The sequence below is a fragment of the Aedes albopictus genome, chromosome 2, assembly GCF_035046485.1.
Source record: "Aedes albopictus strain Foshan chromosome 2, AalbF5, whole genome shotgun sequence".
In the NCBI taxonomy this organism is placed as follows: Eukaryota; Metazoa; Arthropoda; class Insecta; order Diptera; family Culicidae; genus Aedes; species Aedes albopictus.
Window position 1 is genome coordinate 108,030,298 of NC_085137.1, and position 1,153,433 is coordinate 109,183,730.

Genomic DNA, 1,153,433 nt, shown 5'->3' on the forward strand with positions numbered 1-1,153,433 from the left:
TTTTGCTTCCACTGAAGTTACTTTTTTGCTGTATGACCCAGATTCCTCCAGCTGTTGTCCCGCGGGTTCTTGATCGAAAGTCCAAGTCCATTTACGTTTTCGATCTGCTCCACCGATGCACCATGGAATCAGTGTGATCAAACTAGTATTTAAACTATGCAAACTAACAGTTTGGGTATCTCGGCGGTTCACAATGATATGGGAGTGTGATGATTTAGTGGTCAATTTGGTGACGAAGAATACAGGGAGAAAAGAGATGCAGGAAAAGCAATATGTAAACAAATGGTCGGAAAACGTTGCAACTCCTCTTCAGCAACGGCTTTTCGACCGGATCTGGAATTTGTAGAACTATGAAAATCATGTCTGGAATCACCACATTTGCTTGAAAGATTGCATTATCTTTTAAACAATAGCATTCCTAGCAGCATTCGTTGAATGACAACAAAAATGATAATGTTCCCCCAATCCCGATCCGTTAACATTGATGTTAAAATGTATTAGTCATGACCGACTTGAGTCTGTTTTGGTCGAAATCAATTTTGATTGATATAAACGTCATGTACTTCAAGCCCTGTCACAGCACTGATAAACTTCTTTAGAGCGTGTAGGCTTTATATAAGCATACAGGGCTTATTTTATTTCTTACTTTTCATAGTGCCTATAAGCATTACGAATGCTTATAAAGAGCTTTTTAGCACTGAAAAGCTGTTCAATGACCGTTATTATGCTCAGAACAGTGCTTAGTGTTAGTGGTTACCTGGGTGCTGAAGTACAACAGCGATCACCAACGCAGCTGAGAGCACCGTTAGGTATGTGGCACGGAACGGAAGAAACGGTTGGCTCGACGATGAGTGCAGAGAGATTTTGAAGGAAAAGAACGCCGCCAGGGTTGGTAATACTGCAACACGGGACTCAGTAGAACGTGGAAAGATATAAAAGAACGTAGAACCAGCAGACCCGCCTCTTCCGGGAGAAAAATCGCCGTCCCACAATAAAACACGGGTGTTCTAAGAGAAGTTCAACGCATGCCGCCAAGGTTTCGTGCCGAAACGTGCCGGGATAAGGAGCATTTTGACGGGCAGCCGTGAGGTTATCAACAGGTGGAAGCAGCACTACGGCGAACACCTGAATGGTGTGAGGATCGGAAACATGGAGGACCAAGGCAGTGGAAGAAATAACTATAACAGTACAGCAAGGAGCAACAATAATGAGTCAATTCTCACGTTGAGGGAAGACAAGGATGCTATCCAATTAGTGCAAGAACAATGAGTCAGCTGGTAAAGCTGATATCGGAGCTGCTGATCTCATTAAGATGATCCTGGAAAAGTTGGTCACCTGCCTGCACCGGCTAATAGTCCGGATCTTAGAGACTTAACAGCTACCTGAGGAGTGGAAAGATGGGGTTATTAGCTCCATCTACAAGTATAGTGAAAGTTGGAGTGTGAGAATTTCCGAGCCATCAGAGTTTGTGGGAAGTTCTCAAGATGATTTCGCCAACGGCCGCTAGACGACAGACCAGATTTACTGTGCAGCAAATCCTCCAAAAATGGTGTGAATACCAGATCCCAACGTTCCACCTGTTCATTGACATCAAAGCGGCATATCAACCACACAGAGCGGAAGACCACTTTCAAGTGAGAACCAGTCGGAAGATACTCACGGTGAGCGAGCTGAAGACGCCACTGAAAAAGCTCGGCGACAGCAACTACGTCGGCTGGGAGATCGGCAACGCGGAAGCACGGGCGTTGATGGGCTTGTCGGAGGAAGACGGTCAGTTATGCCACGTCAAGGGGAAGCTGTTGGGCGAATGGAAGGGTCGTGTGGAGATTCAGTCGTAAGAAAAGGCTTTGTGTACCGGGAACAAACCTACAGCGTCGGTGGTGGCACCAATTTACAAATTAAAAATCACGTGCCGTTACTGCCATATGGAAGGACACATCCCGCGATTCACAGCAGAAGGTCAAGATGGTGAAGAACAACTCATCGGAGGTATGTTTTGCTGTCAGGAATCGAACGGTGGAATGGTCTGTGGTCTCTGGGCGCTGGAGCCACATCGCACATGAATCGCTGCCGATGGAAATGGACACGTCATGCAACGAAAGCATCAGCCCAGCGGACGGAAACAAGGTTCTAGCTAACAGAATCGGTACAGATGTGTACCGAAGCTTCAATGGTCAAGGTCAATCGGTCAACGTGAAGCTGTGTACCATGTTCCAGCGCTAACATTGACGTTTTGGAGATCATGCGTGACCAGCTAGATACAAGTATTTCCCCTCAATGATGTGATGGCAAAGAGTCTCCGATACATGATATAAAGGAAAAATCAACCGCTGTTCGTTTTTGAAGACATCTGAAGGAAGAAGCAAAACGGTAGGTGATTTCGTGCACACCGATTTGTTGGGATCGGTCGTTTATCTGTTGCGGTGCAAGTCTGAAGCGTTCGAGAAAATCAGCAGTAGGGTCTTGTACCATTTGGGCAGGTGTACCTATTTTGGGCACTTGCTGCTATAACTAAGTCAATTTAGAACCGATTGATTTGAAATTTTGCCCAGAGTTAGGAACTTACAGTATCTATCTATGCACAAAAATTCAAATCAATCGGTTTGAAATTGACTTAGTTATAGCGGCAAGTGCCCAAAATAGGTACACCTGCCCAAATGGTGCAATACCCTACGTCAGCCTAATCGAAACACAGTTAGAAAGAAAGCCCTCTAGGTGATACGATCGATTGGCGGTGATGAGTACTCCAGTGGAAAGCTGAAGAAGTTACTGGCGGCCAACGGAATCCTGTTGCTTTAAACAACCCCATACAGTCCACCACAACAAAATGGGATGGCAGAGAAAAAAACTGCTCCTACACTCAACCAAATAAACATTAGATTATCATAAGGTTTAATTTATGAATTATACCCAAATTTTAAATTTTGATCTAAATATCATTTTTCGTCATCTAAAATCGATTTAAACATGTTTTGGAAGATGATTCTTCTTAATTCTCGATTTCGTGAATATCAGTTTTTGATTTTTCTAATTTTTATTTTTGAACATCCCCACACTTTTATATTTTTCCTGGAAGCCAATTTGGAGAACGGATTTTTTGATATGAAAACATTTTGAGATTTTATGATTATTGTTGAAATATTATTACTTTAAATTTTTTTCACAGAAAATTTTATTTTCCGTGTAATTTTAAGGAAAATAATTTTAGAGTGTATTCGATTCCTTAAACTATTAAACAAGGATAGAATGATTTGGGAAAAATTTAAAACATGGTAATTGTGGCGATTCAATACAAAATAAACAATGACTTCTAAAAGGTGACTAAAACATCAATGTTTCAATGATTTTTAAAAAATGTAAATACGCTTTAAAATACACCAAAAACCATTTTGAGATATACAGAACAGTCCTAAATACCAGCCAAAAATTAAAAAAAAAATGATTTTCCACGAAACAAAAATTACAAAAATGCTCAAACTTTACCCCGTCTAAAGGCGGGATTGGGTATTAGAGGGTTAAACAACTCATAACGATTAGAATGAATTTCATAAGGTCGCTTCATGACGTAGAATCGACTCACAGCTTAGCTTTTATACACATTCGGCAACCTAGTGTTCGCTCCAGTGGTTCGTCAAACCCACGTCCAAGCTCTACTGGCTATAGCGGCGAAGCAAGGCATTCCGATGCGACAATTCGACGTCAAGACTGTTTTTTTTGTACGGAAACCTCTATGAAGAAATATACCTTCGTCAACCTCCAGGATTCGTTTTGCAAGGCGGAGAACGAAAGGCGTACAAGTTGCGAAAAAGCTTATATATGGCCTGAAGGAAGCGGCCAAGTCGTGAAACTGCACACTGCACTCCTAATTGAAATGACTGGGATTCCAGCAGTGTGACTCAAATCCGTGCTTCTATAGGAAGAAGCAGAATCATCGCTGGTATAGCGTGCAGGTATACGTTGACGACTTGATTGTGGCGTGTGAGAACGCATTGCGGAAAAAGTTCACAATTGAATCCCTTGGTGATGTCCAATGGTACTTGAGCATCAATGTGAAAAGCATTGGCGAGATTGTGCAGTCTTGTGGCTTGGAAGATGCCCCAAGGATTCCAAGGTTCCGTTGGATATTACAAGCAAGAACCGTGTGCATCTCTTCTTGAAGGGGGACGGGTCCAAATACCTTGAGTTTAGCTCAGCAGTGGATGGTTGGGATCAATCCTGCCCCCAACATCGGATGAAAAGTTGGCTCCAATTACTCGGTGGAATCCATGCACAATTGCCTCTTCAATTCGGTGGTTTCTTCGGGTTGTAGATTTCACTGTTCACTACAAACTCGCGGTGTTTGGTTTTAAATAATATACTTTATTTTACAAAGTCGGCATCATGCAAAAACTCGGTTTATTGAACTTATTCACTATTTAATTTTTGGCCTAACATTACGAACTAACACAACTTAACATAACAAATTAAAATTGACCGTGGGTCTACTGCCCATGCTGCCCGGTTGTCTGGTTGAATTGCACTGAAGTTCGGTCCGGCTCGTTCAGCCAGTCTGCCCTCCGGAGATGAGATGCGATGTTATCGCTGGCAAGAGAACTCTCACCGCTCTTATCAGGCTTATGTTGCCTCCTTATCACTCCCGTTGCACAGGAGCCTCCGATGATGGTGATGATGATGACGATGACCACCGATGGCGCTTGACCTGCAGTTTCGTATGGCTGAGAGCTGGTAGCTGGTTTGCGGTTCTCCGAGCCGGTAGGTAGCCGATCGTATCACCACCGTTGACCATTGGAAGTGTGATAAATGCTGGGTTTACTTGAGCTGCGCTTCGATTGCTTGCGAGGGTAACAGGGTTGTAGTTCGTGGGGTTGTGGTGCTCTCAAACACTTCTAAACAACGTGGAGCTGTTGGGTCAATTCCTGTTCGTCTCGGTCAACTCCCCAAAGGACATTTCAGCAGCGGTTTCGATCCTAAGCCGGAAGACGAGCAACCCGTCTCAAAATGGTTGGCTGGAGCTCAAGCGTGATGCGCGATACCTGAAAGGGAACGTGCGGTTTATGGTTGCGCCTCAGTGACAACAGTCGACGAAGTGATTTAGTTTGCTTCTCAGACAGGGCAGAGCATAGACAAGATCGGAAATCCAATTCAAAGGCGTTACGATCAGCTGGGCATGCAGAAAACAGTCGTGCGTTTTAGTGTCCACTGTGGAGGCGGAATTTGTTACATTGGCCAAGTCTAACAGAAGATATTGTGGGTGAAACAACTCCTAGGTGATCTTGAAGAGTAGCAGGAAGATCAGGTAGTGTACGAGGACTTTCTCAACAATTTCTCATGTGTTTTGATTTACAGAAATGCATCAGGGGAATTTCTATGGATCGCCAATCCGGAGACGGCGGGTTCGACTGTGGTGCCTAGCTACACCTCCTGTTTACGCCTATGTGCGGCATGAAGGAGGTCGTGGAATCGAACGATAAGTGTTATGCTTTGTTAGCATAAACATTCATGGTTCGAGAACGATAACCTACCGAAATGCATACGCAGCGAAACAGCGTGTAGCCTCGGTAGCGCGATAGAGTTAAGAACGAAATAAAGATTCAGAATCGTTTAAGTCACCAACGAAGTCGGACTCATTACTGACGATCACTGCCCGCAAAGAAAAGCAAAGCATGGCGATCCTCGCCAGTTGTGCAGTTGTGCAGTAATTGTAATTTAATCAAACAGATCTGAGTTCCACCCAGCTCAATACAAGAGTGATTAGTGTGCAGTGGAATTTTCGACAAACTGTGATTGTGCGATTACAAAACTCAACGAGTGCCACAGGAACCAGTAGCAATTTACCGAAATAGGATGGTTCAGCGCTGATGAGGTAATTGCGCCAACCATCAGCACCACCAACACAGAACCACATAACGTGGCTCAAGCCGTGGCGCTTTGCGTCATAGCCGGAGTGGCCGTGGGCTACATCATCGTAAGAACCGTGCTAAAGGCACATAAGAGAAGAACGGAACGAGTGGCAGAACGGGCCGTAAGACTAGCCGCTGTGTGAACTATGAACAATGACAAAATTATGCAATCGTCAATAATTTGTTGCCACGTTGTGCATTTCTATAGTGCTAAATAACTCAAAAGTGCAGCAAGCGTAAAGGTTGAAAAACGAGGAACAATTAAACCAGACAGTAAAAAGTGTGATGAGCAAAAGTGTGAAAATAATATCAATAAAGACTAAACCATCGTGAACATTATCGAAACCATAGTGACTAGTATGGTTTAATGGAGCTATTCGAGTGAAAAAAAAAAAAACGAAGCCGCGGAGCAGACCGCTCGGCGAGACCAACGAAGTCTCGGAGCAGACCGCTCGGCGAGACCAACGAAGTCTCGGAGCAGACCGCTCGGCGAGACCAACGAAGCCCCGAGCGGCCCGCTCGGCGAGGCCAACCGGCCGGGCCAACCAGCACGAATAGCGAGCATACATCATACAGGGCCACCAAATTCAATCAAATGGTGAGTGAAAGATTTAGGCAATAGTGAAAATGGAATGGATGAATTTTTCAGAATCGAGGATGCAATTTTTAAATTGCATTTGAGTCTGAAAAAATACAATAAATTTAAAACAGAAACCAAAAATGAGAAAGTTAAGAATTTGGTAATTTTAAAAAACAATCTAAGAGAAATCGTAAAAAACAGCTCCGTAGACTACGTATCTAGACAGCATTTGTTTGCTAGGTACAAAAAGTTGAGAGCAGTTATTCATGATTGTTTAGATTTATTAGATTCACCACTTGACGAATCGTTTCTGGGAAAGTTGTTCAGTCCAGAGAAAGCCCAAAATAGTGAAGATTATACAAACAGTGAAGATTATACAGAGGATTCAACAAGCTCAGAATCAGGGTTAGAAGAGCAGCTTAGAAGGATGGCCCCGAAACTTGACCTCAGTTTAGCTATGAAGGTGGTTCAGCCTTTCGATGGAACTGTCACAAAGCTGACCAGTTACATCGAAGGAGTAGAACTATTCCAAGACTACTCTGAGGGGGTTCCGGAAGATAAATTATTAAAATTTTTGAAGACAACTTTAATAGGATCTGCGCACGGTGCGATTGATGGATCTGCAACCGTCGCAGATGCCCTACAAGCATTAAAACAAAAATTTGCAATTAGGGTTACACCGAGAGCGGTTCAAAACGAAATGAACGCTCTAAAACAGAGCCAAAAGTCGATATCCGACTTTGGCTCCGAAATGGAAAAATTATCCGCAAAGTTAGCCGCCGCACATGTGTCTATGGGCACATTTGCGAATGAGGCGGCAGCAGTTAATATTGTTGAACCAATTGCGGTTCAATCATTCATTGATGGATTGAAGGATCCATCAACCAAATTTTTTCTCAAAGCGCGAAACCCACCAACTTTGAACAAGGCAATCTCTGATGCCTTAGAGTGCCAGGCAACGCCTAACATTGACACCAATGACAACATGATGGCACTGTGGTGTTCATCAAGTGGGTCCGGACGACATGGTAATTTTCGTGCCAGAGGTGGTAGAGGATATGGCGGATATCGCGGATATCAGAATAACCGTGGTAGAGGTAATGGACGTGGCAGAGGCCACTACCAGAATCACTACCAAGAGAGAAATTTTGATTCCAGTAATCAGTCCCAATTCTACAACCAAGGCAGAGGAAGTAGAGGCAATAGACCTCCACGATACAACAATAACAACAACAATCGAACGCATGCAGCTAATGTAGCTGAGCATGCCCCTGAACAATCTCGTCCACGTCAACCCGCAAACCAACAAACGAACCAACCAACAGAAGAAGCGAATCTCATAGATCTTTTTCGCTAATTTCTGCGTGAAGAAAGCTCTACGAGCAAAATTTAAATTATTTGGTAGGAATTTAGAATTGATAGTAGACAGCGGAGCGTCCTGTTGTCTACTGAGCAAAAAGTATATTCCAGAAAAATTTAAAATCAACACGTCATTGACTATTGAAGTCAGAGGAGTTAATGGGATCACACACACATTGGGATTTGTGGATACAATTGTAGGCCATGAGTTAGCAGAGTATCCTGTAAGATTTCACATAATGGAACAGTTACCATCGAACGTTATAGGTTTGATTGGTACAAACTTCTTGAAGCAATATGGAGCACAAATTGACTTTGCAAAAATGAAGATGGAATTCACTATTCCGAATGGAGAATTACATCTCACAATACCTCCACGGCATGAATACATTACTTACATAGAAACGGAATTTGCCGAAACATGTGTGGTACTGAACCAGAAAGTTCAACCAAATGTGTTTGTGGCTAATTCTATAGCAAACCCCGTGAATGGTAAGATACCGATTCGACTGGTAAATATCTCAAATAAACCAGCAATAATAAAAAATTTGAAACCAACGGTAGCGTCAGCTGAAAATTACAATGTTATCGATTTGGAAAATGATGGTCAAAAATATGAAAAACTTCGAGCAAGTAAATTATTGGAGGAATTAAAATTAAATCACTTGTCTGGGAGTGATGAAAAGGCTATTAAACAAATATGCTTGAAATATTCCGATATATTTTGTTTAAAAGGCGATAAGCTTGGTACGACCAATGTTTATTGCCCATCATTAACGGTCAAGCCAAACATACAACCATCATTTAGTAAACCTTACAGACTTCCTGTTTCTCAAAAAGAAGAAGTCTGCAAGCAAGTGGAAAATATGATTAAAGATGGTATTATTGAAGAAAGTAAATCTGAATGGAACAGTCCTTTATTACTTGTTCCCAAAAAATCAGAAAATGATACAAAGAAATGGAGACTAGTTATTGACTATCGGAAAGTCAATACTAATCTTCAAGACGATAAGTTTCCATTGCCCAATATAGAGGATGTAATAGATTCACTCGCAGGTTCACAATATTTTACTCATTTAGATCTGTCACAAGGGTACTACCAATGTGAACTAAAACCGGAGGACAGACCAATTACAGCGTTTGCGACTCCATCCGGTCAGTACCAAATGACTAGATTACCGATGGGATTAAAGACAAGCCCATCATCGTTTTCTCGATTAATGACAGTTGCAATGTCAGGATTAAATTTAACTAAATGCTTAATTTACCTTGATGATATTATTGTGTTCGGGAAAACATTTGACGAACACAATAAAAATTTAATTTCTGTTTTTCAACGACTACGAGAAGTCAATTTGAAACTTAACCCTGCTAAATGTAATTTCTTGAAGCAGGAGTTGATTTATTTAGGACATTTTATTTCAAAGGAAGGTGTACTACCTGATCCTCAGAAAATTGAAACAATTAAAAATTGGAAGAGTCCTTCATCATCTGATGAAGTTAAGAGATTCGTGGCTTTTGCGAATTATTACAGGAAACATATCCAAAATTTTGCAAGTTTATGTTCACCTTTGAATTATTTAACGCGTAAAGGAATTGAATTCAACTGGACTTCGGAATGCGAAAACGCATTTCAACAATTGAAAGAGCGGTTTATCAACCCGCCTGTGTTAGATTATCCAGATTTTAGCAAGAATAATACATTTAAACTACACACTGACGCATCTGGTTATGGTATAGGAGCGGTTTTAAGCAACAAAAATGATAAACCAATAGCGTATGCGAGCAAAGCTTTAAACAGTGCTGAGAAAAACTATTCAACAATCGAAAAGGAACTTTTGGCCATAGTCTGGGCAATTCAGCATTTTCGTGTATATTTATATGGACGAAAATTTGAATTGTATACCGACCATAGACCTTTAGTTTACCTTTTTACATTAACGGATCCATCGAGTAGGTTGACGAAATTTCGTCTGGCCCTCGAGGAATACAATTTTGACGTCTTCTACAAAAGAGGTTGTGAAAATGCTGTGGCGGACGCGCTATCACGCATTTCAACAACTGAATTGAGAGACATGCATGATAAACTCAGCGTTGAGGCATTCGTAACAACCCGAATGCAATCGAAGAAGGAAAATAAAAATTCTTCCAAAGAAGTAGTTACTGGCCATGACACTTCGAGTGGAAAAATAGTTGAACTAAAAGTACAAAATTCAAATTTTTCTGATATCGTTACATGGATTCCTGAAAAAGAAGAAATTATCATAAAACCAACAGATTCCTTGGCTTCGTTACGACGAACAATGGCAGAACTTGGTTTAATGTGTAAAAAACATAATGTCGGAGAATTATACATTCGAATAAACGATGATTGTGCGCACAAATTCTATGAAAAAGTTGTACAACATGATTTAATAAAAAGGGTACCCTCGATTTTAAGAATTTCAAATAAAATTAAAATTATAAATGACGACATTACGAAAAAACTAATCCTTAACGATTATCACCTATTGCCGACTGCAGGTCATGCAGGTATTAAAAGAACAATCAACACCATTAGGCAGAAATATTATTGGAAAGGCATTAACCAAGATGTAGCTAAATTTATAAAATCTTGTGAAAAATGCCAAAAGTTTAAATCAACCAATGTTGCGAAACCACCTATGATTGTAACCACGACAGCTGAAAGTGCATTTGAAAAAATTTATTTGGATTTAGTAGGTCCACTTATACCCTCTGATGGATATGAGTATATATTGACAACGCAGTGCGAACTGACAAAGTTCATCACTGCAACCCCGATCAAGAATAAGACAACGGAAGCTGTAGCTGAAGCTTTTATAAAAAATATCATATTAAAGTATGGAGTACCAGATAGAATTGCTTCTGACAGAGGAGCAGAATTCATGTCTGAATTGTTTACCAAAATAGCTCAACTTTTGAATATTGAAAAACTTAACAGCACAGCATATTATCACCAATCAATTGGAGCTTTAGAAAATACTCATAAAAGTCTTGGGAATTTTCTAAGGGTCCAATGTGACAATAAACTTTTTTCATGGGCAAACTGGGTGCCGTATTATGAATTTGCATATAATAATACGGTACACTCAACAACAAAGTACACACCTTTTTACCTAGTTTATGGAAGACCGTCTAAAATGCCTTCTAACTTGGTGGAGAGCCAACCTGAGCCTTTGTATAATCCCGAAGACTACTGTAAAAGAATCAAGGCAACGTTACAGATCAGCCATAGAGAAGTTAGAGATAGGCTTATAGAGGAAAAGACAAAAAGGATAGGAGAAATAAATATAAAATCAAAAGATTTTGCTTACAAGAAAGGAGACTCTATTCTTATTAAAAATGAGACAGGGAAAAAACTAGACTTAAAGTATAATGGTCCATACCACGTACTGGAGGACATGGGAACGAATGTGAAAGTTTCCATTAACAATAAGGAAGATATAGTACATAAAAGTAGGATTAAACATTTTATAGAATAGAATTCAACAAAAATATTATAGGGCGTGTGGTAGATGCGTGACCTTGAGAAGGTCAAGTCCAAGTTATGAGATATCAAGGATTTTGTGTTTGTCATCATAACAAAGTAGGATTATACCTTCAGAGTGAAGGAAAGCGTAGGTTACGAAATAGGTTTAAATTTTTAACTGTAGACAAAAATTTAAACAAAATATGATAGGGCGTGTGGTGCCTAGCTACACCTCCTGTTTACGCCTATGTGCGGCATGAAGGAGGTCGTGGAATCGAACGATAAGTGTTATGCTTTGTTAGCATAAACATTCATGGTTCGAGAACGATAACCTACCGAAATGCATACGCAGCGAAACAGCGTGTAGCCTCGGTAGCGCGATAGAGTTAAGAACGAAATAAAGATTCAGAATCGTTTAAGTCACCAACGAAGTCGGACTCATTACTGACGATCACTGCCCGCAAAGAAAAGCAAAGCACGACTCCCGTTCCGGTCGGGAAAATTTCCTCGACTCCCTGGGCATAGTGTATCATTGTACTTGCCTCACAATATGCACATTCATGCAATGGCAGGCGAAGAAAGCCCTTCAATTGATAACTGTGGAAGTGCTAAAAGAGCACTAAGTTGAAGCAAGGCAAGCCAAATCCCAGTGAGGACGTAGAGCCATAAAGAAGAAGAATAAGAAGAAGAAGGATTTCCTCTACAATTTCCCCAAAGTCTTCTTCGTAAATTTGCAAAAAAAAAAATCTAAAACTTTTTCTGAAATTCCTTTTAGCTTCTCCAAAAATTCATTCAGAAAATGTTTTAAGACCTTCTTCCAAAATTATTCATGGATTACTCAAGAAACTCTTCCAACGATTCTTTTAGATAATTTTCCTCCAGGAATTACTGCATGAATTTTTTTTCATAGTATCTTCCAAAGATCCTTCACTCAGTGGTATGTTCATAACTTCTTCGTGTGATTCTTTGAGAAAATCTTTCTTCACAAATCTTCTGGAGGGTCAACTGAGGATTTTAATCTAAGATTTAAACGATTTAATTTCTCCAATGATTCCTTGAGAAAGTCTTTAATGGATATCATAAGAAATTCATCAAAGGATTCGTCCAGAAAATCTTCAAGGGATTCGTTTAGGAAATTCTCCAAGAATTCCTTCAGAATTTTCTTCAGGAATCCAAAAATCTTTCATGCAGGAATTTCTCTAGAAATATTCCTCCGGATATTTCTCTGTGTATTATTCTAGAAATTCCTTCAAGGATATCATCAAAAGTAAATTTGTAGGAGAAATTTTCAGGATACTTTACTTTTTTCCCAATTTGTATAAATAAATTTGTTGAACTGGAACATTTAATCGGATAGTTGGTCACTTGAAGGATTACCTGGAATTTCGCAGTTGTGGCGTCAGCCAACTAGGTTGGATCTGATTCCGCGGTATGGAAAGGGATCCTCGGAAAGTTTCGGGGCAAACGGAGGCTCCATCCCAGGTAACAAACAATTTGATGCTGTACAAACGTTTTTCCAACGATTTCAAAGCAACATTCATTTGAACAATAGCTAAGCAGCTTGAGCTGGTTTGAAGTTCAATGAAAGGCTGATTTGTAGCTTAAAATGCGCTTAATCAGTAATTAATCCAATTTATTTAATGGTGAAAAAATTAAAAAAAAAAAAAACACTTTCGTTACCTTATTTTTACCATTTGCAGTCTTCTATTTCTCGAAGAGATGTTAAGGCATGTAGGGTATTGGTTCCCTTCTTAAGCATGTGGCTCCCATTTTCATCCTAGGAAAAACAAAGGATTGAAGCGTTGTTTGTTTTGTTTCATATTTTTGTATTTTTTGTTAGAAGTGAGCACGCATGAAAACAAAAAGAACGGAATCAATCGGTGCCGTAATCGCGTGTTTTCGAATAAGATGAATATGGGAACGTGAGATTAATGATGGCACACGTACCCTATAAATTAATCTATGAGAAAACTGTAAATTGGAAACGTTAGCACCTACATCACACACAATTGAGTACAAAGCCTCGAAAACGAGAGCATTAACTGTTGTAGTAGAGACGAACCAGCCAAGGGCTGAAAGTCTCTTTAACCCGGGAGCGGTCGCGTCGTGTAATGAGTACACGCACCATGAAAAATGCTCGCTTGTGGTACACAGTGTGAGCGCGGCGTCGCTGCAGGTAGTCAAAGACGCGACTGCTCGAGGGTTAATAAAGACAAATCAATGAATCAATTAACTGTTGTAAGCACACAAGTTTGACTAAGCCTGTTTTGAGGCTGAATAAGCTTTGTGGACTCTACGAAAGCATTGCTTGGGTCAGCTGTCAAAAATTATTTGATTAATGGTTGAACAACAGAGGAATAATAATGTATGTTGGTGTATGTTTTAAAGCTGATTACACTGATGAATAATATTCTATTCAACTTGATATTCAGCCATCTATGTACTGTGTACTGCTGATTAAAAAGGTTGAACAAGCCATACTTTTGACCAATATTCAGTTATCATTGTGTTTAGTCACTGACACCCAGTGGTGGAAATTGATCGCGAACGTGTGCTTACGCGCTACAAAAAAATGCCATCGCATCGAAAACCTTTGCTGTGCGATGGTATTCGGACGTCTGTGGCTCACGATCGTACGACACGAACGCCAACGAGTGCATCGCATCTTTTGCAAGCGCGACGCTTTTTTATTTTAGAGGTTCGTGGCCGATATTTCTATAATGAAATCAAATTTTGATAAACTTTTTCGTCGATATAATTTATTGGAACGGTACCCGACCAGTATAATAAAAAAAACACCCAACTAATTACTTTTAAGTGTACAAAAAATGGCAACAAACCAAGTGTTCTACATTGTGATCCTTCTGGCGAACGAACTGCGATTCTGCTCGTTCGACATTTGTTTTGTGTTGGTTCGTCGATCCGGGAAATCGTGAACCGTTCTTTCTTTTTGGGTTCGCGAACGCGTGAGCAAAGATTGTGTTTGATGCGAACCAAAAAAACACGTCAAGCGCATGATGCTTTCCACCACTGCTGACACCTTTAACCAGCCAGTATTCAGCTAATACACTCACTGTTTGGTATTTATTGTTACTTGGGATGGCGCCTAGTCCTTCTGCAGTGTAAGCAGATAAGAATCTATAAAAATGACGTCACTGGGTAATGTTCAAAACTGATGCTTACATAGTTATATTACCTGCTTTGTCTGCTTATATGCCGTGAGCGGCGCTTTCAAAGGAAATGGCTAATAAGCAGAAGATATTTCGAAAAATTACAAACGAAGGTAAAGAGAATTTACATAACCAAATTAATTTAAAACAGGTCAAATAATGATGATTAACCTGGGCTTGTTAGGGGAATATCTGTAAATAAAAAGAAAATCGGGTTAAGTACGGTTCCTTTGAATTCCACTAAGAATTTGCATCCTTTGACAGATACGTATTTCGACCTCAACTGTAAGGTCGTCTTCAGTGTCTTGTACTTGACTCGACTTAGGTCAAATAATGTAAAACCGTCAAAATAATACGACTAATAAGCTCTTTTGCGATTCACAATTTAGATCGAGGAAGAGAGACGCGAGTATTCCGTACAGGTGAAGCAACTGCATTTTTTCCAGTAATTTCTCGTACGGTTTTCAACCCAACCAGCATTGATGCAATGGCGGCGCCTACTTAGTTTGGTTTGGTAATGGTAATGATAATGAGAGAGAGAGATCGAGCAGCTTATTGTAAGTTTTGAATTGTGTTGCGATAGCGCGGGCTTACCGGTAATTGTTTCCTTACACTTTTCGCATCCATCACTATTAGAGTATTTTGTTTTAAGGTATATGTATAATATAGAGATAGCTACAATGAAAGTACAAAGATGAAACGCTTTTGTGTTCGAGTTTGATTCGTTACTTGACCTTTTTTTTTTCTTGGTTTGTCTGCTTGTTTGATTGATTTTGACTTTGGATTTTGATGACTGTTATTGTTGTAATTCGTATAAAATATGTGATGAAATATGTTTGCTTTCAAAAGTTTGTGGAATATTGGAATTTGTGACTTGTTTGTCAGCGCTTATTATTTGTTTCTTTGTTATCAAACTATTTGTAAAGAACTACAAGGTATCGCTATTTGAATGGAAAGAATTATTGTGGGTGAACGTTGTTTGATGTGTACTTTGTATTACAATGCGTTATGAATGTAGTAAAAAATTATGCATCTCCATTCTTCGGAATAACATCTGGCATTCCCTTTTTGGTAGTTTTGATCATGTTCTTCTTTTTTTCTCATTATTGTACAACTTCGTTCACCTTACAACTAGACGCGCTTCTAAAAGTGTTCATCTGTGGTTTTGCAGCTACAATTGTTTTCATATTATTGATTCTTGATTTCGCTATTATTATCGACATTTTATCATTATTCTCTCTTCATTATCAACTGTTTTTTTATTTGTTTGGTTTTCACTACAAAAAGGCACGGTTTGATTTTATTCTTCATCGACGATAATAACAACACACTGATGCGCTTTTGATTTTGCACAATTTTGCGTACGGGGTCAGATGGTTGAATTGTTTTGATGTATTTCGTAAATTTAACGGAATATTTGCAGCTTAATTCGTAGCAGATTAGGCGGTTTTATGGAAGTCACTGTCCTGAAGAATCTTTAAAATAACGAAAGAAGCAAAGCTAAAACTAAACTATAGGAAGGTGATATAAACTACGACTGTAGAACATAAGATTGCAAATTGCGTGAGTAACGGAACTTTAAGAGCAAATTACATAATATTTATTGATCAACATGATTTCACTAAAAAAAAAGGAGGAGTATCGATAAACACAGCAAACAAATATGATTAAATGTGGGAAATTCGTTTGGCAAATTTTCCGATGTAACGTAAACTTATCAGCAACTTAAACGATACGAATCTACTACACAGGTGGATACACTTTGTCCGAAATAAAATAGGATAAAAACTAACACAGTTGCAAACTGGCATATTTTTCCTAAAACTAAAAAAATGTTTTGGGTGTGTTTTACTCAAAACAAAAACAACAACAAAGAACGGAGAGTTTGAATTACTTACATGGAGTTACAGTTTTATGATTAAATGAATTGAAACAATGATACTCTTCAAATTACAACATAAATCAACACTAACTAAAACATAACTTATGCAATTGTTGGCATTAAATAAGTGAATTGGATTCTACTAAATAACCGTTATTGTCTTTTATCCGTTTGCTAGGTTATGTAATGCTTGATACGTCAATCCCCTGCCAATAATGGCCGGACGCCATTTTGCGATTAGATTCGATGACAGCCGAAGCCGAAAGCCGTCCCCTTAGAGCAAAGTGCCAAAGGAAAGTATTCCAACTTCCGACCGATAATCCTTCTAAAGTTCCCTCCTGAGGCGGCACAAAGTGAACCCAAATTCTTGCCAAAAGTAAGCCAACAAATCAAGCCGTTGCTCTCCACACCCGGAAGGGGTTTCATTTCGTTTTTTTTTTCCTTCCTTATCGCATTCAATCCCTTACCGAGGATGAGGAAACTTATTCGTAAAGGAGAGGTGCCATTGCGACACATCCAAGCCAGCGGAGCGATTTTACCGGCAACAAATCCTTCTTATCGACAGCTGTCACCTTCCCGGATCTGCTTTTCATCTTTTGCGCCAAACTTTTCCCAGCCCTGCCACACACGCACACACAAACATAGGTATAGAATGGCAACACTTACAAATTAAAAATAAACGAACAACTTTCCGGAGGAACTTAGTCTTAGGTAGTTCCTGAAGCCGAAATTCCACAGCTTCTATTTTTTGTCTCCAACAAAAATTATGTTTTACCAAGAAGTTTACCCTCACACCTTCGGAGGCATCATTCGTCCTCGTTAAACTTCTTTGGCGAGTGTCCTACCCCTCTCCAGAGTTCCGGACCCTGTCACTGACAGTCGGTCTACGGCAACGGTCGCGCTCGCGTGTACCTACAAACTCTGATTGATCCCACGCTCAAAGTAGGCCTGCTACGTTTGTGACCACCATCTTTTTACGGTGATGATGCTTCTCCTAACTAAACAGCGCCGTGCCACGCCGTGAGAAAATAAATAAATAAAACTGCACAAGTACGCAAACTTTGTCCCCTTTCCTTTGACGCAGGGGTGTGAAAAGCGAAAAAATAACTTTTTATGATATTCATCCCCAGTTGGCGGGGCCGGTTTCTGCGACAGCCCAAGATGAATAAAAAGGGGGACCCGAAAAAGTTTTCCAAAATGAATCAATTTCCTTTGCTCCCATTAGGCTTTGCATATTTCATTAGGCCGGAGTGTTTGTGTCCCTCCCCTCGGCACCCCGAATGATGAATGGAATTGCGTTATCAGCTTATTTTCAATCCGATGACGATGATGATGACGTTGTTGCAGGCGACAATCGAACTTGATTATAATTATGGGTAAACATGTTGCTTCATTGTGCGGATGATAAAATTACTGAACTGAGATTTTTGCGAAAATAAAAAAAAATCGTCCCTCGTTTAAAAATTAATTTCATTTGAGCATTCTGGGTAATTGAACTTCCACGGATTCGCGCATAATTTTCAACCGAAAAAAAAAAATCCATCCAGCCTCAACCGAAGCTGATTCCTTGTTTTGTCTTTTTATGTAAATTATTTCGGGCAATTATTTGACCTGCCTCCCGAAGGGCGTTCCAGCGAGCTTCGTCGAGCTCAGTGCCAATTTATTACAATTTTGCATTTAATTAAATTACGCGCATGGAAGAATTTATCGAAATCGATCGCGATCCGAACAGTTGTCGTTGTAAAATTATGTTAATGGCTTTATTTTTATCGACCACAGGTCGCCTGTTGTTTTAAATTTTATTTTGATGCATCTTTTCGAAGAGATTACAACACTCCATTGAATGAAAGGGGCTTACCAGAAATGTTTCCATGGTCTGAGTGGATTTTTTCTATTCATCCAAATGCTCCTTCTGTATACAAAAATATGTAAAAAACTTGTGTTAAGCACGTACAAGATCCCAGAAAAATAATGGACTGTTTCTACAAATTGAAACTAGATCGATTTCAGTCTACTGAGCGCTGAAGAAGGTTTACTCTCTGGACCGAAACGTCGGCAAAGATTTAGAAGTTATCGATGCAAGTTTGTTGACTGTTAAAGCCAAATCACACTCTTAACGAACTTTGCTACTTTGGTACCGTGAAGAAGTTGAAGATACCTCCGGATAATCATTCGAACATCAAGCAAAATCAAGAAGAAATTTGTATAACTGTGCTAGAGGATCCTATACCAAGTAGATATTCCCGGCAAGCCGTCGATTCTGAAAAGAAGCTGTAAATTCCATGTGAACGGGAATCCATCCAGACATTTGTCGACGAGGATTTCACCAGAAATCCCGTAAAAATTGTTGTCTGGAACTTCTTTTGAAATTTCAATTTTTCTTGATACTCCTAACGGCGTTTGGTCAAGATCCGAGAAATTCTTTTCGGAATTCTCCCTTGAAAATCTTCTAGGATTTATACATTCTGATCTACATATTTCTCCTGAAGTTTTTTTCACGGAGATCAAGCAGACATTTTTTCCAGAATTTCATCCACAGGTTTTCCTGGTATTACTTTTTTTCCCGAAGTTCTCCCTGAGATTTACCCAAAAAATCCCAGGGCGTTTCTCTCAGGGTAGTTCTCAGATGCTGTCGCGGAATTTCTCCTACAGAATCTCTCGGTATTCCTCTTCCTTTCTGTATTTCCGTAATTCTATCTTGCGTTTCTCTTGGGATTTTCCCAGGAGATCTTCCAGTTTTTTTTTTTACAGAGTGTCTTCGGGCTTTCTAATAGAGATCCTTCAAATACATCTTCAGTAGTTTTTTCACGAATACTCTGCAAGAGTTTCTCCCGGAATTTCTACAACATTATCAACTGGAACATTTCTTAAAGGCTTTTGTGAGATTTCTCTAGAAGTTTCACATGAAATTCGAGGCTTCTATTAGAAGTTTTATTTTCTCCGGTTTTGCACTTGTGATGTCTCTCATAGATTTCCAAGCAAGTTTCCCAAGACTTTTCCGGAGTTCTTTTAAGGATTTCTGAAGAAGCTATTGCTGATATTTCTGAGAAGAAGTTCTTTTCAGAGATTTTTCCAGACTTTTCTTCATAGATGTTTTCAGGGTATTTAGCAGTGATTCTCCCGAGATTAGTTTTGGAGATTTTCCTGGGATTACTCCCAGAGCTCTTCTCGGAATTCTTTCTGGAAGTTGTCCCGAGTTTCTGGGTCTACCTTTTAAGGTTTCTCATTTTTTTTTTGTAGTTGCTTCGGGCGTTATCGCAGGGGGTTTTCAGTTGGTTTTCTTGGAATACCTTCTGGAATAACCTACGAAATTTCATCTAAGAAATTCCTGGAGGAATATCATAAGGAATCCAGTAAAATATCACAAGAAACTCCCCAAGGCCTATGGGAGAAATGTCAAGAGGAATTTTGGAAGAAATCCTGAGATAAACTGGAACATCTCGGAAATAAATTGTGGCAGTAATCCCTGAGGAGGAACTCTGAAAACCTCTGATACAAATCCCGTGAGGATATTCAATAGAAATCCCGGAAAACGCTCTGGGATAAAACCCTGGCAGAACTTCTGCAGAAATTTCGCAAGATGCTATTGGGGAAGCCATCTCGAAACCCAAGTAACAATGATGCTGAACAGTGAGAGTATTGACTAATGGTGTCAATAGCTGTACACAATGACTGCTGAATATTAGTCTGAAATGAAGCTTATCCCATCTTCGTTTTCAGTGAATCATAAAATGCTGAATATCAGGCTGAATAATACCTAATACATTTCAGTTAGCAGCTTTTGTTCAGCTTATCTTATCAACGCTTATTTATAGCTGCTTAAGTCTCCTTTCAACCAATATTAAACAACCCATAATGAAAAGCAGCGGGATCTTTTGTTCAGTTCTTAATTTCTTTTGCTAGGGGTTTTTGACTGGAAATGGTTTGCTATGGAAATTCTGGCTTTCTCAGTCTAGGGAATCCAAACGATTATATTTGCATTGCCCGACGTTTCGGCCTGGTTTATTTGGCCTTTTTCAAGAATAAAGCTGTCTATCGTTTTTTGTTTTTATCATTAATGCCACAGTTTGTTTGGAGCTTCTGGTATCCTATGCATATAGTTTTTAGGCAAATTAATAAATATTTTTGGAGGGACATCGACACTTTTTACATTCATCAATTGGTCGGCGTTAAGTCAGACCGGACCTTCTGCTTTTCAGCGATTTCGGGAAAATGCCCAGCAAGAACTTGGGATGTCAAATGTAGTGCATTTTTGCCCGAAATACTATAGTTCCTTTATGTAGCGAAACATCTGCTTCAAAATAATTACGAAAACTTCAGAGTTTTCGAATTCCTTCGCATATCTTTACCTATCCAAAAAACCGCGTAGTCCACTCTGACCGAACGCCGACCAATTCATCAATCAATTGATGAATGTGAAAAAGTTAATCTCCGGATGAAATCCAGCAAAATACTGCAGAATGTCTCAGAGGATGTCTGTTAGAAAACCCAGGAACAACTCTCAGAAACCGCGGAAGGAACACCGAAAAAATCTCAGAACAAACTTTGGAGGTGAATTCGTAAAAAATACTTTTGAATGGAATCTCGGAAAAGTCTCCTGGAGAAATCCAGAAAAAAAATGACAGTTATTCAAAGAAAAACAAACTTTAATAAATTTAAGGAAAAACTCGTTAGATGGACTCTGTGAGAAATTACGAAAGAATTTATAGAAGAAATTGTGGAAGAAATCCATGGAGGAATCCCGAAAGGAATTCAGGGATAAATTTTAGATGGAATTCTGAAATAAATCGTTAGAGGAATTTCTAAACCAGTTCTGGAAAAATTTCCAAGCAAGTTCTTGAATAAATCTTTCAATTCTTTGAATTTTTTACATTTCTTCAGGATTATTTTGAGAATGTCAGAAGTTGTCTATTCAGAATTTCAAGAAACTACCATAAAGTTTGTTTCAGAAATCAGAATATTGCCTTAATATCACCAAAAATCCACCAAAGTTGACCCTGAAATCAGATTAGAATTTACTTCAAAATCCTCGTAGAATTCTTTTTAGAATCTTTGAAAACTTCAAATCAAAGCTCCACCAAAGTGTCTGTGTAATACTTTTAGAATCTTTTTTAACATTTGTAATACTAAATTTCTCCAGAAATCTCTATGGTCATAAAAATCAGACCGAAGTCCATATCAAATTTCTTCATAAACTTCGATTACAATCCCGAATTAATAAAATCGAATAAACTTAATAAATCACTTAATAAAATCGAATTATCCCCAAAATTCAATTAGAGTTCGCAACTAGATAAATTCATCAGTATACCATTGGCATGCAGTTGGCCAGGTAGGTCTTCACCAAAGGCGCTGGTCTCACAGGGCTGCCACAAACACCTGAGGCCATGGGCTTACACAGGATGGTGATATTGCGTATTTTCGCATTTTCAGAATCTAACTGTTTATTGTGTACTTTTGAATATTCACTTTGGTTTAGTTCTGAATTTTTGTTTTGACCTCAACTAGTTTTTTCAAGTGAATGAAAAAAAAAGATCTTTATCTACGTAAAATATATAAAAACCGTATTTTGTTTAATCTCTTTAGATTCTCACTAGGAAGTGTCTGAAGGATACTGTCCTGAAATTTCTTAAATTTTGCGATTATTATCCCAAGTGCTCCAAAGTTCTTCTTCTTCTCTCTGGTTTCACGTCCCCACTGAGACTTGGCCTGCCTCGCTTCAACTTAGTGTTCTTTGAGCATATCCACGGCATTGCACGCCATTGCATGAATTTGTATATTGTGTGGCAAGTACAATGATGCACTATGCCCAGGGAGTCGAGAAAATTTCCCCGACCGGATCGAAAATCGAACCCGCCATCTCCGGATTGACGATCCATAGCCTTAACCACTAGGCTAACTGGAGACTCCGTGATCCAAGGCTTTTCAGTTTATTTGCTATGCTTTTTCAGTTTATTTGAACTTCATGTCCAATGTTCCTGAGTTGTTTCATAAGGTTTACAATAATTGCATCAGGGATTATTTCTGAAACATTATCGAAATCATATAATAAATAACAAAAAAGAAAAAGGAAATCTTAACGCATGAAATTATAACTTCTTGCAAACTCCAATATACTCATTGAAAAATTCTGGGAAATATTATTGAACTTGTTACAGAAAATTTTAAAATATCGTTAAAAAACTCTAAGAAGATTCTTAGTTAATTCAAAAATTTCTGGACGTATTTCCGAAAAAAAAACACTTGGAGAAGTTATGTTGAAAACAGAAAGATAGAATAATGTAATTATACAGTACAGATTTGTTAATGGTTGTTAATTTTAAATTAAATTTAATTTAAAGTCAATGACTAAAAAAAAAAACAAAAATGGAATTTCGAAGCACTGCTTATCTAAGTAAAATTCTTAAAACGAATAATGATCCTTGTACAATAAAAAAAACAAGTACATCTTAAACTTTTGGAAAACTTCAAAAAACTTGAAAATAAATTGACAACAAGGATTGATAATTATTTGGAAAATATTTCCGAAGGGTGTGGAGAGAGGTTTGGATAGAAATTACTAAAACTCACGAATAAACAATAAAAACCAAAAAAAAATGTAAGAAAAACATGGCAAAACATAAAATAAAGAAAATGAAAATAATTTTTTTCGTTAAATGGATAATCATTGTGGGATGGCCAATTTACGTGATTGCCAAGAGTCGCTAGGGCTCTGTGCACCATCACAAAAGCTGTCAGATTCTCTACATAAGTTATCCTCGCTAACAGAGAAGCGACCACGTTAAATTCTCTGGATAGGACAAATGTGTGAAATCTTGAGTTATCTTAAGGTATCCAATTTTATTATTTGAAAATTAGACTTCTACTGCACTTTTCTTAAAAACAGTTCAAAAAATGATAATTTTTGAATGTAGGGTCTTGTACCATTTGGGCAGGTGTACCTATTTTGGGCACTTGCCGCTATAACTAAGTCAGTTTCAAACCGATTGATTTGAGTTTTTGTACAGAGTTAGATACTGTACGTGCCTAACTCTATACAATTTCAAGACAAACGGTTTTAAATTGACTTAGTTATAGCGGCAAGTGCCCAAAATAGGTACACCTGCCCAAATGGTACAAGACCCTACATCGAAAATGTTATTCTTATTCAATGATTTAATTCAATGAAAATCTTAGAAACATTTCAAGCAAAACATTGTGGTAAAATCCACGGGGAATTTCTGACAGAATCATACAGTAAACTTCAATTGAAACCGTTGAATAAAACTTTTGGGATTCCATTCAGATAATGACTCAGAAAGAATTGATTTTGAAAACTCAATGTAAAATTCCTGGTAAAAGTTTTAGAGCAATCATACTTGCATATTCTGGAAAATTACCGAGAGTTTTAAAGTATTACTTTTTTACAAAGAAATTCATAAGGCAACTTATTTTGATTTTTATGAGAAAAACTCTCATGAAAATCATTGTAGAACTCGGGCTGAATTCCCAGAAATTATGTATAAGTAATAGCTGGGGTACTTCATAAAGAAATCATTTGACAAATTTCTTATCAAGGAAATAATTCTGAGTTCACATAATTACTGGAAGATTTTTTTGAGGTTTTTATGATGATCGCTGCCAATATTTTTTCTTGGAATATCCGGTGGGTAGACGGGAACTATTCTTAGGCTACTTGAAAGTAATTCTATAATCATGGAGTAATAACTGGGCCCAGATTTCCCAAATGCCATTGGAATATACTGGTGGAGCCTCTGATCGGGATCTTGTTAAAAACCCTTGAGAAAGTTTCAATTGAATTTATAACTGAAGCCGTAATACAGCATTGTTCCGATTTTCTCACGCCCCTTTGCAAAAATGCTTTTAAATATTCTACAAAATCTATAAGCATTTCGAATATTTTAAACGTAGCAAAACACGCCTCCAGCAGTCATCTTGAAGAAGAGGGGAAACACTTGTTCTTCAATATAACAGTAAATTAATGAAAAATAAAGAACTAACGTGCGGAGGGCGTGATAAAATCGGAACATTACTGTATTTTATTTCTTTTGAAATTCAATACCAAGTTATTGATTCTTGAAGAAATTGTAGAACATTTTTCATATTCATCTTTGTGCTCCTTAAAAAATCATGGGTATGGATAAAACAACACATTGACTGTTATAGGGCATAAGTCTTATACCTAAAAGATGGCGCAGTTCTTAGTAAAAACATAATTTTATAGATTTTTGAATTTCACCCATGTCTGTGAACTTTTTCATCTCGACTTGAAATGTTTGTTTTCAGTTAACTTTTATGAACTTTGATTTTGAGCAATCGCATTTATCTCTGTACCCGCAAAACCTTCTTTTGTGACAGATAACAGTTTGGTTAATGAAAAATATTGCTTATATACCCATCCATCAGCGAACTGGTATGTAATGCGTCAACTTATTGAAATAATTCGCATCAAACGACACCCACAAAATGTGTGAAAAATTATAACAATCTGCAAAACAATTTGCACTAAATGAAAAACCTCCACCATAAGTGTTCTCACTGTCATAAATTCGTTTATGCGGTTACTCTCCAACTGTCACCCCTATCATCATCATCTCCCATCCAGAAATCCCACCTCGAGCGGCGGCACCCGGCCATCAGCATCATCACCGGCCCCACCGGTCATAGATATTAACATTCAATTTGATTTTAATTAAAATTGCTCGCAATAAACTCCGGGGGAGAGTGCTATGTGTCCCAATCCGAAGCGCCTCAACCACATTGCATCTCTCCGGTGCAGACACACACGCATTCGAATTTGAACAATAATGTTTCTGTCACTGCACTGCACTGACTGCACTGAACTCGACCGCAATTTTTCCGATTGGGCCCTGCGGGTCATCCATGACTATGATGGAGACACGAAGCGTTGAAATCAACAGCAACAGCTTGCTTGATTTGCTGGTTAACATGAATTACAGGGGGAAACTAATAATAGCCCCTAGCCATGTTTTTCGAATCTGTTGCGTTGCTTCCCATTAGATTTACAATTTTGTACCCCAGCACAACTAATGGGTGCTTATTCATTTTGGCATTAAAAATTCTGTATCATATTTAGGGAATTTGTTTCCTGTCCGCATCGACCACTAAAATCTGTGTAATATAGAAAAATTTGGCAACACTGCTGATCGAAAGACGTTAATTACTCATCTGAGTAAGCCATTATGCCGCCGCACGTTTTCGCCGATCAAAGTGACCGTTCATTCAGCCATTGCTGAACTCATGGATTACTAGGACGCTGGCAAAAAGTTTCCTTGTCGGTCGAACCAGCAACAACAGAATAACAAGCATTTACTTCTATTAGCGAATGCAAAATGATGATTTTCATCCCGCTCCATTCGCGATATTTGCATAATTTCCTCTGAGTTTCCTCATTCCTCGGTATCCTGCTTATGTTGTACGCTTCGTGTGGCATTTTCAGCGCGCGCGCTGGGGGTGTGCGTCGATGTCAGACCTCTCTTAGCTCATAGAATTAAAAAATAACAGAAAACAACGATTTGGCGCAAACTTCAAATTTATGAAAACGTCTTTCCGCATTCCGTAGCATCGTCTACTCTGCTACACTACTACCATCCTTGGGAAAGAAAATTTGCTACAGTTTTCAGCCGCCTGTTGCTTCCAGTTTCTTGTGCTCTGCGTGTTTGTCTGTGTGAGTATGTCCTTATGTCATAAAACGTCTTCTTCCATCTGCCTGCCTAAATACCGCTAGAAACTTAAAGACCTAGAACAATATGCGCTATCCTAAAAACCTAAAACATCGCCTCCTTCCTCCTTCTTTTGATCCGATTTGATAAATCCGTTCTCATCTCGGGCCAACAGCGGCTACCAGAGCCCCCGACGATGACGATGATGATAATATGATAGAGCAACTATGATCACTGCCCTTTGTTCTTCACCGCCCCTCGCTTCTGTTATTGTTTAGGATTTTCTGGTCGCCAAACTAACCATTTGGCTGTCTTTTTTTTTACTTCTTGTCTACTAAGCTGGCGGTGCGGGTGTTCTTCCCCCATCCTACCGTTTGTTCTTGGAACACGCGTTGGTTCTCGAATCACACTCGGGTTTTGGTCACAGTTGCTGTTGCTTACTTCTTAGTTAATCCATTTAATTTACTTCGCCGATATTCTCCCGACATGCACTACTACATACTTTACACGCTACACGGACGCCTTCTACCGTTGTGGCTGGCGTTGGATTTCCGGTCACTGGAATTGGTCATTGCACTGCTACGAAGAGTTCAGTACGAGATGTATCCGTCGTGGTCGTAGTCCAGCGGCAGTAGCAGGGCGCCGTTGGCCATCGCCATTCATTCGAAGTCGCCGTCGTGCCAGTCGACGCGAGCCCACTCGGGCAGTTCGGTTTCGTACTCCCAGCCGGGGCCCTGGAAACGTGGAAAGAAAAAAAAAAGGGGGAAATGTGAGAATTTGAATTGACGAATGGAGATCGCATGGTTGCTCATAACTTTAAAAAAACTTCAGAATTAAAAAAATCGTTTGCAGAATTAAGGAATCGTTTAATTACACATAAACCAAATAAAAATATTGCTCTTGTTCTAGGAGTTCTATCCAGGATTCTTCCAGTAGTTTATTCCGAAAATTTCCGGAGGGATTCTTTCTGGAACTTCTTTAGGAGTTCCGAGATTCTTCAAAAAAAAATCCTTAGGGGGCATCCATAAAGTACGTCACGCTTAAAGGGGGGAGGGGGGGGTTCTGAAAAGTGTGACAAGTAATATATTAAATATAGGAAAAACCCGTACGAAGGGGGGAGGGGGGGAGTGTTTGAAAATTTCCATTTTTAGCGTGACGTACTAAATCAGTGATTCCCAAAGTGGGCGAAATCGCCCCCTTGGGGGCGATAATTACATCGAAGGGGGCGAAAATTTAAAAATTAGAAATTTGGGGGCGAAAAATCCATCAAGGGGGCGATTTTCCACAAACCATTTTATTTAGATCTTGGACACGAATGCCAGCTAATTTGATAAAGTGTCTTAAATAAAATATAATAATTTTATTTAGAGTGGTTTTGGTTTTTTTTTGACAGTTTTGGTCTCTTTGTCAAGAGAGTGTTTCGTTATTAGAATTGTCTGAAACTTGGTCAAATAATTCAGCTCGATTGGGAAAATTTTGATGTCAATTTGGGATTCAATAAGCTTAATATTACCCCATGACGAATAGAACACAGTTACCAATAAATAGAAGAAGTTTCCCTTCAAGGGGTTTCATTTATTTTCAAAAATATTCATTTTGAAAACCAAGTCTCAAATCAAGTGCAACTATTTTTTGAGAAATATTGATTATTTGATTATGTGATTTTTCTAAGTCATCAACCATTAAGTGACAGCTCTTTTCTGAAATACAATTCGTTTTTATTTTAACACAGCAATATATTCTTTTGTTGTGAATAATTTGAAAAGGTCACAGTTGAAAATTGCGAACTATAAAAACCTCTGATTTGTAATAATAAATCTTCTTAATGTACTTAATACTCGAATATATATTTGGAATTTTAGCATTTATGTAAAAAGTAAACATCTCATACTTTTTGTTATTTGGTATTTTAAAAAACGAAGTAATTAAAGAAATTATACTTGTTGATGATCGCATGTTTACGAAACTTATCTGTCCTTGATTTGTCTCAGGTGTGAATTCAAAAACCGTTCTTAAAGCTTTCATATACATATGTCAAGATATAGGAAAGCTCTGAAAGTATTTTGAATTTACCAGAGTTTTTCAAGACTCCTTTATTCAAAGATTTTCTGAGAGAATATTAAACAAAATTTGGGTATTCAGATTTCTATTCCTTTCCTTTTTCTTTGATTTTACAAATATCTTGTTATTCGAAGATGATATCCAAGTTGACATTACGTCTGCATATTTAGTAAAATTGCAGAAATTTGTCAAACTACTTGAAAGGTTTTTGTTTAGTTTATTTAACCCTTCAGCGCGCGCGCTGTTGTAAAAAGTACAACACTGCCAAAAAACCTCACGTTTCGTATACAGCGTGAGCGCGGTGCAGTTTTGGCTGCTTGATGGCGCGCGTCCTGGAAGGTTGAATTTATTACGGAATCTTCTAATTTCCCGATAAGTTTCAATTTTGTCAAACTTTTGGAATTTCTGTGAGAAAACCAAGACGTCTTACAAAGCTGAATCCTTAAACCCTACTATGAATCTTACTTCATCAATATTTGAAAATAATTGTATTTAAAAGTCACATTACCCTAAAATTCTCCAAAAATATGATTCTGAATGTTATTTATTCACGAATTTAAAGTGGAAGCTGAACGAAAATGTAATAAAATTTATTGACGCGTCTAAACATTTTCAAAAAAAAAAAACAAAAAATACAGTGTAAATAAGAAGATTTTGTTCCAGTTACTTACAAAATAGACATAATTTATAGATTTAAAAGCAATTTCAAAATTTCGAATCTTATTTTAAAAAAATCAAACTTAGGGGGGCGAAAATATTTTTCAACAGCTTCAAGGGGGCGATTGCTCCGACAAGTTTGGGAACCATTGTACTAAATGGATGCCCCCTTAAGTATTTTTTTTTCTCAGAAAATTATTCCAATATTACTCCAGCAGTTCCTTCTGAAATTTCTCAGGGAGCTCCTGACGAGATTCTTCCAGGGATGTATTCAGGATTCCTTCAGAAGTTCCTCTGAGTTATTTTCCGAGACTTATTTTTTTAGATTTCTGAAAATTTTCCAACCGGAATTCCTAGAAGTTCTTCCTAGGAGTCCTCCAGGAACTTTACAGGATACCGTCAGAAATTTCATATAACATATTACAGGAGAGTAGTACAAATGTCCCAAATTGAGCATAACGCGCCTCTAGAGCCGGCCTTCTGATTCTTGAAATCTATAAAAGCGAGGGGGTTCGAGATTCCCAAAATAATACGTAGACCAAGTAGTTTACGAACAGCCGAAGAACTTCCACCAGGTTTCCTCTGGATTCCACACCATTTTCCCTCTGAGATTTCTCTAGAAGATTTTTCGAGGATTCTTTATGAAATTGATCTAAGATTCCAGTTTTTTTAAATGTCTTTATAAGTTTTCTTTTGGGATTCCCAGAACTATTGGAGGAAACCGAGAGAAAAATCATGGAATTCCTTTCAAAACTGCTGGAGGAATTCCTAAAGAAATTGTTGGAGTAATTCTTCAAAGAAGTCCCGAAAGTACCTGAGAGAACTCATGGAAGATGTTCATAATTCTATAATTAGAACGAATTCCAGAAGATATGCCTGCAGAAATTTTAGAAAGAAATCTCGACGAATTCCCATCGTAATTTCTGGATCCGTCCCACTTCACTTCTGGAGGAATCTCAGAAGAAAAAAACTTTTGGGAAAATCATCGATTTGATTCCAGAAAGAATCTCAGAATAAACATCCATAGAAAAAAAAACAAAAGAAATTTATGGTGGAATTTTGGAAGGAACTCCTAGAGAAATTCCAGTAGAATTCCTGCAAAAAACCTAGAAGGACCTCCTTCCAAAATGTGTAATGCAAATAGCAGGTGAATGATATTTTTAGGTTTATTTTTTCATGGTGGCTGCTGTTCTTTCAATATCTCAATTCCATTTGAATTTTCATGAAGATTTATCAAAGTTAGTCTCCAGGAAATCTTTAAGTTTTTCCACAGAATTGGCATGGAAATCCCTGCTGAACTTCTTTTGACAAAACAACACTTTTATCCTACCATAGTTCCTGGGTCAAAGGAGCACATTCGGTGTAGTACTAGATTTTTTTTTTTTATCTCTTTATTCGGGGATTTTCTGCCGTAGGCAGGTTCATCCCGGCGTAGTACTAGATTTCTAGTTCTTCTTCTTATATATGGCTCTACGTCCCCACTAGGACTTGGCCTGCCTCGCTTCAATTTAGTGTTCTTTGAGCACTTCCTTTCTTTGCCTGCCATTGCATGAATTGGTATATTGTGAGGCAAGTACAATGATACACTATGCCCAGGGAGTCGAGAAAATTTTCCCGACCGGAACGGGAATCGAACCCGCCGTCTCCGGATTGGCGATCCATAGCCTTAACCACTAGACTAACTGTAGACCCACTAGACTAGACTAAATTTGTAGTAATGAGCTGGAATTTTGTATGGTGAGAAGGTGAAACATCCGTATCTACAATGAAATGGTGCAAAAACCGTGGGTATTATTATTCCATGCATAATTTGAAACTTTGTACTTACCGGTTAGGCTGCTTGAAACTTTGGGTAACTGTATAGTTTAGGTTGCAAAAAATGTAGAAAACAACAACACTGTTTCCCAAAGTTTTGCTCAAATAGCATCAAATTAGACAAGGAATCATAATACCCACGCTTTTTGTTTCATTTCATAGAAGAAATGGAGAACTTAACTTTTCCCTATACAAAAATGCAGCTCATTACTACAAATCTAGTAATCACTGATTGCCTTACTAAGCACATCTAAACAGGTTTGAATCAAAGTGTTTGCGAATGGAGACATCAAAACGAAAAGAACCAACAGAAAAGACGGAGTGAAGATGATGCGTTACAGTTCGCTTGGTTGTATGGACTTATCCACCGATGAACCGAATTCATCGCGGTCCGAGAATTTTGACACTAGAGCGGGGTCGTTCCAATCAGAATTGAATGATTCTGATTGGAAACGACCCCGCTCTAGTGTCAAAATTCTCGGACCGCGATGAATTCGGTTCATCGGTGGATAAGTCCATACCTTGTAGACGTTATATGATAGATTGTCACTGTGATGTGAAAGTTGGAAGAAATGGAAACGGCTTTTTCAAGCAGTTTTTGGTTCTATCAATGGCTATGAACATACGAATGTACCTGAGAGGTATATGTAGAGAAGAGAGAAAGTAGATAGAAAGATACAAATGACACAATCAAGTCCATGCAACGAGAGAGCTCATCAGCGATTTCGAGAAGAAGTTGTAGATGCTAAAGAAAAAGTACCTGGACACCGACAGTTGAAACACGATTCTGGCGCACATGGTCTGCTCGAGACTCGACAGAACTACCCTTCGCTTCTAGGAAGCGGTGCACAATTCCAAGGAAATTTCCCAATGGAATTTAATTACCCTTCTGAAGAATCACTAGACTAGTAGCATTGAGCGATCCCAACAAACATTAATGCTGTACATTGAATGAATAAACTGTTGTTCAGCTATTATTGTTACTTGGGATGCTGCTTCAGTTCAGAATCATTTCATCCCGAGTTTCGGTGCGGAAAATGAAAATACCGGAGTGATACGATGTTGTCAGGAAGAACGGCCTGCGCATTAACTGCCTGTCATCGGGCCACTTGAATATTTGTCTCCCTACCGTCACAAATAAGACCTTCCTTAAGACAAGTCGTGCTATCGACTGGCATTGTTCGAATTTGCAATGACGGCGAAAGCCAGATCATTGCTGTATTCATACTCGCAATCCCGGGTAGAGGTGAATGGCAAACCAAAAACAAAAGAATAACAAATTTTATTGTCATAACTAATTTTGCCATTCGTGAGTTCTCCATGAAAAGCTTAAAACAACATGCCAATAGCATAATATGATATCATATCAAAATATGCCATTCGTTTGTCATTTATAAAGTTTGGAAGAATAACTACTGAATGACTTATTTTGCTATCATAACAAATTTTGTAATTGGTGCGATATTGTTGACCTCTTACGAGTTTGATGAACTCACAGTTTGGCACTTATCAAGAACAACATAATGACAAAATTTGGATTTTGGTTATTCTAATGCAGGGGTTTTCAGACCTTTTGCTTTGCGGTGCACTTTTTAGAAATAAATCGTCGCGCGGTGCACTCTTTCAAAATTTATATTTTTTTTTGTTTGTACAAAAATCTAGTGTATTTTTCGATGCCACTTTCTGGTACATGCACTAGACATGTCGTTGAAAAGACTTTCTTTCACCGATCATGACTATGACTTGTATTTCTTTATTTTACTTGTAGTTCTTTATTACTTCATTTCTTTATTTTCTTGTATTTCTTTATTACTTTTTTGCTGGTGTTTTTTTTTCGAATTTTCAGTCCAGGTCTTTGATATTCTTAGCGAAATCCTCAGCAGATCCCTGGTGAAATTTTTTCCAAAAAATAACATTTTTGGAGGACTCCTCGTGAGAAACTCGGTAAAGTTCTGCTTAGGTACATAACAGATCCTAAGACTACTATTCATAATTCCTGGAGATATTTATAAGAACTAGTAAGATTATCCTCAGTATTCATGCCAAACTTATAGGAATATTTGATAAAAAATCCTTTAAAAATAATGAGCATGTTCTCTGAGATTAACTTTTAAATTGATGCAGAGATCCCATCTCGCGTTTTTGAAGATAGGTTCCTTACTTGAACCTTAAAAACTATGGTTGATTTCCGACGCGACCATTGAAGATTTTCCTCGTGGTTTTTTAGATATCCAAAGATCTCTATAACTGTGATTTTTCTATGGTCTTATCAGAAACTTTCCTACAGTTCCGCCGTAAGATCGCTTTGCTCTGAATTAATGTGAAATTTTCTTAAGTCTATAAAAAAATTAGTATCTTTCATTGAAGGTCTAGTAAACAAGCAACAATTTCTTGTTAAAAAAAACTTTTGTGAGATACTTAATACTACGATAGAACCCAAATCATTTTTTTTTTGTTTTTATGATGGTTAAATCAGGCCTCCTCTATTCTGTGAAACTAAAAGATATATTTTGAGTGATTTAATTACAAAACACTCACTAATCATTATTGTGAAGGTAATATATTTGGAAGACACGCGGTGCACTTAGCAAAGCTTTGCGGTGCACCAAGTGCACCGCGGTGCACGATCTGAAAACCGCTGTTCTAATGGTAACTTTTGATATTTGTTTGCAATTACTTTCCATCCAAAAACATATAAGTCTTCATTTTGTTATTGGATTAAACAACTTCATATACCCTTCTTTTGGTTGACAATCGAAAAACTAATTTCTATATTGTTCTATTTTCAATAACTCAATAATGGCATATTTTGCAATTCTCAACCTTATTATTTTGTTCTTAGTTTGCCATTGTAATGTCAAAATTTGACATTCTTTAGTTATTTTATCAAACAATGACAGTTATTATTTTTGCCCTTTTGTCACTTTTTTCAAACAAACCAATTTTACCATTTAGTAATTTACCAATTTTACCATTTAGTAATTCTTTTTGAATGGTAAAACTTGCAATTGTACTGTAATTCTTTTCTGCCCGGGTATAGTTTCGTTCCAGTTTCAATCGGTGAATGAACTTCAAGACATTCCCGAACTTATTGACGGTGGCGGTCCTGTCGTCTTTGAGATTAGGGTGGACTGTAGAATCAACTGTTTTCGGATAAGCTTTTCCCAACTAACTGTTATAATGTTTAAACTAGGTGTCCAGGAACAGAACTTAAAAAGCATAGGACATTTCAGCGTAAAGTTTCTTGCAACAGATCCTCTGAAAAAAACTGAATCCAATGGTCGAAACGTCGGAATTAAACAAGTAATACTTGTCTTGATTAACCTTTACGTACCCGACGCCCGACAACTCATTTTCAAAATGTTGGCATTTCGTCAGTTGTCATCCGATTTTTTTGAAGTCGCCCTCAATCGATCATAAATTGGTGCAAGTTTATTACACTCAAGTGGCCACGTGAACAATTCCGGATTTTGCAGGGGTCAGGGCGGGGGAAGGGTCTGTTTTTCCAAATGGCTAATCGTGATTATTGCGTGTGGTATCGTTTTTGAGAGGCCCCGCGGAACCTGCTCTAGGTGTTCCGGAGCGGCCATATCGGTTGATACATACTCTAGTCAACTTTTTCTGCCCCATTCTCTCGAAATCATGAAGATTGATACGTCGCGCGGCATGTTTAGGTTGCAAACCAGAAATGTCCCCGATGCCACCCCCGTGGAACCTGTGCTATATGTTCCGGGGTGACCATATTAGTTGATACAGACTTCAGGGTATCGTTTGTGACTCAGTTATTCGAAATCATGAAGTTTGATACATCGCACGATATGCTTTGGATGAAAACCAGAAATGTTCACAATAAGGCCCCTGCGGAACCTGTCACGGTGATCCGGATGGGTCAACTTATTCAAATCTGATTATCGCAATCGTGTTTTATTGTTCGCAATGAAAATTCCGCTGAAAATCGATGGTTCAAACACAATAACACACGAAATGATCATTTTTAGCCATTTCGGAACCTTCTCTGACCCCAGTACAATCCGAAACATCTCCGAATTGGTTCCGGATATTGCACGGTCACTTGGGTGTTATAAACTTGCACCAATTGATCGATTGAAGGTGATTTCAAAAAAACTGGATGAAAATGAACGAAATACCAGCATGTTGAAAATGAGATGTTGGGGTTCGGGTACGTGAAGGTTAATAGTTAGACTGAAAAGCCATCCGACAACAGTCCTGTCGTCATCGAATCCAAGATATTCATCCAATTCCTGGAAGTGAATTGAGACGATCCCCTCCACCAAATCTTCATATCGTCCCCTTAATGCTAGAACTAGGTAACTGGTTTTGCGAAATCGCGAGCAATTTGTTTACAATTGAACGTTCACCACAATAAACAAAAGTTTGTCGATTGAAACTACATACAAAAACACATAATGATGCTTCATTTAAGACCAACAAAGTTTTTGTTTTATAGCAGGATAAGTTTTACCAGCCATTTTTACCCGTACTTTCCAAAACGAGTTACCTAGTTCTAGCATTAAGGGGGCGATATGTTCTAGTTGAAGTACCGCAATAATCTGAGTTCACTCGAATCTATCAGCATCATACATGGTTTCGCTATGGACTAGGCTGCCGTGTGCAGCATCCCATATTAATAGGGATTCCCATAGAACATGGGACAACTATACTGCTGCACACGGCGTAGGTATCCACTGAATGCAATGGCTTTTTTGACTCTTCAGACAACGCATATCGTGGAACATGCTAATATACCTAAAGTACGACTCCAGACGGCGTCATCCGTGATGTCGAAACCAAAAGTTGCGCCACTGGAGGACCAAAAAAAGGGAATAGAGGTAATCTACACCCCGTCTCAGTCACCTATACGAGAAAGTCTGTTAGCTATTCCGTCATTTTTCTGGAGCGACTCCAACATCGTCAAGTATTTGATTGCGTCCACACCGTCACCATGACAGACTTTCGCTGCGAACAGGATGTACGAAATTCAACCCTGACCAAGAGTCGTGTCTGGAACCATGTAGCGGGTGTCGGTGCCGACGTTCTTTCACGGGGTATATCAGCTACTCAGCTCGAATACCAGTCTATCTGGTTCAACGGTGAGGCAAGGATGTATACTATCGTTTTGTTCGCTATTGTTCCTCATCGTATTCGGCGAGATCCTTGTAAGTGCAAATGATGTGAACCAAATCGTGGATGCTGTGGCAACCCATTACCATGGAACACTTAAATGACTTCGAATTGGCTGATGATGTTGCTCTCCTAGCTCAACGGCGCTCTGATATGCAGAGCAAGCTTGATGATCTTGCCAATCACTACTCTGCGGTAGGTCTTACCATCAACGTCAACAAGACCAAATCGTTAGTTGTCGACACGGTCAACCCTACCAGCTTTACGCGTAAGCCTTACCGCGGTAGCTGGGCAAGTATTAGATAATGTTTAAGGCTTCCAATATCTTGGTAGCCAAATTGCGGTCGATGGTAGCACCAAGATTGACATAGGTGCACGGATCAAGAAAGAGAGGGTTGCTTTTCAGAGTTTAAGAAATATATGGAAAAAAAACAACCAGATTAGTCGGCGCACCAAAATCCAAATTTTCAACCCGAACGTGAAATTGGTGCTGCTATACACCAGTGAAACCTGGTGTGTATCAGTGGAGAACACTTAACGGCTGAAGGTCTTCATCAATAAATGTCTGCGGTATATAATTCGTGCATCAAAATCCGATAGCTAAAGAAATTCAGGAACGAAAGTGGAGGTGGGTGGCCATACTCGACACAGGAAACGAAATCTGCAAGCTAGCGTTAGATTGGAACCCAGCCTCGCAGCAGAGGCAGACCCAGAAGCTCATGGCAGCGTAGCCTCAACAAGGAAATATAGGAAGTCGACAGAAATTCGACCTGGCCACAGGTCAAGACGATGGATGGCAATCGCCCAGGATGGAGATCTTTTAACTCGACCCTCTGTACCACCTCAGGATTGAAAACAAAGAAATTACCTAACAGTTTTATTTCGAACTATTTCATTAAGCTTAGAGATGAAATAGTATAACATACAAAACACAATATTCAAGATTTTCTAGCAATGATCCTAAAGTTTTGCGCAACAGTGTAGTTTGTTAAGTATATCGTGCCTCCGTCGGCACTGTATTTTCCAGGCCAGGTAGGTAAATACTTCTTCGACACTACATTTCAATTAATGCTCAGCTCCTCTACAACTTGTTGGTACCAGCTGAACCGAGTAATGAAAACACATCAATTTAAGAGGACACGATATGAATCGTTCAACTCCCCTGGCGACCCACTCTCACACATCCTCGCCCACAACAACCCCAGTCAGTGAGGGTTGCTATGCTTCCTTATGCAATCATCATCGAAGAGAGGAAGAAGAAGGGGAGAACAATCCTCTTCCTCGGTCCTCGGCCCATATAGCCGAGGCGGTAAACGCACGGGTATTCAGCATGACCATGCTGAGGGTGACGGGTTCGATTCCCGGTCGGTCCAGGATCTTTTCGTAAAAGAAATTTCCTTGACTTCCTTGGGCATAGAGTATCTTCGTGCCTGCCACACGATATACACATGCAAAATGGTCATTGGCAGAGGAAGCTCTCAGTTAATAACTGTGGAAGTGCTCATAGAACACTAAGCTGAGAAGCAGGCTTTGTCCCAGGAGGACGTTACGCCAAGAAGAGAGAGAAGAGAGAGGAATCCTCTTCCTCCGACTGTCACTCATCTCGAGCGCAGAGATAACGAGCGGACGATGACGGACTTGATCTGAGTTATACGCCGCTGTCCACCGGCTGTCGCATCATCCCATGCGGGGACACGAATGTCACCTCCAGTGCGGTGGAACAGTTCCAGAAAGGTTTTTTTTCTCGCTCATTTCGAGAAGAAAATTAAATCGTTTTCACATTTCCGCATCAGTGTAGTGGCACACAGGCACATCATAGGGGGAAACGGATGAAAATGCGTCACCTTAATAAGGCAGATTTCGATTTTTAAATTTGTGTGAAAAAAACGAGTTAGTTATTTCATTTATTTTTAACTAATTGATTTGAAGTCATCTGAAATTGACACTTTGAATAGCATTTTACCGCAAATTTCGAGCTGATATAGAAAAAAAATCCTAAGTTTCCGAAGTACCTAGTCGTTGGACGTCACACACGCGTCACGTCCTGACGGGAAGGTTTACATATCTTCACCACTGTCGTTGTTCCGAAACGGTTGTGATTGCAATAATATGGTAATTGCTGGAACATTCCCCTACCGCCACATGTGACACCATCGCTTCGGAGTTGTGGCCTGGGGTTTCCATGTCCAGGCAATTTAAAATTTTAATTATAACGTCACGTTAATCCATGCTCATTTGCAAAAATCTGTATTCACTGTGAATGCGGTCTTTTTTTTCGCTCTCGGTTCTGTTTTCTCAGCAGATGGACAGGATGATATGAATGTTAGTACACTGTTTTTTGCTGATGCGTTTGCATAAGTGAATTTTAATGGCCTTTTTCTACATCAGTGGTGTAGAGGAATTGGTCATACCAACAGGAGAGGTATACAAATCAAGGTGATCTTAAGGATCTGGCCAGGTGTCGAACAAAGGGGTCGATTAATAAAAAGTTTGTCAAGTCCCAGGCAACTACCTATATTTTCCTTGGTTTAAGATTTGAAACAGGTAACTTCGATGGAGTTGTTCATTATCAAGTTCTTCTTCTTTAATGTATCTACGTTTCCACTGGAACATGGCCTGTCTCACTTCAACTATGTTTTTCGAGCACTTCAACAGTGATTAATTGTAGGATTGTTTTGCCTGCTATTGCAGGATTATTCCTGGGATCCCTTGAAACAATCTTCTGAGGATTCTTCACGGGAATTTCTCCGAGATTCTTCCAAAGATTCCTCAGAGATTTCTCCCGGGAATCTTCCCAGGTATCTCCTAGGGCAGGGGTTTTCAGACCTTTTGCCTCGCGGTGCACTTTTTTGAAATAAATCGTCGCGCGGTGCACTCTTTCTAAATTTCTAAAAGATTTTATTTGTTTGTTACAAAAATCTAGTGTATTTTTCGATGCCACTTCCTGGTACATACACTAGACATGTCGTTGAGAAGATTTTCTTTCACCGATCATGACTATGACTTGATTGTATTTCTTCATTATTTATCGAACTTACTTTTCTGCTGGTGTTTTTTTTTTTCAGTCCAGTAGGCGAATTCCGGCACTTTTTTCTTCGAAGAAAAGAAAATTTTCTTTCTGGTGACCAATGGAAGAAAATTTCTTTTCTTCGATAAAATTGTGCGCCGAAATTCAGCCACAGGTCTTTGAAAATTCTTCGTGTAATCCTCAGCAGATCCCTGGTGAAATTCTTTCCAAAAAAATAACATTTTTTGGAGGATTCCTGGTAAAGTTCTGCTTCTGTACATAACAGATTTGTTACATAGCTCCTAAGATTATTATTCATAATTCGTGGAGATATTTATAAGAACTGGTAAGATTTTTGGAAGACCTCCCTCAGTATTTATGCCAAACTTATAAGAATATTTGATAAAATTTCGTTTGAAAATAATGAGCATGTTCTCTGTGATTATCTTGGTAAATTCCTTGTGAATTGATACAGAGATCTCATCTCGCGTTTTTAAAGATAAGTTCTTTACTTCAACCTGTAGGATTCAAATAAACGATACCTGTTCATTGGGTGGTAAAATGGACAAACCCCTTTTGAGAGAAACATGAGAAATAGATAGAGAGAGAGAATAACAAGAGCAGATAGGCAGAGCCTAGTATTGTAAAAAGGAATAGGTGGAATACAGTTCATTAGTAGTTTGACCGAAGACAGAACTAGATGTGTTTAATACTAGTGTCTAAATCCGAAGAACCGTTGCTTAATTATTACACAACCTTGATTGATTTCCTCGGGGTTTTTTGGAATATTCAAAGATCTCTGAAACTGTGATTTTTTTCTATGGTCTTATCAGAAACTTTTCTACAGTTCCACCGTAAGATCGCTTTGTTTTGAATTTATTTGAAGTTTTCTAAATTCTGTAAAAAAATATTTAGTATCTTTCATTGAAAATCCAGTGAACAAGAAACAATTTCTAGTTAAAAAAAAACTTTTGTGAGATACTTACTACAACGATAGAATCCAAATCATTTTATTTTGGTTTTATGATGGGTAAATCAAGCCTCCTATATTTTGCGTAACTAAAAGATATATTTTGAGGTGTTTGATTACAAAACACACACTAATCAAAATTGTGAAGGCAACATATTTGGAAGACACGCGGTGCACTTAGCAAAGCTTCACGGTGCACCAAGTGCACCGCGGTGCACGATCTGAAAACCGCTGTCCTAGGGAATCCGCACGAGACTCCTTGATTGATTTCTCACAGAATGTCTCCTGGGTTTCCGCCAAAGACTCCTGCAGGGATTCCCTCAGTGTTTTCTCCCGGAACTACTTTATTAATGCCTGAAATTCATAGGCACAATAAGGACTGTTCAATTTATAAAACGGACAACTTTACAAGGCTATAAAAAGAAGACGCGTAGTTCAAATTTAACCACCCATGCATCGTTCTTCAGTACATCATTTTTCATTATAGTAATGATTTTTGAATCGAATAAAAATAGTTTTAATTCATAGAAAATCGGTCTGGTGTTAAATGAGGTGGATTTTACGATTCCTGAAAATTGAAAATATATATAAAATTACTGTTCACATATGGTTCTTCTTCTTCTTCTTCTTTATGGCTCTACGTCCGCACTGGGACTTGGCCTGCTTCGCTTCAACTTAGTGTTCTTTGAGCACTTCCACAGTTATTAATTGAAGGGCTTTCTTTGCCTGCCATTGCATGAACTTGAATATTGTGAGGCAAGTACAATGATTCACTATGCCCAGGGAGTCGAGAATTTTTTTCCGACCGGAACGGGAATCGAACCCGCCGTCTCCGGATTGGCGATCCATATCCTTAACCACTAGGCTAACTGGAGACCCCAGATATGGTATATAGTTTTTAATATCAGATAAGTATGTGCCATGCTGCAGCAACATGAGTAATAAACATTCTGGTGAAATTTAAACTCAATTGGAAAATTGGTTGTTGAAATATTAAAGTCTCAAGTGAGATTCGATTTTTTGATTAAAATTCAATTGTATAGTTAAAAGGACATGAAAATATTCAATAAATTTTTTTTTTATGCATCCAGTCGAAAGTAGGAATGATGTGGCTTCAAATGCAGAAAACTGCTTCCTAATAGCATTGCTGGTTTGGTTACTGTGCGCCATTACAGGCACAGTAATCAAAACAGTTTCGTTCTTTGAAGGTTCTTCCAAATAACAATGCAGCCTAATGCAAATTTTACATAACATTGATGTTGGAAATAAAAAAATTTCATCCGATTGTTATTTAATAAGGTGTACAATAACATAGGATCAACTTTGTTGAAAATAAATAATAACAAGATTCGCTAGAGTCGAAAATTTGCATCAATGGAGCAAAAAGAATGCAATTTTTTACAATGACCATCTTTATGGAATATTTTTTTATGAAGAATGCAATTAAAGTATTTTTTTCTTCAGCATCATTCAGAAAACAATATTCTACTACTCTGGACAAATTTTTAGCCGAATCCGTTATGCTATTGCATCACAGGACTGCAATAAATATTTTTTAATAATTTCTTTGTAAACAAGGCAACTCACTTTATCAAGCTGAAGGCTGGCTTGGTGCATTATTACTAACCAACTATTGAGCTTTACCTTTAGTCGAATAGTATAAAATTCCAATACAATAAAAACTTCATGAAAATATGCATGTTTAGTATGTGGAAAAATATGTTGAATTTTGAGAAATGGGTTTTTATTGAAGTTTTACGAAAACCGCTACAGTTACACAATAAAGAACATTTGCTGAATGTTATATTTTTCCTGCAATTGAGAATAGCTATAGAAAGTTATGCAAAAAACTGGTAATGATTTTATTGAAAAATAAAAAAGATATCGCACAAGCAAGTTGTCCGTTTTATAAATTGAACAGTCCTTATGTGTTGAAAAATGGACAAATTGAGTGGAAAAATTGCGAAAAAATCCACGTAGTTCTGGTGGGATTTGAACCCACCCCGAGCAGAGTCTAACAACAAAATGATAGCAAATCAAAAACTCGATTTGTATTCGGCAGCAAATTGATATCACATTTTGATATCAGTTTGTCTTGACTAAATTTATTTTCAAAATTAGTTTTCGTTTTGCTGTCACTTCAAACTATTATAAAAAATATTTTTTTGAGCTATTTTAAAATTTCTAGGCAACCTTGTATAATAACTCTGGGAGTATGTCATTAGTGTAATTATCTTGTGGCATTCAGTATTTCATATGAATTGAAAAACCCCTGTATTTAACGATTTTTCATGTTTTCGTACTGACAGCAAAAAAAGTTATCAATTTGCTATCACTGATAGCAGGAATTGCTTTCAACTTGCTGTTACGGGAACATTTTTCTGCTCTCATTTTTGATGTTTTAACCGTTAAAACGACCAAAATGACAACAACCTGAGTTATCATAATTTGCAATATCACAACATCAAAATTTGTTTTCAAATTGCTGTCAGACTTTGCTCGGGACGTCTTCCCAAGTTCGCTAGACAGGGCGCGTTAACCAACTCCGCCAAAGCCCACCTCACCCCACTTTCTTTCCTCGCAATTCACCATCTCCTTCGGTCCTTAGATGTCCACTTCCAACACTCTCTGAGCGTGCCTACGAACAACAGTAAGAGCAAGTTATTTTTTTTTTTTTTGGTGTCGAGACATTTGCCGAGACCGTCAGTGTGTGTCGGGCGTTCGACTCGCCTACGAACAACAGTGAGAACAAGTTATTTTTTTTTAGCAAAATAACTTGTTCTCACTGTTGTTCGTAGGCACGCTCAGAGAGTGTTGGAGACGTGGGTTCAAATCCCACCAGAACTACGTGGATTTTTTCGCATTTTTTCCACTCAATTTGTCCATTTTTCAACACATATTGTGCCTATGAACTTCAGGCATTACGTATGTCTAACATACCATTTCGGTTGATTATCCAAAAAACAACAACATTCATGTTGACAACTTTATTGATTTCTGTCGGGAGTCTTTCTGGGATTTCTCTGGCATTTTTAATAGGAAACCTTCAACGATGTCCATCTGGATTTATTTCAGGACCTTAAGGAATTTCTTCAGAAAGAATTTCCGGATTTCCATCAGAGATTCAATCATTGATTCTTCCCGCTACTCTTTTCTGTTTTTTCACGGATTAGTCTCGAGATTCGACCAGGGAATTCTCCCCAAGAATAATTTAGGGATTCTTTTGAGGGTTCCTCCAAGCATTCCTTTAGATTTTTTTTTCTGGGATCCCTTCCCAGGGAATTTCTTTAGAAAATTCTCCCATGGATCCTTCCAGTATTCTTTAAGATATTCCTCCAGAAGTTCATCAATGCATTCCTTCGGGAACTTTTATTTTTCCAGAGATTCCTTTTAAGATATCTTTCGAGGTACATTTCTAGATTCTTTCCGAGATCCCTTTAATGAAACTTCCCGGGTTTTCTTCGTGATTTTTTCCTGGGATTTCTCCAGGATTCTATCAAGCGTTCAATGATTCTTTCGTAAGGAATTTCTGCCGGGATTCCCACTGGTAATTCTTCTGGAATTCGTTCAGAGAAATTTCCCGGCTTTCTTTTAGGAAATCTACCGTTCATGGATTCCTTCCAGTGTTTCTTTCGGGATTATTTCAGAAAAACCTCCAAAGATTCCTTCACTGGTTTCTATCGGGATATCTTCATTGACTTTTATCGTGGTTTATATTAGAAATTTTTCCTAAGATTCAGAGATTCTGTGAAAGATTCTTCCCGAAATATCTCCCAGGAATCCTTCTGAAATTTCTCCTGGGCTTTCTTCAGGGTTCTTCTCGTGGTTCCTTTAGGTATTACTCCTGGGATTCCTTAATTTTTCCAGGATCCTTCTAGGAGTTTCTTCCGGGATTTTTTTTTCGGGATTCGTCCAGAATATTCATATTTCTTCAAGGATTCTATCCCTGGCTTCCTCCTCCATGGATTCCTTCCGGAATTCTTCCCTGGATTACATTATTGATTTCTTCTGGGATTGTCCCTTTTAGATTCTATTGAGTCCTTCCTCCCCGGGAATTTCTCCCGAGATTCTTGCAGGAGTTCTTTCAAGAATTCTCCTCGCGATTCTCTTAGAAACTTTTCCCTGGATTTCTTCATTGATTTCTCCCGGAATTCTTGTTGGTATTAAGTCCTTTTGGTATTCCTTCTGGTATTCTTTCATGTATTTATCCCGCGTATGTTTTTGGGATGCTTTTGTAGGTTTCTTTTGGATTATTTCCGGCATTCGAAATTCTGTCAGGGAATTGCTCTGAGGTTCTATCAATGATTTCTCCAGCAATTCCTCCATGGATCCCTCTCGAATTCCTGCAAAGATTTTAGCTAGGATACCTTTGGGGATTCTTCAATGATATTTCAGGGACCTCTCTTGAGATTCTATCTGGGGTTACTCCAGGATTGATGCCGAGATTCTATCCTGGATTTCTGCAGGAATTCCTTCTGGACTCTTCGAGGGGCGCCTCCAGTGATTTCTTTCCGGGGATTTTTCTAAGTTTCCTCCCAGGTTTGTTCCGGGATTCCTTCTATGATTTTTCCTGAAATTCTGTGAGATATTTCTCCCGTGATTCCTCCCGAAATTTCTCCATAGACTGAATACTAGATTTCTCCGGATAAGTTTAACTAATAGCAAACTTTCAAAATTGTGTTCGCAAGAAATACAGATGATACAAGATGACGTGGATCACAGCGTACGAGGTCTTTTGAATAGGTCGAGAGTGATTTGGTGAGTGCAAGACATTCTCGTGAAGATGTTGAACAAAATAAATGAAATTAATGAAATAATCTCAATGATCATTTTCGATCCTTACAATTTAGAAGACCCCAAACCTTTGAAAGGGAGTGTATGTACACTATAGACACCCTGAAATAGTCGCGCACTCAGTGTTGAGCGATGGCAACCCGTGCACCTTGCAAAAAGAGTGTTGAACAGAGCATTGGTCGGGAATAGACCAGGAGAAGGAGGAGCAGGTCGTCAACAGTACGACAAATGTATCTTGTCCAAGTGCCTGTCCTGGTTCAAGCACACGGATGGTTGGTCGGCCGGTCGGTCGGTCCCGGGTGAAGTGACGGCGATGATGACGACAACGAGGACGCAGACAGTCCGGACGAGATGAATTTATATTCCTCATGACTGCTATAACTAGGTGCTCGCTGCCATCATCATATCGTTGCCAGAATGCACTCGGGGTGCAGTGATAATTTGTAGTACAAATTTGTGAATAGAGCTCCGCCGGCTTACTTACGAGACTCGAGCACTCGTTTTTCGATGGGGGAACATGTGTTGAAGGCTTGTTTTTTCAACTTACCCACTTTGTCGTCCCTGGGGAATGAACGAGTATACCGCCGAAGGCTGTATATATTCTATCAAAACACCAGTGTGCAGTGTGTGAACAGCACGCAAATAACAATGTGACACTACGAATGCCATGTGCGAATGGTCTATTCTCCGGGTAAATTATAATGAGGTTGGCATTTCGCTTTCGGGTCGGTTTCTGTTGGCCAGATAAGGCTAAACGAGGACGTTCTAATTAATTATACATTCTTCGCAGGGATTCAAAAAAGTTCTATTTAACTGTGAGGCGCTTAATGGGCACAAAGAACGGTTTATAAGTAGTTATTTATGAAACAGTGTGCTAAATGTAGCTGTTTACGTAACAGATTGAAGAATAAACTTCTGCAACAAGTTACACACAAATCGAAATGCTTGTTTTTACTTTTCGAAACTAAAATATTACTTTTCCGATCAACTCACCTTGTACTTCCAGGCGTGCAAGTACATGACCAAATCCTGCGGCTTCGGGTCCCGGTAGCGCACCTTGCACTCGTAGCAGTGCTTGTCCGTGGTCATCTTGTCCGGGTTGAACGCCAAATCGGGTGATTCGTGGCCAGTTTGCGTAGCCACAGTGACCTGAATAAAGCGGAAAAAAGAAAAAAAGAAAACGGAAATAAAATATTAAAAATCCGATTGCCACCAGGACCCCGAAAACGAACAACGCCAAACAGATGCTAATCCTGTGGCGGAAAATTTCCCCGCGTGTGAAGGTAAACAAACAAATCATAATTTTCCACGAGCGCAACTGGGGGTGGGGGCGGGGAAGCTTAAGCTCGGAAAAAGTTTGATGGAAATAAATAAAGAATAGCCTTAATCGCGCAGTCGGTTTCCGTGACAGTGGGACTACATATCTGTGTGCCTGCACAGCACATAAAAAGTCAGCCCCGGCAGAAAAAAAAACGGGGAAATTTTTGAACATGTGGCAAGTGCGATCCATATCTAAAAGCTTCACATGCGACACGGGAACCAGAACGATTTAGACACATCACTGACTGGGTTTGAAAGTTATGGCATTCACCGTAAACTGTCGGCGTTATTGTGAGAATCGCGTGAGCGCTGCGATGCAATATGTTTATATATTTTGCACTCCCATGCAATGCGTGAGTTTTAATGCAGAGCTGTGTTACCAATTCCCGTAAGGACAGTCATTTTGTAATTAGCAATTGGGGTTCCGCTTAGTTTTCGCTTAAAATTCAGGTTCTTTCTTATCAATTGACTATTGTTCTTGGTGTATTTTTTGGGGTTTTAAGGCTTTTCTGATTGCAAGATCGTAAACAACCTTATGTAGGTTGTTTTTGATCTCTCAACCGAACTAAACAGCCAGAATATTAAAAAATTAGGGAAAAAAATTGAAGAAAAAAAAAAACTTTTGTGTCTTGATAGTCATTTGGGTGACAATTCATTCAAATAACATAGAATCGGATCTCATTTGAAGAGAGTTTTGGTTGGCTGAAATTGTTTCAAATATCATTAGAAGCAAAAATTACTAAAAATATTTGATTAGAAACAAAAAAGATGGAAAATAAGAACGCCTTCAAAAGCCCCTGGAACATTTCTGGAAACCCTTGGGAACCCCTTAACCCCCTGGAACACCCCTGGAACGCATCTGAAAACGCCTGAATCACTTCTGCACCCCCTGGAATGCCCTGAAATACTCATAGGACCCCCTTAACTTTCTGAATCTCTCTGGGAACCCCTGGGACGCCCTTGAAATCCCTTGAAAACCCCTGGAACGTTCTCAAAGCCCTCTGGAACACCCCTGGAACGCCCCTGGGACTCCTTGAAAGGCACAATTGGGTAAAGAGAAAAAAAATATCTGTGCAGTCATGCTAACAGTTGTGCCAGTGTTCAACAATTGTATAATGAATGCATAAAGTGTTCAACAATTGGCCAAACTCCCTACGCGTTGATAAACATAGCATTACGTTTTGATACCTGAAGTGTAAAAATCTACTTACGCAACATAGTAGGTAAATCTAATTTCTAAATATTTCACTTTTGTTTTTTTTTTAATTTTTGGGACCTTGCATGTTTCACGTATTAGTTTTTTTTTTCCAAAGTGCAAGACAGTTAAGTCAACTTTCTGATCTCTCCAGGTATTTCCTGGTTCGTGAAACTCAGTTTGTTTGAAAATGCTTCGGCAGAGCAACTCAAGGAAAACAACTATGTGAAAAACCCTCAATAAATTTATTACTGGCATATCTTTTTTTAGACCAAAGTTTCACTTAAAGTACTTCGAGATATTATCAAAGAGACTTTAAATTGTTGGATATTTAAATGAAGATCTCAAAAGAAATCAGTTAACAGTGGACACTAATGTCAGTAGATCAACTAATAATTTACTTAACTTCCTCAGAACATTTTCAGAAATTCTTCTAGGAAAAAAGTAAAAATTTCTAAAACAATAATTTTAAAAGTATTTCAAGAATTTCATAATAAACCTTTAATTATATCGTTGAATCATACACACATTTCTTCATAAATTTTTAACAAATTAATTCAAATCGCATAAAACACATCATAGTATAAAAATATTTACGAAATAGAGGCGGAATTACCACCTTTTGACGGATTTTCTAAATACATTAGTCGATCGGAAACTGCACTAGAGATTCTTCCAAACTCGACATCATAAATTTATCCAAAAACTGCCAGAAATATCCAACAATTTAAGGACAAGGTATTTGGAGTACATTACTCAAAATTTCTAGAGCACCGTTTTTTAGAAGCGTTGAACGGATTTGGATGGAAATACATCACGCTAATTGTCCAGTGGTTGTCAATAGCGTGATGCATTTTAATCCAAATCCGTTCAACGCTTCTAAAAAACGGTGCTCTAGAAATTTTGAGTAATGTACTCCAAATACCTTGTCCTTAACAAGAATATTTTCAAGGACATTCATTTTACCAGCATTTTTTGTTTCTTCTTAGCGTAACGCTCCAACTAGGACAAAGTCTGCTACTCAGCACTGTGGTAAAACGTAAAAGTAATTCCATAGTGGTTAACTGAGAGCAATATCTGACAATGATTAAGTTGCATGTGTAGATCGTGTGGCAAGTATGAAGATGCTCCATGCCTAATGAAGTCAAGGACATTTTCACTACGAAAGGAACTACAGAATTAAAAAAATTCTCATCAACCAAAATTCTCTGTTTGACTCCAGATTCCACAAAGTGTTACGGGAGCGACCTAAAAACTTGAAATATTTTTGGGCAAAGTACTTTTAATTGGCAAATTGAGAGATAAATTTGTGAAAAAAAAAATTACCGCCTGTTTTGGTGGGATTTGTACCCACGACTCCGTATCGCTAGTCCGGCGCTTTAACCAACTAAGCCACAGAACAAGTTACAATTCTGCGGAATAGGAAGTCATACTGGATTCGAAGCACCACAATAACCAGGTCAGCCAGTTATAAAAAAATCATCAAAAATTCCTACGGCTTTAGTTTGACAGCATTCTAATAATTTCCAGATATTTTCATGGAAAATCATGAATTAAAAATGTAGTGTAGAATTAGCCTAAGTTGTGAATACAAGGAAAAAAAAATAAAAAAGTTTCAAGAATTTAAGTCAGGAGGTGTGTGAAAAATCTCAACAAAAACGTATGTTCCATTATACATAAGTGACCCGATTTTGTCAGCCCCTTCTCGGAACGAATTTTTCGCTCTCTTCAAAAACACAAACAATTTTTCAAACTTTTTATCCATATATGTTCTGCATCTTAGCTGTAGTTTGATGATAAACCACAATACATTGGTTATAATTTAACCGTAAGGTAATGAGAGCAAAAAGTTTGTCGCAAAATGGGGCTGTCAAAATCGGGTTCTTATTGTATTATCATCCATTATGATTAAAGGTGTTAAACTGTTATGCGCTTCTATTTGATAATTAACTACTCAGAAAAAAAAAATTGTTCGATTTCTAGTTTTCATTTCACGCAATATTCAAAACATATTTAGCAAAACTGAAGCATATTTGGCGAATTAAACCAACGAAATTCATCAAAAACCTTATATTCATTTTGTCATAACCTTTAAAATGCCATAATGTCATTGCACTGCACAATGGCCCCAAGGCCATATACATCTAGAAGAAAATTTTAACGCTAAAACTACTAGTTTCCTCACATTTTTTGAGTCTTTATTTTTTCAATAATGTAAAGTAAGGGTGGTCTAAATTGTTCTCAATATCATAATGTCAACTTTATAGTTTTTGTTTCGAAATAGGGTAGTGAAATCTAGACTAACATTTGAAAATGACGTAACAACCATTGCGAGTTCCTGCTTTTCCAGGTCTTCTTGAGCGTAGTACCCATTATGCATGAAACGCTCTGACCAGTAACAGGTAGGACAGACTGCCGTCAATCTGATAACGGGAAAAGTTTGTGAATTGGAATACATCTAGAAGAAACGGAAAAAGCTGTAGCATGCAATGGTTATTCTACCCTTTTCACACGTTAATCTAGATCGGTGATTCCCAAAGTGGGCGAAATCACCCCCAGGGGGCGAAAATCAAGTCAAAGGGGGCGAAAATTTGAAATACCAAATGGGGGGCGAAAATACTAAATAGGGGGCGATTTTTTAAATAATTGAGAAATATCAAAAATATTGAAATACAAGTTCAGAATGTCTGAATTATTAAAACTCCCTGACATTTCAAGATTTTTTATGTATAGGATTTGAAAAATATATGGTCTCGAACAACTAAATTTTACAGAATTTTTTATGTTTATGTGAACTTTTTGGCAAAATTCTAAGAAAAAAAAAGGCTGCAACACGAGTTTCCGAAAGAATTCCTAATGATTCAGGAGATCCAATAAATGAGAAACTCCTAGGCAAAAAATCGTGATTGATTTTTGTCCAAGTTATGGAAGGAAAAGTTTTTTTACTTAATAAGAAAGTTTTGTTCTTAATTTATAAGGACTGTATCGGAAATTAACTATAAACATTCACCACTGCCTAAAAAATAATCTATTCAAAATAAACAATATTTACTTTTCGGAGATACATACTATATAAATCTTTGAAATAAAAAATGGCAGTTCTGATTTTCGAAAAATAATCATTACACTTGGCCTTTTATCTCAAAGATTGCACATATGTTTTTAAAATTTTGGACACTCCCTAAAAATTTAAACTTCCGAAAACTGTGGAAAAGTATTCAATTTTTCCTTTTATTTTACCCAAATATATTTATTCCCAGAATGCTCATAACATAGGACAATTATTTTTATCAAGAAAAATTTCCTCCGCAGTTTAGCGCAATTTCTAAAAATGAAAAAATGTCCATTTTTCGATTTTTTTTATGCGACTTCAAAGAACAATTACACAAATAAAAATACATAAAGTTGAAAATTCGCATTTTTTTCAATTGGGCATGTATTTAAATTTATCGGAGAGGTAGTTTTACCAGAGAACGGAATTTTTTAACCTCTGAAAATACTTAAAACAGAGCGTGAAAGTACGACCAAAAAGTAGGTGTTTTTTTTTTTGGGAAAGACCATTTTTTACATGTTGGAGATTTTTCTATCCAAAATAAGAATTTTAAAAGTCGCTCTTGAGTGATATGTTATGTGTACATAACTGCCAGTAATAATCATAATTTTCCAGATTTTTCTTCTTACAAATTGTTTTCGCTACAATTTACAAATTAAAAAATTTAAAAAAAGTGCATTTTGTACAGATTGTTATTTTGTGTGGTGTACTCATAGAACCATATTTTCAATAATACTAAACATTTTCCAAATTTCTTCATGCTGTTCCAAACTTAACTATATTGTGAAGATTTCGTAGAAGAACCTGAATAAAAATACCAACCGTGCTTCGAGATAAAGCATTTTAAACGTTTATAGTTAATTTCCGATACAACCCTTATGAGTTTTTTTTTTCACTGAAACTTCAATCAAAAACATGACGTTTAAGATGCATCTAGAACACTTTTCGGATGAAAGTCGTTACATATTGTTTGAAAATATATCAAAAAAGCTTCTTGGAGAAATTCCAAACATTGCTTTTTGGCTGTCCATTAATTACGTAAGGGTTGATAGGGGGAGGGGAAGGTTTGAGAAACCTTACGCGCCATACAAAAATATTTGGCTTTCCATACAAAAAATCTTACAAGGGGGGGGGGGGGGAGGGGTTGTCGAAAAATCGCAAAAATTCCCATACGTAATTAATGGACAGCCCCTTTTCACTAGGAGCTTTTTTGAAAATTTTTCACAAATACAGCGTTGAATTCTCTCAAAAGCGAGTAATAGCTGCACGTCTGCATATCTACTTAATTGACAATAAAAATTTCTGCAATTCATAGGAAGCTTATCAATTCACATCCCAGGCTTTTCATAATTTTCAATCACTGAGCAAAGCTGACTACATTTGAAATAAGGGGCCCAGATGCAAAGGGATATAAGTGGTCATTTTGTCGATTTTTAACTAAGCTTATTAGAAAACTCTTCAAATTTCAAGCCTATTGGAATTTTTTTACGATCATTTTTACGATGCTTAGAAAAATTACAATAATTCGAGAAAAAATGGGTCGGTTTTGAAGCATTTACTCGAAAGTGGGTTTTTATTACATACACCCCTTTGCTCTATATTCCTCAGTTGTAATTTTTGAATCAACAATATTTTTGTAACTGTTTATCAATTTCCCATCAGTCTTATTTGAGTACTTATTGTGACCAAACATCGCGGGTGTTGAAGAACCTCCTTTAAGAATATTGGTAATTCATCTGGTTGAGTATAACGAGTGTTCGTAAATGTTTACAGTCCATTCTGTTTTGCTCGATTTTGTTCAAAACTATGTATAGCACAAACATGATTTCAAGATGTACTGTTTTTACATGCAATGCAGTTTTTTTTTTCAAATGCAGACAATCAACGCATTTGCATTACAACTCAATGGAAGTGAGAGCGATACTAATTTAGGTACATTAAATATCAGTTTTACCATAATAGTGTCATATAGTGGGCTATTAAAGGCTTCCGGTAAGCAAATTTTTAGCCTGTTATCATGGAAAAATATAAATATTTTTCTCGAGCTCCAAGGGGGCGATACCACCTAAAAGTTTGGGAAACACTGATCTAGATATGTTGTGATAGTTGAAAAGCGCTTCATTATTCAAAACTTTGCCGAAGAAACCATATATCTATCTCTTGACGAATTTCACGTCAACTCATCCAGTGGTTGGCAGCAACCTCTAAAAACCCTGTAAAACGTTGTGGGTAAGAACACTTTGTATTAAAAAACAAAAGTGTGGAAACTTGTAGAAAATTCTCTGGGCTTTCATGTGAAAATTTTGAAAAATTTGAAAACCGATTTCTTCACGTTCAAAAAGATTCAAAAATTTAAAGTCAATTTGCAAAAAAATGCTAATTTTTAACTTAACAATTTTTTTTCTGAAGACAATATAATTGTTCAAAGTTTGCCATATATCGCAAGATAAGCACCTTTAAGGTGAAACATTAAGAACTTCTATTGCAATTTTGCTTACAAACTTTAGAGGGACAACACTGACGAACGTAGCCTCGAACCAAGCCGTACTTGTTTATCCTGGCTTCACTGACATGCAAAAAGAGGTAGGTTTTGCAAATCAAGCGCATGTGTTAACGAATTTTCAAGATGTGTGCTCTTGAAAATGTGAGTAGGGGTTCAAGTCGGTCATTGTGGCAGCCATATTTGTATTCTATGATCTTTCTGTAGCGGGGATTTTTTTTTTATTACCGTACGGGTTTGGGCCGAAGGGTCTCAGATTTTCATAAAACTTTTTCCACAGGCAGAGCTCATGGATATATGAACAAAAAAATTGAGAAAAAATCAGGGTCGCCTATTTTCCCGGAAAAATCAGGTGGAAATTTCTTGTTTTCCTTTGACTCAAGAACGAAGCATCGCAGAAACAAAAAATATAAGCAAATTTTCTAAGGAATCCAAAAAAAAAGAACTGAAAATAGTTTTCCACAAAATTTTCCAACAGTTGAGAAAATTCGTAAAGAAAAGCCGGAAAAACTATGCCCGAACTCATGAAAATTTTTCGAGAAAATGTTTTTGAGAAGGTTATTTTATAAGCTATAATCGCTGGAATTTTTGGAATGAACTTTTTTTCGTTTTTGAGTTATGGCCAATGTTGTTGAAAAATGTCCAAATGTGCCATAAAAGCCTTTTCTTCGAAAAATCATAACTCAAGAACGAAGCATCGTAGAAACAAAGCTGCATTGCTCTTTATACTCGCTTTGAAATTTCTGTCGTCTCCTGTTAAAATCTCTCTTTATTTCTTTTTGAAAACAAAAAAAATCTCTTTGGGTATTTTTTTTAGAATTATTGCAAATCTTTTTCGACCACGTTGATTTGTCGTGGATTATATTTACATTATAAAATTTAACTTGTACAGAATACCCACATAACACATCTATTTTTATTTTTGGAAGATTACTTCTATTCTACTCATCATCTTCTAACGTCTGTTTATCCAATTATAACAGTATAATCCCCTTTAATTCTAATTTAATCGCTATAAATTCATCAGTTTTCCAAACTTTCTACACCCAATTAAATTGCCGTCCGACGCTTATCACTCGTCGCGCTCATCTTCTCCCCCTGCCCTCTCCGTCGTAGCGTCCGCTTGACGATGAGCTCATTAAAGGCTCACTGTCCGAGTGGAAGTGGGTTACTCCCATTTGCATAAATTTATCAAAAGTTAATTACTTCATCTGCAAACATTTTCCGCCGTCGTTCCGGTTTTGCGATTTATCAACCCCCCGGCGCCGGCGGCCCACCAAATTTGAATTATAGGTTGGTAGCTGTTGCTGCTATGTACGCTGACTGGTAGGGGTCCCGACTGGCCCGATCGACTATCGCGCGGTTTCCAGCACCTAATAAGTGGTTTCAAAATCGTACAAATTAGTTCATCCGCTCGGTTAGTTTCAAAGTTCGTTTGTGCCACGTCCTCGTCTCGCTGTCTGGTGGTGCATGTTTGGTTCGGAAATTCGCCACAAACACCAGGCTGCTCCACCCACTGACTGACACAGCAGCAGTAGAGTGTGTCCCTGTTGTGCTTCAATGTGGACGGTAGGATGGGGGAAGCATCTGGTTCCTCGTTTCGTGCAATGTCAAAGGTTGTTCAACTAGAAAGTGCCACTCATCGTGCTCCGATGCGCGACTAATAAGGTATACCGAGTTCCAACAGTACTAAGGCTAAAACATGGAAGTTTTAACATATTATATAATCTGCGTTACGGTGAAATATTAATAAAACTATATAGAGAAGCAAATATAATGATTGATTATTGTCACAGTAGCTAGTTGCTCCTAACCCCAGCATTCCTTACGTCATATTGTGCTTCATCTGGTTTACTAGTTGTTGCAAGCGGATCGCAAATACGACCGCACTAAAACAAAACCTGCCTCCGGTTTTTTGGCCAACAGAGTGCACATGAGTGTTTCTGAGCCGGAACGCTTGAACGACGACGACAACAACGACGTCGAAAACGCGCCAAATTGCCATCGAAATTATGAGCCATGGAGGACCCTCGTGAATGATTTGCCAATATTGCACTGCCTGCCATCATGACAGGGATCATTTCCGACCCGCCTTGTTGTTGTTGCTGTTGTGGCGTTGAGTTGGCTCTTGCGAGTGCTTAGAAATTTTGTTTGCCTATTCGAAGTGGATTGAATGACAAGGACTAACAAAATAACTTTGTAGTGGGGGTTTGGCTGCAGCGTGCGGTACTAAATCCATTAGGAGAACACATTAGAGAGCCATTTTTCAGCGCATTTTGTTATAATGTTGGCAATTTGGAAATGTTTCAACTTGTTGCCACGTTAAAATGTTTTTTTCCTTTGTTCCTAACTTTTGTAAGCTGCTAAATACGGCTGAAAAACAATTTAAAGTTTTTGTTGCCTTGCAAAACAAGTTTTAAATCAATCTGGTCAAAAGCTGACGCGATGTGAATATCATCATTGAACAGCTCGATGCCAGTACAAGCAACAATCAGTTTACAGAAAACGGCTGGAACTGTACAATAAATTGGTGAAATTAATCAATTTTACTAAAAATACTTGAGCATACAGCCACTTATAGGTTCTAATAATGGGGCATGCACAGTTTACCACCCCCCCCCCTCTTACTAAATTAGACGATTTTTAAAATTTTCAAACCAAATATCATACAGCTTTGAGTGCGAACCGTATAATATTGTTAACCCTTCGGGACGCGCGCCGTTGTAAAAAATACAACACTATCAAAAAACCTCGCTTGTCTGGTGAGAATCCTTCCAGGTTTCCAGTGAGAATCCTTCTAGGATTCTGATGAGAAAACTCCCAGAATTTCCAGGATTCTGATGAGAATGCCTCCAAGATTCTGGTGAGAATCCTTCCAGGATTCTGGTGAGAATCCTTCCAGGATTCTGGTGAGAATCCTTCCAGGATTCTGGTGAGAATCCTTCCAGGATTCTGGTGAGAATCCTTCCAGGATTCTGGTGAGAATCCTTCCAGGATTCTGGTGAGAATCCTTCCAGGATTCTGGTGAGAATCCTTCCAGGATTCTGGTGAGAATCCTTCCAGGATTCTGGTGAGAATCCTTCCAGGATTCTGGTGAGAATCCTTCCAGGATTCTGGTGAGAATCCTTCCAGGATTCTGGTGAGAATCCTTCCAGGATTCTGGTGAGAATCCTTCCAGGATTCTGGTGAGAATCCTTCCAGGATTCTGGTGAGAATCCTTCCAGGATTCTGGTGAGAATCCTTCCAGGATTCTGGTGAGAATCCTTCCAGGATTCTGGTGAGAATCCTTCCAGGATTCTGGTGAGAATCCTTCCAGGATTCTGGTGAGAATCCTTCCAGGATTCTGGTGAGAATCCTTCCAGGATTCTGGTGAGAATCCTTCCAGGATTCTGGTGAGAATCCTTCCAGGATTCTGGTGAGAATCCTTCCAGGATTCTGGTGAGAATCCTTCCAGGATTCTGGTGAGAATCCTTCCAGGATTCTGGTGAGAATCCTTCCAGGATTCTGGAGAGACTCCTTCCAGGATTCTGGAGAGAATCCTTCCAGGATTCTGGAGAGAATCCTTCCAGGATTCTGGAGAGAATCCTTCCAGGATTCTGGAGAGAATCCTTCCAGGATTCTGGAGAGAATCCTTCCAGGATTCTGGAGAGAATCCTTCCAGGATTCTGGAGAGAATCCTTCCAGGATTCTGGAGAGAATCCTTCCAGGATTCTGGAGAGAATCCTTCCAGGATTCTGGAGAGAATCCTTCCAGGATTCTGGAGAGAATCCTTCCAGGATTCTGGAGAGAATCCTTCCAGGATTCTGGAGAGAATCCTTCCAGGATTCTGGAGAGAATCCTTCCAGGATTCTGGAGAGAATCCTTCCAGGATTCTGGAGAGAATCCTTCCAGGATTCTGGAGAGAATCCTTCCAGGATTCTGGAGAGAATCCTTCCAGGATTCTGGAGAGAATCCTTCCAGGATTCTGGTGAGAATCCTTCCAGGATTCTGGTGAGAATCCTTCCAGGATTCTGGAGACAATCCTTCCAGGATTCTGGTGAGAATCCTTCCAGGATTCTGGAGAGAATCCTTCCAGGATTCTGGAGAGAATCCTTCCAGGATTCTGGAGAGAATCCTTCCAGGATTCTGGAGAGAATCCTTCCAGGATTCTGGAGAGAATCCTTCCAGGATTCTGGAGAGAATCCTTCCAGGATTCTGGAGAGAATCCTTCCAGGATTCTGGAGAGAATCCTTCCAGGATTCTGGTGAGAATCCTTCCAGGATTCTGGTGAGAATCCTTCCAGGATTCTGGTGAGAATCCTTCCAGGATTCTGGTGAGAATCCTTCCAGGATTCTGGAGAGAATCCTTCCAGGATTCTGGTGAGAATCCTTCCAGGATTCTGGAGAGAATCCTTCCAGGATTCTGGAGAGAATCCTTCCAGGATTCTGGAGAGAATCCTTCCAGGATTCTGGAGAGAATCCTTCCAGGATTCTGGAGAGAATCCTTCCAGGATTCTGGAGAGAATCCTTCCAGGATTCTGGAGAGAATCCTTCCAGGATTCTGGAGAGAATCCTTCCAGGATTCTGGAGAGAATCCTTCCAGGATTCTGGAGAGAATCCTTCCAGGATTCTGGAAAGAATCCTTCCAGGATTCTGGAGAGAATCCTTCCAGGATTCTGGAGAGAATCCTTCCAGGATTCTGGAGAGAATCCTTCCAGGATTCTGGAGAGAATCCTTCCAGGATTCTGGAGAGAATCCTTCCAGGATTCTGGAGAGAATCCTTCCAGGATTCTGGAGAGAATCCTTCCAGGATTCTGGAGAGAATCCTTCCAGGATTCTGGAGAGAATCCTTCCAGGATTCTGGTGAGAATCCTACCAGGATTCTGGTGAGAATCCTTCCAGGATTCTGGTGAAAATCCTTCCAGGATTCTGGTGAGAATCCTTCCAGGATTCTGGTGAGAATCCTTCCAGGATTCTGGTGAGAATCCTTCCAGGATTCTGGTGAGAATCCTTCCAGGATTCTGGTGAGAATCCTTCCAGGATTCTGGTGAGAATCCTTCCAGGATTCTGGTGAGAATCCTTCCAGGATTCTGGTGAGAATCCTTCCAGGATTCTGGTGAGAATCCTTCCAGGATTCTGGTGAGAATCCTTCCAGGATTCTGGTGAGAATCCTTCCAGGATTCTGGTGAGAATCCTTCCAGGATTCTGGTGAGAATCCTTCCAGGATTCTGGTGAGAATCCTTCCAGGATTCTGGTGAGAATCCTTCCAGGATTCTGGTGAGAATCCTTCCAGGATTCTGGTGAGAATCCTTCCAGGATTCTGGTGAGAATCCTTCCAGGATTCTGGTGAGAATCCTTCCAGGATTCTGGTGAGAATCCTTCCAGGATTCTGGTGAGAATCCTTCCAGGATTCTGGTGAGAATCCTTCCAGGATTCTGGTGAGAATCCTTCCAGGATTCTGGTGAGAATCCTTCCAGGATTCTGGTGAGAATCCTTCCAGGATTCTGGTGAGAATCCTTCCAGGATTCTGGTGAGAATCCTCCCAGGATTCTGGTGAGAATCCTTCCAGGATTCTGGTGAGAATCCTTCCAGGATTCTGGTGAGAATCCTTCCAGGATTCTGGTGAGAATCCTTCCAGGATTCTGGTGAGAATCCTTCCAGGATTCTGGTGAGAATCCTTCCAGGATTCTGGTGAGAATCCTTCCAGGATTCTGGTGAGAATCCTTCCAGGATTCTGGTGAGAATCCTTCCAAGATTCTGGTGAGAATCCTTCCAGGATTCTGGTGAGAATCCTTCCAGGATTCTGGTGAGAATCCTTCCAGGATTCTGGTGAGAATCCTTCCAGGATTCTGGTGAGAATCCTTCCAGGATTCTGGTGAGAATCCTTCCAGGATTCTGGTGAGAATCCTTCCAGGATTCTGGTGAGAATCCTTCCAGGATTCTGGTGAGAATCCTTCCAGGATTCTGGTGAGAATCCTTCCAGGATTCTGGTGAGAATCCTTCCAGGATTCTGGTGAGAATCCTACCAGGATTCTGGTGAGAATCCTTCCAGGATTCTGGCGAAGACTACTTTATCAAGAAGACATGCAACACTCTTATTTTCCCGTACTAACAGCAAGCGTCACCGACGGCACCGCCGCCTGGTGAGCTAAGGTGGTACTTTTGTGTAAAAGTGTAAGAGTGTATTAGTGCGAGTATGAATATTTACACACACTATCATGAATAGTTCCATCTTCATCCGAGTTGGCGCTGCTAGCAGTGACTCCCGATTTTCAGCCTTGATAATGTGGTTTTCGATTCTGGTGAGAATCCTCCCAGGATTCTGGTGAGAATCCTCCCAGGATTCTGGTGAACACTCTTAATGGATTCTGTTGAGAATCCTCTTGTTATATAAAATGGCTTGTTCTGAAACCTCTGGTTTAAGATGATTGTTCTGACGCAGATTTGATGTCCCAACTGAGACTGATGCCAGAAATAAAAAAAAAAAAATTAGTTATCATTTTGAGAGAACAACACGACCATCGCAATAAACACTGTGAAACATGACCATGAACCATGCGTCTCCACCATCATACTGGAAAAAATACATCTCGTTTGCGTCCATTCAATGTTGGAGTGGGATTTGCTTATCGGTATTTCATTTAATAATTCGAGCCGTCAACAATCACCAAGAAATAAATCCCGTGCAAGTGTATAATGAGTACAAATTGCTCAAGTTTTTGAACGACCCTCTCCATCCACATCTCTAAATGTTGAAGCAGCACGATGCACGAAGAGTCCTCTGCTATGCAATGAACCCCATCGTCCTAAGTGTCAAATATCGCAAACACGTATGTATGCACGTGTGGGTGTGTGTATGCACGCGCAAACAGAAACCCCGAAGAGATGCAGTTTGTACAATTCACTAGCATGAAACAGTACACCGCCGAGAGATCGCTCTCGAGCCTTCAGTAGTGCATCCTTTGGTTGGCTTCTTCAAATTCGAGTGCTGTTCTGCTGCTGCTTGTCCGCACAATCCAATGTGCCATCGTCCGTCCGTCCTTCGTCGTACCATATATCGGATATATGGGTAGTAGGAATCTGTGCCACCACTATGGTATCGTTTCAGCCAGCCGTGCCGTACAGTAGTAGACCAAATGTTGGCCGGTCTGACGCCTGTGGGCAGGCAAACACACTGCATATATGCATCATCGTTGTACCCCACGGAGGTAAACAACAGATCGTCCATTTCTCGTGGTGAACCGTTTCGTGCGGTCGTAGAATGCAAGAAATTTGGTCTCATCAAGTACCATTACCGGGCTAATATTTGTCCAAACTTTTCCTACATTTGTTCCACACGAAAACGGTGATCGACCTTTCATGGCAAATCTTTTCTTATACACTTCTTTTTTTTTCTTGAATGCAATTTTCAAAAGAATCGGCTAAATGTAAATATCCGATGTTGAAGAGAACTTTCTCAACTTGTTGAGTTGATTTCCTGCGGATGTATTCGCAAAAACCTTTTGTCACCTCCCATCGGCATGGGCTTCCCCACAATATGCACATGGTTCTTACCCAGCCACACAGGTAGCGAGCTTCGTGACTCGAAAGTCTTCTTCGCCATGTCTCAGGTGAAAAACTGTTGCTAGAGAGATAGTTGATGTTATTTTAGAAATTTAATTACAATTTATAATAGGTTCTGCATAAACAGACAGTTTTGCTCATTCCGATTGCATGAAGCAACCCCTCAGGCGACCGACCGGTGGTGTGGCATCAGCTCATTCAATTCCAAGTTCGGGCTCCAGGTTGTTCCGACCGGAAATAGAGACGTAGGGAGGTGTTGGTCGAGGACGATGATGACTGGCGATATTGGGCCAAAACTTGCAGCTGCCAGTCTGCCACACTACATTCTAGGTAGGTACTGGCAGAGCACTACTCGCAGCAAACAATGAATATAAATTTCATTAACACCTGTACCATGAATAACTGAAAATTTTGTTGTTTTCATGATAAGCATGCAACGTTCTGTTTCTCTCTTGTAGTTTATTTAGACGGGTTGAGCGAATCGACGGGAGAGCCGTTGTTATGAATTTCGGACATGCTGTTTTATGAACCAAACCAACTAGTCTCTAATGTGATTGTGGTGGCTTTATGATGGCAATCTCATCAATTATGATTTAAAATGAATCAGAATAAACAGGGTCGTTTGTGGGTCATTTCGCATCATGATATAGTATCCTTTTACCAATGGGGAGTTTGTTTTACTTGAGTGAAGAGCTAGCCTAGTTTAAAATTCACGTTAAATATAAACGATAGATATAAAATAGTTTATTGAACAACCTACCGATCCAATCGTTCTGGAAACTGGTTTGTTTTGCACTTCTAAATCGTTTTACATATTGCTCGTAAGCAGTAAAGCTTTGCAGTCATGAAAACAAGAAGATATTTAAAACCTGCTCCAGCTGTAGCAGACCTTCATTTTTTTTTTCACCGGAATCCTGGAAGGATTCTCACCGGAATCCTTGAAGGATTCTCACCGGAATCCTGGAAGGATTCTCACCGGAATCCTGGAAGGATTCTCACCGGAATCCTGGAAGGATTCTCACCGGAATCCTGGAAGGATTCTCACCGGAATTTTGGAAGGATTCTCACCGGAATTTTGGAAGGATTCTCACCGGAATCCTGGAAGGATTCTCACCGGAATCCTGGAAGGATCCTCACCGGAATCCTGAAAGGATCCTCATCGGATTCCTGGAAGGATTCTCACCGGAATCCTGGAAGGATTCTCACCGGAATCCTGGAAGGATTCTCACCGGAATCCTGGAAGGATTCTCACCGGAATCCTGGAAGGATTCTCACCGGAATCCTGGAAGGATTCTCACCGGAATCCTGGAAGGATTCTCACCGGAATCCTGGAAGGATTCTCACCGGAATCCTGGAAGGATTCTCACCGGAATCCTGGAAGGATTCTCACCGGAATCCTGGAAGGATTCTCACCGGAATCCTGGAAGGATTCTCACTGGAATCCTGAAAGGATTCTCACCGGAATCCTGGAAGGATTCTCACCGGAATCCTGGAAGGATTCTCACCGGAATCCTGGAAGGATTCTCACCGGAATCCTGGAAGGATTCTCACCGGAATCCTGGAAGGATTCTCACCGGAATCCTGGAAGGATTCTCACCGGAATCCTGGAAGGATTCTCACCGGAATCCTGGAAGGATTCTCACCGGAATCCTGGAAGGATTCTCACCGGAATCCTGGAAGGATTCTCACCGGAATCCTGGAAGGATTCTCACCGGAATCCTGGAAGGATTCTCACCAGAATCCTGGAAGGATTCTCACCAGAATCCTGGAAGGATTCTCACCAGAATCCTGGAAGGATTCTCACCAGAATCCTGGAAGGATTCTCACCAGAATCCTGGAAGGATTCTCACCAGAATCCTGGAAGGATTCTCACCAGAATCCTGGAAGGATTCTCACCAGAATCCTGGAAGGATTCTCACCAGAAGCCTGGAAGGATTCTCACCAGAAGCCTGGAAGGATTCTCACCAGAAGCCTGGAAGGATTCTCACCAGAATCCTGGAAGGATTCTCACCAGAATCCTGGAAGGATTCTCACCAGAATCCTGGAAGGATTCTCACCAGAATCCTGGAAGGATTCTCACCAGAATCCTGGAAGGATTCTCACCAGAATCCTGGAAGGATTCTCACCAGAATCCTGGAAGGATTCTCACCAGAATCCTGGAAGGATTCTCACCAGAATCCTGGAAGGATTCTCACCAGAATCCTGGAAGGATTCTCACCAGAATCCTGGAAGGATTCTCACCAGAATCCTGGAAGGATTCTCACCAGAATCCTGGAAGGATTCTCACCAGAATCCTGGAAGGATTCTCACCAGAATCCTGGAAGGATTCTCACCAGAATCCTGGAAGGATTCTCACCAGAATCCTGGAAGGATTCTCACCAGAATCCTGGAAGGATTCTCACCAGAATCCTGGAAGGATTCTCACCAGAATCCTGGAAGGATTCTCACCAGAATCCTGGAAGGATTCTCACCAGAATCCTGGAAGGATTCTCACCAGAAGCCTGGAAGGATTCTCACCAGAAGCCTGGAAGGATTCTCACCAGAATCCTGGAAGGATTCTCACCAGAATCCTGGAAGGATTCTCACCAGAAGCCTGGAAGGATTCTCACCAGAAGCCTGGAAGGATTCTCACCAGAAGCCTGGAAGGATTCTCACCAGAATCCTGGAAGGATTCTCACCAGAATCCTGGAAGGATTCTCACCAGAATCCTGGAAGGATTCTCACCAGAATCCTGGAAGGATTCTCACCAGAATCCTGGAAGGATTCTCACCAGAATCCTGGAAGGATTCTCACCAGAATCCTGGAAGGATTCTCACCAGAATCCTGGAAGGATTCTCACCAGAATCCTGGAAGGATTCTCACCAGAATCCTGGAAGGATTCTCACCAGAATCCTGGAAGGATTCTCACCAGAATCCTGGAAGGATTCTCACCAGAATCCTGGAAGGATTCTCACCAGAATCCTGGAAGGATTCTCACCAGAATCCTGGAAGGATTCTCACCAGAATCCTGGAAGGATTCTCACCAGAATCCTGGAAGGATTCTCACCAGAATCCTGGAAGGATTCTCACCAGAATCCTGGAAGGATTCTCACCAGAATCCTGGAAGGATTCTCACCAGAATCCTGGAAGGATTCTCACCAGAATCCTGGAAGGATTCTCACCAGAATCCTGGAAGGATTCTCACCAGAATCCTGGAAGGATTCTCACCAGAATCCTGGAAGGATTCTCACCAGAATCCTGGAAGGATTCTCACCAGAATCCTGGAAGGATTCTCACCAGAATCCTGGAAGGATTCTCACCAGAATCCTGGAAGGATTCTCACCAGAATCCTGGAAGGATTCTCACCAGAATCCTGGAAGGATTCTCACCAGAATCCTGGAAGGATTCTCACCAGAATCCTGGAAGGATTCTCACCAGAATCCTGGAAGGATTCTCACCAGAATCCTGGAAGGATTCTCACCAGAATCCTGGAAGGATTCTCACCAGAATCCTGGAAGGATTCTCACCAGAATCCTGGAAGGATCCTCACCAGAATCCTGGAAGGATTCTCACCAGAATCCTGGAAGGATTCTCACCAGAATCCTGGAAGGATTCTCACCAGAATCCTGGAAGGATTCTCACCAGAATCCTGGAAGGATTCTCACCAGAATCCTGGAAGGATTCTCACCAGAATCCTGGAAGGATTCTCACCAGAATCCTGGAAGGATTCTCACCAGAATCCTGGAAGGATTCTCACCAGAATCCTGGAAGGATTCTCACCAGAATCCTGGAAGGATTCTCACCAGAATCCTGGAAGGATTCTCACCAGAATCCTGGAAGGATTCTCACCAGAATCCTGGAAGGATTCTCACCAGAATCCTGGAAGGATTCTCACCAGAATCCTGGAAGGATTCTCACCAGAAGCCTGGAAGGATTCTCACCAGAAGCCTGGAAGGATTCTCACCAGAATCCTGGAAGGATTCTCACCAGAATCCTGGAAGGATTCTCACCAGAATCCTGGAAGGATTCTCACCAGAATCCTGGAAGGATTCTCACCAGAATCCTGGAAGGATTCTCACCAGAATCCTGGAAGGATTCTCACCAGAATCCTGGAAGGATTCTCACCAGAATCCTGGAAGGATTCTCACCAGAATCCTGGAAGGATTCTCACCAGAATCCTGGAAGGATTCTCACCAGAATCCTGGAAGGATTCTCACCAGAATCCTGGAAAGATTCTCACCAGAATCCTGAAAGGATTCTCACCAGAATCCTGGAAGGATTCTCACCTGAATCCTGGAAGGATTCTCACCAGAATCCTGGAAGGATTCTCACCAGAATCCTGGAATGATTCTCACCAGAATCCTGGAAGGATTCTCACCAGAATCCTGGAAGGATTCTCACCAGAATCCTGGAAGGATTCTCACCAGAATCCTGGAAGGATTCTCACCAGAATCCTGGAAGGATTCTCACCAGAATCCTGGAAGGATTCTCACCAGAATCCTGGAAGGATTCTCACCAGAATCCTGGAAGGATTCTCACCAGAATCCTGGAAGGATTCTCACCAGAATCCTGGAAGGATTCTCACCAGAATCCTGGAAGGATTCTCACCAGAATCCTGGAAGGATTCTCACCAGAATCCTGGAAGGATTCTCACCAGAATCCTGGAAGGATTCTCACCAGAATCCTGGAAGGATTCTCACCAGAATCCTGGAAGGATTCTCACCAGAATCCTGGAAGGATTCTCACCAGAATCCTGGAAGGATTCTCACCAGAATCCTGGAAGGATTCTCACCAGAATCCTGGAAGGATTCTCACCAGAATCCTGGAAGGATTCTCACCAGAATCCTGGAAGGATTCTCACCAGAATCCTGGAAGGATTCTCACCAGAATCCTGGAAGGATTCTCACCAGAATCCTGGAAGGATTCTCACCAGAATCCTGGAAGGATTCTCACCAGAATCCTGGAAGGATTCTCACCAGAATCCTGGAAGGATTCTCACCAGAATCCTGGAAGGATTCTCACCAGAATCCTGGAAGGATTCTCACCAGAATCCTGGAAGGATTCTCACCAGAATCCTGGAAGGATTCTCACCAGAATCCTGGAAGGATTCTCACCAGAATCCTGGAAGGATTCTCACCAGAATCCTGGAAGGATTCTCACCAGAATCCTGGAAGGATTCTCACCAGAATCCTGGAAGGATTCTCACCAGAATCCTGGAAGGATTCTCACCAGAATCCTGGAAGGATTCTCACCAGAATCCTGGAAGGATTCTCACCAGAATCCTGGAAGGATTCTCACCAGAATCCTGGAAGGATTCTCACCAGAATCCTGGAAGGATTCTCACCAGAATCCTGGAAGGATTCTCACCAGAATCCTGGAAGGATTCTCACCAGAATCCTGGAAGGATTCTCACCAGAATCCTGGAAGGATTCTCACCAGAATCCTGGAAGGATTCTCACCAGAATCCTGGAAGGATTCTCACCAGAATCCTGGAAGGATTCTCACCAGAATCCTGGAAGGGTTCTCACCAGAATCCTGGAAGGATTCTCACCAGAATCCTGGAAGGATTCTCACCAGAATCCTGGAAGGATTCTCACCAGAATCCTGGAAGGATTCTCACCAGAATCCTGGAAGGATTCTCACCAGAATCCTGGAAGGATTCTCACCAGAATCCTGGAAGGATTCTCACCAGAATCCTGGAAGGATTCTCACCAGAATCCTGGAAGGATTCTCACCAGAATCCTGGAAGGATTCTCACCAGAATCCTGGAAGGATTCTCACCAGAATCCTGGAAGGATTCTCACCAGAATCCTGGAAGGATTCTCACCAGAATCCTGGAAGGATTCTCACCAGAATCCTGGAAGGATTCTCACCAGAATCCTGGAAGGATTCTCACCAGAATCCTGGAATGATTCTCACCAGAATCCTGGAAGGATTCTCACCAGAATCCTGGAAGGATTCTCACCAGAATCCTGGAAGGATTCTCACCAGAATCCTGGAAGGATTCTCACCGGAATCCTGGAAGGATTCTCACCAGAATCCTGGAAGAATTCTCACCGGAATCCTGGAAGGATTCTCACCAGAATCCTGGAAGGATTCTTACCAGAATCCTGGAAGGATTCTCACCAGAATCCTGGAAGGATTCTCACCAGAATCCTGGAAGGATTCTCACCAGAATCCTGGAAGGATTCTCACCAGAATCCTGGAAGGATTCTCACCAGAATCCTGGAAGGATTCTCACCAGAATCCTGGAAGGATTCTCACCAGAATCCTGGAAGGATTCTCACCAGAATCCTGGAAGGATTCTCACCAGAATCCTGGAAGGATTCTCACCAGAATCCTGGAAGGATTCTCACCAGAATCCTGGAAGGATTCTCACCAGAATCCTGGAAGGATTCTCACTAGAATCCTGGAAGGATTCTCACCAGAATCCTCTCACCAGAAGCCTGGAAGGATTCTCACCAGAAGCCTGGAAGGATTCTCACCAGAAGCCTGGAAGGATTCTCACCAGAAGCCTGGAAGGATTCTCACCAGAAGCCTGGAAGGATTCTCACCAGAAGCCTGGAAGGATTCTCACCAGAAGCCTGGAAGGATTCTCACCAGAAGCCTGGAAGGATTCTCACCAGAAGCCTGGAAGGATTCTCACCAGAAGCCTGGAAGGATTCTCACCAGAAGCCTGGAAGGATTCTCACCAGAAGCCTGGAAGGATTCTCACCAGAAGCCTGGAAGGATTCTCACCAGAAGCCTGGAAGGATTCTCACCAGAAGCCTGGAAGGATTCTCACCAGAAGCCTGGAAGGATTCTCACCAGAAGCCTGGAAGGATTCTCACCAGAAGCCTGGAAGGATTCTCACCAGAGGCCTGTAAGGATTCTCACCAGAGGCCTGGAAGGATTCTCACCAGAAGCCTGGAAGGATTCTCACCAGAAGCCTGGAAGGATTCTCACCAGAAGCCTGGAAGGATTCTCACCAGAAGCCTGGAAGGATTCTCACCAGAAGCCTGGAAGGATTCTCACCAGAAACCGGAAGGATTCTCACCAGAAGCCTGGAAGGATTCTCACCAGAAGCTTGGAAGGATTCTCACCAGAAGCCTGGAAGGATTCTCACCAGAAGCCTGGAAGGATTCTTACCAGAAGCCTGGAAGGATTCTCATCAGAAGCCTGGAAGGATTCTCACCAGAAGCCTGGAAGGATTCTCACCAGAAGCCTGGAAGGATTCTCACCAGAAGCCTGGAAGGATTCTCACCAGAAGCCTGGAAGGATTCTCACCAGAAGCCTGGAAGGATTCTCACCAGAAGCCTGGAAGGATTCTCACCAGAAGCCTGGAAGGATTCTCACCAGAAGCCTGGAAGGATTCTCACCAGAAGCCTGGAAGGATTCTCACCAGAAGCCTGGAAGGATTCTCACCAGAAGCCTGGAAGGATTCTCACCAGAAGCCTGGAAGGATTCTCACCAGAAGCCTGGAAGGATTCTCACCAGAAGCCTGGAAGGATTCTCACCAGAAGCCTGGAAGGATTTTCACCAGAAGCCTGGAAGGATTCTCACCAGAAGCCTGGAAGGATTCTCACCAGAAGCCTGGAAGGATTCTCACCAGAAGCCTGGAAGGATTCTCACCAGAAGCCTGGAAGGATTCTCACCAGAGGCCTGGAAGGATTCTCACCAGAGGCCTGGAAGGATTCTCACCAGAAGCCTGGAAGGATTCTCACCAGAAGCCTGGAAGGATTCTCACCAGAAGCCTGGAAGGATTCTCACCAGAAACCGGAAGGATTCTCACCAGAAGCCTGGAAGGATTCTCACCAGAAGCCTGGAAGGATTCTCACCAGAAGCTTGGAAGGATTCTCACCAGAAGCTTGGAAGGATTCTCACCAGAAGCCTGGAAGGATTCTCACCAGAAGCCTGGAAGGATTCTTACCAGAAGCCTGGAAGGATTCTCATCAGAAGCCTGGAAGGATTCTCACCAGAAGCCTGGAAGGATTCTCACCAGAAGCCTGGAAGGATTCTCACCAGAAGCCTGGAAGGATTCTCACCAGAAGCCTGGAAGGATTCTCACCAGAAGCCTGGAAGGATTCTCACCAGAAGCCTGGAAGGATTCTCACCAGAAGCCTGGAAGGATTCTCACCAGAAGCCTGGAAGGATTCTCACCAGAAGCCTGGAAGGATTCTCACCAGAAGCCTGGAAGGATTCTCACCAGAAGCCTGGAAGGATTCTCACCAGAAGCCTGGAAGGATTCTCACCAGAAGCCTGGAAGGATTCTCACCAGAAGCCTGGAAGGATTCTCACCAGAAGCCTGGAAGGATTCTCACCAGAAGCCTGGAAGGATTCTCACCAGAAGCCTGGAAGGATTCTCACCAGAAGCCTGGAAGGATTCTCACCAGAAGCCTGGAAGGATTCTCACCAGAAGCCTGGAAGGATTCTCACCAGAAGCCTGGAAGGATTCTCACCAGAAGCCTGTAAGGGTTCTCACCAGAAGCCTGGAAGGAGGAGGAGCCTGGAAGTCCGCCGACAATTTCAGCCCTGCCACCTTTGCATCCAACAACCGCAGCACACGACTTGCGGCCGTTCAAGTTTCGGGCCTCGAACATCACCGATCAGCGATTCCTGCGATTTCCCGTACCTGGTGACTCGGTCAGCTAGTAGCATCAGTTATCTTCCAGGTAACATGATTAGTATATGTCTGGCCGAAGCCAGTGATACTGCGCCCGTTTAAGTTCGTTTACAATTACAGCCCTCCCACCTTCTGTCTACATTCAAATGTTTCGAGGTCCTGGATAACGAGTGCGATAAATCCGTGCTAACAAATCAGCTAACATCAGCAGCATTCCGTCACATTGTTACCAGTTGTTACTGAGGCTTTATTGGAACTGATGTCCTGGTCAGCGTCTGGTCAACGTTTCTACGACAATTTCATTGTGACTGCGCCGTGACCTCCTGTATGCAAAGTACTATTTCCGATGTGATGCTAAGCTGCCGCTATTGATCTAGGAATGCTTACTAACCAAATCCATGATGAATTAAAGCGATTATTGTACGTGATATACTAATATTAGCCAATAAGTTGTAAATTTTCTGTTAATAGGAGGCAATCAGTGAAGTACTAGATTGAAAGTAGTGAGCTGGATTTTTGTATGGTGAGATGATGAATTCTCCATTTCTGCAATGAAATGGTGCAAACAGCGTAGGTTATATGATTTATTGGCTAATTTGATGCTATTTGAGCAAAAGTTTGAATAACTGTGTTGTTGTATTATTTTTTCCTGCAACTTCAGCAACACAGTTATCCAAACTTTTGCTCAAACAGCATCAAATTAGTCAATAAATCATATAACCTACGCTGTTTGCACCATTTCATTGCAGAAATGGAGAATTCATCATCTCACCATACAAAAATCCAGCTCACTACTTTCAATCTAGTACTTCACTGATTGCCTCCTATTAATTTAATTACATTTCTTTAAAGAGAATAACTTCTCACTGGAAGTGTAAATACTTTGTACTTTTTTGAAATATATGAAAAGAAGAGTAGGTTTTATGCCTATGGGAGAACCCTGGGAGGTTCTTACCAGAACCCTCGGAAGAATTCTCACCAGAATCGTGGGAAGATTCTCAACAGAATCTTATCAGGATCCTGTGAGGATTCTCATCACAATCCTGTGAAGATTCTCGCCACCATCCCATGAGGATTCTTACTAGAATTCAATGGGGAATCTTACCATAATTCTCACTAAAAGCATGTAAGGACTCTCACTTGAATTCTGTGAGGATTATCAACAGAATCTCGCCAATCCTGTGAGAATTCACAACGCAATTATTTGTGAATTCCCAATGGAGCTGTAAAGATTTTTACTGGAATCGTGTAAGGATAGTCATCTGAATCGTGAGACGATTCCCATTGAAATTCTATGGGGTTGACGTAAAAACTTTTAGGCAAAGTACGTTCAATTGGCAAATTGAGAGATAAATTTGTGAAAAAATTACCACTTGTTTTGATGGGATTCGAACCCACGACTCCGTATCGCTAGTCCGGCGCTTTAACCAACTAAGCTACAGTACAAGTTACAATTCTGCAGAATAGAAAGTCAAACAGGATTCGAAGCACCACCCTAACCGGGTGCGTCTTTTACAATTTTATCTCTCTTTCGGCTCTTAGATACCAATCTCCCGCACTCTTGCGGCCTACGAACAACAAGTGTGCGCATATTGTTTTTAGAATGTTGATATTGAAGTTCGACTGACACATACTTCGTCACCATTTTTATGATCGGTGCAAACTCAGTATGCGTTGAGCACTCAGCGAGAGTGCGGGAGATTGGCATCTAAGAGCCGAAAGAGAAAGTTGAAAGTTTACAATCCTCCAAAAGTTTATTCTGAGATTGCTTCAGATATTTCTTTACTAATTCTGAAAGTAATCTAGAAAATTCTTACGGAAACCCTTCAAAAACTTTTCCCATTATTCCTCCAAGAACTTTTTCTGATATTTCTCTAGGAACTCCTCCTAGGTTTCTTTCAGGAGCTACTGTCAGAAATGCTTCAAGAACTCCTTCCAGGATTGCTCTACGAATTCCTTTCGCGATTTCTGTGGGAGCGGGATTCTTACGGGGGTTCCTTCCAGGATTTCTCCGGCAACTTCTTCCAAGATTATTTCAGCAATTGCTTCCGGGATTTGCTCATGAACTTCTTCTTCGATTCCTTCCGGGATTTCATTGGATATTCTTTCTGGGGCTTCTAAAGGAACTCCTTCAGGAATCCTCCTAAAACTTCTTCCGGGGTTCTTTCAGAAACTCCTTTGGGATTTTTCCAGGAACTCAATAAAAATTCTTTAAGAATTTCTTTTGGCTTCTTCCAGGTGATAGTTCTGGATTTCCAACAGATCGACCAGGAGTTCCTTAAAAAACTCATTCTGGAATTCTCCAAGATGTTCCTGTCCTGGAAATCCCCCTGTAGTTCATTACGAAATTCCTCCACAAGTTTTTATGGAATTCTTTGTGGAATTATTCAAGAAGTTTGGGTTTCCTCAAAATTAAATAGTTTCTTTCGGCATTCATTTTTTTTAAGAATGCCTTTTGAAAACACCACAGTAGAGAAAGGAGCTCCTAAAGGGATGCAACCAGCAAGTAATAAATCAGCACACTCACGCGAACCCCACATTTTAAACTCAATCAACCACCCAATTTTTACAAAATTTTCAGAAGAAACTTATAATCCCGGAGAATGCAACTCAATGTGTTTCTTTAAATTCTTTCACAAAATGAACTAATCAGGCAAAAAAAATCCATTTTTTCTAGGAATGTGTGTGTGTGTGTGTGTGTGATCCAACTAACCCCCACTGTCCGGCAGTGATATTATGGAAAAAAGATTTCTGCAATACCATTTTGATGCTACTGCAAAAGGCTTTAGTCCGGGAGTTAGAAGGTGATAGCTCTATTGCAGATTCAGAGACCCATTTCAGAATGGCTGGAGAGACACGTCCATTCAGAAGTCACTTTCACTTACAATAAGCCCCGCATGTGTGCATTACCGTTATCAAATGGATAATGATACTGCAAACACACTTCCTGATTCAAAGATAGTCTTCGAAACTGGCACGTATTTAGTTCAATTTGTTGTACAATCAATGATCAGAACAATCTCACCGAAAACCATCCAAGGTAGCGCTGCCATCACCATGGTAACGTATCCACGCCGCAGTCAGGCTTACACCTCCTCTCGCACAGTCAGGTCACTCCTCGTCTCACCACCACCTTCGCGCACGCAATCCGTCATCATTAGAACACACGTCACTTTATCTCTCTCAAAATTATGGGCATGAGGCTACAATATTTGATTCTAGAACTCTCTGAACACTGATGGCGTGGTGTATTAGCCTAAGCCGTAGAAAAACCCGAAAAAAAACAGAACAAACATTCCAAACATGAAAAGCTGTCGGTTGGCAAAACGTGGAATAGGCTAACATTACGACACTCCCGATAGGAATTCCGGCACCGCGTGCGTTATCCGACCTGCTAGCAGCGGCATGCAATCACACACAAGACAATAAAACGCCTCCGGATGGCGTAGCGCTACCAATCATATCACGATTTGTCGGTCAAAAGCTTCAGCAACATGGAATTAATTTTGATAATATTTCTTCATAATTCTTCACAATTCTTCACAAAACCACGAATCACTGTACAATTCACCACACAACATAAAAACTCTTTCACACGCGGATACGGATGGCGTAGCACCGGCCAAACCGTCGGCATAATCGCGAAGAAAAAAACGAACAAGCGGACGCGAAAGGATTTGTGACGAGCAGCTCCAAAATCCATTTTTTCTAGGAATGCGTCAAAACTTTTTGCCTTGGAAAATCTCTCGTCAATTCACCTAATGACTTAAGAATATATTATAAAACAATAAGGAAAGGCCGCCTAGTTGCGTCAATTTCGTGCCACGCTTCGTTGTTTTAAGTACGATGCCAGTCACTGACAGAGGTTGATCGTTCCAGTTTATTAGGTTTTTTGATTGGCACACAAGGATAGATAAGTGTTAGTGAGCTCGTTCCGTATTATATGGAACATAATTTCTGATGTATACAATCATTCATTGGGTCTCCAGTTAGCCTAGTGGTAAAGGCTATGGATCGCCAATCCGGAGACGGCGGGTTCGATTCCCGTTCCAGTCGGGAAAACTTTCTCGACTCCCTGGGCATAGAGTATCATTGTCCTTGCCTCATAATATACAAATTCATGCAATGGCAGGGAAAGAAAGCCCTTCAATTAATAACTGTGAAAATGCTCAAAGAACATTAAGTTGAAAAGAAGCAGACCAAGTTCCAGTGGGAACGTATAGCCACAAAGAAGAAGAAGAAGAAGACAATCATTCACGTCAGGTGTTGGCTAAAATTCCCAAATCACTTCATATTTCGCATCTCTTTTCCTCAAGTTTCAAATTCTCAAAGTTGCATTGTTAGTTGTAAAGTACATAGGTAATTATTCTGGGATTTCATAGACACTGATCAAACGCTTGACCGATATGATGGAGGTGCATGGTCGATTACGCAGTCACGATTTTATGTGATATGGAATAAGAAGCGATGATTTATCGTCGATTGATTCAATGCAGTCAATTCAATCAATTCAAATAAACCCGTACAAATGATGGCTATAGCAGCTCGCTAACGCTTACAATGCAATGGCAGCGTTGCAGCTGCTCAAAAACGTTACATAGCATTGACACCACCGCGATGGAGGTCAAGGGAATAAGCAAACCTGTATCTACCGAACAAGTTGGGTACAGATGAATCTCTTGCCGTTCACCACCACCACCAATCAGCATCTCCAATATTTAATTACCTTTTGCGACTGCAGCCGAGTGTTAAGTGCGGTGGAACTGCTGCTGTTGCTGCTGCCGGTGTTGGCACTGCCAACGACGTTCAACGTATTCGGCGTCAGGATCGAGGCACACATGTTCTCGTTGGGGCTCTCGCTGCCCAGCGACACCGGCCGGGGGCTTTCCGAGCAGGGCGACGCTTCGCGGGACACACTCTCCGAGTCGTCGTCACTTAAAATTGGTCCTGTGCCAAGAAAGAGCGTGTGAGAATTGTGGCTTATTATAATGGGTTTTCGGAGCTTCCTAGGCAGAATCGAGAGAATCGTACGTACCCTTGCCATCCTCCAAGTCGTTCTTCATCGGTTTGAACATGGACAGTTCCGAGTCGCCGTCGATTCCGAGCCAATTTTCCGCATTGTGGATGTTGATAAGATCCTTCACCAGCTGTTCGTCGCTTTTGCCGCCGATGTCACCGCCTCGTCCCTTGGCCGGACCGAACACCTCGTGGTTGTACAGGGGGTCGTTTACCACGGGATAACCTAGATTCGATAATATTTATTAGGACGGTGGTTTCCAATTAGGGATGGTATCATATTTCTGTAGAATAAAACTGAACTGAAACTAACGTCTGCTTAAAATAAATTAAGAAAATGTTGAGGTTTTCGTTCAGTTCATCTTGATATTGAAACTCAATCAAAATTACATTTTTTACAAACTGTTGAAAACTTTTCAGGATAGTTTGAAAACCAGTGCAATAGAACAATAAAAAAAGCACACAGTAGGCTACGCTACGGTCGTACTCACCCAGATACTGCAGGTGCACCCGGATCTGGTGCATCCGACCGGTTAGGGGCTTGCACAGGACCACACTGCTGGTGCCATTGTAGCCCAGCTTCTGGAAGGTGGTGGTGCACTCCTTACCCTTCGGTGAAACCTTGCAGACGCCAATTTTGTAGCTGACCACCTCGATCGGTTCCTTGCACTCGATGATGCCACTGCGGATGATAGGAAAAAGGATGAAAATAATAGTAAGCTCATTCAGGTTTGGATCGAGGGTGTTGAGAAAGTGAATCACAGTTGGTTCGTTGCTATTAGTCAAACGAGTTTCGTTGGTAATCCTAGGATTATTATTAACCAAAAGCAATGGAATCCTCACTGGACTATAACAAAAATTCTTACAGGATTCTGATGAGAATCCTTACATGATTCTAGTAAGTATCATCACAGGATTCTGGTGAGAATCCTCACAGGATTCTGGCGGCAATCCTCACTGGATTTATATGACTGTCCTTACATAGAATATTCCCAGAATTTTGGCGAGAATACTTGCAGAATTCTAGTGATAATCTTCACAGGATTTTGGTGAGATTCCTCAAAGAGTTCTGGTGTGAATCATAACTTGATTATGGTGAGAATCCTCACAGAATTATGATGAGAATCAGTGAGTATCCTTAAAGAACACTTCTAATCCTCACAAGATTCTGGTGAGAATCCTTACTGGATGCTCGTGAGAATCTTTACTGGATTCTCGTGAGAATCTTTACTGGATTCTCGTGAGAATCCTCTCAGGATTCTGGTGAGAATCCTCTCAGGATTCTGGTGAGAATCCTCTCAGGATTCTGGTGAGAATCCTCTCAGGATTCTGGTGAGAACCCTCTCAGGATTCTGGTGAGAGTCCTCTCAGGATTCTGATGAGAATCCTCTCAGGATTCTGGTGAGAATCCTCTCAGGATTCTGGTGAGAATCCTCTCAGGATTCTGGTGAGAATCCTCTCAGGATTCTGGTGAGAATCCTCTCAGGATTCTGGTGAGAATCCTCTCAGGATTCTGGTGAGAATCCTCTCAGGATTCTGGTGAGAATCCTCTCAGGATTCTGGTGAGAATCCTCTCAGGATTCTGGTGAGAATCCTCTCAGGATTCTGGTGAGAATCCTCTCAGGATTCAGGTGAGAATCCTCTCAGGATTCTGGTGAGAATCCTCTCAGGATTCTGGTGAGAATCCTCTCAGGATTCTGGTGAGAATCCTCTCAGGATTCTGGTGAGAATCCTCTCAGGATTCTGGTGAGAATCCTCTCAGGATTCTGGTGAGAATCCTCTCAGGATTCTGGTGAGAATCCTCTCAGGATTCTGGTGAGAATCCTCTCAGGATTCTGGTGAGAATCCTCTCAGGATTCTGGTGAGAATCCTCTCAGGATTCTGGTGAGAATCCTCTCAGGATTCTGGTGAGAATCCTCTCAGGATTGTGGTGAGAATCCTCTCAGGATTCTGGTGAGAATCCTCTCAGGATTCTGGTGAGAATCCTCTCAGGATTCTGGTGAGAATCCTCTCAGGATTCTGGTGAGAATCCTCTCAGGATTCTGGTGAGAATCCTCTCAGGATTCTGGTGAGAATCCTCTCAGGATTCTGGTGAGAATCCTCTCAGGATTCTGGTGAGAATCCTCTCAGGATTCTGGTGAGAATCCTCTCAGGATTCTGGTGAGAATCCTCTCAGGATTCTGGTGAGAATCCTCTCAGGATTCTGGTGAGAATCCTCTCAGGATTCTGGTGAGAATCCTCTCAGGATTCTGGTGATAATCCTCTCAGGATTCTGGTGATAATCCTCTCAGGATTCTGGTGATAATCCTCTCAGGATTCTGGTGAGAATCCTCTCAGGATTCTGATGAGAATCCTCACAGGATTCTGGTGAGAATCCTCACAGGATTCTGGTGAGAATCCTCACAGGATTCTGGTGAGAATCCTCACAGGATTCTGGTGAGAATCCTCACAGGATTCTGATGAGAATCCTCACAGGATTCTGGTGAGAATCCTCACAGGATTCTGGTGAGAATCCTCACAGGATTCTGATGAGAATCCTCACAGGATTCTGGTGAGAATCCTCACAGGATTCTGGTGAGAATCCTCACAGGATTCTGATGAGAATCCTCACAGGATTCTGGTGAGAATCCTCACAGGATTCTGGTGAGAATCCTCACTGGATTCTGGTGAGAATCCTCACACGATGGTAAAGATCCTCACAGGAATCTGTTGATTACACAGATTAAAAAAATCATGTAAAATTCAGCGAGAAATCATGCACATAAGGGGAATGCTAGAGTTAGCGTATATTTACATGAGAAATCATGTAAAATTACGTTACGATCGTGTAAATTTCCGCTAATAGTCACGTAACCGGTTATAGTCCATGATGATTGGCGGAAATTTACACGATGTTAATGTAATTTTACACTATATCTCATATAAAAATGCACTAACTCTATCTAGCATTCCCTTTATGTGCATGATTTCTCGCTGAATTTTAATTACATATTTTTTTCTGAGTATTAATAATTTTAGTTGGATTCTAAGGTTCACATAAAAAAATGTATATAAATCTCATGTTGATGGATCCTTAAAGTTTGGTGAATCAAAAGTCGTCCTGGGTACTGTTGATAATTTCAACAGGGCTTCGGTGAGACTTCCACATAACTCAATTCATCTCTTCGCAATCAGTACCGCATCTCGTCATGTAATTAGTAGCCCCATTTATCTTATTCCGCTGTCTCGCTACTTCTGGGCTGACCAAACTTGTACCTTGATCTATGTGGTGGTAAACTGTCAGGCAATCCGGCGGTGTGCTAATACAAAGAGATTAAGACGTAATGCTTGCGGTGAGCCTAATTAGATTCATCAGAAGGAACCTTCGACCGCTCGCTAGTGCTCTGACTCGATTCTAGGTCAGGTCAATAACCCACATTGCCTTCCAACTGCTCACCCCTGTATCACATCATCAGCAGCCGCAGCAGCAGCAGCAGCAGCAGCAGGGACATCCGTGATTTCATTCCGGAATCAATTTCCACCCCGTAGAGCACTTTGGCTCCATTATCCTGCGATGACGCCACCCACTGGCGGCTGTCGAGGAACGTTGGAGGGTGGTCCTGTATAGCAATTTCTCACATATGGAAAGACAGCATGTGTAAGAATCTGTGTGTATTGCATGGCTTCAACGGGAATCTTCTTTCTTACTGAAGGATGCAGAGAAAAAAAATCAATTTCATTACCCTAGATACATCCATCAGATCCTTCGTCGAAGGCTGTGGGTGCTGCATTTGGCGCTCAACCCCTTCCCAATCCCCAAGAACGAAGGTCGACAACGAACGGCGTTATTTGCAACGAGATGGGTTCAATTAAAAGCAACATGTATTGGATTTTTATCGGGATTATTAAATTACCCACACGGCTGCGCGCCAATTTTGCAGCCTTTTACTGCGCTTCAGCCATACCACTGTGGCAGTTAGGGTAATGGATCCAACTTTTGGATATGAATCCTTACGCAAGACAATCCTTACATAGCGGAATGGATTCTCACCAGAATCTGGGAGAAATTCTAATCACCATCCGAGATGAACTCTCACCAAAGTTCAGGAAGGATTCTCACCAGAATCTTGTTAGAATTTTTGACAAAATCCAGAGAGGATTCTCATCAGAAAGCGGAAATATTCTCACCAGAAGCTAAAACAGGTTCACTACAGGTTTATGTAAAGATTCGTCAAAATTCTAAGAGCATTTGCTTAGAAATATAGAATTATATCTACCAGAAGCTTAACAAGATTCTCAAAGAAGGATTCTCAAAAAGAATGCGGAAAATCTTCTCAAAATGAGCCTTTCAGTATATTCACAAAAAATCCAATCCAATAAGTTGCTCATAAAATTTCTGTAAGGATTATCATCGAAATCCTGTAATGGTTTTTGCCACCTTAAAAATCAGACTGACATCAAGATGACCTAACATAGAGTAACAGTTCAACAAAGGATCCGTAACCCTATTCGCATATGGTGGGTGCTTCCCAAACCCATGTGAATCCTCTTCTGCTGGCAGCCAGCCGGCAGCAGCCTCATCACGCTTCGTTGGGAAGACACGAGATAAAGCCAACCAGGGAAATTCAGCCAAGGAGAAGCTCCTATGTGTGCATGCAGTACACTCGCCAGGGAGCCAGCTTGGGGGTTGAGTCCGGAAGTGTGTGCGTGCGGCCCCGTCGGCCGGGAAGGAAGCACCACCAATTTTGGATCCAGTTCAAAAGGCTTCCCTCCTAGTTGGGTATGGTTTCAGCCTGATACTCTCTGCTGGCTGGGGCAATAATAATAAAATGGAAAGCCATGTTACATTACATGTTGCTGCTGATGCTGCTGCTGCTGTTGCAGCTGCTTGCCACTTGTTTGTGGTCGTAAAGACGAAATCCCTCCTAAAAAAGAGAAAAGGGGCTTCGGAATGAGCTTCTTTTCTTGGATTAGAGCTTGATGGGTTGGAAGGGTGACGAATGATGGTGGTTGATTTGTTTGCTTTTTAGGACGAAGAGAGGGACTTTGAAGTGTGTGGAATATGATATTCTGTCAAGGGGATAACGGGCAGAAGTAGAATATGTCGGCAACGGAAATCATGATAAGTGTACTAATTAGCTAACTAGGCAACCTTAAGTAATGCAAGTGATGATTTACACCAGATTCTTATGGAAGTTCCTGTAAAAGGTTTCAACAAAAAGCTGTAATGGTTCCTGTGAGATTCACTAAAGAAATAACCACAACCCTGAAAAGTTTCTCATCAATAACACTGTCAACATTTTGATAAAAAAAAAAAAAAAACAAAAAACAAGAGAATTTCATCCAGAAACCTACAAGGATCTTATGAGAATCCTAGGAATTTGTCATCAGAAATATGCAAGAATGCTTGAAAATTGTCACAAATATATGGTAAAATCTACAATTATCCATACTCTCATTGATTCTTTTTTCTATTAAGAATACTCCCCAGGATAGTCGAAGGCTTTTCACCAGAATTCAAGAAGAATTTGCACCAAAATGCTGGACGACTCTCACCTCATTCTAGTGAAGATTCTCGAAGGAATCCTGTGAGGATTCTCACCAGAATCCTGTAAGGATTATCAAAAGAATCCTATAAGGATTCTCAGGAGAATCTTGTAAGGATTCTCAGAAGCATCCTGTGAGGATTCTCGTCAGAATCCTGCGAGGATTTTTGTTTCCACTCTATGGTGATTCTCATAAGAATCCTGTCAGAATCCTGCGACGATTCTCGGCTGAATCCTGGGAGGATTCTCGTCAAAATCTTGTAAGGATTCTCGTCAGAATCCTGTGAGGATTCTCGTTAGATTACAATGAGGATTTTCGTAAGAGTCCTCTGAGCATTCTCGTCAGAATTCTGTTATGATTGTCAAAAAAAAACTGTGAGGATTCTCGTCAAAATCCTGTGAGGATTCCCGTCAACATTCTGTGAATATTCGCGTCAGAATCTTGTGAGGATTCTCGTCAGAACCCCGTGAGGATTCTCCTCAAAATCCTGTGAGGATTCTAGTCAGGTGCGGCTCCGTGGTCGTGTGGCTAGGGTCACCAAGCTCTTAGTCGCATCGTGCTGAGGAGCGCGGGTTCGATTCCCGCCGCAGCTGTCAGGAAAAGTTTTCGGCTGTGCCACTGGGCGTTGCATGCTAGTCCGTTGTCTAGTGTCGTGCTTCCTTCAAAGAGCGAAAAAGCTCACTGGAAGTATTGAACGTGTCCGTGTCTTTTTTAAACCCTGTGAGGCTTCTCGTCATAATTCTATGATGATTCTCATCAGGATCCTGTGAGGATTCTCTTCATGGTCATGTGTGGATTCTCGTTAGAATCCTCTGAAAGAATTCTGAAATTATTCCCAAAAAAATCCTGTGAGAATTCTCGTCAAAATCCTGTGAGGATTCTCGTCAAAATCCTGTGAGGATTCTTGTCAGAATCCTGTGAGGATTCTCGTCAGAATCCTGTGAGGATTCTCATCCTGTCAGGATTCTTGCCAGAACTCTGTGGTAATCCTTTTCAGAATACTGTGAAGATTCTCATCAGAATCCTGTGAGGATTCTCACCAGAATTCTGTGAGGATTCTCACTAGAATTCTGTGAGGATTCTCACCAGAATCCTGTCAGGATTCTTACCAGAATCCTGTGAGGATTCTCACCAGAATCCTGTGAGGATTTTCACCAGAATCCTGTGAAGATTCTCACCAGAATCCTGTGAGAATTCACACCGAAATTCTGTGAGGATTCTCACCAGAATTCTGTGAAGATTCGCACCAGAAATCTGTGAGGATTCTCACCAGAATCCTGTGAGGATTCTCATCAGAATCATGTGAGGATTCTCACCAGAATTCTGTGATGAGTCTCACTAGAATCCTATGAGGATTCTTACTAGAATCCTGTGAGGATTCTCACCAGAATCCTGTGAGGAGTCTTACTAGAGTCCTGTGAGGATTTTTACCAGAATCCTGTGAGGATTCTCACCAGAATCCTGTGAGGATTCTCACCAGAATCCTGTGAAGTTTCTCACCAGAATCCTGTGAGGATTCTCACCAGAATCCTGTGAGGATTCTCACCAGAATCCTGTGAGGATTCTCACCAGAATCCTGTGAGAATTCCCATCAGAATCCTGTGAGGATTCTCACCAGAATTCTGTGAGGATTCTCACCAGAGTTCTGTGAGGATTCTCACCAGAATCCTGTGAGGATTCTCATCAGAATCATGTGAGGATTCTCACCAGAATTCTGTGATGAGTCTCACCAGAATCCTGTGAGGATTCTCACGAGAATCCTGTGAGGATTCTTACCAGAATCCTGTGAGGATTTTCACCAGAATCCTGTGAGGATTCTCACCAGAATCCTGTGAGGATTCTCACCAGAATCCTGTGAGGATTCTCACCAGAATCCTGAGAGGATTCTCACCAGAATCCTGTGAGGATTCTCACCAGAATCCCGAGAGGATTCGTACCAGAATCCTGGAAGGGTTCTTACCAGAATCCTGGGTGAAATTCACAAGAATCCTGTAAGGATTCTGACTGGAATTATGTGCGGATCGTCTTTAGAATCCTGAAAGGATTCTCACCAAAATTTTGCTAAGATTGTCACAAAAATCTTGAGAGGATATTCACCAGAATCCTGAGAAGATTCTTACCAGAATCTTGAGAGAATTTTCACCACAATCACCATAATCTTAAGCTTCTTCTTGATTCTTTCAGAAATTTTATCAAAATGCATGGCTTATTTTTGACATTTTATACTAAATAAACCAGTGGTCACCAAACTGCGGCCCGCGGGCCGCATGCGGCCCTCGACCAGATTTTGTGCGGCCCGCGAACTAATTTTGAAATGTTTAAGAAAGCGACCCACGTAAGTTTTCCAAATCGTAAGAGGCTAATTTTTTGAATATTGTTTCAAAATTATTCGAAACTGTTGTTAAGAACGATGTGTTTCGCCTAAATAATGAATTTAGGCTAAATTTTGTTTTTATCGGCGAAAAAACTTTCTTATATACACTTTATATTCACCACTTCTGCCAGGAAACTATTTCAATTTTTTTGACAGGATTGTTGCCTATAATTTCTTTTAAAAAAGTGCTGTCCAAACTTTCGGAATTTCGCAAAAAAAAACTTCAGGGATTCGCCAAGATACTCTTTATTTTTCTCCTAGCAACACTTTTGGTAATTCCTCTTAAAATATCTATTCTAAATCGGCTACAAATACTTGTCCACATTGCTCAGAAAATCATGTCCGCAGGTTTTTCTTTATTGTCTTCTAAAGAAATCATTCTGGAATTTCTCAAAATCCACGAGAAGTCCCAAAAAACCTCACAGTTCCTAGATTTTTTTTTTCAATACTTCTCACGAAATCCTTAAGCTGCAGTAAGAAACACCATTCGGAAATTTATCAAAGCTGGATCCAGAGGTTTTACAAGAAATTTGTCCGTGTTCGTGTCTAGGACTTTCACAATTCTGCACATATAATTTGCGCTTTAAGTACGCTGAAAGTTTATCCACAATATTCATAAAAAGGTCCATATTGTTCTAGCTACTTTGTGTAGCTTGTCTGAAATATTTTTCCAACATTATGAATGCCAAAAAACTGCAAAAACTTTTTTGTGTTTTTAATACCATACGATTTTCAATTTTTTTCCAAGTTAAATAAAATATTTTGATAACTCCAGGTTGTTTAGTTTTTTGCTCTTGTTCAATGTTAAAAAAAAAATATTTTTTTTATTTGTGAGTTTTAACTAATGCTTATTCTTTACACTTTCCGAAAAATCAAACAAATGTATTTTATGTTAAATCTTGAAAATCATTGAAAATTAACTCTTAAATGACTTGCGGCCCGCAGTTTCTTTCCAAAATTCAATTTTGGCCCGCAAAGACAGTTAGGCTGAGGATCACTGAAATAAACGAATGTTACAAACTCATATACTCACTCCGGAAACTCGCCCTCCACCCGGCAGATGTACTCCTTCTGCACCTGTCGGTTCCGAATCTGGTGCTCCATCTGGCGGGCCTTCTTCGGACTGCGCCCGAACAGCAGCAGCCCCGATGTCAACCGATCCAACCGGTGGATGGTCCGCAGATTCTTCAGGTTGTACTCCTTGGCCAGGATGAACACGACCGTATTGTGACGGTAGCGACCGCACGGATGGACCTGTTGTTGTGATCGTGACGAAACGGTGATGATGGTTGTTTTTTCGTTGTTGAAGGAAATTGGAGGAAAAAAAGACAAAGCGTTAAATCGGAATGGTCGGCTGGTCACGGAGAGGCTAGAATTTGCATAACTGATTACGGATCGGTATAATTAGTTGAATAATTTAATACTAATTATTTTTAAGAAGAGATATATTTGAGAAGAGAACGGGGACGGGAAAAATCAAAACAAACAATGGGAAAATGGTCCAGAAGTGAGTGCATCTGGACCAAGCGGTTGGGTGGTGAGGAGAATGGAAGGGGGATCACAGTGAATTAATTATGAAAAGGTAAAGCGACATTAAAGGCTCGGTCTCGGTGGTGAGATAAAGTGAGGTAAGTTAGTTTTTTGTTGGCAATCAGCAGAAAGGAAGCGTTTAGTAGTACACAAGACAAATCTCCACACAGAGGTAAGATTAGGGAACTTCTAAGGAAAACAAAATAAAAACGAGAGATGGGTTGGGTAGCGCTGCGATGGCACAATAATGGTTAGCGGTGAAGGTAAACAGACGGCATCCGTTGGGTTCCGTGATAGTAAGGTTTGTTTACGTGGATGTTCTTTTATTTGGCTTTTGAGGAGGGATACCACCGTGGGTAAATTGGGGTTCCGTTTGGCGTTATCAGCTCACGCAGATGAGAGTGCTTTTTTCGTACGTAGTTAATTGGTCTCCGGTACGAGGTAAATGAAATGATTATGCTTCTTGGAAGCTGCTTTCACGGCATCTGTTCCACAATGTTATGGGCGGTTGAAAGAAGATAATCACTTTTAATTAGTATGACAGTGTCTGTAACATGGGTGGGCGGGTACTTATTACCAATGTGGTGTCTTCGAGTGGGTCCTTTTCTAAAGTTTTTTTTGAAGATACCAATTCATTCGATGTAATTTGGGTAATAAAAGTCGTAACGGTTTAAAAAAAAAGTTTGTTATCATAGCACATCATTACGATCTAACTTGATAGCTTTTGTCTAGACAATGTGTATCTAGTTAAGTCAACAAAAACGACAACCTAAAGTGCTCTGTTTAAAGAAATGTAGAAGAAATATTCAGGAAATCCCTCTGTCAATTCTCAATTTTTCATATCCTTTTAAAAACACATTTCTCAACGATGATCCTTTAACATCTTAATGCACAAATCCGAAACAGGAATATACCGCCTTCTTCAGATAAACTTTTCCTATTGAAAATTTGTTTTCTAGTTTCCAGCTTTCATCGAATTCGGATCAATTCGCATCATCAAGCATAAGAAGCTGCAGCAGCAGCAACCAGTCTAGCGTATTGAATAGTAAACTAACGAACGCAGCCAGTCAGCCTCTTCATCACAGACGATGCTTCTGTTGTGCTGCATCGAAAACCACAATCTTCTTGCGTGCAGCGCAGCCAGCAGCCACTCAGAGCTCCATAGGTATAGAAGAAAGAGACCTGTCGTTTCCATTCGATCGGCGGGCGCATTTTGCAGCCCGCATCGAAGTGTAGTCGTGATTGAAATAACACAGCCTCATTCCCCCCCCCCCCACCCCTGAACAACGCAACCCGCGCAGCACGCTCACGAACGGGAAAAGGAAAACTTCGGGGTTTTCCTCCGCCGCCGGCTCTTTGTGCAAGCGATACGCCACCGCCGTCCGTCGATGCTTCTTAGGATCCTTGTAGGCGCGCGAAACGTAGATAAAGTTTTCCAGTTCAATTTATTCTTCGCTTTAGAAAACGACGATGCCGACGAAGACGACGCGATGATAGTGGTATAATATAAGTGCTAGATTATTCCAGCTGTAGAGCGTGGTTGTTGATGATAATCTGATTCTTCACGCTTCTTCTCATCTTACTTTTTGCAGTACACTTCAAATGGAGGAGAGTCTACTTTCAGATTATTCTTCTTCGAGCACTCTTACACGGATTCTCCACAGAATCTGGAGAGCAATCTCCAGAGAATCCGAAGAAGATTTTCCACAGAATTCTGAGATGATTCTCCACAGAATCCTGAGAGGATTCTCCACAGAATCCGGAGAGCATTCTCCACAGAATCCGGAAAGGAATCTCCACAGAATCCTGAGAGGATTCTCCACAGAATCAGGAGAGGATTCTCTACAGAATCCGGAGAGGATCCTACACAGAATCCGGAGAGAATTCTCTACATATTCGGCCAGGGTCCTCGACAGAATCTGAAGTGGATTCTTTGCAGAATCTGGCGAGGATTCTTTACGAAATCTGAAGAGGATTCATGCCAGAATCCGGAGAGGATTATCTAAAGAATCCGGAGAGGATTCTCCACAGTCTCTCCACATAATCTTGAGAAGGTTCTGCACAGAATCTGAAGAGGATTCTGCACAAAATCCGGAGAGGATTCTTCAAAGAATCCCGAGAGGATTCTTCACAGATTTCTAAGAGGATTCTTCACAGAATTTGGAGAGGATTATCCACAGAATCTGGAGAGGAATCTCCACATAATCTGGGAAGCATTCTACACAGAATCCGGAGACGATTCTCCACAGAATCTGGAGAGGATTCTTTTCAGAATGCGGAGTGGCTTCTCCACAGAATTCAGAGAGGATTATCCGCAGAATCCAGAGCGGATTCTCCACAGAATCCGGAGAGGAATCTCCCCAGAATCTGGAGAGGATTCTCCACAGAACCCGGAGAGGATTCTGCACAGAATCCGGAGAGGATTCTCCACAGAATCCGGAGAGGACTCTTCACAGAATCCAGAGAGGATTCTCCACAGAATCCAAAGAGGATTCTCCACAGAATCCGGAGAGGACTCTCCACAGAATTCGAAGAGGATTCTCCATAGAATCCGGTGATGATTCTGCACAGAACCCCGAGAGGATTCTTCACAGAATTCTTAGAGGATTCTCCACAGAATTCAGAGAGGATTCTCCACAGAATCCGGAGAGGAATCTCCACAGAATCTGGAGAGGGTTCTGCACAGAATCCGGGAAGAATTTTTCACAGGATCCGGAGGGGATTCTTACAGAATCAGTCAGTTCGTGATTTTGTTTATAACTTGTGTAATTTTTAATGCTTATTTTATGTTTGTGGTGCAGTAATTAGGAATGACTCGTTCTTTTGTTGTAGTTTCAAACACATTCCTGCAAGTGAAACAAACACGATACAAATGGATGGTAACTTCCAAGCGTGTAACAAAACTGTTTCTCAACATGCCAAGTTCGTTGAAAGCACCGAATGTCGCAATGCCGTTTCCATTACAATTCTCCGGGAATTGTAAACCCCAAAATATTCAATTACCAATCGGTTCGTTTCTCTAACGGTGGTGGCACAAAACAAATGGATTTTCCACCGACGATGATTGCATTGTTGCAGTCAGTAGTGAATGGTGTGTCGGTGCAGACATGTGTGTCTGCGGTTTTGGGCGGCGTAATTTAGAATTTGAAACACGCGAACGCCAGGGTTTCTAATGCACGGAGTCTCCACGGATGGACGGGCGTTGGGTTTTGTATCTTTTCTGTGCAGTTGTAACGACCAGACTGATTTATGGACGGCACAAATAAGGATTTGTTTTGATGATTTATTAACGAGGGACAATCAGGTCTGGTGTCCTTTCAGAGCGGATATTGAACTTTTAGCGTTGGCGCTGTATTGATGTTCAAATTCAGTGTATGTCTAAATGATTTTTGGGTGATATTCAAATCAATTTGTATAAGTTCATTCCAAAATTATTGTTATAAATAATTTCAGATAAGCACAATCAATGTTTGGCATAATTGTTCAAAAAAAAAATTCTGAAAAAAATACCATAGAGTATCGTAGAGTAGCATGGTGTACCATGAGGCACGGAGTACCATTTAGTACTATAAGGAACCGCAGAGTATAACAGAGTACTACGGAGTGCGATGGAGTGCCACGGCGTACCACTGGAGTACCACTGGAGTACCACTGGAGTATCAGTGGAGTACCAGCGAAGTACCAGTGGAGTACTACTGGAGTATCACTGGAGTACCACTGGAGTACCACTGGAGTACCACTGGAGTACCACTGGAGTACAATGGAGTACCAAATTTCCACAGAGGATTCTCCACAGAATTAAGACAAGATTATTTACAAAATCCGGAGAGAAGTCTCAACAGAAAAATCATCATCATCCGTAAAATCATCATGGATCTCCAAAAATAAAACAAAAATATTTGGCTCCACAATCATCACCGAGTTCAGAGTTTCGCCTCACCATTTCCGATCAAAAAATCTGTGTCCTTCCCCTGACAGGAAAACTTTCCAACTCTTTGGGATCCATTGGATCCCAATCAATCATTCAGTTAAATCTGATCGCATAAAATCCCCATTCTTTTTCCTCCTGAATAGGAAGCAGCTTCATTGCTCTTGCCTCCCTCCCTCTGGGGGAGGCTCTCTGTCTCTGGACCCTTGAGGTGACAACAATGATTTACCATTTGTTTATTTATCTTCCGGTTCCAGTTTGGGGCGGAATGATGGTTCAGGACTGGGTGCATGCACCCAGAGGCCGTTGCAACAGACGGACACAAAAGCAAAGCCTCCGTCCGACTCCGATTGCATTGTTGTCATCGGGTTTCGGCCAGACGTTGTTGGTTGCATCTCTTTGCATTCAGTCGTAGATTACACATTAGAAGGATTGACAGATTGTTGTTTCAAAATAGGTACGATAATAATTCTACACAAAATGAGGAGAGGATTTTCCAAATTATTCAGAGACAATTCTCCAGAAAATCCAAAAAATGCTTCTTTACAGGATCCAGAGGATTTTTCACAGAACCCGAAAAGGATTCTCCCCAAGATCCGGAGAGGATACTCCACGGATTCAGAGAAGATTCTCCACAGATTCCGGAGAGGATTCGCCACAGAATCCGGAGAGGGTTCGCCACAGCATCCGAAGAGGATTCTTTACAGAATCCTGGAAGGATTCTCCCCAGAATTCCGAGAGAATTCTCCACGGAATCCGGAAAGGATTCTCCAAAAAATCCCGAGAGAATTCTCCACAGAATCGCGATAGGATATCAATAGGATACTACCCAGAAACCTAAGAGGATTCTCCATAGAATCCTGAGAAAATTCTCCACATAACCCAGAGAAGATTCTCTACAGAATTCAGAGAGGATTCTCCACAGAATCCGGAGAGCATTATCCACAGGATCCAGAGAGGATGTTCCACACAATCCGAAAAGGATTCTCCACAGAATCCGTAGAGGATCCTCCACATGATACAGAGAGGATTCTCCACAGAAACCAGAGAGGAGTTTTCACAGAATCCGGAGAGGATTATCATTAGATACTCCACTTGATCCGTTGAAACTTTCCCGAAGAATCCGGAAAAGATTTTCTACATAATTCGGAGAGGATTCTCAACGCCATTCGGAGAAGATTCTTCACAGAATCCAGTCAGGATTCTGCACAGAATCCGAAGAGAACTCTTCACAGCATTCGCAGAGGATTCTCCATATAATACGAAGAGAAGATTCGTCACAGAATCCAGTGCGGATTCTCTGCAGATTTCGGAGAAGATTCTTCATGAAACCCGGAGAGGATTCTCCACAGGAACCAGAGAGGATTCTCCACAGAATCCGGAGAAGATTCTTCACAGAATCCGGCAAGGATTCTCCACAGAATCCGAAGAGGATTCTCCACAGAGTCCGGAGATAATTCTCCACAGAATCCTGGGAGGATTCTCCACAGAATCCAGAGAGGATTCTCCACAGAATCCAGAGAGGATTCTCCACAGAATCCAGAGAGGATTCTCCACAGAATCCAGAGAGGATTCTCCACAGAATCCAGAGAGGATTCTCCACAGAATCCAGAGAGGATTCTCCACAGAATCCTGAGAGGATTCTCCACAGAATCCAGAGAGGATTCTTCACAGAATCCGGAGAGGATTCTCATCTTCACAGAATCTGCAGAGGATTCTCCACAAAATCTGGAGAGGATTCTCCACCGAATCCTGGGACGGTTCTCCACAGAATCCAAAGAAAATTTTCCACAAAATTCGAAGTTAATTTCCCAAATCATTTACAGACGGAGCAGATTATTCTTCGTAAGGGTTGCCAATCCTACAGACATGTTATCTTCGATTAGATGTATACATACAATCCAAGTCGAAACATCCTGTTTCTGTTTTCACTCTCGGCTTACCGATAAGAGTTCAACAATTCATTCACAATGGGGTTTGTATGGGTGGCAATGTCCTTGCATTTTTGGCTTCGTTTGTTGCTGTTCCGAAATCGGAAGATAGATGGGTGACTGACCCCCTCCGGTCCCGGGTCCCGAGGTCGATTATAGCAACGCGAAAACACGGAATAAGAAACCGACGCGACGCTTAAATCGAACAAACGACGACGACCATCCGGAAGCCATTGGGTTTTCGAAATCGGGGGCATCAGGCGGATGCGATGGTGCTGCGTCGCGTCCACTCGCTCGAAGCTCAGTTCTCAGAAACAACATTGAAGCCGTTGTTGACGGCGCTGGTGCTAAGGGTGAGGACATGTTCCAGAAAACCCATTTTAAAATCCGTCACATTCGCTTGAATTTATACGATTCGGCTGCTGGCTGTGGGTGTGAGGCGGGTAAGCAGAGCCGGATCGCTGGTTGTCGTTTGGTGTAGTTCTGGTCGGTCCTTGAATTCGACTCTGTCTCGGTAAGAACTTCTGCGACAAGGCGAACGACGAGATTTTATTATTGCTGTTGCACGATGCTGTTTCCGATTTACATAATAGAGCAGCGCATTGTTCCGGGATTGGTTATTTCATTGCTTTTGGCAGTGTTCCCGCTGCTATGTAGGGAAGGCGATGTTGGCGTGTTCCGTGGTATTTGACTACCATCCGGTATCATCGATTGGGAAAATACTGTGTGTACTTACAAACACTCCGGAAGGAGGATTTGCTTGTTTGGAATCGATTGGCGAAGTCTGAAGATGTTGAAAGGGCTTTGCTGGTGTGAAAAATGGAGATTTTGTTCACCGAATCTTTTGTTATGTAGATAGGATTCACGTTCAAGGATCAGGTATAGGAATATTCAAGGACATTCTTTGCACTTTACTATTTCTCTATTTTTTTGCCGTCTAGTGGTCTTGTGCTTCACTTCTGTTCAAATTATTTCCATTTCATTCCAAAACAATTTCTATTTCGTACTCATTCCATTCCTATTCCATTCCTATTCCATTCCTATTCCATTCCTATTCCATTCCTATTCCATTCCTATTCCATTCCTATTCCATTCCTATTCCATTCCTATTCCATTCCTATTCCATTCCTATTCCATTCCTATTCCATTCCTATTCCATTCCTATTCCATTCCTATTCCATTCCTATTCCATTCCTATTCCATTCCTATTCCATTCCTCCTTCAAGAATGGGAACACTCACTTGCAGTTTTCTCAGCTCAGAGGCGTGCCACCAAGAAATGGTGTATGGACGACTTTTGCCTTGTGGTTTTGTCTAAAAGTTTGCCGAATAGAGTCGGGGTGGCACACGCATACCAAAGTCGTGAGGGAGCTGCGAAAGCAAGTCTCCACGAGGTGAATGTAAATTACACTCACCTCGTGGAGAGTTGCTTTCACAGCTCTGTTACGACTTTGGGATTCGTGTGCGACCTCTACTCTATTCGGAAAGGTTTAGACAAAACCACAAGCCAAAAGTCGTCCATACATCGTTTCTTGATTGCAAGCTTCTGAGCTGAGAAAATAGCAAGTGAGTGTAACTCTTTGAAAGTGAGTGTTCCCATCCCTGCCTGGGACCACAGAAAATCTGCAGTTTTATCCGCTTCCTGGAAGCCAATAACGCCAGACGACACCTTCACGTGCCGCTGCGCCATTCATTGCCTGAGCCCAATCGGCACACTACTGAACCTCCCAACAGAACGACCTGAAGGTACTTCCCCGAAATTCCCAAAAGTCACGAAACGAAACCAAGCTTAAGAGACACAATGCGGAAAGGATGATAATTCTATCACGAGTCTAGGAGGTGCTTGAGGTGCTAGATACCCACCAGCAGCAATGGGAATTGTATAATTTCACGCCAGCACCTATAGGTCATAGTCATCGCGTCGTCACACACACCCGATTCATGGATGTTGCGACGACGAGCGAGGATGGAAATGAGATTGACATGGGCAGAGATTCTCAACTGTTTTGGAAACAGACTGGTAAGTATTTTGTTCTCTAAAACATACGGAAACACTGCCCAAGTTGATCTGAAGAGAAATTCTCCACAGATTCCGAGAAAGCTTCTCAAAAGCATTCAGATAAGGATCTCCACAGAATCCATACAGGATCCTTCCACAGAAATCGGAATGGATGCTCCACAGAATCATTAGAGTATTCTCCACAGAATCCTAAAAAGGTTCTCAACCAAATCCGGAAACGAATCTCCACGGAGTCCGCTCCACATAATCAGGAAAGGATTCTCCACATAATCTTGAGGGGATTTCTACAAAATCCGGAGAGAAATCTCTACAAAACCAAAGAGGATTCTTCGTAGAATCCGGAGAGAATTCTCCACAGAATTTGGAGAGGGATTTCCACAGAAAACAAGGATTTACTCAATCCGGAGAAGACTCTACACATAACCTGGAAAGGATTAATAAAATATGCTGGGATTCTCCACAGAATACGGAGGATATTTTCCATAAAATCCGAAAAGGATGCTCCATAGATTCTGGAGAGGATTTTCCTCAAAATTTGGAGAGAATTCTCCTCATAATCCTTAAGGATTCTCCACATAATCTGGAGATGAATCTCCGCAGATTCCGAAAAGGAATCTCCGCAGAATTCGAAGAGGATTTCCCACAGAATCTAGAAAAGATTTTCCACGGAATCCAGAGGGGATTTTACACAGAATCAAGAGAGGATTCTACATATAATCCGAAGAGGATTATCCACAGAATCCGGAAAGAGCTCTCCAGAGAATCCGGAGACGATTCTTCATTGGATCCGGAGACGATTCTCCACAAATCCGGAAAGGATTTCCTACAAAATCCAGAAGGTGTTCTACACAGTATTTGGAGAGTATTATCCACAGATTCTAAAAACGATTCTCCACAGAATCCCTAGTGAATTCTCAAATTTATCCAAATAATGTGCTCCACAGAATATGAGAGGATTCTCCTCAGAATCACGAGATGAATCTCCACAGAATCCTGAAAGGATTCTCTACAGAATACAGAGAGGATTCTCCACAGAATTCTGAGAGGATTCTCCACAGTATCCGGAGGATATTCTCCACAGAATCTAAAGAGGATTCTCAATAGAATCCGCCGAGGAGTCTCCACAGAATCCTGGAAGGGTTTTCCACAGAATCCGGAAAGGATTCTCCACAGAATCTGGAGGAAATTCTCCACATAATCTTGAGAGATCTCCTCTGAATCCAGAAGGGATTCTCCACCTAATCCAGAGAGGATTCTCCACAGAATCCAGAGAAGATTCTCCACAGAATCAAGAGGGGACTTAGCACAGAATCCAGAGAGGAATCGCCACAGAATCCTAAGAGGATTCTCCACGGAATCCGGAGAAGATTCTCCACAGAGTCCGAAAAGTATTCTTCACAGAATCATGAAAGTAGTTTTCACAGAATGCGGAGAGGATTCCTCGCAGATTCTGGCGAGGATTCTCTACACAATCTTGAGAGAATTCTTCGCAGAATCACAGAGAGAATTCACCACAAAATCTAAAGAGGATTCACCTCAGAATCCTGAGATAATTCTCCACAGAATGCAGAGAGGATTCTCCACAGAATCCGGAAAGGATTCTCCACAGAATCCGGAAAGGTTTCTTCACAGAATCCGGAGAGGGGTTTTACAGAATCCAGAAGGAATTCCTCACAGAATCCAGAGACCATTCCTCATAAAATTTGAGGAGGATTCTTCACAGAATCTGAGAGGATTTTCGACTCAATCCAGAGTGGATACTCCACAGAACCCTGAGAGGATTGACCACAGAATCCTAAGATGGTTCTCTACAGAATCCGGAGAAGATTCTCCACAGAATCCTGAGAGGAATCTTATTAGAATTCTGAGAAGATTCTCACCAGAATCCAGATAGGATGTTCCACAGTGTCCAGAGAGGATTCTACGTAGAATTCAGAGAGAATTCTTCACAGAATCCGGAGAGGATTCTCTACAGAATCCGGAGAGGTTTCTCCACAGAATCCGGAGATGATTCTTCTCAGAATCCTGAGAGGATTCTTCACAGAATCCTGAGAGGATTCTCCATAAAACCCTGAGAGGAATCTCAACAGAACCCTGAGAGGATTCTCCACAGAATCCTGAGAGGATTCGCCACAGAATCCTGAGAGGATTCTCCACAGAACCCTGAGAGAATGAAGCACAGAATCCAGAGAGGATTTATCACAAAATCCCAAGATATTTCTCTACAGAAACCGGAGAAGATTCTCCACAGATTTCACAGAAGATTCTCGACAGAATCCTGAGAAAAATCTTACCAGAATCCAGATAGGATGTTCCACAGTGTCCAGAGAGGATTCTACGTAGAATCCAGAAAGAATTCTCCACAGAATCTGGAGAGGATTCTCTACAGAATCCGGAGAGGATTCTCTCTGAATCCGGAGAGGTTTCTCCACATAATCCGGAGATGATTCTTCACAGAATCCTGAGAGGAATCTCCATAAAACCCTAAGAGGATTCTCAACAGAACCCTGAGAGGATTCTCCACAGAATCCTGAGAGGATTCTCCACAGAATCCTGAGAGGATTCTCCGCAGAATCCTGGGAAGATTCTCCACAGAATCCTGAGAGAATTCTCCACAGAATCCTGAGAGGATTCTCCACAGAATCCTGAGAGGATTCTCCACAGAATCCTGAGAGGATTCTCCACAGAATCCTGAGAGGATTCTCCACAGAATCCTGAGAGGATTCTCCACAGAATCCTGAGAGGATTCTCCACAGAATCCTGAGAGGATTCTCCACAGAATCCTGAGAGGATTCTCCACAGAATCCTGAGAGGATTCTCCACAGAATCCTGAGAGGATTCTCCACAGAATCCTGAGAGGATTCTCCACAGAATCCTGAGAGGATTCTCCACAGAATCCTGAGAGGATTCTCCACAGAATCCTGAGAGGATTCTCCACAGAATCCTGAGAGGATTCTCCACAGAATCCTGAGAGGATTCTCCACAGAATCCTGAGAGGATTCTCCACAGAATCCTGAGAGGATTCTCCACAGAATCCTGAGAGGATTCTCCACAGAATCCTGAGAGGATTCTCCACAGAATCCTGAGAGGATTCTCCACAGAATCCTGAGAGGATTCTCCACAGAATCCTGAGAGGATTCTCCACAGAATCCTGAGAGGATTCTCCATAGAATCCTGAGAGGATTCTCCACAGAATCCTGAGAGGATTCTCCACAGAATCCTGAGAGGATTCTCCACAGAATCCTGAGAGGATTCTCCACAGAATCCTGAGAGGATTCTCCACAGAATCCTGAGAGGATTCTCCACAGAATCCTGAGAGGATTCTCCACAGAATCCTGAGAGGATTCTCCACAGAATCCTGAGAGGATTCTCCACAGAATCCTGAGAGGATTCTCCACAGAATCCTGAGAGGATTCTCCACAGAATCCTGAGAGGATTCTCCACAGAATCCTGAGAGGATTCTCCACAGAATCCTGAGAGGATTCTCCACAGAATCCTGAGAGGATTCTCCACAGAATCCTGAGAGGGTTCTCCACAGAATCCTGAGAGGATTCTCCACAGAACCCTGAGAGGATTCTCCACAGAATCCTGAGAGGGTTATCCACAGAATCCTGAGAGGATTCTCCACAGAACCCTGAGAGGATTCTCCACAGAACCCTGAGAGGATTCTCCACAGAATCCTGTGAGGATTCTCACCAATCCAGATAGGATGCTCCACAGAGCTCAGAGAGAATTTCACGCAGAATCCCGAGAGTATTCTCCGCAGAATTCGGAGAGGTTTCTCCACAGAATCCGGAGAGGATTCTTCACAGAAGCTTGAGAGGATTGTCAACAATATCCTGAGAGGATGCTTCACAGAATCCTGAGAGGGTTCACGACAGAACCCAGAGAGGATTCTCGACAGGATCCAGAGAGGATTCTCGACAGAATCCAGAGAGGATTCTCTACAGAATCCCGAAAGGATTCTTAGGATCACTGGATGCAGAGAGAACTCGCAACAGATTCCAGAGAGGTTTCTCGTCAGAATCTAGGGGGGATTCTCCATAGAAAAAGATTCGGGAACCCCTGAATCAAAAGCAGATATCAGCGGCTCATAGTTTCCGGCGGCTTCCAAATCGAAGGCTGAAATTAATTTGAATTTCGATATCGTGTCACCGTTTAGATTTCCTCCAACAACGCAATGGCTGCAGCAGACGCCTTCAGCGGGTGAAATGTTTCCGATGGCGGTAATTACCTACCGCCAGAAACGCGCACTGGAAGAGATAAAGTTAATTGTGCCTATGCTGCCGACGACGCGACGTTTGGCGTGTCCGGTGAGCATCGTCATCGTTTGGTTCTGAACCACTTTGGTGCACTTCAGAGGCCGTCATTTTCCCGGAATGGGACGACGGATCAGGACCGCCACTGACTGCCTGCCTGAACAACGATCCTAATCAACTGTCAGGCAATAAATTGACCTGAACCCCGTATGAAAATCGCACTGTCAAAGTCGTTGCGTTGGGTCCCTCCAGCACAGACAAGCCCTGCCGAATGATAACGAGAACAGGGAACAGGGTGAAGCTATTTCCAAAGTACCCCTTCTAAATAAGAATGAATGAGGCTTGGTGCGGGGGGTGGGAGAATTACGATGGGGAAGGAACGACTGGCAGATAATCTTTTCCGTCCGTTATCGCACGCAATGGGAACGACATGGGAGCAGGATCCGGGTCATCCCTTGTGTTTGCATTCAGTCGGCTCTTGTTCCATCCTCGTCGTCATCGCCGTGATAAAATCGGTTTTGTGTTTGCTGTGCCTTGTAAGGATGGTTTGTGAGGGTCCCTAAGTCAACTCTGATCCTTGCTTTCACAAAAAGGGGTTCAATAAATGGAAATGAACCCTTGCGATGATGCGATGGGGCAGGCAGTTTGTGCTCTATACACTGTAAAACGATGTCGAGATGGAAAGAGGCACAAAGAGTTTCAAAGTCAAATTCTAGTCAAAGATCATTGTGTTCCAGCCGGCGACGATGTTTTTCCGAATAAGATGGTCAGCAAAATCGATGACTTGTTGAAGGTCTAGTTGCCAGTTTGGTCGTTGTGGACCGGTCACTTTATCCAATGAGCTCAGAAGCAGCCATGTATGGGTTAATATTTATTTTGGGAAACTTTATGAAAGCACACAGAGATACCAAACACTGACTTTGGCAGACTAGTTTCACGGAGAACGCATTTTCTGTTGGGAGCGGTCTGGGTTGGCAAGGGGGCAAGCCATATCTATAAATAGTGCTTTTCGGTTTGACTTAAAATGAGAATTTATGCTGTTTGGTTTCAGCTTTATAAATCGAACTTTGCTCTATGAAGCACAGAAGCATGCACACCAATTATGTAAGGATACGTATCCAAAGAGATGGAGTCACATTGAGAGTGAGTATGGATTTTCATCGGTATTGAAGCGGACCTGGTGTGATGGTTAAGGCACGTGACTTTCACGCCGAGGACCTGGGATCGAATCTCACTCCCGACAAACTCACAAAATGTGAGTTCTTCCTTCGGAAGGGAAGTGAAGCGTGGGTCGCGAAATAGCCTAAGGCTGAAAATCTCGTTATTACAGAAAATCATCGACAATGTGTGAGAAGAATCATTCGTCGGAAAGAGGATATCCTCAAGAGTGCACAAGAAAACGTTGCAAAGATAGTGTTAGGATCCTCACCAAAATCCCATGAGGTATAACATCATAATCAAATGAATATTCTCACCAGAATCCTGTGAGAAATCTCACCAGAATCCTTAAAAAATTCTCATCTGCATTCAGGAAGGATGCTCACCACAAGGATTCTGGGAGGATCCTGTTCAGAATCCCTGAAGGATTCTCACCAGAATCCTGTGAGGATTAACACCAGAGTCCTGGGAGGATTCTCACCAGAATCCTGAAAGGATTCTCACCAACATCCTGAAAGAATTCTTACCATAAACCTGGAACGATTCTCATCACAATTCTGGAAGGATTTTCACCAAAACCCTAATATGTTTCTCATTAGAATCCTGGAAAGGATGTCGCCAGAATTCTGGTAGAATTCTCACCAGAATCCTAGAAGGTTTCTCACCAGAATCCTGGAAGGTTTCTCACCAGAATCCTGGAAGGTTTCTCACCAGAGTCCTGGAAGGATTCTCACCAGAATCCTGGAAGGATTCTCAGCAGAATCCTGGAAGGATTCTCACCAGAATCCTCGAAGGATTCTCACCAGAATCCTGGAAGAACTCTCACCAGAATCCTGGAAGGATTAGCACCAGAATCCTGGAAGAACTCTCACCAGAATCCTGGAAGGATTCTCACCAGAGTCCTGGAAGAACTCTCACCAGAATCCTGGAAGAACTCTCACTAGAATCCGGGAAGGATTCTCACCAGAATCCGGGAAGGAATCACACCAGAATCCGGGAAGGATACTCACCAGAATCCGGGAAAGATTCTCACCAGAATCCGGGAAGGATTCTCACCAGAATCCGGGAAGGATTCTCTTCAGAATCCGGGAAGGATTCTCACCAGAATCCGGGAAGGATTCTCTTCAGAATCCGGGAAGGATTCTCACCAGAATCCGGGAAGGATTCTCACCAGAATCCGGGAAGGATTCTCACCAGAATCCGGGAAGGATTCTCACCAGAATCCGGGAAGGATTCTCACCAGAATCCGGGAAGGATTCTCACCAGAATCCGGGAAGGATTCTCACCAGAATCCGGGAAGGATTCTCACCAGAATCCGAGAAGGATTCTCACCAGAATCCGGGAAGGATTCTCACCAGAATCCGGGAAGGATTCTCACCAGAATCCGGGAAGGATTCTCACCAGAATCCGGGAAGGATTCTCACCAGAATCCGGGAAGGATTCTCACCAGAATCCGGGAAGGATTCTCACCAGAATCCGGGAAGGATTCTCACCAGAATCCGGGAAGGATTCTCACCAGAATCCTGGAAGGATTCTCACCAGAATCCTGGAAGGATTCTCACCAGAATCCTGGAAGGATTCTCATAAGAATCCTGGAAGGATTCTCACCAGAATCCTGGAAGGATTCTCACCAGAATCCTGGAAGGATTCTCACCAGAATCCTGGAAGGATTCTCACCAGAATCCTGGAAGGATTCTCACCAGAATCCTGGAAGGATTCTCACCAGAATCCTGGAAGGATTCTCACCAGAATCCTGGAAGGATTCTCACCAGAATCCTGGAAGGATTCTCACCAGAATCCTGGAAGGATTCTCACCAGAATCCTGGAAGGATTCTCACCAGAATCCTGGAAGGATTCTCACCAGAATCCTGGAAGGATTCTCACCAGAATCCTGGAAGGATTCTCATCAGAATCTGTGAGGATTCTCACCAGAATCCTGGAAGGATTCTCACAAGAATCGTGGAAGGATTCTCATCAGAATCCTGTAAGGATTCTCATCAGAATCATGTGAGGATTCTCATCAGATTCCTGTGAGGATTCTCACCAGAATCCTGTGAGGATTCTCACCAGAATCCTGTGAGGATTCTCACCAGAATCCTGTGAGGATTCTCACCAGAATCCTGAAAGGATTCTCACCAGAATCCTGTGAGGATTCTCACCAGAATCCTGAAAGGATTCTCACCAGAATCCTGTGAGGATTCTCACAAGAATCCTGTGAGGATTCTCACCAGAATCCTGTGAGGATTCTCACCAGAATCCTGTGAGGATTCTCACCAGAATCCTGTGAGGATTCTCACCAGAATCCTGTGAGGATTCTCACCAGAATCCTGTGAGGATTCTCACCAGAATCCTGTGAGGATTCTCACCAGAATCCTGTGAGGATTCTCACCAGAATCCTGTGAGGATTCTCACCAGAATCCTGTGAGGATTCTTACCAGAATCCTGTGAGGATTCTCACCAGAATCCTGTGAAAATTCTCACCAGAATCCTGTGAGGATTCTCACCAGAATCCTGTGAGGATTCTCACCAGAATCCTGTGAGGATTCTCACCAGAATCCTGTGAGGATTCTCACCAGAGTCCTGTGAGGATTCTCACCTGAATACTGTGAGGATTCTGACAAGAATCCTGTGAGGATTCTCACCAGAATCCTGTGAGGATTCTCACCAGAATTCTGGGAGGATTCTCACCACAATATTGGGAGGATTCTCATCGGAATTTTGAGAGGATTCTCACCAGAATCCTGGGAGGATTCCCACCAGGATACTGGATTTCCACCAGAATCCTAGAAGGAATCTTGCCTGAATGCTGTGAAAATTCCTGACAGCATCCAGTGAGGAGATTCTTACCAAAATCCTTGAAGGATTCTCACAACAATACCATGAGGATTTACACCAGAATCATATGATGATTCTCACCAGAATCCTGCGAAAAATCTCAATAGATTCCTTTGATGATTCTCACCTCAATCTCCGGCGGATTTTTACCAGAAGTTTGCAAGTGTTCTCATCAAATTATGCAAGGATATTCACCTACATTCTGCAAGGATTCTCACCAGAATCCTGCTAGGATTCTCTCCAGAAACATGGTAGGGTTCTCACATGAATCCTTCGAGGATTCTCACCGTAATCCTGACAGGATTCTCACCAAAATCGTGGAAGTATTCTCACCAGAATCCTGAGAGGATTCACATCATAAATTTGTGAGGATTCTCACCATAACCTTGGGACGATACCAACCAGTTTTTTTTTAGAATTCTGTAAGGATGCTCGTCAAAATTTTGGGAGGACTCTTATCAGAATCCTGTGAGGATTCTCACTAAAATGCAGGAAGAATTTTCACCAGAACCCAAGAAGGATTCTCACATGGGCCAATGAAGGATTTCACAATAATCCAAGCGGGATTCTCACGATTCTGGTGAGGATCCTCACAGGATTCTGTTGAGAATCCTCACAGGATTCTGGTGGGAATCTTCACAGGATTCTGGTGGGAATCTTCATAGGATTCCGTTGAGAATCCTCACTTGATCATAGTGAGAATCTTCGAAGGGTTTTGGTGATAATCCTCGCAGAATTCTGGTGGGAATCCTTACAAGATTTTGGTGAGAATCATAATAGGATTCTGGTGGAAATCTTCCCAGGGTTCTGGTGAGAATCCTCACAGGATTTTGATGAAAATTCTTACAGAATTTTGGTGAGAATGCTTCCAGGTTTCTAGTGAGAAATCTCCAAGGATTGTGGCGAGAATTCTCACAGAACTCTTGTGAGAATCCTCACAGAATTCTGGTGAGAATCGTTACTGAATTCTGCTGAGAATTTTAACTGGATTCTGTTGAGAATTCTTACAAGATTCTTATGAGAATCTTCACAGGATTCTTATATAGGTCACAAGATTGTAGCTAGAACTCTCTCAGGATTATGGTGAGAATCCTCGCATGATTGAAATAGATTGTCTGTGAAATCCTGCAAAATTTTACTCAATAATGCCATAACAAAATAAACGTTGCAAGGCAGAAGATTACAGTATTGCTAAGCTATGAGTACTTTTTCTGCAGCCTACTCATGTGAGCAGTCTTAGCAAACGACCAGACCTTAATCCTTCAACGTGTTCAAACACGATGTAATCGAGGTGATTATCCCTCGGTCAAAAATGGATGACCAAAATGGGTTGGCCCTGGTTAGTTTCTCTATTCTTCTTCACCTCTTGGCACCGCTCGTGCCTAGTAGTTTTTAGACTCGCCCCATCAGTTTTGCGAAAATATGCCACCTCGGCCTTTGTGTGCTGATGGACAGAAGGTGTTGAACCCAAACCATAGTGTGATGGTAGGTAATCCACTTTTAGAACGAGGGTTTATCCGAGCAAACTGCGTTGTAATTTTTACACAATTATTTTGTCTGGGCACTGACAGCTGTGGAGTCGTTCAATATTTCATTTTATGTACACAGCTTGTATGTTGGATGCTCGTAGAATAATATGTCAGTCTCTTGTTATCAGCCCAACGAAAAAAAGGGTTTGCAAGAATAAAGAGATGAGATAAATGACTAGAAGTGAAGTATCGACGATAATATTATGGCTTTTGCTTGATTGATTTCTTGTTTATTTTTTGTTACCTAATAATATTTCATATCTCTGACTCCCAACATTAATCTTAAAATATCTAAAAAACATAATTTGTAATTTGTAGATCAAACAAATAGGGTATGTGTGCCATCAGTAATCTAACGCTCCCATATTCATCCTATTCGAAAACAAGCAATTATGGCACCGATTGATTCCGTTCTTTTTGTTTTCATGGGTGCTCACTTCTAACAAAAAATACAAAAATAAGAAACAAAACAAACAGCGCTTCAATCCTTTGTTTTTCGTAGGTTGAAAATGGGAGCCACATGCTCAATAAGGGAACCAATACCCTAGATCGCTGGTACTTGGAAGATTTGACAGAAGCGAAACCTAATAGAATGATAAACGAGATTGTTCAGTCTTGAGCTGAAAAGCTCGATAATAAAAATATTGATTAGTTTTGTTAATTATCATTTGTTCAACTTTTGTCAATTATTTTCTTAAACTTTCCCAGAAAAACGATTGAACGGAGTTTTTTTTAATATAACTTATAGTTTCTATGGGCGTATTAAATACACTACCCAACTAAACACACTTCATATAAAGCTTTCCTTCTATACACTGCATTCCACCCCCGGCAACAAGAAACGTAGTCTCACTAACAAAATTGTTCGCACTGTTTTACCTACTTTTCGACCCAGACCCAGCAGCGCAAATTCTGCAATATTTCAAAAGTATAAAGTTTCAAACGTTCAATTTTCTGCCGGTACATGCCAGCTGGAAACCGAGTGCCCAGAACGAAAATCACTGCGTAAACTTTCGCTTCGATCAAACCGCAGTTAGCAGATGGTTGGCGGCGGCGGTGGCAATGAAGCGCCATTCCGAGGAGAGTTATACGAATACGCCCGTAGAATCAGGAAAAAATGGTGGAATTTGAAAGAAAACAATTTTTTGGACGTTCTTATAGGCTGAATTGATCATGAGAAAGTTTTTTTTTCGAAAAAAAACTCTTTAAAATTAAATGAAAAAAAAAAATCAGTCCAGGACTTTTTTTTACTTTTAATTAAAAATAAATCATTGACCTATTTAAAAAAAAGGATGACGCCTTTTTTCAGTTTACTAAATTATTGTTTTATTATTGATCTTTATTATCGAGATTTTCAGCCCCGTAATTTTTCTGATTCCAATTTGTGTTGTTGCACTTCTTTTTTTAAGTTGTTGCAACCATTCAACCCGATGGCGGCGCCGACACTCGGAAATAAAAGCCTCACAATTTTTCGCGAAAAATATTTCGAACGTTTTTGGGGCCGGATCCCTGTACGGTACGGAACAAGCGTGGGTGGTTCCAAACTTTTACGGCCTTCGCCTGCTCGTTCGCGCGCATACTGGAACCACAAATCATGCTCTATATGATGCTTTCAAAAAAGTATTTTTTTGTCGAAAAACTTTCGCAGCACAACCGTCGGGCTCGTCGGATTCGGCCGCCTCTATGCCGAGGGTAGACTCTAAACGAGATATTGGATGACTAGACCGACCGACTAGCGAGTATTGTGGACTTCCGTGCCCCTTGTGGTGAATTGGCTGCTGGAAACAGGTCAAAATCGTTTCGGGCGGCAAAGGGATATTATTTTAAAATTCAGGATATTAATATCGCATCTGTTATTCCAGATAACAACCAGATGCGCGATTTGTGTGCATGTATATTGTATATGTTTTTGGAGGACTGCGATATCACTCGGAACGGAAGCTCGAAACAGGATAGAGAGGACTTTTTATTGGAATGTCAACCGTGGAAAGTGTCTCCTGGCGATTCAGCGGGTTGCGGTTGCTGTCCCAAATTTCATGGGGATTTGGGAGGAGAAGTTTTCTACCACTCATCAATCATTTCATTTAGTAAAATATTTCTCTTTTTGGCGATGCCATTTTCGAGGTCAAAACGATTGTGTCAAATTATACGTTGATAAGCTGTCACAGCAGAGGTGGAGTGAAGTGAGGGAGGTTGACTTTTTAAATTTAAAGATTTAAAATATTATAGTGCTTGAGTATCACGATTATGTAGGAATCTGCTTAAAATCCTCAATGCATTCTGATAAGCATCCTATAAAAATCGGGCGTAAAACCTCTGAGAATCTAAGTAAAAATCGGATGAAAATTCTCAGTGGATTCCAACGAAAAACTTTGATGGATTCTCTGTGAGGTTTCTCATAAGATAGGGATAAGAATCCTCACGGCATTCTGTTGGGAATCTTACGAAGATTTTGGTGAAAGCTCTTCGAGGATCTGGTAAGTATTCTCCTAAAACTCTGGTGAGAATCTTCCTAGAATACTGGTAAGAATCCCGAATAAAAAATACAGTAGAAAAACCGAACGTTGTATTGTAACAGTACTATTTAGAACCATATTTTTACAATAGACACCACTGTTAAAATAAAAATACAAAAACAAAAAGATGTAATGTAGACACCCATACCGTGAATTGTAAATAAGATTTTTACAATATATTATACAGGTTGTTAAGTATCGTAACAATATAAAAAAATATTTTTCCCCATATATATTTTTTTTGCAAAACCATACATTTTATTGTTAATGAATTGTTCAAAATACTGATACGTGGGTTTAAATATACTATACATTGTATGGTACATGAATGGTTTCAAACAATAAAATGTACCGTAAATAAATTGTTTTTAATTGTAATTTCACTACTGGTTATACATTTAATCAAATGGTTTTGGAATGGTTCTCTTTTGTTATGTTGTATTGTTTTACATTACATAAACCATATATTGTTATATTATCTTGTCATTTTCGTTCTCTTAATGGCATCTTAGGCTTACTAGATTCATTAGAATGCGCTTTGGGAATTCTCCAGAGTGTTTTGGATAACCCTTCATATATAGGATCGCCCACGTCTAAGTCTGAGTAGTCTCTGATTGCATTAACAGTTGAAGCTTAGGCTCCCATGCCCACCAGCCAGATAACCGGGTTTTGCAAACTAAGCATTATTTGTGGCAACACTTTGAGCGGCATGATGGAACTATGCCGAGCGCGCTAATTGTTATTAGACCACTAATGTAGTTGCATGAAGTGGGTGACGAGGTACATAAGTATTATCGTCGCACCACCAAATCGAAGTCGTCGCCTGAAGCACATGCGAAGTTGCAGCTGCGAAGTAAATTTGAATCTATTTTTTCTGTTGCACATCATTAAGCTAATTAGGAGCTACAATATGCACTAATCCAAATTGAGTTGCGACAATTCAAAGTAGGTTAAAAATCAATTTTCGCACGTTCGGTCACTTCGGATTTTGACCAAAAGCATAATATCATTACAGCGTGCTTAACCGTTATTGCAATATTGAGGCACCAGTTTGATTAAAGTTTGAAATACATAACAACTCATGAGAAAACTGTCAAGTTCGATTCAAATATAAGTTAGGTTAAAAAGCGAACCCGCAGACGAACCTATATTAGAAGTCAATTCAGTGTTCAGTCCAGTCCATATGTTAAAGATGGCTCTACGTCAAAGATAAAGTTTGTCAACAGCATTTGATTCGATTGTGGTCGAAGACAAGTTCACATGAGAGAAGAGGAGAAAACTCCCCTAAATGCAAATACAGAAAGAATAGTGTTGAACTCATCCACTGATTTACGGTAATCTGACCTGCATCTTTCCGGGTTGGCCAACATTCGTATTTCTCTCATCGCACTCTACACACCTAGCCCGCCATATCTCTTGGACCCCTGCTTGGACCTGCAGTTCTTAGGACATCTGGTTTACCACTGATTTAAACATGTTATTGACTTTAAATTGATGTTTATACTTATTCACTTTTTTCTCTTTCCTTTCCTTTGCATCAAAAAAGTCCTAAACATCAACAAAACAAAGCACGGAAAAAATCTCAAACTGAATAAAAAATTAAAAATTCACGGAAAAATAATGTTTCGGAAAAGTGAATGGCTCAAACGTAAGAAAAACAGTATAATATATTGTTACATAAAAATCCAATGTAAATGTATAGTATAGCGAACCATTTCATTACAATACACTTCATTGTAGCTGGAACACTGTATGGTGCAGGAATGGTTTTCACCAAACACCCTATGGTTAGTTTTTATCCGGGATCCTTCCCATGGATCATCGAAAGATTTTTGTGAAAAATCTACTTTTAACCAAAAGCCTTATAAGACTGCGAAAACATCCCGTACTAGATTCTGATGAGAAATCTCTCAGGAATCTTCTGAGAAGCCTCTCAGAATTGTGGAAAGAATCCTTTCAGGATTCTAAAGAGAATCCTCTCTAGATTCTGAAAAAAAAACCCTCCAAGGACCCAGAATCTTGTAAAGATGCTCTTCTCAATCCTGGGAATATTCACTCCAGAACCTTGCGAGGATTCTCACCAGGATTTCGCGAGAATTTACACCAGTGTTCTGAGAGGATTGTCACCAGAATCCTGTAAGAACTCTCACCAGAATCCTTTGTGAATTCTCACACGAACCGAGTGAGAAATCTCACCAGAATGATGCGAGGGTTCTCACCCGAAACCAGAGAGGATTCTTGCCAACATCCTTAAAGGGAATCCCACCAAAATCCTGCGAGGGTTCTTATCGGAATCCTGTGTTTATTCTTCCTAGAATCCTGTGACGATTATTACCAGAATTCTATGAAGATTCTCACCAAAACCATGTGAGGATTCCAATAAGAATCCTTTGGGAATTCTCACCAGAATCCTGTGACGATTCTCACCAGAATCCTGGAAGGATTCTCACCAGAATCCTGGAAGGATTCTCACCAGAATCCTGGAAGGATTCTCACCAGAATCCTGGAAGGATTCTCACCAGAATCCTGGAAGGATTCTCACCAGAATCCTGGAAGGATTCTCACCAGAATCCTGGAAGGATTCTCACCAGAATCCTGGAAGGATTCTCACCAGAATCCTGGAAGGATTCTCACCAGAATCCTGGAAGGATTCTCACCAGAATCCTGGAAGGATTCTCACCAGAATCCTGGAAGGATTCTCACCAGAATCCTGGAAGGATTCTCACCAGAATCCTGGAAGGATTCTCACCAGAATCCTGGAAGGATTCTCACCAGAATCCTGGAAGGATTCTCACCAGAATCCTGGAAGGATTCTCACCAGAATCCTGGAAGGATTCTCACCAGAATCCTGGAAGGATTCTCACCAGAATCCTGGAAGGATTCTCACCAGAATCCTGGAAGGATTCTCACCAGAATCCTGGAAGGATTCTCACCAGAATCCTGGAAGGATTCTCACCAGAATCCTGGAAGGATTCTCACCAGAATCCTGGAAGGATTCTCACCAGAATCCTGGAAGGATTCTCACCAGAATCCTGGAAGGATTCTCACCAGAATCCTGGAAGGATTCTCACCAGAATCCTGGAAGGATTCTCACCAGAATCCTGGAAGGATTCTCACCAGAATCCTGGAAGGATTCTCACCAGAATCCTGGAAGGATTCTCACCAGAATCCTGGAAGGATTCTCACCAGAATCCTGGAAGGATTCTCACCAGAATCCTGGAAGGATTCTCACCAGAATCCTGGAAGGATTCTCACCAGAATCCTGGAAGGATTCTCACCAGAATCCTGGAAGGATTCTCACCAGAATCCTGGAAGGATTCTCACCAGAATCCTGGAAGGATTCTCACCAGAATCCTGGAAGGATTCTCACCAGAATCCTGGAAGGATTCTCACCAGAATCCTGGAAGGATTCTCACCAGAATCCTGGAAGGATTCTCACCAGAATCCTGGAAGGATTCTCACCAGAATCCTGGAAGGATTCTCACCAGAATCCTGGAAGGATTCTCACCAGAATCCTGGAAGGATTCTCACCAGAATCCTGGAAGGATTCTCACCAGAATCCTGGAAGGATTCTCACCAGAATCCTGGAAGGATTCTCACCAGAATCCTGGAAGGATTCTCACCAGAATCCTGGAAGGATTCTCACCAGAATCCTGGAAGGATTCTCACCAGAATCCTGGAAGGATTCTCACCAGAATCCTGGAAGGATTCTCACCAGAATCCTGGAAGGATTCTCACCAGAATCCTGGAAGGATTCTCACCAGAATCCTGGAAGGATTCTCACCAGAATCCTGGAAGGATTCTCACCAGAATCCTGGAAGGATTCTCACCAGAATCCTGGAAGGATTCTCACCAGAATCCTGGAAGGATTCTCACCAGAATCCTGGAAGGATTCTCACCAGAATCCTGGAAGGATTCTCACCAGAATCCTGGAAGGATTCTCACCAGAATCCTGGAAGGATTCTCACCAGAATCCTGGAAGGATTCTCACCAGAATCCTGGAAGGATTCTCACCAGAATCCTGGAAGGATTCTCACCAGAATCCTGGAAGGATTCTCACCAGAATCCTGGAAGGATTCTCACCAGAATCCTGGAAGGATTCTCACCAGAATCCTGGAAGGATTCTCACCAGAATCCTGGAAGGATTCTCACCAGAATCCTGGAAGGATTCTCACCAGAATCCTGGAAGGATTCTCACCAGAATCCTGGAAGGATTCTCACCAGAATCCTGGAAGGATTCTCACCAGAATCCTGGAAGGATTCTCACCAGAATCCTGGAAGGATTCTCACCAGAATCCTGGAAGGATTCTCACCAGAATCCTGGAAGGATTCTCACCAGAATCCTGGAAGGATTCTCACCAGAATCCTGGAAGGATTCTCACCAGAATCCTGGAAGGATTCTCACCAGAATCCTGGAAGGATTCTCACCAGAATCCTGGAAGGATTCTCACCAGAATCCTGGAAGGATTCTCACCAGAATCCTGGAAGGATTCTCACCAGAATCCTGGAAGGATTCTCACCAGAATCCTGGAAGGATTCTCACCAGAATCCTGGAAGGATTCTCACCAGAATCCTGGAAGGATTCTCACCAGAATCCTGGAAGGATTCTCACCAGAATCCTGGAAGGATTCTCACCAGAATCCTGGAAGGATTCTCACCAGAATCCTGGAAGGATTCTCACCAGAATCCTGGAAGGATTCTCACCAGAATCCTGGAAGGATTCTCACCAGAATCCTGGAAGGATTCTCACCAGAATCCTGGAAGGATTCTCACCAGAATCCTGGAAGGATTCTCACCAGAATCCTGGAAGGATTCTCACCAGAATCCTGGAAGGATTCTCACCAGAATCCTGGAAGGATTCTCACCAGAATCCTGGAAGGATTCTCACCAGAATCCTGGAAGGATTCTCACCAGAATCCTGGAAGGATTCTCACCAGAATCCTGGAAGGATTCTCACCAGAATCCTGGAAGGATTCTCACCAGAATCCTGGAAGGATTCTCACCAGAATCCTGGAAGGATTCTCACCAGAATCCTGGAAGGATTCTCACCAGAATCCTGGAAGGATTCTCACCAGAATCCTGGAAGGATTCTCACCAGAATCCTGGAAGGATTCTCACCAGAATCCTGGAAGAATTCTCACCAGAATCCTGGAAGGATTCTCACCAGAATCCTGGAAGGATTCTCACCAGAATCCTGGAAGGATTCTCACCAGAATCCTGGAAGGATTCTCACCAGAATCCTGGAAGGATTCTCACCAGAATCCTGGAAGGATTCTCACCAGAATCCTGGAAGGATTCTCACCAGAATCCTGGAAGGATTCTCACCAGAATCCTGGAAGGATTCTCACCAGAATCCTGGAAGGATTCTCACCAGAATCCTGGAAGGATTCTCACCAGAATCCTGGAAGGATTCTCACCAGAATCCTGGAAGGATTCTCACCAGAATCCTGGAAGGATTCTCACCAGAATCCTGGAAGGATTCTCACCAGAATCCTGGAAGGATTCTCACCAGAATCCTGGAAGGATTCTCACCAGAATCCTGGAAGGATTCTCACCAGAATCCTGGAAGGATTCTCATCAGAATCCTGGAAGGATTCTCATCAGAATCCTGGAAGGATTCTCACCAGAATCCTGGAAGGATTCTCACCAGAATCCTGGAAGGATTCTCACCAGAATCCTGGAAGGATTCTCACCAGAATCCTGGAAGGATTCTCACCAGAATCCTGGAAGGATTCTCACCAGAATCCTGGAAGGATTCTCACCAGAATCCTGGAAGGATTCTCACCAGAATCCTGGAAGGATTCTCACCAGAATCCTGGAAGGATTCTCACCAGAATCCTGGAAGGATTCTCACCAGAATCCTGGAAGGATTCTCACCAGAATCCTGGAAGGATTCTCACCAGAATCCTGGAAGGATTCTCACCAGAATCCTGGAAGGATTCTCACCAGAATCCTGGAAGGATTCTCACCAGAATCCTGGAAGGATTCTCACCAGAATCCTGGAAGGATTCTCACCAGAATCCTGGAAGGATTCTCACCAGAATCCTGGAAGGATTCTCACCAGAATCCTGGAAGGATTCTCACCAGAATCCTGGAAGGATTCTCACTAGAATCCTGGAAGGATTCTCACCAGAATCCTGGAAGGATTCTCACCAGAATCCTGGAAGGATTCTCACCAGAATCCTGGAAGGATTCTCACCAGAATCCTGGAAGGATTCTCACCAGAATCCTGGAAGGATTCTCACCAGAATCCTGGAAGGATTCTCACCAGAATCCTGGAAGGATTCTCACCAGAATCCTGGAAGGATTCTCACCAGAATCCTGGAAGGATTCTCACCAGAATCCTGGAAGGATTCTCACCAGAATCCTGGAAGGATTCTCACCAGAATCCTGGAAGGATTCTCACCAGAATCCTGGAAGGATTCTCACCAGAATCCTGGAAGGATTCTCACCAGAATCCTGGAAGGATTCTCACCAGAATCCTGGAAGGATTCTCACCAGAATCCTGGAAGGATTCTCACCAGAATCCTGGAAGGATTCTCACCAGAATCCTGGAAGGATTCTCACCAGAATCCTGGAAGGATTCTCACCAGAATCCTGGAAGGATTCTCACCAGAATCCTGGAAGGATTCTCACCAGAATCCTGGAAGGATTCTCACCAGAATCCTGTGAGGATTCTCACCAGAATCCTGGAAGGATTCTCACCAGAATCCTGGAAGGATTCTCACCAGAATCCTGGAAGGATTCTCACCAGAATCCTGGAAGGATTCTCACCAGAATCCTGGAAGGATTCTCACCAGAATCCTGGAAGGATTCTCACCAGAATCCTGGAAGGATTCTCACCAGAATCCTGGAAGGATTCTCACCAGAATCCTGGAAGGATTCTCACCAGAATCCTGGAAGGATTCTCACCAGAATCCTGGAAGGATTCTCACCAGAATCCTGGAAGGATTCTCACCAGAATCCTGGAAGGATTCTCACCAGAATCCTGGAAGGATTCTCACCAGAATCCTGGAAGGATTCTCACCAGAATCCTGGAAGGATTCTCACCATCCTGGAAGGATTCTCACCAGAATCCTGGAAGGATTCTCACCAGAATCCTGGAAGGATTCTCACCAGAATCCTGGAAGGATTCTCACCAGAATCCTGGAAGGATTCTCACCTGAATCCTGGAAGGATTCTCACCAGAATCCTGGAAGGATTCTCACCAGAATCCTGGAAGGATTCTCACCAGAATCCTGGAAGGATTCTCACCAAAATCCTGTAAGGATTCTCACCAGAATCCTGTAAGGATTCTCACCAGAATCCTGTAAGGATTCTCACCAGAATCCTGTAAGGATTCTCACCAGAATCCTGTACGGATTCTCACCAGAATCCTGTAAGGATTCTCACCAGAATCCTGTAAGGATTCTCACCAGAATCTTGTAAGGATTCTCACCAGAATCCTGTAAGGATTCTCACCAGAATCCTGTAAGGATTCTCACCAGAATCCTGTAAGAATTCTCACCAGAATCCTGTAAGGATTCTCACCAGAATCCTGTAAGGATTCTCACCAGAATCCTGTAAGGATTCTCACCAGAATCCTGTAAGGATTCTCACCAGAATCCTGTAAGGATTCTCACCAGAATCCTGTAAGGATTCTCACCAGAATCCTGTAAGGATTCTCACCAGAATCCTGTAAGGATTCTCACCAGAATCCTGTAAGGATTCCCACCAGAATCCTGTAAGGATTCTCACCAGAATCCTGTAAGGATTCTCACCAGAATCCTATAAGGATTCCCACCAGAATCCTGTAAGGATTCCCACCAGAATCCTGTAAGGATTCTCACCAGAATCCTGTAAGGATTCTCACCAGAATCCTATAAGGATTCCCACCAGAATCCTGTAAGGATTCTCACCAGATTCCTGTAAGGATTCTCACCAGAATCCTGTAAGGATTCTCACCAGAATCCTGTAAGGATTCTCACCAGAATCCTGTAAGGATTCTCACCAGAATCCTGTAAGGATTCTCACCAGAATCCTGTAAGGATTCTCACCAGAATCCTGTAAGGATTCTCACCAGAATCCTGTAAGGATTCTCACCAGAATCCTGTAAGGATTCTCACCAGAATCCTGTAAGGATTCTCACCAGAATCCTGTAAGGATTCTCACCAGAATCCTGTAAGGATTCTCACCAGAATCCTGTAAGGATTCTCACCAGAATCCTGTAAGGATTCTCACCAGAATCCTGTAAGGATTCTCACCAGAATCCTGTAAGGATTCTCACCAGAATCCTGTAAGGATTCTCACCAGAATCCTGTAAGGATTCTCACCAGAATCCTGTAAGGATTCTCACCAGAATCCTGTAAGGATTCTCACCAGAATCCTGTAAGGATTCTCACCAGAACCCTGTAAGGATTCTCACCAGAACCCTGTAAGGATTCTCACCAGAACCCTGTAAGGATTCTCACCAGAATCCTGTAAGGATTCTCACCAGAATCCTGTAAGGATTCTCACCAGAATCCTGTAAGGATTCTCACCAGAATCCTGTAAGGATTCTCACCAGAATCCTGTAAGGATTCTCACCAGAATCCTGTAAGGATTCTCACCAGAATCCTGTAAGGATTCTCACCAGAATCCTGTAAGGATTCTCACCAGAATCCTGTAAGGATTCTCACCAGAATCCTGGCCGGATTCTCACCAGAATCCTGGCCGGATTCTCACCAGAATCCTGGCCGGATTCTCACCAGAATCCTGGCCGGATTCTCACCAGAATCCTGGCCGGATTCTCACCAGAATCCTGTAAGGATTCTCACCAGAATCCTGTAAGGATTCTCACCAGAATCCTGTAAGGATTCTCACCAGAATCCTGTAAGGATTCTCACCAGAATCCTGTGAGGATTCTCACCAGAATCCTGTGAGGATTCTCACCAGAATCCTGTGAGGATTCTCACCAGAATCCTGTGAGGATTCTCACCAGAATCCTGTGAGGATTCTCACCAGAATCCTGTGAGGATTCTCACCAGAATCCTGTGAGGATTCTCACCAGAATCCTGTGAGGATTCTCACCAGAATCCTGTGAGGATTCTCACCAGAATCCTGTGAGGATTCTCACCAGAATCCTGTGAGGATTCTCACCAGAATCCTGTGAGGATTCTCACCAGAATCCTGTGAGGATTCTCACCAGAATCCTGTAAGGATTCTCACTAGAATCCTGTATGGACTCACACCAGAATCTTGAGAGGTTTCTCAGCATTATTACCAGAATAATATGAGATTTTCTATTAAAATCCTGTAAGGATTCTCACCAGAATGCTGTTAGAAATCCTGCGAGAATTCTCAAAAAAAAATCCAGTTAGGATTCTCAACTCATACGAGGATTCTCACTGGAATCCGGTGAGAATAACCACCGGAATTTTGTGAAGAAATCTAACAGAATGCGAGGAGTCTTACCGGAATCCTGTGAGTACGTAATCATGAGAGAATGTTCAAAGGATTCCTGTGAGGGTTTTCACCAGAGTCCTGTGAAGATTCTTACTGGAGCCTTGTAAGGATTCCCCACCAAAATCCTAAGATAATTCTCATCAGAATCCCGTGCGAATTCTTACTACAATTTTGTGAAAACTCTCACCAGAATCCTGTGGGGATTTCAACCGCAATTCTGTCAGGAGTCTCACCGAAATCTAGAAAAAAAATCCAAAAAAATATTCATCCCGGTTCATCCCGGAAAACTATTTATTTTTTTACTACCTTTTGTGGAAAAACAATAATAGACACATTTTGCTTACCCTTCTAAGTACTACCGAAACAATCAGTATTTTCTTAATGTAAGTGTCATTTTATACCTCTAGTAGTTAACAATGGATTATTCATATTGGTAAGCAATGAAATCCCGACCAATCAATTTAACGATTCATGCAAATTTTGAAAATACCTACGTGCTCAAACCTGAACGTGAAGATGATCAACACAGGTAATGATGAGGGAGTTAGTCGTACAGAAGGGGGGGGGGGTGGTTTACCACCAAAGAGATTTCACATTCCTGTGGCGAATGACAATAATGAATACAATGGGTGTTGCACAATCACATCCAAAAAACGTAGAAGCTTTTCATTCCATGATGGTAAGGGGGACCCATTCCATGGGTTTTCATTTGAGAATTTCCCGAATCAATGAGGGTACTAAGCCACATGCACCAACGTTCCTTGTGGACATGCTCGATCTTCGTTGAATATGGTTCACAAGGGAGGCGGAAAAGACGTATAGGGGCAGTTGGAATTCCAAGACGACAGAAGGGGGAGGGGGTGCGTGATTACTCTACTCACCGGCAACGAGCAAGGTTTGTCCAGCACAACGAGATCGTTGTCAACATAGATTATATTGATGGGGTGATCAAGAACGGGCGTCTCGTGCCTGTTTTTTTTTTCATTCGCGCGTGTTTGTGTGTTGGTTTGTTAAGACATTAATATTGGAGTGTACCCGTTACACAAGCATGTTTTCACAGTATTGTTGTGAAGATTCAGGATTCCGTTCCAAAGTTTGTGACGCGTGGTTGGTGCGGTGATTTTCGGTCCCCACCGACGGTGCCAGCGCGTTTGGTTTTTGTTCGATTTTTTTTTATTGGTTTTAGAACACACCACAATACCAGCACCAGTTATCACCAATATCATCACCATCATCATCATCATTAGAGGTCATCCAGTCAGGCAATTTAACATTCAACATTGCACAACCGTTCGTGTGGATAGCCAAGAGATTAGGTATTGCCGAGAGCCATCGATCAAAAAGAACAAAAAATCAAATGAAAATGAAAGAAAAGAAGAAAAACTTAGATGAGAAGATGTCGCTTGTGGAGCACGAATTAGGGGGAAGCTCATTTCAACTGTTTCCAAAAGAGTCAAACAGAGTCAGCCGAATCAACTGACAGCCAATAATTGTATGTAGAAATTGTGCTTTTTTCATTCTCGCATGGAGTAGATGCCGGCGTGTACGTGGATGGATGCTGGATAAATGCTAATTTTCTTTGAAAATGTCTGTAAAACCATGAGGTATGGCTATAATATCAATTTCGAATAGCTATGAAACGATTTCAAGCAATTAAATTCAGAATGGTATGAAAAATGATCTTATAAATCAGTGATTAATCTTTGGTCTGTTTCAATTTGCATGCAATTTCTGAATCAACACTTTTCCGACTGATATTTTCTTACGAATAGAACGCCCCTTCAAAAACGACATTTTTGTTATTTTGATAATGAAAAAAGTTGCTAACATATTTCCCAATTTGGTAGCATACATTCAAATTAGCCTTATCTGAAATGGACGACGCAACGGGAACAACACAATAATTTCTGCTACAATGTAAAATACGACCGAATGGTACCACACTTTCTCATGTCCTGATCCGCCAATTTATACCGATAAAAGCCAGAACCGATTAAAAAATCACACATAAACCACACACCGTGTAACGCGATTCAATCCGGACAGCTTAATGACTTCGGTCCGGTCCGGCCCGGTCCCGATGAGTCCTGGCCCTGACTTCAACTCCGACTCCAGTCCCAGGCTGAATTACTACTGGCTGAGGCTGCCTCTCTCTGTGCAGACGGCCGGATTTTACAAACATCCTGTGTTTTGCGTGCGTTCAACCAAAACCGGGTTAAATTTGGGGATAATTGCAGGTATTGAAAACGGATTTTGGGCCGGATCCCAATGGAGGCTCCGGTCTGGTATGGATGTGGCAGGATGGTGGCGGTCGGTCATGATGATGCGCGCTGAGAGGATGGTGAGAAAAACCTCACGTTTACGTTTGTTATTATTGCGGGTTATGAGGATGTGTCCCGAAGCTCAATTGTCCGGGGTTGAACGTGTGCTAAGAGATGTATGTGGGAAGGTAGGGTATGTCCTGTGTATGTGTGTACAATATTAAATGGCGGAAACCACACGGTATACTCTACCGAGGATTCTGCTGTCATTTCGTAAATGGTTACACGATTTGTGGGAAGCATTATGCTTTTTTGGGAAAATTGTTATGAATATAGAATCAAACGATCACACATATGAACACGCATGCATGCATATGCACACACAGGTTAGTGTGCATTCTGGTCCCAACGTATTGATTAGAGTGGGTCAACGTTGTATGGAGAATCTTTAAATTTGATCGTATCAACCCGGAACAAAGCTTTTTCAATCTATATTAGCGTCCAAAGCAACTGTGCAAAATTTGGGAGCGATTGGTTGCTCCCCGTATTCCGCATTGCAATTCAAATTTGTATGGAAGTTACTATGGGAAAACGTACTTTTTTGCATTTTACTCATAAGTCCCAAATTTTGCACAGTTGCTTTGGACGCTTCAATGAATCGAAAAAGCTTTGTTCCGAAAAATCGACTTTGTTGACCCAGTCTAATTGATACCATGGTGTTAAACGATTATGTTTTTGTTGTATCGTGAAACACATTTTGGGTGCAATTGATGCAATGGATTCCATTTTCCATTTCGAGATGGGATTACTTCTACGAAAGGTTTCTGAAACATGTTTTAGTTGAAACAATTTAGAAGGTGTTCCTAGATGCCCAAGTGCTTGGAAACACGTCCTGTACTTAATCTAGCGATGGATATGGATGGTTCTACAAACCGCTCTCACACAAACTTTAAATTGATTTTTGAATTATTTTCCGGGCTCAGTTTTTCATGCCATGTTTTATATTATTATTATTTTTTTCATGCGTCCCAATGGACTAGATGTACATATGTTTACTAGCCATTAGTTATCTTGTGGGTATAAGTTCAACGAGCGATTGATTTCATTTTTTCCACTTCACTTTTACTTTTGAACTGCATAGTTAAACATGTTCAAAATTAAAGAAAAAAAATATTTCTCCAGTTTTGCAAAAAAAAAATAAAAAAAAGCCCTCGGGTATTATTATCGGCAAGTTTTTTTTTTCTCTTCGTCATGTAGTTTTTTTGTTGGCCAAACTTCGTAGTAAAATTCAGTTCAAGAACAATACTGCCGAAAATACGTAAGTTCTCCTATATATGTACATGTTTTCGAAAACATAAAACTATGGGGACAAGCAATTTGCTTTTGAACTCCCCTACTTATGCATATATAAAGACAGATATGTGTATTTCGTCTGAGTCTAATAGACTTCATCAGTGTTGAGTGCTGGTCTTTTCTTTTTGTTATCATTTCCAACAAAAATTCAAAAAAAAGAAAAAGAAAATAAAAATAGAATGGGGTCGTATGTTTGATCGCCCTCAACAGTGCTTAAGAAGTGAATAGTCTTTACCCGAACAAAGCAAAAATATGATCAAGGACCGGTACAGTCGCAATGAATATACTTGGGTTTTCCCGTTATTGCAGTGCAAATGACATAAACACTAATTAAGTCGATAATAATAGTCACGCCTAATACTTCCTTACCAGCAAAATGATCGTTTTTGCATGTGTTGAGCAAATGTATCATTTCCGCAACCTCTCCCTCTTCTCAGCAAGTGAGAACGAATGATCTCCACCCAGTCGCTGAACGAGCCAACCGACCGAACGCAACTGATTCGTTTTTTCTTTGCTCCATTTGCATGCTCGCTCGTAGTAGATGACACCGTTGATAACTCGTCGAGATTCTCGAAGTTATCCAGACAGGAAACCCCGATCGAATGTAGGAGGTAACCCTTTATAACAATCCCGGGAGGAAAATTTCTAATCAATCTGAAGAAATGTCAGGAGAAATTATCCATATAAATTTGAAAATTTCAGAAAAATCTAAAGGGAAAGCCATCCCGGAAGAAATATTCAAATCCCATGAAAAGTTTAAGTAAAAGTTGGTCGATGATTTCTGGAAGGTAACATATGGCGAATTCCAAGAGGGATTCACGAATATTGGATAGTCTAGTGGTAATCTGGAAGCATCTCTGTGGAAGAAATACGTGGTCTGAAGTATTAGAGATACAAGTTAGTTACACATCAGTGAACAGTTTTGTCGAAGATTCCATTTCCGTCTTTATTTATAAATAGTGAAAATAACATTTTTTGCCCCGTTGTGTAGTGTGATTTCTTTTCAATATTCACAATAAGGCGAAATGGGCTACATCTCTACTTTTTTTTGTTTTCTATTTGTATTAAATAACGGTGCAACATTTATAAAAAACTTAATTTTTGCCTAGTGGAAAAAGTTTTTGAGTTTTGAAGAAACATTTTTATGGCTTTATTGGTCATTGTCTATTCAAAGAGCAAGGGAGTAGACGACGTTAGGCATAGGATTTACGCATCTGATGTATTGTTAATTTATGGTTTTCACGCCTAATTTTCACTTTCTAAAATAAAAAATTTCAATATCAAATTTTTCATTTCTACTCCCTTGCTCTTTGAGAAGACAATACCGATAGAGCCATTCAAGTTTCAAATACAAAATCTCATACGGTCGGAAAAATAATGAAAATTTCCCACCAGGAAAAATAGGAGATACCTTGTTCCTTTTACAAAATGTGCATGAAAGCTAATTTTGAAAACATTGCTTTGTTCTAGAACACAAAAATATTGAAAGTAAACAAAAAAAGAAAAAAAAAACATTCACCTTAATAGATAAGGGAAAATATTCTTTTGCATATAAGGTCGATGCAAATATTATTTTTCTTTTATGTCCGAGACCTCTTCTCGGGGACAAAAATAAATAAGGAACAAATAAAAACAAGTAAAAAAACTATTGAAAATTTTAAAATTATACCCACTATTGAAAACATATTTTTTAACTATTGAAACATTGTTGCTTGAAAACATGTTTTCTATTGAAAAATGGGCCGCCATGTTTTTTTAGCCCCTCCAATATTTTGGGATTTTAGAAGGGGGTGACATAAAACAAATCCTAAATAGCTATGACAAATCCTTGAAAAATTGCCTAATGATCCATTGATAACTAGAAACGTATAAGAAATTCATATAGCAGTAACTTGGATTCATAAAACATTTAGCAATAAAAAAATCCAGAATTCCATAAAATCGTATTAACGATCCCTGAAAATATTCATAAAAAATAGAAACGATCAATAAAAAATAAGAAAAAGATCCTTAGAAAAAACAAGCCATAGAAAATATGAAAACGATCAATAAAAAAAATAAAAAAAATGGTCCCTAGATAATTAGATAACATGTTATATAGGAAAAGGTCCATACAATTTTGAAAACGATTGTGAAATTATCCATACAATTGGGGAAATGAATCATAAAATTTGGATCCAATAAAAACAATGGATGACTTTTTTGTAAAATCTTTACTGTAGATGTATGGATCGTTTCTAAATGTTATGGATCGTTCTTCGATTTCTATAGATCATTTTTTATATTTTATGGGACGTTTTTCTTTTTTCTATGGTTCATTTTCTATTTTTTATTGATCGTTTTCATTTATTTATAAATCATTCTAGGAAGCTTTTCTGCTATTTCATGCAGCAGTTTATGAAATTATTGAATTTTTCATAGCTAAACTTTACGAAAACAAGGGACCATTTGACAATCTTTCATGGTTTTCCGGTATGCTTCTGTGGGATATGAAAAAGTTACCAATGAATAATTTGACAATTTTTCATGGATCGTTTTGTAAGTTTAACGGCGAATACATTGGGCTTACCATAGACAAAGTTTTCCTCGCTGAGACCGGCCCACTATTTACACCTTCTTCAAAAATGTTTAAGGTGCTGATTTTCTGAAAGCCCTCACTGAAAAGTAAGAAACATGCATTTGGTTACTCAAATTGATGGACCCCCCGATAGTGAGATCCACAACAATTTTTGCAGACCCCTCGATTTTGGTCAAATGGTGGCACATTTAAACCGTTCTAATTCGAAAGTTTCTCCAAAAACCACCTCAAAACGAATTGTTGTTGAAAAGAGGAAAGATAGAGTTACTATTTACAATAATAAAAAGTTGGGTCGGCCATATTGATTTTGGCCGCCATCTTGGATTTTTGTACCAAAACATTTTTTCACCATGAGGGCAACCACCGATTTTCAAAATGTTTGCATCAATTGAAAGCTGAGGCATTTATACAAAACATATCAAAAAATTAGAGATGTCTTTTTTTCCTATCAAATTCCCGATTTTTTTTATGATTTTTGAGCCTAATTTGAGATTTTTTTCTCCTGTTTTGAAAATTTTTGAGACAGTCCCTCTAATACCCAAATTTTTGATTTTGAACTTAATATAATTTTTCGTCATCTAAAATCTATTTAAGCATGTTTTAAAAGATGATTCTTTTTAATTCTAGATTTTATAAATTTCGATTTTTGATTTTTCTAATTTTTATTTTTGAACATCCCCCCACTTTTATATTTCTCCTGGAAGCCTTTTCGGGATGCGGATTTTTTGAGACAAAAACATTTTAAGATTTTATGAATATTGTTAAAATATTAATATTTCAATTTTTTTCATGGAAATTTTTATTATCCGCATAATTTTAAGGAAAACAGTTTTAGAGTGTATTCGACTCCCTTAAACTATTATACTATGATAGAATGATTTGGGAAAAATTTAAAATATGTGATTTGTAACGATTCAATACAAAATAAACAATGACTTCTGAACAATGACTAAAACATCAATTTTTCAATGATTTTTAGAAAATGTAAATACGCTTTAAAAGACACCAAAAACCATTTTTAGATATGCAGAACAGGCCTAAATGTCAGCCAAAAATATAAAAAAATTGATTGTCCATGAAACAAAAATTACAAAAATGCTCAAACTATACCCCGTCTAAAGGCGGGATTGGGTATTAGAGGGTTAAGAGAATTACTATTTTTAAATCTTTGTTTAAACATAGTTTCCGGATAAACTTAAGCATTAGATAAAAACTGATTTGAAGAATATCACGCTTAGTCTTGCATTCAAACTGGCGAATTTCATAAATAAAGATACAAAATATTTAAAAAGGAAAGATAATACTTTTAAGTTAGGCTGGCACAAATTTCGATTTTCTCTTAAGTCAACCCCTCTCCCCTTCCCCCCTCCACAACTTGGGAAAATGTTGGTCAGAATTCGAATTTTTGAGGGGGGACAAAAATTAATTATTAAAAAAAATTAAAGTGATATTGAAGTTGTCGAGAAAATTTCTTAACAAATCCGATGAGTTTGATTTTTTGTACGAATTTAAAAAACATTTGAAAAGGAAGCTATTGTAGCGTTACTTACAGAAATTACACCAGTCTTTGCCAAAACATTGTAAATTTTATTGCAAAACTTCTGGAACAACAACATAACGTACAGTGGTCGTTTTTAATTCTTTTTGTGGGATTTGCTTGGCAAACCAATAGCGGAATTTAGGGTAGAATTTACTATTTTTGCAGCAAGTCAAGTAGTCTGAAATCTTAAAAATATTCGGGAATATTTATGAATCTTTACGATAATTTAGGAGTACTATCTGAGAACGAAGAAATTCTAAATTCTATTTGTCCTAGATAAATTCCAGTAGAGTACAATATCTTCAAAGATTGCATTATTAAGTTCTCCGAATGTGTTTAATATGGCATTCTTCAAAAATTCTAAAGAAATGTTTCTATGAATTATTATTCCTCCCCCACCCGCACATTCAAAAATCCCAAAATATTGAAGGGGCGAAAAATCCTGGCGGCCAATGACTTTGTTTTCAATTGAAAAAATGTTTTCAAGCTACAATTTTTCAATAGTTGACCAATATTTTTTTTCAAAATTGTTTACACTGAAGTTTTTTTTACGCGGTACCGCGTACAAAAAACCGCATTATTTCAAAAAACTTCGTAAAAAAAAAACGAGTTTTTTTTTTCAAAAACACGCGCAAAATAGTCGGGATCACATCTAACGAAACTTGACTTTTTTACGACGTTTTTTGAAATAACGCGTTTTTTTTACGACGGTTTTTGAAATAACGCGGTTTTTTACCACGTTTTTTAAATAACGCGGTTTTTTACACGTTTTTTTTACGCGGGACCATTACCGTCGTAAAAAAAACTTCATTCACAAACTTATTTTTTTTTTTCAATTTTCCAAGGATTTTTTTTTTGTTCCCTATTTATTTCTATCCCCCCTCGTACCCGATGATAGGTCTCGGGCATAAAAGAAAAATAATAATTTCATCGGCCTTACACGAAAAATAAAATGTTCTATGAAAATTAGCAAAAATTAAGATATTTTAACAATTACCATAAAATCGCAAAAAAATCATCCTAAAAAATCGGTATCTCAAATAGGTTTCCAAAAATATAAAAGTGTAGTGGTGTACAAAATAATATAATAAAAATCAAAAAACAAAATTTACAAAATATCAAATTAAAACAATTTGTCTTCCAAAACATGAATAAATCCATTTTAGATGACGAACAATGATATTTAGATCAAAATAAAAAATTTGAGTATTATAGGGTTAGGGTATTGTAGCAGCTTTTTACATAAGATGAAACTGTATAACGGGTGGCCACTAAATATCGGGAATGCTTTGAATGTGCTCTTAAAAATATATGATCTTTAAAAATGGCAATCTGAATTTAACTATCATAAAGGTTTAACAATGTACGTCCATGGAAAATATAAAATTTAAGAAAGTTGAACGTAGTAATTTGTACAGTATTTTTTTTGCAGTGATGTTGGAGCAACTGCTTTGTACGACTTTTCAGAGATTACTTTCACGCATTTTCTGCGTCTGTGAAATCGTTGGTCAAAATAAATGGTTTCTCAGCTACCTTTAGCATCTACACACTCAAACAGTAATAAGAAAAAATGGGGATACTGACTTGTTTTTTTTTTTGCTTTGGTTGTAGCCTTTTCCCGTAAATGACATTTATAGAAATTTCCAAAAAATGTTATTTTTCTGTATCACCAAAAGGTGTCGATGTAATTTGTGCACTGCGGTTCATTGTTGAACTTTTTTTGTGCTATTTTTTTATAACGAACCATTTACATGTTATTCAAAGTGTAAATGTGATTTGATGTAAATATTTGTAATTTAACAAGGCATTCTATTGATTTATCCAGCCCATGTCACAAAAGAAGATTTTATTATGTGAAATGATATCATGCTTATTGGTTTTGCTAGTTTTCCTCTATTTCCTTCAGGATCTGTTTCTTGGGATGCCGAAATGTGGAATTCATTCAAAACCGGGCGGGTTCTAGTTTTATAATGGTTTACTATTAACTTTTTTTACGGTTGTTTTGAGCAATCAGTAGAGCCGCCAAGGCGTTTTGGTAGTGCTTCCTATTTCAATGTCGTTTTCTGCAGAACAGAATAAGTTGACACAAAATAAAAAATACGCTGACTTTGTGGATAGATAGACGATGGTTTTGTCTAAAAAATGTTTACTCTATGGACGCTTCTATTGTTTTTAATCAGCTGCTAAAAGCATTCCCGTTATTTAGTGGCCACCCGTTACATTGCCTCATTTTTTTTTGGTTTTTGATTTTTTTTTATAAATCAACACACAAATCCCGTCGACGCGACTTTTTTTCAATTCAAAAAAAATTTTGCTCATGTTTGAGCTTCTATCTGAAAGTGCTTTTAAAGTTGTTCGTTTTGCAATATTCTTCACCTAACCTTTGAAAAGAGCGTATGAAAAAATCTTGATTATATTCTTTAAAAAACGGTTTGTTGGATAGAATTTTTTTTTTAAAGATGTAACAGGATATTTGAGATATTTGGTACTCTTAGAGAAAACTACACTAATAGCAATACTCATCGCGAATATAAGTTAGATGTATTATTAAGTATTCCAAAAACCTTGCCCCTCGATTTTAGTGGAAAGCGGGTCTATTGATTTTTACCATTTTATCTCGATTTTTTTGTTTTTCATCGTTTTTAGAAAACGGGCAACGGAACAAATTTTTTGGATTTTTTTATATCTATAATAGATTCTACATACCAGCTCTAATGAAAAAAAAAATACTGATAGCTATGGATTTTTTTTTAGATTTCAGTCACGGGAAAAGCGTTTATATTTTGATATCATTGCCAACGTTAGAAAAAAATGCTGGTTAAATTTTTCGGAATATGCATATAGCTACAGCAAATAAAAAAATAAAAAAAAAACAAAAAAAGAGACAAAAGAATAGGAATTTGTCAAATGATATTCGAGACGGTTTGAAAATTCGCATATTTGAGCAATAATTGATCCTTTTTTATAAAAAAAAAACTGTAAAACAGTGAAAAAAACGTCTCGTTTAACATCTAATGTTATTTTCATGAAATCCCATACATTTTCTTATTTTTTTCATTTTAAAATTTGCACAGTTTTTTCATTGTACCTGTTCGTAGAATCTATATCTGATATCCCAAAAATGTTTTGCTTTTGCTTGTTTTGAAAACCGTTGAAAAATAAAAATTGCAGTCCTTATTATAAGTTAGGTGAACAATATTTCAAAACATATAACATAAAACACATTCTCAGATAAAAGCATATGCATGTGCAAAATTTCATTTGAATTACAAAAGGTCTCGTCTAAGCGATTCGTGCGTTGAGCTGGAAAAGCTCTAAACGAGTACTCCTTAAACGCGATGCTACATACTTTTACAAACGCCGATTGTAATTCATAAAATGTGATCAAATTTTCCGAATTACTGTTCATTCGATTTTGCAGCTACATAAACAAATAATTCACACCACACCAAAAAGAAAATGTAAACCTCCTCTTACAGACACATTACCCAAGTAACAATTTGATAACCAATTTGCTTTCAAAAGGCTTTAGAAATTGTTTTTGAACCAAAATAATTAAGATTTGGCTTTATGACGATAATCATAACCTCCTCGAAACCACTTGACTTAAAAATATTACTACACCCCTCATTCTGCTATTATTAATACATTCATATTATTAATGTGTCTTTAACTATTGCTATTGTTGTTTTCTTGATGAATTCACTGTATTATCATATAAGTAGTGATGTTTCGACGAAGATGATTCCAAACCAAAGAACAAACAGGCAAACAAACACTTTCAATTACAGTAGGTATGCCCTCTGTCATCGCACGCCCAGCGCTACAATCACGTAATGTATTCCTGCTAGAGATACGGTTAATGATTATAATCTTTTCGGACACTGTCGGTTTCTTGGCATAGAGAGACACATTTGTAAAACGAAGAAAACAATTCCAAAATGGGATGCAGTTGATTAGTGGTTTTAAGCGCTTTGGTTCGACCCTAGTACAATCGAACGGGACACACACAGAGAGAGAAAGATAGATATCGAAAACAAAGGTTGTGGATTTATGTAATGAGAGTTGGGGAAACACGGGAGTTAGCAGAGTAGGAAAAAACGTTAGGAAGTAGAGTAAATTAGGAAAAAGAAAGAAACGCTAATGGCGGTCATTTAAGCCACTTACTGGTATAGATGCCGGTTTGTTCACAACCACAATATCGTCGTCCATGTGCACTATTGTGATTGGTTGACTAGTAACTGGAACTTCATGTCTGGAAAATACAACACTCATATGTAGATGAAATTCTGGTATTGATTTGGTTGTTTGGGTTTTTTTTGTTGTTGTTGCAATTCTCGGGAAAGGATTTTGGGAATGAAATGAGGTTTCTGTTTCGGTTTTTATCGACATTTGGTTGCAGATTCCTTTGCCTCGTAATTGGTTTTAATCTCACAATGGATAGCGAAGTGGGGGTTTGGATGTGTGTATGTGTGTGTTGACGAGAGGGTTGGGCTTGGTTTTCTAGTTACTGGTATTCATTCTTTCGATTTGAGGCCAGACTACACTGAAACAAAACGGAACGTGAACAACAGGATGGAAGTGGATGGGTTGGTCGAGCTTTGCGTATGGTGAGGTTTTTTTCTCTCCTTTCACCCCGGGTTGGTTTGGTGGATTGGTAATGAATGAACATGCTTCGGTGGTTTCGTGTGTGGATTTCGCTTATTGGATTTTTTCAACGCTGTGCTAAGATACGCAGCGGTGCTAGTCTCGGAACTGTTAGAAACAAACACGAAAACAAAACACGGACCGGAGCCGATGGTGAGGGGTGATGGATGACGGGAAAAGGTTGCACGGAACACAAAAAAGGATCGTTTTGGGGAATGTTTGGTCTTGTCCCAATTTTGATTGCGTGAGTTTTAGTGTGCTGACTGGCATGTATAACATTCATTGTTAAACGTCTGGTTCAACGGTTGGTTGGTTGGTTGGTTCGTTTGGTAAATGGCAATTTTGAAACTTTCTCTCTCTTGAACTTGCCACTGCTGGGCTGGGATGGATGCTGGCTGACTACAAACGCAGTTTAGCACATTCACACGTGAGCGGATTCACTCGAAAAAGGACATTGCATTGCAGCAACGTCTGCCATCTAGTATATGTATGATGTGTAGCAGCTCAAGTGGCTCGATTAGATCCAGTCGGTACAGCAGACATGGAGAGCAATATTTCGACTAAAAGTTAATTGGGTGCCATGCGATTTCGGTTAAGGGGTAGAATCAAATTGTAGAAAATTATATGATCGTGACATATGCTTCATGAACGTGAGCTCACAAGTTATTTGCTTCCATGATGATAGTATTTCACATATATTGGTAGAACATTGATGGTTTGCATAAAACTCCGCATTTCAAATGGCTATACGGCAAAAATGAATGTTATACAAGAATCCCTTTAAACTGAGGTAATATTCCTTTAGAGCCCATGTAGCCACAGCTTTAAAAGCATGGGTATGCAGCGTGACGGGTTCGATTCTCGGTCGATCCAGGAACTTTTCGTCAAAGAAATTTCCTTGAATTCCATGAACATCGAGTATCTTCGTGCCAGTCACATGATAAACATCATTGGCAGATGAGGCTCTAAGTTAATAACTGTGAAAGTGCTTATAGAAAACTAAGCTGAGAGCAGGCTTTACCTCAGAGAGAAGGTTATGCCAGGAAGAAGAATATTCCATCAACACGAGAAATTTAGGAGTATGCTAATGCTGAAATCAAATCAATCATAAGGTAGTTTTTGTTTGAAGTTTCCGAAAAGCTTGCAAATTATATAATTTCTGTAGAGAATCCTCTCATGATTCTGTGACAAATTCATTTAAGATTCTGTCGAGAATCCTTTCAGGACTCTGTGGAGAACCCTTCCAGGATTCTGTGGAGAATCTTCTTAGGATTCTGTAGCGAATCCTCTCAGGATTCTGTTAAGAATCCTCTCTGGATTCTGTGAAGAATCCTCGAAGGATTCTGTGGAGAATCCTCTCAGGGTTCCATAGAGAATCCTTTCAGCATTTTGAGGAGAATCCTCTCAGGATTCTCTGAAGAACCCTTCTAGGATTCTGTGCAGAATGCTCTCAGGATTCTGTGGAGAATCTTCTCAGGATTCTGTGGAGGTTTCTCTTAGGATTATGTGGAGAATTCTCTCAGGATGTTGTGGAGAAGATTCATCTAATAACCCCTTCAGGATTCTAAGGATCCTCTCAAAACTTTGAAAATAATCCTCTCAGGATTCTTCTCAGAATCCTGGAAGCATTATTTTCAGAATACTGAAAGGATTCCTCTCAGAATCTTAAAAGGATTCTTATCAGAATCTTGAAAGGATTCTTCTCAGAATCCTGAGGGGATTCTTCTCAGAATCCTGAGTGGAATCTTCTCAGAATCCTGAAAAGATTCTTCTCAGAATCCTGAAAGGATTCTTCTCAGAATCCTGGAAGGATTCTTCTCAGAATCCTGGAAGGATTCTTCTCAGAATCCTGGAAGGATTCTTCTCAGAATCCTGGAAGGATTCTTCTCAGAATCCTGGAAGGATTCTTCTCAGAATCCTGGAAGGATTCTTCTCAGAATCCTGGAAGGATTCTTCTCAGAATCCTGGAAGGATTCTTCTCAGAATCCTGGAAGGAATCTTCTCAGAATTCTAAAAGGATTCTTCTCAGAATCCAGAAAGGATTCTTCTCAGAATCCTGACAGGATTCTTCTCAGAATCCTGACAGGATTTTTCTCAGAATCCTGACAGGATTTTTCTCAGAATACTGGCAGGATTCTTCTCAGAATCCTGAAATGATTTTTCTCAGAATCCGGGAAAGGATTTTTCTCAGAATCCGGGAAAGGATTCTTCTCTGAATCCGGGAAAGGATTCTTCTCAGGATCCGGAAAGGATTCTTCTCAGAATCCTGAGAGGAATCTTCTCAGAATCCGGGAAAGGATTCTTCTCAGAATCCGGGAAAGGATTCTTCTCAGAATCCGGGAAAGGATTCTTCTCAGAATCCGGGAAAGGATTCTTCTCAGAATCCGGGAAAGGATTCTTCTCAGAATCCGGGAAAGGATTCTTCTCAGAATCCGGGAAAGGATTCTTCTCAGAATCCGGAAAGGATTCTTCTTGGAATCCGGAAAGGATTCTTCTCAGAATCCGGAAAGGATTCTTCTCAGAATCCGGAAAGGATTCTTCTCAGAATTCGGAAAGGATTCTTCTCAGAATCCGGAAAGGATTCTTCTTAGAATCCAGAGAGATTCTTCTCAGAATCCGGAAAGAATTTTTCTCAGAATCCGAAAAGGGTTCTTCTCACAATCCGGAAAGGATTCTTCTCACAATCTGGAGAGGATTCTTCTTAGAACCCAGAAAGGATTCTTCTCAGAATCCGAAAAGGGTTCTTTTCAAAATTCGGAAAGGATTCGACTCAGAATCCGGAATGGATTCTTCTCAGAATCCAGAAAGGATTCTTCTCAGAATCAGGAAAGGGTTCTTCTCAGAATCCGGAAAGGATTTTTCTCAGAATCCGGAAAGGATTTTTCTCAGAATCCGGAAAGGATTCTTCTCAGAATCCGGAAAGGATTCTTCTCAGAATCCGGAAAGGATTCTTCTCAGAATTCGGAAAGGATTCTTCTCACAATCTGGAGAAGATTCTTCTCAGAATCCGGAAAGATTTTTTCTCAGAATCCGGAAAGGATTTTTCGCAGAATATGGAAAGGATTCTCCTCACAATCCGGAAAGGATACTTCTCAGAATCCGGAAAGCATTCTTCTCAGAATCCGAAAAGGGTTCTTCTCACAATCCAGAAAGGATTCTTCTCACAATCTGGAGAGGATTCTTCTCAGAATCCGGAAAGGATTCTTCTCAGACCCCGGAAAGGATTTTTCTCAGAATCCGGAAAGGATTCTTCTCAGAAAACGGAAAGCATTCTTCTCAGAATCCTGATAGGATTCCTCTCAGATCCGAAAAGTATTCTTCTCAGAATCCGGAAAGGATTTCTTTAGGAATCCGGAAAGGATTCTTCTTAGAATCCGGAAAGAATTCTTCTCAGAATACAGGCAGGATTCTTCTCAGAATCTGGAAAGAATTCTTCTCAGAGTCCGGAAAGAATTCTTCTCAGATCCTGAAGGATTCTTCTCAGAATCCTGAGAGGAATTTTCTCAGAATTCTGAGAGGATTCTTCTCAGAATCCTGAAGAGCTACTTCTCAGAATCCTGAGAGGATTCTACACAGAATCCTGAGAAGTTTCTCCACAGCATCCTGAGGAGATTCTCCACCAAATTTTGAGAAGATTTTACACGGAATCCTAAAAACATTCTCCCACAGAATTCTGAGAGGATTCTCCCCAGAATCCTGAGAGGATTCTCGACAGAATCCTGAAAGGATTCTCGGCAGAATCCTGAGAGGATTCTCGACAGAATCCCGAGAGGATTCTCAACAGAATTCTGAGAGGATTCTCAACAGAATCCTGAGAGGATTCTCGACAGAATCCTGAGAGAATTCTCCCCAGAATCCTGAGAGGATTCTCTCCAAAATCCTGAAAGGGTTCTCCCAAGAATCCTGAGAGGATTCTCCCCAGTATCCTGAAAGGATTCTTCCCAGAATCCTGAAAGGATTCTCCGCAAAATGCTGAGAGAATTCTCCACAGTATCCTTAATGGATTTTTCCCAGAATTCTGACTGGATTCTTCTCAGAATCTTGAAAGGATTTTTCGAAGAATCCTGAGGGATTCTTCTCAGAATCCGGAAAGGATCCTTCTTAGAATCTGAGAAGGATTCTTCTCTGAATCCGGAAAGAATTCTTCTCAGAATCCTATAGAGATTCTCCTCAGAATCCTGAAGGGACTCTTCTCAGAATCCCGAGGAGATACTTATCAGGATCCTGAGAGGATTCTCAACAGAAGCCTGAGAGGATACTCTACAGAATACAAAAGGTTCTCCACAAAATCCTGAGAAGATTTTCTTATGAATCCTGAGGAGATTTCCCACGGAATTCGGACAGGATTCTCCACATACTCCTGAGAGGATTTTCCAAAGAAGTCTAAGAGGCTTCTACACAGAATCCTGAAAGGATTTTTTACAAAATTTTTAGAGGATTCTCCTCAGAACTCTGAGAGGATTCTTTACAGAATTCTGAGAGGCTTCTCCTCAAAATCTTGAGAGGATTATCTTCAGAATTCTGAGAGGATTCTCTACAGAGTACTGGAAGCATTTCCAACCAGATGTTCTACAGAATCCTTAGAGGATTCACAAAAGAATTCGGTGGGGGTCCGCTTCAAAATCCATGAGAGTATTCTCCACAGCATCTTGGGAGTGTTTTGCATAGAATCTTGGGAAAGTTCTTCCCAGAATCCTGAGAGGGTTCTCCACAGAATTCCGAGAGGATTCTCCGCAAAATCCTGAGAGGATTCTCCGCAGAATCCTGAGATGATTTTCCGCAAAATCCTGAAAGGATTCTCTACAGAATCCTGAAAGTATTTTTTCCCAGAATTCTGAGTAGATTCTTTCCAGAATCCTGAGAGGATTATTTCCAAAACCCGGAAGCGGATTCTTCCCAGAATCCTGAGGAGATTCTTCCCAGAACCCTGAGGGTATTCTACCCAGAATCATGAGGGGATTCTTCCAAGAATCCTGAGAGGAATCTTCTTAGAATCCCGAGAGAATTCTTCACAGAATCCTAAGAGGAATCTTCTCAGAGTCTCGAGAGACATCTTCACAGAATCCTAAAAGAATTCTTCTCAGATCCTGAGAGGATTCTTCTCAGAATCCTGAGAGGATTCTGCTTAGAATCCTGAGAGGTATCTTCCCATAATCCTCTGGATCCTGAGCGGATTCTTCCCAGAATTCTGAGAGGGTTCTTCACAAAATCCTGAGAGGATTCTATCCAGAACCTTGAGAGCATTCTTCCCAGAATCTTGAGAGGATTTGCCCCTGAAGCCCGAGAGAATTCTTTCTCAGGATTCTAAGAAGAATCCTCGGAAGATACCATTGCTAGACAAAATCGGAGTTGTATGCAAAGCATTCGTTGCACCAGTTTTAACTAAACACATCATCGAGTTTTGTAAGTCACCATGTTTTTATCACACCAAGCACACTAAAACTCAAACACTGTAGGACAAGAATCGAAGGGATGAAACACAAACACATAAACAAAAAAAAAATCATAAACAGAGATGGAACGAGAACGCTGTATGGGGGGGAAGCACCTCGGGATGCAGAAAGTGATGGTGTTAGTCAGCGAGGTGTTGTGTTTTGATTACGATTCTGAAGGCTATGCTTTCCGTGTCGTGAGATGAACGTGTTGTGGTGGCTTCTGCTCCACGACCATTATTGACGGAGAGATGTTTCGGAATCATGGAATATGTTCAAGTTACGCAGAATTCCGAAACATCCCTAGTTTGAAGTAGACTGTTCGAACGTGCATTGTTCAAATCGAACTGAATAACGCGCTCAGGGGTTCGTATATGCAAGAGATGACGGAGCACTAATAACTTTATAACCAACAGCGCAGAGCTATTTACAGTTTTTGGTTGGCGCAGTTGGGCGTGCAGCGCGTTGTGTATCCGTGTTCTAAATGATTTTGTTTAAACTCTTTTATCGCAGTCTTTTCTGTACAGGTTATTACTGAACTTGCTTTAGCACAAGGCACACTACTTTTGTTTGGCTTTCGTTTCTATACAGTTTTGGTTTAACTCGACTGATGAGAAGGGGACCTAGCATTTTGTACAACTTTTTGGTTGGCTTTGGAGATTTCCAACAGTCACGATTGCTTTACACATAGAAGATGAAGAAGGAAACAACAAATGGCAAATTCGCATGTCTTTCTACAAACTACTGATAGAAGAAAAATCTCGACAAATCAAGAAAACCAGGTTCTCAACTGAAACTGAGAAAAGTAAAACCGAACAGGGGGCGTGTGGTGGGCGGGTGCGGAGGATGCAGGGATGGGGAGATGGTGGCATTACCTGTGCACGATGTTCGCCAGGAGATCGTTATGCTTTAACCTATAGTCTGTTGGCACTTTTTCGTAGTTGACCGTCAGGGTGCCGGCTTTGATGCACCGCTCGTACTCCTCGGCCGGATGGGCACGGAACTCGCGGGCGAACACATCCAGGATCTTTTCGCCCACCCAGCGGCCCTTGGTGAACGTGGTGAAGGTGAAATAGTACGGGTACACCTTCCGAAGGCCTAGATGGGGATGGAAGAAGGGGCAGGAGTAATGGGGTTGATTAATCACCATGATAAGAGATCAAGTTCTAGTTGAGTTGAGGAAATGGCTGGCTTTTCCATTTTGTCTTAACACATCAGTTGGACTAATGAGAGCTACGATAAAACCATGCAAAACAGAATGTCTGTTTTTAGTTTAAACTTTACATTGTCCAGCTTGTAAAATTATACTACAATTAAAGAAATTATCATAGTTGGTAGCTAACATGATAAATCACATGAAGTTACAATAAACTTGACAACAATTTGCATCACTAGTTGTTAACACAACAATGTGAAGTAATCCATATTGTGTATCGATAAAACCCCGGTTGGAGCCCTCCTTAAACCACCTTTCTGAAACCAAGCATTAACGCGGCAGACTTACCATTTTCGATGTAGTAGGACGTCTCGTGGTACCGCTCGTCCGTGAAGCCCGGTCGTTTAGCTTTCAGTGCTTTGGTTTCCAGCTTTGCCTGCAATCGAGACGAGGAGAACAAAGAAATTCATCAATATTTCGTGCGTCACAGGCATAAAGACGAAATGGAATGGATTACTTTCCGCCTTTCTATCCATAGAATTCCTAGCTGAATGAGACAAATGTTTCGGCAAATAATCGAACAACTTTTGCAAGACACTACAACTGGAAGATAAATCCCGGTCACAGAGCGAAGGACACAATGAACTCTGGCAAATGTTTACACGGAAGATATAATCCACGATAAAGAAAGATTCGCTTTGTCAATAGCAACATGGATGGGGTATTGTGTTACGGATCGTTTAGCTTTTCGACATATTGAAGCTTCTAATTGCTCCGGCAGCTTTGTCACAATGTCAATCGTACTAAATCATCTCGAGTTTTGTTTGGAGAAAATGATTATGGTGACGCCATTACGCTTTCAAGAGCATTCATTTAGTAATGATAATTTTTAATGATCTACTTTTAGGTATCAAGTTTGAAATATCTCAATTATAATTTACCCTACGCATGGGTTGTACGACCAACTGGTTTTGAAATATAATCTTATAATTTCACCACCAACCAACCCAGATTTCCTCACCAATCTAACCGAATTGCCCCAAAATTGCTCTAACTTGACACCTCAATGTGAGAAAACTTTCGAGACAATATCCGAAGCTACCGGAACTCCACCACCAGAATCCATAGTTTTTTTCCACCCTCTTTCTATCCTCAGGCTAAAAAACACGAAGCAACTTCCAGTTTTTTTTTTGCACCCCAAAAAAACTTTGTTTTGACACCCGAAAATTGTGGAAACATGTTGCAGCTGGGTGCCCTCCTGCAACTACTGAAGCGCCCTGTACCGTCCAGAGGCTGCATTAAACACTACACGGAATGTGATATCTTTCATTTCATTACAGTCCGACGATCTTTTTAATAAACTATATTGAAGTATCACAAACCATCACTTATCTTATATTACAACGATTCACTTTTTCTTACATCACCTTGACATTTTCTGTATTTCTTCATCGAACTACTAAGTTTAATAATCTATAGACACTTCTAGCTTCTTCTTGACCAACTACTAAGTCCTACCTACAGCCTTAGGACAGTATCTAGAGGTGTCCCACATGGGAGCTCAAGACTTATCCGATGTGCTGCCTGCGTTAACGTTGTCGCCGAACTCCCCGACTACTGGCCCCGACTGAAGCCAAAGCCTCCGTATTTATAGCCTAAATTTCCTAGCAATACCCGAACCAGCTTGGGCGTGTCTAAAATTCCTACGATCATTCTCGTCTTGCCGAAGATGTCATGATAATTCCTAACAATGCCCGAACCAACTTGGGCGTATCCAAAACCCTACCAAATAAAAATACAAATAGGTCCAAAACCTAGACCTCTACCTATCCTACTTGTCCTCATCGTGATTAAAATCCTTCTCTACTTGAAAACATCACGACTCTTCTATCTTGGGCGTATCCCAAGTCCTACCAAGAATATTAATGCCAACGAAAAACTTAAATCTCCTAACCACGCCTGACTTGGGCGTGTTCGCACAAAACCTATTGAGAATCTTTACACCAAGGCCTACATCTTCTAGCCCCGCCTCACTTGAGCGTATACAAGGCTTGGGTGTGTGAAAGAATTGAACCCCACCATCGACGTCATTATCATTCTCCCCATCATCATCATCGTCACCATCATCATCCTCATCGTCTTTGGAATTTGGCACCTTACTTGGGCACAGTGAACCCACAGCCGAGCCCCGGTCGCGGATGTTGGTTGAAATTATACCCCCACATTCTTTTCTTTCAGTTTACTCGAAGTCAAAACAAATCGAGTGCAAAACAAGTCCGGCACCGTATGCCGCCAATACGGTGTCTCAATTTCAGAACATTCCAGCTAAGGTTCACCTGAGTTCAGAACCTTACCCGGCCAATTCGGCGCCTTGATTTCGAAACAAAAATAAACAATCTTTGTTCCAGCGCGATCAATATGATGTCGCGGTTCCATATCATTCTTTCGGGTTTATTACCCATCGTTGTCCCAAGCGTAATTGAAATTGCATCACACCGACCGGACCTAACGCGTTGCAACACGATCGCACCCGGCCACCACCGGACGATGATGGGTTATAAAAACTAGGTCAATAACGAATGGTGCGATTTTCGTTGCTTCCAATATGCCGCGCGTGAGGTAGGTAGACCCTACTATGAAAATTGAATCTAAAATCCCCCCCGGGCAGCTGTTGGGAATGTGGGGTGAAAATGCATTTTTGTTTCAGTTGAATTGACTTTGAATATCGGAAGGCGTGGGAATATTTAGGTCTTTGCATGCCCTCCCACTTAGCGGAGTTTGAACGTGTATAAAATCACGTTCAAATGTAAGTATGTGGGTAAAATGTATCCCCCGGAAAAAAAACTCAGCATTTAAATGATGATGCTAACGATGATTGTTAATATATAAACTGAAACTGCTATACTATTCTCAATTTTTCCTGTAAAGTGTCTCAAAATGTTTTCCAATACAGTTAGCTGATCTAAATCTCCCAAATAAACATTAAATTTTGTATTAACCCTCTGACATTCTTCCTCAAGAGATTGACTTCATTGGTACTCGCTGCTGCTCCTCTTGATTCGTCGTAGGTGTTGTTCGTCTGCCTTTGATATGTGCCTCTTCTTGTTCAATGCCCAGATCAATTGGTTAGTATCAGGTCTCAGATGAGTGGTATCGTTGCTCTCCTGTTATACTGGTTTGTCGTGAAGATGATGTAGTTGATTCTGTTGATGTCGTCTCCTATGGTGACGTGACCATGAAGCTTTGGTATCCGGATATTACCTCGGTTGAATCGTATTTCCCTGCTTGGAATTCCCGCGCTGTCGTTTGCAGACAGAAGAATTAGTTTTACTGTTGCTTTCTGTTGTTTCTCGAAATAGTGTCATAAGTTGCCTTCCGAACTGGATTGTTTATCATTGTCATTTACGGTGTTATGGTTGATTACTTATCGCCCGCCTTCTGAATTTTGTTGGTATTGGATCAATCTCAATAGTGATGCGAATATTGTTGTCTTTGACCTGGTGCAAATTGTGGAACTGTTGCACATTCTTTAAAGAGTTTGTAATTAGTTGGCTTAAATTCCAAACCTTTTGATGATGTCGAAATGTTGCATTCCGGGTTATGGTTACTGTTAATTGTTGTTGTAAGAAGCACGGAGTAAGTGCTTTCTCAATGGTGAATGTAATGCGGTTGGTGAACATTACATTATGTCGGTTAATTTGGGAAACTTTGAAGACGTCCTTCTCTCATCATATGTCTGTATGAATTGTTGTTGTTGTTGTTGTTTTTGTTGTTGTTGTTTTGTTGTTGTTGTCGTTGTTGTTGTAGTTTTTCCCGATGCTCTGCATTGTGTTGGTTCATATTAGCAGATTCGCAGATGTACAATAATATTTGTCTCGATGTGCCACCCGAGTTGACCTTGAATCGTCTCCGGTGAAAAATTATGTTCGCTGAATCCTCTCCTCCGCCATACCAGCACCTTTGACCTTCAACTTTCCATCCGATCTGTTATTTCTCGTCTTCGTACCAATTGACTGTGGTACGTTTTCATAGAGGTACCGTTGAACTGCTCCTCTGGTTGCTCTCGCCGGATGTTGCCTTCTCGTCTTGTCCTCCCACGTCATCTCTCGAGGAAGTTGTATTTAAATTCTATCGAAACCATCGATTTATAAAATATTGATCTACCATGGCAAACTGAACTTTTAGTCTTCATGTTATTATTATTTGTTCTTCTTGTATGTGCAAAATATAACCTTTACAATAGTATTTAAAAAAACTGCACCATTACATTAATCATGCTCTGTTACCGTTACTTTTCTTAATAGTCTGTTATTTTTTTTTTTACTCAAAAACCGTAAAATATTAAAATGTGAGTTGTAGCAATGGAAAGCTTCTGTAGGGTCACTATAAACATCTATATTACCAATTCCAAAAAAAACTCACTACAGAATTCTCTCCAGTGCGTGTTCTTTGCTCCGTTTCCTTTCGCAGGCTCGGCTTGATCGCCTTATTGCTACGACTTCTCCCCCTTACCGAATAAGGTTTTTGGATGGATACCTGTAACGAGACTTAGATCTTGTGTTTAATTCATGATTTGAAAAAATATAAATATATTTATGTTTATTTCTAGTTTTTGTTTCTTGACGCAACCTAATGATTCCGAATCTATAAATATTACTTCATTTTTCATTTATATATTATTTTTTTATCCAAATTAGTTATTCACTCATCATTCACACTCAACATTCACAAGCATTCTGGGGGGCCCTCCCTTGTCCTCATCATTCAATTTTCATCCGATCTCGTATATACTTTCAAAAGTGTTATGTAACATGGTCATTTCTATATAGGAGCGTCCTCCGTAGTTTCATTTGGGTCTAAATTGTTTTTAAATTGTTTTTTTTTTGTTTCTGTTTGTTGTCATTGATTCTTTTTATTATTAAAATTCTCAATCACCAATTTATGTCTTTTTTCTTTTAATTAAATCTGCTTCTTTATTCAAGAATCTCTCTAGTTCTAGTTATTATTTTTCTTCTTATACATTCCCCGCTATTGTTACCCGATATACTCTGTATAACCCAGTGGTATTTCCCCTTTCATATCTTATACGATTGCTTAGTATTTCCCATCATATTTTTCCCAATATATCAAATGCCCAATTCTTAATCCCCCAATTTTTATATACCCTTTTCAATTAACCATTTTGCTTAGTTATGTTTACTCATCCCAAATTACCCCTTTTCAGCTCTTCGGTACATTCAAATCGTTCTTGCATTCAAACTCATGCCGAATTGATGGACGCATTTTTGTTATAATCCAGCTGTACAAAATTTCCCGAAAACTTATTTTCATTATCCTGATTCATTCATCATCATCATTTCTTTATGTCTCTTCATATTCTCATAAAATTTATTTATTTACTAGCTGTACCCGGCAAACTTTGTCTTGCCTACTGCGTTTTTTGACGTTTCAAGCTTCTATCCAAGACCAAGTCCCCGGTCACAAAATGTATGGAAGATCATTTTTCAAAAACTCTCAATTTTTTCATGTTTTTTGCCTCATAAACCTTCCTTGGGTGAAAACTAACAGAACAAATCAAAGATGATCAAAATTGGACCTTTCGTTCGCAAGTTATGCGCGGTCCCACGTATGCCACTGCATTTTTATATATACAGATTTATTGCTATTATCATATTTTTTTTTTTATATTTTTTTTTCAATTCCTTTTAAGTTGTTACGATATAATTTCAATTAAGTTAATTCGTATGCTCTCCAATCGTTAACCGCTTTGTTTTGAACCTTACTACAATTATATATGTTAATTGTTTATTTAATATAATAATTCAAATAATATTCCTAGCTATCCTACGCAAGCCTCTATCCTAATATATTATTCCTATGGTATTTTTTTTTAACAACATATTTAGTAACTAATATTTACAAAAGTCATTCGTAATTAGGAAATAATTGGTTTTTTCAATATTTACATCAATTTATACATTTACGACTACGCATAGGTAATCAATCATTATACTTTTTTAACCTATTATTGTGGACTTTTTCAAATTTGTTCCCATTTTTTATAATTGTGGTTTGTTCACTGGGTCGGTCAACGACTACGTATGGGCCTCTCCATTTACTTTGAAGTTTTTGACCTGTTCCTGTTGGGATTGCTTGTACTAAAACCAATTCGCCCCACATAGGTTGCCATTCTTCGGTTTTCTTGTCATAAATAATTTTACGTTTCTCTTTGGAAATTGTGGCATGTGCTTCACACATGTCATCGAACCATGCCTGAGTTCAACAGAACTCGCACGTTGTTCCATGCTGGGTCGAATTCTAGACCCTATCAGTTAGCAACCCGTCGAGTCGATGGCCGTTGCATTGCATAAGCAACAACCCGTCGATTCGATGGCCGTTTCAATGCATAAGCACTTTCAGTTGGAAAGTGTCATTTTATAGAATATTACTTAATGACTGTTTTCAGGCAATGCTCGTTCTCAAGCTGCCTGCGGTGTGGCAGAGCCAAATGTGTGGTCTCTTTCTATGCCTATTCTCTCTCTCTCTCTCGAGATCGGTGCATCGATCTCTGATTGGTTGTAATTTACATAGGACTTCAGACTCCTCATTAGTTACTAAGGCTAGCTTAAGTCGAAATTATGAATAAAGCTTCAGTCTGGTGAGAACCACCAAAATATCATTATCTTTTCATTTTACAAAATAATCAAATTTCTTTTGGCGTTTTCATGCAAATTTTTAAGAATTTGTTTCATTTCGCAAAAATAGTCATTATATGTTAGATCTGAATTTGTTGGAGTATATATGGAGGTAGGAATCCTTGCCTTTCTTCCATATAAAAGTTCGAATGGACTGTAGTTGGATGAGCTGTTATTTGTAGTATTGTATTCAAAAGTAAAGTAATCAAGATGTTGGTCCCATTGTTGCGGGTTTCCTCCGACAAATTGTCGCAGATATGTTTTAATTCTCTGTTTGATCGTTCTACTAAATTTGCTTGTGGGTGATAAGCACTTGTATTGATTTTTTTGATTTTCAAAATTTTGCATGCGTGTTTAAAAAATTTGCTCATGAAATTTGCTCCTTGGTCTGTCACAAGTTCCAACGGAGTACCGAATTTACAAATGAATTTTTCGACAAAAGTTTTGGATACAGTCTCCGCTTCTTGATTGTCCATTGGAGCTACTACCAAAAATCTCGTAAGGTCGTCCTGCATGACCAGCGCGTATTTGTTGCCCCATTCGGATTCTGGGAGAACAACAATGTCCATATATAATTTTTCAAATGGCTCGGATGACGTTGTAGTTACTTTTAACGGAATTCTGTTGGATTTACAAATTTTATTTTTCTGGCATGAATCACATTGTTTTACGTAATTCTCGATGTCTCTTCTCATGTTTTTCCAATTAAAAATAAGACCAATGCGTTTCCGCATTCGCCTTGCTCCAACATGTCCGCCTAAAGGAGCATCATGGAACTCTCGAAGAATTGTTTCGATATTTTCATTACGTACTTCAGTGCGTTCCGAATCTGCGTTATAAAGGCTTAACGTAATTTGATTTTTCAAAGCTAAAAATTGAATCATCTCAAGTACTTCAAATTGTTTAATCTTTCTGAACGAAATCAAATGAATATTTCTGGACGTTGTTATCAGCGTTTTATTTTGATTCAAGCAATTGCTAAGTTTGTAAAAGAATGTTTTGGTATTAATCATTGAATTACTTTTGCCTTCCACAATAATTCCGAATAAATTACTATCTGGAATAGAAACAACTCCATCTTCGCAAAAATCTTTCAATCCATGGGTTAAATCAATAATTTTTGAAATTTCATTAAATGCTGATCTGCTATTTAAAATTACAATGTTACAATCAGCATCTGCATTTTTCAAATTCCTAGAAATTTTCAATCGATTTACATCATTTGGATTATTCTTGGACATCTCTAAAAATTCATCATATGCGCTTGCCGCAAATGTGTCATTAGTGTGCGTGTTATTGCATAAATCGAAAACGTCGGCCATAATGGATTCCTCAACTTTAGCCTCGTCCGATATCGCACTCGTACTTGCTGTAGGTGATTTTGACACCTTGTTTATGCCTCGTAGGTCGGAACCCGTGCAATTATTATTTACGCTATCATTCATATAGGTCATCTTTTGCGTTTTTGTTTTGGTTCCCTCGCTTTCATGGTCCCGGTCAGCGATCGCGCCCCCGTTATTGTCGCCAGAAACGGTGTAGTTTTTCATCAGCTGTTTGTTCGCTTGATCGCGGTCGCGGTGTTTTTGGTTGGATACGTTTTCTTGTTCTGCTCTTTTCGTTTGCTGTCGGGTGACCACAGCAATTAATTTCGACCTTGCGGTTTTAATTTCATCGGCTGGATGACTCTGCTCTTCTGATTCATTGTCTGGATTTAGCCTAGAGAGAAAATCCGCTACAACGTTATCCTTTCCTTGTTTGTATCGAATATCGCATTCCAATCCTTGCAATTTCAAACGCAAACGTGTGAGGACTGATGAAGTTTCTTTTAGATGCCATATTGAGATCAATGGTCTATGATCTGTGTAAACAATAAACCTCTGATTGTAGATATAATGACGGAAATAATTCACTGCCCATACTATGGCCAGTAATTCTTTCTCAATTGTATGATATTTTCGTTCTGCTCCAATAAGTCCCCTACTAGCGTAAGCTATGGGTCTGTCAATTGATTTTTCATTCGATAAAACTGCTCCAATAGCGTATTCACTGGCATCTGTCGTTAAAACAAATGTGTCCTTGTAATTTGGTCTCACTAGCAAAGAGTCAGACGTTAAAAATTTTTTCAATTCTTCAAATACTTTCTGGCACTCGGAGGTCCAGTTAAATTTTACATTTTTCTTCAATAGATCATTCAGAGGTTTTCGTTTTTCTGCAATTCCTGGTATAAACTTACCATAAAAGTTTACTGTTCCTAGGAATGATCGCACTCCTTTTACAGTTTTTGGTATTGCCATTTCTCGTATAGCCTTAATATTACCATCAAGCAGACGAATACCATTTTTATCAACTGTATGTCCTAAAAATTTCAATTCGGTTTTCAAAATTTGGCATTTTGTTGGTTCAATTTTTAAATTATGTTTACGAAGAGCTTTCAAAACTTTAATCAGATTCTCGTTATGCTCTTGAATTGTTCTTCCAAAAACAATGATATCATCCAAATAAACGATTGCCTTAACATCTTCAATTTCAAATAAAACTGTGTTCATCAGTCTTTGAAAAGTTGAGGGACTGTTTCTAAGCCCCATAGGCATTCTCGTGAATTCAAAATGACCTTTGGGTGTAGAAAATGCAGTTTTTGCAGCATCTCTTGGGTCTATAGGAACTTGATAAAATCCGGATTTCAGATCAATTGTTGAAAAGTATTTGCTATCGCCTAGGCTATCCAATATTTCATTTATTTGTGGAATCGGATACACAAATGGTTTAGTTATCAAATTCAATGCCCTAAAATCTACTACAATTCTATGCTTTTTGTTTCCTTCTTCGTCTAGATCTTTCTTTGGTATGCATAAAACAGGCGCATTCCAAGGACTTTTACTGGGCCTAATAATCCCTTGCCGACGCATTTCTTCAACTTCCTCATTAATTTGTTTCTCTGTTGATTCAGGGAACCTATACTGCCTTTTATTTATTGGCACATTAGTCGTTGTTTCAATTTCATGTACTGCTGCATCTGTTACTGTCAGGTGATCCCCTTTCAAATAAAATACATCACAATATCTTGCCATTATATTTTCCATTGCGTCGTAATTAGCGCTTTTCAAATGCTTCAAATCAATTGTATCTATCAATTTTTCGATACGATTTTTACCTTGTATTTGTTCATAATTCAAATTATCTATCAAACTTAGATCTTGGTTTGAATCTAAATCCTCCGGCGTATATTGATTCCCGGCCTCTACATTCTTATTGTAACATCCATTATTATAATATTCTTCATCAAAATGTTGATTTATGCATTCCTCGTCTTCATAATACTTCTCATAAAGGCACATATTGCATGAATAATCTTTTTTCGGTACGATTGGCTGTGTAACTATTTCATCATGTATGACTTCATCAATATCAAAATTTACTTGACAGCTTTTGTCATTGTTATCATATAGTATACAATTACTATTATCTTGTAAATCAGTCTGACAAGATTTATCTGATACCATTACGTACTTTGTTGTTGTAATATTGTTAATATTATATTCTACACTATCTGGCTTGCGTAGGGCTATGTAATCAAAGTTCTGGCTAATATATAATGTATGCTGTTTCAAAAATTCTGCTCCTATGATACCATGTACATTTAAGTGGTGAACTAAATAAAATTTTATCTTATACTTAGACTTCCCAATTATTAAACTAACTTCAGTAGATCCGAGCGTTCTTGTTTGACTTTCATTGAATCCCGAAATCAAAAACTTTTCAGATTCAGAATAATCTATGTCTGTTGCTCCGATTCTAGGGGCTGCATCCCATCTTAATATGTTTAGTTGTGAGCCTGTGTCTATCATGTAATTGATTTTTGTGTATGGTCTTTCTACAGTGGGGATATTTAACATAAAATGATTGTTGCCCGTCCAATGTATAAATACTTTTTCTTGTGCTGGAATGCATTTATCAAATTGAACCAATTGTTTTTGTGGTATGTTATAACTCTTATTTATGTTCATGGGCATCATTTTCTTATTACTTGCAGCATATAAGCGCCTTTCTATATTATTTTCTGATTGACGGAGTGATCGGACGCAATTAACGAACCTCCGGTTATTTAGTTTTTTCGCTCATCATAGCAAATGTTATTGTTTTGAATTTCCATGTTGCGTTCATCAAAATTTCTGTTGGTCCAATAAGGCATCTGGTAATCACCACGATAAATTTCTTGTTGTCCTAGATATCTATAATTGTTAAAATCTTTTTCATAACCTATTTCGCTCTGGTTGAATCTACTTTTATCGTAATGGAAGTTGTGATCAATACATTGTGGATTACTGAATTTCTGTTTTTCATTTTGTTGCCTGTAAAATTCTGCAGTGTGGGAATCCCTCAATCTCTGCTCGATGCGTTCTTGTTGTTCCACATCGGTGCATTCTTCTTGTAGGTAATCTACCAAATCTTCCAATGAGTCTTCTTTTTTCGTTTTTGCAAAAAATTTCAAATTTATATCTTCCAATCCCGCTAGAAAATGTATTCTTAAATGTCTTTGAGCGTATGACTCAATTGTAGGATCTTTAATATAATCTTTTTCGAATTCATCAATATTCCTCTTAAGTTGAAGAACGCGATCTTTGTAGTTTTTAAAACTTTCACACTTGCCTTGTTCAAGGGTCTCTATTTTATTAAACAGTTCTTCCAATTGTAAACTAATTCCGAATTCTTTTTGGAGATTATCTTTCACTTTATCCCAAGTATTTGCAAGAATGTTTTTAAATTTTAACGCTGCTGGGCCTTTAAGTTTAGACAGTGCAATTTGAATGAGTATGGTTTCTGCATTTTTCCTTTCACTAGCATCAGTTATCCGTTTTATGGGTTTCAAAAAACAATTTATTTGATATATGAAAGCATCTAATTCACACGCACTACCATGAAATTCTGGAATACACTGTATAGCAAAATTTATTGGAAATTCAAATCTAGCGTTGTTCGCTCCACTATTGTTGCCTATTTCATCCATTGTATTCGTGGTCATTTTTATGTTGATATTTTAACTGATTCTGTTTTTTTTTTCAAATTAACACGACCGGCGACAATTAGCCGGTCTGCTGCATAGTTACAAAATTATTATTTTCTTTTCAACTTTTAATTGATTCCATTCCATTGTAATGCTAGTTTACAGCTGAAAATCATGTTTAGTGTAAAATTATGCTCTAAGTTTGAAAGCATAAGGAAAGAAAAATACAGTAGAGCCGAAAATATTTTCGATATCCCGTACAAAGCTGGCGATTTTGAATCAACATTGCTACAACTGATAAAGATTTTTTTTTTGAAAGAAAAATACAAATCTTGTTTTATTTATTGAATATTTTGCTTCAATTTAAGGAGATTGTTCCCAACACTCATCAATATCTAATCTGACGAGAAAAAAAAATAATCAGATATTCAAAACATATTACATTCAGCTTCCTATTATTGCAAAAAAGATATTTAAATTTGGTGAATTGTAACTTGAGATTTTCGAATTTTAGTAAATTCTTAAAAAAAACTTGGTTGCGATTGTCTCGTATAATAAAAAAAACTGTACTTAGTTTTCTTATTTTAAACACGGTCTCAAAATCAGCACGTAATTATGCATCATAATTTTAACAGAAGTCCGCGACTTTCCTTTGATTTTGTTAACTAGTGTTATTTGTTCGTATTTTTCATTCACTTGTTCTTCTTGAAATCATTATTGTTGTTATATTTTTCCATTATTTATTGAAAATCACTATGATTTCCCTTTTTTTTAATTAATTTTTTGAATAACTTCTTTATTTTTCCCACAACAGTATTTCAATTAAAATGTTTTTGTTTATATCGTAAAAATTTTCCTTCATTTCAATCCACCTCACAAAAATTTTAAACCATCTCAAAACACTTAATCATTTAAAAGGTTAATACTCACGATACCATCAAATAATGCAGGCTGAATTATGTCCATTGGTCCAGACACTCGGTTCCATACACAGGTTGTTGCGTTGCCATTTCCTATTCGGTGCTACGTTGTATTCCACTATCACTTGCGCTGCCACGAACTTCATCTTTTCCATCCAGTCTGTAACATTGTTTTCTTCTCAATTGTTCAAAACTGTTCAATGTTAATGGTTTGCACTGATTCTGACACTGATTTTTTTCTTCCAGTCAGAAAATTGGCGTCCCGCTGTTCTAATTAGCGAACAGTTTTTCGCTGTCACCATATTGAAGCGCCCTGTACCGTCCAGAGGCTGCATTAAACACTACACGGAATGTGATATCTTTCATTTCATTACAGTCCGACGATCTTTTTAATAAACTATATTGAAGTATCACAAACCATCACTTATCTTATATTACAACGATTCACTTTTTCTTACATCACCTTGACATTTTCTGTATTTCTTCATCGAACTACTAAGTTTAATAATCTATAGACACTTCTAGCTTCTTCTTGACCAACTACTAAGTCCTACCTACAGCCTTAGGACAGTATCTAGAGGTGTCCCACATGGGAGCTCAAGACTTATCCGATGTGCTGCCTGCGTTAACGTTGTCGCCGAACTCCCCGACTACTGGCCCCGACTGAAGCCAAAGCCTCCGTATTTATAGCCTAAATTTCCTAGCAATACCCGAACCAGCTTGGGCGTGTCTAAAATTCCTACGATCATTCTCGTCTTGCCGAAGATGTCATGATAATTCCTAACAATGCCCGAACCAACTTGGGCGTATCCAAAACCCTACCAAATAAAAATACAAATAGGTCCAAAACCTAGACCTCTACCTATCCTACTTGTCCTCATCGTGATTAAAATCCTTCTCTACTTGAAAACATCACGACTCTTCTATCTTGGGCGTATCCCAAGTCCTACCAAGAATATTAATGCCAACGAAAAACTTAAATCTCCTAACCACGCCTGACTTGGGCGTGTTCGCACAAAACCTATTGAGAATCTTTACACCAAGGCCTACATCTTCTAGCCCCGCCTCACTTGAGCGTATACAAGGCTTGGGTGTGTGAAAGAATTGAACCCCACCATCGACGTCATTATCATTCTCCCCATCATCATCATCGTCACCATCATCATCCTCATCGTCTTTGGAATTTGGCACCTTACTTGGGCACAGTGAACCCACAGCCGAGCCCCGGTCGCGGATGTTGGTTGAAATTATACCCCCACATTCTTTTCTTTCAGTTTACTCGAAGTCAAAACAAATCGAGTGCAAAACAAGTCCGGCACCGTATGCCGCCAATACGGTGTCTCAATTTCAGAACATTCCAGCTAAGGTTCACCTGAGTTCAGAACCTTACCCGGCCAATTCGGCGCCTTGATTTCGAAACAAAAATAAACAATCTTTGTTCCAGCGCGATCAATATGATGTCGCGGTTCCATATCATTCTTTCGGGTTTATTACCCATCGTTGTCCCAAGCGTAATTGAAATTGCATCACACCGACCGGACCTAACGCGTTGCAACACGATCGCACCCGGCCACCACCGGACGATGATGGGTTATAAAAACTAGGTCAATAACGAATGGTGCGATTTTCGTTGCTTCCAATATGCCGCGCGTGAGGTAGGTAGACCCTACTATGAAAATTGAATCTAAAATCCCCCCCGGGCAGCTGTTGGGAATGTGGGGTGAAAATGCATTTTTGTTTCAGTTGAATTGACTTTGAATATCGGAAGGCGTGGGAATATTTAGGTCTTTGCACTACTACGTTATACGATAGTGGTACGACTTTGCAGCAACTTACATTTCACACTCGAGTTTTAGTTTTGGCATCAGCAGCTAGTCCGAAAATAAAAGGCACAAACTGCAACAATAACAACTTTGCAACTCTGCAGGTTTACGGCGGCGTGCTTGGAGAAAGTGTGACACATACACATCCACACATACACCAACAAGAACTTACTTATTGTTTCGAATGAGAAAACTTTTTGACGTCACTCTTTGGGTTCACCAGGCGGAAGGCACCCCCTTTTGCTTGTGGATTCGTTCGAAGTTTGTGGTGTTATGCGTTGGGGCGGCGGCAGTTCCAAAATATTCAAAAGGGACTGACTGTAATGGTTGCGTACTGTTGTTGAATCGATTTTCGGCTAGTATTCTGTTTGAGATCAAGCACGATTATCACATTGGATATTCATAGTCAATTTGGCGGATAATATTTGAGTAAATATGTTAACCAATATCGAATATTCTTATATTAAGCTTATTACAAGTGACCAAGTACAAAATAAAAATTACACTATCGTTAGAACTTCGCTTCATGAGATTTGTGCATCGGAGGTTCTGGTGCTAGGGTTTTATCTAATACCCGTCTATTTAAGCACCGACCAGTAATGATCAAAGTTATTCCTGCACCTCGCCCAACGCCTAATGACCAATGAGGTTTCAATTACTAATTTATAAATTAGCTTCCAGATCATGTAAAAATATTTCAAATGAACTAAGATTTCCTTTAAATAGAACGATTGAATAAATGTCCCTAGAATTCTGTTTCCGTCTAGTCCACGTCTATTTTGGGCACAACCTGAATTCAGTTCTCGGCACACTTTCTACGTTACTCTATTGAACTAGGATAGTCAAACATTATTATTTGACCGTAGGTGTTTATACAAAAAGTCGGGTAAATACTTCGCAATCCATATCAAATCATTCAACATTTTGTAGGCCTTTCGTTGGAAATTTTCGTTTTTTCAGTAATTTAATTTGAAGTTGTCTCGGCTATTGCTTTGGGATTTTTTTCAATTTGTTAGTAAGATTATTTAGAAATTACTTCGGTAATTTCTTTAGAAAATTCCTTAGTATGCTTGTTGAAGCGGTATTTTAGTGAAACTAGCAACACTGGTCAAATACTAAGAGCCGAAAAGTCAGTAGTTTATCGAACAGTTGGAAGTAGAATACCTTTGTGAAGTGCGGATGTATACACTTAAATGTAAGTTCGAAAATATTGTAATTAGGTTAAAATTAGTGAATAAATAAATCTATTTCACAGCATTGAAGCTGCTATAAGATGAAAGCTGCTGTCAATAGCTGTTTTTCCGTGCAAAGGTGGTGCTCCCAACAACGCTTTTGGTAATTAAAGTGACAATTCAATCAGCAAACCCTTCAGAAGTTGTTATGAGAGGTATTAACCAATCATTTGGGGAATTTCTCAAGTATTTTTTTTTTGAATTATTTCAGTAATTGTTGATGATTTTCTTTGCAAATGTTGTGGTCATTTTATTTACTGGATGAATATACAAAAAATCCATCCGGCAATCATCCTTCAGATTTTTGTCGGGCATTATTTCATTAAATCCTTTAGGGAGTTCAAAATTTCATTATGTCACATGACATTTTTTTGTGAATTCCTTCTGCAATTGCTATGATTTCTTAGCACAATTTATTCGTGAAAACTTTGGTACTTGTTTTACAACTTTCTAAAAAAAGTTGCATCGACCATTCTTTGTAAATTAAAGAATCCTTAAAGAAGAAACCTCTCAAGACTAATAAAAAAATTTCTTCTCAGGACTCACAGGTCTTTCAGAAGAATTCTTTCAGGACTCTGAGAAGAATCCCCTCAAGACTCTGAGAAAAATCCTCTCAGGACTCATAGAAGAATCCTCTCAGGACTCATAGAAGAATTCTCTCAGGATTCATAGAAGAATCCTCTCAGGATTCTAAGGAGAATCCTCTCAGGATACTAAGGAAAATCCTCTCAGGATTCTGAGAAGAATCCTCTCAGGATTCTGAGAAGAATCCTCTCAGGATTTTGAGAAGAATCCTCTCAGGATTCTGAGAAGAATCCTCTCAGGATTCTGAGAAGAATCCTCTCAGGATTCTGAGAAGAATCCTCTCAGGATTCTGTGAAGAATCCTCTTGGGATTCTGAGAAGAATCCTTTCGGGGGTTTGAAAAGAATCCTCTCAGGATTCTGAGAAGAATCCTCTCAGGATTCTGAGAAGAATCCTCTTAGGATTCTGAGAAGAATCCTCTCAGGATTCTGCGAAAAATCTTCTCAGGATTCTGAGAAGAATCCTCTCAGGATTCTGAGAAGAATCCTCTCAGGATTCTGAGAAGAATCCTCTCAGGATTCTGAGAAGAATCCTCTCAGGATTCTGAGAAGAATCCTCTCAGGATTCTGAGAAGAATCCTCTCAGGATTCTGAGAAGAATCCTCTCAGGATTCTGAGAAGAACCCTCTCAGGATTCTGAGAAGAATCCTCTCAGGATTCTGAGAAGAATCCTCTCAGGATTCTGAGAAGAATCCTCTCAGGATTCTGAGAAGAATCCTCTCAGGATTCTGAGAAGAATCCTCTCAGGATTCTGAGAAGAATCCACTCAGGATTCTGAGAAGAATCCTCTCAGGATTCTGAGAAGAATCCTCTCAGGATTCTAAGAAGAATCCTTTCCGGATTCTGAGAAGAATCCTTTCCGGATTCTGAGAAGAACCCTCTCAGGATTCTGAGAAAAATCCTCTTAGGATTCTGAGAAGAATCCTCTCAGGATTCTGAGAAGAATCCTCTCAGGATTCTGAGAAGAATCCTCTCAGGGTTCTGAGAAGAATCCTCTCAGGGTTCTGAGAAGAATCCTCTCAGGATTCTGAGAAGAATCCTCTCAGGATTCTGAGAAGAATCCTCTCAGGATTCTGAGAAGAATCCTCTCAGGATTCTGAGAAGAATCCTCTCAGGATTCTGAGAAGAATCCTCTCAGGATTCTGAGAAGAATCCTCTCAGGATTCTGAGAAGAATCCTCTCAGGATTCTGAGAAGAATCCTCTCAGGATTCTGAGAGGAATCCTTTGAGGATTCTGAGAGGAATCCTTTGAGGATTCTGAGAAGAATCCTTTGAGGATTCTGAGAGGAATCTTCTCAGGATTCTGAGAGGAATCCTCTCAGGATTCTGAGAGGAATCCTCTCTGGATTCTGAGAGGAATCCTCTCAGGATTCTGAGAGGAATCCTCTCAGGATTCTGAGAGGAATCCTTTGAGGATTCTGAGAGGAATCCTTTGAGGATTCTGAGAGGAATCCTTTGAGGATTCTGAGAAGAATCCTTTGAGGATTCTGAGAAGAATCCTTTGAGGATTCTGAGAAGAATCCTTTGAGGATTCTGAGAAGAATCCTTTGAGGATTCTGAGAAGAATCCTTCGAGGATTCTGAGAAGAATCCTTTGAGGATTCTGAGAAGAATCCTTTGAGGATTCTGAGAAGAATCCTTTGAGGATTCTGAGAAGAATCCTTTGAGGATTCTGAGAAGAATCCTTTGAGGATTCTGAGAAGAATCCTTTGAGGATTCTGAGAAGAATCCTTTCCGGATTCTGAGAAGAATCCTTTCCGGATTCTGAGAAGAATCCTTTCCGGATTCTGAGAAGAATCCTTTCCGGATTCTGAGAAGAATCCTTTCCGGATTCTGAGAAGAATCCTTTCCGGATTCTGAGAAGAATCCTTTCCGGATTCTGAGAAGAATCCTTTCCGGATTCTGAGAAGAATCCTTTCCGGATTCTGAGAAGAATCCTTTCCGGATTCTGAGAAGAATCCTTTCCGGATTCTGAGAAGAATCCTTTCCGGATTCTGAGAAGAATCCTTTCCGGATTCTGAGAAGAATCCTTTCCGGATTCTGAGAAAAATCCTTTCCGGATTCTGAGAAGAACCCTCTCAGGATTCTGAGAAGAATCCTCTCAGAATTCTGAGAAGAATCCTCTCAGGATTTTGAGAAGAATCCTCTCAGGATTCTGAGAAGAATCCTCTCAGGATTCTGAGAAGAATCCTCTCAGGATTCTGAGAAGAATCCTCTCAGGATTCTGAAAAGAATCCTCTCAGGATTCTGAGTAGAATCCTTTCAGGATTTTGAGAAGAATCGTCTCAGGATTCTGAGAAGAATCCTCTCGGGATTCTGAGAAGAATCCTTTCAGAATTCTGAGAGGAATCTTCTCAGGATTCTGAGAGGAATCCTCTCAGGATTCTGAGAGGAATCCTCTCTGGATTCTGAGAGGAATCCTCTCAGGATTCTGAGAGGAATCCTCTCAGGATTCTGAGAGGAATCCTCTCAGGATTCTGAGATGAATCCTCTCAGGATTCTGATAGGAATCCTCTCAGGATTCTGATAGGAATCCTCTCAGGATTCTGATAGGAATCCTCTCAGGATTCTGAGAAGAATCCTCTCAGGGTTCTGAGAAGAATCCTCTGAGGATTCTGAGAACCATCCTCTCAGGTTTCTGCAAAGAATCCTCTCAGGATTCTAATAAGAATCCTTTCAGGATTCTGATAGAATTCTTTCAGGATTCTGAGAGAATCCTCTTAGGATTCTGAGAAAAATCCTCTCAGGATTCTGAGAAGAATTCTCTCAGGATTCTGAGAACAAACCTCTCAGGATTCTGAGAAGAATCTTCTTAGGATTCGGAGAACAAACCTCTCTGGATTCTGAGAAGAATCCTCTCAGGGTTCTAAGAAGAATCCTCTCAGCATTCTGAAAAGAATCCTTTCAGGATTCAGGATTCTGACAAGAATCCTCTTAGGATTCAGGATTCTGAGAAGAATACTTTCAGGATTCAGGATGCTGAGAAGAATACTCTCAGGATTCAGAATCCTGTCAGGATTCTGAGCGGAATCCTTTCAGGATTCTGAGCAGGATCCTTTCAACATTTTGAGCAGAATCACTCGAGGATTCTGAAAGGAATTCTTTCAGGATTCTGAAAAGAATTCCTTCAGGATTCTGAAAAGAATTCTTTCTGAATTTTGAAAAGAATCCTTTCAGGATTCTGAAAAGCATCCTTTCAGGATTCTGAAAAGAAACCTTCCAGGATTCTGAAAAGAAACTTTCCATGATTCTGAAAATAATCCTTAAAGGATCCTTTTAGGATTCTGAAAAGAATCCTCTCAGGATTCTGAAAAGAATCCTCTCAGGATTCTGAAAAGAATTCTTTCAGGATTCTGAAAAGAATCCTTTCAGGATTCTGAAAAGAATATTCTCAAGGTTCTGACAAGAATCCTCTCAGGATTCTGACAAAAACCTTACGTAATTAATGGGTAGCCCCTTATGAGGACTTAGTGGTATTGGTAGTGGTCGCTGAAGTCGGGGTCTTTTTCTAGTTATTATGCACCTAGACGGTGATTGATCGAGCAGTTCACGCAGAAGGTGGATTGTATGATGGCTGAGCCGACAGGGCGAAGCCCTGTGGTTACAGCAAATGACTTCTATGCCTGGGTTAGTCATTTCTTAAGGTTTGCAAAGTTCTTCACAAAGATCAAACAGCAGAAACGTGGAGCAGACCTTCAATTTAAAACAGTCCAATGTCCGATTTAACTACGGTACACAAGCAGCATGCGATCTCAACAAACATATTTTGGATAGAAAACAATAATTGTCGCCATGCGTTGGATACGGAAAGGATGCATCCAGCCAACTGGGCAGATGTGCCCAAGGAAGAAACTTTCCGCTTTGGCTCATGGATATGAAGACTGAGACAATACAAGTGTTGCTTATTTCCTCGCAACTTGTGGAATAAACTCTGCGACAACTGTCGTCGTCGAAAGGACGCGGCAGGCAACAAACATCTGGAACGAGCAGTTCCGGTGTGGTGCCGTTTGTTACCAACTGCAACTTTGAATCGTGGGGGTACGGGACGCAGCTGCGAATCGGAAAGCAAAAGTTTGGTTTGTCGTTCTACGGCTCGGAACTTGGATCGAGGAGCGGATATAGAGTTCCGAAGGAAAAATGCAGTCCCTTGGATGTAGGGTCGTTCGAATCGGGGGAAGGAGACAATAATTGAGCAAGTTGCTGGCTTTGAAATTAAGATTGCTGGATTTGGGCTGTTAATTGAATTGGGAGGAATTTCTTATGGTTCGTAATTAAATTTACTTGTCGAGAAGTTTGGAAATGGAATTTCCTAGTTGCCAGCAGGGGAGCGTTTGGGGCAGGTATTAAGTAATTCGAGTTTGACATGTTTGTTCGCAGTGCAGAGTTCCATGGCGTTGGAAAATTAGTGTACTTTGTGAAATTTGCTGGAATAAAACAGATGATTATCAAAATCTGAGATTAGGACAACGCATTAATGCGTCCGACTCGCATCCCAACTCATCTTCTCCATTATTACCTTTTATTTCCTTCCCAAGTGAATCCCTGGGTTCAAATTTGTTCACCCATCTACCCAAGCGGAAAATCATCATGAGGCTACCTGTTCATGAACCGCCAAAAAAGGAGAAACGTGAAAAGTCGATAAGATACCCTCACAACACCATTCGCGATTCAAATCCCATTTCCATCAGAGGCGCACAAATCGAAAATCGTACCAAACCACTTTCCTGGAAGTCCCCAAATTGCAGCATATTTTCTGCTTCATTTTACGGTTTCCCAATCCACTCGGAAAGCCATTTCCAGGAAAATCTCCAATTCCGCTTCGAGGGCTCCCAGTAGAACGCGTCGTCGTCGTGGTGCGATCTCCTGGAAATCATTCAAATTATCATCGCCATATTATAATGCTTTTCCTCGCCGCGCCAACCATTATCATCTTCGACCGTCTAGCTTTACAGGGCCGCGCCGGTCGGACAGGGCCAAAAAGGTTGAAGGTGCCATAATCGTTTCGTGTAGAATAGCTAGCTGATGGCTGCGACATCGCTTAATCGAGATTTTATGAGCCGTACAAGACGACGACCTACCGACACGCGCGCGTGGTCGTCCGTCGGTCGGTAGAACGTCAAAGAAGCATCGTCGTCGTCATCGTCGCCGCCGTGGTCCCGAGCTATTAATATCCAATCGATTGTGTGTAGGATGTGCGTGACTTTTACACCGGCGGCGGCGACGACGACAATCGATTCTCCTGGCGAATTCTTGTGCTGTGAAAGGTGGACGCACGACGCGACACCTTACTGCACAGAAGTCAGGCACGTCTGTGGAACGGGCGAAACGTGGAGACACCAGTGCGACAGAGAACAGTGCCAGTCAGTGGTCCTTCTGTCCTGGCAGATTGTGTCGGGGTGATTGGTATAATTGATATTATGGAAATTGTAAGCGGCTGGTCATGCTTGGTGTGGATAATTGCGATGGTTAATTTGTTTGGCTTTCGTGCTTCATTTGCTAAAATATTACTGGGTTGTTTGGTGGTCTTTTGTTTACTGTTTGCTTGTTTTCTTTGAGTTATGCTATAACCTGTGCAATAACATAAAATTTAATGGATGACGTCCAGCGGTGCTGAAGCAACCGCATTAATTAAATTTCAGGCAAGATTTCAGGCTCACTCCAGAATCCTTCGGCAATTCTTCACAGAATCCTTCCTGGATTCTACACAAAATCATTCGGCTATTCTTCTTCGTGAATTCTCCACCGAATCCTTCGAGAATTCTACACAGAATCATTCGTGGATTCTTCACATGATCCTTAGCAGATTCTTCGAAGAATTCGATGGATTCAAGGATTCTCCACAGAATCCTTCGAGGATTCTCCACAAAATCCTTCGGGGATTATCCACAGAATCCTTCAAGGATTCTCCACAGAATCCTTCAAGGATTCTCCACAGAATCCTTCAAGGATTCTCCACAGAATCCTTCGAAGATTCTCCACAGAATCCTTCGAGGATTCTCCACAGAATCCTTCGAGGATTCTCCACAGAATCCTGCGAGGATTCTCCACAGAATCCTGCGAGGATTCTCCACAGAATCCTGCGAGGATTCTCCACAGAATCCTGCGAGGATTCTCCACAGAATCCTGCGAGGATTCTCCACAGAATCCTGCGAGGATTCTCCACAGAATCCTGCGAGGATTCTCCACAGAATCCTGCGAGGATTCTCCACAGAATCCTGCGAGGATTCTCCACAGAATCCTGCGAGGATTCTCCACAGAATCCTGCGAGGATTCTCCACAGAATCCTGCGAGGATTCTCCACAGAATCCTGCGAGGATTCTCCACAGAATCCTGCGAGGATTCTCCACAGAATCCTGCGAGGATTCTCCACAGAATCCTGCGAGGATTCTCCACAGAATCCTGCGAGGATTCTCCACAGAATCCTGCGAGGATTCTCCACAGAATCCTGCGAGGATTCTCCACAGAATCCTAGGAGGATTCTCCACAGAATCCTGCGAGGATTCTCCACAGAATCCTGCGAGGATTCTCCACAGAATCCTGCGAGGATTCTCCACAGAATCCTGCGAGGATTCCCCACAGAATCCTGCGAGGATTCTCCACAGAATCCTGCGAGGATTCTCCACAGAATCCTGCGAGGATTCTCCACAGAATCCTGCGAGGATTCTCCACAGAATCCTGCGAGGATTCTCCACAGAATCCTGCGAGGATTCTCCACAGAATCCTGCGAGGATTCTCCACAGAATCCTGCGAGGATTCTCCACAGAATCCTGCGAGGATTCTCCACAGAATCCTGCGAGGATTCTCCACAGAATCCTGCGAGGATTCTCCACAGAATCCTGCGAGGATTCTCCACAGAATCCTGCGAGGATTCTCCACAGAATCCTGCGAGGATTCTCCACAGAATCCTGCGAGGATTCTCCACAGAATCCTGCGAGGATTCTCCACAGAATCCTGCGAGGATTCTCCACAGAATCCTGCGAGGATTCTCCACAGACTCCTGCGAGGATTCTCCACAGAATCCTTCGAGGATTCTCCACAGAATCTTTCATGGATTCTCCACGGAATCTTTCGGTGATTCTCCACAGAATTCTTCGAGGATTCTCCACAGAATATTTCGGGGATTCTCCACGGAATCTTTTGGTGATTCTCCACAGAATCCTTCGAGGATTCTCCACAGAATCTTTCTAGGATTCTTCACAGAATTTTTCGAGGATTCTCCACAGAATCCTTCAAGAATTCTCCACAGAATCCTTCGAGAATTCTCTACAGAATCTTCCAAGGATTCTCCACAGAATCCTTTGGGGATCCTCCACAAAATCTTTCAGGGATTCTCCACGGAATCCTTCAGGGATTTTATTATCAAATGGTTCTCTTTATCGTCAAGTTTTGGCCTTGAATCCTGCTCCTCGGCAGATATGTGCTTCGACCACTTAGATCTGACCCAGTCAATTAAGCTTAGAAGTGCTATTCAAATATCATCCCCCGACAAACCGGTCAAACCAACCAAACGCAAACGGTGCAAAATATCGGAAATCCTCAACCGGCGGCCGTTCCAGGCAGTCGAAAATGACCACAATTCAGCCATTTATGCGAACAAAAAGCGAATTCGCTCCAACCCGGCCCCAGTAGAGCAGAAGCGCACCCGTTTTCACCCACTTTGGCAAAACGCTAAATCATGTATTCAAATTAGAAAAGCCCACACACTTTTTCACACACCGCACATCGTCATCGCCACCAGCGTCCAATCCGGGGCTGCGCAGACCGGAAATGGACACCATCAGAGCGACATCGTCGTCCATCCGGCAACGGACCGGAGTGTGAAGTCATTCAGGATTTGCCACTTGTACCTAGTACTAGTGCCACTACCATCGTCGCCGCACCATTATCATCACCATCATCGCCGTCACGATGATCGCTCATTCAGTTTGTCACGGTCAGGAACAGGAGCCCGGAAGTGGCGATTTTGGGCTGCGTTTTTTTTTTGTCCCCAAGCGACATACAATCGCGCTCCCATGGGCATTCCGTTTGATGGTGGTGGTGGTGGTGGTGGTGGTGGTGGTGGTGGTGGTGGTGGTGGTGGTGGTGGTGGTGGTGGTGGTGGTGGTGGTGGTGGTGGTGGTGGTGGTGGTGGTGGTGGTGGTCATTGGTATAGTCAGGATATTCTCCAGGGGGCTGCCAGAATTTTATTGGAAACTTCGGAAACAATCATAAGAAAGTCGATCAAGAGTAGGAGGTGTACAATACCAAATTCAGGTATGCAAAATCCATTAACTATAATCTGAATAAGATATTGAAAAGCCCTGCACAAGAAGTAAAGTATCCAGAATAATAACTTGCTTGTATTCTATGAACATTCGGAGATTTATCTGAAATATCATTCTGGAATTCGTCCAGGGATTAATCCATAGTTTCTTTTAAAATTTTCTACAAAGTTTTCTTAAGATTACCCAGAATTTAATTTAAGAACTCCTTTATAAAACTTTCCTTGGATTCTTTCCAAAATTGCTTCATGGATTCCTTTACAAAATCCGCAAGAATCACTTTCAGAAATTCTTCAACGGATTTATTTTGAAAGTTATTTTAGAGCTGGATTGCATGGATTATTTCGAAAGATCCTCTAGAATTTCGTCCCCTTAAATTTCTTCAAGAATTCCTCTAGAAAAGACTTCATGGGTATCCTCAGAATTTTTTTTCAATATTTTTCTCAAATTTTAAAACTAGACGAACTCCAGAAGAAATCCCACAATTAAATTAATACATGATTTTTCGACAAAATCTCTGGAGGAATAACTTGAAAAACATATGAATAAGACTTTATAAAAATTCAAAGGCAAATTTCTAATAAAATTACTATTAAAGATGCTTTTGAAATGCTTTTGAAGAATCTCTAGAGTTATTTTCAAAGGAAACTCGGAAAAAAACGGAAGCAATTCATGAAAGATTTTCTTTCAATTCCGCTGTAGGAATTTCCGGATGAATCTTTGGAGGAATTTCTGAAAGAATCCCCAGAGAAATTTCTGAAGGAAGTCGTGAAAGCTTGTCTGAACAAATTCATGGAGAAATTTAAAAAATAAACAGAAAGAACATCTGAAGGAACTGCTGAAGGAATTTCGAAAAAAACTTCTGGAAGAATTTAGGAAGAGATACCAGGGGTACTATCTGAAGTGGAAGAAAAATCTATAGAGGAGTTTCTAATGGAATCCTCTGGGGGATTTTTGAAAGTATCCCTGTAATAAACTATGAAGGAAACTTTGTAGGAATTTTTATGTAGGAATTTCTTAAGGAATTTTTGCAGAAATTTCTGAAGGCTTTCCGTCGGGAACGTCTGTTATAGTTACTGGAGTAATTTCCTAAAGAATCTCTGGAAGATCTTCATGAACTCTTACCAGTACATTTTTTTTTAGAAAATCCTGAAAAAAATCCCAAAGAAATCGCTGGATGAATTTCCGAAAAATAATTTGTAAGGGTTTCTGATCCTTGTTTATTTTTTAAGGAACCTTTGCAGGAAATTCTGAGAGAATCCATGGAGATATTTATGAAAGAATCCCTGGAAAATTTGATAAAGGAATACCTGGAGTATTTTCCAAAGGAAGTCCGTGGATAAACAATTACAAAAGACATTTATGGAAGCTTTTCATAAGGAATCTCCTGAGAAAAAAAATATGGGATTTTATGGGGAAATTTTAAAGGAATCCCTGAAATAATTGATGAAGGAAGCTTTGAGTGGATAACGAATCCATAGAGGAGTTTCTGATGTAGAACATGGAAACATTCCTAAAGGAATCATTGGAGAAACTTTAGTTTTTTTAAGTAACTCAAGTAAAATTTCTAAAGCAAACTCTGGAGAAATTTTTGAACGAATTCAAGAAAAAAATTATGAAACAATCCATAGATAATTTATTTAATTTTTTTTAAGAAATCTGTGAATAAATTTATACTGCAATTTAAAAAATGAGACCACGCCGTCTTCAAACAGAGGTTGCACAGACTGAAGGACCATTAACATTGAAACAAACCCTTGGAATAATTTCTTGGAAAAATTTGAAGAAATATCTGGAAAGAACCCCTCAAGATTTTTTCAAATAATCTCTAAATCATTTTCTTGAGAAGTTTATGGAAAAGTTTCTAAGAATACTCCAGGAAAACAATATTAAATCTACCAAGGGTTCTTTTAGGAACTCCTCAAGCAGCACCTTCATAAACTCCTCTAGCAGCACCTTCATAAATTCTTCCAAGTTTCTTAAAGAAAATGCTCCATCTCCTTTACTTTCAAGAATTTTCTCTAAAAATTCTCCAAGAGATCTTACTGGTTGAAAACTTTTCTACGAATTCCACCAATTGTTTCCAGAAGCATTTCTCCAAGTATTTTTCATGGAGATTTTAAAAAAATTCTTTCGAAAATTACCCTGGGATTTTTTTTTTTGATATTTCTCTAAAAATTCTATCAAGAGCACTTTCTGAAATTTCTGGTGATTTCTTCAGCATTTTCTTCATATTTGCTCCATCCAAAAGTTTCTTTTTTTTTTGTCTGTATTAACGAGATTTTTAACCCTTGGCTAGTTCATCTCGGGACCCACGTTTTACTTCCCTTCCAAAAGAACCCACATTTTGTGAGTATGTGTCGGGAGTGGGATTCGATCCCAGGTCCTCGACGTGATAGTCAAGTGTTCTAACCACCACACCAGGTCCGCTCCAAAAGTTTCTGTTATGATTCCATTTGGATTTCCTTCAGGTATTCCTTCCAAAATATCTTCAAAGACTTCTTCAAAATATTCTCCAATGGATTGAAAAGTTCATCGATGGAGTTTTTCAGATTTTTTTTTTTTACACTACTATAAATATTTCTTCGGAAATTTTTCCAAGAATCTTTAGATACTTTTTCCAAACTTTCTTCAATGGAAGATTCCTTTGAAGATTCCTTAATGAAATTCGTCAAATTTTCTGAAGGGATTTATAAAATAAGTTACATTTTACAGAAATCCTTAAGTTTTTAGCTGTTTAGATTAGATTCCTCCAAAAATTCCTCTAGTGATCACATCAGAATATCTCCCAGGGAATATGTAAGACATTCTGCCTGAAATGCCTTCGGAGATTTCTTTGAGTTATCTCTCTGGAATTCTTCCAGGAACTCCTTAAGAAACTTTAAAGTTTTCCATAGTAGTAAGGCTAAAAACTCTTTTATAAAACTTTCCTTGGTTTCCTTCCAAATTTGCATTATGGTTGAAAAACTCCTCTAAGAATTACTTTCAGAAGATCTTTCACGGATTATTGAGAATTACTTCAGAAGATCCTCTGGAATTTCCTCCCTCAAAAAAAAAAATCCAAGAATTTCTCTAGCGATGCTTGCATGCATTTCCTCAGAAATTTTTCCTCAGATTCTTTCTGAAATCTATACCAGATTTTTTTCGGGAAACCCATGGATTCCTTAAGAAGTATTTTCAGCGATTTCTCCCAAATCAAAATCTAAAATCAAAAGTTTAGAATTCCTCCAGTTCCTTAGAAATTCTTCCAGGGATTCTTTAAAGAATTAAAGGTTTATTTTAAATTTTCAAGAATTTCTTCTGAAAGTACTTCAAAAACTCTTGTAGGTTGAAAACTTTCCTACGAACTCCACCAAGGGTTTCTCGAGAATTTTTTTAAGTATTTCTCATGGAAATTCTCAATAAATTATCGCTGAAATTGCTCAGTGATTTCTTTAGATATTTCTCTAGGGATTGTTTCTTCATAGATTGTACTGGAGATTTCTTCAGCAATTTTTTCAAAGATTATTTCAAACATTTCTGCTCGAATTGCTTTTGAAATTTTCTTCCAAAATATCTTGAGAATTTTAAGGATTGCATCCTACTAGGCTTAACGGATTCCTTCAAGACTTTGCAAAATTGCTCTAAGGATCATTCTCGGAAATTCTTCCAGTGATTATTAAATAACTTTCTCCCGGATATTCAAGAATTTATTTGAAAGCTCTCTAAAACTCTTGTGGACTGAATTTTTTTCTAAATATTCCACCAAGAGTTTTCCAAGGAGTCTCTCCAAGTATTTCTCATAAGAATTCATAAGAAATTAACTCTGGAATTTCTTCAAAAATTTTCCGGGGATTATACTGGAAATTTCTTCAGCAATTGTTTCAAAGATTCTTTCATAAATTTCTGTTCAAATTCCTCTTGAAATTTCTTCAGGGATCCCTGGCAAAATATCTTCAGAGACTTATTTAGAATTTTGAGGATTACTTCAGGAATTTCAATGAGAGATTTCTTCAGAAGCTATTCGATGGAAATTTTCAAAAATTCCTCTTAAAGTTTCTTCCAAAATACTACAGTGATTTCTCGGAAATTCCTCAAAGGGTTTCTCCAAGAATTCCTAGAAAAATTCTTGCAGGGATTCCTGCAGTAATTAGTAATTTCTACATGGATTTTTTTTTTTCGAAATTTCTCCTGTGGCTCCATCAGAAATATCTTTGAAAATTCCTTCAGAAATATCTGCAGAATTTTTTTCAATTTTTCAGGATTTTTTTTTCAGAGGTTCTTCCAGAAATTCCACGAAACTAATTGGAAGAATCATTGAAAGAATTCCTGAAGTAATTCCTTAACACATTCTCCGTGATATACTTGGAGATTCCTGAAAAAAATCTTTCGGCAATTTCAAATTCCTGACGCAATTTCTGAAGCTATCTCTGGAGGAATTTCTGGATAAATGCCAGGGAGAATGCCTTAAGAAAGAAGTAATTCCAAGAAAAAAATGATAGATAAATTTCTGGAGATATTTCAAAAAAAAAATCCATAGAAGAATTTTTAAGTGATTTCTTTAATGTATATTTTCAGAAATTGCAGAAAAATACACTGATTGTGCTATTGAAGAAGTCCCACAATTTATTTCTAAAAGTCCCTGGAAAACTTTCCGAGAGAAAAAAATGAAAAAAAAAACTCTTGGAGATACCTCTAGCGGAATTCTTAGAGGAATTTCTTGTACAATGTCTAAGGGGATTAGCATACAATAATCTCTGACGTCCTGGAGACAATTCTAATGGGAATCCTGCATAAATAAAACAAGTCCTGGAATTCTTAAGAAAACCAATGAAGAAATTTCTAAAACCTCTGGAGAAATTTCAGCAATGATTTCTGATAGAGTTCCTTGAAAAAATCTAAATTTCTAAAGGAAAATTCAAGAATATGTTCTGATCTGAAACATTCTTCGAATCTTTGCGAAAAAATCTCCTCAAATTGCATTTTTTGAAGAAATCCTTGGAGAAATTTCCCAGAACATCACAATCCCGACCACGTCCCTCTGCGCACGCCAGTGCAATGGCATTGGCGCAGCAGAAATTTTCGAATATCCGTTCCGATCCATTGTCGTCGAACACTTTTATTCAAATGTAAATGTTCAGCATCTTGTCGCTCTGGTTCCGGGATTGGCTGCAGAGCTGTTGGTTGTCGTACGTACGTACGTACCTACTCCGATGATAGTATGTTAAAAATTCATAAATTCCGAACATGAACGACACTGAATCGACAAACACTTCCCCTTTGTCCACTTGTACCTCTCTCAGTCAGATCCTGGTGTCGAGTCCCATTTGCCATTCTGCCATTCCAGCCAACCAGCAAACCAACTAGCACACACACAGGACATAAATAAAGGACGTAAGTAGGTTATGCCAAGTTCCGTCCCCCGAAGGGTCCTCGAGCACACTAATGAGGCATAAATAAAAAATGCTGCTGCTGCTTTCCCGAGGTTTTTCTATTTCACTGCACTACCACCACACGCCGGGCAACCATCATCTTTGCGCGCGAGAGTGACATCCTCGTTAGTAATGCATTAAAGAAGAACACTCTCACCGTTGAGCCAAAGCGTGGCGCGGACTGGCAGGCGGTGAATCTTTTGTGATGTTCGTTGCTCCGATTCACCGATTCAACGCGCTTGTCTCTTATTAACACACCGAACCAACGCCGCGTCGACGACGGTACACAACAAGCACGCGACGATTCAACAAAAAGTGCGATAGAATTCCGTTTCGCGCAAATCTTGACTCAACTCAATCAAATCCTCGCACCACTTGTGAATGCAAATAATGCACTCCTGCGAGGGAGAGTCCTTGCTTGGGATAGGAGCAGTAGGGTGATGGCGAAAAAACGACGTCGTCGGTGCGATGTGTTATGCATAGCGTGTTTTCCGCGGAAAAGCTTTCTTTCGTGAGCAACCTCCTGCTTGGTAACAGACATTAAGGCCCCGGCGCTGCATCGCCGGGTTGAGGACTGGCGGCGTCACGAGGATCTACAGCTCAACCTGCAGCGTGTAAAGTGACAGTTTTGTTAAACATGAATGCAATATTTTCATTCACTTGTGTACTCAACCAATAGCATTCGTACGCGGGTGGAAATGCATCAACATGCTATCACTGAACTGACTGTGATGTTTGTATGTTTTATACCAGGAACCAGAAGCGAGGATTGCCAGATACCGTGATTTATCATGTTTTTTCCTAAGGTTGCACGTCATCATAAGCTTTAAGGAAAGTTTATTAGTAATCAAAGTGATGATTGTACAAAGGTTTCTGATTGTTCCTAAGAGGTAAAGCCCAATCAAATGTAAAAATTAAAAAAAAAAAACAGCTTGAAGCATGTTAAGGCTTCCCAGCTATGCGTAAATAGTAATTAGCACGCTATCTCATAGTTCAAACAACACTTGATTGTCAATTGTCCATGCAAACCAAAAAAGCAAGACAAAATGGCTAAGGTGCAGTCCATAAACTACGTATACTCATTGATGGATTTCTCAAATCACCACAAATACAACATTTATATGGGGTGTAGACTTTGCTCTGAAACCCCCTGCCACCTAAGAGTCTACGTAGTTTAGAGATGGGCCCTAATGAGCCAAGTTGGTGACACAGCGAGTCCTAAAAGCAATACACCCACTTTATTGAAAGAAAAAGTTAACAACTTTCTATAAAATTACTGTCCCATTTTCCCACGCGATCCTGCATGCTCATAAGACTAATAAACTTATTGCCTTCACCTGGTGGAAGTCAGTTTTTTTAACCCTCTAATACCCAAATTTTTGATTTTGATCTAAATATCATTTTTCGTCATCTAAAATCGAATTAAACATGTTTTGGAATATGATTCTTTTTAATTCTCGATTTTGTGAATTTCAGTTTTTGATTTTTATAATTTTTATTTTTAAACATCCCCACACTTTTATATTTTTCCTGAAAGCCGATTTGGGGTACGGATTTTTTGAGATGAAAACATTTTGAGATTTTATGATTATTGTTGAAATATTATTATTTTAAATTTTTTTCACAGAAAATTTTATTTTCCGTGTAATTTTATGGAAAATAATTTTAGAGTGTATTCGATTCCCTAAAACTATTAAAAAAGGATAGTTTGATTTAGGAAAAATTTAAAATATGTTAATTGTAGCGATTCAATACAAAAAGTCATTGTTTAACTTCTAAAAGGTGACTTAAACATCATATTTTCAATGATTTAAAAAAAATGTAAATACGCTTTAAAATACACCAAAAACCATTTTGAGACATACAGAACAGTCCTAAATATTTGCCAAAAATATAAAAAAAATATTTTCCACGACACAAAAATTACAAAAATGCTCAAACTATACCCCGTCTAAAGGCGGGATTGGGTATTCACGGGTTAATCTTCAAAGACCTCGCCTCTTCAGACTTCAGACGACGATGCTCAATTTGCGTCGATTCCGTCCTGGTTTGTTGAGATGCGTGTCGCGAGTGCCATTTTCTTCCTTCATATTATCCACTCACACCTTCTCTAGAGTGGTGCTGCGTTGTCCCCTTTCTGTCTATCCCGATTGCTTCTGGCTGACAGGGACCTCGTAACAGCCCCAATCAACGCGCAATGGTACCTGCTCCCGAGCTTCTGCTGCTGCTACGAGACTAGATTAGTGTCGTTAATTTTCCTCTCGTTTGCCCGGTAGCCAAGGAAATTTCTGTTTTTTTTTTTCTACAGTAGCGATCGTACACATCCAACAACCTACAACCAACCATATTTCAGTTACCTACAGCGAAATCAAAGAAAATAAAAAAAAATCAAGAATAATGTAGGATTTTAATCTAATTCCCGTCAGCACCGACCTAATGCCTAAATGTGATACCAAATTACTAATTCATAGATAACCTTTCATATCATAAAAAGAGTTGTTGTTAAACAATTAGTAATTCCTTAATACAAATAAAACTAACTGATTGTCCCTCAAATAGTATTTCCGTCTACTTCATGTCTATTTCGTCACAATAGGGGATTTTTTTTTATTATCGTACGGGTTTGGGCCGAAGGGTCTCAGATTTTTATATTTTTTTTCCACAGGCAGAGTTCAAAAAAAAATCAGGGTAGCCTATTTTCCCGGAAAACTCAGGTAGATTTTTTTGTTTTTTTTTTACTTTGAAAAATCATAACTCAAGAACGAAGCATCGTAGAAACAAAGTTGTTTTGGAAATGAAAGCAAACTTTCTCAGAAAACAAAAAAAAAATAACTGGACAAAGTTTTCCACAAAATATTCCACAGTTGAGAAAATTCGTAAAGAAAAGCCGGGAAAACTATGCACGAGTTCGTAGAAAATTTAAAAAAAAATTGAAAGATTATTTCATAAGCTTTAATCGCTGAAATTTTTGGAATGCGCTTTTTTTCGTTTTTGAGTTACGGCCAATTTTGTGAAAAATGTCCAAATGTGCCATATAAGCTTTTTCTTTGAAAAATCATGACTCAAAGTTTTTTTTTGAAAATAAAAGCAATTTATTTCAGGAATCCGAAACAAATATAAAGTGGAAAAAGTTTTCTACAAAATTTTCCACCGTTGAGAAAATTCATAAAGATAAGCCGGAAAAAGTATGCCCGAACTCGCGGAAAATTTTCGAAAAAAAAATTCGAGAAGGTAATTTCATAAGCTTTAATCGCTGAAATTTTTGGAATACACTTTTTTTCTCGTTCCTGAGTTATGACCAATTTTGTGAAACATGACCATATAATATAGGCTTACATGGTAATTTTTCACAAAATTGGTCATAGCTCAGGAAAGAAAAAAAAGTGCATTCAAAAAATTTGAGCGATCAAAGCTTATAACATCACCTTCTCAAAAATATTTTTTTGAAAATTTTCCACGAATGCGGCCATAGCTTTTCCGGCTTTTCTTTATGAATTCTCTTAACGGTGGGAAATTATTTGGAAAAAAATGTCCACTTCATATTTTTTTGGATTTCTGAAAAAACTGCTTTCATTTTCACTAAAAACTTTGTCTCTACGATGCTTCGTTCTTGAGTTATGATTAAAAAAAAGGCCTTTATGGCACATTTGGACATTTTTCAACAAAATTGGCCATAGCTCACGAAAAAAAAACGAAAAACGAAAAAAGTGCATTCCAAATATTTCAGCGATTAAAACTTAAAAAAAAAACCTTCTCAAAAATATTTTTTTTAAATTTTTCACGAGTTCGGGCATAGTTTTCCCAGCTGTTCTTTACGAATTTTCACAACTGTCGAAAATTTTGTGGAAAACTTTGTCCAGTTCATATTTTTCTGGAAATTTGCTTTCATGTCCTAAAAAAACTTTTTTTCTATGATGCTTTTATGATTTTTCAAAGTAAGTAGTATCAGGGGAAACCAAAAAAATCCACCTGAGTTTTCCAGGAAAATAGACGACCCTGAATTTTTCTCAATTTTTTATGTTTGGCTTATGGATAAATCCCTGCCTGTGGAAAAGTTTCATGGAAATCTGAGACCCTTCGGCCCAATTTGTACGGTAATAAAAAAAAAATTAAATTTCAGTTATACCTTCTACATACATGGCACTGGTATACGTAGAATTGTTAAAAGTTGTTTCAATCCATCGCAATCTAAATTATTTTTCTTTTCCAAGTACTATTAAGCAAAATTAAAAGCCTTTTTCTTAATAGTACTTTGAAAGCATGATTTAGATTGCGATGGAATGGACCATCTATTGTAAAACAAAATTTACAGTCGAAACATCATTTTAGACCATTCTGCAGTGTCATGTAGAAGGTTTGACAGGAATTGAACTAATATTGCGACCGAAATAGATATAGAGTAGACGGAAATAGAATTGAGACAGATATAACTTCAAAATAACAGTCGACAAATTTAAGAAAATTCTTTTGCCCACAAGATAATAATATGCCATCACAGCAATGAAAAAAAAAATCAAATAAAAATCTTTTATTGATAATCTTGAAATGTTTTCGTCTTAAAAATCGGTATTCCAAATAGGCGTCTACGAAAAATATGAAAGTGTAGGAATTTTCAAAAATTAAAATTAGAAAAATCAAACACCGACATTCACAAAATCGCCAATTTAAAATAATGACCTCCCAAAACATGTTTAAATCGGTTTTAGATGACGAAAAATGATATTTAAATCAAAACCCAGTAAGTTGATTAAGTCCGCGGTGGCGGCGTAATCGACGTGAAGTTTTTTTTTTTTAATTTATTTTTTTTTCGTGAATTGCTACTGTCAAAACGTCGACAATTTAATTTTATAATTTGGTAATAATAATAAAAAAATACACTTGTGTGTTGCTATAGATTTTTGAGAGTGCTCATGAGGACGTTCACCAAGAAATTTTTAAAGGATTCCTCTAGGTAGAAGTGAACAAATTCGTATTTCTAGATAAAGGAAAATATCAATCAAAGGACCAGCAAGTTTGTGGAACTAGGTCCTAGAAGTGGCTTGCAAATTACTTCTCAAATTCCTCAAATAATTTCTTAAAGAATATTGTACAAAATAAAACTCCAGGGTGTAATGTTTTACTTTTTTTTCTGAGGTTTTTGCAGGAACTGTTTATATGAGTTCAGCAAGAATTCCAAGATACTTTCACAAATTCCTCAAGAATTTCCTTCAAGATTTTTTAAAATCATTTTCTGGAATTTATCAAGAAATTTCTCAGGAAACTTTTCAAAATATTCCTTCAGCCGTTTGTTCAAATATTCCTCTAGACTTTTCTTTAACATATCAATTCGTCCAATTCTAAACAGATTGAAGAGACTTTTCTTTAACATATCAATTCGTCCAGAAATTTCTAAACAGATTGAAGAGTAGTTCCTCTAGCAATTACTTTAGATATTTCATCAAAGATAGCTACAGTTATTACTTAATCAATTGCTAAAGAGATTTTTGCAGGAAATTCTTCAGAGGTTCCACCGAGTAGGGTCTGGGACCATTTGGGCAGAAGCACCTATTTTGGGCACTTGCTGCTATAACTCAGTCAATTTAAATCCGATTGACTTGAATTTTTGAACATAGCTAGATACTGCGCCTTCCTGATCGTGTTTCGAAAATCAAGTCAATCGGTTCAAAAATGACTGAGTTATAGCAGCAAGTGCCCAAAATAGGTGCTCCTGCCCAAATGGTCCCAGACCCTATTCATCACAACATTTTTCTACCGATTTCATCAGAAATCTAGTTTTCTTTTTATAGGAAGTCTTTCTGAAATGTTTATTGGAGTTGCTCGAGAGATTGCTTCAGGAATATCTCTGTAAATCCTTCAGATATTTTTCCAAGAATTCCGCTAGGATTCTCCTAGGCATTTTTTCAGAAATTTTTCTAGATTCTCGGATATTCCTCGTGGGGTAACCCAAGCAACACACATGGTTACAAAACAGTCACCACAGCGCATGTAAGGGTTGCGCAGTAAGTCAGAGTTACATCTGTGCAACCCTTACATGCGCTGCCGTGACTGTTTTGTTACCATGTATGTTACTTGGGAACATCATAAACATCTCTTAGGATTTATTGAAACGTTTATGCAGGGGAGGATCCTTCAGCAATTCTTTAAAAAATTCATATTTTTAGTGTTTCTCCAGGAAGAATCAAGAAATTCTTTTTGAAAATATTGCAAAGCATTCTCCAGTTTTCCAGGCATTCCTTCAGAGATTTCATGAAAAAAAAATCAAGAAATTTATTTCGATAGTTCCTTTGAAAATTCATCCAGAATTGTTTTAAACTTCTTCTGCTAAATTTTCCTCACAAAACTCCTCTAGGCTCTAAGGATTACTTCAGTAATTGCTTTAGAGATTTTTGTCCACTAACAGCTTACAGTTTTTTTTTTTGTAAGATATCCTTTCAAGAATTCCTCCAGAAGAATATCCAGGAGTTCTTCCAGGGTTTGCTTCAGAACTTTCTTCGTAAATCCCTCCAGAAGTTCATTGAGAGACTGCTTCAAGAATTCCTGCAGTATCTTTGGTTGCAATTTGTGCATGAATTGCTGTGGAATTTTTTTAAATGATTCATCAGGAAATTAAATTCTCTCCAGGGAATTATTTTTAAATTCCTTCAGGGAATCCTTGAAGAATTTCCCCAGTATTCTGTAAAATAAAATTTAATAGAATTTCTGGAGGAATCTCCGATGGAATCTCAGGATATATTACTTAAGGAATCGCAAGAGTAATTCTGGAAAAAACATCTTAGAGATTTCTTCAGTTACCCATTGAAGAAATTTTCTTGAGATTCCTGGAGAAACCCGTGGAAGAATTTCCGAAAAAAGCGCTGCAATTTAAGAGAATTAAAAAAAACAATCCTAGGAAAAAAATCTGAAGAAATTCCTAGCTGAAAGTAGTGAAGAAATCCTTAAACTACTGAAGGAGCCTCAGGAGATATTTCTGAGGAGATTCCTGAAGCAGCTTTGGACGGGATCCGTGGAATCCTGTCCAATTTCTACAGAGATCCCTGGAGAAATTCTATAAAAATCCTTGGGGAAATATCTCAGAGAATTGTCATGAAGGAATTCTAGATGGAGCGTTTTTTTTAAAGAAATCCCTGCAAGACTGTCTGGGAAAACACCTCAACTTTTGTAAAGATAAAAAAAAATGCTGTTGGGAATCGACTGTAATCTTGACTCTATAGATTAACGGCTACGCAGTCTTAGGGTTCAAAAAAAGAGTTTTATTATTCGTTTTTTGAACCCTAAGACTGCGTAGCCGTTAATCTATAGAATAAAAAAAAATACTTGAGAAATTTCCAAAGGATTTTTTTGTAGAAGTTTCTACGAGTTATTCCCGAAGAAATTTCATAATTTCTTAACGAATCCTAGTTAAAACACCTGGAGGTTTAAATCCTGGAGAAATTTCTGGGAAAATACCAGGAGAAATACCAGGAGAAACTTCTGAAAGGATATCTGTATGAATTTCTGAAGGAATCTCTAAAAATGTAAATAGTGAATAAAACATGAATGAACTTCTGGAGGAACTCCTGGAGATATTTCAGCGGGAATTTCCGAAAGAATTCTAGGAAAAATTGCTGAAGAAACCTCTGGAGGAGTTTGTAAAAAAAATATCTGTAGATTTTTTTTAAAGAAATCACTGGAGGAATTTCTGGAAAAAATACTGGAGGAACCCCTAGAGATATTTCTCCAGGCCATCCCTGGAGAAATTTTTGATGGAACTCCTGGGAAGTTTACTAGCAAAAAAAATCCCTATGCATATTTTGAACACACTAGAAAAAGTAACCTCTGACCTAGCTTTCGATAGATTCCATGGAAAGAAACAATTTTCGAAAAAAAATCTGAAAGAAAATTATTGAAGATAGGTATCTTTAGAGGAAGCCTAGAAAAATCGCTGACATAATTTATGAAGGAAGAATTACTGAAAGAGTCCTTGGATCACTTTATAGAGGAATTCCTGGAGTTATTTCTGAAGGGAGAACGGCTATTAATTACTTTACGCTGTGAGAAGGAAAGGGAGTTCAGCAAAGTGTAACAACCCCACACAAATTTCAGAGATAGCATTCAAAAAGTATGCCATTTACGTGACGTAATTTGATAGACTTTGTAATGAATCAATGAATCCATTCAGGAAGGAATCCATAGAAAGGTTTGCTGTAGAAATTCTCAAGAAAATTTAAGGAGGAACCTAACGCTTCGTACTGGGAAAATTTTGAAAATAAGAAGACACAGAATGTTGAAAAATTGGAAAATTGAGAGATGAAATTGTGAAAAAAAAATCACGTTCTGGTGGGACTCGAACCCACGACTCCGTATTTGCTAGACCGGCGCTTTAATTAACTAAGCCACAGAACAGCTAGGGATTCTGCGGAATAGAAAGCCAAACTGACTACGAGCCCACCCCATGAACACTTCTATTTTCACAATTATAAAAACACTATAAACCGATTCGCTCTCGCTTGTATAATTTTAGAAAGCACAACTGCGAGCGTGTTAAGAGGTTGACATCTCAGCCGAAAGAGACAGGGAATTATGAAAATAGGAGTGTTCATGGTGTGGGCTCGGAGTCAGTTTGACTTTCTATTTCACAGAATTGTTACCTATTCTGTGGCTAAGTTAGTAAAAGCGCCGGTCTAGCGAATAAGGAGTCGTGGGTTCAAATCCCACCAGAACGCGATTTTTTTTTCAAATTTAATCAATAAATTGGTACATGTCTGTAAAGGGCAACATAAACATGTGTTCTTAAGGGGCATCCCTCAAAAATATTCCTGAATATTTCAAAGATTTTTCGAAGAAATACCTGGAGTCTCGGGTCCAAGAGAGAATCCTGTTTTTACATTTTTATCAGAAAATTCAAAATATTTGTAGTGACACATGAAAAAAAGGGTGGGAGTTATCCTCCATTAAAGTATGCATTATTAATTATTTAAGTGATTTCTAATGATTTTTGTGTGCATAATCTCATAACAACTCAAAATATAAATAAATGTACATAAGTGTCTAGTATCAGGCCCGTGCACAGAAATGGCGCCAAGGGATGGCTTTTGCCTAATTTCGGCAAAAGGCGGAGGAGAGCCTAGTGTATGGAACATCGGTAATGGGATGGGTTTCAAACCCAAACACCCCCCCCCCCCCCCTTGTGCACGGGCTTTTCTAGTATGGATAAATAATACTAATTAAAATATAAAAACTTAAAAAAAACTATATTTACATGTTTGCACCTAGCGCAATTTGGTCCCTTCAATGTATTTAAAAAAAATACAACTATCCCGAATATTGTATTTTTTTTTTGAAAATTTTGAAAAATCTAGATGCTTCAGATTTTTTTTTTTAAATGTTCATCCTTTCGACGAAAGAAAAACTAAGTATCCACTAAGCATCGATAAATTCGGATTTGCACTACAGCAATGTTCCGATTTTATCACGCCCTCTGCGCATCATTTTCATTAATTTGCTGTTACAAGAACAACTATTTCCCCTCTTCTCCAAGATGAATGTTAAAGGCGTGTTTTGCACCCTTAAAAATATTAAAAATGCGTACAGGTTTTGAAGAATTTATCAAAGTATCTTTGAAAAGGGACGTGATTAAATCGGAACAATACTGTACATCGGTTTTGTATGGAACGGCTGTTACATACGCTTCAAAGTGATCCTATAACATTTCATGGAACTGCAAGGAAGTTCTCGGTGAGTTCCAGAAGGCTTCTTCCGGCCCTGGTGGTCTCAGGGAAGTTTGAGAGGGGTTTCAAGGCGTTTTAAAACGGGCTCTCATGGAGGTTTTTTTTTCTGAAAAAACTGTCTTTTAGCCTCAAAATTTGCCAAGTAGTCCTGGATGGTCAAACGCTTCTAACTATTTTTTCTCGATTTTTCGTTTTTCGTCGATTTTTAAAACGAGCAAAAGGAAATCATTTTTGAGCTTATAGGGCCTCAATTTAATGAGCATGAGCATGAGCATGAGCATGATGAGCATGATTGACCGCCCGCGGTTGCTCCTCTGTTATTGCAAGGACAACTGCATTTACACAATGAACCAAAAGATGATGCTTGGGACTAGCATTCTCCTCATTGTGTAAATGCTGGAATCCCAATACTTTTCAATAAGCAATACCAGCGCCGGCCGCGTCCGAATGCAGGTCAATTGAGGATAGGGAAGGAAGTGATGGCGTGAATCTCGCTTAGGCCAATAACCGAGGAATTCTCTGCGTTACTACGAGAAATCACTAGGAGCTTGGACATGGGAAGGGAAGATGTATTAGAGTGTTTGTTTTGGTAAACAAATTGCTACAATTACCGGACGGATTCTTGTTTTGTTTTGCGATAACGATGCACACGCAAAAAAATCCCCGTTGAAATCGTTCTCACATTCGCGTCATTTTCAGGGAATATTAACAGTGTTAAAGGGAACTTCCATAAATTGCGAAACGCTTTAAGGGGGGGAAGAGGTGGCTTTGACAACCCATACAAAATTTCAGAGGTCTCATACAAAAAGTGTGACATAGGGGGGGGGGGTGTTAGCGGGATTTTTTGCGTGACGTAATTTATGGATGGTCCCTAAGGGGTTGAGCACTTTTTCACGCGAAAACAAGCTAAAAAGAAAATCCTATCGCGCGTCTCCACTTCACTGGGAAGCAGAAGTCTTTAGTCCATTCCACACAAAAATGAACTGAACGCGACATTTAGTCTAGCTTAAACTGTCTTAGAAATGATTTTTAGTGAAGGTATTTTTGAGACAGGACGCAGTTCGATAGGTGACATCATTATCGAAAAAAAAAAATCTGAATATGAAAAAATCTCAAACAAAAAAGAAAGTAACTAAAAAAAATCGTAAAACGACGTCAATGAAAACTGATTTTTCTTTCGTACCCCGACATTACGAATCTAGGCGGACAACGCGGAGAACGTTGTCTACTTATCATTGAATGTGTTAAAAATGTAAAATATTAGAGAAAAACAATGGAAACGAAAGTCTACTATTCGACACAGGCCAAAAGTAATTCTACATCTAATTTATTTTTGAAAGAGGGGAAACGTTGGAACTTTCTCACCAAATCACCAGCTCAAAATGACCGCATTTTCTTCACTCCGGTAGTTTATACGGACGCTTCATTTGCACCGACATCAGTGCTACTAATGCAGGAGCCCGGAACCACAAACACTTTTTTGCACACGCGAACAGGCACTGGATTTTTTAGACAGGAACACCATTTTATAAAATCGAAATGAAATTAAATTTAACGCAAACGAAATCTTCAGAAAGGCTGTTCAACAATCTGAAACGAGAGCCGATATGAAAACGTCAAGTGCAGCCGCTTATAGGGCCTCAATTTAATATTGATAAAAACTCTTTTGAAAAATTGTGATAATGGGTCGTCTTTAACCCTCTAATACCTAACCTCGCCTTTAGACGGGGTAATTTTTGTTTCGTGGAAAATCAAAATTGTTATATTTTTGGCTGATATTTGGGTCTGTTCTGTGTATCTCAAAATGGTTTTTGGTGTCGTTTAAAACGTATTTACATTTGTTCAAAATCATTGAAAAATCGATGTTTTTGTCACCTTTCAGAAGTTATTGTTTATTTTGTATTGAATCGCTACAATTAACATAGTTTTAATTTCTCCCAAATCATTCTATCACAGTAAAGTAGTTTAAGGGAATCGAATATACTCTAGAATTATTTTCCTTACACGGAAAATAAAATTTTCCAAGAAAAAAAATAAAATAATAACATTTCAACAATAGTCATAAAATCTCAAAATATTTTCGCCTCAAAAAATCTGTATCCCAAATAGGCTTCCAAGAAAAATATAAAAGTGTGGGGATTGTCAAAAAAACAATTAGAAAAATCAAAAACCGGAATTCACAAAATCGAGAATTAAAAAGAATCATCTTACAAAAACATGTTTAAATCGATTTTAGATGGCGAAAAATGATATTTAGATCAAAATGAAAAATTTGGGTATTAGAGGGTTAATTGTGTCGTGGCTGTATATGATGAATATCCTGATTAGTTTATTATTGTCTCAAACGAGAAAAATGCTTGTCAAATAACCAGTGAAGAGAATTGTCAGACAAAAGAGGCACAAAACAAGCAACAAAGAAGACGCGGCGATTACTCTTTATCCCAACTGGTAACAGATAATGACATGATCTCGAAATTTTTTGTTGCAGACAAAACGGAAGCTGAATTTGTTGCGTACTTTTCAACTCGTGAATAATCAATTATTGCTAACCCAAAGTCGAAACTGTTTGATGATTGAGCTTCACCAGAGTTGTAGTGTTTACCGACTCGAAGTTACCGTTCGAAAATCGCAATACAAGGCTTAAAAATCTCTAAACTCGTGGTGTACGATGTTAATCCCATTATTTTCAAGTTGGGACAAACTTATGTCGCATGGGTTTGTTTGTCGCAACAAATACAGGTTGCGACATTGTCATTATTGTTGCGCGATGGTTGAATTTTGATTCAATGCAAATAACAATTAAGCGATACTGTATGGAAAACGGAAGGTTTGGGATTTTGGCCTCGAAAGAAACTTCTTGAGCATCCCGGTCTAGTAAGACGTCGATCGCCGTCGGCTCCGCCGTCGACGTCTTCGTCATCGCCCTCAACCCACTGCACTGCACCATATGGAAGCACGTGCGGATATTTCCGCTTTAAAAATTTATTAATCGAATTCAGTCAGCTGATGTAAGTCGCGCGAACTAACAGCGAGCGAACGAACGAACGAACGAACGAACACACCTGTTCCAGTTTGGCCCGTGCGCCTTCACCCGGTAGCCGGCAGATGGCGCGTGCTAACGAAATTTGCCCGACTCACCCATCCGACCCCCACGAATTGAATATTCCCTCCTACCCCGTTCGGAAGGATGATGGCTTTAATAATTTAAGTTTATGAATTTTGTTTCCCACGCGAACCGAGGAGGGCCAGACTCGACCGACACCACCGTTCCACCGTTTCCAGTTTGAATATCATGAATTATGAATCCCCCAAGTTATTCCGATGAAATTCAGTTTAGTGCTGCTGGTTGTGCCCTGTGCTGATGCGATGGGCGATGGCGCGATGGCTTACCTTTTTGAGATCCTTAACGGGTTCGCTTTCGTCGGCTTTCCGCTTCTCGGTGGAGGCCAACTTGGTTTTGTCCTTCTCGGACATGATGATCTGCCGGAAAGGGGAGAAAAAAAAATAAGACGATTAGTGTGACGACGTGAATGCGCTCTCTACTGTATATAGTGAAGAATGATGGTTTGCCAGTTCATAACTGGCAACGGTATGCCATTACTTGGAAAAAATGTATACCAGCTTGTCAGAATTGACCTCGACGGTTGGTCGAGACATGCTCCCGGAGGGAGCTGTCAGTTAGTACTGAAGGTCGATTCGAGGGAAATGGAGTAGAATATTTTTGAGCTGCGATGTCGGGCGTCTCAAGAGGATCTGCTGGCTTTAAACGGTATTTGAAATATGTTACTTGGAAACGAAGCAACCACCGCGGTTGGAAGACTTTAGACTGGATAGTAAAGATATTATTTCATGTAATAATCTGGAGGGTACAAAACAAAAAGTGATTTTTTGATTAAAATGTCGAGAACAACATTTAATCTACGCGCAAATCCGTGCAAAATGTTTGTTCACTAAAATAATGTCAGATGAATCAACTAATGGTCATTACATGGGATAGACAAAATGAACAGGCCAGGCATAATTTACACTTTTCAAAAATATGGTCAAACAGGCAGAATTTCTTGAAAATTGCATAAAAATAATATTTTTTGATATATTATATCAAATTTATACTGTAAGTTAATCAAATAGTTGTGTATCAGTGATCCAAATTTGGAAAAGATCGGGCTACCTATGCTACGCGAATTTAGAAAAAATATCTAGAAAAGAGGTATAATTATCCAATAGCTAACTTTAAGCTCAAAATTTCTTTGCAATATTTTCTATATATAGGATTAATATCTCTTTCTGGAATTTTTCTAACTTCGTGTAGAATAGCTCGATCTTTTCCAAAATTGGACCACTGATACACAATTAATGCGAAAATTTGAGAATAAATATGTGATGCACTTTTTGAAAAGACACAACTAGTTGACATTTTTTGAAAAGTCAAAAAAATTAGATATGTCGATCATTTTGTCTATCCTCTGTAGGTGAAATGTTCAGCCAATAATCGTTAAATTACATTGGTGAGCTTGTTTCATTTTACTGATTTATTCCAAATAAAACAAAACATCAAAAACCCTTTGAAGAATAATAATTGAGCACATTTTTTTAAAGTGAAAGTAAATAAGAAAATAATTAATATATTCTGGGAAAGGAAAACATTTCGAAGAGCTTCTCAACAATCAATATCTGTTTTAATGCCATCACGAATAGAACAGATGGTTTTCCTTTCCAGATCAGACTCGTCCAATTTTAGATCAAAAACGTTTCTCAAGAACTCCAATTGAAAGATGATGGAGATTCACCCTGCCAGGGGGAGCGAGTGGTAAAAGAAAGAGGCACATTTTTACGACCGTCATTATTATCACGATTGGTTTGGCTTTTAAAAATAACATATTCCTATGGGTGCGCACTGTGTGGAAGCAGTCTTTTTGTGTGGTGCACTAATGCAACAATAAAGATAAACTGCAGATTTTAACGATCGTTGTTCGGTTTTAGTGGCCGCTCCGTCGTCCGTCGGTCAGCTCGTGTGTTGCAATGTGCCAATTTGGCGAGCGTCATTTATGCGTTTGTTCGGGTTTGCTTTTAAACCTTAATAGAGACGAGCTGCAAGTGCAAACGCAAACATATGAATTGCAGCTATTGCCAATAATATCTACTGTTGGCTGCTGGGTCGTAAAACTATTCGAACATTGTTTCGCTCTAATGACTGTGACTTTGTCGACTTTATTCAGTTAACATTTAAAGTATTTTTTATAATCTTTACTTGCATCTCATTCATAAACTTAAATAGGTGTTCTTTATATAGTTACATACAATTACCCTTATTGTCGGTTTCGAGGCAGTGCCGTCAGCGATGCCAGAAGTTTAGGCGTATTGTGAAGCCATGAAGTGAGTATTTGATTCCCACTACATTCGGGGGAGACTTTTCGCCATGTTGGTGATATAAAAGAAACTTGTTTCTAGTTTTTTATTTTAGTTTTGAATATTTCGCGACTTGAATATACTAAAAATGACTCTACAGGTTCAAAAATATTATGTCAGTTGTCATTTTATATCATCGACCTAAATTCAAAAAAGAATCGAACAATTTTCAAAGGCGAAACTAGATAACTTCCTTATTTTTTTATTTTTGATTTTTCATTAACTAAATAGAAATTTTCAAAATCGTTTTACCTGCAAATGTAAAGGAAGAATTAAGGTATCTCCTGAATTTGTTTCCTGTGAATATTATTTTTACAGAAACCATGTTTAACCCTAGAAGGATATTGGGGTCATACTGACTCAGACTGGCTTGCTGATCATGCACTACGCCATCGTGGTGCACCTAGCGTAACATCATTGGTCCTGTCCATAAATTACGTAGACTCTTAGGGGTGGGGGGTGGGTATGGTAATTGTGGGTGTAGATGTATGGGTTCTGAGCAAAGTCTATGCTCTATACAAATTTTGAAAATCTTGTATGGACAAAAGTCTACGAGGGAGAGGAGGGCATGAGATGGCCTTAAAAAGTTACGTAGTTTATGGGCAGTACCTTTGGATGGTTAACCAAATTTTGAACACGAAACTCACGCATCCATATTTTTCTTATTTTCCGTCGAAAAATGACTAATCAAATGCTTTTAATAATGAATTTTTATTTTTCATCGATTTAAGAAAAACAAGCAGAAGAAAACCATTTTCAACACAGTAAAACCGCTCAGCACTAAAATGTGTAAGCCCTACTCATAAGTGCATAATTTCCAGACCACACAAAAATGTGTTACAGTTACACATTTTCAAAAACAGCTCGTACACTCGTCTAGATGCGAAATGTTGATATTTTTTTTGTTTTCCAAGGTCACTAGTGAACCTAGCTAGATTGCTGTACAAAAATTTTTGCGAATTTAACGATTTTGCGGACACAGGAGCTGATTTTGTGAATGTGCAAGGGTTACACATTTTTGGTGTAGTCTGGAAATTATGCACTTTTGTGCTGGGCGGCGTTAGCGTGAATATTTTTATCAAAAATGGTACATGAACATATTTTTTCCGTTATCAAACTGTGTTTAAGTAACAGCAAACTAAAAAAATCAAAATAATTAGGAAAATTATTTTTTTTGTCAAAAATGATCATTTTATTTGTCTTATATGGCAGCACCCGGGTAGAGGTAAAATACTGACAATCAAAACAAAATATTGGTTTGATTGATATAAGAGATAAAAGATCTGAAAAATGTTCCTGGAACATCTGAACAATATCAAAATTTGATATTTCAAGATCATACGAATAGCTCGCTGCTATTGATTAGATCTTACAAAATCTAAATATGATTTGATGATGATGTTCCAGGAGTAAATTTTTCATTTTATTTTCAGATCTTTTATCTCTTATGTCAATCAAGCCCATATCGCTTTTTGATCTCCGTATCAAAATATGCTATTATTAAGCTCTTATCCTCTACTCGGACATCCATTTATTACGTAACGCTTAAATCAATTTTTTAGACCCCACCTTCTCCCTCCGTAAAGCTAATTTGTATGAACATTTTATTTTTTTTTGTATGGACCGTAACGCTCAGCCATACTTCCTCCCTCCCCCTAGAAAGTTACGTAATTTGTGGACAGTGTCTATGTGAATTTTTGAATCGTCCTTAAAACATTTTACAAAGTCCATTTTTCAATTCATTTAACTTTTTTGAATTCTTAACATTTATTGCTAGACTGATTTTTTTTTGTCAATCATTCCCACCTGTTTTTATTCGCGAACTCCTTCGAATGTTCTTGGAAAATATTTAAAATCACCAACTTGAATACTTCAATAAACTACTTCAACTCAATGCTTTAATTGAACCAATTCAATTCAATACTTCAATTGAACATTAGCAAGCCATTGTAACTCCAGGAAATATTTTTGAAACAGAAATCAAGTATATGGACTGAAAATTTTTTTTAAATTAATACCTACAGGAATTTTACCAGAAATTTCTGCAAAATTGTTGCTCTAATTTCTGGATTGATTTCTCTGAGAATTCTATCAAAAATACCTTCTATGTTCATCAAGAAACTTCTCTGAGGATTTTTTCAGGAATTTTTCCTATAATTCTTCCAGAAATTCATCATTAACTTTTTCGTAAATAAGTCCAAAAAATCTTCCAGAAATTTCTCCGCGTGTTCTTCCACGAAATTTTTCATGGATTTTCAAAGATTCCTCCAGAGTTTTTCGCAGAATCCCTTCAAGAATTTCTTCAGAATTTCCTGTGCTCATTTGTCCAGAGCTTTATCTTAAGATATCTCTGAAAATTTCTTTGAAAATTTCACCAGGAGTTTTTCCGAAGAATTCTCCAGGAGTTTTTGAATAGATTTAGCCAAGAATGTTAATAAATTTCTCGGAAGAATTACTTTTGGAATTTCTAGTTCAAATCTTTTTTCGAAATTTCCAAATTTTAGGGATTGTTTGTATCGATTTTTCGAACCCTCTAAGCAGAATACCCTCTTCGAATGAGTGTAGCAAAATAGGGCGAAATTAAAAGGTACATAATTGATTACACTCATTCGAAAAAAAAAATGTTCAGGTTGTTTTACAGGAAAAGGAGCGATATGTTAAGACTAGTTAAGCTACCCTTAAAACACCATTATGAGTTTAAATGACACCAACCACCTGTGTACTTGTGAAGCCTCCTAAAGCCCCTCTGAAAAGCCCAGAAACATAGACGCCTTATAACGTCTTGAAACATATCTAAAATCCGCCTGCTCCTCCCCCTTAAACCACAATGAAACTCATTAGGGAACTTTTATAATCCGATTGAAACCTTCCAAAAACCCCTGGAAGGCTTTGAATCTCCGTGAGATACGCCTGCGAACCTGTGCAGCTCCCTGAAACCTTCTCAAACTTCCAGCAACGCCGCTTGCACTCCGGTAAAGCTCACCTGAGCCTATGATGTCCTATAAAACCCTTCCTAAACCACATGAAACGCTACTGAAACCATCTGAACTCATGAAACCATTAGAGCCTGTAAAAGTCCCTTTAAAATCCCTGAATCCGTCTCTGCACCTAAAAACATCCCCCACTTCCCTGAAACTCTTTTGAAACCCTCTGAAACCCCGCATGATTCATCTCATCTTCAACCCTTAAAATCTCCTAGCTACTCGCCCTTCTTAAATTTCTTTGCACTTCTTTGAAAACCATTTCGCAAGCAAAAAAATATTTATATTTATATTATATTAATCACCGCATGACTTTATCATAATTAATTTTTAGGCAGTCCAAACTTATTACCTAAATATTTATTCCTGTTTAGGGTGGGCCAAAACTACATCAAATTGCCCCAAATATGGCACTAAGGTTGCCCAAAAGGTTGGTTCAAAATGAAATTCAAGGGGATTCAAAAATAAAATATCTAAGTACCTGTTACTATTACCACTAAATTTCGCCATTTTCAGAATATAGTGCTAATACTCGGCCAATATAAAGCACGTCAGTTCTATGACAGCATTATATTTGCACACAAGACTAATAATAGTGTTTAATGGATACTTGGGTGAGGGTGGTTCAGAGTAAACATTGAGGTGGTTCAAGACAATCATTGGGATGGCCCAAAACAAACACAACTGTGATACAAATGAACATCAGGGGACAATAGGATGGTTCAAAAAATAAAAATGAATTGAATTGGGCGCATATATCAAGATTAAAAGGGTGAAATATTAACATGAGGTTGGCCTATAATGGGCAAAACGTTATTCAAAACCAGCATTAGGATGCTTTCAGACACGAATGCCACATAAGTGGTAAAACGTATTTAATAAATATGATTAATAATAATAATAATAATAATAATAATCGAAATCAGCATTGAGGTAACCTAGCACGTTCATTTCAGACCACCCAGTAACTAGGGTGGTCTAAAATGAACATGCGAGTGATTCAAAATAAACATTAGCTTGACACGCATGCACTGCTAGTGATCGGAAATAAATCCGATCCTGTTTTTATGATTCACAAATCATAAAACATAAAGATCTGCTCAGACACGAATGCCACATAAGTGGTAAAGTGTCTTTAATAAATATTAATAATAATAATAATAAAGATCTGCTATTTTATGAAATCATGATCAGGAATCATAATTTCATAATCCGAGCAACTAATATCATGATTCGTTGCAGCCATTTTTATGAGCCCAAATTCATGACACTCTAGTACCTGTCAAAATATGGCCATTCAGTGTGCGGAATCATTGGTGGATGTTGAAAAAAAAAATGCAAAAAAAACATAAATAGTTCAAATACAATAATGTTTTTTAGTTCGAAGTAGAAACATTCTTCCAAAGAAAATGGTAAGTAAAACAAATGTGCCGAATAATTTTTCACAATTTTTGTACACTCATTTCTAAATAACATCCGATTGCCATCGTTCTCATTCTAGCTCAAACGACTGCGGCTGTCATTCCTCGCCCCGGATCCGTCCAATTCCATTCCGGCTACTTTGTTCGTGTTCCAGCGCTGTCAAACGATACCAAACCCGCCCCGACTACATCTTTCGATGTAGACACCGTCCCATCAGCGTTAAATTCTTTAGCGATGTTGAAATAATTCTATATTCTGAATCTGCATGTCAAACTGAGCCGAAATCCAAATTTTCATGAATTTTGGTGCCCGGGAACCTATTCTAAAATCAAATTGAAGTTTGTATGGGAGCGATTTGTCGAATCATCCCTCGTCGCATTTTTCCAGCTGTCCAGTTTTCCAGCTATCAAAGGGTGATTTAAAAAAAATCTCTATGAAACAGATTTTAGGTACCAAAACAAAATTCTAAAATCATAGTGGTTCAGAAAATAGTTCTCTTTCATATAAAGTCAAAATGTCAGTACATTTTTCAAAATTTAAAAACCCAATTGTATTCCTGTTTCGGCTGCGTTTCACGACACGTAAGTCGTCGTCAAAATTGTGGTTTGCTGAGGTTGTTACATGCCCACTGGGACTTGGCTTTCTCAGCTAAGTATTCAATAAGCACTTTCTCTGGCACTTCTACAGTTATATAAAAGCTTTAATTGCCAATGAGCAATTTTGAATTCGTATACTCTATGCTGAAATCAGTCAAGGAAATGCTCATTTAAAAAAAACGGTCGGGAGTCGAACCCATATCGAAATATTATTTGAATATAGTGTATTGACAAAATTTGACTTCGAGAAGTATTCAATAATCGAAAAAAGACAATAATAATGAAAAAATTGACCAAGCCTAATGCATAAACAAATAATTTATAGTTGTTAAAAGTCAAAACCATTTTGACGGAAAAATGGCTACCCGAACAGAAGGGCATACCTTACAAATACCACGCGAAGAGCAACATGTGCTCTAATATTTAAAATTGTTATTGCTGCGTTATTCTACGAAATGTTATGAGAACATCACAATAACAGTTGGAGGTATTTGAGCAAAGTTTGGTATTGATGTAGTATTTGTTGGTTTAGCAGTGAAAATAACCAAAGAATAAGATTTGCTATTACATCATGAAGTCATAGAACAAAAGAAACATTTAATAACAAGAAATGTTATTAGTTTGTTATTCAATAACTTTGAAATAACAAATACAGATATTGAAATTTAAGGTATGCATTCATTATTGGAATAATAAGACCTGTTATTTTCTAGGTGTTATTCATACGAAATTTTGGTATTCGTTTTTGTTATTTTGCCTCTTATTACCACCTAATCAAGGTATGATAGTATTTAAGATAAATACCTTGATATGTTACTCACTTGTTATTTTCTTCTGCTCGGGAATACACTCAATTTTGTGAGAACCCACCCGGATGGCTTCTGGTTCTAAAATATATGCAGAATCATAAACGATGCATACCCGAAATCATGATTCGAAATCGCAATGGTTCTAAAATCCACGAGAATCATAAGCGATGCGCACCTAAACCATGATTCGAAATCTCAATAAGATGATATAGCTTCATGATTCCAGAAAATCCAGAAAATCTCAATAATATAATTTAGCTTTAGGGGCCATCCATTAAGTACGTCACGGTCCTAGGGGGAGGGGGGTTTGTGAATGTGTGGCAAGCAATGTATTAGGTATAGGAAAAAACCCGTACAAAGGGGGGAGGGGTGGGGTCGAAAATTTTCAATTTTAGCGTGACGTACTTAATGGATGCTCCTTTACGATTCAAGAAAAAAATGTAACGCATTGGTAGCGTTACGAGACAATGGCTCATAATATCATGATCATAAATCATGGTATATTTTATAAAACGAAAATGCAATAGGCTCATGAAATCATGAGTCGTTTTCATGATTTTTGGGATCAGAATCAGAATCAGAAAACAAAAATAAATAAAAATAAACAACATATTAGTATGGTCAAAAATTGACTTTCAAGTGATAAAAAAATGGAAGAAAGATGATGCAAAATGTGCATGAATGAGGTTAGAAATAGACTTCAAACATTAGAAAAGGTTCATAAAGAACTTCCGAAATGAACATTGGGATGCTCCAAAATTAACATTAATGCAGTACAAAATTTATGTAAGGATGTTGTAAAATTGACATTTGTCTGAACCAAAATGCATGCTAGATGCAACATTATGAAGAACAGCTATGCACGTATACGGAATCCCGGATAAACTGATACGCTTGATGAAGGCGATGATGGATCGAGTAATGTGCGTAGTTCGAGTATCAGGGACACTCTCGAGTCCCTTCGAATCTTGCAAGGTTTACGGCACGATGATGGTCTTTCGGGCTTGCTGTTCAACATTGCGTTAGAAGGTGTAATAAGGAGAGCGGGGATTAACACAAGTGGTACGATTTTCACGAAGTCCGTTCAGCTGCTTGGTTTCGCTGATGATATTGATATTATTGCTCGTAAATTTAAGACGATGGCGGAAACGTACATCCGACTAAAGAGTGAAGCCAGACGAATCGGATTAGTCATTAATGTGTCGAAGACAAAGTACATGTTGACAAAGGGCTCCAGGGAGGAGTCACCGCGCCCGCCACCACGAATTTATATCGACGGTGATGAAATCGCGGCGGTTGAAGTATTCGTGTACTTGGGCTCACTGGTGACCGCCGACAACGACACCAGCAGAGAAATTCAGAGGCGCATTGTGGCAGGAAATCGTGCTTACTTTGGACTCCGCAGAACTCTACGATCGAATAAAGTTCGCCGTAACACGAAGTTAACTATGATACAGAATATAAACTTTGCTTTATCCAAGTGTTGTAGATCTTGCAGAGCACTTTTGTTAAAGTCAACTTGAACAAACCTTTGAGATAACTTTAACAATAGTTTAACAAATAAACTTTAAGTCGATTCAATCACTACATTTCAATCACTGCAGCACCGTCTGTTAAGAACCGCTACCCCAATCGATCCAGCCACAATCCCCACTAAATGATGCAAATTTTCGGCTTTCATAATACCTATTACACGATCCGTCTAACACCCTCCCGCCGACCGCCGTCAAATCAAATTAGAGGTACAACAACGCACTGAATGGGTCAATTTTCTCCGTTTCTCTCCAACAAAAGAAAAAAAAATCAATTTCGCATGCACGTTTCGTCGCCTGATTAAGCTCGACATTAATCATAAAAAAAAAGTTCGTGCCCAATTTTCCTTCCATCTTCGACGACGCGATGACGACGAGACGACGAGGACGGTGCCTTACCGTCATGTACCTAGCAGCACCAGGACCACCAGGCATGTGACTTTTGTTTGTGTGTATGGGTGTATGTAGGAATTTCTGTTGATTTGTGCTGGCTTAAGGAAATGAAAAATCCTTCCCCTCCACCTCCACGGTTTCGTTTCGCCCGCGAGGGGCGTAATTTTCCCAGTTCCCGGTTTATGTAATTTAAAATTTGCCTAATGTACCTAGGGGTGGCATAAATTTGAGTCAAATTTGGTTGACTTTTTACAGTGCTTTCGTGGGGTGGGGAAAAACTGCATGCGCAGGAATGGGCAAACGACACGCGAGTACTGCGGTGATTTAACACGAACGTGAGGATTTTTCCTAACATGGGTATGAGAGATGTTCCCGAAGTGTTGGGGGTGATTATATTGCTGGGAGCTTTCGTTCTATGTATGGGGCGTTGATTTTTGCCTGGGGAGTCACGATTAGCATGTTTATATCTCCCTTATGAATGCGAATCAGGCATTTTGCGTGATGAGCTTAGGCTATAATTGACGAAGATTGGACGTGAATGCACGTTGGCAAAGTTGAATTGCTATGTAGTCTTCGCAGAAATACTTTGACACAAAAAATGTTTCTCAAATGTTTCCTATTCATCACTCAGAATTCCCGAACAAACAATCCCCTTTTCATCAGTCGAGAATATGGGCTAAAGTTTTCCTCAGCAGTACCTCATTCAACGACTAACTGCCACCATAACACATAAAACCTGTTGATTGAATTCATATCCAAATAAATAAAGCATCAGCCAACTTTATTAAGAAACGTTCACGGCTAATCCATTCATTTCCCGCATCTGTTTAAAATATGAACCTCGAAAAAACAAACAACGCTACATTTGCGGCGTTCATCACCTCCAGGCAGGCGCACACATCCCAACAGCAAGAATTACTCGCTCCACTCGCGCTCATTAGTAACTTATGGCACCACACCACATCCAGCTATCATTTCAGAACTCGGAGAAAAAGAAATCCGATTTCCCACACCCGCCCCGGCGGAGGAAATGGAAATGTTTATGAGCTCTCTCCATTCTGCAGCATAAACAGAGCATTCGAAGACGTGCGCCGGGGGTCCCGCTTTCCCAGCGGGAGCAAATTTTAAGATTCTGTGTTGTTATCTTCCTTGTGGCTGTTTACGTTGGGAGAGGAAAAAAACGGTTGGGATCGGTTCACTTATGGGTAGTTCGAGCCTTACTTCTATGTCTCTTCTGTCTCTTCTGTCTCTTCTGTCTCTTCTGTCTCTTCTGTCTCTTCTGTCTCTTCTTTGTCTTCTGTCTCTTCTGTCTCTTCTGTCTCTTCTGTCTCTTCTGTCTCTTCTGTCTCTTCTGTCTCTTCTGTCTCTTCTGTCTCTTTTGTCTCTTCTGTCTCTTCTGTCTCTTCTGTCTCTTCTGTCTCTTCTGTCTCTTCTGTCTCTTCTGTCTCTTCTGTCTCTTCTGTCTCTTCTGTCTCTTCTGTCTCTTCTGTCTCTTCTGTCTCTTCTGTCTCTTCTGTCTCTTCTGTCTCTTCTGTCTCTTCTGTCTCTTCTGTCTCTTCTGTCTCTTCTGTCTCTTCTGTCTCTTCTGTCTCTTCTGTCTCTTCTGTCTCTTCTGTCTCTTCTGTCTCTTCGGTCTCTTCTGTCTCTTCTGTCTCTTCTGTCTCTTCTGTCTCTTCTGTCTCTTCTGTCTCTTCTGTCTTTTCTGTCTCTTCTGTCTCTTCTGTCTCTTCTGTCTCTTCTGTCTCTTCTGTCTCTTCTGTCTCTTCTGTCTCTTCTGTCTCTTCTGTCTCTTCTGTCTCTTCTGTCTCTTCTGTCTCTTCTGTCTCTTCTGTCTCTTCTGTCTCTTCTGTCTCTTCTGTCTCTTCTGTCTCTTCTGTCTCTTCTGTCTCTTCTGTCTCTTCTGTCTCTTCTGTCTCTTCTGTCTCTTCTGTCTCTTCTGTCTCTTCTGTCTCTTCTGTCTCTTCTGTCTCTTCTGTCTCTTCTGTCTCTTCTGTCTCTTCTGTCTCTTCTGTCTCTTCTGTCTCTTCTGTCTCTTCTGTCTCTTCTGTCTCTTCTGTCTCTTCTGTCTCTTCTGTCTCTTCTGTCTCTTCTGTCTCTTCTGTCTCTCCTGTCTCTTCTGTTTCTACTGTCTCTTTTGTCTTCTCTGTCTGTGCAGGTAGACCATCGCTAGTCATCAATCTAGTTTTAATGTGCGTACCTATATCAAAACAGGACATAGAAAGATTTTGTGCATGTGATTTGAATGAGGAAGCTTAGTTCGCAAGAACAGATTAAGCTCCTACGGATTTGAGATGACACCAAGGAGTCTCCAGGAAGTTTACAGAAAGCTAAAAAGAAGCAGGTTTCAATTTTTATCGAAAAATCTTTTAAAATATGGAAATTTTTTGAAATGTTTTTGAAATACTTCTAAGCGTCTATTAGAAAATTCCTGTACTAGTTCCTTCATATTTTTTCTTTGATTTTTTTCAAAAATTTCTCTGGCGTTTCCTTTTCTTCTAGAGTTCCTCCTGGTGGTTCCTCCAAAAATTTCTTCGGAATTTGCTTGCAACTTTATTGGCGAATTATAAAAATTGCTTCAGGAATTTGTTCCGGCATTCATTTGGAAATTTCTTTAGAACTACCTTAAACATTTCTTTCAGAAGTTCCTTGACGACTTTTTTATCCAGAGTTCCCGTAGGAACTCCCCCATGATAATTATTTAGCCATCAATAAGCCAGTAATAGAGAACTCTTCTAGAATATCCTACTGAATTTGAGAATTTCTTAAGAAGTTCCTCAAAAAGTTCCTACGGGAGTTCCTTCAAGAATTCATTTGGAAAATATTTCAAGGCTTGCTTTGGCAGTTTCTCCAGCAATTTCTGTAAGAATTCCTTGAAATTGGATCGACAAATCGTCCAGATTTATCTCTTTGATATAATCACCAGAAGTGCTTGTTAAAATTCTTCAGAAATTGAGACCTGAATTTTTTCTAGAATTTTTAGGCGATTTCTCCCGGAGTTCATTTGGAAATTTATTTAAAGAAAATTCCAGAGGCCACTTCAGCATTTTCTACAATAGTTGCCCCGTGAACTCCTTCAAGAACTCCTTCGTAAATTTCTGAAAAAGATCCTTCGGATATTCCTTTAGAAGTACTCCTAAAAATTTATACAGAATCTTCGTTTAACACTCCTCTAGGAGCTTTCGGAATCCTTCATGAGTTAATCTAGAAGTTCTTCCATAAGTGACTAAGAAAATGCCTCGGAGAGCGATGGAATTCCTACTAAAATACCTCCTGGGATTTTTATGGGAAATCCTACAGGACAGCCTTTTCAAAAGGTTAAAAAAAAAATACAATTTCTTGTGGTGTTAGTCTCCACAAGTTCTTGGATATACCTCAAGGAGTGCATTTGGAAGTATTTCAGACATTACCTTCGGAATTGTAGACAATAATTTCTTCATCAATTCCTGCAAAAGATCCTTCGGATCTTAGAAAATAGTTCCTTCAGAAAATCTTTTAGAAGTGCCTTCAAAAACTTCTCCAGAAGGTATTTCCGAAAATACTTCAGGTATTCTTCGACTGTATCCACAAAAGTTACAATGAGATTTCTCCTATGAGCACTTTCGGGGATTTCTCGAAATACCTCCGGAAATTCCTTCAGCATTTTTTTTTATAACTACGGGAATTGTTCAAGAAATTCCTTTAAAAATTTCTTCTTCAGTTCTTTGGAAAAATTGATTAAGAATTCCTTTGAAAGGAACTGCGGAAGTAGTTATGAAAGAACTTTTGAATAAACTGCCGAACGAACTCCTGGAGAACTTTCCGTAGGGTCTCCTGAAGGACTAAAAAACTCCTTCTATTTTTTTTTTGAAATTTGCACTAGCGTGCTTAGTCATACAAGAGGTATTTGTGGCGGCAGTGACTGGATTTGGCGATGTCTTACAAAAAAACATTTTTCTGGGAGTTCTTACAGATAATTTCAGAAATATCTCTAGCTTCTTCGGGAAGCTTTTAAAAAGTTTCAATGTAGTTTCTTCGAACTTTTTTACTAGAAATTTCTTCGGCTATTTCTGAAGAAAGGTCGTTACGAACTGCTTCTGGGAGATCCTGAAAATTCAGAACTTCAATCAGCAATTTATTCCAGAGCTGTCTTTTTATTGCGTAAGGGTTGTTTTTTTTTCTGTAATATAATAACTTATAATAAAGGCTCAAACGGCATTAATCCATGGCAGAGCCAAATCTTGAAAATGGGCCAAAAATCCTAATCTTGAATAAAAATGTCAAAAAGATGTTGTTTCTCCATCTTTTAACATATATGGCTGAATTTTGTATTTTTAATATGCGATTTTTGTTTTTATTAATGTGTATTTTTACATTAAGCTAATTCTACACTAATGCATTTATAATATTTTTCATTTTTTCATGTTAATTATTGTCTTTAACTGTTTCACGCAATGTTTTTTTTTAAGAATGTATTATAATATTTTTTTATTTGCTTATGCACTTTTCAAATATAAGTAAAACTACAATCACTGCTAAATACTCTATTTTTTAAATCAAGACAATTTTTTTAAATTAATGTTTTAAAGCCGTGTTAGTTTGTCTGCATTATAAATTTAATCATTTAATGAACTTCAAAGCAGTTTTTGAGAAAAAGTACAGGTGAAAATTGAAGCTATAATTTCTAGCAAACATTGTGCTAGTTTTTATAATAAAATTACCAAAGGTTTGACCGACAGTAATTGTTATGCAAATGCAAAAGAAATTTCGAACAAACTTAACATTTTTTCAGAAATCTTTTGATCCACTTCTTAGGAGTTCTGGAAAACGTTATAAGTAATTTTGGTATTTTTTTTTCATAGTCCTTGCTATAAAATGTCTGCGAAGGTTGTGAACTTGAAATCATGTATATAGTTATCGGTGGTTCTTACAATAATATTTCCATTCCTAAAACACAATTTCCAAACGCGATGTGACAGATCAGATCAATGGCACATAGAAAACACTTAACGAAAAAGCTGGAGTTTTAGCAAACCTCTGTCACAGAGTTTCCACCAAAAATGCCCAGCATATTTGTTATCAGGAAAGAAAACAGCCATTTCTTAAAAATTCCCTTAAAAGTCACCGTAAATTATAATGTGAGTTTCTCATTTAACTGGGTTCAGTGAGAGTTTTTGAAATATAAAACTTAACAGTTAGGGTGACTTTGGGTATTATGGACAAGTTTGTTCTCTTCGCCATGGGAGGTTTTACTGGCCAAATTGCTAACAACTTTGTCGTATAATTTATCTTGGTTGGGAAAGAAATATTTGTTTATTGATAAGTCTACCAACCTATTCAAAACAATTTGAGTTAGAAATGTGACTTGAAATAGAAGAAACAAGAGAGAATATGTAGAAAGTTGATAGACGATAGTATATTGGAGAAGAATGGTATAAAACAGCAGATAGAGATAGAATGTAGAAGTAAGAAATAGAAGAAAGGAGATAGCACAAATACAATACTTTTCTTGCGCCAGAAAGATTCGATCAACGATCACGATCAATTCTGACTATACATGTCAATGGTTGCTCCTCCGTGATTGATCTGAACTCAACTGGTACCATTCTCAAAGTGCAATTTTAGCAGCTCATGCATATTTGATCAATAACGGCGCCGGCCAAGTCCTTATAGTCAGCTGGGAAGGGAAAGGAATGTTAGAGTGTACTGGTTGTTGCTACTAGAGACCGAGAGCACTCTGCGTCCCCACAACCCGCACGGACTGGGGTATTTGTTAGACGGAAAGGATGGGAGATCTGGGAGTCACCGTTGGGTCGGTGATGCGATCCATGGATAGGGTTATTTATAGTGTTCGTGATAGATTGTGTGGTGAATAAGGTGAATAAGGTCAAGCGGCACAGCACGCTTTGGTTGCATAACTTATAGGCGTTATATATACACTGTGCTGTGAGTGGAAGTTGGAAGGGAGGGAAACGACTTTTTTTCAATTCGTTTCTGATTCTAGCGATGGCTATGAACATATGAATATACATGAGTTGTATATGTAGAGGAAGAGAGAGCGAGAGAAAGTGGATAGAAAGATACAAAGTAGGATGAAAAGAACGGGCCAGGGATTGAACCCATGACCTTCTGCATACGAATCAGAAGCGGTAGCCACTAGACCACCAAGCCCGTCACTTTTCTTGCGCCAGAAAGATTCCACCGCAAAGTCAAACACTAAACAGGTGCTACACTCTGCGACGACTGCTTTTGTTGTTACTGGTTTGTTGGCTGCTTTGTGACCGACTTCAGGGAAAGAGCATCCATCCGCACCGATTAGCGTACGTCGTCGTTAGCCGTTGCGTCACGATCTAATTTTGGAAAATTCTATCGGAGGCGGTGGTAGTCCTGATCCTGGACCAACAACATATTACCACTCCCAACCTTCACCGCAGTCGCTCGGTGCGGCGAACATTGGCCCCGGAAGGCGCGGGTGGATTGCTTGGTTGGCTTTGTTCTGTAACGTATCTGCCGGGGTTTTTTTTTTCTGTTTGCTCTGTTTCGAGAGGAACAGGTGACGACGATAGAGATTAAAATCGCGACGCACCGCGGAAGCCGCTTTTGTTGACTTTGGTATTTTGTGGTGGGTGGTGAGTGGGCGGCGACGACGGCCGACGACCTGGTACTGGCAGTGAAAAGTAAAACAAATTACCCCCTAAGTTAGGCGTTGAATGGTGAAAAACTGGGCCATACGGGAGTACAGATGGGTTTTTTTTGTTCTGAGCGCTCTCGGTGGGGAATCGTTCTGCGGGAATTTATTTGCTGCTAAATGTGCGCTGGCAGTCAGTGCTTAGACATTACGAGCGAAGGGATGTTACGTTGAAACTGAAACGACTTTTTGACAGTAAACAAATGCGGATAATAGATTTAGCTCTCGCAGAGGGAGCTAAATTTAAGTCCATCGCCTGTGATTTCATTGCCTGGGCAAGGAAAATATATATTCATATCCAATTTCATTACAAAATTGAACACATCACATGGTTTCCAATTTCCGCCGGCATTCCCAGAACAATAAATCGCACAAATGCGTTTTGCAGCGTGATAAAGTGCCACTTCTCGAGAACTCCACCCAGGCACGTATAAGTCATAAATTATTTACGCCATCCATCCATCGCCGGTATCGGTTCTTCCTTCCTTCAAGTATGTATCGTGCACTTTCAACTCAACCCGCTCGCTCGTCATCCCAACCAGACATTGTCATATATTTTACGGATAATGCCAAGATCTCACGATCGGACCACGAAACTGAAACGAGGGCCGTCACCCCCAATAAAAACCACACCCACCCCGTTCCGGTTCCGGTTGCCGGTCCGACCTGACCCACGTCAGTAACACCCGACCGACAACCACAACCGGAAAGACACGTGCCATGGTCAGAGATAGACGATGAAGGCGATGAGGACGGATGGAAACTCAACGATTCTGCATTTTAAGTTAACGTTCGGATTGCAACCTGTAGGATAGGGTGCGACTCTATAGATCTCATCGCAGTTATATCAGTAAAAGTGTTACTTTGAAAGGAAGGTACAGGGGATACACAAAATGATCGGGATAGGCAAAATTTTCACTTTCCAAAAAAAGTTCAACTAGCTGTAACTTTTCGAAAAGTGCATCAAATATTCTCAAATTTTTACTGTAAGTTCTTCAACTAGTTGTGTGACAGTGGACAAAATTTGGGAAAGATCGGACAATTCTTCACGAAGTTATAAAGACTTTTGAAAAAGATAAAATTATCCGATAGCCAACTTTGAGCTGTTATATCTCCGGATTCAATGAACCGATTGTAATGAAATTTTGACCATTCATGACTTATATAATGAACTCTGGAAAACATTTGACTTAACTTGAAATTTTTAACAAGCGAAAAAGTTATAGCGATTTTATTTTTTTCACGATTTTTTAGTAAATTGGTCTATTTTTAATATGCATCCCATTACTTTTCCAATTTATTGGCGGCTATGTTGTTACTTTCCTTCAAAACGCATTTATGTATAAGTCAATTAGAGGGAAACTAAATGAACTATAATTTGCATCTTGAATTTTGAAACAATGTTGATGTTTTGGATAATTTGGTGTTTTATTGAAAAAAATAATCTAATCGTTATAATTTTCTTCCGTGTTAAGAATATTAAGTTAAGTCAATGGTTTTTCATAGCTCATTATATAAGTCATAAATGGTCAAAATTTCATTGCATTCGGTTCATTGAATCCGGAGATATAACAGCTCAAAGTTGGCTATCGGATAATTTTACCTTTTTCAAAAATCTTTATAACTTCGTGAAGAATTTTCCGATCTTTTCCAAATTTTGTCCACTGATACACAACTAGTTGAGGAACTTACAGTAAAAATTTGAAAATATTTGATGCACTTTTCGAAAAGTTACAGCTAATTGAACATTTTTTGAAAAGTGAAAATTTTGCCTGTCCCGATCATTTTGTCTATCCCCTGTATGTTCAACTTTATCATATAAAACAGTAGAAAAAAATAACAAGGGAGTCGGAAGCTAGAAGATAGAAGATAGAAGATAGAAGATAGAAGATAGAAGATAGAAGATAGAAGATAGAAGATAGAAGATAGAAGATAGAAGATAGAAGATAGAAGATAGAAGATAGAAGATAGAAGATAGAAGATAGAAGATAGAAGATAGAAGATAGAAGATAGAAGATAGAAGATAGAAGATAGAAGATAGAAGATAGAAGATAGAAGATAGAAGATAGAAGATAGAAGATAGAAGATAGAAGATAGAAGATAGAAGATAGAAGATAGAAGATAGAAGATAGAAGATAGAAGATAGAAGATAGAAGATAGAAGATAGAAGATAGAAGATAGAAGATAGAAGATAGAAGATAGAAGATAGAAGATAGAAGATAGAAGATAGAAGATAGAAGATAGAAGATAGAAGATAGAAGATAGAAGATAGAAGATAGAAGATAGAAGATAGAAGATAGAAGATAGAAGATTCTGAGTATTTTGATCCACCCTAAGCCCCACGTCTTTAATCGGTCGTCTCCACCCTTTTTGGAACTGACCCGTTCTAAAATATGTTTTGCCAGGCCAGTCATCCCATGCTGGCACCTAATCGAAATCCAACACAGTCGAATCGAAAACCCGTTTTTCTTATTTTCCATTTACCCGCTCTGTTTTCCCACGCAAGAGATTTATTCGCTGTTTACCCATCTCTTGGTAACTGCCGATATTCATCTTGACGCGAGTAAATAAAACGCACATTCATTGCCGCAGCCAGCCCCGGGTTCCCATGTGTGGCGCGGTGGTAGCAGCCGAAATAATGCTTCAAGATTAACTCTCTCGTCGGGGATTCTTACCCGGGCGGATGAACGGATGGAGCGCAAAAATTACTTCAATTGAAAAGACTTTTCACGCGGCGCGCACAGCTGCTTCACCACGTGGCGTGGTAATGGCAGCGAAGCGACCACGCGGAGTCAATGTCATGAACACTGCCACCGCCGGTGCGAACGACACGCCCGGACTTTTTGATCCCGGGCGAAGAACACTGCTCGCTGTTAGCTGATGAACCGAGCAATTTCCACAGCCAAAACAATAAAACACCATGCGATCCCATCAAATTGGAAGGGGTTACACACACAGATGGCGCGGTGGCATGAAGAAGCGAAAAAGTTCGGTGCGTCACTTCGCGGCAACAGAACGGTGTTTGTTTCCCTACATAGCGGACAGCAGTGATACTCGAAATAGATTTGAGCAGATTCGTGAGAAAATTTAATACTGTTTGTGATGGTTCGTCGAGACGTGACAATCGATCACACTGCGAAAAGTGGGTTATGTCTTTCTTGGAGAATGCATGGTATTTACACTCACTGTTCTATATTTGGGTTTTCTGATAACCTTGAACCGGGTATAACCTCCTTGGTGAAATTTTTGAAGATATCTTAATAACGGGGTATGCATCAAGCATACGGTTGTTCTTCTTCTAGTTTATGACGTAACATCTCAACTGAGACAAAGCCGGCTTCTCAGCTCAGTATTCTATAAGCACTTCCACAATTATTATCCGAGAACTTACTCATGCAGCACATATGTTATAGTAGCAAAAGCTATGCAATTATAACCCTATGGTAGAATAGCTTGAAATTCACTCGTGTACAATCAAAAACCTGCGGTGCCAGGACTCCAAATTCCATGAAATTTTTAAGGTGAAATAAACACATATTGAGATATTTCCAAATTTAAGCTATTTAAAATATTTTTTTTTTTTTTTGGTAAGTTACTTGTTGGCTTGTCTCAATGATTGCGGATACACGCTTTAACCCGTTGGAAATGGAAGGGTCATATATTACCCCAGCGAACGAACCGAGCATATAAAACGTGTTCGATATCAGCGGGGTTGCGACAGCAGAGGTATAACAATCCGGCCCTTAAAGGTCAAACGATCTTTGCGTGGTCGTGATTCATGCTGTAAGATCTTTGTTTTTATTCACTACAACTGTGATGCAGATGATTCTTTGACCACTATTAGTAATACGAAAAGAGTATTGAAGTATAAAACGAGAGAGAAGGCGTGAAGTTTATCCTTTATCTCAACAATAATTGGCTCGATAGCTTAGCTGGTAAAGCAGTAGTCTAGCGAATAAGGGTCGTGAGTTCAAATCTCACCTGAGGGTGGATTTTTTTTCTCAATTTAGCCAATAATTTACCCATCTGTACACATAAGAGTTGTGTGCTTAGCTGGTAGCCTGGGCACTGTTGTCCTTCTGGCTTCAGTAAGACTGAGGAGGTACGACCCGAGCGTCTGTTCACCAAGGAAGGTGCGGCTCAAACAGCGTTTGTTCTAGCATCCAGCGGCTGAGTGAGAAACGCTGCACCACGACCAGCTAGATCCAAGGTGGTAGCCCCATCAGCGTGGTCGTCCCAGTGTTGGTTGGGACGTTAAACAGAACTGGCACGATGGCCCTCCGGCGAGACAGTAGTGTTGGCGTAGGCCCAATAAGCCACCCGTAAAAATCCCCATTGCGAATAACATAGGAGAAAATACGACTCGATACAATCGGCAAAGACCCACGCGATGAAATAAGGACTGCGATTGGAAACTTGGAACATGGAATTGCAAGTCACTAGGTTTCGCAGGATGTGACAGGATAATCTGCGACGAATTACATCCCCGCAACTTCGACATCGTAGCGTTGCAGGAACTTTGTTGGACTGGACAGAAAGTGTGGAAAAGCGGGCATCGAACGGCTACCTTCTACCAAAGCTGTGGCACCACCAATGAACTGGGAACAGGATTTATAGTATTGGGCAAGATGCGACAACGTGTGATCAGGTGGCAGCCGATCAACGCAAGGATGTGCATGTTAAGAGTTAAGGGCCGTTTCTTCAACTACAGCATCATCAACGTCCACTGCCCACACGAAGGGAGATCTTATGAAGCGTTTTACGCGCAGTTAGAGCAAACATACGATGATTGCTCGCCGCGTGACGTGAAAATCGTTGTCGGCGACATGAACGCGCAGGTAGAAAGGGAGGAAATGTACAGACCGGTAATCGGGCAGACCAAACCGCTTACGTTCTAAACGACGGTAAATTCTTCTCGGATTTAACCAATGTCCGCACATACCGTAGTGCAAATATAGATTCAAATGACTACTTAGTCGCTATATGCATGCGCTCAAAATTTTCGACAGTTATCACCACGCGTCGAACTCGAACGCCGCGGCTCAACATCGATCAGCTGCGTAACGTAGAAGTGGCTCAAGACTACGCGCTGCAGTTAGCAGTGGCCCTACCAACGAAAGAGCAGCTTGGCGCAGCTACACTTGAAGATGGCTGGAGGGACATCCGATCCGCCATAGGTAGTACCTCGACTACAGCACTAGGCTTCGCGACTCCGAATCACAGAAACGACTGGTACGACGGCGAATGTGAACAGTTGGAAAACGAGAAGAATGCAGCATGGGCGAGAATGCTGCAACACCGTACGAGAGCGAATGAGGCACGTTACAAACAGGCGCGGAACAGGCAGAACTCAGTCTTCCGGATGAAAAAGCGCCAGCAGGAAGAACGAGATCGCGAAGCGATGGAAGAGCTGTACCGCGCTAAGGACACGCGAAAGTTCTACGAGAAGCTGAACCTCTCGCGCAGAGGCTTTGTGCCACAAGCCGTCATGTGCCGAGATAATCACGGGAATATTGTCACGAGCGAACGTGAGGTGGTCGAGAGGTGGCGGCAGCATTACGATGAGCACCTCAATGGCGACGTTGCAAGTACCGAAGGTGTTGTGGTAATAGATCTAGGAGTATGTGCACAGGACGAAAGACTTCCGGCCCCTGACCTCCAAGAGATTTAGGAGGAGGTCGACCGATTGAAAAACAACAAAGCCGCTGTAGAAGATGGAGAAGCACTGGTGAGAGCACTACACTGGGTCATTACCAAGTTTTGGGAGGAGGAAGTATTAACGGAGGAGTGGATGAAAGGTACTTAATAGCAGTTACTTAAGCTAAAGTTTGCTTGAGAGTGGTTTGTTCCACTCTTATACAGCAAATATGTTTCTTGAGTATCGTGTGTCCCATCCACAAAAAAGGGCGATAAGTTGGATTGCAGGAACTATCGCGCGATCACACTACTGTGCGGTGCCTACAAGACACTCTCTCAAATTTTATGCCGCCGTCTATAACCGATTGCAAGAGTGTTCGTGGAGCAATATCAGGCTGGATTCATGGGTGAACGCGCTACAACGGACCAGATGTTCGCCATCCGCCAGGTGTTGCAGAAATGCCGCGAATACAACGTGACCACACATCACTTGGCCGGGGTTCTACTAAACCGAACTAAGCGCCAAAAAGATAATTCCGAGATAATGAAGTTTAAAGTTCAACCACTCACAAATAAACAACAGCGGAGATTATTTGAAACTTTTCCGCACACATGTAACTTACAAGCCTTCATTAACCATCAGAAATGAAGAATACATGTAAATTATTTGAAATCATTGATATAATTACATTTTATTTCTTGGTACTTTGCACTCAGTTCACTCTGGCTGATCAAAAACATTAGAAAGTGGTTTATAGTTCAGTTTGGCTGAATGTGTTTTTTTGTTTCAGATAAAACCAGTTGGATTGTGCAAATAATCTTGATTTTTCATCGTCTATCAAGTTGAAATTTATATCACTCACAATCCTTCACATGAATCAAAGAGGACGCGTATAGTATAGTAGCACGAAGGTCTCAAAATAGTTTGAAATATGAACGGCGGAAGCCCTCCCAGCTCAGCCCTTCCCATCCATGCTTTTTTTTCATAAGCGGTGCATGTGGAGGCACAGAGCAAGAGTGATTATGTCAAATGATGTCCTTGCATGTCCAGAGGTCCTGAGATGTGAATGTGGAGCAATTTGTGTACTTTAAATTTATGCTGGTCGAAGAAAACCATGAAAATGTTCTGCCAAAGTGCACTAAGTACAAAAAAAAGTTTTCAAAAATATGAAAAAGATTCGAACTTGGATCATCTGAGTGATAACCAAGCGCGTTACCTCTAGGTCATATTACCTTGCTGAAGGTCTGTCGTTAAGTCTGAATCAAGTTCTAAACATTCTTCTCAAGGATGGTTTTCGTGAAAACGCCATTTTTCGATCAGCCAAAGTGAACCAAGTATTTGATTTTTTTTTTCTAGCTTTATTACTCTAATAAGCCTTGTTGTTCAATGACGGTTCCTGTGTTAAATTACCAGTATGAGGTGTATCTACATAGCGCAGGTATTTAAAACCAGTTGATTTTTGTATTGTTGAGAATAAATAGATTCTGAAATGCAGTGGAGTTGGTTCGGTCTGGCTGAATGTGATTTGGAAAAATGGCGATCAGCGCCATCGAAACATAACTGTATCATCCAACATCCGTGTTTCTAATAACATGTTCAATTCTCTCACAGATTGTTACTATGAGTCGGTTGGAAGTTAGAAATTTGACGGCGATGAGCAGAACTTGAAATGTTTTTCATCTGGATCAAAACTAAAATATTTCGCTGATTCTATCGAATGGTTTACAGTTCACTCTGGTTGGATGCAAAATAATATTTCGTATGTTCTGCCAAACAGAAATTTTGAATTTACTCAGCGATGAGCTGTCAGAATTACTGGATTTTTACATGGAAGGAAGATCATCATTTTCTTCACCCAAAGGTTGAGAAAACTCAATTTTTCAAAAAATGGTCTTTGGTTCGGTTTAGCAGAACCCCGACCACTTGTTCATCGATTTCAAATCGGCGTATGATACCATTGATAGAGAACAACTATGGCAGATTATGAACGAATACGGATTCCAGGATAAACTGATACGATTGATCAAGGCGACGATGGATCGAGTGATGTGCATAGTTCGAGTTTCAGGGACACTCTCGAGTCCCTTCGAATCTAGCAGAGGGTTACGGCAAGGTGATGGTCTTTCGTGCTTGCTGTTCAACTTTGCGTTAGAAAGTGTAATAAGGAGAGCGGGGATAAACACGAGTGGGACGATTTTCACGAAGTCCGTTCAGCTGCTTGGTTTCGCTGATGATATTCATATTATAGCTCGCAAATTTGAGACGATGGCAGAAACGTACATCCGACTAAAGAGTGAAGCCAGGCGAATCAGATTAGTCATTAATGTGTCGAAGACAAAGTACGTGATGGCAAAGGGCTCCAGGGAGGAATCACCGCACCCGCCACCAAGAATTTGTATCGATGGTGATGAAATCGAGGCAGTTGAAGAATTCGTGTACTTGGGCTCACTGATGACCGCCGACAACGACACCAGCAGAGAAATTCAGAGGCGCATTGTGGCAGGAAATAGTGCTTACTTTGGACTCCGCAGAACTCTACGATCGCATAAAGTTCGCCGTAACACGAAGTTAACTATCTACAAAACGCTGATTAGACCGGTCGTCCTCTATGGGCACGAAACATGGACCCTACGTGCAGAGGACCAAGGCGCCCTTGGAGTTTTCGAACGGAAGGTGTTGCGTACCATCTACGGCGGAGTGCAGATGGAAGCCGAGACTTGGAGAAGGCGAATGAACCACGAGCTGCATCAGCTGCTAAGAGAACCAACCATCGTTCATACCGCGAAAATCGGGAGGCTACGGTGGGCGGGTCATGTCATCAGGATGTGGAGCGAAGACGTGCTGAACTGAAGACGTGGAGCGCAGCGAGCTAGGTGGGTCGACCAAGTGGAGGACGATCTGCGGACCCTACGCAGAGTGCGGAACTGGAGACAAACAGCCATGGACCGAGTGGAATGGAGACGGCTACTATGTACAGTAGAGGCCACCCCGGCCTTAGCCTGATCGGTAAGTAAATAAGTAATCATATCCAAGGATTTCACCAAGAGTTCATTTTGGCATTTCTTCAAGGAATTTCACTGGAATTCCTGTAGAAGTTCCTTCCGTGTTTTATTCAGTGATTTATAAAAACATCCCTCTATACATTTTTCTGGGATTTTCCCAAAGAATGCCTGCTGGGCGTACTGCAGGAGAGAGATTTTCCCAAGGATTCATCCAGGAAATCGTCTTGGAATTTATCCAAGAATTTTTCAAGCAATTATTTCTAGAAGTTCATGCTGAGACCCCTTCAATTATTATTGGTGGTAATCATCCAGCAATCCTCGCTGTATTTTTTCTATGCATTCCTCCAAGAAATCACCCAGAGATTTTTTTTTCAGGGAAACACAATTCTTCTTCCAGGAATTCCTCTTCATATTCTTACTGAACATTATCTTCAGAATCCTTTGAGACTTTAAGTTGAGATTGCTCCAGGAATAGTGCTGGGATTTCTCCTCTTCTCTGATTTGTGTTTAGAGACTTTCAGCCCTTGGCTGTTTCGTCTGTGGACTTTCTCCAGGAATGTGTGGTAGGAATCCTTCAAGAAGTCATACTGGGATTCCTCAAGCAATGCCTGCTGGAAACTCTCCACGGTGTTGAGCTCCTGAAGGAATCTCAGTAGGAATTTCTGGAGTTATTCGGATCAATTTCTGAAGGAATCCCAGCAGAAATTTTAGGTTGATTCCCATCAGCAAGGAAGCCTCTAGGAATTCCTCTAGAGATCCCTGCTGGGATTCTTACGAAAAGTTCTCCTAGGATTCCTTCTTGAATTTCTCAAGGGATCTTGTACCGACTTTTCGAATCCTCTAAACAGAATGAGTGTAATCAGTTCCATACCTTTCAATTCCGCCCTATGTTGCTTATCCTTTGACAGATACGCGTATTTCGACTACCACTTGTAATCTTCCTCAGATAACTGTCACTGAGAAAGATTACAAGACTGTAGAGGCCAACAGCCGATACCGTTCGTAGGTAAAAAGGATAAACCCCTTTATGGGGAGATCGATGAGCGAACATTGAGAGAGCGAGAGCTAGGAGCATAGGGAGATTAGCATTGTATCTTGAAGTAGGAGAAATACATTTCATTCGTTTTGTGACTGTGAACTGAACCTGACGCGTTCTTAATTCTTTATAGAAAATCCCGAGCGTACCACAGTTATAACAGCTGACAACGAGGATAAAATTTTTCTTGCTTTAATTCGCGTGAAACAATCGTGAAAAGTATATTTTGCGTGCAATACCATCGTGAGTGCATTTTAGTGAAAAAGGTCACCGATTTTATCGAACGTAAATCGTTCTTTTATGTGCTTTGGGATACCTACCCGTGCACGTCAGCGCATTTTTTTTTTGGATTAGTGGAGCCTTTGATAAAACGTATAACGCAGCATTTGGATCATTTAAAGGGCAAAAGGTGTGATTTTGTGGGATTTCATAATCCAATAGTGTATCCGTAAAGCACTAAAGAAGCGGTGAAACACGTTACTACCGGCGTCATTTTGGATGAGCCTTTTGTTTCGAGCCATTTTGCTTTGTGCTAAAGGTCTATTCATCGACATCTTTTGTTCTGCATTTCTACAGTGTCCGGAGAGAGCCGAGTGCAATTTTTTGGCCGAAGTGAGAAGGGAGAAGTGAATAATCCGGCTGTGAGATCATCACCATACCACACGCTGTACGACCTTACCGTAGTTTTTTCCGAGTCAAGAGAAGTGAGTGAAATCGCCGTAAAGGTAGTGAGACGTGAGGATTGAACATACGCGAGCATCGTTTGCATGCGGATGCAGTAAGGAAGTGTGACCAGACACATCAACAAGGATTGAGGAGGATCTACAAGAAAGATTGACTGCTATTTTTTTTTTTTGTTGTTGATATTTGCTGCCGAGATTGTTTTCGCTTTTACGGCTGACCAGCCAAACAGGATGTCCCTGACAACGACTTGCGATCCATTTATTCCCGGTACCATCCCTTTCGCGCAGTATGTAGAACAGTTAGAATGGTTATTTGTGCACAATAATTACACAGAGGATAGGTACAAGGCATCATTTTTAGCGGTATGCGGAACTGAAGTTTACTCTCAGTTGAAGCTTTTGTTTCCAGGGCGTAATTTTAAGGACTTAGCTTACAAAGATATGGTGGAAGCATTGAAGAAGCGGTATGATAGGAAGGATTCGGAAGTAATCCACAGTTATAAGTTCTGGACTCGCAAGCAAGGACAATACGAGAAGTCTATTGATTTTGTTTTGGAGGTGAAGCATTTGGCAGAGGATTGTGATTTCGGTGAATTTAAAGATCATGCAATTAGAGATGTTTTAGTGATAGGTGTTTACGATAGGCAACTGCAAAAACGCTTATTCGATGAGGATGACCTTACTGCGGCTAAGGCAGAAAAGATAATAGTGAATCAGGAGTGGGTCGCGGAAGGCACAAATTATATCAAAAAAGATGATGATAGAAGAGCTGGCGTAGTTGCTCGTTTAGGCCGACGTCCTGACAAACCGACCCCACCTAAATCCAATTTTAGGAACAGAAGCCGAAGCAATAGCAGAGATAGGTCTTTCGCATCCAGAACTATATATCGTGGCAGATTTGATGATAGAAGGAGCAGTGATTATAGTAGAGATTATGGCAAACAATCTTATTTATGTTCATATTGCAAAAAAAAAGGGCCATATTAGAAAATATTGTTATAAGCTAAAGCGAAACAGTTCTCCTAAAGCCAAGGCTAGTGTTAACTTTGCCGACTCACCAAAACCTTCAACATCAGGTTCTTCAGGGTTGTTTAAACGATTGAAAAAGGATATGGAATCGGATGCTATTTCGGATTCTGATGATGACGACATGCGCTGCATGATGATTTCTTCGGTGAATAGGATCAATAATCCTTGTTATGTTGAGGTCGTGATTGAAAAAAGAGGATTGTCAATGGAGATAGATTGTGGTTCTGCAGAATCAGTAATTTCTGAAAAGCTTTTTACTAGGAATTTCAGCCACCTTTCTATCAAACCTTGTAACAAGCGCTTAGTGGTCATTGACGGTAATAGGCTGAAGGTCACGGGCAAGGTTGAGGTTTCAGTGAAGATAGGAAACGTTACACGGAAGCTTTATTTAGTTGTTTTACAATGTCAGAGTGACTTTACACCCCTCATGGGACGGACCTGGCTGGACGTGTTTTATTCGGGATGGAGAGAAACCTTTGCCTGCCCTACGCTGTCTGCAGTTGGAGTCAATACGCTAAAGGAGGAAAGAACCGTTTTTGACTTGAAAAGTTTCCTTGGGCAGCAAAGTGGTTTTGGCTCACAAGCGCCAGCTAAAGATTTTGCCCGTTTCTCGCCGAAAAACATCGCGGATTTTAGTTTTTCAAGGAGAGAATCGAGAAGAGAATAGTGAGCATAACATTTCACCACTACGAAGCAATTTTATTGGAATCCCAAGTAGCAGTATCAGATCCGGTAAAAGGAAACATGGCGATATGGAAGATGACTTTGAAATTTCGTCGGATTCGAGTTCCGATTTTTATGGGTTCGCCGCCGAATCTTTCATCTTCGCAGGGGAAGAAGATTCCAATCAAGCTACTTCGGAGGGCCGAGGTGATCGAGATACTGACAATATTCGTCGTTCGAGGAGAAAACAAAAGAAGAGAAGAATGGAAGATTATATTTATTATTGAATACAAAAAAGTGAATCAGGATAATATTATAGTATGAATTGATATACTGTCGAATTTCGTGTAAATTATATTGGAATGTTGTGTTATCGAAAATAGTGTTTGAAGTTTTGAAATGATGAAATGTTAAGCGATCAGAAGTTATGAAGTTAAGTTCTTTAGGGTTAAGGAGTTGTAGAGGCCAACAGCCGATACCGTTCGTAGGTAAAAAGGATAAACCCCTTTATGGGGAGATCGATGAGCGAACATTGAGAGAGCGAGAGCTAGGAGCATAGGGAGATTAGCATTGTATCTTGAAGTAGGAGAAATACATTTCATTCGTTTTGTGACTGTGAACTGAACCTGACGCGTTCTTAATTCTTTATAGAAAATCCCGAGCGTACCACAGTTATAACAAAGACGTAGTCGAAATACGCGTATCTGTCAAAGGATAAGCAACATAGGGCGGAATTAAAAGGTACGGAACTGATTTTCTCAAGGGAGTCCTCTTGAAGATCTTCTAGGATTTCCAGCTATGATTCCTTAGACATTTGTTCAAGGATTTCTCAAGGAATTCTTCTCATAATACACTCAGTAATTTTTGATGGGATTCCTTCAAGAATATGTACCTGATTTTTTTTTTGGGAATTCTTGCTAGGATACCGAAAAAAACCCCAGGGTTTCCACCAGAAATTTTTAGAGAAATCTCAGTAGCAGTTCCGGAAAAATCTCATCTGTTGTTCCTAAAACAATCTTAAAAGCATTTCCGGGAGGAATACAACATTTCTGAAGTAATCCATTAATAAATAACAGCAAGAATTGCTGGAGGAATCCTAGTGTTGATGCCAGAGGAATAGTAAAATAAACCCTTGCAATTTTTTTGAAGGAATCCCAAAAGGAATCATTGGAAAAATATCTAAGGGAACAACAGGAAGAATTGCTGGAGAAATTCATGGAGAAATCTATTGAGATGTCTCACGAAAAAATTCTGGAAGATATCTAACATCCTTAGATCCTTGGATCTAAAGATATCGCTGGAGAAACCACTATAGCAAATATTATGGATTTTTTTGGAAAAAATCCTTGAATTCTTGAAAAACTTCTTGGAGAAATTTCTAGAGGAATCCTTCAGCCTTTGGAGCTTTAAAGCAAATTATTGGGAGTATTTGCAAGGTGTGGAAAACGTTTCTCTAGGCTAGTTAAACCTCGGGACCCACGGAAGTAACTCATATTCGAGAATTTTTCGGGAGCGGGATTCGATTCCAGGTTCTCGGCGTGAAAGGCATGCACTTAAATCATCACGCCACATTTGCTCCTACATTTGGTGAAATCTTTGCCAGTGCAGTGAGATCCAAGAAACTAGTTAAAAATATTTGAAACCCATACAAAAACAGTAATGAACGAGCAGACCAAACACAAATGTTTAGGTAACAATATATACGGGAGACGATAGACACTACGATCCTTGAGAAAGGCCAAAACCCATCGGTCGAAACGTCAGAAAAGTAGAAAGCTCTCGTTCTCGACTGAACGACTGAGAAAGCCACCCGAAACACAAAATCTTGACAGATATTTCCAGGAACAATATTTTATAAAATTCCACGATTAATTCCAAATAGTCACAAAAACCTTCATTAGAAACCACACCAGATTTTTTTTAAAGATATTGATTAGGCTTTTTTCTGATAATCAAAGGAATTTATATTAAAAGGACATACGTTTTCATTTATTTTTTGGCAATAACATTCAAATTTCTAAAGTTATTTAACCAAGAATTTCCATACAGCAATTTTAACTTGTATTCACATAAAAGTTCCACATAAAGTTTATATGAAAGAAATTATTATTTTTTTTTTATTTGAGATTGATGCATTCATAACATCAAGATTCACTTTCTATGTCATAGGCATTCCATTTACAGTAGACGTTCGGTCGGTGCAAACGGTTTAACTGCAATGCTTTTTAACTGCAAGTCCGATAAGTGCAACAAATTTGCAGTTATCGCACCGAAAAACGTCAAAATGGTGCACCATGTTAGCCCTAATGAACAATCGAGTGAATTTTTCGTTCATTTTACGTTAATTGATGGCTTGTTGACACTGTCAGGCGTTGCAGTTATCGGATTTTCGTTCGCTAAGTGAAACATAAACATGTTGCAATTATCGAACGACTACTGTACAAGACATCTCAAAATTTTCATTAATTGTAAGGTCACATGGCTTATGAATTTTCCTATAATAATAGACAAATTGACCCTGGCGCCATCGTCTGAAATTAGCCAAATACCACTAACCTCACCAAGTTTTTACCAAGCACCGCTTCCTCGTTTCTAACACTTGAGTTGAGTTGCGTCGTCGCAACCAACCCAAAAAAAACCTAACCATTCAGGCAAATTAATGATTTCCGAATCTGGGGGAGCCCGAGACGCATTTTTCATTCCAGCCATCTGGCCACGCATTTCCCAGGGCGTTGAGCATACACGATCCGGCAGTAGCGTCGACTGCCGAGTTGAAAGTGCGGGGGTCGACGACTGACACGGTTTCGATGGGTGGTAGTGGTGGGTCGAGTTCGAGACACCAATGAATCGCATTTTGGCTGAACTCAATTGGACAAGAACAGATTCGTTGCGTGCATTAGCTTATGTGGTTTCCACAATTATTACAGAGCAGGGGAAAGGCTACCCCGGAATACCTCTTTACTTCATATTCTGCAGTCTGAGCATTCTTATGACTATAGTTGATAGTTTTCTTTGACAAAGATAACTTTTTGACTTCCTCAATCATGAAAACAGTTTCCATGTATCAAATGTAAGTTAAAAAAGCGAAGAAATTTCATAGAATATACAATTAAGATTTTAGGAGCTTCTATAAAACTAAATAGACTTGGATTTGTTCCGAGACTTGGAAACCGAGAAGTGTAGTATCAAATGGATTCTCTAGATAGATTTATTACAGTTTTCAGTTCACAGTTAAGGAATAAACCTTATTGCACTGATAGGTAGATTCGATGGAATTTTTTCTCAAGTGGCATCGTCAGAGTCCATTAACCAAAACCGAGCGCCACATAACTCATAGAGGAACCGCAGGCAGCAGCCAGCGTGCACGGACAGCCAAATCTCAGGAGTGTGGATATTTATTTCGGATTCGCACTAATTCGGATTTGTTTAGAAGTTTCTACGTCTGGGGGCGATCCAATCCGAACCGGGTTCCGGCTGTATGCATGTTGGCGGTCATGTCGAACCATTCGTTAAAATATTGCTTTTCTCGCACCACCGCCGCCACCACAGCCGACAACGCCGGACCTACTCACGGGAGAGCACCCCATTTTTCCAGTCGATCGTAAGAAATATTCTTTACGACTCGGACTGAGATGGTATTTCGCTTTCATCGAGATCATCATCTGCCGCCGGAATGATTGCACCGATTAGGAAAAAAATGGGCGATGAAATTCGACTAAATGGTTTGTGGGAGGTTCGGGTGGGCTGCGTGTGAGATAAACGTTTGTTTTGATTTCATGTGTGTGGAGGTGGAATTATTATTGCGATCGTTATGACTGGCGCCTGGTAGTGATTGATGAGCCCGGGAATGGGAAAATCTGAACAAAGTCTTAACTCAAACAATCGCATGACTATCAAGTTTATTACCGAGATTGATCGGAACGAAGTTTATAAATTGTTGCTTCCCTTCATAGAAACAGTAACGGTACGGTCGTTCAAGGTTGATTGATGCTTTCATCTCCATAAGGAGAACAGGAAAAACACCTAAACTCCACTCAGAGCTGACAGGTGATGTCAGATGTGAAGATGAGGAGTTTTCACCTTTCCATTGGAATAAATTGTAGGTAGCACGCATCAACACATATCTGTTGCAGGAAAAATGAGACTAGGAAGGCCTCCCTCACCTGTCTTCACACTGACATTGAAACGTTACCTTGTATCCTCTCTCATTCCTAGCATCCGCTTAGGGCTTGCCATAATCCAAATGTCAGATGTTCGTTTACTGAAATTCACTGTTTGTGTCATGAAGAGAAGCAAATTCAATTTGCATTCCATTTTTGTTTTTCGGCATACATTTTTGCCTTTCTCGTTCACCAAAGTGAACTGAAAGGCTATATGTTCACTCAAAAAACAATTTTTCTATAGAAGGTTCGGAGGGTCAAGTAACATATTCCAATCAACTCAGTTCGACGAATTGAGATGATGTCTGTATGTGTGTATGCATGTGTGTATGTATGTATGTATGTATGTATGTATGTCTGTGCGCAAAAAGAACTAACTCAATTTTAAGGCACTTCCCATTGGCCATTGGGATTATAACTCGAATCGAACCGGAATTTTATCGCATTGTTTACTATTCAAAATGGTCCGGATCGGTCAAGGCGTTCCGGAGTTATGGCTATTTCAGTGATCCGGACCAGCACCGGTAGAACTGATCGTATGTAAAACTGAACCAAGCCTCATCATGCGGACACATCGAACTACGGCGATTTTAAGCATGACTGACGAATTTTGTGCGAAAATCAACACTGGAGACCAGAACTTCCACGTTGTCAGCCCAAAACTTAAGATGCAGCCTTAAATTCAAGATGGCAGCTCCAAATTCAAGATCAGCCATGCAAATGATATTTGGTATTGGGAAGATGTCTGGAGTCCAAAAATGGAGACCAGAATATCCTAGATGGCGGCTTAAAATTCAAAATGACGTCTGTTTATGCAATATGGGTATATTTGGTATGGATCTTCTGGTACGATCTTAGAGGGGTTTTCGGGAGTATGAGGGGGTTTTCGAAAATATTGTGGAGAGTTTCAGATGATTTTCGACAAGTGTTGGAGGCATTCCAGGTACCTTTGCGGGCGTTTCCGAAGGGTCTCACGTGCGTTACATGGGGTCCAAGTGTGTCTTAACCCTTTGAAGATGGCAATTTCGCCTTTGCGGATGCAATCTCGGTGGTCTACAACACGTTTTTAAAGGTCGGTTAATGACCCATCCGTCTCCAAAGGGTTAAGGTTTCAGAGGCATTTCAGGAAGTTTGTGGCGTTAGGCAGGGTTTCGGAGGGTCTCAGGTGCGTTACATAGGGTCCGAAGGGGTTTTAAGGAGGTTTTGAAGGCATTTCAGGAAGTTTTAGAACATTTTCGGTGGAATTCAGAGGAGAGTTATGGAAGCGTTACGGAGGAGTTTTCGGGGGATTTGGAGTTTCTCAGGTGCCTTACTTGTGGTCCAAGGGGGTTTCAGGGGGACCTTGGAGGCGTTTCAGGAGGTCTCAGAGGATTTTCAGAGACCCTTTCTCAATATCTTTTGAAACGCCCCTGAAATACCTCTTTGATTTAAAGGTGTTCTAGAAACTCCCTGATCAGTAATGCCTCAAAACGCCTCTAAAACCTCCGTTATCCCATTGAAACGCCCTTGAAATCATCATAATCAACTTGAAATACCTCTGAAACTTCTTTGGACACCTTCGATAGACTCCACAAACCCCCTGAAACGCACCTGAAAACTTTTTGAAATACCCCTGAAATGCTACCAAGCGCCCTTAAAACCTCTAGGAACGTCATTGAAATGTTCATACAACACCCCGAAACTGTCTGAAATTACTCTAAAATGACTCTGAAATATCTTAAAACACCACTCAAAACCCTTGGAACGTCCTTTAGAGGCTCGAGAGCCCCTCTGAATTGTCCTTAGAGCCCCTCGAAACGGCTCTGAAACAACCTCAATACTATTAAAATGCCTCTGAATTCCCCGTAATCCCACTAAAACGACAACAAATTTCGACAGAATGCCCTTAAAAGCCTCCTCAAATCCCTTAAAACAACACTCTGAAACGCCTCTGAAGCCCCTTGGAACCCCCTTTATCATGCTCTCTGGGAACTTTCTGGAATTCTTCTTAGCCCCACTTCAAATGGCCATGAGCAAGACTTACTCTGGCGAACTAGATTCCCGTCTTTAACGCCCAAACTTAATTTACGCATAAATTTCCCTCTTCTGATACTTTTTTTTCAAATTAATGCACCCCCAGCCAATGGGATAAGAAAAGGATCCAGAGGGTTCCTTCGTTTTCGTTTTTTTTAATTTATTTAATAGTGAACGCAATTTTCAAAATCGGTTGACATACTCATTTAGAGAAAGGATCATGATATCTTTAAAAAAATTTGCCTGATGGAAAAAGTTTATCAGTTTTCCAGAAACATTTTTGCCTTTCTCGTACACTAAGTGTACTGGAAAGGCTATACATATGTTCACTTCAAAAATGACTTTTTGATAGAAGGTCCGGAGGGTCAAGTCATATATACCAATCAACTCAGCTCGACGAATTGAGGTGATGTCTGTGTGTATGTATGTGTGTATGTGTGTGTGTGTATGTGTGTATGTGTGGACAAAAAAACTCACATCACTTTTTGGCAGTAAACCTTAACCGATTTTAATGTCCGACGGTTCATTCGACGCGTAATCTGGTCCTATTGTTTCCTATTGAAAATGGTTTGGATCGGTCCAGCCGTTCCGGAGTTATTGCCCTTTAGGTGTTCCGGACCGGTACCCCTGGAAGGGGCCAGACATGAAAATGCAACAATCCCATGCATGCGACCCATCAAACCACGGCATTTTCGATTATCTGATGAACGGTAAGCAGGAAAATAGGCTAAGACCATATCTGAACCAGTAGTGTTCCGGAACCGGTTCCGGAAGTCCCGCCGGAAGTGGCCAAATATAAAAGTGAACACAACCCATTCATGCGACACATCAAACAACGGCATTTTCGGTAACCTGATGAACGATTAGCAGGAAAATAATATCAGACAATATCTGAACCGGTAGTGTTCCGGAACCGGTTCCGGATGTCCTGCCGGAATTGGCCAAATATAATAGTGAACCAAACTCATGCATACGACATATCAAACAGCGGCATTTTCGTTAACCTGATGAACGGTTAGTAGGAAAACAGTTTTAGACCATATCTGAACCGGTAGTGTTCCGGAACCGTTTCCGGATGTCCCGACGGAAGTGGCCAAATATAAAAGTGAACCAAACCCATACATACAACATATCAGAGTGCGGCTTTTTTGATAGCATAATGAAAGGTTAGCAAGAAACTAGTCTCTGAACATGGCTGAACTGGTAGTGTTCCGGAACCGGTTCCGGATGTCCAACCGGAAGTTGCCAAATATAAGAATGAACCATGCATGCGATACACCAAACAGCAGCATTATCGATAACCTGATGAACGATTAGCAAGAAAATTGTCTCAGACCAAATTTGGGGCAACAGGGCCCCTAGAAGGGGTGAAATTGGGCCAATTTCGATTAGGCTATATTATTGTCAAAATTCAAGTTGAAGCATTTATACTTTAAACAATCCTAAACAAAATAAAACTGAACGTGTCTACTGAATTCAACATTGATTTAGAGCTAAAATATTGTTGTAACGACCTACAAAGGGATGGACTATGCAGTTTTGGCCCAATGACACCCCCACTGACGATAAAATTTAAAATGAAGAAATGGTCGAAGTATTCATATATGCAAGATAATAAAATCGTGGCCAAAGCATTCTCATCAAATCACACCATTTCAAATTCATGTGGTGCACAGTGGTCCAGCTTTAAAATACCTGGCAAAAATTGCCAAATCATAGTAGTCTGCTAGTTTTAGCCAAAATGAATAAGGTTTCAGTATTTTTATGATCTCAATTTCATTTTTATGGCATTTCAATTATTTTTCGATTTCTTCGAACGAAGTCCGAACAAAATAACTGTTTTTCATACCATTTGACTATATACATATCACCATGGTGCCAATGTTTTGGTAGCTCTTCGCACTCGTTTAAACTCGTTTATGTTCATTATCAAAACTGCAATATTTTCCATCAGCAGCTACTCAGTATCGTAACAAGATACAACATCAATATTTTCAAATTCTTTAAAAGCTATTCAATGATCATGACATTATAGACGAGTGCTCGATATACTGAAACCCATGAGATACGTGTTCAAAAATTGAGTTTCTGTCTGGACCTCTGTGTGGTGCAAATATAAACTAGGATAGATCAACTTATCATGGGAAAATTATAATTTGTCGCATCAACACTGAATAAAGTTTTGCCAATCTCTTTTTGCGTCTCAAATTACTGTGCACAATTTGGGTGCGGCTGGTTGAGCCCTAGCTCTTCTCATTGCGATTTAATATTGAATGGAAAACATCCCTTCTCTGCTTTTTTTCATAAGGTCAAATTTTACATGAATTGTATTAAGCATATAAGTATTCTCAGGATCGGCAAACGTCGACGGAAAGATCATGAGTACATATTCGACGAGAAAGGCACTACCACCACTAGGTGGATTAATCTGGTTTTTTTTTTTGAAAATTCGTCTAGAAATAGTTTCTGTTGAACTGAAGAACATTTTCGACCAGAACAAAAATGAAGAAAAAAAACATTGATCCATTCTCTGCATGTGTATGGAAACCGGTTTTGAAACTATTGCTCCGTTATTGATAAAAATGAAAAAAATAAAAAAAAAATACAAAAAAAATCAAAAAATGATGTATTTTGTGTAAAACTATATGCAATTTAGATAGTTACAATTCAACTCTTATATAGAAATCTAATTCTTTAATATCTACTGCATTATCACAGCTCATGATAAAGGAGACATATTTAATAAAGAGTTTGAGAATTTCAATTTTTTTTTCCTATTTGTTATTATTCCTTCATATCACACTAATATTCTTTCCATTTCTCGATGACCGCAATGACCGTGGCCGGTGCCATTATTGACTTTTTAAGGCATGAGTCTTTCAAAGATGCAAAGAGGATGGTAAGCTATCAAGAAGCTCTATTTGTTGGTTCTTTATGTATTGTTAATTGTTCAAGTCAGTCACGGAGTAGCCACTACGAGTTGTATGGTCGGTCATCTATGCTGATTAGACTGGGTCAACGGCATTGTATGTAAAAAATCAAATTCGATCACATCAATCCAGAACAAAGTACCTGAAAAGTTGTGCAAAATTTGAGTTCCATTGTTTGCGTCCCCGTGTTTCGTACCACACAGAAAAAAAATCTGAAAATTATACCCACCGTAAAAAACTTAGCATGTAAACTTCTATTCAATTTCGATGATTTCACATGAAACAATTTCTTGTATGGTATATTGAATGCGAGCTTCATACTGATAAACTTTTTTTCTGAAACTATGTAACCGATCATGTTCAAATATAGCCTTAGATGTACCGAAACACTTTGTCACAGAACACAAAGCGATATAACACTGACAAAAGATTTGTACTTATAGATTGTCTGTTGATGCCTCACATTTAACTTTCAAGGAAATAATATCAATGATAAATTTTTTTAGCTTGAATAACAAAGTGGACAGCTTTTTCTTAAGCCTTGAATCACTTTGCAGTCAACAAAGTTTTTCGGCATATCCTAGGCTATATTTTAACGTCATTTGCTACATAATTTTCGACATTTTTTTTCAACTTTTTTGAAAAATTCAAAGAAGTACGCTATCCTATAGAGCATTTCCACCAAAAACTTCGTTTTTTTCTATAAATTTTATTTTTTATTTTTTTATTGGTCTCAGCATAAGGCCGATGCAAATATTTAATTTGTTTTATGTCACCCCCCCCCCCCCTTCAAAAATCCCAAAATATTGAAGGAGCGAAAAAAAAACATGGCGTCCCATGACTTCATTTTCAATAGAAAAAATGTTTACAAGCAACTATTTTTCAATAGTTGAAAAATATTTTTTCAATAGTTGGTAAAATTTTAAATTTTTGAATAGTTTTTTTTTATTTGTTCTATATTTATTTTTGTCCCCCCCCCTCGTACCCGATGGGAGGTCTCGGACATAAAAGAAAAATAATATTTGCATCGGCCTAATTGGCATAAGTATTTTTCATGACCAAAAAGGACAATTTGCCTCACTAACTCGTCATTTTGGCTCTAGCCTTACTTTTGACAAGGGCTTAAGCAGAACATCATTGAAAATTTTCTGAAAATTATATATTTTAGAAACGGTTTGTTTGATTAATGTGTTTGTCTGCGGAAATATTTTAGGCGACTTGTCCGACAATGTGGAGAACGTATACACTGTAAAAAAGGTTGTATTTATGGTTGGATCAACAAGTGAATCCGGCAAAGTGAAAATTAAATGGTGATGACGAACGATTCGACTAACTGCTACCTTGGTACGGTTGCCTTCGGCATACGCAAAATCAGACAAATTGTGAAGTCGTGAGTGTAATTATCCGATGTCTAATGCTATAGGTAGTGGTTACTGCTTCCATCTGATGAGCCATTGACAAAGGTAAGCTGAAATATTTGTAATTATCGGCTATTTTTCGTATGATATGACGGGAATTGGCGCATATGATGAAGTGTATTTCTACCCAGCATCAGATTTTATACAGAGCATCAAAGCAAAACCGTACCACTTTACTTTGTTCTGCATTTCAGTTGGAACAGTAGTTATAAGAATAACGATTCAAATCGTGAAATTCGGTCGCAGGAAAATGGTATATCACAATCGTCTACGAAACAAAGATTTCTTTCCGTGGAGTGAACGCCACTCAATCTCGCACATCCTTCCATCCATCTTATTTGTTTGTTTTTCCAATCTCTCCTGGGAGCATGCTCCGGCCTGTCAACCGTGTCCTAATATGTTACCGCTGTCAATCAAATTCCGTTTTACATGACACCGTTCCCTCGTTGGCGCGTGTCGTACACCAAACGACGAAGGACCTTCCAGGATCCAAAGCCTTGAGCCATCCGCATGCCACATGACCATTTCGCTTGCTCGACCTACAGAGGCACCAGTTCGGGGGAGCAAATGTGCAATTTGTTTTTTGGACAACCGGAAAATAGATTTTAGATTTCCCCCCAGCAAAAAAAAGAAATAAACGAAACGTACCCTTTCCAGTAACTTTGACTTTCAATCACCGGTTCACCGATTGGTGCACTGGCTGGCTGGGTGGGTTACAGGGTTCATCAATTATGTTAGAACCGGGGATCCGAAGTGATTGATGAATCGGAACAAAAAAAAATCCAACGAAAATTTGACGGCCGTTGGCCTAAAACATACCGTCGCCACCCGTGTCCTGAACGAGCTGGCAACACTGACTGCCTGCAATCAGCTCCGCGTCCCGCATTTGGAATAAATTTGTACTTTCCTGATCGATCCGCGCGCACTTGATTGATTGAGTGCCGCCGTGAGCCGGCTTCTGCCAAATCTCCATTTATCGCTTTAATACACTTGAGTGCGGGCGGGCGAGCAGATTCATTCGTCTCTAACTTTAATTCCGGGCCATATTTCTTGTTCCTCGCGCACAATCTGTTGCTTGGTTCGGCAGGAGAGCAGAGCATATTTTCTATGTTTTCGCTTTCGCCGTGAGCTGGACTGTCTAAACGGAAACCGAACCAAAAATAATACGGAGAAAGCCAAATTTTATTCCCATCGTTGTTGTTTTCGGTTAAGTTAAACCAACTCTCAAGCCCCCACCCGACAGTCAACCGGGAGGGACAAACACCCGGAGGCAGTAATGTAGCTATAATGAAATAAAATTCCATTCTGGAACGGATTCCCGGGACGAGAGCCTACTCCGCCGACGCTGGTGCTCTCTGCGCTGTGTTTTCCAACGCGGAACGTGGAGGAGTAATAGGAGCCACTTAGTGGAACGAAAAAGGAAGGCAGCGAGCCATAAATCAAAGAAAATATTTAATATCCTTTAGTCTGGGTGGTTCTAATTCGGGAAAGGCGGAGAGAGCAGAAAGGATAAGATGGCACATTTTTGGTCAAGAGCGAAGATTTGGTGCGCTATTTGGTTGTTTAGCAAACAAGGTCTAAACAGAATGTAATGAGATAATTCGATATAAATTCATTCCAGTGGACATCGTTCGAAACTTCCCCGCTGGTGCGTTGAGTAGATCAAAACTTAAATTTTGCTTCTTATACCTAAGAAGCCCATATATTTTAAATAAACTATTATTATTGTTATTATTTATTTACGACGCTTTACCCTAATGGGCATGCGTGTAGGGTTTTTTTTTTTTAAATAAAGATATTTTTATTTGAAGCAGCGTTCGTCAAACTATGAGTTACTACAGCTCGACAAGGGTTCTTCTTGCCGGTCCAACTGAGACGGAATCAGCTTGTCAGCCTTGAATTCTATGTGCAGTTTCATGATTAAAACTGAGAACTGCTCGACTAGTACAACAAAACAAAATTACAATTTGAGAAGCAATTAACTTGCTAACATTTGTTTCTCAAAACCATAAACTATGAAAGTTCCATAAACAAATCAAAAAGTGCATAAATAAATCAACATTTCCCATAATTAATTGTTTTATACAATTCAGTACCATAATTTCTATTTTATACTCATTTTGGTATCATAATGTCCATTTTTTCCGAATTGGTTCAATATGCAACTGAAATGAGTTGCATAATGAAAAATAGTTGCATAATGTTCATAAAGCAACTTATTTGAGTTGCATTATGAAAATTATGCAACCCCAATGAGTTGTATAATGAAAAAATCATTGCATAATAATTATTTATCCAACGAGTTGCGAAATGATGATTTTTACAGCACGAGTCGTACATTTACCCAACGAGGCTTGCCGAGTTGGATAAATATGACGAGTGCTGTAAAAATCGAGTTTTGCAACGAGTTGCATACAACATTTTTTGCAATGCCAAAAAATCACTAGAATATGATCATTTCCATCAGTACCATCGTGCTTTGCGGTGATTCAATGGGGATGACCACGTGCTCCATCATACGAGACACGAAATTTGGATCAAGCATACCGTGCTATAACCGTCCTAATTTTGCCAGTTATTACCGTGGAAACTTTGGTTGTTGATCAAACAATCGCATTATGATTCATAATGCAACAGAAATGAGTTGCATTATGAACCATAAAGCAATTGTTTGGTATAGTACAGAAGAGTAGGCCATTTCATTACCAAAACGGCTAATATGAACATAGAATTTATAGTGTTGAGTTGCAAAAAAAATGTATGGAACTCGTTGCAAAACTCGAATTTTTCAGCACTCTTCGTATTTATCCAACTCGGCAAGCGTCGCTGGATAAATGTACGACTCGTGCTGAATAAAAATCAAGTCTTTGCAATTCGTTACATAAATAACTATTTCAGGCAGTAAAAAATATCAGAATTTCCACAAATAACTCAACTAGGTAATCTACTTCGTCATATGCGCTATTTCCCGTCATGTTAGACCAAAAACAGCCAATAATTAAATATATTCCAACTTTCCTTTGCCAATGGCTTATCAAATGAAAGCAAAAAGGTGTAGACTATCAATAACTAGTATTCATAGCATTGTAAATAGAAAAAATACGTAAAATTGCACGTTTTAATATCGCTCCACTTACAAGTTGCAATTTTCTCTCGTTTTGTGTACGACGAAGGCAACCAAGCAGCAGCTAACCGAATTGTTCTTCATCACTGTTCAATTTTCCCTTCGCCAGATTCACTTGTTGAGCCAACCTTCAATTATTCACACCCCACAAAACCTGGGTTTCACTGCTGCAGAATGCAGCAAAAGCTTTTCAATTACACTAGTTTACAAAATAAAACGAAAGTCGTGAACTTCTGTCAACGACCAACATTTTTTATGCATAATTTAGCGCTGATTTCGAAACCATGCTTCAAAAAATTTAAAGTAGGCTCAGTGTACCAGTTATGGCTATAGTACCTCAAATTCGCCATAGTTGATTTTCAACCTTTAAAGATACAAATCAACAAGAAAAAAATTGTGAGCAGCAGATGACGATCACAAAAGATTATTGCAATCATTCAAACTTCACAATTTGCTCAAATTATGGTAGAAATAAATCATTTTCCTTAACTTTTCGGCCTCCTTGCACCCTATTTCGCCATAGTGTACCAGTTATGGCAAACCCCATAAGGAATGCATGTAAATAGTGCGAAGTGGAACCCAAATTAACAAATGTGTCCATAACTGGTACAGGGTTCCTATCATTGGCACACGCCGTAATAAATACTAAAAGTAGTTTTGGCTCCGTTTTTATATTTTTCCTGTTGAGTATGAAAACTAATCAAGCATTTGACTTATTGTTTACATTCGTCGGTCTTCTTCTTATTTCTGTAGAAATAGTTTTCCTTAGGTAGTGCGATAACTGGTACAGGCACCCTAGAATAGTTTTTCAATTTGAGCTCAATATTGAGTTTTACAACTTTTTAAAATATGGAATTAACTTAAATTAAAATATCTTGCGTTTTGTTCAACCAATTTAAAATCTTTTTCAATAAATTAAAAGCTGAATATAATACCATTCGATCATCTGAATGCAGGTTTTGCGTCAGATTGATGAAATTCAAAATATTGGCGAGTTTTGGGGACAAGCTCTTTAAATTTTAGCAAAATTTCCAAAAATATATGGAGAAATGTATTTTTTTCAAAAAGAAAAAAAAACAATTAAAAAATTCTTTCTCAACGTTTATTTGACATATCATATGTAGGCGAGATGCAATAAAAAAATCAGCTCAATCGGAGCATTGAATACGGGGAATTTGAAGTGTGAAGTGAGCGACTTTTCTTAAAAATAGAACAAAAATCGATTTCAAATCATCAACCTTGTATGGAAAGTCGAAAAAATTTCCACTCTACTGTATTTTTTTTCCTTCGCGTTTCTGAACTCAGGGCATGATTCTACTCCAAAAACGATCATCAGCTTACCGAGTTCAAAAATGCTGTAAACTAGTGTTATTTAAATAAATCACGTTTGTCCAGTGGATAAAATGTCAACAACAAGTTGTCTTCGCCTAAGGACAATGCAAGCAAATGTGTGCGTGGTTTTTCTGCATAACATCTTATTTCACAACCACAGAGACAAATGTCTTCGTTACACTGTGATAACGTAATATGATCTAGAGGGCAAAAATTATTATTACTTTAAAGATACATCCATCTCAATTTAGAAGCTTTCCCGAGTAGGTGGAAAAATCTGATGAATAGCATAATCAGTTAGTATTGATTGAACTACGCAAGAGCAAAAACTGATATTGGTTTGATTGATACAAGAGGTAAAAGATCAGAAATCATAGCAAAATCTAATATGGTGAACTACTCAATAATAGCTCGTTAAGATATTACAAGATCAAAACAATAGCAGACAAGGTATGCCACTTTTTTGTATAAAAAAAATGTCAGCATCCAGCATCGAACCTACGACCTTAGGATTCACAGGCAGCGATACTTACCACTCAACTGTGGCTCGCTGTTGTAAACAACATGAATAAGGGGCCATTCATGAACCATGTAGACTTTATGGGGGAGGGGGGGTCTGGCAAAAGTCCACGCTCCATACAAATTTAAAAAATTTTGTATGAACAAAAGTCCACGAGGGGGAGGAGGGGTCTGAGATCGCTAAATTTTGGTCTACGTGGTTTATGAACAGCCCCTAAGAGCATCCGGTTCTTCGTTTCCACAGCTCAGAAAGGGGCACATGGCATTTCACTAACATTGAGCCATCTCTATGGGTGTATATGTTCCATTCCGGGCAGAAGAGCTAAACTTGTTCTTATGTAGAAATTTTTAGCTATTTCGACAAGAACAAAAACTGATATCATATCACTTTGAGCTATTCGTGCGATATTCATTAGATATTTGAATAACACATCAAAATCACATCGAGCTATGAAAGCAAAAATTGTTCGATTTGAGATATGATTTAGATATTCTAGTCAACCCGGGTAGTTGAATGTACGACTCGTGCTGAAAAAAAAAAACAACTTTTTGCAGCTCGTTACATAAATAACTATTAATTGTATCTTTTTTGAATTTTTTTTTTTAATTTTCAAATTTTTGACAAAGTAATGTTGCATAATAAAGCCCTTCCCGAGCAAAGTCCAACAAAAAAAATTACAGCAAATCGAAAACATGATTTTTATTAAGCAACAAATTGATATCACATTTTGGTATCAGTTAATTTTTACTTAATTTGATATCAAATGTTGTTTTCGGTTTGTTGTCATTTTAAGTTAATGTATATATTTAATGTTAGAATAGCTTTAAACCTTTTCTAGGGATATATCATTAGCGCAATTATGTTATTGCATTTATGCTTTGATATCAACCGAAAAACTCTACATTTATCAATTTTTCATTTTCCTTGTGCTGATAACAAAAACAGTTATCAATTTTCAATCATCGATAGCAGGAATTGTTTTCAATTTGCTGCCACAGGAACATTTTTCTGTCCTCATTTTTGATGTTTTAACCGTAAAACGACCAAAACGACAACAACCTGTATGATAAAAATTTGCAATATCACAACATCAACATTAGTTTTCATTTTGCTGTCAGACTTTGCTCAGGTTGCTGTTCCCGAAGACAGTAACAACTAACCGACTTACATTTGCAAACATGCTGTATAAGAAGTTTAGAAGAACATTTATCCGCAAGCGTTAGCTACATCAGCTGTTGTGCAGCTACTTTTGTTGGCATGGTATTTGTTGGTATGATAAGTGATTTTAAATATCAAGGTTTAAAAAATGCTCAAATTCAAGTTTTATTTTATTTTTTTAATCCGATAATCACTTAATTCTCTATTTTTTGAGACACATTTGTTTGGTTTACGAGTTTTTTTTTCCAGAAAAACTGTGATTATTTTAACTAATTGTGAGGTAAAAACATAATCCATACCATGGGACATTTCTACAACTTTGCTAAAGATTGGGTCCTGTACCATTTGGGCAGGTGTACCTATTTTGGACATTTGCCGCAATAACTTAGTCAAATTCCAACCAATTAATTTGAATTTTTGTATAGGGTTAGATACTGTGTAACAAATTTAAATTGGAACCCTCTAAATACATATCTCTCCACTTTGGGATACATAATACGGACAACTGTTAGCAGAACCCTACAAATGCTTATTCTATTTTTCGCATCGAGTTTGGGAACTTAGATAAAAAATGGAACAAAACACAAACACAAATTATGCCCAGTTATCCAAATGGGTTACAATGTTTAATTCCTGGATGACGAGGTTTCATTATTGTTTTTGGTCCATCAGTCACTCCTGTAATCGTATTTTTACTGACCATTGGCCTTTTTGTTCGCAGCATTGGTTGCTTACATATCTTAAGTTTGGTCTAAGGTTCAATTCCTAAGGAGGCATCTCGATTCGGGCAACAACACAAGACCCTCTGCCGTTTGATGTCCATGTTAGGGAACAGCTTGCGTGTTTTATACTGGATCGTTGCCCGAAATCTCCAGAGCGCTACAAATGCAAATTAATGACAGGGATAGATTCACAAACCACATTATAATATACAAAACAAACTGATAAAATGTTCACAACAAATGTAAAACACTCCATGCAACAATCAAAAAATTGTCCGTGTGTTGTATTCTCCAATTCACGTAAAATACTTTAAACTATTCTACAAATGCAACAACTACTTTACAAACGTAACAACTGTCCATATCTGATTTTGTGCCAAAAATTGAGCTGTATAATGCATAAAGTGTAAAGTATAAAGTTGACTTAGTTATCACAAGTGTCCAAAAAATGTACACCTGCCTAAATGGTACAAGATCATACCTATGAAGAAAAAAATCTAATCGCTATCTCACTTCTATGTGGATTATTCACATGGGTAGCTTTCAAAAGATCTCTAGCCAACCGATTTCTTCGAAGACACTTTCTCTCCAATATAGTTTTTGGGGCCAAACAATATTTTGAATATGGATCTGAGGTGTGCAATGGCTCTAGTTATTTTCATCATTCAAATCACTGAAAAAAGAACATGATTGTACAATGCCAGGACTAGTTCTTCATATAAACTTCGATCATATTTAAACTGTGAAGTCCTTTTTCAATATTTTTCAAAATTTCCTTCACTATGAACTCTAGACCCCGAAAGTCCCAATCTTTTGTTCTGGACATCCCATAGCGCGAGCATTTTAAATTTTGTCAAGCATTATAATCTATATGCTCCTGAATCATGGACTTGAACATTGAAGAGGCATAAAATTGAGTTTTGGAAATTTTTTGATGTAATATGATTAGTCACTATTATAACATCTTCTCACAAAATTGTAGTTCCCCAAAAGTTGAAAAAAAAAAAACTTTGACCGTTAGTTAATTTTAACACGAACAAGTGCAAACGTACACTCCATACAACTGTTGGCTCAATTTTAAATTAATTTTATGACAAAACCTTTTACGGAGTTCTCACTCAGTATTTCATGAACCGACTACCGAGAAGCAGATTTTAACCCCTCCAATTAATATTCGTAAACCGCGGTGGAATACGGTTTCTTCATTGCGGCGAATGAACGCAAATAAATGAAAGCCCTATTTCCCGCGTCTCGCGTGCCTGAATCCGGACACGATTTCCGGTTGGCCGAAACTGCATTATTTTGTGTTTACCATGTGTCTCCGTTTGGGGGAAAAAATCGCACGAATTTCCCTTCCAGGGGTGGGAACGTTCACGAACATTACATACAAGTATTTTCTTAGGGTTGGTAGCTAGGAACTCATGTGTTTGAATTATTTTACATTCACTCATTTTATACATGGAAACTTTATAAAATTATGAAACCAGTTTTCTTTCATTTTGGTATAAGGATTTTTTAAACAAAAAAATCAACGGTTTAAAATAATTGTTTTTTTTTTATTAATTTACAAAGTTATTTAACGGTGCTTGGGAGCGTTCATAAATGACGTAGCATTTTTTGACCTATTTTTAACTCCCCCTTCATAGCATATTTTCCCATACATAATACATGGCTCGTCACACAATCCCAGACTCCCCCCTACCCCCTAAAAAGCTACGTCATTAATGGACGCTCCCTTATATGACTGAAATAGCATGAACATTCTCAATTCGGAAGCACAGTGTTGATTTGGCTTATAAATTGCAAGATGAGAGATGTGGTTCTGTTGATAAAAGTGTTCAATTCGAATCGTATGGAGTCGTGAGTTCAAATCGCACAAAAAGCAAGAGATTTTTTTTTTCAAAAATTATTATTCGATTGACTGTTAGGCGCCTTAGAATTTCACATTTCAACGTTCGTTTTGTTTGATATCCGTATTCGGGTACATTTCCAACCCCTGGCATTCCCGGTACTGGCGGTGATAGATACCACCATCATGCAACCCCACCCGAACCGGGGCCAGCAGCGGGGGTAATTATAAACCAACACCCGTAAAATTTTAATTCTCATTTTAATTTTTGTTCTCGCACACAATGAGTGCTTTTACTTTTGCTACTGTGCGCTACCACGCCGAGCCGCCACGGGAACACGGGATCCGCCGACCTGGCACGGCACGCAGGGATTCACATGCGCTTCGATGAGGGAAAGGAAGCCCAGCAAAGTTATTTCGTTTCATATTTTATGTTCCGTGTATTTTTTTTTTTGGTTTGTGAATTCCACGTCCTTTCAGGTGAGTGCATATTGGCTGAACTGGTGTGCAGTTTGTGGAAATTGGAGTGCACAGTTGGAAACTGCGAAAATCGTACACTGATCCGACTCTTTGGGGATTATTGGGTTTCAGGTTTTCAGCAAAAGTCTGTGGGACAATCATTTTGAGAAAAATAACGTAGTTGCAACTGTTTATTTTTTTTAATCTTTATCAACGAGTTTTTATCCCGGGGCTTGTTCATCTCAGGGCCCATGCTTTACTTCTTTTTCGGAACTGGGATTCGCCTAGAATTAGACAAAGTAGATCAGGACATCAAGAGCCATCCAATGATAAATTAGTTGATTCTAAGTACATTAATCCACAAGGTAGCGTTAGTGAGCTTTTGATATTTCTAAACTTCTATATTTTGAGAATCAGACTACAAGGAAGATTTTTTTTTCTGAAAAGAATTATCCATTATACGCCTTGAGTGAGTTTTATTTTTTTTTTAAATATCTGTGTCTTGAGATTTATAATCCCAAGTAACATTTTGATGACCAACTAGTTTTAATGAGGTTTTAAGTACCACTATAAAACATAAACCTTTGTGAAAGAGGTTTTATGCCTTTTTGAGGACTATTCCATAAAGGAAATCACTCAGAGGAACTTGTTCCTCTTTCCACATTTTTAATAAAATAAAAACAATCAAACAAACCATCTATTTTGGTTTTATGATGGTTCTAACAACCTCTTCTAGTCTATTTGACTTAACCATGTTATTTGAGAATATAACGTTTATCAAGAAGCATACCATATTTTTATCGAATCGTCGAGAGCCATGTATGAACCGGGTAACATACCTGAAAGTAAAAAGAAACAGTATTTATTCAGTAAGTTTTATTATACTTCGATTGGCATTGACATTTTTATGACGTCTATTGATTGCACAAGAAATCATATCAAACCACCCCATTACAACAAAGCTGACCCGCTCTTCGATTGCAATCGAACGCTACACAACAATGCCATTCAAAGAATCACACAGGTACTTCATTCCAATCCGATGCACTTGACTGCACACCACCAGTCAGCCAGCAGTGATTGCCAGGCAAACCCAAGTGCAACCTCTCTGTCAACACGTTTACAGCGCTGCCTGCCCAACCGGACTGCCCTCCGTTGCATTTATACATATTGCATCTTTTTTTCCCAAACCCATCGAACTGTGGTGGAAAACCTGTTGCCCATGGCTTCACTACTGGAGACTTGGCGACAACGATAACGACGACGGCGACGACCACGGAAACGTTGTTCGTCTTCAGCAGTAATCAAACATTTTTATTGGACACCGGCCAGAACTTTGCCACAGCTCTAAATACGGAAGACGACCCCTCCGGGGCGGCAGCGGCAGCACATGAAGAACAAATAAGGCCAATTGAGAGTCGAGCCCGGTGGATGACGATCTACGGGGAAGAGACGACGACGATGCGATGGGATGGCAAAGAATCAACAACCGCGCTCTCCTCGTATCCGCTCTCCAAGTGGTGAGGAGCTAAAGATGCTGCTTTGAGCAAGAATAAAATTTTCAACGATTGCTGCCAGCTCCACACTTGGTTCAACAGGCTTTTACGCTTTGGCAGCAACTTGTTCCGTTTTTTTTGCTGCTTAGCCCAGCTCAGTATCTTCGAGTGTGACTCTTGCGTGTTATCTTGCTTGGGATGCTAGTACCGAATTTCATGGATTGGGGAAGGTGGGGTAATATGTGGCATATCGAGAATTTGTTTCAAAACTTTTAATGAAAAATAAATAAATAGTATACTAGCTGGTTGGTGAGCTCGTTCCATATATGGAACGAGCTCACCAACCAGCTATAACTTTTAATAAATGAACGATTAGAATAATATTCGTTTCTCACAACCAACGTTATTCAAATATTCAATTTTGAATATTTATTGAACTTCAGGTTTTTGTAACAATTTTATTCAAACCAACTAAGCTCAGGCGTCGAAGAGCATGACGGAGCCAACATCATTTGTTGTGTTTTGCTACATTTATTATTGATGTCTAATTTTAAAGAGCAGTTCAATCGAGAGTCTTTTGACGCCATTCTCTCATCAAGAATCTTACGAACGCCACCATCATCATCAGGCTAAGAAGCATCATCTCAACACTGGCGTTGGATGACTGCTTCTGTTTTACGACTTCCTTTGTCGCCCTCACACACAGCCACACAAGAACACTAACCAGCCGCTTATCCTCTTGACCAAGAGCCCATTCGGCTCCTAATGAGTGCCACTACGTACTGCTGCAGGATGACCGTCATCAGCTTTTGAAATTCGAAAAACAAGGGCCCTTTTCCGGATGGACGATTCCTGTCGTTGAGACCGTTTGCAAGATCATTCTCCGTCTTGGTTCGAAAAGGTCATCAAAACCGGCCGGCGACTTGTACGGAAGATAGGTTCTTTTGGACCGGCCTAAAAGACAGGAATCCAATCGACCGCATCATTCGCCGAAGTCGGAGGCTAAAACGAAAAATCATCCTCTCGTTAGAACCATAATTGAAACACGTCATTCCGACTTCCTTTTGCGGACTTTCACTTGCAATTATCCAAATCAAGTGCCAGGGCTGCGCGGCGGTTCGCTTCATTCCGCTGCTGGTCGCATCAAATCATGGCAAGTTTGGTGGAGTTTTCAGGTTTTTTCTTCGATGACTGTTCTTGACAGGATGCTGGTCTACACAAGGCGCCAATAGTATACCACGACATCCTGTATTAATGAATATTAATGAAACTTGGTGGGCTTGTAGTTCTTCGGAAATAATTAGACCCGTATTTTTTATTTCGTCATTAGGGTGACCAATTTTCATATAAGGTGGTCCAAAAAATAAAGGTTTTTCAAAACTAAAAATTAAAAAAAAATCGTTATTTTTGAACCATTTGACCGATTTTAAACTTCTTTTTTTGTTTGTTTGACAGCTATTGAATTGTAGTTTCCAGGAAAAAATCCCATACAAGACACTTTTCAAAATTTGATTATATTTTGATTCCTTATAACATTATGGATACCAAAACCACCAGGAAACACTTTAAAAAGCAATACTATGCATAGTTTTATGAGAATTTGCAATTTCAAGCAATTTTAGAGTAGCTAGTACTAAAATATATGACTCTCTATATTCAAAAAATCAAAAACAACATACATTTCTGATTTTTTGATATGTTACGCCAAATTTCCTGAATTTTATGATAAAAATATAAAACCAGGGTACCTCTTTGGTCCCGTGACGTGAAAAAACTAATATATTTGCATATTTCATAGAACTCTTTACATTTTAGCCCCTTTAACGTATTTTTCCTGAAAACTACAGTTCAATAGCTTTCAAAAAAAAAGAAGTTTAAAATCGGTCAAATGGTTCAAAAGTTACGATTTTATGAAAATTTTTAGTTTTGAAAAACTTTGATTTTTTGGATCACCCTATATGAAAATTGGTGACGCTAACGAAATAAAAGATACGGGTCTAATTTTTTTTTTATCTGTATTAACGAGATTTTTAACCCTGGGCTAGTTCATCTCGGGACCCACGCTTTACTTCCCTTCCGAAGGAAGAACCCACATTTTGTGAGTTTGTCGGGAGTGGGATTCGATCCCAGGTCCTCGGCGTGATAGTCAAGTGTTCTAACCATCACACCAGGTCCGCTCCACGGGGTCTAATTATTTCCGAAGAACTACAAGCCCACCAAGTTTCACGACAATCGGAGATGCACTATATCGTTTTTCTATGGAATGGCTGTATGTATTTAAACGTACAGTAACTCTAAAATGTGCTAAAAAATGAAAAAAATAAACAAAAGAATTTTGATCAGAATTGAAAAACATATGAAATTTGTAAAAGTTTTCTTTGGAGTTTTTTAGGATTCTCAATGAAAATCACACAAATTAAAAGCAAAAAAAATAGTTTAAAGATATAAAATTTGTCGAATTTCAACGAAACAGTTGGTTATAATGCATATCTTTATCTAACCGTTGCAAATACATTTTTCCCCTTAACAGAAACCCCACGGGGAATCGATTTTAATGATCACTTCAAACTTAACCTTGCCTTATTTTGACGAGAATTTTTCCTCCCTAATGAGGAGCACATTTCTTCCACAAAAGGGAACGGCCCTTCTATGTACCACCAGTACCACGAAAGGATGACGCTGACGGTTACTGAAGGTGTACGTTTGCAAGAAGAGAAAATAAATAATCTTGATAGTCGTGTTTGAATGCTGACTTTCCAGTGCGACAACAAATGCCATATGCATGCGTTATAGTGTGCATCAGCCAGCAGGAACATCACTTAGGCTTTTCACGATACCGTCCAAATGATTACTCTAAGTACGATGCGATGATGATCGCATTACAAATTGATTGCACTATCTAACCGACCGAAGCTCGCATGCAAATTAGATTCCAGAACACGGCTGAATAGTTGGAGAAGATGGGATGGGCATGGGACGTGATACGACTACGCGTACATATCAATTAATTAGCGCTTAAATATCAATCTGTCGCCGGTGATGGCTAGCCCGGAGGCGTGCTTTACATTTAATGCCGAATGCATCTGCGTGGTATGGCTGGGTTGTATGAATCAAAGCAATTTTGTAAGTGAATGGAATCTTGAAATTAATGGCACAAAGATTCAAATGCGAGCGATGAATTATCGCTTCAGGGCTTCTGTTAAAGGAGGAAATGATTTCTTCAGTTTTTTTCTGACTCAAACTTGCCCGACGAATTCCCAGAAGGATTCTGTAAAGAAACCCCAGAGATTTTTTTTGCACAATACCAGAAAAGTTCTATACAGAAGCCCCGGAGAATTCTCCACAGAATCCCTCGGGGATTCTCCACAGAATCCCTCGGGGATTCTCCACAGAATCCCTCGGGGATTCTCCACAGAATCCCTCGGTGATTCTCCACAGAATCCCTCGGGGATTCTCCACAGAATCCCTCGGGGATTCTCCACAGAATCCCTCGGGGATTCTCCACAGAATCCCTCGGGAATTCTCCACAGAATCCCTCGGGGATTCTCCACAGAATCCCTCGGGGATTCTCCACAGAATCCCTCGGGGATTCTCCACAGAATCCCTCGGGGATTCTCCACAGAATCCCTCGAAGATTCTCCACAGAATCCCTCGAAGATTCTCCACAGAATCCCTCGAAGATTCTCCACAGAATCCCTCGGGGATTCTCCACAGAATCCCTCGAAGATTCTCCACAGAATCCCTCGAAGATTCTCCACAGAATCCCTCGGGGATTCTCCACAGAATCCCTCGGGGATTCTCCACAGAATCCCTCGGGGATTCTCCACAGAATCCCTCGGGGATTCTCCACAGAATCCCTCGGTGATTCTCCACAGAATCCCTCGGGGATTCTCCACAGAATCCCTCGGGGATTCTCCACAGAATCCCTCGGGGATTCTCCACAGAATCCCTCGGGAATTCTCCACAGAATCCCTCGGGGATTCTCCACAGAATCCCTCGGGGATTCTCCACAGAATCCCTCGGGGATTCTCCACAGAATCCCTCGGGGATTCTCCACAGAGTCCCTCGAAGATTCTCCACAGAATCCCTCGAAGATTCTCCACAGAATCCCTCGGGGATTCTCCACAGAATCCCTCGGGGATTCTCCACAGAATCCCTCGGGGATTCTCCACAGAATCCCTCGGGGATTCTCCACAGAATCCCTCGGGGATTCTCCACAGAATCCCTCGGGGATTCTCCACAGAATCCCTCGGGGATTCTCCACAGAATCCCTCGGGGATTCTCCACAGAATCCCTCGGGGATTCTCCACAGAATCCCTCGGGGATTCTCCACAGAATCCCTCGGGGATTCTCCACAGAATCCCTCGGGGATTCTCCACAGAATCCCTCGGGGATTCTCCACAGAATCCCTCGGGGATTCTCCACAGAATCCCTCGGGGATTCTCCACAGAATCCCTCGGGGATTCTCCACAGAATCCCTCGGGGATTCTCCACAGAATCCCTCGGGGATTCTCCACAGAATCCCTCGGGGATTCTCCACAGAATCCCTCGGGGATTCTCCACAGAATCCCTCGGGGATTCTCCACAGAATCCCTCGGGGATTCTCCACAGAATCCCTCGGGGATTCTCCACAGAATCCCTCGGGGATTCTCCACAGAATCCCTCGGGGATTCTCCACAGAATCCCTCGGGGATTCTCCACAGAATCCCTCGGGGATTCTCCACAGAATCCCTCGGGGATTCTCCACAGAATCCCTCGGGGATTCTCCACAGAATCCCTCGGGGATTCTCCACAGAATCCCTCGGGGATTCTCCACAGAATCCCTCGGGGATTCTCCACAGAATCCCTCGGGGATTCTCCACAGAATCCCTCGGGGATTCTCCACAGAATCCCTCGGGGATTCTCCACAGAATCCCTCGGGGATTCTCCACAGAATCCCTCGGGGATTCTCCACAGAATCCCTCGGGGATTCTCCACAGAATCCCTCGGGGATTCTCCACAGAATCCTTCGGGGATTCTCCACAGAATCCCTCGGGGATTCTCCACAGAATCCCTCGGGGATTCTCCACAGAATCCCTCGGGGATTCTCCACAGAATCCCTCGGGGATTCTCCACAGAATCCCTCGGGGATTCTCCACAGAATCCCTCGGGGATTCTCCACAGAATCTCTCGGGGATTCTCCACAGAATCCCTCGGGGATTCTCCACAGAATCCCTCGGGGATTCTCCACAAAATCCCTCGGGGATTCTCCACAGAATCCCTCGGGGATTCTCCACAGAGTCCCTCGGGGATTCTCCACAGAATCCCTCGGGGATTCTCCACAGAATCCCTCGGGGATTCTCCACAGAATCCCTCGGGGATTCTCCACAGAATCCCTCGGGGATTCTCCACAGAATCCCTCGGGGATTCTCCACAGAATCCCTCGGGGATTCTCCACAGAATCCCTCGGGGATTCTCCACAGAATCCCTCGGGGATTCTCTACAGAATCCCTCGGGGATTCTCCACAGAGTCCCTCGGGGATTCTCCACAGAGTCCCTTGGGGATTCTCGTGGAGAATCCCCGAGGGATTCTGTGGAGAATCCCCGAGGGATTCTGTGGAGAATCCCCGAGGGATTCTGTGGAGAATCCCCGAGGGATTCTGTGGAGAATCCCCGAGGGATTCTGTGGAGAATCCCCGAGGGATTCTGTGGAGAATCCCCGAGGGATCCTTTGTAGAGTTCTCGTGGGATTCTGTGGAGAGTCCTTGAGCGATTCTGTGGAGAACTCCCGAGGGATTCTGTGGAGAATTCCCGAGGGATTCTGTTGAGAATCCTCGAGGGATCCTTTGGAGAATCCTCGAGGGATTCTGTGGAGAATCCCCAAGGGATTCTGTGGAGAATCCCCGAGGGATTCTTTGTAAATCCCCGAGGGATTCTTTCGGGAATTAACCCGTGATTTTCTTCAGAATCCTCTGAAATCATCCACAGAATCCTCTGAAATTCTCCACAGAATCATCTGAGGATTCTCCACAGAATCCTCTTGGGAATTTCCACAAAATCCTCTGGGGATTCTCCACAGATTCCATTGGGGATTCTCTACAGAATCATCTGGGGATTCTCTACAAAATCCTCTGGGATTTCTCCACAGAACTCTCTGGAGTTTCTCCATAGATTCCTCTAGGGATCCTCTACACAATCCTTTTGGGATTCTCCACAGAATCTTATGGGTGTTCTCCACAGAATTCCTCGAGGATTCTCCACAAAATCTCCTGGAGAACCTTCACAGAATCCTCTGCGGATTCTCCACAGAATCCTCTTGGGGTTCTTCACTGAATCCTCTGTGGACTTCCCACAGAATATTGTAGGAATTCTCCACAAATTCCTCAAGGAATGCTCCACAGAATCCTTTGGGGATTCTCCACAGAACCTTTTGGGGATTGGCCACAGAATCCCCTGAACGTTTTTCATAAAATTTTGATGTTTCTCAAACAAGGCAACAAGGACTTTCCGTTTCAAACCTCCTTTTAAACGAGATCCTAAACAAATGAAAATATCGGTTTATTGTGGCTATGAATACTAGTAATTAACAAAGGTGTCGTGGATTATAGTGTTCACTTCTAACTTTATATACGATTGATTGCTGTTGCGACGCAAAAGATCAAACCGACTCTGGGGTCAATTGTGTCGAGTGACCGCACAATACCCTCGTTGTTTCCATTCGACTTGACAAGGTGTCGCCAACAGAGTGCGGTCCCTATCTTCTTCACCCGAGTCGTTCGTTGCCAATCATAGCTCCACTGCCGGCCGGCCGGTCTTCGTCGTTGTCATCATTATCACCGTCATCGGATCGGAACCACCTATTCTTATGCCATTCATTAAAGATACGGCGCAGCGGCACTACGATGTGCGCTCCGGCTGTGCTGCCGTCAAACTTTAATGGGCAGATATAAAACCGTTTGATGAGTGGAGCCTTGTTGTACCAACCTTCCGAGAAGTACCTTTTAGGACTAAGTTTTTACCACCCGCCGCCGCCGCCGCACCGTCGTGAATTTATCCGGATGGCCTTGACACGCGTGGTAATCAAGTGTATCTTTTAAATGCTCGTCGTAACAAGTGAGGTAAAGTGCCTTGTTTCAAACCGATGATGATGAGATGGTCAAAGCGGGAACTAATCTTGCTAACCGCGTGCCATCATTGGGTGCTGGTGTTCCCCTAAATCGGGGTCCTGTAATAGGGAAGTAAACGACATGGCGACCGTGCCTATGATTCTTCCCAGATAAGTCACAATCCTGAAGCTAAACATGCTAAGGGAGAGCACGTTCGGCTCTGTAAAACGAAAATATAATGGAATTTCGCCGCAAAAGCATGACCTAGTTGGGACCTTGTCTTGTTTGTTGCCATTGTCGTCACTCCTCCCCGTAGAACAATAAATTTCCACCATTAGGATTCCGGGGCTGTTAATTTTATGACCACTTTTTTCCAGCTTACCGACGACGACGAAGACGCCGACGTCGATTGTGTGCCTAGCTTTGATGTATATGTAGAACGCATTATCGTAGATTATATTGCACCGCACCGAAGGAACGAAACGGAGCGAAAAACATAGCCGCCGCACCCTTTTATGACCACCACCATGTCGTTAGAAGAGCCCGTTCCATCTTCGGACGGGGTCTCAGCTTCAACGCAATACGCAAATTTGTGGCCCCGTACCGTCGTGTTGTTTTGGGAGACATCGTGCTTTTTAGAGCAATTGGAATTGCTTTTCGAGAGGGGGCATTTATGAATTAGTCTGACTCGCTCGAAATGGGGGCTCTCAAGAGGGGCAACAAAAGTTATGACGTGCAGAATTTATGTGCCGAAACGAGCATTATATGGCTACTTGGGGACACACTAAATTGGCTCTGAATCATTCCTAAGGGCTAAGGGAGGAATGGATTATTGATCAATTTGAACTTTATGGTGGTGAATAAAAATAGGAACTTCGATTAAAGTCGTTTGCAAAGTTAGTTTCCAGAGAGGATTTTTTGAAAACACGAACGAAAGTTCTAAATTATCACGTTTAGTGTCAGAAAGGGAAGGAAATTTGAACTATCTTATCACTTATGAAGAGGTTCTTGTTTCTGTGACCATTTTTTCGAAAACAGCAAAGGCATGCACAAGAAACAATTAAAACTCCAATTAATCTGAGAGAGTTTCTGAGAACCGTCATAAAACCAATACTATTTTTATTTTGGATTAATAATGGATTTAAAAATTCTATTCAATTTGAACATGTTACTTTGCAGCACTAGAATTGTCAAGTTCCCAAGTTCTAAAGTTACTATAGTGTGATTTCAGCTTTTCAAACCATATAATTAAATTCAAAGTTTCATTATCAAATGTTGAGTATCTCGCCTGTTTTCACTGTTGACGACAACTCTGCGGTAATGGTATCAATCAAGATGTACAAAAGTTTTAACACAAGCATCCAAGAAGATCACGTCAGATCTAGCCCCGAGCTAGACATAATAGTCTTCTCGAGAGCATATTAATTTAATTGTACGCCCGTGGCGAACCAGATCATTGCCATTCCATTCCAGTCGAAATCTTTAAAAGCGAACCTTGGGATAATTACGAAATTGGCAATTATTTCTTGAAACAAAAACTAAACGAACCATCAAGTGCGTGCGTCTAGTAGAGTCTAGACAAGGCACCGAACTTTATAGCAGCGTCCAGCTCCGGTCCTCAGACCTGGACTAGACTGCAGCAGCAATCAATGTTGGAAAATCTCGAAAACATTTACGTATTTATTTAATTTCATCACGATCCACCGACGACCGTCTTGTCGTCAAATCGTGTCATACTTGACATCGGTTGTTCTTGGGAACCAGCGGCGGCCTTTTCATCGTCGTCGGGTCGGGATCATAATGATGATGGCCGGTCGGCTGCCACGAATATCTCGGGGAATCGAACAGTGCGCGTACGTAAGGTTCGATTTATTCTAGCAGGCTAGCAAGCAATCAGTACTGCAATGCTTGCCGCTCAACTTGTTCTACTTGGAGACACACACACGCGTCAGACGTCATCAGCTCATCGATTTTAACGGAGCACTGTGAATCAGGCAGTAGAAAATCGAAACAAATATCAGAGATTGAACGTGGGTTGGTTTATCTTAGGGTAAAGAGCTCAACTTTATATCGGATGGAAGAATTCACATTTGATTTCATGAGTTTGTCGGGTCTGGGATCCGATCCCAGGTCGTTGGCTTGATGAAAGACATATACTCTACTACTCTAGCCATCACACCAAGTGCGCTCTACCTACCAAATGTTTATTTAATAATATTTCTTTGAGTTTGCGTATTTCTTTCTGTTTGAGAATAATCTAAATATATCGACGATTTGTATTAAAACATGACAGCGAATCACATTGGAGCATTCAGTGGACGTTACTTGGTGAGCTTGTTTCATGCTATTATTTCACGCAGTCTTCAAAATTTCCTTTGCATTGCATTGCAATGATCTGAAAAACAAGGAGCAGGAGAATGCACGCTCCTTATTTTTCAAATCAGCATTGCCATGATTTGTGCCTATCATTTCCAGAAAATACTGCATCATTGATGCAAATCATTTACACCTCTTTACACTGGCTGAGTGCGCTACAGGGCACTGCATGAAATTATCTCCTTCTCTTTCACTCTTACAGAAATTTTGTAAACAACAAGGCCAAGAAACGTCAAAATCCCATACAAAATCAAAACAGTGCGGTGCCCTTGTAGAGCTTGCATGTAGACATGGTAGGCCTAGCAACCAACTCGGCCCTTGTTGTTAGCGACTGAAAATTTTCATTAACACCGAATGTGTGCCAGTTGCGGTACGTTGCGATTAGCTGTAAGATTTGAGGTAATTTATTCAATAATAAATATTATAAAGAGGAAGATGTTTCAAAATTTATTTCATTTTCAGTTCTGCAACTATCCAGCTGTTAGAGAAGAGCGGCATTATGAACAATAAGGCAATCTAGCGCTCATCACCCTTCTCTCTCAAGCAGACACAGAAGATAGCAATTTTTTGTTTAATATTTTCATACGGAAACGTTTCCGTATGAAAACAAACCTATCCTCCTCGGGAGCGAAACAGAGAAAGGAGATCAAACGTCAGATAGCCTTATATTGTGTTGAAGATATAGTGTCCACATATCACTTCGGCCAGCTGTATGCCCTTTTTTGGCTGATCTTGAATTTCACTTAAATTCCCCACCAAACGTTACAACCCATGCCATTGTTTTATTATTAACCAGAATAAAAATTCATTTTTAATCGTATAATGTTTTTTTTTGTCTTGACACCGTATATGATAAAAAAAACTTATTACTGATTCTGACATGCACAGGAAAATTTGCTTAACACTGTCTGAACTCGCAGGGTTTATGGTCGAGATTCATCAATGAATAATTTTATGAACACTTTCCTCCAACTAACTCCCAAATTGGTTCCCTAAAATCTCCCTGCTAAAGTAGCTGGAAATGATGCATGTGCAACATAATTTCTTCTTCATTCATCACGCTGCCGTTCCAAGCATATCTGTACCATGTTCAAAAATGTGCAACTGAGAAAACTGCGATTAAAGTTAATAACGTATTTTTCTAATTGACCAATAACTACAGTACCACAACGGCACATGCAGCTGTATTTCTACTAAAATGGATTATATCTGAAGTGGAATCAGTGAAGTTGTCTTTTTTAACGCAAAAAAAAACATTTCAATTTTGAATAAATAGTTCCCAGCGGGACAGTTATGCTGTGAAACACAACGCAATTTTGAAATTTCCACGCATACTTTTCGCAGTCTTTGACTGTATTTCTTTTAGCGGGACAGATATGCTTGGAAATGCAACAATGGGACAATATGGCTTGGTATTTATTTTTAAAATTTCAGAACAAACAAATGACTTTTACAAGTTTACATGAAAATACACATATAATTATGCCGATAGGAGGAAAAAGTGAAAAATGATGAAAATGAACATGGGACAGATATGCTTAGAACGGCAGCACGGTTCTGAGAACTCGCATTGTCACATATTTGACGCTTCCTTAGATACGGCCATTATCTCAGAGGTATTCGAAGCCAATTTCGGATGTTCACTAGGAGACCTTGAGGAGACCCTGGTTATAAGAATGAAGTTTTTCCATCATGTTGTATTTTTTTTCGGCTGGATTAAGTGTGTAAGGTTACAGTTTGTTCACATTTGTTGTATTGCTTCCCAGATCCCGCCAGAGATGACTCCGATTCATCTACGGACGGTAGTGGTGTGGACTGAGGTGGACAATTGCACATCAAAAACACTGCATTTAATGGACCCGCTTCAAAAAGCTCAGTAAAATAGCCTGAACATAAACCCGAATACCGTGAGGTCGCCATTCACCGCTCATGCCCCATTCACCGCTCATTTTGGGTCAATCATACAAAAATGATCAAATGTTAGCAAAGTATCGTAACAAAAGTGAATGTAACATGCTGCCACAATCAAAAACTTTCATTTCACCAAGTTTTTATATGGATGTACCTGAAATCACGTTATGGAAAAAAATATTTCTCACACTGCGCTGCAGGACAACAAGACAACTGTTCAGGGCAAACAGCGGAAAAAATATCCAACAGGTAAAACCCGTTAAAGATTCCATTTTGACAAAACAGGATGAACTGAACGTCATGAATCATCAATACATTGGTAAATAAAAGTTATTTTGTTTTTATAAATGAACAGTTTCTGTGATTCCATGAAAAAATAATCCAGTGAGCGGTGAATGGATCCATTATGAGCGGTGAATGGATGCATGAGCGGTAATAGGAGCCAAGAGATCACACATTTGATTTTTCATTTTTTCCGTTGTAAACATATTTTACAATCGTTTTATATTGTTTCTATAATAACAACATAATTGTTGAGTTGATAACGTAAATTAAAGTGCAATATTCGCAAACGTCGATTTTTAATGTCATATACTTTACGAAAATGCCGTTAAATGAGCGGTGAATGGCGACCTCAGTGTATCAGTACCGTTGGCACGGTGCCCCATTTACCGTTATTATAAAATAAAATATACCATCAAAACCTGAAACGCCATCCTCTTTATTTATCTATCCTACACCTCTGGACAAATTTTTAAAATCATCGTTGGGCGAATTTTTGAGTTACGCCCTTTTAAAGGGCCTAACCTCTAAAAAATCGAGATTTCTATAGAATAACACCACATTTCATAACAGAATCATGAATTAAAGGCATCAATAACAGAAATTATCATGAACAATATTGAAATTTGGTAGTATGCATCCATATGAATATCGGTGGAGTGCATTTTGTATCAAAATTTGTCATTGCGTATTGACGCAATAACGCAATACGGTAGAAGTTCTTAGGGCCAATAGAAAGCAAATATTTCATTGGTGTAACAAGTTCAATTAAAAGTATATTGTATTGTGATTCCATATGTCAATCCAGCTTTTTACGCTGGCTATAAAACAACAAGGGGTGAATCGATTTTGACATTTCTTGCCGACAGCTTTTATAGTAAGAGCGGAGTAGGCTAAAAATATCGATTGTTGATTCAACTGTCAAAAATTTTCACTATTCCTGTGGTCGACCATTTTGCAATATGTTTTTCCTGCATTTCCTACTAGTAATATTTTTTTATATAATTTTAGGCATTTCATTGAAAGAATCAACATTTTAAATGGCAGCCGAAATAGCTGCGGAGAATTTATTATATTCAAAGCTGCTGCGGGGATACGAAAAACGAGTTCGATACGATTCCTGCGTAGAAGTTCCGTCTTGTCCAGCGCGTCGGCATTTCAAGTCGAAAGTTTCAGTGTCGGAAGTGGAATATTCCGTCGTCTTCGGAATAGCCCTCGAACAGCTACACGCGTTTCGTTTCGGGTAGGCTTTCCTTCTTCAACCTCCCCCATCTTATAGTAGCAGAGCTTCGGACGGAGACGTTGTTGGGTACGAAGTGAAAAATCTCTTGTGTAGGTCTTGTGGCTACGTTTCCGCTCTCCCGAATCCCGCGAATCCCCTATCAACATGCAAGTCTGAGACCCAGTCGGTCCTCTACCCGTTCCTGACCAGTTGTCTGATAACTGCTCTTTTTAATCCGCTCGTTCAGTCAAAGCATGAAAATGAACATTTTAATCACCCATGATAAAGATTTGGGGATGAGTCATACACAAGTTATACATTAGGATCGACAGCTCACTCTTTATCAATTCCTTTTCGAGGGCCATGAGATTATTCCAATTATGTGGGAAGTCATACTAGTGTATCTACATAAAAATAATACAAAAATAGGTATTCCAAATCAATCATACCTACATTTTCTTGTTTCTTATTTCGGCTTTGGTAATGAAGTAATCTGCAGTACACATGGCAGACCCACCGTGGCGGCTCCTGGTTATATTTTAAATACAAAATGTCTACACTCTCCCCGAACATGTCCAGAGCGTGGCGCAACTTAGTAAAAACTTTGCCAAAATCCTAGTCCAAGCAAATACCGACTATCAGTCAACAGCACCAGTGCCAGGATTCCACATCCACGCTATCCAGTCCCGGTTAGGTAAAATAGGCTTTTGAATCGGTCTGTTGCCGTCATCGGCCGCAGTACAGATTTTCTTTTCCTTGGATTAATTCTTTTGGAATTTGTTCGCTCCTTGTAAGTCGTGGCATCATAAAAAAAGGACCTAAAATGCAAAATTTAAAGAATAAAGTATGAAATTATAATGCTATTGAATTTCCATTCCCTTCTTCTTTTTTCTGGCCAACTAGCACCGTTCGGCGCCAGTTGTGTTTTTACGTCGGCTGGGTCTAGGAGCTAAGCCTTAAATTCCGACGCCCCAGGGAGACAGCCACCACACCTGAGGACCCTACATATCGAACCCATCAACACATGGGCCGGGACCTACGGCTTTACTTCCTATCCGAGGGAAGACGTGATCACGGATTTTATGTCTCAGAAAATCCCATCGGCGTCGACGGGAATTGAACCCCGACCGACTGGGGTGAGAGGCAACCACGCTTACCACTACACCACCGACGCCGACAATTTCCATTCCCGAAAACTTGAATGTTTGACGTTTTTTCATCAACAATGAAAATTTTCAACGGCAAAGAGCTTGCTTGGATCAAACCATAATACAATTATAGCGTCGGCAAGAATTGTCAGAGAGGGGTGATTCAAAATTTATGGAAATCCAGCGTAAAAAGCTGGATAGATGCTCATATTACTGTCAGCCATAGCGATAGTATTTACATGCATATCAGCACCAACATTCCAAAAGGACGTAACTGATCTTTAAAACAATATCTTTTCCCATAGATGTAGATCGAATCTCATCTTTCCCAGGACACCGACAACCACTATCGGAAAGAATTGCATTTCCTCCGTCCAGTAGTGGTTGTACATTACAACGGAGAGATAGAGGTTTGGTTTCGGCAAGCAGTTTCGCCATTTTGAAATGTTAGCACCGATATATGAAGAGCGTACACTCTCTATACAGAAAATCTGCTTTAAAAACAATTGCCAAATATGGGCAACCACAAATTAAACAAAAAGAAATATGTCTGTGTGCCAAACGGCTTAAGTTAAAAGTATAGAAAACCAAAACATTGAAAGGCCAAAAGACATAAAAGTCGAATCAGGCTTCAAATTATCACACATAAAAGCCGCATGAAAATTCTTTCTTTTTTTTAAATATGTACAGGGTGCGGCAGGAAAAAAATGCGAAAAGTTCAAAGCGCTATTACACGCTGAATATGGGATATATATGACTATTTTTAAATGACAGTGTATCAGTCAACGTCTATATACTAGCACTGCAAAATAATAATTAACATATTTGATTTTTACCATGTGATAATATAAGCCTAAAAATTTGGTATCAATAAACTGCGCGCCCAATGGTCATAAGACAAAATGGCTATAATAGTAAAAAAAAAAATAGCTTCAATTCGCTGAAAAACCAGGCCATACTAGTCCAGAGCCATGTAGTTTCACATACCAGATGTAATAAACACATATATATGATGATATTGAAGAGAAAATTAAAAGTTTTGTTTTATCAGATATGAAATTTAGCGACCTGTGTAAATACTTTTCAGTGGTTTGAAAATTTTGATTGTCTTCTGCTTCAGGTGCCGTCTTGTAAAGGTTTGTGACCAAAAAGGGATTTTTTTAAATAACTTTTCAGAAAATTGGCCTGTTAGTGATCATGGAACGTTGCAACATAGACTGGTTAACGTCAAATGGACGAAAATGACGTTTGAAGTTGAAACACACTTTCGCATTTTTTCCTGCCGCATACTGTAGGTAAGTCCTTTTGTCCCTACTAATTTTATTTTTTTCGACCTAGGGTAGGTAATCAAAATTTGAACCAAATTGCGGCTTTCTGAAGCAGTGCAAATTTAAAGTGATTTTTTCTCCCACATGGAAATAATTTATTACGGCAAAATCGTATGTACATGAAAGCCACGGGTATAAGCTTTCTGTTAAATGGTAAAAAGTTTGTATTTGTACCGAATTTCATTTAAATATTCGATTTTTCATCGACAGTGATTTTAATCTTAATTTGAACCATCGTAATCATAATTTGAACCAATTTTAATCTTAATTTGAACTACTGGCGGCAGCAGCTCGAGCAACTCACAAAACAGCCAATTCCATGCTAAACAATAAAAAAACACATGAATCTGCTAATTCTCATACCTATTTTTCATTAGGCAGTGGAATCTCAACTCAGAATGTTCGAAATTCTTTAGGAATTTGGAAACTAAATTTGGATTTTTTCATCCCCCAAGAGTAAACAAAGCAACCACTAGCGCAATCTACAGGCCAACACTAGAAGCTCACCCCCGTTTACTAGTTCAAATTTAGATTACAAATGGTTCAACTTAAGATGACATTCTCCAAGTAAGAATCACTTAAATTTGATAATTTTATGACAAATAATGCGGAATATTATTCGGTTGGTCGATTCTACGATGAATAAGCTTTCATTTGACGTGTTCACATATTGCGTGTGATACAATGCATGAGCTGTACGAGTGTGTGTGTGTGTGTGTGTGTGTGTGTGTGTGTGTGTGTGTGTGTGTGTGTGTGTGTGTGTGTGTGTGTGTGTGTGTGTGTGTGTGTGTGTGTGTGTGTGTGTGTGTGTGTGTGTGTGTGTGTGTGTGTGTGTACAATCCATCTCCCACTGACCGGCAGTGCTTTTATGGAAGAAATTTGTTTACACATTTGAGTTTTTTTTTCATATTTTGACTATCAAACATATGTAAACAACTTTAATCCGGGAGATGGAAGGTGATAGCTCTATTGCAAATCCAACAACCCATTTCGAGAATGCCTGTTCCTACACGTGCATTCTGAGGTCATTTTCATGTACAATAAGCCCCGCATGATATCATCCACATATCAAATGGATATCTGAGATGAGATCACTTCCTGAATCAAAAAACCATTTCTGATTCTGGCGCGTATTTAGTTGGTTTTAAAGGCGGTGTATATGAAACGATCTTACCAGTTCTCATTGATTCTTCTTTGCCAGTTGGGTTGATTCATTACTTCTGTGGAGAGAAAGTATAATTTTTAAACATCTGTGGGGTATTTTAGTATAATTATACTCTTATTCTTATCTGCTTTTTTCTCAATTAGGTGAATTTGTGTTGATTATTGCACTCTGATTCCCCACACCATTATCTTCTCTCGTTCTCAATTCTTCACACCAATTCATATGTTTCTCCTCCCGATTTATATGAATTTATTTTTGTTTTTAATTATTTATACATTCAATTCCAGATTATTCCAAGTTTATTCATTTACAAGTTCATTTACTTACATATTTACATTATTTATTTATTACTCTACCTCTGATTCGGATTCCTCCTCACTGCCCTCAATTCTATATATTTCTTCTGCCTTTCCTTTTAATTTTTCTTTATCCTTTGCTAATTCTATCCACTCTTCTTCTGATATTCCTTGAATCATTTGTTTATCCTCTATGACTGAGTCGTTCCACGTTTTAGCCGGTCTTCCCCTTTTATTTTTCTCGTATTTTATTTGTTGTGCAATTTTCAGTGGGTGACCAGGAGGTCTTCTTTGAATATGACCCCAGTAGTTAATTCTCATTACCCTAATCTTCTTTACCGCAGTCTTCCCCTCTAGCAATCTTGACAGTTTTACTCTTCCTCTTGGCCTATCTCTACAGTACCTGATCATTTCTTTTAAAATTTGCATTTCGTATTTACTAATCGACTTTCTGTTTCTTTTTACAAGAGCTGCCGCTTTCAAACCGTATGTTATGGCCGGAGATATTACCGTTTTATATATTAATCTCGCCAATTTCCAAGGCGGTTTGTATCGCCTTAAAAATTCAACAATAATTTTACTGCTCCCTACAGCTAACTTACATCGCTTTCTTGTCGTTTGTGGTCTGTCTAACGATTCTGTCAGAAAGGTCCCTAAGTAATTCATATTTTTCACAACTTTATACTCTTCTCCATAAATTTTGATTTTTTCAGGGATATTCCTATCACTTTGAGGTTCTCTGATTAGTATTTCACTTTTACTAGCATTAATTTCTAGGCCTACTTTCTTTAACTCCATCTTTAGTGTCTTCATAATTATTTCAATCTCATTTGTTGTTCTGGCAATAATCAGCAAATCATCTGCAAAAGCTAGAATCACTGGCAGCTTTCCGTTATTAAGTTCCAATAGGTTAATATTAGGGTGTTTCTTCTTAACCTCATTCAAAACTTTCTGGATGATCAGCGTAAAAATGTAGGGTGATAATGGGCACCCCTGTTTAAGTCCTTTGCCTTTGCTCCGTTCCTCCTTCCTGACTCCTTCCCACTGTATGCTCGTTCGCTCTGCTGTCAACGCTTGTAGTACTCTATTTGTTATATGTGAAGGGACGTTCAGTTCAGTCAGTATGTTTTCCACCTAAATGTGTTTTAAAATTGTATGCAATGTTAATTATCTACATTGTGTATACCTGTCCATTCTAGGGTCATTCAAAACTTCGTCTACTGATTAGAAGAGAAGCTAAATAGAAAATTGTTCTACTGTATATTCAACTCCTTCCTTCCCCGTTATCCATGACTACCAAACCAATTGTGCTAATCCTGAACTTTTACTTAATTAATTACTCAATCTTTTTTTTATTTACTTCGTTTGATTTACTTTCTATAATTGAATATGTCTACATTACTATCACCGTCTGTGCTATTATATTATCACAGTCTATCAGCATTAGCGATGAATTAGTTGTATATATCAAATATTTAAGTCTGTTTCTTTTTCTTTTTTTTATTACATTGAGTATCTCAATGTCACAGGAAGGATGGAGCTGCAATACATACATACATACATACATACATTATATGACCAACCCTCGAAGAATTGTGAGCAAGATTGTGATAGTGTTGTTCCATTTAACTATTCATGAGCATCACAATGCATGAGCTGTACGAGTGCACCGAAAATGTGCTTTCTCTTGGGGGAAATGGGTGAAATCACAGTGATTTTTCAATTGCCTGTTTTCCATGACAAAAACGCTTTTTTAAATGCTTTTATAGCCCATGTTATCAGGTTATATTACGGAAAGCTGTTTAACATCTTTTTCGGTACAATATTTGCCTGAATAGTACGTCGTTTTAATGAATTTTGAATTAAGATTACAATTTGACTAGTTCAAAGCTTGATTTCTTACCCTACTATACATTACAAGAAAAATTATCGCGCAAAGTTATGCCAAAATGCAAATGGATATGCGCAGTTACATTTAATTGTTTCGGTGTCTTCTGTGCGGTCAATCATTAGCTATTTTCCGCATTTATTGTAGAAGACACGGACACGATATGATGTACTGGCGACGATCTATTAGCGATTTTGAATTTTTTGTGCGATAATCTACGGCGAAACGCGCAATATTGTCTTCGGTTTTTTTTGCATTTTGTCTTCTCAGCCTCAGCATTTCAAGAGCGCGTAACTGCTTTCCAAAACAACACGTTTTTTTAAAGCTGTGGCGTGGCAATTCTAGACAAAAAGAGTGCTCCTCTTTCGATGGCATACATAGGGGTGACATGCAATATACATCCATAGAAGAAGGAACCGTATATCAACCAGTTACACCCTTCTGAAATGCTGAAGCTGAAAAGATAAATCGTACAAATCTGGAGCAACATTAGAAAAAGGCATAGAAGCATCGATAAACAATGACTTCACACGTCGCTCCTGAGCTCTTATCAACTTATTCACACAAACTAAGACAGTTTTCAGAAAGAGCAAACATCGATCTTTCGGATAACGGTGTTCATTTGCGTGGGCGGGCTGCTGTTAGGCCCTCGAAACAATTTAAAAAAAAGGCATAAAACCTGTTGGGCCCTTTTCAAATGTTGCTCCACGAATGAAATAAAATGAAAGGCAATAGGCCGAAGAAAAGTTGAATCAGTAAAAGAAGAAAGAATTTTCACCCAGAATATTATGTTTGATTATTTGTTGTTTGTTCCGACTTTTTGTCTTTCGGCCTTTCGATATTTTGAATTTCTATTCTTATAACTTAAGATATGTGGCACACAGACATATTTCGTTTTGTCTAATTTGTGGTTGCTCATATTAAATATTTTTCACAAATTTTGTCTTTTATTTTTATGGCAGATTTGCTGTATAGAGAGTGTACGCTCTTACTATATCGGTGCTAACATTTCGAAATGGCGGAACTGCTTGTCGAAACCAAACCTTTATCTCTCCGATGCAATGTACAATTACTACTGGACGGAGGATATGCAATTCCTTCCTATAGTGGTTGTTGGTGTCCTGGGAAAGATGAGATTCGATCGGCTATGGGAGAAGATATTGTGTTGAAGATCAGTTACGTCCTTTTGGAATGTTGGTGCTGAGCATGTAAATACTATCGTCTTGACGGAGAGTAATATGAACATCTAATGACATCTGGAATCACAATACAATATACTTTTAATTGAATTTGTTACACCAATGAAATGTTTGCTTTCTATAGGCCCTAAGAACTTCTACCGTATATTGACGTAATAACAAATTTTGATACAAAATGCACTTTACCGATATTCATATGGATGCATACTATCATATTTCAATATTGTTCATGATAATTTCTGTTATTGATGCCTTTAATTCATGATTCTGTTATGAAATGTGGTGTTATTCTATAGAAAACTCGATTTTTTAGAGGTTAGGCACTTTAAAAGGGCGTAACTCAAAAATTCGCCCAACAATGATTTTAAAAATTTGTCCAGAGGTGTAGGATAGATAAATAAAGAGGATGGCGTTTCAGGTTTTGATGGTATATTTTATTTTATAATAACGGTAAATGGAGCACCGTGGTTGGAATGAAATGATTTGAATCAATGATGCACTATTTTCGATCGAAGGAGCATAGGAGCAATAAAATGAGAATATTTGAATTGATCGTCTATTATAAGATTTTTTCAAAGCATGCTTTTTAAAACTCACGTACGCTACGCAATGATGATCTTTGAAGACTGATTTCACGACAAAATTTTGAATCATCTTTCAGTAAGATTTTTATCACAATTTCAACCGGAGTACGCAGTTCAATCCGTCCCAATTTTTCTAATTTTCCTTATTCATATTCTTTATTGGACACATCTTTCCTATTTCACAATAATAAGCTACACATTCTATTGCTTTTCGGTCTACCAATCGGTAGTATAAGTACCACCGTCAAGCAAAAATTTTCCTAAAGATCGATATTTGTAGTGATACGAACGGAATGATCAGGCGAGTGATTGCATTATCACTTCCTCCACCTTTTTCACGTGGATTTTCATTTTGTCATTGTAGGCTCCATCCTTGCTTGAAAATATTAAAGATACTTATAGACTGAAGTTTCCTGCCAGTTATAAACAGTAGAAAATGAAGCAAATATGGATGCATTTCCTCATTTCTCGGATACTTTTTCAAAACGACGTATAATACACGCAAATCCTATGTTGGTACGTCGTTTTGAATAAGTATCCGAGAATTTTTGGTTTTTGATTTTTTTTTATAAAATAATGGCGTTATATTTTCAAAGTCGATTTACATGCACAGTAAAAAGAAAAATCAAGATATTTTCTGGATTTTCCCTGCTGGAAAATGTTTCTTTTTAAGTTTAAAAGAAACTATTTTTAAACGAATTTACGAAAATAAATGCTTTTGGAAAATTAGCTAAACATTTTCCACAAGAGAAAAAAATCAGGAAATACATCCCAATGATGCTGAATAGTGAGAGTACTAGCTGAACAGTGGCTGGTTAATGGTGTCAGTGGCTGAACACAATGACAGCTGAAAAATTGGTCTGGGGTATGGCTTGTTCAGCCACTATAATCAGCAATACATAGATGACTGAATATCAAGTTGAATAGTATATTATTCATCTGTGTAGCCAGCTTTAAAGCATACACCAACATGCAGAACTAATGATCTGTTGTTCAACCTTAAATCAAATCACTTTTGACAGCTGACCCAAGCATGTTTTTGTGAAGTTCACATCGCTTCTTCAGCCTTAATACAGGCTTAGTTCAACTTACGTTCTTCATTGTTCAGACCCAACAAGTAATGCTCTTGTTTTAGAGGATACGTATACAAACGTTGTGGTGTAGATGCTTAGGTGAGTGACAATAAATCAGGAGGTCCGAGTTCGATTCCCAGTTTTCCCACAGAATAATGTATACATTACGAAACATTTCATCTAAAAAAACTGAAGGAGCAAATGGTAAAAATAGGCTCACAAAAGTGTTTTCATTTTTATGTTTACACAATTGATAAATTTATTTGATTACGATTAAGTGTATGTTAAGCTTTAAAACAGCCTTTCAAAGAACCTCAAATCAGATGAAAGTTGAATAAAATCACCTAATTTAGATGTTTAGAAGCTGAATAAAGGATTGTACCTCTTGTGCTCAGCTTTTGTTCAAATATTGGAAAAAGAGTTGGAGAAACATTTGTATAGCATCAATTGATTTAAAAAAAATTGTTATTTTATAAACAAAATAAAAATAGGGAAATGCATCAATTTTGCCTTAAGAATTGTTAGAATGTTGCTGAAACATGATCATCCACCAGTTTGTGTCTATAATAGAGAAAATGTCGATCCAATACTAAAATGTTGTTGAATTTAATATTTAGACTTTTGTGTCATTTCTACGGCACTTTTCTCGAAAAGTTATTAAGAAATTCCTGTGGTTTTATCTGCTTAATTTCTTTTGCTGATTTCAACATGATGAGTTTGTTCCTGTGGAAATGTCTCCATCATTTCTTTTGGAAATTTATCCGGCAATTCCTTTGACAAGTTTCTGGGTCAGTTCTTTGTGAATTATCTGCCGTTATTTCATGATTTTTTTTCTGTTATTCCTTAGAGAGTTTAAAATTGTTTTATAATTTTTTTCGGCAAACTTTCTGAAAAATTATCAGTGAAGTCCTTTAGAATATTCTTCAGAAATTTCTTTGAAAATTTATTCGAAAGATATTTGGGCAACTCTTCTAGAATGTCTTTGGGAACTACTGTAGAAATTTTATTGGAAATTACTTCAGCAATTCCTTTGCAAATTAGCATTTTTTTCGACAAGTTTTTAATGCCTTCAGGCATTTCCTCAGGGATTTTCGTTAGTAAGTCTTCATAAAATTCCTTCGGAAATTGTTCCGACAATTTCCTTGGAAACTTTTTTTGGAATAATACCTACTGCATTTTTATTGAAAAATTAGGCCGTTACAAATATTTATTTTTGTCCCACTATGGTTTGGCTGGTCGAGGGGGAGGATAAAAATAGGCATTTTATTTGAAAAATATGAAATACTCATCGGATTTGTTGAAGAATTTTTAGCAAGATCCGATTATTTGATAAATATTTTTTTTTATCTGCCCCCTCAAAATGCAAAATCCAGTCAAACCTTTTTGAAGGGGGGGGGGACAAAAAGTCAAAATTAAATTTGAATCAGCCTAAAAGGTGAAATACAACACACTTTTTTCAAATATTATTATATAATGAATCCTTATAAAACTATGGACACCAAAAACACCAAAAAAATACAATGCAGCAAGATTTTTTTTCTTAGATTTTCGTAAAAGCAATTCTTGAGGATTTCAAAAAGTTATTTTTGAGCATATTTGGAATGCTATTTCAACGGAATTTGCTGAAAAATTTACAGAAATGTTTCACGCAGTTCCATGAAGGGCTGCTTGTGGAATACTTTAAAGAGGTTGTTATTTTTTAACAATACCCGAGTGAAAGATTTACACAATTGATGACGCTTCAATTGTTGGAATTCTAAATTAAATTTTACTGAGATAAACTTGGCGATCCTCAATTTTTGAGACCGATCAGTGATCCTTCGACCGTAGTAAATATTCTAACCAAAATCCAATTTTTTATGAAGCATTTTTAATCAAAACTGCATAGTCTAGTGTTGCTCACTAGCATCACGATGGCAACCGGTTTCCGCAAAATTTCTCAGAAGAATTGTAAAGGTTTTCAGAATTTTTGTTTCGAAATTTCCTTGGAAGTCTCTGAAGAAATTTCTTTGGAAATTTCCCAGACTATTTTTTGAATACTTCTCTATAGTTTTTTTTTTTTTTTAAATTCCTTTGGAATCTGCTACAATAATTATTTATGCAATTGCTTCACATTTCTTTAGAAGATTCTCCGGCTGTTGCTTTGGGAACTCATTAAGATTTTTTAATGGATTTTTCTTCAGCTAGATATTTAATCAGACTATTCCTTTGAACTTTTTTTTTCGAAAATTTCTTCAAAGTTTTTCTGCAATTCATCTGGTTGTTCTTCTAGAATTTCATAAAAAACTACTCCAAGAATTCCACTGGTAATTTCTTCAGCAGTACCTTTGAGAATTGATCAAGCAATTCCTTGTCTACTTTTTTATGTCCTTCTCTAGAGTTTTTCTTCAAATATGCTTTATAAAATGCTTTCAGAAATTTCTTTGGAAACTTTTATGAAACAACACTATGGCACCCTTCTTTGAAACCATTAAGAAGTTCCTGTAGTAATGTCTTCTCCATTTCATTTGATTGATTTGAAAACGATAAGGTAGTTCCTGTGAAAATGTCTCCGTCATTTCTCTTGGAAATTTATTCGGCAAGTTTCTGGACAAGTTCTTTGTAAATAAATGGCCAATATGTCAAGAATTTCTTTCTGTAATTCCTTGGAGAGTTCTTTTAGCCATAGCTAGAATCTTTCAAAAGAAAAATGGCGTTCAGATTTTTTTTGATTTTCCTGTGAAGTTTCTTTAAAAATTCCTTAGCATTTTTTCGGAAATTGCTTTGTGTACTGCTGTATTCTGCTAATTACATATTACACATTCTTTTGAAAATTTCTCTGGCAATTCCAATTGGCTGTTATTCTGAAAAAAAAAAAATATCTGACAAGCCCATTGGAAAACTCTTCGGAAATTTATTTTGAAACATCTCTGGAATTTCTTAAGGCAACTTTAGAAATTCTTTAGTTAAATTCTTTGAAAATATTTTTGAAATCAAGCCCACGGCACTTTTCTTGGCAAATCATTAAATAATTTAAGTTAAAATGTCTTAGTCATTTCTTTTTGAAAATTTCTTTGGCAATTCTTTCGATAAGTTTCTGAGCAAGTTATAGTAATAAATCCGTCAATATTTTGGGTATTTCTTTCAATACTCCTTGAAGGGCCCCTATATCAACAGCTGTAAAGACGTGGATAATCCTGATTTTTTATAATGGAAATTTTCCTGACTATCTCGGGTATGGAATATCTTCGTGCCTGCCAGAAATGCGACATGGTCATTGGAAGAGGAAGCTCTGAGTTAGTATCTGTGGAGATACTCGAAGAACACCAAGCTGAGATGCGATCTTTGTTCCAGTTGAGACGTTGCGCCAGGAGAAGAAAGAAATACTGAGAGAGCTCGTTCAGAAATATTTTTTTGGGAATTATTCCCGAATTTCCTTTAAGAATTTATCTGACAATTTCCTCATATTTTCCATAGGCAATTTCTTAGAGATTTTCTTCAGTAATGCCTTTGGCGTTGTCCATGAAGTACGTAGACTCTAGCTTTGCGCAGTGGCGATATCGTAACCAATGAGGTACAACCGAGGTGCCATTATTGCTAGTTGAAGTACGTAGACTCGCCCACACATACCCTCGCCCGCGCACCCTTTCGAAAACTTCTTCAAAAATAAAATTTTAGAAATTTCTCTTATGAATACTTTTTCGGAAATTCATTAGAGATTTCCTTTGGCAATGTTAATGTTATTTTGATTCGTTTAGAGATTCATTCGAGATACCTTTGGTTATTTCTTTGTGTTTTTTTGGGGAATAGCTTCGGGAAATTCTTCGACACATTTTTGGCTATTGCCTTTGTTTTTGGGCATTTTATCAGTATTTTTAATGAAATTCTCTCCGTCATTTCATTGCTAATTTTATTAGCAATACTTTGAAAATCTAGAAGAATTTCCAATTAATAACAAACGAAATTCCAAAGAAATCACCAGATAAATAACAAAAAATACCTGAGAAATTTACGAAGACATTGGCGAAGAAATTTGAATGAATTTCAGAAAAAAAAAATGCCGAGAAAAGTAACAAAGCAATAGCCAAAGCAATTACCAATGAGCTCGTCATCAAAATTCACAAAGAAGTACTTTGAGGAAATCCCATAGGAAATCTCGTAGAAATTGTCGAAATCGATTTCTAAAGCTGAAGGCATTTCCAATAAATATGTCGTAGTTTAGGTATTTTCAAGAAAAAAAAATACCAAAATAAATTCCCAAAATAATTGCCGAACAAATTTTTGAAGCATGAATTAAAGTAGTTTCCTCAGAAATTGCAAAAAAAAAAAATCCCAAAAGGAATCTCATAGATATTGCTGCTTAATTCTTGAAAGAACTACCAAAGTAATTTTACCAAAGGAAATATCACAGGAAATTCCTTGATCATTACGAGAACGATTCTCGTTAATTTTACTGCGGGAATTATTGAATGAATTTCAAAAAAAAAAAATCCGAAATGGTTGCCTAATTATTTCCGTAGGAACTGTCGAAGAGATTTCTCAAAGAAGGTTAAAAAAAATCAGAAACATTTCAAAGGCAAACCTAATTTAATAAGAGATTTTTAAACGCAATTCCAAAGCTATTGTCTAAGAAATTCTAAAAGTATTTACTGAAGAAATTCCTAAAGCTACTGCCGAAGAAATTACCAACAAACCTCCATGGGCAAACAAATTTTAGGAAAAAAATCCAAAGGATTGCAAAATCAATTCTCGAAACAATTGCTGAAATAATTTCGAAAGAATTTTAAGAAAAAATGCCCTGAAAATTTTCCAGGTTTATTTAGATTCAACAATTCAACAAATGGAACGGTACCTGGAAGAAAATTTTAAAGACATTTATGGTGGTATAATACGAGGATTTTTTGACTGAGCTTCAGGAAAATAAATGGAGCAGCTTCCAAAACAGTTTTTGGCGGCATTCTTATGGCAGTCATATCAGGATTTCAAAAAAAAAAATAAAAATAATAATCAGACGTCTATTCCAACTATCTGTTCATCGATATGGTTTTACAGTGTTTCTTGCAATTCTTTTCCTGAAAATTGAGTTTTTGGTGAAATATTGCGAGAAATTTTTGACAAAAATTCTAAATTTATTTAGGATTGTTTATGCTATAATGTTCTTGATAAAACTGATTTCGTGATGCGTTGTCCTTTAGAAATTCGTGTCGAAACAATGGTCACGGATCATTCAATGATGGACCATATCTCTTGCTGCATTTCACGAAAAAAAAATCAAAATTTTTGCTACTCTTAGAAAAAAAAAACCTTACATGTCTGATTTCAAAAATTTGTTATATGATTCTTTCAAAAGTTTATTCCAACGGTTCAGGGATATATTCAGAATTTTCTATTAGGAATTCTGCCAGAGTGTTCTAAATTTTATTAGCTTGGGTAGAAGCCAGTCGGGTGTTTCGGCCATAGTGCGTTGCGATCTAAATCAGCCTAAATAGATTAATTTTTTATTACTAGATCCTAACATAATGCTGTGAAAACCATACATCAAAAATTGTGAGAAATGCAAGAAAATTATTATTTTTTTTTTTAAATCAGCTCCCACATGTCTATTTTGACCAAGGTGCTTTTACTTTGGTCACTCCCATAAGAAATACACGTGATTGGCCAAAATAGAAACCAAAGTTAAGAATATGGCCAAAACTGACGCTGAGCTTCTATTTTGGCAGTGCCACTTTCAATACAAATATCAAGTAGGGTCTTGTACCATTTGGGCAGGTGTACCTATTTTGGGCACTTGCCGCTATAACTAAGTCAATTTCGAACCGATTGATTTGAAATTTTGCCCAGAGTTAGGCACGTACAGTATCTAACTATGTACAAAAATTCAAATCAGTCGGTTTGAAATTGACTTAGTTATAGCGACAAGTGCCCAAAATAGGTACACCTGCCCAAATAGTACAATACCCTATAAGCTTGATTTCTGCATTTTTCCAACAAATATAGATTGAAACCTTTCAGAAGGAGTGACGCGGTACACGCACTTGATCGGTCGCGCAAGTGGTGAGCTCGTGGAATAAACCACGATTTTTTAGTGAAGAAGTGAATTTATGTGTATAATTTGTGATTACCCGACTAGTCACAGTTGCTATTATCGTTAAAGAGTGCTTTCAGAAATGTTTGGCTCTCAAAATGTGAACAGGGATCTTTTTTCCGAAAACTTTTTCGGCTTTCATTGGTGGGCTAAACGGCGTGTGGTGTTTTTTTCTCGCGTGGTTGCTGTAGTGTTTGCATGTGTGCTATCGGTGCTTGTTGCTATGGTGATTCTGTCTCGGCTCTAGAAAAAGAAGTGTGTGTACGTTTTGGCTCGCTCGTCGCGATGAACGCGTTTGATAGTCGCACGGTGTGTTGAAACAGGGTTATTATCGCACTTTCATGAACCTAAAATATTTTTTCGTTATAAGTTAGCCTTAGCTGTATATATTAAGATTCTGGAGGTTAAAAAATCTTTCATCGGGGAAAATGAAAATAAATTCGATTTTAGTAGTTTACCTCTTTTCTCATATAACATGGTATTACGCAAATCTGATGAACCTTAACTCCGCTAGAAATAGTCCCCTTTCTAATAATAAATTTGAAACCATTGAGAGAGATACAAATGCAAAAGTCTTTACAACGAGTTTAAATTTGTTTGGCGTTCGTTTCATGTGTCCAGCCCACAACAGTCTGCCGAAAGTCATAATTCATAAAAGTCTAAGTACATTCCTTCCATTTGTCTGGCATATAGATAATGGAGGTAAACAAATACTTCCTATTAGTGCGACTCATACATTTGAGGAGGCACCGTACACCTGTGACTCATACCATTTGCAGCACATACATGAAATGGTGGGTATTGGTTGCACATACTTTTCATGTCAAACCGCATCTACATGGATATTTGCCAAAAAGTACGAGTTAGGGATGTAGTACCGGTAGTACCGGTACCGAAAATACCGGTATTACCGACCAATTTTTGGTACCGAAATACCGGTACTGACTTAACCTTGGTACCGGTACTTTCGGTACCGTGAAATCTATGCCGAAGTGCTGAAATCCGGTCATTAGTATAGCCAATATGCAATGGAAATGAACGAAAACATTTCAGGCCAAACATGTCTAAAGGTCCAATCTGCAGAAGAGAGGTTCTCTTTGGTTTCCCTCTCTTTCGTTAATATCTCAGATGTTTATTTGAATCATGATTGTCTCCTTGCATAGAACGATGGTCAAAACAATCGTCTTTTGATTTGTACAGCAAAAGTTGTTGAAAAGTGTATCATTACATTGTAATAATTGAAAAAAAAGTGCACAAAGAGAGCCTCTCAAATGCAGATAGGACCTATTGAAATGTTTGGCCTGATTTATTTGAAACCAAGTAATTTGATAAACAAACATTTCATACATGCAACATTTTTGCAAATGTTAAATGGATTTATTAGCTTAGAATAAAACTGGTTATAACTATAGATCAGGATTTTTTGTTATTTCTTCAGTTTTTAGAATCCGTTGAAAGCATCATCAAGGAAAAAATATTTAAATCTTCTTCTGTTTTCACCTTGTAGCTATCTGAATTTGGTACATGTAAGGATGTTCCTGTTTCACTTTAGACTGACCAAGATACTACCTGTGAAACTGAGCAGAAGCTAAACAAAAGCTCCAAAAACAGTTTCATACAACTCATTTCTTTCTATCATTTTTTTATCTGTATTAACGCGATTTTTAGACCTAGGCTAGTTCATCTCGGGACCCACGCTTTACTTCCCTTCCGAAGGAAGAACCCACATTTTGCGAGTTTGTCGGGAGTGGGATTCGATTCCAGGTCCTCGGCGTGATAGTCAAGTGTTCTAACCATCACACCAGGTCCGCTCCACATTTTCTTCCTATCATTTTTAACTGATATTTTTTTTTATTTAATTTAATATTTTCTGGTTAGCTTTGATGGCATCCCTGGAAACCGAAATTTACAAATGCCTGGTAAATTGTAGATTTTCTGTGCAATTTAGTGGAAAATTTCTCAGTACCGGTATTTTACCGGTACTACCGGTACTATCAACCCCAGTACCGAAATACCGGTACTCACCAAAAGTGGTCGGTACTGCGACCCCTAGTACGAGTCGACTATACTGAGCGATTGTGACTTATTTGTAAAAGTTCTGCCTCTGATCTGTTGGAGACTTTTGTCCATACAAAATCTTAAAATTTTCAAAGACTTTTCTCCTTGTTACTTATAAAATGATACTTTTGGGGTTAAGTGAGCTGTTGAGTCTCAAATAACAAAAAGGTAACACAAAATACACTAGATTGGTGTTGTCATATTATGTCAATGCATTCAAAAATGATTATTCAACATTTGGTTTAAAATAAGGTACACCGGGGCAAGTTGAAACGGGTGGGGTAAGAATAATCTAGTCATGATAAGCAATTTAAAAGTCATAACATTTTTTTAATCAAACAATCATTTGGCCAAGGATAATTATACAAATTGTATTGAAATCTTTTTCAAAACATCACAAGTTTTTATTAAGAATCCACCTTACCGAATGCAACGCATGCTTGTCAATGTGAATGACAATAGTGAAAGCCAAAATATATTGGAAACATATCAATTCGCAAGTAATCTGATAAATTCCAATGATAGTAGTCTCGTGCAGTGATTTTTTTCTAAGTTTGTCTGGGTGATCTGTAGTTTTATTTTATAAGACAATTTGGTCTTGATAAAAACTTCATGCATTTTAATGGTTTCAATGTTATGACTGCATAATTTTTTTTCTCAAATAAAATTCCATCTTTTTTGCAAAGTGAGTTCGACAACAGATGGGGAGAAATGTTACTTGTCCCCACTTGCTTTCACTATTGTCATTCATATTGACAAGCTGATAAGGTGTATTCTTAATTAAAACTTGTGATGTTTTGAAAACATTTTAATACAATTTGTAGAATTATCCTTGACCAAATGATTGTTTGATTAAAAAAATGTTATGATATTCAAATTGCTTATCATGACTAGTTTTATCTTACCCCACCCGTTTCAACTTGCCCCGGTGTACCTTATTTTAAACCAAATGTTGAATAACCATTTTTGAATGCATTGACATAATATGACAACACCAATCTTATGTATTTTGTATTAACTTTTTGTTATTTGAGATTCAACAGCTAACTTACACCCAAAGGTATCATTTTATAAGTAACAAGGAGATAAGTCTTTGAAAATTTTAAGATTTTGTATGGACAAAAGTCTCCAACAGATCAGAGGCAGAACTTTTACAAATAAGTCACCCTCGCTTAGTATAGTCGACTCGTACTTTTTGGCAAATATCCATGTGGATGCGGTGTGACATGCAAAGTATGTGCAACCAATACCTACCATTTCATGTATGTGCTGCAAATGGTATGAGTCAATGTGTACCTCCATTATCTATATGCCAAACAAATGGAAGGAATGTACTTAGACTTTTATGAATTATGACTTTCGACAGACTGTTGTGGGCTGGACACATGAAACGAACGCCAAACAAATTTAAACTCGTTGTAAAGACTTTTGCATTCGTTTCTCTCTCAATGGTTTCAAATTTATTATTAGAAAGGGGACTATTTCTAGCGGAGTTAAGGTTCATCAGATTTGCGTATTACCATGTTATATGAGAAAAGAGGTAAACTACTAAAATCGAATTTATTTTCATTTTCCCCGATGAAAGATTTTTTAACCTCCAGAATCTTAATATATACAGCTAAGGCTAACTTATAACGAAAAAATATTTTAGGTTCATGAAAGTGCGATAATAATCCTGTTTCAACACACCGTGAGTCGTGTCGCTGCTGCGTGGAAATTTCGAATGTATGCGTGTCTAATCTGTAAAATGCGGGCTGTCGCTCGCTGGCGGGACGCTAATTTTTTGTCGCACAGCAATCATGTGTCGTGCAGCAAAATCGTAACTGAAACGGGAAGCAAATAAGTGATGCGTGTTGCATGGCTCCAATGCACAGTGGTTGGAAATGGTGTTAAATTAAAATATGTATGCGTCGGAAATGTGGCAACTAGACAAAGCAAGAGAAGTAAAATTAAGTGAATCGGAGGCAGTTGGAATAGAAGTTTCTGAAACGACGGCATCACTACTTCGTACTAACTATGGTGAGATTGTTCTGATTATTACTGTTATTATTTGTAACTTCTGCTGTTATTGACTAAATACGTGCCAGTTTTAAAGAAATCTTTAAAACAGGAAGTGTGTTTGTATTATCATTATCCATTTGATAACGGTAATGCACACATGCGGGGCTTATTGTAAGTGAAAGTGACTTCTGAATGGACGTGTCTCTCCAGCCATTCTGAAATGGGTCTCTGGATCTGCAATAGAGCTATCACCTTCTAACTCCCGGACTAAAGTAGTTTGCAACGACATTTACAAGGTGTTGCAGAATGCTTTCTTCCATAATATCACTGCCGGACAGTGGGTGTTAGATGGATCACACACACACACAAATATAGATTGAAACCTTTCATTTCACACATTGGTAGTAATTATAGGATTTTTGGTTATTTTTATAAAAATGATCTCTCTTAGACTAGCCAAAACCGGTGCTCGTTTCCTATTATTTTCAAGAATTGTAAAAAAAAATTGGAATCTAATCTACGGATAAGAAATTTTACATTTCAGGGAACTGTTTTTGTTTATATTTCTGTGTATTTTTAGGGAACTGCCCACACAATTTTCTTTACAGACAAATGTTTTTCAGAATTCCGGTAAAATTTTGAGGAACGACATTCGTCCAGGAATTCCTTAACAATACCTTATTACACACCTTTATGGAGAAAAAAATTAAAAAATATTGGAAATGGCTTAAGAAGTTTGCTGTAGCATCTCAGCAATGATTGCAATACTTTCGAAACATTTCTCTGGAATCCTCTTTCTTCAGATTATTTTTTTGATGGTTTGTTCAGAGTTAATTCCATTTTTTTGTCAGAAAATGTTATTCTACGATCAGAACCTTCAGAAAATACAGTGTTTTATTTTCGAAAATCTAGAATGTCTTTTTACAAGTCATTCAGAAATTTCTTCATAAACTTCTCAAGATCCTAAAAAAATCAATAGGGTTTCAGCATTATTTCGAATATAAAGGTTTTAGAAACTCTGGTAGAAATTTCAGCAAAGCATCGGTAACCAATTCTCTTCGAAGATCTGTTAAAATCAACTCCAAAATTGTAAAATGCATTGCCAACAGTTTCTCCAAGAAAAAAAATACCCCAATTGAATACACCAAAATGTCTCATTGGTTTAGTTCAAAGTACGTCTTGGTGATCTTATTTTATCAATAAATCATTAGAGTTACAATGCAATATTCTTATCATTTAAAATGCCCTGATTAACACAAACTCTTTTAATTCTATGTTTTTTTTTCAGGTTTCATAAAATTTTCTAATAACTCGAGGTTTTAAAGATTTTTCTAGGTAGTAGACACATTTTCCGAAGAAATTAAAAAAAATATATCCGATAAGAATTCAGATTTTTTTAAGAATCCCCGAAGGAACAGCCAATTTTTTTTAAATAATTGTCGACCAGATTCTCAAAGAAATTTACAAAAAATATCCCGATTTCTTTGAAAGGATAACCATAGAAATCGGATAACTCCTGGAAACACAAGCGCCACGCTGTGAGCAAATTTCGAACTACATTGTTTTCTACGTAATTGGAAAAGTATCGAAATGCTATCGCCAATTTATGGTAAAATTTTGGAAAATTTTCAGAAAAAATATACGAAACCTTTATTCGTACCTTCTTCTGTATGAAATTGTATCTCAGTTAATATTGAACAGAATTTCAGTAAGACTTGAGAAAAAAACATAGAAAACGTGTACTGGAATTCTGGAAATGTTTGGAAGATTTCTTAAATCAATTCGTCTAGTGGAAAATTTTTACCAGGACTGCAAGGATAGTTTGCTATGGCAATATTTATGAAGAATTATGGGCAACATGTGAGTATTGAATTCTTAAAAGAATTCGTGAATGTTTTCCTGCAATTGTATTTGAAACAACATGGAGATGAACAACGGAGCTTCATATTGAAGTATTTAGTGGAGTTTTTCAGGAACTCTGAAAATAGGCGGTTTTAAATAGGAGTTCCAGTACAAAGTTACTTTTCTTTAAAACTTTTAAAATATGATTGGCATCCAGTAGCACTTTCAGGATTCCTCTTCGGAGAAATAAATAAGAAACTTCCTCGAGGCTTTTACGAAGCAATTATTGTGAAGTTTTTCGAAATTTTTCTCATAGAAATTTTATAACTTAACAACAAAATGTGAAGAAAATTCGAATGAAAACTCTAGCATTCGCAGTAAAAAAACTTTTGAAAACTGTGGGAATTTTTGAAAATTTTTGAAAACAAATTTGTGATAGCTGGATAATGAAATGCTGAATAAAAAATGTATTTTTATTTTCTCAAGAAGTTTGTGGTCATTGTTAACCCACTAATACCCAACCCCGCGTTTAGACGGGGTACCGTGATTTCGGGTGAAATTGATCAGTGGGATGAAATTGATCGACGTGAGGGCAATTTTTATTTGTCAAAAATAAAGCTTTGAACTTAAAACAATTTGTGGAAAATGACCATCATCTGGCTCAAGGGTTATTGAATGATGAGTTTACATGTTTTACAGCTAATTAGTCACATATTTCTGTGTTAAATTTGATATTTTCCGAAACTGTGTGTTTGGCGATTTTCAAAGACACTTTCAAACTTTTCTTACCGTAGCTGTATCGCACATGGAATTAATATTCGAATGAATGTTTATAGCTTCCAAGTGTTCGTTATACCCGATTTCTTCATGAAAAGTTCTATAAATATTTATATTTGTGCATAAAATTGTACTTTTGCTACAGTAATGACTCGTTTACTATAAAAATTGCATACTTTCAGGCGTTTTCTTTAGATTTATTAAACTTTAAACTTAAATAATTCAGAATTTACTAAACTTGTATAAGTTTTACAATGCTTTTCGCATTCTGGGGTAATTAATTCAGATGGAGAATTTATGTTCAGCAATTATAAAGACATTTCACTGACTGATCAATTTCACCCCGAAACTCAAATTTCTGATTTTATATTTTAAATGATATATATTGCAATAAAATGGTTTGCAGTAAAAGTTTCAACCTCGTTGACTGATGAAACCCATGGTAGTACTTGTTTTAAAGCATTGAGTTTGACCATATCGATAACTATTAAAAAACAAGAAGACAAAAACTGTGAAAAGTGATCAATTTCACCCGAAATCACGGTATAGTTTGAGCATTTTTTGTATTTTTTTTCTTTTCTGGGCAATCAAAACTTATATATTTTTGACTGATATTTAGGACTGTTCTGTATATCTCAACACGGCTTTTAAGGCGTATTAACATTTTTTTAATCATTGAAAAATTGATGTTTTGGTCACATTCCATATGTTATTGTTTCTTTTGTATTGAATCGCAACAATTAACATATCTTTGTTCTCAACATCATTATATTGAGATAAAAGAGTTTAGGGGAATTGAACAGACTCTAAAATTATTATCCTTAAAATTACACGGAAAATAAAATTATCCATAAAAAAATATAAAAATTTCATCAATAATCATGAAATCTAAAAAAAAAATAGCAAATTCAAAAACCTTCCAAAACATGTTAAAATCGATTTTAATTGACGAAAAATGATATTTAGATCTAAATAAAAAAATTTGGGTATTGGAGGGTTAATATTTTTACACATAATTTCGTTACAAAGTTCCACTTTCTGTTCCACAGTACCGCTGCTGGTCATTACGCTGGAAGATACTGGCAGGGCATCACAGAGCAAAAAAAAAACGTCTATCCGTGATCCGGCGCGCGCGTGTACCGACGCCGTCGTCATCAGCATCCTTCTGACAGCTTTTTTCTCTCTTGTCTTGTGACAAGACGTTGCTATCGTCCAAGGACATTGCCGTTTTATATCGACGACGACGACGGAATGTGCTGCTTGCTGCAGTCAAAAGAACCCGAATCAAAATATGTAGAAGGAAGGTAAATGGAAGTGGGTCCGGGTACTCCCCTGCGTGCGGTAAAATTACTTTCGAACGAGCATTGGCTCATTATTCGATTATCGTTAAAAGTTGCACTCGCAGGTACATACATACCTCCATATTATTGTAAGAAACGACTAAAAGTCGTCGTTATCGCGCAAAAGTCTCGTCTCACGGGTTTGTAGTGACACTTAATTTTACAAATTTATGATTATGGTTGGGAGATGACTTCTCCTCCCATGAGGTTTCTGTCTTGCTAGGATGATTGCTTCGGGTGTGGTTTTGTGATGCAAGACGGTGGAGTTTGTTTACATCAGATTGAAATAAGGGATAGTAATTTGATAGTTAGTTTTACGTGGAAAAAGAAACTCTCTGGTTATGGGGTGATTAAATTAACGAAAGTTCGAGCACTTCAACAACCTGCCAACTAACTGATTCGACCGATTCGACTGAAGCTGAAATTGAACTAACGCTCCGTATCCTACCTATTAGCTGTAAGGCTCACTTCACGTAGTTCAGTTGGACTAAAATTGTATTGTAATTGTATTGTAATTGTATTGTAATTGTATTGTAATTGTATTGTAATTGTATTGTAATTGTATTGTAATTGTATTGTAATTGTATTGTAATTGTATTGTAATTGTATTTTAATTGTATTGTAATTGTATTGTAATTGTATTGTAATTGTATTGTAATTGTATTGTAATTGTTTTGTAATTGTATTGTAATTGTATTGTAATTGTATTGTAATTGAATTGTTATTGTATTGTTATTGTATTGTTATTGTATTGTAATTGTATTGTAATTGTATTGTAATTGTATTGTAATTGTATTATAATTGTATTGTAATTGTATTGTAATTGTATTGTAATTGCACAGTAATTGTATTGTATTTCCTCTTCAGAATATAAAGTATTTCTTAGCGGGTTGCGGTACCAATAAAAAGGTCGCAGAGACGCTTCAAAATAGACAACAACATTGGCAAGCATTTTATGTCTCAACTTCAATTCAAACTTTTCCAATTTCGTTTTATCACTCCAGGCCTGAGAGCTGTATCCAACAGCTGTTCCTCGTAGTAATGAAACATACGCAGCGTGTTAATGAAGATGTCAACGTTCAACCACATTATTTCAGCCTTTACCGAGTTACTTAGCAAACTGAATCCGACTCTAATCAAGTTGAAACTTAGTGAAATTCCATCCATTCGAAGAGGGGGTTCCGGTCTTACCTGAAACAGAGAAAGAAAAGGAAGACATCATTAGCCAAGAGTAGTCCCTCTCTATTGTAACTCTAAACGCCTTCTTCCACACCTTCACCGTGTACGTGACGGACCTCCTAATGAATCCATCGCCATCAGCATGACAGACTCCAACCTCCAGTTCAAGTCGCCGTCATCATCCCTTTTGCCTGGGAGCATTCTAATAAATTGCTCACGCGCTCAACAGGTGCTGCTGATTCATGAGATTTTTGCTCATCCACCCGCACCCGCACAAATCCTCCATCATCTAGCTCCATCTATCCGACACAAACTAAACCACTTCTTGAGAAAGGATTCGACTAGTGCAGTGGTGGCTGGTGGTGGCTCCCTAAGACCCGCCTAATGCTCGCTCGTCAGCAACTAATCCCGGAAGCGAATTAACCTGTCACCAGATCTACTGGTAACGTTCATGAGAGAGAGAAAGCATACGACCCATCGACTCCAATTACCCGTACTCGTCACGGCTCCATTGTAGGATAATGATGATGATGATGATGATTATGATGATGACGACGATGATTTTGATAATGGCGATAAGGATGAGATTGCGGAAGGGATCGGGATCGATGGCAGTTATGATGAAATTGCTGCTCGTGTCGAATGTTTCGCCAACCGCCACACAGACAGTGCATACCGACCGAGAATGCAACCGATATGAGCAACGGAATTTGCGCGCTGAAACTATCTCTATCCTATGAATAGTTTGACGCGGTGATTAGTCACTAATAGGTATCAGAAGCGAGTAGAATGTTTAGGAAATGTTCGACTATGTGAGCATTTGAAATTGTGGTTGTATCAGGTATGTTCATTTGAGAGAGATGTTCCGTAAAAATTTCAGCTTAGCTTAGCTTAATCCTTAGGGACATCCTATTCGTTTATTTTTTTGGAAACAATCAAGAGAATATGAGAATAATTTTCCAGTATAATTGTGAGAATCCTGTAATTGTATATTAGACTAGCTAAATTTGTTTCAAAAATGTGATCGCGCTGTAGTATTTCGTACAACACGTTGAAAAAATCTTGCTTTAAGTACTCAGCATTAGCGTGGTTCTGGCGGTGATGGTCAACCACGCGAGTTACGGAACGTTAATAAAAGAATAAAAGAATATGTATCAGAGGTTATTTAGAACATTATGAATTCGTGTATTTCATTTGAGAAATTGTTAGCATTACTTGGGGTTTCAGCAATTTATTTATGAATTATTTTGGGTAAAATTAAATTAAAAAATAAATTATAAAAATTTCCTTAATGACTCTTTCGACAACTTCTTCATAAATTCCCACAAATTTTTTTGGACAAATTTTCGATAATTTTTCCCAATTTTTTTTTTGGTAATATCATAAGCAGTGTCTTTGGCAATTACGATAGAAATAATAAAATCCATCTATTCAGAAATTTCTATGGTAATTATTGATTATATAAAGAATTCTTCCACAATCCTTTCGCAGTATTCTATGGGAATTCAGCAGTTTTTTTTTTTAATTTCTTCTGTCACTCCTTTGGATATTTCTCACATAACTGTTTAGAAAATTCAGAAATTTACCATTCAAATTGCTGAAGGAATTTTTAAACAAATCTATTTCAGAAGAAATTCACAAAGGAATTGTGATTTCCAAAAAAAAAAAACAAACAGCCGAAGGAATCTGGAATTGCCAAATCAATTCCCAAAATAATTCTTATAGGAACTGTCACAGAAAAAAGACCGAAGAGAAGCCCGAAAAACTGCCTGAGAAATTTCAAATGGAATTGCCGACAGAGTTTTCTCAAAAATTATTGAACAAATTTCTAAAGAAAAATCGGAAAAATATTCCAATGAATTATTAAAAGAAATTGCAATAGAAGTTTCCGCAAGCATTCACTAAGAAATTCCTGAAGGATCTCTCTAAGAATATGCTCATGGAATTTCAGAAGGGATACCCAAAAGAATTGCTCGATAAATTCAAAAATAATTGCCGAACGGTTATTTTTTCAAATACTATACCAGAGAAACCCCTAAAAGAATTGCTGAATGACTACTCGAAGAAACACAACGCTGAAGGCATTTCCAAAAGATTGTTCAAAGGAATTGACGAGTAAATTTCCAAAACTGTTTCCGAAGGAATCGCCAAAAAAATCCTTTAAGAATTGGCGAAGATACTTTACTAAGTTATTTTCCAGTAAAAGAATGTCCATAAATATTTTTTTTTTACTTATTCGTTTATTTGGAAGGCTCGGGCGCCACATGGGCATAACTGAGCCGAAATGTTTTGTTTTTACAATGATTTTACATTTTACAATTTATTACTGCCTTGAATCAATAAATATTGACCTAAAGAAAATTTCGAAGCAAATTCTAAAAGAATTGCCAAGGACATTTAAAAAAAAAAACAACCACAAAATTTTCTGAAAGCACAACTAAAGAATTCACGAAGAAACCGTCTGAAAAAAAGAATGTTTGAAGGTATTATCGAAAGATTTTTCAAAAAAAAAATGCCGACAGAATTCCGGAAGGTATTGATGTTGTTAAAGATTTTACAGAAAACACAGCCAGAAAATTTTCAAAAAAAAAATAATAACAAATTGGCGAAGATATTCCCAATAGCATTGCCAAAGGCATTACCAATGGAATACTCGAACCGATTGCCGACAGGATTGCTGGATAAATTATAAAAATAAAATTGCCAAAACAAATTGCAAAGACAATTACCAAAAGAGCTGCTGAAGCAATTTAAAAAGCAATTGGAGAAATTTCCAATAAAAAACGAAGGGGATCCAGAGGAAATGCAACAAGTTCCCAAAGTTACTACCAGTTGAATTTTTCAAAGGCGTTCCAATTGCAAAGAAATCGCCGACGGAATTCCCAAATAAAACGATTAACAAATTGCAAAAAAACAATTCCGAAGAAGTTTCTGAGAAAATACCTAAAAAAACTATAGAAAACAGGAATTTCCGAAGAAATGCTTAAAACACTTTGGAAATGATGTTTTCACTAGAATTTCCCCTGGAATTCCTCCGTGGATTCCCCTGGAATTCCTACAGGAATTTCCCAGGAATTCCTCCGGGAATTTCCCTGGAATTCCTCCAGGAATTTCCTTGGAATTCCCGGGACTTTCCCTGGAATTCCTCCGGTAATTTTCCTGGAATCCCTCCGGGAATTTCCCTGGAATTCCTCCGGGTATTTCCCTGGAATTCCTCCCTCAGAGAATTCCCCTGGAATTCCTCAGAGAATTCCCCTGAAATTCCTCAGAAAATTGCCTTGGAAATCCTCAGAGAATTCCCCTGGAATTCCTCAGAGAATTCCCCTGGAATTCCTCAGAGAATTCCCCTGGAATTCCTCAGAGAATTCCCCTGGAATTTCTCAGGGAATTCCCCTGGAATTTCTCAGGGAATTCCCCTGGAATTCCTCAGAAAATTAATTCTCTGAAATTCCTTCGAGAACTCCTCTGGAATTCTTCCGAGAATTCCTCTGGAATTCTTCCGAGAATTCCTTTGGAATTCTTCCGAGAATTCCTCTGGAATTCTTCCGAGAATTCCTCTGGAAATCTTTCGAGAATTTCTCTGGAATTCTTTCGAGAATTTCTCTGGAATTCTTTCGAGAATTTCTCTGGAATTCTTTCGAGAATTCCTCTGGAATTCTTCCGAAAATTCATCTGGAATTCCTCCGAGAATTCCTCCGAAAATTCCTCCGGCAATTCCTTTGGAGCCCATTCGAACCAAAAGTATGGTGTTTTTGAGTATTGGCCTTTTTGCTGCTCAAGCTATATGTAGTTCATTCATCCTATAGTAAGTATATAAGTCTAATTTGGTCAATTAAAAACAACTATATGTTCTTTGTTAAGAAAACATATAGTTGTTTTTAATTGACCAAATTAGACTGAAATGCCAATAAACCCCTCAAAGATATCATCCAACGTACAGTCGATCACCCAAAAAAAGTAAGTATATAATTATTATTGAACCGTTTTCAGTTCACTTCAATTTCAAACTATTGAAGCCGACGGCTACATCTCAAACGCAATCCCAAATCGACAATCGAACGTAAACGAACCGGTCATAACCAATCTGCTGTTATCTGACCAAACCAACCATCAGTGCTCCTGTGTTCCAATTCTATCAAAATTCGTTCCCCATACAATGCAAAAGTCCACACAATTATGGAAATCACACAAAATAGAGGGCAACTTAAGGACCTTCCCCCGGTTGGAAAATCAGCCACTCATAACCACAATTAACACCCAATGAGCAGCAACACCAATCGACTGACTGGATGGTCGTTCCTTTCGTTTGACCAACAACAACCGGATACGACGACGAAACCGGTCGGAAAAGGGACGTCCAGTCTTCAGACTACCGACCTGAGAACGTTCTTATCTATCACTTCGGTGCCCATTTCAGGCCATTCATTGTGCTGCGTTGCTGTCGATGTCCTCCCTCACATCTAGACTAGGCTAGGGTTCTTCTAAGCACTCTGCGGTGGTCTGCAGTCTTTTAGGTCCTGTTCTGGACGGAACAAGGTTCGTTTAACTACAATGAAGGGTGGCGGCTGGACCACCCCGCCCAACCCCCGCCCAACCTTGAAGCGAAGTCATTTCCCGACGGAGCGAATGTTTGTGCTGCGTGGCGTTTTGACTTTTGATATCAACCTCCCTGGGTTTCGACCGGATACAGGCCGGTTTGTGTAGGACCGACTGCAATCGAACGTTAACAACGCGGTTCTGCGTTTAAACAACACCAGCGGGAGTTGGTCGTCGCAGTCGTTGTTGTAGGGACTTCTAGTCGTCGTCGTCGTCGTCGTCGTTGTCGTAGTCGTTGGCCGTATCGCGTAGATTTTTCGATTGAATGGATAGAAAGGCTGGTACTCACAGGCGCTCTTTTGGAATCGGAATCGAGCAATTCAGGTCAGACATGGATGGGTCGCTTGGGACGCCCCACGAACGGGTGGAGGTTCTGGAAGGGGGGACATGGTCTTTGACTGATATTGCTTGGTACGGTACGGTGCTGGTTGGTAGTGTAGTTCTTGTTGGAGACAGGGTTGGTGTGTACATACCTCTGGATGTTTGGGAAAAATAGGGTTTTAAATTAGGCACAGCTGTAGGGCACTATAGAGATTTATCATATCCTGTCACTGGGTATTAACCCGTAAACACCCGGGACGATCTACTTTTGGAAGAAATGCAATATCTTCCTTGTTTTAAAACATTTTACCCCGGATTTTTTTTTATAGTCAAGGGGAATAGTTGTGCTAAGAAATGCATGGTACCTCCCCCCTTTGCACCCTCCCCTCTTTTGCGGAGAGCCGAAAGTAAGTGGCTTTTTTTGTATTTTTTATAAATTCTGCATGTTTTTGCTCAAATTGCATCGCTTTACTAATCATCAATAGTTTTCACTGATCCTAGACATGCAATGTATTACTACCCATCATAGTCTGTTGAAGTTTTGATCCCAGAGCTATTCTTAGGCCTCCAAAATACTCCGAAGTTTGTGACACACATGTAACTTTTTCAACCAAATTTTATGCACGATGAATAATCACAGAACATAGTCTACGGTACTCAAAAAGCCTAAAAGAACCCCTAGAAAATTCACGGTACATGACTTGGGTGATCTAGGTCATCCAAACTACTCTGGAATTCATTTTCTTAAGATCTGAAACATCTACCATTGTTTGTGTTCACTCTGTTCAAGAAATTTTGTCACGTTGATGTCCATTGGACCTCACTATGCTATGAGCAACTTGATATTGTGGTAGTTGGACATTCCGTGAAATACAAATGGCCTCCAATACACTTTGAAGTTTGGGTTACGATATCTACATACTGTATCATGCTTTAGATGTGAAAAATATTCGTGGAATGTAGTCTATACTGATGATGGAATCTCAATGCACATCTATAATGCTTTTGGTACACTCATGGGATATTCCAGGTTTTCCAAACTATTCTGGAGTTAGGAACTTCAAGGCCTACAGGCTCTACCCTTGTTTTTCTTCACTCCAACGGCATAATTCTTTCACGATTGTGTCTGTTGCACCTTATTATATTACCAGTATCTCTATTTGTTGTTATTTGGGTGTCTGCTGGCATACGAATGGACCCAATGTATTTTGAAGTATGGGTCGCAATATCTGTAAAACTTAGAATATTTTTATTGTAGCGAATGCTGGCGGAATATAACCTACGCTACTCTTAGAACCACAGAGTACAATCTGATAATTTAGCAACATTCACTTGGTGATCTAGGTCATCCAAACTGTTCTGGAGTTAAGACCTTCAAGCTCTACAAGCTCTACTCTTGTATCTTTTTACTTTATCGATGTATTTAACTCTGCCACGATTACCTCTGTTGTATCTCATAATATGTTGAGTATTTCTTTGTGTTCCTTGTGCATTCACTGACATACAAATGATCTTTATGGTATTTGTAAGTGTCGGAAATTACCCAAGAATTCCTCTAGGCTTTCCTCTGAAATTCCTCCAGAAGTCCCTCAGAAGTTCATCGTGATTCTCCGAGAACATCTACGAGTTCCGAGGGAATGCCTCAGGACTTCCCGTGAAATTCTTCAGGAGTTAAATAAAACAAAATCGCGTTAAGTACTGTTCCTTTGAATTCCACTAAGAATTTGCATCCTTTGACAGATACGTATTTCGACCTCAACTGTAAGGTCGTCTTCAGTGTCTTGTACTTGACTCGACTGAGTCGAGTCAAGTACAAGACACTGAAAACGACCTTACAGTTGAGGTCGAAATACGTATCTGTCAAAGGATGCAAATTCTTAGTGGAATTCAAAGGAACAGTACTTAACGCGATTTTCTTTTATTTACAGATATTCCCCTAACAAACCCAGGTTAATCATCATCTTCAGGAGTTTCCCAGCAGTTTCTCGAAAATTTCATCAGGAGCTATGCTGGAATTCCTTCAGGAATTACTTCAAGAACTTTTCAAAAAATCCTTCAGGAGTTCCTCGGGGTTTCCTCCAGAAATTCCCCGAGGAATCCACGGGAGTCTCCCAAAGATGTCGCCAGGCATTCCCTTAAAACTACTCAAGGAAATTTTCTCAAGAGTTCCTCCAGAAATTTCTCCTGGGATTCCTCCAGGAATTTTCCTAGGAATTTCCCCAGGAATTGCTCCAGCGATTTCTCTAGAAATTCTCCTAGGGATTCCTTAAGGGATTCCTTCAGGAATACCTCCAGAGATTGCTTCGTGAATTCCTCCATGGACTCATCAAGGAATTCATTCAGGTATTCCTCCAGAAATTCCTATCCGCTTCTTTAGTAATACATCCAAGTTTTCAACCAACAACTAATCCAGGGATTTCTTCAGTATTCAAGGGATTCTTCCAGAAATTCTTCCAGGGATTCCTCCAGAGTTTCCTCCAGAAACTTTTCCAGGGAATACTTCAGGAATTTCTCCAGGGAATTTTTCCGGGTTTTCCGGTTAATTTCTCCAGAAATTCCTCCAGGAATACCTCCAGGAATTTCTTTTGGAAAAACTGCTGATTTATCTATGAATTCATCAAGGGATTCCTTTAGAAATTCCTCCATGGTGTCCTCCAGAAATATTCCCAGGAGTTCCACAAAATTATCCTAGTATACCTCCAGCAATTCCCACAGGGGTTTTTCCCGGAAATCCTCACAGGGATTCCTCCTCAAAGTCTTTTAAGAATTCTATCAGTCATTCCTCCAGGGATTCCTCCAGGAATTCTTCCTGGATATACTCCAGGATATATTTCCGAAATTCCTCCAGCAAATACTCCAGGAGTTCCTTCAAGAATTACTCCAGGAATTACTACAGGAAATCATCTAGGAATTGTTCCGGGAAACACTTCAGGAATTGCTTCAAAAATATTCTATGAATTCCTCCAAGAATAACTGCAGGAATTCCTACAGGAATTGCTGTGGGAATTACTACAGGAATTTCTCCAGAAATCCCTTCAATTCCAGTTCTTGCAGGAAAATCCTAACGTGAATTCGGAATTACTCAATGAATTCTTACAGGAAATACTTCATGAAATACCCCAGGAATTCCTCCAGAAAATAAAAATTGAAAAACATAACTTCAAAATTTTTTCTCAGTTCAAGGAAATTGTTAGGAATTTCTCTAAGAATTTTCATGGGAAATTTTTTGAAAATTCCTTCACAAATACTGCATGAATTCTTGCAGAAAGTACTCCAGGACTCCAGACATTTCTTCAAGAAATTCCTGGAAGTATTCTTGTAGGAATTCTTGGAGGAATTCCTGAAAAAAATCTTCAAGGAATTCCTGGAGAAATTCCTAGAGAGATTCTTGGAGGAATTCTTGAAAGATTTCTTAGAGGTATTGCTGAAGGAATTCATGGAAAGGAATTCTAGAAGGGATTGTTGGAGGAATTCTTAGTGGATGTCTTGGAGAAATTCCCGGACGAATTTTTGAAGGATTTCCCGAAGGAATTCTTGGAGGAATTCCTGGAGGAATTCCTGTAGGCATTTCAGGAGGAATTTCTTAAGGTATTTATTGAAAATTCCTGGAGGAATTTCTAGAGTTATTTGTAAAGGAATCCCTGGCAAAACTTTGGGACAGATTCTTGGAGGAATTTTGACATAAATATTGGAGAAAGGTCTTGGAGAAATTTTTATTAGAGTTCCTGTTGAACTTCTTAAAAGAATTCCTGGAAAAATTCCTGGACGGATTCTTGAAGAAATATCTGGAGAAATTCCTGGAGGAATTTTTGGAGAATGTTTTGGAGGAATTCTTGAAGTATTTCCTTGAGAAATATTGGAGGAATTCTTGGAAGAAGTCTCGGAGAAGTTCTTGGAGAAATCCTTGCAGTTATTCTCGGTGGAATCCCTGGAGTTGCCCGGGAGTATTTTCTTGAGGAATTTCTGGAGGTTTCCTGAAGAATCTAGGAATTTCTGGAACATTTTTTAAAATAATTTTTGAAGAAATTTCTTGAAAAATCCCTGGAGGAATTTCTGGTGAAATTCCTGAAGGGATTATTGGCAGAAATCTTAGAGGGTTCTCTGGTCAAATTCTTAGGGAAGGTCCAGTAGGAGTTTTTGAAATTCTTGGAAGGATTCTTGGAAGAATTCTAGGGGACTTCCGTGGAATCCTCGGGGAATTTTCGGAGGAATCCCTGAGGAACTTTTGGAGGAATTCCAGAATACCTCCTGATGAAATTTTCGAGAAACTGCTGGGAACCTCCTGAAGAATTTCACGGGAAGTCCTGAGACATTCCCTAAAACTCGTAGAAGTATTCTTGGAGAACATCACGATGAACTTCTGAGGAATTTCCGACGAATGTCTAGGGGAGTTCTTGGGTAATTTCCGACACTTCCAAATACCATAAAGATCATTTGTATGTCAGTGGATGCACAAGAAACACAAAGAAATACTCAACATATTATGAGATACAACAGAGGTAATCGTGGAAGAATTACATCGATAAAATAAAGAGATACAAGAGTAGAGCTTGTAGAGCTTGAAGGTCTTAACTCCAGAACAGTTTGGATGACCTAGATCACCAAGTGAATGTTGCTAAATTTTCAGATTGTGCTCTGTGGTTCTAAGAGTCGCGTAGATTATTTTCCGCGAACATTCGCTACAATAAAAATATTCTAAGTTTTACAGATATTGCGACCCATACTTCAAAATACATTGTGTCCCTTCTTTTGCCAGCAGACACCCAAATAACAACAAATAGAGATACTCGTAATATAATAAGGTGCAACAGACACAATCGTGAAAGAATTATGCCGTTGGAGTGAAGAAAAACAAGGGTAGAGCCTGTAGGCCTTGAAGTTCCTAACTCCAGAATAGTTTGGAAAACCTGGAATATCCCATGAGTGTACCAAAAGCATTATAGATGTGCATTGAGGTTCCATCATCAGTATAGACTACATTCCACGAATATTTTTCACATCTAAAGCATGATACAGTATGTAGATATCGTAACCCAAACTTCAAAGTGTATTGGAGGCCATTTGTATTTCACGGAATGTCCAACTACCACAATATCAAGTTGCTCATAGCATAGTGAGGTCTAATGGACATCAACGTGACAAAATTTCTTGAACAGAGTGAACACAAACGATGGTAGATGTTTCAGATCTTAAGAAAATGAATTCCAGAGTAGTTTGGATGACCTAGATCACCCAAGTCATGTACCGTGAATTTTCTAGGGGTTCTCTGAGGCTTTTTGAGTACCGTAGACTATGTTCTGTGATTATTCATCGTGCATAAAATTTGGTTGAGAAAGTTACATTTGTGTCACAAACTTTGGAGTATTTTGGAGGCCTAAGAATAGCTCTGGGATCAAAACTTCAACAGACTATGATGGGTAGTAATACATTGCATGTCTAGGATCAGTGAAAACTATTGATGATTAGCAAAACGATGAAATTTGAGCAAAAACATGCAGAATTTATAAAAAATACAAAAAAGCCACGTATTTTCGGCTCCCCGCAAAAGGGGGGAGGGTGCAAAGGGGGGAGGTACCATGCATTTCTTAGCACAACTATTCCCCTTGACTATAAAAAAAATTCCGGGGTAAAATGTTTTAAAACAAAGAAGATATTGCATTTCTACCAAAAGTAGATCGTCCCGGGTGTTTACGGGTTAACCTGACTAGGACTTTTACAGAAATGGGTTAGTTTCCAATAGTAAATCCTTTATCACTACAAAGTAATAACGCAAAAATTGCAGATTTGCTAAATAAGGTGAACCAAGGTTCATGAAACTCTTTCTCCTTAACCAAACATTGACATAATTTAACACACACTCAGTAGTATTATGTATTTGTATTATGCATGCTGCTTTTTCGAATTATATGGAACGAGCTCACCAAAAATCATGCATCCTTGTGTGTATCGCAGAACAAAATCATGAGCATCCGAGCAGAGAATTCCACATTCCTGGCATTGCACAAATGAATCCAACAACATCTTTTTCCCCCACACACATTGTATATATTTTGTAATGGGCGAGCGAATGCATAATCAGTTTCATTTTTTCTCTACATCAAACAGTTTGCAAACGTCGCAAGTGCCATTGATGCAACAAATATATAAGCTTTATATTTCTTTCTTCAACAAGTGCAGAAAACACTTCAAACAGAATCCTAAAATCGTTCTTGATTTTCCTGAAGGCTGAAAACCAATCTTTTCTCGGAAATTTATCTCAAAAAGCTTTCTAAGTCGTTTCCATTGCATTCAATTATACAAATCGGTTTCAAATGCAAAGCACTATCTAAACTCGAAAGCATTCTCAGAACGATGGCATTTCACCAGGTATCAGACCAGCTCTCACGGCTAATGGGATTACATCTCTAGCGGCTCCGTCCCTCCACACGCACCCGAGGGGACGACGACCTTCCATTCCAACCGAGCAAGGCTGCCTTTGCTAGCTTTATTATCCTTCTCTCCCAAGCAACCATACAAAGAAAAGCCAATTTCGCTTACGAAAAGTTTGTTTGCCACCGCCGCCACTCCGACGTGGTCCACGAATCGCAACGAATCTTCGTACCAACTACTATTTACCTTTTTCCCATTGTAAGTCCGTTACGAGCCGCCGTGAAAAACCGGACTCGCTAGAAACGGGAAAGCTGGAGGGGCTCGAACGAGCCTTAATGCCCTCCCCCTCCAGGGGCCGAAATGGAATTTTCATTTCATCACGTGCTTCGATGATATCGTGCCTGTTTGTAGTGCCACGATGGTCGATGGCGACAGACGGAAAAGTGGATTCACAACAACCAACCAACGCCGTGCGTTGCGATACTGGCAATGCAATGAACGAATGTGCGGGAAACAATGCACTGTGCGTCAATCAATACACCACGTTGCATCGGGATCCGGTTATGTGCGGTGCCTGGGGCACTCAATGTGGAAGGATACGACTTTTTTTTTGGTTGCTTCTATGCGAACGCTTGCATCAGGGATCAATGCCACTTGTCGCCGTTTCACAGTTTGAATGAGAAATTCGTCATTGGTCAACGGTATCCATCCAGTCATCGGTGACTAGTGGGATCTGTTGTATAGCAGCAGGAGTTGTTTTCCAGCTTAAATCCTTGGAGATTAAATGGCAGAAAAAGAGCTGTAACATTCGGAGCTACGGATGCTCGAACCGTTTCGGGGAACTGAAACTGTAATTAAACGTGAATCTTTATTCTCTTGTGGTGACATGGAAGGAGCTCACCAAATAGAAGTATGCTCGCTCATGCAAAGCAATTATTATTTGCAAGTGAATTTTTCCCAGGGGGAGTACGGCGGGGATCTCTGGAGACATTCCAGGAGGAATCCGTGGAGAAATTCTAGGGGAAATCCCTGGCGAAATTCCAGGGCAAATTCCTGCAGGAATTCCAGGGGAAATCCGTGGAGGAATTCACGGGAGTGTCTGGAGGAATTCCCGGGGCTATCCCTGAAAATATTTCTGGGCAAACAAAGGAGAAATCCCTGGGGGAATCTGTTAAAAAAAACTCTAAAGGAATTCCTGGAGGAATTCCAAGGGAAAGTTAGGAGGAAAACCAGGGGAAATCCCTGGAGAAATTCCAGGGGGAATTCCAGGGGGAATCTCTGGAGGAATTCCAGGGGAAATCCCTGGAGAAATTCCATGAAAAATTTCTGGAGAAATTTCAGGGGAAATCCCTGGAGAAATTTCAGGGGAAATCCCTGGAGAAATTCCAGGGGAAATCCCTGGAGGAATCCCAGGGGGAATCCCTCGAGGAATCCCAGGGGGAATCCCTCGACGAATTCCAGGGGGAATCCCTGGAGAAATTCCAGGGGGAATCCCTGGAGGAATTCCAGGAGGAAACCTTAGAGGACCTCCACGGAAAATCCCTGCAAGAAATTCATTCGGGGATTTTTTTTTGGAATTTCACCAGGGATTTCTTCAGAAATTCTTCCATGGATTCCTGTAGGAATTCCCATGGGGATTCTTTCAGGAATTCCTCAGAGAATTTATACAGAATTTTCTCCGAGGATTTCATTAGAAATTTCTTTTGGAATTCCTCCTGCACTTTTTTTTTTAATTTCTCCTGAGATTTATTTTGGAATTTCACCAAGACTCCTTCAGGAATTCATCCAGAAGTAATGCAATGTTAATATCCGAATACAATGTTTTTGCACTCCAGTTTTGATGCTTTCAAGCAATTGAACCCCCTGCAATAAAGTGTTCAAATTTACCCAACTTGCAGTTTCTACATTGTCCTTGAAGAATCTTTTTCTACCAAATATGTTGTACTTCCTTTCGTCAGTCAACCTGATCCGATTGCACTCGTCAACTCCCTCAGCCACCCGCCACATTTAATGTCACCGGGTAGTCGTCTTCATCCTCTCGGGCGAGACGATTGTGAAACGGAAGGTGTTCCAAATCTCCGAGCCTTCCGATTTCTCCAATAGTTGCTCGATTCCGGCAGCGGCGGCGACGTCTGCGGCGGATATCGGTCGTTCAAGCATCGTCAAGGTTGACGACGACGCGTTCCAAAAAGAAGAACGACGACGACGCAGCCAGCACCCTTCTCGGGAATCGACAAAAGGAAATCGAACAACCCATTCCCCCCGGTCGAGATTCAACTTGAACTCAAACAGATTTGGTAGTAGGTACCTAGTCACGAAAAACGGAGGAAAATCCAAAAACCGAAAACCGTCATTTCGCCTCTTCGTCGGTGAAGATTCGCTTTCGGATTTATGTTTCTTCACTTTCATCTTTTTTTTTGATGCTGTTGCTTCTACGAAGGCTCAAACTTTCCTTGATTTGACAGGCAACCGATCAGGATTAACAACTGATTTCGTTTTTGATTGAGTTACGGACGGGGCTGCTGGATGGTTCCGTCTGCTATACAGTAGTCTGTTGGGCGAAATTTCGCGGAATTGGCTGGCTGCCGGAAATTTTCTCCATTCACGGCTCTTTGGGGAATTACTTTCGTCGTCAATGCTGGAAGATTCGAGAGAGATGGTACGGGATGTAATTCGATAATAAAACCAATGATGGGATTTTTTTTAAGAATAATGCATGGCAGGAAGTTCACTTTCTCTGACTTTTGGGAATGAATTGAATTTTTGGGGATATAGAATGGCTTATGTATGAATTCGGTTTCATTTTGCACTGTCTCTTCAAATAATTTTCATTTTCTTCGTCTGCTTCCTCAATCATACAATTTTAAAGGGGTTGGTGGTCTATACCTGATTCTTCTGGCCCTCTCTTGCCATTAAACGCAAATGGCACTAACATTCGTATTATTTCACACAGACGCAGTGACATATGCTATGCATAACATGTTGTATGCTTTTCTAAATAATGTGGAACGACCTCACCAACAACCATGAATACTCCTCTCTCGCATTGCCTGCGGCTGGAATCGCACGAACGACTTCCTTAATATTTTTCTCTCTTCCCCTACACTGTAAATAGTTGTCAGTGGCCGAGTGAATGCATCGCCAGTTTCTTTCTTTCTCCACATTAAACAGCTTTCAAACTTTTTGATTTACTTATTTTTCTAATAAGTAAGGTTACATTAGTCGCACGATTGGCCACCAAGATGAGTACAACAAGCAAGATTTTTTCAACATGTTGTACAAAATACATCAGCGCGATTACTCGAGGATAACAGACGCTCAATATGAGGAAGAACCAGGAGTTCCTTAAGTAAAATCCTTCTCTGCCGCAAAGCTCCATAAATCACTCTACCTCAGTTGCTGACTGGTATGCACGAGAAGAGGAGGATCGGTTTGCCTAATTTATCTTCTTCCACGGCAAGCTGACTAGCTTAGAATAATGACCCAAGAAATTGGTATTGGAGTGAAACCCGTAGAAACATAAAAACATATGCTAATCTCCTGGCGAGGCGAAATTGTTGTTCCAATTTCTCACGAAAAGTACCCCCAAAAGCAATGCACAACCAGCTCAATTCCAACCAGCTCAACAAGTCAATCTTCTGAAATCCGATCCGAAGAAAATCCAAACCAAATGAAAAACTTCCTCCCATTGGCTCTTGACCTACCCCACTGCACTTGTTGGGGTCGATCGTTGGAGCGCGGCGCCAACAACGCACCAGAGAAGAGGATTAATTACCGCAATTAAACGTCAATAAAACACATCTGCCATATAATTACACTGATAATTTCTACTTATTTCTGCTGCTACTGGTTGCCGCTTCCTGTTATCTTTTCTTTTTCGTTTGCGCGATCCTCCATGGTGGTGGTGGTGGTGGTGAATGGCGATGATTGTAGCTCTAGCTAGAGCCTCATTGAACCAGACCGCCCCAAGCCTCTTTTTTTTCAGACGATTCTTTTTGTTGCGCGGGCCGGCCGCCACAGAGCACACAATTCCTAGTGCCAATTTGTTGCTCCGTCTGACCATTGCCAAGAATTACGAATTGCCCCGCTCAATACAGTAATGAGCTTTTGCTGCTGGAGGCTGCTGCCAACTCTGCTGGCGCTCCCGAGCGAAGTGAGAATGTTCTCTACTGGGTGTCCAACTGCGAAGGCTGATGAACTGCCGGAACAAACAGTTGGTTATCGGTCCCGCCGGAATGTTCCGTTTGTTCATTTCTTTTGGTCCGGATTTAAATGCCAAACTATAACAGTTGCTCTATGATGAGAACGAGAGCAGTGCGGAATATGTATAGCTCGAATATCTATGGGGCGCTGACCGCACTCTGTCGAGTCATTTCAACATGGCACAACAGCAGCATGAAACTTACGCGAGAGGTTTCTACACTGAGTAGAGCTGAACGTTTAACATGTTTTGCATTTTAGTAAAAAAATTATTCTAATAAATCCACCTATTGGTAATCCATGCTTATCTCATATCGCCAATGAAACAATGTTGTTACTATGACAAACAATCTATAATCAATAATGTAGCCGAAGCGGTAAGCATGCAGAAATTAACAAGACGATGATGATGGGTTCGGTTCCCGGTCGGCGAAGGACCTTTTCGTAATGTCGAAATACTTGCTTTCCTCTCTTCTCTACATAAAGCATCTCATGTAGGGTTTTTATCTAATTCCCGCCATATTAAACACCGACCAAAAATTATCGAGTTAATTCTTGCACCTCGCCCAATATCTTATGGGATCCCTGGACGAATTCCTGGAAGAATTCCCTAAGGAACCCCCGTAGGAATTCCTGAAGGAATCTCCGGAGAAATTCCTGAAGGAATCTCTTGAGGAATTCCTGAAGGAATCTCCGGAAGAATTCCTGAAGAAATTCCCAGAGGAATTCCTGAAGGAATCTCCGGAGAAATTCATGAAGGAATCTCCGGAGGAATTTCCGAATCAATTCCTGAAGGAATCTTCGAAGGAATTCCTAAGGAATCTCTGAAGGAATTCCTGAAGGAATCTCCGAAGGAATTCCTGAAGAAATCCCTGGAGGAATTCCTGAAGGAATCTCCGAAGGAATTCCTGAAGGAATCTCCGAAGGAATTCCTGAAGGAATCTCCGAAGGAATTCCTGAAGGAATCTCCGAAGGAATTCCTGAAGAAATCCCTGGAGGAATTCCTGAAGGAATCTTTGAAGGAATTCCTGAAGGAATCCTTGGATGAATTCCTGAAAGAATCCTTGGAGGAATTCCTGAAGGAATCTTTGGAGGAATTCTTGAAGTAATCCATAAGGAAATTCCTGATGGAATCCCTGGGGAAATTCCTGAAGGAATCCCCGGAGAACTACCTGAAGGAATCCCCGGAGGACTACCTGAAGGAATCCCCGGAGGACTACCTGAAGGAATCCCCGGAGGACTTCCTGAAGGAATCCCCGGAGGACTTCCTGAAGGAATCCCCGGAGGACTTCCTGAAGGAATCCCCGGAGGACTTCCTGAAGGAATCCCCGGAGGACTTGCTGAAGGAATCCCCGGAGGACTTCCCGAAGGAATCCCCGGAGGACTTCCCGAAGGAATCCCCGGAGGACTTCCCGAAGGAATCCCCGGAGGACTTCCCGAAGGAATCCCCGGAGGACTTCCCGAAGGAATCCCCGGAGGACTTCCCGAAGGAATCCCCGGAGGACTTCCCGAAGGAATCCCCGGAGGACTTCCCGAAGGAATCCCCGGAGGACTTCCCGAAGGAATCCCCGGAGGACTTCCTGAAGCAATCCCCGGAGGACTTCCTGAAGGAATCCCCGGAGGACTTCCTGAAGGAATCCCCAGAGGTCTTCCTGAAGGAATCCCCGGAGGTCTTCCTGAAGGAATCCCCGGAGGTCTTCCTGAAGGAATCCCCGGAGGTCTTCCTGAAGGAATCCCCGGAGGTCTTCCTGAAGGAATCCCCGGAGGTCTTCCTGAAGGAATCCACGGAGGTCTTCCTGAAGGAATCCCCGGAGGTCTTCCTGAAGGAATTCCCGGAGGTCTTCCTGAAGGAATCCCCGGAGGTCTTCCTGAAGGAATCCCCGGAGGTCTTCCTGAAGGAATCCCCGGAGGTCTTCCTGAAGGAATCCCCGGAGGTCTTCCTGAAGGAATCCCCGGAGGTCTTCCTGAAGGAATCCCCGGAGGTCTTCCTGAAGGAATCCCCGGAGGTCTTCCTGAAGGAATCCCCGGAGGTCTTCCTGAAGGAATCCCCGGAGGTCTTCCTGAAGGAATCCCCGGAGGTCTTCCTGAAGGAATCCCCGGAGGTCTTCCTGAAGGAATCCCCGGAGGTCTTCCTGAAGGAATCCCCGGAGGTCTTCCTGAAGGAATCCCCGGAGGTCTTCCTGAAGGAATCCCCGGAGGTCTTCCTGAAGGAATCCCCGGAGGTCTTCCTGAAGGAATCCCCGGAGGTCTTCCTGAAGGAATCCCCGGAGGTCTTCCTGAAGGAATCCCCGGAGGTCTTCCTGAAGGAATCCCCGGAGGTCTTCCTGAAGGAATCCCCGGAGGTCTTCCTGAAGGAATCCCCGGAGGTCTTCCTGAAGGAATCCCCGGAGGTCTTCCTGAAGGAATCCCCGGAGGTCTTCCTGAAGGAATCCCCGGAGGTCTTCCTGAAGGAATCCCCGGAGGTCTTCCTGAAGGAATCCCCGGAGGTCTTCCTGAAGGAATCCCCGGAGGTCTTCCTGAAGGAATCCCCGGAGGTCTTCCTGAAGGAATCCCCGGAGGTCTTCCTGAAGGAATCCCCGGAGGTCTTCCTGAAGGAATCTGCGGAGGTCTTCCTGAAGGAATCCCCGGAGGTCTTCCTGAAGGAATCCCCGGAGGTCTTCCTGAAGGAATCCCCGGAGGTCTTCCTGAAGGAATCCCCGGAGGTCTTCCTGAAGGAATCCCCGGAGGTCTTCCTGAAGGAATCCCCGGAGGTCTTCCTGAAGGAATCCCCGGAGGTCTTCCTGAAGGAATCCCCGGAGGTCTTCCTGAAGGAATCCCCGGAGGTCTTCCTGAAGGAATCCCCGGAGGTCTTCCTGAAGGAATCCCCGGAGATCTTCCTGAAGGAATCCCCGGAGATCTTCCTGAAGGAATCCCCGGAGATCTTCCTGAAGGAATCCCCGGAGATCTTCCTGAAGGAATCCCCGGAGATCTTCCTGAAGGAATCCCTGGAGGACTTCCTGAAGGTATCCCCGGAGGACTTTCTGAATTAATCCCTAGAGGAATTCCTGAACAAATCCCCGGCGGAACTTCTGAAGGAGTCCCCGGAGGAATTCCTGAAGGAATCTCCGGAATAGCGGGAAGCCCGTGGGACTGAAGTTCCTGTTAGATTTAAACTAGAACATCCTTTCCCAGAGACATAAAACCTACTTTTTCAGTTTTTTTTTCCAAAAAAAGTAATAAGTATATGATGATTAACCTGGGCTTGTTAGGGGAATATCTGTAAATAAAAAGAAAATCGAATTCCACTAAGAATTTGCATCCTTTGACAGATACGTATTTCGACCTCAACTGTAAGGTCGTCTTCAGTGCCTTGCACTTGACTCGACTCAAGTACAAGACACTGAAGACGACCTTACAGTTGAGGTCGAAATACGTATCTGTCAAAGGATGCAAATTCTTAGTGGAATTCAAAGGAACAGTACTTAACGCGATTTTCTTTTTATTTGCTAAATATACTTTCAGTAAGATGTGAAGAACTAGCTTCTATATTAAAATTCAGGAATAAAAATAATAAAAAAAGGTTTTTCTTCCGTTTTGTTTAATTCATAAATTCATTGATCAAATCCGAAAATCTATGTAATACTGTTTTGTTGAATCTTGAAAATTGCTAATAGAATTTTTTTAGGCGTTCTGAAGTCGCTTTTTTAAATTCAATGTTGGCCCACAACGATAGTTAATCTGAGGAACGCTGTGCTAACCTATCTCGTGAAAACGCAGTGCAGTGGAGTTACTGGTCACCCTTCTTCCTAGTTCCCTACAGTGACCTGCATTCTTAGGTAGAAGCTGTTGAATAAGAGTTAGGCGGAGATGTTCTGGATTACTAGTATTCCATACTAAAGCTGTTCCATATACTATATCAGTGGTGCTCAGGCTGGAGGATACCGCGGGCCAAATTTGGAATTCGGGATCGACCTGCGGGCCGCATAGAACATCGATGCACAAAAACAACAAAAAGAACAATTGTAAAGCATATTTATTAAAAATCTGAACTGTTCAGAACTTGTGTAAGGGTCAAACTTTACAATATATTGCCCTTCGTGGAGTTCAATTTAGATTCATAAGTTTGGTTGAGAAAAACTTTTGAGCTTCAAATTGAAATTCAAACAAACAATTTAGAAGTTGCCCCTAGAATTGCCTTGAAGCCACTTCAATAATTTGTCAAGCAGCTTTTACAAGAATTTCTTTTGAATCGCTCCAAATAGGTTTGCCGGATTTTCTCCTGAAAATTCTTGTGGAGTTGCTCCAGAAGGTTTTCGAGAAATTTCATGAAGTTTCTTTAAGTTTTTCTAGAATTCTCTTGGAACACCTCCAAGAACTCCTCTTAGATTTGCCTTTGGAACTGCCCTGAAGTCACTTCAGGAATTCCTCATTAATCGTTGCCAAGAATTTCTCCTAGTATAGGATTTTTCCGAAAATTTTCCAAGAGTTTCTTGAAGATTTGAGTAAATTCTTTCCAAAAATTTTTCTAAAGTAAATGAAATACTTCATCATTAAATTTCTTCAAAAATTAGATTTTAACCCTCGAGCGATCGCGCTGTTGTATTTTGTACAACACGTTGAAAAAATCTCGCTTTTTGTACTCAGCATTAGCGTGGTGCTGCCTCAGGTAGTCAACCGCGCGAGTTACGAAAGGTTAACAATTGCTTCCGGAAGTTTCTTCAACATTATCTCCTTAAGTTGCTTCAAATTTATTGTTCAAATTTTCCTCAGGCGTTCTACGCATCTTTTGTGTCTTGATGCAGTTGGTCCTGGAATCTTGTTTGTAGTTACTCCTGAAAATTCTCTTTTTGTTGCTCAAGGAATTTATTCTGTTAGAGTGGCACCAGAACATTTTTCTAGGAGATGCTTATAATTTCCATGCAGTATCGCCACAACTTTCTCATTGAGTTTCTTCAGGTATATTTTCTCCAGGATGATTTGAGTTTCTCCATATATTTCCCTTAGAGTTGCTTAAAATTTGTCTCCAATAATGTTTCCTGGAGTTTCTACAAAAATGTATCCAAAAGTTTCTCCAAAAGGGCACAGGAGACGCTTTATGAATCTCGCCTGAGATTTTTTTCTTTAAGTTTGTTCAGGAGTTTTGCTTGGACAATTCAAATTGGATTCGTATGTTTTGTTTCGAAAAATGTTCGAGTCTTATAATAGAAGTTTAAACAAACAGTGAAAATAAAACAATATTGGCAACCAAGTTGAGATTTGTTGAAAAATTTTTCAAAAACTTCGTGCTTTGTGTTTTTATGTTCTTCGGAAAGGCAAAATGTGAAATATTTGCTCATCGTTGCATTGACTGCGCTTAAAAACTGCAACTAATTTTTAAATGATTCAAGATTACATTTTTAACAAACTTTCATTTGATTCATACCACTTATAAATAACTATAAGCTGCCTTCATGACTTAGCTTAAATGCCGAAATCAGGCCAAACATGTCTAAAGGTCCTATCTGCAGAAGAGAGGCTCTCTTTGGTTTCGCTCTCTTTTGTTAATATCTCAGCTGTTTATTTGTATTATGATTGTCTCCTTGCATTGAACGATGATCAAAATAATCGTCTTTTGATTTGTACTGCAAAAATAGTTGAAAAGTGTACCATTACATTGCAATAATTGAAAGAGAAAGTGAATAAAGAGAGCCTCTCAAATGCAGATAGGACCTATTGAAATGTTTGGCCTGAAATATTTCGGAGTTGCGATTTCGAATCTTACCAGAACGGATTGTTCTTTTTGTTTATTTATCATTTATCATTTATCAATTTATCATTTTTTTTTTTGATTTCCTAATAAATTTAACGAGTTATTTCAAATAATCGTTCAAAAATTTCGATTCGTCTTAAAGTACCCCGCGGGCCGCATCTTAAGGCTTGGAGGGCCGCATGCGGCCCGCGGGTCGCAGGATGAGCACCACTGTACTATATGATTAACGCGAAACCATGATTCATTTTGCAGTGGCCGTACCTTACTCTCCTTGATTGGAGTCAAGAGTTTTGAACTTGCCTTCAATTGACATCGAATGCAGCGGATTGGATTTGTATCGTTTCAAGTAAAGTCAAGGCAACTCACGTTCCCCACTGTAAATATTCGTTAAAATCAATATTATATTTTTGAAAACAAAAACGCTTTTTTTTTATAATCACTAGGAAAGTGGATTAAACGCGTCACGTGCACAAAGTTTTCGCATGCATAAAAAACCATTTTCAACCCACATTATACCGGCTAGATATTGCTCCCAAGAGCATATCAGGATTTATGCATTATGCTCAGACAAGAAACGCGAATAAAACAAATGGCAAATACCATTTGCTCTCCAAATTAAAAAAAAATGAAAATTCGGGGGCAACAAGTATCACTTTTCGCCACGGATAGGACCACGATGAGTGCTTGCTTTTGTCATATCATCAGCGTTTGCTATCACCATCGCATCGCCGCCGCGCGCGCCGCCGTCATCATCAACGTCGTAATTCTGCAACACAATATCCATTTCCAAACGTGTGGAGAAGCGGAGCGGGAGCCCCCCAAAATGGCGTCGTCAACGATCGTTACCGGAAAGAGGCTCAGTTATTTTTTTATTTGCATTGTATTTCTGCTCCCGTCGTCGCCTCACGATTGTTCCCCTCAGCCTCATCCAAACAAACGTGTGGATGCTCTACGCTGATATGAAACGAGATGAGATCCACACGGTCGGGCTAAAGCGTCATTGGGGGGTAGCATCTTGCGCGCGATGACATTTTTATACGGCTATCACATTATCATGGCCTAGGCCATGCATCATTCTCCGCCGATTTTAATATTCGTTTTTCACTCCGGAGCCGGAACTGCATTCAGGTTCCACTTCTCGTGGGGTGGGGGCCACTCCACGAATGCATGAGACTCGCTGCTGCCTTTTATCCAGCAAGCATGTATATTTAATCTCGTAATAAATGGTTGACGTTGACAAGAACCACCGAGCGGCAGAGACGACGACGATGATATTCACTTGAACGTATGGTTTACTAGCGCTGGGAAGATTCACTTCGCTTCCGAATGTTTGCACATCATAATCACTATTTCTGGAACTGATGAAGTCATTCCGGTTGGTTCAGCTTTTTACATTGCTGGTGCCTTATCTACTGGGCTGACTAGAAAATCGTAGAAAGCCAATTTTCCATGCTGGTGAGGCGTCTACTTCTATGTTCTTTTTACATACACTGCATATCTTCTTTTTCTTGTAATATGTCCCGCTGCGGCAGAGTGTTTCCTGGTTCAGGAATTCCATCAAGGAGAAATTTCTCCGAAGATTCTTTCAGAAATTCCACCGAGGATACCTACAGGGGCTCCTGCTGGAATTCCTTCAGGAATTCCTAAGAAGATTCCTTGAGGAATTCCTCCGGGGATTCCTTCAAAAGTACCTTCAGAAATTCCATCGGGAATTCCTTCAGGAGTTGCGTCAGAGATTCCACTGTGGATTACTTCAGGAATTCCTCCGAAGATTTCTTCAGGAATTCTTCTGGGGATTCGTTCAAGAATTCCTCCGGAGATTCTTTCATGCATTTTCCGAGAGTTCCTTCAGTAATTCCTCCGGGGATTTCTTCAGGATTTTTTTCCGTGAATTCCTTCAGAGATTCCTATTCATTGGAGATTCAAAACTCATTTTCATAAGGAAATTTCAAAATATTCATGAGGACCGCAAACAACCAAACTGAGGGCCACAGTTTGGTGATCACTGGTGATTATATGACAAGGTGAATTGGAAGTTCATGCAAGGAACTTGATTTACAGGACTGAATCAAGAAAGTAATCATAAGGCTGGCTCTGACCAGGGATGGGAAATGTACTGAAAAAAAAACGGTTACCGGCTGTATTTTTTCACACGAACATCACAGGCCCAGCCAAACTCAAACTGTTCGAAAAATAAATGTCACAACATTTTTGTTTCAGCAGCCTTTTTCCTCGAAACGGTTTCCAAGCGCGAGAGCGCCGGTACTCGAGCACAACGACGACAGAAATTTCTGTCTCTCCCATTTTCGCATTTTTCTGCGTTTCAAACCGCTTCTAGACGAACTTCTGTATATGCATCACAAAACTAGGAGTGTGCTCTGGCTATTTTCAGATTCAAATTATTCACTAAAACAAGTGAGTTATTAGCAGTTGAGCATATTTGACATTTTTTGCAATCACGCGCCTCGGCATGACTGCTCATAAATATTTTTGTGGGGAAGCGAAAACTATCAAGCGCCAGCTTGACTGCCGACGGCGCGGCTGCTGATGATGTTGGTGCTGCCGTTGTTTTGTTTTTATTTTACTGTCGGTATCGATGAACGGAAAAGAGAAAAAAATATTTTTGCCATCCCTGGCTCTGACACGAGTTTTGCATTGAAAGTTCCTCTTGAAACTGTACAGGGGATAGACAAAATAATCGGGACAGGCAAAATTTTCATTTCTCAAAAAGTGTTCAACTACCTGTAACTTTTCGAAAAATGCATCAAATATTCTCACTGTATTTACTGTAAGTTCATCAACTAGTTGGGTATCAGTGGTCCAAATTTAGAAAAGATCGGACCATTCTTCACGAAGTTATAAAGATTCTTGAAAAAGGTAAAATTATCCGATAGCCAACTTTGAGCTGCTATATCTCCGGATTCAATGAACCGAATGTAATGAAATTTCGACCATTTCTGACTTATATAATGAGCTATGAAAAACCATTGACTCAATTTGATATTCTTAACACAGAAGAAAATTATAATGATTAGATAATTTTTCTAATAAAACACCAAATTATCCAAAATATCAACATCGTTTCAAAATTCAAGATGCAAATTATAGTTCATTTAATTTCCCTCTAATTGACTTATATATAAATGTGTTTTGAAGGAAAGTAACAACAAAGCCACCAAAAAAATTAAAAAGTAATAGGGTATCGGGATGCTTCGTTGGCATAGTCTCCTCGTTCGGCCTATCTCAACGTAAACCGAAAACTCAAACAAACACGCATAATTGGATACCGGAAAAGCTTTGCGTCAAACAACTGTAACATTTCGTTTCAATTTTAGCACTTTGGAATATTAAAATTGAATGAAAATGTCACTTTGTTTAGCTTTTGTAGACGCCATGATTCTTCGGCTTAGTGGGTAGTTTATACACATGATCATAAATGGCATGATTCTGGAACATTTCGATATGACTTTTCAATAACTGAACATTTGATGCAATGGTCAAAGACGCTATTTTGAACTTGTGAATTTGTTTTCAACGAATAATACTATTTTACAAATTAAATGTGGGCCGAATATTGAGGACATTATTTTCACTATGTACCCAAATCTTGGCCCATCCGTAAGGTGACGTCAAAAACACCGATAAAAAGACGTCAACAACATTTCTTGCGTAAAAACCAGAAAGAACGAACAGGAAGAAAGATTTTGTGTGCGGTGACTGTAAAAATATAACACAATAATAGGGTTCGTTGTTTTCGTTACTAAATTAAGAAAGAACTTTAGTATAAGTGCTTTATTTATAGTTTTTTTTTAAATATGGCTTCAAAAATGTAATTTAAAACTAAGATTGGTGATCAAACAGAGATAATACTTCAGCAGAAATATTGAAAAAATGAGATAATTAGTGGTTCTAGTGCATGGAAAGCAATAGGCCAACGTTGTATCCACTTATAGGCCAATTTTTGAACCATAGACCAACGTTGTATACCATCGCATCGAATCTTTGCAACTTAATTAAGTAAATTCTTGAATATTTACGTTAGTTTACTTCCAATTGATGAAACATGCATTGCCTAGAGTGCGTAATAGGGTCAACATATTATTTCTAGTGCTATTAATTCATGAGTTATGGTCAAAATAGTCAAGGTGGCTTGCAAATTAGGCCAAGGAATGGTACATATACCCTAGAATGCATATTAAAAATAGACCAATTTACTAAAAAATCTTGAAAAAATTAAAATCGCTAAAATTTTGTCACTTGTTAAAAACTTCAAGTTAAGTCAAATGTTTTCCAGAGTTCATTATGTAAGTCATGAATGGTCAAAATTTCATTTCAATCGGTTCATTGAATCCGGAGATATAACAGCTTAAAGTTGGCTATCGGATAATTTTACCTTTTTCAAGAATTTTTATAACTTTGTGGAGAATGACCCGATCTTTTCCAAATTTGAACCACTGATACACAACTAGTTAGTGAACTAACAGTAAAAATTTGAGAATATTTGATGCACTTTTCGAAAAGTTACAGCTAGTTGAACATTTTTTGAAATGTGAAAATTTTGCTTGTCCCGATCATTTTGTCTATCCCCTGTAGCTCCTGAATGAATCATAAAGTTTCCTTGAGTGCCCATGTTTAAAAAAGCTTCAATTTCAAATAGTGCCGCCAACATGTTTGCGCATCGGTCGAAATTTCTTTTTTTTTAAACCATCCCATTCATTTAATCAAATTCAAATCAAAGACCGTGTTATAAATAACAGTGAAAATTTTAAACAATTCTGCTAGGATTTTCGCAATTTTCATAATACATAATTGGATTTCATAAAAATAAAGTACTGACCAAAGTTGCAAAATTATTTAAAAATCAAATTGTTGAATGCATTTCCTTCTATTTTGCCTAAAAGGTTAACCATAAAGTAGTAATTACGAAAAGTGGAAGCCTAGATTGGAGCAAAATTAAAAAAAAAAACTGCTATAAATAAAATTGCGCGCACACGAATAAAATTTCAGTTTTGCATGAAAAACGCCCAAAATATGGTTTGATTAACCTTAGAAGAAATAATGTTGACAAAAATTTAGCAAAAAAAGTCAAAGTCGACGAAAAGAAAAAAAAAATCGAGATTTGAAAGAATGAACATCATTTTAAAAAAATGAAAAACTCAGAATTTGCTTTCCAACGTTTTGTGCTTTAAACGATTTGGCAAGCGACGTTTCGTATTCCCGCGTTTTGTCCATAATCTCTTTCACAAGATTTAAAAAGGGCAATTTCAAATAAAAAAAAATTGAAATTCATGAATATTTGTACAAAGTTTTCTCAATTAGATGAATTCGTTACTAGGAGTCAATTAAGATTTTCTTTTATTGTCTGTAGGATGAACAAACTGAGAACTTCCGCTGCCAATGACCATGTTGCATGTGGCGTGTAGCAGGCACGAAGATATATATAGCCAAATAAGTCAAGGATATTTCCTTTACGAAAATTTAATGGACCTACCGGGAGTTGAACCCGTAACCCTCAGCATGATTTTTTCCTTCTTTTAAAAACAGGTCATTCCTTCTAGTAACACTGCCATAATAGTTTTTGGCGCTGAATGTGCTGATATTTAAATAAAAAAAATCCTTCTTTTAAACATCGGCTATTCTTTCTAGTTTCAATAGGGGCACTCACTAAAACATTAAATTGCTGCGTAAACCATGATTTTTTGCTTATTTGAAATATTTCATGATTTAGCGAATGAAATAATCAAAGATTACCTTGGTGATCACGACGTTTAATCAGTTTAATCAGTTTACGCTGTTAAGTGAATCCCCCTATTGTTAAAATACTTTTTGGCAATAATTGTTGTAGAAAGGTAAAACAACAGATCCGTTTCTAGTTTCATAACTGCTGACTTGCAATTCATCCTGATGACCATTCGGCCTCATGACCTTTCGGCCTGATGACCATTCGGCCTAATGCAAACAAACAGAGAACAACAGCACAACACAGCTGCAGACAATAACGAAGAAATCAAGTGTGCCTGCCTGTGGCATCAGTTCAGCACGAACTTAGTTGAATACAATATTGAATGCAAGTCAAATGGCTTCAAAAAATGTATGTAATCTTGAACACAACAAATGTTGCAATTTGAACCAGTACATAGCACGTGGTGTAATGATGATGTAGATTGCGATGGGGTTCATCGTTTATGATCTTGGATGAACTTTTGTGAACGATTCACGCAAGAATTGCAATACGCGAATTTTGTACTTTTACTAAAACAGTGTATGAGGATATAATTCAATTTAAAACTGAATAGTTTGACTTAAATATGATAGGGTGTTGAGCTATCGTTACCAGTTTCACTGGGGGGAGATTGTTGTGGCGGTTTTCTTGTGAAACTGGCAACACTGTAGGAACGTAGAAGACAGTAGAAAGGCAGCCAGTAGAGTGAGGTGTTTATCGGTTGGAAATGTAAGCCTTCGTTAGTGTAAGTTAAAATTATTGTAATTAGTGTTTATTCTTATATAATAATATATAAATATTTTAGCATTGAAGCTGCACAAATGAAATACTGCTATTAATAGGTGTTTGTCAGTACGGAGGCGACGCTCCCAACATTCAGTAAAACACTTTGAGTAAGTGAAAATATTTTGTGAACACAAGCCCAGCTTATACTCTAACAACAAAAAACCCAAGTAACACAGAAAACATCTTTGAAAATGAAATTTGAAAAAGATGTTGTACTACAGTAGCATAATCGTATCTGTACACATCTTATGTTGAAATCATGTTTTAACTATGTTTGGCAATAACAAGGTATTGAAAAATCTCATCAACCTCACCACAAGTTACAGTAACGTAAATTTAACTTCGGTTACACTACATTTTTGTGATCATTATCTTCTTTCAATTATAGATGATATTTCAAACCTCAGTAGCGCGTAGTTATAACCTTTGGGCTGTAATATGTTATGAAAACGTTATTTTTACGTATTCAGTACGTGATTGTATACGTTTATCAGATCGCTGGCTCTCCTTACTCACATGAACATTATTCATGAAACATCTCTTGCGTGCAAAACTACCAGGAAATCCAACTATGATAGCATTCAGCGCTCATTTTTTATACTTTGCAATTGTCCGGACTTGATATTTCTTTATCGTTTGCAGGTATTCACACAGGTACATTAATATGTATGCTCCAAAAAGCTTGGCGACTGTGGAATTCATTTTAAGCCTGAATGGCTCGGGAGAAAGTAGCCACCTTTGATCTTCACTTGATTGTCAGGCCTCCTGTTATTTAATAATCACTTTGGGTACTTACGTGGCGGCCAAATATCACTTCAAAACACTACTTTTAATCCCACAAATAACAATAAATCAATTTATTAGGATTTGCTCCAGGAACTGCACTCAAACATTGTTATTGTTATACTCATGTTCAAAACAGGTATCCAGAAACAAAAATCACATCGTTGTGTGCTATTTGGAAATGGATGTTGTACAATCGTTGTTATGATGTTTTTTCAATGTTTTTCAAACGATTCAAGCAGCATTCGACAAACATGTTATTGCGATGTAGAACAATTGTAATTTAAACGTATTTTCAATATTTTGATTTTTTCCCCTATCAGGCCAGATAAATTACAGTGCCTGCTAAAAAGTATTAAACTAATACTGTTATATATTGTTTATTCATATGTAATTTTTACCTCAATAATTATTTATCTGGGCAGTTAAAACATTCTTTAAAATAATATAATTGCCTTATCGATAACGTACACAAATTTTACAGTCAAAATAGCATCATTAATACAATATAATAAAAAATAACATTCTTAAACTTCCTGGCGGTACTGTGTCAGGAACCCACCATGTTGCATGTCTGAAAATGGATCCGAAAATCTCACAAAAACCAGAGAGATAACATGAAACTCCCTTCTCGTTTTCAATCCGATAGGAAGCGAAGTAATCCATGATGAGTGAATGCATTTATTTCACCATAAATTTTAAATGGCACTTGAAATTAGGTAACAGTCATCAAATATCAAGATGATCAATTACAAATGAAATGTTAGATTCGAAAATTATGTTGAGCCATGATCAAATATTACATAATAAGTGTTACATTTATTTGCATCGTGTGCGATTGACAAATAAAAAATTTCCTGCTAGAAAACTAAGTTGTTACGATGTTGTTGAGAACATATCCGATACTTAATTTTATGTTATAACAATGTATTGAAAAACATCTTTAGTTACATCCAAGATGTTTTATAAGCCGCCATTTTTTGCGCTTTTTCGGTGATATAAGTGTACGAAAACAAGTTTTCCGCATTCTGAACAAAACTTTTATATTTGTATGAAACATGTATTATATACATCATTATAACAAGTTGTGTTGCTTGGGAACTCGATACCTGGTGAAATTTTGTGAGTATTTATTGATAATTTCATGTAAATTCAGGTTAAATGTTTTGTATGTTACCGAAAACATGTAGATTTCGCAAAAAACTGGTAAATTTGGAATGTTTTAAAACTTAGACCGATCATCTGTACACAGATAAAAATAATGAGGTTTACACGTCATGTAAACTTCATTTTAGTCATGTAAACTTTATATTGGTGGTGCATACTGTATGTATGACACATAATGTAAGTTTACATGTTATTTCATGATATTCACATGATATTTCATGTAGACTTCTGTGATATCCCATGCTCCAACTATGTGTATCGTTTGTCAAAGAACTTCACACTTTTTTCGATCTGTGTATATCCCCAACAAACACATAAGCGATCATTGTAAATCTCAACAGCAGTCCAACGCACATTACCGTCACTCCGATGCAGAAATTATGACACTCATTGCTATATGGCCATTAATACTCGGCGCTGCAAACACATATGGAGGTCGCCGTATGAATAAAAATTTGAGCTGTAGCTGTAATTGCTTTTCTCGTTATATTGCTGCTGATGCTTTCGCTTTCGCGCTTCTGCTACTTCTCCGATTCGATGCCATATTTACCCCTAACAAAAGCTGCTGTGAAATCGTATCGAACGTTGTAAACTACTATTACAGACGTGATAGCCACCTCTTAGCTGGTGTATATTGACTTTTTGCTCCTCTCGCTGCTGTTATCAACGATTATTTCTTTATGGCGAATCAATTTCTTTGCTCGTTTAATTGTTCATTTATGGGAGGGAGGGTTGGTGTTGATTTCGTTTTCTTCTGCAAGTACCTACACCGTTCAAGAAGAAGTCGATCATATATCAATACCACACCTGCTGTTTCTCAGTTACTCTGTACTACACTGCCAAAGAGTAATCGTCCGGGTGGGTACTAGGTACTAGCAATGCTAAAGGTGCGAAGCCAGGGCCTGCCGCTTCTTAACGTTTGATTTATAGAGACCGATAGTGATGATAAATGGCGGGAACTATTTGTTCAGCCGGTTGATGGTAATCGTTTGATTGTTTGGATGTAATTCTTTTTGCCCCTTTATTTTCAATTACTAGGTAGGTAGTACCGCTGTCCCGGTTCGCTGGCTGGAGGATGAGTTATGGCTGGCTAATGAGGTTTTATTTATCTTTGAATGATCGTAAAAATCGATTTGCAAAACGTTTTGTATTGTTGGAGCAAGCGGGAACTCCGGGTTGTACTATGTGTTGTGGTGATATAGCATGTATGTGAAACTGGCAACACGGGTACATCTGCCTCTGAAACTATAGTGATTAGTTTATTGCTGGTTGAGGAGGGAAGCAGTTCATAGTGCACGAAGAGATACCAAATTGTATGTATTGTATCATTAGAAGTTAGCACAAATGTATATATGTAATTAAGTTAATAAAATGAATTTCAGCATTGAAGCTGCAACCACGGAAGCTGCTCTCGATAGTTGGTGTGTCGTGCCGAAAATGAATATCCTCCCCAACAAACTTCAATGAATTTGAAGCTCAATATACTCGAAAAGCACCATGGAGACAACAATACTTGCTCTCCAACAGTTGGAGGAGCGTAGCAAGCAATGGCGAAAGCATTACGAGGATGAAGAGAAAAGGATAGAAGCTGAATATGAACGTGAGTTGGCTGAAATTGAGCGTGCATATAAAGAAGCTGCACGCAAAATTCGAATGGACTTTTATGCTAGAAGAGAAGCTGTAAAAAGGCAACATTATGGTGAAGATGTTCGTGAAAAACAACCCGTTAAATCTTCTCAAAAAATTGCCTGCAATACTGCCCATCACTGCAGAGAAGGTCCGTCTCATCGACAGTTATTAGCGCCCCGAACAGATTCAATCGATGTATCTGTTGAACAAAGAGGGTCCCAAACAATACCATCGAAGGCGACACGACTCGTCGCATCATCATATATACCGCCAATTTCTAGTGTGTTAATTATATCCACTAGGAATGGCAATTACAGAAGCAGCGATAATCAAAAACTGCGCACCGACAAGTATATGGCTTTGGAAACCGTATCAAACCATGGACAATACGGGATGAGTAACGCAAGTGGATTTTTCAAAACAAAAATGTTAACAACGACAAACGTGCTTGTGGTCTTCGATCCCGGTGGCACCCGTTTGAATGGACCGTACATTGAGACAATGCACAATGTGAATATAAGTGGTATCCGTCGATGTAGGCTATTCCATGGGAAAACGGCAAACAGAATTGTTCGACCTCGTTACCAGTTTCACGGGCGGGGGTATGTTGTGGTGATATAGCATGTATGTGAAACTGGCAACACGGGTACATCTGCCTCTGAAACTATAGTGATTAGTTTATTGCTGGTTGAGGAGGGAAGCAGTTCATAGTGCACGAAGAGATACCAAATTGTATGTATTGTATCATTAGAAGTTAGCACAAATGTATATATGTAATTAAGTTAATAAAATGAATTTCAGCATTGAAGCTGCAACCACGGAAGCTGCTCTCGATAGTTGGTGTGTCGTGCCGAAAATGAATATCCTCCCCAACACTATGAACTGATGTACGTTTTACTGCTAGAGTACACATTACTCATAAATTAAAGGCTTAAGCAAGGACACAATATAACGTGAAATGGTTAGTTTAAAGAAAACCACAAAACTGCCTTCCCTGATGGAAGTGAAATGGTGCAACTGTTTTGTATCATGGTAAAATTTTAGCTGGTTTCCAAATATCAGCGTTGCCCACATTTGTACGTCCCTATTGAAATGATTTCACTATCGTGCCTAATGACCGGAAAACCCCTCCATACAAAATGGTTCATGGGTTTCATAGAAACTCCTTCCTAAATTCCTCCTGGGATTTCTTAACCCTTTGGAGCCGGAGGGGTCATATATGACCCCAACATACAAACGACTGTATAAATCCACCCATTCGATAAAACAGAACACTGTCTTCGGCAAAGTTGCTGCAAATTGAGACCTCTATTAGCGAAAATGGGCATATTTGTATTTGGGGCTTCACTGACTACCTAGAACATCCTGAACACCATGAAATTTGGAAAAACGAAAAAATTGACATACCATTAAATCTAAAAACTGAACTTGGATGTGGGTTACGTTTATATGTATTCATTTAAACTTTGCCAAGAATATCAAAAGGTGTTATTTGTATTCTGGGATGTTCTAGGTATTCCAAACTGTCCTATAGTGAAGTTCTTCAAATCTACAAGAATTATATTATGTATTTTCACCACAAATAATAGCATTGAATACCCTACTGGGATCCGTGAAGCTCTTGGCATCTACAATGTCTTTTATGGACAGTATAGGGATATTACAGGTCAGCCAAACTACCTTGGAGTTCAGAACTTCAGGTCTACACTCGGAATGGAGCAATCTGAAGTCTGATAGCTTATTACAAACCTTTGGGTCATTCAGGACCGTCCAAACTGTTCTATAATGAAGTCCTTCAAATCAACAAGAAAAACTTTATGTGTTTTCGCCATAAATAATAGTATTGCATAATCTGCTGAGATCCGCGAAGCTCTTGAAATCTCAAATGTCATTTAGAAACACTACAGGGATATTCCAGGTCAGCCAAACAAACTTGGAGCCTTGCTTGGAGCTCAGAACTTCAGGTCTACACTCGTAACAACAACCGTATCTGCTATACTGAGTAACGTTGCATATTTATCCGTGGTTACTGGACCAATCGGATGTCTACTTGTTTATTATAAACATTTGGGACATTCAGGTTCGTCCAAACTGTTCTATAATGAAGTCCTTCAAATCTACAAGAAAAACTTTATGTGTTTTCACCATCAATAATAACATAGCATAATCTGCTGAGATCCGTGATGCTCTTGAAATCTCAAATGTCATTTAGAGATACTATAGAAATGTTCCAGGCTAGCCAAACTATCTTTGAGTTCAGAACTTCAGGTCTACACTCGTAACATCAGCTATATCTGACATACTGAGTAACGTTGCATAATCAATCGCAGTGACTAGATCACTCTAAAAATCTCGTTAATACACATAAAAAAAAAAACATAGCATAATCTGCTGAGATCCGTGAAGCTCTTGCAATCTCAAATGTCATTCAGAGACACAACAGGGAATATTCCAGGTCAGCCATCTTCGAGTTTAGATCTTCAGGTCTACACTCGTAACATCACCTATATCTGACATACTGAGTAACGTTTCATAATCAATCGAGGTGACTGGACCAACCTGAAGTCTACTACGGGTCGGACTCGATTATCTGGAGTCGGGTTCTGGCGCTTCTCAATACAGTATCTCGCTAATGGAATGTTACAAGAAGCTGAAATTTTGACTGATCACTAATCAAAATTATCTTGACAAAATGTCAGAATTTCAGCTTTTGAGATCGTTCCGTTCCCCAGATATATGTGTGAGGAGCATCTGAACCCGACTCCGGATAGTCGAGTCCGACCTGTATATATTATTATGAACCTTTGGGACAATGAGAGTCGTCCAAACTATCCTGAAGTTCAGCTCTTGATAGAAACAGTAGTTATTTTCATAATATACTTTGTACTGTAATCTGTTTAGCCCTGTCATATAATATGTAAGTCATTTCAAGATTGTTTTGAGATATTCCAGATCAACAACACTAGTTCGGAGACCATAGCTTTAGGTCTACACTTGTGATATTAGCTTTTGCCACTACGTTGAATAGTGTTACATAATCCACTGTATTTACACGCAAAAAAATCCGTTCTGATATACGTGAACTCTCAGTCACGGCAACGGGAACAAACGGGAGCTATGCATAGCAACGATAACAACAACAAGAAATGTACACCGTGAACTAGATAGATTTCGCGTATTTTTTAGCTTCATAACTCTATATAGCCAAAATAGGAACTACAATTGCTGTAGATGCTAGATATTAAACATCCTAATAGTTTGGATGGCCCCGGTTGATCGAATGATGTCCATTGAACATTCAGAAGATTTATTGGACATGATAGATTACAAATAGTAGCTTTGTATAATGAAGGAAGCTACCGTTACACCCGTAGACTTTAGAGTGTAATCTCAAGAGCGGTTTGGATGACCTAGGATATCCCAACAGATCCGATACTGCCTATTGAATTTGCTGAAGACTTACTGGACATGATAGATTACAAATAATAGCTTTGTATAATGAAAGAAGTTATCTTTAGGAGCTAAACTCAAGAACAGTTTGGATGGCCTAGGATATCCAGAAAAAAAATAGTCTGCATGGTATTCTACCCTTTTGCTGTTGAGCACCAAAACAACAGCAAAATGTAGAAAAAGCTCCATAATAACGCTTGAAAAAATTCCGGCTTCAAAGGGTTAACGGATTCTATAGAAAAACCCTTCAATGATTGCTACATAAGTTCATGTTTGTATTCCGTTATGTGTATTTTCAAACATTTTTGAAGGAATTTCTCCAGAATTAATAATTATTATAGTCAAGTTTTTTTTTCTAGGAGTTTTTCTTCGAAATATCTCTAGGAATTTCTTTTCTTTTCTTTGGAATTCTTCATGAAATTTATCAATAAATTCTTCTAGGAATTTCTCCAGGAATTCCTCCAAACGGTTCTTAAAAGATGCAACTTTAGGAGCAATTTTTTTTTTCTTTCAGATTGTCTCGCCACAGAAATTACCCCAAAATCTATTCCTTGGCATTTTCCAGTGGTTTTTTTTTAATACTTGCAAATGGTTCTTCAGTTCTTCCAGGCAGTATTTCCATAGACTTAATGGTATTTCAAAGATTACTTTAAAAATTCATTATATTTTTCTTGATTTTTTTTCAGAGGTTTTAGCGTGCTTGTGGGTGCGAACAGAACTCTTCCAGTTTTAATTTCGTTTCTGAAGGATTTCCATCAGAAAATTATCCGGTAATAGTTTGGCTAATTCTGAGTACAAATCCTGTCAGAAATTGTCTCAGATGTTTCTCCAGGAGTTCTTCCAAGGATTCCTTCAGAAAACCCTCCAGGGATCTCTCAGAAGTTTATTGATGGTTTCAACAAGATTTTTACCAGTATCTTTGCCTGTGATTTGTGCAGACATTTTTTAAAAGATTCCTTCAGAAACTTCTCTACGGGTTTTTTCTAGGAATCCATCCAGACATTTCTAACGTATTTTTTTTTCTTGAAATTGCTTGCATAGTTACTCCGGAAGTGTCTCATTTTTTTTCCTTCTGAGGTATTTTTTAATGTTTTGTGTAGGTTCTTCAGGTATTTAACAATGTTTTATGCTAGGCATTCATTGCTTCATAAATTTCTGGAATTTCTCCAGAAAATTTTCAAGAATCTCTTCTTAGAAATTCCTTCTCGAAGAACTCTTCAGTTATTTTTGTGTAATCCTTGGAGGAATGTTTGAACAAATTCTGCAGGGATCTATATTTCTGATGAAACCGCAAGAGCAATTTAAAAAAAATCCTTGCAGGATTTTCTGCACGAATCACTGCAGAAATTTCTCAAAGAACACTGGGAAGAATTTTCGAACAAGTTCCTGTAGAATTTGTAAGGAAATTTTTAGAAGAATTTGTGAAAATACTCCATGAAAAAACTTCTGACGAAATGCCTTATTTGAAATTCGTCAAGGAATCCCTAACATACTCAAGAAGTCTCTGAAGATAAAGATATCTCCTGAAGGAATTTCAAAAGGAACCCCCGCAAAAATTTCGATACTCAGCAGTATCGATGTAAATTATTAGAATGTACTTTCCAATAATTCTTACTACGAATATCTGAATCAAACCCGGGAAGAATTTCTCAAGATTTTTCCGGAGAAACTTCTCGGGAAACACTTAGTGTAATTCCAAGAAAAATGTTTCGATGCAAAGGAAAAATCCTAAAGAAATCCTTCTATAAAGTTCTTGAAGGATTTTTAGAACTATTCCTGGAGAAATCTGTGGACGAGTTTTAGAAAAACATCCTGCAGGATTACGTGGAGAAACGCATAGAAAATCGTCTGCAAAAATCCCTAGAAAAAGATCATAAGATATTAACCCTAAAAGGGATACCTGGGGTCCATTGGACCCCAGGCGCCTTTCAGAGCTTGTCTTTGATGGAACACACTCAGCGAGGTGACGAAACTGAGGCCATGAAGGTATCCCTTTTAGGGTTAATTAAGAAATATTTGTAGAAATTCTTAAGAAATACGTTTGAATAATTTTTCGCAAGAATTCGTGGTGAAATAATTGGGAGGAAATTTCGAACTAATTTCTGGGAAATACACGGAGGAATGTTAATGAAAAATCCTGAAGGAGGCTCAGTATGAACTGAGGGAAACTCTGGATGAATTTCCTTCCGAAATACTTAAAGTAATAATTTAAGAATTCTGGAGGAATTTCTGCAGGATTTTCTAGATAAATCACTGTAGAAGTGCCAGGACATATTCATACGGAATTTTTCAAAGGAATCCCTAGAGCAAATCATGAACAAATCTTTGGTGGACTACCCGAAAATTTACTGAAGAAACCACTAGAAGAATTTTTGAAGGAATTCCTTAAGAAAATTTTTGAAGGAATTCCTTAAGAAAATACTCCTGGAGAAATTTCCTGTGGGTTTTGTTAAACAAATCCCTAGAAAAATTACTTAAGTTATTTCTGGCAGATTCAAATATCGAATTTCAGGAATATTTTTCTGAAAGAATTCTGGAAGAAATCCACAGAAGATATCCTTGGATTTATTTATAGAAGAATCTCATTTGGAATTTATGATGGAATCTCCAGTAATATTCTAGAAAGATCCTTGGGGAAATTTCTGGAGAAATATTTGATTCAAGAATCATTGAAAGCATTTCTGGAGGAATCTATGGATGATTTCCTGAAAAAAATCTCGTACGGATTCCTGAAAAAATCCATGCAGTATTTTTGCATTTTTGCAGTAACCTATGAAACTTCGTTGAGAAAAAAAATTTGGGAAATTTCTGGCGAATCCTCTAATGAAAATTCCGGGTAAAATTCTAAAGGAATTTCTGAAGGAATCTATGGGAAAGTGTTTTAGGAACTTTCAAATAAAATCTGTGAAACTTTCCCATAAGAAATTCCTGGAGGATTTTCTAAACGAACCCATGAAGCATTACCGGAGCTCTGATATCCAGGGAAGTTTTTTTTTCAATTTCACGGCATAATTTCTTAAGGGGCCGTTCATAAACCACGTAGACTTTTTGGGGGGAGGGGAGGGGGTCTGGCCGAAGTCTACGCTCCATACAAATTATTAAATGTTTGTATGGACAAAAGTCTACGAGGGGGAGGGGTGGGGGTTCTGAGATGGCCAAATTTTGGTCTACGTGGTTTATGAACAGCCCCTAATCAATCCCTGCAAGATTTTCAATATCAGATATAAATATCAGAAAGAGCCGGAAATCTCGTTAACGAAGATAATAACAATAACAGAAAGGAAGTTTGTCTTTGGGATTTATTCAATGGAAAATGCCATAAAAAGAACTTTTTTTCTAAATGTATTGCAGTTATTATTAAATTCGTGAGTTAGTAAACACAATAAAAAATACATAGGAGATTTTAACCTCATATCAGAGCGTTGAACTCGTGCTCAAAGTTTTTGGGGTCAAACCCTTCTCGTTACCCAAGTTCTATATAGAAGGTCCACCCGCAAAAAACTCATATGTCTTTCCTCCTATCGCCTTCCAAAGATCGGACCTCGAAGGCGCAAATAAAATCTCGAAAAAATCATTTATTCGAACTTCTTATGTCAATTAGGGCGAAAACAAATCTTAATTTCATTGAAAAGCCATTTTCTTACATGTATGGAAGCACAAAAACCGAATATTTACGAGGGCAATAAAAAAATGTTTACCTGAAGAGCTGGTTACTCATTGAGTAACTTGGAGTAACCTCGATGACACCACTGCTGTATTGTTCTCCACAAAGAAGGAAATTGTACCACGATTTCAAAATACGCCACAAATTCTTTGCGTCACAGTATCATGATAGACGAGTTAAAGGCAATTGAAAGGTGGAAACGGTACCTTAACGAACAATTCCTTAGCATAAAAGGCAAAGCTACAACACATTAGATGAATGATATTCAAAGACGGAAAAAAGCGAAAGTAGCCATAGAATTCTAAAGGGGTTGCTTACACCGCAGTAAATTTGAATATTTCTCAGTCCTAACAACCGAGACCAAATTAGCATATTTTGCGAGCCACCGAAACTCGAAAGCTGTTGGTGCCTTGGACGTCTCGTCGTCGTCGTCGTCGTAGACACTGTCATATGTAGATACACGCGACAGTGGAATCAATGACCCTAATTTGGGAAATAGATGTGGTAGGAGGATGGAGCAGAGCAGATAGATCTGAAAACGGACCGTCTGGACTGTTAGGGTTCAATTCAGATTCTATCTGATTGGCTTTGCTTTAGAGATAGCTCGACTTGACTTTTCAGTGTATCCAGTACTTTTGTACCTAACATAGAACAAAAGAATGTGAAAAACGAGGCTTTTCCTTGGTGACTAACTGTGATAGTGCTCATGGAAACCTAGCTGAGATGCAGGCTCTGTTCAAGTAGACATGTAATACCCAGATGCATAACTGTACAAAACGTCCACAATCTAATAATCATTTTGGATCATAAATTGGCAGTCGAACGAGGATGGTGAAACCGACGCTGCTGCACCAAACCTGTTTGTGATTCTTCTGAATGAAAAAGAAAAATCGAATCCTATCGGACGGACTTGCAGCCGCTCACCCAAAACACATAAGATAGGATTATGTCATCTCAAGTTCCAGCAAAAGAGTTCATTGACTCAACAGCCATGACTAACACGATACACTGAAGAAGCAATGACCCTTACGAAGTGTGCAAACATTCCTTCATCGATTTATTTTTAGCAATGATGCTGCACTCGGATCATTTTTCAAACGAGATGATGCTTGGAAGACGAACCGTGTGCATGGCTTTCGTGTGATGAAAACTGAGAATCAAAATTTGGAAAGACATCTTGGCAACGGTTCCGCGATGTTCGTTTGTAATTAAAGATCAGGCGTTCAATTGAGTAATTAAATCTCTCTTGTATATTTACAAAATATATCTCACTTTCCAATTTTGCTACGAGTGGATCCGATGTACGTAATAATCTCCAACGGTTTCTGTTCACCATCTCCTCCTGGTCCTCCTCCTCTAGGACACCTAGGGAACCGTGGTCCTATCGGTTCCACCTTGGGCGGCTCCTTTCCGCCAACCGTAAGCTTTCCCACAATTTTCTTCGTCATATCCTGCATCACTTCGTACTTCCGCTGGTATTCGTTCATAATCTCGGCCCGCGTCAGGCAATCAATCGCCTTGGTCAGCTCCGTTTCCGGCATGTTCTGAATCTTCTTATCGATCCTTATCCCAGCGATCGCCGCCAACACGTCATTATCCGTTACCGGAAGGATGTCCATCTCGTCCACGGTTCCAGCTGCGCCACTCCAGCTAACATCCGATGACAGCCCCAGGCGTTCCTTGACCTGCTGTTGATCGTGTTCCACTCGGCGATCGAAGGCCTCCAATAGGGACATCCCTTCCACAACCGATGTATCGCCTCTTTGCACGATCACCTCCCCTCCATAGCTCACCCTCCCCTGAATGACATCGTCCAAAAATCCCGGAAAGTACGAATCCTCCAAAAACTCGCCCTCCTGGGGGACGTACCGATCTTCGTCGAATCCCATCGCTCCCAGTACGTCCTCTTCGGCTCCACCGGAAGCATCCCAATCGAGCTCAGCTTCACCCAAAATGCGATTTAAATCGATCGGCTCCTGATGCAGTGAATCCTCCTCGTACGCCTCCAAGGCTGCCGCTTCCTCATCATCCAGAAAATCGGCTTCGTTTGCAGAACCACCGGTTGCTGCATGTAGGCGATCCGCCTCGCGGGACAAGTGCATCATTTCCCGGTACACTTCCGGTGGCGATAGGAGGGGCTGTTCGTCCAAGGCTTTTTCCGATTGGTGGGCCATTCTGTCTGGGGTTCTTCGTAACCTTTCGGGACGTGTGACGTTCTAGGTGAGGTTTGTGGCGTATGTGGGTTGCTCGATCTCACCGCCAGCTGTGATGGACTGAAACATGGACTGAAATGCCTGAGAAAGTAGGCTTCGCTTGCTGAACCGGTTGCTGAGGGTTGCTGTATGTTGGTGTTCTAGGATACTCCGGGTCGAGACGTGTAACGTTCTGAGTGGAGTTGGGATTGGAGTCTTTCTGTCTGTGTGTTTGACTCATGGTCTGACTCCGAAACGATTAGTGTGAAAATGCCCAGTCAACCAGTGATTGTATAAGATGTTGAATAAGATGTTAAAGTGGAGGCGTTATGCGTACATTCTACGTGCGCCTAAATGGAAGCATGCACGGATATGGCCTCCACTTTATCAACTTATGCAACATCCCATACGATTACTGGTTGTCTGGGTGTGCATACATGAGTTTTTTTTTAGATCCACGAATGTTTTTATTTTTGTGAATCGTTTGTCATTCCATAAGAAGGTTCTACTTAAGGTTTCGCAGCAAATTCTCGGGAAATTCCTCCAGAAGTTTTACCGGAAAATTCACAGAGATGGAACCCAAACTCCCTCTACGAGTTTCTTCTGAAATTCCTCTAAGAATAAATGCAGTTCTTCCATAAGTTGCTCCAGGAATTTTCGGACCAGATTTTCTTTAGGTATTTCTTCCGAGATTATCCCAGTAGTTTCTTATAGGTTGTCCTCAGCAACTCTAAGAATCGTTCAGGAGTACTTCCAGTGATTCTTCCAGGATTCAACAACAGGATTCTATGTGATTTATCCAGAAGTTTCTTCTGTAATTCTTCAAGGAGTTCCTCCTGAATTTCTCAGGAAGTTCCTTCTCCAGGAATCATTTATAGCATTCATACAGGAAAACTTTCCACCAGGAATATCTTCCGGGATTTCTATATTGATTCCTTCCGGGATTCCCCCAGAAACTTCTCATAGTACTCCCACAGGTGTTACTTCTCTGGTTCCTCCAATAGTTCCTAATGAAATTACTCTAGATTTTTCCTCTAAGATTGCACAACACAGGAATAGAATCGAGGATCATTTCAAAAAATTTTATGGAGATTTTTTCCGACATTTTTGTCATAGAAGTCCTTCCCGGGGTTGCTGAAGAAATTCCTTCCGTGATTTCTTTAGGACTTCCTTCCGTGATTCTTTCAGCAATCGTTCAGGAACTCAATTCAAGATTCCTCCAGGAGTTCCTTCTGAGATTTCTCCAAGAATACTTTCTTGGATTTATCCAGGAAATCCTCCCGATATTTCTTCAAGATTTTCTAGCAGAATTTCATTAGAAACTTCTTCCGGTAATCCGCCAGCAACTCCTCCCGATATTTCTTCATTAACTGGTTCCCGTAGAATTTCCTTATGGAATTTGTTCAGATTGTTATGGAATCCCTCAGGAAGTTCTTTGTGGAATTCTCTCAGATGTTCCTTATGAAAATTCTCCAGGAGTTTTTTTTTAATTTCTTATGTAAGCATTCTAAGACTTCCATCTGGAATTCTCGCATGAGTTCTTAGTTTAATTTCTAAAGCACTTCCTTGAGGTATTCCTCCAACAATTTCTCAAAAAATATCTACAGCAGTTTTGTAGATTTTCAATTAATTCCTACAGAAATTTCTCTTTTTAGAGAAATTTTTCGATATATTGCTGTAAAACTCCACGACAGAGCTGTAGAAGAAATCCCACACTGAAATTTCTGAAGAATAATTAAATTTTGAAGAAGTTTCTGAAGATATTTTTGAATGAATCCCTGACGGACCATCAGAAGAAATCCGAGTGGGAGCTTCTGAAAGAATCTCTAAGGAAACTTTTCAAGACATCTTCAGTAAAATTTCTGTAAAAATCTCAAGAAGAACTTTTGAATGAATCTCAGGAAAAGTATCTAAAAAGAAGAGGTCGGGAAATTTTTGAAAAAAAATCCAGCAGGGAGCTTTGAAAACCTTCCTGGAGAAATACCTGAAGAAATTCCCCGAAAAGCCATTGACGGAATTCCTGGTAAAGTTTAGAAGGTTATCTTTAAGAAGATTTCTGTAGAAATCCTTAATAAAATTTCTTAACAAGTGTGTGGAAGACTTTCTAAACAAATCCATGGAGAAATTTTCAATGGAATTTTTCACTTTCAATGTTATAAAGTAATCGCTGCAAAAAAAAATCTAAAAGTATTCCTGAAGCACTTTGTAAACAGATTTCTGAAAAAAAATCCTGTAGAAAAACTTTAAAAAAAACGCCTTGATAAGCTTCTGTAAATATCCTTGGCAAGAAAAAACTCAAAAGAAATTCCTGTCGACATTCTTAGGGAACATTTTTTAATACATTCCTTAATAAGAATTCATATATAAATTCATATAGTTATCCTTTAAGGAAATACCGGAGGTATTTACGGTGAAATACATGGAGAAATATCTGGTGGATATCCTGAAGAAACCTGAAGGAAAAAATTCCTGAACAAATCTCTGGTGGAATTCCTGAACGAATATCTGAATCAATTTCTGGAAGATTTTTCGAGGAAACTGCTGGAAGAATTTACGAAAGAATCTTTCAAAGAATTCCTGTAGTAATCCTTGTAAATACACGAGTCCCTTGAAAAATTTCTGAAGTAATCTCTGGCGGAGCTTCAGGAGGAGCTCATGGGAATCTACATAAAGAAATTCCTGGATAAATTTCTGGGAAAATTCTCAAGTGAATTTCTGAAGAAACCTGCTGAAAAAAAAACGCAATAGCAGAATTATTGATGGAATCCTTGGACAAATTTACGAAGGTATCGCATAAAGAGTTCCTGTCGAAATCTCCTGCGATTTTTTATGGGATTCCTAGAAAATTTTCTGCAGTAAACTTTGGAATAATTTCTAAAGGAGTCTGTGCAAAATTTTCTAGAGAAATGCGTGGAGAAATTTCTGGAGGAATTCTGAACCATTGATTTTCTGAAGGAATCGCTGAAAGCACTTCTGAAGAAATCCGAGGATAATTTCCGGAAAGAATTCTCGTACGGATTTTTTTTTGGTAATGATGGAGGAATTTCTGAGGAAACCCATGGAAGGTTTTAAGAGGAGTTCTTGGGAAAATTTTCGGAAAATCCTTTAGAGGTAGATTCTCAATGAAACTCTAGAGAAGGAATCCGTAAAAGACTTTCTGAAAGGAATTTGTATGAAGATTTTCTAAAGGAACCATTGAGCAAATCCGAAAGGAATTCAAGGAGAAATTCCCCAGGGCATTTCTGGCAGAATTAATATTAAATTTTCTGGAACATTTCGCTTTCGAAATTTCTGAAGGATTTTAACAGCAATCCATGTAGTAATGTCCGAAGAAATCCATGACCTGTTTTTAAAATGCATTCTTTGATAATTTACTGGAGGAATCTCTCTAAGAATTTCTGAAGGGATTACTAAAGGATTTCTAAAGAAATTCATGGATAAATTTCTGAAGAAATCCTTGCAATATTTTCTAAAATAAACTTTTAAGAAATTCGGGACAAATTGTTAATGAAATATCTGAATTAAGCCCTGTAAGAATCTCTCGAAATCCCTGGAGAAAATTTAGGTATGAAACTGTTATAGATATTTTTTAAAAGCTCGTAGAGTTATTTCCGGGAAATTTTGTGAAGTAAATTATGGGCTTACTCAAGAGCTGATTACTCAGTGAATAACTTGGAATAAACTCGATGACATCACTGCACCTGAGTAATTCCCGGAAAGAATTTCGGAAGGAGTTCCATAAAGAATGCCAGAAGAAAGTTCTTTAGGAATCTCAAAATGAACTTCCGAAGGAATCAAGGAGGAAATCCCGGTTGTGATTACTAGATGAATGTCCGATGATGGAATCCTGATGGAATCTCAGAAGAAAATCCTGCAAGAAACCCTGAAGAAAGTCCTGGAAAAATCCATAAATAACATCCTACGGGAACCTTAGAAGGAATTCCTGCGGAGATCTCTGAAGGAATCCACAGAAGGAGCAATTTAGAAGGAACTTCAGGAGAAATTAATCCAGGTTCGATCAACCCGGAATTTTGACAAAAGCTTTTTCGAGGATTGCTTTAGCAATTCCTTTAGAAACCCTTTTCGAAATTCCTACAGGTATTCCTTCCGGGATTCCTTTTCCAGGAGTTCCATGTGAGGTTGCATCAGGAATTCTTTCTGTGATTTCTTCATGAATTTGTTTTACCTTTTGAGATTTATATAGGAAATCCCTCCAGGAATTGTCCAAGAACTGTTTCCAGTATAACTCCAAGAAATTTTTCCTGAAATACCTTCCAGCAATCTTTCTGGAATTACTTCTGGGTTTGAAAAACTCCTTCCGGGATTCCTGTAAGAATTTTTCCGTAAACTCCTTCCGCAATTCTTTTAGGGTTTTTTCAAGAACTGCTTCCAAGATTTCTCATGGAACTGTTTCGGGATTTTGTTGGAAACTCCTTCAGGAAGTTCTTCTGGGATTCCTCCATGAAGTTTTTTTCCGGGATTGCTGCAGCCACTACAAAATCTTTTCAGGATTCTCCTAGGAAATCCTTCCGGGATACCTCCGAGAACTGCTTTTACGATTCTTCCAGAAACTGGGGATTCTTTCAGAAACCGGGACTTCTTCAGGAACTCCATCAGGATTCCTGTGGAGATTATTTTCTGGGTTTATCAAGAAGTTCCATCTGGACCTCCTGCAGATCCTTCTGGAATACCTCCTTAAGTTCATTCTGGTATTCTACCAAATGTTCCTCATGAAAATCTTCCAGGAGTTTTTTTTTTTAAATTCCTTCTGGAATCCATTCTATCTGAAATTGTCTCATGAGTTCCGCACAAAACTACTAAAGCACTTCTTCAAGGTATTCCTCCAACAACTTCTCAAAGAATATCTACAGCAGTTTTGTAAGGAGTTGCTGCAGGAGTTCTTTCTGAGTTTTATTTTTCAATAAATTCTTTCCAGAAAAAAATGTAAATATGCTAATTCAATCTTGGAGAAGTCTTGTATGGAATTCCTGGAATAACCCCAGAAAAAACTCCTGGGGGAAACTCGAAATGAATATCCGAGTAATTCCCGAAAAACATTTCGAGAGAACTTCCTTAAAGAATCTCGGACGGAAGTTCTGGAGGAATCACAGAATAAACTTCTGGAGGATCTTCTGAAGAAATTCCGGTTGTAATTCCTAGGTAAATGTCCGATGAAAATCCAGGTGGAGTCTCAGAAGGAAATCCTGGAGGAAACGACGGTTTTGAAAGAATGGTGGGTCGTTCCGAGGTTTCTCAAAGAAATTCCTTCTCGGATTCCTCCAGAAGTTCCTTGTAGAATTCATCTAGATATCCTGTTTCAAGTACGTAGAAGTACGGGTTTTCCACCGGGATTCCGCCAAATACTCTTTTGGGGTTTGGTCCAGGAATTCCTTTCGGGATTCCATTAGGACTCCTCCAGGAATTCCATGTAACATTCCAGGAGTTCTTTCTGGGAATTCTTACAAAACTCGATTTGACCATTGAGATTCATCTAGGAAATCCAGGAATCCCCCAAGAACTGCTTCTGGTATTCCTCCAAGAAATTCCTAAAGGAACTCCTTCCGGGATTCTCTTAGGCATTACTTTCAGGATTCCATCAAGAACTCCTTTTGGGATTCCTCTAGGAATTCTTCAGGGAGCCTCTTCCAGGAATCCTTCAAGTACCTCTTTCGAAATACTTTCAGGAACTACTTTCCAGATTCCTTCGGAAACTCCTTCCGGCATTCCTCTGAGAACTCTTTTCGAAATTTTTTCAGGATTTTTTTTATGTTTTTCTGGATTCCTCTGGGAATTGTATCAGGATTTCATTCGGAACTCCTTCCGGAATTCCTGTGGGCACTTCTTCCGAGGTTCCTCCTGAAATTCTTTCCGGGATTGCTCCAGAGATCTTTTCAAGATTTTCCGGGGAACTCCTTCGGTTTTTTTTTAATTTGTTCCTGAAATCCTTATCAAAAATCCTCTAGAGATTCTTTACTGAATTTCTCCAGAAGTTCCTTCTGCAATTGCTACAGATCCATCTTGAATACTTCCGTAAGTTCATTTTGGAGTTATCCCAGATGTTCTCAAGGTGGACATCCTTCAAGAGGTTATTAGAAAAATTTTCCAGGACTTTTTAAGGGATTTTTTCCGAGAGTTCTGTTTGGGATTCTTTATGACATTGCTCTAGGAGGTCCTTATAAAGTCCTGTAGGAACTTGAGAAATTACTCCAACATTTTCGTAAGGAACTTCTCCAGCAGCTTTGCAAAGAAATCCCGTATCCTACCATAACTGTTCGATGCCGTTTTATTCAGTTATACCATTATATAGTTTCTGATATGTATCATCAAGAATAAACGTCTAGTTGTTTACAGTTATCTAAAATCAGCTCAACATTACCTAATATTGTCACACGCGATAAACTGTTACGGACATCATACCACTAGCATACGCATTACGCATACAACAAGGATCGCCACCTAAACTTCGGTCCAATAGGCCAGACCGCGTATCGCCACGTGTAATGACGACGACTCGCCTCCTCCCCATAAGTGCACTCCGGAGACCCCCATTAACAGCCGTTTTGTGGTTGTTGTTCAACAGCAGCGCGGCCTGCCAACCAACCAACGAGCTGGCCGGCCAGTCAGCGCGCCACGGACGGATTCTGCTGGATATGACAGAGTCGGAAAAGTTATTTATTAGTTTATAAACAAAGTTTCATTACCGTCGGGTCGTCCTACCCGGACTCGTTCGTCGTCCTGATCCTAATGGTCATCAGTGGACAACAAAGACCTCGCCTCTCCTCACACATTTAGGTGACTGTGGCAGTTTGTCACTTTGTCACTGGACGGCGGCGATGGTGGAAAACCCCGGGAAGTCTCGCCTGTGTCCGAAACGTGGTCAATTTCGGCGAGCAATTTAATGTTAGTCGTCTGACCAAGGGGGTAGAACGATTAGACGACGAGGCTTGGTTGAAGTCGAGTTTTTGAGGCGGATGATAGTAACGACGTCAGTCCACAGCCAGTCAGTGTCGTCAACATTTGTTTGCTGTACACAACTTTTTGGAAGCCAGCTCTCGGATGGCGACAATGTCCGAGGAGGATGCACTTTTTTCCGAGTGGTTGCAATCTCGGCAGGACATCACAGCTTGCATCCGAAAGAGCGATTTAATTTGTTTATTTTGCACAAAGTTTGCTTCACTTTATGGGCAACACTACGGAATCTGGTCAACGGGCGTCGCCTGTTGAGTTCAAACGGTAAGGCAAGAACAACGAATCAGCAGCCATCCGAGTCTGCCAGTTGAAGAGATCCGGAAATCTGGTGAGTGGACACTTTTTTGGCTCGCCGGCGTTGTTTGCCCTGCTGTCCCGTATATATTTTCTTCCGAATGTTTTCCGCTCGGTGGCGGTGGTGGTGTCTGGGTGACTCTAATGCGGCGGAAAGTAAACTCTGCTGTAACTGTTGCAGTGGCAGCACAAGCAGCAGCAGTTCTGGGTTGTTGTTTGCGCTGTCCGTTTGCTGCCGGACGACGACAATTTGCATAATGTTTGCAACGAGGCGAGCGACGAAGCGACTACACGGATAGACAGCATTTTCCGGATAACTCCGGCGCTTGGAAAAGGGCTTAACTTGTTTGACTTTGTAGTTTTGGGCGGGTGGACAACGGCTTCGACGAACGATTGACTTTTGTTAGACATTCAATGATTCGCTTCGTTTGTTACTTCATAGAAACTAGTTTACTTCATTCAAGTAGTGTTTGTTTGTTGATTGCTACTATGCATTCGGCTGCCGGGCTTAAGAATAATTGGGAAAAACGAAAACTTTGCAAACAGGGCATGAAGTAGGTATATCGAAAGGCTTTTATGAGACTTGGATTCTACGAGAATATCCACAGAGATTCTTCACTATGTATATACGAGAAACTCCACGGAGATTCAACAGGAATCTCTAATGAGAGTCTACAAGAATCTTCTTTAATTCTAAACTATTCTTGAGTTTAGATCCTAAAGTCTGCGGGTGTACCGGTAACTTCTTTTTATTATAGAAAGCTACGATTTGTAATCTATCATATCTAGTGGGTCTTCCGGAAGGTTAATAGACAATATCAGGTCAGTCAGGATATCCTAGGTCATCCAAACTATTCTTGTGTTTAGATCCTAAAGTCTACGGGTGTAACGGTAACATTTTTCATTATACAAAGCTATGATTTGAAATCTATCATGTCCAGTGAGTCTTCTGAAAGGTTAATAAACAACATCAGAACTTTCGAGATATCCTTGGTCATCTAAACTGTTCTTGAGCTTAGATCCTAAAGTCTGCGGTTGTAACGGAAACATCTTTCATTATGCGAAACTACACTTTGTAATCTATCATGGCCAGTAAGCCACCCTAAAGGTTAATAGACAATATCAGATCTGTCAGGATATCCTGCGTCATCCAAACTGTTCTTGAGTTTAGATCCTAAAGTCTGTGGGTGTAGCGGTAACTGCTTTCATTATAGAAAGCTACGATTTTCAATCTATCATATCTAGTGACTTTTCCGGAAGGTTAATCGACAATATCAGGTCAGTCAGGATATCCTAGGTAATCCAAATTGTTCTTTAGTTTAGATCCTAAAGTCTATGGGTATAACGGTAATTTTGTTTCATTATACAAAGCTATGATTTGTTATCTATCATGTCCAGTGAGTCTTCTGGAAGGTTAATAAACAATATCAGATCTATCGAGATATCCTAGGTCATCCAAACTGTTCTTGAGTTTAGATCTCAAAGTCTGCGGGTGTAACGGAAACTTCTTTCATTATGCGAAGCTACGATTTGTAATCTTCAGTAAGTCTCCAGTAAGTCTCCCTAAAAGTTAATAGGTCCAGTAAGTCTCCCTAAAGGTTAATAGACAATATCAGATCTGTCGGGATATCCTACGTCATCCAAACTGTTCTTGAGATTAGATCCTAAAGTCTGTGGGTGTACCGGCAACTTCTTTCATTATAGAAAGCTACGATTTGTAATCTATCATAATCAGTGAGTCTTCCGGAAGATTAATAAACAATATCAGGTCAGTCAGGATATCCTAAGTCATCCAAACCATTCTTGAGTTGAGATCCTAAAGTCTACGGGTGTAACGGTAACTTTTTTTTCATTATACAAAGCTACGATTTGTAATCTATCATGTTCAGTAAGTCTTCTGAAAGGTTAGTAGACAATATCAGGTCAGTTGAGATATCCTAGGTCATCCAAACTGTTCTTGAGTTTATATCCTAAAGTCTACGGGTGTATCGGTAACTTTTTTCACTATACAAAGCTACGATTTGCATTCTATCATATCCAGTAAGCCTTCTGAAAGTTATAGTAGTTGTTTTTATCAACTATGCTTCATAACAGCAAGGAAGCCCAAAATATCCCAGAAATATATAACAACGCTTATTGTTTCTCTATTGCTTTTATAAGTACAGTGGATTATGTAACACTACTTAACGTAGTGGCAAATGCTATTATCACATGTGTACACCTGAAGCCTGAAGACCTGAACAGCTATGGCAGATTATGCACGAATATGGATTCCCGGATAAACTGACACGGTTGATCAAGGCGACGATGGATCGAGTGATGTGCGTAGTTCGAGTATCAGGGACACTCTCGAGTCCCTTCGAATCTCGCAGAGAATTACGGCAAGGTGATGGTCTTTCGTGCTTACTGTTCAACATTGCGTTAGAAAGTGTAATAAGGAGAGCGGGGATAAACACGACGTCCGTTCAGCTGCTTGGTTTCGCTGATGACATTGATATTATTGCTCGTAAATTTGAGACGATGGCGGAAACGTACATCCGACTAAAGAGCGAAGCCAGGCGAATCGGATTAGTCATTAATGTGTCGAAGACAAAGTACATGACGGCAAAGGGCTCCAGGGAGAAATCACCGCACCCGCCACCCCGATTTCATATCGACGATGATGAAATCGAGGCGGTTGAAGAATTCGTGTACTTGGGCTCACTGGTAACAGCCGACAACGACACCAGCAGAGAAATTCAGAGGCGCATTGTGGCAGGAAATCGTGCTTACTTAGGACTCCGCAGAACTCTACGATCGAATAAAGTTCGCCGTAACACGAAGTTAACTATCTACATAGCGCTGATTAGACCGGTAGTCCTCTATGGGCACGAAACATGGACCCTACGTGCAGAGGACCAACGCGCCCTTGGAGTTTTCGAACGGAAGGTGTTGCGTACCATCTACGGCGGAGTGCAGATGGAAGACGGGACTTGGAGAAGGCGAATGAACCACGAGCTACATCAGCTGCTGAGAGAACCATCCATCGTCCGTGAAAATCGGGAGGCTACGGTGGATGGGTCACGTCATCAGGATGTCGGATAGCAACCCGACTAAAATGGTTCTCAAGAGTCATCCGACCGGTACAAGAAAACGTGGTGCGCAGCGAGCTAGGTGGGTCGACCAAGTGGAGGACGATCTCCGGACCATACGCAGAGTGCGGAACTGGAGACAAACAGCCATGGACCGAATGGAATGAAGATGGCTACTATGTACAGCAGAGGCCACCCCGGCCTTAGCCTGATCGGTAAGGTAAGTAAGGCCTGAAGCTATGGTCTCCGGAGTATGTTATTGATCTGGAATATCTCAAAACTATTTTTAAATGACTAATGATATGCTAGGAGATTACAGATTACAGTTTAAAGTTCATTGTGAGAATAACTACTGTTACTATCAAGAGCTAAACTTCAGGATAGTTTGGACGATCTGTGGTCTAGTCACCGCGATTGACTATGCAACGTTACTCAGTATGTCAGATATAGCTGATGTTACGAGTGTAGACTTGAAGTTCTGAACTCAAAGATAGTTTGGCTGGCCTGGAACATTTCCGTAGTGTCTCTAAATGACATTTAAGATTTCAAGAGCTTCACGGATCGCAGCAGATTATGCTATGTTATTATTTATAGTGAAAACGCATAAAGTTTTTCTTGTAGATTTGAAGGACTTCATTAAAGAACAAATTGGACGATCCTGAATGTCCCAAAGGTTTATAATAAGCTAGTAGACTTCAGATTGCTTCAGCAACTGCGGTTGATTATGCAACGTTACTCAGTATAACAGATATGGCTATTGTTACGAGTGTAGACTTGAAGTGCTGAACTCTAAGGTAGATTGGCTAACCTGGGATATCCCTGTAGTGTCTGTAAATGACATTTGAGATTTCAAGAACTTCGCGGATCCCAAGCAGATTATGCAATACTATTATTTATGACGAAACACATAAAATTATTCTTGTAGACTTGAAGGACTTCATTATAGAACGGTTTGGACGACCCTGAATGTCTCAAAGGCTTATAATAAGCTAGTAGACTTCAGATAGCTCCAGTAATCGCGGTTGATTATGCAATGTTACTCAGTATAACAGATATTGCTACTGCTACGAGTGAAGACCTGGAGTGCTGAACTCCAAGGTAGTTTGGCTGACCTGGAATATCCCTATAGTGTCTATAAATGACATTGTAGGTATCAAGAGCTTCACGGATACTAGTAGGTTATGCAATGCTATTATTTGTGGCGAAAATACATGAAATTACTCTTGTAGATTTGAAGGACTTGTCTATAGGTCAGTTTGAAACACCTAAAACATCCCAGAATATAAAACACCTTTTGATATTCTTGACGAAGGCTAAATGAATACATATAAACGTAACCCACATCCAAGTTCAGCTTTTAGTTCAACTGGTATGCCAATTGTTTCATTTTTCCAAATTCCATGGTGTTCAGGATGTTCTAGGTCATCAATGAAATCCCAAATACATACCAATATTCCCTAATAGACAGTATTCTGTTCGAATGGGTGAGTTTTTACAGCCGTTTCTATGTTGGGCTCATATATGACCCCTCCGGCTCCAAAGCGTTAATGTTGAACGAGAATCTCCGCAGATCATCACACATAATATCTACTGGTATTTTACAGGAATCTCCACGGCGATTCTCGGGACTATCAAACTACTGCTATTAACATTTACTAATTGTACACATCCTTATTCGTTACATGCAAATCAGTTCAGATCAGCAGATGAAGCTCTCTCAAATATCACATCGAAATGTCATCCCCGTGCGACCAGTAATTAACACACATTCGTGAACTGGAAATCTGAGGCAAAAATAGTATGTGCATGTGGTTGTCTGTACATGGGAGCGTCACGAGTTAGACCAGTTGGCGTTTGGCTCGTTGTCAAAACTACGACATACCACCTCGTCCAGCTGTATCTACAGACAGAATGTCAACTGCACCGAAAGTTAATCCGCGTTAGAATGCACTGCACACTACTAGTACTAGTACTAGTGTAGGAGGTGGCGGTGGTGGTATCAATGGCGCTAACCTTCCGGCCCGGTGTGCTCCGTTCCATTCCGTTCCGGTACCTTCGCGTGGGAACCGGTTAATTAAAGCATATTTACATGGTGTTTCAATATTTAATTGACCACAAGTTTTACCCGCTGTGTAACCGCACCGATCACTTCGCCTCTATATCTGAGTACCAACTACAACTTCAACATTTGATGACGCATGACGCACCAGTACCGGTGCCACTCTCTTCAGTCCATGTGTCCATCGTTGTCGGTTGCCGTACAGCCCCTCTAGACGATGACGGTAAGCGAAAGTGAAGGAAATGGAAGAAACCGGCGTAATCGCAAAGCCCGAAGCAACTCAGCAGCTGGACTCGTGAGCGGGACGGCGCCGTTTCAGTGTCAAGGCCGTTTCTGTTTACCTGATTTTTCAAGAGCCACTTCTACTAGCCACCACATACAGTAACTGCGGAGTCAGCTAAGAAATGGTCAGTACTTTTTGTTTACTTTTCAATTATATTTCCGCTGTTGTTGATCAACTTGTTCCATGCATGAAATAAACAAAGTTTCAATTTGTCATTCATGGAGAAATACTCTCATGACTTTAGAACAAACCATCACTGTTAATACAAGTTTCTAATATATTAAAAATCCATGACAAATCTGATGAAAATGTGGTAGTAATTGACCCAGGAATTTGTATAGATTCGCCAAAACTATCATCAAATTTCAAATTAATTTTATCAGAAATCTCAGGAAATTTGGCGTAACTTATCAAAAAATCAGAGATGTGTGTTTTTTAGTTTTTGAGATATGATTTTTTGGAAAATAAAAGGCCAAATTTTCCCACACAAAACATTTTTTTTAATTTGATTATATTTTGAATAATTATTCATGTATGGATACCAAAAAGACCAGGAATCACTCATAAAAACTATACAAGGCATAGTTTTGCGAGAATTTGCAATTTTAGAGAAGCTAGTATCAAATTATTCAAATTCAAAAAAAAAATCATATCTCAAAAACTAAAAAACATACATTTCTGAATTTTTAATATGTTAAAAATATAAAATCAGGGTACCCCTTTGGTCCCGAGACCTTGAAAACGTGAAAAAAAAATATATTTGCATATTTTTTGCACGAAAACACAATTTGGTCCATTCACCGCATTTTTCCTGAAAACAAGAATTCAATAGCTTTCAAAGAAAACAAGGAGTTTAAAATCGGTTTACTGGTTCAAAAGTTATGATTTTTTGAAAAATTTTAGTTTTTAAAGACCTTAATTTTTAGAACCACCCTATCTGAAAATTGGTCACCCTAATGACGAACCTACCAAGTTTCACGACAATCGGAGATGCACTATATAGCTTTTCTATGGAATGGGTGTATATATTATATATAGAATAGATATAAAGAGACGGATATAACGAAGCGGCAGTCTGTGGTTGGCTGTGCACGTAGCTTGTATGCCGGGGAAACGACAAGCTAAAACTGCTTAATACAGTGATAGACATTCCTTTAGCCGAGGCCAAAAAATTTTCAAAAAAATGTCAGGAAACTCAAACAAAAGATTTTATGATAAAGCTTTTTTATGTCAGTGATAGTATATCTAGTACTGTTTTATAAAAATGTGATACATCACACTTACATATACACTGAAACAAAAACGAGGATAAAAACACTTCAAATGTAATTTTTTGCCTAGACATTCGTTTAGCCGAGGTAAATGAAAAATTGGTTTTCAATAGATTTTTTGCAATTTCGTGAGTATATTTCGAGGATATACCCCAAGGCATTTATTTATGACGTGTTAGCAAGATAGTTGACCTTAAAAGTTTATTTATTTGTGGTATTCAGAGAAATATTATAAAAAAATGTCCCGGTAGGGAGAAGCGATGATAAACAATTTTTTTTAAGAAAAATGATTTCTGTAAACACTCAAATGTAAGCTAGATTAGCAGTTTTGAAAATATGACACAGAATTATTGTTAGAAATGTTCAAATTATTGCATAAAATGTCATGAAAAAATAAGTATATTGGTTTTTGGTTGGTTAAACCGTAAAAAGGGATTGATAGAAGCTAAAATAAATAGTTCTGCGTTGAAATAAAGACGTGCCCTAATGCCTGTGGAGTATACCTGATTAATACTAGCATTATCAAATGAGTTAGAAAAGTGCTAAGTGAAAGAACTGCAAGAAATGTCAGAATTTTTGTACCCTGTTTATTTAAAAGCAGATGCTCATACAAAAATGCAAGACATGGTCAAACAATTGGCTTATTTCATTCAATCTGAAGAAATATATTATAAATGAGTCCAAGTTTTGAACCACATTCATTTTTAACATGATTTATATGAAAATAACGTCTACATTATCAAACAAGTAGTTCATGCTAGAAATGTGAATACTTTCGGTGCCATTTCTCGAAATGTTAACCGTCCAATGTATGTTATTTTAGCCAGAATACAGTCTAGAAGATATCGGGAGCTATTTGAAGACGTAATAGTAGTAAACGCTGTGAGTTATGCAAGTCAAACCATCATATTTCATCAAAACAATACTTAAATACGTGATTTTTTGATAGTTTGCGTTATTTTTTCCGTTAAAAACATTGTTTTTCGTAAATTTTCAACCTGCACTCGTCATGAAACTTTCATTAGATTCTTTTGTAATACTTCCGATAAAAATAACTACATCAAATCTCAATTTGGAAATATTACAATATTATGACATATTTATATGAGATGCATGTAAAATTAATATGGCAACACTTCCGAAAACGATCAAATTCATGATTTACAAGCCGATCTACAATGCAGGTCGCCATACAAAATGATTTTGTTGGATATTTTTCGAAATTTGTTAGTTTTCTATTATGGAATTCTAAAAATTGTACAATTCGGCTAAACGAATGTCTAGGCAATAAAGTGACATTTGAAGGGTTTCTACCCTCGTTTTTTTCAGTGTATATGTAAGTGTGATGTATCACATTTTTATAAAACAGTACTAGATATACTATCACTGACATAAACAAGTTTTATCATAAAATCTTTTGTATGAGTTTCCTTACACTTTTGAAATTTTTTTTTGCTCGGCTAAACGAATGTCTATCACTGATAGTTAAAGAAGGACCAAAAGACTCTGAACACCAGAAGCATTGGCCCAGGACCGAGATCAGTGGAGGCGATTGTTGCATTTGGCGTAAAATCACCGCTACCTGCGAGTAGTAGCCCATCAATTAAGCTGTTCTATATCATCCGATCCCTCGAAGATTATTTTTGTCCGTACAAAAATTTAAAAATTTGTATTGAATGTGGACTTTGTCGAGAATCACCCATCCCTACCCACTAAAATTCTTCGTGATTTATGAACAGCTCCTTAGGGAAAACCCGGATACATATTCTTCTTTTTTTTTTCATTTGGAATTTGTCTGAGAATTAAAAAAAAATCTGCGATATTTTTACATACGTTACGATAGAATATTCTCAAATTTAAAGGTGTTATAACTTTTGTACTGCTTATTATCTGGTTATTCAAATTGACCCCCCCTTTAATTAAAACCACAACAATTTTTGCAGACCCCTCGATTTTGGTCAAATGGTGGCTCATTTGAACCGTTTAAACTCGAAAGTTTCGCCCAAAACCACCTCAAAACGAATTGTTGTTGAATAGAGGAAGAATAGAGCTACTATTTACAATTATAAAAAAATGGGTCAGCCATATTAATTTTGGCCGCCATCTTGGATTTTTATACCGAAGCTTTTTTTGTTAACCGTCTCTATCAATAATTTGCACAAAATTGGTCATAACTCAGTAACGGAGAAAAACTACATCTTGAAATTTTTACAGAACATACACTCCCGTTCAAAAGTTTGGGGTCACCCCCTCAAAAACATGTCATTTTTTTAGGCCCATATCTCCGCCAATTTGCGTCCGATTTCAGAACCCTAGGTTTCATTCAAAAGATAATAAGTCAAAGAAACTTTGAACATGATTTAAAAGAAACTTTTTCAAAAAATTTTGTATGTAAACTTATCCCAAAGTTGCCAAATTTTCTAAAAAATGAATATAAACTTACGGCAGTGTCGCTGGAAGTTGGGTTGACCAAATTTTAAGATGAGAGCGGTAATATGACCCATTTTTTATTAGTTTTCAACTGCTTTTTACAGAACTTAGCGAAAAAATCAAGAAAAAAAGTTATTAAGTAAATTAATCCTTGATGTCATCGACCAAAAGTTTGGGGTCACCCCTCAATATGATGTATCGGCCAAAAGTTTGGGGTCACTTTCGTAAAACATGGAAAAGTGATTTGGTGATATCTTCGTCATCTATAGTTCAATTTTAATTATTTTTGGTTCATTTCAAAGATAATTAACTAAATTTACGTTTGATGTCTTCAACTTAACGTATTTAACGATTTTTGTTTATGAAAATGTTATGTAAAGTTAGCACATTTTACAACGCTTCAAAAATGAGGCATCTTTACGTGAAGTTTTAGGATGTAAATTTCAACAAATATGTGTGGTTCAATGTCTATGCAGTAAGTATCATTCATTTTGTTTCAAATAAGCCAAGAAGAATTAAAATTGAATGAAAGATGTCAAAGATATGAACAAATCACTTTTCCATGTTTTACGATAGTGACCCCAAACTTTTAGTCGATGATATCAAGGATTAATTTACTTAATAACTTTTTTTCTAGATTTTTTAGCTAAGTTCTGTAAAAAGCAGTTGAAAGCTAATAGAAAATGGGTCATATTACCGCTCTCATCTTAAAATTTGGTCGACACAACTTCCAGCGACATTGCCGTAAGTTTATATTCATGGCAATTTGGCAACTTTGGGTTAAGCTTACATACAAAATTTTTTGAAAAAATTTCTTTTAAATCATGTTCAAAGTTTCTTTGACTTATTATCTTTTGAATGAAACCTAGGGTTTTGAAATCGGACACAAATTGGCGGAGATATGGGCCTAAAAAAATGACATGTTTTTGAGGGGGTGACCCCAAACTTTTGAACGGGAGTGTACCTTATAAAATTTCCTTTCAAAAATATTTTTTTTTGGAAATTATTCCAGACTTCGAAAATCGTTTTTCCGACTTTTCCAACCAACTTTCCTCAACAGTGGAAAATTTTGTGGAAAACAATTTTCATTTTGTATTTTTTTTTAATTGCTGGATAATTTGCTTACGATTTAAAAAATAGCCTTTGCAGTACACTTAAATCCCCACATGAGAGAATTATGGAGTCCTAGGGGGTGCAGCAATATAGTGTCTTGGGAAGGATTTTAGATGGACTCCGTAGTGTTTAAGGGAGTTTCAAGGAGGATTCGGGGATTTCCACGGGGTGTCAGAAACGTTTCAAGGGATGTTAGATGTAATTAGGGGCTTGTTTAGAGTTTCAGAGGATTTTAGGGAACGTTTGAAGCGTTTCTGAGTGTTGCATTAGGGCTCTTGACACGTTTCAGGGGTTCACGATGCTTTCAAAGGCATTTAAGGGAGTTCTAATGGTTTACAGAGGGTTTCAAAGAACTTTTAAAGGCTTTTTCGGGTCTCATAAAAAAGGTTTCAATGTATGTAATAACTTTCGTTTTATAAAAGGTTTTCGACATGCCGAAGCTTTTCATAAGAACCTCAAAAATTTAAAAAAAAATTGAATGACTTTCATTTGAAGATTACTACAATTTTGCTTAAGATATTTTTGCTATTCAATGGCCTCTTCATTAGCCATTCATTTCATTTTCGAATGAGTGTAATCAGTTTTGTACCTTTTAATAATCACTATATGGTGTTTGCTATCCTCTCTAACTAGTTATCCCCAATTCGTATTTCTATTATAAAAAATCACACCCGAATAATCGGCGTAAACAGATCAGACGTAAAAAGAAGAATAAGTGTAACTAAAATCCATTCAGTAAACCAGAAAGGAAAAAAAACCGCCAACTCTTCCGAATGCAAACGAAACACTTTACACACTTGTTCACGGTTCGCTGAATCCCATCTTTTGGATGCGCCATCATATACCCACTACGTAGGTACCGCAAATGTTGGCCCAGCAGCAGAACCTAGAGCCGCATTCATTCCACGGGTAATCCCAAATATTTCCAACATTTTATTCGGCTATCAACTCAACCGCCGCCGGCGGCGAAGTCGAGAAACCAACTCGCCGGAAAAACCTTGTAACGTTAAGGGTGTGGTTTACACGTTTTCCCTCCACACCGCCGGCGCCAGCGCCGAGCACCCCGAAACCTCCGGCTACAAGTATGGCACTTGTTATGCGAAGTCCCCAAAATCCTTTCCAGCTATTTTGTGGGATTTTTTTACCGAGTCGGTACACACCCTGCCAAACAACTGCTTGCCAACAAAAGGACTCGAAGGCCAGGCGGGTACTCGCTAACTCGTCGACGACGACGTCGTCCCATAGTACTCCGAACCTAGTCATCATCATCATCATCAGCTGCAGCAGTATCAACAGCAACAACAACAACATCATGATGTCGTGTGCTTAGAGTTCCACCAGTGCGAGTTACATAAGTGACTTCATATTTTCGTGCTTCGCGGTTCGCTTGGTGCATGCAAATTTAGACGGGCTGCATTCCCTGTGGTGTTCGCCGCCGCCACATCAGTCCCGTGTTGCAGTTTGCAGTATTACTTACATTTATCCGGACGCTTGGCTGACCGTGCTGATTCTGTTACTGGCAGGATATCCGAAAAAATCGTTTGTATTGTTGGGTAAGCTTCAAATCAGCGTTGATAGTTCTTTATAAGTTTAACCAGTAAAAACTGTTCTCGAGTTTCAAGTTATGCATTCCAAATCCATGTGAATCTGAATGTTTTAATGAATGCTGTGTTACCTTTTTTTTAAGTTCGACGTACATATGTAACATGATGAAAAATCATAAGCGAATATAAGAAATTGGTGAGCTCGTTCCATATTATTTTTCATTAAATTCTACATTTTGCATAATCACTATGTTCAAAAACTTGCACCACCACCGTCACTTTTCCAGCGAAAAATAAACGAGTGGAAAAGCTTACGACGAGTATCCCTAATCCCTCGTTGGACGCGCCGATGTGTGCGATGTCCTCCCGCATCACATAGGTAATGTATACGTGGTACGCCATTTAGCCGGTCCCGAGCATAATCGAGGAAGGAAGTAAACTTCAAAGTGGTTCCACCAAACCACCACCGTGTGGCAACCCTGCGAGTGGGCAGCCACAGTGGCTCTTCCATTACCGCGCCGCCGAATACTTTCGGGGTTAAGGTTTGAAATGCATGCTCGACATACCGCACCGCGCGCCGCATGTAACGCTGTACCATGCTCCGAGGGTATTGGCTTTCGGGAGCTTTCCGCGAGCTTAGAACAGCGCGGTAGTTGTTTGAAGTTTGTAATGGGGAGGATTGTGTTAGAAGTTGTTTTTTGCGGAATTTCTGAGTAGGGATCAAATATGGATGTTTGTGCTTGGGTTGCATTCTTACCAAATTTTGAAACATATTATCCTTCAGTTCTAACTTTAATAGTTCGTACTTTTTTTAACATTTCAGGTAAAAATACACTCAGAGAAATAAATTGTAAACACAATTAAATTCTAGTTCAAATCAACCGATTTTTCAGTTTGTTATAACGACAAACTGATTTCTAGTTTAAACTGAACTATTCCATTGTTCAATAATACAAATATTTTTATTTGTCGAAATCTTTGACAGTTTGTTAGACCAAATTGAGATTTGGTAGTTTCAACATAAAATAATGGATTGTTTTAAACGACTGCACTTTTGTCGCTAACAAAGCCGGAATGTGATTGTGTTGGTGACGGCAGCTCCCGCGGCAGCTCGGAAATCTATTTTTAGACACTTGGCAAGCGAATGGAAAGTAGAACGGATAAAAAAGACAAAAAGGCGAAATCGGTCAACGTTTTGTGGATGCTGTCTTGAGTACCTGCGCGTTATCAATCACGGCTAAAACTGCACCTGGAAGTTGCGGTGATAGATTAGCTACACGCAGAAAAATAAATTGTAAAAACAATTAAATTCTAGTTCAAATCAACCGATTTTTCAGTTTACTATAGCGACAAACTGGTTTCTAGTTTAAACTGAACTTTTTCATTGTTTGATAATACAAATATTTTTGTTTGTCGAAATATTTGACAGTTGGTAAGAACAAACAGAGATTTGGTTGTTTCAACATAAAATAACGGATTGTTTTAAACGATTGCACTTTTACCACTAACAAAACCGAAATGTGATTGTATTGGTGACGGCAGCTCCTGCGGCAAGCTCGGAAATCTATTTTTAGACACTCGGAAAGCGGATGGAAGCGAGAACGAAAAAAAAGACAAAAAGGCGAAACCGAGCAACCTTTTGTGGATGCTGTTTTGAGTACCTGTGCGTTATCAATCACGGCCAAAACTGCACTTGGAAGTTGGAGTGATGGATTTGAAACACTTTCTTCATTGTGGCGATGTTGGGGTAAGAATTTTAAAGATACGTGAGTGCTTCCGGGCCATGTTTGTGGTCCCCATTTTATAGAAACAAATGAAGTTTGTAACGTTATATGGAATGATGGTAATTGGTTGTTTTTATTGATAAACTCTACGTTAGAACAAAGAAATATTGGAATAAGTACATGCTCAGTTTGAAAATCAACCATGCGTTTTATTGTTTTAAACGAGCCTCTTTTTTCTGCGTGTAAAACAGCTTGTCAAGAAGTCAAAGACAATAACGAAGCCTGTCTGTAAGCATATCGTAACATATCAGGATATCCTAACGGGTTTCTAACTGTAATGTTAATCGAACTAATGTGGCTTTCAGCCATCGTATCAGTAGTGTTTTCCAAATGATGATTTCTCAATAATGTTTCCATCTAATAATCACCAACAACATACAGCATTTTAGGCGGGAGGGGGGTCTCCGAATATGCTACGCGCCATGTATTAGGTATGGGAAAATAGGCTAAGATGGGGGGGGGGGGGGATTTTGTCAAAAATCGTCAAAATAATGCGACGTCATTTATGGACGATCCCTTACATATTTTTGTAAAAATTTCACCTAAATCATGTACAAAGTTTCTTTGGATTATTATATTTTGAAAAAAAAAACCTGAAATCGGACGTTAATTGGCGGAGAAATGGGCCTAAAAATGACATGTTTTTGATGGGGTGACCCCAAACTTTTGATCGGGAGTGTACATTCATCTAACTTCGGTTGCCTTGTTCAAATAAATCTAAGGTACAAGTACAATGTACACTAAAGCCAAGAACGCTTCCAAACAAAAACAACATGTATGGACTACCTAATCTAAACTGTCATGTTTGCTAGTTTAGTCATACAAGTAGAACCGTGCACCGACTAGTCGCGGCCATATGATACGATGACATCGTCCTAACTAAACTGGCCAAACGGCGACGATGACGAGTGGCCACCAGCCAAATAGTATGCATTCATCCTTCCTTAAATCAACAGACAGACAACCATTTGCAGTGAGTGATTGTTTTTGCACATCACAAAGATGATGTTGTGTCGCTAGAGTTCTCTAATCTTCTTGGTGATGCTGCTGTTGTACATTCAGCAGTTTTTGTTCTTCAGTCAAGTTAGAAAAATGCGCATTATAGCTGTTGGAGGGGAATAGCTGTATTAGCTGATGTTTTCCAGTTTTGTTTTTGACTTGTTTCCTTCAAAACCACGAGGGCTACAGGGGATAGACAAAATGATCGGGACAGGCAAAATTTTCCCTTCTCAAAAAAATTTCAAATAGCTGTAACTTTTCGAAAAGTGCATCAAATATTCTCAATTTTCTACTGTAAGTTGATCAATTTGTGTATCAGTGGACAAAATTTGGAAAAGATCGAACTATTCTGCACAAAGTAATAAAGATTCTAAAAAAAAGGTAAAATTATCCGATAGCCAACTTTGAGCTGTTATATCTCCGTATTCAATGAACCAAATGCAATGAAATGGTGGCCGTTTATGACTTATATAATGAGCTTTGAAAAACTTTTGACATAACTTAAAATTCTTAACACGGAAGAAACTTGTAACGATTAGATTATTTTTCTAATCACCAAACTTTCTTAAATTTCAACATCGTTTCAAAATTCAAGATGCTAATTATAGTTCATTTAAGTTCCCTCTGATTGTCTTAAATACAGATATGTTTTGAAAGAAAGTAACAACATAGGCAGAAATTCATTGAAAAAGTAATGGGATGCATATTAAAAATAGACCAATTTACTAAACAATCATAAAATAATGAAATCGCTTTAACTTTTTCTCTTGTTAATAATTTTAAGTTGAGTCAAACGTTTTTCAGAGCTCATTATATAAGTCATAAATGGACAAAATTTCATTGCATTCGGTTCATTGAATCTGGAGATATAACAGCTCAAACTTAGCTACCGAATAATTCTACCTTTTTCTGAAATGCTTATAACTTCGTGAAGAATAGCCCGATCTTTTCCAAATTTTGTCCACTGATACACAACTAGTTGATCAACTTACAGTGTAAATATGTATGAGAATATTTGATGCACTTTTCGAAAAGTTACAGCTAATTGAACATTTTTTGAAAAGTGCAAATGTTGCCTGCCCCGATCATTTTGTCTATCCCCTGTAGTGCCGTTCTAAGCATATCTGTACCATGTTGTTTTTCAACGCATACTGTCCCACCCCGGGTAGACGAGAATATCTAAATCATATCTCAAATCGAACACTTTTTGCTGTCATAGCTCGATGTGATTTTGATGAGTTATTCAAAAATCTAATGAATATCGCACGAATAGCTCAAAGTGATATGATATCAGTTTTTGTTCTTGTCGAAGTAGCTGAAAATTCCTACATAAGAACAAGTTTAGCTCTTCTGCACGAAATAGAACACATACACCCATAGAGATGGCACAATGTTAGTGAAATACCATGAGCCCCTTTCTGAACTGTGGAAACGAAGAACCGCATGCTCTTATTTCAATGTTATTTACAACAGTGAGCCACAGTTGAGTGGTAAGCATTACCGCCTGTGAATCCTAAGGTCGTAGGTTCGATGCTGCATGCTGACATTTTTTTTATTTTTTTTTTCTAGAAAAAAATGACAAATCTTATCTGCTATTGTTTTGATCTTGTAATATCTGAACGAGCTATTATTGAGTAGTTCATCATATTAGATTTTGCTATTATTTCTGTACTTTTACCTCTTATATCAATCAAACCAATATCAGTTTTTGCTCTTCAGTAATTCAATCAATCATAACTGAATATGCTATTCATCAGATTTTTCCACCTACTCGGGACTGCTGTAACTTAAGTTCTATCTTAAAATCGATGTCTGAAAGATACTTAATGTTATCATGGAATATTCATTTGTGATGCAAAATGGAAAAACTATCAAATTAACTTCAAATGGCTCTGTTACTAAGAAAAACAAGGCAAGAATGCAAAACAACATGGGACAGATATGCTTAGAAGGGCAGTGTAAATATAGCAGATATGGCTGCTGTTACGAATTTAGACCTGAAGTTTTGAACTCCAAGGTAGTTTGGCTGACCACAAATATACCTATAGTGTCTCTAAATGACATTTGAGATTTCAAGAGCTTCTAGGATCCCAGCTGATTATACAATATGTACTATTATTTATGGCGAAAACACATGAAATTATTCTTGTAGATTTGAAGGACTCCATTAGAGGACAGTTTGGATGACCTGAATGTCCCAAACGTTTATAATAATATCAAGTTGACTTCAGATTGGTCCAGTAAGCACGGTTGATTATGCAACGTTACTCAGTATAACAGATATGGCTACTATTACGAGCGAAGACCTGAAGTTCTGAACTCCAAGGTAATTTGGCTGACCTAGAATACCTTTATAGTGTCTATAAATGACATAGAAGATTTCAAGAGCTTCACAGATCCCAGTAGATTATGCAATGCTACACTTGTCACAGAAAAGTCACGCGGCACAGGTTTTTGTTGCGCAGAAGTCACTGTGACTTACTTCTAGCAAGTACGTGTTAATTTGCAAGTAGTCACAGTGACTCTTGCACAACAATAACCTGCGCCACCGTGACTCTTCTGTAACAAGTTTGTTACTTGGGATGGTAAAAACACATATATCATTATTCTTGTAGATTTGAAGGACTTTTCTCCAGGATAGTTTGGAAAACCAAGAACATCCCAGAATAAAAAACACCTTTTGGTATGCTTGCCGCAGGTTAAATGAATCCAGCTTTTTACGCTAGCCATAAAACAACGAGGGGTGATTCGATTTTGACATTTCTTGCCGACAGATTTTATAGTTAAATCTAAATAGGCCGAAAATATAGGTTGTCCAACTGTCAAAAATTTTCATCACTTGTATTTGGAAACTGCCAATACTTTCTATCATTTTGTTTTCAAGTTTGAATAATTTTGGTTTTGTAATTAATTGCATTTTTTATTATTTTAGGCATCTTGAAACGGCTATGACTTCTTGTAGGAAGATTTGGACGCAAAATAAAAGGGTTGTTCTAGCTCGACTTTTTTTCATGTATTCGAGGACAATATCGGACAATATCAAAACGAGAAGCGCCAGTTAAATTATGCTCTACGTGCTCTACCAAATTTATATGTGTGAAAGTCCAGTTGATAGAAGCAGTCTGAAACGTCCTCCTACGTAAAAAATTTTCCAGGTTTTTAAATGTGATTACTTTTATTAGTACAACGGGCTGTGCATAATTCTGACCGTTCTTTAGGAAGATAGGTAGTTTTTGGTTTCATGTGCTGTACCTAACGTTGTGAAAATCATGATAAATAATATCGTTAAAAAGGGAACTAAGTCTTTGCCTCTGCTTGGTTTTGTTCCGTTCTCGGTCTGTTGTAGTATAAAAAGCCCCTTTCATTAGAAAGCTATGATAGAAGACCGTCAAATTCTGTCCATACCCCACGTAGACTCTAAGGGGCATGTTACCCAGATGAGGTCTGGAAAATTTCGAAAACCTGGTATGACCAAACGTCTACAAGTGGGAGGGAGGGGGGTTTCTGAGAAGGCTGAAAATGAGTCAATGAACAGCGCCTCATTACTCGAGCAATTGTGGGAGAACTATTAGGTCAGAAATCATCAAGTCAACGAACCGGGTGCTCCACGGTGTTGTGATAAAACTCCAAAAAAACATGCATCTGGATAGGATCTCTAACAACTGCATTCCTAAATGGTAGCCCAGCCACCAGCTATTGCCATCAGTTCTTTTTCAACCTAAAAATATAAATATTAAGTATGAAATCATTTAAAAAAAATTAATTCCTATTTCTACAAACAAGTGAAAATTGTTGACGTTTCACGATGTAAATACAGATTTTTGAACAAAGCTTGCTTTGATTTTACCATAATAGTATTTATGGTGTCGGCAAGAAATGTCATCATAATTTATGGCAAGCTAGCGTAAAAAGCTGGATACATATAAAGGCACCCCATATCCAAATTCAGCTTTTAGAACAACGAGTTAGTCAATTAGTTCGTTTCTTCAAACTGTATGGTGTTCAGGATGTTCTAGGTTGTCGGTGAAGTCTTATTGGCCACATGATTGATTTAGTAGTCGCAAAATTCCTCTTGCCATCTTCTCGAGAACCCTCATGTGGCAATCAGCACAACCACAATTACTGCTACAAACATACACGTTGATGCATCTCTCATCCCATCATGGTCGTCTGTCCATGTAGAGGACCTACCGGTCCCTTTCGCTTCCCGCCGCCGCGTTCGAAAACAACCACACGGGAAAAACAGAGCGAAAATCATTTAGAATGATAAATGTAAACGACATGAAAGCCGCGTTTGTTTAATTGGTTCGTAAATTTTGATTTACCAAATGGGAAAAGTCATCCCGGATGATTAATGCCAGGGCTGGCTAGCTGACTGGCTGACTGGCTGGAGCATTTTCGTTCGTTGCCATTGCTAAATGCTGGTGCTGCAGATCGGTGCAAGTGTAGACGACCGATGAAGGTGCTGCAGCGTGTGCTATTTTATTATTATTTTTGTTGTCCGCGCGCGGATGGTTGTGTTGACATTTGGTGTGATTAAAACTGGTGGTTTACAAATTGCATTTTTTTTTTCTTCTTTCTGTTTGCTCTGTGGGTGCTAGTGGACATGATGGTAGCCCACGAGGCGTTGACAGAATGAATGGTTTTGAATTGCTCCATAAGGGTTTGAATCAATTTTGCACAAAACAATTTAATTTACGGTGAAAACCTTTTTTTATAATTTGGTTCAATATTTCAGATCAATTAAATCCGTAATAATGTCAAAAATAGTATGAAAAGTACATTATATATCAAAAAATAATATGGAACGACCTCACCAATTTGTGAACTGATAACGATTCATTCTCTCGTCCAATAACATCACTCTGACGATGGACTGGAATTTTTAGAAAAGCTAAAACAAACCAAGACAGAAAGTAATCACCACCATTAAGTGTTCACTGGGCGGTTGGTTGGTAATGAGGGCTAGAAAATTAAAAATATTACTTGAATTTTACCAGAGAACGGGATGAAACTTACAAAACTTCCAGCCCAGTCTAGTAATGGTCGGCCGAAGTCGACTCTTTGTCAAAGAAACCCAAAATGAGCAGCCCCAGTCTTTCATTTCAACGGAAAAGGCACAGCTTTTCCAAGACAAATAGAAAAAAAAATCCCAATTTTTTACTCTTCAACGTCCGGTCCGGCCAAAGACCGTATCAACAACCGTATCCTCCCCCGTCCGTCACAGTCAGTCAGTCTGTCTGTCCAGCTCCCAGGGGCAGACTTCTCGGAAGGGCTAAATTATGCTGGAAAACATTCCAGGATTTATTTGAATACATTCGTCTTGGTCGTCCGTTTCGCCTTTCTTCGTCGGCGAAAAAATGAACAACCTTCGTTGTCGTCGTCGGTCGGATGTCGAGGTGTTCTTTTCGCTTCAACCGAGCAACCCCTTCACCACGTGCGCCACTAGGCAAGAAGGAGGACTGTTTGAATTTTCTTTTCAATTTTGATGAACCACATCAAAACAACCACCACTAATGGCACCACGTTTCCGGAATAAAATTTTACTGGAAATGTGATAGCAACAGCAGCAGTAGCACAACCCTCGTCCATCAAACCAGTGGCGCGGCAGTGTGGTAATGTGACATATTTATGGAAGTGCGATATTGCCCTTGACTCTGTGGCGCACCCGTCACAACTTATCACATTTACAGCAATGAAACCTTCATCTCATTCGGTTCAACAAGATGCCACTTGTTCCGGTGGATCTGGTCACAAATTAACGCATACTTTAGTGGAGCTCTATTTGACGGGGAGCAGCCTCACAGTCAAAATAAACATACCATATTTTCTTCCTCACCATCGAGCGATAATGTGTTTTTTCACAGCTCCATCAGTAGGTTTTAACCAACTGGAAAGGTGCTAAAAAATCGAAGTACCATGTGGTGGGGTGGATAGCGCTCAGCAGCTGTGAGTAGGCGCGTGAGAAAGGATTGCAAATTATCACATCATTTATCGGAGTGAAATGTTTTCAGCAGTTCTGAATGATCATTACGGATTGCCGATGTGAGAGCTGAAATGTTAGATTTCATGTGCTTGCAATCACGAAATTTGTTCGGAACTGCAATTAATTTGGAGTACTAATTGATGTCTGACTGATGAATAAGATGATGATTTCATTGCTGTGCTATGGCATGTCGTAATTTTATAAATATTTGACATTCGATGGCTTCGACATTTTGTGAGTTTCGAGAGTTGCAGTTGAATGCCATTTGTCTTCTTCTTTATCTTACTGATGGCATTTAAAAAAAGACACGGACACCGTCTTCAGCCAGAGGCTGTACAGACTGAACAAAACTTAACAATAGATAACGGGCATGACACACATTACGAGCACAAGGGGATACGAGGAAGAAACATTTCTTGCGAAAAGTTTCATCACTCGGAGCGACAATCGAACTCTCACCCCATGGCATGGTACGGTTACACGCTTGGTGACGCTAACCGCACGGCCACGAGTCTCCACTTGATGTTTTTCCTAGAAGAAGAGCTGAAGTAATCCTTCAATGCATAATACATTCTGAAGTGAATCGAAGCTATTGCCGTTGTAACTTATGTATAACTTAACATTAAGGCAATTTTTTTTTGTTTTTTTTTTTATGCTTATTTAAATAACGGTTTCAAAACAGTATCAAGGTATTTCCTGCATTTTTTTCCTAACGGAAAATGTTTTTCAATCTTACAAAATCCATTTTAAACGAAATTTGAAAATGGTTTCTGGGAGTGGAGTGGACCTGGAGTGATAGTTAAAACACGTGGCTATCACGCCGAGGACCTGGGATCGAATCCCACTCCCGACAAACTCGCAAAATGTAAGTTGTAATATGAGTTTTTCTAAGGAAGTAAAGCGTGGGTCCCGAGATGAACTAGCCTAGGGTCAAAAATCTCGTTAATACGGATAAAAAATGGTTTCTGGAGAATTTATAAACATTTTCCATCAGGAAGAAATTCAGGAGCTACCTTGATCCTTCCTTTAACTATGTTTGTAAACCGATATGAAAAATATTGCTTCATTATTAATTAAATGCGGCCAATGCAAAATATGAGCTTTTTAAGATATTTTCTTTTCTTTCTGCCAAAAACTATAAGTTTGAGATCCGATAACCGTTCAACTGCATGACCGATTTCAAATGTTTTTTTTTATACATCCAAAACTTAAAACTAGATCACTAGTCTTCGTAAACATTCTTCTGGAAACTTCTTTGCCAGCTCATTCTAGCATTGATTAGGTATTTCTTTGGGCATTTCCTTTGTAAATTGATTCAGCAAATTTGCTGTGAGGATACCCTGTCAAAATGTTTCGAAGTATTTTTGGCAGCATTTCATCGGCAAATCCTTAAATTGGCTCAAAAATTACTATAAGGTTATTTTTTGGGGTTTTCTTGGGCAATAATTTTTCGAAAATAACGGGGTAAATTGATTTTTTTAGTAATTGCTTCGGAAATCCGTGCAGCATTTCAGTTCGCATTTTTTTTTATGAAAAATTCCTTGGGAAATTGCGCAAGCATTTTTTTTTCGTAATCCTTTCTGCAATATTTTAAGTTTTTTTTTTTGCCATTTTTTTAGAAACTGTATCAGCTATTGTGTCGAAAATTAAGTTCTTTGATCCCTTTCGTAAAAAAATTAAGATTTTTTTAGAAACTTTGTTAAAATTTTCTTTGAAACTTTTTGTTGCATTTTTTTCAGAAATTTTCAGGAAATTTCTTTGGCAGCTATCCTCGTAGCAAATACATCGGCAATGGATTTGTTAACTGCTTTAGAAATTTCTTCAATGAATTTTTTTTTAGGAAATTCCGTCTTCAAGTTATCTTCAATCAAAGAATCAGTTCTCATCAGTTTTGGATCGCGTCCTTGAACGCTCACTATTTTTCGTGAAAACTTTCATATAGGTAATTTTTACCTCAGTTTTTAAGTTAAAAAAGTAACTTCTTTTTTTTTTTTTGAGAAACGCTGTTCTCGTTTTAAAAATAAAAATCCTTTCTTGTTATTCCGTTAGGTTCTCTAGTAATGGTTTGTTTTGGATTAGCGCTTTCAGTTGAGCCGTTGGACTGTGATCATAGTCACGGCAAGCCTCTTTAAAAATAACACGTTTTTCATTAATTGTTATAAGTTTGGTAATTAGTGCTATTTTCAAAGTACTCAAGCAGAATTTACACATTCAACCCTCCTTGTAAATAAGGGTCAATACGTCAGTGGGCTATTCTCAACGTGATGCATTGTAGGGGTTTTATTGTACTATGTGTGACGAAAAACTAAAATTTAAAAATAAAACTTTTAAACATAGATCAAACTAAACTTTAACAAAAAATCAAATTTATTTCATTTTCACACATTTCAACATATATCCCTTTCGGGACGGAGCACAAACTAGTAAAATCTTCATACAAATGACACAACTTTGGCTCTCCAGAACCCTTAGATTTCAAGAAAACCACAGTTATTTTTCCTCATTTGAAAGAATTACTCTTTGTTTTTCGATTTCTAGATTTGATCATCTGGATAAAACGGAAATAAAATATACATGCGACGGATACAACCTTTCCATGTTTTACAATGTAAACAAAAGTTTGTTTATACATATACATGTACAAGTAATGTCTGAATTATTGAAACAGTTTACATCGCATAAAACAAAGAAAAAATACGCAAAACTGTTATCGCTCAACAGCACAATTATGCTGGTTCGTCACTAAAGAGATATAACCCCTTAATCTAAATGTATTTGACTGACATTTTTGAGGAATTCTTGATAGAATTCCTCTAGTGGTTTCACAAGGAATTCCTCCAGATATTTCTATGTATATTGTTTCGGCAAAAATTTCTGCAGGAGTTCTTTTGCAGATCCCTTCAGAGATTGTAGCTAGAGTACCTCCATGGATGTCCTCAATTTTTGTTACAGCAATTCGTTAGAAATGTTTTGATGGAATTCCTACAGAGATCTTTTTATGTGTTCCTGCACATATTCTCCTGGTATATCATCAGGAATTACTCCAGAGATTTCCTCAGGCGTTTCTTCAAAAAATCCTTCTCGAATTATTCCTTGGAATTTCTCCAGAAATCCATTTAAAAACATCTCAAGAATTCCTCCAAGGTCTGCTTCATTAAATTAATTTGTGATTTATTCAAACCTTTCTTCAGATTTTTTAAGACGGCACTACTCAGGGGTGTTTTCAAAAAAAAATTGAGAGTACCTGGAGAGGGTTCTTCAGTTCTTCTAGGTACTCCTTAAGAGGTTCCTTCAACAAATTTGTTTACTTCAGAAATTTCCTCAGTGACTCCTTGAAGAACTCATCCAGGACATTGGTTTTCAAAGCTTTCAGCAGAACTTTCTCTTATATATTGAGAAATTTAACAAGAAATTCATCGAAGCATTTCTACTGAGGTATCTCCAGGAGTTCTTCAGGGAGAGCTTAAGAAATTCCACCATTTTTTTAAATTGATTGATTGATTTGTCTTTATTGAAGAGAGTTCCAGCCCTTGGCTGGTTCATCTCTATTTTTTTTAACTGCTTAAGGGTGTTCGAAAGAAAACTTTTCGTTTTCATCAAGATTTCTTTTCTCTGAAATGCTTATAATACTGAAAGAGTCTATGGAGATATTTCTGGAGCAATCCTTTAAGAAAATACAAAAGGAATTCATGGAAGAATCACTAAAAGAATCCCCGAACGATTTTTTTTCTTAACCTTCCGTAACTCGCGCGTTTGGCTACCTGCGTCAGCATCACGGTAATGTTGAGTACAAAAAGCGAGATTTTTTCAACGTGTTGTACAAAATACAACAGCGCGATCGCTCGAGGGTTAAATCTCCAGTCTAATTCCTGTAAAATCGCTGAAAGTATTTTTTGAAATTATGCCACGGAAATTATTCAAGAAATCTCAGGAAGAATTTCTGAAAGCAATCCAGAAAGCCTGCCAAGGGAAGCTTCTTGGGAAATGTTTGGTGGACCTCCAACAAAATGTATTGAGAAACTTTGGAAGACTTCTTGGCGCATTGCTTCAATAGAGTACCTGGAGGATTTTCTTGAAAAACAAAACCTTGAAGATTCCGAAAAATCTTTTGATAATCTTCCAATGGAATAACTGTAAAAATCCCTGAGGAATACTTTTGGATAAATTTCTGAATAGTGGAAAAATGCATAGCATTTTTGGAGAAAATGCTGGCAGAACTTCTGGGAAAATATACGGAGACATACTACTGGATCTACTGAAGGAAATTTGTATTAATTTTCGAAAAAAAAAACTCTGAGGGACTCCCTGAAAAAACTTCTGATTCCTTCACAAGGATTTTTTTAAAAGACACTCTAGGAGAAGTTTCAGAAAGAATCTAGGTGGAAATTCTGAAAAAAAAAATAATCTAAAGAGAATATCTGAAGATTTTCTGAATAAATCTATTAGAAAATCCTTGAATGATTTGTTGAATGAATGCCTGGAGTAATTCTGAACAAATCCTATAGATCAATTTTGGAAAAAATCTGTAGAATATTTTCTGAGGGAATCTCCGAAGAAATCCCTGGAAGAATTTTTGGAGGAAACTTTGATGAAATGATTTTATGAATCCCTGAAAATAAAAACCAAGATCTTAAAGAATTGCTTGAGGATTATTTTAAGAAAACCCATTTTTTTTTTTTGAAATAAGCTTTGGAAGATGTTTTATAGAAATCCTTCGTGAATTTGAGGAACTTCTGAAGAAATATCTAGAAGAATTTCTGAAGACATCACAGGAAAACATTTTGAAAGAAGCCCTGCGAATTCAAGTTGAGGGGCCCATAATCAAAGGGGTGTAAGTGATTATTTTGTCGATTTTGAGCAGAGCATAACAAAAAATTCTTTAGGTTTCAAGTATTCAGGGACTTTTTTTTGAGATTATTTTTACAATCATTAGAAAAAAATACAATAAATCTTAGAAAATTGGTTCGATTTTGAAACTCCATATATTTTGAATGAGATGAAAAATTGGTGAAAAACTTCAAACCACGTTTACTCGAAAGTGGGTTTTTGTCACTTTCACCCCTTTGCTTCTAACCGCCTCAGTTATTACTGATGGAGGTTTGAGGGTACAAAAAAATCGTAATTATCAAATGAGCAGTTTTCTTATATCCAGGCTGAGCTATATCTTAATTCATACAGGATATTTTTCAACTCAGCGATGCTTAACCCTCGAGCAGTCGCGCCTTCGTCCACCCTCAGCGACACCACACTTACGCTGTGTACCACAAGCGTGTATTTTCCATGGTGCGTGTACTCAGTACATGACGCGACCGCTTCCGGGTTAATGTCGTCTTAAAAAGAAGTCTTGACAAACGGAAAATATTGACAGCTGGTTTCAAATTAAGCATTAAAACGTTTATTTCCATAGCGGTCAACTAACGTCTTCAAAAATAATCATAGTACATAATATAGTATATGTCAATTCTAGAAAATCTTAAATTTACATATGTTTCTACAGTGTAGAATCTACACAGTTGAAAATTGTTGTCGAATCCACTGTAGAAAAATTACCTCCAGCTTATTCACTTCTAAACTCCATCGGGTTGTGAAATAACATGTTAGCTGCAGTACGGAGCTTGTTAGCAATATTGCATTCAACAAATTCTTTATTGTAAAATAGAATAAAACAAAATGGAAGTTTTAAAGATAGGTTTTATTATTTACGTTTGAGTGTGAAGAATTAGCATTAAGTTAAAATTCACAAATATAAAAAAAAACCAAAAAAATAAAAAATTACGTTTGCTGTTCTACGTTTTTTTTTTTGCAGGTATTCTTGAAGAATAATTGCAATGTGCATCTTTCGACTTATCCGTGGCATTCTGTTTTTTATCCGTGACATTATGAAATGTATGAAAAAAAAAATTGAATTACTCATGACGTAAATTTGTTGCAAACGTCAACATATGTATGACGGAAATTTACAGGTCTTCGGATTTAGTACGCTACATATGCCCCTTGCATACGTCGATCTAAATGTGGTAAATTTAAATTAGTTTTATTAAATGTATAGAACATAGCCAATAATATCATTTATGTGTAAATGGCGATCGTTGTCGTCGTTGGCGGACATTTTTCTATTGAACTCTTATAGACAGACAATAGAAGACTATCTGTTGCTGTTCAGAATGATCACCTAGTCCAACCGACACTTTCAGAATTAATGTTTCATAAACTCTTTTTCCTCGAGAAAATACAATTCAACAATGGTTCCACGACTTTCCCCTCTACAGAGGCCGCGGTACCTGTTGACGTTGACCCCAGAGAAGACAAAAAAAAGCCATGCGAATGGTTCTGATACGCATAACAAGCCCATAAATTTCTCTCGGTTCAGCAAGTGTCACACAAATTCATCTCCCTGATTTTCGTACGTCCCTCCTTTGTGGTTTTGTTCCCTTGGTTTTTTCGTTTTGTTTTTTTTATTCGTTGCGGACCGTTGAACATATTGATTCCCATCCAACAGGCACGTACCTACGGTGCCGGTGGTGGTTCAACTCCACAGTCTGTCCAGGAAGGGAATTGTTCCTCTTGGTTGTTCAATATCTACCCGTGTTACACATGGAGAAACAGTCAAGTTGGGTTCAAATGATTTCACGATCTTCGATGGAATCTAAGTCGAATAAATGTCATCCGAGTAAACGGAAATTGGATACATTCACCCATTTTTTTAGGTAAAATTTTCAAAAAACGGTTATCATACACAGTTGAGGCAATGATCTCCTGATTTTTTTTTCTAATTATTGGTTTCTGGAAAAGTGGTGAACATTTTCCATAAGGAAATTTCAGAAGATACCCTGATCTGTTGTTTTCAAAAAAAAAAAAAAAAGGAAATGCATACAGTTTTGCCTTAAGGCAAAACTGGAAGCATTTCCTCACTTTTTGGTTTTTGATTTTTTATTAAATAACAAAGCAATGTTTTCAAAATCGGTTTTCGTGCACATGTAGAGTATGGATCAAGGTATCTTCTGATTTTTTTTTGTAGTGGAAAATGTTTTTCGTTTTTGCAGAAATCGTTTTTGAACAAAATTTCACAAAAAAATAAAAAAAAATCTGAAAAAATGGAAAACATTTTCCACCTTAAAAAAAAAATCAGGAGATACCTTGATCCATACTCTACATGTGCACGAAAACCGATTTTGAAAACATTGCTTTGTTATTTAATAAAAAATCAAAAACCGAAAAAATGAGAAAATGCTTCCAGTTTCGCCTTAATGTACGATGATTATTGAGAAACCGGTAGGAGAATCATCCACGACGGAGAAGACGATTCGTTTGGGTGTAGCACATAAAAAAGAGCTGCAGAACAGTTGTGGTTTCGGTGGTTGGGTTGTCGCTGGTTTCCCTCCCGCACCTGACCGCAATGACCTTCGGAAACTCCCGGTTAAACACTGTATGCAACTGCAGCCAGCAGCAGCAGAAACTCGTCATATGTAACCGCACCTTTTTTCCCGCGCACATTACCGTTGCTGGATGGGTTCGGGCCAGACTTACTGGATGCGGCGGTTGATTGACATGGGTGTGCATCAAGTGGATAGCGAGAACAAGGCAAGTGAGGTGAATACGGTCACTCCGGCGATGATGTCCATTAAAATGGCAATGAAGGAGCAGCCTAAAGTTGGGAAAAAAGGTATCCATGGACAACGACGGTGAAGTCGGAATCGTCGTCTGTCGTTGCCGGTATGAGTCCTTATTTGGACACAAATTGGCAGAATGCATTGCATAATTCTTCAGTTGCCGAAAAAGGTTGTTGCAATATCGTGGGAAAGGTCGATGACATTGCAAAGGGAGGACTGTGGTCAGTTGAGAGAAAAAAAGTTTATGTCTATAAGTATTCACGAGCGATACGCAGTGCGTTTCACTCACTTTCCATGTAAATGATTGTTTTGGTACTCTATTCTAGATAGCTGACATACCTTTTTTGGGGTTGTGTTTCGAAGTAATCTAGCCGAAACGTTTACATTAACATTACATTTCAAGAGTATCTGTTCGCGAAAAAAGGCTTCCTGTGTCGATTCCTATTTCGATTACTACGACGTTTTCTACAAATTGTGCAGTACTGATTAAATGATGACTGTTTTAACTATAGTTTTAGGCAAGGAACAGTTAAAAATTGCAATTGACAGAAGAGGTCAAAAATTAAAAAAAAAAACAAACAAAAGATAGAATCTATTGAAACGATTGACCAAAAATAACATTATTGTTTTCCGGTAAACCTGAATAGGCTGAAGTATGTAAGGGTACGTAGGCATACGTGAAACCAAGTGGGAAAATATGGCTCAAGTTTCCCTTAAAAAAACCCAAACATATTTGCTATACACCTTGAAACATGGTTCCCTAAGTGGGTGCTGATTTCAAACATCGCAAATCTGTTCCAGTTGGTTTCCCTTCGTTCCGACAAGTGAAATTCAAACTTTTGCTACCTCATGCTACAGACGTAAATCGCTCTTTAAGAGACTACAAGTACATATACAACAATGCTAACAGAAAATTAGGAGAAACAATTCTCATATTCCCCTCATTCCACAGCCCTGAAGAGCTTTCAAAAAACGAAAGCAAAGCAAAGTCCGTTTATTCGCAGCAACTTGGTCGGTACCTCCCGGCCGATCCCGCCGCCGTATCACACGGCCGCCACCGACAAATGAAATTGTAAACTTTTCCAATCATGACTTGAACAGTTTTGCGTAGCTGGAAAAATTTCGAACAACAAAAACAACGCTACCGGACCAAATCGGGCCGTCACCTTTCCGTCGTCGTCGGCGTCGTCGGGTTGTTTCCCCGTCGTCGGTGGGAAATCGATAAAATACCTGGTTCAAAACTCGCACAATTCAGGAAATGGGTCGCATTCCCAACCGGAAACACTGATAAACTCTCACCTGAAACGGAACAAAAAGAAAAAGAGGGAAATCAGTTCAGTTCATTTATTTTTCCACGCTAATCAGTGGAAATTTCCTCACAGAGCAACGAAAATAAACAAAGAACAAAGGTAAACAGCTTGGATGGCAATTAAAAGTTAACCAGCGATGCTTGATTTTAAATCAACATTGATAAAACGGAGAGAGAGGCCTACCGGGAGGCCATCATCGATTGTTGTGATTGATTTCGGCTCGGCCACAAGCGGAATAATTGAGAGTCCCCTTTCCCCCCATCATCATCAGTTCCCAATTTTAATGTATTAATTTTCCGACAAAAGCAAATACCCTGGTGATGGGTGATGAACGTGGCATACAAGGCAGGTCAACGGGACACTCCCCTTGCCGTCACACAAGGTGGGACAGAGGTTTACAATCCGTTGATTGTCGAGACACGTTTCAATACTTATGATTACAACATTAGGGGCAGAAGAAAAAAAAACTAGAAAAAAGGAAAAGATAACAAAACAAGAAGAAGACACACGGTGGAAGATAAATGACTGAGGATAGAATGAATAAAAAAGCATAATAGTAAATAAAAGATTTTATACTAAAAAAATAAGAAAATACAAGAATCAAAATGAAACAAAAAAAAAGAAAAACAATAGAAGATGCAAGGGATGGACAAAATGGTTGAAACAGGCAAAATGTAATCCTTGAATGTTCTTTGAATCGATGGTTTGCAGTGTTGGCCAATTTACCCGTAGAAAGACTAATTTTATTGATAAAGAAAACATTTCATTAGATGAAAGGGATGTTACATAAATAAATTATTTGTTTCCGCCATGATGTTTGGGTCTCCGGTTAGTCTTGTGGTTAAGGACAATCCAGAGACGGCGGTTTTGATTCCCGTTCGGCTTGGGAAAATTTTCTCGACTCTCTGGGCATAGTGTATCATTGTACTTGCCTCACAAGGTACAAATTTATGCAATGGCAGGCAAAGAAAGCCCTTCAAGTAATAACTGTGGAAGTGCTTAGAGAACATTAAGTTGAAGAGAGACATGCCAAGTTCCAATGCGAACGTAGAGCCAGAAAGAAGAAGAAGATGTTTTGGTAAAAACGGTTCTGGCTGGATGACAGTTTGAAATTCTTGGCATCCGGCTTACAGTATTAAAAACATTTTGACTATTTGTTTATCATCACCGACGTTTTGGTCGGCGAGTGGACCTTCTTCAAGGCCTATAAATTGTATTAATTAATTAACGCAATAGGGTAAGTGTTCCAATTATACCAATTATTCGCCATAGTTGATTTTCACCCTTTAACGATGTTAATCAACTAGAAAAAAAACTGTGAACAACAGATAACGTTGACAAAATATGGTTGCATTCATTTAAAATCCACATTTTGCTCAAATTATGGTAGAAATAAATCATTTTTCTTAAAATTTCAGCTTCCTTGCACCCTTTTTTGCCATAGTGTACCAAATATAGATAATCCCATGAGGAGTGCATGCAAATAGTGCGAAAAGGAACCGAAGATAAAAAAAATGTAACCATAACTGGTACAGGGTTCCTATCATTGGCACAAACTGTAATAAATACTATAAGTATAGTTTTGGCTCCGTTTCTTCATTTTTTCCGTAAAGTATGGAAACTAAGCTATCTTTTATCTTATTGATGACATTCGTTAGTCTTCTCGTTATTTTTGTACAAATAGTTTTCCTTAGGTAGTGCCATAATTGGTACAGGCACCCTATACGAAAAAATATCAAATTATCAAAAACTCTTCTGGAAACTGTGATTCAAAATTCCATATTTTTTATAGTTAGTCAAATATTTAAATGTTTATAAATGTAGCTAAATTTGGCCAGCTAACCCAGATCCTATTGGAAACACACACCATATGAAGTATCATGAATTACCCGACAATCTTTTAAAGTTGATATATTTTCAAATAAAATTTATCGAATAAAATTAAATTTTGAGCATTTCTAATATGTTGAACATAAAACAAAAACTTGTCTTAATATAGCATTTTCCCCAAGCAAAAATAAAACATACCGATTAGAGAATCCGTAAGATTAATTAATGAATTCCGAGGTTTTGAGTGCGATTCAGAGAGTGTCTAAGAGGTTTGAAAGGGTTTCCTGTAACTCATATGGGGTTCCAGGGTCATTTCAGAACGGTTTTAAAAGGGTTTCAGAGTAATTTCAGGACGTTGCAGAAGAATTTTAGTGTCATTTTTGGAGGTTTCAAGGAGTTCCAGAAGGGTACTGAGAGGCATTTTAGAGCGTTTCAGGGTATATCAGGGGCATTGCAAGGGCCTTCCAGCAAATCTCAGAGGGTTTCAAGGGGTTTTTTTTTTGAGAGTCAGCTCAAAAGTTTCTAGGCAAAGAAGTTTTTCCAGAATGGTCCGCACTATAGGTTATCCATAATTATGCGGGCTCGACCATGTCCAAAGGGAGGGCTTTAAGGATTAAACCCCTCCCTTTGCCCCAATTGCATATAAGAGGTGCCGAGAGTGTACGAAACCACTCCCTTTCTGCCTGTTCTCTGAGACAGGTGATATGCTAATATCAAGCCAAAGATTTAGTAGATTCCACCAGCACTTTCGCTTAACCTTTTGGAGCCAAATAGTGTTGCCACTGCTACCGCAACCGCAATGAAATCGAACACGTTTTTTTATGCTCATATATGACTCTCCGGCTCCAAAGGTTTAAAGAAGACGTGCTAAGAAAAAAAAACTTAAATTTGGATTCCTCCAACAGCTTTTGCTAGAAATATCTACTTAATTTTCCTTATTTTCGAACTTCATCACAAATTTCATGGTAGTCTCCAATCACTTAATTTGCGCTAATAACCTTAACTAAAGTATTCATAGATTTTTTTAAATTATAAATCTCTAGAAAAAAAAAACAACATGATCTGTATCGACAAATTTAGTAAAGTCGCTAGGACGGATTCTGTTTTTTTAGAGTGTATTTTAGTTTCTACACAAAGCCCAATTACCAAAAACATTGCCGAAAACACCAAGTCAATGAAACATGCTGTTTTCTGTGTATATTTTTTATTTTTTTTTAATTCCTAAAAGTAACGCTAGAACAACGGCTAGAATCAAAATGACAAGTGTTTGAGTAGACTCATCAGGTAAGCTCCTTCCGATATCTATGACAAACTTCCAGAAAATATAATTCGAATAAACTGAAAAAGTTTTCGGTGAAAACCATTGAACTTTCAATGGAATTTTTATTAAAATTTTCAATATATATATATATATATATATATATATATATATATATATATATATATATATATATATATATATATATATATATATATATATAAAACTTACTTTATGGTACTCGTTCAGAAATGGCTGGGCAAGATTCCACTCCAGAGAATTATTGTTGTTGGAATCTTTGTGAAAATTCACTGGAAACACTGATGGAGCCTCTAGTGATTCTTTGAATACTCGTTGAGTTAACTTGAGCAATATCTGGAGAAATATATCTGGTCAAATTATTAAAAAAAAAAAGATTCATAATAAATGTGTGAAGCAAATTCCTGAATAATTGTGGACATTCCAAAACCAATATTTAGAAAAGTTGGAAGACCTGATGGAACTTTTGAAGTAATTTATGGAAAAGTCACTGCATGAACCTTAATTATAAATTGAGAGAAAACTTTAAGGAACTCCTATAATAATCGTGGGTATTTTTTTTTGGCCCAAATCAGAACCTTTTACAATGTGAATTAAGATGAATCCAGTTTTTAAACGATTCGAATAAATTCTTCCAAAGTATTTGTAACATTTACTTGATTCCCGTATGAATTTTGAGTTCGATTGATTCGTTTGAAGAGCAATTTCTTAAGGTGAATATCTGGAAGAACATCGAGACAAATATTTAAAGAAATTTGCAAAGGCACATTGAATAAACTGAAAAAAAATGCCGAAATATCTATAGTACATGAGTAGCAATTCAACAGGGCCTCCAGGTTGTCCATGTGTTGAGCAACGGATTGTTGAGGAATTTGTACAAAAAGTCATTTAAAAAATCATTTGAAAGTTTCACCGGGCATTTTAAGAATTTCAGGTATTTTCCAGAAATTTTACTGACGATTCCTTTAGAAACCATCCCATGAATCTACGCCTTTTACAAAGCATATGTTATGTTCATGGAGCTTGCTAGGATTTTCTAACGGTTGTTTTTTTTTTAGTGTATTGGCTTTGAGTATGTGTATTTCACATGAATAAAAAAAAATCCAGACACTGCTCCATTCGGTATACCGCATACTATTACGCTTCAAGGAATTTCCAAGGGTGTTCCAGGTCGTTTCGGGGATTCCAGGGCCACTTCAGGGACATTTGGGGGCATTCAAAACTTCTCAGGAGGTTTCAGGGGTGGTTCAGAGGAGTTTGGAGGCTTAATGGGGGGTTCCGTGGGCATTTTTGGAGTTTCCAATGGGGCTCACAGAATTAAGAGTATATTCAGCGAGTTCTCATGGCCATTTCAGGGATCTCAGAGGTTTCATGGAGCGTTTCAGGGATCTCAGAGGTTACATAGGTCATTTCAGCGGATTTTCATGGAGTTGTAAGGATTTCATGGGGTTCTTGTGAGCGTTTCATCCGATTCTTGGCAGTTTCGAGGTCGTTTCGAAGGATTTAAGAGACTTTGCCGGTGTCTCGCGGGTTTTCAGAGGATTTAAGGTTTCATGGGGGTTTTAGGGAAACTATGAGGTCGTTTTCGGGAAGGTTTCTGGGGGCGTTACATATAGTTTCAGTGAATTTCAGAGGTGTATCAAGAGGTTAACCTCCCTGAAACAAATCTAAGAGCCCTATGAAACTGACCTTGAAGTCCCAAAAAACTGTAACCTCCCTGTGAACATTTTAAATGCTAGCGAAACCACATGAAGCCCCCTCAAATCTAACTTGAGCACCTCCCCCCTAAACGCCCATAAAACCACTGCACTGGTACACCCCATCCCCCATTTTGGCCCCCCGAGAATCTTGGAAGCCCAATCTTAAACTTTGTGTAGTTTTGTTTTAATTTGAACACATTTTCAATGCTTTGAATGAGTGTAATCAGTTTCGTACCTTTTAATTCCGCCCTAATTGCTTATCCTTTGACAAATATGCGTATTTCGACTACCACTTGTAATCTTCCTCAGTGTCAGTTATCCAGTGTCAGGATAATTGACACTGAGGAAGATTACAAGTGGTAGTCGAAATACGCGTATCTGTCAAAGGATAAGCAATTAGGGCGGAATTAAAAGGTACGAAACTGATTACACTCATTCGAAGAGAGTATTCTGCTTAGAGGGTTCGAAAAGTCAGTACAAGAGCATTTTCAATGTTTACACCTCCAAATCCATGGCATAAAAAAGGATTCCTGAGTATTTATCCTCCTAGGATGTGTGTCGGATTAAGCATTTCTGATGGTGATCGATAAAAGAAAGAAGATAGTAGAAATATAGAAGATGGAAGATGGAAGATAGAAGACTGAAGATACAGAAGCCGCAATAGACAGAAGGGACAGAAGAGACAGAAGAGACAGAAGAGACAGAAGAGACAGAAGAGACAGAAGAGACAGAAGAGACAGAAGAGACAGAAGAAACAGAAGAGACAGAAGAGACAGAAGAGACAGAAGAGACAGAAGAGACAGAAGAGACAGAAGAGACAGAAGAGACAGAAGAGACAGAAGAGACAGAAGAGACAGAAGAGACAGAAGAGACAGAAGAGACAGAAGAGACAGAAGAGACAGAAGAGACAGAAGAGACAGAAGAGACAGAAGAGACAGAAGAGACAGAAGAGACAGAAGAGACAGAAGAGACAGAAGAGACAGAAGAGACAGAAGAGACAGAAGAGACAGAAGAGACAGAAGAGACAGAAGAGACAGAAGAGACAGAAGAGACAGAAGAGACAGAAGAGACAGAAGAGACAGAAGAGACAGAAGAGACAGAAGAGACAGAAGAGACAGAAGAGACAGAAGAGACAGAAGAGACAGAAGAGACAGAAGAGACAGAAGAGACAGAAGAGACAGAAGAGACAGAAGAGACAGAAGAGAAAGAAGATACAGAAGAGACAGAAGAGACAGAAGAGACAGAAGAGACAGAAGAGACAGAAGAGACAGAAGAGACAGAAGAGACAGAAGAGACAGAAGAGACAGAAGAGACAGAAGAGACAGAAGAGACAGAAGAGACAGAAGAGACAGAAGAGACAGAAGAGACAGAAGAGACAGAAGAGACAGAAGAGACAGAAGAGACAGAAGAGACAGAAGAGACAGAAGAGACAGAAGAGACAGAAGAGAAAGAAGAGACAGAAGAGACAGAAGAGACAGAAGAGACAGAAGAGACAGAAGAGACAGAAGAGACAGAAGAGACAGAAGAGACAGAAGAGTCTGAAGAGACAGAAGAGACAGGAGAGACAGAAGAGACAGAAGATACAGAAGAGACAGAAGCAACAGAAAAGACAGAAGAGACAGAAGAGAAAGAAGAGGCAGAAGAGACAGGAAAAATAGAAAAATAGAAAGAACATTGTGGAACATCGTTTGGAAATCCCTGCAACAGAACGTTGATTCCACTGAGGAACACAGACAACACAACAGCCGAGCCCCTTTTCGTCATCGCGCTGCTGTCAGGTGGGTGGAGTACGAGCCAATTATGGATCCACCGCACGGAATGTGGGCCCGTAGAGAGGGTCATTGTCACGATCGATAAAAGCTTTTTTTTATATTTTTGGAGTGTTCAGTGACGTTCCAATGACGAACAACTGATTGAATCCAATCAGTAGCAGAGTGAAGTTTGGCAGCAGATGGAAGTAATTTGTTCAAACATTGCTGACTTTTAGTGGGATGGTTCGGATCGGATGGAGCTTCTATGCGGTGGTCCCGCTTCCTGGTTGGGGTCAATCTCGTCCATCCCGCATCGGGTACCATTCGGGGAGTTGATTGCTCTATTGTTGGTCATCAATAGGTGGCGGCGGAAAGATCACTTTTCAAAGCGAAATTGACGAGAGCAGTCCAGTGGAGTGCCCTCCGGGGTAATAACAACATAATTTGCGAAACGGTTGGGAGTGGTTCGAGATGATGAGTATGGGGTCTGTGGAAGCCGATGCCATGGTGGTGTTTTATCAGTATCTAGTATGGGCAGTGAAAACTGATTTTTGGAACAGTAAAATCAGGAACTCCGTCGGAAAGCGCTCTATTCCTTGGACATAGAGTATGATGGTGACTGCAACACGAAACGCAATTACAGAAGAATGGTCTAAGTAAGTAATTGTGTTTTTGTGTTCATAAATCACTATCTAATGAAGTCGCAAAAAAGTTAAACAGAACGCTTAACACCACCTTCTTTGAGTCCACAGCGCGATTCACACCCGCATTCCTAGAACAATCCACCCATTGCCAAACCACACACCGCATTCAAACGGTTTCCACCCGAGTGAAACTCAACAGAACACACCCATCCGAAGCCGCACAGTTCGCATGAGTTCACATAATGCGTTCAATAAGTTCATAGGGTAAACCGGTATAATGCGCCCCCACGGGGCAAAACGCCCCCCCTTCAATTTCCAGGGAATTTGAAATAGTGAATGGATAAAATCATTGTATAAGGCTTCATATTCATGAGACTAGTCTACTATGTCAATTTTGTGGTTGTTGTACCCTTTAAAACAGATATACAACAAAAAGTTGAAAACGCACACATTTGTTGTAATTATCGATGTGTTTGAATTAAGCGCTAGCACGCGCCAATGAAGCAAAACCAATAAAATTAGCTGTTGTCTACTAAATTATGAAGTGAAATAACTTGCCTCTGCAATTAAAATAAGAAAATTGTAATTAAATTTTGTTATTCTAAAGTTTTTTCATAGTCACACTCAAACGGGCAATATGCCCCACCGTCAGCAGGATAATATGGCTCACAGCCAATGCACTGCATCAGCTGATCTCAGTTCCGATATTTGACGTTTGTCCGGCTCGGATTCACTCGGTAGGGGCATATAACCCCGTTGTTATGGAGCGTAATGCCCCGCTACAGAGGGGCATACTAGCCCGTTGTTGCGGATCATATTATACCGTAGCTGGGGCGTTTAGCCCCGACGCTTTTGCGAGTTTTTGATTTTGTTGATTTTAGAAAACACGTTATTACGGAATAAATACTGTTATTTCGTGCAAAAGGTTGTTATCGGATAAAAGCTAACACTTCGCTCAATCAATAAATGCATTGATTGAGTAAAATACGGGGACGAGTGCAGAGATATTTCCATTTTTCCTTAGGGGGGGGGCATATTATACCTGTTTACCCTAAATCACGCATTATTTTCCAAGTGTTGGACCCTCCGTGTTCGAACACATAGTTACGACATAACACTAGAAGAATAATCCACACACCAATCAGCGCTACGCAGCCAGGGGTACTAATGACCGACTACTGCAGCAAAGAAGCTGTGTTGCGAAAGACTTCCCCAGTTCTCAGCGAACATGGCTCTAGAAACAATTACCAAATGATGATGTTGGGAGTTGGGCCGCGTCTTGGCGGGCTTGGCCGTGTTGCTCTCGATTCGACTTTGAAGGGTTTTTCTCTCATAGCGTCTAATGACTCACAAGGTTACACGTGCCGGCGCCGCCGACGACGACTAAATCGAAAATTTCCCGGTGTTCTAGTTCAATGCCTTTACACAGTCAGCGGCGCGGCACCTAGGGCTGGTCCGATTTCGAGAGCGCAGCTGAAGAGCTAAAATTATCTTATGTTGAAGCGCTCGGTTTCCCAACATAACCGGGTTCGCCACACTGACTGATCATCTCGTGCTCATGTCGGACGATGCCGTTGTCACGTGCGTCACGTGGTGAATAGAAATATTTGTTTACGCTCTGCCATTTCAACCGTTGCGCTGGTCTAACCAACGAAGCTGTTGCCGCGGTTTTCCGGAGCGAAGTTTGAGACATATGAAGAGGTTTTTGGTACGGGACGAAGCCATGAGCTTATGTTGCTGTAGCACCAGTTGTTTCATGTGGGTCATGAGTTATTTTTGTATTATCACCTATTCTTTTTGTTTTTGGTGGAATACCTCGTTTTAGTGGACATTTCAATTTTCGAAGTTCAGAAATTCATTCTGGGATTTCTTTGAAAATGTCTCCAGGGATTTACCCTGGAACTCCTTTACGAATTGCTTCAAATTTTCCTTTGCAAATTGCTTCTGAAATTCCTCAAGTTGTTCATAGATATATGTATGTTGCCCTTTACTGACATTTACTGGTATGTCATAAACATACAGAACAATTTATAATAAGAAGGCACAGAATGTTGCTAAATAACAAATTGAGAATTGAGTTAGTGAAAAAAAAAAAACATCGCGTTCTGATAAGATTTGAACCCACAACTGCGTATTCGCTAGACCGGCGCTTTAACCAACTAAGCCACAGAACAGGTAATGATTCTGCGGAATAGAAAGCCAAACTGAACCCGATCCCACACCATGAACTCTCCTTTTTCACAAGCCATCTCTCTTTCGGCTTAGATGCCAATCCACAACACACCCACGTTTGTGCCCAATAGCTACAAGTTAGAGTGAATTGTGGCTTACTTGGTTAAAGTGCCGCTGTAGCGAATACGGAAGCGTGGGTCCCACTAGAACGTGGTTTTTTTCTTCACAAATGCATTTCTCAACTTGTCAATTAGCAACATTCTGTGTTTCTGTATCCTCAAGGTTTTCCTTCAGACAATTAGAGATTCGTGACAAGCACTTAATAGAGCGTGATTACTGGTTGTGCTGTATTTGCCAAAAGATCTTTCTATACGAATAGTGTAGGTTTGTACCGTTATCCGCTCGGTCGCCTTTTTTGTAATTCTACGGTGTTAAATGAAAGTAAGTAAACCCGGAATTTTCAGCTTTGTTGCGACGGTCTCCGAAGAAGCCTTCCTAAATTCAATCATCATGTAACAGTTTATTTCAGAAAATTTTCTATGTGTTCTTCCAGAAGTATCACAAAGAATTCTTTTACGAAATCTGGCATGAATTGCTTCACCAAATCCTCCATGATTGTTTACACAGAAATTTTTAAGAAATTCTAGTTGGGTAGCGAACCACTTGGGCAGCGGCCGGTATTTTGGGCACTCTTCGTTATAACTCAGTCAATTCCAAACCAATTGACTTGACATTTTGTACATGGCTAGATACTATACGTATCTCATCGCGTTCCAAAAATTGTATCAATTGGTTCAGAATTGGCTGAGTTATATCAGAAAAGTGCCCAAAATAGGACCCCTGCCACTTCCCTAATTATTCTAATTTTTTTTAGAAATTTGTTCGAGTATTCGACCAAAAATTCCCTCACGGATTCATTCAAAGATCTTCCATGGATTCATTCGAAAATTTTCTTCAGGGCTTTATTTAGAAATTTCTCCTACTCTACAAATTTCACACAGAATTCTTTCAAAACATGTTGCATGATTTATTTCTGAAATTTCACCATTTTATGAAAAAAAAAATTCATGAATTTGAGCAGAAATTCCTCTAGGGATTCTTTCAAAAAAATCGTCAGAGATTCCTTCAGAAGGATTTCACCAGAAATTTCCCAGCACCTTCAATTTTTCGGAAATTGCACTTGAAATTCCTGCAGAAGTTTCACAATTTCTGTCGTAAAATCTTCTTGGGATTTCGTTAGAAATTCTTCCAGGGACTCTTTGAAAAAATGTAAGATTCGGCTATTTTTGCTGGGATTGCTATAGAAACTGCCCTAAGGGTTCCTTCACAAATTTTTCGAGTGATTCTTTCAGAAAATCTCCCATGGATTTCATGAACTATGGACCTCATAATTTCTTCAGAAATATCTTCAGATTTTCCTCCAGAGATTTCTTTAAAAATTTCACTAAGGAACCAGCTAACACGAAGTCTTATATTATGCTGAATAGGATGCTAAAGTAGAGATCATATGCGTACATGCTTCCATTTAACCGCGTGTAAAATGTACGCAAATCGCCTCCACTTTAGCATCCTATTCAACATCATATACGATCTTGTGTTAACTGGGGTGTACTTTGAAAAAAAAAACTTTCACAGATTTGTAGATAACTCTTTCTTGGACATTTGCTGAAATCCGTCCAAGGATTCATTAAGAAAATATTTCTCGAGTTTCTGAAAATATCTCTCGAGGATTCTTCAAGATATTCTTTCAGGGACTTCTTTGGAAACTCTTTAGAGATTAACTTTTAAAAAATCATCCAGGAAATCAGGAAATCCTGAAGCAATTTTATCAGAAATTCTTGCACAAAATATTCTAGGTATTCGTTTATACTTTAGAATGTTGTCCAGAAATTTCAGAGATTGTTTGAGAAATTCCGCTCAGAAATTTCTCTGGATTTTTATTTAGAAATTTCTCTAGGCATTTTTTGGAGAATTTATTGGAGATCCCATTAGAAAATTAACCAAAAATTTCTTCTGAATTTTTTCTAAAAAAATCTTTCTAGATTTTTTTTTGAAATTTGTCCGAGTATTCGGCCAAAAACTCCTTCACGGATTCTTTCAAAAAATCTTTCATGTATACATTTAGAAATTTATTTCAGCGATTAGTTTAGAAATTCCTACAATGTTACAAAGTCCACAAAGATTCCTTTCAAAATATCTTGCATGATTTACTTCTGAAATTCATCCATTTCTATTTTCATTTTTATGTCGATGAATTTGGGCAAGAATTCCTCCTGGGATAGTTTCAAAAATTCGCTCAGAGATTCCTTCAGCAATATCGTTGGACATTTATTCAGAAATTTCTCCCGAGATTCCTTTAATAAAACATTCAGCTATTCTTCCAGGAATTTCTTTGGAAAATCCTTCAGAGATTTACCCTATTTTCGTAGGGGCTTTTCTAGATTTTTTCCTATAAACACTTTGATCATTCTCTCCAACGATCTTTCAAGGATTTATTCCAGAACATTCCCCGAGGTTTGCTTTAGAAATTGCTCCAGGATTTTTTTTTTTTCGAAAACTGAATTTCTGTCAGAAAATCTTCCTAGAACTTCTTCAGAACATCCTCCAGGGACTCTTTCAAAAAATATGTGAGATCCATTCGGGGATTTTCTGCAGGGGTTCCTATGGAAACTCTTCTAGGGGTTCATTCACAAACTTTTCGAGGGATTCTTTCAGAAAATCCTTTACGAATTTCTCCAGGATTACTTCCATAAATTTTTCGATAATTCTTTCATGGACCCTTGCTGAAACTTATCTTAGGATTAATTCAAAATCTTTCACGTGTTCCTGAAAAAAAAAACAAAGGTATGTTTTTTTTTGGAAATATGATCTTCTGTCAGAAAATCTTTAGAAATTCCTCCAGGAACTCCTTTTGAAAAAAAAAAATGTGTGATCCATTCGGGAATTTTCTGCAGGGATTCCTAAGGAATTCCTTCACATGTTTCTCGAGAAAATATCGCATGAATTTTATCATAAATTCGACTACTAATTTCTTCAGAAATAACTCCAGCTTTTCCACCAAAGATTTCTTTAACTACATTTCTCTAAAGATTACTTTGAAAAAACTTCCACAGATTTTTAGATAATTCTTTCACGGACCCTTCCTGTAATCCATCCTAAGATTAATTTAGGAAAATCTTTCACAATTTCCTGAAAAAAATCTCCCAGGGATTCTTAAAAGAAATTCTTTCAGGGACTGCTTTGGAAAATCTTCGTAGATTTACTTTAAATCATCCAGGAAATCCTAAAGAAATTAAGTCTTTCACAAAATCTTCTAGGGATTCCTTTAGTCTTTAAAATGTCCTCCAGAAATTTCTTCAAGAACTTCTAAAGAAAGTCTTGCACGGATAGCTTCTAAAAATGTTGCATAGATTCCTTTGATTTGGATTGGTCCAGAAATTCATCTACGAATTGCTTCAGATTTTTTTTCATAGAGATTTTTTCAGAAATTTTTCAAAGCGTTCATCTAGAAAACCTTCCATAAACTTTCTCATACATACTGCAGGATTTTTTTTTTTAGAAAATGATTCTTAATGTATTCAAGAAGCAGAAATTTAGAACTCTTTCAAAATTTTCTCAGAAAATATCTAAAGAATTTTCTTCATAGATTGCTCTAAAAATTCTAAAAGGGATTATTAAGGAAATTCCCTAGATTTCTTCACAATCTTTCAAGGTATTTCTTTTCCAGAAACTGCGCCAAGGATTACTTGAGATAGTCTTAGAAAATCCTTCAAAGATTCCATCAGACATTTTTCTACAAATTCTTTCAGAGATTCTTACAAGGATTTTTACGGAAAAGCTGGAAGACATTCTTGCAGAAATTCACACAGAGGTTTCATCAGAAATTCCACCGGGTGTTCCTCTAAGTATTTTCTCAGAAATTCCTCCAGGATTTCCTCCAAGCGTTCATCTGGGATTTTGTCCATGAAATGCTCCAGGAATTTATTAAAAAATGATTGAGATTTTTGTTAGGGGATATCTCCAGGATTTTTTTTTCAAAAATATCTCAAGAGATTTTGTTGGGTATTCCACCAGGTGTTTCCAGCTGTTTTTTCATGTATTCCTATTTTTTTTTCACTATTCCTTTTTTTTCAGAAATTTTTCTCGGAATTCATCTAGAATTTTTTGCTGATTTTTTTTTATTTCTTCTGAAATTTCTTAAGCGGTTCTTTGAGAAATATCTTTAGAGACTTTTTCAATTATTTGGAAAATTCTTGCAGCGATTTCTGCAGAAATTTTCAGAGTTTTTATCGGCAACTCCGCCGGGCATTCCTCTATGTATTTTCTTAAAAAAATCTCCAGGATTTCCTACAAGGTACACTTGGATTGTCACTATGGATTTCTCCAGGAATTTATTAAAACTTTCAGGATTTTTTTCCAAAAATATCTCGAGAGGTTTTGTTGGAAATTCCACGAGGAGTATCCAGGTGTTTCTTCATGTATTCCTCCTGGAATTTCAGAAATTTCATCTATGGATTCTTAAAATATTCTTGTTTTTTTTTCAGAAATTATCTTTAACTACTTCTTCAACAATCCTAGAATAACTACAGAAATCTAGCAAGGTATTTTTCAAAAGTTGTTCTATCAGGAATTGCTTAAGCGATTCCTTCAGAGATTCCTCCAGAAATTATTCCATGGAAATCTACCAGTGAAGGGGCGCTGAAATCAGGGAACCTTGACTAACTAACTCTGATTTTACCATGACAGCACTGGAAATAATTTATCACATCTCATCAGTAATCTGCCGAAGCATTACAATGACCTTTTCGTGGATTTTGCTACAAATTTGGAAATACAATCAGCTGAAAACACGCCCAGAAGTATAATGCATCTACTGAAGATATCAAGAATATGTTACAATTCTCGGTAAGGAAGTCATAAGAAATCTTGGAAGCAGTTTGTTAGAAAGCTTTGAGGAAAAATCTGACGAATGGGCAGATTGCATGCATCCGTCAAAAATGTTGTCATTGCTAAGGATCTGTGAAAAAATATCGCTCATCTTCATCATCGACCAGTCTTGTTGGAGATCACAGTAATTTAAACCTTTTCGTCGATATGCGGCCTCCTTTGTCTCCGACATTCGCCACACAAGCAATCAAACAACTGTACGAAACAAAAATGTCAAACGAAAGCACTTCACCACGATAGCATCTTCGGGAGAAGGTTCGGCTTTTGTTATTCCTGTCTTTTTCCATAATGAGAGCTATGTTGGTCAAATGTGTGTCGTATTCAATGTAACATGCAAGAATAAAGTAATACTAACATTCATAATCGGAATCGGCTGTAAATCTATGCGAAAAGCTAGAAATAGACAAATGTCATCGTGTCAGATGACATTGATTTGACGGTTTCTTATGTTTATTGAACTTCGTTTTACCGCTCGTGTTGTAGGTAACGGTAGCGCACGAATGTAACAAAGCAAGCTGACACCCCACTGCGGCAACGAAATGGAGGTAATGAAAAGTGACAAATGTTTACAAGACTGTCATCGACAAAGCGAGAGGTATTTTAAAAAAAATGAAGTCAGAAAGAGAAGTATGCCTTAAGGAGAAACCTCAGAGAAGACAGACATGGCTGCCACAATGGCCGACATGGTCCCCTACTCACGTTTTCAAGAGCACCAATCTTGAACATTTGTAAACAAATGCTCTCGATTTGTGAAAGCTGCCTCTTTTTGCAAGTGAGCAAAGTCAGGTTAAACTAGTGCGGCTTGGTCCAATGCTTCGTTCGTCTGATTTGTGCCTCTAAATTTTGTATGCAAAATTGCAATGGGATTTCTTGACGTTTCACCTTAAGGCGAAACTGGAAGCAATTCCTTTTTGATTTTTTATTAAATAACGAAGCAATATTTTCAAAATCGGTTTTCGTACACATTTAGAGTAAGAATCAAGGAATTTCCTGATTGTTTTTCATATTGAAAATTTTACCATTTATAAAGGAACATACAATCGAAGGTCCACTAAATCGATGTATACTAGCGTAGGTCATCGGAACCGTTTTCTCAGATCAAAGCTTTTTTGGTTCCGTTTCGAGTCCCGAGTACCTGTGCAAAATTTGAGCACGATCGGTTGCGTCTGCACTTTGCGCATTGCAATTGAAATTTGTATGGGATTTTGTATGGGAAAACATACTTTTTTGCATTTTGGTTATAAGTTGAAAAAGTTTGTCTGAAACTTTTTAACCGATACTGTAAAATGATAACCTAGGATGTTCTGAAAAACTTTGTTGAAGACCGCAAAGCGATCCGATGCTTGTGAAAAAAGTTATAACCAACGAATCGCATGCATGTGTTTATGTTTTAACATGTAAAGGAATAACAATAGCAACAAAATCATGCTGTTTCGGCAAGCAATGCTAACGCTATAACTTTTTTCATAAGCATCAGATCACTTCGCGGTCTTCGACAAAGTTTTTCAGGACACCATAGGCTATGTTTTCACTTTATTGGATACATGGTTTTAGAACAATTCGAGCTTGTTATGAGAGAAATGCAAAAAAGTGTGTTTTCCCATGTAAAATCCCATGCAAACTTTGAACGTGATGCGCAAAACGTAGACATAATCGATCGTGCCCAAATTTTGCACACTTATTTGGGTCCAGAAATGCTATCAAAAAAGCTTTGATCTGATGGGATATCATTGAATTTTTCATTTTTCCATATAAACGATGACCCACTCTAATGTATACTTGCATTCATGTTAGTGAGATGAATTTTGAAGTTATATGCTAACGATGAAACATTACATTGAAAGATGATAGCGATTCTAATATAAACATCGACAATCGACATCCCTTACAGGAGTATTTTGCAATTCCCATATATATCCGGCAATTAACTGCCCACCAAGCTGAGTCAGATTACGCAATTCACTCGGAATTCAATTCTGCCTTGCCTGTTTCCCTACCCATCAATGACTGGATGGATACATTTCCCAGCGTGTAAGGCCCATATTTTCACCGTTGTAGGATACATTGGAGCGAGGGGTCTCTTCCAAATCGATTCGCTCAATTTTCCCACCGGAAGTCATATGAATCGTACACTGCTTCACCACACCCCCAGGGCACCCAGATTTGCAAAAATCCGCAAAAAAATATACATCGCTTTGTTGTAATTCTGTAGCCACAGTCAGCATTGGAATGTCCGAAGGTTCGACCATTCAGACGAACGAACGAAAAAAAAATGCAATCAACAGCCTCGACATGGAACGGCAAACCACATAAATATCAATGAATAATTCCCCAGCGAGCGGCCAAATTCAATATTCAACGTCATCCTTTGCTGGTCCTCTCCGGCCTCGCAGTTGCATGCAAATTCCTAACTCCCGGACCGAAGGGACCACACACACGCACACACATGTGTGTGTGTGGTCCATTGGAAACAGATCTCTTTGAAGCATTGCGACGTGGTGGGTTCATTTCACCGAGCGAAACGAGCGATTCAAATCCGCTTAGAGCGAGAGTTTGGTGATTTTGCAAATTGCATAAAAATGACACAGGCTGTTGCTGCTGTTTGCTCACGTTCACAATTATTTGCGCAAACTTCATAAGAAATTCATTAGAATCAATCTTTGCGCTGACTGAAGGTGACTTCTACGCTAATAGTTTTCGCAAATTCTAAGTCTTTTTAAGTCTACAGTACAATCGTGATGTAGGGGAAACCGGGTGAAATATTACCCGACAAGGAAACCTGGATTTCTAATTCCATGGCGAAATGTTTAGTAGTTATTGTGTTACGGTGTTTAAACTATTTTCTTTAAAGTAAAGAAGTAGCGAAGGTACCTTTCGAATTTTCAAGAGTACATATCTGAGGAATCAAATGACAGTTTGCGCTGAAAAAATGATCTGATCAATCGTGAATAGGTCGCTCGAAAGCGTGAGCAGGTACCACAATCGGCCATTTTGGGCTTCTAACAAGTCTGTCCTTAAGTGTCAGTGTTTTTTGTTGACACTTCTTGTTCTTCTTCTTCTCTTTATGGCTCCTTGTTCTCACTGGAACTTAGCCTGCCTCAATTCAACTTAGTGTTCTTTAAGCACTTCCACAGTTAATAATTGAAGAGCTTTCTTTGCCTGCCATTGCAAGAACTAGTATATTGTGAGGCAAGCACAATGATACACTATGCCCAGGGAGTCGAAAAAAAAATCCCGTCCGGAACGGCAAACGAACCAGCCGTCTCCGGATGGGCGATCCATTAGCCTTAACCGCTTGGCTAACAGGAGACCCCATTTCTCCTATTTTCCCAGAATTCAAAGTTGGTATGGTACAAAATTGACCATCAAGTAAGGTCACTATCCGCAGACGGCGACAGACGTTGATGACTGCGACGACACTAGACATTTGCTGCATAAATTGATAAATTATACAAACAAATAAACAAACAGGAGGCGTAATAACTAGCTTGGTGAGCTCTGCTTAGGAACTCACTCTTCTACATGCACAGCACAGTGCACCCTGCACTCGGCGATGTTGAGGAGAGAAAGGTGCGAGGCAATTGTTTTGTCAGGGGTTGGGGCAGCATAACTAGCTGGAAGCGGTGCCGAAGTGGTGTTTGAAAATGCATTTATAATGGGAATTTGAGGACCCGAGCAAAAAGTGTTTATATCATGCTTTTCAAAGATAGACTTCGAATTGGAGATGTAGCTTGATAAACGGATGGAGTAAGATAAGTGCAATTGATGAAAATCCATAAAAAGTTCAATTTTTTGTATTGATTTAATTTTTTTTATTTGATATTGGCTTTTTATCGAATTCCCATACTAAGAACCGACCAATATTGATCGAGTTTTTTTTCTTACACCTCGCCCAAATGCTTCATAACCAGTTTAGTTTCAATGACTAATTCATAAATTAGCTTTCATTGTAAGATTGCATGAATGTCCCTTGAATTCTATTTCCATCTTATTCACGCCTATATCGGGCACAACATGAATTTAATTCCCGTCACACATTCTACATAACACTGTGGTATATAGGATGAATCTTTTTTTTAACTTATTCGTTTATTTGGAAGGCTCCGGCGCCACATGGGCATAACAGAGCCAAAATAAGATGAATCTGGCGAATTTATAATTGAACGGTATTAAAGAACGATTCGGCTGGCTACTGCATTGGTACGGTTGTCTTCGGCATATGCAAAACGAGAAAAAAATGTCAAATTAAGTGCTGTAGGGGCTGATCATCGATAATCAACGTCTTTCTGCTTTCATCTAATGAGTCTTTGGCAATAGTAAGTTGGAATATCTATAATTCAGTGGCGTCGCGTAACCTCACTTTTTACCTGTGCACCAAGTATAAATTCTTGAATTTTTTAAACAAATTTGCTTGTAGTAATAAGAAAATGACGAGAATAGCTGCTTTCACTCATTTCTATTTCAATTTTGATCATAAATCCCCTGCAATTGCATGTTTTAGGGTCGGTGCACAGGTAAAAAGTGAGGTTACGCGACGCCACTGCTATAATTATTGGCAATTTTCCACCTGATATGACGAGAATTAGCGCACATGACGACGAAGTAAATTTCTACCCTATTTAACCAGTATTGTTAACATCCTATTCATCAGCATATGCGATCGTGTGTTGACTGCCGTTACTTGGGCAAATAGAGTAGAAGAGGTTCTTAGAATCATTATAAAACCAAAATAACAAGGCATGAGGTTTTATGACGGTTCTCCAAACCTCTACAAAACTAACTTGTCTTCAAAAAGTTTCTTGGGTGGAATGCTCCCAAATCCCCTGAAACGCCCCTGGAACCTCTTGAGACCTCTTAAAGCGCCCGTCCACTGGAACTACTGTGATATCCCCTGATACCCATTAGAATCCCCCTAAGATCCCCTGAAACGCCCCCGAGACCACCTGAAGCGCCCTGAGAGGACCTGAAACCTCCTTAAACACCCCTGACATCTGAAGTTCAGTAAAATTTTAATTCAATTCCATCAAGACTAAGGGAGTGATCAACGAGCTTGAAGTTCATATCAGAAAAAATGTTCAAATATATTGGAAAAATACGATCCAAATCGTATTCAAATTAAGGTAAGGGAATTTTCACGAGTTTTCGACATCATCTACCACCTCTAATCTAATCTAATCTAATCTAATCTAACACATACGCAGCCAGTACAAGAAAGCATCCTGGAAAATCATCGGGTTAGATTACGCCCGATTATTTTTCTTGTCAATATTGATGCTTGCAGCATATCAAAGATATGATACAGGCGTCAAAGCGGCCAGGCCTACTGCGTAGCGTTTACCACAGAGATGATTCTTTGAAATGATTCGATTTCCATAAAATTTCCTTTAACATCGATTCACTTCTCGAATCTAAAGGGGAGGAAGGATGCGTGGACATACCGTACCAAACGCTCCGAGATTTGTGAAAAATATAGTTGAATAATATATATTATAATATAATAAGAAGCATGAAACGTTCTCACCAAGTATTTCGATGTACATTCATGTCACGGTCTATTTTTGTTGCTCCAACGACGTCCAACGGCTTCATGTTCTTCTTGTTGATTTTTTGGTAACAAATAACTGCTCCATATGCAATTACACTTATTCCTGCCTATCTGGTGGCAGTTTCGCATCAACTAAAGTTTTCGACATCACCTACCGCCTCCTCCTAAAAGTGTTTTTTTTTTGCATGAGAACTCAAATATTCTTTTAATATGGCTCGTAAGATTTCTCAGAGCCCATAAACTTTTACGTAATTGAGTCTTCCCGTTGTGTAGTGGTAACGCGCCTGTCAAGTGAGTAGGAGTTGTGAGTTCGAGTCTCACAGAGACGACAGGAAACTTTTTCGCAAATATTGTTTAAATTAGCCTATTTTGCAGTCACGTCTGTATTTGAAAAATATAGTTTTTGAATAAAGTTGTAGGTTCAGGATAATGGCTTCCAGTGTGTTGTGATCAACAACGGATTCTTATGCTTTAATCCGACGTTTCGGACACATTGTAGGCTTCAGCCTAGAAGCTCCGGATGCATATAATGTGCCTTTAGATCACAATAGTCTGGAAGCCATTGCACCACGAACCAATATATCACAGTCAAAACCTCTCTACTCTTGAGAGATTTTCTTTCGGAAAAGTCATTCCTGAGATGCATATTTCGTTCATGATAGACAATTTCCTTCAGAACTGGGTCACTGAGTGGTGCAAACATTACTACAAAGATTACAGTGTAATACACATGGCCGCGATTCATTAGTAATGTATTGGACTTTACGGAAATTTTAACCATGATATAAAACTTGAAGTTGGTGTTTTCGGCAGAGTTGTTCATACGGATGTGAGTCCTCTATTCAAATAATCTATAGTTGGAAATTTTCTCACTAGATGGTGCTGTCGATCTGATTTGACAATATCTCAACCCAACAAAGGGCAACGATTTAGGTGTTTTTTTTTCAAATTTGTAGTGTAATTATTGGTAAGAAATTTTTGGAACAGATGACACCGGCGTGGAGAAAATCGAGTGTCACATGCGCAGAAAAAATCCGAGAAATAATAGGTAAAGAGATACCAAGATGGCGTCGCCTGAGACCCGCGCGTCGAAAAGTTTTTCAGTTCGAAATACTCGCACTAGATGCCACTGATGTAATCTTTATCACGGAAATCTTGGTCAACATACAATGCCTCCAAAATCTAGCAATTACTCTCGACAGTTCTCCATGAATTAACCCTAGGATTCCTCACAGGATTCATCTCTTATGCATTCTACGGATTCGTCCTTCCATATCTCCTGGAATTGCTTCTGGTATTCCACTCAGAATTTCTCCTGAGATTTCTTCAAGTACTCTTCAAGAGAATCCTCCAGTGGTTACCGCAGAGAATCTTCCCGAGATTGTTTCTTTGATTTTTTCAGTAATTCTTCTAGGAATTTCGTACGATTTTTTCAGGGTTTTCTCAGGGACTCCACAAGTTATTCTTTTATTGATTCTTCCCGCGGTTTCTTCAGCGATTCCACCTGATATTCCTTCAATGATTACTCCCGGGAATTCTCCTAAAATTCTTCCCGTAATTCCTTCATTTCTTCCGTCCGGGATCTCTTCATCGATTCCACTAGAGGCTCCTTTAGGGTTTTTTTTTCTGGGATTCCTTCCAGAATTTTCTCACGTATTCTTTCCGAGACTACTCCAGGAATTCCACCAACATTTGACATACTTCTTCCGGGATTTCTCTCGGGATTTTCCCGGGCTTCCTTCACAGATCCTCCAGTAGTTCATTTAAGGAATTCAATAGGGAGTCCTTTCAAGATTCCTCCATGGATTTCGTCTGGATTCCTCCCAAAATCATTTTAAAGAGCACTTCAGGGATTCCTCCGGATACTTTTAAGGATTTCTCCCAGGATTCCTTTAGCGATGTCTCCCGGGATTCCTTCATTGATTCTTTCCGGGATTCCTTTGGGATTTTCTCCCGCGATTTACTAACCTTACCGATCAGGCTAAGGCCGGGGTGGCCTCTGCTGTACATAGTAGCCTCCTCCATTCCACTCGGTCCATGGCTGTTTGTCTCCAGTTCCGCACTCTGCGTAGGGTCCGCAGATCATCCTCCACTTGGTCGACCCACCTAGCTCGCTGCGCTCCACGTCTTCTTGTACCGGTCGGATGACTCTCGAGAACCTTTTTAGTCGGGTTGCTATCCGACATCCTGATGACGTGACCCGCCCACCGTAGCCTCCCGATTTTCGCAGTATGGACGATGGTTGGTTCTCTTAGCAGCTGATGCAGCTCGTGGTTCATTCGCCTTCTCCAAGTCCCGTCTTCCATCTGCACACCGCCGTAGATGGTACGCAACACCTTCCGTTCGAAAACTCCAAGGGCGCGTTGGTCCTCTGCACGTAGGGTCCATGTTTCGTGCCCATAGAGGACGACCGGTCTAATCAGCGTTTTGTAGATAGTTAACTTCGTGTTACTGCGAACTTTATTCGATCGTAGAGTTCTGCGGAGTCCAAAGTAAGCACGATTTCCTGCCACAATGCGCCTCTGAATTTCTCTGCTGGTGTCGTTGTCGTCGGTCACCAGTGAGCCCAAGTACACGAATTCTTCAGCCGCCTCGATTTCATCACCGTCGATATAAATTCGTGGTGGTGGGCGCGGAGATTCCTCCCTGGAGCCCTTTGCCATCATGTTCTTTGTCTTCGACACACTAATGACTAATCAGATTCGCCTGGCTTCACTCTTTAGTCGGATGTACGTTTCCACCATCATCTCAAATTTACGAGAAATAATATCAATATCATCAGTGAAACCAAGCATCTGAACGGACTTCGTGAAAATTGTTCCACTCGTGTTTATCCCCGCTCTCCTAATTACACCCTCTAACGCAATGTTGAACAGCAAGCACAAAAGACCTTGTCGTAACCCTCTGAAAGATTCGAAGGGACTCGAGAGTGTCCCTGATACTCGAACTACACACATCACTCGATCAGTCGTCATCTTGATTAATCTTATCAGTTTATCAGGGAATCCATATTCGTGCATAATCTGCCATAGCTGTTCATGATCGATTGTATCATACGCCGATTTGAAATCGATGAACAAGTGATGTGTGGGCACGTTGTATTCGCGGCATTTCTGCAATACCTGGTGGATGGCGAACATCTGGTCCGTTGTAGCGCGTTCACCCATAAATCCAGCCTGATATTGCCCCACGAACTCTGTTGCAATCGGTGATAGACCGCGGCATAACATTTGAGAGAGTATCTTGTAGGCAGCACTCAGTAGTTTGATCGCGCGGTAGTTCCCGCAATCCAAATTGTCACCCTTTTTGTAGATGGGACACACGATACCTTCCATCCATTCCTCCGGTAATACTTCCTCCTCCCAAATCTTGGTAATGACTCAGTGGAGTGCTCTCACCAGTGCTTCTCCACCGTATTACAAAAACAACAGCTGATAATCCAAAAATAACTCATGATCTACATGAAACAATTGCGATTTAGCAACATAAGCCAATGACGCCACGCCCGTTGGGAAACGAAACGAAAATTCATGAACCGCAAACTACGTTCCGAAAAACACGTCAACGCAACGACTTCGTTGGATCATCAGTCGGTTCGGTTATAGACCAACGATTGGATGAAATGGCAGAGCGTAAACAAATATCTCTATTTACCACGTGACGCACGTGACAACATCGTCCGACATGAGCACGAGATGATCAGTTAGTGTGGTGAACCCGGTTATGTTGAGAAACCGGACGTAACACGGGATCGAGCGCTTCAACATAAGATAATTTTAGCTCTTCAGCTGCGCTCTCGAAATCGAACCAGCCCTAGGCGGTGACGCTGACTGTGTGTAAAGGCATTGAACTAGAACGGGGAAATTTTCGATTTAGTCATTGGGTCGTCGGCGGCACGTGTAACCTTGCGAATCGTTAAGTGGAGAGAAAAACCCTTCAAAGTTGAATCGAGCGCAACGTGGCCAAGCCCGCCAAGACGCGGCCCAACTCTGAACAACATAATTTGGTAATTGTTTCAAATCCACGTTCACTGAGAACTGGGAAAGTCTTTCGCAATTCAGCTTCTTTGCTGCAGTAGTCGGTTAGTATCGCTGCGCTGTGCACTGTGATCCATTCTTCTAGTGTTACGTAATTATGTGTTCGAAGACGAAATGTCGAACACTTGGAAAATTGTACGTGATTTATGAACTTGTCGAACGCAAAATATTCGATATTGCTTTGTAAGAAATGTATATAAGATTACAGCTGAATCTACTGAAATATCATACTCAAATCTCATGAATGCTTTCGTACAACTTTCGCCGAATCGCATTCTCTACTCGGCACCGCAGCCCACTGTTTGCCATAAGCCAACGGAATGCAGAAGCGCCAGACCGCGGCGCTAAACAAAAGTTGACCATAAATGCAGCCGGATGTGGATGCTGTCACTGATTCTATTCCACACCAGCAATGCAACGGCAGGCAACTGTAGCTTTCGGGATGCTTGGTCTCAATGTTGCCCCTGGAAACTACATGTGCTGGAGCAACGTGTTCGATGGTGGTCGAGCCAGTTTAAATCAATGTTGCAGGAACCTGCATGAATGCTGAATACAATTTCTGTTTGTTTTTCTCCCGCATTGCTTTCTCGTTCCGCCATCTAAAATCAAGAGGGATAGAGAGAGAGGATCAGAACCGAAATGCTATCCGACCAGCACCACGAAACGAGATCCTATCGGGAGACCTTGCAGCATCCAAGGACACTAATCTACTAACCTCAGCGGTTTCAGCACCGACCTCCGCGCCGCGCCGTCAACATATCCACCTCTCAAAGCGTGGAGATTTTCCCCGGTATCCCGAAAGCTTAGCAGGGTATGGTTCTTAATGTGTGCATTTGCTACAATAACAGTTGGCAAAGGGACACCGACCGTGGTCGGATTAGATGAGTAATCCCTTATGCTCTCGATGCGTTATCATGGGGGATTCCGGGCAAACGATGACAACTACGCACCGGACGGCGACAGCGTCGACAACGACCAACTGAATCGCAAATTAATTTTAAACGAAAACATCAATATTCCGATTCCGAATGCGCTAGGCTTTGGCTGGCTACCGGTCGGTCCGTTGTCGGTAGGTAGGTACGGGAGAGCCTACAAATCTCCTTTTTGATCAGGACACGGAGATTGAATTCTGTGCGGTATAAGCGGACTTCAAAGCGAACTTGGAAGGTGGGTAGATAGGCAGATGGACCCCCTCTAGGGTACAAACGCCCCATACGCGCGACGCGGATCGGAAATATAGAACCTAAAATTTGTAATCCGGTCCACGTGCGTGCGCTGCGTGGCCTTTTTCCCCACATGTAGGTGGATATCGTTCGTTCGCCAATCCCCCAGTCAGTGGCTGGCGGAGGATTTGCCATTACATAACAATCAAAATCGAAAAATGTGCTCTCTCCGCCACCCGTCGATTGGACGTTCCCAGGGCATACCAGCAGCAGCAGCAGGTCGTAAAAGACAAATGGCATCGCATCGTCAGCTGAGTGGCGGCGGCGCGGCGATGGCAACATCTGTGCGACGACAAAATACGCGTCGTAGGCATCGGCGTCATCGTTGGAGAGATTCGAATTTTACAACCCCGGGAATGTATTTTCGAACGCGACAAATTTGATGCCACCGCTGACTGAGGGTAAAGGCGAGAAGGTCGAGGGGCGCTCAGCTCACTCACTAAATGGCATTCTTCGGAGGGACGGTGAATTTCGGCACGTTTTTCGATCGGTGATTTTCTAGCCAAGTTTCAAATTGTTCCATGCTCGCGCTCATCATGGATGATGACGGTCCGCTGGGACAAGAATCAAAGCGGTAATCTATTTTTTTTTTGTTTTAGAAAGTTTCTAGCTACGGGACGTGCAATAAAGACAACTTCAAAGATTAATAGCAGACATTTTGATTATACGGCAGTAAAATGTCGGAGAGTTCAGATAATTCCTATGACGGGTCATAAATGTATAGTGAATAACACAACTCAAAACTTGGTCTCAAATTTTAACTTTGAAATGGCATTGAACTCTCCCACACTAGGCCATTCTGTCCTGTTTAATGGCATAAAGCTTTTTTTCGAAACAAGGTATTCGAAAAATGTATCAAACGATTCAATCTCATGCACGTCGCCCACCGTTCTCGTTTGTGAACATCACCTGATATTGGTATGATTGGCATGACTCCTTTCTTCATCTCATCAAAGAATAAAAATAAAAAGAATGCCATCTCTTCCCTTTTTCTATGTAAACGTCAAGCGAGAAGACAAGTGACGCTCTCTATCATGGTGCAAGCTCTCTGTAACAGTGTTCATGATTTATCATAACAGAAGGTGGTGTGCGTATGTTTTGGTATCCACATATAATCAATAACGCACACTATCGCATGAAGGTTGAACTTTCATCCGCAGATAGCGCTGCTGTAGTGTCCCCCAGAGCATCAGCGGAGTGGGCATTCTTGATATTCTTATTCTTTGATGTCATGCTGCAGAGAGCAGAGACACCTGGAGCGGACCTGGTGTGATGGTTAGAACACTTGACTATCAAGCCAAGGACCTGGTATCGAATCCCACTCCCGATAAACTCACAAAATGTGAGTTCTTCCATCGGAAGGGAAGGACAGCGTGGGTCCCGCGATAAACTAGCCTAGGGCTGAAAATCTTGTTAATACAGATAAAAAGAAAAACAAACTCATCTATGAAAGATCACACAATCTGTTGGAGAATAGGCCAGATGCCTCCATATCTAGGCTGAATGAGAATTCCTTAGATTTTGCAAGGATTTTGTTCAACCGACTGGCTTCACACAGACTGGAAAGGTTTTTCCAGCCGGATCGTTCAGCAGACCGAAGAACTTTCTGGTAGGCCTTGCGAGCCGATCTGAAAGCCTCCGATCCAGCAGAACGTCGTCTGTTCCAACTCATTCTACATTGTTTCCTGAGCTTCGTCCGATCAGAGTTCCACCAAGGGGTTCCTCTTGTGGTCTTCACAGACCGTAGAGGGCAAGCTTCTTCAAAAGCTTCCATGATGAAGGCCGTTGTAGTATCAACGGCATCATCTAAATCACTTAGATTGCCAATGGATGGTGAGTATACATGAAATTTGGCTGCAACCAAATCGGTAAATAGATCCCAGTTGGTTGACCGGGGGTTCCTGAAACGCAATGTTTGCGAAGTAGCATTCACATGTTCAAACAAGATGTAGCGATGGTCAGATAAAGAATATTCACCTGACACATGCCAATTGGTCAGCTCGTGACTAATTCTGCTAAAGCAAAGCGTTATGTTTAACACTTCCATGAAGGTTAGGCGGTTGCCTATGTTAAGTAATCCAAGATCTGTACTACTTAAGTATTCCATCAAACTGGAGTCTCTCAAATTGATGTCTGAGCTGCCCCAGATTATATGGTGAGTATTAGCATCACTACCAATTATTAGCGGAAGGCCTTTTGAAGTACAGTTTGCGATGACTTGTTTGAAAGCATCCGTAGAGGATGGTTCATCATGCAGTAAATAAACCGAACAATAGACGTATTTCCTGTTGAGGTTTCCAACAGATACATCGATTGTGATAGCAGATACATCGATTGTGATAGCACATACATCTCTAGCAGTTAGTTCAGAGATGAGTGTAGCAACGATTGCGTTGTTGACAAGCAGACATGCTCGAGGCATGACACGTGAGTTTGCCATTTCATTTTTACTGAAAGTAGCAAACACCGGATTCACAAGGTTTCGTAGATAGAAATTCCCCTTACGAAAGTAAGGTTCTTGGACTAACGCCACTTGGGCTGCACAGTGGGATCATTCTGAAAAAAGACGATCAAAACCTCTAAGAGCCGTTGGATGACATTTTAGCATATAGGTGTCTTAGGAAGATGTGTTCAGAAATATCGTCTCTATTTTTATGCATATTCACTGTATGGTAAAACTGTAGGGTGAACCCGAGCAAAAAAATATTTTTTCAAAATAATTTTTTAGAGGGTAGATGTCTTCAGCAAAGTTGTAGAACAAGTAATTTCAAGTATCTTTGCTGAAGACACCATATAGTTTGGACTTCATTTTTAGGTAGAAAATATGAAAGTTTAAAAAACAACCTCAAAATCAGTTTTTTGAACTTTTCCATGATTATATTGTAAAATTTCAACGTGATATGCTCTACAAGTTTGTAGGTACTACTGGAATACACTATCTTGCCGAAGACACCAACTCTGTAAAATTGAAAATTGCTCCAGTAAACCATTTTTTTTTTGAATTTTTTTCACTATTTTCACTATTGCATACTTTTTGAATAGGCACTTTTTGGCAGCCGTGCTGCCAAAATTGCAATGCTTTATCATGTCCAGAATAGACCAAAAGTGACTTAACAATCGGGTCTGATAAGGCACTTTGATTTCTGATGCTATTTTAATAGTCATTTTTCAAAGAAAATATTCACAAATTTCATACAAATCAATTAATACAAACTGCAAACTCACGAAAACTTTTCGACATTAATATTTGTTAATCCAAATAGTATTCTTGTTGAAATAGTCTACATTTCTAACACTGTGGTTGACTTCACATTGAATAAGTTTTTAACACCAATTAAAAACTGTGTTTTATCTAATTTTTATTGTAATTTCCAATGCATTTGTTTATGTTAATACTTAACTATATTAACTATAACAATGATAACATTTTTTATTTGCTATGTTTGCTTTTGCCTCTTTCAAAATTTGTAGTTCAAAATAAATGACACTAACAGTTGAAATAGTCTACATTTATTAAACTTGTTTTTTTTTATTCAGAAGTACTACTTGGATGTGCAAAAAATAATATCGAAAGGTTGTATGAGATTTGTGAATATTTTCTTTGAAAATTACTATTAAAATAGCTTCAGATATCAAAGTGTCTTATCAGACCCGATTGTTAAGTCAATTTTGGTCTATTCTGGACATAATGAACCATAGAAATTTTGACAGCACGGTTGCCAAAAAGTGCCTACTTAAAAAATATTCAGTAGTGAGTTTTACCTCATCTAAAAATTTAAAAAACGATATTTTTTGTCGGGTTTTCAATGTAAAGTCAACCACAGTGTTAAAAGTGTAGACTATTTCAACAAGAATACTATTTTGATTAACAAATATTAATGTCGAAAGGTTTTCATGAGTTTTCAGTTTGTATTAAATGATTTGTATGAAATTTGTGAATATTTTCTTTGAAAAATGACTATCGAAATAGCATCAGAAATCAAAGTGCCTTATCAGACCCGATTGTTAAGTCACTTTTGGTCTATTCTGGACATGATAAAGCATTGAAATTTTGATAGCACGGCTGCCAAAAAGTGCCTATTCAAAAAATATTCAATAGTGAAAATAGTAAAAAAATTTCAAAAAAAATGGTTTACTGGAGCAATTTTCAATTTTACAGAGTTGGTGTCTTCGGCAAGATAGTGTATTCCAGTAGTACCTACAAACTTGTAGAACATATCACCTTGAAATTTTACGATATAATCATGGAAAAGTTCAAAAAACTGATTTTGAGGTTGTTTTTTAAACCTTCATATTTTCTCCCTAAAAATGAAGTCCAAGCTATATGGTGTCTTCAGCAAACTTACTTGAAATTGCTTGTTCTACAACTTTGCTGAAGACATCTACCCTCTAAAAAATTATTTTGAAAAAATATTTTTTTTGCTCGGGTTCACCCTACAGTTTTACCATACAGTGAATATGCATAAAAATAGAGAAGATTTTTCTGAACATATCTTCCAAAGACACCTATATGCTAAAATGTCATCCAACGGCTCTTAGAGGTTTTGATCGTCTTTTTTCAGAATGATCCCACTGTGGGCTGTACCATTTTGCATAAGTCTACAAAGATTGATCGTTGCTGTTCTTTTGTGCTGAAGATTGATCTGAGCTATCCTAACCGTAGCCACTACCCAAACTAGGCTTGACAATCACAGCACAAAAAGAACAGCAACAATAAAGCCAGATCGGTATCGATTTGAGTGCGCCAAAGGCAATGATGCACAGAATATACTGTGTAAAACGCATAATGCGAAACCATATAGGTGAAAATAACATCTTCATAATCCCGCCCTTATTCAGCCTCAAGTATGAGATTGAAGAAGGGCAGCTGATTGTCTCGGAGAAACACAAGGTCCACCGCACTATTGCTCCGGTTAGCGCAGTAAGGGCAAAATACTGTGGAGGGTACTCTGGTACTCCACAGGCTCCGTTTGCGATTAGGTTTTTATTAGACCCCCTAACCATTCATTCCTAGACACGGTAAGCGTAAAGCCACATAACACCTTGAATTGGGTTGTTTAGTGAATAAAATATTGCTATTTTGTATAGGCTAATCGAAAGAGCTCATTTTTCTGAGTAGAAGGTGATTTTATTGGATTCCAATACGTTCGTTTTGATGGTTAAATTAACAAAACAATTTCAAATTTCGTAGGTAGAATGACAGTTAAATTGATAAAATGACAGTTCGACCCGAACAAAAAATTGTCCCTATACAAACTATAAATGCATTTTAAAAATAGTTCCCGGAATTCAAAAATTATGCAATTTTGGATTTCGACTAATATTTGGGCGGAGAATCCGATTATGAAATAATCCAGATACCCCTAAAGAACCCAATTAGGGGTCACCTGATTAGTGGACTCCTACCACTGGAACAGGAGGTCCGTAGTGCTATTCTTAGCCAGTTGAACCAACCGCTACCGACACTACACAGCTATCTAGGCTCATCGGGAAAAGAAGTTAATATTGGCGATCAACTTCATATGGGACCGAAAAGCCGAGAAATATTTCTGAAAAAAATAATATTGCACTCCTGAAAGAACCCGATTAGAAATTTCCAGAGATATCCTGGGAAGAAATCCTGGAGATTTTTTTAGGAAAATACATACTCTCTTATGTATATACCTAGAGAAATTCTGAAGGATTCTGGAGAACTTCTTGCTGGAGTCACTGATAAAAAAAAAACATGAGTCTCTGGAGGAATCCTCGAAGCAAAATTCTAGAGCTATTCTTTCGGAAATTGTTCTCAAAAATTGTCAATGAAGAAATCTCTGAAAGAATTCTTGGAAGAATGTTTATGGATTTCTGAGGAAATGCATAGAAGTTTTTCTGAAGCAATCCATGGAAAACTTTTCAGACCTTGGAGAAACTTTCAAACAATTTCTTGAAGAAATATTTTAAGGATTCCCAGGAGATTTTTTTTATTCCCTGGAAAAATCTTTAAAAGAACTGTTAGAGAAATTTCAGAATGTATAGGGTAACTTTTCAATTGTTGCACGGCTAAAAAATCGCCAATAAGAATAACATGCAGTGTGCAACAAAAGGCGAGTTTTTAGCCGTGCAACAATTGGAAAATTACCCTACTCTGAAAATTTTATGAAGCATTCACTGGAGTAATTTCTAAACTAATCCATGAAAAATTTTCTGATAAAAATCACAGGAAGAATATCTAAATGAAACAATTTAAAAAGAAATTAATGGAAAGTTTCCGGAGGAATCTTTGGATAATATTTTGGAGGAATTTCCACAGAAATTTATGGTAGACACTCTGAAGGAATTTCTAAAGAAATTCTGAATTTGGCTTACCCTGAAGAATTCGCTGGGGGAGTTTTGGAATGAAACCGTGGCAGATATTCCGAAAAAACTCCCGGAAGGATGGCTGAAAACAAAATCCGTGGAGGATTTTAGAGGATCTCTAGAAGAATTTCTGATGGAGCCTCGAGAGGAATTTCTGAAAGAAAGTCTGGGAAAATTTCTTAGCAAATCCTAGAGAAAAAAAAACAACCAAATTAACCTCAGAAATCTTTTTAGAAAGATTCTAAAGATTGCGAAGAAATTCTGGAAGATTTTCTAAGAAAAAACTTCGGAAGGAATCCTTAGACTTGTTGCTAAACAAATCTCTAGAATCCCTGTAGGTTTTTTAAGTTGTTGGTGGAATTTAAAAAAAAACTCCATGGAAAGTTTTCTAAAGGTTTGTTTCAAGATATTTCTGGAGAAATCTCTATAACAACATCTGAACGAATTCTTGGAAGATTTTTTGAAGAATTTCATTGAGAAATTTCTTCAGGATTTATTCATGCACGATTTTTTAACGATTTTTTTACAAATTCATGGAAGACTTTCTAGTAGAATTCCTGAAGGCAATTCTGAGAAAAAAAATCCGATGCAATCCCTGCAGAGAGTTTCCAAATAAATCCTCGTAAGATTTTTGAAAGAATCCAGGAACGAATGCCTTTGGGAATTCTTGGAAAACTCTTGAATACAATTTTTAGAAGAATTTCTAAAAGAATCTAAAACAGTTAGAAAATCACTTAGGAAATTTGTGAAAATATACATACAAAGACAACTTATTCAAGGAGTGCCTGGATAAATTCCTAAAAAAAGCCATGAGAGATTTTATAGAGAAAAAAAACTACAAAGAAAGCAATCCGTGTAATATTTTCAGAAAGAATGATTTTTGAAATTCGTAGGTGTCTTTGAATGAGTGTATTCAGTTTTGCATAGTTTTTAATTCCGCCCTAGGGTTCAGAGCGTTAATGATTAATCATAAATTTAATCATGATTAATGATTAATGATTAAGATTAATCAAAATCATTAATCATAATCACAAAAAAAACTCATTTAATCATTAATCATCAATCTTAATCACACTGTTTTGGAAATCTAATCATTAATCAGTAATCATAATCATAAGAAAAAATATTAATCAATCATTAATCATTCATCACGAAAAATGATTCATCATATAAAATATATAATCCAATTTAAATTGGTTCAAATGCTGTTCTAAATAATATAATTTATAATGTTTTTTTCAAAAATCTCTCGGACAGAGTTACCTTTTACTTTTGAAACTTTAAAAACATGTAAAACAATAAATATATTTTAATCATTTCCAGTTTTTTGTAATTGATTAATCATGATTAATCATGATTTTTAATCAATGAGCCATTTTTAATCATTAATCATAATCAATAATCACAGCTTAAACCAATTTTAATCATTAATCATAATCATTAATCATCCCAAAAATCGAATTAATCATTAATCATAATCAATAATCACCAAAATTTTACTTTTAATCATCAATGATTAATCATGATTAAAATTTTTGTTAATCATGAACGCTCTGTATTGGTTCCCTTTTTAAGCATGTGGCTCCCATTTTCATCCTAAGAAAAACAAAGGATTGAAGCGGTGTTTGTTTTGTTTCTCATTTTTATATTTTTTTGTTAGAAGTGAGCATCCACGAAAACAAAAAGAACGGAATCAATCGGTGCCGTAATCGCTTATATTCGAATAGGATGAATATGAGAGCGTGAGATTACTGATGGAACACATACCCTATATTGCTTATATTTTGGCAGATTTGGAGTATTCCAACTACCACTTGTAATCTTCCTCAGTGTCTGTTATCCACTATATAACTGAATAAGTGGCTAACTGACACTGAGAAAGATTTCAAGTGGTAGTCGAAATACGCAAGATAAGCAATATAGGGCGAAATAATAAGGGAATTTCTGGAGAAACCTTTAGAGAAATTACCAAAGGAGTCTCTGAACGGATTTCCGAATATTTTTTTTTTTTTGAATATGTTCTAAAAACCTCCCAAAAGAGTTCTTGAGATTCTAAGGAATTTTGAAAAGGATTCCCTTGGAAAATTTTCTGAATAAATTTTTACCGGAACTTTGGAAATTCTGACATCGTCAAAACGTTGTACTGTAATGGTAGAATATTTTCCTAATGATTTTTTGTATGAAATCTTAGTGATAAAATCAGAAATAAATTTTAATTTAAATTTCCTAAATTTCTAAAGCAATTTCAAAGACTCTATATTTGAGCAAATATCATAAATAAATGCTTTGAAAATGATTCAATTGAATTCCAGGACATCTTCCGTCATGAAGTTCTCTGCATGTCCTGCCAGAAATTTCCTAGGAAATTCACTTTCGTCTTTAACCGATCTTTTTCCGAAATTACCTTCAAAATATGGAGGACTCGACAAAATACTCTTTCAAGAGTTTTCAAAGCAAAATATTCGAGATGTCCAGTGATTTGTTGAAGTAATATTCCCAAAAAATCTTCACCAAAAGCATTATAGTGAATTAGTTTTTTAAAGGGATTCGGTGACAGCTTACTGTAGAAGTTTCACTTTAAACGTTAACTCCACCATAAAATCATCTAAGGTGGAGCGGACCTGGTGTGGTGGTTAAAGCACGTGACTATCATGCCGAGGACCTGGGATCGAATCCCACTCCCGATATACTCACAAAATGTGGGTTCTTCCTTCGGAAGGGATGTAAAGTGTGGATCCCGAGATGAAATAGCCTAGGGTTAAAAATCTCGTTAATACAGACAAATAAAAACAACTAAAATTCTCTATCTTTAGAAACATTTCCTGAAATTCTATTTGAAGCGCTTTCATATTTTCTATGAATGATTACAGTAGAGATTTATCTATGAATTTCGTCAGTCGTAGCTTCAGAATTTTTTTAATTACTTCAAAATACCTATAAATATTTCTCATAATTGATCAAAAATTTTCAGAAATAATCTAAGCATATTTCGAAATATCTGAATTCAACCTTGAATCAGATGTTTTTTCTGCAAATCTTTTAAAATCGACAAATATCTAGTTTCTAATAAGGTATCAAATTTTTACTTATATTTCTGCAAGTTTGTCGAAAATTGCTCCAGCCGTTCGTCTCTATGGCATTGTTAGAAAATACGCTAGGGGTACAACCAGAAATTTCTACTAGATTTTTCCTAACAAACCCACAGGCAATTTTCTGAGAGCGCTTTCCAAACATTTCACCTACAAGTCATTTAGAGTTGTCTTCTTAAATGTCCCAATTTCTGGCCAAATAAGCTTTCAATAATTCAGAAATTCTTCAAAATTTGTAGGAAATTTTCCCAAGAATTGCAAGCATTTTTTTTTTAATTTCCATTAGTAGGTATATTTAAGTGCCATTATTGATCTAAAAAAATATATAAACATTAAAGCTTATACGAAATGTGACTGACTGACTCTAAAAATTCTAAAAACTCCAGGATTTTTAAGATGAAATAAAAATCCCCTAAGATCCAGGTTTTTCAAATAGCAGACATCCTGAATAAGGATTTTTTCTACAAAATTTGTTTATTTAAGAATTATGCTAGAATACGTTTCTCGAAAATTCTAATGAAGGTTTTTGAAAATTTCAAAGCTCAAAGATTTTCGGAAAAGTACTTATGATTCATGTGAAAGGAATCCACCACATTAGCGCATTTCGTCAGATTTTTTGCCAAAACATCGTCGTTCTATACTTAGATAAGCTTTTATAAGTTCTATCAGAGCATTCCTTAGCAACCCTTAGCTTACTCTGCTACAACAAACCATCAGGTAGATCATTTCCTTCCGGTATGACTTTGCAGCCATAGGTAATCCTTGCGCTGATGGTGGATACTCAATCATCATTATCATCATCATCATCATCTATCAGAGCATTCCTTAGCAAATCTCCCAAAATCTTCATTTAGTTATTATTACAAAGTAATTGACTGTTATCGCTAGAGATATTTTTAGAATACTCGAACAAAGTTCAACATCAAAATGAAAGCAAACCTAAAACATGATTTGATTTCAGCCGCTGATTGATATTGCATTTTAATATGTATTTGTTTTTCTTGAATATATTTGATATAATACATATTGTTTCCGTTTTTCTCTCATTTTTGATCATATAAAACGGTTTGGAATTTTTAAACTTTTATCAAATCATGTTGCTTCACAGTACCGAAAACAAATCTTACGCTCCCACATTTGTCCTGTTGGAAAACAAGCTATTACCAATTAATTGGAACGAGCTCACCAATCATTCTCGTATTACTTATTTTGCTATATTTTCATCTTATTTTATGAAAAAAGAAAACGTATGAAAACAAACCTTTTTTTCTTCTTCAAGAAATCACAATTCAAAAACGATTTGTTGAATTGAAATGATTGATTCGATGATGCTTGAAGATATTTGAAGGATTTTAAGGAAAAAAATACTGAGATTAATATCCATCGAGGATCTATGTTAGATCTCATTCATCCAATCATTAAAAGCAGACAGCATTTTAGAAAATTCTCACACTCTGGAATTATGTTAAAAAAAAATATCCAATTCTGTCCCCCTTTAAGATCCATCGCTCCAAAACTCACACTTTGCACCACCTTTTTCTTCCAGAACCCCATATATAAAGTTCATTAGTTGCCATATCGGTTTGCCGGCGGCGGCGGCTGGCTACCAAGTGGCTTCCACACAGCCCATAACAAACGACCCACAAAAGAAAACCCCAAGCACTAATAGTCATAAATATTTCCGAACGCATAAATTTTTAGAATGATATTTCACTTCCTTTCCGAACGCTGGCTGTTGGGTACCTATAGCTTGAGCACAAACTTGCGGGGGGATAGGACCACTACTGGTCGTTGTCGAGAGTGAGCACATATGGTGTTTCGTTCGTTTGGGAAACGATTGCGTTGAGTGAGGACTTTGTGGGGGGTGGGTGAGACACTGAATGTGGGATTCTTTCGAAAACAATTTAGTTTTTGTTGTCTTGTGAATTTACGAGTGACGAAAGAGTGAAATTTCACGTGGATGTAAATGGAGAAGATGGTATGATGGAAGTGAATCGTTTGATACTCCTTTCGATTGGAAATCCATCGAACTCAAACATCGCTTTCTTCCACAGATTCAGTTGGGTAACATCTAGCCCTGCTAGGTGGATTGATCAATATTTTTCATTTCAGTCTCATTCTTCATTCGGACGGCACAGGCAACCAAAGCAAAAACCTTTCTCCTACAAAAGGAATCCGTCTTTGCCGGAAACCGTGCGGATTTTCTCTCCTTTCTATCGGAGTCAATTTTGCTTCGAATACCACACATTCTAATTTATGGAGCGTTTTTTACCACAAATGAGCAAAATATGTTATTACTTTCACTTGGTCAGCTTCGAATGAGCCGTAGGGATCGATATAAGAATTGGTTCGAGTGGAAACCGAGTATAAACTTCCAAAGCAAATATTGTCCTTTTGCTGGTAACGAAATTCCCGGAATTTCGTCCACCCCAAGCAGATCAAATAAATTGGTCAACACTGGCTTTTGATACCGCACGTACAATAATGAATCACAGCGCATCATCAAACATTCAAATGGCTCAAAACTCAATCATGCAATAATAACATCACCACCATTGATCCACAATCAAATCGAGTAATGGTGATGATGGCTCCGGTGACTCCGGCAACGACGCGACAGCTCATCAGTTCCAATCAATAATGGAACGAATTTCTGCAATTTGTGCAGTGTGTATTCAATTTGGCGCGATGGCAGCGGGCCTAAGTACCACAAGAGCCACCACCGACCACCACACGAGAGACGAATGTGTCAGCAAGCATTGATTGTCAACAGCGAGCCATTCAACATTCCATTACACGTTGGCCACAATTACATCGAGTTACTGATGCTGTATTATTGATTGCCCGGCATCGTGTTTGTGTCGATGGGAAGTTGATACCAAAATGGAAAGGTATAAGTTGTTCTGTAGTTGGTGTCCTTTTGTATGGACGTGGCCAGCGTTGAAATTACTTGTTACTAGATCAGTTATATAAAAACTAAAAACATGTTCAGTCATTTTCAATGCACAAATCACCAGCACTTTAGATTTTATGGTTTTTGTGAGGACGTGGCCAGTGTCATTTTGACGTAGGACTACGTATCTGTTGTCGCCAGATCAACTACACTCACGCAGACAACTAATGTGATAACTACTTGGTACCAACAGTCATATTCAGAGTGAAACTGTTGGTATTGTTCTATTTTTAAGCGAGAATAGCGCCCGGAATGTCAGATTGCAGATCAATATGGGAAAGAGGTCTGCTTGCCCACGGCAGACCGTACGTACATACCACTGCATCTGCGCAAGTTCAAGCTGGAATGTCGGAGTGTTTGTGTGGCAGAGGGTTCACGTTGGTATGCGGATGCCAGGCGCAAGGTGATAGATTGCGTGTTGATTACTCTACACACCAAACGCTTTCAGCAATATTTTGCTGAATTTTGCCGAGCTGAAGGCTTCAGCAAAAAAAATTGCTGAATTTTCAGTAAAGTTTGCTGAATTTCAGCAAAACGTTACTGGTGATCAGCAGAGTTTACTGAACAAATCAGCAAATTTTGCTGAATTTCAGCAAATTTTTTGCTGAAACCTTCAACTCGGCAAAATTCAGCAAAATCTTGCTGAAACCCTCAATCGATTTTTTGGTGTGTAAAGATGATGTGAAACAGTTGGATCGTTGCAAAATTATGGCAGATTGACACTGTGTTTTAGAATTAGAAGGAGGGGAAACGGCTTTTTCAGCCAGATTTTGGTTTTAACGATGACAAGAGATAACAAGTAGTACAAAACATAGATTGTTGAAAATAATCTAACAAATTTTCGTCTCTTACAATACATGAACTTAAAAATGCTGTTGTCCAATAACGATTGAAGAAAAATGTTTGTAAGGCTTACATGACTCTATCAGAACATATTTCATTCGGTACAAGTACTTTCTTTCTACTCGGGTTACACCTGCACTGATATAGTTTCAATAATTAACAACAATTTGTTCGATTGAATACTGATGTAGCAAGCACATGACCAACCACCGCACCGCCGAACGAAGGGCAACGACGAAGATCACCAAGGAAAGGACAGACAGACGGACGGCCTCGGCCACGAACATTAACAGTGGTCAGTTTCGGTGGATTTTCGATTCATCGAATAAACGTGAGGGACTAGCAGAGTGTGACGAATGTTTTATCGTGTTGGTAGATACGTGCATCAGGCAGTTACATCATCAGCGCCGCCACTGCACTGTAGAAAATGCATTTATAAACACGTTTCGACGATTGACACTTGACTTCTGGTTTCAAGTGTACGTTTATGGGTACCCACCAACAACTAGTGATGGTGATCGCACCGACGGCACGCAGCACGCTCTCTGACGATGGCGACGACTACGACTAGAACGTCAGAAGGCCTTCAGAAGTTACTCGTCAGAAGTGTGCAAGTGCAACGCGATGCATTTCAAGTGTTTGGCAAATAGCGGAACCTGTTTTTCGCGAGCCGGTGGCTACCGCGATACGGTGAGGTGGATGGAAGAATGGTTGATTATCGCCTTTTGAAGGCAAATAGAAAGAATAGACTCAAGAGCACGATTTGTTGTGAAATGGATTCTATGAAGGTATCAATAGCTCAACTTTCAATGCAGCCAGTCCATAAAAACTGGATATAGTGATGGTCTTGTAGTTCATCGAAAATAATTAGATCCGTATTTTTATTTCATCATATGGAAGGGTCAGATTAACCCTCTAATACCCAACCCCGCCTTTAGACGGGGTATAGTTTGAGCATTTTTGTAATTTTGGTTTCGTGGAAAATCTTTTTTTTTAATTTTTGGCTGATATTTAGGACTGTTTGGTATATCTCAAAATGGTTTTAGTGTATTTTAAAGGGTATTTACATTTTTAGAAAATCATTGAAAAATTGATGTTTTAGTCACCTTTTAGAAGTCATTGTTTATTTTGTACTGAATAGCTACAATTACCATATTTTAAAATTTCCCCAAATCATTCTATCCTAGTTTAATAGTTTAAGGGAATCGAATACACTGTAAAATTATTTTCCTTGAAATTACACGGAAAATTAAATTTTCCATGAAAAAAAATAAAAATAAAAATATTTCAACAATAATCATAAAATCTGAAAATGTTTTCATCTCAAAAAATCCATGCCCCAAATAGGCTTCCAGGAAAAATATAAAAGTGGAATATCCAAAAATAAAAATTAGAAAAATAAAAAACTGAAATTCACGAAATCGAGAATTAAAAAGAATCATCTTCCAAAACATGTTTAAATAAAAAATTAAACATTAAAAATTTAGGTATTAGAGGGTTAAGGGAAGTGAGGTCCAATCAATCAAAGTTTGTCAAAATTATGGTCAATTTTATTTTTTTATTGTTAAAAAAATGAATTGTAGTATTCAGGAAAAATAAGTTGTGCTTTGGTGCAACCTATAAAAAAACATATTATTGGGCAGGAAGTTTTCTTTTGGACACTTTGAGCTATAACTCAGTTAATTTTGTTACAATTGACTAATTTGTAGACGGTAAGCAACTTTTTTTTATTTTTTTTATTATGTGTATTTTAACAGAAGCTAATCCTTCACTTGTATGCAACGTACAATAAATAGTTAAGTGTACGTTAATTGGTATGAATATAGCGGAAAGTGTCCAAAATAGGTCTACTTGACCAAATTGCCCTGGATCTTTTTTTTTCTTTTTTGCTCTCAAACTTTTAATTTTAGGCCCGATAACTTTTCAACCGCTTTACAAATTTCATGCCTTTGTAAAACAATTTCTATAAGTTCACAAGAAAGTTTACTTCAATAAAGAATGAAAGCTTGTTGAAAATTTACAAAGTTGTTAGGAAATTTTCAATTCGAATTTTTAAAGTTTTACGTTCCCATACTGGTAAAAATGCTTTATGAAATTTCGATTTTTCATCTACTCTGTAGGGTAAAGGGTGGTACGGTCAAATTTTGGTCATACATTTTTTTTATAACTTTAGACTGCGTACACCAAAATAGCTGATTTTTGGACTAGTAATGGTACATTGAAAGCAGTTTATAGCATAAAATTTTCATCAAAATCAGTTTAGTATTTGCGAAGATATTGTTGAATCCTGAGATCTGCAATTTTAAAGTTTTGTACAAAGAGGATTTAAAAATAAGAACACATTTTTACTGTTTTATTTATATAACCTGAAAAAGTTAACCGATTTCAATGGATTTTTTTCTGTTCGTAAAAATGTTGTGTAAAAATTTCATTCAATTTTATCTAGCCGTTACAAAGTTATATTTTTTAAGTGGCACCTGGTCAGTTTTTTTCATATTTAAACTGCTACAACTTTGAGAGTATTCATACAAAATGGCTCAAAATTTAACTAAGAACATATTTTTATAATAGTATTATACTGTAAAATTTTCATAAGAATCGGAACAGTATTGATATTTCTATAATCAAAATTGTGCTTTACTGTCCTTAAATTGCAAAACTTTACTATGGGGCGCTTTGTACAAAATTTTAAAAAGGCAGGTCGTTGGTTTTCTCTATATATCAACCAATACTTGATGGATTTTGATGAAAATTTTATGGTATAAGCTACATATAATGTACCATTACTGGTCCAAAAATAAGCTTTTTTTGGTGTCCGAAATCTAAAGTTATAAAAAAAATGGTGTGACCAAATTTTAACCGTACCACCCTTTATAAGAATAATTACCCCATCCAGAAAAACTCCAGAATTTTTCCACGGCTTTTCAAAAAAAAAATGTCCGAAGGATTTATTTAGCAATTTTCTTCAGAGATTTCTTCATAAATTACACTAGTGATGCTCCAATAACATCACAAATGATTTTATTTTTTTAAATTTTTTTTAACTTTTAAAGTTTTTTCTTAGGGATTTCTTTGAAAGAATTTCTAGAGCATCTTTCAAAAAATTCTCGAAAGATTTATTTTGAAAACCATCGATGCATTTATTCAGAAATTCTTCCAAGCATCAATTTAGAATATCATCCAGGCATTTATTCAAAGTTTCCTTCAGACAGGATTTCAACAAGTTTCAAAGATTTTTTTTTAATTGTCAGTGGATTCCCCTATGAATTTCTTAAAGGATTCTAAGAGAAAACCTTCCATGCATTGGATATTTCACAAAAACTTTCAAGGATTTATATATATTTTTTTTATAAATATGCTCTAGATTTTTACCCAGTAGGTTTTTACAGAAATTCCCCTAGATATACCGTCGGAAATTTCTCGAGGGTTTTTAAAGAAAATCTTTTATGGATTACTCCACAAGTTCCTCAAAAGTTTCCGTCAAAAATCCTCTTAAAATCCCTTCAGAAGTTTCCCCGCCAATTTCATTAGAAAACTCGTTATGGAAAATTTCAGAATTCTTCGGAAATGTCTTCCAGTTTTTCCTCAAGAAAATCCTCCAGGGATGCAATAAGCATTTCTTACAACGGTTCTATGGATTCCTTAATAAATTCATCCAGGAACTCCTACTTTACATTTTCAGGAAGGCTGTCATAGAAATTTTCATCTTTTTTCCCAAAAAATCTTCCAGGGATTCTATAAGAATCCTCCAGGACGGGCGTCTTTCCGATGTTGCTCTAAAAATTGATTTAGAAATTCGTAAAAGACTTCTTTGAAACTCTACAATGAGTTGCTTCAGAAATTTCTCCAGACATTACCCCAAAAATCTTCAAGGGATTCCTTTAAAAAATCCGATACAGATTTCTTCTGAAATTCCCCCACAACGGTTTTCTCCAAGTTTTCTATGGATTGCTGTAAAAATTAGTCGTGGGAATCCTTCAGAATTTTCTACAAGGTATATTTTTGAACGGAACGTTTTTTTTTAAAACTTCCTCCAGAGTTAAAAATTTATCTAGAGATTACTCCAAAAATTTATCCAACGTTTCTAATTGAAAACCTTCCATAGATTTCCATAGTTTCTCCATGAATTCCTTTAGAAAATTCTCCAGAGATTCTTTTGGATAATCTTCTACGGTTTTTTAACAAACTGTTACAGCCAGCGAATATTTCAGCAAATCTTCCAGAGGTTTTTTAAGATGTTTTTCCAGAGATTTTTTCAGAAGTTCTTCTGGGAAATTCTTCCAGGAATTAAATCACAAAATTTTTCATGGATTTTTTTTAAATTTTCTCCAATATTTCATTCTGGATTTCCTTGAGAATTTTTTTCTTGGATTCTTCAAGAAACTACTCCAGGGATTCCTCTTAAGATAATAATTGTCTAAATAAACTTGTTAACAAAATCGTTTATATTTTTCCGAAATTGTTTCATGGATACCTTAACAAAATCCTCCAAAGTTTTTTTTTCTGAAAGAATTGCATGGATTTCTCAAAAAATACTGCAGCAGTTCGTTCAATGATTCTTACAAAAATAACTTTCAAAACATTTCCGTAAATCCCCCTAGGGAGTCGTTTGGATATTCCGCTAAGAATTTTCCAGAAAATTATCCGAAGTATCCTTTATAAATAAGTCTTCAATGGATGTTACATCTGAAAATGGAACAAGAATTCCTTCAGAAATTCTTGCATTTTTTTTCTTTCAAAAATTTCTCCAGGAATTCCTTAAGAAATGGTCATAAAAACTATTTCCAGTAGATTACAGAATTCCTCAACAGATCGTTTCATGATTTTTTTCAGTTAATCCAGCAAGAATTTCTCCCGAGATGCCGGCACAAATTAACACAGAGTTTAGTTCAGGAATTCCAGAGTTTAGTTCGGCATTCTTCCATGTATTTTCTCGAAAACTATACAAGGATACCTTCAGAAATTTCTCCAGAAAATCGTCCAGGAATTTCGTTAGGCGATTTCTCTAAACACTCTTCTAAATATTTCTCTATTTCTTTTAAGAGACTCTTAGAAGAATTCCACCAGGAGTTTCCAAACGCAGTTTATCTAAAAAAATTTTGAAAATGTCTTGAAATGGAAAATCGCCATATTGAAAATTTAAAAGTGTGAGAAGAATGATGGAAATATAATTTTCTATTTTATATTTTAGAATATTCAAATGTTTCTTATGTTGAGACTAATACTTCTAATACATGCCGATTGCACGCCATTTCAATAAAAATACATATTTGAGAGAAATAAGTTTTACTGTGCAGTTTTTATGTCTTTATTACATGCAGGAACAAAGTCCAGATAAGGAAAAATCATGCAAATAATGTACATAGGGAGCAAAACTGGAGTTATCTTCATGAATTCATACCAGTATAGTGGCGCTGAAATTTGGGAAGCTTGAGCTCTGATTTTACCATGACATCACTGTTTCAGATTATTATAATATCCAGTTTTGTGCCATACAACCTTAAACTGTAAATTTTCTTTAATTTTTAGGTTGTGGGGCAACATGGGGCATCATCGTGATTTAAACTGAACATAAATTTTCCTTGCTAACGTTGCATTACGTTATTATATTAAATATTCTGTATACATTTAGAAAATAAGAAAACTACAGCTAATGAACACTTTCAAACTTTCAAAACAAAAGCTATTAACGTTTTGCGTAAGCCCCAGATCAACAACATGCCCATCACTATAAAACCAACAACTCTTTAAATCATCCTAATGAATTGTTCTTCATATCTCAACGCGCCATTCACTTATCGCACACCACCCAACCGGCGCGGCATGCATACCGCATATAACATCAGGCCGGTCCATTATTCAACAAAGTGCTGTTAATTTATGATCTAAGGAGAAAACAAAACCCGCAAATCTGCTAATGATATTGCTGCATTCATTCCGAATAACTGTGCGCTCGCATCGTCGTCGTCATCGTCGATCCAACGCAAAGCAGCTGCAATGGAACAACTTCGCAACGACAACGTGACGGTTTGATGGTTCGATGTGCAAACTCGTGTCTTCCAATATCTGCGCCTTCAGCTCTTCTCTCGGACTCAACTGTTGAAACTTGGTTAAACGATTCGAGTCAGTGGGTCCCTTTGCGTAATGTAAGTAATATCCCGTGGTTCGTCTCTGAACCCTTGTTTGGTAAATCAGGCATTTGGAAGCTTCTCGCTTTGGATGGTTGATGAACCATCCAGAAGTGCAGCTTTCAAAAGGTCCAGAGAAAGAAAGTAATGTCAAGGCCGACGGCGCTAGACAGCCGGCAGTGACATTTCCACACGTATTGTGAAAGATCGGACGATATGTAGGTCACGTGCAAGTGGATATGCCAGCACTGCAAGTGGAAGTGATCGGTCAGGCGTATCATTAGTAAGCTAATGCGGTGTGCGATGAACAACACTGCACCGGTACGCAGCAAGATGATTTGAATTTCATATTGAATAGGGTGAATTAATGACCTAGCGTTGGTAGAGTGGCATTTTTGCTGGGCGCGCTCGCTGAGAAGGTCGTAAAGTGTGCATGACATTGTGACTAGTAGTTACTGAGTAGGTGGCGATTAGCTAGCTGCTGTCACATGTCTTGAGGTGTTATAGTTGATTGTCTTGTTTGAAATTCATTGCATTGAAATGTTACTAGCAGTCAGTCGATATTCCTTCGCAGACTTTGTAGAAGGAACGTTTATACTGTATACTCTGAGGTATTTCATCAGATGCTATTTATCGGATACTTCTTGCAGAACCATATTCCAGATTCTTGCAGTATTGTGTTTCAGATGCTTGCAGAATCCTGTTTCCGATCCTTGTGAAATCATGTTACAGATTCTTGCAGAATCCTGTTCTAGATTCTATCAGAATCCTGTTCCAGATCCTAGCAGAATCCTGTTCCAGGTTCTTGCAGAATCCTGTTTCAGATTCTTGCAGAATCAGTTGTAAATCTCAAACAGAATCCTGTTCCAGATTCTTGCTGAATCATGTTCCAGATTCTTGCAGAAGCTTTTTCCAGATTTTTGCACATACCTGTTCCAGATTCTTGCAGAATCCTGTTCTGGATTCTTGCAGGATCCTGTTCCAGATTCTTGAGAATCCTGTTCCAGAATCTTGCAGAATCCTGTTCAAGACTCTGGTAGAATGCTGTTCCAGATTCTTACAGAATCCTGTTCCAGATTCTGGCAGAATCCTATTCCAGATTCTGGTGTAACAGTTTTCGCCAATAACCTGCGAATTCGAGCAAAACAAAACGAGAAACGCTTTATAATCTGGTTCACTACGAGCGTTACGTGTCGTAACTCCTCTAGAGTAGAACCTATCCAGCGTAGACAACAACCCGTATAACAGTTTTCGTTTAATAATAAATAAACTGATCATCACAATTGAGCCTCATCAGTTGGTCAGAAGGCTCATCAGTTCATCAGTTAGTAAAATGACATAATTGATTGTCAGTGAAGTTTCTTCGCTGAAAGATGAATATGACCAAGCCTCTTTAGTTTCGGTGACCGCAGGAGACAGTCGAACAAAAGTTAAGTGTCGAAAAATTAGATTGCACTAGCAAAGTTATTTATCAAAGAATAGAAGCCCTGATTCTGAGTTGCAGTGGACTGTTTTATAATCAGGTAATTTATTAGTAGTATTCGTTTGAGTGACTGTTTCTTACAAGTGATGTGTTGTTTGAAGGTAAATCCTTCGAACGAAGGTCGTCGTCTAGGACCGACCAAGCGGTACTCCACGTGCGTCCAGCGCTGCCCGTGTCGGCGGCCATTGCCGCGCTTTCCATAAGCTACCCACCAGCGGAATACGGCCCAGCGAGATTCATCAACCGAAACCGTGGGTTCCATTCGACCTCCACGCCTAGTGGCGATCCGACGTCGGCAGCCAAGTCTAAGGACTAAGCCGAGATCGCTGCATGCTACCGATGACTCCGACATTGACCAGAGTCACCCGAACGACGAACCTCGCGTAGTCAAAGCGACGAACCGTTACCATCCGTACGCGGCTACGTAATCTCGATATCGGAAGCTACCTGTTCCGTCATCTGAGCGTCGAGACCGGTGGTCGAACCTCCGGCGAGTCAGACCTACGACTGTTGACCACACCCTCCATCTTGGTGGTCAAACCTCCGGCGAGTCAGAGCTGCGTCGCCCTATGACTGTTGGCCACGCCCTCCATCTCGGTGATCGAGCCTCCGGCGAGGCACAGCTACACCGCACTACGACAGTCGGCCACATTCTTCATCTCGGTGATCGATTCTTCGGCGGGCCCGAGCTGCACCGCACTACGACTGCCGGCCACGCCCTTCATCTCGGTGATCGATTCTTCGGCGGGCCCGAGCTACGCCACACTACGACCGGTGGTTCCGTTTTCCATTCCGGTGGTCGAACCTCCTGCGGGCCAGAACTGCGCTGCATCACGACGATTGTTGGCCACACCTTCCATCCAGGTGGTCGAACCTCCGGCGGGCCAGAGCCACGCCGCCACTGACGGCCACACCGTACATCCGAAACGAGCTGACCAGGTTAGAGTAGAATAAGGCAACTTTTAATGTAAATAGTTACGTTTGCGCAAACCTAGGGACCCTTAACCCAACTCAATACAAGTTCCATAACAATACACTCAGTTTAAACTCCTTTAGTATTGTGTTTATGTGAGCGAGATCCAAAAGTCTTGAGGTTTGGTAAGATTCGTTTATGATTTGCATTTTTTGAAGCGCGTAGGTGGACTTCCACAGTTTTGACAACCCGCCTTGAGACAAATTAGTCGGGCAGACGCGATTTTGCGGTTCCGCATCACTCATTTGGAGTGATGGCGCTATAAGCGGAACTTGTTGAAGTTTTCATAAGGTTTGGGAAAACTTAGTCACAACGGATAGTTCCTACGCTAACAGCTCCGTGTCTGATTCCGTTTTGAGTTTAGTTGAGCGAAGAGTGAGCTATAAAAGTTGTCCGAGACTGTGACAGGAACCCTTAGTATTGGCACTTGTAGGTTCGTATCGTATCGTTGCGGCTTTACTAAGGGGACTGCCGTTACAAATTGGCGCCCAACGCTTCAAAGTGGCAAAAAGTTTCGTTTCGGTTATTTTGGATTTAGTTGAATTTTGTACACGTAAGGTGAATTGAATTTTGTAGAATAAGTTTTTTTTGATCTTGATTTTTTTTAGAATAATTTTTAGTTTAAGTTCAAATTGAATTCGCACTTTTTCTAGATTATTTTCTTTTCCTTTTAAAACATACATTCATCATTATACACTGAATTCTCAATTGCATATAAGATCCAATTTGATTGAATTTAAAAATGGCACTGAACATATACGACTATCGCGCCGATGAGTTAGATGAAGATGAAGTTAACTACGAACTCCAGATTCGCGGTTACCCGTACGACAACGCGCTTGACAGAAAACGTCGCGATTTACGCACTTTGTTAAATGAAGATCGGAAAAATCCAAGGCTCTACACGGTTACTATTCCTTTGGAACAAGAGTTGTTGCTGTTTACATCAAAAATCACTAACGTACATCAAGAACTTCAACAACGCGTAACATCACGTTCTAGATCGAGGCTAATAAGTCTTCGAAACCGCATTTTAAGAGCACCATCGGCAAATGCTAATCTAAAACAAAAGCTAATTACAGACATTGACTCTCTACTAAATAACTATTTCGACATGGCAAATAATCAAGCTACCCTACCTTCGCATCAGCGATTGGCCCAAAATACGTCGACGGAAAGGGAAACAGTTCAAAGAGAATTGAATCCTCAAGCAACTTCCTATTTTCCACCAACTTCGGTGACAGCAAGTGTTCCTAGAACAAGCTTGACTCCGAACGCGTCATTTTCAGTTCCGATTGTAACTTCTTCGCCAAGTTTTCAAGGCCTAAGGCCGCTAGGCGACATCTATCTGCAAGATCAGGCTGCAGCTTTGCCGAATCCGACAAATGCAACACCGCAAAATAATGTTCCGACAAACGCTCCTCCACCACATAGGCAGGGACAATTCGTTAACCCCTTGACTGAAGAGCTCAAAAATTTCATTAAGGACTCGATCAAAGAAGCGGTAAGAGTTTATGTAGACGAATGGGCACAATTCTCCACCCCATTGGTACATAATAATGTGGATAATCCCGCTACGCACAGTATCGGAATTAACACTTCCAGGCAGAATACAGCTACGCCACTACAAGACAGCCAACCTGATCTCGCGAATTTAAATAATCCACCCAATCAGAGCGCATATCCTAACCCGAACCCAGGATATTACAATCACCTAAGAACAAAGATTGAGAAATGGCAAATCTATTTTAGCGGTGAACCAGGACCAAAATCACTATCGGTTTCTGAGTTCATTCGCCAAGTGACCATTCTTGCGAGGGCTAATAGGGTCAGTGACGATGAATTGCTTCAGCAAGCTTATGTGTTTTTCACAGGGGAGGCCAGAAAATGGTACTTTACCTATTGGGAAAAATTTATTACGTGGAAGCACTTAGTGCATTATTTGAACATGGCGTTTGAAAACCCAAACAAGGATAAAGCTGTCGAAGACGAAATGCGCGAACGCAAGCAACGGCCGAATGAGAGGTTCAGCGCTTATCTCGCAGATATGGAGAGACTGTCTCAGAGTCTTTCGTATCAAATGAATCCACAACAGAAGCTCAAAATTATCTTTGACAACACTAAGATTTCGTACAGAAGGCGTTTGGCACTTTTTCCCATTACTTCTATTAATTCCTTAGCGGAATATTGTTATCAGTTTGATGCACTGGAACCAAACTTGATTACCGCAGGACACACAAAGCAGTATGCTCAGGCAGTTCACCAAATCGATCTCGACGACTTCGATGACCTTAGCTTAGAGGAATCGAACATCGAAGAGGTTAACGCGATCAGTAAGCGTCAGCAAAATCGAACAAATACCTTCAGAAGAGAGCCCAAGCTTGAAAACTCTGGAAACTCCTCATCAAGTAACCAAACGAATTCAAACGCAGACGATATTGGTCACGTCTGTTGGAATTGCCGAAAAACTGGCCATTTAGCCAGGTACTGCCAGCAACCCAAAGGCATCTACTGCTATGCCTGCGGTGAGCCAAATGTGGATAAGAAATCATGTCCTAATCAACACGAACAACCGCTGCAAAACCAAAAAAACGAGGACTAGAAGGCGTTGAAAGGGATTCAACACCTTCCACAAGTTCGAACGAAAATATCCCTAATTTCAACTATTTCAGTCAGGTGTTCACGCTCAATATAAACCTAGTCACATGTCCTCATATAAAAGTTGAAATCCTTGGCACCGAAATAAAAGGTTTGTTAGATTCCGGGGCAAGTATTTCAGTTATTAGTTCCATTGATTTGATAAGACGCTGGAATTTAAAATTGCAGGAAATTTCACTAAAAGTACAAACTGCGAATGGCGAAAAACTTCGTTGTCTAGGGTTTGTTTACTTACCAGTCACCTTCAACAGCATGACCAAAGTTATTCCAACCGTCGTCATTCCAGAGATTTCTAAGGACCTCATATGCGGCTACGACTTTTGGCAAGCATTCGATATCCGTCCTACGAGCAACGGAACCGATATAACCCTGATGTGCTCAAACCGCCCCATTGAGAATGTTGGCCAGGACGAAGTCCATTCGATTTCCTTGGATCCTTTAGTTTTTTGCATATCGGTTGATAGCAGTGCACCGGAGGTCAGGCCAGATCAAGATGTAGATGACAGCCTAGACATTCCTACTCTCGAAAATCCTTCCGATGGATTAATAACCGCAGCACAAATTGACACCGAGCATGAACTAAAACCAGAAGAGAAAAACATTTTGTTAGATGTCATCAATACATTCCCAAGGTCTTATGAGGGTAAAATCGGAAGGACTAGTCTGTTGCAACATACAATTGAACTGCTACCAGATGCAAAGCCGAAAAAGATACCGTCTTATAAATACTCTCCAACGGTAGAAAAGGAGGTCGACAAAGAAATCGATAGACTTCTAGAATTAGATGCTATTGAAGAATGTGCGAGCGAATTCATTAACCCTTTACTGCCCGTTAAAAAACCTAATGGAAACTGGAGGTTGTGCTTAGATGCAAGGAGATTAAATCAAATGACGAGAAGGGATGAATATCCCTTCCCTAACATGATCAATATTCTTGAACGGTTAGAGCAGTCCCGATATTTTTCAATTATCGACCTTAAGGATGCGTACCATCAGGTCATTCTGGATCCAAAATGCCGGGACTATACTGCATTCCGAACCAGAAAAGGACTTTTTAGATATAAAACCATGCCATTTGGACTGCTAAATAGCGGAGCTACACTCTGTAGGTTGATGAATAAAGTTTTAAGGTTTGATCTTCAACCTCAAATATTTGTATATCTAGATGATATAATTGTGACCTCGAACACACTCGAAGAGCATTTCAGATTGTTGTCAATTGTAGCTCAGAGACTTCGAGAAGCTAATCTCACGATTAGCATAGACAAGTCTAAGTTTTGCCAAAAGTCTGTCCGGTACCTAGGCTACATTTTAAGTGAAAAGGGCATCTCAGTTGATAGTGCAAAAATAGACCCTATTCTGAATTACCCGGTTCCAAAATCGGTAAAAGATGTACGCCGAATCCTTGGTCTTGCAGGATTCTATCAAAGATTCATAGAAAATTACAGTAGAATCGTGTCCCCCATTTCCGATCTACTAAAAAAGAATAAGGGTAAATTTTCATGGACAGGGGCAGCTGATAAAGCATTACTTGAGTTAAAAGCAGCTTTAACATCGCCGCCCATTTTATGCAATCCCGATTTTGCATTACCATTCGCCATTGAGACCGACAGCTCTGATTTGGCTGTGGGAGCTGTTCTTACACAACAGATAAACGACGAAAGACGATGTATAGCATATTTTTCAAAAAAGCTGTCGTCAACGCAAAGGAAGTATAGCGCCACCGAACGCGAATGCCTCGCTATGCTAATGGCAATTGATAACTTTAGGCATTTTGTCGAAGGTACCAAATTTACCATCGTAACCGACGCCATGAGCCTCACATTCCTAAAATCAATGTCAATAGAAAGCCGCAGCCCACGTCTCGCGCGATGGGCAATGAAAATACAAGGTTTTGACATAGACTTCCAATACAAAAAGGGAAAAGATAATATAAGTGCCGATGCCCTTTCCAGATCGATAAGTGTAATTGAGACCAGATTACCAGATGTTCCCTATGAAGATCTGAAGGATTTGATCCTAAAATATCCGGACAAATATAAAGATTTCAAAATATCAGAAAACAAAATTTATAAATTTGTTACAAACGCTGCGAAACCGGACGACCCTACGTTCCGATGGAAATACATTCCAACGAGTTCGGAAAGAACCGAAATAATAGAGAAAATACATAACCCTGCTCATTTAGGGTATGAAAAAACGCACTATGCTATTGCAGAACGATATTTCTGGCCAAGAATGAGTGGTGACATACTCAGATTTTGCAAGGCTTGTATGACATGTAAGAAATCAAAAACGGATAACGTAAACCCTAATCCTCCGGGCGGAAAACCGAAGATGTGCAGCCGCCCATGGGAAATGGTATCAATTGATTTTCTCGGTCCTTACACACGAACCAAATCTGGAAACTCTTGGGCATTAGTAGTAACCGACATATTCTCAAAATTCACTTTAATACAAGTAATGCGCCAAGCGAAAACCAGCACAGTAATCACGTTTTTAGAAAACAACGTGTTTCTTCTTTTTGGGGTACCTGCAGTCCTCATCTCAGACAACGGACCGCAATTTAAATCAAAAGATTTCGAAAAATTTTTAACGAAATACAATGTACAACACTGGAGTTTAGCGGTTCATCACCCTGCCCCTAACCCAACCGAAAGAGCAAACCGAGTTATCACGGCAGCAATCCGCGCTTCTTTGGAAAATAAGAGCCAAAAAGATTGGGACAAAGGCATCCAACACATTGCTTGTGCCATACGTAACAGCGTCCACAGCTCTACGGGTTACACGCCTTATTTTGTAAACTTTGGCAAAAATATGATTAGTTCAGGTGATGAATATGTCAGGTTACGAGCCACAAATGATTATCTAGATTATTTTGAACCGCCAAAATTATCTGATGAAATGAAGCACTTATATGAAGCGGTCAGAATAAATTTGCGAAAAGCATATGACAGGTACACCACGAACTACAACCTGCGTTCAAAACGAGAAATTTCATTTGAAGAGGGCGAAAAAGTCCTGAAGCGAAATTTTTTCCTCTCTGACAAGTCTAAAGACTTCACAGCTAAACTTGCTCCACGGTACAGTGAAGCTTATGTAAACAAAAAATTGGGTACAAATTGCTACGAGCTGAAAGACCCGCTAACAAACAAAATATTAGGGGTTTTCCACACATCCAAACTGAAGAAAGTAGAAGGCAAACCTGACAAAAAGTAAACAAATGCCTTCTCGCTTCCACTCTCAGAGGGTGATTTTTTTTAAAGCTATGTACGCACGCAAATAGCAGTCGACTAGGAAAATACAAAACACCTCCTCAGTCAGTCTACTGCTGAGTCGTAGGGAATATGGAACACAAACACAACGACATACCTGGGCTAGTTTCTTGGGTACCGTTAGCCAGCCGCGTGAGCACGTAACGCTACCACACTCCTCCAGTTTTTTTTTCGATAGAAACTCTATTGGAGCGTAGTTCACACTAATACCGATGAGCTCTTCGATCTTGAGCAGCAGTAGTGACATACTTCCAAGTATATAGATGAATGCACACACACAACGGACGTCGCTCACGCTTGGGAGACAGAAAAATGGCTTCCATTTTCAAATTTAAAAATTTCACTATTGCACTAAATCCCCAACTAAATCTCTGATTAAATGAGCCACTTCACTTGCCGAATCGTTAGGGTTTGTTTCAAAGCACTTTGATTTTTCCCGTTCTGATTTTCACACCCGCGATTTTACGTGATACGACCGATACACCAACCAATCCATCCGATCATAGTCCGCGCCGAGCAAGAACTACCGCCTGTGGTCCGTGGGTGCAGTTCGTTGCCCCGACTGATTCTATCGGCACTGTCGCGTCGCGTCGTCGGTTTCGAGCAGTGCACGCAAAGTGCCCCTGCAGCATAAATTTGCACTGCGTTACAGTCGAGTCTCATTATTCGGATACAGTAGATATCACAAAGAATCAATGGCAAGATCTATTGAACCAGTTTTGAAGTAGATTATTAATTTTCAAATAGGAAAAAAATATGCAGAATCTAGTATGTTATATTTGAGTTAAATTTCAAAGATCTAGAATAGCGAATACGTTAAACGATTTGGAAAGTTTCCGAAATACAAGTCATGACAATGAAATGTTTCGTGAACCCTATAGTTTGGACACCGTCAAGTCGTATTGATATAGATGTAGTTGTAAGCGAAATTTTAGGTAGGTAGTTTCAAAAAACGAACTTGCGAAAAAGAACAGTTTCCTCGCAAATCCCGTCGCGTTCGATCCGTTTCGTGTTTTCGTCCGGATAATGTCGCCGCGCAGGAATTATTCTCAATTTCGGAAGTTCTGGTTTTCCGTACAATTCAAATTCCGTCGTCGGTTCCCAATAATCGTTGGGGTAAGTGTTACCGTACCGTATCGTATCGATCAAATTTCCCTATCGAATATGAGGAAAACATAGTCCGATATTTCGGAGTACCATTATTTAGTATCGTCCCGCCATACTGAAAATAAGTAATCTTTTTCCAAATGTAATTGGAAGTTAAAGTTGTGTTCCGCCATATTGGATAAGTTGTGAATAAAAGAAGACGACGAATTTGAGAGGCAGCAGTAATCGAATACATAGTTGGATATGTATAATGAGCATCAGTGTTTTTTTTTTCGCATACATAATTTGCTATAGATGTTAGTTTATGGATATCATATGAAATGTCAGTGTAGTAGTGTGAACGGAAGAAATAGTATACAAAACATATGAGTTAAGTGCGATTTTTTTTTTTTTTTGCCGAAGCAAATTTTAAGAATGCCTATATACGATACGAGGGATCTAGTTGTTGAAAATTTTAATAAAATTCATGGAATTTGAATTTTATTAAAATTTTCTAAGTTAACATAGAGGGTATAATGTAACAGTTTTCGCCAATAACCTGCGAATTCGAGCAAAACAAAACGAGAAACGCTTTATAATCTGGTTCACTACGAGCGTTACGTGTCGTAACTCCTCTAGAGTAGAACCTATCCAGCGTAGACAACAACCCGTATAACAGTTTTCGTTTAATAATAAATAAACTGATCATCACAATTGAGCCTCATCAGTTGGTCAGAAGGCTCATCAGTTCATCAGTTAGTAAAATGACATAATTGATTGTCAGTGAAGTTTCTTCGCTGAAAGATGAATATGACCAAGCCTCTTTAGTTTCGGTGACCGCAGGAGACAGTCGAACAAAAGTTAAGTGTCGAAAAATTAGATTGCACTAGCAAAGTTATTTATCAAAGAATAGAAGCCCTGATTCTGAGTTGCAGTGGACTGTTTTATAATCAGGTAATTTATTAGTAGTATTCGTTTGAGTGACTGTTTCTTACAAGTGATGTGTTGTTTGAAGGTAAATCCTTCGAACGAAGGTCGTCGTCTAGGACCGACCAAGCGGTACTCCACGTGCGTCCAGCGCTGCCCGTGTCGGCGGCCATTGCCGCGCTTTCCATAAGCTACCCACCAGCGGAATACGGCCCAGCGAGATTCATCAACCGAAACCGTGGGTTCCATTCGACCTCCACGCCTAGTGGCGATCCGACGTCGGCAGCCAAGTCTAAGGACTAAGCCGAGATCGCTGCATGCTACCGATGACTCCGACATTGACCAGAGTCACCCGAACGACGAACCTCGCGTAGTCAAAGCGACGAACCGTTACCATCCGTACGCGGCTACGTAATCTCGATATCGGAAGCTACCTGTTCCGTCATCTGAGCGTCGAGACCGGTGGTCGAACCTCCGGCGAGTCAGACCTACGACTGTTGACCACACCCTCCATCTTGGTGGTCAAACCTCCGGCGAGTCAGAGCTGCGTCGCCCTATGACTGTTGGCCACGCCCTCCATCTCGGTGATCGAGCCTCCGGCGAGGCACAGCTACACCGCACTACGACAGTCGGCCACATTCTTCATCTCGGTGATCGATTCTTCGGCGGGCCCGAGCTGCACCGCACTACGACTGCCGGCCACGCCCTTCATCTCGGTGATCGATTCTTCGGCGGGCCCGAGCTACGCCACACTACGACCGGTGGTTCCGTTTTCCATTCCGGTGGTCGAACCTCCTGCGGGCCAGAACTGCGCTGCATCACGACGATTGTTGGCCACACCTTCCATCCAGGTGGTCGAACCTCCGGCGGGCCAGAGCCACGCCGCCACTGACGGCCACACCGTACATCCGAAACGAGCTGACCAGGTTAGAGTAGAATAAGGCAACTTTTAATGTAAATAGTTACGTTTGCGCAAACCTAGGGACCCTTAACCCAACTCAATACAAGTTCCATAACAATACACTCAGTTTAAACTCCTTTAGTATTGTGTTTATGTGAGCGAGATCCAAAAGTCTTGAGGTTTGGTAAGATTCGTTTATGATTTGCATTTTTTGAAGCGCGTAGGTGGACTTCCACAGTTTTGACAACCCGCCTTGAGACAAATTAGTCGGGCAGACGCGATTTTGCGGTTCCGCATCACTCATTTGGAGTGATGGCGCTATAAGCGGAACTTGTTGAAGTTTTCATAAGGTTTGGGAAAACTTAGTCACAACGGATAGTTCCTACGCTAACAGCTCCGTGTCTGATTCCGTTTTGAGTTTAGTTGAGCGAAGAGTGAGCTATAAAAGTTGTCCGAGACTGTGACAGGAACCCTTAGTATTGGCACTTGTAGGTTCGTATCGTATCGTTGCGGCTTTACTAAGGGGACTGCCGTTACACTGGCAGAATCCTATTCCAGATTAAGGAAGAGTCCTGTTCCACATTCTGGCAGATTCCTGTTCTAGATTGTGGCAGAATCCTGTTCCAGATGCTGGCAGAATCCTGTTCCAGATTCCGGCAGAATCCTGTTCCAGATGCTGGCAGAATTTGTCAGAATCCTGTTCCTGATTGAGGCAGAAGCCTGTTCCACATTCTGGCAGGTTCCTGTTCTAGATTGTTGCAGAATCCTGTTCCAGTTTCTGGCAGAATCCTGTTCCAGATGCTGGCAGAATCCAGTTCCAGGATCTGAAAAAAACCTGTTCCAGATTCTGACAGAATCCTGTTCCAGATTCTGACAGAATCCTGTTCCAGATTCTGACAGAATCCTGTTAAGGATGATTAAGGAAGAATCCTGTTCCACATTCTGGCAGATTCCTGTTCTAGATTGTGGCAGAATCCTGTTCCAGATTCCGGCAGAATCTCCAGATGCTGGCAGAATCTTGTTCCAGATGCTGGCAGAATCCTGTTCCCTATACTAGCAGATTCCTGTTTCAGATGCTGGCAGGATCCTGTTTCATATTCTGGCAGAATCCTGTTCCAGATTCTGATTGAATTCTGTTCTAGATTCTGTCAGAATCCTGTTCCTGATTGAGTCAGAAGCCTGTTCCACATTCCGGCAGGTTCCTGTTCTAGATTGTAGCAGAATCCTGTTCCAGATTCTGGCAGAATCCTGTTCCAGGTGCTGGCAGAATCCTGTTCCAGATTCTGGAAAAAACCTGTTCTAGATTCTGTCAGAATCCTGTTCCAGATTCTGACAAAATCCTGTTCTAGATTCTGACAGAATTCTGTTCCAGATTGAGGCAGAAGCCTGTTCCACATTCTGGCAGGTTCCTGTTCTAGATTGTGGCAGAATCCTGTTTCAGATGCTGGCAGAAACCTGTTTCAGAATCCGGCAGAATCCTGTTCCAGATGCTGGCAGAAACTTGTTCCAGATGCTGGCAGAATCCTGTTCCATATACTAGCAGATTCCTGTTTCAGATTCTGGCAGAATCCTGTTCAAGATTTTGACTGAATCCTGTTCTAGATTCTGACAGAATCCTGTTCCAAATTGAGAAAGAAGCCTGTTTCACATTCTGGCAGGTTCCTGTTCTAGAATGTGGCAGAATCCTGTTCCAGATTCTGGCAGAATCCTGTTCCACATACTAGCAGATTCCTATTCCAGATTCTGGCAGAATCACGTTCTAGATTGTGAGAGAATCGTGTTCCAGATTCTAGGAGAATTTCGTTCCAGATTCTGGCAGAACCCTGTTCCAGATGCTGGCAGAATTCTGTTCCATATGCTGGCAGAATCCTGTTCCAGATTCTGGCAGAATCCTGTTCTAGATTCTGACAGAATCCTGTTCCAGATTGAGGCATAATCCTGTTCCACATTCTGGCAGATTCCTGTTCTTGATTGTGGCAGAATCCTGTTCCAGATGCTGGCAGAATCCTGTTCCAGATACTGGCAGAATTCTGTTCCAGATTCTAGCAGAATCCTGTTCCAGATTCTACCAGAATCCTGTTCCAGATTCTAGCAGAATCCTGTTTCAGACTTTGGCAGAATCCTGTTCCAAATTCTTGCAGAATCCAGTTCAAGATTCTTGCAGAATCCTGTTCCAGATTCTGGCAGAATCCTGTTCCAGATTATGGCCGAATCCTGTTCGTGATTCTTGCAGAATACTGTCGTGATTCTTGCAGAATCCTGTTCCAGATTCTGGCAGAATCCTGTTCCAGATTCTGGCAGAATCCTGTTCCAGATTCTGGCAGAATCCTGTTCCAGATTCTGGCAGAATCCTGTTCCAGATTCTGGCAGAATCCTGTTCCAGATTCTGGCAGAATCCTGTTCCCTATTCTGACAGAATCCTGTTCCCTATTCTGACAGAATCCTGTTCCAGATTCTGGCAGAATCCTGTTCCAGATTCTGGCAGAATCCTGTTCCAGATTCTGACAGAATCCTGTTCCAGATTCTGGCAGAATCCTGTTCCAGATTATGGCCGAATCCAGTTCGTGATTCTTGCAGAATACTGTTCGTGATTCTTGCAGAATCCTGTTCCACATTCTGGCAAAATCCTGTTCCAGATTCTGGCAGAATCCTGTTCCAGATTCTGGCAGAATCCTGTCCCAGATTCTGGCAGAATCCTGATCCAGATTCTGACAAAATCCTGTTCCAGATTCTGGCAGAATCCTGTTCCAGATTCTGGCAGAATCCTGTTCCAGATTCTGGGCGAATCATGTACCAGATTCTGACCGAATCCTGTACCACATTCTGGCGGAATACTGTTCCAGATTCTGGCAGAATCATGTACCAGATTCTGGCAGAATCCTGTTCCAAATTCTGGCAGAATCCTATTCCAGATTTTGGCAGAATCCTGTTCCAAATTTTGGCAGAATCCTGTTTTATATGCTGGCATATTTCTGTTCCAGATTCTGCCAGAACCCTGTTGGAGATCTAACCGAATCCTGTCCCAAATTCTAGCATAATCCTATTTCAGATTCAGTGTACGATTTGAGTTAAATATTTATTTAGTTTCAGTTCATGAATTTTGGAGGCCTCCAAATTCTGATAAATTTGAATTTCCAGAATGAATGATAGCTATTTTCTAAAGTATCCATCACATACGTTTTAGCCCATCGTATAACCCCGTCGCATATCATGTTAAAACTCACGTATTTCAAATCCCATTCCAACCGTATCCAATTAATAATGTTTTTGCCTTCATGCGTCCATCACTCATTTCCGTTTTTTCCTTTCTTCCTTGAACACGTATTTCACTCAACTTCCACTAACAAATCGACTCAATTAGAGTACTGTTCCCTTGCCGCCACTCACCCCTCCTTGAGAGAAAAATATAAAATGATCCTATTCCGGCCGCGCTCATCGCAACCCAAAACAAATCGGTCTCAATTCCACCGCCCTCGCCGTTCGTTCATAGTTGGCCCACTTCCAACACGTCCCACACGAACCTACCATCAAATCTTGGCGGGTGGAACCACTCGAACAACAGAGCGAGATCTCTTTCGGTTTGTTTGGAGCATTCCCAAACTGAAAGGAGTGTTTTCCACCACAGCCACAGCCTCGTTCCCATTTTGGGCAGTTGGTAGGTTTCAAAAATTGAAAATCAAGAAGCAACTTCATTGTGTCGCCTGTTCCTCCACCACTACTGTTGGTGTGTGAGATGAGATCCTTCGGTCTCATGCCGGAAAACGGAAACGGTGAGCATTCGTTTTGGGATTTTTTCGTGTTTCCTGTCATACACAACAAAAAAAGTAAACGATTTGTTTTATCAAACTTGCTTCAAGTTCTTTTCTTTTGTAATTTGATAAAATGGATGCGAGAAATGGAGCGTGGCTTCCACTCCAAGGCCCTGTGTTCGACTCCTGCTAGAGCTTACATTTTTTCTTTTCAGTTTATTTATATATTCACTTTTTTTTTAACTGTGCACCAAAGGGACTGACTCGACGATCCAGCACCAAAAGGACCCAGCCAGAAGGATTCGTTTTCAGTAATTGCGTCATGCACCGGGCAATGGAATCCGGAAGAAAGTTCCATCCATTCCATCGGATCCATTCGGCGAAAGCGGAGCAACAACTTTCCGGTTGATGATGGCTTCAAGCAACCATCGCCGTCGTCGTCGCCATCGCCGCCGCCGGAACGATGAACAACGATGGGAAAAGTCTCGTTGAAAAATGATCGAAATAAAAACAAAAGCACCCCGCCCTTTCCTCCGTCCTACTCCCATTACTACCCTACCCACCCACCCATACTTCAACTCCGGAAAAAGTAGTTTCAACTATCCATCGCAAAACCGGAATATCGGAATCTTTTTCCTCGATTTCCACTTCGACGACTGGATTCCGACTGACTATCGAGACTCGAGAGTCTCGAGGTCCTTCCCTTCGCCCATCGCTTGCTCTCATGGGCGGTGTGTGTAAGTTCTGGCACAGAATCGGGGAGGAGAGAGTCTCTAAAGTTCTTTATGATTGCTGTTTGAATGACCCGATTCGTCGGAATCGTCGAAGTTTCTCTTTGTGTCCGGATCCGGGGTGATTTGCCACCACCACTAGCACCCAGTACCAGTCGGAGTCGGATGGTCGTCGTCGTAGTGTATAAGTTATAGTCATACAGTACAGGATCCAGTTCAGTTGGCTAATCAACGGAGGGTGAAAAATTACTGCCGATTGTCGGTGCCATTACCGAATCAGTGACAAACGGTTCGGGGAGTTCGAAGGAAATATGGAGGGAAATGATATCCTGTCACGAGGGGTGGTGATTGGTGCAGGCGGGAGATTTTATCAGAAGGACTTGGAAACGATTTGCAGCAATCAGCTGTGATTAATCGAAGTTAATATGGAGTTTATATGGCACGAAGCGACTGTTGATAGATAATATATTAATCAGTAATGAAGTTTTCACGCTTCCCTAAGTTTGTCATGCCCTAAATAGGCGCATCAATTTGAATATTATTTGAGCCAAGAATGATATACTGCAAAAATTTTCCATCGTGAGTAAAAAATAAGAAATATTTAGTTTGATTTTTCATTTAGGGTAGAAATTTACTTTGTCACATACGCCTCTTCATATCAGATGGAAAGTAGCCAATAATTAAAGATAAACCATTTCATCTTTGCCAATGACTCATGTGATGGAAGCAAAAATATGTCTATTATCTAAATCTAGACTAGTCCCTACAGCAGTCCTGCAAAATATCAGTCTCAGTGCCTGTTTTTCAGCCGAAAATGAATGACTGCGGCGGTCGTTTTCAGTTCCTCGATGTGAGAACTGACAGAGTCCGAGAGCTCCATTCGTGAGCGACCCAACAAGATCAATTCCCAATCATCCACACACTACTCATGCTGAAAGGCCATTCGTCTCAAGCGGTAGCTTGTGAGAGTGAGTGCCCTATACGCTAACACGGGTGAAAACACTCAACTACAGAAAATTGAATGGAAATTTAGCTCTGTCAGCTCTCGCTTTCAGCACGCTGCGTGCGAGTGTGAGTCCCTATTTCATTTCGCTCCCGTGTTGCTGATCGGAAAGCAACATTGACAGGAAAACCAAAACGGAGAAAATGAAAAAAGCAAAATATCGCTATCATAAAGGCCTGTCGCAAAATTGCAGCACTGCCCTACAGTACTGGAAATTCAATAATTACGCAATATTTCACTTCTTTTAAAACTTCATATTTTTCTCGTTTTGCATATGACGAAGGCAACATCACCAAAGCAATAGCTAGACGTTCTTTATCACCGTTTAATAAACGCTTTCCGCTCAATTCGCGTTTGTGTCCACTAACCAGTAACCACTAACTACTAACTTGTAGTGCTTGCTGTTCAAGATTCTTCCAGAATCCTGTTCCAGATTCTGACAGAATCTTGTTCCAGATTCTTGTATAATCTTGTTCTAGATTCCGACAGAATCCTGTTCCAAATTCTGGCAGTATCCTATTCCAGATTCTATCAAAATCCTATTCCACATTCTGGCAGAATGCTGTTCTAGATTCTGGCAGAATCCTGTTCCAGATGATGGCAAAATCCTGTTCCAGATTCTTGCATAGTCTTGTTCCAGATTCTAACAGAATCCTGTTCCAGATTCTGGTAAAATCCTGTTCCAGATTCTGGCAGAATCATGTTCTAGATTCTAGCCGAATCCTGTCCCAGATTCTGGCAGAATCCTGTTCCAGATTATGGCAAAATCTTGTTCCAGATTCCGGCAGAATCCTTTTCTAGATTCTGGCAGAATCCTGTTCCAGATTCTTGCAGAATCATGTTCTAGATTCTTGCCGAATCCTGTCCCAGATTCTGACAGAATCCTATTCCAGATTATGGCAAAATCCTGTTCCAGATTCCAGCAGAATCCTTTTCTAGATTCTGGCAGATTCCTGTCCCAGATTCTGGCAGAATCCTGTTCCAAATACAAGCAGAATCCTGTTCCAGATTCTTGCAGAATCATGTTCGAGATTCTTGCCGAATCCTGTCCCAGATTCTGGCAGTATCCTGTTCCAGATTCTGAAAAAATCGTATTCCACATTCTGGTAGAATGCTGTTCCAGATTCTGGCAGAATCCTGTTCCAGATTATGGCAAAATCCTGTTCCAGATTCTTGCATAATCTTGTTCCATATTCTAGCAGAATCCTTTTCCAGATTCTTGCAGAATCATGTTCTAGATTCTTGCCGAATCCTGTCCCAGATTCTGGCAGAATCCTGTTCCAGATTATGGTAAAATCCTGTTCCAGATTCCGGCAGAATCCTTTTCTAGATTCCAACAGAATCCTGTTCCAGATTCTGACAGAATCCTGTTCCAGATTCTTGCATAATCATGTTCTAGATTCTGACAGAATCCTGTTCCAAATTCTGGCAAAATCCTGTTCCAAATACTAGCAGAACCCTGTTCCAGATTCTTGCAGAATCATGTTCTAGATTCTTGCCGAATCCTGTCCCAGATTCTGGCAGTATCCTGTTCCAGATTCTGACAAAATCCTATTCCACATTCTGGCAGAATGCTGTTCCAGATTCTTGCAGAATCCTGTTCCAGATTATGGCAAAATCCTGTTCCAGATTCTTGCATAATCTTGTTCCATATTCTAGCAGAATCCTGTTCCAGATTCTGGCAAAATCCTGTTCCAGATTCTTGCAGAATCATGTTCTAAATTCTTGCCGAATTCTGTCTCAGATTCTGGCAGAATCCTGTTCCAGATTATGGTAAAATCCTGTTCCAGATTCCGGCAGAATCCTTTTCTAGATTCTGGCAGAATCCTGTTCCAGATTCTGACAGAATCCTGTTCCAGAATCTTGCATAGCCTTGTTCTAGATTCTGACAGAATCCTGTTCCAAATACTAGCAGAATCCTGTTCCAGATTCTTGCAGAATCCTGTTCTAGATTCTTGCCGAATCCTGTCCCAGATTCTGGCAGTATCCTGTTCCAGATTTTGACAAAATCCTGTTCCAGATTCCGGCAGAATCCTTTTCTAGATTCTGGCAGAATCCTGTTCCAGATTCTGACAGAATCCTGTTTCAGATTCTTGCATAATCTTGTTCTAGATTCTGTCAGAATCCTGTTTCAAATTCTGGCAGAATCCTGTTCCAGATTCTGGCAGAATCCTGTTCCAAATACTAGCAGAATCCTGTTCTAGATTCTTGCAGAATCATGTTCTAGATTCTTGCAGAATCATGTTCTAGATTCTTGCCGAATCCTGTCCCAGATTCTGACAGAATCCTATTCCAGATTATGGCAAAATCCTGTTCCAGATTCCAGCAGAATCCTTTTCTAGATTCTGGCAGATTCCTGTCCCAGATTCTGGCAGAATCCTGTTCCAAATACAAGCAGAATCCTGTTCCAGATTCTTGCAGAATCATGTTCGAGATTCTTGCCGAATCCTGTCCCAGATTCTGGCAGTATCCTGTTCCAGATTCTGAAAAAATCGTATTCCACATTCTGGTAGAATGCTGTTCCAGATTCTGGCAGAATCCTGTTCCAGATTATGGCAAAATCCTGTTCCAGATTCTTGCATAATCTTGTTCCATATTCTAGCAGAATCCTTTTCCAGATTCTTGCAGAATCATGTTCTAGATTCTTGCCGAATCCTGTCCCAGATTCTGGCAGAATCCTGTTCCAGATTATGGTAAAATCCTGTTCCAGATTCCGGCAGAATCCTTTTCTAGATTCCAACAGAATCCTGTTCCAGATTCTGACAGAATCCTGTTCCAGATTCTTGCATAATCATGTTCTAGATTCTGACAGAATCCTGTTCCAAATTCTGGCAAAATCCTGTTCCAAATACTAGCAGAACCCTGTTCCAGATTCTTGCAGAATCATGTTCTAGATTCTTGCCGAATCCTGTCCCAGATTCTGGCAGTATCCTGTTCCAGATTCTGACAAAATCCTATTCCACATTCTGGCAGAATGCTGTTCCAGATTCTTGCAGAATCCTGTTCCAGATTATGGCAAAATCCTGTTCCAGATTCTTGCATAATCTTGTTCCATATTCTAGCAGAATCCTGTTCCAGATTCTGGCAAAATCCTGTTCCAGATTCTTGCAGAATCATGTTCTAAATTCTTGCCGAATTCTGTCTCAGATTCTGGCAGAATCCTGTTCCAGATTATGGTAAAATCCTGTTCCAGATTCCGGCAGAATCCTTTTCTAGATTCTGGCAGAATCCTGTTCCAGATTCTGACAGAATCCTGTTCCAGAATCTTGCATAGCCTTGTTCTAGATTCTGACAGAATCCTGTTCCAAATACTAGCAGAATCCTGTTCCAGATTCTTGCAGAATCCTGTTCTAGATTCTTGCCGAATCCTGTCCCAGATTCTGGCAGTATCCTGTTCCAGATTTTGACAAAATCCTGTTCCAGATTCCGGCAGAATCCTTTTCTAGATTCTGGCAGAATCCTGTTCCAGATTCTGACAGAATCCTGTTTCAGATTCTTGCATAATCTTGTTCTAGATTCTGTCAGAATCCTGTTTCAAATTCTGGCAGAATCCTGTTCCAGATTCTGGCAGAATCCTGTTCCAAATACTAGCAGAATCCTGTTCTAGATTCTTGCAGAATCATGTTCTAGATTCTTGCCGAATCCTCTCCCAGATTCTGGCAGAATCTTGTTCCAGATTTCGGCAGAATCCTTTTCTAGATTCTGGCAGAATCCTGTTCCAGATTATGGCAGAATCCTGTTCGTGATTCTGGCAGAATCCTGTTCCACATTCTGGCAGAATCCTGTTCCAGATTATGGCGAAATCCTTTTCCAGATTCTGGCAAAATCCTGTTCCAGATTCTGGCAGAATCCTTTTCTAGATTCCGGCAGAATCCTGTTCCAAATTCTGGCAGAATTCCGTAGTTAGAGAACACGAACGCGAGTATATTGTGGATTTGCATCTCAGCCGAAAAGAGCGATGGGTTTGTGAAAAAGGAGTGTTCACGGTGTGGCATCGGAGAGTCAGTTTGGATTTCTATTCCGCAGAATCATTACCTGTTCTGTGGTTAAGTTGGCAAAAGCTCCGGTCTAGCAAATACGGAGTCGTGGGTTCGAATTTCACCAGAACGTATTATATTTCATGCATCTCGTCTCACAATTTGTCAATTAGCAACATTTCGTGCCTTCTAATTGCAATTGTTTCCCGTATGTTTCATACATATCAACAAATCTGGTAAAATTCCAGTAAAGGGCAATATGTATCACAGTACCTGACAATAGGTTTCATATCTTACGATTTTTGTTCGATATATGATGAGCCAACGCATACCTGAGAAAGAGAAGGAAACAATATAAAATTAGTTTCATGTTTGATACTTATTGAATCATAAAGTTGAGGATGTAGGATATATTATTATTATTATTATTTTTCTTTATTATCGAGATTTTCAGCCCTCGGCTGGTTCATCTCGTGTGTAGGATATATAAATATAAGCTATTACCGTGTCGAATTAATTCTTCCAAAGAAAAGATTGTTACAGTATGATTCTATTAAATTTAACCGACAATCATTCACCAGAGAGACATTTAACAGAAAACAGTAAACCCGCATATTTGAATGCAAAATAACCGAATGCTATAGTTTCTGAATAAATCAATGTTTTGCAAATAAAAGTAATAAATATATTTAAAAAAAATATATTTAAAAAAATAGGTGTCTGCATATTTGTCTGAATGCCGTTTGTCCGAATGCCGGTTGGCTGAACGCCACTTAGCCTAATATCATCTGGCCAAATGCCGTTTGGCCGAATTATTATCAAAAGAATTCAGAGGAATTGCTTACATACTAGCTGCCACTATATTTTATCAGAGACTTCTCCTTCTTTACATAAATGATTCCTAAATTAAGGGCAGTTCTATGATCACTGGAGTTCATTATTCATTTGTCGGTCAGATGACCTTTTCTGTCATCGTTTGACTTCTGAATCCAGTTTATCGTAAACAAGGTTTCCCCGTGTGGAAAAAAAATCAAATTGCTATTTAATCTTGTCCGACGTTCCTGTTCAAAATGCGATCTTCCTCAGGGACTCCATTATTACAGATTCTTCGTCTAGTGTGTTCTGTTGAACAAAGATTGACCAGCGAATTGAGTTTTCCCTCACGGTAATTAACGGTTGGGATTCGACACCTGTACAAAAAAAAGTGCTCTGGAATTTGATACATTGCGCTTGATCGATCAGCACTGCAGTATTTAAATTTTGTCAAGCCCAGCGTTTAGAACTCTGTCTCATTCTCGCGAACACCAAATTCTCTCTCACGCCAATTTTCAGCCAAAATTTGGCATGTGAAATATCCCGATTTAAAAGGAGAGCGAAAATAAAGTTTCAATCTCTTCCACAGCTGCGATAATTCGATGTCCCAGGTTTTAATCCCGTGCGGACACAGTTTTTGTTATTCTGCTTTGAAAATATTTTCATGAGAAGTTGGTCATCTATGTTCATGCTCTGCTAATGCTCTACTCATGCTCTTTTCATGCTTTGCTCATTAGACTGGGTAAACAAAGTCAATTTTTCGGAACAAAGCTTTTTCGATTCCTTTTAGCGTCCAAAAAAACTGTGAATTGAAATTTTTCGTCTAAAACGATCAACTAATCACGTTGAAGTATAGCCTAGGATATGCCGAAAAATTTTGCCAAAGACCGCAAAGTGATCCGACACTTGTGAAAACAGTTATAACGTACAGATTGCCTGGTGGTGCTTGACATTTAACATGTAAAGGAACAACATTTATTATTAATCTCAATGTTTGGCCTAAGTTACCAGGCGAATAACTTTTTCCACAAGCGTCGGATCACTTTGCGGTCTTCGGCAAAGTTTTTCGACATATCCTAGGCTATACTTTAACGTTATTAGTTACGTGGTATTAGACAAAAGAATTCAACTTATGAGTAAAATCCAAAAAAATACGTTTTCTCATACTAACTTCCATACAAATTTCAATCGCAATGAGGAATACGGAGACACAACTAATCGCTCCCAAATTTTGCACAGCCAATATATATTGAAAAAGCTTTGTTCTGGGTTGATACGATCAAATTTAAAGTTTCTCCATGCAACGTTGATCCACTCTAGTGCTCATGCTCTGCCCAGGCTCCGCTCGTGCTCTGCTCATGCTCTGCTCATGCTCTGCTCATGCTCTGCTCATGCTGTGCTCATGCTCTGCTCATGCTCTGCTCATGCTCTGCTCATGCTCTGCTCATGCTCTGCTCATGCTCTGCTCATGCTCTACTCATGATCATACAATTGGGTTGATACGATCAAATTTAAAGTTTCTCCATGCAACGTTGATCCACTCTAGTGCTCATGCTCCGCCCAGGCTCCGCTCGTGCTCTGCTCATGCTCTGCTCATGCTCTGCTCATGCTCTGCTCATGCTCTGCTCATGCTCTGCTCATGCTCTGCTCATGCTCTGCTCATGCTCTGCTCATGCTCTGCTCATGCTCTGCTCATACTCTGCTCATGCTCTGCTCATGCTCTGCTCATGCTCTGCTCATGCTCTACTCATGATCATACAATTTTTAAGAAGTGTGAGACCATTTAGCCTTAAGATACGGACTTCAAATTTTGACGAACTAATAATGATTTCAATATCTGCATGAGGTTCTCCAAGAACTTCCTTGAGATCATTAAATGTACTAGCGTTATCAGTCTAAAATGACTTGAAGTCCTTCCGATACCTCCTGAACCGCCTATGAAACATCTCTGACAACAGCTAAAACACGTAATACGCCCCTCAAAACTTCTTGAAACTCGCCTGAAACTCCCTGAACGCCCTGACAACTCCCTGGACCTAACCTGAAAGGCTCACTTGAAAGCCTGTGCAGCCCCAAAAAACGTCAAAGAACGATTCTGAAACATCCCCTGAAATGCCTTGGAAAGCTTCTGAAACCCCCCGAAATATCACTAAATCTCACTTCAAAACCTATGAAGCTCCTAACTAAGGAACTCCTCTATCTTGAACCCGCTGAAACACCTTCAAACACTTTTGAAACCCTTAGAATTTCCCTGACATGCCTTGATATGCTTTGAAAAGCCTCTGACACTCCCTGGTACCACTAATACTGATTTCAAGTAAAAGTCTGTGAACCCACCTGAAACCCCTTTTAAGGTTCACCTGAAAACCTGTGAAATCCACTCAACGACTCTGAAACCCCCTGAGGCCTCTAGAAATTATTTTTATGCACCACGTTGGGAAAAGCTCGCTGACATAGTGTACGGTATGGATCAAAAATGACCCCAATGCTCAAAGAGGGTTAAAACAACCAGCTTCTTAGAGAACATTACTGAGAACCTTTTTCAATCCTCGTTGAAAAGAGGGTTCTTTGAATTCGATCAAACGATCAACGATCAAATCTGACTATACACGTCAATGGTTGCTCCTCCGAGATTGATCTGAGCTGGTACCAATTGCACTGAGATCCAAATGAATAAGGGTTGGGACACTCCACTTATTCTCAAAGTGCAATTTAAGCAGCTCATACATTTTGGATCAATAACGGCGCCGGCCACGTCTTTATAGTCAGTTGGGAAGGGAAAGGAATGTTAGAGTGTGCTGGTTGTTGCTACTAAAGACTGAGATCACCTCTGCATCCCCACAACTAGCACGGACTGGGGTATTTGATAGACGGAAAGGATGGGAGATCTGGGAGTCACCGTTGGGTCGGTGATGCGATCCATGGATAGGGGGTTATTTATCCCTTTCGTGACGGACCATAAAAGAATGATTATCTCAAATTTTCTCTTATAAACTTAACGTCCTCTAGAATAAAACTTTCTTTACTTCGGCTACTTTATCCACCTACACAGTACGAACAAAATCTGTAAATTTATGACGAACTGAATGTAACAAATTGCCCTCCATCGTGTTCGATAGAAATTTATGTGTGATCTTAAAATTACACTGCTGATTGCTGAGAGAAAAGTGTTAATTAAGCATCGACTTTTCAGAGAAACTTAAAAAAATCTTTATACGAGAATCGAACTCAGATCTTCCGAGTGAGAGTTCACGCCTAACCCCTCTAGGCTGTCTCACCAAGCTGAAGAGAGAGCAATCAAAGATAAACATGTTCCACCATAAAGGAACAAACTGTTGTACCGCTTCGGCCACAGAGAGCGAGAGAGCAGTCTCCGCAGCGAGGCAGACGACTGAGCGTAGCTGTCCTCGTTTACGTTACTGCATGTAAATTTCAAGCGGATATGTCTCAAAAAATGTAAACAGTACGCATGATTGGCTGATTACTGAGCGGACAGTATCATCTCTCGGTAAATGGCTGTAATTTTGTAGCTTCTGCTATAATTTTCAGTCGATGCTTAACTTACGTGCTGTTTAATTTTCATGATTTCTTTCTGTGTATGCACTTTTTGGGGTCAAATTAGAACCAGCACAATTGTGCTGGTCCGTCCTCAAGCCGGTTGATGTTCTCTAAGTAATTGCTAAACATTGCCTACTTTTAGGCGTTTTATGGTACAGAAGAAATATTTTAATTATTAAATCACTGCAAAGTGTTAGTTTGTAGAAATTTAGACGTAAAATTTCAAATCTAGGAACACGAGATCAGCTTGACAGGGTATTCAAATCATAGAAGTGAATAAGGAGAAGAAAATAAGAACAGCAAATCCCTGTTCTAATCTAATTCATGATTTCGATAATATGGAGCAATATTATTCACCCAAGTTTTCAAAGTTCTTTAAAAACTCGTACAAGCTGATATTGTGTTCCTTGAAATGAAATTATACGTCTAAGTTTTTACAAACTATCACTTTGTAGTCATTTGATAATTTAAATCAATCTTCTATACCATAAAACGCCTAAGAATAGGCAATTTCCGATGGAACTTGGACCGCCTTGGGGACGGAACAGCACAATTGTGCTGGTCCCACTTTGACCACCCAGAAATTTTGTGGTTTTCAACAAAGCACCACTTTTTCTTCGCCGTTTTGCAGAACTACTCTTTTTCTATCGATTTTTATCTCTGCATACCTGGATTAAACAAATATTTATAAAAATACGACAGATAAAACTTTTTCAACTTCTAGGGTGATTGTTTACTTTTTGTTTAACTTATTGTGGCGTTTTTCATAAACAATTCCAACTAAAGCTGAGGCTCAGAAATACAAATTAGAGTAATAACTCGATCATAAAAAATAGTTGCATCACATATTTTGAGGAAAAAACAATCGAAAAAAATGTGTAAAACCAATGCCGAAAAACAGCACGTTTGTGCTGGTTCGTCCCGAAAGGGTTATAGTGTTCGTAAGGTGATAGATTGTGTGGTGAATAAGGTGAATAAAGTCAAGCGGCACAGCACGCTTTGATTGCATAACTTGTACGCGTTATATACACTGTGCTGTGAGTGGAAGTTGGAAGGGAGGGAAACGACTTTGATTTCAATTCGTTTCTGGTTCTAGCGATGGCTATGAACATATGAATATACATGAGTTGTATATGTAGAGAAGAGAGAAAGAGAGAAAATGGATAGAAAGATACAAAGTAGCATGAAAGGGACGGGTCAGGGATTGAACCCATGACCTTCTGCATACGAATCAAAAGCGGTAGCCACTAGACCACCAAACCCGAAAAGAGGGTTATTTGAATTGCTTTTGAACTCTGCTTGTAGTGGTTTAAGAGAAAATCGAAATTTATGTCAGTCTCTTTTTGATGTTGTTTGAGTGGATAAAAGTATGCAGTTCCAGCGAATTCTGAAACTTTTTGCGGAATTTCAAGCCCATTTCGGGAAAAACAATCTGCTACTTTTATTACGAAACTTCATATTATTATCTGCTGAACTTGTTTACTTTTTTTGCAGATTTTCTCTAACATCCTTGGTAGAATGCATGAATACTTTCTGAGAGCCTCTGTAGAACCATTTTTGAAATAACTTCTGCAACAATTCTCGGGAAAAGCTGTTGTGAATTTTCAAAAAATAAAGTTTCAGACAGTGTTCCTGATTCTGGGATTTCAATGATAGGGTTTTCATCTAATTCCCGACATACAAAGCACCAACTAATTCATAAATCAGATTTCATATCTTGTAAAAAATATTGTCAAACAACTAGTATTTCTTTAAACCTTTGGAGACAGATTTTTCACCTTTCTGGATGCAACATCGCTGGTCTACAACACGTTTATGATGGTCGATTTTCTCGGCTGGCCACGTATAACCCATCCGTCCCCAAAGGGTTCAAATATAAAAATTAAATAGGGTGAATCGCCCATTAGTGTACGGTCTAGTTTTTAAGGTGTGCAATAATTGGCGATTTACCGTAATTGTCTCTCAAATTCTATTTCCGTCTACTTCATGTCTAGTGCGGTCGCGATATTTATTCAATCTCCGTCACACCTTCTTCGTGACACTATGGTACGAAGGATGGTCAAAAATTACGATTTGACCGTAGTTGTGTATTCGAAAACTTGGTCAAATTCTTTACAATCCAAATCAGATCATGTTTTAATAGTCCTACTGAACAAATGCTTTTAAATTAAGATAAATATATCTCTATAATAAAGACCAAAAAATGAGTTCCTATTGTTTCCCACCATAACACACCATTACAGTGCAACGAAGTTCTGCACTACGATGTTTTATATGAATAAAATGCACGCACACATTTGCTTGCATCCTCACTTGGACGAAGAAAACATGTTTGTTTACATTTCCGTCGGTAAAAATAATAATTTATTTGATTAATTGAGCAGCTTCTGCTGCATTCTGCAGTCGTGAAATCCATCTTTGGAGTGCCACAGAGCTTTTGTGGGGTGTGACTTGATAAGTAAATCTGCCGAAGTGAAAATTGAACGATGATAAAGAACATTTCAGCTATCTGCTGCTTTGGTGCGGTTGCCTTCGTCATACGCAAACGAGAAAAATGGTTATCGAAAATTTACATCTTTTTGCTTCCATCTGATGAGGCTTTGGCAAAGGCAAGTTGGAAAATCTGTAATGATTGATTATTTTCCGTCTGATGTGACGGGAATTAGCGCATTTGACGAAGTAAATATTTAACCTAGTTTCATTTCAGGGATTTTTCAACATTTCAACACTCGTCCTTCAATTGAAATTTTGCAATTAGACAAACTGTAACCGCAACTGGCCATTACATGTGCTTGAATGCTTCTGCAGACCAAAAATATGTAAACACACACTCCACAAAATTAAGAATGTGTTTATCTACAAAAACGTTAGATCCACAAAGAAAAACTCTTCAAAATCAAAATGCTCTCAATTGCATTGACTAAATCCAGTTATAGCTTCATTACCTACACTGAGAAACCAGAACAAATGGCGCGAAGGTTGATGGCATAATTTCCTTCCACACTCACTTAATGCTCGATCGATTCTTGCCGACCCTGAACGGACAATAACCGAAAGAGTAAAAAAAGCAACGTAAGTAGGTACATAAAATCGCACCAATATTTCGGGGATATCTCGGAACCCATATAAGTACCTTCCCCACTGTTGTCGCTGTCTACAGCCAGCGCAAGTTTGCGTGATAACGTTGTTCTGTCCAGAGTGGAAAGAACTACTGCGTCGGTCGCGACAAAAGGACTAAAAGAAACTTACCCAGTACATATGTGTACAATTTATGACTCGTCGTAAACCAAAAAGAGCTGGGATATATTTAAGGACAAACGTCTTGACATCCCGCTTCAACAGTGCATCACAACTTCAAAAGCACAAATCTCAAGAAGCAAGCTTCACACAACGATTTATTATTCTGTTCTTGCTCACTTGTAATAAGCTTAAATAAGAAGATCAGGTGCGCTGATTTTGTTTACGAAGAGATTTGTGCCCTCGAAATCGTGAGTAGGTGCCAAAGTCGGCCATTGTGGCGGCCATTTTGGGATTCTAACAAGTCTGCCCTTAAGACGACGACGACGACAAAAGAACACACAAAGGTATCGAATCTTATGGAGGTCATAACCGGGCGCGGCTCGACGCGTCCCATATGCAGCAATTCAGGCGACCATCTGGAGAGAGCTGTAATATCGAGGCAAAATCGTGGCATGGTTGTTGTCGTCAAGGTCCATTTGTTGGTTGCCTCACAATATACAAATGCATGCAATGGCAGGCAAAAAAAGCCCTTCAATTAATAACCGTGGAAGTACTCAAAGAATACTAAGTTGAAGCGAGGCAGACCAAGTCCCAGTGGGGACGTAGAGCCATAAAGAAAAAGAAGAAATAATTATCAACTGAGAGCTTTCTTTGTCAAAGGCAGTTAGCTACTTTAAGCTTAAAGAGGCATGTAAGTTTCCATTACGAAAAAAGAACCTGGAACGCAGAGAATCGAACCGAGATGCCCTCATGTTCTTACCAACTAAGCTATTTAGTTGACACAAAGGACACAAGTCTCAACCAAATAAAAGGAATTTGGTGGAAGAAGATACCTCTCTGCCAGTTGAGTATTATATCACTTCAGCAGCATCCAGATTCTGCTGAACTTTCTGGAGTTATTTGTTGTAACAACTGATGATGGGGAAAAGTTCTTCAAAGAACATTCTCCTTTCCCAGTATCCCATAAATAACCGCAACCATCGCATCGGGAGCACCACTTCGACCAAGTTCAGCCAATCACATTAATCTAACCACGTTCCGCAAGACAAGATCCTTGAGTACAAGTTTTCCTCCACAAGTAGGAGAAATTTTTCTACCGCAATTCATCCCCGTAAGTACCCATTTCGACTCAGATTTGTCTTGCTTTTTCCCTCCGGGAACCACCAGGTAAACCACATCACAGACATACACGCACTCCCAAAGGTCATCGTTCAATTTAGGCAAATCAAAAGGATGTCCAAGTAGGGGATTCTTTGGCGTAAATCTTTTCTACCTTTCCTCTTCACAGTTTTACACACCGGAATAGGTGGAAAGTTGAAGGTACCCCTAGAAAAAAACTCTCAGTGGATAACTTTGGAAGCAATCATAGAATAATAAACTGAGAAAAATATTTTTAAGTCCTGCTTGGGAATCTTCTTCTTCTTTATGGCTCTACGTCCGCACTGGGACTTGGCCTGCCTCGCTTCAATTTAGTGTTCTTTAAGCATTTCCACAGTTATTGATTGAAGGGCTTTCCATGCCTGTCATTTCATGAATTTGTATATTGTGAGGCAAGTACAATATTACACTATGCCCAGGGAGTCGAGAAAATTTTCCCGACCGGAAGGGGAATCGAACCCACCGTCTCCAGACTGGCGATCCATAGTCTTCACCACTTGGCTAACTGGAGACCCCAAGCAGCATATGCAAGTCCAAAATTTCGGGAAGGTCTAAAGAACTGTCATAAAATCAATATGAAAGAATTAAGGTTTTGTGATGGTTCTCACAGCCTCCCAAAGTCTAATTGGTTTCAAACTATTCAAGGGAGTCATTATAAGGTAAACAAGACTTCCTAAGGTCGCAAAAACCCCTTCCCAGCTACCCAAATCTCGTGTGAGAAGAGTTGGGGGAAACCCCTCCAACCAACTTCGGTCGTTCCGCTCAAATTCCAAACCTTCTTCGGCACAAGCAAACTTCTTAAGATTTCCGCTCTAAATCAAAACTGTGCGATCCTTCTCGTCAACTCGGGAGACTCGGGCATCCCTTTCACCCGCGACCGCCCGCAACCAAAAGCAAAAGGATGAATGAACTTGAAAAGGAAAGTTATGTTCGCGCCCCGCGCTGGCAAGGCAGCGAGAAGGCGTGCAGCACTCGTGTTGTTCTCTGTAGAAGAAGGTTGATGCTCCAAGTGCACACGTGTTATAGCGTTTTTTCTCAGTTTCTGCGCGTGCTACACAGAAGAAAGTGAAAATTATAACAAGCATAAAAATGCAGACCCCAAGAGAGAGAGGTGGTCGGTCGACTAACGCCACTCGCATTCGTCAGCAGCAACAACCGGACCATCAAGGAGGCAACAATTTTACGCTTGGCTGATCCTTTGTCGATCGAGAGGTGTGGTGCCAGTGTGGAAAACCTTTGCTGCTTTTTGATGTGAAAGCTAGTTGTTCGACTGCAGTAGTAGTGCATCAGACTGCTGTTTTTTAAACGCACATTTTTGTTAGGCGCGCGCGGTGGAAACACCCATCCATGCGGATGCTTTTGTTAACATGAAAATTTCCACACGAAATGGTGTCATAATTGTGTGGGCGATATAGCGGAATGCATGTCGTGTAGTACATTCAAAATTCAAGGTTTTTCGCCGCTATCATGGTTTACTAATTAGAAGAAAAGAAAAACATAAAACCAAACAATAAAAATTAAATGACAAAGATTCACAGGAAATCCTCCTCAGGATTCTGTGGGAATCCTCGACAGGATTCTGTGGGAATCCTCCACAGGATTCTGTAGGAATCCTTCACAGGATTCTGTGGGAATCCTCCGCAGGATGCTGTGGGAATCCTCAACAGGATTCTGTGGGAGTCCTTCACAGGATTCTGTGGAAATCTTCCACAGAATTCTGTGGGAATCCTCCATAGGATTCTGTGGGAATCCTCCATAGGATTCTGTGGGAATCCTCCACAGGATTCTATGGAAATCCTTCACAGGATACTGTGAGAATCCTCCACAGGATTCTGTGGGAATCCTCCACAGGATTCTGTGGGAATCCTCCACAGGATTCTGTGGGAATCCTCCATAGGATTCTGTGGGAATCCTCCACAGGATTCTGTGGGAATCCTCCACAGGATTCTGTGGGAATCCTCCACAGGATTCTGTGGGAATCCTCCACAGGATTCTGTGGGAATCCTCCACAGGATTCTGTGGGAATCCTCCACAGGATTCTGTGGGAATCCTCCACAGGATTCTGTGGGAATCCTCCACAGGATTCTGTGGGAATCCTCCACAGGATTCTGTGGGAATCTTCCACAGGATTCTCTGGGAATCCTCCACAGGATTCTCTGGGAATCCTCCACAGGATTCTCTGGGAATCCTCCACAGGATTCTCTGGGAATCCTCCACAGGATTCTCTGGGAATCCTCCACAGGATTCTCTGGGAATCCTCCACAGGATTCTCCGGGAATCCTCCACAGGATTCTGTGGGAATCCTCCACAGGATTCTGTGGGAATCCTCCACAAGATTCTGTGGGAATCCTCCAAAGGATTCTCTGGGAATCCTCCTCAGGACTCTTTGGATATCCTCCACAAGATTCTGTGGGAATCCGGCAAAGTATGCTGTGAGAATCCTCTACAGAATTCTGAGGGAATCCTCCACAGGATTATGTGGGAATCCTTCACAGGATTCTGTGGGAATCTTTCACAGGATTATGTAGGAATCCTCCACAGGATTCTGTGGGAATCTTCCACAGGATTCTGTGGGAATCCTCCACAAGATTCTGTGGGAATCCTCCAAAGGATTCTCTGGGAATCCTCCTCAGGTCTCTTTGGATATCCTCCACAAGATTCTGTGGGAATCCGGCAAAGTATGCTGTGAGAATCCTCTACGGAATTCTGAGGGAATCCTCCACAGGATATTTGTATAGAATTAAAGATTTATTGTTTTGAATTTGTTGCCCTATGGTTTTAGATAAGTATTGTTTATCAAATGCCATTAACTTCGTGATAAATAAATATTCTGTAAAACAAGCTCTGCCCTTCAAACAAGCTACAAACCCATCAAAGAATGTATTTTCCCTGCATTACCTCATCGACCGGCCGTAAGTGATGATGATATACTGTTCTCCAAAGCGCGGAAAAACATTGCTTTTAATCCATCATCGACCCAGAATTGCAAACTGGCTGGCTGGCTGGTTGGCTAGCTGGCAGACTGACTGACGGACAGAAGCCGCGAACTACACCATCATCATTTTATTGCTAATGTGCATGTTGTTGGGGCTGGTCGTCGTCGTTGTGCGCGAGGTCTCTCCACCACCGAGGCAGCAACCGGCTTAGGCCCCAGCCAGCGGCCGGCAGCGATATATGAAGTGGTTTTCCTTTTTCGGGTTTGGGTTCGGGTGAAACAGAGGGAGGGGGCTCGACCCCTCCCCGACAGTTGCAATTATTTATAAATTATGGCACATTTTATTTATGCGTTTTGTTTCGTGATGAATGTTGCAGTGTTGAGTGGAGGATTAATGCATCCTGTATGTATGTGTGCGCTGATGCCCCATAGAACTGAAAGGGGGTTGCATTCGAATTCAAAACCACGACCGGGTGGTGGAGGTTCATGACGTTTCCACTCGATCAAAATGCAACGAAACACGGGAAATGGCGTTCCGGGTGGCAGAAACTAATGTGCCCCTGTGTTTGTGAGTGTGGTGGTGAACGCCGGCAGTTTTGCACTCGCAGGATGATGGATTTCAGGCATTTCAACCGGGGTGAATGACGAATGGGAGCGCCGGGGAGGGGGCATGTGGGCAATAATAATTGTAACTGTATGATGTGATGCAATGTAATTTAAATAAGAGTATATTAGATTGTGCGGTGGCATGCAAACGGATCTTCAATGAGCCATTTGTATATATGACCTGGAAAAGCGCGGTGGCGAGTTTTGATTGAGGATCTGAAAATACGGTTTATGGCCGCCAGCTGCATGACTTATGATGATTATAAATGTAAATTCGTTTGAAATTTGCTGTTTGCTGTGCAGGACTAATAACGAATGTGTTTCATTTTAATTTGAGAAGATTATGAAGGTTATTTGATGTTTGGTAGGGTGCACAACATTACACTGTTAATTACAAATTTTACTTAAACGCATCATGTATAAAACCTTCAGTATTGCTCTAAAGATTTTCCCTTGTGTGGATTATCTTCCATCCTTTACCATAGAAATTGAAGAATGCAGTACAGCGTAACTTATTTCTCTTTTTTTTTTTAATAAAATGCAATTGGTTTCGCTTTTTCTGTCATAAAAAACATGGTTAATTTTCTGAAGGAGCTGCTACTTATTAGTTTAATATACATAGTCAGCACTCACAGGCACGCGAAAGCTTAGCCCGTTCGACGGTTATTGGCTGTGCAGTTAATAAGTTCTTTGTTCACAACTACGTAATGATTTCTGAAGAAAAAAGAAAATCATTTTGCTTCCTCCTAAAAAAAAGAATGGCCACCTCTCAAAAAGAACATAAGTCCACCGTAATTGGAAGAATTTCTGAAAGATATTTATAAGAATCTTTATAGGGATTTCGAGAATAAGAAATACATGGGAAATTTTTGAAGAAATCTTCGAGATACTGAAGTAGTCTATGATGGTATTTCTGAAGAAATCCCTAGAAAAAATTAAGAAGTAATCCTCAAAGCACTCCAAGTTAATAATTGGACAAATGGGATACGATTATTTAAAGAAATTAAAGAAGATTACACGAAGAAACTGCTTCGGAAACTCCTGTTTGAATTCCTAAAAAGAACCTCCACAGATAGTATTCGAACGGTTCCTGAAGAAGTACCTTAAAATTTAATTTCTGGACGATTTCTTGAACGAATTCCAGGGAGACGTATTTGTAATGAAGATATAAATGGAGCATTATCTGGAGAAATAAATGAAAACATCTGTGTACACATTCCCAGAATATCTATTGAAAAGTTTTGAAAAGAATTACCATTAATATTGTCAGATTTCTTAATAAATTCTTGATAGAAAAAAAAACGAGGGCAAATTGCAAAAATGTGTCGAGAAATTTGAAAAGCAATCCGTGGAGAATTTCTAAGAGAATAATTTTTTGAATTTTGCAATTTTGAAAACATCCGAAAAGCCTATTTCTGAATAATTTCTAAAGAAATTACTGTGCAATTTTCAATTTTTTTTTAAGTAATCCGATGAGGAATTTCGAAAAAAAAACAATCATAGTTTTCTAAAAGAATCTTTAAAAAAAAATCGTGAGCAGTTTCTACAAGAATTTCTGAAGGAATCACTACAGAAGCTTCTGAACAAATCCATGCAAGAATTTCCTTAAGAACTCTACGCAATTTCTGAGGTCAATTCCCAAGAGGTTTTTTTTCAACCATTTTTTTTGACGATTTTTTCTAAATGAAGCCTTGGACGATTTTTAAAAATAATTCATAAAAAGAATTGCTGTGGGATTTTCTGGAGAAACACTTGGAGAAGTTGCCTAAGGAATCCGAAGAAACTTTTGAAGGATTTCCCAAAAAAAAACGAGCGATTTCTGAAGAATTTTGAAATGATTCCCTGAAGAAATTTCAAGAGGAAATTGTGGAAAAATAAAAACCCTTGATAGGATTCTATAATATTCCTGGGACGAATTTCTAAAGAAATTCACAGATTGATTTCCTAAAACTAATCGGATGTTTCTCGAGAAAACCCCAATGGAATCTCTGAACGACTCCCCGGAAAAATACTGCAGCAACTCCTGGAAAAAAATCCCGATATAATCATTGGAAGAGTTTTTAAAGAAATCCTGCGAGAATTTCTGGAGGAATCCTTGGAGAAATTTCTGGAGAAATAGGAGAATAAATTTTCGAAAAGCTTAAAAAAAACTGTGGAGGAATTCCGGAAGTAAACTAAAAGGTGGTACGGTCAAAATTTGGTCAAATAAATTGTTTCATAACTTTGGACTGCGTACACCAAAATAGCTGATTTTTGGACCAGTAATGGTGCATTATATGTAGCTAATGCCATAAAATTTTCATCAAAATCGGTTTTGTTTTTGCGGAGATATTGTTGAATCCTGAGATCTGCAATTTTAAAATTTTGTACAAAGAGGCTTCAAAAATAAGAACACATTTTTACTGTTTTATTTATAGAGCCAGAAATACTGAACCGAATTCAATGATTTTTTTATGTACATAAAGAATGCATGTCCAAATGTTGTGTAAAAATTTCATTCAATTTGATTTTGCCGTTTCAAAGTTATATTTATTTAAGAGGCACCCTGTCAGTTTTTTTCATATTCAAACTGCCACAACTTTGGAAGTATTCATACATAATGGCTCAAAATTTTACTTAGATCATATTTCTATAATAGTATTATACTGTTAAATTTTCATATGAATCGGAGCAGTATTAGTAGTTTTATAACCAAAGGTGTGCTCTACTGATCTTAAATTGTCAAAGATTTACTATGAAGCGCCTTTGTACAAAATTCTAAAAAGGCAGGTCATTGGTTTTATCTATATATCAACCAATACTTAATGGATTTTGATGAAATTTTTATGGCATAAGCTACACATAATGTACCATTACTGGTTCAAAAATCAGCTGATTTAGTGTACGCAGTCTGACGTTAAGAAAAAAAATGTGTGACCAAATTTTGACCGTACCACCCTTTATGCAAGATTTTCTAAAAAAATGTTTTGTAAAAATCTTGGAAGAAAATCAGGGGAAATTTCTGAAGGCATTCCTTTGAAAATTTCTGAAAAATATCAAGAGGAATTTTGAAGGAATTCCTGGTAAAATTTTCATAGGTTTTTTTTTTGCAAGATTTTCTGAAAAACGTCAGGAAGCGTTTCTGAAAAAAGTCCTTCAGAATTTGAAAGAAAAAATGCTTGGAACTTTTTCTGAGAAAAAAATATCTGAACAAATTCGTGTATTAAATTTTGGATGAGTTTCTTTAACATTCCTGGAGAAATGTTAAACTCCTGGAGGAATGCAACGTTTTTGAAAGAATTATTTGTGGTATTTCTGTGAAAATCTGGAAATTCAGAAGGAATCCAGGAGGAACTGTTAAAGCCATTGCTAAACAAAATTCTGGAAGGAATTCTTGGGTGACTTTGGCAAAAAAAATCCAAGAAGGAATTCATGGCTGCCAATTGCCATGTTTGTGAAAAAAACGAGAAAAATTTCTGGAAACCTCCGAAGAATTTCTCAGGATATCTCTAAAGATTTTTTTTTAAACATTCAAGAAGAAATTTCTGGACGAAAATCCAGCGATTTGTCCAGGAATAACTCTAGGGATTCTATTGACAAATTATACATCAATTTATCCAGACATTTATTCGGGCATTCATCCTGAAAATCCTGAAGAAATTCATTCAGAGATTCTAGCATTATTGCTTTATGTTAACCCTCCTGACATTTCATCAGGAGCTCATACAGTGGTTCATTTATGTTATTACCCCAGGAAATTATCCGTCAATTCCTTCAGAATTACCCCAAGGGTTTTTTCCTATTTGCAGACGCATATCTATTAGCCTGGTACACGGTTTATATGGGAAAATACAAAAAATGGAAAAATTCTAACTTCTGTATACTTTTTGAGTTCCATTTTGGTCCCATATCAACTGTACAAAATTTCAGATCGAAAAGAAAAACTATATTTTAGCGCCCGCCATTCTTAGTTTTTCATACGATTTACTATGGGGAAATTTTACTTCTGCAAAGAAAAATCACTAGGAGTCCCCCCTAGATCCCTAAAAATACGTCGATGAATGATTTCTGTAGAAAACTTCACGAGGAATCAGACCTCCAAAGACCGCAAACCGATGCGACGTTCGTGGAAAAAGTTATTAAGCCTTCCCCGATCGATAAAATGACGAGATTTTATTATTTATTGTTATTCCTTACATGTTAAACAGCATTGGCATGCCATTCGGTTTACAGTCCATGACTTTTTCCACATGCCATAGATCGCTTTGCGGTCTTCGGAGGGTTGGTTCCTCGTAAAATTTCCAACATAAATTATTCATCGATTTATTTTTAGGGGTTAAGGGGCAACTTGTGTCGATTTTTCTTTGAAAAAGGTATTTTCCCCATAGTAAATCGTATGAAAACTTAAAATGGCTAGCGCTAAAATATAGTTTCTCCGATCGAGCTGGAATTTTGCACAGTTGCTATGGGACCAAAATGGAACTAAAAAAGTGTACAGGTGTGAAATGTCTCTTGGTGTCCCACGCTAATATCTATGCGTTTCTGCAAGTATTCCTACAGGATTTTTTTTCCTGAAATTTGTCCACAGATTATTTCAGGAATACTTTCAAAAATCTTCCATAAATTCCATTAAAAATTAATCTCTTATTTTTTTTCTAGGAATTCCACCACGGATTTCCTGGGAAGTTTCTCCGGGTTTTTCTACAGGAAGTTCTAAAGAAATTCTTCCTAGTATTCCTTCAAAAATTTCCCTGAGATTTCCTCGGATATCATTCTAGAGATTTAGTCAAAAATACTTTCTGAGATTTCTTCACAAATTCCTTCAGAGAATGTTAGAAATCCCTATCGGGATTCCTTCTGATGATACTTTAGGAAAATATTTTAACCTGCAGAGATTTCTTTATTTTTTTTTTATTTCTTCTGGAACTTCAATCAGGGATTCCATCAAAAGTTCTTCCAAAAAGTATTTCAAAAAATCTGCAAAAAAATCCTACAACAATTGCATCGGAAATTCATCCCAGGGTGTCTCGAAGAGTTCTTTAAGAAATTGCTTCAGTGATTGTGTTAGAAATCGCTCTTGCAGTTCCTTCAGAAATATAAGGATTGTTTCAAGAAATCGCTCAAAAGACTCCTAGAGATGCCTAGGGATTTTCGTGGAAATCAAAAAAAAAAAAGAATTTTTGTGAATATTTCTGAAGCAGAAATGTTTAAAGAAATGCATGAAGAAATACAAGCATGAACTTATGTGGCAATCCTTGAAGAAATTTTTTATAGAATCACAGGGAAAATTCCTGGAGGAATTCCTGAAAGAATCTGTAGAGGAATCCATGAAAATTTTTTAAAAAAATATGCACTGCATACGGAAGGAATACTTAAAGTAACTTTTAAAGTAATTCTTGCTAAATCATCATTCTAAAAGAACCTGTGAGAATCTTTTTTTTGCATCCATTGCAGGATATGTTTGATAAATCATAGAATAATCCCCAAAGAAATTCCTGGTTGTGTCCCTGGAGGTAGTTTTGGAGATTTCTTTTAGAAATTTTAAGAAGTATTCTTCCGAAACTTATAAAAGAATTTAGGAAGAATGTCCTTTCCGTGATAGCAACAGAAAAAAAAAATGTGACATTATGATACATTGAGAGGTTTTTCCTGAAAAACTCCTCATTAGTCACGATAGTGAAGTCATTTCTTTAAGGGCGTACCAGTATAGAATCGGTATACTGCCTGATCTTGCCTCTGGGTTTTTTCTAGGGATCTTTCAAAAATATATATTTCTTATGGGGTTTCTGCAATAATGAGTTCCTCAAAAATGGATTCCTCAATGAGATGCTTCAGCTACTTCTCCAGTAGTGTCTTTTAGGGTTTCTCCTGGAAATTTTCTAAGGTCTAGGTTCTAGGTGAATTTTATGCGGAATTCCTTTTGGAATCGCTCCAGAAATTTCTTCTGCAACACTGGAGATCCTTCTATGGTTTTCTTAGGAATTCGTTATGAAATCCCTCCGATTTTTTTTTTGACCTTCCTTTATTTTTTTAGGCTTTCCTTTGCGATTTTTTTCTAGTTTTCCTCGTGGGGTTCCACTATTTTCAGAAAAGAGATTAACCTGTCTATGGCTGAAAATCTTTATAATAAAGTGATAATAATATTTTTTAGAAATCCTTTTCGGAATTGCTCCAGTCATTATTCTAGGATTCCTACTGAAGTCACTGGATTGACAATTTCGGTTCGTTATGATTGCTGCAGGCCATATTTTTTAAACAGAATAGCACTCACGAATCTATAATAAAACCCATAATCCAACTAAAGACATTTCCATACTAATAAACCCCCCATCACGCAAATCCGCAAATTGGCGAAAATAAACTTCCAAGTAATGCACCCATGCATCATGGCATCATCGTTCCAAATTCGCCCATATCAGTTGCCCCTGATCAACGCCGCTGCATTCCAGATCCTACATATATGGAGATCGCGAACATTTCTCCGCCAACAAATGCACTACTGAGTGACGTCGACCGCCGTCGCCGTCAGTACATAATGCACTGCAAGATGCCGGATTTGCTCTTGCGTAGATGTGTGTTGCGTGAAACCGACTCGGAAAATCTCAGCGATCCGCGCTGCATTTGATGGAAATTAATTTCTCCAATACGGCACGGGGATAGGTGGCGTATCGCATGGATGGCGGTCCCGAGTTCGATGAAATGGCGAAGCATTATCGTAATTGTTTCAAAGAAGATTGATCGTGGAATTTTCTAATTTAACCTACTCAAACATGGAATCGTGAAAGTTTGACATCTCTATCTCGGGATCCAGAGTAGTTAGAAAAGTGTCGTCTTCGGCAAAGTTGTTCAGTAGGTCAAGAATAATCTGGTGAATCACCAATTATCATCACCAGATTGTTCTAGACTTCTTGGAATACTTTGCCGAACACGACACTTTTCTATCTGCTGTGGATCCTGAGATAGAGAAGTTTGAAGCTTTACTTGACGACTAGCGCCACCTAGCGGCGAAATCACAAACTAATTATTGAATCACTAGATAGGTTTTGACTTACCAAAAAACTTTACCTAACACGACACTCTTCTATCTGATCTGCATCGCGAAATTATGAAAGATCAAATCAGTTGCTCCATGGAAATAATGTTTTCTCTGGGAGAAAGGTGGCTCGATCCTTTTGCTTTCAGCCTTGTGTTCTTCGATCATTTCTTTTGATCTTTACTGGATATCATCGAAACTTCAAAAAAAAGTTATGAGAAGTTTCAAATTTATTACAATCTCCAGCTCAGGCAGTTTTTCTTTTGCATCTCCAAACTCATCGTTGTGATTCGTCACCAGTCGAGGGCTTATACCTTATACATGAGGAGTTGGTAAAAGTTGTCTGTTGCTGCTGCTGCTGCTGCTGCTTCTGCTAGCATAATGATGTTTACATTCGATTACATTACTAACGTTTATTTATAGATGCAAGCAAGCGTGCTCGACATCAATGCCCACCACATCGCCACCACCCTACCTCGCCACAAATGCCACTTGCACACGTTGTTGGCTCCGACAGCGACGGCTGTCAGCCGCGTCGCGGATTCATCTTGCTTGTCGGAGAAAATCACCAATATGGGAAAACTAATGCACGCACGCTCGCTGCTGCTGCTGGCGCAGCTTCTTCTCCAAAACCCTATAAACGGAGTTACGTAGAAGTTGGTATTTTCGTATAATTACGAGAGCCTAGCGAGATAGCGTGAACTATGTTGATTCCGTCTTTCTATCTGCACTGATTTCGATAATTGTGGGGCCGATTGGAATTTCAAATACTGAGCATTGAAGATTTGCTTGATTTTTCAGACCATAATTGACCTGATATTTTTAACAAATAGAAACCACAACATCAAATGATCACTTGCCGTATAACTAAGTCAATTTCAATCCGGTTGATATGATTTTTTGTATAGAGATAGATACTAACTCTATACAAAAAATCAAACCAATCGGTTTGAAATTAACTTAATTATAGCGGCAGTGCCCAAAACAGGTACACTTGCCCAAATGGTTCAAGAGCCTATGTATTCAACCATGTGAGAAACAGTTATCTGGAACGTATGAACACGTAAGGGTTAGAGACTTCAACGATGACGAAGTAAGATAAGCGACGAACAGAAACTAGTAGGGGAAAAACAAATTTCCATCGGGCTACAATCTAGATTTTGTCACAATCAATTGCTGCATACCTAAAATGCTTTAAATCGATGTTCTTCAAAATAACTTTTTACTGCCGACCAGAGATGCTAGGTGAAATTTTCAAATGTCTTCTCAAGGTACGCTAAAATGTCTTCACATGGGGTGTTTAGTATAAAATTAATGTTCAAAGTCAAAATTTATATTATTTTCTCACAGAGCTTTCTTAGATCCTTGGAGATCCTCCAGGAAGTCCTCGGCAATTCTTACAGAAGTTCCTTGAGATTTTTTTCCGGAAGTTTATTGGGAGTTCCTCCAGAATCCCATCGGGAATCCTTTCATGAATTCCTTGAAAAGTTTGTCGGGAAATCCTCCTGTAGATCCTCGGTAAGTCCTCCAAGAGTTCCTCGGGATTTCTTCTATAAGTTTGGCAAGAATTTCTTCTGAAGTTTCCCGAGAATTCTTTCAGGAGCTCCTCGGCATTTTTTTCCACAAGCTCCTCGAAAATTCCTCCAGGAATTCCTTGGGAATTTTTCCACGAGTTCCGCGGAAGTTCCTACAGGAGTTTCTCGGGAATTCCTCCAGGACTTCATCGGGAATTCCTCTGTGAGATCGTCAGGAATTCCTGCAGGAGTTCTTCGGAAAATCTTCCAGGAGTTTCGGGAATTCCAACAGGAGAACCTCGGGAGTTCCTCCAGGAAATTCTCGTAAAATCCTCCAGGAGTTGCTCGAGAATTACTCCAGGTGAGAACTACTTCAGTTGATCATCGAAAAATCCTACAGGAATTGCTCGGAAATTCCCTCAGGAGATCCATGCGGATCCTTCAGGAAATCGACGAGAATTTCTTAAAAGATCCTGAACAATTCTTCCAGGAGTACTTTTAAAATTCATCCAAGGATCCTCAGGAATTCTTTCAAGAGATCTTCCGGAATTTCTACAGGTGATCCTCGGTAAATTTCTTCCACAGGAGTTCTCCGGGAATTCTTGCAGGAGTTTCGCGAATTCCTGCAGGAGAACCTCGGGATTTCCTCCAGGAAAATCTCGTGAATTCCTCCAGGAGTTGCTTGAGAATCATTCCAGGAGTTCCTCGAAAATTCTTTCCGGGGCTCCGCGGTAACTCTTCCGGGTGTTCCACGAGAATTCCTCCATGAGATCCTCGAGAACTCCTTCAGTTGATCATCGAAAACCCCTACTGGAATTTCTCGGAAATTCCCTCATGGGGATCCTTCAGGAAATCGACGAGAATTTCTTAAAAGACTCAACAATTCCTCCAGGAGTTTTTTTTAGAATTCTAAGGATCCTCGGGAATTCCTCCAGAAGTTCATCGAGAATTACTTCAGGAATTCCTTAAAATGTTTCTCGGAAAAACCTCCAGGAATTCCTTGGGAATTCCTCTTGGGATTCCTCTGGAATTTCCGAAGAGTTACATCGTTACATGTTTCTTAAGAATCTCTTCATTAATTCGACGAGCAGTTTTTCATAGTTTCTCGAGGTTCTTTTCGGGCAGTTCCTCATAAATTCCTATTGGTCCCCAAAAAAAAAACCTACTCCAGGAGTTTCCTGGGAATTCTCGACGATTTCCTGGAGGTATTCATAGGTATATCCAATAAAATCTGATAAACTCCTTAAGCATTTCCCGAGAATCTTCTGGAAGAATACCCAAGAAAATGCTAGAGGGATTCTCGACGAACTTCTGGAGGAATTTCCAAGGAGTACCAAGAGAAATTCCCAACAAAAACTCCTTTGAGAGTTATCAAGAAACTCCAGGAGGATTTTTCGAAACTCCTAGAGGTATTCTCCTAATGGCATACCTGAGAATCTCTTGGAGAATTTTTAAGGAACTCGAGGAGAAATTCCCGAGGAACTCTGGAAGGGTTCTCGAGTAACTCTAAAAAACTCCTGGAAAAAAATCCGAAGAACTTCAGAAGGAATTCCCGAGGAACTCCTAGAAGAATTCCGAGTAATACATGGCACAATTGTCCAATAAATTTTCTAGCAACTCTTATGGGAATTCTAGAGGATCTCACAGAGGAATTCTCAAGGAATTCCTGAGGAACTCCTGAAAAAAATGTTGGTAAACTCCTGAAGGAATTTCCGAGGAACTTTCGGAAAAAAATCCGAGGAATTCATGTAGAATTTCCCGAGGAACACATGAAGAATTTTCGAGGTTCTGAAGTAATTTCCGAGGAACTCCCGGAGAAATCACGTTGGAACTCCAGAATGAATTCCCGAGTAACTCCTAGCGGAATTCTTGAGGAATTTCTGGTGGAATTTCTGAGGAACTTCTGGGAGAATTTCCGAGGAACTCTTAGAGGAACGGAATTCCCGAGGAACTCCTTGAAGAAATGCTCGAGGAACTTCTGGAGGAATTCCCGAGGAACTCTTGGAGAAATTCCCTTGGAACTCCAGAATGAACTCCCGAGAAACTCCTGGAGGAAATCTTAGATGAATTCCCGAGACGCTCCTGGTGGAATTCCTGAGAAACTTCTGGGAGAATTTCCGAGGAACTCTTGCAGGATTAACTGTGGACTTCTCAAAGGAATTCCCGAGGAACTTGTAGAGGAATTTCCAATGAGCTCCAGAGAAATTCCCGAGGAACTCCTTGAAAAAAATCTCGAGGTAACATCGGAGTACATACATATTCTCCAAGAACTACTGGAGGAATTCCGAGGTTCTGGCGAGGAACTCCTGGAGAAATTTCCATAGGAATTTCCGAGGAGCTCCTAAAACTCCTAAAGGAATTCTCGAGGAAATTCTGAAAGAATTCCCGAGAAACTCCCGGAGATTCCCTTGGCTCTCATGGATGAATTCCCGAGGAACTACTGTAGGAATTTCCGAGAAAGGATTTCTCGAGGAAATTATGGAAGAATTTCCGAACAATATCTGGAGGAATTCTCGAGGAGCTACTCGTGGAATTCCCGAGGAACTCCTAAAGGAATTCTCAAGGAACACATAATTCTCGAAGAACTTCAGGATGAATTCCCGAGGAACTACGGTAGGAATTTCCGAGGCTATTCTGAAAAAAAAAATCTGCAAATTTCTGTCTGGAGGAATTCCCGAGGAACTGAAAGAATTCCTGAGGTACTCCAGGTGGATTATCCGAGGAACACCTGGAAGAATTCCTGAGAATCTTTTGAAGGAATTCCTGATGAAATCCTGAAGAAACTTCCGTGGAACAGAGATTCTCGAGGAACTACTGGAGAATTCTTAACAGGCTGGTATAAATCTTCGGACAAGTCTGCGGAAAATTCTGGCTGAAGCTCTGTTTAAAATTCAAACGAAGTTCTGCGGAGAATTTCCGAAAAAAAACCTTGGTTAAATTCTAGAAGCAACCTCTGTTTATGAAGATTTTTGAAAAATTAGAGACAACCAAGTTGAATTCCCAGAGGAATTTTGTTGATGGAAATTTTATTACAATTGCAGATGAAAAATTAATTCAATAGTTCAGCGATTCATACTTCGTAAGATGTCCATGAAATGGTGAACGTCTTATTTGATTCGAATTTTAACTAAAAGCTGCTTAAAATTTCCCGCCAATATGAAGACCGAAAAATTAAGAATTTGTAAGTTTAAGGTTTTAAAAGTTTAAAGTTTTCTTGAAAATTTTATCTACAAAAAATGAAACACATTTCATCTGAAATTGATCCAAGATTGAATTATGTATTGGTTTAGATTAACAATATAAATAAATTCTAATTTCCAGCTGTCAAAAGTCTTCCATAAATGTCTTCACAGAACTTCAAATGTCTTCAAATTGAAGACATGTCTTCACATCTGGCATCCCTGCTGCCGACTAACAGCTGCATAACTTCAATCAGACGATTGCTAGAAACTAAACCATTATAAGAAGTTCAGCTGTGAATTTCTCTGTTCAAACTGCTGAAATGTCTATCACCAAAGGTGATCACACCATCTCGAAAGCCACCGTCCATCTCGCACGCGTCTATTTCGGTATTGCTAATCTCGAAGGCGCTGGTGCTGCCAGCCAGCAGCGTAACATGCTTTCGCCAAATCAAAACAGCACTCCAGAAGCAGATGTTACGTCTCCCATCACTAACTACTAGGTAGAGGTACTCCGCGGAGGCGTGCAAAAATGCTTTCGCAGTGCAAAACTTTTATCCGGCAGACACGCGCGGATTCAGCAGTTTTCCGCCGCCGAATCGCCGAGTGAAGCACGATACCGACGCCTGCCACCATCGCCACCGTTCGTTCGAGTAAACAAACATGCGAACCTTTCAATCATGTTTGCGATTTATTAGTGCGGCGCGGGCGCTTTTCGGCGGCCGTAGTTAGACAGACAGCCGAGTTGAGGTGGGTGGATGGGTGGTGGCTGGAAAGCAGATGTGAATGATGGTTATTGCAGAAAACAAACGCACCTCGTCAGGCGTGTAAACTTTCTCCAGCGGTTGGTGCACCTCGTCCCAACCCGTGGCGGTCCTTGTGTGCTCGAACGGCAAATCAAAATATGCTAGGAACCGTTCCGGGGAAATCCACATAACAAACCGACGCGACGCGACGGAACGACGACGTGCAAATGTGTAGCGCGAGCGTTCTGCGGTATATCAAAGCTAATATTTGGCTAATTATCAACCGGAACGATAAACAGGATAAATCAACTGGGGGTAGGGCAAAACGGTAGTGTCGTGGATTTGGCGGTTGGCGGTTCGGAACTAATCAACGTATCATGGTACAAAAACAGTTGAAACTATGTTTTGCAATTCGAACAGCTACAAAATCTTAAATTCTGATTAATAGAACTAAGCTTTCAGGGGGAATAGAATTGAGAACCCTTCTCCGGATTCCGGGGAGAATCCTTCTTCGGATTCCGGGAGAATCCTTCTCCAGATTCTTGAAGAATCGTTCTCCAGATTCTAGGAGAATCGTTCACCAGATTCTGAGAGAATTCTTCTCCAGATTCTGGTAGAATCCTTCTCCGGATTCCACGGCGAATCCTTTTTTGTATTCCACTGGATAAACAATTGTAAGAATCGAATCCATAACCACTCGCTTACGGAGCGGCAGTGTGACCAACTACGAAACGAAATACCCCTGAAAAATCATCATTACCAACCTATAACGTTTTTCAGCCTAACTTTAGAACAAACAACATTTTCACAGTTTGCTTAATTCACCTCGTTCTAATCGTTTCTCGCCTCTATGAAGCACCTTTTTTCGACCCACGACCGCGATGTTGATCTAGCCTAGGGACAATACTGAAAGGCGCCTGCCAGCTTGGCGGGCGTCAATAGCAATCACCACGGTGTGTGGTGGTTCGTTTTTCCACCCAACCAGTATTTACTGACGACGACGACGCGGTTTAGGTGTTCCTCTCGGTGGTGGCAAATGTCTACAATTGTACTGCTGCTTGGTACCGCGGCGGCACTAGTGTTTCATCATCATCGCCACCAAGTTACACACTACAGACTACAGACCAGCTATTAAGCTAGGTTACCATCGCCCGGTGCCACCCCATCCAAAGGGTCTTATTCCACATGCACACACCACACATCCCATAAAACCATGTCACGACATCGCGTGTGATAAAATGTAGGTTTAACCTTTATCTGATATCGGTACGGTGCGGAGAGCCCGTCGGTCGTGTTCGCTCACTCGTTTAGTGTGGCGCAAAGTGTGGAAAACTGTGGAAAAGGATGGCGTCATCATCATTATCGGTTAGCATGGAGCTAAGCGAGCTGGAGACAAGCAGTTCAGAACCCGCCGCCTTCATTATTGGTCGGCAGGCGGTCCTAACTACAAACATAAACTGCCTCTCCGGAAGTGGCTTTTCCAAGGATGTTTTTCGCGGATTACGAGGGTACATCAGATCTAGCATCAGATACTAATGGATTGATCCAATGAACATCGCAAGCAGTCGATGTTACGATAGACGGGGATATTTTCGAGGTGGTAGAAGAATTCTTCTACCTCGGTTCCTTGCTAACGGCTGACAATAACGTGAGCCGTGGAATACGAAGGCGCATCATCAGTGGAAGTCGTGCCTACTACGGACTCCAGAAGAAACTGATGTTCCCTACGACCGATGGATCCCTACGGACACGAGACATGGACGATGCTCGAGGAGGACCTCCATGCACTCGGAGTATTCGAGCGACGCGTGCTAAGGACGATCTTCGGCGGTGTACAGGAGAACGGTGTGTGGCGGGGAAGGATGAACCACGAGCTCGCTGCACTTTACGGCGAACCCAGCATCCAGAAGGTGGCCAAAGCCGGAAGGATACGATAGGCAGGGCATGTTACAAGAATGCCGGACAACAACCCTGCAAAGTTGGTGTTTGCTAACCATCCGGTTGGTACAAGAAGGCGTGGAGCACGATGGGCGGACCATATGGAGCGTGATCTGGCGAGCGTTGGGCGTGACCGACGTTGGAGAGCTGCCGCTGCAAATCGAGTATTAAGGCGAAACAAATCATTTTTTTGTGCAATTTTGTTTAAAAATGGTTTCTGCAAAAACGAAAAACTTTTTCCACCAGGGAATAATTCAGGAGATACCTTGATCCATACTCTACATGTGTACGAAAACCGATTTTGAAAATATTGCTTCGTTAATTTATTAAAAATCAAAAACCAAAAAGTGAGGAAATGGATCCAGTTTCGCCTTAAGGTGGCAAATTGTTGATTCAGTGTTATCATGAATTTGATGTTGAACTTAATTAATGAATGAATGTTTCAGAAAATAGGTAAATAATAACAATTACGATCAAACCCAAAATTTGCAATCATGATGATCTTTTTTTTAAATAACTCATTTTGTACTTAATTTGATCAAATTAACTCGATAATAACTGATTCAGGTATTCTACATTTCAAATATGTTGTCCTTGATAAGTGCTTATAATGATAAAACTAGTTATTATTGAGTTATTTTCCGGTACAAATTTAGTTATTTTTTTGTTCTTTTAGCTCTTATTCACAATAAACCAATAACAATGGTAAAACTAAATCTCCTTTTGTTTTGTTGTCTAAACAACATGAAACCCTCTGAAAGCCCCGAAAATTCACCAGAAACCCCCTGAAATTTCTTAAAAAGCCCTAAACCCCTCGAACTAAAACCCTCTGAAACATACCTTTTATAAACCATTTTGAAACCTCCGACAATTACTTGCAAACCTCCGGAAAAGGCTTAAAACTCTCCTGAAAAAGCCCGTTAAACTCCCGGCAATTACTTCAATCCCCCTCCCTCGAAACGCCTTAAAATGCCTCTGAAACTTGAAGCCCCTAAACTTCCGGAAACCCTCTTCAAAACCTCTTGAAACGCCTTGATACGTTTTGAAGTTCTGTTGTTTAAAAAAAAACCTGTTCGATATATTTTTGAGAATTTCCTCATTTTTTTTAGCAAATATTTAAAGATGCTTTTATTTTTCTTGTATTACACAAGTTTACAAAATAATATGAAATTCGTGAACTTCTGTCAACGATCAAAATTTTTGAAGCATAATTTAGCGCTGATTTCGAAACCGTGCTCCAAAAAATTTTAACTAGAACAGTTTTTGAGTTTTAGCTCAATATCGAGTTTTACAACTTTTCAAAATATGGAATTTACTAAAATTCAAATATATTTCGTTTTGTTCAACCAATTTCAATTTTTTTTTCCATAAATTAAAAGCTGAATATAATACCATTCGATCATCTGAATGCAGGTTTTGCGTCAGATTGATGAAATTCAAGTTATTTTTAAAATTCTTTCTCGATGTTTTTTGACATATCATATGTAGGCGAGTTACTGTAAAAAAAATCAACTTAATCGGAGCATTGATTGCGGAGAATGAGATGTGTGAAATGCACAGCAAAGTCGCGCTTAAAAATAGAACAAAAATCGATTTTAAATCACCAACCTTGTATGGAAAGTCGAAAAAAATCCGCTCTACTATATTTTTTTCCTTCGCATTTAAGAGCTCAGGGCATGATTCTACACCAAAAATGATCATCAGCTTACCGAGTTCAAAAATGCTGTAAACTAGTGTTATTCAAGGACTAACTCAATCAAAATAGCTGGTATTCCACAAAACTGTTATTTTCAACCAAAGTAGCAATTCTAGAACTATTTAAGAAATAATTTGCTACGAATTCTAACAATAATATTTTAAAATTTTCAATCAAACACTTTTTGGATAAGTTCAGCAAAATATTCCTCGACTCACAAGACGGGTTTTGTGTCAACTCGAACAAATGTTGGCGACACTCTATCAGCTTATAATGAAACTTTCTTGGTTTGAAGACTTGTGCCTAGATACGCCACTTTGCGAACCTAATTTCTTCATTATATTCTAGACTGTCTTTTGGAAAGGGCTAAACTTTTTTTACCGATTGGTTTTTCAAATGGGTTCAATAAAAAAATATGGTTGATTATCACAAAATAAGTCAAGTATCAAGAAAAAAAAATCTAAATTGAGCCCTACTCTGAAAAAATCATTTTAAAAAACTCGATTTTAAAACTCCGCTTTTTGATTTCGATGAAATTTTGTCTCAAGATAAGTAATTATGTTTCCTACCAACCGTCCATGCACCACAAGATGGAGATTTACAACGAAAAAAAGGTTTTTCTAACAAACACTTTTTATGTTCAAATGATTTATTTTTTGCTTTATTTAAAAAAATGTCCAGTGAATGCAATTACCAGACGACAATTTGTAAGGAGATTTTGTCTTATTTATTCAATCATTCGGTAGAGTTATTATATTTAAATACTTCATTACTAATGTATTCATACATTTTAAGAAAATTCTTTTGAAAAATGGCGAGTTTCGCCCCAAATCATATTCGCAATTGGCAGTATCCTCTCAGATTACAATGAAACTTTGTGAATGTGTGAACCTTGACTAAATAAGCTACTTTGCATATTTAGTATCTTCATTACTCTGACTTTCAAGAATGTACATATTTTGAAAAGGTCACAACTTTTTTAATCAATTTTATTTCAAATAGCATAGCATAGCATTGCATAGCCGACCGTACACATACTGGGGTGGCTGTCGATAGAGACGTTTAATACGCCAGAAAAGTTGCCTGGGACTTGACAAACCTTTCATTTAACAAACTCTCGACACCTGGCCAGGTCCTTACGATCAGCGGGGATGGGGAGGAAATGTTGATTAGATATCTACTCAGAATATTCCAAGAACTTGGCCCACTTGATGGATATCTGGAGTTGGAAATTGGATGGGGTTTAATGGGGTGCTTTCCTTGGCGAAAAAGCGTATGAGAAATTGTATTTCAAATATACTCAAAAATAAAAACAACTCTAACAAAAAGTGTTTTTTTGGTAATCATCACAAAATAAGTTTCACAATTAAGTAAAGAAAAAAATCAAAATTTAGCACTTCACTAAAAAAAATCATTTTTTTTTCAATTCGTAGTCGATTTGAAAATCACCACTTTTGATTTCGATGGAATGTTGTCTCAAGATAGGTAAATATGTATGTTCCCTACCAATCGTTCATACAACACAAGACAGGCACTTCAAAATAAAAAAAGTCTAACAAAAAAGGTGTTTAAAATCGACTTTGAATTTGTTTAACCCTCTTCGTGTATTATGACCCCTAAACGTGCACTAGGTCAGCGAGGTGCGCGCAAGCTAATGCACGAAGAAGGTTAAATATATTTTTTTAGTGTTGAACTCAATTTAGTTTTTTACATGACTTATTATGTGATAATCCCTTATACAACACTTTTTTGTGGAAGCAGTCATTTTAATCGAACACATTTGACAGAAATCGGTAAAACAGTTCTAAGAAGGTGCTGCCAACTCCTGATACTGGGACTAAATTGGGATCAAATTCTTCAAGAGTGATATTCAATACATATTGCAATCAAACATTATATTTCCAAAAAGAATATATGTGTAATAAAGTTCCCTTTCAAATGATAGAAAAAAAGGTTAAATCTCGTAACAAATTGAGATTCATGGGATTCTACGATAATTATGACCTTCACTGGTATTTGATAACAAAAAACACTGAGGAACAAACATTTTTACATGAAAAAGTTTTTGTTAGAAAAACTTGTTTCCATAAAGGTACCCTTCTGACTGATTTTCATTTGTTCGAGTAAACCCAAAGGTCTTGCGCTTGATTGAGTGCTCTTAGAAGGTACTCCAGTATCGTCATACTAACTATTACACAAGAAACCAACGAGATAGCTGCTTCGGCCAAACAGGCATCTTCGATGTGTAAGTGATTGTGTGATGTGATGTGATTGATAGCCACCACCAGTGCAGGTCTTGCCATGTCGTACGGTTCTTCTTAATACATTACGTACTAATATTTCCGTTTGGTGGTTTGTCCCCAAAGGGTGCGTCAAACATATTGCAGACTAATAGCTGATCTAACCATAACGCAATCAAATAATTTAGCATCTGCAGTGTGTGAGTGATGGCGATATTCTATGTGCTTTTAGGCGAAAATGGCGTTTGCTACGTCGAAAAGTCACGGTGGGGAAAGGGAAGGACGTGATGGTTGCAATTGCTTGGTGATGATAGAACATGTCCGATCAAAACTTTGGGGCGACACTTCCGTAAGTTTATATTCATTTTTTAGAAAACTCGGCAACTTTGAGTTAAGTTTACATACTAATATTTTTTGAAAAACTTTCACCAAAATCATGTTTAAAGTTACTTTGACTTATTATCTTTCGAATGAGACCTAGGATTTTGCAATCGGACGCAAATTGGCGGAGATATGGGCCTAAAAATGACATGTTTTTGAGGGGGTTGGCCCCAAACTTTTGATCGGGAGTGTACATACCACTGTTATACAGCATCTGCATAAGTTCTTGCCAAAGTTCTTGCTAATGTCAAAGTGATTGTGGGATACGGTTGTGTTACGTTAATCCGTGGAAACCAAGCGTATGGTTGACGCAAAATATCTTTTACCCGGCACTCTAACTTACTGCAGTATTTCATGAATGTATGTATAATACTTAGCTAAACCAGATTCCAAATTACAAAGGCAATGAGTCCAGATTAGTATACCTGCAAAGAAAAAAAATTATTAAAATTAGTACATTTCGTTTAGGATGCACGATGGAATGAATATAGCGCAATCATATATATAAAATCCCAGAGTTGTCTGTCTGTCCGTAACGCTTTGAAATGTTTCGTTGAAATGTTTCACCATAGTTGTATCAAATTTCTAAAAGGTACGAGAACATTCTGGGTGTATTTTGACTTTCTGGAATGCTCTAAAATATGAAACTTCTTAAATTTTCGAGAATCCCCTTGAAGTTTCTGGACGCTTCAGAAAAAAGAAGAACCTGCGGCAGCATTATGGAATATCTTTTTTTGGCGTAACGTCCAAAATGGGACAAACTTTGCTTCTCAGCTTAGTGTCTATGAACTCAGTTATTAACTGAGAACTTCGGCTTCTAATAACCACTTCTAAGTTGTTAAACGTTTTAGAAAAGAACTTTCTAGAATGTTCTAGAGAGCAAGAAACTTTATTATATTGGGAAAAGTTTATGGACGTTAGGGAACGAGCAAGGAACCAAAAAAGAACCTTCTAGAATGTTCTGGAACATAAAAATCCATAAAATTTCCAGAAACCTCCTGAAAGATACTGAACGTTACAAAAGCAAAACAATCATCTGAGACATTCTGGGTATCACACTTCCTCAAACATCGAAAACTTTCTGTGCGTTACTGAAGTTTCAATCAGAGAAAGGAGAAGAACCTTTTGGAATGTGGAATGTTCTGTACACTTTTCATTCTTAATTTCAAGAACTTTCTGGAAGTTAATGAAAGTCCAAGAAAGAAATAAAGGGCCTTCTAAAATGTTCTGGAATACCAAAATTCATTAAATTTCGAGACCTTTCAAGAGATTACTGAATGTTTCAGAAGGAAGAATAATAATCTACGAAAATGTTTTAGATAATCAAAATTCTTAGAACTTTCGAGAAGTTACTGGACAAAAACAAGACAAAGACCTTCTGCAAACTATTTTTAATTTACGAAAAGTGTCTGAGAGTTTGTGAACGTTCCAGAAAGAATGAAAAATACCCTTTAAGAAGGTTCTGGAACAACCAAATTCATAAAATGTTTGAGAAATTTCTGGAAGCTACTGAGCATTCCAAATGAAAACAGAAAAAAATCTCTAGAATATTCTAGAACATTAAACTTCCCAGGTACTTTCCAGAAGTTACTGAATGTTTCAGAAAGAACAAGAAAACCAACCTTCTGGAATTTTCTGGAACAAATTTTTAATGCCGATTATGTTCGGAGAGTTTGTCAACGCTCATGAAAAAAAAATGTCAAATGGACTTTTGAAAAGTTCTGGAAAGTCAGAATTCATTAAATTTTGAGAACTTTCTGGAGATTACTAAACGTTCAAGAGAGAAGCATTCTGGAGAGAGATTCTGGAATGTTCTCGAAAACAGTTTCACTTGATGAAGTGTAACTGGAATTTTAAAAACAATCTTTTTCTAGCTAACATAGCTAGCCACGTCGGGTCAGCTAGTATCTACATACTACTGGCGTTTCACTCGTCGTTTTAATGATCCACCAACTAATTACTGGGAGTCCGATAGAATGTGAGGGGGTCATTGGCGGCATTTCAGGAAAATTTAGAGGAATTTCAGCTGGTTTGAGAAGTGTAACAGGGGCGTTTTCTGGGGTTTCGGAGGCTCTCAGGTGCGTTACTTACAGGATGTCCGAAGAGGTTTTCGTAAGCTGTTTAGAAAGTTTTAGAGGATTTTCAGTGGAATTCCGAGGTGTCTAGAGGGTATCAAGAATGTCGCAAAAGGTTTTGAGGGGGCTTTAGGGATCCTACAGTTTTTAACAATACATTTAGAATCACTGCGGAAACGGTTCTCTGGTAATTACGTTGACTTTGGGTTCTAAGGGGAGGCTTAGGAGAAGATGAATTTGTGGAAGTGAAATTGGGTGTGGTTACCTGTTTTGGTTGTTTCTGGACGGTGAAGGATGGGGTCAGAACCCACAGCGAAAAGTGAAATTATAATGCCTGAAAACAAAACTAGCAATGAAAAATTAGATGCGACAATATATGAGTTTGTAAGTCTCAAAATTGAAGAAAATTACTTGGATTAAGAAGAAGTCATGATTCTGAAAAATGCGCATTTCAAAATCAAACGACAAGGGATGATGTGTTTGACGTTTTGAACATTAAAACAAGTCGCAAAACATGCAATCGACTTGCTATGCCAAGAGAGAATGTCGCTAGTGAATAACCGAGATTCCCTGGATATTTTGGGGTTAATCTTCTTTTATTTATTTTGTCATTTGGGCTACTTTGTAAAATCTATAAAGGTTCACCATATTTTCCATCCCATTCCTAGTTTTTCAAGTTAAATAGAGTAACCCATACTTGCCATGAAAGCACTTTTGCCGACGCGTTCCAGATAGAAAGGTACTTCCTCATAATCGTAATTACCCTCGTCTCCACCCTCCCCCCACAAGAAAATTAAACACTCCGATCGGTACTTCTCCCCCAAAGTTCAGTGCGTTAATCCAACCACGTGCTGGCACGTTCTTCAACTTAATTTCCCGCGCGGTAATTAGCTTACCAAAGAATGAATATTTCATGACTTCGATGGCACCGCACCGCATAACTAGATAATTATAGGCCGACCGAAGGAGTTACAAAACGTAAACAAACCCACAGGGCAGAGCAGGGCCTCATTCCGAGAAACAGCTAATCAAATATTCACACTCAACAACATTGCGCCTTCTTCCCCATATTGAGGGAAAACTTCCGAAACCGAAACTCCGATGGGTGAGGATGATCGAGAGCGACACCGTTAATCATTATACCACCGACGACGCGACGACGACGCAAAGGCGACCACCAAATCGATTCCAGCCAAAAAAGTGACCCTCGTTTGAATGTGTGACAAAATAGATGAAAGTCGGAGTTTAGGAATGTGAGGTCCTTTCAGCTCAGTTGGTAGGAGTGCTGCTGTGGAGTGACACCAAACTGGGTGTAGTAAAAAAAAAATCGATCAAAAATTTAAAAAAAAACAGAAAATTTCAGAAATATAATGAGTCTAATTGTTTTCCTTTCTTTTCTTATTTTAATATGAGCTCCTTTCCACTCAGATGATAGGATTGCAGCTGTAGTATAAAACCAAGTTGGATTCAAAAATTTAAAATAAAAAACATAAATTTAAAGAATTATACATTTTTTTCCTTTTTTTCTTATTTTTTATACTCCTCTCAGCTCAGTTAACAGTAATACAGATGTTGCTGGGTTCAATCTTGAAAAAAAAATCGAACAAAAATTTAAAAAAATAACAATAATTTATAAATTATTAAAATTATATTTTTTTTGTGCATTAATCTCTTTTTTAAATATTTCTTCCTTTTTTTACATGAATCTCCTAAATGTTTTTTTTTGAACATAAATGTTAAGCCAAAGTCGTATCGTTGGCAAGGAAAGCTAAATAACTTAAAAAAGCGAAATAATAAAAAATAATCCTAAAACAGTTTAAATGCAGACTTTGTCCCACTAGGTACATCATTCCCGAAAAAAGAAAAAACTTAAACACAGTGTATAGTTGATCGTTTCGATCGACATAATCATCGCCATCGCCGTCATCTCTCAGTCATAATTCTCGACCATCGCCTGAAGAGAAACGAACGAACGAACGAGTATTGAGCCAATTTTCCATTCAAGCTTGAGACACTGCGTGGAGATTTATTGGTCCATCATCGTCCCTGTGACGATTCGGTTGGACACCATCGTCGCGTCTCGACCGCCCTGTGGACTGTGGCAGTTATCTTCGAGCTGCGATTTGGAAGTAGAAGGGTTATGAATAGTAGGGGCGGCGAGCGAGGTGTGATTAATGAAGACAGACGCGATTTTCTCCGATTTTTTTTTGTGTATTTTTTGCGAACCCCATGGTTTTAATCTACATCGCATCGTTCGATCATGGCTAGGCACCGAGATTCTGACACTTCCCTGCAAACTGTACTGTTTAACAAGCGGTGATGACTGAATGAAAAATTATGTAATCTGGTTTATGTGCCATAATTGGGCGGGGAAAATCGACGCTCAAGGGTGTTTTGAGAATTGGACTCTCTTGAGATAACAATGGATTCGATGATTAAAGAAACGGCATTGATATCCATTGGATACGGACAATGGACTTCTCGATTGTCTTTCCGACAATGGAAGGAAACATAATGACATTTGTTATTCGTGTTCATTCATAAAATTAAAAAAAAACTTTGAAGAGATAAAACGTCGAAACTTTTTATTATCATGCATTGATAAGAAGAAAATAATGAATTAAAGGTGATCGATCCCTCAACATTTGTCTCTCACGTTTACTAAGCAATGGAAGGTATCTTTCATATAATCCTTTCTAATCGACAATTGTCACCAATAAGTAACGCAAATCAAATCGTGCTCACATGATCAACATCAAAGCAACCTCCCATCACGCGCCACTCGTCATCAATTCCAATCACCACATTTTACTCATTTCCTCGGAATAAATATCAATTTCCCACTCGCCGCCATTCACTCGGAAAACCTCTCACTCTCTATGTCTGTTTACGAGCGGAGCGACCAAGTCATGCACATTATGTCCGGAGGAACCCAGAGGCGATGACAACAACGACGACGACGTGGCTCGATAGAGATAAAATTAGCTCGGACATCAACATCAGATCACAAGGGGGAGACTGTGCTAGCGTCTGTGTGCGAGAGAGCGACCGGCGACGGCGATGACCATCAGTAACAGATGACATAGTGTTCTCCAACCCTCCCCATCTCGTTACTCTAGAATATCTTCCTCTAGCCTTAGGTTCTTTAGGTCATTCAAAGATTTGTCCCACACATTCGAAGATGTGTGTTCTTCTCACGTTTTGCTCTGATCTCCTCGACAGCCGGCGGCGTACATGTTATTGATTGGGACATATTTTAGGTTGCTAAAAATAATGGCTATTATGAATGGTGGAACACAATGTCGACTTTCCTCGCCTGCCTGGAAAACTCGGATGTAAGAGAGAGAAGGGGAATTACTATGATAGAACGAGTCAGCCCTAATAAGAGTGGAAAACAAAATTTAGACGTGAGGAATTGCTACTAATCTAATAGAATCATTCGAACTTGTGAGCTTATTTCATGTTGTTATGAGCTCAATAAAATTTAAATCTTTTATTGTGTATACACTGTATGGTTTATCACAGGATATCGAGAAAAAAAAAGATCTTTAAGCATGACTATATCACTGTTTTTCTTTTTCAAAACCTCTCAGGCCTAAAAGAAAAAAAAACATAATTATGCCGACCTTATTTAGATACGGCTTATTTCTCAAAAGTTGTAAAAACCTGGAGTTCGTTTACTATTCTAAATTCAAATCACATAAAAAAGTAAACCTTTGAGCTTGAGCCAAAAATATTGAGATTTAGAGGTGACGAGCTTAGTTTTCGAATAATCTAAAGGTGCATTCACTTTAAGTGTCATAACCTTCTAAATTTTCAGCTGGCATTGATTTTTTTATGAATCTTTCTCAAATAGATATTTAAATAAGCTTGTAGGACATTTTTTTCGAAAATCTTGCAAAATATAATTTTTATAAGATTTCTTTTATTTTTTTTCTTTTTAGAGAAAAACAAGTTTAGAGCTTGATAACTTTTCACCTGTTTGACCAGTTTCAAATTCTATTGCGTGCTTTTGCAAATACTTTTGTTGTCTTAATATGTTCTAAACAAACTATTCATCAAAATATTCATTTTTATTATAATTTTCATCTAAACCTGTCAAAACATAACAAAAACATGATTTGTTCATGTAAATTTAAAGTGAAAGACAATTTTAAGCCACTTTTTACCTAATACCAGATATTAGGCATCATATTCAGGAATATCGAACAGAAAAAAAAGACAAAAATCTTCAAAAACTCATATTTTGCGTGATTTTGGAAAAGTTAAACATTTTCTCAGTTTATCCATAAAGCAATTTGAAAGAGTTTCATAAAAATTAATTGAAAATTGAGAAAATTATGAAAATTAGGCAAGGTTACTGATAGACGAAAATTCTCGCGAAAGCCAAACAATTAATTTCAGTGTGTATCGTCCCAAATGTTCATCATAGAAACAACAACTCGTTCATTTACTCACAAAGGCATGAATGAACTCATCCATCGTGAGTGTGTTGCCCGCCAACTAACTGAACTGAAAATTGCGAGAGCGCTCTCGAACAATTTTCCATTCAGCTGCGAAAGATAATCTGCTCGAAAATATCGTGCTGATTCTCAGCTTTCATTCCGATTCCCACTCACGGCGATAATATCATCGATTGTGGAATCGGCAGGAGCATGGGGAAGATTTCATTAGAAGCCCGTTTGTGTGCATTAGGGTTCGGAATTAGTCGGAAATAAAGTTATAAATTTGTTTGGTAGATCGAGGACTGACATGTAAGGGTTCGTTCAAAAATTACATAGCGGGGAGGAAAGAAACCTAGCGCGTAACGCACTTCACGCAAAATTTTAAAAATTTGAAAATACAATAGTCATCAACTAGCACTCAAGTGCATGAAGATTTTAAATCTCGGAATTGATTAATTGATATCCCGGGAGCGGTTGCGTCGTGTGACACGCATCATGAAAAATGCACGCATATGGTACACCGCGTGAGCGCGGCGTAGCTGCAGGTAGGTAGTCAAAGCCGCGATTGCTCGAGAGACATTTATTGGACGAATGGTGTGTGACGTTTCGGCCTACTCTTTTCTGTATCCGGTAAAGTTATTAAATAATTCAAGGATTTACAGAAGATGGATCGCTTGATTCGTAAATTCCGCTGAGTGGCACAAAAAAGCAAACAATTTTGTCCAATTACATTATCTCTATCTAAATGGTCAGGATCATGATATGTGGTGTATTAAATTTTAGTATGTTTATACAATTTTTGATTCCTCCCTTCTCTTTCAGAGAAGCATGTTCTTTAACTATAGTTAAAGACGGCCCCAAAATGTGCGGATCAAACAAAATTGGGCCAAAATTGGGCCCCTAATGTCACTACTGTCACTCCATGTTATAGGTATAGGCGTGTCAATGGCGTGAGAAAACATCACCCTCTTGTGCTCTTACCAGTGCATTTTGTATTACACAAGTTTAACTTGTAATACGAGAACGACCAATCCACGCTCGATGAAATGACCTTGCCAAAGGCACACACCTTCCGGTTCATCAGTTAGGTTTAAAATACCGTTAGAGTTGCTTACCAAGCTCATTTTATTGCTGTGTGCATTCAAAATGCAAATATCAAATGCGGGAGCACCAAATGCGGTAAGATTTTCTAACAAGTAACCCGATGTCAGTGGGAGCTTTCGGATCCTAGGTTGGCGGTGACATTGGCTATGGTTGCTACGTTGCCTTTGGTAACATGTGTTACCGCGTTTGAAGCGCATTTGGGCACGATTTGCATCTTGAACGCACACAGCAATACTGTAGCGCAAAATATGTGTCTCAAATATGTAAATGCATCAAGGTATAAAAATGTGCATCTTTGGTGAGCATTATTTAAAGACACGGTATCGATACCGCGCTGCTTTTCCTTTGAATCGGTACTCGTGGTGATAAATTATTTACACTCGCAGTGAAAATTATCACCCGCGATAATAACTGCTCCAGTTTTCGCTTCCTTCGAATCGTTCACTTTCGAGCAGCGGTGCGAGAGCTGTGATCGATGAATGAACACCACTTCGAGAGCGTGAGTATCTTTGTTTACAAGCGCCACTGCAACCAGCGAGAGTTTTCCTCAGCTAGACAGTGACAGCTGAGTTCATTGCATTAGCGATCAAAATATGCACGGTGAGCTTGGGAATGCTTATCGGCTAAAAAATCATGGCGAGTGCTCCACGATACGATTATTGGTAACCTTGAAATTAGGTGAAAACACCTTTTTATTACTCGGAAATTCAACGTTGATTCGATTGTTTTGAGAGATTTGAATCCAGAAAAGACTACGAATTGCAGGTTTCTACAGCTGTTGCAAATAAGCCACACCCTATTGTTGCCGTTGAATCAAACCGTTTACTCTACTATTGCTTTTCTGGGTGTTTGAAGGTTTTCAGCAGGCTACCTTACCGGGGCCGCGCTGCCTACATTGCACAATGGTCCGAGGACCAACATTAAGTGGAAAAAATTAATAACTCAAAAACCATCCAAGATAGAGTCTTCATGTCTTCTAGACATTTGCTTGTGAGTCCAAGCCGCGTTATATGCAAAAGTGTCCTAAACGCCAAATCTTAAAATACTTCATATTTCAGCACCTAACTTTTTTATTTCAAAAGATATCGAAATAAAATGTTCTGCAAAGTTGAAGAAGGTAAAAACCCCGACAACTTTCTCGAAGAGCAGTTTTTTCTATCTCTTCAATCTGAGGAGATATAACTTATTGAAGAAATAAAAAGTCCGAAATCGGTTTTTTTGTCATATGTCAAAAACTATCATTTTTTCAAGCCTACTATGTTCAGAGCAATTGTACATATTGCCAAAATACACATTTCGTCAGAAGACATCAAAGCTGTACGATGTTTCTATCAAAAGATATAAGTATTTTTGTACTTTTTTAAGCCAATTTTTCTAGCGTAACATTTGAAAAAGGCGCAAGTGAATCTTTAATTTTCTCCCACCACCGGATCTAGTATGACAAAAACTGCATTTTAACAAATTTTGGAGAGGGTGTTTTTTTGTTTTGCGTTTTAAATGTGATTTGACTATGACCGTATTTTAGGCATCAAATTCACGAAAAATGACATCCATAATGTCCGAGTTCAACATCTACTCGTGTTTCAAGATCACTTATCTTAAACATTCGAGTAGCGATGAACCCAATGTTGTCTTTTTTGTTTTGTTTTGTTCCTTTGTGTAAGTGAGCAAAAATATAAAACAAATTCCCTATAGTTTTTCAATTCCTAATTCATCAGATATATGCATCTGGTGATCGTATGCAAATTTTAAATTGAATTGTGGACCGTCCAGTTTTATATGTTTGACATATATTATGAAAGGCCTTTGATCCTAGGATAGGATGCGACACGTAGTCAGTCAATTTGAGACCAATTTGCTGTCAAACGGAGACCAGTCGCTGATTGGTCGAATTTGATATCCGTTTGCTGCGATCATATCGCTTTGTTGTTGGCTTGGCCGTGTTGCTAGTTTGAAGGTTTAGCATTTGATACCAATATTTAAAATCATTGTATTTTTTTTTATTCAAGCTTTATCGCCTCAAATATGTCAGAATTCAAAAGCAAATCAACCTAATGTGACTCCCATGGCTTGACACCGGTTAAAACCATTGCAATGGTTTTAACCGGTGTCAAGCCATGGGAGTCACATTAGGTTGATTTGCTTTTGAATGCTGACATATTTGAGGCGATAAAGCTTGAATAAAAAAATACAATGATTTTAAATATTGGTATCAAATGCTAAACCTACAAACTAGCAACACGGCCAAGCCAACAACAAAGCGATATGATCGCAGCAAACGGATATCAATTTCGACCAATCAGCGACTGGTCTCCGTTTGACAGCAAATTGGTCTCAAATTGACTGACTACGTGTCGCATCCTATCCTAGGATCAAAGGCCTTTCATAATATATGTCAAACATATAAAACTGGACGGTCCACAATTCAATTTAAAATTTGCATACGATCACCAGATGCATATATCTGATGAATTAAGAAATCGAAAAACTATAGGGAATTTGTTTTATATTTTTGCTCACTTACACAAAGGAACAAAACAAAACAAAAAAGACAACATTGGGTTCATCGCTACTCGAATGTTTAAGATAAGTGATCTTGAAACACGAGTAGATGTTGAACTCGGACATTATGGATGTCATTTTTCGTGAATTTGATGCCTAAAATACGGTCATAGTCAAATCACATTTAAAACGCAAAACAAAAAAACACCCTCTCCAAAATTTGTTAAAATGCAGTTTTTGTCATACTAGATCCGGTGGTGGGAGAAAATTAAAGATTCACTTGCGCCTTTTTCAAATGTTACGCTAGAAAAATTGGCTTAAAAAAGTACAAAAATACTTATATCTTTTGATAGAAACATCGTACAGCTTTGATATCTTCTGACGAAATGTGTATTTTGGCAATATGTACAATTGCTCTGAACATAGTAGGCTTGAAAAAATGATAGTTTTTGACATATGACAAAAAAACCGATTTCGGACTTTTTATTTCTTCAATAAGTTATATCTCCTCAGATTGAAGAGATAGAAAAAACTGCTCTTCGAGAAAGTTGTCGGGGTTTTTACCTTCTTCAACTTTGCAGAACATTTTATTTCGATATCTTTTGAAATAAAAAAGTTAGGTGCTGAAATATGAAGTATTTTAGGATTTGGCGTTTAGGACACTTTTGCATATAACGCGGCTTGGACTCACGAGCAAATGTCTAGAAGACATGAAGACTCTATCTTGGATGGTTTTTGAGTTATTAATTTTTTCCACTTAATGTTGGTCCTCGGACCATTGTGCATTGCGTTGAAGGGGCTGCCTTCTTAGGTATAGCTGACGCAATACAGCATTTCATACTCAGCCGCTGGATGCCAGAACAGACGCTGTTTGAGCCGCACCTCCTTGGTGAACAGACGCTCGGGACGTACCTCCTCAATCTAGCTGAAGTGAGAAGGACAACAGCGCCCAGACTGCACTACCAGCTAAGCACACAACTCTTAGCTGGCGGTCTTTGTCATCGTTTGATCCGTGGAAGCAGGAATTTGTGAGGAACAGAGCTATGTTGGACGCTCTCTTTATCGACTCACCGTTTTGCAGCTTTGGCAGATAATGTCAGAACATGGTTTTCCGGCGAAACTAATTAGTCTGATACGCGCAACGCTGGATGGATCAAAATCAAGTATTCGGATCGCGAACGAAGCAGGGGGATGCCCTTTCAAATCTATTGTTCAACATTGCACTCGAAGGAGCAATTAGGAGGTCAGGCGTGCAGAGGAATGGCTGGACCATATTGATCTAATCGGCATCGACCGCAGGGCAGTGGTGGAAACTTATGCTCCTCTGAAGAGAGAGACAGCGAGGTTAGGCTTGACGATTAACTCTACCAAGACGAAGTACATGATAGCGGGTAAAGACAGAAGCAGGCCTAGTGGTGTTAGTGCTGAGGTAGTGATTGATTGGGATGTGTTTAAAGTTGTTGAAGAAATTATTTATCTTGGAACACTTGTGACATGTGACAATGACGTTTCCCGTGAAGTGAAAAGGCGTATTGCAGTTGCGAATAGGGCCTTTCACGGATTGCGTAGCCAGCTTAGGTTACGTAACTTGCAAACGCAAACAAAAATCGCTCTGTAGAAGACGCTGATTCTTCCGGTTGCCCTCTACGGTCACGAAGCGTGGACGTTAAAGGAGGTTGACCGAAAAGCTTCTAGAGTTTTTGAGCGCAAAGTGCTGCGGACAATTCTCGGTGGGAAACCAAAAAAATGGAGTGTGGCGCAGACGCAAGAATCACGAGTTGTACCAAGTATACGAACATGCGAATATTGTGAAACGTATAAAATACGGCAGACTTCAGTGCAAATGTCAGAAGAAAGAATAGGGAAAACCATATTCAGCAGAGAACCCGGTAGAGGTAGGCGACTTCGTGGGCGGCCGCGAACTCGCTGGCTGCACGCGGTTGAAGAAGATCTACGATCCCTACACGTTCGGGGAAACTGGAGGAACATCGCCCAAGACCGACGAAGATGGTGGTTGGAGTAAAGCTACTTTGTAGCCAACAAGGTAGCAAGGTACGTATTATTATTTTTTTATTTAATCATTTTACATAAAAAAAAAACAAAGGACAATTCACTGTTCACAGTTCACTGGTAGGCGGCGCTAGAGAGCAAACAAATTTTAAATTTCGCAAGTCTCAGCATCCTGATTTTGTAGAAAGATGGTGTCTTCGGCAATATTGTTTGGTAGATCAAGGGCTTTCAGAATAATTACCGTTTGGTTCAAGTTTCTGCAGCTAGGCGGCGCTAGTTGCATTTTTATGCAAATTTCCCTGATATATATGAAAAACAAAATTTGTTAGCTCACTAGCACCGCCTAGCGGTGGAATTTTGAAACATAAGTTTAATTATCGGTTAGTCCTTGACCAGCCATACAACTTTGCCGAAGACACCAACTCTCTAAGTAATCAGGATCATGAGATATATGAGATTGAAATTTCGTTAGTGTCACATCTGTTGGTCTGTGATTTATGTGATATCTTAGACAAGCAGATGAAACACTGACAAAATTTCCATCCCATATAGGGGGACAAAGGGTATTATTGGCAGGTTTGTTCTCTTCGTCATGGCGGGTTTTTGTGGGCCAAATTGCCTGAAATCTGGGCACATAACTCAGCTCGGTTGGGAAGGATTTGAGGCCAACTCTGAGTTCATTCATACATACATATATTTGTTCAACATCATTAAGACAAGACATAATCAACAATAGTACGCCACAATACTCAGTTTGTGGCTGCCGCTCTCCATCCTCGGTCGCGCCCAATGCTCGCCAAGTCACGCTCCACCTGTTCCGCCCATCGTGCTCTCTGCGCTCCACACCTTCTTGTGCCAACCGGATCCGTTGCAAACACCAGCTTTGCAGGGTTGTTGTCCGGCATTCTTGCAACATGCCCTGCCCACCGTATCCTTCCGGCTTTGGCCACCTTCTGGATGCTGGGTTCGCCGTAAAGTGCAGCGAGCTCGTGGTTCATCCTTTTCCGCCACACACCGTTCTCCTGCACACCGCCGAAGATCGTTCTTAGCACGCGTCGCTCGAAAACTCCGAGTGCTTGTAGGTCTTCCTCGAGCATGCTCCATGTCTCGTGCCCGTAGAGGATCACCGGTCTTATTAGCGTTTTGTACATGGTGCATTTGGTGCGTGGGAGAATCTTTTTCGACCGCAGTTTCTTCTGGAGCCCGTAGTAGGCCCGACTTCCGCTGATGATGCGCCTCCGAATTTCACGGCTCACGTTGTTGTCAACCGTCAGTAAGGATCCGAGGTAGACGAATTCCTCCACCACCTCGAAAGTATCCCCGTCTATCGTAACATTACTACCCAGACGGATCCGGTCGTTTTCGGTTCCGCCTACCAGCATGTACTTTGTTTTTGAGACATTCACCACCAGTCCGACCTTTGCTGCTTCGCGTTTCAGGCGGGTGTACAGTTCTGCCACCGTTCCAAATGTTCTAGCGATAATGTCCATGTCGTCCGCAAAGCACACAAATTGACCGGATTTTGTGAAAATCGTTCCCCGGCTGTTGAGCCCGGCTCGTCGCATCACACCTTCCAGCGCGATGTTGAAGAGTAGACATGAGAGTCCGTCAATTTGTCGCAGTCCCCGGCGAGATACGAATGAACTGGATAGTTCACCCGAAACCCTTACGCAGTTTTGCACACCGTCCATCGTTGCTTTAATCAGTCTAGTCAGCTTCCCAGGAAAGCCGTTTTCGTTCATGATTCTCCATAGCTCTGCGCGGTCGATACTGTCGTATGCCGCTTTGAAGTCTATGAACAGGTGATGCGTTGGGACCTGGTATTCACGGCATTTCTGGAGGATTTGCCGTACGGTAAAGATCTGGTCCGTTGTCGACCCGCCGTCGATGAAGCCGGCTTGATAACTTCCCACGAACTCATTTGTTTTAGGTGACAGACGACGGAAGATGATCTGGGATAGCACTTTGTAGGCAGCATTCAAAATAGTGATCGCCCTGAAGTTCTCACATTCCAAATGGTCGCCTTTCTTGTGAATGGGGCAGATTACCCCTTCCTTCCACTCCTCCGGTAGCTGTTCGGTTTCCCAGATCCTGACTATTAGCCGATGCAGACAGGTGGCCAACTTTTCTGGGCCCATCTTGATGAGTTCAGCTGCGATACCATCCTTACCAGCTGCTTTGTTGGTTTTGAGCTGGTGAATGGCATCCTTAACTTCTCTCAGCGTGGGAGTTGGTTCATTTCCGTCCTCCGCTGCACTGGCGTCGTCGTTCCTTCCGTTGCCGTGGGCTCCCGTGCCTACGTTCTCCACGCCGTTCAGGTGCTGATCGAAGTGCTGCTTCCACCTTTCGATCACCTCATGTCCGTCCGTCAAGAGGCCTCCGTCTTTATCCCTGCATATTTCGGCTCGCGGCACGAAGCCGTTGCGGGATGCGTTGAGCTTCTGATAGAACTTCCGTGTTTCTTGGGAACGGCACAGCAGTTCCATTTCTTCACACTCCGCTTCTTCCAGGCGGCGCTTTTTCTCCCGAAAGAGGCGGGTCTGCTGTTTTCGCTTCTGTTTGTAACGTTCCACGTTCTGTCGAGTCCCTTGCCGCAGCATTACACAGTTCGAACAATCCGCGTAGATTTACATTGAATATCATGCACATAATTGGAGCGTGACATATAATGTAACATTACATGACCTTTTATTTTTCATTTCTAGCTTTCTGCTTGCTCATGTAAATTTAGTTGTCATGTAAATAAAAAAGCTCAAAATTGGTGCAGTATATATGTAGAATACTTCGTTGAGTTTTCTCTTGTTGTTAAAAATAAAACAGTGTTTATAGTTATTATTTTTATTTATACATATTCTTGATACTTCACAGTACATTACTTATAAAATAATTAGTTGAAGCAATATAGAAAACTAAATATCATAAAGAGCACATATTTTGAGCCGTTTTTTTTTACTTCACTGAACACTTCTGCAGCACAACTTCAAGTAATTATGTAATTCACTCTTATCGCCGTTAAAACTGCTTATATCCTGACTTTTTCTTAGAAATTTCCGATAAACGATGGTTCACAATTGGACTTCACGAGTTCGGCAGCCAACCAATTTCCCAAAAACTAAACCGCTTCCGCTGCCGTCGCTGCTGCTGCTGCTGATGCGCATAAATGTTTTAGATTCCACTTCGTTTACCTGGAACGGCATTGATTTTCAGCTATACTTATTGTTTCGACATAATAAATACACAATAACTAACCAAACAAGATTTATCAGTTTGAAAATGCAGCGAAAAATCTTTCTTGCTTTGGATTTGCGATTGTTTACATATGCGCCATCTTGGTTTTGCAGGTTGGTCAACTTTACACGAAGTTAATGTAAAGTTGTGGTTTCGTTAATGTAGTTTTCTTTATTTGACGGAACTATACATAGAGTTGGCTGCTTAGGTAAACATAAATTCTAAATTTAATATAAAACGAGGTAAACGCACATCGTTATGCTATGTTTTGTACAATTCAACTTCATTTGATGGAAAAATCAGTTGAAACAGTGTTTACACGAGCAAACATTACATGACAATTTTGTTTGCGTTACCGTTAAAATTCATATATTTTTTCTGTGTACCGTCCTCGCTGCGTTCTTCTCCACCAAAACCGTTCTGCACTCTTCGTCGAACCATTCGTTCCGTCGATTCCGTTCCACGTACCCGATGGTGCTCTCGGCTGCGTCGTTGATGGCTGCTTTCACTGTACTCCAGCAGTCCTCTAGAGGGGCCTCATCGAGCTCGCCCTCGTCTGGCAACGCGGCTTCGAGATTCTGCGCGTATGCTGAGGCGACATCCGGTTGCTTCAGTCGCTCTAGGTTGTACCGTGGCGGTCGCCGGTACCGTACATTGTTGATGACGGAGAGTTTTGGGCGCAGTTTGACCATCACCAGATAGTGGTCGGAGTCGATGTTGGCGCCACGATAGGTCCTGACGTCGATAATGTCGGAGAAGTGCCGTCCGTCAATCAGAACGTGGTCGATTTGAGATTCCGTCTGCTGTGGTGATCTCCAGGTGTAACGATAAGGGAGGCTGTGTTGGAAAAAGGTGCTACGTATGGCCATATTTTTGGAGGCGGCGAAATCAATGAGTCGTAGGCCGTTTTCGTTCGTTTGCTGGTGGGCGCTGAATACAATCAGACCCTTTTTTAGGATTCACCCAGGCTTTCTAGTCGAAACTGTTCTAGTTGAGCTCATGACTTTTTCTAGGATCTGATCTAAATATGACAAATAATTTTCAGGTACTTTTCTACAGAAAATTATCTAATAAAAATCCAAGGTTTTTACCCAAACGTGTCTTAAAGTTCCACTATAGCAGATCTTTGAGCCGATTATTGCATTTGGCTATTGCGCCACTAACTCTTATAGTAATTTTTGCAGAAAATCATGCTGGTGTAGCCCAAATGATGATCTAATTTAAAGAAATTTTAGATTTTCACTCAGAGCTCCTCTAGCTCCTGCAAAAAAATCACCATGTTCTGAGGAGTTTACAGAAATGTCTACAAAGACTTGTTCAAGCGACTCATCAAGGAAGCTTCATTAACTCATTGTCGAATTTCTTACAGAACATCGGCAGATTAACATCGGTAAGCCGCTGTAGCAAAAAAAAATCAATGCATTTTTTTTTCATTTATACACAACTTTTCTTTTTGTACAGATCTGGAAGATTTTTCAAGAATATGGGTAAAGTTGTTTCTGCAGCAATTTTTTTTAAGAATTTATTCCAGCACTTTTCCAGAAATTGCTTGAGAAATTAGTTTTTATTTTCATTCTAAAAATTGAACTAGGAAATTTTCTGAAGGACATATAGATAGTTTGAGTTTCATTTGATACTTCTTAGAATGAAATTGTTCAGAAATTTTACATGAATGTCTCCTACGCAATTCTCGGCCTAGACTGGGTCAACAGAGTCGAGCTTTTTCGATTCCCTTTAGCGTCCAAAACAACTGTGCAAAATTTGGAACTAACAGGTTGCATCCCCGTATTCTGCTTTGTGATTGAAATGTGTATGGAATTTACTATGGGAAAACGTGCTTCTTGCATTTTTCTCATAAATAGAATTTTTTGTCTAATACCACGTAACTAATGACGTTAAAGTATAGCTTAGGATATACCAAAAAACTTTGCCGAAGACCGCAAAGTCCGACGCTTGTGAGAAAAGTTATAACGTACAGATTTCCCGGTGGTACGTTTAACATGTAAAGGAATAATATCAACAATAAAATTTCAATTTTTAGCCTAATTTACCAAGCGAATAACTTTTTTCACAAGCGCCGGATCACTTTGCGGTCTTCGGCTAAGTTTTTCGGTATATCCTAGGCTATACTTTAAGGACAAACTTGTTAGAATCCCAAAATGGCCGCCACAATGGCCGATTTTGGCAACTACTCACGATTTCGAAAGCACAAATCTCTTCGTAAACAAAACCAGTGCACCTAAGCCTCTTATTTTAAGCTTATTACAAGTGAGCAAGAACAGAATAATAAAATGCACTATTGTTTGAAGCTTGCTTCTTGAGATTTGTGCGTTTGAAGTTTTGATGCTCTGCTAAATCGGGATTTCAATACGTTTCTCCTTAACGTCATTAGTTACGTGGTATTAGACAAACGAATTCAACTTATGAGTAAAATGCAAAAAAGTACGGCTTTCCATACTAACTTCCTTATAAATTTCAATCGCAATGCAGAATACGGGGACGCAACCAGTCGCTTCCAAATTTAAAGTTTCCCCATACAACGTTGACCCACTCTATTAAATACCTTGTCAAAATTCTAAAACATTGTGGAACAGATATATCAAGATACACTTGAAAATAGCAAAAAAATAGGTAAAAGGGTCTTGTACCGACTTTTCAATTAAAAGGTACAAAATTGATTACACTCAAAAAAAGGCAAAAGGGACTTGAAATTGTACAGAACTGTCCTAAGCTTATTAAGGGGTTATCTCTTCTGAAGCTCATGTAGATCTCAATGTCCAGATGAAACCATCATCAGAACAGAACTGAAACATTGAAATCTTCTAGAACATACAAAAGCCACCTTTTAGCTTAGTATTTAACTACTTCCGAACGCCTTCGGTGAAACAAAGTGCTCTACTTATAAATTCAGAGCGTTCCATGTCTTGTTGATGTTGATAACATCAACATACCATGCATCTTGCCATGCATCATAAAGTACCTCATTATCAGCCACAATGAATCTGACCTTGCTTTAATTAAACTGCATCACCTCCATGACATGCAGTGCACCACTTGCATCATGTCAGCAACAATCTTCGATTATTACCGTCTCCATCAACATGAGTCCGTATTCTCGTTCCTTCCCAGCAGGTAGGTTGGCAGGTAGGTACACTAGACTTTATTACACCGACTGGGAGATTAAAATTAACAGGTCAGTTAAAATTAATGAACTTTTTACGCTCGGTCATTTGTCTATGATGCGCATATCATCGGTGAACGATGAACTGGTGCTGCAGCAACTCTCGGAAGTAGCACGCTTCTCCATCGCACGTTGTACTACACTTGATGCTGCTTGGCTGATGCCATGGTGACCAGTTCGTTACGTATTCACCTTTCGCCATAGCACCCGCCACCCACCACCACCACCCAACCACAATCAGATCATGTTTTACTCCAGCGCTGGAGCTGACCGCAGTTTGGGTGACGTTCGTAAACTTACACGAGCGCCTCTAACCTGTATCGTCGTAGCTATTTCCATTGATGAACCAACGAACGACCAAAGCAAAAATGTGCTGATCCATCATCGTCGCACAGCTTCCCCAGAGGAGAGAAAGAGGGGGGTCGCGTTGTCACCGGCTGCTGAGACTCATATCAAGGTCCGGTCACGTTTTTCCTAGTTCCCCACCGCCACCACCCAAACCACCAACCGATCATCTAGCGTCCACCCATCTTTGTGGGATGACACTACTGACTGACATCGCGCCGGTCGGTCGGTCGGTCGCGAGCTGCAATGATGACGAAGGGGCCCCAACCGTCGTCGTCATCATCGTGGTCGTAAAAAGTCAACATCGAAGAAATCGATTTTGGTTCCGGCCTGGCTGGCTCGCTGACTGACTGACTGGACTGATGATGAGTAGAGGACCACCAAAGTCCAAGTTTAAGACACGTGGCCGACGGGGTTGTTCCTCACGGTTGAATTCCGAGTTAGGAGAGATATCTGTGTCATAATTTTAAATCTCTAACTGAAATTTTTCATAATTAAATAAAAAGTTTTTTTTTTATTAAAAATTTTTTGTTTGCATAATATTTGAAATTTTTCATCCCAAATATCCTCCTGGATTCAAAAATTCTAGCTGAGGTTCTACCTGGATTTTTCAAATTGTGTTTAATTTGGTAAAATGCTGAAACTCCCACATTTATATTTTTTGATTTTTTTAATTACCTTTTGACAACTGGATAACATTGACTAAGCGTCGTATATCTCGCGTTCTGGACCGTTTCAAAGGATACAGGCATCAGCAGAGTTGCTAAGACGAACGAAAGCTTTTGAATGTATTCTCATTTTTTTAACGAAATCCCTTAAGGCGAAACTGGATGCATTTCCACATTTTTTTTTGGTTTTGATTTTTTATTAAATAACGAAGCAATATTTTCAAAATCAGTTTTCGTACACATGTAGAGTATGGATCAAGGTATCTTCTCATTTTTTTTGAGGAGGAAAATGTTTTCCATTTTTGCAGAAACCATTTTTTTTGTGAAATTTTATTCAAAAATGGTTTTTGCAAAAACGAAAAACATTTTCCATCACAAAAAAAAAGATACCTTGATCCATACTCTACATGTGCACGAAAACCGATTTTGAAAATATTGCTTCGTTAATTAATAAAAAATCAAAAACCAAAAGTGAGGAAATGCTTCCAGTTTCGCCTTAAGAAATTCCTATGAAAATTTTCCTGGCAATTGGTTTTAAATTTTTCAAGGCATTTTTTCGGTAATTCTATCTGAAATTGATGCAGTACATACTATAGAACATGGTTTCCAAAACTGTGGGTCGCGGCTCGCTAGGGAGGTTACCAGCCTACCGTGAGGGACAGTAGAATATTTTACTGTAACAGACAACAAATGAGGGAATTTCTATGGTGAATCGCGAAAAGTACGTCTGCTGGCAAAAGGGGATCGCGAACCTGATTGTTTGGGAACCTATGCTATAGAAAAGCCATCTGAAGTTCATTTGATAACTCGTTTGGTTTCGGCTATTAGTATGAGAAATCATCAGGGCAATCATTATCATTTGGGAACTTCTTCGGATATTTCTTCGAATATTTCCTTCACAATTCTCCATTGTTTTTTTTTTGTAATTAAATCAGCAATAACTTTGAGGACACCTTCAATTGTTTCTATTTCTGATTTCTTCCAGTAATTTATTCTATTTTTTTTGGTACTTGCGATCATTTGCTTTGAAAATCAACATGTTTCATAATTTCTTCCTCACAGGACTCTGTAAAGAATCCTCCCAGGATTCTGAGAACAATCCTCTCAGGATTCTGAGAAGAATTCTCTCAGGTTTCTGGGAAGAATCCTCTCAGGTTTCTGGGAAGAATCCTCTCCGGATTCTGTGAAGAATCCTCTCCGGATTCTGTGGAGAATCCTCTCCGGAGTATGTGGAGAATCCTCTCCGGAGTATGTGGAGAATCCTTTCCGGATTCTGTGGAGAATCCTCTCCGGATTCTGTGGAGAATCCTCTCCGGATTCTGTGGAGAATCCTCTCCGGATTTTGTGGAGAATCTTCTCCGGATTCTGTGGATAATCCTCTCCGGATTCTGTGGAGAATCCTCTCCGGATTCTGTGGAGAATCCTCTCCGGATTCTGTGGAGAATCCTCTCCGGATTTTGTGGAGAATCTTCTCCGGATTCTGTGGAGAATCCTCTCAGGATTCTGTGGAGAATCTTCTCAGGATTCTGTGGAGAATCCTCTCAGGATTCTGTGGAGAATCCTCTCAGGATTCTGTGGAGAATCCTCTCAGGATTCTGTGGAGAATCCTCTCAGGATTCTGTGAAGAATCCTCTCAGGATTCTATGAAGAATCCTCTCAGGATTCTGTGAAGAATCCTCTCAGGATTCTGTGAAGAATCCTCTCAGGATTCTGTGAAGAATCCTCTCAGGATTCTGTGAAGAATCCTCTCAGGATTCTGTGAAGAATCCTCTCAGGATTCTGTGAAGAATCCTCTCAGGATTCTGTGAAGAATCCTCTCAGGATTCTGTGAAGAATCCTCTCAGGACTCTGTGAAGAATCCTCTCAGGATTCTGTGGAGAATCCTCTCAGGATTCTGTGAAGAATCCTCTCAGGATTCTGTGAAGAATCCTCTCAGGATTCTGTGAAGAATCCTCTCAGGATTCTGTGAAGAATCCTCTCAGGATTCTGTGAAGAATCCTCTCAGGATTCTGTAAAGAATCCTCTCAGGATTCTGTAAAGAATCCTCTCAGGATTCTGTGAAGAATCCTCTCAGGATTCTGTGGAGAATTCTCTCAGGATTCTGAGGAAAATCCCCTCAGGATTCTGTGGAGAATCCTCTCAGGATTCTGTGGAGAATCCTCTCCGGATTCTGTGGAGAATCCTCTCCGGATTCTGTGGAGAATCCTCTCAGGATTCTGTGGAGAATCCTCTCAGGATTCTGTGGAGAATCCTCTCAGGATTCTGTGGAGAAACCTCTCAGGATTCTGAGATGAATCCTCTCCGGATTCTGTGGAGAATCGTCTCCGGATTCTATGGAGAATCCTCTCCGGATTCTTTGGGGAATCCTCCCCGGATTATGTGGAGAATCCTCTCCGGATTCTGTGGAGAATCCTCTCCGGATTCTGTGGAGAATTCTCTCCGGATTCTGTGAAGAATCCTCTCCGGATTCTGTGGAGAATCCTCTCCGGAATCTGTGGAGAATCCTCTCCGGATTCTGTGGAGAATCCTCTCCGGATTCTGTGGAGAATCCTCTCCGGATTCTGTGGAGAATCCTCTCCGGATTCTGTGGAGAATCCTCTCCGGATTCTGTGGAGAATCCTCTCCGGATTCTGTGGAGAATCCTCTCCGGATTCTGTGGAGAATCCTCTCCGGATTCTGTGGAGAATCCTCTCCGGATTCTGTGGAGAATCCTCTCCGGATTCTGTGGAGAATCCTCCCCGGATTCTGTGGAGAATCCTCCCCGGATTCTGTGGAGAATCCTCTCCGGATTCTGTGGAGAATCCTCTCCGGATTCTGTGGAGAATCCTCTCCGGATTCTGTGGAGAATCCTCTCCGGATTCTTTGGAGAATCCTCTCCGGATTCTGTGGAGAATCCTCTCCGGATTCTGTGGAGAATCCTCTCCGGATTCTGTGGAGAATCCTCTCCGAATTCTGTGGAGAATCCTCTCCGGATTCTGTGGAGAATCCTCTCCGGATTATGTGGAGAATCCTCTCCGGATTCTGTGGAGAATCCTCTCCGGATTCTGTGGAGAATCCTCTCCGGATTCTGTGGAGAATCCTCTCCGGATTCTGTGGAGAATCCTCTCAAGATTCTGTGGAGAATCCTCTCCGGATTCTGTGGAGAATCCTCTCCGGATTCTGTGGAGAATCCTCTCAAGATTCTGTGGAGAATCCTCTCAGGATTCTGTGGAGAGTCCTCTCAGGATTCTGTGGAGAATCCTCTCAGTATTCTGTGGAGAGTCCTCTCAGGATTCTGTGGGAAATCCTCTCAGGATTCTGTGGAGAATCCACTCGGGATTCTGTGGAGAATCCACTCGGGATTCTGTGGAGAATCCTCTCGGGATTCTGTGCAGAAACCTCTCGGAATTCTGTGCAGAATCCTCTCGGGATTCTGTGCAGAATCCTCTCGGGATTCTGTGCAGAATCCTCTCGGGATTCTGTGCAGAATCCTCTCGGGATTCTGTGCAGAATCCTCTCGGGATTCTGTGCAGAATCCTCTCGGGATTCTGTGCAGAATCCTCTCGGAATTCTGTGCAGAATCCTCTCGGGATTCTGTGCAGAATCCTCTCAGGATTCTGTGGAGAAACCTCTCAGGATTCTGCGAAGAATCCTCTCAGGATTCTGACAAGAATCCTTTTAGGATTCTGACAAGAATCCTCTCAGGATTCTGTGGAGAATCCTTTCAGGATTCTGAGAAGAATCCTCTCAGGATTCTGTGAAGAATCCTCTCAGGATTCTGAGAAGAATCCTCTCAAGATCCCGAGAAAAGTCCTTCCAGGATTCTGTGGAGAATCCTCTCAGTATTCTGTGGAGAATCCCCTCAGGATTCTGTGGAGAATCCTCTCAGGATTCTGTGGAGAATCCTCTCCGGATTCTGTGGAGAATCCTCTCCGGATTCTGTGGAGATTCCTCTCAAGATTCTGTGGAAAATCCTCTCAGGATTCTGTGAAAAATCCTCTCAGGATTCGGTGGAGAATCCTCTCAGGATTCTGTGGAGAGTCCTCTCAGGATTCTGTGGAGAATCCTCTCAGTATTCTGTGGAGAGTCCTCTCAGGATTCTGTGGAAAATCCTCTCAGGATTCTGTGGAGAATCCACTCGGGATTCTGTGCAGAATCCTCTCGGGATTCTATGCAGAATCCTCTCGGGATTCTGTGCAGAATCCTCTCGGGATTCTGTGCAGAATCCTCTCAGGATTCTGTTCAGAATCCTCTCGGGATTCTGTGCAGAATCCTCTCGGGATTCTGTGCAGAATCCTCTCGGGATTTTGTGCAGAATCCTCTCGGGATTCTGTGGAGAATCCTCTCAGGATTCTGTGGAGAAACCTCTCAGGATTCTGCGAAGAATCCTCTCAGGATTCTGACAAGAATCCTCTCAGGATTCTGACAAAAATCCTCTCAGGATTCTGTGGAGAACCTTTCAGGATTCTGAGAAGAATCCTCTCAGGATTCTGTGAAGAATCCTCTCAGGATTCTGTGAAGAATCCTCTCAGGATTCTGAGAAGAATCCTCTCAGGATCCCGAGAAAAGTCCTTCCAGGATTCTGTGGAGAATCCTCTCAGTATTCTGTGGAGAATCCTCTCAGGATTCTGTGGAGAATCCTCTCAGGATTCTGAGGAGAATCCTTTCAGGATTCTGAGGAGAATCCTCTCAGGATTCTGTGGAAAATCCTCTCAGGATTCTGTGGAAAATCCTCTCAGGATTCTGTGGAAAATCCTCTCAGGATTCTGTGGAGAATCCTCTCCGGATTCTGTGGAGAATCCTCTCCGGATTCTGTGGAGAATCCTCTCCGGATTTTGTGGAGAATCCTCTCCGGATTCTGTGGAGAATCCTCTCCGGATTCTGTGGAGAATCCTCTCCGGATTCTGTGGAGAATCCTCTCCGGATTCTGTGGAGAATCCTCTCCGGATTCTGTGGAGAATCCTCTCCGGATTCTGTGGAGAATCCTCTCCGGATTCTGTGGAGAATCCTCTCCGGATTCTGTGGAGAATCCTCTCCGGATTCTGTGGAGAATCCTCTCCGGATTCTGTGGAGAATCCTCTCCGGATTCTGTGGAGAATCCTCTCCGGATTCTGTGGAGAATCCTCTCCGGATTCTGTGGAGAATCCTCTCCGGATTCTGTGGAGAATCCTCTCCGGATTCTGTGGAGAATCCTCTCCGGATTCTGTGGAGAATCCTCTCCGGATTCTGTGGAGAATCTTCTCCGGATTCTGTGGAGAATCCTCTCAGGATTCTGTGGAGAATCCTCTCAGGATTCTGTGGAGAATCCTCTCAGGATTCTGTGGAGAATCCTCTCAGGATTCTGTGGAGAATCCTCTCAGGATTCTGTGGAGAATCCTCTCAGGATTCTGTGGAGAATCCTCTCAGGATTTTGTGGAGAATCCTCTCAGGATTCTGTGGAGAATCCTCTCCGGATTCTGTGCAGAATCCTCTCCGGATTCTGTGGAGAATCCTCTCAGGATTCTGTGGAGAATCCTCTCAGGATTCTGTGAAGAATACTCCCAGGATTCTGTGGAGAATCCTCTCAGAGTGCCACCTGAGCACACCACTGGCATTGCATAACTTGTGCAAACTCACAAAGTTCTAAGCATCTAAGCCTCGGATCCGATTGATCATGATATGCGACGGCCTGAATTAATGCGAAAAAAAACTACAGTAGAACTCAACGAAGCTTGATGGCCATAAATTTGGTAAGACCACTTGCCTGCCACGGACTTCTGTGGGAACGGACAACAGTGAAAAAAAAACATGCAGCAGAGACTCCGCTCATGATCAACGAGCCATTTACTGTGGCTCATTCTTTGGTAGCGGTGATGTTTGTTTTTTTTTATAAGTACATATATGGGGAAATCTGGTTCAGATTCAATGCGCTCCAATGGTGATGACGGTTACGACCATCGGCGTCGACGACGGTTGACCAATCTTCTGCACACGACCGAAAGATGATCTGTTGATGGAACATGGTTGTGGTCCACAATTGCAACCAGCAGAATGTAGAACAACCGCAGTGCATGCTGGAGGACGACGCACCACAATACATAGTGTGAGAACAGTTTGCACAAATCATCATCCCTCTTCTGGATGGACGAGGAATAATTTTGTGCGGATGAGCGATGATCTGGGGTTGGGATGTTAGGGTGGAAGAAGTAAACTGGAATGATTGTTGAACAAGTTGAACGCGATGCGAAACAAGCAATGAGAGAAGCTGGTGGGAACAATTGTAAAACTTCATTCGACAAGGGCAATCAAGCGAATGGTAATAATTATCCAGAAATCAGGACTTGTTGAAGTAATGACCAATCAAGGCGTAATTTGGAATTAAAGTTGTTTGATTATCGTGGATAATGTGGATAATCGAAAAACTTTCTTGATTAGCATACAATGACCGAGAGGGGCCCAATAAACTGGATTTATTCCGTTGAGACATCCAGGATGTCGTCAATAACTCTGAAACATCATATTCCTCACGCTTTCAAATTTAAGACTTAACACTTGAATGTCCCATCCATAACCAAGGCATTGTTGTAACCTTTCCAGAGCTTAAATATCAGAAGGTCACGTATGGTATTAAAATGCCATCACTGCCTTTTCTGAATAAAGTAATCTCCCTCAATAACACCCAAAAAGAGCAATCATTACCATCAATCAGTCACCAAAAATCCGCGAAATGCCTAAGCATTAAATCATCGCAACGCCGCAACATTACCGCAAGACCCACAACAGCCCACCACCGTCGTCGCGGTTTCATGTGTACCAACATCGAGCCCCCAATTATGCTATTACGCCATCTTTCGGACCGGAATTCAGCAATGCGCAGAGCTCGCGCACTTACTCTTGGCATTACTAACATTGGCAGTCAAAAGCGAGAAAAAGATTAATCAGCACACCGACTACGTCGCGGTCGTCGCCGTAGTCTACAACTGACCGCTGCGGCGACCAAGTTTTTCAGCAAAAAAAAAAAGCATCACAACAAACCTCGTCGTGGGACCCCCGCGTAGACCGGTTATGCGCGCTTTGCCGGGGCCCGGCATTCGGCAATTATGGTTATTACCGCACGGACTCCATGAGCAAGCGAGCGAGCGGGCGCGCGCGCACTCCAAAACAGCATGTTTTGTGGGTATGAAAACATACAACACGGTCGCCTCCGCCGTGTGAATCGAAATCGAATCTTAATGATAATGACCACCAAGCCGGACGGACGGACGGACCCGCAAAAATTTCAACCTCGACGACGACGACGACGGCATTGCGACCCAATTCCGATGCTCGGTGGTATGCAGCAACGGATGGTGGCGTGCATATCCTACTGCCTCCTCACCACCACCACCACCACCAGATCTACATATGTAGCTACATGTGCATCTTGTTTTGGGGTCTTCGGTTGTGGGCACCAACAACAACGGAGGTGGCGCGTCGATGACGAAAACGACAACAACGAGGCACACGAAAGAAATGTTGTAATAATTTCACTCTCATTTTCGAAACTGGAATCCAGCGCAGTGCAAGACGTCTGCCCCATCGAAAGCTGATTGTGTAAGGTCGGCGTTGTTGTTGTTTCGGTAAGGGCTAAAGGTTGGAAGCCACACCACACCACACGTCGTAACAGGAGCAACGTTGTTGACGGATGAAACAACATAGTGAGGTGGCTTGAATCAAGTGGTCATCATGAAGGGAGGGAGAGTCCTTCCACTTAGCCCTGAAGCGCGACAAAGAGTGGAACGGGGTGGCAACAACAGAAGAAAATCGAAGACACCAAAATAAGAGATAATGAGAGGGTAACTGCTGAATTGCAAGAAAGCGTGGATCGGAGCAACATGTGGAGGTTTTATGCAACTGTCATTCATGCGTTCCACCAGACTGTGCCAAGGACCGTTAAAAAATTGGTTGAGAGACAAAACAAGTAGAAGTGGCCCTTCGAAGATTTGTTTGTTGGAAACAGTGTTACAGTGGAAAGTGTTACCAGAAAACAGGACAAGCAATGAAACCAACATCATAGGGCTAAAAATGCATCAACGAAGGGAAAAAGAATCATTTGTCACGGGGCAAATGGTTTTTTGGTGTTATTATGAGGTGGAATCGTTTGCAGTGCTTTCAGAGACAATGCAGCAAAAAAAAAAATGAAAGATTTTTTCAGCATTTTGCTGGACATATTTAGATATATATTTTTTGAGAACTTCCTGCAGTATTGTTGTCAACATTTGCTGCGAAAATTTGTAGTAGTGCAGTTTATTAATATGCTTCATATTGATTTTTCAAAGAAATTACTATCAAATTTCAGTTAACCTCTGTATAAACTTTTGGAATTTTAGATACCGTTTTTTTCATAGGCTTCTGACAATAATCTTCATTTTATTATACATAACAAACAACCAGAATCCTAAAATACTACATAATCCCTGGTGAAAACATTTACAAACATATTGTTTAGTCACAAAAAATGGGGGGAAAATGGACATTTTGGAGCACTTAGAGCCGAATTCTGGGATTTTCCAATCTTCATCATGAAAAAAATATTGGAAAACTTTATGGTGAAGATATGACGAAGCCACCTATAATTTTCAAGGGCACAAATCTGAAAAACCAAATGACGGATTGCATTGTAAAGTTGATCGATTGATCACCACCACCAGCTGACCAATCGATCAACTTTTCAGCGCTTTGCGACATTTTGGTTCTTCAGATTTGTGCTTTTGAAAATTCAAGGTGTGGCTGGGTTCTATAATCATCTTAAGATAAATTATTGAATATAGCCAAGTAAAAATGGAGAAAATCTTGATGAAACTCCTACAGAGTATTCCAAATGAAACACTTTTACGGAATTTTTCGTAGAAGTTTGGGTAACGAATAAATATTTGTAGAGGAAATATTCACACAAAAAAAATAGAAAAAAAAAGTCCGTCAAGTGAAAATTTCCGTAGTGACTTTGAGTTAGAAGAAACGAAGTAAGTTTCATGAAAGAATATTGAAGTGAAATCCTAACGAAATTCCCAAAGGAAATGCTGAGTAATTGTCCAAGAATTTTCACCAAAATCTTATATTTCTTCTAGAATTTTTACCAAAATCTTAAATTTCCGAAAACTTCGCAAAAAGCTTCTTAGCTTAGCTTAGACTGACTGCACATATCTATGGTTGCTACTCCGTGATTGACCCGAACCAATGACAGTTGCGCAATGAATCAACTAACTGAATAATTGACTGGGAGTGGTCAACATTCTCACTGTGCACGCTTCAGAGATTCTCTTTTACAGTACAATAACGGCGCCGGCCACGTCCTTGCAGTCAGGTTGGGAGAGGGAAGGAATATTAGTACCAACCTTTGTTAAGTGAAGGACCGCGTTTACCGCTGCGACTCCACCAAAGGCTGCAGGAAGGAGTGTTTGTTATTAGGGAAGGTATCGTTGGGTCGGGATTCACTTTGATAAGTAATATGACCTTTTGATGTTTGTTCGCCATGCTGGCCGCCGTGACATTGTTCGCTTTTCGCGGAAAGCAGTCGCGTTGAGTGATCGCTCAATATTTACCACAACCGACGTGTCCGAACAAGCACACAATCTCGCCAATGTTCGCTTCACGCGGGAGGCAAACAAAAGATCACTAACGTCAAGTGATCGCTTAATATTTACCACAACCGACGTGTCCGAACAAGCTCACGATGTCGCCAAAACTTCGCAAAAAGCTTCTATTTATAATAAGAGCAAAAGATTTACCTGTAAATTAAAAAATTTGGGCGAAATCAAAAACTCAAAAAATATTTTGAAAATAATATCAAAATGCCATGCCGCAGCGTGGTTTCACTGCACACTAGGCAAGCAAAGTTTTTTAGGCTTATTTTAAATGTTTCGTTCAAATTTTCATTATGTTCTTTTTAAAAGGCATCATCGAATGTCTTAAAAAATTTTTCATTCGTGGATTTTATTAGAATTTGTAAGTCCTCTATAAATATTTACAAAGTTTTCATGGAAAACCGCCTTAAAACTATTGTAAATTCAAAAATATTTTTGAATTTCTTAATGATTTTTTTTTCCAAGGCAATCATCCATTTGTTTGTTTTGTATTTCTCGCAAAAGGCGAAATTAGATACATTTCTGTTTTTTTTTTATTTTTGCAGCAATATTTTCGAAATCGGGTTTCATACACATTTAAAGGAAAATCAAGATAACTCTCGATTTTTTTGTTGTTCCAAAAACCATTTTTTTTTTAATTTTGTTTAAACATGTTTTTTTAACAAAACGTTTGATTGCTCTGACATTCATGTACACAACAGAAACACGTGTTTTAATAACAAATTGATATTTGAATTACCAAAAGAAATCCACGTACTCCAGTGGGAATCGAACCTACGACTCCCAATGTGCTAGACCGGCACTTCTTCACAGATAATTGTTTGATTTGTATTTGTATTTGTATTTGTATTTGTATTTGTATTTGTATTTGTATTTGTATTTGTATTTGTATTTGTATTTGTATTTGTATTTGTATTTGTATTTGTATTTGTATTTGTATTTGTATTTGTATTTGTATTTGTATTTGTATTTGTATTTGTATTTGTATTTGTATTTGTATTTGTATTTGTATTTGTATTTGTATTTGTATTTGTATTTGTATTTGTATTTGTATTTGTATTTGTATTTGTATTTGTATTTGTATTTGTATTTGTATTTGTATTTGTATTTGTATTTGTATTTGTATTTGTATTTGTATTTGTATTTGTATTTGTATTTGTATTTGTATTTGTATTTGTATTTGTATTTGTATTTGTATTTGTATTTGTATTTGTATTTGTATTTGTATTTGTATTTGTATTTGTATTTGTATTTGTATTTGTATTTGTATTTGTATTTGTATTTGTATTTGTATTTGTATTTGTATTTGTATTTGTATTTGTATTTGTATTTGTATTTGTATTTGTATTTGTATTTGTATTTGTATTTGTATTTGTATTTGTATTTGTATTTGTATTTGTATTTATTCAGTTTAACGTTAGCCTATAGTTACAAACTTTTCATTAGGTCAAGGAAGCAGACATCACAAGTTATTACATATTGATAGAAATTATTTAAGTATATAACAACAATAGAAATACACTAGAACTCCAATGGCGCTGTAGTCACTTTTCCCATTTAATTAAATTCATAACTTTAATTGTAATAATTGATTGTTTTTAAGTGTCCAGCTTGAAGAGCATCTTTTGTTTTGGTAAATGAAATTTATTTGACACTTCTAGTACCGCTAATGACGCTGTATGGGCGTAGCAAACTAGATGTTAGTCACACGAACAGTCGCGACATTGGACTTCTGTGGCTAGTTATTCTAATATTACAACTTTTGCGAGTTTAGTTTACATTATCTCTAATGTGGTTTTTAAATGAAGTTATTGTTGGCTGTAGCTTTGCAGCTAGTGGCAAACTATTCCAGGTCAGCGTTCCGGATACAAGAACGCTTTTCCGTGCTGATGTCGTGTGCCTAGGTACGACGAAACATCGCAAACGGTCGTACTGTCCTTTCTGCAGATGTTGAAGGATGTAGTTCGGGATGAAGTTCCACACAAGTAAGGTGTGGAATAAAAAAAATAAGACGATCTTTGAATTATTTAAAGACTTTGGAAATCTGAGAAAAAATACTTGGAATAACTATAACATTATTGAAAGAATGAAACTAAAAAGAACATAAGAAGACTTGAAAGAGCCATTCATGAATTTAAAGAAAATAATGATAGAATGCAAAAGAAGTAATAGTAATTTGTTCAAAATAGACTTAAAACACTTCCCAGTAGGAATGCACATAGGATTAAAAAAAGAACTCAATAGTTTGTGACAAATTGAAAATTTATCAACTTTTTTTTCAGTTCAGTGTTTTGAAAAATATAAAACAAAACAAATGAATATAAAAAAATTGCAAAAAAAAACAAAAAAAAGGTCGAAAAAAACTTTAGAATAAAAATACAGTAAATAAAAAATCCTGATAACGTTCCCCTCTCGCTCTTCTAGCCAAACAGTCAGGCTTTTACGACACTCATCTGAGGCTCGCAATTTTACAAGGTTGTAAAGTAATTGTTCCCTTCGTTGCGGTAGTTCCTATTGTTGCGGTAGTGGCATTTGAGCACTTTTTCGTCTAAAATGCTACCAAAAGGCATTTTTAATAGATGTTTTATGCTTAAATTATGAGATTGCTTAAGATTTGTCCAAAAACCGACTTAAAAAATATTTTCCATAATATTTTTGCTGTTGTGTTCCTATCTTCCAAAATCCTATATGAATTCAATAGCATACCGCAACAATAGGAACCAAAATTAAATGCTACCTTCATAGTAGGAATACTGTGCCTAATGTTGGTGGAAGCGATTGATTATCGAAAACAGTTAAAAACGATAGTTTTCATAATTTTCCAAGAAATTTCAGATAGAAAACTACCGACTGACGTTTTAAAATCCCTCATTAGGTGGTAAGATCATTTTTTAAAGTAATTTACTCTACTACCGCAACGATGGGCACACTTACCGTATGCGTGTAATAGATTCCACCAGGAAGATTAGATATAAGGATGTTACAATATTATTTAGGTAGAAGTCCTAATATCCGCAGGAATTCATTCAAAGGTTTTTTTTAATCTGACATTTTTTTAGAAGCCATCGGAAACTCTCACATCGCACTCCTCAAATACTTTTCAAGCTTTTGATAAAAAAAATCTCTCAGAAATTTTTCAAATTCGGTATCGTAAATGTAATATGAGGAGAGACGTATTACAATGATTTAATATTCTCTTGGTGTTTCCTTTCAGGTTTTATTGATGTGTTCCTCTAAGAAAAAAAAAATATCGTTCAAAATTCATCAACGAATTCAGAAAAAAAAAAACACTAACAGTTCAGATTCAGATTGCAGATTTTCAAGCTTAGTTCCGTAACAGTCCGGATGATCTAAGATATCTCTAAGCCGTGTAACTATCCCTTATGATCTTCGAAAAATTTCAGTAAACATGGATAAATAAGGAGCATTGCTAAGTAATGCGGAAAAAGGTTACAGTAACAAATTAAGACCTGAAGTTTTGAATGTCCAAGACTGTTTGATTGATATTCCGAAAGGATCTTGAAGTGATTCGTAAAATACCAGATTATTATTTTTGACAATGAAATATTACAGTTTATAGCGAAAACTCCTACTATACCAGCTGTAGGTGTCAAGGACTTTAACTCCATAACCGTTTAGTGAGACCCAGAATGCTGTCAAACAACAGTCCGCTGCTCTTCACAGAGGTTCAGTAAACATGATTGATTTTGCAACGATACTTGGTGTAGCGAAAATGGTTACCAGGTTAGACATGGATTTTTTTCAGCTCCAGAGTAGTTTAGCTGGCCTAAAAAAATGTTCTGAAAATGTCTCGGAGTAACCTATGATTGTCTAAGAGGCTCACGATCACGGTTGCAAAATGTCATGGAAATGTCATGACATTTTTCAATTCTACCATTTCTAAAGCGAATTTCCATCCGTGAACACAAACCTTCAATAATGTTGATTAGTTATAGTGAAATAACGATATCGTCGATGAACATTTTTTGCTGGGTGAAGTGAAGTAGGCAAAATTAAAATACATTTTTTGACATTTTACAACACTGCAAACGAGCCCCGGTAGGTGGTCGAATGTTATTGTTTATTAGGAAAACAACTGCTTTTATACAGTTATAGATGGGAGTTCCATGAGATTAAGGAGAATTTAGAACATCGCAGAACATAGATTTTTTTCATATTCAAGAAGTTGTAGGTTGTCATTAAACGTAATAAAAAGAAGCAACTAAGTCTTAAACCCCAAAGGGTTGAGTAGCCTCCAAGACCCCTGAAATGCATCCTCGAAGAGCTTTGGATGGTTACCTCAAAGAGTATTCGAAGGCTTCCTCCAGGATCCTGAGAGCTCCAGGTGGCTTGCTCCGGGAGTATCCTTCTAGAAGCTATGTAAGCCTTCTTCTAGGAGCCTTGGAATGTATCCACCAGAAGCATTGAAGATGAATCAGCCTCGGGCTAAAAATGTCCCTAATAAAGCTAATGATAATAATAATAACCAGAAGCATTTAAAGGCTTTATCCAAAACCTTTATAAGTTTTCATTCAGCTATGGTAAACCTTCTCAGGCATCCTTTGGAAGCTTTTGGAGAGAATTCACAGAGGATCCTTGAATAGCTGAATCCACGAGCCTCGAAAGGCAGTTTCAGAAGCCTTGCAAGATTTCCTTCAGTAAGCCTTTGAAGCCTAACTCCAGGAGTATCATTCAGTAGCTTTGGAAAACCACCTCCACGAGCTCTTGAATACTTCCTCCAGTAGTCTTTGAAGCCTTACTCCAGGAGTCTTGGAAGGTTTTCTCCAGTAGTATTCAAAAGTCTAAATGGTGGCTATATTTCGCCTTTCTCGGCTTGTAGGACTATTATACGACCAATATAAAGCACAACAGCTCCTTTATAGCCATATAGCAGCTCGCAAAACAAAATAAGTATTTCGAGGTTACGTAGGCACGGTTGACGTCGAGGAAATTTTTAGACCTCCTTCAAATAATGCATGACCGCCGTCTTCACTAACATGAAAACAACAGCTGGTTGCTAACCACAACGGTAATAGATAGCTGACCTGACGCCAGAATCGATACGTGTGTAGGACCATCCACCAAACAACAACGTATCCGTCTGTGTAAGATTTAGTGTAGGTACGGTGCATGTTCCCCGATGACGAAACCTTCACCGATGGCCGACCATACACTTTCGCAATCTTGACTCCCACCGTGTTGCCCTTCTGCAAACGTTGTTGCCGTAGGAAGGGGTCATCACCGACGATGGTACAAGAGGAAAGTGTATCTTCATACGCGCCAGTTCGGGCACCTTTCCTCGCATATCTCTAACCTTTCGACAGCCAGTAGCGACGAGGAACGCGGGAGAAGATAAGCAGAATTGCTTCTGCTTCTAGTTCTAGCACTGCCTACCTATATCTACGCTACCTACCTACTGCGATATTTATGAATGGGAAACACATAGTTTCAGAGTTCGTCCGCCGCCGTCTCGGGTCTCGGTCAGCTGGGCTCTTCGGTAGATCCGCGTTGAGGTCCTCCTTCTTGCTCGTGTGGGGTGTCGGTCGGGTGTGCAATACCGGCGGGAAGCTAAATATCATCGTTATGACTAACAACAACAGTAACCGAGAAGGTACCTCTACCTATAGCGTGTGTGAGCTGACGCCGTCATAGGCCAGACGGTGGCTTTTTTTTTGCGATGGGGTTGTGATTTGGGCAAGGGAAGGAGTAGGCATCCTTGGCACAGGATTAATAAGTTTCTGCCCTCACAAGGTTATTGATTTTTTGCAACCGGGCCTGCCTGTGCGCTGAGGCAGACGAAGACTGAGTTAAAACTGTTTGTGTTTTCATGCGAACAAAAAAGCTGCATTGTATCCACCTAAGGTTGCTATCGGATTCGTGTATCCTTCGCATCTAGATTTATATAACAAAAGCTTGAATTATTTTTTTTAATGGTCTACAATGATATCCTTCTTGCAGTTTCGATGGTTTTGACCAGGGATGCCATATATACAGATTTATCTGTATTACATAGATTTTTGAGCACCCGTACAGCTTTCGCTTTATATGAAATACAGACTTTTGAGCTAGAGGAGCTATTTTATTTTTGTATGGAATACAGATTTTTCACCCAAATTTTGTATGGGATACAGATTTTTGAAAAAAGCGATACAGATTTCTCAAAAAAATACCTGACATCCCTGGTTTTGACGAACATTTCACCAACAAAATCATAGGATTTTCAAATTATTTTAATAATTTGGTCATTCTTACCAAATTTCTAGACAAGTTGAGTACTTTTGTTTTTTTTTTTTTTTTGAAGATTTCTTATGCAATTCAGTATCATAATTTACATTTTATATAACTCATTTTGGTATCATAATGGTGATTTTTTTTCGAACTGGCTCATTATGCAACTAAAATGAGTTGCTTAATGAAAAATAGTTGCATAATGTTCATAATGCAACTCATTTGAGTTGCATTATGAACATTATGCAACTTAAATGGGTTGCATTATGAAAATTTATTTATTCATTTCGTCAATCATGACGAAGACTACTTTTATACATGAGGCTGTATCTATATCCTATTGTTTCCTAAAGAGTTGAAATATTTCCTTAAATTTGTTCTTTATATGGTCAAATCAATTGATACACTGTGCTGGTTGTAAAGAGACATCATTCGATTTAAAGGACTAAATTTGGCATAATTTCTTCGATGATTGTTTAAAGCAAACGGATTTCTATTTCTCAATTGTCTAGTTGGGGCATAAAAAATTATACACGATTGTAGGTATGCCGAGTCAATGCGTTGTGATACAATATCATTTACAAATGAGACCATAGCAAATTCGCGGCGTTCTATCAAGGTCTGGATATCTATGAGCAAGCATCGAGCATTATATGAAGGCAACGGAATTGTGGTCCAGCCTAGCTTGCGTAAAGCATATAAGAGAAACTGCCTTTGTATTGATTCAATTCGTTCTTCTTGTGTTATCATATAGGGAGACCATACTATACCACAGTATTCTAGTTTTCAGTATTTTAATCATTGCATAAAATATTGTATGGAACTCGTTGCAAAACTCGATTTTTTTCAGCACTCTTCGCATTTATCCAACTCAACAAGCCTCATTCAATAAATATACAACTCGTGCTGAAAAAAAAACACTTTTTGCAACTCGTTACATAAATAACTATTAAATTACTGGCAAACATTAAGAAACCTCTAGTTTTTTTTTCTAAATTTTTTCAAAAAAAAAAAAATGGACGCGATCTACAAGTTTAAAGGGATTTTTTTTTCTAAAGCAAACAACCTTCCCCCACCTCTTTCTGTAATTCCAAGCGCTTCCTTTATAGTGACCTAATGGCAGATTTAACCAATAATTATTTATTTATTTTCAATTATTTTTTTGGCTTTCAAAAATAACGAAAAGCAACCAAGCGATTACAAGTTTTCAAGGAAGGCTATTTCTCAAGTCCCTCTCATCCTCCTTAGCGGTCTGATGGCAGACTAGACTAGCCAACGTTTTTTTTTCTCTAAATTACAAAAAAAAAAAAAACAATCACATGGCTGTAACGGATATACATTTTCATAAGAATACTCTTCTTCCTCTAGTACCAATACCAATTGGACCACTTATCACGTATTTATTTGTGATTATTTATATTTTATGTTGTGTTTCTAAAATAGCTTATTGGATTTTTTTATTTTTCATTATGTATATTTTAACTTAGGCTAACTCTACACTTAGCTAATAGGAGCATGGCTTACATGTTCGGAAGATGACAACTTCTCAAGTCTCCTTCTACAATTAACAGGTTTTCAAGGAAGACTATTTCTTAAGTCCCACTTACACTCCTTAGCGGTGAAATGGCAGCTTAAACAAGCCTTCATTTTTTTTTTCATTATTAATATTTTTAAATATACGTTCAAAAAAAACATTCGAGTAGCGAAAAGGGTTTCAGATTTTCAATATAAAATTCCCCTACCTTTAATGCAAAGCCATCTCCCCTTTCCGGTTTATAAACGGTTAAATGGAAAATTTGACCAATTATCATGTATTTATTTCTAATCTTTTTTATATTTTTTTTTTAAGATAACACATTTTTGGATAGGTCACATGTCTGCAAGATGTAATATGTTAAAATAATTGTAACAAAAAAAAAACATTCGAGTGGCGATAAGGGTTTGAGATTTTCAGTAGAAAATCCCCCTACCTCTAATGCAAAGCCATCTCCCCTTTCTCGCTTATCGACGGTTAAATGGAAAATTTGAACAATTATCATGTATTTATTTTCAATCTTTTTAATTTTTTTTTCTTTCTAAAATGACACATTTTTGGATAGCTCATATATCTGTAAGATGACAAGTTCTCAAGCACCCTTCTTCCTCTCGTATGCATTCTAATGGTAGGGTCGTTAACAGGTTTCCTGGGAAGGCTATTTCTAAAATCCCCCTCGACCTCCTTAGCGGTCTGATGGCAGATTAGACCAGCCATCGTTTATTTTCATTTTTTATTATTTACTTAATAGGAATTTCTCGGCTCTGATAATCTAAGCTGGTGGCAAAAGGCAGTTTTGTTCCTACATCCAACGTTTCGGTTATTCTTAATTACCATCTTCAGGAATTCTAAAATATTTTATATTATTTAAATTATTTTTTTCCAAAATGGCAAAAAGCAATCGAATGGGGATACGTCTTTTGAATTTTCAATTGAAGACCCCTGTCTTCTTCTAGTGTAAAGCTCCCTTCCTGTCTCTCTTCTCAACGTCTAGTGGAAAATCAAACCAGTATCATGTATCTTTTTATTTATATATTGTTTTAAAACCACAAGAGGGGGAAGGCTTACATATTTGCAAGATGACAAGTTTTCAAGCCTCCTCTTCCTCCTGTTAGATTGTCGATTGACATTTGACAAAACAACAGTTAGCAAAAATACAAATAGAGTAAAGAACTGAAAGCGGAATGGAAGAAACCTCAAGAAGAATTGATTATGTTAAAAAAAAGAAACAAAATCACCCAAATTCGATCTCCTACCCTTCTGACAGTTTGTCACTCATCCAATTGTTAACGGTCAAATATCACGTCAATTTAAACAGATCATGACTGTTCTAAATATTGAAAGTTTTCCAAAACAATTCTCAGGCATCGCAAAAGTAACGCCTCAGACTTAAGTTAAATGCCTGTGGTCTACTCGGTCCACCACCCTCAAACAAATTAGTCTTGGGAATTAGTTTTTGCCATTTGCACTATTGTTTCGCTCCCACAAGGATCGAGTAATTCCTCTTGGTCCAACGGAGCAACGAAGAACTCCTACCAACATGTGTGAGAATCAGGCAACCGGTCCACTACAAAGCATAAATTCAATGTCCGATTTAGTAGCTCCTGGTGTGTGCGGTTGGTCGGTCAGCCGATTCAAGGAAGGCTTTTTATGCTCGCCTCCTTGCTGCAGGTACGGAGTCTCTGACCTCTTACATTCCCAATAATGTAACGACACACACACACACACTCGTACACACAATGGGTCATATCGTTCTGCAATGCATCCGGCTTGGGCGGACTCCCGGTGCATTTGACGGAAATATGTCGATAAATGGCCTGTTGATAAATCATAAAGCTGCCCACCGGGTGGGTGGGAGGCTTTATTCCGGAGCTTAAAAGTGGCATTACAGAGTATGTTAGTAGAATCCATAATGAATGCATACACGAGAGTGTTGTGTGGTGCAAGAAATGCCCCAGCAAGCGTCGGACAAGTATGTGAAATGAAACGTACGCTACTACACCGTAACATGAGAGAGAGTGTGTTTGAATCGTAGCAGAAGTATCGATGCATGTAATTCTAGGGAATGACTGGTCATTCTCCGGGCGGGCTACGACATGCAGGTTTGAAGACCCACTTGAAACATTGTGTAGCGTAGCTCTGGAGCTCAGGTTGTTGATGCTGTTGTTGCTGGTGACTAAACATGTGCAACTTCTGATTGTGACTCAACTGGTTTTATTGGATGTGGTGGAAGCTCACAAAGCACATGTACGGGACGGGAACAACAGGAAAAGTTGATTAATTGCTTGTGGATGGTGAAATATGCACACCACTCACTTGGAATCAATTTGTTTCTTTGTGTGTTCTCTCTCTGAGGTACATGGTTCAGCGAATCTAGGTTTTGGATGTGGGGTGGATTAGAAATACAACCATGGAGTAAAGCCAAATTGAAGACCGTCCATTCTGAATCTGAATCAAGTCACAACTAAACAGTATTTTAATTTATCAGAATACGAAAGCAAAGTAAATAACTGAAAATTTCCAGAGTTTGGAATTTGCTTGCCAGCAGTCACATAGGCATAAGTAAGTAGCATGTTCCTTTGGTGGACTTCAAGTTGTTGAAAATCCTAGGTACAGAATTTCAGTTGCAAATGAAAGCACAAATCATCTGCCGGGAACATACTTCAACAACTTTTTGACGAATAGAGCAATCGGCTCATTTAAATATTTAAAATAGTTTGATTATTTTGTTAAAGTAAACTAAAATAAATTCTTGAGCAATACTTTTTTGAGAGAGAGTAGTTTCCCTTTGTTACATTTCAAACTTCTCGTGAAGGGATCCATAATAAATCATCATTGAGCCTTAGTACACCACTGAAGAAACGCTGATCAACCATTTTCCCACAATAGAACCAATGAGTTTCATCAATGCAGCACACGATTTGCTCTTATTTCATCTTTAGTCGAAGTTCACTTTTTTTCATTCCAAGCAATACCACAATCCTGCCATCGATTCCGATTACCGATTCCATTTAAGTAACTCCAATCAAACTTGCAGTTTGCAGTTTAGCAATGAAGTTCTCGTCCGTCCCACCCCCTGTTCTTCAACCGTCGCGCCATCCCAAGTCTTACGTGAGCCAATGCTTTACCCAACTGTATATCTCTCTATTCCACTTATGGTCTTATAATTCTGAACCGTTGCGTTGTTGCTCGCGCGCCAAGATTGCAAACTCGAATCTCATCAAGAGAACTTTTTCTTCTGGCGCACTTCTGGCGCAGCAAAAAAGTCGTCAAAGTCGTTCTGTTGGACTGTTGTTGGCTGTTGTACGACGGACGGACGGTCAACCTCAACTACACAACACGTTCGCACATTTTTGCCCATTGATGGTCGTCGGTGGAAATCTTTTCAAGATTCTAAACTGGTTCGCGCGCAATCGTACGTGACTTCTTCTAAGCGCGCGTCGTCGCGCTCTCGCAAGAAACTTTGCAATTATGTTTTAGGGCGGTCGTAGCGACACGACCGGGGACCATTTCGTCGAGTCGACGAAAGGACGAAAACCGAGAGAGGAACGGAGGGAGACGACTTGCATCCATTTGTGCAGTGCTCGCAAGTTTGGCCCGTTGAGTGGTAACGAGTTGCACCGGGCACCAGGGACGTGGAAAGCGATTCAAGATAGAGCTCTATCGTCCGGTCGTTTTTTTCGCTATCTAGTCCGATCTGCCCGTTAGATGCGAACGCACCAACTAGATTGTGTACTAGAATCAAACTTTTTGTGCAAGTTCCTCTTGTAGTTCTCCGTCGTGGGTTATTGAGTTATTGATTGGCATTGGTACCACGAGAGTTGCGAAGTTTTTTTTTGTTATCTAAAAAAGGAAAGTTTGTTGAAGTTGTGACTTCCAACAGGGCATAGAGGAAATCAGGTCAAAGTTGTATGTAGATCTAGCTGGCACTCGAGAAAAGTTTGTTGAGGAATAGTTTTTCGTCGTCTAAGAGAAAGATTCAAAAGTACACGTCATAAGAAAAAATAGCAATTCTATTCTGACGACTAGAATCAAGTCCCAGAAGTTTTCAGAGGCACGTCACCCTTACTTCAAGAATCGCGATCACAAGGCCTCTGAAAGCAAGTCTCCAAGACTTCCAGAGCTAATGTACTCAGCCATCTTGAATCAAGTCTCCCAGACTTCTTCAAGCTTCAGACTCCCAGACTTCTGGAAATAAGACTCCTTTAACTCTTGGATTAAAGGCTTGCTTCTGAGAGCACGCCTCATGGAATTCTGGGAGCAAGACTCCCAGACTTCTGGAAGAAAGTCTCCCAGGATTCTGGAAGTAAATATTCTACATTTCTGGGAGTTAGTAACCCAGTCTTCTGAGAGCAATCTTTGCAGACTTCTGGATGCAATTCTTTTACATTTCAGAGAATTAGTTTTCTAGTGCTCAAGCAAATCTTTCGGGCCACTAAAAATAAGTCTACCAGCCTTCAAGAAGCAACTCACTCAGACTTCTTGGAACAAGCATTCCCGGACTTCTAGAAGTATGACTCCGAGACTTCTGGAAGCAAGTTTCTCAGTTTTCTTGAATTAAGCCTTCCAGATTGCATGGAGCAAGCCTCCAAGACTTCTTGGTCCTTTAGACTCCCAGACTTCTGGAAGCAAGTCTTCCAGACTTCTGGAAGTAAGTCTTCCAGACTTCTTGGAGCAAGCCTCCAAGACTTCTGTGAGCACGCCTCACGGAATTCTGGGAGCAAGACTCCCAGACTTCTGGGAGCAAGTTTCCTAGGCTTCTGAAAGTCAATCTTCCAGCCTATCAGACTTCTGAGCGTAAGTCTACCAGTCTTCTAGGAGTAAGTCCACCAGTCTTCTAGGAGAAAGTTTCTAAGTCTTTTAGGAGTATGCCTCCTGGACTTTTGGTAGAAAGACTCCCAGAATTCTAGAAGCGTGATTTGCAGACTTCTGAGAGCAAGTTTCTCAACTTACTTGAATCAAGTCTCCCAGATTTTTTCCGTGAGGCGTGAATACTGGAAGCAGCCCTCCAAGACTTCTAGAAGGAAGTCGTCCAGCCTTCTGGAAGTAAATCTTCCATATTTCTGAGAGTTAGTCACCCAGCCTTGTAGGAGAAAACTTTTCAGACTTCAAAGAGCAATTCTTTTAGATTTCTGAGAGTAAGTTTCCCAGATTTCACAGAACTAGTCTTAAGAGTCCATTAGACGGACAGATATATTTACATACATATTTCTGTGAGCAGGTTTCCCAGACATCCGGAAGTGAGTCTCCCATACTTCTGGAAGCAAGTCTTTGGAAATTTAGAGTAAGTCTTCCAGCCTTCTAGGAGCAAGTCTCTCAGACTTCACGTCTAGCAGACTTTTGCGAGCAAGTCTCCCAGACTTCTGGGAGCACGTTTCCCTAACTTCTTGGAGAAAGTCTACCAACCAGATTTCTAGAAGCATGTTTCCTGGGTTTCTGAGAGTATATCAGCCAAATTTCTACGACCAAGTCTTTAAATTTTCCAGAAGACAGCCTTCCAGACATTTGGACATCTGGGAGCAAGACTTTTGGTAGTGAATCTCACAGTCTTCCTGAGTTCTGGAAAATGGGTTCACAGTGAAAGAAAGCCTGTCAGGCTTCTGGAAGAAAATCTTTTAATTTTATGAAAGTGGGTCTTCCTGTCCTCTGGAAGAGGATCTTCCAGGCCTCAGGAAGAGGGTCTTCCAGGTCTCTGGAAGAAGGTCTTCCAAGCCTCTGGAAGAAGGTCTTCCAGGCCTTAGGAAGAGCATCATCCAGGCCTCTGGAAGGACATATTTCAGACCTCTGAAAGGGCATCTTTCAGGCCTCTAGAAGAGCGTCTTTCAGGCCTCTGGAAAACGTTATTCAGGGGTCTGGAAGAGCGGTTTCCAGGCCTCTAGAGAAGCGTCTTCCAGATCTTTTGAAGAGCGTCTTCCAGGCCTCTGGAAGAGCATCTCGCAGGCCTCTGGAAGAGCATCTTCCAGGCCTCTGGTAGAGCATCTTCTAGGCCTCTGGAAGAGCATCATCCAGTTTTCTGGAAGAACATCTTCCAGGCCTTTTGAAGAGCATCTTCCAGGCCTCTTGAAGAACATCTTCCAGGCCTCTGGAAATGCATCTTCCTGACCTCTGGAAATGCATCTTCCAGGCCTCTGGAATATCGTTTTCAAGGGCTCTGGAAGAGCGTCTTCTGGGTTTTATGGAAAACTGTCTTCCAGGTCTCTGGAAAAGTGTTTTCCAGATCTCTGGGAAAGCGTCTACCGAGCCTTTGCAAAAGCGTCTTCTAAGCCTCTGGAAGAGCGTCTTACATATATCTGGAAAAGTGTCTTCCAGATCTCTGGAAAGAGTCTTCCAGGTCTCTGGAAGAGCGTCTTTCAGACCTCTGGAAGAGCGCCTTCCAGTCTTTTGGAAGAGCGTCTTCCAGGCCTCTGGAAGAGCGTCTTCCAGGCCTCTGGAATTGCACCTTCCAAGCCTCTGGAAGATCGTTTTCTAGTTCTCTGGAAGAACGTTTCCTGGCTTCTGGAAGAGCTTCTTCCCGATCTCTGTAAGAGCTTCTTCTTCTTCTTTTTATGTATGGCTCTACGTTCCATCTGGAACTTGGCCTGCCTCTCTTCAACTTAGTGTTCTTTGAGCATTTCCACAGTTATTAATTGAAGGGCTTTCGTTGCCTGTCATTGCATGGAGTTGTATATTGTGAGGCAAGGACAATGATACACTATGCCCAGGGAGTCGAGAAAATTTTCCCGACCGGAACGGGAATCGAACCCGCCGTCTCCGGATTGGCGATCCATAGCTTTAACCATTAGGCTAACTGGAGACCCCAGAACTTCCTCCAGGTCTCAGAAAGAGCGTCTTCTGGGTTTTCTGGATAACTGTCTTCCAGGTCTCTGGAAAAGTGTTTTCCAGATCTCTAGAAATGCGTCTTCCAAGCCTCTGGAAAAGCGTCTTCTAGGCCTCTGGAAGAGCGTCTTCCAGGCCTCCGGAAGAGTGTCTTCCAGGCCTCTGGAAGAGCGTCTTACATATATCTGGAAAAGTGTCTTCCAGATCTCTGGAGAGAATCTTCCATGCCATTGGAAGATTTTCCAGATCTCTGGAAAAACGTCTTACATACCTGCGGAAGAGCGTCTTCCAGGCCTCTGGAAGATCATCTTCCAGGCCTCTGGAAGAGCATCTTCCAGGCCTCTTGAAGAGCTTCTTTCCGGCATTTGGAAGAACGTGTTTCAGGCCTCTGGAAGAGCGTCTTCCAGGCCTTTGAAAGAGCAACTTTCAGGTCAATGGAAAGACGTTTTTCAGATTACTGGAAGAGCGCCTTTCAGGCCTCTGGAAGAGCGTCTTTCAGGCCTCTGAAGAGCGTTTTTTAGGCTTCTGGAAAAGCGTCTTTCAGATCACTGGAAGAGCGTCTTTCAGGTCTCTGGAAGAACGTCTTTCAGGCCTCTCGAAGAGCGTCTTTCAGAACACTAAAAGAGCGTCTTTCAGGCATCTGGACGAACGTCTTTCAGGACACTGAAAGAGCGTCTTTCAGGCTTCTGGAAAAGCGTCTTTCAGGCCTCTCGAAGAGCGTCTTTCAGAACACTAAAAGAGCGTCTTTCAGGCGTCTGGACGAACGTCTTTCAGGACACTGAAAGAGCGTCTTTCAGGCGTCTGGACGAACGTCTTTCAGGCATCTGGAAGCGCGTGTTTCAGGTCTCCGAAAGAGTGTATTTCAGGCCTATGAAAGAGTGTCTTCCAGACCTCTGGATAAGCATCTTTCAGGCCTATGAAAGAGCGTCTTTTAGGCTCTGGGATAGCGTCATTTAGGCCTTTATAAGAGCGTCGTTCAGATCTCTGGAAGAACGTCTTTCAGACCTCTAAAAGAGCATCTCTCAGTCTTCTAGAAAAGCGTCTTTAAGGCATCTGGAAGAGCATCTTTCAGGCCTCTAAAAGAGCGTCTTTCAGGCCTCTGGAACAGTATCTTACAGACCTCTGGAAGAGCGTATTTCAGGCCTTTGGAAGAGCGTCACTCAGGCTTCTGAAAGAGCGTCTTTCAGGGGTCTGAAAGAGAACTCTGGAAGAGTGTCTTTCAGGCATCTGGAAGAGCGTCTTTCAGGCCTCTGGAAGAGCATATTCCAGGCCTCTGGAAACCTAGAAGATGCGTCTTGGAGGTCTCTGGAAAAGCGTCTACCAGGTCTCTGGAAGGGGGCCTCTCAGGCCTCTTGAAAAGGAACTTCTAGGCCTCTGGAAGAGGTTCTTCCAGGGCTCTGGAAAAAGATCTTCCAAGCTTCTGGAAGATCTTCCTGGCTTTTGGAAAGTTTTCCAGGCCTCTCGAACAAGGGTTTCCAGGCTTCTGGAAGAAGGTTTTCCAGGCTTCTGGAAGAGGGTCTTCTAGGCTTCTGAAAGAAGGTTTTCCAGGCTTCTGGTAGAAGGTCTTCCAGGCTTCTGGTCGAAGCTCTTCCAGGCTTCTGGAAGAAGGTCTTCAACGATTTTGAAAGAAGGTCTTCCACGCTTCTGGAAGAAAGTCTTTCAGGCTTCTGGAAAAACAAGACCTTCTGCAAAAAAAAAGATGTTTTTATTAATTGTTTGTGCAGCAAACCAAACTTTTGCTTAAAGTGTCAAGTTATCCACGGACGACTGCTTCAAAATCAGTTCCAATCACATTGAAGCAACTGTTCTGCTTTCTATCCTGCATCCACCATTGCAAACAAACATACATTCACGGACAACCGCGGCGGCATCTCTCCCGTTGCGTTGTTGGTTGTTGGCGTTGGCGTGTTGTAAGCAAATATGTATCCAGTGTATTACAAAAATCGATCGGCCTGTTTGTGTACCCACGTCGTTGTTGTTGGCTGGCTGGCTGGCTGACTGGCTGTTGTTCGCTCTCCTCGTATACTTCACCAACTGCCAAAGTTAGCCAGAGGAAAGCACACGTCGTCGTCCTTGTTAAGCTCTCGTCTCGTCGTGTGGACGGACGGACGGACTGTTGATGGTTTTTGTGCGGCGTATGTGTTAGAAGGGATACTGTGAACCCGAAAACAGTCCAACTTTCTGCGATTCATGCTCATGTGGAGTTTTAGCGAAAACCTCATTCTGAAAATTTCCAGCAAATTAGTCCCATGCTTAAAATTCTGCCGGTTATGCAATGATCAGCAAAGCCTTTGTAAACGAGCCACTCCAACGAGACTCTTTAAGCAAATTAAAGGCATCCAGAAGTAACGTTGTTAGAATAAATACATATGCCTCCGAGAATGCCAATAAACGGGGCAAACACATTTCAAACGCATGTGGCATGCAAATATTGCACATTGTTGAGAACGAACGGCGGCGAAGGCCCAGAATGGAGAGTTGAAAAAATTTCATTAAAATTGCTAGCGTGAACCCCGACGACGACGGCGGTGGCCGGGACCCCCTTCAGGAGTGACCACCACCACGGGACAAGTGCCTGGTCTCTGGATCCCCTTCGGGCGGGCACTATGGGTCTGGAAGGAAGTTTTTCTGGTCAAAATTCATTGGAATATGTATTTGAAGAAAATTATGGATAGAAATCCTTTTTCATACCAGAAATCAAAATTCTGAATTTGGTCGCCAGATTTCAGCTTCTGGTCCCAACTGTCAGGTCCTCAAGAAAGCCCAAGCTTTATTCTAGTGTCGATTGAATCCCATTCGAAATGTACACAACACATTCACACCCGTCCGACCTGATACTGCACGTCGTCGTTTACGTCGTAGACGAAACCTCAGCTGCTTTTGGGCATACCCACAACCAGTCAGAGACTTTCTTCCACAACCGTCTTCGCCGGTAGTCCCCCAACTCGGGATTCGGTTTCTATTCGCATTATGCATTCTATGACCCAGCTTTTGCTTTTTTTCTCGGGCCTTCGATTACGATTCAACGAACGACGAAGACCTACCGCCACCCGGGTTGAATGTGGTGTGTGATTCGTCGTCGTCGTCGCCGTCGGCCGCAATAAAATTGAATCCAAAGCCAGATCGGACGTAATCGAGAAATAGTTTCATTACAAATTAGCCCATTTGAAGTCAGTGCTGTGCTGTGCTGGTCGAGTGCGCTCGTTTGTTATCTATCGGTTGGAGTCGATGATATGGTGGACGAAGGCCGAGGCGAGGTGGAATCAAGTTGTGGGACCAGATGGTGGAGCAGCTGAGGGGACTGTTTTTATGGGATTTTCTTCGAGAATGTTGAATTCGGTGCTGGAAGAATGTGGGAATGATGATATGAGGAACTGTATGGATAATTCCGTTTCAGTTATGTGAATTTGGGAGTAATTTTATGAAGGTTTTATGCTATTGATTACTGCCGTTCAGATTTATGGGTCATGGGGAGAACATGAACAACTGGATTTCGGCACAACACGTCAAAATGACAAAACATCGAAAACGAGTTATCTAAGCAAAAAGGAGTTCTTCAATCTTTTAAAGTAAACCCATTCACTTTTCGACGTTTTGTCACCCAATCCACAATTAATGTTACAAAAAACTTCGTTTTGTTGTCTAAAAAGACAGCTATTATTAGCCTCAATAGTCGTTCAATTGGTGAGCTCATTCCGTATTACATATAGTTATCCTACACTTCGATTCCCTTTTCGTGTATGTCAGTTTTGTCCAATACTGTTTCAAAACAAAATAAAAGACATTAGAATTCGATTATAATTGCTTTTAACGCCCGATATTAACGTGAATTCCAAGTGACATCTTGATGACCAAGTAGTCTTGTAAAGGTTTTGAAAACTATCATAAAACTTATCACCGTTACTTCTTTTTATCTATTTGACTTAACAATGTTACTTGAAATCCCTTCTCATCACAAGCAAAAATATAAAGTCCAGTTAGGTTTGGAGAGGTTTTGTGAACCGTGATAAGAACTAAAGGTATTAATTTTGGTTTTATGGTGGTTCTGAGGTAGTTCTGTTTGACTTAGAATTGCTAGTTGAAACTGCGCGATGCCTAGAAATTGAAAACTATAAAGATCCCAAGCAACATTTTTAGGTAAAAAACAAAATCGAAAATGTGTTTAGAACCATCATAAAACCAAAATGTCGAAATGATTACATTTTGGTTCAATGATGGTTCTTATGATTGCACCTCAAAAAGTTCTTATAACAATTAGGTTGTTGAAGTTTTTCTTGGGATTTGTCTACATTCCAACTGATGTCTGTTGGGTTTGAATAGACAAATCATTGACTCCCGACCCAAATCAGTAGAAAAAAATCGAACTAGATAGCGAACGGTGCATGCCGTTCCTAATCCATCATTTTTCATCATCAGCATCGTCATCATCATCATCACCAGATGGGAAATGTGATTGACCGAGTCAACTCTTCTTTTGGCTGCCTCACTCACCAACACTGACTGGAAGGCATCATTATCACTTTTTTGTGCAACTCCTTTTCACACAGACGAACGTCTGTTATGTGGGCCCACAAAATGAGGAAAATTTTTAAAGAGGGTTGAATCTAATCTCCTAAGTAAACCACTTTGCCGCATCCCCCAGGGTGAGAAAAGATGGGAGAAGGGACGAACAAATGGAAGGATGTTTTTAAAGTCGGTCGGTTTTGCCAGTTTTGGGGTGGTTGAAGTGTGTAGCTCCTTTTATGATTTACTCATTTTCAGAAAGAAAAATCGGAGCAAAATGTGAATGAACTCCACAAGCTACAATCTTAACAGAATCAAACATTGATGAAAATGGAATGTGACAGCTCAATCTACATCACGATGAGAACGATAATTCAATCCATCTCGAGAGTCACGATGCGTTAAATAAAGAAACGAAGCAATGTCAAAATTAGAGCAACGTTGCAAATTTAGAGTTAGATTTCTATGAAACCATCGGTGGAATATCCTCGGAGATGTTCATGAAGGAACCCACTGGAGCAACATCTTGAACAATCCTTTCAGAAATCAAAGTAAGTTTCTGGACAAATCAAAGCAGTATTTTCCGAATAAGCACCTCGACGAATACCTGAGCAAAGTCCTTAGGAAACCCAAGGTGACATTCCTAATAGAATCCTTTGAGACATTTTTGGGAGGTCTTTTGGAGGTGTCTCTTAATGGGAAATTTCCTGAACGTTTTCCTGTAGGAATCCCTTGAAGAAAATCTGGATAAACAAATGAATAAACTCTAGTATTTTTATTGCAATGTATCTAAAGAAATTTGAAAATGAAGTCCTGTGGAAATTCCTAGGAAATATTTCTGAACATACATAACAGCATACTCAGAATAATTCATGGAGGACTGTTTGCATAAATTTATGCAACGATCCCTGAAGGCATTCTTGCTGAAACCACTGAAAGAAATCATGCAGGAGTATCTGAAGTATTGGCCGAAAAATTCCAGGAGGCATTCCTTTGAAATTTTTCAGTGGAATCCTTGCATGATTTACCGTAAGATTTTTTGAAAAAAATTCTAGAAAATTTTTAAGGAAACCACATACCTTCCGAATAAAAAAAAATAGAAATATCTCTGAAGAAATCCCTGTAAACATCTATAGGAATTTATGGCGGAACGGATGAATTTGTGAAGCAATCCATGCAGGACTTGGAAAAAAAAACCTTGAGAAATTTCTGAAGGCATCCCTAGTGGAATTTCTGAAGGAACGTATGGATGGATTTCCGATCCTTCTATTCCTTGGAAGATTTTCAGAAAAATCCATTCGAGATTTTCATAAAAAATTTTTATGATTTAAATTTAAAAAAATCCATGCGAATCCAAGCCATGAAAGATTAACTAAAAAATTTCCTCAAGAAATTTGAGAGGAGTATGTATCTAAAAGATTTTGTAAAAGAATCCCTAGAGGCATTTCTTAGTAAATTTTTTGATAAATTTCTTAACTTTAAACAAACTTTGGTCTGGCTTACAATCTGCAAAAAATGGCCTAAGAATTTATTATCGAGGATGCAACGTTTCGATCCCGTTTTGGATCTTCATCAGGGTTAAATAATTATAATTATTCGCAGCTGTCCCTTATCCCTAATGAAAATCTAAATTGGGATCGTAGGGATTGTAGGAATTCTCTCTCTCTCTTCTTGGCGTAACGTCCTCATTGGGACAAAGCCTGCTTCTCAGCTTAGTGTTCTATGAGCACTTCCACAGTTATTAACTGAGAGCTTCCTCTGCCAATGACCATTTTGCATGCGTATATCGTGTGGCAGGCACGAAGATACTCTATGCCCAAGGAAGTCAAGGAAATTTCCTTTACGAAAAGATCCTGGACCGACCGGGAATCGAACCCGTCACCCTCAGCATGGTCATGCTGAATACCCGTGCGTTTACCGCCTCGGCTATATGGGATTGTAGGAATTACTGAGGGCTTTTTTAAGGAAATCTAGGAAAAAAATAAATATGGAAAAAATTGTGAAGGAATTTCCAATGGATACTCAGAACTAATTTCTAAAGGAAAAATAAATAAGCAATTTTTGAAACAAATCATGGAAGATTTACTAAAAAAAAAATTCGAGAAATATTCTGAAAAAATCTTTAGAACAAATTCAGAAAAACATCCCTAGAGCATTGTACGAAAGAAACCCTGGAGAAAATTCTGAAGCAATTTATTAAAGATTCTCTAACGCAAAAATGTCCGGAGAAATCTTTACACTAACTTCTAAAGCAATCCAAGGAAATTAGCATTAGCATTAGCATTAAGCGAGTCGCACAAATTCGTAGGTGGTACAGTTCTAGACCGCTGTTATGAGGGTTGCCTCCTTCCCGTCCGAACCAAAGCACAAAGATTTGGGACTAATCTCTGACTCTTAGACAAGACTGACGCAATCCTCCAATGGTCGAGCACTGTCGTGGCCACGTCCTTGCGACTGCTGAGGAATGGGAAAGGATGGTTAGTTTTGGACACCTATGAAAAATGTAGACAACTCTACGATCTCTCAGGCCTAGGTGTCACGGGAATTTGGGTGTTGTTAGTGGAAGGGTAAACTCCAAAGGATACGCTTGATTAACGTTCAAGCACACCATTGTTAGACTGCTTCGAATCAGTTGTCTGCCCGATTCATCCTTGTTTCCTCGTCGTCTTGATGGCATTTGGTTGAATTACTAGATTCTTCGATTGATAATCTGAAATATAAAAAAATATTAACATCGTACGTCAAATAAGCTACATATTAGTGATACGCTCGCCACAGTTGCATATTTTTACAATATTATTTATATCATACGATAAATTTACCTCAAACCTGCTGAAATAAAATGTTGATTAGCAGTACATTGAAACAAAATTAACTACAAAACACAAAAAAGCATCAAACTTTGATCTTGGAATATTTATAAACACGGTAAATATCAAGATCAAAATTTGATTTGGTAGATCTTACACCGCAACGCACCATTATAAGGTGATCTACCCACGTTACGGGTGTACGTCATCTGTGTCGTGCAGGTGCTCATCGAATGATTGCTTCCATATTTCAGTCACATCTCGTCCGTCCATCTAAGGTATGCACACAGCAAAATCTAGCCACCGCATTTTGGATAGAAATTTCTCTATTTTCAACGAATCGTGGCAATCTCTGGCGCAAATGAAAGCTTATTGTGTAAGGAATCGAAAAATATTTACTTCGGAATATATTTTGACATTGTGTTTAAAATAGAGTCAAGGGAACAAGAAGTCCTCGAAAAGTTTTTGCACAAACGTGCTGAAAATCTGACAATGTACATTAAAGCGACCGTCCCCGCAGACCTAAGTTAGCTTTCAAGTATTCGGTTCTATACATCATTACAACCTGGAAAGGTTGCAGATCAACTTAAGAGCAAGAAAAAATCGAAGTTTGGCAAGAAATACATAGTTTGGTCAACAATATGAATTTGTGGTTTAAAAAACCGAACTTTTAGAAATACATGTACAGCAAATCATCTTTTTCACTACGGGAAATGTCGGGAAAAAGGGCTGGCACCCCTTATTCAAAAGCTTAGATATTGTGTATTGATTTGAATTGATTTTTGTCCCCTGTTTTTGGCGGAGAATGCTTGCGTTTGTATGCAGAAAACTATGTAGAAATTGTACTGCATTTTTCCAAAAAACGTAAAATCTCATACACTTCAAAACTCAACCCAATTGAAAAAATATTGAGTAACCGTGAATTGGAACCTTCAAAAAATGTCAAGAACGACAGCTTTCATCGAAAAATAAGATTGATTTTGACACAAATGTGGTAAAAATTTCTTGGCATGCGGTCGAAGGTACTGTGCAAAACTTTACGGAAGGACTCAAGCTCAAAACTCGAGATGACGGATATAACAAGTCAAATCAGCAATGTCTTAATGTTGATTTAAAGTAAATTAATGCTTTTTTACGATGAATTGCTTTTGGTTTGGGAACAAGTTGGAATGAATTATTACTGCTTGATTTTCTTTGGACAGATTTTGCTGTGCGCATACCTTAGATGTTCCCGCCCTTATCCTTGCGAATTTTGGCTCGCGGCACGAAGTCGTTGTGAAATGCGTTCAGCTTCTCATAGAACTATCGTGTTTCTTGAGAACGGCATAGCAGCATTTCCACGCACTTCGCTTCTTGCAGGTGGCATTTTTGTCCCGTAAGAGGCAGTTCTGCTGTTTCTGCCTCTGTTTTGTATTATTTCACGTTACGCAGGGTACGGGTACCATATTGCAAAACGGTGAGTCGATAAGGAGAGCGTTCAACATAGGTCTGGTCCTCACATGTTCCTACCTCATGTGTCGACGAGTAAAGCGATTGACAAAGACCGCCAGCCAAGAGTTATGTGCTTAGCTGGTAGTGCAGCCTGGGCACTGTTGTCCTCCTGACTTCAGCTAGATTGAGGAGGTACGACCCGAGCGTCTGTTCACCAAGAAGGTGCGGCGCAAACAGCGTCTGTTCTGGCATACAGTGGCTGAGCAAAGAATACTGCATCACGCCTAGCTAGTTCCAAGGTGGTAACCCCATCAGCGTGGTTGGGACGCTAAACAGAACTGGCACCCTCCGGCGAGACAGGAGTGTTGGCGTAGGCCCAATAAGCCACCCGTAAAAATCCCCATTGCGAATAATATAGGAGCAAATACAACTCGATACAATCGGCAAAAACTCACATGACGAAAAAAGGACTACGATTGGAAACTTGGAACATGGAATTGCAAGTCACTTGGTTTCGCAGGATGCGACAGGGTGTCGCAGGACGACGAAATACATCCCCGCAACTTCGACATCGAGGCGTTGCAGGAACTTTGTTGGACTGGACTGGACACAAAGTGTGGAAAAGCGGGCATCGAGCGGCTACCTTCTACCAAAGCTGTGGCACCATCAATAAACTGGGAATAGGATATATAGTGCTGGGCAAGATGCGACAACGTGTGATCGAGTGGCTGCCGCAGCCCTGTCGTCGTAAAATTCGAGCTTCTTAGTCGTTTGATGGTGGGGTGGGCGCTGCTACACAAAACAGTTGATATAAGGGCGCCAGCGAGTGCAAATTCGATAGAAATGCTGCTAAACACAATAATTACTGTTTTAATTGTATAGTATGCTGACAGGAAATATATAAAGCGATACAATATCTTAACAATATAGCAATTATTAAAGTATTTTTTTTTGATAATAATATTGGGTATAGGGCGGAAGTGGTATATGTACCTCGGTTCTTTGCTAATGGCTGACAACAGTCGAACAATACGAAGGCGCCATCAGTGGAAGTCGTTCCTACGAGTGTCCTTGGAAGAAACTGCGTTCAACAAATATGCACCAAATGTACCATATACGGTGCTAATAATATTGGTGGAGCTATACGGACATGAGACTTGGACCATGCTCGAGGACGAGGAGGTCCTGCAACCACTTGGGATCTTTGCGCAACAAGTGCTAAGGACGATCTTTAGCGGCATGCAGAAACCGGTGTGTGGCGGCGAAAGATGAACCACGAGCTCGTTGCACTCTAAGAATGCCGAAAAAGCGCGGCAAAATTAGTGTGCGCTACTGATTCGCTTGGTTCAAAAATCCTTGGGATGCCGAGAGTACGATGGGCGGCTTGGGTGCTGACGGTGGATAGCTGCAACTGGGACATATGGTATTATGGCGGCAAATTATATAGATTTGAGTATGAACGCCCTCGCAAATTAGAAATACAACTTGGGGAACTTACGTATCTTCGGCAGTTTTATTCTCTTCGTCTTAGGGTTTTTTGAAACCTGTTGAACTCAATGATGGCCTCGAATCCTTCCAAACAAAGCTGAGTTACATGCCCAAATTTCAGGCAATTTGGCCGACAAATACGCCCCATGACGAAGAGAACAAACTTGCTGATAATACCCTTCGTCAGAAATTATAAATACTCTTTGTTTATTGAATAAAATCAACTGTTCTGGTGATTTCCGCCAACTTCTTTCAGAATACAACAAATTGTGCTTCTGTTTTTGTATGTCCTTCCAATTGACATGATAATTTGAAGAACAGTCGATTTCTCCAACAATGAACTTCATTCGCCCAATATGCGCTGGTGCAAAGGTGTTTTTGTAATGATTTCAACATAATTTATCACAAAATACCAGTAATTGTCTTACTTTTTATTATATTCGCTTTCATAATAAGTTGTCTAGGAAATGCGTTCATCCTGGAAAAAATCGATAAAGACGTTTGCACAACATTTTTTTCTTACATAAAATTTCTTATTTTTTAAGGTCTAATACGGAACATCAGAACTACCATACAGTTTCTTATCTTTTCTGAACGCATTCAGTTTGAACTATTTTATTGTTTCAGCTCATTCGACCCTTCCGATGACAAAGCTTGTCATATCATAAAAAAAATGCAGTAAGCAGTAATTAAGACATTCGTTTGCTTAACGTTCGTTGCTACCCGTGTTGTTGAGAAATTTCAAATAAAATTGTTTTCATTGAGAGGATTTGTAATGATGGTTCTTGATCAAATATTCCAGTGAAAATTTATTTTACCAATCTATAAATATCTTTTCTTATCGATACAGTAACTTTCATTGTGTTTGGAAATTGAATATTTTATTTATGCGTTTTTTTTTCTTTTCCATTATGCTACATTTTTTGACCATTTTGTGCAACGTCACATTTTAATAATATAATTTACAGAGCTCTATTTTTTACTTCTACAACAACATCAACAAAGTTGGTATTATTTGCTTCGTTAGAATGTTTATTATAATAAGAGCTAGAAGAAACTTTTTTGCTTATTAAGCTCAAATTGAAGTGACAGTCAATCGTTTGTGTATTAATAATTTTTGAAACAGTCTATAAGGATACAGCTTTTGTGAAAATCGCCTTAGTGATTTTGAAAATTTTAGTGCTCAGAATTTTAGTGCTTTTTTCAGAAAAGGCCGCAAAAGAGGATTTTTTTTCGTATTTTCAGTAAAATGCAGAGGGGCGCTTACTATATGGAACTTGGGTAATATGACGGGTTAACCCCCAAAACCACTCCCTCGGGTAAAAGTTCGCTGCCCTGGTTTAGGTATGTGAGAAAAAAATGATTTTTTATTGTTTTGCTCTCAAATAATTGTATGAACTTCTGTGAAATTGGATTTTTTTCTTGCGCTCTTTCTAATATTGGAGAATTGCCTAAGTGATTTTAGATGATTTACGTCCTTTCAAATATCAGCAAAATTAACTTTGTCAATAAGGTACACCGGGGCAAGTTGAAACGGGTGGGGCAAGATGAAACAGCGGGTTAACATGATGTTTTCTAATGATAATAAACAGTTTGATCTTCTAAAGCAATCCAAGGAAATCGTCCTGAAATCCTCTCTAGAAGAATTTCCGATGAAATCAGAGGAGGATTTCTGAAGGAAACCTAGAGAAAATTGTTCGAATTTTCTCATAAAGTGTTTTGAAAGAATCAATGAAGGAATTTATGCAGGAATCCCTGATGATTTTTTTAAGGAATTCAATGAAGATTTTCTAGTGAAATACTTGGAGAAATCTTCAAGACGAATATCTGCAAAACTCTGGAAAACTTTCTAAAAAACTCTCTGGAGAAATTTCTAAAAAAAAACTCTGCAGGGCATTCCGAAGAAATTCATTCAAGAATGTTTGAAGAAAATAAAGGTTTCTGAACGAACGAACGAATTTTCTAGAAAAATCTAGAATTTCTGAAGCCAACATGGGAGGAATTTCCAAAGCAATCCCTGAAGAAAATTTTCAAACTAATCCTTGTAAAATATTTTTGAACCAAGCCCTGAAGGAATTTCTGTGAGAAATGCTGGAGGAATTGTTGGAGAAGTTAAAAAAAAAACCACGCAGTACTTTTGAAGAATTTTTTGGAAGATTTCTGAAACCTCATCGAAACAAATTTTTAAAATCTTTCTGTTCTAATTTCTGTGAAAAAAATTCCAACGTTAGCATTGGGTACTTTTGTGAAGGAAACGCTGGAAGATTTCATAAAACAATATACACAAGAATTTTTAAAGAAACTTCTAAAACAAACTTCACAAGAATTTCTTTAAGAATCCATGGGTGTGATTTTAGGAAGGAGTCACTGGATGAATTCCAGAATGACTCCATGGGAGGTTTTCCAAATGGTTCTAGAGGGATTCCTGAACGAATCTCTGGACGATTTTCTAAAAGAATCCATAGAGAAATAACTGAGGGAATCAATGTTAGTTTTTTAAGAAATTTTTGGACAAACTTCTAGGTAATTTCTAAAACGACTTTCGAAGGAAACTTTGTACAAATTTCTTTATAGAAAAATTATGGAATTTTTGAAACAATTTATAAAAAAATTCTAAAATAATGTTTCGAGACAGAAATTTTTTCTTCAAGAAATACTGAAAAAAATGCAAATACATTTTACAAAAACAAAACCTGGAGGAAATTCTAAAGGAGCCTATGTAAGATTTTCGAACGCAAAAGTTCTGGAGAAAACTTAACATTAACTTCTGAAGAAATCCTAGGTAAACTTCCTGAAAACCTCTCAAGAGGAATTTCTAATGCATTCGCTGGAGGATTTCTGAAAGAACTAATCTCAGAAAGTGTTTTGAAAGAATCTATGGAAAAATTTCTGTAGGAATACCTGGTGAAAATTCTTAAGGAAGCCATGTAAGATTTTGTGATGGAATACCTAGAGAAATTTCTACAGATATCTTTAGAAAAATATCTGACGAAATCGCTGAAGAACTCTTTGAAAGCCTCTCTGCAGGAGTTTCTAAGGAAACCTCTGCAGGACGTTCCAAAGAAATTCATGGAAGAATGTTTGAAGAAACCAACAAAAGGATTTATAAACGAATTTTTATTTTTTTTTTTTTACAACATTTTACGAGAATTTTTGAAAAAACCCTGACAGAATGTCTGCAGCCATTTGGGAGGACTTTCCAAAGCCATTCCCGAAGAAAATTTCAGAATGCATCCTTGGATTTTTTTTTAATTTTTAATAAATCTGTAAAGGAAATTATGTGAGAAATTTCTTGAAGAAATTTTCAAAAAAAAAAAAAACGTGCGGAATTTCTGGAGAAAATTTTGGAAGAGTTTCTGAAAATTCCTCGGAACAATTTCTTAAAATTTTTGTACGATATTCTTATTGAATCCCTGGAGAAATGGCCGAATAAATATATGATGGAATCACTGGGCAAATTTCTGAAAGAATGGATAAATGTCAAAAAAAAAATCAAAGAGGAATCCATTTAAGTGTTTCTAGAAGAATCCTTGCGAAATTTCTGGAGGAATGTCAAGGGGAATTCCCAAAACAATCCCCGAGGAAAATGTCCAAACGAATCCTTGGAAGATTATTTGAAAGAATACCTGAAGGAGTTCCTGGATAAAAATAAAAAGCACAGAGAGCGACAAATTCATAGAGCTTATTATCATACTTGAAGTCAACACTTTTTTTTATCTAAAAAGCGGATTATTCAGTGAGTAACTTGGAGTAACCCCGATGACACCACTGCTTTCAAGTCTCCTGTAAAACGATTTTCAAGGTATCTGAAAAAAGTCTTCCAAGGCTCCTGGAGGAAGCTTTCCAAGGCTTCTGGAGGAAGCCTTCCTAGGCTTCTGAAGGAAGCCTTCCAAGGCTTGTGGAGAAAGCCTTCCAAGGCTCCAGGAGGAAGCTTTCTAAGGCTCCGGGAGGAAGCCATCCAAGGCTCCTGGAAGAAGCCTTCCAAGCCTCCTAAAGAAGGCCTTCCACGGCTACTACAGGAAACCTTCCAAGGCTACTGGAAGAAGCCTTCCAAAACTACTGAAGGAAGCCTTCCAGAGCTCCTGAAGGAAGCCCTCCAAGGCTCCGGGAGGAAGCCATCCAAGGCTCCTGGAAAAAACCTTCCAAGCCTCCTAAAGAAGGCCTTCCAAGGCTCCTGGAGGAAGCCCTCCAAGCCTCCTAAAGAAGGCCTTCCAAGGCTCCTGGAGAAAGCCGTTCAAGGCTCCTGGAGGAAACCTTCCAAGACTCCTGGAGGAAGCATTCCAAGCTTTCTGGAGAAATCCTTCAGAGGCTCCTGGAGGAAGCCTTGTAAGGCTCCTAGAGGAAGCCTTCTAAGCCTCCTGGAGGAAGCCTTCTAAGGCTCCGGGAGGAAGCCATCCAAGGCTCCTGGAAGAAGCCTTCTAAGCCTCCTAAAGAAGTCCTTCCAAGGCACCTGGAAGAAGCCTTCCAAGCCTCCTAAAGAAGGCAATCCAAGGCTCCTAGAGCAAGTCGTCCAAGGCTCCTGGAGGAAGCCTTCCAAGCCTCTTACAAGAAGCCTTTCAAATCTTTTGGAGACAGCCTTTCAAGGTTTCTACAGCAAGAAAGCCTCCCACGGCTAATGGAGCACGCCTTTCAAAGCTACTGAAGTCAGCCTTCTAAAAGTCCTGCAGAAAAATTTCCATAGCTTTTGAAAAAAACCTTCAAGCACTCCTGGAACAAACATTCCAAGCCGTATGATAAGCATTCAAAGGCTTCTAGAACAAGCTTTTAAGACTCCCCCGGAGAAAGCCTTCCAAGATTCTAGGAAACAGGCTTACAAGTAAAAAGAAAATCGCGTTAAGTACTGTTCCTTTGAATTCCACTAAGAATTTGCATCCTTTGACAGATACGTATTTCGACCTCAACTGTAAGGTCGTCTTCAGTGTCTTGTACTTGACTCAAGTACAAGTACTGACACTGAAGACAAGTCAAGTACAAGTCAACTACAAGACACTGAAGACGACCTTACAGTTGAGGTCGAAATACGTATCTGTCAAAGGATGCAAATTCTTAGTAGAATTCAAAGGAATAGTACTTAACGCGATTTTCTTTTTATTTACAGATATTCCCCTAACAAGCCCAGGTTAATCATCATCATCAAGGCTTACAAGGTTTTTGAAGCAAGTCTCCCAGGCTTCTAGGAGCAAATCTTACAGACTTCTGAGTGCAAGTCTCCCAGACTTCTGGAAACAAGTCTCTCAAACTTTTTGAAGCAAGTCACTGACTTCTGGAAGCAAGTCTACAAGATTTCTGTGAGCAGGTCTCCCTCATTTCTGAGAGAAAGTTTCCCAGAAATGTAAGAGCCAATTGCGAGTATGTCTCGCAAACTTCTGGGAGAATGTCTCCCAGGATTCTGGGAGCTGGTCTGGCTGTTTCTTGGAGCAAGTTTCCAAGACTTCTAGGGGAAAGTCTCCCAGACTCCTGAAAATAAATCTCCCATACTTTTTGTAGCAAATTCCACAAACTTCTGGAACCCTGTCTGATTTCTGGGAGCAAGCCTCCAACTTTTCGGAAAAAAAAATCTCTGAGTTTTCTGGGAACAAGTATCCCAGATTTCTTAGAGCTTGACTTCCAGATTTTGAGAGCAAGACTTCTAAGGTAGAAGATTTGTCAGACTTTTGGACGAACTGCTTCTTAGCTTCTAAGAAGAATACTCAGAACCGCCGTCGAACAGAGGTTGTACAGACTGTATGAATACTTACTTTAGGCAACGGATAGCGCAGCAGCGGGATTCCAGGTTTCTTAAATTAGGGCTTCTGGAATTAGATCTCCCAGGTTTCTAGAGGCATTCCATCCAGCCAAGCTTCAATAAGAGGGTCTTCCAGGCTTCTCCAAGAAGATCTTCCAGGCATCTGCAAGCCAGTATCCTATGCTTTTGGAAGAAAGAACAAGGACTTCGAACAGGTTTCTGGACTAAGGTCTTCCATGTTTCAGGCAGAAAGTTTTCCAGATACTAACACATTTTTCAAGGCTTTTGGAGGAAGGTCTTCCAGCATTTTGGTAGGATACTTTCCCGAGTCTTCTAAGACTTCGGGAAAAGGTTCTTTCAAGCTTCTGAAAGAGAGTGTTTCAAGCTTCTGGCATTGGCTTTTTCAGGCTGTTGGCAGAGGGTCTTTCAAGCTTCCGGAATAGAGTTTCCAGGCTTTTGGAAGACTTCCAAGGTTCCTGGAGAAGCCTAGAAGACGCCTACGAAGGCGTCCTGAAGGGTGACTTCCAAGGTTTAAGGAAGTTTCAGGAGGAAATGTCCAGCTCTTATGGAAGCTTTCTCAGCCAGCACCCCCGGAAGAAGTATTTTCAAACATCCGTATAAAAAGCATTACAAGCTTCTGGAGATGGCGTACAAGCTTCTTAAGAACGGTGATTTAAGAGCCACGAAGAATCGTTATCAAAATTTCTTGGAAAAGTGCCTTCAAACAACTAGAGGAGTTTCTACTTTTAGACAATAATGATTTACCTTACTCTTCATAACAGGATTCATAAAGAACTCCCTGATAGGTCATCAAGTTGAAATACGATACCACAGAGCACCGATCTATTTTTGATGTTTCAGAAGTTCTGCGAAAACTGTTGTGCTGCGTAGCCCAAATCTCATTAATCCTCCTGTCAAATAATGGTCCTACCGTTTCCCTCATAATGTACGACAATCTCCATCAGTTGTAACGGATCATATGTCCCAATAAAGACCCCATGAAATAGAGACGTCGCTCACCGGACCACACCCATCAGCAGCGGCCTCCCTCAGCAGTGCGATCCAAGATCGTCGCCCTCGTTGTGATTATCCGGCGGCATTACACATCGGCAAAAACCCGCGATCGTCTGCCGCAAGACAAATGAACGATTATTTTTAGCGCAAGCCTCGGACTCGATGTGCGGCGTGATCTTCGTAACAGTACTCAACATTTTGGCCCCTGGCCGGGCACCAGTTGGTACCTCTCCCCACTCGAGCGAGGGAATGCCCTTCTATCCAATATCGCTGCCTCGCCGCGCCATCTAGAACAACCCGACAACGGGTAAAAAGTGCGCATAACCTCACATACGTGCCACCGGTCGGTCTCGAAGACCGACCAGTGTGATTAATAGCTTAATTTATTTTGAAAATAATAAAACTGAGTCGTGATCGTGTGCGGATGGATGGTTGGATCGGCAGTAACACAATCTAGGAAGTGTCGTCTCTATCCCTTTCTCTTAGAAACAAGCGCGCACGAGACGAGAAGGCGGAATTCTTTCGGGAGCCGCGCAGACACAAAGCAACCGAAACGGCGCGGCGCAGCGTGCTGCAAAGCGCATCGTAAATCGACCTCGTCGTCCTGTCGTTTTGAAATCCTCCTCGACTACGATGACTTTCACTCGATTTGAGTCGGAGGAATTGTTCTAAGGTCGTAAAGCACTGTCGTCCCATCGATCTCGAGAGTTTTACTTTTACGTTGCAAACTCCGTCGAAAAAAATGTGCGTTCGATTGCGGTGAGGTGGACGACTCTTTCAAAAGGTCATTAAGAAAGAAAGCGTTGGCCGATATCTGTGGACGGACATGCTAGGAGGCGCGCATCTACATCTCCATCCGCTCCACGACCGACGGCAGCGACGATAGTCCAAGTCCATTAACTTAAGAATAGCCCCGGGTGATGCGACCAGCACGTGACGTGCCGCACACGTTTGACATTCGCTTTCGGTTGGCGCGCTGCTGCAGCAGCAGCAACAGCAGTAATCAAGATGTTTGGAAAGAGTATGCGAGTTTTTGACGGAAATAACCTTTTGAATAGCCCGGAGGTGCCTGCCTGCCTGTGCTACTCAAAGGGAAAGTCGTTTGGATCATCGGTGGTGACGACGACGTTCTCCGCACGCATCGTTTAGTCGGAAGACAATAAAAACTTACTTTACGATGGTGGACGCGCAAATGACAGCTCACTCACAGCCAGCATATAGTTTGGGATGGGGCACAGCTATTTTCGGTGCTGGGGTGCTGGGCTGAACCAGGATGGGATAACAACAACGTGCGGGTGATGGTTGCGAATCGACCGACCACGTGACTGCGCTTACCTAGAAAAGACAAAGAAGAAGAGTAAGGTTAGTTTCGACGATGGCAAATAGAGTTGTGGGTGTTATGAAATTATGGGAAGAAGAAAAATTAAGATGCCTGAAATGAGAAAAAAACATTGTTATACTGAAAAGGATAAATATATTAGATGAACTAAATATAAACGTCTCTATCACCTAATCTAAAGAAGAACTTTACCGAAGACGATACTTTTCTACCTGTTTTGGACACTGAGATACAATAGTTTCAAATATCACTTGACAACTAGCGCCATGTAGCGGCAAAATCACCAACAAATTGCTGAATCACCAGATTGTTTCGACCTCAATGAAGAACTTTGTCGAAGACGACGCTGTTCTATTTGCATTTCGAGATGAAGCAGTTCAAAACTTGATTTATAATGCCACCTAGCGTCGAAATGTACAATTAAAAGGTGCATTTCAAGACTGCTATTGAATATCGGAAAAACTTTGCCGGTACTTTTCTATCTGATATGGATATCGAAATTGAGCAGTTCAAAACTTGCTTGACAACTATGTAGTACCACCTAGCGCCAAAAATACCAACTAATTGCATAATCTCTAGATTGCCTTTGACCCGTTTAACAACTTTGCCGAAGACGACATTGTATTATCTGCTTTAGATCCTGAGATATATAAGTTTAAAACTTTTTTGACAACTACCTCCACCTAGCGGCAAATTTATCAACTTATTAACAATATATCAGTTTTTTTTGTCATTTTAAACAGTTTTGCCAAAGAACCATTATTCAAAATAAACTAGATGTTGAGATACTGCATGTGATAGCTTATGAGTGCTTCTACTAACTGACGAGTGTAAATACTTTTGCATTGTACCTCTACCGGTAAAATATCCAACTATTTGGATGCTCGATAGTTTGGTGACTCTATTCTAGATTAGAGAACTTTGCCGAAGAAAAAATGACGCTATCTTGGATTACGACTGAGATATTTGCCTGACCCTCCCGCCCTAATTTATTAGACGAAATCCCATAAACTTTGAGATTCCAACAACACAGATTTCTAGTGCACCCACAAGCCAACCGTGTAGTAGGAGTTAAGACTGTAATTCACATTCGGAAACCTCCATCATCTTGAAGGTATCCACGTCATATTGAAACCACTTCCCTGATGCCCCCCAACGTACTCTGATTGCGTCTATCAGCATTTTATTTATATTAGACGCATTCGATACCACTCCCAAGCAACACACTTGGACATTAATAAGTTCCTGCAATTTGTATGCAACTATATTGAAGGTTATGCCATTTGAACCAATCGTCTTATTAATGACTAAATTGTGACCAAAAAAGCGCAAGAGGTGGAGCCAATATAAAACATCCATTCGAGATATAAACGGTTTTAATACGCAATCGAATTATAACCAAGATACAACTTATAGTCGACTTAAAAAATGGTGACCGATTCGACAACTATCAACTAGTCACCACATTCGTCACTGCCAGTTATTATGCATCAACAGTTTCGTTCATGTGAATAATAAATTGTGTGCATAAATATACCAGAAATAAGGCTGACCGAGAACGTCAATTTGTGTGCCGTTCCAGATTTATCGGTAAGTTACGCATTCTAGCTCCGTATTCTCAACGCGCCTCAGTCTACCTATCATTTTGCGAGTGAAAATTAAGGCATTTGTGGTAAAAGTTAACTCGCCATATTGCTTTGGCGGAGTGCATTTCAGCAGCTTATTTAATGCACCCATAAAATGCTGAAAATTAATTTTAAAATTTAGAAAGTTACTATTTGCTGAATCATGTCTATGGGAATCCGTATTGAAAAAGTACAATAATGCTGCACGTGGTACACGGAACCGCCAAACTACCAAAAATTGGATTCTTTTGACGCAATCCTATAGTTCGGCCCAAAAAGTCAACATTTGAGTGAATCTTTTAAACTCACGCAAGGTAAATTTCCTTTACCTCCAACTAAAAATATACTCAAGAGTAGGTAAATTCAACCCAAGACACCCTTCATTCAACCCAAATTTGGGTAAATCTACATTTACCCAAAATTGGCTTATTGGCCTCAAGGACCCCCATTGGATAGATGCATCTTTGTTTATTTACGAGAACATATGTGGGGGAGAGAGGAAAAACAACCTATTTTTTTGTAACTAATCAATTTGATATACTCATTTTAGGGTAAAATGGACCCAAAATAAGGTAGTTTAAATTTTCCGTGTAGGACATAAATAACCAAAAAAGCAGACACTTGGACGTATACTTACCATTTACGTCGGCAAGAGGCTGTCCATTTATTACGTACCGAAAGTTTCAAGTTTTTTTTGTAAAAAATGTAAACCCATTGTAATTTTTTTCGTGGGAAACTCCTAATATTTTTGTACGTTACGTTGGAATTCTCAAAACCCCATATATTCAAATCTTCCCAGTGGTAAGTACCAGTCCTTCAGTACTGCGAAAATGAGGCAGATTTTTTTTATTGGGTCAATATTATACTTCCAATCAGATTTTTTTTCTATTTCACCACTTCAATTTTATAAAATTTGCAATATGTCGATAAATTTATGAAGAAAAGGTTGCATTCTATTTGTACATGATTTCGTTATTTTTGAAACATTTTGGATTTTTATAGTGCATTTTATATTTTTCGTGATCATAAAAACATGTTGCCGCACATTTTGGAGCTTCTATCTCTCCTGTCAAAATTTTTCGTTATGTTCTAAATAAGTTCCAGGTGCAACATGTTTATAACAATCGGAATCAATGTTTTGGTTGATTTGGTTTGTAAACGGTTGTAACTAAGATTCGTTGAAACAATAATATTATACTTCAGTTACAAATTGGTTTCGCAAGTTTCGACTAATGATGACGTTTGTTTTCACTTTGTTAGTTGTTATAAAACTGTTACACCTCAGTTTGGCATTAAAAACAGGATTTTAATAGGTTTTAATTTTGTTTGTTTCATGAAAACTCAGTTGCAACATGTTTGCAACGATGATCATTTCCATTTTAGTTGCAGGTGCTACTTGGGCTGGTTCCCCGTCCGGGTTGTTTCTACGTCAAACACGGACTTCGCAATTGCGAAGATCAACATGGTGTAATACTGAACTTGCAATTTCCATCCGAGGTGGCCGATTGACTAGTTATTGTCCATGCAGGATTCGCTAGGTACATAGCGCACAGACGACGGTCGAGCCCCGCAGTCTATGCTGAAGATTTCAACGCCTGGGCGGTCGAATGGGCTTGGAATCTATGGTCAGGCTGAACGTTCAAGTTGAAGTTCATCATCCATGTAACCTTTTGAAGATCTAAACTCTAGCTCAGGCTGAAGGGTTGACGATGGGTACACTCATAGTCACCATCTTGCGAATCGGTAGAGCATTGAGTATGGATCTAGGCGGGAGCAGCCGCGGGTCATTGATCGCGATTGTGGATGGCTAACCTCGCACGTGCGATTGCTCGTGGATGCTAACGCCAATGACCTGTCCTATGACGACTTACTGCCACAAGTTCAAAGCGATCCCTAGCACGCTGCATCTACTGTACTGTTGGCGTCCAGCTACCACGAAACTCCGCGCACCCTGCCCAAGGGCTAGGAGAAGGATGCTGAGAGTTCGCACTTATGAGTGTAGATCGGAGCGAAGCAAGACATATCTGGCTTTGAATAAGGAGATTAAGGCACGTAAGCAGTCTTGATTCGAAAATCTTTGTCAGACTGCCAATACGAATCCCTGAGCGGTGCTTATTGGGTAGCCAGTCATTTCCAAGACGAGAAGCACGGTGAAACTTTTGGATCGTTTCCCTAAGATGCAGCAGAGGATTGTGGAAACACTTTTTCCGCATCATGAGATGCGTCCATGGGCTCCTCTAGCCTTCGGCCAAATCGTCCAAAGCTAGGTTGCACCGGACCGGTGACAAATGTGGAACTCATCAAAATAGCGAAGTCACTTAGGATGAGCAAGACACCATGCACAGATGATATCCCGACGGCATTTGAGGCTTACCATGACATGTTCAGAATGACTGTGAAGAGGTGCCTAAACCGAGACAAATTTCCCGAGAGGTAGAAAACGCATTGCTGGGTTCTGCTGCCCACGGAAGGCCACCTGTCGACTCTTCGGCGTACAAACGTTCTGCTGCATACCTCCGTAAAGCTGCTGAAGCGAGCTAATCTATCAAGGTTGACGGCCTATACCGAGAGGATAGATGGTTTTGGACTACGCGGAAGGAACGGACGGTCAACGGTGGACGCTGTCAGGTCAGTGACCAAATGACCAATACAGCATTCCATAAGAAGTGACGGGGAATACGCTATTACACGGATGTCACGCTAGGTGGGCCAGTACGGCGGACATTGTCAAGAATTGAACATGTCGAATAGTTCGGTGACATATTCGAACAAGCGTAGGGTGCTTGCGACCGTCACCGTCGTTGCCTTAACACTACGGTATGGACGCCGCTAAGTGGTCGAGTGCACTAGAGGTTAACCGACGCGTGGGGCGGTTTGAGAGAACCCACATGTTGATGTGCCTGGGGGTAGCTAGCGCATAAAGCATCGATTGGAATGTATGTGTATGAATGTATGTGTATGCACGATGTTCAGAAGAACGCTGATCGTAGATCGTAGCGGACGACGATATGTGCTTCAAACCACGAATACTATGTAGGGTATTGTACCATTTGGGCAGATGTACCTATTTTGGGCACTTTCCGCTATAACTAAGTCAATATCAAACCGATTAATTTGAATTTTTGTTCAGGGTTAGATACTGTACGTGCCTAACTCTATACAAAATTTCAAATCAATCGGTTTGAAATTGACTTAGTTATAGCGGCAAGTGCCCAAAATAGGTACACCTGCCCAAATGGTACAATACCCTAGTACCAGAACGACGTCAATGGTGAGATGGCAAAGAGCTTGGGACTTCTCCAGCAAGGGTAGATGAACGTATCGGCTCGTATAGTGGACTAGCAGACTCCACGTGTAACCTGAAGCCTTTCCGAATTCCTTTTTATAAACGACATTAGCGCCACTCCCATGGGATACCTTTTGAATAGTGCATTTGTAAGGTTCTGTGTGTAGTGGTTTGGGAATATCGGTTGCTAGAGAGATGAACGGATTCCCAAAAGTTTCCGCAATTGATAGTTTCCGCATCCATAGTAGAAAATAACCTTCGATTTTTGGCCCTGTCGCCAGCCATGAAATTGCTTCTGGTAATTCCAACAACTGCGTTGCTTAAATTTCTGGCCAGGCCTACATTTTGCTGCTCCTTGGCGTCACACTGATGGTTTTCCTGTGTTTAGATTTGGGCATATTTTGGCTACCGATCGCGTTGATTGGAGCAGGCTTATCACTCTCGCAATCGCTGTAGCCTGTTTTAGTTTCTGGTTCAGAAATACTCCAAGTTGCTGTTTAGGCTGTGAGACCGCGGCATGCACATAGAACTTCAGTCGGATCACCCCAACTTGAAGAAATTTTTGATCTGTAGTATTGGCGCATGTTATCCCACACTACTTCAAATTTTCGAAGTTTTGAAAGGGGCCCAACTTCAATTTTTCCCAAGTTTGTAGCTTATCAACAAAGATGTAGGAGCCGACCTACTGGTAAGGTAAAACACTAGTTGAATGCTGAACATTCCAACAGCATACGGACGTTCCTAGCTTTTTAGCATTACATAGAAAGTTTTCCACTGAAACCGACCTTTGATCCACGAAGAACCTTCTACTTTTCGACGCGGTTCTGGTACACCTGGTTGAAGTTTGGCTCTACCTGAAAAGGCCGCCTGTGTAGGAATCTGTTGTCGTAGCCTGAGTAGGAGAAGTCATCTACGACATCGTTTCTAATGGTAGCTGAGGTGCGGTCCCGTCAATACCTGTCATGAGGTCTACCAGGCCCATATGAATAAACCCAATCATCTCGTACGAAGTGCTTGGGACTGCAATATGTTTTTCGTTAAATGTGCTGGATGTGTTACCAGTTTTATTTATCTGTTGTATGTATTTTCGATTTTAGCTTGTACATATTTTCTTAATTTTAATTCGCATTTATAGGGCTCTTCTATCGTTCAGAAGGAACCCAGGCCTAGCAACCGGAGTAGTTGCATACTTTTAGGTTTTCTGGCGAAAAATGACAGCAAGACAGGCAAACCGGTTCCTAGCATGGACATCAAAATGCAGCCGTCTTGCATTAAAACTCGATTCGGAGTGGCCTAATTAAGATTAGTTTTCCTAGACAAAAACGAGCTATGAAAGCAAGAACAGATGCTGCTAACTAATATGCGAACTGCCATACAAATACAAAACACAATACCAGGATGACTGATAGACCTATAACAATCATCCTCTGATCGTAAATAGTTATTTCTTTGAGGATAACCGGGCACTTCATGTTTCGTGTTGTAATTGTGAATTTGTAATGTTATATTATAATGTGCATTTGTAATGTTCTATTGATTATTCGTAATGAAAAATAAAATAGAGCATTTATAGGATTCCATTATTTTCGTTCGTAATGTGCCTCCTAGCGTGTGGCATTGATTGGCGCCCAACGTGGGGCTAATTTTTTTTTTTATTACAGATGATTTTAATTTGTGACGTTGTTCAATTGTGCCTTTGTAATGATATCTATGGTTGCTACACCGTGATTGACCCGAACCAATGACAGGTGCACAATGAATCAACCGAATAATTGACTGGGAGTGGTCAACATTCTCACTGTGCACGCTTCAGAGATTCTCTTTTACAGTACAACAACGACGCCGGCCACGTCCTTGCAGTCAGGTTGGGAGAGGGAAGGAATATTAGTATCAACCTTTGTTAAGTGCATAGAAGATTAGATAGGTAGAATTAAAGAGAAACCCATTTCTAGAAATGTATCTGCCGATTCTACAAGAGAGTATTTTGAGTTTTTCTTTATTTTTAGTTTTTTGGCTAGGTGGTACTAACACTAAATATTGACATAGATTAGGGAAGATTTATAACAGTATTGGCACGAGTATTGGCTAAAACGTCGCGACCAATCAAAACTCAGCCCACGACCCAGCAGTGGGTCGCGACCCATAGTTTGAGAAACACTGAAGTAAGGACTTAATCCTTCAAGGGGTGTGAAGACAGCTTAGCGCTTTAGTTTGTAGATCGCTTACCAAAACAGAGTCCATATGCAGTAATGATACCTCCATTCTTGAAGTCATCCCTAAAGGGTGAACCGCGAATAAAAGAAGGACAGAATGATAGCCTCGCGTTCCTCACACACCACCTTCTCTTGAATATCTGGTTACAGATTTCCGTATTCTCTAAAAAAAGGTATGGTCATAGACGAGCCTTCACGTTCATACTAAGGTATGGGAGCCCAGCTTAGGGCACGGCACTACATACCGACAGCTACCGTGGTATGTTCAAAAGTAGCATTACCAGGTTGAGTTCCACGAAAGACAGATGAACAGATTGATTCCGAGTATAGACATTTCGGTTAACATTTCAAAAAATCAGTTTTCGGGGATGTAGACATCTACGGATATAGAACGCAGTTTTATCGGCTCGGAAGTACAGAGGAGTTGGCGCATGAAATGAAGAGGTGGCTAGATCAACTATAACCACAAGATGGTGTCAGGGTTCGGAGTCGACCATGCAGGTTATATCGCTGCTCTGCGGTCAAACTCAACCCTTCTATCGAACAGATGACTCCCTGGTATGTCGCTGTCACGACGTCAGCAAACTATGTGGGGTTTTTTCGTCACCGTTGAATTTTATGTTTCGAGATTTGTTGATTTTTTTCGGTGAAATTCACCGAAAAAAATCAACAAATCTCGAAACACGTCAGCAAACTATGTTAGATCCTAGCCCACGACATGGAAATGGGCCCCCAGAAAAGTCTGGACAGGTGGAGGCTCATTGTAAGAAAGTCCTTCTATCGGGCCTTACTTGCGGGAGGTCCAATTACGCGATATAGCGAGAAGCATGTCGACCTTGCCCTACCTTCCGAAAACATAGAGAATGGTAAAGTCACACAGGAAATTGACAATATGCCAGCGCGACACCTTGCTCTTTTTCTAATAAAGCGAGTCACGAAGCCCATAGCTACAAGACTAAGCAGCTAACCTCGTTAATGCGAACTGCACTAGCCAAGCACCTTCTAATGATCTTGGAACGACGATGGCAAGAGGCGGCAATGGTAACGGTTTAGCACTTGGTCGGGAAGTAGTTCCTTCTCTTTCATTGGCGTCGGAAGAGTTCTCAGTTCTCCACTACCTAAGCTTCCGCTCAGGTATCTGTTGATGAGTCATTACATCCCCAACCTCGGTTTAGGGAAGTGACGGTAAGCATTTCTTTGAAGACCAAACTTCGACTTTCCGTCAGTGAGGTTTGAGCACGGTTGTCAACCGGGACGAATTCAGGAACTCAGCGACCATTGCGTTTCAATTATCCAGCGATGACGATACTACCAGAAGGTTGTTGATAACAGAGACTGCTCCATCTGTTTAGCAGGGTACTCTCAATTTCATCCCACTCAAAATGAAGCATTGAAGCTTGGGCACGTACGATATTAACAGATCGAATGGTATCAATCGCTTTGATTTCGATTAAGATGAATATGGGACCATAGGGTTACCGATGGAACATGATCCTACGTGGCAACGCAACGTGACGCAACTGGTCAGTGCACGAAATTCAATATCCAATATTACAAAACCATAATGCAGTTATACGCGCGCTGCAGCTTCAGCCATTAGGTAACATCTCCACTTCGATATATGCAAATTCTCGCACCTTGTCGAATGCGTATCGCATCATGCCACGCCACAAATCTCATTCTCTTCGAGCTACCACCCGTTCCGAACATCAAGATGATACGGTTTCAACAACAACAACAACCCTCTCGTTACCGGCGTTGATGATGATGCTGCACGCGAACCGTGACTTTTACCATCTAGAAAAACAGCAGATAGGCCAGTGGTGGAGAGTGGTGTCTATTACAAACTCGCATCCAAGCATTGCTCCACCACTAGACACTGCCTGGGAGCAGCCGGCCGTGTCACAAAACTCATACATTCAATCGACCCACAGAGCGCAGCCAGCGACCGACGACCGTGCGCGGGTCTTGCGACAACTTCGCAACCGATGCGCGACATTCGCCACCCATCCCCTTCCGACCAATCAGCGTAATCCAAGAGAGGGGAGGTAAGGAAGGATTCCCGGTCGCGGTGCTGATGATAATCTCTTGTCGCACTTTTCTAGATTTCACTGTGCTGTACGCCAGGAGCTCACTCAGCTGAAATGATTTGATGTGACGCTTGGTGTCGTTCCCGTTTTCCCCTTACGGCCTTTGACTGGTCTAGGCGGGCTGGTTGGTTGTGAGCTGTGTGATAATTACGACCGCATTGCTTTTTCCTGCGCGTTCCACAGCAACAGCGTCGTTTGAAAACTTCTAACTAAAGACATCCTACTTTTGAAAATTATGTGGACGCATCTTCTCAACCATAATCCGTATTACGAAAACATGTGGCGAGTCTTGAAACGCATCGGCCTCTTTGAAGCACAGTCCGAGGCATTTTTGAATCTTGCTCGATCCCATCGGGTTGTCGCTGGATTTAGGCGAGGATGTATAACCATAACCACAAATACTTAACATAATTATTCCTAACGTCTTGCATCACAGAAAATAAGTTTGAAATGGCTTTGATTGAATTTTCCCAAACTTAGGAAATGCAGTAGTCATGCATACCATTATGAAAAGCAGAATATCATGTCACACCCCACCCTCCCTGGTCTAGCCTAGACCAGACTTCAACCGTACCGCGAGTCACTCGTTTCACCGCGCGCTCTGGCTGATGACGACGGACACAATAGAGGAGATCTCGCATTTGGCATCGCGCCGTCGTCGTCCTATTTTTATCCCAAAACGACGACGACGACTACGACGTTTCTGCAAAATCCCATCCCTCTGCGCCCCATGCCATGTCCATGCATGTCAGGCAAAAAGTCGAACAAAAATTCAAATGAAAAGCGAGAAAATGTAAAGTTTATTCTGGTTTGGATTTCATGCCGGCCGCGGCGCAGCGGCCGGCATAAGCACGCGGATTAGCCGGTGAGCCGGGTGAGCCTATCTATTCCGCCTCGCCTCGTTTCATGATGACGACGCCGTCGCCGTCGCCGTCATCTATCACCGCACTGTCTTTCGCTTGGTGCGGCGGTCGCAGACCTGCCAGCCAAGAGGATTGACTCGAATTTTGGTACGCGATGCGCAGCTGTAGATGACAAAAATAATCAGTCTCTGCGATCGGAATACCAATTGCCCGGTACGGGACCGAACGACTGCTCGAATGCACTACTGACTGTACTCTAGGGTACCTGGTGGTGCGTGCCATCATCAACAACATTGGTGCCATCACGATTGCGGTTGGTCGGTTGCACTTGTTGGTGAATTGGATGGAAGGAAGCAGCACTGGTATCTGATTGACCACCGTCGTCGTCGTCGTCGTTGTAGTCATCATCGTTTGGCAGGATTCTGGAGATGAGTGACGTGACATGACGGTAGAAGAGCAGTTGTTCACTTTTGTGTACCGATCGCTATCGCGGTTGTTGGATTAGTACTGAAGTTGACACGCGGGAGGATATGCTATGGACAGCGAATTTTGGAGGGATGATATCATACAAAAGAAACATACTGTTTTGGTATTATGTAAATTAATACTTCCATAATAAATGTAGCTGAAATTAATAATGTTAAATTGAAATATTGAAAATGTTCTCAACTTCTGATATCCGTGGTTTGTTTTAGAGTTGTAGCAAAAACGGGGAGATGGAGGGGTGTGAGTGTAGCAAGGGTGCGTTCTAGAGGTTGGTGGGGAGAAGGAGCAAGAAAAACTGTGACCTTAATATGGTCATTAGACCTGTTCCCTTTTTTGACCTACCCGTGTCACATCAAATTATCAATCCACATACAAAAACAAGTCTTCAGTTCAAAAATGAGCCAAATTGATAAACGTTTAGAGGTGTATCAAATCGATTTTGTGTTTGATTTGATTTGTGGGTAGATGGAAACGAGTAAGCTCCACAGTTGTATGAAAAATGTTGGATCCAGAAGCAGTTCCATCATCGTATTGAGTTGTTTTAGCTAAATTGATCGTCCTCTATCAGATGCTCAATATTTCGCCCAGCTGATCTCGTCGACACGACTTCTTAACAACAAGTAGGTAAACTAAATATCTAGACTAGATAGCTCTGGAATGGGCTTAATTGGCAGGTCCGCAACATTATTATTTGGGAGATCGGGTGCTTCGTACTGCTACAAAGAAAGAAAAAAAGTTTCTCATGTATTTGAGCTTGAACTTGGGACCTTCTGATCCGCAGGCTCGAGCCTTATCATCTGCACCATTTCTGATACTTGAATTAAAAGATATTAGAATACGGTGGCATGACGTCTTAATCATGGATAACTTTGTTTTAATTCGTGCTGGCAACTCTGAGTGATTTTTAGTATCAAAGTGACATACTTTTGATAATTAGTCAATGAAAACGAATTCCTACACAAAAACGATGTATGGACGAAATGTTCGCTACACATAGGAGTAATAGCTTATCAAGTTAGTTACGTCAAATAATGTAAAATTGCATTACTTTTATGTGTAAAATCGTTAAGATATTGTGTTTTTTCATGATTTTTCAACTAAAATTGTTGAATAACTTCGAAATATGCAGTTTAAACACCTCAGTGTCTTCGGCAAAGCTATAGAGTATTGTTCTAACTATATTTTAGCGGTATTTTCGGCACCTTTTTGGAGCAATTTTGTGGGTTTCAAAGTAAATTCTGTGAAAGTGGTTTAAAAAACACAAAATCGATTTGATAAACCTTTAAGTCTTTATCAATTGTTTTTGCATGTGGATTGATAATATGATGTATCACGGAGAATCAAAGAAAAAAAGTTTCAAAGTGAACAGGTCTAATGGTCATTTGACCGTCAATTCAAGTAAACATTGAAAGGTTAGCCAATTTGGACACTATCAAACTTGTTGAGGCTTAAATGACAGCACCTACTGATACCCCGGCAAAGATTTGAACATCGTCTTTATCTTATCGCACCATATCGAATTTAACTTTACATTACTAATAAAATCATGCGTATCGCAGTGGCTGAAGTAGCATTCTGAATAGAGCCGTTACATTTCTTGTCTGTCATCGGTACTCTTTCAATTTCAATAAAAGTTCCGTAACACATGTATAATACATAGATGCTAGAATTTCATATTAAATCCATTCAGACGCAGTTCCTTAAGAAATTTCTGATAAGTACATATGCTACATAAGTACAGTATACGGCAGGAAAAAATGCGAAAGTGTTTTTAAACTTCAAGCTTTAGTTTCGTCTATTTGACGCTAACCAATTCATGTTTCAACACTCCATGATCTCTAACAGGCTAATTTTCTGAAAAGTTTTTTTTTAATTCCCATTTTGGTCAATAACCTTTACAAGACGGCGCCTGAAGCTGAAGCCAATCAGAATTTTCGAACCACTAAAAAGTGCGCGGCCTGTGTAAATTTCATATGTGATGAAACAAAAAATTTAATTTTCTCTACAATATCATAATAGTTATTTATGTAACGAGTTGCAAAAAGTTGAGTTTTTCGGCACGAGTCGTACATTTATCCAACGAGGCTTGCCGAGTTGGATAAATACGAAGAGTGCTGAAAAACTCGAGTTTTGCAACAAGTTCCATACAAAATTTTATGCAATTACTGTTTCATAATGCAACCCTTTTGAGTTGTATAATGTTCATAATGCAACTCATTTGAGTAAAGCTATGTTCACTTAGAATCCGGAATCATGTCACATTTTCTAGTGGCGCTCTCAATGAACATAATCATCATTCTTTTGCAGCACTCTGATCATACACTAATCCTCTTTAAATGGTGAAAATTTCATCAATTTTCTTGCAACGAGTGAAAAGTTTTTTCAGATTGAAGACAAGAGGAGGAAAAAAATCTTGCACAAGCACGTTGAAAATTTAGCGTGGTCAGGTACGACAATCGCGAAAAATGTTAATATCGTCAAAACCATTATGTGTTATGTGCACAGATGTTGTTAACCATGGCATAAGGAAGTGTCCTCGGAAGAAAAAAGCTTGGGTTCATTGATAAATCTGCTTTGAATTTGAAGATTTGGCAAGAAGTTCGAACTCTGGGCATGGTTTTTTTCGCAACAAGATGATGAGAACCAATTCATACAAGGATGACAGCCTCAAGAATCGCGTGCTGCTTTTCAAAAACGCACACAAGGGATATGTAGAGGTTTTACCTATTTGGATGAGGTGCCATGACAGCCGGAGACGTTCAGTGCTATCGTCACAGATGGGTAGTGTTTATCAACGAAAAAAACACTCAAATTTCGCGTTTTCCCAATTCACTGAATTGCCCCTCATTTCGCAATAAAAAAAAAAGTTTGGCAATTTTTCTTCGGAATCCTAGTCAGACTAGTCAAGGCACTCAGGACACTGCATAGATGACCTGATTGTTGAACAAACGTGTGGAAGGGGTTGTTGCTAAAATTTACCACCGTTGTGCAGATTTTTAGAGAGGTCAACACTGAAAAAGTGAGAAAATGTGTGAAAAATAAAAATAAATAATTTCAATGATATTTTTCCATGAAAGTACAATAAATAACCTTTGTTTTGATTGATTGATTGATTTGTCTTTATTAGAGAGACTTTCAGCCTTTGGCTGGTTCGTCTCTTTACCTTTGTTTTGAGGGCTTCACCTTTTATGTTTGTTATTCCATCCCTAAGATATACGTGATTTTGTCATTCCGGATTCTAAATGAACATAGCTTTATACAACTATTTTTCATTATAAAACGCATTTCAGTTGCATAATAAACCAGTTCGAAAAAGTTGATACTGAAATGAGTCATATAAAATAGAAATTATTATACTGAATTGCATAAAATATATGTGCTTATTTCATCTAGTATGTGAAACAACATGGCTCTGGATTAGTATGGCCCGGTTTTTTTTTTTTACTTAATTAAAGCTACTTTTTTACTATTTTAGCCATTTTTTCTTATGACCATTGGGTGCGCAGTTGATTGATACCCACTTTTGAGGCTTGCATTATCACATGTTAAAAATCAAATATGTTCATTTTTATTTTGTAGTGCTACAATACAGACATTGACTGATACACTGTCTTGAAAAAAAAATAGTCATATATCTCATATTTAACGTGTGATAGCGGCTTGAACTTTTCGCATTTTTCCTGCCACACGCTGTACATTTGGGGCCGTTCATAAACCACGTAGACTTTTTTAAGGGGGGGGGGGGTTCTGGCCAAAGTCTACGCTCCATACAAATTTTAAAATTTTTGTATGGACAAAAGTCTACGAGGGGGGTCTGAGTTGACCAAATTTTTGTCTACGTGGTTCATGAACAGCCCCTTTGTAACTTATCAGAAATTTCTTAATGAACTGCGTCAGAATGAGTTTAATGTGAAATTCTAGCTGCACGGCAAATTTGTATCATTTTCTCTGGATTTCTGTATCTCTTCAGTTTTTTTTTTGCCTGTGGTTCTTCCAGATTTGCTGTCTGAAGCTCTTCTGATGCTTCTGCTAGAATTTAATTCTGACGTTTTTCTAATATTTTTTTCAAGACGTGAGAGAAAAACACTTTTTTCTGTTTAACTGTTTAAGTTTCTGTTATTTTGAAGAAAAAACATAGAAAAACTATGTTGTGTTATATGTATGTTACACCTGTAAATTTGTCTCCCGTCATTTGAGCATAAAAAGTCCTCTTGCGTATTTATAACAGACTTATGGAATGTACCCTCTCAATTTAACAGTTTAATTGACTTCTTTCAGGCCATTGTGAAGATTACTAACTAAAATACATACACACTTAGTTGAGCTCGGCTGATTTTCATTCTTTTGCCGAGATCCGCACAGCCGTGTGCTCGGCAACAAAAATTTAACTGAAATATCGGCAAAATAAGCATTTTATTCATAGCAGCACCCATGGGTGCCGCTGGCATTGAACTTCAAACGTCAAATGTTGAGCCGAGATTCAGCAAATGAACTTTAACCGAGATTTGCACAGCCGATCTCGGCATTCTGTTTTAAGTGTGTACAAACCGTTCCCTAAGAGGAGCATCACAATGGAGATCCAGACACGAATGCCACATAAGTGGTAAAGTGTCTTTAATAAATATTAATAATAATAATAACAATGGCGACGGTTCAAATTGAAAACTGAATCTGAGGCCCCATTTAGTATTACAATGCTTAGACAAAAACCAAATATTAATACAGCAGCTAAGACTGTGAACAAAGACAATCAGCGAAAGAATACGTTTCCAGGATAGACTGAAGAACATAAACAACAAATTCGTCTTAATTAATTCTATATAAAACTGATTTTTTACAAGAAGATTATATATAGTTATTTTTAGTATTTTATTGCATTGAGTTATTTTTATTGTCTTTATTTAGAAGGTTTTAAGCGTAAAAACTGTTTCGTCATAATTTAAACATCAGAAAATACGCAGAAATATCGTATCTCATGACAATAAAATAATCGCATGCTGTCACGAAAATAATTATATAGCAGAACATTCCACTGAAAATATAAATTCCTAGAAATCTCATAAATTACTGAGGAAGTGATTAGAGGATTCTCTGGAGACACACTTAAGGCGAAACTGCATTCTCATTTTTTGGTTTAAGATTTTTGTGTTAAATAATGAAGCAATATTTTCAAAATCAGTTTTCGTTCACATTAGATCTGGTAACTCATGATTTTTTTCCTGGTGAAAAATGATTATTTTTTTCTCAGAAACCATTTTAAAAAAAATCTGCGAAAACGAAAAACATTCTCCACCACGGAAAAAAAAATAGAACTATACTGTACATGTGTACGAAAACCCATTACTTCGTTACAGTAGCGTCGCGTAACCTCACTTTTTACTTGTGCACCAAGTATAAATTCTTGAATTTTTTGAACAAATTTGCTTGTAGTAGGGGGATTAGGGGCATAATGGACACCCGGGGTGAAATGGACACCCCTGTTTTTGCCGAAACCATTGACTTTTATGTAAAACTTTTAATGCATAACTGTAAAGGAACAAATCATTGTTATATTTTCTAAAAGTACCATTGGTATTCCTTCAAAATAACCAAAATATCAATGAAATTGAAGTATGTTTTTCATATGGTGGATTTCTTATAATTTCGAAGCAGCAGCAAATAAGGTATTACGAGTGTTTGAGTGTGTCCACCATACAAACAAGTGAATTGTTAGCTTATCTACATGTATACGCAGATTTAGCAATGGATGAAGTATTATATTTTTGATCCGAACTTACTGAAAATAGCAATTTCAATGTTGGAGTCGATTCGGGGCGAAATGAACACTGGCAATTATGAATGGATGTACGCGCGTTGCATACTGTTAGGCGTTTTAGTGAGTTTGAAAAAAATCAATCCGATTATTTTAATCTAAAATTTATTTAATTAACTTTGAAGTTATGTTAACTCGTCTAAGATGGAGAATTATATCTGTGGTATTGATCTCCGTGGGCAAATTAATTAACTGGTCGATATTCTCGAAGATACAGCATAAAATATGCAGGGGTGTCCATTATGCCCCGATGGGTGTCCAATTCGCCCCGTACCTTTCCTGCCAGGCCCAAAAAACACACTGTTTTCAATTCATTATTTCTTCACAATAATGACATTCTAGCATCTGTAAATGATTGAAATACGTAGGAAACAAGTTAAAGTTGTAAGCCAACTGATAACATGTTAAGTTTTTGTCTGTTACATAGGCCTAACATACTCATTTGCTTAGGGTGTCCATTATGCCCCTAATCCCCCTAATTAGAAAATGACGAGAATAACTGCTTTCACTCATTTGAAATTCGATTTCGATCATAAATCCCGTGCAAGTTTTAAGGTCGGTGCACAGGTAAAAAGTGAGGTTGCACGACACCACTGCTTCGTTACATTATAAAAAATCAAAAACCAAAAAAAAAATGAGGAAATGCTTCCAGTTTCGCCTTAAGCCTAGTAGGATGTTAGTGTCGCTAAACGAACACTGTGCTATCGTGGTGTTCTTAGCCTAACATCTTGGGAGGGTTAAAGGTATCTCAGAAAAAAAGATAAGAAAAAGTTTATCGAAGCGACACGGAAGAACCTATCAACAGAAATCCTAATATCAATAAATACGGTCGATAAGTTAATAGTTGATCTACTGCGAGGTCGTATGGCAACGGTTTCACGCATTCGATGTATTCGTTCAACACATGGCCTTCATGTCTCATTTCATCTTCTATAATCATCACACTTGTTCACAACCTAGCGAATACTATAAATTTTAATTTTTTTACGACAATTTAAAATTTATATTTTTATTTTTTATTTTTTCAGAGATTTTTTTGAGATTTTTTGTAGAGATATAAAAAAACAATCTAATCTAATCAATGAGAATTAACTCAGAAATATAAAGTTGTATTTCCCCAAGAAATCTTAGGCCAAATACGATAGACTCCTGAAATTTTCGATAAGGTATTTTCTCACATTGAGATATCGAAAATGCTTAAAAAACAAAAAAATGAAAAAAATACTAAATTACCCATGAACGAAAATGAAAGGCAATCAAATTCTATACATTTTTGCCATACATTCTAAAAACACGGCAAACACCATGAGCTCAATTTACAGGGCAGGTAGGGAATCGCTTGCTGTCCGAACTCACAAACACTGCTAAATAAAAAAAGAGAGATAACATCTACTGTTTGTAGTTCAGTATACTAGTTATTGAACCGTTGTTGAGTTTTTTATGAATTTTCTTAAATAATTTCCGATTTTTGTTTTATAATTATTATCATATTTATTATGGAAAAACAGATTTACTTGTGGCTTGATAATAAAGGATTTGAAGCCACAACGCAGTAAACAAGACATGGTTGCTCGGAGACACCTATTTTAGACAGGAGAATTCGGAGACAACATTTTAGACAGCAGAAAACAGTAGGAAGATTTACCAAAAGCTCATGTAAAAATATCTATCGACATTACTTTAAGGATAGCTGTGGCTCAACAAATGTAAGTAATAAGGCAACATCAAAAATAAATTCCTGCATTTTTTTACGAAGCATTAGAACAGGTATCTGATTGAATAATCAGAATTTTTCGGCTAGCTTGATGATTTTAATTGAATTTATACGGAAATATATGGAAAATCGGTATAATGGATCTCCGAATATAGTGATGCCTAGTTGGTTTTTTGTTCATAGAAAATTATTCGACCCGTATTATTTTATTCCGTTATTAAGGTGACCAATTTTAAGATAAGGTGGTCCAAAAATTCAAAGTTTTGAAAATCTAAAAATTTACTTAAAAAATATAACTTTTGAACCAAAATTTGGTCAAAATTTCAAATTTATTTTGTATTCGTTTGTTTTTGTATTTTTATTAGAAAAATGGCATAACATACAAAAAAAGCAGATGTTTGTAGAGATTTAGTTTTTGAGATTTACTTTTTTGATCCCGAGGCCATTAAACGTGTTAAAACTATTATTTTTGTTTCTAAACATTTGCCCTTTACAACGAATTTTTCTAAAAAAATGTAAAATTCAATATCTTTTAAACCAAAACAAAAGAAATGAAAATCGATCAACCAAAAGTTTTCATTTTTTGGACATGAAAAGTTTCGATTTTTCGGATTACTCTATGTTAAAATTAGTCACCCCAAGGGCGTAAAAACATAAAAAAAATCAGGTCTCGTTATTTACAACGAACTAAAATCCCACTAAATGCCACGACATTTCTATTGATTGATGATTGGTTTACATCGATTATCTAGGGATTTTTTTTTAATTCCTGGAAACATTCTGTGAATTTTCATAAAATGCTGCAGATCCCAATAAATACTGAAAACGGATTCTCTAGGGGCCTTTCGAAATTCTTCCAGAAGATTTTACAAAAGTCGTTTTTAGTAATTCCTGCAGGCCAAGGGCTGAAAGTCTCTTTAATAAAGACAAATCAATCAATCAATAATTCCTACAGGAGCTTCTTCCAAGAATTTGGCTAACGTATTTTAAACTTCATTGTCTCAAAATTGTCAGAAGCATTCAGTAGCCTTAGAAAATAGTACATGTCTATGTCTGCCTCCAGGAATCTCTCTGTGAGCCTTGGTAGAAATTCTTCAAATTACAAGATTTACCTACAATTCCTTGTAAAAAAAAAGGTTTGCCAAAAGCTGTCTTAAGAATGCCGCAAACAATTTCAGGGATTCACCAAGATTCCAGGATTGTGTAGCGAACCAGAAGTAATGGTTGTATGCCTCTCACGCCGGGGACTTGGGATCGAATCCCACTCCCGACAAACTCACAAAATGTGTTTTTTCTTCGGAAGGGAGGTAAAGCATGGATCCCTAGATAAACTAACCTGAGGCTAAAAATCTTATTAATTTGTAAAAATATATCTTCCAGGGTTTCCCTCAGCATGGCAGTATTTTATCCAAATTTGTCAAGCTAAACTAGCTAAGGATAAATTTTGTCGAAAACGTGATTAGGAAATCTATCAGGCAGTTACCAGAAAATTTTCTTCGTGAAATCTATGATAATTTTCATTAAGTTTTGTCACATCTTCATATTTGCTCCTCAAAATTCACTAAAAGTGCTATGTAGCTATAGATTAAAAATTTCTAAAAGTTATGTTTAGGATTTTGTGAGCTATTGAAACTAACTTAAAAAACTTGTAATTAGAAGGCACGAAATGTTGCTAATTGACAAATTTATGCGTTCTGCTAGGATTAGAACCCACGACTCCGTATTCGCTAGACCGGCGCTTTAACCAACTAAGCCACAGAACAGGTAATAGTTCTGCGGAATAGAAAGCCAAACTAACTCCGAAGCCGCACCGTGAACACTCCTATTTCACAAACTCATCTCTCTTTCGGCTTAGATGCCAATCCACAACACACTCCTGTTTGTGCCCACTAACTACAAGTGCGAGCGAATTATTTATATGAAGCCGAGACTTACTCTCGCACTTCGCATACCTAGCCACCAGGCAGTTTGTTTTGCTGGTGTCTAATTAGTATGCGTCTAAGCCTAAAACTTAACAATCAAATAGAAGATATTTAATGAGTACTACTGAGCTCGCTTAAGAACTGCTAAGAGTTTCGATGGAAATTCTTTAATCTACAACAACAACTGAACTGAACTTTTTTCTCAAAAATCACATCTTCAAAAAATCATTCAAAATTTATAAGGATTTCAAAAGCCTCAACATGTTCTAATAAAAAGGAGAGCTTCCGTAATTAACACTTCTCAAAAGTATGCCAGTATGAGTCCAGGAGCTTTGCAATGAATGTCTTTAAATCTCACCACAACATTTCGAAGGAGATTATTATTGGTTTTGCATCTGAGGAAGATAGTTTGCTCAGTAAATCATTACACCTAATCAAGGAAAAAAAAAGAATCACGAATTATAAAACATATATATATTATTATTATTATTATTATTATTATTATTATTATTATTATTATTATTATTATTATTATTATTATTATTATTTATTAAAGAGGTTTCAACTTGGGTCATTTACCTCTGATCATAAAAAAATGATTCATATTATATCACATGATAAAATTTAAAATTGGTTCCTTTATTGACGTATTTCGTTGAATTCTTATGGGATCAACCGACTAAAAGACCATAACCAAAAAAGTTAAGAGAAATTATTGTTTAAAAAAGTTTTTTGTACAGATCTTAATCCTAAACATAAAAATGGTTCAATCTCACAATACAAACATAATGTATCACCTAAAAAAGTTGTATGTTCACTTTTTAGTCAATAAGGGCTAAATTTCTATACGAAAAAGCACCTATTGTGAGTCACTATATATTTTTAGAACCTTATTGTTGGTACCTAAAATTAACTTCAAAGAAACTTTTTTATATCACCTTTTGACAGCTGAGCAATTGCTTGGCAGTTCTGCCTAGTACAAAATCCGACGGGGGCTGATTCAGCTAATCACTCCCATACAAACTTTAAATTGATTTTTAAATGTGTTCCCGGGCACCAAAATTCATGAAAATTTGGATTACGGCCCAGTTAAGCATGCAGATTCAGAATATGAAGTTATCTCAACACCGCTGAAGAAGCCAATTAGTACTACCGCCGCTAAAGGAGCGTTTATCCTAAAAGTTATCGGAATAGCCTGTCACGTTAACGTGCTCTTAAAATATTCTTGTTTCTAATTGTGTACGTAACTAACGATAGAAAAAGAATAATTAACAACTAAAAGTGTGTATGTATTACAGATCTGATAAATAAATAAATAAAGTCGAACTTCATTCAAAAGGAATTTTAAATCTTGAGAAACATTCCACAGATCGAATTCAAAAGTCAATCCAATAGAAAGCTCTGAAACAATCAAACCGGCGAAACCACTCTCAAATAAAACTGTCGTCATCCGGCATAACAGGGATTTAAATTAAACGGAACATCTCATTTCCCATCTGGGCGAAGCACCGACAAATCCCACTCAGGTGGCATAACCGCAATCAAAATCGCTCTCACCTGTGGTGTGCAGAAAGAGCGAACAACGTGGTACAAACGAAAAAAAAAGCAAGAAAACATCAAACGCTTTGTCATCGACTTACCTTTCTCATCGGCATTATGAGCGTACTGGTGGACACCACGTTGGTGGGCGTCTTCTGCGGCTGCGGCGGTAGTCCCGGCTGCTGCTGCGGTACCGGCTGCTGTTGCCGCATCGGTACCATGGCCCCAATGGCCCCATTCAACCCGAGCGCGGTCAACTGCTGGGTCTGGGTCTGGGGCGTGCCGGGGATTGCCGACTGGGTGTGCTGTGGCTGCTGGGCGGCCGCCATCGGCTGCTGGCCCAGGTTCAGATGGGCCGCCGGATGGTGGGCCATGAAGCTGCGTAGATTAAGAGGGGTGAACATGGCGGCAGCGGCCGCTGGATGTAGGGGTTGATGCTGCATGGCAGCAGCGGCTGCCACTGCTGCGGCTGGATTGTGCAGCGCGGCCGCAGGATGGTGCTGATGCAGCTGGTGCTGATGGTGGTAGGAAGCAGCCTGCTGACTGGCCTGTTGTTGGCCGGCAGTCTGAACCTGTGGCGGCGGCTGAACCGCTGCGGCCGCAATCTGAGGCTGATGGAAGCCGGCCGTAGCCGGATTGAACGGAACCGCCAGCATTTTTTGGAGGCCCATCCCCGGGACACCCCACGGTATATACCAGGAACCAGGATGGTGCTGCATCTTCGCTTCGTTAACTTCTTAAAAATTTCTTCACTTGGTAATCACACTTTTAATATTCCAACAACTTCTTCCTTTGCTTTAAGCTATGCGCTTTTTCTCTCACAGGATATCACTATCAATCATTTACATTAGAATGGAATCACAAGACAAATCACACTTCAACTTCCAACGGAAACCCCAACAACAGGTAGCACAGACGTGCGACACCCTCCGGTAGCACAACTCTTGGCAGCTTCTCGCAGTGCCCGCGGAATTCCCCAGCCTTGACGGGTCGACTGACGGGGAAGCGTAAACAAAACCGACGATGATGGAACCGACTACGAACACCGTGAAAAAAAGAAATCGAACTCACGCGCCTCGCGCTGAAAGAAAGTAAAAATCCGGATACACGATCGCTGATCGTCACGCCGCCTCCGAGACTGAAAGGCAACTAACAGCCAAATAAATTCAATCTCCAAGCATCGACAGCGCGCACAACGCAGCAGCTTAACGCGGCTCCACCTGAAACACGCTGCTGCGACTGGGGGCTTCTTCTCTCGCGATTTCACGGCGCGCGCGCACTCACTCTCAGCTCAGTCAGACTCAGCAGCAGCAGATCCACTCACGGTGCGCACGGGGGCACCGGACGCTCTCTTTGGTCTACTTGGCGGCGGCACACTTCACCGCAGCAGCAGAGGTCCCAAGTTGGCGCGGCGATGGCCCTATTCTCCGCGGACGGCTGTGCTGATAAGGCGGGACCGGCTTAGCGCAGAAGCTCATCCAAGCTCAGCGGGGTCTGTCCGCCCCGAACTCGCACCGGGCCGTCGTCGTCGTCGACTTATGGAGCTGTTGCATAACCTTTCGGAATGACTCGTCGTTAATTATTCGTTATTTATCTTCACTTAACAGCCTCAGTGTAGAAGTCCGTCCGTGCGCTTGTTCTCTGGGGTCAACCAGGGCGGTGATGATGATGATGACTATGGTGACGATGGCAGCCGGAGAGTAAATTAAATTAACAACACATGTACTGACACATACTCGTAGTTGTTCACCGCGGCAGCGGCGGATGGGACGGAATAGTGGTGACCGATAGTGTGGAGTAGCTCTGTTCGCGGGATATCATCAGATCAGAACTGGCTGCTGCTGTTGTACGGCCAAATGTTGCCACACGATGCACAGCGACAAAAAGGTCGTCATCGGTTCAAGTTCGAAAATTGGGAAGATACAGAAGAGACGGGAAAAAATATGGTGATATAATTAGTGTTGTGATTAATTAGTAAAACAGAAGTGGTTCTTGAGTTCTTTCGCTTTGTCTCTCTCTCTCGCCCTCGCTGTGTCGTGGGGGGAAATTGCTGCGCGGACTGGTGGTGATGGTAGTTTGCTCTTTGCTAAGTTGTTCTTTTGCTATGTCGTCTGTTGTTGTTGGATGCTGGGGCGGGTTGGCTGGTTGGGACGGTGATGGTGCTGATGTACGACACGGCTCATAGGAGGAAGATGATGGTGATTGAAATGGAGGCTTTGGGGGAAAATAATTGGTGGTGATGGCAGAGAGATTTAGTGTCACTTTTCAGTTGATTAAGCTGTACATATTGGCCTCGAAATATTTTGGTTTTATAGGACTGACGGCTACTAACAGTGGCAATTTATTTGATGGTAGAATAGGACCCACTAAAATCAGTTGTTTCATTGTCATTTGTTTTGACTTTTGAGAAGTATTTTTACAGCATAATGCCTTTATCTTGCCAATGTCGAGTACTCGAGGTTTAAAGATTACATGCTATAAATAGATTGAGGCTTTGAAAATGCTTTTTCGCACCAGTATTGAGAACGACATGTTACATTAGGGGCATGTGATAGAATAGAGTCTCAAAACAATGAAGTAAAAGCAAAAAGTATTGAAATTTATACATTTATACACCACTGAAAGCTGAAACCTAAAATTAAGACATTTTCGTAAACTTTTCTACATGCATTAAGTCCATTGTTATGCTGTAGAATATTACAATATTCTCGGGCCCGTGGCGCAGTGGTCATACGTTCGCTTCATAAGTGAATGGTCATGGGTTCGATCCCAGCCCAGCACTTGCAACTTTTCGTTAGTTGCTCTTCCCCGGAGAGCGGCTAATACTGACGCTCTAACGACCCGGATAGTTGGAAATCAGCGAATGGCAACTCAATCAGGCCCAGATGCCCGGAAGCAGGGCCGATAAAATATTTTTGATTATCTAATCATTTTGTGGATATTATGAAGTACTTACAGGTATACCTCGGTTTAGTGGACATTTCAATTTTCGACATGTCTCTAAATTAAAGCATTTTTTTTATTTTATTTATATTTAAATTGTTTGGTGTACCAAAACATATAAAACCTGCATGAAAATTGAGTTTTCGATAAAAGGTTCGGAGCTATTGGCATTGTATCAATAATTCTCGCTCAATAATGAATAGACCACTATCTCGCTAGCTTGTCACCATAAAAATCTTCTGCCTCCAAAATTCGTATGTTTGATTCAAAAGTCAATATTTTAAGTAATGGGCAATAACACAATGTAGACAACGTCACAAAGTTAAGAAAGTCATTGAGGGATTCCTTTGAAAATGTCTCCGAGGGTTTATCCTGCAATTCCTTTACGAATTGCTTCAAAAATCTTCCTTTACGAATTGCTTCTGAAATTCCTCAAGGGGTTCCTTCTGAAATTTCTCAAGGGGTTCGGAAATTTAAAGATTCGTGATAAGCACTTGGTTACTGGTTGTGCTGCATTTGACCAACGATTTTTCTATACGAGTAGTGTAGGTTTATGCAACAATCTGCTAGGTCACTTTTTGTTGCAATTCTGCGGTGTTTTCTAAAAGTAAGTGAACCCAGAATTCTCAACTTTATAACGATAGTCTCCGATGAAAACTTCCCAAATATAATCATCATATTACAGATTATTTCAGAAAATCTTTCGTGTGTTGCTCCAGACGCGTTACAAAGAATTTTAAATAAATTATAAATTGCTCCAATTTCTCCATGATTTCTCACAAATCATCTCAGAGATAGTTTGAGAAATTCGCCCAGGGATTACTTTAAAAATTCCTCTGAATGTTTGTTCAGAAATTTCTCTAGGCATTCGTTTGGAAAATATGTTGGAGATTCCTTTGGAAAATCTACCAAAAATATCTTCACAAATTCTTCAAACTTCCTAAAAAAACTTTCGGAAATTTGTCTGATTATTCAGCCAAAAAAATCTTCGAAAACTTTCTTCAAGGACATGTTTGGAAATTCCTCCTATTCTACAAGTTTCACAAAGAATTCTATGAAAGCATTTAACTGGTATGATTTACTTCTGGTATTCCTCCATTTTATAAAAAAAAAATTCCTGGATTTGAGTTGAAATTCCTCCATGGATTCTTTCTAAAATTTGTTCAGAGATTGCTTAAAAAATGTTTATCGACATTTATTCAGACATTTCTCAAGAACTTCCTTTCATAAAACTTTCAGTGATGCCTTCAGAAACTGTTCCAGAATTTTACAGAAAATGTTCCACAAAATTGTACTGGGGTTATTTTGCAAATTTTTCCAAAGAATTCACTAAAAATTTCCCCAGCAACTTTCAATTTCTCCAGCAATTCCACTAGCGATTGCTCCAGAAATTTCGCAAATAGTTGTGCAAGAAAGTTATGTATGAGTTTCTGAAGAAATTCCTCCAGGAATTGCTTAGATAATCCTCCTGAGATTTACCCTATTTTTTCGAGACTTTTCTAGTTTTTTTACCGAAATATCCTCATCATCATTCTCTTAAACCATCTTCCAAGGATTTATTCCAAAACTTTCTCCGGGGTTTAGTTTAGAAATTGCTCCAGAAATTTTTTATTTGAAAATTGTAATTCCTGTCAGATAATCTTTGTTTTAATGTGGGATCATTTCAGGAATTTTCTGCAGGGATTCCAATAGAAACTGTTTCTTTACATTTCTTTTCGAGGGATTCTTTCAGAAAATATCTTATGGCTTTTATTACAAATTTGACTAATAATTTCTTCAGAAATATTCCCAGAGATTTCTTTACAATTTTCCCCAAGGACTACTTTGAAACAACTTCCACGGATTTTTTGAATATTCTTTCATGTCCCTTGCTGAAATTCATCCTAGGATTCATTTGAAAATATTTTCACGAGTTCCTTAAAAAAATCTCCCAGGCATTCTTAAAAGAAAATCTTTCGGGGACTCCTTTGGAAATTCCGCGTAGTTTAAAAAAATAATCCAGGAAATACTAAAGAAATTCAGTCTGAAATTCTTTCACAAAATCTTCTAAGGTTTCCTTTAGACTTCAGAATTTCGTCCGGAAATTTCTCAAAGAACTCCTTACTCTCTCACGGATAGCTTCCAAAAATGTGGCATGGATGCCTGTAGAAAAGACATCATGGATTCCTTTCAAAAACATATTGCATAGATTGTTCCACAAATTCATCTACGAATTTCTACAATTTTTTAGAGATTCCTCCAGAAATTTGTCAAAGAATTAATCTAGAAAACCTTCCATGAAATTACCCCATGGTATTTTTTTTTTTTTTTTGAATATGATACGAATATTATAAGAATCAGAAATTCAGAACTTCCGCAAAATTTTCTCAGAATCTTTTCAAAGTAATTTCTTCAAGGATTTTTTTTAGAAATTCTCAAGATTTCTTCACATTCCTTTGAATATTCCTTCAAGACATTCCTCTTCCAGAAATTACTCCAAGGGTTTCTTCAGAAAGTCTTAGAAAATCCTTCAAGGATTCTTTAAGATGTATTTCTACAGATTCTTTCAGAGATTCTTATCTAACGGAAAAGCTGGAAGATTTTCTTGCAGAGATTCCTGCAGAAATTCAAACAGAGATTTCATCAGAAATTCCACCGGGTAAGCCTTTATGTATTTTCTCAGAAATTTCTCCTGGATTTCTTCCCAGCTTACCTCTAGGAATTTCTCTATGGATTCCTCCAGAAGATGATTAAAACAATTGTTTAGGATTTTTATTAGGGGATTTCCCCAGGATTTTTTTTTTTCAAAAATATATCAAGAGGTTTTGTTAGGTATTCCACCATTGATTTCCTTCAGGTATTAATTCAGAATTTCTACAGAAAATTCATTTATGAATTCTTAACATATTCCGGATTTCAGAAATGCTTTCAAGAATTCATTCAAAAATTATAATCAGATTTTCTAAAATATCTTCAGCGATACCTTCAAAAATATCGTTGGAGACTTTATAAATATTTCTAGAATAACTTAAAAAAATTCAACAAAGATTTCAAGTTGTTCCATGGATCCATTCAGAAATTGTTCCAAATGTTTTTTTTTTCAGGAATTGCCCAAGCGGTTTTTTCAGATATTCCTTCAGGAATTCATCCATGGAAATGTACCAGTGCAGAAGCGCTGCAATCAGGGAATCTTGACTAACTAGCTCTGATTTTACCTTTCAGAGCAATGTCGAAACGTTTAAAAAAAAAAAACAACGAGCCAATTACATGTTTTAGTGTTGAGCTTCATTTATCTTAAATGATTGTTTGCCATGTAATTGCTCAAAATAATAATAATAAAAAAGAAAACCGTTTCTTTATTCCAAAGAATAGTCGAACGACAAAAAAGATTTCTAGAGGGTTCATTTGAAAAATTTCGGAAGAAATCTCTGGGGGAAGGTTTTTCAAAAGAGTTCATAGAATATGAAATAGAAGAATTATTGGTGAAGTTTTTTTTTCAATCAATTGATAAATAATCTCTGAAAAAAAAGTCTAAAACTATTGCGATTTTTTTATGTTTATTGATAGAATCCCTGGAGGTTTTCAAAGCCGGATTATAAAAAAAATGGTTCTCTTTAAAAAAAAATCATAGGAAAATGGATTTGCTAAAGGAATTTCCGAAGGAATCCGTGGATTTTTTTTTAATTTACGTAGAAAAACATGGAAGATTTTCTCAGCAATTCTTTTGAAGATTTGCTGATGGAATCCTTGTCGAAATTTCTGCGTGATTACTAAAGGAATTCCTGAATCAACTCCCAGTTTCTGAATTTATCTCTTAGTAAAATTTTCAAATGAATTCCTGAAAGATTTTTTTTTTCTTGAATAATCCCAAGAGGAATTTCGACAGAAATTCCTGAAAAAAAATCTGAAGGATCCCTGGATATATCTATAGGAATCCATGAGGGCATTCAGACCGGCTTGGCTACTACTTCTGATTCGTAAGCAGAAGGTTCTTGGTCCAATTGCTAACCCATCTCATTACTCCTATACTATTCTTTCTACTTCCTCCCTCTTCTCTACATTATCATTACCATCTCTAGAACAAGAATCAGGCTGAAAAATACGTTGCGCTTCCTGTTAACTTCACAGAACGATACAGTCTGTCATATTGCTTCTACAATACTCAGTGGTATACACGATCTGCAGTGGTCAAGCGATTGCATCATCACTTTCTTCCCCATCTACATATTGACTTGCAATCTGACGTAGTAAGCGTCACTCTCACCTAAAAATTGCATAACCCAAATACTCAATGAATTCGGAGCAATTCTATATTCAACTATTCTAGCAAGAAACCTAGTGCCCCTATTGTTCGGTATCCGTATCAATGCTATATCAAGAGCCCTCCATACCGTGGTGGAAAGACTTCCATCATATCTCATAACAGCTCTTCAAATCTCGTTACCCGCTCCGAATGGCGGCGCTACTTCAGACGTGGGTCAAAACACTTCGAGTGAGAGTAGAGCGCTATTCAGTAGGTAGACCCTATTCCGCCGAGCGTCTGAAGCGCCTCTCCAAATTTTGAATCGTCACCGCCTTGTTTTTTTTTTCACCATTCAATTTTTTCCACTTAGTTTATTAGTCGATGAGTAGCCGTATTTTGTTCCAGCACGCAACTCACACACATCATGTAGTTTAATTCACGAAGAAAAGTAAACATCACCACTTAAGTACAATGATCGGACACCTCATTTAACACCACGACGACGGATTGCCCGAGGATCGTCGTTTACTTTTTGTTGCATCAAGTAAAAAAAAGTCGACTAAACGTTGAACATTAAGTGCATTTTTTTTTGCTGATGCAGCGTGGATTCTTCTGCGGCGCCGAGTTCGCGTTTTGCCATTTTTTTCTATTTTGTTGATTTACGATGTTGATAGAGAGCAAAACAAAACAGACTACAACGCGCGCGATGATCGGGTCTAGTTAACACGGGTGCGCGCGCGCGTCGAATACCTTGGTAAGTACCAACTTTTCTGCCGGGTCATTGGTGGAAATTGGTTGGACACACTTATTCATGCTCGTGGATCACAATCGATATAAGTACGGAGGGGTGATATCGGTTGTAACATTTCAAAAGGGAATAAAAAGATATTAAAAAAAACAAAACTGAAACCAGTCTATCTTCTATGGTTGTATAGAATTGCATCAAATACAACACATTTGACTGGGTAGAAAGGTTCGGCTTACAAAAAGGAATCGTGCCTTTTTGAAATGTGCGGTATGATTTGGAGATATGCAAGGAGAATTGATTAGCTGGTTCGTTGGTTCGTAATGTTGGGGTAATAAAGTCCCTCCAATTGGCGATGTATGTCATACTTCAGCGTGTAAATTGATATATGTAGTTTTTTTTACTATGTTTTGAGTCGCTCAATCGATTGTTGAAGTGAGGTCAAGGTCAGCAAATGATCGATTGATTACGTTTTTAAGAGTGGAGTTTTTAAAATGATTCGCATGCGGTTGTACTGGTTCAGCACGATTTGCATACCTTACCAACCATGACAATCAAATCTGCAGATATTGATCGTACAAGGGGTCAAGTACAGAGCTTCATGAGCAATGTTACTTTACTCGGGTTCAATTGCACTCGCTTATTTGCGCCGGCGTCAACGTTTTTATTTGACAAAATTGTCTCTCTTATTGGCGATACACGCACATCCCATGGTGGTTTTTATAAAATAATTTCTGAAGAAATTGCTGTTACTTCTGAAAGTTGCTTTCTTGAAAATTCGTGTTGGAATGTCAGGGGATTTTTTATCAGAATTATAGGAAAAGTCCATGTGAAAAAATTGTTTCATAATGGGGTCTTTAGAAATATTTTAAAAGACTATCTGTAGTAATTTCAGAAGGAATTCCTGGAGGAATTTTTAAATGACTTTCTGAAGGATTTTTTTGATTGTGCTCCTGGAACAAATTCTGACAAAACCTTGAGTCGAATTTCTGTTGAAATCTCTGAAGGACTTTTTTGGATTTTTGAAGGAATCCCTGTAGTTAACAAGAAAAAAAAACATAGTAAATATTCCTAGAAGAAGCTTCAAGAAGCTTCTAAATGAATTTCTGGAGGAAATTTTGAAAGAATTTCTGAGAAAATGCTTGAAGGAATTTTTTGAAAAAGTTCCTGAAGGAATCTCTGCATAAATTTCTAAAGGAATCCCTGGAGGCATCCCTGCTGGAACTACCGAATCCTTGGAAAAATTCTCTACGAAATTTCTAAAGATGTTTCTTCATGAATTTCAAATGGAATCCCTGCAGTAATTCCCGAAGGAATCCTTGGAAGAGTTCGTGAAGGAATACCAGTACGAAAACTTGATGGAATCTCTCAAAGATTTTTTGAGAAGTCATTGGAGGAGTTTGAAAAAGAAACCTTGAAAGAAAGAAAAAAATCGGCCATTGAGGAGTTTCTTATAGAATTCATGGAATATTTTTCAAAGCTAATAATTTGGAGAAATTGCTGGAAGAATTCCGAAATGAATATTTGAATGAACCCCTGGATTTTTTTTTCAAAGAGTTCGTGAAACAATTTCTAAAAGAATCCGTGTAAGATACACCAGGGCAAGTTGAAACGGGTGGGGCATGATGAAACAGCGGGTGAACATGATGGTTTCTATTGATGATAAACAATTTGGTCGCCATAACACATAGTTTTTGATTCAAACAATCTTTTAGTGAAGGATAAATTTCCAAATTTTATTGAAATCTATTTCAAAACTTCGCGTTTCATCTTGCCCCACCCGTTTCAACTTGCCCCGGTGTACCTTAATAATTTTGGAAGGTATTCATAGGAGATTTATATCTGGAGGAATCTCTACAGGAATATCTGGAACAATCATTGAAAGACTTTCTTGTGTAAAAAACTTAGAAGATATTTCTGTTGGAATACTGATTTTCTGACTATCTTGAAGAATCACTGGAATGATTTCTAAAGGAATCCATGAAACATTTTCACATGAACTACCGGAAAGATAACTGAAAAAATCCATAGGGGAGTTTCTGAGGAAATTGGAAGAGGTTATGACGAATCCTTAAATACACTTTTGGATGAATGTATAGAGGGATTTGTGAAGGAAATTTGAGAAAAAATTTCGAAATGTGGAATTTCTGGATCAATCCATGCAAGATTTTCATAGAATTTCAAGGGATATCTCTAGAGGACTTGGTTGAAGAATTTTCAAAAAAATTTCTAAAGAAATTCCTAAGAGATTTTTTGAAAGAATCCCTTGAGAATTTTCTTTGAGAGTTATTACGAATTTTTCAAGAAAATTTCAAAAGAATTTCTAAAGGAATCTATGGAAAATTTTATTAAAAAATCCCTGGAAGATTAGACAAATTTTAAATGAGGAATTGAGGAATCTCCAAAAGCAGCCCCGGGAATTTCTGAAAGAGCCTCTGGAAATTTCGGAAGCATTTCTAAATAAATATATAGAGGAATTCTGTAGAAATTCTGGCTTGTTTTTGCAGCAAGCTATGCAAGATTTTCTATTGGAATTCTTTGTTAAATCTCCGGACGAATCCCAAATGGAAATTCTTATGGCATTCCATTTCTAAAACAACTCCTTTAAAAAAATTCTGAATGAAATTTTGGAACAGGATTTGAAAAAAAAGCCGTAAAATGATGCCTGGGTAATTTTATGGAGGAATTTTTAGAGAAATTTAAAAAAAAAATCACAAGAGGAAACTTTGAAACTCCCCGGAAGATTTTTCGAAAGCAATATCTGAAAAGTTTATTCAAATAATCTATTAGAAAATCAAATAATCTATTAGAAAATGTTTGGATAAATAAATGATGGCATATCTGAAGGATTCTCTGGATGAATTTCTGAACGTATCTGTAGTAAGCGGGTGAACTGTATCCATGCTTATTTTTCTAAAAGTTTCATTCATATGTTTTGCTCAATTTTCTTAGTTATCCTTGAAGAAATTTTCCGAATGAATCTTTGGTAGATTTCAAAAAAACATAAACGAATTCTTGTAGCGATTTCCGGCGGAATCTTTGGGGAAACTTTCTAAGTAATCCACGGCGGAGTTTGTGAGGTAATTTTTGGATTTTTTTTTTCTGGAAATACTCCGAAAAAAAATCAGATGGAACTGACGACTATACTCTGAGAGAATCCTTTAAGAAATTTCTGAATAAATATCTGGAGGATTTCCTGACCTTGGACGAAATTCTGAAAGAATCCATGTTAAATGTTTACAGAAATCCATGACGCAATTTTGGATGGAATTAATGAAGATTTTTGAAGAAATTTTTGGGGAATCAATAGGGGCATTTCATAAGCAATCAAGCAAATAACATCAAAAACATTTTCAAATACAAGCTTACACATGAGCAAAATTTCATTTGAATTGAAAAAAAAATCGTGTAGATTTGTGCGTTAAGCTGGAAATGTTATTTTGAGTTTTATCACGATTCAATGTATTGAAGAATCATGGTAGGCACATGAAAGAAATTTAAGAAGGAATTGCGAATCTTTTTAGCAGGCTTTTAAAAGCTTTAGGGACAAGTAATGCGGATTCCCGGATAAACTGATACGATTGATGAAAGCGACGATGGAACGAGTGATGTGCGTACTTCGAGTATTAGGGATACTCTCGAGTCTCTTCGGATCTCGACGAGAGGTAGGGCAAAGGTCTTTCGTGCTTGCTGTTTAAAGGGTGTAATAAAGAGAGCAGGATAAACACGAGTGGAACGATTTTCACGAAATCTGTACAGCTGCTTGGTTTCGCTGATGGTACAGATATTCCCGACCAGAAGCACCTAACAAGATAATAACAAAAGTATAACAACTGTTGTTAGAAATAACAGAATTTGATATGATTTTGTTCTAAGGATTTTTATAGGTTAATAATCATAACAAAATTGTATCAAAATTTAATATTATTTTAAAAACAAAATTATAACAAAACTTGTTTGATTTTTTCAAACACATGTATAACAACATTTGTTATATTTTGCATTATAATATTATTGCTTCTAACATAATTTCGTAACACGTTTATTGCAATCTTTGTTATATTTTTGTAGCAAAACTATTTCAGGATTTGCATGATTTTTTTATGTTGTCCCGAAAATGGTTGATAATTCTTGTTATTTTGATCACCCGAGCCAAGAGATTTATAACAAAACTTGTAACAAATTGGTTCTGAAATATATAACAGAACTTGTTATAATTTTGTTATGATATCAAATGTCAAGTCTAACAAAATTTTATATAATCTTGTTATGATTATATCTCAACTTGTTATTTTTTTGTTTAAATTGGAACGAGTTTTGTTAGATTTTTTGTTATTTTAACTACTAACGGTATATGTTTTATAACAACCGTTATAACAAAAATAATTGTAACAAAATAACGCAGCCTGTAATAAATTTGTTTTTCCCATCTAGTCGGATTACGGCTAGCAAGGCCGCAAGAATGAAGCCAGGCGAATCAGATTAGTCATTAACGTGTCGAAGACAATGTACATGATGGCAAAGAGCTGCAGGGAGGAATCACCGCGCCCTCCACCCCGAATTTCTATCGACGGTTTTGAAATCGAGGCGGTTGAAGAATTCGAGTATTTGGGCTCACTGGTGACCGCCGCCAACGACACCAGCAGAGAAATTTAGAGACGCATTGTGGCAGAAAATCGTGCTTACTTTGGACTCCGCAGAAATCTACGATCGAATAAAGTTCGCCGTAACACGAAGTTAACTATCTAAAAAACGCTAATTGGACCGGTCGTCCTCTATGAGCACGAAACATGGACCCTACGTGCAGAGAACCAACGCGCCCTTGGAGTTTTCGAACGGAAGGTGTTGCGTACCATCTACGGCGAAGTGCAGATGGAAGACGGGACTTGGAGAAGGCGAATGAACCACGAGCTGCATCAGCTGCTGAGAGAACCAACCATCGTCCATACCGCGAAAATCGGTAGGCTACGGTGGGCAGGTCACGTCATCAGGATGTCAGATAGCAACCCAACTAAAATGGTTCTCGAGAGTCATCCGACAGGTACAAGAAGACGTGGAGCAGCAGCGATCAAGTGGAGGATCTGCGGACCCTTTGCAAACTGCAAAACTGGAGACACACAGCCATGGACCGAGTAGAATGGAGACAACTCCTGTGTACAGCAGAGGTCACTCAGGCCTTAGTCTGACCGGTAATGTAAGTAACCTTAAATACTACTTTATACGATGTAATACGTGCATCCATATGCGACTCCTGGTTGTCTGGGCAGTGATGGCATTCCAATTCAGCAAATGCAAATCAGTTCCAGGCGGACGAAATAAAGAACCACTGCGAAAATCGACGTACGACAACTTCAGAAAAACTTGTGTTCGACAACGATTCAGTCACTCTGACTTTGTGACTACATGATTTGCTGTTTACCATGGCCTATACCATTTGTCATAGTCACACTTTGTAAATAGCAACCAACACTGGAGCATTGATTGTTGCTGCAGTATACTGCAGTGGAAATCCCTTTTCCACCGGTTACCACTCAAAAACCATCTTTTAACGGATTTTCTCCTCACGATGTCGATCAACACGCAATCGCTTTCAATCGCTATGCATCTTCTAGGTCGCCAGAATTTCCATTGAACGCTTTTGGCACTACTAGCAGCTGAAGGTAGAGCAGTTCTGAGCTCGACACCGTCATTACCATCAATTTATGTAGGTACCTGTTCTTAGTCTGTACGATTAGAGTAGTGTGACGACACGAAAGTGGTGGTGGCGGTGCTGCCGCTGCTGCTGCAGTAACGCCAAAGTAAGTGTATTCGCTTGCAGTTATAATCGTCAGCCCAGCCAAGCCGGCTCGCCGTTGTTGATGAACGAGAAAACGTTTTACGGCTCAAGGTTCACCAGTTTTGCTTGCCGTCCGTCCGTAGTCCGTGAGAGCGCAGCCAAATCTAAAGACTGCGAGCAAGCATATGTTCTGAGGTGCATGGTGAAAAAAATTGATTTAGAATTCGTATCGTTTTGTTGGTTCTCGCGGTTCTCGCCGTGCTGTTGTTCCATGCCACTTTTGACCCAGATTGCGGGTGACAGTGAAGGCTTTCAGACGCGCCGCGCCGTCTAAGGAACACAGCTCTCACGAGTCAGGTGAAACCGTAGATCAGAACAGGAAGAAAGGGGTTTTACGACTATTAAGTTTACTTAGTATAGTTTAACCCTGTTAGATCTTTTTTTTTGCAGTGTAGTGCAAGTTAGTGCAGCATATTTTGATGTAAAGTTAAGTATATGGTTAAAAAAGTAATATGCTTGATTTACAAAAGAGGTTAGTTTTTCTATGGTCGCTTAATACCAACTGCTTTCGGGTATCTAAACCGAATAAAACCTTCGCTGGTGATGGATTGTTACTTAGGGTAAGATGAATCCAAACGTGTGACACCCGGGAGACAGATATATTGCTCGCAATGATGAAAGCGAATGGAAGCGAAAACCGTCTCGGAAATATGGTCCCATATTTGTGAGAAATCGCAGCGCTATCCCGGATTTAGCGACATAACGATTCTACAATTGTTCATTCCATCCAACGAGGACAAGGGATGATAATGCATTAATCCGGGACTCGTAGCCGCTAGTATGGTTTCAGCTAGTATGTAGGTATGGCTGCGGGCGTGGGGAAAAGTGCTTTACTAAGCACTTTGATTGATTGCTCAGCAAGGTCCGATTGATCACTCGTCGTACATATAGCCTTCCGGATGTGAACTTTTTATTCCTGGCCAAGTGGTCGTGAGGGGCACAATTGGATTATATGGCCACGCTTGGTTTAGTTTGTAGAAAAACGTTGGTTGATGGAGTCGCTTTTTTATTTCGAAGAAATGCCAGGAGCAAATGGTGGGATAAAACCATTGAAATTCGGCTAAAAAATGGATTTTGGTTTATGACCAATTTTGCACTGGAATAACAGAGAGCAGTCTTGCAAAAACACAAAAACAGAATCAATAAATAGAATAACAACTTTAGATTCTAGTAATATTTAAATGCTTTTCTTCTTCTTCTTCATCATCTTCTTTGTGACTCTACGTCCCCACTGGGAATTAGCCTGCCTCGCTTCAACTTAGTGTTCTTCGAGCCCTTCCAGTTATTAATTGAAGGGCTTTCTTTGCATGCCATTGCATGAATTTGTAAATTGTAAGGCAAGAACAATGATACACTATGCCCAGGGAATCGAGAAAATTTTCTCGACCGGAACGGGAATCGAACCCGCAGCCTCCGGATTGGCGATCCATAGCCTTAACCACTGGGCTAACCGGATCAATTAAATGAAAGGTAAAATTACCTTGAATTGAATTAAATAAAATGTGGGAGCGGACCTGGTGTGATGGTTAGAACACTTGACTATCACGCCGAGGATCTGGGATCGAATCCCACTCCCGACACACTCCCAAAATGTGAGTTCTTCCTTCGGAAGGGAAGTAAAGCGTGGGTCCCGAGATGAACTAGCCTAGGGCTAAAAATCTCGTTAATACAGATGAAAAAAAAAACTCTTCATAAGCGCTTTCCCATAAACTACGTAGACTCTTGGGGTGGGAGAGAGCTCTGGCCAAAGTCTACGCTCTTTACAAATTCTGAAAATTATGTACGAACAAATGTCTACGGGGGGACGGGGTTACTGAGATGATCAAAAATGAGTGTTTATGGACAGCGCGATTATTCAAGGCAAATATAACTTTTTGTCCAACATTTCTCTATCTTGACCTACAGTGCAATGAATTGCATATGTTAGAATGATTGGAGAAAAATAAGTCAATTGACTTGATAATTTCATACCATTTGGCATAAAGTCCATTTGGCATAACGACCATTTGGCATAACAAGGATTATGGATATTATTACCAAGAAGGCTGTTATACCAAATAGCCTCTACATATGCCAAATGGCATTATGCCAAACGGCGTTATGCCGAATGGCATTATGCCAAATAGGGTAGAACCATTCTTTTAAATACTTTCTCCGCAATTGCATTTGCGATTCTTTAAAAAAACATTTTTAAAAATTCTTCGGCATTTTTTTCGGATTTCCTTTGGATTTTTTTTAGAAATTTCTTCAGCAATGAAATTGGAAATTGCTTTAGCGTTTTATTTGTGATTTCCTTCAGTAATTTCTCTGGAAGTTTTTTTGGCAATTCCTTCAAGAATTAATTATGTTTTATCTTGCCTTCCTTCCAAATGCGTTTGGTGATTATTTCGACAATTCTGCTGAAAATTTCTCTAGTAATTTATTATTGAGTTCTTTCAAAAAGTACCTAGTAATTTATCTGGTAGTATTCCATTTTTAAAACTTTTTTTGGAATTTTTCAGCAATTTCTTAAGAAATTTATTTGGAAATTGCTCAGTTAATTGATCCGATATTTCTCTCAATATTTCATCCGGCAATTTCTTTCGAACTACCTAAGCAAAGTCCATGGTGATTCCTTCATGAATTGACGATGGTTTTCCTCGGTAAGTGCGTCATCCAATTCATTCATTTGTGAATTGATCCGGCAGCTCATTTGGGTTCACTTTCGGCAATTTCTATAGTAATTTCCTAGGAATTTGTTTTTGGAATTTCCTTAGGTACTTTTTCTATTCCTTCAAGATTTTTTTTGAAAAATTCTTCTTCAACTAGTTTGATTTCCTTCGGCAATTTTTCTAGAATTCGATGCAGCAATTCCGTTGGAGTTTCTTTTCCTATTTATTTTAGAATTTCTACAGTAATGCATCAGGAGCCTCGTAACCGTGCGGCTGGGGTCACCAAGCGTCTAATCGCACCATGCTGTGGGGCGAGGGTTCGATTCTCGCTTCGGGCAATGAAACTTTTCGTGAGGATAGTTTCTCTCCGTATCCACTGGTGCATGCTCCGTGTGTCCGTTGTCTAGTTTTAAGTTTTCGTTCAGCCTGTACAGTCTCTGGCTGAAGACGACGTCCATGTCTTTTATGACTTCCTTCAGCAATGCCTTTAGAAACTTTTGTGAACATTTGTTTGGCAATCTTTTGAGAACTTTTACGGCAATTCCTGTGCGAATTGATTGGGAAAGATCTTAGTCAATTCTTAGTGCAAAATTTGAGGCATTTATTTTTTTTTAGAAATTTCTCTGCAAATAGTTTTTGAAATTCTTTGTTGCACCTTGGGATTTTCTCAGACAATTGTATTAGTAGGAAAAGCATCTGTAATTCCTTTCAAAAAACAATTCGAAAAAAATGCCTAATGAAATTCCAAAGGAAATGCATGATCAATTATCATATAAACCGACGAAGGAATTCCCAACAGAAATTGAACGAAAGATTTTCCAAGAATTTGCTTGAAGATTTCCCAAATTAACTGTCGAAGAAATTTCAAAGGGAATTACCAAAAGAACTGTCGAAAAAAAAATATGAAGCAAGTTCACAAACAAATGACCGAATCAGTTCTCACAGAAGAAATTTTCTAAGAAATTGCCCAAGAACGTCGCTAAATAAGGTAACATAGTTTCCAAAAAAAGCTGAAAGAAATTCTGAAAATTTATGTGAGAAGCGCATAACCACCATTACGAATGACTGCTTCTTTCGTGCCTTTTAAGTGTATGGCTTATTATTTATTATTATTATCAGAAATAGATGAAGGTAACTCTTCTCTATCTGCTACCGGGCCAATGATGAATAAATTGAAATACACATATGAGGAAAGGAGAAAGTGGGCGTTTGGAATTGTAGTTCTGCCCTTTTCATATGTTGGTCTAGAATTTCCTACGTGAATGGTTCAATTCTCCTGAGTTACTGGTTCAAAACGCAAGATTTAAGAAGCTTACCCCAACGTAGTGAGCGGATTTCGAACTAAATTGTTTTCAATATGTCACAGCTGGGGATTTTTTTTATTACCGTACGGGTTTGGGCCGAAGGGTCTCAGATTTTAATAAAACTTTTTCCATAGACAGGGCTCATGGATATATGAACAAAAAAAATTGAGGAAAATTCAGGGTCGCCTATTTTCCCGGAAAACTCAGGTGGAATTTTTTTGTTTTTTTTCCTGACACTACTTACTTTAAAAATTCATAACTCAAGAACGGGGCATCTTAGAAACAAAGTTTTTTTTAGAAAATGAAAGTAAATTTTCTCAGGAATTCAACTGAAAAAAGTTTCCCACAAAATTTTCCACAGTTGAGAAAATTCGTAAAGAAAAGCCGGAAAAACTATGCCCGAACTCGTGGAAAATTTTCAAAAAAATATTTCTGAGAAGGTTGTTTTATTAGCTTTAATCGCTGAAATTTTTGGAATGCACTTTTTTCATTTTTGAGTCATGGCCAATTTTGTTGAAAAATGTCCAAATGTGCCCTAAAAGCCTTTTCTTTGAAAAATCATAACTCATGAACGAAGCAACGTAGAAACAAAGTTTTTAAATGAAAATGAAAGCAAATTTTCTCAGGAATCAATAAAAAATATGATATGGAAAAAATTTCCACAAAATGTTCCACCGTTGAGAAAATTCATAAAGAAAAGCCGGAAAAACTATGTCCGTACTCGTGGAAATTTTTTGGAAAAATATTTTTGAGAAGGTAATTTCATAAGCTTTGATCGCTGAAATTTTTGGAATGCCCTTAATTTTCGTTCCTGAGTTATGGCAAGTTTTGTGAAAAATGACCATATAATATAGGCTCACATGGTCATTTTCACATAATTGACCATAACTCAGTAAGAAGAAAAAAGTACATTCCAAAAATTTCAGTGATCAAGCTTTGAAAATTACAATCCCAAAAATATTTTTTTGAAAATTTTCCCCGAGTTCGAACATAGTTTTTCCGGATTTTCTTTTTGAATTTTCTCAACGGTGAAAAATTTTGTGGAAAACTGTTTCTACTTCATATTTTTATTGGATTCCTGAGAAAATTTGCTTTCATTTTCATTAAAAAACTTTGCTTCTACGATGCTTCGTTCTTGAGTTATGATTTTTAAAATAAAAGGCTTTTATAGCACATTTGGACATTTTTCAACAAAATTGACCATAACTCAAAAACGAAAAAAATGCATTCCAAAATTTTCAGCGATTTAAGCTTATTTACCTTCTCAAAAATATTTTCGGTTTTTCTTTACGAATTTTCTCAACTGTGGAAAATTTTGTGGGAAACTTTTTCCAGTTCATGTTCAGTTCTGAGAAAATTTGCTTTCATTTTAAAAAAAAAAACTTTGTTTCTACGATGCTTCGTTCTTGAGTTATGATTTTTCAGGGGAAAACAAAAAAAAATCCACCTGAGTTTTCCGGGAAAATAGGCGACCCTGAATTTTCCTCATTTTTTTTTTTGTTCATATATCCATGAGCCCTGCCTGTGAAAAAAGTTTCATGAAAATCTGAGACCCTTCGGCCCAATTTGTACGATAATAAAAAAAAGCCCAGCTTCTCAAGCTTCTGTATTTTCACTTCACCTACGTCAGCATATCCAATGAATTCGGAAATCATGTTATTAACGTTCTCCATATTTCTGATGTGCATTTAGTTCCCAAAACAATACGCTCTTGATCCGTAGAACCGAAAAATCCGAAAGCAAAATCATCAATTCAGTATTTTCACCTACTCCCTAAGGTTCATCGATGATCCCGAATCGGCACACCACTCGTCGAATGTGACGTCTCATATTATTGGTCGTTCATCACCACACCGCTGAATCCAGCCGAGATTTCCCAAATCCTTCCAAATTTTTCAGTTCTCTCGTTCATCCTTATCTTTCACCACCTTTTCCTACCCCTCAGCGAATGGCTCACATTGTTCACACTGTACGAGGGGGCTTAGGCAGTCGAGATTCGAATCCCCCGACTTGATGACTCCGAATTCAATGTCCTCTTTTCTCAGTTCCGTTCCGATCCGACGACGTTCGAAGCATGGAAAATCGAAACATGAGCCCTTCCTGTGCTGTGCCATTCCCAAATCGGAATTCCTTCGCATATACCTAAGCGCACATAAGAATGGAAAACTGAGGCGGCAAAGACGAGGACGTCGTCAACGAAGCCACCGGAGACGACGACGAATAGCTCCTCAATTTTTCACGACGAAAAGAAAGGCTAATTTCGCATCATCTCTTCACTGTGTGTTGCTACCGGTGGTGGAAGGTAGTGGTATCCAAATGGGGAAATCCGATAAATTTGGAGCGATGCATCCCTTCGGAATACATTTTTCCGTAGTCGCCGCTTTTCCCGCTCCCGAAAGGGGTTTGAAAATTGAAAAGCATATCTCGGATTTCAGCTCGAAATGGGATTCCGTTTTTCGGTGAATTTTTCTGAGCTTTTGAAGAACCTTCTCCTCGGGAAGCGTTGTAGTCGGGTGGCGAAACGAAGAAGATTCATCTGTGAGCGTGGAGTCCGTGAACGTGGCGTGAATATTTAAGTTCGGCGGCGTGTGAATTCCCGCATGTATCAACAACTCGGCAGAACCCCAAACCACACCCCGTTTGGCGTTTTTCAATTAACTTAATGTGCGAGGTAATTTCGATGTTTTATTTATGGACGCGGGATGGTTGCTGCTGCTGCTGCTGCCGTACGCTTTACGACGAGTAAATCATAAAATTTTAAACGCTTCGTTTGTAGTGTGTTTTGCTTTTAATCGTGCAGCACCAGTATTCGTGAATGGATTGGATTGGCTTTCTTCTTTTTAGCGAACGTGATTAATTTGACCATCAGATGGTAACGTACAATGAAGGGCGTTTTCAAGCTACATTTTTTTTACACAGATATAGGTTGTGCTTGACATAATCCTTTAGATGTTTTTCATCACTCAATTAAATCTTTCATTGATTTACTCATTAACAATTTCATTTGTCGGTTTGCTCTACAACTTTATTACTCATGCACTCACTTTTTTGATAACTTAATCACTTACTCAATAACTCGCTGCACGCTGATCACCTAAATAGCATATCTCTCAGCTGTAAAAACAAAAACTCGGGGTCCGTGGCGTACTGGATTCACTTTCACTTCATATGTCATGAGTTCAATTCCAGCTCCGACACTTGCAATTTTTCATTAGTTGCTCCTCCCCCACCCCCCCAAGAGCGGCTGACACCTGACACTCTTCTGAGCATATGCGCTAACGGACCAGGAACTTGAGTATCGGCTAACGGCAACTCATAATGGACCCCCAATCGGGCTGGAAAAGGAACAAATAGCCACACATCAACAGCCTCGTGCTCATTATTCTACCATGGACAGGGTATAAAAGTGACAGCAGCACAAAGGCAACCAGTTCGATATACAGGGGATAGACAAAATGATCGGGACAGGCAAAATTTTCCCTCCTCAAAAAATATTCAAATAGCTGTAACTTTTCTAAAAATGCATCAAATATTCTCAAATTTTTACTGTAAGTGGATCAACTAGTTGTGTATTAGTGAACAAAATTTGGAAAAGATCGGGCTATTCTGCACGAAGTTATAAAGATTCTAGAAAAAAGTATATTTATCCGATGGCCAACTTTGAGCTATTATATCTCCGGATTCAATGAACCGAATGCAATGAAATTTTGACCATTTATGACTTATATAATGAGCTTTGAAAAACTTTTGACTTAACTTGAAATTCTTAACACGGAAGAAAATTGTAACGATTAGATTATTTTTCTAATAAAACACCAAATTTTCTAAAATTTTAACATCGTTTCAAAATTTGAGATGCTAATTATAGTTTATTTATATTCCCTATAATTGTCTTGAATATAAATATGTTTTGAAAGAAAGTAACAACACAGCCGACAATTCATTGAAAAAGTAATGGGATGCATATTAAAAACAGACCAATTTATTAAAATATCATAAAATAAATGAAATTGCTATAACTTTTTCTCTTGTTAATAATTTCAAGTTGAGTCAAACGTTTTTCAGAGCACATTATATAAGTCGTAAATGGTCAAAATTTCATTACATTTGGTTCATTGAATCCGGAGATATAACAGCTCAAAGTTGACTATCGGATAAATATACCCTTTTACTAGTATCTTTATTACTTCGTGAAAAATAGCCCGGTCTTTTCCAAATTTTGTCTACTGATACACAACAAGTTGATCCACTTACAGTAAAAATTTGAGAACATTTGATGCACTTTTCGAAAAGTTACGATCTGTAAGAAGGATGTGAAGAAAAGGGCACCAGGTTGTTTACGATTTGGACTTCGTTCGTTTCATCAGGAAATTTTATTGAAATTGAAATGTACTTTTTCTTGCGCGTGTGGGGGAAAATCATTCAATTTATCACTTTTGGGTGGGCTTCTAGGGAAAATCCAGATAGTGAGGAAAATAATGATGAGAGACATTGCGCTGAGATTCTGGGGGAACTCATTCCGTACGAAGGTTTATTTTCTGGGATTTCGCAGAAAATCCTCTTGAAATTCTTCCAGGCATTCCACCGGAACATCCACCAGGAGTCCACCAGGGATTCTCATGAAATGTCTCTGAGATTTTTAAAATTCACAAATAAAAAAAAAAAAAAAAAAAAAAAAAAAAAAAAAAAAAAATCTCTGAGATTTCTACAAAAAACCCTCCATGCAAGAACTAATGTTTTTTTCTGGATTTAAGAGCATGGGATCTTCTAGGAGTTCCTTCAGGGGTTTCTCCAGAGGTGTTATCTATGATTCTAGTAGGATTTTTTTTTGAACCATCCTCGAATAATTTCAACCGGGATTTCTCTAGTATTTTTTTTTCGGGGTTCACTCAAATATTTATTTGAAGATTCCCGCAGGAATTCCTTCCGGGATCATTCCAAGAGTTGCTTCTAGGATTTACTACAGGAATGCATTCTAAGATTTCTCCAGGAGTTTTTTTTTTCGAAAATAGAACTATTTGGGATCCCTCTAGATTTTCTCTGGGCGTTTCTTATATGAATCCTTAAAGAACTCCTTTTGGGATTTCTCCAGGAATTGTTTATCAGATTTATATGGGATCGAGTCTGGGATATCCTTCCTCCAGCAACTTTTTTAGGGATTCCTCCAGAAGCTCCTTCTAAATCTCCACGAGGAGTAACTTTATGGGTTCCTCTTATAGTTTATTCCGGTTTTTCTCCAGGATTTTCTTTTAGGATTACACCAGGAGTGGTATCAGGGAGATTTCTCCAATAATTCTTCCAGAAATTCCTCCGGAGATTCCTTCACGTATTCCTCCGGAGATTTCTCCAGAAATTCCTCCTGAGATTTCTCCAATAATTCCTCCGGAGAATCCTGCAGTATTTTTTTTTTCGGAAATTCCTCAGGGAAAACCTTCCGGAGATTCCTCCAGAAGGGCTTCCAAAAATTAAATTCCTCCAGGAATTCCTACGGATATTCTTCCAGGAAATCCTGCGGAGGTTTCTTCGGAGATTCCTACAGAAATTCCTCCTGGAATTCCTTCTGAAATTCCTCCGCAGATTCCTCCGAGGATTCCTCCAAAAATTCCTCCGAGGATTTCTCCAGAAATTCCTCCGAGGATTCCTCGGAGGAATCTCCGGGGGATTTCCTGAAGGAATCTACGAAGGAACTCTTGGAGGAATCTCCGAAGAAATTACTGCAGAATCTTTGGGGGAATTCCTGGAGGAATTTCCTGAGGAATTCTCGAAGGAACCGCCGGAGGAATTCCTGAAGGTATCTCCGAAGCAATTCCCGGAGGAATCTCCAGAGAAATTCCTGGAGGAATCTCCGGAAGAATTTCTGAAGGAATCTTTGAAGGAATGCTTGGAGGAATCTCCGAAGAAACAACGGCAGGAGTCTTTGTAGGAATCTCCGGAGGAATTCTCGGAGGAATCTTCGGAAAAAATCGGAGGAATCTCCGGAAGAATTCCCGGAAGAATCTCCGGAAACATTCCCGGAGGAATCTCCGGAAACATTCCCGGAGGAATCTCCAGAAGAATTCCCGGAGGAATCTCCGGAAGAATTCCCGGAGGAATCTCTGGAAGAATTTCTGGAGGAATTCTTGAAGGAATCTTCGGAGAATTCTTGGATGAATCTTTGGAAGATTTCTTGGAGGAATTTTCAGAGGAATTCTTGGAGAAATCTCCAGAAGAATTCCAGAAGGAATCTCCGGAGGAATTCCTTGAGGAATCTCCGGGCGAATTCCTGGAGATATCTCCGAAGGAATCCCTGAAGGAGTCTCCGGAGGAATTATTGGAGGAATCTCCGGAGGAATTTTTGAAGGAATCTCTGGAAAAATTATTGGAGAAACTCAGAAGGAATTTCTAGAGATTTGCTCCAGAAAATCCTCTGGTGATTGCTCCAGAAACTCCAGGAACTCCTGAAAGATTTTTTTTGAGAAATGTTCGAGAACTAGGAAACCTTGGATTTATTTCGATTGATGAGAAAGAAGAAACAAAAAAGAAAGAGAAATGTCACTTTTACTCGCGGAATAATACATCGACATATTATTCCGTACGGAAAATTAACAACATGACTGACAGCATCGCATAACAGTGCCATCTGTTGGCAATTCTTTCTGGCTGCGAATTACTTATCAACTGCGAACGCTTAAGTAATTTTGATTGCAAAAGTTTTACGTGACCATTACTTGTCCTGTCTTTTTACACAGTACTTACCAGGTGGAAACTAGCCATAAGCCGTTGTACAAAGTGCAAATGCAGCTGCCAATTGGAATCGCTCTCGCAGTGCCCTAGTTGCCCTACTGGACAAAAGAGCTGTAAATTAGGTTAAGTGAACAAAACAAAAACTCTGAGTGTCACAAACTTACTTCTTCACCAACTCATTTTTAATCTGACACACTCATTCTTGAATTGATTTACAGATAAAAAGTAGCCAAAAAATTGTCGTGGTCGTGATTGCCCTCACTAAGACTGTTCCCACCGGTAGGCTCTGAATTACTTACGACACAGCTCGTCGGTAACGAGGTTCAGTTCCGATATATACCCATAGTTGCACCAGTTATTCGTATCAAAGAAAGTGAAATAGAGCCTTGCCATTAAACCGCCCTGGTGGTCTCTACTCTGCTTCTTTCCATTTGAACCACCCATCGATTCTCTGCCTTTTTTGCGGATTGTAATGATACTGCGTGTGTAACATTTGTGGCATATATTATTCAATAAAACCATCTCAGTTGATGTTTGGAAAAAGCTGGAGGGGCAATTCTTAGACTGAAAACTATCAGTAAAAACTGTAATTGCAAAAAAAAAATCCAAGAAGATTTTTAAAAGTTGACGCCATTAACATTAAGCAAGTCGCATTAATTCGTAGGGGGTGCGGTCCCAGATCACTGTTTAGAGAATTGCCTCCTTCCCGTCCGTTACCAAAGCACAGAGATTTGGGACTAATCACTGACTCTTAGACAAGATTGACGCAATCCTCCAATGGTCGAGAGCTGTCCTGGCCACGTCCTTGCGACAGTCGGGGAAAGGGAAAGGAAGACTAGTTGGAGTTGATTTTTGGAGATGTCTCCATTACAAAAAAAAAAAAGTTTGCCGAAAAAGCGCCAGCTAATTGAACGATTGATAGGTTTAAGCAAGGGAAAAAAGAGGACAAAAATCGAGTTTCAATAAATAGATACTAATGTTTTTTAATAGTGAATTGTTTTTTATTTACTAAAAAAAACCGCAGAGAAAAATAACCGCATTTGCCGATCTGTATCGAGTCCTCTCCGAGGCGTCGTTTCAGTCGATTGATGAGAATCCTGGCAGGATTCTAAGAAGAATCCCGAGAGAGTTTCGATGAAAATTCCGTGTGGAATCTGATGTGATTTCGAGAAGAGTGCACTTAGGAATTCGAAAGGATTTTGACAAGCATCCCTAGATAATACTGAGAGGTTTTCAACGAAAAACTTGGATAGATTTGCAATCAGAATCCTTCAGGAATATTTATAAGAATTCTGAAGAAACTACGGTGAGAACCCTGAAACAATTAATAATGCGTGTGTTTTGATGAGAATCCTGTTAGGACATTAATGAACATTCTGAGAGTACAGTAATGTCCCGATTTTATTACCCCACATCCAAACACATTTTCAATATGTTTATTTCTGCAATACGTACTTTCGACATCTATCTTGAAGTAGAAGGGATTGATTAACCCTCAAACGTAACAAGACATTTAGGAATAATGAAGGAGGTGGTGATAAAATTGAAACATTACTGTATTCCAAAAAGTGTCCGACGAGAATCCTGTAAAGGATTCTCAGAGATGTATGACGTTAATTGTAGCAGAACTCCGTTGATGAGAGGATTCCGATGAGATCCCTGAAAGAACTCCGATGAAAATCAAGAGAGGATTTTGGTAGACATCCTGAGAGGATTCCAGATAAAATGCTGTGAGGATTATAATGAAAGTCCTGATCAGACTAACACCTGATAAACGCTTCGAGAGATTACGATCACAATCCTGCTATGATTCGATGAGAATCCTGCTGATTATGTTGAGGCTATTCCAATGAGAATCCGATGAGAATCTTCAAAGGTTTGCTATTGGATCCGCTAGAACTCTGAGAGGCTTCAGAAGAGATGAGAATCCTGCGAGGATCCTAATGAGAGTCCAATGAGAATCCGAAGAGGATCCTGAGACGACTTTAATGAGCTACTTAGAGGATTTTGATGATCATCCTGTGAGGATTCTAATGAGTTCCTCATAGGATTCTGAAGAGCACCCAAAGAAGATTCTGAAGAGAACACTGGGACACTGATAAGCCTCCTGAGAGGATTCCGACGAGCTTTCGATGAGTATCCTGAAAGGATTCTGAAGAGTATCTTGGAAAGATTCTGAGTTTTGAGAGCATTCTGATCAGCCTCCTGAGAAGATTCTGATGAGAATCTTGAGAAAATTGTGATAAGATTCTTTAAAGTATTTTTGATGAGAATTCAGTGAGCTTTCTGATGAGGCGAAATGAGGAGAAAGAACGATTTTGAATACGACAACTCCGACGATATTCTGGTACAAATCCTGGGAGAAGACCAATCAAAAATCGGGTAGGGCTCTGCAGGAAATTCATAGAGCAATGATAATTCCGAGAGGATACTAATGAAAATCGTGGAAAAAAAACGATTCCAATGAAATGTCAATAGAGGCAAATGCCCCTTTAAACTTAATATGGTGACCATCACCACTGACATGGATGTGATTGTAATGACTCTCTCCCTCATATCCTACGTTAACCTCTCTCCCTTTGCCTGCCCTGCATCACAGCTCGTGAGGGATTGGTGCTCTTGCAATCAGTCTGAAGCCCACTTAGACACAGCAAAAAAGCAAAGGATTAAATCCACAAAATGTGTGTAATGCTGGCATGTATTTAATATTGTACAATCCTACTTGGTCTGCTTTCTGATTTAAAACTTATAATATAAGAGAATAAGAAAAAAATCATTATTCTCAAGTGTGATTGAAGATTTTTTGAAATAGTAAAGCTGTCTCAGAAGAAAAACAGCATCCTGAGTGTTCCACAAAGACAATCCCATTCCACGAGAACAAAAATTATGGTTCTGGCACAAAAACTCAAAAACCCAAAATCACAACTTTATCTTTGTCCAACAGAGCCCTGTTGAAACTTGTTGCAAAACTGCATCGCATCATTTTGAATAGACCAATTTCATCCTCCAGTACCTCATCTTCACTGGGATTGCTCTGCACTGCTGAAGCAGCTTCCATCCATCAGTGCGCAGTACTTGGAGATAGCGCTCAACTACTGTTTCTTCGTCGGTCGGTACCAACCAACCAGTCCACACAATTCACATTCTCGCGTTTCAGCAACGGTCGCTGAAACTTTACCCGGGCGGAAACTTTGCTAATTGCAATAACGAACAAACTCCCCCAACTCAACTGGTCCACCGGCGCCGCCCGGTGGAGAGGCAATATCGTGGACTACTGCAGTCGTCGCCGCTCAACTATGCTGCTGGTACCCGGTAGCCACGCGTAAAAACTTCAGCCAGCCTCACAGTCCAATCCCGGACCACGGAAGCTTCCAGTTAGTTGCCACGAAAGAGCGCCAAAGTTCAGCGGAACAGAGCGAACTAGAAGAAGCTCATCATCCTGTGTGAAAATGCGGAATGCGTGTGCGTTCAACAAGGTCAGCAGCAGCAGCAGCAGTGGAGGGTGGTTGTCGTGACAGACTACATCCCCCATATCGTGGCGTCGTCGGCAGGCTCTTGAAATATATACGGATCAGTAGTCAGAAGCTGAAACTGAAACTCAGAGAAGCGAACTCAACTTCTCGTGCATCAGGATCACGTCACGCGGGACTTGTCCTCATAAATCAAACAAATTGGAAACGAAAGGAAATTGATGGATTATTTTAATTATTATCCGTTGATGTCCGGTAGACACGCATTTGCTTCTGGTTCGGGGGTTGGGTAAAGTTTGTCTTGCTCTAAAGACTAGGGACAGGGGTTGCTAAACGGGGTTACTTTATCAGTTCATTTTGGGACGACAATCTCTGAAACTCTAGACGAATCCCAGCCGAAATTCCTACAGGAATCCCTGGAAGTATTCCTAGAAAAATCCCTGTAGGAATCCTTCTTAGAATATCTAAAGGAATCCCTGAACGAATTTTCGGGGAAATCTCTTAAGAAATTCCTGGAGTAACCCCTGGAGGAATTATTAATTCCCTGGAGCAACATTTCAACGAATTCCTTGTAGATTCCTTGGAGGAATCCTTCAAGGAATCTTTGAAAAAATCGCTGGAAGAATTCCTGTAAAAATGCTTAGATGAATCTCTGAAAGAATCCTCACAGGAATATTAAAACAAATCTCCGAAATCTTTAATGAATTTCCAGGAAGACTCTCTGGAGAGATCCCTGCATGAATTCGTGGAAGAATCTCTGTAGGAATCGCTGGAGGAATTCTTGAATAAAATTCACAGGCAAGGGCACCAAAAAAAAACTCCCTTTGAGAACCACTGACCTTAAGCAAACATTGCCAAGCCATCGGGGATTGCGTGAGTCCGATTTTCCCTCGGGGTCCGTCGTTCACAGACAGACGTTGCACGGGTGCAAACTTCCCGCTCTCTCGAATGTTAAACTTTTGCTTACATAGGTATATGTAACTGGTATGTATTTCTACGCATCGGGACTTGTGACCACAACTGCTGCAAAAACCTTGGGAAAATCTAAAATTAACCTGGAAGGGACACGCCGCCGATGACTTGCCACGAAGACGCGACGGGTGCCATCAATCGCAGTTGTTAACGCTAATGACGTTCGCGTCAGGGATGATGGAGCTCTTCGGTATTTACGCAGATCTTGAAATCCTCGCGGATAATGAGCCCAGCCAGAGATAAATTGCGCCTCGGGCCCGTGGCGAGAACAATCCTAGAGAGTGATGTGACAAATGTTCTCGCGCAAGTCCCAGTCCGATGGTGATACGCAAATTGGGCATCGCACATGAATGAAGCTTGTCATTATTCTGTGGCGTTGGGGAACAAAAAAGATACGCTAAAAGGTTGTTAAATCCAGTGAAGTGCAAGAAGGGAATGGATCGGCCTTGTTCGATTTCGGTTTATCGCTCCGGCGAATGACGATTCGCAAAGGGCTCATTAGGTGGATTGAGGTGATCAACCGTCACGACCAGTCACGAGTCAATTTAAAAGCCTCGTTTAATGGGACGAATCTGGCACTGATGGAACAGGCAATTTTGGAGCGGATCATACTGGCTAATTTGTTATGATTTGGGGGTTGTTTGCTTAGTCGAAGGTTGCGATACCACAAATAAGACTTATTAAACTGTTGGTGTTTTGTTTCAAGATACATTACTACGAACCTAATTGTGCTTCCTCTACTCGTATTTCAATTGCGTCTTCAGTCAGAGCATAAACGCCAACAAGATCGTACAATGCGATTGGCGACTGTTTGAGCCCGTATGAAGTTGATTATCAATATTAACTTCTTCTCTCGATCAGCCTAGATAGCTGTGTAGTGTCGGTAGCGATTGCCTCAATTGGCTAAGAATAACACTACGGACCACCTGTTCCGGTGGTTAGAATCCACCAACAGATGACCCCTAATTCATGGTGTGATGCGGCTACATGCTTACCGTGCCTAGGAATGAATGGCTAGTGGGGTCTACCCGCAAACGGAGCCTGTGGAGTACCATGGCGCCCTCCACAGTATGCACAGTATGTAGCCCATACTGCGCTAACCGGAGCAATGGCAATGGTGCAGTGGACCTTGTGTTTCTCCGAGACAATCAGCTGCCCTTCTTCAGTCTCACTTGAGGCTAAATAAGGGCGGGATTATGAAGATGTTGTTAATTAGTTTATATTTTCACCAATATGGTTTCGCATTATGCGATTTACACAGTGTATTCTGTGTATCCTCGCATTTGGCGTTTTCCAATCGATACCGACCTGGTTTTATTGCTGCTGTTCTTTGTTGTGCTGTTATTGCGAAGAGTTCAATTTTACCAAGTTTAGGTAGTGGCTACGGTTAGGATAGCTCAGATCAATCTTCAGCATAAAAGAACAGCAACAATCAATCTTTGCAGACTTATGCAAAATGGCACAGCCCAAGTGGCCTTGGTCCAAGAACCTTACTTTCGTGAGAGGAATTTCTATCTAGGAAACCTTGTGAACCCAGTGTTTGCTACTTTCAGTAAACATGAAATGGCAAACTCACGTGTCATACCTCGAGCCTGTGTGCTTGTCAACAACAGTTGCTACACTCATCTCTGAACTAACCACCAGAGATGTATGTGCTATCACAATTGTTGGAAACCTCAACAAGAAATACGTCTATTGTTCGGTTTATTTACCGCATGATGAACCATCGCCTACGGATGCTTTTAAACAAGTCATCGCATACTGCACTTCAAAAGGCCTTCCGCTAATTGTTGTCAGTGATGCTAATGCTCACCATATCATCTGAGGCAGCTCAGACATTAACTTGAGAGGCTCCAGTTTGATGGAGTGCTTAAGTAGTACAGATCTTGCATAACTTAACATAGGCAACCGCCTATGTTATCTGCTAGAGAGGAAGTGTTAGATATAACGCTTTGCTCTAGCAGAATTAGTCATGAGCTGACCAATTGACATGTGTCAGATGAAGAATCTTTATCTGACCATCGCTACATCTTTTTTGAACATTTAAATGTTACTTCGCAAACATTGCGTTTCAGGAATCCTCGGTCAACAAACTGGGATCTTTTTACTGATTTGGTTGCGGCCAAATTTCATGGATACTCACCATCCATTGACACTTCAAGTGATTTAGATGATGCCGTTGATACTACAACGACCTTAATCATGGAAGGTTTTGAAGAAGCATGCCCTTTACGGTCTGTGAAGATCACAAGAGGAACCCCTCGGTGGAACTCTGATCTGGCGAAACTCAGGCTTTCAGGTCGGCTCGCAAGGCCTACAGGAAAGCACTCCGGTCTGCTGAACGATCCGGCTGGAAAAATCTTTGTACAAATGTTTCCAGTTTGAGTGAAGTCAGTCGGTTAAACAAAATCCTTGCGAAATCTAAGAATTTCCGGGTGAACGAACTTCTTTTGCCAAATGGCGATCTGACTTCCTTTGATGAGGAAGTTCTGGAATGCTTATTCAGCACACACTTCCCTGGATGTGTGGATATTACATCTTCGGATGAACCTGATGTCTTTTCTTGTAGTTATGATTCCCTGGCTTCAGCTCGGAGTATTGTAACTATAGAATCGATTGAGTGGGCTCTTAATAGCTTTGCTCCTTTCAAACCTCCTGGGGCAGATGGGATTTATCCTATTTTGCTTCAGAAGGTATTTGATTATTTCAAACATGTTTTGAAACAACTACTTGTTTGCAGTTTTGCTACAGAGTATATTCCCAAATCTTGGCGGGATATTACAGTGAAGTTCATTCCGAAAGTGCGTCGTATGAAGAAGCAAAGAGTTTCAGACCTATAAGTTTGACCTCTTTTCTTCTGAAATGCTTAGAACGCATTATGGATCATCACATCCGTGATGTTCATCTGGCCAACGTGCCTCTTCATGTGAACCAACATGCCTATGCCTACCAATCTGGTAAGTCTACTGTAACTCTTTTACACAAGGTTGTTTACGATATCGAGAAAGCATTCGCTCAAAAGCAATCTTGTTTGGGTGTTTTCTTAGATATCGAGGGTGCCTTTGACAATGTGCCTTTCGATGCCATATTGGAATCCGCACGGGGTCATGGTCCATCTCCAATGATTTCCAACTGGATTCATCAAATGCTCAAAACCCGATATCTCTTCTCGACATTGCGTCTAGCAGGGATTAGGAAATTGAGTGATTGTGGATGCCCCTAAGGGGGAGTCTGGTCACCGCTTTTGTGGAATCTCGTAGCATATACGCTATTGAGGCAACTCGATAATAGCGGTTTTCCTACTTATGGTTTTGCCGACGACTACCTAGTACTGTTAGTTGGTATGTGTATCACCACCATTTTCGACCTGGTGCAGAGCGCCCTTCAGGTAGGTGAGGGTTGGTGTCGCCAATATGGCCTTTCGATTAATACGAGTAAAACATCTATTCCCAAGTAACATTCTTGATTCTATTTGGTTTTATTTGTTTTTATAATAGTTTTATCGGAACATTGTATATTCTAGTTGATCTTATCGGAGTTTCAGCTGAGCACAACTATTCTTCGTCAATATGTGATTTCAAAAACACCTCCAAGAATACTTGAGGTTCAGTTCATAAAACCATAAACACAACACGAACTGTTGAACTTATTTTCAGTTTTATAAGGCTCTTGTAGTTTACTTCAATCATCCGTTCTTGATCAAGTGCAACTGTTCTCGCATAAGAACAGTTTGGTACATGAAAAATACAATAAAAAACTCAGATTTTGATTCTCATCGTTCCATTATTGCTGCCAATCAAGAACACTTACCCGGAAACCCAACCGCGACGCGGTGCGGTGCAGTGCCAAGTTCCTCCGGTTGCAGCATCCGAAATGAGGTGGGTTTGGTCATCCAGGTCGTCGATTCCCGTGCAATTCGGGCTCCAATCATCGATCTTTAAAATCAATAACTACTTACCTGTTGGAAATGCTGACCGGAGGCACTGTACCGCATCAAGGCCGGTTATCGAAAAAGGTCTGCCTGGTTGGCAACGGTACCGGGCTGATGATAAAGTTAATCGGACGAAATTCACAAAATCCACCGCGGTGCCGATAATTTATTGTTTGTTTACAATTTGGCGTACATGATTTATGACGTTCTCGGCGGAGTTTGCATAAACCTACTTCAAGAACGTTATAAACCTGAGTACTCTTGAGTAATACTTCTTACCCTTGCATAAGATGAAATAAATTTAAGACGTTCTTGATGAAAGCCAACCAGGCTGCTTTGAGAACGTTATAAATCCTAGTATTCTTGAGTTATGCTTTTAGCTCTGGCATGAGTTGAAAGAAGTTTAAGACGATCTTATGGTGATGTTGATTAAAACCATCGATAATGGACCGACCACCGGCCTAGATTTCAATGGAAGCCATGTTGAGAAAACTCATGAACAATGTTCTCACGACCAGGAATAATATGTTTAAATATTTTATTAGTGCATTATAATGGAGGCGCGTTGCAATTTTTGGAAGTATCTTGCAACATATATACGATGAATTTTGCTTGGCATTTGGCATCCTTGCTACACCACGGAAATAATTCCAATTTGTGTAATAAATTAATCCTAATTACAATAATGTGTCATTTTCATTGTGTTTTCTTTTTTAATTTATTTCATCAAACTTTTCTGTCGATATAAAAACTGCATCAGCAACAACACTGACAAATTTATAATCGTTTTATCGTGCACTTGAAGAATTTTACAAGGAGAGATCAATTCGCCTTGAGGACAACTTGGGAAGTACAACAAGTTTTAAGAGAAATTTAAAAACAACTCTCCAAGAGCATCTTAGGATGGGCCTCTTTGGTCTTATGGCGGGTTTATGGTTGCGTTGATGTTGTTTTGCAGAGCAATTTGGTTTATGCATGGTTTTAAAGCACGGGTGTTGAAGAATACTTCAAAAGCATTATAAAATTAATTTTGTTACTTGGGTTGTTCTTTTTACGGAAAGGCGAAACCGTAATGGCGTTCGGCCTTTGCGTCTCTTTGATTCTGAAATCGATGTGACTGAACAGGTAAAGTACGTTGGAGTCATTCTTGATTCCAAGCTTTCATGGACACCTCATATTGAATTCAGAATCAAGAAAGTTTGTATGGCCTTCGGGCAATGCCGGCGTACACACTGAGATCAGCTCGGTATTTTCCCCATCTTTTTACTGAGTTCTCAACAGCAGATTTAACTCGGTACGCTCGGTTATTTATTTTGCGGATATTCTGTAAATGAGTTACCAAGCTCAGATAATAAACTGTCAAAAGTTACTGATGCACTGTAAATATCGTTACTGGTGAACGGTAAATACGATTACCGAGTGTACCGAGATGAATCTGCTGTTGAAAACTCAGTAAAAATATGAAAAAAATACTGAACTCAGTGAAAAAAATACTGAGCTGGAACATCTGAATCTTAGTGTGTACCTTTGGTACAACTTGGGGTCTAAATTAGAAGTATATTAAATGGATTTACACAAGTGTAGTTCGGCCAATTTAGGCCTATGGAATTATTATGTGGTGGCAAAGTAGCGAAATGAGAACGATCCAATCAAAGTTAGGCCATCTCCAAAGGATGTGCCTAATGGCGACGTCTGGAGCGTTCTCTTCAACTCCCACGGCAGCACACGAAGTTCTCTTTGACGTTGCTCCACTACACATTCATCTCAAACAAGAAGCACTTTCTTGCACTTACCGTCTACGGGTACCCGGTCTACTAGAGGAAACTCCTGTGAACCGCACATCAACACACACCACGTTGTTTCCACTTTTGGTGAATTGGGACAAAATTGTCCTTGCTCCAAGCGATCTTACAATTGCTTGTAATAGCCCATATAGGGCATTTCCCACGAAATTCCCTTCCCGGGAAAAGTGGACATCTGGATATCTGGAAAGAAATATTTTAGAAGGCATCGTATGCTACACTGATCGCTCCCTTCTCGTAGGTCGAGCAGGTGCTGGTGTTTATTTTCGTAAGCTAAGGCTGCATCAGTCTTATTCACTTGGTAGACACTGCACCTTTTTTCAGGCCGAAATTATTGCTCGTATGTGCGGAGTGCAATCAGCACTTCAGCAGCACGTAATGGGCAAAGTACTATACTTCTGTTCAGATAGCCAGGCTGCTATAAAAGCACTTGCTTCGACCAACTCCAGGTCGAAGATAGTTATCGCTTGTCGAACTCAAATCGAGGAGCTGATTTTAACAAACACTGTTCACCTTGTATGAGTACCTCGGTCATTCTTCCATCGCTGGAAATGAATTGGCTGATGAGTTGACTCGCACTGGAGCATCACATGACTTCATTGGCCCTGAGCCAGCTATTCCGATATCGAAGTGTTGGGTAAAGCTTCAGATTTACACCTGGGCTGCCACTTAATGCAGACAATATGTACTGGAATAGTTTGGAGTCATGTCGTCAAACCAAATTGTATTATACTGAGCCATCTCCAAGGGTGACGAAGTATCTTACAAAGGGCCTGTCCATAAACTACGTAGACTTTTAGGGGGGGACGGGGGGATCTGGCCAAAGTCTACGCTCCATACAAATTTCAAAAATTTTGATGAACAAAAGTCTACAAAGGGGAGGGGGTCTGAGATGGCCGAAAAAAGTCTACGTAGGTAGTTTATGGATAGCGCCAAATCTGTCAAAGCAGAATTGCAGCATTCTGGTCAAAGCATTGACTGGCCACTGCCGACTCAGCTATCACATGGCGAATATTCAGCAAACTGATTCATTTGCATGTGATAGCTGTGAATCCGATTATGGAACTTCGTATCGTTTGATATGTAACTGTCCAGTTTTCGCACAACTGCGTTTCCGAGTATTCGGTAAACACTTAATAAGTGAAACTGACTTCAGAAACCTGAATCTTCAGGATATTCTGTTGTTCTTAACTCGCTGTGGTAAAGAGCGTACGCTCCCCATCCGTATCCTTATTTCCTTCCTTTTCCCTCAGGTAGATGATGAAATAGGCTATTATTATGACGATGGCAAAAATGTCGCAAATAGAGGATAACGTGCCTCTGGAGCCGGCCTTCTGATACCTGATACCGCTCGACAACTGGACTGAGCTCCCAAAGCCGGAGGCTAATATTATATTATGTTTTGTTTATCGATTTGCAAAATGTGAGGTTATGTTTCGTTTATTTTTGACAGACAACTGCTATTTAATTGGACTTTGGCCCAGTTATCGAGCGCCCAGTTAAACATCAGTCAGTTATCAAGCGTATGCTATATATTATTTAAATAACACCACGTAATATTGTTTAGAAACTGTTTTAGTTCTTTAGAAACTGTTTTTGTTTTAGTTTTCATCCTGTTTTGAAAACTCCAAAACATGGGTGGTCTTAATTTATTTTGACGGAGTATAGAAAGCAGAAAATACTGTAAAAAGGGTTGATTGTTGGACTCCTCCAAAAATTCCTGGCAACATGACAAAAGAAATTTCTGACTGGTTTGAGCGACAGAATTTCATGAAATTTCATGAAACAAGAATTTCCAATCATCATCATTTCCAATAATCGAAGTCAAGATTTCTTAGGAACAGGTTCCAAAAAATCTTACAGAAGTGCTCGCAGGAGTTTATTCCTGAATTTTTTAAATGTACCCAGACATTTCTCTAACAAATTCGACAAACATTTTCTAATTTGTCTCGATTCTCTTATCTTCTTCTTCTTCTGGGGACGTAGAGCCACCCCTGGGACTTGGCCTGCCTCGCTTAAACTTAGTGTTCTTTGAGCGCTTCCACAGTTATTAATTGATGGGCTTTCTATGCCTGCCATTGCATGACTTGGTGAGACAAGCATAATGACACACTATATGCCCAGGGAGTCGAGAAAAAGGCTCTGGACCAACCATGCATTGAAATAGGCTCTACATCTTTTGAATATTCATTATTTTTAACATCCCATCATATAACCGAAGCTACTTCAAGTCGGGAAGCTTTCTAAGTTGATGATAGGACGTGTTGTAGGTATTTATCTGTGGATTGGAACTTTGACCTCTGAGTATATATTTACGGTACTAAAATATGAATGCATACACTGTGACTGAAAGTTCTCTTACCTTTGCAATCATTTCATGAGTATGAGTAGATCAACATTAAAAATAAGTTGAGCTAGCGGTACTCGAATAGTGAAAAGACTAAGGATTTTTCAATCGTTGCTTGAAAGCTACTTGTCCAACGTATACGCTAGTTTCAGGATTAGGCCAACTAGCTGATATCAATCACGGAACAACATCCCAAGCTAATGAAATGACTATCAAGCAGAATTCAAACTACACGCACACAAAAACTGGCATACTTGACAGCCGATGCTTCCAGCCTGTCGGCTGAAACACTCCCAGAAACACACTCCACGCAGTACGTTGCTGGAGTTCCTCATCATCATCCCATCCCATCGCAATCCAGCAGCAGTTCGACCCATCAAGTGCAGCGTACACTCGACCTCGACGTGTGAGCAGACCCCGTCTGACTTCTTCGAACAAAAAACTGCCAACTCGAGTCACTCTGGAGTCCGGAGCATTCCGGGGTGGAGTCTATTAGCCTTCCGAACAGCCATTTATCGGCAACCCACTAGGTACTGGACCAACCTCCCCGTCAAAACATAATTATGAGAAGAGGGCAGAGGGAGTGCTGAATCGCCGGCCACCGCGCGTCGTCGTACGCCGTGCCGACTGGCACAAGCATAATAATGGATGTGTATGTAGTTGACCTCTGGATGGACGGACGAGGCGAGGTGGGCAACGACGACGACCAGCCAAAATTGAAATGATCTTGCTGCTCCTTGATTGGGAGCAGGACAGCCGGCCGAGGAGGAAGCGGCGGCAAAGGAGGTTCATTTTTCATGCCAAAAAAGCTAGGAGATATGAACGGTCGTTCGGCGTCCAGAACACGAGTGGTGGTGCCGAGTTCAGAGATAATGTTAGCACGGTCGATTGATTGATTATTTATTGTTAAGCTTTGGCGGAGGTCTCGGATAGAAGGAGGGTGAGACTTTGGCTAATTTTCTTGGAATGTCCGAGCTCCAGAGAGAGTGACTAATCGTTGTCTATGTGAGCATGATGAACAATTCTTATAACGCTAGGAAGTTATGATGAATGTCATGTTTACGTCAAAAAGTTTTCTGGCAGATGGGATGGAATACGTACGTGAAGTCCTGGACGCGGTCAAACTGGTTCTACATGAATGGTAAAGACTGTTCGTTGCAAGCTTATCTCAGGTCAATGGCCTGTCTATCTCTTTGAGATAGTTCTGAAGTTGCAATGCACGAATCCCATCAGGTCTCATCCCTCATCCAGGTCACGTAGATTCAAATCAAATGTACCCGTAACAGCGATTCTATTTGAATAAATTTCCCCCCAGTACTGCCAGAAGAACCCAAATTGCCTCGATGTACAGCAGCTCACCCATAAAAAGCGGCAACTACAAGCACCGAATGAAATTAAAACGACACAAAATGAACCGGACAACGAAATTAAACCCCGAACGGTGGAATGCAAAACAATCCGAAGGGCTCCGGAAAGCGACATAACCGACACAACGACCTTTTTCAACCCTCTCCTCCCTCGGGCGGCGAGATTTAATGCTTTCGATTCCAACAAACAACAAATCCACCACTACTGGAAGCAATCGACAATCGGTGGCGTTGTTGGCGGCGTGGCAGCAGCGCTTCGCCCGCCCGGAAGTCATTTTGGAGGACTCACGAAAGCCCATCCAAAATAACAAATGCACGCGAACGACTGAACGAGAGAAGAAAAGCCATAATCCTGACCTGATGAAAAAATATTGCCCCGATCATAAAACACTGAAACACGGGACGACGCGACGTCGAGTCGGTCGGTCGTCGGAACAACGGTAGTCGTCGATGTCGTCTTGGAGTGGTGATTCGCGGAGGACTACTGGGCCTGGAAGGGGAGAGGTGACAAGTAGGCAATTAGTTTCTAGGGTCGGCATCATGGAAACGACCCAATTTGGCGCGGAGTTCGTTGCTGTGGCTGCCAGGGCTGCTTTCTCGGGCGAAAAGACAACAACGAATCGGACGATGACTTCCGATGGCCTCTGAGAAGAAAATAATCCTTTTGTGGTGGTGGAATGGTACTAGAAAGCATTGGATATTGAGCTCTTTTTCCACTTAGCTCCTCGTTCCGCGACACAATTCCGGAAAGCCAGGAATGCAAAGCAGTTTTTCACCGGAATTGAATAGTGTTTTCCGGATGAAATGGCTGTCGCGTAGAGTATGTCCTTCCTGGATAACGACAGGCTTTGGTATAATTTTAACGTACGTACAGGAACTTGATTAAGCAATTCTGGAACGGAGCCGAAAGCAATTATTTGAAGCTGGTGTAGGAATGAAAACAATGTAAAAAATCAACCCTTTTCGAATTGCACAATATCAAAAAAAAATGAGGAATACAGTCTCCAGTTTTGACCCGTTAACGTCCAAGGTGTCTCACAATTTAAATCTTTGAATAAATGTGTTATCAAAGACCAAGTTCCAATAAAATAAGCATAATTTGACGAAAAAAATGGAAGTCTATGGTGTAGTTCCAAAAAAATTCTTCATTGTAGGTCCTCAATTTCTGATAATTTCCTCGAGTTTTATTTTAGCACAACTTCTACGCTATCGTTATATTCTGATCCGTATAGATACAATACAGCTCTAAACAAGTGAGAGCGATGATAACCACTCAAAAAGAATAGAAAAAGGACTTATAAATTGGGGCAGAAATATAACGCCTAAAAGTATGCAATACATGGTCCTTGTAATTTCATGTACAGGGGATAGACAAAATGATCGGGACAGGCAAAATTTTCACTTTTCAAAAAATGTTCAATGTAATGTAACTTTTCGAAAAGTGCACCAAATATTTTCAAATTTTTACTGTAAGTTCCTCAACTAGTTGTGCATCAGTGGAAAAAAATTGGAGAAGATCGGACAACTCTTCACGAAGTTATAAAGATTTTTGAAAAAGGTAAAATTATCCGATAGCCAACTTTGAGCTGTTATATCTCCGGATTCAATGAACCGAATGCAATGAAATTTTGACCATTTATGACTTATATAATGAGCTATGAAAAACCATTGACTTAACTTAATATTCTTTACACGGAAGAAAATTATACCGATTAGATTATTTTTCTAATAAAACACCAAATTATCCAAAACATCAACATCGTTTCAAAATTCAAGATGCATATTATAGTTCATTTAGTTTCCCTCTAATTGACTTATATATAAATGCGTTTTGAAGGAAAGTAACAACATAACCGCCAATAAATTGAAAAAGTAATGGGATGCATATTAAAAATAGACCAATTTACTAAAAAATCGTGAAAAAAATAAAATCGCTATAACTTTTTCGCTTGTTAAAAATTTCAAGTTCAGTCAAATGTTTTCCAGAGTTCATTATATAAGTCAAGAATGGTCAAAATTTCATTGCAATCGGTTCATTGAATCCGGAGATATAACAGCTCAAAGTTGGCTATCGGATAATTTTATCTTTTTCAAAAATCTTTATCACTTCGTGAAGAATTGTCCGATCTTTTCCAAATTTTGTCCACTGATACACAACTAGTTGAAGAACTTACAGTAAAAATTTGAGAATATATGATGCACTTTTCGAAAAGTTACAGCTAGTTGAACATTTATTGGAATGTGAAAATTTTACCTGTCCCGATCATTTTGTCTATCCCCTGTAGTTTCGACTGCAGTGTTCAACACTTCTCAATTTTTTTTCAAACAAATCAAATAAAGAGTGCTCACTATGTGTAGCATAACCAAACGTTAAAAATACTGTAGAAGTTAGATTTACACAGATAATGATTTCTAAAAAAGTAGGGTCTGGGACCATTTGGGCAGGACTACCTATTTTGGGCACTTGCTGCTACAACTCAGTCAATTTCAAACTGATTGACTTGAATTTTTGTTCATGGCTAGATACTGTGCCTAGCTGATCGTGTTTCGAAAATCAAGTCAATCGGTTAAAAATTAACTGAGTTACAGCAGCAAGTGCCCAAAATAGGTGCTCCTGCCCAAATGGTCCCAGACCCTAATTGAGTTATTCCTTAAAGTACCCCACAATTTCTCTTTACGTACTTACCATACGTAAACTTTTCAGAAATGTCGCATGTTTAAAAAGAAAATCGTGATAAGTACTGTTCCTTTTAATTTGTATCCTTTGACAGATACGTATTTCGACCTTCAGTGTCTCGTACTTACAGGTATTTCACTAACACGGCCAGGTTCATCATCATTCCATGTTTCGATATAAAACCAGATATACTCTACACGGCTTCTCCACTTATGTTTGTACTAGTCCATTCGTGAACAATATGTGGGTTTTATGGTGTTCTTCTGGGCACTATCAAAGTTACATCGAAAAGATGCGTTTTTTGGTTACATAAAAAATGATAAACCACCCAAAAATTCAATTTTATTCGATCTACCAATTGCAATTATGAATTACGTACAAAAGTCTGAAAAACATAACGCTGGGAGGAAGAACATTCCCGGTAGAAATCCCTGATGGAATTCCGGGAGGATTTACTGAAGGAATTCTGAGAGGCATATCTGGTAGAATTCTGAGGGAATCTCAGCTGAAAGCTTGATAGGAATCCCTGAAATAACCACAGAAGAAATCCTGGGAGGAATTGCTGTATAAATCCCGAGCGAGAATCCAGGCTCGTAGAAAGAATTCCATAAGAATTCTTTGAATATGTTTCGACAGAACACTTTGAAAGTATACTAAAATGAATATGTGAAGTAATTTCAGCAGAAATCCATGAATGGTTAAAATTTCTGAAAGAATCCTTTCAGGATTTTCTAAAGAAATTCTGGAAAAAATCTCTGAAGTTTTTCCTGAAGGAATCCCGTAAAGAATACCAGATGGAATCCTTGGAGAGATCATGATTATGATTCCTGATGACTGGATCTGCCGATCAGAAGCTGAGCAGGTATTCCTGTAAGAACCATAAAATAGGTCTCTATGATCTAGGATTGCCCGAAAAAAAATCTCGGAAGAAATCTATATTTTTTCATATATTTTTTTCGGGAGGAATCCCCTAAAGAATCACAGCAGGAATCCGGGAAGGAATCTCTGAAGGAATTCCAGCACAAATCTCTGAAAAAATGTAGAAAAGCATAACTAAAAGAATCCTTTCAGGATTTTCCAAAGCAACCACTGAAAATCAATCCGCATCAGTTCGTACAGCAATCTCGGAAGCAATATCTGAAGGAATCCCGGGAATAAACCTGGGAAGATTCTCGAAAGGAATGCCTGCAGAAATGCTAGAAAGAATTCCTGAAGGTATCTCGAAAAAAACCTCAGCTCATCTAATCTTATCTCAATGCTTCACCTCACTTTCTAGGCTTTACCTTACTGTCCTCTTCGCCCTCTATTACAACTCCCTATCCTCCGCTCTATCATAACCTTCAACCCTACCATCTGCCCTACCCCCTACCCTTTACTCTACTATAACCACTGCCCTATCCTTTACCGTACCCTCTAGTCTACATTGTGCTTAATCGTACCGTCTACCCTACTCTCTACCCTAACCTTTTCCCACCCTCAACCCTATTCTCTATCCTACCCTCTTTCCTACCGTCTACCCTATCCTATATCCTAACCTTTTACACCACTCCGTCTACTCTATCCTTCACCCAAACCCTCTACCAGACCGTCTGCTCCACCGTTTACCCTACCCACTACCCTACCATCTACCATGACCCTCTGCCCTTTTTCTCATAAAGCCCGATCGATAGATACCCGTATTGCATGGTATCATAGCTCAAATTACCATACTGTGGCCACAATCTTGGATATGGTCCGCCATCTTGGATTAAGAAATAGGGTCAAATATCGATACTTGACTTCTACTCATGAAGCCCGATCGATAGATACTCATATGGCATGGTATCATAGCTCAATCTACCATTCCGTGGCCGCCATCTTGGATATGGTCCGCCATCTTGGATTTCAGAATGGCGTCGGACATTCATTTTTGAGTTCTACTTATGAAGCCCGATCGATAGATACCTATATTGCATGGTATTATTGCTCAAACTACCATTCCGTGGCCGCCATCTTGGATTTCAGAATGGCGTCGGGTATTCATTTTTAAGTTCTACTTATGAAGCCCGATCGATAGACACCCATGTTGCATAGTATCCGAAGCAGCATTGTCGTTAAAAAGCATATATTCAGGAGTTTTGACCGCCATCTTGGAACCTAAACCGCCATCTTGGAACCTAAACCGCCATCTTGGAACCAAAACCGCCATCTTGAATTCCAATACCCTTACTACCACATCCACATCCTAAGGAATGTGTATGCCAAATTTGATTGAAATATCTTTACGCATTCCAGAGTTATGCCAGAGCATTCCTACATATATGTACGTACGTACGTATGTATGTATACATATCAACATACAAATAGACAAACGTACAAACATATAAACATACAAGCATATAAACTTACAATCATACATACATAGACTTTTGTATGTATTGATTAACAACTCTGCCGAAGAAATGAACTATAAATTATTAACCATTGTCAAGATTGTAGGGAAATATGTTTTTTATTCACATTGGATATGAAGCTCATAGATCGTGACAATATGTAATCTTTGCAGCATCGTTTACGCCACCTAGTGAACCAGTCACAAACTATATTGTCCACTATGAGCAAGGTATGGGTGTGGAGACCATCTTCTCTGAAGAAAGTATTCTAAAATTTTGCATAATTCTGGAGATATTCACATCAAAGGGACTGTCCTATTTGTAGGACGCAAGGCGTTCGGGGCATCTGTCCTATAAATAGGACGCTGAACGGATATGGGTTAAGAAAAGTTTCGAGAGGGGTCCTAACGGCACAAATAACCCAAATGAAGGATAACGTGCCTCTAGAGCCAGCCTTCTGATGAGAGGGGTCCTAGGAGGAATATCGGAAGGTACCATGGGAGGAATCCCTCACAAAATTCCAGGAAAAATCCTTTAAGGAATCCTGGAATAAATCCTGAAGGAACCTCTGAAAAAATCTAGAAGGAATGCCAGAAGAAATCCATGCGGAAATCCTGGGTGCAATCCAGGATATAATCCTGGAGTAATTCCAGATTCTAATTCAGAATCTCAAGAATAGTCCCTGATATATCCTAGAGGAATCCCTAAAGATATACCAGCAGAAATCTTGGAAAAAATCCGAGAGGAATCCATGGAAGAATTCCAGGAGAAATCATTGAAAGAATTTCGGAAGGTTCGATTGCCTGACATAATCACAAGAGAAATCCCTGGGGAAACTCCAGCGAGAAACGCCTAAAGGAATCTGGGAATTTTTGAAAGAACTCCTGAAAGAAATTCGGCAAAAGTCAATAGAATAATCCCCAAAAAAACTCAATGGATGGTTCCTATGTAGAATTCCTAAAGAAATTCACGAAGGAAGCCCGGGCGTAAATCCACGAAGAAATATGAAGGAATCCTAGTTGAAATCTCAGAAGAATTCCCTTTGAACATCTTAGAGGAATCCCGGAATGTATTTTCGGAGAAACCACTATAAGGATCATGGAAAATCCCTGAAGAAATCCCAAAAAAAATATTTGAAAGAACCTCGAGAAGAACCCTGACACAATCCTGGAAGAATTCTCTAAAGCAAAAGTGAGAAAAATCTTTCAAAGAATCCCTCAATGAGAAAATAACTGGAAAATTAGAGAACACAGAAAGTTGATTAATGCCGTTAAAGAGATGAAATTGTGAAAATAGGAGTGTTCATGGTGTAGGCTCGGAGTCAGTTTGACTTTCTAGTCCGCAGAACCCTTACTTGTTTTGTGGCTCAGTTGATTAAAGCGTCGGTCTAGCGAATACGGAGCTGTGAGTTCAAATCCCACCAGAACGAGATTTTTTTTCACAATTTTATCTCTCAATTTACCAATAATCAACATTCTGTGTCTTCTAATTTATAAGTTTTCCCCTGTACGTCAAGTCATACCATCAAATTGGTACAAGCCTGTTATGGGCAATATAGACATGCTTACCCTGAATGAGTCTCCAAAATAAACCATGGGAAAAATCAATGACAAAATCCCGGAAGAAGCTAATCCCGAATCCTGAAATAATCCAACAGGAAACACTGGAAGAAATCACTCAGGAATAGATTCCCTGATGAAATGCCGGGAAAAATTCCTGAAGGAATTCCAGAAGAATTGCCTGTTGGAATCCCGAGAGGCATTCCTCATGAGGGAATCCTTGAACCTTCGACAGAATCCTGGAGGAATCCCAGGAGACTTCCCTAAAGAAAATCCGGAAAGGTTCAAAGAAGGAATCTCGGAAAGAATCTCGAAAGGAGCATTTCGTTGAGAAATATATCTCTGAATCCCTGTAAGAAATTTAGGATGAGTTCCCAAAAGAATCTCTAAATGAATCTCAAAAGGAATATCTGAAAAAATGCCGGAACAAATCTTGAGAGAAATCCCCCTAGGAATGTCGAAATCTCTAAAGGAACCAGGGAACAAAATTTATGGACCCCTTGTGAGTTAAAGCCACAGCAATTTTTGCGAACCCCTCGATTTTGGACGATTGTTGGCTCATTTGAACTGTTATAACTCGAAAGTTTCTTCTAAATCCTCCACAAAATGAAACATTGTTGATAACAGGAAAGATAGAGCTACTTTTGACATTTCAAAAAACAAAATGAGTCGGTTATATTGATTTTAATCGCTGTCTTGAATTTGTTTAGCAAAACTTTTTTTTCACCATGTACATTCATTCATTTATTTAGTATTACATCAAAATCAAGATAAAACTGAATCAACAATATTTCTCCATAATACACGGTTCGTGGCTGCCGCTCTCCATCCTCGGTCGCGCCCGATGCTCGCCAAGTCACGCTCCACCTGGTCCGCCCATCGTTCTCTCTGCGCTCCACGCCTTCTTGTGCCAACCGGATCAGTTACAAACACCAGCTTTGCAGGGTTGTTGTCCGGCATTCTTGCAACATGCCCTGCCCACCGTATCCTTCCGGCTTTGGCCACCTTCTGGATGCTGGGTTCGCCGCAGCGAGCTCGTGGTTCATTCTTCTCCGCCACACACCGTTCTCCTGCACACCGCCGAAGATCGTCCTTAGCACGCGTCGCTCGAAAACTCCGAGTGCTTGCAGGTCCTCCTCGAGCATGGTCCATGTCTCGTGCCCGTAGAGGATTACCGGTCTTATTAGCGTTTTGTACATGGTGCATTTGGTGCGTGGGTGAATCTTTTTCGACCGCAGTTTCGTCTGGAGCCCGTAGTAGGCCCGACTTCCGCTGATGATGCGCCTCCGAATTTCACGGTTCACGTTGTTGTCAGCCGTCAGTAAGGATCCGAGGTAGACGAATTCCTCCACCACCTCGAAAGTATCCCCGTCTATCGTAACATTACTACCCAGACGGATCCGGTCGTTTTCGGTTCCGCCTACCAGCATGTACTTTGTTTTTTAGGCATTCATTACCAGTCCGACCTTTGCTGCTTCGCGTTTCAGGCGGGTGTACAGCTCTGCCATCGTTCCAAATGTTCTGGCAATAATGTCCATGTCGTCCGCAAAGCACACAAATTGTCCGGATTTTGTGAAAATCGCTGCCCGGATGTTGAGCCCGGCTCGTCGCATCACACCTTCCAGAGCGATGTTGAAGAGTAGGCATGAGATTCGAATGAACTAGATAGTTCACCCGAAACCCTTACGCAGTTTTGCACACCGTCCATCGTTGCTTTAATCAGTCTAGTCAGCTTTCCAGGAAAGCCGTTTTCGTCCATGATTCTCCATAGCTATGCGCGATCGATACTGTCGTATGCCGCTTTGAAGTCGATGAACAGGTGATGCGTTGGGACCTGGTATTCACGGCATTTCTGGAGGATTTGCCGTACGGTAAAGATCTGGTCCGTTGTCGACCGGCCGTCGATGAAGCCGGCTTGATAACTTCTCACGAACTCATTTGTTTTAGGTGACAGACGACGGAAGATGATCTGGGATAGCACTTTGTAGGCAGCATTCAAAATAGTGATCGCCCTGAAGTTCTCACATTCCAAATGGTCGCCTTTCTTGTGAATGGGGCAGATTACCCCTTCCTTCCACTCCACCGGTAGCTGTTCGGTTTCCCAGATCCTGACTATCAGCCGATGCAGACAGGTGGCCAACTTTTCTGGGCCCATCTTGATGAGTTCAGCTGCGATACCATCCTTACCAGCTGCTTTGTTGGTTTTGAGCTGGTGAATGGCATCCTTAACTTCCCTCAGCGTGGGAGTTGGTTCATTTCCGTCCTCCGCTGCACTGGCGTCGTCGTTTCTTCCGTTGCCGTGGGCTCCCGTGCCTACGTTCTCCACGCCGTTCAGGTGCTGATCGAAGTGCTGCTTCCACCTTTCGGTCACCTCACGTCCGTCCGTCAAGAGGCCTCCGTCTTTATCCCTGCATATTTCGGCTCGCGGCACGAAGCCGTTGCGGGATGCGTTGAGCTTCTGATAGAACTTCCGTGTTTCTTGGGAACGGCACAGCAGTTCCATTTCTTCACAATCCGCTTCTTCCAGGCGGCGCTTTTTCTCCCGAAAGAGGCGGGTCTGCTGTTTCCGCTTCTGTTTGTAACGTTCCACGTTCTGTCGAGTCCCTTGCTGCAGCATTACCGCCCTCGCTGCGTTCTTCTCCTCCAAAACCGTTCTGCACTCTTCGTCGAACCATTCGTTCCGTCGATTCCGTTCCACGTACCCGATGGTGCTCTCGGCTGCGTCGTTAATGGCTGCTTTCACTGTACTCCAGCAATCCTCTAGAGGGGCCTCATCGAGCTCGCCCTCGTCTGGCAACGCGTCTTCGAGATTCTGCGCGTATGCTGAGGCGACATCCGGTTGCTTCAGTCGCTGTAGGTTGTACCGTGGCGGTCGCCGGTACCGTACATTGTTGATGACGGAGAGTTTGGGGCGCAGTTTGACCATCACCAGATAGTGGTCGGAGTCGATGTTGGCGCCACGATAGGTCCTGACGTCGATAATGTCGGAGAAGTGCCGTCCGTCAATCAGAACGTGGTCGATTTGAGATTCCGTCTGCTGTGGTGATCTCCAGGTGCAACGATAAGGGAGGCTGTGTTGGAAAAAGGTGCTACGTATGGCCATATTTTTGGAGGCGGCGAAATCAATGAGTCGTAGGCCGTTTTCGTTCGTCTGCTGGTGGGCGCTGAACTTACCAATCGTCGCACAGTGGGAAAAAACCGACCCAAAAAGGCACCTAATTATTGCGGCTGATTGCGATCTTTGAAGCCCATCTTTTCCGAATGGAAAAATGCCAAGAAATCGATTGGTGATAGTTTCATTCGCCGGAATTGAGTGTAAGTGTCCATTTTGCCCCATTTTCCCCTAAAAAACACTGTTTTTCTGAATTAAATAATGGTTTCAACTGATTGCGGCTAACCAACCATTTTTTTATTGATGTAGAATTGACAGGTGCATTCTATGGAGCATACCTCGATCTGTGTCTTTGACTGGAAGTGCCCATTTTGCCTCATTTTCCCCTAAGATACTATTTTTTCTGAATGAAAAAAATAGTTTCAACTGATTGCGGCCAACCAACCAATTTTTACCTGATGTAGAATTAATCGGCACATACTTTGCGGTGCACCTCGATATATGTCATTGACTGGAAGTGCCCATTTTGCCTCATTTTCCCCTAAAAATACTGTTTTTTTTCTGAATTAAAAATTAGTATCAACTGATTGCTGCATACCTACCATATTTTTCTTGATGTAGAATTGGCAGGAACATTTCATGAGACACACCTTGATTTGTGTCATTAACTGGAAGTGCCCATTTTGACCCATTTTCCCCTATAAATACAGTTTTCCTGGATTAAAACTAGTTTTAACTGATTGCGGCTAACCAACCAATTTTTACCTGATGTAGAAACAACCGGCGCATGCTTTGGGTACACCTTGATCTGCGTCGTTGACTGGAAGTACCCATTTTGTCTTATTTTCTCCTAAAAATACTATTTTTCTGAATTAGGGGCTGTCCATAAACCACGTGGTCATGAGGGGGGGTTCGGCCTATGAGCATTTTGTATGGACGAATAAAAAAATTTGTATGGACAAATGACCACGCGGGGGGGGGGGGGGGGGGTTGAGAAGTCCCAAAATATGACCACGTGGTTTATGGACAGCCCCATTATACAATTGTATCAACTGACAAATCAATCAATTTTTACTTGATGTAGAATTAACCGGCACATACTTTAAGGTGCACCTCGTTCTGTGTCTTTGGGTGGTAGTGCCCATTTTGCTCCATTTTCCCCTAAACTACGGATTTTCTGGATTTAAAAATAGTTTCAATTGATTGCAGATAATCAATATTTTTTTCCTGATGTAGAATCGACCTATGCATACTATGGGATACACCTCGCGCTATGCGTTAGTCTGAAATTGCCCGTTTAACCAATTTTCCTCTAATTAGTTCCAACTAATTGCGGTTAACCAAGCATTTTTTTTCCTAATGTGAAATTAATCGATGCATTATGACTAGAAGTGCTCATTCCCCCCTTTACCCCCTAAAACACTGTTTTTCTCGTTTGAGAAACAATTTCAACTTATTTAAGCTAACAAGCTAAGCAATTTAAACTAACAGCTTAAGCTAACAAAACAAGTTTTTCCTCATGTAGAATTGATCAGAGCATATTGTCAGACAAACTTTGTATCATTGGTTGGAGGTGGTCATCATGTTGTCCTATTTTCCCCTAAAACACTGTTTTAGTTAGTTGGAACAAACTTTTTAACCCAGAAAACAGTATTTTAGGGGAAAATGGGGTGAAACGGGCAATTTCAGACTAACGCATAGCGCGAGGTGTATCCCATAATATGCATAGGTCGATTCTATTTCAGGAAGAAATATTGGTTAGTTGCAATCAATTGAAACTATTTTTAAATCCAGAAAACCCGTAGTTTAGGGGAAAATGGAGCAAAATAGGCACCACCACCCAAAGACACAGAACGAGGTGTGCCCCAAAATATGCGCCGGTTAATTCTACATCAAGCAAAAATCGATTGGTTAGCCGCAATCAGTTGAAACATGTATTTAATTCCGAAAAATAGAATTTTTAGGGGAAAATGGGGCAAAATGTGTACTTCCAGTCAACGACACAGATCGAGGTGCGTCCCAAAGTATGCGCCGGTTAATTCTAAATCAGATTGAAAATGGTTGGTTAGCCGCAATCAGTTAAAACTATTTTTTAATCCAGAAAAACAGTATTTTTAGGGGAAAATGAGGCAAAATGAGCACTTACAGTCAAGGACACGGGAAGAGGTGTGCCTTCAGAAATGCACCTGTCAATTCTACATAAAAAAATCGTAGGTAAGCCGCAATCAGTTGATACTAATTTTTAATTCAGAAAAAACAGTATTTTTAGGGGAAAATGAGGCAAAATGGGCACTTCCAGTCAATGACATATATCGAGGTGCACCGCAAAGTATGTGCCGATTAATTCTACATCAGGTAAAAATTGGTTGGTTGGCCGCAATCAGTTGAAACTATTTTTTTCATTCAGAAAAATAGTATCTTAGGGGAAAATGAGGCAAAATGGGCACTTTCATTCAATGACACAAATCAAGGTGTGTCCCATAGAATGCACCTGTACATTCTACATCAAGAAAAAAATGGTTGGTTAGCCGCAATCAGTTGAAACTATTTTTTAATCCAGAAAAACAGTATTTTTAGGGGAAAATGAGGCAAAACGGGCACTTCCAGTCAAAGACACAGATCGAGGTATGCTCCATAGAATGCACCTGTCAATTCTACATCAATAAAAAAAATGGTTGGTTAGCCGCAATCAGTTGAAACCATTATTTAATTCAGAAAACAGTGTTTTTTAGGGGAAAATGGGGCAAAATGGACACTTACACTCAATTCTGGCGAATGAAACTATCACCAATCGATTTCTTGGCATTTTTCCATTCGGAAAAGATGGGCTTCAAAGATCGCAATCAGCCGCAATAATTAGGTGCCTTTTTGGGTCGGTTTTTTTTCCCACTGTGCGTCGGTCTGAATTCCTCCTCCTGGCCTACCTGAGCGTTCAAATCTCCTATGATGATCTTGACGTCGTGGCTTGGGCAGCGATCGTACTCGCGTTCGAGCTGCGCGTAAAATGCGTCCTTGTCATCATCAGTACTTCCGGAGTGTGGGCTGTGCACGTTTATTATGCTGAAGTTGAAGAATCGGCCCTTGATCCTCAACCTGCACATTCTTTCGTCGATCGGCCACCAACCGATCACGCGCCTCTGCATATCACCCATCACGATGAAAGCTGTTCCCAGCTCGCGTGTGTTGCCGCAGCTCTGGTAGATGGTATGATTACCTCTAAACGATCGCACCTTGGATCCTGTCCAACACACCTCCTGCAGCGCTACGATGCCGAGCCCGCGGTCCTTCAGTAGATCGGCGAGTATGCGGGTGCTCCCAATGAAGTTGAGAGATCGGCGCCCGGTAGCCCTAGTGGTTAACAATTTCCGAACCCAGGTAATAGTTGTTAATCCATCAATCAATCCTGTTATCGCTAACAGGAGTTTTTGTCCAGCAATTCCAATCCTGAGGAGGGCACCCTGAATCTCGTTTTAATATGAGACATCTACACTTTGATGTACCTATTAGGAAAGGGTCTACACATGTCTTCTAGCTAATCATTACCCAAAATGTCCTGAATGTAAGTTATCAAAATAAGAATGATGATATCTCATGATTCTCTGTTACGCCAGAGCACTACAAATGTGAATTAAACTTGGGACAACATTCAAAAGTTGAAATGGGACAGATGACACAAAAATAAAACTGTTTCATATTATATTTCAATTACTTTTTACCGAACTTAGCAAAACAATCTTGAAAAAAACAAATTGCAATTGAACTATCGATGTTATCGACCGAATAATCCAATTTTTCCTTTTGAAGAAGACTCTTAACAGGGTCGAAAAGACGGGACAAATCTTCTATCATCAATTAAATAAATTTAAAACCATCTGGTTTTATTATTTATGGTTTTCAGAACCTCTCCAAGCCAAATTGGACTTTAAACTGTTTTAAAGTATGAACACAATGCTATGCGTGAATTAAAGCAAACATTTTTATATCCCACTAACAAATACGAACATTTATCAGCTCTTGTTCATCTGGACATCGCTGGTCATCGATTGGTTTAGCGAATCAAGCAGCTGTGGCGATAAACATCGATGTTTGCCTTGGATGCAAGGGACGGCGAGCTCAGTATGCTCCAGTGGTAATGAGGTGGTTGTGAACAACCCTCTCCCTGGCCCTTCCAAGCCCCCATTTAGGCGGCAGTATCCTAAAACTATGCCGTTGTTAAAAGTGTCGGAATAAAACGTCAGCTATTTTCCATGCAGATAGGAACCCTTTCCCCCCATTTTTTGGTAACAATAATGATGATAGTTGTAGTAGCAGCATGGTGGTTTGTGCTACCGGGCCGGCTGCTCGTAGTTGTAAAAGTTGTAGCACTCCGCCACCACCGGGTGAAGGTGGAGAGCGGGAAGGAAATTCGACTGGAATCTGACCGCACATAATGGCAATGTCATAGCCACAACGTTTTTGCTGAGCTACCATCCGATCCCCGGGGAGACGTGCTCCATATCTACTGGCGCCGTCCACAAATTACGTAACGCTCTAGGGGGAGGGGGGGAGTACGGCCGAGCGTTACGACCCATACAAAAATTTTAGGGGTTTCATACAAAAAAGCGTTACGGAGGGTGGAGGGGGGTGGTCGAAAAATGTCGATTTTAGCGTTACGTAATAAATGGATGTTGCCCTATGGTTGTAGTTCATATCAATTGGGCGGGGAGGTGTGAAGCGGCAGCAACCGGAAGGTCGAACATTGTTCAGCTTTGGACAGTTTTGCTATTCAGAATAAAAGTTGGCTATACAGAGACTTTTTGTGTAATCGGGATGATTTTCAATGCGGCGCGTGGAGGGTGATTTGTAGGTAATGAAGAGGGAGGATCATTAGATTTTGTTTTGCAAGAGTTTGTTTGTAACACTTTGTTTGTGGCGGTGGATAAACTAACCGATTACTGGGCACAAAGAATGGAACAACTTTTGAAATACTGCTCATTTGTTGGGACAAGTCCTTGTTGTTTAAACAATTGCACCTAAATTTAACTAGGAAAATGATTATGCTCAATTTTTTTCTGCTTTTTTTTGTGGGTTTTCAACAAGCACTGGAACTATGACAAACTAGCTAATGTCATCCTAAGGATTTCATACAACTCAACCTCTCACTTCCCAATATGCTCCACGAGAATGTTTGTCATAAAAATCGCACCACCAATCATCATTGTTTTGCTTCCACCTTTATCCACCCAAAACAAAAGAAAGCTTTGAAGCCCCTTCCAGGCAGTCAGCCAGTCAGTCAGTGTTGCTATGGAATTATTGAATAAATATAACCGTTTCCCGTCGCGCAGTTCTGTGCTTTTTTCGAGACACGGATGTAGCCGTAACCATCGTCGTCGTCGACGGCGACGACTACCGGATTGCTGTATTCCAAGGAAACAGGCTATAATCCTAGGAAGGGGTTTTCAAAGTATGGGTCACGGATCATTAGCACCATCCTCAACCGTAGTTCTAGACGCAAATCTTATTTCAGCGTACTAACAAATACACATTAGCAAAACAACTGTGGAAATGCAGAAAATTCATAGTTGCCTAGAAACAACACGCTGCAACATTCCTTCCCATCCTTCATGACAATAACGACAAGCAAGGTTATCAACACTCACAAACTGAAGATGTCAGTTAGTTTCAAACAGCTATCCAATTGATTCCTTATGTGAGTGTAGTTGTTCTGTCGATACCGGAGTAGCATCTACGGGTGGTCAATCAAGCTCGTTTATATGGCATCAAGTGTCGATATATAAAATTCTCGTTTCAAGCTTCCGGTTTTTTCCACGAAGGGAATTGCTTATTAACCAGCATCTGCGCCTAGCAGCTGCCTGACGCGCATCGCACCGCCTTAACGTTTGAGAACCCCTGTTCAAGCCGGTAGCTAACGCCAACTTCCGCGTCAAAATCAAAATCGAAGCCTAAAGGCAGAAACGACGACGGAAGCATCAGCAGCAGCACAGTACAACATGAACCGGCTACGGGAGACCTACATTACCACGCAGCACGGCGGTTCGCGTGGGCCGATGGTGATGAGACTGAGACTATAAGGCGAGGCGGGGAAGGATAAAGCAATCATATATTGCAGTGAAATTATGGATGTTTTATTGAAATGGATTTTTCGGCGGAAGAAGGTCTTTCGAAGGAGTCGATGATATTCAGTACCCACAGAGTGGAATGGGGATTGGGTTAATGGAGGGAAAAATAGGCGAATAACAATCAAATGGCTTTTTCGTCGGGGAAACCGGTGGAAAATGTATTGTCGCGCATAAGATCTTGATCGATGGATGGCGGTGGCAGGTGTTGGAACATTTCCTCCTAAGGTGAGTAAAGTTAATGATACTGAATGGAGTTTTAAAAAGTGTGGCGTGAATGTTGAAGTTCAGTTTAAGTTATGTTGATGTTTTATTTGACTGCACTTAATGTTTATCTATCTATTAATTGATATTTTTAGAATCTTATTCTTGATACAAATTTGATTTGTAAAACTCTTTTTTAGGCTGGGTTAATATTTCGATGCTTTTAAAATTTCAGAAATTGAAACTCCAGTTAAAGCTAGAACTTGAAGAAACAATATTGCATAAATAAAAAAAAACGGAAAATGATTAAATATTTAAGAACTTCGAGAAGGTTCAAAACTATTAGAAATGTCAAAAATATTATGAATTTCAAATAACTCAACGTACATATGTACAGATGGGTAAATTATTGGTTAAATTGGGAAAAAATCCACAGCTCAGGTGAGATTTGAACTCCCGACCCTGTTTACGACCAAGTTCAAATCTCACCTGAGCTGTGGATTTTTTCCCAATTTAACCAATAATTTACCCATCTGTACATATGTACGTTGAGTTATTTGAAATTCATAATTGACCACACGGATTGGTATTACCGAGAATTTGCACTTTGAGTGAGTCAAAAATATTGTAAATATCAAAATTTATCTATTTTTTCCAACGGGCAGTTAGATGCCCTTCGGTTGGTCGGGGAGGAAAATAATTTTAAAATAATGCGAAAAATTGAAAAAAAGTTAAAATTCTTCGAATAAACTTTTTTTTGAAAAACCACAAATTTAAATAAATTTGAAGATATTGTTGAAATGTATGTAATAAAATTTGGCCGGCATTGCTAGTTCAAAAAGGCATTTAAGCAAAACTTTCAGAGAACAGATTTCTATGCAGGGATTTTCCATACCAAGAAGAAAAACAATTAATTCTGTTGGATATTTACGAAATTTCTTGAAGAATTTCCAAACGAATTTCCCGACATTTGTTTGACCAAATTTGAGCAGGACTCATTTGCCGAACTTCTGAAAAATTAATCTAAGCGTACCAGTAATCGCCATAGTGGTTCCCTTTTTGACTATACAGATAGTTAATTTGGACAATTTCAAAACCTTGCAGTAGTTTGTGTGGATTAATTTTGGGATACATTTGAAATCTTGCTAATTAAACATTCATAGAAGTTCAAAGTTTCATAACTTTGAGTTTCAGTTCGTCGCAATCGTTTATACGAAAAATCAGTTCGGTTCGTGCGTTCTAGTGTTGAGGAAGCTGTAGGTGACGCGACGCCACCAATTCCAGTACAGTTTCGGTTCGTCGCAGTCGTACCTACGAAAAATCAGTTTGGTTCGTGCGTTCCAGTGCTGAAAAAGCGTTTATTAGGAGCACATCATCATTGAACACTGGGAAGGATGTTTATCGGTGAGTTCGTTCCATATTTTAATAATAATTGATATTTTAAAACCAAAAGATATTTTTCTTGTATTTACTCAACAAATATTGAAAGGTTCGTCACGTCAAGTGTCGGCATAAGTTCCCCAGTCACTTTTTGTTAATATTTTTTTTCTAGCATTGACAAAATAATTTGAATGGTTTGTCATCTTCGGTGTCGACATGTGTAAGTTTTGAACGAAATGAAAATAAGTGTATTAATCCAAATAGAGGTTGCATGAATCACAATACTCACCAAAGTGTTTCCAAATCATGTGACTTTTCGGATTCCCCGCTAACAAAAACTCCTTCCCGTGACAGTCGTGGAGAAGATAAGGTGATCTCGGTCTCTAGTAGCAACGTACGTCACAATAACATTCCTTCCCCTCCCCGATTACCGTAAGAACGTAGCCGGCGCCGTTATTGACCTAATACAGTTTGGAATTCTCGAAAATGTACATTGAGAGCGGTATAGCTAATCCCAAGCTCCGTTTGTTGGTTCCTCGTGCAATTTCGATTGTTCTGGTCAATCACGGAGTAGCAACTACGAAGTGTACGATCATCTATGCTCATGCTCAGTTCAAAGAAATGTTCTTGAGCAAATAATTGGAAGACTACGAAAAAGTATGCATAGGGGAGCTCCTGCCGAAGTCCTTTACAAAGCCACTTACAACACCATTCTAGTATCCAGATCGCTCGAATTTTTTTCCTAGATTTTTTTTTTTGAGAAATTGCTTACATTCTTCCGAAATCTATGGCAGAATTATTGAAAATATTTATAAAACTCTTCCTAAACCTTCATGGAGAAGTTTCGGGTAAAATACTTGCATCGCAACATTAATATGTTTGATTGTCAGCCTGCCAACAGTTGCCTCAACCCCAAGTATCGGAAAAATCAGAAAAGCTTCTACTTTTCGACTTTCCTTAGTTTTTTTCGTAGACATTGTGAGTAATAACATAATGTTTTGGTACTTAAATTGAGTGTTTGAATTTCATAGAACAAAAGCTGAAGAAAAATGTAACTTTTTTTGGAATATTTGCATGATATCATTCATTTGAATATGATACAAACATCCTCCGAACAAGACATGATGTTCACAACTGTAGTAAGGAAAAGAAAAAGTCTTTCATTTAATGGTTGCCGCAGTAAGGGGCTGTTCATAAACCACGTAGACCAAAATTTGGCAATCTCAGACCCCCCCCCCCCTCCGATTATTTTGAAGAAATTACGCAGCCGGTCGCGTTCGGTTATTTTTACACAAATCTCAGCTGCTGAGAGTTCGATAATATTTTCACCAATTGTGTAAAAAAAATAACAAAATTATCGGTTGAAATTTCGGTAAAATATTACCAAAAATGTTTTTTTTTTTCTTAGAAGGTACTAAATGAATTTCTATCAAGAGTGGAGCCTCGTAGTCTTGCGGTTAGGGTCACCAAGCTTATAATCGCACCACGCTGTGGGGTGAGATTTCGATTCCCGCTCCGGGCGATGAAACTTTTCTTGAGAACAGTTTCTTCTCCGTATCCACTGGTGCATGTCCCGTGTGTCCGTTGTCTAGTTTCTAAGTATCGTTCAGTCTGTACAGCCTCTGGCTGAAGACGGTGTCCGTGTCTTTCTAACAATAATTTTTGAAAGGTTTGACTAGGGTTTGGATAAAATTTCAATAAAATACAATGAAAAAATGTGAGCACAAAAAATGATTTAAAGAGATTTTTTTGCTAAAACCATGAAGAAAATTCCAGGGTTAGGGTGACAATGGGTATTATCGGCAGGTTTGTTCTCTTCGTCATGGGGGGTTTTTGTCAGCCAAATTGCCTGAAACTTGGTCATATAATTCATCTTAGTTGGGCAGGATTTGAGACCAACTCTGAGTTCAATAGGTTTCAAAAAACCCCCAAAGACGAAGTGAACAAAACGGCCGAGAATAGGTTATTTCCCCTAAGTAATTCAGCGAAAATGGGAATAATTCAAAACGTAATTGACGACGGAATTTCTTGCAAAACATGCAGCTGAATTCCCAGAAAAAAGTGGAATATCTGAGACACATCTTCACAAAAACACACAATTTCAAAACTGCTGTAGAAATACGAATTTAACCCTCTAATACCCAAATCTTTTATTTTGATCTAAATATCATTTTTCGTCATCTAAAATTGTGGAGCCTCGTAGCCGTGCGGTTAGGGTCACCAAGCTTCTAATCGCACCATGCTGTGGGGTGAGGGTTCGATTCCCGCTCCGGGCGATGAAACTTTTCGTGAGAATAGTTTCTTCTCCGTATCCACTGGTGCATGCTCCGTGTGTCCTTTGTCTAGTGTTAAGTTTCATATTCAGTCTGTGCAGCCTTTGGCTGAAGACGGTGTCTGCGTCTTTTTTTTTTTTTAAATCGTTAAAAACATGTTTTGGAAGATGATTCTTTTTAATTCTCGATTTTGTGAATTTCGGTTTTTGATTTTTCTAATTTTTATTTTTGAACATCCCCACACTTTTATATTTTTATATCCTATTTGGGAGACGGATTTTATGAGACGAAAAAATTTTGAGATTTTATTGTTGAAATATTTTTATTTTAAATTTTTTTCATAGGTCATTTTATTTTCCGTGTAAACAGTTTTAGAGTGTATTCGACTCTCTTAAACTATTTTACTATGATAGTATGATTTGGAAAAAAATCTAAAATATGTTAATTGTAGCGATTCAATACAAAATATAAAATTACTTCTGAAAGGTGACTAAAACATCAATTTTTCAATGATTTTTAAAAATGTTAATACGATTTAAAAGACACCAAAAACCATTTTGAGATATACAGAATAGTTCCAAATATCAGCCAAAAATATAAAAAAATAATTGTCCACGAAACAAAAATTACAAAAATGCTCAAACTAAAGGCGGGATTGGGTATTAGAGGGCTAAATTAAATTAAAATGTTTTGGCAAAAATGCTCAAGCGATATTCAAATAGGGTAGAAGCTTCAGTTTTGGCCAGCCCGGAGTTTTGGCTATAGTGCGGTATTCGGCCTGTTACGATCTAAATCGGTATAAATTTATGTTTTACTAGATGATTCTAATTACAGCTGTAAAAACCATACATTTTAATTAAATACTGGAAGAAAAAAATAATTTTCCTTAAAAAATCAGCTCCCATATATCTAATTTGGCCAGGGTGCTTCTAATTTGGCCACTCCCATAAGAAATACACGTGATTGGCCAAAATAGAATCCAAAGCTGAGAATATGGCCAAAACTGCGGCAATGCTTCTGTTTTGGCCAGTGTCACTTTTAATACAAAAATCAAGTATTAGTTAGATTTCTGCATTTTTCTAATAAAGTATAGATCGAAACCTTTCATTTGACACATTGGTAGTTTAAATTGGATTATTGATTATGTTTATAAAAATGATTTCCCTTAGACTGGCCAAAACCGGTGTTTGCACCCTATCGTTAACAAAAAGTGCCTTATGTTTAGTATAATTCCAAATTCATCACATATTTTACAAAAAATAATATATATAAAAAATTATCAAGAACATATGTTTATAAAACTTTTGTTTTCAAAATTGTTCCATCTGCTGGTTAGTTATCAAAAGAAAAACACATAGGTCCAGGAAAGCGCCAGTTTCACCAGAACATTTTCGACAAATTCCAAAAAAGTTGTTTTCACACATTTTTCCAGACTTTTTTTTTTCAAATGTCATTTACAGTTCATGTAGCTTCAGAAGTTGCTGCGTAACTTAATTCAAGAAAGAAAATGTTGAAAATGTTCACATCAGCTGTAAAACATTTTTTTCGAAATATAAATAATTCAATGTTTGGAGAAACTGTATAAATTCTAGAAAAAAAGGAATGGCAGTCCTGATTTTTAAAAATAATCATGAACCTTGGACTTTCATCTCAAAGATTATAGGATCTGGGACCATTTGGGCAGGTGTGCCTATTCTGGGCACTTGCCGCTATAACTAAGTCAATTTCAAACCGATTGATTTGAATTTTTGTACAGAGTTAGATACTGTACGTGCCTAACTCTATACAAAATTTGAAATCAATCGGTTCGAAATTGAATTAGTTATAGCGGCAAGTGCCCAAAATAGGTACACCTGCCCAAATGGTACAATACCCTACTTGCTGTTATAACTCAGTCAATTTCAAACCGATTGACTTCAATTTTTGAACATGGCGAGATACTGTGGGTATCTGATCGTGACCCAAAAATCAGGTCAATCGGTTCAAAATTGACTGAGTTATAGCAGCAAGTGACCAAAATTGGTCCTCCTGCCTAAATGGTCCCAGACCTTGTATATATACATATTTTTTTGAAAAGTACTGCTAATAATATTTAATATTTTAAGATTATTCACCGTACAAGCTCTATTGGAAACATGTTATTGAAACGGTGAAAAATCTAAAAAAATAGCTTTTTGCATAGACCGTTTTTTTTTCCTTTTTATTTCAATAATACTAAACGTTTTCCAAACTTGTTCAAGCGATTCTGAAGAATCTGAACTTGACCAAAACTGTGGAGATTTGATATCGAAATGGAAAGACCAACTACACTTGGAGATAAAGGCATCCTGAACATTTTCAACTGTTTTCCGAAACACTCCTTATCTAGCCAATAGCAGAACTGTAGTCAAAATTGTATGGTTTTTGCGCGGACATTCAGTAGGACCACGCTGAAGACGATTATAATCTTCGCCTATTGACAATTTCCTCCAACTCTGACACATGATAAACGAGCCCAAAAACGATTAATTCGTAAAGGAGATTCACTGGTATTGACTGTAGAAAAGCTTATAGAACACTAAATTAAGACGCAAACTCTGCCCTAATAGAGACATTACGTCTTTGAAGGTAAGAAACCATTTCAACTGTTTTCTTCCTATTTTCGTCTATGTAAGCACCGCCCACTAATGATCGATTTCATTCTTCCACTTCGACTACCGGACTGATGGACAATTTGGTATCAATTGCTAATTTATGAAATAACTTCCAGAAAATGTACAAAAAAACATTGTTAAATAACTACAATTTTCTTTGAATAATAAGATTGAATAAGTGTCTCTCGAATAAATACTGTTTCCGTCAAGCCCACGTCCATTTCGGGCACAGCCTGGATTCAATTCCCGGCATACCTTCTACTTGACTGTATGGTACATAGGATGGTCAAAAATTGAGATTTGACCGAAGTTGATACGTAGGTTCGATTGATCTTTTAAGTTGAGATGAATGTAGCTTTAGTATATCTACCAAAATATGTCAATTAATATTTAGGCCCACCAGATCCCCACCGCCATCGCAATGCAACGAAGAAATCTTTCTCTGTGGTTGTGAAATACATTGTTTCGTATGCAGAAAATCCACGCACACATGTGATTGCATAATCCCTAGGGCCTAGGCGAAGACAACTGTAATCAAACATTTTACTGACGGGAAAAAGCGATTGATTTGATTATTTGAACATATTTTGCGGCATTCTACAGCTGTGAAAATAAATTTTTAAGTGCCACAGAGCTTTTGTGGGATGTGAATAGAAGGTTGGTTCAACAAGTGAATCTGGTGAAGTGAAAATTGAACGGCGATGAAGAACAATTCCTCAAGCTGCTGCCATCGCCATACGCGAAACGAGAAAAACTGTCAAGTCGTTAGTGGAGTGATATTGGAACGTGAAATTTTGCGTAATTATTCGATTTCCAATGCTATAAGGGTTGGTTATTGACAGTCTACATCTTTTTGCTTCCATCTGATGAGCCATTGGCAAAGGAAAGTTGGAATATCTATAACTATAGGCTATTTTCCGTTTGATATGACGGGAATTGACGCATATGACGAAGTAGATTTCTACCCTATTTTGAATTCCAATTGCCAACTGTTTTCATCCCATTCTCGCCTATGTAAGCGCCGACCATTAATGATCGATTTAATTCTTCCACTTCGCCTACCGCCTGTTCAATTTGATATCAATTACTAATTTATAAATTAACTTTCATATAATATAGAAAAACATTGTTTAAGAACTACAATTTTCTTAAAATAATAAGATTGAATAAGTGCCCCTCGAATACTGTTTCCGTCAAGCCCACGTCTATTTCGGCCACAATCTGGATTGAATTCCCGGCATACCTTCTACTTGACAGTATGGTTCATAGAATGGTCAAAAATTGTGGTATGACCGAAGTTGATTCGTAAGTACGATTGAGCAGAAACTTTTAAATTGAGATGTATGTAGCTTTAATATATCTACCAAAATAGGGTAGCGAACCACTTGGGCAGTGGCGGGTATTTTGGGCACTCTTCACTATAACTCAGTCAATTCCAAACCAATTGACTTGAAATTCTGTACACGGCTAGATACCATATCTATCACACCGTGTTCTAAAAATTGTGTCAATTGGTTCAAAATCGACTAAGTTATAGCAGAAAAGTGCCCAAAATAGGAGCCCTTCCAAGATGGTTCCACTTCCCTATGCCAATCAATATTTTAGCCCATCAGATCCCCACCGCCATCGCAGTGCAACGAAGAAATCTTTCTCTGTGGTTGTGAAATACAATGTTTCATATGCAAAAAATTCACGCACACATGTGATTGCATAATCCCTAGGCGAAGACAACTGTAAGCAAACATTTTACAGGGAAAAAGCGATTGATTTGATTATTTGAACATATTTTGCGGCATTCTTCAGCTGTGAAAATAAACTTTGAAGTGCCACAGAGCTTTTGTGGGATGTGAATTGAAAATTGGTTCAGGAAGTGAATCTGGGGAAGTGAAAATTGAACGGCGATGTATAACAGTTCCTCAATCTGCTGCCATCGCCATATGCGAAACGAGAAAAAAATGTCAAGTCGTTAGTGGAGTGATATTGAAACGTGAAATTTTGCGTAATTATTCGATTTCCAGTGCTTTTTGACAGTCTACATCTTTTTGCTTCCATCTGATGAGCCATTGGCAAAGGAAAGTTTGAATATCTATAATTATCGGCTGTTTTCTGTTTGATATGACGGGAATTGACGCATATGACGCTATTTCTACCCTATTTCGAATTCCAATTGCCAACGTGGGAATTCTAGTTTTATCGTTGTTATAAGTACCTCCTTCAGTTTACTTGACCTTAAAATGGTATTGGGATCTCTGGCTAGAAGTGTGGTGGAAAAAGTATCAATCTGAGGCGACTTATTTCTGGTTCAGCCAGAAACTTGGCCAGCAAGGTCCAGTGTTTAAACAGGAACTCTCATCGTCTCGCGAATAAAGTCTATCATTTAGTTAAATAAAAAGTTGTTCATCCAACCTCTGTGAACAGACGAATCCGTTTATTCGTGATCCGATGTTGCCTCTAGGCAACCCGTATTACAATGAAAACTGGGATCCTGCGGGGCAAAATAATTGAATTTCAATCCCAACCGATGATCCACTCTTGTTGTTGTGTTGTTGTGCTGTGTGCTTTAGGATCTACAAAGACTGAAACACACCGTTTTATGTACTGTGGCTTCATCCCTAGGATTTAGTTGTTCATTTGGTTCGAGACCGGTTGTTGTCCTTATCGATTGGGTTACAAGAACAAGATTATCACGCTCGATAAATCCTGCACTGCCTCTTGCGGGTGTTGCTGCTACAGCTGTGCTGTTGCAGCTTCCTCTCTGTTGTGTATGAGAGTTTGTGCTGTTTGTCGAAGAGATTTATATAGCAAGGTGCAAAACTTTCCACCTAGAATATCGGCACGATGGCGATGGCGACGACGACCGGGGCGACGACACACGATGGATTTATCCCACTTGAGCACGTTTAGCACACACAGTCCAGCAGGGACAGAATTAAGCTTAGGGTAAACGTTGATGACAGAAGTTTTGCGGAACGTTGGAAGGTGGAAGAAGAGGGGGGGGGGGCTTAGATGTAGATTATTATTAAAAGTTTGTTGCGATTACACTGCACTGAATTCCCAAGCTTCAGGTGTTTCAACAGAAGTTTTATAAAAATAGTGGAAACTTGTTTGCTGTTGTGGGGCTACGTTGAAAACCTTGAGCATGAGCATAGATAACCGCACAATTCGTAGGAAAGACTAAGCCAGAAGGGAAAGAATGTTAGTGCAACAACAACGTCGCCATAGTTGTCGCGGGAGGGAGTGTTTGCTGTAATGATATAAAAAATAAGTAAAAATAGCAAATCTAATCCCATCCTAGTTTAAAAAAAAAGAATTCGGATTATCTGGTTCCTATTAAAGTACGACCATCAGATGAACCTGAACTGGTATCTGTTACGCAATTCCAACCCCACTATCGTAGGATGGAATCGCCTTTGCAAGCAACCGGCATTGTAATCTGCACAGCTGTCACAACCGGTACTGATGATGCCCGATACTTACAACAACAGACACCACCCAAACACAATTTTCTCCGCACTGTGGGGAGCCTACAGTTCTAATCATAAACCACACATACCTAACCGAACCAACCAACCAACCGAGAGCTTGGTGAGAACAAACTTCTAAGGGGTGGCTGGCTTTCCACCACATCGTCCACACAAGCAAAACCGAAAGGAAAAACAGAGATAACGCGCCTGGGCCCAAGCAGTAGACCACATCATTCGCATGAAAATTCCGCCCATCGTACAGATCCAGTTGGTTCAGAGAGAGGACGCCTGACCGAAAGAGTTTGGCTTGGCCGTCATCGGCACCTCCTCGCATCGCCGGGTAGATTATGTTGTGGCGATTCAGAGTGCGCGAGCGATGTCAATGTCCCATTTGGTTTACATCATCGTTTTGCCCTCCCGTGTCGTCCGTCGCGTCGTCGCGTCGGTTGGCCGTCCCGACGGCCATCAGACGGCGCAGAAGGACAGACGTACGTGGGGAGAAGCTGCCAACTATAACTACTGCTGGCAGTCGAAATCTCATTACGTCCAGAGTTGCTTGCTCTGCTGTATGGTTGCTAAAAGTCAACGACGACGACAGCGAGGACGACGACGCGCCGTGTCGTTCGTATAGTTAGAAGAGAAGTTCTATATTTGGTTTTCCAGAGCGACAGATAGATGGGTGCCGATATGTGGTTTGGCGTAGTAGTCCCTAGAGCACTTTCCCAAGCAGTGAACATTGATTGTGCTTATATGAAAAAGTGGTCAAAATACATTTAGGTAGGCTACCGTATTAGTATTAATATTCGATATTACCGGACCCGAATGACTTCCATTCAGTTAAAGGGTCCTTAAAATAAATTAATAATAAATTCGATATTACTCAGATAGGCACGCTGAACATACACTACGGCATCGTGCTGCGAAAAACCTGACATCTTAGCTTAGGATGCTCAATGTTGACGGGTTCGATTTCCGAACGGTTCAGGACCGTTTCGTAATGGCAACTTCCTTGGGAATAACGTATTTTAATACCTGCTATAAGATATACAAATTGGTTATTGGCATAGATAACACATGAAACACTGCTGAGAAGCAGCCTTTGTCCCAGTAAGGAAATTACACAGAGAAGATGTGCTAAACGAGCATTGATAACTGCAAAACCATAGTGAGGATTTCTGGGTTCAGTTCGATTATTTTGACCAAGAGTTATTCAACTCCGACCATTGTCCCGAAGTGAATGTGAGATTGGAATCCAAAGCCACTACTGGACATAGACAACACGGACGCGTACGGCATGGTGGGAAGTTTGGTCTGGGTGGGATGCTGCGCGACATTGCTGCTGTGATTGATGGGCCCAGAATTATCATCATTTCCTCATCAGTCCCACGCTCGTTCGGCGCGCTCTGGACCCAGAACGGCACAAAAGGCACAAAAATCGGACGTCGAAAATCCGAATCGAATGGTTTCTTGCGGTTTCGCGAAATCAAATCAGGGTGGGAAGTTCCGCAGGGCTGGTAGAGGTGGTCATGTGACTAAAAATAAAACAACTTGATGCATTCCATGCAAAGCAAGTAAGCATTGGCTGCATTCTCTGAAATGGCTTGGACTGTAAAATGGCTCAACAACCTTTAAGCTGGTAGTGCGCTTGTACACTGTTTGTCCTCCTGACTTTAGCTCTGACATTCATACACAGTGTACATTGAAAAAATTGAGATTTGAATTATGAAAAAAAAAACACGTGCTCCATAGGGAATCGAGCTAGACAGGCGCTTCTTTCCTCCAAGGCACAGAACTGAACTCGATTCCACTAATGCACTCGGTTTTTTTTCCCTTTTTACAATCCAAATCTCTTTCGGATGGAATTAGAGGAACATCTACCCGTCTCTGTTGTGTGCACTGTGCATGAATGTTCATCTAATTCCATCCGAAGGAGAGTGTGGATAACTGAGAAGGATTTTCCCAGAATCCTGAGAAGGATTCTTCCAGAATCCTGAGAAGGATTCTTCCAGAATCCTGAGAAGGATTCTTCCAGAATCCTGAGAAGGATTCTTCCAGAATCCTGAGAAGGGTTCTTCCAGAATCCTGAGAAGGATTCTTCCAAAATCCTGAGAAGGATTCTTCCAAAATCCTGAGAAGGATTCTTCCAGAATCCTCAGAAGGATTCTTCCAGAATCCTGAGAAGGATTCTTCCAGAATCCTGAGAAGGATTCTTCCAGAATCCTGCGAAGGATTCTCTCAGAATCCTGCGAAGGATTCTCTCAGAATCCTGCGAAGGATTCTCTCAGAATCCTGCGAAGGATTCTCTCAGAATCCTGCGAAGGATTCTCTCAGAATCCTGCGAAGGATTCTCTCAGAATCCTGCGAAGGATTCTCTCAGAATCCTGCGAAGGATTCTCTCAGAATCCTGAGAAGGATTCTCTCAAAATCCTGAGAAGGATTCTCTCAGAATCCTGAGAAGGATTCTCTCAGAATCCTGAGAAGGATTCTCTCAGAATCCTGAGAAGGATTCTCTCAGAATCCTGAGAAGGATTCTCTCAGAATCCTGAGAAGGATTCTCTCAGAATCCTGAGAAGGATTCTCTCAGAATCCTGAGAAGGATTCTCTCAGAATCCTGAGAAGGATTCTCTCAGAATCCTGAGAAGGATTCTCTCAGAATCCTGAGAAGGATTCTCTCAGAATCCTGAGAAGGATTCTCTCAGAATCCTGAGAAGGATTCTCTCAGAATCCTGAAAAGGATTCTCTCAGAATCCTGAAAAGGATTCTCTCAGAATCCTGAGAAGGATTCTCTCAGAATCCTGAGAAGGATTCTCTCAGAATCCTGAGAAGGATTCTCTCAGAATCCTGAGAAGGATTCTCTCAGAATCCTGAGAAGGATTCTCTCAGAATCCTGAGAAGGATTCTCTCAGAATCCTGAGAAGGATTCTCTCAGAATCCTGAGAAGGATTCTCTCAGAATCCTGAGAAGGATTCTCTCAGAATCCTGAGAAGGATTCTCTCAGAATCCTGAGAAGGATTCTCTCAGAATCCTGAGAAGGATTCTCTCAGAATCCTGAGAAGGATTCTCTCAGAATCCTGAGAAGGATTCTCTCAGAATCCTGAGAAGGATTCTCTCAGAATCCTGAGAAGGATTCTCTCAGAATCCTGAGAAGGATTCTCTCAGAATCCTGAGAAGGGTTCTGTCAGAATCCTGAGAAGGATTCTCTTAGAATCCTCAGAAGGATTCTCTTAGAATCCTCAGAAGGATTCTCTTAGAATCCCCAGAAGGATTCTCTTAGAATCCTCAGAAGGATTCTCTTAGAATCCCCAGAAGGATTCTCTTAGAATCCTCAGAAGGATTCTCTTAGAATCCTCAGAAGGATTCTCTTAGAATCCTCAGAAGGATTCTCTTAGAATCCTCAGAAGGATTCTCTTAGAATCCTCAGAAGGATTCTCTTAGAATCCTCAGAAGGATTCTCTTAGAATCCTCAGAAGGATTCTCTTAGAATCCTCAGAAGGATTCTCTTAGAATCCTGAGGAGAAATTTTCCAGAATCCTTAGGAGAATTCTCTTAGAATCCTGAGGAAGATTCTCTTAGAATCCTGAGAAGGAATCTCTTGGAATCCTGAGAAGGATTCTTCCAGAATTCTGAGAAGGAATCTTTAAGAATCCTGAGAAGCATTCTGTTGGAATTCTGAGAAGGATTCTTTCGGAATCCTGAGAAGGATTCACTTAGAATCCTGAAAAGGATTCTGCCAGAATCCTGAGAAGAATTTTGCCAGAATCCTGAAAAGGATTCTGCCAGAATCCTGAGAAGAATTCTGCTAGAATCCTGAGAAGAAATCTGCCAGAATTCTGAGGAGAATTCTGCCAGAATCCTGAGAAGAATTCTGTCAGAATCCTGAGAAGAATTCTGTCAGAATCCTGAGAAGAATTCTGCCAGAATCCTGAGAAGAATTCTGCCAGAATCCTGAGAAGAATTCTGCCAGAATCCTGAGAAGAATTCTGCTTGAATCCTGGGAAGGATTCCGCCAGAATCCTGAGAAGAATTCTTCCAGAATCCTGAGAAGAATTCTTCCAGAATCCTGAGAAGAATTCTTCCAGAACCCTGAGAAGGATTCTTTCAGAACCCTGAGAAGGATTTTCCCAGAATCCTAAGAAGAATTCTCCCAGTATCCTGAGAAGGATTCTCCCAGAATCCTGAGAAAGATTTTCCCAGAATCCTGAGAAGGATTCTTCCAGAATCCTGAGAAGAATTCTTCCAGAATCCTGAAAAGAATTCTTCCAGATTCCTGAGAAGAAATCTTCCAGAACCCTGAGAAGGATTCTTCCAGAATCCCGAGAAGGATTCTTCCAGAATCCCGAGTAGGATTCTTCCAGAATCCTGAGAAGAATTCTTCCAGAATCCTGAGAAGAATTCTTCCAGAATCCTGAGAAGAATTCTTCCAGAATCCTGAGAAGAATTCGTCCAGAATCCTGAGAAGAATTCCTCCAGAATCCTGAGAAGGATTCCTCCAGAATCCTGAGAAGGATTCCTCCAGAATCCTGAGAAGGATTCCTCCAGAATCCTGAGAAGGATTCCTCCAGAATCCTGAGAAGGATTCTTCCAGAATCCTGAGAAGGACCCAACAAACATTTTTGCTGTCCAAAGTGGAACAAACCGCTCTTAAGCAAACTTTAGCTTAAGAAACTATTGTTCAGCTAGTTCTGTTACTTGGGGATTCCTCCAGAATCCTGAGAAGGATTCCTCCAGAATCCTGAGAAGGATTCCTCCAGAATCCTGAGAAGGATTCTTCCAGAATGCTGAGAAGGATTCTTCCAGAATCCTGAGAAGGATTTTTCCAGAATCCTGGGAAGGATCCTCTCAGTATCCTGAGAAGAATTCTCGCAGAATCCTGACAAGGATTCTCTCAGTATCCTGAGTAGAGTTCTCGCAGAATCCTGAGAAGAATTCTCTCATAATCCTGAGAATGATTCTCTCAGAATCCTGAGAAGGATTCTCTCAGAATCCGGAGCATTCTCTCAGAATCCTGAGAAGGATTTTCTCTGAATCCTGAAAAGGATTCTCTCTGAATCCTGAGAAGGATTCTCTCTGAATAATGAGAAGGATTCTTCAAGAATCCTGAGAAGGTATCTTCCAGAGTCCTGAGAAGGATTCTTCCAGAATCCTGAGAAGGATTCTCCCAGAATCCTGAGAGGGAATCTCCCAGAATCCTGAGAAGGATGCTCTCAGGATCCTGAGTAGGATTCTACCAGAATCTTGAGAAGGATTCTCCCAGAAAGCTGAGAAGTATTCTCCCAGAATACTGAGATGGATTGTTCCAGAATCCGGAAAAGGACACTCACAAAATTCAGAGAAGGATTCTCCCGGAATGCTGAACTGGACTATACCAGAATCCTAAAAAAAATTCCCAGAATCCTTGAGAAGATTTTTTCCTAAACAAAGGATTTTCCCTAAATATCTCCCAGAATCCTGGGCAGAATTCTCTGAAGGATTGTCTCACAGTTCAGAGAAGGATTCTATCAAAATCATGAGTAGAATTCTCCCAGAATCCTGGGAAGGATTCTATCAGAATCTTGGGAAGGATTCTCGCAGAATTCTGAGAAAGCTTTCTTTAGAATCCTGAGAAGGATTCCCTCAAAGTTCTAAGAAGGAATCCCTCAGAATCCTGCGAAGGATTCTCGCAGAATCCTGGGAAGGATTCTCGCAGAACCCTGGGAAGAATTCTCGCAGAATCCTGGGAAGGATTCTCGCAGAATCCTGGGAAGGATTCTCGCAGAATCCTGAGAAGGATTCTCTAAGAATCCTGAGAAGAATTCTCTCAGAATCCTGAGTAGGATTGTTTCAGAATCCTGAGTAGGATTCTTTCAGAATCCTGAGTAGGATTGTTTCAGAATCCTAAGTAGGATTTTTTCAGAATCCTGAGTAGGATTCTTTCAGAATCCTGAGTAGGATTCTTTCAGAATTCTGAGTAGGATTCTTTCAGAATTCTGAGTAGGATTCTTTCAGAATCCTGAGTAGGATTGTTTCAGAATCCTGAGTAGGATTGTTTCAGAATCCTGAGTAGAATTGTTTCAGAATCCTAAGTAGGAATGTTTCAGAATCCTGAGAAGGATTGTTTCAGAATCCTGAGAATTGTTTCAGAATCCTGAGAAGGATTCTTTCAGAATCCTGAGAAGGATTCTTTCAGAATCCTGAGAAGGATTCTTTCACTAGCAGTCAGTGCAAAAAAATAATAACTCGCTACTATCCCTGTATTCAGTAGCAGCCGTCTCATCCTTGTAACGACAGAGATCGTCAAAAACGTATTTTCCCAAAATGTAGCAAAATACCCTACTTTGGTTCGCCCGAAAAAAAGGATATTTGATTAAAACGAGCCGAGCAGCAGTAGCAGCAATCATCAGGACCGAAACGAGCCCATTTGCATTCACAGCTGGCGATTGGCACCGCTACTGCTGGTGGGACTCGCCCGACCTGATCTCCATCCTGAACCACGGTGTGGTCGGAATACACATTGTTGGATTTTCGGGGTCGCCGCGTCGTTACTGTTGGTTGGTCGGTGTCATCAACTCATCAACGTTCGTTCGCGAGCGAACCCAGGAAATCAGAAACACATCCTACAGCCACCACCCATGCTGGAGCTGGGTTCTGCTGATGGGAACTGGAACTGGCGAGAGACACGGGAAGAGCCAGCCACATTTGTGAGTCGTTCTCACGCGGTGGTGGCGGGTGATAAGTCGCGATACGGTGATAGATAGCGCGTGCGAGACCATGTGGCAGCAGTAGCAGCAGCGCGGTGTCGAGTCGACGCACCGAGCCAAGCGTGATCCTAGCACGATGACGACGACGACTACGAAGCCTCCGCTCGCGGTTGATGAATTCAATACATTATTCATGACGGGATGTATGAACAAATAAAATTGCAATTGTTTCATGTACGTGATTCCGTTCGCACTCTGGGCGTTCCGTTGGTTCCGATGCGGTGCGGCAACGGTGGTGGAGCGTCGAGTGGTGGCTGGTTTTAGGGTGATTAAGCGATTGCATTAATCTTGGTTAATCTGATGGCGGTGGTTTTGGAGGGAAATGGAGCACGAGGGGAAGAGCGTGCTTGTTTCGGTAATGTTTACAGCGCAGGATTTATATCAGATGCTAAATTTATTTCAAGGTTGATAAGATGAAGTTCATGCGAAGTAGACTCTGAGTTTCGCGAGAAACGCAGCTGATTTACTTACACGTTTTATGAAGAGTTGCTGTGGAGTTGATGTAGGTAGGGCAGGTGATCATTTGAGCAGCGGATCCTGTTTTTTCACCATAGCCCAAATTTATACCTATTTACTTAATTGTTTGTAAATGATTAGAAACGTACAGTATACAGCCGTCTACAAAAAAGCAAGTGGTGTAAAATGATGTTTATAGTATCCTGAGAAGGACTCCCAGAATCCGGAGAAGGATTCTCCCAGAATCCGGAGACGGATTTTCCCAGAATCCGGAGACGGATTTTCCCAGAATCCAGAGACGGATTTTCCCAGAATCCGGAGACGGATTTTCCCAGAATCCGGAGACGGATTTTCCCAGAATCCGGAGACGGATTTTCCCAGAATCCGGAGACGGATTTTCCCAGAATCCGGAGACGGATTTTCCCAGAATCCGGAGAAGGATTCTCCCAGAATCAGAAGACGGATTCTCCCAGAATCCAGAGACGTATGCTCCCAGAATCCGGAGACGGATCCTCCCAGAATCCGCAGACGGATTTTCCCAGAATCCGGAGACGGATTTTCCCAGAATCCGGAGACGGATTTTCCCGGAATCCGGAGACGGATTCTCCCAGAATCCGGAGATTATGTTCCCAGAATCCGGAGACGGATCCTCCCAGAATCCGCAGACGGATTCTCCCAGAATCCGCAGACGGATTCTCCCAGAATCTGGAGAAAGATTCTCCCAGAATCCGATGACGGATGCTCCCAGAATCCGGAGACGGATGCTCTAAGAATCCGGAGAAGGATTCTCCCAGAATCTGGAGACGGATTCTCCCAGAATCCGGAGACGGATTCTCCCAGAATCCGGAGACGGATTCTCCCAGAATCCGGAGACGGATTCTCCCAGAAGCCGGAGACGGATTCTCCCAGAATCCGGAGACGGATTCTCCCAGAATCCGGAGACGGATTCTCCCAGAATCCGGAGACGGATTCTCCCAGAATCCGGAGAAGGATTCTCCCAGAATCCGGAGAAGGATTCTCCCAGAATCCGGAGACGGATTCTCCCAGAATCCGGAGACGGATTCTCCCAGAATCCGGAGACGGATTCTCCCAGAATCCGGAGACGGATTCTCCCAGAATCCGGAGACGGATTCTCCCAGAATCCGGAGACGGATTCTCCCAGAATCCGCAGACGGATTCTCCCAGAATCCGGAGACGGATTCTCCCAGAATCCGGAGACGGATTCTCCCAGAATCCGGAGACGGATTCTCCCAGAATCCGGAGACGGATTCTCCCAGAATCCGGAGACGGATTCTCCCAGAATCCGGAGACGGATTCTCCCAGAATCCGGAGACGGATTCTCCCAGAATCCGGAGACGGATTCTCCCAGAATCCGGAGACGGATTCTCCCAGAATCCGGAGACGGATTCTCCCAGAATCCGGAGACGGATTCTCCCAGAATCCGGAGACGGATTCTCCCAGAATCCGGAGACGGATTCTCCCAGAATCCGGAGACGGATTCTCCCAGAATCCGGAGACGGATTCTCCCAGAATCCGGAGACGGATTCTCCCAGAATCCGGAGAAGGATTCTCCCAGAATCCGGAGAAGGATTCTCCCAGAATCCGGAGACGGATTCTCCCAGAATCCGGAGACGGATTCTCCCAGAATCCGGAGACGGATTCTCCCAGAATCCGGAGACGGATTCTCCCAGAATCCGGAGACGGATTCTCCCAGAATCCGGAGACGGATTCTCCCAGAATCCGGAGACGGATTCTCCCAGAATCCGGAGACGGATTCTCCCAGAATCCGGAGACGGATTCTCCCAGAATCCGGAGACGGATTCTCCCAGAATCCGGAGACGGATTCTCCCAGAATCCGGAGACGGATTCTCCCAGAATCCGGAGACGGATTCTCCCAGAATCCGGAGACGGATTCTCCCAGAATCCGGAGACGGATTCTCCCAGAATCCGGAGACGGATTCTCCCAGAATCCGGAGACGGATTCTCCCAGAATCCGGAGACGGATTCTTCCAGAATCCGGAGACGGATTCTTCCAGAATCCGGAGACGGATTCTTCCAGAATCCGGAGACGGATTCTTCCAGAATCCGGAGACGGATTCTTCCAGAATCCGGAGACGGATTCTTCCAGAATCCGGAGACGGATTCTTCCAGAATCCGGAGACGGATTCTCCCAGAATCCGGAGACGGATTCTCCCAGAATCCGGAGACGGATTCTCCCAGAATCCGGAGAAGGATTCTCCTAGAATCCGGAGAAGGATTTCCCCAGAATCCGGAGAAGGATTCTACCAAAGTCCGGAGAAGGATTCTACCAGAATCCGGAGAAGAATTCTAGCAAAATCCGGAGAAGGATTGTACCAGAATCCGGAGAAGGATTCTAGCAGAATCCGGAGAAGGATTCTACCAGAATCCGGAGAAGGATTCTACCAGAATCCGGAGAAGGATTCTACCAGAATCCAGAGAAGGATTCTACCAGAATCCCGAGAAGAATTCTACCAGAATCCGGAGAAGGATTCTACCAGAACCCGAAGAAGGATTCTACCAGAACCCGAAGAAGGATTCCACCAGAATCCGGAGAAGGATTCCACCAGAATCCGGAGAAGGATTCTACCAGAATCCGGCGAAGGATTCTACCAGAATCCGGCGAAGGATTCTACCAGAATCCGGCGAAGGATTCTACCAGAATCCGGCGAAGGATTCTACCAGAATCCGGAGAAGGATTCTACCAGAATCCGGAGAAGGATTCTACCAGAATCCGGAGAAGGATTCTACCAGAATCCGGAGAAGAATTCTAGCAGAATCCGGAGAAGAATTCTAGCAGAATCCGGAGAAGAATTCTAGCAGAATCCGGAGAAGAATTCTAGCAGAATCCGGAGAAGAATTCTAGCAGAATCCGGAGAAGGATTCTACCAGAATCCGGAGAAGGATTCTACCAGAATCCGGAGAAGGATTCTCCCAGAATCCGCAGACGGATTCTCCCAGACTCCGCAGACGGATGCTCCCAGAATTCGAAGACGGATTCTCCCAGAATCCGGAGACGGATTCTCCCAGAATCCGGAGACGGATTCTCCCAGAGTCCGGAGACGAATTCTCCTAGAATCCGGAGACGGATTCTCCCAGAATCCGGAGACGGGTTCTCCCAGAATTCGGAGACGGATTCTCCCAGAATCTGGAGACGGATTTCCCAGAATCTGGAGACGGATTTCCCAGAATCCGGAGACGGATTTCCCAGAATCCGGAGACGGATACTCCCACAATCCGGAGACGGATTCTCCCACAATCCGGAGACGGATTCTCCCACAATCCGGAGACGGATTCTCCCACAATCCGGAGACGGATTCTCCCACAATCCGGAGACGGATTCTCCCACAATCCGGAGACGGATTCTCCCACAATCCGGAGACGGATTCTCCCAGAATCCGGAGACGGATTCTCCCAGAATCCGGAGACGGATTCTCCCAGAATCCGGAGACGGATTCTCCCAGAATCTGGAGACGGATTCTCCCAGAATCCGGAGACGGATTTTCCCAGAATCCGGAGACGGATTCTCCCAGAATCCGGAGAAGGATTCTCCCAGAACCCGGAGAAGGATTCTCACAGAATCCGGAATAGAATTCTCCCAGAATCCGGAGAAGGATTCTACCAGAATCCGGAGAAGGATTCTACCAGAATCCGGAGAAAGATTCTACCAGAATCCGGAGAAGGATTCTACCAGAATCCGGAGAAGGATTCTACCAGAATCCGGAGAAGGATTCTACCAGAATCCGGCCAAGGATTCTACCAGAATCCGGCCAAGGATTCTACCAGAATCCGGCCAAGGATTCTACCAGAATCCGGCCAAGGATTCTACCAGAATCCGGCCAAGGATTCTACCAGAATCCGGAGAAGGGTTCTACCAGAATCCAGAGAAGCATTCTACCAGAATCCAGAGTAGGATTCTACCAGAATCCGGAGAAGGATTCTGCCAGAATCCGGAGAAGGATTCTACCAGATCCGGAGAAGGATTCTACCACAATCCGGAGAAGGATTCTACCAGAATCAGGAGAAGGATTCTACCAGAATCCGGAGAAGGATTCTACCAGAATCCGGAGAAGGATTCTACAAGAATCCGGAGAAGGATTCTACCAGAATCCGGAGAAGGATTTTACCATAATCGGGAGAAGGATTCTACCAGAATCCGGAGAAGGATTCTACCAGAATCCGGAGAAGGATTCTACCAGAATCCGGAGAAGGATTCTACCAGAATCCGGAGAAGGATTCTACCAGCATCCGGCCAAGGATTCTACCAGAATCCGGAGAAGGATTCTACCAGAATCCGGAGAAGGATTCTACCAGAATCCGGAGAAAGATTCAACCAGAATCCGGAGAAGGATTCTACCAGAATCCGGAGAAGGATTCTACCAGAATCCGGAGAAAGATTCTACCAGAATCCGGAGTAGGATTCAACCAGAATCCGGAGAAGGATTCTACCAGAATCCGGAGAAGGATTCTACCAGAATCCGGAGAAGGATTCTACCAGAATCCGGAGAAGGATTCTACCAGAATCCGGAGAAGGATTCTACCAGAATCCGGAGAAGGATTCTACCAGAATCCGGAGAAGGATTCTACCAGAATCCGGAGAAGGATTCTACCAGAATCCGGAGAAGGATTCTACCAGAATCCGGAGAAGGATTCTACCAGAATCCGGAGAAGGATTCTACCAGAATCCGGAGAAGGATTCTACCAGAATCCGGAGAAGGATTCTACCAGAATCCGGAGAAGGATTCTACCAGAATCCGGAGAAGGATTCTACCAGAATCCGGAGAAGGATTCTACCAGAATCCGGAGAAGGATTCTACCAGAATCCGGAGAAGGATTCTACCAGAATCCGGAGAAGGATTCTACCAGAATCCGGAGAAGGATTCTACCAGAATCCGGAGAAGGATTCTACCAGAATCCTGAGAACGATTATCCCAGACTCCGGAGATGGATCCTCCCGCGCTATTTACCCCGTTTCATTGCAGAATCCGAGAGAACATAATCTTACCAAACAAAAATCCAACTTACTGATACGGCAGCTCTTTATATTTCGTATAAGACCTTCGTCTACACGTTATTCAACGCATTCAGAGATTTCGATGGTCCCGTCAGATTTTGTCTTTAACTTTTCCGCATTCAGCCAGATGTTTCACCGATCATTATGTATTTTACCTTTGAATTTCAGAGGCATTTGCGTACGGAACGCTTGTATTTGAGAGGTTTAACTTTTGATTAGTTTATTATTCTGCTCGGATGCCTATGTCAGATTGCGTGGCTTTTTTTTTCTTTTTTTTTCTTTTCAGACCCATTCACGATGATGATGTGGATGACTTTGACGTTGGTGGACCCAGTTGAGCGTTTCGCATTCCGCACCAACGACATCAAAGAACCACTAAAAAGCTTCCGATCCAATGTATTTTTAACGACCCCATAGACCATAAGGGAGATTCCATCTCATTGTCGCCGGAAAGTCACATTAAACCAACGAAGTAGCAGGCAGCTTCGTCTAACTAAATCGCTTCGTTTCTGCGGTTTGCCCAGTGACCGACGACGGGCACCAGGTTGTATCATTTATTCAGTGTTGAGTGGCATCGTCGCCCCGCTGCTGTGGGAGGGGTTGCTCCATGCTTGCTCGCCTCGGAACATAAATCATTACTAGGATTCGCCCGAAAACGCACAGACACCAATTTTGTCCCTTTGTGTTTCGCATAGCCTTCTCCGGGAATGGAAAGTTGTTTGAGTAAAATGAGGAGTATTGCTGGAAAAGTCTGCCGAAACAAAAGTTTGCTAATGAAAGTCCGCTAATTTTGGGCAGATCGGAGCTGCTTGTCAGTTGCCGGTCGGGTGAACTGTTTTACTCAAGGACATCCGCTGGGCACGTGGATGGTTGAGAATACAATTTAAGACAAGTATTTAACTTCATTTGAAAACCGCAAAAGTAGGGCACAAGCGAATAGACACATATGGTGAACCCACTTTAAGAAATTATATCTACACTACACGTTTTGTTATACGTGTTATTGAAACTTGAGTTCAAAATAAAATTTGTATGGAGAGTTCACGGTCTTCTTGGGAGAGTTGAAAAAATCTTTTTTGTATCCATTTAAAAATATATATTTAAAAACCGATTCCCAAAACCTCAAAATATACAATTTTTTTAGCAGACTAGGTACTTTGGTGAGTAAAAACCCCCTCAACTGCAATTCCATTTTAATGCAAACTTTGTTCATTTCCTGCTTATCTTATTCCCACACCAATTCCATGCTTATCTTATTCCCACACAAATGGACCCCATTTGCAATGGCCCTGTGACGACGACAAAGGCGACGACGACGAACGACTACGAAGCCAACTTTAAAGATTTAGCATTACAGCACCCTCGTCACGAATGAATGTGTGGAAACAGCAGCAATGTTTCCACTTTTCAAGTATTCCAACCAGCTATTCAACTATTTTCTCATATCGTTCCATCCCGCGCGCGCGCCTCGCCTCAGTCGTCACCCACCCTGCACTGCTGATCCCAAGGTCTTCTTGAGGCAAAGTTGACCTAGTCCGGTGTTGGCATCCTCCTCCGACGACTAGAAACTAGACGAGATCTAAACGTAATGGAAATTGCAACCGACTGACTGCCCCCAACCCACCGACTTTCCCAGTTGTCCTTATCCCCCTAGTCAGTGGTGAAGAGAAAGACGCACACAAACACCCAAACAAGAGTCTGTGCCGTGCAGTGTGCAGCGCACTACTGTCGTGGAAGGCCGACGATGACGTCGTCGTCCTCCGGAGGGAACGAACTAACTCCTCTATTTCAACACTTTGTCCTCGGTGCAACGGCTCAGTGAGGAGCTTTACGCCCAGCTTTACACGTGTGTGACTCCACCGGATCTCCCACGCCGCGCCTCATGCATCTCATCGTTGGATCCCTGGAGATGGTCCTGTGGTCCGCCCCGGTTCAGTTAGATGGAGAACGAACGTGTTGAATAATGTCGTTAATGTGGAAACCGCACACCCACACTTGGTACTAGTGGGGTGGTGCTGAAGGGCCCAGTGGACCAGCGTGGCTGCGGGGTTGGTCTCCTATCAGATGCTGGCGGAGATAAAAAAAAAACTAACTGCTGGTCCCCCGGTTAGTCGGTACTGCCAATTCTACGACGGCGACGACGACGACGAAGATGACGACGGTATAAGGGAAAAAGAATAACGAACTTCTGCCAGTGACGTTCGATGCAAGATGAAAGCATTGTCGTCAGCACTTCGGATGAATGGGAGAGGAAAAAAGCTGCTCGGGCCTAATGCTGGTGGAATAAGGATGGAAAAACCAGTTTCTACGAGGACCCGCAGCACTATTTGCATTTACTTTCAACTAAATTATTTTAGCAATGGTTTAGCAAAGCTTGAGGATTGCGCAAGCTAGGATAAGTAAAAGTAACAGTGTTTGAAATTAGTTTTAGGATATTTCACAGGCCACCGAAAACTGCGCTTGCACTTTTAACCCTCCTGAGATATTAGGATTTTCGCACCCCGATGGCATAGTCAAGATCCGAAAGAAATTCTCTGGCTGCTTAATCCTTTGGAGCCGAAGGGGTCCTATATGACCCCAACTTAGAATCGGCTGAATAAATTCACACAATCAATTAAACAGAGTTCTGTCTTGGACAAAGTTGTTGCAAATTGAGTCTTCTATTGAGAAAAAATGGGGATATTTGTATTTGAGACTTTATTGACAACCTAGAACATCCTGAACACCATGAAGTTTGGAGAAACAAAATAATTGCCATACCAATTGTTCCAAAAGCTGGATTTGGATATGGGATACGTTCATATGTATTCATTTAACCTTCGTCAATAATATAAAAAGTTGTTTTAGGTGTTCTAAACTGTGGGATGTTCTAGGTGTTCCAAACTGTCCTGTAGTAAAGTCTTCAAATCAACAAGAATAATTTTATGTGTGTTCTTCATAAATAATAGCATTGCATAATTTGCTTGTGTCCGTGAAGGTCTTAAAATCTCAAATGTCATTTAGAGATACTATAGAGATTTTCCAGATCAGCCAAACTATGTTGGAGTTCAGAACTTCAGGTCTACACTCGTAACAGCAGCCATATCTAATATACTGAGTAATGTTGCATAATCATTCGCAGTTACTGGACCAACCTGACGTCTACTGGATATTATTATGAACCTTTGGGACATCAATGGTAGTCCAAACTGCCCTGAAGTTAAGCTTTTGATAGTAATAGTAGTTGGTCTCACAACGAACTGTAACATTACACATCCAACTGTAATATGTAATCCCCCTAGACATGCTAGGGGCAAATCGTAATGAAAGAAGTTACCGTTACACCCGTAAACTTTAGGATCTAAATTCAAGAACCGTTTGGATGACCTAGGATATCTCGACTAATCTGAGACTGCCTATTAAACTTTCAGAAGACTTACTGGACATGATAGATTAACCCAGAAACAGTTTGGATGACCTAGGATATCCCGACTGATCTGATACTGTCTATTGAACTTTCAGAAAATAAAAAAAAATCGTAGCTTTGTATAATGTAAGAAGTTACCGTTACACCCTAGTTTGGATAACCTAGGATATCCAGAAAAAAATTTCTGCATCATTTTCTACTGTTGAGCACCAAAACAGAAATACGTGGATAAAACTCTATAGGTACGTTTGGAAAAAATCCGGCTTCAAAGGGTTAAGGGGCTCAAGAGTATTCACGAGTAACTTTTTACCCAAACAACCGTATACTACGTGCGTAAACGAGCTTTTGCCAACGAAGGTTAAAGATCCGTGGAGCATCTTAAGCAGCTTTCAAACTGACTGATGCCACGCCAAATCAACGATCTACCAAGTTTGGAGTTCGTCATATCGAATGAAACTTTCCAAGGGAAGAAAACTTATGGGTTTGGTAACACAATATTTATATATTTTTGTTTTCAAACATGAGTTCAATTTGACTAACTCAAGAACGATTCAACCGATCAGCATATTTTCGTACAAAAGGCTGAAATAACGAAAAACCATTTAAGTAAAATGACCATTGACAAAGGAAGTTCCCAGTTAACAGCTATGGAAGTGTGTGCGTGATCCTTCTAATCCCCACTGTCCGGCAGTGGTATTATGGAAATAAGCTTTTTGCAACGCTTTCCCAGGTAACAGCTATGGAAGTGCTCATAAAATACTAAGAAGCTATGGATTTGTTCTTCTAATTAAGATATTACGTGGCACAAATTTCCCGAATGGAGGAGAACGTGCCTTTAGAGCCATTACGCCAATAAGCCGAACAAGATTTGTTATATTGGTATACAGAAATGTTTCCTTGACCTAACCCAATAAATACTCATTTCAGCCTTCTGTGATTTCAACTTTTTGTTACGATTCCATAATTTCAGCCTTCAATGCTCAATCTTATGCGCATTCAGCCTTTTGTAATTCAGTCTTGTAAGCACCCCTTCTGACCCGCATAGATATAAGAGGGATGATAACATAAGGCTGAATTACAAAAAGCTGAATGCACAAAAGGCTTCCAGGACTACTTTCACAGTTATTAACTGAGAGCCTCTGTATGCCCAACAAAGCCAAGAAAATTTTCATCACAAAAAGTTCCTGAACTGACCGTGAATGGAACCGGTCAGCCTTAGCATGGTCTTCCTGACTTTCTGCGCACTTACCGCTTTGGCTATATGGGTCAAACATTTACACAAAATATGACTGGTATTATTTCAATTGGTAATTTCTCCTTCTTTGAACAAGGGCTTCTTTTCCAAGTAATACTGCTGATGTAGTGGCTGTTGGCATTATACCAACAACATCATCACAGATTTTCTCTTCTTTTGAAAGTAAGCTATTCTTTTGAGAAATATTGCCATAACCATGTGACTGATCAAAAAGCATACCATGGACTTGATATGATCATGAGAACTGTTGTTTTTTAATTGGCGACGTCGAATTATCATTTCAACCTTTTGTGATTTCAGCCTTTTGATATTTTCAGCCTTTCAGCTTTTTGTACGTAACCCTTCCCGTAGGCTGAATCTTAAAAGGCTGAATGTACAAAAGGCTAAAATTAAGAATCTGTAACAAAAGGCTGAAAATTGAATAGGCTGAAAATACGAAAACGCAGAATTAAGTTGAAGCACTTACCCCTTTTCTTGGCGTACGCCCCTAGTGAGGTTAAGCCTGCTTCTCAGCTTGTATATCATGTAACAGGCACGACGATATTCAGTGCCCAAACAAATCAAGGAAATTTCCTGAATGAAAAGTTTCTTGTCCAAATTCGAATCGAAAGCATCACGCTCAGATGGTCTTACTGATTACCCGTGTGCTTACTGTATCGACTATATCGGCCTTAGTTATTTTTTTCCTTCATTAAACACGAGCTGTTCTTTCGAGTCATGTTGTTTTGGAGATTGGTGTCATTACAGCTGCTAACAATATTAGCAGAGACTTGATCAGAGATGTTTTCTTCTTTGAAATATATGTTATTCTTTTGAGAAATACTGTCATAGTCGTGTTAGCGTTCCATAAATGCATATTATGAGATTGTAATTGCGGGCAAACAGTCGTAATTTTTTTTTTGTTTTTATTTTTGTGTATTTTAACTAGTTGCTAATTCTACACTCAGTCGTAAATCTTTCCGATTCAGAACGGAAGCATATTCCCCCAAAATGACTTAGTCCATCCATGATCTAGGGAAAGGTAGATGCATCTAACGTAGCAAAACCCATGAGAGTGCCATGGCTGGGGCACGCAAGTTTTTAAAAACACCGTTAAGTCAGTGTATTATGGCAATAATGAGAGTGTTACATCTGTTTCTCTGAGTTGTTAGTATTTAGGTGGTCTTAAGCATTTTTCTTTTCGGCTGGCGCCGTTCACTCTTATTTGATCCAATTCAGAATAACTTTATTATTCAGTAGGACCATAATTTTTTTAATCAATTTATGATCTCAAAGAAAACCGCTGGAAATCTCTGGAGGAACCCCGGAAGCAACTGTGGGAGATATCTCAGCAGACAACCTTGATGAAATACCACCAGAAGCAATCCATATAATAATCCTGGAGTAATCCCTGAAAGAATTACAGAACAAGTACTTGAGATAATCCCGGAAGGAATCTCTAGAGAAATCCAAGAAATAATGCCAAGTAGTATCAACGAAGAAAACCCTGGAATTTATGAAGAAATCGTTAACAGAATCTCAGAAGGGTTCCCTGGTAGAATCGCGCAGGAAATCTAGGGAAACATCACTAAAGTAAATTTAGAAAGAATCAATGTAGGAAAAAAATCTCTAAAGAAATTACGGAAGGAATCAATAATGAAGTCCTGGTGGGAATCCCTGAAAAAATCTGTAGAGGAATCCTTAAAGGAAACCCGGGAAAAATTAATGAAGGAATCCCGGGAGATATAACTGAAAAAAAAACCCTGAAGGTATCCCGGAGGGAATCCCGGCAGAAATTCCTAAATGAATCTTGAATAAAATCCTGAAAGAATCTCAAAATATTCTAGAGGAATCTCTAAAAAATTCCTGAAAAAATCTCGGAAAGAATTCCGGGAGAAAACCCAGAAAGAATCTTTGAGAAATTTTGGGAGAAATCTAAATGAATATTGGAAAGAATCCTTGAAGGAATCTCAGGAGAAATCTCATATAAAAACCTAGGAAGAACCAATGGCGGAATCCCGGAAAGAATTCCGAAAGGAATCTCGAAGAAATCGCGGAAGGAATTCCGGCAGAAATGTCGGAATAAGTCCCTGAAAGAATCCCGGTTAAATCAATGTAGAAATTCAGCCAGGAATCTCGCATGGAATCTCTGATGGAAACCCAGGAAACATTTGAAAAGAAATTTAGGAAGAAATCAATGAAAGAATCTCGGGTGAAATCATTCGAAGAATACTGAGGGAATTCTTAAAATAATCTCAGAATAGTCCGTTCGGGAATACCGGGACGAACTTTTAGAATAATCCCGGGAGGAGCTCCTGGAATAATTCCGGGATGCCAGGAGGAATTCAAAGTGGAATAGTGAAAGAATTTCCACGAGAAATCCCGGGGTGAATCCTTACAGAAATCTTGGGAGGTATTACAAGATGGAAGCTGATGGAATTCCTAGTAAAAACACATGGAGCTTTATTGTTTGCGCAACCAAGTTTGTCACTTCTGAATTCAATTGTTTAACTTGTACGAAGTATATATAGATCTTTTGAACTACTTCTGCGACGACAATAGTTGAAATATTGTGTAATTCTTTGGATCAGGGGGTTCCAAAACTTCTTCAGCTTTCGACCCACTTTTGACGGCTAAAGAATTTGAAGACCCACCAGCATATATTTTCATAAAATATTTACGTCATTCTAAAAAAATGGGGCTTTATTTTTTTGTTAAATGGATTGATTTCTTTATTTTATATGAGAGAGCATCTTTTTCTGAACCACTATGATGTTTTTTTATATTTTTAAAACTCAATGTAGATACATATCTAAAATCAATTTCAAAGAGATTTTTTGAAATCACCTTTTAACAACTGAGCAACTGCTTGACAGCTCTACCTAGCACAAAATGCGGAGAGAGGTGATTCAACAAATCGCTCCCATAAAAACTTCAAATTGATTTTTAAAATAGATTCCCGGGCACCAGAATTCATAAAAATGTGGATTTAGGCTAAGTTTGGCATGCAGATTCAGAATATAGAATCATCTCAACACCGCCAAAGAAGCCAATTGAGACTGTCTTTTCGAATAAAAACATTTAATAGCTTTCATAGTTTCTGACGAAGTTTCGTTACGTTATTTTAGGTTTTCTTTTATTTTTTTTTTAATTTAATCTTTATTTAAAGAGTTTGAAATATGTTTGCAATTTAATATAACCAATTCGGTTTCCTGCGACACCTCAGATTGAAAGCACTCTATCCCACATTTTAGAAATAAAGAAAACAGAATAGAACAGCATTGAAGGATAGCACAGCGCAAAATTGTTTTGTCCCAAGAGCAATTTGATGAAGATCTGACAGATTTTGGGCCGCTGACTTCGAATCCAGGCTCAAATTTACTCCAGCACGTCACAATTTTGAGCTATACCTCAATTCATAGGGCAAAATATGCGATTTTGGGCTTATTGTTATTGCAAATTAAGCATGGAAATATTTTTTCAAGCAATCAAAGGATCACTTGGTCAATTAACATCTAAATTAACAACTCATACAAAAAATTTTGTTTAACCCAATCAAATTAGATAGATTTAAGCATTTTATGTTTGTAAGTAAACTAGCATGACACTTTTTGAGGGTGACTTGTATGGGGAATACATATCAATTCCCAAAGAAACCTGAGAGAGAGGAACCCTTGCATGAATCTTTACCGAAATTCCTCAAGAAACCGCTGCAGTAATTCCTGGAAGAATCTGGCCCGCCAGTAATCCCTGAAAAATCTCCCAAAGAATCACTAGAAAATTTTCAGGAGTAATCTCCTCTAGGTTTTCCGGTTGAACTTATGAAGGAATTCCAGAAGGAATCTTCCAGCAAGATCTCCTAGAGGAATAGGACCAATCGGTGAAGTACTAGATTTGTAGTAATGAGCTGAATTTTAGTATGGTGAGAAGGTCAATTCTCCGTTTCTGCAATGAAATGGTGCAAAATGCGTGGGTATTAGGATTCCTTGCCTAATTTGATGCTGTTTGAGCAAAACTTTGGGCAACAGTGTTGTTGTTTTCTCCATTTTTGCAACATAAACAACATAGTTATCCAAAGTTTTGCTCAAACAGCATCAAATTAGGCAAGGAACCATAATACCCACGCATTTTGCACCATTTCATTGCAGAAACGGAGAATTGACCTTCTCACCATACTAAAATTCAGCTCATTACTACAAATCTAGTACTACACCGAACGTGCCCCATTATAGAAGGGGCAACTGGAGGAATCGTAGTCGGAATTAATAAAGGGATCACAAAAAGAATCCACTAATAAATCTAAGGAGGAATTCCTGAAAGAGTCCTTGAAAATTTCAGGAGAATTTCTTGGAGGAATCACAGAAAGAATTACTTGAAGAATCCTAGCAGATATTTCTGGAAGAATCCAAGCGTGAAATTCTTGGAAGAATCCCAGCAGGAATTCCTGAAGTTCCATAAGGAATGTCTTGAGAAATTCTAGCAAAAACTGCGAGAATCTCTACAATAAATCGGTGGAAGAATTTCCTCAAGAATTCTAGAAGAAATCCCTCAAAAAATCATAGCAGTTTCACCAGGAAGATGAAGCCGAACTACTGGAGCAATCTCACTTTTAAATTACTGGGTAAAAAAGGGATACCAAAAGAAGTTCCTGGAGTATTTTCAGCTGGCATTCCTAGAGGAATCCTAGGAAGTATAACAGAAAGAGTCGCAATAGGAATTTCGGGAAAAATTATCTGTGATTAATTCTTGGAAAAAAATCTGAATTTATCCATAGAGAAATTCCTGGGAAATTCCCAGTAGGCACTTCTGGTCGAGTTGTGTTAAATACTACTCCGTTTAAATCCAACTGTGTGTTTACAACCTATGATTGATGATTTCGACCTCGGCTGTAGGGTCGTTTTCAGTATTTTGTACTTAAAACGGAGCAATGTGTATCAAAATATCTGGTCTGCCTAAAAATTCCTTAACAAATCCGATGATTATTTTTTTCCCTCCCGACCAGTCAAAGAGTGGAATGATAAAAAGTGAAATAAATATTTGCAATGGCCTAGTACGAAACAAATATATTTTAAATGTATTAGGGTGACAATGGGTATTATCGGCAGGTTTGTTCTCGTCGTCATGGGGGGTTTTTGTCAGCCAAATTGCCTGAAACTTGGCAATATAATTCAGCATAGTTGGGAAGGATTTGTGACCAATTCTGAGTTCAATAGGTTTCAAAAAAACCCCAAAGACGAAGAGAACAAAACGGCCGAGAATAGGTAATTTCCCCTATATGAAGTACATAGAAAATGTTAGGAAAATAAAGATAAGAAACGTTAGAAATCCCTACTTAGTGAATAACATGTAATCATAGAATAATTTTCTTCAAGAAAAAATGCATTTGAAACTAATTTTTTGAAAAAAAAAAATGCCTTTGATGTAACGTAAGTTCGACATGCAAAAATAAAATTAAAGTTATGTTAAATCGAGGTATGAATGTTATAGTTACGGAATTTTTAATACAACTCTATTCAGTTTTTGTATATCCTTATTAATTTCTAGTAGTGTGCAAAACACTCTTCTATTAAACAATCCAAAATGCCGCTTATTGTGCAAATTACTGTCGAAATTTAGGTTCCTATCGGCAAACCGACTTCGAATCAACTCATGCTTCTTATGATCCTTTTTCCTTCAAATCCAAACACAGCCCCAAACAAACTTTACGACAGAAAAAAGCAACCGAAGAACCGGAACTCCCAACTGACGGGCACCTATCATTAAAATCCGATCAATCCATCAACCAACTCAGAGAACTGTTTCTAACTGCTGACTCTGGCAGTCGCTGCGCTGGCTGGCAGGCTGACGTTGTGCTTGATCGGATTTTCACGATTGAACGAACTTTTTTCGCCGATTTTCTCCTCAAGTATGGAAACAATTAGTGAAATTATTTTCCATCCACAGATAGGGCGGGAACTTTCTGAAGCAGCAGTGTGTCAGCAGTTCTTTCCCCGTCGGTCTTTACTCATCAAATATTGAACCTAGAGCTTCGAGCTTTTTCATACGTATATTCGGAGGTGGGGGGAGCAATCTATTGGCGCACTGCACAAGGATCACACCACCAACACCACCGGGAGGTAAAGTAAGCAATTTCCTATCCCCCGGTAACAGTAATGTGTTGTTGAGAGCTGCAGCCATGGCACCTTCCCAACCATCGATGTCGTCTTCGAAGCTTCAGCGAAAGCATATAGTTGTTCGGAAAAGGCCAACGGATTACACCGACTTACGCCGGGCTATAGTTTTTCTTCCTCTTGCGCTCCGCTTTCGGCGTTTGGCATTTTTTGTCGATGAGTAGTTTGAGAAATGTTGCTCAATCGAGCGCGGGATGTAATCCGATAGTGGAGAAGATTATTAATTTTCCATCGTTATTGGGAAACAGGAGGGAATGCTGCAGGTTGCAGCGCGAGTGTAGGTAAAGTGCTTTTAGCAATTTCTATAGAGAAGAATCATATTGAATAGAAGAGGTGAACCGTCTGCAGAAACGTAAACTATATGATCGTAAGTAGAATAGGAACAAACGATAATAACCCTTTAAGAGATGTAATATAAAAATTTACTGAGCTACGGTCAATAATAATAGTTATTTATGTCACGAGTTGCAGAAAGTTGTTTTTTTTTTTCAGCACGAGTTGTACATTTATCCAACGAGGCATGCTGAATTGGATAAATACGAAGAGCGCTGAAACAATCGAGTTTTGCAACGAGTTCCATACAAAATTTAATGCGATGTTTTTTTTTTATAATGCAATTCATTTGAGTTGCATGATGTTCATAATGCTACTCAAATGAGTTGCATTATCAACATTATACAACTATTTTCCATTATGCAACTCATTTCAGTTACATTATGAACCGGTACGTAAAATTTGGTCATTAGGATATTAAAATTAATAAAATAAAATAGAAATTAAGACACTGAATTGCATAAAATATATATAGTCATTGTTCTTTTTATGTTACAAAGATAGGCAATGGTAACCTCATCTTCTTCTTCGCCTAACGTCGCGACTGGGACAAAGCCTGCTTCTTGTCTTAGTTCTTAAGGATTTTGGTCGCCGTTGTGTTCTATATTTAGGGATTTTTTTTTTCTTTTTTTTTCACCGAAAAAAAATCAACAATCCCTAAATATATCTTAGCTTAGTGTTCTATAAGCACTTCGACAGTTATTAACTGAGAGTTTCCTCTGCTAATGACTATTTTACATTTGCAGCAGGCACGAAGATACTTTCTGTCCAAGGAAGTCAAGGTAATTTCGTTTACTAAAAACTCCTGAAACGACTGGGAATCGAACACGTCACCCTCAGCATGGTCATGCTAAAGACCCACATTTTTACAAAAATTTACGTAAAATTCGGTGCTGTCTTTCATTGAATGTTTCACAGTTATTTTCGTCGTTTGCGGTTTCTGCTAAAAACTAAGCCGTTTTCTCTGCCGTTAATGGAAATTGTCGTTGAACGAAAAAGTTATTCTGTCACGAGCCTCCCAGGAACTGCCAGGTGGAACCGACCTGTCTAAAATGAGCGGACTTTCATTAACAAACTTTGGCTTTGTCGGGCGTTTTCCTGCAATCCTCTCCATTTTGCAAACAGTTGCCCGATCCTCATTCGTTCGGTTATCGAAGGTGACATAGAGCTGCACAAAGGGAGTTTAAATTGACACCACCGCCTGTGCGAATTCAAGAGTATCCCCTAGTAATGATTTATGTTCGAAGCAAGCGAGGGATGCCTCCCAAAGCAACCACGACGCCTCCCTAAACACTGAATAAATGATGCAACCTCGTTGGTCATTTTGAACAAACCGCAACAGCTCACAGCACAAATCTGGTAGACAAAGCTCCTGCTTTCGGTGTATTTTTATGTGACTTTCCGACGACAATGAGATGGAATCTCCCTTATGGGCAACGGAGGTCGTTAAAATTCATAGATTGGAAGCATTTTGGTGGTGGTCTCTTTGTTGTCGTCGACTGATGTGAAATACGAAACACTCAGGCTCAACTCATCCCATCAACGTCAACGTCACATCATTATCGTGCATTTATCTTGAAGAGAAAAGCTACGAAGAAGTCACGCAATCATTTGGACACATAAACGTCGGTGACAAGCGCGTGCCATCCGAGCCGAACAATAAGCTAATCAAACATTGAAGCTTTCATACGGATTCCAAATGCGAAAGTTTTCAAAACTTGGAACACAGAATGGCTTTTCAGTCAGTCCTATTTTGAACAGTTTTCCGCTACACCTCAGTCAATATCATACCAATTGATTTAATTTCTTGTTTCATAATTTTCACAATCAGAACACCTTCAGACTGCTGAATGTGAAGGCTTTGATTCTCATATTTCTCATTTTGAATTTAAACTGCTTGTGATTAACATGAAATCTTTAGAGGATTTTTTACTGATTTCTTTCTAATACCTTGGTGGAATATCCAGAACGTTTTTATTAAAATTTCTATTTTTTTTAATTTAAAAAAGTTTGCCAGAGCCGACAATCTGGCATGGAACAATTCCGGATGAGCCTTTAAGAGGACAGGCAGTGGCGCGCCCGAGATTTGTCTGTGGTGTTCTCTGGTGCGCGCGGCTAACTATTTTTGCATTTTTGGCAATTATAGGTCAAATTTTTAAAGATTTGGAATCAATCCGTCTCTTCGAAATTGATTGAAGATCATTTTCTGTGAAGAAACCATTTTGATTAGACTTTTAGTTTTGACTGGAATGTCTTTTTAGTGACGAAAAACTTCCAACATCTTATGACATTTCCACCTATTTTGTGTGCCAGAGACCGATTTCGGCCAAATTTCAAAAATCGGAAACAATCCGTCGATAGAGAATTTCATAAAGAATAATCTAATTGAATAAAAATTCACGCAAAAACGGCTACGCTCAAAAATGTGTTCGGCCTGCACATTTTTAGTAAACATCCATGCCGCACATGACTGTGTTGGAAACACACTTTTTTTTTAAATTGCTCGTACGCTCACATGAGCATGTATTTTGCAATAATTTCGACATGGCAACCTCACTGGGTTTATAAACCACCTTCAAATACCGAAAAATATTATTATTTTGCAAAAATGTGAGCGTACGAGCAATTTTAAAAAATGTGTGTTTCCAACACAGTCCCTGTGCGGCATGGGCGCTACTCAAAAATGAGAGCTTTTATTTTAGAGAGTTACGACAAAAAATCTCTGAAATTCTCGAAGCTCTTTAGAATCCGCATCAATAATTAGCAAAAATCTCATAAATCTTAACATTTCTTGAGGTACGATCGCCTCGAAACGACCGATGAACCCATCGGAGCAGACCAATGAATTCATGGAGTAATCCATGTAGCAGAATAAATCATCGGTCAATTCGGAAGGATTCTACAAATTCTTCTATTTTGAAATATATAAATAGTATGTATTTAGCAAAAACTATGATAAAAGAAAAATAAATTCTTTCGGAACCATCTTGTTTTCGTCATACGAAAGTTGTTTTGGCAGTTTGATTTATAATTATATTTCGATAACTGGGTTGACAAGGTATTCTATTGAGTACATGACAATGGGATTCATAAACAAATTAGCTCGTATTCAAATAGGTTGCTCACTATCACCGCCTAGTATTTATTTTAATTTATATTTTCTTTGTATTTTTACTATTTTCAATTTTGTTTCAAACTGTTTGGTAAAAGCAGTCGACCAAACCACAGCCACACCCTAGTCGTAGAAATGAACTCGATCCTTCCGAACGCAGCGTAGGACATGCATGTGTTGATGCGCTGTTGCGGGTGCGGGCGTTGCACCCAAGATTATTCGATTTTTTTTATATGAAAGTATAAACTTTTGTACATGCCAAAAGATTCCTTATAAAATTTCCGATCTGATGGTGCAATTTAGAATACTGAAAAAATAAGTTCATAGCATACTTTTTGCTTTTCCAATCCGAGCGCAAACGTTCCCCGCTGTAACAGCAGCATGCAGGTGCGAGGTGAGAATCGAAAAACCAGCCAGTCAACAACAAAAGCGAAATGTGTTCATCTCATCGAACGGTACATTCATTTTCTGTTTCGACGGACCGGGCGGGCGGTTATGGTACTTGCTAACACAACACGTGATAGTTAGTTGAAATGGGAAATTCTTTCAACACTTTTTTTTTAATATGTCGGCAATAATTACACACGTTCTTTTATTGAAAGAACATTTTATGTATGAGAAAAAATAATCAGTGAACGATTTTCTAGAAATGACATACCTTTTTGAATATTTTTTCATTAATCTGAAGATATTGAATTTCTTATCATCTTTGGGCTTGCAAAGATATACCAGCACCGCACAAAGATTATTTTCTTTACAAAATCCATTATTATTTAAAATAGCAAGATCATAAATATAGGAAGTGATCTATGGGTGTAACTGAAAATTCTGACATATCCAAAAATGATCCAAAGTAAGAATCCCGAATCTTCAGAGATTAGAAAAATGATCTCCGTATTCATAAGCGAAGAAAGTTTTCTCTGAGTAAAGCTGAAAATTCTCATGTTGATCAGTAAGAATCCCGAATATTGAAAGATTGGTAAAATGTCGAGGATTCCCCAGAGGAAACACCTGGAGGATTCTCTGGAGGGCGCTCCTGAAGGATTCCCCAGAAGGGACTCTCAAAAGATTGCCCAGAGAGAACTAGAGGGAAAACCTGTAGGATACCCCAGAGGGAACTCCTGAAGGATTCTCTAAAGAAAATGTTCCCTATGGAACAGGAGGCTCATTAGGGAATCCTCCAGGAGTGCCCTCTGTGAATTTCTCAAACAGTTTGCACTGGAGATTCCTCGAGGAGTTTCGCCTGGGAATTCCTCCACGAGTTCCTTCTCAGATTTCCTTCAGGAGTTCCTACAGACTTTCCTCTGTGGATTCTTTCAGAAGATCCCTCTGGAGATTACTCCAGGATTTCGTCTGGCAATTCCTCCGGGAATTCCTCTAGAAATTTCTTCAGGAACTCATCTGAAAATTCCTCCAGGAATTCCTCTGAAAATTCCTGCAGGAATTCCTCTCGAAATTCCTTCAGGAATTCCTCTGGAAATTCCTCCAAGAATTCCTCTGGGATTTCCTCCAGGAATTCATCTGGGATTTCCTCCAGTTTTCTTTATTTTGCAAGTGTTTTGCAAGCTTGCCAAAATACATTGTATGATGGTGATAGAAAATAAACAAAACAACCATGACGAATAACTGAAAGACCCTGGATGTCCTCTGAAGATGTGAATTCCAAAAATACATCGTTTCAGGTTAATCATCACCAAAACTAGTGAAAATTTATCCGGATTTTAAATTACCCTGGGTTTGAACTTTATTGCTTGTTTTACGAGAGGATAAGCAAATAGAGTTCAGATAGAATACAAAAAAAACTAGGATTATCTTTATGATGAATTCTTCCACAGAATAAAACAATCGTGAAGCAATCTCTCATTCCTTCAACTTTGGTATCAAGTTGTAATACTCCACATCTACGTCCGTGCCGGGTTGTAGCCGTCAATAAAATATTTCATTCAAACAAAAACAGTCCTAAAAAGCAACGATCTCTGTTTGAGCAACTCAGTTACACCCGCTACCAGCCCCCGTTCCAAATGCTACCAGCTGGTCAAAACAGGAGAAAACTCATGCTCAAACATGGGGTGGTAGCGAAATGGCACTGCAAGCAACCGTCCCGCAGAATCGCCGAAACCCACTGCCAGTCAGCTGGTTGCACGCGGATTGCAGCTTTCTGCTCGGACAAGCACTTTCCACCTCCCCGTCCGGTATCCCCGTACGTACCCACCCCAGGTTCCTTTTTGGGGTGGGCACTGGGCAGGCACAAGCACTTCCCGGAAGAGAGAGTAAATCGTATGAAAAACTTTTTCGCCGAAACAATGAAGACACTGCAGATATTATAAATTCGACATGAAATGGCAAACTGTTCCGTCCTGAACCGTTTGCTGTGCTGCTGAATGTCGTCCTCATCGTCGTCGTTGTGTAAGCGCAACGCCACCGATGCAACAATAGGAACAACTGAAGTGTAGGCGGCGGGGGGAGGGGGGGATGCAAGATGCTTCCGTCCTGGTCCGATTTCCCGGAACTCCGAGGGCGGTTAAGCGTCCCTCCTCGGTCGGTCTGTCCGTCCTTCAGTCAGTCAGTCGGTCGGTTGGTGGCTTTTGCTTTCCATTTGCTGTTGCTGCTGCTGCGCTCTAGGCTATTTGACTGGCATTTTTTTGATGGTTGAGTGGGATCTCTATATATCCTAGTCATGACTTCAGAGACAGAACTTCGGAGGCATTTGGAGCCGGCGTTCATAGTTTTAAAAGCTCCATCGAAAACCACTCAAAGTAGTCCAGTGCAGGGCTAGCTGTGGGGCCTAACAGGATGGGTTGATTGAAAAGTAGATACTTTGGAACTTCTATTCCATTGGAGTAATTTAAGTAATTTATGTTAAGGTTACATAACCAGAATAGGGTTTCATTGTATCCAAACAATGAAAGTGAAGTTTATAGAAGGTTCATGCAAAGCAGACAGAGAGGATAGGGAACTCCCTTGAGCATAGGTAAATGGATCAAACTAGTGAATAACTTGAAGTACTATGAACAAAGTCAATAATCACAAGGCATTAAAACTCCCTGACGTCCCTAAGAAAACTTCTTTAATACCCCTGCCTGGAGATTTCCTCGAGCTCTACTTTAGCTTCCAGAAACTTCGTGAAATTTATCGAAACGCCTTGTAAACCATTCAGAAAAAAAAAACCCGGGAACCCTGTGGATCTCTCTCATCCTGTTTCAATACACTAAATCGACTTGAAAGCCCTTTCCAATTACTCATCAAAGCCCCTGAGCCCTCAGAACCCTGTTGAATCCACTGAAATGTCTGGAATGCTTTGAAAGCCCCCAAAGTTATTGAGATGCTCGCAGACTTTCCTTCAATTCTACTGCAGCCCTGGTATCCACTGAAACCCGTTGGAACGCTTTAAAACTTCTAAGAAAGCCACCCTGGGGCACCCGTAGACTTTATTTTATCTGTATTAACGAGATTTTCAGCCCTAGGCTATTTCATCTCGGGACCCACGCCTAACTTCCCTTCCGAAGGAAGAACTCACATTTTGTGAGTTTGTCGGGAGTGGGATTCGATCCCAGGTCCTCGGCGTGATAGTCAAGTGTTCTAACCATCCCACCAGGTCCGCTCCAGACTTTCTTTGAATTCTACTGAAGCTCCCTGAAACCTCGCGAAAAGCCTTGAAACGTCTTGAACTCCCTGAGAAAATCCACATAAGATCCCCTTAGACTTCCCATAAACTCTATTGAAGCCCCCAGCAACGCTCTGAAACATCTTGAACGATTTTAACCTTCTTCGTGCATTAGCTTGCGCGCACCTCGTTGACCTAGTGCACGTTTAGGGGTCATAGTGACCCTAATGCACGAAGAGGGTTAAACCCCTCATAAATCCCCCTTCAGTGGGACTCGCTTCCCCTAAACTCTACTGAAGCCCCCAATGCCCCCGAAATCCGCTGAATCGACTAAAAAGCCCTTAGTGATTTCCTGAAGCTTTCATGAAGCGTCTGATCCCTCTGAACACCTCTGAAATGCCTTGAAAGCCCACAACCCATGAGACCGCGTAGACTTCCCCTAAAATTTACTGAAGCCCTCAGATATCCGCTGAAACACATTGGAACGGTTTGAAACCTCTCAGGAAGCCTTCCTGATACAGGCGTCAACTAAAGTTTCCTGAAACTTCTCGAAAAGGCTTGCACTACTCCCACAGCAAATCCCCACAAGATCCCCGTGAATTTCCCATAAATGCTATCAAACCCCTCATAAGCCTCCCCCTCCTATGTGGAGTTCACTTTCCTCAAACTCTACTGAAGCCCGCAAACTCCGCTGAATCGACTTGAAAGCCCTTCCCAAGCAACACACATGTTATAATAGAGTTACGACAGCGCAAGTTTTGGTTGTATAGAAGTTTATTTGACGTAATTCTAACATTGTGTTGAAATAACGTAAAATAAACTTCTATACAACCAAAACTTGCGCTGCCGTAACTTTTATATAACATGTGTGTTGCTTGGGTTTGCAATTACTTGAAGCTCTCATTGAAGCCTCTAATCTTCCTGATCCCCATTGAAATCCACTCAAACGCTTTGGAATGCCTTGAAATTCCACAGCCCCTGAGACAACCGTAGACTTCCTTTAACCCTTTTAGGGTGTTGGGGTCAATATGACCCAGACAAGCACGCTGAACGGGCATTACGCCATCGTGGTGCAAAAAACCTAATATCTTAAGAGAGTTAAATTTTACTGAAGCACTCAGATATCCACTGGAACTCCTTGTAACGCTTTGAAACCCCTCAGTAAGCCCTCTGGGACACCCGTAGACTTTCTGCAGATTGCGGTGTGCTTGCTGCGCGGCAGAGACATCTCCAAGAATGTCAGCCTTTCTACAACGAAAAAGTTACGGAAATGAACAAGAGGGTCCAAATTGATCGTATCATTTTCATTCCGGTGCACTCTGTACACTCCACGTACAACTGTATGAAACCATCTCGGGAATCGGTATCTTCCCTCTCCGGCCTCTCAACCGGCACCGAAGAAGACATTTGTGGATGAATTGCGGAACTGTTGAAACCGACACCGTAGGTCCGATGTCTGTATCCGTTACCGAAGTGCATACATTTCGGAAAGTAACTGTCCGAATGATCCAACCGGTAGTGCCCCCACCTCCATCTCTCCTTTTCCCCCTCTTCAGCATAGAAAATAGAAACATCGGAATCAAATGAACCAAACCTTCGTCAGCCCCCACGCCGCCACCAACAAGGCATAACAGACCGCTCAGGATAAAGGGCTGCAGCAGCCGTTCGCTACTTGCTTCCAAAAACGATAAATTTTAAAGACATATGTGAATTTGGATATAATTTACGACTGGGACCTAGGTCTAGTGGTACTGGAAGGTCGCCCGTCGTACTTCTGTTTAAATTTCGACCAGTCCATTTGTATCGAATGTTGCCTTCTTCCCCGAGTTCGGTCCGGCAAAGAAGGGTTCGCGAAATTTATCGCTCGGGCGACATTGTGGTGCGACCCGGAAGAAGTCCCCAAACCTCCTCACTCGCGCGTCGTCTGTTCTAAGCAAATCCTGTTGAATTTGGGGAACCAGCTTGTTCCGGTCGGAATTGTAGTGCAATAATAGCAAGTGCAATGCGGAACTCAAACCGACGACTTGCACCGACCGGCGATTGAAGAAAAAAAAAACAACACCACCATCGTCTAAATTCTACTTTCAGCAGGACAATAACGACATTTTATTTATTTATGCCACGACGGCGAAGCCCCTTTTTCTCGAAGGAGTCACTTTTTTCCTCTGACTGCGCTCCGGCTCCACTGAAGATCCGAGTGGAGGTAAGAATCCAAATGGAGAATCATGCTGTAACAACATTGCATTGTTTGTACGACGGTGCTGGTCGAGCTTTGTGTACTGCAAATATTAAGCCGATAAAAAGGGCAAAATTTCGTAAAATATTGCTGCTTCGTGGTAAGGGCGACCGGGGTTGCCATTGGTTTGGTTGAATGGGCGATCGTTTCACGAAGTTGAGTCGGTTCGATACTTTTTTGGCTTGTTGGTAAGCGGATAAAAGCATGGGATAGCTTCAATTAGCTCGGCTTTGGGGGGAGAATGTGTGTTTGTTCAAAACTTTTCTGATTGTTTTTTTTTAACGATACCCGAGAAGGAATCTAATGAATAGCATATTCAGTTATTATTGAATTACTGAAGAATAAAAAATTATGTTGGTTTGATTGATTGATTGATTGATTGATTTGTCTTTGTTAAAGAGACTTTCAGCCCTTGGTTGGTTTGATTGATGTAAGAGGTAGAGATCAGAAATCATAGCAGAATCTAGTATGGTGAATTGGTCAGTAATAGCTCGTTAAGATATTACAAGATCAAAACAATATCAGACAAGATTTGTCGACCTTTTTCTTGAAAAAAAAAATGCCGACTTCCAGCATTGAACCTACAATCTTAAGATTCATAGGCGACGATGCTTGCAAGTGAACTGTGGCTCACGTTTGTGAATATCATGGGAATATTAGTTAACAGCATGAGGTTCTTCGTTTCTATATCTCAGAAAGGGGCACATTGCAGCTCTCTAACATTGGGCCATCTGCATGGGTACATGTGTTCCATTTCGTGCAGAAGAGTTAATTTTTTCCTTATGTGGCAGCATCCATTTATTTTGTAACGCTGAAATCGACATGACAAACTAATTGAGAATTCTATACCAGAACACCTGAACAAACTAGATGAAGAAAACAAATGTTTGGAGTGACAGTTTCTAAGGAATTATCCTAAAACAATGAGGGAAATTACTGACAACTCTCTGAAAAAATAAAAAATACCTGACGTAAATACTTTTAACTCGCGATATTGTGGATTTTGGGTTTTGATTGTTATAATTTAAAAATTTGAACATCCCTACATATTTATATTAAAGCAATACCCACGGTTAAGATGAGTTTTTATGATATTTGTTAAACTATTTTTTTTTTCATGAAAAAAAAATCATTTACCGTGTAAATTTGAGGCAAATAATTTTAGAATGTATTCAACTCCACTAAATCTGTTTACTATGATGGAATGATTGGGGAAAATTTTAAAATATGTTTATTGTTAGAAAGAAATAATTAACAAATAAATACAAAAATATAACCAAAACATCAATTTTTCAATGATTTACAAAAAATGTGAATACGCTTCAAAATAAACCAGAAACCATTTTGAAATATGCAGAAAAGTCCTAAATATCAGCCAAAAAACAAAAGTTTTGATTGCCCAGGAAAGAAAAAGTACAAAAATGCTTAAACTATACTATAGATTTGGGTATTAGAGAGTTAAGTAATTTCTCAAAAATGCAAATGGTGAAAACATATTTATTTTTTTTTATTTTTTTTATATCTGTATTAACGAGATTTTTAGTCTTTGGCTAGTTCATCTTGGGACCCACGCTTTACTTCCCTTCCGAAGGAAGAACTCATATTTTGTGAGTTTGTCGGAAGTGAAATTCGATCCCAGGTCCTCGGCGTGAAAGTCATGCGCTTTAACTATCACACCAGGTTCGCTGCCAGGTGAAAAAAATATTTGAAAATTTGGTTCGATAAATTTATGCCGGATTTTCCGAAAACAATGTTAAGGAATCCCAGGAAGAGTATCGTTTTTTTTTGCGTATTTTTGCGGAACTCTGGAATCAATTTTTGGAAAAACATCCTTTGTAGTTGGAACAGAAGGTTAACCGTCTAATACCCAAGGTTTTGCTTTTGATCTAAATATAATTTTTCGTCTTTTTAAATCTATTTATACGTATGGCGATTTTTGTTTATTTTCGTGCGGGTTTAGGCCGAAGGGTCTCAGATTTTCATGAAACTTGTTCCACAGGCAGGGCTTATGGATACATGAATAAAAAAAAATGAGAAAAGTCAGGGCAACCAATTTTTCCGGAATACTCAGGTGTTTTTTTTTTATTTTCCGCTGTTACTACTTACTTTGAAAAATCATAACTCAAAAACGAAGCATCGTAGAAACAAAGTTTTTTTTTAATGATAATTAATGCAATATCCAATATGAACTGGAAAAAGTTTTCCATAAAATTTCCCGCAGTTGAGAAAATTTGTAAAGAAAAACCGAAAAAACTTTGCCCTAACTCGAAAATTTTCAAAAAATATTTATGAGAAGGTTATGTTACGTACGAATGGTTATACGAACCCCTGAACGTCTGTTCCTTTACTCTGTGTGTTTATGTCAGTCTTCGATAGTTTTCTCGTTTTCTGTTTTGTAAGCGGTGCTTGCTGATTCTAGTATTCAATAGGACTAGGTAGAAGCTAGCAGCAGTACGGATGCAATGGATCTACAATCATTGTTCCGCCGCGAAAACCACCGAAGCTGTAAGTGCTGTGTACGTTAATGTTTAAGAAATGACTAATTGATAATAAAAATAGCTTTATAGCATGCGGCTCTGCAATCCAATATGATTATTACTGCCCTGCTGAAAGATTCGGTGTACCTACTTCGTTGCTGCTTCTAACAGGTTATTTCATAAGTTTTAATCGCTGTAATGTTTGAAATGCACATTTTTTGTTTCTGAGTTATGGCCAATTTTGTGAAAAATGTCCAAATGTGTCCTATAAGCATTTTCTTTGAAAAATCATAACTCATGGACGAAGCATCGTAGAAACAAAGTTTTATATATGAACTGAAAAACTTTTCCACAAAATTTTCCACCATTGGAGAAATTCGTGAAGAAACCTGGAAAAACTATGCTACAAGCATAGTTAAATTAGGAGAAATTAAAAAAAATATTTTTGAGAAGTTAATTTCATAAGCTTTAATCGCTGAATTTTTTGGAATGTATTTTTTTCAATAAATTTCAATAAAAAAATCAATTTTTCTTCCAGCAATTCTTATTTTTTTTGCTAAATTTTTTGGAACTCTGTTTTCCATTTTGTTTTAAATTCTAATACAACTTATCTATGGATTCCACAGTAATTTGTTACGGAATATACTACATTTCTTCCAGATATTCAGCCACAAAGTCATGTCACTTCAATTAACTTTATCCATGATATTTTCAGCCGTTGGCCGTTGGTTTATCTACTCTTCCTCTAACAATTCTTCAGTTCTCCTTATAACATAAAACTTATCCAACATTTCGTACACATCGACAACGAACTGTACAATTCAAATGAATAAAATATCTGACATTTAAGAAGCAGTACACTTATGAGCAGATCAAAATAAAATGTAAAAAAAGAAAAACATTAGAATTTTAGTTACAATGAAAGAATAGGATTCTTTGGACTGACAACATTATAATGGCATAGGTAATGCAAAAACCTATTGTAATGCATTGTTGATATGATTATCATTAGTTTTCAAACTAAAACGAAAGACATGAACTTGTTTCAACGAGCAAAATCGAATTTATTCTTGCACCTCGCCTAAAACCTCATGGCCAATTTGGTATCAATCACCTATCTATAAATTAGATTCCATTTCGTGTAAAAAACATTGTAAAAGAACTAAAATTTCCTTAAAATAATAAGATTCAAAAATTGTTCCTCTCATTCTGTTTCCGTCTAGTTCTAGTCTACTTTGGGCACAACCTGGATTCAATTCCCGGCACACTTTAACTCGTAAGTGAAGTGAAATGAAATTATTCGATTTCCAGTGGTGAAGAGACTTATTAGAGTCTACACTCTGCATCTGTTTGCTTCCATTGAATGAGGCATTGGAAAAGTTAAGTCGAAATATCAGTAATGAGTGGCTATTTTCCGTCTAATGTGGCGGAATTGGCGTGTCTAAGTTTTATAAAAATCGGGAGAGTGTTGCCAGTTCTACAGTCAAAATAGAGAACACTGATTTTAAAAGGTTAAACAGTGCCCAAAATTAGAAAAAAAGTTCGAGTTGTTTAAAAAAAAAGTACTGAGCCGATTATGATGAAATTTTCACCACTTAAGTGCACTTATGCCTTACTTGGAGAACTTACATTCAAATTTTCAGACGTTTTGAAAAACTTACAACAAAGTTACAGCCTTCTCATTTTATTGTATCGACCATATCTGCGCAATACTAAACCAGTTTAGATGATTTTTTATGGTATTAACTACACATAGCATGCTATTCCTATCAGTTATTTTAGTGCACGCAATCAAAAGTTATACATTATTTTGTGTGTCTCGCTTCTTCCAGGCAAGACTGCACGCCAGATCAGCTAGACTCGAAAAAGAAACCAATGAGAAAGCTGCTTTGGGACTGAATGGTATCTTCAGTGTGTGAGTGTTGATGATCTTCTATTCTTGAACGTGAAAGGCGCCTGCTACGTCAGATTTCAACTCCATAAGGAGAAGAGGAAGAACGTGATGATTGCAATCGCTTGCCTGTAACATGATTCAGCCAAGTAGACTCGAGGAGGATATGAACACCATCCTTGAGCAAAAATAAAACCATCTTGGTTTTATGACGGTTCCTAAAACCTCTTGAAGGCAAAGTGGCCATCATTTTTTTGCTTGGGCGTTGAGCCCTCTGCGTCTACACAAGTTCATGCGGATGTCGGGACGCAGACGTGTTGTTAAATGGCTGTTTTTAGAAAAGGGTTCACACAGTGGTGCGCGGATGCTAGGCGTAAGGTGATGGATTATGTGCTTATTACTCTGAAGATGATGTGGCACAGTTTGTATGGTTGCATAACTTGTAGGCATAACCGTGCGTTGGAAGTCATACTCGTTTCTGGTTCTAGCGATACTAAGCACCCAGAGTAACCACATGCAGAGTGCTAGGGTCAATGAACTTACTATGGCTGCGGGTTGAAAATCAAGCTTCTGCGCTTAGAGCGTTCAAGTTGCATACCCAAGTTCAACAGTCGTTTACAAAACTAATTATACCAACAAGTATCCACCTAGTCAAACTTAATAACATCCACAGTAGTCAATAATGTACTCCACGACAGGTTCATAACCCACCTTCCATCGATCGTCGTGACTAGTCGTGCGAGCAATCAGACTACCTAACTGGAAAGGTGTGAGTTCCACCCGACTGTGCGGCGCAACACCAACGACGACGACGATGATGCTCATTTAGAGTAGTTAGAGGTACTTGTCTGGATGTCGAGCGAAGCTGCTGTGTGTAATTAAGACGCACGACGACGACGCCGACTGACTGCTTTGCACGTCTGTTTTGGCACGCTTCATTAAGTACTTTTCCACTTTGGCCCCTGGACGGATGCTCTACTAGTCGTCCTGCGGAGATGGGTGAAGATGGAAACTGAAAATTTACTCTGGTTCTAGGGAGAAAATGTCGAGAGAGGGGAGGGGATCAAATTGGTGTAGTCATTTGCTCCAGGTTGAACTTGGTCGGAGTCAAAATTGCTATAGCAAAGAACTCAAACAGAAGTACTACATAGTACTTTAAATAAAATAAGGAAAAAAAAGTTTCGCCTTTAAAATCAAACGAGGTTTGAATTAACATTAACAAATCAAACATACTAGAACATGCTTGATAACACTAAATGACAATTTTCAAATGAAAGAACTGATATTGGTAAAAAAAGAAAAGGTAATCAATGACGGGATTCGAACATAAGTTCTTTTTAGTAACGATTGCGCCCGATCACTCTACGCCATCCTACCAAGTTGTGATTAAACGATCAACTTGCTCAGAAATGTCTTAATAGTTCACTCCAAACATTAATCAATTAATTTTCTTCCATTTGTAAACCTTTTTCGACTTACAGCAAGTGAAAGCGTAGCACTTCATTACGGTGGATAGTGTTACTTCCGGTCCGCCACACTCGAAATTATACCGCTCCGACGCCACTGATGGTGATAAAAAGCCCTCGCGAGCTTCCCGGCCTGCTCCCGGTTGTCTTAATTATAGCGGAATTGTTTAACAATCTCATTGGGTGGTGTCAAGATAAGAATTCATTTCTGGCAAGAATCGGGAAGAACGTACGCGCGCGGGCCGAGCACGGGTTCCGAACTTTTCGCATAAATTTTCCCCGCAGCAGCGGCATTTTTGCGGCGGTGGTAATTATAAATACTTTGCCGCTGAACGGCGGTTGCGGATCCTAGAATCTGAGGGCCGCGACGTGCGGTTAGTTGGAACTGGTTCGAAGGAGTGAGACTTTTTTTTTTGAAGCTATAGATCTAAAATGCCCCACAAGTCACATAAAGCTTACACTTTCTGCAGTCGTCTGAGAAGCACATAAATAAATGAATCCGGTGTGCACTACCATCATCATCACCATCGCCATCGCCATCATGCCAAACGGCACAAATGGGACAAATAAGCTAACTTTTTCCCGAGCTTTTGTCGTGGTGCACCACCTTTTCGCTTTTGGTGCTTTAGAAGATTAGACTTGTTTGAGTTGATGCAATGAAAGGTACTGTTCTCTGGGTGAAACAGTTCTACATGAACTAACAAACTGTTGACGTAGGACTACGGTTTGTGATAAACTTTGTTATTTACAGGATTAATCTTTCACTTTTTCTCGTCTAACAATTGGTAACCCTTTAACCAGAGTGATCTTGTGCCAGCCCAGCCATTACCTTTATAACTGACCGAGGATTTTATCGTTTCTAGTGGACGAGCGAAAGCATCATCAATTGATTGTAGAAACATTTGGAAGTATGCTTGTGAGTTAATTAATGAAAACATTGATGAGACGCCTAGTTCCCCATCTCACCGAAGCTGAATTAATCCAATTTCATCCAATCTACACACCGCGACCACAATGCGCCATTTCGCCAGCAGCACCAAGCAATCCCGGCACGAAGAAGTAGTAGCTAAGTATAGTAGCAGTAGCAGTAGTAGTAGTAGGTGGTAATTTTTACGCCAATGAAGTATGGTGCTAAAAAAAGCTCCCAACCACTTTGGCGCGGCTCCGTGTCGGTCGGTCGACCTTAAGGCTAAACCGGCGTCCAATCGCTCTTCTCGCACCTCCCACTTTCGGGAACTTGTGACGGGACGGACGGTCGGGGGGGACGTCCGTATAATTTATATCATTTTATTATTACAATAAAGTTTAGCTGCTTCCACAGTCCACAGTGAGCAGAGGAGCGTCGTCGTCGTCGGTAACAGGACCCCGTTGGTTGACTTTGGTCCTGTTGGTTAAGTTTTTTTCTTCCTACCACCTACCTACCTAGTGAATGCACCACTGGGTAATCGGAGAGGCGTTGACCGCAGTATGACGACGAAGCCTTCTTCGAACTGGATGATGGGGAGAGGGGGAGATTATGACGCATCGAACTTCCCGGGACCGTGCCATAGCATCGGTGCGTTGGATATTGGCGTCGCGAATACTACTAAAAGTTTTTCTTACAGTTAGCCACGACAGCTCGAACGCGTCAAACTTTAATGAGCCCTAGGGGATTATGGGGCGACGGAGATGAACCTAATGGGGGTTGTCATTAACGATGTTGATGGCGAATTTCGGGGGATATTTATAGCCGTGTAAACGAAAAGTTTTTGATGCTAAGGAGAGGGATTGGGACTGTTTCAGAATAAGGGGCACGATGGCTAATGGTGTTAGGAGTCAAAGCCCGGAAAATGGTTTCATAGAATTCGGAGCGTGATTTATCTGATCAATTTAGGAGAGGTAAAAATCTTAACATTCGCGGATTCATGGCAAAACCGATGTTTCTATACACGTTTGTCATAACGATTTGAAATCAGAGTCACGTCAAGAACGAGTCACTGAAGACGATCTTACAGTTAAGGTGATGAAGATGCAGATTGAAGTACCAATTCAAATTTGCTATGAAGAATCGAATTAGCAATAAGCTGGCACATGGCTCAGCAAGGAACGATACAGGGCGATAAGAGCAGAAAACGAACGAGTCATGCGGTGCAAGAAAAGGCAGCACGAAGAGAGTATGATTTCTAAAGTGCAGGCGAACATGAATCGGAACGGTTTGCGGACATTTTATGCAACTATCAATGACGTGCGGCACAAGACTACGCTAGTGTTCGCCATGCGCTACGACCGGAAAGAAAATTTGCTGATGGACAGGACAATCAAAGGAGGCAGCAGTGTGAAGGTAGCCCTTCGGAGATGTGATAAATAGTAACAGTGCTGTGCAATTTCAAGATGGTTAATGCCTAACGACACTCACTGTGACCCTCACTTTCAAACGAAAATCGCCAACCATCCGAGCAAATCTGAACCTTACCAAAGCATTTCAAATCAACCCTCGTTCCAGGCATTAGTATCAAGAACATCCAACAACAGCGATAGTTCTTCTTCTTGAAACACTCAACAAAGTCATGACAGCATTGAATTTTGTTATATGTTTCATTTTCACATGGCGTGCCCTGTTTGTGTTTGTAGTGCTGTGCTGAACAAACTGACCCTCATTCGATCAAATTTGTCAAAATAGGGATGTTATCTAATTCCCGTGAAACGAAGCACCAACCAGATCGAGTTTATTCTTTCACTTCCCGGGTAGACGAGAAAATCTAAATCATATCGCAAATCGAACATGTTTTGCTGTCATAGCTCGATGTGATTTTGATGAGTTATTCAAAAAGCTAATGAATATCGCAAGAATAGCTCAAAGTGATATGATAGAAGTTTTTGTTCTTGTCGAAATAGCTGAAAATTTCTACATACGAACAAGGTTAGTTCTTCTGCACGAAATGGAACACATACAACCATAGAGATGACTCAATGTTAGTGAAATGACATATGCCCCTTTCTATGCTGTGGAAACGAAGAACCGCATGCTCTTATTCCCATATTATTTATAACAGCGAGCTACAGCTGAGTGGTAAGCATCGCCGCCTGTGAATGTTTTTTTTTTTTAGAAAAAAGTGACAAATCTAGTCTGCTATTGCTTTGATCTTGTAATATCTTAACGAGCTATTATTGAGTAGTACACCATATTAGATTTTGCTATTATTTCTGATCTTTTACCTCTTATGTCAATAAAACCAATATCAGTTTTTGCTCTTCAGTAATTCAATCAATAATAACTGAATATGCTTTTCATCAGATTTTTCCACCTACTCGGGTATAACTAACGCCTCATGACCAATTTGGTTGCAATTACTAATTTTTAATAAGCTTCAATATGGAAGAACTACAGATTTTTCAAATAATAAAATTGATTAATTATCCCTCGAGTTCAGTTTTCGTTTAGTCCACATTAATTTCGGTACAACTTAAATTCAATTTCAGTGGTAGATAGGATGGCCAAACTCAAACATTATTATTTGATCGTAGATGTTTTGTCGAGAAGTCGATCGAATTCTTCGCAATCAGTACAAAGCTTTTAAATTGAGATGGATGTAGCTCAAGATCAAACCATTTCAAATAATATTTTGGCCCACTAGATCATAATACATACATCAACACAGTGCAATAAAGAAATCTTTCTCTATGGTTGTGAAACACGATGTTTCATATGCAGAAAATCCACGTGCACGTGTGCTAGCATTCTCCCTAGACGAAGACAACAAGTTGTTTACATTTTACCGATGGGTACAAAAATGATTTATTTGAAAAATTGAGTAGCAGTGCAGCAGTGAGTTAACTCAGAAATTTCACAGATCTTTTGTGGGGTATGTATAGAAGGTTGGTTCAACAAGAGAATTTGAAATTGAAGTAGAAATTGAAATGTTGAAGAAAATTTCGGCTAGCTACTGCTTTGGTACAGCTGCCTTCGTCATACGTAAAACGAGAAAATATCAACTACTTAGTGGAGTGAAATCGAACCGTGATATTACGCGTAATAATTATTCGATTTACAGCGCTATAGGGGCTGGCTATTGGAAGTCTACATCTTTTTGCTTCCATCTGATGAGCCTTTGGCAAAGGTAAGTTGGAATACTTGTAATGATTGACGATTTCCCGTCTGATATAACGGGAATTATCTCATATGACGAAGTAGTTTTGTACCCTACACCATAAAAAGCGGCATGATATCATGACTCATCGTATTATAACCTTTATATTTAGAACTAAAAAGGATAGATAGCGACATGAAATCATGCCTAATATACTCTGAATCATGGCGTATACTTTTTATATTATAGAGGTTATTCACAGGGGGATGACGAAGGGCCAGAATCAGCATCTCATAATTCGGTTCAACATGGCGTTCAATGTTTTTGTTTTGACTGCTTTATTCATGGCAAAAATGCGCTTGCAACATCGACACTGCTTCGCTACTAAACTACATATAATATAGTGCAACGTGATAAACAAGGAGAAACATTAATCAGAAACAACAATTTTGTTCGAATTGTCATTTATGATTTCAGTTATATATGCGAAAAGTAGGAAATTAAGCCATGATATCATGCCACATGTACTCTAGAATCGTGACACGGGAGTGAATCTTCAGTACAAAAAGTACTTCTCCTTTGATAGCTGCACACGAGCAAACTTGGTAGTTGAAGACAAGCTTTATCCTATAGCGAGCATAAGGAGGCTGCGTAGCACGCTTTGGTGATTTCTTATTTCCCCATGGAAATTAATTTCAATATAGTTCTAAAAGTAACAATTTCATGACTTCCATCTTTAAACTTCAAACTTGTTCGAAGATGCACATCATTTCTGTGACCATGAGCTAAATTTATGGAACCAGAAGTTTTTTTGAACTAGTATTGATTATTATGATCTTGTTTCATCTTAAAAAATGGAAAGTTGAGTCATAATATCATACCACATGTACTCTAAAATCATGACAAAAATTTGTGAAAGCATGAGCCTAATTTATAAAAATTGTGCATATCATTCACTATTTCTTATTGATGCCTGTTTTTTGTTTGCCTCCTCTAGATTCACGAGCCTTTCCTGATTCTTAACTTTAGTCACTCAGTTAATGTTGAATGGTTGGAAAAAAAATCAGATCCACAAAGTAGTGATTGAAATTAAGCGCCCCATTTGATTAAAAAAAATCTTTCTGAGAATTATTATTTTGCATACGAATCAAGCGCACTCCTACAGTTGCAGGAGTTACTATTCTGAGTTCTTCCTTCGCACAACAATTTTGAAAATGTACACTACAACATAACAAACATATTGTAATTATTACAACCGGAAGTGGTCAGAATTATTATTGATCATTGGCGCTAGGACTATTCCCAAGTAACCACAGTGCTGAGGCCTTATTGCATGCAGATATACGGTGTATTTAGAGCAATCATTACTTTGCTTGAATACTTAAGGTTGATTTAAAGTGGAAATGGCAATTATGCGACTGATTCAAGATTATACCAGTATAATCGTTATTTGATTCTATATTTGCCCATTTCGACTTTAAACCAACCTTAAGTTTGCAGGTAAAGTAATGACTGCTCTAAATACTTGGGTGGTTACTTGGGTTGGCTTCCAAATAAATAAAAATCATGAATTCTGAGCCATCGAACAATGTGATTCCGTGATATTCAGAAAGGGTCCTCTTTGGGTCCCTAACGAAACTGTTTCCGGAACATCTTGAAGTGGCTAGAACCACTCTATGAGTAATGGCTTCTAGATAAAAAAAAACATGAATTTTGAGCCATCAAACGATGTGATTCTGTGAAATTTGGAAAGTGTCCTCTTTGGGTCCCTATCGGAACCGGTTCCGGAACATCCGGAACTGGCTTAAACCATATTTGATCATTGGTTCTATGACTATTGGTTTCTAGATAAAAAATCTTTAATACTGAACCGTCGAACGATGCGATTTCGTGAAATTCAGAAAGTGTACTTTTTGGGTCCCTACCGGAACCCGTTCCGGAATATCTTGAAGTGGCTAGAACCAATTTTGATCATTGACCCTATGACTATTGGCTTCTAGACAAAAAAAAATCATGAATTTTGAGCCGTCAAACGATGTAATTCCTTGAAATTCAGAAAGTGTTTCCTTTGGGTGCCTATCGGAACCAGTTCCGAAACATCCAGCGGAAGTGGCCTAAATCATTTTTGACCATTATTAACGCTACGACAAATGACTTCTAAATAAAAATCATGAATTTTAAGCCGTCAAACGATGTGATTCCATTATATTCAGAAAGTGCACCCTCTGGGTCCCAACCGGAAACGGTTCCGGCCTGCTACGTGACCGGAACTGTCTCAGAACTAGGCATGTACATGTGTAATGGAAATACAGGGGGTGGCCAAAATGTTTGAAAAAGGCAATTTTTTTTCTCTCACAAAAAAGATCAACATGCTGTAACTTTTCATAAAGTGCATCAAAATTTCTCAAATTTTGACTGCTCGTCAGCCTATTATATGTGCATCATTGGTACAAATTTCGGCTGGATTGGTTAATCTTTCGCGAAGCTAGAACCGTTCTCGTAAAACACTATTTTTTAGACAACCAATTTTCGAACTATCATAACTCGGAAATCAGTGAGCCGAATTAAATGAAATTTTGAACGTTTATCAACAATATATTAATACTTATTACGACGTTATAATTTCTCACGGCAAATAAAGTTATAGTAGTTTGACATTTTCACCCATATAGAGGAAAATAACTCAAATTTACAATATCACACAAAAATTACTAAATGTGTTCTTTCTTCAATCCAAATTGGCTCCAATATATCTTATCAAAGATATCTTGATAACAGAAGTAAAAAATCTTTGGATACAAAACTGAACATTAATCACAATGATGTAAAAAATTACGATTTTTCCAAAACGATCCAAAAAGTGGCAATTCATCACATTTTTTTAACGTTTAAAAAGTACCTATGTTTTAAAGCATTTTCTATTCTGCTATTCTGCTATTATCAACGCATCCCCTGGCTTTCGCCCATCTGCGTTGTCTTTTCACTAGGCAATACGTCTACCAATTGATGTTTATGGGCTTGCCGGACCAAGTCATGTAGCTAAGCCAAACACCCCACCTACAACTGTTGGGTAGGCACCATTGTCCCGCCCACTAGTCTTTTACAGCTAGTTGTAGGTGCATGTGTGCGTGTAAGTATTGGTGTATGTGTGTTAGTGTTGGTGTATTGTAAGCGCCAACTCGTTCTAATCCACTCTGATTGCTAACACCCTATTGAACCATTACCCTTAAATCTGGCAATCTATGAAATAGAATGAGTTAATCGCCTGTACATAACAGTCAGCTAAATCAAACAAGGAGTAGTAGTATTGAAGCGAAGATACAACGAAGCAACGCCCCGGACCTCGAGAGCACAAACCCCAAGAACCAAAAGACAGGCTGCGCGAACAGTCGATCGACTGGCCACCACCAGTGAATAACCAATCGAGCAAACCCTCCAGCACAAACCGCCACCAGCTCTCCCGACCTGCGCCCAACAAATCCGATGCACAGCCCAGCCATAGCTTCACCTTAAAACCAAAATGTAGATTGCAGAGCACAATACTTCCCAAGTAATCACGCAGCTCGGGCCGCAAATCACGCACAACACGTCAAAAATAAGACGAACACTACCCCGCCCGTACAACCGAAACCGATCTAGGGTAGAGAGGGTACCCAGGTATCAAAACAACTAATTAGACACCAGCAAAACAAACTGCCTGGTGGCTAGGTATGCGGAGTGCGAGAGTAAGTCTCGGCTTCATATAAATAATTCGCTCGCACTTGTCGTTAGTGGGCACAAACAGGAGTGTGTTGTGGATTGGCATCTAAGCCGAAAAGAGAGATGAGTTTGTGAAATAGGAGTGTTCATGGTGCGGCTTCGGAGTCAGTTTGGCTTTCTATTCCGCAGAACCGTTACCTGTTCTGTGGCTTAGTTGGTTAAAGCGCCGGTCTAGCGAATACGGAGTCGTGGGTTCGAATCCCACCAGAACGCGATTTTTTTCACAAATTTCATCTCTCAATTTGTCAATTAGCAACATTTCGTGCCTTCTAATTACAAGTTTTTCCAGTATGTTTCAGACATACCAGCAAACCTGGTAATATGCCAGTAGAATGGGCAATGTATCATTGTACCTGGGTACCCCAGGTTTTTTTCGGTCTTAATCTGGAACAACGGGGAACTTTTGTGGTCCCGTTGCATATGTCCAAAATTCAACTCATTTGTGATTTTCTGTAAAAAAAAAATATCAAAATCGGATGGAATTTGACACAAATGGCACAAATGTCCCAAATGGAGGATAACGTGCCTCTGGAGCCGGCCTTCTGAAAGGTTAACGAGTAGGAAGCTCGCACTTATTTGTTTTATTGATACATGATGCTATACGGTTTATGACGCTTAGTGATAAAGCGTCATGATTCCATGACTTTAGTCATGATGCTTGATAAATAAAAGCCATGATAAATGGATTGTAACGCCTTTTGCAACCATGACTATTTTTATGAAAAGTATGCGAAATATTAATAAAAGTCGTCATAAGCGTCATGATTTCATTACTTGTCGTTATGATATCATGAAGTTGATTTTTTTAAGATTTAATTTCCGTCATGAATTCAGTAACTGATTTTTTGTCGAATTATAAATGAATTATCTACCTCGTTTGGAACCTTAAATGAGTTGAAGCAAGGTGCTGTACTATTAACGAACTATGCCATATCAATCTTATAATCTTAGCTAACTTCAACAGCACAACACTTCCCGTCACGACGACGACAGAGATTACTTTTACTTTTTTTACTTTCAAAAATGCGCTTCCACGCCATAAAATATGTCATCTACAACGTCCTCCGTTCACCAATCACCCTGAAGCAGCGGTGATTTAGGGTCTACTTCGAAAGTTGCGTGGTACGAAGCTATAACTAATGTTACAAATGGACATGGACTATTGAATTGGTCATAATTTTGAGCGACTGTCTTAGTAACAAAATTGAGGACGCAGTACCATTGTATATCAGTTTTGTTCGAACATTCATTTTAAATAAGCCTTCTACATAACTGAAAGTGATGATTCCCGTGTGGATCAAATTATGGAAACGACGGTGAAGACCATATTACGAAAGACAGCTCAAGGCATCATTTTTAATGAAAAGGAAAGGTGTGAGAACAAAGTTTGGAGTGATGATCCGTGCCTATGCCCATGCCTCGAGTTTGAGTACGGGAAGCGGTATGGCGAATGCTGGGTGATCTTAGGTTAGGAGTTATTATTTAAAATGATTGAATGATTTATTTTTAATTCCATCCTATTTTGCTTATCCTTTGATAGATACGCGTATTTCAACTACCACTTGAGTGGAGCGAACCTGGTGTGATAGTTAGAACACTTGACTATCACGCCGAGGACCTGGGATCGAATCCCACTCCCGACAAACTCGCAAAATGTGAGTACTTCCTTCGGAAGGGAAGTAAAGCGTGGGTCCCGAGATGAACTAGCCTAGGGCTAAAAATCTCGTTAATACAGATAAAAAAAAATACAACTTGTAATATTACACTGATTACACTCATTCGTATGTTTTTTTTTCTGTATGAGTCGTACATTTACCCACCGAGGTTTGCCGAATATTGAAATGAGTTGTATATGATATGATACAGAATTACATAAAATTATTTTTGATATTATTCGGAGTTTTCGTTGGCGATTAAGACTTGTGCTTGTACCGTAGATTTTCATTATCTCTTTCCATCTCTTTGCACCCAAAACGGTAATCAAAATCCTTGAGCAAATCCCGCGATAAATGAAGCAGCAAATCAACCACCCAACGAAAGAACAACCAACAACGAACGACAATACCGCCATTTGGGCCAATAGCCCACAGCCAGCAACCCGCTAAAAATCAACCGGCTATTACGATTCTACTCCTGACATTGGGTAGAGGATCTCAGCATCGCGCTTTTGAGGATAGTGCATCACTTTTCCTTTAACGACGGTGTTCAATTTTTTTTTTTTTGTTGGTTTCTTAAAAAAAAACTCCAGAGAAGATGAGGCATTTCGCTTGCCATTTGCCTTTGTCTTCATACCAAGACGAGGGGGAATTCGCGCCACTTTTGTTGTGAAGCAACGTCGGCGGTGCCGGCCACGACGGCTATCCCAAGGCAAGGCATGGTGGTCTTCTTTTCTTGGAGATGGAGCGGCGGGTTTGCAAGACAAGAGAATCTGGAACTATGCGATAATAAAAAAGGAGAAATAACGAAAGAGAACCCGATTGGAGTATTGTTAAAATTTTCTTCGCCGAAAGACGCAAAAAAGGGTAACAATTGGTGACTTTAATATTTATTTCAATAATTAACTTGTTAACAATCATACATTGACTCGATAAATGTGAAAGAATCGATTGGATTATGAGACATCAGATAAGGGAAGGGAAGCTCACAATTTATGTTGCGAAATTTGTTCGCTGAAAATTATTTTTGGAGTGATAAGAACTCACTTTTTAGGTCTATATGAATGAGTTATATAAATATTAGAATAAGATATTTAGTTATCTTGAAGAAGGTCTACAAACACAATCGATAAGTCAAAAAGGGCAAAGTATTAAAATTATACAAGTATAATTGTATAAAAGAATAATCAGAACATTTCAAATTTCAAAATTATTAGAACTTTACTAATAACTTCTGATCAAAGTTATTCTTATTCGGGTTGCCCCTCCTTTCCAAGAAGCCTGTGCACCAAACTACCCTCTTCGGTCTCCACGCTCACGGCCGTCACCACGGCGGCGGTGTGGTAGACCGAAATCGTTTATGATAAATGATAGCCCGTGCGACCGGGGGGAATTCTCTCTGTGTACGTACAGTAGTTGGCTGCCGGAGACTGAAATGGATGCAATTTGGAAAAGTGCTCTCACCGAGATTCACTTATTACGAAACTCTTAACGCACCACGCCGCGCCGTGCCACCCCGAAAGTGACCCAGATTGGTCACAACACAGAAACACTGCAGAAAACTGGACGGACATACCCAAGAAACCTCTGACTGACTGACATGGACCACAAAGTTTCGCCTTGGATGTTGTGACTGGCAGTCAGTCAGTCAGTCAATGGGTGGGTGGTGTTGGTGGTAAAGATGAATGGAAGCATAGAAGCATAGAAAAGAAAGTCAAGGCTGCGCTGCGGAGTGGATTTGAACCTCGGCATTGTGGTTTTGGTCACGTATGTTGGTGTTATGTTTGCATACCACCGCCATCAAAACATCTCGCAGGGGTGCCATCGGAACTTAGTTTATTGGATTGTTCCAGTAATGTTTGCCGTAGCTGATATTTGCCAGTAGGTCACTCGCAGGAATAAATTTGCTGGAATATTCATACAAGCCTCGAAGAACATTCCAGGGAACGTCCAAACATTACGTCACATCAAATACTGATCAACTTGTTTGGGATTGGGTTCCTCAGTTATTAAGTTTAAACAATTATTTAATACTATTCCGACGTTTCGGCCTCTTTGTTGTGGCTCTCTTCAGGGATTGTATTGTCCACTATTTATTAATTATTTCTCCTGATTTGACCATGGGAGTTTTCATGCCGGCTGTTTGCTAATATAACAAGTTTGGGGAGTCTTCTCTTGCCACACTTTCACACAACATTGCAACGATCGTTTCAAAATGGATGTTTTTTTCGGCAAATGTGATGTAATGCTCACAACAATAAAATATGAGTTTTCAAATCTGGCATCCCTGCTAGCATAGCCTCCCCCGCTTCACCGCCTTCGCAACGAAAGTCGACCAAGACGATGCCACCAACCACCCCGCCTAGTTAACAACAACATACTCTGCGATCGTGAAATTAATCGTCTAATTATGGGTAATTTCGCCTTCGATACCGCTGCTGCTGCTGGCGCCCTTGCTTGTGTCTTCAACATGTGTAACAAGCAATACGGAGAAGGCAGTGTTGGAAAAATTTGAAACACTTTTTTTCGAATCAAAACTGACCGACCGGCAACCCCTTGCATGTTCGTTCGCTACCCAATCCGTAACATGAGAGAGGTATTGCCCGCCGCTGAATCATCTCGACGGAACGCGAAGCACAATCGAAAACTATGCCCACGGAACCGAAATCTAAACCTCTGGCGGAGGCTCTTACTCAATCTGCGCGTGGTATTGTCTCATCACTGTGCACAGTGGAATATTTGTTGATCAACGAAAAAAGACCATTCCAAACTTTTAAAAATATATTTGAGCAAGATTGTTAAAGTTGAAGTCATTAATATTGGTATAGGGTTGAAATTTATTTCGTCATATGCACTAATTCCCGTCATATCAGACGGCAAAAAGCCAATAATTACAGATATTCGGACTAACCTTTTCCAATTGCTCATCAGATGGAAGAAATAGAATGAATACTATCAAAAACCAGCTCCTACAGCATTGGAAACGGAGTAATTACGCGAAATTTCACGTTTCAATTTCACTCCACTTACTAGTTGACAGTTTTCTCGTTTTTCGTACGACGAAGGTTTTTCATCATCGTTCAATTTTCACTTCGCCACTTACACTCACACTTGTTGAACCAACCTTCACTTCACTCCACGCATTCATTTCATTTTAATGAATAATCACTCTGCTCAATCGCACTTTGAAACATGATTTGATTTTGATTGCGGAGAATTTGACCGACTTTTCAATTAGACACCTACGGTCAAATTATAATTTTCGAATATCTTATGTACCATAGTGTCACGTTGAAGGTGTGCCGAGAATTAAATTCAGGTTGTGCCTGAAATAGACATGGACACTAGACGGAAACAGAATTCTAGAGACAATTGTTCAATCTTATGAATTTAAGGAAATTTTACAGGTTTTTTTTACAAAATTTTTACATGATGTGGAAGTAAATTTATATATACAGGGGATACTCAAAATAACTGGGACAGGTAAAATTTTCACTTTTCAAAAAATGTTCAACTCGCTGTAACTTTTTGAAAAAGGCATCAAATATTCTCGAATTTTTACTGTAAATTCATCAACTAGTTGTGTATCAGAGGTACAAATTTGGAAAAGATCGGGCCATTCTACACGAAGTTATGAAGATTCTAGAAAAAGGTATAATTATCCGATAGCCAACTTGGAGCTGTTATAACTCCGAATTCAATGAACCAAATGCAATGAAATTTTGATCATTTATGACTAATATAATGAACTTTGAAAAACAGTTGACTTAATTAGAAAAAATGAAATCGCCATAACTTGTTTTCTTATTGAAAATTTCAAACTACAGTATGCGGCAGGAAAAAATGCAAAAGTGTTTTTCAACTTCAAACCTCATTTTCGTCCATTTGACATTAAACAATCTATGTTTCAACGTTCCATGATCTAGGCTAGTTTTCTGAAAAGTTAATTAAAAAATTTCCCATTTTGGTCACTAACCTTTACAGGGCGGCGCCTGAAGATGAAGACAACCAGAATTTTCAAACCGCAGAAAATCGCACAGGTCGCTAAATTTCGCATCTGATAAAACAAAATTTTTGATTTTCTTCACAATATCATCAAATATATGTACTTATTTTAACTGCTATGTGAAACTACATGGCTCTGGATCAGTGTGGTATGGTTGTTCATCGAATTTGTGCTAATTTTGTTACTGTTATAGTCATTTTGTTTAATGACCATTGGGCGCGCAGTTTATTGATATCCGCTAAGTAGGCCTACATTATCACATGTTAAACATCAAATGTGTTCATTTTTATTTTTCAGTGCTAGAATATAGACATTGACTGATACACTGTCATGAAAAAATAGTCATATATATCCCATATTTAGCGTGTAATAGTGCCTTGAACTTTTCGCATTTTTTCCTGCTGCACCCTGTAAGTCAAAAGTTTTTAATAGCTCATTATATAAGTCATAAATGATCAAAATTTCATTGCATTCGGTTCATTGAATCCAGAGATATAACAGTTCAAAGTTGGCTATCGGATAATTATAACTTTTTCTAAAACCTTTATAACTTCGTGTAGAATAACCCTATCTTTTCCAAATTTGAAATACTGATACACAACTACATAGTTGATGAACTTACAGTAAAAATTTGAGAATATTTGATGTCTATTTCAAAAAGTTACAGCTAGTTGAACATTTTTTGAAAAATGAAAATTTCATCTGTCCCAGTTATTTTGAGTATCCCCTGTAACTGTTAGATATGTTCAACTTTTATAAGAGATTTGAAAATTCATGTAAAAAATCGAAACCATTTTTAGTCATTTTCTCGTATAAAACTTTCCCGTTGTACTACATATCTGGAGGAGAGCCCCCGAGCCAGCTTAGAGAAAAGTTGGAATTTCAAACGCTCACCGATGATGGAAGTGACGACGAGCCAAGGAAAGGAAAAGTCCGATTTTGGATTTCTTGTAGTTCAGCGAAGTTGAACGAAAGAAAAAAGAGACTGTCCAGCAGCAGCAGCAGCATGGTCATTGTGTTACGTAAGGCCATCCATCGCCAACAGATAGCGTAGGGCATTTGAATTTCGATTGTCGTTTTCTTTCTCTGTCGCGGATGAAATCCCTCTCGATGATGTGTGGGATACATGACATGGGTGGTGCGCAAAATGCGTGTTCGGTGTTGGCTCGTGTTCGATGCAACCGGTTTTTTTTTTTTGGAAGTCGGACGGTTTAAATGGAAACGTTTGATTGATGGTGTTTGGGGGTTTGTTATGGTAAGTTGCGTTTCAGCAACTTACTTTTATACGGTTGTTTGCTGTTGCAACTTTTAAAGGTGGATGAACTTTGATTTGCTATTTGTGGCCAAACGTCATCAATAGCAAATGGGACAATCTGAAAATCAATTTTCCTAGTAAAGGGTTACATTGATTACAACTAGAAATGTTCAATTGAGCTTTTGTTGGCAATATGTACTGGGGGTTACTTTGGAAACTCTTCCAAAGATTTCATCAAAAATTTCCACAGCAACTTCCAATTTCTCCAGAAATGTCACTAGGGATTCCTCCAGAAGTGTAACAAAGAGTTATGTAAAAAAGATGTGTATGAGTTTCCAGGTATTTCTTTAGAAAATCGGGACTTTTAATTTTCCGAAAAATCCATGAGAAATTCCTATAAGCATTATCTTAAACGATCTTCCAATGATTTATTCCAAAACCTTCTCCAGGATTTGCTTTGGGAATTGCTACAGGGACATTTTTTTTTGTAAATCTGAATTTCTGTCAGAAATTTTTTCAATGAATTCTCCCGAAATTTTTCCAGGGATTATGTTTAAAGAAAATTGTGAGTTCCTAAAGGAACTATCCTAGGGGTTCCTTAACAAATTTTTCGAGGGATTCTTTCAGAAAATCTCCCACGGCTTTTATTATAAATTCGATTAATAATTTCTTCAGAAATATCTCCAGATTTTCCTCCCGAGATTTCTTTACAAATTTCTCCAAGGATGACTTAAGAAAAAAACATCCACAGATTTTTAGATAATTATTTCATGGACCTTTGCTGAAATCCATCCTAAAATTGATTTAAAAAACCCTAAGATTGATTTAAAGAATCTTCCTCGATTTCCTGAAAAAATGTCCCAGGGGTTCTTAAAGAAATTCTTTCTCTCCTCGTAGATTTACTTGAAAAAGCTTCAGTAAATCAAAAAAAAATTCATAAAATATTCCAGGGATTCCTGTAGACTATAGAATGTCCTCCAGATCTTTTTCTGAGAACTCCTTAAAAAAGTCTTGCACGGATGGCTTCCAAAAACGTTGCATGGATTCCTTTAGAAAACACTTCAGATTCTTTCAGAGATGCTTATAAGGATTATTGTAGAAAGGCTTGAAGACATTCACACAGAGATTTTATCAGAAATTCCGTCGGATATTTCTCTATGTATTTACTCGGAAATTTCTTCAAGATTTCCCCCAAGTGTACATCTAGGTATTTCTCTATGAATTCATCCGGAAACTCATTAAACATATTGATTGAGATTTCTGTAGGATTTTTCTTAACTCCTTCTGAAGTGCATAATTTCTGCAAATTTATCACACATCTTATCAGTAATCTGCCGAAGCACTACAATGACCTTTTTATGGATTTCGCTTCATATTTTGGAATTCAATCAGCTATGTACAGTGTACACTAGAGTGGGTCATTGTTTATATGGAAAAATGAAAAATTAAATGGTGTCCCATCAGATCAAAGCTATTTTGATCCCATTTCAGGACCCAAATAAGTGCGCAAAATTTGGGCACGATCGGTTATGTCTACGTTTTGCGCATCGCATTTGAAGTTAGTACCTATGGGGTTTTACATGGGAAAACACATTTTTTTGCATTTTTCTCATAACAAGTTCGATTTTTTCTAAAACCATGTGACCGATAAAGTGAAAAAAAAGCCTAGGGTGTCCTGAAAAACTTTGTCGAAGACCGCAAAGTGATTTGGTGCTTATGAAAAAAGTTATAGCGTTGGCATTGCTTGGCGAAACAGCATGATTTTGTTGCTATTGTTATTCCTTTACATGATAAAACATAAACACGTTCACATGCATGCGGTTCGTTGGTTATAACTATTTTTACAAGCATCGGCTTGCTTTGCGGTCTTCAACAAAGTTTTTCAGAACATCTTAGGCTATCATTTTATAGTATCGGCTAAAAAGTTTCAGACAAACTTTTTCAACTTATGACAAAAATGCATACTTTTTTGCATTTCCATACAAAATCCAATACAAATTTCAATTGCAATGCGCAAAGTGTAGACGCAACTGATCGTGCTCAAATTTTGCACAGATACTCAGGACCCGAAACGGAACCAAAAAAGCTTTGATCTGAGAAAACGGTTCCGATGACCCACACTAGTGTACACGCTAAAATACAAGGGTAGGCTAAAATGTTTGGGATAGGCCACTTTTTTCTCTCACAAAAAAGTTCAACATGCTGTAACTTTTCATAGATTGCATCAAAAATTCTCAAATTTTGACTGTTTATCAACCTATTATATGTGCATCATTGGTACAAATTTGAGCTCGATTGGTTAATCTTTTCGCGTTCGGGTAAAACACTATTTTTAGACAACTATTTTTTGAGCTGTCATACCTCTGAGACCAGTCAACCGAATTAAATGAAATTTTGAACGTTTATCAACAATATTTTAATGCTTGAAAATTCTTCAAAACATACAAATCATAACTATCAAATATTTATTTCTAAACAAAATGTACCGCGACCTACTAAACAAAACAGATTGAATCTAAAATGTTCTCACAAACTCATCAACGGCATCGTAGGTACTCTGCTACCATTATTATTATCGTCGCAAGCCGGCGTCATTTCCTCGTCTCATCAACTTTAAACGGTGATTGTTGTCAACGACGCCTGTAGCGCATACATAGCATATACTCTCAACCCACCCCAAGCCCATCTTACCGTTTTGTACTAGATCTATCTACCATCACACACCAACCAACCAACCGCCATTCAGCATCACCTGTGGAAAAAAGCTCACATTTTCGTGTCTCCGTTACCTGTTTCAGCACCATCCATCCAGCCAGCCAGCCATCCATCTAACACTGTTATGTCAGCAAGCAAACTTCCTGATTTCCTGCTGTTTCTTTTGGCTGCTGCTGTTGCATCAGCCAACAGCAGCAGTGCCATTTCCATCTTCTCGGCGCGCGGTGCGACGGACGTTGATTTGTTGTCAAAAACAGCAACAACAGAGAGAACAAACTACCATCACCGGCATCATATGTACATACATGAGGCAAAGCAAACAGCACGTCGCGATGAGCAGCCCGCGGTCGACGATTCTTCGATTCGGGCGCCCCCTCGAACCAATTCATGAACATATCGGTCGGTAGATAAAGAGCATCGAACCTTCTTCGTCGACTGCGTCGATATGAGTGGGCAGCGCAGAGAGGCTTTTCCGTTCGCTTGGTGGCTTGAGGTGCGTGGTCTTCCTTTTGCGGTGCTTGAGAGGTACAACATGTATCGAGTGGGTGGTGGTATATAGTATTCGATTTCGTCTATTGAATTGGGATTCAGTGGGCCCCGATTAGAAATAGATTTCACAAAAATATTCTGAAGAGGCTAGTAACATGGAACGACGATGCTCAAGAAAACGGAAGCACAACTCCAACATCAATCAATCTTTGAAACTGGCAGCTTTGCTCAAACTAGTATAAAAAAAATAACTCGTTTCCGGTGCGACTCGAACCATGATTCCCAAATTACTCTTCGTGCGCGTTTACCAACAATACCAACGAAGCACACTTTACTAGGCAGAAGGCAAATATGTTTCAAAAGCACGTGATTGTTTCTACATATTAAGGAACTTATACCTCGTTCTGTTGCTCAGGTGCTTGTACCGTTTTTTTTTTTTCAAAACAGATTTTTTTAAAAATGAAGTCAGGAAAAAAATCCAAAGAAGAGGCGAGGTTGTAATCAAGTAATTCCGCAATAGATATACAGCGGAGGTTTACGTTTTTTTTTTTTGAAATATTGTATGGTGAATGTCACCTCTAGACGAATTTCTCGCAGTGGACTATTCGGGAAAATATATTTGGTGGCGGCTGTGAACAATGATGCTCGCTTTAATATTTACCAAATTTTTTTTTTTTTTCGAGAAAAGCTTTTGCCAACATTTTATTTTCGGAAATTTATTCTGAATATTTTAGCAATGCCAGAAGAAACTGCTTCTTTGTGCTAAAAATATCGTGTTGAATTTCTCTTACCTTTTCCTTACAAGAAAATAAACCCAGAATTATCCGGATTTTTTTTATCTGTAACTAACGAGATTTTTAGCCCTAGGCTAGTTTATCTCGGGACCCACGCTTTACTTCCCTTCCGAAAGAAGAACTCACATTTTGTGAGCTTGGCGGGAGTGGGATTCGATCTCAGGTCCTCGGCGTGATAGTCACGTGTTCTAACCATCCAACCAGGTCCGCTCCACATCCTGACTTCTGTCGGAAACTTGTTCTAAATAGAGTATAAAGGCAATTGCATTTTCAGAATTCGATCGCAATACTAAAAAAAACCGGATTAATCCACCTAGTGGTGATAGTGCCTTTCTCGTCGAATAAATACTCATCTTTCCGTCGACGTTAGCCAAAATGTTCCTGAATCCTTTATATAGAAAAGCAACAATTTTAACAAAGCCATCATCGATTTGGAAAACTTATTGGTGGTACATATTCCGATGTTATGTTCAACAGCAAAACAGAGCTAAAAAATGTTGCAAAATGCATTGGGATCATTGTGACCCCATTCTATGCACTACGGCAGCGGAGTGAGCGCCAGCTAATGCATGAGGAAGGTTAACTTTATTTACAATCACAGATCACTTTGTGATTTTCAACAGTTTTTTTTAGCACACTTTAGACTATATTTTATGTATTATCATTGGTAACACGATCCATATGAAATTTGACCTGCTTACGAGAAAAATGCAGAAAATGCAAATTTTCCATTCAAATTTCAATCGCAATGAAAAGAGCGAGGGCTCAACCAACCGCACCCAAATTGTGAGCTGTAATTTTAGAAGCAAAAGGAGGTTAAAGATTGAAAAAACTTTATTCGGTATTGATGCGATCAAATTATAATTTTTCTATACAACGTTGATCCATCCTTCTATATATTTACACCACAGGAATCTAAAATGGTGTGATTTGATGAGATCGCTTTGGTCACGATTTTGTTGTCTTGCATATATGAAGACTTTCACCATTTCTTCACATATAATCTTACGCAACAATTATCGCTTTGACGTTTATATTGTTCACTTTTATAATTCCGCTATTTGCTTGCATGGGTTTTGTTCAATTTTTCGTTTGACCTCTTTCAGCGGGCCCATATAGCCGAGGCGGTGCTGAGGGTGACGGGTTCGACTCCCGGTCGGTCCAGGATCTTTTCGTAAAGGAAATTTCCTTGACTTCCTTGGGCATAGAGTATCTTCGTGCCTGCCACACGATATACGCATGCAAAATGGTCATTGGCAGAGGAAGCTCTCAGTTAATAACTGTGGAAGTGCTCATAGAACACTAAGCTGAGAAGCAGGCTTTGTCCCAATGAGGACGTTACGCCAAGAAGAGAGAGAGAGAGCGGGTCCGATTCCGGTTATCTCAAATATGGTCTATGTTCTTGTCAACTGTTCATCGGGTTACCTAAAAAGCCAAATATTTATGTGATCTGAGGCTATTTTCTTGCTAACCGTTTGGCATTTTTTTGAAAAAACCTCGATTTTATGTGTCGCATGCATGATTTTGGTTCACTTCTAATGGAACACCCGCAACCGATTACGAAATACTATTACTAGTTCTAGATGTGACCTGAGACTATTTTTCTGTTGACCGTTCATTAGATTATCAAAAAACACCGCTCTGGTTTGGTTTCCCTCTGCACGCTAAGACCGCTCAGCACCTAGAATGTGTAAGACCTACTCATAAGTGCATGATTTCTAGACTACACCAAAAATAGGTAGCAGTAACACATTCACAAAAACAGCTCGTACACTCTTCTAGATGCGAAATGTGGATATTTTTTTATTTACCAAGGCCACTAGTAAGCCTAGCTACATTGCCGAACATTTTTTTTTTGCGAATTTCACGATTTTGTGAACGCAGGAGCTGATTTTGTGAATTTGCAAGGGTTACACATTTTTGGTGTAGTCCGGAAATTATGCACTTTAGTGCTGATCAGTTTTAGGGTGTATATTTTACCACTTGCGGTTTGTTACTCGTCTCATCGCCAGTTCTGGAACACTACTAGTTCTCCCAAATATGGTCTGTGATTATTTGCTGGCTAACCATTTATCATGTTACTAAATAAGTCATTGATATGTCGCATGTATTGGTTCTCTTTTACATTTGACCATTTCTGGCGGGACACCCGGTATCGGTTCCGTAATACACTGATATGGCTTGCGTCTATTTTTTTTGCAACTGTTCGTCATGTTACCTAAAAAGCCACGATACCTCAGTGCATGGGCTTGGTTTGAGCTTATTTGCTTGCTAAGTTTATTAGGCTATCAAAAAAGCCGCGCTTTGCTGTTTCGCATGCAGGGTTTTGTTCAATTTTATATTTAGCCGCTTTTGGAGGAAAACTCGGAACTAGTTTCGGCACTACTGGCAGTCCCTAATGTGGTCTTAGCCTACTTCCTTGATTAGCGGTCATCAATTTGTCGGAAATGTCGTGATTTGATGTGCCACATGCATAAGTTTTGTCAACTTTTATATACGGCCACTTCCGGTGGGACATCCGGAACCGGTTCCGAAACACTACCGGTCCGAATAAGGTCTGAGTCTTTTTTAATGCCAACCTTTCTTTATCATAAAAGCCACGTTTTGATATGTCGCATGCATGGATTTGGTTTACTTTTATATTTGACCACTTCCAGCGGGACATCCTAAACCGGTTTCGGAACACTATCGTTTCAGATATGGTCTGAGACTATTTTCTTGCCAGCTTTCATTAGGTTATCAAAAAAGCCCCGCTTTGATATGTTGCATGCATGAATATATTTTTTTTTATATTTGGTTACTTCCAACACCTAAATGGCCATAACTCCGGAACGGCTGGACCGATCCGAACCATTTTCAATACGAAACAATGGGACCAGATTCCGCGTCGAATGTTCCGTCGGTCATTTAAATCGGTTGAGGTTTACTGCCAAAAAGTGATGTGAGTTTTTTGTACACACACATACAGACACACACACACACGCACACACACATACACACATACACACACACACAGACATCACCTCAATTCGTCGAGCTGAGTCGATTGGTATATGTGATTTGACCCTCCGGGCCTTCTATCAAAAAGTCATTTTTGGTAGAAGGCCCGGTAGCCTATCCAATACACTTAGTGTACGAGAATGGCAAAAAGTGAAAGTTTATACAATGCTTCTCCATAAGTAAGTAAGTAGGTTAGTATATTTGTAGAACTTGGTATTTTTCGGCTTTCAGTCACAGAAAAGCGTTGATTATTTTAGATCATTGCCAACGTTTCGATCCTGTGGTTGGGATCTTCATCAGGGCTCGATGTGAATCAACTTGTTTTCAATTCGTGTTGATCACACGGCGGAATGTCGTTTTCTTCTCTGCACCGCACTTGTTTCATTGGACCCTAGCACCTCGATTGAAATGGTGGGTGGGTACACAGTTTGAGTCACAACACTTGGCACTTTGGGAACACTTCTGTTCGTGCTGGCCGGGATGGAATTACCAGTAATTCCATCCCGGCCAGCACGAACAGAAGTGTTCCCAAAGTGCCAAGTGTGTTACTGGTAATTCCATCCCGGCCAGCACGAACAGAAGTGTTCCCAAAGTGCCAAGTGTTGTGACTCAAACTGTGTACCCACCCACCATTTCAATCGAGGTGCTAGGGTCCAATGAAACAAGTGCGGTGCAGAGAAGAAAACGACATTCCGCCGTGTGATCAACACGAATTGAAAACAAGTTGATTCACATCGAGCCCTGATGAAGATCCCAACCACAGGATCGAAACGTTGGCAATGATCTAAAATAATCAACGCTTTTCTGTGACTGAAAGCCGAAAAATACCAAGTTTTACGTAAACCCAGTCATACCCCGTAGAGTATATTTGTAGAGTTCTGGCGTAATAGAACATCATAAGATCGGATCAGTCTCATATTGATGGCCTACATTTAGCTCACTTCGAGCAAAAATCAACTATCATGTAAGGGAATCGTTCCCTGACAGGGACATCAAAATGTAAACGTGTTGTATTGAAACTCGAATCAGGATGCCCCCTTAGGGCTAGAAATTCCTGGACAAGCCTCAAGCTATGAAAGCAACTAACGTTGTCAATAAAAAATTAGGCAACCTGCCAGAGAATATACGATTACAAGGTTTACTGATGAACCAACAACGTTCATGCACCCTAATCCTGTTATCGGAAAATGTTATCCAATAGGGTAATAGGGCAAAATTTATATTAGGGTGTGTGTGCCATAAGTTATCTCACGCTCCCATATTCATCCTATTCGAAAAGCAAGTGATTACGGCACCGATTATTTCGTTCTTTTTGTTTTCATCGGTGCAAAATACAAATATAAGAAACAAAACAAACAGCGCTTCAATCCTTTGTTTGTCGTAAGATGAAAATTGAAGCCACATGCTTAATAAGGGAATCAATACCCTTTGTGTTTAATATGTCCAAATGTGATGTGCTATTTAATTATTAATTTGTAGTGTTCCCCTACAATATGGGGCTGTCCATAAACCACGTGGTCATTTTTTTGGGACTTTTCAACCCCCCCCCCCCCCCCCCCGCGTGGTCATTTGTCCATACAAATTTTTTTATTAGTCCATACAAAATGGGCATTGGCCGAACCCCCCCCCCCTCCCCCTCATGACCACGTGGTTTATGGACAGCCCCTATGTTATATTTCAACATTCATTTGCAGCGTTAATTCCACAAATTCTGTGAGTTTAGAACTCGACAACTTTTAGAAGCTTAAGAGCCAGTTCGCGAGAACCGCAACCCCCTTTCCAAAGGAAGTGGAATCGATGTGCTCCGATTGAGCTGAAATTTTCAGGGTATGGTTTTCCATATAAATGATGATATCTGGCCGATTTTCAGATTTTTCCGTTAGGGGGAAGTGGGGTAAAATAACCCTCAAAGATTCCATGTCTAAAAATAGGTAAAATCACTAAAATCACAATAACTTCCGCAAAAGTAAACGGATTCAGCTGAAATTTTTCATGGATACTCTACTCATATGGCACTTCCATTTAAGCCAAGCATTGGATATTCTTTGATATTTAATTTGAAGAAATAAATTATTTTCATAATTTTTTTGACGATTTTCAGGGCGCCTGTTTTCGTACCAACAGAACTAGGATGAAAAACTGAGTACTACGTTTTGAAGGGTTACTCAAGAGCTTTCATTTGATATGTGACCCAGATGCGCCAACTTAAAAACTTTCGAAAAAAAATTTTTTTTCTCGGGGTATGCATTTTACCCCATATTTTTAGCTGTCTAAAAAGAAGTATTGTTATCGCAAATTATGACAACGTTATTTAACTTTCAAGGGGTTTTCTTCAATAATAATTCAACAGAAAAATGATGACTAAGAAATGCAATTATTGGATTTTTTCATTTGGGGAAAGTAGGGTAAAACGGACTAGCTCAACCTTCTTTCGAAATAACGTTGCTACGATGTTCACTGATCGGAGTTGAATTTTCAGAGTTCTTTATTCTACTCAAGAATAGATGCTTTATCGCATATTATTTTTTTTTTCTTGAGAGGAAAACGGGGTAAAACAATTCTCAGAAAAAAATGTTGAAAATAATCAAAATTTCAAATGTAGGTGTTGGTAAATGCTTTGGTAAAACTTGGCGAAATTTCATGAAATTAGAAAAAGAAAATCGTAATTTTTATTGCTTATTCAAATGAGCAAGTCTGACAACATTTTGACGTCGAGAAATGTCACAGATTAGCACGTGGTGTGTGATTCACCGGATTCTTTCTAGATTTTTCTTTTGACATGCATCTCCGGTTCATTTTCTCTCTTTTTTTCTCGTGAAAGTTGCAGCAGTGCACAATGGTCCACGAAAAAGATTTACGAGGAAAGATGCATTCAGCGCCTTTAAATTGTTTTTTGGACAAATATGGTCTTCTACAAAGTTATTCCCAAAAATAAGACTCTCTTTTCAATGTATATAAAAATTAGGGTGGTCCATATTTTCAAAAAAATTGGGAACCAAACTTTTTTATTTGCAAGAATAACTGTATACATTCTTCGGGAAAGTTGTAGATCTATCAATTTTGAGCAAGTTTCCTGAAGACAGCTTTAAAATTGACCGATCTAGAGATGTTTTTCTGAATAAGCTTAGGGTGGTCCAAGTAAATTCGGTTTTCTGGGGTTAACTGTTTCAGTTTCGATTTTTCATCAAAGTCACCCAAGAAACACTTGTAGAGAATAGTTTTTTGAAAAGGTGGTATGACGGGTTGGGGCAATCATAAAAATTATCTTTTGCCCGCATTCAAAAGAAGAAACGTTGTTATAAAACATATCTATTTTGTAACTCAAGTGAAAAATACTTGGAAAGTGCCTATTTTTCTAGATAATCATCAATAACTTTTGAACGGAATGACGTAGCAAGATTCTCAGCGCACGAAAATGCACTTTTTTGGAAGCTGTAAAAGTGGTTCTTACGCGACTTAGACGAGAAATTTTATACAAAAAAGATGAGAGGAGCTTGGTGGTCTAGTGGCTACCGCTTCTGATTCATATGCAGAAGGTCCTGGGTTCAATCCCTGGCTCGTCCCTTTCCTCCCACTTTGTATTTTTCTATCTACTTTCTCTCTCACTCTCTCTCTCCTACATATACATCTCATGTATATTCGTATGTTCGTAGCGATCGCTAGAACCAGAAACGAATTTAAAAAAAAAACCGTTTCCATTCCTTCCAACTTTCATCATAGCACAGTGTCAATCATATAATCATATACACCTACAATCATATAACGCCTACAAGTTATGCAACCAAGTGGACTGTGCCGCTTCACAGTAATCTTCACACAATCTATCGTTTTACGCCTGGCACCCTTGCACCAATGCATGATCCATGTGCCAAAAATAAACATTTCCCACCTACTTACCAACATCCGCATGACCTTGTGCAGGTGCAGAGGATTCAACGGCCTGATGTGGGCAAGCGATTGCAATCATTACTTCCCTCCCCTTCCCCATTGACCTGCAATCTGACGCATTGACCACTAACGCTCACACAAAGAAGATGCCTGTTAGTCCCAAGCAGCTATCTCATTGATTCCTTTTGTGAGTGTAGCTGATCTAGTGATACTGGAGTAGCAACTGCGGGCGGTCAATCAAGCTCAAGCTCAAATTTTAAACAGATAAAGCAATAAAACGATTTGTTCTAGCGTCACCCTTTATCTTTATCTTTTTTGTTTCAAATTTCACATCAAAGTTGTCTAAGAACCATTTTTAGAATTCAAAAATAACGCACATTTTCGTGCGCTGGGAATATTGCTTCGTCATTCCGTTCAAAAGTTATTGATGATTATCTAGAAAAAATAGGCACTTTTCTAGTATTTTTCACTTGAGTTACAAAAAAAAAACACCCGTCTAATTTTTAGATATGTTTTATAACAACGTTTCTTCTTTTGAATGCGGGCAAAAGATATTTTTTATGATTGCCCGAACCCGTCATAACACGTTTTCAAAAAACTATTCTCTACAAGTTTTTCTTGGGCGACTTTGATGAAAAATCGAAACTGACAAAGTTAACGCCAGTAAACCGGTTTTTCTTGAACCACCCTAAGCTTATTCAGAAAAACATCTCTAGATCGGTCAATTTCAAAGCTACATAAAAAGTGTCTTCAGGAAAATTGCTCAAAATTGATAGATCTGATTCTAGCAAACAAAAAAGTTTGGTTCCCAATTACTTTGAAAACATGGACCACCCTAATTTTTATATACATTGAAAAGAGAGTCTTATTTTTGGGAATAACTTTGTAGAAGACCATATTTGTCCAAAAACCATTTAAAGGCGCTGAATGCATCTTTCATCGTAAATCTTTTTCGTGGACCATTGTACACTGCTGCAACTTTCACGAGAAAAAAGAGAGAAAATGAACCGGAGATGCATGTCAAAAGAAAAATCTAGAAAGAATCCGGTGAATCACACACCACGTGCTAATCTGTGACATTTCTCGACGTCAAAATGTTGTCAGACTTGCTCATTTGAATAAGCAATAAAAATTAGGATTTTCTTTTTCTAATTTCATGAAATTTCGCCAAGTTTTACCAAAGCATTTACCAAAACCTACATTCGAAATTTTGGTTATTTTCAACATTTTTTTCTGAGAATTGTTTTACCCCGTTTTCCTCTCAAAAAAAAAAATAATATGCGATAAAGCATCTATTCTTGAGTAGAATAAAGAACTCTGAAAATTCAACTCCGATCAGTGAACATCGTAGCAACGTTATTTCGAAAGAAGGTTGAGCTAGTCCGTTTTACCCTACTTTCCCCAAATGAAAAAATCCAATAATTGCATTTCCTAGTCATCATTTTTCTGTTGAATTATTATTGAAGAAAACCCCTTGAAAGTTAAATAACGTTGTCATAATTTGCGATAACAATACTTCTTTTTAGACAGCTAAAAATATGGGGTAAAATGCATACCCCGAGAAAAAAATTTTTTTTCGAAAGTTTTTAAGTTGGCGCATCTGGGTCACATATCAAATGAAAGCTCTTGAGTAACCCTTCAAAACGTAGTACTCAGTTTTTCATCCTAGTTCTGTTGGTACGAAAACAGGCGCCCTGAAAATCGTCAAAAAAATTATGAAAATAATTTATTTCTTCAAATTAAATATCAAAGAATATCCAATGCTTGGCTTAAATGGAAGTGCCATATGAGTAGAGTATCCATGAAAAATTTCAGCTGAATCCGTTTACTTTTGCGGAAGTTATTGTGATTTTAGTGATTTTACCTATTTTTAGACATGAAATCTTTGAGGGTTATTTTACCCCACTTCCCCCTAACGGAAAAATCTGAAAATCGGCCAGATATCATCATTTATATGGAAAACCATACCCTGAAAATTTCAGCTCAATCGGGGCACATCGATACAAGAAGGGGTTGCGGCTATCGCGAACTGGCTCTTAATTTGTACATTTTTGAAGATTTCCTTATGACCACAGATAATTTAGATAATTCTCGGACTTCACCACGATTGGGGCCGTTCATAAACCACGTGGACTTCTTGGGGGGAGGAGGGGTCTTACCAAAGTCTACGCTTCATACAAATTTCAAAATTTGTGTATGGACAAAAGTGTACGAGGGGGAAGGGGGGGGGGGGTCTGAGATGAACAAAATTTGGTCTACGTGGTTTATAAACAGCCCCTTTCATATTCCTCCAGATAATTCATTCAATTAACATGAATAATAACACCCAACCCCCCACCCCCCCCCCGTGCACGGGCTTGCCTGTAGAAACCTTCATAACAACATCTGGCTCAATATTTGTAGAAATTCTTTCAGCAATTGCTCGAATTCTGGGAAGAATTTTCTGAAAATTTCTCGGAAATTGCTTCCTTCGGAAGAACTTCTGGTGAAATCCTCGAGAAACGACAAGGCAAAGCCAAAGATACCGCCCGGATGAGCTTCAGAGAACCCTTAATCCCAGTCCTTTCCAAGCCAATCCTTAAAACATTGTGACTAATAACTATGGTATATAAGATTGCATTTGTACATATCATGCAAAATGGGGTCTCCAGTTAGCCTAGTGGTTAAGGTTAAGGATCGCCAATCCGGAGACGGCAGGTTCGATTCCCGTTCCGGTCGGGAAAATTTTCTCGACTCCGTGGGCATAGCGTATTATTGTACTTGCCTCACAAAATACAAATTCATGCAATGGCAGGCAAAGAAAGCCCTTCAATTAACAACTGGGAAGTCCTCAAGGAACACTAAGTTGAAGTGAGACAGACCAAGTCCCAGTGGGGACGTCGAGCCATAAAGAAGAAGAAGAAGAAGAAGAAGAAGAAGAAGAAGAAGAAGAAGAAGAAGAAGAAGAAGAAGAAATCATGCAAAAGTTGAACTTTGGCTCCGCAAAGCGTTAAACACGATTGAGCTCCAAATAAATGAACTAGATAAAAAAATGATCTTTTTAGAGAAATTCATGGATGAATTTTTGGTCACATGATCACAGGAACTCTTGGAGTAACTCTTATCAGAATTCTTGGTTTTTGAAGAAATATTTGAAAATAAAAAACCACAAAGAATACGAGGAAGAACTCTCGAAGAAATTTTTGGAACATTTTCGGGAGTAATTTATGGAATCCTCAAAGATATTTTTAGAGGAATCTGACGACGATTTTCTGGAAAAAATTTCCGAGAAATTTGTAGAAAAATCGCTGGAAAAACAGAGACGGAATCCTTAGATAAATCAATGGAGGAATTTTATGAAAAACTTGTAGAAATTTCTAGTGCAATTCTTGTAGGAATCAACAGATTAAGTACTGGAGAAATTCTAGAGAAATTTTTGGAGGAAGATTTATGCCAGAAATTAAGCTAGCGTTGTTTGTATTAGAGATGAAAAAGTAATTATTATTTCCAGAAAATATTCTAAAAATATGTTCAATGATTCTTTTTTCTTACACCTCTACCTGATTTTAGAAGGCATTTTAGCGGCTATTCCGAAAACTTCACCAGAAATATTGTTTTGAAAATTATAAAACATCAAAAATTATATAAAATAAAACAATTATTCTATTATTTGAGAACTCCAGCCAAAATAGGTCCAAAATTCCAGTCAGAAAATATTCTAGGAAATCTGATAAAAATTAATCAGGAATGCTAAATGATACGTTAAGACACATTAATCTTCTAATTCTGTCAGAAAGAACTATAGGATTGGACAGCTAATTTATTGCCCCTTTATTGCCCTAACGACTTTTTTTTGAGTGATAGATTTGTGAAAAAAAATACCACTTATTTTTGTGAGACTTGATCCCACGACTCTGTAATGCTAATCCAGGGCGTTAACCAACTAAGCCACATAACAAATTGCGACTCTGCAGAGTTGAAAGTTTGAATTCATTTTATTCTCCCGAAATCCGCATGCTTCGAAAAATACAACCGCTCCAATTGTCATTCAATATTTCGCTTAAAATATTCAAAGAGAAAATTCTCCCATATTTCCTTCACAAACTTGTATACAAATTAAGGGGTCCAGAGGTAAAGGGGTGTAAGTGACGATTTTGTCGATTTTAAGCTAAGCTTATCAAAACATTCTTCAGATTTCAAATTAAAAAATGCTTGCTCAAAATTACTAAAAAATCAAGGATTTCCTTAAATGTAAAACTAAATCATACCCCGAAATTATGAGTTACGAGTTAACACTGTTATTGAAGCGATCTCACCAACTTATGAGCAGTGCATCCATCCATCTCTGCTTCGTACGTTATACGCAAGGTTTGTGCAAACTTCACCACTGATCATGCATAAACATTTTGATATAAATCTGATATCTTCAGTTAGTGGAGCTATTCTTCACCAGAAGTAAATCGAAACCAACAGCAACAACAACAATAATAAACTTCCTCGGTTTGGGGCGCATTGTTCAGTTTTCGTGTGCGATAATATTTTTCTACGGTTCACTTTCGTTCAGATATCTGGAACTGGATTCATTACCTGATCAACATCTACACACAGGCAGTCGGAAAGAAGCAACTGAAACCGGTAGGGGATGAGGGCAGGGTGTTTATTAGACTGAGTTTGGGAATTGTATCGTGCAGCTACCAACTACTACTGTTTAGATTCCACTTCAACTGACGTCGTCGACATCGTCAACGACACCGACGATGACGGAATCGAGCGGTAGTTGCGCTTTTGTTTTTCTATTTGCTTTCGATTATTCAGCAATACCACTTGACGTCGCGCTTCGTCTTTGCCAATTCAACGAGGGAAACCCCGATTATGAAGACAAAAGTGGTGGTGGTGGAGAAGCGCGGTGTTTGGATCCATGGTATAAAATTAACGTCGTCGGTCCCCGCGCAAATTTTTGTATAAAATAACAAAACCGTTGGAAGTATCAACTTGAACCGTTGTTGGTGTCGCGATCGACAGCATGTGGGCCAAATTCCTCGCTTGACTGTGTGTGGCGGTGCACGCCCGTTCACAGTTCACGGGAAATATTTTAACCCGAGCGAGTGTATTTATTTTCCCATCAATTAGACAACGAACGCGTGTGCGAGTGCGAGCTAAAGACCGAACGAGAGCGCGCAACAACCCATATGACCTGGCGGGGACCTCAGGCCTGGCCCGGGTCGGGCCACAGGGGATTAGATTGTGTTTTCTCGATTAATTACATTCAATATTATTTCGACGGAAGCCCGTCGGGTGGTTTGGTTAATTAAAAAAGTTTAATGTGTGCTGCTTTAGCTCGGGTTGCAAAAATAAACGACAGGGGGTTGCTCTTAGGTTTTAGGCACAGGTAGACGTTGACGTGCGCGGCGGGTTTGTGTGTCGAATGCGTTGAGATTAACAGGATGTCAAAACCTTGATAGTGTGGACCACAAACATAATGACTTACGGTGGAACGGATTTGGTTTTGAATACAGATGAGGTAGATTTGGGTAAACTAGAATGGACTAAATTGAAGTTTGAGGACCGGAATTTTGCTTCAAATGCACTACTTCCTCTAATCCTTCAGCACGCGCGCTGTTGTAAAAAGTACAACACTATGAAAAAAACCTCGCTCGTCGTATGCAGCGCAAGCGCGGTGCAGTTTCGCTTGCTTGATGGCGCGCGTCCTGAAAGGTTAAAGTGTCGAAAACTACTAAATTAGCTCAATCATCAAAATCATTAAACAATTTGAGCTATCAAGCGAGTAAATTGTTTATCGGCAGTCTCTGACCTAGAAATAGAAACTGTGCAAATTTCATTCCAAGTAACATTTTTTAGTCAAATAGACAAGAATAGGTTATTAGAACCACCATAAAACCTGAATAAGGCCGGGGCCCGTGACGCAAGTGGTCACACGTTTGCTTCATAAGCAGATGATCATGAGTTCGATTCCAGTCCCGGAACATTCGTCAGTTGCTCTTTCCCCCTGAGAGTAGCTGAAACTGACTCTCTTCTGAGCCCATGGCTCAAACAAACCCGGATACTTGGACATCGGCGAACGGCAACTGGTAATGGACCCCCAATCGGACTGGAAAAAGGAACAACCATAAGCCACACATCAACATCCTCATGCTCATCATTCTACCATGATCGGGTAGAAAATAAATGCAGTGCGAAAAGCAACCAGTTCGATATAGTAGAATTATAGAATACATTTAGGCGCTGTACAAAAGTGAAAGTGCAGCTGCCAATTGGAATCGCTCACGTAGTACCCTAGTGGACAATAGAGCTGTAAATTAGGTTACGTGGCTAAAAAATAAGTAAAAAAAAAACAAAAAAAAAAGGTATGAGATTTTATTACGGGTTTCAAAACCTCTGCAAGACTAATTGGACATCAAAATGTTACTTGGGATCTTAGTCATGGATAATATGGTTATTTTTTTTTATTCTTCAATCACTTTACCTAATTTACAGCTCTATTGTCCACTAGGGCACTGCGTGAGCGATTCCAATTGGAAGCTGTACTTACATTTTGTACAGCGCCTAAATGTATTCTATTCTAATTGTACTATATCGAACTATACTATATCCAGTCCGATTGGGGCTCCATTATGGTTTGCTATTTGCCGATGTCCAAGTATCCGGGTACATTTGAGCCATGGGCTCAGAAAAGGGTCAGCGTCAGTTGCTCTCAGGGGGAAAGAGCAACTGACGAAAGTGCCGGGACTGGGATCGAACCCATGACCATCTGCTTATGAAGCAAACGTGTGACCATTTGCGCCACGGGTCCCGGCATCCATAATATGATTATTTATTTATTTATTTATTTATTTATTTATTCCGTTAATTGTTGCAGAGTAAGGCAAATTCCTTTTAAATTACTACAACTAGTTTAGATCAGTATGAATTTCAATTATTATACACATATATATGACTTTATTTTGAAAGTTAACACTGACTACAGTCAGGTCTTTTTTTACGCGGTTTTCATTTACGCGGCCGCGTAAATGAAAACTCCATACAAAAAAAAATTCATCGTCTTATTTTTGCATGATTCGTCGAGAAATGGTGAGACTTTTTTTACGCGGTTTTTTGAATTTTGAACTGAGTTTTATTTTTACGCGGTACGTATCCCCCGCGTAAAAAAAACCTGACTGTATTGCGATACACAAACATGAGAGTGTTTTGAGTTATCAAATAATATCGAATAATATAAAATAATCCTTGAAAATCTTCACAACATGTGCATTTCTTTGCATTAGTCGACCAAATCTCATAAAAATGGTTCAAAAAAATACATTCCTGTATGTTTGCAAGCTGAATTATTGTTGTATTGTAGATTAATAGCATTCATTCTTGCTTAAAGATAGTTTCTGGAGATTAGGGAAAGTTTTATCTATTATAATAACCATGAAAAGTAAACTCGCCGCATATCACCCTAAAATTGATAAAGCTCATGTCAAAATAAATTTCACAAGTCAAAAACATCACAACAGCATAAACCAAGAAGCAAAAATTGTGAAAATTTGGCGAAATTTTGAAGTTTCAGAAATAATTGCTAAGTGGATCTTTTTTTCTGTCATACCCAATTTTTAAGCAATTTTCCCAATCTCATCAGAAATCATTTTATTCCTCAAAAACCAAATATTTTTCAACACAGATCACTAAAACAACGTAAAATGGATGAAGTGCATTCATTGAAAGATATATTTTATAATTTTTGCATGTATTTTTCACTGGAAACAGCAATCACTATATGGTGGATCTTTTTTGTGCCGGTCACTGTATAGCGAGAGAAGTAAACAATTTGAAATAAATGGAGGATTTTAAATGGCTCCGTAGCTTCAAGATTAGATGCGCCCACTCTTCGTATTATATGTCCATCTTACTATTTATACTTCTTCTGTATGTACATTACGCGTAAAGCAAAATATAGAATTTCAAGCCGAGCCGAGCTTAAGCTATCTTCTTAAGATTTAAGCTCTATTTAATTACTAATTAATATTTAATTACTAATATAATTACTTAGTTGCCAAGAGCTCCGAATTTGAAAAGTGTAAGCATTAGTTAAAATACGCATAAATAAAAACTAAAAAACGGTCCAGGTTTGAATATATTTATTTCAAAAAGAAGCTTTGCAGAAATCCAGAACGGTGATCTAGTTGCTACAACTTCTGATTCGTGTGCAGAAGGTCTTTGGTTCCATCCCTGGCCCGTCCCTTTCCTCCTACTGTGCACCTTTCTATCTACTTTGTCTCATTCTCTTTTCTACATATACAACTTATATTTTTATATTTTCACAGACATCACTAAAACAGAAGCGGGTTGAAAAAGCCGTTTCTCTTCCTATCAACTTTCACAGCACAGTGTCAATTTATCACATAACGCCTTTAAGTTATGACACCATGCGAACTGTGCCGCTTCTCCTTCAGAGTAATCTACACACAATCTATCATCTGAATAGATCCCCTAACTATGGAACACATCAACATTCCTTTCCCTTCCGTGCTGACTGTAAAAAGCAGAAGGAAACTTTAGAGAAACCCATTTATTTGTGGAGCTCATGAGAATTTCTGGACAAATTCTTAATGGGACAACCAGAAAGAGTACCTGCAAGAATCTATCAGGAAATTTCCGAAGGATTTTTTTTTTTGTGAAATTTTAGAAGAATTAATGAAAGTATTTCTGAAAATATCAGTTCACATTTCGAAAAACTTTTACATGAAATTCTTTCAAGAAATCAAGAAATAGGTTTATTTTACTCATTTTTAGGCTATTGACTAAAACAATGCTTAGATATTTAAAAATAAACTGATGCTGCTTAAAATACTTTATATACAGCAAAAGACATGGCGCAGTCGATTAGTAATCCATACGAAAACTAGCACAGAATACAGGCATGATGTTCGTCAGAAATGCTTCATCAGAATGACATCGCTTTTTGTACTTTTCAATAGAATAAAATGCCACAAAAAAGGCATTTGTCATCAAATGTAGTTGAATTTTAATTAACTCTTCCAAACATTTGACAAAACTCTTAAGAAGCCCACGAAAAAATCCGAATGGTGCAAGAAATTTCACATTTTTTCCGTATTCCTCACAGAACTCTTTGAGCCCTTCAGAAGACATTACAGCAAGAATTAAAAAAATCCCTGCAACAACTTTGGAAAAAAATCCTGAAGGAGCTCAGGAAAAAAATTACAGGAGTTATTTTGAAACAGTTTTAGGAAGAAATTCACTAAGATGTAAAAACTATTTGAGAAATTCTAGATTTCCAGAGAAAAGATGGCGCAGTATGATAACGTCCGAGGCCACAATGTCCCAGGGCTTTATGGTGCATTTTTTCGTAGCATAACGTCCGAAAATGCAGATACGCCACGAAGTCCAAGGAAAGAGGGCACATAGAATATTATGACGCATCTAAACTTTTGGACGTTATTTCGCGAAAAAAACGCGACTTAACGATCGGGACAATTTGGCCTCGGACGTTGTAATCCGGCCCGCTTCTGAAGATTTTCCCAAAACAATCTCAGAATTTCATTCAACTTTTTTTTCTGTATTTTCTACAACATTGCTTCCTAGAACTACTCCAGAGTTTGTCCTGCTTTGAGTGTAGAATTAGCTTCTAAGTTAAAATACACATAAATAAAAACTAAAAAAAAAAGTTTGTTCTCGTGTAGATTCCTCTTGATGTTTTTTTTTCTGAATCTTTCTCAGGGTTTCTCGATTTTTTTCCAATTTTTCCCAGCGTTCCACTCCGATATTTTTTATTCCAAAATTCATCTCACAATTTCGTTTACCGTAAGGGAAATTCCGAAATGTTAACTTGGAAGAGCTTTTAGAGATTGTTGGAAAAATGTTAAGCCCGGGCAAAATCTAGAGCACACAAATTTTTGAAAATAAATCCAGGATGAACTGCAGTAGCAATTCTTTGAAAAATGCAAGAAGAAATACCAGAACATAAAAATTCAAGGAAAAATCTGGAAATCTGGATGAAACATGAGAGGGAGTTTTAATGGAGATATATTGGGAAAAACTCCCAAGATATTTTCTGCAGATTTGCACAGGATTTATTCAGAGGATTGATACGAAATATCTCCCACAGCTCCTTCTGTGGTTTTTTCCTGAGAATGCTTCCAAGATTTCTTTTAAAATTTCTACTTAATCGCTTCCGAAACTCTTTCCGAGTTTCTTTCTAGAAAGACATGAATCGAACAAGCAATTCCAGAATCACCTCGGAGTTCCTCTAAAAAATCTTTCTAGTACAACTCTCAGGTTCATCTCCTCAGTTCATTCCGGAATTTTTGTTGAATTTCATAATTTCTTAAGTGTTACTTCTAAGAATTCCTCCAGAGCTCCATGCAGAATATATCTTTTAATACGTTTTTGAATATTTTCTGGAGTTGTTTCTGGAATTTCTTCCGAATTATTTGTGTAATTCCTCTAGGGTCCTTCAACATTTTCCCCCAGTATTCAAAGGATTTTTTTTAATTACTCCTGGCGTTCTCTCATGTTTTTGTTCCCTCATGTATCCCAAGATTTCATTTTCAATTCCTTTTGTGAGTGAAATCCCAAAGAAATTTCTGTTCTCCAACTACAAAAATGCATGCATGCATGCAAAATATTTTATAATAAAACTCATGATTACCTTTATATTTATGGCAGATCACTGTTTTGACATCATTCAATCGCGGGCAAATAGAATACCGTTTGGTGTTGATGCATTTTACGAAGTTGCTAAATATTGACGAAAGTAAAAAAAGAGAGCAACTGGAATCTCTCCAAGATTGTGGATTTCTTCCGGGCTTCCTGCCTGAAGCCACTCCTTCGAAAAAAAAAAACATTTTAAAGAATTCTGGATGTAATCCCCGAAAGAATTCCAATATAAATGCCTTGAGACACAGAAAATCGAGCGAGGAATTGAGAGTCACTACTTGTCCTGAAGTTCCCACGGAATAGATTTGGTTATTAGTATAGTTGTATTTTAATCATTATTAACCTCAGCAGCATTGGAAATGCACTGTTGTTTAGTGATGGCAAGTTGCACTCTATTAAAGACTGGACTCGAAAATAATGAGACACTCAAAATAATGTATAACTTTTGATTGCGTTCACAAAAATAGCTGATTTTTTAACCAGGAATAGCATGTTATGCTATATGCTTTAAAAGTTTCATCAAAATCGGTTCAGTATTGGCGCAAATATTGTCGATACAATAAAATGTGATTTTGGAAATTTTGAGCTTCCATTTTAAAAATGGTTTAGGCTATAACTTGGTTGTTAGCTCATCACAAACGTCTGAAAATTTGACTGTAAGTTCTTCAAGTAAGTCATAATAAGTGGTGAAAATTTCATTATAATCGGTTCAGTACTTTTTTTAACAATTCAAACAAAAAAACGGGGTTTAAAAATTTTGGGCGTTTTTTAACATTTTAAAATCAGTGTGCATTATTTTCACTGTAGTATTGGCAACACTGTCCTGATTTTTTTTGAAAGTTTGACAGTGTAAAATCGTTGTGTTAATCTGTTCTCAGTAAAAATTTCAGCCATTTTGATTGAACATTTTAAAAGTTAGAGCAGTTTGAATGTCACTATACCAAAACCCACATCTGCTTATTGTGACATAGTGCTACATATATGGCTATAACTTTTTAAAGGTCAAATAAAATTGAATGAGATTTTGAAACAATACATCTACATACATACTTTTTGTACAGGGTTTGTTTGGCCCAAGATTCTCAAATGGTAAGTCTCTTGTTTCGACGATATCTGCGCCAACACTTAACCGATTATGATGAATTTTTTATGGTATTAGATACACATAATGTACTATTCCTGGTCAAAAAATCTGCTATTTTTGTGCACGCAATCAAAAGTCATACATTATTCTTTGTGTCTCATTTTATTCGAGTCTAGTGTTTAATAACGTGATATCATACTTTCAACTCATCAGATTTACTTCAAAATGCACATACTTATCAACGTCATCCCTTATCACTAGATTCAATGCAGACAGCCTATTTTAAATACACGTTTGACACGTGCTTCCGAATGCTGCCATCGCCTCTCGGTCCCGTCTACTATATGAAGGAGTAGAGCTTCCAACGTGCATGATGAAAGCGAAACAGAGCGGTAAAATAAGCGTCGGCGGTACGAAAGCATAACTTAAACGAAAGTGGAAACGCACGATAAACGTATGTTTAGTTTAGTTCACATACATCTCCGGCGAAGAACTTGGACGGTTGCTGAGCGTTGTGGCTCGTGCCTTCGTCATCCTCTGTATGATATGCTGCTAGTGGGGAGCTCCGCCTATAGTTTACTACTTTTACAACTATAGCAAAAATTAAACTAGATCGTGGTATGGTGGCGAAGGAGAAGAAGATGCCTCAAAAGTTGAGATGCCGCCGCCCGCCGCCTCTATACATGTGCAATAAGTAGAACAAGTAGCGCAATGTAGCCGGCTGCCGCTGCTGCTGCTGCTGCCTAGTGCCGGCTGATGTTGTTAAAGATGAAAAGAACGAATATCATCATATCGGCCGGGAGTCGGTAGCAAGTGTCTGAACAATTTGCTAAGGCGATTAAAATTATGCTGCTCAGTGCCGAGCATCAGCAGCTCGGCGGCGCAGGAAATGCGGAGGAGTACCTAGGTAAGTGCTGCCCGGTTCTCGGTTGAGTGAGCGGGCGGGATGGTGGCTGAGGCAGGAGAGGAGCCGTTTTATTATTTGCCGATGGTGAATCATTTAGTGCTCTCGTAAAATGCGGGAATTTGATGTAAAATCGGATTATGTGCCGTGAGCACGAATGAAGTTTACGGCAATCGGGAGCAATTATTTGTTTTATTGCGCTCGGACAGACGGTCGGCCAATCCCGTGTATCGAGGACTATTATTTAGTTGTGGTGTTTAGCAGTAAGAGCGGGGATCGCGAGTGATAAACCAATCATACGAGCCAACAATCATTAAAGGTTTATACGCGCCAATTTTTATATCACTTTTATATCATGGCGAACCACTTCAACTGACCTTTTTTTACAAGAGAGCGATATGCAATTAAAACGTCAACGCACGCAATTTGTCGGTTCATTGAGTGGCGCTGTGAACAATAATTGAGCGTGATCGTAGTAACAGTAACATTATGGCCAATGAAGCATCCACTTGTGATATGTGAGAGCGCCATTATCAATTCAAAGTTGTTCGAAACAGTTTGAGTATTCGAGCAATTAATTATGATACTGCTACATTTTATTGCTCTGCACCCAAGTGCAACTTTATGCAAATCAATGTGCATCAATTGATGATGAGTGAGTTTCGGTAGAATGAGCTTGTTGTTAATCACCGGCACTTGTTCATTGTTATTTTAGAACGTATTATGGTATCAGTAAATTTAGTTACACTTCAGTTTGAATTGTTTGAGAGTTAATAAAATTCAAAGACAGACAAATGGAGAGCATAACGATATTGTTCCATTGGCGTTTTACGGCTTTAGCAGAGCACTTCAAATTGCCTTCGAATGCTCTCAGATTGCGGGTTTATATTGAAAACATGTATAACCATAATCAACCAATAAATTCAGCATTTTTACGTGTGTACCAAAAACTTTTAAAAATGTTTGAGTGTGCTAACATCAAGATTAACACTTTTAACGAATGTAACTGTTGATTCAAAATAAATAAAAAACGCAGTCTCCAGTTAACCTAGTGGTTAAGGCTATGGATCGCCAATCCGGAGACGGCGGGTTCGATTCCCGTCCCGATCGGGAACATTTTCTCGACTCCCTGGGCATAGTGTATCATTGTACTTGCCACACAATGTACAAATTCATGCAATGACAGGCAAGGGCTTTCTTTGCCTGAATTAATTAATAACTGTGGAAGTGCACTGAGAACACTAAGTTGAAGAGAGGCGTTACAATGCGAACGTCGAGCCATAAAGAAGAAGAAGAAGAAAAACGCAAAAACGTTACTAGAGCACACAATAGTCGACCATTTTTTTTAAACTAAAGCCTCAGGGTGGAAATGTGCAACACCTTGGAAGGTGTAGCCTACCTAACCTCTCGTGTCAATAAAATGCCCTTCGCCGTTTCCAGTTACTGATCCAATTGTTAACCCTTCAGCGCGCGCGCTGTTGTAAAAAGTACAACACTACCAAAAAACCTCGCATTTCGTATACAGCGCGAGCGCGGTGCAGTTTTGGTTGCTTGATGGCGCGCGTCCTGGAAGGTTAATAATGAATCTTCAACTTACACTGTCAACGTGGTTGCCACCGTCATGGTTCGAAGCATCCAAAGGCTAACAATTAAATTATCGAGCACAACGAGCACAACAATAATTAAATTGAGCGACCCAAAAGCGTAAGGCCACAATTAACCATTTTGACCGCGCATGTGAGACATAATAATAAATTTACGTAACCCTACGAATTGAAGTGAAAAAAGAGTTGAAGAAATAGATACCCGGAAAAATTAAGGGCAATTGTTTACAGTTTCGTATAAAAATCTGGTGAGCTACGTGAATAACACTAGTTTACAGCATTTTTGAACTTGGTAAGCTGATGATCATTTTTGGTGTAGAATCATGCCCTGAGTTCGAAAACGTGAAGAAAAAAAAAATACAGTAGAGCCGAATTTTTTTCGACTCTCCATACAAGGTTGATGATTTGAAATCGATTTTTGTTCAATTTTTAAGCAACGTCGCTCACTTCACACATCTCATTCTCCGTAATCAATGTCCGATTGAGCTGAATTTTTTACTGTAACTCGCCTACATATGATATGTCAAATAAACGTTGAGAAAGAATTTTTAGATGTTTTTTTTTTCTTATTGAAAAAAATACATTTTCTCATATATTTTTGGAAATTTGGCTAAAATTTAATGAGATTGTCCCTAAAACTCGCCAGTGTCTTGAATTTCATCAATCTGACGCAAAACCTGCATTCAGATGATCGAATGGTATCGTATTCAGCTTTTAATTTATGAAAAAGGATTTGAAATTTGTTGAACAAAACGCAAGATGTTTGAATTTTAGTAAATTCCATATTTTTAAAAGTTGTAAAACTTGAGCTAAAACTAAAAAACTGCTCTACTTAAAATTTTTTGAAGCACGGTTTTGAAATCAGGGCAAAATTGTACTTCAAAAATTTTGGTCGTTGACAAAAGTTCACGACTTTCGTTTTATTTTGTAAACTTGTGTAATTGATTGCTAGGCTACTTAACGCTTATAAAATGCAACGACAATGATTCTTAAAAGAAACTGAGTAGGTCAACTTTTTGGGAGACTTGAGGTTCGATAATGCATATCTAACTCATTCGTTTTCCCAACATTATAATTTATTGGAAATTTGAAAATCTCTTTCGTCCGTATCATAATCATCCCAGCAGTGGATGTGCTCATCCCCAGCAAAAATAATCACTCGAAAGCCGCCATATGATGTTTTTCTTCGCACTAAAACTGTCGTTAAAAGGAAGATTTGAGCTATTCCGCTCGGAAAGATGAGCTGCGATTTTCTCTCAAGTTTGGGAAAACAAAACCAATAACCATCAACCCACACGCACACACAGTCTCGGTTGGACACTTCACATTGTCAAGTGTGGATCGTTCGATATTGACGACGAAAGCGATGGACCTTGCGGTCCTCTTGCTCGCCTTCCTTCATGGCTGGCATATATGGAAATTACGCAAATCCAGAGAGGGGACCGTTTGAGGAGAGGGTTTAGAATAATACATTCTCAATGCTTTTACATATTCACTAAGAGACCATTTCGTTTTCCCCTTTTATGTTCAGCGAAAGGATATAGCAGATGATAACCATAATCATGGCAAAATGGTTTCTTCTATTTTGGAAGAATGATGGAAAGTTTAAGGAGAATGTTCTTCCATCATCGTCATTTAAATGGGGGTTTTATCTGTCACCGGACAGGAACCACAATAACCCGACGAATCGAATGACCTTGGTTGTAAGTTTGTTTAGTGTCTGGTTGGGTTTTACGATCTGCTTTTTTTATTGTAAATACAAGACCGATGACCTTCTCCCGTTTTATAGCGGTCAGCTGGTGTATTTTTCTGTTATACCTACGGAACTTCAAGGCTTCAAGGCAACGTTTCGGTCCTTATTTGACCTTTTTCAAGTATTCGAAGGAGTAGTTGTTTTTTCGTTATTGTGTAATGTGTATGTTTGAACTGATAACCGTCATTTGTGTTTAGCTTTCTCAAAATATTTTTACTTAAGGGAAACTAGTTTTAAAAATATAATACCCAAATCCGTTCCACTGTATGTCGCACTGGCGCAAATTTCAAAATGACTGAAAAGCCAGTAACATAACTAAATACATCCATCATACAGTCGATCACCTAAGAAACTAAGAAACAGAAAAAGTAAAATAAGTATTTGAAAGATTTTTTAGCACATTTTATGTAAACATGTATTACTTCTAGAACAATTTAACTTGTAAGAATGCCACTTAAAACGAAAACCAGCCACAAACAGTGAAAACTGACAGAAGTCTTTCATTCAGGTATTCTGCCAGATATCAAGGATATTACTACATGTTATAAATGGATTTATCATTGAAAAAAAGTGCCACCAATCCCCTCAGATACATTATACTTAAACTGATCATAAAATGCTCAAAAAAAAATCACTGGAAAACCGAAAACATGGAAACTGGTTGTTTCAAATACGTTTGTATTTTCTTTTGGAATTCTCTAAAAAAATTCGCGTAAAATTTCAGTAAAAATTTAGAAAATTTCATCAAAAAATGTGTAATTTCTACGAGGCACCAAATTCTAATTTCATTTCCTGAAATCTTTCAAAATTTTATATGTGAAGAAATCTTTAAGAGCATTCATGAAATCCTTTGTGCATTCTGTTTGCTAAAATCCCCCACTGTTATTCGTTTCAGGAGCACTTGTAATCACTTGAGGGCTTTTTCTTAGCTGTCCTAAAAATCAGCATTCTTTCCAAAAAAAAAATCTTACTAGGGTATCGGGATGCTTTGTTGGCATAGCCCCCTCGTTCGGCCTATCTCAATGTAAACCAAAAACTCAAACAAACACGCATAACTAAATATCGGAAAAGCTTTGCGCCAAACAACTGTAACATTTCGTTTCAATTTTAGCACTTTGGAACATTAAAATTGAATGAAAATGTCACTTTGTTTAACTTTTGTAGACGCCATGATTCTTCGGCTTAGTGGGTAGTCTATACACATGATCATAAATGACATGATTCTGGAACATTTCGAATTGGCTTTTCAATAACTGAACATTTGATGCGACGGTCAAAGACGCTATTTTGAACTTGTGTATTTGTTTTCAACGAATAATAACTATTTTACAAATTGAATGTGGGCCGAATATTGAGGACACACTTTTCACTATGTACCCAAATCTTGGCCCATCAGTAAAATGACGTCAAAAACAACAATAAAAAGACGTCAACAACATTTCTTGCGTAAGAACCAGAAAGAACGAACAGGAAGAAAGATTTTGTGTACGGTGACTGTAAAAATATAACACAATAATAGGATTGCGTTGTTTTCGTTACTAGATTAAGAAAGAAATTTAGTTAAAGTGTAAAGTATTTATAGTTTTTTGAGAATTTGGCTCCGAAAATGTAATTTAAAAGTAAGATTGGTGAACAAACAGAGATAATACTTCAGCAGAAATATTGAAAAAATGAGATAATAAGTGGTTCTAGTGCATGGAAAGCAATAGGCCAACGTTGTATCCACTAATAGGCCAATTTTTGTACCATAGACCAACGTTGCATACCATCGCATCGAATCTTTTCAGCTTAATTAAGTAAATTCTTGAATATTTACGTAAGTTTACTTCCAATGGGGCACGTTCAGTGTAGTACTAGATTTGTAGTAATGAGCTGAATTTTTGTATGGTGAGAAGGTCAATTCTCCGTATCTGCAATGAAATGGTGCAAAAGGCGTGGGTATTATTATTCCTTGCCTAATTTGATGCTGTTTGAGCAAAACTTTGGATTACTATGTTGTTTATGTTGCAAGAAATGGAGAAAACAACAATACTGTTGCCCAAAGTTTTGCTCAAACATCATCAAATTAGGCAAGGAATCATAATACCCACGCTTTTTGCACCATTTCATTGCAGAAACGGAGAACCGACATTCTCACCATACAAAAATTCAGCTCATTACTTCAAATCTAGTACTTCACCGATCTGTCCTATTGGTGAAACATGCATTGCCTAGAGTGTCTAATAGGCTCAACATATTATTTCTAGTGCTATTAATTCATGAGTTATGGTCAAAATTGTCAAGTCGGCTTGCAAATTAGGCCAAGGAATGGTACACATACCCTATTTCCCTTGAAGTTTTCTGACAAATTTATTGAAAACGTCCCAAGAAATGCCTCCAAAAAATATGTTATTATGATTTAAAAAAACAACTGAAGAGAAAATTCCACGAATGAGAAAAATGAACGGAATTATCATATTCGAATGGTCAAAGTAGTTTGAATAAATTATAGTCAGTATATGAAGAAATCACAAAAAAGGAATCTCAAACATGTTTATGAAATGTACTTTTTTAAGGCAAAAGTTTAACAAAACTTTAAGGATACATTTTCTCATTTTTTTAATTTTTGATTCTTTTTTTATTAAATAACAGAGCAATATCTTCAAAATCTTTTTTTTTTTATTTATTTATGCGTATTTTAACATCACGCTAATTCTACACTTATTTTCGAAATCTGTTTCTACGCACATGTAGAGTAGGGATCAAGGTATCTCATGATTTTTTCCTGGTTGAAAATCGTTTTCATTGGTACAGATTGCAGCTGCAAATATTTAAGAAATCCTGGCGAGAAACACATTTCTCACTGTTTTTTGTGTCGAAGTTTTGATTGAAAATTCTTCTGTAGAATTCGTCTTGTATCCGGCAAAAAATTATAATAACAATGTTGTAAAAGTGTTCGTTGTTTTAATTTAATGTATGTCCAAAAAAATTTCAGAAATCCCAACTTTAACAACACTTGCAAAAGAACTTCTAGCAAAAATATTATCAAAACTGGTTTCAAATCTTGGAATTCTAACTTCTGCTCTGATTTATTTTTTCAAAGATTTTTTCCAGTTTTCCTTTGTCATATTGACCCCAACATCCTACTAGGCACTAGGGTTAAATCCTCAAAATTCAGCTTAATTTTACAGTTACAAGCTTTACCCTAGCCAAACTGTTAACTACAATTCACTAACCTCTTATACTTTAAATGTACGTTGACAGAGCTGATAGCGAAATTTGATGAATAAAGTATGAAGTGGTTTTGGTGGCCATATTTTTGAAAAGAGTGACCAAATAGGGATGACGGCAGGGCTTGTATTTTGGGTACTTTTCTACTATAACTCAGTCAATTTTTAACCAATTAACATTGGTTCGGAATTGACTGACTTACAGTGAAGAGTGCCCAATATACCGGCCACTGTCCAAGTGACTCGCTACCCTAGTGACTCGAAGATTGCAAAAATAAGCGACAAAAAGCGATTTTGGACACACGAAATAATTTGATTTGCGGTTCAAATTCGTGCTCATCAATGCAAACAATTTGTTGGTAACGGCTTTTGCAAAACTTGTTTTTGCAAGCATTTTTCAATGTATACTCTTTTGTAATTCAGTAGGAAATACTAGGACGCTCCTTGATGCCACTTAAAAAATGCAGAAGAATATGGGCAAAAAATCCTTGCGCTTTTTAACAAAACCTGGGTACCCTGCGACAATTTTGAATTTTGAGGGATAACTGACGCAATCCGTAACTGAATTTTTAGAAAAGGCTTCCAAAAATTGGAAAGTTGTAAAGCAATCAATAATAGCAATAAAAATTCAACCATCGCGCAACAATAATGACAATGTCGCAACCTGCATTTGATGCGACATAAGTTTGTCCCAACTTGAATGTAACAGGATAAACATCGTACACTACGAGTTTAGAGATTCTTAAGCCTTGCATTGCGATTCTCGATCGGTAACTTCGAATCACAAACACTGCAACACTGCTGAAGATCTATCATCAAACAGTTTCGATTTTGGGTTAGTAATAATTGAGATCATGTCATTATCTGTTACCAGTAGGGATAAAGATTAATCGTCGCGCCTTCTTTGTTGCTTGTTTTGTGCCTCTTTTGTCTGACGATTCTCTCCACTGAAAGCAATATATCTATTATACAATGAAAAGAGAGAGACAACTCTGGAAAAAATATAGGGCTCATTTAAACAAAAAAAAAAGTCCTAGTAATTTTTAATAAGGCTCACAGAGGAATTTTAGATCGACTGAAAAAGTCATGAAGAAATATTTTAAAGATAATTGAGTACATGTTTTCATAAGCAAAAAAACTCAAAAAGTTTGCTTTTCATGACATGAATCACATCCAACTGGGGGAATAATCTCTGGAAGAATAAGCAGCTTCATATCTGAAAGGTTTAGCGAAATTGGAAGGCAAATTTTAGCATAACCTTTTTCAGCGTGCTTACGGGCACCTAAAAAATTTAATAAATTTTGAAAATTCTGTTTTTTTTTTCATTTTTCAAGCAATGAGTCCACAGATTTTAGAATTTCAAACATATTCTTACGACAATAAACATATTTCACTCAACGCACAATGAAGCTTAGGCATTGCTTTTACTTATAATTAAATTGAATTGTAGTTTTACACATGTTTCAGAATAAATTTTGCGACTTGTTTCGGCTATTGTAAAAATTGATTTTTTTAAATCGATTTTTAAATTTGATTGGAAATTTCAGGACCAAAAGACTTATTTGAAACTAAAACAAATGATTCTCCAATAGATACGTGTATTGAATTGAAATTCAGGAATATTTTTTTTTTAAATTTATATCTAAAGTATTTTTTTACGCAGAAGAAAAGTTGTTATAGAAGGTTATAAAATAGTGCATTTTGTGCAAAACGTGTGCAAAGGAATGTTCTGCCACTTACAAATCAAAAGTCAAACGTAACTTTTGATAGCCGGTATTTGATATTAATATATAATATATATAATATATATATTGATATAATATAATATATGTATCAGAACAGGATATGTGCGAAAATAAAGTTGATTCTTGCATTCATTACTAAATGACTGGGCTGCAAAGTTGTGCTTATAATTTCTGGAACAGTCTATATCGGAAATGAACTGTAGGGGAGACTGGGGAGACTTGATCCCCTTTTCTCAATTTACCTGAAACTTTAAGAAAAACACAAAACTAGATCCGATTTCCGTACAAAATGGCAGGTTAACATCTATTGTAAGTTAATACACAACAGAAGGCCTTTAAATTATTGTTAAAGTTTTCAAAACTGTGTTTTTATGAAGGCATGTCTTATGATGTATTTTTCAAAAATGGGTGACACTTGATCCCCTTTGAGCACATGGTTTATTTAAAGGGAAAATAATTCCAGATTCTTCCTATTAATTTTCTTTTCGAATTTTCTTGTATTTTCGATGAATATGGAGTGTAAATTGTAAGTTTTCCTTAAATTTTTAAGGATATGCCGTATTTTCAAAATGGGGAGACTTGATCCCCCTTTTCTTGGTTTGTACTAAAGTTATAATTATCTGACACATTTTATCGTTGAATAGACTAGAATTCCAAGTAAATAGAGGCTTCCGAATAGAATTTTATTTATCACATGTATAATGTGTGTGTAATCCTCGAGGGATCAAGTCTCCCCATGTCACTGTTGTGTATACTAAGCTGAATTAATTAAAACATGTTAACAACAGCCTTATTTGGATAAATAAGTTTGAAGGTATTTTATTCAAACTATGTGCTGTGAAATTATGACACGATTTGAAAGATTTCTAAAAGACTGAAAACAAACCATCAGCCGTTAAAAAATAATGCAATGTACAATCGAAATCACTTATAGCGAAGACGGCTAATAACAAGACAGACATCTACCCTCTTGCTCCATATACTTTGGGAGCTACAAGCACACTAGCGCCGCGAACGACTTCAGGGAACAACATCGTGAATGAGTTTGTGTGCCATGCTACAATTTCCGTGTACGTATTAGCATGTACACGCACACAGTCAAGTTTTAATGTTCCTGTGAATCGTTGAGGGCATTTCAACCATGTCGCCTGCGACAGAGTGGGAGCTGTCTGTCTTGTTATTAGCTGCTTCGCTTATAGCTAAAACATAGTCGTTTGTCCAGGAGTAGTTTTGTAAAAATTATGCTAGAAGAAAAATGTTTTTGATTCCGAGCAAATATGGGGGGAACAAGTCTCCCCAGGGATCAAGTCTCCTCAGTCTCCCCTAAATATTCAAAATTCACTTTCTCGCAGCATGGTTGGTCTTTTTATTCCGGTTTTTCTACGAAATCTTCACAATTTCGTAACCAAACAATCTGTACAGCTATAGCTGAAGATAAAGTTAATAAATAAATAAATATAGGGTATTGGTTCCCTTACTAAGCATGTGGCTCCCATTTTCATCCTACTTAACTTAGAACAAAGTTCTGTTTATTGTTTTTTTTTATTTTTTTTGTTAACAGTGAGCACGCATGAAACCAAAAAGACCGGAATCAATCGGTGCCGTAATCGCTTGTTTTCGAGTAGGATGAATTTGGGAGCGTGAGATTACTTATGGCACTAATACCCTAGTTAAGTTTAGAATAGCCTGAAGAAATTTGGAAAATGTTTATTTTTTTTGTTATTGTGTATTTTAACTTATGCTAATTCTAAACTAAAAAAATGTTTAGTATTATTCAAAATATAGTCCAATGACTACAACACATCAAATAGCAATCTGTACAAAATGCTTTTTTAATTTAGAGCAAAAAAAAAGTTCAGTGAAAAAAACGGAAAAATAATAATTCTTATTTTTGATTGAGTTCTCTGGTAAAACTACCTCTTCAATAAATTAAAATACACGCCCAATTGTAAAAATACGAATTTTCAACTTTAAGTATTTTTTATTTGCGTAAATTGGTTTTTGGAGACGTTCCTCATGTCCAAATTACGCTAAAATGCGAAGGATTTTTTTTAGATAAGAAATTCCTACATCATGAGCATTCCGGGAAAAAATATATATTCGCGAAAAAATAGCAAAAAAAATTAATAGTTTCCCACAGTTTTTGCAAGTTCACATTTTAGGAGGTGTCCTTACATATGTGTAACCTTTGAGACAAAAATTCAACTAAAATTATTATTTTTATAAAACCAGAACTTGAACCAGAACTGCCATTTTTCCAAAAATAAAGTATGTTTATTTCTAATAGACTATTTTAGAGGCCGTTGTGAACCTTTGCAGTTAATTTCCTATACATTCCTTACAAGATGTTCAAGAACAGTTCCAAGATATGCTATTGAGTTTATTTCTGAAAAAATGAATCGCAGAAATTTCAAAAGGAACTTCCTTTTTTGTTAAAAAATTCTGGATAAAATTACTGATGGATCCCGGTATAAATTTTTAGATGGATGTGAAACAGCAGCGTTATTAAAATACCAATAATAATCATAATAATGGCAAGAATAACATTTGGCGCCATGTCTAAAACACATTTTGTTTTTTTTTAAAGAAATTTTATGGTTCAATTGTATAAAGTAAGGATTTTCCGAGGTTCCTTAAATAGTTTCTATCAAAATTGATGCAGATTCTTCAAGAATATATGGTAAATTCAGTGAAAATTGTAACGGAAATCTATGGCAAACACAAGTAAAATTATTCTGGGATCCTGCGAATATTTTATGTATGGGGAACGTCCAGAAATTACGTCACGCTTTGAGGGGGTAGGGGGGGTTCAGCAGTGTGACAACCCATACAAAAATTTCAGAGGTCTCATACAAAAAGTGTAATATAGGGGGAGGGGGGTAGGAAATGGACGATTTTTGCGTGAAGTAATTTATGGACGCTCCCATGGAATTTCAACTGAATTATCCTGGATATTAAAGTAAAAAGTCAGTCCTTTTTTTACTATTCTTTCCTAGATGTCGTCCAGCATTTTACTTAAAAAAAAAACAGAGAATTAAAAAAAACAATAGGAACTCTAACAGCATGTACTATGGAAACTCCTTCAGAAGCTGTCAGATTTTTATTTAGAAACTGTATGTTCACAAAGACCTCTTTAGTGTTGTTGTTGGTTATTCTTAAGGAAACCACGAAGGAAACACCAATTCAAAACACTTTTCTCCTCGGAATAGTGAAGATCGATGTGCACAATTTATCTCACCAAAACTTTTTTATTCGTTGACTAGTTCATCATTGGGGTTAGCAAGTTGAAGATAGTTACTTTTAACAGAAAAAAAGTAACTTTAGTTAGCATGCCTTCATGATTGTATAATGACCTGCTCCAAAATACTGACCAAGTCACTAAACAGTATCTTACTGTTTACTGAGACTCGCGGAAAACTGAAGTGTACGCCGTGTACATATATACTATTCGTATCATCTTTATTGAAATGACTTAGCGCCCCAGACGAGTTCGTAAAAATCATTCATCCGTACTTCGGAAAATTTCATAAACATTGAAATAACCACCCAACAGCACGGATTGCCATTCTGTGCCCTTCCGTTTCGAAGGACAAACATATCTACCAGAACGGAAAATCCCGTCGTTCCGAAAGTCGGAAAAATCACCAAGCCCATTGTCATTGTCCTCCACCGTATTCTCTCTCGCCGAATTTCGGTTTTTGCTTCTTTTTTTCGGAACAGGTTTGCGAAAAAGAAAAAAAATACTCTCATTCACTCGCCTTCGCCTTCGTTGCCATGTTTTGGCTTTCTGCTCTCAACCAGTCAGCCCTTCCTCTACCTATATGTTTACCCAATGTCACATCGTATCTTGTTCGCATCAATTTGCGCGTTTTGCCTTCTTTCCGAATGGATTCGTTTTCGTTGTCTTTCGTCGTATTCGAGAAAAAAAAATACGCCACCGTGCTGCTGACTACTACAGTGTAGTCTGTCAGTGGCAGCGTGCCGAAAATAGCTCACCACAATCACTCTCTCGTCGGGTTTTCTTTGAATTTCGAGGAACAATAAGACCACGCCACCTAGTAAGTCAGCCAGCGCCGATACCAACAGGCGAACGGAAAGAGCCATTCAATTATCTGCTTCGAAGATGCCCCTGAGGGGAGAGAGAGAGACATGGGAAAACTACTTATACTCGATAATACACACTTTTTGATTAGGCTTATTTCCGTTGATTTGGAACCGATATCGGATGGATCGTTTGTCGCACTGGAAAACACTTCATTTGCACTGGAAGCGGCGCACGCTTAGAAAATTAGTTGTCCACAGGATTTGAACAGAGGCTTTTGATTGACGGTTGCGGCGCGCTTGCATTCACCACTATAACAGCAACCCAAACGTTTCACGGCTTTCCTTCGTCACAAAAGCGAAATCTCATACGCTGTTTGTTGCTTTTACCGTAAATTAGCTTCTCACATTTCACAAACAAACACACACTTAGTTGAACATGCAATCAAACTCGCCGGTATTTGTACAATCACCGGAGTTAAGGATACTAAATGCTAATTGATCCGCATCGCACTGTCCCCCACTAGTTTCATTCGCGTATATGTGAGAGTGCTTCACGCTCCACAGTACAAAAGGATTCGTCGTCGTTTGGTATCGTCCTTTTCCGGTTCACAAGCCACTCGCGAATCAAAATCGCACCCGACCGACGACCATCAGGGGTGTAAAATGGTTTTACGTCTACTCAGAATGCCAATTCCGTCCGTCGGGGGATCCAATTTTTGGCATTCAAGTCAATCATCTGAATCAGGGTGAACAATAGTCTCGGAGACACAACAGTCAGTGGGAGACAACAATACAATATAAACCGAACGGCAGAGGCCGGAAACGAGCCACGAGTGATAGTCGAAGGGTACCACACTTATCCTTTCCGGGGTACACAAAGGTTTTCTCTTTTCCAACATCAGACATGAGCAACGGGCCGCGATTGACTGAGGGATTTTCCCGAAGCGTGCTCGTATAATAAACACACTTTGACCTGTGTGATGGTGCTAAAAGCTGGATCGAACTCGGTTTCGTCCATCGTCAACCGACGTCGTCGTCGTCGTCTGGAGTTCGCGAAAATGAGACACTTTTCCGCTCCCCGGAAAGTGCCGAAACTCGCGAGCGAGAATCTCTGATAATAAACAGACCTCCAGCGACCGACAACCACCCAGCCAGCCAGTCAGTCGAACCACCCACCAACCCACCGCCGTTCCGAAGTCGCAGGACGACTGGTGAGGATAGAAGGTGGATGAGGGAGATTAGGGTTTTGTTTGTTTGTTATGTTCGCTCAATTCGCGTGACACGATGCGGTGCGGGAACTGGAGAGGCATGCTGCCGCCATGCGTCCAACAGCACGGTCGGTGTGAAGTTGTTGTTGCTGCTGCTACTGTCGCAACGCAAGTGTTCTGCTAAAGAGGCGTGAGAAATCGTTTGATTCGAGTTGATGTGGCACGCGAGCAATCGTGAGAGAGAGTTGCTCAAATCTCACTCTCACTTTCGTTATTGGGGGGATTGGGGGATAACAACAGAGAGAAACTGTCGGTGAGTTTGAGATCGATGTGGGTCTATGAAGGGCAACACAGCGCAGTGGGATCCCACGGACGTGCGGCGCTCAGTGGATAAACTACCAGTGGAAATATTTGAGTGCCAGCTAAAAGTTGATTGGTTCTCTAAATTTTGTAAGGTAAAATTGTAATAAAATAACTTTTTTTTTAAATAAATTAGTTAACAATAAAGTTCCAACGAAAGAAACATTATTCCACGAAGAAAGTTGACGTAGCTTGACCTTGAGCTTGAGCTTGGTTGACCGCCCGTAGATGCTACTCCAGTATCGCCAGATCAGCTACACTCACACAAGGAACCAATGAGAATATCCGCCGGGGACTAGCAGGCATCTTCATTGTGTGAGCATTGATGATCTTCAATTTTTTAGGCGACAATGGTGCCTGCCACGCCAGGATGCAGGCAATGTGGGGAAGAGAAAGGAAGTGATGATTGCAACCACATCAGACCGAATATACCTCCGCGTCTGCACAAATTCATGCGGATGTCGGAGGGCTCACACATTGGTGCGTGGATGCCAGACGTAAGATGATAAAATTGAGTGTTTTATTATTGCGGCACAGTTTGCATGATTGCATAACTGAAAGTTGGAAGGAAGGGAAACGGATTTATTATCGACCCGTTTCTGGTTCTAGCGATGGCTATGAACGAACACATGAAAGTACATGAGTTGTATATGTAGAGAGGAGCGAGAAAGCACGTAGAAAGATACAAAGTAGGAGGAAAGGGACGGGTCAGGGATTGAACTCAGGACCTTCTGCGTACGAACCAGAAGCGGTAGCCACTAGACCACCAAGCCCGTCTTATTCCACGAAGAAAGTTGGTGTAGTTGAAAAGATCTTCAATGTAAGTCCTGAACATCTGATAATTTTCTCAAGGTTTATTTTAGGACAACTACTTTTATACTAGCGGTTTGCAGACCTTTTGCCCCGCGGTGCACTTTCGCACCGGGATATGCCAAGATATTTGTTGATATTTATGGGATGGAAACATCTGTTAAAAAATACCTCTTTTTTATTCTTTCTATCTCATATTTGTTTGTATAAGATCTCGTAATTTTAGCTATGCGTCGGCACAATTTGCCAAAACCACCCCCTCCACACCAGATAAAACGTAACGTCATTATATACGAATTCCAAAAGGGAGAAATCCCTGAGAAAATCATTGGAGAAATCCCTGACAGAATCTCTGGAAAAATCCTGGTGAACCCCCGAGAAAAAAGCGGAAACAATTTTCGAAGAAATCTTTTAGAAATTTCTGGATCAATTCTCTACAGGAGTCTCTGAAAGAAATCCGAAACGAGTTCCTGAAAGTATCCCGAAGAAATCCCTGAAGAATCTCGGGAAGAATCCCAGAATGACTCCCGGAAGAAAACGCTATAAGAATTCTGGGGAAGTCTTTTGACGAATCCCAGGATGAATCAATAAAGGAATCTCAGAAGGCACCCTGGGAGATTTCCCGTCGGGAATCAACCCGAGGAGGAATCATGCTAGAATCTTGGAAGTAGTTCCTGAAAGAATCACAGGAGAAACTCCCAACGGAATACTAGGAGGAATAGCTGAATGACTACCGGGAAAAATCCCAGGAAATCCAGGAGAAACCCCTAAAGGAATCTGTGAAGGAAAACCTGCAGGGATCCTGGGATGAATCGAAAAATGAACTTTGCAAGGAATCCCTGATATAGTCTTAGAGGCTTCCTGGGAGAAACCATTGAAGAATCCCTGAAGGAATTCCTCAAAGAACCTAACCCTGAAAGAATCCTGAACGGAATACTTAATCTTTAATTTCCAAGTGCGCGTGCCACTTTATGTTAAAAAATCCGTGCTTGTGCTGTGTACGACGAACGAGGTTTTCTAGAAAGTGTTGTGCTTTTTACAACGGAGGATGAATCGAGTAAAAAAATAATATATTATTATACCACTTCCCTGAACCGAAATATTGGGAATAGGAGTTTGTATTGGGATGAAAACTACCATCAAATGAAATCGTTTCTAATTGTATATTATTTGAATACAAGATTCACAACTGTATGAACAACTCTGCCGAAGACACAAACTTAAAATTTAAAACCGTTGTCAAGATATCAACAAAACAAATTTACAATTCAAATTTGAAATCGGACGTTTGTACAACCTAGTGAGTTAGTTCTGTAGTAAATTCGTTCCGCCATGTGCAGGTATGGAACTTATGAACAACTTCCTTGTAGATCTTATTCATGTCATGGTATTCTTAATTAGATAACACTAGTTTACAAAAGAAAACGAAAGTCGTGTACAACGATCGACAATTTTTATGCATAAGTACGTGCTGATTTCGAGACCGTGCTTAAAAAAAATCAAAATAGAACAATGTTTGAGGTTTTGCTGAAAATGTATAAAAAATAATTCAAAAAAAAAAAACAAGGAACTTACTTAAAATCGAATATCTAGCGTTGTAGTTAACAAAATTTTAATCTATTTGTATAAATAGAAGGCTTAAGGAGAAACTTCAGAGAATACAAACATGGCTGTCCCAATGGCGGACTTGGTTCCCTACTCACGTTTTCAAGAGCACCAATATTGAAAATTTGTAAACAAACGCTCTCGATTTGGAAAAGCTGCCTCTTTTTGCAAGTGAGCAAAGCCAGGATAAACAAGTGCGGCTTGGTTCGTTATTTAATAAAAAATCAAAAACCAAAAAGTGAGGAAATGGATCCAGTTTCGCCTTAATATAATATGTTTCGATCACCTGAAAACAATTTTTGCGTAAGGTTGATGGAAGTTGAGATAATGGTGAGTATATGGGGTGGTCTTCTTGAATTTGAACAAAATTTTCAAAAAATGATGAAGTTTTGTATTTTTTTCTAATCAGAAAAAAAATTAAAAAATCTTTCTCACCGAAATATGTTAAAGAGTTATAGTAAAAAAAATTCAGCTCAATCGAAGATATAGTTACGGAGAATAAAATTATAAAAGGAGCAACATTGTTTAAAAATAGAACACAAATCGATTTCAAACCGACAGCCTTGTATAGAAACCTGAAAAAAATCGCTCTACTTTATTTTTTTCTTCACGTTTTCGAACTCAGTGGCCCATATAGCCGAGGCGGTAAATGCGCGGGTATTCAGCATGACCATGCTGAGGGTGACGGGTTCGATTCCCGGTCGGTCCAGGATCTTTTCGTGAAGGAAATTTCCTTGACTTCCTTGGGCATAGAGTATCTTCGTGCCTGCCACACGATATACGCATGCAAAATGGTCATTGGCAGAGGAAGCTCTCAGTTAATAACTGTGGAAGTGCTCATAGAACACTAAGCTGAGAAGCAGGCTTTGTCCCAATGAGGACGTTACGCCAAGAAAGAGAAGAGAGAGAGAGAGAGCATCATTCTACACTAAAACTGATCATCAGCATACCGAGTTCAAAAATGCTGTACACTAGTGTAACTATTCTACATTCCCTACTGAACATTCACCCTTTAGAAACTTGCTTCCGAAATTCCCAGATTCTACTCTGAATGTCCATATTCGTACTAGTACCACCAAGAATCATCCTCATGTTCTTCATGAAACCTCCAATATTCACCAGTAATCTTTATCTTTTCTCTGATTCTACTGAATCTTGAAGAAATTACTCGCATCTTACTTGGCCTTTAGGCTCCTATCAGAGTTGTAGCTCCTTTGATGTTTTAAGTAACCATCAGTTACCTATCAATATTATCACCATGAGTTTATAAACCTCCTCATGTTTATAAGACGTATGTGGCCGGGGTTCTGCTAAACCGAACTAAGCGCCAAAAACTTTATTCCGAGATAATTAAGCTTAAAGTTCAACCACTCACAAATAAACAACAGCTAAGATTATTTGAAACTTTCCCACACACATGTAACTACAAGCCTTTATTAATCATCAGAGTCGAAGAATACATGTAAATTATTTGAAATCATTGATATAATTACATTCAATTTTTCAGTACTTCGCACTCAGTTCACTCTGGCTGAACAAAAACATTGGAATATGGTTTATAGTTCAGTGTGGCTGACTGTGTTTCTTTGTTTCATAGAAAACCATTCGGATTGTGAAAAAAACTCGATTTTTCATCGTCTATGAAGTTGAAATGGATATCACTCACAATTCTTTACAAGAATCAGAGAGGACGCGTATATTATGGTAGCATAATGGTAGCATATGGTGAAATATGAACGGGTGAAGCCCTCCCAGCTCAGCCCTTCCCACCTATGTTTTTTTTATAGGCGGTGCATGCAGGCACAGAGCAAGAGTGATTATGTAAAATGATGTCCTTGCATGTCCTGAGGTCCTGAGATGTGAAAATGGAGCAATTTGTGTACTTCAAATTTATACTGGTCGAAGAAAACCATGAAAATGATCTGCCAAAGTGAACTAAGACAAAAAAAAAATCGAAAATATTAAAGAGATTCGAACTTGGGTCCTTTAAGTGATAACCCAGCACGTTACCTCTAGGTCATTTTACTTAGCTGAAGGTCAGTCGCTAAGTCTAAATCAAGTTCTAAACATTCTTCTCTAGCATGGTTTTCGTGAAAACGCCATTTTTCGATCAGCCAAAGCGAACCAAGTGTTTGATTTTTTTTCAAGCTTTATTATTCTTATTAGCCTTGTTGTTCAATGACGGCTTCTGTGTTAAATTATCAGTATGAGGTGTGTCGACATAACGCAGGTATTTAAAACCAGTTGATTTTTGTATTGTTGAGAATAAATTGGTTTTATAATGCAGTGGATTTGGTTCGGTCTGGCTGAATGTGATTTGGAAAAATTGCGATCAGCGCCATCGAAACATAATTGGATCCTCCAACACCCGTATTTCTAATAACGTGTTCAATTCTCTCACAGATTGTTACTATGGGTCGGTTAGAAGTTAGAAATCTTACGGTGGTGAGAAGAATTTAAAATGTTCATCTTCTGTACATAAACTGAAATATTTCGCTGATTCTATGGAATGGTTTACAGTTCACTCTGGTTGGATGCAATTTTGCTTTTTGTATGTTCTGCCAAACAGAAATTTTGAATTTACTCCCCGAAGAGCAGTCAGAATTACTGGATTTTTACATGGAAGAAGGATCGCCAATTTCTTCATGCAATGGTTCGGAAAACTCAATTTTTCAAAAAATGGTTTTTGGTTCGGTTTAGCAGAACCCCGACCACTTGTTGTTCGTAGGCCGCGAGAGTGCGGGAGATTGGCATCTAAGAGCCGAAAGAGAGATAAAGTTGTGAAAGACGGACCCGGTTTAGGGTGGTGCTTCGAATCCAATTTGACTTTTTATACTGCAGAGTTGTAACTTGTTCTGTAGCTTAGTTGATTAAAGCGCCGGACTAGCGATAACGGAGTCGTGGGTTCGAATCCCACTAAAACAAGTGGTAATTTTTTCACAAATTTATCTTTCAATTTGCCAATTTAACGTACTCTGCCTAAAAGTACTTCAAGTTTTTACGTCTTGAAGTAATTCCCAAAAGAATAACAGCAGAAGTTCCAAACAAAATACAGGGAGGAATAGCTGAATGACTACCGGGAGAAAGCTCAGAAAGAATCTTAAAAGGAGTCTTAGTAGGAATCCTGGAAGTAATCCCTAACGGAAATCCAGGAGAAATCTCTAAAGGAATGCTGGGAGGAATCTAGAACACCTGCCTGGGATGAATTGATCAAAGAATTTTGCGATAAATCCCTGATATAATCTAAGAGGCTTCCTGGGATAAATCGTTGAAAGAATCCCTGTTAACCCTCTAATACCCAATCCCGCCTTTAGACGGGGTATAGTTTGAGCATTTTTGTAATTTTTGTTTTGTGGAAAATCAATTTTTTTATATTTTTGGCTGATATTTAGGACTGTTCTGTATATCTCAAAATGGTTTTTGGTGTATTTTAAAGCGTATTTACATTTTTTTTAAATCATTGAAAAATTGATGTTTTATTCACCTTTTAGAAGTCATTGTTTATTTTGTATTGAATCGCTACAATTAACATATTTTAAATTTATCCCAAATCATTCTATCCTTGTTCAATAGTTTAAGGGAATTGAATACACTCTAAAATTATTTTCCTTAAAATTACACGGAAAATAAAATTTTCAGTGAAAAAAATTTAAAATAATAATATTACAACAATAATCATAAAATCTCAAAATGTTTTCATCTCAAAAAATCCGTTCTCCAAATTGGCTTACAGGAAAAATATAAAAGTGTGGGGATGTTCAAAAATAAAAATAAGAAAAATCAAAAACTGAAATTCACGAAATCGAGAATTAAAAAGAATCAACTTCCAAAACACGTTTAAATCGATTTTAGATGACGAAAACTGATATTTAGATCAAAATAAAAAATTTGGGTATAGAGGGTTGAAATCCTGGATTCTAAGGTAAAACGCTGAAATAATCCCTGAAGGAATCCCTAGAGAAATTCTGGAGAAATCACTGATGAAATCCCTCAAGGAATCTCTGGATGAAACCCTGGAAGATTCCTGAATGGAATACTCCATCTTTTACCTTCAAGTGCGCGCGCCACTTCAAGCGTGTTCATAAAAATAGCAGTGAAAGCCAATTTTCATACAAAATGGTTAGCTTTGACATGCTGTAACTTTGTTATCCTATGGCCGATTTAGTTGAAATTTTAACAGTAAACTAGACGTGTGCGCCGAAGCAGATTTCACCGGCAGCGGCGAACATAGTAATTTGAGGCAGCGGCGGCAGCGCCACGCCGTACGGCCTATTCGGCGGCGGCGTAATCGGTGTGAGCTTGTTTTTTTTTATATTAGTGAAATGCTACATCTATCCTCACTATGCTATAGGTTTTAGAGAGAATAGATGAGGCACGATAAAGGCTGGGTATGCTGCGCAATTCAGATCCCTTTGTGATCCACTAGCCTCGGCCCAGCAAATCCTATCCCTACCTCCTCGTGGTACCGGCCGGAAACTATGAGCAAGGCAGGAAGTACTTGATTTAACATTGTGTAGTCCGAAAATCTCGGAAAAAATAAAAAATTGACATGTATCTGATGAAGCATCATTATCGGATCATATGCAAATCTTATTCGAGTATGAGGCTGGTCAACAACTCACACAAACTATGAGATCCCTGAAAAACAAACTGGGAGCTTTACAATTCAGAACTGAGAGCTGGAGTAAACACATTACAAACATCCTCAAAATCATGCACAGAACTTGAAGAAAGTTCAAAACAAATATCAAATTTGATTTTGAATGCATTTAATAAAAGTTGCACTGCTAAAGAACGCTCAACAAACAAAGATGTTCCATGGTGGAATAACCGATTAGCCAAACTTCGAAAGAAAACCCGGAAAATGTTTAACTGGGCTAAACAACCTAACAGTGGGGCCCATATAAGGAATCCCTTACTAATTATAATAAAGAAATAAGAAGATCAAAAAGGATTAACTGGAGGCATACACGTGAAAGCATTGAAAATACTCCAGAAACCGCCTGGTTGCATAAAATCCTTGAAAAGGATCATTCTAACGGGCTGGGAACACTGAAAAAAGAAAATGGGACTTTTACAAATTCTGCAAATGAAACGTTAAAGTTGATGATGAAAACACATTTTCCCTGTTCAGCAATCAATTCAACTGAAGACCAAAGTTCAGCTGTAACAGAAACTGGCGTTATTGAAACCAGGACGTATGATCAAGAAATATTGAGCGGAACGACTGGATCAAATAGAGACAGGATCGATAGTTGCACTTTGTCCAAACAAATATTTACTGAAAAGAAAGTTGAATGGGCGATTGACTCCTTTGCACCCTTCAAATCACCTGGTAGGGATGGAATTCTTCCTGTCAGTGCCGGATTTAGGCCTCGGGGGGCCCGGGGCAAACCCTAAAAAGTGGGCCCCCAGAATCAAAATTTCGAAAAAAAAACACTTAGTGTACGAGAAAGGCAAAAATGAACCATACAATTACGTTTTTTTTCTTAATCTTATGTATTATTTTAGACCTAATATTGAAAGCTTCTGATTTCTGAACTTTTCCAAAATTCCGACAAATAGAAAATTATTCGAACATTTAATTTGATATTTGACTCAAATGTCAAAATGCTAGCGTAAATGATATCTCGTTCAGATAGTACATATATTTTAAACTTTTATCCGAATTGAAAACATTTATACAAGTTTAAGAACTTAGCATTCACTTAACAATTTACTAAAACATGCAGCAACTTTATTTGAGATTGCACGGGATCGACGAGTATTTCAAAATTCAGATTATATAAAGATTAGTCTCTTGGGAGCAACTGTAGCAATAAATCTTAATATCTTCAGTAAAACCAAACATAAAGATATAGAAAGTTTCAGTTTGCAGGACACTCGGTTTTCAAAACAAGCCTTAACTCGCAAACATCTCCAGAATTCATCATCTTCTCTTTTTCATGATAGCAGCGAACTGATGCAAATAAGTATAAGGCATTTGTTTTCAATATATAATCATAATCAACAAACGTATGTATAATTGTATAACCATTGTGAAATAATAGATAAATTTGTGAAACTATTGAAATTTATATTGATGTACAATTACTCAAAAGCTTAATCTTTCTTGCACTCTGCTTAGAGACACTTTTTGTAGCAACTTGAAGTCACGGAAAAGTTTTTCCACTCGATAAGAACTTTCAAGGGTTTCTAGAGAAAATCGCATATTTTCAAATACTGCACCAAAAATTATGAAACTTTTAATTTCGAATTATTCTTAAGAGAAAATCCAGATAAATGGCCAAAAATAGTTTAGATACCTTTAGGAACCCCATTATAAGTTCTTTTTTTAGTGTGACGTCCTCACTGGGACACTGCTTCTTACCTTAGTGTTTCATGAGCACTTCCACAGTAACTGTGGAACTGTTATTAACAAAGAGTTTCCTTTGTCAATGACCATTTCGTATGTGCATACCGTGTGGCAGAGACGAAGACACTCTTCAGAATTGAACGCGTCACCCTTAGTATGGTCAGGCTGAATATCCACACCGTAACAGCTGTGGCTATAGGGGCTTTGTATAAAATATGGACGCTCATTCACGTGAATTTCATATGGTTTCGTTGAAAAATATAAATTGTATTTCGGATTCTTGGGGGGCCCCCTTCATCGGGGGGCCCGGGGCACTTGCCCCCTTTGCCCCCCCTTAAATCCGGGCCTGCTTCCTGTACTACTGCAGAAGGGAAAGGCGATTTTAACACCTATTTTAACTAAACTTTTCCAAGCCAGCTTATCTTTAAGTTACATTCCAGTAGGGTGGCGACAAGTACGGGTGATTTTTATCCCCAAGGCCAATAAAAAGGATGAAACACTTCCAAAATCCTTTTGGCCAATAAGCTTATCGTCTGTACTACTAAAAACTATGGAAAAAAAATAATTGATGAGCACATAAAATCATCATATCTTATTGAAAATCCTCTCAGCAAACACCAGTTTGCCTACCAAGAGGGTAAATCATCAGTAACAGCATTACATAAGCTTGTTACAAAACTTGAAAATCTCTCAATGCCAAAGAAATTACTCTTTCTGCTTTTCTTGACATTGAGAGAGCTTTTGATAATTCATCTCATAATTCAATAGCAACGGCCATGATGAAACGAGGTTTCAATAAATGTGTTGTTGATTGGATTAATGAAATGTTAGCCAAAAGGGAGATATCAGCAAACCTTGGAAGCTCCTCTATATCTGTTAGAGCAGTGAAAGGGTGCCCACAAGGAGGCATTTTATCACCTCTTCTGTGGTCTTAGAATCACAGGGATTTGAAATAATTGGTTTCGCAGACGATATAGTTATAATAGTGCGTGGGAAATATGACCAAATTATCGCAAACAGAATGCAAACTGCTCTAAATTGTATCTCATCGTGGTGTGATAGGGAAGGATTAAATGTAAATCCTTCAAAATCTACTATTGTACCATTTACAAAGAGGAGAAAATTTTCTATAAATAATTTATACCTGAAAGGCATATCTATAGATCTTTCAAATACAGTCAAGTACCTCGGAGTAGTCCTTGACAGCAAACTGAATTGGAATTCACACCTAGAGCAGATCTTTGGATAAGCAAAAAAACATTTGGTAAGCAGTGGGATTGAAACTGAAAATGATTTATTGGATCTTTTCAGCAATCGGCCCATATAGCCGAGGCGGTAAACGCACGGGTATTCAGCATGACCATGCTGAGGGTGACGGGTTCGATTCCCGGTCGGTCCAGGATCTTTTCGTAAAGGAAATTTCCTTGACTTCCTGGGGCATAGAGTATCTTCGTGCCTGCCACACGATATACACATGCAAAATGGTCATTGGCAGAGGAAGCTCTCAGTTAAAAACTGTGGAAGTGCTCATAGAACACTAAGCTGAGAAGCAGGCTTTGTCCCAGGAGGACGTTATGCCAAGAAGAGGAGGAGGAGCAATCGTGAGACCCAGGATTACCTATGCCTCACTGGTCTGGTGGCAGAAAACCACAAAATCCGTCGTTCAGAGAAAACTAGGAAGATTACAAAGACTAGCGACTCTCTCAATAACTGGAGCATTGAGGAGCACCCCTTCATTGGCATTGGATGCATGTGTAATATGCTTCCATTACATCAATTTATACAATTTGGAGCTGAAAAGAGCGCACTAAGAATCAAAAGATCTACGAACCTCTTGGAAGGTGACCTAAATGGGCATCTTAGTATTCTAAAAACTTTTGGTCATAGTTATGAACAACGAAGACTGGATGGAGAAAAAGTACAATTTTGACCGTATGTTTAAAGTTCATGACCCTGATTGAAGTTCGTGGCGAGTCGGTGGTCCAGAATTTCGACCAGGATCGATTATTTTTTATGCAGACGGTTCAAAAGTAACACAACAAAGTGAGAGCAGGAGTAACTGGCCCAGGGATAAACCTGTCGATACCCATGGGAAAGTATCCAACTGTATTACAGGCAGAAATTCAAGCAATTTTAGAATACTCTAATATATGTTTGCAAATAAACTATAGGCATTCAAATATATGCATATTGTCTGACAGCCAAGCAGCACTAAATGCTTTAAAGTCAGTGGTATGTACATCAAAACATGTTTGGGAGTGCATTAAATCACTTTAAGATCTGTCCTGTCGTAATCATGTCAACTTATATTGGGTTCCTGGCCATTGTGGAATGGATGGAAATAAAAGAGCCGATGAATTAACAAGGCTTGGATCATCTCTTCAGTTCATAGGGCCTGAACCTTTTTGTGGGCTATCTGCCTGTGCTTTGCGAATGGAGTAAGAGAACACAGATCGAAAAAAGAATGTAAAATTGTGTGACATATGATGCACATGATTGGAGCGTGGGATATCACAGAAGTTTACATGACATATCATGTAAATGTCATAAAATATCATGTAAACTTACATTATATTTCATGTAATTCAGCATGACTCTGAGTGTTTACATGACAAATAACGCAAATTTACATGATATATCATGTAAACTTTCATAACAGTAAGTTTACATGACTAAAATGAAGTTTACATGACGTGTAAATCTCATTACTTTTATCTGTGAACATTCAAAAGTGACGAACAATTGGGAAAACACTTGTATAGCAAGGCAAGCAAGGCGATTTATCATTCCAAATGTTTCTAAGACTTGCAAAATACTGGATCTTTCCAAAAAAGATCTTAGCGTATATACTGGGCTTATAACAGGGCTTATAGGTGTCCGAGCCGATATCACTTGAAGCTTAGAGTAAAGTGGGGCAAAAGCTCCAGTGGGGCAAGAGTTTCTTTTGAAGTTTTTGAGCTCAATTCAAATTATTTCTTTCGGGTGTCAAGGTTGTTCGAAGCCTTTCAGAAAAAGAGTCTTTCACTCCAAAAATTATGGAAATTGATCAATATTTCGAAAAGTTATGACAAAATGTTGGATTTTGATCAAAAAATTGTAACATGCCATGGTCCTTCCAACGCATGAAATGGAATTGTAATGAAATCGAATTCGATATTTTATTTTGGGGCGTAATCAGGTATACTTTGAAGATGCTTTAGCATGTACAATTTTTTGCCAAAAAGATTTGGAAATCATATTTTACACATAGTGGGGCAAAAGTTCGAATTGTGGGGCAAAAGTTCGAGTCACGTGGCAACTTTAGGTAAAAACCTACAATTGTGCAAAATGTATAAAAGAATGATGGAATTAGTAAGAAAGTTCGATCAAAGTTGAAAAAAAATGTTGTTTTATCTGGATTTAACGGAAAACTACTAGTTTTTGGTGTATTAAATTTAACCCTGATTTGGGTAAAATCCAGATCGAACTTTAAAGTGTATTCCAGTTCCAACATCAAATATTAAGTAGTTTCAGATATTCATATTACCAAAAAGTCAAAATAGTATGCTACGGTTAGCGAAATTCTACAAACACTAGATTCGAACTTTTGCCCAGTGGTGCGGCAAGGGAAGATTCAAATATTACGTCCATCAATTTTTGGGATTTCTAGACCCCCCCCCCTCCCCCCTTTGTCACGCATTTTCCCTATACCTAATACACGTAGTGTCACACTTTTGTAGGCCCCCCCCCCCTCCCCCAAATGTTGGATGTAATTTTTGAACGTTCCCCAAGAGTTCGAATAAGACACACACATACAAAAAGTGTTGTAACTCAAAATTGATAAGACATTTGGCGTTACTTTGTTCAGCAAAATTTTACCTCATGGATGGTAGAATCACCACACGGTATTCATTTATTTTTATCTGCTCCGATTTTTTGAAAAAAGTTGAATTTTCAGCTAGGGTCGTACTTTTACCCCACCTTACTCTATAGGAAAACTTCAAGATGATATGTGTCGCTTTTGCGGCACAGATAAAGAAGACTCGGAACATCTACTGTGCCACTGTCCGGCACTCTTTACAACAAGATGTAAGTTCTTCGTCAAAGGGCTGTTAGAACCCTCTGACATTTGGAGAACAACACCCAGTACGGTAGTGCACTTCATTCGAAATGTCGAACCGTGCTGGGTTAATGCTATTAATCAAACGATGGCGATCACTCACAATAGTGGTACGTCATCTTAATATACATAGCTTAATAAAACTTTTTAGGGGCATATGTCACAATAGATCAAAAAACTGGTCGCAGTGATGGAAATACCCGACACGGAATAAAAAAAAAGAGCAACCTTAGGGAAGATCGGGTAACCAACCCCGGTAGGAACTTTGGTCATAGGCTGACAGGGAAGGGAGGGGGGGGGTGTTGCTTCGGCAAACCTGAGCGTCTGTTCTCCAGGAGGAGCGGCTCACAACAGCGTCTGATCTCCATGTTAGGGGCAGCTGATCTACGTCCGAGTGCCAGGGAAGGGCTCTAAGCTCAACTGTGCACTATGGTCCTCCGGAAAGTAGGGGGTTGGTGTCAGGCCCTACGAGTCAGCCGTAAAAAAACATTGTAACGGAAAATCAGCAACAGAATAATACGAACCGAGATCAACGGCAACGACCCCAGCGAACAAAAAGGACTTGTGATTGGAAACTCGGTACGAGGAACTGCCGATCTCTCAACTTCATTAGGAGCACCCGCATACTCGCCGATCTACTGGAGAACCGCGGGTTCGGAATCGTAGCGCTGCAGGAGGTGTGTTGGACAGGATCGATTGTGCGAACGTTTAGAGGTAATCATACCATCTACCAGAGTTGCGGCAACACACGTGAGCTGGGAACAGTTTTTATACCCGAGCAGAGGAAAATATCAAAATAATAACAATGGAATCACAAAACCTGTTTTTATATCTCGGTTTGTTATTATTAACTTATTAAGTCATCACCGTTCCATGACATGTTCTGTTTGGCAATCTTATTTTGTTATGATCGTGCTCTTGGTATATTTTCTTTAAATTACATTTCAATAACATGTTTTGTTGTAGCACAAGTTCAGTTATCATTGTGTCATTGAGACTGTACAAATATTTGATCATTAATATTACAACATAACTAGCTTTGCAATCAAAACTACACCATTCGAGATGTTCGTTGTTCACATCATTCCGTGAGGAACTGTAAGACAAAATATTATTTTGTCATCAGTTCCTCTTCTTACTGACATTACGTTTTAACTGTGACAGAGCCAACTTATCAGCCTTTTGTTTTATAAGCACTTTGAAAAGTATACCTGTTTTTTGTCCCAGTTTCATTTAGGTATGAATACGAAAATAGAGAGTGTAATGGAGTGTTAGCCATTTTACGAAACATTTTGGATCAACTGGTGTACTTCAAGGACGAACAACACATTTTCGACAAAAATGTAAAAAAAGTCATCAAGAACTCCATTGATTATTTTTAGATATTTTATTTTTATTGATTTCACTGCATCGAGCCCACTTAGATTCACTTGGATAAATGTGTCAATCAATGAGGTAATAATGTAAATTAATCTTATAAACAATGAACCACCTAATAAAGGGTTTCAAAACGACGGTAGTTTTTCATCGTAAGTTGTTTGGAAAATAAACGAAAACTATTGTTTCTCTCTGTTTTCGATAATAAATCGCTTGCAACAACAATAGCGTCCCAATTATGAATGAAACATTAAACAATAGATCCTATTATTGCGTATCCCATTGAATGCATATGGGACTTTGGAGGAGTTCCTATCCGCAACAGAAAAAAAGCAAATTTTGTTTTCAGATTGTTATCAATAACGTTTTCATATCAAAATTTGTTATTGAAATATTTTAAAAATTCGATGTTATTAAGTTGTTATTGAAACCAACAAAACATATTATTAAACAGTTCTTCCAGAAACATTTTTTTGTTATAATTTTTTTTATTTTGCCGCTTATGACAGACAAGTTTATAACAGGATATGTTATGTAAATAACATGAAAATAACTCTTTCCGCTACTCAGTTATTTTTCCAAAATAACACATTATATTATGCTGCTGCTATTCTCTTCTGCTCGGGTAGTGATGGGCGACATGCAGAGGCGCGTGATCGGTTGGTGGCCGATCGACGAAAGAATGTGCAGGTTGAGGATCAAGGGCCGATTCTCCAACTTCAGCATAATAAACGTGCACAGCCCACACTCCGGAAGTACTGATGATGACAAGGACGCATTTTACGCGCAGCTCGAAAGCGAGTACGATCGCTGCCCAAGCCACGACGTCAAGATCATCATAGGAGATTTGAACGCTCAAGTAGGCCAGGAGGAAGAATTCAGACCGACGATTGGTATGTTCAGCGCCCACCAGCAGACGAACGAAAACGGCCTACGACTCATTGATTTCGCCGCCTCCAAAAATATGGCCATAGGGTATTGTACCATTTGGGCAGGTGTACCTATTTTGGGCACTTGTCGCTATAACAAAGTCCATTTCAAACCGATTGATTTGAAACTTTGTCCAGAGTTAGATACTATACGTTCCTAACTCTGGACAAATCAATCGGTTTGAAATGGGCTTAGTTATAGCGGCAAGTGCCCAAAATAGGTACACCTGCCCAAATGGTACAAGACCCTACGTAGCACCTTTTTCCAACACAGCCTCCCTTATCGTTACACCTGGAGATCACCACAGCAGACGGAATCTCAAATCGACCACGTTCTGATTGACGGACGGCACTTCTTCGACATTATCGACGTCAGGACCTATCGTGGCGCCAACATCGACTCCGACCACTATCTGGTGATGGTCAAACTGCGCCCAAAACTCTCCGTCATCAACAATGTACGGTACCGGCGACCGCCACGGTACAACCTAGAGCGACTGAAGCAACCGGATGTCGCCTCAGCATACGCGCAGAATCTCGAGGCCGCGTTGCCAGACGAGGGCGAGCTCGATGAGGCCCCTCTAGAGGAATGCTGGAGTACAGTGAAAGCAGCCATCAACGACACAGCCGAGAGCACCATCGGGTACGTGGAACGGAATCGACGGAACGAATGGTTCGACGAAGAGTGCAGAACGGTTTTGGAGGAGAAGAACGCAGCGAGGGCGGTAATGCTGCAGCATGGGACCCGACAGAACGTGGAACGTTACAAACAGAAGCTGAAGCAGCAGACCCGCCTCTTTCGGGAGAAAAAGCGCCGCCTGGAAGAAGCGGAGTGTGAAGAAATGGAACTGCTGTGCCGTTTCCAAGAAACACGGAAGTTCTATCAGAAGCTCAACGCATCCCGCAACGGCTTCGTGTCGCGAGCCAAAATATGCAGGGATAAAGACGGAGGCCTCTTGACGGACGGACATAAGGTGATCGAAAGGTGGAAGCAGCACTTCGATCAGCACCTGAATGGTATGGAGAACTTAGGCACGGGAGACCACGGCAACGGAGGAAACGACAACGCCAGTGCAGCGGAGGACGGAAATGAACCAACTCCCACGCTGAGGGAAGTTAAGGATACCATTCACTAGCTCAAAACCAACAAAGCAGCTGATAAAGATGGTATCGCGGCTGAACTCATCAAGATGGGCCCAGAAAAGTTGACCATCTGTCTGCATCGGCTGATAGTCAGGATCTGGGAATCCGAACCGCTACCGGATGAGTGGAAGGAAGGGAAAATCTGCCCCAGAAAGACGACCATTTGGAATGTGAGAAATTCAGGGCGATCATTATTTTGAATGCTGCCTAAAAAGTACTATCCCAGATCATCTTCCGTCGTCTGTCACCTAAAACGAATGAGTTCGTGGGAAGTTATCAAGCCGGCTTCATCGACGGCCGGTCGACAACGGACCAGATCTTTACCGTACGGCAAATCCTTTAGAAATGCCGTGAATTCCAGGTCCCAATGCATCACCTGTTCATCGACTTCAAAGCGGCATACGACAGTATCGACCTCGCAGAGCTATGGAGAATCATGGACGAAAACGGCTTTTCTGGGAAGCTGACTAGACTGATTAAAGCAACGATGGACGGTGTGCAAAACTGCGTAAGGGTTTCGGGTGAACTATCCAGTTCATTCGAATCTCGCCGGGGACTGCGACAAGGTTATGGACTCTCATGCCTACTATTCAACATCGCTCTGGAAGGTGTGATGCGACGAGCCGGGCTTAACAGCCGGGGACCGATTTTCACAAAATCCGGTCAATTTGTGTGCTTTGCGGACGACATGGGCATTATTGCCAGAACATTTGGAACGATGGCAGAACTGTACACCCGCCTGAAACTCGAAGCAGTAAAGGTCGGACTGGTGGTGAAAGCTTCAAAAACAGGGTACCTACATGCTGGTAGGCGGAACCGAACACGACCGGATCCGTCTGGGTAGTAATGTTACGATAGACGGGGATACTTTCGAGGTGGTGGAGGAATTCGTCTACCTCGGATCCTTACTGACGGCTGACAACAACGTGAGCCGTGAAATTCGGAGGCGCATCATCAGCGGAAGTCGGGCCTACTACGGGCTCCAGAAGAAACTGCGGTCGAAAAATATTCACCCACGCATTATTTAAATGCACCATGTACAAAACGCTATTAAGACCGGTGGTCATCTACGGACACGAGAGGACCTGCAAGCACTCGGAGTTTTCGAGCGACGCGTGCTAAAGACGATCTTCGGCGGTGTGCAGAAGAACGGTGTGTGGCGGAGCAGGATGAACCACGAGCTCGCTGCACTTTACGGCGAACCCAGCATCCAGAAGGTAGCCAGAGCCGGAAGGATACGGTGGGCAGTGCATGTTGCAAGAATGCCGGACAACAACCCTGCAAAGCTGGCGTTTGCAACTGATCCGGTTGACACAAGAAGGCGTGGAGCGCAGAGAGCACGATGGGCGGACCAGGTGGAGCGTGACCTGGCGAGTGTTGGGCGTGACCGACGTTGGAGAGCTGCAGCTGCAAATCGAGTATTATGGCGGCAAATTTTTGACTCAGTATTATCATGAACTTTATGTTAACTAAATAAATGAAATGAATGCCCTACGGTGAGCCTGTTGTAAAAGTGCAAGATGGCAGTCCTGCAAAAGCCATTACAAGTCTACGAGGAACACTGATGATTGGACAGCCTGACCAGGCGTAGAATGATCTGGAAAGTGTAGGGCGTTTCTGAGTTTGGGAAAAAGCAGTGGTGATTCGAGTTTGTGCTACACTATTGATTGAATCTTATCTTTTTAAAGTTGTTAACTTAAATAAATAAAATGAAACCCAAACCCAAAATTGGCATTTCAATGGCCTATGAATTCCAATCCATTTCATGATTAACATTAAATCAAATAAACCGTCCATCCCAAATCCCATCTCAGTTAGCACCCATTACCGCACCGTTACAAAGTAATTCAATTTACATTCCGTCAATTTCAAACATTCAATCAGCAGGTTATCACTTCAAATCTATTCAAAGACGGAGGGATATTCGCCAGTTCACACGCACCTTCACCAACACCTCTCGGATTCCTTTTGATGTGCGCTGGCTGCTCCGGTCCAGAGAGAAATAGCCTTTTGTTCGGAATGTGCCGGAATTATTTGCAGCATTCATGGCCAAAAATAATTCTCGTTTGGGGAGACCGTCGATGGCGGCAGCGACGTTGGCGGAGGGCCGCCGACGAACAGCGGTGATCCAATCGGAACACATTTCGACCATTAGTCCTGCTGTGTCAATCCTCGGCTGGCCGTGGTGTCCTTTCCTGTTCACATGAACTAATGTCCAACTGCGCGCGAGCGAGTATGTCATAGTTTTTCCATTTATTCGTCTGGTTCTGCAACAGTCGCCGACCGGCCGCCACCACCAGTAGTAGTCGCAAAATGATGATGGTCGGTCGGTCGTCGCCACGGTCGACATCTGTCAGTTGCTGCCGCCACCACCACCACCGTTCAGGATTTGCCTGATGGGTTTTCCTTTTCCTACGTTATAATGTATGTATTGTATGGCCGCTGCCGCTGCTGTCTAGCGAACTAGAAATGTCATGTAGATTTCCACCGAGTGAACCATGAAAAGCACCTGCTGCGAGTCGTCTCGGCTGGCGCTTCGGTTTGTATGGTGAGTTCGATATTGGGCGTTACGAGATGAAGGAATGAATTTGCAGTACTGAGAGATTGTAGCCTTGGTTGTAGCACAAAGTTGTAGGGACACTTCGAAAATTTATTTTCAGCAGAAACCTTGTAAAGACTCCCCGAGTAATTGATGCATATTAATCCTAGTATCTGAAATCTGCTTTTCTTGTTTTGCGGGTGCAATCATAAGTCAAGTTTTATGGATTGATACTCCCGTAAAAAGTTGTTGAAACTCGTGCCTGGCAGATGAATGCGAACGACAATCGTATCTGGTAATAACCCGGGAGCGGTCGCGTGAGCGTGAGCGCGGCGTCGCTGCAGGTAGTCAAAGACGCGACTGCTCGAGGGTTAACGTAGGTTTTCAACAACAAAAATTCTTCTAATCAACCACGATTGATTAATACTCATACCTAAATTTTGTATTGTAGTATTAGCTTTGCGACCGTTCAAAACACCATTTCAGTTTTGTTTGACAATTTATAAATCAATTTTTAATCAATCATCACAAAGAACACAATGCCTCTGTTTATATGAGGCCAATAGCAACGACATTTATTCGGAATGCACGCCGTGCGATTCCATTCGTTTGCGTACTGTTTGCCGTGAACGATACGTATGGAATCGTAAACGAGTGTTACATATAAAAGCTTTTCTTCTTTGGTTGGATCGATTCAAATGCTTAGTCCCACACATCGCAACACGCTTCTTAGTTATTCATCGACAACCGACCACAGGCGCGTCTTCCTATACCGCCGTTGTTCCTCGAATGGAGGCAATTTCGATCTGGAACCTCCCAAACTTACCCGAGCACAAGACAAGATGCAACGATACATGGAATCCAACTTTAGTTCTCCTCGGGGATTCCTCATTTTCACATACAAGTAACAAAATAAGACCTTCACATACGGTTAGAGTGGGATCATAAGAAAAGGCAAAAGTCAAAGGCAGTGTGTTGGTTTTTCCTGAAGAAGAAGGTTATCTTCGTACCGTCACCCTGGTCGTCGTCTTCGATTGGCGCCTTGGGGTATAGGAAGTGTATTCACAAGCAGCTTAGCCTCTGCACTCACAGCGCTTTTCTTCATCTGGAGCAATTTTCTTCGGTGATGCGGCGGAATGCTATTTTCTTTTCCTTGTTCCCGTGCGGGTGGAAGGGGAGTGAAATGGAGGAATGACATCATCTCACCTCAGAATGCTTCGGCTCACAGAGTGCAATATGCTACGATTTAATCTAATTGAGCTTGGGAGGGGATGAGACAGGGTTAAGACGGAATCGAAACAAGGATACATCAGAAGCGAGTACTTGCTTGGAAGAAAAGGGATGCGCTTAGTTGGGTGTTAAAGTTATACTACAAAATAAAACTGATAGCGTTTGTGAAGAAATTCTTAAAGATTTCTAGACGAAATCTTCAGATGAATTCCATGTAAAACTTAATAAGAAGCTGTTCATAAACCATGTAGGCCAAATTTTGGTCATCTCAGACCCCCCTCTACTTTTGACAATACACAAATTTCAAATTTTTAATGGAGCGTAGAATTTGTCCAGATTCTTCAAAAGTATCACCCTGTCCTTCCTGAAAAATCTCTAGGAGTGCCACTTGCGATTCCTTGCTTATTCCAAAGGTACTAGATGGGATTTCTCCAGAAGTTTGATCTGGAATTCATTCAGGAGTTTCAACTTGAACACCTCCAGGAGTTTCACCTATTATTGATGTAGGAAGTCCAGCAGGAGTTTCTTCAGGAGTTCTATCTGGAATTCCTCCAGAGGTTCAACTTGTGATGTATCCCAGAGCTTCACCTAGGATATCTCCAGAATTATTTCTTAAATTTGCCCTGGAGTGCTACGTAAGCTTTTTTTTTTTTCAAAAAGTTGCACATGGGGTTTTCCCAGAAGGTCCACCTGTCATTTATTCAGGAGTTCCATTAAGGATTCCTCCAAGGTGATGGGTGCCATCGTTTCAGGAAGTCCTCTAAGAGCTCATCCGGAAATACTTCTTCAGTATTTCTTTCGGAGTATCCTACCATGAGCGTTCTAACAGGACTTTGACCTGGAGTATTTCTATAAGTAGCAATTCAGAATACTTTTCTTTAGGTGTTCAAACAGAAATACTTCCAGGAGTTTCTGTGGGAGTTCTCCCTAAAATGTTTACTTAAGATTTTTTTCTGGAAGTGTTTCGTTCCACTGAAAATGTTCCCCTCCGTAGTAATTCCAACTGTGCTCTGTACATCAGTTTATTTGGGAATGTTCCTGGAGAATCCTTTTGAACTGTTCCTTTAGAAGAAGTTCGTTCGAGAGTATGCCTGCAGGATTATTCTTCCATAAGTACTTACGACAGAGTTTCTCTTAAGGGGTTATACAATATACATGTATGTTGATGTGCGTGAAAATAAGGAAAAGTTTTATTTTTTGTAAAAGTATGTAATCTTTATTTTTCAAATTCTCGTTTTACATAATACATAGTACAATGTGAAATGTGTAAAATCAGCTTGAGAACATGAAGAAATAGTTCAAATTACCAAAGTAATAACATTTTCTGTTAAACGTGTTTTCTTTAAAGAGGTTTGCCGGGATTATGATTATAGTCCAACGGCTCAACTGAAAGCACAACCCCAAAACAAAATCGTTACTAGGGGCCCTTGTGGTGTCGTTAAACATCAGTATATTAAAAAATGGTATTTTTCGAACTGGGACGATCTTTTCCAAAAAAAACACTATTTTCATCAAAAATATGTGTGAAAAAAATCATAACACTGAAATGATTTTTTTTTTAAAGTGTTGATCGTTCAAGGACACGACACATGAATAGCAAATACTCGGAAACAAAATTTGTTAGAGAGCTGTTTCCACAATCACACGTTTCCAAGATAACCGCGTTTAAAGTTTTAAGTTTACACTACGTGTCCGTAAGGGAGCGAGGCACAAAACGTTACATGTACATCGTGTCCAATAAGTTATCATACAAAATACAAATTTAGAAAATTGAATTTTATTCCACATCTGTAATTCATATTTTCAAAATGAATGCATGCATTGAAGGGCCACATAATACTGACTAAATAAAGTTTACGGTTTAGAATTACATTATTTCCTATTTGTTTTTATAAGCCTAGTAGTACACATCCGTTTTGTTAAATCCATGTGCTCCGGCACGCAAGAAAAATGTTCGAAAAGTTTTTCATTCTACGGTAGCTAAATAGAGTCCATAAGGTTAAATTTTAAGTTTTTATCCCAAGTACTGTACCAAAGAGATATACTAAGGCTAAAGCAATACAATTTTAGTGATGATATGGTAAGAAATTCGCAAGTAACCTCAACTTGGGCCGATTTCCTTGAAAATGACCGTTATTTTAAAGAAAAACATCATAAAACGAAAATTTTGGACAAAATTTACCACGATAGGAATACAAATATGTTTTAGAAGTGAGAATGGTGTGAATCAACAAGATAAGATGCATCTATGCTTCATTAGCACAACAAATCTCATTAATATAGAGGAAAAGCACATTTTTGTTTAATTTACGTTATATTTTGTACAATATAAAACGGCTTCGTATTTCACCAATACAGAATCGCATATTTTTTCTCTTCTGGTCATAGCTGCTACTAGCAAGAGGGAGGACAGGAACCTAATTTGTTTCAACTTAAGACCATCGCTCGTTAAAATACGACTAAATACCAATGAAATGACGTGCGTGCCAGCTGAAATGGACTTACGACACATAAGCGATCAGCAGAGATGGATAAAGGACAGTTGATTCCAAAACATATGCTGTATTTGGTCAGTGTTAGTTAGCCTTTCAATAAATAAATTTACTTTGAAAATCCTAAATACAGATGTGAAATTAATTCAATTTGATTTTGTATGAGAACTTATTGGACACGGTGAATGTTTCATCTGATCAGATCTCTATTAAAATCCGACACAGCATTCTTAAGAACCCATACTTTAACTCGCGTCGTGCATTGGGGTCATTATGACCCCTAAACGTGCACTAAGTCAGCGAGGTAAGTGCAAGCTAATGCACGAAGAAGGTTAAGATAAAAGAAAAAAAAATCGATTTTGTTCTCGATCTCAACATATAGGGGAACTTACGTATTTTCGGCAGTTTTATTCTCAACGTCAGGGGGGGGGGGGTGGTTTAAACCTGTTGGTTTCAGAGTTGGCCTCAAGTCTTTCCAACCAAGCTGAGTTGTATGCCCGAATTTCAGGCAATTCGGCCCACAAAAAAACCCATGACGAAGAGAACAAACCTGCCGACAATACCCTTGCTCACCCTATACCCCACTAACATTTATTGTGAATGTAAACGTCAACAAAGCGTCCTCAATATAACCACTGAATAACATCTTGAGAAGCCGCTTTTTCAGCCTTTTCGCAGCTGTTAAATAATAGTTATACGGCATCCCCAAATTAAACGATTAAATATAATTAGGTTATGGATACCGTGACGCAATACATGTGGAACTGGAATTGAATAGTTAAAATACTTGCCGCTACTTGGAATCGAACTACCGATCTCCGTATCCACTGGTCCTGATGATGTCCTCGCTGCCACACTGCTATATATAAATAGCATAGAAAATAGCCCATTTTGTTTTACTCCAGACAAGGCTTCATAATTGTGCCACAAGAAACCTTACCCAACTTCATCTTGCTGAAAAGCTTGTGAAACGTCAAACGCAACAATGTTTACATTAAACAAGCTGTGTGGTTGCGCCAACAGATTCTTCTCCACAGCTTCTAGCTGAAGGAGTGTTCTTTAAAAGGCTACGAAGCGCTGTTGTTTTGTGTTTTGGCAACATTACAAAACGTACTGTATAAAGGCAGCTGTTGTAGTGGCTGGGCCTCTTACTCGATTTGCACATCTTCCGGCAAATCTTCCGGCATTGAATTAAAGTGCAATAAAAGCAACCCAAATAATTTCACAGCACAGAGGTGGATAGCTGTAAAGAATTTGTGTAGTAGCTATATATCCCTATAGCTATAAATATCTAAAAGTTTGTTTTGACAATAATGTTTACACCCGACAAGCCGTGTTGGTGAACCAACAGTTTCTTTATTACAGCTCCTAGCTATAATGAAATCGCAGAACGGCCTTTAAAGCGCTGCTGGTTTAGGAATTTGTCAGTATAACATATTGTACTGTATAGTAGCAGCTGTTTTGTTAGTGGGGACTCCTATTCGATTTGTTCAAGTTTTCACATCTTCCGGGAAATCTCCCGGAGTTGGAATAGCGTGGAGTGAAGGCAGCCCCAGTGACAAGCAATGGATTTCAGAAAACCGAGTTTGGTAGCTGTATGGTGCTTGTTTTGCAGTCGTGTATTAGCTTATGATTTATATTTGACTAGCTTCCCTTTTATTCAGTGGAGCGGACCTGGTGTGGTGGTTAGAACACAAGACTATCACGCCGAGGACCTGGGATCGAATCCCATTTCCGACATACTCACAAAATGTGGGTTCTTCCTTCGGAAGGGAAGTAAAGCGTGGGTCCCGAGATGAACTAGCCTAGGGTTAAAAATCTCGTTAATACAGACACAACAACAACAACCTTTTATTCAGCGTTGACTGCTTTTATTCGATGGTTACACAACAGAAAGCAAATAACTAAAGCTTATAGCGCTGAAAATGTTAGTTGGGTAACCCCTTAAGCTCCTGCGAATATCTCCGAGAGTTCCTCCGGAAAGATCAGTGTTTCTTCAAAGGATTAGGAATCCTTCATGATATTATTAGATTAGGAATCCATCATCATATTATCTTTTAAAACTACCTCTGAGCAAGCTTTCGAGTATGTTATTCAAGATAAATTTCAAAGAATTTGCCTAAGTATAAAATATTTCAATTAGACGTCCCAAGTAATTTTCAAAATAATAGCCGAAAAAGATTTAATAATGAATTGACGAAATTCTCAAATAAATTGCCGGAGAAATTCCTGAAGAAATGGCCGATGAACTTCTAAACAAAATACCTGGAAAAATCCAAAAAATATTTAAAAAAAACGAAGGCATTCCAGAAAAAAATCCATAAAGAAATTCCCTAAGAAATTGTGAAATGAAACACCAAAGTATTTGCTGAAGGAATTTCTTGTGTTTTAAGTATACACAAAGAAATCTTAGAATGGAAAAGACGAATTTCGCCCCAAATCGTATTCGGAGTTGGCAGCACCCTCTCAGATTACAATGAAACTTTCTGGGTATGTACACCAAGACTAGATAAGCCACTTTGCATACTTAGTTTCTTCAAAATTTATCTGGACTGACTTTTGAAAAGGGCTAAACTTTTTTTATGGTTTTTTTAAAAATGTTTTTAATCAAAAAATGACTACTCCTACAAAAAAGTGTTGTAAGGGTGATTATCACAAAATAAGTCAAATTTTAAGAAAAAAATACTGAAAAAAATCCAAAATGAGCCCTACACTGAAAAAAATCATTTCTAAAAATTCAAAGTTGATTTAAAAAAAAACACCATTTTTGATTTTGATGAAATTTTGTCTCAAGACAGGTAATTATGTTCCCTACCAACCGTCCATACATCACAAGATAGGCACTTTTAAGGAAAAAAAGTTTTTCTAACAAAAACTTTTTCATGTCCAAATTATTATTTTTTCAGTGTCTTTTTCTAAAAACAAACTAAACCAGTGAAGGTTATCTAGTAATCTCAAAATGCAATGAAACTTATTGTGTCATATGCGACAATGCAATGCACCCATATTCACGCACCAGCACTCTAGAAGTACGAAACAATATACAATTAGAACACGCATTTCATACCCGGCAAGCCTCGTTGGATAAATGTACTACTTGTGCGAAAAAAAATCATTTTTGCAACTCGTTGCATAAATAACTATCATTAACTTTCCACTGCATTCATTATTATATTGTTAACCTTAACTTTTATCTTACAGATATGGTACCATCTATTCCATCATTGGAGTCAATTCCGTCAACAGATCAACTACAGGGTCCCCATAATATTGAGAAGTTTAATACCATTGCTGAAACATTGAGTTTATCGCCAATCTCATCTAGAAACATGAGAAGTATGGAATATCGCATAAACAAATCATTGCAGATTACGAAAGCAGTTCGAAAAAATATCTTCGGAATAGATTCAACGGATGTTGGCAAAGTGGAGGCGTATGACGAGATAATTATGCAGTTAAAGGATAAGGATAACGCACCAATGTATATGGCGAGGCAGGTGAAGGATCTTGTTTATGAACAGGGTATTCTTTGTACCACCGAAAAAAGAAGGGGGCATGGTATTGATGACGATACAAAACAAATAGTAAGAGAATTTTTTGATGATAATGATATCAGCAGGCCAATGCCAGGAACAAATGATTTTGTTTCTGAGGTTCGAAATGGAAAAAAACAACAAGTTCAAAAACGACTTTTGATGATGTCGCTCAAAGAGGCTTATATGATTTTTGTAGATATGTACAAAACTGTGAATATTGGTTTCACAGTATTTACACAGTTGCGACCAAAGCATTGTATTTTACTTGATTCTACTGGTATACATAATGTATGCATATGTACTATTCATGAAAATGTAAATTTAATGTTCAACAGTATAAGAATTGTGTCACAACAAGAACAGATAATTGCTTTTTCCGTGCTTGTGAAAAGTGTGCTTGTAATGAACACATTGAAGAGGAACTTACATTGATATTAGAATCAAATGACAAAGAAGAGATTATATTTCAGCAGTGGTTGAATACTGATCGCTGTAATTTAGAAACGATTATTAAACCTGTTGATGAATTTGTTCCGTATCTTGTTGATAAAATTGACAAACTTATAACACACGACTTTATTCATAAACAACAATCATCATTTCTCAGAAATAAAAAAGATACATTAAAGGATGATGAAATTCTTGCGATTTGTGATTTCTCTGAAAACTATTCATTCATAATTCAAAACGCTGCTCAAGGATATCATTGGAACAACTCGCAAGCAACAATACACCCATTTGAAATTTACTATATGAAAGATAATAAACTTGTAAATGTTAGCTTCATTATCATATCGGAAGTAATGGCTCACGATACAGTTGCGGTCCAGTTGTTCATCTCAAAAATGATAGATTTTATGAAACAATTAACGAACTTTTCTAAAATTTATTTTATGTCTGATGGGGCAGCATCACAATACAAAAATAAGAAGAACTTTGCTAGTCTATGTAGATTCCAGTCAAAGCATGCATTAAGAGCAGAATGGCATTTTTTTGCAACGTCCCACGGTAAAGGTCCATGTGATGCTATTGGTGGCACTCTCAAGCGAATGGCAAAGAGAGCAAGTCTTGCTCGAGATTATGGAAATACCATAACAACTCCACGAGAGTTATATAACTGGGCAGTTGTACAGACAGATAAAAATATAACTAAATTAAATTTCTGTTACGTATCCACTGAACAGTACATTAAAATGTCAGAAGATCTCGAAGAAATATATAATAACGCCAAAACAATACCAGGCACTCAGAAATTCCATAGTTTTTTGCCTATTCCTGGCGACAAAGTAAAGGCAAATAGGTATTCTAATTCAGAAGATGAACCAAAAATATTTAGTATGATCGGAAAAAAATAGAAAAGAACATGTTTGAAATTGGCTCTAAGACACATATATATATATTTGAAAAATTCATAATTATAAATAATTGTATATTTAAAAGTGCACTTCAATACATATTGCGATCAAACATTACATTTCCTAAGAAAATACATTTGTAATATTTTCAGTTTTTTATGTATAGGAAAACCCTTCCAAATGATTGAATAAATAACACAAAATCTCCTAGAAAATTGAGTTTCATTGGATTCTGGGATTGTTATGGCCTTCACTGGTTTTATTGTTGATAACAAAATACACTGAAAAAAAAAATCATTCGAACAAGAAAAAGTTTTTGTTAGAAAAACTTTTTTTTCTTTAAAAGTGCCTATCTTGTGATGTATGGACGGTTGGTAGGGTACATAATTACCTGTCTTGAGACAAAATTTCATCAAAATCAAAAATGGTGTTTTTTTTTTAAATCAACTTTGAATTTTTAGAAATGATTTTTTTCAGTGTAGGGCTCATTTTGGATTTTTTTCAGTATTTTTTTCTTAAAATTTGACTTATTTTGTGATAATCACCCATACAACACTTTTTTGTAGGAGTAGTCATTTTTTGATTAAAAACATTTTTAAAAAATCCATAAAAAAAGTTTAGCCCTTTTCAAAAGTCAGTCGAGAAAAAAAATTAGAAAAATGAGTATGCAAAGTGGCTTATCTGGGCAAGGTCTACACACCAAGAAAGTTTCGTTGTAATCTGAGAGGGTGCTGCCAACATTTGTTCGAGTTGGCGCGAAATCCGTCAAAAGACGAAGGAATTGCCAAAAGAAATAATTGAAAAACAAGGTACTACACAACGGCACAACATAACTTACACTAGACAACGGATACGTTTATGGACAAACATCTTATAATCCCGCTTCAACAGTGCATCAGAACTTCAAACAACAGTGCATTTTATTTTTCTGTTCTTGCTCACTTGTTATAAGCTTAAAATAAGACGATCAAGTGCGCTGGTTTTGTTTACATAGAGTTTTGTGCCCTTGAAATCGTGAGTGGGTGGATGATGAATTTTTCGTTTGACGAAAAGTTTGCACTGGCTGGTGCAGAAATCGAACCCAACCTCCGTGATTTACAAAACGCCTAAATGGTTGGCGTCGCTTATTGCACGGCCAGAAAGCCCACAAAGAAGGAATAGCTGAAAAATTTTCGATGCATTTGCTAAAGGAACTCACAAATAAATTGACGAAATAAAAAAAATATCAATAGAATATGCGAAATAATTATTAAACTAAGCCTCTAAATCATAATGATTTAGCAAAGGAATTTTAAAGACATTGAAAGCGGAATGTCCAAAGGCATTGCAATATGAGTTCTCTAAAAAAATGTCGATACAGTTGACTCTCTACATCTCGATATTTTATTCTTAATCACTTAATCTAATTTACAGCTCTTTTGTCCACTAGGGCACTACGTGAGCGATTCCAATTGGACGCTGCACTTACCATTGTACAGCGCCTAAATGTATACTATTCTAATTCAACTTTTTCGAACTGGCGCCTTGTGCTGCTTTCACTTTTCTACCCTGTCCACAGTAGAATGATGAGCACGATGATGCTGATGTGTGGCTGTTGTTCCTTTTCCAGTCCAATTGGGGGTCGTCCATTATGAGTTGCGGTTCGCCGATATCCAAGTTTCCGGGTCCGTTAGAGCATATGCTCCGAAGAGGGTCAGGTGTCAGCTGCTCTCGGGGGGAAGAGCAACTGACGAAAAATTGCAAGTGCCGGGGCTGGGTTCGAACCCATGACCATCCGCTTATGAAGCGAACGTGTGGACCACTACGCCACGGGCCCCGACTACATCTCGATATTGAAGGGACCATCGAGATAGGGAGAGATCGAATTCAAGAACCAATTTGTAATGCACACTAGATTGCAAAATCGTCCGTAACTAGGAAAAACTGTCAACAAACAGATGTCAGTTCGCCTTCCCAGAATGTTTTGCACCTGAGAAACAAGATCTAGCAGCCTGTAAAAACGGGCATATCGACATATGGAGAGAAAATCTCGAACAAAAACGAACGAGATCGTATCGAGATAGAGAGATATCGAGAAAAGGAGATATCGACATGTAGAAAGGTAAAATGTATGCAGATTGAAGGGACCGTCAAAACCATCGAGATAGGGAGAGATATCGAGATGTAGAACATCGACATGTGGAGAGTCGACTGTAGATTTTTTTAAGAATTCTGGAAGTAATTCCAAATAAAAGTGCTGAAGAAATCCCCACAGAAACGGCTAAAAATAGTTACAAAGGTTTTGTTGTACGAACCCCAAAAAGAAATTGCCATAGAAATCGTGAAAGGAATCGGCTAAAACAATAGTCGAAGAAATCGAAGATTTTTTCCAAGAAATCACCACAGAAATGGCTGAAAGAATTCTCAGAAGAATAGCCACAAAAATCACCAAAGAAATTCCATTAACAAAAAATGGTTGCAAAATTATCAAAAAATAAAAATGTCCAGGGAAATTTCCGAAACAAACCTTGGAGGAACTGCCGAAATGTCGAATGTATTGAAAAATAAATTGTTGGAGGAGTTTACAACAGAATTGTCGAAGGGATCCTCGAAGAAATTTCCGAAGAAATTATCAACAAAATTTTCAATTATATCACGGAAGTCATTTTCAAAAGAATTTTATCAATAATTGGTGAATTCAAAAAATATCGAAAAAATTCTCAAATTCCAAATAAATTTACTAATGCTTCGCCAAACTGACGATCGATTCAAAAATAAATTTACTAATGCTTCGCCAAACTGACGATCGATTCAAAAATGCCAAATAAATCCTCAGACAAAAAATCTTAGATGTTTTAGGAACCTTCCGTAGGAATCTTCAAGGTAATTGTTTTTTTTTATTGTTTTATTAAAAAAAGATAATCATTTTTAAATTTTTTACAATATTTTTTTCGAACGATAAAATTTCTCAAATTTTCAGTGTTTTGATTTGATACCGAAAATCAATATCAAAGAGATTTTTTACATCACCTTCTGACAGTTGGTCAATTGTTGACAGCACCCATACAAACTTCAAATTGCTTGTCAAATAGCTTTGACAGTTTGGCTTGCGGATTGAGAATATGGGATTATATCATTGAATTGTTTAGAGAATTATTAAAAAAAATCCCAATGTTTGCCTCGGGCTGTGAATCTCTTGAATAAATACATCTATCTATCTATTCCAAAATCTCTTCCAAAATTACCAAAGAAATTGCTGAAGGAGTTCTCAAAAGTGTTACCACAAGAATTCCCAAAGATATTCCAGACAGAATTCCCAGAGGAATTGGGACAAAATTATCGAAGATATGCTCCAGAAATAACAATTGAGGATTCTCAATGACGTTGTCGGACAAATTCAAATTGTAACTAAATGTGATTAAATTTTCGAAGAACGGAAAGAATAAAAAATGCAAAAAACAGGCAGAAATAAATACCGGACTTTTAAAACTATGTCTAGAAAAAATCCTATAAGGGCTAAAAAAGCCACGGATATACGGGACACGGGAAAGAAACATTTCTTTGAAAAAGTTCCATCTCCCGGAGCGAAAATCGAGACCTTACCTCATAGCCTTCTTTTTATGGCTCTACGCTCCCACTGGAGCTTGGCCTGCCTCTCTTTAACTGAGTGTTCTTTGAGCACTTCCACAGTTATTATTTGAAGGGCTTTCTTTGCCAGCCAATGCATGAATATGTATATTGTGAGACAAGAATAATGATACACTATGCCCAGAAAGTCGAGAAAGTTTTCTCAAAAAAAAAACAAAGAAATTACCAAAGAAGTTACCGATTGAACTTCCAAAGCAACTACCGGAAAAAGTCTTAAATAAATTTTCAAAAAAATAATCTTAAAAAAAAATTCGAAGAAATGGGAGTTTGCTGAAGGAAATCTTTGACAAAACCAAAAAAAAAGGTTAGCTTAACGAACTTTTCCGGAAATAACTGAAGGATATAAACGTAAGAATTGGCAAAAGATTTTCATAGAAATTTTACATAAGAATAAACGAAATAACTCACAGAAACACAGTCGTAGGAATCTCATTAAAATACAAAAGGAATTGCCAAAGTGGCAAGATGAGTTGCCGATGGATTTCTCAAAACTAGAAAAAGTCGAAAAAGTTTCCAAAAATATTTCAGAAGAAACTACCTAGAAAAAAAATGCATTCAGTATACCCAAAAAAATCTGAAATTTCCGAACAAATTGCCAAACGGAACTGCCAAAGAAATTGCAGAGCGAATTTTCGAAAAAAAATGCAGGCATATTTGCTGAAAAACGCACAAAGTAATTTAAAAAAGAAAGATTTACGAAAGGAATTTCCGACAAAATTCCCAAGCAAATTGTCATCGGAATTCTCAAACAAAGCTTCGAATAGATTAGGGTAAGTGTACCAATTATGGCTATAGTTCCAGTTATTCGCCATAGTTGATTTCACCCTTTAACGATGTAAATCAACAAGAAAAAAAATGTGAGCAACAGATGACGTTCACAAAAAATGGTTGCACTCATTTAAACTCCACATTTTGCTCAAATTATGGTAGAAATAAATCATTTTCCTTAAAATTTTGGCTTCCTTGCACCTATTATCGCCATAGTGTACCAGTTATGGCTAATCCCATAAGGAATGCATGCAAATAGTGCGAAAAGGAACCGAAGTTAAAAAATGTAGCCATAGCTGGTACAGGGTTCCTTTCATTGGTACACGCTGTAATAAATACTGAAAGAAGTTTTGGCTCTGTTTCTATATTTTTCCTGTAAAGTATGGAAACTAAGCTACCTTTTAACATATTGTTGACATTCGTTGGTCTTCTCGTTATTTGTGTACAAATAGTTTTCCTCAGGTAATGTCATGATTGGTACAGGCACCCTAGTAAAGGAATTTCCAGAGACATTTACAGAGAAATTGTCAAAGGTATTGCGAAGAGATTGTCGTTTCCAGTATTTGCGAAGAAATTTTGTAGGAATCCCAAAAAGAAACTGTCGTATGAATTATCAAAAATATTGTTTCAATAGTTGGTATAACTTCAAATTTTTCAATAGTTTTTTATGTTTGTTTTTTATTTATTCCCCCCCCCTCCTCCTCGTACCCGATTAAAGAAAAAGAATATTTGCATAAGCCTAAAGTAAATTTAAAATCGAATTGCCGAACGATTTCTCAAAGCGAATAGGGTAGCGAACCACTTGGGCAGCGGCCGGTATTTTGGGCACTCTTCGGTATAACTCAGTAAATTCCAAACCAATTGACTTGAAATTTTGAATGAAAAACAAACAGACATGGTTTTAAGTATTTTGTACAATCATGACCAATTTTCATTCGCATAATAGATGGTTCTTTTGCGCTACAGTTCAAAGTTCTGTGATGATAATTATGAAATTTCGTTAGCAGTTACGATACTTATAGAGACACTTTCTTGCAAAATTTCATCTACTTTGATCAATTGGTTTGAGAGCTACTGGCGTTGATAGGGGTGAATGTTAGTGAAAATTTTTCGTGTTTTTCACGTGTGATATTTGCCTATTCATAACTTTTGAATTTCTCTGCCAATTTTCATGAAATTTCCACATAAGGTAGTTGATTATACGCATATTATGCCTGCAAAATTTGATCATTGAAGGGTGCTGACTTATTGCTGACTGAAATGCTAAAATCACGTTCAGTCTCAATACATGTTTAGATTATAAAATTGATAATAGCGCATCGATTTTTCTTGAAATTTTGCGCATGCAACAAATGTAGATTGACAGATTTGTGTTCAATATTTCAGTTATTTCCTTTGCCAAATTCAAAAGTTACAGCGCTGACAATCAAAACTAGGGACTGTACAAAATTCAATGGCGCACATTCTACTCTTTCATTGCTACAACAAAAATTACTGCACCGATTCACATGAAATTTTGAGGTTAAATTAACACATCTGAAGATGTTATTAGGCCAAATTTGAGCAATTTTAATGTAGCTATTGCAGAGTTACAGCTGTACTTGTGTGTCCCGATTATTGCGGATACAGGCTTTATTCCAAAAGACATTACTGAAGGAACCGCAGTTAAATAATTCACTGAGAAATCCCAGAAAAGATTAGAAGAAAGAATTCCTGTAAGAATTCCCAGAAGCATCTCTGGTAACATTCTCAAAATTTTGTCTGATTCTCGTCAGTAACTTTTTAGCTCATTAAAATTTTGTTGACCACCAAAAAAGTCTGGCAGTGTCTATTTCATAATTTATTATTATTAATATACCGGTTCCGGATCGAGAGCACAAGTGCTACCCTCTAAACACCTCTGATCGGATTGCACTTTGCTCAGCATCCCGTAAATAAAGGCGTCAAACATGGCTTGCTGTTGGAAAGGATAAAATTTCCTTGCTTCACTTGGAACATCACACACCTACAACATCACCCAAACAAGGATCATTGCACCGCCGACCACACACCGACAACACCACGATGGCTGAGGGAAAGTGCAATATCACAAAAGTTGGAGAACGAGGGAAAATCGACGACGATACCGGGCGGAGGCGAGCAGTAAATGAATTTATGCCAACAGGGGAAGTAGTGTAATTCCATATGTGTGTTGTTGCCATTTTGCTCCAAGCCGGCAATATTATGTTTCGTTTATGCTTATTGTACAAAACTTCGTGTGTTCGTTTCCGGGCCAGCACCAGCAGGAGGACATGAAACACACTTTCACCGAACTCTTAACTGCTGTAGTTTGAATACAAATTCCGTCCGGAATCGTGCGCTTACGACGACGGACCCAAATCGTAGCGTTAGCATTAATAAAACTCAGGACTGCTCAGCAGAATAGGGTTCCCATTTGAACTTGTTCACCAGGGGAAGTACACTGATTTTAGTTCTTCTTGTTCTTTAGTTGCTTAACAAATACGATGTCTTTTTCGGATATTCGGAGACATTAAAGATATGTCTTGATTTCCATCTTCTTCCAGATGGTATCTCTACAGGAGCAAGGATCGCCAGAAACGGAGTGGGAAATTGTTTCCTACAGGTATGAATCCTCGCATGAACCAAATCTACGAGCCAGAGGCGAAGAAAAAAGAAATCTTAACAGTTCTTGGCACATGTATTTTATTTGTTCGCAAAGTTTCCCGCACTTACCTTTGCTGCTGCGTCGCCGCGTGTATCTGGCCCCACAGATAGTGGGGTACATTTACGAGTTGTAACCTCTCCTCGGTGTTGATCGTCTCCTCCGCCTTCGTGGAGGTCGCCTGTTTGCTGTTCCAATATGTATGTGCATATGCTCGCAGAGTTCACACAAGCCAAGTTCTAACTGCTTGGAAGCACGGCTGCCAAGTATCAGCGCAGGATGTGGCGGCACTTACCTAGAAGATAGAGAAACGGAAAAACGAACGTGTGAGAATTCGGGATAAGGTGAGGAAAGTGCACACGAGAGACGCCTGGAGAAAATTTAATGAAAATATGCTTAGTCGTTGTCTAGTCAGACTTTATTAATAACTGCAGGCTGCGGCATCATATTAAGTTATGCTGGAGCGGAAGTTAGGTAGGCTGGCGCTGGAGACTCATCGTCGTAGCCCTGGTGGAGGAAATGGCGGGGTCTATGACTGCATAGCATTTGTAGAAGTCCGCAACGCTCGTCTGGTGGAATTCTTTTGACGCAAATTAAATATGTGTATAGAAAAGCAGCTTATCAGCGTGACTAAATATGTGCTTTCAAGATGGATTAGTTGTTCTGCATGACATGTTCGTAAATTTAATAACTGGATGAAAAGGGAACGTTGGGTAAATCTAGAGACGCTGGCATTGGACCGAATTTTGAATATTCTTTAGTTAAATAGAAGATAATCAGCTGGGGTCGTAAATAAACATCATCTCAGAATCGCCCAACCACCCTCTCTTCGCTTTTAGATTTTTGTCTATACGACACTTGAAAATTGCAAAATGGCATAGCCCAAGTGGTTATAGTAAAGAGAACACCTGTCTAGATAACCTTAAGTAAGCGCGGTTTTTGTTATGTATTTTTCGTAAAAATGGAATGGCAAACACGCGTGTCATACCTCGAGAATGTGTGGTTCACAGCGGAACCGTCACTAAACTGGCCAATAAACTAACTACCAGAGACGTACAATATCGGACAATAAAAATGCACTAAAGCCGTTTTCCCATACAAACTAGTCAACTTTAGATTGCCATATCTCAGTTATTTCACAACCGATTGTTTCCATATTTCTGTGACGAACCTAAAAACATTTCGGGCCAAACATTTCAATAGGTCCTATCTGCATTTGAGAGGCTCTCTTTGTTCTCTTTCTCTTTCAATTATTGCAAAGACGATTGTTTTGGCCATCGTTCTATGCAAGGAGACAATCATACTTCAAATAAACAGCTGAGATATTAACGAAAGAGAGGGAAACTAAAGATGTTTCTTGGGTGATGACGAATTGATTTGCTGAAGAGACCATCATGATTTGACTTCGCCATTTTTTGTTATATTTTCTCTTGTTTTGGTGCATTTTTATTGTCAAAATTCAACCTATCTGTAACTTTTGTATCAATAGTTATCACCGAACTTTTACAATATCTTCTAAAAATTAAAATGTTTTGTTTGTCACAGAAAAATTAAAACAATAGGTTGAGATATGCCAATCTAAAGTTGACTAATATGTATGAGAAAACGGCTTTGGCTTTAATGTCCGAAACTGTATGTGAATGAACCCATGATATTTCCATTGATAGATAGATTTTCAACCCCTTCCTTGTCATGAAACTGTTAATTCCTTTCATGATTCCTCCAGGAATTCCTTCAAGAATTCCTCCCGATATTGCACCAGGAGTTGCTCTCGAAATTCTTTCGATAATTTGTTTCGCGATTCCTCCAGGTTTTCGTTCCGATATTCCCCCAGGAATTCTTCCTGGGATTTCTTCAGATTTGCCATCCCATGAAGGAACTCTTGGAAGAGTCTTAGAAAGAACTTCTGAAGAAAACTCAGAAAGAGCTCCTCAACGAATGTAAAAAGAAATCGGCACAAACATTTCAAAAGGGCGTAACTGCTTTTTGAAATAGTGCCTTCTCTCAAAGCTGTGGATCGTATGTTCAATCTTTTGGACAATCTATAAGCACTAAAAGAAAGCTAAAATCCCCCTCTTTCTGATAGTGGGGATGGATTTCATGGGAAATAAGAAATACGATCCACAGCTTCAAAAGAAGGTACTGTTTTGAAATGCAGTTACGCCCTTTTGAAATGTAGGTGCCGAAATAAGAATAATTAATTCCTTAAATCTCTGAAGGAATCCCGTAAGAAGTTCCTGGAGGAATTTCATATAGAGCTCTTACGGAAATAACAGAATAAATCCCTTAAGGAATCTAACTACTGAAGGAATCACAGAAAAAACATCTGAAAGAAACGTCAACAAACCCAAAGAAGGAGTTCACTAAGCAGACCTCGAAGAAACTTCGGGGGGAATCTTGGAGTGAACTTCTAGAACCTCTTTAAGAATCTCAAAAGAAACATCCGGAAGTATCCCAGAGGGAACCTCTGTAATATTTCTGAATAAACCTATGTAAGAATCTCTGAATGACCTCCCTGAGGAATTCCAGAAGGAACTCTTGAAGCAAACGCAGGAAGAATACCTGGAGGAATTTCACAAGAAACTTCGAGAGAAATTCCGGATAGATTTCCGAGCCTGGGATTCTTCCAGGAGATCCTTCTACGTCTTCTCAGGCGTTTGATCAGAAATCTTCCAGAAGTTCTCCGTGTGATTCTTCCGGGCAGGGATGGAAACACTCACTTGTACTCAGGTACACTGATTTTCTATTCTCTCAGCACAGAAGCCTGCAATCAATAAACATATGGAGGAGATTTACTTTGTAGTTTTATCTAAAAGTTTTTCGAACAACGTAAGGGAGGCACACGTATACTAAAATCGTGCATTCATCGTGTGGAGAGTCGCCTTCATTGGTCTCTTACGGCATCAGTATGCGTTTGCGACTCTTACTCTATTCGGCGAACTTTCAGATAAAATTGCAAGGTTAAAATCCATACTCTGTTTTTTTTATTTGTATGCTTTTGAGGTGAGATAATAGCAAGTGAGTGTATCTGAGTACAAGTGAATGTTTTCCCATATAGCCGAGGCGGTAAACGCACGGGTATTCAGCATGACCATGCTGAGGGTGACGGGTTCGATTCCCGGTCGGTCCAGGATCTTTTCGTAAAGGAAATTTCCTTGACTTCCTTGGGCATAGAGTATCTTAGTGCCTGCCACACGATATACGCATGCAAAATGGTCATTGGCAGAGGAAGCTCTCAGTTAATAACTGTGGAAGTGCTCATAGAACACTAAGCTGAGAAGCAGGCTTTGTCCCAATGAGGACGTTACGCCAAGAAAAAGAAAAAAAAGTGAATGTTTTCATCCCAGCTCCAGAAGCCAAAGAAATCTTCTTAGGGTCGATTACTTCACCTCGGCTTAACCGGTAAGCCAGGCTTACCCATACAGTTAAACCTAGCTAAACGGTTAAACCAGGGTGAAGAAATCGCCCCTTAGATTCCCAAACGGATTCCTTCCGGGATTGCCTGAAGAGATCCTTCTGAAATTCCTCCAGGAACTTCTAACGGGATTTATTCAGAGATTCCTTCTTCGGTTTCTCTGAATTCCTTTCGGGAATCCTCGGGAGTTCCTTCGGACATTTCTCTCGAAGTTTCTTCAGGGATTCCATTATGAGTTCATCCTGCGATTCCTTACGGAGTTCTTTCTAGAAATCCTCAAAGAGTTGCTTCCAAGATTTCTCTATTTGGGGATTCCACCTTCTGAAATTTTTCCAGGAGCCCTTTCTTGGATTACTCCAGGTGACGGATTCCTCCCTGAGCTCCATCTTGAACTCCTCCTGAATATTTTTTTTTCCTGTAATTGACTAGGACTTGCATCTGGGATTCCTAAATGAAATCCTTTTGAAATTCCTGTAAAAGTTCCTACTGGGATTCCTTAAGGAGTTTTTCTTCCCTCTTGGGAGATTCCTTGAAGAATGTTCTCTTAGGTTTTTCCATAAGTTCTTTCTGGGACTCGTTCAAGAATTCAGGATTAACTCCTCGAAGGATCTCATTAAGACCTCTCTGAAGAATCCAGTAAGAAATTGCCGGAAAAAGTTCCCGGAGGAAAAATGTCTGGAGGGTTTCCAGGCTGGTTTTCGTGAGGGACGATCAACAACGGATCAAATGTTTATCCTGCGGATGATCCTAGACACATTTCAGAAGTATAACCTGCAGACTAACAATCAGTTCAATGGTTTTAAAGCAGCGTACGATTCAGTGAACAGAAATGAGCTTTGGCAGATAATGCCAGAACATGGTTTTCCGGTGAAACTAATTGGGCTGATACGCAGAAAGCTGGATGGATCAAAATCATGTATTCAGATCGCAGACGAAGAGTCTACCTCGTTTGTGACTTTGGATAAATTGAAGCAGGGAATGGCATTAACATCACACAGTCGCGCATGCTCCTCATCTCAGCTTTGCAGAAGATATTGATCTCATCGGCATCGTTCGTAGGGCAGTGGAGAAAGCTTATACTCCTCTAAAGAGAGAGACAGCGAGGATAGGTGATCAACTGTACGAAGATTACGTACATGGTAAATGCAGGCCTAGTGGTGTTAGTGCTGAGGTAGTGATTGGTGGGGATATGTATGAAGCTGTTGCAGAGTTTGTTTATCTTGGAATACTTGTGACATGTGACAATGACGTTTCCGATGAAGTGAAAAGGCGTATTGTAGCCGCGCATAGGGCCTTTTATGGATTGTGTAACCAGCCAGCTTAGGTTACACAACGCAAACGAAATTCGTTCTATTTAAGACACTGATTCTTCCGGTTGCCGTCTACGGTCACGAGGCGTCCCACGTAACAATTTCTATGTTTTCTGCTCTTAGACATTATTTATTGAGGTTTGGTCATTGAATTGGTAAGCCATTTTAGGTTTAATGAAGCAGTTCATGTAGTAAGTACGTATTAAAACTTCATCTTAAAACTTCTTTTGAAGCCGCTCGCTTGCACGTCTCAAATTATCGGTCTTAAAACCTGATGAATTGCATAAAGTCACAATAAAGCAATCTTAAACCCCTTCGGAATTACCAGTGGAAGCATTAAAACTAACTTAAGAAGGTTACTGCAGTACGATCTTCTCTTGTACAATTAATTTTATACGCTACACAAACGAAGAGATAATCAATTAAGCACAATTTGGGGTCTTTATGATTGAAACATACGTGATTGGAAAACCTCGGGCGGGCATAATTTTCCTGGCTAGGTGATCAAACTAGCTTCCTTCACTAGAGTTCGATTGCAATCGTGGTTTCCGAAGCAACTGATGGGTGGGTATTGCATCGTTTGTTCTGGGTCTGGCACTACAATTGTGCATAAATAATGACTCTATCTCGCCCAGCCGCAGTCGGTGTAAGATAAAATAATACAATATACTCACTAGGGTGGCTCAAGCTTGTATGGCAAAACCACATGTCAAAAAGTTCGATGGGCCCCCTTCTCATTTCGTTCTATATGACGCCACGATGCTCTGGTCAAATTTTCAGCTAAATCCGTTAACATTAGAGCGGTGCTAAACTCGTTTGAAGTTTGTATGGGAGTTTATATGGGAAAACATCGTTTTTTGCAATTTTCTTTTGAGGGGTTCTAATTTTCCTTAAAACACGTAATCGATCCTATAGGTGTATAGCCTGGGATATGCCGAAAAACTTTGCCGAAGACCGCAACGTAATCAGACACTTTCGAAAAAAGGTATAGCCTAGACAGTACGTGCCCATTCAATGAGATTTTATTGCTATTGTTATTCCTTTGCATGTTAAATGTTAAGCACCACCAGATGGTCTGCGTGTAATATCTTTTCTTACAAGCTTCGGATGACTTTGCGGTCTTCGACAAAGTTTTTCAACACATGTGAGACTATAGTTCTATATAATCGGTTATGTGTTTTAAGTAAAAATAGTGCCCCTTATGAGAAATATGCTAAAAACGATGTTTTCTCATATAAATTCCCATACAAACTTCAAATGAGTTTAGCACCGCCCTAATGTTAACGGATTTAGCTGAAAATTTGACCAGAGCATCGTGGCGTCATATAGAACGAAATGAGAAGGGGGCCCATCGAACTTTTTGACATGTGGTATTTTGCGCCACGCTAATACTCACTCACCAAGCACTCGAATAACCTCTCTCTCTCTTCTTGGCGTAACGTCCTCATTGGGACAAAGCTTAGTGTTCTATGAGCACTTCCACAGTTATTAACTGAGAGTTTCCTCTGCCAATGACCATTTTGCAAACGTATATCGTGTGGCAGGCACGAAGATACTCTATGCCCAAGGAAGTCAAGGAAATTTCCTTTACGAAAAGATCTTGAACCGACCGGGAATCGAACCCGTCACCCTCAGCATGGTCATGCTGAATACCCGTGCGTTTACCGCCTCGGCTATATGGGCCCTAAAAAATACGAAACACCACCAAAATACTCACAAATATGTCAGTCAAGCGAAGTGTTCTTAAGAGCATTTAGTCCGAGCCCACACTTCCCTAAAACTTAACAGTGTTTGTGTAGCGCACATAATTATGCGTAAAGAATAAGTAGGTGTTTGCTAGTCATTTGCATCGTATTCATAAAGAACAACAGCTCTAGAACATGTTCCTTTCATACTAACTGATCTTAACCCATCTTAAACAAAACCAGGAGGATTTAACTTGACGGCATTTATATTTTTCATTACGATGATCAATTCCGGCTTGCCAAGTGTGTTGATATTTGGACTGTGAATTGAATTCATGGTTTTGCACGAGGCATTACAATGATTATTATTTATATGCCAAAAACCTCAAAATGACGTGGCACACTGCCTTTTTTGGAAACAGTTCGTTGCATTTCACGGTCATTTTTTTTGGCGTAGATTTTTTTGCCACAGCAACAGGGTTTTCCCCGTGAAAATTTGCAAATAATCATTATGGACATGGATGATGGATATAATTATGGTTCTTGCTTTATTAAGAATTTGCAATTTACTGCCAATTTATGTGATGATTTTATTTTCAAATCCAGTTTGATTCTTTGGTTTTAATCGTTCTTTTAGGATGTTGTACGAACTCCAAAACGGCATGTTGTTCTTCTTGCAACCTACACAACAAATGTTATCTATGCTATATAGCAGGGGTTCTAAAACTTTTGAAGCTTACGACCCACTTATGTTTTTCATAGAATTTAGCGACCCACCTGCACGTATTTTCATGAAAACACTTTTTTTTTAATTTGGACTGACTTTTTTAATAAATAAATGCGCAGCAATATTGTTTTCGTCAATAGTGCTGTTTTCGTTTAAATGTTTAAGTAAGGTCAAGTTCAGCTTCAGCAAACTCTTAGTCTAAAGCATTTGAGATAAGCTTCCAGTGTCTTATACATGTAACCAGTTCGGAATACTACATAACATGGTTTTATACAAAGTCTTTGAAATTTTATGCTACTGCAGAACTTTAAAACCTACTTTAACCCTAAAAGGGATACCTGGGGTCCATTGGACCCCAGGCGCCTTTCAGAGCTCGTCTTTGATGGAACACACTCAGCGAGGTAACGAAACTGAGGCCATGAAGGTATCCCTTTTAGGGTTAAAATGCAAGATCTGGTTGAAAATTCCCTGCCCTTCAGTTCAGAGAGGGTTTGGGCAGCGTCCTGCCAACTCGGTCGAGGCAGGATTCTTGGGAGAACAAGTAAGAGGTTGTTGAAAGTGTTAGGCGCACAAATTCACGAGATGAATGAAACTTCTTGACAGCAGCTCTTTGTTTAGGCAGCTTCAAGACTGCAATCAATTCAAATTTTATTTATAGATATAACAAAAGAAATATAAATCTTACATTTTAGTCTCATTAAGAAACTCTCAAGATGTGACTCTCCTAACCTCAATTGATGCAATTCATCATAGGAAATACTCTGAGAAAAGAATAAAGAATCGATATGTGCTTATAAGTTTGGATTTTCACTTACTGTTAATATTACTCTACTAAGCACACATTGTAATAATTAACTGGCTCACTGAAGTACACATATCAGGAAACCGACCGATTATACAAATCAATAGTTTTAGCTAATCACTACATCATGATTTCTTCTCATCCACTATCTCACCAGTTGTCAGTTATCTTCTTCATGAAAGTGCGTAAATACGTCAAATGTTACATTGTACGCAGTGGAGAACTCGGGACTCACTTAGCACTGAAGAAAATCATTCCACTATTTTCAACATACCCCCATCCGTGTAGTACCGATTTCTCCGTTGTGTACAGAACTACTTATGAATTTTTGTTGCCATTACATACCAGCAACTTTCACTAATTGACTAATACAAATGTTCCTATTCTTGCACTTCCTTCAATACTTCGAGATCCTACGGCAGGCTTTACCGAAACGTCTTCAAATTTCGAATGCCCAGAGTATCCGTTAATGAGGTCACTGAATGCTACTATATCAATTGATAATTTTCCTATCCATATCAACAACCGCAATATGTTTGCACATAGAACAGCTGTATTGACGAAATCATGAACGGTATACACACTACTGTATTGCATCTTCAATCTGTGATGTAACTCGGAGTAGCCGACCATGGCTCTTGTGATCGGCACTGTAGTAACTGGATCTCGCTCCCTCTCATTTTGTTGGGTCTCGTCGCACTTCCACTGTGATGAGAGATCATATTCGAACCCGAAAGCTTTATACTTGGTCATCATACATATACCGCAGATGCGAATACATACGCACTGTGGACTCTTCAGCAGGTAGTTAGCATACCCTAGCATTTCTTGCATAACCATCGTCGATCTTCGTTGAGCTGTAACATCTAATCCTCCTGGGTCAAACCCCATACAGCCAGTTCTTCTCAGTTGACATCTACCGTAATAGGAAGCATAGTCCATCACTTCAACTCCAGCAAATATGTTGATCATTAGTGCCTGAATAAAACTGTTTCCCATCGTGATCACTGAACTCATTTTAATAGCGGCGTATTTGCGAGATTTGTAGACTGTCAATGCAGGACGTATATGTGTATTATTTTTGTTGCACTTGCGAGTGTGCAACTTTTTGTGTTCTGGCAGATGGTAGTGGTATTGGTAAATGAGATCTGCCTGAGCGTCACCATATCTCGATTCGGCTCTCTCTTGGGTGATACATAGAGGGCTGGCTATGTTTACCATTTCGGATTGACCCATACTACGGGAACTACTTGACTTTGATAAAGTGTGAATTTTGTCTACGCTACAGGATTCACACTGAATAATACGCTGGAAGCTGGACTTGACACCGACTGTAAAGTGCATTACCGTTTGCACAGTTGACTCTTCCTTACTGCGGAAGTTTTCAATCTCACCGATTTCATCAAGCATCTCAGGACCAGATATTATATACTGATCGTCGTCGTCGTTTTCGGTAGCGGTGTAAGGAAAAACATTCGGCTGAACACTATTGATACTTGGCCACTGCGGATCAGAACCTACTCTATCGATCTGCACAGACGGGCTATGGAGGGACTTAGCAAGGGTTCCGTCACTGAACGAATTATACTTGACTGGCATTGTTTCGTCGACATTTTCCCGGCTGCACTTCCTCAATCTTGCGTCCCTCTTAGCTTTATAGTGAAGTTCAATTCTTCTAACAGCTTCCTTTGTTGCTTGTTCGATCTGTTCTACGCTTCGTTGATACTCCTCCCGTGATCTCCTACTTTGCTCGTCAAGTTCGGCTATTCTTAAAAGATGCTGTTGCTCTAGCAGCTTGATACGGTCTTTTATCCGTTCCTTACGAATACTGCTTGCTTTACTGAAGTCCATATCTGCATCGACTCAGGAACAATAAAATTCTTGAAGTTTGTTAGGCGCACAAATTCTCGAGATGAATGAAACTTCTTGACAGCAGCTCTTTGTTTAGGCAGCTTCAAGACTGCAATCAATTCAAATTTTATTTATAGATATAACAAAAGAAATATAAATCTTACATTTTAGTCTCATTAAGAAACTCTCAAGATGTGACTCTCCTAACCTCAATTGATGCAATTCATCATAGGAAATACTCTGAGAAAAGAATAAAGAATCGATATGTGCTTATAAGTTTGGATTTTCACTTACTGTTAATATTACTCTACTAAGCACACATTGTAATAATTAACTGGCTCACTGAAGTACACATATCAGGAAACCGACCGATTATACAAATCAATAGTTTTAGCTAATCACTACATCATGATTTCTTCTCATCCACTATCTCACCAGTTGTCAGTTATCTTCTTCATGAAAGTGCGTAAATACGTCAAATGTTACATTGTACGCAGTGGAGAACTCGGGACTCACTTAGCACTGAAGAAAATCATTCCACTATTTTCAACAGAAAGATTATGTAATGTTATTTATTTTGTGTAATTAAAATCTAATCTTTCCTAAGCATGTTACGTAATATTTGAACAGCTTCATCAACGCTGATATTCTAAAGGGCTAGAATGATGCATTGAGCTTGTAGTGATCCCTTGAAGATGGGATGTAAATCATTATCTCGCGATCGCGTGTTTTCGTACTTTATGGAAAGGGTACATTACATAAACGAACCATTTTAAAAACACATCCGATATGTTACAATATTTAATGATTTGCTATCCATGTCCGTGGAACCATTCTGAATAGCCATTGAGTGAATACACTGGATTGTTATATATTTTCATCTTGCGAATCGACCAGCCATATAGAAACTGAATCCAGTGTATCACCACAGCATTTCAAACTACTGTACTGAATAACAACTACTAATCATATCCTTTCCTTTTCTTCTTTTTCTTTCCCTTCCTTTACATGAGCAAAATTGCTACTCCGAGTATGTCTATCACCACGCCCGAAAGCAAAACACTATGCATCATAAACAGCAGAATCGAATGAAGAGGAATCGTGAGTAAAAATCATAAAAACACCTAAGGTAAGAACATAACTATTCTGTTTCCAACGTATGATTAACCATCAAATAGATTCACTGGTCACGTGTAAGACGGATTTTTGACACCGGAACGTCGCGACTTCACTAAATTCGACAGAATTGGTTCACTACTTGACTAGGCTGACATCGTAACAGGTTCTATACGTTGACGTTTTCAATGTAGTTGGCATTATTAAAATAAGACAAGTTTGCTTACAGTTGAAGCTTTTATGTTAACATTCAAATTAATTGCTATTGGAAGATTATGAAGAAAATCATTATTTTAAAATGAGTTAATTTCTCATTTTTATAGAATCCGTTAGGGATGAGTACACCATAGTTGATGAATGATCTGTATTAGTTTTAATTGCTAATACAATAACCAACTAACCGACCTTGCCTTACAACCTTACTTAGACGATATTATGACAATAAAAGCAAAAGAGCAGGAGTTATGTTGCTTTAAACAATGGTGTGATCAGAATTAAAACTTAATCTTGTTCTTTTGTCAGGATCTAGAAACATGGAAAACTGTAGTAATTTGAATGTAATATAAACTATGTTATGATATGGTGGACATAAGGATAATTCAGACTTCATAGGGATACAAGAGATGAACACAGAGAAGCAAAAGACGACTAGCGACGACATAAGATACATTAACTGTATATTAACATAAGGCGTTCGACTGATAAGTTTTCTGTCCACAACATCGAATGGAAGCTCACAAAGAGAGTTATTTGAAGATGATTCCAGTGCTGTAGATGACCAACATCGGTTCATCATAACAAAATTGGTATTTAACTTGAAATAACTTTCAGAATGCACTATGTAACTTGGGATATTTTTTGATTATTGTTTGGAGATGATGTCAGAAAAACTAGTTGCCCATACCGGCTAAAACGCTAGTTCTGATAATTGTCACTGAGTAGTCTTCAAAAGTATCAAAACATTACATTTTTAGAGCTTCCACAAAATACGGGTGGGATGGGAACAGTAAGCGACACTGTATTTATTGATAACTACTACGACCCAATACTAAATACTGCACACTTTGCTCAAGTTGACGACATCGTCTAGTCCATCGTGAGTATTGGTCATAGTAGGGGGAAAGTAGGGAAAGGGTCCAGGCTTTGCTTTCAGCTGTCCTGCAGCTCCACCTGGCCACTCTTAAAAAAAAAATGCAAGATCTGGTTGAAAATTATAGAAATATTACAGCACGTGGAGTTTTAAGTACTTTAGTACTGCTGAATGGTCAGATGAATCCTCTTGACATTTTTAGTCACATCCTTCTGCACAATTATAATATTTTATTTTTATTGAAATCACTTTTTATTTATTCTGATTTCCATAAAATTCAGATTATCGACATTCAGCAGAATTTCCCCGAAGTTTAGCTCAACTAAATTTCGGTAAAAGTAAGGTTTCTTGTTGAAATTCGAATTTTAATAATTTTTTGTATTTCTATTTTTTTTTTTGTTTTTTTTTCCACAATAAGGCAACCAATATCCTATATTCGGCCGTTTTGTTCTCTTTGTCATGTTTTTTTTTAATATTGGCCTCAACAAATTCAACAAGCTGAATCGGTCGTGTAGAGTTTCAGGATATTCGGCCGACAAAAACCCCTTATGACGATGAAAACAAAGATGCTCTTAATACCCTTAGGCACCGTACTCCAGATTAAGACTTATAACACAAAACTCTCAATAGAATTAAGGAGAAAACGAATATTTAGAAATTCATCTGTCGATTCTCCAAAAGAGTATTTGCTAATTAGGAAAATGGCAAGCAATATCATTGACCATGAGTGAATTGAGGCATTTATTACAATATCGCCCAAGCCTTCGCGACTCACCAAAAATCAACCCGCGACTCACCAGTGGGTCGCGACCCATAGTTTGAGAAACGCTGCTATATAGTATTAGCGTGGTCAAAAAAATCGTTTTTGCTCCACACCGCTTATTCGAATCGTAACCAGATTCTAAGCCTTCTCCCAAAAATTGAGCTGATTTGGCTAAAAATTGAGAGTGCACAAGCCCTTCAAAGTTTGTATATGAATTACTATGGGAAAAGGACGTTTTTCATTCAATTGACCGTAGCATTTCCCCAAATGCCAGAAGGCATAGAATCTGGTTACGAATCGAATAAGCCGTGTGGAGCAAAAACGATTTTCTGAACCACTTTAATATAGTATTTGAAGGAGGTATACGACTGGGAAGAAACGTTGAACTGTTGTGGCTTTCTCAGTCTAAGAGCATTGAAACGGCTAGTTTAGCATAGCCCGTCGTTTCGGTCCCGTGTATTGAACCTTTTTCAAGGGATAAGCAGTCAACCGTCTCTCGTTATGCGGTTTTTGAATGCTGTTTGAGAGTTGGAGCTTCTTGTAATGCCATTTAACATAAAACACATAAATTTTTCCTAGTACTTTTTGGGGCAACTTGCACTTGCGCATAACGAGAGACGGTTGACTGCTTCCCTTGAAAAAGGTCCAATACACGGGACCGAAACGTCGGGCTATGCCAAACTAGCCGTTTCAATGCTCTTAGACTGACAAAGCCACAACAGTTCAACAATTGAAATCTATTTCAAAACTTTGCCCCGTTCACAGTAAAACCGCTCAGCACTAAAATGTGTAAGCCCTACTCATAAGTGCATAATTTCCAGACTACACAAAAATGTGTTACAGTTACACATTCTCAAAAACAGCTCGTACACTCGTCTAGATGCGAAATGTCGATATTTTTTTGTTTTGCAAGGTCACTAGTAAACCTAGCTAGATTGCTGTACAAAATTTTTTGCGAATTTAACGATTTTACGGACACAGGAGCTGATTTTGTGAATGTACAAGGGTTACACATTTTTGGTGTAGTCTGGAAATTATGCACTTTAGTGCTGAGCGGCGTTAGCGTGTTTCAACTTGTTTCGCTGTACCTTTTTCACACGATATATTTATTCTTTCACTTTCAATTACCTTTCAGCTGTTATCCAAATCTTTCGTTATGAAAACCTCCTCTGAGCATACCGGTACATTAATTTTCGCCTAACTGGATGACTCGCCTGCTTTCGGCTCCCTTCTCTAGACGTAAAAATGCGAATAATTCACAAAATGTAGTCTCTTTATTCATTTGTCCGCCGTCGTCGTCACGGTACGTCAGTAAACACCCAATTTACACCGTCTGTTCCCCTCTTGGAAGTTGTTTAGCATTGGGCGACACACACACACACGTATAGGTTCATATGTTTTCGCATAATTAATTCGCGTCTCATCGTGATTAATAAAACGGGTGCGAAGACACTAAGTAGCAGCGGGAAGAGAAACACACACCTGGCGTCTCCATCGAATGTTCGTCTTCTCACCTTTGCATCGGGTTCGCTTCTGAAGTTTTGAGCAAGAACTTTGAGCTCCGGGTAATCATGATAGAATTAGATCATGGATTAAGTTTTTGAGGGAAGCTAAAAAGTTTTTGCAAATTGCAACTTTTAGATGTTTTTGACAAAAATGTTTAGAGAAAATTCTCCGTAAAACAATGCCAAAACTAACATTATACCTGTTTTGCTTAGGTATGGTGTACACAGTCAAGCGTTTCAATCTGTGTTTCGAAAGTCGGGCTATTCTATCAATACTTGTAATATCTTCGTATTTTTTTTCTATTACTACAGAAAACGAAAGTTGCTGCTGATAATGGATGTCATTCTTTCTGCACTTTGACTTTTGATTGCATTCTTCCAAAACGCTGACATGAGATTAATTCTAATGCTATTGCAATATTGGCACAAAAAATACGTCAGTTTGCCGTGGCGTACCTTCATCCCCCATAAGAAATTGTGCCTTCAATCGGCGCCACGCGTAAACACGCATTACGTGACCCCAGACTAAGTACATTCACCAACCAACCGACAGAGGTATACCGGTGTGGCGTCGATGTGGTGGTGTTGCGTTGATTGATCGCTTAGTCCTCGGAAGTGGGAAAAAAGTGAATCAATGTTGACTTTACGTGTCCATATCACCAGCACCGTAGCGACACGGTGGCAGCGACGGGGACCGCAAAATTTTCCCTCACCTCCCGTCTCGACCGGGTGGCGGCGATACTATGATGAATGATGAACTGAACGTGCGCCACCAGCATTGGATACCGGGAGCCGACGACCGATGCGGTGTGGTGATTCGTGTCCGCCCACTTTGACGTGGGAACAAGCCTGAGCAAAAAATTTCTCCTGTCACGCGTCAACAGATGATTATTCATATTTTTTTTCTGAATCCCCGCAGTGCGAAGTGGAAACAAACTACCATGAATCGACTTTTTGAACTGATTAGCAGCAGCAAGTGAGCATGATTTACAGTGTGCGAATGGTCTTCGATTCTATTTTAGATCATAGAGCAACGTTGGCAACAACAGCCTTACTAACATACATTAAATTTTAGAGAAGTGTTATTACAATTTAGACGAAGGTTAATTGCCATTCTGTCATTTTGTGGTGTCAGTTACATACATGTTGCTCATCCCAAAAACAACACCACGGCATGTTGCTTATGACATATACGCTTACAAACAATCATCATGTGACCTCGAATACACTATCTATCAGTACTATCTAGGTCTCAAAAATAAAGAATCTGAATATCTTCCATATTTGACAAACAAAAACTAATTTTATTTAAGCAAACATACATATATTTATTTACACAATATGTATCACAATAAAGACACCACATGTCAGCAACAGAACACCGCAATGCTTGATTTGTGACTGCCGCTCTCCAACATCGATCACGCCCAATGCTCGCCAGATCACGCTCCACCTGGTCCGCCCTTCGTGCTCTCTGCGCTCCACGCCTTCTTGTGACAACCGGATCAGTTGCCAACACCAACTTTGCAAGGTTGTTGCCCGGCATTCTTGCAACATGTCATTCCCACCGTATCCTTCCGGCTTTGGCCACCTTCTGGTCATTGGCGTAGCTAGGGGGGTTCCAGGGGTGCCTGGCACCCCCTAGAACAAATTTGGCACTCCCTAGAATTTTTCCTTGACAGTCACCTAAAATTTAAAACTTACCACAATAATTCTAATATTTTTTAATGCTACATTTGAACAAAACTTAATCACACCCGGAAATACTTATATACCTCAATCAACAGACTTCTCCATGGATTCCTCCAGTACTACCTCTATCTATTCATACAGTGATTTCTCTAGGCTTCCTTTATGGATTCCTTCCGATATTTCTTCAATAAACTTCCCTTAGAATTCTCCAGGCAGTCCAGATGGGGTTGTATATACTAGAAACTGTTTCGGAGAGAATGCAAAGGGCTCTAAACTATACACATTCATGGTGTATTAAGGAGGGCCTTAGCATCAACTCGTCAAAAGTCGTAATTGTCCTTTTCACTAGGAGAAGGAAGATCAATCTTAAAGCTTTTCGGCTTGGAGGGATACAAATCCATCCTAGTGATCGAGTCAAATACTTAGGTTTGATACTGGATGCTAAACTGAACTGGAATGCTCAAATTGAGTCCGTGATCGGTAAGGCAACAAGTGCGTTCTGGTTATGCTCCAAAACTATTGGCAGGAAGTGGGGCTTGAAACCAAAAATGATAATGTGGATTTATACTGCCATAATCCGCCCAAAAGTGACGTATGCTTCGTTTGTCTGGTGGCCAAAAACAAAAGAGGCTACCACGCAATCAAAGCTTGCGAAAATTCAACGTCTTGCGTCCATTGCTGTTACAGGAGCGATGCGAAGCACACCATCAAAAGCTTTAGATGCGATTCTCAATCTGCTACCCTTGCACGAATACGTGCAATTAGAAGCAGAAAAGGAATTGCTGAGGCTTGAACGAGTTTAAAAGTTTATGCCAGGTGATCTTGTAGGTCACCTGAGCATTTCACAATATTTCCAAAATAGGCCAGTAATGAAAATGATTAACGACTGGATGAAACCTGTGGAGAACCATGATGTTCCTTACAAGTTGCACGACACAACTCGTGCAGATTGGGAAGTCGGAGGTCCCACTGTTCGTCAAGGATCAATCAAATTCTATACAGATGGCTCAAAAGTTGGAATAAAAACGGGAGCAGGAATCTACGGCCCTGGAATACAAATTTCAGTGGCGATGGGACACTATCCTACGGTGTTTCAAGCAGAGATTCTTGCTATTTTGAAATGCACAAACATCTGCCTTGAGAGAAAATACAGATATGCAAATATTTGCATTTTCTCAGATAGTCAAGCTGCACTAAAAGCATTGTGCGCTTACAAATGTACTTCAAAGCTTGTCTGGGAATGCATTCTTTCACTGCGCAGGCTGTGCCAAGGGAATTCAGTAAACTTATACTGGGTTCCAGGTCACTGTGGCATTGAAGGGAATGAAATGGCAGACGAGCTTGCTAAAAATGGTTCCAATTTACAGTTTGCTGGCCCAGAACCATTCTGTGGTATATCAAACTGTACAATTAAAATGGATCTGAAACGCTGGGCTGAGCAGAGGGTGATATCCAATTGGATGGATGTCAAAAATTGCAATCAGTCAAAACGATTTATAACACCAAATGCTTATAAAACCAAAAAGCTCTTAGAGCTCAACAAGAGAGCTCTATGTACATACACTGGCCTAGTAACTGGACACTGCCCGAGCAGGTATCACTTGAAAAATATAGGCCATATTCAGAGTGATATCTGTCGTTTCTGTAATATGGAACGTGAAACCTCGGAACATCTGCTTTGCAGTTGTGGTGCTTTATACACGGGCAGACAAAGATTTCTAAATAGTGGTTGCTTGCAACCCAGTGAGATCTGGTCTGCAAAACCTGGGAAGGTCTTGGAGTTTATCAATTCCATTGCACCTGACTGGGAGACGACGCGCCGTGGCAGTAGCTGATTACTTGACACATGGTAATTAGCTGGCTAGATGCGAATATCAAAACGGGACATGCCACAAAAGTTCAGCCTATTGGACGCAGTGGCTTAATTTCCCCAACAGGGGAGGAAAAAAAAAATACTAGAAATTTCTGCAAAGATTAATCCAGCAATTTACCCTAGGATTTCTTTGGAAATTCTTATTTTGATATTTCTCGGAATTCTTTTAGGGATTCCTCTAAAAATGTCTACTTGGATTCCTTCAGGAATTCCTGGTGGAATTATTCAAGACAATCTTCCTGGGATTCTTTCTGAAGTTCCTCCGGTGATTCTTCCAGGAATTGCTTCAGAGATTTTATTCAGAGATTCTTCCAGAAATTTCTCATGGAATTCCTCCAGGAGCTTATATTGGTCTTCCTCGGGGAATTGTGGCTAGGATTCCTCAAGCAACTCCTGCTGTGATTCTTCCAGCAATTTCTTTAAGAACTCCTCCAAAAATTCTCACTGTGGTACCTTCAGGTATTCTACTAGGGAAGCTGTTCCGGAAATTCTTCCTGAAAATCTCCCTGGGATTTTTTCTGAAAATCCCTTCGATGATTCTTCCAGAGATTTTTTGAATGATTTATTGCGGGGATACAACCTGTTTAGACTCCTGCGCGAAAATTAGTTGCGTGGATTTTTCTTGCGTACCAGACTTCGTCCTGGTTAATATTTTACGCTGTGTTGTTATTTAGGTACACATGTGATGATAGTTTTGCATTGTAAACACACATTTATAACGCACCTACGCTGAAAATGACCCTAATAATTTATTTGCGTCGGAATCTATAAATCTTCACAACGGGCAATATCCAGGACTTCCTCCAGAGGTTCTTCCAGAAATTCCACAGGGGATTTCTCCAAAAACTTCTATTGACCGTCCTCCATGAATTCTAGCTGGGATTCTTCAAGCAATTCCCATTAGGACTCCTTCAGAAATACTTCTAGGGATTTCCCCTGGCATACTTACTTGCTGCAATGCTTTTGGGAAATATTTCTGAGATTCCCATAGATTCCAGAAATCCCTCCTGCCATTCCATCAGGGATTCCTCCAGTATACTTCTACCAATTCTTTCCAGGAGAACTGTAGGTATTCCTTCAGGAATTTGTTAGGGGAACTTCTCTTAGGATACCCGGGCATTCCTGATTCTAGGATATCTGTAGAAATTATTTCTATGATATCTCCTGGAGTTCTAGGAATTCCTCCAGATATTTCAGCTGGGATTACTCAAACAATTCCTGCGGTTATTCCAGTCCTCCAGAAATGCAAACTGTGGTGCTTCAGAAATTATGCTACGGATTTTTCTAGAGCTTTCTGCTGGCTTTTTCTGGGATCTTTCCAGGCAAACTTCCTGGAATTCTTGCAGGCATTCCTTTGATTGCTCTACCACGGATTTCTCCATGGACAATAGAAATACACTAGAACGCCAATGGCGCTGTACTCAGTTTTCCTATTTAATTATTTTAATAACTTTGGTTGAAATAATTGATTATGTTTAAGTGCCCATCTTGCAGAGGACCTTTTGTTTTGGTAAACAAAATTTATTTGACACTTATAGTACCGCTACTGACGCTGTAAGGGCGAGGCAAACTAGATGTTAGTCACACGAACAGTCGCGACATTGGATTTCTGTGGCTGGTTATTCTAATCCATGGACTCATCCAGGAATTCCTTCAGATATTTTATCCAAAGATTCCTCCAGAAATTACTCATGGAATTCCTGCAGAAACTATTTTTGCCCTTCCTCCAAGAATACCTCAAACACCTTCTCCTGCGGTTCTTCCAGCAATTTCTCCAACAATTCATACTATGATATGCCCAGAAATTCTTCTAGTGATTCCTATACAAATTGATCCTAGCATTGTCTTCCGGGAAATCTTCCTGAGATTCCTTCAGAAATTGCTCCTGCGATTCCTTCAGGGCCTTCGCAATAGACTCTTCCAGAATAGCTCTATCGGTTCTCGCAGGAACTTCTCTAGGTATTCCAAGGTTTTTATCTTTGGATTCCCCCAGGCATTCCTGATGGGGATTCTCTAGAAATTCCTGTATAGTGCCCTCCAGCAATTCCTCCTAGGATTTCTGCTGAGATTTCTACAATGATACATCCCAGAATCCTTCTAATAATATCTCCTGATATTTTTTCTGTGATTTCTTCAGAAGCTCTCCGGTGATTCCATCAGGAATTTTTATCCAAGATATTTTATCCAAGGATTCTTTCATAAATTTCTCATGGAATTCCTCTAGGAACTCCTCTTGGTCTTCCTGCAAGAATTTCAGCTGTATTTCTCAAGCTTTTCCTGCTGTTATTCTTCCAGCAATTCCTCCTAGGACTCATCCAGAAATTCTTGCTGTAATACCTCCCGAAATTCGTTTAGGGGTTCTTCTAAGAATTTCTGCAGGGATTTATTGAAAAACTTGCTGGGATTATTCAAGGCAATCTTCCTATGAGCCTTGCCTTTGGTGTATCCTCCTCGAAGTCCTAAAGGATTTCATTCCTGGGATATCCCCAAATATTTATCATTGTTTCAGCAATGCTTCCTATGTCTCCTCCTGAAATTTTTACTACGATACCTGCAGGAATTCCTCTAGGGATTTCTTGCCATTCTTGCTGGAATTCTTCTAGGCAGTTTTCCTAGGATACTTCCAGAAATGTCGTTGATTCTTCCAGGGATTTTTCTAAAGACTCATCCAGTATTTCCTCTAGAGTTTTTATTCATGGATTACTCTAGAAATAAATCATGGTATTACTCACGGAACTTCTCTTGGCCTTCTTCAAGGAATTCCAGCTGAAGGAATTCCAATATAAATCTCTACAAGAATCCCTAAACGGGAATAGTAGGGATTTCAAGAGAAATGCTAGCGGGTATTACTAGAGAAATCCCTAGTGAAATCCTATAGGAATGTACGAGAAAAACTTGTACATAATTAGAAAGCACAGAATGTTGCCAGAAAGAGAAAGAGAAGAAAGACAGAGAAAGCACAGAATTGACAAATCGTGAGATAAAAAAATCTCATTCTGGAGGGATTTTAACTCACGACTCCGTATTCGCTAGACCGCAGTATGGCCATTTCTTTGAGGGCATGGTTGTTTTTTTTTAATTTCTGCGGTCGTTCCATTGGAATTTAATCAGCAATTTCTTTGAATTGTTTTTCTAGAATTTCAATGGCTATTCCTCTGAAATTATTTCAGCAATTACTTTTTCAATCATTTTGCAAATTTCTCAGGCTATTTTATCGTTATTACTTTTGATATTTTTATGATTGAATTGTAGTTATATTTATTGCTTCCGGAAATGGCTGAATTGGAAATTCAGAAATTCTAAACTGGGCATGCTCGAAGGAAATCCTATGAAATTCACGAAAAACTTCCTGACAAATTCCCAAAGAAATTGCTGGATAATTTTCCATTACATTTGCCCTAGAACTTTCAAAGTATTTGCCAAAAGAATTCATATAAGAATTACTAGTGGAATTCCTGAATAAAATTTTAAGGCTTTTTAAAAAAATTGGTCAAATCCAATCTCAAAATAAATTGCTGAAATATATTCTATAACAATTTCCACAAACATTCACAAAACAATTTACAAAGAAATTCTTAAAGAATTTCCCGAAATCATAAAAGGATTTTCTGAATAAAATTTGGAAATAATTCCAAAACTAATTGCCGTAGTATCACTATGACAGAATTTTTAAAGAACCGTCAGTTTTTTTTTTTCAAATAAATTCTCGAAGGAAATCTTTGAGAAATTTGCCGAATCAATTTCCAAAGGACTTACCGAAGAAGTTCCCAAAATAATAAAGTTTTCAAAGTTTCCAAAGGTATTGCTGATGAAACTCCCAAATAAATTTTCAATGCAAGTATCATCGGGATTGCCGAAGGTTATTCCAATCGGAATTGCTGCAGGAATTCTTTACATAATTACTGAAGAAACCTAGAAGAAATTGTCTAAAGAATTTTCATTAAAATTATAGAAGCGATTAAAAAACGAATTTCCGAAGAAATTGGCGAAGGAATACCGGATAGTATAGATAATTATTATTATTATTAGTTTATTAAAGACACTTTACCACTAGAGTGGCATTCGTGTCGAAGTATAGATAATGAAAGTCCAAAAAATCGACGAAAATCCAAAAAAAAAAGTAGAATGATTTGTCGAAGACATTTCTAAAAAAAATGTGAGGAATTCCTCCCAGAGTCATTGTTGAATGAATTACAAAATAAAAGAATTCCCAAAAGAATTTCCTGAAGAGTAATTGGAGAATTTTAAAAAGCAAATACCAATAGAATTGTTGACATTAACAAAACAATGCTTGAAAGAATATTAAAAAAAAAAATGGCGAAGCAACTCCTGAAATTTTGACTGATTACTAAAATGTTGGTTATACGCAAGTCAAATTTTGAGCTTTATACACAATTCCTTTCAACAGATATATTATCAATTCATTCGAAATCGTATTTTGGTGCAAGCACCAGAATCCCGAAGAGAAAAATCGAAGTTCGCTCGCACCATATTCCAAGTTTCAGTCCTGAATATGCAATTTTAAGTATTTATAACTCTTTCAATTGTTCTTGAAAACTATTTTAACAAAGAGGATGTCACAATGAATACAAGTTACACGCAAATTTGTGGATATTTTATGGTTTCAGAGATTTACACTTGCTCTGAAAATGTATTTTTACGGACCTGATTATTTTCAATCCACTAAACAAAGGGGTTGTCTCGATGATTGTTAAGTTCAAACTGAAAATACAAATTCCATGTATTATATGCAATCAAGTTATCAAGTTTTCAAACCCCTCACATGGCGGGGAAAGTGTTAAATTTGTACAACGGTTCGGATTAAAAAAAGTGTTCTTTAAAATATAGCGCGCTCAAATTTGCGGGCTATTTTTTTCCGCTACGCAGTAAATCATTATTTCATGAAAGAAATTGAGGATGGTTCGGTATTTCCGATTACGATGTTTGTTTGTTTATTAGTGATACTTTACACCATTCCCGTGGTGCATTCGTATCAGCGGTCCGATTACGATGAGGAGCGGCAGCGGTGATATGATACATCCTGGCCTCACTCCAGCAACGACCCGGATGGGATCGGACAAAACACCGTTGTGCAGTACTCTGGGGCCGTTCATAAACCACGAAAACTTGGGGGGGGACGTGGGTTCTGGCCGAAGTCTCCGCTCCATACAAATTTCAAAATTTTTGTGTGGGCAAAAGTCTACGAGGGGGGAGGGGGGTCTCAGAAGGCCAAAATTTGGTCTACGTGGTTTATGAACAGCCCCTCTGCACGAAAATGCCCTGTATTGTGCTTCAATGAGGCCGATGATTTTCTCAGAGAGACCATTGCGCACATGTTTCCGTGATTGAGACGGTCGAAAATTTTTTTTGTAATCAATGAACACCAGGTAGAGAGATTCTTGGAATCCATTGATTGGCTCCAACATGATACTGAGCGTGACAGTATGGTCCACACAAAATCGTCCGGCACGGAATCCGGGTTGCTATCGCCGGAGAGTTGCGTCAATCTCCTCCTGTATCCGGTTAAGGATCACTTTGCAGAGGACTTTGAGAACGATACACAGCAGCGCAATACCCCGCCAATCAGGGATGGGAACACTCACTTGCAAAGAATTACACTCACTTGATGTTTTCTCAGCTCAGAGGCGTGCCACCAAGAAATGGTGTATGGACGACTTTTGCCTTGTGAATTTGTCTAAACGTTTGCCGAATAGAGTAGGTGTCGCACACGCATATCAAAGTCGTGACAGAGCTGTGAAAGCGACTCTCCACGAGGTGAGTGTAATTTACACTCACCTCGTGGAGAGTTGCCTTCGCAGCTCCTTCATGACTTCGGTATGCGTGTGCGACCCCCACTCTATTCGGCAAACTTTTAGACAAAACCACAAGGCACAAGTCGTCCATACAATTTCTTGATTGCACGCTTCTGAGCTGAGAAAACATCAAGTGAGTGTATCGCTCTGCAAGTGAGTGTTCCCATCCTTGCCGCCAATTATTGGATACAGTCAGGTCACCTTTTTGGGTACCTTTACTCAGACACATCGCATCAAGTCGACCGGAAATGTTGCGGTTTCCCATGTGTTGCAGAATAATTGATGCAGCAGTTGTGCGGATACTACGTGGTCAGTTTTGAGCATCTCGGCTGATATCCCTTTCGTGACGGACCATAAAAGAATGATTAACTCAAATTTTCTCTTATAAACTTAACGTCCTCTAGAATAAAACTTTCTTTACTTCGGCTACTTTATCCACCTATGCACTTTTTGGGTTCAAATTGGGACCAGCGGAATTGTGCTGGTCCGTCCTCAAGCCGGTTGATGTTCTCTAAGTAATTGCTAACAATTGCCTACTTTTAGGCGTTTTTTGGTACAGAAGATTTGTTGTAATTATGAAATCACTGCAAAGTGTTAGTTTGTAGAAACGTACATATAATTTTAAATCTAGAAACACGAGATCAGCTTGACAGGGTACTCAAATCATAGAAGTGAACAAAAAGAAGATAATAAGAACAGCAAATCCCTGTTCCAATCTCATTCATGATTTCGATAATATGGAGTAATATTTTTCACCCAAATATTCAAAGTTCCATTAAAAACTCGTACAAGCTGAAATCGTGTTCCTAGAGTTGAAATTATACGTCTAAGTTTTTACAAACTAACACTTTGTAGTGATTTAATAATTAAAATCAATCTTCTATACCATAAAACGCCTAAGAATAGGCAATTACCGATGGAACTTGGACCGCCTTGGGGACGGAACAGCACAATTGTGCTGGTCCCACTTTGACCACCCAGAAATCTTGCGGCTTTCAACAAAGCACCACTTTTTCTTCGCCGTTTTGCAGAACTACTCTTTTTCTATCGATTTTTATCTCTGCATACCTGTAGGCGAATTCCGGCGCACATTTTCTTCTAAGAGAAGAAAATTTCCTTGCTGGTGGGCAATGGAAGAAAATTTCTTCTCTTCGAAGAAACTGTGCGCCGGAATTCACCCCCTGGATTAAACAAATATTTATAAAAATACGACAGATAAACTTTTTTCAACTTCTAGGGTGATTGTTTACTTTTTGTTTAACTTATCGTGGCATTTTTTATAAACAATTCCAATCAAAGCTGAGGCTCAGAAATACAAGTTAGAGTAATAACTCGATCATAAAAAATATTTACATCACATATTTTGAGTAAAAAACAATTGAAAAAAATGTGTAAAACCAATGCCGAAAAACAGCACGATTGTGCTGGTTCGTCACGAAAGGGATATGCGATCGACCCCTGCAACCCTGTTCGATTTCATGCTACGGATGGCTGTTTCTATCTCCTGCAATATCGGAGCTTCAGTGGTGACGCGGGTAATGCGGTGAACCCTTGGCGGATCATGCTGATGTGTTGGTGGCGTGGCCGACACTTGAACAAGGTTTCCAAAGTGCTCGAACCAGCGTTTCAGCTGGTCAGTCGGGTCGGTCAATAGCTGTCCAGACGTGTCTTTCACGGGCATCGTAGCATCCATCTTGATTCCACTAAGGCGACGTGAGATATCGTAGGGAAGACGGATGTGGCCGGTGTTTGCGGCTTTCTCGCCTTCGTCGGCTAGGGAGTCCGCCCACGCTCTATTGTCCCGTCTACATGAGCGTTTCACTTTCTTCTCGAGAGCCCAATAACGCTGACGGGCTACGGCTTTGGCTCCTCGTATTTTCGCTCGCTCTATCGCGGCTTTGGCGTTCCTTCGCTCCTCTATCTTCTTCCAGGTATCATCTGTGATCCACTTTCTTTGGGTGCATAGCTCATCCAAATTATTCTCGCTGGTGACGATGAAGGTGTTCTTGACGGCGCTTCATCGATCTTCTACGGTTCCACCTGCTGGAATGTCCGCAGCACGGTTCTCTAGCTCCCCGATGTAGGATCTTTTCACCGCAGCGTCCTCCAGTCGGTGTGTGTTGATCCGACGCCCGATTTTCTCCTCCTGACGATGGACCCCGCAATACGCAGCCGGATCTCGCCGATTAAGAGATGCTGGTTGGACGCACATCAAGAAGGCTCCATTTCCATTTCCAGCTGATACTGATGAGGTCGATTTGATTATACATGACGCCTTCAATGGAAACCTATGTCACTTTGTGCACTGTTCGGTTGTTCGAGCGATCCCCCAATCACCATGTCATTGTTGCGTTGCGTTGCGTGGTAACGGAGTAATTCGTAGATTGCATACCTAGTTGAATACTGAAAGTTGGCATGGTTAAACTTTAACACTCCTATTCTAATTGCTTATGGAATGCTATTTGGGAAGGAACAGCTATCCAATTAGAGGTTGAAGCAAAAAAGTCATGAGAACTTCCATTGCCGGCCACGCCCATCTTCACCGTTACGAGGAAAGGAAAGGATGTGATGATATTACACCTACTTTATGAAAGGCCAACGACTCACCGGCGCCCCCATAGGTGGCACGGAGTTGGATATTTGGAATGGGTTGATTTGGGAATCACTATAAGCGAGTGATGCGACAAGATGCAGATTGTGTAAGTGTAATTGGGTAGATCATGGAGATGTGTTGGTGTGAGTGTAAGTGTTTAGTATATTTAAACACCAACGTTGGGAGTGACATGGCTAAGAAATTTTGTCACTCAATGGGCGTTTTTGATTCCGGGATGGGGCACAGGCATTTTCACTGTGTCCTGGCTAACAAGCCTAGGCTTAAGCGCCATTGCTCGCTCTCTGAAGCGAAAAGAAAGACGTTTATGTGGATGGGAAGGGATAGCAGCGAAGGGATGATATCTATTTATCGAGATGCCAGCGACTCACCGGCGCCCTCGTAAATAGAAAGAAGTAGGAAGTTTGATACGGAAATGGTCATGAATTAAGTATGAGTTATGCCACTGGATTATTGTGAATTAGGCTGATACAAATTTTATTTTGACTTTTTGTCTCCCCCCCCCCCTTCAAAAATTTTTGGCTGGATTTAGCATTTTGAGGGGGCAGATAAAAAAATATTTATCAAAATTTGGGGTCTTGCTCAAAACTTTTTAACAAATCCGATGAGTTTTAAATATTTTTCAAATTAAATGCTTTATTATTTTTATCCCCCCCCCCCTCGACCAGTCAAAGAGTGGTGGGACAAAAAGTGAAATAAATATTTGTAACGGCCTTAATGAAATAATGAAATGAATTAATGAAACCATCCCGTAGAAAGCTTGACAAGTAATGTAAATTTCATTATTCACCCTGTTGGATCATACTGTTAGAAGGAGATTCTCTTTATCCCGCGGATTTCGCGTAAATGTCTCTACTTACGGGTCCGCCACACCCCCTTTTGGCCCTTCATGCAGTGGTGGGTTGAAGTCAGTGTGGTAATGAAATTGATCTTTGCTGTTAGGTGGAACTGCATGCAGAGCAAGACTCAAGCTAGGATGGTGGCTACCTACATACATACATACATTAATGAAATGCTCTTTAGGGAGCATCCTTTAAGTACGTCACGTTAAAATTGGGAATTTTTGACCTCCACCCCTTCCCCCTTCGAACGGTTTTTTTTTTCCTATACCTAATAAATTGCTTGGCACACTTTCAAAAACCCACCCCCCCCCCCCCCCCCCCCCCAAGAATCGCGACGTACTAAATGGATGTCCCCTTAACCGATTTCTTCCAAAGGATGCTCCAGTTAAATTTAGTCAAAAGTTAAATTTATCATGATGAAATATAATATTCCAATGTGGTATAATCAGTACAATAATAATAAAAATATAATTTAATGAAATGTAATGTAGCGAAATAATGTAAGGTATAACTTTTATGTGATTTGAATGAGTATGAGTAATTTAACGACCTAGGTTATAGAGTAAAATATTATTATGTATGTGTTTATGAAGGTAACCATCATTCTAGCTTTGGTCTTGTTCTGCATGAAATTCCAATAAGACAAATATCATTACATTTGAATTAATATCCCTCTGAATGAAGGGCCAAGAAGAGGTATGGCGGACCTGTATCGACACTTACGCGATGAGCAATGAGTAATGAAATTCTCCTTGTTAGACAAGGTTGCTACCGTATGGTTTGTTATAAGAGGGGAGCGTTACATTTATCACAACTGTTGAGATAGAAGCACCCATTTATTATTATGTTACGCATTCTACTCATCGGATTCCATCTGTAAATTCAATAATTCCTCCGTGCAACCTCCTAATAGATATATGTTATGTGAAATCATTATCGTGAAAACCAAACACAACTAATCTGGAAAATTTACAAATATTGAATGAACAAAATACTGAAATTAAAGGGCACAAAAGAGAGAAAAACGTTTATGTACTAGCTTACAGTGCTGCCAGAGTGTGAATATGATACAAAATATACACATGTGTAAAGAATGAAAATGAATGGTACTGTACTACATGATGAATATTGGAAAGCTCTCACCCATTTCGGTCCGAATTCTCCTCGCAAGACAAGCATTGTCTTCTCCAAAGTAGGTATGCTCCATCAGCTATTTTCTTCTCAAGTGCAAAAACACGCAAGAAAGTAGAATGAGTTACACAATACGGCAGTAGTTTCAGTTGTTATGGTTTCTTCTTTTCTTCAAAAATCAGGTACTTTTTCGGTTGATCGCAAAAAACGAACCACAGACCAATGAATTCCGGTACATCCGAAACAAAAACAAAAATCCCATCTCCCTCCCCAGGATGATTTGTAACGGCACATAGTGAAACGCAAGATTTAGGTCTTTATACACTTATCACTTCCAGTAATCTTAAAACTTCGCAAATACTATTCGTCAACCTCCTTATTGAACACTGCTCATTGAACACTGGTATGCACTACCGGATCTTCCGAAACAGCCTCCAATTCAACAAACCGGATACGCGTAAACTCAACGAAACGGATATTCGACCCAAGATCTTTCAAAACTCTTTTTTTTTCATTCCAATACCTGATATCCGGGTAGCGTAGGACCAATCGGATCATCAGCCGAATCACAAAAAAATATTACGAAAAAATTGCTGTCAAGAGTAAAAACACTCCCCCCAATCACCATGTCACTGTTGCCACAAAACTCTGCAAACAGTTCTCTGTTTTCGCTCATTTCTCCGAGACCATGGCGTCCCATGACGTGCTCATAGTCCGTGTTGTCGGACCCAACCTTCGCGTTGGAGTCGCCCATGGGATATTACCTTGTGGAACCATATCCACAACAACATTCAATTGGTTATGAAAGTTCTATTCGTATTGTATTTCGGCAGCATGGGTTGGCGCGTAACATTGGATCAAGGTAAGGTTTCGAACCCGTGTTCTGAATCTGGCTACAATTATTCTCTCATTAATAGGTTCCCACTTCATGAGCGCAGCGTGGGCGTGAGCGCTGAGCAGTAAACCAACTCAACGGTGGCGAGGAGCGTGTTCACCTCGTAGACCAGAGTATAGCAGAATTTGACCCGACGCCAATCTGTGTTCTCCAAAGTTCGCCCAACGGACTTCGCTCAGTCCTAGGATCTCAAGCTTCATAAGGCATGCCTCATTGGCTAGTTGTGCCAGTTTACCCTGCTGGGCTTGGGTATTCTCCAAGCTCCAATTCTTGTCCGTTTTTGTTTCGCGCTAAAAGTCGTTTCCATTGAATTAGTTCGTAATCTTTCATTTCCGGTTTCTGTAACGGTTTTTAGGTTTCGCGAACAGTAGGTTGTGGGCCTAAGGTCCCATATTCACCGTTGTAGGGCTGCCACCTTCAGAAGATCGGCTCCAGAGGCGGTATTTGTCATCGATTGACCCTTGCAAGCATGAGTTAGGAACTTGTGAAGGAGACTCCTTGCCGACTCACCATTTTGCAGCCCAACGATTTAGTTGAGATATCGGCAACACAACGTACCGAGTTTCTCATCTCGGTACGTCGTGGTTTGTGGTTGAGATCGTTGCTACTGGTCCTGGTTTGTATTAGTTCCTTCTTGGCTTTCAGTTGCAATGTTTTTTTACGGTCGGCTGGCAGGTCCGGGAACTAAGCCCTTAACTTTCCGGAGGACCATGGTGCACAGTTCAACTTAGAGTCCTTCTCTGACACTCAGACGTTGATCAGCTGATAAACGTCTAGTCGCCTCTAATATGATGAGTATACGGTGTTGTAAACCGTCCCTAACCTGGGGTACAGACGCTCAGGCATGCATTTCCCTGTTAGCCTACGACCAAAGTACCCACCGGGGTTTGTTACCCGATCTTTCCTGAGGTTGCTCGCCGCTCAGCCGAGGCAACAAGCAGGTAGGGATAGGAGTTGGTGGAAAAAGGCTAATGACCGAAATGGGGTCTGTATTACGTGTTGCCCAAATTTCACCGAGCCGAAACGAGAATTTCAATGAGAATCAAACAATCAATCTCAATAGATAGGCCCTCGCTGTCAACCAAATATATTCAGTCGTCACGAAAAGGGCATCTCGATCTGAACTCTAACCAGAGTTGAACACCTGATAGCTTCATAAATCATCTAGCTCTCAGCTAGTCCATACATTACGCGATCGTCTTCCGTCTATGTCGAATGTCCCAGACAACGACATCAACGAGCGTCTGTTGCCGATGATGATCACGTAACGAGAAGGCAATATTATTTAGAGTTTCATTTATTAGCGACATTTTGGCATAGAAATCAACGGTTTCACGATCGTCCCCGCTGGTTGTCACCGCACGACCACCGTGGGTTCAACCGCCCGAAAACAGCATCTAAATTACAAGCCAATTCAGCTCGATTCCAGCTTTCTCCCGGCGCGGCGCGCGTAGGAATAATCAACTAATTGAGTACAACCCACTCGCAGAGTTGCCACGACGACGACGACGACGCTGAAATGGTTCAGTTTATCGCTCAATTCGCGAATCGAACTGCATCCATCCATCGCCATCCACATCGGGATTCCTCCACTGACTGACTGATGGTGCAGCAGATGGGGTGCTTCGAGATGTTTTATATTTAAACCTCGGCGGCAGTGAATGTCTTGTAGCTGTATGCTCGTCAGTAGAAGAAGAATACCGCTGCCATCAAATTATTGCAACCAGTAATTCGCTGTTTGTTGTTGGCAGTTTTAGAAACATGCCACGGTCTGGTAGCTGGCTTCGTCGTCAAAGGCGAGACGAATAGAACAACTACTGGGTAGTAGAGCTGCGCTTGTTGATGGGATGGACTCTACCCTACATCTACATATCTGCATCCACGGTCTGACTCTGAAGAAAGGGTGAAAATAATTCTTCACGCGGTAATTTCAGTGGCGCATTCCGACTGATTGCTTTGGCAGAGACACAACGCGCCACATGGTCGGTAGTACGGAGCGAGACGAGATTCACGTCGTAAATTTGTCAAATTAGCCCGGATAATTTACTCCCGAACAGAGGTTGCTGGCACATGTGATGGCATTTGCATCGAGTACATGCCGTTGGATTTTAACTTAACCGCACAATGAGCGATAATATATTATCATTACCCATTGATTGAAATTCGCCACATTGCGACGACGATTGTGTCTCATCAAGTTGCACAACAAACGTCTAGGCTCTGGGTCTGAAGCGTATCAATCAGTGTCAGTAAAATTTGAACTAATTTTTGGATCCAATTTCCACGGATGAACACACCAGCGACATGATTGGTTGCCAAAATTACGTCCCAGAGTCTCACCGGAGCAGAGATTTCGTCAACTTTTGTGACAGCTTCGGGAGGACGACGTCTGGATCGGATTGCATTGACAAGCACATGTCGGAGGAGCAGGCAGTCAGTGGTGTCTTAACCCCAACAAGAAGACTGTGTTGTGTATTCTCATTTTCGCGAAAAACTTGTCGCCATCAGTTGCAAATCACGCGAGAGTCACACATTTGCCATTACGCTGTAGGGATTCATTAGGATTCTTTGGTGTTTCGACTATTGAATAGCTTTGACAACGTGAGTAAATCTTCGTCGGATTTAATGACTTGAGTAAAATGTGTCACTCCTCGTTTCGCAATGCGAGGGTGATGATACTAATTTTCCACCCACAGAGAGTAAACAGAGTTACTTTGGACGGTCGGATGTTACATTGTCTGAGCAGCAGCAGTGGGAACAGCGCGAAAATGATAAATTTGTGCAATAATAGTGCGCTGTCGGGTTTAGACAATTAATCAACGCGAAATGCCTTTCAGCCGAGTTGGAAATTTTGGCACACGAGGACTTGTGTGAATTTTGAATAACATGCTACCTTTGTCGAGATATGCGGTTCTAAGAATTCGGTCTTGGTGGAAAACAAATAATGACATTTATGAAATTCATAATATATCACATATGTACTAATATCATTCTTCACTCAATCAGTAAGTCTCTATCTTTTTGTCTTAATTCGTCTAACGATTTTTTTCACGCACTCAACAACATTTCCACCGACCTAGCAACCAAACCGAACATTCGAATCGAAAATCGATTTCCATTTAGCATTTCTCAACTAATGTACCATGTGTTTCCAATGCACGAAATCTGCACTGAGTGCCAATATGTAGTGCCAACCAGAGTAGGTACCATTGCATTAGCCTGCGAGTCGTAAAATCATTTTACATTCGTGTGAAATGTCAATAAACCGCATGTCGCTTGCAGATGCATTGCTTGACATGCTTCGTTAGGGTCAGAACTCGCGCTTATCGATGCATTCTCAAATCCAGTAGTGTAGTTACTACATGCTCTATTAAATTGCCGTACAATATTGGTTAAAACGGTTGCAGTTTTCAACCACGTTTGACGTGTGAATTATTTTTCATATACCTAGACCGCATTTTTTTTTGGAAGAAAATATTTTATCGCTAATTGATTTCAAAATTAATAAGTAAATAGGATCATAGATTCAATTCTGACAAATTGCCATACGTATATCTCTGATCCCGTGAAAATAAACTGGTTTTCTAAATGAAACATATAGTTGATCTTTTATATTTAGAAAACTAATTTGTAATAATGCATACTGACCAACACTGTACGTACCCTAACCTCCTCTGGAACCCTCATCAAAGGCTTGCTGATTTTGATTATCATCTGGCAGGGCTTCTATTTTTGGCTATAGCTCAGTCAATTTTGAACCAATTGACACAATTTACAATTTACAATGAGATACGTATAGTATCTAGCCGTGAACAAAATTTCAAGTCAATTGATTTGGAATTGACTGAGTTAACGAAAAAGAGCCCAAAATACCCAATGCAATCAAAATACCAAAATATCAGCCATTGCCCAAGTGGCTTGGTACCCTACCTGGTACCTGGTCGCAACAGAACGCGCTAGATAGTATCACGCGACTGCGGATTCCAATCAATTGGTCAAGGGTGGCATCTTTCTGCATCGATACATCGACGACAACAACGACAACTGGAAAGGAAACTAGAATAGAACGATTCAAACGAATATCTACATCTACAGCTATATACACGATTGCGATATATTAGCATGACTTTATATCACAAAGAAGCTGGGTCCATAGGGGAAGACGGGGTAAAATGCGCCCTCTGTGTTCGGTAAATTCAGGTTATTGATGATCTTGCGCCAAATACGACGCACAGGCAAAAACATGTCCCACCACAAAATGTTCTCACCGGTTTCAGCATACATTTCTGAAACAATACATTGGTTGAAGTCGCCACTACAGTTTTTCTGTAGCGGGTGCGTAGTTTGGGGCGATGTTTCGATTAATCGATTTGTTTATGTGCTGTTTCCTTTGTTGTTGGATGTAAGAACATTGTGCTTTCAAAGATTGAACATTTGCACGATCGTCGTAAAATCCTTGCAATGCTCAATATCACAAACAAGTAATTGCCAGAAGCTTCATTTCCGTACACAGTAAGTGGCAGAAGTTCCTCTTGAAGCCAGGAGTTCGTACGGAAGATTATTACGAAAGTATAATGAAGCAGGGAATCGCGCTACTTGGGCGGTGGCTTCTATATTCGTCTGTTTTCCATTATAACTCAGTCAATCTTGAACCAATCGACACAATTCTTGGAATGCGGTGAGATAGGTATAGTATCTACCCGTGTACAAAATTTCAAGTCAATCGGTTCAAAATTGACCGAGTTACAGTGGAAAACAGACGAAAATAACAGACGAAGAAAACCACCGCCCAAGTAGCGCGATACCCCACTACAAATCAGTGAAGAGAATTGTCAGACAAAAGAGGCACAAAACAAGCAACAAAGAAGGCGCAGCGATTACTCTTTATCCCAACTGGTAACAGATAATGACATGATCTCGATTTTTTTTTGTTGCAGACAAAACGGAAGCTGATTTTGTTGCGTACTTTTCAGCTCGTGAATAATCAATTATTACCGACCCAAAATCGAAACTTTTTGATGACACATCTTCAGCAACGTTGCAGTGTTTACCAACTCGAAGATGCCGCTTGAAAATCACAATACAAGGCTTAAAAATCTCTAAACTTGTGCTGCATGATCTTTATCCTACTCTGTTCAAGTTGAGACAAAACTACGTCGCATTGAGTAGAATGTCGCAACAAATTCAGGTTGCGACATTGTTGTTTTTGCTGCGCGATGGTTGAATTTTGAATCACTGCTACAAATGCATATTAAAAGGGAGCATCTTGAAGTGGAACATTACAAAAGCGTAATAGAATTGGACATTACATTTGGACATGTACAATACAGAACACATATTTTTCCCTGTTACCCTAGTGGATAACAATTTCCGAACCCAGGTTGTTGGTCCATCGGTTCATCCTGTAATCGTATTTTTTTCTGGCAAGTTGCCTTTTGTTCGCAGCATTAGTTACTTTCGTAGCTTAAGTTTTGTCTAAGCATTTCTAATCCTATGGGGCCTGTTGATTTGGGTCTCAATATGTGACGTTTACATTTTGATGTCCCTGTAGTCAATCATTGCCCCCATCAAAATGAGAGTGATGAGATCTCATGGTGCTCTATTACTCCAGAGCCCTACAACTGTGAATTTCACTTAGGGAAATATTAAAAGATTCAAAAAGAACACTTAAAACAAAAATAAATCTTGTAACAAGATGTACCAAAACTGCCAATAATTCTCCAGGCACTTCTTTGAGATTTTTACTAAAATATCAACCAGGTACTGGTCCAATAGTTTCTACTGGAATTCGCCCATAAACTCGTCCACGGATTATTTTAGGAGTTTCTTCTGATTCATATGTATACTCCTAGGAAATCTCATGGGATTATTCAATGTTATAGCTCGGGACTCCTTTGAACTACTTCTAGCTTTAGGTTTTCCCAAGGTACAATAATGGTTTATTTATACATTTTCACGCTCTTAATTGATAGCTCGTAGGGATGAGGAGAGCAATGCAAACCCAAGTAACACAACTTGTTTTATAATAGTTGAAAATTCACTTATAATGCTTATTCAGGAGTATTATTCTTGTTATATTGACTTTAATCCGAACACTTATATCATCAAAACAGCGCAAAAAATGGCGGCTTATAAAACATCTCACAAGTTGTGTAATATGTATTCGAATACACTTGTAGTACTAAAAGTGACGTCTGCAGAACGTTCAAATAAACGCTTGAAAAATTATTAGTTGTAATTTAGTCATTTGTCTACAATGCAAACTTGTAAAATACGTTCATAATACAATAATATTTAGTAGTTGAAAATGAGCAGCATTCAAGTGATATAACTTAGAAAATACACTTATATTACATACCATATGCAGATGTTGAGGCTTAGCTTTTTCTAAGTTATATTACTTACAATTATAACCAATCAAGAAGATCATCAATGTTAAATGTAGAACACATCAGAAAAATAAACGATTATGAATTCATTTAATTTCTTCAACCTCAAAACAAATTCTAAGTGATGGATTCATTGGCTCTTCAGATAACAAATTCTGAAATGGGCATTACGCAATGGTAACACAGATATTTTTTCGTGCGATTCAAGATTTATCGTGAAATCATTGATTTTAGTCGCCCGTAAATTATGCGCCACTGAATAGAGCTGAAAACGTAACATGTCCCAACCAAATAATACTGATTTTTCAAGATTAATTGTGAATCCATACGTAGAAGCAATATGGCAGATTTTTCAAAAGACCTACAGTGCCGTCCAAAATACTATAAACTATCACAATCACAATTTTGTTAAAACCAACAATCTGAATTACAATGGTTATCACAGACAATGCCTCAAATGAAATGCCATTATCAAAATTTTAAAATGAGAATTGATAACAGTTTAATTCGCAAACATAATAAGGCTTATTTTGTTTCACATTTTTTTAAAGTTATGAACATGTAAACTTGTTTTTGACCAATACTGTTGCTGCAAAACTTTTTCATTTTTACAAATTTTCATTATCATTATTAAGTTGAAACAACGTTGAAATTGCGTTATGATAGCAATCCAAAAATGGATTGTGGAGGTATGTGTCATCAACTTTTGTATTACGTTTTGATAGCGTTAATTCAACACGCGCATATCAAAATACTAGTTTTGTTTTGGGACAGTCATTACAACATTGAAATAACCAAATTATAACCTATTCTTTAGTGAGGTTAGGGTGCTGCAAAATGTCAAAATATTATTGTGATTCATCGTGATATTTAATTTGTTGTTGAACACCGTCGTCAATTTTTAGTTTTCCCGTGATTTTTAGCATAATCGTCGACGATAAACTTGATCAGCGCATGCGCCAACGCGTGCAGAATAATTCGCGAGTGATGAAATTATTTTCCAATTGGCTAGCAGCACGAGAATACACGATTGAGTACATCGGACCTCTGTCACGAAACCCCAGTGCACTGCCCACTCGCGGATGATTCTATACAGCAATCGGTAACCAGCAGCTATTATCGGTGCTGATAAAATGCTGAAGGGAGAAAAAGAGCATTACTGACAGAGCACTTCTGTCAAAAAGTTTTGTTGTAGTGCGTAAAACTCTACTTGACGCAGGTGGATCGGCGATTGGATTCTGCTGCCGTTCAGGCCTTTCAGTTGGAGCAGGGCGCTGATGCGCTCGAGCGCAACTGAAGTTTTTCTAATTGAAAGTTGATTTTTTTTCTATCGCGATTTGTTTGTGTTCTAGTAATGTTATTAACAAGTAAATTCGCTATATTTTATACATAATGAAGTGGATGAGCAAAACAAATTGTAATGGCGTTGTTTGTAATTGACAAACATAATTGGAACCTAATTTTAACACAAGATGTTATCTAATACATATATAGGACATTTATAATACATCTTTTAAATTGTTGATTTTAAAAGATGTTTTCTGTGTTACTTGGGAATGGTGTCTTCAGCAGTGTCGATGGGTATAACCTACGCCATCTTTTGAAAGCCTTCGATCTGATAGGTAGTAGTAGGTTTATGACTCAAAGATTATATACAAAATTGAGGATTTAAACATTTGGCAGTCTCATATGCGTCAAACGTCGAAAATCGTAGTAGGTAAGACAAAGCTTGACGGGGACAGCTAGTTTGATATCACTGTTAGCCATCGGTTTTAGTTCATAAGGCAAGTACAAGGGAAGTTTGATAGCTGTTCAATATTCTGATACTTTGGAACTACAATGACAAATTGAACAAAAACAATAACATGAAATGCGAAACATTTTATTTTGTGAACAACAAGGAACTTTTGGCATTCTGTCAGGAATCCTTCTGGGATTGCACTTCAAAGGCTGCAAGACCGAAAAATAACAAAGTACCTCTAGGAAACATCCAGGAATTCCTATAGGAACTCCTACAGTTTATTCTGTGATTCCAGGAAGTGTTTTTATTCCTACAGTAGTTCCTATCGGAATTCATTTAATTTGATTTTAGTTTCTTTCAATCGTCTTTAGAAATCATCTAGAATTTCCTACTGCAAGTGTTCTGTTTAGGAATCTTCGATGACTCTATTCTAGGAGTTCCTCATGAGCGCCTTCAAAGAGCTCCTTGAGCAATTCCTGGACCGAATTCCTGAATTAATCCGGAACAGAATTCTCGAACTAAACTATTAGTAGGAATCCCTTAAAGAAATTCTGAGGCCATTTCCGTAGAAACTCTCAAACGAAAGTTTCGTAATCCTTCAGAAGTTCCTTCTGGAAATTCTTCAGGGTTTTTTTTAGAAACTCTCCGAGAGTTCCTTCTGGGAGTGAAAAGTGATAGCTCGGGTTCGTCGGACTGTGCGTCGTCGTGTGTGTGGGCTTTTTTTCTAGTTTCTTGTTCCCTCGCAAACGGCGTTCAGGATGGCGGTGCTACAAAGAAGTAGCCACCTAGCCATCAGTGAAAAGTGATAACTCGGGTTCGTCGGACCACGCGTCGTTGTGTGTGTGGTTTTTTTTTTCATCTGGTGAGTTTGTTCCTTGTTGCTTCTTTGTTATTTTCTTTCTGTATGTGGACTCAATTTTCATTATTTTATTTATTACCATTATTCATCATGTATGTATGTATCTTTTAAACATTTTGATCAAATTTGTATAGTTCGTCACCATGAGTGTCGACTTGGTTTTTTTGTCAATGTCGAAAGTTACATCTTGAAAATTATCTCTTTCACTCTGTCTATCATGTATCTGTTTGTGTATGTTTCTCATACTCATCTTTCGTGTATTTACACTACAAGCATTGCAAAGTTCAAGTGTCGGCGCAAATTCTCGCTATTCACATTTTTTCAAAATAAAATTTTCCTATATTATTGTACAGTCCGCCACTGAAAGGTGCTGGCCACATTATTCTTTTTTTCAATGTGTTTCAGTATTGTTTTCCCTAATAAGTACGTTTCGTCACAATTGGTGTCGGCACAAAATTTTGTCTCAATATTTCGTGTCCATAGTATCAAAAGCAAGTAACATTATATATTGGTTCACCAGTCCTCTTAATTGCGAGGTGACGCAAGATATCTTTGGTTCCATAAGGCTTTCTCTAAATTCCTATTAAGAATCTCCAAGGTCTCACCATTCCTTAAAAATGTGAGGTGGCACAATTCTGTGAATATATGTTTTGTGTAAGGTACCCCGGGGCAAGTGAGAATCCGGGGCAAGTGAGACCTACAGCTATATTTTTTTTTATTTTTTATTTTTAAGGCAAACATTCTTTATAGAAAACATAGGTATCACACCAACGGATACTTTGAATTCAATAATTGTTATTGTTCTCACCATAAAGAGACCATATATGTTATTGTTGTTCATATGTAATTTTCAATTCACTAAGTGAGATTAACGTACTCCACTACATTCGTCGTTTAAAAATAGAATAACAAATATAGTTAAACTGTTTCAGTTTCAGGATAATATTTGGAGTGCTTGCAAATTATTTTAAGCGAAAAAACTGTAATTAATTTGCATTTATTACCTTTTGTTAACAGCTCTCACTTACCCCAGTGCATTTCAGCATCTGGGGCAAGTGAGACTTATGAGAGTAAACAAACACAATTTCATAGTTTGATCTCGCTTTCTTCAGCATAAGTCGAAATTCACACAAAAGTGAAGTAAAAATCGGCGCCTTATGTAATCAATCGTTGAATTATACTTAATTACTTCTATTTTGATGATGAAGCTATTGTTTAAAATGTTGAAGTCTTTGATAGAACTTTTTTTTTTCGAAATTATCTATTTTTTCATATTTTAGTTCAAGCAAATTCTATTAATTTTCGTTTTTTGCTGCATAATGAGTTTTTCTGAATATTAAGGAACCGGCCATAAAGTATCAAAAAATTGGAAAACCACTTATGGGAGCATCCATTAAGTACGTCACGCTAAAATTGGGAATTTCAGACCCCCCTCTCCCCTTCGTACGGGTTTTTCCTATACCTAATTCATTACTTGTCACACTTTCACAAACCCCCCCTCCCCCTAGGACCGTGACGTACTTAATGGATGGCCCCTATTCGGAGTTTACGATTTAAAAATCTTTATTTAATGATCGTAATATTATGTAAGGGAAATCATAACATCTGTTAATGTTGAAAAACCTTTTGGCGAGACTCATCAACTACGTAATATGAAAAGTAAGTTTGGAAATCTTTCGGCATTTAACGTTAGGGCGCTTTTTGTATAAATAAAATCAATTTGTTTTGCACGAGCTGCCAGAGTTAAATCATTTTTTTTTCTCAGTGGTTCGTTATTATATGTGTTACGTAATTTATGCACGATACCACAAAACTTTTCCAACATAAATCGCTAAACATAGTTATTCGCATAACATATTTATAATTTATGTTACCTTACATATATGCAGCAACTATATTAAGCCATTATTACAAAAAATCCGAATAGGTCCCACTTGCCCCGTGATACGGTGTAAATGGAGATCTGTTCCACTTTTCATAATATGCATAATATACAGAATTTAAAAATTTTGAAACAGTTTTAATGCCCATTACTAAGAAGAAATATACCAACAATGTCTCTTAAAACCATTGGAATTCCCGGAAGAGTCCTTTTCAGAAGTTCATTTTAGGAATCCTGCAAGAGAACCTTTCAGCAGTTTCTCCAAAAAATTATCCAGGAGTTCATCAAGAATGAATTCTAGGACGGCTTCCACTCTAATTTTTTTGTAGGAATCCGTAAAGGCACATCTGAATTAATTCCTGGAGAAATCCTAAAAAGAAAAAAATGGATATCATCCAAAAGTTCCTCCAAAAAATCTACCAAGCATTTCTTCTGAGAATCCATCGGGGGTTCCTCCTGGGAATCTTTCAGGAGTGCCGTCTTGAATCCTCCAGCAGTTTCTTCTAGAAAGCTGTTCCGGAAATTTTACAAAAGTTTTTACTAGGAATCCTTCAGGAAATCATTCTGACAATCTTTCAAGAATTTCTTTTGGGAATCACCCACAAGCTTTTTCTGGAAATCCTACATGAGTTCTTCTGGATTATTTTCCAGAATAAATTATCAGAAAATTACTTTTGTAGGAATCCCTGCGGCAACTCCTGGAGAAATCTCTAACACATAGTGGAACCATTTTTTTTATTTTATTAGCATATTGTGTTAGGGCTTTGTTGGGGCATTGGCGATCCTTCCGGGGATTCCTCCAGTATGTTCATCTACTTATTCCTCCAGGAACTTGCTTCTGAAGGTTCTCACAGGATTTTTATCCGGGATTTCATTTATCCATTTTTATGATGATGATGATGATTTTGTTCTACCATATATTGTAGCAAGACATCTGCCTATAGCACTGGAATAATCTGAAAAGCGAATTGATCAAGATTGTGCTGTTTTAAGTGATCGGTCATTCTCCTGTATGAAGGGCCCAAACGGATTGTGCGGACCTGCAAGCAGAGACACTTGCGCGAAACCCGCGTCAAGGGAAAAGAATCTTCTTCCAAAAGTAAAGAGTAAATGAACAACTGCATAATCAAGCCCTCGATTGACAGAATATACTCCCAATAGAAGGGATTGAAGAGCCCTATAATATAACACATACATAAAAGGTACACCAAACATAGATCTTGAAAGGTACATAGGGGAACTTACGTATTTTCGGCCGTTTTGTTCTCTTCTTCAAGGGTTTTTTTTTTAAACCTATTGATTTCAGAATCTTTCGTAACCAAGCTGAATTATACTACCAAGTTTCAGATAATTTGGTCGTCAAAAGCCCCCCATGACAAAGAGAACAAACCTGCCGATAATACCCTTTGTCACCACCTTTCTCAACACTTTAGACAGGAGAATATGTTGCAAGATCTAAATTTGGTGTAGCATTAGAGGTTTCTGTAGGAAATTAAAAGTTAAGTCTGTTGGGAATTGTTTCCTTCAGGGACCATGCGCTTAGTTTGAGATCCAAGGATTTGATTTAACAATTTATCCTGAAAAAGTTCCAGATGGAACCTCTGAAGGAATTCTATCGATCCTGAAGGTTTCCCACAAGGAACTCTTGGTGGATTTCTTGAAAGAACTTCTGCAGGACTCCCACAAGCAACTCCATGAGGATTTTCAGGAGGAACTTCTGGGGGATTAACAGAAATAACTTCCGGAAGACTTCTGTAAGGATCACCAGGAGGGCTCCCAGTAGAAACCTCTGGATTATTTGCAGACGGAACTTCTGGGGGATTTTCAAAAGCAACTCATGGAGGACTTCCAGAACTAACACCTTGAGGATGCTAGTAGGAACCCCTGGAGGAAACACAATAAAAAAAAAACTCTGGAAGAATTCCTAAGCTTAACTTAGCTTAGACTGACTGTACATGTCGATGGTTGCTTCTTCGTGACTAATCTGATGAATTGCACTGCGATCCAACTAAATAAGGGCTGGGACACTCCACTTATTCTCAAAGGACAATTTAGGCAGTTCAATACCGGCGCCGGCAAAGTCCTTACAGTCAATTGGAAAGGAAAAAGAATGTTAGAGTGCGATGGTTGTTGCTACTAGAGACCGAGAGCTGTTTTATTCCAAGAGCTTCTACTTGATTCCCTTCAGAAAAGTCTAGAAATTTTCCAGGATTTCCTCCAAAAGTATCTCACGGTAGTTTTTCAGAGGTTCCTTCTAAGAATAATCCAGAAGTTTCTTCTGGAAATCGCGTCAGAGTTGCTTCTGGAAATTTCCCAAAAAGTGAATTCTGGGAATCCTCTAGGAGATATCCCAGGACCAAATTTCTGAATTAATCTGAGATGGAATTTTCGAAGATATCCCAGGCTAAACTTTTTTTGTGGGAATCCCTAAAGGAACTTATGAAGCAATTCCTGGAGAAATTCTCAAAGGGAAGCTTGGGTGTTCTCCGAGAATTCCTTCCTCTAATTTCTGGTTTGAATGCCTAGAACATTTTTTTGGAGAAATTACCAGAAGAAATTCGAGGATTATTTCTTGAAATTTCTTCAGAATGCTTATTATAAGATATTCTTGAAAGCGTTTCTGCAGTTTTCACCCAGCCATTCCTTCAAAAAAAAATCAATTTTTTCAGAAATTGTTGAACAGATTCTAGAAGAGTTGGTCGGGGTTCTGCTAAACCGAATCAAAGACCATTTTTTGAAAAATTGAGTTTTCTTTACCATTGGATGAAGAAATTGATCATCCTCCTTCCATGTAAACATGCAGTAATTCTGATTCCTCTTTGTGGAGTAAATTCAAAATTTCTGGCAGAACATCTCTCTTTCTCTCTCTTCTTGGCGTAACGTCCTCATTGGGACAAAGCCTGCTTCTCAGCTTAGTGTTCTATGAGCATTTCCACAGTTATTAACTGAGAGCTTCCTCTGCCAATGACCATTTTGCATGCGTATATCGTGTGGCAGGCACGAAGATACTCTATGCCCAAGGAAGTCAAGGAAATTTCCTTTACGAAAAGATCCTGGACCGACCGGGAATCGAACCCGTCACCCTCAGCATGGTCATGCTGAATACCCGTGCGTTTACCGCCTCGGCTATATGGGCCCTATACACAATACTATAGACAATTAATTGGCAGAACATACAAAACATAAAATTGCATCCAACCAGAGTGAACTGTAAACCATTCCATAGAATCAGCGAAATGTTTTAGTTTTGGTCCAGATGAAGAACATTTCAAGTTCTGCTCATCGCCGTCAAATTTCTAACTTCTAACCGACTCATAGTAACAATCTATGAGAGAATTTAACACGTTATTAGAAATGCGGATGTTGGAGGATACAATTATGTTTCGATGGCGCTGATCGCCATTTATCTAAATCTCATTCAGCCAGACCGAACCAAATCCACTGCATTTTAGAATGCGTTATGTCGACATACCTCATACTGATGATTCAACACAGAAGCCGTCATTGAACAACAAGGCTAATAAGAATAATAAAGCTTGAAAAATATCAAACACTTGGTTCACTTTGGCTGATCGAAAAATAGCGTTTTCACGAAAACCATGCTACAGAAGAATGTTTAGAACTTGATTCAGACTTAACGACTGACATTCAGCTAGGTAAAATGACCTAGAGGTAAATTGCTTGGTTATCACTTAAATAATCCAAGTTCGAATCTCCTTAATATTTTCGATTTTTTTTTGTCTTAGTTCACTTTGGCAGATCATTTTCATGGTTTTCTTCGACCAGCATAAATTCGAAGTACACAAATTGTTCCACTTTCACATCTCAGGGCCTCAGGACATGCAAGGACATCATTTTACATAATCACTCTTGCTCTGTGCCTGCACATGCACCGCCTATGAAAAGAAAACCAGAGGTGGGAAGGGCTAAGCTGGGAGGGCTTCCGCCGTTCATATTTCAAACTTTTTTGAGACCTCCGTGGTACCATATTATACGGGTCCTCTCTGATTCATGTAAAGGATTGTGAGTGATATCGATTTCAACTTCATAGACGATGAAAAATCGAGATTTTTTTTTTTTCACAATCCGAATGGTTTTCTATGAAACAAAGAATCACAGTCAGCCACACTGAGCTATAAACCATATTCCAATGTTTTTGTTCAGCCAGAGTGAACTGAGTGCGAAGTACTGAAAAATAAAATGTAATTATATCAATAATTTCAAATAATTTTCATTTATTCTTCGTCTCTGATGGTTAATAAAGGCTTGTAAGTAAAAAATGTGTGGAAAAGTTTCAAATAATCTTAGGTGTTGTTCATTTGTGAGTGGGTGAACTTTAAGCTTAATTATCTTGGGCTAAAGTTTTTGGCGCTTAGTTCGGTTTAGCAGAACCCCGGCCAGTTCATCAAACGAAGGCTTCAGAAGTCACCTCAAAGTTTAATTCAGTATTTTTTTTTCAGTAATTCCTCAAAATATTCTTGCGGAAAATTCTCCAGAATTTTCATCCCGAAATTTCATCAGCGATTCCTTCATATTTTTTTTTGTGGGAATGATTTCTCAGATTTTTGTTGGAGCTTTTCGAGAGGTCCCTTCCTGGATTTCCTTCGGATGTTCTCTCAGACAATACTTAAGAAATTCCTCTAAAAATTCTCGAGAGAAACTTCTAGAAGTTTTTCCAGGGTTTTTTTTTTTCAGAAGTTCCTCAAATATTGCTCCAGCGATTGCATCATAAACTTTTCTTAAGATTTACCGAGATCTTTCTTCAAGAATTTCTCAGAAAAATTTCCGGGGACACTAGGAATCCCTTTCGAGTTTCTTTCAGGGATTCTTTCAGAAATCACTCCTGGAATTATTTCTTGGCCCTTCTTCAGAAATATCTCATGAAATTCTTCATGCAACTACTACAGAGCATTCTCCAGAATTCTGTAATTCCTTCTAGATTCGTTCCACATTTATGCTGGGATTTCTCCGAAAATTCCTCTTGCGATTATTTAAGAAAATGCTTTAGGGGATTTTGTCCACTTATACCCTCGGACATATTGGGATAAATTCTTTGAGATACTCCTCCAGAAGTTTTTCCAGAGTTTGCTTCAGAATATTCTCCAGGAATCCGTTTAGGAATGTATTTATGGATTTATTCAAGAACTCCTCCAATACCTTTGTCTGTAGTTTTTGCTCCTGAAGAAATTATTTCAGACAATACTCAGAAAGAGAGTACTTCAAAAATCTCTCCAGAGTTGTTTTTCAGAAACTCCACCAGGTTTTTTATCCTTCAATTCCTCCAATAGTTTCTCATAACGTTTTTTTAGGAATTAATTAGAGATATCTCAAGGGGTCGTAAAAGTTTTTTTTTTAAAGAAAACATGAAACACTTGAACTTCTGTAAAGTATAATGATAAAATCTCATGAGAAATTTCCAAAGAAATTTCTGTACAAGTTTCTAAGGAAGATATGTAGAGAAATTCCTAAAAGCATCTTTGGGAGAAATCCTGGAAGAATTTCCGAGAAAATACATGGAGGAATATCCAGATGAACTCCTGAAGGAATCTCTAGATGAAGTTTTGAAGAAATTCCTGAACTAATCCGGGGAATACTTTATAAAGGAAACGTCTATAAATTACGTCACGCTTTGAGGTGGGAGTAATAAGATCAGCCATAGGGACTTTCATAAGCTCATAAGTGCAGTGGCGCATTTGATACAGAACGCTTCCTACTAATGGCATCAAAGCAATGCTTTGATTCTACTAGAACCAATATCACTTTGCTGCAGTCACCCGTACCGCCGGGGAGGTGTGATAAGAGTCCCATGCATGCATGTGAGATATGCGTGAATGGATAATTACATAATTACGCGTCAGTAAACACAGACTCTGCGGTCGCGATAGCTGCTCTTCAGCTCACCTCCAACGCCGCTCTCCGCCGCCGTGACTGTGATTCACTGCCGCGCCACCCCCATCCATTCTCGCTCCCGCCCTTTTTTTGTATGCAACAATACAAAATTAATTGCCGAATAAAAGCGCAACTATTGTTGTAATTGGATGAATGTGGTGCAGTCAGCGCAACGCGCAGCCCCGAGATCGAGTGCAAGTGCACGCTAGAAGCTGGAGTGTTGTCTGCTGCATGCATGCACCATATTCTGCATTGGATCACAGAGTCGTTGCGTTGGCTGACTGGCTGGTGGTCGTCTACCTGTGCGACCTTCCATGGACCCGTCATGGACGGGTGTTAACCACCACTTTGGCCGTTAGGTCTGTCGAATCAAGCCGCGTTGAGTTCGACACGTGTGACTGTTGGTATGTTTGCTTGCATGTCTGACCGACCACCACCACGGTTAATGAGATGTATTTAATCTTTTGAATATGTGCACCTTTTGCAGTTCAGTGAGTTTCAATTTGCCATTGTTGTTGCACACTGAGAGTATACAGCAACCTCCAGAACCGCAAAGTTCATAATAATGTGCTAAATGATTGAATGAGCCGAGTTTGGTGCGGTTTATTGAGTTTAATTACATGGCATGACAGGTGTGTTCTGTTGGTGGGTCCATTGAAAGGTGAGAACCTTTCGGTGTGTGGAGTTAATGGATTGTGTTAACCAAAGGAAACGAAGTGATTACGATTGCGTTGCAGCACAATTAGGCAAACAACTTCCATTTGGCCTGTGTCTGAACAGAAAATTAATTGCTTCGGTTGACAATAATTGATCTGTCTAAGTTGGGTCTAACGCCGCTGTGACGACTGTAATCGACGTTCTTGACAACCATGTCCAAAATAATCTTGAACCTTATGACAACTAGAACTATGTACACAAGGCAGTGATGGGTGTTGTAAAAAAGTCTTTAAGCATGAAAAAATATTGCTTCGGTTCAAACAGCAAAAAACCTCCGTATAGGCCAACCGTTTACTGTTGGAAGAATTTCCGCTGTTGGAGATCCAAAGAATAGAAATTCAGAATAATGGATATGATTGACACTCCTGTTCATCGGCCAGGCACGTGATTCAACAACTTTTTACAGATGGGGTTATCTCAGAAGTTTGTATTTTGGTTGCCCCGCATTTCGAACATTTAAATTTTCTGGTACCTTCTGTCACTGGTCTATTATCCAAAGCATTGGCGTAGCTAGGATTTTTTTTACTGGGGGGTGCCCAGGGGGGCCTGACTTGAGATGACTTTTAAGCGGCATGGTCACCCGATATGTATATATGCAAAACGGAATTGCAGTTTTGAGGAATTAAAATAACTGGTTTAGATTTGTTCCTAGTTCGATTAACTATATGCGTATGAACAATTCCGCCAGGATTTTTTCCAAAGCTTGCTGCAGTGATTCCATCATGAATTCTTAGAGGGATTCCTTCAAGAACGCATCTAGGGAATCCACCAGACATTTCTTTCAGGATTTGTCCTGGGATACCTGTAGAGGTTTTTCCAATAATTAATCCAGTGCTGTTTTCGCGGTTTCCTTCGGGATTTTTTCCAGAGATCCTTTAAGGTATTTCTGCAGGTATTCTTTCAGAGATTTCTTCATGAATTTCTTCATATATTCCTTCCAGAACTCCACTAGAGATTGTTCCAATAATTCCATCTGTAATTGTTCGAAGAATGTCTTCCAGAAGTTGATTGATTGATTTGTCTTTATTATAGAGACTTTTAGCCCTTGGCAGGTGCGTCTCTTGCTTCTGGAAATTCAGAAAATTTTACTACAAGAATTCCACCAGGGATTCACCCGGGAATTCCTTCTGTGATTCTTTCAGGAATAACTTCCGGGATTATTTTAAAAAGGCCTTCAAGCACTCTTTTTGGGGTTCCTTTAGGAATCCTTCCTGAAATTCTACCAGAAACTCCTCCAGGCACTGTTTAGAGATTCCCTTACGAATTCCTCTTGGCATTGCTTCCTAGATTCCTTCAGGGATTTTTCCAGGATGTATTGCTACAGGAATTCCTCCAAGAATTTTCTTTTTAGGATTCCTTTAGCGATTTCTTCAATACTTCTTACTGGGATTTCTTCAGAAACTCCTTCTGGATTTCCCTCAGAAATTGATCCTTGGAATTCTTCCAGGGATTCCTCCAGGAATTCCTCAAAGGATTCCTCCAGAAATTCCTTCAGGAACTGTTCCAGGATTCCTCTGTGAATTTTTTCAGGGATTCATCTAAAAATTCCTACATATTCATCTAGGAATTCCTCCAAAGATTCCTCCTTGTATTCCTCCAGGGATTCTTCCTCGAAGCTCTCTAGTGATTTTTCAAGAAAATCCTCCAGGGATTTCTCCAAGGATTCCCCCTGGGATTCCTCATGGAATTTATGCAGAGATTCCTCCAGGAGTTCCTCTGGAGATTTCTTAACACCTATGTGCCTGTGCCTCATTTTGCACCCTATTTCAAAACTTTAAAAATCTGATTCTCAGCCGTTTCTCAACGAAAATTTGTGAAATTTTGACAGTTGATCACAAAATCCTTCTAGTTTATGAAACCGGCATCATGGTTCCGATTTTTTCCGTTGTTCCGGATTTATGGCCGTGGGTACTGGGGTAACCTCCTTATCAGATAGAGGTGCAACCTATAATTCGCCTTCGAAAACTAGCTTGCGGCATTCCAAACTTCATGATTTTGCAAAACAAGAGTATTGGAGCATATTTCTAGAGATGCTGCATACACTGGCCACTTCTCCAGATGTTCCGGAAACCTGGTGCCCTCAGGGAAGTGGCCACTTTCTGACCGGTTCTGAAACCCAGCTTGCGACATATCAAACTTCATGATTTTGCAAAACAAGACTATTTGTACATGTTTTGAGAGATTTCGGATACACTGGCCACATCTCCGGATGTTCCGGAAACCTGGTGCCCCAGGGAAGTGGCCACTTTCTGACCGGTTCTGAAACCTAGCTAGCGACATATCAAACTTCATGATTTTGCAAAACAAGACTATTGGTACATGCTTTGAGAGATTTCGGATACACTGGTCACATCTCCGGATGTTCCGGAAACCTGGTGTCCTCAGGGAAGTGGCCACTTTTTGACCGGTTCTGAAACCTAGCTTGCGACATATCAAACTTCATGATTTTGCAAAACAAGACAATTGGTACATGTTTTGAGAGATTTCGGATACACTGGTCACTTCTCCGGATGTTCCGGAAACCTGGTGCCTCCAGGGAAGTGGCCACTTTCTGACCGGTTCTGAAACCTCGCTTGCGACATATCAAACTTCATGATTTTGCAAAGCAAGACAATTAGTATATGTTTTGAGAGATTTCGGATACACTGGCCACATCTCCGGATGTTCCGGATACCTGGTGCCCCCAGGGAAGTGGCCACTTTCTGACCGGTTCTGAAACCTAGCTTGCGACATATCAAACTTCATGATTTTGCGAAACAAGAGAGACCATGTTTCTAGAGATTTCTGATGCACCGGCCATTTCTCCGGTTGTTCCGGAAAGCTGGTACCCCATGGAGTTTTTAGATAGTTTTCTCTTTTATTATAATGCCTTTCGCATACTGGACGATTACAATAGAGGCAACTGATCATTGTTTTCACGTCACGGTGTCGTGAACAGTACCAACATCTTCTGATTTTTCGATATGTATTTCAGTTCCCGAATATCTGGCTGTTCGTTCATACAATCCGGACATGCGTACAATTTAACATTTCGATAATATGATGAACAAACAGCCGACTTACATAATGGACACTCCTTTAGATCGATAAATCACACCTTGTGTTTTGCCTTTCTCGTACACCAAGGTGTACCGAAAGGCTATATGTTCACTCCAAAAACGAAAATTTTATAGAGCCCTCGGAGGGGTCAAGTCTTATATACCAATCGACTCAGCTCGACGAGTTGAGGTGATGTCTGTGTGTGTGTATGTGTGTGTGTGTGTATGTATGTGTGTGCGTATGTGCGTGTGTGTGTGTGTGTATGTGTACAAAAAGGTCACCTCATTTTTAGATAGTAAATATCAACCGATTTCAACGACCGATGGTTCATTCGATGCGGTATATAGTCCCATTGTTTCCTATTGAAAATGGTTCAGATCGGTCCAGCCGTTCCGAAGTTATGGCCATTTAGGTGTTCCGAATCGGCACCCCAGCAAGGGGCCAGATATAAAATGTTACAAACCCATGCATGCAACATATCAAACCACGGCATTTTAAATAACCTGATGAACGGTAAGCAGGAAAATAGTCTCAGACCATATCTGAACCAGTAGTGTTCCGGAACCGATTCCGGTTGCTCCGCCGGAAGTGGCCAAATATGAAAGTGAACCAAACCCATGCATGCGGCACATCAAACAGTGGCTTTTTCGATAACCTGATGAACCGTAGGTAGGAAAACATTCTCAGACCATATTTGAACCGGTAGTGTTCCGGAACCAGTTCCGGGTGTTCCACCGGAAGTGGCCAAATATGATAGTGAACCAAAACTATGCATGCGACACATCAAACAGTGGCTTTTTCGATAACCTGATGGACAGTAAGCAGGAAAACATTCTCAGATCATATATGAACCGGTAGTGTTCCGGAACCGGTTCCCGGTGTCCCGCCGGAAGTGGCCAAATATGAAAGTGAACCAAACCCATGCATGCGACACATCAAACAGCGGCTTTTTCGATAACCTGATGAACAGTAGGCAGGAAAACATTCTCAGACCATATTTGAACCCGTAGTGTTATAGAACCCGTTCCAGATGTCCTGCCGGAAGTAGCTAAGTATGAAAATTAAACAAACCCTCACATGCGACGCATCAAATCGCGGATCTTTAGGCAACCTGATAAACCTTTAGCAAGAAAATAGTTTCAGACCTTATTTGGATCAACCGATAGTGTTCCGTAACCGGTTCCGGGTGTTCCGCCGGATGTAGTCAAATGTGGAAGAGAACCAAACCCATGCCTGTAGCACATTAAATAGCGGCTATTTAAATTACTTGATGAACGATTAGCAAGAAAATAAGCTCAGACCACATCTAAGATCTTTTTAAAGACTACCGATAGTGTTCCGGAACTAGGCTGACCATCCGTCCCGTATTTAACGGGACAGCACATTTTTCAAACACTCGCTACTAGCACATTATGCATGTTTATGGCTGAAATTTTCGGTCTTTCCAGCTCAAATGGCATTATTTACAACATTCAGTTTTGTTTTTGGAAATTGATTCAATTTTTCTTGAGTATTCAACAAGCGTCCCGTATTTAAACGGGACAAATCTGGTCAGCCTATCTGGAACCGATCTAGGGTGTCCCGCCGGAAGTGGTCAAATGCCAAAAGGAACCAAACCCATGCATGCGATACATAAGATAGCGGCTTTTCAGATAACTTGACGAACGGTTAACAAGAAAATAGGCTCACACCACATTAGGGGCTGTCCATAGACCACGTGGTAATTTTTTTGGGACTTTTCAAACCCCCCCCCCCCGCGTGGTCATTAGTCCATACAAAATTTTTTATTTGTCCATACAAAATGGTCATTGGCTGAACCCCCCCCCCCCCTCTAATGACCACGTGGTTTATGGACAGCCCCTTAGTCAATATCGGTAGTGTTCCAGAACCGTTTCAGTTGTTACGCCGGAAGTGGTCAAATACAAAAATGAACCAAACCCATCCATTAGACGCATCAATTCATGGCTTTTTAGGAAACCTGATGAGCAAGAAACTAGTCTGAAGCCATATAAGGGATAATCGGTATTGTCCCGGAATCGGTTGCGGGTGTCCCGCCGGAGGTGGCCAAATGAAAAAGTTATCCTAACCCATACATGCTATACATCAAATCGTGACTTTTTAGATAACCAGAAAAACGGTGTTGCAAACAGCAGCTTTGGGCACCGATCTTCTAGCAAGGCCAAATGAGAACGCGTAGTGGATTCACATAGCCTATGCTGTAACGCTATAATTTATTAAACATATAGTACATACCACAATTTACAATTAATAATTACTCACAACTTCGGTGTTTTATACACAGGAACGAAGACTTTAGTTCCTTTGCACCCGTGCCGTTGCTTTATTTATGACTTTTTAGTGCACGGGGACAAAACAAAAACATCCAAAGAATGACATTTTCAAACAAAAGGTACACCGACAATTTACAGAGGCTCACACATCATATCTCACGTTACAATCGGTTAGCAAGAAAATTGGCTCAGACCGCATTCAGTAGTGTTCAGGATTAGGTTATCCTGCCAAATGTGGCCGAATACAAAAGTGAACCAAACCTATGCATGCGGCACATCAAACCGCTGTTTTTTTTTCAATTACCTGAGGAACGATTAGCAAGAAAATAGGCTCAGATCACATTGGAGGCTACCGATAGTGATGCAGAACCAGAATTGGGTGGAACAGGAACTACAAAAGTGAGCAAAGCCAATGCAAGCGATAAATATGTGTAAGAGAACAAAATCTTGACTGAACTAAGGCCACATATATACAGACGTCTCACTCTACTCACTACCCATCGTGCTTGTTTCAACGGTTGAATCAAATATAGATCAAGCCTTACTTTACCAAGCACCGTATGTAACATAGAGTAATGCGGGGCAAAAGTTCACACCTAGCAGTATATATCAAATAACTATTAAACAAAAATAAAATAATATCGTTGTTTCTCGTTAAAAGAATCCCTATCATGTTACCTTCGAAACGTATTACTAGATTTTTTCACGTTCCTTTTGTAGTTCTAGTAATAAAAATTTTAATACAAGTACTCAAATGCGAACTTTTGCCCCATAGAGTAAAGTGGGGCATAAGTTCGAGTGGGGCAAGAGTTTCTTTTGAAGTTTTTGAGCTCAATTCAAATTATTTCTTTCGGGTGTCTAGGTTGTTCGAACCCTTTCTGAAAAAGAGTCTTTCACTCCAAAATTTATGGAAATTAATCAATATTTCCAAAAGTTATGACAAAATGTTGGTTTTTGATCAAAAAAATGTAACATGCGATGGCCCTTCCAACGCATGGAATGAAATTTTAATGAAATCGAATTCGATATTTTGTTTTGGGGCGTAACTAGATATATATTGAAGATGCTCTAGCATGTATAACTTTTGCAAAAAAGATTTGGAAATCGTATTTTACACATACTGGGGCAAAAGTTCGAATTGTGGGGCAAAAGTTCGAGTCATGTGGCAACTTTAGGTATAAACCTGAAATTCTGCAAAATGTACATATTATCTCTAAGAGTGATGGAATTAGTAAGAAAATTCGATTAAAGTTGAAAAAAAATGTTGTGTTATTTGAATTTGGCGGAAAACTACTAATTTTTGGTGTAGTAAATTTAACCCTGATTTGGGTAAAATACAAATCGATTTTTAAAGTGTATTCCAGTTCTAACATCAAATATTAAGTGGTTTCAGGTATTCCTATTACGAAAGTGTCAAAATAGTGTGCAACGGTTAGCGGAATTCCACAAACACTAGATTCGAACTTTTGCCCCAGTGGTGGGGCAAGAGTTCGAATAAAACACAAACATACAAAAAGTGTTGTAACTCAAAATTGAAAATACATTTGGCGTAACTTTGTTCAGCAAAATTTTAGCTCATGGATGGTAGAATCACCACACGGTATTTATTTATTTTTATCTGCTTCGATTTTTTGAAATAGGTTGAATTATCAACTAAGGTCGAACTTTTGCCCCACCTTACTCTAGTGGGGGCAAAAGTTCGCACTGTGCGGGGCAAAAGTTCGCACATTGTGAATGATAGTTTATTAGTGTGAAGTTCATTTATTTCATGTTAATTCATGTTCACCATTTCACTCGATGCACGAAATGTGTTTCTTTCAATTCATGGCATTACATGCCAATTGGAACACGGTCTGGTAATCAGCTTTAGTATACAGTGTATTTTATGAACACTTCCAAAACTTATAACAGAGAGCATTCTTTTCCAGCGTAACTGAAGTTGTTACAATACATTGTGAAGTAATTACAGCTGTAAGTGTTACACAAAATACTTGAATCTAACCTTCGTCAGTACAGTGATGAATTATAAGTATGAATTTACAAACAAAGTTTTGAAAGACCCCAAAAAAAGTAGAACAACATAATATTCCCAAAAACCTTCAAAAGTTTACACGAATATGGCGAAAAAATGTTCCAAAATATTTTTTCAGCCATTCTTCATTTTTAAAAGGCGAACACACTGATTGCCTTATAATCGATTTTCTTCCAAAAATAAGTTCAAATCCTCTTTCAGAACGATTTAAACATGCATATTTAAAGATACACATATTATACATAATATTAGTTTCTAAACAAAATCGCCATTGCTTCAAATATTTTGTAACTATATTGATGCTCTAGATTCAGAAATATAGTGTGAACTTTTGCCCCACTGTCGAGGTTGTAACAATGTTCCTTCCTACAAGAAGCACTAGAAGCTTTTTGTTTAGGGGCTGTCCATAAACCACGTGGTCATTTTTTTGTGACTTTTCAAACCCCCCCCCCCCCCCCACCCCACCGTGTGGTCATTTTTCCATACAAAATTTTTTATTTGTCCATACAAAATGGTCATTGGCCGAACCCCCCCCCCCCCCCCCTCCATGACCACGTGGTTTATGGACAGCCCCTTATTCGAGTGCACCTCTCGAACTACTAAGGAATTACGATTCTACGACATCAAGAGATTTTGTAAATCTTTTTCTTTCGATCATTACAAATTCTTATTACAAAAAATCCAAAAATTGCATCAAAATAGCTAGAAACACATTTGTTTCCATAACTCTGCCACTACATAACGAAATCGTTCCAGTTTTTATTGACGAGTATCTGGGCAAACTTTTGCCCCGCATTACTCTATGTAAACAAAAAAAGAGATTTTCACATGAGGCGCTGAATTTCGTTAAAGACTACTTGTATCACTTACCTTTAGGGATGATATGTGAAAAAATACCCGGATTTTTCACGTTTTTGAAATGCTCAATGTATTAGTTGCTACGGGAACAGCAAAATTCCCCTTCGATTGTCTCCGTTCGTGGATTTTGTTAGATACGGTATGTGGTAAAGTTACGCGTGAAATCGTTTTTGTTCGTTTGACGTTTACTCACTACCGCCATCAAGCCAGCAGCGAGTTGTGAAATGCAACCTGATTAGCATTTGGCGATTATTTTTTCGTGACGATGTTGATGATGAATATGTCCGAAATGATATGTATGTTTGTCCGTACTAAAGCAATCTCAACAAATTACACCATTTCAGATTCCTGAGGTGTAAAAATATACAGTAGGATGGATCAACGTTATATGGGAGAATGAAAATATCGCATCAACCCCGGACAAAGTTTTTTCAATCCTCTTTTGCGTCTAAACTATTGGGATTTTTTTTAATGGTTTTATTGCTTGCATTTTTTGTCAAATTTTACATGAATCTTGTAACCTATGATAATAAAATATAGCCTAAAGTTCGAAGAAAAAACTTTGTCGAAGACCGTAAAGTCATCTGTGATTAAGAAAGAAGCTACATCCTAGCTTGTAATTATCGTCTTGATGTTGATCGGCCTTCAGTGATAGTGAAGCTGCTCATGCAGTCAACTGAAAATTCTGATATTTTCCAGCTCTGTCTATACGTTTAACATAACGTCGGAATATGTTCCATTAATAAGTTTCCCATTTTTTTTAAACTATTGCTTTTCTCAATAAAATATTCTCAGGATTCAGGAACAGTTCGGATACGTCGATGGAAAGATCATGCTTCGGAATGATGGCCCATGCACAGAAATTTTCTATACAAAGCAATAGTGGAAGATTCCAAAAACAGGAACCGAATTCTAGACCACCCGACAGGTAGTAGATTGTCCGCATCACGACGGTTTAGCAAAGCCATCTTGACAAGGAAACGTTGACCGATTGAACCCCTGAAAAAGCCCCAGACGGACCGAAACGTCGGAAAAAAAAAATCATAAACTAGTGTTTTCGATTTCTCCAAAAGACTGTAAAGCCAAAATTGTGAAGCAAAACTATCCCAGTCGTATCCCGGCCAAGGAAAGATCATGAGTACATGTTCGACGAGAAAGGCACTATCACCACTAGGTGGATTAATCTGGGTTTTTTTCTACATTATTATATAGAATGCTGTCCTGTAGTCTCTTCCTAACGTGATTTACGGCAAACTCCTTCGAAAGCCAAGCTTGAAAGCGCAAAAAGGAATGTGATGTAGGAATTATGAGTGCAGATATCGAGGATGTTAAAAAATATTGCCGTGAATATCTGTCTGTCCGCCGTTTACATGTATTGCTTCCAGGAATAAGATCTAATGAATCTTCACCTGCTTTTAGTGAATTGTACATCCTTACCACTTTTGGTTTTTCCTGCAAATAATTTAAAATTTATTGCTGTTAAGGGTTTTGGTGCCACAATAAACAAAAAGCAAGTCACAAAATATGTTTGAAAATATAGAATCAGATCTTTTGTGGCTCACAGAAAAAAAATACATATATAAGCTATTAGACGAAATTGTAACAAAGTCAACTCTCTACAACTCGATAGTTGAGAAATCAGTATGTTTAAAATGCCAAACAAATTTTATTTACTGGCTGATTTTTCTAGGTGATTGCGGGTTGCCAAGATGTGCATATACTCTCTGGAACAGTCGATAAGATACAACGAGAATAAGGTACTAAGAAGTAATCACGTACATACGTGACAACTGTATTTTCACCTAAAGGGGTGTCCATAAATCACGTGGTCATTTTTTGGGAGATTCCGAATACCCCCCCCCCCTCCGCGTGGTTTTTCGTTCATACAAAAAAAAATTAAATTTATATGGACCGTGGTCTTTACCCGAACCCCGCCCCCCCCCCCCCACCACGACCACGTGGTTTATGGATGGCCCCTACGGGATTTGACAGGGTCTCCAATTAGTCTAGTGGTAAAGGTCAATACGGAGACAGCGAGTTCGATTCCCGTACAGGTCGGGTAAATTTTCTCAACTCCCTGGGCCAAGTGTATCCTTGTGCTTGCCTCACAATACACAAATTTATGCAATGGCAGGCAAAGAAAGTTGAAGAGAGAGACCAAGTTCCAGTGGGAACGTAGAGGCATGAAGAAGAAGAAGAAGTTTTTGACATGGTCCAACATCTGACATGGTCCAATACTCTTGTTTCGCAAAATCATGAAGTTTGATATGTTGCAAGCTTGGTTTCAGAACCGGTCAGAAAGTGGCCACTTCCTTGGGGATACCAGGCTTCCGGAACATCCGGAGATGTGGCCAGTGTATCCGAAATCTCTCAAAACATGTACCAATAGTCTTGCTTTGCAAAATCATGAAGTTTGATATGTCGCAAGCAAGGGTTCAGAACTGGTCAGAAAGTGGCCACTTCCCTGGGGGCACCAGGATTCCGGAACATCCGGAGACGTGGCCAGTGTATGTAAAATCTCTAAAAACATGGTCCAATACTCTTGTTTTGCAAAATCATGAAGTTTGATATGTCGCAAGCTAGGGTTCAGAACTGGTCAGAAAGTGGCCACTTCCCTGGGGACACCAGGTTTCCGGAACATCCGGAGATGTGGCCAGTGTATCCGAAATCTCTCAAAACATGTACCAATAGTCTTGTTTTGAAAAATCATGAAGTTTGATATGTCGCAAGCTAGGGTTCAGAACTGGTCAGAAAGTGGCCACTTCCCTTGGGGCACCAGGATTCCGGAACATCCGGAGACGTGGCCAGTGTATGCAGCATCTCTAGAAATATGCTCCAATACTCTTGTTTTGCAAAATCATGAAGTTTGGAATGCCGCAAGCTAGTTTTCGAAGGCGAATTATAGGTTGCACCTCTATCTGATAAGGAGGTTACCCCAGTACCCACGGCCATAAATCCGGAACAACGAAAAAAATCGGAACCATGATACCGGTTCCATAAACTAGAAGGATTTTGTGATCAACTGTCAAAATTTCACAAATTTTCGTTGAGAAACGGTTGAGAATCAGATTTTTAAAGTTTTGAAATAGGGTGCAAAATGAGGCACAGGCACATAGGTGTTAAGGAATTTCTCTAGAGATTCCTCCAGGAGTTTTTACAGGCATGTTTCCAGGAATTTTACAGGCATGTCTCCAGACATTTCTCCAGGGGTTCCTCCAGGCATTCCTTCAGGAGTTCCTCTAGGGATCGCTCTAGGAATTCCTCCAGGAATTCTTTCAGGAATAACTCCAGGCATTCTTCCAGGAGTTCCTCCTGAGATTTGTATAGGGATTCCTTCAAATACTCATCCAGGCATTCCTCCAGTATTTATTTCAGGGACTCCTCCAGGAATTCCTTTAAAAAATCCTCTAGCAATTATCCCAGGAATTCCTGTAAAAATAACCCCAGGCATTCTGGCAGAAATTCCTCAAGGAATTGATCCAGGAACTGCTCCAGAAAATTCCTTCAGAAATTACCCCCCGAGTTTATACAGACATTATTCCAACAATTCTTCCAGGGATTCCTGAATGAATTCTTCCTAAGATTCCTCTAGGAATTCTTGCAAGGATTTCTTAATGAATCCCCCTAAAATCCTCTAGGGATTTTTTTCAGAAATTCCCCCGGGAATTGTTCCTGGAATTTATCTAGGAATTATCCCACGTATTCCTCCAGTGATTCCTCCAGGAATTCCACCAAGAATACCTTCAGGAATTACCCCAAGAATTCTCCAGGAAATGATCCAGGAATTTCTCCTGGATTTCTTTTGGAAATTCCTACGGCAATTCCTCTAGGAATTTCTCCAGGAAATACACCAGGGATTCCTTCAGAAATTCTTTCAAGAGTTTCTTCAGTAATTCCTCCAGGAATTTTCGAGGTATTCTACCGGAAATTCTTCCAGGAATTTATACTCCAAAGATTCTTCCGGAGATTCCTCCAGGAATTATTCCACGGATTCTGCCACAAATTTTATCAGCAATTGCACCAGGAATTTATCAGAAATTGCTTCAGAGATTTCACTAAAGATTTGTCCAGAGATTCCTCTAGGAATTCTTCCGATGATTCCTTCAGTAATTCATCCAGATATTCCTACAAGAATTCCTTCTGTAATTCCTCTAGGAATTCCTCTATCAATTTCTCCAGGAATTTCTTCAGAAATTTCTCCAGGGATTCCTCCGCGAATTCCTTAAGGGAATCCTCCAAAAAATCATCCTGGGATTCCTTCGGGATTTCTCCTGAATAAGTCCTTCAGGATTTTTTCACGGAATTCCTCCGGGTATTCCTGCAGGAATTCCTTCAGAACTTCTTAGGAATTCCTCCATGGATTCATCCAGGGAATCTCTAGAAATTGATCCAGTGAATACTCCAGGGATTCGTCTAGGAATTTCTCCAGAGATGCCCCCTGGAAAGTCTACAATTATTCCTTCAGAAATTCCATTAGGGATCTCTCCAAGAATTCCTTTAGCGCTTTATCCAGAAATACACCGAAGATTTTTCCAGGGATTTGTCCAAAAGTTCTCCAGGATTTCCTCAAGAGATTCTTCTAGCAGGTGCTTCAAGGATTTTTCCAAGAATTTCTACAGAAACTTCTTCAGGAGTTCGTGCAAAAATTCCTCAAGAAATTAGTCTAGGAATTCCTTCCGGAATTCTCCAAGCGATTTCTTCAGAAATTTCTTCAAGAATTCCTCCCATATTTTCCTTTAGGGATTTCTCCAGGAAATTATCCAGGGATTCCTCCAGGTATACTTTCATAAATTTCTCCAGGGATTCCAGTAGGGTTTACTCCAGGCATGCCTTCAGGAATTCCTCTAGGAATTCCTTCAGGGATTGCTCCAGGAGTTCTTTCAGAAATTGCTCCAGGAATTCCAGTAGTGATTCCTACAGAAATTATTCACTGGAGCTTTTCAAAAATTTATTCAGCGGCTCGATCAGAAATTATGGCGACCCATTCATCTTTTCCAGAGGTTATTCCAGTTATTATTTTACAGTCACTTTAACTACAAGTATTTACATGCTAGAAGCGCTTTCAAACATTTCTCCAGGAAAATTTTCAGGAATTTACCCAAAGAAGACTCTTTCGGAGTTCTCCCAGGGTTTCTTCTCGAAATTTCTCTGGAAAATGCACCACGAATTCCTCTAGGAATTGCTTTTTAAATTCCTCCAAACATTTCTTTGAATACATTCCAGCTATTCGTCCAGGAATTCTAGCATTTGAGAGTTCTCCGAAAAAACTCCGAAAATAATTCTTCAAGAATTTCTCCAAGTATTTCCTTGAAAAATTCTTGCAAGTATACCTCGAGGGTTTCCTCCAATTATAGTTTCAAGACTTTTACGAGAATACCTTAAAAAATTCTTCCAAGGATCCTTCCTGGAATACGTCAGTTCACATTTGTATAAGATTATGTTCTGAGATGACTATATGCAGTATAGCAGTATATAAAACGGTTTTAAAGAAATTCCGGCAAGTATGTACTCGGAAAAATACAACTGAAGATTTATTTTAGAGAAACAGGGATCTAGGCTATTTCAAGATTGTTAATAAGAATATGCTAACCAGATGATTAATTACTGAAAAAAAACTTTAGTTAGTCATGCGAGACGAAGAAATTAAAAAAAAATCTTTGGACGGGTTTCCATACTGAAGAAAATTTTAAAGAAAATCATGATGAAATTCTTGGTTGATCCTAAAAATAGTTCGTAATTTCCAAACGAGTTTAGCTATGCTTTGTTGTGATAATTTTGTATGTTTTACGTATATGTACCATTTTAGATAATGATCTCGGAAAGTGCGGCAAGGTGAGAATAGTCTCCAGTAACTATCAATTTAAAGACATGTTATTCCAAATAATTATCTATTCACAGCGTAACAAAAATTAACTTTTGGTCTGTCTCAAGAGCAAACTTATGTGTCTCCGAAGGATTTTGGGCCGCTGAATCCGAATCTGGGCTCAGATTTGCTCTAACACGTCACAATTTTGAGCTATACCTCAATTTAAAGGGCAAAATATGCGATTTTGGGCTTTTTTGACTGCAAGCCATTAAGCAAGGAAATATTTTTTTAAGCAATCAAAAGGTTAATTGGTCAATTAACATCTAAATTAACGACTCATGCAAAATATTTCATTTTATCAAATCGAATTTGATAGTTTTAAGCGATTATTGAAAGGTACGATGTTTCCCATACAAGTCACCGTCCAAAAGTTGCATGCAAGTTTTCATACTAACATAAAATGCTTAAATCTATCAAATTTGATTAGGTAAAACGAAATATTTTGCATGAGTCGTTAATTTAGATATTAATTGACCAATTAACCTGTTGATTGCTTAAAAAAAATATTTCCAAGCTTAATGGCTTGCAGTCAAAAAAGCCCAAAATCGCATATTTTGCCCTATAAATTGAGGTATAGCTCAAAATTGTGACGTGTTAGAGCAAATCTGAGCCCGGATTCGGATTCAGCGGCCCAAAATCCTTCGGAGACACATAAGTTTGCTCTTGAGACAAAAAAATGTTGCGCTGTGTTATAGATCATTAGGCGAATAGTTTTCAGTTTTTTTGTTATTGAACTTCCCATGTTTTTGACTCTTATTGCCTTAACTGGCTATAACTTTAAAATGGTCGAACTTCTCGCAGTTTTTTTCACCCTTATTCGAAAGATTATTGAATTTTCTATAAAACGACTTCTTTGAATCGATTGCACACTGGGCCACGAGCGGGATCTAGCAAGTAAAAACCTCTAGCGTTTTGGGAGTACATTTTTTTGAGTTGGTGTCTTCTGAGACTTGTATTAATTTTACCTGTACTTTTATGTGGTGAAGAAAATTAGTTGGTAATTTTGCCGCATAGGTGGCGCTGCGATACTAACTTTTTTGTCTTACGGCCTAGAGGTTTCCCGTCTTCTGCAAAGTTGTAGAGCGTGCAAAAATAAGTAAGGTTGCCGAAGACATCAAAGTTGTATGACTTCAAATAACAAAGTTATATTAAAAATAGTAAAATTTACGTGAAAATCACGTTTTTATGACTATTTTGAATGTTTATCGCAAATTTATCAATTTTAACTCATCACACGTGTTAATCAAAGTATCCTGTGTCTGATGATACCAGCTTTACAATTTTTCGGGATCTTTAAAATGGTTTTTTGGGCAAAATAGTAAAAATTACTATGATTTTTACTAGCAGTTTTTTCAAAAAGCTGCAAATTTCGGCTAAATTTGATGCTTGCTTCAAAATATACCACTCAAGATCTATTAAATCTGAAAGTTTGCCGGAGGTATAATTTGGTGTTTTTGAGATATCTTGTTTTAAAATAATGATGTTTTTAAATCTGAATTATTTTGAAATAGAAGCAATTCTTTATTCCGGAGTTTTTTTTTGTTGTATTAACGAGATTTTTAACTCTAGGCTAGTTCATCTCGGGATATTCCGGAGTTGTCCTGCCAGTAGATACTCATGGACCACTTTTCAGTAAAGTGTTTTATGTTTACCCAACGCCCTGATCACTCAAAATTAACGTTTTGTGTTCTATTGTTTTGTGTTTCAATTTGTTGAATCAACAGTACTCATATATTTATTGGTATATTGAAAGAAAGAAATTATAATGGTTTTTGGCCCTGTGTAAGCGACTCACGCATGTGCGAAGTTTCGTAATACCAATCCGTGTGGTCAATAATGATTTTCAGTTACCTCAACGTACATACGTAAAAATGAGTAAATTATTGGTTATATGTATTATAAAAAATATCTTCAGCTCAAGATGAGATTTGAATTCACGACTCTTATACAAGTGCTTTACTTACTAAGTCACAGTGCCAATTAATGACATGACAATTGATGATGAGCTAAGTTTTTTTTCATAATTTCATCAATATCCATCTAAACATATGTACGTTAAGTTAACTGAAAATCATTATTGATTCCACGGATTGGTTTACCGGAACTTAGCACTAACGTAAGTCGCTCACACAGGATCAAAGAGCATTATATTTTTTTTTTCTTTCAATAGACTAATACATATATGGGCATTGTCGATTCAATACATTGATGCGCAAGACAATTGAACACAAAACGTCAATTTCAAGTAATTAAGGCGATGGGTAAACATAAAACTTTTTATTTAAAAGTGATACGTGAGGATCTACACACTTAATTTGGAATACCGTGTTCGGTAAATTTTTGACGAAGATAGAACAGCTGTATACAGCTATATTGCATTGTTTACCTTTTGCACCAGGTTCTGACAGTTGGTGTACTGAGCTTCAGTAAAATCGATTACCGAAGCTACCGAAATAGTTCTGCTGTTCTATTTTCGTCAAAAAAGTGCTGAACAGGCAATTCAGGATTGAGTGTGTAATGACAGGACAACTCCGGAATAAAGAATTGCATCTCTTTCAAAACAATTTAGGTATAAAAACATCAATATTTTAAAACAAGATATCTCAAAATTACCAAATTATACCTCCGGCAAACCTTCAGATTTAATAGATCTTGAGTGGTATATTTTGAAGCAAGCATCAAATTTAGCCGAAATTTGCAGCTTTTTGAAAAAACTCGTAGTAAAAATAATAGTAATTTTTACTGTTTTGCCCAAAAAACCATTTTAAAGGTCCCTAAAAATTGTAAAATTGGTATCATCAGTCACAGGCTACTTTGATTAACACGTGTGAAGTGTTGAAATTGATAAATTTGCGATAAACATTCAAAATAGTCATGAAAACGTGATTTTCACGTAAATTTTACTATTTTTAATATAACTTTGTTATTTGAAGTCATACAACTTTGGTGTCTTCGGCAACTTTACTTATTTTTGCACGCTCTACAGCTTTGCAGAAGACGGGAAGCCTCTAGGACGTAAGACAAAAAAGTCAGTATCGCAGCGCCACCTAGGCGGCAAAATTACCAACTAATTTTCTTCACCACATAAAAGTACAGGTAAAATTAATACAAGTCTCAGAAGACACCAACTCAAAAAAATGTACTCCCAAAACGCTAGAGGTTTTTACTTGCTAGATCCCGCTCGTGGCCCAGTGTGGATTGGTTTAGTTAAATAATTAAATTTTCTAGAGCAAATAGCTCATAGTAGTGTGTTTCAGTTTGTTTTTGTCAATTAACTTTGAAACTTCCGTAATGCATTAAAGTTCTTTCTTCGGCAAAGCTGTGGCCCCTGTTCCACTATACAATTCGTTCTTTGACACCGAACTTCTAGCTCTTATCGTTTTCTTGCAATTTTGATTTAAATGTGCGGCACAGTGGGCAAAAAAGTGCTTTACCTTGACAGTTGCAAATTAATGATCTGAAATGCGATGTTTAAAACGAAATTACAAGAAAACGATAAGAGATAGAAGTTTAATGTCAAAGAACGAATTGTAGAGTAAAACAGGAGCCACAACTTTGCATAAGAAAGAATTTTAATTTATTACGCATTTTTCAAAGATAATTGACAAAAACAAATTAAAACACACTACTTTTGAGCTATTCGCTCTAGAAAACTTAGTTATTTAACTAAACCAATCGATTCAAAGATGCCATTTGATAGAAAACTCAATAATCTTTCGAATGAGGGTCAAAAAACTGTGATAAGTTTAACCATTTTCAAGTTATAGCCAGTTGAGGCAATAAGAGTAAAAACAATGGGAAGTTCAATAACTACGTAACGGTTGAGATTTGACCATATGCGTAGAACAATTTTTTCACTATTTATAGTTCTATATCACCCTTTAAAAAGTTTGCACTCAGGACTCTAACACCCTGTATAAAGTCATGAAAATTTTTTAGGGGGCTGGCGGATTCTCTGCAGGGATTGATTTTGCGGCAGTTCCTATATCCTTCTAAAAGTAAATAAGACATCAAGCTTTTGGCAAAGATCTATTCTATTCTAGTGCTTGCACAGCCAGTGTTGAAAAGCATCCTGGAAATACCGGAATTTCTTCCGATATTTTATTGTCAACAATAATATTTGTAGCATATCAGCGAGATGACAAAAATATTAAAACGGCCAGGCCCACTGTGCAGACTAATGAGTTTGAATTTCAATTCAAAAACTTACGACAATCAGGTTATCCACTTATGAATAGCATGATTGACGCATGTTTTTGAATTTGATAATTGAAGAAACGGGGACAACCGTACCAACCATTTCATTTTTAGGGGAATGAGTTTTGTACGTTGAACCGGTGGGAGTGGCGTTGTTATGAAAGTTATTGCACACTCCATATCAGCGCAATTTCCAGGGATGGGACAGTGATATCAACATCGAGTGCCCTGGCCCTAATGCCTAAGGCTTAAGCGCCTATACTCGCTCCATCAAACTTTTTGCAAAGATCCCATCTGAAATTCCTTCGGGGAATCCTCTTGGAATTCCTTCGGGATGCCTCAGAGAGAATTTTCAGACATTCTTTCATGAGTTTCATTAGAGATTTCTTTACGGGTTCCTCCAGGTATTCCTACAGAAGTTCCTCCAGGAATTATCCAGGAGTTCCTTCGAGGATTCCTGCAGTATAGAAGTTCTTTCAGGGATTCCTCTAGTAGTTCCATTAGGGATCTCCCCAGTGGGTCCAGGGAGATTGAGGGATGCCTCCAGGTGTTTCATCAGGAATTTCCTCAGACGCTACCTTTACCTCTCCCGTTTTTTTTTAACAGGAGTACCCCCAGGTATTCTTCCAGAAGTTCCTTTAGGAATTCCTACGGGAGGTCCTTTAGAGATTAGTCCAGGAGTTGCTCCAGAAATTCCTTCATAAATTCCTTCAGGAGTATGGGGATTAGTGCAAGAGATTCTTCTGACTTTCTTCAGGATTTTCAGGGACTCGTGTAAATGCTTCTTCGAAAATTCCTCCTGATATTCTTTCAAAGATTCCTCCAGAAGTTATTTTCAAAGATTCCTTCTAAAATTGCTTCAAAGATTTTTCTAAAATTCCAACCCAGGATTTCTTCACAATTTCCTTTAGAGAGCTCTCCAGAATTTCCTTCAGAGGTTCTTACAAAAAGATCCTGCAGGATCACGTTTTCCTTCTGGAATTCCTCCTGGAATTCCTTCAGGGACTCCTGCAGTTCTTCCAGGGATTTCTCTTGGAATTCCGTCGGGGATTCCTTCTGCGATTGCTTCGTCCTTATTTCCTTCTTTAATACTTTTGGAATTCCCCCTGGATTTCCTTCGGGAAATCCTCCCATAATTTATTCGGAGATCCGTCCTGGAATGTTTTCGGGGATACTTCCTAGAACTCCTCCATAATTCTAATCAGGGATTTCATCAGACATTTCTGCACGGATCTCTCTAAGAAAGATTCTTGAATCACCAGGGATTTCTGCAGAAGTTCCTCCAGAGTTTCATACAGCAGTTCCGGCAGTGATTAGTCCAGCAGATGCTTCAGGGTTTCCTCCACGAGTTCTTTCAGAGATTCCATGAGCTGCTCCTGCAGTTCCTACATGGTTTCTTCTGAAATTCCTCCGGGAATTTCTCCTGGAACTCTTTCGGAGATTTCTTCTGGGAATCTTTTGAGGGTTCCAGAGTCTAGATAGTACATTAAAATGTGCATTATGATCAAATTCGATAGCTTCTGAAGCGTCGAAGAAAACGAAACAGAAACTGATCAACGACGATTAGAAAAAAAAATACAATAAATCAGAGAAAATGGATCGATTTTGAGACTCCATACATTTTAAGTGGTATGAAAAATTGGCCCCTAATTTTTGGCGTAGCTAGAACCAATGATCCAAAGCGCTGTAGTTTTTGTTTCGCCCAAGTGCTGAAACTGTTTGAAGATCCGATTTTTTTAAATCATGATTTACAAAATGGGACAGCTGTGTTGTTACTGCACCCGTCAGTTTCTAGAGAAACCATCCACCCGGCATTTGAAAATCCTTAATGCCTTGTGACCCAAACACCATCCCCAAACTCGTACAAATCGCTTTCTCATAATTCATTTGTCAAGTGAATCACAACCGAAAGCGACACAGCGTCAACCTGCGAGTGGCCATAGTTGCGCTTACGGTCAAAGCCAACCCGAAAGGTAAGCTCCGCAAAGTTCCGGACCAAACGCAAATGATTATGATAAATTAGAACTAACTCCGCGTCGCCGCCAGTGCTCCGGCGGCTTAGTCCGTCGGTTGTCAGGAGCTAGCGTAAAGTTTTTTTTTTCGTTGACAAATTATCGTTGCAGAGATGACAACCCCGTTGTGGCCGTGGTTGGTCTTACGGAAACCGCTGTTCGTGCTGCTCTGGCCCTCTAGTTCCCCACCACCACCAACGGTTTGGTTTGTTGTGTGTTTTTCACCGCCACTGAGCGGCAGCAGACAGGATATTAATTCTAGCAAATAAACCTGACAGCCGCAAGATGCAACGAGCAAAACGCGATGGCCGAGGAAGCTTGGGATTCGCTGCGGAAATTATTTTCCATATTATGTTGACATTTGCGGGACAATTAAGCGCTAGTTTTGGCGGTGGTTGGAATGGTGCGGCGGTGGTTTTTCCCTGGAAGAAATATGGACGCTTTGAAGTTATTAGTTTTGCACCGTTCGCTCTGGCAGGCAGGTTGAATAATTTATCGATTGGGGCATAAATTCAGTTCATAAGGTAAACCACCACTTGACACAATTTATCACCGCAAATTTGTTGACACTAGTGTTGTTGGAGAGCCATGGGCGATCGGGTGAGGATTAATTGAAATTCTAACCGCAGATATGACCATACATTTATGCAAATTAATTTACCATAACGAATTCGTGTTTATTGTACCAGCCAAACGAAATCGAACAGGTGTCACTCGGTTTTAAATGCCATCGATATTCAATTTTTGCCACTATATCCCTGATCATAGTTTAATTGAATGCAGTATTCTTCCATCACAGAATCATTTTTTTGCAACCAAACAGAGTTGCCGCAAACTTTGCGTAAATTCCTTACATGGTCCTAAATTTATATTACACTAATAGGTCACTTTTCAATTTGGTGTTAGATCTCTATCCTGGGCGATTACTTGATCTGTTGTCGGCTAAAATGTTCATCACCTTTTTTAATTCTTTATTGAAACTGTGCCGCTAGAATTCTCTGCATCTGCCTCTGCTGCGCTTGTGCTTGAAATCGCAAAGCAAGAACTTAACGTATCTTTTGATGAAGACATCTACTTCTTCTTCATCTTTTTTTTGGCGTATAGTTCCAAATGGGACAAATACTACTTCTCAGATGGTCAGCTTAGTGTTGTATGAGCACTTCCACAGTTATTTACTGAGAGCTTGTATATATGGTGTGGCAGGCTCGAAGATACTCTATGCCCAAGGAAATCAAGGAAATTTCCTTTATGAAATGTTCCTGAACCGACTGGGAACGAGTCGAAGTCGTCGCCATCGTCGAGCTACGTCCTCCGTCATCGATAATCGTATCGTCGAAAAACCTGCGCAGGTACGTGGCGTGTAGAGCTTTTGTACATGACCATGTTTGCTCTTTTCCATTCCGTATGAACACCTTTCGTTCAACACGAATGAATTTCCTAAAATTAATAGTAGAAAGTTTGAAATTCCGTTTTTTTTGTGTTCGAATGAACCACTGCGACCAGTATTTAGATCTTTTGTGGCAATATCCGTATCCTTAGTATTTAGTGCATGTCGTACTACTCCATTGTCATTGAGAGGCAATGGAGCATCGATTTCTGTACAGATCTTGTTTTGTTACCTCAGAGGTTCGAAAAATCGAATGTGATGAAAAAGTACCGTTTTCACAGGGAAACAAATCCCAACGAAAGTGCGCCCTTAATCACACATAATCGACTCTATTTCTGAGAAAAACAAAACGGTAGAACTGATATTTGTCCATGTATCTGAACTCTGGCTTCATCCGTATCTTGCTTCTAGTTTAGTCCCAAGACAACATTGAAAACCCCGGGACTTTAGCCAAGTTGCAAAACGCTGTGAAATTAGAGAATGCGTTCGGTAATAAACAGTGAATCAAAATTCAGCCATCGCGCAACAATAATGACAATGTCGCAACCCGTATTTGTTGCGACAATTCACCTAATGCGACATAAGTTTGTCCCAACTTGAAAATAATATGATAAACATCGTACACCACTAGTTTAGAGATTTTTCAGCCTTGCATTGCGATTTTCGAACGGTAACTTCGAGTCGGTAAACACTACAACTCTGCTGAAGATCTACCATCAAACAGTTTCGACTTTGGGTTTGCAATAATTGATTATTCACGAGTTGAAAAGTACGCAACAAATTCAGCTTCCGTTTTGTCTGCAACAAAAATTTTCAAGATCATGTCATTATCTGTTACAGTCTGTTACCAGTAGGGATAAAGAGTAATCGTCGCGCCTTCTTTGTTGCTTGTTTTATGCTTCTTTTGTCTGACAATTCTCTGGTTTCTCTAAGTATCTTTAGGCTTGTGAAGAGCTGGAGTTAATATTGCGTTCGACAAAAAAATTATCGTTTTACCAAGAACCGGGCAAACCAACCCTGATTGGAGTAGTCTCTGGCCAAGTCGGGCAAATTTTAACATTGGTGTTGTAGACTGCATTGTCTATACGGGCCCTATGATGAAGACATGCAACCGTTGAGTATTTTGCGCTAATACAAACCAGGTTTCACTGGCGTTCAGCAGTATAGTTTTCACGTTTGAGAATAAATTTTCGATTATATGATACGTCAGATAATCTGATTGTTTTCCATATATTAATTAAATCATCAAAAGTATTCGTTGCCCAACTAAGGTACATACTTGTTAACAGGTTTTTGAATGTATGAATTGTACTACACGAAATGGCTTTCCCAGTCTTGAAAAAAATAAAAGTACAGGTCGGACTCGAGTATGCGGAGTCGACTTCTGAAACTTCCCACACATACAGTAATAGACATTCGTTTATCCGGGGACCAAACAAGTGGCAACATCGTGGCGCTGCATTCGGTAAATTTCCCATAGGGGAACAAAGCCCAAAATGCCAAGATGAGGTAAAATGGCTCAACTCATACAATCATTCCTGAATGGGACTTGATCATTGCTATAGGTAAATGGTGTCAAGATATGTTTGCATCAAACATTCTTCTAGAAGCTAGGCCACCAAACCCACGAAAAATCCTTTGATTTCCCAATGAAAATTGACAACTTCCGGTTTTTCGTGCTTGCAATTAAGGTTTTCTGGTGATTTTATTACCAGCCAAGTGTTTCCAACGAGATTAAGGCACACATGGAGACGCATGGTTGTTGATGTCTGCGCTTTCCATGTTAGGGGTCATTCAAACATTACGATCATCGTTTTGCGGGGAGAGGGGTAACACTCCATTTATTGAGTATACGAAAAATGCGGGACAGAGGGCGGAAAAGGAGTCGGAAATGCCCTAAAACTGATGGACGTAATTTTTGAATGTTTTCATGAAGTGGCATCTTACCCCATGGCAGATAGTCGTTTTGCACCACTTCCGTTTTACGAATCAGTTTTTAAAATCGCTGAAAATCGATGAAAATGCAATATTTTTGTGAATATTTTTTCTGAGGTATCGAGCAAATATTGTCTAGTTGCTGTTACCACTTTGGAAGCCCAACAAATGAGGCTAATTATCATTGAAAACGATGAAAGTTTGAAAAATGGCATTTTACCCCACTTGACCCTACTAATTAAATTCACCACTTGAAATGTTTCAATTCACCACTGACTGTGGCAATATGGTGTTTGGCGGCGTTAGTGTTTTCATCGTGTGTAGGTTTGCAACCTTACTCAAGTGAAGATTCAAATCCTTACACAACTTTCTGAATGAAATTTGTTCTAGCCTGGATGTCTGTTCTCTGTGACAATAATCACTGCACTGTTGAGTTGGTGCATCATTGCATAGGTGCATCGTTGCATTGGTGCATCATTGCATTAATGCATTGTTGCGTCGATGCATTGATGCATTGTTGAATTGGTGCATCATTGCATTGGTGTATCGTTGCATTGATGCATCTTTGAATTGGTACATCGTTGCATTGATGCATCGCTGCACTGATGCATTGTTGCGTCGTTCCATCGTTCCATTGGTCGTACATGAATGCATCGTATGAATTGTAAAGCATTGTTTTGCTAAATCAGTTCAGCAGTTTCTAGAATTTTCTTTCCATTTTATTAATCAGAACCCTACAACAGTAATTTACAGTCAAAAGATGGATCCTTGGAAGAATACCTTCTGGCGTTTCTCAATGAGATACTCAATGCTGTGAAATATTTCACATATGCATTGATGTAATAGCTTCCGTGGAATCTTTTAAATGGTTTCCTTCTAGAAGATTCTGTGAATAAAAATCATAGATATGAAATCCCAGAGTGATAGCTGCATCAATACTAAAGTTTCTTTCGTTCCATAAATTAGAACCCTACAACAGTCATATATAACCAAGGGTGGATACAGAATAGTATACCTTCTGGGGCTTTCCAAAGAGATGCACCTTGCTGAGTGTAATATTACACATATACATTGATACATTAGCCTTCAAAGCGGTTTCTAGAAATTCTCCTTCCAGGAGATTCTAGGATTTCCTTGATTAAATAAAAAAACTACTTTTTTTAGGAACGTGGAGTTTTAATAAAGTGTTAGGAAACCCATACAAAAGATTTTATGATAAAACTTTTTCATCGCAGTGATAGTATATCTACTAGTACTGTTTTATGAAAAGGTGATGACACATTCTACAGGCCCCGTATCATCATTACTCACTTTTCAAAGTTTAAATTTGGCATATTTCACATTTTTATAACTTTCTACATTACTCTTGTCGTCCAAAAATGTATTCAACATGGTATTAATGTAACAACAAATATTTATTGAACGACGGTTAAGATTAACAATAAAATCATGATTTTAAGGCATTTAGGCACACTATTCACCAAAGCTGCCGTATTTAAACACCAACGCACTGGTTTTTCAAAAGTCTTTCATGATTAACAGATGAATGTATGTAGATTCTTCAGCATATAAAAAATTTTAATTGTAATACTTTACAACTCTGAGGTATGGTTGGTCAAAGTATAGGTTTTTTAAGCGTTGTAACGTCACAGAAAAGCAACCTTCATGAAATTTATTCAAATTCGGAACAAGTTTCAAATATGAAATTTTGTATGGTCTTTGTACTCCAGAATATCTTTCAAATGAGACAAAAACAAAGTAAATCGGTTTACTGACGCCTGAGCTTCAACTGGTTGAAGTTTGCGTTGTAACGTCACGAAAACAAATCCTGTGCAAAAGACCAAATTTCTCTGGCTTGGACGGCTCCTACAGTGGACAAAGGTAGTTCTATATTCAAAACTTTTCCTTTCTCGTTGTTTATAAGCCCTTTTTTAAGGTATTATTCATAAATTGCGTACCATATAGGGCCATTTATAAACTACGTAGACTCTTGAAAGACGGGGAAGGAGATGTTTGGCCAAAATCTACGCTGTATACAAATTCCAAAAATTGTGTGAATTGTAATTGTACTGCGATCCTGTAAAAAATTTAAATCGTAATCAAATGCCACTCAAACCGATAATTTCTATGATATCAGAGCCAAACAGACGAAACACTGACAACATCACTATCTCATATATCTTCTTCTTCTTCTTTATGGCTCTACGTCCCCACTGGGACTTGGCCTGCCTCACTTCAACTTAGTGTTCTTTGAGCACTTCCACAGTTATTAATTGAAGGATTTTCTTTGCCTGCCATTGCATGAATTTGTACATTGAGGCAAGTACAGTGATACACTATGCGTATGCCCAGGGAGTCGAGAATATTTTCCCGACTGGAACGGGAATCGAACCCACCGTCTCCGGATTGGCGATTCATAGCCTAAGCCATCTCAGAAAGTGGCGCTAAAGAACTTACAAATTTTAAATTTCATATATCTCAGGATCCCGATTACTTAGAAAGATGGTTTCTTCGGCAAAATTGTTTGGTAAGCCAAGGACTTGCAGTGACTTTACCATTAGATGCGAGATTTCGCTGCTACAAGACGCTAGTTTCCATTTTGCAAAAACTGGCAAACGATTAGAATTTCTCAAAAAGTATTTTACAAGCTGGAACTTTTTTTACTTTGGACATACGGTAAGGAGGTTTTTTTGACCCCTTTAGGAAACGGATGAACAATTCAGCGATAAAAGAAGGTTTTCACTATAAAACATGGATAATTTCAGTAGGCATTACGTAGAGCTACATATGTTCTGTCAAAAGGAGCCAAACAGAGCTCAAAATTGTTGTAGTAAATACAAGAAATATCAAAACTCCTGGAGGATCTTGGGCTTCTATTTTATTGAAATAACTGATTTATATCAAAGTTCAGATTATCGAAATTCAGCATAATTAAACCGACGTTAAGCTTTACCGATGTTTGGAGATAATTCGATGGAGATTGCCAAACGTTCGTTGGTTTCTTTTCGAAATTTGGTATTGTTTTGCTGATTCTGAAGTATACTTTTTCAGAAACTCTAATTGCTGCACTTGTCGCGTAAATATAACTGAAATTGTAAACTACAAGCCAAGTTACTTCACGTTTGATGAACACTTTTTTTCCAGAATACAAGGAAAATCTAAAATTTAATCAGAATCCTAAACCTTTTTATTTGAAATTTCTTCTCGATTTCAGTATACCTTCTCCAGACTAATACTCGTAATACAAAAGTTTGGATAGAATTGAAGAGGAACCTAATTTCTAGAAATAACTGTGTTGATTCTCCAGCAGAGTGTATATAAATTAGGATGTGGCTAACAATATCATTTCATATAAACTAATCTAGGCATTTATTACAATATCGCGCAAGCCTTCGTGACCCACAAGAAATCAGCCCGCGACTCACCAGTGGGTCGCGACAAATAGTTTGAGAAACGCTGCTCTAGAAGTTCCATTGACGATCTCTTGAACAGTGCTGTCAGGAATCTCCCCAATAGGTCCAGCAAGATTCAGAGATGCTACCAGGTGTTTCATCAGGAATTTCTTTAGAAGCTACTAACAGGAGTACCCCATGGTATTCCTCCAGAAGTTCCTTCAGGAATTCCTACAGGAGGTCCATTAGAGATAAGTCTAGCAGCATGGTACCCTGGAGGAACAGGGTTCCTTTCAGAAGTTTCTTCATTAATCCCTACAGGAGTTCAGGGTTTAGTGCAGGAGTCCTTCAGACATTCTTTCAAGATTTTCAGGGGTTCGTGTGTAAATATTTCTTCGGAAAATCCTCCTGGATTTTTCCAGAGATTCCTCCAGAGGTTACCGTCGTTGGGGGTGACAATGGGTTAGAGGGGCGAGATTGGGTCAAAAAATTAGCTGAAATATTCCATCAAATATTGCGAATATCGAATCAAAAATTGAATGGTGACATCCTCGTAGTTGTCAGCAGTTCCTGTAAAAAAATAAGGTTCCTAGAGCAATCATATAATTTTCGATATATCATCGAAAAAAGCTTGACAAAAGTCCTTTTCAAAATGCTATTTTTATGGCTCGACGAACACCACACTTTTAGGTGGATTGATACTATTAAGAATCCCAAACTCATAGCCATCATTATTATTGGTAAGTATTATTAACCTGGACCAGAACTTTATCAACTTGCTTTGTTGTCAATGCGAAACAAATTCGGTTTCCTTGACCCATTCTCAACCCCTCGAAGAGGTGAGAATAGTCCAATTTTCATACACTTGTAGTTTTAAGAAAGATTGACGAACTCCAAATATTTTTTCATGCAAAGAAGCAAAAGTTAATGAACAGTGAATGTGGAAGTATGCATTTTTGATCCATTATCACCCCAAACAACGATACTATAAAAGACTCCATCTAGAACTTCTTCAACGATAACTCTCTAAAATTTCAATCAGCGATTTCTTCAGAAGTTTCTTTAGAGAGTTCTCCATGGAGTTCTCCTAAATTTCCTTCAGAGGTTCTTACAAACGATCTAACGATCTAGGAGAATTTAGGGATTCCTCAGAAGGGTTTCCGGGGATTCCTACAGAAGTTCATTCAGGGATCAGCCCAGGAGTTCCTTCTAAGATTCCTCAAAACTTCCATTAAAGATTCTTCCAGGGATCGCTCCTGGAGTTCGGTCGGAGACTTCTCCAGAAGTTTCTTCAGGAAGTTCTGCAGGATTCTTCAGGGATTCTTCTAGGAATTCCTGCAAGAATTCTTTTAGGACTATAATCAAGCATATCTCCAGGATTTCCTCATATACTTTCAACAAGAACTCCTCTAGGATTTGTTTCAGGGAATCCATCAAGTTTTACATCTGGAATTCCTTTGGAGGCTCCTGTCACGCAGAAAAATGAAGCTTGTTTAAAACAATAAAACGCATGGTTGTTTTTCAAACTGAGCATTTACTTATTCCAAAGTTATATTTCTTTGTTTTTACTTAGAGTTTATCGATCAAAACAACCAATTCCCATCATTCCATATAACGTTAAAATCTTCATTTGTTTCAACAAAATGGGGACCATAAACATGGCCCAGAAGCACTTAGGGGGCATCCATAAAGTACATCACGCTCTTAGGGGGGAGGGGGGGGGGTTACGAAAAGTGTGACAAGCAATGTATTAAATATACGAAAAACCCGTACGAAGGGGGGAGGAGGGGGTCGAAAATTCCCAAATTTGGCGTGACGTACTAAATGGATGCCTCCTTACACATCTTTAAAATTCTTACCCCAACATCGCCACAACGAAGAAAGTGTAGAAAATCCATCACTCCAACTTCCAAGTGCAGTTTTGGCCGTGATGGATAACGCGCAGGTACTCAAGACAGCATCCACAAAAAGTTGATCGGTTTCGATTTTTTGCCTTTTTTATTCGTTTCCGCTTCCATCCGCTTGCCGAGTGTCTAAAAATAGATTTCTGAGCTGCCGCAGGAGCTGTCGTCACCAACACAATCACTTTCCGGCTTTGTTAGTGGCAAAAGTGCAGTCGTTTAAAACAATCGGTTATTTTATGTTGAAACTACCAAATCTCTGTTTGTTCTAACAAACTGTCAAAAATTCCGGCAAATGAAAATATTTGTATTATCAAACAATGGAACAGTTCAGTTCAAACTAGCTGATTGTCGCTATAGCAAACTGAAAAATCGGTTGATTTGAACTAGAATTTAATTGTGCTTACAATTTATTTTTCTGCGTGTAGTTCTTCCAGAGATTTATACTTAAATTATGTCGGGGATCCTTCTGGAATTCTTTCGAGGATTCTTCCTAGAATTCCGTTGGAGATTCCTCCTGGAATACCTTTGGGGTTTCCTTCTTTATAACTTTCGAGATTCCCCTGGACTTCCTTCTGGAACTCCTCCCAGAATTCCTTCGCTGATTTGTCCTTTGCTAGTTTATTGATTTGGGGTTTATTCTATGCCTCCATTTTATTATATGCCTCCAGAAAGGCTTTTGCTATGAAATTTATGTTCTACGATTATATCTTGCAAATTATTCAAATTTTCTTTTTGCTTAATTAAGACAAAATGTTCCCTGAAATACACAACTTTTGTGAACACGTCGAGTCTAGATTTCTAATATTGCATAATGTTTTACTGGAGAAAGCTCAAAAAAAAAAATACATTTTCTAGTAGTTTTGATCGTAGTTCTCAAATGATGCATATTTCAACGTGTTTATATTTGATACAAATCTTCATTGCATCTGCACGAGTTAATTTGCTGAACATTTCAATTGGCGATTAAAAGTAGAGATTATGTCGCCTAATCATCAATTCTATCAGTTTAACCATCAACTTAATCATCATTTTTTTTTTTTGAAAAATTTATCAGTAAATCATTGGTTTGCCCCGACCTGACCTGAACACATTTTAATTTGACCCCGTCTGAACATCGTTCAAACTAAAAAATTGTTAAAACGTCATTCTGGAACAGGGTGAAACGGAATATATGCTAAATTGAAAATATGTCCTCAACATGTTCACTAAAGTTGTGTATTTCAGGGTCAGAAACAACTCCTCTGAAGCAAGCGTTAAGAAATTCCGAAAAATTAACAAGATATAATCGTATAACATAAATTTTACGATTATTTTTTAGTTGAACATTTGTTGTTGAGTTTCGAAGTACACTAACAAAACCCGGAAATTGTTTTGCAAGTTTTTATAGGTACTTTCAGAAATTAGGGTCGAAATTGAGTATACTATTCATGTGTTACAAAATGAGATTTTACGAAAATTAACCTTACTTTAGATCGCAAATATCTAGTCTCATGTTTATTTTATTTTGAAGTTTTTTTTTTCTCAAAAGCAAGCATCAATAAAATCTGTTTGGCCCTGTACCTATTTACCTATGAAAACTAATTTGCTTTACTTCCCCCGTTAACTCCATTGCACATTTACGTACAAACCATATCGAATCCAATTCAGTCAGCACTCTTGGTCATGCAATAAAAACGCAAAATCAAAACTTCCCATCATGCACAGACTAACAGACGTAACAACATGGTGGCCCAGATGCAAAGGGATGTGGGTGACCATTTTGTTGATTTTGAGCAGAGTATTAAAAAAAAAACTTTAGATTTCAAGCTTTAAGGAACTTTTTTAAGATTATTTTTACGATAATTAGAAAAATTACAATAGATAGGAGAAAAGTGGGTCGATTTTGAAACGCCATACCTTTTGTATGTGATGAAGAAATGGTGGAAAACTTTATACCTCATTTACTCAAATGTGGGTTTTGGTCACTTACACCCCTTTGATTCTAACCCCCTCATGTATTTTAATAATTAGAATTTGTATAGTAACGCTGAGATTGATTGCATCCTGTTTGGCACGCTAACTTGGCTAAATGTTAGCTTAATATGTTAGTACTTTCAAGTTTCTAGAACGCGCGACATTTTTACAACGAACAGAAAAACCTCGTAAATCGTGCAAAGCGGGAGTTTGATATATCGTGCATCTTGAAGGATCAAATACACTGCCGCTGAAGTTTTCTCCAGCTGCCTAAGTCTGTTAGTCTATGACGCTGACCGTGCATCGACACGGCATCAAAAGGTGGCGACCTTGAAACCAGTATACATATGTGCATATGTGCATTTCAATAGCAAAATGAATTCCCCTTTTGGATAGGTAACCCCCCTCACAAGAGCACCAGCAATAATACACCTGACTCGCACGCACTTCAGAACACATTTCGCACCGCACGCACGGTTTTTTTAAATGATTCGTGCCAAACGATTCTCAGCTCTGGGCACTCTGCTCGCGTATCTACGGTTGTCGATATGTAGTTGCATTGCCTGGTGGAGTTGTCACACCTGTGCCGACATGATGGACCCACTGAGGTAAAGCCATATGGCGACCAGGGACAAGACTGTTCACAGCAAGTATGCTGCTGCCGCATGTGGTGGAACCAGACGGTTGATTCTGCCTCAAGCCGTTCCTTGCTATGCAGTTTAAGATGACCAGATTTGGCCAAGAATGTGCAGTGCACAGCCTTACTGCCGTGAATCGCATATCAGTCCCATCTTTGCTGGATTTCCTATGCAAATGGGACAAATATGCGATTCACGGCAGCTTAAGGGGCACACAAACGGCTTAGACATTTTCAGTTCATGGGAAACAACCTTCTGTACTCGGATGCGGATTCTGATTAGATGCACGAGCAAGCCACCTGTTCGTGTTGTGAATCGCAGTGTGGCTATTGCATGCTATAGTTGAAAATACTTTGTAATGCCAAGTTAAGGACAGACTTGTTAGAATTCCAAAATGGCCGCCATAATGGCCGACTTTGGCACCTATTCACGATTTCGAGGGCACAAATCTCTTCGTAAACAAGCACCAGCGCACTTGATCTTCTTATTTTAAGTTAATTACAAGTGAGCAAGAACAGAATAATAAAATGTACTGTTGTGTGAAGCTTGCTTCTTGAGATTTGTGCGTTTAAAGTTCTGATGCACTGTTGAGGCGGGATTTTAAGACGTTTGTCCTTAAGGTAAAATGGCCTTCTTTTTTTACTTCTTTGTTTTGCTCTCGATTACTTTTGTTTCTTTTGACATGTGACGTTTACCATCAATTATTATGCACACGTTGATAATTATATCGGATGTTATGAACATCTAATAAACAATAGGTACTTGAAATTAGTAGAAACAACATCAAAATTAGTATAGGGTGCCTGTACCAGTTATCGCACTACCTAAGAAAAACTATTTCTACAAAAATAAGAAGAAGACCGACGAATGTAAACAATAAGTCAAATGATTGATTTGTTTCAATACTTTACAGGAAAAATATAGAAACGGAGCCAAAACTACTTTTAGTATTTATTACGGCGTGTGCCAATGATAGGAACCCTGTACCAGTTATGGATACATTTGTTAATTTGAGTTCCACTTCGCACTATTTGCATGCATTCCTTATGGGAGTTGCCATAACTGGTACACTATGGCGAAATAGGGTGCAAGGAGGCCGAAAAGTTAAGGAAAATGATTTATTTCTACCATAATTTGAGCAAATTGTGAAGTTTGAATGATTGCAATCATCTTTTGTGATCGTGATCTGTTGTTCACGATTTTTTTCTTGTTGATTTGTATCTTTAAAGGTTGAAAATCAACTATGGCGAATTTGAGGTACTATAGCCATAACTGGTACACTGAGCCTAGTTCGAATCGTCGGTCACGCACACTGTTCGCCAAACCACGCACCACCTGGTCCGTGCTCTTTGTGCTCCACGCCTACTAGGGTATTGGTTCCCTTATTAAGCATGTGGCTCCCATTTTCATCCTACTAAAAACAAAGCAATGAAGCGCTGTTTGTTTTGTTTCTTATTTTTGTATTTTTTGTTAGAAGTGAGCACGCATGAAACACAAAAGAACGGAATCAATCGGTGCCGTAATCGCTTGTTCTCGGATAGGTTGGAAATGGGAGCGTGAGATTACTGATGGCACTCGTACCCTAGTCCCAACAGGATCAGGGCTGTTGTTCGATATTCTGGGAACATGCCCTGCCCACCGTATCCTTCCGGCATTCATCACCTCCTGTATGGTGGGTACGCCGTAAAGTGCAGATAGCTTGGGGTTAATTCTTCTCCGCCACGCACGCATCGCTCGAAACTCCGAGTGCTTGTATTCGCCGTGCAGTTGAAACCCGGAATTTTCGACTAGCGAAGTGGGATTTTTCTCCAAATCCGTGCGTCAGACCTAACTTCGGAAGTGATGCGCTGTATAGCGGACCAGGTTTACTATACATCGCGCCACTTCCGAAGTTAGGTCCGACGCATGAATTTGGAGAAAAATCCAACTTCGCTAGTCGAAAACTCCGATTTTCAACTAAATTGAGAATACATCCTTTTCGAGCATGGTCCATGTCTCGTGTCTATAGACACCACCGGTATTATTAGCGTTTTGATGGCAGTTTTTTCTCGAGCTCGTAATAAGCATGGATGATGCACCTTAGAATTTCACGATTCCTATTGTAGTAAGGCGTCTCTAAGGATCCGAGGTAGACGAATTCCTCCAACACCAAAGATTTCCCCGTCCATGGACACATTACTACCTAGAGACGGACCCGGTTGTATTCGGTTCGACCTGCCAGCATGTACTTCGTTTTTGATACATTCACCAACAGTCCGACCTTTGCTGCTTCACGTTTTCGGCGGGTGTACAGATCTGTTACTGTTCCAAATGTTCTGGCGATAATATCCATGTCATCCGCAAAGCACACAACATCAGTGAATCAAAATTCAACCATCGCGCAACAATAATGACAATGTCGCAACCTGTATTTGTTGCGACAAACAAACCCATGCGACATAAGTTTGTCCCAACTTGAAAATAATGGGATTAACATCGTACACCACCAGTTTAGAGATTTCTAAGCCTTGCATTGCGATTTTCGAACGGTAACTTCGAGTCGGTAAACACTGCAACTCTGGTGAAGCTCTATCATCAAACAGTTTCGACTTTGGGTTAGCAGTAATTGATTATTCACGAGTTGAAAAGTACGCAACAAATTCAGCTTCCGTTTTGTCTGCAACAAAAAATTTCGAGATCATGTCATTATCTGTTACCAGTAGGGATAAAGAGTAATCGTCGCGTCTTATTTGTTGCTTGTTTTATGCCTCTTTTGTCTGACAATTCTCTTCACTGCACAACATACATACATTTATTTGTTCAACATCACATTTACCTAGGACAATACATAATCAACAATAGTACGCCACAATACTCGGTTTGTGACTGCCGCTCTCCATTCTCGATCGCGCCCAATACTCGCCAAGTCACGCTCCACCTGGTCCGCCCATCGTGCTATCTGCGCTCCACACCTTCTTGTGCCAACCGCATCAGTAGCAAACACCAGCTTTGCAGGGTTGTTGTCCGGCATTCTTGCAACATGTCCTGCCCACCGTATCCTTCCGGCTTTGGCCACCTTCTGGATGCTGGGCTCGCCGTAAAGTGCAGCGAGCTCGTGGTTCATCCTTCTCCGCCACACACCGTTCTCCTGCACACCGCCGAAGATCGTCCTTAGCACGCGTCGCTCGAAAACTCCGAGTGCTTGCAGGTCCTCCTCGAGCATGGTCCATGTCTCGTGTCCATAGAGGACCACCGGTCTTATTAGCGTTTTGTACATGGTGCATTTGGTGCGTGGGTGAATTTTTTTCGACCGCAGTTTCTTCTGGAGCCCGTAGTACTTAGGCCCGACTTCCGCTGATGATGCGCCTCCTAATTTCACGACTCACTTGTTGTCAGCCGTCAGTAAGGATCCGAGGTAGACGAATTCCCCGAGCAAAGTCTAACAACAAAATTATAGCAAATCGAAAACACGATTTGTAATCAACAGCAAATTGATATCACATTTTGATATCAGATTCTCTTGATTCAACTTGATTTCAAATTTTGATTTCGTTTTGCTGTCACTTCAACTTATTATAAATATTAAAGTTTTTAAGTAATTCCAAAACTTCTAGGCGACCTTGTATAATACAGCTAATGCTATACCATCAGTGCAATTAACGTATTACATTTAAGTTTTCATATCATTCGAAAAACTATACATATAACGATTTTTCCATTTTTTCGCACTGATAGCAAAAACAGTTATCAATTTGATATCACTGATGGCAGGAATTGTTTTCAACTTGCTTTTACGGGAACATTTTTCTGCTCTCATTTTTGATGTTTTAACCGTTAAAACGACCAAAATGACAACAACCTGAGTTATCATAATTTGCAATATCACAACATCAAAATTAGTTTTCAATTTGCTGTCAAGCTTTGCTCGGGTCCTCCACCACCTCAAAAGTATCCCCGTCTATCGTAACATTACCACCCAGACGGATCCGGTCGTGTTCGGTTCCGCCTACTAGCATGTACATTGTTTTGAGGCATTCACCACCAGTCCGACCTTTGCTGGTTCGCGTTTAAGGCGGGTGTACAGCTCTGCCCCCGTTCCAAATGTTCTGGTGATAATGTTCATGTCGTCCGCAAAGCACACAAATTGACCGGATTTTGTGAAAATCGTTCCCCGGCTGTTGAGCCCGGCTCGTCGCATCACACCTTCCAGAGCGATGTTGAAGAGTAGGCATGAAAGTCCGTCACATTGTCGCAGTCCCCGGCGAGATTCGAATGAACTGGATAGTTCACCCGAAACCGTTACGCAGTTTTACACACCGTCCATCGTTGCTTTAATCAATCTAATCAGCTTCCCAGGAAAGCGGTTTCGTCCATGATTCTCCATAGCTCTGCGCGGTCGATACTGTCGTATGCCGCTTTGAAGTCGGTGAACAGGTGATGCATTGGGACCTGGTATTCACGGCATTTCTGGAGAACTGGTGCATTGTCGACCGGTTGTCGATGAAGCCGGCTTGATAACGGAGACGGCGCATTCGCTTCCCGTTCCGGTCGGGAACTTTTCTCGGCTTTCCTTGGCATACTGTATCCATTGTACCTTTTTTTGTTTTTTTTTTTTTTAACTTTCCGCTGACCCCCATTCTAAAAAGCTCGCTCGCACAGAGACCAATCTGGTGATGGACACTTACTAAATTAGAAACAAGAAACGCGGGACTTAGTATTACAAAGGATATAAGGATATAAAACTAACAACTAACGTTCTTTTAAATGAGTGAGACTTTATGTGACTGACAACTATTTAACAACTGGTATTTACAATAAAAATTAAAAAAAAAATAATAATAAAAATGAAATGCAGGAAAAAACAGCAGAGCCAGAAAAACCTACATACAAATGAAAATGAAGAAGGTTGACATGATTAAAGGAGATATTCATTTACATTCCGTGTTATGTACTGCTTTAGTTTGCTTTTAAAGAATAAACTATTTTGTATTATTTTTAGATCGTTGAGAAGTGTATTAAGGGCAAACGTCTTAAAATCCCGCTTCAACAGTGCATCAGAACTTCAGACGCACAAATCTCAAGAAGTAAGCTTCAAACAACAATGAATTTTATTATTCTGTTCTTGCTCACTTGTAATAAGCTTAAAATAAGAAGATCAGGTACACTGGTAAGGGCCCATATAGCCGAGGCGGTAAACGCACGGGTATTCAGCATGACCATGCTGAGGGTGACGGGTTCGATTCCCGGTCGGTCCAGGATCTTTTCGTAAAGGAAATTTCCTTGACTTCCTTGGGCATAGAGTATCTTCGTGCCTGCCACACGATATACGCATGCAAAAATGGTCATTGGCAGAGGAAGCTCTCAGTTAATAACTGTGGAAGTGCTCATATAAGCTGAGAAGCAGGCTTTGTCCCAATGAGGACGTTACGCCAAGAAGAGAGAGAGAGAGAGTGCACTGGTTTTGTTTACGAAGAGATTTGTGCGCTCGAAATCGTGAGTAGATGCCAAAGTCGGCCATTGTGGCGGCCATTGTGGGATTCTAACAAGTCAGTCCTTAAACTTGGATGGACCGTAATTTTGAATGCGTACAAGACCCATGTTTGTCGACGCTTTGCTTCGCAACAACTCATTTGCATGCCTAGTGTTCTGTACAGCACTTCTTGCTGAAAAGAAAAAAAAAACAATATTATGGTGAAAACTGCGGTTGTATAAAAAGTTATGGACGTAGGTACATGATTGTTTGGGAATCGCGCAAACCCATGATGGGTATAATTTTATGGCGGGAACTAGAGTAGAGCAAAACGGTCAAATACAAGTGAGGTAGACTGAAAATTACTTTTACACATCTGTTTTGCAATGTTTGATTTTTTTAAAGTTTTGACTTGGCAGCATGTCCCCACACAACTATCAAATATTGGATTATAGAATGAATACATGCATAATAAAATCGTAGCAACGCGTCATCAGGCACGAAGGGACGAACTCTTTTCATTAAACCACACAATGATGAGATTTTACTTGAAACTTTCTTAACATGTGCATCCCACAAAAGACAAGAATCTAAATGCAACCCTAAGTATTTAAAAATTGACACCTGCAATTGTGCAAAATCATATATGTTGTTTTCAACAGGTTCAAAGAGAGACGATTTCCATTGAAATACTCCAAGAGTTTTTCGAGGTCTGATTCTATGTCTTTAAGGACAGACTTGTTAGAATCCCAAGATGGCCGCCACAATGGCCGACTTTGGCACCTACTCACGATTTCGAGGGCACAAATCTCTTCGTAAACAAAACCACCACATTTGATCTTCTTATTTTAAGCTTATTACGAGTGAGCAAGAACAGAATAATAAAATGCACTGTTGTTTGAAGCTTACTTCTTGAGATTTGTGCGTTTTAAGTTCTCATGCACTCTTGAAGCGGGATTTCAAGACGTTTGTCCTTAATTATCGACTGCGTATTGGAATGAGGGTAGAACAAGGCCGTGTCATCTGCAAAGAGCCTAGGTGTTCCACGAAGCTTCAGATTTCCCAAGTCATTGATAAATACCAAAAATACCAAAGGGCCAATGTTGCTCCCTTGAGGAACTCCACTATCAATAGAGCATAAACTAGTAGGAACGCCGCCATTAAGGACAACAAATTGTTTGCGATTTGAAAGGTAAATTTTAATCAAATCGTTGGCTACTCCTCTTACCTCTAACCTTCACGAAAGCCATATTAAAAGTTATACAAACCATTGTTTTCAGCGAAAAAAAATTTGAAAGCCGTTTAGTGAGAACTTTTTCAAAAATTTTATTAAGTACTGAAAGGGTTGAGATTGGGCGATAGTTGGACGGGTCATGCGGATCTACAGATTTGGAAATAGGGGTCACTTTAGCTATTTTTAAAATATTTAAAATATTGTGGTTGGCCACAGGAAAATTGAATTTTTAACAGTATGCACGTGCCTTAGAGCATAAAAATCATTCTTAGGAAGTTTATCGGCCAAATCGTTCCCAACACTAAAATAAAATATTGAATACCTCAACTACATCACTATCCGAGTGCAAAACCGTGCCATAAACTTGCAGGTTGATCTTTTAGGCAATTTTTGAGCGTCCAAAAACTTTATTTAAAACTTCCCACACATTGGAGTGACTGGAACTCTTAAGAATATTTTCATAATACTCTCGTTTACAGCGTATTTTTGCAGTTTTTACTTTTTTTGAAATATGGGACAACATTTCTCTAATATGCACATGAGCGTTCTTAGATTTTGCAAGGTAGTTATTTTTAATTTGGATCAACCGCCAGAGACTGTAAGTCATCTACGGACAATGATCGCCTTTCAAATGAACTGTTTCTGATATCGATCGAGTACACTCAGTAATGAGTCTGTTGTATGTCTCGACAAGAGTATTCAAGGAAGTTTCAACATAGCGTTAGCGTTAGCGTTAGCGTAGTTACGGTATACTTCGTAGATTGGATACTAACAACATTCATGTACCTTTTGCTAATCTTGCTCGGATTGCTTTTCGGAACAAGGCCGGGGAGTTAACTTTGCTCCAATCTTATGCAAGAATACCAAAAGCACAAATGTCATTATTCCCGGCCACGCCCATCTTTACCGTAACTTGGGATAGGGAAAGGAAATGTTGATGTAGCACTTATATAAGAGGCCTCCGACTCAGTGACACTCCCATAAGTACTACGGAGTGGGTGGTTGGGTGGTGTATTATGTAGGTCAAGGATTCGCCTGAAAAGCTGGCGATGGACCCACGGCATTGGTTGTTTATATGGTTAAAATTTAATCTTTTGAAAGCCGGCAATCAAAAGAGATTTTTTTTTATTTATTGCTTAAATAATTATGTTTCTGCTCAGTGAGAGGCCCAAGCAGAACCGATCCCTCCAGGGTCATCGGAACGTTACAATAAATGTTTGAAACGCGTGAAAAAAAGACAAAAAAAAAGTTGGCAGTTCAAGAAAAAAAAAACCTCAATTTACAAAAAAAAAACATTTCAATTAAAAAAAAAATCGCGTAAGACGAGTTGAACGAAAATGAAATCAAAAGATAAGTTTTCTATTTATTGTATAAATAAGTATGTTTCGGCTCAGTGCGAGGCACAATCAGAACTGATCCCTCCAGGGTCATCGGAACTTTGCAATGCATGTTTTAAACGCGAGAAAAAAAAATTGGCGGCTCGAGAAATAACAAAATAAAAGAAAAGAAAAAAACATAAACAAAAACCACGTTAAACAACAACAAAAAACATCTCAATTCAATCAAAAAAAAAAAATAATAAATAAATAAAACAAGAGCGCGTAAAACGAGTAAGAAAAATGGCGATCCGAAGAAAAAAAATTAAAAAAAAAATTCTACAAAAAACACGTTTACATCCGCGACATTACGACTCGGCTCGAAGAAAAACGACGCGGACAACGTGATCTACCCGCCACCGAATGATATGGTGATCTTGACCCTTCAAAATATAAGAAAGATGTTTCGTCGTCTCGACCACAGGGTTGCCCACTTGTACATCTGAAATAGAAAATAGTATTAAATGGTGATAGGATCACAACAGTTACATAATTTTCGGAAACAAATCTCTCTAGACGTAGACAAAAATTACCTGACTCCTCCTGAAACAAATGGTTTATTAACAATGAAAAACATACAAAAAAAGTACACCAAATTGTGATCTTGGAATTTTCTTGCATTTAAATTAACAAAGCTAAAAAATTACAAGATCAAAATTTGTTATGGTAGATCTTACGCCGTAACGCACCATTATAAGGTGATCTACCCACGTTACGGGGCAGTATTCAAGGAAGTTTCAACATAATCAATAACTTGAAATTCGCTCAAAAACGCAGCGAATAGTGTGTGCAATTTAGTATGATCAACAATGTTCATTTTCAGTTCTTGTTGTTTATTTTCATTACCCAGAAAGATCGACAAAATGATAGGTAGATGATCACTAATTTCATGGAAAATTGCATGGTTTTGAAGTTTTGCAGCATGATCGATTGGACATATGAAATGATGTAGGATACTTGTCTCACAACATACAAATTCATGCAATGCCAGACAAAGAAAGCCCTTCAATTAATGACTGTGGAAAGTGTTGAAAGAGCAGGCCAAGTTCCAATGGGAACGCAAAGCCACAAAAGAAGAAGACGTATAGAATCTAACATTGTGCATATATTTGGGTTTTTTGCATTTCAGTATGATTTTGTCAATCAAAAACAACTATGTTTTCTTAACACGACGTTTCCGTCCTTATTGGACCTTTTTCAAGAATTCTGTAGTGTATTATTTGATTTCTATGAAAATTTGTTTGCGATTGCATAGAATGTTACCGAAAATGATGTTGTCTTAACGTTAAGGCGTTTGTTTGGGCGTCTAATCCTCATTTAGTGTTGGCTGTAATAAAAATATTTAGTGGATTCTCTCTTGAACTCAGGATGTCTACTCATAAAACAAAGTAAAAGTCCCTGAGTTTTCCAGGTTTTTCCAGGTGGAAATTAAGGAAATCAAAAATATAAAAATAATCTTTAATTTTAGTTAAATTGGTATACTTTTTAAAAACCATACAGATACTAACGCGGAGTCTGCTAGGATTTTTTTTTTTGAGGTTTACCCAAATTTCACGCTGGATTCCTTCCGAAGATCGTCCCGAAACATATGCAAAGTTCCATCAGGAATTCCTCTAAATGGTTTTCCGGGATAACTTTCCAACAGTTTCTCTCAGGATTTTTGCAAGGTTCTTACAAGATAGCTTTCCGATGTTTTTCTTTGATATTCTCACGAAATTTCGCTCGCAGTTTCTCCTAGAATTTCTCTTGGATATTTTTGAAGTTCCTGCTTGAATTTCCTGCCAGGATTAATCACAGAATTTAATTTCCGAGATCTACCAGTTTTTCTCAGTTTTTAAATAGATCTCTGAGGGGTTTCTCGCAAGATGGCACCTAGAATTTTGTGAGTTATCACAGGACAGGACAAATTACGAGGTAAAATCCCTGCAAGAATTCCTGGATCAACTGTTAAAGAAATCCCTAAAATGAGCATCCAGAATTTTGGAACGTTTTTTGGCAGAAATTTCGAGAAAATCTCTGGAAATAATTCCGATAAAATCTGTAAAAAAAATAATCACATGTGGATCATTGCAAGAAATGCGGTAAACAACTATGAGGAAAAGCCTTGAAAAGCTCTGTAAGAAATCACGGGAAGAACTGCATGAGAAATATCATCGAGAAACTCTGCAGAGATCTCAAAAAGCAACAAAAAAAACTTAGCAAAAAGTCCAGGATAAATAAAAAAACTCTGAGACACATCCCAGGGCTAACTTCTGGAGAAGTCTCATAAGAATCACTGGAAGGAATTTATCTTGAGAGAAACTTTAATAGAAATTCTGTTAAAACACCTGCAATATATCTTGAGAGAAATCCTTGTAAAGATCTCGGAATTATTCAAGTAAATAATTTTGGAAAAATTCCACGAGGGACTCTAGGAGCAATACCGAAAAATCCTTTGAAGAAGTAATCGACAGCAGACTTCTATCCGAAATCAAATTGACAAGGGCGATTTCTTCACCCTGGCTTAAGCGTTAAACCAGGTTTAACTATATGGGTAAGCCTGGCTTACCGGTTAAGCCGAGGTGAAGAAATCGCCCCTTAGCTACAGATGCACTAACGACCACCTTTACCCTCCAGAGGATCTGATATACAATACTATTCGAATTTCACCCTTCCACAACATAAACATTTTCCTCGTTTTCAATGTTAGCATCCCAACTATTGAAAATAAACCAGACGACAATAAACTACGCTGAATAAACATTTTCCAATGCGATATGCCAAGAAAGAAAAACACTTTTCCTGTGGTTTTCTTCAGTGTGTTATGCCTTGTTTAAGTCCAGCCTAGCGGAGCGACTCCGTAACTAGCATAAACCAATTCAAACCGCATTGGCATACACATGTTTGCGGTGACGATTCCATTTCATGTGTCGTCTTCCTTCACTCGAGCAGTTTTCTTTCAAAATGAGATAAATATAATTAAGATTTTAATTAGAAAACCAAATAGACACAGGCACGCACAATGTCATCTGAACTAAAAGCACCAGTCCAGTGAGGGAACACATGCGTCTTAAATTTAACGGGGGAGAGTGTGAGAGAGGGGGTAGAAGAAAATAGACAAGGAGCAATTTCTCGTTGTGGTTTTCCTGGTTCATGTGCTGCTTTATGACTGAAGCAAATTAAACAACTTGAAATCACGGATAATTTCTTGATACGATCGTAAAGTTACGCATTAAAAAAAACAAAACTCTACATCTACAACACAATAATCGCACGTACCTCATTTTCCGGCGGAACAAACTCCTCGATCCAAACGACCGGCTGCTCCTGTCCATCCTCCGCCAGGACCGGTTTCGGCTCCGGCGAGTGGCACACTCGAAACACGACAATATTTTCCTCATCAACGCTACGATAATCACCGTGTTGCGTGTTTACGTTGCGAAACGTGGCCACCGCGGCAGCGGCGACGGCCTTCACGGATTCCTCTCCCGCCTTGGTGTCACCAATCACCTCCGGAACAGCGGACACGGCCACGGTGCTCGGGCCAGCAGCCACACTCGATGATTCACCTTCCATTGTTAAACACACGGGAATTACACTCCTGATTGATTGTTGAGCACTTCTAACGACCTTGAACTGCACCACACCGGAGCACTTTCAGAGAGCACTGTTTCGCACTGAACACTTTTCACTGAAATCGCCGATTTATGAACACCAATCGATTCGATCACCGCAAGAATCAAATTCTACACCGAAGCCACTCGTATTTCACCGGAAATAGCCCGCGCGACAATGCTCCAGCAATCCACAAAACGTAAACAAACCGGCAAACTGATTCGCAAAACACCTGGGAAACCGCACGACGGAGAAACACATGGATAGCCATGGACGCAGAAAGACGAAATCAAAACATAAACAACTCTACTTTATCGATAGCATAGCGACGACGACGACCGCGGACCGGCGTCGCGGTGGTTGCCGTCGGAGCGCTCGCTGATTTTGACGTTTGTCCAGGTTTATCAATAGAAATACACTAGAACTCCAATGGCGCTGTAGTCACTTTTCCAATTTAATTATTTTAATAACTTTAGTGGTACTAATTGATTATTTTGAGGTATCCATCTTGTAGAGGATCTTTTGTTTTGATAAACAAAATTTATTTGACACTTCTAGTACCGCTACTGACGCTGTAAGGACGTGGCATACTAGATGTTAGTCACACGAACAGCCGCGACATTGGACTTCTGTGGCTAGTTATTCTAATGGTTTATCTCTCGCGTTCTCTCGCATCAACGCTTTTCTCTCACCAGGGTTGCCAATTAGAATGGAAGGAAAATTTATTAACCTATAGGTATATATATATATATATATATATATATAGGTATATATAGGTATATATTTGAAATGACCAGTAAAACATAAAACTGCACGCATTCTTGCAAGTCTTAACCCTAAAAGGGATACCTTCATGGTCTCAGTTTCGTCACCTCGCTGAGTGTGTTTCATCAAAGACGATCTCTGAAAGGCGCCTGGGGTCCAATGGACCCCAGGTATCCCTTTTAGGGTTAAGAACTTCATGAAAAAATAAGAAATTTTCGTTGAACTTTTCGAAAGAATTTGCGGTTTTTTTTCAGTATTGCTTTCAAAAATTCATGAAAGATGTTTTCCCCAGCTAAATTTTCAAAAATTCTAGGAAGAAATATTGGACGATTTCCAATAAAATAAAATCCAACAGAAATGCTGGCAGGAATCCTTAAAGCTTTTTATAAATATAACATTATTGATAAAAAAATAAAAGCAATCTTCAGAGGAAAAATATTTGGAGGAACTTTCAGAGAATTTCTCGGAAGAATCCTTGAAAATATTTTCGAATAAACTTTTGAAGGATTCTTGAAAAATGTAGAAATTTATAGGAAAAGACCTGAACAGGTTTTTGGAGAAGGTTTTGAAAGAATTTTCGGAGAGATCTTCGGAGAATTTTCTTTAACGTAATCCACGGTCAAATTGATCACTTTAAAACAACTTTTGCAGGTAACATTTGCAGCGTTTCAAAAATAGGCAACATAAGTTCTGCAAAACCAGTACCGAGTAGTTCTTTAGAAAGTAGAATTTTGATCAACAATTTTATAGACCAACTAAAATCACAAAATTGAAAATGCCACTTTGGGACGAAATTGATCAGCATACAATTAACATCGGTAAGATTAGAAAATTACCTTCTCCACTAAATATTGATCTTCTGATCACAAATAACGCATCGAAACTCTTAAAACTAATGAATTCGGCTGGTAAATGACAAATTTAAATATTAAATTTAAATATTAAACGCCTGAAAGTATGCAATTTCCTTTAAAATAAACAAGTCCAATCACAAAAAATCATTTTTAACTAAAATTGATGCTTTTGAAACTGATTCATGTCAAGAATAACTACATCACATCACAATCAAGGTTACATAAAAATGGGAAAACAGAAAGTTTACTAGAACTCCTAGCAATCGATTGTTTAGTATCAATGGATTCGTCTATGTAAGAATCAACTTGAAAAACCCTTAAAAAGCAATACAAGACCACAGACAAACAGACGTAACTCTTAGAGGAAATTCATCAAAAACTTTTGCCCGGTGTCATTTTCATGAGCACACTGCCACCTGTTGGTAGAACCGCGCGCGACTCTGTCGGCCATGATGAATTTCGATTTGACGTTTGCTGGCACGCACACTACTACATAAATTGCTGTAAATTTCGTTTGCATAATTCAGCAACGTGTACACTGGCAAACGTCAAAGCGATCGAACACTAGCGCATCTGGTGGAACGATCGCGCAAATCAAATGAAATTTGAATTGATCGTTAAATGCATGTGCCAAGCCGTTTTGAAGAGTGTTACGTCTGTTTGTCTGTGACAAGACTGACATTTTCTAAAAACTGAATTTCCACAATCATCTATGGACATCCATTAACTAGTTGAGATAAAAAATTTGTGATCATAATGAGGTACAGTAGACGTTCGATAACTGCAACATGTTTACGTTTCACTTAGCGAACAAAATTCGATAACTGCAACGTCAGACAGGCGTCAACAACCCATCAATTGACGTTAAATGATCGTAAAATTCATTCGACTGTTCATTTGGGCTAACATGGCGCACCGTTTTGACGGATAGCGGTGCGATAACTGCAAATTTGTTGCACTTATCGGACTTGCAGTTAAAAAGCATTGCAGTTAAACCACTTGCACCGACCGAACATCTACTGTACTGGAATTGCTTATAGGGTTTGTGTACCATCAGTAATCTCATGCTCCCATATTGATCCTATTCGAAAACAAGCGATTACGGCTCCGATTGATTCCGTTCTTTTTGTTTTCATGGGTGCTCACTTCTAAAAAAATAAGAAACAAAACAAACAGCGCTTCAATCCTTTGTTTTTTGTAGGATGAAAATGGGAGCCAATGCTTTATAAGGGAACCAATACCCTAATATTATTAATAATATTATGGAAAAACAATTTAGAATTTGAAACCCGAAGCTTCCCCACACGTGACAAATATTTTTTTTTCTCCAAATTATACGTTAAAATTCTGATTTTAAACTACACGGACAATATTCGTGTCAGTTCTGGAGAAATCCTTGAAGTTATTCTTAAAAATACCCTTCAATTTCTTTTCCAAAATACCTATTCATCGATAAATCGGTGAAGAATGGATCTTCAAAGGAATCTTTGGAGACATTTCCGACTGGAGACTGAGTACACGCACCACCATGAAAAATGCATGCTTGAGGGACACAGCGTGATCGCGGCGTCGCTGCCGGTAGTCAAAGACGCGACTGCTCGAGGGTTAAAGGAATCGGAATCCAAACAAGAATTCCCAAATGAGATCACTGGAGGTTAATCCAAAAAAATCGCTGGATCAGTAAGCGAAGGACAACCTAGAGAAGTTTCAGAAGCAGTTGCTTCCCTGGAAGACTTTCGGAGGGAATCTCTGGAGGGATCCATAAGGAATTTACGAAAAAAAAGACTGCAGAAATTTACGAGGGATTCCCAAAAAAATCCCTAGAGCACAGACAAACAGACGTCTCACTCTACTCACTTCCCATCGTTTTTTAACGGATTATTCAAATATTCCGTAGTTCGCAAATCGCTCGCTCATGGCGCTCGCATCGTTTTTGCTCCTGTTTGACGTTTGCTCACTACCGCCATCTACTCAGTGGATTTGCGTACCACAGCATAATTAGCATTGGGCGATTATGTTTGCGTGACGATAATTTTTATCGCATTTTCTTCCAAGTGACACGTCTGTTTGTCTGTGCCTAGAGTCTCAGAAAAATTAGTCCCCCAGGAGGCAGCTTGCCTCCTCTTTCATCTAGCTCTTTCTCGTGTATGCTCAGGAGAGTGAGTAAGAAAAAAGAAAAAGCTGGCTCCGACAATGCTGATCACGAAATAAAATGAACTACAATCCCACCAAGTATTAACGACATTCAGAGAATTTCTTCGGTCATATATCTAAAAATTCTTTCAGCTTTTTCGGAAATTCCACACAATTTTTATTTGTTCGACTGACAATTTCCCTTTGAATGTCGCTGGTATCTCCTGCAGGAATTTTTCCGGGCATTCTAGTAGAATTTTCTTCGGGAATACCTCAAACATATTCTTTCGGACATTATTCAAGGATTACCCCCGGCTATTCCTCCGACAGTACCGAAAGAATTCTCTTGGATTTCTTTTTGGGATTCCTCTTTGGAACCTTTGCATTCCGCTTGGGATCCCGCTTGAGATCCGTCCTGGAATTTTTATTGGCAATCATCTTGGAATACTTCCTGTTGTGTTCCCCTGAAATTTCTCTTGAATTTTTTTTCTGGAATTGTTTTTGGAAAAAGTCTTCTGGAATCCTCCATGGAACTTAACCTGGAAGTTCTCTGGAAAATTTTCCTGCAGCTTGGAAATTTCTGCTACAATTTCATTTGGAATTGGTCTTGGATTTTCTTCAGGCTTTTTTGATGGAATTTCTCCTGCAGTTCCATTTGGAAGTATCACTCGCATTCGTCCTGAAAACCTTTTTGGGATTCGTTCTCAGAATCCGCTTTGAATTGCTTTTGAAATTCCTCTGAATTACCTCCTGCAATTTAATTTAGATTATTTGATACCACAATTTCAACAAATTTGTTATTAGCAATTCCACCGGGATGCCTCTCAAAATCATTTTAGACATTCTTTCAGATATTTGTTTGGAAATTCCTCTCGAAATTCTTTCAAAATATTATTATAATTATCTTTTAAAAGATCCTTCGGCAACCCTCCAATTATCCGGCAATCTATCGGAAATTTATCCAGGAATTTCATTGACAATATCTTCAGGAACTTGTATGTGCAATCCAGTGTTCATTCCGAAAATTTCTCAAGCATATTCCTCCAGGATTTCCTCTAAAAAATTCCTCTCAGAATCTTTTCTAGGAGCTACTCCTAAAAATACCCCAAGAAATGCGAGTTTCTCCATGAAGTATTCCTGGAGTATCTTCGGAAATTGCACAATAAGTTTTTCATTCGGGAAAGCTGCCAGGAAATGCACTAGAAATTCCTCCAAGATTTGCTTTTACAATTCCTAGAGAAATTCCTTTAGCAGAAATTTCACCGGAAATTTCTCGGAGTTTCATTCTGCAATTCTTCTTAAAACTCTTTCAAAAAATCCTTCTAGAAAAACTTTACATTTTGTCATTAATTTCACTGACAATTTTCAATCCATTCTAAGCACTTGTACAGCCATTATTGTAAAGCATCCTGGAAATACCAAAATTTCTTCTGGTATTTTCTTGTCAGCATTAATTTTACTGACAATTTGTTCAGAAACTTCTCTAATTTCGTCAGTCGAGATTTCCACAAGGAATTCTTTAGGAAATTTCTTTCACAAGCCCAAATAAAAACGGAAATTTTCTCGCAATATTCCAGATATTAATTCATCAAATTTTACAAAATTTCACCCGTTTCAACTTGCCCCGGTGAACCTTATACCAAACGTCCATTATGTCAAATGACATTATGCCAAATATCCCGCTCCCTATTTGTTTCATAGGATTCCTCTCGAATTTTTCCATGATTGATTTGTATTGTATTTAACAGACTTAACGTAAGCCTAAACTATTTCATTCAGTATCATAATTTCCATTTTATATGACTCATTTTGATGTCATAATGGACAACTTTTCCGAATTGGTACATAATGCAACATAAATTTGTTGCATAATGAAAAATAAATGCATAATGTTCATAATGCAACTCATTTTGTACACGGTAAAAATTCTGCACGCTAGATGTAAGGGAAAAATTCCTTAACTATTCAATGTCGTATACGATTATAATCAACATGATCAGAAGTGCTTTTCCTTTGAGATCGCAATGCTGTCAGTGTTGATTTGAGGACCAAAACAAACCCACCAGAGAAATCAACAGAAAATCCCTTCGATTTGCACTACTGTAAAAAGCAATACGATCCAAAGTGAAAAGTTGTTGATTTGGTAATGACTGTTTTTGGGCATGAAAGTAAATATAGATGACAGGCGGTAGAAAGTGCTTCGCTTCGATTCGCACCTCCCTAACAGATGTGAAGCAGTGTAGTGGTAAAATAGTTGATCGTGACTCTAAAGGTCCTGGTATCAAATCTGGGAGCGGCTGTACACATTTTTTTTAATTTTAGTTTTGAAATCAAAACATTGTCAACAACGAATTGATGTGAAGTTACATTGAAATTGAAGAGGCATTGGATGTTCTTTGTCAAATGATATGTAATTGATAACAAACGGATTGAACAGTAGTGCGAATTCAAGTGCCAATCAGTTTATATCACACTGCTGATTTTTTACCGTATATGGAACTCGTTGCAAAACTCGATTTTTTCAGCCTTCTTCCTATTTATCCAACTCGGCAAGCCTCGATGTATGACTCGTGCTGAAAAAATCAACTTTTTGCAACTCGTTACATAAATAACTATTTCAGGTCAAGGAAACTTGGCTATTCCTGTCGATATTCATCAAGAAATGTCTTCGGTGATTCCCTCCGGAACTCATCTAGGAATTACTTCGGCTATACCTTTTGGAATTCCTCCGAAAATTCAGTTAGACATACTCCGGAAATGTTTTCGTCAATTCATTTAGCAATTCCATGAAACTCATCCACTCGATTCTTTCATTTAAATTTTCTTTTTAATAGTAATGAGTTTTTGAAAACTCACCTTGCGAGCCCTACGCAGAGTGCGGAACTGGAGGCAAACAGCCATGGACCGAGTGGAATGGAGGCGGCTACTATGTACAGTAGAGGCCACCCCGGCCTTAGTCTGATCGGTAAGGTAAAGAGTTTTTGAAAATATGTAGTAGATTTGTGCCTCATTCAGAAATACTTCGAAGGAATTGTTCATCGAATTTCCTTCGGTAATTCCTTTATACATTGAGAAATTAATTTGTAAATTGCATCAGGAATTCCTTCGGATTTTTTTTTTCAGAAACTTCTCCAGAGTTAAACGCCGTGAGAATTCCTTTAAGAAGTATTACAATTTATTTTTATTATTTTTGATGTTTTTCTTGTAAATTTCAAAAAAAAATTAATATAATTATTCTTCCCAGCAATTGTTCCTGTAATTTTTCGACTTATCCAAAACAGTTCTCGACCATTCCCCTAATCATTTTAGATTCCTCAGGAATTTTCTGTGGTAGGTATTCTACAATTATTTCGGAAATTCTACCTGATATTCTATCTAAAGTTCATACTTCTACTAACTTCCCATCGTTTCCCTTTTTAACGGATAATTCAAATATTATGTGTAGTTCGCAAATTGCTCACTCACGGCGCTCTCATCGTTTTCGCTCCTGTTTGAGATTTGCTCACTATTGCCATCTACTCAGTGGATTTGCGAAACACAGCGTAATTAACATTGCTTTCATGGCAATGATTTTAATCGCATTTTGTTCAGAGTAATACGCCTGTTTGTCTGTGATATTAGACATCGCCGAGGTCGAGATGCGAGACAACTAATCTGCTGCCGCCACCATTATAATAAGAAAAGACTAGTGTGTCTAAATCTGTACGACCGCCCATACATACACTGCAAATTTTGTTTACTGGTACTTATTCAGCAAACTTTGCTGATTTTTTTGTGCTGATTTCATTCAGCAATGCGAATTTACTGAATATCAGCAATTATTATCCATTTTGCTGAACCATCCAGCAATTTTGACAGTTGATCAGCAACGTTGTGCTGAAATTCAGCAAAATTTTTGCTGAAATTCAGCAATTTGTTTTGCTGATTATTTTTTGTGCTGAAAGCATTTCAAAAGATTTGGTGTGTAGTTTACGGTCCCTTCCTCGTCATGTGTAATGAACTTTACTTTCAGCACAGACAAACAGACGTCTCACTCTACTCACTTCCCATCGTTTCACTTTTTAACGGATTATTCAAATATTCCGTAGTTCGCAAATCGCTCGCTCATGGCGCTCGCATCGTTTTTGCTCCTGTTTGACGTTTGCTCACTACCGCCATCTACTCAGTGGATTTGCGTACCACAGCATAATTAGCATTGGGCGATTATGTTTGCGTGACGATAATTTTTATCGCATTTTCTTCCAAGTGACACGTCTGTTTGTCTGTGCTTTCAGCGTAACTCCTAAAATATATTCACTTTGTGCAACAATGTTATTGCTGTTGTAATAGGAGTATAGAAATGACAACGCCAGTGACAATGATCGTTGGTATATTTAACTTGAGCTAGAATGACGACGTATCGTTCCATTTATTTTTGCCATTTTCCACTGTAGCTATTTGCTAGAGGAGTTTTGATATTCCCGGTAAGTAGAGTACCGTGAAGTTAGGTGAAACTGGTTTCTGTGCCACGAGATTCATACAAGGAAAATTTAGCAATGACAGATTATTCATTGTCAAAAATTTCAGCGTCAAGCTAATTGACGAAAAACTATAAGCTATATTAGATTAGGACTATGAGACAAATGTTATACCAAATTAGACATTTTATAATAGTTATTCAATTGAATAACATTTTTTGTTTATTTAATTTTTTAAACAACTTAAAACAACATTTTGGTTTAATGAATGTCTTTATTTCGTTATAATAATGGTTGAACTGCAAAGGTTATCAACTTTACAATAAGCCACAATTGAATTTTTGAAGTCTATGTCTAGAAAACAAAAATCATCCTAAAACTAATCATCATTTTCTGGCGGCGACGGTGGTGGTGGGTGGAGATCGCGTGTTTCTGGTAACAACAATGTATCGTTGCTGGCGGGAAATTTACGATACGTTGTTGGTATTGTTAGTAGGTTACTGGTGATTCCGACCGACGATTGAATTTCGGCTTCCATGTGCAGGAAAACTTGAACTCGCTTCTTCCGATATCAATGAAAACGGAAAGGAGGAAGTCGCAATCATACCTATGTAGACTTCACAGAACATTATCAACGCGCACTGCAGGATGGGAAACAATCAATTGTTCCATTGTGGCAATTTTAACTTCGGGCCATAAGTTAGTCAATTCAGAACTGTATAGGCACAGACAAACAAACGTATCTCTTAGAACAAAATGCTATAAAAACCATCGTCACAAAAACAAAATCGCCCAGTGCTAATTACACTGTGGTTCGCAAACCCACTGAGTAGATGGCGGTAGTGAGCAAACGCCAAACAGGAGCAAAAACGGTGCGAGCGCCATGAGCGAGCGATTTGCAACTACGGAATATTTGAATAATCCGTTAAGAAGAGAAACGATGGGAAGTGAGTAGAGTGAGACGTCTGTTTGTCTGTGGTATAGGTATGTTAAGGCGTCCCTGGGAGCAGACGGAAGTCGGTCGGTTAGTCAAACGTTTGTCTGTCTCGTCACTGTTTTTTCGTCTGTACGTTGTTTTGCGGGGGCTGGAACATTTCCTTTGAAGTCTGCTCCAGTAACATAGTGACGCCAATAAATGTGAAATGGTGGCATGTTGGGGTTTGTTTGTTGAGGCTGCCAATTTGTGCCGACACGTACATGAAATTGATGGAGTTTAGAATCACATGGCATGTAAATTGGAATTCCTCTACTTTGTTTAAAAAATTTCATGAACACAAGCTAAAATATCGAACATCCTAATTGTTTGTAACTGGCTAAAATGTGGTGCTAACAAACTTTCCGTCATCAATAACACTAGTTTACAGCATTTTTGAACTCGGTAAGCTGATGATCATTTTTGGTATAGAATCATGCCCTGAGTTCGAAAACGCGAAGGAAAAAAAATACAGTAGAGCGGAAATTTTTTCGGCTTTCCACACAAGGTTGATGATTTGAAATCGAACACAAACAGAAGCGGAAATAGCAGCCTGTTTCGGAGAATAAACACCGCCTGGAAGAAGCGGAGTGTAAAAAAAAGGAATTCGTGCTGTGAGCCTAAATCTGCAGGGATAAAGACGGGAGCCTCCTGACGGACGGACAAGAGGTGATTGAAAGGTGGAAGCAGTACTTTGATGAGCACCTGAATGGCATGGAGAATATAAGCACCAAGGCAAGGGAGACCAATGCAACGTAGGCAACAGACCAGATCTTCAACGTAGGCAAATCCTTCACTTCGAATTCAAAGGCATACGACATTATCAACCGCATAGGCGCCGTCCACAAATTACGTAACGCTCTAGGGGGAGGGAGAGTACGTCCAAGCGTTACGGCCCATACGAAAAATTTAAGATTTTCATACAAAAAAGCGTTACGAAGGGGGAAGGGGAGTCAAAACATGTCATTTTTAGCGTTACGTAATAAATGGATGCTGCCATAGAGCTATGGATAATCATGAACAAAAACGGCTTTATGTTGGTTTTTATTTTTTATTGAATTAAAGGGTGATACGGTCAAAATTTGGCACACAATTTGTTTCATAACTTGAGACTGCGTACACCAAAACAGCTGATTTTGGACCAGTAATGGAACATTATATGTAGCTTATACCATAAAATTTTCATCAAAATCGGTTTAGTATTTGCGGAGATATTGTGAATCCTGAAAACTGCAATTTTAAAGTTTTGTACAAAGTGGATTAAAAAATAAGAACACATTTTTACACTTTTAATTATAGAGCCAGAAATACTGAACCAATTTCAATGAAAATCTTTCTGTATGTAAAGTATACATATCAAAATGTTGTGTAAAAATTTCATTCAATTTGATCCAGCCGTCACAAAGTTATATTTGCTAAGGTGGTCAAATTTTGTCAAATTTTATCAAAGTCAATTCAAATTTTGATCACACTTTTTTTTTCATAACTTTAGACTGCGTACACCAAAACAGCTGATTTTTGGATCAGTAATGATACATTATATGTAGCTTGTACCATAAAATTTTCATCAAAATCGGTCTAGTATTTGTGGAGATATTGTTGAACCCTGAGATCTGCAATTTTTAAAATTTTGTGCAAAGAGGATTCACAAATAAAAACACATTTTTACTGTTTTATTTATAGAGCCAGAGATACTTAACCGATTTCAATGAATATTTTTCTGTATGTGAAGTATGCATATCAGTATGTTGTGTAAAAATTTCATTCAATTTGGTCCAGCCGTTACAAGTTATATTTGCTTAAGTGGCACCCGGTCAGTTTTTTTCAAATTCAAACTGCTACAACTTTGAATGTATTCATACAAAATGGCTCAAAATTTTACTAAGAACATATTTTCATAATAGGATAATTTTCCAATTGTTGCACGGTTGAAAATTCGCCAATTGTTGCAAACATCATAAGAATAACATGGAGTGTTCAACCACAGACAAACAGACGTGTCACTTGGAAGAAAATGCGATAAAAATTATCGTCACGCCAACATAATCGCCCAATGCTAATTATGCTGTGGTACGCAAATCCACTGAGTAGATGGCGGTAGTGAGCAAACGTCAAACAGGAGCAAAAACGATGCGAGCGCCATGAGCGAGCGATTTGCGAACTACGGAATATTTGAATAATCCGTTAAAAAGTGAAACGATGGGAAGTGAGTAGAGTGAGATGTCTGTTTGTCTGTGGTTCAACAATAGGCGAGTTTTTACCCGTGCAACAATTGGAAAATTACCCTAGTATTATACTGTCAAATGTTGATAAAAATCAGAGCAGTATTGGTAGTTCTATAATCAAAATTGTGCTTTACTGACCTTAAATTTCCGAAAATTGACTATGGAGCGCCTTTGTACAAAATTCGTCGATGGTTTTATCTACACTACCCGCCATAAATATGGAATCGCATCGCCTAGTATTGCAACACCCCAGTTGAATATTGCAGCACCCCCAGAAAGTTTGGCATCACCTGAGGACTTTATCACTTTCTGAACTGTATCTCAAAAACCGTATCCCCTGCATAGTTTAGACCTTCAGCAAAGTTGATCAGAAGACCTATGGCTATCAAATGGTGGTGAGTTTAGTGTGTAATTTCGCCGCAAGGTGGCGACAGTGTGCGATTAAAACGAAGTACTTTGACATTGGTTATCTCGTGATTCTGACCACCTAGAATGTTCCTGTCTTCGGCAAAGTTGATCAGACGGTCTATGGCTATCAAATGGTGGTGAGTTTAGTGCGTAATTCCGCCGCTAGGTGGCGCCAATGTGCGATTAAAACGAAGTACTTTGGCATGGGTTATCTCATGATTCTGACCATCTAGAAAGTTCGTGTCTTCAGCAAAGTTAATCAGACGGTCTATGACTATCAAATGGTGGTGAGTTTAGTGCGTAATTCCGCCGCTAGGTGGCGCCAGTGAGCGATTAAAACGAAGTACTTTGACATGGTTTATCTCATGATTTTGACCACCTAGAAAGTTCTTGCCTTCAGAAAAGTTGGTCAGCCGGTCTATGGCTATCAAATGGTAGTAAGTAAACTGCGTAATTCCGCCGCTATGAGGCACCAGTGTGCATTTATAATGAAGTACTTTGACAAGGTTTATCTCATGATTCTGACCACCTAGAATGTTCTTGTCTTCGGCAAAGTTGATCAGACGGTCTATGACTATCAAATGGTGGTAAATATATTGCGTAACTCCGCCGCTTTGAGACGCCCGTGTTCATTTACAACGAAGTATTTTGACATGGTTTATCTCATGATTCTGACCACCTAGAATGTTCGTGTCCTCGGCAAAGCTGATCAGACGGTCTATGGCTATCAAATGATGGTAAGTTTAGTGCGTAATTCCGTCGCTATGTGGCGTCAGTGTGCATTTAAAACGAAGTACTTTGACATGGTTTATCTCATGATTCTGATTACCTAGGCCATACGCCGCAGTTTGTCACGCCGCCGGTTTTTATTTTTCGCGCCGGTGATCAGTGCACAAACAAAATTAATGTTGCATTCCTTCAAGGACTCCTCTTGAAATTCTTTCGGGGATTTCTCCTGATACGCTGTCGTGGATTTCTCTTAAAATTACTTCGGGGTTTCCTCCTGGAATTTCTTCGATGAATTTAGATGATTTAGAATTCCTACGGTGATTCCTCCTTGATTTCCTCCAGGGATTCCTCATAGAATTCCTCCAGGAGTCCTCCTGGATTTTTTTCGGGGATTTCTCCTGGAGTTTCTTCTGAGATTTCTTCTGAATTTCCTATGGGGTTTCCTCTTCCCCCTGGGATTCCTGCAGGGATTTCTGCTGTAATTTCTTCGGAGATTTCTCTTGAAATTTCTTCAGGATATCCTCCTGGAATTCCGTCGAAGTATTCATTCTGGACTTCCTTCAGGGATTTCTTCAGAGATTTCTCCTTGAATTCTTTCGGAGATTTCTTTTGGAATTCCTTCGGGGTCTCCTCCTAGAGTTCATTTGGGGATTTCTCCTGGAATTATTATTTTTTGATCCTCGAGTTCTTTCGGAAATTCCTGCTGAACTTCCTTCAAGGATTCCTCTTGAAATTTCTTCGGAGATTCCTCCTGATATTCCGTCGGGGGTTCCCCCTGGAATTTCTACGGGAACTCCTCCAGCAATTACTTCGGAGGTTCTTCCTGGATTTCCTTTGGAGTTTCCTCTTGGAATTTCTGTTGTGATTCCTCTTCGAATTTCTTCAGAGATTGCTCCAGAAATTACTCATTGAATTCCTCCGTGGATTCCACCTAGAATTCCTTGGGGAATTTCTTCTGGAATTCATTCGGGGATTCCGCTTGGAATTCCTTCGGTGATTCCTCTAGAATCCCCTCAAGAATTTCTCCTGAAACTCTTTCAGAGGATATTTTTCGTTGATCCGTTATTGAAATTCTTTGGAGATTCTTACCCGAATTCCCTTGGAAGTTCCCACTGGAGTCCTGCTGGAATTCCTTTGGGATTCACGCCGGACTATTTTCGGAATTTGCTCTTGAAATTCCTGAGGGGATTCCTCTTGGAATGCCTTTGGGGATTCCCCCTAAAATTCCTTCGAAGATTCCTTTTCAATTTTATCCACGGGCTCCTCATGAAATTTCTTCGAGGATTCCTCTATTTTTTTTTTTCGATGGTTCCTCCTAGAAGTCTTTCGAGGATTCCTTCACGAATTACTTTGAAAAATTCTTTCAGGAATTTCTTTGGGGATTCCTACTGGACTTCCTTCATGGATTCCTCCTAAAATTCTTTCGGGGATTCCTCTTGATATTCCACCGGGAATTCCTTCGGGGTATCCTCTTAGAGTTCCTTCGGGGATTTGCCTTGGAATTCTTTCGTGGATTCCTGCAGGACTTCCTTCAAAGTTTCCTCCTGATATTACTTCGGGTATTCCTCCTGATATTCCGTCGGGGATTCCTCCTAAAATTAACACGGGAACTCCTCCTGGAATAACTTTGAACTTAAATTCTTCATGGAATTCCTTCAGGGTTTCCTTCTTGAATATATTCGGTGATTTCTCCAAGAATTCCTTCGGAAATTCTTTCTAGAATTCGTAGATTCTTCCTAGAGTTCCTTCGAGGATTCCTTCTTGAATTTCTTCGGGGATTCCTTCTGACTTCCTATGGAAATTCTTCTTGGGGGTTTCCTCTTAAAAAACCTTTGAGAATTCTGCTCGAAATTCCTTCTAAGATTTCTTCCGAAGTTTTTTCGGTGGCTCCTTCTGAGATTTCTGCATAAATTTCTCCTGTTATTTCTTGGGAGATTCCTTCGAAGATTCTTTCTGGAATTCCTGCGGGGATTCCTCTTAGAATTCCTTCGGGGATTCCTCCTAGAACTCTCTCGGGGATTTCTCCTGGAATTCCTCCAGAAAAACCTCTAAGGTAATTTTCGTTGATTCCTCTTAGAATTCCTTTGGAGACTCTTTTTCTAATTTTCTTTCAAACACCCACTTAATTTCTTTTGAGGTTTTCTGCTGGAAAATCTTTCGGAATTTCTCCTGGATATTTTCGGTGATTCCTCCTAGAAATCCTTGCTTAAAGGATTCTTTCTCGAATTCCCTTAGAAATTCCCGCTGGAATTCCTTCGAGGACTTCTGCTGTAAATCCCTTAGGTTTTCTTCTTGAATTAATTTATGGAATCCTCCTGGATTTCCTTCCGAAATTCCTCGAAAATTTCAATCATGGATTACTTTAGAAGTTTCTGCAGGGATCTCTCTAAGACAGACTCTTGAACCACCAGGGATTGCTGCAGTAGTTCCTTTGGGAGATGGCTTAGCAGTCTTGGAGGAAATTGAAAACTAGTTGTTTAAATCTTTCCCGACGTTTCGATCCGTTTGGGATCTTTTTCAAGGGTTCGATTTGCTACTGTTTTTTCGTCAAGATTGGTTTTGTATAACGTGAAAATGTCATATGAAAAAATGGTCTGTTTTTCGACTTGGTCCGACTAAGTTTGACGGTTTGTGCGTCGGATAATCCGCAATATTCTGCGCTGGTCGAATTCGGGCACACTGTTTTGCTGTCTTCCACCATTGCTTTTAAAGATTTAAACAACTAGTTTTCAATTTCCTCCAAGACTGCTAAGCCATCTCCCAAAGTTCTATATCAAAACAGTCGAAACCCGATAATGCAGTAGTTCCTTCAGGATTTCATACAGCAGTTCCTGCAGAGATAAGCCCAGAATTTTCTTCATGGATTTCTCCAGTTTCTTTCAAGGTTCCTCCTGGAATTCCTTCTGAGATTCCTCCCTGAGGAAACGAGATTCCTTCCATCTAAATAAATGAAACAAAAACTGTTGCAAAATCTCTATTGTATTGCCTTCAATTGCAATGCAGTATTGCAACATGAAGTACACTAAGGATGCGGGTAATGTCACAATAGGTCTAATCACTGATCGCCGCAATGGATCTGAACAGGACTTACAAAAGGTATTCATTCAATCAATAGTTTATGTCATCAATGGTCATGAAATAGCTCAGACTACAAATTCTAAAGCGTAATGATAACTTGTTTGCTTTGTAAATGTAACATTATGGTCAAATTTTGGTCACGCCGATTCAAGCCGCTGAAAGCTGCCACCAGCGTGACGCCGCTGCCGCCGGCCAAAAATGGCCCTCACGCTGCCGCCGAGCAAAATATAGTCGGCGCAATGTAGGTCTAGGTGGTCAGAATCATGAGATAAACCATTTCGAAGTACTTTGTTGTAAATGCACACTGGCGCCACATAGTGGCGGAATTACGCACTAAACTTACTATCATTTGATAGCCATAGACCTTCTCAACATTGCTGAAGACACGAACTTTCTAGGTGGTTAGAATCTTGAGATAAACCATGTCAAAGTACTTCATTGTAAATGCACACTAGCGCCACATAGCGGCGCAATTGCGCACTAAAATTACCACCATTTGATAGCCATAGAACTTCTGATCAACATTGCTGAAGACACGAACATTCTAGGTGGTCAGAATCATGAGATAAACCATGTTAAAGTACTTCATTGTAAATGCACACTGGCGCCACATAGCGGCGGAATTACGCACTAAACTTACTACCATTTGATAGCCATAGACCTTCTGATCAACATTGCTGAAGACACGAACATTCTAGGTGGTGAGAATCATGAGATAAACCATGTCAAAGTACTTCATTGTAAATGCACACTAGCGCCACATAGCGGCGCAATTACGCACTAAAATTTCCACCATTTGATAGCCATAGAACTTCTGATCAACATTGCTGAAGACACGAACATTCTAGGTGGTCAGAATCATGAGATAAACCATGTTAAAGTACTTCATTGTAAATGCACACTGGCGCCACATAGCGGCGGAATTACGCACTAAACTTACTACCATTTGATAGCCATAGACCTTCTGATCAACATTGCTGAAGACACGAATATTCTAGGTGGTGAGAATCATGAGATAAACCATGTCAAGGTAATTCATTGTAAATGCACACTAGCGCCACATTGTGGCGGAATAACGCACTAAACTTACCACCATTTGATAGCCATAACCCTTCTGATCAACATTGCTGAACACACGAATATTCTAAGTGGTCAGAATCTTGAGATAAACCATGTTAAAGTACTTCATTGTAAATGCACACTGGCGCCACATAGCGGCGGAATTACGCACTAAACTTACTACCATTTGATAGCCATAGACCTTCTGATCAACATTGCTGAAGACACGAACATTCTAGGTGGTCAGAATCATGAGATAAACCATGTCAAAGTACTTCATTGTAAATGCACACTAGCGCCACATAGCGGCGGAATTACGTACCAAACATTTCACCATTTGAAGGTCATAAACCTGCTGAACAACTTTGCCGAAGGTCTAAACTTTGCAGAGGATACGGTTTTTGAGATATAGTTTAGTAAAAAATAATGTTTTCAGGTGATGCCAAACTTTTTGGGGTGCTGCAATATTCAATTGGGGTGTTGCAATACTAGAAGATGCGATTCCATATTTATGGCGGGTAGTGTATATATCAACCAATACTCGATTTTGATGAAAATTTTATGGTATAAGCTACATATATTGTAGCAACTGGGGTCTCCAGTTAGCCTAGTAGCTAAGGCTATGGATTGCCAATCCGGAGACGGCGGGTTCGATTCCCGTTCTGGTCGAGAAAATTTTCTCCCTGGGCATAGTGTATCATTGTGCTTGCCTCACAATATACAAAATCATGCAATGGCAGGCAAAGGAAGCCCTTCAATTTATAACTGTGGAAATGCTCAAAGAACACTAAGTTGAAGCAAGGCAGGCCAAGTCCCAGCGGGGACGTAGCGCCACAAAGAAGAAGAAGAAGATTGTAGCATTACTGGTCCAAAATTCAGCTGTTTTGGTGTACGCAGTCTAAAGCTATGAAAAAAATGGTGTGACCAAATTTTGACCGTATCACCCTTTATACCCGTTTTTTTGTTCCAGACATTTTTTCGGAAAATTAAATCGATAGTTTTTACACGATTTTGTGATTTTTCGATATAACAGTACGGTTGTTTCAAGAATTTCTTCATATTATTTTCAAGAAGAGTTCCACTTAAAATCAGCGAAGCGCTACACTGCACTGAAGAAATTTCAAAAGATGCTCGATGAGATATTGATTCTTACAACCCATCATTACCAAGCCGCTAGCAAGATTCAAGTAATCAAATTGAGTGTTTCAATCCATCTGAGCTTTTGAATATTTAAACTTCCCTTGCACCTGAGCTTGTATCACGAATGCCCTCTGTGGAAACTAGTTCAACACCAACCATGCAACTCATAGCCGCCACAGCCCTACTACTAAACATCACTAAGCCTCGATATCTCCCAGATCAACTGAGCTACACCACACAAGCTATCCAGAAATACGTCCACCATCACGGAAGCTACTGTCTATTCCTAGATTCCGGAAGTGTCTACAACTATGACAATTTCCTGAACGAAATCCTACGGCATCCACGAATGACCTCCGTCGCGCGAGTGGTATTCAACGGACACTTCCAAGGTCCCGATGCAGGTGGACGCTTCCCGTCACTTCTGATCGTTGAAGGAAGTCCCAATGCCCTGGAATCGTATTCCTGGATCTACAAGTTGTTCTACCATAAAATAGATCACAACACACGTACCATCCTGTTTGCTCCGACAACGTTTGCCCGTAATGTCAAATTTCAGCAGAAGATGCTAGTGGACAGCAGGATTCACAACGTAGCAGTGGTGTCGACCGATGAACGAAAGGTGTTCTACATGAGGTGGGAGATGAGCAAGCTGGTAGAGTTGCCGTATCCTCCGGCAGTTGGGGAGCTTTTTCGATATCAGATGAAGGACAGTGCCCGGTACGAGTTTGTCTATTCGCTAAAGCGGCGATCGTTGGATATCTACAGAAGTATAGTGGCACCGGTTGGGGCTGCTATACGATGGGCAGATGAGACAGCCCGGTATCTCAATGGAACCTCTAGCTACCAGTACCACAAGTGCCATGAGTATTCGAAGGTGTGGAGTGCCTGCTATCGGAAGTTTTTGACAACCAACAAGATTTCATATTCGTTGGACGGGATTGTGTTGGCTGACAATGAGCTGAATTTTACGTGGAGAATGCTGCAGTTGTCGATTCCGTACAGTGCTGCGCTTTTAGTGCCTGTACCGGAACTTCTTGGTAGAAGCGATTTACTCGCGGCAGTTATGCGAATGAATTCAGTGTTAGTGATTGTCGCAGTCATTCTGTGTACGGAGTTGATATTCCTTTTCTCACCATTCTTCACCATGGGAGATTCACTGTTGTACGCAACTTCTGCAACGCTGCCTTTTGATTTCCGTGCCGGCAAGTACCTCGAAAAGTGCTTGCTCGTCTTAGTGATGGTAGTCGTGTTAGTCATCACTCACGAATACAGAGCGCACTTGAAGGCATTGATCATCGATCGACCCTTCGCCAAGCATCTCAACTCTCTGGACGATTTCCAAGCGTCCAGCTTAAACATCACCACTGATCTACTGCAGTTGCCCGAGTTGAGGGAAGATCCTCGATTCAGTCAGCGCATCCGTCACGATGATGAGACACACCATCGATTCAGCGGAAAGCAGGCCTACATTCTGGATTCAGAGTTGGCAGAGATACTACTTCCCATGAAAATCAACTATGATATCCGGTACGGCCGTCGACGCTATCGGCACCTTGGGAACTCAATCAACGTCAACGTCCAGTATCGGGTGCTGCTACCAATGCACCAGTTCCTGCCGAAGTTTATCTATACGGAGCGGGTGTTCTTCGAAAGTGGAATCTGGCAGCACTGGACTCGGGAGCATCGGTGGACGATGGATGGGCCGCTTTGGAGAAAGTTGGGTGGAGACGTGGGGAATGATGATCGAGTTGGGCGGTGGACTGTTAGAGATTTGCAACTTGCTTGGATGACGTTGATAGTTGGATATGCGGTCGGATTGGTTCTCCTGTTGATGGAGTTATGGTGTCACTGGTTCTAAAGATACAATCGAGACGAATATTTTCAAATATTGTTTTTTTTTTTATCTAGTTCATTTATTTGGGGCTCAATCGCGTATAACGCTTTACGGAGCCGAGGATCTTTCTTTGTATTTAATAGTATACATTATACAGAGTAATAACTTTTTAATGATATCTGTTAGTAATGGGTGGAAGCCAGGGTACTCGTGGCAGCTCGAGGTTAAAAGGTCACATTTTGAGGGATGGACAGGGTAAGGATTGGGCCAAAGGTTTCACTGCTGCTCATCCGGGGGTGAATTGCATCTTGCTAGCGAATTCGGTGCCTTGTGGTGTTGGTACCAATTTGTTGTGGGACTTGGTCTTCCGGATGGCCAGGAGTAGCTTGGTAACACAAAGAGGACAAAACAGAGAAAAAAAACTGGAGAAGAAAACACAAGCGAATTAAACTTTTATACCAGCAGAGCGAAGAAAGTCGAAAATACATCCCATATATGTGACATCGCGGGTCCCCAACACATCTCTCACAAGAACAAAGGGTTGTCTACCTCGGGCCTCAAGGGTATCCAATAGTAGCGCTCTGGAGGCGTCATTATCCGGGCATTGCCAAACTACGTGGTCGATGTCATCATAACCGGAACCGCACTTAGTACAAATATTGCTCAACGCGAGGTTAATCCTGTGTAAATGCGCGTCTAGCGAGTAATGGTTGGACATAAGTCTTGACATCACGCGAATGAAATTGCGACTTACATCCAGACCATACCACCACACTCGCAAAGAAACGTTAGGAATAATGGAATGTAACCACCGTCCCAGCTGGCCATCTCGCCAATCATTTTGCCAACTTTGAAGAGAACTCTGGCGAACAAAATGGAAAAATTCATCATGTGAAATTCTTCTATCATAGATCTCACCTTCCTGTGCGCCCACCTTTGCGAGAGAGTCCGCCTTCTCATTGCCATAAATTGAGCAATGTGAGGGGACCCATACAAAGGTAATCTTGTATGATCTTTCGACCAGTGCACCCATCTGTTCCCTTATTTTTGTAAGAAAGTAAGATGAATGTTTTACAGGTTTCATCGACCGGAGTGCCTCAATCGAACTAAGGCTATCCGAGAAGATGAAGAAATGGTCTACGGGCATGTTTGAAATCATCCCCAAAGCGAAATTGATTGCTGCCAGCTCAGCAACATAAACCGAACAAGGTTCCTGAAGTTTGCGGAAGGCGGTGAAATTTTCATTGAAGACACCGAAACCAGTGGATCCATTTATGCGAGACCCATCAGTGAAGAATCTCTTACAGGAATTGACATTTTGGTACTTTTCGTTAAAAATGCGAGGAATAGATATACATCGAAGTTGATCTGGTATTCCATGAATAGCTTGTTTCATGGACAGATCGTATTTAACAGAGGTACTGTCATTAGTGAAGTGTACACGGGGAGGATTATAACTTGGTAGGCTTATGTCAGATGACATGTAGAACAGATAGATTCTCATGAATTTTGATTGAGTGTTCAGACTGAGCATTTCTTCGAAGTTTTCAATGACAAGTGTGTTGCTCACTCCACACTTGATAAGTAACCTTAGCGAGAGCTCCCAGAATCGGTTCTGGAGAGGTTTCACCCCTGCCAGGACCTCAAGGCTCGCATTATGCGTTGAGTGCATACAGCCGAGAGCAATACGCAAACAACGGTATTGAATTCGTTCCAACTTTATTAGGTGGCAGTTTGCTGCTGAGTGGAAGCAGAAAGAGCCATACTCAATAACAGAGAGAATAGTCGTTTTGTAAAGTTTTATGAGGTCTTCCGGGTGAGCACCCCACCATGTTCCGGTAATTGTGCGTAGAAAATTGATCCTTTGTTGACATTTTTGCACCAAATACTTGATTTGGGTACCCCAAGTGCCTTTTGAATCAAACCAGACCCCAAGGTATTTCGAAGTCAAAGACTGGTCGATTTCTATTCCCAAAAGATTGAGTTTCAGTTGGGCTGGGTTCCGCTTTCTAGAAAACACAACCAATTGAGTTTTTTGCGGAGCAAACTCGATTCCTAAATCTCTTGCCCAGATTGACAGATTATTTAGAGAATTTTGCAATGGTCTTTGCAACATTTCTGCATGTGGGCCTTTTAGAGAAACCACAGCATCATCTGCAAGTTGTCTTAGCGTGCATTGTCCTTCCAAGCAACTATCAATGTCTTTCACGTAAAAATGATAAAGCAAGGGACTTAAACATGAGCCTTGGGGTAGGCCCATGTAACTAATTCTGGAAGTTGTCAGTTGTCCGAGATTGAAACTCATATGTTTTTCTGACAACAAATTATACAAGAAATTTTTTTAAATTCCTGGAAGTCCACTATTGTGCAGTTTTTCTGACAATATTCCTATGGAAACTGAATCAAAGGCGCCCTTAATATCCAAGAAAACTGAAGCCAGTTGCTCCTTTTCCGCAAAGGCCAGTTGAATATCTGTTGAAAGCAACGCTAGACAATCGTTTGTTCCTTTGCCCTTGCGAAACCCGAACTGTGTATTTGAAAGCAAGTTATTCGATTCGACCCAATGATTGAGTCGTGATAGGATCATTTTTTCCAACAATTTCCTTAAACATGATAACATAGCAATTGGGCGGTATGAATTATGATCAGACGCTGGTTTACCAGGCTTTTGAATAGCTATTACTTTGACCTGTCTCCATTCATGCGGAACGATGTTGTTCTCCATGAATGAGTTGAACAGGTCCAGCAATCGTCTTTTCGCGATATCTGGGAGATTCTTTAGAAGATTGAACTTGATCATATCGCGTCCCGGAGCGGAATTGTTTGATGAAAGAAGAGCCATAGAAAGTTCCAGCATACTGAAGGGTCTGTCCAGAGAACCGTCTCTTGGGGATGTTTCCCAAGAAATCGGTTGTGCTGGGACTGAGTCTGGGCAGACCTTTTTCGCGAAGCTGAATATCCAACGGTTGGAGTATTCGTCACTCTCATTAGAAGAAGAGCGGTTTCGCATGTTGCGAGCCACTCTCCAAAGCGTTGTCATTGAAGTTTCTTTTGAGAGACCCTCAATGAAGTGTCGCCAATAACTACGCTTCTTCGCTTTCAGCAGGTTTCTCAGCTGTCTTTCGAGCTTTGCGTACTCTTGATAAAGATCTGAGGTACCGTGCCTACGAAAAGTTTTGAAAGCATCAGATTTTTTAAGATACAACTGGGTGCAATCATCATCCCAGCCTAGTGTGGCTGGTCTTCTTTTGAAGGTTGCACTTGGAACACGTCGTTTTTGTGATTCTAATGCACTCTTATATATCAGTTCAGACAGGAATCGATACTCATCCAAAGGTGGGAGGGGATTGAATGATTCGATGCCAAAAGATACCGTTTCTGCATACTTTTGCCAATCGATATTCCTTGTGAGGTCAAAAGGAACCTGAATTGGATGGTCTGACATTTCACTATTATGCTTTATGGTGGTTATAATGGGTAAGTGATCACTACCATGAGGATCCTCGATTACCTTCCACAAGCAATCGAATGATAGTGAGCTTGACCCCAGTGATAGGTCGAGACGACTTTCTTTGCCGTCAGATGCAATACGTGTCACTTCACCTGTATTTAAAATGTTCAAATTGAAATCGTCGCACAAATCATAGAAAACGGCCGCTCTTTTATCGTCATATGGTTCGCCCCACCCTGTACCATGCGCGTTCATATCACCCAGAATTAAAACTAGATGTGATAGTGCAGAAACCGCATTCCAAAGATGACGGCGGTTAATTGAAATTCTTGGAGGAATGTAAACGGAAGCTACGCAAAGTTCTTTACCCTTTACGTTTATTTGGCAAGCGTTTATTTGGTAGCTTTTTTCTTGCTACCTTGTCGATTATTTCTCTTTGAAGTGTATTTGACAGGCGGAGACGGGGGTGACAGGTTCTTGCTACAACATGGATCTGAAGCTGAAGGAGCCTGATTCTTCGGAGTTTTTAAGTTTACCCCGTCTCCTTTAACATTAGGCAAACTTTTGAGGGAAGACTTTAAAAAGACCTTTCGGCGCAATCCCGGGGAAGATGATGACTTCCTTTTTCCAGGTGCGTGTACCTCCGAAAGAGATCTACCCTCATCAGTTTCGCCATCGTCCTGATCATCGGAAGACAACTCCTGATAGGGATTTTCAACTGGGACAGCTGATTCAGACACGGAATCTGGTGTTTTAAAAGATTTCACCATCTCCGCATATGTCTGTTTGGAGCGCTTTATGATAGAGCGACTCTCATTTCGAATGCGTCTTTTGTAAGCCGGGCAAACTTGCAAGTCGTGTGGATCTCCGCCACAGTAGCTACATTTTTCCGCTTCCTGTGTGCAAGAGTCCTCCAAATGAGCTTGGTTGCATTTGCCACAACGGGGCTTGTTGTCGCAAAAGCTATCACTGTGACCAAACTGCTTGCATTTGGTACAATTAAAAACCTTCGGCCTAAAAAGATGCACTGGGTAAAAACCACCATCAATTACAACAAATTCCGGGAGGACGGAACCTGGAAAAGTCACTCGAAAAAACGCTGAAGGCGAGTACACCTTTTTATTTCCTTCCATGGAAACCTTAGATAAGCGTTTACAGTCTAGGATAGCCACATCAGGAATTGACCTATTTTTGAATCGACCAAAGCCGGTCTTGATGTCCTCACATGTCAGCATTTCGTCGAGGATCTTCCCCTCCACCTCCACTTCTCGTGCTGGCACATAGACCGCGTATTCAACAGTAAACGCTTCGTGTTGAGGAATTTCATTTGCTGCTTTATAGCTAGGTGCGGTAACACGCAGCTTGGATGCTTTCACTTGGTGAATAACGGTCCCAGGCTAGGGGCGGGACAGCTCTAATATTGATTAGCGGTATTAGGCAGTATTAACAATATTAATCCCAGTGTAAATCCATTTTTGAACGAAGCAAGCCATGAACTGGGTTGGTTTAAACTGTCAATAAGAAATGCGTGCTTCCATCGCAGTTGTATAAATGAATATAATTATAAAAGTAAATACAAATCAGCTGCATATCTATGCCTTCTACGCCTCATATGTTGGTGTATATAGGTACACAGATCATTTCAACTGATATAAAGCCGTGAGTCTTCCTGTGGATACATTTTGGACAACCAATAATCAACTAGCCAACTCCAACAATCTGAAACCAGCAGTGGCATCCAAGCTCGAGAGGGCATTGGAGTACAATTTCTCATGAGTAGAAATGTTCCCCAATATGTAATTGTCAATTCCTTTCCATTTATCAGCTCACACGATCTTCTTAGGGGAACTTTTTGCGTAAGCTTGATTGGCAACAATGACTAATGAACCATCTTCATGATCAATAATGGCAGTTTAAACCGTGGTCAGCTATTTAATTCAGTTTTATTACATGTTAAAATAATTACATTTGATAACAAAAGTTTTCCACGGGCACTAGGTTCTAGGCATAACCTAGGACCTGCACTAAAGGCGCCTTTCATTGCATCCGATAGAGCCACCTTTTACATTTCTTCACGGTCAGCGATACGGTTTTCGGAAGTCGTCTCCTCTATTGTGTATTTGAAGTTCAGTTTTTTTTGCAGCTAAAATATTCAACATGAATAAGAATCTAAATTCAACAAATTGAAAAAAAAAAGTCACACACAAACCGGTATTACCACTTCTCGTTTTCGTGACAGTTGGTTGTTGCATGCTTTGGTGAACGGAAAGATTAGGAAACTAATATTTATTAGACAGTATTAGCGTCGGTATTAGGAGCTGTCCCGCCCCTAGGTCCCAGGATACTTACGCGTCAGCTCTCGAGAAATCGAAAGCATATTCAATGGTTTGCATTTGCGCCGGAAATAGACAACCCAAGGTCCAGGCGAAGATGGCTGATAAAACCGCGTACGAGCAATGATATCATTGGGAGGCGTTTCGCCTCCAATCGAATCGTCCATGTGGAAACAAATTTATGGAAAATAACTCAAAAGTGCAAAAGAGGAAGAGAAAAACCTTAAAGTAATTACAGTGCACTTTTTTCCTCAGGACGACAACTGTTTGGTTTGTAAACCAAACAATGTTAATAATATATAGAAAAAAAAATAAAGCAAAAAAAAACTTGTACTAATAATATACGAATTCAATTCTTATGTTTATTTTAGCGCACCCTGTAGGATGCAAAAAAAACGGTATTGAAATAAAAAGAAAAAATAGCTAATAAAAAAACAAAAAAAAATGTTCTGTTATTTACAGTTTGTACACCCTTACCCGTATACAGTAGTTTGGGAACCACTGTTATGGATGTCAAAAAAAAGCACGTGGTCGAATGTGGACTGGGTATACAATAGACAAAAGCGATCAAAACAAATTGGGCGGACAAAAGAGTGTATCGAAAGAGTGATACTTATCTGACCGAAGCAGGTAGATATTTATCACAGGCAGGTCGATGGTAAAGCTGTCCGTCGCGTCTGCCTTCGCACCCGTCGCCGCCGTCCTCTTCGATGACGGAGAGGCTGATGATGGCGATAAAGATGACTTTCTTGGATGCGATGCTTCTTCTTTGATGTACGATGATGCAAGCACCTCGCTTCCCGGGTTGCGCTGGATACCACCTTGCGACACTACACTTCGCACAAGCAGGAAAACGTACGATATAAAAAACCTTCCGCACTTGCGGGGGAAGAAACTCCACTTATACGAGGTCTATCGCGTGGTGAGATACGGAGCACACGTCCGACTCGTCCAAATGCACAACTGGGAATGCAAATATTGTTATCACTACGGTGTACAACATTCAGAAGGTGATACATTCCGCAAATCTGACAGATTTTTCATGATGTAATTCAAATAGTTCAAAGACGTGAACAAAAAGATCTAGTACTGCAGCGTTTCTCAAACTATGGGTCGCGACACTTGGTGGGTCGCGAAGGCCTGGACGATATTGTAATAAATGTCTTCATCAATTTATGTTAAATGATATTGTTAGTATAATTTCCAATTATTGTTATTGTTTAGAGTTGTTTGTCTAATTTACAATAATCTCTTGCAATATCGGCATTTATTTCTAGACGTTAGGTATCTTCTTAATTCAATTTATTTTTTTATATTAAGGTCTTGACTTGAATTATTATACATATTCCAACTGTTGTCTGCATTCTGTAATCGACTCTGAAACTATAAATTTTCAATCAGAAGGTTTAAGATACTTCTAGAATTTTAGATTTTCCTTGTGCTCTAAAAAAAAAAAAATGATTTCAAGTTGTTGCTTGCAATTTGAATTTTCAGTAAGGAAATGTAGGAGTTTGAATTAAAGATTTTAAGAACTACGTTCAATAGATACGACAAATCCTGTCTTTGATGTTTCCCTTGATCAAAACATGCTTGCAGACAGACAGATTCCTGCGTGACTTCACGAATCCCATCAAGATCGCAGTTCAGTTATGGATACTTTTTTCCAGGGGTGCCGTCAAATTTAAGTTTGTTTTACAACGTTGTCATGGGAAAGATAAAGAGGTTTTGAGCTTTTTTGAGAAAGATTTCAAAATGGCGGGAATCACTCAATACATGAATACATAAACAGTTTATTTTTATCGAATTTCGGTGGGATTTTGTAGAAATCTAAATAGCAGAAAAGTGATTTCAATAGAATATAATTAAAACAAGAACGTAACAACATGTGTAATAGAACACATTAAATCGGTGGTGCTTTGTAGTGTTGAATGGAGCCAGACTGGTTAAATTTGTATTAGAAACTTGCAAATAAGTTCTTAAAACAAAAAGTTCACTGAAGCTGATCACTTGGGCTAAATGACCTTATTCTAACTTTTCCAAAATACGGAAAGATCAGTGTAAATTTAAGAAAAAAAACTTGAAAATTTGAAAGATTAAGTGCTACATAATGTATGTTTATCGAAATCTACGAAAGCGAGAAATGTATTTATTCAAAAAGTCAGTTCAAATTTTCTAAAAAGGCACATTTTAAGAAAAACCTTGCTGGTGGGTCGGCAAATTCTACATAAATCAAAAGTGGGTCGCAGCCTGAAAAAGTTTGAGAACCCCTGTAGTACTGTATACTAATTTGAGCAACGTTAAAGGACGATAAGAACGACGTCGCATGTTTTTGTCCAACATTGATGTTTACGTATGTAACTAGCCTGCCTTTTGAAATTGTATGTGGATGTTATGACTAAATAGAAATTCTATTGTCACTACTTGTTTTTATCTACTTTGTTCTATCAATTCAGTTTGACCTTATTGGCACTTTGTCTATCAAGTTTTAATCATTTTTCATCTTTTTTCAAAGAAGCAAGATAGGTATTGTTATTTCAATTTCACTTTTTCATGTTGTATTTTTTTCTTTTTAAATCTCAGATTTTACATTTTCTTGTTTGTTTTTTGGAGTACCAACTTTGTTTAGTATATTTCATTCATTTACATAATCTTTCCATGTTTCTTTTTTGTTTGTCCGTTTATATTCCTGTGTATCTTATGATTTATGAATATTACATTAATAAAATAAATTTAAGTTCATGGTCTTCCCTTTTTCCACATCCATTCTGAGCGAGTTATGGCGTTCCACAAGGCGAATGACACGTGTAATCACATATTTTTCTCCACATGTGGTGAATCTGAATCACATCAGGAGATATCAAGAAATTAAACCGGTTCAATGCGGATCGGATTGCGGGTGCGTTGAGTTTTAAATCGAAAGTAAACAAACATCAGAACGGACGTGAATCAAAATTTATCTGTCACGGTTTTTTTTTCGTTCTCACAGAGAAGTTTCATTTCGGTTCATTTCGTTTTTGTGTTGGTATTTTCGGCTGGCAGTAGGATTCATTGGTTAATTAATATCAATTCGAATGTGCTAAGGAGTGTCAAGTTATTACCCTTTGTGGAGAAGCTGCTGCAACGCGAAAGAAACAATGGAAGGTCAAAGGTCCAAGTGGATTCGGAATTTCGTCCCGCCATGGTATTGCCGATGGAATGCTGGACATCAGGATTGATGTGTGGCCGTTGCAACACCTTTTGGACATTCATCATTACGACCGGTGAAATTTTTCTGATTTTTGTTTGTTTTGAATCACATAATTGTGAAACATATTGATAATGGACCAAAATATGTGACAACACGTGGTGGACACGCCTCGCTGGTTGTACCCAGATGCAGTGTGTTGCTCGACCGTGGTGATGCCCATACAACAGCCGGTAGGTTGTTTTTTTTTTAATTCACTGCGTTTTAATCTTTTTTTCAACTTTTCTGTGGTGATTGCTGTATTACTTTTCTGTTTCTTATGATGTGGCATATTTCATTCTGTACCATAATTGGGGAGTGGGTCATTATACTTTTTCTCGTTTCAGAGAGCTAGTAATGGCGCTTAAGCCTATGCTTTCGAGCTTGGCCATGAGGCTCAAATTCCTATGTCCCATCCCTGGAAGAAGAACACCGACGGAGTGACATTAACCTTCTTAGCAAAGTCACTCCCAACGAATTTGATTAACATCCATACTACATAATATGCTGAGCGGTTGGTACGAGATGTCCCCGTTCTATAGCTTTATTGTGGCATAAATGTCCACATCAAGACGCTGCACAGTAGGCCTGGCCGCTTCAATTCTTGTACTACATCTCCGATGTGCTGCAAGCATTGATAATGACAAGAAAAATGATAGAAGTAGTCGATTCTATCATTTCTCAGGATTCTTTCAATGAATGGCTGTGTATGTGTAGACTAGACTAGACTAGACTAGAAAGTAAACAAACATCAGAACGCCGAAAAAGACGCCTGTCTAGCTAGGTGTTCCGGTAGATGGTGGAAAAGCACCCACGCTTGCAATACATTTCATTTCTGAAGTAAACGACAAACGCAGGCATATCCTATATGCGAATTTCATGATGGATGGACTGGACACTACTGGTGAACCAGGGTGATGACGTGTGACCTTGGTGAAAAAATATAGAGTTTCTATGGTGCGTATCATCCAACTACTCCAGCTAGTATGGGTGGTCGCTGCCGGTCGCGTGCAAGTGGTTAGAGCAGTGGTGCTCAAGCTAGAGCATGTAGCGGGCCACATCGCGACTGTTTATCAGGGATGAACATTTCTCGCGTTTAGTGTCATACGGGCGTATCTACAATGATCGATTTCTCTTCAACGATTTTCTCCTTGGGTAATAACTTGGCCGGCAAATCATTTTCGGTTGTTTTTGTTGTTTTAGATGCGAGTCCTAGTCGTCCATCACCGAAACACACCGAGAGATCATCCAAATATTGGTTGTATTTTCCGGAATAATCCGAAGAGAAAATCGATGAAGAGAAATCGATCATTGTAGATACGCCCGTATGATACTAAACGCGAGATTTGTGAACATTTCAGCTGACCGGACGACGCAGATGTAAAACAAACCTACTCGTGTTCAACAGGGACCTACGAAAACTCGTCCTTGAAGAAATCGCTGGATGAACCATGGGAGAAGATTAGGAGGTACTCCTGGGGTGATTATAGGACTCCTCTAGAAGTTATTTCTGGAATTCCTTATAAAGTTAGGGTAAACAGGTATAATATGCCCCCCCCCTAAGCAGAAATGGCAATATATCTAAAATTGGCGCCTTATTCCATCTATTGTCCACTGCAAATCGTTGTTTCTAAAGTCAGTGGAGTGTTGCATGAGAACTTTACTTCTGGAGGGGCGGCTATGGAAGCTATGAAACGTTTTCCGAAAACGTTCCAAAATTTACCTTATCAAAACAAACGGGGCAATACGCCCCATCATAAGAAAAACGTCCAGTCCCGTGATAAAACTGTACCAGGGAATAATTCTACCACATGCTTATCCTAGAAGGGCCTTTTAACAAGTTTTTTTTTTTTGTTTTTATTAATGTGTATTTTAACTTATAGCTACCTTTTAACAAGTGTTTAACTGCATAAAATTTGCAAAATAACATAAGCGAACAAAACTAGCTTCGTTTACAAAGAAGCCAGCTTGCAAGAGGTAAAATATTACCACCGACGAACCGACGTGACAGTGGTGATTCAAAACTGTCCCCCCCCAAATTTAACGGTCGACCAGCGAAGCGAGCGAACGCTTCTGTCAAATCAGCGTAGACACGAACCTCTTTCTATATGAATACACGTGGGTTTGGAATCATGCTATCAAAACAACGCGAGCCGTTATAGAGGAGGCGGTAGTGTTCGGCTATTTTTCATCATGGCGTCGGGGACAACAAATTTGAATTTATTTGTTCCAGCTGTCACGTCGGTTCGTCGGTGATATTACGCCAAAAGCCTCGATTTCAGACTTTTTGATATTTTCATTGCTTTTCTATACCAATCAACTAACGGACCAGCTTGATGGCAATTAATTATCAATATTTAAGATTTCCAATCGATCCCGCATGCAAAAAGCGCTTGAATCGCTAGAAAATGAAGGGGGCGTTTTGCCCCGGTGGGGCGTATTATACCCTTTTACCCTACAGCTGAGGTTCCTACAAAAATGTATGCTGTGATTCCTGCAGATATTTCTTCACAATTTCCTGGTGGATTTCTACACAGATTTCTTCTTCATTCTTAGATTTTCAATCTTAAAATTTACCCAGTAATTCAGGCTAGAAATTCCATTGAGATTCATTCAAGAATTCATGCTGGGATTGCTCCAGTAATGCTGCTGGAATTCATTAAGGTATCTCTGGTGGAATCCACCAGGAAGTCTTCCTGGGACTCCTCAGCTGATTCTTGCTGGGAATCCTCCAGAAATACTTGGAGGAATCCTAAGAGCAACTAAAGAAATCGCAGATGAAATTGTTGGAGAAATCCCAGCAAGAATTCCTTTAGAAATTTGATGAAATCCTAGCAAGAGTTTCTGCAGGTATTCCAAAAGAAATTCTCAAGGTAATCTTTGGAGAAAGTTCTAGAGCAATCTTTGCGAGAATTTCTAGAGAAATCTCTTCAAGCATTTGTGTAGGAATTCCAGGATAATTTTTTAAAACATTTCTAAGTGGATTCCTCATGGCATTTCTTCGTGGATTTCTCCGAGAGTTTCTTCGGGAAAAATTCCAAAAGTTCCTCCTGGGATTTTTCAATATTTCTCCACAAATTTATGTTAGAATTTCCCCTAGAATGCCTGCTAGGTTGCCTCCAGGAACTCCTCCAAATATTTTCCCAGGAATACCTCCAATAATTGTTATTGGAACATGTATATCCAAAAATTTCTCTGAAATTACCTTTAGAAAATTTTGCAAGGTTTCTCAAATAATACTTGTTAATATTCATCCATCTCTATGGATTTTTTTTCAGAAATTCATGCAGATATTTTTTTAGGGATTCCTTCATATTTTTTTCGTCAATTTCTCCTTGTATTCTTACTGGAGTGGATATCTTCATCAGATTATTTTTGAGATTTGCCATTCAAATTGCTTCCGGAATTCTGCTGAGATGTCTCCCCAAAGTTTCGTGGTGGGAATCCTGCAAGAAGTCTTTCTGGGATTCCTCAAGCAATTCCTGCTGGAAATAAGTAAGGAATTCCCTAAGGATTCCTAAGAGCAATCCCAAGCAACCAAAAGTTCGGATTTCACTTAAAGCGCGGACTCAGAAGTTTAAATTTGGTTCAATTCTGGCTTCGTCGAACTTGATTCTCCAAAAAGTTACTCATGTATTGTTTATGAACTTGGAAGTACATGTACAAGCTTTTGACTTCTCTTCAAAACGACATTAAAGTCGAAAAAAGGTTCAGAAAGAACTTATGTTGAACTTTAAAACAGAGTTCAATCAAATATTAACCGAACTCATGTTGAACTTTTGCGTGCCTTTAAAATTCAAATATAGTTTATTTGGACATATTCCAACAACTTGAAATCATCCGTTCCGAACTTGTTTTGAACTTACTACTCAAAGTTCGGATAAATATAAACCGTACCAAAAGTGAACTTCACTTGAACTTCGGCGACAACGGGGCCGGGGAGAAGTTTTCATTCAATTAAATCACTCGGAAATCGAGCGCAGCAGCCACAGCTTGTGTTAATTTCACAAGTAGGTACACTTTGTTTCACTATAATATTTCAACGTACTTACTTGGAATCAACGCAAAGCATCCGTATTGTGTAACTCAAAGGCTGCCCCCGCAGCGGACAACTTTTCCTCCTCGAATCCCGCTGGAATTTTCTTTTTGGCTGTGCATTTTTTTTCAGCTTTGCTGGATGTTTCCAACCCCGTCTCACTTGTCGCTGCAGCGTTCCGGTAATCGACGCAATCGCAGTCACTGGAAACCAAGTTGAAAACTTCTTTTCTAAAGTCGATACACTGGCCCTAATTTATTGCTTTGCACTGCGAACCACAGCAAACTTAAAATGTCAAACTGTGTAAGTTCACAAGAAGTTCCACGTGAACTTTTTTCGAACTTTCGACTTCAAAAAGTATTCCAAGTTCACAGAAAGTTCACAAGCGAACCTGATTGAGTTCTACTATATGATATCAGCACATTGAATAAAATCCCACAGTGCCTAACAACACATACATGGAGTAGTGGTTAGGCACCGGCTTTCAATGAGGAGAACCTGACTTCAAATCTCAGTAAGTAAAAAACATCAAAAATTATTTCAAGGTATCCAGCTTTTTACGCTGGATTTCCATAAATTTTGAATCACCCCTCTCTGACAATTCTTGCCGACGCTATAATTGTATTATGGTTTGATCCAAGCAAGCTCTTTGCCGTTGAAAATTTTCATTGTTGATGAAAAAACGTCAAACATTCAAGTTTTCGGGAATGGAAATTCAATAGCATTATAATTTCATACTTTATTCTTTAAATTTTGCATTTTAGGTCCTTTTTTATGATGCCACGACTTATAAGGAGCGAACAAATTCCAAAAGAATTAATCCAAGGAAAAGAAAATCTGTACTGCGGCCGATGACGGCAACAGACCGATTCAAAAGCCTATTTTACCTAACCGGGACTGGATAGCGTGGATGTGGAATCCTGGCACTGGTGCTGTTGACTGATAGTCGGTATTTGCTTGGACTAGGATTTTGGCAAAGTTTTTACTAAGTTGCGCCACGCTCTGGACATGTTCGGGGAGAGTGTAGACATTTTGTATTTAAAATATAACCAGGAGCCGCCACGGTGGGTCTGCCATGTGTACTGCAGATTACTTCATTACCAAAGCCGAAATAAGAAACAAGAAAATGTAGGTATGATTGATTTGGAATACCTATTTTTGTATTATTTTTATGTAGATACACTAGTATGACTTCCCACATAATTGGAATAATCTCATGGCCCTCGAAAAGGAATTGATAAAGAGTGAGCTGTCGATCCTAATGTATAACTTGTGTACGACTCATCCCCAAATCTTTATCATGGGTGATTAAAATGTTCATTTTCATGCTTTGACTGAACGAGCGGATTAAAAAGAGCAGTTATCAGACAACTGGTCAGGAACGGGTAGAGGACCGACTGGGTCTCAGACTTGCATGTTGATAGGGGATTCGCGGGATTCGGGAGAGCGGAAACGTAGCCACAAGACCTACACAAGAGATTTTTCACTTCGTACCCAACAACGTCTCCGTCCGAAGCTCTGCTACTATAAGATGGGGGAGGTTGAAGAAGGAAAGCCTACCCGAAACGAAACGCGTGTAGCTGTTCGAGGGCTATTCCGAAGACGACGGAATATTCCACTTCCGACACTGAAACTTTCGACTTGAAATGCCGACGCGCTGGACAAGACGGAACTTCTACGCAGGAATCGTATCGAACTCGTTTTTCGTATCCCCGCAGCAGCTTTGAATATAATAAATTCTCCGCAACTATTTCGGCTGCCATTTAAAATGTTGATTCTTTCAATGAAATGCCTAAAATTATATAAAAAAATATTACTAGTAGGAAATGCAGGAAAAACATATTGCAAAATGGTCGACCACAGGAATAGTGAAAATTTTTGACAGTTGAATCAACAATCGATATTTTTAGCCTACTCCGCTCTTACTATAAAAGCTGTCGGCAAGAAATGTCAAAATCGATTCACCCCTTGTTGTTTTATAGCCAGCGTAAAAAGCTGGATTAGTCAATTTGGATTCCAGATGAACTAATGTCTCTTAATAATAAGTTACTTTTGAGGACTAAACACTTTTTTTCATTTTTTCGAAGCTTATTTTTAAGCTGAATAGCGTTCCTTTCAGCGACACAAGTGTACTTTTTGTGAACTCAAGTTCGGTTAATTACTTAAAAAATGAGCTGAATAGAATGCTATTCATCTTCCTTCGAATAGCAGATTAAGCCCAAAAATGCTATTTTATCCGAACTTTTGGTTGCTTGGGTACCATCTGAAAATCCTTGAGAAATTCCAGCAAGAATGCTTCTGGAAATCTTGGTATTCCTGAAGGAATCATAGAATGAAATTCTGAAGGTGTTCCGGCAGGAATTTCTAGAGAAATTATGCTAGCGGGGATTTTCAGCTTCCAGTCTCTATGTAACCATAAACGGATATTGGTTCAACACCTGACGTTTCGGTCACATATATTGTGCCTTTTTCAAAGGATCTGACAATTGGACAGGTTTTAACATAGGTTTTAAGCAAAATTCTACATAATCTTACAGATACAGTCCCTCCGTTTACTCGTGAGGTTATGCATGTTTTAAACATAGTCGCACGTCTTCACTTCACTATAACGAGAAAACAGAATTATTCGGGTACCAGTTTCCGAAAGAGGTATCTAAACACCCACGTGGTTGAGTTCGTTGGTTGGCGCACTTTTTCAAATCTATCAGTATCGATCTGTTTTACCTCCTACGATCTACCGTCTACCCCCGTTGGTTTGACCGCATCTAATCTGAACACCTTCTAATTTGACCCCCACTGATTTGCACATCTTACAAACTAAAAATGGTTGAAACGTCATTCTGCTCATGGAATGGGGTGAAACGGAACGCAGAATCAAAACAAAACAGCAAATAAGGTTACCAGCAGTGTGTTTTTTGATGCTCACAGGGTTACTAAATGTTCAAATTAAAAATGAACCCCGTTATTTTGCATGAGTTGTCGTTCAATCCAACGGGAGTAGACGGTACCTTTTACCGGCGGCGTCACTTTCGCGCCAGATTTCGATTCTGTCTGTTTCTCGTTATAGTGATGATCGCTATTGTGCGCCTATTCCTCTGTTCTTCTATGTGTTGTGTGCTGTGTCGTTTTGACTATGTGTAATACCCCTGCGTACGTGCCGGTGTCAGTTCGTTTGTTAACAGTGTTTGGTGTGTTTAAGATGTGGCATGACTCTAATCTGGCTAAATTCTGTTTTTTGTTGCTTGAGTCTAATACTTCTACCTTATCTAATAGAAAATTGTGGTTGTTGGTGATACAGTGATCTAGTAGCGCTGTTTTCTCTCTCAGTCTTGCCATCTCATGATCCGTCTCGTCCTTCCCCGCTGCTCGTTCCTCCAGTTTGTTGATCGTCGATCGGTGACCAGACACACGATCTTTCACTGGACTGTATCTGTAAGATTATGTAGAATTATGCTTAAAACCTATGTTAAAACCTGTCCAATTTGCAGATCCTTTGAAAAAGGCACAATATATGTGACCGAAACGTCAGGTGTTGAACCAATATCCGTTTATGATTACATAGAGACTGGAAGCCGAAAATCCCCGCTAGCATAATACCAATCACAGTCGATCCCCTTACATTTCTAGAGAAATCATTGCAGAAAATCATAAAAAATATCAGCCGAGCGAATTTTGTGGAAATGGTTGGAGCAGAAATGTCTATCAAAAACCCATCAGGCATTCCTGGAAGAATTCCAAGACGGTTTATCAAAAAGTTTTTTAGAGAAATTTCTTGCGGAACTACACTAGGAATGCCTGCTGGGGTTCCTCCGGAAATTCATCCCAGGTTTCCAGCAGGATTTCTTCCTGGGATTTCTAATGGGAGTCCTCTTGAAGTTCTTTCACAAACTCCTGCTTTGATTTCTTCAGAGATCAATGATGTCTCTAAAGATTCCTTTTGGAATACATTCAATAAATACTGCAGGAGTTTCTTCAGGAACTTCTTCTAGGATTTCATCGGGAATTCTTGCTGGGATTAGTCAATCATTAGCAGGAATATCTCCAATATTGCTCTTGAGAGTGCTCATACAAGAAATGTCTAGAGAAATCCCAGCAGTATCTGCTAAAATAATTTAAAAACTATTCCCAATATAAATACAAAATTTCTGAAGAAATTTATGAATAAATTACAGCAGGAATAGTTGGAGGAATCCCAGCAAGAGTTTTCAGTGGTCAGAATATATACCCTTTCGATTTCCCCCCAAGCAACGTCAAAATCCGAACCGCTTGCTTATACCCACCGCCGCCATTACCGCTCGTGGATATGAATCGAATCCCCGGATATTTATCTGCCTTAATTGTAGGGTAGGGTCAGGTTCATAAGAACTAATCTGGGTCACTAAAATAACGTTTTAACTGACGAACATCTCAATGAGACGAGTCTCACGAGATGTCTCATTGAGGTACGCACACAAAAATTTTGATGAGCATGCTCTGATATCAAATCTCACAAATTTTCTTGAGACGCATTTCAAACCAGCACACTGTCTCATTCATGTATACATGAGCTTTCAGACACTCTGCTTCAAATACTAAGTGAATTCATCAAGAAATATTGTGTTCTAAGGAGATGCGGATACCGAAAACAATAGGGAAAATTTTAAATTAGGAAGGGATAGAAAAAAAAAGCTAGAGACAGGTACTAGCATCATCTCCATTTTCCAGCTTGCTAAGAATTCATGGAAATACCATACACCAAAACCTTCATTTAGGTAACGAGTCGGGACTGCAGAATTTTTACCTAAATGGATTTGAAGATTGAAAAAAGTTTTAGGACAGACTTGTTAGAATCCCAAGATGGCCGCCACAATGGCCGACTTTGGCACCTACTCACGATTTCGAGGGCACAAATCTCTTCGTAAACAAAACCAGCGCATTTGATCTTCTTATTTTAAGCTTATTACAAGTGAGCAAGAACAGAATAATAAAATGCACTGTTGTTTGAAGCTTGCTTCTTGAGATTTGTGCGATTTAAGTTCTCATGCACTCTTGAAGCGGGATTTCAAGACGTTTGTCCTTAAGAGGGGAGAGTGGCCTGGAGATTTAAAGGGGGCCATGCGGGGTTTCAGAGGGATTTCATGGGAGTTTCACGTGAGGAGAGGGGGGTCTGTCAGAGATGTTGCACCAGAGGAGAGCGCGCTTCAGGGGTATTTTCGGGGAGTTTCGAAGGGTCTCAGTTGCGTTACATGGGGTCCGAGGGGGTTTTAGGGAGATTTCGAAGGCATTTCAAGTAGCTTCAGATGATTTTTGGCGAGTTTCAGAGGCGTTACGTAGGCGTTTTCTGGGGTTTCTGAGGGTCTCAGGTACGTTACATGGGGTCCGAGGGGGTTTAAGGGGGATTTCGAAGGCATTTCAGAAAGCTTCAAAGGATTTTTGGTGGGTTTCAGAGCCGTTACGAAGGCGTTTTCGGTCGTTTCTGAAGGCTGAGGTGCGTTACATGGGATTCATTAGGGTTTTAAGGGGACTTCGAAGGCTTTTCAGAAAGCTTCTGATGATTTTTGACGAGTTTCAGAGGCGTTACTCAGGCGTTACGTAGGCGTTTCCTGGGGTTTCTGAGGGCCTCAGGTGCGTTACATGGGGTCCGAGGGGGTTTAAGGTGGATTTTGAAAGCATCTCAGAAAGCTTCAGAGGATTTTTGGTGAGTTTCAGAGGCGTTACTCCGGCATTACGATGGCGTTTTCGGTCGTTTCTGAGGGTCTCAGGTGCGTTACATGGAGTCCGAGGGGGTTTTAGGAGGACTTCGAAGGCATTTCAGACAGCTTCAGATGATTTTTGGTGAGTTTCAAAGGCGTTACGCAGGTATTACGTAGGCGTTCCACCTTATTGCTCCCCTTGAGCATGCCCTAAACTCCTTTTAACTTCACTTACAACTTAATTCCCTTAAACCAACCTTATCCCTAATCTAAAACACTCCAACTGCTTTGAACACAATCAGATTCCATTGTGGTAACGTTACCTAATTGGAGGGACCTAAATAGATTTTATCTAAATGGATTCAACCTAAATGGAGGTTTGAGTGTATTGAAGATTTCAGTAAGAAACTGGCAAATTCTATAGTTCGTGAAGGATATAGGAAAAATTCTGAGTATTTTGGAAAGCAGGTGAGGATTCTAAGGAGGATGCTGCAGAGTTTGAGGAAACTATGAAAGAATGATTGGGTTTCAAGAAAGAGGCAGCAAATTCTGGCAGTTGAGACGAATTAGCGATGAAACTGGCAACACTGAAACGGTTGCTTGTGCAACTGAGTATGAAAATATGGAGATTGTAGACTGGAATGTAAACTTTATTGAATTGTATTTAGATTTAGTTTTGATTATTTAAAAATAAATTTCAGCTTTAAAGCTGTATGTAAGGTAAACTGCTGCCAAAAAGTATCCCTTCAGCCAAAGAAACCGCCTTCCAACATTGGCAGTAAGTTTATGATTTCGAAAAGAAATGGAAATTAAAAAAAAATGGAAAATAGCAAGTAACCGTGATTTATGAGGACAAGGTACCTGATATGTTGAAAAACTGCTGGCAAATCATGGTGGTATCAGGAGGTATAAACGTGGCTTTTGACTGTGGGAACAAGATGGCATTCCAAGAATTCTTTTAGAGATACAAACAAGAATTTCTCAAGAGATTCTTCCAAGAATCCTCCAAATATTCTACCTGAAATGTATTAGGTTGATCTAGGAATTTTAAGAGTTTTTTGTGAGATTCCTCCAGGACTTCCTCCATATTCTTGCAGAGTTTCCTCCGAGAATGAGCTCAAAAGATTGCTTCAGAAATCTTTCCATAAATTCTCTAGGGCTTGCATTAGCTGTTTTCCAATACATACCTTCGGGGATTCCTTCAGAGATTTCAGGAATTCCATTTTTGGCCCTATTGTAAAGATTATCAAAGGAATTCTTTCAGAAATTCCTCGAGGTATTCCTCTAGAGATTCCTCCAGGATTTCCTTCAAAGATTAAACCAGGAAACCTTCAAAAATTCGTCTAGGAACTAGTCCAGAGATTTTTCCAAAACGATTCCATCACAAATCCTCTAGGGATTTTTCCATTAATTCATCCAGAGCTTTTTTTCTACGAACTGCTTCAGATTTTTTTCAAGAGTTTTTCCAGATATAATTTAAGATTTTTTTTAAGAAACCCCATGAAAATTCTTCCAAAGAATCCAGACTTCCATAAAAAAACCTACAGAGGTGTCTACAGGATTCCTAAAATATCATGGATTTTCCAGAAACTACTCTTCTACAAGAGATTGAATCAGAAACTTATCCAGATTTTTTTTTTTCAAGGAACCAATCCCATGATTCTCTCACAAATTTCTCTAGGTTTTGCTCTAGTGTTTTCTCAAAGAATAACTTCATGAATTCTTTCAGAGGTTTACATTTGTTCTCGCTTTTGGGGGAATTAAGCTACAGCATTAAAAATGCTGAACTTTCGTGACTATTTTTCATAAAATAAGATGCTTCTTCGGGAATTGCTATAGAGATTCTTCCAGGATTTTTTTTCGAGTTTCCTGCAGGAATTCTTCTAGGAACTTCTCGAGACATTCCTTCACAGTTTCTTCAGGAGTTTATCTAATGTTTCAACCAGGAATTCCTTCAACAATTCCTCCCGAGTTGCATTTGAAATTTTTCCAAAAATATTTCTAGAAACTTAGTCAGAAATTCTTCTAAGATTTCCACCACCTGAAATTCTAAAGAAATCTTCTAGACCAACAGTAACAAATTCGTCGGAAAATTTCCCAGAAACTGCTACCGAGAAATTCCAACGAAGGAAACTGTAGTAGAATTCTTGGAACCTCTGAATGCAATCCTTGAACACCACGGAACGCAGCGTTAGAGAAATTCCTAGAGGAATGTTTTTCTTTTGGATTTTTTAGCTAATATCCGTCAAACCATTTTACGGTTTTCAACAGGTTTTTGGGAAAAGAAGACAATTTGTGTGACATTTTTTTTATATTCTGCAAATATTCATTTGGATAGGTAAAAGATTTCAACTTATTAGCTAGAATTGTTGCTGTTAGACTCTAGCATTTGTAGGAAGGGTTGTAAATCACTGCTACTAATTAGTTTAGCCAGAGCAGATGTTTGACTGTTTGCCATTTCTGCTGGATGATACTGCGCGGGCCGCCGCGCCGCGCCGCGCCGCAGCCGGGCATCATGCGAACGAGCGAGTTCATCTGGAATGAATGTTTTAATTGCCCAGAAACTACTTTTTTGCCACACGCAGCCGGTTTCTGCTTATTTTTCGACCAATTTAAAATAGCTGAGTGGAGGCGACTTTCACCACCTCCGTCACTCACCGTTAATGTCCCCTGAAGGCACGGCCCATTGAACATCCATTTCAAGGCAAAAGGCAACCCGTACTCCGGTGGTGGTGTTGTCAGATCAAAACCTTAATTTTCGCAAAAAATAAGCAATGTTGAAACAGCAAACATAATCCGCCGGACCAGCCGAACACCCGAAGAAAGACCGGAACGGAACCGGCGTAACTGTTTGTCTTGTGACCCATTTAGAAACTCATTTTCACCCATCTCAAAACTGCTCCCTGCTGCGTTGTGACGTAACGGAACATGATCCATCGTCGTGGGGTATAACCTGATGATACCTACTGGTACTGGATCTGTGTGGTGCGATGTAAGTCGCATCTCAGGAGAAGTGAAAATTGAAAATCCCTTGAAAATGTCATCCCAAAGATTTATCACCTTTCCTTCCGTCCTACGTTCCGGCTACGCAGGTTCGCGCTATGGGTTAAAAATTGAACTTTGGCGATGGAATCTTAAACATTTTGTAAAATACCCTTTATAGTCAAAAAGTATTTTCCGATTTTTTTTTCTAGGCTTTTTCTCAGAATTCCAAGATTTCCTCGGATAAAAACACCCGAAGATTATTCTACATATGGTGTAACTAAGGGCAGGTTTTTTCTCTTCTTCACGGGGGTTTTTGTGGGCCAAATTGCCTAAAATTTGCGCATATAACTCAGCTTGGTTGGGAATGATTTGAGACCAACTGTGAATTCATCAGGTTTAAAAAAATCATCCATGACGAAGAGAATAAAACTGACAAAAATACGTATGCTCCCCTATTTCAAGAAATTTCGGAAAAACATGCTCATTCATTAAAAAGAGAATCAAAAAACGAAAATAAAAAAAAAATAACTAAGAAAATATTAAAAAAAGAAAGAAAACACATAGGAGTTTGTTGAAGAGTTTCGTAAATTTCTGTAAGAATATTGATATTGATTGATTTAAGATTGATTGAGAATAAGATATTTCGAAATAGAACTTTTTTGTTTAAGTATGTATTATGAATATATCCATATCGTTGAATTTGTAGAATTCCCCTCCCCATTTTTGTTGCAAATTTTTAATTTTGTACCCATAGTGACATTGGGAAAACTTAAATTTTAAAGCTCCACCGCTTGGCAAATTATGCGCCGTGTTCGTCGGGTTTCGGGTGGCAAAGTTTCTCTCTATTATGTTCGATCGCCAGCACCGTCTTCACCCTGACAAGCACGAGTTGGTTAAGCGCCAAGGATTTTCGCTTTTTGCTCCACCAGTCAGTAGTGCCATGTAACTTACCTAGACCTACACTGACTGGGAGTTTCAGCTGGATTCACTTCGCAGTTTTCAGGATAGTTGCCCTTTCGAGAGGGAGTCATCCGTGGCAAAAGGGTAATGGATGTAATAAATTTGGGAACGTAACAGGTGCGTCCCGAGATATGAATGTAAATTTAAACTATTAATGGGTTACTAATTGAAAATTATGTCGGATCAGATTTTTGGGAGGGGTGGAAACAATCCTAATCTAGTAACCCCGAGTAATGCAACACAAATTTGAGATAATTTTTATGTTCACTAACCCACGCTAATGGCACATTAGCTTTCCAATTTTATGGCACTCGAAAAATTATCCCAGATCTCTTCGGATATTTTTCGTTCAACAAACGGCAATATTTTCCAATCTACATTCACCCATTTTCCACACAAATACTTGTGGTTTTGAATATTAATGGTTCCATAATGGACCATCATGTTCCAATCGTAACTTTCCATCTTGAAGCGCACAGATTATGGGAATGTTGTACATTTTACATCTTGCTTTTCCATCCACCAACGGGGGCGCCGCCACCCAGAGAAACGTTCAATGTCGACCAACTAGCGAAATGAATTTGGAAAAACACCCATCCAGCGCGGGACCGCAGCAACCGACCAGAAACGATAATCATTAATAAACACTCTTATGCCGCTTGATGCCGCGCATTTACCAGGCATTAGCGGTTTTCCGATCGGTTGGGTGTGTGCGGTCGAATTTACGAGGCTTATCAAAATTTGCTCAATTGGGAATTAAATTGGTTTCTGGGTCGTAAAAATCATCGGATTTTAATGCTTAGATCTTTGCAAGGATTATCTTTAATAATCTATGACAGCATCTTACCCCGTTTAAATATTACTTCCATCAATCAAATCTATAGGTACTGCTGGTTTTACGTTATAATTTCAATTAAATAATATTTATTATTAACATATTACTTACATTTTATTCGCTGCAACAGCTATGGGTTTTTTCGCGCTATATTTTCCCATGCAAGCCAGAAATACATTTTTCGTGGTTTTAACCTAAACCACGTCTTGTTTCTACTAATTATCAGTATATATGAAGACAGCAACAGTTTTTTAAGATAATATTCAATAATTTAGATAAGACGCCTGTTCAAATGACCCGATATCGGTAAATATATGCAACTCAGTTGTACTACATCATGGAGACAACTCCACAATCAATCTGCAGTTTCCCTCTTGCAGCGCAGCATCCAGACCATATTTGGACAGAATATAGTATGGTAGGTACACACGTTACACCTTAATTAATCCATCTAGCGGTGATGACGCCTTTCTCGTGCCTTCGAAAACCCGTTTCAACAAAACTCAAGTGACATGTTGATGGATATCGCACTTTCATACGTTTAACAAAAATCCATTTTATGGCACCAGAAATCATATCATTTATCTGGCTTATGATGTTTGTGTCATAAATCTCTTGAAAAACTGCAGTGATTTTGAATTTTTGAACCACCATTTTAGATTAAAGATCGCCATCTTGGAAATTCTGGTCGCCATTTTTACAGGCTTCTTCCCCATACCAGATATATGTACCCATATTGAATGATTTAAGAGCCTAAAACTCAATTAAACATCCACCATCTTGGACCGCCATCTTGGATATTCCAGTTGCTATTTTTGGACTCTGGTCATCTTCCCCATACCAAATATACCCGGATCGATCAGGCTAAGGCCGGGGTGGCTGTACATAGTAGCCGTCTCCATTCCACTCGGTCCATGGCTGTTTGTCTCCAGTTCCGCACTCTGCGTAGGGTCCGCAGATCATCCTCCACTTGGTCGACCCACCTAGCTCGCTGCGCACCACGTCTTCTTGTACTGGTCGGATGACTCTCGAGAACCATTTTTGTCGAGTTGCTATCCGACATCCTGATGACGTGACCGTAGCACAATGGCCCAATTTTGAGAAAAACTTGCAGAAACTCAATTTTTGAACATCTCTTAAATGAGTTTCAGTATATCGATCAATCATCTACAATATCAGAAGCGTTAACTGTCTTTTAAATAGATTGGATATCATGATTTTGTAACTTTTTACAGCGCTAAATAGCTGCTGATGGAAAAATTGCTGATTCTTCGATAAAGAACACAAGCAAGTTCAACTACTACAAAAGTCTTCAACGGCTTCCAGAAGTTTATTCGTATGTTCTCGTGTATATTAGACACCTGCAATGAAAAAAGAGATCAAAATGACACTTTGGCTTCAAAATAAACATCACATATTATTAATATGAGAAATTCTTATATTTCAACTTCCAAGTGTCTTTCAAATTGCTCCCAGCTACTCCCCGCGCAGATATTCGCTTTAGTATGCAGAATTGATTAAAGAAAATTGCAGCTGCCAAGAGCTGCCAAAACATTAGCGCCATAATGATACGTGTATAGCCAAACTGTATGAAAAACAGCAGTTTTGTTCGAAATTCATTCGAAGAAATCGACAAATAATGAAAATGCTATTAATATGAAATTGAGAGCTCAATAATGTTTCATTTATTTAGGCTAAAACTAGCAGACTACTTTGATTTAGAAATTTTTGCCACGTATTTTCAAATCTGGACCACTGTGCGTAGCCTCCCGATTTTCGCGGTGTGGACGATGGTTGGTTCTCTCAGCAGCTGATGCAGCTCGTGGTTCAATCGCCTTCTCCAAGTCCCGTCTTCCATCTGCACTCCACCGTAGATGGCACGCCCAAGGTCCAAAGTAAGCACGATTTCCTGTCACAATACGCCTCTGAATTTCTCTGCTGGTGTCGTTGTCGGCGGTCACCAGCGAGCCCAAGTACATTCTTCAACCACCTTGATTTCATCACCGTCGATATAAATTCGGTGTGGCGGGCGCGGTGATTCCTCCCTGGAGCCCTTTGCCATATTGTACTTTGTCTTCAACACATTAATGACTAATCGCCTGGCTTCACTCTTTAGTCGGATGTACGTTTCCGCCATCGTCTCAAATTTACGAGCAATAATATCAATATCATCGGCGAAGCCAAGCAGCTGAACGGACTTCGTGAAAATCGTTCCACTCGTGTTTATCCCCGCTCTCCTAATTACACCCTCTATAGCAATGTTTAACAGCAAGCACGAAAGACCATCATCTTGCCGTAACCCTCTGCGAGATTCAAAGGGACACGAGAGTGCCCCTGATACTCGGACTACGCGCATCACTTGACCCATCGTCGCCTTGATCAATCGTACCAGTTTATCCGGGAATCCGTATTCGTGCATAATCTGCCATAGCTGATCTGGATCGATTGTATCATACGCCGATTTGAAATCGATGAATAAGTAATGTGTGGGCACGTTGTATTCGCGGCATTTCTGCAATACCTGGCGGATGGCGAACATCTGGTCCGTTGTAGCGCGTTCACCCATAAATCCAGCCTGATATTGCCACACGAACTCTCTTGCTATCGATGATAGACGGCGGCATAAAATTTGAGGGAATATCTTGTAGGCAGCGTTCAGTAGTGTGATCGCGCGGTAGTTCCCGCAATCCAACTTGTCGCCCTTTTTGTAGATGGGACACACGATCCTTCCATCCATTCTTCCGGTAATACTTCTTCTTCCAAATCTTGGTAATGACCCAGTGTAGTGCTCTCACCAGTGCTTCTCCCCCGTATTTTAGAAGCTCGCTTGGTAGTTGATCTGCTCCAGCGGCTTTGTTGTTTTTCAACCGGCCAACCTCCTCTTCAATCTCTTGGAGGTCAGGGGCCGGAAGTCTTTCGTCCTGTGCACATTCTCCTAGATCTGTTACCACACCACCTTCGGTACTTGCAACGTCGCCATTGAGGTGCTCATCGTAATGCTGCCGCCACCTCTCGACCACCTCACGCTCACTCGTGAGAATATTCCCGTGATTATCTCGGCACATGTCGGCTTGTGGCACAAAGCCTCTGCGCGAGCGGTTCAGCTTCTCGTAGAACTTTCGTGTGTCCTTAGCGCGGTACAGCTCTTCCATAGCTTCGCGATCTCGTTCTTCCTGCTGACGCTTCTTCACCCGGAAGACTGAGTTCTGCCTGTTCCGCGCCTGTCTGAGACGTGCCTCATTCGCTCTCGTACGGTGTTGCAGCATTCTCGCCCATGCTGCATTCTTCTCGTTTTTCAATTGTTCACATATTCGCCGTCGTTTCCAGTTGTTTCTGTGATTCGGAGTCGCGAAGCCTAGTGCTGTAGCCGAGGTACTACCTATGGCGGATCGGATGTCCCTCCAGCCATCTTCAAGTGTAGCTGCGCCAAGCTGCTCTTCCGTCGGTAGGGCCATTGCTAACTGCTGCGCGTAGTCTTGAGCCACACAGCTGCTCGATGTTGAGCCGCGGCGTTCGACTTCGACGCGTGGTGATAACTGTCCAAAGTTTTGAGCGCATGCATACAGCGACTAAGTAGTTATCCGAATCTATATTCGCACTGCGGTATGTGCGGACATTGGTTATATCCGAGAAGAATTAACCGTCGATTAGAATTTCTGTTTGATGGTCGGGTGATCTCCAGGTGGTGAATGGGCGGAGATCTATCCAATTTATATTGTTTATTTTTTCTTTAACTTATTGGATATTTGAAAAATATAAGGGTTGTATGAGGGGGATCTGTAATGCTATTCTATTTTCATTTCAGAGAGCGAGTAATGGCGCTTAAGGCGAAACTGGAAGCATTTTCTCGTTTTTTGGGTTTTTGATTTTTTATTAAATATCGAGGCAATATTTTCAAAATCGGTTTTCGTGCACATGTAGAGCATGGATCAAGGTATCTTCTGAATTTTTTGTGGTGGAAAAAGTTTTCCATTTTTGCAGAAACCATTTTTTTGTGAAATTATGTTCAAAAATGGTTTCTGCAAAAACGAAAAACATTTTCCACCACGAAAAAAAATCAGGAGATACCTTGATCCATACTCTACATGTGCACGAAAACCGATTTTGGAAATATTGCTTCGTTATTTTATAAAAAATCAAAAACCAAAAAGTGAGGAAATGGATCCAGTTTCGCCTTAAGCCTAGGCTTTCGAGCCCGGACACAGATCAAATACCTGTGTTCCATCCCAGGAGTAGGCATACCAATGGAGTGCGTATTAACCTTCTTAGCTTCACCACTCCCAACGATCGTGTACCCAATCCTCATTCCCCTGATAACGAAACGGTTGGTACGGTTGTCCCCGTTTCATCAATCCTCCAATTCGAAAACTTGTGTCAACCATGTTATTCATACGTGGATAATCTGATTGCCACAATTTTTTGGTTGATCTTTTAAACCATTAGTCTGCACAGTGGGCCTGGCCGTTTTAATATTTGTATCACATCATACCTGATATGCTGCAAATATTAATGATGACAAGAAAATACCAGAAGTAATTTTGGTATTTCCAGGGTGCTTTTCAATACTGGCTGTGCACGCACTAGATTAGATTAGATTAGATTAGATGGTCGGGTGATCTCCAGGTGGCTTTGTGGACATCTTTGCGGGGGAAGAAGGCGCTTCGGACTACCATACCACGGGAGGCTGCAAAGTTTACGCATCGCTGGCCGTTATCATTCGATTCGGCGTGCAGGCTGCGGAAAGCAACCAATCGCTCCCAAGTTTTGCACAGTTATTTTGGATGCTAAAAGGAACCGAAAAAGCTTTGTTCCAAAAAATCGACTTTGTTGACCCAGTCTACTGTATATATTACATCCTTTATAATAAGCGTGTCGAGCGATCTAAATAAATCGACTGACTTTCAGTTTATTATCTTGAGGATTATTATTGTTACATTTTTATCACCAAAAGAAGTTTTACAGCCACAGATACAAGAGAAACTCAATCGAGAATTGAACAGAGGCTAGCACCAACCCAACTCCTAAAACTATCCAGCCGTGAATCAAATCATCCATACCCAACCCTTTCTCGAAAAATCGCTTTGACCGCCCCTCTTCCCAACTTAGCTTTTCAGCCTTCATCAACCCGTTGACCATCCGATGGTGTTCCTCAACCCAATGGTTCCATATTCCACTTTCGAAGAATACGCGTTCGCATCGCTTAATCTGATCCAAGTGCGATAGTCGATCCTTGACGTACCGAAATTGAACATTAACGTAGAACGGAGTGCTGTTCAGACGTCGATAGCGAGTTCTTCCACGCTGGAAATCATAGTTGATCCGCAGGCCCATGAGTAGATCGGCAAACTCCATGTCCAGGATGTAGGCATGCTGACCGTCAAGCTCGAACTTGTCAATGTCATTGTGTAGGATGCGGGACTTGAAACGGGGGTCTTCCATAAGGTCTGGGTACAGAAGCAGATTGGCCTTGAAGATCATATCCGAAGATAGTAAATCTTCCATTGAATCGATGAAGGATTGTTTTGGTCGATCACACGTCAATGAGAAAAGGTTGGCTCCAAATGCACTCATGAGAAGCGAAATGATGAGCGCGACGACGATGAAGATTGCAAATTTCCAAGGCTTGGAGCGTGACAGGTTGGATGGTGGTTTCCCACGAAAGACGTACAGAGTAAGATCCAACATTGATCCTTTCGTTTTGCAATAGATAACAAATTCCAGTAGCACGAGCAATATGATTGCTAAAATATAGGTCTGAAGTTGAAACACTCTCTCAAAAATCTGTTGACGATCGATCAGTGTCGGTTGAGGTATTAGCACAGACAAACTGTGTGGAATAGATAGATCCAGATATTTCCGGTAGTCGTGTTGCGAGCTTTCATCCAATAGAATACCATCCAATGAAACTTCAATTTTTTGTTCGTCGAGAATTTTCATATAGCATCTACGCCATTGCGTGGCGTGAAGAGTGCATCTGTGACGTTTGAACAAGAAATACCCGTTCAGATGTTGAACCGTTTCCTGAATCCACCGTACTGCAGGACCTGCCGGATCCGTCCAATTACCGTAGATTCCCAGCTTGATGTTTTTCATGGTGACCATAAAATCATCTTCATCCATATCTCTAAACTGGTACTTGTACAGGTCTTCGACGGTCGGAGGATACTTCAGATCCGTATACTGGAAATGGTACATGTTATAGTAGAGCACCCGTTTCTCCGTCATCGACATCATCACCACGTTGAACAGTCCCTGAGTTCCTACCATATTGGCCGTCCGTCCGTATGCTCCTTCTCTACTCGAATCAACGAACATCATGGTTCGAGTTTTTACATCAAGACCTTTCAAAAACCTATTAATGAATGTATAGGAAGCAGTGTACTCGCCAGTGTCATCCACCAGTAGTAGCGACGGGCCCTGATCTCCCCAAAAGGGTTCGAAGAAAAATCGGTTGAGAACGATTCGGGGAAACGTTTGCAGGTCCGGATGGCGAAGTATTTCTCCGAGGGCATTTTCGTACGGCAGCCTGGGATCTGCTCCAAGAAAGAGACAGTACCCGCCGAGGTTGGCCATCAGCTGGTGGACATATTTACCGGCAAAGTTCAGTCGGTCCTGGTTCACATTCACGGCAGACGAGTTGAGCAACAATAACAGCGGTGCGAGCGATGCCATGTTTGTTTGACGAATGCGTATGTGCAAGGCGTGGATGCATGTTATGGATGGGTGAGGTCATAAATTATTGAAGGTAATGATTACAATGAAAAGTAAAATGCAATCAATGGTTGATTGGATTAAATTCTGATTGCTTTGGTAGGAGACGTGCAATTGATGCAGAAAGTGTGATACTAATGAAGTATCAACATCATAAGGAACGTATGAGTTTAGTGCTCTTGTCTTTGGTCTACTCGAGCAGTGTCTAAGAGGTTTTGGTACAGGTTTTAGCTGTTTTGTTTAAAAGAAAAACCAAGACTATCTATTTTAGAGTTTATTATTGGCATAGTAAAAGTAGTCTTTGATTTGTTAATTCATCACAATATATGAATCATATTACATATTTCTTGTTGAAATTTCAATTAAAGTATGTACCATATTGATTTGAGAAAGTTCGATCTAGTTGCTGATGTAATATTCATACGGTCCACCGAGCTATTTCCTCAATAATACATCGTCAAAAGATAACCTGATTACGGTTCGGTAAAGCCCGACGAAGAATATGCCTCCCCAAAGAGGTTCAGTTTATGACCTGCAGCAAAAATAAAAATAGCTCATCAAAATTGCAGACTTTTGCACCTGCCACCCACAATGTACAATACACCTACCGTTTACCAGTTCAAGCCTCCACCATCGTTCGACCACCCCGCGCCAAAATCCATCCGTATCCGGCATATAAAAACAACACAAATGGAAACTTTTCACATGCAAAGTTTTTTCCCCGCTGATTGAAAGACAGTTTTATTTTCGACCTACATGGTGATGGTGGTAGCAAATCAAGGTGGAAATCCGATTTGCCGGGGGGCAGGATGTATTTTTCGAAGGCAAATGAAGTCATGGACGACCACGACGACGACTCGAGGAACGAGTTGCCATCGAAAGTTGCGCGCGAGAAAGGTGAAACATAAACAAACGAAAACGGACCCGCCGCTTGGTTCCTATGCACCCACATACGGACAGAGTGGGAAAATAGAAAGTTTAAATTTTCACACTTGCTTCGTGGTGTTTTGTTTGGGCATTTCCAGCTCAAGATGCTAAAACCAAAGCCACTTTTTACTAACTTGATTTCATATAAATTCGCTTTCTTTATTTATATTAGTTGCTTGATATCAAACTTGATCATTTCATTGAAAATTGTTGGAAAAAAAATCCTAATTAATTCACCTAGCGGTGGTGGCGCCTTTCTCGTGCCTTCGAAAACACATTTCAACACAACTCAAGTGACATGTTGATGAATATCGCTCTCATATGTTTAAAAGAAATCAATTTCATGGCATCAGAGATCATATCGTTTATCTGGCTTTTGATTTTTAAGCCTTAAACTCTGAAAAATAGCCGCCTTCTTGAATTTTGAGCCGCCATTTTGGATTTAAGTCCAGCAGCTTGGAAATTCTGGTCGCCATTTTTGGACTCCAGACTTTTTCCACATACCAGATACACCTATATTGAATGGTTTAAGAGCCCAAAACTCCATTAAACAACCGCCATTTTGAATTTTGAGACGCCATCTTGGATATTCTGGTCCATATTGTACAGTTTTAGAGCCTAAACATCCCTTAAACAGCCGCCATCTTGAAGTTTATGCCGCCATCTTGAATTTTGAGACATCATCTTGGATATGTTGGTCGCCATCTTGGATATTTTAATCGTCATTTTTGGACTTAGGACTCCCAATACCAGATATATTTATATTCCATGATTTTAGAGCCTAAGACTCCATTAAATTGAAGCCATTTTGAGCTACCCTTAGATTTAGACCGCCATCTTAGATATTCTGCTTGTCATTTTAGGACTCCAGACATCTTTCCAACACCAAATATATACACCAATTGCATGGTTTGAGGACCTAAAACTCCATTAAACAGCCGTCATCTTGAATGTTGAACCGCCATCTTGGATATTCTGGTCGGCATTTTTGGAGTGCAGACTTCTTCCTCATACCAAATATACCCATATAGCATGATTTCAGTTCCTAAAACTCCATTAAAAAGTAGCCATCTTGAATTTGGAGTCGCTATCTTGGATTTAAGACCGCCATCTTGGATATCCTGGCCTGGTTGCTATTTTTGGACTCCGAACCACTTCCTCATACCAAATATACCCATATTGCATGGTTTCAGAGCCTAAACTCTTTTGAACAGCCGCCATCTTGAATTTGGAGCCACCATTTTGAATATTTGGCTACCATCCTAAATTTTGGACCGATATCGTGGAATTTCTGGTCTTAAGTGTTAATTTGCGTATAAAATTCGTCAACCATGCTAAAGGTTACAAAAATCACCGCAGTTGGATGTGTCGCATGATGGGGCTTGGTTCAGTTTTAAATAGTAAAGACTGCCCCAGAAAGTATGGACGCACCTAGTCTTCAGTTGTCTGGGCCTGATCGATGGTTCTTGTTTCGGGCACCGTTTTGTCTATTTCTGCTTACGATAGGATCGAAAATTAAAACGTTCTTTGCCACGATGAACATTGGAATTCGAAATGGTAACTTTTTTGGTCATACCCCGCTCTGTGTTAGTTACAAAGTTTTTTGTTGTGCTCAAACACCTTCATTATTTGTTTATCCAAACGAGGGATAGCAGGATCTGCATTTTTTACCCAATTTTTGCCTATGCTTTAACGTATTATTCCCATCGTGATTGCTAATTGCTGGTTGCAAAATTTTCTAACTTACTCCCACCATATTTTGTTCTTTTCCTAAGTGACCGTTCAAACTCTGTACATCGTTTGTGCACATTTTTTCAATGATGTTCCTTTGAAAGTTCATGTATTTAGAAATACACTGTTGGAACCGCAAAAGCCGTCATACAAATGCTGAGGAAATAGGTTGACCAACAGGATATAGCTTTCAAAAAGAACTAGTCATCAATAGTTATGAAATGCCAGTATTTTCTTACTGCGTCCATACTTTCTGGACCGGTCTTTAATGCGGGGCAAAAGTTCGCACGGAGCAAAAGTTCGCAATGGGTCTTTTTCCTAACACGAGTCAAGAACCCAAACAAATTTGTATGGGTTCGACACATAATCAGGCCAGTTACTCGTCAACAAAAATTGGAACGATTTCGTTATGGTTTGGAAGAGTTATGCAAAAAAAAATGTGTTTCTAGGTGTTTTGATAGAATTTTTATACTTTTTGGAATAAGAATTTGTAGTAACATGAAGAAGAAGAATCTCAAATGCACTTGATGTCGGAAAATCGTTATACCATAGTAGTTCGAGAGGTGCACTCGAATAAACAATAAGTCACTAGTGCTTCTAGCAGAAAGGGACATTTTTAAAACCTTGACGGTGGGGCAAAAGTTCGCAGTAGCTGAGGGGCAAAAGTTTGCACTAGATTTCTGACTGTAGTACCGTCGATGGGGGTGACAATGGGTCTGGGGGGTGAAATTGGGTCAAAACGGAGAAACATAAAAATTGAAATAGCTCATCTACTATCGCTAATTTATATTGAAAACTTTATATTATTTCAAAGAGGAGATGTGTTTACACGTCATGATGCAGAATAAGATGTTTGGCAATAATCGTTTTTTGTTAAATTTGTGGCTAAACTTATACGATGAAACTACTAGCGAATCACTCTGGAAAAAAATCTCCTTCATAATGTTTCACACAAGTACCTAACCATAATTTTTTTTTATAAATGGTTAGCTGTAGGTATTACCTGGTTGATACAACGAAAAAAACGGGCTGTCATTGCTTTTTTTATTCAAAAAATCAATATTTTCAACCTTATGTCTAAATATTAAGAATGGGGGTGAGATTGGGTCAAGCAAGTCATCGAGTGCACATAACTTCAACTCAAAATTCAACTTGTTATCCAGTCCCCATTTGACGTTAGAGTGGTGTCATGTTTACCGTATCTTCATAAAAGTACGCTTTGATTTCGAAAATATGTCGAAGAAGTGTCAAGCGAGTGTGTTTATACATTTAGAGCGTAAAATCATTTTCATATAACAATAAACCCATGCGTTTGGACAGTTCCTCTAATCATCAGCTAATCTTTAGTGTACTTCAATATCGTAAGCTCACAAAACAGACTTAATAGCAATCTTCTTCTCCACTCATTTTTAAATTTTTAGGGAAATATCGTTAAACTACCAGACGGTAGTGGAATCCACGAAATGCCGGGGCTATAAAACCGGTAACATAGCACAATGTCGGAAAGCGAACGAACGTCGAACTTTATGAATTAAGAGTGACATATACTGCCCCTATTCGCATAATAGTCCTATTCACATGGGACTGTTGTGCGAATGGGGGCAGTATAAGGGCCATTCATAAAACACATAAAAATACTAAAGAAAAAATAATAAGTCTACCGTTGTGCTAGGACTCATACAAAATTGATTAAAAAATCCGTTCGAATGTTATTGCGGGAGAGGATCTAATAATGTGAAATGTTGTGTAACATAATATTTAAACGATCCTCTATCTTGAGAAGGAGTGATTTGCTTTAGCAATATAGAGGCCAATAATCATGTACATAAGAGTTTATAACGGAGGGTTTGGTTAAACATTTCTTATGCAGTATACTAAAAATATCTGTTTTTAATCAATCTTTCAATGCGCCCCTCCCTCCTTGTAATCCCCCTCCTCTCATGGAGGTTGAAACTTTAAATGAGGATTATTATTATTATCTTTATTAACGAGATTTTCAGCCCAGGGCTGGTTCATCTCGGTTAAATGAGGATGATTATGGTGGCTAAAAATATCGATACAGCATACAAACGTTATTTTATCAAATTTCAACCATTTTTCCGGTTGTATTAGCCATTTTGGGTGGATTAATCATCTTTTAAAATTACATATGTTATTTTTCGTCATGGTTACATGGTATTTTAAGAAGGTTTACTAGATATGATCAATAAAATTAACTTATATTCTTAGACAGGCGATTTCGAATACTTTGACCCATTCTCACCCCCTCTAAGGGGTGAGATTGGGTCAATTTTCAATCATTTGTAGTTTAGTAAGCAATTCATATAATGTGATACTTTCTTGCTAAACTATCTTTACCACATAGGAGAGTATACTTAGGTTGTCCCAAAAATTGCACATGGTCGAAAAGCTTGGGGGCTCACCCTGCAAATGATAGCTAAGGGTGTTAGAAACAAACTTTTGTATGACGGTAACTTTCAGAAATGACGTTTAGAGGTCGCCCCGGCGAGATTTTTGAAAAATGGCAATTTTTCGTAATAAATTTCATACAAATATTTTTAACCGTACAAAAAATGGCAATACCCACTATTTTTATATTTTTTACACCTTGATATAGATCCAAACTACCTGGGAAAAATAACTAACGACATGTTTTGAAGTTAACTATTTGATACTGAATTTTTGAATTTACTAAAATTTGTCATTTTTTGATATACTGTGCATTTTACCCATCATAAAAAGTATCTGAATCTAATTCTAATTTAAAACAATTTCCATAAAAAGATAGGAAATTTTATGAGGAAAAACTTTGCCGAAGACAGCATGGCGTTTTTTCTATCCGTTTTAGAGTTATTCACAATTTACTATTTGGTGAAATTTGAATTTTTGGGTATTTTTCTAAAAATGTCATATAAGAACTTCTAAAAACACATAAAAAGTAAAAAATCACGTATGCTCAACAAGTTTTTATTTTAATTATGTTTAGGAATTATGGTGGCATCATTTATTGAATTTTTGTTTCCGTTGACAATTCCATTTTCTTTGATATAGAAAGACACCCACTAGCGAGAAACTTTACCATTTTGAGATGCCTTAGTAGGCCATGGCATTTTAACGGTTATATACTGTCAATGGTTTATACGAGCATAATACACAATCAAACGCACGGCACATTTTCTATATCATTTAGAAGGTGATACATTCCGCAAAACATGCCGTTTTGGTTTTCAATGATGTTGTTCAAATCGTTCAAAGATATGAATAAAACGTTCTAGTAGTCCCTATCATTTTAATCAACATATAGGACGATAAAAATGACGTCACTTGTTTACGTCCTAAACTGTTGTTTACCAATAATAGCCTACCTTGTCTTATTGTATGCCGTGTATGTGTTATGGTAATCAAATTGTTCTAACCTTGGATAACATTACGTTAACTCGCTGGTTCATCTTATCCCACGCGTTTCAATTTGCCTCGGTGTATCTTATTTTCGGTGTTGATAAGATATTTCAAGTCAGTAAATGTAAAAAGACATGCTCTGCTTTTTAGAATGTCTTGAATTGGAACTTAGTATTTAAAAATTGGTACAAATTGGTATAAAATGTTCGTAATCGCGATTTGAATTTGGTATGGATCAACGTATTCGCCTTTATTCACTTTGCCACTGTTTCCTGGGCTGTTTCACTAATCCAGGACTCATACGTCTTCGTGTAGAAAAATAATTGAGAATAACGACAGGAAAGTAAGATAAACGCGAAAATATGGCTCAACATTTTGTGGAGAATATCTTTATAAAATCAATAGGCAGTACGAAACATGTCAAGAGAACTAGCTTTTTAATAAATTCTGCTAGTTTCTTTCTATATGAAGGGATTGAATAACAAAAAAAAAATCAAATAATGATGTCACCATAATTCCATAACACAATCGAGACAAAAACTTGTTGAGCATACGTGATTTTTTACTTTGTATGTGTTTTTGGGAAGTTCTTATGTGACATTTTTAGAAAAATATCTAAAAATTCAAATTTCACCAAATAGTAAATTGTGAATAACTCTTAAACGGATAGAAAAAACGCCATGCTGCCTTCGGCGAAGTTTTTCCTCATCAAATTTCCTATCTTTATATGGAAATTGTTTTAAATTAGCTTTAGATTCAGATACTTTTTATGATGGGTAAAATGCACAGTATATCAAAAAATGACAAATTTTAGTAAATTAAAAAAATCAGTATCAAAAATTTACCTTCAAAACATGTCGTTAATTATTTTTCCCAGGTAGTTTGGATCTATATCAAGGTGTAAAAAATATAAAAATAGTGGGTATTGCCAATTTGTGTACGGTAAAAAATATTTGTATGAAATTTATTACAAAAAATGGCCATTTTTCAAAAATCTCGTCGGGGCGACCTCTAAACGTCATTTCTGAAAGTTGCCGTCATACAAAAGTTTGTTTCTAACACCCTTAGCTATCATTTGCAGGGTGAGCCCCCAAGCTTTTTGACCATGTGCAATTTTGGGACAACCTAGTATACATACCAAATAAAAAGTTATTCTGACTTCAATTGCATTTGTTATTTAACAAACAATCTTTGAGAATCCTTTTTTGACCCATTCTCACCCCCAACGACGGTACATCGATATAATTACATATTCTTTCAAGCAATGCTGGTTTCGTATAGAAACTACTTTATATGTATAATATGTGTAGCGTGCACACTGAAATCGTTCCGGCAGAGGGTTTGAACATAATTTTGTAAGAAGTTCGATTGTAAGGCAAACATTATGTTCACCCATTTAAATCAAGAAATGAAAAATGGTTAAAAAACATTTTAAACATTTTCTTCGACATCCTCGTCGTGTCTTTTTGTATGTTTCAGAAGGTCATGTTATGTTCATCTACTTTACCGAAGACTTTCATAGCTTAATTTGTAAATTCACAGTTATAATTCATCACCATACTGACGGGGATAAGGTTCGATTACGGTCCCGTTCAATAGTTTTGCAGCATATTTTATTTTTTTATGTATTTTGTGCAATACGCATCGCTATGATTACGCCACAATGTATTTTGACAGCATCAGTAATGTTGGAAAGGACAGCTCCTAGTTAATAGTTGTGGATGTCTTCATAAAATACATTGTATACAAAAGCTGAACACCAGGTCGTATTCCAGTTGGGCCGTTATGTTAAGAACAAAAACAAACAGATTTCATGGCTAGAGTGAAAGGACGAACATTAATTACCATGAAATAAATGAACATCACACCAATAAACTACGCTGTTCAAGGTGCGAACTTTTGCCCCGCATAATGCGAACTTTTGCCCCCACTCTGGGGCAAAAGTTCGCATTGGAGTACTTGCATTAAAAGTTGTATTACTAAAACTACGAAAAGAACGCGAAAACATCTAGTACTACGTTTTGTCATGTTGCCTGATAGGGACCCGTTTAACGAAGAAAAACGATATTATTTTCATTTTGTTTAATAGTTATTTTGTGAAGTCTGTTAGGTGCGAACTTTTGCCCCCCATTACTCTATATGGCCAGTTCGACCGGTGCTGGTCCGGATCACTGAAATGGCAATAACTCCGGAACGCCTCGACCGATCTAAAATATTTTTAACCTTCACATACCCGACCCCCGACAACTCATTTTAAAAATGCAGGCATTTCGTCAATTTTCATCCGATTTTTTTGAAGTCGCCCTTAATCGATTATAAATTGGTGCAAGTTTATTTCACTCAAGTGGTCATGTAATATCCGGAACCATTCTGGAGATATTCTGGATTGTACTGGGGTCAGGGGGTGGGGAAGTTGTCTGTTTTGTCAAATAACCAAACATGATTATTTCGTGTGTTATTGTGTTTGAGAGGCCCTCGTGGAACCTGTTTCAGGTGTTCCGGAGCGGCCATATCAGTTGCTTCATACTTCAGTCAATTTTTTCAGCCCCATTCTCTTGAAATAATAAGTTTGATAAGTCGCAGGGCATGTTTTAGTTGCAAACCAGAAATGTCGCCGATGTCACTCCCGTGGAACCTATGCTAGATTTTCCAGGGTGGCCATATTAGTTGATACATACTTCAGGGTATCGTTTCTGACTCAGTCATTCGAAATCATGAAGTTTGATATGTCGCACGACATGTTTTGGATGAAAACCAGAAGTGACCCCAATGAGGCCCCCGGGAGCCTGTCACGGTGATCCGGATGGGTCAACTTATTCAAATCTGCTTATCGCAGTTGTGTTTTATTGTTCTCAATGAAAATTCCGCTGAAAATCGATGGTTCAAACACAATAACACACGAAATAATCATTTTTAGCCATTTCGGCACCCTCCCTGACCCCAGTACAATCCGGAATATCTCCGGAATGGTTCCTGGTATTGCATGGCCCCTTGGGCGTAATTGCACCAATTTATGATCGATTGAGGGCGACTTCAAAAAAGTTGGATGAAAATTTACGGAATGCCAGCATTTTGAAAATGAGATGTTGGGGGTCGGGTACGTGAAGGTTAATAGCAAACAATGCGAAAGAATTCTGGTTTGATTCGAGCTATAATCCGAAAAATCGTACCCACAAAACTCGGTTTCGTTCATTTAATTCATATTTTATTCTAAAAATTTTCATTGGGCCGCAAATGTTTTGACAATTCTTATAGGGGGTCACCACCTCAAAAAAGTTGGGAACCCCTGCTTTAAATAAATCCAACACAATTGTCACTGATTACAAAAACCTTTTAGATCCATCTTCATTTGAAGTAACCAATACATTTGAAATTAGACCAACCAGTAAAATATTTTAGACCACGTAATTTGTAAAACTAGTAATTTTCTTGAAATAACAAATTCTACCATCTTCAACGATATTAGTGATCACATACCTATCTTATCAAAGTTTACCATTAAATCCAAAATACAAAAAGTAAAATTATCGAAGAATATACTCAATCATCCACATTTTCATCAGGAGTTCTCCAGATTTTCAGAAAATTTAACCCTGGAAGCAGATCCGACCAACACACTTATTAGCATTGTGATTATTGTGAATAAATACAATGAACTACGTAGATAGCATGCTGGAACTGTTGAAATACAAGCAAAAGTTAAAGATAATGCTTCTCCATGGATTTCATTTGTGTTTGGGAGCTAATGCAAATAAAAAACAAACTTTTTCGGAAGCTTGGACGTTGCCGTTGCTTAGTGATGAGCACACGAAGGACTTACTCAAGCATGTAAATAAAAAAAAAAAATGCGTTCTGCAAAAAAAAACTCTGCGAAATCTAAATTTTATGCAGCACTGTTCAGCGATGGTGATTCCAAAAAAAATGTGGAACAACATAAACAATTTACTTGGAAAGGGCGGTAAACAGACGCATAATCTCTCGATAAAAGTCGAAGGATTGTTAATACAGGGTGCGGCAGGAAAAAATTCGAAAAGTTCAAGGCACTATTACACGCTAAATATGGGATATATATGACTATTTTTTATGACAGTGTATCAGTTAATGTATATATTCTAACACTGCAAAATAAAAATAAACATATTTAATGTTTAACATGTGATAATGTAAGCCTAATAAGCGGATATCAATAAACTGCACGCCCAATGGTCATTAAACAAAATGACTATAACAGTAAAAAAAATAGCTTCAATTCGATGAACAACCAGACCACACTGATTCAGAGCCATGTAGTTTCACATACTAAATGAAATAAGTACATATATTTGATGATATTGTAGAGAAAATTAAAAATTTTGTTTTATCAGATACGAAATTTAGCGACCTGTGTGCTTTTCTGCGGTTTGAAAATTCTGATAGTCTTCAGCTTCAGGTGCCGCCCTGTAAAGGTTAGTGACCAAAATGGGAAAATTTTTAACTAGCTTTTCAGAAAACTAGCCTATTAGAGATCATGGAACGTTGAAACATAGATTGGTTAACGTTAAATGGACGAAAATGAGGTTTGAAGTTGAAAAACACTTTCGCATTTTTTCCTGCCGCATACTGTAGAAGATCCTCCTATGGTGGCAACAAAATTCAATAACTATTTTACCAAGGTTGGTAGTGATTTAGCAAGAAACTTAAGTAGTGAAAGAAGCTTTAACAAATATAGAACCATATCTCGGGTTCAACACTCTATATTCTTGGAACCAATCTCTGCAAACGAAATAAAACATTTGATTGCCGGATTATCAGCACATAAATGTGTAGGCCCTGATAACGTTTCGATTTCAGATGTAAAAAAATATCGTAATATTTTTGCTCAAACTTTATCTAGAATTTATAATACAGTGCCAACGAACGGAGAGTATCCCAGTTGCCTGAAAGTATCCAGAGTAATTCCTGTATTTAAGGGTGGAGATCCACAAGAAATTAGTAATTACAGACCAATCTCGACACTTTCGGTGTTCAGTAAACTGCTAGAAAAGCTTTTAACCACGCGCATTACAAATTTTATAAATCATAACAATATCTTTTACTGCAACCAGTTTGGTTTCCGGGAAGGCTCCAATACCGAAATTGCTTGCATGGAATCTGTTGATGATATCCTGGGTGCCTTTGATTCAAAAAATATTGTAGGTGGTTTATTTATAGATCTCCGGAAAGCTTTTGACACACTCAATCATAACATTCTGACATCTAAACTAGAGCTTCTAGGAATTCGTGGAATTGCGGAAGATCGTATACACAGTTTCTTGAGTAGTAGGTTTCAATTTGTTGAAATTTGTAGTCAGCGCAGTACATTATGTCCTATTTTCGTTGGTGTACCTCAGGGAAGTAGTTTAGGACCGTTGTTATTTTTGTCATATATAAATGATATGGGAAATCTTCCTTTAAAAGGCAAATTGAGACTATTTGCCGATAATGCAGCGTCCTTTTATGTCGGAAAAAACGTTTCAAATATTAGTGGCCCAATGCAGTTGGATTTGAATATTCTCAATGATTATTTCACTCAAAATGTTTTCTCAATGAAAAATATTTGTTTTTTTCTCAAAGGAAAATAATTTACATTCACAAAATAACCAAAGTTACAGAAACGCACTCTAATCAAATAATTTCAAGACCTGATCACCAGCGTAATACTAGACCGCCACTTTCAAATACATAGAATTAATACCGAATATGGAAGAAAAAGAATAACGTTTGCAGGAATAGTACTATACATCAATCTGCCGGATGGTATAAAAAACATGCCTAATTTGAGTTTGTTCACCAAAAGACTAAAAGCACACATATGCATTGCATATGCTTTTCATAATCAGCGTTTGCCACATATTGAAGGAACCATTAGCCTACCCTTCAAAGAACGAAATATTTATTGGGTTAACTAGTAGGATAAAACATCTTTGTATGATTTTGTAGAAAAGACAAGTAGGTTTTGTGCCTCAAGGAGAAGTAACGTCAAGTTAATTACACTCCTTCGTGCTTTTTCCTGCTTCAACTAATAAAGAAATATTAAATTAAAAAAAGACCGTAACAAAATTATGACAACTGTTGTTAAAAATAAAAATGGTTGATATAATTCTGTTATAAAGATATTTCCATGTGAATGTCCATAACAAAATTATATTAGCATTTGTTATAATTTCAATAACAAAACTTGTTTCATTTGTTCAAGCAAATGTATAACAACATTTGTTATATTATAATATAATAAACAATATAATAGCCTCCAACATAATTTCGTAACACGATTATTGCAATCTTGGTTATATTTTTTGCTACAAAATCATTTCAGAATTTATAAGTTTTTTTGTGTTGTCGCGAAAAGATTGATAATTTTTGTTATCTTGGTACTCGAGTCAAGAGATTCATAACAAAACTTTTAACAATCTTGTTCTGAAAAACTTGTTATAATTTTGGTATGTTTTCGCAAGTTGAGTCTAAAAAAATCTTAAATAACCTTGTTATGATTATATCTCAATTTGTTATATTTCTGTTTTTATTGGAACGAGTTTTGTTATAATTTTTGTTATTTTAACTACTTACGGTACATGTTTTATAACAACCGTTGTTACAAAAATCATTGTAACAAAATAACACAACTTGTAATAATTTTGTTTTTCCCATCTATTCGGGTCTTCCTTGAGAAGGATTCCTTACTTCCGATCGATTTCTCCTGGAATTCATAGAGGTTTTCCCGGTATTTCTAGGGATTCCTTTTAAAGCCACGATTCCTTCCTGTGTTCCTTTTGGGACTTCTCCAGTACATAGAAACATCTTCAAAAGTTTCTCTTACTTATATATGATAGCTTTCTTCTAGAGTTTCTCCTCGGATTTCTTCAGAAGTGGGAGTTATTTCCTAAAGGTTCTCGTGGAACTTCGTTTGAAGTTTCACCCCAGATTTCTCTTGTAGCTTCTCCAGTGATTTTTCCTAGAAGATTTGTAATCGAAGATACCCGTGGATATCCCTAGTTGGCGATCGTTAGCAACCTCTTTATTATTCCCAAACAAGTCCTCATCAAGTGCAGACGTTTTTCAAGCTATTTTCCCATAGTTATAGTAAACCACCGTTACTTGTTCGTTTAGTCTCGCGTTTCATTTCGTGGCCCGGATACAAAATCTCTTCAGGTTATGGGCACCTCGTTGAAAGAGAATTCCGGAATACCTCAACTGAAGGGGGACAATTTCGCGAACTGGCAGTTCCGGGTGAAGTTACACATGGAAGCTGCAGAAGTATCGGAAGCGCTTGAAGAAGATGTACCAGCCGTCGCAGAGGACCGGAGAAAGTTTCTCAAGATGAACCGGAAGGCGAAGTCCTTACTAGTCAGCTTCATCTCGGACGAGTGTCTGGAGATAGTTCGGGAGAAACAAACGGCCAAAGCGATGTGGAAGGCACTGGAGGACACCTTCGCCAAGAAGTCTGTGGCAAGCCAGACAGTTTCACGGAAGCAACTGGCAAGGCTTCGAATGCGAGAAGGATCATCGATGCGAAGTCACTTCCTTGCGTTTGATGAATTGGTTCGACAGTAGAGATGGTCGGGTTTCAGATTTTACAGACCCGAACCCGACCCGTACCCGAATAATTTTCAATTTTAAAACCCGGACCCGACCCGAACCCGAGATTTTTTTGTTCCGCTAAACCCGGACCCGACCCGAACCCGAAAAAATTTCGTCGAGCAAACCCGAACCCGAGAAAATATTTCCCATTAAACCCGACCAAAACCCGAGCTGAAAATAATTACTAAATGTATCGGTTATAACAAATAAAACATTTTTTGAAAATAGATTTATCTACACTGGTACCAAACCCGACTTGGACCCGACGTTATTCAAACCTGACCCGACCCGTACCCGAAAATATTGAAATTGTTCAAACCCGGACCTGACCCGAACCCGAGTTTTTAAAAATTTCCAAACCCGAACCCGACCCGTACCCGTCGGGTTCGGGTTCGGGTCGGGTTTCGGGTCTGAAAACCCGAAACCCGACCATCTCTATTCGACAGTTGAAAACGGCGGGCGCTCAGCTACAGGAGAATGACCTGGTGGCGCAATTATTCCTTACGTTGCCGGACAGTTTCGACCCTCTCGTTACCGCGTTGGAGAACATGAACGAAGAAGATCTCACTCTGGAGAAGGTAAAGCAAAGGTTGCTGGCCGAAGAGATGAAGCGATCTGATCGTCGTGAAGATCCCGTTGAAGAGAAGGGAGCGGCATTCGTCGGAGGAAGGAACAGGAAGATCAAAAAGTTCACAGGAAAGTGCCATAATTGCGGAAAAGTTGGGCACATGCAAAAGGATTGTCGGAATCGGAAACATCAAGGTGGAGGCAACTCGGCGCATGAAGCGAAGGCAGTTTCGTTCATGGTGAAGAGGCCAGGACCCGTGAAGAAATCCAACGAGATCGTGTTCTGTGTGGATTCTGGTTGCAGTGATCATTTAGTCAACAACAAGGATCATCTTCAAGACCTGAGGAAGCTGGAGAAACCGTTCGTCGTGGATGTAGCTAAGGATGGCGTTTCGTTAATCGGAGAATATGAAGGTGAGATACGAGGATTTACGAAGAAAGGAGTGCGATTTGAGATGAAGAATGTCGTGTATCTACCGGATCTGCGTGAGAACTTGCTGTCAGTCAAGAGGCTTTCCGAAAGTGGTATCGAGCTGCTGTTCAAAGGAAAAAATGGTGCAAACAAAGCTGTAATGAAGAGTAACGGTCAAGTGATTGTAGAGGCATTCCTGAACAGAAACTTGTACGAGCTAGAATTGATCGCTGATGACAAACACCAAGCCAACCTGTGTGCAACCGAGGTGAGTTCCGTGTGGCATCGTCGTTTGGGTCACCCAAGTCAACACGCCATGGAGAATCTGTTGAAGTTTGAAATGGTCACTGGAATTGAAGCAAAGCTAGGTTTTTGTGAAACTTGTGTCAAAGGTAAGCAGTGCAGAGATCCGTTCAATGGCTGCCGAGAGCGTACGAACCGTCCTTTAGAGCGAATACACTCGGATGTGTGTGGACCCATAGATCCTCCGGCGTGGGATGGATCCCGCTATTTTGTGTCTTTTATAGACGACTTCAGTCATTTTGCCGTCATATACACCATCAAGCGAAAATCCCAAGTATTCGAATGCTTTCAAGAATATGAGGCGATGGCATCCGCTCACTGGAATCTGAAGATTAGCAAGCTAACGGTTGACCAAGGTACGGAATACTGTTCAAATGAGCAACGGAGATTTTACAAGCGAAAGGGGATCCAAATCGAGCCGACGATTGCTTACTCACCACAGCAAAATGGCGTGTCGGAAAGATTTAACCGGACGTTAGTGGAGAAGATAAGATGCATGCTGATCGACTCAAGAATGCCCAAAAATATGTGGAGCGAGGCAGCGTTCACCGCAACGTACTTGCTGAATCGAAGTCCTACCACGGCTATTCAAGAGAAGGTAACTCCCGCTGAACGTTGGACCAGAACCAAACCGGATTTAGGAAAGCTACGCATTTTCGGATGTAAAGCGTTTGCCTGGATTCCAAACCAACAAAGAAGAAAGCTGGACGCAAAAAATCGTGAAGGCGTTATGATTGGATATGGCCCTAATGGTTATCGCCTGTGGGATAAAGCTGCTAGAAGGATCTTTACCGCAAGAGATGTACGTTTCGATGAATCAAATATGCCGTTTGCAGATGAAGCAAATCCCGCAGAGAACAGCCCTCTGATTGTTCCAATTCGTTACGAGCAAGAGGGGGAGAACCAATGTGAGAACGATGCTGTGAACGACGTGGAACCTGATCATGCGAGAGACCCTGAGGAGAATTACCAGAGCTTTGAGCAAGTTTCCGACAACGAGCAAAATGAAATTGCGGATCAAGAACATTCGACACCTGAGGCGCTCCCTTCGCAATCAAGACGTGAAGACTGCATAGAGTCAACCACGAGGCACAGCGAACGGGAGCGCAGGCTCCCAGGTAAGTTCCTGGACTTTTTCACCGGATTTAGAGCATCGTCTGCTGTTCAAATTTCCAATTCCACAGATCCACCCGCTTCCTATGCTGAAATCGCAAATCGTGACGACAGAGATGTTTGGTATGCTGCCATGAACGATGAATTGGAATCGCTGAAGGCCAACCAGGTGTGGAAGATGATTCAATGCCCGGACGGAGTTAAACCATTGAAATCGAAATGGGTTTTCTGCACCAAACATGATGAAAATGGCAGCGTTACCAGGTACAAGGCCAGACTCGTAGTAAAGGGCTATCTTCAAAAACCCGGACTTGATTATCAAGAGACCTATGCTCCAGTGGCGAAGCTCACGACTGTGCGGACTGTTCTGGCTGTTGGTGTTCAGAGAGGATATTGTTTCCACCAAATGGATGTTAAAACCGCCTTCCTGCATGGCGAGCTGCGCGAGCTGATATACATGGCAGTCCCTGATGGCGTGAAGGCGAAACAAGGAGAAATGTGCCTGCTACAAAAATCGCTATATGGTCTCAAGCAGTCTCCAAGGTGTTGGAACGAGAAATTCAACAGCACACTCTTGAAGTTGGGATTCAAACGATCGAGACATGACTACTGCCTTTATGTGCGTGCCGGGAGAAGCGAAGAAGACACCATATTCCTCATACTTTATGTCGATGATCTGCTGATAGCCGGAGCGAAGCTAAGCGAAATTCAAAAATTGAAAAAACAATTATCACGAGCGTTCAAAATGACTGACTGCGGAGAGGTAAAACACTTCCTTGGAGTGAAGATCCAGTACGACCAAAGGGAAGGAAAAATGTTACTATCGCAAACGAGCAGTGTTGAGAAGATGTTGACAAAATTTGGCATGGCTGAATGTAATCCATCAAGAAGCCCCATGGAAAAAGCCCTTCAATTGACCAAATCCCAGGACGATCCAATTTAGGAACCATACCGTGAGTTACTGGGAAGCCTTATGTACTCGATGATGTGGACCAGACCAGACATTTGTTTCCCGGTAGGGTTTCTCGGTAGATTTCAACAACAACCTGGACCACGACATTGGATGGCGCTAAAACGAATTGTGCGATATTTGAAAGGTACCAAGCATATGACACTGCAGTTCAAACGGCATGAGCATGCAAAGCCCCTCACTGGATTTGCAGATGCGGACTGGGCTGGTGACCAAGAAGACCGAAAGTCAGTCAGCGGATTTGTTTTTCAAGTTTTTGGAAATACAATATCCTGGTCAAGCAAGAAACAATCAAGTGTTGCGATGTCGTCCAGTGAAGCAGAATATGTTGCGCTGAGCTGTGCTGCTGCTGAAGCAATATGGCTGGCAGGAGTTCTGAACGATTTAGGCGTGGAGCATGTGGAACCAGTGACGATATTCGAAGACAACCACGGATGCATTGGAATGGCAAAGAATCTGGAATCGAAACGAGCAAAACATATAGATATTCGATATCATTTTGTCCGTGACCATGTTGCTGAAGGAAAACTAGACGTACAACCAATTGGAACGAAGGATCAACTAGCTGACATTTGTACCAAGGCGTTGGACGCAGATCGTTTCACTGCACTTCTGAGAAACCTAGGGTTACACGATCGAGAGGGGGTGTAATCGAAGATACCCGTGGATATCCCTAGTTGGCGATCGTTAGCAACCTGTTTATTATTCCCAAACAAGTCCTCATCAAGTGCAGACGTTTTTCAAGCTATTTTCCCATAGTTATAGTAAACCACCGTTACTTGTTCGTTTAGTCTCGCGTTTCATTTCGTGGCCCGGATACAAAATCTCTTCAAGATTTCATCCGGTAATGGTCCTGACATGCCTTTCAGAGTTTTTTTTTTTGAATTTACCAGATCAAGTATCGTTCCATCCCTTCTCAATAAGTATAACTCCTTTCCGCGACAACTGTGGGGATATATATTAGAGTGAGTCAACGTTGTATGGAGAAACTTTAAATTTGATCGTATCAACCCGGAACAAAGCTTTTTCAATTTATATTAGCGTCCAAAACAACTGTGCAAAATTTGTGAGTGATTGGTTGCGTCCCCGTATTCCGCATTGCAATTGAAATTTGTATGGAATTTAGTATGGGAAAACGTGCTTTTTTTGCATTTTTCTCATAAATTGAAATTTTTCGTCTAAAACAATCTAACTAATGACGTTGAAGTATAATCTAGGATATGCCGAAAAACTTTGCCGAAGACCGCAAAGTGATCCGACGCTTGTGTAAAAAGTTATTAGCCTGGTAACTAAGGCCAAAAATTGAGATTTTATTATTGATGTTATTCCTTTACATGTTAAATGTTAAGCACCACCAGGCAATCTGTACGTTATAACTTTTTTCACAAGTGTCGGATCACTTTGCGGTCTTCGGCAAAGTTTTTCGGCATATCCTAGGCTACACTTCAGCGTCATTGGCTAGATTGTTTTAGACGAAAAATTTCAATTTATGATAAAAATGCAAAAAAGCACGTTTTCCCATACTAATTTCCATACAAATTTCAATAGCAATGCGGAAGACGGGGACGCAACCAATCGCTCCCAAATTTTGCACAGTTGTTTTGGAAGCTAAAAGAAATCGAAAAAGCTTTGTTCCAAAAAATCGACTTTGTTGACCCAGTCTAATATATATGTATCAGAGTACATACGATCTCTAGTAGCAACGAATGTTGCACTAACATTTCTTCCTTTTCCCGATATCCGCGTGGTTACTATTCTTGTATTCTTATTTTGAGGCTTGGGACTCTCACACTTTTAATGGTAAACCAACTCATTCAGATTCCATTTTTTTTTTGGATTTCTGTATAATTTTGATTGTACAGGGTGCGGCAGGAAAAAATGCGAAAAGTTCAAGGCACTATTACGCGCTAAATATGGAATATATTAGACTATTTTTTCATGACAGTGTATCAGTCAATGTCTATATTCTAGCACTGAAAAATAAAAATGAACACATTTGATGTTTAACATGTGATAATGTAGGCCTAATTAGCGGATATCAATAAACTGCGCGCCCAATGGTCATTAAACAACATGACTATAACAGTAACAAAATTAGCTCAAATTCGATGAACAACCAGACCACACTGATCCAGAGCCATGTAGTTTCACATAGCAGATGAAATAAGTACATATATTTGATGATATTGTAGAGGAAATCAAAAATTTTGTTTTATCAGATGCGAAATTTAGCGACCTGTGCGATTTTCTGCGGTTTGAAAATTCTGGTTGTCTTCATCTTCAGGCGCCGCCCTGTAAAGGTTAGTGACCAAAATGGGAAATTTTTTAATTAACTTTTCAGAAAACTAGCCTGTTATAGATCATGGAACGTTGAAACATAGATTGGTTAATGTCAAATGGACGAAAATGAGGTTTGAAGTTGAAAAACACTTTCGCATTTTTTCCTGCCGCATACTGTAGGTATTTATTCAAATTACGGAACAGCAAAAACCTAGCAACTAACTACCTATTATCTATGTTTATATGATCTGATATTTTTGGAGTGAAACAAAAAACCTATAGTTCACGCCTAATGTTTCAAACTATTGCAAAAAGTAGCGACCATGCGATTCCATTTTTGAGCTGGAAATGCTGTATGTACAACTAAAGCCGAAGGTGAACAAGGTTGGTCCAAACGGGTGGAAAAAAATCAACAACTTCTTAAACTGAAGAAAAATGTGCTGTTTACGACCATCTTTCTTCCATTCGCGTTTTTCCCAAGAAATCCGATCCACAAGATGGACTGGACAACAACAACGGTGCGCTGTGGTGGTTGAACTTTTCTCTCTCCTTTATGACCGAATTTCCTCGACTTTCAACCAGGCAGCAGCCCTGAAAATGTGCCAAAAGAATACCTACAACTTTTCCCCGACAAGGATGAACAATCACCGCCCCACTGCCACGCCACGCCACCGCGGTGCACCGATCCCACCGCACTGGAGGAAAATTGATAGCCGCCTGTACATTGGAACATAAACTGTAGTTTAATAGCTCATAACAAAGGAATACAGCACTCGTTTCTCACTTGGCGGCGCGGCGCGGTGTTGACTATGGTTCGTTGGTTCGGTTATTTCCATCCCGATAAGTACGTGTGTCGCCGTCGTGGTTGACTACTCCACAAGGTCCGTGGGGGGGGGGGGGGGGGGGCGTCGGGTCGAGGGTCCTATAGGTAAACTGTGAATATCGAATAGCTGACCTGCTTGTTGTTGGTTGGTCCTCTTGGCACGACCATCAGGACCAGGATGCGGAACTGGATGAAAACGATTTCCTCCATTAGTTTTACTGCTGATTTTGTTGATGTGTTGGCGGTTTTCTTCCATGACACCCTCCCTCTCTCTTCATGTTTCTCTATTATCGCAGCTTTTGGCTCTGGGGGCATGGCAGGAGATTTAGTTTGCATTGTTGCATTTGGTGGTGATTTTCTGGTTGAGTAGGTATCACAAGGGTTCATTGGTTAATGCATGGTACAATATAGCGTACACTACATTATTTGATTTAGAGATTTCAACTTTGAGTTTGCTGTTATTGCGCTATCTTACAGTCAGAATTTAATAGTTGAATTTTAGTCAAAACTTTCGTAACCCAATTTGTAGCACCATATAGAATCTATTATAGATGGACAAACAAAAATGTTACCGTAAAACGGGGTATCATTGATCAGCGGGGTAACATTGATCGGCATGACTTCAACTTACATGTATAGTGTTCTTTGAGCACTTCGACAGTTATTAATTGAAGGGCTTTCTTTGCCTGCCATTGCATGAATTTGTATATTGTGAGGCAAGGGCAATATGCACTATGCCCAGGGAGTAGAGAAAATTTTCTCGACCGTTCTTCCCAACGGGAATCGAATCCGCCGACTCCGGATTGGCGATCCATAGCCTTAACCACTAGGCTAACTGGAGACCCCGGTCAGTTTTTGCTATCGAATGGTATATCTTTATCTGCTGTTATTTAGCTATTAAATGACATGGAATTCATGAAAATTGAATTTCATAAACATTGAAATAGATCGATTTTTCCATAATTGTGTTTCGTAACACAATGAGATACATTGTAAAACATTCATGCAGGGTATGAATACTAGATACGATATGAGGTTCGAAAGCACTGTATTACTTCAATATAATATCCTAGAGTTGGATGCAATAAACGAAACTTTTATAGAAATGCTATTTTTCAATAAAATATACGATTTTTTGAGAGTAGGCTATCAATCCTTTAACAATTGCATACCTTTAGGCGTTATTCGCGGTTTGGAGGATTTTAATCCTAAAATAACTCAAAAAGTACATAACTTGTAAGAATTTAGACAAAATATTTGAAATCAGCTACCCCGAATTTAGTAAGTAAGGGTATTTTCAACACAAACGAACAACGACAAGATCATTGACATGATCAATGTTACCCCAAATTACAAAATCAAAAATTAAATTGAAAAGCCTATTTAAACATGTTTTAAAGTTTTACAATACTTTTTCGAGTAGCTTAACACATAGTCAGAGGGCCAGTACTTGTTTTAAAAATATAAAACATAACGTTCGGTTTTCTCTCTAAAATAAAAACTCCCATTTTTGGTTAACACCCATGCCGCACAGGGACTGTGTTGGAAAAACACATTTTTTAAATTGCTCGTACGCTTACATTTTTGCAAAATATCAATATTTTTCGGTATTTGAAGGTGGTTTATAACCCCAGTGAGGTTGCCATGTTTTTATTACAAAATACATGTTCATGTGAGCGTACGAGCAATTTTAAAAAATGTGTGTTTCCAACACAGCCATTATGCGGCATGGATGCTTACTAAAAATGTGCAGGCCGAACACATTTTTGAGTGTAGCCGTTTTTGCGTGTAATAAGAGAATTATTCAAGAAAGATCGAAAATTCTGATCAATGTTACCCCGGATTACGGTACTCCGTTATGATTGTGCGATATTTGCCAGAAAACCATTCGCCAGAATGCCATTGGCCAGAAAGACATTTGCCAGAAAATACTATTTCCCAGAAAACCGTTTGCCAGAAAGAACCATTTCCCAGAAAACCAATTTCCAGAATGTACCATTCCCCAGAAAGTACCATTCCCCAGAAAGTACCATTCCCCAGAACTTTTCGATAGTTCTCAAACCAGAGATGTTCCCAATCTAATGATAATTAAAAAAATTCTCATTGAAAAGTAAATCGTGTTTTTAATTTGTTTGGGATCGATAAGTCCACAATGTAAAAATGTAAAATTTAATTTTTGTTCAGATTTATATGCGAAAGTTAAATAAATTATCGGAACTGATGTAAGAGCAAACAAGAAATGATTTAAGAGTAACTTTTAAAGAAAAGCCTATAGTTTGAAGAAGGGCAAACCACTCTGAAACAAATTAAAAAAAAAGATGTGAACTCAAACCTTTCAAACTTCAAAATACATTGAATCTTATATGTTATTCAGATATTTTATTACGCACAACAGCTTACTTTTTCAATTAGAACATTTCCACAAATTTGTCTTGTGGACAAGTTGATCATGATGTGGATCCAATTGATCAAATATTATTTTGACGGAATTTGATCAATACTCATCAAAGATTTTCCTTTCTTCAACACATAGGATGTTCTTCCCAGCTTTTACTGATATGGAATTTTTGGTTTTACTTATATTTTTCGAAGATTCCCTGATTCCAATTGAAAGTAATTTTTTAAGCTTATTTTTATGACAACAACAATAACATGATCTCTTTATAATAATTTCTGTGCCAAACAGCAAACTTACTCGGAATTGTTGATCTCACACTTAAGTCAATCGAAAACCATAAACAAAAACCTTTTGGAAGCAACGAGTAAAATACACAGATATAATAACTCAAGTGACGATTTTACCTATACAATTAGCCTGACTGCCACCAGCGGCGTCATGGTCGCAATTTCTTCCGCAGTCAAGTTCGCAGATTGTGAACAATCCTCGGTACTCACTTTACGTAATTTATGTTTAGTCCCTTACTGTCAGAGCTGTCAGATCAGTGTAACACGCTAAATAAAATTTACACAAAAGGCAATTTACACGGAAAAAAATACACGGTTATGAATATTTATTGGGTACCGGACTGGTCACCGAAAATTTGATCGTTTTCTTTGGTAAATCGAGGTCTTGAAATTAGTCTATGCTGCCACTGTCCGAAAGCCATTACCATTAGGCCGATTATCACTTGATCAAATGCTATAAAAAGCTTGTTCTTGAGGAAATTAATTCTAATAATTCCAGCAGAGTTTTTTCCTTCTTTTAATCATCTGCTGTTCTTTCTAAATAAACTTCTTAGTTTATTTGCGCCAGCCATAACTAAGCTTAACATATTTGGGCTTTGGTATTATGCCTAATGGCGCTCCGGCTACTGTTGTAGAATCTTAATATCAATTGTGTTAGGGCATTCGACTGAAGGCCGTTGTGTCGAATGTCATTTGGTCAAAAAGTTGGAGCTACTGTATTTTAACCATGAATCTTTCCTTCTTTTAAATATAGGAACAATAAACGGGTTTAAGATCTGTAATTTTTTTTCAATAATTAAACTATTAGTTCCGCAATACCAATATTGCTTTATAGTTCTAACTTTCAACAATTTATGCCAAAAACTAGTCTTACAATGGTACTAGAAAGAACTGCCTGTGTTTAGAAGAAGGAAAAATTCACTATTTGAACCACGGTGCTGAAGCCTTATTGCATGCAGATATACGGTGTATTTAGAACAATCATTACTTTACATGAACAATTAGGGTGGATTTAAAGTGGAAATGGCAATTATGCGACTGAATTAAGATGATACCAGTATAATCTTAATTTGATTTTATAATTGACCATTTTTAGTTTAAATCAACCTTAAAGTTGCATGTAAAGTAATGATTGCTCTAAATACATCGTATATCTGCATACAAAAAGGCTTCAGCACCATAATTACTTGGGGAGAGAATAGTTTAGTTGTAGAAAAATAGTTTTTGGCATCGAAACCGTTGATGTTCAACTAGTGAATTTTGCCTTCTTTTAAACATTAGACTGTTCTTCTTAGTTTTTAAGACTAGATTTTGACATTAATTGTTGATTGCGGTAAAACAATAAGGAAATATTAATATTGTAGAAGTATCAGCTAATTATTGGAAAACCGAACAAATTTAAGAAACCGTTCCGATTTCTGTTCCATAATCACAGAATTGCGATTTGTGATCACCATTCTATCCATTGACCAATCGGCCTAATGTACTTCGGTCAGCAGTATTTCCACCATACCAGATGTTTGTGGACCTATGTACTTATAGCCTAGTAACATCAAAGTCTCGCGCTTAGTACAGGCTGTAATGATCGATTTCTCTTCATCGATTTTCTCTTTGCTCAATAACTACCGGTGAATCATATCCAGTTGTTTTAGTTATTATAGCCCTAGTCGTCCTTTATCGAAACAAACTAAGAGATCATCCTAGCAGTGAACATATCGAATTATTGTAAAAGATTGAAACTGACGACATTTTTTATGTTAATTGACTGAAATTAATTCTTAGGAAACGAAGAAAATTTCTATTTGCCCGAAAGTACCATTTGCCAGAATGTACCAATCCCCAGAATTTAATAATAAATATTAAATTCTGGGGATTGGTACATTCTGGCAAATGGTACTTTCGGGCAAATAGTGTTCTGGCAAATGGTACATTCTGGCAAATGGTTTTCTGGCGTTTGTCATTCTGGCGAATTGTTTTCTGGCGAACGGTTTTCTGGCAAATATCGCACAATCCTCCGTTATTGATCAGACCAAACGAATTTGCACATTGTGAGACAGTCATCTCTCGTTACATTTCTTATAGAGCTATTCCTTGTTAAATAACTCAGACAGAAATTTTAGATATGTATTCATCCTTTCTTCTATTATTTTTTTAGTGCTTATGTCAGATGCTCCAATTATCGAAAATTTGGCACAATTTCCACAATACATTTTTTTGCTTTGTCCAGTGTCCTAGTTTTAGGTTGTTTTATAGTACTGCAGCAACTTTCACTTAAAGGGAATGCTCTAAGAATTCTATCGAAAAAATCTATATGTTCCAAATAATTTTGGCGAAATTCTCATAGAAAATTGCAAGATCCAACAAATGATAAACACGGCTGAAGGCATTCAACCGTTTAACAGCACATGATAAGGAACATAAATCGTACTAAATGTGACCGACTTTGAAATGGGATTTCTCTAGTCACATCGCAGCTAATCAGGCGGAGGAAAAAAAATAGTAATAAAAATATATACGTACGATACACACAAATCGTCTAGAAATAAATAAACTGTGGAGTACACAGTAAAAGAGTTCCGTTATTGGTTTGTTTGTTTCCTGTTTTGAAAGACTGTGAATTCATCGATAAGTATCAAGTTATACGCAGAAGTGAAAGAAAATATGCATGAAGTTACATCCGCTGTATGCTGATGTATTGTGTAATTATAAATGTTGTTAATATTTTTCGATTGCTTTTCATTTTCATTCATGTACAAAGATTTCAGACATATTTCCATTATTTGTCATTGGACAACATGCGTAATTCATAATTTTATTTCTTTTTAATTATTTTGTTTTATATAATTAGAAACTAGATAACAGGTTTGTGAAATTTAAAACATATTTGTAGACAAATCCAAATTTCCATGCTTTGTAATCGCACCTAATAATTCTCCCAAATAGACAACGATGCATGTATGCAGGAAATCCCTGTCTAACCCGCCCGTAATCTTAAATGCAACAAATACCACATGCACATGTCTAAGATTACCTTATTTCCGCGTTGCTGATTCGCTAGACTTGAACATCGGGAAAGAGCATCACCAGCAAAGCAACGCAGACCTCCCTCTAATCAAGAACAATTCCGGTAAACCGATTCCGGATCCGAAAGATTCATTACGAAAGCCAATGCATAAATTAGCACAACTCCCAAAGCATCCATGGAGGGATGGATGACGACTATTCGCTATCGTCTTTCCCGTTGCGTCGTGATGTTCGAAAACATCTTGCTGGGTGTGTCTCTTTGTGAATTTTCCCGGGTTCAAGCAAATTGGGAAACACACGTTGTACGACCTAGGAGGGTGTTCACATGCTCGTCAAAGTAAGTCGAAGATTTTCCGTTCGGTACTGTTCGGTGGGATGCGTTTGGATAACTTAAACGTTACTTCAAAATGTCACTTTGATCTCAATCAGGTACATTTCGACCTATATGAATTTCGAATGAGTTCGAAATACCAAAAGAGGCGTGGATTTGAATTCAAATTGGCACCATTCGACGGTCCACGGCAAGTCCCAATTCGAACTTGAAACACGCAATGCAAATTAGTTTGCTCATTCGAATGCAATCGTTGCTTAGTGCTGCTCTCATTTACTGAGTTTGCTGATTTTGATGTCGACAGCACGTCTCTGTCGTCTCAAATAGGGTATAGCTAGTTTTGTCTATCTTGACGGATCTCGAAATTTCAAACACTTATTTGATCCCAACATATTCAAAATTCTTCGGTTAATGAAATCCTTGTATTATCGAGGCGATCCTGTCTGCATGTATGAAAACAAAAGTGAGGAGCTGTCCATTACGTAAGGGTTTATAAATATTTGGGTTCTCATACAATAAATCTTACGAGAGAAGGAAGAGATGTAGAACAATCGTGATAATTCCCTTACATAATAAATGGACAGCCCCTTATGTTTGCAATTAGAGTAAGTGAGAGTTGGTGAATGTGAGCTTGTAAGTTAGTGTCTAAACTAGTTGATTCGCTGGTGAGTGTACAGGGGATAGACAAAATGATCGGGACAGGCAAAATTTTTCCTTCTCAAAAAATATTCAAATTTGTAACTTTTCTAAAAGTGCATCGAATATACTCAAATTTTTACTGTAAGTGGATCAGCTAGTTGTGTATCAGTGGACAAAATTTGGAAAAGATCGAGCTATTCTGCACGAAGTTATGAAGATTCTAGAAAAATATATATTTATCCGATAGCCAACTTTGAGCTGTTATATCTCAGGATTTAATGAACCGAATGCAATGAAATTTTGACCATTTATGACTTATATAATAAGCTTTGAAAAACTTTTGACTTAACTTAAAATTCTTAACACGGAAGAAAATTATAACGATTAGATTATTTTTCTAATAAAACACAAAATTTTCTTAACCTTTCAGTACTCGCGTAAATTTTTGTAACGCGAGCAGTCGCGCGTTGTACTTTGTACAACACCCATACATTCTGAAATATCTAAGGATCCTGATTGTTTAGAGGAGGACTGTCTTTGGCAAAGTTGTTGTAAATTTCATGGGCTACTTGATGCTGACAAAGTTGATTCGTAATACGTCCATTAGGCGGCGCTAGTGAGCAATATCATGTTATATCTTATATATCAGGATCCTGATGTCTTAGAAAGATGGTGTCTTCGGCAATGTTGTGTGGTAGGTAAACAGCTTACAGATTATTGGTCGTTTATTTGGAAATTCCACCACTAGGCGGCGCTAGTGAGCAAATAAACTTTCTATCCTATGTATCTCGGGAACCTGATAACTTAGAAAGGTTGGTGTCTTCGACAAAGTTGTTTGGTAGGTCAAGTACTTACGGATGATTCGCAGTTTAATTTGAAATTTCATCACTTGGCGGCGCTAGTGAGCACGTAAATATTATATATTACGTATCGCTGGACCCTTATTACATAGAAAGATAGTGTCTTCGGCAAAGATGTTTGGTATATCAAGGGCTTATAGATGAGTGACAGTTTGATTTCAAATGTCATTACTAGGAGACGCTAGTGAGCATATAAATTTTTAGTCTCATGTAGCTCAGGATCCCGATTGAAAAGGCACGGGACACCGTCTTCAGCCAGAGGCTGTACAGACTGAACAGAGTTAACACTAGACCATGGACACGACATACATTACATGCACCAGTGGATAGCATGGTGCGGTTACACGCTTGGTAACGCTAACCGAACGACCACGAAGCTCCACTTTACTCAGAAAGATGGTGTCTTCGGCAAAGTTGTTTGGTAGATCAAAGGCCAAATGTAGGAAAAGGTACCTCTCGTGCCGACCTTCTAAAAGATCGAAAACTTACAGATAGTTGTCCGTTTGAATCGTAATTTCACCACTAGATGACGCTAGTGAACATAAACAATGTATATGCAATAGTTCTCCTCAGGATCCTGGTTACTAGAAGAGAGATGGTGGTTTCGGCAAAGTTGTCAAATAGGTTAAGTGCATTTGGTTGATGGGTCGTTGCATGGGGTGGGACACTCGATCTCGTATTAGAAATATTAATAGATATTAATGATATTAATAACGGTATTAGAAATATTATCAAGTGATCATTGCTTTTTTGCCGTTGTTTATAAATGTCAAAACGTCAAAGGAAAATCACAGCCGTAAGTTTTCAAAATATATTAGGGTTTCTATATGCCCAAAATTTCTTGACTCCTCTCTGGCTGATTTATTGCAGGTTGGGCAAATCGAAAGGGATTCATCCCAGTGGCCGTGGGCGATATCCTACATGACTGCATACTACTAATGAGATCTAATGGTGGCGTTTACACGACCAAACATGACCAAACTTCAGTATATACTTCATGTGATAATGTCCCTCCTGCATGTCGTTTCAATCCTCCAGTCTGTACAGCACGGGATGTGGGTGGGCAGTTCAGGCAATACATGAACACTTTAAGAATATAGAAGCAGGAAGGATCAGGTCAAGGGGAACTGCAGGGGGTAATGGGCCAAATTACTTAACTAATCATCGGAAGCTTCGTGGACGGTATTACAAGTAGAAGCTTGCAAGGAAACCTTGGAAGGCTGAATGACTGATAGTTCACTTCCCTAATTTTTACTTCATTTTAGCTCCAGATGCAAGTTCCCTGATAAATGTCGAGAAGAATTTCAATTGCCATTTTGGGTGAATGTCTGAATTAGGTATAATGGATGGATTGGAAGAATTTCATATCAGAAATTCAGAATCCATAAATCAATTTCTGAGAATATAACGCAATTAATCACAATGCGGATTGATTTGATTTTGATTCCCAGCTTTTTCTTTATGTGATGAAGAACGAATTGATCATCTTTGATGGTCAGATAGATGACAGTTGTCTTTGTGTTTAAAAAAATCTTTGATGTGCATCATTGATATTACTGAATTAATATAATATTAATCTAATATTAATGGATATTACTGCCAATATTAACGAGTGTCCCACCCCATGGGTCGTTGAAATCAATATTTCGCCAGTGCTAATGAGTATGCAAATTTTATATCTTATATATCTCCGAGTCTGAAAGTCTTGAGTGTCTAATTTGGAAACATTGTTTTGAAAATCCAAAATCTGTTCCTGGAAGGTTTTTCAATGAAAAACATTTAAAGTTAATAACAGCACCGGCCACATCCTCATGGGCATCCAGGAAGGAATGTTATTGCAATATCCGTTGCTGCTAAAGATCGAGTAACTCTGTTTCTCCACAGTTGTCGCGGGATGGAGGATTCATTAATGGGATTGGATGGTAAGTCACATGATCCGGATTCACCTTGTAAATGATGCGATCTATGTAACCTAGTCATTTTCGTAAATGCAAACTGTAATCAACTCCTCACAGAAATCGGGAATTAGGAGCATACAAAGTGTATTAAGTTAATACACAAACTGTGGCAGAAATTTTATATCAGACGCGAACGGTTGGATTTTCTAACTAGCTGTCACGTTTTGTTCGTTTCCGCGTTTATTATTTATTCGGCCGGTTTGAGAGGAAAATATCTGGTGGTGCTACGCCATCCGGTAGAAAAGAAAATTGTTACTTAAAGAATTGATTCTTCCGCATGGTTTATAAGAAGACTGGTGGTGCTACGGTTTGATGCCAAGCTTATAGTTTTTTTTCGCGAATGAAAGTGGGTCTGCTCCGTGTATTATCTTGTGGTGCAGAAAATGCTTTCGAAATTTGGGATAGTTTCATTGAATCCCTGTGTACTAAATAACAATGAAAGTGCAAGTGCACTTCCAAATGATATTTTTTGTTTCACGAGAAAAAGCCGCCACACAAAAAAGTATCTTGATTGAGTTTCAATAAAGCGAAATTGCTATAGTGTGATGCTGACGCTGATTTCACCTGATCAGCTTGAAACAATCTTGCTTTATTACCAAGGCCCCAATTGGAAACAATATGCTGAAATCTTTCTGATTTTTTTTTTTCTATTTTCGTGTAAATAACAACCAAATATTACGAATAAATGTTCATTTGGGGAGGGCTGGATACTATAACTTTTGATTTCGTTTCAGAGAGCGGGTAAAGGCGCTTAAGCCTAGGCTTGAGAGCCAGGGCTTACGGGGGAAATACCGTTGTCCCATCCCAGGATTCCAGAGGACGTGGAGTGACGTTAACATTCTTAACAAAGTCACTTCCAACGAAGCGGTATATTATTCTCCCTTTTCACGGAACGGTTCTCTCTCGTTTGTCGGGTGAAGATCACTGCGTCCAGATTTTAGAACTATTGTGATATACCCTTTTGCTGTGAGGTACGCAAGTTATCTCAGCAACATATTTGTCACTGAGATACCTTGGTATCGACTGAACTCAAGACCATCTATTATTGATGAATAGAGATCCTCCCCATTCTGGCGAGACTAGCTTTATGAAGCCAACCACGTCCTTGGGAAATAAGATCCATATGTCAGCAGGCCCTAAAAAGGGCTTGCTGAGAACTTTGAACCTACGTTGACTGAGTGCACTGCAATAGCAGAGGATGTGTTCTGATGTTTCCCTCTCCTCGTCACAGAAGCGGCAATTTGAGGTTTGGATTGCTCCGATCTTTTGTAGATGGTATCTGCAGGGGCATTGTCCAGTTATTAGACCGGTGTAGATGTTGAGATCCCTTTTGTTGAGACCTAATAGTTGTTGGGCCTTCTTGGGGTTTATCGTTACGAGCCTTTTGGATTGGCTCGTATGGGGAAGTGCATTCCAGTTTGATGTGATTTGACTGACCATATATTTGTTCAGTTCCATTTTTACAGAGCAGTCTGAGATCCCGCAGAAGGGCTCAGGGCCAATGAACCTTTCATTAGATCCATTTCTGGCTAGCTCATCAGCAATCTCGTTTCCCTCTAGACCCGTATGTCCTGGGATCCAATATAGGTAGACTCGATTGCGTATGGATAAGTTTTGCAAAGCCAGAATGCATTCCCACACTAGCTTTGAGTTACAAGTGTAGTTATTTAGCGACTTAAGTGCCACTTGGCTGTCCGAGAAAATACATATTTTTGCAAACCTATACTTTCTCCTCAGGCATAATAACACGCATTCTAATATTGCATATATTTCCGCCTGAAATACTGTGGGCCACTGTCCTAAGTGGACAGAGATTTTTGTTCTAGGGCCATAGATTCCGGAGCCTGTCAGAATATTCATTTTTGAACCATCTGTGAAGAAATTTATAGAGCCTGTTGGAACGCTGGGTCCCCCTCCTTCCCACTCCTGGCGGGAAGGAATGAACACATCGTAAGGTAAGTCATAATTGACTACCGTTTCCATCCAGTCACTACGAATTCCTATTGCGGGATTTATGGCAAATTCATTTAATATGCTGAGGTGACCCGTAAGGTCTCCCGACAGCAGTGTTTTTGTTCTCTTTAACCTTCGAGCACTTTTTTCCGCTTCCAGCTTTATGAATTGATCTAACCGGGGCAGGTGAAGCATTGCGTCTAGGGCCAAAGTGGGTGTACTACGAACTGCACCAGTGATCGCTATGCAAGCGGTGCGTTGGATTTTGTTGAGCTTCGCCCTTGCAGCAGCCTCATTAGTTTTAGGCCACCATACAAGGGAAGCATAAGTAGTCCTGGGACGAACAATGGTTTTATATATCCACATGATCATACTTGGTTTTAGGCCCCATCTTTTACCCAGGGTTTTTGAACAAACCCAAAGTGTATTGAGACCTTTCTGCACAACTGATTGGAGATGAGAGTTCCAATTCAGTTTTGCGTCGAGTATGACACCTAGATATTTTACTTCGCTTGAATAAACTAGTTGTGTATGATTCAAGAAAAGGGGTTTCAGTTGGACCTTCCTCCGTTTGGTGAAAGGGATAATGGAAGTTTTTGTAGGATTTATGCCTAGTTGTTCCTTATGACACCAGGAAAAAGTGTGATTTAGGGCAGATTGCATTCTTTCCACGATAACACTTTCGAATTTGCCTCGTACAATAATGACAACGTCATCAGCATATCCAACCACTTCGAAGCCTCTTCTCTCTAAGCTGTCTAGAAGCTCATCCACCACCAGTGACCACAACAAAGGAGAAAGTACTCCGCCTTGCGAACACCTCCTTGTTGCTTTAACAGTAATGTATGAACCGCTAAGCTCAGAGGAGATTTTTCGATTAGCTAGCATAGCATGTACCCAGGTAACAATGCATGGGTCGAATTTTCGCCTCAACATTGCTGACCCTATAGACGAATAAGAAGCGTTATCGAATGCGCCCTCAATATCAAGAAATGCTACAAGAGCAATTTCTTTTGCATTGAGTGTTTTTTCGATCTTTTGAACTAATGTATGTAGTGCCGAGATCGTAAATTTTTCACTTTGATAAGCGAATTGGTTTTTTGACAGAGGCATTGCTTTCATAAATTTGTGATTTATGTACTCGCATAGTACCTTTTCCATAATTTTGAGCATTACAGAGGATAAACTTATCGGCCTGAATGCTTTGGGGTTGGTTTTATCTCTCTTTCCTGCCTTCGGAATGAAGACAGCCCGGATTTGACGCCAATCGTTGGGTATATGCCCCAAAATCAGACTCGCCCTAAAAATCTCAACCAAGGGTGGAACCAGTGTTTTCTCCTCTTTTTGGATCAACGCTGGGAATATTCCATCCATGCCAGGAGACTTAAATGGCTCGAAAGATCTCACAGCCCTCTCAACCCTGGCCCGAGTGAAAGCTTCCTTTGCAACCTTTATTGCGTCTTTTTTAGATCCAGAAACCCATGATTGGATCTCTTGTGGATCTGAGACAGTTGGTACGAGATGTCCCCGTTTTCTGATTACAATAACAATAACAACGCTGCTCAGTAGGCCTGGCCGCTTTAATGCTTGTAATGCATCCCTGATGCACTGCAATCATTAATAATGACAAGAAAAATGATAGGAGTAGTCGATCCTATCATTTTCCAGGAATCTTTCAATGAATGGCTGTGTATGTGTAGACTAGACTAGACTAAACTGTGGCAGAAATTTTATATCATATTTTTTTTCAAAATTTAGTCATTCAAATCTTTGGCAAGGTTGGTTGGTAGATCAAGGGCTTTCAGTTGATTGACCATTTGATTCGTGCTTCTGCCACCAGAAGACGCTAGTTGTAAATTTGCTAAAGTATGAACGTGTTATTATTCATCTAGAAAAAAATCAACGAGCTGTAAATTTTTATACTTCCGAAAGTTTTTAAAATTAGAAAATTACACAACTAGTTGATTATAATTTGTTCAAATTTGCACTTGATTGATTAATTTTACATGAAGGTCAAACGCTTAGTAAAATATTCAATATCTGACCGTCGTATTTCAATATACTCTATCTTAAGGTTGTCAATGTCACGGGATAAGTACATCCATCCTTTATCCATCAAACAACAATGTCGAAGACATCATCTTTCTAAGTTATCAGGATCTTAAGATATATGAGGTATAAAATGGGAATGCTCACTAGTGCCACCTGGATGTGAAATTGCACGTCATATTTGTCTTCATCAGTTAGTGTTTGATCTACTAAACAACTTTTCAGAAGACACCATCTTTCTAAGTAATAAGGGTCCTCAGACATATGAGTTATAAAATTTGAATACCAACTAGCGCCACCTAGATGTGGAGTTTCAAATCATACGGCTCTCCATCAGTTAGTGTTCGATCTACTAAACAACTTCGCTGAAGACATCATCTTTCTAAGTAATCAGGATCTCGAGATATATGAGTTATAATATTTGAGTACTCACTTGCGCCACCTGGATGTGGAATTCCACATTATACTTGTCTTCATCAGTTAGTGTTTGATCTACTAAACAACTTTTCAGAAGACACCATCTTTCTAAGTAATCAGGGTCCTGAGATGTATGAGTTATAAAATTTCAATGCCCACTAGCGCCACCTAGATGTGGAGTTTCAAACCAAACGGCTCTCCATCAGTTAGTGCTTAACCAACCAAACAACTTTGCCGAAGACACCATCTTTCTAAGTACTCAGGATCCTGAGTTATATGGGATATAAAAATTACATGCTGACTAGCGCCGCCTATCGGTTGAAATCTGAATTTCTCAGATCACCTCGCGAAAGCCCTTGATATCCCAAGTAACTTTGCCGAAGACACCATATTTCTAGATCATTTAGATTTTGAAATACACTAATTCACATTCAACTGTCTATCTGTGGGCTTCGTGGCCGTGCGGTTAGCGGCGTCAGTCGTTTAGGCGTATTGTGAGTGCCACGGAGTGAGGGTTCGATTCCCGCTTCAGCCGGAGGAAACTTTTCGTCAAACGAAAAATCCTCCACTGGTCCACTGGGTGTTCCGTATTGTCCGTTGCCTAATGTTAGTGAATGTTCAGTCTGTGCAACCTCTGGTTGAAGACGGTGTAGTGTCTTTTAAATATAGTACGTTCTTCATATTGCGATTTTCAATTTTCCGCATTATAAGGATTTATACTGTTTTCAAAAAGGTCTTATAATATTCCAAATAAGATTCCTGTAGAATACATTTGAGGTTGACATCGATAGAAAAGATGGTTTCAAAGTAATAGTCGATAATTCTCATGTGTTGTACAAAGTATAACAGCGCGATTAACGGAAGGTTAAATTTCAACATCGTTTCAAAATTTAAGATCCTAATTATAGTTCATTTATATGCCCTCTAATTGTCTTGAATATAAATATGTTTTGAAAGAAAGTAACAACATAGCTGGCAATTCATTGAAAAAGGAATGGAATGCATATTAAAAATAGACCAATTTACTAAAAAAATCATAAAATAAATTAAATCACTATAACTTTTTCTCTTGTTATCAATTTCAAGTTGAATCAAACGTTTTTCAGAGCTTCTTATATAAGTCGTAAATGGTCAAAATTTCATTGCATTCGGTTCATTGAATCCGGAGATATAACAGCTCAAAGTTGGCTATCGGATAAATATACCTTTTTCTAGAATCTCTATAACTTCGTGCAGAATTTTTCGATCTTTTCCAAATTTTGTCCACTCACAGTAAACAATTTCAGAATATTTGATGCACTTTTTGAAAAGTTACAGCTATTTGAATATTTTTGAGAAGATCATTTTGTCTATCCCCTGTATTTCTAAGTGAGGTTTTAAGTGAATGAGTTGATGAGTAAGTCAACGATGCCTTTTTACTCATTCTGAAACTTACCATATAGGTACGTGATCTACTCGCCAGTTTACCCAGTCACTCTCTCATTTGCATACTTATTCATCAATTCACTCTCTCACTTACCAATCTAGTTATTATCCGGTTCACTAATTCACTCAACTCTTTCCTTTACTAAATCATTCATTCAACAACTAAACGTCTCCTTTTCTAAACAACTCACTTATTCATTCACTTATTCACTCACTCATTCACTCACTCACTCACTCACCAACTTACCCGCTTATAAATCGACTAACTTATTAACTTAACTACTCACCAACTCACATAGTAATCGATTCCCTCATTTAATTACCTACCGGCTGGTGTGTGAGTTGGTGCGTTAGTGAGTCAATGAATGAATGAGTTTATTATATGTGTGAGAAAATGAACAAGTGAGTGAGTTAGCGAGGAAATTCGGTGAGTAAGTCGAAATGTGAGTGAACGAATGTGACTATGTTTGAATGAGACATCGAATTGATGATTCATTGATTATCGCACTAACTCACCCACTCTCGTAACCTATCACATAGTTCCTAGTTTTACCTGTTTTTGTTGAACAATTTTGAGCGATATTTGAACAAAGAGAAATATTTAAGCAATGTAATTATTCGAAACAGGGATGGTTATGACGTTGGTTTCTGAATTAACTCTGTTGCTTAGCAAAACAAAAGTAAGGATTTTTTCAGTCTACGGAAAACAGCATTGTTCTACATTATTAAAACTTACTTATTTTTTCGATTATGAATCTTGTTCTCCAGTACAAGTTAATAATCACGTTTCATTTAAAATTTAAAACTTCCGAAACCAGTTTCGAGTTTCTCACTTCCCTGCCCACCAAGAGATAACAACAAGAGCCCCCTAGATTCGTGACTAACAAATTGAGAAGGAACTCTACCAAACAACCTTCGGCTTCGGCAAAACTTCCTCCCAAACGGCTGGCTGGCTGGCTGGCTGTGGTCGAACGTTAATGAAACTAATCCGAAGTCGAAAGTTTGTCCTGTGCTGTCTGTTGCCAAAGTCAAGGCCCATCCAACCCCGTTCCGCAAGCACAGAAAGTTAGCTGCTTTTATGAACCAATTTGGCACGATGGACAGTTTGTCAAGCATTGTACTACTGACAGCGGGGGAAGGGGGATATCTGGATATGCTTGTTCGTTGTGTAGTTGGTTCATTCGATGGGGAGAAATTTATTGGATTCGGACTAAATTGCAGTCATTAGAGTCACCTGAAGTGATTTCAACACGGGCAAAGTAACAGGGACTGCGATACTGAAAGTTTGAGCTATATGAACATTTTAGGTAGGTTCTTCTACATTCAAAGGTCATATCCTTCAGTGTCAGAGATATTTTAGTTCATGTTTTATACACAAAGAAAAAAATATATAAGTTAACAATGATCATATAAACTGAAAAATTTCATTGATTTAAATGGCAAAATATCATTATGTTTCGTAACCATCAGACCATGGAACGCATCCATTGCCATTACAAATTCGTAAACTTGTTTGTTTCCTAGCCGTATTCAGTCACCTGGCAAAAATGAGCAGTCACCAAAGCAATAAAAGCATTTCATTTATGGGTATGGGTTTCGCATCGGGCCATAAAACATTTTCCAGCCTGTGATGGATTCTCAATAATCACGAAGTTCTTCAGTCCGGAAACGCAAAACAAAGGGCCATAAATTGTTCGCCGAGCTACATATTAGATATTAGGTCAAAACATTCCGAATTACCCGCGATGAAAATTTATTATCTTCCAAAAGCCATCATCGGCTGGGTCGGCTGGCTCGGTTGTTTATGATTTAATTTAGAATCGTTGTTTGTTACAGAGGAATGATTGGATATTGGTTTGATTAATCTGAAACTATTTTCATTGAAATCAGGCTGCTTTATAGCTACTGTTTTTCACACGCAACAAATAACATCAACGTGTCGTTTTAGCTCATGATGTTCACAGGTGTAATAAATCAATCTAAAAGTAAAATAACTCTATCTTAATTGGAATCACAACAGCGTTTTCCACATTTATAGACTACAACTTCATATTTCAATATCACTCCAATTAGGGTAAATTGCCAATTGTTGCACGGCTAAAAATTCGCCAATTATTGCACACCCCATAAGAAAAGCATGGAGTGTGCAACAATAGGCGAGTTTTTAGCCGTGCAACAATTGGCAAATTACCCAGCGTAATAAAAATTAACTTTTGGTCTGTCTCAAGAGCAAACGTAAGGGAACTTACGTATTTTCGGCAGTTTTGTTCTCTTCGTCATGGGGCGTTGATTAAAACCTGTTAGTCTCAGAAGTTGCCTCAAATCCTTCCCAACCAATCTGAGTTATACAGTGTATCAAACAATTGTCCGTACAGCAATTTTTTGGTCAAAATAATTTTTCATTCAAATGTTAATACATTTTTTTTACTTCATTCAAACACGCTGAAATTTTGATCAATCATAAACCATATATTAAAACTCCATTATTGGTAAAATTTTGAGCGATATCGAATAAGTTTTCTGAAAGTTATAGAAGTTTTAGTAAAACTTCTAAGATTTTTGAACACATTTTTAAAACATTGTATCTCAATATGTACTCGATGAAACTTTTTCCATTTTGTTTATGATACAGCTTATACCTAAGGCTTTCATATGCAGCTTCGTTTCAGGTTTTATATTCACTACAAAAAATATGAAAAATCTGTATATGTTCAGAGTGTCATTTGGAAATTTATTATATTTTGATCAATAAAAGTGCCAAGTGTTTTAAACGTTTTCAAACTCTCTTAATGTAATATTCTTATACAGGACCTACTGAACTACACATGAAGAGTAGGTCCTATATATATATATGTATTTATTGTTCAGTTAATGCACTTTTATTAATAGAAAACGTTTGGCATATTATTTGTGCAAAATAAGTTAACTTTTTATTTTTTAGGGCCCATATAGCCGAGGCGGTAGACGCACGGGTATTCAGCATGACCATGCTGAGGGTGACGGGTTCGATTCCCGGTCGGACCAGGATCTTTTCGTAAAGGAAATTTCCTTGACTTCCTTGGGCATAGAGTATCTTCGTGCCTGCCACACGATATACACATGCAAAATGGTCATTGGCAGAGGAAGCTCTCAGTTAATAACTGCGGAAGTGCTCATAGAACACTAAGCTGAGAAGCAGGCTTTGTCCCAGTGAGGACGTTACGCCAAGAAGAAGAGAAAGTTAACTTTTTGAACGTCGTCAACTACATAAGCTCATTTTTCATATTTTTTGTAGTGACTATAAAATCTCAACAGAAGCTGCATATGAAAACCTTAGGTATCAGCTGTAACGCACAAAAATTGAAAAACTTTCATCGAGTACATACTGAGATATAATATTTTAAAAATGTGTTCAAAAATCTTAGAAGTTTTTAAAGAACTTTTATAACTTTCAAAAAACTTATTCGAAATCGCTCAAAATTTTACCAATGGAGCTTCAATATTTTATTCATGATTGGCCAAAATTTCAGCGTTTTTGATTCACGTATAAAAAAGTTATGAACATTTGAATGAAACATTATTTTGACCAAAAAATTGCTGTACGGACAATTGTTTGACTAAATTTCAGGCGATTCGGCCCACAAAAACCCCACATGACGAAGAGAACAGACCTGCCGATAAAACCCTTCGTCACCCTATGTGTCTCCAACAGATTTTAGGCCGCTGAATCCGAATCCGGGCTCAGATTTGCTCTAGCACGTCATAATTTTGAGCTATATCCCAATTTATAGGGCAAAATGTGTGATTTTGGGCTCTTTTGACTGCCAGCCATTAAGCGTGGAAATATTTTTTTAAGCAATCAAAAGGTAAATTGGAGAATTAACCTCTAAATTAACGACTCATGCAAAATATTTTTTTTTACCAAATGAAATATGACAGATTTAAGCATTATATGTTAGTAAGTAAACTTGCATGCAACTTTTGGAGGGTGACTTGTATGGGAAATATCGTACCTAACATAAATCGCTTAAAACTATCAAATTTGATTTGATAAAACGAAATATTTTGCATGAGTCGTTAATTTAGATGTTAATTGACCAATTTACCTTTTGGTTGCTTAAAAAAAATATTTCCATGCCTAATGGTTGGCAGTCAAAAAAAACCAAAATTGCATATTTTGCCCTATAAATTGAGGTATAGCTCAAAATTCTGACGTGCTGGAGCAAATTTGCGCCCAGATTCGGATTCAGCGGCCCAAAATCTGTCAGAGACACATAAGTTTGCTCTTGAGACAACAAATTGTTGCGCTGTGTTACCAGTTGAAATTTATTGTCGTTTTGCGTAGGATTTCCATCTATTTCCCGTCTATCTAAACACCGACCAATAATTATATAATTTATTCTTTCTTTCTTTCTTTCTTTTGGTAAATCGCCTTACGCCTCATGACCAATTTAGTATCAATTTCTAATATATAAATAAGCTTCCATATAAAAAACATATTTTGAAACAATTACAGTTCCCTGAAAATAATAAGATTGAATAATTGGCGCTCGAATTCTATTTCCGTCTAACCCACGTCTATTTCGGGCACAATCTGAATTCAATTCCTGGCACACCTTTTACGTGACACAATGGTACATAGGATGGTCAAAAACGGCTATTTGAGGTGTTCATTCGAAAAGTCGGTCAAATTTTTCACAATCCAAATCAAGGCATGTATTCAAAGCACGATTGAGCAGAAAGTTTTAAATTGAGATGGATGTAACTTCAGAATAACGACCAAAATATTTCAATTAATATGTTTGCCTATCAGATCATAACACGCCATTACAGTGGAGGGCAACGAAAAAATCTTTCTCTGTGGTTGTGAAATACAATGCAATGTTTTTTTTTTTTTTTTTTTTTTTTTTTTTTTTTTTTTTTTTTTTTTTTTTGTTTAGAGAGACTTTACCGTACTCGGCATTCGTCTCTTTAGCTTTATTTAGTGAGTGTTCGTTTACATCCGTTTGCATAATTCAATCTTTTTCATTATATCTTATTGTACATTCCTATTTTCTTTAAAAACTTCAACACTATTTCCTCACTTTTCTGATCGTTTTTGAGAATGTCTTTCAAAGATTCTTTCATGTTTAGTTCGCGACGCAATTGTTCGAATAATGCACATTCAACCAAAATATGATGCACAGATTGAGGTCTATCACAATTTATGCAGGTTTCTGCGGGTTTCTTTTCAAAAAGGTGGTGCTTTGTAAACCAAATATGTCCTAGTCTAAGCCTAGTCAGAATTATTTGATCTTTTCGATTCTTCTGATCTATCCACTTGCCTACACTTGTTTTAACTATCCTTGTGGTTTTTCTTGGTTCACGATCCCATTTTGTTTGATGCACTTTCCAAATTATTTCTTGGCTCCATCTAATGATGTCTTGTTTGGGAACAAACAGAGTAGCCCTTTGTTGATGACGACTACTGTTTGCCACCTTGTCAGCTTCTTCATTCCCCAAAATATTCGAATGTCCTGGAATCCAGCAAAAACAAACGTCCTTTCCTAGCGCTTCCCTCTCGATTGCTTGGATGTACGGGTGCGTCGAATTTCCTCCTTCAAGTGCTTGTAGACAGCTGGCAGAGTCCGTGAAAATTACTGACCTTCCAATCGATTCCCTCGTAGCTATAGCGAGAGCCGCCCCTTCTGCTGAAAATACTGAGCATTGCTCTGGGAGGCTCGCCCCGAGCTTGGTCGAGTTGGGTCCGATAATTCCGAATCCGACTTGTCCGTTTGCTAACGATCCATCCGTATACCACTTGTTGTGGTCCTTGTATTTCCTGTGGACATGTTCACGAAATATATCCACAATGAGTTGAGGCATTTGTCCGGCTTTAACTTTTGCTTTAATTGTCCAGTCGATCTTGGGCTTTTGTCTGTACCATGGCCGGTTTTGACTTGTTATAAGTTTACACGGCTGTGGTAATTGCTTGCCAGCTAAATTGTGGAAAGCAAGGTAGGCTTTCTCCCACAGGTTGATTGGTTGTTCTCGTGTTTTCTCTAGAACTGAGCAGGCCTTCCTGACAAGTATTTGGATTGCCACATGTTCAAAAGGTAGACAACCAGATTCTACGAGAAGTGGCAAGATTGGACTTGTTCTCAAAGCACCCGATGCGGTGCGAACAATTTGGTTGTATACAGGGGCAAGTGATTCGATATTTTGTTTCCTTAATACCTCTATGCCGTATGTTAGTTTGGAAGTGACGGTAGCATTGCCAATGTAGAGCAGAGTTTTGCGATCAGCCATCCTAGATATGGCTTTCAGCAAATTAAGCCGACTAGTACAGTCTTCTTTGAGCTTTTTGGTATGTTGGTTGAAATTACATTTCCTGTCGAACAGAATGCCCAGTATCCTTGTTTGCTTCACTTTTGGAATTTCGGCTCCATCTAATATGATCTTTGCACCATCAAGGTGCCAGTTTTTGTGACGCTGTACCTTGCAGCAGTGCATTGTAGTGGATTTTGGTGGTGACATTTGAAAACCTATGCTAGCGGCCCATGCTTCGATTTTTGCGACAGCGTTTTGAAGCCTTTTTCGAAGGAAATTAACTCTTTTTCCGGTTGCAATTATGACAATATCATCTGCGTATAAAAACACTTGTACGTTTTTTGGGACAACTTTAAACAAACCGTTCATCACTAGAAGAAAAAGTGTTACCGACAGGACTGAGCCTTGGGGCACACCGTTTTCCAGGTGTACCATTTTGGATAAGTGTCCGCCGAAGCAGACTCTTGCTGTACGATGCTGCAGAAAATTGGAAAAGAAATTGTTCATCCGACTTCCCAGCTGGTTTTCTATCACCGTTTCTAGGAGGTTGCGGTGCCACACTCTATCATACGCTTTCTTTATATCCAAGGTAACAATTTCGCAATGTTCTCCTTTTTTGGCTGCTGCTGTTATTACATCGTCAAACTCGGCTAGATAGTTGGTTGTTCCTTTTCCTTTTCTGAAGGCAAATTGTCGCTGATGCAGGGCGCCCTGGGTTTCCAGATGGGTAATAAGCCGATGGTTCACCATTCGCTCCATGGTTTTTGCAATGCAGCTCGTAAGGGAAATGGGACGGAAGTCATTCATGTCGTTCTTGGGTCCACCATTTTTAGGAATAGGAATGATCACGCTTTCCTTCCAGCTGTCGGGAATACTTCCTGTTCTCCAAATTCGGTTGAAGGCATCCAGCAGGCTTTTTTTGCAATGGAAAGGTAGTCTCTGAAGCATTGGATATCCAATCTGATCCGGTCCGACTGATGTCCGTTTTGAGTGTTCCAGGGCCCTGAAAAGTTCCTGAATGGAGAACTCCTCGTCAAGCAGGGCGTTTTCGTTGGTCTCCAGATCTATATCGCGTTGTTCACAGCTTCGCTTCTCTGACAGGAATTCTTCGGGGTACTTTTCGGTAGATGATGTCGCTGCAAAGAATTCGGCTAGATGGTCTGCTATCACCGCCGTGTCGCTAGTGTGTTCATCGTTTATAATGAGTCCGGGACCTTTCAGTTGCTTCCTTCCTTTGAGTTTATTGAAACTTTGCCATAGCTCTGACGTGGACGAGCTGCTGTTGAAGATACTTTGGAACTCATTCCAGGATTTTTTCTTAGCTTCATCTACAATCTTCCGTGCTTCCATTTTAGCGATGTTGAACTCTTGTTTGGCGGTTGCCTTCGCAGGGTCGTCGTCTTTCATTTTCCTAAGCTTTCGTAGAGCTTTTCGTCGTATTTTGATCTTCTCTTCGACTTCTTTATTCCACCATAACTGGTTCTTCTTCCCGGATACACCTTTTGTCCTCGGAATCGATTCTAAGCCTGCTTCGAAAATGCCTTTGGTGATGTTTTCAATATTGGCCTCTATATCAGCTGGAATCTTTTGAGCTGCAGCGATTTCAAACTTGGTCCAATCAGCGTCCTTGTACAACCATCTTTGTCTTGACCGGATGATTGGGAGCTTGTTACTGGATCTAATGTGAATAGGAAAGTGATCGCTGCCATGAAGGTCGTCCTCGCAGTGCCAAAAAAATTTCGAAGCTAGTGAAATGGAAGCGAAGGAGACGTCGATTGCAGTGAAAGAGCCCGATGTATCGTGATAGTGCGTTGGAGATCCGTCATTCAAAGCCAGAAGATCATGGTCCACCGCCCACTCCAGGAGTAACTGACCGCGACGGTTAGACTTGCTGCTTCCCCACACCTCATGAGATGCGTTGAAATCTCCACAGAGCAAGAATGGAGGCTCGAGGGTTAGTAAAAGATCGTTCAACTTACCGATAAGCTCCTGATTGTTTAGCGTATGTGGCACATAAATGGATACCACAGTGATGTTCCACGGTTTACCAATTCGGACTGCACAGGTGTGCAACCCAGAGTCTTGTTGAGTTACTTGGAACGGTACATCTCTGCGTACACCGAGACCAGCGATACCGTTTCCTAAACTCTCGGGACGGCTGCAGATGGTCCAGTGATATCGGTTCTTTAGCAGGTTCAATGTTTGGCTTGTCATCATTTCTTGGAGACATATTGTGATGGGCAACCGCTCATCCACTATTTTTCGGAATTCATTGTAGTTGGCCCAGACACTGCGGATGTTCCACTGGATTGAGAATGTTTCGTTTGTACTGTCTGTGAAGTCTGGACATGTTTGCTGGATAGGTGATATAGAGAAATTCGATGAAGCGGCGGAGGGTCGTTCTTTTCGAAAATATTGTCTACTTGCCTGAGAGTTGGCAAGTCTCCTCGCACCAGCTGCCGCTATAGGAATGTAGTCGTCTATAGTCAGGGCCAGTGCGAGTTCTTGCGTGGGGTTTACGGACCCCGCTCCGGAGGAGGGTGATCGATTTGTTGCGTAGCATTGGTTTTTATGGTTGGTCGAGAGCGATTCGTGATTACTTCGAGTTTGTGCATCAGTGACTGTATTAATAATGCTAGTATGGGGATTTTTCTTGAGGGAGGGATATTCGTCAGTTTCTGGTGGGATGGGGGGAGGAAAGCAACCTCTATTGAGGATTGGCTTGCCGATCTGGTCATTATGGGACTCCTCGGTTTCGTTGTTGCTTTTTTGGGAGGCGGTGACATTCTTGAGGGTTGTTGTTTTTGGCTTTGATGGTGTTGGTGGTTGATTGTCCGTTTTGATTTTTTTCGACCTACTTCTGGCTCCGGTTCACTGTTGATCGATTCAGTTTGTTCTGCGGCGTCGTCGAAGAATTTCTTCATGTTTTCAACTTGTGCTTCAAGTTTTTCGATTCTCGATTCTTTCTGTCGGATCTGTTCCAGAAGTTCGTTGATTTTTTCCTCTTTTTGTCTGTTTTGTTCAATGATCATACTGAGCTGCTCTTCAACGTTGTCTTTGCTTCGTAATTTTTCTTCCAGCTTTGCGATTTGTTCTTGTTTTTCCTGCATTTGAGCCGACAGCGCGTTTAGTCTAGCATGATCGAGTCGTGGTTGAGCAGCTACCGCAGCATAACTTCCGTTTCCAGCTTCGACTCTAGCGCGAGCTTCACCATATGACAGATTGTAATCAATTTTTGTTCGGATTACATCTGCTTCGGTTTTGTATATTTCACACTGGCGGCTGGTAGGTCGATGTGGTCCTTTACAGTTTCGACAGAATGGACGTTCTTCGCATGGATTCATTTCTTCGTGATCATTGGAACAGTTGGGGCATAGCTTGGTGTTCGGACATTTTGCTCGAGAATGACCGTACAGGAAACACTGGAAACATAGCAGGGGATTTGGGTAGTAGGGTTTTGTAGCTACACGCAATAACCCAACCTTGACAGTTTCAGGACAGATTGGCCGATTGAACGTGAGGATAACAGCAGTGGTGGGTTCCTTGTTGCTCTTGAGAATTCTTCGTGCCGCAATAACTCCTTGCGGTTGTAGTTCCTTGACAATGACATCCTCATCTTTCCGCATTAAGTCGTAACTGAAAATCACACAGCGACTCGTGTTCAGTGTTGGGTGGAGCTTAACTTCAATTTCGGTACCGTCATACAGTTCGGTCATCTTAAGAAGTTTTTCTACCTGCGTAACTTTCCTCGTGCGAAGAACATAGCGGCTGCATTGTGCTTCACTTTTGGCAGACTCGATAGGCCCAACAAGATCTTCGATGCTTTTTCCGATGATGAACGGCTCAACTGGAAGGCTGCTTCCATCCTTTCCTGTTAGTAGTAATGTGGTGACAGCTCCGAACTCATTCCTAGGATCAAAGTAAGCAGGAAAGCTCCTGCCATTTGACCCGCCCGGGTCACCTCCACTAAAGGAGGCCATGGGACATCAGAACAAATCCAGATCAGATCGACTCCATACACGCTTTTGAATGCCGCTTCAAGTGGCAACAGTCACCTGTTGCCTACCCCAAGTGCGGAGGAAGGGAAAATTGGATAAGGATACTAGCTCTACTTAGTCACTTTATTTCGAAAACTTGCACAGATTTTTCACTAACGGGTTCGTCACTTTTGCGTTGTGGTCTCTTTGTGATCTACCAGTTCTATGGTAGTGGAGACGCACGGTTAAGCACTACTTCGAGTTTATTTGAAAAAAAGCCAGTGGAGGCGCACGGTTGCTTGCCGTAAGAGAATATGCTACTTCACCGCCTGATACCCTGGTATCGCCGATAATCGAGACGCGACGAAAAAACGCAAATTCGCGGTAACACTCACGTTACGTTACACTTGTAACCGAATTCGCGTCGCCGGGTGGCGGAGCACCAACGAGTCAGCTATACCGGAAGGCGTAGTCCGACTTTAAATGTGGCGAAAGAACAAAATTCCAGATACAGAGGGCTATTCGAAACGACCGATGGCTTTGGATGCTCAACGTGAACTGATGCAATGTTTCTTATGCAGAAAACTCACGCACACATTTGCTTGCATCTTCTCTAGGAGAAAAAAAAACAGTAAACAAGCATTTTACCGGTTGTGAATTGAAGGTTGGTTCAACTAGTGAATTTTGAGAAGTGAAAATTGAACGGTGATGCTGCTGCTTTGGTGCGATTGCCTTCGTCGTACGCAAAACGAGAAAAATTGTCAACTCGTAAGTGGAGTGAAATTGAAACGTGAAATTTAGTGTTATTATTCTATTTCGAGTGCTAAAGAGGCTGGCTATCGATAGTCTACATCATTTTGCTTCCATCTGATGTGGCATTGGCAAAGGTAAGTCGGAATATCTGTAATAAGTGGTTGTTTTCCGTCTGATATGACGGGAATTAGCGCGTTTGACGAAGTAAATTTTTACCCTATATGTTTCCACTCAAAAGAAAATTAGGCTCTTGGTAACTCAAGGATTTTGGGACAATTTCCCTTCATTCACTAGCAAAATAGGAACAAGAACAATCTTTAAAGAAGAATTTAGGCTGGATTACCTTCTAAACAAATCCTAAAGGAATATCTGTTAGAACCAATGGAAAACTATTGAAGAAATCCAAACAGAAATTTCTCAAGAAATCCCCAGAGGAATATAAAACATACTTCTTGGGAAACCGCTAATAGAATTCCTTGAAGAATATCACATGTTTATTAGAAATCCTAGAGTAACTTCTAAAAAATTCCTGGGCGTATTTCTGTAGGAATCTGAAATCTGACATAACACAGGATCCTGTGGGAATATCTGGAGAAACAAAGGAATGAATTAACTGCTAATATTTCTTGAAAGTTTCTTGAGAGATTTCTCTAGACTTTCCGGAAGAAGTAAATGAATTATTGTCGGTAAGAATGTTTGTAGAAATTCCTGCTTGTAGTTCACTAACAAATCGTACAGGAATATCTGGAGGAATTGCCGAAGAAAACACTGGAAGCATTCTAAATTTCTGAAAATAACGTTGAAGGAATTTACAAATCAATCGTTGGCATAATTTCTAAAAGATTTTCGTAAGAAAAATTCTGAAGGAATTCCTGAAAGATTTTGTAAACGAATCCATAGTGCAATTTTGAAGAAATATTTTGAATGGTTTCCAAAAGTAATCATTGGAAAAGAATCTTCTGGAACAATATCTGAAGGAATTAAAGAATCCCCGGAATAATTTATTAGATAGGCCTTAAACTTGTCATCGAAACAATTTCTTATGTCCCAAAAAAAAAATGATATTCAAAAAGTCAAGGTTTTCAACCTTTAAATGAAATTTTTGTAGAATATTTCGATTTTCTAAAAAATCATTTAGAGGTTCTGCTAGAGCAATTTGAAAAAAAATGACCCTTTTTCATGAAAATTCTCGAATAAATCATTTTTTTCCTAGTACTTTTTCAACTTGTAAAATTGTTCCAATATTTTTGTATTTTTTGTTTTCAATAAAATTTAATGTACATGTACAATTTTTATCAGCTTAAAATCAATTCTGTCGTCAAAATTACAACAATATTTCAAAAACTAATACTTTTCAAGAATGCGTAAGAGTCCCTAGAAAAATACAAAAATATTGAAAAAAAAACTCAGAAGTTGAAAATATATTACGATAAAATGATTATTTTGAGAATTTTCATAAAAAAGGGTAATTTTTCAAAAATTGCCCTGGCGAAGCCTCTAAATGTTTTTTTTTAGAAAATCGGAATATTCTACAAAAAAGCTTCAAATATGCATATCATTCAATGAAGGGTTGAGCCCCTTAACTTTTCGAACATCGATTTATTTTGGGGCATCCCATTAATGAAGTAATTTCTTGAGGGATTTTCTTGAGAAACCACTAGAAAAAAAATCTAAAGGAAACATTGAAAAAAATTCTGAACAGGTAAGTTTCAAATTTTTAATTATCTCCAGGAATTGCTGGGAAAGTTTGTAGAATTTTCTAAAGAATATCCAGAAGGTTTTTTGATAGAATTCATGAAGGAAAGTTTATGGAAGGTTTTCTAGAGTAACCATTGGAAACATTTCTGGAATCTCTGAAGAACATTCTGAAGAAAATTCAGGAGAAGTTTTTGAAAAAAAAATATGAAAAAATCATTCTGTTTGAGATATTCTTCCCAAAATCCATTGAGAAGTTTTGAAAGGAATCCTTGATAGTTTTGTTTTAAAAATATATGCCACAATGTCAGAAGCAATTAATGAAAAAATTTCTGAGCGATTCCTTGGAAAAATATGTGGACTAATCATTGGAGGAATTTATAAATGAACTCTAAAAGGTTTCCATTGAGGAATCATAGAATCCCTGAAGGATTTACTTTAGAAATTTGTAGAAGAAATTATGAGGGAAACTTAGGACGAATTTCTGAAGGAAATTTGAAATTGATTCCATGGAGAAACTTGAGAATCTAACGAAAGTTTCTCAAACAATGTGGGAAAATGTCATGAAGGAATCGCTGGAAAAAATATCTGAAGCAATCCGCGGAAGATTATTCAAAAGAATTCTTGGATGTGTTTTTTTTTCATGGAGGAATTGAAATTCTAGTTGGAAACACTAGAAATTTTGTAACTCCCAATTTCCTTATGGCTTCAAGAATTTTTGAAGGATTACTTGTAGATTTTTCGAAATAACCACTGGATGGATTTCTGATGTAATCCATGGAGGAATTTCTGAGAAAGTCCTTAGATGATTTTATAGAGGAACTCTCAGATAATATTCTGGAATCTCTAGAACAGTTTCCGAAGAAAATTCTGGAGAAGCTTCTGAAGAAATTTATGAACCAGTCTATTTAAGATTTTCTGACACAATTTTTCTAAATTTTATTTTTTTAATAAAGATCATTAAAAAAATAAAATTTAGAAAAATTGTGTCAGAAAATCTATCTGGAAATCTCTGGATTTTCTAGAGATATAGGAAAATATAAAGAAATATAGATAAGTGCTCTTGGAAGAATTTCTGGACGACTCCTTGGATGAATTTCTAAAAGAATCCCTTGGAGGTATCTATGGAGGAATTATAGGATATATGAAAGATTTTCTTCATATATCTCTGGTAGAATTTCCAAAGGAAAATTTGGATGTACCTTTAAAGGAATTTTTGAAAGATCATAACGGAATTCATGACGAACTTCTAAAAAAATCGTGAGAACTTTTTTCAAAAGAATCCTTGGATGAATTTCAGAAGTAATCTCTATAGGAATTTCTCAAGGAACCCATGAAGAATTGGAATTAAAATAGGAAACATTGGAAAAATTCTGAAGAAATTCTGAATTCCCTAATTTTTCAACAAACCGCTGGGGGAACTGCAGAAGAATTCCTGGTAGATTTTTTTTAAATAACAGCGGTAGCAATCCTAGTATAATCCATTGAGGAATTTATGAAAAAGTCCATGGATGGTTTTCTAGAGGAACACTTGGAAAATGTTCTGGAGGCGTTTCCAAAGAATACCCTGGAAAAGTTTCTGATAAAAATCATGAAGGAATTTTTAAATCAGTCTGTGTATGATGGAGATAATTAGGAGGAAATCCTTTGAGAATTTTCCAATGTTTTTCTATAAGTGATCTTGGAAAAATTTCTGGATAAATCCCCGAAGGTTTTTAGAAGAATTTCTAAAGGAACTTCGGATGAAGTACTAAAGAAATCATTGGAAGACTTTATAACGGATTCATTCTGGCCCCTGGGAGGCCTCTAGAAGAATTTCTCAAAGAATAGTTGGAAGTTTTTTTTTTGAAGGAATTACTTGAATAATTTCGGAAGGAATCCATGGATGATTTTTTAAAAGACTCGTTGGATGTATTTATTAAGTAATCTCTACTGAAGTTTCTTAAAGAATCCATAGAAAAAATGATTGAGGAAATCTATGACAGGTTTTCTTGGGGAATCTTTGTAAAAATATCTGGAAGAATCTCATGAGGAATTTCTTAAGAAATTCTTGGAAGTAAAATTCCGAAGCGAATGGAAGATTGTGTAAAATAAAATTCATGAAGAAAGTTAGTAGTAAGAGTAATTTCTGGGGAGTTCTGAATTTCTAGTCTGATTTCTGACGAAAAAATCCTGGAAAACTTCCTGGTTTCTGTAGGAATCGAATTTCTCGAAGAATTTCTGAAGCAAATCATGCAAGTTTTTCTAAGAAAAATGCTTGAAAAATTTCTTGAGGAATTACTGGTGAAATTCCTGAATGAATTCCCGGAGGATTTCTGAAGAAATGCTTTTGGAAGATTTTTCGGAAAGACACCTTGAAAATTTTTTGAAATTTTATAAGGGAATACCTGGAATTTTTTTAAATAAACATCCAGTGGAATTTTTGGAAGTTCTTGGAAAAGATTTTTGGAGGAACTTCTTAAGCAATCTTTGAAAGATTTTCCGTCAAGGAATTATTTGTGAAATTTATGAAGGAATTCCCAGTGAAATTTATGAAGTAATCTCTTAAAAACGATGAATGAATCCTCGAGAGATGCTTTGAATAAAAATTCGTGTAGGAACTCCTGAAGTAATTCATGGAAGAAATTAAGCAGTGATTTCTGGGATATTTTATAAAGAAAGGTTTTAAAAATTACTAAATATTCTCAAAAATTTCCACTCGTCTGGGATGTATTCTATAAATTGTTGAAAATATTCTGAATCATTTATGGGAGTCTGAATTTTCATCGAATATGTTCAAATAATTTCTGAAAACTCCTAAATATTTAAAAAAATTCTCAGCCATCAGGGATGGTTTTGAGGAATTATTAAAAATATTCTCAATTATTTATAGGAGTCAATTACTTGACAGAATAAGTTTAATTATATCCTGAAAATCTCTGAATGTTTGAAAAAATCCAAGTCATCTGAAATGTATTCTAGGAATTATTGGAAATATTTCTTATCATTTTTTAGAAGTTAGTAGCTTCACGGAATAAGTTTAAATAATGCCTGAAAATCCCTTAATATTCTTAGAAATTTTCAGCCATGCAAGATGTATTATTATATTATATTATATGTATTGAAAATATTCTCATTCTACCAGTAGTCAATAGTTTCACGGGATAAGTTCAAATAATTCCTGAAAATCACTAGAGATTTTCAGTTATTCCCAACAATTTGGAATGTATTCTAAGAATAGTGATTCTCAATCATTTATGAAATTTGTGATTCCTGAAGAGCAGGAAAGCATGGATCGGAACGATGTGCGAAGGTTTTAAACAACTCTCAATGGTGCGCGACAAAAGACTGCGCCAGTGTCCGCCTCGTGCAATGCAATGAACGGGAAGATCATTTTCTGACAGACAATAACAAGTCTCGGAAAGTCTTTTCACAGAATTCAGATAAATTTCTTCATACGATTTTTAAGTTTATGCAAATTCATTTGGTAGAAAGTGACTCCTGGAATAATTTATACACTTACATTCTATTTTCAGTAAGCATTTTTATTTGTAAACAAGTCGCCAAAAATATCATTCCAATAATCAATGCACGTCCGAAGCGAGCAACTCAATTTCCGCTTTAATCCACTTCAAAGCCGATTAACGTTGGCAAATAGACAGATGAGAAAATGCTAAAAACATCCATCAATCATCTTTCCCGACGGTGGTGGTGCCTCATAATGATATCATTTTCGAGATAAGCACGGCAACATCCGTGTCAACAAAAAGTAAATTATCCTGTACCAGTATGCCATCCATCGCCGCATCGTTCAAATGATTGAGAATGCTCCGCGCCGTTTCGCGACTGGAATTGTGCAAAAGCGACGCGACGACTCAACCCCGCCCAAAAGTCAGTCGAAAAAATAAACCTCTTTGAAGTACAACGTGTAACCAACCCACCCACCTTCCTTCCCGTTACGTGGATACAAGTGCAGAAAGCTCGTTGATGCGTACACACAGTGTTTCCGCGAAAAAGTATTCAACTTCATGGCCTGCAGCTATTCCGGGGCATGTCTGTGCACACCGCCGACACATAAACGACGACAACGATGACGATCAACGGTGACATCCATGGAGAGCGTTAGCGTGATTCTAAATCGGAAGGTAACTTGAATGAGATTTTTGTGCGAAGGTGTGCTGATTTTTAACACATTTTTGGATGTTTGGTGTCATCAATGTTAAAATCGAAAGGCTATCGCTTCGCTCAAAAAAAAGTTTTTCATTGCAATACAACTAAGTGCATAGCGATAACATCTCCTCCTTGTTAGCATTTTTGGATTGCATTTACTAAATGAATCTCTTTGTTTTATATGAAGTGTCGTTTAAATCAACGGGGGTTCAACACGGTATATATTTTGTTTTGCTTGGTACAAGATAAACGGAAATGCCAAATCGTAATCTTATTATTATTATTATTATTAGCTTTATTAAGGAGATTTTCAGCCCGCGGCTGGTTCATCTCCAAATCGTAATCTTGTGCAGAGTCCTCCGGAGGAGAATTATATAAATGATTCTCTCTAGATTAAGTTTAGAGTCCTCTCTGGATTCTGTGGAGAAGCCCCTGTGGATTTATTGAGTACCCTTTCCAGATTTTCTGAGGGATCCCTATTGGGAATTGGGCACAATATTATCTGAATTTTAAAGATTTTATTAATATTCATTTGAAAACCTTGTGTATACTTTTTGCTTACTGGATTCTGTATAGAATTTTCTCCGGATTCCAAGGGAATTTTCACCGGGTTCTATGTAGGATTTTATCCGGATTATGTGGATAATTCGCTCGGCATGCTGTAGTTTTTCCGAAATTCTCCGGAGAAACCTCTTCTGATTCACTCCAGAATCTGTGCAAAACCTGCTCAGATTTTCTGGAGAATCTACTCTGGGTTTTGTGGGGAGTCTTTTCTTCATTCTGTGGAGAGTCACTCCTAGATTCAATGAGAAATTCTTCCAAGATTTGATACAGCATGAATGTCAAGAAACGGTCAACGTTTTCTTTTTGGAATTCAATAGATTCTTATATCCGGATTATGTAAACATTGCATCATTTCATAACGTCTCTACCTTAACATAAAGAAACCATGCACGATTTTAGCGCTCTTATACAGGGTGTTAGGTTCCTGAGTGCAAACTTTTTAAAGGGTGTTAGAGGACCATAAATGGAGAAAAAAATTGTTCTACGCATATGGTCAAATCTTAACCGTTACGTAGTTATTGAACTACCCATGTTTTTGACTCTTATTGCCTTAACTGGCTATAACTTGAAAATGGTCAAACTTATCGAAGTTTTTTGACCCTTATTCGAAAGATTATTGAATTTTCAATCAAATGACATCTTTGAATCGATTGGTTTAGTTAAATAATTAAGTTTTCTAGAGCAAATAGCGCAAAAGCAGTGTGTTTTAATTTATTTTTGTCAATTATCTTTGAAAAATGCGTAATAATTTAAAATTCTGTCTTAGGCAAAGTTGTGGCCAATATTCCACTTTACAATTCGTTCTTCGACATCAAACTTCTATCTCTTATCGTTTTGTTGCAACTTCGATTTTAACATCGCATTTCAGATCATAAATTTGCAACTTTCATGGAAAGCACTTTTTTGCGCAATGTGCCGCACATTTAAATCAAAATTGCAAGAAAACGATAAGAGCTAGAAGCTTGGTGTCAAAGAACGAATTGTAGAGTGTAATAGGGGCCACAATTTTGCCTAAGAAAGAATTTTAATTTATTACGCATGTTTCAAAGATAATTGACAAAAACCAATAAAAAACACTATTTTTAGCTATTTTTCTCTAGAAAACTTAGTTATTTAACTAAACCAATCGTTTGAAAGATGCCATTTGATAGAAAATTCAATAATCTTTCGAATAAGGGTCAAAAAACTTCGATAAGTTTGACCATTTTCAAGTTATTGCCAGTTAAGGCAATAAGAGTAAAAAACATGGGAAGTTCAATAACTACGTTACGGTTGAGATTTGACCATATGCGTAGAACAATTTTTTTCACCATTTATGGTCCTCTATCACCCTTTAAAAAGTTTGCACTCAGGAACCTAACACCCTGTATATTTAGAAATTACCCTTGTAAGCTTTCTACAGGGTGCGGCAGGAAAAAATGCGAAAAGTTCAAGGCACTATTACACGCTAAATACGGGATATATATGACTATTTTTTCATGACAGTTTATCAGTCAATGTCTGTATTCTAGCACTGCAAAATAAAAATGCACATATTTGATGTTTAATATGTGATAATAAGTATAAGCCTAATAAGCGGGTATCATTAAACTGCGCGCCCAATGGCCATTAAGCAAAATGAATATAACAGTGAACAAATTAGCTTAAATTCGATGAACAACCAGACCACACTGATCCGGAGCTATGTAGTTTCACATACTAGATGAAATAAGTACATATATTTGATGATGTTGTAGAAATTTAAAAAAAAGTTTTAACAGATACGAAATTTAGCGACCTGTGTACTTTTCTGCGGTTTGAACATTCTGATTGTCTTCAGCTTCAGGCGCCGCGCTGTAAATGACCAAAATGGGAAAATTTTCAATTAACTTTTCAGAAAACTAGCCTATTAAAGAACATGGAAAGTTAAAAACATAGATTGGTTAACGTCAAATGGACGAAAATGAGGTTTGAAGTTGAAAAACACTTTCGGATTTTTTCCTGCCGCATACTGTATTTTTTGCACCCTCATACATGAAAAAAAAAACTATGTGATATTTGGATTTCTTCCTACGGAAATGCCTTCAAAGAAAAACTATTTCAGGCATTCTTTCAGAAATTTGTCCCAGGGTTTTTTCAGAAATTTATTCAAATTATTTCTCCGAATTTTCTCAGAAGGCCGGCATGGATTACTTCAGAATTACCTCCATGGATTTCTTCGGAAATTCATTAGTGATTCCATCAAAATTTTTTTGAGAGATTTCTCTAGAAATTTATCGAAAGATTCATTTAGAAAATCATCCATGGATAGCCTCCGGAATGGCTTCATGGGTTCCTGTAAAAGTTCTATATATGTTTTTTTTTCAGAAATCCCTCCAGTGATTTCTGCAGAAAAGCTTCCATTTTTTTTTTGGAAATTTTGCCAGAATTCTTTGAATAATTCTTCTAGATATTGCTTTTGAAAGTCCATTGTTTTCATTAAAATTTCCTCCAAAGTTTTCTAGAGATACCCCGGTAATAATCGTTAATCTTTTTTTTAATGAAACCATTTTTAGATTCCTTCCAAAATTGCTCCATGGATTCCCTTAGAGCATTTTCTAGAATTTCCGTCAGAATTTCCACTATTGCATCCACCACAAGTATCTTCAGAAGATTTTCTTTAGAAAATATTCCTTCGACTCGTTCCGAATTGGTTTTACAGGGTTCCCTTACACATTTTCGTAGAGATTTTTTCAGATTTTTTTTTATGATATTTAATTATAATTCTGTACAAAGATTCTTTCGAGAAATTCTCTTTTTATTCATTCCAAAATTACTCCTTCTAGAAGAAATTACTTTAGAGCTGTGATCATGAATTACACAGCGAAACAAATACTAACTATTGATCTATCTTAAGAGCAAACTTCTGTGTCTCTGACAGATTTTGGGCCACTGAATCCGAATCCGGACTCACAATTTTAAGCTGTAGCTGTAGGAGCTGTAGCTCCAGGACGTCACAATTTTAAACAGTAACTCTATTTATAGGGCAAAGTATACGATTTTGGGCGTTATTGATTGCAAGCATGGAAATATTTTTTTGAGAAAACAAAGGGTAGAATGGTCAATTAACAAGTAAATTAACTACTCATGCAAAATATTTCGTTTTACCGAATCAAATTTGACAATTTTAAGCATTTTTGTGGGACCAAAGAGGTACCCTGGTTTAATATTTTTATCAGAAAATTCAGTATTGCTTTTTAAAGTGATTCCTGGTGGTTTTGGTATCCATAATATTATAAGCAATCAAAATATAATCAAATTTAAAAAAATGTCTTGTATGGGAAAATTTGACCTTTTATTTTCAAAAAATCATATCTCAAAAACTAAAAAACATACATCTCTGATTTTTTGATATGTTAAAAGACACTACACCGTCTTTAGCCAGAGGCTGCACAGACTGAACATTACACATACACGAGACAACGGACATCACACATAACACCCAGTGGCCCAATGGAGAATTTTCCGTTCGACGAAAATTTTTCCCCGACTGGAGCGGGAATCGAACCCGCACTCCGAGGCTTACGAAACGCCTAGACGCCTGACGCCGCTAACCGCACGGCCACGAAGCCCAGCGAATGTTACGCCAAATTTCCAGAATTTTCTGATAAAAATATAAAACCAGGGTACCTCTTTGGACCATGAAAACGTGAAAAAACTAATATATTTGATGATGATTAACCTGGGCTTGTTAGGGGAATATCTGTAAATAAAAAGAAAATCGGGTTAAGTACGGTTCCTTTGAATTCCACTAAGAATTTGCATCCTTTGACAGATACGTATTTCGACCTCAACTGTAAGGTCGTCTTCAGTGTCTTGTACTTGACTCGACTCGAGTCAAGTACAAGACACTGAAGACGACCTTACAGTTGAGGTCGAAATACGTATCTGTCAAAGGATGCAAATTCTTAGTGGAATTCAAAGGAACCGTACTAAACCCGATTTTCTTTTTAATATATTTGCATATTTTATAGTACTATTTACATATTAGCCCCTCTAACGTATTTTTCCTGAAAACTACAATTCAATAGCTTTCAAACAAAAAATAAGAAGTTTAAAATCGGTCAACTGGTTCAAAAGTTACGATTTTTTGAAAATTTTTAGTTTTGAAGAACCTTAATTTTTTGGACCACCCTATATGAAAATTGGTCACCCTAATGACGAAATAAAAAATACGGGTCTAATTATTTCCGAAGAACTACAAGCCCACCAAGTGTCACGACAATCGGAGATGCACTATATCGTTTTTCTATGGAATGGCTGTATAGCAAAATCTGGAAATTTTCGAAGCTCGTAGAAAACACTATGTGAAATTGTTCAAAATGATAGCAGTGTAAATAAATTGAAATGTAACTTAATCTTGAAGAAGCATGAAATATTTTCGCACGCTATTCGAACAGTTTCCGCCTTGATTACAAGTTAATGTATTAGATTAAAATTTTTAAAAATGTTTGCTGAATAAAACAAATCAATGCAAACATTGCTATTATTTTAATCAATTTCACATATTGTTTAACTATTTTCCACGTTCTTCGAAAATTCTCAGGTTTTGATATAACAATATTCACCATATTTGTAGTTCGCTTTCAAATTTTCAGCGCAATCGCTCATAGGAGAACAAAGTTACAGCATGTCAAAGTTGGTCATTTTGTATGGAAAAGGCTTATACTGCTATTTTTATAAACACTGTTGTGTATAGATTCATTTAAAAGAACTTCCTGAGACTTCTACTAGAATTCTATAGATGCTCCAGTATGATGGAGATTTCTTCAAAAATTCTGCAGCGATCCCTTCAGAATACATCCAAAATTTTTTTTCAGTTTTTCAGTGTTTTCTTTAGGAAATTCGACAAAGAATTTCTTGACAAGTGCTTCCATGGAGTGTTTAGGTAGTTTCTAAAAAATCACTAAAAATCCTACAGAGATCATTCCGGAAATTCTTACAAAGTTTGCTTCAAGAGTTCTTCGAGGGATTTCTTCAGAGATTCTCATATATTTCCCTAGATATTTCCCTAGATATTTTTTTCAGAAGCCCTTCCAGAAACTACACAAAAAATGTTGGAAGAATTTTTGAATGAATCTCTGATGGAATTTCAAAAGTAATTTCTGTGGATTTATGAAATTCAAATAACTCAACGTACATATGTACAGATGGGTAAATTATTGGTTAAATTGGGAAAAAATCCACAGCTCAGGTGAGATTTGAACTCACGACCCTTATTCGCTAGACAAGTGCTTTACCAACTAAGCTACCGAGCCAATTAATGACCCGGCAACTTAGTTGTCATAAGGTTCAATTCTAATCTCATCGATCTATATTATCTTCCCCTAAACCGCAAATATAACCATCTCTGTTGTACATATGTACGAAGAGCGAAAGCGATTTGTTTATTGTTTGAAACTGTTTGCCTATCGTACAGGCAACGCTTCCTCAACCACTCAACCAGATCGATGAGATTACAATTGAACCTTATGACAACTAAGTTGCCGGGTCATTAATTGGCTCGGTAGCTTAGTTGGTAAAGCACTTGTCTAGCGAATAAGGGTCGTGAGTTCAAATCTCACCTGAGCTGTGGATTTTTTCCCAATTTAACCAATAATTTACCCATCTGTACATATGTACGTTGAGTTATTTGAATTTCATAAATTGACCACACGGATTGGTATTACCGAAAATTTGCACTTCAAGTGAGTCGTTCTGTGGATTGTCTGGAGGAATCCATCGAAAAAAAAAACTCCAGGTGATACCTTTGGAGATTCACAGAAGACATTTTTATTTTTATTGGAGTGATGATCCTAGACAAAACCTCCTGGGGCAAGTTCTGAATTATATATTTGAAGGAACTCCTCGAAATATGTCTGTTACTGGCAGCACTGGCCCACAACCAAATGATTGTCAGGCGATTTCTTACGTCAAACGAAAGTGAGGAGATGTCAGATGTAGAATTTCTAGTATATAAATTCAGTTCAGAGCAAAGTCATGCAAGTGTAAATTTTATAATTTCTATCTTAATAATTGAATTGTTGCTAAAATATTGTTTCTTCTTACCGTCGATGGGGGTGACAATGTGACAATGGGTCTGGGGGGTGAGATTGGGTCAAAACGGAGAAACATAAAATTTGAAATAACTCGTCAACCATCTCTAATTTATATTGAAAACTTTATATTATTTCAAAGAGGAGATGTTTTTAAACGTCATGATGCAGAATAAGATGTTTAGCAATAATCGTTTTTTGTTAAATTTGTGGCTAAACTTATGTGATGAAACTACTAGTAAATCACTCTGAAAAAATTCTCCTTCGCAATGTTCCACACAAGCACCTAACCATAAATTTTCTTATAAGTAGTTAACTGTAGGTATTACCTGGTTGATGCAATGAAAAAAGTGGGCTGTCAATGCACTTTTTATTTAAAAATTCGATATTTTCGACCCTATGTCTAAATATTAAGAATGGGGGTGAGATTGGGTCAAGCAAGTTATCGACTGCACATAACCTTAACTAAAAATTCAACTTGTTATCCAGTCCCCATTTGACTTTAAAGTGGTGCCAGGTTTACCGTATCTTTATAAAAGGACGCTTTTTTTCGAAAATATGTCGAAGAAGCGTCAAGCGATTGTGTTCATACGTTTAGTGCCTAAAATCATTTATAAAAATACACCCATGCGTTTGGACAGCTCCTCTAATCATCATCTAGCCTTTAGTGTACTGCATATTCGTTTAAACGTTATTGCGAGAGAGGGTCTTATAATGTGAAATGTTGTATAACATAATATTTGAACGACCCTCTATCTTGAGAGGCCAATGATCATGCACATAAGAGTTTATAACGGAGGGCTTGATGCAGTATACTAAAATATCATTTTTTTTAAATCAATCTTTCAATGCGTCCCTCCCTTATTGTAATCTTCCTCCCTCCTCTCTTGAAGGTTGAAACTTTAAATGAGGATGATTATGGTGGCTAAAAATGGCGGTACAATATACAAACGTTATTTTATCAAATTTCCACCTTTTTTCGGTTGTATTAGTTCTTTTAGGTGGATTTATCATCTTTTAAAAATACCTAAATTTTTGTTCGTCATGGTTACATTGTATTTTAAATAGATTTACTAGATATGATCAATAAAATTAACTTATATTCTTAGATAGGTGACTTCGAATACTTTGACCCATTCTCACCCCCTCTAAGGGGTGAGATTGGGTCAATTTTCAATCATTTGTAGTTTAGTAAGTAATTCATATAATGTGATACTTTCTTGCTAAACTTTCATTACCATATAGAACCAAATACATACCAAATAAAAAGTTATTCCGACTTCAATTGCATTTGTTATTTAACAAACAATCTTTGAGTATCCTTTTTTGACCCATTCTCACCCCCAACGACGGTACATCAATTAGTGAAATATGTACTAGCCTGATAGCTTAAATATAAAATAGTTAATTACCACAAAGTTTATCACAGTAAGTTCCAATGACATGTATTCAATGTATTATTCTAACCTTAAATCTTATATCACAGATATACACAGAAAATGTTACGGATCAACAAGTAATTATCTCCGGTATGAGCTTAAAACCGATTAATGTAAGTCATTTGTATTGATTGTTATAATTTGAATACCTAAACCAATTTAATAATAAAATTCCAGCTAAAAGCTGTACTCGCGCCCCGAAAACGGAGTTTGCGATCTGCTGAAAAGAAGTTGGCGCAAACCACCTCGAAAGTTACCGTAACAACGTCCTAACATTTGGAAAAAAAATCGTGAGAAATCTCTGGAGAAAGTCATTTCTAGGGAAATTTGCTTCAGAAATGTTGGGAAGGATTCCTTGAGATACCAAAATATGAACCAGAAAGAATTTCAGTAGATCTGTGAAGAAAATTCTTTTGAATCTGTATGTTTTATACGAATTTTTGGATGTTTTCCTCGACAATTCCTAGAGAGATTTGATTAGACATATAGAACATATAAAAGAATTCCTGGAGAATCTCGAAGAAAAACTCATAGAGGAATTACATACATAGAGGAATATATGCACAATTTCCTGTAGAAATCCTTGAAGGAATCATAGGAGGAATTTCTGAAGGAATTGTTGAAGAACCTGTGTGGGTGTGAAATAGCCCTTATATCAAAGTGTATACTTTGCTGAACATTCTGAGTTCACGTCTGTCATGAGCGCATGGCGATGACACACGAAACCATCTTAGCAGGCGACGCCACTCTCGGCCTCTCGTTCGTCGACAGCCGGTCAGGTAAGACGTGCCACTGGGTGGTTCCTTTCTAGCAGATATTCAGTGTCACACAATGGCTTTCCTGCCAGGTGTTGCGAATTTTTTTCGCAACATAAATCCAGAAACTTAGACCGTATAATTGGAATGAAAAGGAACCACCCAGCAACAGCAGAAAAGTGAAAAAGTTGTGGATTGTTTTTTTTTCATCGCTGGCATCGTATATTGTGGAATGGAACAAAATGGCCGTGGAAAGAAAACCACACATAGATAAGCGGATCAAAGTGTCGCGCATGGAAAAGGCGGATTACCAAATCGCGCATACAAAAGCGGACCGAAGAGTCGCGCATCCAAAGGGCGGACAAGGAAAAAGGTCGCGCATGGAAAAGCGGATAAGTTTATCGCGCATTGTAAAGCGGACCAAAGAGTCGCGCATTGAAGTGGCGGACAAAAAAGTCGCGCATGGAAAAACGGCGGATAAACAAAATCGCGCATTGAATAGCGGAACGAAAAGTCGCGCATTTAAGTGACGGACAGAGAAGTCGCGCATAGAACAGCGGACTAACAAGTCGCGCATATTTGAAGCGGACCAAAATATTGCGTTAGAAAAGGCGGACAAAGAGTCGCGCATTATTCAAATGGATTATGATGTTAAGCACAGAAAAGGCGAACGGAAAGTCACGCATCGACAAGGCATACGGAAATATACAGATGAGAAAAAAATAAGTTGACTGCTTGAGCTTTTCAGTGGGTAGTCTTCTCGCTCTTCCCAAAGCAATGTTGTCGAAACAAAGCGAGCTGCAGCAACATATGCGATAATGTTCGTGCGAGACGCCAAATTTGGGTTTAGTCATTTACCCAAAAGTGGGTTTGTTTCAACCTACTACATAGTGTACTTTGGAAGCCAACACTGAGTAGAACAATTTCTGGTGAGTTGCTATTTTCTGCCTGGGTCAGACGAAAGCTACCCACCTGAGCTTTCACGCAGTTTTGCCAAACTTGGAGATCCAGCATCGAAAGGGCGATATGAGTGAAAAAAAACTGTATTTATGTTGATTTCAAGTTCCGTGTACAGAAAAACATGAACAAACTGCGCATTGAAAAAGTAAACGAAATCGTGCGCTGTCCGATAAACAAATTATTATCGTTGCAGCACCAAATCGAAGTCGCGACACCAAGCACACGTAAAGTTACAGCTGCGAAGTAAATTTGAATCGTTTTTTTTTCTGTTGCGCATCATTAAACTAATTAAGAGCTACATTATGCACTAATCCAAATCGAGGTGTGACATTTAAAAGTAAGTAAAACACAATTTTCGCACCCCAAGTTATTTCGGATTTATGGGTAGTACGCAGAACGCAAGAAATTTCTTGGCCAAGCTCGATGCGTGGAAAATTCAGGCAAGGAATCGCTCAAGAAATAATAAAGCGTCGCTTTATTCCGGATCCTAGTACGGAGTTGAAACGAAGCGTCAAATCAAATGGGGCTTGCTGTGTTAAATTTCTTCACCATTCCGGTCGTCGGCGTCGGTGGTGTAGTGGTAAGCGTGGTTGCCTCTCACCCCAGTCGGTCGGGGTTCCATTCCCGTCGACGCCGATGGGATTTTCTGAGACATAAAATCCGTGATCACGCCTTCCCTCGGATAAGAAGTAAAGCCGTAGGTCCCGGCCCATGTGTTGATGGGTTCGATATGTAGGGTCCTCAGGTGTGGTGGCTGTCTCCCTGGGGCGTCGGGATTTAAGGCTTAGCTCCTAGACCCAGCCGACGTAAAACACAACTGGCACCGAACGGTGCTAGTTGGCCAGAAAAAAAGAAGAAGAAGACCATTACGGTCACGGAAAAATAATACACTGAACGAAAATGACTTGAGCGATTTCGTTTGAAGTGCTTACCTCGCATTACGCAGGACTCAAAAGCATAATATGCATTGAGTTAAGAAAATGTTGTATTCAAATTCGACGCATTTAAAAAAAGTAGATTAATGTAAATACTATTGTTATGAGCTTGAAGAGAGGAATTTGTAAATTTGTTTCTTGAAGGATGCATTTTCTGATCGAATTTTCAATGGATGCAGTTGGCGCTCTCAGGCTTGACAAGAATCATTACAACATTCAATTTATGGTTAGGTCTAGCGGAGACACCATCGTTTGTGTACAATGCATCTAAGTTTCTCACGGTAGTCGAGAACTCGGTCTAGAACTATCTAATCGTATGAAAAATGGTGATGAACGCAAATCGATGGAAAAGGAGAGTTTTGTGAGAACAAAAGTTGGAAAACTGAAACTTGGAAATGCAATTTGTTGTGTTTAGTTTACATTCCATACTACTTCCTTCGCTGAGAAATTTGTACTACTACACAAAAAGAAATCTGTTGTATTTTTAGTTTGGAATTGCGATTTATTGAGTATTCGACAGCGAATAGCATAAAAAGGTTAAAAAGTCATTGATGCTTTTCTTTGTTGGTTTTGACTGATATTGTACGTGGATTTGCTAACTGAACACGACGAATCAGAACCGTCGTTTTTAGAATCGCCGTTCGAATCGTCATTGGAAACGCTGTTCGATTGCAGAGCGAGACAGCAACCAAACTGACACATCGCTTTGACATATTAATGTAGGAGTAACACGTGCATGTGATTCTCTCTCTCGGTTGGTGTGGTTTGTTTTGATCCAATATGACAATTTTTTATGCTGCTCATGCTGCCGATGCTGCCAGCTGATGGAGGCAAGGATGGAGGAGCATAGTCGGAGGGGTGCTCCAATGCATTTTGAGTTTGACGAGATAAAAAGTTTTCGTTATAAAAATTATGGAAAATTCTAGTTTAAAAGTTCAGTCACAGACAAACAAACGAATCACTTGGAACGAAATGCGATTAAAATCATCGTCACGAAAGCGTAATCGCCCAATGCTAATTACGCTGTGTTTCACAAATCCACTGAGTAGATGGTGGTAGTGTGAAAATGTCAAACAGGAGCGAAAACGATGCGAGCGCCGTGAGCGAGTGATTTGCGAACTACAAAATATTTGAAATATTCGTTAAAAAAGGAAACGATAGGAAGTGAGTAGAGTAAGATGTCTGTTTGTCTGTGGTTCAGTGTTAAACTTTTCAATGTGTGTTCCATATATTATTTTACAGAGAATCAGTGTAGAGGTCGTTTAACGTAATAAGAGCATTTAACTTAGAAGTCTATAATTTTACAAGAACGCATGGCGCAAATTTAACGGCGATTCCCAACCAGCTCAGGCAAATTCCCTTGGAATTCATCTTTGAAGTAAAATCACAATATCACCGAAAAAAAAACAAATAAAACAAACGGTGATCAAAACCAAATAATATTGATGCTTTCCATGAATTGATGGTAATAAAAGCTGCACATTTAGTTTGCTCACGCAGGAGTGGTTCATTAGTGAGCTTTGGGTGTGAGTATTCCAACACTGATTGTGGGAGGAACGTTTGACATTATTTCAAAGAGAATGTGCTGGATTCTGCAACTAACCCAATCATGATGTGTTCAAGGAAACAACTCATCATAATAGTGATTGCTCCGTTAAGCCCAGTTTCGTGTTCAAAAGGAATCGCTCAAGAAAGTTCTTGACTAGCAAAAAAAATGAAAGAAGTGGAATTTCGCTGCCAACACAGTCGGCCATGTGATTACAGATCCGCCAACTATCATTGAGTTGATACAGTAGATGTTCGATAACTGCAGCATGTTCACACTTCACATTTTAATAGTAGTATTCACGTTCCAAATGTGTGCGTGTATCTTTTGTAGATGTAGTTGTGAAACTTGGGGGAAAAATATGTGCACTCTCACCCCGGTCGTTAGTTTTATCATTATTTAGTCGTTTAACCCAAATCAATTGGGTAATACTAATTAAAAGCGTGCATTTTTGTGTATGGGAAAATTCACGCTTGTGTTCGTTTGTTGAAATGTCACTTATCTCTATTGAATTCGATAACTGCTACAATTGACAGGCATCAAAGAACTGTCAGTTGCCGCTAAATGCAGCGAAGTGCAATCGAAGAACATCGTATCGCCGTTGATGTTTCATTTTGACGGAGAGCGTTGTGATAACTAAAATTCTGTTGCACTTAATAGACTTTCAATTAAAAAGAATTGCAGTAAAAGAGATTTCATCTGGCGAACTACTACTCTACTACTGTAGTTAAAAAGTCAAGGGCAGAAAATAGATGCATATAAAGTTCCCTTTTTTCAGATATATAAACCCATCAATAATAATGAATTTGTTAAAGTAGTATCACTGAAAGTCATCCCAATGTACAAGGAATAGTAACTATAGTGATTTATATCACTATAGTGATTTATCCAAAAGCTGATTTGCACCAACACCTAAGATTTTGGTAATATTTTTCCCATAGAGGTAATCACGTTCAAATGTATGCGTGCCTTTTTTGTAGATGTAGTTGTGAAACTGCGAGGAAAATATTTGCACTCTTGCCCCGGACGTTAGTTTTATCATTATTTACATTGGGTAATATTTGCATATGCAATCTGAGTAGCCTTTCAATCGGCGTGCACTTTTGTGTGAGGAAAAATTTGCGCTAGTGTTCGTGTGTTGAAATGTCACTTATCTCTATTGCTCACATAACATGGGGCCTAAAACCAAAAATAATAAAGTAGATTCACATATCCATAGCATGACCCAGAGTAACGTATTCTTCACTCGTGTGGTGATCAAAAACAAACGAGACCATTGCGCATGCTAAACTTGCCGGATAGTGTAGCACCACCAGCTTACGATTTTTCAGACGGCTCAGAAACCCAGCAGCAAAGCCTGCTGCGATTTTATGTCGAAAGCAATTGTTCATATTATGCGTAAATGCTTAAGAGTCCATTGGACGGACATATATATTTGTCATAGTAGTCCAATATTTATCCAAGGTTGCCATGATTGACATCGTGTTGGTCATTTGTTGGGATTGTTTGGCCAAATATTTGTCATATGTAATGTGACCTTTAGTTGTGAACAAGGTAATGAATAGGCCTATAACTATTGAATTCTCGCAGCATTGTTTCACGAACGCTATTGAAAATCTACTAGTTGAAAATATGCCCGTTCGATTTTACAGCTATTTTTTTGTTTGTATTTCCTACCAGTTACTAAAGCAGTGTTCGTGTAATGCAAAGTGTACGACACGCAAGCAGAAACCACTAAGCTTGGCACACTGCCATTTTTTTTTAGAGAGAAGGGTGGATGTGTGGGTGTGAAATAGCCCTTATATCAAAGTGTATACTTTGCTGAACATTCTGAGTTCACGTCTGTCATGAGCGCATGGCGATGACACACGAAACCATCTTAGCAGGCGACGCCACTCTCGGCCTCTCGTTCGTCGACAGCCGGTCAGGTAAGACGTGCCACTGGGTGGTTCCTTTCTAGCAGATATTCAGTGTCACACAGAACCCTGTTAATTTGTTTCATGATGAATCTTTTGATTTTTTTTTCGAAAGATTCCCGAAGAAGGAGGTAAGAAAAGGAGGATTTCCTGAAAAAACGTTTGAAGGAATCCCTGGAGAAACTTGCAAAGAAAAACATGAACGAGAATACATTTAATCAGGAGGAACTTTAGCGGAATTCTTGCTGCAGCTCTCCAACGTCGGTCACACCCAACACTCGCCAGATCACGCTCCACCTGGTCCGCTCATCGTACTCTCTGTGCTCCATGCAACCAACCAACCAACACGTATAAACCGGATGGTTAGCAAACACCAACTTTGCAGGGTTGTTGTCCGGCATTCTTGCAACATGCCCTGCCAATCGTATCCTTCCGGCTTTGGCCACTTTCTGGATGCTGGGTTCGCCATAAAGTGCAGCGAGCTCGTGGTTCATCCTGCTCCGCCACACACCGTTCTCCTGCACGCCGCCGAAGATCGTCCTTAGCACCTATCGCTCGAAAACTCCGAGTGCTTGCTTAACGTCTTGACGATGACAGCAATGACGAGTTAATTTTAAGAATAAAGGTGTAAATTGCAAAACGTTGCAATCGTACAATCATCATATAAGAAAGGGAAAATAGCAGAAAAAAGAACAGGAATAGAAACGATGACGATGATAAGAAGAGTAAAGAAACAAGATTAAAAAGATAAAGGACCAAGAAAGGTGCTTTCAACGCATAAGGTGGATTTGTTCAGTTTTCTCCAGAGCCAATTTTTGCCTTTGCCAATACGCCAAATCTAGGATCAGACACGTTTCAATCGTTGTTACAACCATCCCCATGGCTATGGGTCGTCGTGCAGTGACGTGGTTGTTGTTTGTCGACTTTTAGAACTTACAGGAGTTGTCTAGTCTCTACTGAAGGGATGAAATGTTATCTGTACGAATGTGGTGGTATTTGAAAACTGATGATTATGCATTATTCACAATCTCATTCGGATTGACGCTGTTGGAGTGGAGCTCAACACCGCCTCGGTACGGCTCCGGCTTTCCCTCGTTGACGTCGAAACTGATGGATCTGGTTGAATTTATGCCACCTCGTAACCGTAACAATGTGCAAACAAGTGATAATCAAGTTCACGGTATTTTATCTCCAAACGCATTCATTCCTGACTTGTGGCAGTCGCTGTGGCTCTAGCTAGAGGATTACAAGGTTAGAGGATTGTTCAATTCTAAGCATGTCCCTCGGTTGAATCAATGGTAAATGTTCTATCTGAACTTTGTAGTTACACATTTCGACAATAGATTGTGTTCGGTCCCGACAACCACAATGTGTGACTATCATGCTCGGTGCAGGAACGTCTGTCTGTCGGTCGGTGTGTTCCATTATTTATCCCGTGACCCACAATTTTGCACCATACATCGTTCCACCAAGCTGCGCCAGTTCCGCGAAAATTTAATCCACGACAGATTGTCTTCCTTTACGTTACCTCCCCACCCGAATGCCGACAACAACGAAACACATCGGGCTACCTGCGTCCTCCCTAATCTCTGTAATGTTTCATTAAATTTAATCACGCTATAAATTTGAAACGAAACTCGCAGTGGCAGCGAGCACTAATTCTGACCACCAGCACCAGCAACGCGGCCACCATTACTCTTTGGGCTTTTGGGGTTCGCTCCTGATCGGAGTCCTGGCGATGGAATCAACAGCGGATTTTACATTCGTTGTTGTTTAGCGCATGCAATATTTAGGCTTTGCTTTGGTGTTTCGATGACTCTTGGAATGGTGTGATGAACTTTTACAGCAGCAAGTAATGATTAGCGATAGCGGTTGGCGATATAAATGCTAATAGGTATGGACGACACGAAGATATAACATGCTTCAGTTCCTTATGTATGCTGTTGTCGATCAAGATACAAAACTGATTTCTTTTTATAATTGGTTTATATAAGAATGCATTTGCACTAGTGGAAGAATAAAAAGATGCGGGCTTAGTCGAGAAAGAATTCTCCACTGATAGGAAAATCCGTATGGGAAATATGAATTATAACATATTTATATTATGGAGCAAAATGATGTGCGGAGATTTTACAAAAGTGTCAATGGCATGTGGAGAAAAGTAGTGCCAAAGTTTTATCTACACGAAATTCACCTTTTCGATCATTGCACGATCGAAAATGTGGTTTTCTTTTAGATGAAACTTTGGCAGCTATCACGTTAAGAGAGTGCTTAGGCTGCCATCTTGAGTTTGTTGGTCGCCATTTTTGGACTCTGGACATCTTACTCATAGTTTCATTGCATAGTTTCAGGACCTCAACTCCTTAAAGAGTCACCATCTCGAAAGTTCGGCCGCCATCTTGGGTTTTGGCGCCATTTTCTTGACTTTCTGTGGCCATAGAGCATCTTAGTGCCTACCACACGATATACGAATGCAACATAGACTTTTGTTGAGGAATTTCTTATATTTTTATCTTGGGATTTTTTCAGGAATTGCTTCAGTGATTCTGGGTTTCAATAATTTATTTTAGGGCCATCAAGAAGTTCATCCTCAGATTCTTCAAAGAATTCAAAAAGTTCATTCAGGAATTTCTCCGGAAGATTCTTTTGAAATTTAGTACCTGCTGATATTTCTCAAGAAGAATCTTTTGGAATATTAAAATGGTTTACATGAAGAATGCACGAATCTACAGGAGGAAATCCAGAATAAAGTTAAGTGAGTCCTGAAACTCTAGAAAATAAAACAATTGAAAGCTATAAACGATCTCCATGGGAAAGAAATCTCCAAAACTTTTTGGAGCAATCCCACCACACAAAATGAGTGGATGAATTGTAGAAGTATTGAGATATCCCACAAATATCTCATTCTGAAATATCAGAGCAAAACTTTTGGAGAAATTTGGAAAATTTCTAAAAAAAAAAAACAAGATTAATACGTATGCCAAGGGATACCTAAAATTCCAGATGGAGGAAATTACCAATATAATTCCCAAAAAATATACGAAGGAGCTCCGACAAAACAGGCGACAAAGTTTGTAAATGGGCATGGATTAGACCTGTACGCCGACTATATTTTGCTCGGCGGCGGCGTCAGGGCCATTTTTGGCCAGTGGCGGTGGCGTCATCGGCGTCACGCCATGAAGAAAATTCTGGACTAATCTCTGCAGGAACTGCTGTACGAAACCCTGAAGGAACTTCTGCAGAAATCTCTGGTGGTTCAAGAATCTGTCTTAGAGGCATTCTTGCAGAAACTTCTGATAAAATTGATTGAAATTTTCGAAGAATTTCTAAAATGAATTCAAGCAGTAATCCTAAGCGATTTACAGCAGGAATCCCGAAGGAATTCCAGCGGGAATTTCTAAAGGAATTCGAGAAGGTATCCACTAAAGATTTCTAGGAGGAATCAACAAAAATATCAAGAAGGAATTCCCAAACAATTACCAGCAGGAATCCTCAAAAAAAAAAAAAAAAACTAGTGGTAATTTTCAAGAGAATTCTTAAAAGAATCCAAAAAGGATTTCTAGGACGAATCAACAAAAAATACCTTAGAGGAATTTCTGGACGAATTCTAAGTGAAATACCTGAGAAAATTCTAGGAGGAATTGCCGGCAAAATTCCACGAGGAATCCTCGAAGGTATTCTAGCAGGAATCTCCAAAGGAATTCTAGAAAGAATCCCTGAAGGAATCCCAAGGAATCCCCGAAGGAAGCCTAGGAGGAATCTTTGAAGAAATTACTATAGAAATTGCTGAGACCCCCGAAAGAATTCCGGAAGGAATCCTCGAAGGAATTCCGAGCGGAAGCCTCAAAGATTTTTCAAGAGGAATTTCCGAAGGAATTCTAGGAGAAATCACCAAATAAATTCAAAAACGAAATCCCGGAAGAGTTCCAGGAGGAATACTGGAGGAATTTCCATGAAGAATTTAGGGAATGCCAGGTGGAATCTCCGAAAAAAAAAATGGAAGAGGAATCACCACACGAATTCCAAGAGGAAACTCCTAAGTAATTCCAGGAGGAGTTTCCGTAGAAATGTCAGGAGGAATCCCTGGCAGAATATCAAGAGGAATACCCGAAGAAATTTCAGGAGGAAACCTTGTAGGAAGTCCAGCAGGAATCCCCGAAGGAATTCCAAGAGGAAATCCCGAAAGAATTTCAGTGCGAATTTCAAAGGAATTCCAGCAACAATCCACAAAGAAATTCTAGCAGGACTCTCCAAAAGAATTCTAGTGAGAGTTTCCAAGGGAATTCAAGAAAGTAGACTCACCTCTTCGAATTGTAAAACCCATCAAGTAAGTATGTATGAAGACAAACATTTCATCGCAGCCTATTCTTGCGGTTCTTACTCACCATTTAAATCAAAATAAATTCTTGTCTGTCTAACATGCCCCCAAGCTTAAATTTATTTTATCTTCATTATGTCTGCATTGAGGCGCCGATAGACCCTAACAAAGATAAATCAATTCATATACTTGTCGCCCCGGTTCCTGCGGGTTACGTACAAAAGGCTGAATTACGAAAGGCTGAAATAGAAAAAGGCTGAAACACGAAAGGCTGAAACTACAGAAGGTCGAATGCATGAAAAGGCTGAATAACATAATGCTGAAATAGTGATTCGACTAGTTTTCAAACACACAAGCCTAACCTCAACACAAACAACTCAGACAAACATATCACTCCAATTCGGAAAAATTACATACCTTCATTGATTTTACGATCTATTTGAAAATTTTCTTGTTGGTCAATTACCCAGCCCTGGCACTCGCACTGATTTTGCTGGACCGTCCTACCGTCCCTAGTTCATGGTTGGCCAAACTAAGCCATTTTTGGAATAGGAAAGCTTTAAGACTGGCCGTAATGCTATGGATTATTGAACGCCTACATTACTAAGACAGTATTTTTCAAATAAATAGCACATACGTATTTCAAAGAAGGGAAAACCTCTGATGATATTGCCGTAATGACAACAATCTCCTAAACAACATGACTCGAAAGAATGGCTCATGTTTAAAGAAGGATAAATTAACGATATGAATATTATCAGTTCCATTTTGCGTTCCTTGGTATGTACCATTAGCCTTGTCACTATAAGCTCAGTTTCAAAACTAGGAACCATGCTAAGGGTTACTCGTACGATTCGCGTTCGGACCAAGAACTTTTCATTATGAAAATGTTCTTGACTCCCTATGGCATTGAGTATCTTTGTACCTGTTACACGACATGCCAAAGTTGAGAAGCAGGTTCGATCTCAGCTCGGGCGTTCCTCCAAGAAACGAAAGAAGTTCTACAACTTGTATATGCATTTTCGTATTTTCAGCCTTTTCAATTTTCAGTCTTTGGTAATTTCAGCCTTATGTTACACTTTCTTGATTTCAGCCTTTCGTATTCAGCCTTTTGTGCATTCAGCCTTTTGAAATTCAGCCTTATGTTACAATCCCGTCTCTGCTGTCGGGTTACGTACAAAAGGCTGAATTACGAAAGGCTGAAATAACAAAAGGCTAAAACACAAAAGGCTGAAATTACAAAGGGCTGAATGTATCAAAAGGCTGAAATAACATTAGGCTGAAGTAGTGATTCGACTAGTTTTCAATCGCACCTGCCTAAAGACTCACCTCAACACTAACAACTCAGACAAATAGTCGTATCACTTCAATTGGGAATAATTACATACTTCCATTGATGTTGCGATAAATACATATAGCCGGCCGTGGCACTCGCATTGGTTTTGCTCGAGCTTGACCATGCTAGTTCATAGCTGGCCAAACTAGGGAACATGCTTCAGTTACTATGTTCTGAATCGGAAAGTTTTACGACAGGTCATAATGCTTTGGATTTTTGAACACCTACATTACTAAGGCGCCGTCCACAAATTACGTAACGCTCTAGGGGGAGGAGGGAGTATGGCCGAGCGTTACGGCCCATACATTTTTTTTGGGTTTTCATACAAAAAAGCGTTACGGAGGGGGGAGGGGGGTAAAAAATGACGATTTTAGCATTACGTAATAAATGGATGCTACCTAAGACAATATTTGTCAAAAGAATGGCATATATTTCAAAGAAGGGAAAATCTCTGATGATATTGTTAGTAGCCGTCATGCCAACAATCTCCAAAACAACATGACTCGAAAGAATAGCTCATGTTTAAAGAAGGAAAAATTAACAACATGAATATTATCAGTTCCTTTTTGTGTTCGTTGGTATGCACCATTAGTGTCCTCACTAAGCTCAGTTTCGAAACTAAGGGCCTTGCTGACAGTTACGCGTCCGATTCGCATTCTGACAAAGAACTTTTCATTATGAAAATTTTCTTGACTTTATTTGGCATTTCGTATCTTCTTGAGAGTTACACGATACGTTTAAGCTGAGAAGCAGGCTTGATCTTAGTTCGAGCGTTACTCCAAAAAAGGAATAAGTGATATAACTTATATAAGCATTTTCGTATTTTCAGCCTTTTGTAATTTCAGCCTTATGTTACACTTTCTTAATTTCAGCCTTTCGTATTCAGCCTTTTGTGCATTCAGCCTTTTGAAGTTCAGCCTTATGTTACCATCCCCTGCTGTCATACAGTCGGCATATAAAATAAAAATCGATTCCACAGGATGGATCGTCCTTCCGTACATATGCGACACATCAGTATCCGTCAGTCTGTATAGTGCTACAGTGTTGGGCCATGAAAAGCGTCAAAGAAAAGCGAAACTAATATCCGTTTGCGATGCCGATCACGCGTATGAGCTGTTCCATCCGTCAACACACGTTGCGTTGGTTGGTTGGTTCATTCAAGGATACACATATGAATACCTACCGCAGAAAGGGAAATGGGAATGCTGCTAAAGTTAATCCATCATATTTTATCGGGAACCGTAAAAAGTGTAAAGTGTGTAGCACCACCATACACCATCTTCGTTTGTTGGAGTGCGGCGTGTGTAGAGTTTTCTTCCTTTCCATCTTGACGTGACTGCCCAACTGAGACAAAGCCTGTGTCTCAGCTTTCTTTGCCAATAAATTTATATATATTCGTATGTCGTGCAGCAATCAAGAATATGCTATTTTCCCAAGAGAATCGAGGAAATTTGATGAATTGATCCTGGATCAACCTGAAATCGAACTCAGATATTCACAGCATGATCTTGCTGAATAATTGTGCGTTTACTGCATTGACCAAAAGGACCCCGCTTGTACAGGATACGCGAGACAACAAGAAGCAAGCATCTTCATGAGTCGAAACGAAGAAAATGTGGGTTAATAGCTTCATCCGAAGGATGTTTTACGACGGGCCACAGAAGCCGTGCGCTAATGGTAATGGGATGAGGTGCGTTTCGCTGAATGATGGGACGTGGACGGATGGAATACGCAGAATAATGGTCAACGAGGTAGTAAATAACCAAGAAAATGATAGAATGAAAGCTACACGACTCCTTGGTGCAGCAGTCAATATAAAAGGTTCCATAACTTTCTCTTCTTATTCCTCAATCACAATATCTAAAATTCATCTGTTTTTTACAATTATCTAGAGAAAATCCCGATGGAGCCATTATGGTATCTATAGAATTCCAAAAAAAATTGTTTAGATAAACTCCCCAAACAATCAATTTTGAAATTTCTAACGATTTTCTAAATAAATTTCCGAAAAAAAGCCAAGAGCTCTCCAGATATTTTTCCAACGAATCCCTTAAAAAAGTCAACAAGGAATTGATATGAACACTCCGCAAAGGTAACGTTACCTAAATGGCAGGACCTAAATAGATTTTACCTTAATGGTGGTTTGAGTGTATCATTCACAATTTAGCGTTAGGGCGACTATATTAAATCATTGATAGCGGAAATTGTTTTCAACTGGCTGTTACAGGAACATTTCCCTGCTTTCATTGTTGATATTCTAACCATTAAACCAATCATGCTGGATTTTGTTGCAAAAACGATTTCAGTTTACGCAACATTCGCTTCAAATCTATGTCACAAGATCGTAAATCAATCACGTCCCCATAATCTCATATTCCAATAATGCCTCGCCATTTATTGCGGATCGATCTTACACACTGTAACAATCACGCAACCAATCCCACAAAGGGTAAGGCCATAATTGCAAATTGAAAGTTTGCTCTTTTCATCCATCGTCGGATCCCGAGCTGCTGCTCCACTGGCGCAATAACAAATAATGCTCCATTTTTTTCGCTCATTTTCCCCCATTTTACACTCGTTCCGTTTCCGTATCGCCCACGTCCGTGCAGCGCCAGAGCAGCTGTGCAATGTACACGAATGAATGACGACACTGAAAATTCACTTGAACCGAATCTCGCACGCCCTGGTTGTGTCCAGTTCAAGCGACGACGAAAGGACGATGGACGGACACGCCGGAAGTGCACCACCAGTCAGTCGGATCACGCAAAGCTCGAACATTTTCTCGGCGCGGTGCTGCACTATGCCCGCCGTCTACTTCAGTCTGCCACTTTCCTTCACTTATTTCCGCGTGGTCGTCGTCGTCGTCACGACTGTTTGTCGGTGGTGCACACAAAAAGGTCACTATCCGCTTATCCTGAACAAGCATTGAATGCTATGGGATGCACGACGGACGGACCGACTAGCAGCGAAAGCAACGCAACGAAATGCTGGGCTGTGCTTTGAATTGCATTTAGTGTTCAAAGTAAGAAAGCTCGCGTTAAGTGCTGTAAATAGTATGTGGCAGTGTTTCCCGAGTTGTTACAGTAAATCTAAGATAGTATTGAATAGTTATTAATAATAATTTTAGAAATGAGCAAATGAAAAAAGAAGTCATGACGCGAGTGTCTTTTTGGTAAGCGTTCCACTGCATTAAGCTGTCCTTTCTCGCCTTAAAGGATTTAATCCAGGTTAAGTGCTATAGACTCCCCGTTGAACTGAAGCTCTTAGAAGTGGAGGAGTTCCATCCAACTCAACTTACTGTTGGTTCAGAGTGATATCTCTACCGCATATCTCTCGCATACTCGATCTTTTCCCCACGAAGTGTGGGTATTCGAAGAGCAAAGCCGCGATAGAGCGAATAAAAACACCAGGAGCCGCAGCCCGTCAGTGCTATTCGGCTCTCGAAGGAAGTTAAACGCTCCTGTAAACGGGACAAACGAGCGAGGACGGTCTACCTAACCGACGAAGGCTAGAATGCCGCAAATACCAGCGTCTCACATCGCCTTAGTGGGGCTAAAATGAATGCCACGATACCCGTGAAAGACACGTCTGGACAGCTTTTTACCGGCCTGGCTGACCAGCTGAAACGCTGGCGCTGGTTCGAGCACTTTGGAAACCTTTTTCAAGTATCGACCATGCCCCCAACATCTCAGCATGATCCACCAAGAGTTCGACACATTTCCAGTGTCAACACCGAAGCTCCATCATTGTAAGAGATAGAAACAGCCATCCGTAGCATGAAGTCAAATAAATCCCCGGGGGTCGATCGCTTATCAGCCAAGATGCTCAAAACTAACCCGTAGTTGCACAACTGCTGCATCAACTATTTTGCAACATATGGCAAACAGCGACATTTCTGGCCGATTGGATGCAAGGCGTCTTAGTAAAGGTGCCTAAAAAGGGTAACCTGACTGTATGCTATAATTGGCGGGGCATATTGTTACTGTGTGTCGTTATCAAAGTGTTCCTTGCCACAAATCTCCGGCAGCGACAAGCTGGGTTCCGTGCCGGACGAACCTGTGTAAACCATATTATTATACTCCGTATCATCTTGGAGCAGATCAATGAATTTCAAGAGTCGGACCTGGTATTCATTAATTACGAAAAAGCTTTCGAACGTATCAACCACGAAAATATGTGGACAAGGTCGCAAGGGTATCCATGTGAAAATCATCGGCCTCACTGAAGCACAGTATGGGGCCTTTTCGTGCAGAGTATTACACAACAGTGTTTTGTCTGATCCCATCCGGGTCGCTGCTGGAGTGAGGCAAGGATGTATATCATCGCCGTTACTGTTCCTCATCGTAATGTATGGAAAAATGTATGGAAAAACAATCAGATTAGTCGACATACCAAAATCCGAATTTTCAACTCAGACGTGAAATCTGTGCTTCTGTGCGCCAGTGAAACTTGGTGTATATCAGTGGAGAACACTCAACGCCTGCGGGTATTCGTCTATAGATGTCTGCAGTATGAAACTCGTGCATGGTGGCCTCACAATTGGCTCCATCGTCGATGTCATCAAAAGCCGATAGCGACAGAAATTCGGGTTAGTTTATGTAAGAAGTTGGAGGGTGCAAATCGTACTTGGTCATTTTTTTACTCGACCTGACCCAATCACCGGCCTGAGTTCGACCAAAAGCCCAAGGAAATTTAGATCTGATATATTTTCAAAACAAAGTGGTTATGCAAGTTGGTGTTGAAGTTTTGGTAAAAATTGGTTACCTGGGGTTAAACGGCTTAATAAAGAATTCTTTCAGGGATTCCTCCTGAAATTTCGCAAAGATTGTTTTAGAATCATTTCTATCATATCTCCCGGAATTCCCTTCGTGTCTCTCCCAGGGATTCCTTCATTGATTTCTCAAGAGGTTCTCTTAGGGGTTTCACCCGATTGCTTTAAAAAGGTCCATCAGAGATTCCTCCCGGGATTTCTTTATTGATTTATCCAGGGATTACTTTAGAAATTTCTACAGTGATTTCCTCGGTATTGCTTGTTAGCATTATTCTTTCTGTTTTTTTTTCAGAGATAAATTAAGAGATTTTTTTTTCAGTTTCCTTCATTTATTTCTCTCGGGATTTCTCCCAGGAACTCTTTTGAAATTTCTCCTGGGTTTCCATCAAAAAATCCACCAAGTATTCTATCAGGAATTACTCCCTGGATTCCTTCAGATATGCCTTCTGGGATTTCTTTATTGATTTTTCTGAGATAATTTTAAGGATTTTTTTCGACTTTTTTTTTTCTTGGACTTTCTTTAGCAATTTTCCCGATATTGTTATGAATTGATATAGAGACGAACCAGCCAAGGGCTGAAAGTCTCTTTAATAAAGACAAATCAATCAATCAATTAATTGATATTTTCTAAGTTTATATACTAGGATATCCCCAGAATTCTAGCAAGGATTCTTGCAGGAATTCTTTTTGGAATTCCGTTAGGAATTCCTCCTGAGATGGCGCAGTACCACAACGGTCGAAGCTATAATATCCCTGGACTTTATGGCACATTTTCCCGTGACAGAACGTCTGCACGATTTAACAACCAGGACAGTATGTCCTCGGACGTTGTGATCCGGCTCCTTCTGGGCTACATTCATTGATTCCTTCCGGGACGCTTTAAGGATTCATCTAGGGATTTTTCCAGAGATTCTGGGAACATCTGGGATTCCTCCCGGGATTTATTCGTCGATTCCTTCCAGGATTTTTGGCGAGATGTTTCAGCACTCCATAAGGGATTTTCCCCGGGATTTCTTTTAGGATTCTTTTACAGATTATTTCCGAAATTGGATGAATGATTCCTACAGGATTATCTCGAAATGTATTCCAGAGCTCCTCCCAGAATTCATTCATCGATTTTCCCTGGTTTTCTAAAGAGATTTCTAATGCGATACATTCTTGGATTCTTTCAAGGGTTCTTCTTGGGATCTTTTCTGATATTCTTACATAATTTTTCTTTGGATATTCTTTTGGTATTCCTTAGAAATTCTTCCCGAAAAAATTTTCATGATTCCTTCTGGGTTTTCTTCAGGAAGTCTTTCCGGGCTTTCTACTGGGATCTCTTGTGGAATTACTTCCGAAATTTTTGTATAAATATATGACTTCCTGGACTTCTTCAATGATTCATTTGTGCATTCTTTTCGAAATTACTCCAGGGATCTCTCTTATGTTTCTTCCATGGTTTCTTTTAGAGATTTCTCCTAGGATTCTTTCAGAGATTCCGTCAGGATTTTTTCAGGGATTTCTCCCAGGATGCTTTCAGTTATTTATCAAGGGGGTCTCCTTTGAGATTATTTTAGAAGTTAACCCATGATTCTAATATTGATTTTAATAATAATTAATTTTATTCATTAAGACTAACATGTCAGATGAATTATATAAAATACAAATGCAAATACAAATACAAATTCAACTAGAAACTCCCCCAAGGATTTCTTTCGGGATTCCTCAGAATTCTTCCTGAGTTTCCTTTTCGCGTTCCCTTGGCTTTCTACCAGGATTCCTCGATTAAGCCTTTCTGAAATTCTTTCATCGATTGTTCCCGGGATTCCTCTCAGGATTTATCCTGGGTTTCTTTCAGGAATTTCTTTCGGTATTCTTTCCTTTCATTTTTTTCAGCAATTACTCAAATTTTCTTTTATGAATTGCTCCCGAGATTTCTCCAGGGATTTCCTTCGGGTTTCCTTCAACAACTTGCCTTGGAATTCTGAGAAGATTCGTGATTCATTCCAATATCCTTCCTAAGATTTCTTCAGGGATTTTTCCTGATACTAAATAATTATCCCACGATTGCTGCAAGGAGTATTTCATGTGGGATGTTGATGCTGGACTAGGTGCCGTAAACTCGTTCAAAATCAACTTTCCGGCAGAAAATCTTCACAACAATCACTGTTATCAACAAGTTCACGCAATAAGGTATCTGATTCAGTTTGAAGAAGTGGGCGAAAACGGTCGTTTTGTTGTGAATTTAGATAATGTACAATTTTGTTTACATGCTGTGCCGGAAGTGGGGTCAAAAACCCTATACATTGATTTTTTGAAAAAACTTTGTTCCGAACAGTTCTGGTGTATTTAATATGCAACATTTTTTCCAAAGACTGCAAAGTTCTATATCCTCAATTTAAAAAGTTACACAGCGTAACAAAAATTAACTTTTGGTCTGTCTCAAGAGCAAACTTATGTGTCTCTGATAGATTTTGGGCCGCTGAATCCGAATCCGGGCTCAGATTTGCTCCAACACGTCACAATTTTGAGCTATACCTCAATTTATAGGGCAAAACATGCGATTTTGGGCTTTTTTGACTGCAAGCATGAAAATATTTTTTTTTTGAGCAATCAAAAGGTTAATTGGTCAATTGACATCTAAATTAACGACTCATGCAAAATATTTCGTTTTACCAAATCGATTTTGATAGTTTTAAGCGATTTATGTTAGGTACGATATTTCCCATACAAGTAACCCTCCAAAAATTGCATGCAAGTTTTCATACTAACATAAAATGCTTAAATATATCAAATTTGAATAGGTAAAACGAAATATTTTGCATGAGTCGTTAATTTAGATGTTAATTGACCAAATAACCTTTTGATTGCTCAAACAAAATATTTCCATTCTTAATGGCTTGCAGTCAAAAAAGCCCAAAATCGCATATTTCGCCCTATATATTGAGGTATTGCTCAAAATTGTGACGTGTTGGAGCAAATCTGAGCCCGGATTCGGATTCAGCGGCCCAAAAACCTTCGGAGACACATAAGTTTGCTCTTGAGACAAAAAAAATGTTGCGCTGTGTTATTCATGGATTTCTTCTACAAATGGCTTATTTTTGACACACAATATCTCAGAATGGCGTAGGCCCATTATTACAAGTTTTATTTTTGTGTTAAATGTACTATTTTAACTTGTAAGCACTTGTAAGCATTTAATGCACATTTATAGTGCTCTGAAGGGAAAGAGCACTATGAGATCACATAAATCTCATTTCTGATGGTCTACTTTCAGGCCATTTCGGGCAAAAATCAACTATCAAATAAGTGAATCGTTCCCTAACAGGGATATCAAAATAGTAACGTCTCGTATTAAAACCCGAATCCGGATGCCCCCATAGGATTAGAAATTCCTAGACAAAACTCAAGCTATGATAGCAACTAATGCTGCGAACGAAAGCCAACCTGCCAGACAAAATACGATTACAGGATTGACTGATGGACCAACAACATTTATGAAACCTCGTCATCCTGTCATCAGAAATTGTTATCCACTAGGGTAACAGGGCTAAATATATGTTTTGTGTTGTGTTTGTCCAAGTGTGATATCCTAATTTACTACGCATTTGTAAGGTTCCACTACAATATACACTCAGAAATACAAGTATACACGGAATTACTATTATTTATGCATTTTGTATCCACATCTCTCGCACTCTCTTTCTGTTTTCATGCTATCTGCCGTTTAGCCTGGGTTGAAGCGAAGTGATTTGTCAACCCAGACGAAGCAGCGGATAGCATGAAAACAGAAAGAGAGTGAGAGAGATGCGGATACAAAATGCATAAATAATAGTAATTCCGTGTATACTTTTATTTCCGAGTGTACTATATTTTAATATGCATTTGTAGTGCTTCATAATTTTTTCGTAATACAATTTCAACAAAGATTCAGAACAATGTATTTCGTAAAAATCAGCCATTCAAAACATATTGTAAGAAAACCGTTTCTTCCTAGGAGATTTTATTTATTTGTTTAGTTTTGCTATTACAATTTTTTTCGTTGAAAAGTGTTTCATGTGCGATAAATGACGATCTTTTAAACAACCATATTGTGTTTCTTCAGAAAATTTACGTTCATTTAAAAAACGGGGCACTTTTTGCAAAATTGCTTTTTTTTCTGCGTGTATGATTTTATATTTCATTTGTTTATTTTTTCACATGAAAGTTCAGACAATTCGTAAAAGTCGCCCATACATCACTTTTTTCTAGGTCTTGTCATTTTAGAGTTACACTGATTAAAAAAAATCGGTTTAAAATCTTTAGCACTTATGAAATATTAGTTTAGAAAAATTTTGTAAAAAAAACAAAGTATACACAGTTGCTTCAAAATACAAATTCTTCATACTAACAAAGTATTATTGGATTCTAAAAGGGTGCTGTCAACCCCGAAGACGAGTTGGCGTAAAGTTCAGCTTTAGTCTCTTTCAATAGTTTGTTCAGGATCTGTATTGTGGAAGCTTTTTTGAAACTGCACCATGGACTTTTAAATTTAAGTAAAATCATGTTTGTTTTATTGAAACATGACGGTTGTTAGTAAATTCATTTGAATTTTTAAACTCTGATACACTTTGGGCTTTAACGAATTAATTATGGTGGCATAGGAAGGACGAATCAATGTTTTCTAGTCTAGAAGATATTGCTAAACTCAAAAATGCACTGGAAAAGTTTTGGAAGGTCGCTTGATAAAAAAATCCCAAAATGAACCGAAACGTCGGAAAGAAAATAAAACTTGTGTTTTCAATTTCCCAAAAACCGTAAAGCCAATATTGCGAAGCAGAATTCTCTCATTCGTATCTCACCTAACCAGTCGTGTTCTCAACTTGACACATTCCAATTCAAATTAAAATCGTGAGTAACAAATTTTGCTTTATAATAATTTCGATGAGTTCTTCTACTACATTTTCTAAAAATTAAGTTTTTTTTAAATTTTTCTCGTTTTTACAATCCAGGGCCGGATTAAAGGGGGGGGGGGGGGGGCAGGGGGGCCATGGCCCCGGGCCCCCACATTTTAGGGGCCCCCACAAAATCTAACTTCAAATGGGAACCGAAAAAAAGTAGTGCTAGAAACATCTTGATTTAATTTTTATCACAAGTACTTCTACTCTCAAGATGTGTGTAAAATATTGTGCTTCAAATTAGAAAGAAGCAGATATCTGCCTTTTTATAAAATTTCAAACTTCCTCTGAAAGTTGTTAAGATTTTTATGGTTCGGAATGATCATCTTCACCTGAATTCTGGATGAAATCTTAAACTCTATGGAATAGAGAGTCAAAATTTTCTGCTGAAAATTCGTGTTTATTTCTGTAGAAAAGTATTGCTATTGTTTTTAAACATTTTCAAGGTACATACCTACAAAGTTCTTTGAAGATTTGCAAGTGTTTCTATCAGAGTAAAGAAAAGTTTTTATAGTTGTAGAGTTTGATTCCGCTTACTAAACTTATAAATTATTCAAATCGAATCCCAGAATTATTGAAACATTTCTTTAAAGGAACTAGCTAGAATTTTAGCCGGATTTTTTTGCAAAGATCTGGTCAGATTTTCTTCAATATGATTAAATTCATGACGAATTTTTCTTCCTGGCTTGAATATGTAATTCAAGATGAACTCTTAACACATTCATAGGTTCCTTATGGAAATTGCAGTAGATATTTGTGGAGAAATTCTTGAAAGATCCTAAAATATTTAAAGTTTCGCAAACAATTTTTGTTTAAATTAGCATTAGCATTAGCATTAGTATTAAGCAAGTCGCACAAATTCGTAGGTGGTACAGCTCTGGATCGCTGTTATGAGGGTTGCATCCTTCCTGTCCGTTACCAAAGAACAAAGATTTGGGGCTAATCTCTGACTCTTAGACAAGATTGACGCAATCCTCCAACGGTCGAGTGCTGTCCTGGCCACGTCCTTGCGACAGCTGAGGGAAGGGAAAGGAAGATTAGTTGGACACCTATGAAAGTATATAGAGACCTCTACATTCTTTCAGGCCTAGGCGTCACGGGAATTTGGGTGTTGGTGGAAAGATAAAGTTTAAAGGAAACGTTTGGTCAACGTTCAGGTGCACACACTATTTTTGGTTGATGCCTAGTTCCTTTCCCAATTTGATCCTTGTAGGGTGTTCGATTTCAAATCTGAAAAAGAAAAGGAAGATTATAGATTTACCTGAATCCTCCTATATGAAATGGTAGATTTACCTGAATGCTCCTGAAATAAAACGTTTATAAGTAGTAAACGACAAAACAGAACACAAAAATTGAGTAAATTATATCAAATATTAATCCTGTTAAGATTAAAAAAAATTCTCTCTTTAAACAGCCAGATCGAAATTTATGTTTGAAATGTATCCTTGTTGACGGTTACACTCATAAATCGGAGCATCCGTGGAACCACGTGCATCACTCTTCAATCAACCATTACTCACCCTACCCTCCATCTTTCAATGCACGGGTTCAAATATTTAACAAGGAATGACCAAAGACAAAGTATCTGTTTGACACTAATGAACAATTGGTCGAGTCAAACCAGATATTTGAACATTGGTTGACAAAGATTACACACGGGATGGTACGGCACACATTTGATCCGAAACCTGCCGGTTTCTTTGAAAAGAATTCTCTCCACACAGTTTCACACGTGGACCCATCCATAAACGGACAGCACCAACCCGATCCGAGAATTCCGACACCAGATCGGAACCGCCTCCATTCAGAATTAGAAGATTCTGATTGAAAACGGTCCTGCTCCGGTGTCGAAGCCCCCGGGTCAGGTGAATGCCGTTCGTCGATGGACAAGTCAGGGCAAGTTCATACTAGAAAAAAAGATAATAAGCCACGCTAGAACGCACTATGATCCAAAGGAGCTCCCCCGAACTGCTGTTACCAATTCCATCAACCCATGCACCCACCGCAAATATGAATGAAAAACAGCAAAACTATAACTCAAAGTATTTAAGCCTCTGGAATTCGCTCACCCGGAAAATGTATCAATGGAATCGTCTGATTACTGTCTTCTCAATGTCGGTCATCCAATTCGACTCCGTGTTGAAGCGGTCGGCGCTGCTGCTTGCTCCATCGATGCTTTCCCCCATATTCACCAACTCACACTCATGCAGCACTGCTATCTCTACACTTCATGATGATGAACAATTTTTTTTTTGGTATTTAACACTTTTTCCAATAATTTCGCTAGACACAATTCATATTCGAACTAATTCATTTTACCCCTCTACACAGAAACCCTTCCAGGCATCACTTTCTTCCTCTCATTTCGCTTTTTCTAGTCACTGATGGCTACCAGTTTTTCACGTGTTCAGCAGTGCCTAATACACACTCCCACACTCGCCAGTCAAATTGAGCATCTGGCATGTAAATTACAATTGTAATGTTACTGACATACACGCATACCAGGAACCTAAGTATTATTGAACTTGCATGAACCTAAAATTTTTTCCATAGGGTTTCGGCTTATAGTCCAATATTTCAGGAAAGCCTTACTTCAAAATATTCTATCGGTGAAAATTGAAATAAATCGAGTTTGAAAATTTTCTATCAAATGAGGTATATTCACAGCATAATTTTTACGTATTGTTATGCTTAGACCTATCTGTAGAGTCCCGTAGCCACACAATTCTTAATTAATTATTACATGAAGCATACCTGCCTTATGACTTACTTTTATGAACTCACATGTACGTCGTCAATCTATGCCGAACGGAGAATTTACTTCCTCATGACCCGGTCGTTAATCAAACACCGTTGACCGTTTAGAACGTTTAGTCACAATAAATTCTATATACGTAGTTGCAAATAGCTATGTGCCATTTGCGTTACCGATTACGAACCCAACACCTACCTTGGCTCTTTAAAGAAGACAAACGACAATAATCTTTTGGCATCCTGTTTATATAACCAGCCCAAGCAAGTCTGCCGTACTCCATGTAAGAGCATTTTTTTCCTGTGAACCATAACATGAACATTACATGGCACGACTCATGAAGTAACACTTTACAAATGATTAATAATTTTGTGATAGATTAATAATTTCGATGGATGTTTATGCAAATAATGATATTACGATTAGAATACTTTGATTTAACCCTGGATTTAACCATTCTGAAGTTGTGCTGTTGTATTTTGTACAACACGTTTAAACTAACTCACATGTTATACCGTTTAACCGTGGTGCTGGCAGTAGTGATCAACCACGCGACTAGCGGAAGGTTAAACTTGTTTATTGACTTGATAAATTCCAATAAAATCTAGCATAAGATTGATAACTTTGCTATTAAGGTAAGATAATTTGGATAATAACAACATAACATTCTGCCATGTTTGTTTTTATGTTTTGAATTCCATGAGTGTATTCAGCATGTAATTTAGTCTCTTCGCCAATCCAAATGTGTGAGAACTGTAAACAATTGAAATATATGGGTTCCTTAAAATAGGTTTCATGAGACTTTGATCGTAAATATATTCGTAAAAATTGTTTTCCATGTACCAGTTTTTTTTTAATTTGATGAAATATTTGGGTGTGTTAGTAATATCTGTAAGTAAAAATAAATCTTCTAGTCAAATCAAGTACGAGACACTGCAGACATTCTAACAGTTGACGTCGGCATACGAAGCCGAGCGCGGTGGCTGTAAAGCAAAACAAATACGCTCGACATTAGAGCTTTGGGGTCAAATGCACTCTTGCTACGCGCATGGGCAAATGTCTTGGGATTCCTTAGGATATTTAAGCCCAACCCTTTTACACTGCACATACAAAACATATGAGCGTTTGTTCCGACATATGAAATCAAAATTTCAAATAGGGCTCATCTGGTAAAATTTTATCAAATTGAATGCTGTAAACGTAATGAATGCTTTGAAACAACAAAATCAAATATTTAACCATCATTCATGAATCAACTAATAACTGTTTAATATATTGAACAGATCCATATGATCCCGTCTTGTTGTTCCACTTGTCCACCTCGTGTCTTTATTTGATATCCCAGTCTTGTTGCTCCACTTGTTCACCTCGTGTCCCTTCGAAAGTCGTCTGTATGTATCGTTACAGGTTGTTTGTTCACTCCACGTTTGACCACCAGCAATACGCCACACCAAGCTGTCACGTGTCAACGAAAAGCCCCATCACCCTATCTTTCCTCAAATATTTTTGTTCCCCCTAACCTCGACCAAACCGCGAGTTTTGCGGTTCCCCAAAACTGACATAGTTTATAAGACAAATACATGACATTGAAAATAGTTTAAACTGAATTCGGCTCCGTTGTGCCAGTTGGTGCATGAGCCTTAAATAAACGATTAAGTAAAAAAAAAGATCCATATGATACAAAATAATCCCCTGATAAATGCTAAAGCTTAAAATCAAGCTGCAGTCAAAAAATTACATTATTTTGTGGCAAACATATTTTAATACGTAATTAGAATCGTGCAAAGGCAAAACGATCGATGCACTTCATCAATTTCATTAAAGTAAAAGGACGATAAGGATGACATCACAAGTTGACGTTTAAAATTGAAGTTTACACAGATAAATGGCCTGCCTTGTCCTCTGCTATACCGTGCCTCATCACGCACACATTGCTGCTCTCGTTTATGCTTTAGTTGTTTTCCACCCAATTGTTAGCAGGATGATGGCATAACTTAAGCTAACAACGTAAATAAAATCAGATGGAAAAAGCTGCCATGTTATGGTAGGGGCAAAGAAGATGGCTGGTTTGGGAATCGCACCGGCGAATGTTCATGTCATATATTGAAAATATTAAACAAATATGGCAATTCACACCGTCTTCAGTCAGAGGCTGAACAGACTGAACATTACTACCACCAGCACACAAAACCTACACAGATATAAATAATGAGAATCACACGTCATTGAAGTTTACATCCTTTTAGTCACTTGCAGCTATGACGGTTTACAGGATATATCATGTAAATTTGTGTAATATGTCATGTAACATCTCTGAGTCATGCTGAATTACATGACATATAATGTATGTTTACATGAGATTTACACGACATGTCATGAAAACTTCTGTGAAATCCCACGCTCCAATTATGTGCATTATATGTCACAGAAATTTAAACTATTGTTTTAATCTATTACTTCACGAATTTTTCGTCTTACGAAAAGTTTCTTCCGAGTCTCACTCTATGTCTTACTAAATATACACCTAAACGTTTAACACCACTAACCGCACGACCACGAAGCCCACCAAATAAAAAAAAAGAGCTAATTAATTACGGCAGACTCCCTTGGGCTGATCATATAACACATATACCAAAGAAAGGGCAAGTGAATATAATGTTCAGAAAACTAAGAAGAGGCCATCGGGTATATGACAGGTCACGCATGATGCCTTGTTGTTTGCAGTTCTGGATGATCATCAAAATTATGCTCTGAATATACCTCATTTGATAGAAAATCTTCAAACTCGATTTATTTTAATTTTCATCGATAGAATATTTTGAAGTAAGGCTTTTCTGAAAGGTTAGACCATAAGCTGAAACCCTCTGGAAAAAGGTTTTAGGTTCATGCAAGTTCGATAATACTTAGGTTCCTGGTATGCGTGTATGACAATAAATTGCGGAAGGTCATATCCAGCGAACTCCGTGAATCACTCGCGTTCTACTTCCGGATGGCGTAGCACCAGTCAAACTTTTTCTTCCAAATCACACAAAACGAGAACGTGAAAAAAACGTGACAAGTAAATCAAGATGCGTGCGGTCGCGGCGAAGCCTACTTCGATCCTCCAAACAATTTTTGTTTAAATTGGCTAAAAATTCGTCTTCAAAAGATTATTACGAAATTTTACTTATATTTAATTCAATTCAAAATAAAACAGAAATTCCAACAGGAACTCAGTATGGAGTTCCGATGAAATTTCTTCAGCAGCTTTTAGTAGAATTTCCGCTAAAAATATCACTATGATTTTTTGCCTCTTGAAGTTTCACAAAGAGTTTTAACAATTATTTTGCGCGTTCACCAGAAACTCCTCTCAAAGTCGCGTTAGAAATGTTGAAGATCCACAAAAAAAGAAACCTAGTAATCGATTAGCAACGCTATAGATTTCATCAATGATTCCGCAATAAATTTCATTTGGAGCTTTTGTAATACCGGCCCCAAAGATAGCGCTATCAATTTTATTTGAAACTAGCTGTCCCAGCAAACTCTGTCTTGCCAATCTTGTGGTAGTTTGACAGCTTTTGAGCTAATTTAAGCACCGCACTCTAGATTGGTTTGATTTCGATCATGTTGATTTTCTTCCCAGTTCATAAAAATCAGTACTTTATCAATTTTCTAACTTTTGGGGTTGATTTTCGTAACTTTTTATACATATAAACACAGCCACCATGAATACGAATCGAACCATGCAAAAATCATGTTGATCGCCACACCCGTTCGTGAGTTTTGTTGCCTCAAAGGAACTTCAAACTCATTTTTATATATATTTGAAATTTATCGAAAATGTCTCCTATGAAATCTATTTTTAAATTTCTTAAATAACTTTTTCAACTTGATCAATGGAATCTAATACTATAAACACTCTCGGATAAAGCGTTATTTACTTGATAAAATTTCTTTTACTAGATTTTTATATTTGGATCTCTGTTATGCTAAGATTGCCTTTTTTTAAGTTACGCTAATTAAGCTAGATTAATTTCTCCAATAACAACCCTACTTTTTGGAAGAATTTTTCATATTTTCTGGATTTTTCTACAATGAAAAAATATTCTCTAAAAAGAGGGCCCCCACGAGACTGTTGAAAAGACCTGTCAGTTTTACCCCTAAGTAATTGAGAATCTCTGGTGAGCAATAAGGAAAAACGGGCCAGCGCGCTAAAACGAACGCAAATAAAATGAAACGGCGAAAATCGTGCATCCATCCACAACACGGATCGTCTCGGACGGAAGGGTGATGCTGATGGTGGCATAAGGGATAATGGAAAAATTATGATGGATTTGCAACATGCAATGAAATTGTGCACACTGTGTTCTATCTATCTTTCTTGCGATTCCCAGTCAGTCAACGGCGGCTGCTGCTGCCACCTCCAGTTACATGCAGCCTCAGTATAGGTATAGCTGAGAAAAGGATGGTGCGAAGTCCTGCGAGTCCTGTCTGCCAAGTTGTGATACATCCGCAGCGTAATTGAAGTGGAAGGAAATGGACTGTTTATTTGTCGGGTTTAGAAAGCGGTTCGGGATGGATGCCTCGCTCGGATATTACATTCTAATGCCAGGCACGCGCAATGCGGTGCGGTGAGGCTATACACTCAGACAATTTTCCCAAAGCGGTAGGGACAAAGACAAACTGGGTGCTATTAGGTTGGATCTAAATTCAGGTGTGCTGTCGGTCAAATCAAAATGAATCCTTTCATGCTGGTCTATTTTGATGAAGTGGTGACGAAAGGGTAGAGGATTTCTGTGAATTTGGCTTGTATAAGAATTCCAGAAGATGGTATTCGAAAAGGAGACACAAAGGAAGTAACTTTGATATGTTTGGCATGGCAAGTTAATTAGGTTGCTCTATGTCTTGTATATCAATTGTGGGATTATACAAGATTGTTTCCTTACTCTGTGAAAGAATGTGTCGGTTGTCTAGAATCGAAACTGTGGCGCAGCCAAGTTCTGATGATCCAGACAGCACACAATTTACGGCTTCAAATATCAACCATTAGATCTTGATGAGAATGAAGTAATAGCTCTTGTTTGTCAGTAAGTTTGCCATTCAAGCGGAAGTTTGTCATTGTATCAACCCGTTGAAAGCCCCGTTCTAGAACACAATGATACCAGTTAAGACCATGAGAAAAGCCGAGAAGAAATTAAACAGAAAACTTTCTCTTTACAAAATTACAACTGCTAGGGTAGCGAACCACTTGGGCAGCAGCCGGTATTTTGGGCACTCTTCGCTATAACTCAGTCAATTCCAAACCAATTGACTTCAAATTTTGTACACGGCTAGATACTATACGTATCTCATAGCGTTCCAAAAATTGTGTCAATTGGTTCAGAATTGGCTGAGTTATAGCAGAAAAGTGCCCAAAATAGGACCCCTGCCGAGATGGTTCCACTTCCCTATGCGTATCTAGGTAGGTTGCTTCTATTCCGATAGGTATTTATAGTTTCAAGAAGGATGATAAGCTTCGCTATTGTGAAACATGAAGCCCTCTAAAGAACGTAGGTAGGTGTAGATAGATGTTTCTTGCACCAACGGAGGCTGAACTGTGTGCCTCGGGTGTTCAAGTTTCATCCAACTCAAAATCACTTTGCTTGTAAGTAAAAGGGCAATTGAGGGTGAGTAGGGCCAAAGGTGCCACTAATGAAGGAAATTGCATCCTAAACTTAAAAATTATCAAAATATTCTTACTTTCTTTTAAAAAGTCCTGAGATTCTCGATGAAAATCTATAGGTAATTCCAGCAATGTTGACTAGAATATTATTATTAATTCAAAGTCTTCAAAGGATTTCAATGACAATCTGTGGAATCCCGACGGGTAACGGAAAACAACGCCAGGATGCGCAGAGATCCCGACGGAAATCCCAAAAGTTTCTTCAAGATTATTATGAGTTCTGAAGAATGAATATCTCAAGACCAGCGATGCCAGATGATTTTCTGTATCACTTGTTCAAAAATCTGTATCCCATACAAAATTTGAGTGAAAAATCTGTATCCTATACAAATTAAAAATCTGTATTTCATATAAACGCAATCTGTACAGACGCTTAAAAATCTGTATAATACAGATAAATCTTTATATATGGCATCTCTGCTCAAGACTCCTGCAGAAATCCTTTCGGCATCAACTCCGTTCGGATCTGATAGAAATTGATTGTGAACCAGAGAACTTGAAAATGCAAATATAAAACTTCGGAAAAAGCCCCTACAAAAAAAAAATCATGATTTTAGACAGAAGTTTCGATAAGTTTTTCATGAATTACTTCTCCAATACCAAAAGAATTTTACAAACACCGACAAAAACCCCATCGAGATTCCCTGAAACATCAATGGAATACTGTAGTTGTAGTCCAACGAGCGTGAATTCTACATGCCTCTAAGGGGCTGTCCATAAACCACGTGGTCATGAGGGGGGGGGGGGGGGTCGGCCAATGACCATTTTGTATGGACAAATAAAAAATTTTGTATGGACAAATGACCACGCGGGGGGTGGCGGGGATGGGTTGAAAAGTCCCAAAAAAATGACCACGTGGTTTATGGACAGCCCCTAAAGTTTCAAGATTCATATGGGACCCTCGACAATAATCAATGATGAGTCATTTGCACATTAAAATTTAGAAATACCTTCAAAAACATCTCAAAATGAGAAAAGAATGTCCAAGATTGTCAGGGAAATTCTCGGAAAATTTTTCAAGAAATTTGTAGTATGTTGATGCTGGTATCTCAATAGATTGTTGTAGTCTGGGGACTCCCGTTAGAGGAAGTTTCTGGAAAACTTTGTGGAAAAAAATCTGGAGAAATTCTTGGAGTTTGGAAGAATTTTTTGAAAGTAGTCTGAAAAAATCTGATGGAATTTCTAAAGATCTCCCTAGAATATTATTTGGAATTTCTTCAAAATACATGCATGTACATACCGTTTACATGTGAAAAACCATGAAGAAAGTAACGGAATAAAAAAATCAAGAAGGAAAAATAATAATTTAGTTCCAGACGTGACTCAAAGAGAAAATATCTGAAAAAATTGGTTTGTGAAGAAATTTTTTCCAATATTATTCAAAGAGTTAAAAAAATGTTGGAATTTTGATAGGAATAATGAGCATTCTTGCGGAGAGAAGAAAACTCTGCAGATAGTCTTGGACGAATAATAAGAATTATCAAGAAACTCTTATCCGAGAAGAATCCTGGAAAGAATTCCACACCAATCTTAAGGAGAATATCTGGAGGAATGACCAGATTAATTTCCGAAGAAAGCACGTAGTTGCAAAAATGCCTAGGGACATTCAAAGATATTTCTATAATTCCTGAAAGAGAACCAAACAAAATTTCGTAGGAAATTTTTATGATTTGAACTTTCTGAAGAAAATCCAAGTGCATTTCCGAAGAAAATCTAGAAGCAACTAATCAAAAATCTTTTCAGAATTCATAGAGAAGCTTAAAAAGATGCTGAAGAGCTTTTGAAAAAAAAATGATTTTTTTAAAACAAAAGTTTAAAATGACCCATATTTTTCCAAGACTCTTTCAGAAGTTCTTCAAGAAAACTTACAGTTATTCTTGAAGAACTTCTGAAGGAGTCTTGGAAAAATATGGGTCATTTTAAACTGGGACATTTCTGGAAGAAAAGTATCGAAGAACATTCTTTTGCTATTCACTCCAATACTCCATAAGTTTTTCCAAGATTGCTTTCAAAATTTTCTCAAAAAAGTATTTTTGCAAATTTCATTAAACGTTCTTCTGAGAAAGATTTACATTATTTCTACAATAAATTAAATTATTTTCGAAATATTTCTGGAAAAATTCTGAATTGTAGTGCATTTTTGAAGATCTCCCGTTGGAGTCTATGAGAAAATCATTGAATAATTCCTGGAAGATTTCCCGAGTTTTTTTTTACAAAAAAGTTTTTTTTTAGAAAATTGTCAGCCAAAAACAAGAATTGGAATTCCTAAAGAACTTCCTGGAGTGTGCTTAGAAAACATTATAAAAAAAACTTGATTTCCGGTGAATTTTGATGAATAAATTCTTCGAAATACTTAGAAATATCCATAAAGAAAATTCCGCAAAAGACTTGAAATAGTTTTGGAACCATAACTTTAAAGTTTCTGAACAAGTTCTTGGTGTGAGATAAAGAAAGGAACACATGTTTGAAATATTGGAGAAGAAGTTTATTTAAAATTAAAAAAAGTTTAAAAAATGTATTTATAGTGTTTTGCGATAAAGGTGGATGAACTCAGCAAAGAATACGAATTATGAATAATTTCTAATTGAATTATACGAATTTTAGAATAGTTCCTGTACAAATCCATAAAAAAAATCCTGAACAAATTTCTGCAGATAGTCTTGAAGGTTCTCGGATAATTCCCATCCCAGAAGAATCCCAAAGAGAATTCTCGGAGGAATTTTGAAAAAAAAATACCTCTCGAATCTTAGGGTGAATACCATGCAGAATCACCACACATAACTCACACAACCCACATAAGAATACCTACCTCGGAAAATTCAAGGACATTTCTATAATTCTTACAAAAAAAATACGGTTCAGTATTCTGGAGAGAATTCACAGAGATATTTTTGAATATCTTAAACTTTCTAAAGTAAATTCAAGTTCATTTTCAAAGAAGTTGCTGGAGAAACCTGTTCGAAAATCTTGTCAGAGTCTATGGAATTGTTTAAAAATCTCATAAGAACTTTGCCAGAAATATCTCATACAATTTCAGGAAACAAAATTCTGGAAAGTTGTCTCCAGAAGCTCTTTCAAGATTTTCTACAAAAAAATCCTCCAAAAAGTTTTCTACATATGTTAACAAATTTTCAATAAGATATAAGGAAATTTATAGAAATATTTCTCGAGAAAGAAAAGAAACTGAAAAAATGTAAAAAGTCCATACTTTGTTAGATATTCATGGGAATTTCCTTAAATAATTCATGCCAAACATTTCAGAAGAAAAATCTCCGAAGAAAAATGACGTTTCTGAAAAACTATGTGTAGAAATTTCTGCAGTAATTCTTGGAATTTCGATGATTTTTTGAAAGTTGTCTGTAAAAAAATCTGATGGAATTTCTAACGATCTCACTGAGATTTTAGGGAACTTTCTAAAAATAACGGGATTCGAAGTGAAATTTGAAGAATAATTTGTTCAAAACACGCGGAAGATCCCATAAACAATTTTTTGAAAAAAAAAATCAAGAAATCATTTTGGAAAAATAGAAACTTATTTACTGGACAAACTTCTGACAAAGAGAGGATTTCTGAAGATTTGCAGAGAACAATTTTTTTATGAATTCATTTAAAGCGTTAAATAAAGTTTTGGGGGAATTTCAATACAAATAATGAGCATCCTTACAGAGGAATCCGGTAAGGAATGGGAATCTTTGAATGTTTTTTTTTTCATTGATCAAAATCTAAGAGAAATTTCTGATCGAATTTCAATGATAGTCTTGCTTGGCTCGTAAGAATTCTCGAGTAATTCCCATCCTAGAAGACACCCGGATAGGGGCGCTACAGGGGCGTTCCAGGTGGTCTCAAATACGTTTTAGAAGGCCTTAGGGGTGTTACAGGCAGTGGGGATTTTGGAGGCATTTCAGGAAGCTTCAGAGGATTTTCGTCGGTAATATTGAAGCGTTACGCATGGGGGTTTCGGAGGATCTCAGATGTGTTATATTGGGTTCATTAAAGGGGATTTTGGAGGCCTTTTAGAAAATTTGAGAGGATTTATGGCTAATTTTAGAGGCGTTACAGGTGTGTTAAGGTGGTTTCGGATGGTCTTAGGTGCGTTACAGGGGGTCCATGAAGACTTTAAGGGGACTTCGAAGGCATTTTAGGATGTTTTAGTGGGTTTCCGAGGTAACGGGGGTTTTGGAGGATCTCAGGTGCGTTACATGGATCCGTGAGGGTTATAAGGGGAATTTCGAAAGCAATTCTAGATGTTTCAGATAATTTTCAGAGACCCTTTCACAAAAATGCATGAAATTCCCCTGAAGCGGCCCTGAAATTCTTTGAAACGCTACTGAAACCTCCTTAATTCCTTGAAATGCCCTTGAAATCCTCGTTATTTGTAAAAAAAATGTCCCTGAAGGGTGTTCCTGAAACCTCCTGACTTGAACTGCTTCGAAACGCCCCTGGAACATCCGTAATCTCATTCAAACTCTGTCTTGAAATTTCCTTGGAACGGCCCTCCTGAATTGCCCTTAAACGTCCCAGAAACCCTCAAAATATTATGGTAACGGTCCTGAAATCCTCATAGTCCCATTAAAACTCCAACGAAAGCTTACGGAACGCTCTTGATGCTTATGCACTTACATAGCTTTTTCAACCTCAACACAGCCTTCGTTCAAAACTGTTCAACCTTTATTCAGACACAACGGTATCTAGCTTTTGTTTTTTTCACAAATCACTAAGCCTGTACCATTTTAGGTGGAGCAGATGGTAAGGTTAAGTGACTATGAGCCAATGCACCGAAGTTCGATTCTCAATGGTAATTTTTATTTGTATATTACAAACTGCAGGTATCCTACATATAGACCAAGTGCTCTGGAGATTCTGGCTAAAATTCAGTGGGACAAAAACTCCTGATTCTTGTATGATTTATAAATAGAATCACAAATCATTCCCATTTGCTGAAAAATTGCTGTATACATGCTTAAAAAGCGTCCCGCTTGGATATAAGCGCTTCTTCAACCTTAATTCAACCACCTGGAGAGATCAATTCAGTTTTGGATAAAATCACAAAAATTGGAAGTTTAAGAGCTGAACAAATGGTTTCAATGCTTTTGCACAGCTTTTGTTCAAATCAAGGCTGGTTCGCATAAGCTAGAGAAGCGCTTAAACAACATCGAATTGGCACCTGGGTTGTTAGGAACGTATGGATAAGCTGTCAAATCGTTGTTTTGTTTACAGATTAGATTTTTCTCGGTTTGGTAATCGCAAATCACAGGTGAAGTCAGGGAAGATGAACAGAAAAACAAGTATATATTCATAATGAATATTCTAAGGCGTGAATAGCAAGTATATTTAATCTATTTTTAGGGAACTGTGAGGTAGTTTCGTCGTCGTCGTAACTGTAGAACGCGGACAAACCCTCATCTCTATCGTGCCTCATCGTTTGGTCAAAGAAATCGTCTTGATAAGGCCAGACGAAAATGCTGCGACACTCAAGACTGGTCATCAGCCCCGATTGTTTTCCGTGGAAAATTTCGACCATCATGCTTTATTTGTGACAAACCGTACACGTTACAAATAATTGGCCAAAACTAATCTTCTGAACTCTTATGAAGGTTCCCATCCATATTTACGTTGTGCTCAACAGAGATGTACTGCGAAATGTATTAGAAACGGGTTTTCAACCAAGATTTCAAGCCATGATGACAGTATCTTCCACTTAGAATGTCCTTCATAAAACTGTTCGTGTTATGAGGAGTGGCCAGTAATGGTCGTGGATCGAGAAGCAGTTCATTATTACGATATTGGAGATTTATAATCTGTAAGATAAGTTTTCAGGCTACCCTAAATTACGTTCAATTGCCCATTTTCGTAATGTTTCTCTTGGTCATTTATTGTAGTGGTTTGACTCACGGTCGAGTACCTCTGACACACGATCGATTTCCTGTTTCGCCGGCTTACAAGATGACCGATGGTAATTATTCAACATCAGGAATATCGTCGATGCCTTTTAAGTATTAAAATATAATATTTGGTCAAGCAATACTTTATCATTTACAAATTCCATACCGATTACCTTTCGATAATGTTACTTCTGCAGCAGATTCGCAATCCATTATTCGATGATCGGTTAGGACAATATCTCTTTTTTATATTCAGAAGATATGGTCGTCAACACTTTTACACATTTCTCACGCTTTTTTTCGGTAATAAGAACCATTCCTTTTAATGGTTTGTTATTACCACTAAAGGCTGAATTAGAAAGTCCTCAGGCTCAACTTTCAATATTGCAGTTTAGCTGGAAAAAGAATGGAGAGAAGTTGCATAATCGTCTATTGAATATCATATTCAGCATACGATGATAGGCTGAACAAGAGATAGTTTGTAAACCCAACAAGCTCCTTTTCGACGTGATATTCAGCTTGCGTCTTATTCAGCTATTGACACCATTATCCAACCATTGTTCAGCAATGGTTGTCACTGTTCATCTTTAATTGTTAGTTGGGTTGCTTCCGCACAGTAAACATTGAGTTACATTTTTAGCCAGATCCGTATGACGGTTCTCTGGATTTGTGCTCGAGAAAATTTGAGCTGTGTAATTTAAATACTTCTTGGAACTTTCGATCAAGTATCGATGACAATCTGAATTGGCTTTCAAGCTGCTTAGATGACTAACAATGAACATTTATGGAATTTCGAAAAATCGGAACAAGTTCAATTTGTAACTCTTAATCAGCTTGAATCAGCTTAAGTAGCTTATTAGGAATTTATGTAAGCTGAGGTTATCTGTGATCATGCCTTAGCCTCTGTAGTAGTTAGAAAGTTCTGTTCTGAGGAGCTTTGTGGAACTACAACATGTTTCTATTTCATGCAAAGCGATTTCGGTTACTTAGATGGCTAAATATTAGATTCTATTCGATCCCAAATGGCGCTTCTTACACCAAACCCCCCATTTGTACTGCAAAGTACGAAATTATAGTCGAAGAAGATGAACAACTTTTCAATAAGCAAATTTTCTTCTCGTTCACCATCCGACTAGCCGGCCGGCCGGTGGCGACCACGTTCACTGTTCGGCGCATCGGGCGGCGTTGAGAAGATAAATGATAACGAGCAAGTTCTTCGTCCTTTCCGCATCCAAGTGAAGAGGGAAGTCCAGCCACAGTCAAGAATCGCACCGCACTCCGACGAATCATCGATCTCCGATGGGGATTTGGGGCTGGCTGCCAATCTCGGCAATGGCATCTCAGCTTCGCTCGTCGTACAGGAATGCAAGGAGCGTAAAGACGATTTGATTGTGGCTCTGTCTGTCTGCATTTTGTATTGAGTTGGAAATTGGTTTTGTAGCCAGAAACCGGCTACAATCGATATATTAAGAATATCTGTGCGAAAGTTCAACAGTCGGTATGGAGATATCACGCTTGTGGTATAGCGATTTGTGGGCCTTTGGTTTGCTTAGTTTTGAAAGTAATAATATAATAAATCCGGATGCGGTTGCAGAGAGAACAACTCAGAGAAGATTTGAAGTAAAACCATGGGCAGGTTAAGTTAAGCAACCAAAACTGGGTCCTTTTTTTGGCAAACCAGAGTTTCCTTGGAAATCTTGCTAAAGTTAATCATGTTTGTTGCCTTATGATTTCCATTCATGTAAATTCGTGTAGTCTTCTTAAAGCTTAACTCCGGCTTACATCATCTTTCTGCATACTCGTACGGACGTCAAAGTTTCTTCCCCATTGTCAATGCCAAGATCCGGATTTAAGCTGTAGTTATTTACCTCATTTTTCAAACTCGCTTCTCTTGCTTGGAAATTTGAAACAACCATCGTTTCAGCTCGTTTGTAACGCAAAGACCACCAAAGAAGCAAAGACGACAACAACGACAGCGACGACGACGACGACGACGACGACAGCTAGGTGACAAGATGAGCTGATATGAGGAAACTTTGCGCCGGGGGCACTTTTCCACAGCAAATTTTCACATTCGCCGTCATCGTCAAGCACATCGAAAGGGGTGAACGCTTTCTTCGCCAGTCAGTGTCATTTGTAGGGATGATCATTTGGAACACCGTCCTTACCACAGTGCTTGGCAGAAAATTGCTCCGTAATCACCCCCAGGTGAAACCCAATCGCCAACATGCAACAGCATCCGCCGGAGCTCATAAGCAACTTCTTCCCACTCGGAGATTCTTGCAGTTTCTTCCGCTAGTGCATGTCTGCTTTCTCTCAACATACCTACGTTTCCTCTGCTTGCCGCTTGATGTGAGCAACTTCCGATGAAGAAGACGACGACGACGACATTGTCGTCATTGAGATAAGCCTCCGCCACCACCGAAGCACAGCCCATCGTCACCCGTGTCAGACTTCCGTGGAAAAAAATTGGGTGCGAAAAACTTTCGAAACGCTCCGTCTGTTCGAGATTTTCCACGGCTCTGCCCTCGGGACAGGTGTAGTTTTTTATGGCAGCTTTTTTTATCACGATCGACGGATGTGTGAACTCGAGTTCTTATAGGTAGTTTGCAGTTTTTTTTTTTTTTGGGAAGTGATTTTGAATTGATGAGTCGTAATTAGACTTAGTTGAGAATGAAAGACAACATATTCTCGATATTTCGCTTTCCAGAAGTATTAGCCATGTTTTCTTGTGGAATATGTAAAACCACAAAACAGGAAGCATTCCCAAGTAACCACGAAGCAGTATATAAGTGCAAAGAAATTAAGACATTGCGCTCTGATTATACGTAATCAACCTATTAAACAAGGGGATGTGGGGATAAAGTGGACAACCTAAGCATTTTGGTCGTTTCCAGTGGAAATGCGGCAAAATCCATCTGCTTTCCCGAGTAACATGGAAGGTAATGATATACTTTAGAAATCTTGCAAGGAATTGCATTTAAAATATAATGTTGTCTTTGGTTATTTTCTTCACCAAAACGTGCATAAAAATAGCGTGAAAAAAATCGGTGGGGGTAAAATAGACAATCGATGGGGTAAAATGAACAAGTCGTTAAAAGTTATATAACAGCATATTGTTTCTATGTTTTTAATTACAAACTATCAAATTTCATACGAAATCTTCATTTTGTTGTTTTCAAACTTTTAATTCTAATTTTGATACACATTTTAATAATTAAGGTACACCGGGGCAAGTTGAAATGGGTGGGGCAAGATGAAACAGCGGGTAAACATTGTGGTATACGATGATGGTGAACAGTTCGAATGCCATAACACATAGTTTTTTATTCAAAGAATCTTTTGGCGAATTAAAAAATTCTAAAATGTATTGTAAACTATTTCAAAACTTTGCGTTTCATCTTGCCCCACCCGTTTCAACTTGCCCCGGTGTACCTTATTGTAAAAATAGTGTAAAAAACAAGCACTGATTTGGATGAAAATTATATTTTAATGGTATAAAATATTTATTTATAACTTTTTACTTCGACTATCTCACGACTATCTATACGTATCGACGGCTGATAATTCTGGACTTTGCAAAAAAAAAAAAAAATGTGAAATTTGAACCAATTGTCCATTTTACCCCCAAGGTCTGATTGTGTTAAAATTGTTTCTAAAACTTTTTTTTTATAAAACTATTTTTTTTTCCGGTCAAAAATATTTTTCTACGTGGTCTTTATTGGTTAAGGGTGTAAAACTTGTAATAATTTGAACAAAACTTACGAGAAAACCTTAGCAGTGATAAGCAAACTTTACATCATTTCCGATTTTTCAAGTTTTTGTCATTTTGAATAGGTTTATTTGATTTTAATGTTCAAGATCAGCAAAAGTATAATGTGAATCATTAGGCATAAGCTTCAATCGTTAAAACATGTTGAAAACCAATAAAAGCCATAAGAGTATACCCTGTCCACTTTACATACCACCCCCCCCCCCCACCTCCCAACCACGCACATCCTACTCCTTCATTTGCTGTTTGGAGTTTGGAAGAATGTGATGGAGCCCCTTGGTATTTCACAACAAGTCAAAGCGGGAAATGCTAGCGGGCGTTATGCATCACCCGAAAAGGCGTTTTGCCTCCTACAGTTTTCCAGCACCTAAAAAGTAACACTTTTCTTAATTATTTATTTGAATGGGAAATTTTGTGGGCATGCGAGCCAAAGCCTCTTAAGTAAAGGAATGAACTACTCACCAAGGCAAAATAAACCCTTAAAAACAGTATAATTTGAGATTTATTACCACAGATGCTTAGGCGGAGAGTAATGTCCCTCTATCCCCTATCTAGGTAGCTAGAAGCTAGGAATAGAAAGATAAAGAGTGATTCTTTCTATTGAGGAAAAATCATTGTTGTTTTGTTGGGAAATCTAAGAGTTCTGGAGAGCCACAGTGATTAGCAAAAACAATCGAAATTTCATACGAAACACTGGACTTCTGCGAAATACTATTGATCGGATGGTTAAAAACACAAAGAATGCTGGGGATTTTTTTTTATTACCGAACAGGTTTGGGCCGAAGGGTCTCTGATTTCAATGAAAATTTCACCAGAGCTAGAGGTCGTGGATATATGATCAAATTTGGAATTCAAAAAAAATCATAGTGGACTATTTTCCCGAAAAACGCTAGATAAAATTTCACAATTTTCCCAAATTTTTCAAAATACCCCAAACTTCAAAAAATCATATCTCAAAAACTATGCATCGTAGAACAAACTTTTTTTAATGAAATCGACGCGAAATTACCTCAGCAATCCGATAAAAATACATTGAGAAAAAAGTTTCTCAGAAAATTTTTCACCATAGAGAAAAAACGTCTAAAATCGCTGATAAAAGTACCGTCTGTATCATAAATTATTTTGAACAAAATTTTTCCTAGCGCAAAAACTAATGTTCTTTATTTCGTTCTTTGACGTCAAAATGGAATCTCTTACCGTTTTAGAGATATAGCCAAAAAACCAACGGCCAGTCGCTATATTTTCATAGGAAGCCATCAACAAAAGCGGCCGTTCACTTGTTGCAACATATTTGCTTTGCGGCGAGCAAATGACATACGCTAAGTGCAACGTAATTTTGACACTAACGTGAATCGGAGTGCACTGACAGCACATATATGGCACTTTAGTGCCTTTTAAATGCAACAACTTATCAATTTTTTTTTTTTCAATCAAAGCAATCATATGCCGTTAGTGATGAGTGGATATCAGGTAACTATAAGGTAGGTTGTCCCAAAATTGCACATAGTCAAAAAGTTTGGGGGGCTCACCCTGCAAATGGTAGCTAAGGGTGTTAGAAACAAACTTTTGTATGACGGCAACTTTCAGAAATGACGTTTAGAGGTCGCCCCGGCGAGATTTTTGAAAAATGGTCATTTTTCGTAATAAATTTCATACAAATATTTTTTACCGTATAAAAATTGGCAATACCCACTATTTTTATATTTTTTACAGCTTGATATGGATCCAAACTTCTTGGGAAAAATAATTAACGACATGTTTTGCAGGTAACTTTTTGATACTGAATTTTTGAATTTACTAAAATTTGTCATTTTTTGATATACTGTGCATTTTACCCATCATAAAAAGTATCTGAACCTAATGCTAATTTAAAACAATTTCCATAAAAAGATAGGAAATTTTATGAGGAAAAACTTTGCCGAAGACAGCATTGCGTTTTTTCTATCCGTTTTAGAGTTATTCACGATTTACTATTTGATGAAATTTGAATTTTTAGGTATTTTTCTAAAAATGTCACATAAGAGCTTCTCAAAAACACATACAAAGTAAAAAATCACGTATGCTCAACAAGGTTTTGTCTTGATTGTGTTTAGGAATTATGGTGGCATCATTTATTGAATTTTTGTTTCCGTTGACAAATTTATTTTCTTTGATATAGAGAGGTACCTACTAGCGAGAAACTTTATCATTAGGTACCATTTTGAGATGCCTCAGTAGGCCATGGCATTTTTAACGGTGATGTACTGACAATGGTTTATACGAGCATAATACACAATCAAACGCACGGCACATTTTCTATATCATTTAGAAGGTGATACATTCCGCAAAACATGCCGATTTTGGTTTTCAATGATGTTGTTCAAATCGTTCATAGACATGAATAAAACGATCTAGTAGTCCCTATCATTTTGATCAACATATAGGATGATAAAAATGACGTCACTTGTTTACGTCCAAAACTGTTGTTTACCAATAATAGCCCACCTTGTCCTATTATATGCCGCGTTTTTGTTATGGTAATCAAATTGTTCTAACCTTGGATAACATTACGTTAACTCGCTGGTTCATCTCATCCCACCCGTTTCAATTTGACTCGGTGTATCTTATTTTCGATGTTGATAAGATAGTTCAAGTCAGTAAATGTAAAAAAAGACATGCTCTGCTTTTTATAATGTCTTGAATTGGAACTTAGTATCTAAAAATAGGTATTCTTACGTAAGATGTTCGTAATCGCGATTCGTATTCGCCTTTATTCACTTTGCCACTGTTTCCTGGGCTGTTTCACTGGTCCAGGACTCATACGACTTCGTATAGAAAAATAATTGAGAATATCGACAAGAAAGTAAGATAAACGCGAAAATATGGCTCAACATTTTGTGGAGAATATCTTTAAAAAATCAATAGTACTGAGCTTGTCAAGTCAAGAGAGCTAGCTTTTTAAGAAATCTTTGCTATATAATTTCTATATGAAGGGATTGAGTAACAAAAAATAAAAACCAATTAATGATGTCACCATAATTCCATAACACAATCAAGACAAAAACTTGTTGAGCATACGTGATTTTTTACTTTGTATGTCAGTATGTGTTTTTGAGAAGATCTTATGTGACATTTTTAGAAAAATACCTAAAAATTCAAATTTCACCAAATAGTAAATCGTGAATAACTCTAAAACGGATAGAAAAAACGCAATGCTGTCTTCGGCAAAGTTCTTCCTCATAAAATTTCCTATCTTTTTATGAAATTTTTTTTAAATTAGCATTAGGTTCAGATACTTTTTATGATGGGTAAAATGCGCAGTATATCAAAAAATGACTAATTTTAGTAAATTAAAAAAATCAGTATCAAAAAGTTACCTGCAAAACATGTCGTTAATTATTTTTCCCAAGAAGTTTGGATCCATATCAAGCTGTAAAAAATATAAAAATAGTGGGTATTGCCAATTTTTGTTCGGTAAAAAATATTTGTATGAAATTTATTACGAAAAATGGCCATTTTTCAAAAATCTCGCCGGGGCGACCTCTAAACGTCATTTCTGAAAGTTGCCGTCATACAAAAGTTTGTTTCTAACACCCTTAACTATCATTTGCAGGGTGAGCCCCCAAGCTTTTCGACCATGTTCAATTTTGGGACAACCTACTATAAGGTCTCTTTACACATGTAAAGCTTTATTTTGTTTTTATAGAGTTTTTGTTGCTTAAATGATCATTGGTATGTGGATTCTTCTATACACCATAAAGAGACATTTTCCACTCAATATTTAATAACTAGCATGGTCTGTGCATAATGTGTTTGTATAATGTGCTTTAGAAAAAACACTAATTTAAAACTTAACGGAACTTTAAAAGATAATACCATGGATGAGAGGAACAAACATGTACTCTCTGGAGCGGATCTGGTGTGATGGTTACAGCTCGTGACAGTCACGCCGAGGACCTGGGATCGAATCCCACTCCTGACATACGAAGGGAAGTAAAGTGTGGGTCCCAAGATGAACTAGCCTATGGCTAAAAATCTCGTTAATACAGATAATAAAATAAACATGTACTAATTAGTACGGGCAACAAATTGAAGTTTACCATGTCTACAACTTCTTAACGCGCTAATAAAACATTGTTGCTTCAAACCAAGCTTTTCCTGTTCTAAGAAGCGACACAATTCCAACAGTGACGATAATAATATTCAGCAATGGTTAGCAAAGATTAATACCGAGCTCTGTATAAAGCTACTGAGTTGACAGCAGTTGAGACAGCACGGTACGCTGGAGGATCGATCATTACCGTTAAAGTAAGTTTTGACATTGATCAATAGAAAAAAACACTGAAATGTAAGATCAATCAATTCATCACTTTTTTCTAACTAACAATTTGTTGTCAAAAAGACTTCATCAGTTTTGAGAACGAGCATGACAAACTCATACTACTACCCATAATATATTCGAATCAACCAATAAATCGGTGCACGGTTCGAATGATTAAAATATTGTCTAAAATTGTTTAATGCTCTAAGATGTCAAGTAAATGTTTAATTTCAAGAAATCCTCTAACGTCCTCACTTCATTCACAACCTGTGCATTTACGAAGCTTCATGGGTCAATATTGGATCCTTAACTATCTATATCTTTTGAAAATTTCCAGAATGCTTTCGTTATTTCTGAACGAAGCAAAAGAAATACAGTGGCGTTTCGGTTTTATCACTAGTCGTTTTAATCACTACTCATTCAAATTCACGGTTTTCATTTCGATTTTATCACGATTTTCGTTTCGTTTTTATCACACTTGTTCTAAAACATTCCGAAATCAATATAAAATCAATATAACATAACCAAGTTGACTAAAACCGTTAAAAATGCGAACACCGGTTCATATCTTTTGCAGTTTATCGATTTCGAATAAAAAATTTGCATTTATTTCTTGTTTCGCCAAATTCACGGTTTCGTTTATTTCACGGTAATTTTTTTTTTGATCGTGATAAAATCGAAAAACCACTGTATAATCAAAAAATACTACACAACTATGCATTTTTGTTACTTACACAGATAAAAATGTTATATCATTTAACCTGTAACAAAAGGACCTCGTCGTATCGCACACATTTTTCCATCAGTGTATAAATTTACAGCTTGCTCTCAGTATGAAGCTTGCGTTCAACATTCTATACAAGAAATTGTTTGATGTAAAATTAAGTTAAATAAGATAGAAATTTGTATGCAATTTTTTTTTCGTTAGGTATAATTTCAAATATTTTGCTGAGTAGTAACCATTCTCCGTTAATAGTTTTCTTTGTTTTCATTGTTTTCTTAAATTGAAATGGAAAACATATAGGGCATGAGTGCTATAAGTAATTTGACGCTCACCGGTGGCATTAGCTCGTTGTTAACTTGTTATTTGAAACACATTTTAGTTAGATACCCGGTCATTGCAAAACATGACTATTTAATGCATTTAAAAGGTACTCAAGTGCTATATATGTGCTGTCAGTGCACTCCGATGCACGTTAGTGTCAAAGTTACGTTACAATTAGCGTATGTCATTTGCTCGTTGCAAAGCAAACATGTTGCGACAAGTGAACGGCCGCTGTTGTAGATGACTTCCTATGAAAATATAGCGACTGGCCGTTGGTTTTTTTGCTATATCTCTAAAACGGTAAGAGATTCCATTTTGGCGTCAAAGAACGAAATGAAGAACATTAATTTTTGCGCTAGGAAAAATTTTGTTCAAAATAATCTATGATACAGACGGTACTTTTATCAGCATTTCTAGACGTTTTTTCTCTATGGTGAAAAAATTTCTGGGAAACTTTTTTCTCAATGTATTTTTATCGGATTGCTGAGGTAATTTGGCGTCGATTTCACTAAAAAAAGTTTGTTCTACGATGCATAGTTTTTGAGATATGATTTTTTGAAGTTTGGGATGTTTTACAAAATTTTGAAAAGTCGTGAAATTTCATCTAGTGATTCCCGGAAAAATAGTCGACTATGATTTTTTTAAATTCCATATATGGTCATATATCCACGACCTCTAGCTCTGGTGAAATTTTCATTGAAATCGGAGACCCTTCGGCCCAAAGTGTTCGATAATAAAAAAAAATCCCCTGCTGTCTAAATCGCTTTTCGGACTGTTACAAATATCTCTGTTATTTACATTTTTATGCGTATCTTCATTTTCTTCTTCTTCTTTATGACTCGACGTTCTCACTGGAACTTGCCTGCCTCTCTACAACTTAGTGTTCTTTGAGCATTTCCACAGTTATTTATTAATTGAAGGACTTTCTTCTCCTGTCATTGCATGAATTTGTACATTGTGAGGCAAGGCACAATAATACACTATGCCCAGGGAGTCGAGAAAATTTTCCTGACCGGAACGGGAATCGAACCCGCCGTCTCCGGATTGGCGATCCATAGATTTAATCACACGGCTAACTGGAGACCCAATTTTTATGCGTATCTTCAAGATTAATCCCCTCCAGTTTTTCCAGGAACTTTTCCGGAATAATTGAATTTCAATTTTTATTAACAATTTCCCTCGCAATGTTGAGAAATCTATTTTCAAATTCAACAAATTATTACAATACATTACATCATGCCAATTAGGGTAGAAATTCACTTCGTCATATGTGTTATATCAGACGGAAAATTGCCAAAAATTACAGATATTCCAAATTACCTTTTGCCAATAGATCACCAAATGGAAGCAAAAAGATGTAGACTACACTAGTTTACAAAAAAAAAAAAAAAAAAGAGAGTCATGAAGACTGTCAACGACCAAAATTTTTGATGCATAATTTTGTTCTGATATCAAGATCGTGCTTCAAAAAAAATTAAGTAGAACAGTTTTTGAGTTCTGAGTTCTGAAAATTGAGCTCTATGGTTTTTAAAAATATGAAATTTACTAAAATTTAAATATTTTGCGTTGCAGTCAACGAATTTTCAATCTTTTTGTATAAACTGAAAGCTGAATATAATATGTTTCGATTATCTAAACATAATTTTTGCATCAAATTCGTGGGATTCGAGATATTGGTGATTAATCTCCTTAAATTTGGACGAAATTTCCAAAAATATATGAAGATTTACGTTTTTTTCTTTCAATAAGAAAAAATCAAATAAAAAAATCTTTTTCTACTTATATTAGATGTTAGCCAGTTACAGTTAAAAAAACAGCTCAATCAGAGCATTGGTTACGGAAATAGATATGTATGAAGGAAGCATCTTTGCTTAAAAATAGAACAAAATTCAATCTCAAATCGACAGCCTTGTACGGAAAGTCGAAAAAATTTCCGCTCTACTGTAATTTTTTTCCTTCACGTTTTTGAACTCAGGGCATGATTCAAAACTAAAAATGCTGTAAACTAGTGCTGTCGATAATCATTCCCAATAGCACTGGAAATCGAATAATTACGAGAAATTTCGCATTTCTTTTTCACTCCACTTACGAGTTGTAAAAAAAATCTCGTTTTGCGTACGACGAAGGCAACCGTACCAAAGCAGCAGGTAGCCGAATTGTTCTTCATCGACGTTCAATTTTCACTTTTCATCACTTTTGACTGGCCTTCAATTCACACCGCTGAAAAGCTCTATGGCACTTCATAGAAGGACTTCACTGCTGCAGAATGGCTGAAATATAACGGACTCATAAAAAGTGATAATTTTTCATAAGAAAATCAGATATTACCAATAAAATAGTAGGGGTGGAAGCAATAATTATTTATGTAGTTTATTATAATAAACTACAAAAGTTCCATAAACAAATAAAAACTGCATAGATAATTTACATTCAAAATTTATTTTTATGCCCTTTTAAATTTATGCATGCACCCCCAGCCCATGGCAATAAAAATTGGTTCCTGTGTATTTTTTTATCGTAGTGAACCAATTCAAATGTTTTTTTTTGTATGTGTAAACATGCAGTGACATACGTGGGATCACGCATAACTCAAGAACAGAATGTCGAATTTCGGTCGCTTTTGTTTTGCTCTGTTAATTTTACCCAAGAAAAGTTTATGAGGTAAAAAACATGAAGATATTGAGATATTTTTTGATACCTAATTTTGAAATTTTAAACGAGGACTTGGACTTTGAACGTAAAGAAACGCAGTAGGTAAAACTAAGATTGTCAGGTTACGAACAAAAAGAAGTCGGTAAAGTAGAAGCTATTTTTTGGTCCATATATTGCTTGTGTGTGATCTGTCAAGTTACCTGAGAACTGTCAAACATTTTCAAGACAAGGTTGTTGGTGTAATGAATAATACTATATCAGCCACTCCATAGAAAATTGATATAGTGAAACTCCGAATGTCGTAATAGGGTACTGCACGCCACGGTTGCTAAGGAAAATTTGTCAAAGTCTTTGACGTTTAGTGGCCTTGTTTTCTACGGTCTTCTTCAACTTTATATGGGCGGTTTGATTGATTTCAAAGCGTAGGGTACGCGATCGTTGAAAAATGTGTTGTTTTTGGACTTGCTAGTGGCACTCCTCCAAGAATTACTTTTGGGATTCCCTAGGAGTTCCTCAAGAGATTTTTAAAAGCGAATCTGAGGAACTGATTCAAAAGCTCCCACTACTGGGGTTTTCTAAGATTTTTTTCCTAGATTCCTAAACAGGTTCCATCTGAGATTCTTCCAAAAAGTCCTCCCAAGATTCCTCCAGAAATCCCTCCTTAAGGAATTTTTCCTGGGATTCATCTAAAATTTTCTCCCAAAATTTCCCTAGATGTTCCCTTACAGATTCCTTCCAGTTCTTGTTGGGATTTCGCTAAAATTTACTTCTCTGATTACACCTGGAGTTCCTGGTGATCATTCCAGGAATTTCACAAGAGATTTCTTCCAAAATTTCTTCAGAAGTTTTTCCTGGATGGCTTCAGGAATTCATTCCGGGATTACTTCAGGAACGCCTTCCATTTTTCTCGCAAGGATGTCCTCCGGGATACCTTTTCTTCAGGACTCCTCTAAGAATTCCATGCGAGGTTTCTACAGGAATTCTATTTAAAATATTATTTGTTATATTCTTAACCGCTTAATCTAATTTACAGCTAATCTTCAGTTAAATCTAATACAGCTTTGCAATTCACTGTAGAGCTATTGTTCAGAAGAGGATCAGTGCCAGACGCTCTCTGGAGGAAAAGCAGCTGACGAAAAATGGCAAGTGCCGGGGCTGGAATCGAACTCATGACCATCCACTTATGAAATGGACGTGTAACCACTGCAGCCATGGGCCTAGCCTTTTTTGAGATTTCTACAGCAATTTCTTAATAAATTCTGACATTAACGAGATTGAGGCCCGAGATTAGATCATCTCTGGACCCACGCTTTATTTCCCTTCCGAAGGAAGAACTTACATTTTGTGGGTTTTTCGGGCGTCGGAATCGATCCCAGGTCCTTGACGCGATAGTTATGCGCTTTACTGCCCATGATCGCATAGTCAACGTAACCACCATTGACAATGTCAGCATTCACAAGCTAATACATATCCATCACATGAGCATAATTGTGACCAGTTTTATTCAATAGAGCACAAGATCTAATCACTAGCAAGATGTTACCGTGTAAAAAATATTGAACTTTCCATAATTCATTGTTAAAATTTCAGATGTGTGTTGAAAACTACAGTGGCGCTTACGTCTCTCTCTCTCTTCTTGGCGTAACGTCGTCATTGGGATAAAGCCTGCTTCTCAGCTTAGTGTTCTATGAGCACTTCCACTGTTATTAACTGAGAGCTTCCTCTGCCAATGACCATTTTGCATGTACAGTGGCGTTTCGGTTTTATCACTAGTCGTTTTAATCACTACTCGCCCGAATTCACGCTTTTCTATTCGATTTTATCACGATTTCCGTTTCGTTTTTATCACACTTGTTCTAAAACATTCCGAAATCAAAATAAAATTAATACTGCATTGCCCAGTCCACCAAAACTGTTAAAAAATGTGAATTACGACTCATATATATTACAGCTGAACGATTTTGAATGAAAAAATTACATTTTTTTCTCGTTTCACCAAATTCACGGTTTCGTTTATATCACGGTAAAATTTTTTTTGATCGTGATAAAACCGAAAAACCACTGTATATCGTGTGGCAGGCACGAAGATACTCTATGCCCATGGAAGTCAAGGAAATTTCCTTTACGAAAAGATCCTGGACCGACCGGGAATCGAACCCGTCACCCTCAGCATGGTCATGCTGAATACCCGTGCGTTTACCGCCTCGGCTATATGGGCCCTCTGCTATATGTGGCGCTTACGTCCACTATACGAATATAGTCAGTTTAACCTCCAAACCAGGTCCGCTCCACTTGCCACCAAAAACATCTTCTGGCATTCCTCCAAGATCTTCTTCCAGGATCCTCCAGGACCTCCTTCAGGTATTCTGTCAAGAACTACTTCCAGGATTTCAATTGGGATTCCTCCGATATTCCTCCGCGAACTAATTTCAGAATTCAACCGGGAACTGCTTCTGTGATACTACAGGATCTACTTCCGGAATTGCTTTAGGAACTCTTTCCAGTATTCCATTGGGAGCTGCCGCCAGGACACCTCCGAGAATGACTTCTGCGATTCCTTCGGGAACTCCTTCCGAGTCTACAAAAGCTCTTCCGCGATTCCACCAGGAACTACTTCCAGGATTGAAAACCTCCTTTTCATAGGTCCTCGGTGTGATAGTCACGTGCTATAATCATCAAACCAGGTCCGCTCCACTGGCCTTCAAAAACTTCTTCCAGGATTTCTCCAGGACCTGCTTCGAGGATTCTATCAGGAACTACTTCCGGGATTTCTACGGGAGGTTCTCTCGAGATTCCTCCAAGAACCCCTTCGGGATTCCATCTGGCACTTCCTCCGGGATTCTTTCGAGAACTCCTTCTGGTATTCCTCAGCGAAATCCTCCCGAGATTTAACCGGAAGCTTCTTCTGTGATGCTGTCAAGATCCTTTTCCGGGATTCCTCTAGAAACCGCTTCCAGTTTTCCATTGGGAACTGCTTCCAGGACACCTCCAAGATTCTCTCAGAAGCTCCTTTCGGGGTTCCTCCGGGAACTTCCCTCGGGAGTCCTCCAGGAATTTCTTCTGGCATTACTCCAGTACTTCTTCCGGGATTTTTTCAGAAACTGATTTCAGATTTTTTCGGGAATTCCTTCTGGGATTCCTGTTGCTTCTAGTATTTCCCCGGAAGCCCATTCGGGAACTATCCAAGATGTTCATGGGTTGGAAATCCTTCAGTTGTTTTGTGTGGTACCGTGATTTCGGGTGAAATTGATCAGCGTGGGGGCCATTTTTATTTGTTGAAATAACGCTTTAAACTTAAAACAATTTGTAAAAAATGTCCAAAATGTGGCTCAAGAGTTATTGAATTATGAGTTTACATGTTTTACAGCCAATTGGGAACATATTTCAGTATAAAATTCAATATTTTCCGAAACTGCGTGCTAGACGAACTTCAGACACTTTTAAACTTTTGTTACCAAAGCTGTATCGCAAATGTAATGAATGTTTGAATGAATGTTTCTAGCTGCCAAGTGTTCGCTAAAGTCGATTTTGTCATCAAAAGTTCTGTAAATATTGAAATTTATGCATAAAATTGTGGTTTTCTGGAAGTTATAACATATTTTAGTATGAAAATTGCATACTTTTAGGCGGTTTCTGAAGATTGATTAAATTTCAAACTTAAATAATTAAAATTTTAGTAAAGTTGTAAAAGTTTTGCATAACTTTTTGCATTCTGGGGTGATTAATTCAGGTGGAAAAACTATTTTCAGGACTTGCAACAACATTTCACTGACTGATCAATTTCACGCCGAAAGTAAAATTTTCGATTTTTTTTATTTCAAATGAATTTTTTTTGTAATAAAATGATTTGCCGTAGAATTTTCAACCTTGTTGACTGATGAAATCCATGGTCGTACTTGTTTTAAAGTATTGCATTTAACCATATCGATAAGTATTCAAAAATTAATCGCTAAAAACTGCGAAAAGTGATCATTTTCACCCGAAATCACGGCACTCTTTATGGAATTTCTCAAGAAGTTCCTACTGTACCTTGGGCTTCCAAAAATTTCTTGTGGAATCATCCATCAGCTTTGTTAGAAATTCCGTCTGGAGATTCTTCTGGCTTTCCTAAAACAGTTTATTATGGAATTCAACTTTTTCCGGAATTCCGGAAGGAATGTTGGAAATAATTTCTTGAGGATTCCCAAAACTTCTGGAGAAATCCCGGAAGGAATCTCTTGAAGTTCCATAGATAATCTCAGAAGGAATCCTGGAAGAATCCCCGAAGAAACTTTTAAAGAAGCCCCAAGAAGAATCTCAGATGGAGCTCCTTGTGGAACAAGAGTCCACGAATTAATTTCTGAACAAACCACGGGTGTTATGCTTAAAGGAATCCTAGAAACATTTCGGAAGGAATTTTGTAGGAATCCTGAAGGAATGTCACCAACAACTAACTAATCAGAACACTTTCCTATTCAAGCGAACATCACATTTCGACTCTATCGACCACTAATGAAAGCCGACGAAAATGTTTCTAACTGCAAATTGTAAACCAGGCAACACACACGTCATATGAGAGTTACCAATAGAAAAATCTGTAAATTACAAGTAAACGCCGAAAGTTGTAGTGACGATCGACAATGACAAATTTATTTATTTTGCAGAAAAGCAAAAAGCAGCTTCTGCTATCAACAAATGTTTTGTGGCTTCTCAGTCTTGACAAAATCAAAACGCTTTTAATTTATTTTGTACGACGTTTCGGTCCATTTTGGACCTTCTTCAGGGAAACAGGGACTCAGCACCCCGGAATTTAGTACCTAACCCGAGAACGATCACTATTGCAAAGCTAACTTTGGACCGAGTTTTGTTTCCGATTCATTTCATTTATTTAGTTAACATCCAATTCATGATAATACTGAATCAACAATTTGCCGCCATAATACTCGATTTGCAGCTGCAGCTCTCCAACGTCGGTCACGCCCAACACTCGCCAGATCACGCTCCACCTGGTCCGCCCAGCGTGCTCTCTGCGCTCCACGCCTTCTTGTACCAACCGGATGGATAGCAAACTCCAACTTTGCAGGGTTGTTGTCCGGCATTCTTGCAACATGCCCTGCCCACCGTATCCTTGCGGCTTTGGCCACTTTTTGTTTCCGATAGAGCATCCGATTTGGCTGCGATTGTGCAGGGAAACTCGATGCATGCGACAGTTACAGGTTCTTCTGAACCACAGTAGAAGAGAACACTGTAACTATTGAGTCCCTGAAGAAGGTCCCAAACGGACCGAAACGCCGGACAAAATAAAATAAGAGCGTTTTGATTTTGTCAAAACTGAGAAGCCACAAAAAATTAGTTCCCATCTATAGTCAAACACATTTATGATCTGCTAACAACGGCTGCTGAAACCATGTACTATTCTAGGCAATGTTACTCATATAATTCTTCCAGAAAATTCAGCAAACATTTATTTACTTCATGCAATCACAATAAACACATTAATTGTAGGTCTTCAACCACATATATCTGGTGCGTTGCGATTTGTATTTATTTATAGATCAGAAAAGAAGCCCTCAATAATGGGGACAATGTTCACTATCACAAAAAAAAAAATATCTGCGTCTCTTTACCAGTATTGAAATCAGGTCTTCACTTTACACCCTACCAAGTTCGTATATACAAAATCTATAAACTCACTGCAGGTCAGACTGAGTAACTCAGGCGGACAACTGTTTTCCACTTTACTTGGCTTTTGATTCATACCAGTTGACACCCGTTGTGGCTGTGATTGCAAAGACATCCTTGTAGATTTGACGATGGTTCTGTCTCCTCATGTTTCACATTCCTTGATATAAAAAAATACATAGTGCTCAAAGCGCTGATTTGATTTGTAGGAGATATTTTATTAGATTAGCGTCAAATAAATTTCAAAGCGAAATCCTTTAGATGCAGGAATGGAGTGAATTTAAGTGTGGGATCAGAGTGCTGTTTGAAGATTCTTCACCGAAGAGCCATGCTATCATGGTATAAAGCGGGTAAAGCCAACGATTTGCGACGATGTTTTGATGCTCTCATGTGGCTATATAGTAGCGAAAAGAGGTAAAGCATGCAAAAAGTAATCGAAAACTGGAAATGGTAATCTTTGATATGAAGTTATTGAAGATCAGTGTAACGAAGAGAACGTTTGATTAAGAATAAGAAGTATCTTGAGATCTCAAGGCGATTGCCAATAAAATATCATACAAGCAAAAACAAATTTCAAGATTTAAATTTTGGTTAATGCAAAAGACAGACTATACGCATATATGTAATATGCAACATCTCTAGTATATACTGTTTATTACGAAATTGAAAACGCTCCTCCGTTATTTAACAGAGCATTTGAAGAAGTGGTCTCTCAATTGTTGCAAAAATAACCTCAACATAAACCACCCTCATCCTCTTCCGGGAAACTCCACCACCCATTTTCATTTCATCCTTCAAAGCTTCCCGTTACCGCCGCCGTGTCGTTAACGAGCCATGTAAAACTCGTCTAAGAGTAGGTATCCCGGAATGGGTCTCTCTATCATCATCGCCGCCCGGTCCACCATCATCGCATCATCTCGGTCGGGCACAACATAAATAGATTACCTGTCACCTGTGCTTTGTCACGTTTCTGATATAGAATCACGTTTTAATTAAACGAAGTTACGACGCTGCGCTCATCACATCGCATAAAAAACGCAACTGACAGAGTGGCGGCGGCGACACTATCCTGGTGATGTGGGTTACGACTATTCATTCCTCCATGATCGATATGAGTTTTACTATCTCTCATTCGCCTATGCACTGATTTTGATGAGCTGGATATGACGGCTTCAGCTGGAAATAGCTCCTAGCAACTGTTATACCGAAGGTGTGAAGAAGCAAATGACGACAATTAGTGCCAGATTGATGGGGATTACTGACGGCGATGAATGAAGAAGGTGGTCTAAGATCCATTAAATTGCACTGGCCTTGTGGTAATCCTCCCGTCTTTATGGATCCACTAAGGTCGTCGGTCAGGTAAATCTTCCTCCTCATTTCTTTGCGAATCCGAAGAAAGAACCGAGCAAACACTTTTCGATTTCATATTCATAGAATATGAAATTTCAATTTTTGTTTGCAAATTTGCGATGACAGCGACGACGTGATCCGGTGCTCAAGGAACAGTTTTGGTTTCACGTTCTAGACTAAGATCTACCGGAGCGCGTGCAGCTTAGAATAACATCAATGGACTTTTATTATTCATAACGCTGTAAATTGTTATTTCGGGCGGGAGGGGGTGAACAACAATTCGAATTTAAGATTTATTTCAATCGTTGTCGGAAAGCATGTGCTAAATGTGTGACTCATAAAGTTGACATATTGCAGAGCCATGAAAGCTTCCATTTTTATGATGTCATACTGGGCTCTAATAAAATGTCTGCTAACATACATATCTCATATCTACGACTACGCAAATCTCATAGAACCGATGTGGCAAAAGCGTAGCAAATCAGCAAGACCATATCGAGGGTGTCTATTGAGTCCAGGCAATTAGTAAAGGCTATTTTCGTAAAGAAAATTTTGTAGGCTTTCGGAAAAGAAGTTTCTTTGTGCCGAGTAAGCGAAGCACAAATTTAAAGTTTTTCAATTTTAAAATAAAGCTTTCAGTTAATAGCATAGGAGTGCTCATTGAATACCATTTACTACTAATACTAATACTATCTACCAACTAACTAAAAAGCAGGCTCCGTTCCAGTAGTAAAATCATAACAAGAAGAAGAACAATTAAAGGAATACAAAAAAGTCTACTTAAATCGTTTATGATTTCATTCTTAGCGGAATTCACCTGACAACACAATTTAATTTATCTACATAATATATGTACATCTTCTTCTTCTTCTTTATGGCTCTACGTCCGCACTGGGACTTGACCTGCCTCGCTTCAAGTTAGTGTTCTTTGAGCACTTCTACAATTATTAATTGAAGGGCTTTCTTTGCCTGCCATTGTATGAATTTGTATATTGTGAGGCAAGTACACTATGGCCAGGGAGCCGAGAAAAATTTTCCGACCGGTACGGGAATCGAACCCGCCGTCTCCAGATTGGCGATCCATAGCCTTAACCACTAGGCTAACTGGAGACCCCAATATATGTACATATACGAAGGATATTGATAGGTACTTGCTGTCGTTGAAGGTTGTTGATGATACAGAGTGTGTCCACTAACATTTACTAACATTGCTTCGTCTTAAATTTTATGATTTTTAATACTGCTCGGTACACTAAACTTTTCTGCATTCCGCCTTATCTACGAAAACGAAACAAAAAACCCTAATTAATCCACCTAGCGGTGATGGTGCCTTTCTCGTGCTTTAAAATATCCTTTCAACAAAACTCGAGCGACATGTTGATGACATTGACATAAATACAAAATGAAAACTGCTTGCTAAATCTACTCAATGTGGATACATTTTATAATGTATGTTAATCTTTTAGCATAACATCCAATATTCAGAAAATATAAGACAACGATCCAAAACTCAAACCAAACAAGTGCCGCAAAATTTTGGAACGTCATTTTAGATTTTCCGGTCATCATTTTATGACTCCGGATATCTACCCCAACTAAACATTGAGACACCATCTTGGATGCTCTGGTATTCATTTTTGGACTCTGCACCAAAAATTACATAAAATAGTCGCCGTATTGAATTTTGGCATGTCGTTTATGATTTTCTGATTACCAGTTTTGGACGAAGACCGGCATTCTTCCCCATTCAAACTATAGTCATATTGCAGACCTTGTAAAAGAGCGCACAGCTTGTGTTTTCTGATTACAAATTTTGAATTCTGGACATATTTTCATACAAAATATGCCCATAATGCAAGAATTAAAAATCCTATAAAATAGGCACTAACTTGAACACTGGGCCATTATCTTGGACTTTGGACCGCTATCTTGGATACTCTGGTGGACTCCGAACATATTTCCCATACCAAATACACTTATTTTACGTAGTTTTAGAGCTCAAAATTCCTTAAAACAGCCACCATCTTCTTTAGACGCGATCAAATTCTTATATTTCCATTCAACGTTGACCCATCCTGCTATAAATTTACACCTTAGGAATCTGAAATGGTACGATTTGATGAGATCGCTTTGGTTTTGTCTATATTTTGTTCGCATATACATATGAGAACTTAGACCTATTCGTCACTGTTGTTCATACCTAATGTTTATCAGGCCATCAAACAAAGCCACGATTTAATTTTTCACATGAACGTTGGTTCTGTTACACAACAGCTAGTCTCCAATGTGATCTAAGGCTATTTTCTTGATAACCATTCATTCGATTATCAAAAAATCTACGATCTGATGTGTCGTATGTATGGGTTTGGTTCATTTTTATATTTGATAATTTCCGGTGGGATAGCCGGATCTGATTCCATGAGTCATGGACCATGACACTACCGGTTGTCCCAATTATGGTCTGAGAATATTTTATTGCTATTTATTCACCTTTACCTAATCATTGCGATTTGATATATCGCATGAATGGGTTTGCTTCACTTTTATTTCTAACCACTTTCGAAGCCACAGCTGAACCCGCAACACTACCAGGAATCTAATGTGGTCTGACTCTATTTTTCCATCAGGTTGCCGATTAGACGTGATCAGTTTTGTTAGAGATCACAATCATTTGAACCTTTCCGTAGATATTCGGCCTCCTTTGTCTCCGACATTCGCAACACAAGCAATCAAACTACGGTTCGAAACAAAAATGTCAAACGAATGCACTTCACCACGATAGCGGCTTTGGGAGACGGTTCGGCTTTTGTTATTCCTGTCTTCTTCCATAATAAGAGCTATGTTGCCCATCTGTGTGTCGTATTCAATGCAACATGCAATAATAAACTAATATTAACATTCATAATCCGAATTGGCTGAAAATCTATGCGTAAAGCTAGAATTAGACACATGTCATCCTGTCAGATGACATTGATTTAACCCTTTCTTATGTTTATTGATCTTCGTTCTACTGCTCATGTTGTGTGTAGGTAAGAGGTAATGATAGCGCACGAATGTAACAAAGCCGACTGACAACCGACTGCGGCAACGAAATGAAGGTAGTGAAAAGTGTCGAATGTTCACAAGACTGGTCGTGATTTGATGTACCGCATCCATTGGTTTGGTTAAATTTTACATTTTACTACCCGGATCTGATTCCGGGTAACTACCGGCTGAACCAAATATGGCCTAACATTATTGTCTTGTCTACTGCTCATCGGTTAACCAAAAACGCTGCAAATTGAAGGTGTCACATGCAGGGTTTGACAATTTCGATGGGACTCTCAGAACCAATTCCGGAACACTACCAGTTGTCTTTAGTGAGACGCAAGGCTATTTCCTAGCTAACTGTTCATCAGGTTATCGCAAAAGCCACGATTTGATGTGTCACATGCCTGGCTTTGGTTTACTTTTACATTTGGCCTCTTCCGGCCACTCAAAACCGATTCCGAAACACTTGCTGGCCGTTCATTAGGTAATATAAAAAGCCGCTATTTGATGTGACGCATGTACGGGTTTGTTTCTCTTTCAGATTTAACCACTTCGGCGGGAACCCCGGAACGGGTTCCGGAACACTACTGGTTCAGATATGGTCTGAGATGGTTTTCCTGCTCATTGTCCATCAGGTCATCGAAAATGCCGTGGTTTGATGTGTCGCTTGCATGGGTTTGGTACAATTGTATATTTGGCCACTTCCAGCGGGACGCCCAGAACCGGTTCGGGAACACTACCGGTTCAGATATGGTCTGAGACTATTTTCCTGCTTACCACTCATCAGGTTATCGAAAATGCCGTGGTTTGATGTGTCTCATGCATGGGTTTGGTTCACTTTGATATTTGCCACTTCCGGCGGGACACCCGGAACCGGTTCCGGAACACTACCGGTTCAGATATGGTCTTAGACTATATTTTAGCTTACCGCTCATCAGGTTATCGAAAATGCCGTGGTATGATGTGTCGCATGCCTAGGTTTGATGCATTTTCATATCTGGTCCCTTCCTGGGGTACCGTTCCGGAACACCTAAATGGCCATAACTCCGGAACGGCTGGACCGATCCGAACCATTTTCAATAGGAAACAATGGGACCAGATTCCGTGTCGAATAAACCGTCGGTCATTAAAATCGGTTGAAGTTTACTGCCAAAAAGTGATGTGAGTTTTTTTGTACACACACACACATACACACACACATACATACACACATACATACACACATACAGACATCACCTCAATTCGTCGAGCTGAGTTTATTGGTATATGTGACTCGACCCTCCGAGCTTTTATCAAAAAGTCATTTTTGGAGTGAACATATAGCCTTTCCAGTACACTTGGTGTACGAGAAAGGCAAAAACAAAACCGTGTTGTGGTTATCCCTTCACTAAGTCTAGACTGTACCAGTTTGTCGGCGTGTCTTAGCAGCCGCAGCACCGTTTCACTATTTTCCCACAACGGTGGATTACACTTTTTTTCCTCCAGATTGGCCATCCTGCATTTATGTAGAAAAAAAACACGTTCCCATATTTTAAATGGCGCATGTGTTCGGTTAGTTTGGTAACTTTGAATCTCTTTCATGTTCTATCGTTCTCGGTGAATCTGTTGGTGTTTTTTTTCCTTGCCTTTTGTGACCATATTTTTCTAGTGGCAGAAGTACTTTTTTGGAAAGGAAAAACGGAATAATTCACCTAAAGGAAGATGGTATTTCCTTCTCTTGCCTTTAAGATTTTTCTCTAGATAAAATGTATAGTTTTTGTAGGACGCGTTAGGTGAAATTCCGAAAGGCGTCTACCATCACCACTGCCCACTGGGCTGCAAAACGGTGAGTCGATAAAGAGATCGTCCAAAATAGCTCTGGTCCTCACAAGTTCCTACCTCATGCTTCCACGGGTCAAGCGATGACAAAGACCATCAGCTAAGAGTTGTGTGCTTAGCTGGTAGTGCAGCCTGGGCACTGTTGTCCTTCTGACTTCAGCTAGATTGAGGAGGTATGATCCGAGCGTTTGTTCACCAAGGGGGTGCGGCTCAAATAGCGTCTGTTATGGCATCCAGCGGCTGAGTAAGAAACGCTGCACCACGCCCAGCTAGATCCAAGGTGGTAGCCCCGTCAGCGTGGTCGTCCCAGTGTTGGTTGGGACGTTAAACAAAACTGGCACGATGGCCCTCCGGCGAGACAGGAGTGTTGGCGTAGGCCCAATAAGCCACCCGTAAAAATCCCCATTGCGAATAACATAGGAGAAAATACGACTCGATACAATCGGCAAAGACCCACGCGACGAAATAAGGACTACGATTTGAAACATCGAACATGGAATTGCAAGTCACTAGGTTTCGCAGGATGTGACAGGATAATTTCCCCGCAACTTTGACATCGTGGCGTTGCAGGAACTTTGTTGGACTGAACAGAAAGTGTGGAAAAGCGGGCATCGAGCGACTACCTTCTACCAAAGCTGTGGCACCACCAATGAACTGGGAACAGGATTTATAGTGATGGGCAAGATGCGACAACGTATGGTCGGATGGCAGCCGATCAACGCAAGGATGTGCATGTTAAGAGTTAAGGGCCGTTTCTTCAACTACAGCATCATCAACGTCCACTGCCCACACGAAGGGAGACCTGATGATGCGAAAGAAGTGTTCTACACGCAGTTGGAGCAAACTTACGATGGTTGCTAGCCGCGTGACGTAAAAATCGTTGTCGGCGACATGAATGCGCAGGTAGGAAAGGAGGAAATGTACAGACCGGAAATCGGGCGAAACAGCCTGCACGCCTAGCTGCACGCCGTATTGAATGGTAACGGCCAGCGATGCGTAAACTTTGCAGCCTACCGTGGTATGGTAGTCCGAAGCGCCTTGTTCCCCCGCAAAGATATCCACAAAGCCACCTGGAGATCACCCGACCAACAAACAGAAAATCAAATCGACCACGTTCTAATCGACGGTAAATTCTTCTCGGATATAACCAACGTCCGCACATACCGCAGTGCGAATATAGATTCGGATCACTACTTAGTCGCTGTATGCATGCGCTCAAAACTTTCGACAGTTATCACCACGCGTCGAAGTCGAACGCCGCGCCTCAACATCGAGCAGCTGCGTAACGTAGAAGTGGCTCAAGATTACGCGCAGCAGCTGACAGTGGCCCTACCAATGGAAGAGCAACTTGGCGCAGCTACACTTGAAGATGGCTGGAGGGACATCCGATCCGCCATAAGTAGTACCTCGGCTGCAGCACTAGGCTTCGCGATTCCGAATCACAGAAAGGACTGGTACGACGGTGAATGTGAACAGTTGAAAAACTAGAAGAATGCAGCATGGGAGAGAATGCTGCAACACTGTACGAGAGCGAATGAGGCACGTTACAAACAGACAGAACTCAGTCTTCCGGATGAAGAAGCGTCAGCAGAATGAACGAGATCGCGAAGCGATGGAAGAGCTGTACCACGCTAAGGACACACGAAAGTTCAACGAGAAGCTGAACCGCTCGCGCAGAGGCTTTGTGCCACAAGCCGACATGTGCCGAGATAATCACGGGAATATTCTCACGAGCGAGCGTGAGGTGGTCGACAGATGGCGGCAGCATTACGATGAGCACCACAATGGCGACGTTGCAAGTACCGAAGGTGGCGTGGTAACAGATTTAGGAGTATGTGCACAGGACGAAAGACTTCCGGTCCCTGACCTCCAAGAGATTGAGGAGCAGGTTGGCCGGTTGAAAAACAACAAAGCCGCTGGAGAAGATCAACTATCAAGCGAGCTTCTAAAACACGGTGGAGAAGCATTGATGAGAGCACTACACTGAGTCATTACCAAGATTTGGGAGGAGGAAGTATTACCGGAGGAATGGATGGAAGGTATCGTGTGTCCTACCTACATAAAGGGCGACAAGTTGGATTGCGGGAACTACCGCGCGATCACACTACTGAGCGCTGCCTACAAGATACTCTCTCAAATTTTATGCCGCCGTCTATCACCGATTGCAAGAGAGTTCGTGGGGCAATATCAGGCTGGATTTATGGGTGAACGCGCTACAACGGACCAGATGTTTGCCATTCGCCAGGTGTTGCAGAAATGCCGCGAATACAACGTGCCCCACGTCACTTGTTCATCGATTTCAAATCGGCGTATGATACAGTCGATCGAGAACATCTATGGCAGATTATGCACGAAAACGGATTCCCGGATAAACTGATACGATTGATCAAGGCGACGACGATGGATCGAGTGATCTGCGTAGTTCGAGTATCAGGGACACTCTCGAATCCCTTCGAATCTCGCAGAGGGTTAAGGCAAGATCAGGGCCGGATCTAAGGGGGGGCCGGGGGGGCCCGGGCCCCGGGCCCCCACATTTTAAGGGCCCCCACAAAACCCTTTTTTGGTTGCTTACATTAACTTAATTTTTCATATTGCTCAAGTACTGTTCGAAAATAAAGAAAAAACTTTTTTGCTCCTCTCCCGAGGGGCCCCCATATTCGTTCGGGCCCCGGGCCCCCACAATCCTTAATCCGGGCCTGGGCAAGATGATGGTCTTTCGTGCTTGCTGTTCAACATTACGTTAGGAAGTGTAATAAGGAAAGCGGGGATAAACACGAGGGGAACGATATTCACGAAGTCCGTTCAGCTACTTGTCTTCGCTGATAATATTGATATTATAGCTCGCAAATTTGAGACGATGGCGGAAACGTACATCCGACTAAAAAGTGAAGCCTGGCGAATCGGATTAGTCATTAATGTATCGAAGACAAAGTACATAATGGCAAAGGGCTCCAGGGAGGAATCACCGCGCCCGCAGAACTCTACGATCGAATAAAGTTCGCCATAACACGAAGTTAACTATCTACAAAACGCTGAAGACCGATCGTCCTCTATGGGCACGAAACATGGACCCTACGTGCAGAGGACCAACGCGCCCTTGGAGTTTTAGAACGGAAGGTGTTGCGTACCATCTACGGCGGAGTGCAGATGGAAGACGGGACTTGGAGAAGGCGAATGAACCACGAGCTGCATCAGCTGCTGAGAGAACCAACCATCGTCCATACCGCGAAAATCAGGAGGCTACGGTGGGCGGGTCACGTCATCAGGATGTCGGATAGCAACCCGACTAAAATGGTTCTCGGGAGTCATCCGACCGGTACAAGAAAACGTGGAGCGCAGCGAGCTAGGTGGGTCGACCAAGTGGAGGACGATCTGCGGACCCTACGCAGAGTGCGGAACTGGAGACAAACTGCCATGGACCTAGTGGATTGGAGACGGCTACTATGTACAGCAGAAGCCCTCCCCGACCTTAGCTTGATCGGTAAGGTAAGGTAGGGAGAATAAAATTTCAAGCTTAGATAGCTATTTACGAATTATGTATTTTACTAACAGTAGTTACCTGAGATCAACGGACGTTGAGGTAATTTAACCAAATATTTTTAATTTTCTCAATGATTATTGTGAGCTGCAATCACTTTCTTCTAACATGTTTATCGCTTCAATATTAGATCAGTACCAGAGCTATAAGATTAATTTGCAGAAATTACCAGGAGTCCTCATGAAAACGTATTGGCGAAATTACCTCAATTCCCTTTAGTATGTAAAGAAAAAAAAATCGGAATGATCTCACCCAGTTGCATGTCGTCGGATTACCGCAACCACTCCTTGACTGCTTTAATTTTCTGCAATACCGTTGATTACCACGTGTGCTTCCATTGTCATCACTTCACGTGTTTCGCTTTCACTTTTTTCGCCGAACAATGCAATGCGACCGACATCCCCATCGCTACTGTCCCAAACACTCATCACTTTTTATTTTTTTTTTCGCCGCACAATGTATCCCGATCGTGATCCAAAAAAAGACTCCCATACAGATTAATTTGCGGGGTACCTCCCTATGGAAGTATATGTCAATAACCAGCCAGTATGATGTTCACCGGGGTAGCTAGTTAAACAATAAACACACCAACGCTATTAAACTTCTTCTGAATTTTATTTTCATAAACCTGCAATCTTAACCCTAGAAGGATGTTAGGCTCAATGTAACTCAGACAGGCTCGCTGAACGTATACTACACTATCGTGGTACACCTAGCCGAACATCTTAGGAGGTTTAATAATGATTCTAGTCATCTGTTCCTGCTACCAGTAGTGCCATAAAAGGCCAAATCAACAGCACTATTCGATTTTTGAACTGAAAACAAAAATATACAAAAATCCTAAAGACTGTTTCTTGGGGTGCTTCAAAAAGGTCGATTTTTGCGTGACATAATTTGTGCATCATCCCTAAAATGATCTATTACGTACATAGATGAAAATCGGTTAGCCTTAAGATCAATAAGTAGCTGCGTCTCCGTTAAACAAGCGACGAAATGATTCTCCCGAGCTTACATAAACGATAAACCAGAGCTGCCAAAAAACGATTGTAGTAGGGTCTGGGACCATATGGGCAGGAGCACCTATTTTTGGCACTTGCTGCTGTAACTCAGTCAAGGGAAAATTGCCTACTAGTTCTATATTCTTCCCCACCATGGCGGCACTGTCACAAAAAGATGTGTATCCTGCGAATTATTTTATTAATCGGACATCTTGGTGGTAGTCAAGAACTGTCAAATCGTATGCAAAAATCGTGGAAAACGTTACTTGTTAGAAAACGGGACATTTTTGTAAAACGTTAGTGAATAGTAATCAAGAATGGTTTGAAAAGGCATCTTTTTGTGTTTGCTTTATGTTCCGGTACAGTTTCTTCACCGATAAAATTTGATTTTACTACCACTCGAAAAAGCCATCTATTATGGTTTTAGTTTGGAATGTCGATCTAATGGTTAAGTAGTGTTGCTTGGTGCAATGAACACAAACATGGCTAGACGCCAAAACAATGTCAATATAAGGCGTAGCACAAAAACTCATGCAGTTAAAGATTCGTGTTTCATCGCATAGTTCAAGATCGCTTCTGATGGATGTGGTTGATTCTGACTTGAGGAAGGCTTAGCTTGAGTTACTTTGGCGTGCTGAAATTATGTTTTGATGGGCTGCGTTTATTTTTCGAAGTGAGGGTAAGAGTAGAATTTGTACAACTCTACTCAACATATAGTTATTGATCCTTTTAGCTAACGTGCTAAAGTGAGCTAAAGTGAAATGAAATGTGCTTTATGTAGCAATTAATGTCAGAACATGGTTTTTCGGCTAAACTCATTGAACTACGTACAACGCTGGATTTGAAAAGTGGAAACAGCACTCCGATTGACGTGGAGAACGTAGGCATGGAAGACCACGACAACGGAGTGAACGACTACGCCAATGCAGTAGAGGACGGAAATGAGCCAACTCCCACGTTGAAGGAAGTTCAGGATGCCATCCACCAATCCAAAACTAACAAGGAGCTGGAAAGGATGGTATCGCAGCTGAACTCATCAAGATGGGCCCAGACATGTTGGCCACACATGTCTGCATCGGTTAGTGGTCAGCATCTGGGAAATAGAACACCATTTGGACATTTGGAGGAGTGGAAGGACGGGATAATCTGCCTCATTCAGAAGAAAGGCAACCATTTGAAATGTGAGAACTTCAGAGAGATTATTATTTTGAATGCTGCTTTTTTTCCCTCCCCTGTTGGGGAAATTAAGCCACTGCGTCCAATAGGCTGAAACTTTGTGGCATGTCCGGTTTTGATATTCGCATCTAGCCAGCCAATTACCATGTGTCATGTAATCAGCTACTGCAACAACGCGTCGTCTCCCAGTCAGATGCAATGGAATTGATAAACTCCAAGATCTTCCCAGGTTCTGCAGACCAGATCTCACTGGGTTGCGAGCAACCACTATTTAGAAATCTTTGCCTGCGCGTGTATAAAGCACCACAACTGCAAAGCAGATGTTCCGAGGTTTCACGTTCCGTATTACAGAAACGACAGATATCACTCTGAATATGGCCAATATTTTTCAAGTGATACCTGCTCCGGCAGTGTCCAGTTATTAGGCCAATGTATGTACATAGAGCTCTCTTGTTGAGCTCTAACAGCTTTTTGGTTTTATAAGCATTTGGTGTTATAAATCGTTTTGACTGATTGTAATTTTTGACATCCATCCAATTGGATATCACCCTCTGCTCAGCCCAGAATTTCAGGTCCATTTTTATTGTACAGTTTGATATACCGCAGAATGGTTCTGGGCCAGCAAACTGTAAATTTGAACCACTTTTAGCAAGCTCGTTTCATTCCCTTCAATGCCACAGTGACCTGGAACCCAGTATAAGTTTATTGAACTCCCTTGGCACAGCCTGCGCAGTGAAAGAATGCATTCGCATACAAGCTTTGAAGTGCATTTGTAAGCGCACAATGCTTTTAGTGCAGCTTAACTATCTGAGAAAATACAAATATTTGCATATCTCAAGGCACCCCCGTAACATGGGTAGATCACCTTATAATGGTACGTTACGGTGTAAGATCTACCATAACAAATTTTGATTTCGTAATTCTTCTGCTTGGTTAATTAAAATGCAGAAAAATTATAAGATCAACGTTTGGTTTACTTTTTTTGTTTTGTTTGATTTTTATATTACTCTGTTTTTCCCGGTCACTTTATCTAATTATTTTTTCGTACGAACACGTCGGAGCCTTGGCGGAATGCAACAGTGAAAGAATCATGTCGATCTGTTGACCCGTTCCCGAGCCTATTCGTGACATACAAACACCATTCCATTTTTATTTATATAGATAAACCATTTGTTTAAGTGTTATTTGTTAAATTTTAACGTTAATATAATAATGATTTATTTCAGCCCTGATCAGGTAAATAAAGCTGTAATTGTAATGAAGGTCAATTAAAATTCAATATATCATAATAACAATATTTATTATTTCAGGTAAAATCAGGTAATTGGTCAACTATATAATAAATTATATTTAAATTACATGAAACTTGGGATTTTGGGAGGGGTAGCCTAAGGAAGCTAAATGAACTGGTTCCTGGGCAAATGTTCGTGGGGTAGCCAGACTTTGTGACGAGATAACAACCATCGTGTTGTCTTCCGAAGGTTTCCAGTGAATTTAGCTTACCCTGCTACAACAAACTATCAGGTAGATCATTCCCTTCCGCTATGACTCTGCAGCCATAGGTAATCCTTGCGCTGATGGTGGTTATCATCATCATCATCTGTATTTTCTCTCAAGGCAGATGTTTGCGCATTTCAAAATAGCAAAAATCTCTGCTTGAAACACCGTAGGATAGTGTCCCATCGCCACTGAAATTTGTATTCCAGGGCCGTAGATTCCTGCTCCCGTTTTTATTCCAACTTTTAAGCCATCTGTATAGAATTTGATTGACCCTTGACGAACAGTTGGACCTCCGACTTCCCAATCTGCACGAGTTGTTTCGTGCAACTTGTAAGGAATATCATGGTTCTCCACAGGTTTCATCCTGTCTTTAATCATTTTCATTACCGGCCTATTTTGGAAGTATTGTGAAATGCTCAGGTGACCTACAAGATCACCTGGCATAAACTTTTCCACTCGTTTAAGTCTCAGCAATTCCTTTTCTGCTTCTTATTGCACGTACTCGTGCAAAGGTAGCAGATTGAGAATCGCATCTATAAAGCTTTTGATGGAGTGCTTCGCATCGCTCCTGTAACAGCAATGGACGCAAGACGTTGAATTTTCGCAGGCTCTGATTGCGTGGTAGCCTCTTTTGTTTTTGGCCACCAGACAAATGAAGCATACGTCACTTTTGGGCAGATTATGGCAGTATAAATCCATATTATCATTTTTGGTTTCAAGCCCCACTTCCTGCCAATAGTTTTGGAGCATAACCAGAACGCACTTGTTGCCTTACCGATCACGGGCTCAATTTGAGCATTCCAGTTCAGTTTAGCATCCAGTATCAAACCTAAGTATTTGACTCGATCACTAGTATGAATTTGTATCCCTCCAAGCCGAAAAGCTTTAAGGCTGATCTCCCTTCTCCTAGTGAAAGGGACAATTACGACTTTTGACGAGTTGATGCTAAGGCCCTCCTTAATACACGATGAATGTGTACAGTTTAGGGCCCTTTGCATTCTCTCCAAAACAGTTTCGTCATACTTTCCTCTCACTATTATGACTATATCGTCTGCAAAGCCCACAACTTCGAAACCTTTTTCCTTCAAGCTTCTTAGAAGATCGTCTACAACTAAGGACCACATTAGTGGTGAGAGGACTCATCCTTGAGGGCAACCTTTCGTTGCCCTTACTGTTATAGAAGAACTTCCCTGGTTAGCTCAGAGGTGATTTCTCTTTTTGCAAGCACAGTATAAATCCAATGTTGATTTACCGTTGATTTACCAGATTGATAAGCTGGGGATGCTCTTTTATGTAAGAAGAATTGATAAAATCCTTCAAAATCTTTTTCATAGTCTTCAACAAAACTGAAGAAAGACTAATTGGCCTGTATGCTTTGGGATGCGTCTTGTCTCGCTTCCCCTTTTTTGGTATAAAAATAACTTTTACAAGTCTCCATTTTGATGGGACGTAATTCAATCTTAAACTAGCCTTGAACATCTCAATTAGTGATGGAACTAACCCCGCTTCTCCATTTTAAATCAGTGCTGGAAATATTCCATCAACTCCTGCAGATTTAAAAGGCTGAAAAAATCTAATTGCATTTACAACTCTGGCCTTCTTGAAGATTTCATCAGGCGGAGTTGACTCCGAAGAGTTTATACTAGGACATCCTTCACCTTCCAGAGATATATTATCATTGGAATCCACACTTAGAACCGAACCTGGAAAATGGGTTTCCATCATTAAATCCAAAGTTTCACGAGGAGTTTGGTAAAAGCTCCATCGTCGAGCTTCAGGTTTCCCAATTCATTTGAATGATCTTTTGCAAGCGTTTTCTGCATCCAAGATTTTCTTTTCGGTTTTCGTATTTCGTTGTTGTAATCAGTCAGGGCTTTCCTGTACTGAGTCCAATCTCCCGTTTGTTTCGCTCTATTGAACATTTTACGAGAAAATTTTCTAAAGCGATCCAGTTTAAAGTTCCACCATGGCACGTCTCTAGTAGAAGACGATTGTATGGTGGGACAACTTCTGTTAAAGGAATTGATGATACTTTCATTCACCCTTTGAGAAAAAGATTCTAACTTTTGGGTAGAATCAATAGTTTCTCCCATTGTAAATGAATGCGTATTCAACAATTCTACATATTGATCCCAGTTTGTCTTCCTGGGATTTCTAAATGCGGTTCTAGAATAATCTCCACCACTCCAATTGAAGATTATGTGTTTATGATCAGATAGAGAAATCTCATCTGACACGTTCCAGTTTGTGATCTTGTCAAAGATTACAGCATTGCACAGTGTTAGATCCAAGACCTCTTGTCTGATTACATTTGAGAAAGTAGGTTTATCACCATTATTGCAAATGTTATTGTTGGAGGACAGATACTCTAATAGTGACTCACCTCGACTGTTAATATCCGTACTACCCCAAACCGTGTGATGCGCATTGGCCCCAGACAACCAATTTGCACGTATAATGAAGTTTATGTTCATATTATACGTACTTTTATGCGGTAAAGTTACATCGCATAAGATGCAGTAAAAGTGCCTTATGCGTACAAAAGTGGAGGCGCTATACGTGCATTGACGGAAAAATAATGACGCTATATGATTTGAAGCGATATCTTATGCGATGTACGGTATGTACTATTGCGACGAAATATAGCATCTTATGCGACTTTAAAATATTCGAAATAAAAAAAAATCTTGTCACCAAAGTATCGAACTAATAACCTTTGGATTATCGCAAACACTACTTATGAAACACACTGATTAAATGTCATGACATTCTAACTCGCCTCAGTGCTTGTTGGAATGTACTTGGTTTCCGTGCGCTGTACGTGTTTGGCAGGCTATTTGGAGATCAAAATGATGTAGCATGATTTCCCGCACAGTTACCACTACTCCTCCCATGCTATCACCACCCATTGTTAATTATAAGGTCAACAAAACAAAAATGATGACTTTGTAACTTGTTTTGTAACCATAATGATGACTTTTCACTTTCTTTTAGCTTTTTGGCACTCCAACAGCACCTCTTTCATTGTTATCACATATCACATCGCAATATGCCAACGTTAACGATTCTAGCTTATGCGAGTTTGTATGTACATTTGAACGAGTTTATTTTCACTTTCATGCGATTTAGTTTGTACGCCAAAGCGAGTTAAACTGACATAATTAGAAAAGCACCAAGCAAAGTCGTATAATCATCGCAGTAGGCAATTTTGCGAGTTCAATTGACACTTTGCGAGTTCACTCGAACGCTTTTGCGAATAAGCAAAGTTCGTCGCAACAAAACATCGGAATATCATCTACTACGATGTAGTCATACATTTTAAAAGTTAATTTGCACTCTTATATGATTTTACCAGATGTATCGCAGTTAGTTCAAAAAATAACATCGTATGCGATGAAAATTGTTCCTCAGCCGTACATATATGCGATAGTGACTTAAAATAGTACTTTCTACGATGTACAGCGTGCATCCTTATGCGATTCCTGTTTGTCTGGGACGTCACAGCCAATGATAAACGATTTGTTGTTTTCTTTACAGAATTAAACAAATGATACGATCTCAGGAGGAGGTACCTCAGGAACATCACCAGGAAAGTAAGCTGAAGCCACTGCGATCTCAGTTTTACCCCTAGTGGTTGGTTCCTCTACCATGACCGCAACAATGTCCTTTCCCGAGCAGAGGAGAATAGCAAATAGATAACAAGAGAATCACATAGCCTGTTTTTATATCATAATTTGTTATTGTTTACTTATCAAAACATATCTTTTAAATAAAAAGTTTTGTTGTGCAATCTTATTTTGTTCTGTTCAAGTTGTTATAATATATCCACAAGATTGATTGATTGATTGATTTGTCTTTATTAAAGAGACTTTTAGCCCTTGGTTGGTTCGTCTCTTTCCACAAGATTACATTTCAATAATATAGTCTATTGTAGAACAAGTTTAGTTATTATTCTACTACAGAGAACGTACAAATATGTGATGAACAATAACACAACAATAAAAAGTTCACAAATTTTCTGTTATTAAGTTGTAATTGGTCTAACAAAATATGTTATCGAATTAGTCTTCCAGGAACATTGTTTTGTTGTGATATTTGTTATTTTGCCGCTCATGACAGACAAGTTTATAACTTAATATGTTATGCTAATAACATAAAAATTACTGGTTCTATTATTCAGTTATTAAGCCAAAATAACAGGTTTTATTATGCTGTTGATATTTTCTTCTGCTCGGGTTCTGATAAACTCTGTAATAGGATAGCAGTTGAGGGAACTGCTACCATCACGACTATCTAGGCTTCCCGGTATCTAGGCCTAGCGATACAAATTAATATTGATGATCAACTTCTTTAGAGCCCGAACAGCCGGCATGCTGCTAACAAAGTACTATTGCTGTTGTATGTACCATGATCTGTTCATGGATATATGAATAAAAATATGAGAAAAATTTAGGGCCGCCTATTGTCCTGGAAAACTTGGGTAGATTTTTTTTTTGGAGAAAATAAAAGCAAATTTTCTCAGGAATTCAAAAAAAATGAAGCGAAAAAAGTTTTCCACCGTTGTAAAGTTTTGATAGCAGAAATTATTGGAATGCACTTTTCCTCATTCCTAAGTTATGAGCAATTTTGTGAAAAATGAATAAAGGCTTATAATTACACTGATACACTCGCAAATAAAAAAGTATGCATGTGTGTACTTTCAATTTTTTTGCGCTGAACTGCGCAGCAGCTATCAGGATATGGTAGGTTTACGTTCGTAGAGATCTGAAAATTATTCAAATCATCAAAAACGAAACAATACAGCCTATCAGCTTTTACACCAAAAGTAACGAACGTCTGAAACCAGAACCTTTCGCTTTTCAGGATGTTGTTGTTGTTGTGGTCCAGAATGGCTTCCGCTACGTTTGGTTTCGGCGTTTGGTCGAAACCGGAAATACTTCATTTGGGTGGAACCGGGATCGGTGGACGGAAAACTCACCAAAACAAGGTAGGTATATGAACAGCACACAGCTTGGCATGGTGTAGGCGACCCACTGTTGTTGTTTCAAGTGCCGGGTAATCGTTTTGCTAAAGCGAGAAAATCAACTACAGGCGAACAAGATTGAAGTGCGGATAGAAATAGTTGGAAGCAGTACGGGGAAAAAAGCTGAAGTTGGAATTCACCACCTAGCGCTGTTGTGGTCGACTCGAATGCATGTGGTGCGATGCAACGATGATGGTAGTACGGAACCTATGTAGGTAGTGGGAAAAGGGATATGTGGCTGAGATGGAGAACGAGTAAAATTGTTGAACGATGACGACGGAGCAGCGGAACTCCTACGCCCGGTCTCGCACACTCTGAACGTGTAATTAATTTCTGTTGTCATCGCTTTGAAATTTAAATTACATTTTTTACGCTAGTCACATTCACGCTTCGCCTAGTCTGGAAAAGAGCAAGATCCGTGTTTACTTTAGTGCCGACATGAAGGATTACATTTTTTTTTGCATAAGGATCATTTTTCTTTTTGATCAGGATTGTTGATAGGGTATCGCGCTACTTGGGCGGTGGCTTCTATATTCGTCTGTTTTCCACTATAACTCAGTCAATTTTGAACCAATTGACTTGAAATGTTGTACACGGGTAGATACTATACCTATCTCACCACATTCCAAAAGTTTTGTCAATTGGTTCAAATTTGACTAAGTTATAGTGGAAAACAGACGAATATAGAAGCCACCGCCCAAGTGGCGCGATTCCCTACTGTAAGGTGCATGCAGGTACTTATTTGAGCAAGGAGATTCTATTTGAAACTGTGTTTTGGTTGTGCGTTTTCTTTCTACAAACACAAAAGTAGGACTTTAGTTTAGATGGATAGGTTCACAGAAATGAAATGAAATTCTCTATAGTCATGCAAGAATTAAATCATCTCAACGAATCTTCCATATTCTATGCTTCCACCGTCACATTTCCACCAGAATTTCCTTATCTGACAGGCGACACAGTGCAATTTCCATTAGCTGAAAGAACCTTCGAAAGCCAAGTAAATCGAATGTGTTTGACATTTACTTTATTCATTCCCTTTCCCCCATTAACCGCATCAACCGTAGATTTTCCTTACTACGATGGCATTTGATTAAGATCCCCGCTCGTTATTGACTTCCGCCCACAAAACCAAATTTCAATCCTCGTTTATTTCGCTTCCAATCAAATTGCCATCAGCCACCGCCGCCTTCAACGGGATGATGAGGTTCCTAATACAAATCGGTCCTGATTGGCACCGGACTAGACCTGACTGAACAAGTTTCCGGAGAAGCAGTGGGCTGAAAAATTAGCCCCAAGTTCAGAGTCTAGGAAAAACAACTTCTTTCTCCAGTAACTCCAGACCACTGTAAGTAAATAAATAATGATCTGGGAGCTCAAATCTCAAAGCTGGCCGGTCCAAATCAGCATCAAGTGCATTAAACGTGGTCCGATTTCGAAAAGTTGGATCACCCTCCATTCAGTCGGTGAGCCCCAACCCAACCCATCGCCGAACCCTTATTCGGTTAGGGCTTTGGAGGAACGGGAACGGTCGAGGTAAATAAAATTCCACAATCCACCAGAGTCACGGGAAATCCGACGATTGGGGGGGGAAACGAAACGACCGGCTGGCAGACGGAGGACAGCTGGCTCCCAGGAGGATTTTGACTGGCAAATCATGAAATATTCCTTCTGCTATTTCGATCCATTCTCTTCCCATCTGGCGATGGGTTTGCATTACTGGATAAATGGTTCGTTCCGTCTTGTTGCTTGCTCACTCAATTCCGCGTGGTAGAATGGAATCTCAGTGCACTTAAAGGCGATTGAAATTGGATCAATTTTTTACTTGAGGAATGTGGCTTCTGATTGAGCTTGTTTGATGTTTAAGGTCAGAATCTCAAGTCTATATAATGTTCGAACTCAATATGGGTAACTCTCGCTGAGACCGGCACACTATTTACGCCTTGTCTTCAAAAATGTTTAAGGTGCCGATTTTTGGAAAGTCCTCGCTAAAAAACTAAGGATATTCCATTTGGTTACTCAAATTGATGGACCCCCCATTAGTTAGAGCCACAACAATTTTTGCAGACCCCTCGATTTTGGTCAAATGGTGGCCCATTTGAACCGTTATAACTCGAAAGTTTCTCCAAAAACCACCTCAAAACGAATTGTTGTTGAAAAGAGCAAAGATAGAGCTACTATTAACAATTATAAAAAGTCGGGTCGGCCATATTGATCTTGGCCGCCATCTTGGATGTTTATACCTAAACAATTTTTTCACCATGATGACAACCACTGCACAATGGGTCCAGAGCCGTATTTATTTATTTATTATTAACATCAACAGACATCTTATGCCCCAATGATGGCCTCTTATAACTAATACATAACTATAAAAACTAAAAACAAAACTGCATTTAAAATACAAGACAAAACAGGAACAAAAATGCGCAAAAGTCAAATACCGTAACAAAAAAAAAAAAACATATAAAATCACAGTTCGTTATTGTTCGTAAAATATCTGCGGAATATTTGGCGCATCGTTTGGCGGGACAAGTGGAAGTCGAAAAGGTGGCCAACTCTATTGAACGCACGTTCCAATCCAATCAGCGACGTGTGTTGACCGTAATTGGTTCGTCGGAAAGGCAATCTAAGCATCGCGTTGCTCCGAAGAGCCCTAGGACGAACGTTCAAGTCAACCGCTTCCAGAATGGCAGGGCAATCGACTCTTCCCTGCAAAGTGTCGGCAATAAGCATAGCCTTTGCCATATCCCTGCGCGATTGGAGAGTTTCGAGTAGAATCAACTGACATCGATTGGTGTAGCTTGGTAACCGGAGCGGATCACGCCATGGAAGCAGACGGAGCGCATAGCGGATGAAACGATGCTGCACTGATTCGATTCTGTTGGAACCATTCTGATAATGCGGATACCAAACAGCAGAGCAGTATTCGAGGGTTGAACGGACCAAGGAGCAATACAGGGATTTTAAACAGTAAACGTCGGTGAAGTCCTTGGCGATGCGAAAAATGAATCCTAAGGTCCTGGACGCTTTGTCAACGATATATGCGACATGGTGCTTAAACGTAAGCTTAGTATCCAGGATTACTCCAAGATCTTTCACTTGATCGATGCGTTGGATTGTTGCGTCACGGAGCTTGTAGTTGAACTGAATTGGTTGGCTTATTCGGGAGAACGAGGTCACCGAACATTTACTTGGGTTCACAACCATCCGATTTAATGCGCACCATGTTGCGAAAGAATCGATATCTTCTTGAAGTTTCAAGGCGTCAGAGATGGAACGGATTAAAAGGTAAAGCTTCATATCGTCCGCGTATGACAGCCGAGGACATCGCAGCATGCGGTTCACGTCATTAAAGTAGAGTAGGAAAATCAGAGGCCCTAGGTGACTTCCTTGGGGAATTCCGGATGTTGCCAAGAACTCGGTTTACGAAGACAAAAATGTATGTGCCTAAACCATAAGTTTTAGATACATGGTTTCTTTAGGAAACTTTCTTCTTATTTTTCGACCTTTTTTCTTATTATTGTGAAATTAGGGTGGTCCCTCTAGTTTCGCTGATCCAAACTTCTGCTTTTTAATAGTTTTATGTACGTTCACAAAATGTTCTACAAAGTTGTAAAAGAACTTATTTGGAGCAACTTTGCCGAAGAAACCATTATTCTATCTGTTATGGTTCCTAACTAATATTTTTTTTTTAAATATTCATGTTAGGGTGATCCATGAATTGCAGTTTTCCTGAAATATCTTTTAATTCGTTCGTTTTTAGTAAATACTTTGTTCCGAGCACTTTTAGAACTATCAACGATGCATATTTTTTTCTAAAGAGCTCAAAGTTATAACTCGCGTAGTTAAAAAGATATTGGCATTTTTTTAAAATAAAATCACTTTTATTCAACAATTTATATCTCAAAAAGGAGCAAATGGATTTTCAATCTCCTGGTTGCATTGGAAAGATCATACTTTGTTCTATTTATGGTGAAAAAACTGTAGGTACCTTTTTTGTTTAAAGCTTTTTATTGAATTTTGAAAATACGATTTTTTTTTCATGGACAGCAGTTGTAACTTTGAAAATCGATGAGATACAAACTTAGCGTCTTCGACAAAATTGTGAGTTGTTGGCTGCTACACTTTTACCTAGAATAAAGTATTGCGAAAAAATCAACACATAAAATTATATTGAGTAAAAACAGATTTTCAAATGAAAAATGACACACTTCAAGCAAATTCAACTCGTCTTTGTTAGATAGATCAAAGTAGCTTGGTAAATGGTCATCCATTTCATTCTAGAACCAATGTTTACGTATACTGTCATCACCATTTAGGCACAATGTTGATAAGATATTGTAAATCATGTAACTTTGATAGGCTTTTACGTTAACATAAACACATACTAGTGATTGATATTTTCACTATCCATACATTGAAGTGATGAAATTGAAATTAAATTGATGAAAATCAGCTCAAAATCACATTTTAAGTTGAGTTCATTGACGAATTATGGACTATAAGCAAATTTAAACATTTTCGACATGGCTACTTCGATCTATCTAACAAAGACTAGTCGAGTTTGCTGAAATTGTTCCGCTTTCCATATGAAAATCGGTTTTTATTCAATATAATAAAATAAAAAAGGTACCTGCAATTTTTTCACCATAAATAGAACAGAGTACGATCTTTCCAATGCAACTGAGAGATTGAAAATCCATTTGCTCCTTTTTGAGATATGACATTTAAAAAAAAAGTGATTTTTCGAGAAAAAATGCCAATATCTTTTTAACTATGAGAGATAGAACTTTGAGCTCTTTGGAAAAAATATGCATCGTTGATAGTTCTAAAAGTGCTCGGAACAAAGTATTTTTTAAAAACGAACGAATTAAAAGATATTTCAGGAAAACTGCAATTCATGGATCACCCTAACATGAATCTTTTGAAAAAAATATAAGTTGGGAACCATAAGAGATAGAATAATGGTTTCTTCGGCAAACTTGCTCCAAATAAGTTCTTTTACAACTTTGTAGAACATTTTGTGAACGTACATAAAACTATTAAAAAGCAGATGTTTGGATCAGCGAAACTAGAGGGACCACCCTAATTTCACAATAATGAGAAAAGAGGTCGAAAAATAAGAAGAAACTTTCCCAAAAACACCATGTATTTAAAGCTTAAGGTTTGGGCACAAACATTTTTGTCTTCGTAAACACGGCCCTGGACCCATTGTGCACTGATTTTCAAAAATTTTGCATCAATTGAAAGCTGAGGCATTTATACATAACATATCGAAAAGTTGGACTGCAAAACGGTGAGTCGATAAGAAGAGCGTCCAATATAGCTCTGGTCCTCACAAGTTCCTACCTCATGCTTCCACGGGTCAAGCGATGACAAAGACCGCCAGCTAAGAGTTGTGTGCTTAGTTGATAGTGCAGCCTGGGCACTGTTGTCCTTCTGACTTCAGCTAGATTGAGGAGGTACGATCCGAGTGTCTGTTCACCAAGGAGGTGCGGCTCAAACAGCGAATGTTCTGGCATCCAGCGGCTGAGTAAGAAACGCTGCACCACGCCCAGCTAGATCCAAGGTGGTAGCCCCATCAGCGTGGTCGTCCCAGTGTTGGTTGGAACGTTAAACAGAACTGGCACGATGGCCCTCCGGCGAGACAGGAGTGTTGGCGTAGGCCCAATAAGCCACCCGTGAAAATCCCCATTGCGAATAACATAGGAGAAAATACGACTCGATACAATCGGCAAAGACCCACGCTACGAAATAAGGACTACGATTGGAAACTTGGAACATGGAATTGCAAGTCACTAGGTTTCGCAGGATGTGACAGGTTAATCTACGACGAACTACATCCCCACAACTTCGACATCGTGGCGTTGCAGGAACTTTGTTGGACTGGACAGAAAGTGTGGAAAAGCGGGCATCGAGCGGCTACCTTCTACCAAAGCTGTGGCACCACCAATGAACTGGGAACAGGATTTATAGTGTTGGGCAAGATGCGACAACGTGTGATCGGGTGGCAGCCGATCAACGCAAGGATGTGCATGTTGAGAGTTAAGGGCCGTTTCTTCAACTACAGCATCATCAACGTCCACTGCCCACACGAAGGGAGACCCGATGACGAGAAAGAAGCGTTCTACGCGCAGTTAGAGCAAACATACGATGGTTGCTCGCCGCGTGACGTGAAAATCGTTGTCGGCGACATGAACGCGCTGGTAGGAAGGGAGGAAATGTACAGACCGGTAATCGGGCGAAACAGCCTGCACGCCGTATCGAATGATAACGGCCAGCGATGTGTAAACTTTGCAGCCTCCCGTGGTATGGTAGTCCGAAGCACCTTCTTCCCCCGCAAAGATATCCACAAAGCCACCTGGAGATCACCCGACCAACAAACAGAAAATCAAATCGACCACGTTCTAATCGACGGTAAATTCTTCTCGGATATAACCAACGTCCGCAAATACCGCAGTGGGAATACAGATTCGGATCACTACTTAGTCGCTGTATGCATGCGCTCAAAACTTTCGACAGTTATGACCACGCGTTGAAGTCGAACGCCGCGGCTCAATATCGAGCAACTTCGTAACGTAGAAGTGGCTCAAGACTACGCGCAGCAGTTAGCAGTGGCCCTACCAACGGAAGAGCAGCTTGGCGCAGCTACACTTGAAGATAGCTGGAGGGACATCCGATCCGCCATAGGTAGTACCTCGGCTACAGCACTAGGCTTCGCGACTCCGAATCACAAAAACGACTGGTACGACGGCGAATGTGAACAGTTGAAAAACGAGAAGAATGCAGCATGGGCGAGAATGCTGCAACACCGTACGAGAGCGAATGAGGCGCGGAACAGGCAGAACTCAGTCTTCCGGATGAAAAAGCGCCAGCAGGAAGATCGAGATCGCGAAGCGATGGAAGAGCTGCACCGCGCTAAGGACACACGAAAGTTCTACGAGAAGCTGAACCGCTCGCGCAGAGGCTTTGTGCCACAAGCCGACATGTGCCGAGATAATCACGGGAATATTCTCAAGAGCGAGCGTGAGGTGGTCGAGAGGTGGCGGCAGCATTACGATGAGCACCTCAATGGCGACGTTGCAAGTACCGAAGGTGGCGTGGTAACAGATCTAGGAGTATGTGCACTGGACGAAAGACTTCCGGCCCCTGACCTTCAAGAGATTGAGGAGGAGGTTGGCCGGTTGAAAAACAACAAGGCCGCTGGAGCAGATCAACTACCAAGCGAGCTTCTAAAATACGGTGGAGAAGCACTGGTGAGAGCACTACACTGGGTCATTACCAAGATTTGGGAGGAGGAAGTATTACCGGAGGAATGGATGGAAGGTATCGTGTGTCCTACCTACATAAAGGGCGACAAGTTGGATTGCGGGAACTACCGCGCGATCACACTACTGAGCGCTGCTTACAAGATACTCTCTCAAATTTTATGCCGCCGTCTATCACCGATTGCAAGAGAGTTCGTGGGGCAATATCAGGCTGGATTTATGGGTGAACGCGCTACATCGGACCAGATGTTCGCCATCCGCCAGGTGTTGCAGAAATGCCGCGAATACAACGTGCCCACACATCACTTGTTCATCGATTTCAAATCGGCGTATGATACAATCGATCGAGAACAGCTATGGCAGATTATGCACGAATACGGATTCCCGGATAAACTGATACGGTTGATCAAGGCGACGATGGATCGAGTGATGTGCGTAGTTCGAGTATCAGGGACACTCTCGAGTTCCTTCGAATCTCGCAGAGGGTTACGGCAAGGTGATGGTCTTTCGTGTTTGCTGTTCAACATTGCTTTAGAGGGTGTAATAAGGAGAGCGGGGATAAACACGAGTGGGACGATTTTCACGAAGTCCGTCAGCTGCTTGGTTTCGCCGATGATATTGATATTATTGCTCGTAAATTTGAGACGATGGCGGAAACGTACATCCGACTAAAGAGTGAAACCAGGCGAATCGGATTAGTCATTAATGTGTCGAAGACAAAGTACATGATGGCAAAGGGCTCCAGGGAGGAATCACCGCGCCCGCCACCCCGAATTCATATCGACGGTGATGAAATCGAGGCGGTTGGAGAATTCGTGTACTTGGGCTCACTGGTGACCGACGACAACGACACCAGCAGAGAAATTCAGAGGCGCATTGTGGCAGGATTCATTTATTTAGTTAACATCAAATACTGAATCATGATAATACTGAATCAACAATTTCCCGCCATAATACTCGATTTGCAGCTGCAGCTCTCCAACCTCGGTCACGCCCAACACTCGCCAGATCACGCTCCACCTGGTCCGCCCATCGTGCTCTCTGCGCTCCACGCCTTCTTGTACCAACCGGATGGTTAGCAAACACCAGCTTTGCAGGGTTGTTGTCCGGCATTCTTGCAACATGCCCTGCCCATCGTATCCTTCCGGCTTTGGCCACCTTCTGGATGCTGGGTTCGCCGTAAAGTGCAGCGAGCTCGTGGTTCATCCTTCTCCGCCACACGCCGTTCTCCTGCACGCCGCCAAAGATCGTTCTTAGCACCCGTCGCTCGAAAACTCCGAGTGCTTGCAGGTCCTCCTCGAGCATCGTCCATGTCTCGTGTCCGTAGAGAACCACCGGTCTTATTAACGTCTTGTACATGGTACATTTGGTGCGGGGGTGAATCTTTTTTGACCGCAGTTTCTTCTGGAGCCCATAGTAGGCACGACTTCCACTGATGATGCGCCTTCGTATTTCACGGCTCACGTTATTGTCCGCCGTTAGCAAGGAACCGAGGTAGACGAATTCTTCTACCACCTCGAAAGTATCCCCGTCTATCGTAACATTGCTGCCAAGGCTTGTCCTGTCTCGCTCAGTCCCACCTACCAGCATGTACTTTGTCTTAGCCGCATTCACCACCAGTCCGACCTTTGCTGCTTCACGTTTCAGGCGGGTGTACTGTTCTGCCACCGTTCCAAATGTTCTAGCAATAATATCCATGTCATCCGCAAAACAGACAAATTGGCTGTATTTCGTGAAGATCGTACCCCGGCTGTTGAGCCCGGCTCGTCGCATAACACCTTCCAGGGCGATGTTGAATGGTAGGCAGGAAAGTCCATCACCTTGTCGTAGTCCCCGTCGAGATTCGAATGAACTGGATAGTTCACCCGAAATCCTTACGCTGTTCTGCACACCGCCCATCGTTGCTCTTATCAGTCTAGTCAGCTTCCCGGGAAAGCTGTTCTCGTCCATGATTTTCCATAGCATTGTGGCAGGAAACCGTGCCTACTTTGGACTCCGCAGAACTCTACGATCGAATAAAGTTCGCCGTAACACGAAGTTAACCATCTACAAAACGCTGATTAGACCGGTCGTCCTCTATGGGCACGAAACATGGACCCTACGTGCAGAGGACCAACGCGCCCTTGGAGTTTTCGAGCGGAAGGTGTTGCGTACCATCTACGGCGGAGTGCAGATGGAAGACGGGTCTTGGAGAAGGCGAATGAACCACGAGCTGCATCAGCTGCTGGGAGAACCAACCATCGTCCATACCGCGAAAATCGGGAGGCTACGGTGGGCGGGTCACGTCATCAGGATGTCGGATAGCAACCCGACTAAAATGGTTCTCGAGAGTCATCCGACCGGTACAAGAAGACGTGGAGCGCAGCGAGCTAGGTGGGTCGACCAAGTGGACGACGATCTGCGGACCCTACGCAGAGTGCGGAACTGGAGACAAACAGCCATGGACCGAGTGGAATGGAGGCGGCTACTATGTACAGCAGAGGCCACCCCGGCCTTAGCCTGACCGGTAAGGTAAGTAATATCGAATAGTTGGAGATGTATTTTTTCCTATCAAAAGTTACCACAAAACACACACCAAACTGTTGCTCGAAACTGGAATACATCTCTTTCATGCTCTTAGGAAAAGAGTCACTTTATATGAACAAGACTACCACACTGACTGCCTCTCAATAGAGAAGATTTACCACTTGTCTTGAGCATAGAAATCCACTCGTGTAGGCCTGCATGAAAAATGCTTTCCAAACGAAACGTTTCATTCGCCTTATGCTTGTGACCAACTAGCAGCGATTGAATGGGTAGCCAAACGAGTAGACCCTCATCGGGAGATCAGTGCTACTACATATTTCAATTGCACTCTGCTGGCTACCGGCCAGATAGAGGAGCCAACAGGTTACAGGCTTATCGTTCACTCTGCTTCCTACAGTAGATCAACTTGGCATGGTGAAACAAATCATTGGGATTGGCTTTAATTCGATTGGAAAGCTTAATCTATAGGATGGAAGATATGGTACCAAGTCACTTTTATGTGAGTTGCTCAGTCCTTACTTGAAAGGCATTTCAACTACAGGGTGCGGCAGGAAAAAATGCGAAAAGTTCAAGGTACTGTTACACGCTAAATAAAGGATATATATGTGTATTTTTTTCATGACAGTGTATCAGTCAATGTCTATATTCTAGCACTGAAAAATGAAAATGAACATATTTGATGTTTAACATGTGATAATGTAGGCCTAATAAGCGGATATCAATAAACTGCGCGCCCAATGGTCATTAAACAAAATGACTATAACAGTAACAAAATTAGCTCAAATTCGATGAACAACCAGACCACACTGATCCAGAGCCATGTAGTTTCACATACCAGATGAAATAGGTACATATATTTGATGATATGGGGCTGTCCATAAACCACGTGGTCATGGGGGGGGGTTCGGCCAATAACCATTTTGTATGGACGAAAAAAAAATTTTGTATGGACTGATGACCACGCGGGGAGGGGGGGGGGTGGGGTTGAGAAGTCCCAAAAAATGACCACGTGGTTTATGGACAGCCCCTATTCTAGAGAAAATCAAAAATTTTATTTTATCAGATGCGAAATTTAGCGACCTGTGCGATTTTCTGTGGTTTGAAAATTCTGGTTGTCTTCATCTTCAGGCGCCGCCCTGTAAAGGTTAGTGACCAAAATGGGAAATTTTTCAATTAACTTTTCAGAAAACTAGCCTGTTATAGATCATGGAACGTTGAAACATAGATTGATTAATGTCAAATGGACGAAAATGAGGTTTGAAGTTGAAAAACACTTTCGCATTTTTTCCTGCCGCATACTGTACCTTTTTTCAATAAACATTCCTTGCTACTTGAAACACTAGTTTAAAAAATCGTAAACACATTTCACTTTTACTTGACTTTTGCGAAAGAAAAAATAAAAATGGAAAAAACAATCAATAAAGGAAAACTAGTAAGGACGAGCAAATTCCTTTTAATTCCATGACTTGTGCTGATTAGAGCAGATAGGACTATTTTGTCTGCGATTTCCAGACTTCTTCAGTGTCGAGCACTGAACTCTAAAAGAATATTCATTTATATTTCTTGTCGAAAAGTTTAACACATATCCTGTATGATTTATTGTGTGAAGCTTTCGACCAGCTCAATTACGAAAACATGTGGGGAGCGCTTAGGCGCAAGGGTGTCCCTGAGAAAATCATTGGCCTCATTGAAGTCCAGTACAGGGCATTTTCGTGCAGAGTACTGCACTACGGTGTCTTGTACGATCCAATCTCTGATATACAGAGTAAGATCGATGATCTTGCCGATCGCTCCTCGACAGCAGGTCTCACCATCAACGTCAACAAGATCAAATCGTTGGATGTGAACACGGTCAATACCCTTCCACCTTCACGGTAGCTGGGCAAGCAGTGGAGAATGTTGAAAGCTTCCAATATATGTATGGCGTTTCAAAAGGGTTACATACGGTTTCAGGGGGTACCAGTAGGGGCGTTCAAGGGGATCCCTGGGTCACTTGAAGAGCTTTCAGGGGGTTTTCAGAGTCATTCGCGGAGGTCTGATGAGGTTTCAGGGGCGTTTCTGAAATTCTCAGGAGGGTTCAAAGGGGTCTCAGAGTCATTTCAATCAATCTCAGGCCTCAGGAAGGCTTCAAAGGGTTTCAGGTGCGTTTCAGGGGATTTCAAAAGATACCAGGAAATCTCAGGGTCATTTTAAAGAGATCTCAGGAGATTTTAGGGGCCTGTCAACGGAGTGCCCCTTGAAACGCCCCTTGAGACCCCTGAAGTCCCCTGGAACTTCCTGAGAACTTTTGAAGCGTTCCTGAACTCCACTAGATTTACCCTGAAACTCCCTGAAACCCTGAGACCCTTCTTATGGCCCTTGAACCCCTTAAAACTCTCTGATACGACCCTGAGACCACCTTAAACGCTCCTGGGACCCCTGAAACCTCCTGGGACCCTCATGAAACACTCCTGAGATAACATGATACCCTCTGAAGCTGTCTGAAATGCCCCTGAAACGCCCCTGGAACTTTCTGGAGCTCCGCTGGAAACCCTTGAGGCCTCTTGAACCGCCCCGGAGGCATGCGCATAGCTACGGCCTATTTGAACCTTCAATTTCAATGTCGTGCGCGCTTGTTGTACACTACAACCAGCGTGCGCGACTTCGGAGCGGGGGAGGGGGGCGAATCGCTGTAGTTACACGAACTCTCAGAGGCCACCTGGAATCCCTTAAAACGCTCCTGAAACCCCATCGGACCCCTTGAAAGCGTCTAAGAACTCCTTGAAACACCCCTGAGATCTACAGGTACTCGTCTGAAGCCCGCTTGCACCACCTGAAACACCTCTGAGATCTCCTGATACTTCCTAAAAACCACCTCGTTGAAACGTCCATGAGATCTTCAGTACTCCTTGGAATCCCCTGAAGCGCCTCTGAGACTTTGGAACTCCCTTGAAATATCTTGAAGGGCCCCTGATGTCGTATATGGACCCCCCTTTCTCCTTTCGAATCACCCTTGAAACCCCATAGGACCTCTTGAAGGTCTATGAAAACTCCCTGAAACGCTCTGAAATCCACCAGGGCCGCCTGAAACACCTCTGAGATCTCCTAGTAACCCCCTGAAACCCATTGCATTGGGATCCTTGAAACACCCCTGAAACCCCATCAGACTCCCTTAAAGGCTTCTACAAGCCCCTTGAAGCGCTCCTGAGAATACCAGGTACCTCTCTGAAACTAGCTCGAGCCGCCCCTGACATCTCTTGGTACCCCCTTGAAATCCCCTGGGACCTCCTTGGAACGCCCCTGAGAACTTCTGGCCCCTGGGTATTCTGGAAACTCGCTAAAATGCCTCTGAAATCCTCTGGAAATGCTTGGTACTCCCTGAGATCCCTAAAGGCGCCCTTAGGCCACCTGGAACCTGCTGGGACATGCTGAAACGCCTCTGAAACCCCACAAGACACCCTTGAAGGCCTTTGAAAACTTCCTGAAGCGCCCCTGTTACCTCTTGTTACCGACGACTCTGAACAACAGTCGGATTTCTCCCAGAGAAATCATTGTTGCCGCTGGGCACACTGCCTCCTGGCAACTGCTGAATTGTACCGTATCAGATAAACCATAAAAACGTTAAAACAATAGGACTATACTTTGGCATGCAAATAAGTGGAGTTGGAAGAGTCAAGTGCGATGATGGCTAAGCGAATGATGCACACAAAGTGCCTCGCTAAGTGATAATTTGCGTAGATCTTATCGTTATTTGAATTACTTATTCTAAGTAAAACCGATAGTGAGTAGTGAATTGTGAAATATAAAAAAGGCGTCTTTTTAAGGAGTGCTATGCTCTAAAACCATGCAATATGGCGGCTCACAATTCAAGATGGCGGCTGTTATAAGAAGTTTCAAGCTATAAAACCACGAAATATGCGTATATTTATTTTAACGATGATGCCTGGAGTTTCAAAATGAATGGTGGCTCAAAATTCAATATTGCAGGGAAAATAACCGGAGTTCAAAAGTGGCGATAAAAATATCTATGATGTTCAAATAACATTTTGAAGGCCAATTATTCTTGTAGAGGTTTTGAGAACCCTCATAAAACCTCATACTTTTATTTTTGGTTTTATGATGGTTCTTGACTGATTAATGGCTGATATTTTATGCAGCTTTGACTCTGAAACCATGCAGTTTGGGTATTCAAAATAATGTTTTGATTTGTTTCTTGTCCTCGCGCGCATACCTTAATGTGAGGATAAATCACTGTACTCTACTCAAGATAAACAATAAAAGCGCTGCTTGTAGTGCTCAAACTATTAGAAAAGTGCGGATAGTTTTTTCAATGTATCGAAGCATTTTTGAAAAGATGAGGATGAATGATAATCCACAGCGTAGGGAAAAGGTTCATCCACTGATGTAAAATCTCGTTGGTTTAGAGGGCCAGGGTTGTTTTTCTATATCTGCTGGAAGAGGAATGGCCAAGAAATCGCCATAGAGCATATTGATAACGGACGAACAGCTTTGTCTATATTTGGTCCTCCAAGAACGGGATGGTGGCTCCACAGAGGAAGTAGTTCTTTGGAAAAACTTTTCCAAGTAGGAACGCCTTTGATGGCAGTTACCTTTGAACATCGTTTGGTAACAAACTGCCCCCGTCGAATTAAAGGACTGGATAAAGCCTTTGGGTATCTAGAGAAGGAATGTCGGCCAGTAATAAGTATTTGTTGGGCTAGATTAAAACTAAACATGTGGAGCGGACCTGGTGTGATGGTTAGAACACTTGACTATCATGCCGAGGACCTGGGATTAAATCCCACTCCCGACAAACTCACAAAATGTGAGTTATTCCTTCGGAAGGGAAGTAAATCGTGGGTCCCGAGATGAACTAGCCTAGGGTTAAAATCTCGTTAATACAGATAAAAAAAACTAAACATGAGAACTCCTGGACTTTTGAAACAAAACCAAATTCCTCAATAAATGCTTAGATCGCAGCAGTTTCCATTATCAGAACTGATGCTTCACGGTTCAGTACAATTATTGTAATGCATGCATTAATGCATTTTGAAAGAGTAAAAATTGCCAATTTTCTTGAAGAACACCTAATTTGAATCTACAGCATGTACGCTTATGCCTAGCTCAGCTCTGTTATTTCATCGCATTCTCCCGGGAAATGAATGCGTACATCCTTTAACACCACCATGAACACAAACTTGAACATAACTTGTCGTCCATCCATACTGCAAGAAGGATTCAAGCGCGTTGCTGAGCAGCTTCCGAATCAATAATGCAACTATGCTAACGCATCATCACGATGACGGATGGCCGGTCGGTCCGAGCGATAGACGACCGTGACGTTCTTGGTATTCTGATGTAGATTGTAGGTAGAGTCTGAAGGGTACCGACATCGACCGACTGACGGTTTTATGCAAGGCGATGAAAAGACTCCCATTTCCAGCCCAGCCGGTATGCAAAAGAAAACTACCACCTCATCTTTGTTGGTGCAGACGGTTTCACCGGACATCCGTTGTATCTGCATGAATGTGAGAGTTGAGGCGAGAGTAAAGCCATAGGTGGTTTAAGGACAGCAAAGAAAGGGATCTGCACTGCGGGGGCTCCAAGTAAAAGCCACATAATTATGGAAGTGACGATTTGAAGTTAATTGAAGAGATACTGATAGACGTCTTGAAAATTATACTCTTGTTTGATTTGATACCTGGAGGTACCTAAACCCTCACCAACCCCCTCCTGAATGCATCCTTGAATGCACTCTAGAAAAAAACTACGAACGCAGAGACAAGACACAATCTTGATGATGATGATGGCAAGAGACGTCTACGGATGGACGGAGTTTAAACGATTTAAATGACGACCAAGGTTGACAAGAATGAGTTGAGTTGGAAACTTGTTTCTGCTAGGTACCGGTATTCCCTCGGCGTCCGGAATGCAAAGTGGAGAGATTGAGAAGAGAACTCCGTGTCGGCTGGTGCATCTAGCCGGCCACTTGGGGAAGGTTTTGTAACTATGTTCGTATGAAGTTCGCCAGTTGGGTATTCTTTCTCCGACGATGAGAGAGTAGAACATACCTGCTGTCAGAGTTGATTCGGAATGTTAGTTTTTGAAATTGATGGGGATTGCGTAATAGGTGACTATCGCCGAGAGCAGTGAAGGGTATGATTTCCCCGGAGATTGAATTATGTTAAGTTCAATTTTGAACAGTTTGTGATTTAAGACAAGTGATGTTGTACCTTCACGAACTGAATCAAAAAAGGACTGCAAAAAATACAGGCATTACACAAGAAAACTATGCAAATGAATTTAAATGACTTGCCTCTCGTGAATCGTAAAAACAATCTTCGAAGAAGAACAAAGTCCAGTGGCACTGGAAAAACAAGGGTAATAAAGTGGGGGAGAAAAAATGTGCCCTTTTTCTTTTGTTTGGGACTTGTAAGTTTGCCGGACAAATGGCACGGGGGTCAGGTAGTAATGCAACAGCAAAAATGTTATAATTGTATACGGCATAATGTGGTTGCATGATTGAACTGACTCGAACTATGCAATAGATCTCTGGAGAAATTTCTTCAAACAATCTTTGGAAGGAACCGCTGGAGCTATTTCTTTATTTCGCAAGATTGATGAAGGAAATTCTTAAGTAGTTTCAGAAGGAATCCGTGGAAACTTTTCTTAAAGGAGTATTTGAAGGATTTTCTAAAATATTCTATGCAACAATTTCGACAGCAGATCATGGAATATTTTCCAGAAGAGTTTTTGAAAAAAACTCTGGTGGGAATTCTATAGTCTATAGTCTATTCTATAGTATAGAATTCCTAGAAGAATTTGTGTAAGAATCTGAATGATTTTCTTTAGTATGTTTTAAAAGAAATCTCAGGAAGTCTGGAGGAATTCTAAAATGCGCATCCCATGGAACTTTTCGAAAAGAATGTCTCGAATTTCCGCAGGTTCCCCCCGAAGAGTTCTGAAGGAATTTCTGAACATATCTCTGAAGAAAAATTCTTGACTGGACCTCAAAAAGATTTGCAGAACGAATCTCTGAAAAAAATGTGAAAAATTCCTGTGAGATTTTCCAATGAAATCCATGATTTTTTTTTTCAAGAGGATTATTTGAAAATATCTGAAGGAAATCCTTTGAAATTTTTGAAGAAAGCAGTCTTTAAAAAAGTCAAATTTATCTTTTGTGTATACTTGAAAGATTCTCTGCAAGTATTTCTCGATAAATCATTGGTTTAATTTCCCAAGAAACGCTTGGAAGAATTTTGGAAAATTTTGTAAAAACCCCACGTGAAAAATTGATGGAAAAAATTTCCAAAAGAATAACTTGGAAAAATATTCAAAAGAATATCTAAAAGATTTTTGAAAAGAATCTCTGGAGGAATTTATTAACGATGTTCTAATGAACTTCGTCCAGTTATTTCCGTAGAAATCTTTAGATAAATATCAGAGGGAACCCCAAATGAACTTTAGAAGGAATTCCCAGACGAGATTCCAAAGCGATGCCTAAAAAAGAAATCCGAAAAAAAACATTGAAAAAACAACTTTGAATTCTTCTAGGGATTCGTTTAGGGAACACTTCGATGGTGTCTCCTGGCATTCCTTCACAAATTGCTTCAGGGATTACTTTGGAAAATATTTTAAAGATTCTTTCCAGTGGTTTCTTAGAAAATTCTTCCAGAGATTCATTCAGACATTCGTACAGGTATTTCTTCAGGAAATCCCCCAGTGCTTTGTTCAAGAATTGCTCTAAAAATGTCATTGTAAATTCCCGCCATTATGTGTCCAGTAGCTTCTACAGGGATTCATTCAGAAAATTCTGCAGGAGTTAATCCAGAGATTTTATAGATTTCTTCAGGATTTCCTCCAGATATTTCTCCATGTATTTCTTCAGAAAATTCTCCGGCTTTATCTTCATAAAATAAAACATTTGGAATTTCTCCACGGATTTTCTGTAAAATATCTTCAACAGACTACTTAAATAATTTTATCACAGGATTTCTTCAGAAATCTTCTTAAAGTTTACTTAATTAACTTTTCTAGGAACTTCGCCAAAGGTTTCTATCTTCAGTTATTTCTCTGGGAAGTTTTTCTAATCTTTCTGCTGGGATTTCTTCAAGCATTTCCCAAGTTTGCAAGATAGTCATCTAGATATTCATTCATAAGTACTTCCAAAGATTTTCACAGAAATTTTACAGGAGACTTTTCCTTAAGTTTTTTTTTTCAGAAATTCCCGTTCGGATTTATTCTGATGTTTCTTCTGATTATTTCAAAAATCTCTTCAGAGCTTGGGAGTGTTTTTTCCAGGAATTTCAGTGCAGGATTTCTTCAACAGTTGTTCTTATATCCCTTTCGTGACGAACCAGCACAATTGTGCTGTTGAGCAATAACTGGTTTTCCTTTTTTTTTCATCTGTTTAGTCTTTGTTTTAAATGATGTATACTGTATTAATAATTGATCCATTGCTAATACTTGTATATGTGCAAATAAACTTATGTTTACGTTGCATGTGAGCATTACCATAAAAAGTTAAACAAAAAGTGCGCAAAATCTGTAAAACATGAAAAAGTTTTATCTATCGCCTATTTCCTCTTTATTCAGGTAGGCGAAGCTCGGAATCGAAAGGTAAAGAGTAGTTCTAGAGTAGTAGTAGAGGGGAACAACAAATATTGTTTTGTTAGCCAACCAGAAAGCACTGGAGAATAAAATTTGAGCAATTTCTGTGGAAATTTCACTTTTTTGTGCTCCGTCCCGAAAGGGATTTGGAGTTTAACAGAAATTTATCGAAAAAAATCTTTTAAAAAATGCCACAGAGATTCTTTTGGTAATTCTTCTAAGCGTTCATCCAAGAATTATATGAAAAATTCCTTCTGGGATTCCTGAAGAAATTTCTACACTGATTGAAATTTTAAGAAATTTCTCCCATGGCTCCGTCAGAAAATATTTTGGGGGAACCCCAGGATTCATTTAGCAATTGTTTCAGATATTCCTCCAGGCATTTTTTTTCAGAAGTTCTTCCAGTAAAGAATTATTGAAAGAATCTCTGAAGGAGATTCTTAAGAAATCTCCACAGAAAAAAATATGTAATGAAAATTCAGCTAGAAATCATGCACATAAGGAGTGTATCGGAAATTAACTATAAACAATCAAGATGCTCTATTTCGAAACATGTTTGGTCTTATCATTTCGGTTCTTCTTTCAAATCTTCACAATACAGTCAAGTTTAGAACAGCCTGAAAAAATTTGAAAAATGTTTAGCATTATTGAAAATATTGTAGAATGAATACATCTCACAAATTAAAGTTTTGGACAAATTGTTGTTTTTTAAAGATTTTTCAGCGTTTCAATAACCTGTAGCGAATAAAACTTGTACAGCGAAAAATCCAAAAAATATTAATTATTATTAGCAGTTATGTACACATAACATATCACCGAACACCAACTTAAAAAAAAAATATTTATGATCGAAAAACCCTCAACATTTAAAAAATGGCCTATCCTAAAAAATCACTAATTTTTTGTCGAACTTTGACAGTCTGTTTTAAATATCTTCAATGGTTATACAATTCCGTTCTCTACTAAAGCTACCTCGTCGTTAAGTTTAAAAACATTTTCAATGAAAAAAAAAAAAATATCAATTTGATGTATTTTTTATTTGCGTAATCGTGCTTTGAATGAGCATCAAAAAATGGGGTCCCTGAAAAATGACCTTTTTTCATTTTTAAGAATTGCGCTAAAATGGAGTCGAATTTTTTCTTGAAAATATTTTTTTACCTATATTATGAGCAATCTGGAAAAGAATATATTTGCGCTAAAACATTTTAAAAAACCAAAAAAATTTCCATTTTTTCCGCAATTTTAAATTTTTAAGAGGTGTCCAAAATTTCAAGATCATGCGTTTAAACTTTGAGATTGATGTCCATGTAAAATAATTATTTTTACAAAAGCAAAAGTGCCATTCCTTTTTCTGAGGATTTATATAGTACCTCCAAAAATAAAATTATTTATAACTCGAATAAATTATTTTTTAGGATGTTTTGAACATATATAGTTAATTTCCGATACACTCCTTAAAGGGAATGCTAGAGTTAGTACATTTTTACGTGAGATATAATGTAAAATTACGTTACAATCGTGTAAATTTCCGCTAATAGTCACGTAACCGGTTGGAGTCCATGACGGTTTACGTGATGGTTGGCGGAAATTTACACGATAGTAACGTAATTTTACACTATATCTCACGTAAAAATGCACTCACTCTAGCATTCCCTTTATGTGCATGATTTCTAGTTGAATTTTAATTACATATTTTTTCTGTGTCTACATGATTGTATGAAGGAATATTTTCTTTGAAAAAAAAACCTCCTTGTTATAACTTTGAAATTCATGGACAAAAATCTTGAAAATTATCTGGAGCGATTACTGGGAAAGTACCGTAAGAAACTTCTTATGATACCTTTTTCATTCCACGAAAAAAAATCATCCGAATTTTCTTGTGGATCTTCAAGGATTAGATATTTTTGGAAGGATTTTTGCAGAAATCCGTAGAGACATTTCTGAATATATGCTAAAATTCCTGCACAAATTTGAGACAAAGGCATTGATGCAATTGTTGTTTAAACAAATCCATCAATAAATTTCTGAAGAAATCGTGGAGGAATATATGAAGGCATCATTAGAAGGACTCCTGAAAATCTCTCGGGAGGAATCAACTAAAAAAAACCTAAACAATTTCTTCAGGAATAATTACATAAACACCCGTAAGGAAAACATCCAGAAGGAGACATTTCTGAGGGAAATCCCGCAGAAACAAAACACATTCTGGTATTTCTTAAGAAGCTTCTAAATAAACTTCTAAAACATAAAATTTTGTGATTTTTTGAAAGAATCCTCCTGCAGGCATTCATTGAAGGATTTCTTGAAAAATTCTTTGCAAAATGCCAAGAAATATAGATTCTGGAGTAATTTCTGCAGGAATTTCTGAGAGAATCTTTGGAAAATTATCTGAAGCATCACCGGGAAAATCCCTGAAGCATCACCGGAAATCTCTGAAGTAAGGTCTGAATAAACGCTAAGCAATATCTGAAAGAATATCTGGAGGAACTTCTGGAGAAACATCTGGAGGAAGTTTCAGAATCTTTTGAGATTTTTTATTAAACAAAATTAAAGAGATGTCTAAATATATGGAATACAATCTGAAGAAAATTCCGTAGAAATTCCTGAAACAGTTCCTGGAATTCCAGGAATCTCCTGGAATTGCATCTTTTGAAAAAATCTTTGCAGAAATTCCTTGAGAAAACCTTGAAGAAATTTCTAGAATGCTTAAAAAATTTATAGAAGAAGTCTGTGAACATTTCTGGGAGAAATTCCACAAGAATGCATTCACGAGCTTCCGTAGCAATCCTTGAATGAATTTGCTGAAAAATCGCTAATAGAAACCTAGGATGAATTTATGAACGAATTTTTGAAGAAACTCGTGGACTAATTTTAAGTTTTTTTTGGGAATTTTCTTGAGAAACTTCTGAACACCCAAGGAACCCCCGGAGAAATTTTCAAAGAAATGAATGGGAAGGTATGCATTTGATAGGGATACTGAAGCCATTATTGTGTAAATTTTTGCTCGAATCATTCTAGAAAATCCTGCAAGAATCCCCTTTCCATAAAAATTCCAGAAAAGTTTTGATAAATGAGGTTATCATGGAGGAGATTTTGAAATTTTGAAAATAAGGTAATAATGGAGGAAATTCTTGAGCAATACAAAGGAAGGAAAGAGTTCTATAAGAATTTTTGGAGGAATCTTAAGAAGAATTCTGGTTAGAGCACAAGACTATCACGCCTGAGATCGAATCCCACTCCCGACATACTTACATAAATGTGAGTTCTTCCTTCGGAAGGGAAGTGAAGCGTGGGTCCCGAGATGAACTAGCCTAGGATTAAAAATCTCGTTGATACTGACAAAAAAGAAGATTTCTTGCTGAAATTATAGAAGGAATATTTGAAAGAATGCCCTTTCCGCAATAACCACTGAAAAAAAAGTCGTGATTTTTTTATGGAGTGGTTTCCCCGGAATAATTCTAAATTAGGCATAATATAGAAGTAATTTCTTGTTGGGCTTATCAGTATACAAGGCGCTGAGATTTGTAAAACTTGAATAACCAGTTCTGGTTTTATCATGACAGCAGTACTCTGGAGAGTTACATCCGTTACATCAAAAGATAAAACACATCTCGCTCAGTGGCAACAGATCTATTTAAACCAAAAATCCATCAAAGTATGCGATGACCTGAAGCTGGAGCTGGAAGCTACGGTTCCATGGCTTTAACGTCATCTCGTTTTTTTTTTTGTGAAGTCGGTGAGTCTATTCCATGTAAATTTTAACGCAATATCATTGGGATGAAAACTACTTGTAGATTGGAGGAGGGAGCGGAATAATTCTAAATTAGGCATAATATAGAAGTAATTTCTTGTTGGGCTTATCAGTATACAAGGCGCTGAGATTTGTAAAACTTGAATAACCAGTTCTGGTTTTATCATGACAGCAGTACTCTGGAGAGTTACATCCGTTACATCAAAAGATAAAACACATCTCGCTCAGTGGCAACAGATCTATTTAAACCAAAAATCCATCAAAGTATGCGATGACCTGAAGCTGGAGCTGGAAGCTACGGTTCCATGGCTTTAACGTCATCTCGTTTTTTTTTTTTGTGAAGTCGGTGAGTCTATTCCATGTAAATTTTAACGCAATATCATTGGGATGAAAACTACTTGTAGATTGGAGGAGGGAGCCATGGTCGCCAGACCCATATCAAGGAAAAGATCTTCTCAGCCATCACAATTTCTGCATCGCTCTAGGATGCATGCATATCCAAAGCAGAGGCCTGATTTATTCAGTAAAATTGTGTAGACTCCACATAGCCGAGGCGGTAAACGCACGGGTATTCAGCATGGCCATGCTGAGGGTGACGGGTTCGATTCCCGCTCGGTCCAGGATCTTTTCGTAAAGGAAATTTCCTTGACTTCCTTGGGCATAGAGTATCTTCGTGCCTGCCACACGATATACGCATGCAAAATGGTCATTGGCAGATGAAGCTCTCAGTTAATAACTGTGGAAGTGCTCATTGAACACTAAGCTGAGAAGCAGGCTTTGTCCCAATGAGGACGTTACACCAAGAAGAGAGAGAGAGAGTGTAGACTAAAACCATTAAAAACTCTAAAAAATCATTTGACAATTTTTCCACGAGTTGATAGTGAAATGCTATACAAACGTGTACTACAAGGTAGGACTAAAATAGTGCTTATACTCAATACTGTTCGCATGGGCCCATATAGCCGAGGCGGTAAACGCACGGGTATTCAGCATGACCATGCTGAGGGTGACGGGTTCGATTCCCGGTCGGTCCAGGATCTTTTCGTAAAGGAAATTTCCTTGACTTCCTTGGGCATAGAGTATCTTCGTGCCTGCCACACGATATACACATGCAAAATGGTCATTGGCAGAGGAAGCTCTCAGTTAAAAACTGTGGAAGTGCTCATAGAACACTAAGCTGAGAAGCAGGCTTTGTCCCAGTGAGGACGTTACGCCAAGAAGAAGAAGAAGAACTCAATACTGTTCATCTCAAATCAACTGCAAAGGCTTAAGGAAAAATTCGAAGCGATTAAATAGAAAGTTTCGTAGTTATTACCTCAAGCTCGTAAGAATCTGTTTCACCCACCTCCCACTGAATTCCATCGTGTCCACTTCATCGACTGCACAAAACTCATCTCGGCGCCTTTAATTCTTCGCCTCGCCTCTTCCATAGGGTTGTAAAACTTTGCCCAGTAATCGGATTAAGACGGTGGAATAGTTAATCGGCAAAAGATCTTAAAAACATCCATTAAAACGGCGAATAACTTATCTAGTGCAAAGAAACGTCAGAGAAAAAGGAAAAAAAAAGTTTCTCCTGTTCTGTATCCCCTCCACCAGGACTCAATGTTAGGTTAGGATTGCATTAAGTAGTAGGTGGATGCTTCACCCCCATCACCGACGACAACGACGACGACTGATCATCTGTCGACGTGAGTTACTTTCCTTGGATTCGGAAACTGACCAAGTGGGACCAAATCGTCGGACCTGTCACCACGATTCGCTCCGTGTCAAATAAGAAATGCAAATAGCTTTTAGTCGCCGGTCACGTGAACCCGTTCCCACACTGGACACTGGCACTGACTGGCTGGATGGACGTCGGTCGGTTGGTTTATATTCTCCTGAGCAAAGTGACATTACGTCATTGGGGATTGAACGGTTGGTGGAGTGGTCACACCCCACAACCTTGATTTGATTTCACGGTTTCTTGAACGGGACATGCTTATGGCTTAGAAATACCCTACTGTTTTGTTTTGGAAGTGCGTCCTTTCGGTTGTTCGGAACTATCACGAAAAATGCACATTACGCAGACAGTGCATGAAGGAAAACTTCATAGCTAAAAGAGTACAAAAAAACTTGGTTCAGAGTGTACCCGCCCACTCTAGATTGTCAAAAGAGAGGTGAAGAGGAATAATTTAATTACAACTTGGAATTCAGTTAGAAAGTTTTCGTCGATGAAAAACCACAAAAGCTGTGTTATGCAGCAGTTCTTTAACACTTCATCACAAGCCAATGTTTGTGTTTGGGAAACGTGTCAGCAAACATCTGTTAACATTACCGAGCGAAAAATAAATTGGGTATGCTTCGAATGCTTCGGAACATTAAAAACAATAAACATGTCAGTGAAAGGTTAATAATAATCGATACAATTTGCACAGAATCCAAGCAGCAACCCGATAGGGGGGTTGAGATCGATGATTGCTCGAGTGGACCGCAAAATCGGATGTTTTAAAACAGTTGTTATATCCTCATGAAATATTTATAGAAATTTTTAGTAGGCGTTCAACGCAATTCTCATTCGGTCGGGCCGCATTGTTCGGCGGAAAAAGTGAAAAAGTGACGCGATCGTAGGGCAGTTGCGATGAGGTTCTCAAGTTGTATTGTCCAAAGCGGTAAGTGAAGTAAAATTTAGTGAACATTTGGTAGCTAACGGCAAAGAATAATAATATCAAGAATGCCCACTCCGCTGTTGCTCGGGGGGACACTATCGCAGCGCTATCTGCGGATAAAAGTTCAATCTTCATAGGGTGTTACTGCTTGTATGTGGTTACTAAAAGATACGCACAGCATTTTCTCGTATGACAGAGAGCTTTCACCTTGATACGCTTAGATAGCGTCACTTGTCTTGTCGCTTGATGTTTACATAGAAAACGACAAGAGAGCGCATTCTTTCTATTTTTATTCTTTGCTTCTTTGTTTCCGGTGCAGACAATTATTGATGCAGTCAAGGCGGGGTGCGGTCATCCGACGAATCTGGGTGAGACCATTCTGATTTTTCTTTTTATACTCTAGAAGGAGTCGAGGTAATTTCACCGATGAGGATTCAAGAAACTCCTTTAAAACCACATTAAGTCCAGTAATATCTACAAATTTATCCTGCAGCTCTTACAGTTACTTGATATTGAAGCAATAAAAATGTTAGAAGAAAGTAATTCAAACTCACAATAATTTAAAAAAATAATACAGAATTGGCCAAATTACCTCATCTCCTGTGCACAACTATCACACGAGACTACTTTCTTTTGAATACATAATACGTAAATAGCTACTTAAACATGCAAATTTATTTTCCATATACTCCAAGTTGAATGTAGAACTCACAGCGACGCATATCAAGTTTGTTAAATTTTGCTTTAATTCATGTCATACTTTATTTAAAATAGAGTGCTCATATCTCCCCAATAATTTGAAATCGACACAAAAACACCATGAATAAACATCACACATTCGTAAACTTTATTCCGCAATATAAACGTAACGCCTGATGTATAACGCTCTTTTCACAAAATCAGAAACTTTATTCACGGCCAATTGAATTTAGTTCACGCGAACAGGAACTTAAGGCGAAACTGGAAGCATTTCCTCATTTTTTTGGTTTTTGATTTTTTTTATAAAATAACGAAGCAATATTTTCAAAATCGGTTTTCGTACACATGTAGAGTATGGATCAAGGTATCTTCTGATTTTTTTGTGGTGAAAAAAGTTTTTCCATTTTTGCAGAAACCGAAATTTTATTCAAAAATGGTTTCTGCGAAAACGAAAAACATTTTCCATCACGAAAAAAAAATCAGGAGATACCTTGATCCATACTCTACATGTGTACGAAAACCGATTTTGAAAAAAAATGCTTCGTTATTTTATAAAAAATCAAAAACAAAAAAGTGAGGAAATGGATCCAGTTTCGCCTAAAATTACGGAGCTACGAACATAGTTCTCCGCGTAAAAACAACTTTTTTTTTTTAATTTTTATATATATATTTTTTTTTATTAGGCCGATGCAAATATTAAATTTGTTTTATGTCACCCCCCCCCCCTTCAAAAATCCCGAAATTGTGAAGGGGCGAAAAAAAAAACATGGCGGCTCATGACTCCATCTTCAATAGAAAAAATGTTTTCAAGCAACAATTTTTCAATAGTCGAAAAATATTTTTTCAATAGTGGATGTAATTTTTCATTTTTCAATAGTTTTTTTTTCGTTTTTATTTTTTTGTTCCTTATTATTTTTTGTCCCCCCCCTCGTACCCGATGAGAGGTCTCGGACATAAAAGAAATATAATATTTGAATCGGCCTTATTGTTTTTTATAATCACAGAAACGTGGAATAGAATCTGGTATTTGTAATTTCCGTAGTAGCAGCAGGAACGTTGTTTACGGTTCCACTCTGATACTTTTACCAGAGCGTTTGCCACTTTTGCGGAAGAAGAATTTCTCTTTAGTTAATTTAAGTGTATGTATGTTTTGTGATGAGATTTCTGGGCGTTTCCTAACCCCATCAAGTAATGAGCACCATCCGAAGGAGCGATAAAAAGCAACTGTTCCGCTCCAAACCTTTGAAGTAAGCTTATTAAAGCCTGGGTAGCACCGGCACACAATCTCCTATAACATCACAAATATCACAATTTCCATTTTACTAGCACTCGGTACAAAGTTTTATCACAGAAACTTTTAATAAGCAAAATCAACAAACACTTAAAAGAGAATCGTTGAACTTCTGTGGATATCATAGGTGTTGATTACTGCGCGTGCGTTATCAATTGCGCGAAAATTTTTATTGCAATGTATAATAGGTCGAAAAAAAGTAAAAATAGTGGGGACAAAAGGTCTTACGTATATACTTTAAACGTACTTTAAAACGTTTATTAAACGTTTATTATTACGTTTGATTATTATTTGAAGCCTGTTTCGGCTTTTGTCTTTTGGCCTTTCAATGTTTTGGTTTTCTATCCTTTTAACTTAAGGCGAAACTGGAAGCATTTTCTCAATTTTTTGGTTTTTGATTTTTTATAAAATAACGAAGCAATATTTTCAAAATCGGTTTTCGTTTCGTTATCGATCAAGGTATCTTCTGAACTTTTTTGTGGTGGAAAATGTTTTTCGCTTTTGCAGAAACCATTTTATTGTGAAATTTTGTTCAAAAATGGTTTCTGCAAAAACGAAAAATATTTCCCACACAAAAAAAAATCAGAAAATACCTCGCGTACGAAAAATACATGCGTACGAAAACCGATTTTGAAAATATTGCTTCGATATAATGTTTGTTTTTTTCAGGCCCGTATATTGACGTAATGACCAATTTTTATACAAAATGCACTCCATCGATTGTATATGGATGCATACTACCAAATTTCAACATTATTCATGATAATTGTTGATACTTATGCCCTAAATTCATGATTTTGTTATGAAATGTGGTGTTATTCTATAGAAAACTCGATTCTTTAGAGGTTAGGCCCTTTAAAAGGGCGTAGCACAAATATTTGCCCAACGATGATTTTGTCCAGAGGTGTAGGATAGATAAACAAAAAGAATGGCGTTTCAGGTTTTGATGGTATATTTTATTTTGTAATAACGGTTAATGGAGCACCGTGTCCCTGATTCACACCCTACCTTACCCTACTAACAAATACTCCTTCCCGAGACAACTGCTGGGGATGCTGTAGATTCCACGGTTTCTAGTAGCAACGATTGTCGAACTAACATTCCTTCCCTTTCCCGATGACCGTAAGGACGTGGCCGGCGCCGTTATTGGCTTTTAAAATGTTGAACTCTCGAATTGTGCACATTAAGAATGGTTAGCTAGTCCCAAGCACTATTCATTGGTACTCTGTGCAACTTCGATTGTTCTAGTCAATCACGGAGTAGCAACTAGGATGTGTAGTGTGTACGGTTATCTTTGCTTTGGAGTTCAACGCAATTCTTATTCGCATCAACGCAACGAACAGAAGCATCTTGACGGACGAACATGTGATGATGGAAAGGTCGATACAACACTTTGATAGGCATCTGAACGACGTTGACACGGGAGACCAAGGCAGTAGAGTAGATGATTATGTTCAGCAGCGGGAAGAAATGAACCAATTTCAACGCGGAGATAAGTTGCTCTGGGGATGCGGCAAGTAAGAATAGTATAGCAGTTGAACTCATCAAGATAGGGCACGAAATGCTAGCTGAGCAGTATCTGGAAACTTAACAACTATTGAAGGAGTGGAAGAAAAACGCGCTATACATAGGAAAGGCGGTCGTTTGTAATGTGAAAAATTCCACGAAAGCATTATTCTATACTCAACAGATCGAAAAGTACATATTTTTTTTTTTTTTATAAAAGTACGTTTATTGTCGAAATTGTTTAGTAAAAATTATACAAATAATCATTTAAACTACGACTTGGAAAGCAAAATTTAGTTCATCAGTATCTACTCTACCATTGCAATTATCAATGAAAGTGATATAAACAACTAAGTGCTTCAAAACAGTTGATTATCACGATTATCCGATCGAGAAAAAGTTTGTTCAAGCTCACAGATAAAGATAAAAACCGGTACCAGTGTCGCCAAGAAATATTACTACAAGCACACCAAAGTGGGCCGCCATTCTTAAATGTGGATAACCGTGTATAGAACACCTCCCCTCCCCCTCTTAACAACGGAACAGGCCTCTAGGCCTTGAAAAAGGTTGAATAAAACAACCAAAACCGTCGGATGTAGGGGTAAAATAGTTTTATCCCTAAACTTGATGTAGGAAAGGATAATCGAGGGCCCTCATAATCTGAGTCATTGATCTGATTTTGTAGGATCGTCGTAGACTGGGCCACCAATGAGGAACTTCGAGGATTGCAAAATCCTTTAGTATTGATAAGGCTGCAGGTGCAGATGGAATTCCAAACCCGGTCCTAAGAAAGTAGCCATTGCAGGTGTTCTCGGGATGTTCAGATCTGACTGACAGAAAAGTCCGAACGAGGCAGTCTTTCCGGAAGCTTGGAAGGGGCAGAACATGGTCCTACTATCAAAAGCGTGAAACTACCCGGAGACCTGTCAGCATATTGACCGATATTTTCGCTCGATACGGCGGGCTGCTCCAGCGGATCATCCTCACAGACTGTTGAGGTGAACCGAGAGTGTAGATCTTCTCTCGAGCAACCAGTTCGACCGTAGGACCGAGGGGAAATCGACCGTAAACGCTTCTAGTTGGGCTTAAAACTGTTGAAATGTATGTTCGTATGTCTGTGGTTCAATCAACACCCCTTGAGATCGAGACAACTTTTATGTTATATTGATGTACCATGTCCGTTAATGCGGTGTCGATGTTATTGTTTTGTATATGCTTATAGAATGTAAATAAAGCTCATTCGTTCGTGTACAGTGTAATCGTACAGTTGTTGATTCTTTTCTCGGTCCGTGAATTCCATCCGCCGTGCATTTCTCGTCCGCTGTTGAAGTTTCCGCTGTGGTCAAATTCCAACAGGTTTTGGGTCCAGGCATGGACGAGAAGGTAAAAATCGCGGCGTTTGATGGTTCCGGCTTCCATAACTGGAAGTTTCGGATGGAGACAATCCTGGATACGTACGATCTAGTTGATTGAGATGAGATCGATGAGATCGAGGAGTTGCGCGAGATGGCTGCCGACAGCGCGGATGTAAAAGCGGAAAAGAAAAGGAAGATGGTTGTACGCAAAGCCGCAGAGAAACGGTGTAAGGCAGTTATTATTTCGGCGATAGCCGATAATCAGCTAGAACTCGTCAAGGATTGTGCTACCCCGAAGAAAATATGGGAAGCGTTGAAAGCTGTATTCGAACGGCGCGGTGTTGCTGGGCAACTGTTTATCAGAAAGCAGCTTCTCACACTGAAGTATGTGGAGGGAGCTAGTGATGGATTGGCGGAACATTTGCTGAAATTCGATCGATTGATTCGGGAGTTAAAGGAAAGTGGAGCAGCAGTAGAAGAATCAGATGCTGTTTGCCATTTATTGTTGACGCTGCCAGCCTCATTTGATCCGGTTATTACTGCGATCGAAACACTTCCCGGTGGAGTAACAATGGCATTTGTTAAGAATCGTTTGATTGATGTGAACCTAAAGAAGAGAAATCTGATGAATGGTGACAGTGATAGTGAGGATGTTGCTATGATGGGGAGGTTCTCCAGGGGGAGAATAAAGTGTTTCCGCTGCGGTAAATTTGGACATAGAGCAGCCGATTGTCGTGTCAGAACGGAAGAAGATACCGTTGCGAGTGAGTGTGAACGTGTGAAAGTTAGAAATCGAAAAACGAACATAGCCATTGAAGACGATCGGGGCTCGGACTGTGGAGCGATAGTTTTTGTGGCAACAAAAGAAGAACACACGGTGAAGACGGATTGGTTACTGGACTCTGGTGCTACGGAGCATATGGTCAAAGATGCTAGCTACCTTAGTGAAATACGACGTTTGAAGCGGCCCGTGGAAGTGGTAATAGCGAACGGAGAGAAGCTGCTGGCGGATTACTGCGGTGATATGGTGATGTATACGGATGTCGCAGGCAAGAAGAAGAAATGTGAGGCGAAGAATGTTCTATATGTGCCCGGACTGAAAAGCAACCTGTTCTCAGTGAACCGAATAGCGAGATCAGGTTTGCAGGTAAAATTCTTCGACAATAGAGCAGAACTAATCAAAAATGATGAAGTGATGGCCACCGCGCGCTATACTGGTAAACAGTACGAGATAAAAATGATGTGTGGGCGACGTCATTAGTTAACATTAACAAGCTTGAGCGCGAGAAAAGGAACCCGTTTGTACCAAAATGAAAGTGAGTCACTGTATTGAGAAAGCTAAGGAGCCTGTAGTTAGAGAGGTTAGCCAAGCAGGCAATTAGTGGAAACGTGATAAAAATAAAAATGATTTGTTAGTGTAACTGAGTATAGGAAAACATACAACGAATGAGAGGTTTCACTGTGGCGAGTTTTTGACAAGATCAAGAAGATGTTTGAAGAAAAATTAGATTAAAATAAAACTTGGAAGGTCAAGTTTTTCGAATTTTTAACAATCAAAGATAGATTTGAGCTTAGAGTTATTGTAGTCTTTGATGTTCTGAACTTTGATAATTACTAGGGTTGTTGACTTGAGGGGGAGTGTTGAAATGTATGTTCGTATGTCTGTGGTTCAATCAACACCCCTTGAGATCGAGACAACTTTTATGTTATACTAGCTGTCCCCGGCAAACATTGTCTTGCCTACTGCGTTTTTTTGACGTTTCAAGTCCCTAGCCAAGCGCCCAAGTCCCCGTTCAAAATAAATGAAAACTCGATTTTCAAAAACCCTCAATTTTCCCATGTTTTTGGCCTCATAAACCTTCCTTGGGTGAAAACTAACAGAACAAAACTTAGACGACCCAAATCGGACCATCCGTTCGCAAGTTATGCGCGGTCCCACGTATGCCACTGCATTTTTATATATATAGATTGATGTACCATGTCCGTTAATGCGGTGTCGATGTTATTGTTTTGTATATGCTTATAGAATGTAAATAAAGCTCATTCGTTCGTGTACAGTGTAATCGTACAATTGTTGATTCTTTTCTCGGTCCGTGAATTCCATCCGCCGTGCATTTCTCGTCCGCTGTTGAAGTTTCCGCTGTGGTCAAATTCCAACAAAAACTACTAAGAGAGCCCTCCAGCGTGTAAGAAGGGAAGCTTGCTACTGGGCAGTAGTGGCTCCTAGATCGACAACAAGAACTAACAAGATTTCCTTCCTGAGATAAACGAGGAGAGGCAGCGATTTTCGGTTTCCATAACAGCCTTTGTCTTACTAACATTCTTCCCCATCCTCGATAACCGTAAGGTGATTGCCGGTGCCTCTGTTGGCCTTAAGGGCGAACGGAACGATCGGGGAAATACCCGCCATTGCTCTGTTGCTACTAAGATGGTAATCTAAGAATCTACTTCATATTTTGGAACAAAAACTTATCATTGTGTATGCTCACTAGGAGTGCATATGTTGATTGTTTTTCAGCCTCTTCTGTGCGATAGAAATCGAGATTATCATCTTCAAAATCGCGAGGCAAATTGTTAGAAAGAGAAGGAAGATAGGAAAAATAACACAGCGTCCCGTATCACCTTAATATAGTTGAGTATTCTCGAACTGTGAACACGGAGAATGCTGTGTTAGTTACAAGCCCTATTCATTGGTTCTTTGTGCAATTTCGATTGCTCCGGTCAATCCCAGAGTAGCAACTACAAACTGTACGGTCATCTATGTCCATGTGCGGCCGTTCAAAACCACGTAGACTTTATGGGGGGAAGGAGGGGGGTGGTTCTGGCAAAAGTCTACGCTCCATACAAATTTTGAAATTTTTGTATGGACAAAAGTCTACGAGGGGGGAGGGGGGGTCTGAGATGGCCAAATTTTGGTCTACGTGGTTTATGAACAGCCCCTGTCCATGCTCTCATTTCTGAGAGCTTTCAGGAAGCTTCACAGCCTCTTTGGTGCGCTTTACAGAGGTTTCATGGGGGTTTCATAGGCGTAGACGTTTCAAAGCGTTTGAGGTGATTTCATCAGGATTGTTTTGAGACGTTCCAAGCTGATGACTCTTGTACTGCCATTATACGCATAACTGTCCCATGTTATATGGGATTCCCATATAACATGGGACAATCGGGCGTAGAACGGCAGTGTAGATCCGATGACATATACTCAAGAAAGTTAACATAGTTCCAACTAAATGATTTCAAATCTTGTTTTGCAGCTGGGTCCATACCCCAATCAAATAACGGAAATAATCGCCGTTTCATTTGAAAATTTTTCACCAGAAGCCAAACTCGTTCAGCTTTCTATCAGCAAACCCACATGGTCACATATCAATCAGGAGGGCTCGAACTAGTGCTTGTGCTACCTGCAGTCCATCTAGGTGCAAACATATGTGCGCACACTATCGGATATTGAACACCGTGGTGCCCACACGCATTCCCTCCTGCTGCTGACCCGTATTTAATCATCACGCAACATGACAACCTGACTGATATGCTATCGCACGCGTTGTTGTAGACACTGAAGTCCGCTGGCGATTATGTTTCATTTTTTCTCCTCCCTCCGTGTGTAGGTACAGCTGCTGTCATTAATCTCAGCTTCAGGGGCTGGCGGTCGGTGGTGGGACCCCTACCCAGCCATACCTAGTGGTGTCTGTTGACACCATGTTGTCAAACAGTCCGGCAGCAGCAGACGACAGGCGGTGGAACTAGGAGGCTCAGCCGTGGGGTTCAACTTGTATATGGTGCGGTGGGCAAGGGTGAGCACAGAGATGCTCAAAAGGCTAGTTTGGGTGGCATTAGGTTCCTTCATTCCATGTCTAGTCTAGTCTAGTTAAGTCTAGTCTAGTTAAGTCTAGTCTACACATACACAGCCATTCATTGAAAAAATCCTGGAAAATGATGAAATCGACTACCGAAAAAAAAACAAGATGTACATATGCAAAATGGTCATTGGCAGAGGAAGATATTACAACAGTAGACGTACTCGTAGATCGATAAGCTGAGAAGCAGACTTTGCGTTGGTACCTCAAAAAGAATAAGAAAATGTATTGCTCATGCTTCACTTGCCCACAAGTTGGAAACCACTGTCATAGATTCACACTTTTCACGGCAAAGCTGTCAACGATATCCCGTCAATCAATAGGCCCGGTCGGCTGGACGGAGGTGGTATTTATTTCCAGGCTTTGCGTGTGCTCCACCAGCTTTGACTCCAGTATGATGATGCTGGTCTGTAGTTGAGCGCGCGCCAAGCCACGGGCCAAGGATCAATATTAATGGGCCGGATAGTCATCGATAAACAGAAACACACACGCAAAGCTCTGGAAATAGTGACATTTTTTTCCTGCTTTCGCCACAAAACTTGGAATTGCCTTATCTACTGCGCCAGTCAGCCTGTCAGAGGTGGTGTGGTGTGATGGCGTCTCATCTGAACGGTCGATTTACGCTGTCGCCTGTCGTCGTTGTCGCTGCCACCATCGAGGACACCACCAATCATATGTCCTTTCGGAGGTATCCATCAAGTTAATGGCCCGGGGTAGAGTTTCGCCATTCGAAATAGAACTCCCTTTATTGGTGATTTATGGCGGGCATGATACACGTGGCCAAAAATAGCGCCAAGGTTTGTTTGCAAAGCTGAAACGAGGGATCAGTGGAGACGCATGATACTTTTTTTTCGAGGGGATGTGCATTTTGCATAGTTTTATTTCGTTGCTTTCCGGATAGTTCATCTTGTTCCACACAGATCTCAAACTATGTCAAAAAGTAAAACCACAAAAAGTTTCCTCCCCGCTGTACAGAAGCATGAGCAACTGTACTTAAAACTATGAGAAAAAGAAAAAAGAGCTCGCCATGAAGTTACTGAACAAGAAGATAGTTTTCAACATGCTTATTTTGTACTCTTTTTTGCTTGCTTCAAGAGCAAGAACAAAAGTCCGAGTCTTGAAAATCTTTCAAACAAGCATTTGGAAAAGAATCTAGATTTTTCGTGGTTGATGGTAGTGGCTAGTCTAGCTTTAGCCACCCAAACGTTTCAATTGAGAAAATGGGATTCAATGTTCTAAAAAAGCAATTTGAGATTACTGTGAATTGTACATGTCATACAATCTACTTACTTTCAATCCTTAGCACCCATGGTGGTTCAGAGGACCGAATTGAAAGATCTCCATACTGGGCTATTGTCCGCCATCGCTTTGTCAGCTGTAGCTAGGTCAAATTTCTGTCGACTTGTTTTATTTCGTTGTTGAGGTTGCGTCGCCACGAGTCTGTGAGCCTGCCTATGTTCTACTGGGATCCAATCCAACGCTTGATTACAGATTTCGTTACCACCCCGGGGTAGAGTATGGCCGACCCACCTCCATTTTCGCTCCCGAATTTCTGTTGCTTTCGATGACATCCACGATGGAGCTCCACATTGGAGATCCAATTGTGAGGCCACCATTCACGAATTTTATACAGTGACCCCACACCGATGAATCACCCACAGTTTATGAATCAGCTGACTTTAAATAACGAAATCAGAAGGTAACTTGTCACAAAACATCTAAAAAGTATTTTTGTTGGATAAATCCTTGTGTATATCGCAACAGTTGTTACGTACGACTGCTGTCGATAAGAAAAAGCTGACAATTTTGACGTTTCTGTACAGCGTTTTGGGGTTAAATTTAGCAGCAATATACTATAACATGTTGAATTAGCATATTAATGATGGAAAAGTGCTGTGGATTGGTGACTTCCCATAAAAATTGAGCGAAACACCTGAGCCATAAATTGTGGAGAAAATAAGGATATGGCACAATTTATGAATCAGATAAAACTCGGCTAATATTTTGCATATTTTAAATATATTTCACTAGTTTTCTAATTTTAGTAAGAAATGCTCAGCATCTTATAGAACCTGGATGGCGTTCGACAGATTGGATGCCATTTTGTGTGTTGGTATATCGTTGCTGGCCACTTGAAGGAGGGCGTATCATAAACGATCATTGATCCAAAGCACAGGATTTTGTACATTTTCGGGCTACGCTGATTAAAATATGTGTGATGAGATAGTACAAAACAAAATTTGCTTTCACTCACCTGGCAATCTTTTAATTCATTTATCTATAACTCAGTTCAGAAGCTTGTTACTACAATGTGACTTGTAGGGTAGTGTTTTTTTTTCTACAATTATCACCAAGGACACCATGTTCTAACTCCCAAATTTATGGCGTGAGAGCGCTAGTATTACCTACTCATTCTAAATGATCATACAATTTTATCGGTTAAGTAACAGTAGGGGGTACTAACACTTTTACGCCGTAAATATAAGAATGGCGTCCTTGGTGATAATTGTATGAAAAACACTACCTCACAAGTTTGCCGAACATCACATTGCAGTAACAAGCGTCTGAACTGAATAAGGCTGAAATAGTGGTTCGACTAGTTTTCAAACGCACCAGCCTAAATACTAACAACTCAGAGAAACAGACGTATTACTCCAATTAAGAAACATACATTCATTAATTTTATGATCTATTTAAAAATTTGCTTGTTGGTCGATTACCCAGCCGTGGCACTCGCACTGGTTCTGCTTGAGTTTGACGATTGACCGTCCCTTAGTTCATGGTTGGCCAAACTAAGCCATTTTTGGGAACAAGCTTCAGTTACTATGTTCTGAATCAGAAAGTTTTACGACTGGTCATAATGCTATGGATTATTGAACGTCTATACTACTAAGACAGCATTTTTTAAAAGAAAAGCATATATTTAAAAGAAGGAAAAATCTTTGATGATATTGTTAACAGCCATAATGACAACAATCTTCAAAACAACATGACTCGAAAGAATAGCTCATGTGTAAAGAAGGAAAAATCAACGATATGAATATTATTAGTTCCTTTTTGTGTTTGTTGGTATGCACCACTAGCCTCTTCACGAAGCTCAGTTTCGACACTAATGCCCATGCTGAGAGTAACGTGTTCGATTCGCGTTCGGACTAAAAACTTTTCATTATGAATGTTTTATTGACTCCTTTTGTATTGAGTATCTTCGTACTACAGTCTATTTATAACACAGTCCCGCAAAGAATGGAACCAAATTTACCTATCGAATTGTCAAATCGGCTACCTATCGTGCACGCCAGCAAAATTATGAAAACAAAGTCTGACGAAAAAGAAGAACAACAATCAAAAGAAGTCGTCTTTGCATGTCTCTATATATACAGTCTCTACTTCGTACCTGTTACACGATATGCCAAAGCTGTGAAGCAGGCTTGACCTCAGTTCGGGCGTTACTCCGAGAAAAGAAAAAAGTGTTATAACTTATATATGCATTTCCGTATTTTCAACCTTTTGAATTTTCAGCCTTTTTTAATTTCTGCCTTATGTTACCCTTTCTTGATTTCAGCCTTTTGTGCATTCAGACTTTTTGAAATTCAGCCTTATGTAACCATCCCCCGATACCAGTTTTGCGATACCTTATAGCATATATAAAGTATTTAGGCCCTTGCCAATTGAATGTTTGAATACCATATTAGAGTTTTGTTCATCTCAAAAGTAGACACACCCGCCTGAAATCAACTCAGACTTTTGGCAGATGTCTATTATGTGTTCTGAGATGATGGTTCTGCAGCCTTTGTGTCGCAACTGATTCATATGTGTGGGCAAGTATTCTGCTGATTCATAATTTGTGGTTTCCGGCATTGATCTAGAAAGTCAAAATTTTAACATTTTGCATTACATTGAAAAAGCAAAGTGTTCATGAAATAAAAATATAGACATAATCCTACTATTTGTTTTTGACTACATTAAAATATATGTTTTATTTTGTTCTATATTATTATTTTTATGATGCAAAAACCCTTAGATGCTTCTTACGTGGGGAATCAGTGTACCACAGTCATCTATTGATGAAAACCTTCAGTTGTTGAGTGTTCTGCACTGATACATACTAAGTTACACAGGCGTATATCAGCATAGATTTCACATTCGAGTTAAAAATTCGGATTTTGGAGCGTCGACTAATATGATTGTGTCAATTCATTTCATCAATCTGATGATACATTTCTTAAACTCGCAAAAGCAGCCCTCGCCCTCTTGATCCATGTATCTATGTCGATCTTGGTGCTACTATTGGCCGCCATTTGGCTACTAAGATATTGGAAGCTTTCAACATCTGTTTGTCAATATACCGGAAAGCTAAAAGTCCGAGGAGCGATTGGCAAGATCATCGAGCTAGCCTTGCATATCAAAGCGCCTTTGAGCTAGGAGAACAACGCCATCAGCCAATTCGATGTTTACATGACTTGGTAATGGGCTGCCACAGCAACCCACGCTTTAGTTCGAAATCATTCGCACCTATCAGGATCTCGTCGATGAGGAACAGTAGCGGTGATAGTATACATCCTTGCCTCATTCCAGCAACGACTAGGATGAGATCGGACAAGACACCGTTGTGCAGTACTTCACATGCTTCTCAAGATTCGAATAGCGCTGACGGACTACGGCTTTGGTTCCTCGTGTTTTCGCTCGCTCTACCGTAGCTCTGGTGTTCCTCGCTCTTCTGTCTTTCTCCGTCTCATCCGTGATCCACTGCTTTCTCCGGGTGCGTAGCTCACCCAAATTATTTTCGCCGGTGGCGATGAAGGCGTTCTTGATGGTGCTCCATTACTGATCTTCTACGCTTCCATCTTCCGGAATATCCGCAGTACAGTTCGGCGCTACGTTTGTTCCGCACATCAAGAAAGTTCCGTGTCAATTTTCGGTTGATTCGATTTTCCGTGACGCCATATTCACGAGAAACCCATATGTCACATTGTGCACTGGTCGATGAGGAAAGAGCGATCGCCCAATCACCATGTCATTGTTGCACAGTTCTCCGATACCATCAGGTATCAGGTATCAGAAGGCCGGCTCCAGAGGCACGTTATCCTCCATTTGGGACATTTGTGCCATCGCCAAAATAACAGCCTATTTCATCATCTACCTGAGGGAAAAGGAAGGAAAAAGGATTTGGATGGGGATAGGGACAGGTAGGGAAATAGGAAAAACACCCTGAAAGAGGGTACTAACGCACAAGCGTACCACAATGGGTTCAAACAGCGCCCTGAAAAGGGCACTGTAATAACGCATAAAGCGAAAGAGAGCCTATAGATCTTTACCACAGCGGGTTAAGAACAACAGAATATCCTGAAGATTCAGGTTTCTGAAGTCAGTTTCACTTAATAAGTGTTTACCGAATACTCGGAAACGCAGTTGCGTTGCGTTGCGTTGCGTTGTAACGGAGTAATTCGTAGATTGCATACTGAAAGTTGTCATGTTAAAACTTTAATACTTCTATTCTAATTGCTTATGGAATGCTATTTGGGAAGGAACAGCTATCCAATCAGAGGTTGAAGTAAAAAAGACATGAGAACTTCCATTGCCGGCCACGCCCATCTTCTCCGTTACGAGGATAGGAAAGGATGTGATGATATGACACCTACTTTACAAGAGGTCAGCGATTCACCGACACCCCCATAGGTGTCAAGGAGTTGGATATTGGGAACGGGTTGATTGGGGATTCACTATATGCGAGTGATGCGGCTAGATTCAGATTGTGCAAGTGTATTTGAGTTGATCATGTAGATGTGTTGATGTGAGTGTAAGTGATTTTTTTAACACCAATGTTGGGAGTGACATAGCTAAGAAATTTGTCACTCCATGGGCCTTTTTGCTTCCGGGATGGGGCACAGGCATTTGGACCATGTGTCCTGGCTAACAAGCCTAGGCTTAAGCGCCATTGATCGCTCTCTGAAACGATAAGAAACACGTTATGTGTATGGGAAGGGATAATAGGGAAGGGATTATATCTATTTATCGAGATGCCAGCGACTCACCGACGCTCTCGTAAATAGAAAGGAATAGGATTTTCGAACGGGAATGGTCAGGAATTTAGTATGATTAAGTTATTCAGGAATTTGGATGAGATTTAATGGGAGAAAAACAAAAATTTTAATAGTCAATAAACTAATTTACCTTTTTATAGCTGAAAACAGAAAGTATTAGGAATATTTTTTCAAAACATAAATAAATAATGTCCTTTTTATGACGTAAATTTTCATTTGTGATAAAATGACCTTTAAATCCCTACTTTGAATTTTGAGTTTCTTTGAACTCGAAACAAACGGAATTAGATGAATATGATGCCATAGTTTTAAAAACATGAATGTTGACTAATTTGGCAAACATTAATGCTCACTACTTGCTTCAATAGCAGAACTATTGATAAGCAATCAATTACAATTATATTTAACTTGATTAAAAAACAAGATCATAAAATAATATATAGTGCAAGCCACTGCATTGCAGAATGCCTCCATGAATGTGAAGAAGAAGAGATTTTCTACATAATGGTTTTAAAGGGAAGTTGGCATCTCCACTCTTCGAATCATATATAATGTATCGACTGGTGGCTCTGGTAACTCATCTCTAAACTGGTTATATTATATTATGTTAGCATTTTTAAACATGTTATCCTATTACATATCCCAGACTTTGAGTAATTCGGATGGAATGTAATGTGTATGTGTGTGGATACAATTCAATTGTTGTCACTTTCACTTACAACAAGCCCCGCATAAACCTAATACAAATACCAAATGGGTAGATATATTGTGTCAAAACTTTTATCATAAAAACATTATATGTTTTGTAGATGGCCCGTATTTAGTGACGCATTGAAATATAGTGACATAACAAAATCAAAGAAAAGCAAGAAGAAAAGTGATAATACTGTTGCAAAAATACACATAAGAGTAAAACAAGAAGCATGAAACGTTCTCACCGAGTTTGAATATTCCATCCATAGATTTGCTTGAGAAGAGATTCTTCGAACGTCCAAGATCCTAACGTTGCCAACAAAATCCATTTGAATGACAACTTGAAAATAAAAACATCGAGTCTTCCAAAATATCAGGTTCCGGAATCAGAACTGGGCGAAACTTGCGCACTCTTCGTATGTGCCTCGTTTCTCTCATTCGGGAGGATGTGGGGAACAGCACTTTTCCGTCAAGACCATAGGAAAACAGGCAGCAGGAGTTCAGAATCAACCGCACTCTTCCTTTTGTCGAGGAACTTCTCACAAGACGATTGAATCACTGCGAGACACTTTTCTGACTTTCGGACGCGCGGTGACACGATAGGTACACTTTCGGCGGATTCCGTTATCGAGGAAAAAAATCAAGTGAGATTGTATTGGTCTCGTACTTTACCGGAAAAATCAAAGCAAAGCTCCAAAACGAACGGCTCAACTAAATTACTTAAATAAATTTTCACCAGAAAATCGATACGAAATTTACGGATAACGCGAGAAAACACGGGAGCGAAGATTTTTGACGTCCGATCTCGGACGCAGCACACTACGATCCTCCCGAATACTCGGAAACGCAGTTGCGCGAAAACTGGACAGTTACATATCAAATGATACGAAGTTCCATAATCGGATTCAAAGCTATCACAGGCAAATGAATCAGCTTGCTGAATATTTGCCATATGATAGCTGAGTCGGCAGTGGCCAGTCAATGCTTTGACCAGCATGCTGCAATTCTGCTTTGACAGATTAGTTAGATACTTCGCCACCCGTAGAGATGGCTCAGCACTATACAATTTGGTTTGACGACATGACTCCAAACTATTCCAATACTGTCTGTGTTGAGTGACAGCCCAGGTGTGAATCTGAAGCTTAATCCAACACTTCGATATCGGAATAGCTGGCTCAGGGCCAATGAAGTCATGTGATGCTCCAGAGCGAGCTAACTCATCAGCCAATTCATTTCCAGCGATGGAAGAATGACCAGGTACCCATAGAAGGTGAACAGCGTTTGCTGAATTCAGCTCCTCGATTTGAGTTCGACAAGCGATAACTATCTTCGACCTGGAGTTGGCCGAAGCAAGTGCTTTAATAGCAGCCTGGCTATCTGAACAGAAGTATATTACTTTGCCCATTACGTGCTGCTGAAGTGCTGATTGCACTCCGCACATAAGAGCAAAGATTTCGGCCTGAAAAACGGTGCAGTGTCTACCAAGTGAGTAAGACTGATACAGCCTTAGCTCACGAGAATAAACACCAGCACCTGCTCGACCTTCGAGAAGGGAGCCATCAGTGTAACATACGATGCCGTCTGAAATACTTCTTTCCAGATAACCAGATGTCCACTCTTCCCGGGAAGGGAATTTCGTGGAAAATGTCCTATATGGAAAATTACAAGCAATTGTAAGATCACTTGGAGCAAGGACAATTTTGTCCCAATTCACTAAAAGTGGAAACAACGAGGTGTTTGTTGATGTGCGGTTCACAGGAGTTTCCTCTAGTAGACCGAGTACCCGTAACCGGTAAGTGCAAGAAAGGGCTTCTTGTTTGAGATGAATGTGTAGTGGGGCAACGTCAAAGAGAACTTCTAGCGCTGCCGTGGGAGTTGAAGAGAACGCTCCAGACATCGCCATTAAGCACATCCTTTGGAGATGGCCTAATTTTGATTGGACCGTTCTCACTTCACCCTTTTGCCACCACACAAGACATCCATAAGCCAATATTGGCCGAACCACAGTTGTGTAGATCTATTTGATATACTTGGGTTTTAGGCCCCAAGTTGTACCAAAAGTACGCCGGCATTGCCCGAAGGCCATACAAGCTTTCTTGATTCTGAACTCAATGTGAGGTGTCCAGGAAAGCTTGGAATCAAGAATGACTCCAACGTACTTTACCTGTTCAGTCACATCGATTTCAGAATCAAAGAGACGCAAAGGTCGAACGCCATTACGGTTTCGCCTTTCCGTGAAAAGAACAATAGATGTTTTACTCGGATTAACCGAAAGACTATATTGGCGACACCAGCCCTGAACTACCTGAAGGGTGTTTTGCATCAGGTCGAAAAGGGTGCTGATGCACATACCAACTAACAATGTTAGGTAGTCGTCGGAAAAACCATAAGTAGGAAAACCGCTATTATTGAGTTGCCTCAATAGCGTATCTGCTACGAGATTCCACAAAAGCGGCGATAAGACTCCCCCTTGGGGGCATCCACAAACACTCAATTTCCTAATCCCTGCTAGACGCAATGTCGAGAAGAGATATCGGTTTTCGAGCATTTGATGAATCCAATTGGAAATCATTGGAGATAATATCCCTCCAGGATTTGGGAATATACCCTGTAGCAAAACTGCAAACAAGTAGTTTTTTCAAAACATGTTTGAAATAATCAAATCCCTTGTGAAGCAAAATAGGATAAATCCCATCTGCCCCAGGAGATTTGAAAGGAGCAAAGCTATTAAGAGCCCACTCAATCGATTCTATAGTTACAATACTCCGAGCCGAAGCTAAAGAATCATAACTACAAGAAAAGACATCAGGTTCATCCGGAGATGTAATATCCACACATCCAGGGAAGTGTGTGCTGAATAAGCATTCCAGAACTTCCTCATCAGAGGAAGTCAGATCGCCATTTGGCAAACGAAGTTCGTTCACCCGGAAATCCTTAGATTTCGCAAGGATTTTGTTTAACCGACTGACTTCACTCAAGCTGGAAACATTTGTACAAAGGTTTTTCCAGTCGGATCGTTCAGCAGACCGGAGAGCTTTCCTGTAGGCCTTGCGAGCCGACCTGAAAGCCTCCGAACCAGCCGAACGTCGTCTGTTCCAACTCTTTCTACATTGTTTCCTGAGTTTCGCCAGATCAGAGTTCCACCAAGGGGTTCCTCTTGTGATCTTCACAGACCGTAGAGGGCATGCTTCTTCAAAAGCTTCCATGATGAAGGTCGTTGTAGTATCAACGGCATCATCTAAATCACTTGGAGTGTCAATGGATGGTGAGTATCCATGAAATTTGGCTGCAACCAAATCAGTATAAAGATCCCAGTTTGTTGACCGAGGATTCCTGAAACGCAATGTTTGCGAAGTAACATTTAAATGTTCAAAAAAGATGTATCGATGGTCAGATAAAGATTCTTCATCTGACACATGCCAATTGGTCAGCTCGTGACTTATTCTGCTAGAGCAAAGCGTTATATCTAACACTTCCTCTCTAGCAGATACCATGAAGGTTGGGCGGTTGCCTATGTTAAGTAATGCAAGATCTGTACTACTTAAGTACTCCATCAAACTGGAGCCTCTCAAGTTAATGTCTGAGCTGCCCCAGATGATATGGTGAGCATTAGCATCACTGCCAACAATTAGCGGAAGGCCTTTTGAAGTGCAGTATGCGATGACTTGTTTGAAAGCATCCGTAGGGGATGGTTCATCATGCGGTAAATACACAGAACAATAGACGTATTTCCTGTTGAGGTTTCCAACAGATACATCAATTGTGATAGCACATACATCTCTGGTGGTTAGTTCAGAGATGAGTGTAGCAACTATTGCGTTGTTGACAAGCACACAGGCTCGAGGCACGACACGCGAGTTTGCCATTTCATGTTTACTGAAAGTGGCAAACACCGGGTTCACAAGGTTTCCTAGATAGAAATTTCCCTTACGAAAGTAAGGTTCTTGTACCAAGGCCACTTGGGCTGTACCATTTTGCATAAGTCTGCAAATATTGATCGTTGCTGTCCTTTTATGCTGAAGATTGATCTGAGCTATCTTAACCGTAGCCACTACCCAAACTAGGTAAGATTAAACTCTTCGCAACAACAGCACTACAAAGAACAGCAACAATAAAACCAAATCGGTATCGATTTGAAAACGCCAATGGCGAGGATACACAGAATACACTGTGTAAACACAGTGTGATTGTCTCGGAGAAACACAAGGTCCACTGCACCATTGCTCCGGTTAGCGCAGTAAGGGCTACATACTGTGGAGGGCGCCCTGGTACTCCACAGGCTCCGTTAGCGGTTAGGTTTTTATTAGACCCCCCTAGCCATTCATTCCTAGGCACGGTAAGCATAAAGCCGCATCACACCATAAATTAGGGGTCACCTGTTGGTGGACTCTTACCACCGGAACAGGCGGTCCGTAGTGTTATTCTTAGCCAATTGAGACAATCGCTACCGACACTACACAGCTATCTAGGCTGATCGAGAAAAGAAGTTAATATTGATGATCAACTTCATACGGACTCGAACAGCCGAGTTCGGCGCTACGTTTGTTCCGCACATCAAGAAAGTTCCGTGTCAATTTTCGGTTGATTTGATTTTCCGTGACGCCACATTCACGAGAAACCCATATGTCACATTGTGCACTGGTCGATGAGGAAAGAGCGATCGCCCAATCACCATGTCATTGTTGCACAGTTCTCCGATACCATGGTGTTCCATGACGTGCTCATAGTCTGAGTTGCCCGAACCAACCTTATTCGCTCTGAAGTCGCCCATGAGGATCTTGATATAGCCTTTCAGAATCTTGTCCACGACAGCATTCAGTTGGGTGTTCTCTTTGTGTCACATTTTGGCAGCATCTGTTGGCGCGTAACATTCGATCATGATAAGGTTCCAATCCCATGTTCCGAATCTGGCTACAATACACGCACTTCATGGGCGCAGCGTGAACGTGAGCGCTTTGCAGGAAACCAACTCCGAGGAGCGTGTTCATCTCGTATGCCAGAATATCGCAAATCTGTGGTAGCCTGAAATGAGTGGCAGACGCTGAACCAAGATGGAAGGATGTCTGCACATGAACACGTTAACGGACACGATTACTGCAACGCAATGTCTCGGGTCACTGCCCGAACAGCGAACACCGCAGGCCAGTGCCCTAAATACACTCCCCTCTATGATGCTAGGACACTAGAGAAAGAACCGCGAACCCAAATGGTTGCAGTAGTGTATCATGCGGCAAGTTACCCGCCAAAAGAGTGTGGAAGAAGAAAAGTCTAAAAAGAGAGTGGAACAAAGAAGGGCAGCAGGACCCCGCTGCCCCCCTACGTTGGGATGATGCGGAGAGTTCCGCTTCTGGACGAGTCTGTCAACATACTCGGCCGTCGGAAGACTAGAAAGGCCTGTGAATGCCGCCACCGTGTTGCTTCACCACCCCGTAAGGCCGCAGAAGAACCATCCGGCACTAGCTGTGCTGGTCGCCATCATGAAAGACCTAGAGGCGTAAGCTGTGTGGTGGTGGAAGGTAGAAGAAGGGGCCCCGATGACGTGAAAAGGACAGGTTAGATTAGAGTATAAGAATATGGGAAAAATGAAAGTATTAGAAGAAGACGATACCGGAAAAGTCCGGAAATAAATGTGTAAATGTAACGAAACGGGAATTTCTATGTACAACAGTGCGAAGTTTCTCTGCGCGCAAATACCTGGTCGAGAAGCATGCCGACCCTGAGACGTTGTTTCAGGGAGTCTCAGGAAGGCTCCCCTGTTGAGCTAGTCGGCAGTTACAACTCAACCGCTGGAAGCCAGAACAGGCGCTGCAGCGCACTGTTTGAGCCGCACCTCCTTGGTGAACAGACGCTCGGAACATACCTCCTCAATCTAGCTGAAGTCAGAAGGACAATCGTGCCTAGGCTGCACTACCAGCTAAGCACACAACTCTTAGCTGGCGGTCTTTGTCATCGCTTGACCCGTGGAAGCATGAGGTAGGAACTTGTGAGGACCAGAGCTATGTTGGACGCTCTCCTTATCGACTCACTGTTTTGCAGATAACATTTGAATGCATTGAAGCATACGTTACCCTTCTCATGACAACAATATACTTAAAAAATCGACTATCATTAATGAACCCTATTTATTTCCATTTACAGCCATCGTTAAACGATGATTAATGACAAACAATGGTCCTAATCAAGCACGCCCAGCTTTAGTGTCCACGGGTTCTTCTTTCACGTCCTTTCCGCGCTCACCGTGTGCGGTTCAACATCCTTCGCGGAATCAATTTAACGATGAAGCACGAAACAAGATACTGCGGTAATGTTTGCCTTCATTAGAAGCAATTAATTTTCTCACCTTGCTTCCTACAGTCCATCACCGACGACTGCCTGTGTGGACTTGGCTACGTAACGAACACCGAACGGGATACCAACGCAATAAAAAAGGACTAGTAATACCTAGCTTTGCGCTTACTGACGAGTACTTTACTGACCGTCCGAGAAAAGGGTGTGATTGTTTTTATTATCCTCATTTTCATCATTTTCTGGTGAAAGCATTCGTGGTGGGCGCTTAAAATTCGTGGTTTTGTTTTCCTCCGCCAACGAATTTAAAGTTTAGTTCAATTAGATGAAAAGGTAAAAAACAAAAGAATCTTCGTTTTTATTACTTGTGGCGTAACATCCCCACTGTTTCGTAATTGTATTTCCCTGAACTTGCACGGATAGGAAAATCAACAACCCATTCGATGCAGCTTATCACAAACGCTGACACACGGGTTAACTTGCTAATGCTGACTTGGCGATGACTAAGGTAAGGTACATGCGTCGGACAAATCCTTTCCTGAGAAGTCCAATGATTAAAACGTATTCGCCATAAACTGCTAGTGCCCTGTTTAGCACCACTGAGAGTCTGACTCTGTTGTCAACTCGCTCACGTTGACCAGGGACAGCAAGTCCCCTCGGTTGACCACATCCGAGCTACTAACACCGGAAATGGCACTCGTGCAAAAGGTTCTGTGCCCACTCAAAAGTGCCATAATTTACGCAGTGGATCACAGTGGGAAGTTTTAATAGGTAAATTCAGGATTGGTCTGCCGCAGTATTGAAGCATAAAAGGAACGAAGTAAGACTAGCCAATAATCATAAATGTCATATTTGGTCAAAAGATTTATAAAAAAAATACTACGAGAAATGAAAAAATTAAACATGGAAATAGAAAAAATTACAAAAAAATAAAACTAATAGGGCAAGAAAAACAAAATTGTTCCATGAACAAAATGTAAAACAACAGTATCATTATTATGTTTCAATGAAAACCTAAGAAAAATGATGTAACGTACAAGTAGTATAAGTTCACAAAAATGGGTGTATCCGCAACTATGCATCACTGTGGAAACAAACACTACTCTACCGAATATTGCGAAAGAGCTCATAGTCATTGTGGTTGAAGCGTCAGTAGAATCATTTCACGCGATTGTTAAGAGATTTCCGGTTCGTCTCCAAATGGGCAAACGGCCGTATCTAAAATACACACTCACTTGAATCTTGCTGACACGTCATCGTCGTCTGGTCCAACCACCACTGACCAGTTGGGGTTCTCGGTTAGGTTGGTTCGAGGCAGAGAATAATTTAGAGAACGACGAAGTAATGAATCCGAATGGATGAACTGCCGGGCGTGGGGGTTTCAGTTGTCACGTTTCTGCAGTCATTCTCCCGTTCCAGCAGCGCCACCGGTATGCTTTGTGCTGAACTTGGAAGTTAGTGTGCTAGGCAGTAACAGCGAGAAGAGTAATTTTTCACAATCTCCTTAGTGTTTCCGGCCGCAAGGGCATCCCGCGGGAGTTAACCATGGTGACGACGACACCGCTTGGATGGTGTGACGACGGAACGATCCTGGAGGCAGTCAGTGGCATGATGCTAGGTTTGCTCACTATGCATAAAATACAGTGAGAACGAATAAGAGACACCGGGGAAGCTGACAGCGACGAAACGACCAGTCGGTCGGAAACAACTTGGTTAAGTGGCAGTTTGGTCACCCCGTTTATGGTCATCTCAATCGTTACATATCGCGTTGGTGATATAGCGTATCGGTGTGATACCTTTCATTGACAAGCAGATTTGACTATAGTAGGATTTAGACTCCAGTTAGCCTAGTGGTTAAGGCTATGGATCGCCAATCCGGAGACGGCGGGTTCGATTTCCGTTCCGGTCGGGGAAACTTTCTCGACTCCCTGGGCATAGTGTATCATTGTACTTGCCTCACAATATACAAATTCATGCGATGGCAGGCAAAGAAAGCCCTTCAATTAATAACTGCGGAAGTGCTCAAAGAACACTAAGTTGAAGCGAGGCAGGCCAAGTCCCAGTGCCATAAAGAAGAAGAAGAGGATTTAGACTTTTACTCATGGTAAAATAGTATAAAATCTATTAAAAGTCATATTTTCACGCCAGAAATAGCAACATGGATGTTGAAAAAATGGGTCGAAAACATAGATTCTCTGGAATAAAATTTTAAGTAGGGGAGCGGTACCAATTTTAAGCAACTTGCTCCTATTTTCATGTTACCTCAATAGCGAAAATGATGAGCGTTTTTGATTTTGTTTCTTATTTTTGTGTTTATTTTGTAAGCACGCATGAACAAGCATCAACAAGAGAGAAAGCAATGGGTGATAAATCGTTTATTTAGGATAAACAGGATGATGAACATAGGAACATAGCCCGAAAAAAGGGTTTTCATCCCTATATGTACTGTAGATAAGACTTTCCATCAGATCTACCTTCAATCGGTACTTGAAAGATAAACTATTGCACACACGTTTTTTTTTACTTAAACGTTTATTTTATGCTCATGTGCCACCAAGCATAACGGAGCCGAATTCAGTTAATTTTTTTTTACAATTTCATGTTTTTCACTTATAAACTATGTTAGTTTTGGGGAACCGTAAAACTCGCGGTTTGCTCGAGGTTCATTCATTCATTTATTTAGTATTACATCAAATTCAAGATAAAACTGAATCAACAATGTTTCTCCATAATACACGGTTCGTGGCTGCCGCTCTCCATCCTCGGTCGCGCCCGATGCTCGCCAAGTCACGCTCCACCTGGTCCGCCCATCGTGCTCTCTGTGCTCCACGCCTTCTTGTGCCAACCGGATGAGTTGCAAACACCAGCTTTGCATGGTTGTTGTCCGGAATTGTTGCAAGATGACCTGCCCACCGTATCCTTCCGGCTTTGGCCACCTTCTGGATGCTGGGTTCGCCGTAAAGTGCAGCGAGCTCGTGGTTCATTCTTCTCCGCCACACACCGTTCTCCTGCACACCGCCGAAGATCGTCCTTAGCACGCGTCGCTCGAAAACTCCGAGTGCTTGCAGGTCCTCCTCGAGCATGGTCCATGTCTCGTGCCCGTAGAGGATCACCGGTCTTATTAGCGTTTTGTACATGGTGCATTTGGTGCGTGGGTGAATCTTTTTCGACCGCAATTTCTTCTGGAACCCGTAGTAGGCCCGACTTCCGCTGATGATGCGCCTCTGAATTTCACGGCTCACGTTGTTGTCAGCCGTCAGTAAGGATCCGAGGTAGACGAATTCCTCCACCACCTCGAAATAATCCCCGTCTATCATAACATTACTACCCAGACGGATCCGGTCGTGTTCGGTTCCGCCTACCAGCATGAACTTTGTTTTTGAGGCATTCACCACCAGTCCGACCTTTGCTGCTTCGCGTTTAAGGCGGATGTATTGCTCTGCCACCGTTCCAAATGTTCTGGCAATAATGGCCATGTCGTCCACAAATTGTGTGCTTGTCCGGATTTTGTGAAAATCGTTCCCCGGCGGTTGAGCCCGGCTCGTCGCATCACACCTTCCTTGGCATGAGAGTCCATCACCTTGTCGCAGTCCCCGGCGAGATTCGAATGAACTGGATAGTTCACCCGAATCCTTACGCAGTTTTGCACACCGTCCATCGTTGCACAGTGGGAAAAAATAGTGCAAACCTACACTAAATTCTGTATCTCACGAACGCATCCAGTTTCTCTTTCGGTTTTAGGCGTAAAATTGTCCGGAGAATCGAATGAAAGTGGTTAAACAGACCGCACGGATCGTTATCCTGATCATTTTGCCCTAATTCCCCAGTTTTTATTTGCTTTCATATGAAACTAGCTCTATAAAACTTATGAAACATGAATGCGGCTTGCTTTGAAGGACTTTTCTATAGGATCAAGATGCAGAGAATCGATTGGAAGTGATTGCAGTGACCGCATGACTGTATTTATGCTTATTTAACCCTTAGTCCCCACATATATTGAGTTTTGTATGAAATTAGCAGGGGGATGACGAAGGGCCAGAATCATCTACCCAGCATTCAATTCAACATGGCGTCCAATGTTTTTGTTTTGATTACTTAATTCATGGAAAAAATGCGCTGAAAACATCGACACTGCTTCGCTGCTACATATAATATCGTGCAAAGTGATAAGGAAAGAGAAACAATCATCAAAAACAACGATTTCGTTTGAAATGTGTAATTTCTGAAATAAGCACTAGCAACACACGAGCCACACACCCGAAAATCAGGAGCAAGTTAGGGTAAACCGTCCAGAAAGTGGGTACCAAAACGCGCCGTACCAAAAATGATGTTGGGTGGAGCGGCGATGTACCGAGTTTGACAGCCGTGTCACCCCACTGGAAATTAGCTATATAACTCACAAGAAACTTATGAGCGGTATGTCAAGAAGCGTCTATTTGGAGGATTATGATACTAGGAATCAATTAGAAGTGGTTGCAGTGACCGCGCGAATGTAATTATGCTCATTTTACTCTAATTCCTCACATATATTGAGTTTTGTATGAAATTAGCTATATAGCTCACAAGGAACTTCAGGGTCGTATGCTATGAAGGGTTTCTTTAGTGGATTATGATACAAGGAATCGATTGGAAGTGATTGCAGTGACCGCGCGAATGTAATTATGCTCATTTTACCCTCATTCCCCACATATATTGAGTTTTGTATGAAATTAGCTATGTAACTCACAAGAAATATAATGGGGTATGTTACAAAGGGTTTCTTTTGTGGAATCTATGATACAAGGAATCGATTAGAAGTGATTACAAAAGCCGCGCGAATGTGGTTATGCTCATTTTACCCTAATTCCCCACATATATTGAGTTTCGTATGAAATTAGCTATATAACTCACAAGAAACTAAATGGGGTATGTTATAAAGGGGTTCTTTAGTGGATTATATAATACATGGAATCGACTAGAAGTGATTGCAGTGACCGCATGAATGTAGTTATGCTCATTTTACCCGAAATCCCCACATATGTTGAGTTTTGTATGAAATTAGCTCTGTAATTCACAAGAAACATATGAGTGGTATGTTAAGAAGCGTTTATTTGAAGGACTGAGATACAAGGAATCGATTAGAAGTGATGGCAGTAACCACGCGAATGTGGTTATGCTCATTTTATCCACATTCCCCACATACATTGAGTTTTGTATGAAATTAGCTCTATAACTCACAATAAACTTTTAAGTGGTATGCGAAGAAGCGTTTATTTGGAGGAATATGATACAAGGAATCGATTAGAAGTGATTGCAGTGACCACGCGAATATAATTATGCTAATTTTACCCTAATTTCTCACATATATTGAGTTTTGTATGAAATTGGGGTAAAATGAGCATAATTACATTCGCGCGGTCACTGCAATCACTTCCAATCGATTCCTTGTATAATAATCCTCCAAATAAATGCTTCCTAACATACCACTCATATGTTTCTTGTGAGTTATAGAGCTAATTTCATATAAAACTCAATATATGTGGGGAATTAGGGTAAAATGAGTATAACAACATTCTGCAATCACTTCTAATTGATTCCTTGTATTATATAATCCACTAAAGAAACCCTTTATAACATACCCCATTAAGTTTCTTGTGAGTTATATAGCTAATTTTACACAAAACTCAATATATGTGAGGAATCAGGGTAAAATGAACAAAATTACATTCGCGCGGTCACTGCAACCACTTCTAATTGATTCCTAGTATCATAATCCTCCAAATAGACGCTTCTTGACATACCACTCATAAGTTTCTTGTGAGTTATATAGCTAATTTCATACAAAACTCAATATATGTGGGGAGTAAGGGTAAAATAAGCATAAATACATTCATGTGGTCACTGCAATCACTTCCAATCGATTCTCTACATCTTAATCCTTTAGAAAAGTCCTTCAAAGCAAACCACATTCATGTTTCATAAGTTTTATAGAGCTAGTTTCATATAAAAGTAAATAAAAACTGGGGAATTAGGGTAAAATGAGCAGGATAACGATCCGTGCGGTCTGTTTAACCACTTTCATTCGATTCTCTAGGCAATTTTACGCCTAAAACCGTTTTGTTCATTAGAAAACTGGATGCGTTCGTGAGATACAGAATTTAGTGTAGGTTTGCACTGTTTTTTTTCCACTGTGCGTTGCTTTAATCAGTCTAGTCAGCTTCCCAGGAAAGCCGTTTTCGTCCATGATTCTCCATAGCTCTGCGCGGTCGATACTGTCGTATGCTGCTGTGAAGTCGATGAACAGGTGATGCGTTGGGACCTGGTATTCACGGCATTTCTGGAGGATTTGCCGTACGGTAAAGATCTGGTCCGTTGTCGACCGGCCGTCGATGAAGCCGACTTGATAACTTCCCACGAACTCGTTCGTTTTAGATGACAGACGACGGAAGATGATCTGGGATAGCACTTTGTAGGCAGCATTCAAAATAGTGATCGCCCAGAAGTTCTCACATTCCAAATGGTCGCCTTTCTTGTGAATGAGGCATCAGATTACCCCTTCCTTCCGCTCCTCCGGTAGCTGTTCGGTTTCCCAGATCCTGACTGTCAGCCGATGCAGACAGGTGGCCAACTTTTGTGGGCCTATCTTGATGAGTTCAGCTGCGATACTATCCTTACCAGCTACTTTGTTGGTTTTAAGCTGGTGAATGGCATCCTTAACTTCCCTCAGCGTGGGAGTTGGTTCATTTCCGTCCTCCGCTGCACTGGCGTCGTCGTTTCCTCCGTTGCCGTGGGCGCCCGTGCCTACGTTCTCCACGCCATTCAGGTGCTGATCGAACTGCTGCTTCCACCTTTCGATCACCTCACGTCCGTCCATCAAGAGGCCTCCGTATTTATCCCTGCATATTTCGGCTCGCGGCACGGAGCCGTTGCGGGAGCTTATGATAGAACTTCCGCGTTTCTTGGGTACGACACAGCAGTTCCATTTCTTCACACTCTGCTTCTTCCAGGCGGCGCTTTTTCTCCCGAAAGAGGCGGGTTTGCTGTTTCCGCTTCTGTTTGTAACGTTCCACGTTCTGTCGAGTCCCATGCTGCTGCATTACCGCCCTCACTGCGTTCTTATCCTCCAAAACCGTTCTGCACTCTTCGTCGTACCATTCGTTCTGTCGATTCTGTTCCACGTACCCGATGGTGCTCTCGGCTGCGTCGTTGATGGCTGCTTTCACTCTACTCCAGCAGTCCTCTAGAGGGGCCTCATCGAGCTCGCCCTCGTCTGGCAACGCGGCCTCGAGATTCTGCGGGTATGCTGAGGCGACATCCGGTTGCTTCAGTCACTCTAGGTTATACCGTGGCGGTCGCCGGTACCGTACATTGTTCATGACGGAGAGTTTTGGGCGCAGTTTGACCATCACCAGATAGTGGTCGGAGTCGATGTTGGCGCCACAATAGATCCTGACGTCGATAATGTCGGAGAAGTGCCGTCTGTCAATCAGAACGTGATCGATTTGAGATTCCGTCTGCTGTGGTGATCTCCAGGTGTAACGATAAGGGAGGCTGTGTTGGAAGAAGGTGGCGATATTTTTGGAGGCTGCGAAATCAATGATCAATTGCTGAAGACGATACCACTCTATTTTATCCGGATTCTAAGATCTAGGTTTTTGACACTTGCACCCATCGGATTAACCTGGCACCAAAGTTCGTCGTTGTCAGATAGGGAAGTGGAATCATTTCGATAGGGCTCCAATTTTGGGCACTTTTCTGCTACGTATAGTAGCCGTGTACAAAATTTCAAGTCAATTTGTTTGGAACTAACTTAGTTATAGCAAAAAGTGTCCAAAATACCGGCCACTGCCTAAGTAGCTCGCTACCCAACTTCTTTTACCTGCTGGTCAACTTTACTAAAAACGTTCCGAAATCTTAAGTGTTTGAAGTATTTTTGATACTATGGGCCAATATATCACGAAACGAATAAAAACTCAATTGTCAAAAAGTTCTATCTCATCAGGATTCTGAGATATAGGAGTTTGAATTATTTTGATAATTTCTGTCTCATCGAGATCTTGAGATACATGTTGAGCAAAATATGTGACCAACTTTGATACCCCAAGAAAATCATGAAAAACTCCTAAACCATGTGGACTAGATGCCCATGTCCTCGAAATCCTTAACTAGAAGAAGTAGAGAAAATTTCATCAAAATCCGACGAAAAACAAAAAAACAAGTTATGACCCTTTTTACGGTTTTACGAAGCTGAAAAATGTATGTTGGCTGGATGAATTAACATGCCACTTACCTCACTTTACCAGATTACGTCAGTGGTGGAGTACACATGCTAAAGTCTTTGTATTATTTAAACTAAAGTACCTTTTATGACTGCACGGAATATTTCTCACTTCCAGATGCGTGGAGCTGAAAATAACACTTGTAATATGTAAGATATTTGTAACAAGCAGTTTTCCATGTATATCACTTTCAAACTTAAAAGTTCTCTCTCTATTCCCCAACATCTTATCATTTTTGCCAATAAAACCCACATCTGTTTGCATTCTGGACCGACAGACGGAATCCTTCAGGAGTTTTCCTCGGAGCATATCAAAAAGTACCTCATCCATCCTCCCCGGAAACTAGTTGTGCAAGCAGAAGAAAATTGAAAGATGTGTACCAAGTACCTTCCACGTCTTGTTCCCCCCTCCCCACCTGCTACGTAGGTAAGGGTGATACGACTAAAACCCCGTTTGCCACTTTCTTCGGTCCCGTTACGAAATCCTGTCTTCCGGGTTTCCATTTAATTTCAACCCACGCAAAAAGTTAGCCATAGCACCTGCGAGAAGTCACTCACCGTGTCTATCTGTCTGCCTAACAAACTGACTGACTGACTGACTTACCCACCTACTCACCGGTCCCAGTGGGTTCTGTTCCAATGTTGGTCGTGTCATATTCCCAAGGTGGCATCAATTTTTCCAATGCATATTATTGCGCGTTCGCACTGCCGTCTTGGGGCATGCTAACTTTTTTCCACTCGGAAATACCGTAGCATATTATACCCGTCGGAGTCAAACCGATAAATTTTGCTTCCTTCCTCGTGACTGTGAACTCGCTCCGAAGCAGTAGATGCCGTGTCTAGTCCCGCTGCATAAGGTACGATGGTTCAGAATGAACATTCTCGAAAAAAAAGATGCATTGCGTGAGGGATAACCTTGGTACAAATGCTGCCCGAACAATTTCCATATTTTTGAAAATCAAACAGATTTGTTATCAATCGATAATATGGAACGAGCTCACTAATCACAACTACTTAAGGGATTCATCACAACTGAAACACCCACACTTTATCGGTTTGATGCCAGTGCTGCTTTGTTTATTGGTGACAATTATCATTCTTTAGTATAAGAAATTCACAATCTAATCAATTGTGCTGCTCCAGTTACTGAGTAATACTAGAAACGTATGGGTGCACCCACCCATCCATATTGAGGAAATGGAAAAACTCAATTCGCCTCAGTATCGTCCTAGATACAAAACTACCATCCACGTGTACATAGGTTGGTAGGTGCAGAAAGAAATCCTCTGTGAATGATGCTTCACCGTTTTCTCCTTGCGCATCGAAACCTAAGCGCAGCTTCAAGGTTGGTTGGTAAGTAGGTTGGTACGACCGACTAGCTGGCTGGAGCTCATGGTTCATCATTTTCGCGCGGGTAGGCAGCAGCACTTCCAATATATTACGTGTTAAAGTTGCATCGAAACAGCTTTGCATATTTCATTTTTACCGGTTCAACGCGTATGTTGGTCGATGGTGGTTTGCTGGTGGTGAGCGGTTGTTCAAGATTCAGATGTTTTCGAATAATGTTTAAAATATGAATAGGTGATCTAAGTGGGACTCGACACAACTCACTAACGGATCGCCAAGTAAATCCAAAGAACATTTGTGAGATAAAATCACTAAGATCACTTCAGCTTGAGTTTGATTGGTGGCTCTAGTATTTCCAGACCAGCTGCACTCACACAAGGAATCAATGACATAAATGCTTAGAAATAACAGGCATTTTAAGTGTGCAAGTCAGAATTTTCTACTTTAAGACTAGAATGACGCCTGTCACGTCAATTTGTAGCTGTAAGTGGGATGGGGTATGAAGTGACGATGCAATTGCTTACCCTCGACACACCGTATATATTAATGCAGTTCACTTGATCTATGCAAGCTCATGCTGATGATTGGTGTGTGGATGCCACTTGTAAGGCATTTCTGTTTTTTTGTGATGGCTCTGATGGGATATATGTTCATATGAATTGAATATTAAGAGAAGCCAGGGATTGGGAGAATAGATCAGGTATTGAACCCAGGACCTTAAGTATACAAATCAAAAGAGATAACCGTTAGCTTAAATATTATGCCCAAAAATGGATAATTTCAAATAATTATTCTCTGAAACTATTTTCTAAACCTAAATTGCTATTAAATATGAGAGAAAATTATGACAATGGGTTGGAAAGATTTTTTTTCCTCAAGTTGTTCGCCACCATCAATGAAAGGTTACTCTCAAACGTACAAGAAGTGTACATGTGTACTATTCATTATATTTTAGTGTACAAGTTTCACACGAAAAAGATTTTCATTTTTTTCCAATTATCAAACTCCGTCCCATTACAAATAAACGTGGAAAATGCTCTATTACGCTTCCACTATCACCTTAGTGCTCCATGTCATATCACTCAATTCTAAAGAAATGTGTTCCAGTGAATTTCAATACACTGCACAGTGAGATTGGATGTTGGATATGACATCACAGATGAAGTTGATGGGTTTAATCCATTTGTAATATTAATTTATGTTGATGACTTTTAGGCTCCGGCATAAAAAGTTTGTTATTTTTTTGTAGAAGTTGGATTTTAAAACCGATTAATTTCAATTTTTGATTTATTGTTATGTTATAAAAAGGAATCCCTTGAAAAATTCCCGGAGGCATACATGGAGGAATCCCTGGAGAAAATCCTGGAAGAATCAATGAAGGAATTCTGCTAGAATCCCTGGTGGAATGCCTGAAGGAATTTGTAGGGGAATTTCTGGGCGACTCCTGGAGGAATTCCTAGAGGAATCCTTGGATAAATTACTGGAGGATTTCCTGGAGAAATCTTTGGAGAAATTCCTGGAGGAATCCCTGGAGAAATTCTTGGAGTAATTCCTGGAGAAATTCCTGGAGGAACTCCTGGAGAGATTTCTGGAGGAGTCCCTGGAGAGATTTCTGGAGGAGTCCCTGGAGATATTCCTGTAGGAGTCCCTGGAGATATTCCTGGAGGAATCCCTGGAGATATTCCTGGAGGAATCCCTGGAGATATTCCTGGAGGAATCCCTGGAGATATTCCTGGAGGAATCCCTGGAGATATTCCTGGAGGAATCCCTGGAGATATTCCTGGAGGAATCCCTGGAGATATTCCTGGAGGAATCCCTGGAGATATTCCTGGAGGAATCCCTGGAGATATTCCTGGAGGAATCCCTGGAGATATTCCTGGAGGAATCCCTGGAGATATTCCTGGAGGAATCCCTGGAGATATTCCTGGAGGAATCCCTGGGGATATTCCTGGAGGAATCCCTGGGGACATTCCTGGAGGAATCCCTGGAGATATTCCTGGAGGAATCCCTGGAGATATTCCTGGAGGAATCCCTGGAGATATTCCTGGAGGAATCCCTGAAGATATTCCTGGAGGAATCCCTGGAGATATTCCTGGAGGAATCCCTGGAGACATTCCTGGAGGAATCCCTGGAGATATTCCTGGAGGAATCCCTGGAGACATTCCTGGAGGAATCCCTGGAGACATTCCTGGAGGAATCCCTGGAGACATTCCTGGAGGAATCCCTGGAGACATTCCTGGAGGAATCCCTGGAGACATTCCTGGAGGAATCCCTGGAGACATTCCTGGAGGAATCCCTGGAGACATTCCTGGAGGAATCCCTGGAGACATTCCTGGAGGAATCCCTGGAGACATTCCTGGAGGAATCCCTGGAGACATTCCTGGAGGAATCCCTGGAGACATTCCTGGAGGAATCCCTGGAGACATTCCTGGAGGAATCTCTGGAGACATTCCTGGAGGAATCCCTGGAGACATTCCTGGAGGAATCCCTGGAGACATTCCTGGAGGAATCCCTGGAGACATTCCTGGAGGAATCCCTGGAGACATTCCTGGAGGAATCCCTGGAGACATTCCTGGAGGAATCCCTGGAGACATTCCTGGAGGAATCCCTGGAGACATTCCTGGAGGAATCCCTGGAGACATTCCTGGAGGAATCCCTGGAGACATTCCTGGAGGAATCCCTGGAGACATTCCTGGAGGAATCCCTGGAGACATTCCTGGAGGAATCCCTGGAGACATTCCTGGAGGAATCCCTGGAGACATTCCTGGAGGAATCCCTGGAGACATTCCTGGAGGAATCCCTGGAGACATTCCTGGAGGAATCCCTGGAGACATTCCTGGAGGAATCCCTGGAGACATTCCTGGAGGAATCCCTGGAGACATTCCTGGAGGAATCCCTGGAGACATTCCTGGAGGAATCCCTGGAGGAATCCCTGGAGACATTCCTGGAGGAATCCCTGGAGACATTCCTGGAGGAATCCCTGGAGACATTCCTGGAGGAATCCCTGGAGACATTCCTGGAGGAATCCCTGGAGACATTCCTGGAGGAATCCCTGGAGACATTCCTGGAGGAATCCCTGAAGACATTCCTGGAGGAATCCCTGGAGACATTCCTGGAGGAATCCCTGGAGACATTCCTGGAGGAATCCCTGGAGACATTCCTGGAGGAATCCCTGGAGACATTCCTGGAGGAATCCCTGGAGACATTCCTGGAGGAATCCCTGGAGACATTCCTGGAGGAATCCCTGGAGACATTCCTGGAAGAATCCCTGGAGACATTCCTGGAGGAATCCCTGGAGACATTCCTGGAGGAATCGCTGGAGACATTCCTGGAGGAATCCCTGGAGACATTCCTGGAGGAATTCCTGGAGACATTCCTGGAGGAATCCCCGGAGGAATCGCTGGAGGAATACCTGAAGGAATCGCCGGAGGAATTTCAGGAGGAATCACCGGTGGAATTCCTGAAGGAATCCCCGGTGAATTTCCTGGAGGAATCCCCAGAGAATTTCCTGGAGGAATCCCCGGAGGAATTCCTGGAGGAATCCCCGGAGGAATTCCTGGAGGAATCCCCGGAGGAATTCCTGGAGGAATCCCCGGAGGAATTCCTGGAGGAATCCCCGGAGGAATTCCTGGAGGAATCCCCGGAGGAATTCCTGGAGGAATCTTCGAAGGAATTCCTGGAGGAATCTCCGGAGGAATTCCTGGATGAATCCCTGGAGATATTCCTGGAGGAATCCCTGGAGGAAGCCCCGTAGGAATTCCTGGAGGAATCCCCGGAGGAATTCCTGGACGATTGTGCATTCCCAAGAATGTGATTTTTCATATACTTCCCATAAATTTTCTATTATTATAACTATTATATGGTTTCAAGCTCTTGGTGTATTTCATTCTATTGAGTTTTCCTCGTGATTGTCACACTGTGTGCCAAAGAAACATCCATACCTTGAGCTATCTCATCTCGAATAAAGCAGCTACGCAATGCCGGCTTGCTGTTATACACATCATCTATTTGGGTTGAATATACCTTTGAACCACGGTGTGGATAATACATTGACTCATGCCTTTGAAAGTCACATAATATATCATAACGCTTGCAATTTTAAAATTGAAATTCCATAGCGTCACTCATGAACAGTTTTCAAAAGCCGTAGCTTAAAGAAAACAATAAAGCGGTTGCATTCCTAGCATTCCCAGCTGGAATGCTCGAAGAGATGAAAACCTAAAGAATTTGTTGACAAGCCCTGAAATTTTTTTCCCATCCATCAAAAAAGCAGCTGTCCGTCAAAAAACCTTCGAAGGTAGTCTTATTTTCATCACATCAAACAATTTTGTCAAAGTGGCGGCAAAGCATTTCAGAAACTTGAAGAGCGCATTGCTTCGGGCAGCCTAATTTTTTGCATTCCAATGTTTTACGAAATTTCTGGCTCGGTCTTTGGGTGGTGCACCCGAACAACCGACAAGCAGGCCCTTCCCCATCAAGAGCCGGAAATTTCCTTATAGATTCGCGAAGGTGCTCTCCACTACTAGAGGAAAATCTGCCAACTCGAGCAAGTGCTAATGGAGAAACTTGTCACTAGAATGAAAATACCTAGCTCGAGGGAGGAAAAGTTCCACGCCGCTTCGAATGTAACGTGGCCGTTCGTCCAGCTAGTTGCTTGAGGTAGGTGGTGCAATTTTGCTTCTTGATAAAAAATTTTTTTTATTGGGGTCAACAACCAGTTTAACATAAACATAACATAAATTCGTATAAATACACTAAGGAATAAATAATACCTACAAAAAACGGTGTACTTGCTCGGAATTTTTGAATTCTCAAAGAGTACAGATCAGGTCAAATCCTTAACAATTCACAACCATTTAGAAATCTAGGAAAATTGGTTGGTTCCAAGATCGGATGAAAAATGGCCCAGTTCTAGCAAGGAATAACCATTCCCACTGTTTTGGAGCCATGGGAACGGTAGTGTTGCAAAAAGTTGATTTTTTCAGCACGAGTCGTACATTTATCCAACGAGGCTTGCTGAGTTGGATAAATACGAAGAACTCCCTTGAGTATAGGTCTTCGAATCTACGAGGGCTACTAGTTGTATCTAAGTGTATTAAGAATGAGGTTTATACTCACACAGCCCCAGGCGTCTATGTTCTATCAAGTGGTGCGTTCTATGATTGTATAGCATGTCCGAGAATTCCCTAGAGTTAAGGCCATCTTATCTACAAGCGTAATCACTAATCTATTGGGGTATCATAAATGAAATTTATGCTTGGATAACCTCATGCAGCTATGTGCTGTCAAGTGGTGAGTTCGTTGACAGTTTGAGGATCTCCAAGAACTTCCTTGAGTATAGGTCATCGGATCTACTAACGTATTTGATAGTCTCTAAGTGATTTACGGCTAAGGTTAATACTCACACAACCTCAGATAACAATGTTCTATAAAGTTTTGAGTTCGAAGAATCTTTAAGGGTCCCCAAGAACTCCCTTTAATATAGGTCATCGAATCTACGAGTAAACGCCAATACTCACACTACGAAACCAGACGTTTGGGATGTTGTGGATGGTTCCGAAGTGTGGTAGTGTTGGTGCATTAATTTCTTCGCATAACTACTTTGCAACTCTCCTTATGAAAACAAACTTTTTCCATGAAAGTGATCACAAATCTTAGTGAGCACAACAACTTTTATTGATGCCTTGAAAGGACCGGTAAGAATTATAGACTCGAAGAGACGTGGTTGAGCAATATGATTGTAGTGTATTTTACTATGAATTAAGAGTATACCGAGTGAATATGGCGTAACACAAAGCATTTTTATTATTGAAATCGTGACGTCATGCTCGTTTGGCTACTATAACTGACAGTTCATTAGGCTACAGAGCGCCTCCGTGAATCTATGGTATCTATAGTATCTAAAGTAGGAATTGGGTAGACATGAAATAATTAAGTCGCTGCAAGACAAGCTGTCAAAATGATGGAGAGACTGGAGGATAAGCAATTATAGAAAAGTTCCCAGACAACCACAAATCGCATAACAGTGCTTCCCAAACTGTGTGCCGTGGCGCCCTGGTGCGCCGTGAACATCTCTCAGGTGCGCCACAGGCTCTTGGGAAAAAACACAAAGAACAAACTCTTATTATTGAAGGCAGAATTTTTAGCTGTTTTTGTATTGTTTTGTAAAACTAGTGTCAAATCAAACCCTCTTTTGTATTCGATACCAATGTTTTGGCTTTTTTGTGGAAGACTTCAAAAGAAAGTCATTCAAAGGGGTTTTCCCTCTTCAAAAATTTTCAATTAAATAGTAAATATTCCAGTCTACGAATGTTTTCCGGAATTTATTATGTCCTCATGAAACATTTAGATTTTTACAAAATTTTATATATCCGAAATTTTGAAAATTTTCGTAGGTCTCTCAAATTGTTGGACTTTTTATGATTCGGCTTAGTTTTCGATTTTATCAATAGCTTGTAATTCAAAGTAGGTATTTCCAGAAACTGTTTTGAAGTTCTTTCCATAATACTATCATCTATAAGTACTGTCAATCTCCAGGTCTTCGTGCTGTGTCAAACATTTCGGGACAATATTTTTACTTACATCACTATCATAACTTGTTAGTTTGTCTCTATGATTAAGATTTCCTCCTTGTTGAGTTGAATTTTTTAAGTACCGAATACAAAAACATGGCCCTTCACCGTCTCTGTCAGCCGTTCTGACAGGTTCTGAACAATTCATTTTTATATCTATTTTCCCTTAAATTTGGTAATCTAAGTACTTTATTTAAAAATTAAAAGTTTTTCAATGCAATCCTTCAGAAATCTAAAATTTGTGTTAAGTTCTGCGAATCTTTAAGCAATTTTTCTTTTTTTTTATTATAAAAAAGCATGACATTGAAGGCTTTTTTGCGATTTATATTTGTAATTTTGAACTGCAGGTGTTCAAATTATTAAAATTCTTTGTAGAAAGTTGTTGGTGCGCCGCGAAAATTTTGAAAATTTCAAAAGGCGCCGCGGTAGCAAAAAGTTTGGGAACCTCTGTCGCATAAGGATGTACGCTGTACATCGCATAAAGTACTGTTTTTACTCACTATCGCATATATATACGGCTGAGGGACAATTTCATCGCATATGATGTTATTTCTTGAACTTCTTGCGATATATCCGGTAAAATCATATAAGAGTGCAAATTAACTTGTATAATGTAAAACTACATTGTAGTAGACGATATTCTGATGTTTTATTGCGACGAACTTTACTTATTCATAAAAGAGTTCGAGCGGACTCGCCAAGTGTCAATTGAATTCGCATAATTGCGCACTGCGAAGATTATACGACTTCGCTTGGTACTTTTCTTATTAGGGAAATGGAACCATCTCGGCAGGGGTCCTATTCTGGGCACTTTTCTGCTATAACTCAGCCAATTTTGAACCAATTGACACATTTTTTGGAACGCAATGAGATACGTATAGTATCTAGCCATATACAAAATTTCAAGTCAATTGGTTTGGAATTGACTGAGTTATAGCGAAGAGTGCCCAAAATACCGGCCGCTGCCCAAGTGGTTCGCTACACTATGTCAGTTAAACTCGCATTGGTGTACAAACTAAATCGCATAAAAGTAAAAATAAACTCGTTAAAATGTGCTTACAAACTCGCATAGGCTGGAATCGTTTACGTTGGTATATTGCGATGTGATATGTGATAACAATGAAAGAGGTGCTGTTTTAGTGCCAAAAGGCTACAAGAAAGTTAACAGTCATCATTATGATTACGAAACAAGTTTCAAAGTAATCATTTTTGTTTTGTTGACCTGATAATTAACAATGGGTGGTACTAGCAAGAGAGGGGTAACGATAACTGTGCGGGAAATTACGCTTCGTCATTTTGAGCTCCAGATAGCCTGTCGAACACGTACAGCGCAGGAGAACCAAGTGCATTCCAACAAACACTGAGGTGAGCTAGAATGTCATGACAATTACCCAGACAACCAGGAGTCGCATGAGGAACCACGTTGTACATCGTATAAAGTACTATTTTAAGTTACTATCGCATATATGTACTGCTGACTGAAATTTTTCATCGCATATGATGTTATTTTTTGAACTTATTACGATGCATCAAGTAAAGTCATATAAGAATACAAATCAACTTTTATAAGGTATGAGTACATCGTAGTATGTCGATATCTCAAGTAGAACAGCGATTCTGTGCTCAAAAGTAATTCACCACTGCCCACGACGGGGACGTATTTGGTTCGCAAGGTAAGTTATTCTTTATTTCTTTTCAGGCACTTTTACACACTTATATTGGTTTATAGGGTGTCCCAGAAAGTATGGGCACAACTTTGCAGCTCTGCCATTTGAGAATGGATGCATAAACAAACTTTATTTTGACACATATCCTGCCTTAACATATTAACATCAAATGCCAATTATTAAAATTTGAATTTTACACTTTGTTTGAATGCGGTAGAACATTCCCTAAAAGACCTTTCAAAGCTTCTGCACAAATTGCTATATTTTTCAATAACATCGCTTAACAAATCGTTTCCTACGCATGAAATTAAGCTCGATAAAAATTTCAAAAAATATATCCTTGTATTTCTATATGCGTATCTGTTATACAACCCTTAGTTTGAATTGAAAACATATACTTTTTAACCTGAAAAATAAATTGAAACACCAAAATCGATATTTTTGAAAACCCGTTTTTCTAATAGTTGTAAACAAGCTCCTGAATACATATCACAACAGGCAGAAAATTACATTTCAATTTCAATATAAGTTAAATAAATGCTCCAGCTTTATAAAGTGTAGATTGAATTGTTTTTATTCTCGTCAAAACATGTTTAAAACTCGAATGTCTGTGAGCATGTCTTATCCAGAAATAGAAAAGGCGAATTTTTCAGTTTTCTCAAAATTATGATTTAACCGTACGCACAATCAACACATATTTTTATAAAAAAAATCAATGAACCATCTGAGGAAACATGTTTTCGAATGTATCATGTGAAAAAAATTCGAAAAAAATGTTTCGAATTTGGATATTTGGCAAAACCGTTAAAAAGTAGTTTGTGCAGAAGTTTTAAAAGATGTTTTTTTCATTTTAATTATTCTGCATAAAGAAACCCTTTTTAATGTATAAACTCTTCACAGGTATCAATTAAAATACTCTGAATAATAATACAAAAATATAAAAATTGTGGTTTGTTAAGAAAATGATTGTATTTTTGCTATACAAAGTTGTGCCCATACTTTCTGGACACCCTATAACGCAGGTAAGTTCACATCATAACTTTATTCAGTCCACTTATTATTAACTTTAACTACTTATTTATTGATAAAAACTAATTCACTACAAATTCAAACTTTGATGACTACACGATTGGGGTTGGGTGATTAATTTCTGGTTTGTTGTGGTTCTTGTTCGCCGATGATGATGATGGCGTCGATGTCGCAGAAAGAGACCCGATCACGATCATCATTCGGCTTTTATACATGGTGTCTCCATATTGAAAGGTTGCCGGAAGATAAAGATCGCACTTTCCGATGGGGGGCATGATGATAGCAGTATGGAAGGATCGTAATTGCTTGATGCTGTGAGAAAGCACAAGCTGACGTATAGGTGGCGGGACGATGTACTATTCGCATGTACTTTGTACGCGAACATAGTAGATGATATTCTGATGTTTTTTTGCGATGAACTTTACTTATTCGCAAAAGCATGCGAGCGAACTCGCAAAGTGTCAATTGAATTCGCATAATTGCGTACTGCGATGATTATACGACTTCGCTTGGTACTTTTCTTGTTGTGTCAGTTTACCTCGCATTGGTGTATGGATGAAATCGCATAAAAGTACAAATAAGCTCGTTAAAGGGTGCATACATACTCGCATAAGAGAGAAGCATTTATATTGACATTATGCGATTTGATATGTGATAACAATTAAAGAGTTTCTGTTGCACTGTGGATGCAGTGTCAAAAAGCTACAAGAAAGTGAACAGCCATGATTATGTTTGCAAAGTCATCATTATTTATTTTGTTGGCTTGATAATCAACAATGGGAGGAGCTTGCCAGAGAGAGGCAGTGAAAACCGTACGGAAAATGGTGTTGTCGATTTTAGCCTGCCAAACACGAACAGCGCAAGTGAACCAAGTGCATTCCAACAAACTAATATCATGATAATTAATCAGCTTGTTTCATAAGTAGCGTTTGGTGTTGTGTGTAAAGTGTGGTCAACAATCCAGAGGTCATTAGTTCGATATCGAGCTGACAAGAATTGTTTTTTTTTTAAATTTTATTAAGTCGCATAAGATGCTGAGTTACATCGCAATAGTGCACACGGTGCATCGCATAAGATATCGCTTCAAGTCATATAGCGTTATTATTGTTCCGTCAATGCACGTATAGCGCCTCCACTTTTGTACGCATAAGGCACTTTTGCTGCATCTTATGCGATGTAACTTTAACGCATAAAAGTACGTATAACATAAACATAAACTTCATTATACGTGCAAATTGGTTGTCTGGGTAATCAGTGTGTTTCATAAGTGGTGTTTGGTGTTAAGTGTGAAGTGTGGCTCGAAAATTCAAAGGTTCTTAGTTCGATACTGGGGTGACAAGAATTGTTTTTTTTCTCGAATATTATCAAGTCACATAAGATGCTACATTAGGTCGTAATAGTGCACACCGTGCATCGCATAAGATATCGCCTGAAGTCATATAGCGTTATTATTTTTTCGTCAATGCACGTATAGCGCCTCCACTTTTGTACGCATAAGGCACTTTTACTGCATCTCATGCGATGTAACTTTACCGCATAAAAGTACGTACAACATGAACATAAACTTCATTATACGTGCAAATTGGTTGTCTGGGTTAAATGGGCTTCTATATTCCTCTGAAACCGCTCTGAAGCCCGTTGAAATGTCTTGAAACGCTTTGAAACGCCTCTAAACCCCTATAAACCCTCCATGAAATTCACCTGAGAGTCTCTGAAGCCCCCTAAAACCCATGAAATATTCTTTAAATTTACCTGATACCTCCTGAAACGCCTGGGACGCCCAGAAACGCATTGAAACCCCTCGAAACATCTTGAAACGCTTTGAAACGCTCTGAAACGCCTCTAAAACCCCTATAAACCCTCCATGAAATTCACCTGAGAGTCTCTGAAGCCCCCTAAAACCCCTGTGAAACCTCCGGAGCCCTGACACGCTTATGAAATCTCTATAAAACCTCAATAAATTTACCTGAGATCCTCTGACGCCCTCTAAAACGCCTGTCAAACCTACTGAAACGTATTGAAACACCTTGAAACGCTTTGAAACGCCTCTAAAACCCCTATAAAACAGCGGTAAAATTCACCTGAGAGCCTGTGAAGCTCCTTAGAACTTTTGTGAATCCTCCTGAAATACCCTGAATCGCTCTAAATCGCATTGAAACGCCTTTTTTGGTTATTTATTTATTTTTTTCTTTTTTTTTTTCCTAGAAACACTTTGAAACGCTTTTGAAACCCTTATGACACCTCCTGAAGCGCATTGAAACGTCTTGAAACGTTTTGAAATACCTCTAAAACCCTCATGGAACCTCCGTCAAATTCACCTGCGAGCCTTTTAAGCCCCCATCAAATTCATCGGAAACCTTCTAATATGCCTTAAAACGCCTTGATACGCTTTGAAACGTCTCTGAAACCCTCATGAGACCTCCGTGAAATTCACCTGCGAGCCTCTTAAGCCCCCTCAAATTCATTGGAAACCCTCTGAATTACCCTGAAACGCCCTAAAACGCATTGAAACGCTTTGAAATGCCTCTGAAACCCTCATGAAGCCTCCCTGAAATTCACCTGCGAGCCTCTGAAGCCCCCTTGTACCTCCTGAAATGCCCTAAAACGCATTGAAACGCTTTGAAATGCCTCTGAAACCCTCATGAGACCTCCGTGAAATTCACCTGTGAGCCTCTTAAGCCCCCTCAAATTCATTGGAAACCCTCTGAATTGCCCTGAAACTCCCTAAAACGCTTTGAAACGCTTTGAAACGCCTCTAAAACCCCTATGATATCTCCGTCAAATTAATCTGCGACCCTCTGAAGGCACCCTCCTGAAACTTCCTGAAAGGCCATGAAATGTCCTGAAACGCATTGAAACACCTTGAAACGTTTTGTAACGCCTCTGAAACGCCCATGAAACCTTCGTGGAATATACCTAAGAGTTTTTGAAGCCCCATAAGGCGCTGTCCATAAACTACACTACATAGACTCAATTCTGGTCATCTCAGAACCCCCCCTAGCAAACCAGAAGTCATATAAGGATGTTAGTCTAAAGTTATATAAATGGACAAATTTAGTTAGCATTATATAAGGTGCAATAATAGATTAGGTGAAATCGTTTAAAAATCCCACAATTTTATCCGATTTAATTTGGCAACATTAGTAACTTCAACTTTGCGTTAACAATTATACAACTTCAAGTTGACATTCTTCAACAACTTCAAATGCACTTGTTGCGACTCCATTGTAATCTTAAATGCGAGATTATATATGGAGCCATATTTGTAAAAATGAAATTATATGGTGATGGGATCTGGTTGAAGAGCCAGTAAATGATGAAAACTGCGTGTTTTAGGAAATATATCGCTAAGCGCATCGTTGAACTCAAATAAGTACAGATGCAGGTGAGTTTTATTAAATTCATCTACCTGAATGTCAAACTGATAGCTCCAAGGACAGCTCTGTTCAAGCACCAGCGCAGCGGATCCGCAGCTGCGCTGTTCTAGGAGATGTTTCTCTTGTTCTCCGTACGATTTTTGCATTCAGATGCTGCTGCACAGCATTATTGAATAAAAGCACGAAAACACTAAAATCAATCAATCAGTTTATCACACTTTGCTCGTAATTTCTTCACCATTATTGATAAAACTCACACTAGCCGTGAGTCGGACACGACTTGTTGTTATTTCATTGTTTGTGAAAACGAAATCGTATAAAGGCTCAAACCAAGTTATATTTGAAATTATATAATATGCCGAATGAATTCACCTAGAATAGTATATATCAAAATGATAATGTGCATTTGAAAAAAAAAATCCTTTTTGATCGAATAAATATGATGAATAATAAATAGAATAATAATAAACTGAGTAGCGACAGAGTAACGTTAACCAATTCGTTGACTGGGTTTGAGTGTACAATTTTGTCACCCAATACGGGTACTTGTAGCCATTTAGAACAGCCTTCTAATTATTTATAATTGCTTATATTTCACGTCCTACAACAGTCAGTGGTTGTCACAGTGGTAGGGTATCTGATTTATGAGCTTGATGTAGGAAAATCGAGGCTTTAAAACCTTTTTTGTTTATTACACTAGTTTACAAAATAAAGCAAAAGTCGTGAACTTCTGCCAACGATCAAAATTTTTGAAGCATAATTTAGTGCTGATTTTTGAACCGTGCTTCAAAAAAATGTAAGTAGAACAGTTTTGGCTCAATATCGAGTTTTACAACTTTTTAAAATATGGAATTTACTAAAATTCAAATATCTTGCGTTTTGTTCAACGACTTTTAAATCTTTTTTCCATAAATTAAAAGCTGAATATAATACCATTCGATTATCTGAACGCAGGTTTTGCGTCAGATTGATGAAATTCAAGATATTGGCGAGTTTTAGGGACGATCTCCTTATATTTGAGCAAAATTTCCAAAAAATTATGAAGAAATGTATTTTTTTTCAATAAGAAAAAAACAATTTAAAATTTTTTTCTCAACGTTTATTTGACATATCATATGTAGGCAAATTACAGTAAAAAATTCAGCTCAATCGGAGCATTGACTATGAAGAATGAGATGTGTGAAGTAAGCGACTTTGCTTAAAAATAGAACAAAAATCGATTTCAAATCATCCACCTTGTATGGAAAATCGAAAAAAAAAATCCGCTCTACTGTAATTTTTGTCCTTCGCGTTTTCGAACTCAGAGTATGACTCTACACCAAAAATGATCATCAGCTTGCCGAGTTCAAAAATGCTGTAAACTAGTGTTATTTGAACATGTAAAAATGAAATCATATATATTGTCAAGCATAGTTATAAAAGGAAGTTATATTACATGCCAAATGAATTCGCCTGAAATTGTGTAACTCAAAGTGGTTTTTCAAAATGTACGTATCCTCTCCTCTTCTTGGCGTAACGTCCTCACTGGGACAAAGCCTGCTTCTCAGCTTAGTGTTCTATGAGCACTTCCACAGTTATTAACTAAGAGCTTCCTCTGCCAATGACCATTTTGCATGTGTATATCGTGTGGCAGGCACGAAGATACTCTATGCCCAAGGAAGTCAAGGAAATTTCCTTTACGAAAAGATCCTGGACCGACCGGGAATCGAACCCGTCACCCTCAGCATGGTCATGCTGAATACCCGTGCGTTTACCGCCTCGGCTATATGGGCCCATAAATGTACGTATATGGCCTCCAAATTTATGCGAATAGAGCATATTTGGTGCATCTTATACAATATGTTTTGGACGGATAAGCGTTCACTTAGCACAGCTGTGGCAGTGTTATGTGAATCAATTTGTTGGCTGGGCCCCCTCCCCCCTCGAAGACTTTCGTCCATACAAATTTTTAAAAATTTGTATGGAGCGTAGACTTTGGCCAGACCACCCCCCGTCCCCCCCTTCGAGTCTACGCAGTTTATGGACAGACCCTAAAACCTCTCTGAACCTCATGAAACGCCTTGAAACGCTTTTGAAACACAAATGTAAAACGCACCTGCAAGCCACTAAAGCTCCCTGTAATATCTCTGAAACCTCCTGAAACGCCCTGAAACGCCTTGGAACGCTTTGGAACGCCTCTGAAACTCCCGTGAAGTTCACCTAAGAGCCCTCAAAAAGCCCTCTGAAACGCCCTGAAACGCCTCTGACCCCCCCCCCCCCCTTAGAAACTCCCTTGAAATCCATCTGATCCTCCCCCCTTTACATCTAAAAATCTTGACCACTTTCCCTTTGCATAAGCAAGCCACTTGCTCTTCTCAAACTTATTTGCAACCTTGAATCCATTTAAGTAAAAATTCTATTTAGGCATTCCCGACTCGTTACCTAAATGGAGGTTCGGGTGCAACATAAAGTTGAAATTATGAAACTAAATTGCATAAAATGAATTGTATCACACCCTAGAAGTTATTTTAGCAACGCCTTAAAACATGTTTTAATTCTCGTAAAAATGTATGACATATTTTCAAAACTCATTCTTCATTCCCCTGAGTTTACACAAAGCTTCGCAATTTTAGCTGACTCCACCAACGAATTGAAAAACCGCCAACGCAAAGCTCTTGAATCCACCCGACCTAAAACTCAGCGAGTGATGAAACTTTTTCAATCAAGCATTTGGTCACACCTGGATGACTGATGCAAAAGCGATGGCTCAATGAACTTGTCTGCAGCACCCACCCACCTGCTGCTGCTGCTTCCCGAAGCGGTGCTTTTACTGCGGGAGACAAAGTAGTTTTAAATAGTTTAGACAACTGCTTCCACCCAAAAATTTGACGGACAGATGTATTTTATAATCTGATAATTTAAAATGAGTTCTGCGGCAGCTGGAATTCAATGAATAACTTTTTCCTACCTACGATGATGATGACAATGAAGCAGCTATTTTATGGTAGTCCGCAGGTGATAGAAAGCATCGTTGAGAGCACATTTTCGATTCAGTCACTCGCACGTTGCACATAATTCACATCCTGACACCTCACAATCCTCGATGAACCACACTCGAAGGAATTGAAAAATCCCACGTAAAAGTGCTTTCATGGTTGATGGAGCACTGTTTTAGGGTGATTACGATGTACCATTATTAACTGAAGTGTGGGATGATAGGTCGAAAAGAATTACACCAAGGAAACAAGAAGGAGGATCACATTACGATATGAACGCATGCCACAATAATGGTAAAATTGTCATTAATAAATATGTAGTAATAATAAAAAACATATAAAAGTAAAAAAAAAAAAACAAAATGATGGAATTTAATTGTTCCACAGTACCTTCTCCCTAAGGTCGAGAGGTTGAGTTTAATCATTTCGGACTCATGTCCAATGATAAACGAAGCTTTCTCAGGACTGTTAAACGATGCTACTGTTTCTACCATTTTCCCCGCCGTCTCATCAAATCAGGTCCCAGCGCCCTCTTTTTTGGGTGAGTAAATTCGCGGTCTGAACGTGGCACGCATAATTTATTAAAACGCGTAGTGTGTTCTCTTTCGAGTGGAGTTGCAGGTCGTCTCACGGACAAATCCACACGCAAATCCCTCGGTAGATCTCTACCAGCGTCGTCGTCGTCGTCGTTGTTGTCATCGTCATTGTATCGTTGTCGTTGGGTCTGACTATGTACAGAGGCTGATGAAAGCGACCAACGTCGGCACCAACGGTTCTCAGGATGACGGACAGTCTGACTGGCAGACCTCTGAGGACACCCGGTCGTGAACTGGCAACTCTGGGAAAAGCAACAACACGCGTGTGACACGTGTAAGTGACGACTGGTGGAGGCAAATTGTCGCGTGAAGCTTTTCAATTTGAGATGTGTGCGGCACGGTTTGGGAATACTTTATTTTATTTTAAGGGTACTTGAAGTGCTAATGTTTTATGGCTTTTGAAATGAATCATCGCTGGAAGATAAGCAGAGGGATGTGTTATTCGAGGCTGTGGTCAGGTCAAATTTCTGTCGACATACTTTACATTTTTTTGATGAGACTGTGCCGCCATGAGTCTCTACTGCAATGTCCTGCTGGGCTCCAATTTAACGCTTGCTTGCAGATTTCGTTCCCGTCCCTGCGTAGATTGTGACCAACTCACATTTATTTTCGCTCCCTAATTTCTGTCGATAACGGCTCTCGATGACCTCGACGATGCCGTACCTCGTTGGAGTTCCAGTTATGTGGTCACCCGGACAACCAGTAATCGTATAAGATGTTGCATAGGATGCAACATCTTTTACGACCACTACTGGTTGACTGGGCATCATGCACAAATTATATACCATACATACATACATTTATTTGCTCAGCATCAAATTTTTGAGACAAGACATAATCAACAATAGCACGCCAAAGCTCGGCTTGTGGCTGTCGCTCTCCATCCTCGGTAGCGCCCTATGCTCGCTAAGGCACGCTCCACCTGGTCCGCCCATCGTGCTCTTTGCGCTCCACGTCTTCTTGTGCCAACCGGATCAGTAGCAAACACCAACTTTGCAGGGTTGTGGTCCGGCTTTCTTGCAACATGCCCTGACCACCGAATCCATCCAGCTTTGGCCAGCTTCTGGATGCTGGGTTCGCCGTAAAGTGCAGCGAGCTCCGCTACACACTGTTCTCCTGCACACCACCAAAGATCATCCTTAGCACGCGTCGCTCGAAACCTCCGAGTGCTTGCAGGTCATCCTCGACCATGTCTCGTGTCCTTAGAGGACCACCGGTCTTATTAGCGTTATGTACATGGTACATTTGGTGCGTGGGTGAATCTTTTTCAACCGCAGTTTCTTCTGGAGCCCGTAGTAGGCCCGACTTCCGCTGATGATGCGCCTCCGAATTTCACGGCTCACGTTGTTGTCAGCCGTCAGTAAGGATCCGAGGTAGACGAATTCCTCCACCACCTCGAAAGTATCCGCGTCTATCGTAACATTACTACCCAGACGGATCCGGTCGTGTTCGGTTCCGCCTACCAGCATGTACTTTGTTTTTGAGGCATTCACCACCAGACCGACCTTTGCTGCTTCGCGTTTCAGGCGGGTGTACAGTTCTGCCACCGTTCCAAATGTTCAAGCGATAATGTCCATGTCGTCCGCAAAGCACACAAATTGACCGGATTTTGTGAAAATCGTTCCCCGGCTGTTGAGCCCGGCTCGTCGCATCACACCTTCCAGCGTGATGTTGAAAAGTAGACATGAGAGTCCGTCACCTTGTCGCAGTCCCCGGCGAGATACGAATGAACTGAATAGTTCACCCGAAACCCTTACGCAGTTTTGCACACCGTCCATCGTTGCTTTAATCAGTCTAGTCAGCTTCCCAGGAAAGCCGTTTTCGTCCATGATTCTCCATAGCTCTGCTCGGTCGATACTGTCGTATGCCGCTTCAAAGTCGATGAACAGGTGAAGCGTTGGGACCTGGTCATGGGCGTAGCCAGAGGTGGCAAGGGGGGAGAGGGGTCGTGAAAATTTTACCGGAGGTTAGCTAAAAAACCCTAATTAATCCACCTAGCGGTGATGGTGCCTTTCTCGTGCCATAAAATATCCTTTCAACAAAACACAAGTGACAAATTAAGTCCACTCAATATTGCACACTACATTCCAAATTGGACTGAATTGGACCAAATTGGTACGCCTAAAAAGTGCGATAAAAAGTGCACATTTGCCTCGGATCGTCTCGACGTCTTCGGTGCACTTAATCCTCCATTTACAAGGAATAAGTGCACCGAAGACCTCAACTCGATCTGACGTGGCCCTGCGCTCCAATCACACTTTGAAAGTGTGTGCACACTACTGTGTCAGTCTAATTTAGGGTGCAGTCATATTGCTGACTGCTGGATATATTTTATATGAGCATGATCTGAAGTTTAGATCATTGTGGATTTTTTATAATTCCGGACATCTTCCCCAACTAACCAAGGAGAACCATTTTTCTTGGTTTCAGAGAATAAACTCTAGAAAACAATCGCTGTATTATATATTGAGGCATCATCATATAGATATTCTAGTCATCATTTTTTAAACCTTGACATATTTCCCATACAAAATATACACAGCAAATAAATTTACTGGTTTACCCCAAAACATATTCACTAAAATTTGATCGATGCCTTAAACATCACCGTGCTTAGCGGCGGCTTCCTGGTAAGTTGTTCGACTTTTTCGTAAATTATAGAGCAACTTCTGGCAAATCAATTTCCACAGATGTTCCCATGTGCTATGACGACATCATGCGCCGTGACAACCGGCGTGAATGGCTTGGTGCAGTTCAGGACGAGCTGTAATCGATGGCAACAAACAACGCGTGGCGCTTCGTCAAGTGCCCGGATGGCGTGAAACCCTTGCGTGAAACCCCATAAGGCCAAGTGGGTGTTCCGGGTCAAGGACAATGTCGGTGGAAATCCAGTACGATACAAGGCGCGGCTTGTCGCCAAGGGCTTCCTCCAGAAACATGGACTGGATTACGACGAGACGTTTGCCCCCGTGACTAAGCTTGCCACAATCCGGACAGTGCTGGCAGCGGGCGTCCATCTGGGATTTTCCTTCCACCACATGGACGTCAAAACGGCCTTCCTCTACGGCGAACTGAAGGAGGACATCTTTATGGCCATCCCGGACGGAGTGAAGGCGCCATCGAATACGTTCTGCAAGCTACTCAAGTCACTCTATGGCTTGAAACAGTCGCCGAGATGCTGGAATGAAAAGTTCAATGAGAAGTTATTGAAATTGGGCTTTGTACGATCCCGGCATGATTATTGCCTTTATACAAGGATTCAGGACGGTGACGAAATCTGTGTCGTTTTGTACGTGGATGACTTGCTGATATGCGGAAGGAGACCAGAGACCATCGTGAAGCTGAAACGACAACGGACAGCGATGTTTGCGATGACCGATTGCGGGGAAGTCACCCATTTCCTTGGCATGCGTTTGGATTACGATGTGAGGTGTGGAAGAATGCGACTGTCACAAGAAGCAAATGTGGACAAGCTCTTGGCGCGCTTCGAGATGGTGGACTGCAATCCTATAAAAATCCGATGGAAAAAGGACTACAGCTTGCCCGAGCCGGGGACCCTACGGCTCATCCCTATCGAGAATTTCTTGGGTCGTTGATGTATGTGATGCTGTGCACCAGGCCTGATATCTGTTACTCTGTAGGATTCCTACGACGATTCCAACAGAAGCCAACCACACAACATTGCCAAAGTCTGAAGAGGGTGGTCCGCTTCATCAAAGGGACAAAAGCGAGGTGCTTGGAGTACAAGCAGGTACGATCCGCCAAACCATTAGTGGGCTACGTTGATGCGGACTGGGCTTCGGACATCGAAGATCGTAAATCGGTGAGTGGGTTTGCTTTTTTCGTTTTTGGCAATCTTGTCAGCTGGTCAAGCAGAAGCAAACCACTGTAGCTACTTCTTCAAGCGAGGCCGAATACATCGCCCTCAGCTCAGCAGTATCGGAAGCTGTATGGCTGTCTGGTATTTCGGATGATCTGAAATTGAAGAACTCAAGTCCGGTTACAATCTACGAGGACAACCAAGGTTGTATTGGAATGGCCAAGAACTGCGAATCGAAACGATCCAAACATATTGACGTGAAGCATCATTTCGTTCGGGATCACATTTCGAACGGCAACGTGAGGATTGAGTATGTGAGAACCGAAGATCAACTAGCAGACCTCTTCACCAAACCAATGGATGCTGGACGACTGGGACAACTTGGACGCCGCCTCGGAATATCGGATTGAGAGGAAGTGTTATCGAAGCAGCAATCGGCTATTCTGGTTGCACTGTCCACCCTGGGCCGCCACCCAGCTCGTTGCCTAGCAACCAACCTTAGAAGGTCGTAGTAAGCCACCCGACTGAATTTGATTTGTTTCACTCTCTTTAAGTTTGCACTTCGTGCGATATAGTCGCGTTTCAATAAAGCTATTAAATTGTTCTAGAAGTTTTCCCGTTTTTCTTCCCGAGTCCCGGTAACGAAATCCCAATACACACATACAGACATCATCTCAATTCGTCGAACTGAGTTGATTGGTATATGTGACTTGAGTTTGACCCTCCGAGCCTTCTATCGAAAATTCGTTTTTTGAATGAACATATAGCCTTTCAGTACACTTTGGTGTACGAGAAAGACAAAACATAGAAATGATATGCCGTTATATATTTTTTAAAGACTTGTTCATTTTACCCCATCGATTGTCCATTTTTACCCCCACCGATTTTTTTCACGCTATTTTGATGCACGTTTTGATTTAGAAAATAATCAAAGAAAACAAAAGGGGTACTCACTAAACAAATTAAATTGCTGCGTAAGCCATGATGTTCTGCTTATTTGAAATGTTTCAAAAAATCAAAGATTGCCCTGGTGATCGCGAAGTTTAAACAGTTTCGTCAGTTTACGCTGTTAAGTGAATCCCCCTAATATTTTTAAAATGCAATCCCTTACAAGATTTCTAGAATACATATATCATTACCTTCCATGTTACTCGGAAAAGCAGATGGATTTTGCCGTATTTCCACTGGAAACGACCAAAATGCTTAGGTTGTCCACTTTACCCCCACCACCCCTAACGAATCTTGTTTCAATGATCGGCAAAATGGTTGGGATTCTACTGATTTTGTTCTGTGCTTGGCCTAGACCACCTCACGGCGAAAATCTATCTCTTTAGCTCTTTCAGAGAGTTTGAAAATAAAAGGACCAGTAGCTGTCAAATTTGACAGGCGTTGATCCTGTTGTTTTCTAATTTCCCGTAGGAGAGAAAGAGAACGATTTCTTGATGACGTCACCGTGCAATGGAGTGTTGCAATTTCATGGTTCGAACATTTATTTGTCTAGTTCTTCTTCTTCTTTATGGCTATACGTCCCCACTGGGACTTGACCTGCCTCGCTTTAACTTAGCGTTCTTTGAGCACTTCCACACACTGAAAATATTCTACACGTTCGAGCCACATGTATCAAACATGTATTTTCACCACTTGGGAAACATCTGAATTTAACGTGTCATCATAAATGTCTAATTTCTTAGAATATCAGTACCAGGCACCCAGCTGCGGGTCCGTGTTCACCAAAAAATGAAGTATGCTTATTCATACTTAACGCGGGCGAGTTCGATGATGTACATTACATTATAGGCGAACCATTTCCATTATCGATACATAAACATACTGTCAAACACGATAAAATCATGTGTAAAAGACAGTGGCTTAGAACCTAAACTATTCAACATCTGACTCAAAAGAATTACACGTTAATATAGCGTGCTGTTTTGAACGATACATTAACGTGTAAAAGAACATGGATGAGGCGTGTCGATTATTTTCAGTGCAGTTATTAATTGGAGGGCTTTCTTTGCCAGCCATTACATGAGTTTGTATATTGTAAGGCAAGTACAATGATACACTATTCTTCATTACACCAACAAAGTCTGCCATGAAAATGTTTGACAATTCACAGGTCATTTTGACAGACCACACACATGCACGAAAAAGACGGATAACATATTCTACTTTATCAATCTTGTTGCCGTCCTTTTCATCCTCATGTTACATCTGTCAAAATGACCTGAGATTTGTCAGTCATTTTGAGGCTAGGTTCGTTGGTGTAATGAAGAATGCCCAGGGAGTCGAGAAAGTTTTCCCGACTGGAACGGGAATCGAACCCGCCGTCTCAGGATTGGCGATCCATAGCCTTAACCACTAGGCTAACTGGAGACCCCTTATTTGTCTAGTGCATAGCAGAAATTTGGAATGTACTTTCTGCAACAGTCGTTGAAAAATTCGCAACAATAAATATTTGATACCTTAAACGTAAGCGACTCACTGAAAGCTGCGCGAATGCTATCGATCGCGGTCACCAAGACAATCTTTGTTTGTTATTTTGCTCGTATCCATCAATCTAATTTATTCGTTTCGGTCCATCCGAATGGCGCGGCACCACCCAACAACCACCCACAGCCACCCGAACCGAAACCCAACCCAACCAGTCAGCTGTCCGGTCCGCGCATCACCGATGGCTGTGTGCGTGATCCTGATCCTGTCCGCGCGCACCAGACTTTCGGTGGGCCAACAACATCATTCGCGAGTGACAACCCTTTCGCTCGCACTATTCCAGCATTGATGTTGCATTGGTGCCGGTAGTGGGAAGGTCTTTATATATTGTAAGGTTGAGCATGACGTTTAGTTTGTGGAGAAAAGCAGAGGAAGCGAAATTTCAAAGGAATTTGAGGTGGCGGGGGATTTGTTTTCAGAATTTCTCACGGTGAAAAAATAATGGCCACTCAGCCAGTTTTGACATCTAAGACTACCTTAGAATATGTAAATACCTTGGTGGGATGCACTTCAAAACTAGGCCCAGTTTCGCGACGAAACGTGGAAAGGCAGTATCCGCGATCAACTAGGTAAATATCCTATAGGAACGTAATTTAAAACGAAAACCTTCGACTGCCTCCAGTCCAGCACTTAGCATCGCCATCGCTACCATGAATGGCAGTGAGGTGGGGTGCTATGCTCGGTCAGCCTCCTCCACCCAGCCCATGCACTCGGGTGGGTTTGGGTCGGTGTCGAAGCGCTGGGTATCCATGCCAGTTGTCCCATTTCGATGACGAGATTTTTGAAAAAGGTAAAATTATCCGATAGCCAACTTTGAGCTGTTATATCTCCGGATTCAATGAACCGATTGCAATGAAATTTTGACCATTCATGACTTATATAATGAACTCTGGAAAACATTGAACTTAACTTGAAAATTTTAACAAGCGAAAAAGTTATAGCGATTTTATTTTTTTCACGATTTTTTAGTAAATTGGTCTATTTTTAATATGCATCCCATTACTTTTTCAATTTATTGGCGGCTATGTTGTTACTTTCCTTCAAAACGCATTTATATATAAGTCGATTAGAGGGAAACTAAATGAACTATAATTTGCATCTTGAATTTTGAAACGATGTTGATGTTTTGGATAATTTGGTGTTTTTTTAGAAAAATAATCTTATCGTTATAACTTTCTTCCGTGTTAAGAATATTAAGTTAAGTCAATGGTTTTTCATAGCTCATTATATAAGTCATAAATGGACAAAATTTCATTGCATTCGGTTCATTGAATCCGGAGATATAACAGCTCAAAGTTGGCTATCGGATAATTTTACCTTTTTCAAAAATCTTTATAACTTCGTGAAGAATTGTCCGATCTTTTCCAAATTTTGTCCACTGATACACAACTAGTTGAGGAACTTACAGTAAAAATTTGAAAATATTTGATGCACTTTTCGAAAAGTTACAGCTAATTGAACATTTTTTGAAAAGTGAAAATTTTGCCTGTCCCGATCATTTTGTCTATCCCCTGTATTACTTTAGGGGGAGGGGGGCAATCGGTCGTACGAACGACTGATTCGTCATTTCGAAGGGGCTGCTCATAAACCACGTATACCAAAATTTGGCCATTTCAGACTCCCCCCCCCCCCCTCTCGTAGACTTTTGTCCATACAAAAATTTTGAAATTTGTATGGAGCGTAGACTTTGGCCAGACCCACCCCCTTCCCCCCATAAAGTCTACCTGGTTTATGAACGGTCCCAAAACACGATTTTTGAGAATTTGGGACGGGCTGGATCCTGGATGATCTCCCTAATGGTTCCCCTGTTAAAAAGGAAACTATGAAATAGCAGGACATGTTGCCATCATTACACTCATACGTGGTTCGTTAGTGATGGGTGACAACTCTAGGCTTTTTTTTGCTTTACGTATAGCACGTTAGCGTCGCTCTTTCGTCGTCGTCGTTTTCTCTCACATTCTCTCTTACTTTCGTTCTCGTGGTGTGCTGCGGGCTGCGGCGTCCGTCGTCGCGGTCGTCGCGCACCAACTTAAGCAGGCTGTTACACCTGTCGCTCGGGTGAAAAATGCTGGTCCGGATCACTAAATTGGCCATAATTCCGAAACGCTTTGACCAATCCGAATCATTTTCAATAGCAAACAATGCGATAAAATTCCGGTTCGATTCGAGCTATAATCCGAAAAATCGGCCATTGGGAAGTGCCTTAAAAGTGAGTGAACTTATTTTGTTCACAGACACACATACATACACACATACAGACATCATCTCAATTCGTCGAACTGAGTTGATTGGTATATGTGACTTGACCCTCTGAGCCTCCTATCGAAATTTTTTTTTTGAGTGAACATATAGCCTTTCAGTTCACTTAGGTGAACGAGAAAGGCAAAACCATCCAAGAGTTCCTTAAATCATTGTACAAAACACTCTTTTGGGAGTCCATCCAAAGATTTCAACAATAATTCGTCCAAAAACTATTACAGACATGAATTACTTCGCATTTTTCCATTCAGATTTTTTCCGGGAATTTGTTAAGAAAGCTTTCCTGGGATTTGCTAAGTAATTTTCTCATGGGATTGCTTCTAGGATTCCTCATGGGAATTTTTTCAGGAATTCCTCCAGGTTTTCCTTTGAGAATTCCTCTAGGGATTCACACAGGAATTTCTTCTGCGTTTCTTTCAGTAACAACTCCAGGGATTGCCCCAGAACACCTTTTAAGGAGTTCCTCTTGGAATTCTTTCAGGACCTCCTCCAGGAACTAATCCAGTTCTTCCTCCAGGAACTGTTTAGGGATTCCCTTAGGAATTGCTTCCGGAATTCCTCCTGGGGTTTCTTCAGAAACTCCTGCAGGGATTCCTTCAGAAAGTGCTATAGGGATTCCCCAAGGAGTTCCTTCACGAACTTTTCTTAGAATTCCTTTAGGATTTCTCCAAGGATTCCATCTGCAGTTTCTTCGGGAATTATTCCTGGGATTCCTCCACGAATTTCTTCAGAGAATCCTTAAGAAATTATTCTGGAGATTCCTCTGGGAATTGCTGCAGGGACTCCCCTAAAAATTTATCCAAGGATTACTTCAGAAATGCCTCTAGAGTTGCCTCCAGAAATTCTTCCAGGTGTTCTTCTAGAGAATACTTCAGGAGTATTTTTAGAGATTCTCTGTTAATCCCTACAAACATTCCTGTAGGATATCCTCCAGGGATGCCTACATGGATTTCTCTAAGAATTTCTGTTGGGCTTAACTCGGAAATTACTTATGTGATTCTTTCTGCAACAACTTATATTAAAAATTCCTCAAAATATTCTCCCAGGAACTCTTCCTAGGCATCCTTTAATAATTCATCCTTGTATTCTTTATGGAACTCCTCCAGGAAATTATTCAGTACTTCCTGCAGGAACTGTTTAGAGATTCCCTTAGGAGTTCCTCTTGAAATGTCTTCTAGGATCTCTTCTGGAATTTCTTCAGGAACTCTTTTAAGAATTCCTCCAGAATTTCTCCAAGAATTCCATCTGCGATTTCTTCAAGAATCATTCCTGATAATCCTCTACGAATTACTTAAGAGATTCAATTTCTTCAGGTATTACTCTAGGAATTTCTCCAGGGATTCCTCTGGGAGTTCCTGCAGGAATTCTAAAAATTCCTCCAGAAATTCATCTAGAGATTCCTCCAGAAATTTCGCCTGAAATTCCTGTAGAGATTTCTCCAGGAGTTCTTCTGTAGATTCCTTCAGTAATTCCTACAGGCATTCCTCTAGGATTTCCTCTAGAGATCCCTCCAAGACTTCTAACAAGATTTTTTTTTCAGAGATTCCTCCGGGAGTTCCACCGGATATTCCTCCAGGAATTGCTTCAGGGACCCCTCAAAAAATTCCTTCAGGAATTCTCCAGGATTTCTTCCAGGAGTTTCATCCAGGAATTTATCCAGGGTCTCTTCGAGAAATTACTCCAGGAATCTCTTCAGGGAATACTTCAGGAATTTCACCAGGAATTAATCCAGAAATTTCATCACAAATTATGTCAGTAAATCATCCAGTAATTTCTCTAGGAAATCCTTCAGGGATTCCTTCAGAAATTTTCACAGGCATTCCTCCAGGATTTCATCCAGAAATTTATACAGGGTCTCTTCGAAGAATTACTCCAAAAATATCTTCAACGAATCCTCCAGGAATTAATTATGGAATTCCATCAGAAATTATGTCAGCAAGTCATCCAGTAATTTCTCTACACAGAAAAAAAAATATGTGATTAAAATTCAGCTAGAATTCATGCACATAAAGGGAATGCTAGAGTTAGTGCATTTTTACATGAGATATAATGTTAAATTACATTACCATCATATAAATTTCCGCCAACCATCGCGTAAACCATCATGGACTCCAACCGGTTACGAGACTATTAGCGGAAATTTACACGATTGTAACGTAATTTTACATGATATCTCATGTAAATATGAACTAACTCTAGCATTCCCTTTATGTGCATTATTTCTCGCTGAATTTTACATGAATATTTTTTTCAGTGTAGGAAATCCTTCAGGGATTTCTTCAGAAATTCTTACAGGATTTTCTCTAGAAATTCTACAGGAATACTTTGAGGAATTTTTCAGGGATTCCTCCAGAAATTCCTCTAGAAATTTTCCAGGGATTTCTTCAAGGAACTCCTTCGAGGATTTCTACAAGAATGCTTCCATAAAATCCGCTAAAATTCCTCAAGGATTTAATCAAAAGATTTTTTCAGAAATAGAAAAAATAAAATAATTTCTCTGGAGATTCCTCTAGAAACTTATCCAGTAATTCTTTCATAAATTCGCCTAGAGATTTCTCCAGGAATTTCATCATTGATTCCTCAAACAATCCCACAATAATCCCTCTAGGAATTCCTCCAGGCATTCCTCCATGATTTTATCCAGGAATTACTTCAGGAATTGCTCCTGGACATCCTTCAAAAATTTTTAACAATTCCTCAAGGGAGTGCTCCAGGCCTTTCTCCATTAATTTCTGATTCCATCAGGAATTGCTTCAGGGATTTCTCGAGAGATTTCTCCACGAATTTCTCCAATGGATTCCTTCAGGAAATCCTTTGAAGTTTCCTCCAGGAAATCCATCAGAAGTTCCACCAAGGATACTTCCAGGAAATCCTATAGGGATTTCTTAAGAAATTCTTTCAGAAAATTCTCCATTAATACCTTCAGTAATTTTCAGGGATTTTCCCAGGTATTCCTGCAGGAATTCGTCCAAGGATTTCTCCACAAATTCCTTCAAGGATCCCCCGGGGTTTTCTTCAGGATTTCCTTCGAGGATTTCTCCAAGAATTCTGCCAGAAATTCCGCAAGAAATTCTTCCAGGAATTTCTCAATGGATTTACCCAAGAAATATCTCCAGCAATTCCTCCAAGACATCTCTCAGAAATAACTTCAGCAATTCATCCAGGAATTTCATCATGAAATCCTCTAGGGATTTGTTCAGAGACTCTTCCAGGAAATTGTCCAGGAATAGAAATTTCTCCAGCGATTACTCTCAGAATTTCTCTGGAAATTTTTCCAGGAATACCTTCACGATTTTATCCAGAGATTGCTCTAAGAATTCATCCAAGAGATCTCTCCAGGAATTTCACCAGGAAATCCTGTTGGATATCATCCAAGAATTCTTCCAAGAATTACGCCAGGATTTTTAAAATAAGTTTCTCCGGGCATTTCTCCAGGATTCTCTCTAGATTTTTCCAGGATTTGCATCAGGGATTCCTCCTGGAATTCCATCAGGGATTTCTCCAAGAATTCCTCCAATGATGCCTTCTGAAATTTCTCTAAGATTTCCTCTAGGAATTCCTCAAGAGATTTCTTCTGATATTTTTCTAGGCGTTCCTCCCAGAATTCCTCCGGGAATTTCTCCAGAATTTCATCCAAGGAAACCTCCAGAAATTCATCTTGGATTTCTTCTAGTATTTCCTCATGAGATGTCTTCAGTAATTCCTCTAGGTGTTCCTTCCATAACTTATATAGAAATTCCTCCACGTATACTGTCAGAAACTCTTCCAAGGATCACTCCGGGAATTTATCCAGGGATTCTACAGGGCTTCCTACAGGCATTCCTGTAGGAATTACTCCAGGGATTCATCCAGGTGTTTCTTCAAACATTTATCCATGAAGTCTTCCAGGGATTGCTCCAGGTATGATTTCTTTAGAAATTCTTCGGAAATTTCAGAAATACTTCAATCATCTTTTCAGGGATGTACCCAAGAACTTCTCCAGGAAAACCTGTTTTTTATATTATTTCAAGAATTTCTGGAGAACTTGCTACCGTCACCACGTTAATTTATGTAGATCAGGTGAGCTTTTTTAACATATTGTACAAAATACAACAGCGTGTCTGAGGAGGGTTAAATAATACTTTTAGATTATAATGTTAATATATTCAATTTTTTTCGTATTGCTTATAGTTATAAAAGCTAGTAGATACAATTTGCTAAGGGTGCTTGCCTCACCCCCCCCCCCCTGACTGAAAAGCTGGCTACGCCTTTGGACCTGGTATTCATGGCATTTCTGGAGGATTTGCCGTACGATGAAGATCTAGTCCGTTGTCGACAGGCCGTCGCACACAGGCGTAAATGGGCCAAATTCCTGGCCATAAGTCGAGAATTTTTTTTCAGGGTTTTCCAGAGTTTAATATTTTTTAAAGATAAATGAAGTAATGCTTCATCATGTGGCAATCAATAAAATATTTCGGGATGCATTTTTTTTAAGAATAAATGCCGAAATTTGAGGATTTTCTCTACTGTTTTTTCATATGCATCATAACTCATCGGAAGAACTTCAATTATCGAAATATTGACAATTTGATAAAATAACTGAGTATGTAACACAGTTCTCCTGATAAGGGTGTATCATTTAAACAAACAACTTCACCTGGTTTCATTTATTTTGCTCTCTTACAAAAGAGTTTTCAAAATCATGTTTTTTGTCAATTTTGAACCATTTTCAGCATTCAAAAAGTTTTCAGATTCTGCAGCATTCCGCGATCTGGATAAAATTACAATAAAATATAAGGCATATGCTTTGTGAATCGCAAGAGAACGGGTACCAGAAAGTACCAGACGAAAAAATAAATCATTTTGAAATTTACACCTTTTTGACTAGTTTTTAGTTACAATTTATGTTTAATTTTGATATAACAACTTCGTTTCGACTATTTTTTCATCGAACGGACACTTATTCTCGGTAGATAGATCATAGCAGAATACAAATCTGGTCTGCTATCTCTTAACAAAATGTGTCAAATGGAATTAATTTAGAAAATTTGGGCAGAAATCTCCATACACCGATAACGCCTAAATGTATGCAATGCAGTAGTAATCTAATGTAGCTAGCTAGAACTGTTATGTTCAAAATTTGTTATAAAAAAAATCAAAAACAACTCAAATAAAGAGCTCACTATTTGTAGCATGTTATCATATGTTCATGCACCGTTAAGAAAATATTTCTAGATAAATATTGTTAGTTTATAGCTAAACTCATTCAGTTTTTCACTCAGTACTCCACGAACTTACTTTTATGTATAAAGTTGTGTTAAAATGCCATGTTTTAATAGAAAAATTCAAACTGATATATTCCACACGGCTTCTATCATCATGTTCAAACTCCTAAAATTTCAATCCATGATTATTTTTGGGTTTTGATGTTTTTCCAGGGCACTATAAAAGTTACCCCGAAATGAAAATGTGATTCCCAAAATATCTAGAAAAAGGTACAACATTTAAACTGAGTTTAAGGGACCGTTCAAAAATAACGGCCCATATTCACAAAAATTGTGAAGATAGAACAATTGTTCAACAAGTTTCCCAATTATGACACTCCTTACAACTTTGCTGAAGACATAAACACGAATCTACACTTATAATAGAATTAAATTTCTCTCACACTTCTAGGAGAATTTCTATGAAACGAGGTGGCCCTTGTTTCCAAACAATATTTTTCATGGAAATATAATTATTTTTCAGTTCTCTGTTGTCAAATAAAAATGTTCGACGCTTCAAGCGATTTTTGGGGGGTGAAAATAAACGTTGTCCTTGGAGAGGTTATAAGAAATCATTTCTAGCCTTTAAGTGGATTAATATGGCTATTTATAATCCAAAATGCTTCCTTAATATCTAAATTTACAATTTTATCGCTAGTACATACAGAATACACCATAAAAACGTGTTAAAACTTTTTGGCCATGAATTGGACCCTGTTACTCCAGTGTGCGTCGATGAAACCGGCTTGATAACTTCCCACGAACCCATTCGTTTTAGGTGATAGACGACGGAAGGTGATCTGGGATAGCACTTTGTAGGCAGCATTCAAAATAGTGATCGCTCTGGAGTTCTCACATTCCAAATGGTCGCCTTCTTGTGAATGTGGCAGACTACTCTTTCCTTCCACTCCTCCGGTAGCTGTTCGGTTTCCCAGATCCTGATTATCAGCCGATGCAGACAGAGATGGCCTACTTTTCTGGGCTCATCTTGATGAGTTCAGCTGCGATACCATCCTTACCAGCTACTTTTTTGGTTTTGAGCTGGCGAATGGCGTCCTTAACTTCCCTCAGCGTGGCAGTTGGTTTATGGAAATGGTCCTCCGCTGCACTGGCGTCGTCGTTTCTTCCGTTGCCGTGGTCTCCCGTGCCTACGTTCTCCACGCCATTCAGGTGCTGATCGAAGTGCTGTTTCCACCTTACGATCACCTCACGTCCGTCCGTCAAGAGGCCTCCGTCCTTATCCTTGCGCATTTCGGCTCGTGGCACAAAGCCGTTGCGGGATGCGTTGAGCTTCTGGTAGAACTTCCGTGTTTCTTGGGAACGGCACAGCAGTTCCATATCTTCGCACTCCGCTTCTTCCGTGCGGCGCTTTTTCTCCCGAAAGAGGCGGGTCTGCTGTTTCCGCTTCTGTTTATAACGTTCCACGTTCTGTCGGGTCCCTTGCTGCAGCATTACCGCCCGTGCTGCGTTCTTCTCCTCCAAAACCGTTCTGCATTCTTCGTCGAACCATTCGTTCCGTCGATTCCGTTCCACGTTCCCGATGGTGCTCTCTGCTGCGTCGTTGATGGCTGCTTTCACTGTATTCCAGCAGTCCTCTAGAGGGGCCTCATCAAGCTCGCCCTCGTCTGGCAACGCGGCCCCGAGATTCTGCACGTGTGCTGAGGCGACATCCGGTTGTTTCAGTCGCTCTAGGTTGTACCGTGGCGGTCGCCGGTACCGTGCATTGTTGATGACGGGAACTTTTGGTCACAGTTTGATCATCACCTGGTGGTGGTCGGAGTCGATGTTTGCGCCACGATAGGTCCTGACGTCGATAATGTGGGAGAAGTGCCGTCCGTCAATCAAAACGTGGTCCATTTGGGATTCCGTCTGCTGTGGTGATCTACAGGTGTAACGATGAAGGAGGCTGTGTTGGAAAAAGGTGCTACGTATGGCCAAGTTTTTGGAGGCGGCTAAATTAATAAGCCATTTTCGTTCGTTTGCTGGTGGGCGCTGAACTTTCCAATCGTCGGTCTGAATTCCTCCTCCTGGCCTACCTGAGCGTTTAGATCTCCTATGATTATCTTGACGTCACGGCTTGGGCAGCGGTCATACTCACGTTCGAGCTGCGTGTAAAATGCGTCCTTGTCATCATCAGTGCTTCCGGAGTGTGGGCTGTGCACGTTTATTATGCTGAAGTTGAAGACTCGAGCCTTGATCATCAACCTGCAAATTCTTTCGACGATGTTCCCAGCTTGCGTGTGTTGCTGCAGCTCTGGTGGATGGTATGATTATATACCTCTAAACGTTCGCACCATGGATCCTGTCCGCCACACCTCTTGCAGCGCTACGATGCCGAACCCGCGGTCCTTCAGCAGAACGGTGAGAATGCGGGTGCTCCCAATGAAGTTGAGAGATCGGCAGTCCACGTACCGAGTTTCCAATCGCAAGTCCTTTTTGTTCGCTTGGGTTGTTGCCGTTGGTCTCGGTTCGTATTATTATGTTGCTGATTTTCCGTTGTAATGGTTTTTTTTGCGGCTAACTTGTAGAGCCTGACACCAACCCCCTACTTTCCGGAGGACCATAGTGCACAGTTGAGCTTAGAGTCCTTTCCTGACACTCGGACGTTGATCAGCCGCCCCTAACATGGGGATCAGACGCTGTGGTGAGCCGCTCCTCCTGGAGAATAAACGGGGGGGGGGAGGGGTTGGTTGTCGTGTCAGCATCAGCATGCGACCAAAGTTCCCACCGTCTTCATCGTGCCCAAGAGAAAAACTGGGAATCCCAAATTTTCAGTTGGAGCACTAATGAATATGGTGGTTCATACTATAAGCTTGATTTCTACTATGTTAAGTGTTCATGATCTTTTTTTCCTCCCCTGTTGGGGAAATTGAGTTATTGCGTCCAATAAGTTGAGCTTCTGTTCATGGTCTAAGTATTCACTCTGCTATTTCCAGCATAAAATTTATTAATATCAATAAGAATAAACTAGCACAAGTGCTACATCGTTGCGCAATGATATGGTATGACCAAGGGAATGACGAACAATTAGGCTGATACAAATTTTATTTTGACTTTTTGTCTCCCCCCCCCCTTCAAAAATTTTTGGCTGGATTTTGTATTTTGAGGGGGCAGATAAAAAAATATTTATCAATATTTCGGGTCTTGCCCAAAATTCTTTAACAAATCCGATGAGTTTTTAATATTTTTCAAATTAAATGCTTTATTATTTTTATCCCCCCCCCTTGACCAGTCAAAGAGTAGTGGGACAAAAAGTGAAATAAATATTTGTAACGGCCTTATTTAATAAATAATCAATGACAGTGACAGAATGCCAATTGTGATCCCGCTCTGGATGGATGCTTCATTCTGAGTATTGATATATCTAGTTCATCGAAATAACTAGCCAATAATAATGGTTTTGCCACGGTGCAATTATTAAAATCAACGAGAGACAATTATGCAGAAATTGCAATTAGACATCATCGATAGCCATTTACAACGGTTGATTTCATCGGTGGGTGCTGGGTATTTCATATGGTCGTCATTATTTTTGAATTGATTAAAAGTACCCGTTTGATATTATGAGCCATATCCATAGATTGGAAATTATTTGGAATTTAATTTGCATCAGTTTCAGTTCGAATGAGGTTAAAACTATGTTGTGGCCCTGGGCTTGTCGTCGTAATAATAGAGAATTGACTTTTGCAATTAAAGTACAATTAATTTACTCGAATAATGTCATTTCGATTGAAAAGTTGTGCAACGTTAAATTTTATATTTGTTTGAAATGCAACAGTTATGTCTGTAAATTGTATGTTTGAAAATAAATTAATTATTAGCATACCACAATATGGGGTTTACTACTTTTTTTCTTCATATACCGCCAAGCATGCACATCAATTAAAAAGAGTAACTCTACACGAATGCAGCAAGAAAATCTTGATCCTCAATCCGACAAAGGTAATCCAACATTCATGCTTCAATAATTCATGTAATTAAGTCATCCCTCCAGGGGCACAGAGCTTACCTCTTTTTTATTTACAGTTTAATGTTTCTCATCTCCCTTGCAAACATTTTTTTTATAATCTTCTTGTTTTTCTAGGTCACCTTTGTGTGTTCCACTTGGCCCTCTCCTTGCCGTTTTACAGTCTCGCGCCACCAAGGGAAAGGGGTAAAACACTTTACTGCCAGGCACAAAGCTTGTCGTTAAAAAGTAAACTTGTAAAATATTGCTCCGAGACTGTAAACGGGCGCCTGCCTGTGCTTTCCGCGGAGACCAATAAGGTTAGCTTAGCACTTTGTCCTAGTTTCTTAGCTGGCTGCTTAACTCTTCCAGCCTGGTGGTGGAAATGAATGCACGCTGAAATGAGCCCACGCATTCGGGCGTTATCTCCTACGCATGGAAGCGCATGGTGATTTACGACTCGGATGCGTGTCTTACGCAAATAACTTCATCGCTGTTCGATGTGCCCCATCCCATTTATCTTCATTCGAGTGCGATTTCTTGTAATTAAACAATGCGTTCGTCTTGCATAAGAAAGCGGATCAGTTCACAAATATGCAAATGTTGCCTATCTTGTTTTATTTGTGGGCATATAAAGTGAGTTTAATTGCCAACGTGTATCAATGTACGGTTGTTACAGCAGTCACAAATTTCGAGGTTTTTCATCGTAATGGCGAAGGTCACGCAAGAAAATGACGAAAGGTAAGCTTTTTGCACGAGCAAAGTATGCAAAGTTCAAAACTTAAGGAAAATGTTTATGTACGCACGCTAGCTGTTTCTCTGTGGGTCATTTCTACACGTGCGAAAGTCTTCAATAATCTGTGAAGGTATATTTTGTTTCGCTGAAATCTGTGCTCCCACACGTGTCGTATCACTTTGCGGTCACGACAAAGTTTTTCAGCACATCCAAGGCTATTTTTGTTCAGCATGGGTTACACAGCTTAAGAAAAATGTGATTCATTCAAGTGAAAAATCCAAAAAAGTAAGTTTTTATGTACTGAATCTTATACAAAGTCCAGTCGCATTGTGGAGCGCGCGGGCACAAATAATCGCACTTAAATCTTGCATAGTTGATTTTGACCCTCGAAGGGATTAAAAAATTGTGCTCACGCTGCGAACTACAAGCGTACTCAGTACACAACGCGACCGCTGTAGGGTTAATTTTACAACGCTCTATTGTACACGGTTTCCATTTGAAGTAAAAAAAAAAAACCTTCAGTAGCAGGCAACTCTTCTCGCACTTTAAGGTTAATATAGCCGGGGCACGGCTTTTTTTTCACGCTTTTCAAACATTTATTGTAATGTTCCGATGACCCTGGAGGGATCGGTTCTGCTTGGGCCTCTTACTCAGCAGAAACATATTTTTTAAACAATAAATAGAAAAAAAATCGCTTTTGATTGCCGGCTTTCAAAAGATTAAATTTTAACCAAGTAAACAACCAATGCCGTGGGTCCATCGCCAGTTTTTCAGGCGAATCCTTGACCTGCATAATACATTTCCCAACAACCCACTCCGTAGTACTTATGGGAGTGTCACTGAGTCGGAGGCCTCTTAAATAAGTTCTACATCAACATTTCCTTCCCCTATCCCAAGTTACGGTAAAGATGGGTGTGGCCGGGAATTATGACATTTATGCTTTTGATAGTCTTGCATAAGATTGAAGCGAAGTTAACTCCCCGGCCTTGTTCTGAAAAGCAATCCGAGCAATTAGCAAAAGGTACATGAATGTTGTTAGTATCCAATCTACGATATACCGTGACTACGCTAACGCTAACGCTAACTCGCTCACGCTAACGCTAATATAGCCGGGGTACGGAGCGTAGTAGTTACACGTTCACTTCATAAGTGGATGGTCATGGGTTGGATCCAAGCCCCTTACTTACCTTACCTTACCGGTCAGGCTAAGGCCGGGGTGGCCTCTGCTGTACATAGTAGCCGCCTCCATTCCACTCGGTCCATGGCTGTTTGTCTCCAGTTCCGCACTCTGCGTAGGGTCCGCAGATCGTCCTCCACTTGGTCGACCCACCTAGCTCGCTGCGCTCCACGTCGTCTTGTACCGGTCGGATGACTCTCGAGAACCATTTTAGTCGGGTTGCTATCCGACATCCTGATGACGTGACCCGCCCACCGTAGCCTCCCGATTTTCGCGGTATGGACGATGGTTGGTTCTCCCAGCAGCTGATGCAGCTCGTGGTTCATTCGCCTTCTCCAGGTCCCGTCTTCCATCTGCACTCCGCCGTAGATGGTACGCAACACCTTCCGTTCGAAAACTCCAAGGGCGCGTTGATCCTCTGCACGTAGGGTCCATGTTTCGTGCCCATAGAGGACGACCGGTCTAATCAACGTTTTGTAGATGGTTAACTTCGTGTTACGGCGAACTTTATTCGATCGTAGAGTTCTGCGGAGTCCAAAGTAGGCACGATTTCCTGCCACAATGCGCCTCTGAATTTCTCTGCTGGTGTCGTTGTCGTCGGTCACCAGTGAGCCCAAGTACACGAATTCTTCAACCGCCTCGATTTCATCACCGTCGATATAAATTCGGGGTGGCGGGCGCGGTGATTCCTCCCTGGAGCCCTTTGCCATCATGTACTTTGTCTTCGACACATTAATGACTAATCCGATTTGCCTGGCTTCCCTCTTTAGTCGGATGTACGTTTCCGCCATCGTCTCAAATTTACGAGCAATAATATCAATATCATCGGCGAAACCAAGCAGCTGAACGGACTTCGTGAAAATCGTCCCACTCGTGTTTATCCCCGCTCTTCTTATTACACCCTCCAAAGCAATGTTGAACAGCAAGCACGAAAGACCATCACCTTGCCGTAACCCTCTGCGAGATTCGAAGGGACTCGAGAGTGTCCCTGATACTCGAACTACGCACATCACTCGATCCATCGTCGCCTTGATCAACCGTATCAGTTTATCCGGGAATCCGTATTCGTGCATAATCTGCCATAGCTGTTCTCGATCGATTGTATCATACGCCGATTTGAAATCGATGAACAAGTGGTGTGTGGGCACGTTGTATTCGCGGCATTTCTGCAACACCTGGCGGATGGCGAACATCTGGTCTGTTGTAGCGCGTTCGCCCATAAATCCAGCCTGATATTGCCCCACGAACTCTCTTGCAATCGGTGATAGACGGCGGCATAAAATTTGAGAGAGTATCTTGTAGGCAGCGCTCAGTAGTGTGATCGCGCGGTAGTTCCCGCAATCCAACTTGTCGCCCTTTTTGTAGATGGGACACACGATACCTTCCATCCATTCCTCCGGTAATACTTCCTCCTCCCAAATCTTGGTAATGACCCAGTGTAGTGCTCTTACCAGTGCTTCTCCACCGTATTTTAGAAGCTCGCTTGGTAGCTGATCTGCTCCAGCGGCTTTGTTGTTTTTCAACCGGCCAACCTCCTCCTCAATCTCTTGAAGGTCAGGGGCCGGAAGTCTTTCGTCCTGTGCACATACTCCTAGATCTGTTACCACGCCACCTTCGGTACTTGCAACGTCGCCATTGAGGTGCTCATCGTAATGCTGCCGCCACCTCTCGACCACCTCACGCTCGCTCGTGAGAATATTCCCGTGATTATCTCGGCACATGTCGGCTTGTGGCACAAAGCCTCTGCGCGAGCGGTTCAGCTTCTCGTAGAACTTTCGTGTGTCCTTAGCGCGGTACAGCTCTTCCATCGCTTCGCGATCTCGTTCTTCCTGCTGGCGCTTCTTCATCCGGAAGACTGAGTTCTGCCTGTTCCGCGCCTGTTTGTAACGTGCCTCATTCGCTCTCGTACGGTGTTGCAGCATTCTCGCCCATGCTGCATTCTTCTCATTTTTCAACTGTTCACATTCGCCGTCGTACCAGTCGTTTCTGTGATTCGGAGTCACGAAGCCTAGTGCTGTAGCCGAGGTACTACCTATGGCGGATCGTATGTCCCTCCAGCCATCTTCAAGTGTAGTTGCGCCAAGCTGCTCTTCCGTTGGTAGGGCCACTGCTAACTGCTGCGCGTAGTCTTGAGCCACTTCTACGTTACGAAGTTGCTCGATGTTGAGCCGCGGCGTTCGACTTCGACGCGTGGTGATAACTGTCGAAAGTTTTGAGCGCATGCATACAGCGACTAAGTAGTGATCCGAATCTATATTCGCACTGCGGTATGTGCGGACGTTGGTTATATCCGAGAAGAATTTACCGTCGATTAGAACGTGGTCGATTTGGTTTTCTGTTTGGTGATCGGGTGATCTCCAGGTGGCTTTGTGGATATCTTTGCGGGGAAAGAAGGTGCTTCGGACTACCATACCACGGGAGGCTGCAAAGTTTACGCATCGCTGGCCGTTATCATTCGATACGGCGTGCAGGCTGTTTCGCCCGATTACCGGTCTGTACATTTCCTCCCTTCCTACCTGCGCGTTCATGTCGCCGACAACGATTTTCACGTCACGCGGCGAGCAACCATCGTATGTTTGCTCTAACTGCGCGTAGAACGCTTCTTTCTCGTCATCGGGTCTCCCTTCGTGTGGGCAGTGGACGTTGATGATGCTGTAGTTGAAGAAACGGCCCTTAACTCTCAACAAGCACATCCTTGCGTTGATCGGCTGCCACCCGATCACGCGTTGTCGCATCTTGCCCAACACTATAAATCCTGTTCCCAGTTCATTGGTGGTGCCACAGCTTTGGTAGAAGGTAGCCGCTCGATGCCCGCTTTTCCACACTTTCTGTCCAGTCCAACAAAGTTCCTGCAACGCCACGATGTCGAAGTTGCGGGGATGTAGTTCGTCGTAGATTATCCTGTCACATCCTGCGAAACCTAGTGACTTGCAATTCCATGTTCCAAGTTTCCAATCGTAGTCCTTATTTCGTCGCGTGGGTATTTGCCGATTGTATCGAGTCGTATTTTCTCCTATGTTATTCGCAATGGGGATTTTTACGGGTGGCTTATTGGGCCTACGCCAACACTCCTGTCTCGCCGGAGGGCCATCGTGCCAGTTCTGTTTAACGTCCCAACCAACACTGGGACGACCACGCTGATGGGGCTACCACCTTGGATCTAGCTGGGCGTGGTGCAGCGTTTCTTACTCAGCCGCTGGATGCCAGAACAGACGCTGTTTGAGCCGCACCTCCTTGGTGAACAGACACTCGGATCGTACCTCCTCAATCTAGCTGAAGTCAGAAGGACAACAGTGCCCAGGCTGCGCTACCAGCTAAGCACACAACTCTTAGCTGGCGGTCTTTGTCATCGTTTGACCCGTGGAAGCATGAGGTAGGAACTTGTGAGGACCAGAGCTATATTGGACGCTCTCCTTATCGACTCACCGTTTTGCAGCCCAAGCCCCGGCACTTGCAATTTTTCGTCGGTTGCTCTTCCCTCCGAGAGCCGCTGACAGCTGACTCTTCTGAGCATATGCTCTAACGGACCCAGAAACTTGGATGTCGGCTAAGGGCAACTCATAAAAGACCCCCTAATCAGACTGGAAGAGTAACAAGAGCCACACATTCTCGTGCTCCTCATTCTGCCATGGACAGGGTAGAAAAGTGACAGTAGCGAAAATGCAACTAGTTCGATATAGTAGCCGCGGCTCGGCGGGGCTTTTTCCGACGACACACGAAACACCCGCAACGACGAACCACACACGGCAGGGGGAAAAGTCACAATACTCAGTACACAAATAATAGGCGCTGTACAAAGTTTAAGTGCAGCTGCTTATTGGAATCGCTCAGGCATTGCCCTAGTGGACAGAAGAGCTGTAAGTGTTTAAAAATAAAAAAGTAAAATAAACTATATCAATTCAATACAGCGAATTTGGCTGTTCAGCAAAACTAGAGTGGATTGTTATGTGGTAATTTATGAAAAAGTACTTGATTTTCTTATGTCTGGCAACACTGCTCACTAAAAATGAAAAAATGTATTAGTTAATAAATAAAAAAAGAAAATCGCGTTAAGTACTGTTCCTTTGAATTCCACTAAGAATTTGCATCCTTTGACAGATACGTATTTCGACCTCAACTGTAAGGTCGTCTTCAGTGTCTTGTACTTGACTCGACTCAAGTACAAGACACTGAAGACGACCTTACAGTTGAGGTCGAAATACGTATCTGTCAAAGGATGCAAATTCTTAGTGGAATTCAAAGGAACAGTACTTAACGCGATTTTCTTTTTATTTACAGATATTCCCCTAACAAGCCCAGGTTAATCATCATCATATTAGTTAATCTTAGCAGGATGTTGGGGACAATGTGACCCAGACAGGCTCGCTGTATGTGCACTACGCCACAGTGATGCGTTTAGCCTAACATCTTAGGAGGGTGGGTTTAGGACGTGTTCAAAAGTGAGGAATGAAGAGACGGTGAGATTATTAAAGGGTCCCCAAAACTTTCTTGAGCATAAGTCATTTTGGATCCACAAGCGTAATCAGTGAACTTTTGAAGCATCGCGAATGGAACTCGTACTCATACAGTCTCATGTAACTATGTCAAGTGGTGATATAAAATTTTATTTAAGGATCCTCAAGAATGTCCTTGACTATAGGTCATCAGGTCTACAAACTTGAATAGATGTCTTAAAGTCTCTTGTCTTTATGATGACTGTTCCTACTCACACAGCCCCAGGTAGCTACGATTTATCAAGGAGTGAGTCAATGACCATTTAAAGGTTTCCAAGAACTCCCTTGAGTAAAGGTCATCGAATCTACAACCGTCATTAGTATGAAACGACTTGAAGCTCTTCCGAAACCCACTAAACCACCACTGATCGCCTTCAAACTGCTCCTCCTCTCCCTAAACCCCAAAGAATCCATCCGAAGCCCTAAACTCTGTTGAAGCTCACCTGAAAGCACACTTAAACTCCCTAGAGCCCATCTGGACTGCCCTGAAATGACTTGAATAGCCCCCCTCCTGAAACTCTCTCAAACTCGCCTCAAAGTCTTTGAAGCTCCCTGAAACGCCTAAAACCTCCCTAAAAGCCCATGGTGTTGTAACCGTTGCTCGAGAGGTTATAAAACGCGGTGGCTTTTGCGCCACTCTCGCGAACGAGAGACCACCGGTTCATATTCAAGTTTGCCCGACTAATGAGACGACTCTACTCTCAAGGGCTTCCTCGAACGGTCGCTGGCAGAAAATTAACCCTAAACGCATCGAATCTAATACACAAACGTACGTACTGCAACAATAACGGAAACTTACACAAAGAACGGAACCTAGTAAACTGAATAAACAAACGAGCTAAAGTATTTGAAGTGAATTTATTTGAGGCTTAAAATAACAGATTTATTTTGCCTTAAAAAAAACAATGGAAACAAGAACAACAAACAATAGAAACAAAGAAAGCTAAACAACTGAATTCGTCTAAATTATATTATTTTTCACAATGCTCGTCAAGTGTGTGTGTGTGTGTGTTTTTTTTTTTCCTCCCAACCTCCCGAGCAGAGAAAACCGATTGGAAAAACTCTGCTACACCTTGTCGCCTCGATCCCCCTGGTACCACTGATGCGACTGCTTCAGGGGGGGCAATGCGCTCATGCGCTCTTCTTCTTCTGTGCTCATGCACATTTTGTCGCTTCTAAATTTGTTATTCTAATCTTTTTAGTGTTCGTACCTAACCTATCGCCATTCAGCGACACAGTTGGTACAAACATACACCAAATTTGTTATTCTAATGCCGTCCGTGTGCCATTTAGCACTCCGGCTTTTCGCGCACGACTCGGATAGTCCCCGACGGTGGATCTACCCTATCCGACGAAGAGTTCCCCGACACTGAAACTTCTTCCGTTACCGATACTTCCCAGGCTGGTGCCAAGGTCGATTCTGAGATTCCGGTTGGAGACTGGCTTCCGGTTCACAGGCGCCCTGACGACCAAGCACCGGTGCTTTTTCGCGGTCTACTCGGTCTAGTCCCCGGCGGTGGACGGACCTAGCCTACTCCGACAGAGAAAGACCCCGACGGTGGAAGTTCTCTCGACACCGATGTTTTCAACCCGACCAGTAAGGTGCCGAAGTCGGCCCGGCGATTCCGGTTGGTGGTAGACTTCCGGTTCACCGGCGCCCCGACGACCTATAACCGGTACTACGCAACGAACGACTCAGTCAAGTCCCCGGCGGTGGATCAAGCCTACTCCGATCACGACCCAATACTCTTTGATCTTCGCGCCATCTCCGCTGGAGAGCTGACATGATCCGCGTGACCGCTCTGTTCACCGCATTCCATACGGTTTCGTCCTGACACATTCTCTCTACTACGTTGTTGGGACTCAGATTTCCAGCAGCGCTCGCTAGCATGTCACCACGTACTTCTTCAAATCGCGGACAGTCGAATATCACGTGCTCCGGTGTCTCCTCGTTGTTTGGGCATGTCGGACAGAATGGGGACTCTGCATGGCCGAATCGATACAAATACTGTCTGAAGCATCCATGACCTGACAAGAAGAAGTTACGCTTTGGCAGCCGAAGAGAACGCACGCTTTTGCAATTGTTCGGAAGAAAAAGTGAAGCTATTATTCTGCCAGTCAAATAGGCTGAGCAACCCAACACAAAACAACACGAGCAAACAATGGCCGTATCACCATATCACCTCACATCAAATGGACCCCGAGTCAACACCATTGTCGTCGATCTGGCTACCATACCAACAAGGAAGATAACGATGGACTTAATAGTTCGTTTTATCAATCACAATCTGAAGATTCAATTCTCAACTGTTCAATCGTTGCAACACAATACGGGAAAGTCTCTGGTATTCTTGGAATGCCAATCGGAAGATCAAGCACTGGCGGCGGCAGACAAGAATGATGGAAAACACGAGATCACGATCGAGAACATCAAATACGCTGTGAATGTCTACATGTAGGATGGAGCGACAACTGTAAGAATTCACGATATCTCGCCGCAATCGGAAAATTCGGTTATCGAGCAAGCGCTGGAGCAGTACGGGGACATCATATGGCTGAAGGAGGAAACCTGGACAGAGCCCGCCATTTTGAAGGGAATCAAGAGTGGAGTTCGATCGGTTCGTATCCGGTTGCATTCTGTAGGTGATGAGAAGATCTTAACAAGCAACAGTGCCCTTGCCAGTACATCAAAGTTCGTTTCCGAGAGTTCATCGTTAGGAATACCACTAAACAATACGTTCACGGCACTCATTTCTGATGACGAGTTACCTGAAAACGATGGTACTCGGAGCAGAAGCACCTCTCCATCTCACAAAAAACAGCCAAAGCGGAGTAGATCAAGAAAAACATCGAAGTGATTTTTGAAATGAACGCGATATCGTATAGCATTGGGTCGATCAACATGAATGGGATATCTAGCAAAAATAAGATTGATGCTCTTAGAGCCTTTGTGTATTTGACGGAACTTGATATTGTTTTGCTACAGGAGGTTCCTGAGCAAATAGATATAAACGGCTTTGATTCGTTTATAAACATCGATCATAGAAAACGGGGGACAGAAATATTGGTGAGATCGCACATCAAGACCTCAGCAGTTCAACGTAGCATTGATTCTCGTATTATAAGTCTGAAGATAGATGAACACGTGACTATCTGTAACGTTTATGCACCATCAGGGAGCGCGCAAAGGGTGGAAAGGGAAAGATTCTTCACAGATACGATTCAATATTATATCAACAATGGAGTGGGTGAATTAATTGTGGGTGGTGACTTCAATGCTGTTATTCAGAAGAAAGATGCGAATCACACTTCTAACCATAGTCAATCACTGAAATTTCTCGTAGAATCTTTAAATCTGACTGATGCGTGGGAGCATATACACAAAACGGTTGTAGATTACACATTTGTACGAAATGGTTCAGGGGCAAGGCTGGATCGATTTTATGTAACGGAAGGGATTAGGAATAACGTCGTCAATATCAAATCAAATGTATGCTGCTTTTCCGACCATAAGGCAGTTATCTTGAAAGTTAAGTTACCAAATCTAGGGAAACCTCATCGAAACCGTTTCTGGCGCATGAACGATTCCGTATTAACAGAAGATGTCCTTACAGAGTTTAGAGCTAAATGGGTATGGTGGGTTCACCAGCGTAGATATTATGATTCTTGGTTCACATGGTGGAACGAGCTAGCAAAAAAGAAAATTGCGTCCTTTGTCAGATGGAAAACTAGTATTGTTAGAAAACGGGAACATGACACAATGGAGTTTTACTATGCAGCATTGAATCTGTTGCATAAGGATTATATTGACAATCCGGGATTGATGAGTGAAATCAATCACGTTAAAGGCAAAATGTTAGCGCTTCAAAAACAAATATCTAGCAAATACTACGCACATTCAAAAACAATGATCGCGGGAGAAGACACCTCAATATTTCAGGTCGGTGAGCAAATCAAAAACAGGGGTAAAGCAACGATAAAATCACTAGAAATTTCAGGGAACACGGAACGAAATGCCGAAAGAATAGAACGAGAAATAGTAAGTTATTTTCAAAAACTTTATTCAGCTTCAGAAGTTATAGAGGATGATTTTTTCAATCCTCAAAGGGCCGTTGAAGAGGATCTACCAGCCAACACGGAGTTGATGAACCCCGTTACTGAGGACGAACTGCTATTGATAATCAAATCTAGTCAATCTAAAAAATCTCCAGGTATTGATGGTCTCTCCAAGCAGTTTTATTTAAAGTGTTGGAGCATTATCAAAACAGAACTAGTTGCGGTTGTTAATGACGTTATGAATGGAAAAATGTCCAAAAACTTTGTCGAAGATGTTATTATCTTAATTCATAAAAAAGGTTCTAGAGAAAATTTACAAAACTACCGCCCGATCACGTTGTTGAATTTTGATTATCGAATGGTTGCAAGAATTTTTAAAGCTCGTCTGAGCAAAATTAGCCCTTTGTTACTATCCAAATCACAAAAATGCACAAATAGACCTAGAAACATATTTGAAACCACCTGTGGGATCAGGGACAAAATTTTAGAAACAAATTTAAAAAAGAAAACTTCGATCCTTCTATCCTTTGACCTCGAAAAGGCTTTTGATAGAGTCAGTCACGCGTTTTTAGAGAAAACTATGCAGAAAATGGGAATCAATAATAGTTTTATTCAATTTTTAAAACAAGTTAACACTAACTCTTTTTCTAGAATAATGATAAATGGTAGCTTTTCTACCCACATAAAAATTGAAAGATCTGTCAGACAGGGAGATCCCCTTGCAATGCTCCTATTTTGTTTATACTTGGAACCTCTTCTACAGAAGCTAAAAAGATTATGTTATACTGAACTTGATATGTTGAATTGCTATGCGGATGATATTAGTTTGATTTTGAATGATTTTGGAAAGTTAGATGAAATTAGAAGTATATTCGAAAAATTTGAATTGGTGTCTGGGGCTAAAGTTAATTTGTTGAAAACGAAAGCAATGATAATTGGACTAAAAAACACGCGGAGATTACCGGCCTGGGTTCAGCTCTCGGAAAACATTAAAATTTAGGTATTTACTATCACAACAACAGTCTTGCAATGATGAAATTGAACTGGGAAAAAGTAATTCAAAGTTTGAGGTTCATTTTGTGGAATAACCAGTTTCGAAATTTAAACTTGATACAAAAAGTTATTTACATAAATACATTTGCTTCATCTAAAATCTGGTTTGTAGCCTCCACGGTTCCAATTGACAAAAAAACAAATGCAAAAATAAAAAACATATACGGAAACTTTCTTTGGCATCGAGCTCCTTTACGAGTCGCATTCGATCAATTATGTTTGTCAAAAAAACGCGGAGGATTGGGTTTGATTTCTCCTGAGCTCAAATGCAAAGCTCTTTTGCTAAACAGATATTTACAATCAAAATTAGAATTGCCTTTCTTTCACACGATAACTGAACGTTTGGAAAATCCGCCAAATATTAAAGACATACCATTAAACTCACCTTTTCTTAAAACATTATTCTTAGAGCTTCCCTACATCGCAGAAAATGTTAAAGAAAATCCTACAGCCAATGCCTTTTACAATCACTACATTACTAAAATTGCAAGACCACACATTGAACAAAAGTACCCAAATTTTAGATGGTCACGGATATGGAAAAATATTTTCAACAAAAATATTTCTTCCGAAGACCAAACCTCATGGTTTCTTCTTGTCAATGAAAAAATCCCATGTGGAGAACAGCAATTTCGTTTCGGTCGAACTGCAAGTGAGATGTGCACGTATTGTCCTCAAGAGATTGAGGATTGGAAGCACAGGTATGCGAACTGCATAAAAGTGCGTAATTGTTGGTGGTATTCCTTAACACAAATCAAATTGATTAACAGAACACGAACTCGTAATTTGAGCTTTGATAATTTCAAATTTCCAGTACTAAATCACCTAAACACATTAGAAAAAACGAGAGCAGCCAAAATATTTATCGGATTTTTTAATTACATCAAAGGAAAAAGCAGGGATGAACTGGATCTAAGTGAGCTCATTTTTTATCTTAGCTGTAGAACATGAAATTGGCACTAAATAGATAAACAATCAACATTATGTACAATAAAATAAGAATTAAGATTTATAACGTTTGTTAAACTATGAGCTTGTAATAATTCAAATAAAATAAAACACGTTTTAGAAAAAAAAAAAAAAAAAAGAACTGTGTTAGGTAGAAGTTCACATCTCCGTGTTTTCTGGACATCCATACCGACACATCTGGGATAAGCCGGTAGGTCCATCTACCCTTCTCCGCGTCATTCCACTCTTGCTGCCACTTAGCCAACGAGTCCGCTCTGATTGTCTTCCTCACGTTTGCAGTGCCTCTTCTCCGGTAACACTCTACATCCTCTGCCAGGGTGATGTGTATGGGAACTATCCCGGCGATAATGCAGACTGCTTCCGACGATATCGTCCTGTACGCGCTCGCCACACGAATAGCCATGAGCCGGAACGTGCTCGAAAGCTTTGTTCGATTCCGCTTCAGTTTCAGCGCTGTAGCCCAGGCCGGAACTCCGTATCTAAGTATCGAAGAGGATACTCCCGCCAGAAGACGTCTGCTGCTGCTGCTCGGTCCACCGATGTTCGGCATAATCCTGGATACAGCATTAACAACTTTCGCTGCCTTCTCACAGGCATAGTCGACGTGGCAATTGAAATTCAATCGGTCGTCCACCATCACGCCCAGGTGTTTTAACGCACGCTTTGACGGGATAACCTGTCCGCCGACGTTAATTTCGGCCCGTTGAACTGCTTTACAGTTGCTGACTAGCACTACCTCTGTCTTATGGTGAGCCAACCGCAGCTTTACTTCACTCATCCAGGCCTCGATGGAACCGATCGTCTCCGCCGTCAGCATCTCTACTTCTTCCAGGGTCTCACCGGTTATCGAAAAGGACGACGTCATCCGCGAAACCGACGATCTCGACTCCTCCGGGTAGTTCAAGTCTTAACACTCCGTCATACATAATATTCCACAACGTTGGGCCGAGTATGGAGCCCTGTGGCACACCCGCCGTAACTCTAACCGATCTCTGACCCTGGTTTGTCTCGTAGACCAAGACTCGATTCTGGAAGTAGCTTTTCAGAACCTTGCACAGATAGTCAGGGACCCTCATGTTGTGTAGTGCAGTGGCGATGGCTTCCCAGCTGGCGCTATTGAATGCGTTCTTCACGTCTATAGCTACCACGGTGCAGTAACGATTACCTCTTCTCTTCTGCTTTGAGGCTTTCTCCGCATTCGCAATGACTGTCCGGATTGCATCCACAGTCGACTTCCCTTTCCGAAACCCGAACTGCCTATTAGACAGACCGCTCTAGCTTTCCGTACACTTTATCAGCCTGTTCAGGATGATTTTCTCCAGGAGTTTGCCAAGCGTATCCAGCAGGCATATCGGTCGATACGATGCTGGGTCTCCTGGCGGCTTGCCAGGCTTTGGCAGCAACACCAGCTTCTGGATCTTCCAAATGTCTGGGAAGTAGCTATCCACCAGACATTTCTGTATCGTTATCCTGAACATGTCCGGAAACGCTTCGATCGCCGCTTTCAATGCCATGTTGGGGATACCATCTGGACCAGGGGCTTTCTTCACTTTTAGTCCTTTGGCTATTGTAAGGAGTTCCTCGTTAGACACCCGGTTTGCGCCGGCAGCTACTTCCACCCCGTCGACGTACGGCGTAGGTGGCCATGTGGTTAAACCGTGATTCGGAAAGAGGCCGTTCACAATTACCTCCAGCTTTTCAGGGCACATTTCAGCTGGTGTAGCTGGGCCCTTGATCTTCGCCATCACGACGCGATAAGCTTGTCCCCAGGGATTGGCGTCTGCTTCTCTGCACAGCTCCTTGAAGCAATTGGCCTTGCTCAGAGCAATCTCCCGCTTGAAAGCGGTCCTGGCCTCGCGGAAAATCACCTTGCGTTCCTCTCTGCTCGCTTCGGATCTAGCTCTTTGAAATCGTCTTCTAGCTTTAAGGCAGGCAGCACGTAGGGTGCTGAGCGTTTCATTCCACCAGTAAGCTGGACGCCGGTGGTTACTCGGTTCGAGTTTCCTGGGCATAGTAACATCACATGCCCTCGCTACTGCTTCCGTTAGTTCCACAGCGGTCATAGCGGGAGTATCGCTGTCTGTCCGAAGTGCCTCGACAAAAAGCTCCTTGTCGAACTGCTTCGTTTTCCACTTCCTTTCGCAGGTCCTCCGGGTGCTCGGCAGAGCGGAGATCCGCCGACCTACGCTGTAGTGGATGGACTGATGGTCACTGTGTGTGTATTCTTCGCTTACTCTCCAGTACATGTTGTTCATCAGCGACGGGCTGCAGAACGTCACATCAATAATGGATTCTCGTCCGTCCTTACGGAATGTACTCACAGAGCCTTCATTGCACAGTTTAACATTCAGCTTCGCTAAGGCTTCCAGCAGACAGTAACCCCTTGCGTTGGTCAGCCTACTTCCCCACTCCACCGCCCAAGCGTTGAAGTCCCCGCCGATAACAACCGGCGCACGTCCTATCAACTTATCAGTTAGTAGATCCAACATCCGATTGTATTGCTCAGGGGTCCACCTTGGGGGCGCATAGCAGCTGCACACAAAGACACCGTTGATCTTGGCGATAACAAAACCTTCATGATCGTTATCCACTACTTCTTGAATGGGAAACCCGCCTGTAACTTGGATTGCCGCTATCCTTGCTTTATCCGCCACCCAGTTACCGTTATTGATAGGAACTCGGTACGGCTCTGCAATTATTGCGACGTCGCACTTGGTTTCCGTTGTCGACTGCCACAACAGTTGCTGTGCTGCATCGCAATGATTGAGATTCACTTGCGTTATCTCCATCATTGTCATTGTTGACCTGCCTTCGCCTTCTTGTACATCGGGCATTTGAAGCCACCCGTCGAATGATCGTTTCCGTCCTCCGGTTTGCAGAACATACACCTCGGTTGCTTCGTGCAGTCTCGAGCAACGTGACCACTTCCGCCGCATCTCCAGCACAATGTGGACCTGTCAGGACCCTTGCAGCTTCTCGCCTGGTGACCGAACTCTATACACCGGAAGCATCTCTCCACCTGCTTAGCAACTCGAGGAGTGGCTCTCAGTGTGTGTGTGTGTGTGTGTGTGTGTGTGTGTGTGTGTGTGTGTGTGTGTGTGTGTGTGTGTGTGTGTGTGTGTGTGTGTGTGTGTGTGTGTGTGTGTGTGTGTGTGTGTGTGTGTGTGTGTGTGTGTGTGTGTGTGTGTGTGTGTGTGTGTGTGTGTGTGTGTGTGTGTGTTTTTTTCCTTCTAAACCATAGGGGGATAATCTGCTCAACAGACACCCTAACAGAAGGTTAGGGTAGTGTAGGTCTGACAGGCCGTCTTCTACAACAAAAGTAAAATCCAGGACTACTCTCTCCTCGTACCCACTAAACCATTCCTATGGTCGCCAAACCCTACGTCTCTCCGGAACCACCAAGAAGGTATTGCTTCAGAGAGGGGCTAGTGCACATCGCACCCACAAGGCTAGCTGCGTAGCCTGCAGCAACGAACATCGATGACTCGCTTTGGAGAGTCCATCACGGTAGCATGCTGGCGCTTAGCCAGTTTCCCGAGTGGTCCTCGCCACTCCCTTTGTCTTCGGAAGGCGGGCAGGGTCAACCCCGCCCGCGCCCTACTGCTGAGCGGACATCAAGAACTGATGCCCACGTGCAACCCGATCTGACCTGCCCGTAAGGAAGGGTATCACTACCCTTCAGGCCCTATCAGATGCACCCGTAGGTTGCAGACAGCAGGATCTCACCTACCCCGACCCTTGCCGGGGACCCCTTTCCAACCGCGGGCTCGGATCCAACCCAGTAGACCGACGCCACGACAGCACCACTACCGGGACTTCCTCTCCGCGGCCACTTAATCGTTGTAAGGGTCGATCTCGACCGCAGGGCACCGGTATGACCTACGAAGCCGACTCCGAACCCCTGGACCACCTCTTGTACTGCATCTGGACTAGCCGTTCTCCGAGTCCACGCGCCACCTCCTCTGTAGCTCCCAGACGATGTGGGTAATAGCCGTTGAAACGGCGTTCCAGCCAAACTCATCCCTACACATCCTCTGGACCAAGTTGTCCGGAGTTGTGTCCTCCCCGCATGTGGCAAGCATGCGGTCACGCATTGTGCGAAAACGCGGGCACACGAACAAAACGTGTTCCGCCGTTTCCTCTAAACCATTGCACACTGGGCATTCGGGAGAATCCGCATGCCCGAAACGGTGTAGATACTGTCGGAAGCAACCATGACCTGTAAGGACCTGTGTCAGGTGGAATGTGACTTCCCCATGGCGCCTATTAATCCAACTATCTACCCTCGGTATCAACCTATAGGTCCACCTTCCTTTGGTGGAACTGTCCCACGCGCGCTGCCATTTGACCATAGAGGCCATCCTGACAGTCCTGCGTATGCCTCTTGTGCCGCGCATTTCGAAGCACTCCATGTCCTCATTGATAAGAATGCTGATAGGCACCATACCAGTAATGACGCAGAGAGCGTCGTGTGACACGGTACGGTACGCGCTCGCAACCCTCAGGCACATAAGCCTGTAAGTACTTTCCAGCTTCCGTCGGTAGCATTTAGTACTTAGCGCGGTGCCCCACGCCGGGCCGCCATACCTAAGTATGGATGTAGCAACACTAGCTTGCGCTTACTGGCGTACACCGCAGAGCTATTGGACATCATTCGGGACAGTGCCGCAATAGCTGTGGAGGCTCTTTTACAAGCATAATCGACGTGGCTACCGAAGGTAAGCTTATCGTCGATCATCACGCCCAAGTGTTTGACGGAGCGCTTTGACAGGATAGTACAGTCTCCTACACTGATCTCCGTCTGCTGCTCCGACTTCAGGTTGTTAACAACCGTCACCTCTGTCTTGTGGTGAGCCAGCTCCAGTTTCCTGGACCGCATCCACGCCTCCACAACCTTGATCGAGTGGTTGGTAGTCAACTTTACCTCCTCGATCGTTTCACCGTAGACTTCGAGCGTAATGTCGTCGGCAAATCCGACAATCACCACTCCCACTGGATACTCTAACCTCAACACCTCGTCATACATGACATTCCATAACACCAGACCCAGGATGGAACCTTGCGGGACTCCTGAGGTTATGTGAAAGCACTTCCGACCCACCTCTGTGTCGTAGACTAGTACACGATTCTGAAAGTAACTTCCGAGAATCTTGTACAGGTACTCCGGTATCCCCAGACGCAAGAGCGCATCGGCAATAGCAGACCAGCTGGCGCTATTAAACGCATTCCTTACATCCAGAGTCACTACCGCGCAAAAGCGAATTCCCCTCCTCTTAGGCTCGAGTGCATTCTCGGCGGTTTTTGTAACCGACAAGATAGCGTCTACGGTGGACCTCCCCTTCCGGAAGCCGTACTGGTTACTCGAAAGACCATTTTCGCCCTCGGTGAACCGCAACATTCGATTGAGGATGATCTTTTCGAGCACCTTCCCCGCCGTGTCAATCAAGCATATTGGTCTATATGCCGACGGGTCTCCGGGTGGTTTCCCCGCCTTTGGCAATAGTACCAGGCTCTGCCTCTTCCAAGCTTCTGGGAAAACTCCCTCGTCCAGGCATTTCTGCATAGCAGACCTGAACATCTCGGGAGCCTCAGCAATAGCTACTTTTAAGGCCAGGTTCGGAACTCCGTCCGGACCTGGGGCCTTACCTACGCTAAGGGACTTAGCTATCCCCGCAAGTTCCACATCGGTGACCCTCTCCTCATCGCCAGCCCCAGTCCCCGGCTGTCCTACGAAAGGAGGCCAAGGACTAGGATCATGACGCGGAAAAAGTCCTCCAATGATCCCCTCCAACATCTCTGGAGATTGCTCTGTAGGAGCCATCACACCTCTCGTCTTGGCCATAACGATCCTGTAGGCGTCACCCCACGGGTTCGTATTGGCACTCTGACAGAGACCCTCAAAGCAGGCCTTTTTGCTTGCTCTTATCTCGGTCTTAAGCGCGGCTTTTGCAGCGGCGAACACCACCCGCCGTTCGTTTCGCTCTTCCTCTGATCGTGCTCGCTGCATCCGCCGCTTAGCCCGTAGGCAGGCGCGGCGCAGGTCCGCAATCGCGTCGGTCCACCAGTAAGCCGGTGGCCTCCCATTTCTAGGGTGGACTCGCCTAGGCATGGTCGCATCACACGCACGTGTGTGTGTGTGTGTGTGTGTGTGTGTGTGTGTGTGTGTGTGTGTGTGTGTGTGTGTGTGTGTGTGTGTGTGTGTGTGTGTGTGTGTGTGTGTGTGTAATATCATGGCCATGATTAACGTACCTGCACAGGTTTTCTTCGTTGACGGTGCTCTCTTGGTGCCCAATCGTCGACGATACGCTGTCCGAATTATTCGCCGTATTAAAAATGCGGAGGGGGAGTGTCGGCGGTTTGGTACTCTGCCCGATCGTACATAAACTGTACGCAAGTAGGCCCTCATCTCCGTTTGGCTGCCAGTTTTGGCGAGCGAAGAGCAGCACTAGGCTTAGAGCCCAAAATAAAAAGCATCTCTTTGGACGCTTTTGGAAAATTAAACGATTGCTCAGGAAGCAGAGTGTCTGCCCCTGGCGAAAATCTAATTTTTAAACACTTAAAAATCCAGCCGACATAACTATAAAGTTATTGAGTCAAGTCCAATACTCTAGTCAAGTAAATTTCCTGCTATTGAAACAGCGTCTATTCAATCTACAAGCTATTATATTTACAAGTGCGCCAAATTCGAATCGCACATGGCCACACAACTATTTAGCGACATCGAAAAAACCCTTTAAGATACGTAACATGAATCGTCATTAGCTTAGCCTAGACACAAACCATATATGAAACGGATAATCTCTACTAAATGAAACGGTTCAAACTTAAAGACAAATTCAACGAATCCAATTCAATAAGATTTTACTTAAAAAGATAAAAACGTCAAAAGCTACAAATTAACTTAAAATAATAATGAAAACTAATAATGAATTACAAAAAAAAACAGTTTTAAAATCAAAATCGAAATATTAAAAAAAAAAACAATTTAATCTAAATGCATTCAAACTTTATTTTACTTAAAAAGATAAAAAAACGTCAAAACGTTACAGTGTTAGCTTGAAAGCTTGCGAAACATTGTGAAACCTCATGAAATTCCTGTAATTCCTTGAAACTTCTTGAAAACCCTTGAAAGCCTCTAAAATCAATACCATAAGCCCCCCTCCCGACAAAAAATACCATAAGCTCACCCAAACCAAATGAAACGCCTGACGCTCACCTGAAAGCTTTGAAGCCCCAAAATACTCTCGGTAAGCCCTCCGAAACCTTCTGAGATATCCTGAAACGCCTTGAAACGTATTGAAACACTTCTAAAATCCCTTGAATGTCTCTTTTAAACCTCACTGAAGTTCCCCAAATATCTCTGAAACTGCCCTGATGCTCACTAGAAAGCCGGTCAAATACCTTGAAACTCCTGAAAACTCCCACGAAATCTCTTGGAAACTCTTCTGCAACCCTCTGAACCAGTGCATCAAAATTCAACCATCGCGCATCAATAATGACAATGTCGCAACCTGTATTTGTTGCGACAATATACCCAATGCGACATAAGATTGTCCCAACTTGAAAGAGAGATTTAGAGATTTTTTAGCCTTGCTTTGTGATTTTCGAACGGTAACTTCGAGTCGGTAAACACTGCAACTCTGCTGAAGATCTATCACCAAACAGTTTCGAATCTGGGTCTGTAATAATTGATTATTCACGAGTTGAAAAGTACGCAACAAACTCAGCTTCCGTTTTGTCTGCAACAAAAATTTTCGAGATCATGTCATTATCTGGTACCAGTATGGATAAAGAGAAATCGTCACGCCTTCTTTGTTGCTTGTTTTGTGCTTCTTTTGTCTGACAATTCTCTTCACTGCTCTGAACCCTTTTAAAACTCTCTGAAACGCATTTTTGTATTTACTAACGAGATGTTTTACCCGCGACTAATTTTCTTTGAACCTTTATGTAACTTTCCTTCCGAAGAAAGCACTCATTTTTTTTTAGTTTTTCAGGAGAGGTTCTTGGCGTATAATGGTTTCGCAGCGCAGCGTCACGTGCACTTGTGCAAATCTAATGGTTGAAAATATGCCTATTTTCAACCAGTAACTGAGGTAGTGTTCGTGTAATGCAACGTGTACGTACACGCAACTCCACTAAAAGGAGAAACCACTATTATAACCATCCCACCAGGTCCACCAGGTTCAAACGGGATTTGAAATCTCTCTTAAACTCCCTAAATCTTTTGAAACCCTCAAGAGCCTCTTTGTAACCCCTCTGAAGAGCATCCAAGCGTATCTGAAATCCTCCCAAAACTCAGTAGAAATCCCCCTAAAACTCCTCTACAACCCAGCATGACTTCACCATGAAATCTCCTAACCACCTAATATTGAAATCCATTTAAGTAACAAACATCTCTAAAATCTCTTGAAGCTTGCCTGTGAACCACATTAAAACGCTCTCAAATACCTTACAGCGCCTCTGAAATTTTCCTGAAATCCTGTGAAGCCCCCTAAAGCTCTCGAGAAGGCAAACTTAGAAAACCAGCAAAGGATCATCCGGTGAGTTCGTTCCTTGTTGTTCCTTAATACAGGGAATGGCCAAAATGTGTGGGATAGGCAACTTTTTTTTCTCTCACAAAACAATTCAGCATGCTATAACTTTTCAAAGAGTGCATCAACAATTCTCAAATTTTGACTGTTTGTCAACCTATTATAGTCTATTGGTTAATCTTTCGCGAAGCTAGAATCGTTCTCGTCTAACACTATTTTTTGGACAACTAATTTTTGAACTGTCATATCTCGAAGATCAGTAAACCAAATCGAATTAAATTTTTAGCGATTATCAACAATACATTAATGCTTGAAAATTCTTCAAAACATATGTACTCTTTAAACGCTGAAAAAAGTAATGATGGTTTGACATTTTCACCTACTTATATAGAGGAAAATGAGTCAAATTTACAATACCGCACAAAAATTACTAAATGTCTTCCTCCTTCAATCCAAATGGGCTCTAATGTATCTTATTAAAGATATCTTAAGAACAGAAGTTGAAAATATTTGGATATCAAATATAAAATTAAATGACATTCATGTAAAACAATAATTATTTTTCGAGAATGTTCCAAAACGTGTCAATCCATCTTAATTTTTTTCAACGTTTAAAAACTACCTATGTTTTAAAGAATTGTCTAGCATTAATATATTGTTGTTAAACGTTCGAAATTTCATTCAATTCGATTCACTGGTCTCCGGGATATGACAGTTCAAAAATTAGTTGTCTAAAAAATGGTGCTTTACGAGAACGGTTCTAGCTTCGCGAAAGATTAACCAATCGTGCTCAAATTTATACAAAAGATGCACATATAATAGGTTGACAAACAGTCAAAATTTGAGAATTTTCGATGCACTCTATGAAAAGTTATTTACAGCATGTTGATTTTTTAAGAGAGAAAAAAAAGTGCCTATCCCAAACATTTTGGCCACCCCCTGTATATTTGAACATGACATATACTTGGAGGAAGTTACGTTCAAAATTTCAGCAAAATCGGTTCAGCCTAAGGGGACACTCAAAGTGCTTGAAGTTTGTATGACAAAACGTGGCCAAGTGGCCAAATGTATGTATAAATCTTAGGATTTTGATTTTTTTTCCACTAGGTGCCACTGTAAGCGTTTAATGATAAAACCCTTTGGTATAATTGTAGGTGATTATAACCGAACAACCGAACAACCGAAAGTGATCCAACGCCTGTGAGCAAAGTTATACCCTAAACTCCTTTGAACGGCCCCTTAGGCTTAACCGATTCGGCTCAAATTTTGAACGTAGCTTCTGGTAGTCCAAAATAACCGATTCAGGAGGTAAGACTTGGCATTTAAAAAAAAATGGTTTTTAATACAAGTGTGCGCCACCCTACTCTGCAGCCATAGGTAATCCGTGCTCTGATGCTGGGTACACAACAGAGTGAGTCAACGTTGTATGGAGAAAATTTGAATTTGATCGCTTCAATCTGGAACAAAGCTTTGTCAAGCTTTGACGTTCAAAACAACTGTGCAAAATCTGGAAGCGATTGGTTGCGCCTCCGTATTCCGCATTGCGATTGAAATTTGTATGGAAGTTAGTATAAGAAAACGTACTTTTTGCACTTTATTCATAAGTTGAATTCTTTTGTTGTCTAATACCATGTAACTAATGACGTTAATGTATAGTCTATGTCGAAAAACTTTGCCGAAGACCGCAAAGTGATCCGACACTTGCGAAAAAGTTATCCGCTTGATAACTTGGGCCAAAAATTGAGATTTTATTATTGATGTTATTCCTTTACATGTTAAGCACCATCGGGCAATCTGTACGTTATAGCTTTTTTTTTACAAGTGTCGTATCACTTTTCGGTCTTCGGCAAAGTTTTTCGGCATATTCTAGACAATACTTCAACGTCATTAGTAAGATTATTTTGGACAAAAATATCAATTTAGTAGAAAAATACAAAAAAGCACGTTTTCTCACACTAAATTCCATACAAATTTCAATCGCAATGTGGAATACGGGGACGCAACCAATCGCTCCCAAATTTTGCACAGTTGTTGTGGACGCCAAAAGGAATCTAAAAAGCTTATTTGCAAAAAATGGACTTTGTTGACCCAGTCTAATACACAATCATTAGCAATTCTCAATTGAAGGTTGAATGAGGGAATTTAGTTCGTAAGAACAAGTTCTGCCCCTCGGTTTTGTTTTGAGGACCTGAAAAAGGAGGTTCTAGGGAGTTTCGGTCAGATTTCAGGGAGTTTCCAAAGTGATGCAGTGGGTATCAGGGAAGTCGAGGGATTTCAGAGTCTTCCATGGGGGCTTCAAATACCCTCTGGTACCCCCTTGAGATTAATAAGAGGCAGACTTCAATTTCAGGGATGTTTCAAGTAGTTTCAGGAGCATTTCAAAGCCGTTAAAGGGATCTTATGAGAGTACCTGAGGGGTTACCATGGGTTTCAGAACCGCTTCATATGAATTCCAAGATTTTTTTGGCACTACCTTAGTCCTGGAGCCCATAGAACCCTACTGAAACGTCCTAAAATCCTCTTTCAATAGCCTCAATAGTTTCTGCTCGCCATGAAATTTTCAGAAACTATCAACAATGCCTCTTCTACCTCTTAAAAAGGCTTGGAAACCCCTTGAAAGTCCCCTGGAAACTTCCTGAATCCATCTGAGACTCCCATTCTAACATTCTCTAAAATACCTCTGAAATCAGCTAGCAGCCTCATTAAAGCCCTTGAAACGCCTTGAAATGCCTCTGAAACCCACTGAGAACATCTAGTACACTTATGAAGCATTCCTGAAACGCTCTGAATCACTCTGAAACCATCAAACACGCACAAGAAGTCCTTAAACCATTCAGAAACTCCCTGAAATTCCTTTAATGCCTCATGAAACAACTCCCCGAGCAAAGTTTCATTATAAGCGGATAGCAAACTGTGTTATCTGATATCGAAAATAATTAATTAAATTTGTTCTCAGTTTGGTTGAATAAGCAGGTAACATAACAAACATGATGACAACCAATGATGCCCTTGATTTCATTAAATTATCTCATTATGTTATCATCAGGAGTATCCTGATAACAACTTCTGTAAATCAATTGAATTGATTTGATTGAAAACTCATTTTGTTATCAGTGAGATATTCACTCGGTTATTGATAACTAACTTCTGATGTTTTTGTCGATGATGCCGCTTCAGAGTTTGACAGATACGGTAACTTGAATTGGTAAATAAGTTCTGGAGTGGGCATCAGTCATCATTTTTCTATGGGGCTGTATTCCACTTTGCTCGGACCCTGAGTGCATGAAACTCTTTGAAACGTCCTTCGTATAGTTTGCTAATTCAAGACTGCGTAGCCGTTTGATTGATTTGTCTTTATTAAAGAGACTTTCAGCCTGCGTAGCCATGTTCATTTTGATTATATGTAAGTATAAGTTGTGTAACATTGTACAATCATTTGTGAATCATTTTAATGTGGAAAATTTAGTAATCGAATTGCCTACCAACGGGAGTCGAAACCGCCGTCTCTAGATTAGCAATCGAAAGCCAAAATTTACATTTTTGATAGGGTATCGCGCCACTGGGCGGTGGCTTCTATATTCGTGTTTTCCACTATAACTCAGTAAATTTTGAACCAATTGACTTGAAATGTTGTGCACGGGTACATACTATACCTATCTCACCACATTCCAAAAGTTGTGTCAATTGGTTCAAATTTGACTGAGTTATAGTTGAAAACAGACGAATATAGAAGCCACCGCCCAAGTGGCGCGATTCCCTAGCTGAAAACACTGCTCTAGTAATGAGCTTAATTTATACTCATATTCGTATATTTTGAATTATCCAAACGACATCCGAATTTGTTGATGATTTTCTCTCAGAACTTCAAAGTCATTCGAAAAAATGCTTCTAAAAATAAATCAAGAAAATTTCAGACATTTCATAAAATTTCAGGCAGTACTCTTCAGTTCCATCACTTTTCTTTACACTTCACAGCTGAAAAAATACAAAACATTTCCATCTTTAAAGGTAATTCCGTTAAGATGAGCCCTTTCGATGCCGCCGCCAAGGAGGGGCCTCATCGACGGAAGATCGGGTCCATTTCACACAACAATGTTCGCATCTATTTTCCACCGCACCTTTATCTGCGCTCCAGGGAAAAGCTACTAGCATTTTGTTCATCTTCTCCGAGGAGGCCTGCCTCACCGTCGCGTCGTCCACCTCCCGATTCGGAAAGAAGTTAGCGGCGACGACCTATTTATCTTGGTTTGATAGCTGGAGCCGGTTCACCTTTTTTTTTGTCCTTGCTAAGTATTGCGTATGAATCTATTTTTAGACTACCACCTGTCTACGGATACGGAAGATACCGGCGTGGAGGTGAGTAGATACAGCTGAGCCGGTAGGCATACGAATTAAGCACGTCTCGAATGGACTGCCTATGGTCATTGTACAATGGCGGCAAAAAGGCGGAAAAGAATCTGCCGGTGCTGCAGGTCTCAGACTAACGAGAAAAAGATTTATGGCACGTGAATACATACGGTGAGCGGTGAGCGCATATATGGGCAAAACGAGAGACAATTGTTTAACGTGTTACTTCAGTAATGATACAGCTGACAAGACTATTTTTTTCACTGTATTTTTTTTGTTTCTTTATTATAGAGGTTTTCAGGGCCTACGGCTGGTTCACCTCTTTTACGGTAGGAAAAAAAATCTGCAGTATTACAACTTACTTAAATTCTACACGCTCAGAAAACCGTTCTGATCGTTCTGATAAACGTGAACAAACAAACGCAAATATGAGAACAAGCAAATATACACCGTGAACTGGAACTAGTTCCAGCTGTCAATATGGGCGTTCTAGAAAACGTGAAATCTAGTTCACGGTGTACATTTCTTATTGTTGTTATCGTTGCTATGCATAGTTCCCGTTTGTTCCCGTTGCCGTGATTGGGAGTTCACGTATATCGGAACGGATTTTTTTGCGTGTAGAATATAGGTTAGTGTTTTTTAGGAAATGTATAAGTTTTGTTTCTTCAACTGGGTCATTTTGTAGAATACTAAAGATGCTGGTGTGTAGATTTATGCTAATTCGTGCTTCTTCATATTGGGGACAATTAACTAATATATGTTCTACCGTTAGAGGTACAACACAAATCGGACAGGTTGGCCTGGGATTAGCTGAAATATAGTGCGGATGAGTAGTTCTGGTATGACTCACTCTCAGGCGGGACAATGTTTTCTGTTCTTTACGGTCCTTACGGTCATTCCACTGTCCAATATCAGCTTTAATCTTCCTGAGAAATATATCTCGGTTTGTGAGCCATTGTTGAAGCCAAGTACGATAAATTCCACGTATGATAGCGCTACGTACATCATGACCAGGTACATGGAGGTTCCACATTGCTGAGTCTCTTCCAAGGCATGCCAAGTTGTCAGCTGCTTCGTTGCCCTTTATGCCACAATGTGCTGGTATCCAACAGAGCGTTGTATTCGCGGGAGTGAGGTCTTCAATTAACTGTATCAGTGGGTGCGTTTGTCTGGGATTTTCTAAGGACGATAAAACACTAGCAGAGTCTGATAGTATTATTGTATGCCTATCGGGGTCGTTGATTTGCCTGAGGGCAAGATATATAGCGGCGGCCTCTGCAGAGAATACGGAGAACTCCTTTGGTACTGCGCGTGCGATATGAAGAGTGGTACTATAGACTCCGATACCAACAGTCTCATTCGCTCGAGAACCATCCGTGAAGATTTTTACGTGTGCACTATACTTATTGTTCAGCAAGTTGTTGAGTTCAGCGGAGACTTTTGCGGGCGTGTCCTTAGCACGGACTGCACGCTTCATTGTCCAGTCAATCTTGGGCCCTGTTTGGTTCCATCGGCGATCTCCAACCCGATAGACTTGTGCTACTGGGGGAAATCTATGCTGGCATACTCCCTGACAAGAGTTTTGGCTTTTTCGAGGATGAATACATTTTCACTGTCTCCATACGTTTTCTCCAGGTAACTTATAGTTCTAGAGGCTGCAGCAATGGTTAGTACGAATGGGAACGGAAGGAGTCCGGCTTTTACACATGTTGCAAGGCTGGGTGAGCTGGGAAGTAGTCCTGAAGTGATTCGTATTACCTTGTTATAAACGGGACTGAGGGCGAGGATCATATCACTGTGTGCTCGAATGGTGATTTCCAGTCCATAGAGCAGCTTACTGACGACGATACTGGAGCCCACTGTATGCAGTGATCTTCGGTTATTGGTTTTGTGTCTTCCGCTGATTGCCTTTAGTAGTCGTAGTCTACATTCCGTCTCCTTTTTTGTGAGGCTGAAGTGACTTCAGAAGTTACATCTGCGGTCAAAAGTCACTCCGAGGATTCGCAGTTCTTTTTTAAACGGTATTTGTTTCCCTGCGACTGTCACGGGGTTGTTCCATGGATGATGTTTTGCTGTGCAGCAGTGTGATATCGAACATTTTTCTGCTGCCATATTGAAGCCGACTGTATCTGCCCATTTAGCGACTGCTCGCACGGCCGCTTGAAGTTTCCGTCGAATTAGTTTAGGCTTTTTACCAACCACCACTATTATAATATCATCCGCGTAGACATATACGAATATACCCTTTGGCAAGTTGTCGAAAACAGAATTCAGTGCTATTAAAAATAATGTTACGGCTAACACGGAGCCTTGTGGTACTCCAGATTCCTCTGCAAATACATTGGAGCGCGAGTTACCTATCAATACCTGGAATGTTCGATCTTGCAAGAAATTCTGGACGAATTTTCCCATATTTCCGATAAAGCCCCAGTCGATGAGCTTCCGCAGAACTGCAGGCCGCCAGACTCTATTATAGGCCTTGGAAAGGTCTAAAGCCGCAATGTCCATGTGCAAGTCGTTTGTTAAGGCATCATCGATTGTTTGACCTAGAGCTGCGAGATAAGATCCGGTTCCTCTACCTTTAAGGAATGCATGTTGGCGTTGATCCAGAAGATTATGTTCACTGAGAACTGTAACGAGGCGTCTGTTTACCATGCGTTCCATGATTTTAGATGCCCAGCTTGTGAGGGCTATAGGGCGATAATCACGGGGGTCAGTCGATCCGATTTTCTTTTTTGGTACCGGAACCACTAGACTATGTCTCCAGGTTTTCGGGAATGTGCCGTTGGTCCATGTTTCGTTGATACTGTCCAGAAAGGAGATTTTGACACTTGGCGGGAGGTGTTTGAGAAGGGGATAGCTGATGTCATCCGCTCCTGCAGACTTTCCTTTGGCGGAATCCATAGCGTACAAGAGTTCGGGTAATGTGAAGGGTTTGTTGAAGTCCATGTCGTCTACGTCGTCAGGTATAGCAAATCTAGTGGTCGTACACTGCGATTTTGCTTGTGCTAGTAGAAATTTCTGATCATACGCTGCGTGGGATGATAGTTCCGAGAAGTATTGTCCTAGGGCATTCGACACGAAGATGGGATCGCGTGATACAACTCCATTTTTCTGAATTCCTATTCCTTGTGCTCTCCTTTTACCACTCAGTGCGTTTACACGTCGCCACATTTCGGTAGAAGATTGGCTGCTGTCAAAGCCGTCGAGAAATTTTTCCCAAGACTTGTTTTTTTCACTGCGTACTATGTCCCTACAGGGCCCATATAGCCGAGGCGGTAAACGCACGGGTATTCAGCATGACCATGCTGAGGGTGACGGGTTCGATTCCCGGTCGGTCCAGGATCTTTTCGTAAAGGAAATTTCCTTGACTTCCTTGGGCATAGAGTATCTTCGTGCCTGCCACACGATATACACATGCAAAAAATGGTCATTGGCAGAGGATGCTCTCAGTTAATAACTGTGGAAGTGCTCATAGAACACTAAGCTGAGAAGCAGGCTTTGTCCCAGTGAGGACGTTACGCCAAGAAGAGGAGAGGAGGACTATGTCCCTACACTGGTTTCTTAGCCGTTGATAGCAAACGTGGGTTTCATTCCAGTCCGGGTGGTTTAGTGGAGTGCGCTTCAACTTTCTCAAGGCCTTCCTGCGAGCCTTGACAGCCGCTTTTGTGGCCTCGTTCCACCAATGCAAGGCTTAAGTGCCTGGCTTGTTGCTTGTTCTGGGTATGTTGGTTTTGGCAGCGTCGTAAATAAGTTTACACAGCTCGTCTGGTTCATATACATGCTCGAGGTTTCCCAGTTACTTTCCTCAAGGCGCCATCTGGGGCGTCTCGTCGTTCCCGGTGGGGAATGGCTGCTTTCGATTTCGATTGGGTAGTGGTCACTACCCATTAGGTCAGCGTGGATGGTCCATTTAAGACGGCTGATTATCTCACTTGAAACGAGTGAGACATCTATGTGAGATGTCTGGGAGCCTCGTACGAAGGTTGAACTACCATCATTCAGCACTATCAGATCATTCTTCTCAGCGATGTTAAGGATTGCGATACCTCTTTTGTTGGTTTTTGCTGAACCCCATGCGTAATGATGGCTGTTTAGGTCTCCTAGAATTATGTACGGTTTTTCTAGTTGTTCAATTAGATTTTGGAGGTCATTCTCAAGGCTATTGGTTCCATTCTGCGGTAGGTAAATGGAGACAACTGTGTGCTGGAATGGTAGATCGATTTTGGCAGCGAGTGCTATGAGTGGAGTAGCTAGTGGCACTGGAGTGTGAGGAATCGTTTGGAGAACCGCGACATTTTGATAGCGTGTTGCTCCTGGTTTTACATACCAACAGTATTGACCATGTAGAATCCGGCTAAGACCTTCTGAATCACGGCGGTGGACTTCTTGGAGTGCAAGAGTTTGCGGTGGGTTACCTCGAGTTAGCAGTTGAAGATCGTTTAGGTTGTTGAACAGACCATTTATGTTCCATTGGAGTGCAATACGAGTTGTTTTGAGCTGCTCAACAAGGGATACCGAATCTGAAGAGCATGGGCTATGTTGGGTGTTGACGAAGGTTTGACGGTCCGGTAGGGCAGATTCGGTGTCTGGTGGAGTGGCAATTACCGTTGATGTTGGACGACTGCTTAAAGGAATTTGTTGACGCCGATATAACCGATCGTAGGCCTGCGCGTTAGATAAAACCGATGCTGGAAGTGGTTGTTTTCTAGATGATCTTGTTGCATTCTGGCAGTGCCTTCGCAAGTGAGCAGTGTCTGAAACGTTGGGTGGATACAAATACGGCGGGTTTGGGGAATCGACACGTGTACTTGCCTGAAATAACAGGCCCCCCACATCAACTGCCGCCGGGGGCTCATCACAGGGTTGCGGTAAATCCCCGGTCAGGGTTGATGCAGGGAAAGGCTTAGGGTTTCCCAAACCCATGGAAACATTGATGATGTTGGAATGCGGACTGTTGATAAAGGTTGCACGGTTTGGTAGGGCAGGTTCAGTGTTTGGTGGAGTGGCGATATCTATTGGTGTTGGACGACTACTTGAAGGCTTTTGCTGACGCCGATATAACCGATCGTAGGCCCACGCGTTAGATAAAACCGATGCTGGAAGTGGTTGTTTTCTTGATGTTCTTGTTTCATTCTGGTGGTGCCTTCGCGAGTGAGCAGCGTCTGAAACGTTGGGCGGACACATATACGGAGGGGTTGGGGAATCGACACATGTACTTGCCTGAGATAACAGGCCCCCCACACCAACTGCCGCCGTGGGCTCATCACAGGGTTGCGGTACATCCATGGTCAGGGTTGGTGCAGGGAAAGGCCTAGGGTTTCCCAAACCCATGGAAACATCGATGATGTTGAAATCCGGGTTCGTAGAAATGTTGCTGATTGCTGGCGAGATCGATGGACATGAATGGTTGTTTTTGTTCACTTTTCGTTGGACTTCATAGGCCGCACTGAGAGATTTCCCGTCTACGGGTTGGGGTATGACTTCCCGGACAGGTCCTCCACTCAGTTGCGCACCCTCTTGGGGGAGTGGGAGGGGTACTACACTTTCCCCGCTCGGCGTTTGTTTCAATCTGTGTTGTGGGGTGTTGCATGTGGTGGATAGTTTGAGTTAGATTGGTAGGTGGCTTGGACTTTTTAGAGGTGGGCATGTTGAGTTTGCTGATTTTGTTGTTCTGCTACGGTCTCGACGTCGGAGCTATCCACTACTTTTTCTTCGAATTCTATTATCGCATCTAAGTCGATGTCAGATGTCGGTGATTTAGTGGTTTTTGCGGGTGGGCTTCTGCTTCCTGGCGAGGTATTCTGGAGACGCTTGGATCGCCGTGGATGTTTGTCTTCTGCTCTAAGTTTACGTTTCGTAATTTCTACGGATCTGTCGGTTCTTGCAATAACTTTGAATTGACGGTTAGGAGTTCTCTCTAGTGCAGTGGACGTTCCAGGCGTGCCTTGAATGCTACTGGACAGTGCGATTAAGCTGGATTGCAGAGAGTCAACTTTGTGTACCAAATCTTCCAACTGCTGATTTTTCTGTTTCACGTCCTCGAGGAGTTTGAGGATTGTTTCGTCCTTCTTGTTGTTGTCTGCGATCAGCTTGTTGATAATTTCATCTTTCTTTTTGTTTTCTTCCATTAGCGCTTCTATCTTTGAAGTATCCAGTCGGGGTTGGGCGGCAGCTTGTGCGTACGTAGCATTACTCTCTTCGATTCGTCGTCTCGCTTCAGGGTACGTTATATTGCTGTCGACCTTGAGTTTCACAATGGCAGCTTACTTCTTATAGATGGGACACTTCCGGCTTGTAGGACGGTGTTCGCCTTGACAATTGCAGCAGAAGGCGGATTCTTGGCAATCATCGTCGTGGAACTCGGCGGAGCAGTTGTAGCAGCGTCTCGGGGTAGAACATCGCATCTTCGAATGGCCGTAATTAAAGCAACTGTAGCACAAAAGCGGGTTTGGGTAGAAGGGACGAGTGTCGACTCGGAGCAGTCCTACTTTCACATATTCTGGGCAGGTCGTTTGATTGAAAATTAATATTACCATTGGCGTGTTAACACGCTGGCCATCCTCCATTCGCGTGATCCTTTGTACTTTGATTACATTTTGCGAGCTCAGTTTTGCCAGAAATTCGTCTTCTGTGTACCGTATGCCGTCCTTCGAAAAAATCACACATTTACTCACATTAAGTGTTGGGTGTGTCGTGATAGTAGAATAACTAGCCACAGAAGTCCAATGTCGCAACTATTCGTGTGACTAACATCTAGTTTGCCACGCCCTTACAGCGTCAGTAGCGGTACTAGAAGTGTCAAATGAATTTTGTTTATCAAAACAAAAGATTCTCTTCAAGCTGGACACTTAAAAACAATCAATAATTACAATAAAAGTTATAAATTTAATTAAATAAGAAAAGTGACTACAGCGCTATTGGAGTTCTAGTGTATTTCTATTGTCGTGATGGTGATTGGTGTACCGTCTATGAGCTTGGACATTTTGAGGAGTTTTTCCACATGCACCGGGTTACGGACTCGGAGAGTGTACCGTTTCGTTTGATCACTCGATGCTGATTCAACAGCGGACTGCCCAACTGCAAGTTCAACGCTTTTTCCGATAAGGTACGGGTCTACAGGTAGATCTGCACCATCAATTCCTGTCATTTGCAAAATTGTTACTCTGCCAAACTCGTTCTGCGGGTCCATGAAAAGTGGAAGTCTTGGGCCCAAGGGCCCTCTCGGGTCGCCCCCGTTGGGGGAAATCATCGTAGATGCAATTTCCACCTATTCACATTTGTTTTGGTCACCCATTCGCAAAGTACGCCGATAAACGGCAGTGGTAACAGTCACCTGCTACCTACCCCGAGGCGAAAGGGTGAAGTTCTACACAGTTTGTTGTATTCTCTCTTTTCGTAGCTATAGTCACGTGCTACCTGCGCGGGATGGTCACTCACTGAGAGAACTGGACAACACACACTTTTCGATCTATTGATCTTCACTTGTCTGATACACACCCTTAAATGAAACAACACAGCACACGAGTAACTTTCACGCAGCGAGCAAAAAGACAAAAGAATTTTCACGCAGATTTGTGTAACACCGGATCAGCACATTTTTTGTGTTGATCCGGGGTTACACAAATCTGCGTGAAAATTCTTTTGTCTTTTCGGTCGCTGCGTGAAAGTTACTCGTTGCGCTGTGTACATCGAGTTCTGCGTGCAGTTATAGTTCGGGTTGATCAAACGGGTGATGGTATAGTGTAGCACGAATACAATTGTGGCTTTCGCCACGCGGTAATGTGGTCGCCGATCGTACACTTGACACAGTTCAAGTGGAACCGATTATTACGGCCACGGAAATCAAATCTATGTTGTGCAAATAACGAAATTGGCAGTCACAATATGTGTTATGTTCTGAAACACATCCGTGACGTAAGAAATACGGTTTTTGCACTATTAGACATGGTTTGGTACGGTAAATAGACGGAGAAAAATACGCGACGTCTTTTCTTCCTGAGCTATACAAATACACTGTTTCACTGTATTAAAATTGGTTGGAGCATAACCAATTGGAACTTGACAAATTAATTCTAAGATATTTTAGGGGAGTGAAAACCTGAAAAAAATTCGAGCTTCTGTTAGAAAACTATAAGAATAAGTATTTATCATAGATTATTTAAAAAATATGATCTGAAATGATAAACAGTTCAAAGGGCAAGGTCTTCTTTTTTCTTTTTGCGTGATGTCTCTACTGGAACAGTGCTCGCCTTTTAGCTTATCATTCTCTGTACACAGTTGTTATAACTGAGTATTTTCTTTTACATTCGATATCGCGTAGTAACCTCAGTGGAAATTGAAGAAAATTACCGTTAGACAAATATACTTCCTAGACCGTACGTGAAATAGAACCCAAGTCTAGTTGAATAGATGAGCGTCTCCCTATTGAGCTACAGAATATACGCTCAATGTTATTTTAAATAATTTTCCATAATCTCTGCTAAGCTAACAACTACGTTACAATAAACAACCTACGGAAAACACGTGACGACTAGTTCTCAAAATAGAATTAGCTAGTGTACGCTGTCGAACGCGATCTGATGTGCCAAAAATAATAATACTGCTGAGACACAGACGCTCAACCATCATTAGAGATTTACTAGCCCTCAATACGGTCTATCTATACAGCAGTATGCTCACTCAGTTTACTTAGCCATATTGTCGGCAGAGAAGATTGGCTTTGCAATGGAAGACAAATACTGAAATGTTGCGTCTATTCGCTGTGCTGATTTATTCGCACATGTCAATCGTCAAAACACATTGAACCTGCTCGCTCCAATTCATATGTACGATGACGACGCCCTCTCAAATGAGATTTACCAAAGAACAAGACTTGTGTGCCATTTCTTCATCCACTAAAATGTGATTTTCCCAAATGGTTGATGGACCGCTTCCCATTTGTATTCCTCCCTGCATGAGTTTGGCAACTCCTTCCAACGTGATTAGCTGACTGCCATTTCCTGAAACGGGAAAACACCAACAACGCCCACTGTTTCCATAAATTCTATTCGAACAAAAATTTCCACAGGTTGCTCTAGTATCGAATACAAGTCTGAATTTTCTTTCCCTGAAGAATTAGGAATGACTAATGTGCCACAGTGGCAAAACGCTCCCTTTAATTTTATTGATTTATGCTCATTTGGAACGTAAAAACGAACAGGTACACTGGAACCTCTTTTATGCATGTTCTGTTTATGCACTTCTAATTTAATGCACCTTTGTATGCAAGAGGGAAAGCTTCTTAGAATCAAAATAGTGTATAAGAAAGTTTAATATTGATGGTAACTATTACAACGGTTGCAGGAACGTTCCTTGGAGAGAGTGTCAAAGGATTTTCGTACGTTTTCGGAGATTTCCGAGAGTCTCACGTACGTTACATGGGGTCCAAGTGGGTCTTAAGGGGGTTGTGTGGGTGTGAAAGAGCTCCCAATGCTAAGTGTGTCAGGAGCTGAACAAGAGCTAACTTCTCTGCTCCCGAGTCTTGACATGAGGTGTCATACGAGTGAGCCCTCATCGACAGTAGCCATCTTCATGTTGTCCTCTTTCGCATCCGGCAGTCAACGAGGCAAGAAGTACGGACAGTGACTACGCTGGCTGGGTGATTCCTTTTCCGATTAATACTCAGAATTGCACAGGGGTTTCGGAGGCCTTTTAGGAAATCTCAGAGCATTTTAGGCGGGATTTAGTGTAGTTATGCAGGCGTTTTTGGAGATTTCGGAGGGTTTCAGATCCCATTAAGGGAATTTTCAGAGCATTTTGGGCGGAACGCAGAGTTGTTACGCAGGCGTTTTTTGAGGTTTCGGAATGTCTACGTTCCGTTACATGGGGTCGAGGAATTTCATGGAGATTTTGGAGGCCTTTCAGGAAGTTTCAGAGAATTTTCAGAGACTCCAACTCATGACCTTTGAAACGCCCCTGAAATGCCCTTTATTGTCCTTTGAAATACCCTTACCTGAAATGCCTCGAAACACCCTTGAAACACCCATGAAACTTCCGTAATTCCATTGAAACGCCCGTGAAATCATCGTAATCAATTTAAAATGCCTCTGAAACCCATTTGGATTTAATAGGCTTCAGAAATCCCCTGAAATACACCTGAAAACCCCTTGAAACGCCCCTGAAATGCTATTTAACCTGTAGGAACGCCCTTGAAATGTTTCTGAAACCCCAGTTCTCTGAAATACCTTGAAACGCTGGCCAACGCCCTTGTAACGCCCTTAAAAGGCTCCTGAGAACCCCTTAACTGCCGTTAAAGCCCCTTGACACGTCCCTGAAACCCCCTTGGTACTGTTGAAATGCTCCTGAAGTCGCCGTAATCCCATTAAAACACAAACAAAAGCTGGCAGAACGCTCCTAAAAGGCTCCTTAAAACCCCTGAATCAACCCTGAAGCCTCTTGAAACACTCTTTTTGGGCTCTCTGGGAACTTTCTCGAAATCCCCTTAGCCCCACCTCAAATGCCCGGGAACAAAACCTGTCCTCGCAAACTAGATTCCCTCATTAGAGCCTAATCTTAATTTATGCACACGTTCCCCCTTTTATATTTTTTTTAATTTATGCACCACCAGTCATGTGCATAAAAAGCTGTTCTGGTGTACCCGAGTAGAGGAAATAGTTAAATTATTCTATAGACGAAAAAACTTAAAGTATTTTTAGGCAAACGTTTAATTGACAAATTGAGAGATAAATTCGTGGGATTCAAACCCACGACTCCGTATTGCTAGTCATGCGCATTTACCAACTAAGCTACAGAACACAGTTCTGTATTTTTTATGCAGTCCAGTGTACACTTTTTGTACGAATTTTGGCGCTGTCCATAAACTATGTGGACTCATTTCTGACCATATCAGACCCCCCTCCCTTCGTAGACTTTTGCCCATACAAAACTTTTGAAATTTGTATGGACCGTACTCTTTCCTTCCTGATCTGGTCCGCCCTCATCACCGAGAATTGCACCTTAACTCAGGCACATACAGCACATTGTGCACGAAACAGTCAGTATATTTACCGTTAACAAGAGCTTTCACTCTTACCGTGCCGGAATGCTTCGCCAGAATCGTTTCGCCGTTCTTCGCCACAGCGATCTCCACTGGATGCTCCAGCGGCTTCAGCTCGTCGAACAACGCCTTATCGTTCACGAGATGGTCGGAGCAGCCGGAATCGATGAACCACTGGAGCCGACTCATTTCGTCCGGTGGATCCACGTCACTGCTCACGCCGACGAAACACACGCCGCCGTCCTCAGCGAGATGTGCCTTCGATCTTTGTTTCCGATTCTGTTCTCCCTCCTTTTCCCTCGGGCAATCGGCGAGCTTGTGGCCCTCCTGCTTGCAGCCGAAGCACTGGAAGACCTTCTTCTTCTTCTTCTTCTCCTACTTGCCTCCCGAGAACGCTGCCGAATCGCTTTTTGCCGTATTGCTCGATTCACAACCCACTGTTTTGCGCTTCACCTCCTCGTCAAGCAACCTGCATTTCACGAATTCCAAGCTAAGGTTCTCCTCCGGCATGGTCTCGATGGCCGTCACCACCGTCGAAAACGCTGGCCCCAACGTAAACAGTAGGTGGCAAATGATGTCCAGCTCCTCCATCTCCGCTCCAGTAGCTCGATATTCCCTGACGAGGCGATCGAAACGCAGGAAATGTTCGTGGAGCGAGCCTCCCTCGTATCGCAGGCTCAGCATCCGTCGCTTCAGATGCATGCGGCTAGCGATGCTCCTCCTCTCAAACACCCGTCGTAGTGCTTCCTAAATCGCCTTGGGGGTCTTCTTCTCCTGGATGTACTTGAGCTAGCTATCACTGATCCTCGAGATTAGCAGCGATCTGCACTTCCGATCCTGCTTACTCCGCTTCTCGTCCTTCTTCTGCTGCGTGTCGCCAGGCTGTTCCCGCAGCCCTTCTACTTCTTCCGCCTCTTGCTCCACACACACGAACAGGTTGTGCTCTTCCAGCAGCACCTGTGTGCGAAACTTCCAGGCCATGTAGTTGCTGCCGTCGAACATGTAGACTCTCAGATGTAGACGCGCTGAATTCGAACTACTGTCCAAACAGTTTGTTATCATCTAAAAATCATTTGAAAAAGAACATCCAATGCCTCTTCAGTTTTACTGGAAGTGCACTTCAATTCATTGTTGACAATGTTTTGATTTCAAAATAAAAAATAAAAAAGTGTACCCCCGCAACACCAAGATTCGATACCAGGACCTAGAGAGTCACGATTTTCTGCTTTACCACTACACTAATTCACATCTGATAACGAGGTGCGAATCGAAGCGAAACACTTTCTACCACCTGTCATCTATATTTACTTTCATGCAAACAGTCATTACCAACTCAACAGCTTTTCACTTTGGATTGTGTTGCTTTGTATATTAGTGCAAATCGAAGTGATTTTCAATTGATTTCTTCGGTGGGTTTGTTTTGGTTCTCATATCAAAACTGACAGCATTGCGAATTAAAAAGAAAAGAATTTCTAATCATGTTGATTGGGACGTTGAAAAGTTAAGGGATTTTTCCCTTACATCTAGCGTGCAGAATTTTTACCGTGTATGACCTGATTTACACGGCATTTATTTGAAGGATTTAACGCACGGTGATGATCTGGTTCGCTGTCGAGCGAACGCCGATGAAGTCGGCTTGATAACTACCTACAAACTAATTCGCTTTAGGTGGAAGACGACGTAAGATGATCTGGGATAGTACTTTGTAGGTGACATTCAGAATTGTGATCCCAGAAGTTCTCACACTTAAACTTGACACCTTGGGGCTGTCCATAAACCACGTGGTCATTTGGGGGGGGTTCGGCCAATGACCATTTTGTATGGACAAATAAAAAAATTTGTATGGACTAATGACCACGCGGGGGGGGGGGGGGGGTTGAAAAGTCCCAAAAAAATGACCACGTGGTTTATGGACAGCCCCCTTTTTGTAGATGGGGAAAATTGTCCGTTCCTTCCACTCCTCCGGCCCGGTAGCTGTTTGGTCTCCCAAATCCGGACTATCAACCGGTGCAGGCAGGTGGCAACTTTTTCGGGTTCATCGGGAACGGATCAGCCTCGATGCTATCTTTTCCAGCTGATTTGGTTTTTCATCAGCTGCTGGATAGCATCCTTAACTTCCCTCAACATGAGAGTTCACTTGTTTGTGCTCCCTTCTATACTGATGTTAACTGTATCCATCAGAATTATCTTCCACATTATTTTTGAAAGTTTTTGTGGACTTTTCAAGAACTTTGACACGATCAGTTTTCAGCTGAACTCATGCAGAGTTTTCCAGCATTTCATTACCAAACATCAAACTTTATAACTGTTCATCGATTCAATTATACTGTACCTCAGTAGTTTGCAGTAATACCGAAATCGGTCAACCAAACAAGTAACTTTAAAATAAGTTTGAATGATCAAACTCGAGAAGAATGAAAAGTTGAATTTTAGGAAATATTTTCTGTTAATTAAGAATGAGCTTGACATCACTTGAGTATTCCCAGGAATTACTCCATGTTTTTTTTTCTGAAAACTGGTTTGGTTAGTATAGAACTCATTTTAAAAAATGTGCCAAACATTCAAAATACTCTGAAGTTCTATTGAAAATTGCTTGGGATCCGGCAAATCTTTTTGAAATTAAACCTTCTTTGCATCCAGAAAAATCGTCACGCAGTTCCCCGAAGATTACTTGTTGAAATTCTAATAAAAGTTTGAAAATGGTTCTCCCATATTATTCCGTCACTACTTTTCTCAACTGTTGTCAAAGATGCCCAAGAAAGCGGGAAAAGTGGAATATATTTTATTTTACATTTAGCAAGACATACCTTTCTTACACAACAAGTATGTATATAGGGTATCGGGATCCTTCGTTGGCATAGTCCCCTCGTTCGGCCTATCTCAACGTAAACCAAAAACTCAAACAAACACGCATAACTGGATATCGGAAAAGCTATGCGCCAAACAACTGTAACATTTCGTTTCAATTTTAGCACTTTGGAGAATTAAAATTGAATGAAAATGTCACTTTGTTAAGCTTTTGTGGACGCCACGATTCTTCGGCTTAGTGGGTAGTCTTTACACATGATCATAAATGGCATGATTCTGGAACCTTTCGAATTGACTTTCCAATAACTGAACATTTTATGCAATGGTCAAAGACGCTTTTTTGAACTTGTGTATTTGTTTTCAACGAATAATAACTATTTTACAAATTGAATGTGGGCCGAATATTGAGGACATTTTTTTCACTATGTACCCAAATCTTGGCCCATCAGTAAAGTGACGTCAAAAACAGCGATAAAAAGACGTCAACAACATTTCTTGCATAAGAACCAGAAAGAACGAACAGGAAGAAAGATTTTGTGTGCGGTGACTGTAAAAATACAACACAATAATAGGGTTGCGCTGTTTTCGTTACTAAATTAAGAAAGAACTTTAGTTAAAGTGATTTATTTATAGTTTTTTGAAAATTTGGCTCCGAAAATGTAATTTAAAAGTAAGATTGGTGAACAAATAGAGATAATGCTTCAGCAGAAATATTGAAAAAAACGAGATAATAAGTGGTTCTAGTGCATGGAAAGCAACAGGCCAACGTTGTATCCACTAATAGGCCAATTTTTGTACCATAGACCAACGTTGCATACCATCACATCGATTCTTTTCAACTTAATTAAGTAAATTCTTAAATATTTGCGTAAGTTTACTTCCAATTGATGAAAAACGCATTGCCTAGAGTGTGTAATAGGGTCAACATACTATTTCTAGTGCTATTAATTCATGAGTTATGGTCAAAATTGTCAAGGGGGCTTGCAAATTAGGCCAAGGAATGGTACATATACCCTATGTAGCTGGATACGCAGCGCCCCCTCCATCCACCCATCCAACGTGTGCGCCCAACAAAATATTCTTCCTCATTTTTTGCTCACGTAGGTATGTTGTTTGCCTAGTCGCCCGAGTGCTAATCACACGTGGTGGAAAAGAGCGTGGATTTTCTGTGATAGTATTTAGCAGTAGAACGCCATTCACAACACACGTCGGCTCTAGATGATGATGTGATTGCCGCCATGTGCGACTCGAAATGGGAAAGACAAACTTTTCCTTCGCCGCCAGACACTGTGATTTCGCTTCAAAGATAACGCCAACTACGACGACGATGACTACGGCTCGATGCTTGGCTCGATGTTTTCAAGAAAGGATTATATGGCGCGAGGAAGTATCTTACCGTACGGTTTTCATTTGGAGAACGCTTTGCCTCCTTCTTCAAAGGAAATTGTGACTGTTTGACTATTCTCGTCGTTTGTAGGAGACTGCGGTGTAAACAAAACGAATCGTGTGGAAACGCGAGAGAGTATTTGGGAAAATGTAGATAGGGGTGAGAGTTTTCCGACGATCTCCGGAAAAATCAAGAGATGGAGATTGAATGCTAGGAGAAAAAACTCAAACGTTGCTCAATTTGATGGATAACAACAAGCAGAGCTCACGAGAGAAAATTGTGGATAATTTTCTAAACTGTCATGGGGTTTGGTGTTTCATTAGTTCCTTAAATATTGAGACAATCACCCTCATTATTGTTTTCGATCGAATCCACCTTCGAACGTTAATTCCCGTTTATGCCATCAAAATCAAGTGAGATACAGATTCGAACGAACCAAATACGATCGAAAGTGGATAGGCCCGTAAACAAGAATGAGAGTGAATAATGGTCCTGGTAACTTACCATTGGTGAGTACACAGATTCTGCGGAAAGTAGAAGTATGATTAGTGGCATGGTAAGTTGATCAGTGTATCTCAAATTAAGCTGTAGGACAAAAGAAGAAAAAAAGTCCAATAGACAAAAGCTCGAAAGGATAATTGCAATATCCACACAGTTAAAAATTGTTGCATCGAGTTCGCTGTAACAAAATGACCTTCATCGCTTTCAACACAATTCTCCATCGGATTGTAATATTACAGGTTGTCTGCGGTATGAGCTTGCTAACAACTTGACGTGCAAAAAATTATTTTATGTAAAATCGAATGAAATGAAATGGAAATTTAAATGTTTCAATATTTACGTCACGTTAAATTTCAGAATTTCATTCTGTGCATTTTTAATATAAGACGCATTTTTAATATCTGAAAAATCAAGATTAAAACTTTCAAAATATGTTGCGTCACAATTCAGCAGTATTTATTGTTTAGTTTTTGAGATATGAGTTTTGACAATTCTAAATTAAAAAAATAAACTTTGATTTTTTGGACTATATTGTTTTAAAAATAGTTACCCTAATGTCTAAATAAAAAATTTGACTCTAATTATTTTTGATAAATAGTAATCCCACCAAATATCACGGCATTAAGAGATCCACTGTATCGATTTTCTTTAGCATGATTGTATTAATCTTATTTCCAAATTGAATGGTTTTTGGAGTTCGATGGTATTATTTTATAAGAGCCTTGATCCTGCTTTTACTCCCCGTTATCCCGTTTTTGCATTGATATATTATTATTGTTTTTATGATTTTCCATTTATTTCCCACTGGAATCAGGCCTCCATTTACATAAAGTCTGTGGTTTCAAATTTTACTTGCTTATTCACTAGAATATGATAAAAATTTAAGAAAACCACATTGAAGGACCCCTCGCTTGCATCAAGTTGCACCCCTAATTTATTGCGTGATATCTCTAAAACCGTTTTTATTTAATAGTTAATCCAAGTTAGTAGGTTTTATTTTTGTATTTTTGTTAGGAGTGAGCAATAGGCCGTCCCTTATTTTCGAAAATTAAAATGTTATAAGTTCGTTGTTGGAAAATGATCGTTTTAGCTCAGAAGTGATCGTGTCAAAATTTGAAATTCGTACCTCAAGGCTAAGTGGTCCCTTAACACTCCCACTGCCATGCCTCCCAAACAGTGGGAACGGTAATTTCAACTGGCTGTTACTCAGCCATTTTTCATCCGATTTGCAAAATTTTTTAAGCAATCAATTTTCCCAGCCTTCTAGATATTATAACGTGTTCGAAATGACGATTGGACCAAAATTGTATTTTTGAGTACTAAATTGCTCAAACGAGTGTAATAAAGCAACCAATGTGATTTTTGTGATTATTTATTCGTCGAAGTACTGCAATATATTCACAAAACTACGTATAACACAGAAAAAAGTATATTTTCTTTTGTAACTTCAAATTTGTCGCGATGACCTCTGTATTTTTTTATTTTAAAATATGTGCACACATTTGGAGGAGAAGTTCTCAGAACATTGTTCATAGTTTTCTCTTCAAAAACACTACAAATAATTCATAAAACTACAATTTTTTCCAGAAAAATGTACAAATTTGTTATAACTTCAAGTAAATCTGAATATCCCATACATTTTATAATTTTAAAATTTTTGCATATTCATTTGAAACATCTTTGCAGAACATTGTTGATATTATTCTAACCAAAGAACTACAAAACATTCAGAAAACTACGAATATTTCCCGAAAAATGTACAATTTTGTTATAACCTCGAATAGATCTCAATATCTCATAAATTTTATAATCTTGGATTTTTTGCACATTTACTTGAAACAACTTTGCAGAACATTGTTGACATTATTCTGAACAAAAACTACAAAAAAAATCAGAAAACTACGAATATTTCCGGAAAAATGTACATTTTGTTATAACCTCAAATAGATCTCAATATCCCATACATTTTATAATTTTGGAATTTTTGCATATTTACTTGAAATAACTTTGCAGAACATTGTGGACATTATTCTGACCAAAGAACGACAAAAAATTCAGAAAACTACGAATATTTCCGAAAAAATGTACAATTCTGTTATAAGTTCAAATAGATCTCAATATCCCATAAATTTTATGATTTTGTAATTATTAAAAACTATTTAAAACAGTTTTGCAGAACATTAGTGATATTGTTCTGGCCAAAGAACTGAAAAAAATCATAAAACTTCGGACTTTTCCCGCAAAAACGTACAGTTTTGTTATAACTTCACATAGATTTCAATCTCCCATACATTTTATAACTTTGATTTTTTTGCATATTTATTCGAAACAACTTTGCAGAACATTGTTGATATTCTTCTTTCGAAAAAAAAACTACAAAAAATCATAAAACTACGAATATTCCCGGAAAAATGAACAATTTTGTTATAACCTCAAATAGATATCAATAACCCGTGTATTTTATAATTTTAAAATTTTTGCATATTTATTTGAACGAACTTTGCAAAACATTATTGACATTATTCAGACCAAAGAACTACAAAAGATTCAGAAAACTACGAATATTTAAAAAAAATGTTAAACAAATATTTGTTACAACTTTTTTAAATTTTGTATTTCTGTATTTTAACTAAATGCTTATTCTACATTAAACAAATCTCAACATCCCATACATTTTATAATTTTGAAATTTGTACATTTTTATTTGAGAAAATTTGTAGAATGTTGTTCATATTGTTCTGGCCAAAAAAAACACAAAAGAAAAATAAAAAAACTTCGATTTTTTTAAGAAAAACGTACAATTATGCCATAACTTCAAATAGATCTCAATATCCAACTCAATTCAAAATTTTAATATTTTTGCATATTTATTTAAAACAACTTTGCCGAACATTATTGATATAATTCGGACCAAAGAACTTAAAAAAATCAGAAAACTGCTAATATTTCCGGAAAATTTAACAATTTTCTTATAACTTCAAATAGATTTTAATATCCCATACGTTTTATGGTTTTTAAATGTTTGCACGTTTATCCAAAACAAGTTTTCAGAACATTTTTTTTATCTTATTCAGACTAAAATAAGCAAAAAAATCTGAAAACTTCGAATATTTCCGGAAAAATGTTCAATTTTTTTATTACTTCAAGATGATCTCAACAATACATACATTTTATGATTTTCAAATTGTTGCATATTTATACAATACAACTTTGCGGAGCATTGTTGATATTATTCAGGCCAGAGAACTACAAAAAAAATCAGAAAACTCCGAATATTACCGGAAACATGTTCAATTTTATTATAACTTCAAATTAATCTCAATACCCCATACATTTTATAAATTTAATTTTTTTTGAAAATTTATTTAAATCACCTTTGCAGAACATTTTCGATATTATTCTTGCCAAAGAATTAAAAAAAATCAAAAAATTATTAATATTTCCGAAAAAATGTACTATTTACACTACCAAACAAAAAAATGTACAGTTAACACATTTTACACTGATTTGGCCAGTTGTATATTTTCCGCAGTTACATTTTCACTTTTAGAACAATTTGTGACAATTTCATGATGATAGTAGAAGTTTTCATGTCATGGCAATTTTTTGAGGTTCGAAAACTTCAGAGTCTATTTTGTCAATGCCTAATTTTTACAGATGGAACTAACTTGCAATTCACGGCAGTATTGTTCTTTGAATTGATGATGTATTGCTAAATAAGATTGTCTTCTGTCAAAAGTAGTATTCGCAATAAATGCTGAGATCGATTGGAAAAACCAAATTTCCTGTTTCGAATTCTGTATTTTGTTATTGTTGAAGGATATTTAGGATTTTGACAAGGATTTTGATATATGATAAAATATACCTACCCGGTTCCGGGTCATTTGGCCGAATGCCATTTGGCCGAATGCCGTTTGGCCGAACGCCATTTGGCCGAAAGGGTCATTTGGCCGAATGCCAATTGGCCGACTGCCGTTTGGCCGAAACATGAATGATGAACTCAAGTGACCATGTCACTGTTCTCCACATCAATAAAAATCGAAAGAACAGCCTATGATTAGAAGAAGAAAAAATCTTTGGTGAAATATTGGCAGTTTCAACGCAAACTTAACTCTGAATGGCAAAACTAGAAAGAATAGCCTATGATCAAAAGAAGGAAATATTTCTGTTGATCATTTTTACAGTTGAAATGTCAAAACATCCTCTGAATTGCTTTGATCATAATTCGGCCAAACGACATTCGGCCAAACGACCCGTTCGGCCAGATAGCATTCGGCCAAATGGCGTTCGGCCAAACGGCATTCGGCCAAACGGCGTTCGGCCAAATGGCCGGACACCATACAATCCCACCAACAAACTTGATCTCAAGCAGATGGAGTTAATCATTGCGATACACAATGATTTATTAGAGTTATCAGAGAATCCTTAAAAAATGTCAACACATGTATTTCTTTGCATTAGTGAACCAAAACCCATAAAAAAACTTAAAAAAAAGTGCAACCCTGAATGTTTGTAATTTGATATTGTTATATTGTAGATCTATAGCATAAATCCATGCTTCAGATATTTCTGTAGTTTCGGGGAAAATTTGACCCATGATACTCACTATGCAAAATAAATTCGCCCCATGTCACCCTAAAATTGGTAAAACTAATGTCAAAATTTACGTGTTAAAAACATCACTGACACAAAACACGTAAACGTAAAGTTAGAACTGCAATCACTAATGTTCTGTATTATAAGTAATTTTGTGAAAATTATGTATTTTCTAAGATTTACATTTTTCATAATTGGTTTGAAAAAGTATTCTCGTACACGTGATTATTTTCCAGCAATAAAAGTGAAATTGAAACTAAAAATACTAATTTTCTGTATTGTACGTAATTTTGGGAAAATTTTGTAGTTTCTAAGATTTACACTTTACACAATCGCTTTGAAGAAGTATTCTCATGTACACGTGATTGTTCAACACCACAGAGATTGTCGCTATAAACGTGATGTTCAAACCAAAAATGCGAATTTTCTGCATTATACGTAATTTTGTGAAAACTTTGTAGTTGCTAAGATAGACACTTTCCATAATCTTTTTGGAAAAGTATTCTCATGTACACGTGATTGTTTTCAATCAATTAAGCACAGGGTTTGTCACGATGAACGTGAATTTCAAACTAAAAATACAAATTTTCTGTAATTCTGTGAAACTTTTGTAGAGTTTAAGATCCAAACTTGTCTCGATCGCTCTGGAAAAGTATTTTAAAGATACTTTATTATTTTCAAGCTTTAAAACACAGGGATCGTCGCGATGAACGTTAAGTTCAAACTGAAAATACTAATTTTCTGTATTATATGTAAATTTGTGAAAATTTTGTAGTTTCTAGGATTTACACTTTACACAATCGTTTCTAAGAAGTATTCTCATGTACACGTGATTGTTTTCACGCAATAAAACACAGGGATTGTCGCGGTGAATGTGAAATTCAAATTGAAAATGCTATTTTTCTGTATTATACGTTATTTTGTGAAAATTATGTAGTTTCTAAGATTTACACTTTACACAATCGTTTCGAAGAAGTATTGTCATGTACACGTGATTGTTTTTAAGCAATAAAACACAGGGATTGTCGCGGTGAACGTGAAGTTCAAACTGAAAATACAAATTTTCTGTATTATACGTAATTTTGTGAAAATTTTGTAGATGCTAAGATCCACACTTTTCACAATCGTTTCGAAAAACTATTCTCATGTACAGGTGATTGTTTTCAAGTAACGAAACACAGGGACTGTTGCGGTGAACGTGAAGTTCAAACCAAAAAAACACATTTCCCGTTTTATACGTAGTTTTGTGAAGATTTTGTAGTTTTTAAAATTAATACTTGTCCCCATCGCTCAGGAAAAGTATTTTTTATAGATGCGTGATTATTTTCAAGCAATAAAACACAGAGATTTTTGCGATGAACGTGAAGTTCAAACTGAAAATAGCATATTCCTGTATTATACGTAAATTTGTGAAAATTTTGTAATTTTTAAGATTCACAATTTTCACAACCTTTTTGAAAAAGTTATCTCATGTATGCTTGAGTGTTTTCAAGCAATAAAAAATAGGAATTGTCGCGATGAATGTGAAGTTCAAATCAAATATTCAAATTTGCTGTATTATACGTAATTTTGTGAAGATTTTATAGTCTTAAGTTAGAGTATCTCCAGATATTTCTATGCAATATTTTTGCTTTATCAATGTGGGCAATTTAACATCAAAATATGTGTGGAAACTACTTTACATTTGGAATAGCTCGAGAAAAATTGCATTTTCTAAGGTACTTGCTCCGAGTTTTTGAGTACTCAAAAATCCAACTTTGGTCCAAACGACATTTCAAACATATTATATTCATCTAGAAGGCTGGGAAAATCCATCGCTTTAAAAATTTTGTAAATCGGATGAAATACGGCTGAGATATAGGAAGTTGAAAATACCGTTCCCACTGTTTTGGCGCATGGCAGTTGGTGTAAGTGATTTATAGCATGGCAGTGGGAGTGTTAAGGGGCCTAAACTTGTCAAAAAATAAATGGGACTAAAAACATGAAATTTTTTCGACGAAAAAAATACGCTATTCTACTAAAACCGATGATTTAAGGACCCTAAAGGACCAAAAATGTGCTTAGAATTGCGATATCTCCACTTGTTTTCACTTGTTGCACTCAGGGATGGCATTCACCATTTGCAAAAAGTTACATTCACTTGCTACTATCTCAGTTCATAAGCATGCTATCAAAAAACAATATATGGATGACTTTTACCTTGTAGTTTTATCTGAAAGTTTGCCGAATAGCGTAAGGGTCGCAAACGCATGCTTAACTCGTGAGCAAGCTGTGAAAGCAACTCTCCACGCCGTGAATGTAAATTACATTCACGGCGTGGAGAGTTGCTTTCACAGCTCGCTCACGAGTTAAGCATGCGTGTACGACCCTTATGATATTCGGCAAACTTTCAGACAAAACTACAAGGTAAAAGTCATCCATACATTTGTCAATTTCTTGATTTTGCTTTGGCTGACCAAGCCATGTGGGAAAATTACACTGTTGAAAATGCTTTGACATCCATGTGCACAACAGAACATGTGCTCGATGAACAAATTGAGGTTTACATTGTTTTTTGGTAGCATGCTTATGAACTGAGATAGTGGCAAGTGAATGTAACTCTTTGCAAATGGTGAATGCCATCCCTGGTTGCACTTATCTTTGCTCTCATGTGCGTAGTTCAAACAGCATTTCAACAATACGTAATGGGCAAAGCAATATACATCTGTTCAGAAATTCAGGCTGCTTTTGAAGCTCTTGCTTCGGCCAACTCTAGGTCAAAGTTAATTATCACTTGTCGAACTCAAATCAAGGAGCTGATTTCAGCACACGCTAATTATCTTATATAGCTACCTCTCCATTTTGAATTAGCTGATCAGTTAGCTCGCACTGGAGTGTCACATGACTTCATTGGTCCTGAGCCAGCTATTCCGGTATCGACGTGTTGGGTAAACCTTCAGATTCACACCTGGGTTGCCACTCAGCACAAACAATACTGGAATAGTTTGGAGTCATTGATTGAGTTTGAATAAGGGCGAAAGTAACATGAGAGAGTTCTCTTCATCGACTCTCTCTTCTTCAAATTAAAGTGACAAGATGCAAATTCGATCGAACTTTTTTACACTTAGATGCTAGATTGCATCGCAACCTAGCGATTTATGACCAAAAAGTGCATTCATACTTGCATCTTGTCACTTTAATTTGAAGAAGAGAGAGTCGACGAAGAGAATTCGCTCATTTTTTTCGCCCTTATTTAAACTCAAACTAGAATCGTCAAACAAAACTGTACTATACTGAGTCATCTTTAGGGGTATCAAAGTATCTAACGAGACTGTCTAAGCAGATATGCAGCATGCTGGACAACGTGCAAGTGAATGTAACAATACTAGGCAGAATGTTCAAACTGCTCATCAGGGGATTGCTTTTGTGATAAATAATATGAACTGGGCCTAATATACAGTAATTTTTTATTTATCTATGAAAGCTCATAGATTAATTAATGAGACCACGGGCAACAACAAGTCACACTGCGAAATTATATTCTGATCCACATTATGAAACCTCAGAGTCCCATAAACCACTAAAACAAGCACATCCTGTCAGGTAGAGCTGCACCGAACAATAATGAATCACAAATCATAAAACCGAAATCTTCTTGCGGATGAAGCCATCCCGCAGAACGAATTGCACTCCTGGCCTGGAGAGGACAAGTGGGGCACAAAATATGACTCCTGTGTGGTCAACCGAATCCAGTAGTGGTCCCAACCGCTGCTGCTGCCACCACAGCATCCCTGCTGAAATGCTTCAGCAGCAGCAGACCAGTCAGTCCAATGTGATTTTGTGCCAACTATCTGGTGAGCCTGGTGCACTGTTAACCGGGTAAGATTATTTAACCACTAAATATACATGCAAAAGTGGAAAAAATCCTTGCTTCAGCAAGTTCATAAATACGGTGGACTCTCCGTCCATCCGGTCAGGTCACTCGTGTACCGACCGACATGAACGTGTAAGGAAGGACGCTCGATGTGGCAGGAATCCTTTTTCTCTTCGGGGACCCTCGGGAGCACTGTGTGTGTGTGTCTAGGAAAGAAATCAAATTTTCTAGCCGACGTCGGTTGGTGGGAGCAAATCCTTCATCCCAGAACGGACTACCGGACGTTTTATGATATTTTATAAAAATTAATGAAATTTCATAGCGTTCTTCGTCTTCGACTTTCTCTTTGGCTCGGGATGATGTCGGAGAGTAACATATACACGTTACACCCGGACGGCGCCCACTTCCACCAACATAGGCTACCGCACCGCCCCTTACATCCAGGCGGCGCTCCTCGTCCATCAACATAAACAACCCGCACCGATCGTACAACCCAGGCGGTGCCACACATTCATCATCATAGGCATGCACCGCTTAGCAACAACCAACAGGTTGGATTTTGGCTGATCGACCGGCAGTGACACCGATCGATACGCAATCGTCAACGCAGCAGAATCGAAACGGAGACAACGTGACCGACGACGCACCAACGGACCGGATGGCAAACGCTGACGCTAGGTATACGAAGTGATAAAAAGGCTAGGGCACAGTGAAATGACTTTAGTTTTAAGTGTGAATTGTAGAATCTAGGTTTAGTGTTTTTGAATAAATGTTTTTTTTATAAGTCTCGGCGAAGTCTCGCAAAGCTGGCGCAGTCTGGAAAAAAGTGGAAGTAGTGTCGCGAAAAGTGATTCGTAGTGCATCAAACCCAACCGAGTTAAGTTCATAGTGAACAGCTGGTGCCCCGGGAAACCATCGGAGAAAGAAAACCACCGAGTTGCGAGCATCAGGAACGAAGAAGGACCCACTTGACGAACCAACCCCCAGGATTCTACAGGATACCTTAAACTCCAGGAGGATGCAGAATATCCTACTGTAAGTAGAAAACTTTTTTCTCCACTCAAGTGAATAAAAGTGAACAAAAAGTGAACAAAAGTGACCCTCGGAATAGGGTAAAATATTTAAAAAAAACACACACACACACACAAACAGACAAAGTTTTTACATTTGTCTAAATACTAAAGTCGTCAATATTCGCCACACCTAAAGTTTTAAAAAGAGAGGATATCTTCTAAAACCTCTTAGGAAAAGCAATATTTTAACGTCTGAAATAAATAAAAAAAAAATTAAATTAAAAAATGAACCCGGACGTCAAGTCAAGCGGTGAAGCCTCAGGTGAAATCACCAAGGAGCAATTAATAAACCAGGTTAAGAAATTAACCGAAAATCAAAATTCATTGATCGACACGATCAATTCACTAAATAGTAGACGGTCGGAAACTTTCAGCATTCCTGACCAAATCAAAATTATTCCGACTTTTTCTGGAAACAGGAAAGAAACCCTCGCATGGGTTGAGGATGTCGACCAAACCTTGGAAGACCTATTAGAATACGAGGATGATTTCCCTAAATGGAAACAAATTATCCGCGTCATAAAATCAAAAATAACCGGGGACGCCAGAGAAGTTTTGATAGCTTCCGGCAACCCAAAAGAGTGGGAGGACATTAAAGAAATATTACTGAACTCATTTGGCGACAAAAGAGATATAACTTCACACATACAAAGTCTATTTTACATCCGCCAAGGCAAATTAACACTACACGAATATTATCATAAACTAAAATCAATCGATACCGCGATTAAAACATCCGCCGCTCAGATGACGGATTACAAATCATCCATTGAGGCTGTTAACAAATTGATCAGTCTCATGACTTTAACGCGTTATATAGACGGCTTGAACGGGGAACAACTCTCCATGTACGTGAGAAGTTACAGGCCTAAAACACTAGAAGAAGCGCAAGACATTTCAATACAGCATTCCAACGCCGCTTTTAGGCAAAGAATGGATAAAGGCCCTTCAGCTGGCAAATATCCAGAAATTAAAAACAACCAGATGGAGAAAACCAAGTTCAATCCTCCATATACCAACAAACCTAGCGGCTCAGGCAAATTCAGAAATTCAAAACCAAACGCGGACGACGACGTCTCAATGCGTACCGCTAAGTCTAGAACAGAGGTAAATAACCACAACGACGACCCTGAAACAGAATGCCGTTGCACTAAGGCGAACGAACGGGAACATGACACCCGCGGGCAGCTGAATGATGCAATACTAGATTCGGACGACGACGACGTTCTCGTCGATGATGAACTAAATTTTCTGGTGGGCGCGGCAGAGGCAATAAAAAGGTAAAAGATAATAATTTTATTCCGTACGTTTCGATAAATACAATGAAAGGGGAAATGAAGTTTTTAATCGACACTGGAGCGAATAAAAACTATATCTCTCCGGAACATGTTAATATCCAAAATTGCAAAACGGAAACAGGGATTAAGGTTACAAACATCAGTGGCACCCATACAATATCTAAATCAGCTTCTTTCGACCCATTCCAAATCAATAAAAAGTTAAAGTTCTACATTTTCAAATTCCACAAGTTTTTTGATGGGCTAATTGGTTACGAGTCCCTAAGAGACTTGAACGCCAAAATTGATATCAGCAAAAATTCATTGAAAATTGGCAAGAAAACATTTCATATGCTAAAAAAATTTCCGGAGAACCATAAAATCAATCTAACAGAGCAAGGATTTCAAATGGTGAAAATCAGAACACAGCTAAACGGCGATTTTTGCATAAGTGAAGAAAAACCATATGATCGTTTTACAATGGTACCAGGCCTATATAGAAGTTCAAACAACACAGCTTTCATAGCAGTGCATAACCACGCGAATGCACCGATAGAAATTAATTCCAACGAGATTGAAATTGGAAACGATTCATACAACAGAGTTGATGCGCTTAGTCAGCGAAAACAAAATATGGAAGATGACCCGTTCGACTTGGCCGAATTACCGAACCACGTCGACCTCACAAATTATGCATTTCGAGATGAACACATGAACGAGAAAGAGTACCTCATCCCAATATACAGCAAACCTCTCCAAAACGGAAACTTATCAGAGATTGACACCGAAGATGATAGATTACAGTTTCAAAATCTCGAGGATCTTAACGAAGTTCAACTTTCTCTGGACAACTTCAAGCGACGGCTAACCATCGGAGGAGGATCACTCCTCGCATTAACCATTCTTTGTTTCTTTACATTATTTTTCTTCTACAAGAAAGCAACATCGAGAATGGAAGATAAAGCTTTGGGAACTTTACCGGAGCTTCGCACAGTGATACAAACAAAGGACATCCACGAGGACATCTGGCCAACCGAAAGCAAACCCGAGAAGGCGAACCAGAAATTCATCCCAATTCCAAGGATCGGCATGCCGAAAACTTCAACCGAGGACGCTTGAATCTAAGGGGGGAGACGTTACACCCGGACGGCGCCCACTTCCACCAACATAGGCTACCGCACCGCCCCTTACACCCAGGCGGCGCTCCTCGTCCATCAACATAAACAACCCGCACCGATCGTACAACCCAGGCGGTGCCACACATTCATCATCATAGGCATGCACCGCTTAGCAACAACCAACAGGTTGGATTTTGGCTGATCGACCGGCAGTGACACCGATCGATACGCAATCGTCAACGCAGCAGAATCGAAACGGAGACAACGTGACCGACGACGCACCAACGGACCGGATGGCAAACGCTGACGCTAGGTATACGAAGTGATAAAAAGGCTAGGGCACAGTGAAATGACTTTAGTTTTAAGTGTGAATTGTAGAATCTAGGTTTAGTGTTTTTGAATAAATGTTTTTTTTATAAGTCTCGGCGAAGTCTCGCAAAGCTTACACATATCACTTTAGACGGGTCTGAAAATATGTAGATATTTCCGTACCATGACGATTCCCGAGCAGATGGGAATACCTTACAAATACCATGCAAAGAACACCCTATACGCTGATACTTAAAACTGTTATTATTATGTTATTACTCCTAGTTACTCACTGAGTAACGAGCTTTTGAGGTAAAAAAAATGTTTGAAACTTAAAGTGATCAGATAGGGGAGACTGGGTAGACTTGATCCCTTTTTCTAAATTTGCCAGTAACTTTGAGAAAAACGCAAAACTAGATCCGTTTTTCGTATAGAACGGCGGGTAAACATTAATTGTAAGTTTATTCACAACAGAAGGACTTTGAAAAAAAAATAGTGCTAAATTGCCACTACCACCACTATTGGTACTACCTCCACTAAGGGAGCTTTTACCCTACTTGAAAAATTGTTCAAAGATTTTTTTTACGGAAACCGTACGAGAACTCGTTCAGTATATTATCCACGGATACCTTCAGAAATCCTTTCAAAAAATTATTAAAAATTTCTTCTGAAAGTTCTTCCAGAGATTTTTTAAGAAAATCTTCCACAGACTCCTTTATTTAGAAATATTCCTGGAGATTTATTCAATAATCCGTAATGAGATTCCTCCATAAATTTATTTGAGAAGTCCAAGAAAATCCTCTATGGATTCCTTCCAACAATAAATTATAAATTGTTTTCAAAATTACTCCTGGAACTCAGTCTTAAAGCCAGCTAGATTATTTTAAGAAATTTTTTCGGCGTTTTTTTAGTAATTTCTCCAGGACTTCCTTCAAATATTTCGTCAAGAATTTCTTCAGAAATTGGTTTAGAAATTGTTCCTGCGGTTTGACCAAAAATAGTTCCTGAAATGTCTTAAGAGATCACTGCAGAATATGTTCAGAATTCTTCCATGCATTTTTCAGAAGTACTTCCAGAAACGGCAATAAAATTACTGAAGAATTCTTTAAGATAATCCTTGAAGATTTTTTTTGGAGAAATTCCTTGACAAAAACTTATGAAACAGTTTCTAAAGTTATCGCTAGAGCAATTCCTGGATGAATGCCTAAAATTACCTGAGGGCGTATCTGAAAAGACACCTTAAGATTTCCCTTAAATCTCTGAAAAAAGTTCTTGGGAGACCTCTGGAGGAACTCCTCAAGTTATTCTGAGAAAAAATGCTTGTGAAATTGCAGGATCCATAGAGATATTTCTAAAGGAATCTCTTCAAAAATGACTGCAAAAATAACAGCACGCAAAACAATCCGTTCCTATAGGGGCTGTCCATAAACCACGTGGTCATTGGGGGGGGGGGGGGGGGGTGTTCGGCCAATGACCACTTTGTATGGACAAATAAAATTTTTTGTATGGACTAATGACCATGCGGGGGGGGGGGGGGGTTTGAAAAGTCCCAAAAAAATGACCACGTGGTTTATGGACAGCCCCATATACGGGCACTCCCAGTTACGCAACGGAAACAAACGTGAACTATGCATAGCAACGATAACAACAATATGAAATGTACACCTTGAACTAGGTTTCACGTTCTCTAGAACACCTATATTGACAGCTGGAACTAGTTCCAGTTCACGATGTATATTTGCTTGTTCTCATATTTACGTTTGTTTGTTCACGTTTATCAGAACAATTTTTTTTTTCGCGTGAGACAAAGGTACTGGTGAAATGATACTGGGAATCCCTCAACAATTTTTTTCGGAGAATGTCCTGAAGGACTCATTTGACTCCTTGGAAGAACTCCTGGATATATCTCTAGAGAAAGGATCAGAAAAACTTTTTATACAATTTCTGACGCAATTCAATAGTACAAAGGAGGTATATTTAAAAACAAAAAAACTATCCGAAAAACTGCTGGAGGAACTTCCAGAAGATTCTTTTGAGCATTTTCTAAAGGAATTTTTTAATAAATCACCAAGAGAATCCCTGAATGAATGGTATTATACCGAAAGGAGCTCATTCAGGGATGATGTTCTTTCGGGAAATCGTGTAGGAGTTCCTGTAATAATTTCCTTGTGATTATGATCAGGCATCTCTCCAAGATATTCTCGCGGAATATGTCATGGAGTTACTACAAGAATTCCTCCAGGATTTCTTTCTGGAATCCCTCCAGAAATTCTATAGGGGATACTTTCTGCAAATCTCCGACCCGGAATATGTCATGGTGTTACTACAAGAATTCCTCCAGGATTTCTGTCTGGACTTGCTCCAGGAATTTAATAGGGGATACTTTCTGCAAATATCTGACCCGGAAAGATTCCATTTGAGAATTCCGCTTAAAATCCTTCGAGGCTACCTGGCAATACTTCGGAGGCTCCTACCGGTATTCCTTCGGGAATTCCCCCTGGAGTTCCTGCAGGGATTTTTTCTGTCATTTATTCGGGGAGTCCTCCTGAATTTCCTTCAGGAATTCCCCTGGACTTCCTTCAAGGATTCCTCCTGGAGTTATTTCAAGGATTCATCCTAATATTCCTTTGTGGATTTCTTCTGGAAGTCCTTCGCGGCTTTATCGTGGAAAACCTTTTCTGATTCCTCATAAATTTTCTTTTGGAGATTCCTTCTGGACTTAATTTAGGAATCCCTCCTAAACTTCCTTCGGGAATTTCTCCCAGATTTTGTTCGGGGATTCCTTTTGAAATTCATTCTGGGATTTCTCCTGGAATTCCTTCGGTGATTTCAACTGGACTTCCTTCTTTGATTCCTCCTGAAATCTTTTGGGGATTTCTCCTGATATTGTGTCGTGGATTTCGCTTGCAATTCCTTTGGTGATTTTTCCTAGAATTTCTTTGGGGATTCCTTCTGGATTTAACTCAAAGATTGCTCTTAGAATTTCTTCGGAGATTCCTTCTAGAATTCCCGCAGAGATTTCTACTGGACTACTTGTGAGGATTCCTCTTGGAATTCCTTCGGGGCTTTCTCTTGAAAATTCTTCAATTCTTCCGCTTAGAAACCTTTCGGAGATTCGTCCCAAAATCCCTTCAGGGGTTCCCCCTGGGATTCCTGCAAGAATTTCTACTGTAATTTCTTTGAGGAATTTTCTTGGAATTCCGTTGGATATTTCTTGCTGTACTTCCTTCAGGGATTCCTTCTGGACTTCCTTATGGGATTCCTCCTGAAATGAATAAGAAGATTCTTCCTTCGGAGATTCCTCCTGAAATTTCTCCAGAGATTCCTTCTGATATTTCGTCGGGGATTCCTCCTGAATAATCTACGGAAATTTCTCATGGAATTTCTCCGGGGAATCCTCCTGAATTTCCTTCGGAGAATCCTCCTGAATTTCCTTCGGAGTTTCCTTTTGGAATTTCTTTGGTGAATGCTCTTAGCATTTCTTTAGAGATTTCTCTTAGAATTCCTTCGAGGTTTCCTTGTGGAATTCTTTCAGTGATTCCTCCTAGAATTCCTTCAGGAATTTTTCCTAGGAATTCCTTCAGAGAAATCCTTCTAGATATTTTTGGTTTATTCCTCCAAGACATGCTTTGTGGATTCTTTATCGATTCCCCTTGGAAATTCTTTCGGAATTTCCTCTTGGAATTCATGCGGGGATTCCTCCATGAATTTCCTTTAAAAAATCTTTCTGGAATTGATTGACGAAATATATAAATAAATTCCTTTGGGGATTCCCCCTAGAGTTCCTTCATGGATTCCTCCTGAAATTACTTCAGAGATTCCTCTTGATATTCCATCGTGGATTCCTCCTAGAATTCCTTCACAGTTTCCCCCTGGAATATCTTTAGTGATTCCTCTTAGAATTCCTTCTGAAATTCTTCTTGAAATTCCTACAGAAATTCCTTCGGGATTTCCTTCTAGAATTTCGTCGATGATTTCTCGTGGAATTCCTTGGGAAACTCCTTCTGGAATTTTGGAATTTGTCCTAGAGTTCCTTCGAGGATTCCTTCTTGAATTTTTTTGGAGATTCCTCCTGGTCTTCCTATTAGGTTTCTTCTTGGATTTCCTTCGGAGTTTCCTCTTGAAAAACCTTCGAAGATTCCGCCTGGAAGTCATTTGGAGATTCCTCCCGGAATTCCTTGGGTGCTTCCCCTGGGATTCTTGCAGGGATTTTTCCCGCAATTTCTTCGGAGATTCCTCCTAGATTTCCTTCGAAGATTCTTCCTAGAATTTTTTTGGGGATTGCTTTCGGAAATATTTCGGGAATTCCTCCTGGAATGACTTCGAGGTTTCCTCTTGGAATTTTATTTGGTGATACCCCTTCGAATTTCTTCGGAGATTCCTCCTGGAATTCTTTCGGGAATCCCTCATGGAATTCCTCCTGGGATCCCTCATAGAATTCCTTCGGAGATTCTTCCTAGAATTTCTTCGGGGATTCTTCCGAGGATTCCGCGTGGAAATATTTCGGCAATTTCTCCCAGAGTTCTCCAAGGGATTTTTCCTGGAATTCCTGCAGAGATTCCTCCTGGGTAGTTTTCGTTGATTCCTCCTAGAAATCCTCCGGGGATAATTTCTCGAATTCCCTTGGAAAATCCCACAGGAATTCTTTTGACGATTCGTTTTGGAATTTCTTTGGGATTCCTTCTGGATGTTTTTCGTTGATTCATCCTAGAAATCATTAGGGGAATTCCTTTAGATATTCCCGCTTCCTCCAGGAATTTATTCAAGGCTCCTTCTGGAATTCCTTTTGAGATTCCTCCCTGAAGTCTGATTCCTTAGTGTAAATAGTGCGACCTTATTATCAACTTTGATAGTTTCTAAAGGTTCTAAGAAAGCAAAACTAAAAATTTTGCAAAATCGATATATTTATTTACTTAATGCGTAATAGCTTCTATGCTTTGTCAATGTTGACATAATGGTCAAATTTTTGTCACGCCAATCCACGCCGTCGCCGCCGCCGCCGCCAAAAGCTCCCATCGGCGTGACGCCGATGACGCCGCCGCCGCCGGCCAAAAATTGCCCTCACGCCGCCGCCGAGCAAAATATAGTCAGCGCACAGGTCTAATTCTTGCTAAACTGAAAGAAATACTTCCGCGATGTTTGCAGGTTTCCTCTAATAATTCTCAATTACTAATATTTCTTAGGTTTGTACACAAGTAAGAAGTATTTACTCCTACGAGACACGACACGAGAACGGAGACAACACGTTTTGTTCTTACTAATGTTAGTAAGAACAAAACGAGTTGTCGCGTCTCATAGGGCGTCTTGGGGCCGTACCAGTAGGTATAGGGGCCGATGACGCTTGGAAACCTTGAGTAACCATGGTGAAGTACTGACAATCAAAACGTGATATTGGTTTGATTGATATAAGATATAAAAGATCAGAAAATAATATCTGAAAAATGTTCCTGAAACATCACAACAATATCAAAATTTAATGTTTCAAGATCAAATGAATAGTTCGGTGCTATTGGTTAGATCTTACAAGACCAAAATATGATCTGATGATGATGTTCCAGGAGTGAATTTTAAATATTAGTTTTAGATCTTTTATCTCTTATATCAATCAAACCTATATCATAATCTGATCTCAATATCAAAATATGCTATGCTTGAGCTTTTTCCCTCTACCCGGGCAGCTCTGATACTACCATGTCAACACCGGCCATGAACTGGCTTCTACTTTTTACGAGGACTTCGTAGTCTCCAAGGCAAACGGGGTCTTCTTCTGCAGTCACAATGCGCCTCCGTTGTTGTCGATCACGCAGATACTGGCCTGGATAACATACCGTGTCACACGTCGGTCGGTCTAGGAACTCTTCGTAAAGGAAATTTCCTTGTCACTGGCAGAGGAAGCTCTCAGCTCAGTTAATAACTGTGAAAGTATTCATAGAACACTTAGCTGAGAATCGGGCTTTGTCCCAGTGGGGACTTTATGCCAAGAAGAAGGAGAAGAATAATTAGAAGAAGAATAATTAGAAGAAGAAGAAGAAGAAGAAGAAGAAGAAGAAGAAGAAGAAGAAGAAGAAGAAGAAGAAGAAGAAGAAGAAGAAGAAAGACCATCCAATACCAGCTTCTATCTAATACAAGTTCTTCAAAAGTCTGAGCCAGCCTGGCATATCCCGCCACTGTTAGTATTGTGGTGGAAATGCAGAAAAAAAACGACCAGCCAGTAGTGGAACATAGCAAACACATGGGAAGGGAAGCCATGGAGTCAAGGCGCACTAAATGAATCTTTCCTGCCCTGGTTGGCCGGTTGGCTGAAGGTTGCACTAACCGACGCGACGGGTTCGAGCGTGAGTGTGATGACGATGAACATATAAGTAGATAAAGGGTAAAATGGCGGTAGGTAGGTCGTGGGTACGCTGCTGATCCATTGGGATTGGAGGCCACAGACTATGTGATGGTTGCAAGTGAAAAATCACTTGCCTTCGCTCGGGTTTCAGGTGTACGTTGATATCAAAGGCATGAAGGAAGAAGACATATAAAGTGCTAAGAATGACCAAAGGACTTTGTTTCTGGGATGAGAACTGTTGGTTGACGATGGTGCAAAAAAAACTGGAAAGAGGTTTGTGCTGCTATGCTGCAACGAAGACAGTTTTTGTGCATACACAATTTTAATTAAGATACATGAGGGATGTGGGCAGTGATGTGCTGGAACCGAAGGACATGGAAATCCTGGCATGTCCTTGTAAAGGACGAACATCTATATAGGACAAACGTGGGGCACAACCGGAGGGAAATCACTTCCAGCAAGTTAGCAGTCAAAACACGTCGGAACGCTTCTGACACGGTATGTTACAAATGGGAACATTTAAAATTTTTGCTTGAAACCGTCATTAGCTGTTCCCTGTGTGGCGAGGCGGACAACTGGAACGTGAAAAAAACTTTCCCTTTGAGAACTGAGTGGAAAAGGTGAGACATTTGATTGAGAATCCTGTTTGCTTGCAAATTTGGTATAATTTGAATGTGTCAAATTATACCTTTGAGGATATCCGATAGAGAAAATCGTTGTTAAATCTTGAAAATACATCATGCGAAAATAGGGAGCAGTCAGTTCGGCTCAACGTTTTAGTGCATGTGAGTTATTACTCGTATGCGATTGTCCCCATTACAAAAGACTGTGCATGAATCGTAACGCCAAGACAACTAAATCTACCTACAGTCATCAACACGTCTTGTTAGGATTAATCGCGAGTACAATAATGCACTTACGCCTGAACAAGCTCCATTATCCGTGTCAGACAGCCACTATCATTCATTGAACGGACGCATTGATCCATTTCCTCGGAATTCCCATAGTTCCGCAGCACGTAAGCCAGCCAATTATGCGACCATAGAGCGACTACATACTTACCTACTGCCTGAGAAGACGCACACCGTAGCCGACAACGACGACGTCTGACCAAGTTCGCATCTGCTGGCCTTACCGAAGCGGACTAGAATCACGTAGTAGCCATTCGTGCGGCTTTCCGTTCTGAAGAAATCCCCGTAAACGAGCTTGAGGAACAATTATATCCCTCCATTATTGCAGGCGATATGTAGCTGGAAAAGCCAGTCCCATTCTCGATGCGTTATGCTGCTGCTGCTACACTATAGTTTATCTCATTTCGGCTCAATAAATCAAAATCGTGCCCAAGGATGGAGCGTGCACGACGCTCTGTTGGCTGCTCCGAGCTGAAGAAGATCCTTCGGGGTGGCGACCGACCGCTGGCTAGAGGACTGGACGCTCATATGTTGTTAGTCCAATAGTCCCGGGTCATTTCTATTATGTCGCTGTGGCGGCAGTGTTTCTCAAATATTCTAGAGATATTACGTTATTGTCGTATTCCGGTCTACTAGATGTTTTAAGGAGTATACCCCATAAGGTATAAATACGATATGCAGAAGAACACATAAGCAGTTAAATTAGAAACAAGAAAAAAGAAAAAAAAAACTTTTGACAATTTTAAAAACATATTCGCTATGAAAAAAAAAAGTTCAACTTTTGCCAAATACCTTCGTGAGTTTTCCATTTTTGTGCTCTCACACGTGCACTTCCAAGAAATCCCTCCGAATGAAAGGAATGTTTAAGGTATTCTTTCAGTCTTTTTTCCTGGGAATTCTTCAGAAACTTATTCAAGCATCACCCCTCAAATTCTTCCCTGATATTTATCTACGGACTCTTTAAAAAATGTATCAAAGGTTTATTCGAAAATTTTCTCAAGGAAATTTTCCAGTTTCTTGAAGAGATTGATTCCGATGTTTCACTAACTATTCTTCCGAAATTTCTCAAAACATTAGGGAAGTTCACCGAACAGCACAAACCGCTGATTAAACGTAGCGATGAACAAGGTAATCTTTGGTTTTTACCACTCGAAAATTCATGAAACTTTTCATTGATCGGGCTTTCGCAACCATTGAAAGATTAATTCAGTGTAATCTGAAAATCAGAAAATATTGCATGGCTTGATCCCGAAATTCCACCATTCACTTCTTCGAAATCGTTTGGTGATTCTATCAAAAACTCTTTGGTGGTTTCATTAAGGAAACCATGCATGCATAAAAAAAATCGTTAATGGATTCTGTAAAAAAAATCCTTTAGGAATTCTCCTGCATTCCCTTCAGAAAATTTTCCACTGAATTGAAAAAAAAAATACCAGGAATTGCTTTGGAGACTTCTCTGGAAATTCTTCAAAAATCCTTCCAAGTTTTTTTTTTAAATCTTAAAGTTTCCATTCGAATTTTCTTCACACTTCACTAGATAATTTTCTAGAAAATAAATTAAGTATTCGTTTACAAAACCTTGCATGGATTACTTTAAAACATCTTCCATGATTTGCTTCAGAATTTCCTGAAGAATTTCCTTCAGAACTTTGTCAAAACCTCCTTTGGAAAATCTTCCATGGTTTTTCTCAGAAATTCCTCCATAGATTTTTTCAGCAGTAGGAACAATAATTCTTAATGGAAGTCACCTACTGATTTCGTCAGAAATGCTTGCAGAGATTTCTTCTGGAAATCAAAAGTTGTTGATTCCACCAGAAATTTCTCCCAAAATTTCTTCAGAAAATCTTTCACAGAGTCCTTCAGATTTTTTTCCAAAGCTTCCATCAGACAAAAAATCTTCAAGGGATTCCTTAAGGAATTTCTCCGAGTTCTCTAAAAAAAATCTCCAAAAAACTCCTCAAAGATTTATTTTTGAAGATTTTCATGGGTTCCATCTGAAACTCTTTCAGGGGTTACTTTAGAAATTTTTCTAGAGATTCATTTCGAAAATTCTTCGTAAATATCTCCAAAAATATTTCGGATTCTAAAATTTTTCAGTATATTCTACTGAGATACAATCAGATAGTCTTGTAAATATTCTTTCAAAAATTCTTTCAGTGGTTTTTCAAAGATTTTTTCAGAAATTTGTACAAGTATTTCTTTAAAAAGTTCACCAAAGATTTGTTCAGGAATTGCTCTAGGGATTCCAATTTAAATTCCCGCAGGAAAATGTACAGGAATTTCTTCAACCGTTCATCCGGAATATCATTCAGAGATTTTTTTCATTAACAATCTCAGTGGTTCAGGCAAGGATATATCCAGAGATTCCTACAGGAGTTCAAACAGAGACTTGTTCAATAATTCCTAAATATATTCCTCCATGTATATGCGCAGGAATTCCTCTGCCATTACCTCCAATAACAGTCCTTAGATTATCTCAACGGTTTATTTAAGGAAATTATCCAGAAATATTTCCTAGGAGTTTCAACAGGAATATCGCAAGAGTTTTTTTTTTTCCTGGGGATCTTTACAGAAGCTTATCTAGGCGTTTCTTCAAGCATTTCTACAGGAATTCCTTCAAACAGATTGCTCAAGGATTATACCTATTCAGAAAATCCTACAATCGTTTAATTAAAAGGTTTCTCCTGGAATATTCCTTAAGGGGTATTTTCTCATACAAAACAAGAGATTTTTTCAGAAATTTTAGGGATTTTCCCACGAATTGCAGCAAGGGCCTGCTTATCAAATTTTTCCATGGAATTTAACGGAAATTCCTCTAAATATTTCTTTGAAAATTTCACTGAGGTTCATTCGGAAATGAGGGGTCCTCCAAGAATTCCTTGAGAAAGTTTTCCAGAATTCAGATATTTCTCCAGGATTTTTTAATATTTTTTTTTCAGAATCAGCTAAAAAAATACATATTTCTTGAAAGAATACCTGAATTAATTTCTTAAGAAGGGAGCGGACCTGGTGTGATGGTTAGAACACTTGACTATCACGCCGAGGACCTGGGATCGAATCCTACTCCCGACAAATTTGCAAAATGCGAGTTCTTCCTTCGGAAGGGAAATAAAGCGTGGGTCTCGAGATGAATTAGCCTAAGGCTAAAAATCTCTTTAATACAGATTAAAAAAAAAAAATCTAAAGAAAAACCAGAAATTGTCTGTAGGAATTCCTTAATAACTCTTGGATTCTTGGAACAATCTCTAGAAAATTTTCTGGAAAGATCATCACAAAACTTCTTCTAAGAATTTCCTCGGGAGTTTCTCCAAAAAATCCTTCAAGAATGTTTTTAGGAAAATTTCCATAGGTTCCTGCCGAAACTCCTCCGGAGATCACTTTAGAAATTTATCTAGAAATTCGTTTCGAAAACCCTTCGTATTTTTTTCGGAGATTCCTATCATACTATCTATCATTCATAGATACTATCAGAAATTATTTGAAAGATTCTTAAAAAACTCTTTCAGCGGTTTCTTCAGCAAGTTTTTCAGAGATTCCTTCAGAAATTTGCTCTCGGGAAATTCTTGCAGGAAAACGTACTGAAAATTATTCAGATTTTTGCATTGTCACTTTCATTTGTTATCCATAGATTCCTGCAGGAGTTCAAACAGAGACTTCTTCAGTATTTCCTAAAGAAATTACTCCATGCATATGCGCAGAAATTTCTCTGGGATTTCCTCCAAGGACAACAATGGATTCTTCGAGGAATTTATTCAGAATATATCCAGAGATTCCTGCAGGAATTCAAATAGAGACTTTTTCAATAATTTCTAAAGATATTCTTCCATGCACATTAGCAGGAATTTCGCTGCCATTACCTCCAAGGACAACCCTTACAATTTCTCAACGGGTTCTTTAAGAAAATAATTCAGAAATATTTCCTAGGAATTTCAACAGGAATATCGCAAGAGTTTTTTTTCGGGATCTTTACAGAAGCCTAGATATGTTTCTTCTCTAGCATTTTTATAGGCATTTCTTCAAACATTCACAGATTGCTCCAGGATTACTTTCAGAAAATCCTCCAAGAATTTTATTAAAAGATTCCTCCGAGATTTCTTCTGAAATTCCTCAACCCTTTGGAAAAGGGTAATTTCACCACTGCTGCCGTAATCTCGCGGGCCTCGAATACATTTGTTATGCTCGTTGTCATCGCCGGGGTCATATTGATCCCTCCGGCTCTAAAGGGTTAAGAGATATCTTCTTAAAATAAAGTACGGTACTCAGCTGTTCTATTTTCGGTAAAAGTTCAGATTACCGAATTTCAGTGAAACATTACTGAAATTAGGTAAAAAATCACCGAACGTTCGGCAAACTCTACCGAATCATCGGTAATGTTTAGAAAAAGCAGTAAAACTGTTCTGAACTTTGGTAATCTAAACTTTTACCAAAAATAGAACAGCCGAACAAGAGGCTTCCTAAGAATTTCAGGAATTCTCTCAGGAATTTAAGCTGTGGCTTGCTTCTTAAGCTCTTCAATGGAATTTTTCGGAAATTCCTCGAAAAACCTTTGAAAAGATTCCACAGAAATTTCTTCGAAAAAAATGTGAAAGGTTCCTCCACGAATTCCTTGAGCAACTTTCTCAAAATTCACATATTTCTCTAGGAATTTTTCAAAAGTTCTTTCAGAAATTGCACGAAAAATAACTTGGCTTATCCTGGAATATCATCTGTTGAAGTTATCTTTGAGAGGAATTCCTAAAAAAAAAACTTCTGGAGGAAATTCTGATAATATTTGAGGAAGAGTTCCTTCGAAAATATTTCAATAAATACATGAAGGAATACATTCTCGAACTTCTGTAGCAATCCAGGAAGAAGTTTCCTATAAAACTTCAGGAGGAATTTCTGGAAAAGCTCATTTCAAGATGAATCTTTAATAAATTTCTCAAAAAACTCCTGAAGAAATTACAAATAAAGTTCCTGAAATTTTTTTGGAGAAATCCCAGGAGAAATTTTCAAAAAAAATCACATGGACAGGATTGGATACTGCAGGCATACCTGGATGACTATCTGGAACAGGGATGGGAAATGTCACAGGAATGTTATTTCGTTATTTGCTAGTTTCAGTGCACCTGGTAGGAAATGTAAATCGGTGACAGCATAGAATATCCATGGATTGGTGATGCTTACGAACAGAAATTTACACCTAAAGTGGTGTAAACAGAAAAAAATGTCATGACATTTTTTTTTCATGAACTTCCGCAACATTTTCCATCTACGCTCAAGAGGATATCATACCGAAATCAGTCTAGGGCAACCAGCAAGAATCTCCTTTATATAAAAGTTATTCACGGAGGAATCTTTAAAATTATTCTTTCTGAAAACATGAAGCAAGAATGCCCGTTCTACGATAAGTATAGAAAAAATCGTAAAAAAATAATTCATGGAAGAGATTCCCCCAAAATTGTTAGTTAGTCGCAATATTGAATTCTTTTCAATTTACCATGACAGCACTGCTTAATCGTCCAAGGGCAGTATTTATCTGGAAAAGAAAAACTACTCTTGAACTATTAGTTCTAGTAATATACTGTCTTTTGGAAAGTTTCTTTACATTTTTGATCTTTTTTTTCAATAATGTGAAATTAAAGGGTGATACGGTCAAAATTTGGTCACATAATTTTTTTCATAACTTTAGACTGCGTACACCAAAACAGCTGATTTTTGGACCAGTAATGCTACATTATATGTAGCTTATACCATAAAATTTTCATCAAAATCGATTGAGTATTGGTTGATATATAGACAAAACCATCGACCTACCTTTTTAAAATTTTGTACAAAGGCGCTCCATAGTAAATTTTCGGAAATTTAAGGTCAATAAAGCATAATTTTGATTATAGAACTACCAATACTGCTCCGATTTTTATCAAAATTTTACAGTATAGTACTATTATGAAAATACGTTCTTAGTAAAATTTTGAGTCATTTTGTATGAAAACTTTCAAAGTTGTAGCAGTTTGAATATAAAAACAACCGACCGGGTGTTACTTGAGCAAATATAACTTGGTAACGGCTGGATCAAATTGAATGAAATTTTTACACAACATTTTGATATAGATACTTCATATACAAAAAAATTTTCATTGAAATCGGTTAAGTATCTCTGGCTCTATAAATAAAACAGTAAAAATGTGTGAATCCTCTTTGCACAAAATTTAAAAATTGCGGATCTCAGGGTTCAAAAATATCTCTGCAAATACTAGACCGATTTTGATGAAAATTTTATAGTACAAGGTACATATAATGTACCATTATTGATCCAAAAATCAGCTGTTTTGGTGGACGCAATCTAAAGTTATGAAAAAAATTGTGTGACCAAAATTTGACTTGACTTGACAAAATTTGACAAAATTTGACCACCTAAACAAATATAATTTTTTAACGGCTGGATCAAATTAAATGAAAATTTTACACAACATTTTGATATGTATACTTTACACACAGAAAAATTTTCATTGAAATTGGTTCAGTATTTCTGGCTCTATAAAAAAAGAGTAAAAATGTGTTCTTATTTTTCAAATCCTCTTCGTACAAAATTTTAAAATTGCAGTTTTCAGGATTCACAATATCTCCGCAAATACTAAACCGATTTTGATGAAAATTTTATGGTATAAGCTACATATAATGTACCATTACTGGTACAAAAATCAGCTGTTTTGGTGTACGCAGTCTCAGGTTATAAAACAAATTGTGTGACCAAATTTTGACCGTATCACCCTTTAGGATGGCAAATGGTTCTCAAGATCACAATGTCTACTTTTTATTGTTTCCATAAAACTGAAAAGAACTTGATCTTTGAAAAGTTGAAAAGAACTTTGTCGAAGAAACTATAATGCTATCTCTAATGCTGTTGTTTAAGAAAAAAAAAATAGGGAGACACCTGAACAAAAGGTTTTTTTCGATATCTTTTTATACATCGATTTCTCCTGAGCAGTTTGTCCTGAGCAGTTTTAGTGCATTTATTTTTCAACTTTTTTTCTTAAGACAGCAAAAATTTATCCCCAATTTAAGAAGTAATTTATAGTTTTCTTCTAAAATTAGCGTTTTCAAATCTTTTAGTCTTTTTAAAAAGATATTGGTCTCATCTTTCAATTGTAAAAAAAGAAAAAGGTGTTTTTCGTTTAAAGCGCTCAAATCAATTTAAAAGTTATAGATTTTTTCATACAAAAGGATCCTAAGTACAAAAATATAAGAGATACGAATGTGTCGTCTTCGAAAAAAAATGTGTGATATTATAAGAGAAAAAATGTTCACAAGTATTAAGAAAAATTCAACCAATGAAAACAGATTGAAATAAATTCGTCTCTTCTAAGGAAAGTCCAATCAGGAGCTACAATCCCCAGTTCCAAAAGAAGCGGTAGGCCCCAACGTTGAGAACCCCTATCCCACGACGGAGACAAAACAATCGACTGCTGTTGCCTGCGTAAAATCTTGATACTGCGATTGTGTGGCAGTCTGGGCACAATGCTAACCCTATAGCCTAGTTGCGACAAATTAGTATTCATTATATCACGAATTGCCGTCGTCGACGCCGTAGTCGTCCTTTCCGTCGTCCGGCCATTGTATAAGTCTAAAGACCCGCAAAGACTACGACGAGCGAGCAGTCTCTCTAAAAGCAGTCGGCAATGTGCGCCTTCCGGTGCGCTTCGATTACCAATTATATGGCCAAAAGCGTGTGCAAATGAGGCTGCTGCGGCAGGTGCAGATGCTGCTGCACTTCTACTCGGCCGGTCAGGTCATTCTTGGAGACCATATGCTCCCAGGAATACCCGTTTGCCGATTTAGATGGGATATTGTTTTGGAATGATTAATTGTAGCTCTTCGGTGCGAGAGTGCAACGGGTGTTTGCGGATTACGAAAGTCCCGGTGGGTAATTGAAGATTACTACGGAACTTGATCCTAATGGCTTTGGGTGGGTAGAATGGCGCAGTAATGTGTATGTACTCCGCCACGTGACTATCTGTTGAAATGGAATTGCACTCATATCGGCACCGGAATCTGTTGAGCTTGAACATCATCCTCTTTCTAATGGAATAACACTCAATTACTTATCAAGTGCCGATGCCAGTTGCAAACGGTTTCGTTCCGAACAGGAACTCTATCGTGCATTGGCATAACAAAACAAATAATTTAATATGAATCACATATTAATTATCCCATAATGTGAAGTCGTATTCAACCACCATCCTCGCAGACAGGAAGCTGTCAACAAGATTAGCTATGCATTGCTTGATTCAACAAAGGATGGAGAGGATTCGTCGCCCGAGCCCAATTTCATTAGTCTGAGGGTGCCGGCGGAGATGTCCCATCTCAGATTCCACACATTGCACCCTGATCTTCCGAGAACAAGCCGGAGACGTCCGGTCGGATAAATATTAGAAAACTAATTTGAATGGAATGACCAGCAACCCCGTCAGTCGAAACCGTGTCGTCTTGATGGTATCCTTGATTTCAGATCGCATATGCGAGCCAAACGAGGAAAATGGGATGGAATGTTTTACGGTGAGAACGTATGTACTTTACCATCTGGTGTATCAAGCTTTCACACCGTAATCGATCTTTTTTTCTTTTTCAGCTTGTAAAATGATTTGTTACTTGGTTTAATAAAAAGAAAGAGTTTACCCATGTTCATGTCAGCCTTCACATACTCATTTATCAGGATCTGAACCAAGTTTTGACTCGGGACGAGCGTTATTTTGATCTGAAAAGAATCAAGGATTTCAGGAGTTCAGGACTCTGATATTTCTCTATAAGTTTAGTTAGAAACGTATGCATTTTTTCTCAATGATTTTCTTGGAACTCTGATTCGATACCGAACAACTTTTATGAATTGTTGCTACAAGTCACCTATTCCAAGGCCGATAATTTAAGGTCCCTTAAGATCCAAAAATGTGTTCAGAATTGCGAACTCGTTTTTCTTCCAAAACTATCAAAAATGAGCATTTTAACTTTTTTTTTATCTCCCATAGATTTTGACTAATAATTTACAGTACTGAACAGTATAAAGTACGCTTTGATCGACTTTCATTTAAAACACTCACGTTTGGATCTTTAAATCTCAGTTTCTAATGCACTGATTGACTTCTAATTTTTACTAGACACTGTAATAACATGAAATTAAATGTGTAAAAAAGTGCAATATTTCTGAATGACTTCATAAAAAAAACTTCTGCATTGATATTGAAAATTGGAAAATAAATTTTTCGTTTGCATTAAGATTTCAAAGCTTAAGCACGTAGTGTTCAACTCATATAGCGTTTTCAAAGTCTTTTTTTTGCATCCTACGGTCCGTGTTATGGCTACCAATGGAAATTTTGGAGCACATCAGTAAAGGGAATGCTTGCTTATTTAAAGACACGGACACGTTCAATACTTCCACTGAGCTTTTTCGCTATTTGAAGAAAGCACGACACTAGACAACGGACTAGCATGCAACGCCCAGTGGCACAGCCGAAATATTTTCCTGACAGCTACGGCGGGAATCGAACCCGCGTTCCTCAGCACGATGCGACTAAGAGCTTGATGATACTAGCCGCATGACCACAGAACCGCACTAAACTTATTACAACAATGAGCACAATTTCTAAGTCCATCCCTGGAGAAATTTATAAATCCCTTGGAGAAATTACCCGTAGAATTACAGGACGAAACCCTATAGGAATTCCAGAAGGAATCATTGGAGAAATTTCCATTGAAACCGTTGAAGAAATCCCTATTAAAATTTTTGATGAGATTCCTGGAGAAATCTACAAAGGAACTTCAGAAGAAAGTTTATATTTTTTGCTAGGTTTCTAGCTGCACTCTGAATAGAATCGAAAGCTCTACACTAGACCTGAAGATAGAAAAGAATACGTAATCTTTCAGAAGCAGTTTACCTGCCATACGCGGATATTAACATCCATTAAGACACTGTTGCAAACTGACTCAGAAAGTTACGGTAGGAACTTGGAAAAAAATCAATTGGTCAATCAGTCTTAAAGTGGTCATTCATCAGGATTCATACAACGTTGATGATTTGAAATCGATTTTTGTTCTATTTTTAAGCAACGTCGCTCACTTCACATATCTCATTCTCCGTAATCAATGCTCCGATTGAGCTGAATTTTTTACTGTAACTCGCCTACATATGATATGTCAAATTAACGTTGAGAAAGAATTTTTAGATTGTTTTTTTCGTATTGAAAAAAATACATTTCTTCATATATTTTTGAAAATTTGACTAAAATTCAAGGAGATTGTCTCTAAAACTCGTCAATATCTTGAAGTCCATCAATCTGCCGCAAAACCTGCATTCAGATGATCGAACGTTATTGTATTCAGCTTTTAATTTATGGAAAAAGATTTGAAATTTGTTGAACATAACGCAAGATATTTGAATTTTGGTAAATTTCATATTTTTAAAAGTTGTAAAACTCAATATTGAGCTAAAACTCAAAAACTACTCTACTTTGAAGCACGGTTTCGAAATTAGTGCTAAATTGTACTTCAAAAATTTTGGTCGTTGACAGAAGTTCACGACTTTCGTTTGATTTCGTAAACTAGTGTTATTAATAATTATATAGTCGTCATTTACCTTTAGGCAGATTTTAAGAGTAATCAGTGAACATTTTATATGTAATATTTCCGTAATTGCTCCAGTGCACAGTGGGAAAAATAGGTGTAAAACGCGAATAAATTTAATATCTCTGCTCGGAGTGGATGGTTTTGAATGAATTTTTGAAACAAACTGTAAAAATCTCTACAGTTTCAGATAAGGAAGATGTCATTCGCCGCTTGATGCTGGAAATCAGTGTATTGAGCTCGTTTAACCCCGCTCTCTCTCTCTCCCTCTCTCTCTCTCACACACACACACCTTTTTGAGAAAATCCTTATTCATTCCCGACTGGCGTGCAAAACAAATGACTTATTTAACTCGTATTTGTGTAAAAACTTCCATACTATCGGCAAATTGACACAGGGTTGGTCCTGCTCTTATCGATTGCGTTCCACTTCGGGTGGAGATGCATGTGAAATTTCAAAGAAACAGGGAATCTCAGGGTTATTTGAAGATATTTCAATTTTTAAGGCCGTGCGGTGCGCCAAATCAACTCCATTCGATACTACGAAAGTTTTTTCACAAACATGAATTAAAAATACGGTTTATTCTACACTGCAGGATTTTTCTAAAAAGGTGAAAAAGAGAGAGAATGTGGTAAAACGGGCCCTATACGCCGAGTTCCAGCATCGTGCGGCGAATGACACCCTCTTTATCTGAAATTGTAGAGAATTTTTATACCTATTTTCCCCATTGTGCAGTGTTAGAGATGATTCCAGTTTTGAGCCCATTCTGGCCCCATGTTGTGATGCTTTGCCGGAAATCAATGCTTGATACATTGCATTGTTCAAGTTGAGGTACATGAAAGGAGATGAAAGGTAATACCTATTAGTGCTTTTGGTGATACTATCACGACGGCCATTCAGAATGATTCAACGGGTTTAGATGAGAAGATTAACCCATCTGGTTTGCAGCGCTCTTCAAACTCATGGTGAACAAAACGCATGACAAAACGTAAAAAAAGTACGAGTTAGAGCTCTCTTCTAATGAGCGATCCCTTGTCATTTAAATGAATTGTCACTAGCTGGGCACAAAACACGACTCACATCGGATAACTGTTGGGTCTATGTTGGGTTTGGTGCCCAAAATAAAAACAGGTGAATGATAGGTTTATGTCGGGCTATACGTAATCAATTACGAACAAAGCTTCAACCGTTCAACACTTAGCGAGAACCGTCCAACATTAGGATGAGCTAGCTTGAGGAAGCGTTCAACATTTGGGTTACAGATTCCCCATACAAATGTTCTATTTTCTCTTAGAAAATGGAATTTAAGGGATATATAGATCTAGATAGATCTAGACGTTCACTGGATATTTTTCAACTAAAGTGAAATTATGCACGGGAAAACAAACGAAAACCAAAATGCCAGAACTAACCGTTCAAGAATTGGCGAATTATCCTAGTTTAAAAAAGAATGATCTTCCATTCCACCTTCAAGTGGTCCTCACATGCAGCATTATAAGTCTAGGCACTTTGAATGTCCATTAGCAACTTGTTCACACAAGAAATCTGTCTCGACCAAGTTGGCAGAACGCGCCCAAACCCCTTTCTGAACCAAAGGGCAGGGAACTTCAGAAGAAAGTTCTGGGGAAATAAGGGAACTGACGTATTCTCGGCAGTTTTGTTCTCTTCGTCATGGGGGGTTTTTTGAAATCGGTTGATCTTAGATTTGGTCTCAAATCCTTCCCAGCCAAGCTAAGTTATATGCCTAAATTATATGCGATTTGGCCCACAAAAACCCCTTATGACGAAGAGAACAAACCTGCCGATAATACCCTTTGACACCCTATCTGGAACAATCCCTGGAGGAGTCTCAGCAGGGAAAGGTGTTGGGCAACGGGTGACTCACCGGGTACTGTCTGAGCGGGGTTCTCTAGACACTTCTAGTTACGGGTCGATCCAAAACAGTGCATCCACGGAACCGAAACTTCAGTCGCAGTGCAATAAATCGACAACGGGGGCAAATCAGGCGGGTAGTCACGTGGCAAACTCTCAGATACGAGTTTCACGAAGATCTTCAACGATTTCACGGCGAACAATTCAAAAATTGGCACTATATCACACACGGCGCGTCTAATGACCGGATGATAATACTACCGCGGGCAATCAAATGGGTTTACTCCGTAAAATCGATACTTTCGGATCAGCGAGGGAAATCAAAACGTGTGATTGCTTTCACTTTCGTTATAGGAATGTAGGGTATTGGTTCCCTTCTTAAGCATGTGGCTCCCATTTTCATCCTACGAAAAACAAAGGATATAAGCGCTGTTTGTTTTGTTTCTTATTTTTGTATTTTTTGTTAGAAGTGAGCACCCATGAAAACAAAAAGAACGGAATCAATCGGTGCCGTAATCGCTAATTTTCGAATAGGATGAATATGGGAGCGTGAGATTAATGATGGAACACATACCCTATTTAGCTAACAGCAGCAGAAAAACAAAAACCCGATCATTGAGGCAGGGATACAATAGATGGATGTAGATATACATGTGTATCGCACTCTACTGGTAGGCAAGAAAAAGGCAACGTACATTAGACGGGTTCAGAAATGTGGAACGGGTTGGCTGGTCGGGGAATTTTAATTTCAATAAAGTTTAATTCTATCAAAAGGTTTGATAAATTCTAGCATGAGTTCCAGGAGAACTCCCAGCAAGAAATTCTAGGAGAATTTCTACATAAATTCCAGAAGAAATCATTAGTGAAATCCCTTAAGAAATAGCTAGAGATATTCTTGCAGGAATATGTCAAGAAAATCCTGGAGGAATCCCAAGTGGATTTCTCAAGAAATCGAATGAAGATATCCTATAGGGAAATCTATGAAGGAATCCTGAAGAAATGTGCGTAAAGAATAGCATTAGCTAAAATTCACTAAAAAACCCAAGAAATATTCTGAAATAAAATGTTTGATTAGTTTCTGAAAAAATAACTACAAAACAGCCATAGATTTTTCTTCAAATCTTCAGAGGGATCCCCGAAAAAAAAATCCTGGTTAATCCCCGGTAGATATTTTGTAATTGCAGATGGGATCACTCAAGCAATTTCTGAAACAATCCTTAGGAAACTCCCTAGGCAAATTGCTGGATGAATTCACAGAGTAATCCAAGATGGAATTATTGAAGAAATGGGATAAATCTCTAGAAGAGTTCCTGTAGAAATTCCTGGGAATAGTTCTGCAAGAATAACATCTAGAATTTCTGAAGGAATCCCAGAAGGAGTTTCTGAAGGTATCCCAAGAAAAACACCTGGAGGTATTTATCACAGAAAGAATGTCTGAAAAAATCACAGGGATTCTTATTATCTCCGGAAGAATTGCTGGACGAACACCAGCATAAATTTCAGGGATTTCCAGCAGAAATTCAGAGTTACTGAAGGAGAACCACCACGAATTCCTGAAGGGAATTTTTGAAGAAATCCCTGGAAGAATGGCTCTATATCCTCAGCATAGATTATCCCAGCAAGGGGCCAAACTATAAGCCACGTTGCCAAATATTGGTCATCTCAGCCGCCCTTTTCCCCTCATAAACTTTCGTTCACACAAACATTTGAAAATGTTTGTGGAGCGCAGATTCATGCCGGACCACTTTGCTTTGAAATTTTCTTCAGGAGCTAGCTTCATCGAGGTTCCAACCTCTAGCGATTCCTTCAAGAATTCCATCAGGGTATTTTTCTGGAATTGCTTCGAAGTTCTATACGCCAATTTTGCGAATTTATCTAGGAACTCCTTCTGTAATTTCTCCACGAGTTTTCATATGAATCCTATCAAGTCTTCTAACCCTAGTAAGATGCTAGGATCAATAAATATAACTCAGACATGCTCGCTGAACGAACACTGCGTTATCGTGGTGCGGCTCTAGACAAACATTATAGGACGGTTAAGATTATGTTAAGGATTTTTTCAAAAATTCTATCAGAGATTCCAGTGGAATTTTCTTCAGGCTCTAAGAGGTTTTTTCGGGAAAAATCTAATCTAATCTGAAACAAACGCAGTTGGAACTAGAAAGTGATTAGATAATTCGCCTTGACAGAGCCCTGACCTGCCATCTAGGTAAAGATTGCCGTGTGCGTGTTGGCGGTCACCAATGAGCCCAAGTACACGAGTTCTTCAACCACCTCGATTCCATCACCGTCGATAGAAATTCGGGGTGGCGGGCGCGGTCATTCCACCCTGTAGACCTTTGCCATCATGTACTTTGTCTTCGACACATTAATGACTAATCCGATTCGCCTGCCTTCACTTTTTAGTCGGATGTACGTTTCAGTTTCAAATTTGCGAGCTATAATATCAATATCAACAACGAATTTAACCCTAAAAGGGATATCTGTGATCCATTGGACCCCAGGCGCCATTCAGAGCTCGTCTTTGATGGAACACACTCAGAGAGGTGACGAAACTGTGGCCATGAAGGTATCCCTTTTAGGGTTAAGCAGATAAACGGACTTGAAAATGAACATCGTTCCACTCGTGTTTATCTCCCCTCCCACTGTGCCAACCGGGTCTTTTCAGAGTTATTTTAAAATTGTTGTCTGGCATTCTTGCAACATGGCCGGCCCACCGTATCCTTCCGGCTTTGGTCACCTCTGGATGCTGGGTTCACCGTAGAGTTCATCGAGTTCGAAATGCATCATTTTCCGCCACACAGTCGCAGATCGTTTTTAGGACGCGTTGCTCCAATACTCCGAGTGTTTGCAGGCAGTGATGCCAGATGATTTTTTGAAAAATCTGTATCACTATTTCCAAAAATCTGTATCCCATACAAAATTTTGGTGAAAAATTTGTATCTCATACAAAAATAAAATGGCACTTCTTGCTTAAAAATCTGTATTTCATATGAAACGAAATCTGTACGGATGCTCAAAAATCTGTATAATACAGATAAATCTGTATATATGGCATCCCTGCTTGCAGGTCCTCCTCGAGCATCACTCATGTCTCGTGTCTGTAGAGGTCCACCGGTATTATTAGCTTCTTGTACATGGTGCATTTGTTGTGGGATGACCGACATGATTGGAAATGATTAGATAAAACCCGCGTTAATTAAAGGCAATTGTGAAACAAATCGTAGAAATACTTGGAACCCAGAAACTGTATTGATTTATCGCACCTTCATCGAAAGCGTTGAATGAAATCATGATGAATGGCAGTAGGGGATGTCAATCGAAGTGCTTCCAAAGATTCCATTCACGCCCATTAGTTTCAACATTTATCCTTTCTCTGGACAGGATCGATTGAAACAACAGTGTGTGAATCACTCCCTCGGATTGCCATTCGAACATAAGCCCCGAGAAGTGAACAAAGGATAACAGAAAGACGACGGGTCCAATCTGATACGGGAGCACTCTATTGATTTAAGCTTGATTCCTTTCCTTTTCTCCTATCTTTCACAGTCAATGATTTCCCGTGGAAATTGTGCAAAAAAAATACGACCATGATAGAGTTAGAATATCCGATCGGCTTAGTTGTTGGACACGCTTTCGCCGTCGCCGTTCTGAAAAGTTCTAGTAAACAAACACAAGAAGTTCACATCTTTTTATTTCATCGTGTTCTGTAAAGGAACCTATCTGGGCGTGATTTTGGATGAAGTACGGGGTGATGACCAACAAAGGGATTCATTTAGTTCTGCTTGGATGCAGTTTACCTTCGCATGTGATTTTGGGCTCCTTCCGTTGATTGTTTGCTTTCGTTAACAGGTTCGAAAATTCTGTTTTGTGGTTGAACTGGCCAGGGCATGTGCGTGTTTCTTATTGTTTGAGTTTCGTGTAAAGCCCGTTCACCATAGAATATTTTAACGACTGGTAAATAAGGATAGACAAAAGAATAATGCTTGCAACTTTCAATGAACAACTCTTTAGATAAACGTGACTTTCGCGTTTTTTTTGCAAAAGTTGTGTTGCTATCCCAACTGGACATTCAAATTGATTCCTATCATTCACGAAACATAACTATAGTTATCCCATACATAAATTCTCATGAAAATCCGCAAGTGATTTCGCCCGTGCTGGTGCCATTTCCCGATACGAAATGACTAGCATGCAAAACTGCAATTTTTGCCCATCAACCCAGCGTCACGATACCACGTGTAGGTCGGTATTGACTGCCAACCAGACCAGGATATCCATAAACCAACCAATAAATAGTACCAAATGTTTTTTGCACAAAAACCATCGCCTAAAAACTATGCCATCGTACTTCGTACTCTGCACCACGGACGACTGGCATAGTGTTAATATTGATTTAATTTTACGTGTACGTATTTCGAAATAAACCTTCACGTGACATCATCCATCGTCGTCGTTGCAGCAGCAGCAGTATGCCCGCCAAAAAACATAACACCAAACAAGGCTCTCAACTGTGAAGGCTTTGTCAATAAAATCGTACTGCTGACTCGCAACAACCACCTCCGTGTTGCGCGGGGGTCACCCGCCATACATTTCGCATAGGTACCAAGGCGAATGCGTTTTGTGTTGCATGTGTGCAACCGTGTGCACCATCGCACTGCACTGGGCCAATGTCCTTTGTTGTGTAAAGTGATGACTGAAATTAAGTGATCACATGATCACATATGAGATATATACTTGACCTAACCAGTCAGACTAAGGCCTGAGTGACCTCTGCTGTACATAGGAGTCGTTTCCATTCTACTCGGTCCATGGCTATGTGTCTCCAGTTCCGCACTCTGCGAAGGGTCCGCAAATCGTCCTCCACTTGAGCGAATCACCTAGCTTGCTGCGCACCACATCTTCTTGTACCGGTCGGATGGCTCTCGAGAACCATTTTAATCGGGTTGTTATCCGACATCCTGATGACATGACCCGCCCACCGTAGCATCCCGATTTTCGCGGTGTAGACGGTGGTTGGTTCTCTCAGCAGCTGATGCAGCTCGTGGTTCATTCGCCTTGTCCAATTCCCGTCTTCCATCTACACTCCGCCGTAGAGGGTTCGCAACACCTTCCATTCAAAAACTCCAAGGCGGTCCTCTGCACGTAGGGTCCATACTTCGTGGCCATAGGGGACTACCGGTCTAATCAGCGTTTTGTAGATAGTTAACTTCGTGTGCCGGCGAACTTTGTTCGATCGTAGAGTTCTGTGGAGTGCAAAGTAAACTCGATTTCCTGTCACAATGCGTCTCTAAATTTCTGTTCTGGTGTCGTTGTCGGCGGTCACCAGTAAACCCAACTACACGAATTCTTGAAGCACCTCGATTTCATCACCGTCGATAGAAGATTGGAGTGGCGGGCGCGGTGGATCCTCCCTGGAACGCTTTGCCATCATGTACTTTGTCTTCGACACATTAATGACTGATCCGTTTCGCCTGGTGTTACGGTGAAAAGGGGGTCAGAAGAGGGTTACATGAGGCTCACAGCCGAATTCTTCGAAGCAGATCGCAAACTCTGATATGCAGGTGCGAAACAGCTAAAAGCTGAAGTATATTTGCAGGTTTAGTTCAATGATGTGTTATAGTTTTACAATATACTCACATTATTCGGTCTTACGCTTATTTTAGGATAATAATTAACCATTTCAGCCGTAACATCTTTGTGCAATCGTCTGTGATTATAGTATTTAAGGTTAGAATAACAAATTATAAAACTTCTAGTAACTTACTGTAGTTTCATCAGTGATAAGCTAGATTAATATAGCATGAATCTATTCTTAAGCATTTTATCTTTAGGCTGTAAGTAGATAAAGATTATAGACTAATAATTTCAATAATCCAAGAAAATCTCTTCAAATTACACTTCATTTGCCCCGTCTTCACTACATTTTTGCTTTGAAAGTTCTATCTCCGATACATTTAGCTTCGATCATTCGATCATCATTCGATTATCATGATCGACTAAGTATTATGATTATTCCATTGCACAGTGGGAAAAATTAGGTATAAAACGCGAATAAATTCAATATCTCTGCTCGGAGTGGATGGATTCGAATGAATTTTTGACACAAACTGCATAAATCTCTACAATTTCAGATAAGGAGGGTGTCATTCACCGCTCGTTTTATCATACACCTTTTTGAGAAAATCCTCATCTATTCGCGACTGGCGCGCAAAATAAATGACTTATTTAACTCGTATTTGTGTAAAAACTTCCATAGTATAGGGTTGGTCCTGCTCTTATCGATTGCGTTCCACTCCTGGCGGAGATACATGTGAAATTTCAAAGAAATAGGGGATACCGGGATTATTTGAACATATTTCAGTCAAATCAGCTTCATTCGATACTACGGAAGTTTTTACAAAATCACGACTTGAAAAACCATTTATTTTGCACTTCAGAAATTTTCAAAAAATGTGAAAAAAGAGAGAGGGTGGGGTAAAACGAGCGTTTTATACCTATTTTTTCCCATTGTGCATTACGATGACACCATATGGCAGTGCTGCCAGTAACACTTGGCTTCATTCTTTAGTCGGATAGACGGACGTCGTGAAAATCGTTCCACTCGTTTTTATCACCGCTCTCCTTATTACACCCTCTAAAGCTCGAAAGACCATCACCATTGGCGTAGCTAGGATTTTTTCTGAAGGGGGCCCAGGGGGGCCTGACTTGTAATGACTTTGAAGCGGGATGGGCGCCCGATATGTGAATATGGAAATCGGCATTGCAGTTTTGAGGAATCAAAATGACTGTTTTAGATTTATTCATAGTTTCGTAAACTGTATGAGTGTCAATAATTCCTCCAGGATTTTTGCAGCGATTCCATCATGGATTCCTCAAGAGATCCCTTCAAGAATTTACCCAGACATATCTTCGAGGATTTGTCCTGGGATATCTTTAGTGGTTCCTCCTCTTTGAGGTTTCCTGTAGGAATTTCTCCAGAGATCCTTCAAGGATTTCTTCAGAGATATCTACAGGGATTTCTCCATATATTCCTTCCAGAAATCCGCTAGAGATTGCTCCAATAATTCCATGTGGAATGATTCGAAGTATTTTTGCAGGAATTTATTTAAACAATTCTTTCAGACAATTATTCCAGCGATTATTTAAAAATAATCCAAGAGTTGCTTAAAACATTTGTACAAAAAATTCTTTAAGGGTCCGTACAAGTATTCCTTCAATAATTCGTCCAGAAATTACTACAGACACGGATTTCTTCAGATTTTTTCCAGGGATTCCTACAAAAATCTTCCAGGAATTCGCTAAGAAAGCTTTCCTGAGATTCCCTAAGGGATTCCTCATGGTGTTTCTTCAGAAATTTCTCCAAGAATTCCTGCAGGAAATCACCCGCGAATTCCTTCTATAATTCTTTCGAGAACAACTTCCGGAATTATTTAAAAATGCCTGCAAGAACTCTTCTTGGGATTTCTTCAGAAACTCCTCCAGGAATTAATCCAGGATTTCAGGATTATCCTCAGGAATTTCAGCAATTTCTCCTTCTGGAATTCCCTCAGAAATTTTACTTTGTATTTCTTCTGGAATTCTTCCTGGGAATCCTCCGGACTCAAGGGACTCCTCCGGGAACTGCTCAAGGGATTTCCCCAAAATATTCGCCAAGGAATTCTTCCAGGATTCCTCTGAGAATTCCTGCATGGATTCCTCTAAAAACTTCTACAGGGATTCGTCCAGGAATTCCACCATGGATTTCTCCTGCAATTGTTTCAGAGAGTGCTAAAGTAAATTCTCCAGGAATTCCTCCAGGGATTGCTAATGGAATTTATGCAGAGAGTCCTCCAGGAACCCCTTTAGAAATTTCTTAAGGAATTTCTCTAGAGATTGCTCCAGATATTCCTACAGGCATGTCTCCAGGCATTCCCCCAGGAGTTCCTCCAAGGATTTCTATAGGGATTATTCCCAGGGATCCCTACAGGAATTCCTTCAGAAATAATTATCGCAGTTTCTCCAGGAATTTCTCCAGGAATTCCTCCAGGGGTTCCTTAAGAAACTCCACCAGGAATTTCTCACAGAGTTAGTCCAAGAATTACTCTAAGAATTCCTCCAGGGATTCCTGCATAGATTCCTCCTGAAATTCCTCTAGAAATTTCTTCAGGGATTTCTTCAGGAATTATTCCAAGTTATCCTCCAGGCATTTCTTTACGGTTTCATTCAAGCATTTCTCCGTAAACTCCTCCAGAAATTCCACCAAGAATTTCTCCAGGAATTAGCCCAGGTAAATTCAGAAATTTCTCCAGGAAATTTTCCAGGGATTCATCAGGAAATTTTACCAGGAATTTCTCCTCCAGGGATTCCTCTAGAGATTCCGCCGGGAATTTTTCCATGGATCCTCCAAAAATTGCCCCAGGAATACACCAGGAATTCTTCAAGGATTCCTCTGAGGATTCTTCCAGAGATTCCTCCAGGAATTGCTCCGATGATTCCTTTAGTATTTCATCCAGAAATTCCTCCAAGAATTCCTCCTGGAATTCCTCCAGAAATTGGTCTAGCAATTCCTCCTGGAATTCCTCGGGAAAGTCCCCTTGCAATTCCTCCAGATATTCATCTGGAAATTCCTCTAGGAATTTCTTCAGAAATTTCTCCAGAGTTTACTTCCAAAACTCCTTTAGAGATTCCTCCAGGAATTAATTCAAGGATTCCTCCAGGAATTCTCCCAGGGATAGTTCCTTGGCATTGCCCCAAGAATTTCTCTAGCGATTTCTCCAGGAATTCCTCCTAAGATCCCGCCATGATTTTGCCCAGAAGTTCTTCCAGGAATTCCTCCTGGATTTCCCACAGGGATTCTTCAAGAATTTCTCTAGAAATTTCTCTGAAGATTCCTCCAGGAACTCATCAAGAGGTTTCTTCAGCATTACCCCAGGCATTCCTTTAAAAATTCTTCCAGACATTGATCCTAGAGTTCCTCCTGGAATTTCTACAGAAATTACTACCGCAAAATCCTTCAGAAATTCTTCCAGAAATTCCTCCCGGATTCCAGGAATCACTCCAAAAGTTCCTCCAGGGATTCCTACATGAACTCCTTCAAGGATTTCTTCAGGAATCCTCCTGGAATCCTCCAAGGATTCCTTCAGGAATTACCCCAGAAATTTCTCCTGGATATTATCCTGGAATTATTTCAGATATTCCTCCAGGCATTTCTTGAGGAACTTCTCCAGAAATTTGACCGAGAATTCCTTCAGGAATTATCCCAGGTATTTCTTCAGGAATTCATCTAGGAATTTCTTCAGGAATTGGTCCAGGAATTCCTCTGCGATTTTTTTTTAGAAATTCCTACAGCAATTCATCCAGGAACTTCTGCAGGAAATCCTTAAATTATTCCTTCAGAAATTGTTGCAGGAATTTCTGCTGGAATTCCTCCAGGATTTTTTCCAGGGATTCCTCTGGAAATTCTTCCATGGTTTCCTCCATGAATTAATCTAAGAATTTCTCCCAAAGGGATTCCTCCAGAAATTATTACACAGATGTTTCATTATTCTTCTAGGGATTTCTCCAGGAATTCTTCCTAGGTTTCCGACAGGAATTTGTCCAGAAGTTGCTCCAGGCATTCTTCCTGAGAATTCTCTAGAAATTGCTCCAGGGATTTCTCCAGGGATTTTTCCAAGAGTTTCTCTAAAAATTTCTCTAAGGTTTCCTCCAGGAATTTCTCAAGAGGTTTTTTTTCAGAATTAGCCCAGGAATTCCTTCAGGTATTGATTCAGGAATTTATTCAGAAATTCCTACAGCAATTCCTCCAGGGATTTGCCCAAGAATTCCTCCAGGGATGTATCCAGGAACTCTTCCTGGGTTTCCAACAGGAATTTGTCCAGAAGTTCCGTCAGGCATTTATTCTGAGGTTCCTAGTTTCTTCATTGATTTTTTCCAAGAATTCACAAAAGGACTCTTCCAAGAATTTCTGTAGAAATATCTCTAAGGATTCCTTCTGGAATTTCCCAAAAGGGTTCTTCTGAAATTTCTCCGGAGAGTCCTCCTAGAATTCCTCTTGAGAATCATCCAGGAATTCATCCAAGGATTCCTTCAGGATATCTTCCAGGGTTTGCTCCAGGAGTTCATACAGGAATTTATCCAGGGAGTCCACAAGGAATTTCTCCTGCAATTCTTCCAGGGATTCTTCCAGATATTCCTGCATGAATTCCTTTGGGAATTCCTTCATGGATTAATCCAGGAGTTCTTCAGGGATTTTTTATAGGAATTCATCCAGGAATTCCTCCAGCGATTGCTATAGGAATTCATCTAGGGATTGCTCCGAGAGTTTTTCTAGAGGTCCCTCCCAGAATTCCTCTAAAGTTTTCATCTAGGAATTTATCCAGGGATGTCTCCAAGAAATCCTTCAATTATTCCTTCAGAAATTCATCCAGGATTTTCTCCAGGGGTTCCACCAGGAATTTGTCCGGATAATTCTCCAGGATTTCCTCCAGAGATTCATTTGGAAATTCAGGGATTTCTCCAGGAATTCCTTATGTGATTTCTCAAAGAATTTCTCAAAGGGATTTCTCGAGGCATACTTTCAGAAATTCCTCCAGGGATTCCTACAGTATGTACTCCAGACATACTTACAGGAATTCCTCTAGGATTTTTTACAAGAATTCCTTCAGGGATTACTCCGGGAATTCGTGAAGTGATTCCTTCAGAAATTCGTCTCGGGTTCTTTTCAAAAATTTATTCAGGGGTTCGTTCGAAAATGTCAGTAACCCGTCAGTCATCTTTTCCAGGGAATCACCCAAGATTTTTTTCCAGGAATTCCTGAAGAGTTTTTGAATTACTTGTAGAATTTCTAGAGGAATTGCTCCAGCGATTTCTATTGGAATTCTTTAATATAATTTAAGAGGGATGCAGTAGCAAGGAAATGCTCCAAGAAGTCGTCCAGGTATTCTTTCAAATTTATCTCCGAGAAATCTTTAAGGAGTTCATCCACAGATTTATTCAGGAATCCATCCATGATTTTTTTCAAAAATATCCTCTGCAGTTCCTGCACAGTAGTTTTCTCATAATGTCGTCCTGCGATTCTTTCGGAAATATATCCTGTGATTCTTGCACAGTCACTGTAACTAACTTTAAATAAATAAGTACTTACATGCTAGAAGCGCTTTCGGACATTTCTCCAGGTATCCCTTCAGAAATTCATCCAGAGAAGATTATTCCGGAATTCTCCCAAGAACTGTCCAGGAATTCCTCCTGAGGAATTCCAGGATTTTTCTCCGGAAATACTTCCAAGAAATTCTTCAAGAATTTCTTCATGGATTCCCTGCAA

General features: G+C 39.6%; 4 protein-coding genes, 1 long non-coding RNA gene and 1 other non-coding gene across 8 annotated transcripts in view; 3 read left to right on the plus strand and 3 right to left on the minus strand.

Moving 5' to 3' along the window:
- Positions 1 to 1,269, plus strand: part of LOC134286154 (uncharacterized) — a 7,882-nt gene extending 6,613 nt beyond the window's left edge. Inside the window, exon 2 of the mRNA XM_062847727.1 lies at positions 1,018 to 1,269. Coding sequence (XP_062703711.1) covers positions 1,018 to 1,269 — 252 coding nt within the window. The remainder of the gene's footprint in view (positions 1 to 1,017) is intronic.
- A 24,647-nt stretch (positions 1,270 to 25,916) lies between these two features.
- Positions 25,917 to 672,408, minus strand: LOC109421283 (pseudouridylate synthase RPUSD2). 3 transcript variants are annotated; one of them, XM_062850211.1, is made up of 12 exons: positions 671,403 to 672,408; positions 518,482 to 520,221; positions 174,734 to 174,823; positions 132,059 to 132,146; positions 131,430 to 131,652; positions 113,625 to 113,712; positions 82,649 to 82,869; positions 74,207 to 74,397; positions 73,735 to 73,941; positions 73,426 to 73,646; positions 45,504 to 45,659; positions 25,917 to 26,798 (listed from the first exon to the last, which is right to left on the minus strand). In XM_062850211.1, exons 2-12 carry the CDS (start codon positions 519,097 to 519,099, stop codon positions 26,724 to 26,726), a joined length of 2,178 nt encoding a protein of 725 aa, XP_062706195.1. In that variant the 5' UTR covers positions 519,100 to 520,221; positions 671,403 to 672,408; the 3' UTR covers positions 25,917 to 26,723. The 3 variants fall into 3 exon arrangements, with proteins under 3 accessions (XP_062706195.1, XP_029708739.2, XP_062706194.1); XM_029852879.2 differs by lacking the exon at positions 113,625 to 113,712 and adding an exon at positions 124,643 to 124,730 and having other exon boundaries at positions 518,482 to 520,218; positions 671,403 to 672,405; XM_062850210.1 differs by lacking the exon at positions 113,625 to 113,712 and adding an exon at positions 124,643 to 124,730 and having other exon boundaries at positions 671,403 to 672,405.
- LOC115255587 (U4 spliceosomal RNA) lies at positions 249,458 to 249,611 on the plus strand. The gene has a single exon (XR_009998473.1). It is a non-coding gene; the product is annotated as a U4 spliceosomal RNA (small nuclear RNA).
- Positions 292,057 to 293,323, plus strand: LOC134289027 (uncharacterized). The gene is made up of 2 exons (XR_009998225.1): positions 292,057 to 292,184; positions 292,254 to 293,323. It is a non-coding gene; the product is annotated as an uncharacterized LOC134289027 (long non-coding RNA).
- A 34,850-nt stretch (positions 672,409 to 707,258) lies between the features above and the next one.
- On the minus strand, positions 707,259 to 797,372 carry LOC115255111 (uncharacterized). Its single transcript, XM_029852966.2, has 2 exons — positions 796,779 to 797,372; positions 707,259 to 707,654 (listed from the first exon to the last, which is right to left on the minus strand). Exons 1-2 carry the CDS (start codon positions 797,073 to 797,075, stop codon positions 707,583 to 707,585), a joined length of 369 nt encoding a protein of 122 aa, XP_029708826.1. The 5' UTR covers positions 797,076 to 797,372; the 3' UTR covers positions 707,259 to 707,582.
- Positions 715,080 to 717,697, minus strand: LOC134289028 (uncharacterized). Its single transcript, XM_062855017.1, has 2 exons — positions 717,314 to 717,697; positions 715,080 to 717,258 (listed from the first exon to the last, which is right to left on the minus strand). The coding sequence occupies exon 2, from the start codon at positions 717,147 to 717,149 to the stop codon at positions 715,656 to 715,658; it is 1,494 nt and encodes a 497-aa protein (XP_062711001.1). The 5' UTR covers positions 717,150 to 717,258; positions 717,314 to 717,697; the 3' UTR covers positions 715,080 to 715,655.
- Positions 797,373 to 1,153,433: the final 356,061 nt, after the last annotated feature.

Coding starts and splice junctions, on each gene's coding strand:
- LOC134289028 (XM_062855017.1), bottom strand. CDS start 717,149: ATGGACTTCAGTAAAGCAAGCAGTATTCGTAAGGAACGGATAAAAGAC.
- LOC109421283 (XM_062850211.1), bottom strand. CDS start 519,099: ATGCAGCACCATCCTGGTTCCTGGTATATACCGTGGGGTGTCCCGGGG. Junction 73,942..74,206: donor GGTGCACCTGCAGTATCTGG/GTGAGTACGACC, acceptor TATCGAATCTAG/GTTATCCCGTGGTAAACGAC. Junction 73,647..73,734: donor CGACTTGGAGGATGGCAAGG/GTACGTACGATT, acceptor TTCTTGGCACAG/GACCAATTTTAAGTGACGAC.
- LOC115255111 (XM_029852966.2), bottom strand. CDS start 797,075: ATGGAAGGTGAATCATCGAGTGTGGCTGCTGGCCCGAGCACCGTGGCC. Junction 707,655..796,778: donor TTGTTCCGCCGGAAAATGAG/GTACGTGCGATT, acceptor TCTATCTTCTAG/GTAAGTGCCGCCACATCCTG.